Here is an 860,090-nt window from a genome sequence, read left to right as displayed (position 1 = left end):
TCCTTAACAACCCTACCAACCTTGGTATCGTCTGCAAACTTGGACATTAAGCCTGATACACCATCATCAATATCATTTATAAATACAGAAAACAACAATGGACCCAACACTAAACCCTGAGGAACTCCACTAATAACATTAGTCCTCGTTGAGCAGTGTCCATTGATTACCACTCTCTGTCTCCTGCCACTCAACCATCCCTTTATCCATAGCAACAATTTGCCTCCAATGCCACACTTCTCCAATTTGTGCAGCACTCTTCCATGCGCAACAGTATCAAAAGCCTTTCTAAGATCCAAATATATAATATCAAAGTTATTCCCTGCATCCAGTTCTTTTGTGACTACATCATAGTATCCAATCAAATTGGTCAGACAAGACCTGCCCTTAACAAAACCATGCTGTGTCTGAGCTATAACTGAATTCTCGTCCAGATGATCCTGCAGTGCTACTTTAACCAGTGCCTACAATAATTTTCCTCGAACGGAAGTTAAACTAACAGGTCTATAATTACTTGTGTCAGCCTTTGATCCTCCTATGTGAATTGGGGTTACATTTTCACATCTCCAGTCCATGGGTACCTCCCCTGAGTCCAAAGAAGCTCTCATAATTATGGCTAGGGGTTTGGGTACTTCCTTTGCGGCCTCCTCTAATATAACAGGATAGATCCCATCCACCCCGGGTGCCTTTTTTATGTTTATCCTCAACAATTTCTCCTCCACTTTCCTCTCAGTTATTAGAAAATAATCTAGCTCACTGCCAATGTTTACTTCACCTACGACATTCCCCTTCCTGAATAACTCCTCATGTGTGAATGTAGAGGCAAAATACTCGTTTAGATTGTTAGCCACCTGAGGTGGATCCTCAACTGTTGAACCATCAATATCCAGTGGACCAATCTGATTCATCCCTTTCCTTCTTGAGTTTAAATAGGTAAAGAACTCTTTTCTGTTTTTCTTTGCGTCCTTTGCCAAGGATTTCTCATAATCTGCCTTTGCCTGCCTAATCTCCTTTGTGACTTGGTTACAGACCAACTTATATCTATCATAGACTTCCATGTCACCCATTAATTTGTATGTATGCTATGCATTTTTCTTCTCTGCCATATGTCTCATTAGTTCATCTGACAACCATTTAGGCCTGAACCTTGAACAGTATTTCTTGGTTGGTATGTAAAGCCTGGTAGCTTCCAAGATTAGTTCCTTGAATGCTTCCCGTTTTGAATTTGCTGTTGGTAACATCATCAGTTGGTCCCACTGTATAGAATTTAAATACTGTCTCAGACCATCATAGTCGCCTTTACGAAAGCAAAAACCCTTCCCTTTACCTCTGATGGTAGTTACCTCCTTGAGTAAATACCACTTCAGCACACTGTGATCACTGCCACCCACTGGTTCCTTTATCTGCAGATTCCTAATGCATGAAGAATCACTACATATAATCAGATCAAGAGTATTACTCCCTCTAGTTGCCTCCCGAACATGCTGGTGTAGAAAACAATCATCCAATAAATCCACAAAAGCCTTGCTAGTGTGTGAGTGACCAACCCACAAATTCCAATCAATATCTGGGAAATTAAAATCCCCCATTATAAGACTCTCTGATTTACTGGCCCATTCTATTTCCCTGTACAGTATCTTATTATACTCATCAGAGTCATTAGGCCTATAGCACACTCCTACTCTCAATTTTGATTTACCTATGCTTATGTCACACCAAACTGACTCAACACTGCCCTGTCCATCAATGTCGACTGGCTTCACTTCCTTGGATTTTATGTGTTTTTTAACTAATAGCATAACCCCTCCTCCCCACCTGTCCTGTCTATCCTTTCTATACACATTGTACTCCCCAAATTCCAGTTCTGCATTCCTTATATCTGTGTGACACCACGTCTCTGATATCCCAAAAATATCTGCCTTTGATGTTTTGAGCAATACCTCCAATTCATCAAATTTATTTACTAAACTCCTAGCATTGGTGTACACCCAAGTATACATGCACCTGTTTCTATTCTCAGTTACCCTAACACAACCCATGTGTTTACTTGTACCGCAATGACTTCCAGCAGTCTCTGAAATATCCTGCATCTTGTTTTTCAGGCTTCTGCTCATTCCAATAGAAGCAGTGCAAGAATCTCTTTCACCTCTGCCAGTGGCTACTGTTAATCCATTAGTCTTTGTCTTCCCCCAAGCTAGCAGTTTTCCGACCCACCTAACAGTGCCTCGATAGCATCAGCAAATATTCTTGCACCCTTTCTATTTAAGTGTATCCCATCCCTGTAGAAGCAATCTCTCCTGTTAACAAGTACATTCCAGGCTGAAAAAAATTCTACCCCTTGAGCCTTGCACAATCTTTCCAGGGCCGAATTGATCGACAAGACTCTCATCATATCCTCCCTCCTATCGTGTCTGGGCAGAATTGCAGACACTTTCAAATTCAACCCTACTTCACGGCTTTTTTTCAACAGTGACCTGTACTTGTTAAGTAATTCCGCTGGTCTCCTACTTTTAATATCATTAGTGCCATCGTGTACAACTATATCACCTTTTGGGCCCTTAAAAGATGATATCCGCTCTACAAAGTCATCAACCTTTGCCCCTGGCAGACATCAACCTTTGTTCCTGGCAGACATACATATCAGGGAAACGGGAAAGCATGTTTCCCGTTTCCCTGACAATAGTGTCTCCAACAACTACTAGTTCCTGAGGGACCAGCGCATTCTGACTTGGGGTTTGCTGCTGTGTTGCGTGATGAACAAGTGCAAGCTCTAGCGTTGATGTGGGCAGCTGAGAGCTTGATGGGCCCCTTAATTTATTTCTTTCGAAGGCATCCACCCTGTCCTTCAAGGTCTCATATAGGCCCATAACAACACCGAGTTGTCGCCTAATTTCCTTGCACTCCTTGCATTGTGCACACACTACATCCCCCATGGCAGTATCATGTCCCGTACCCGATTGCTCCGCAAACATCAAGCAAACAGTGCATCTTAAAAGGCTGTGATTCAGAGGGCAACTGCCCCCCTCAGTTCGCCCCTGAGTCACAGCACTCCCATTAGCTTGAGCCTTTTGCTTTTCTGCTCTGGTCAGAGTCATGATTTCGATTTAAATGTCAATAAAATTACAATTTCAGAACAAAATTAAAACCTTAAACTTGTATCTTAACACAGTTATAACGCTATATTTATTTTTCAGTATCGAGTGTTATCTACGAGTTCCCTTTATATAACTTCCGTATCAAGTATGTATTAATTATTTGTTACGTTTGTACTCCAAGTCGTTATATATATATAGTTAAAAGTACAATTTAATTGACAATGAAGTTTAACAAGATTAATAGATCTACTGATTAATTGACAATATTATTTTATGCACTATACTATACAAAGCTAATGCTATCGAATTCCGGATATGCTGTATCGCGTTTCAGTAACGAGTGTTATCTACGAAATCCCTTTATATAACTTCCGTATCAAGTTATGTATTAATTATTTATTTTTACTAATTATTTATGTTCCGTAACCTAAGTGGTTATATAGTTAAAAGTACAATTTAATTGCCAATGAAGTTGATAAGATTAATAGGTTTTACTGATTAATTTTCACGTAACAATGGCGGCTGTTTATGAACGGTAAACACGTGGATTTGATACCCTTTCCGATACTAAGTAATACCTACAAATCTCTATCTAAGTTACTTTAACTTTAAGTACCGTAAATAGGAATATAAAGCTACTCTAGAAATAAGTTAATATATCAATTTAAACTAATAAAGCAGAAAATAAATCAGAAAAAACTTCTCTGTTCCAAGAGCGGCAGAAAGGCACGTCCGCACAGGAAACCCTCATCCTTTCTTATGCTTAATCCTCCCTCTCCTAGGATTTATGTTGCAATCTGAGTGATTTACTTTTCTCTCCGTATTTAACCTTGAATTGTTTATCATTTATACTATCTTGTTTGAAAAGTCATTCACATTTGTTTTGTAGGATATTTGCTCTTGTATTAACAAGTTTTCCATGTTGTGTTTCAGTTTACCTGTTGATAAATAATTTTTCTTCGCAACATTTGTTAATTTTATATCTTCACATGGATGTTGTTTTGAGTGTATATCTATTATTAGTATGCATGTTCTGTGATCGGAAAGTTGATTTAATAGTATGTAGGAATTTGCTACTTCAACTTTATATTTGTTATAATGTGATCTAAGCATGAGCTTACTGTTGTATCACCCACCATCCTTTGTTGCCTAGTTATTCCAAATAAGGTATGTTCAAAAGATTGCAGAGTATCTGAGTGTTACATTTTCTGTTTCATCGGTTAGTAAATTGATGTTGAAGTCTCCTACTAGTATGGTCTTATCTGCTTGTATGTCATCCCATTGCAGAATTATGTTATCTAATTCTATTAGAAAGCTGTTTATAGAATCTGCTGGTGGCCTATAAATAGCACAAATCATGAATTTGTGGATCTTCTCCTAATAATTTAACACAGCAGTTTTCACAAGACTGAGTCAAGTGGTAAGCTTGTATTGCCTTATAGCATGTTCTGTAGTATATTATTATTCCTGCACCCCTTCTCAACTCTCACAACTTATAGACCTTGTATGTTATAATTAGCAATTTCATCACTTTTTATATGAACCTCTGTTAAAACTATACATGAGATATATTCTTTCATTACATTTATATATTGTAAGAAGTTAAACCAATTTTTTCTTATTGACCTGATATTCAGAACTACCAGAAAAAACTGTTTTTTATCAATTAAAAGAGCTTGAATATTTGGATTATTTAAAAAAATGTAAAGGTGAAGTGAAAATTTGTGATTCCTCAAAAAGCATACCTGATGTCTTAATTTTACCTTAGTACCAGATTTCAAGTAACTACAATTATTCACAATAAAGGAGTCTATTTTATATACTGCAGTTCCTTTGAACTCAAGATTCTTATGGCTCTTGAAGATTCATTCTTCTTCACGTAAATTCTTCTATGTTTTAACCATAAAAATTTGTAATTGTGAGTTTTCACTAATTGTTTTGTTTTCCCAAACAATTTCTTGAGGTGAGGTGTTAAGTGGTCGTTTATGTAGATTGGGATATTGCTGTTGTTCTGAAAAATATCATTTGCTGTGAGTCGAATTTCCTTTGCATTTCTCATCCATTTTTCTTTTTCCACATGATGTGCAAATTTCACAATTAGAGTAGGCTTATCGTTTATTTTTTTATTGTTAGGTATGTAGTAGTGCTCTACTTCCTTATTGTGCTGTAAGTTCAATGCAAATGCCAGCTGCTGAATAACAAGATCTAGATTTTGGCCTGCTAATCCAGTTAATCCTACTATTTCTACATTATTTTCTAATAACTGTTGTTCTATCGAGTCAATCCTTAAGTTAAGTAGAATGGAACTTTCCTCATTTTGCTTGAATGAAGCTTCCAGATCGACAATTCTTTTGCTGATAGCTGCGTTCTGCAGCTTGCTTATGCTTTTTTGATTCTGAGGCAAATGAAATTGATTTTTTGATATCTTCTACTTGTCTTCAGGTCTTCCATTTTGTTCTTTATCGGTACAATTTCTGTTAGTAAATCCAGTAAATGGATTTTACTGGATAGTCTCCTTAGTATGTCCTCTATATTTAGGGTGTTCGCCTGCATTTGTGTGACTTCTAAATCTCCGTTTGTTACAACTGTTGAATTCAGTAAATCGTGAAATTCTTCTGCCGAATAGGAAATTTCACTTCTCTTCTTTCCTGCACAATATACATCTCCACTGCTGTTTCTTCTGTCGCCATCCCTTTATAGGTGGCTTCTTTCAATGAGATCGAAAATGATACCCATTGTTGCAGCCACGACATACCACATATACCACGTGCAGCAGTAGGTTGCACTTTTTGCATATATTTTGATTCATTATTGTAAATCTTTGGCGTAGTTAACACAAGATATTTCTGCTAATGCACTTGCACGGAATAAATAACATAAGAAAGATTTAAACAACTTACAAATGGCAACGATTTCCGATTTACTCTAAGAGCGCAGATACAGTATACATGCTTACACTCTGCCCCCTAGCGGAATAATAATAACCTTGTATTATAGACAAGAAGGAAAAGGCTACTTATCTGATTGACATGGCGGGACCCAACACTAGCAACCTGCAGAAAACCCTTGGCGAAAAATCAGGAAGTACACGAACCTAAGACAGGAGATCCAAGAGATGTCGCATATGCAAAAAGTAGCGACCATCCTGATCATCGTGTCAAACACTGGTATGGTGCCAAACACCGTACATAAGAACCTAGAAGAAATAGGTCTCCCTTCGAATTCCTACTAGGAATCAAGAAGGTCCCAATCCTGAAGACCTGTAGGATAGTCAGAGAGTTTCTCGACCAAAAGTAACACCACATATAACAACCCTGTGCTCTTGGTAGCTATACCTGTCACGAGGTGGAACACTTAATCAGAAAGAAATAATAATAATAATAATAATAATAATAACCTTGTATTATAAACAAGAAGGAAAAGGCTACTTATCTGATTGGCATAGTTGTACCCAACACTGGCAACCTGTAGAAAACCCATGGGGAAAAAATCAGAATGTACACAAACCTAAAAGAGGCGATCAAAGAGATGTGGCATATGCAACAAGTACCTATTATTGCAGTCTTGTCGAGGTGATCCTGCATCACTTCTTTAACCAGTGACCCCATTATTTTCCCCGGAACAGAAGTTAAACTAACAGGTCTATAATTATTTGCATCACCCTTTGAACCCTCCCCCCCTTTATGAATTGGGGATACATTTGCACATTTCCAGTCCATAGGACTTCCCCTGAATGTAAGGATGCTCTCATAATTATGGCTAAGGGTTTGCTAACTTCCCTCACTGCCTTCTTCAATATAACTGGATAGATTTAATCTGCCCCAGGTGTCTTTTTCTTATCTTTAACTTCAACAATTTCTCCTCCATTTTGTTCTCCGTTATTACAAAATCATTTAGGTCCCTGTTAGAATTTAGTAAATTTCTGTCTTCCCCTTCCGTACAGAATTCTTCATGTGTGAATATAGATGCGAAATACTCATTCAGTTTGTCATCTGTCTGAGCAGGAACATGAACAGTCGAACCACTAACATCAAGTGGACCAATCTGATTCATCCCTTCCTTCTTGAGTTTACCTAAGTGAAGAAGTCTTTGTCATTTTTCTTTGCATCCTTTGCCGAGGTTTTCTCATAATCTGCGCCTTTGCTTCCCTAACCACCTTTGTGGCTTGATTACAGACTACCTTATATCTGCCATAGGCTTCTGTGTCCCCTGCTAATTTCTATGCAATCCACCCATTTTTCTTCGCTGTCACCAACCTCATTAGTTCATCCTCATTAGGCCATGGGATCTAATGATCTAGTCGTTGAGTCTAAGGATGCTCTCATAATTATGGCTAAGGTTTTCTTACTTCCTCTGCTGTCTCCTTTAATATAACTGGGTAGATCACCTCTACCTCAGATGCCTTCCTTATGTTTAGCTACATTTTCTCCTCCACTTTGCTGCTCTCAGTTATTGTGCACATACTATTTGATATTTGAAATCGGGTCGTTATTTTCATTGTTTCGCTACTCGCTCAATTATATTCCAGTCACACCTTTGGGAGACAGGGTAGTAGTGTTCATATTATTTTTTTCCTAGCAATTAGTCACATGCATGTTTAATTTTAAATAAAATCAGTTGGGGATTATTCGGACTTGTAACTCGTCTTTGACTAAATTTATATTCAAAATTGTATTTTTTGAATGCACTTTTGTTTCAAGTAATTGTCCTTCAAACAATTTAATTTTTTGTGTTCTTTTCGCTAAGCACGTTACAAACTGGTTTTCCCCCGATAAAATTACCTCCTTGAGTACCATACATTAAGAATTACAGTAAGTAACATCATCATATAGTTTGAGTTTGAGTTACAACGTCTGTTTTTAATTCATTGTTTGCCACGATGTGAACATCGCTAGGATTTCCATCACTGTGTGATGGTAATTGTAATCTTCTAACTTTTTGTTTAAGGATAAGCACTTTAATGCTTGCAAAAATAACTTAACCAGCTATTTCATTCTTAAATGTTTACTTTGTAAATTCTCAATTAAAGTAGTTTTCAGAAAAGCAGTTTTAATTGTTTCGAAAAAATATATATACACATCAATAAACTTTAAAATGAACTGAAATCAATGTAGAAAACACACTTATTGGTAATAAACAGTTTATTTTTGGGTATTGTTATTTTTTATACCAATTTGGATTGTTTTTTTTTCAGGAATCAAATACGATAAACAGATGGATTGCGAGTGTTGATAAAATCACTGAAAAGGTGAACTAACTGGTAAAAGCAATGTTGGCTCTGTTATGTCCGACTCGAACCATTCCATGGTAAAACGATTCACGGTATGTCGTGTTGAGTTTAGCAGTGACATACACATCCACTCTTTTTTGTGAGGTTCATATCAGTTAGAATCTAAAGCGTCGATTCAAAGAACTATTTGTGGGAATTCTTTATGAGTTTAAATCAGTGGTAATGTGAGTGGAAATTTAAATCTACATGTCTTTCCAAAAATAATAATAAAAAGTCGGTGTCTCGAGTTAAAAAGATCTTCTTTGAAATCGTACGATCGATGGAATGAATTATCTTTAAAATTCGAATCAAAATCGATGGCTGTGACTTGATGGAAGCTTTCCCAAAAATATCAACCCAATAGGTGCAAGGTCAGTATTTCCTCAGGAAATGAGTCACGTCTGTGAGCATTAAATTTAACTGTTGCTCTTGTGTTCAGGCCTGTTGACAATGCTTTTGCATTCTGCTAGCATAAAATAATCTTTGCGTGTTGCTTTCTGGAGAGCGAATACAAGCTCAAAATATAGGTTGTTTTCCCTTCAACAACCTGAAAAGGACAAATAAATGTGTTCTGCTTTTCTAGTTAGTATTTCTTGTGACCATTCTTGCGGGGAAAAAACACTAGTTTTAGCATGCTGAGCTATACGTCAAGTTTTAATGTTCGTTTCTTTCATTAAAAATAAATAGTGTCGTTTCTCTCGAACGATGTAACGGGAATACAAAATGCTCACATGATTTTCTCTGTGAATCTGAATTTAAGTATATTTTTATTTTTAAAGTAAACCTTCAAATAAACAACAGATAAAAAAAAACTTCTGCTCACCATCTTTTTAGAGCTGACAGAAAAAAATAAAAACTGTTGTTTATCGGGAGGGAAAATACTGTTTGTTCACAAAACTCAAGTTGTTTGTGCTCATTGATCGACTCTTCTGGGCTGAAATTTCCGTTTTCATAATTCCATAGCGATAGCTGTGTGTGGTTTTTAAGGGTAGTTTCGAGTAACAGGTTTTAACTTGAATCAATTCTAAGGTCACAGCATAGAAATAGCTCCAGATATACCATATACTGGTGTGGAGTTAAAATATATATGTGATTACTATCTGTTTTCGGTAGACAAACTATAAAGACGTGTGCTTGACAGAGTATGTACCCAAAGAGGCTTTAATGCAAAGTATGTCCTAAAAAGTGACCTTAAATGTGTACTTGGGTTTTCCATAAAGCTATGCTTTTTGTAAATTATATCACTGACTGTTTCTTTATTTTTAAGGATAAGTTCTTTAAACTTTATTTACTAAAGAGTTTAATGCCTCCAAAAGTAACTTAACTAGTTATTTCATTCGTAAAACCCGATTTTCTCCGCGAATCTGAATGAAAATTGCCTGGGTGCAGCCATTATCAGGAAAGCTTCGGAATCTTCAGAGCTGTCAGGGGTTCACAGGCTTTCCCGTTATAGTGTGTTCACCGGATAACCTTTATCACCTAGCGATTACGACAATCAACTATTACAATTACTCAACATTCAAGTGTATATAAAATGGTTTCCGGACAAACTCATCACTAACATTAGCATTCCAGGAGGCCTGGGCTTCGATCGACTAGCGATTTAGTTAGGACAAATTAATCTAGTGTTCTAGATTTACTCCGAGAAGTAAAGAGCAAATTGCAACATCTAGACACATTGTGTTTTTCATCCTGGGACACCTCTTAGCTAAGGGCTGACTCGAAATGCCGCAATTAATGATTCTTTAAAAAAATGATTGTTCAGTGAATTGCATGTAATTAGAAAGAATGGTCATGACATAAATATTAACAAACAGACAAGGTTTATTTAACAGTATACAAATGAATACAATATAATTGGTACATAAGTTAGATTAATTGGTATGTAATTGTTAAGTAAACTAACTGGATACAAGCAGTATCTTGCTTTAGCAATGTTATTATTTTGTAATATTCTTCATGTGGCTTTTACATTAATTCTCTAGCAAGTACAAAATAATTTGTGTTTGTCATAACCTAACCTTGTTCAAATACTAGAACAAGGAATTATATTAACTTAATAGTGTAATTAATATTTGACAATTAAATTAATAAGTCGCATTCTCCATTAAAACTGCATACTAAGAAAATAATACAATTAACGGGGTATATTTATATATATATGAGGAAAGATGTCTTATAAATGCATTAAAACGTATGCAGATGGTAAGTTCGGCTTTGAGTAATTTAATACAGTTTGTTATTAAACAACAAGGGTTGACTTACCCAAAAATATTCTGCACCACCTCGGAGGGGGGGGGAATCTGTATCAGACATCAATATGGTTCTTTTCTCATCTTTTCCCTAGTAATTATTAATTTACCTCTTCTTCGCATAATGACAAAAATCGGCCAAGACTCTCACTGCTCTCTTCTTCCTGTCATGTCTCGCGCAAAGTTAACTGTGTGTGTCCCCTTATTTTTCTCTGCATCCCCTCAACTGACATTTCTCCTGACCTTTTACTGATCTCATGCGTCAACAATGTGGGGAAAAGCACTACACTTGTGACTGCCAACTCGTGGGATTTAACACCTATAAATGATATGTTATATTAATGTGTTTATTAGAGTTCTGATTACTCAAGACGTGCTGTGTCTTCTTCTCTAATTTTCACTCCTATAACAGTCTACTCTGTTCTTAGGACCCTGCGTGATCGATGCTCCCGTTACACAGGAGAACAGGTGACGTCACTGTGGTGTCCTATTACGGCGACTGCACCCCTGCGGTGATTGAAAATGAAAGTAAAAGTTTGTAAGCTCTGTCGAAATGACGCTATTTCTTTGTTGTGCAGACCGTGAAAAAAAATATCAGGCACTATTAGGCAAAATTACTTCTTGAAAGTAAATGAAAGGGCTGAAAAATGAAAATATTTTTCACACACCTTCCTCTACGGGCAAGAAATTCTTGAGCGCAGAGAATTTCACAAGCTCAAAATTTCTCAAGTTTCTTTAAAAAATACGTGTAACATGAAATCTACCGGTGTGAAAAAATGTAGTCACAGACATCTCTCCTCTTACAAAAATCTGATTATTCTTAACTATGATAAATGGTACCCACAAAAAAGAAATAATATGTCTAAACAACAATTTTCGAAATCTTCTGAGTCCTCTAATAACAAACGATAATTTTATGTAAATTTTCACATCCATCGATCCTACCTTGGTTGGGCCAACAACTTGGTCTCCACAGACCTTAAACAAAATCACACATTAGCAAATAAATTTTCATATGAACTAAATGGTGTTATGTTCTGAGTATAGTGTAACAATGTTGTATAAGTATATATATATATATATTTTTTTTTTGTATTAACACAAATCGTAGTATCGTTGCCTGAATGTTCTCTATGCAGGACAATTGAAGCACTGGAATACTGATAGGATTGTTCATTGTTGGCCAGGGAAAAATACTGGAACTTCTTCTCAAAGAATTCTTTGGTCACATTTCCCTTATATCACCATTGCTCAACACAATAGTATTACATGCAACAAAAAAATCAAAGAATCAGTATCTATTCTTTTTAACATAATTAGTATAATATTACACTAGATATACTATTCATTATGACAGTTAACAACTGAGACAACACAAATATTCAATACATAAGACATCCTTTTATAATGAATGTATTTAAAAATATATCAAGCAAACAGCCAAAAAAAATTTATCTAACACATGAACAGTTCTCACTTATTTATTTATTTTAATTTTTTTTTAAAAAGGAAAACATAGTAAGCATTAAACATTAAATGACTATATAATAATATAAATTCTCCAATATAATTGCAAATTCTATATACTATTTGCAAAAAGGACAAAATTTAAAGAATACATTGAATAAATACGGCTGCAAGTTCCAACTTATACTTGCAATGTTATAAGACTACAAATTGGACTGTAAAAATTTAGACAGTTACATTAACTGACCAATTGTATAGTTTAACATGCAACAATGATGTGCATTGTTGCATGTTAAACTATACATCTGATGGTGCAACCATCATCTGTGGGGAATATCTCACTAACTCTCCAGACAGAGAGAGTTCTTGGGTTCACAAATCCTTAAAGTTTAAGGCCACTGAGTACACTTGTTGGCTGTGAAGACAGCCTAATATTCCTTGAGTGATTTCATAGAGATAGTACTTCACTGCTGGCTGGAACACCATGAGAAAGACTAAATGTTCACTACAGTTCTGAATGGAAGAACTTTTTGCGTGCCTTCAGAGGAAAGACATCCATCATGCACATAAAGAAAAACCTCATACATTCTGAAAAATCTCCTTGAAGCTACTGAGCAAGAAGATATTAAAATGTTAAGAGGATCTCATTTCCTCTTTCTTTCTTCTTTCTGTTCAATTCATTTAACCGATAGGTTCACAACCTTTATTCATTTTTTCACATTTTGTTTTGACTTGTAGGAGAGGGGTGAGGTCTCATGCCCTTTACCCTTCATCTATACACTTTCCACTCACTTTTCTTGTACTTGTTCACTTTCCAAAACTGTCACCTCCTTATTTCCTTTCATTTCTTTTAAAAAAAAATGGATTTTCTCTTTATTTTCAAAACAGAAACATACAAGTCACTCATGACAGATTAACAAGATTCCAAAAAAAAAAAAGGAATTGGAAACCATCCTCTAAACTTGAAAAAATGAGTTCTGATCTGCTCAATCAGCACACTGCTTTAATTATCAGCTGTCTGGATTATCAAAGGCAAGAGCACAGGATCGATACTTCATCAGTTTGATTTCTGGTTCTTTTTTTTTAAGTTGATATTGTCTAAATATGCATACCGTCTAAACCTTTTTTACTTTAATACAATATCACTTACATTTTAACATCATATGTGATAAAACTGAAATTAGTGGATATACTTCTTTTCAAAAAAAATAATTATTTATGGAACTACTACTCTGATTTATATTGTTTCAAAACTTTAACTCAGGAAGAGGCTGAGTATTCTTTTCAAAATGGTACAAGGAAAGATCCTCTTATCTTCATCTAGATATACGGGTGTTACTATTTCTTTAACTCTACTCTTCTCTTCAGAGGAACGACAAAACAAGCAGTGACTGGGCGGAACCAGCCGTCCTCAGGCCACTTATTTCATCCGATCTTCAAAAGAAAAAGCCTAAATATATATATAGACATATTCATATTTTTCAGAATCTTTTCTCTTGTAGTGAAATTTTAGCCAGGCAATGAGAGAGAGAGAAGACAAAAAGAAACTAGGGGGCGTGCCCATAAGGCGCGTCCCCTAGATCTACTGCAACCTTCCTCTCTACATTGGCCTATGTAATTGCAACATATTTTGTGGGAAGAGGGTGATAATATAGGTTCCATAAGAAAATATTTCCTCAATGGTCAAATTTGAATGGGAGTTCTTATACTTATCTTCTTTTCTTCTTTTACCCTTCATTTTTTTGACTCCTGAAAATAACTCTTGCCTTTTTTTGAAATCCAGATTCTCTTTCCATGTTCCCTACCTGTATCCTTTAATCCTCTGTGCTCACTGCATCATCCAAAACAAAACTGCTGATAAACACAATGTTAGAGTTTGATGAAAACTAACCTTTCTTTTCCCTTTGCAAGTACAATTTCATGGGTCTGATACTCTAATTAATCAGAAGCTTCATTTATTGTATCTCTTAGCTTATAATCAAATCATCTTCAGCCGAATGCCATATTCGTCACAGGACACAATGCATCAATTTAGCCTTTCCTCATACTGTTTTCTCTTCCTCAAAATTCGAACTTTACCATTTTTTACTTTTAATCTCTCCATGCATCTCTGATAAGACCTGCCAAATCAAGGCCTTTGTCATTATTTGGTTGTTTAACCTCGCGGTAAGTGGACCTCCCAACATCCACTGAATAGTCCTATCTAATCCACTGGGTTGATCAGCTTGATCTGCACTTCCATGTTCTTTTGTATTTTGATCTGAAGGTTCGTCTCTCTGCATCTCTGTTTCATGAGAGGAGCTTCCGTGTTCTATTCCTACCCTACTGTCAGAAGCTGATTCGGGAATTCTCACTTCATTTTGTGACGGTGGATTAAGGGTTACCACATATGGTGTGTGAGTTACACGACTATGACTGCGCAAATTATAGTCATGTGTCTGTGCTGGCCTATGGGTAGATTCAACTGACTTTTCAGACAGTTTTATCACTGACGGCCTATTTTGGTTCTCATTTGAAGATGTCATCAAAGGTTCTGGAATAGGTGCAGTTCTAGTTGGCTGCAAATACACAGGTTGGGGGTCTATGGGTGGGATTAAATCACATTCTTCTATAATGGGTTCATCAAAGATCCATGTTTCTTTTGGCACTGTCTCTGTACCAGATTGATCTTGTAGTTCACCGTCTTCTGATTCTTCTGACTCTTCTACTCTAAGTTCAGGAAACACTTTTCGATTTACTACCTTTGTCAATCTATCAACATGTACAATCTGCTTATCCTTAGGCTTATTTATATTCTGTATTTCATAGTTTACTAATGAAGGTTGACTGATCACCCTGTAAGGTCCTGTACTCAAGCGAGCCAGTTTCTTCGTGGTACCGACTTTCACCTTAGGAGTGAAAAGGTAAACAAGACTTCCTGCTCGAATATTCTTATCCACAGCCACTGCTGCTCTACATTGTTCTTGCTTCTGCACTGCTTCCTCCAAATGTTCAGAAACAATTTCATAAGCTCTCCTAAGTCGTGCACACATTTCTTCTGAATAGTTCTCCAATGACGCATAACTTTGCCTTAATTTTGCATGCCATAAATCTGAAGGTAACACTAAATCTCTGCCATAGATTAAAAAGTTGGGTGTTTCTTGAGTAGAACTGTGAGTTGCAGCATGATATACAGCCACAGCCAATGGAACCATCTGATCCCAATCTGACTGGGTCTGATTTATGACATGAGATAAAATGTTCGCTAAGGTACGATTTAAATGTTCCACTTTTGCATTGCACTGGGGGTGATACTTAGATGTATGAAGTTTATGAATGTTCAACTTCTCACACACTTGTCGCAACAATGAGGACATGAAATTTGTACCTTGATCAGTGAGAATGTATTTAGGTATTCCATGTCTCGCTATCACATTGTTTATAAATGCTGTGGCTACTTCATCTGCCTTCTGAGTTTGGAGTGGAATTGCTTCAACATAACGAGTGAAATTATCCACTTCTATTGTTAGCAGTGGATAACGAGTGAAATTATCCACTGCTAACAATAGATATCTGTGTCCTCTCAAGGACATAGGAAGAGGTCCTAGGATATCTAGTGACACTCGCACCCAAAGTGAATTTTCACTGGGAACTCTCATCAGAGCTGCTTTGGCTTTAGGATTGTAATCTTTACGCTCCATACACGATGGACATGACTCAATATAGTCCCTTACATCTGAAAACATCGCAATCCGAAAAAAAATTCCTTCTGAGTTTCTCCGACTTCTGTAGTGCACGATGACTGCCACTAAGAACGTTGTTGTGGGCATGCTTTTAATACCTCTGTCTTTAAGCCAACGGGGACTACTAATTGTTCTGTTGGCTCTTCTCTTGTCGCTCCAAGGTCAGATAAAGGGTAGTGATATAGTATTCCCTCTTTAGATAAATAGAAGGAATCTGGGATTTTCGCTGATGGCTGGGGTATTCCTTCCAACTGTTCAATTAACTTTTGCAAAACTGGATCTTCTCTTTGCAGGGTTTTAATTAAATTTCTGGTTTGTTGCTGGGGCATCACCAATGATTCCATGGTTTAATCAGCTGATATGGGAGCTACTAACTCAGTTATTTTAGCCTTCCTTGGCCTTTTTTTTATTTTCATCCTCTTCTAACACTTTCCTTGAAAGAAAATCTGCGTTTGAATGTACTTCACCAGGACGGTACTGAATTTGGAAGTCGTATTCTTGTAAAAGCATGCTCCATCTCGCTAAGCGAGGGGAAGGATTCTTCAAATTGAGCAAATAACTCAAGGGTTGGTGATCTGTTATCAGGGTGAAATGATTGGACACTAAAAAAGGTCTGAACTTTGTGACTGCAAAAACAATAGTCAAAGCTTCTTTCTCTGTTGTACTATAATTAAATTCTGACTTCTTTAATAGTCTAGAAGCATAGGCAACTGGCTGTCTTGAATCTTCATCCATCTGAAGCTGAAGACAGGCCCCTACGCAGTACGCCGAGGAATCAGTTGATAAGAGAAATGGTTTTGTGAAGTCAGGAAAAACCAACAGAGGTTCAGTTGTCAAGGCAGTTTTCAGTTGATCGAAAGCTTGCTGCGTGGAACAGTCCCAAACAAAAGGTGTTTCCTTTTTTGTTAGCGAAGTAAGGGGTCTCGCTATCTCAGCAAAATTTGGATTGAATTTTCTGTAGAAACCTGCCATTCCAAGAAACGATCGGACTTGTTTTACGTTCCATGGGGGATGAGCATCTCGAATGGCGACTAAGTTTTCGGGATTTGGACGAATGCCTTCGCTGCTCACCAGGTGGCCAAGGTAACAAATTTGTTGTTTACTAAATTCACACTTTTTAGGCTTCAATTTTAGGTCATAGTCTCTCAAACGTTGGAAAACTATCCGCAACTTGGCAATCTGTGAATCCCAGTTTTTTGAAGCTATGATTACGTCATCGAGGTAAGCGAATATTGATTGATTTTCCAGGCCAGAAAGTACCAATGACATAGTTCACACGAACGATGCGACCCCATTTCGAAGACTGAAAGGCATTCGTAAAAATTCATATAATGATTCACCAGTGGTGAAAGCGGTTTTGTGACGATCGGTGGGGTGCACTTCAATTTGGTGGAAACCAATCTGCAAATCAAGTGAAGTGAAATAGCACGCTTTCCCTAAAAGTTGAAGAATTTCATTCAAATCCGGGATAGGATATGCATCTGAAACCGTTTTCGCATTCAATCTCCGAAAATCAATACAAAGCCTATATGATTGGTCCTTTTTGCGCACCAAAACAATTGGCGCTGAATATGGGGAGTTGCTGGGTTGAATGATGTTTGCCTCCAAAAGTTCATTCAACTGCCTCCGAACTTCATCTTTCAATAAGAAAGGAACTCTATAAGCTGACGCCTAACCGGTATGTTGTCCGTCAGTTTAATCCTATGTTTAAATACCTTTGAATTTCTTAGCTGAGCTGGACACTTGGCAAAAACATCTCTATATTCATACAACAAGTCTGACAATTTATGTTTCTGCTCACCAGTCAAATGATCAAGATTAAAATCTTTTAAAGTCACAGGAGATGTCTTATTTTCTTCTACTTCCTTACCTGCAAAAGTAACTGGATTATTTTCAACCCTTTCCAAACTAGCAATTCCCATCCCCTTTGGAAGATATAAAGGCTAAGTTGACAAATTTGCCACCAGGACTGATACTTATCCATCGGCCTGTACTTTATCCACTGAACAACGGACAGCTAACTCCTCCCGACCTAGGTTATAATTAGGCTCTGTTAACACAAGTTGTTCTGTGGAAACAGCAAGCTGGTTGCAATATGCTGTTACAACCCTTTCAGACGATCCTGGTAGCACATGTTTACATGTGAGCTTAGCTACCACGTAATTCGTTCCCCAACACCTACTTCTCTTAAACAAATATTCAATGGGATTGAGCGAACCATTTTTTTACCTAAGTCAAATATGAACGAAAAATGTCTCAAAACATTCAATCCTAATATAATGTCATACTGTCCTGTGAAATTTCCATTAGCTACCAAAACATTACCTTGAAAACTTGCACTGTTCAGCTTAATGTTTACTGAAATTTCAGTATGGATGGGAATTATATACCCTGAAACCCCCGTTACAGTCAAGTTTGGAGCTCTTGGATTTAGAGATTTATCACGTTTAATTTTATTAAATAAGTCTGTACTTATTAAAGTTACGCTAGCACCTGAATCCACCAAAAATTTAGCCTCAACATTTTGAACTGATCCCATGATCAATGGCAATTGGGAATCTAAATATAAACTCCATGTTGTACATTTTTGTGGTTGGCATAAGATTTAGTTCCTCTATAATAATTTTGACCTGATAACACATTTCTATGATGCTGATAGTCCCTTCTATTTCCTTCAGATATCCGTTTATGTCAGAAATACCTATCTCTATCTTGTCTGTAACTTACATTATCTACCTGGTTAATTTGCCTACCAAAATTCGCTTTAGGATGAGTTTGTACCTGATTACACTTATTTCTAAGTATTTCTTTTGTTGCCCAGTGTAAGAGTTCATATCTGTCCTATTTCGATTATTATAATACATTTTGTTTGCATTTCTAACCCCATTTCCATTAAAATTACCACTTTGTTAACATAAGGCGTCCGATATTTTGGTAACACAGTGTATTCACATGCCCGTGCCTCGTGCACGGACGGTTAGGATAAATTGGCGTCGGTTGGGAGCTGCCGCAGCGACCGCCAGGCACATAGCATCTTTCTCCCTGCTCTGCCTGGTACGTAGGATTACTGTATACGTGCTTCCTAGCATAGCACGGAGCAAAATCGTGTCGGGCGAGTTCATTGCTACTGACGACTGAGGGCATAGCGTCTCTTCGTTCGTCAGACTGCGAATACATAAAACTGGGCGCTCTGTTACTGTTGGGGGGGGGGGAAGATGGGAAAGTTGCCGCATCATGTTTTGGACATCGTTCCATTTCGTTAACTGGCATTTGTAAATTATTACAGGTCGCGTTACTTACAGCTAATGCTTTAAGTGATTGTTTTAAGTCCAGCATTTCATCTTGTAAAGGTTTAATAAATTTTTCAAAATAATTTTCCTGCTGGCTACCAACTTCTTCACTATTAGATTGACAATACATGGCATTAATTGGTCTGTGTTTTGTTTCTGTAAGAAGTTCATTTGTCTCCTCTCATTTCAATATAATAATTGCTTGATGGAAAGTGAGGGGGTTTTGTGACAAGACTATCCTTTTAATTTTATTTGAAACAGCCCTAAGGAATTGGGCTAACAGTGCCTGATCTAAAATCGAATTTGCTTCGGGTGTTTCATTCTGTATCTTAAACGCCTTTCTTGCCAGGTTTTGAATTCGGGCTCCAAGCTGGCGACATTTTCGTTATGTTTTTGTACAGTATTAGCGAATTCACTTAAACAAGTGACTATAGGTTCCGTTTTTTTCAAAGTGAGCTAAGAAAGCATTTTTGAACACGTTATAATTTTTTTCCTTATGTAATTCAATGGATTGTGCTAGGAATTCCGCTGCCAAAGAACGAAATTTTGATCTTGAAATGGCTATCATTTCTGAATTTTGCCAAGCCGCTAATTTCCCTACGCTTTCTAAAGTTTCAAAAAAACATTGGACAGATGGGCCTTCATCTGTACCAAAAAAGGTAGGCACCAAACTTAGGTAACCTGCGATATTAGCCACACGCGGCCTGCCTGATTCGGGAGGGAATTGTGTTTGTTGCGTATCGAACAATGCAGCCGACAAATCGGTTGAAGTTGGGATTTGTTCTTCCATGTTGGATTTATAAGTGTCTATGTTAAATTAGATGACTCTATTAATATTTGAGTAAAATTTGGGGTGGGAAGGGTCCCTCCAAAATAGTGTACTTACCTTTACGTAGCTGAAATAGAACTAAACTGTTAGTACTGAGCAATGCTAAAAACAAAATGAGTTTCTAACATCTAGCAACTAGAATTTTTTTTTTTTTTGTAATTTATTATTATTATTTGTTTCGACAAATCAATTAACTACTCCTAAATGCTTCTAGTTGCGAAGTGTTACTATTATGTATGTACTTGAGGACTGTGTTATTTGTATTGCTGAAAAAGAAAAAGAAAATTAATAAAATGCCTCTAACCATTCTCTGTATACACACAAAATCATTAGTGTTAGATGTTTTCCTTTTCTTTCTATTACAACAGTAATCTCTTTATTTTGTCTTCTATTCACTAGCTTCTCTTGTTGTGCTTTGCTCTTCCGTTTACAGTAATCCTAATAACTCACAAGATTTCATATAAAAAAAACAGGTTTTTCATCCCACAAAAGAACATTTCATCCTGGTCACGATTAGCAACAGTGTTCATAGGCTTTCCCGTTATAGTGTGTTCACCGGATAACCTTTATCACCTAGCGATTAAGACAATCAACTATTACAATTACTTAACATTCAAGTGTATATAAAATGGTTTCCGGACAAACTCATCACTAACATTAGCATTCCAGGAGGCCTGGGCTTCGATCTGATCGACTAGCGATTTAGTTAGGACAAATTAATCTAGTGTTCTAGATTTACTCTGAGAAGTGAAGAACCCAGGAGAACAGGTGACGTCACTGTGGTGTCCTATTACGGCGACCGCACCCCTGGGGTGATTGAAAACGAAAGTAAAAGTTTGTAAGCTCCGTCGAAATGATGCTATTTCTTAGTTGTACAGACCGTGAAAAAAAAAATATCAGGCACTATTAGGCAAAATTACTTCTTGAAAATAAGCGAAAGGGCTGAAAAATGAAAATATTTTTCAAACAGGGCAGAAATGAGTTTTAATACTACCAGGCAGAAGGACACGCCTGTGCTTGTTTTGAAATTCAGTATGACAGTCAACAGGTCAAAAGGATGCAAAATACAACCATGTAATGCTAATTTGTAGTTGCATGATCATTTTTGACGTGAATACATCTTTAAATTCGGTCTGGTATAGGAGGGGTCTCTACAAAAACTCAAGCGACGAAAAAAATGGCAAGAATTGTCGTGCTTATATCTCGTAAATTATAAATGATAATATTACGATTTCAATTTTGTTGGATAGAGGGTTTATGTCCGTATCTAAAATGGCAGGTAGTGGGGGTGTGCAGCCGTGAGAGAAGGAGGGACAGCGCTTGCGCGTGAACACTGAAAATGGCGACGCTGTGGGGCATTTGGGCAGTGTAACTTTGGATTGCGAAGAGATAGGACGTTGAAATTGGTGTCGATTTGTACAGAATAACAGGATCCACAATATTATTTACCAAAAATAACCGATAAAATAAAATTTGCAAAGTTATAAGCCGATAAGTGTGCTGAGTTGAAGAAAATTTTCATAATGTAGAAAAAAATGCAAAAGAGATATGAACAGAAATGGAAGAAACATATATCATTGGAAAGAAAAATTAAAAATTTCAACTTGAAGTACATTTCTACATCGCCCACTACTCTGGGTAACACTTGTATAGCTTTAACCTCTGTATAGCTTTAACCTTTGTAAGAAACATCGATGTAAATATGATGCCATATGCATCTTACTTCTCCTATCATTGGCCTTTGATAAATAAAATTATATTTCACTTATAACCACCAAGACTTTATTTCATTAAAGACATTTACATCTTACGCTTCCTCTAATAATACAAAGACGAATTCACGCCTTAAACGATTGCGGTTGTGTCCCCATACACAACCGCAAAAATGGACACAGCATTTGCTTCCGATGTAACCGCTCTTGTTTTTCAGTGAAAACTCAGGAGACAAGTACCCTGTTGTACAAAACTTAAGGATCAGTCAGGTTTTCATCTGTAGCTTCTCATAGGAGTGGCCTAGATATGAGAAAAGCATACCAAAGGAACCTCGCGAGGTACAGAAATGATGAAGGAAGCAACACTGACACAACAACGTAAGCAAAACGGTACAGAGGAACTTTATTGAAAAATGGCAACATAGCACTGGCTGCCATGATACAGATGCATCACTGCCAAAGATGGAACAAAGAGAAGAGGTGGTCCTCGGTAGGAGATATGGCCATCCCTAATGTCGATGCAAGCTTTGCGCCGCCTGCCCATACTTAGAACAAAGTTGTTGATAAGTTCTTGCGGTAACATCGTCCATTCCCCTGTCAGCGCCATCTTCAGCTGGTGAACATTTTCTGGTGGGTGTGGACGTGCCGTTAGGCGTCTCCCCAGAGCGTCCCATATGTGTTCGATGGGATTTAGATCAAAGGAAACGAGCAGGCCAATCCATACGAACAATGTGCTCGCTTTCCAAAAGCATATCAACAGCTGCAGTGTGATGGGGTGTGGCGTTATCATCCATAAACACGAACTCTGGGCCGATGACACTTGGGGATGGATTACATCATACAGTAGCGACCTCGGAACAGACACACATGGGGAAGGATTAACTCATGCAGTAGTGTGTACCGGTTACAGTACTGCCTTCCAGTATCTGGAGTTGTGTACATCCTTCCAAGATAAGGCCTCCCCAGACGACAACACCTCGACCGCCATATTGATCCCTTTTAGTGATGTTTGCGGGAGATACCGTGTGCCAACCTCTCGTTAGATTAGCTGACATCCAGAATCGCTGCTGAGATTGATTCTACTCTCATCAGTAAAGAGTGCCTTACACCCATCGCCCTGCTGTCCAGTCCTTGTGTTCGATGCACCATTGTAAACGGTGTCTCTGTGTGCAGGTGTTAAAGGGACACAGTGCTCTGGGCGTCGGGCAAACAGTCTACTTTGTGGGGTCGCCTGGCCACAGTACACCGCGATATCCTGCATCCTGTGCAGCTGGTTTGCAATGGATCCCGCTGTCTGGTGTCGGTCCCTCTTTGCCTGTAGGAGAATATAGCGGTAATCATTGGGCATTGTTTTTCGTGGATGACTACCACCGTTCCTTCGAACAGCTGTACTTGTTCTGAAGGCCAACCACGCACGCGAGACGATGCTATGGGCGATACCGAACTCTGCAGCTACGCTCCTCGCACTTCGACCTTCCTCGGGCTTTCCAATTATTCGACCCTGGGTAAAGTCATCCAGATGTTATCTACTGGTCATTTCTTTGCCTGTAGCACTGTATGAAACCAATAGAATGTCTGTAACAATCGTACTCACCATTCTGTAATTTGCTCATTTCTTTGTCTGTAGCACTGTATGAAACCAATAGAATGTCTGTAACAATCGTACTCACCATTTTGTAATTTGCTCATAACTGCTGAACTGCTACTTTTATCTGTTTATGTGAGCCCTCTTATCACGATTCCAATTTTTACATGTGCACCAACTTTCTACTGAACAGCCACAGTTATGCAAATCGCCACAGGCTGTTTCGTTTGATTTTGTAGTTGTAACCTTTAGAAATAGTGTTGGTCCTTAAGTTTTGTACACCAGTGTAAAATTTACCCCGTTTCGTTGTTTTTAATTCGACAATGTCGATCTTATTTAGATTATAAAACAAAAACAAAAAATGTGTATTACGTATAGATTATTCTGAATACATTGGAAATGTTAATTGTATTTAGTTAATATTACGAAGATGTATTTTTTCCGTATTTGGAGCTATCATAAATTGTAAGAGACCGTAAGTACCCATGTCAAGTTAGAAGAAAAGTTCCAGCAGCGTCTGTGATGTCAGGTAAAAGTTCCAGAGGGACTGAGTCATACGTGGTCAGTCTAATTAGCGCTAAGCAAGAACGTGAGTAGATCCGGTTGGGGTTCTAGCCGAGTACGGCTCTATGAATTTTGGCATCAATTTTCGTGCGTGCTTCCGCCTCGGTCGTTTGTTTTCCCGTTTCGGTTTTGAGCGTGCTCCGGTGAGGCGAGCCGAGGTTTAGGTTTAGCTGTTGCACCGAGGCTTAGTTGCCGATTCGGAGGAAAAATATACTTTAGTTCTTATTTCGCCCGCTAGATGGCGCCACTTATTTTCGAGTTTAATTAAATAATACATTTATTTTATTCTGAGGCTCGAACCCATTTCCTTGTTATTGGAGGTCCGGTGTTTATCCCCACGGCTACCCTTTCAGTTATAAGAATATGTGTAAACGTGCCTGTTATAGTTAAGAGTGGTGTGTGAGTGTGACGTAGGAAGTTTATTTCGCCTTGTTCTGATTGGAGGGGATGTGAACCGATGTGCTGATTGGTCTGGGGGGTATAAACCGAGTACGGCTCTGAGTCTGCCGGTGATTTCTGGTCGCTTGATGCCGTAGAAATCGTCTGTTTTTTGCCGCGTTGGTTTTCAAGGTAGCGTTGGAGGATGCGCAATGAATTGTGGACTCGCGCACGCACACACACACACACACACACGCATGGAGATTGCCACGACATCGTAACTACCAAGAAACTGTGTCGCCATCTAGCGTGTCATTCTGAAAGTGAAATTAATGATTTTATTTAAGATGTTTAAATAAATATATTTTTTTTTTCCCACATACTTGGGGACCACAAGAGTTTGTGCACGGAGATTGCCACGACATCGTAACTACCAAGAAACTGTGTCGCCATCTAGCGTGTCATTCTGAAAGTGAAATTAATGATTTTATTTAAGATGTTTAAATAAATATATATTTTTTTTCCCACATACTTGGGGACCACAAGAGTTTGTGCACGGAGATTGCCACGACATCGTAACTACCAAGAAACTGTGTTGCCATCTAGCGTGTCATTCTGCAAGCTGAAATTAATGATTTTATTTAAGATGTTTAAATATATATATTTTTTTCTCACATACTTCTTGAACGGAGATTGCCACGACATCGTAACTACCAAGAAACTGTGGCGCCATCTATTGAAGCATTCTGAAAGCTGAAATTAATGATTTTATTTAAGATGTTTAAATAAATATATATTTTTTCCCACATACTTGGGGACCACAACAGTTTTTGTGCACGGAGATTGCGATGACAACGGAAGACCTAGAAAACGGTGGCGCCATCTCTGGAAGCATTCTGAAAGCTGAAATCCATAATTATTTATGATGTTTCCATTTTTTCTCTGCAAGTTGAATTTGTATTCTGATGTGTAGAGTCTTTCTAAACAGGAAAAAAAACATTCATTTTATATGTTATGTTTTTTTTATGGTTAAATTTATATGTATATATTTTTACCCATAACTATTTATGATGTTTCCTCTGCAAGTTGAAATTGTATCCTGATGCTTACTCTTGCTATCCTGGAAAAAAAAAAAAACCTGAAAAGTAAAATGTGTTTATATTTATTTACCGTCTTCGTGAAGCACTGGCGCCATCTTCTGTTTCTGTCAGCAAGTTTGATTTTTTTTAATATATATATTTGAAATCATTTTCTTTCCTAAAAAAGGTTATTGATTAATGGAAAATTAAAATTTATTTTTATTTAAGTTTCTTTGATGCTTAATTTTTTTTCCCAACACACGCAACCAAGAAACTGTGGCTCCGTCTAGTGAATAATTCTGAAAGCTGAAAAATCTGAAATTAAGGAATTTATTTCATTTTATATCCTTTTTTTATGGTTAAATTTATATGTATATATTTTTACCCATAACTATTTGTGATGGTTCCTATGGAATTTGTATTCTACTGTTTACTATCTATGGGAAAAAAAACTTAAGTTGCTTTTGATATTTACCAAAAAAAAAACACGGAGACAACCAAGAAACTTTGGCTCCATCTAGTGAATAATTCTGAAAGCTGAAAAATCTGAAATTAAGGAATTTATTTCATTTTATATCCTTTTTATGTTTAAATTTATATGTATATATTTTTACCCATAATTATTTATGTTTCCTCTGCAAGTTGAATTTGTATTCTGATGTGTAGAGTCTTTCTAAACAGGAAAAAAAAAAAAAACCTGAAAAGTAAAATGTGTTTATATTTATTTACCATCTTCGTGAAATGCTGGCGCCATCTTCTGTCTGCAACTTTTTTTTTTTTTTTTTTTTTTAATCTATATTGAAATCATTTTCTTTCCTAAAAGGTTATTGATTAATGGAAACTTAATTTCTCCTTTCTAAGAAAAAAAACGACAGACAATATTTTTTCAAATAGATGTTTTTATTTGTAAATAATAAAAAAAAAATAAATAAAAAAAAAAAATTACAACTTAGGGGAGCTTTACCCCACCCTCTTTGAATAACAGTACATAAGGTGCAAAGAAAATCACACCCGCCACCAGTAGTCTTGTGCATCCTGGAAGTAAGACTGCGTCTGGAAAAGAACAAAAAAAAAAAAAAAAAATGTTAGAAGCTTACAATGATCCTCGTGTAGTGGGAAGTTTTAGTGGTGTTAATGCTTTACAAAAACATACAAAATTACCCAGACGTATCGTGAAAGAGTACTTGTCATCTCAACCAGCTTATGTGAGACACAAACCTCAAAGAATTAATTTTCCTAGAAACCAAATAATAGTTCCTGGACTACACCATACGTTTCAGTGCGACTTAGCAGAAGTTTCCAATCTGTGTGATGCTAATGGTGGAGTGCGTTATTTACTAGTCTGTATAGATGCCTTTTCTAGATACGCCTGGGTGAGAACACTTAGAAATAAAACATCAAAGCAGATGGTAAAAGCATTCAAATCAATTTTCAAGGAAGAAACGCCATTCAGTCTTAACAGCGATCGAGGTAGAGAATTTACAAATAAAGATGTGAAGGCCTTATTTAAGTCTCTCAACATTAATTTCTATACAACTAGATCAGAAAAAAAAGCTGCAATAGCTGAACGATTCATCCGAACTCTGAAAGAAAAAATATTTAAATGGATAACTTATTCTGAAAGTAAGAAATATGTGCATGTTCTTCCCGACATTGTAGCTACTTATAATTGAACCCCACATCGAACCATAGGAATGCCACCTGCCGATGTCACTTTGCATAATGAAGAAGATGTCTACAGGAAATTGTACTTGAAAAAAACCAAAGAACAGATTCCTAAATTTAAACTGGGGAATCGTGTCGTTCTTAGTACAGGTTCACATCTATTCCGCAAAGGATTCTGAGGCAATTGGACTCGTGAGATTTTTACTATATCTCAAGTATTGAAACGAAGAAAACCAGTTGTGTACAGAGTACAAGACAAAACAGGCGATACGATCGAAGGTACCTTTTACGAACAACAGCTTCAGCTTGTTAATATCAACGACAAGTTACCACTCGACACATATCTTATTGAAAAAGTACTTAAGGAGCGACGTGTGAGTGGAGAGCGTCAATTGCGTGTTAAGTGGTTAGGATATCCAGCTTCCTACAACAGTTGGGTTTCGGCTAAAGATGTTCTTCCTAACCCTACCTAGTAATGCCTGTATGGCTTTCCATCCCCAGAATATGCAATCTAATTTTACCATCGTCTTACCCGACACTATATCGCTGAAAGGCAAGTGGGAGGTAGCACTTGCAGAAATACACGTACCTAAGTCCTGGGACAATATTTCCAAAGGTTGGGCTGAGTTTGCAATTCTACAGAAAGAACCGACAATTAGGAGCCCCGAGGTTTACATGTTGCACGACGAGTACGAAAATTCGACTAAATCGATTGAGCATATGTATGGTCTTAATGCCAATTTAGAGTTTAAAGTAGAAGAGACAGAATTCAAAGAGAGATTCACAATTCATGTTAAAAATGGTTGTGAGTTGCGTATGACTTTATGAACAGCTCGAATTCTAGGACTAGCCCACAAGGTAGCAGTGAGGGGTGATATTGTTGACAAATATAGAAATTTCAAAGGAGAGCACATCGGAAAGTGGATACCTAAAGGGAAAATAGTGATACCATCAATAAAAACTAACAGTGAGTTTGTTGACAGGAAGCTTGTGTTCGTACAACCGCCGACTCGTGATGTTCGCGAGCATAAAATTCCTTATGGTAATTACAATAGCCTCTCCGAAATTCAAAAGGTTATGACTTTTATAGCCCCCGAAATTAAAGGTTCTGTTAATGCACATGGTTTTGTTTCTTTCGAAATAGAAAGCAGTGTGCGTCTTCGCTTCCCAGAGACTGGACTCGGTGAGTTACTCGGTTTTGAACGTATGCCCGAGGGTTTCGAAGGAACTGCGAGATCGAAATTTCCGTGCAATATAAATAGAGGTGTCGCTTCTTACTTTGTTTATAGTGGCGTGATCGAAGATCAGCTTGTGGGTGATACGAGAGCACCTCTTTTGCGAGTAGTACCGTTTGGAAACAGTGGTGAATTCTTACATTTGGATTATTACCCTGTGCTTCTCTCAAACCTTCAGTCCGTTTCTATTCAAATTCGCACAGACAGTGGTCAGTTATTTCCTTTCAGAGGTGGTAAAACTCTAATTAAGTTGCATTTTCTACCCCAATGAGTGCGTACGTGGAATACTACAAAGTGCAGGCTGGGGGAAATCCCTTCTTTGCAGGAGCAGCGATCCAGAGAGGCCAAGGCTTAGGTAGTATATTCAGATCTGCATTTACATTTCTTTCTCCACTTCTGAAACCCGCTGCCAAGTTCATCGGTTGCCAAGTGTTGTCGGCAGGCCATAATATGATCGATGATGTCATTTCGGGGGCACCCGTGAAACGCTCGTTTATAAATCGAGCTTCTGAAGTAGGACAGGCCATTAAGCAAAAAGTCCGTAGCCAGAGTGGAGGTAAGCGTCGAAAAAAAAAAAATATCAGGACATCTTTCAATGATGGGTGAGGTTATGATGTCAGAACTAGACCTGTTTGCCCAGCCTGCTACTAATCTATGCATCGAACGATCTTCATACGTTACTTTCTTGCCTTTAGCATCCGTGGACACGCCGGGGCCAATAGAATTTTCCATACCGGGAACATCGGAAGAATATCTGGACCTGGGAAAAACTTATTTGCGACTCAAAGTACAATTAACTCAAAGCGACGGAAAAGAACTGCAGTCAAGTGTGGGCGTTGTCAATAACTTTTTTCACTCCATGTTTAAACATGTGGATCTTTTCGTTCAAGACAAATTAATAAATCCTAGCAGCGACACATATCCGTATAGAGCTTATTTAGAAACGCTTTTGAATTTTGACAGAGGAGCAAAAAAATCCCAACTCACTACAGAACTGTTCGTAAAAGACAATGTTTCCGATGTTTCGCAAATGTTTTCTCAGCCCTACAGCGGTATGAATCAACGTATGAAGTTTTTTTCGAAAACCAAAACTGTGGAACTTTTGGGTCGTCTCAGACTAGATTTGTGTCATCAGGCCAAATATATTATTAACAGTGTATCGCTCCGTCTTAGAATGGTTCGCAGTTCGCCCGAGTTCTGTCTGCTGTCTCTCGACAATACGGCGAAGATTCACATACGTGAGGCGTGTCTTTTTGTGCGTAAAGTTAAACTTAACCCCAGCATACAGTTAGCGCACATGAGTGTTCTTGAAAAACACCCCCTTGTATATCCCATTAACAGAGTTGATGTTACTTATTTCTCAATTCCAAAAGGTATGTCAGACTCCACTAGAGACAATATATATCTAGGCCAGATCCCCGCTCGTTTAATAGTAGGTATTGTGTCCAGTGATAGTTTCAACGGCTCCCTCAAAACCAACCCATTCAATTTTGGTCACTACAACCTGTGTTATTTACTTCTGACGGCTGATGGTGTGCAGCACCCTTCCATTCCACTAACACCCGATTATAAGAATGGACATTATACCAGGTCCTACTTATCGCTTTTTACATCGCTAAACAAGTGGAATTCAGACTGTGGAAACGACATATCACTCTTGGATTATACTGAAGGTGAATGTACTTTACGGTTTCGACCTAACTCCAGACAGCAACGCGGTCGGCAAGCACATCAGTTCTTTACGGCGAGGCGGAGTTCGACTTGAACTGAAATTCGCAGAACCTCTACCCGAAAACGTAACAGTGATCTTGTATGCCGAATTCGAAAACATTCTTTCTGTGACTAAAGACCGTTCAATCCTCATAAATTATGAACACTGATCAGATTTTGAAGGTTTTAGAAGCAGACAGTGAATCGAGAAAACATCTGATCGGTGTCTGTGCCAGGGACGAGTTACCGTCAAGAATACAGAGAAAACCAGCATTGTTAGTCATCAATACGGACTTTTCGTATATGCCAGGCACTCATTGGATTTGCATTTTCCTGGGAAAAAACAGCAGTCAATATTTCGACAGCTTTGCACGACCGCCGACACAGGACATTGCAGAGTTCCTTAACCAAAACAGTAAAAAATGGACTTATAACAAAGTGGTGATTCAACATCCAGAATCTATAGCTTGTGGACTACATTGTATTTTTTTCCTAACACATAGGTGTAGAAATATTTCTATGTCAAAGATTGTAAACAAATATTATTGTAAAGATTTGTGGGCAAATGATGTTCGTGCCACATTACATGTACTTCAACATTTACTTGCAAAATAAAATTTTATTTATTTTAAAAGTGTCTGTTTTATTGAAAAAAACTTATCACAACGATATCCAAGTGTGTTTTCTTCTCAAACGACGCGGGGATATCCGAGCAGTATATCGGCGTTTGACATGCTTACGGGATTTTTTTTTTCACTCTGCCCTCGGGCTGTTGTTGTTGCTGCGCTTCAGAGTCGGGAATTGTGGGTAGTGAGAAGGCGGCAGCGGTGGCTGTTGATACGGTACCCTCGATGTCATTCGATGCCGTCGGAGCCGGCTGTTTTGCGGCATTATTTTTCACACCTAAATATGTTTGCAGTATCTGAAGGTACATTTTAACTTTTGACCCTGGCGGTAAATCCTGCCTTTTTAAGATTTCAGACATTTGCTCGTCTAAAGAGAGCATCTGTTTTTGTTCTGGCAGTGCAGCTACAAGTAAGAATTTGCGGAAAGACTCGTTCATCTTCGAATCAAACTTGCAATTAGTGGGGCTACGATGCAGGCCAATAATGGAAACAGAGCACCTCCTTGTTGAATTATTAACTTCTGCCTGGTTTTAAATGCCACTTTTTTATCTGCTAGTGTTCTGAGCAGACGTTTTTTGCGCTGTAACTTGTTTTTCACTCTGTCTGGCAAAGGAATACAACCTTTGATTATATTTTTACAGATTTCACAGAGCGAATTTATTTGTGTGGGATCTGAGCTCTTTAGCAGAGTGGATGCTTGTTTTGGTCGAGTTTCCGCCAGATACTTTATGAAATTAGCATTGTTTTTTAGACGCTTAGCCATGAGGGTACATAGATTATAGTAGATCCTTCGCTTGGCAATACGTGTGAGCGCAGCCTTAGTATATCTGCAGTTTCCTGACGAAAATCAAACAGCAAATATGAATGCGGATCGCGTGTGGCATCTTTATATATGTCGACTAAAACACGTGTCCTTCCGGGAAACACTTGGCTAGCTAGATGTGAGATTTGTCGCGAGTCACGAGGGTTTTTAAAAACAATCAAGTAGTGTGAATTCAAGCTAATAATATGGAACTGTGTGCCTTGGGAGAACAAATTTTGCGTTAATAATATTACACTCAGATTTCTGTGATGCGATCCTTTAATAAATATTTCCGAAAACGACAATACTATCTTTTGCCTGGCTGATGAGATCATCTAAAACAAGTAAATTGTTTACTTTTGGATCGAATTCGGGGGTGTTTAAACCATCCACGAACTCGATTTGCGGGTAACACTGAAACTTAGCTTGAAGTTCTGAATAGCAATAGACGATTCTTTGAGGTTGGGGCGAAATTAAATGTTCACTATTTTCTAACAGTGACAACACAAACGTTGTCTTGCCGCTCTGTGTCGCTCCCGAGACTATCGCTGTGAAGGGATGATGAAACATTATGTAAATGATCGCGCGCGAGTCTGGACCATGTATTTATGTGTGTTCGCGCGCCGATGCGAGAGGCAGGACTAGTAACGGTAAAAGACAGAAGGTGACGTCTCCAGAAAAAACGAAACATTGTCCCCTTTTTTTAAAAAAAAAAAACTGTGAGTTATGAAAAAAGGTGTTGCCCTTCATCTAAGCACGCCCGTCACTTCGTGACGGGTGGGAGAAGTGTCACGATCCCCCCATGCTCCGGCACCCTGCGATTCCCATCCGAGTGCCGTCACGAATGTGACGTCGGTGGGAATAGGATGGGGAAGTACGTGCCCGATCGACTTCGCCGACATCCTGAAAAAAAAGGAGACGTCACCAGAGGTAGCCATTGAAAAACTGCTTAGTGTCAAAAACATGGGGATTCCACTGGTTTTTTTTTTTCTAATGTTGAAAGTATGATGATTAGGTGGTTAGCTTTCGCTATGTGTCTTGGAAATATCCATAAGGGTAAGTGCGTGTGTCGTCTCCTACCACACGTTTAGCGAAAGTAAATCCAAACCTTTTTGTTACTGAGGACTCAAGGAGACGAGAAGTACGTTTGTCTCTCCGGACAGAAAACGGTACCTCGACAGAAACGTCAACATGTTGGCCTTTTGCAGCAGCAGTCATAACGTCCATGTTGATCAGCTTTGCGTTTTTGGCATTAAGAGTCACACCCTTGCATTTGGTCACTGTTTTACCCCCTTGGGTGTGGAAGGAGTAAGATTTGGGACCAGTCGAGGCAAACTCGACAATGTGGTCCCCAGACAATTCGTCTGTGAGCTGACCCAGCGAGTGACCGATGGGTGGACGTTCGTCGCCCTGTTTTTGGATGAACACTATGGAGTCAGTATCGCAATATAAAAGAGATTGGCGTAGGGGGGCCATAGCTTTGTAGAGCTTTATTCGGCCATAGAAAGCGACAAAAGAGCCAATGACTGCATTGCCCCGACGGTATGGTTCTTCCGTTCCGTCAATCGGGGCAAATGCAACTTGCATTATTTCCTCCGACACTAACATGGCGTCGTGGATGATTTTTGTGTCATCCATGAAAAGCTTTACAACGCTTTCGTAAGTGTTACATACTGCAGTGTTCACCCTATTAGTTCTCATTGCGAGCCGTCCCCAGAGACTATTGAGACATAATTTTGCAAGTGCGCGCTTAGCGGGGTTCGCCTTTATTTCGTGCCTGTCCATAGAGATACCTTCCCTACTTTTAAAATCGGAAATGTATGCATCGGGTTCAACCCCTTCAGGCCAACCCGACGCCTCCTGTTTGATCTTCAAGAAGGTGTCTATGTAGCCACCAAATAACGACTTATGGCTCTCTTTGAAATGCCAAATTTCGTAGATGTTATCAATTTTATAACCGCTCTCAACAGCCAGGTAAAACTCAGGCGTGCACCAGATTCCCAAAAAGCTCCGATCCTCGTGATTACAAGTGGGCGACATCTGCTCGGCACAAGCACCGCATAGTGGGAACACTAGCTTGCCATTGGAGCTTATTGGGAGGACGGGTAAGAACTCCTTTTCGGGCGCTGTCACCCTAGCATGGATTATACCAAAGTATGCATTGTGACTATAGTCAAAGTTGCTAAGAATGACTTCAGGGTGACTGCGAGGAAATACGCCATATTCGCAAACCCACGGATACAACGAACAGAAATCCACATAGTGAATCTCCTCGTTATCCGCCACCTTGTGGTAAAGTTTAAAACAGTCAACTCTACCACCTCTGAGAGCGCTACGAGGGGTAATCGATTCGTGCGTTATGAATGCTGCAACAAATTCTTTCATGGCAGGGTCGTTTTTCTGTTGGTTGTCAAACTGGCATTCCCATACGGAAACCACATCATATCCCTGAACCCTAATGAAGGCCTCACGGTCCATGGTTTCAGCGTATAGGACGCCCATAGGTTTGTTTCTCTGTGTCTGTATAGTGCTAGACCGAAAACACTTCTTGCACCCGTGATAGTAACAACCATAGAATTCATAAGCGGTTCTATCACATACCCCATCTAAAAAAAAAGGACCTACTCTAACTTCCCCGCCCTGTGATCGAGCGTGCTGAATTTTAATGTTGTTCTGTTGTTCCTGCCACGAAAGCCAAGCCAACGCCTTCCTACTCTGTGTGTTACTCCCTATGTAGCCGCCAGGTGGCAGGATAGCCATTGTGTTTGGTTCTAAATAGTTTCTGGCAAAGATCCTGCTACAAGCACCGGCGATAGTAACGTCCTGACAGAAAGGATCAACTTGCGAGACTGCTATGAAGAGAGAACGGAACTTATTGCAGGAATCTCGTAATACCCTCACGTCATCTAAGGCATAGGCCAAAAGTTCACATTTCAGGTTGTAGGTATCTCGTGACTTCTCTTGGTACCATAACACAAATTCCGTACGGGTTTCTTCGCTCATGAATTCCGGTTTAAAATATTTTTGGTCGGGCAAAGCTCCCACATAATCTAATGTATCTATCTTGTGGAATTCGTGAGGAAAGAAGCCCTTACGCACCTCTGGCAGCTCGAACATAGCTGGCAGTTTTCGGAGTGGAACTGCTAGATAGGAATAAGAGTCCAAGAAGACTATGTTTAACGATTGTAGAAAGATGCCCAAAATCTTCGACCCATCATAGATAGTGTGAGGAACTATGTGTTTCGCAAAAATATAAGAAAGCACAAAGTAGCCGTCAAAACCGCGAAGGTTGTGGGCGATTACTCGCACATTCCTATATTTTGGCTCTGTGTGTCGAAGTTTTCGGCCATCACTACCTCGTTTCAAGGTCTCTCGGACTCCTAACAATTCATCCAAAAACTCAGCCATGCAATTTCGGCCCCAGTAAACGCGTTCTTGGTTGCCAAAAGAAGCAACGCAGAGTACAGCCACATGTTCACCATCCAGCAAGACTGTTTCTGTGTCAAAGTAAACAACAGAAACATCGTGCTTTGGGTCCTCAGGTTTTTTAACAAAACAATGTTGTGTTTTGTGCACAGTCTTACAATGGCTACAGTAGTCGGGATCAACGCATTTGTGTGCTGTATTGGTAAGAAAAGTGCACATACAAATGCTACAGCGATGCACTTCAGAGCAAGTTTTGTTTGCCCTGTGAGCATTAATGCATGCTTCGCCTTGGAAAAAGCGATTACACAAATTACACAGGAGAAGGTTGTCTTCATTATGAACGGCGACAGCTCTGCATCTATTGCTGTTGTTGTTGTTGTTATTTGGTTTTTAGGAGCATTAGCAACTAAGGCCATATTGCTCCGGGATATGCGGTGGTCATTCCCTGAATGACCTTTCCGCATCCTCCGTATTTGGTGGTGACGGGCTCGAACCCCGGTCTAATCAAGAAGCGTGTGCTACGCACTGTTGCTCCTTCCCACCTGGCTACGGAGGCGCCGCATCTATTGCACTTGAAAGAGCAATTGTGTGTGTTTAGTCTCTCGCGAGTAGGTAAGACTTTAAGGCAGAGGGGACAATAATAATCACTGCCGAACAGAGCTTTCAAAGATCGCACAAGATCATAATGTCTGTCGTGACTGAGTAGAAATATCTGTTTATCAGCAGCGGGGCCCCGATATGCAACTTCAAAACCGCACTCAGCGGAAATTACAACAAGTTGGTAATCTGGGATCGCACGTTGAAACAGTTCAACTTCATTCAAGCCACAACTTTCTAAGGCAACCCCTGCGATACCATGTAAATTTGTAGCTCTGATAGTTTGCATACTACGTTTATCCTCTCGCACCTGTCTGTATGTTTTAGCATCGTACTGATGGGCCGAAATACCAACAGCTAATTCTCTGGCAAGACATAAACTATCGGTATTGTTGATTTGAATGACAGCTTTTTTTTTTTTAAAAAATCATTCAAATTCAACATTGCCCTTTTTTTTATATTCTCAGAACGATTACCACCCTCCCCCCTATTCGTGATATTAATAAGAATTACGTCCAGACTCAAGTCGTCCGTTATCATAAATTCACTATTTGATTGATCGACTGCTATGAAAGCTGCCATCACACGGTCAAACGTTAGATCCATTAGGGGCATAAAAGGTAAATTTATGGGGGTTTTTAGGCTAGGTGCGTCTAAACACAATCTAACGTGGGAATAATCGCCTTGACTGCTTAAATTGGCGATTATTTCCTCTAGCATCCGTCGAAAGTTCGAAAAAAACAGATCACCGTCTGCTAAATCTGCCAAGTTTCTAAACCGGACCTCGTAAGATTTAAATAAGGTCCGATATTTCTGTGAAAAACGAACTACCCCATCCTGTATCTGGTAGTTGTTGTTGTTCTGGAAGTCTGCTTCTCTTTCTTCCATCTAAAATTTAAAAAAAAGTGACGCATAAGATTTAGGGATTTGTTTTCGTGAAAAAAAAAAAAAAAATCTATAGACATACTTACATCATCGTCCTCGGCGTTAAAACATCCAGACAGTAAAGATGAACTATCGAGCTCAGTTTCATCTTTACCAGCACCTTCTAAACTGCAGTCACTAGAGCATCCGGGTTTATGCTCCACAACTTCGCTGTCATTCGAGCATCCAGGTCGAGCCTCAACATTATCAGTAGCACCTTCTAAACTGCAGTCACTAGAGCATCCGGGCTTATGCTCCACAACTTCGCTGTCATTCGAGCATCCAGGTCGAGCCTCAACATTATCAGTGGTAGTAGTAGTAGTAGTAGTAGTATTAAAGAACTCGGCATTCTGAAAGAGTAGCGTAAAGAAAACACAGTTACTAAACAATAATTCTATAAACATTTTTTTTTAAAAAAATCAAATAAAAATTTTTCAGTAATGAAAAAAGAAATACTCACACTAGTGTACACTAAGCTTTGACAGTAGTCAATTTCCACCTTCATCATTTCAGTTTCCTCGTATTCTTTTTCAATCTTCATAACATCATTTAGGAATGATGAATCGTCATCCATTGCTAGAAAAACTTCTTCCATGTTCATAATGATAGCTTGTAAGCAGGTGTGTATGTGGTCGTATTGACCCCCTTTTAAAGCAAACTCGTGGATTGAAACGACATTTGACGACAACCAATCAGTGTTTAGATTCAAGAGTCACAACCAATAGGAAATTACTACAGTATGAGAGTTAAAGTCACAACCTATAGGAAATCACTACGGTATGAGGGTGAAATGCAAAAGACATTGAAGGAAATACCTGTGGAATGCTTTCGTGAACTAGCGGACTCAATGTCTCCCAAACAGCCACATTTGAAGATAAGTTATCTTTTTTTTTGCTTTTTTTTTTCATACCAAATTTGAAGAAAGGCTTTGGGGACGATACCAACGTTAGTTATGGGGTATATATGGCCTTTGTACGACATGTCACAAACAACAACAGCAACATTTGAAGGCGAGTTTTCTTTTTGTTGTATGACATGTCACAAACAGACACATTTGACAGTGAGCTATCTTTTTTTTTTTTTTCCCCATCCACTCAGGAATGCTATAGAATTGTGAACATCTGTGCAGCATGCATTGAAGGAAATACCTGTGGAATGCTTTCGTGAACTAGCGGACTCAATGTCTCCCAAACAGCCACATTTGAAGATAAGTTATCTTTTTTTTTGTTTTTTTTTTCATACCAAATTTGAAGAAAGGCTTTGGGGACGATACCAACGTTAGTTATGGGGGATTATATGTCCTTTGTACGACATGTCACAAACAACAACAGCAACATTTGAAGGCGAGTTTTCTTTTTGTTGTATGACATGTCACAAACAGACACATTTGACAGTGAGCTATCTTTTTTTTCCCCATCCACTCAGGAATGCTATAGAATTGTGAACATCTGTGCAGCATGCATTGAAGGAAATACCTGTGGAATGCTTTCGTGAACTAGCGGACTCAATGTCTCCCAAACAGACACATTTGAAGATAAGTTATCTTTTTTGTTTTTTTTTCATACCAAATTTGAACAAAGTCTTTGGGAACGATACCAACGTTAGTTAAGGGGGATTATATGTCCTTTGTACGACATGTCATAAACAACAACAACATTTGAAGATGAGTTATCTTTTTTTCCTTTGTACGACATGTCACAAACAGCCGCATTTGAAGATGAGTTATCTTGGGACAGACGTCTCCTTCACAACATGTACCTACTTGCTCCTGACACGTCACGAGTTTATGAGTCAATAACAAGGCTAGCAGATTCTAAGCATCTGATATTATGAGCCAATAACAAGGCTAGTAGATTCTAAGCATCAGATGTTATAATCCAATAGACCACATTTGCAGTTTGGAACTTTCTCAGTGCGGTTGTAATTTTTTTTTCCACTGCTGTTTTCCCGCAAAAATGTCACGGCACAAAATGTTTGATGATATAAGACGACCAAACGTAACTTTCTACAGACGTCTGAGCCACAGCAGCACAGTTCATGCTTATTGTCACGAATTCGGACCACATGTTACGATCGAGACATCTAATACGCACATGATGCTATCGAGAAACCAGTGGGAAGAATTCAAAAGCAAAATGACTGATATCTTGCTTTCCGTAAGAGCCAGATCTAAAGATGAAATCCAACTACCGGGGATCCGAATCAATACAGATGGTGGTGTTTGTGATTTCTATTGGAAACAATTCTCACTATCAGCAGAACGACGATTGACTCTCCACCTTTCTGAACTTGAAGCTATATCTAATAGAATCATAACACATAGATTCTTTTCTTCAACGTCTAGAAGACGAAAAGCCCGCATTTCTGTTAATGCAGTCAGTTATATTGGAACATCTTGATTGTGTTAGAGAACGTATAAAGAACGACGTGTTTACTGGTTCTATCGATGTTTCGTTTAACGATGTCTATGCATATTACGTAAGAAACGCTGAACCATCTACAAGTGTTAAAATTTTTATTGCTAAGTGTTCGAAAGAAGGTGTAGTTACTGAGTTCAACGATTATGCTTTGTACAATGCTGTAGTTTCGATGATCGAAGAACTTCAAACTGCTTACACGACGAAATATACGAAGTATCCGTTCTGATCAAAGCAATGTATATATGTAAGTGTTGATTTTGTGATTAGTAACTACATCTGTAAAACTTACAAATAAAAGTATGTCTATTTGAAAAAGATATTGTCTGTCTTTTTTCTTAGAAAGTAGAAAAATAAGTTTTAATTTTCCATTAATCAATAACCTTTTTAAAATTGAGAATTTACTTTTAGGAAAGAAAATGATTTCAAATATATATTAAAAAAAGAAAAGAAAGAAGAAAATAAGTTTTAATTTTCCATTAATCAATAACCTTTTTTAGGAAAGAAAATGATTTCAAATATATATATTAAAAAAAAAAAATCGAACTTGCAGACAGAAACAGAAGATGGCGCCAGTGCTTCACGAAGATGGTAAATAAATATAAACACATTTTACTTTTCAGGTTTTTTTTTTTTTTTTTTTTTCCTGTTTAGAAAGACTCTACACATCAGAATACAAATTCAACTTGCAGAGAAAAAATGGAAACATCATAAATAATTATGGGTAAAAATATATACATATAAATTTAACCATAAAAAGGATATAAAATGAAATAAATTCCTTAATTTCAGATTTTTCAGCTTTCAGAATTATTCACTAGATGGAGCCAAAGTTTCTTGGTTGTCTCCGTGTTTTTTTTTTTTTTGGTAAATATCAAAAGCAGCTTAAGTTCAGCTTTCAGAATGTTTCAATAGATGGCGCCACCATTTTCTAGGTCTTCCATTGTCATGGCAATCTCCGTGCACAAACTGTTGTGGTCCCCAAGTAATGTGGGAAAAAAAATATATATTTAAACATCTTAAATAAAATCATTAATTTCAGCTTTCAGAATGTTTCCAGAGATGGCGCCACCGTTTTCTAGGTCTTCCGTTGTCATGGCAATCTCCGTGCACAAAAACTGTTGTGGTCCCCAAGTATGTGGGAAAAAATATATATTTATTTAAACATCTTAAATAAAATCATTAATTTCAGCTTTCAGAATGCTTCAATAGATGGCGCCACAGTTTCTTGGTAGTTACGATGTCGTGGCAATCTCCGTTCAAGAAGTATGTGAGAAAAAATATATATATTTAAACATCTTAAATAAAATCATTAATTTCATCTTGCAGAATGACACGCTAGATGGCGACACAGTTTCTTGGTAGTTACGATGTCGTGGCAATCTCCGTGCACAAACTCTTGTGGTCCCCAAGTATGTGTGAAAAAAAATATATATTTATTTAAACATCTTAAATAAAATCATTAATTTCAACTTTCAGAATGACACGCTAGATGGCGACACAGTTTCTTGGTAGTTACGATGTCGAGGCAATCTCCATGCGTGTGTGTGTGTGTGTGTGTGTGTGTGTGTGTGTGTGTGTGTGTGTGTGTGCGTGCGCGAGTCCACAATTCATTGCGCACCCACCAAAACAGACGATTTCTACGGCATCAAGCGACAAAAAACAGACGATTTCTACGGCATCAAGCGACCAGAAATCACCGGCAGACTCAGCCGTACTCGGTTTATACCCCCCAGACCAATCAGCACATCGGTTCACATCCCCTCCAATCAGAACAAGGCGAAATAAACTTCCTACGTCACACTCACACACCACTCTTAACTATAACAGGCACGTTTACACATATTCTTATAGCTGAAAGGGTAGCTGTGGGGATAAACACTGGACCTCCAGTAAAAAGGACATGGGTTCGAGCCTCGGAATAAAAAAAATTTATAATTTAATTAAACTCGAAAATAAGTGGCGCCATCTAGCGGGCGAAATAAGAACTAAAATATATTTTTCCTCCGAATCGGCAACTAAGCCTCGGCGCAACAGCTAAACCTAAACCTCGGCTCGCCTCACCGGAGCACGCTCAAAACCGAAACGGCAAAACAAACGACTGAGGCGGCAGCACGCACGAAAATTGACGCCAAAATTCATAGAGCCGTACTCGGCTAGAACCCCAACCGGATCTACTAACGTGTACTTTGGAAATTAGCAAAAAGAAAGAAATTGCGTTCTGCTGGTTGAACTTGTAAATGTTTAGGCTCTTGAGCTAGTTTGAAAAATATATTTCTTCTGGAAAACAATATGGAGCAATGTGCTGGCATTGACGTGCTGATGTGCGCATTTCCAGTGAACAAAGTGAAAAATCTTGGAATGTTGGCAAATAACCACTTGTGTGTGATTTGTGGCACAACTGCACTATTTTGTGCTCACAGTGGAGCAGTCTTGGTGAGTTTTTGATTTAAATTTTCGGCTGCGCGATTTCTAAAGGAAAGCTCTAGAGACAATGCCCTTATTGAGTTGTTATACAGTTTTGTGAGCTTACTGATAAGTTTGTAAATTGGAGACAGAACTTCCGCACTGTAAGCAAGTGGCTGTATTGAGGGTAGATCAATGTTAATACTTGAACAGAGAATGGGTGACCCAGTTAAAGGTTTCAGTAAGTGGGCATCCTTAAATAAACTTATGATATCGGATAATGAAACAGTTATGATGTTGTTAAAGGGCAAATTAGATTATGGAAGACCACCATTATTAATAATTAATGCAAAGCAAATCCCTTTGAGACCACAAGTAAAATACTTAGGAATAGTACTTGATGATAAATTGACATTTTTCCTATAAGGGAAAGTAGAAGGGAATCACCTAGAAAGAGAAGAATGATGATATCCCCCTCAGAACCCTGGGTGTGCCTAGCCCATACTCACCAGATGTGAGCCCCTGGGGGTTTATCAACGAACAACATAATGCCTGCTCTCCCTAAGCAATAACATAGCCACTAATCATTGTCAATACTTTAATTGTCAAAAAAAAAATCTAAGTTTATAGTTTTTCATTCTGCATAACGTCGGTAATATGTCAACAAACTACATGGCAGCTGCCCTGCCTAAGTAATAGCATAGCCACTAATTTTTGTGCCACATATTATTGTCAATACTTCAATTGTTTGGACAGAAATTCTGAGGACCATGTCTATTCATCCCACATAACGTCGGTAAAATATCAACAAACAACATGGCGGCTGGCTTGGCTGTAAACAACGACATAACCATTAAACTTTCTGCCCAGAATGTATTTTCCTAATTAATCTTCACAATGCGCTGTCACATAATTAACGTTGAAAATATTTACAAAGTCCTGCACGAACCTTCCATCCCAGAATGCAGCGCTCCCATTCGAAAAAATGTTTCGCAGAATACATCTCCCTAATTAAGTATACACTCTGACATAAATAACTTTCTAAATATTCACAAAAATTCCAAGTTTGACATCACAACCGATACGTACAAACACCCATCCCCCCTTAGCTACCAAGTAGCCCATTAGCTGAATGGAAACGTCAACAATACCAAAGCAACCAAACCCTCACTTCAATTCCGCCCAAAAGCAAAAAAATTAAAAACTTTAAGCTGAAAATACCACTAATACCATCTATCAAGGGAAAAGTAAACCATAAAAAAAAAAAAAATCGCAATGGGACACATTTTTTTTCACCTCATTCAAGTGGTGAAACTGACATTTGGTTCATACGGTATCCCGATCCTACTGATAACGAGTCACAACTATCTTCCCTATTTACATTTACCGTATTTATTACATTATTAATATATAATTTATCTCTGGATAATTCAAACAAGAGATCCCAAGAATCTGCATTCTCATTTGTAAATACAGATTTTTCCATTCAGCCAATTCATGTTCCTGTATTTTTTATGGTGTTGTTTTCTTTTAATTCTAAATACTTCCTAACAACAGAATCTCTGCAGAATCTCTACTTCTACATCTTTGAAATTTCTTCCTAAGGGGAAAAAACTTCTCTTCTTAACCCCTTCAGATCATTAGACCATCAAGGCACATACTTTTTTATTTCCATTTTCTTTTTAGAAGCCATTTGTAAAGCTCTATACAAAGGATTTTGCACATAAAATGCAAATTCTACAGCATTCAAAGTATTTATCTGGTACAAAATGTTATCCGCAAAAGATACCTTTTAAAGAATGCTTAAATCTAGCCCAATTAAAGTTCTTTTATTATCGAGATACTGTGTGTGTGTGTGTGTGTGTGTCAGGGATGCTAATATTTTTGCGTTCTTTATTTCAGGCAGCTTCGCCACCAAGGAGCAGCCAACACCTGGACAATGCTGCCTGGTGCCCGTCCCTAGGTATAAGGAGCCGGGCCCTGGTCTACTATCATCTATATGTATTTTTTTTTGCACAGATCCCACACCTACAGGAGGTAGCAGAGATGGGGGTAACCCCTAGTGCATCAGACAACTAACACCCACCGGAGGTAGTGCAGTACCACTGAGTGCCAGCAATTCCGCTCCCGGGCTGTCCATACTTAGGAACCAGCAAAAGGGCGCCTCCGTAGAAAGGTGGGCAGGAGCAGCAGTGTGTAGCACATGCTTCTTGATTAGACCGAGGTTCGAGTCCGTGACTACCAAATATGGAGGATGCGGAAAGGTCGGGGAATGACCACCACGTATCCCCGAGCAATATTGCCTTAGTTGCTAATGCTCCAAATAACAAACAAACAAACAAACGAGCCAGCAAAAAAGAAAAAAAAAAAAAAATATATATATATATATGTATATATTACTAAAGGACTAACCACTGCAGTTCTTCTCAGAACTCCTGAGACTGTGAAAAAAACTTAAATTTACATAGGTTTTCTACAGTGGATATCAAATTAAGTTATATCAATCTAATCCATTATTTACAAAAGGATACGAACATTAGCCACAATGAGACTACTGAAAGAGGTACTGTACAGCCATTGGCCACAATGAGACTTCAATAGCCATAAAGCTTAGTTTCTGGAAGGAGCCTTGTCCACGATCGTTTAGAACATTAAAAATGCAGAAAGCAGTCATCATGAGACTATCTCCACATATTTTGTTCATGGGTGAGCCCAACTTGCTCAGAATCAGATGTTTTTTCATTTGGGTTAGTTCTTCACTTGAATTCGTATTCAAGTGAAGAACTACGTCTTCACTTGAATATGGCAGGTAGGCATCAGGACCATGCGAAATTTGCTCTAATTGTACAATTTCTTTTCCACTCTTCCTAAATCTAGCTTGTTCTTCTAAAGATGACTATTTCATCTTCATTTTTATCACGTTTGTAACTTTTTCATCTTCCAGTACTGTAGCATTTATTTTATTTGAGAATGTTGAATGTCTTAATACCCCGGGGGGCTGAGATGTGGTGAGTATGGGCTTGGCACACCCAGGGTCCTGAGCTGGATATCATCATTCTTCTCTTTCTTGGTGATTCCCTTCTACTTTTGACTCTCTCTCTCTCAGGGTTACTCGGGAACTTTTTTTTTATCCTGGTGCAGCATAAGCCTCACGCTTCCTTGCATCATATGGATATTAATAATAATAATAATAATAATAAAGTTGACATTGTCACCCCTGAGATAAAAGTTCTGACATTTATCTGACAGTCTACAAAATTATCATAAAAGAGTTTGAGTCTGTAATTACCTCCTTATAACTACCTCATCTCCTTAGTAATGTGAGCAGCCTCCTTGAGCTGGCACAAAGTTACTCCCCAACCAGTTCCCAGATCTGGTATAGTCTAATTCAAATCAAACCTCAGATTAGTATAATTGAAATCAAACCTCAGATTAGTCTAATTCAAATCAAACCTCAGATTAGTCTAATTCAAATCAAACCTCAGATCAAAGTTTCCTCTAATTTTTCTTATAGCTGCGCGGTGCAGAAATGCACCCGAGTAAAAAATTTTCAGACAAGAATAAATATGTGCAATATTTTTACAAATTGTTTTAATTATAAGTAGGGACATACATAATAATAAAAAAATGTTAACAATAAATTTGCACTTTACAGTTAGTTATTTATTTTTCTTGGAATATTTCTCTTCTGTTCTTTGTAGAAGTCCATACTTTGTAGACATCATCTACAATTATTCTATTTTTTTTTGTTTCTCATTTATTTTGTCATTTATTTTCATTTATTTTGTTTTCATTGAATTCATAGCGTTAAATCCGTGCTCGCAGTCTGCACTTGAGGCTTGAAATGATCCCATAATATCATAGAGAATGGATATGTTACAAAACTCTAAATTTGTAAGTACGAAATTTAAAATGTCACTGAAAGTTTTAAATGTTCCAGTTTTAGTTTTTTCGGCAATTATAAATTAATTCCGAATATTCTTCTGATATTTTAGAAATAACATCCCTTCCGTTATTTGTAATAAATCGTGAATATGTTTTTTTGCAAAGCGTATCACATCAGGTTTCCCAAAGTCAAAATTATTGCTTTCATTTGTGATAGCATAGCTATCAAATACTTTCCAATCACATACACGTTTGATAAACCGAATTATAGCTGCAGTGTCAATATGACTTTGAATTTTTGATAATACTTCTTTCAGGATTGCGACTTTCTGGAGTTCCTGGTAGATGTTCGCTGGGAGATCTATTACTGCAAGGCTGTTATGTAGGGTTTCTGGCACCATACTTGTAGTAGTAGTAGTAGTAGTAGTAGTAGTAGTAGTAGTGGCACTTGATGCAAGAAAGCAAGTGTAGGAGCTTATGCAGCATCAGCCAAAAAAAAAAAAAAAAAAAAAAAAAAATCACACCATACCCTCCAATTGCCTGTCCAGTTCCTCCTTAAATTTATTTAACCTATCAACTTCTACAACGACAGATGGAAGTTTGTTCCAGCAATTAACCACCCGCTGGCTAAAGGCAAATTTCCGCACATCTATTCTACATCTACATCATTGTGGTTGACACGATGATCGGGATGGTCGTTACTTGTTGCATATGCCACATCTCTTTGATCTCCTGTCTTAGGTTCATGTACTTCCTAATTTTTTCCCCATGGGTGTCTGCAAGTTATCAATGTTGGGTTCCACTATGTCAATCAGATAGGTAGTCTTTTCCTTCTTGACCACAAGGGTTATTTTCTGTCAGTTGTGCGGAATTGTCTTATCCGTTATTATGGCGCGGTCCCAGTACAGCTTACGCGGTTCCAGTACAGCTGGCGCGGTCTCAGTACAGCTTGCTCGGTCCCAGTACAGCTTGCTTGGTTCCTGTACAGCTAATGCGGTCTCAGTACAGCTTGCTCGGTCCCAGTACAGCTTTGGGGTCTCTAGTACTGCCTGGTGTTCGTACTTGTAGTACGGTCCACTTTCTTCGATCAACTGGTATTTTTGTTAGCTTCTGATGTATTATCCTGGCTATCTGGTCATGTCCATGAATGTACTCAGTCTGGGTGATCACCTTCCATCCCGTGGTGATGTGTTGGATCGTTTCTGAGGACAGGTGGCATCGTCGAGATGCGTCATCGAAAACTCCGGGCTTCTTGGCTATGTATTTTCCCAAGGTACTGGTTTTGAATATCTGGTCTTGGATGGCGAGCATGAAACCTTCAGATTTGGGGCAGATCGTCCCGCTCGTCAGACATGCATTGGAAGCAGTTTGATCAGTGTGATCTTGATTGAGATCATTGTATTGTCTGCCATGGATTGTCTACTCTGCCCATCTTTCTAGCTTCGTTTGTACCTTTTGGAGGACTTTTGAGTGGGGTATTCTGCTCCTCTAACTTCCTTATGTCCTGGTGGAGTGCTGCTGTGCGTTTCTGGATATTTAATCGATAGTTTCAGCGATAGTTAATCCTTCAGGCTAACTATCGCTGTCTTCTGTTGCTCAATGAGATCTATCAGGCCCCTTCCTCCTTCTTCCCCGGAAACTGTCAGTCTATATACGGCAGATTTCGGTTGGTGTTGGCGGCTCTTGGTCATCATTGTCTTTGTCTTTCATATGATATCCTCCAGCTCGATGTTAATCCAATCTATGACCCCGAAGGAAGCTTTGTAATTATTATTAGCAATATGGTGCAAGGAAGCCTGAGGCTTATTCTGCACCATCCAAAAAAATTCCGAGCTACCCTGAGAGAGAGAGAGAGTGAGAGAGAGAGAGAGAGAGAGAGAGAGAGAGAGAAGGAGAAGGATGATGATATCCACTCAGGACCCTGATTATTTGAACATTATAAAACACTGCCTACTTTTGTTACTTTCCATGTGCGAAAGGTAGTGAGATAGAGGAGAATGGAATAAAAAAAACAATCCAGAAAATTAATCATACGTTAAACCCAGAAATGTCATAATTTATAAAAATACTAATATGGAGTAGGATTGTGTAATTCAAACATCGCAATAAAATGCGATACACACCTGGTAATTTAATTAATACTAATTAGAAAATAATGAAAAAAAATTTTATTTAATGCAGTAATACCTTAAATTTTCGAAATTATTGTGATAAATTATTTAGATGCAAAAACTGAAACTGCAGCCTGATCAGTGGATCACCGCGGAATCCAACCTGATGCATGACTACTTTTTATTTTGTTGTTAGTGGTGCAACAAAAAAAAAAAAAAAAAGGAAAAAAAGCCAACTACAATGAAGCAAACTCTTTTGCCACCATGGATTTGTATCAGTGGATATATATATTTTTTATTTTAATTAATTTTTTAAAAGTGTTTCTCTTTAAGTACATCCATAGATTATATTGGAAATTCCCAATTCTGTTTCAGACATGCCTGCTGCAGTGAGAAAATCACAAAATTATGAAGTATTATTTAAATCAGAGGTTGTGATTTTATGATCCATTGCAGTTCGAGCCTAACATCCATAGTGCGTAATGTCCATATACCAGAACCCTTGAGAAGTATGCGTATGTCTGCACTTTTCAGATAAAACTTTTGACACAAGTATGTCAGTTGACATTCCTTTCAAAATCGAACACTGGATAGCACTATAAAATTCTCTTTAGTGACGGTCGTTCTAGTTTATTCCATCCGTAGGATGGTTTTCACTAGTTTTTGTAGTTTGTCCACCTGGGTTGCTCTGAGAGTTTATCGGCATGCACAATTTGTTCACATTGATTAACTGGTAAATTATGAGATACGTGGCAAGTATCATCATGGTAGCCAGCGGTAGAGCCAACGTGTTTTCTTTGCTGATTTTAGTAATTTTCGTAAGTTGGTTTTGCAATTTTTGGTATTCTACATTGCGCCCCCAATTTTTACACATTAGTTTGTTTTAATCATAAAGAATTTAGTCGTAGAGTTACTGCGTATTATCATGTTTTCCTTGTGAAATGTTCGGATTTACTTTTTTTTTTTTTTTTTTTTTTAAATTCTTTGTTGTTGCATATTATACAAAAAGTTGAAAAATTATTATAATCACGTTTTGCTTGTGGTATGAAAGTAGGCTTTGATTATCATACGCTCCTAAAATGAGTTCAGATTTGCATTCGAAAGATTGAGCTACATGAGGATAGCAGTAATTTGTGAGGCTGGGGGACGGGGCAGGAATAAATTTCTTTGCATCTTCTCTTGTTTTCCAGCAGAAATTTCACGAGGATATGTTTTTTTCTCTTCTGTGCAGGGTTGCAAGGCATGTTTTATGCTGTTCAAAATAAGAACACAGCATATTGTAATTGGCTTGTATACCAGTCCAGTTTCATTCCCTGTCTACATTTCGTTACTCGCTCCCTCGTGGCATTTGAGAGTTGTATCGTTTTTTTTTTAAATTAAAAAAAAAAAAAAACTTTTTTTTACATATTTATGGATTGAGAATACTAATATATTAATTATGCTTGGCAATAAAGTTTTATCTCATTTTTTAGAATTTCACTTCACTAATTAAATCAGATGCAGGCACAAAAGGAAGCTGCATTTCTGTCAGGTGTTCATGTTTAGCCAGCAAAACTAAAGATCTGTTGTCAAGACCAGACAAGTGTCAGTGGGCCAAGTGGGGAAATGGGTTATTCTTCTTTTGCTCACTTGCCATCTGTTGAATTCCAAACAAAAAATTAATGTGTAATTCATAGCATATTGAAATCATTAGAAACGTGTCACTGGTGTGTCATAGATGCCAAATGGAATATGGGTTTTGTCTTTTGCCCACCTGCCATCTGTTGAATGGCAAACAAAACATTAATGTTCTGTAATTCGTATCGAATGATTAGAAACCTTTCACTGGTGTCTCATAGATGCCAAGTGGGAAATGGGAATTGCCTGAAAGAATATAGAAGCTTTTGCATACCTGTCATCTGTTGAATGTTTTAGTTAAGAAACATTTAATCTAAGGCAGTGCATCTACATGACATGGGTGGCCAATGCAGTGTGGGAAAGTAAATATTACTGTAGGAGTGTATCATAGGCCTAGTGAACATGATGAGTATAAATAACTATACTCATCATGTTCACTAGGCCTATGAACATGATGAGTATAAATAACTATACAGAGAAATAGATTGGGTCAGTAAATCAGAATGTCTTATAATGGGTGAGTTTAACTTTTCATATTTTGAGTGGACCTTATGGGTTGATTATTTGCACTTACAAGGTTTTTATGGATTTCTTCAATTACTGTTTTGAATCTGCCGATGTTGCCATAAGCAGATTCAAAATGGGAAGTAATTGTAGAAGCTACTAAGCTTTAATACCAACTAAGGAATACTTTTCAAGGCCTTAATGAACTTATGGATGTCAGGTGACATCCATTAAGTTCATGATGACATTTGTTAAGATGCATTTATTAAGATGACAACCTTAATGGATGTCAGATGAACTAATGTTGTGGCAGAGAAGAAAAATGCATTGGATGCATATAAATTATCAGGCGATTCAGAAGCCTATGGTAAACTAGTCTGCAGTCAAGTCACAAAGCAGGTTAGGCAGGCTAAAGCAGAATATGAGAACTCTTAGGCAAAGAAAAACAGCAAAGACGTCTTTACTTATGTAAACACTAGAAGAAGCAAGGGGATGAATTGCATTAGTGTACTTGATATCAATGGTTTAATTGTTGTTGCCAGGGCTGTGCAAAGGTACTTGGGGGCCCGGATGCAAAAGGGAATTAAGGGACCTCGTTTATTTATGTTGAGACTTTGATGGCTTCCTCAATTGGGGCCCAATAGATGGGGGGGCCCCTGGTGTGGTGCATCCAATGCACCCCCCATTTGCATGGCCCTGGTTGTTGCTCAGGTTACCGACAAACTGAATAGGTGTTTTGCATAATACTTTCACACACAAGGAATTCTTTAGGGAAAGGGATGCCAGAAGTTTATCAAAATCTAACAGGGAGCTAAATAATTTTGTGATAACTGAGAGATAAGTGGAAGAGAAATTGTTGAAGCCAAACATAAACAACAGACCCAGGGTTGAATCTATCTAGTGATATTAAGGAAAGCAGATAAGCAAACTCTTAACCGTAATTATGAGAGCATATTTATATCCAGGTGAGGGCCCTGTGGACTGGAGATGTGCCATTATATCCCCAATTTGCAAAGGGTGATGAATAATTACAGATCTTATTATTATTATTATCATTAGCCATATATGGTGCAAGGAAGCCTGAGGCTTATGCTGCACCAGCCAAAAAAAAAAAAAAAAATTTCTGAATTACCCCGAGAGAGAGAGAGAGAGAGAGAGAGAGTAGAAGGGAATCACCAAGAAAAAGAAGAATGATGATATCCAGCTCAGGACCCTGGGTGTGCCAAGCCCATACTCACCAGATGTGAGCCCTGGGTCTGTTTGCTTAACTTGCGTTCCCATGAACACAATGGAGTTGCTGGTTAAAGAAGTAAGGCAGGACAATCTAGACATAGGAGTGCAGTTATATTGTAGTCAAAGCACTGTTTTTTTAAGGGACCAATCTGAGATATAATTAAAACAATGCTAATTCATCTACCGTGGTAGTTTACTATGTATCAAAATGATGCAGTTGCACTAACCCATATGTCAGTGAACTCCTTTGTAGTTTAAGGCTCTAGCCAAAAAGGTATCTTTTAAGGGACCAATTTGATTGGATACTATAATTCAGTAAAAATGGAACTGGATGCAAAAAATAATTTTGATATATACTTTGATTTGAGGAAAGCCTTTGATGCTATCTTATACAGGGTGTCTCAAAAATACACGGCATAACTTCTTGGAATGAGTTCCTCATATGTAGATAATAAAAATATTTTATATCAACATAGTTCTGGAAATGTTTGGTTCCCGAGTTATTAACCGGAATGTCTTATCTCTCGCAGGTGATTTCCTTCATCACAAGGTACTGACAGAATGTGGTGGTTTTCCATTCTGACCATGTACTCAAATCAGCAGCAAACGGATATGCACTTTATGTATGGTTTGGTAGATGGGATTGCTCTGGAGGCTCGTCATTTTTACCACAAAAGGTTCCCAGAACAAAGATGTCCAGACAGGAAAATGTTTCAAGGTATCCATCGCTGCCTTTGTGAACATGGGACCTTTACACCTTGTGCTGCCGACAGAGGACGACCAAGATCTATGACTCCTGAAGTAGAGGAGGAAATTTTGCATGTTGTGCATGTCACTCCTGGAATCAGCACATGCAGAATACCATTTAAAGTCATTGATGTATTCGACTCCGGTAGCTGAGGCACTTCCTTAGCCAGGCGGGCAGGAGCAGCAGTGCATAGCCTGTGACAGGGGTTCGAGCCTGTGACCACCAAATACGGAGGATGCGGAAAGGTCAGGGATGACCACCACATATCCCCGGAGCAATAAGGCCTTAGTTGCTAATGCTCCTAAAAACCAAACAACAACAACAACTTTCACCTCTGTTTACAATTGCTGTTAATCTACTGGTCTATGTATCCCCAGTAACCTGAGGAGAAGACCTAAGGAGAAGATTAGTCTGGATTAGAAGATTATTAAGGAGAAGACTTCACCTAAGGAGAAGATTAGTCTTCTCCTTAGGTGAAGCGTTACTTATTTGAAGTAGTGCAATATCATGGCAACTTGTTGTGAAGGTATTCACAATATGAGATATAACTTAAAACGATGCCGTTTTACTAATATTCTGATTTATTCAGATATAGCTATGTATCTCTGATGCTCTTGCACTATATTTATACATAGTCTAGACTCTCCCATAGCTTCAGGCTTATGCCCTAAATGCTCTATAGCCATCTCTGTACTTGTTCCAGTAGCTCTAAAAGATATGAGTTTGCATTTTTCAATGTTAAACTTTAGTTGCCACATCTCAGCCCATCTGCCCAACTTTTCTAGATTATGGGAAGTGGAGGCCAGAAGCTGGGCAAACATTCAAAAAGCACCTGGGGTGGATGGGATCCATCCAGTTATGTTCAAGGAGGCAGCAAAGGAATTAAGCAAACCCTTAACAATAATTATGAAAGCTTCCTTGGACTCAGGGGAGGTCCCCAATGTCTTGAGAATGCAAATGTGTCCCCAATTTTTCACAAAGGGGGATCAAAGGGTGACAAAAGTAATTACAGACCTGTTAGTTTAACTTCCTTCCAGGGAAAATAACAGATTCACTGTTTAAAGAAGCACTGCAGGATTGTCTAGACAAGACTGCAGCTATTAAGGGAAGTCTTGTCTGACAAATTTGATTGGATACTATAATGTGGTCGCAAAGGAACTGGATGCAAAAAATAATTTTAATATCAAATACTTGGATTTTACAAAAGCCTTTGATACTGTTGCCCATGGAAGGCTACTATACAGAGGGGATGCTGCTCTTCATGGACTAATGTAATCAGTGGAGTTCCCCAGGGTTAGGTGTTGGGCTCAGTGTTGATTTGTACTTTCTTGGCTTTATACTCAGGAAGGTTCCCCACAAGGATCAATACAGAGCACTACTAATTTTTCACTTAGACAGAATACCATAACCTCTCGCTCAGACTATGCCCACATGAGGGGGATATAAATTCAAATTGAGGAAGGATGGTTGCAGAATAGATGAGTGGAAGTTTGCTTTAACTAGTGGGTATTTGATTGCTGGAACAAATTTCCATCTGTTATTGTGGAAGTGGATAGCTTGAATGAATTCCAGGAAGAACTAGACAAACTGTTGGAGGGGTTGGATAGGTGAAAGGGGAAGTTTTTTTTGTTTTTGGCTGATTCCACATACACTTGCTTGTATCATTGGCCACTACTAACACTAATAAGATAGAACATCCCATACAGTAGACCTATGGGGTGTGTCTAAAAAGTAATGAGACTGGTGCTGTAAAATTTTTTATTAACAACTGAACTACAAATGAACATTATCCCCTTCAAAATAGTTCCACTGGTAAGCCACATACTGCCGGAGACATTGCTTCCACTCCCGGTAGCAGTGCTGGAAGTTTTCAACTGAAACTGCCTTCAGCTGGTCTGTCACGACCTTTTGGACATTGTCCACAGTTCCAAAATGACAACCTTTGAGGTGGAATTTGAGTTTGGGGAAAAGGAAGAAGTCACACGGACTCAGATCAGGCGACTATGGGGGCTGCGGGACCACTGGAATACCTTTTTTGGTCAAAAGTTCGGTCACAGAAATGGCAGTGTGACAGGGAGCATTGTCATGATGCAACATACAAGAGTCCGCAATCTCCAGCCATATGCGATTAACCCTTTTTCTGAGTCATTCAAGTACCTCACGCTTGTACTCTTGATTAACTGTTTGTCCTTGAGGCACGAATTCCTTATGAACAACACCTTGACTGTCGAACAAACAAATTAGCATGGATTTGATTTTCAATTTGCTCATTGTTGCTTTTCTTTGTCTTTTAGTTTTGGGATCGTACTTGAAAATCTATGCTTCATCACCTGTTATGACATGTTTAAAAATTTTTTTCGTCATTTTCGATATTTCAAGCAGGTCCAGGCACACATTCCTTTAGTTCGTTGGTGAGGGTTTTTGGAACCAGCTTTGCACAAATTTTCTGCATGCCCAAATTCCAAAGTCAAAATGTGAATAGTTTGGTGATTCAAATTCAACTCACTGCTGATCATTCTGACTGTCAAACGTCGATCAGACCTCGCGAGAGCCCTCACTTTGGTCATATTTTCATCCATTTTTGACGTGCAAGGTCTTCCAGAATTAGGTTTGTCTTCCAAACTCTCACAGCCATCCAAAAATGCTTTATGCCACCCAAAATCCTGTGCCTTCGATAGAGCATGCTCTCCATAAACCTGTTTTAATTTTTCGTAAGTTTCTGTTGCATTTTTGATAAGTTTGACGCAAAATTTGATGGCGCAGCACTGCTTGGGATTTCGTATTTCCATTTTCGTAATGCGTCACTATGACACACGTGCTTACACAACTCACTGTCAAGTCAGACTTGTTAACGCCATCGAGTTGAAACTTGCACTGAACATAAAGTAAGAATGTATATCTCTGTTGGTGTCAGAGGTGTGGCTACAGTGTTGCCAGTTTTCGAGCCATGTGTTCAGTCTCATTACTTTTTAGACACACCTCGTATATATGTATGCCGATGATATTATATCTGGCTGTTCACAAAATCTTCCTACCAGTCAAAGAAAGCTACATAGAACAAAAACAGTTGCAATTCACCTCTCCAAAAAACTTGAGCTGGATCCAGAACTGGTACTCAGGTTAATGAACCATCTGATCCCCATCACCAGTGATTTTTGTTTTCCTGGTTTAATGTTGGACACCAAACTCAACTTTGTTTCACATATATCTGCTAACTGTCTGTTTGAAGAAATTTAACATATTGAGGTCCATTTCTGCCATGACATGGGGTGCTATATCTTGCCCTTATCATGTCTTGTTTAGATTATGGTGTTGTTTTCTATGACTCGGCTAGTAAAAATGTACTGACTAGACAGTACCATTCAACACAGTGCCTTTAACACTGCCCTAGGGGTGTTTAGAACATCATTTGTCCAGAATCATATGTAGAGGCATGTGAACCTCCACTTCACAAGGAAAATATTGCTGCTTAATTATGCAGGCAAAATTTGAAACCTTCCAACCTATCCCATTTAAACATTACTTTTCAACCCTGAATGGACAGTTCTATAACAGCAAACCAACTGAAAATAGACTAGCTGGTATTAGACTAAAAGATTTGATGAAAAGCTGGAACTTTCATTTTGACAATATACTTTAAGAGACTGACATACCTGACCCACTCTGGTCTGTAAATCTTACTCTTTGTGATACCTCTTTTCAGCAGTGGGGAAGGAAATCCCTGGCAGCTGAAAGTATTAAGCAACTGCATAAAGGCCATATTCTGGATGATGCACAGAGCTGTCTGATATAAACAGAATAAAACAGAAATATATGCTGTTCAAAAACACTTTGCCATACTCCATATCACTACCAGCTGAATGTATCAGTTATATTATAGAATTATATATAATTAAATTAAAACTTAGAGAAGCAGTGTAATATGCACAGATTCCACGAGTGTGTCTGCATTTGACAAAATAGTATTAGTAGTGTCTTGATGCAAGAAAGCAAGCTTATACTACATCTGCCAAAAAAAAAAAGAAGAAAATCCCAACCTTCCCATTTAATCTATCCATCTAGTTTATCTAGTTCTTCTTTGAATTTATTTACTATTTACTTCCACAATGGAAGATGGAAGTTTGTTCCAGCAATAAATCACCCACTGCCTAAAGGCAAATTTCTGCACATCTATTCTGCAACTATTCTTCCTCAATTTGAATTTATAAGAGGGGGTATCAAAAAGTTCCTACCCTGACCTAGATAAACAACAGTAGGAAGATGACGTTTTTAATATAAATTGTCCACATATTCAATAACTAACATGTGAAATTTCATTCCGCTTAGGTGATCGTACACCAGAGGTGGAGCCCAGAATCTGAGGAAGGACACTATGGTTGACAAAGTGGAGTATGAGCAGTGATCACGTTTCTGCATTTGCGGGGCAAGAAAGTTCAGGAAATTGACGAAGAAATGAAAGCTGTGTATGGGCAGAATTGTCCATCCTGTGGCACTAAAAAAGTGGAAATGGGAATTCCAATGCAACTTTGACGAGCCAAGAGGCGCTAGGCCATCAACATCCACAGACAGTGAGATGGTTGCAAAGGTTGAGCAGCTGGTGCTGAGTGACATGTGTGACAATTCATTTCATTACAAATGCAGTGGGAATTAGTTAAGAGTCTGCCCACAGCATTTTACATGACCATCTGCACATGTCTAAGGTCTCCGCGCAAGGGGTTCCAAGATTGCTGATGCCTTTGCAGAAGCAAAGGCATCAGCAATCTATTTGTACTACTGCAGCATGCACCCTATTCTGCTGACCTAGGCACCGCCAGACTTTTTGTTTTGAGAAATGAAGAAACCATTGCGTGGATGGCACTTTGATTTGTCTCCCAAGAAGTCAATGAAGTGGAATTGTTGTTTCAGTCGAAATGTGCAGACTTCTATGATCAAGGCATTAAACAACTGATCCATAGATGGGAGAAATGTGTTACTATACATGGAGAGTACATAGAAAAGGATAAAAGTTCCTGTGAAGTTTCACTTTTTTAGGGCTATTATTTCTAGGTAACGGTACAAACTTTTTGATACCCCCTCTTACTCTCTTGTGTGCATAGTCTGAGCAAAAGGAAGAGTTCCATAAGCATTGAGCTTGCTCAATCCATTCAAAGCCTTAAACACCTCAATCAGATCACCTCACAGAAGACTAGTCTCCAGTTGCTGCAATTTGCAAAGCTCAAGCCTTTCTTGGTAGGAGCACCCCTTTGTTCTTTCTTACCAGTCTCATTGCATTTCTCTGTACCTATTCCAGAATGTCCACACACTTTCTGAAATGAGGCCTCCAGACTTGTAATAGTAATCATGACATGTGATCAGTGGCGTAGGAACGCCTTGGCATTGGGGCAGGTGCCAAGGGTGCCGACAGGAGAAGGGCGCCACTGACAGGCCACATCAGTACAGTGCCAAGCTATTTTGACACACTGGGCTAGCCGACAAAATGGCTATTTCGTCTGCTAGCCCAGGCTAATTGTAACTTTGAAGGACCAATCAGGCGATCGCTTCATCAGCGCATGTTCGAATGCATAGTAGTTTGGAATTCATGCATTGTGTACAACTGAATAAGTTATAAGTTATAGTGTTTTTGTGATTGCTATATAAACAGGTAATCGTGAATATTGCGATTTATAATTTAAATAAAACAAAGGCCAAATTAATTTTAGACATGCCACCAAAGAAAAAAAAGTGGACATCAGTACTGCGTAGAAAGACTGCATAAAGAGGAAATTAGAAAAAAAAACATTCCGTTAGTTTACAAAACTGGATTACAATAAGCCCGAAAGTGACAAAGAAAATGAACATGATTCGAATGAAGGTGAAACGAATGATGATGCCACTGAAATGGAAGTCCAAGAAAAAGCTCAAACAGTTGAAGTTATTTTAAAAGAATAGATCTCTTGTGGTGCAACATGTTCCCGAACATATAGTTTTAAATAAGTATCCTGTCACTAATGGCCGATGTCTCAATAATTCGTGGAAATACAAAAATGAAGGTATTGAAAAAAAAAAAGAGGAAATAGTTATTTTATTGCAAAAAAGATGCAATATATTGTTTTCCATGCCTCTTATTTGTACCTGGCACAAGTGTTCCATTTTGCAGCTCAGATGGATTTAAGAATTGGAAATATCTAAATCCAAACGTTCTTTTTCATGAGAATTCATTACAACAACACATAAGCAATTTCACAAAATGGAAATTATGAGAAAAGGATCTTCAAAAAGGAGAACTAATTGACAACCCTGCACAAGCAGCACTAAGAAGCGAAATTTCGAAATGGCGTCATATATTGAAAATAATCATCATCAGCCATTTTCAATCCACTGCAGGATGAAGGCCTCTACAGCAATTTTCAGTTCCTTCTGTTTTGTGCAATGGCCATCCATTTACCACCCACAAACTCATGAATTTCATCTGTCCTTCTCCACTGTTGTTTTCTGTTATTTTCTTAGTCTATCTGTCATCATGCCGGCGCCTCCGTAGCCAGGTGGGAAGGAGCAGCAGTGCGTAGCACACGCTTCTTGATTAGACCGGGGTTCGAGCCCGTCACCACCAAATACGAAGGATGCGGAAAGGTCAGGAATGACCACCGCATATTCGCGGAGCAATATGGCCTTAGTTGCTAATGCTCCTAAAAACCAAATAACAAACAAATAACAAACAAGTCATCATGCCTTCGAGCCATGTGTCCTTCCCAAGACCATTTTAGTTTAGTTTTGATAAGAATGTCCTTTACTTGAGTTTGCTGCCTAATCCAGGTGTTTCTCTTCTTATCTAACAGTCTGATTTGCAGTATAATTTGTTCCATTCTTCGCAGTGTAGTTCTCAGCTTCTCTTCCATTCCTTTTGGTGAGTGCCCAAGTTTCACTTCCATAAGTCATGGTGAAGAGTATATATTGGTTCATTATTTTACATTTCAGACAAATTGGGATAATGCTCCTCAGTATGTGACTATATTTCCTGAATGCTATCCTTCCAAAATTTATTCTTCTCTTGGCTTCCAGCCATTTATCACTATTACAGCTAATGACTTGTCCCAGATAAGTATATGACTCCACCTTTTCAATTACTGTTCATACAATCATTATGTCCCTTTCTGTGGCATACTTGTTCATCATTACTTTTGTTTTAGCCATATTCATCTTTAGTCCAAAATCCTTACTAACTCTGCATAACTGATTAAGATTTTCTTCTAATTCTTTGGGATCGTGGCTTATGACCACAATGTCATCTGCAAATCGTAAATGGTTTAGGTACTCTCCATTCACATTGACTCCTTTCTGTGACCAGTCTAATCTTCTGAAAGCTTCCTCAAGGGCAGCAGCAGTAAACAACTTTGGAGATATTGTCTCCTTGTCGAACTCCTTTCTCAATTTTAAATTTACTACTGTCTTTGTCTAGTCTAATAACGGAGGTAGCATTCTCATATATTTTCTTCAAAATCATAAAATATGGGGTATCTATGCCTTGTCTTTCCAGTGCCTGAAACATTGCCTTATGCTGTGTGGAGTCAAATGCCTTTTTGTAATCCACAAATGCCAGGCATAATGGTGTTTTATATTCATTTACTTTCTCCATTAGCTGTGACATTACGTGAAGGTGATCCATAGTTGAGAATCCTGTCCTAAAGCCAGCTTGCTCTTTCGGTTGATTCTCATCAAGTATTCTTTCTAATCTGTTAGTAATGACCCTTGTGAACAACTTGTAGATGTGGGATAACAAGCTAATTGGTCTATAATTTCCAATTTCTGATTTATCTCCTTTATTATGCAGCAAAACTATAATTGCATTATTCCACTCCTTATGTATCACACCTTTTCTAATGCATTTTGTGAAGAGTCTTGCCAGTTTTTGTGTTATGTCTCTTCCTCCCAATTTTAATAACTCTACAGTAACTTCATCTTTCCCCGGGGCATTCAGATTTTTCATTTTTCTTCAATGCATGTTCTACCTCATCAGGAAGAATATCGGGTATGTTGTATGTGTTGCTACTTTACAATTCATCTTTCCCACTGCTGGCATCATTCCCTCGCTCCTTGTATAATTCTCTACAGTAGTCTTCTGCTATTTGAATTATGCCTTCTCTGCTATTTATAAGTGCTGTGGCCCAGGGGAGAACTGCGGGGGGCAGTTGTCCTCTGAATCACAGCCTTGTAAGATGCACTATTTGCTTGATGTTTGCGGAGCAGTCAAGTATGGGACATGATACTGCCATGGGGATGTCTTTGTGTGTGTGCGATGCAAGGAGTGTAAGGAGATAAGGCGACAACTCAGCATTGTTATGGGCCTATATGAGAGCTTGAAGGATAGGGTGGATGCCCTCGAAGGATTACAAGTGAGGGGCCCATCAAGCTCTCAGCTGCCCACACCAATGCCAGAGCTTGCACTTGGTCATCGCGGAACACAGCGGCAACCCCCAAGGCAGAATGCGCTGGTCCCAAAGGAACTAGTAGTTGTTGGAGACTCTATTGTCAGGGAAACGGGAAACATGCTTTGTAAAAAGGATAGGTGGAATAGGACCAGGGTATGTCTGCCAGGGGCAAAAGTTGATGACGTTGTAGAGCGGATATCAACCTTTAAGGGCACAAAAGGTGATATAGTTGTACACGTTGGCACTAATGACATTAAGAGTAGGAGACCGGCGGAATTACTTGACAAGTACAGGTCACTGATGAAAAAAAGCCGTGAATTAGGGTTGAAATTGAAAGTGTCTGCAATTCTGCCCAGACACGATAGGAGGGAGTATATGATGAGAGCCCTGTCAATCAATTCGGCCCTGGAAAGATTGTGCAGGGCTCAAGGGGTAGAATTTTTTTCAGCCTGGTCTGTACTTGTTAACAGGAGAGACTGCTTCTACAGGGATGGGATACACTTAAATAGAAAGGGTGCAAGAATGTTTGCTGATGCTATCGAGGCAATGTTAGGTGGGTCGGAAAACTGCTAGATTGGGGGGATACAAGGACTAATAGATTAACAGTAGCCACTGGCAGAGGTGAAAGTGATTCTTGCACTGCTTCTATTGGAATAAGCCGCAGCCTGGAAAATAAGATGCAGGATATTTCAGAGACTGCTGGGAATCATTGGGGTACAAGTAAACACATGGGTTGTGTTAGGGTAGCTAAGAAAAAGAACAGGTGCATGTATACTTGTGTGTACACCAATGCTAGGAGTTTAGTAAATAAATTTGATGAATTTGAGGTGTTGCTCAAAACATCAAAGGCAGATATTGTGGGAATTTCAGAGAGATGGTGTCACACAGATATAAGAAATGCAGAACTGGAATTTGGGGAGTACAATGTCTACAGAAAGGATAGACAGGATAGGAAGGGAGGAGGGGTTATGCTATTAGTTAAAAAACACATAAAATCCAAGGAAGTGAAGCCAGTCGACATCGCTGGACAGTGCAGTGTCGAGTCAGTTTGGTGTGACATAAGCATTGGGAGATCAAAATTGAGAGTAGGAGTGTGCTATAGGCCTAATGACTCTGATGAGTATAATAAGAAACTGTTCGGAGAAATAGAGTGGGCCAGTAAATCAGAGAGTCTTATAATGGGGGATTTTAATTTCCCAGATATTGACTGGAATTTGGGGGCTGGTCACTCACACAGTAGCAAGGCTTTTGTGGATTTATTGGATGATTGTTTTCTACATCAGCATGTTCGGGAGGCAACTAGAGGGAGTAATACTCTTGATTTGATTATCAGTAGTGATTCTTCATGCATTAAGAATCTGCAGATAAATGAACCACTTGGTGGCAGTGATCACAGTGTGCTGAAGTGGGAGTTACTCAAAGAGGTAACTACCATTAGGGGTAAAGGGAAGGGGTATTGCTTTCGTAAAGGGGACTACAATGGACTGAGACAGTATTTAAATTCTATACAGTGGGATCAACTGATGATATTGCCAACAGCAAATTCAAAATGGGAAGCATTCAAAGAACTTATCGTGGAAGCTACTAGGCTTTACATACCAACTAAGAAATATTGTTCAAGGTTTAGGCCTAAATGGTTGTCAGATGAACTAATGAGGCATATGGCAGAGAAGAAAAATGCATGGGATACATACAAATTAACACGTGACACGGACGCCTATGATAGATACAAGTTGATCTGTAACCAAGTTACAAAGGAGGTTAGGCAGGCGAAGGCAGATTACGAGAGATCCTTGGCAAGGGATGCGAAGAAAAACAGCAAAGAGTTCTTTACTTATGTAAACTCTAGAAGGAAGGGGATGAATCAGATTGGTCCACTTGAGATCGATGGGTCAACTGTTGATGACCCTGCTCGGGTAGCTAACAAACTAAATGAATATTTTGCATCGACATTCACACATGAGGAGTTATTCAGCGAGGGGAATGCCAGAGGTGTATTCAACTCTAGCAGTAAGCTAGAGAATCTTGTAATAACTGAGAGCAAAGTGGAGGAGAAATTGTTGAAGATAAACACAAGAAAGGCACCTGGGGTGGATGGGATCTATCCAGTTATATTAAAGGAGGCAGCAAAGGAGGTAAGCAAACCCTTAGCCATAATTATGAGAGCTTCCTTGGACTCAGGGGAGGTACCCATTGACTGGAGATGTGCAAATGTGACCCCAATTCACAAAGGGGGATCAAAGGCTGACACAAGTAATTATAGACCTGTGAGTTTAACTTCTGTTCCCGGAAAATTAATGGAGGCACTGGTGAAAGAAGCACTGCAGGATCATCTAGACAAGACTTCAGTTATAGCTAGGACACAGCATGGTTTTGTTAAGGGGAAGTCTTGCCTGACCAATTTGATTGGATACTATGATGCAGTCACAAAAGAACTGGATGCAGGGAATAACTTTGATATTATATACTTGGATCTTAGAAAGGCTTTTGATACTGTTGCACATGGAAGACTGCTGCACAAATTGGAGCAGTGTGGCATTGGAGGCAAGTTGCTGCTATCTATAAAGGGGTGGTTGAGGGGGAGAAGACAGAGAGTGGTAATCAATGGACACTGCTCATCGTGGACTAATGTTATTAGTGGAGTCCCTCAGGGTTCAGTATTGGGGCCTTTATTGTTTTCTGTATTTATAAATGATATTGATGATGGTATATCAGGCTTAATGTCCAAGTTTGCAGACGATACGAAGGTTGGCAGGGTTGTCAAGGACACTACTGACACTATGCTGCTGCAACAGGATTTGGAAAGGTTGAGCAGATGGGCTTCGAGGTGGCAAATGAAGTTTAACATTGACAAATGTAAAGTACTACATATGGGAAACAGCAACCCCAGAGCAACGTATCAACTCTGTGGTACTACACTGACAGTGGTAGAGAATGAAAGGGACCTGGGGGTGGTGGTGGTGCAGGCAGATATGAAGTTCTCTGAGCAGTGCAGACGAGCTGCAAGAGTAGCTCATGGTGTATTGTCAATGATATATAGGAATTTTTCTAGCAGGGATAAGGAGGTGATTATTCCCTTGTATAAGGCAATGGTCAGGCCACACCTAGAGTACTGTATACAGGCCTGGAGGCCTCATTTCAGGAAGGATGTAGAGCTGCTGGAACGAGTACAGAGAAGGGCAACTAGATTGGTGAATGGGACAAAGGGGTTCTCTTACGAAGAAAGGCTTAAGTTTTGCAAATTACAGTGTCTGGAAACTAGGCACCAGCGGGGTGATCTGATAGAGGTGTACAAAGCCTTGCATGGTTTGAGCATGCTCAATGCTGATGGGATTCTTCCTCTAGCTCAGAAAAATCACCTGAGAGGGCATAAATTCAAATTGAGGAAAGACAGATGTAGGATAGATGTGCGGAAATTTGCCTTTAGCCAGCGGGTGGTTGGTGGGTGGAACAGACTTCCATCCCTTGTCGTGGAAGTTGATAGCCTAAATAAGTTTAAGGCTCAGCTGGACAGGTATTTCGAACGAACAGAGGGGTGAAGTGGAAGTGGTTATTTTTATTTATGTTACTTTTTTTTTTTTTTTTTTTTTTGGCTGATGCTGCATAAGCTTGCTTTCTTGCATCAAATGCCTCTACTAATGCTAATGCTAAAGTACACCACTGTTCTTCAGTTTCAGTATCATCTGTGTTACTGCTCAGGGCTGCTGATTTAAATCCTTTGTTTTCCCTTAATGCCTGTTCTGCTTTTCTTGTGTTAAATTTTCTTGTCATCTCTTGAAACTCTTTCTAATGGCTTTGCATAACTCAGTATACTCAATTTTCTCCTTGTCAGTGTTTTTCTTTCTCTTCATTTGTAGTCTTTGGCTCATCGTGACAAGTGTTTCTTGACTAATTTTTTCTTCTTTGGATTTCTTTTTACCTATAGGTTTCTTGGGCTTTGTATCACTTTCAGAAAGTTGTAATATTCCTTATCGATATCTTGGTCCTGAACAGTCTGGAGGAGCTCAAACTTGTTCTTAAGTTCCAATTCATACTGCTTTTTCTCCTCTTCTGTTATCTCAAAGACCTTTGTATTATTTACTCAAGTCAGTTTTTTCCTCTCTTTTCTTACCTCTATATCAAGTGTGCATCTTACCATTTTGTGATCACTTCCAACATTTACCTTGTTCAGGACAGTAACATCATTCACGATATATCTTCTGTTAGTGAGGATGAAGTCTATGTCATTAGTTGTTAATCCATTTGGGCTCTTCCATCGAAAATAATATTGAAATTTATATTGTTCTCTGCTGAAAATAATTTGGCATTTTGTGGACATGCTAGTAATATCGATACCGAAGAAAAAAAAATTGTGGCGTATTTTTAAACTTGATAAAATTTGTCAGCCAATTTGACGTTGGTATGAAAAATGCTCTGGAATCGCATATTAAACACCACACTAATTATTTATCTCCAGAAATTCAGAATTAATTTATTAATTTGTTAGCAACAAAAGTACGAAGTGAAATAATTTAAAATAACTAAATGCAACAATGGATAATATGTTAAGGGTAAGAGTTTTATATCTATATAATATCGGTGTGGATACACCATAGATAACTCTTAAAAAAAAATACTAAGATAGTAGTGTGGGAGGCATCATTTCCTCTGTATCTCATATTGTGCTCGATGAAAGGCCATAGCTTTGAAATGGTGCTGTTTCACTTCCACGAAACAACAGATGATCGCATGTCAGGATAAAGGAAAAACCACTCTTCTAAATCTCTGACAGGGTACTTACAATAGAAGGTTGACCAGAGCCTATTGTCTGAATGTTTAATACACCTTGGTCTGCCCACTGGCTATGGTTACACAGAAAGTAGTTGACCAGCTCGACTTCTCGGTATGTGGAACAGGTAGTCGGATAGGTTTTACGGATCCCACTGAGTTGCAGATGGTGATCTCTTTATCTTTTAATTTGGGTGTAACAACAGCACTATTGCTTGCTTGAAGGCCATGGGTGCGAATGATGTGTACCCAGCTAAGTCTCGTAATGCAGTCGTTATAGGGAAAATTTTCGTTTACATAAAATGAAGAAATAAAAAAATTCTAAAAACATAAGAAAGGTACCTGGGGTGGAGGGGATCTATCCAGTTATATTAAAGGCGGCAAAAGAACTAAGCAAACTTAGTTCCTTTGCCGCCTAAAAAAATTTGGTAAAAAGGAAACATTTATCTCTAAATAGAAAAATTTGCTATAAAGAAGTTGGTTAAACAGAGGTCGGTCCGACTGTACTTATTATTTATTCTGATTTTACCAATCATCAAAAAAAAGGTACATAGCCACGAATTTGCTAAGAGCGCCGAAAACCTAGCTACACCTCTGCATGTGATGCAAGAAAGCAAGCGTATGAGCCTCATACATCTCAATCAGATCACCTCGCAGGTGCTCAGTCTCCAGCTGCTGCAATTTGCAGAACTTAAGCCTCTCTTGGTAAGAGGATCCCTTTATTTCCCTCACCAATCTTGTTGCCCTTCTCTGTACATACTCAAGCAAATCTACATCCTCTCAAAAATGAGGCCTCCAAACCTGTAAGCAGTACTCAAGGCGTGGACTGACCATTGTCTTATACAGAGGGACAATCACCTCCTTTTCCCTGCTATCAAAATTCCATTGACAAAACCCTATGACCTGCTCTTGCAGGCTATCTGCATTGTTCAGAAAACTTCATATCTGACTTCACAATTACTCCCAGGTCTTTTTCATTTTCTACCACCCTAAGTGTAGTACCACATGGTACGTTCCTCTGGGGTTACTTCTACCCATATGCAGTACTTTGCATTTGTCAATGTTAAACTTCAGTTGCCACTTCTCAGCCCATCTTCCCAAATTTTCTAGATCCTGTTGCTGTAGCACGCTGCCATTACTGTCATTAATACCCTGCCAACTTTTGTATCATCTGCAAAATTTGACACTAAGCCTCATATACCTTCATCAATATCATTGATAAATTTACAAAACAACAGTGGACCCAACACCGAACCCTGCGATACTCTACTAATAACATTAGTCCATGAAGAGCAGCCCCCATTGATTACCATCTTCTGTCTTCCACTCAACCATCCTTTTATCCCTTGTAGCAACTTACCCTTAATACCATTCTACTCCAATTTGTACAATATCTTCCCTGCACAACAGTGTCAAAAGCTTTCCCGAAATCCAAGTATATGATATCAAAATTATTTTTTGCATCCAATTCCTTTATAACCACATGATAATATCCAATCAAATTTGTCAGATAAGACTTTCCCTTAACAAACCCATGCTGTGTCTGAATTATTGCTGCAGTCTTGTCTAGATGATCCTGCAATGCATCTTTAACAAGTGACTCCATTATTTTACCCGAACAGAAGTTAAACTAACTGCTCTGTAATTACTCGTGTCACCCTTCGATCCCCCTTTGTGAATTGGTCATACATTTGCACATCTCCAGTCCATGGGGACCTCCCCTGAGTCTAAGGATGCTGTCATAATTATGGCTAAGGGTTTGCTTAGTTCCTTTGCCACCGCCTTTAATATAACTGGATAGATCCCATCCACACCAGGTGCCTTTCTTATGTTTAACTTCAACAATTTCTTCTCCACTTTGCACTCAGTTATTACAAAATCATTAAGCACCCTGCTATAATTTGATAACCTTCCAGCATTTTCAATCCTTAATAACTCCTCATGTGTGAATGTAGATGCAAAATACTCATTCAGTTTGTTTGCTATCTGAGCAGGATCATCAACAGTTGAACCATCGATATCAAGTGGACCAATCTGATTCACCCCTTCCTTTTAGAGTTTATATAAGTGAAGAAATCCTTGCTATTTTTCTTAACATCCTTTGCCAAAGATTTCTTGTAATCTGCCTTCGCCTGCCTAACCTCCTTTGTAGACTCATTACAGACTAGCTTATATCTGCCATAAACTTCTTTGTCGCCTGATAATTTGTATGCATCCCATGCATTTTTCTTCTCTTGACAAAGCCCCCATGTTTTGGCCTGGGTGCCTGTCTGCACTGCTCAGAGAACTTCACATTTGACTGCACATTTACCCTTGGGTATTTTTCATTAACCACTACCCTGAGTGTGGTACCACATAGTTGGTACATTACTCTTGGATTACTGCTACCCATATGCTGAACTTTGCAGTTGTCAGTGTTAAACCTCAATTGCTGTTTCTCAGCCCAACGGACTAATTTTTTTTAGATCTTGTTGCAGTAGCATGCTATCGTTACTGTCATTAATCACCCTATCAACTTATGTCATCTGCACACTTAGATATTAAGCCTGATACACCTTCATCAATATCATTAATAAATATAGAAAACAATAATGGGCCCAGCACCAAGCCCTTTGGGACTCCACTAATAACATTAAACTGCACTTGCTTGGTTAAAATTGCATGAAGAGCAGTGCCCATTGATAACAGCAGCAATGATAACAGCAGTGATTAAGTGTCTATAGCAGCAACGTGCCCTAGCTGTCCCACTGCTCAATTTGTACAGCACTTTATTATGTGCAACTGTATCAAAAGCTTTCATGAAATCCAAGAATATCAAATTGGTCAGACTAGATTGCCCTTTCACAAACCCATGCTGTAAGAAGTATAACTGCACTCTCCTTTTGAGATGGTCCTGCATTGCTTCTGTAACCAGTGACTCCATTATTTTCCCTGGAACAGAAATTAAACTAACAGGTCTGCAATTACTTATGCCACTCTTTGATTCCCCTTTGTAAATTGGGGATACGTTCAGACATCTCCAAACCATGGGGACTTCCTATGAATACAAATATTCAGATGAAGTTCTCACAAAATTCTCTTCCACTTACAAAATCATTTAGCTCCCTGTTAGAGGTTGATAAACTTCTGGCATCTACTTCCCTAAAGAATTCCTCATATGTGAATATAGATGCAAAATACTTCTTCAGCTGGTGAGCAACTGAACAGGATCATCAACAGTTGAACCATCACTATCAAGTGGACCAATGTGATTCAATTCCTTCCTTCTAGTGTTTACATAAGAAAAGATGTCTTTTCTATTTTTATTTGCATAATTTGCCAAAAATTTCTCATAATTTGCTTAGCTTGCCTAACATCCTTTTTGACTTGATTGCAGGCAGTTTATATCTACCAGAACTTCTGTATTATTTGATAATTTGTGTCCCATGCATTTTTCTTCTCTGCCACAAATCTTATTAGTTCATCTGATATCCATTTAGGTCTAAGCCTTGAACAGTATTTCTTATTTATTATGAAAAGCCTAGTAGTTTCTAAGATTACTTCGTTGAATGCTTCCCATTTAGAATTTTTTGATGGTAACATCATCAGTTGGTATTACTGTATAGAATTTAAAAACTGTATAAATCAATTGTAGTCACCTTTACGAAAGCAAAACTCCCTTAACTCCTCATGGTAGTTACATCTTTAACTAAATCCCACATCAGTACACTGTGATCACTGCGTTGATGATTCTTTTATGTGCAGGTTCTTAATGCAAGGATGGTGCCTCCATAGCCAGGTGGGCAGGAGCAGCAGTGTGTAGTACATGCTTCTTGATTAGACCAGGGTTCGAGCCCGTGACCACCAAATACAGAGGATGCGGAAAGGTCAGGGAATGACCACCACATATCCCCGGAAGGCGCCTCCGTAGCCAGGTGGGAAGGAGCAGCAGTGCGTAGCACATGCTTCTTGATTAGACCGGGGTTCGAGCCTGTCACCACCAAATACGGAGGATGCGGAAAAGTCAGGGAATGACCACTGCATATTCCCCGAGCAATATGGCCTTAGTTGTTAATGCTCCTAAAAAAAACCAAAATAACAACAACAATATCCCCGGAGCAATATGGTCTTAGTTGCTAATGCTCCTAAAAAACCAAATAACAAACAAACAACATTAATGCAAGGACAGTTGCTGCTGATAACAAAATTAAGATTACCGTTTCTTCTTGTTGTTTCTCTAGTATGTTACTGTAGAAAGTAATCATCCAGTAAATTCACAAAAGTCTTGCTAGTTTGTTAATTTCCAACCCGCAAGTTCCAGTAAGTTTCCGGAAAATTAAAATCCTTGATTATAAGACATTCTGATTTACTGGACTGCTGTATTTCTCTATACATCTATATATCTCTGCTGTATTTCTCTATCATTGTAGTCATCAGATTCATTAAGCCTATAACACACTGCTTCTCTCATTTTTGCTTTTCGTGTGCTTACATCACACGAAACTGACTCAAAATTGAATTGGCCACCCATGTCAACTGGCTGAACTATCCTTGATTTTTATTGCCTTCTTAACTAAGATCATAGCCTCCCACCTGTCTTTTTTGTTCTTTATGTAGATTATACAAATTTACCTTAGAGAGAGAGAGAGAGAGAGCGAGCGAGCATCAGTCAAAACCAGATACCTGTGCATCACTAGAAAAGTTCCTGTTTCTGGAACCTGGTGCTGGACGAATTCCTGGACTCAGGTCTGATAGCCAGGTTGGCTTTTGCTGACGACCTTGTCTTGCTCTTTAAGGCCAATACCAGGACTGTTTCGGAACAGCATGCCAATTTAGTATTCAGTATCCTCCAGCAATGGCAAGTATACACAAACTGTCAATATCCAGCTTTAAAACTCTATCAGTTCTGATAAAAGGTAACTGAACAGTGAAGTGTGAATAAGAAAAGAATCTTATCTACACTCTACTACTGATTAAAATAGCAGGTAAAACAATAGCTATAGCCACTGAACTGAAATACCTAGGTATAATATTTGATAATAAGTTAACCTCCAACCCACATCTTGTAAACTTAGTTTAAAAAAGTTAGGAATTATGCTGTGATTGCTAGAATCAGCCGTGCTGACTGGGTACTAAAAAAGAGGACACTTGTACTTCTCTACAAGGTAAACGTTCTCCCAGTCATTACATGTGGTGCAGGTGTATGGTGCCACAGAGTTACTCTAGACAAAAATCAAAAGAAGTTAAGAGTACACGCACAGGATTATACTTTTATCATAAGGGCATGCTGTATTGTCAGTACACCTGCTCGACAAGTCCTAGCAGTAGCCCTGAAATTAGACTTAGAAGTAATTAGAAGAGGCCTCAATTTTAGCCTGAAGAAGCAAATCCCAACTAACATCTTAGGGTTCCCAATAAATACTGGGGCTGACATAAAACAGGAGAAGAAAAGGATCTTATCCACACTCTACCAGCTGTGACAGAGTCGATGAGAGCAGACACCCAAAGGGGAAGTCACTAGGAAGTTTCTACCCCAGGTAACCCTAGTTTCCCCAAAACCACCTCTCTGGTATGCCTCAGGAGCTCTGTGCCACATTTTTGTTAACAGGGCATGGCTCCGTTAATGCAAAGTTGTGCAAACAGGGTTTAACCCAGGGTTCCAACTGTATCTCTACAGCTGATGAGGATTGGACCCATGTCCTTTACGACTGCCCCAATTACCATTCCCACAGATTTATAGTATAGATCTATAGATTTCATGTGAGTACTTATCTCAAAGTTTGGACCACTAAACCGTGGAGATGAGCAGTTACTCATCTCCGATAAAGTGCATTACTTGGCCTTTTCTGAGTTTTCTCAAAAAGTTTTTCAGACCAAGAGAAGCAACCATGCTATGCCAACACGAACTTTGACACTTCCTCTCTATTTAGACAAAAACTCCTACTTGATTGTGACACCTACCAAAGTAGACAATCAGAAATGAGACTGGTTTCAGAACATGTTTCCCATCCATTCAGCATGTATGCAAGATATTTCTTTTATTATTATTGGCTTGTATGTTTATGTGTATTATATTTACGTTCCATTATGTTTTATGTATACCTATGGTCCTTATGAGTGACTATATGTTATTGAATGAATGGATAAAGTTTGAGAATAAGTGGGTTTAAATGTGTCATTCTCTATATGTTTTCTGGTTACATGTGTGTTTGTTCTGTTAAGGCTGAGCTCCAATGGTCTTGGCTATGGGCAAATTGCAAGTATAATCGTGTAGATCTTATGTGTATATGTCAGTCAACTGGTAGGAGCTTTCTGTCACGTCCATGGTGCTGGATGTGATCGAGAGCTTGTGTCTATGTGCATGACTGGTGGAAAATGTCAGTCCAACCATGGTTTTAGCTCTCCATTGTGTCTGCATTGTTGGGTGTGATTAAGATCTTGTGTCTGTGCATGTTTGATGGAAAATATCAGTCTAATCCTGGTTAGAGCTCTCATATCTGCATTGCTGGATGTGATTGAGAGCTTGTCTGTGTGCATCCCCAGTGAAAAAGACTGACATTTTCCATCAAACATGACAGTGTGCTTTGGTTGGCATTCTCGATCGCATCCACATTTTGAACATGATTGAGTGCTCATATCTGTGCATGCGTGAAATGGATAAAAGATATTTGACTCTATATGGGGTGTGAATGGGTATATATGTAATATTGAATGTTTGTAAGATGGATCCAGTATGTGAATAAATGTCTGCTGTACTGGCTGAGAAATGTGTCCACTTAATGTGCATGTATTGTCTTATTCAGGATACTGTGCTGAGTGAAATTGGTGTTTGAGAATGATGAATATAAGAGACTGTCTAAATTATATCCTGAAATTGTATTAAAAAAAAAAAGTTCCCCATTCTGCAGGTTAAGTTGTATTGATGTGTGTGAATTTATGCTAGGTACCTGTGTAAGTGATGCAGTGACTGAGTGAATGTTTGTGAGTGGTATTATTATATAAAAAAAAGTGACTGTCTGGCTAGTTGTCCATATTTTGGTGGTAAGTGCATCCTCTCTTTGTATAATGATGAATGTAAGAAGGCAAATGTGTGAGTGCGAGTTGTGTTATGTCCTGTTTACTGGTCTTCCTCTAAATAGTTAAAAAAAACAAAAAACCGTGTACTTGCGTAAGTATGACAAGTGGGCAGTGGGCTGAGTACATATAGATTGTGTGGTTCTACAGGTCCCCTTCTCACTTAGACCACAGTGGGTGCAACCTACTATGGAAACCCTCCCTACTATGCTGACATTGTGCCTCCCCTCTTGTGAAGCATGCTGTGGTACTTGCTGATACTGGCTGTAGCTGCTCTGGCTAGTGTGGGATTCCAAACAGAGAAGTCTGTCTATCTGTTCACAGCTCTATCTCCTCTTCCACATAGAGTGCTCTGGCCCTATGGCTTTACTCCCCCTTCATTACCCATCCATCTCCTTTTCTCCCCTTTTTTCTCTACTCCTTTTCTATAACATTTGAACTATCACCCCACTTTCCCTTTCCAACAAAACAAAAAAGTTTACAGCATATTTTTCCCCCTCCGGTGTCCTCCCTGGCAAGCTCAGGCAGTGTCCAGGGTTCACCCCAGCCAGAGACTTTTTTACTCCCTACTACACCCAGACCACCTTCTCGGGGTGACTGGTGGGCAATATCAGTTCACACCAGGGCTCTGTGGGTAAATGGGCAGGAGGAACAACAGACCAACATAACCCAACACTACACAGAATACATCTTTGGCCTTTATAGAGTTTTTATGCTATCACAGCGTATACACCTAATTCTGTTTTTGCACGAACTTTTTTTACACGAATTTGGTTTAACACGAATTCAAAATAAATATTTCATTCTCTTTTTACGCGAGTCATTTTGATTTAACACGATTTCTATGAATTTTTTTTTGCCTAAATTCTAAGAAATTTTTTTTTTATTTGTGGCATATTAGTATCATTTCTATATTACACGCATCAATAGATTGGATAACAGCTAGTGTTTGCGTTTTGAAACGCGTGCTTTTGCTTACCAATGTTTACGTCTATGTATCTATGAATCATCAACGTTTTTATTAATTTTGTGCACATCTACGGTATTCGTGCATTGTATCTTCAGCAGACATGTAGTAGTAAGCTCTATTTCAAAGTGAAAGAATCTTTAGTGAAATTTGTGCACATATAAATTTATTAATTTTGCCGATAGTCAATAAATTGTAAGTTTACAAAATTTTCATACTTTTTTTATTAATTATAACTGAGATATTTTTCGGTAGCCCTTATATAATGTCGAATAATTTGCCTATTACCAAAATGAAAAGGAAAGCGATTTCTTTGGAACTTAAAATTCAAATTTTAGATCGTCTTGCAACTGGACAAGGGGCTACGTCTGTAGGAAGGCATTTTGGTGTACATGAAGCTACCGTAAGAACTATTAAGAAAAATGAAGCTGCAATTAGGAAGTCGGTATGTTCTGGAACAAAAGTAAGTGTTAATTCATCATCATATACAAGAGATATTGTCAAGGAAAAAATGGAAAAGGCCCTGGTAATGTGGATAGAAGATCAGTCACAAAAAAGAGTACCAGTAGATGGAAATGCCATCAAGCAAACAGCACTAAGAATTTACAGACAGATTAAAGAAAAGGAGCCAAGCACTTCATCTCAGTTAAACAGAAAGTATGAATTTTCTGCGAGTACAGGTTGGATGACAGGGTTTCTTAAAAGGAATGCTCTTCATAATATAAAAATTAAAGGTGAAACTGCATCTGCAGATGAATCGGCTGCTAAAGTATTCCCGCAGGAACTTGCAAAAATTATTGAAGATGGAGGATACACTCCTGATCAAGTGTGGAATGCAGATGAAACTGGTTTCTTCTGGAAACGAATGCCGAACAGAACGTATGTAGCCAAATCGCAGAAAACTGCTGGTGGTTTTAAGGTAGCTAAGGATCGTGTGACCTTATTATTTTCCTCCAACGCTTCAGGAGATCGTATGTTGAAACCACTGCTGGTAAATCGAGCCCTAAACCCACGTTCAATGAAAGGTGTAGATATCAATAAATTGCCTGTTCACTGGATGGCAAACAAGAAGGCCTGGGTGACCACTACTATTTTTACAGAATGGTTCAACAAATGTTTCGTCCCAGAAGTCAGACGTTATATGAATTTGAAAGGTCTCGAATTTAAAGTTCTTCTGATTCTTGACAATGCACCCGGCCATCCTGTCTTGGAACACCCAAACGTACAAATTTTATTTCTGCCACCTAATACTACATCTTTGATACAACCGCTAGACCAAGGTATAATTGCGACAATTAAAACATATTACGTAAAACGAACATTCCAACACGTTTTGGACAAACTGAATGATGAAACACTAACAGTCATTGATGTGTGGAAGAAATTCTTAATTATGGATTGTATCAATCAAGTTGGATTAGCGTTAACTGAATTAAAACCAGCAACTTTAAATGCGTGTTGGAAAGCGGTTTGGCCACAATGTGTAAAAAGCAAAGATCCCATCATCCCTAATACGACCGAATTTCCCAACATCATTACAATGGCACACAAAATTGGTGGAGAAGGATTCGATGATCTATCGTTTGAAGATATTGATGAATTGTTAACCGACAAAGCCCTAAGCGAAGATGAAATATTAGAGGTTGTCCTTGGGACTCCTTATCCCACAGAACGTAGTGATAATGAAGAAAATGATCCTGTTCTAAATGCAGATTTAATAAAAGAAGGTCTGGAACTGGCTAGAAAATTAGGTAATCATTTTGTCAAACATGACCCTAATGAGGAACGCGCTGGGAAGTTTCAACGCGAACTGAAGTTGTTGACAGCCTCTTACAGAGAATTATATAACGGACTAACCAAAACACGAACACAACGATTAATAACTGAATTCGTTCGTAAAACCGGTGAAACATCAGCACCAGAGGAGATTCGTGCTGATTTTGCTGAAGAGATCACAGAAAGAATTTCATTAATAGAGGAAGAAGACGATGTCCACAACATTTCTAGTGATGGCAGTGATATTCCAGTCGTACGCAAACGTATGCGCCGTTTATTATCAGAAAGTGGAAAATGAATAAAATCTTGTTATATGTAAAACAGATTTTTTTTGTTCATGAAGAATTTTTTTTCATTTCATATGCATACAAATTTATTTTAGTACATTTTAATTACATATTATTACATGTGTATTTTGTTGAAATAAAATAATAAGCTTAAAACGAATATTTTATGTGTTTTTTTTTTTAATTATTTTTACTGATTTTTTTAGATCCGGAACCAATCTTCTTTTCTTCCATAAATACAATGTCTTTTTTTACACGAATTTTTTTTACACGTAATTTTCAGGAACGTATCTATCGTGTAAAAACAGAATTAGGTGTACTATGCAGAGTTGGGGAGACCCTTGGTTGCTACTTGACAAGTTACACCATACACTATATCCTTTCTGTACACATTGTACTCCCCATATTCAAATTCTGCATTCCTTTTATCTGAGTGACACCATGTCTCTGATATGATGTCCTTGCAATTGTCTGCATTTGATTACTTGACCAGTACTTCAAATTCATCAAATTTATTTACTATGCTCTTAGTATTGGTGGACATGAAAGCATATATGCACCTGTTCTTACTCTTAATTACCCTAACACAGCCCATTTATTTATTTGTTTCATGATTGCTCACAGCAGGCCTTGAAATTCCCGGCACCTTGCTTTCCAGACTGCTGTACGTTCCTATAGAAACTGCAAGAATCACTTTCACCTCTGCCTGCGGCTATTGTTAATCTATTAGTTTGTGTATCTCCTTAAGCTAGCAGTTTTCCAACCCACTTAACACCGCACCCTTTCTATTTAAATGTATCCCATCCCTGTAGAAGCAGGCTATCCTGTTAATAAGCACAGACCACACTGTGAAGTATTCTACCTCATGAGCTTTACACACTCTCTATAGAGCTGAATTGATTGACCAGGCTCATATACATCCTCCTATTGTGTCTGGACAGAATTGCAGATTCAAATTTAACCCTAACTTGCGACTTGTTCTTAACACTGCTCTGTACTTGTTAAATAAGTCAGTATATCTCCAACTCCTAATATAGATCTGCTGACTTAACAAGTTCAGGGCAATTTTAATATATTTTAGTCTCTCATCCTGTTATAAAATAAATCCTTTCCTGTTTAAATTGTCTACAGAATAATAATCTTTCTGTGATGTTTTCTGGATTTTAGGGCATGCATGTAACGCAGGTAGTAGTGATGGTAAATGATGGAAGAAGAAAGCATGCTTATATAGCATCAGCCAAAAAAAAAACTTCTATACAATTCACCTATCTGTAACCTCCCAGAATTTGTCTAGTTCTCCCTTTTCAACCCTTCCCCTTCTACAACAACAACAGATGGAAGCTTGTTCCAGCAATTAACCACCTGCTGGCTGAAGGCAACCTTCTGCACGTCTATCCTGCAACCATTCCCCTTCAACTTGAGTTATGACACCTCATCTCAGGAAGTGGGAGAATGTGATTGACATCCAGCTTACTCAATCCATTCAAGGCTTTAAATACATCTCGAGACTAGACACACAGGTGCCTAGTCTCAAGATGCTGCAATTTGCAGAACTGAAGGCTTTGTAGGTAATAGCACCCTTTTGTTCCCTTCACCAGAGTGCTTGACCTTCTCTGCACCCATTTCAACAGATCTACATCACTTCCTAAAGTGAGGCCTCCAGACCTGTATACAGTACTCAAGGTGAGGCCTAACCATGGCCTTGTACAAAGAGATAATCACTTCCTTATCCTTGCTAGCAAGGTTTCCATATATTATTGACAAAACCCCAAGAGCTGTACTGGCAGTCTTATGCACTGCTCAGACAATTCCATGTCTGACTGCACAATTACCCCAGGTCTTTTTCTTCTCTATTACCCTGAATGTAGTACCATGCAGTTGATAAGTTATGCTGGGGTTACTGCTACCCATATGCAGTACCTTGCATTTGACAATATTAAACTTCAACTGCCATTTCTCAGTCCATCGGCCTAATTTTCCTAGATCTTGTTGCAATAGTGTCCCCTTGATTGTGTTAACCATCCTGCCAACCTTTTTATCATCTGCAAACTTAGACATTAAGTCTGATATACCCTCATCAATATCATTGATAAATATTGAAAACAGCAAAAGGGCTTAGCACTGAACCTGGGGAATTCTACTAATAACATTAGTCCACAAAGGACAGTGCCCATTGATAACTATTCTCTGTCATCTTTCATTTAACCATCCCTTTATCCATAGCAAAATCTTGCCCTTAATGCCATATTGTTCCAGTTTGTACAGCAATCATTTATTTGAAACAGTATTAAAAGCTTTCCTGAAATCCAAGTAGATGATGTCAAAATTATTTTTTGCATCCGGTTCCTTGGTCACTGCATCATAGTAACCTTTCAGATTGGTTAGACAAGATCACCCTTTTAACAAAGGCATGCTGTAATTGCAGTATAATTGCTTGCCTGTCCAAATTGTCCTACATTACTATTTTAAGCAGTGACTCCATTATTTTCCCAGTAACAGATGTTACTGACAGGTCTGTAATTACTGATGTCACCTTATGATCCGCATTTCTGAATTGGGGATGTAATCACACATATTCAGTTCATAGGGTCCTCTCCTGAATCCAAGGATGATCTCATAATTATGGATAAGGGTTTGGTTACCTCCATTTCTGCCTCCCGTAATATAATTGGATAAATTCAATCCACCCAGGTGACTTTTTTTATGTCCATCTTCAACAATTTCTGTTCCACTTTCCTTTCAGTTATCACAAAGTCATTTAGTTCCCGTTTAGAGTTTGATAAACTTCTGGTATCCCCTTCCCTAAAGGATTCATCACTAGCATTAGTTGAGGCATATGATGCAAGTAAGCTTATAGATATCAGCCAAAAAAAAAAAAAAAAAAAAAAAAACCTTACCATTTCACCCATCCGGTCACTCCAAATGTTTGTTTAGTACAGCCTTAAATTTATTTAAGCTATCAACTTCCACAACAATGTGTGGAAGTCTGTTCCAGCAATCAACTACCTGCTGGCTAAAGCCAAATTTCTGCACATCTATTCTACAACTGTCTTTCCTCAATTTGAAACTGTGCTCCCTCAGGTTCTTAATCTGAGGAAGAATCCCATCAGCATTGAGGCTGCTCAAACCATTCAAGGCCTTGTACATCTCAATCAGATCACCTCTCAGGTGCCTAGTCTCCAGATGCTGCAACTTACAGAATTATTATTAGCCGTATGGTGCAAGGAAGCCTAAAGCTTATGCTGCACCACCTAAAAAAATTCCCGAGAGAGAGTGAAAGTATGTGTCAAAAAGGAATCGCCAAAAAAGAGAATAATGATGATATCCAGCTCAGGATCCTGAGTGTGCCAAGCCCATACTCACCAGATGTGAGCCCCCGGGATTAAATTTAAGCTTCTCATTGTAAGAAATCCCTTTGTTCCTCTCACCAATCTTGTTGCCCTTCTCTGTAACTACAGTTGCCAGTTCTCAGTCAATCTACCTAACCTTTCCAGATCCTATTGCAGTAGCATACTGTCTTTACTATCATTAACAACCCTGCCAACCTTTGTATCATCTGCAGACTTGGACATTAAGCGTGATATACCTTCATTGATATCATTAATAAATACCCAAACAACAATGGGCCCAGCACCGAAAGCTGGGGGGGGACTCCACTGATAACATTAGTCCACGTAGAGAAGTGTCCATTTTTACCACTCTCTGCCATCTCCCACTCACCATCCCTTTATCCTTTGTGGCAACTTGCCCTTAATGCCATACTGCTCCAATTTGTACAGCAGTTTTCCATGTGCAATGGTATCAAAAGCTTTCCTGAAATCAAGTATATGATATCAAAATTATTTTTTGTATCCAGTTCCTCTGTGACCCCATCACAATGTGTAATGCACTGTGTATATTGTTTAACTTGTTATTTTGACTCTTAAAGACATTGAAATTTAAATAATTTTTTTTTTCTTATGAGCAAGGCTGATTGCCATTTAAGAGTCATATAAGTGGACACATGGTGTTCTTTATACGAATAGTGAGAAAGTGATTGTTTTTTTAGTGTGGTATTTCTCAAATTCTAATGAAGTCAGAGTGGAAGGTCGAAAGTTCAAAACTGTAGTGAAGGAATATTAAAAAATGACATGGATAGTTTTTTTTTTGTTTGGTTTACACTAGGGATAAGTGCATAGCCTGTAGTATACAATGTATAGGATTACAAAGTACCGAACATCATCGTGATATTAGCAGAGTTACAAATAGAGCATTGTTAAATTTGTGCTTAATAATATTTTATATCCAAGTCTACCTTTTTTTTTCTGAATCATCTTTCCCATCTCATATAGTGGTGTATTTGTATTGAATTAAACTTTTCATTTAGAACAACAGACTATGTTTTTATTCAATTATTTCTGCTCTTTTTTTTATTTTAAAAATTACTGTTTTAGTCTGATGAAGGGGAAGAAAAAAATTCTTTGGTATTAAAAAGTGTGAAACAATGTATAGGTAACCAATTTTAAGTATATTGGTATCATTCATGGTTTTTTTTTTTTTTTTTTTTCATTTTAAGCACATAGCTTTAATTCAAACATAGGATTTTATACTTGTCATATAAGTTTGACTCTAAAATATCAGATGATATTTTAGTGTCTCAATATGGTGGGAATGTATTAGAGCTTTTCGGTGTACATTTATTGGCTTAATCATGTTAAATTTTTGAAATTTTGAAGTTCATTTCAAATTACTTTCTATGTAAAAATTTGTTTTACAGATTTGACCTTCTTTTTTCCAGAAAATTCTGTTGATCTCAGATGCCAAAAAAATGGATAGATCATTGATTGAAAGTGTTAGTGATGCCAAAGAATTAAAGAAACTTCTGAGGACAAAAAATAATGTAATGATCCTTTTTACTAAAGCAGGTAATCTTTTTTGCTTTTTTATCTTTTATATATTATTCACATAAAAATTTAACTACCTTGTTGAATGCCATACATCATTTTAACGAAACTTTCCTCGTATTATCATGAACCTTCCTTCATACATATTTTCTGAAAATTATAATCTACAGAAATTGAAGTCTAATGTCAACAAGTATCTTCTTTCATCTTCTGAACATTCAGTCCATGCACCTACTAAGTACTATTGCTTCTAATACCACTCGTGTATGAAGTTTTCATAAAAAAAAAAAAAAAAAAAGTGAATTTTGTATAGCGTTGATGACTTGGTTCTCTAAATTAATTATATGAAAGTTGTCCTCCATAGCACTGTATTGGTTTTATCACTTGTTTGGAGAGTTCTGGATTTTGAATTCCATCGATGACTGGAGGACTTTCTGAGGGTCTCTTCAATCGGGGCTGTAATTGGCTGATATCAGGCAGAGGGTGTAAACCCTATGCAGGGTTTACCCCATGAGATATTCTGAGATTTTCAGCTAAGACCACATGCAAATCAGTTCTTAAATGCGTTTCTACAAACATAACATATAGCGGAGCAATATTGTTTAAGTTGCTAATGCTCCTACAACAACATATTAAAGATAAATAATATTTAACCCATCAGCAGGTTCATAACATATTCTTTTAAGCACATTGAGATATTTAGACCCAATATAACTGCATCTGAAAATATTCAATAATTAATTATGATATGTTCACTTTTCGATTTTGCCTATATTTTCAATCTTTTCTGAACAAATTCTGAAAAATCTGTTTTTTTATATTAAAAACATATTTTTAATAGTTTTTTTTTTAAAATTAAAATTCCTCTTAGATTCATTGATGAGCAAACTGCAAATTTAGTATAAAACAATACATTTCAATGAAAGCTTGCAATTGTATGTCTGTCAGTAACAGGAGCATGTTTGCTGGCAGTTTAATTCCAGATAATGCTTCAGTGTCACACACACAGCTAGTCATTACTGATCGGAGCCAGCTTGTTATCAATAACCCTGACAGGTGCCACTCAGCCCTTGCTTATAGGTTGAGTGGCATTCGGTTTAACTTAATTCATGATTTTTCCTAATTGTGTGATAATTAACAGAGAAATCTGTAATTTTCAGTGGAGAAATCAAAGAAAATATTTTCAAAAATATCTATTCTAAAATAGCTTTTGCCTGTGCGGACAGAGTAGATCAAGAGCACAAATTGCTGAAATATCTGGGAAAAGGGTCTAGTTGATCCTATGTAATTAGCTCAGGGTTAGCATTAGTATTAGTGCTATGATGCAAGAAAGCAAGCTTATGCAGCATCGGCCAAAAAAAAAAAAAAAAACCCCTCCCATTTCACCTCTCCATTCATTCTAAATGCCTGTCCAGCTCAGCCTTAAATTTATTTAGGCTATCAACTTCCACAAAACAAACATAGAAGTCTGTTCCACCAATCAACCAGGTGCCTCCGTAGCCAGGTGGGAAGGAGCAGCAGTGCATAGCACTCGCTTCTTGATTAGACCGAGGTTTGAGCCCGTCACCACCAAATACAGAGGATGCGGAAAGATCAGGGAATGACCACCGCATATCCCGGAGCAATATGGCCTTAGTTGCTAATGCTTCTAAAAACCAAACAACAAACAAACCAATCAACCACCCACTGGCTAAAGGCAAATTTCCGCACATCTATTCTACAACTGGCTTCCATCAATTTGAATCTATGTCCCCTCAGGTTCTTAATCTGAGCAAGAGGAAGAATTCCATTAGGATTCAGCTTGTTCAACCCATTCAAAGCCTATACACCTAAATCAGATCACCTTGCATGTGCTTACTCTACAGGCACTGCAATTTGCAGAGCCTTTCTTGGTAAGAGCACCCCTTTGTTCCCCCCACCAATCTTGTTGCCCTTTTTTGTACACATTCAACAACTGTACATCCTTCCTGAAATGAGGCCTACTGACCTGTACACACTACTCTAGGTGTGGTCTGACCATTGCCTTGTACAATAGGATAATAACCTCCCTGTCCCTGCTAGCAAAAATTCCTATATATCATTGACAAAACTCCATGACCTGTCCTGTCAGCCTGTTTGCACTGCTCAACAAACTTTATATTTGACTGCACAATTACCCCCAGGTCTTTTTCACTTTCCACTTCCCTGAATGTAGTACCACACAGTTAGCATGTTTCTCTTGAGTTATTGCTACCCATATGCAGTAGTTTGCATTTATCAATGTTAAACTTCTGTTGCCACTTCTTAGACCATTTACCCAACTTATCTAGATCCAGTTGGAGTAGCATACTGTCTTTGCTGTTGTTAACAACTCTGCCCGCCTTTGTATCATCTGCAAACTTGGACATTAAACCTGATATACCTTTATCAATATCGTTGATAAATATACAAAACAACAACAATGGCCCCAAGACTGAACCGTGGGGAACTGCACTAATAACATTTGTCCACGAAGAGCAAGTGGCCATTGATTACCACTCAATGTCATCTCTCACTCAATCATTCCTTTATCCATTGTAGCAACTTACCCTTAATGCCATACCTCCCAAATTTGTACAGTAGTCTTCCATGTGCAACATTATCAAAAGCATTCCTGAAATCCAAGTATATGATATCAAAATTATTTTTGACATTCAGTTTCTTTGTGACCACATCATATTATCCAATCAAATGATATACCTGATATACCTTCATCAATATCATTGATAAATATACAAAACAACAATGGTCTCAAGACTGAACTGTGGTTAAACTCCACTAATAACATTTGTCCACGAAGAGCAGTGGCCATTGATTACCACTCAATGTGGTAATCCTTTAATAAATCCATACCGTGTCTTAACTATTATTGCAGTCTTGTTTGGTTGATCCTGCAATGCTTCTTTAACCATTGACTGCATAATTTCCCCTAGAATACAAGTTAAATTAATAGGTCTGTAGTTACTTGTGTCACCTTTTGAATCCCCTTTGTGAATTGGTGATACATTTGCACACCTCCAGTCGATGAGTACCTCCCCTGAATCCAACGAAGCTCTCATAATTATGGCTACGAGTTTGCTTACTTCCTTTGCTGCCTCCTTTAATATAACTGTATAGATCCCACCTACCCCAGGTGCCTTCCGTATGTTTAACTTCAACAACTTCTCCTCCACTTTGCTCTCAGTTATTACAAAATCACTTAGCCCCCTGTTAGTTTAATAAACTTCTGGCATTCCTCTCATTGAATAATTTCTCATGTGTGAATGTAGATGCAAAAATACTGATTCAGTTTGTCAGCTACCTGAGCATGATCATCAATAGTCAACCTATCTATGTTAAGTGGCCCAATCCGATTCATCCCTTTCCTTGTAGAGTTTACATGAGTAAAGAACTCTTTGCCAGTGATTTCTCGTAATCTGCCTTCGCCTACCTTGATTACAGACAAGCCTTATTGACTTGATTACAGACAAGCTTATATCTGCCATCGGCTTCTGTGTCACCTGATAATTTTAAATGCATCCCATACATTTTTCTTCTCTACCACAAGCTTTATTAATTCATCTGACATCCATTTAGGCCTGAACTTTGAACAGTATTTCTTAATTAGAATAAAAAGCCTAGTAGCCTCCAAGATTAAGAATTCAATTTCGGTAACAACATCAGCTGATCCCACTGTAGAATTTCAAAACTGTCTGAGACCCCTATAGTCACCTTTACAAAAGTAAAAGCCCTTCCCTTTAGCCTTGATGGTAGTTACATCTTTAAGTAATTCCCATATCAGTACACTGTGATCACCCAGTGGTTCCTTTATCGACAAATTCTTAATGCATGAATAATCACTGCTGATAATCAGATCAAGAGTATTACTCCCTCTGGTTGCCTCTCGAACATGCTGCTGTAGAAAACAGTCATCTGATAAATCCAAAAAAGTCTTGCTAGTGTGTGAGTGACCAAGCCACAAGTTCCAGTCAATATCTGGAAAGTTAAAATCCCCCATTAAAACAGATTCTGATTTACTGGCCCACTCTATTTCTCTGCGTGTTATACTCAACTGCGTGTTATACTCATCAGATTCATTAGGCCTATAACACACACCTACTCTCATTTTTCCTTTCTCAGTATTTGTTACACCAAACAGACTCAGCATTGCATTGTCCACGAACCTCAATTGGATGCACTTCCTTAGATTTTGTTTCTTAACCAACAGCATAACCCCTCCTCCCTTCCTGTTCTGTATCTTTTCTGTACACCTTGTACTCCCCAAAATCCCATTCTGCATTGCTTTTATCTGTGTGACACCACGTTTCTGATATCCCAACAATATCTGCCTTTAATGTCTTGACTAGCACTTCAAACTCATCAAATTTATTAACTATACTCCTAGCATTGGTGTACATGCAAGTATACCTGCACCTGTTTTTACTCTTAGTTACCCTAACACAGCCCGTGTATTTACTTGTTCCACTATGACTCCCAATATTCCTGGAAATCTCCATTGCCATGCTTTCTATGCTGCTGCTCATTGTAATAGAAGCAGTACAAGAATCACTTTTGCCTCTGCCTTCGGCCACTGTTAACCTTTTAGTCTGTTTATCCCCCCCCCCTCAAGCTAGCAGTTTTTTTGACCCAACTAGCACTGCCTCGAAAGCATCAGCAAATATTCTTGCACCCTTTCTATTTAAGTGTACCCCATCCCTGTAGAAGCAGTCTCTCCTGTCGACAAGCACAGACCAGGCTGAAAACAATTCTACCACTTGAGCCTTACACAGTCTCTCTAGGGCCGAATTGCTCGATAAGGCTCTCATCATAGACTCCCTCCTGTTGTGTCTGGACAGAATTGCAGACACTTTCACATTCAACCCTAACTTGCGACATTTTTTTCAAGATTAACCTGTACTTGTTGAATAAATATGCAAATCTCTTACTCTTAATGTCATTAGTTCCGATGTATACAATAATATCACCTTTTGTGCCCTTGAAAGATGATATCTGCTCTACAACGTCATCAACTTTTGTCCCTGGCAGACATACCCTGGTCCTGTTCCACCTATCCTTCTTGCATAGTATATTCCCTGTCTCCCTGACAGTAGAGTCACCAACAATAACTAGTTCCTTTGGGACTAGTGCATTCTGCCTTGGAGATTGCCTCTGTGTTTCCTGATGCACAGGAGTCAGCTCTGCTGTTGAGCTGGGCAGCTGAGAGCTTTATTGGCCCCTCACATTAATTTATTCAACGCTCTCATAGACACCCATCAGAACGCTGAGCTTGTGCCTAATTTCTTGACACTAGGCATCTAGCACACAAAGACATCCTCCTTGGCTAGATCGTGTCTCGTTTTAGAAAGTTCAGCAAACATTTCACATTTCGCACATTTTTTGAGACTGTGATGCGTTGGAGAATCGTCCCTTCATTTCTTCCGCGAGTCACAGCACTCTCACTAGTCTGTGATCTTTGCTTTGCAGCTCTAGTCTGTGTCATGATATCCGTTTAACAATGGAATTTAATAAGATTAATAAATATTTTTGATTAATTGATAATACTATACTAAGCTAACAGATTCCTAATACAGTGCTTTGTATTACGTTATCTAGTTTTACGTTATACCTTAAGTTATCAGTTCGAGATATATACGTTGCGCTATTTCTTATTGATTACAATATGGCGGCCAGTTCAACAATATTGGCGCCAACACCGGGAGTCGTAACTTCCAAAAATCCACCGACTGTTCTCTTCCGCGACCAGAGCGCCCTCTCAAAAACTTTTGATAAAGCACTCGGGTTATCTAAAGATTTTTGAAAACTCCATTAGCACTTTAATATCCATGTATTTATTTTTGGGTCCAGTACTCAGAATTTCCTTAATTAAATGTACTATATCTTACTGATGATAGAAAACCTGCTTCCACTAATAAAGTCTACAATTTACCAGATTTATTTATTATTATTTTGTAAAATTGCATATAAACATGGCTTGTACTTTCACCCTATTTCAAACCACTTCTGGTAAAATGACAATCTGTGTAACATTCACAACTTGTTTCTCACTGGTCTTTAATAACCATGTTGACATACACAGCCTGTACTGATTTGTTAACAAAGAAGAGCAGTATCTTTGTTCATATATTTGAACTTCCGACTTTTGGCAGTATAAGTTATGTTGCCATTCCATGCATTTATTTTTCTTTAGAAGTAAATCTTCATTGATATTAAATTTTATTAATCTTTATATTAATTACATCTCTGCTGCTTTCGAAAGTGAGGTAGAATATTATCTTTGGGTTGTGTGAAAACAAGTTATCCAACATTAGGCAAAAAAAAAAAAAAGAAGAAAAATTCCCCATTTCACCCATCCATTCACTCTAAAAGTTTTGTCCAGTTCTTTCTTGAATTTATTTAAGCTATCAACTTCCACAATGACAGATGGAAGTTTGTTCCAGCATTTGTCTTTACCCACTGGCTTAAGACAAATTTCTACACATCTATTCTACAACTCTCTTTCCTGAATTTGAATTTATTATGATATGTAAACTGTGTTGTTTGCATTGCACTGGAAAAAACAAAACAACAAAATCAGCATGACAAATTTTTGCTTGATGACTCATGGCAAGCTTTGGTATTTGTTTTGGTAGTATTTGTTACACTTGTCTTTTTAATTACATACTGGATAGATAAAACAGGAGTGTGCTGTGTTAAAGGTATCTGAACACATTCAGAATTTTGCCACTTTGAGTATAATCTGCCAATGATAGTGTAGTATGCTTTGGTAAACTCAGACCGACTGTCTGAAAGTTTGTCATTTAAATTGATACTTGCATTATGTCAAAAGACTATTTTCTGAAGTAACTTTTTTTTTTTTTTTTTTGCATTGATTTCAAAGACAATTGAAGGTGTTCTGATTCTTGTGGAACACTTTTCCATATCCACCAAAGCTGTGGAAAAATGGCCTTGCTGATCACAAGAAGGGTTTTTTTTTAATCTAAAACCTTTTAATTTAATTCCTAAAAGTATGAAATATCCCTTGTATTATTCTTTATTCTGCTTATTCTTTTTTCCTCATTATTTTATTTTATTTTTTTAATAGGATGTTACTGAAGCCACTACCTATGATGTCTCTTCAGTAACTTCATGGTGCTTAGTTTCTCGTTTATAAAAATTTGGATGAATATTCCAAGGGATAAAAGAATAATTAAGAATAAAATATTGTACTTAATAAAAATAAGTTAAGCATTATAAAAAAAATAGCAAAAAAAAAAAGTTGACAGATCGTGCATTCTCCCTTCATTTGTGCTTGAATTCTGATATTGTGTGTTTGTTTGGATTTATTATCCAAAAACTGGCAGTCTCTAAGCTAGCTGGAATTTGGTTGTTTTATCGGCATGGGTCATTTTAAAGTTGAATGGGGAAAATGAAATAATAAAATGGAATAAAAATACATTAAAAACTATATATGCAATGGAGCCCCAACATCTGATGGTAATTTGTTCCACAAAACCCATTGTATTTTGAAAATATTGTAAGTTGAAACCAATAGTACATTGATTCCCTGTAATTCGTTCTAAACCCTTGACAGGCGACTGCAACAACACATAAAATAGTTATTTCTTACATGTTATACTTGATTTTTTTTAAAAATTAAAATTGAGTGTTTTATAAAGATTATTTAATAAATAGTTAAAAAAAATCTTAAAATAAATAATAAACTGGCATTTACTTTAGACTTGAAGTGCAGGGCTGATGAAATCAATGATGGCATAGTGGTGGTTAGAGTAGATCAGGAACCAAGTGTCTTTTCAGTTGTTTTGTCTTTTACTTCTACTGACAAAGAAACTGTCCAAAGTAGACTGTTTTTCTGACAACTCTTTTGTAGCTTTCTGAAGTAAGAAATGACTTTGTTTTTCATTTTGCATATTGTGAGTTCAGTGTTTTCAATGTTGTGGGGGGGGGGTGTTTTTACTACTCTTAAATGCTCCCAACAAGAAATGACAGTCTTCAACTCTTCAACTGACACTTTTTGGGTGTCTTCTTCCTCTCCAGTGTCACTTTCCATAATTTTCTCCAACTCTTGTAGCTTCTCTGTTGTTAGCTCACGCCCATGAGCATCAATAGTCCTCCACATCCTCTTCGTTAACCTCCAGACCCATTGATTTACCAAGAGTGACAATCATCATTTGTCAAAGCATTATCACTTCAAATCCATCAAAGTTATAGATGATTAAAGGTCAGATGTTTTTCCAGGCTGAATTTAAGCACCTGGTGGAAGCATCATTCTAAGCACTTACGATCAGCCTCACACAGTCCAGGATGTTGAGTTTCAACCTCCAAAAATCTTTGGACAGTGGCAAAAATTTTACTTGAACAAAGTCAAATTGTGCCTCAAGAGATTGTGATCTCTTGAGTGATCTCAAGTGGGGATCATGGCTCCAGGCCATGATCCCCACCTTGTTCTGTTTTTTTTTTTTTTTTTCATCTCAAGATAACACTTCACTGAAGGACAGAAAACTTAAAGCGCCCATTTATTGAAGACTTATCTTGTAACCCAGGCCTTCTTGTTACTGCGTCAAAACACTCCCAGCATGCCTTTGTTGACTTTTTGTTGTTTAAATACTTTGGGGGTGTTAGAGTGATACACCAGCATAGGCTTCAGCTTAAAATTTCCAGAGGCATTGGCATCCAACAGGAGAGTGAGCTTATCTTTCATAGGCTTATGCCTAGGTAAACTAGCCTCATCCTTAGTGATGTACATTCTCCTGGGCATTTGCTTCCAGAAAAGGATGGTTTCATCAACATTAAGAACCTGCTGGGAAAGATAACCCTCCTGATCAACAAACTCTTGAAATTCAATTTTAAAGGCCTCAGCTGCTTTTTTATCAGCACTGGATGCAGTAGCGTAGGAATGCCTTGGCATTGGGGAAGATGCCAAGGGCTCTGGTATCAGAAGGGCACTCTGAATTGGCACTTCCATGCCAAGCTATTTCAATACCTGAGGCTAGCTGATGAAATGGCACCCCGAGATGATGAGAGCAGAAGGTGGGCTGTTGACTCAGGCCCATTGTCATAAATGAAATTTTGGAGCCCTTGTAGTTTTCCATTCACCACTGATATATGCTCCAATTCTCGTAGGGATGTTGGATCCTTTGGCAATGCCCCTTTCTGTAGACATCGAACATTACGTTTCAAAGGGTCAAATCTACAAATGGCACAGTGGACTTCAAGTGGTTGTTGACCAGTGGTGTATTTGGGCCAGAACGCACCAGAACAATGTTCCAGTACTTTTTTTCTAAATGCCATAATAGAAAATCATTAAATTTATACACCCAATATTATGAAACAATGGCATAATCAAAGGGGAAGTAGAAATATTTATTTTACCCATTGCTACTAAAAATATATATTAATAGTAATCCTTAAAATTAATAGATTTCTTTAAAAATTTATTTAAAAACAAAAATATAAATTTCGCAATGAAACTTGAATGTTTCTTACTAAAGTACAAATTTTTAGATAAAGAGATCCAACGAATGAGATATACTGTGATGCGTGCGAGCGCTGCATTTTGATTCGCCATGAGTCGAACGCTAGAACTGGTTGTTCTATGAACTGTGAGTCTGATTCAGTTGCTGTACAGTCGATGTGGCGTTATCATATATAGTCTTCTGGAGAATGAGCATTCCGGTACTATTTTTTTTTTAGCAATACACCTCTGTTGTTGACATATGGCAGGGGTCAGCAACTTGCCGCTCACAAGTCGCATGTGGATCTTTGAACCTGTAGCTGCGTCTCTTTAACTTTTCGCCCACATGTGCAACAAGCACGGTGCGCAGCGGGAGCGGGCAGTGACATGAATATAGCATTAGTTTCAGCTCAAGCTGCAAACACTTCTCAGATTAGTTTGCCTGCGCATCGTAAGCATTAATAAATAATATTTAAAAAATATATGTATTTTTTAATAAAACACCTTCTCACTCTATTCCATTTCTTAATCTACCCCCCCCAGCTTGAGCTGAGATGTGGCTCTTGGGATCTTTTTTTTTTTTTTTTAATTAGATAAAAAATGGCTCTTCACTCAAAAAAAGGTTGCCGACCCCTGACACATATGGTGTCTGCAACAATATATGTGCAGGTCTGACCCTGTTGGTCAATGCAGCTGTTTTTATGGTGTTCTTTATTTTGGCTGTTTTAACCTTGTTAGGATCTGGGTTGTGGCTGCGTTCAGTCACAGAAAGTAGTTGCTTCACCTCCAAATCTGTATGAACACAACCTTTGCAAGAAAGTGCATTCCTCTGAGAATATTCCGAATGTTTTCATGTACTTTTGATCTCTTTTTGGTGTATAAGTAGCCTTCTCCATACAGTTTAGAACCTTCTTTGTTCTTGATGATCTCCATGTTGGTTGAAGATAGACAGATTTTTTTGGGTCACTCAGAGTGTATAACCAATTTTTGAAAACACTACAACTCTCAAAAGCTCACAACAACAGTATATTCCCACAGACCTTAACAGATTAAATCTGAATTACGTCACATTTTAGGGCAAAAGCCTCAAGTTGCATAGTGAGTTAACATGCTTACAAGTTAGTGCAAATGCATCAGATCTGCTCGCAGCTAACTACTAAATAGTTATAAGATTGGCATTATTATGTATATCTCATATTGTGAATACCTTCACAACGAGTTGGCATGATATTGTACTACCTCGAATAAGTAGCTCTTCACCATAGGAGAAAACTATTGTTATTTATTCTCAGCGGATGCCACCACCAGACATCACCATTTCGGAGCTGGTTGGTTCCTCTTTGGTGGACGGGCAGGCACCCTGGTGTTGCAATGATGGCAAAGTATAACTCCACAATATGAGAGATGTCTGATGGTGTGTACTAATTTGAATTATGTCGAATTTTAGGGCAAAAGCTACAAGTTGCGAGCTGCAAGCAGATCTGATGCATTTGCACTAACTTGTAAGCATGTTAACTCATTACGCAACCTGAAGCTTTTGCCCTAAAATGCGACATAATTCAAATTACTACACACTATCAGGCATCTCTCATGTTGTGGAGTTATACTTCACAACTGCCTTCCCATTATTGCAACACCAGGATGCTTGCCCACCCACCGAAGAGGAGCCAATCAGCTCTGAAATGCGACATAATTCAAATTACTACACACTATCAGGCATCTCTCATGTTGTGGAGTTATACTTCACAACTGCCTTCCCATTATTGCAACACCAGGATGCTTGCCCACCCACCGAAGAGGAGCCAATCAGCTCTGAAATGGTGCTGTTACTTATTCTCAGTGGTGGCATCCACTGAGAATAAGTAACAATAGCCTTCTCCTATGGTGAAGAGTTACTTACTCGAGGTAGTGCAATATCATGGCAACTCATTGTGAAGGTATTCATAATATGGGATATACATAATGATGCAAATCTTATAATAATTTATTAGTTAGCTGCGAACAGATCTGATGCATTTACACTAACTTGTAAGCAGATTAGATCTGTTGACATCTGATTTAATCTCTGACGGGCTGCTCAGATACAAGGTTAGAGAATCCTGTTCATATAATAATTGAAAGTACCTCTTATAATTAAATGCTGACAATGGTGGAGGATGCCTGCAATTCGGTGTGTAACTCAGATATAGAACTCGCACACTTTTGGAAGAATCAAAACATAGGTGCAAAATAATTAAATGCTTATATCTCATATTGTGAATACAATATGAGATATAAGGTGAAGCCTTAGGTGAAGAGTTACTTAATTGAAGTAGTGCAATATCGTGGCATCTCGTTGTGAAGGTATTCACAATGAGATATAACTTAAAATGATGCTGCCATATAAATATTTTGTTTATTAAGAAATGGCTGTGTATTAATTGATGCTATTGCACTTAATATATACATAGTATAAATTTGCTTGCAGCTTGAGGCTTTAGCCCTAAATGCATCTTAGTCAAAATACATCATACACCATCAGGCATTTCTCATATTGTGGAGTTATACTTCATAACTGTTTTGCCATCATTGCATCACTTGGGTACCTACCCACGCACCGAAGACTGGCCAAATAGCCCTGAAACGGCACCAGGGGGAGCCTGATGTCTGGAGTTTCCAAGAATAGGTAACAACAGCCTTCTCCACTGGGGAAGCGTTGCCTATTTGAGGAGTTTGAGTTTTTGAGTGGTGTGAGTTGAAGGAGTTACTGTCCCTTTCATTCTTCTACACCGTTTCTTTTCCTCTTCCACTCCTACTATTACTTTCCCTCTACCTTTTTGCTTTTCTAAGTCTAATAGGGACAAGTGGATAGTCGAGTTATTATCCCACACATATACAAAATAGCCTTGAAATGGTGCCGTCTGGGTGTAACATTAGTCTTCTCCTTAGGTGAAGCGTTACTTATTTGAAGTAGTGCAATATCATGGCAACTCGTTGTGAAGGTATTCACAATATGAGATATAACTTAAAACGATTCCGCCTTATAAATATTCTGTTTATTCAGAAATGGCTGTGTATTAATGATGCTATTGCACTTAATATATACATAGGATTATAAATGGTTAACACAGTTTGCCAAGAGGTTTTCAACCAGGTGTCAGCTGCAGGACCATCGGAATCCTGTTTTATTCCTTGAATATTTTCATAAACAATATCATGCCTCTCCTTCCATCTTGTCAGCCCTCCATCCATTGCCTTAAACTCTGTAATTTTTCAGCAAAATCATTAGCTTTTTGAAGAAGAATGCTACGATTGATTGGTACATTAAATGAACTGGCCCATTTGAACCAAATGAATAGAGCTTCATCTACTGTTTGGCATTTCCCTTCACACTTCATTTTTCTGGTTTCACTAATCACATTAGTGTTTAATGTGTGATGTAATTTTAATAAAGATGATTGAGACACTGCTTGCTAATTTTAATGCCACTTCTCCTTGAGACATGTTGCCTGATAAGTTTAATTTATTGTACGTTTCTGTAATTCATAACTTATCTTTTACACTGAAATTCACTCTTTCTGTTCACTGAATTTTTTTTTTTGGGTGGTAAAATTTAAAACACAGTAAAAAAGATAAGTTCAATAACAAAGCACACGGCACACACAAATTGGAAGTAACACAACACACACATAAGTGAAACGAAGTTTAGATATAGAAATGAAGAGCAGATTTCATTGAATTGGAAACACATTTCACCATAATACCTTGAAAACACAGAATTCCAACTATCGGTATTATCACAAATGCAATAAGATTGAGTTTAGTACCTGTTTATTGCACTAACAGAAAAGCCCAATAAACCGGAAACTGCAGATTGTTTTTATTGTTTTATGGTTGTGACTTCCAGAATTGTGCTTTATAAAAATATCACAGAGGTGTTCACAGTTGATTCTTATAACCGAAAATGTGATTCTAATAAATGATGTAAGTGTAGTGCATTTTATTGATTTGAATCGGTTCTTCAAAATTTGATTCTATTAAGGGGCTGATTCTAATAACCAGTGATCACTATAGTAATAGTAATAGAGACATGTAAAGCAAGTGTATGAGCTTATGTAGCATCAGCCAAAAAAAAAAAAAAAATTCACTCAACCATTCCCTCTAAAAGTTTTCATTTCCTCAATTACTGCATTTATCAATTACTGAAATTTTTGGATACAATGTAATTTGAGCAAGAATATGCCCGACTCCTTCACGTAATGTGGCAGTTGACAGTGCTTTACACATATATGCTACTTAAACTTTCTCCACTCACTAGCCAGCAGTGAGGTTATATGCTGGCTGATCCTGATACTTCCTGGTAGGTTTAGTGTGATGGCTATCTAGCAGCTAACCTGCAAACACTCCTTTAAATCTGTACTCTAGAAACAATAAGGAATACTGGATGTTTTACACGATGACCATCATAAAAAGACATTCCACTTATTGTGTGATAGCAGAAATGGGGATTGGCAGAAATTTACTCTAGAGACTAAATATGGGTTTCACCACTCATATATGGTAGAGTGTCGATTATCAGGAATAATTTATGTCAGATCTCTTCTGGATAGCTAAATTTCCTAAATAATCAAACCAGATAATTTTTCTGGTAAGATTAAATAAATTTAATCTAAATAAGATTAATTAAATAAAAAAAAATATATAAACCAATCTCGGGAAACATCCATCCAGGTATTTTTATGATTTTTATACAAAACAGGAAAATCAGAAAGATTTTTAAATGCTCTCAGTTTTTTCAATTTACTCATAACGAGCACAGACAATCTGTATGTCCCAGTGCATTTTTATTTTAGTGGCTAGGGTTTTTTTCAGTAATGCTTTCTATAATAAACCTGTCTATCAACATTATAAACATTTTCTTTCTCATAATTTGGTATAACTGAAGCAAACTTCCTTTTCAAAGGACACCACTGCCAATTCGTCTGCAGAAAGTTTCTTGCCTTGAATATCTAATTCACATATACCGTGTCTCAGTTTAAGGTTCTTCAGCCAACCTGTGCTTGCCTTAAAATCTTAATTATCTATTAATTTTCAATTAAAATCCAATGCTTTTCACACACCATCGGGACAGACACTGGCTCACCTAAACTTCGCTCTGAAGAAAAATAAATTGCACAGTTTCGGTCCGATATTATTCTTACTGAATTTGGTGGTGCCTCCATAGCCAGGTGGGAAGGAGCAGCAGTCCGTAGCACATGCTTCTTGATTAGGCCAGGGTTCGAGTCCGTCACCACCAAATACGGAGGATGCGGAAAGGTCAGGGAATGACTACTGCATATCCCGGAGCAATATGACCTTAGTTGCTAATGCTCCTAAAAAAAAAAAAAACTGAATTTGGTAGAGTTAAACTAATCTGAAATTTACTCATGGTTTCCGAGAAAACCCAGTAGTTTCTGTGATATTTTTCTAAAGCACATTTTTTAAGGTCACATAGACGATAAGAACAATTTGCAGTTTTTGGTTTATTGGCCTTTTTGTTTGTACAATCTGTTATAAACAGGTAGTAAACTTGATCTTTCACTTATTATAATCAAAATTCAGTTTGCAAACATGTTCACTATAACTGGAGCTTACTGTACTACCGTTAATAAAAAAAAAAAAAAGAAAGATGTCTGCCAGGTATGTCTGAAAGAAAGGGTATGTCTGCCAGGGGCAAAGGTTGATGACGTTGTAGAGCAGATAACATCTTTTAAGGGCACAAAAGGTGGTATAGTTGTACATGTTGGCACTAATGATATTAAGAGTAGGAGATCTGCGGAATTACTTAACTGTACAGGTCACTGTTGAACAAAAGCAGAGAATTAGGGTTGAATTTGAAAGTGTCTGCAATTCTGCCCAGACACGATAGGAGGGAGTATATGATGAGAGCCTTGTCGATCAATTTGGCGCTGGAAAGATTGTGCAAGGCTCAAGGGGTAGAATTTTTTTTCAGCCTGGACTGTACTTGTTAACAGGAGAGATTGCTTCTACAGGGATGAGATACACTTAAATAGAAAGGGTGCAAGAATATTTGCTGATGCTATCGAGGCAGTGTTAGGTGGGGCGGAAAACTGCTAGCTTGGGGGGAGACAAAGACTAATAGATTAACAGTAGCCACTGGCAGAGGTGAAAGAGATTCTTGCACTGCTTCTATTGGAATGAGCAGAAGCCTGAAAAACAAGATGCAGGGTATTTCAGAGACTGCTGGGAGTCATTGCGGTACAAGTAAACACATGGGTTGTGTTAGGGTAGCTAAGAATAGAAATAGGTGCATGTATACTTGTGTGTACACCAATGCTAGGAGTTTAGTAAATAAATTTGAATTTGAGGTATTGCTCAAAACATCAAAGGCAGATATTGTTGGGATATCAGAGACGTGGTGTCACACAGATATAAGGAATGCAGAACTGTAATTTGGGGAGTACAACGTCTACAGAAAGGATAGACTGGATAGGAAGGAAGGAGGGGTTATGCTATTAGTTAAGAAATACATAAAATCCAAGGAAGTGAAGCCAGTGGACATCGCTGGACAGTGCAGTGTCGAGTCAGTTTGGTGTGACATAAGCATTGGGAGATCAAAATTGAGAGTAGGAGTGTGCTATAGGCCTAATGACTCTGATGAGTATAATAAGAAACTGTACAGGGAAATAGAGTGGGCCAGTAAATCAGAGTGTCTTATAATGGGAAATTTTAATTTCCCAGATATTGACTGGAATTTGGGGGCTGGTCACTCACACACTAGCAAGGCTTTTGTGGATTTATTGGATGATTGTTTTCTACATCAGCATGTTCGGGAGTCAACTAGAGGGAGGAATACTCTTGATTTGATTATTAACAGTGATTCTTCATGCATTAAGAATCTGCAGATAAATGAACCACTAGGTGGCAGTGATCACAGTGTGCTGAAGTGGGATTTACTCAGAGGTAACTACCATTAGGGGTAAAGGGAAGGGTTATTGCTTCCGTAAAGGCGACTACAATGGACTGAGACAGTATTTAAATTCTATACAGTGGGACCAACTGATGATGTTACCAACAGCAAATTCAAAATGGGAAGCATTCAAAGAACTTATCTTGGAAGCTACTACGCTTTACATACCAACCAAGAAATATTGTTCAAGGTTTAGGCCTAAATGGATGTCAGATGAACTGATGAGGCATATGGCAGAGAAGAAAAATGCATGGGATACATACAAATTAACACATGACACAGAAGCCTATGATAGATACAAGTTGACCTGTAACCAAGTTACAAAGGAGGTTAGGCAGGCGAAGGCAGATTACGAGAAATCTTTGGCAAGGGATGCAAAGAAAAACAGCAAAGAGTTCTTTACTTATGTAAACTCTAGAAGGAAGGGGATGAATCAGATTGGACCACTTGATATCGATGGGTCAACTGTTGATGATCCTGCTCAGGTAGCTAACAAACTAATTGAATATTTTGCATCGACATTCACACATGAGGAGTTATTTAGCGAGGGGAAAGCCAGAGGTGTATTCAACTCTAGCAGTAAGCTAGAGAATCTAGTAATAACTGACAGTAAAGTGGAGGAGAAATTGTTGAAGATAAACACAAGAAAGGCACCCGGGGTGTATGGGATCTATCCAGTTATATTAAAGGAGGCAGCAGAGGAAGTAAGCAAACCCTTAGCCATAATTATCAGAGCTTCCTTGGACTCAGGGGAGGTACCCACAGACTGGAAAGTGCAAATGTGACCCCAATTCACAAAGGAGGATCAAAGGCTGACACAAGTAATTATAGACCTGTGAGTTTAACTTCTGTTCCAGGAAAATTAATGGAGGCACTAGTTAAAGAAGCACTGCAGGATCATTTAGACAAGACTTCAGTTATAGCTCGGACACAGCATGGTTTTGTTAAGGGGAAGTCTTGCCTGACCAATTTGATTGGATACTATGATGCAGTCACAAAGGAACTGGATGCAGGGAATAACTTTGATATTATATACTTGGCTCTTAGAAAGGCTTTTGATACTGTTGCATATGGAAGACTGCTGCACAAATTGGAGCAGTGTGACATTGGAGGCAAATTGCTGCTGTGGATAAAGGGGTGGCTGAGGGGGAGAAGACAGAGTGGTAATCAATGGACACTGCTCGTTGTGGACTAATGTTATTAGTGGAGTCCCTCAGGGCTCAGTGTTGGGTCCATTATTGTTTTCTGTATTCATAAATGATATTGATGATGGTATATCAAGCTTAATGTCGAAGTTTGCAGACGATACAAAGGTAGGCAGGGTTGTCAAGGACACTACTGACACTACTGTTAACAGGAGAGTCTGCTTGTACAGGGATGGAATACACTTAAATAGAAAGGGTGCAAGAATATTTGCTGATGCTATCGAGGCAGTGTTTGGTTGGTCGGAAAACTGATAGCTTGGGGGGATACAAGGACTAATAGTTTAACAGTAGCTGTAGGCAGAGGTGAAGGTGATTCTTGCACAACTTCTATTAGAATAATTAGCAACCTGGAGCGTGGGGTGTTGGAGGGTTTCAGGGACGGGTGGTGGTCATCGTGGAATGGGTGGGTATATGGAATGTGTTAGGGTAACAAAGAATAGGAGTAGGAGCATGTATGCTTGCATGTATACAAATGCTAGAAGTATAGTAAATAAATTTGATGAATTTGAAGTGTTGGTCAAGACATCAAAGGCGGATATTGTTGGAATATCAGAGACATGGTGTCACACTGATATAAGGAATGCCGAACTGGAATTTGGCGAGTACAATGTGTACAGAAAGGATAGACAGGATAGGAAGGGAGGAGGTGTTATGTTGTTAATTAAGAAAAACATAAAATCAAAAGAGGTGCATCCAGTTGATATAGATGAACAGTGCACTGTTGAGTCAGTTTGGTGTGACATAAGCACTGCGAAAGCAAAAATATGAGTAGGAGTGTGTTATAGGCCTAATGACTCGAATGAGTACAATGAACAATTGTACAGAGAAATAGAGTGGGCTAGTAAATCGGAATGTCTTATAATGGGGGATTTCAACTTCCCAGATATTGACTGGAACTTGTGGGTTGGTCACTCACACACTAGTCAGACTTTTGTGGATTTATTGGATGATTGTTTTCTGCAGCAGCATGTTCAAGAGGCAACCAGAGAAAGTAATACTCTTGATCTGGTTATCAGCAGTGATCATTCATGTATTAGGAATTTGCAGATAAAAGAACCACTAGGTGGCAGTGATCACAGTGTACTGACGTGGGATTTACTTAAAGATTTAAATACCATCAGGGGTAAAGGAAAGGGTTTTTGCTTCCGTAAAGGCGAGTACAGTGGTCTCCGATAGTTTTTAAATTCTGTACAGTGGGATCAACTGACGATGTTACCAACAGTAAATTCTAAGTGGGAAGCATTCAAGGAATTAATCGTGGATGCTACTAAAAGTTTCATACCTATTAAGAAATAGTGTTCAAGGTTTAGGCCTAAATGGTTGTCAAATGAACTAATGAGACTCGTAACAGAGAAGAGAGATGCATGGGATGCATACAAATTAACACATGACACAGAAGCCTATGATAGCTACAAGTTGATCTGTAACCAAGTTACAAAGGAGGTTAGGCAGGTGAGGGCAGATTACGAGAAATCCTTGGCAAAAGATGCTAAGAAAAACAGCAAGGATTTCTTTACTTATATAAACTCTAAAAGGAAGGGGATGAATCTGATTGGTCCACTTGACATCGATGGTTCGACTGTTGATGATCCTGCTCAGATAGCAAACAAACTGAATGAGTATTTTGCATCTACATTCACACGTGAGGAATTATTAAGGTTTGAAAATGGCAGAAGGTTATCAAATTGTAGGAGGATACTTAATGATTTTGTAATAACTGAGAGCAAAGTGGAAGAGAAATTGTTGAAGTTAAACGTAAGAAAAGCACCTGGGGTGGATGGGATCTATCCAGTTATATTAAAGGAGGCGGCAAAGCAACTAAGCAAACCGTTAGCCATAATTATGAGAGCATCCTTGGACTCAAGGGAGGTTCTCACGGACTGGAGATGTGTAAATGTATCCCCAATTCACAAAGGGGGATCGAAGGGTGACAAGGGTAATTACAAACCAGTTAGTTTAACTTCTGTTCTGGGTAAAATAATGGAGTCACTGGTTAAAGATGCATTGCAGGATCATCTAGACAAGACTGCAGCAATAATTCAGACACAGCATGGGTTTGTTAAGGGAAAGTCTTGTCTGACAAATTTGATAGGATATCATGATGTGGTTACAAAGGAACTGGATGCAAAAAATAATTTTGATATCATATATTTGGATTTCAGGAAAGCTTTTGACACTGTTGTGCATGGAAGACTATTGTACAAATTGGAGCAGAATGGTATTAAGGGTAAGTTGCTACAATGGATAAAAGGATGGTTAAGTGGGAGAAGACAGAGGGCAGTAATCAATGGGTGCTGCTCTTCTTGGACTAATGTTATTAGTGGAGTCCACAGGGTTCGGTGTTGGGACCACTGTTGTTTTGTATATTTATCAATGATATTGATGAAGGAATATCAGGCTTAGTGTCGAAGTTTGCAGATGATACAAAGGTTGGCAGGGTTGTTAATGACAGTAATGGCAGTGTGCTACTGCAACAGGATCTAGATAATTTGGGCAGATGGGCTAAGAAGTGGCAACTGAAGTTTAACCTTGACAAATGCAAAGTACTGCATATGGGTAGAAGTAACCCCAGAGAAACGTACCAACTGTGTGGTACTACACTTAAGGTGGTAGAAAATGAAAAAGACCTGGGGGTAATTGTGCAGGCAGATATGAAGTTTTCTGAGCAATGCAGACAGGCTGCCAGGGCAGGTCATGGGGTTTTGTCAATGATATATAGGAATTTTGCTAGCAGGGAAAAGGAGGTGATTATCCCTCTGTATAAGGCAATGGTCAGGCCATGCCTTGAGTACTGCGTACAGGTCTGGAGGCCTCATTTTAGGGAGGATGTAGATTTACTTGAGCATGTACAGAGAAGGGCAACAAGATTAGTGAGGGGGAATGAAGGGATCCTCTTATCAAGAGTGGCTTAAGTTCTGCAAATTGCAGTGGCTGGAGACTAGGCACCTGTGCGGTGATCTGATTGAGGTGTACAAGGCCTTGAATTGGTTCAGCACGCTGAATTCTGATGGGATCCTTCCACTTGTTCAGATTACGAACCTAAGGGGGCATAAATTCAAATTAAGAAAAGACAGATGTAGATTGGATGTGCGGAAATTTGCCTTTAGCCAGCGGGTGGTTAATTGCTGGAACAAACTTCCATCTGTCGTTGTGGAAGTTGATAGATTGAATAAATTGAAGGAGGAACTGGACAGGCATTTGGAGGGAATGGTGTGTTTTTTTTTTTTTTTTGGCTGATGCTGCATAAGCTCATACATTTGCTTTCTTGCATCACATGCCACTACTACTACTATGCTGCTGCAACAGGATCTGGAAAGGTTGAGCAGATGGGCTGAGAGGTGGCATGAAGTTTAACATTGACAAATGTAAAGTACTACACATGGGAAACAGCAACCCCAGAGCAACGTATCAACTCTGTGGTACTACACTGACAGTGGTAGAGAATGAAAGGGACCTGGGGGGGTGGTTCTACAGGCAGATATGAAGTTCTGAGCAGTGCAGACGGGCTGCAAGAGTAGCTCATGGTGTATTGTCAATGATATATAGGAATATTTCTAGCAGGGATAAGGAGGTGATTATTCCCTTGTATAAGGCAATGGTCAGGCCACACCATACATACAGGTCTGGAGGCCTCATTTCAAGAAGGATGTAGAGCTGCTGGAACGAGTACAGAGAAGGGCAACAAGATTAGTGAATGGATCAAAGGGGTGCTCTTATGAAGAAAGGCTTAAGTTTTGCAAATTACAGTGTCTGGAGACTAGGCACCAGCGAGGTGATCTGATAGAGGTGTATAAAGCCTTGAATGGTTTGAGCATGCTCAGTGCTGATGGGATTCTTCCTCTCGCTCAGAATAATCACCTGAGAGGGCATAAATTCAAATTGAGGAAAGACAGATGTAGGATGGATGTGCGGAAATTTGCCTTTAGCCAGAGGGTGGTTGGTTGGTGGAACAGACTTCCATCCCTTGTCGTGGAAGTTGATAGCGTAAATAAGTTTAAGGCTCAGCTGGACAGGTATTTTGAATGAACAGAGGGGTGAAGTGGAAGTGGTTTTTTTTTTTTTTTTTGGCTAGTGCTGCATAAGCTTGCTTTCTTGCATCAAATGCCTCTACTAATGCTAAGATTAGCGTTTCAAATTGTTCCGGACTGACGTTCTACTGTACTACATAGTGAATGAACAGATCTTTAAAACAATTGAATTATCACAACTGAAGTTATAGCTAAATAAATTTTGGTTTATAGAAATAATGCAACTGTAAATAAAACAAAGTGTGTCTTTAGCTTAGCATTTGTTAATCTGCATAATTTTGGCTTGCATTTCATAAGTGGATATTCCTTTATTTAGGTAAAGAAGCAACAGAGTTAATTAGGCTGTATTCTGAGGTTGCAGATGAAATTAAAGGGCAAGCAACATTAGGATATGTAGATTGTGGAGGGTATGTGTTGGTTATTTTTTAAATTTTCATATAACATATGTTTATGGGACTGCTTATTGACATAATTATTAATTTTTTAAATTTTTATTTTTACCTTTGATGCATGCTGTGTAAGTTACCTCTATAAATTGGTGTACTTCACTGTGTGCATTGGAGTATGACTGGAGTTTTGTAAATTGAAGTCAACTTTGTATCTGTGTGGTGATGTCATTGAAGTGTTTTGGCATTAATTTAAATTGAACTGTTTACAGAACATAAATTTAAATTGAAAAAGGATGGTTTACATCAGTAGAAATGTGCTTTCAGATAGTTGGTTTTTTTTAATGAAAACCCCAGATACAAAAGGTAGTAAAACCTATGGTACTTAGTACTTTGCATGGGTTTGAAGGTTGAGAAGGCTGAAGATACTTGTTAACATTAGACTTAGGATGATAATTTCTGTAATGATAGTTTTCAGGAGATACATGTGAAAGTCGGTTGTTATAGAAAACAGAAGTTGAAGAGATAAATGAGGAAGAAGAAGAAAAGTTGGTTCTGTGAATTTGAAGTTGGACTGTAAATAGATGTTTTGACTGGTTGTGGCATGTGTTCAGATTTGTTTGGAAGACAGCAGGGGAATTAGAGATATCAATTCAGAAGAACAGTGCCTGTGGAAGTATTTATAGGAAAGGCATGCAGCAGAAGCAGAATGTCTATGAGACAGAGTGGAGAGTCTTTGTAAGAGATGGGTCATTGATTAGCGGCTATGAAGCTTATTTAGGAATTACAATGGAAGCTTATTTAGAAGACCTTTATGTCAGATATGATTGAAAGGATAAGAAATGTCAAGAGTAACTGCTTGAGATTCACATTTCTTTTCCAAAGATTTTATCCATAGATGGGTAATATAAGCCAAATATATCACCAGTGTATCAACACCAATGGAATCCATATTCATGATCATTGATCATATGGAAGGTTTCAAGATACTCTAGAAGTTGAATGGTTGATTGATTTCTCCATTACTTTGGAAAGGATAGAGGTAAGCACAATAGGATGATAATTGTATGAGAGAAATTTGTCACCTTCTAAGGAACTGGTTGGGTATGAACAAATTTCCAAGCAGAAGAAAAAACACCAGTGGAAAGGCAACATGGAACAGGAGCAAGCTGAGGAGAACAGGTTTTGAGAATGGGTGGAGAAATGCCATTAGGACCCAGAGCTTTATTGGGATCAGGATTGTTAAATTCTTCTGATATCCTTTTGACAGAAGACCACAGGAGGCATTGATTGGAGTGTGCTGGGAATGATAGTAGTTCCTTTAGTTGAGGAGGCAATAGAACCACCAGGTTTTAACAGATAGAACCCCCAAAATTCCTCGATATTGTTTGGACAAGAAGCAAGTTTACTACTCTTAGCTTATTCAAAATCTAGTTTGGGTTGATTAATAACTGCTTTACAATTGTCGCAAGCTTTAGTTTAGGCAGAAAATGAACCTGTTGACTTGGATGCAAGAATGCTTGTTATTGTTTGGATAAGAAGCAAGTTGCAATATGCAACATTCTTGTCTTGAGTAGCCTTAGCATATTTATTGGAAAATCAAGGTTTGGATAAAGAATGAATTTTTAAGGTGGAGTATGGAATACAGGATTTCAGTCCTACAAAAATAATTTACCAGATACTATCTGAGCAAGATCAACATCAGAAGATTTAAAACAGTAATCCAACCTTGTTAAAGAACAGAAATCTCACAGATCATCCCATTTTGTATCCTTGTAATGCCAAATGTGAGACCTGAGAGTAGCCATGAAAGAAAGGTTTCATGAAGAGATTATTGCCAAGTTATGATCTGAGGTTCCTAGAGGACCACTCACCTTGACCACATACTTTGCATGGTTGTTTGTATGTAAAAGATGGAAGAATGTAGGGGTGCAATTAGGATTGCAAAGTGTTTAAGAAGTGTGGGAATTTCTAAATAAAAGAAGGTTAACCGTAAGTTTTGGATATTTTCTTTTTGTGAAATCCTGTGGGTGTACATCAGTGTTTTATAAATTTTATTTAATATATATACGGCCAACTAGTGGGAATTATTTACTGCTATTAGCAATATTATTCCTATTAATGTGCTGTTGTTTAATTTAGTATTGTAGTAGTCACAGTGTGTTACTTGCTCACTTACTGTCAGTGCCATAAATTGAAGAATAAGGCAGAGCTTTTGGCCTCAAGGCTACAACAGTGGAATCTTCTAGATCATTCTGTAAAAGCGACAGCATTTCATACTCGAAAAAATATGATAAATTCTATCAACTGTCACTGTTTGTAAGGATGTTGACGGTCTAATGGCAGCAATGAACATTAGGCATGTTCCTGAAGAATGGCAACTGTTTATAGAAGCTTCTAAGGTTAGCCTTAAGGCTATGTTATTACACAATGGAAATATTCTGCCTTCAATACCTATTGCGTGCCAAGGATATGCATTACGAGAAGAGGAGTTGGTCTCAATGAAAACCATCATCACCTGGAATGAAGAACATAGAATTTGAACCTCTGGTAGATCCAATTAAAGTTTTACTTCCACCACTCTGCATCAAACTGAGGCTTATAAAAAAATTTCGAGAATGCTTCTGAAGTTAATGGTCCTGCCTACAGTAGCGCGTCGAAAATCCAAATGTCAAAAATTCGAAATGTCAATAATCTGAATGAGCTAACATTTATTATTATTATTTTTTTTTATGCTGGTGCCATAAAACAATTACAATAAGCACCGGTTATTGTGATCACGTTTGTGAATTGAATTTCGATTCTATTAAAGAGCAATTCTAAAAAGCGAAAAAAGCAGATGAATATTATCCACAGGCTATTAAAATGAAAATATAAAGCACACATTTACACTTTTATTAGTTTACCAATTAACAAAATTAAATGATACGCAAAAATCGACAAACAAACTAAATGTTGAATCGACAAACGATCAACAAACTGAATGCTATCTAACTCGACTATTCTTTCTGAAAAGCGAGAGACCTGGCAGCAATTAAACGAAGTTCGAAAAAGGTGCAACAGTAATTATTTTCGTTAAGGGCCTATACACATGTTATTGTGGCTGAAAGTTTGATTTGTTTTGTTACCAATGAATAAAAATACATAAGTACAACTTAGTGTTTTTATTTTTAAACTTACGGAACCTTTTTTTTTGGTCTCCAGAACAGTATTTTTGATAAATTCAAAAATCCTGACATATAGGACGTCTAAACTATCCTCGGTCACAATTAATTCGGAATATCGATGCTCTACTGTATTTGCAAGAGAAATTCTCAAGACTTAGTACAGAAGACTAAGGAAGGCATTTTCATTGGTCCACAAATAAGGCAATATTTCAAAGATGAACAGTTCGAATGTGCCTTAGCGATAGTGAGAAATCATTTTGGAAAGCCTTTCAGAATGTTTTGACTGGTTTTCTAGGAAATGTTAATATAGGCAACTTGTGCAAGATCTCATTACTTGTTACGAAGGTGGTGTGTAGTTGTGGAGTGGAATGGACTTGTCTGCATGGAGCTCCACTTGATAAGTAAACAGCGGATGAACATTGGTGGTTACATCTTCGAATTTTGATTGCTACAGGACTTTGCCAAGTTGACAAGGTATACTAACCTTGTCAACTTGTTGCTGTGTATGTCGAAAAGGTGATGACAATGAAACAGGTGTGTTTTTGGTGCAATGAATTTAAAGCGGGCCGGGTTGACATTGAAGATCGACATTGGGCAGGCCTTCGTCGAGCAAGACTGAAGACAACACTTTGCACATTAAGAGCATTGTTCTTGAAAACAGGCGAATGAAACTGCGTGAAATTGTACAAATAGTGAACATAAGTAAGCAACTGTTCATGATGTCCTTGGCTTTCGAAAGGTGTGCTGCCACTGGGTGCCCCGACAATGGTCAGAGGAAGACAGGCGCCTCCGTATCCAGGCGGGAAGGAGCAAAAGTGCGTAGCACACGCTTCTTGATTAGACCGGGGTTCGAGCCCGTCACCACCAAATATGGAGGATGCGGGAAGGTCAGGGATTGACCACTGCATATCCTCGGAGCAATATGGCCTTAGTTGCTAATGCTCCAAATAACAACATATGTTTTCCAGAGGAAGACAAAGCAGAATGCATGGGGATGTGTCTGGAGAACCTGTTGCGATACAGCGATGGAGAGGATTTTCTCGCTCCCATAGTCACAACAGATGAAATGTGGGTTGATCGCTTTACCCCAGAGAGCAAACAAGACTCCATGACCTGGAAACATCCACAAGCTCCTCTGCGCAAAAATTTCAAAACTGCTCCCAGCGTCCGAAAAGTCGTGGCCACAGTGTTCTGTAATCGCCAAGGCATTCTGTTGTTGGATTTCTTGCCAAACGGAGCAACAATCAATGCAAACTTCTTAGTAGTAGGATATATATTATAACACTGCCCCCTTGTTCTCAATGAGCACAACTTTCTCATGTGATTTTGAGTACCATGCTTCTTCTGGCCTCAGTGTTGATGTTGCTTTCCTTCGAGAGCTTTGAACCGTAATATTTGGGTCATATTCATACACCCAAGACTGATCATCTATTTAAATTTTTGCTAAAAATGCAGGATCTGACAATTTGCTCAAATAACTCAGAGGGAATAAGGATTCCATTGTCTTTGATCTTGAGTAAGAATAAGTGTGCAACAAACTTTGCATTTACTTCCCTCATGCTCAAAACCCTCAGTAAAATGGTCTGAACCAAACAAAATGAAAGGAAGGCCTCCTTAGCAGTTTGCTAAATGGCCAGTCATCAGTGTGACTTAATGGCAGTGCAGTTTTTTAGTAGTTCTTGATACGATGGAATTAGTAATGTACAATAGACTTTCAGAATAATGGTACCTTCGGAGATTTAAGGCGCTGTTATTTAGATTTTTCCATTATCTGTAAAGTTTTATTTTTAATATATTTAATGCAGAAATAATGCGGCTAAATAAGAAATACAGAGATTAATAATGCAATTTTATTAATTGCACATAAAAAACAAACATATTGACAATTCAGTGTTATATTCTGCCATTAATACACTCCATCTTATGCTCTGTTCTGGTTTCTTTATTATATCAAGGGTAGCACAGTGGTATCATCAGCATCCTCCCTTCACTGAGTGGAAAAGGCCTAGGTTCGAATTCCGTTGATGATGTAAGGAACGTTTATGGCCTTTTTTCACTCCTTGGTTGAGTTAGTCGGTCTCAAGCGAAGATAGCAAAGTCCCCCCCCCCCCAGAAACTGAGGTTTTTCATCCAGCAAAACAGGCAAATCGGCCAGAGAACACATGCAATTGACAGACACAATACGCATGGATATATGAATTAAATTTTCAGGTGACCCTAATGTACTAAACAGTACATTAAACAGCAGTATAAACCATGATGTCAGTACAGAATTTACTTTCAAAATGGTGAGCCTAAACAATACTGCAATTACGCGACTTGCTGTTTTCTTTTTTTCGGCACTGCAAGACATCTGTGCTGTATCTAAGCATCTGATCTCAGTGTGCCGTTAGCTTGAATGTTCCATTATTTGGGATGCCATTATTTCAACAGTCTACTGTATTAATATTGGTGTATAATGCAAGGAAAAAAGCTTATACAGCATCAGCCAAAACAGAAAGGAAAAAAAAACTCCCTACCAGTATCATTTTTCATCCACTCTAATTTGTCTAAATCTTTCTTAAATTTATTTGTACTGAAGTTTGTTTCCATAATAATCACCCTCCCTCTCTGGCTGAAAGCAAATTTTTTCACATTGGAACCATCCTTTTTCAATTTAAACTTTTATCCCCTTATGTATATTGTTTGAGAAAAAGTAAGCCATTGGTGTTTAGCTTGCTAACCCATTTAAAGCCTTGAACACTTCAGTCACATCTCCTTACAAGCACCTAGATTCCAGATGATACAATTTATGGAACTGAAATCTTTTTTGGTAAGAGGACTCTCTTGTTCTCTGACTAATCATATTACTTTCCTCTACATCCAAAACATATTGCTTTCCTCTACATACAGGCCTAGGAGCCTTCCTAAAATGAGGCTCCTAGGCCTGTATAAAGTACTTGAGGTGTAGTATAACTTAATTCAGCAGGATAATCATTTCCTTGTTGCAAAAAAAACCAAAAAAAAAAACCATTTGCTTCCTTTCCTGCTGACAGTTCTTGTATATCATCAATGGGACCCCTTAAGTTGTCCTAGCAGGACTTGGGAAACTTCATGTCAGACTATAATTATCCTTAGGTTTTTAGGATCCATAGTCTAACAAAGGACCCTTATAATGTCACTCGGTTGTCTGTCTGTCCGTCTGTCACAGCATTGTATCTCTGGAACCACTCAACCTATTGACTTGAAATTTTGCAGGGGTTTGTACATCATGTGGGCCAACATTACGTCATATTGATCGTTGTTGACAAAAATTTGTGTGAGAAATGGGGGGGTGTAAATGTGGGGAGGGTGAATAAAAATGTTGACAACCTATAGATTATTATACACCATTGGAAAGAGCTCAACGAGTAGGCTTAAAATATAATTTTAAAATATTTTTTAAATTAAAAATGGCGGCACCAGACAGGAAAATGTGAGTTATTTTCGTGTCCCCCTCCCCTCTGTTTCCGTCGCTAACGGAGCCAAAATTTTAATAATCACATTAGTTATGCATCAAAATCCGACCAAACCACACAACTCCCAGACTCGTACAGACCGATCGCACTTCTCACAGTTGCAAGTAACTGTGAGAAGTGCCTCACAGTTACTTGCAACTCAAACGCCTTCTTTATGGATGAATACAGCAATATACAGGGCTGGCCTGGCCTCACCTAACCAATTTGGCCTCAGGTGGGGTTGCTCAGCCGTGGACACCTTAATGCACCTACAAGAACAAGTAAGAAGATGCACCAAGAAGTATTCCCTTGTGATTACCGTGGACTTTGCTGGGTGTTCGACTCACTTTGGTGGCCAAGCATCTTGGCAAGGTTTCGAGTTGCTAGGATCCCAGGCAACCTCTACAGCGTCATCAAGAGCTACCTCACAAACAAATCCATCAGGATTGTTGCTCCCTATGGGACCCTCTCCAAGAATACATTTCGCAGCTGTCTACAGAGTTCAGTCCTTTTTTTTTTTTTTTATGTAAACCCCAAACACCAGAGGGATTAGAACCTCTACTAAGTAATAGTACTTAGTACCGTGCTTGAGTTCGAGGTTGAGAATACGAAAGAAGATATTTGTTGACATTGAACTTGAACTTCTGTAGCCTGTAATTTTCAGGATATACATGACGGAAGGTTGTTCCAGAAAATAGCAGCTGAATGAATAAACGAGGAAGATGAAAAGTTGGTTCTGTAAGTTTGAAATTGGACAGTAAATGGATGTTGGCTAGTGGCGGCACATGTTTGGATTGTTTTGAAAGAGAGAGAGCAGGAATTACAGAAGCCAATTCAGAAGAACAGTGTCCATGGAAATATCTGTAGAAGAGGCATACAGCAGAAACAGTACGTCTATGAGACAGCGAGTGGAGAGACTTTGCTAGAGATGAATCATTAATTAACCTAACTGCCCTCTTCTGAATGGAATCAAGAAGTCTGAGAGAGGTTTTGGGGGCATCACCCCAGATGTGGGAACAATATTCCATGGCAGGACGGATTTGCAATTTGTAAAGAGTTAACAGCTGTTTGGAAGAAAAGTAACACTGAGAGCGAAATAGAAAACCAAGTTTTTTTAGATGAAGAGGAACAATATTTGTAATGTGCTTGTGCCAAGAGAGATTAGAAGTCAGGGTAATCCTCGAAAGAGATATATCATTTTGCTTAGAAATCGGAGCATCACCAAAGATAAGAAGAATACTTTTTGCGAGACTGTGGAATGTTTTAATGGACTCCTTCCTTCCTAGCCTTACCTTGACAAGGTAAAATCACAGGCCTTTGCTGACAACCTCATACTAACAGTGTCAGCGGACTCAAGGTCACAACTGGAGACATTGGCAAACCGGGCTCTGCCCCTCTCTTCAGGAATGGGCAAAGCAAAATCAACTTAGAATCTCCCCTGCGAAGACAAACTCCATCCTGCTCAAGGGGTTCTTCAACCCCAGGCGGCCTCCACAAATCAAGATTGACCAAAAAATGATTAAATTCTCAAAGCAGCTGAAGTACCTAGGCGTGATCCTAGATCCAAATCTGTCATTTCAGGACTACCTGAAATACTTGTGCACAAAAGTCAGACGGTACACTGCATTGGTTGACAGAGTCACTCGCAGAGACTGGGGCCTAGACAGACTGGTGCTACATCTTTTCTATAAAACCATCTTCACCCTATTAGTCACGTATGCATCTGGCACGTATCACAAAGCCACAACTGTTGTCAATAAAGAAATCATTGACTCAATTCACCGATCAATCCTTCTGACCATTACTCGAGCTTACAGCACAGTGAGCATGCATGCCCTACAAGTCCTTGCTGGTGTCCTTCCACTGGACTTGGATATCATTTAATGGGGCCTCACGCATCACCTGGACAAGAGTATCCCACAGACATGTTTGGGTTCACCACTGACATCACCAATAGCAAGACAATGGAGAAGAAAAAGCTGCATGCTCACCTGCTGCAGGTGTGGCAGGATAGATGGGCCACCTCGCAAAAAGGCGAAATCACCAGAAAGTTTCTGCCCAACATTGGCCAGATTTTTCTGAACTCCTCTGTTTCTCCCTGGGCCTACAAGTAACATGCCTTCTGACAGGACATGGAGTTTTGAATGCAAAGCTATCCCTATCTGAATACAGGAAAATCCCACCTGCACCTGCGGGGGACTGGAGAGCTGGCAGCACCTCATGCATGGTTGCCAGCTCTATGATGACCACCGCAGTGTATTCATCACCAAAATACAGTATCTACCATATGGCCAAGAGCACCACATTTTGAACGCTAGGGAGGAATATCAGGCTTTCTCCAACTATGCGCTGGCCTTGTTCACAAGACGGAGAGCTCTTATCGCAGCAAACCGCAACCAACCATACCTGACACAATAAGGAAACGAACAAACCTCAAAGGCAGTCGTCTCACGGAAGATGCCTGGAACCCAGTAGCCTCCGGTGATCAAGGCACTAAACCCTGAAGTGGATCTAAAGGCAAATGAATGAGAAATTACTCTATAAACAACAGTGACGCAAATACCACATGGATGGGAAATGACACAAGAAAGACCCCACAAATGCCGAGAAGCAAACCCGGATGGGAACCATCCCATGAATGATCATGCTTCGGTCTGATCTCTGCTGGGAACGGACTAGGACCACTAGCAGCTCTGATGCCAAATGCTATATGGCGATCTGAATGAGGTACCCTAACCCTATTCATCTTTAATTCCCTATCCCTGGCAGGAGGGAGAGGAGACATGCTCTGATTCTTCCCTCCCCTGCCGATGGGACATGAAGTCCAGAACGGAACTTGAAACACAGGCAAACCAAGCACTACAAACCCTACAGAATTGGGCGAAAACACATATGTTAATGATTTCACCAACCAAGACAAACTCAGTATTACCAAAAGGCTCTCTAAATATCAGACGACCACCGCAAATAAAGATAGCGGGATCCACCATTAAACTAGTAAAGCAAATAAAGTATCTAGGTATTATCCTGGATGGAAACCTGTCCTTTACACCTCACCTCACCTCACCTACCTGAGAGAGAAACTAAGGAACTATGCAGCACTTGTAGCAAGAGTATCTCGCAGGGAATGGGGACTCAACAGGAAGACCCTGTCCCTGTATTATAAAACAATATTCATCCCAGCGATCACCTACGGATCGCCAGTCTGGTTCAGGAAGGCCGGGACTGCGGTCAACAGAAGACTGTTGGACATTATCCAAAGAAACATTCTTCTAACTATAACTAGGGCCTGAAAACTGTGAGCACCCACACCCTGCAGGTCCTTGCAGGAGCTCTTCCGCTGGACCTAGAGGTGACAGATGTGGACTCATGTATTTACTGTCCAAGGATATGCCTGCCTCCATCTATGACTTTACTTTGGACCCAACCAACAGCCGGACGACAGAGAAACAACGAATAGTGGCTCATATGTTGAAGATTTGGCAGCACAGATGGAGATGTCGCCAAAGGGTCAAGTTACAAGAAGCTTCATACCGATAGTCGCAAAAATGTACCCAAAAACCCCCTCGTGATTCTATCCCGGGCTAAATACAACCTTCCTCCTGACGGGCCATGGCCCATTTGAAGCAAAACTGAACGCACTCGGAATAATAGAATAATTTCAGGTTCTCCACATGTACCTATGGAAAACCTGGCAGCATAGCATTAGTAGAGGCATATGATGCAAGAAAGCAAGCTTATTCAGCATCAGCCAAAAAAAAAAAAAAAACACACACCACTCCCATTTCACCCCTCCATTCGTTCGAAATACCTGTCCAGTTGAGCTTTAAATTTGTTTAGGCTATCAACTTCAACAACAAGTGATGGAAGTCGGTTCCACCAACCAACCACCCGCTGGCCAAAGGCAAATTTCCGCACATCTATCCGACATCCGTCCTTCCTCAATTTGAATTTATGCCCTCTGAGGTGATTATTCTGAGCAAGATGAAGAATCCCATTGGCATTGAACATGCTCAAACCATTCAAAGCCTTATACACCTCTATCAGATCACCTTGCCGGTGCCTAGTCTCCAGACTCTGTAATTTGCAAAACTTAAGCCTTTCTTCGTAAGCGCAACCCTTTGTTCCATTCACTAATCTTGTTGCCCTTCTCTGTACCCATTCCAGCAGCTCTACATCTTTCTTGAAATGAGGCCTCCAGACCTGTATACAGTACTCAAGATGTGGCCTAACCATTGCCTTATACAAGGGAATAATCACCTCCTTATCCCTGCTAGAAAAATTCCTGTATATCATTGACAAGACACCATGAGCTACTCTTGCAGCTCGTCTGCACTGCTGAGAGAACTTCATATCTGCCTGCACAATTACCCCCAGGTCCTTTTCATTCTCCACCACTGTCAGTGTAGTACCGCAGAGTTGATACGTTGCTCTGGGGTTACTGTTTCCCATATGTAGTACTTTACATTTGTCAATGTTAAACTTCATTTGCCACCTCTCAGCCCATCTGTTCAACCTTTCCAGATCCTGTTGCAGCAGCATAGCGTCAGTGGTGTCCTTAACAACCCTGCCAACCTTTGTATCATCTGCAAACTTGGACATTAAACTTGATATCCCATCATCCATATCATTCATAAACACCGAAAACAACAACGGACCCAACACTGAACCCTGAGGAACTCCACTAATAACATTAGTCCACGTTGAGCAGTGACCATTGATTACCACTCTCTGTCTTCTGCCACTCAACCATCCCCTTATCCATAGCAGCAATTTGCCTCCAATGCCACACTGCTCCAATTTGTGCAGCAGTCTTCCATGTGCAACAGTATCAAAAGCCTTTCTAAGATCCAAATATATAATATCAACGTTATTCCCTGCATCCAGTTCTTTTGTCACTACATCATAGTATCCAATCAAATTGGTGAGGCAAGACCTGCCCTTAACAAAACCATGCTGCGTCTGAGCTATAACTGAATTCTTGTCTAGATGATCCTGCAGTGCTTCTTTAACCAGTGCCTCCATTAATTTACCTGGAACAGAAGTTAAACTAAACAGGTCTATAATTACTTGTGTCAGCCTTTGATCCTCCTTTGTGAATTGGGGTTACATTTGCACATCTCCAGTCTATGGGTACCTCCCCTGAGTCCAAAGAAGCTCTCATAATTATGGCTAGGGGTTTGCTTACTTCCTTTGCTGCCTCCTTTAATATAACTGGATAGATCCCATCCACCCCAGGTGCCTTTTTTATGTTTATCCTCAACAATCTCTCCTCCACTTTCCTCTCAGTTATTACAGAATCATCCAGCTCACTGCCAATGTTTACTTTACCTACATCATTCTCCTTCCTGAATAACTCCTCATGCGTGAATGTAGATGCAAAATACTCGTTTAGATTGTTAGCCACCTGAGGAGGATCCTCAACTGTTGAACCATCAATATCCAGTGGACCAATCTGATTCATCCCTTTCCTTCTTGAGTTTAAATATGTAAAGAACTGTTTTCTGTTTTTCTTTGCATCCTTTGCCAAGGATTTTTCGTAGTCTGCCTTTGCCTGCCTAATCTCCTTTGTGACTTGGTTACAGACCAACTTATATCTATCATAGGCTTCCATGTCACCCATTAATTTGTATGTATCCCATGCATTTTTCTTCTCTGCCACATGTCTCATTAGTTCATCTGACAACCATTTAGGCCTAAACCTTGAACAATATTTCTTAGTTGGTATGTAAAGCCTGGTAGCCTCCAAGATTAGTTCCTTGAATGCTTCCCATTTTGAGTTTGCTGTTGGTAACATCATCAGTTGGTCCCACTGTATAGAATTTTAAATACTGTCTCAGACCATCATAGTCACCTTTACGAAAACAAAAACCCTTCCCTTTACCTCTGATGGTAGTTACCTTCTTGAGTAAATGCCACTTCAACACACTGTGATCACTGCCACCTAGTAGTTCATTTATCTGCAGATTCTTAATGCATGAAGAATCACTACTGATAATCAGATCAAGAGTATTGCTCCCTCTTGTTGCCTCACGAACATGCTGATGTAGAAAACAATCATCCAATAAATCCACAAAAGCCTTGCTAGTTTAGCAAGGTGTAGCCTTGCTAGTGTAGCCTTGCTATTCACAGTCAGTCATATTATGCATGACTGTGAATGCTACGAAGAACACAGAAGTAGACTTATAACTGAGATTCAGTACTTGCCGAAAAATCAAGAGTACCATCTACTGGATTCAGAAGATGAATACAAAGCCCTCAGCCGACTTGCACTTGACGTCTTCAATAGATGACGAAGAGAAATAGCCATCCACAACGAATAGATGACCACAAATAATAAATAAAGGCAAACTGATAAAACATCAACACAGAGGAAAGGATCGCAAAATACTAAGGACAAACGGCGTAATATGCAGCAGAATAAATGAAACAGCATCGACCTAGGAACCAATGGGAGTGGCTCCAACCAGGATGTCATCGCTCCCAGGATGAACCCACACACCTAGAAAAGGACTAGGCCCCACCAACAAGTCATTATCAGAATGCACTTGCTGGATGGCACTGCAAATTGGCGCTATGGCGAACTTGGCGGGGCTCCCTTGCCCAGCCCACTTTCTCTCCCCATTCCTGGTGGGGGTGAGGGGAAGGTCTTTCTGCCCCCTCCCCACCTCACCACCCCCTCTTTTCCCTCTGGTGGGTCAAGGGCATGCCCCACTTATATTCCTGGGGTCACCTTCCCTTTGACACCATATTTCTGTCTTTTTCCTCCAGCCTTCCGTCTCTCCTCCCCTACTCTACCTATATCGCCAGTGAAAAGCGAATGCCCCACACAGCGTAAAATTTTAAATGCCACACTCGACACAGGTGGCATTACCAGCCAGAATACTTATCTAAAAATATTGGAGTACCTGGTCTGCCTCCACGGGGCCAAGTGTGGGCAACATTGGGCCTCAGTAGGGGTCCAGCAGCTAAATGGCCAGATGAACAACAGAACACAACACTACACATGTACAATATCCATACACTTAAATCTCTGGCCTTCCCAGTGAATTGGTACACCACAATGAAAGCAACGCGGAGATGGGGGAAACCCCCGGTGCCATTAGACACTAAATACACTTTACACTTTTTCCCCTGCCGACCCATCTCTTTGCCTGGTGAGGCATGGGCCTGCCTCACTGACCACCTGGGGTCACCTTCTCTATCATCCCCATACCTCTGCCTTTGTTAATCTCTGTTCACCCCCCAGTTTTCAGCTTCTCCCTCACTCTACCTGTATACCTTATCCATGGCAGGGGGAGATAACTTTTATTCGTCTCCCTCACCTGCCATTCAAACTTCCCTCTGGTGTGGCATGGGCATGCCACACTGCCTAGCAGGGGTCATCTCTTCTATCAACCCTGTACCTCTACTTCTACCCCCAGTCCTCAGCCTCCCCTCCTTTCCCCTATTATCTTTCATCTAGCGTATAGCCCACACAACAAATTTTTGCTCAACCATTAAACCTTTTAACACATCTCTCTAGCATTCAACCCCAACCAGCTATTTTCTAACAGTAATCTCATTAAGGATTAATGTCAAACGTGTTTTTTTTTTTTTAGGTCCTAGCCACTGACATCCCAGTAAACTAGGTGGCAGGACCTGCCAGAGCAACTTGTCATGATTCTGGACACACCCAGCTAGTGTGGCGAAGTATGGGCAACATCTGGCCCCACTAGTGGCCTGGCGGCCAATAAGCCAGACAAACAATGGGCACAACACATCACACTGCACAGACATGGTCTACACATTTTCAAATCTCTGGCTTGACAGTGTACTGTCCTCAGTACAGCAAACACATACACAGAGATGGGAGAAATCCCAGGTGCCGTCTGACATGAACATACCTTATAGCTATGCTTTATTCGATGTTTATTAAGGGGAAACTATTCCAATTGAAATCTATATCATTTACTTTTTTGTGTTAAAATTAAAAAAACAATTTTTTACTGCACTTTGATAGTGCTCTTCTTTGTACTAAGTAACTCTCCTTTTGGTGACAAAAAAGGTTGCTAAATAGTTAGTTAATTCTGTAAAGGTCATTTATAAATTTTGCGATGAGATGTATTTTTTAACAATTTTTAAAGCTGGAGTTGTCCCAGCAAGGTACTCGAGAGCCAATGTTGAGGCAGCAGTGGTGGGGGAGGTGCTTGCTTAGTCTTGCACAACCCTCACCTGCCAGTTGCTTCTCCTCCAGGACTTTAATCACTTCTCCAGGAAGAAGTCTGAGTCGCTTCTTCCACCCTTGCCATTCACAACAACTGGAAAAACTCAGATAGACAACATTTTCGTTAATTCCTCAGTTTTAGGCCAAGCTGGGGTACTAGAAATTTTTTTTCAGTTACCATAAAGCTCTCTATTTGAGATACTACACTAACGACCATTTGTGACTACAGACCTTGAGATCCTGAGTGCCCGGCACTCAGTAGTTGACCGATTTTCGAGACAGTGGTTGAATTTAGACTTTAATTAGAATTTGGCGGCATTGTTAAGGGGACGTACTCTGTCAGTTTAGTTAGAGTGGGGGGGGAAGACCGAAGATTGGGGGAACAGGTAGAAGGATGGAAATGATAGAGTAGGCATCCCCCAAAGAGATCGGCGCCTCCGTAGCCAGGTGGGAAGGAGCAGCAGTGCGTAGCACACGCTTCTTGATTAGACTGGGGTTCGAGCCCGTCACCACCAAATACGGAGGATGCGGAAAGGTCAGGGAATGACCACCGCATATCCCGGAGCAATATGGCCTTAGTTGCTAATGCTCCTAAAAAACCAAATAACAAATAACCCAAAGAGATCAGTGGGGACGAGCCCCACTAGGCGAAGTATGGGGAGCAGGTAGGGTAGGAAACAGAGACCCATCTTCCATCTTTACCCCCCTGCCTGGGGATGGGGTTTTAAAGGGAACTGGGTTTGAGTACTCAGTTCAGATCACCAAATGGCGTGTTGTGTGTCGATTCCAGTAGGATGGTCAAACGGCCCACCCTGCTCTGGGGGTAGGATATGTTCGCTGACAGTGGGGAGTGGGAGAGACAGACATTTACTTCAATCATAATCTGCATTCTTACTCTACTTGCATTCTAGTTTTATACTTTTTCTTATATTTTATAATAATTTTTTTTTTTCTGTTAGACTATATATATATATATATATATATATATAAACTTAAGTGAGAATAATGATTAAAATAAAAATAATAAAAATGCCAGCAGCATGGCAAGAGCAAAAATTATGAAATTATATGTAACAATCAAACCAACAGGGAAGGAAGAGAATAAAATTATTGCAGCAGAAACTCTTGAAGATAATTTAGAAAGTCTAAATACAAAGATAATAAAATATAATCAATTAAATTTTGAATAGCCAATTAAATGAAATTTAACGGCGGTGTGGCTTTGCATTTGAGTGCTTGTATCTGTCTTATTTTTAATTTTCGCTGCATCAGGACCACCGCTATTCAAGTCCACTGCATTGGCAGTTCGATCTGGGGATCGCATAGTGGTGCTGATCTTTCGATTGATTCGCCTTTGCGGCAATTTGTCTGGCGATCGAAATGCAGCGATTCCCTGACCATTATTGGCCTTGTGGTCCTCTGTTGAGAAGGGGCATATTGGTCAGTCTATTTCTGTTTTGTTTTATTTTATTTTATTGTAGTTCACATCTTTGCTTGTGATATTTCACATAAATTTGGACCTGGTGCCCGTCTGAGGGAGTGCCATTAAATTTCATTTAATTGGCTATTCAAAATTTAATTGATTATATTTTATTATCTTTGTATTTAGACTTTCTAAATTATTTTCTTCCTTCCCTGTTGGTTTGATCGTTACGTATAATTTCATAATTTTCGCTGTTCTGTCTTGCCATGCTGCTGGCATTTTTATTATTTTTATTTTAATCATTATTCTCACTTAAGTTTATATCTCAAGCGTCATGTAGAGGAAAATGCTTTTTGCTGCCTCTGATGTATGCCTTATCCCCCTTTTTTATGTAAGATTCAGTTTTCTATTATTTCAAACATTATTCAAATATAAGTGTGTGTGTATATATATATATATATTTTTTTTTTTTATTATTTATTAATTTTTTTTTTTTTTTAACCATTCACTCAATTTTTTTTCTCACACATCAGGGTGGGGAGATGCAATGGTGTGTAATGTAAATTAATACTGATGCATAATAGTTAAATAAGTAAGAATATAGATGATTGAAACTAGGGTTTAAACTTAACTGTAACATTTATGGTTTGTGTTCTTTTTCTCACACACTTTTTCTCACCCTCATTCATCCTTCTGGCATTCATTTCATTTGTTCAACTTTTGCTTTCTGCACTGCACTCTCTGGGCACCTCAACTTACTGTTATTTTTCAGTTGTGGTGCAGGCCAAGCCGCAAGTTTTTTGCAGGCAAGGGGAGAATGCAGTGATAGTGTTTGTGTTGTTAGTAAATGTTTGTTAGTATATATAAAGTTATTATTAAATTTGTATTCTTTCAGCCAATTACATTTGCTTCTTCATGTGGACAAGTGTAAAGTGTGTTTGTTGTCTGACGGCACCGGGGATTTCCCCCATCTCCGCGTTGTATTCTTTGTAAGTGACACAGAACTCTGTGGAGGCCAGAGATTTAAAAGTGTGTGGAGAGTGGTTTGTCGTGTAGTGTTATGTTCTGTTGTTTCTCTGACCATTTAGCCATTGGGCCCCTATTGGGACCCACATTTGCCACGAGGAGGGAGGTCAGGCACCCAGTAGATTATATAAGTACTCTGGCAGGTCCTGCCACCTATTTTCTGAGGATTTCAATGGCAAGGCCTAAAAAAAAGGGGGGGGGGTAAACATTAGAAATTGGAAAGGCCGAAAGAGGTTTAAAGAGAAAGCGGTTGAATTTTTTGATGCTGATTAGAATTTGGTGGCATTGTTAGAGGCGTACTCAGTCGGTTTAGTTAGAGTGGGGGTGAGACTCGGGGGAAACAGGTAGAAGGATGGTGACGATAGAGTAGACATTCCCAAAGAGGTCAGTGGGGACGAACCCCACCAGGCAAAGTATGGGGGAGGCAAGGAGGGAGGAGACAGGTCTCTGTCTCCTCCCCTCCCTGTCTGGGGATGGGGTTTTAAAGGGAACTGGGCTAGAGTACCCAGTTCAGTTCGCCAAATGGCGCATTGGCAGCAAAGCCGCAGTATGTCTTCATCGGTGATGGTTGTCAAGTCCATGTCTTGTTGAATCTGGTAGGAAGGTCAAACTGCCCATCCAGCTCTGGCTGTGGGATATGTTGGCTGGCAGTGTGGAACCCACCAGGTGGTGGTGGAGAGACACATTTACTTCATTCATAATCCGCATTCTCATTTTACTTGCATTCTATTTATATACTTTTTTTTTATAGTTAATAATGTATATATATTTTTTCTATTAGGTTATATGTATATATAAAATATTGTAGGTAGAACATGTTAAAGAGCTTTATGTATAGAATTAAAACTAATGAATATACCGTATACCCTGGGAGCGATATATGTTGTGAAAGAAGGGGAGAGAAATGAACCGGAAAATAAAACGATAAAAATAGCAAAAATTGAAAAAATATCAAAAATTTTTTGAAGAAACGACCAAGGTGAAAATAACATTGCAGTGTCTTTCATAATTTGTGTCATCATCAGAGGTTTAGAGATTTAGATTAAAATCTAAATTTGTAAAATACCACGTGGCTATTTCACGCGTGAACCTATGCATGTTATTTACAGAGTCTGCCCAACACAGGGTTGTGGTTCCATCTGGTTTGACAGTAGTTTCTAAGACATCTCCTCTTGTCAGCTTGTTGGTCACTATTCTGTAGAAAATTACCCAAGGGTTATTGTTTTCAATGTGGTTTCCACCAAGTGCCTCCAGTATTCCTTTTCTTTGTCTCTTTATGAGGGCTCTATACTGATTCCTGAGAGATTATATAAGAATCTCTCAGTGCATCCACCTCATTTTGTGACCAAGATGTTCTGGCTCTTTGAAAATTTCTCCTTGCCTGGTGCACCCTTCTCCTGAGTACAGTCAGTTTAGGGCACCACCAAGGGACTGCCTGCTTCCTCGGTTTTTTCCGTGGGATAGACAGGTCTGCTGTTTTTGTTAAAATGTTTGTCATAGTTAGTGCTTGCTTGTCCGGGCTACAGTTGCTTGATCTAGACCACTCATTTTCCTGTTTTTGCAGCTGAGCTGCTGTATGTTCTACAAAATCTGCCAGTTTGCCTTTTTGAGGTTATACCTTTTGATATTCAACAAGGAGTGTTGGGGTGTTTGTAATTGCCTATTTAGTTTGAAGGTGATGGCTCTATGATCCGATGTGGTCCAGACCGGCTGGACACACCAGTCTGTAATTTTATAAGCTAATGAATTGATGGCAAGAGTAACATCAGTGTCACTCTCCCACATGGTACTGCTAAAAGTTGGGAGGTTATTTCGTTGGTTTAGCAATTGAAAGGGTGAGGTGGCTATATAGTCTGAAAGGATTTGGCCGTGCCTGCTCTGTCTTCCGTACCGCTATGCCATAAGGCTGATCGGCAGTTGACATCAGCACACACTATGATATTTGCAGTAGGTAGCAAGTCTATGACTGCTTGTAGGTATTCAATAGTTGGATTTATATCTTCACCTGGTCTAGAATATAGTGAAATAATATAACTGTCCTACAGCACTGGTGATATGGGCACACACTGCCACTGGAGAGTAGAGGTGATCCACCGTTGTGACTGTAAGGTCAGTATTTTTAACTATTATTGCTGTAGAAGGGACACCTGAGGCGTATTCTATTATTTTATAGCCCCTTGGGTATCCTTGACCCCTACCTAGGGCTCTTGGAGTACCAAGATATCTATATTATTTTCTTCTAATTTGAGTTTGATCTGATCTACAACAGCGCTTGCTCTTTGAGCATTCAGTTGGACAATATTTAGAGCTCTAGTCACATTTATGTTTTCAATCTGGCCCATAGTTGGTCCTAGATTGTATAAGTTTTACCTTTTTTTTTTTTTAATAACAGGGCCATTTATCATCCCTGATACTATGTGTATAGTCAGTCAGCCGTGCTACTTTACAGGTAGCACATTTTGGCTGCTGATTTTTATTTTGGCAGTTCTTGTAATCGTGGCCAGTGACAGTTAAAACACTTCTGTACAGGAAAGAATTCCCTGAATTTATGGCTGGTCCAGCCAGTGTAGACTTTTTGTTGTTCTTGTAGGTTTTTACAAATTCTGGGTGACACTTCCACAGTGACATTAAATTGCCCATTTCTTTTGTTTTTTGTCCCTCTTTTTAGAAGAAATTCTTTGGCAAACTCGTCCAGTTCCATCATATTGATAAAGTTTTTGTTGTAGAAATCCAACATAGCATCTCTTCTCAGGGATGTCAAATATAATGATGTTGTGGTTCCTGCCCCTTGGCGTTTTTGTTTGCAGTCGTAGTTTTACTACCTCTGGGTTGGTTTCAGTCTTTTTAACATCCTCTTTATTTGTTACTTCAATTAAAACTCCATTATCTTTTTTTTTTCTCATGTTATTCACTTTTATTTCTTTCAAATGAGGTTTTAATTTTGTCATGACAGTATCCCTGACTGCCTCGCTGGATTTTTATGTAGAGTCAGGCTTAGCCTTTATAATGATCGTTTGTTTCTTTTGCCTTTGGTATTTCCTTAGTCTTATTGTTGGTTTGTTTAGTTTTTGATGAATCTGCTTTGGTGGCCCTTGCTACTTGGGCGTAAGTCAAAGTATTTATTTCTTTATAATTATTCTTCTCTTCAGTCACTGTTTCTACTTTTGCCTTCAATACTTTGTTTTCTGTATTAAGATAAACCACTCTATGTTCCAAAACAGACCAGCAATTCACTACCTGCAATCTTGTTGCAGATGTAATCGTATTTGTCTGTTTATAAAGAAACTCTTCTAGGAACAGTTTCATTTCTTTAATTTGTCTTATGGGATCCTCTGCTGAAATTTCCTCTCCTCTGTTTTTGTTACCTGTGGCTCTAAATTATCATTCTCCTTTTGATCTGTATTTTCTATCTGGTTTTTGCCTTTCCTAGCCCATTTTACCCTTAACGTGGCAAGATTCTAGGTCTTGGTTTGTAATTTCTTCATTGTTTAGCGCCACAGGTCTATCGAGCAGGTCCTTCAAGTCAGAATAACGATCAATAAATTTTGATTTTTCAGTTTTTTTTTCCCTTGAGTTTTGGTCTTTGCCAGTCATTTTACTGTTATTATAATTTCCTTTTATCCAGTGGAGTAATATAAGGTATATTTCCTTTTATCCATTGGAGTAATATAAGGTATACTTGCGTGTACACCAGTGCTAGGAGTTTAGTAAATAAATTTGATGAATTTGAGGTATTGCTCAAAACATCAAAGGCAGATATTGTTGGGATATCAGAGACGTGGTGTCACACAGATATAAGGAATGTAGAACTGGAATTTGGGGAGTACAATGTGTATAGAAAGGATAGACAGGACAGGAGGGGAGGAGGGTTATGCTATTAGTTAAAAAACACATAAAATCCAAGGAAGTGAAGCCAGTCGAAATCGATGGACAGGGCAGTGTCGAGTCAGTTTGGTGTGACATAAGCATAGGTAAATCAAAATTGAGAGTAGGAGTGTGCTATAGGCCTAATGACTCTGATGAGTATAATAAGATACTGTACAGGGAAATAGAATGGGCCAGTAAATCAGAGAGTCTTATAATGGGGGATTTTAATTTCCCAGATATTGACTGGAATTTGTGGGTTGGTCACTCACACACTAGCAAGGCTTTTGTGGATTTATTGGATGATTATTTTCTACACCAGCATGTTCGGGAGGCAACAAGAGGGAGCAATACTCTTGATCTGATTATCAGTAGTGATTCTTCATGCATTAAGAATCTGCAGATAAATGAACTACTAGGTGGCAGTGATCACAGTGTGTTGAAGTGGCATTTACTCAAGAAGGTAACTACCATCAGAGGTAAAGGGAAGGGTTTTTGTTTTCGTAAAGGCGACTATGATGGTCTGAGACAGTATTTAAAATTCTATACAGTGGGACCAACTGATGATGTTACCAACAGCAAACTCAAAATGGGAAGCATTCAAGGAACTAATCTTGGAGGCTACCAGGCTTTACATACCAACTAAGAAATATTGTTCAAGGTTTAGGCCTAAATGGTTGTCAGATGAACTAATGAGACATGTGGCAGAGAAGAAAAATGCATGGGATACATACAAATTAATGGGTGACATGGAAGCCTATGATAGATATAAGTTGGTCTGTAACCAAGTCACAAAGGAGATTAGGCAGGCAAAGGCAGACTACGAAAAATCCTTGGCAAAGGATGCAAAGAAAAACAGAAAACAGTTCTTTACATATTTAAACTCAAGAAGGAAAGGGATGAATCAGATTGGTCCACTGGATATTGATGGTTCAACAGTTGAGGATCCTCCTCAGGTGGCTAACAATCTAAACGAGTATTTTGCATCTACATTCACACATGAGGAGTTATTCAGGAAGGGGAATGTTGTAGGTGAAGTAAACATTGGCAGTGAGCTAGATGATTTTCTAATAACTGAGAGGAAAGTGGAGGAGAAATTGTTGAGGATAAACATAAAAAAGGCACCCGGGGTGGATGGGATCTATCCAGTTATATTAAAGGAGGCAGCAAAGGAAGTAAGCAAACCCCTAGCCATAATTATGAGAGCTTCTTTAGACTCAGGGGAGGTACCCATAGACTGGAGATGTGCAAATGTAACCCCAATTCACAAAGGAGGATCAAAGGCTGACACAAGTAATTATAGACCTGTTAGTTTAACTTCGGTTCCAGGAAAATTAATGGAGGCACTGGTTAAAGAAGCACTGCAGGATCATCTGGACCAGAATTCAGTTATAGCTCAGACACAGCATGGTTTTGTTAAGGGCAGGTCTTGTCTGACCAATTTGATTGGATACTATGATGTAGTCACAAAAGAACTGGATGCAGGGAATAACTTTGATATTATATATTTGGATCTTAGAAAGGCTTTTGATACTGTTGCGCATGGAAGACTGCTGCACAAATTGGAGAAGTGTGGCATTGGAGGCAAATTGCTGCTATGGATAAAGGGATGGTTGAGTGGCAGAAGACAGAGAGTGGTAATCAATGGACACTGCTCAACGTGGACTAATGTTATTAGTGGAGTTCCTCAGGGTTCAGTGTTGGGTCCATTGTTGTTTTCTGTATTTATAAATGATATTGATGATGGTGTATCAGGCTTAATGTCCAAGTTTGCAGACGATACAAAGGTTGGCATGGTTGTTAAGGACCCTACTGATACTATGCTGCTGCAACAGGATCTGGAAAGGTTGAGCAGATGGGCTGAGAGGTGGCAAATGAAGTTTAACATTGACAAATGTAAAGTACTACATATGGGAAACAGTAACCCCAGATCAACGTATCAACTCTGTGGTACTACGCTGACAGTGGTAGAGAATGAAAAGGACCTGGGGGTAATTGTGCAGGCAGATATGAAGTTCTCTGAGCAGTGCAGACGAGCTGCAAGAGTAGCTCATGGTGTCTTGTCAATTATATAGGAATTTTTCTAGCAGGGACAGGGATGTGATTATTCCCTTGTATAAGGCATTGGTCAGGCCACACCTTGAGTACTGTATACAGGTCTGGAGGCCTCATTTCAAGAAGGATGTAGAGCTGCTGGAACGAGTACAGAGAAGGGCAACAAGATTAGTGAATGGAACAAAGGGTTGCTCTTACGAAGAAAGGCTTAAGTTTTGCAAATTACAGAGCCTGGAGACTAGGCATCGGCGAGGTGATCTGATAGAGGTGTATAAGGCTTTGAATGGCTTGAACATGCTCAATGCCGATGGGATTCTTCCTCTTGCTCAGAATAATCACCTGAGAGGGCATAAATTCAAATTGAGGAAGGACGGATGTCGGATAGATGTGCGGAAATTTGCCTTTAGCCAGCGGGTAGTTGGTTTGTGGAATAGACTCCCATCGTTTGTTGTTGAAGTTGATAGCCTAAACAAATTTAAGGCTCAGCTGGACAGGTATTTCGAACGAACGGAGGGGTGAAATGGGAGTAGTGGTTGGGTTTTTTTTTTTTGGCTGATGCTGAATAAGCTTGCTTTCTTGCATCATATGCCTCTACTAATGCTAATGCTAATTTTATCGTCGTGGGCCTATTAAAACAGTCACAGTGGGCCGGGAAAACAGTCACACAAAGAAAGGTACTCTTATATGCAAGAATATGTTTAATCTAAGCGAAATTCACATTTTCCATCACAAATAACATGTATCCAGCTATTTTGATCGACAAATTTATCCCAATTTTTGGAATTTTGAGGCGTTGCAATATAGAAATCGGCAATAGTAGGATCGCTACCGCTAATACTGTAACAATCGTACTGCACGTAAACACGTTCAAAAAACCAACAATAGCTAAAAACAACTATAATTAACAAGCTTGCCTGCATAATACTAGTTGTTTTCAACTGTATACAACATGAAGAATCCAAATTTCATTGTTTTTGAAGCCGGAAAATCCAAAAAATCCTCCCTGCTGCCATCAGTCACTGTCCGCCGTTTACAGCAAGCGGAGCTTCTTGCTGATGCATCCGTTCACCTCCACGATCGCAGCGCCCTCCCCTTCATGTGGACAGTATGGCTAGAGGAATTGAAAGAAGAGCATTGCCATTATGGAGCAAAACAGCTTTTAAACTTAGCTTTGATGAGTCTGTAAATAGGCTCCAGTTATGTGGTTGTGCTCCCCATTCAAAGCTGTTATCAAACCATTGACATCACAGCAGGCAACAAAGTTGTTTTCACTTTTAAAATACGGAGTCAAAGCATTCTTTTAATCTCAGAAGCTCTGCTTTACTTTCGATAGATCTAGGTCTCGAATTAGATCACTTAGTTCTCCTTGAGTGATTCTGTGTGACTCACTCGGCGACTCACGTTCTGTCACAAAATCAGGATCCTGTGATGTTGAAGGTCCAGGTTGACCATGTCCTCACACTGTCCCCATCTTCATCAGACTCCAAAGTGTACTGTTCTGGAGGGTGAGGTATAGACAGACCATCTCCATGTGCCACTGGTGGGATAGCTGACAGGATGTTGGGGTATTCCACAGTCCACTTCCTTTTTTTTGACATGCCATGCTGAAGAGGAGGCACCATGCAGAAATAATAGTCCTCCAAATCATTGGGATGGCAAACGACATTGAATATCCTTTGTTATTCAACCATCCACAGAGATTTACAGCACATGTGTTGCAGCAAATGAGGTGCCCAGGGTTTGTCTTTATCTCCTACCTTACACTTTATCTCCTACCTTACAGTCAAAATAATGGTAGTAGGCTGTCTTCACAAGTGGAGTCAATTGGCGTTTCTGAGTGGAAAATGTCACATCATTACACACATAAGAGAGATTGTCAACACTGTTAACACATTTACGTGGTATCCTGGCTTTTTACTTAATTTTTGTCCATAAACCTGATATAAAAAAAAAAAAAAAAGAAAGGGCATTCGCTCATGACATCACTTGCGAGGTAAATACAAATAAAAACTAAAAACAAATACAAAAAAAAAAACATGGCATATCATTTCCTGATTCCAACCTATCTATTCTCTAGACTCCAAAATTCCCTAGTATTCACCAATATTCCCTTAAATCATAAGAGGGGCTATATTGTGGAACTGAGAACTAACTAAGAGTTTTAAATGTTATATTCATTTTTCTTGTGCTGAAATTAAGAATTGACTATTTTCAAGCCAGAAATATTTTTGGTGTTGACCAGTGTAATTAGAACAAATCTCAATTTATGGTATTGAAAGTGAATTCAAATTATCATTTTTGTTGATTATTATAAACAAAAATTTCAAGTTGCTTGTATTTATAGTATTTTTTTTTTTTTTTTTTTTACAGGGATGGGAAAAAGCTGTGCAAGAAACTGAAAGTTGTACCAAATCCAGCAATATTTAAACATTACAAGTGACTATTAATTATTGTTACTTATTTCTTTTATAATGGGTTTTTGTATTATTTTCTGAATATACTTTGCCATTTAGTCTGAGGAATGTTATGAACATTCTCGCGCTCTTACAACCATTGTGTGTCTTCAATTCCTAGAACTGGGCTGCATTTGCACTGTGCAGTACAACATATTTAAACATATAATGGTTGTTAAATGGAAGTTTTACTTGTATACATCAAGAGAAAGCAATATTTTGTTTGATTATCAGTAAATTACACATCATACATTAAGAATATCCAGATAAAGAAACCAATAGGTGGCAGTGATCATAATATATTGATGTCGGATTTTCTTAAAGATATAACTACTGCAAAGTGAAGAGATTTTGCCTTTGTAAAGGTGACTGCAATCGGATATTAGAAAATTAAATTCTAAATGGGAAGCATTCAGAGAAGCAATCATAGAAGCTGCTAAGTTTTCATACCAATTAACAGATATTTTTCAAGGTTAAGATCTAAATGGATATCAGTTGAACAGATGAAAAAATGCATGAATGATTATAAATTATCAGCGGAGATAGAAGCCTATGATAAGTTCAAACTGATCTTCAAGTAAGGCTAAAGCAGAAGTCTGTGGCTAAGAATGTAAAGAAAAGTAGCAAAGCATTTGTAGCACATCTTAACACTGGGTCTTCCATGTCAAGTGGCCTAGGGGTCTCTACTCGACCATCTTCAATTTTGTTAAAACTTGGTGTGGATGTTTAAACGGGTTTCAAATGAAGCTGTGCAAAATTTCAGTTCAAAATATAGTATGCTAGAGGCACCAGCACCTTTTTTGTGGAGGTCACTTGTGTTATGGTGGAATAAATCACAAAAAATTTTCAAAGTTTTAAGTGTTACTGTTGCATTAGCATTAGTAGAGGCATTTGATGCAAGAAAGCAAGCTTCTGCAGCATCAGCCAAAAAAAAAAAAAAAAAACCACTTCCACTTCACCCCTCTGTTCGTTCAAAATACCTGTCCAGCTGAGCCTTAAACTTATTTACGCTATCAACTTCCACGACAAGGGATGGAAGTCTGTTCCACCAACCAACCGCTCGCTGACTAAAGGCAAATTTCCACACGTCTATCCTACATGTCTTTCCTCAATTTGAATTTATGCCCTCTCAGGTGATTATTCTGAGCGAGAGGAAGAATCCCATCAGCATTGAGCATGCTCAAACCATTCAAGGCTTTATACACTTCTATCAGATCACCTCGCTGGTGCCTAGTCTCCAGACACTGTAATTTGCAAAACTTAAGCCTTTCTTCATAAGAGCACCCCTTTGTTCCATTCACTAATCTTGTTGCCCTTCTCTGTACTCGTTCCAGCAGCTCTACATCCTTCTTGAAATGAGGCCTCCAGACCTGTATACAGTACTCTAGGTGTGGCCTGACCATTGCCTTATACAAGGGAATAATCACCTCCTTATCCCTGCTAGAAAAATTCCTATATATCATTGACAATACACCAGGAGCTACTCTTGCAGCCCGTCTGCACTGCCCAGAGAACTTCATATCTGCCTGCACAACCACCCCAAGTCCCTTTCATTCTCTACCACTGTCAGTGTAGTACCACAGAGTTGATACGTTGCTCTGGGGTTGCTGTTTCCCATGTGTAGTACTTTACATTTGTCAATGTTAAACTTCATTTGCCACCTCTCAGCCCATCTGTTCAACCTTTCCAGATCCTGTTGCAGCAGCATAGCATCAGTGGTGTCCTTAACAACCCTGCCAACCTTTGTATCATCTGCAAACTTCGACATTAAACTTGATATCCCATCATCAATATCATTCATAAACAACGAAAACAACAACGGACCCAACACTGAACCCTGATGAACTCCACTAATAACATTAGTCCACGTTGAGCAGTGTCCATTGATTACCACTCTCTGTCTTCTGCCACTCAACCATCCCCTTATCCATAGCAGCAATTTGCCTCCAATGCCACACTGCTCCAATTTGTGCAGCAGTCTTCCATGTGCAACAGTATCAAAAGCCTTTCTAAGATCCAAATATATAATATCAAAGTTATTCCCTGCATCCAGTTCTTTTGTGACTACATCATAGTATCCAATCAAATTGGTCAGGCAAGACCTGCCCTTAACAAAACCATGCTGCGTCTGAGCTATAACTGAATTCTTGTCTAGATGATCCTGCAGTGCTTCTTTAACCAGTGCCTCCATTAATTTACCTGGAACAGAAGTTAAACTCACAGGTCTATAATTGCTTGTGTCAGCCTTTGATCCTCCTTTGTGAATTGGGGTCACATTTGCACATCTCCAGTCTGCGGGTACCTCCCCTGAGTCCAAGGAAGCTCTCATAATTATGGCTAAGGGTTTGCTTACTTCCTCTGCTGCCTCCTTTAATATTGTTGCCCAATGGTGAGAAGTAGTGCTTTGAAACTTGGTATGCCTAGTTAACTTTTGGCGGAGAATTCAAAACCTTTGGTGTCCAGGCTCAAAAACCTTCACATTTTTTACAATGCAGTCTAGAACTTGCACCAACAAATTTGGTGACAGACTTTTGAAAGTTGTAACTTTGAAATAAAAACTGTTGGTACCTTCTTTGGACATTCCACTTACCAACTGCATGAATTCAGTGTAACTAAATATCAGCTCTTATACTTGTTTTCTGGCTGAGATATTTTCCTTCAAAGATTGACTCTTAAAGGCCTATCTTAAAGGGCAAATATCTTAATGTGGGACACCATCAATTCTCTTGTTTTTGCCACCACTGGAAAAAGCAGAGTTTCAGCTACAAGGATCACGGTTTATCTGTTTTGTCTTTGCACTTAAGGCCTTAAAATTAAGCCTAAACATCAAGTAGTTTTATGTGCCATATTGTTATTTTGTTTGTTGTTGTTTGTTATTTGGTTTTTAGGAGCATTAGCAACTAAGGCCATATAGCTCCGTGAATATACGGTGGTCATTCCCTGACCTTTCCGAATCCTACGTATTTGGTTGTGACGGGCTCGAACCCCGGTCTAATCAAGAAGTGTGTGCTACGCAATGCTGCTCCTTCCCACCTGGCTACGGAGGCGCCTTGTTATTTTGTGAGATTTTTTTTTTTGTTGCAGAACACTTTCTTAATTCTGCCTAATGTTTAGAATAATCCTGAAATCGAGTATATTCTAGAAGAATACCCAAGAATTATGGAATATTCTAAACTTCCAGAAATTCTGGAATATTCTTGAATCCCCAAAAAAAAAAAAGAAACCTGATGAGCATTCTAGAACTCTGGAATATTCTAGAATCATACCAAAAAAGTATAAATAGCTGATATTTGAACCATGCTGTTATTAATGTGTTTTATCTTCATGATGAACAGTTTGTTTATCCACTTATTAGTCAGCATGAAAGCCATGGAATGAGAAGATTTTGCTGTAGATAAGCTGGACTTATGTCATATGGATAATTCTAAATGTCATGTGCTATCTATACATGCAAAACTGGGTTAAAATTATTTAAAGAATTTGAATTTTAAGAAAAACAGCTGATAGGATGATGTTTTGGATTAAAACTGGGTGAAGAAGACACAATTTGTCTACATCATGAAGCTTTGCTTTTGACAAAATTTGAATTTTTGCAGCGTTCATGTTGCAATCCTTTCCAGAAGAAAAATCATATGGTGAAAAAAAGTTTACAACCAATTTATTTGTCATTGGCAGACTACCTGAAAGACCTAACAAAAGTAGACATAAAACCAAGCCAGAAGCTGTGCCCATCATGCCGAAAAGGGTCTAACAGCTGAAAAGCAGCAACAGGAACATCAACTTCATCTGGATCAGTTGTTGTTTGGTCTTTAGGAGCATTAGCAACTAAGGCCATATTGCTCCGGGAATATGCGGTGGTCATTCCCTGACCTTTCCGCATCCTCCGTATGTGGTGGTGACGGGCTCGAACCCCAATCTAATCAAGAAGTTTGTGTTATGCATTGCTGCTCCTTCTCACCTGGCTACAGAGGCACCATCTGGATCAGACCATGATAACAAAATGCATGTGACTGAAAGCTTGAACACAAGTTTGATGGCTATTGGTATTTCTCTGAAATTTCAGTGAATGGCTAAGAGAGACTCACAAGGCTATGCCAAAAGGAAGGCAAGTCAAGTACAAGATCTAATTGCCAGTAAAATTGCATCTATTGGTGGCTTGGATCCAAATGACATCATGGAGCCAAGTGCAAGTCATCAATGTGGAAATTGCTTAGATTACAATGTTGCTGAAAGAATTGAAAGAAAAGTTGATGGTATCAAGTCATTCAGGAATACTTGAAATATTAACACTAGCTTTATTTAGTTGGTCCATAAAGAAAACAATGGAAGAGTTTAGTGTCTCAGAAAGTTTTTTTTTTTTTTTTTTTTTTTATGTAAACCCCAAACACGAGAGGTATTAGAACCTATAGTACTTAGTACCATTCTTGGGTTGGAGGTTGAGAAGACAAAAGAAGATATTTGTTGACATTGGACTTGAACTTCTGTAGACTGTAATTTTCAAGAAATACATATGAAGGAAGGTTGTTCCAGAAAACGGCAGTTGAATGAATAAATGAGGAAGATGAAAAGTTGGTTCTGTGAGTTTGAAGTTGGACAGTAAATGGATGTTGGCTGGTGGCGGTACGTGTTCAGACTGTTTTGAAAGAGAGAGCGGGAATTATAGAAGCCAATTCAGAAGAACAGTGCCCATGGAAGTATCTGTAGAAGAAGCATGCAGCAGAAACAGTGCGTCTATGAGAGAGCGAGTGGAGAGACTCTATTAGAGATGAATCATTAATTAACCTAACTGCCCTCTTCTGAATGGAATCAAGAAGCCTGAGAGAGGTTTTGGGGGCACCACCCCAGATGTGGGAACAATATTCCATAGCAGGATGGATTTGCGATTTATACAGAGTGAGCAGCTGTTTGGAAGAAAAGTAACACCAAAAGCGAAAGAGAAAACCAAGTTTTTTAGATGCAGAGGAAGCAATATTTGTAATGTGCTTGTGCCAAGAGAGATTAGAAGTCAGGGTAATCCCCAAAAGAGATATATCATTTTGCCTAGAAATCGGAGTGTCACTAAAGATAAGAATAGGAGCAGAAGAATCCTTTTTGCAAGATATAAGACAAGACTGAGTTTTAGAAGGGTTGACATCAACTAAGTTGTCTTTGCCCCACTGGAGAATTACCTGAAGATCGGCATTTAAGGAATTGGTAGCAGATTTTCTAGAAGTTCAAACTGATTGAGCAGGACAAGGTTTCTCAAAATGGAAAGTGGAATGCAATGTGCTATCATTGGCAAAACTATGGATAGGATTTCCAGTCAATGGAAGAAGGTCATTAAATACAAGAGGAAAAGATTGGGGGGAAGAACTGAACCATGGGGGACACCAGCATTAGTGGAGAAGTTAGAAGACAGAGAGCCATCTACCATCACCATCAGTGAGCGATCAGAGAGAAAAATGGATAACCAATTACTAAAAACAGTTGGCAAACCATAAGATGGAAGCTTGTTTAGAAGACCTTTATGCCAAACACGATCGAAAGTCTTTGAGATGTCAAGAGCAACTACTTGTGTTTCACCGAACCTTTCCATTGAATTAGTCCATAAATGGGTAACATAATACAGAATATCACCAGTGGATCGACACTGACGGAATCCATACTGGCTATTGTTGATCAGACGGAAGGTTTCTAGGTAGTTTAAGAGTTGGCAGTTAATTGATTTCTCCATTACTTTAAAAAGAGTAGAAGTAATTGCAATGGGATGATAATTGGATGGAGGGATTTGTCACCCTTTTTAGGAACTGGCTGGATATGAGCAAATTTCCAAGCAGAAGGAAAAACACCTTTGGAATAAGAAAGTGAAAACAGGTGGCAAAGAATAGGAGTAAGTTCAGGAGCACAGGTTTTGAAAACAAGTGGAGAAATACCATCGGGACCTGGAGCTTTCTTAGCATCAAGATTAGTCAAAATCCTTCTGATATCCTTTTGACAGAAGACCACAGGAGACATTAACTGGGGAATGGTGGTAACAAGATCATTAATACATGGGTTGGAAGAAAAATGGGATGCTAGCAGGTCAGCTTTGTTTGGTTGAAGTGACAACAGAACCATCTGGTTTGGACAGAGGTGGGAGCAGAGATGGGCAAAAGTTGTGGCCAATTGCTTGGCAAGAGACCAGAATACTCGGCTAGAAGTAAGTTTTCTACTCTTAGCCTGTTCAAACTCTAGTTTGGACTGATTAATAACTGCTTTAGAATTATTGCGAGCTTTGGTGTAGGCAGAAAATGAAACTGAAGAATTAGAAACAAGCCAATTACGATATGCAACATTCTTCTCTTGGACAGCCTTAGCACATTTGTTGGAAAACCAAGGTTTAGATAAAGGACGAGGTTTTAAAGTGGAATGTGGAATAAAGGATTCCATTCCTGCAAGAATAATTTCACTGACACGATCTGAGCAAATGTTGACATCAGAAGTTTTGAAGCAGTAATCCGACCAAGGAAAAGAACTCTCGCAGGTCATCCCAGTTTGCATTCTTGTAATGCCAAAAACACAAGGTTGGGAATAGCCATGAGATAAAGATTCCATTGGAGAAGAGCCAATCACCAAGTTGTGATCTGAAGTGCCTAAAGGACCTCTCACTTTGACGTGTACTTAGAAGGGTTGTTTGTGAGAAAAAGATCAAGCGTATTGGCTGTATGATTAGGATTGTCCGGTATTCTTGTAGGTAAATGAACAATCTGTTCAAGGTCATTAGTAATTGCAAAAGCCTCAGCATCTCGACCAGCTGAGTCGGTGTGACTAGAAAACAGAAGCCAGCTGGAGTTGTGAACATTAAAATCCACCTCACTGTTAGGAAAGTTGGACTGGAGAAAGTCAAGTTGCAAAGAGAGGAAGTCAAAGAGCTCCAAGTGATTAGTGGAATTGGGAGAATGGTAGAGACAACAGATGAATTTGACACAGTGAGGTAGAGAAATTTTAAGCCAGAGAAGATCAAAGAGAGGAGATTCCAAATTGCCAAGTCTCTGACAGAGAATATCAGAATGGACGTATACACAAGTACCACCTTTGAGGCGAAAGGAATCATACAGCGAATAATTTGGGCATCTGAGATGAGTATTAGTTGAATCAACCAATAACTGAGATTCTGTCAGAAAAAGTACATGGGGTTTGGCAGACTGTGAGTGGAAATGGACGTCGTTGAGATTAGAATTGAGACCACGTATATTTGTGAAATGAATTGATGCAAGACAGATTCGTGTTTGCAGAATATCAAATGACACACCATCATCATTTGTAGCTCATGTAGATCAGACTAAATTGCAATACAATATTTGATCAGACTAAATTGAAATAGAATATTGGCTTCAATAGAATATTAAAACAATTGGCACATATCAATATGTGCCAATTGTTAATTTAAGCCTGGCATACATACATTTCCTGTATTTATGACAATAATTGGTAGATTTGAAATATTTGTGAAATTTCATTTGAAGAACATGATGTATTGGTAAATTTCATGCATCTTCATGGAGCAGTTCGCTCATTTCACTGGCCTGCTGGACAAGATGTCTGCTGTATTCCTGAACAACAAATTATTGCCAGTCTTCCAGCTCCAAAAGCAACAACGATGGGACAACAATATAGCTTGCCTGAAGTAGTAATATCAACCATCAATGAAAAATTCCAGTCCATTACGAAGCAGTGATTCAATATCTTCACACTCACTTGCTTATTTCAAATTGTATTTGTGTTTTAAATAAATTTTGTTGCAGTTATAACTTTTTTCAAGCTTAGAAACCAATAGAACATCATCTTCATGCTTGGAATCCTGAATAAAGGCCTCCTTTCAGGCTTAGGAACTTGCACTAAAGAAACCCATTCAATTTTTTTTATTGCAATTTGTATCCCCATTGTAAAAAATACAGATCTTTTTGTATTTTTGTAATTGCAGAAAATTTCATTCTTGTAAATGCAGTAGTTCTGTCCTTATTGAGATGTGAAACTTCACCATCAAATAAGTATGCAAATATTATGTGGAAAATAGAAAATGTTTAAGGCCATTTTTTAAGCCTTAAGTATCAAGTTACAAAACTGAAAAACCATGATTCTTTTTGCTTAAAACCTGCTCTTTCCAATGGTGCAAAAATGAGAGACTTGGAAGTCTCCCACTTAAGATATTTGCCCCAAAAATAGGTAAAATTTTGAGTATCTTTGAAGAAAAATATCTCCGTCAGCAAACAAGTATAAGAGTTCATATTTATTTAGGCCAAATTCATGCAGACGTTAAATGGAATGCCCAAAGAAGAAAGTACCAAAAGTTTTTATTTCAAAGTTATGACTTTCAAAAGCCTTACTTAAATTTGTCGCCACAAATTTTTGGTGCCAGTTTTAGACTGCATTGTAAAAAATGTGAAGGTTTTTGAACCCTGGACGCCAAAAGTTAACTAGGTATACCAAGTTCCAGAGCACTATCTCTCAATGTTGTGCAACAGTAACACTTAAAACTTTGAAAATTTTTAGTGGTTTGCTCTGCGTAACACAAGTGACTTCCACAAAAAAGGTACTGGTGCCTCAAGCATACTATATTTTGAACTGAATTTTTGCATAGCTTCTTTGGAAACCTGTTTAAACATCTATACCAAGTTTCAGCAAAATTGAAGATGGTCGAGCAGGGACCATCTTCAAAATTAGGCCACTTGACACGGAATCACCCCACTATAAGGAAAGGGATGAATTGCATTGGCACACTAAATATGAATGTCGTAATTATTGATGATGATGATCAGGTTGCTGACAAACTGAATAATTATTCATTCATTCATGAAGAAGTTTTTATGGATGGCTATTAGAAGTTAACAGTAATAAGGAGCTAAATGGGAGATTTTAACTTCCCAGATATTGACTGGAACTTGTGGGTTAACAAGACTTTTATTGATTTATTGGACAATTGTTTTCTGCAGCAGCATGTTCGAGAGGCAACCAGAATTACTCTGGATCTGGTTATCAGCAGTGATCACAGTGTACTGATGTGAGATTTACTTAAAGATATTACTATCATCAGGGTAAAGGAAAGGACTTTACTTTTGTAAAGGTGACTACAACGGTCTCAGACAGTTTTTAAATTCTATACAATGAGACCAACTAATGATATTACCAACAGCAAATTCTAAATGGGAAGCATTCAAGGAATTCATCGTGGAAGCTGCTAGGCTTTTCATACCGATTAAGAAATACTATTCAAGGTTTAGACCTAAATGGATGAACTAATGGAACTGGCAGAGAAGAAAAGTGCATGGGACACATAAATCATCAGGCGACTATGGTAGATATAAGCCAGTCTGTAATCAAGTCACAAAGGAGGTTAGGCAAGTGAAGGCAGATTATGAGAAATATTTGGCAAAAGATGCTAAGAAAAACAGCAAGGACTTCTTTACTTATATAAAAACTCTAGAAGGAAGGGGATTAATCAGATTGGTCCACTTGATATCGATGGCTCGATTGTTGACGATCCTGCTCAAATAGCTGACAATCTGAATAAATATTTTGCATCTGCATTCGCACATGAGGAATTCTGTAGGGAAGTGGAGTACAGAAGCGTATTATTAAACTCTGACAGGGAGCTTAATGATATGAATTTAGCATTAACATTAGTAGAGGCACACGATAAAAGAAAGCAAGCTTATGCAGCATCAGCCAAAAAAAAAGCTCCGATGTCACCCCTCCATTCCTTCCAAATACCTGTCCAGCTCAGCTTTAAATTTATTTAGGCTATCAGCTTCACAACAAAAGATGGAAGTGTGTTCCACCAATCAACTAACCGCTGGCTAAAGGCCAACTTCCGCACATCTATACTACAACTGTCTTTCCTCAGTTTGAATTTATGCCCTCTCAGGCAATTATTCTGAGCAAGAGGAAGAATCCCATCCGCATTGAGCATGCTCAAACCATTCAAGGCTTTATACACTTCAATCAGATCACCTCGCAGGTGCCTAGGCTCCAGACACTGTAATTTGCAAACTTAAGCCTTCCTTCGTAAGAGCAACCCTTTTTTCCATTCACTAATCTTGTTGCCCTTCTCTGCACTCGTTCCAGCAGCTCTACATCCTACTTAAATTGAGGCCTCCAGACTTGTATACAGTACTCAAGGTATGGCCTGACCATTGCCTTATAAAGGGGATAATCACCTCCTTATCCTTGCTAGAAAAATTCCTGTATATGATTGACAAGACACCATGAGCTACTCTTGCAGACCGTGTGCACAGCTCAGAAAACTTCATATCTGCCTGCACAATTATCCCCAGGTCCTTTTCATTCTCTACTACTGTCAGTGTAGTACCACAGAGTTGATATGTTACTCTGGGGTTACTGATTCCCATATGTAGTACTTTACATTTGTCAAATGTTAAACTTCGTTTGCCACCTCTCAGCCCATCTGCTCAACTTTTCTAGATTCTGTTGCAGCATCATACTGTCATTAGTGTCATTAACAACTCTGCCAACCTTTGAATCGTTTGCAAACTTGAAAATTTAGCCTGATATACCATCATCAATATCATTTATAAATACAGAAAACAACAATGCATCCAACACTGAACACTGAGGGACTCCAATAATAACATTAGTCCACGAAGAGCAGTGTCCATTGATTACCACTCTGTCTTCTCCCACTCAACCATCCCTTTATCCATAGCAGCAGTTTGCCTCCAACGCCACACTGCTCCAATTTGTGCAGCAGTCTTCCATGTGCAACAGTATCAAAGGCTTTTCTCAGATCCAAATATATGATATCAAAGTTATTCTTTGGATCCAGTTTCTTTATGACTGCATCATAGTATCCAATCAAATCAGTAAGACAAGACTTCCCCTTAACAAACCCATGCTGTGTCCGAGCTATAACTGAAGTCTTGTCTAGATGATCCTGCAGTGCTTCTTTAACCAGTGCCTCCATCAATTTCCCTGGAACAAAAGTTAAACTAACAGGTCTATAATTACTTGTTTTGCCCTTTGATCCTCCTTTATGAATTGGGTCACATTTGCACATCTCCAGTCCATAGGTACCTCCTCTGATTCCAAGGAAGCTCTCATAATTATGGCTAAGGGTTTTCTTACTTCCTTTGCTGCCTCCTTTAAATAACTGGATAGATGCCATCCACCCCAGGGGCCTTTCTTATGTTTATCTTCAACAATTTCCCCTCCACTTTACTCTCAGTTATTACAAAATCATCTAGCTCACTGCCAGAGTTTAATTCACCTCTGGCAACCCCTCACTGCCAGAATTTAGTTCACCTCTGGCATCCCCTCCCTGAATAACTCCTCATGTGTGAATGTAGATGCAAAATACCCATTTAGTTTGTTAGCCACCTGAGCAGGATCATCGACAGTCGAACCATCGATATCCAGTGGATCAATCTGATTCATCCCCCTTCCTTCTAGAGTTTACATAGGTAAAGAATTCTTTGCTGTTTTTCTTTGCATCCTTTGCCAAAGATTTCTCATAATCTGCCTTTGCTTGCGTAACCTCCTTTGTGACTTGGTTACAGACCAGCTTATATCTATCGTAGGCTTCCATGTCACCCATTAATTTACATGTATCCCATGCATTTTTCTTGCCTAGTAGCTTCCGAGATTAATTCTTTGAATGCTTCCCATTTTGAATTTGCTGTTGGTAACATCATCAGTTGGTCCCTCTATATAGAATTTAAATACTGTCTCAGACCTCTGTATTCGCCTTTACGAAGGCAAAAATCCTTCCTTTACCCTTGATCGTAGTTAACCTCTTTGAGTAAATCCCACTTCAGCACAATGTGATTACTGCCACCTAGTGGTTCCTTTATCTGCAGAGTCTTGATGCATGAAGAATCACTACTGATAATCAGATCAAGAATATTACTCCCTGTGGTTGCCTCCCAAACATGCTGATGTAGAAAACAATCATCCAATAAATCCACAAAAGCCTTGCATGTGTGCAAGTGATCAACCCACAAATTCCAGTCAATATCCGGGAAATTAAAATCCCCCATTATAAGATTTACTGACTCACTCTATTTCCCTGTACAGTTTTTTATTATACTCATCAGAGTCATTAGACCAATAACCCACTCCTACTCTCAATTTTGATTTACCATTGTTTATGTCACACCAAACTGACTCGACACTGTACTGTCCAGCAATGTCGGCTGGCCGTACCTCCTTGGATTTTATGTGTTTCTTAACTAATAGCATAATCCCTCCTCCCTTCCTATCCTGTCTATCCTTCCTGTACGCATTGTACTCCCCAAATTCCAGTTTTGCAGTCCTTATATATGTGTGATACCATGTCTCTGATATCCCAACAATATCAGCCTTTGATGTTTTGACCAACACCTCAAATTCATCAAATTTATTTACCAAACTCCTATGATTGGTGTACACACAAGTATACATGCATCTGCCCCTATTCTTAGCTACGCTAATGCAATCCATGTGTTTACCTGTACCACAATGACTCCCAGCAGTCTCTGAAATCCCCTGCATCTTGTTTTCCAGGCTGCTGCTCATTGCAATAGAATCACTTTATTGTACTGTACAATTCAGTGCAAAAATCACTTTAACCTCTGCCAGCGGCTACTGTTAATCCATTAGTGTGTGTATCCCCCCCTCAATCCAGCAGTTTTCTGACCCACCTAACACTGCCTCGATAGCATCAGCAAATATTCTTGCACCCTTTCTATTTAAGTGTAACCCATCCCTGTAGAAGCAGTTTCTCCTATTAACAAGTACAGACCATGATTGAGAAAAATTCTACACTTTGAGCCTTGCACAATCTCTCCAGGGCCGAATTGATCAAAAAGGCTCTCATCATATATTCCCTCCTATCGTGTCTGGGTAGAATTGCAGACACTTTCAAATTGAACCCTAATTCAAGGCTTTTTTTTTTCAACAGTGACCTGTATTTGTTTAGTAATTCTGCCGGTCTCCTACTCTTAATATCATTAGTGCCAACGTGTACAACAATATCACCTTTTGTGCCCTTAAAGGATATCTGCACTACAACATCATCATCAACCTTTGCCCCTGGCAAACATACTCTGGTCCTGTTTCACCTATCCTCTTTACATAATATGTTCCCCTTTTTCCTGACAATAGAGTCATCGACAACTACTAGTTCCTGTGGGACCAGCACATTCTGCCTTGGGGATTGTCGCTGTGTTGCGTGATGTTCAAGTGCACGCTGTGGCGTTGATGTGGGAAGCTGAGAGCTTGATGGGCTCCTCAGTTTAGATCTTTTGAGGGCATCCACCCTGTCCTTCAAGCTCTCATATGGGCCCATAACAACGCTGAGTTGTTGCCTGATTTCCTCACACTCCTTACATCGTGCACACACAAAGACATTCCCCTTGGCAATATTGTGTCCCGTACCTGATTGCTCCAGAAACATCAAGCAAGCAGTGCATTTTAAAAGGCTGCGATTCAGAGGGCAACTGCCTCCCCCCCCAGTTCTCCCCTGAGCCGCAGCACTCCCATTAGCCTTTTGCTTTGCTGCTCTGGTCTGAGTCATGATTTTGATTTAATTTCAATAAAATTCAATTTTAGTACAAAATTATAACCCAATGCAGTTATAACACTATACAGGTAGTGCCTCGCAATTTGACGTACCGCAATTCGACAGTCGGATTTTGCGGGCCAGCGAAAACGCTACACGATATTGCATGATAGAATTCTTTAGCTGGACTACGTAACTATGTTTAACGTTACTAAATAGCACTAAATAGTGACGGCTGCTTCTTACATTTTAACCAATGGTATTAAAAAGCGAGAGTAACATTTAACCAATGATAGATAAAGTGGGAATAGATCCCTCAATCGTTGAGCTACGTTAGCCGCCCTCAAAAATAGCTACAGGTATGCCATCAGTTCTTCCTCAGTTATGAGACAACATTATCTTGTTAATAATCGTAGTCTGAGTTCACGTTTGTTCTAGTTGTTTGTGCTAATTTATAATTCTGCATTTCTCATAAAGTAAAAAATTTTGTGCTTTGGTAGTTATTTATTTTTTGAGTGAAATTTAATAATGGGTCCAAAGAGAAGTGAACAGCGGAATAATTCAGGAAAGAAACACACTTGGTTGAGCATAGAAAAGAAGAAAGAAATTATAGATAAAGTGCAGAAAGGTAGAACAATTACAGATGTAGCTCATGAGTATGGCGTCCCTAGGTCAACCGAGGCAACTTTTTGGCAACAAAGAGACAAGATTATAGATGCTAGGGTGTTCGCTGGAGCAATGAAAATTTCTGACAGAAACAGATCTTTAATCAATGAAGAAATGGAAAAGCTGCTTCTTACCTGGATTAGAGAAAGACAGATGAAAGGAGATCCATTAACTTAGGCAATGATCTGTGAGAAGGCTAGGTTAATTTTTGAAGAATTGCAGAAGAAAATTCCAGGACATATCTCAGATCAAACTGATGAATTTAAGGCAAGTCGTGGGTGGTTTCACAGATTCAAAGGTAGAATAGGTATCCATAGTGTTCAGACATGGGGAAGCAGCTAGTGCAGATAAAAAGGCTGCAGAAGAGTTTGTGAAAAAATTTGAAGATTTAATCATGAAGGAAGGCTACTTGCCGCAGCAAATTTTTAACGGGGATGAAACTGGGTTATTTTGGAAGTGCTTACCAAATCGAACATACATCACGCAAGAAGTAGTGACGCTCCCAGGACATAAGCCTATGAAAGATAGGCTTACCTTGTTATTGGCAGCAAATGCAAGCGGAGACTTTAAGGTAAAGCCACTTCTCATTTACCACTCTAAAAATCCTTGCTGTTTTGGGAAGAAAATCATCAAGTCCAAACTGCCAGTGATGTGGAGATCCAATGCAAAAGCCTAGGTAGACCAGAAAGTCTTCAAAGATTGGATTTTTGAGGAGTTTGCCCCGAGCGTAAAAAAATTCCTCATTGACAACAATTTACCTTTGAAAGCACTGCTGATTCTTGACAATGCTAGTGCCCACCCCCAAGACTTGGCAAACATTCTTGAAATTGACTTTGATTTCATCAAAGTCCAGTTTTTCCTCCAAACACCACATCACTGATCCAACCCATGGATCAAGAAGTAATTGCCTGTTTTAAAAAACTTTACACCAAGGCTTTGTTTTCGCAGCTTTTTGACGTGACTCATTCTTCTGATAAGACACTGAAGGAGTTCTGGAAGACTGAGTTCAATATTCTTCACGCCATTTCCTTTATATCTTTTTTTGGGATTACAACAGTGCAGTCCTAGCCGCTGAAGAATCAGAAGCAACTGCAGCCATGTGAGAAATCATTTCGACGGCGGAGAACCTCGACATAGGAGAAGTTGATGAGGCTGATGTGGAAGAGCTTGTGGAGGATCACGATGACGAACCAACCGTGAAAGAACTCAAAACACTCAGAGAACAGGAAGCAAAAGAGAGAGAAAAGGAAATTTCACTTGAAGGAGAAGAAGAAGAAGACAGAAAAAAAGGGCCGATGCCAACAGCTGCCATTAAAGAAATTTTATTCCATTGGGAGAAGGTGCAGTCTGTTTGTTTAAAATGGCACCCCAACACTGCTGTTGTAACTAGAATGACAGACTTGTTTAACAACACTACTATGCATCACTTCAAGGCTATCTTGAAAAAGAGGGAGAGACAGTCCACCCTTGATAAATTCCTCATCCCCATTCAAGCCAAGAGGAGAAGAGAAAGGGTAGAACAAGATAAATAAAACATCCTTCCAACATCTAAGGCTCAATGAAATGTATGTACTCATTATGTATTTTGTAATTTCGTTTGTTATATGGTAGAATATAGTCAAGTCAATAATACTGTTTATTTCTCTCCGACAACGAATTAATCAATTTTCCATCAACTTATATGGAAAATATTGACCCACAATTCGACAAATTCGCAATTCGACTCTAATTTGGCGACGGATTATAGTCGAATTGCGAGGTACCACTGTATATATGTGTTTTTTTTTTTTCTTTTTTTTTTTTTTTTCAGTATCGAGTATTATCTTTGAGTTTCTTTATATAACTTCTGTATCAAGTTATGTATTAATTAATAATGTTATGTTTGTAAAATCAAAGTCGTTATTTAGTTAAAAAAGTACAATTTAATTGATAATGAAGTTTAACAAGATTAATAAATTTTACTGATTAATTGATTATACTATACTAAGCTAACGCTATCTAGTACGCGTTGTATTTTGTAATAACTGAGAGCAAAGTGGAGGAAAAATTGTTGAAGGTTAAACGTAAGAAAAAACGTAAGAAAGGCATCTGGAGTAGATGGAATCTACCCCATATGCCTCCAGTTATATCGAAGGAGTCAGCAAAGGAAGTAAGCAAACCCTTTGCCATAATTATGAGAGCATAGTTGGACTCGCGGGAAGTTCCCATGGACTGGAGATATACAAATGTATCCTCAGTTCACAAAGGGGGATCAAAGGGTGACACAAGTAGTAGTAGTGGCATGTGATGCAAGAAAGCAAGTGTATGAGCTTATGCAGCATTCCCTGGACAGGCATTCCCTCCAAATGCATGTCCAATTCCTCCTTAAATTTATTCAACCTATCAACTTCCACAGTGACAGATGGAAGTTTGTTCCAGAAATTAACCACCCGCTGGCTAAAGGCAAATTTCCGCACATCTATTCTATATCTGTCTTTTCTTAATTTGAATTTAAGTCCCCTTAGGTTTGTAATCTGAACAAGTGGAAGGATCCCATCAGAATTCAGCATGTTCAAACCCATTCAAGGCCTTATACACATCAATCAGATCACTGCACAGGTGCCTAGTCTCCAGCCACTGCAATTTGCAGAACTTAAGCCTCTCTTGGTAAGAGGATCCCTTCATTCCCCTCACCAATCTTGTTGCCCTTCTCTGTACATGCTCAAGCAAATCGATATCCTTCCTAAAATGAGGCCCCCAGACCTGTACGTAGTACTCAAGGCGAGGGCCTGACCATTGCCTTATACAGAGGGACAATCTCCTCCTTTTCCCTGCTAGCAAAATTCCTATATATCATTGACAAAACCCCATGACCTGCCCTGGCAGCCTGTCTGCATTGCTTAGAAAACTTCATATCTGACTGCACAATTACTCCCAGGTCTTTTTTGTTTTCTACCACCTTAAGTCCGAGAGAAAAGTACCACACAGTTGGTACTTTTCTCTTGGGTTACTTCTACCCATATGCAATACTTTGCATTTGTCAATGTTAAACTTCAGTTGCCACTTCTTAGCCCATCTACACAAATTATCTAGATCCTGTTGCAGTAGCACACTGCTATTACTATCATTAACAACCCTGCCAACCTTTGTGTCATCTGCAAACTTCGACATTAAGCCTGATATACCTTCATCAATATCATCGATAAATATACAAAACAATAGTGGACCCAACACCAAACCCTGTGGGACTTCACTAATAACATTAGTCCATGAAGAGCAGCACCCATTGATTACCACCCTCTGTCTTCTCCCACTTAACCATCCGTTTATCCATTGTAGCAACTTACCCTTAATACCATTTTGCTCCAATTTTTACAATAGTCTTCCATGTGCAACAGTGCCAAAAGCTTTCCTGAAATCCAAATATATGATATCAAAATTATTTTTTGCATCCAGTTCCTTTGTAACCACATCATAATAACCAATCAGACTTTCCCTTAACAAACCCATGCTGTGTCTGAATTATTGCTGCAGTCTTGTCTAGATGATCCTGCAATGCATCTTTATCCAGTGACTCCATTATTTTACCTGGAACAGAAGTTAAACTAACTGGTCTGTAATTACTTGTCACCCTTCAATCCCCCCCTTTGTGAATTGGGGATACATTTGCACATCTCCAGTCCGTGGGAACTTCCCCTGAGTCCAGTTATGGCTAAGGGTTTGCTTAGTTGCTTTGCCGCCTCCTTTAATATAACTGGATAGATCCCATCCACCCCAGGTGCTTTTCTTATGTTTAACTTCAACAATTTCTCCTCCACTTTGCTCTCAGTTATTACAAAATCATTAAGTACCCTTCTACAATTTGATAACCGTCTGCCATTTTCAAACCTTAATAATTCCTCATGTGTGAATGTAGATGCAAAATACTCATTCAGTTTGTTTGCTATCTGAGCAGGATCATCAACATTCGAACCATTGATGTCCGCCGTAGCCTAGTGGTCAGGCGCGCGGTTGCATAAGTACACGTGCCTTGAGTGACCGGGGTTCAAGCCCGTGACTGCTGAATACGGTGCTGTTTCTTGTATTCTGTCTATCTTGTGAACTCCTCTGATCATTTGGTCGTCCCGGAGTATAAACAGAAATTTATTATTTATTATTATTTATTATGTCAAGTGGACCAATTTAGTAATTTAGTAATTACAGAACTGTTAGTTTAACTTCTGTTCCAAGGAAAATAATGGAGTCACTGTTTAGAGCAGCACTGCTGGATCATCTAGACAAGACTGCAGTAATAATTGAGACACAGCATGGGTTTGTTAAGGGAAAGTCTTGTCTGACAGATTTAATTGGATACTATGATGTGGTTACAAAGGGAAATGGATGCAAAAAATAATTTTGATATCATATACTTGGATTTCAGGAAAGCTTTTGACACTGTTGCGTATGGAAGACAACTGTACTAATTGGAGTAGTATGGTATTAAGAGCAAGTTGCTACAATGGATAAAAGGGTGGTTCAGTGGAATGAAGATAGATAGAGTGAAAATCAATGGACACTGCTCTTCATGGACTAATGTTATTAGGGGAGTACCTGAGGGTTCAGCATTGGGCCCACTGTTGTTTTTTATTTTTATCAATGACTAGCTATGCTCGTTGCAGAAATTTCGCAATTGGTGGCAGAGTTTTTCTCTAGCTGTTCTAAAGAAATGTAGTCCGTTTTTTTTCGTGAGCAGGTAAGCCAGTACACTTCAGATTCTTATTTCTTGTATCTGAGGAAACTTATAAATTTTTTTTCATTTCACCATCTTTTCAATTATTCAAAATGTGCATGTTGCATAATAATTTCACACCTACAAAATGTAGTATATTTTCTATAATACTTCTTTGAAGATGACATTTTTTTTATTCTTGTGTCATTCTGGTGACTTTCTCTTAACATGTTGGAATGATCTGACCCAAGACATTGCCACATACAATTGGCCGTGGCTAAATACAGGTAAGCGAAATTCCTACTATCAAATGTTTGCCCTTGACTTTTATTTATAGTCATCACAAAAGCCAGCTGAATAGGAAACAGCTATCCCTTAAATGGGAATGGCAAAGTTGAATCGGATGGAGTCAAATCTACGCATGGTAAGAGTACCTGTTTTCCTTTAGATTCTCTTGTTATTATTTCTAGATCCAAACAATTCTGATACATAACTTTGACTATATCTTTTACCATTGATCAATCCTTCTGAAATTTCCATATTCCGCAGTAAAATAAAATGATACCCAACTTTTTCACACTTAAAATGTAAGGCTTGACAATGAACACAACTTTCACTAAGTAAGCCAATACTGTGACATTAAATCTTTTGGATCCTTAAATGCACATTTCATACCAATCCTGGATGCGCTTGTGGGAGCACTAAACACGTTTCTTCTTTGCCGTGGAGTACATTCAACACTACCAGTTGGAGTAGCAGGCAGTGTAGCTACTCCAACTGGTAGTGGAATGAAGATAGATAGAGTGAAAATCAATGGACAATGGAATTTTATTTTTTCCCATTTTTTTTGCACACGTATATCTTCAATTCGAGACCACTTTCAGCCTGATTGGTTAGGCCTGTCATTCACAATGGCTGTCTCAAGAAAATGGCTTATGTATTAATATATAAATAATGATGAAGGTATATCAGGCTTAATATCCAAGTTTGCAGATGATAATAAGGTTGGAAGAGTTGTTAATGACAGTAATGGCTGTGCGCTACTGGAACAGGATCTAGAAAATTTGGACAGATGGGCTGACAAGTGGCTGTTTGTTATTTGGTTTTTAGGAGCATTAGCAACTAAGGACATATTGCTCCGGGGATATGTGGTCATTCCCTGACCTTTCCGCATCCTCCGTATTTGGTGGTCACGGGCTCGAACCCCAGTCTAATCAAGAAGCATGTGCTACGCACTACTGCTCCTGCCCACCTGACTACGGAGGTGCCCTGAGAAGTGGCAACTTAAGTTTAACATTGACAAATGTGAAGTACTGCATATGGGTAGAAGTAACTGTAGAGAAACGTACCAGCTTTGTGGTACTACACTTAGGGTGGTAGAAAATGAAAAAGACCTGGGAGTAATTGTGCAGTCAGATAGGAAGTTTTCTGAGCAGTGCAGACAGGCTGCCGAGAAAAGGAGATGATTATCCCTTTGTATAAGAGAGGGGTTGGCAACCAGTGGCTCATGTGCTACATGCAGCTCTTTGAACATGTAACTGCTGCTCTAACTTTTGGCACAAAAGAAGCATAATTTGAAATGGAGTTAGAGGACTTAAAAATTAAGGAATGTAGAGTGCAAAACTAAAATGCTTAAAATTGAAATTGAGAATTTGTAAAGGCAAAAGGCTGCCCTGCAATTCTACACAAATGAATGGTGGTGAGTTGAAAAAGTAAGACCAAATTGTGTTTGATGCATGGAGTAGCTTACCGGACACATATATAAATTTGAAAATATTTGCATTTGGACTTCTCTTAGTTTTTGGTTCGACGAATTTCTGCGGGCAAATATTTTCGAACATGAACTATATTAAAAATAAATCAAGGAACTGCCTGAACAATGTGAGTGTCTCAGCATGTTTAAAGATGAAAATTATGGCATACTTGCTTGATGTTGAGAGACTCGCTCAACAAGTTCAGCAACAAAAGTCACATTAATTCATACTTAATTATGTTTGTTACATTTTTAAATATAAATAAATAATATTTCAAAATATATATATTTTTAATAAAACACCTTCCCACTTTATTCCATTTCTTAAACACCCACCTCCTCCCAGCTTGAGCTGTGATGCGGCTCTTTGGATTCTCTCTTTTTTTTAATTATATCAAAAATGGCTCTTCACTCAAAGGTTGCCAACCCCTGATATAAGGCAATGGCCAGTCCACGCCCTGAGTGCTGTGTATAGGTCTGGAGGCTTCATTTTAGGAAGGATGTATTATTATTATGTCTTAGGTGGCACCTAGACTTCAGTCTCTCTCCACCTGATAAACTGAATTTGTGCAGAACCTCTGCAAAACAGACCTGTATGGCAGGCCTCTTCGCCACCAGGGAGCAGCTGGCACCTGCACAGCTGCTCCCTGGTGCCAAGTGACTATGGCTGCCCATAGTCACTTGGTACTGGGCCTGGTCTACTATTTTAACAGTGCCTCATGCACAAAAATCCTGCACCCACCGGAAGTATTGCTATACCGGTGGGCGCCAGCAATCCCGCTCCCAGGCTGCCCACACCTAAGAGCCAGAAAAAAAAAATAAAAAAATAATAATAAAAAAAAAAATAATAAAAAATTATATACACATATACATATACAGTCCATTCTGGTTAATTGGGGCACCGGTTAATCGGGTCAGCCGCTTATTAGGGGCAAATTATGAAGAACAGAAACAAAAATATTTAGCCTGAATTTGTTCCGCTTATTTGGGCCAACTCGCCGCTTAATTGGGGCAGCGAAGGTCTTGATCGAACAATAAACTATATTTAGATGGCGCGCACAAAATCTGAATATAGTTTATTGAACAATAAACTAATTTAGATGGTTCGTAACAAAGAGATCATGCGGGCAGCAGCCAAATTAGTTATTGCGAAGTCATGCTGTACAGTGGTTGTTTTACGTTTGTTCTGTGTCGTGGTAATCGGATTCTGAAGAAATTTTGCATGCAGTTGTTTACAATCACACTAGGTACATATGTATACATCTTGTATACATATGTACCCAGGTTAGAATAGATTAAAAGCTGTACCGGCACCTCTGTAGCCAGGTGGGAAGGAGCAACAGTGCATAACACACACTTCTTGATTAGACCGGGGTTCGAGCCCATCACCACCAAATATGAAGGATGCAGAAAGGTCAGAGAATGACCACCGCATATCCTGGAGCAATATGGCCTTAGTTGCTAATGCCCCTAAAAAAAAAAAAAAAAAAAAACCCGAAAAACTGTACCAAAGAGTGCACTGATTTTGGTTCCCCCCCTTTTTTTTTCAGTACATTTAAGACCCCTGTCAAGATGACATGTAAAGATTTGTTGCTTTCAGAAAAAAATCTCTATTCTTGACAAGATAAAGTCAAACTCCTAACATCAGTCATCATCAGCTAGCGGAGATAATAAAGGTGCCAAAATCTACAATTTCACGACTGCTACAGCAACAAGAAAAACTTAGAGAGGAGTGGACATTTCGCATGGATTTAAAGAAAACATCTCATAAGCGAAAGAGGGAAGGCAAAGATCCAGATGTTGAAGATGCTTTGAATCAATGGTTTTCCACTGTATCTAAACGAGGAGTGCGTGTAAGTGGCCCTGTGCTAAAAACCAAGTCAGAAGAGCTGGCCAAAAAGCTAGGTCACGTAAATTTCAAAGTGATGGGTGGTTGGTGAGAAGGACAGTGCTGATGCTACAAGTGCTGAACGATGGAAATCTGAAAAACTGCCAGAGTTGCTTAAAAAATTTAGTGGGGATGACATTTACAACACCGATGAAACAGGTCTGTATTATTCCTGTTTCCTCAGCTATCAACACAACACTGTCCGGTTCAAAGAAAGCAATGGATCGTGTAACAGTGTTGTGCTGCTCAAACATGTCAGGAAATGATAAACTCAAACTTTTGGTTATTGGTAAAAGTGCCAAACCTTGTTGTTTCAAGGAGCTTATAATAAGCAGTTTGCCAGTTTTGTATTATGCCAGTAAGAAGGCGTGAATGACCACATATTTTTACACAATGGCTAATGAACTTGGACACGGAACTGCAACAGAAGTCCAGAAAAATTCTGTTGATATTGGACAACTGCACCGCACACTCTAATGTAGCTGGTTTAAAAAATATTGAACTGGAATTTTTACCCCCTAACACCACATCCCTGATACAGCCTATGGACCTGGGAATTATAAAAAATTAAGACCTATTATCGTGGAAAGCTGGTTAATCACATCCTTGAAGCAATTGAGGAAAATCTGCTGACATCTTCGAAATCAATAGAGATTAGTGCAAAAGTTTCAACGTTAAAAGCTATTCAATTTATCACCGATAGCTGGCAAGGAATAAGCAGCAAAACAATTCGGAATTGTTTTGCTAAATGTGGTTTCACGACTAATTGTGATTCAGACGTGATAAGCTGTACAGAAAATGAAATGGCTTTGGAACTGCAACAGGTCCAAAATTGTGAAGAATTTTTAATGATTGACGATAACCTTCAATGCCATGATGAAAATTAAGATTATGAGGAAACGATTATTGAACAAATTTTGGCAAAACGCAGTCACCAAAAGACCAAGAAAATGATGACGATGATATACCTAAGCGAGTGACTAACCAGGATGCCAGGAAATGTATCACTGAATTGAGATGTTATTTCATGCAGGAAGGCAATGAAGGCAGTCCTTTATCAGCATTAGTTACCTGCACCGCTTTGTTCAATTGCAGTCCATAAAGAGAACACGTTAGGGTACACTTCATAATTTTTTTTCAAAGTAAGAACCCTTAAGTAATGTGTAACCTTTGCTTGACACGGACATTATTCTGTACTGTATCTTCATTTTACATATGTACATTTTGTTTGCTTTTAGCTTTAGTTATTTTTAAATAAATGTTTGCACCAATATAACTTAAATACAGTGTGCTTTCTTTAAATACCACATTCCCTTTATTTTATTCATACCTTTTTGCCTCTGTTAGAATGTGCTTTTCAGCTCATTAAAATTTTGCTTAATTGGGGCAGCCGCTTAACTGGGCCAAAGTGATGTGTCCCAATTAACCGGAATTGACTGTACACACACACACACACACACACACACACACACACACACACACACACACACACACACACACACACACACACACACACACACACACACATATATTCATACAATATAAACTAAAAAAACAAACAGATAATCAAAGTGTATATAACCAAATCTTAATTAGTAAGCATTAGATTATTCCAATGTATTTTCCGTTGAAAATCAGTTAAGCAGGACTCTTGCAGTGCTTGAAATTTAGCCTGATTAGCAATAAGATCACTTTCACAGCCTCTAATCAAATTACCAATCTTCACTTTTAGCCTTTCTCTAAGTTCAACCTAGAAACTACAATCATATAATAAATGACTCAGGGTCTCACGTTGACCGCAAGTACATAAAGGAGAGTTGACTAGACCAAAGTAATGTAGTTTAAAATTTAATGACCCATGGCCAGCTAAAATAAACGATGTTACCATAGAAGGAAAAAACCATTTGTTGTTACTATCATAAGTAAATGTAACTGTTGGAATGAACAATCTAGTCACCTCCCCAGTTACACTAAGATCCCATCTCTGTTGCCACATACCAATCGCCGACCGGGCTAGCCAGGTGGGTAAAGTGCTTGCCTGGCAACCCAAAGGTCGCGGGTTCGAATCCCGCCTCGGGCTTGGATCAAAGTACTGCAAAAACCTTGGGAGGTGCACTATGGCCACAGAAGCCGATGCGCCAACAACTACCAAAAAAAAAACATACCAATCAACTGTGTTTGAACATTTTTCTTAGCTTCAACTATCTCTATAGTGACATCAGATGTAATATTCTTGAAAGAAACAACTATCCCTTTTTTAAAGTAATAACAAAGGGCCCAATACACAATGTACAAGTCTAGAGGCAAATGCCCAGCCAAAACCTGCATAGCATTCGTTGAGATTGTTCTGCACAAACTAGAAATAACATAAAGCATTGAGCACTGAATCGATAACTATTTAAATTTAACGTTAGTAACTCTGAAGTACCATGCTGATGCTCCGTACACAACTATGGATACGAAGACTGCCTTGTAGTATAAATTTGAAACTCTACTTTTCAACCCCCAATCTGACCTATTTAATTGAATTATTGCTGCACTAAAGATTTTAACTTTTTCATGTAAATAATTTAAATGTGGAAAAAATGATAATCTATCATCAATTCTTATACCTAGATATTTCACCTCAGATACTAGGAGAATCTGCCGCCCCTTAATTAAAGCTTTTGGTGGTCACGCATAATTTAGTTTCCCCTTAAGAAGCATCATAACACTTTTAGTTGTAGATATCAATAGTTTATGCAGATCAGCCCATGACACTAGACTTTCTAATACCTGGGCCACTCTTATTTCAAGCACAGACCTGAATTTACCAGTAACACATAAAACCAAATCATCTTCATAAGCAATGTTATGCAGATTTTCAACTGATTGTTCTAGCCATAAATTAAGTACTAAGTTCCAAAAAAGTGGGCCCAATACAGACCTCTGAGGACACCCTCTCGAAAGATTCCTATTAAACTGTAGATGCTCAGCTTTCACTATAATTTTCCTACCATACAAATAATTCTGTATTGTTCTATACAATAAGTCTGGACATTGCATACCCCTTAATGCAGACAGAATACTCTCATGCCACATGAGAGTATTCTCTCCAGTAAAATCTGTAAAGATGGCTAACACATACTTATCCTCTGCCTGATTAGTGAAATTCATGAGATCATTAATGGCATCCTCCATAGAATGCCCTCTCTTGAAACCATACTGATAAGGCAGGGTCAAACCATTTTTATCCATGACTTGGTTCAGTCTTAAAAATAACAATCTTTCAAAAACTTTGCCAAGATTAGCCAATAACGAAATTGGTCTATACCCTCTTGGGTCATTCGATTTTTTTTTTTACACGGCTTAACTAGCAGCTTGATCAAACCAACTTTCCAGATCCCAGGGAAAGGTACCTTGAAGTAAGCATTTATTATATAAGTTAACAAGATGTTAGGATAAAACTCAATCACTTTAAGAACAGCGATATTCTCTACTATATCGATCCCCGGAGCTTTAGAAATGTTAATTTTCTTAGAAACGCTCTCAATTCCTCTAAAGTAAATAAGCTAATATCAACAGACCCAAGGTATGTTACATTAGAGTCCCTGATACCTTCTTGCTCTGTTGTCTCCCCCCTTCTTCATGAGGAAGCAACTCCGATGGTATTGCCTGCACTGTTGTAATCCAATCATTTGTTTCCACACCATTGACAATTACTGTATTCATTATCTCTCCATGTCTTACTTTATTCATACTTAGTTTATAAATTAATCCCCAAGGATCTGTATTGCTCACACTAGTAACTAGATTTCTCCAAGCCTTTAATTTACTTTCATAAATAGCCCTATAATAAATTTTCTTTTTATTCCTATAACATGCATGATAAAATTGAGCCTCATTCAGCCCCCACCGTCTATACCTCTGATATGCCTTCCTACATAAAAATACTTCTTTCCTTAACCTGGATAATTCTGCATTCCACCAATTAACAACTCGCCTCTTAACTCGTTGTCTTCTTGAGGCACAACTGAGGGCTCTAAGCAATGAAGACTGAACGAAAGCAGCATACTCACAAGCATTTAAAAAATTCAAATTAACTGTATTGTCTCCTGAAAAATCTAAAGCCACCGACCATACAAAACTAGACCAGTTAATGTTCTTATAAGTAAATCTAGTTAATTCAAAATTATCAAAATCTAAAGTAGTATTTAAATCAGCCAAATTAATATGAAAAACCAAAGATCTATGATCACTATTCGTATAGTCTGTTTTCACAAGCTAATGACAGATTCGTCTGGATAACCCCTGAGTAACTAAAGTCAAATCAATGTTCGACCTGCCATGAACATTGTTAAAAGTATAAGGCTGACCTGATATATTGACTACACACAAATTATTCATTAAAATAAAGTCCTCCCTTAAGCGACCTCTCTGCTCAGTCATGCCGCTAAACCATAAGTTAGACTTTGCATTGGAATTCAATGCAATAATTAAATTACTACAACCAATTTCACTGAAAACTGTTTCCATATAATGGATAGAGTTAACAATTTTGTGACTTGGAGGACAACAAAGAGATATTAAATTAAAAGACAGCCAGGAGTACTAATGTTCACACATGTTGAGTTCTGACTTCACAGCTTGGAGAGGACAGTTATCTGCAATAACTTAATTGCTGTTTTAGGTTTAACATCAACTACACTTGTAACTCTGGCATCAGCAGGAAAACCAACAATTTTATGTCCGTGTTCCTTTGCGCATGGACATAAACCAACAATTTTATGTCTGTGTGCAAAGGAACCAACATATGGCTCCTGCATACACAAAATGCCAACACTTTCTTGTACAGCCACCATTCTAATTTCATCAGCACAACATCTTTGGGCATTGAGTTGAGCCAACTACCTTCATCTTTATGTTGAAAACTACCATTAACATTAAAAGTACTACAGTTATGCATACTTGCAAACTCTGGAGCCTTTTTATACTCAGGACAACTACTACTCCTTAATGATGATCATAAGCTCTACCTCTGCGCTTGCAGTTCACACAGCATGGATCTTTATTTTTATTTGGGCAAATCCTGAGGTGGTAGATGACTTTCATCAACCGGTGCAATACCACCACTTTGCTTATTGGAGGCTTGAAGTGGTGAAACCCATGTTTAGTTTCTAGAGCAAAGTTCCCCCCCTACTTCTCTTTCAACCCATGCACAGTACTAAGTACTATAGGTTTTGATACCTTTCGTGTTTGGGGTTTTCATAAAAAAAAAAAAAAAAAGATGGCCACCCTGAGCACAATGACCACATGACACGGTCTTGTGTGTGTGTGTGCAGTGTTATAGAGTGGCCATACCCCAAACACTTGAAACATTTAGTCACAACTGTAAAATGCCTGAATTTGTGTGATGTATATCCAAAATACAATCTTTCATTACACATCAAATTTTCCAACATGTGTAGGAGCTACCCCAATCACCCAATTATTAAACCTTGCCTTGGAACTGTTATTAAATCTAAAAACAATGCCCTCTCTGACCTCTTGCTCCTCATATCCATAATCTTGAAGATTTTTCTGATATAAATCCCTCATAATATCTTCCCTAGTTAATTCCTTAGGTACATCATACACTAAGATGGTAGGGTTCTGTAACTTTACTTTATCCAAATTAATACCCTTTTGAAAAAATACCTCTGCCTTACTGAGTTTATCTAAATCCTTATCATTATCTGTCTCAACGGCTCCTTTATTTCGTATAGCTCTTAGATTTCTAATTTTTTTTCTTGAAACTTTTCCTTTAATGTGTTAACAATAACCTCTTTAACTTCCTGGCTTGACTTATACTGTTTTGAGGACTCCTCAGCCCTGAAAATAACCTTATTATTTAATCTTGCCACTTTGCTCAGCTTCTTGTTATTATTCACCATACAGATATCATTTAATATTACCTGTTCACCTAATTGAGGCTGGCTGAATCCAGTCCTAACCTTGTCCGCATGTCCCCTTTTGTTCTGCAACATTAGATAGAAAAGGCTGCCCTCTTACAATGTCATCCAATAAACTGGCATGCACCTTCATCTCCTCTACCCTTGTTTTAAGACGTTCATTGTCAATGACTAATGCTGTTGATATAGTCTCCATGTCAATCCATACGTCAAGTAAGAAATTAGTTGCAGCTTTAGTCACTTAATTATTTTCACTAGTCATGTAATCAATGACTTTTTTCTTCAACTTTGTTACAAGCTCAAAAATAGCAGACATGTCAGGGTACCTCTGCCTTTGGTCCTGTATGTTAGCAACAATTATTTCACTCTCACGCACATTTGTGCCTGTACTTCTCCCCGATTTCAAATAAAAACTATCTACATCAGAAACCATATTATAAGACTAGGAAGGATGCTTTTGTATGTTTACCTTTGAGCGAGTATAGAGAAGGGCTACAAGATTGGTTAGCGGAACAAAGGGCCCTCTTAGTGGGAAAATCTTAAGTTCTGCTAATCGCAGCATTTTCTATGGGTTGAGCAGCCCAATTCTGATGGGTCTCTTCCTTTTGCTGAGATTATGAACCCGAGAGGGCATAAATTCAAATTGAGGAAAGATAATTGTAGAATAGATGTGCGAAATTTGCCTTTAACCAGCGGATAGTTGATAGTTGGAACTTTATTCCATGTGTCGTAGTGGAGGTTGAAAACTTGGATTAAAGGGTGACATGGATAATTACACATTCTGGGTAAAATAATGGAGTCACTGATTAAAGAAGCTTTGCAGGATCATCTAGACAAGACTGCAGTAAAAAGATACAGCCTGGGTTTGTTAAGGGAAGTCTTGTCTGACAATTTTGATTGGATACTATGATTTAGTTACAAAGGGAATGGATGCAAAAAATAATTTTGATATCATATACTTGGATTTCACTAAAGCTTTTGATAGTGTTGGGCATGAGAGACTACTGTATAAATTGGAGCTGTATGTTATTAAGGGAAAGTTGCTACAATGGATAAAAGGGTGGTTGAGTGGTAATTAATGGGTACTGCTCTTCATGGACTAACGTTATTAGTGGAGTCCCCCAGGGTTTGGTGTTGGGCTACTGTTGTTTTGTATGTTTACCAATGATATTGATGAAGGTTATCATCATCAGTCATTTTCAATCCACTGTAATGGTGAAGGCCTCTCCAGCAACTTTCCAATTCCTTCTGCTTTGTGCAATGGGCATCCATTTACTACTCAAAAACTCATGAATTTCATCTGTCCATCTCCGTTGTTGTCTTTCAAGTTTTCCATTCTTCGCTGTGTAGTTCTCAGATTCTCTTCCATTCTTTTGGTGAGTGCCCAATTTCACTTCCACAAGTCATGGTGGAGAGTATATATTGCTTCATTATTTTGTTTCAGACAAATTGGGATATTGCTTCTCAGTATGTGACTATATTTCCTGAATGCTATCCATTCAAAATTTATTCTTCTCTTGACTTCCAGCCATTTATCATTATTACAGCTAATGATTTTTCCCAGATAAGGAAATAACTCCACCTTTTCAATTACTGCTCCTTCAATCATTATATCCCTTTCTATGGCATACTTGTTCATCGTTACTTTTGTTTTAGCTATATTCATCTTTAGTCCAAAATCCTTAATAACTCTGCATAACTAATTAAAATTTTCCTCTAATTCTTTTGGATCGTGGCGTATGACCACAATGTCATCTGCAAATCATAAATGGTTTAGGTACTCTCCATTCACATCGACTCCTTTCTGCGACCAGTCTAATCTTGTGAAAGCTTCCTCAAAGGGCAGCAGTAAACAACTTCGGAGATATTGTGTCTCCTTGTCGAACTCCTTTCTCAATTTTAAATTTCCTACTGTCTTTGTCTAGTCTAATAAAGGAAGTGGCATTCTTATATATTTTCTTAAAAATCATAATATATGGGGTATCTATGCCTTGTTTTTCCAGTGCCTGAAACATTGCCTTATGCTGTATGTAGGCAAATGCCTTTTCATAATCCACAAATGCCAGGCATAATGGTGTTTTATATTTTATATTCATTTACTTTCTCCATTAGCAGTGACATTACATGAAGGTAATCCATAGTTGAGAATCCTGTCCTAAAGCCAGCTTGCTCTTTCGGTTGATTCTCATCTTCTTTCTAATCTGTTAGTAATGAACCTTGTGAACAACTTGTAGATGTGGGATAACAAGCTAATTGGTCTATAATTTCCAATTTCTGATTTATCTCCTTTCTTATGCAGCAAAACTATGATTGCATTATTCCACTCCTTATGTATCACACCTTTTCTAATGCATTTTGTGAAGGGTCTTGCCAGTTTTTGTGTCATGTCTCTTCCTCCCAATTTTAACAACTCTACAGTAACTTCATCTTCCCCTGGGGCTTTCAGATTCTTCATTTTCTTCAACGCATGTTCTACCTCATCAGGAAGGATATCAGGTATGTTGTATGTATTACTAATTTGCAATCAATCTTCCCCACTGCTGGCATCAGTGGGGAAGATTGATCCCTCGCTCCTTGTATAACTCTTTATAGTAGTCTTCTGCTATTTGAATTATGCCTTCTCTGCTATTTATAAGTACACCGTCACTATTCTTCAGTTTCAGTATCATTTGTCTTTCTGTATTACTGCTCATGGCTGCTGATTTAAATCCTTTGTTTTCCCTTAATGCTTGTTCTACTTTTCTTCTGTTAAATTTTCTTATGTCCTCTCTGAGTCTCTTTCTAATGGCTTTGCAAAACTCAGTATACTCAATTTTCTCCTTGTCAGTGTTTTTCTTGCTCTTCATTTGTCATCTTCAGTTCATCATGACAAGTGTTTTTTGACTAATTGTTTCTTCTTTGTATTTCTTTTTCCCTATAGATTTCTTGGGCTTTATCACTTTCAGAAAGTTGTAATATTCCTCGTCAATATCTTGGTCCTGAGCTGTCTGCAGAAGCTCAAACTTGTTCTTAAGTTCCAGTACATGCTGCTTTTTCTCCTCTTTTGTTATCTCAAAGACCTTCATATTATTTACTCGAGTCAGTTTTTTTCCTTTCTTTACTTGCATCTATATCAAGTGTGCATTTTACCATTCTGTGATCACGTCCAATATTTACCTTGTTCAGGATGGTAACATCATTCATGATATATCTTCTGTTAGGGGGATGAAGTTGATTTCATTAGTTGTTAATCCATTTGGACTCTTCCATGTCCACTTTCTGTTCACCCTTTTCTTGGAAAAGCGTTCATTACTGACAATCCTCGAGATTCTGCAAATTCCACAAGTCTTTCACCTCCTTCATTTCTTTCACCAATTCCAAAATTTCCTATAATTTCCCTTTCTGCAACTGTTTTGTCTCTTTCCAACCTTAGCATTGAAGTCCCCCATAATGATAGTGTAGTAGGTTTTCTGATCGTCTAGAAGACTCAATTTCTGTGTACATTTCTTCAACCTCTTCATCATAATGTTAAAGTTCAATTGATGTTGATGTATAAATCATTATAACCTTTAGCTTGTACCTCTTAGAAATCCTGAGTAGTAGTCTTGACAACCTTTGTGATCTACTTTTTAATTCCAAAATGTTTTTTATATCTTTATGGACCAGAAACCCAACTCCACCTTTGCTCCTTTCACTGTTTCCATTGATGAAGGTATGTCAGGCTTAATATCCAAGTTTGCAGATGATACTACGGTTGGCAGGTTTGTTAGTAAAAAAAATTTGAAAAAAAAAGTTTGTTAATTTGCAAATTTGTTAATGTCCTAAACAATGTAAGGACATTGTGCTACTGCAACTGGATCTAGAAAAGTTGGGCAGATTGACTGAGAAATAAATGGCAACTGAACTTTAACACTGACAAATGCAAAGTACAGTCAGTCCTCGTATTGTTTTCCTAGAAACCCTCATGCAATACTTAGAAGAGTTGGCAGGGTCACCTAAATCTGTAAAAAGACCGTGTTTTGGCGACCTTTTGATCAAAGCTTCTACCACAAAACAAGCTGCAAAATCATAGTCTACATCCACAAATAACAGGCCTTATGGGAAAAATAGGGCACCTAACCCTATTTTTCCCATAAGATTGAACACATTTGTAACCAAACTATAAATAATAACAATGAAATACTTACATATATTATTACGATTATTACTTTGTAAAATATTGCTAATGCTTTTGCTTCTATCATAAGCAAACTTGTTCTTTGTTTGATCTTCTATCCAAACAGATGACAGATGGGTGGTCCCGGCCCGACTGGGATCAATCGGCGGGTGGTTCTTACTGCTAGGGTCAACTGCGTTCCAATAAGTCTCCCTCCCTTTGGTCCTGGGACGGGATCAAGGCTTATTGGAAATGTGGGTATGGTGCTCCTAAGCTAACTTGGCGTCCCATCCGTGTACGCAGTATCTGCTAGTTCACGAGTTCGCATTCCCTCGTAAGGCTCTGTGGTGAGTGAGGTACTTAGAGAATCTGAAATTTTTATCTAACTGATATGAGTAATTTAATTCCTATTTCTTCTGGGGCCCCCAACAAGGCCCCTACCTAATTGAGATGATGACACAGAAAACACCTCTGCAAAAAGAGCCAGGACTGAGGATACACCACCACCATCAGTGACACCGCTTTTCCTCATTCTCCTTTCCACCGGAGAGCAGAAGGGATTAGAAGGGTTGGCAGGGTCACCTAAATCTGTAAAAAGACTGTGTTTTGGCGACCTTTTGATCGAAGCTTCTACCACAAAACAAGCGGCAAAATCATAGTCTACATCCATAGGGGGAATATCTATCACCGTAAACCCCCCAAAAATCTGAATTCTTCATGAGGTGTTATATCAGAGTGGAACCTTCCTCATGTCTCCGAAGAAGAAATCTGCTCTGAATTGAAAGACCAAGGAGTGACAGCTGTCAAGAGAATATCGATACGAAAGGATGGGAATCTCGTCCCTACCCAAGTTCTTATCCTCACATTCAACACCCCACGGCCTCCAAGTTCCATCAAGGCAGGCTATCTAAACTGCCCAGTGAGGATTTATATCCCAAACCCACTGAGGTATTTTAGATGCCAGAAATACGGCCACTCTCAAACATCTTGTCGTGGTAACCCTGCCTGTGCTCGATGTGGTGTAAAAGACCACGAGAGCAAGAAATGTTCAGCTTCAAAACCGATCTGTGTCAATTGCCAAGGAGAGCACCCCACCTACTCTAGAGCATGCCAGCAGTGGAAGGGAGCTGAATATCTCCTACCCAGAGGCCAGAAAATGTATCCAATCAATAAATAGCAGGAAACCTTCATATGCCCAGAAGGTTTCTGCTAAGTGCACTATTGATACACAAACCTAGATGACTATACCACCAAGAGAGTCATTCACTCCGACTGTACGCTATTTATTGAGTTCACAAAAGCCCACCAAAAAAACACAATCGGCTGCCACTCCTATATCCGTACCTCCTAGTGCTCCACCACTACCAAAACCAAGTGGTAAAGAAAAGCTGAAAAGTTCGGAAGAGCCACCCATAACACCAGAAACAAGGGATGTAGAGAATAAGGAGGTACCGGATGAATCAGTCTTGGAACTCTTTGCAGAGGAAGAAATGGACACTGGACAGCGTCCACACTTCCCCAAAAAAGATAAATCCAAGACTGACAAAAGTAAACCCCCAGCACCTCGGAATCTGCCTGATGGACCCACCAAGCGAAAATAATGACTAAATTCCTACAATGGAATTGTCGTGGATTCTGGCGAAATATTGATGACATCAAGGCCCTCCTGCAAAAGCACGAGCCAGTTTGCTTTTGCTTGCAGGAGACTTATCTAAAGGCAAATGATGACCCCACCATGCATAACATCACAATTTTTCGTAAGAACAGAATTTCAGATGATCCTGCTCATGGAGGAGTGTCTATCCTTGTAGGCAACCAGACCCCAGTCCAGGCCTTGCTACTTACAACCAGCATAGAGGCTGTTGCAATTTGCCTTACAGTGGGATTTCTATTAACCGTCTGTTCAATTTATTTGCCACCTGGGACTGGCATCTCCCAGGAAGACCTTGATGATTTTGTAACGCAGTTGCCTTCCCCTTTCTTACTTCTAGGGGATTTTAATGGACATAACACCCTGTGGGGTAGTGCTAGCAATAATGGAAGGGGACGAGTCATAGAGCATATGCTAAATGACAATGACCTCTCCCTTCTAAATGTGGGAACCAACGCATTCTTCCACATGCCTACCCATACGTTTTCTGCCATTGATCTTTCTATCTGCTCCCATTCTCTACTCCCTTCACTCACTTGGGAAGTGGAGGAGAACCCGTATGGAAGTGATCACTTCACCGTGATAACCTCGTTACACAGTGGGAGACCGTGGCTTCCTTTCAGGTTACCACGGTGGAAGACTGATCAGGCTGACTGGACTGCCTTCCAACATCAGGCAAATTTTGACCTCAGTACTGTCAGTCAGGAGCCTATCAATGATGCAGTAACATACATCACAGAAATTATTTTCCAAGCAGCTGCGAATGCCGTCCCAAAACCCCTGCCCGGTTTCCACTATTTCCCAAACCATGGTGGAATTCACAATGCACAGCAGCAAAAAAGGCTCAAAACAAAGTGTGGGAAATCCTCCCACGACCAACCTTATAGCCTTTAAATGCGCACAAACCAAAGCACGCTACATCCGCCGTCAGAGTCAAAAGGAATTGTGGATCCGTTTTACTTCATCAATTACTCAGTTCACTAGTACTAAGTTGGTCTGGGACAAAATGAACTTCATCCCACAATTCTTCAATCCTAGATTATAATGGATGCACTATTGCAGATCCAACTGCAATAGCCAATTCTCTTGGGGAAAAATTTTCTAACATCTCTGCAACATCTTCGTATTCCCCAGAGTTCCTTGTACTGATACATAAAATCGCAAAACAGGCACTTGATTTTAAGTCTAAGAGCCTTTATCCCTACAACGGGGCATTCACTATACAGGAACTGAAAAGAACCGTCACTCTTTCCAAGGCAAGTGCTGTTGGACCAGATGGCATGCATTATGAAATGATTAAGCATCTTTCACCAGAATCTATGGATCACCTGCTCCTTCTATATAATAGAATCTTTATTGAAGGGCAGTTTCCGGATTCCTGGCGCAAAGCAATCGTTCTTGCCTTTGCTAAGCCAGGAAAGGATCCAAAAGTCACTACTAATTATCGTTCTATTGCTCTGACTAGCTGTTTGTGCAAAATCCTAGAGAGAATGGTTAACTTTCGTTTAATGTGGCATATAGAATCGAATGACCTTCTCTCTAACATCCAGTGCAGCTTCCGATGGAACCGGTCCACTCTGGACCATCTTATTAGATTGGAAACATCCATCTGGGATGCTTTCCTAAAACGTGAACATTTGATGTCTGTATTCTTTGTCATGGAGAAAGCGTATGACACAACTTGGAGATTTGGGATCTTAAAAGATTTACATAGCCTTGGTCTTAGAGGGCATCTCCCCATTTTTATTAAAAACTTTTTAGCCAATCGATCTTTCCAAGTTCGTATGGGATCCTCACTCTCTCATCCCTTCTATCAAGAGGAGAGAGTACCACAAGGATCAGTATTAAGTGTCACGCTTTTCACCATCAAAGTAAATTCCATCACCGAACAACTTCCTCCAACTGTAAAAAGTGCACTCTATGTTGATGACTTTAGCATATTTTGTCAGTCATGCAACATGAGGGTTATAGAAAGACAACTGCAAAAAGCCATTGATCACCTAAATTCCTGTGTTCTGTCTAATGGATTCAGGTTCTCACCGCAGAAGACCGTTTGCGTACACTTTTGTCGTAAGTGTAATCTTCATCCTGAACCTGAATTAAGGCTCGGACAAAATGCTATTCTAGTAGCAGCGGACACAAAATTCTTGCGACTCGTATTTGATAAAAAGCTGACCTTTCTGGATCACATCCGTCAACTCCACACAAATTGCACAAGAGGCCTGAATATTCTGCACTCTGAATATCCTCTACATCTTGGGGTGCGGAACGATGCACCCTTCTCCGGCTTTACCATGCGCTCGTACGATCCAGACTAGATTACAGATCCCTGGTATACAATTCGGCCAGAGACAGTGTACTTCGATGGCTGGATCCTGTCCATCATCAGGCTCTCCGTATCGCTATTGGAGCATATCGAACATCTCCTGTCCAGAGCTTATACGTCGAAGCAAACGAACCGCCGTTATCACTTCGTTAGCAGTTGTCTCTAAAGTACGCCTTAAAACTGAAATCCCTGCCAGACCATCCTACGTGGCCATTCGTTTTTCAACCACGATGGGAAAATTTGTACAACACCCATAAGACTGCCAATCGTCCTTTTGGTATTCGTCTCCAAGAGCTACTCAAAGAACTTAAGATCAAGGTAGACAAGGTTGCTCAACCACCAAAGCAACCCCTTCCACCCTGGCATGCTCATGTTCCAGCATGTGACTTGTCCCTTAGAAATAGGGGAAAGTCGGACACTCCATCATCTGTGTACTTGCAGCTTTATTCAGCACACCGAGCTGAACATTCTGACTTCGCGCCAGTTTACACTGATGGCTCGAAGTCGGAATCATATGTGGGATCTGCTGCTGTCTTTACAGACACCACTACATCGGAGCAGATTCCCTCTGAATGCAGCATATTTACTGCAGAGCTGCACACTATAGAGTTAACCTTGGATCACATTAGTAAATGCGAATACCAAAGGTACATTTTATATTCCGACTCTCTCAGCGTGTTACAGACTTTAATAACTGTGAGATATAATCCTCATCCAGTTCTGTCTTGCATCCAGCAGAAGATTCACTTTCTCCATGAACGTGAATATGATATCTGCTTCTGCTGGATTCCCAGCCACATTGGGATTAGGGGAAATGATTTGTCCGACACTGCAGCCAAATCAGCAATTCCCAGTAATAATCGCTGCCTGTCAGTCTCCTATACTACAGGCAAATAATACACCAGAAGGTACACTCCCAATGGCAGGATTCGTGGAATAGACAGACTACGAATAAATTATATCGTATAAAGCCTGTAATTGAACCGTGGCAGTCTAGCCTGCGCAGGAATCGTAAGGAGGAAGTTGTTCTTGCCCGGACCCGCATAGGACATAGTCATTTGTATTTGCTGAGGGTTGATGATCCTCCTATGTGCGATCCTGTGGCACAATTTTATCAATCAGACACATTTTAATTGACTGTCCAGATTTTATCAATATCCGTTTTACCGCTTTTAATCATCTGGATGAGCCGTATACACTCAGTCAGATTTTATCCGACAATGACCATGTGTCTGCTGTTTTTAGCTATTTTAAATCAATAAACGTTTTTACTTGTATTTAAAATTTACATGTTATTGTTATTTCTTTATTGATTTATCTTTTCTACATTTTATACCTTTGTTATTTTATATCTTGACATAGTGATCTAAGTAATTAGGTCAGTGAAAGCTTATATTTTTTTTATATATCACCTGGTTTTGGTGCATTATAGCCTTAGTTGTTATGTGCCAATAAAAATCTAAACTAAACCAAACCATTCTTTCTCTGAATCTTTATCTTCACCAGGTCGCTTCCTTTTTAAGTATTTTAATCATTTTTACGGAATAAAGCACAATTACAAAATGAGGAGGAACATTTGATACCCATAAAGCTGCACGCTTGTAGCAACTGAATAAACAACACCGTAAGTCGCACTATTATCCCCAGAGAAATCTACCAATTGTGTAGTGCTACACTTAAGGTGGTAGAAAATGAAAAAGACCTCACTAGCTCACATTTTACTAAAGCAAATTTCTGGAGATCACTACCATAAAACAATAAAACCAATTTCCAGTTGCATTTCTGCAAGTGGAATCTGTAGTAAACTCGATCTAATTGCATTTGTGATAATACTGATGGCTGGAATTGTGAGTTTTAATGTTATTATAGTGAAATCTTCAATTATATAAAAAACATAAATACATTTTCAGAATCTTCATTCCTATTGTGTTGCATTCAGTTGGGCTGATTCCCGCATCCGACAGTCATTTCTTGTAAACACAAAGGCAAAATGCGCATAACCGAATTTGGTTCATGCTATATACGACATCGTTCCCCTTTTTACAAGCAGTGTATAATCGAATGTACCAATTGTGTAGTATTACACTTAGGTTGGCAAAAAAAATGAAAAAGACCTGTGAGTAATTTTACAGTCAGATATCAAGTTTTCTGAGTAGTGCAGACACTATCAGAGCAGGTCATGTGGTGTTGTCAATGATATATAGGAATTTTGCTAGTAGGGAAAAGGAGGTGATTATCCTTTTGTATAAGGCAATGGTCAGGCCACCCCTTGAGTACTGCATATAGGTCTGGAGGCCTTATTTTAGGAAGGATGTAGAGTTTCTTGAGTGAGTACAGAAAAGGGCTACAAGATTGGTGATGGGAACAAAGTGGGTCCTCTTTCCAAGAAAGGCTCAAGTTCTGTAAATTGCTGCATCTGGATGCTAGACACCTGAGAGGTGATCTGATTCAGGTGTATAAGGCCTCGAATGGGTTGAGCTGGCTAAATTCTGCTGTGATTTTTCCTCTTGCTCAGATTACGAACCTTAGGGGCATGAATTTAAATTTAGAAAGACAGATGTGTTATTTGCAGATGTGTGGAATTTGCCTTTGTCCAGCAGGTGGTTGATTGCTGGAACAAACTTCCATCTGTCGTTTTGGCAGTTGATAGCTTAAATAAATTGGAGAGGAAGAACTGGACAAACATTTAGAGGGAATGAATGTGTGAAGTGGTTTTTTTTTTTGGCTGATGCTACATAAGCCTGCTTTCTTGCATCATATATCTCTACTAATACTTATGGTAAAATACAGATCAATGCTGAAGGGTTAAATTTGAAATCTGACCATTCCCTTGTATAAGGCAATGGTCAGGCCACACCTAGAGTACTGTATACAGGTCTGGAGGCCTCATTTCAAGAAGGATGTAGAGCTGCTGGAACGAGTACAGAGAAGGGCAACAAGATTAGTGAATGGAACAAAGGGGGGTGCTCTTACGAAGAAAGGCTTAAGTTTTGCAAATTACAGTGTCTGGAGACTAGGCACCAGCGAGGTGATCTGATAGAGGTGTATAAAGCCTTGAATGGTTTGAGCATGCTCAGTGCTGATGGGATTCTTCCTCTTGCCCAGAATAATCACCTGAGAGGGCATAAATTCAAATTGAGGAAAGACAGATGTAGGATAGACGTGCGGAAATTTGCCTTTAGCCAGCGGGTGGTTGATTGGTGGAACAGACTTCCATCCCTTGTCGTGGAGGTTGATAGCCTAAATAAGTTTAAGGCTCAGCTGGACAGGTATTTTGAACGAACAGAGGGGTGAAGTGGGTTTTTTTTTTGGCTGATGCATAAGCTTGCTTTCTTGCATCAAATGCCTCTACTAATGCTAATGTGTTTGCAATTCCGATCAGACAAGATAGGAGGGAGTATATGATGAGAGTTTTGTCAGTGAGTTCTGCTTCCTGGAGAGATTGTGTAAGGCTCATGGGGTAGAATTTTTCTCAGCATGGTCTGTACTAGTTAACAGGAGAAATTGTTTCTACGGGGATGGGATACACTTAAATAGAAAGGGTGCAAGAATAATTTCTCATGCTGTTGAGGCAGTGTTCGTTGGGTTGGAAAACTGCTTGCTTGGGGGGATTCACAGATTTATAAATTAACAATATCCACATGCAGAGTGAAAGTGATTCTTGCACTGTTTCTGTTGGAATGAGCAGCAGCCTGGAAAGCAAAATGCTGGAGATTTCATTGACTGCTGGGAGTCGTCATAAAACAAGTAAATACTTGGGTTGTGTTATCTTAGTTTAACTAAGATAAGAATAGGTGCACCAATATTTGCATGTACACCACTGCTAGTAGTATAGTAAATAAATGCGATGAATTTGAAGTGCTGGTGAAATCAAAATCAGATATTGTTGGGATATCAGAGACGTGGTACAACACAGAGATAAAAAATGCAGAATTGGAATTTGAAAAATACAATGTGTGCAGAAAGGGTAGAGAGAATATGAAGGGAGAGGTGTCATACTGTTAATTAAGAAACAAAATCTAAGGAAGTGCATCCAGTTTACATGGGTGGCAATGGAGTATTGAATCAGTTTGGTGTGACATAAGCACTGGGAAAGCAAAGTTGAGAGTAGGAGTGTGTCATAGACCTAAGGAGTGATGAATGCAGTGACAGCTGTACAAAGAAATAGTGGGCCAGTAAATCCGAATGTCTTATAATGTGAGATTTTAATTTCCGAGATATAGACTGGAACTTGTGGGTTGGTCACTCATACACCAGCAAGACTTTTGCAGATCTATTGCGTGATTGTTTTTTGCAGCAGCATGTTTGAGAAGCAACCAGAAGAAGTAATAATCTTGATCTGATTATCAGCAGTGATTATGCACTAGGAATCTGCAGATAAAGGAACCAGTAGGTAGCAGTGATCATAGTATGCTTATGTGGGATTTACTTAAAGATCTAACTACCATCAGGAGTAAAGGGAAGTGTTTTTGAATTTGTGAAAGTGACTACGGTGATCCAAGAAAGTTTTTAAATTCTATACAGTGGAACCAAACGATAATGTTACCAACAGCAAATTTTAAATGGGAAGCATTCAAGGAGTTAATCTTTGAAGTTACTTGCCTTTTCATACCAACTAAGCAATACTGTTTTAGGTTTCTGCCTAGATGGATGTCAGATGAAGTAATGAGACTCATGGCAGAGAAGAAAAACAGATGGGATGCATATAAATTATCAGGATACACAGATACTTCTATGTATCTGTGTATTGTGATATAAGATAGTCTGCTATCAAGTCACAAAGGATATTAGGCTAGCAAAGGGAGATTATGAGAAATATTTGGCGAAGGATAAAAAGAAAAAAAAGTGACTTCTTTCCTTATGTAAACTCTAGAAGGAAGGGAATGAATCAGATTGGTCCACTTGATATCAATGGTTCACCTGTAGATGATCCTGCTCAGGTAGCAGACAAACTGCATGAGTATTTTGCATCTACATTCACACATGAGGAATGCTGTAGGGAATTGGAGGCCAGAAGTTTATCAAACTCTAACAGGGAGTTAAATGATTTTGTAATAACTGAGAGGAAAGTGGAGGAGAAATTGCTGAAGTTAAACTTAACTTCAGCAATTTTTGTTTGGGATACATATAAATTAACATGTGGCACAGAAGCCTATGATAGATATAAGCTGATCTGTAGCCAAGTTACAAAGGAGGTTAGGCAGGCGAAGGCAGATTACGAGAAATCTTTGGCAAAGGATGCAAAGAAAAACAGCAAAGAGTTATTTATTTATGTAAACTCTAGAAGGAAGGGGATGAATCAGATTGGTCCACTTAATATCGATGGTTCAACTGTTGATGATCCTACTCAGGTAGCTTACAAACTAAATGAATATTTTGCATCTACATTTGCACATGAGGAGTTATTCAGGGAGGGGAATGCCAGTGGTGTATTCAACTCTGGCAGTAAGCTAGATAATCTTGTAATAACTGAGAGTAAAGTGGAGAAGTTGTTGAAGATAAACACAAGAAAGGCACGTGGGGTGGATGGGATCTATCCAGTTATATTAAAGAAGGCAGCAAAGGAAGTAAGCAAACCCTTAGCCATAATTATGAGAGCTTCGTTGGACTCAGGGAAGGTACCTTTGGACTGAAGATGTGCAAATGTCATCCTAATCCACATAGGAGGATCAAAGGGAGACACAGGTAATTACAGACTTGTTAGTTTAACATTCTGTTCCAGGTAAGTTAATGGAGGCACTGGTTAAAGAAGCATTGCAAGATCATCTAGACAAGACTTCAGTTATAGTTTGGACACAGCATGGGTTTGTTAAGGGGAAGTCTTATCTTACTGATTTGATTGGATACTATGATGTAGTCACAAAGGAACTGGATGCAAAGAATAACTTTGATATCACATATTTGGAGGCCCCAAGTGCCAAGCGTTTCTAGTGATCAGGCGATATCTCTCCGATTATAAAGCGATTTCTAAAGTGATAGTGATACACATGTATAGAGTTTAAAGAAAATTCTCTATTGTACATATATATAGTTGCTGAAAAGTACCAGCACAAAAAATCCTAAGAAAGGAAAGACACCTTTCTTTTATTTATTTTCTAGTTCTACTAACTACTAATCAACTTCTGCTTGGTCACTAGGTGGCACCGCTCCTGCCTCCCCGTGGCAGAGCTGGAAACCTGGGAGGAAAAACTCTCTCCCAGGGCTAAAAGGAGCAAACATGAATGATCCAAATATCACAACCACAGATCCCAAAGATCCGACTCCTTTGAGTCGGAAAAATGAGGATAATGAGACAAATGTTACCAAAAGACAAAAAAAGGACATAACATCGCTTCATGCACCTACCTTTCTAGTCCTTCATTCGACATCAGAACAGCCATTGGGAAAACTATCGCCATTTGTAATCCAAAAATGCCAAGAAAGTGTAGCTGGAACACCAAAAAATGTCAAGAGACTGAAATCAGGCGACATTTTAGTCGAGACAGCCAGTGCCAAACATGCAGAAAGACTGCTTCAGATGAGAACTTTTGGAGGGATCCCAATAGCAGTCTCTCCCCATAACAGCCTAAATACATCGAAAGGAGTAATTTCTGAATGGGACCTTATTAGTGTCTCAGAAGAAGAAATTAAAAATGAGCTAGAAGATCAAGGTGTCATTGCTGTGAGAAGGATTAATGTAACTAGAGATGGTATACTTACTCCAACTAGAAATTTGATACTGACCTTTAACACTCCCAAACCACCTCCATCGGTAAAGGCCGGTTATCTAAATTGTAACATCAGACCATACATTCCGAATCCTCTCCGCTGCTTTAAATGCCAAAAGTATGGTCATTCACAAATGGCATGCTGTGGAGTTCATATCTGTTCCAATTGTGGATCTCAAGATCATACCAATCAGAACTGTCCAGCCGAGCAACCAAAGTGTCCAAATTGTAAGGGGATCATTCCGCCTATTCTAAGAACTGCGAATTCTGGAAAAGAGCAAAGCAGATTCAACGATATAAAGTAGAACACTCCGTCACATACCAAGAAGCTAAGAGAACTGTACTGCCGACTATTTTAAACAGACCTTCCTATGCACAGGTCATAAAGAATCGGCGTACAATAGAGACGCAAACAGATTTCACGATTCCCCCAAAGAAGTCTATTTCGGATTGGGCACAAGGTCTACTTATCACATCCCAGCCAAAACAAAAAGAGAAAGTCACAAACACACCACTATCTGTACCTCCAAATGCAAAACACTCAGAAACAAAAGCCACAGAAAAACGTAATATCATAAGCCAGAAGCCAACGGAACAAATGGATACAGAATTGACCAATCAAGCAGAGGAATCAGTACTAGAGATTTTTGCGGAAGAAGAGATGGATACCGGCAAACCATATTTTCCAAAGGAAAAACATAAACTTGAAAAGCTTAAAGCAACAGCTAAGAAACAGTCTGACACTTTCTCCAAAACCAAATAATGAGGATTATAATCCAATGGAACTGCAGAGGTTTCCGCAATAATATACATGATATATATGATCTGATTGCACAGCATACCCCGCTGCGTCTTTGCCTGCAAGAAACATATCTCAGACCTCAAGACATAGTAAAGAACTATATCACATACCGTAAAGACAGAGTAACAGGCGGCACGACCCATGGTGGTGTGGCAATTTTGGTAAATTCACACATTCCTTCCCAAGTTCTTCCACTAAACACAACCCTTGAGGCGGTTGCGGTACGCATAGCCATTAAATTTCTCATAACCATTATAACAATTTACGTTCCCCCAAACCAAGAATTACAAAAAAAAGACTTGGAAGATATATTAACTCAGTTACTTCCACCCTTCTGTATACTGGGAGACCTCAATGGACACAGTCCTATGTGGGGAAACACAGCCGTAGACCGGAGAGGAAAACAGATCGAAAAATGGATAGAACAGAATGACTTAACCCTGTTGAATGATGGCACACATACATACACGCATCTTCCATCGGGAAACAGCACAGCTATCGACCTATCATTATGCTCCCCAACATTATTTCCAATACTTGACTGGTCTGTATACAGAGATCCTCTCAGCAGCGATCACTATCCAATAATCATTTCCATGATATCAGGAACCACATGTCAGTCACGTAGAAATCCCAAATGGAAAGTAAATGAAGCGGATTGGGAAAAGTATAAATCCATTGTAAAATTAGATGCAGATATTATCAAGCAAAAACCGTTAGATGCAGCAGTACAATATGTAACAAATAAACTAATCCAAGCTGCTGAGCAGACTATTCCAAAAACATCACCACACCTTCCAACACATCCAAAACCATGGTGGAATGAAGAATGTTCACACGCTAAAAGAGAGAGAAATAAAACCTGGAATAATTTCCGAAGATGCCCCACTACAGAGAACCTAGTATTATTCAAAAAGGCACGAGCGCGAGCCACGTATGTTAGAAGAGCCAGTAGCAAAGCATCCTGGATAAAATTTGCATCCACTTTAACAAGTTCCACATCATCCCAAACTGTCTGGAATAAAATCAGCAAAATGAATGGCAGATACCAGATTTATCCACCTCCAATCCTAAACTGGAATGGACAAATCACTGCACAGCCTTCAGAAATAGCCAATGCACTGGGCGAAACCTTTGCCAAAATATCAGCAACCACATCATATACTCCTAATTTTCAAATATACAAGGCAAGAATAGAAAAACACAAACTGAATTTTTCCACAAGAAATGACGAACAGTACAACCTTCCGTTAACTTTCCACGAATTAAGAACAGCTCTGTCACAGACAAAGCAAAGTGCTGTAGGACCAGACCAAATTCACTACATGATGATTAAGGAACTTGACCACCAATCCCAAATAGCATTACTTGAACTGTTCAACAAAATCTTTCTAGAAAACCAGTTTCCAGATAGTTGGCATCATGCAATAATTCTGGCCTTCCCAAAACCGGGAAAGGATCTTTCTAATCCACGCAACTACCGTCCAATTGCTTTAACAAGTTGCCTAGGCAAAGTTATGGAAAAAATCATCAACGCCCGTTTAATGTGGTATTTGAACAGTAATAATCTTCTCAACTCGGCACAGCATGGTTTCAGGAAAAATCGCTCAACACTAGACCTACTTATAAAATTAGAAAACAGTATACGGAATGCCTTCATCCAAAAGGAACATCACGTCATGATCTGCTTTGATATAGAAAAAGCTTACGATACGGCATGGCGTTATGGAATCCTTTAAAACCTATACCTCCTTGGTTTACATGGACATCTTCCTAAATATATCCAAAATTTCTTGCAACACAGGACATTCCAAGTTAGGCTGCAGACAGTCCTTTCAAAGGTTTTCATCCAAGAAGGAGTGCCTCAGGGGTCTGTGCTTAGCACGACCCTGTTCGCTATTAAAATAAATACAATAACCGAGCAAATTCCAAGAATCGTTGACGCAGCTTTATACGTTGACGATTTCAGCATTTCCTATCACTCTCAGAATATGCGAAGTATAGAACGGCAGCTACAAGGAACAGTAAACAAAATAAGCAAATGGGCTCAAACAAATGGCTTCCGGATTTCCACACAAAAAACTGCGTGTATACACTTCTGTAGGAAACGAAACCTACACCCTGATCCTGAATTGAAACTTGACGGACATATTATCCCAGTAGTACCAAGCATAAGATTCTTAGGACTTATTTTGGATAAGAAACTAACATTCCTTGATCACATTAAACAACTCAGGCTTTCTTGCTTAAAGAAATTAAACATTCTCAAAGTTCTTTCCGCAACAACTTGGGGAGCAGATCGATATACACTTCTCAAACTTTATCGATCTATAGTTCGTGCCAAACTAGATTATGGAGCAGCTGTTTACGACTCGGCTAAACCAAGTGCTTTGAGATGGTTAGACCCCATACACCACAGTGCACTCCGTATAGCACTCGGCGCTTTTCGAACTTCACCTATACAAAGCCTTTATGCAGAAGCCCATGAACCTTCATTGGAGCTTAGACGACAGAACTTGTTATTGCACTATGCCGTCAAGATAAAATCTATCAGTGATCATCCAAATAGAGATTTTCTGTTTTCATATAACTGGGAAAACATATACCAAGCCCATCCACGGATGAATCGACCTGCCAACATCCGTCTGAAAGATTTACTACTAAGCCGAGAGCTTGATTATGGCAACGTAGCTACTGCAATTACACAGACCATTCCACCATGGTGCATAGCTCAACCCATATATGATATGTATTTTCAAACCTGGGGGAAAAACACCCTATCCAGAAAAAACTACCAGCAGTTATATGCAGCATACAAAGAACAATATCCACATCACACTTTCATATATACAGATGGGTCTAAATCAGAGACTTGTGTAGGCGCTGCAATTCATTTTGAGGATCGTACCGTCATCCAACAACTCCCAAAAGAATGCAGTATTTTTACTGCTGAATTACAAGCCATTTCAATGGCTATAAACCAAATCAAGCATAAACAGATAGCAAACAGCATTATTTTCACGGACTCGCTTAGCTCTGTTACTGCCTTGCAGAACGCAAATACCAAAACACACCCAATCCTACAACATATCCAATTTTCAGTATCAAAGGTATTACAAAGAAATCACAATATCAGAATCTGCTGGATCCCAGGCCACACAGGAATAACTGGAAACGAAAGAGCAGACAAAGCAGCAAAAGAAGCTTCCACATCTGATTATGCCTTTTATACAATGCCATATACAGATTACAAGTCCTTGATCCACCAAAGCAGTATAAAACAATGGGAAAAACACTGGCTAGATCAGACTAACAACAAACTTCGCCTAATAAAAGAAACACTTCGACCATGGTCTACTAGCTTCCGATCGAATAGACAGGAAGAAGTGATCCTCGCTCGATTGCGAATCGGGTATACACATGACTCACTGTTATCTACTCAGAGGTGAAGACCCCCCCCCTCAATGCCAAAACTGTCAAGTTCCACTGACTATACAACACTTCATGGTGAACTGTCCAAAATTTCATAGAGAACGTCAAAGAGCCTTTCGATCAATAATGAATAAACAAAACAATCTAATGCTTAAAACAATTTTAGATGACCGGCCAAATATAACCGAAGTTTTCTACTTCCTTAAGTTAACTGGATACTTTCAAAACATATAAAATTAATAGTACACCTTTTATAGAGACGCTACACAAATATATATAGCAAAGCCTTGGCTCTGCCATAAACCACAAGTAAAGTAAAAAAATGCTGATATACAAAACTCTCCTACCTAGGCTAGGCGCATTATAGCCTAAGCTGCTCTTGTGCCAATAGCTTGCAAATAACAACAACATATTTGGATCTTAGAAAAGCCTTTGATACTGTTATGCATGGAAGACTGCTGCAGAAATTGGAGCAGTCTGGCATTGGAGGCAAATTGCTGCTATGGATAAAGGGATGGTTGAGTGGGAGAAGTGCTGTTGGAACGAGTACAGAGAAGTGCAACAAGATTAGTGAATGGAACAAAGGGTTGCTCTTACGAAGAAAGTCCTAAGTTTTGTGAATTACTGTGTCTGGAGACTAGGGACATGCGAGGTGATCTGATTGAGGTGTATAAAGCCTTGAATGGTTTGAGCATGCTCAATACTGATGGGATTCTTCCTCTTGCTCAGAATAATCGCCTGAGAGGGCATAAATTCAAATTGAGGAAAGACTGTTGTAGGATAGATGTGTGGAAGTTTGCCTTTAGCCAGCAGGTGGTTGATTGCTGGAACAAACTTCCATCTGTTCCAGAAGTTGATAGCTTAAATAGATTCAAGGCCGAACTTGACAAACATTTGGAGCGAGTGGATGATTGAAATAAGGAGGTTTTTTTTTTGGCTGATGCTATATAAGCTTGCTTTCTTGCATCATGTGCCTGTGCTAATAAGGAAGGCAGTTGAGGTGGACGGAGGCAGCAGAGGAAGTAAGCAAACCCTTAACCATGATTGTGAGGGCATCTTTGTACTCAGCTGGTCACCACGGACTGGAGATGTGCAAATGTATCCGCAATTTACAAGGGGGGGGGATCGAAAGGTGAGACGAGTAATTACAGACCTTTTGGTATAAATTCTGTTCCGGAAAAATAATGGAGTCACTGATTAAAGAAGCACTGCAGGATCATCTAGACAAGACTGCAGTTATAGTTCAGACACACCATGCGTTTGTTAAGGTGAAGTTTTGTCTGACCATTTTGTTTGGATACTATAATGTGATCACAAACGAACTGGATGCAAAAATTAAATTTGATATTATATACTTGGATTTTAGAAAAGTTTTTGATACTGTTACATGTGGAAGATTACTCTTCAAGTTGGATCAGTGTAGTGTTAAGGGCAAGTTTCTACAATGGACAAAAGGAAGGTTGACTAGGTGAAGACAGAGTGTGGTAATCAATGGTCGCTGCTCTTTGTGGATTAATGTTATTAGTCGAGTTCCCCAGAGGTCTCTGTTGGACCCATTGCCGTTTTTTGTATTTTTGAATAATATTGATGGTGTATCAGGCTTAATATCCAAGTTTGCAGATGATATGAAGGTTGCTAAAGTTGTTAATGACAGTAGGGATGGTGTGTTACTGCAACTGGATCTGGAAAAGTTGAGCAGATGAGCTGAGAAAAGTGGCAACTGAAGTTTAACATTGACAAATGCAAAGTACTGCATATAGGTAGCAGACCTATATGCAGTACTTTGAACCCCAGAGTAATGTACTAACTGTGCAGTACTACACTGAGGGTAGTGGAGAATGAAAATGACTTGGGAGTAATTATGTAGTCAAATTTGAAGTTTTCTGAGTAGTGCAGACAGGCTGCAAGAGTAACTCATGAGGTCCTGTCAATGTTATATAGGAATTTTGCTAGCAGTTATGAGGACGTCATTATTCCCTCGTATAACGCAATGATCAGGCCACTCCTTGAGTACTGCATACCGGTCTGGAGGCTTAATTTACTAAAGATGTTGAGTGAGTAGAGAGAAGGGCAACGAGATTAGTGAGTGGAACAAAGGGTTGCTGTTACAACAATAGGCTTAACTTCTGCAAATTGCTGCCTCTGGAGACTAGGCAACCGCAAGGTGATCTCATTGTATTGTGTAAGGCCCAGAATTTTGAGCTAGCTCGATAGGCGCCTCTGTAGCGAGGTGGGCAGGAGCAGCAGTGCGTAGCACACACTTCTTGATTAGACTGGGGTTCGAGCCCGTGATCACCAAATACGGAGTATGCGGAAAGGTCAGGGAATGACCACCGCATATCACCGGAGCAATATGGCCTTAGTTGCTAATGCTTCTAAAACCAAATAACAATAACAGCTAGCTCGATGCTGATGGGATTCTTCCTCTTTCTTGGATTCCACACTTGAGGGGTCATAATTCAAATTGAGGAAAGTCAGTTGTAGAATAGATGTGCAGAAATTTTCCTTTAGCCAACGGGTGTTTGATTGTTGGAACAAAATTCCATCAGTCATTGTGGAAGACGACAGGTTAAATAAATTGAAGATTGAACTAGACAAACGTTTGGATGGGTGAAACTGGAAGGGGTTTTTTCTTTTTTTGCTGTTGCAACATATGCCTCTGCTAATATAATAATTACAATGGGTAGTTACTGTATTTCCCCATGTATAAGACGCACTTTTTTTCGAAAAATTTGGGGTCTAAAGACTGCATGTGTCTTATACAGTGGTTGTAGATTTTTTTTTTACTTGCATTTCCCGCTTTTTCGCCCTTGTTGTCTTTGCGCTCATTGTTTTCCACTTGTTACCGGTATATTAGGTTACGTTTTGCCACGTTCTGCCCAGAAATGGCTCAGAAAAGCACAGTATTTTCGTACTGTGCAAGTTAAAAGTGATCCAGTTTGCAAAAGTGAATGGAAATCGTGCTGCTGAACGTAAGTTTGGTCCTCCTCCAACTGAGAAAACAATCCGAGACTGGCTATGGAAAGAAGAAACCCTACTGAAAACGCCACGGCAGAAGAAGGCCATTAGAGGCAAGTCAGCAAAATGGCCTGATTTAGAGGGAATTGAAGATATGGATTGAGAAGCAAAGGGCAATTGCAATTCTTGTATCCACAAAGATGGTTCAGCATGAGGCAAGAAGAATTGCTGATGAAAAAGAAGTTACTGATTTCAAAGGAGGACACAATTGTGCTTCAGGTTCACGAGACGGAATGGACTAAGCATGTGTACACGCACCAGACTTCCCCAAAAGATGCCTGAAAGCTATGAGCAGAAGGTCCTTGAATTTCATTGTTTTGTCATTCAATGTCGGAAGACACATCAGTTTGAGTTGGGACAGATTGCAAATATGGACAAAGTCCCTCTTCAATTTGATGTCCCAAGTAACAGAACTGTTGATAAGAAGGGGGTGAAAACTGTAACTGTGAAGACAAGTGGACATGAAAAGAGACATTATACAGTTGTTCTAGCTTGTTGTGCCGACGGAACCAAGCTGCCTCCTATGCTGATTTTCAAACGCAAAACAATGCCAAAAGAAGACATTCCTCGAGGAGTGATTGTCCACGTTCATGACAAGGGTTGGATGGATCAGGAGACCTGGTGGGGTCTTAAGCAAATCTGCCCTATTGGTGCTTGATCAGTTCAGGGCACACATAACAAAAAATACAAAGAAGATTGCTGCAGAGCAAAAAACAAAACTTGCCGTCATATCTGGAGGCTTGACATCCCAGCTCCAACCACTTGATGTCCGCATTAACAAACCCTTCAAAGCTGCCACGAGAGACGAATGGAACCAATGGATGAAGTCTTCTGGGGACAATTTGACACCAACAGGAAGAGTGAAGAAACCAACTATAGGAGAAGTTTGTACCTGGGTGAAAGGATCCTGGGTTAATATCAAGATTGAGATCATTGTCAGGTCATTTAAGGAGTGTGGCATTTCAAATGCCATAGATGGAACTGAGGACAAGGCAATATATGAAGACAGTGATTTGTCATCAGACACTGATGAGGACAAGCTAATGGATGGGAGTTTTGACAGTGATGAGGAGTTGTATGAATTTTATGATGAATAAAACTTGAGTTCAATAACTTTATGTAATATATTTTTTTTCAAATTTCGGGCCCCAAAATTAAGGTGCGTCTTATACATGGGGAAATACGGTAAATGCGATTTTTAGACTAGTAATGCTGCTGTGGCACTTTAACTCCATATAATGAATATGTAACATATTCTGTGACATATAATGAATATGTAATAGGTATGTAAATAGGTTGGGTGACTATCTGAATGAAAAACAAAATGTTAAATCTCTGTGAAAATAACCCCTGCAAATCTATAGAGTGCTCAGGAAAAAAAAAAACTAAAAAACAGCAATATGTGGGTCTTCTGTTTCTGTAGCAAACTATACACAATAAATAGTAATAATAATAGAGAATAATATTTTGGATTTTAGTCATAAAGGATAGGCCAGATAGATGCTGAATAAATGTACTATTATTGCAAGAATATAGCCTACTGATTTCACAACAGAAAACCAGATTAAAACAATAGTAAAATGGGAGAAAAAAAAATTTATTGAATAAAATAAAAGTAAAATGAAATCAGAACTTGAGGAAAATAAGAAGTTACTCTTTCCAAGAAACATTTTCACCAATGAGGCAAAACATTATGACCGCTTATATAATATGACGTTGGTCCTCCCCATGCAGCCAAAACAGCTAATGGATGCTACAAGATTTCTAAATGTGCCTTGTGGTATCTGGTATCAACACATACCCAGCAGATTCAGCTCCTTTAACTACTGTAAGGTCTGTGGTAGAGATGTTGCTGGTCCAACACAAACCACAGATGCTCAATGCGATTGATGCCTGGGGAATTTGGAGGCCAGAACAATACCTAGAAGTCTTCCTCATATTTTGCGAACCAGTCTCGAACAATCCGGGCAGTGTGGCATGGCGCATTATCCTGCTGAAAGACAGCACTGCCAGAGGGGAAGACTGTTGCCATGAAAGGGTGTACCTAATCAGCAATGATGTTTAGGTATGTGGTAGATGTCATAGTGCCTGGCACATGGATTAGTGGACCCAGGTTATCCCAGCAGAACATCGCCCAAAGCATGACACTGCCATCACCAGCTTGTTTTAGTCCCACAGTGCAACCAGGTGCCATAATAATAATACTTCCCCAGAACTCCTTCACTTCCCCAGGTCGCCTCCGTAGCCAGGTGGGAAGGAGCAGCAGTGGGTAGCACACGCTTCTTGATTAGACTAGGGTTCAAGCCTGTCACCACCAAATACGGAGGATGCGGAAAGGTCAGGGAATGACATATTCCCGGAGCAATATGGCCTTAGTTGCTAATGCTCCTAAAAACCAAAATAACATAACAAACAAACTTCCCCAGGTAAATGACGCACATGTACCCGGCTGTCCACATAGTGCAACAGTAAATGTGATTCAACAGACCAGACTACCTTCTTGCAATCACTCATGGTCCAGTTTCGATGCTTGCATGCCCATTGTAGGTGCTGTCGCCAGTGAACCATGGGCACTTGGAGCGGCCTGCGGCTATGCAGCCCCATTTTCAGCAGTGTTCGATGTACTGTGTGTTGTGACACATTACTCCCATTACCAGCATTCCAATTACTGGCTGGTTGCACCACAGTCGCCCTGCTGTTGCCACCTACCATCCGGGAGAGCCTTCGCTCACCTCAAGCATCGATGAGCCATGGTCGTTCAACACCTTGCCTGCAGCTCATGGATTTCCCCTACTCGGACCACTTTTGGTAGGTACTAACCACGGCTGACCGTGAGCAACCCACCAGCCATGCCGTTTTGGATATGCTCTGACGCAGTTGTTTGGCCATTACAATTTGCTTGTCAAACTCATCATCATCTGCTGCCTTTCCCATCTGAAGAACAAGAGTAATGCTGATTAACAGAACTCAGTATCAGGTATTTTTTTATACCATGTCCCGACCTGCACATGTGCCATAGTTCACCTGCAGTTGCTTCGATTTGCATAACGACTCGCTGGTCATAATGTTTTGTCTCATTAGTGTATTTCTCTTGGAAACAATTTCTTATTTTTCTTTATTTGCTTTTCTTTTACTTTAATTTTAATTCCTTTTTAAAAATTTTAATTTTACTCTATTTCATTATCTCTGTATACATTAAAAAAGTTTTCCTCCCAGTGATATTTATTCGAGCCAATAGAAGAGGGTGGGACAATTACGTCACTACAAATGAGGGGGTTATTAATTACAAAAGTCATTTCCTGATTAGATTTTGATCAGTGCATTGTAATGTTAGCATATTAGTATAATGTTATTATTATTATTATTAGAGAGAGAGAGAGAGAGAGAGAGAGAGAGAGAGAGAGAGAGAGAGAGAGAGAAAAGTAGGGAGGAATCACCAAAAAAAGAGAAGAATGAAGAATGAAGAATGATAATAACCATCTCAGGACCCTAGGTGTACCAAGCCCATACTCACCAGATGGGAGCACCTGGGATTAAATTATACAATACAAATATTTACAAAAAACTAAACTATGTACAATCATAACTCTTCTATATCGGGAAGATGGGCACTTTCATCAGCTGACATTAATATACAAAAAACATTACAATGGAACATCAAATGAGGCAGGCATGGTCATGTAGTAGTAGTAGTATTAGACAGTGAAGCACGTGCATGAGGTTGATGAAAGTTAAATGGAAGGAACATAAATGGGTTACTGGGCAGAATCAGACCCTTGCTTTTGACAATGTAGAGCGTGTACATGGGATGCACATCAATGTTCCTCGCTTTGAAAGACAACTGCCTCCATAAGGTTCACCAACCTCGTGCACGTGCTTCACTGTCTAATACACAGCCATGCCTGGCATCATTTGATGTTCCATTGTAATGTCAGCTAATGAAGTGACCCAATATAGTTTATATATTTGTAAATAATTTAGTATTTTGTATAGTTTGTAAATATTTTAGTATTTGGTATAGTTTGTAAATATTTTAGTCCTGCTATTTCGGATACAACAGTATATTCCTCATACATTATGGAACCTGAAGCAAAAGGCCTTTTCCTAAATGAGCTATGTGAATGCAGGTAAATAATTGCATAGTGAATTGTGTAATTATTTACCTGCTTCTCTTCCCAATATAGTAGAGGTAGGTATGATTGTAAATAGCTTAGTTTTTTGTAAATAATTGTATCGTTTTGTATTGTCAACTCAGGTAAATAAGTGCATTGAGAATGCTACATGGTGGGGTAGCCAATGGGAGAAGAGAGATGCTGGTCACATGGTACAAGTGGGTGTGCCAATTCATCATCATCATTAGCCATTTTCAATCCATTGCAGGATGAAGGCCTCTCCAGCAAATTACGTCACTACAAATGAACAGGTAAAAAATTACATAGGTAATTTCCTGATTAGATACAGATCAGTGCGTTCCGACAGGTGTCTTTTACGTAGAAAAGATTTGACTTACTCTGTCATATCTACATTTTACATATAAAAGGTGTGTGGGCTGGCGAGCAGGGGGTAGGGCCCCCAATTCTTGTTATTATTATTATTATTATTCTTTTATTTATTTATTATTATTTTTTTTCTTTTAGTATTCTTTTAATCTGGATTCTTGGTGGATCAACAGTAGGCTATATGATTTCAATAATGGTAGATTTATTTGGCATCTACTTGGTCTAACCTTGGTCTTCAATTTATATTGTGAGCCATTTGTAATAAAAAAATTGTATTTTCATCCTCCCTATATTCGTGTGCCACATTGTTAACAGTATACCCAATAGGTAAAATATCTATGGAGATTAGATAGTTCCAATAGCATGTATTTTTTTTTTTATTATTATTATTTTTTTTCATGAATCAGTTTTGCTGTATTCTGAAAAAATAAAATAAGAATTTCCATGTTGATCAGAATCTTTATTCTGGTAACCTTTTATTTAATTAAATTATTCAGCAGCAGAAATAAATAATTAAGTAATTTGTCCATTAATAAAACCACTTTAGATTCTACCTTAAACCTAAGCAAGCAGAAGCCATGTGGAAGAGTGGGTCTTCTCTTAGTTAAATTTCAGTCAAATATTATGGATTGATTTACTTCACATTTATATTAGAAATGTTTTAATTCTTTTAATCCAGTAAGATTAAGAATAAATTTTTTTGATTGCGTGGTAATTTTCTTTCAGAGATGGAGAATTTCATAAAGATTATGATAGGAAAGAAGCAATTCAGGTAAAGAGGAATTAGTTTTTCTCTTAATATGTAAAGTATTCATATTGTTTACTTCCTCTAAAATTGTGATTTGAAAAGTTTTTTTTAGTCCAATATAGATCATAAAGGTTTTCATGAAAGACAATATTGCTAATCTATACTGTGGCTCTTCTTGTGTATTCACTGAAAATTTCAAGTTTGTAACTATTCTTCTCCTTCATTGAAGTGTGGAAAGTGAATGAAAATGGTAACTGTTGAAAGAATCAAGCACTATGCAGCCATTGAGTACATTTGTTTAAAGGGAATGTTGCTAAAAGAAATTCCCGAAGACAATGCAGCAAACGGGAATCCTTTGTTTCGTATATCGTGGTCCAAAACTGGGTTGCAGAATTTAAGCAAGACTGTTGAAGATGTGCCTCACATTCACCTCAACATCTCCCATGAATGAGCTCATGATATTGAGGTGAATGTTTTAGGAATGAAGATTTCTTCTAGGCGAATCCTTAAAGCACTGAATGCAGATCAGAAGCAGGAAAGTGAGGTGTTGAGATTGTGCAAAAGAGTGAGGTGATGCGATTGTGCAGCATTTGGAAGACGAAGCCTAGTTTTGGGGGTGGTATGTCACTATGGCCGAAAAATGGATGCACACTTCAGATCCGAAACAAAAGAATAATTGAAATAATGGAAGCATCCCTCTTTTCCCCACCTAAAATTTTGAGTGCAAAAGTTGGCTGGGAAAGTCATGGCATCCGTCTTCTAGGATGCAGGAGGAGGAGGAGGAGTGGTTGATTTTCTGGAATGAAGTGCCACTATCAATGCTGAGTATTATTCTAACCTACTGAGATGTTTCTGCAAGAAATTGAAGCTCAAGAGATGCAGAAAATTGGCCAAAGGAGTCATCTTTGGCCAATCTTTGTCTCTATCAAGACAGTGCACTGGTGCACACAGTGTTTGACTTGGGCAACACTGTGTGACAGCATCCATCCAACTATTTTCCATTTCCAAATCTTAAAAAAGGATTTGAAAGGACAGAAATTTTACAGCGACAATGCTTTGGTGGAAGCAGTCAACAACTGGTTTGAGTCAAAATCTTCTGAATTTTATTTGAGCCGGTTATGAAAGCTAATGGATCGTGCCAGAAAGTGTGTTGACTTAATGGGAGACCATGTTTAAAAAATAAATGGGTTTTCACAACTTTCCAGCATTCCTTTTATGAGAGGCTAGAAGCATTTCAACCTCCCCTCGTATTTTTGTTTTCTCAGGGTGCATATATATGTGTGCATGTGAAGGAGCATTTCATTGAAAGATTTTACCTAATCAAATCAGTTAGGGAGTATATTGAAGCTAATCTAATTCAACGTAAAACTGATGTTTTTCAAATTTATCATTAGAGGGCATTTGTCAACAGTCTTCATAATTTACTTTAATTGTTTATTATGCAATAACCAAAGTAATTATGAACTGGTGTCATGTATAATCTGTTCTACTAATAAGTTCCACATCTTGTCATATCACAGTGATCAGATTTTTCAAATCATAGTGGATTCTTCACCCCTTCCTCTTTGTAAACATTTTACACATGCTGAGCCTTCATAAAAAATGCCAACTGGGCAAGAGTATATCTTCCATTACATCCCATATGCTCTGTCCTCTTAAGAACAAGATGGTCAGTGTGTTTGATATTTACTTTCATAACATGGGACATGTCTTTCAAATTTAAAAAAAGGTGCTTTGATTTATTTCCATTCTCCTTCTCTCTCTTCCATAAACATTCAATATAAATGAGTTTATTTATAATTCACTGCCCATTATTCAAATTCTGCATCCCTTTAAGCTTGGGTGACGCCATGTCTCTGATATGCCTAAAATAATAAAGATGGTAAAAATAGTAGTTGATTAAAAAATATTCCACTTTTCCTGTACTTTCTAATTTTTCCAAATCAAGTAAATGGTCATTTGATAAAGTTTATTACTGAACAGTTTTCCCTACTTCAACTTAATATATGCAGATCCACTCTTTGGAAGACCAATGGTAGAATTTCAGCTGATGAAACACATCAACATGTAACATGAGTGTGAGCAATTAACAGTGGAATCAGTTAACAGTGACTTTTTTTGTCTTTTCAACTACTTTGATCAATAACCTATCAGTTTCCTTGTGAACTTACAGATGTGCATGCTCACAGGGTGAAAACCCAATTCCAAGAGAATGCAGCAGTATTAAGAAGATAAGGTCATGGTTACTGAACACCAAGAGATGAATGCTATTTGACTAACTGTTCATCAGAAATCAAGGTTGATTGCTATGGAACTGAAAGGAGAGTTCTCTGTAGCCACAAAAGTCATACCATATGAAACTATCTTCACCAAAGAGGGCTTTAGCACACCAATGGCTTATATTCTTGTTCTTTGGAATTTCTGGCACATCAGATACTCAGTCAATAGAGAGGTGGAACTAGTTTGCATTCAACTAACTGAAAGTCACCATGGAACCAATACAGCCTAGGTTCAAAGAACACTTGAGTCCATAATCTGAATCCAGACTCGTGTTTGAGTCCACATCTACATGCAACTCATAATATGATTGTTACCTGGTGAGAATGTGACACTTGAACAATTGTTCATCATTACACAATGAGTCGACCGGGCTAGCCGAGTGGGTCAAGTACCTGCCCGGCAACCCAAAGGTCGCGGGTTCGATTCCTGCCTCGGGCTTGGATCAAAGTACTGCAAAAACCTTGGGAGGTGCAATATGGCCACAGAAGCCGATGCGCCAACAACTACCAAATCAAAAAAAAAAAAAAAAAAAAATCATTACACAATATTAATCAGTTTGGTAATCACTTCTCAATTATGGCTGGTTAGAGAAAGGCTGTATCACACAACATCTGAGGAAAGACTACTATTTACGAATAATACCAGTAAGATTAGAGAAGGATTGGTGACTGGGAGTGGGGGGAGAGAACATTTGTTCCCTTTTCATTTTGTGTGTGTGCTTACAAAGTGTTTGCCTCATAAGCTAAAATGCTACCCATCTACATATTATAAGAAACCAAAAGTGCAAAAACATAGATAGATAAAAAAAAAAGAAAGAAAAAAATGTTTAACCAAATATCTGAATGATTGGAATAAAGAGGACATACTCATAGTGTCATATGTGCCTGTTTTCAGTCTCCAGGGTTTCCCCATATGCTGCTGTCATCAATACTTGGGTATGCCCATATGCTGTTGTGTCACCACATTCCAACTTCACAGCCAGCCAATGCTAGCTCTGAAGTTGTAGTGTGAGTTTAAGGATGAGGTGTATTATAAGCTGGCAACTAAGGGTGCTAAGAATCTCTGGGTACGACCAGGCTGCCATGCACGGAAACTGAACTTGGCCTGTTATAATGTAAGATCACTCATTGGTGAAGACAGGATATTAGAGCTGGAAAAGGAATTAGAAAATGTGAATTGGAATATCATTGGTTTGGCTGAAACAACAAGAAGAAATGAATCACTTATAAGTTTATCAAGTGGAAATCTGCTGTACACCAATGGAAACAGTGAAAGGAGTAAAGGTGGAGTTGGGTTTCTGGTCCATAAAGATTTTAAAAACAACATTTTGGAATTCAAAAGTACATCACCAAGGGTGTCAAGACTAATACTCAAGATTTCTAAGAGGTACAAGCTAAAGATTATAATGATTTATGCACCAACATCGAGCCATGATGATGAAGAGATTGAAGAAATGTACACCGAAATTATTATTATTATTATTATTATTATTAGCCATATGGTACAAGGAAGCCTGAGGCTTATGCTGCACCAGCCAAAAAAAAATTTCTGAATTACCCTGTGAAAGAGAGAGAGAGAGAAGGGAATCACCAAGAAAGGGAAGAATGATGATATCCAGCTCAAGACCCTGGGTGTGCCAAGCCCATACTCACCAGATGTGAGCCCCTGGGGTAAGTATCTTTGGTAAAAAAAATTGAGTATCTTCTAGATGAGCAGAAAACCCACTGCACTATTATTATGGGGTACTTCAATGCTAAGGTTGGAAAAAGACAAAACAACACAGAAAGGGGAACTATAGGAATTTTGGAATTGGCGAAAGAAATGAAAGAGGTGAAAGACTTGTGGAATTTGCAGAATCTCAAGGACTGTCAGTAATGAACACTTTTTTTTCAAGAAAAGGGTGAACAGAAAGTGGACATGGAAGAGTCCAAATGGATTAACTACTAACGAAATCGACTTCATCCTCACTAACAGAAGATATATTGTGAATGATGTTACCGTCCTGAACAAGGTAAATGTTGGAAGTGATCACAGAATGGTAAGATGTACACTTGATATAGATGTAGGAAAGGAAAGGAAAAAACAGACTCGAATAAATAATACAAAGGTCTTTGAGATAACAGAAGAGGAGAAAAAGCAGTATGTACTGGAACTTAAGAACAAGTTTGAGCTTCTGCAGACTGCTCAGGACCAAGATATCGACAAGGAATATTACAACTTTCTGAAAGTGATAAAGCCCAAAAAACCTATAGGGAAAAAGAAATCCAAAGAAGAAAAAATTAGTCAAGAAACACTTGTCATGATGAACCGAAGACAACAAATGAAGAGCAAGAAAAACACTGACAGGGAGAAAATTGAATATACTGAGTTTTGCAAAACCATTAGAAAGAGGCTTAGAGAGGACATAAGAAGATTTAATACAAGAAAAGTAGAACAAGCATTAAGGGAAAACAAAGGATTTAAATCAGCAGCCATGAGCAGTAATACAGAAAGACAAATGATACTGAAACTGAAGAATAGCGATGGTGTACTTATAAACAGCAGAGAAGACATAATTCAAATCGCAGAAGACTACTGTAGAGAATTATACAAGGAGCAGGGGAATGATGCCAGCAGTGGGGAAGATGGATTGCAAAGTAGCAACACATATTACATACCCGATATTCTTCTTGATGAGGTAGAACATGCATTGAAGAAAATGAAGAATCAGAAAGCCCCGGGAGGAAGAGACATAACACAAAAACTGTCAAGGCTCTTCACAACGTGCATTAGAAAAGGTGTGACGCCTAAGCAGTGGAATAATGCAATCATAGTTTTGCTGCATAAGAAAGAAGATAAATCAGAAATTGTAAATTATAGACCAATTAGCTTGTTATTCCATATCTACAAGTTGTTCACAAGGGTCATTACTAACAGATTAGAAAGAATACTTGATGAGAATCAACTGAAAGAGCAAGCTGGCTTTGGGACAGGATTCTTAACTATGGATCATCTTCACGTAATATCCAGCTAATGGAGAAAGCAAATGAATATAAAACACCATTATGCCTGGCATTTGTGGATTATGAAAAGGCATTTGACTCCATACAGCACAAGGCAATGTTTTGGGCACTGGAAAGACAAGGCATAGATACCTGATATATTATGATTTTGAAGAAAATATATGAGAATGCTACCTCCTTTATTAGACTAGACAAAGACAGTAGGAAATTTAAAATCGAGAAAGGAATTTGACAAGGAGACACAATATCTCTGAAGCTGTTTACTGTTGCCCTTGAGGAACCTTTCAGAAGATTAGACTGGTCGCAGAAAGGAGTCAATGTGAACGGAGAGTACCTAAACCATTTATAATTTGCAGATGACATTGTGGTCATAAGCCACGATCCCAAAGAATTAGAAGAAAATCTTAATCAGTTATGCAGAGTTAGTAAGGATTTTGGACTAAAGATGAATATGTCTAAAACAAAGTAATGATGAACAAGTATGCCACAGAAAGGGAAATAATGATTGAAGGAGCAGTAATTGAAAAGGTGGAGTCATATACTTATCTGGGACAAGTTATTAGCTGTAATAATGATAAATGGCTGGAAGTCAAGAGAAGAATAAATTTTGGATGGATAGCATTCAGGAAATATAGTCATATACTGAAGAGCAATATCCCAGTTTGTTTGAAACGTAAAATAATGAACCAATGTATACTCCCCATCATGACTTTTGGAAGTGAAACTTGGGCACTCACCAAAAGAATGGAAGAGAAGCTGAGAACTACACAGCGAAGAATGGGACAAATTATATTGGGAATCAGACTGTTATATAAGAAGAGAAACACATGGATTAGGCAGCAAACTCAAGTAAAGGACATTCTTATCAAAACTAAAGAACTAAAATGGTCTTGGGCAGGACAAATAGCTTGAAGACATGATGACAGATGGACTAAGAAAATAACAGAATGGTATCCAAGAGGAGCTTGAAGAAAACCTGGAAGACAAAGGCGGAGATGGATAGATGAAATTCATGAGTTTGTGGGTAGTAAATGGATGGCCAGTGCTCAAAACAGAAGGAACTGGAAAGTTGCTGGAGAGGTCTTCATCCTGCAGTGGATTGAAAATGGCTGATGATGATGATGAAGCTGGCAACTGAAAACTTAGCAGCCAGGGAGTGGCAAACACCTGGTTGGCTGCCTCCCATCTCTTGTTCTTTTCCATGAAGAGGCGTGCCAGATTCTGCAGTTAAGGGCTCTTGCTAGGCTTCCCAGAGAATTATGGAAAAGCTCAGATGAAACATAGAATGGGTGGGGATGGAAGAATGAGACATTCCCTTGGAAGTTGGAAGATATTAGATACTTAAGAAGTAAAGTTGAGAGAACAGACAGTAGCATCCATTCACCCCCAGGAGTTTAGCATATCAAAGCCATGTGCTTGGAAAAATCCCACTCCGGAATACTAGGGTTCACTATTATTCTATCCCCACTGGGGTTAACAGAAGCCCGCTATGAGAACAGCTTCAGAGCTGGCAGGTGTGTAGAGGTAAATCCCACTCAGCAGTAGGTCCTACCCCGAAATGGGGTCAGTTGTCAGTCCATTAGTGTCAAAGTCAAGAAGTCAATGCAGGTTCATGAGCGATGAGTTCCAGAACCTTTGCTGGATGGAATCCACCAAAGATTCTGGCATATGAACAAATCATTGAAGAGATTGTCATAAGTAGGAACTTGGTCCTGCGTGAATAGAGAATTCCAGTGCAGTCTGAAGAAAGCAACAGGTCAGATGAAGATGGGATACTCCAGCCCGTGAAGTTGAATTCTTTGCTTGAAGCCTTTAGGCAAATTGGGAGAATGCTAGGAAGTTCTCTTTCGTGGTAATCAAGGAAGGAGAATCCTCTGTCATCTGAATGTGGAGGCTGAAACAAAGAAAAAGGCAAAGAAAGGGCATCATGTAATACATGTTCCAAGGTTTCGACTTTGTTAAAAATTGCAATTTGCAGTTGGAGAGAGAGAGAGAGAGAGGCCAAGGTCGTGAAGTTTTGCATTCATTTTGCCATGTCCAGAGATGAGGTATATGGCCTGAAGTCCTGGGTTGAACCATTTGAGATGATGTTTACTAAACTCTTGCACCTTTGGAAGAAGCCTAAAGGTAGCCCTGCCCAGGGCATTCCTGTTGCCAGTAGGTCACTATCTCTCTTCTGCTTCTGGTTTTTGATGTGAAAACATCTTTGGCAGCACCTACTAAATTTCGGACTAAAGTAAAACCAATTTGTCATGGTTTTGCGACACGGAAATGATGTGTCGCAAAATTGTGAGAGAATAGAATTCCAAGGGGACAAAAGAGGTGTCAATAATGGAAGTGACATTATTTACAGTTTGGCGACTTAATCGACAGTTTTGCTTGGGAATGAAGTCAATTGATGTCATTTCTAGTTTGTCGATCAAATCGACAAACTGGAAATGATGTGTCACAAAAGATTTTGTGAATTTGAAGCTCCATTCGTGTGACAAGGCATGAATGGTGCTTCAAATCGACGTCTGTCATTTATCCAACGTTACTTTCTTGTAACATGTGAATATACGTTTGTGAATTTGAAGCTTGATGCTCCTGAAACCCTACTAGCGGAGACAGACACCATCATGTTGAACATTGCGATGGTGACTTCTTTGCCGAATTGATTGACGATCTCACCCAAATGATCTTTGGAGGCGTTATTTAGCCACAGCAAAGTGTGTGTGGACTACCGCAATGTTGAAATTCTATGCACTTGAAAAAGTTGACCATAAAATTGACCAAACGGGCTATAATGTTTTGACTGCAGTCTGTTCATAATTACATCCACAATCTTCTTGAAGTATATCTCACAAGTTACGGTGTCTTTGTTTACTAGCATTGCCTTATGCATGGAGTCCATGTTGCTCACATCGTCCTCACTAATATCGTGCCTCTTATTCTGTTTTTGTAACTTGTAAAATAGCTGCAGCAAGCACTACCAACCTATTTCATTGGAATTCAAAGTCAAGAACTTTATAGGTTTACCGAGCTGTCTAATCATAGCAAATAGATTGCATTTGCATTGAGCCCAGTAGTGGATCAAATTTGGAATTGTCCTTAGGAAGGCCAAATTGTTTTCGATACAGCTGTTAATGTATTCTTGAGATTGAAATTGTTTGTGGGTCAGGTTTGTATCTTTACCTACGTATTTGAAAGCCACTGTCAAAGGGTCTCTCTCGTTCTCAATCTGGTTAACTTCATTGCTACATAAAGGAGGTGATATGGAGTAACACCGCATCAGTCAGATCGTCTGAGCTCGCTATTTGCCATCATGAATGGAGTCACACGTAAATTCTCTCTGAACCCTCTGAATTGTCCAAGATAAATGCCGGGAAAGGAGTGTTCCTCTGCATGCTTGTCAAACAGTAAGCTCTGCAGTACGTTAGTTTCTCCTGGGACAATTCTAAGATATTTATCATTGCTCCACAACAACATTTGCTCTTGGGCGATGAGACTTTCCTTGATCGGAACCGCTTTGCTTGTCGTCTTTAGCTAAATTAATTTCTATGTGGTTGTCATCAAAGAATGGCTGATCTATTGTGATTTGATACAATCGAGAGAGAGGGGTGTCGACCAAATATTGAAGCCACGCTTTAACCACTTGCTTTCTTACTAACCTGATCAAACAGCTGGACTTGTATATTTTCTTGAATGTTATATGCACAAATAAGGTGCCTGAGGCACGCATATGAACAATATGGCATACTGGGCCAAGTGATCAATGTGCCCATTTCAGCCAATCTCCCTTGGCAAGCAATGGACCATCATGTTGACTGAAACAGGCATATTGATCTCTTGGCCCAGAATTCCATATTGTCCGTATGTGTGTCTCAGGTGCCTTATTTGTATGAATGGTAAGCAAGGAAAAATAAGCCTCTCTGTCACTAAATCCAACTTTGGTAAATAAATGTGATGGAATTTCTGGGTAGGCAACCATTCATCTTAGATAGTGCTGGAATGGTGTTGTTGTTAAGTGATCCCTGCAGCTATTACACACAAGGATCCCGTCGACGTCAACATTGAGAAATGCAGTGCATATCAATTGTGCCTCTTTAGCAGCTGGTTTCTTTGTGTCGTTTTCGAACCATATACGGTCGCAAATGTAGCATACAGAACAGCAGTCTTTTTCATAAATCTCCCTTCAAACTCTTGATGTGCTATTCTTATGTAAATAGTAGTCGGTGTAAGGAAAAGGAGCTTGATCATTTAAACTGATCTGCTTTGCAACTGGAGAAATGTTCCGTTGTATATAATACTGACTTCGGATACATTATTGTTAGTTGGAGCGGCAACGCTTGATTTTCTGTTTGTCTTTTAAGCAATCATGATAGTCTGTCATTCTTATGCACTCATTGCTACCTCCATTTTTATTTTCTTAGATTGGCTTGCTCGATACTCTCGACAACGCTCTACATTTGACTTTGGGATCGTTGAACACAAAGGCTATAGCAGTATGGCATTCAGCCCTTTTCGCTATTTCACTCATCAGAAAATTATTGAGGAAAACATCTGTAGTGGCACCTAACAATGGAATGTAACATAAATGCATATTGCAATGTAAATACTTCACAATCATACTATTCAACAAATCAGTACTTAGGCGATTGGCTAAGTACTGATTTGCTAACCTTTTCCAAATGTTGATTCACTAGAATAGCAGGCATGAGCATAAAATGTGGCATCGTTCATACTAAATATTTGGGATTGAAATATCAGGCTGATGGTGCTAATGTCACTAATGTTGATTTGGTAGAGTAAGTATCGGGCATGAGCATAAAATGTTACGTCATTCGTAACTTCAGTTCTAGCTGTTTGATTTCAGAATCAGCCCGGCTTATTCATCTGATCGTGGCTGTGTATTTTCTTATTTTAAGAAAATATGCAGCTTTGATCAGATGAATAAGCTGGGCTGACTGGTCTGAAGCACAAGCCCTTTCTAATCTGCAAAGCATTATTCATATGCCAATTGTCTGCTATGGAGCCTCAATATGGTGTGCTAGAACAACACTAGAGTGGATCAGGCGTAAACTCGATTCAATTCAGCGATTTATGCTTCAGTCTGTTACCAGGGTGTGCCACTCAGTCAGCACCCCTGCACTCCTAATAGTTGCAGGATTCTTGCCCCTCTACCTGGAAGTAGTGAAAAGAGGCCTCTTCTAACACCACAAGAAAGGCATTACCACCCAACTACTGGATCTGCATCTAGAACAGTGTTTCTCAATCTTTTGATGTGAAAATATCTATGGCGACACTAGAGTAAAATTGATTGGTAACAAAATTTCTTCTAACAGAAATGACGCAATTGATTTTTAATGAAATTTTTTTTATGGAAATGAAGCAATTTGACATCACTTCCTATTTGGTGGCTGTTAGATTTTAAATGACACGAATGATGTCACTTAAGTGGTGCTAATGATGTTAACTCAGTCACTAACATTGATTCGGTAGAGTAAGCAGTGGATAGTAATATTATGCAAGAATAAAATGCAGACTTTAATGAAATCTGCTTTTCAAGATTTTGATCAACATCAGCCTTCAGCGTAAGTAAGTTTCAATCAAACCGTTCAAAAATTTAAACAATTTTACAATTGCAGTAAGATTTCGTGATAATATTATGCAAGAATAAAAGCAGAATATTATGCAAGAAAACGGGTAGTAATATTATGCAAGAATAAAATGCAAGGTTTTGATCAACATCAGCCTCTGAAGTAGCCTAAGTTTCGATCAAACCATTCAATTTAAACGATTTTACTCTAGTACCACCATCGATGTTTTCACATAAAATGAAACATCTTTCGTGCATACAGGCTGCACACGCTGCATTTTTTTTTTTTTTTTAATTATTGCTCCCTAAAGGGCTATTTTAGACATTTTTTTTTTTTCCTAATTCCCCCTTCCCCATGAAATTTTAAATAAGAAAATACTTTATACTTACTCTTTTTATTTAATGGGATCCATGAGCCTGATGCTTCCTAGCTAAAAGTTCAATGTTCGGTATGATGTTAGTAAGTTTAATTCTAATGTCTCCTCTTGACCATATATCAATTTTGTTTCTTTTCTTTGTTAATATTTTATTTACTGAATTGAAACCACTTTCAACCATATACGATGTTGGAAAACAAAGAAGTACCTTCACCATTTCAGACCACATTGACGGATAAAGAAGTTTAGTTGTTTTTGATTCCCACCAACTCAACCATTCCAACCTTTTTGAATTTATATTTGCATTCTTTGTTACATTTTAATTCAATGAGTTCTTGAATTCCTTCACTAGCAGATCCGGCAGCACATTCAATTGGGTATAAGATCCATAGCTTCGCTTCAAAAGAAAATAAATCTGAAAATATTTTTCATTTCACTTTTTAAAGAACACAAATGATCTGAATAATTCTTAAGATCATTCTCGGTGAGAAATTCATTGATTTCAGCTAGCCAATCTTGCATACCATGAAATTGTTTTCAGATATTTCCAGTTTTTCAGTAAAGGCTTTTAATTTGCATTCATAGTCTATCACCGTAATTAATTTCCCTTGAAGTCCCTTCATTGTTTTCAAAAAATCCAAGCCATATAGTATATGTTGTTTTTGTGTTTGCTGAACTTTGCTAAATCTGTGACTCCTTCACTTTCTAAACACTAATTATCATATCAAAAAAGATTTACAAATCTTGTTAGACAGTTTCCTTTAGAAAGCCATCTGACTTCTGCATATAAAAGAAACCTCACATACTATTCTTCATTATCAACACAACGTTTTCTTAAAAGGCGATCATATTTGCTATGTGACTTTATTTTATTGATGGTTTTAATAACTGTACTGAGAGATAGACAAAGAACTGGACTAATATTTTTTGCAACCAGATGATGCCAGTGCCCAATGCAGTGCATTGTATGGCAAGAACTTTGGAACATTCTTTAGGTGGGATATAAAACCTTTGTCTTCTAACCATGGAGGTAGCACCATCAGTAGCACAGGTTACCAAATTTTCCAGTGGTACTTGTTTTTCATCAAACCGTATTTTTACAGCAGCAAAAATGGGTGCTACAGTATAGTCAGTTTCTATAGATTTTATATACAATATCTCTTCTTGCAATTTACAATAATTATCGAAATAACGAATGTATACCATTAGAAGGGCCTTATTTTCATTAATTGTGGATCCATCAATTTGAATAGAAAATCTCTTGTTTTTAGTTTGTAAATTAGCTGCTCTTCAGTGTTAACTGACATCTCATCGTTGCTCGTTGGCAATTCTTTTAAAATACTGGAAGGATTTTGATGCATCAGTGTTGAAATTATAGCATTAGTAGAGGCACATGATGCAAGAAAGAAAGCTTATACAGCATGAGGCAAAAAAAAAACACTTTCCATTTCACTGATCCATTCATTCCAAATGTTTATTTAGTTCTGCCTTGAATTTAAATTTAAGCTATCAACTTCCACAACAACAGATGAAAGTTTGTTCCAGCTTGATATACCTTCATCGATGGCTAAAGGCAAACTTCTGCACATCTGTTCTACAACTGTCTTTCCTCAGTTTGAATCTATGTCCCCTCAGGTTTGTAATCTGAGCAAGAGGATGAATCCCCTCAGCATTAAGCCTGCTCAATCCATTCAAGGCCTTATATGCCTCAATCAGATCGCCTCGCAGGTGCCTAGTCTCCAGAAGTTGCAGTTTGCAGAACTTAAGCCTTTCTTCATAAGAGCACCCCTTTGTTCTCTTCACCAGTCTTGTTGCCCTTCTCTGTGCTTGTTCTAGAAACTCTGCATCCTTCCTAAAATGAGGCTTCCACACTTGTACGCAGTACTCAAGGTGTGGCCTGACCATTGCCTTGTACAAGTGGATAATCACCTCCTTATCCCTGCTCGCAAAAATTCCTGTATATCATTAACAAGACCCCAAGACCTACTCTAGCAACCCGTGTGCACTGCTCAGAAAACTTCATATCTAACTGCGCAATTACCCCAAGGTCTCTTTCATTCTCAACTACCCTGTGTGTAACACCACATATTTGGTACATTTCTCTGGGGTTAATGCTACCCATATGCAGTACTTTGCATTTTTCAATGTTAAACTTCAGTTGCCACTTCTCAGCCCATCTACCCAACTTTTTCAGATCCTGTTGGAGCAGCATACTGTCATTATTGTTATTAACAACCCTGCCAACCTTTGTATCATCTGCAAACTTTGACATTAAGCTTGATATACCTTCATCGATGTCATTGATAAATCTACAAAACAACAACGGACCCAACATCGAACCCCGAGGGACACCACTAATAACATTAGTCCACGTAGAGCAGTACCCATTGACAACCATTCTCTTTTCCCACTCAACCATCCTTTTATCCATTGTAGCAACTTGCCCTTAATGCCATACTGCTCCAATTTGTACAGTAGTCTTCCATGTACCAACAGTATCAAAATCTTTCCTGAAATCCAAGTACTGTCGATTCCAGTTATTTGGGACACATCGGGACTAGTGCATTTTGGCGTGATTAAGCGGCTGCCCCAATTATACGAAGTTTCACGTAAATAGTTAAACATACAGCTTTACGATTGATTTCTGTTCGATCAAATCACGTTACGATGGACTCACCATAGTAAAGTACCGTTCACTATACGATATATAGTAAGTGCCGGTCATTGTGATCACTTTTGTGAATTAAAGTTTAATTCTATTAAACAGCGATTCAAATTAGCGAAAATAAGAGAAATATTATCCGCAGGCTATAAAAGTAATGATATACTGTATTAAGTACAAATTTACACTTTATTACATTACCAATTAAAAAATTAAATGATACGTGAAAATCTGAAGAATATTTTCCACAGGTTAGCAAAATAAAAGTAAATTTACGCTTACGTGCATAGCTTAATTAATACATACTATAATATGTACATACTAACTAGTTGACATTTCTATTCACTGACATTTTTGGGTGGGGTTAAAATTTAAAACAGTAAAAAAGATAAGCAATCAATAACAAAGAACACGGCACACACAAGTGAGAACGGAGTAACAAGTTACAAAGCTTATAAATAGGAATGAAGAGCAGATTCTGAAAATGAATTTTTTTATATGATTGAAACACTAACAGCAAAACCCATTAAAAAGGGGCCTGCTAATTGTTTTATGGTTATGACCTCTAGAAATCCGACTGAACCACGTGGTATGGTCGGAGACAATCATAGGGTAACCTTGAGTGCTGCAGTCTCCTGTTCTGATTAATAGGCGTGTTGTCCCAATTAAGCGAAGTAAGTTCTGGCTATTTTCCCGATTGGGTTCTGTTCTTTAAGATTTGTCCCAAATAAACAGCTGCCCAGATTAACTGGTGGCCCAAATAACTGGAATCCACTGTATATGATATCAAAATTATTTTTTGCATCTAATTGCTTTGTGACCACATCATAGTATCCAATCAGATTGGTCGGACAAGACTTCCTCTTGACAAACCCATTCTGTGTCTGAATTATTGCTGCAATCTTGTCTAAATGATCCTGCAATTCTTCTTTAACCAGTGACTCCATTATTTTCCCTGAACAGAAGTCAAACTAACAGATCTCTAATTACTTGTCACCCTTTGATCCCCCTTTATTAATAGGAGATACATTTGCATATCTCCAGTCCATGGGGACTTTCCCAGAGTTCAAGCATGCTCTTATAATTATGGCTAAGGGTTTGCTTACTTCCCTCATTGCCTTCTTCAATATAACTGGATAGATTCCATCTGCCCAAGGTGCCTTTCTTATGTTTAACTTCAACAATTTTTCTTCCACTTTGCTCTCAGTTATTACAAAATCATTTAACTTCCCTCTTAGAGTTTGATAAACATGTTTCCCTCTCCTCCTTGAATAACTCCTCATGTGTGAATGTAGATGCAAAATACTCATTTAGTTCAGCAGCTATCTGAGAATGATCATTTACAGTCAAACCATGGATATCAAGTGGACCAATCTGATACATCCCCTTCCTTTTAGAGTTTATATTAGTCTCTAATGCAGATCATATAACAGTCTCAGCAACTATGTGAGCACTACCAGTTTTTGCAATCATTTCTGCAATTTTATAAGATTCAATCATTCCATTGTCATTTGTTGTGTTCTTCTTAAATAAGGAAGTAACAGTGTTGCTTTCTCAAAATTCTGTTTTAAATTTTTAAAATATTCGATATGTTTAACAGCTTTATCAGGATGTTTCCTTTTTACGTGATCTAAAAGTCTTAATGGTGTCATAGCCTCATTTGATAAAGAACTATTATTACACATGAGACACATAGGCTGTCTTGAGTCAAATGGGCTTTCAATAAAACCCTAAGCTAGATATTCATCTAGACACTGTTGACACTTTCTTTTCAGCACTTGACAACATTGCAGATGGGTTGAATAACTGCAAAGAATTAAATCATAAAATATAAACTATTTTTATTTAACTTTCATATCCGATGTCACTTACCAAAGCACTGTGGATCAAAAATAAACAACTTCCACAAGGTAAATCAATGCTAATTGTTGCTTAGAAAGTAGAAACATAGTGGCATAGTGTTTTGTGGAAGGTGCCACCTGTGGTTTACCACATCTGCACCATGGTACTTTGTGAAAAAGTACAGAATCTCTGTAAAAGCCAGAAAAAGTGTAATGTCTAGTTTCTGTCAGCGTAGTGTTATGTTTTGTTGTTGTGTCTCTGGCTGCTTGGCCGCAGAGCTCCTAGTGGGACCCCACATTGCCTGCCACCACAACCACTGGGAGGTGAGCCAGGCTGCCCATTATACTCTGGCTGGCCTTTGCCAGGGTTGCCTGAGCTTCCTGACAAAGGTGAAGTGAAAAAAAAAAAAAAAAAAGGGGAGGGGAGGGAGAAAACAGAGCAGGAGTACGAGTTAGACAGAACAGAAAGAGGGAAAAGGAGGACGGACTGAAGTTGAGAAGCAGTCCGCTCGTTGTGAGGTGAAAATAGGGGTCTGGGAGTGGGAGTTAAAGTAGCAGGGGACAGGTGCCCCTGCATGATCACCAGAGGCCAATGGACTCTGTATCCCGCACTCAGAAGTTCTCCAGAGTGCCATCAATCCTGCACCAGAACGGTGCCAGCTGATCCTACCCTGTAAGGGGTTTGCAACAGTATCCCACACTTGATGAGTGCCAGCAGTCCTGCACCAGAATGGTACCAGCAGTGTTCCTACCCTTAAAGGATTAGCAAGTTGTCGTGGGTTAGCGGAGAAGGAGCTAACCCACGCCAGTCTGATTCAGGCCTTAGGCAGCATGATCCAATGTTGTTCTCATTTCAGCAATCTTGGCTAGCCTCAGTGCGAAGATTTCCTGCGCATACACAGTTAGTGCCCTGTACGTGTTTTCATCGAGCAGCAGCGAGGACTCTTGGTTATGTGGATTCCTTTGAATTGCGGTAGCAAACTTGATTCTACTGTTGTCATAGGCAGGGCATTCATGCATGAGATGCCCCCAGGACTCTTCTTCTCCACAATGGCACCGCGGGTCTCTTTCAATCCCCATAGCTGTGAGTTTCTGATGGAAGGGGCCGTGTCCAGTGATAATAAACATCATGTGCAGACCAGGTGAGAACCAGGGAGGGGGCTCTGGGTGAGTATGGTTTAAAGTTGGGAGGAATTGCTTCATGATGTCTCCTTTCTGCGTGGTTTCCCAGCTCTGTTGCCATATCGCTTGTAGGTGTTGGGTGATTCTCCTCTTCTCTATCTTGGGGTCATTTGCAAGATCCAGCTGGAGATTTACTATTTCAGTTGGTGTTCCTTTCCTAAGGTGGTAATATAGGCCTCGCCTGACTACTTCTAAGTAGAGTGGCTGACAACCTGTTAGTTTTTACCCTCCTTCGTTTTGGCCAGGGCCAAATTCATTTCCAGGGATGTGAAGAGCGGTTCACTAGTATCTGATATGTATGCCCTGTTCCTGTCAATGATTTCTTGTTGTTCCAGTGTCGGTGCCAAGTCATCAGTTGGTTAGATATTGTCCAGTATGTTGTTGAGAGAATCAGACCAAGAGTATGTCGAGGTTCCATCCGGCCTGAGTGTGGTTTCCAAAACTTCACCTCTGGGTAGCCTGTTTGTAATGATCCAAAATACAATGCCCCATGTATCGCCATTTACCACTGTGGAAACTAGAGTTTGCCATGACTCCTTCTTACATCTGCGTATTTCTTTGGAATATGCATTTCTTATCACACGGTAAGCCTCTCGTGCTGCAGCTACTTCTCTCGGGGGAAGGTGTACACGGGCTCATTGAAATGTTTTCCTGGTTAGGTAGACTGAAACATTTCCTAATCCCATCCATGCCTCATATATTGACCAATGAAGCAAAAGAATAAATGAATAAATAAATAAATCATGCCGCCACCAAGGTAGTAGCTGTTAGAAAGGTGTAAATGCCAAGGATAGTAGAGACATTACCTCTGAAAGCACTTAGGCATTTAATGCCTATGAAAATTTCTCACTCACTCCTAATATAATATACCTATATGTTAAAAATCAGTTTTCTCAGGGGGGAATAGAAAACCCAATAAGAGAAATTAAAATATTAAGTAATAAGATGTTATCGGGTAGGGTTGAACTTTGGAGGGCCACAAACCATTGTAATACCCATGATTTTTTTCTCCCCCAAAAACCAATTTTCACCACCGTTAAGAATTCCTGATCTAGACCTCATAAATGACCATAAGCAAGAAAAAAGGCGTATCGCCAGACACCTGCAGCTTGGAGTCTTGGAATGCCACAAATAAAGAAGAAATAACTAAGAATTTCTTCTGCACAATTGCCCTTTCTTTTCCCGAGACTCCTCCCTGGTATTCACCTGGACTGAAGGAAACCTTTCTTCTTATTGGGCATGGCCCATTCCAGCAAAAGTTAACTGCACTCGGTATTGAGAACAACCTGTACTGCCACTGTGGAGATGGAGTCCTTGTCTCATGTCATGTACGAGTGTTCCTCATATGATGATCACCAGCTACGACTCTTCAAGATACAACGGTGCCTCTGTAGTCAGGTGGGCAAGAGCAGCAGTGCGTAGCACACGCTTCATGAATAGACTGGGGTTCGAGCCCATGACCACCAAATACGGAGGATGTGGAAAGGTCAGGGAATGACCACCGCATATCCCTGGAGCAATATGGCCTTAGTTGCTAATTCTCCTAAAAAACAAATAACAAAACAAATCAAGATACAATCCAGCCCCCACCATTAGGAGTGTATCCTGATAAACAATGAAACATCTTATACAGCCTCCATACGATTTGCATAAAGGTAAATTCCACAGAGAATCCATAATGCAGCCATTATCAACCCACTGCAGGATGGAAGTTTCCTCAACAATTCATGCTGAGGGAAATGGACCATAATCTGCCACGCTGGTCCAGTGCAGGTTGGCAGATCGACCTTATTCATCAGTCAGGGGCTTGAACCCCGGTCTACTTAAAGAGCGTGTGCTACTGCACTCCTGCTCCTGACCACTCGGCTATGGAGGCTTTGCATAGACAGTTCTTATTACCAGGTGGGGTTTATCACACTCATGATAGGCCTGACTCGAATCCACCATTGCAAGAAACTGTTGCAACCAAGCTATCATGTAAACCGCACTTTGGCCACTCACACGGGGGCACCTGTTCCCATGACTTTAATTCCCCATACTCTCTCCCCACTTTGCCTAAGGCGTCTCTGTAGCCAGGTGGGAAGGAGCAGCAGTGCGTAGCACACGCTTCTTGATTAGACCGGGGTTTGAGCCCGTCACCACCAAATATGGAGGATGCGGAAAGGTCAGGGAATGACCACCGCATATCCTAAAAACCAAATAACAAACAAACAAACTTTGCCTAAAATCACTGGGTGGGCCACTTCATCTTTATCCAGCCTTGTTCTTTATCCCACATTCTGACCCATTTTACTCTATTTCCTAGTGTACTCTCTTCAACAAAAAAATTTTTTTTTTTTTTTAACTTGGTCTCTGTCAGGGTGCTCAGGCAACCCTGGCAGAGACCAGCCAGAGTATAATGGGCAGCCTGGCTCACTTCCCAGTGGCAGTGGGCAAAATGGGCGTTCCACTAGGCCCTGCTGCAAAGCATATAACAACAGAACAAAACACAATATTACATTAACCAGACATGACAATTTTTCTGGCTTTTTTGTTGTTCTGCATTCTATCATAGCGTACATACGGGTGCAGATGTGGGAAGCCACTCGTGGAGCCTGACCCTAAATACTATGTTCGATTTTAAAATGGTTCTGATTTTAGTCAAAGATGTTTTATGTGAAAACACCTTTGTGTGTACAGGGTACAAATGTGGTCATTTCCATTTGAATTAGGATTTTCATGTCCAGGATCATGCCATCCAGTTCTTTATGGATGCTGTTTCTGTGACTGTATTCAGGTAATAGTAAGCAGTCTCTTATGTTCAGTAAGCAGCTTTTTGCATATAGCCTGCAGGCTTTGGAGATTGTGAGCTAGGATAATTTTCTGGGTCTGAGTCAGTCTTTGCTGGACAGTGGAAGCCTTGATTCGGTGCCTCACACCAGCACCATATGTCACAACAGGGATAAATACACACTTGTAGTATAGCTTTAGTGAGCATCCCTTCAGCCCCCAGTCCTGAGCGGCTCAAGCAATTTTTCCAGTGAAGTTTTTTACTTTTTCTTTGAGATAGCTGTAGTATGGTAAGGAAAATTTGTCATCTGGGAAGACACCCAGATATTTGTAAGAACTCTGATATATTTTTTTTTACCTTATGTATTTGATGGTGGGAGTCTTGAGCTATTTAAAGACCATTTGAGGAGCATCTGTCTTGTTTTCATTGTGGAGACAGAAATATGAGGTATGTTCGTGTCAGACGGCATCTGGGATTTCTCCCATCTCGGCGTGTGTTCGCTATATCGAGGACAGTACACTGTCAAGCCAGAGACTTGAAAGTGTGTGTGTGGACTGTGTCTATGCAGTGTGATGTGTTGTGCCCATTGTTTGTCCGGCTTATTGGCCGCCAGGCCCCTAGTGGGGCCCGATGTTGCCCATACCTCGCCACGTGGAGGCTAGCCGGGTGTATCCAGTATCACAACAAGTTGCTCTGGCAGGTCCTGCCACCTAGTTTCCTGGGATTTGTGGCTAGGACCTAAAAAAAAGAAAAAAAAAAATCACGTGTGATTGCTATTAGGAAATTGCTGGTTGTGGTTGAACGCTAGAGAGGTGTTAAAAGGCCTAATAGGTCGGGAAAAATTTTGATGTTGTTAAATTTGGATGTGAGGCTATATGCTAGATGAAAGATAGTGTTAGTTTTCCACTGTTGGGACCCACCGTTGCCCACACCTTGCCACAAGGTCAGGCACACAGTAGGTAAAAGGGGGGGGGGTACACTAGAATTTTTCCAAAAGAGATTTACATGAAAGTGGTAGAATTTAGATGTTGATTAGAATTTGGTGGCATTGTTAAGGGATCTACGCGGTCGGTTTAGTGAGAGAGGGGGAGACTGAAGACTGGGGGAAAACAAATAGAAGAATAAGGACGATAGAGTAGGCATCCCCAAAGAGGTCAGTGGAGACGAGCCCCACCAGGTGAAGTATGGGGAGAAGGCAGGGAGGGAGGAGACAGGTCTCTGTCTCCTCCCTTCCCTGCCTGGGGATGGGGTTTTAAAGGAAACCGGGTTAGAGTACCCAGTTCAGATCGCCAAATGGCGTGTCAGCAGCAAAGTCTCAGTATGTCTTCGTCGGTGATGATTGTCATGTCCAAGTAGTGTCGAATCCAGTAAAGAAGGTCAAGCTGCCTATCCCGCTCTGAGGGTGGGATATGTTAGCTGGCAGCGGGAACCCACCAGGTGAAGGAGTGGGAGAGACACAAATTTATGTTATTCATAATCTGCTTTCTCACTCTACTTGCATTCATTTTTTTTTAATACTTTTTTCTTATATTTTATATATATATTTTTTTTCCAAGTTTTATATATGTGTGTGTATATATATATATATATATATATATATATTTTTCACTCACACGCATTCATCTTTTTCTCACACACCATCATTGTGGAGACATTCAGCTTTTTCTTGTCACAGTATTCAGCAAGGTCTTTAGTATTAGATGTCCTCAAGTTGTCTCGAATATCCATAGGTTATGATGGCCAGGTACTGCTTATGCTGTTTGTATGATGTTCTGGTGTTTCCTCACAAACCAGGTGTTGAACACCATGTTCCAGCACAGTAGTCTGAGAATTTACCCCTGGGGGGGGGACAACGAGTGACTTGTTTGGTTATCTGGCAATGGTTGTATTGCACAGTGATTCTTCTGTTAACAAAGTAACTGAAGATCAGCTTGTATACTGGATTTGACACTTTTGCCTTCCTGAACTTCTCCAGGATACTTTCCGCCAAATGGTGCCAGAGGCCCCTTTGAAGTTCACAAAGAGGCTGAAAGCATATTTCCTCTGCATTTCATTGCACGGTGATGGCTTTGATGGCATCTTTGGCCCTTTTTTAAATCTATAAAGGGGCATAGCAGCTTTTTAAATCCATATTGGTTGGACAAGTCTAGGGCTTTAGCTTTGTCAGTTAGTTTCTCGAGGATTTTTCTGTTTACAGAGAGTAAGGGCTGGTATGAGTTTGTCTTGTGGCTTGTTGATACTTTTCAGTAGAATCAATTTTGAGAGTGGCACATTTCCATAAGCAGGGGAAAACCCCATCTCTCAAGCAGCACTTGTAGCAATTCTGTAGGAGATCTGGGGAGACTGCCCAGACCCTTTTGATGATGTTCAAGCAGGTCATCCAGACGGGCATTTTCCCGATCTGTCAGAAACAATGGTCAGATTAATCTCATCCCTGTCGAAGCCCCCTCGACGTGGGCACCTGTACGTGGTGAGGGGACCTCCCAGTGACGCTGCTGGACTTCCAGACTAGCATCACTGGGATCCAACGCCCACAGCCTAGGTTCCGGGCTTACATCAATGTAATCCGGCGTGTTTGCCGTGCGCTGCGACCCGTGGAAATTCGGAAAGGGGGATTCTGGTGGTTGAGGGGCCCAGCTTCAATACACCACTTTGGCCCCTGCTTCGACAAGACAGGTGGTCCTGGAAGGCCCGGCTAGGATCAATCGGCTAGTAGGCTCGCCTGCGAGGGTCAGCCGTGTCAATGCCACGCCCCTACCCTCATGGTCCGAGGGACAGGATTCAGGCTGGCGGCGGTGCGGGTATAGTGTCTGGGTAGCCCTGGCGTCCCACTCCCGAGCGCATTTATTGCATGCCGGGTAGTGGGCATCCCTTTGGGCTCCGTGGTGGGTGGGGAGCCCGGGCACTGAACAATTAAATAAACTCTATGAATCCTGATAAACTCATTTCTTCAGGGGCCCCAACCCGGTCCCTATCTGCAAACATTGACGACGATCCAGATAGTACTATTAGTACAAAAAGGCAGCGAACAGAAGTAACATCAGGGCCTGTTCCAAGGTTCCTGATTATGCACTCAACCGGTGAAAAACCCATTGGTAAAATGTCGCCCTTTTTTATCCAAAAAGGGTTAGATGGGTTAGTAGGTTCACCCAAATCAGTTAAGAGGCTCCGCTCTGGAGACCTCTTAATTGAAACTAAAAATGACAGGCAATCCGAACATCTACTCCGAGTAACATCAATCGGAGGAATCCCTATAACGGTGACACCACACACAACACTCAATTCATCGAGAGGTGTCATTTCAGAGTGGGACCTTCTCGACGTCACCGAGGAGGAAATCTGCTCCGAATTAAAACCACAGGGAGTCATTGCCGTCAAGAGAATCACTGCGCGAAGGGATGGAAAAATAGTTAAAACCAGGAGCGTTATCCTGACTTTTAACTCTCCTAAACCTCCTGACGAGATCAAAGCTGGATACATCAACTGTTCAGTGCGTCCATACGTTCCGAACCCTTTACGGTGTTTTAAATGCCAGAAGTATGGACACTCTCAAATGGCCTGCCGTGGAGTCCTTGCATGCGCACGATGCGGTGCAAAGGACCACGAAATAACAGCATGTTCAGCCGCAAAACCCACCTGTATTAACTGTGAGGGCGAACATCCGGCCTACTCACGAGCATGCCAGAGGTGGAAAGAAGAAAAAGAAATTCAACGGCTGAAGGCAGAGCTAAATATATCATACCAGGAGGCAAGGAAATCGGTCAAACCCCTGAATATCAACAGACCTACCTACGCCCAGAAGGTAGCAGGGAGATGTTCCGTCGGAACTCAGACGGACATGACCATTCCTCCCAAGGAGTCTTTCACTCCCATCGCGCGGTATCTCTTAAGTTCGCAAAAACCTACACAGAAGGACCAATCAGCTGCCACTCCTATATCGGTACCTCCTAATGCTCCACAATTAACAAAGGTAATTACGAAAGAAAAGAATAAGAAAGGGGAAGTCCCCCCTAGTACCCAAGAAAAAATGGATGTCGAGCAAAAGGAGGTACCCGAAGAATCAGTCTTGGAACTCTTAGCGGAGGAAGAAATGGACACGGGACAGCGTCCATTCTTCCCCAAAAAAGATAAATCCAAGACTGATAAAAGTAAGCCCTCAGCACCTCGGAAGCCGCCAGATGGACCCACCAAGCCAAAATAATGGCTAAATTCCCACAATGGAATTGTCGTGGATTCCGGCAAAATATGGATGACATCAAGGCCCTCCTGCAAAAGCACGAGCCAGTTTGCTTTTGCTTGCAGGAGACATATCTAAAGGCAAATGATGATCCCACCATGCACAACATCACATTTTTTCGAAAGGATAGAATTGCGGATGGCCCTGTACATGGGGGAGTGGCTATCCTTGTGGGTAACCAGACCCCAGTGCAGCCTTTGCTAATTACAACCAGCATAGAGGCTGTTGCAATTCGCCTTTCAGTGGGATTTCTATTAACTGTGTGCTCCATTTATTTGCCACCTGGGACTGACATCCCCCAGGCAGACCTTGATGATCTCCTTACGCAGCTGCCACCCCCTTTCTTACTTCTCGGGGATTTTAACGGACATAACACCCTGTGGGGTAGTGCTAACATCAACGGAAGGGGACGAGTCATAGAGCATATGCTCAATGACAATGACCTTTCCCTTCTAAATACTGGAACAAACACCTTCTTCCACATGCCTACCTGTACCTTTTCTGCCATTGATCTCTCTATCTGCTCCCCTTCTCTACTCCCTTCACTCACTTGGGAAGTGGAGGAGAATCCATACGGAAGCGATCACTTCCCCGTGATAACCTTGTTACACAGTGGGAGACCATGTCTTCCTTTTAGGTTACCACGGTGGAAGATTGATCAGGCTGACTGGACTGCCTTCCAACATCAGGCAAATTTTGATCTTAGCACAGTCAGTCAAGAGTCTATCAATGTTGCAGTTAAGTACATCACAGAAAATATTGTCCAAGCAGCTGCGAATGCTGTTCCAAAAACATCTGCTCGGTTTCCACCATTTCCTAAACCTTGGTGGAATTCCCAATGCACAGCGGCAAAAAAGGATCAAAACAAAGCGTGGGGGATATTCCGCCGATATCCCACCACGACCAACCTTATAACCTTTAAACGTGCACGAGCCAAAGCACGATATATCCGCCGTCAGAGTCAAAAGGAATCGTGGATCCGTTTTACATCATGTATTAACCAGTCTACCAACTCTAAGGTAGTCTGGGATAAAATCCGGAAAATGAAGGGGAAATATACATCCCACCCTTCTTCAATCCTAGATTATAATGGATGCGCTATTGCAGATCCAACTGCAATAGCCAGTGCTCTTGGGGAAACGTTCTCTAACATCTCCGCAACATCCTCGTACTCCCCAGAGTTCCTGGTCCTGAAACATAAATTGGAAAAACAAGCACTTAATTTTAAGACCAAGGGCCTCTATCCCTACAATGGGGCGTTCACTATAGAGGAACTGAGAAGAGCCCTCACTCTTTCCAAAGCAAGTGCTGTTGGACCAGATGGCATCCATTATGAAATGATTAAACATCTTTCATCAAAATCTATGGATTGTCTGCTCCTTCTGTATAACAGAATCTTTACTGAAGGGCAGTTTCCGGACTCCTGGCGAAAGGCTATCGTTCTTGCCTTTCCCAAGCCAGGAAAGGATCCAAAAGTCACCACCAATTATCGTCCTATTGCTCTGACTAGCTGTCTGTGCAAAATCCTGGAGAGAATGGTTAATTCTCGTTTAATTTGGTATCTAGAAACAAATGACCTTCTCTCCAACATCCAGTGCGGCTTCCGAAGAAACCGGTCCACTTTGGACCATCTTATTAGAATGGAAACATCCATCCGGGATGCTTTCCTAAAACGCGAACACTTGGTGTCGGTGTTCTTTGACTTGGAAAAAGCGTATGACACAACTTGGAGATTTGGCATTTTAAAAGATTTACATAACCTAGGCCTTAGAGGGCATCTCCCCTTTTTTATTCAAAACTTTCTCGCCAAACGATCGTTCCAAGTTCGTGTGGGATCCTCACTCTCTCGTTCCTTTAGCCAAGAGGCGGGAGTACCACAAGGATCAGTATTAAGTGTCACGCTTTTTGCCATAAAAATAAATTCCATCACAGAACAACTTCCTCCAACTGTAAACAGTGCCCTCTATGTTGATGACTTTAGCATTTTTTGCCAGTCGTGCAACATGAGGGTTATTGAAAGACAACTGCAGAAAGCCATTGATAGTCTGAATTCCTGGGCACTTGCTAATGGCTTCAGGTTCTCGCCGGAGAAGACCGTTTGCGTACACTTTTGTCGCAAGCGTAATCTTCATCCTGAACCTGAATTAAGGCTCGGACAAAATGCCATTCCAGTAGCAGCGAACACAAAATTCTTGGGACTCATATTCGATAAAAAAACTAACTTTTTTGGATCACATTCGTCAACTCCGCACCAAATGCACACGTGGACTTAATATTCTCCGCTCGCTCTCCTCTACATCTTGGGGAGCAGACCGACGTACCATTCTTCGGCTTTACCGTGCACTAGTGCGATCCAAACTAGATTATGGGTCCCAGGTATATTCCTCAGCCCGAGACAGTGTCCTGCGGTGGCTGGACCCCGTCCATCATCAGGCTATACGCATCGCTACTGGTGCATTTCGAACATCTCCTGTCCAGAGTTTATACGTCGAAGCAAACGAACCACCGTTATCGTTTCAACGTAAGCAGTTGTCTTTAAAGTACGCTTTAAAACTGAAATCCCTGTCAGACCATCCTACGTGGCCCTTCGTTTTTGAGCCACGATGGGAAAACTTGTACAACACCCGTAAGACTGCCAACCGTCCTTTTGGTATTCGTGTCCAAGAGCTACTCAACGAACTCAATATCAAGGTAGACAAGGTTGCCCAAACATCAAAGCAACCGCTTCCACCCTGGCATGCTTGTGTCCCGGCATGTGACTTGTCCCTGAGAAATTGGGGAAAGTCGGACACTCCATCATCGGTCTACCTGCAGCTTCATTCAGCACACCGAACTGAATATTCTGACTTCACGCCAGTCTACACAGACGGCTCGAAGTCAGAATCATATGTGGGATCTGCTGCTGTCTTTACAGACAGCACTACATCGGAGCAGATCCCCTCTGAATGCAGCATATTTACTGCAGAGCTGCACGCCGTAGAGTTAGCCTTGGATCATATTAGTAAATGCCAATACCAACGGTTCATTTTATATTCCGACTCTCTTAGCATGTTACAGGCCTTAATATCTGTGAGGTATAATCCTCATCCAGTCCTGTCTAGCATTCAGCAGAAGATTCACGTTCTCCGTGAACGCGAATATGACATCCGCTTCTGCTGGATTCCCAGCCACATTGGGATTAGGGGAAATGATTTGGCTGACGCCGCAGCCAAATCAGCAATTCCCAATAATAACCGCTGCCTGTTAGTCCCCTATACAGACTACAGGCAAATAGTACATCAAAAGGTACATTCCCAATGGCAGGATTCGTGGAATAGACAGACTGCGAATAAATTATATCGTATAAAGCCTGTAATTGAACCGTGGCAGTCTAGTCTGCGCAGGAATCGTAAGGAGGAAGTTGTTCTCGCCCGGACCCGCATAGGACACAGTCATTTAACTCATTCGTTTTTGCTGAGGGCTGATGACCCTCCTATGTGTGTGTCCTGTGGCACAATTTTATCGATCAGACACCTTTTAATTGAATGTCCAGATTTTAGCAATATCCGTTTTACCGCTTTTAACCATCTGACTGAGCCATATACACTCAGTCAGATTTTATCTGACAATGGCAATGTGTCTGCTGTTTTTAGCTTTTTTGATGTTGCTGTCGCCTCTCTTCCCTGCCACACCATTTCTTCCCTCTGGTGGGGCATGGGCATGCCTCACTGAAAAAATTGGGGGTCACCTACCCTATCGACCCTCTTCTTCCTATTTCACCCACCAGCCTTCATTCTCCCCTCCCAGCACTTTTTCTTGCACAGCGTATAGCCCTACACGTCCAAATTTAAATACACCAAAAAATTTCGCCCAACCTTTTAGGCACTTCAGAAACAGGCTTTCAGCGTCAAACCCCATATTAGTGCTTTAATGTAAGTGATTTAAAATCAACCGCGGTCGTTCCAATTTTATTTTAGGTCCTAGCCACTAAAATCCTAGGAAAGTAAGTGGCAGGACCTGCCAGAGTACAATTGACTCAATGGTAACACCCGGCTAGCCTCCACGTGGCGAGGTATGGACAACGTCTGGTCCCATTAGGGGCCTGGCGGCCAATAAGCCAGATAAACAATGGGCACAACATATAACACTACTCATGACCCACACACTTCTAAATCTCTGGCTTTGACAGGGTACTGTCACCGATACATAGAACATTCGCGGAGATGGGAGAAATCCCAGGAGCCGCTAGACCCTCAATATACCTCATACCTCATATGCATGATGTGGTGCGGCTGCATCTCTGTCTTAACGTTGGATTCTGAGGTATGGGAATCTTGGAGGACAGTGAAGTCGAGGATAACTAATTTTTCCCAGGAGAAGGTTTCTTGGCTGTTTGAATCTCTGATAGGGGAGATTTGTCTGAGGAGTATCTTCTTTGTTTATAAGCCTATAGATGAGTCCCCCAAGGATCATCATTCTTGCATCTGTCCACGAGAGTTTTCTCAGGCATTTTGCTTCTCATGTTATATTGTTTTGTGATATGTCCGTTTGTTCTCTCTATATGTTCTTAATTAACCTGTCAATTTCTGGTTGCAGTTTATGCTTTCTCTTCATCTGCTGAAACTATTTTTTGGCACTGTTTAATTTGGTTTTTAAAACAGTGAGGATGTTTGTCCATCAAGGTACATGTTTTGTCTTTTCTGCTTGGGAATTGAGGCATTACAAACTGAATTTTGGAGCAATATGGCCTTAGTTGCTAATGCTCCTAAAAAAACCAAATAACAACAAACTGCAGTGATCAGTTGACGTCTTTGGCTTGTTGTTCAGCTTGGATTGCACCGGTCTGTTTAGGTTATTATTGGTAGTATGGGATCTGATATGATGGTCAAAGACATTCCACTTACTCTTTAAGTGTTGATTCTGGTATGTTGGATCTCTTCAGCTGTTCTGGGGTAAGCAGGTGATTGGGTGTTGTGGTTCCTTTCAACTGTACAGTTTACTAATTCTGTTGCTGATGGTAATGTTAGAGACTGTAGGATTGGCCAAGAGCAGTAACGTAGGTGGGAGGATGTGTGTGTGTGTGTGTGTGTGTGTGTGTGTGTGTGTGTGTGTGTGAGAGAGAGAGAGAGACTTTGAGGCCATTTGTGTTGATTAGTTCTTTAAGGAGTTCCTTTATGGTCTTTTCTGGTACTCTTCCATATGGTGTAACTAGCATCAGTGACCACCAAGATGTTCTTTCTTCTGAGCTTGTGAAATATGGACTCCAGAAAGTGAAAGTAGGGCTGGATTGGTTGGCTGTCTTGGCTGTACTGCATGTAGGTTGAGAAAATATCGATCTGGCCAGAGGTGCCTTCGACACAGGCAGTTTGTCTCTCTGTGTTGCAGAGACTAGAGATCTTAGTGAGGATAAGCCTCTTATCCTAGTTAGGATAAGGCTCTTATCAACAGTGGTGATGGTCGTCTAGTATCTGGCCACCTCATTGCAATCCTGCCTTTAGTGTAAATGGCTCTGTATCAATCCGCAGCCATGGAGGAGGCCCTTAACAACCCCTTTGTACAAGTAGGGTTCCCATTATCAGAAAATCTGTACTTTTTTGGTTGATTATGGTTTTTGCTAGTTGGTTCATGACTGACAGGGACCTCTGACAATTTAACTGAAGTACGTTGGTATTTACTCCAGTATGAGACCTGGTGGTTGTAATTACTCATAGCTTGCTTTCTTGATCTTCTTTGCTTTGATGTACTCTGAGCATTTAGAGTCCCTGCAAGAGTGAGAATGAACCTTTTTCCTACTCTTGCAATTTGTGAAAATAGCAGGTTGGTTTTTTTTTTTGGACATTCTGAATAGTTGTGACCATTTGCAGGCATAGTGGCAACAGGTACTTTTCTCTTGCTTACAGGTCTTTGCCAAGTGGATATAAACCAGGCATGAAGCACCTGGAGGCCATAATGAAATTTTTGATTTTATGGGCAGACCAGTGGAAATAAATTCTCTTGTTTTAGTTAATGATGGCATCAGTGACTTCAATAATCCAGTTTTGGTCTTTGATGCAACTCTGAATTTAATGTCCTTTTTCACGTCTTCCACAGAGAATCCATAGTCCTGCATGTTCTTTAAGTGGAAGTTTTCAATGATTTCTTCTTTTTCCATTTCCTTTGGGATATCAAAGAAAATCATGGTCAGCCGAGATTTTTGGGGTGCCATCACTGAGGTACATCTCTTCAAGTGTTTTGCAGTCTTTTAATTTTGTCACGTCCTGTGCTGAGGTGGTCTCACTGATGATGCTCTTTTCTCTAATCTTTCTGATGGATTTAATCTGTTAGAGGTCATCTTTTAGGTTCTTGGTAATATCATCCTTTAGTTCTTTACTGGTTTTTGCATTGTTCTGTTCTGTTGCTTTGATGATTAATACTTGATTGGTCTTCACTTGAACTCTAGTAGGAAAATTTCCAGGGCTAGCAGCAACCTGGGCATAAATATTTTGTACTATCAGGTGTTGATGTGATCAAGTCTTTTCTGTAATTTCCAGTTTATCTTTCATTCGCTCATTCTCCATGATCATTTGCATAATGAGTTTAACCCGTTTCTCTGTGTGTCCTCCCTATCCAGCATTAGTGCTTTAGTTAGCCTATTCTTCTCTTTGAGGGTCTCTGTCAGTGCTGCCACTAGTGTGTAGATTTGCTCCATTTCTGACTTAGGGCACTCCTGCTCATGTGGGACTTGAGGACCATCTGGGTTCTTTTCAGGACTTGAGCATGAGTCAAGCACACCATCCTCCTCTGTGTTCTCTTATTCAGTGTTCTTATTCTCTTATACATACAAAGAAGCTGTCTTCTGGTGACAGCTTCTTTGTATGTATGCATTCTGTACATAAAGAACAAAGTGTACAGTGTTTACTATCTTGCACTGGGGGGGGGGGTCACCCTCAACTTCGTGTAGTGTGCTCTGTATCACAGTACAAATTCTGTAAAGGCCAGAGATAGTGTGAGTTATTGTGTAGTTTGCATAGTGTGATGTGGGGTTATGTTGGTTTGTTTTTCCTCTGGCCACTTGGCCGTCAGATTCCCAGATATTGGGGAGTCCCCGTTCCCTATCCAATATCATGAGAAGGTGGACCAGGTTGTAGAGTGTGAAATTCTCTGGCTGTGGTGAACCCTGGCATTTTCAAAGCTTGCCAGGGAGAGGCGCCTTAAAATTTTTTTTTTTTTTTTTTTTTGTTGTAAAGGAGCACTGGAAACAGTTAAAAGGATAGAGTGGTGAGGTCCATCCTCCACAGGGTGGGGGTTGTTAAGAACTGAGAAAGATTTGGGGTGGAGGGTTGTTAAGAACTGAGAAAGATTTGGGGTGGGGAGTGGATTTCAGAAAGGAAGTAAAATCATAGGGTCAGAAGTAAAATCATAGGGTCAGAGTAGGGGGGGGGGATCTCATCACAGTGCAATGTGGTAATAAATCCCACACTGGCTAGGCCAGCTGCAACCAGTATGAGCAGATCTCATGCTGTGCTTCGAAAGAGGGGAGCATGGCACGATGTCACCAAAGCAGGCGGGGAATGTTTCCTAAGTAGGTTGCTCCTACTGCAGTCTAATTTAGGGGGCCTGTAAGAACAAACACACACATGCTTCATGTGCTCTGGTCACTCACTCACCTGTCATACACATTCACAATGATACTTTATTAAAACCTAACATATTTAAGTGCAAACAAACTAACTGCTATGACATGGCTTTCTCTCACCCATATTGTCACCTTACATTATCTTTCAATCAGATATGACATAGTTATCATCTAAATATAGACAACATATACTAAGACACATTTTATTTTTATTAACTGGTCACAGGTATTCACTCGGCCATTGCACAGGTTACTTAGGATTCATACACATTTTAACAACTTAATCTGCAGGGTTGATAATAAAAAAAATAATTTTTGATGTGTAAGCAACTTTGGTGGCACCTACTAAATTTCGGACGGCAGTAAAATCAGTTTGTCACAATTTTGCAATGTGGAAATAACGTCATTTGATGTTATTTCCATTTCTTAACATAGAAAAACGAAGTCAGGAGAGGAGATCGCACAAAGGATTATGGGAGGCGATCTTGCAGATCGCCTACTAAATTTTGGACTGTAGTAAAATCAGTTTGTCACGATTTTGCGACAGGAAAATGACATTGTTTCCGTTTCATAACAAAGAAAAATAGTCGGTAGAAGAGATTATGCAAAGGATCATGGGAGGTGATCTTGGATGTGCTCAGAGCTGGCATAAGCCAGCATGTTGCAGAAAAACGTTTATGATTCGGGGCATATCACTTAGGTGGCTTTGGGCTAACCATTGCCACCCGTGGCAGAAACCTTTTGGTAACCAGAGAAATGGGTATCTTGAGAGCAGTGATCTTGGATGTGCTCAGAGCTGGCATAAACCAGCTCTGAGCACATCCAAGATCATTACGTTACATGCGCTTCAGCCTTACCAGTTGAAGCACATGTAATGTAGGCATTACAGTACCCAACTGTATTATTGAAGTGGTTGTATATTTCCTTGAAGAGGCAAATCATAAACGTTTTTCTGCAACCAGCTGGGCCGGTCAAGAATATTTGAATCGGTTCACGATTGGGAGATAACAGACTCCAAATTACATGTATGAATAGAATCTTTTTCTTGTCTTTGGTCATTCTCATTAAGTTGCAGAAGTCATCATTAGTCATCAAGTTTTTGCATTTCTTTGAAATTGTGCTGAGTCAGTTGAGTGTGACGAGCTTTAGATCCTCATCCATCTTGCTGTTTGGATGATTGTAAGGGGGTCTTCTTGCACTCATGTTACAAGGCTATTCAGGTCATTACGGCATGCTTTGTCATAGTCAACGTTGTTGTTGTCTTGACACATTGTCTTACATATTTCAATCGTTTTGGAATGTCTAAGTCTGATTCATATAATTTACGATCTAGTATGAGCTCTTCATCGTCGTTGTAGGTCTTGATATATTTCATCTCTGACAGTATCTCTGTTTCCTCATTACAAAATGGAATGTGCAATGTTACAATCTACCGCTTGTACTCGTTGAGATCCTGAGCCAAGTCATAGTTCCGATAGCATATTATGTGTGGATACTGTCGTTTCTTGCATATCTTGTAGTGCTGCATGTGTAATTTGCAACAAAGCATGACAGGGTAACATGATCGAACATGATAATATGTTGTAACAATACAAATACTTGTATTGTTGCAATCTTACTATTTAACAAATGGCTGCAACCAAATGGGTAATTAGGCTATTGGCCTAACCTCTTTCAAATGTTGATTTGGTAGAGTAAGCAGCAGGCATGTGTATTCTATTTATCACTGACATTGATTTGGTAAAGTAGCGGGCATGAGCATTAATTACACCATTCATGATTTTGGTTCTAGCTGTTTGAAATTTACTAGGTGTCGTCAAAGAGGTTTGCACATAAAACATCTTTCGTGCGTACAGGGTACATACGTGATTTTTTTTTTTAATATATGGATGTACATATTCAGGGTCGATTTAAAACATATCAAATACTTAATGGACATTCTCCTGCACGTGCCATGTTTACAGTTTATTACACTTAGTGCAGTACCTTGAATAGGACAGGGACACACTTTTTTTTTTTTTTTTTGTATAGGAAAGGACAGAAGTGGGGGGGGGGTGCATTATGTCCTTAGTTAAAAAACATTAAATCTAAGGCAGCGCATCCAGTCAACATAGGTGGCCAGCGGTTGAGTCAGTTTGGTGTAACATAAGCACTTGGAAAACAAAAACAAAAATGAGAGGAGTGTGTTACAGGTGTGATGAGCATAACAAACAGCTATATAGAGAAATAGAATGGACCAGTAAATCAGAATGTCTTATAATGGAGAATTTTAACTCTCCAGATATTGTGGGCTGATCACTCACACACTAGCAAGACCTTTGTGGATTTATTGGTTGATTTTTTATAGTAGCATGTTTGAGAGGCAACAAGAGGAAGCAATACTCTTGATCTGATTATTAGCTATGATTCTTCATGCATTAAGAACCTGCAGGTAAAAGAAGCTTTGGGTGGCAGTGATCATAGTGTGTTGATATGGAATTTACTTGAAGACATAACTACTGACAGGAGTAAAGGGAAGGTGACCACAGTGATCTGAGACAGTTTTTAAATTCTATACAGTGGGATTTGATGATTTTACAAACAGAAAATTCTAAATGGGAAGAATTTGGGGAAGTAATCATAGAAGGTACGAGGCTTTTCATACCAACTAACAAATATCATTCCAGGCTTAGATCTAAATGGATATCAGATGAACTGATGAGAATTGTGGCAGAGAGGAAAAATGCATGGTATGCATATGAATTGCTAGGTGATACAGGAGCTTATGGTGTATATTAACTAGTTTGTAATTAAGTCGTTTCATGTGGTTTAATTGAACTGTTTATTTATTGGTTAAATACACAGTGTGGGTTCCCTTTTCTTAATGTAATTTGTGTGTAGTTAGTTTTTAACTTGTCAGTAAAACTTTGAGTTTCTCTAAACAGTAGGACATACCATTTTTTTTTTTTTTTAAACCCATCCCTTTTTTGGAATTAACCAATGTAACAGTAACATTCATGATGTGTGTTTGTGCATCAAGGCATACTTTCTTTTACAGTCAATGATCAACTTCTTGAAAGATCCTTCTGGTGATATGCCATGGGAAGAAGATGAAACAGCACAAGATATTGTTCACATAACAGATGCTAGTGTAAGTAGCAACAAAGATTCAAAATTCCTTCATGTTTAAAAGCATATATCACTATTATATGATTAAGAAGTGCAGCAGTTATAAAGGAGTATTTTGGTTTAATCATCTTTAAATGGGACATTTTCTTTGCAGGTGTTATCCATTGAGAATATGTCCTTTATCCTAGTGTATAAAGTGTTTGAATAGTTTATTTCTTCATAGAAGTATTCTGTTATGCATTTGTAATGTGGTAATTCACATGCACTAGCATCACAGTCTAGATTTGGGAAAGAAGGCAATGAAGAACTGATCATATTAGTGAAAGTCATACAGAAAAATGTCAATACTGATCAGTTTTTATCAATGTGGTGAAAAGTACTACAAGTACTTCTTCATCACAAAGATAAAACAAGTAATCAACATAGTTCCTCAAATATTGTTCTTGCTGAAACAAAAGTATTTCAGTTGGTACTCACAAATATATATATATATATATATATATATATATATATATATGAGTGTATATGTTTTTTTTTTTCCTTTTTTTATGGCGCTATGACACATAAGTATTATTGTGCATACAAATCTGGTAATCAAGTTAGCCCAACTAGGTTATCTTAATTCAGCATGGCCTATACATATTAATTTTAAGAAGTATATTACTATATGATAATGAATTTTTCATTACACTTTACTGATTAATTTTCATTACCTTCAGCTAAAATTATGTTTAAGTCAATACTAATTTTAAATATCAATACATTTACATAAATTATAATATTATAATATATAAAACATTCCATCATGTGGCCGTCAATCCCCTATTTCTTCGGGGGCTTTGAGTGGATTGACAGCCCATCTGATGTAATGTCTCATACCTACCCGTTTCTGTCGTCCCTATACCAGTTTTGCCTTTTGCTATATTAATTTAACTTTCAAATTTGCATTTCAAATTTAAAATATTTCATTTACTTATTTTTATTTTAGTTTAAATTTTTAGAATCGTTCTCTACAGCAAACTGTGATAGGGGACACAAAACCCAACGGGTAAGTATCCGATATTGTGAAGGCTCTTACCTACTGCTACTGTTCTGGAGAAGTGGTAGATTAGAAAGGGGTTATTTCCCACCTTCTAATTGTCATATAGGTTGCGAAGTTTTTTACTGCGAAGTTGCACTTACTTTATACTATGTCGTGTTGGTGCATTAGCCTCAGGCCCTGATATCCTATGCTAATGTCTGCTGTGGAAGGGGGGTTTATTTGGTTGTTGGGTGGCTGCTTTTCTGTTATTTCTTATGATATATGCCAACAATGGGATTTAAGTTTGTCTTATCAAATTGTATATAAGGATGAAGCCCCCATCCTTTGGCATAGACAGTTTAGGTGTGGTCGGACATCAGTAGAATCTGAGCCCATTCCAGGCCGTCCCCATTTAACCATTGATGACAGCATGATCAGAAAGTAGTAGCCAAGTGGGCAGGAGCAGTAGTGCGTAACACACGCTTCTTGATTAGACAGAGGTTCGAGCCTGTGACCACCAAATACGGAGGGTGCAGAAAGGTCAGGGAATGACCACCGCATATCCCCTGAGCAATATGGCCTTAGTTGCTAATGCTCCTAAAAACCAAATAGCAACAATGATCAAAAAAGTGGAATCGTTAATCATGGAAGATCGCTGAATATCTGTGCGTGAATTGTCTCAGAAGGTGAAGATTAGTGCAGGCTGTGTTGAAACAGCCCTTCATGACCAACTCCATTTATGAAAATTGAGTGCAAGTTGGATTCCCCAATTATTGATTCGTTTCCAGAAGGCTGATCGACAGCAGAAATCACAAGAGTTGTTAGCCCTGTGCCAAAAAAATGAATGAGGAAGACTTTTTCTCTCGTCTAATCACTCAGGATGAAAGTTGGATACACCATTTCGACCCTGAAAGTAAAAAAGCAGTCCATGGAATGGTGATATCATGGTTCCCCACTCCCCAAGCAGGAAAGATCTTGCTGACAGTGGTTTTGGGATGAGAAAGGCGTAATAATGACTGATTACCTGCCGAAAATTACAGGTGCCTATTATGTCAACTTACTCACAAAATTACGGGAGAAAATCAAAACAGGTAGGCGTGGCATGCTGTTCAAAGGTGTGAGAATGCTTCAAGACAATACCCTTGTTCACACTTCTGAAATTGCAACAACACAAGCGGTCACTTGTGGATATGAAATACTGCCCCATCCAGCCTACTCATCCTATCTTGCATCATCAGACTTCTTCTTATTTCCTTCCCTCAAATCATTTCTTCGGGGGACCCACTTCCCTGACGACAAGACACTCATTTCTGCAACAGAGTCATTGTTCAAAGACCAACCTTACCACTTCTACAAAAACGGTATCCGTAGCCTCATCCATCAATGGGAAAAATGTGTAAATCTGCATGGTGGCAATGTAGAGAAGGACTAAAACCTGTGCCAAGAATCAACAGGCTAGCACCTCTGCAGCTAGATCAGGGCGATTCTTTATTGAACCACCCTTGTATATATTAAAATGGAGGGTCACTCACCTATTTTTCCTGTCATTGTTGTAGTGTCCTGGACTTTTTTGCTACAGAACTGTCTCATTTGCCACAGATCTGTCCTTTCAATTTGGGCACCTGTATGTGGTGAGAGCACCACATACTGATGCTTTTGGACCTCTGGATTAGCATCACTGTGATTCAATGCCCACAGCCTGGTTTCCAGATTAACATCATAGGAATCCAGCATGTTTGCCATGCACTGTAATCCATGGAAACTTTGAAAGGGGGGATCTGGTGATTGGAGCATGGCCACTTTGGCCCTGCTTTGAAAAGACAGATGGTCCTGGGATGGGTGTGCTTGTTAGGGTCAACTGTGTCAATACCATGTCCCCACCCTCATGGTCCAATGGACAATATTCGAGCTGGCGGCAGTCCAAGTATGGTGTTTGGGTAGCCCTGCCCTCCCAAATGCATATTTTGCTTGCCTGGTAGAAGGCATCCCATTTTTGCTCTGTGGAAGGTGGGGAGCCCGGGCACTTAACCAAGATCAAAAATGCTGAATTCTGATATTATTTCTTCTGGGGCCCCCAACATGGTCCCTATGAGAAAATGAAAACTATGGAATAGGCAATGCCAATGCAGCAAAGAGACCCCAAACTGAAGTACTGTCAAGTTCCATTCCAAGATTCTTCTTCTTCCTTTCTAGTATTAGGCCTAGTGGCTGTTATGGTCTCTCTCCATCTTTGCAGGGATCTGTCTCTCCTTCCCCTGGAGTTTAGAATCTCTTTTGGATAGTGTCCAACCTCCATTCTCTCCACACACTAGATCCATTTGTTTCTGTATGAATCAATAAAATTCACTACTGAAGTTGTCTCCAGTTCTGACAGAATGAATTGATATCTTTTCATGTCAAGTCTGGTATAACCTGTGGTTCTGCTCATAAAGCGCATTACTGCACTAGTCACTTCCTCCTATCCTCTTTGTTCATTGTTTATGCTTCAGAGCCATAAGTCAGGATAGGTCTAGCGAGGGTGTTATGTATTCGTGTCCTTGTTTTCTTATGTACCAGATTACATTTGAAAACGTGATTTATGGTATTAGTTATTCCTGTGTAATTATTTATTTTATGTTCAATATCTTTTTCATAGGACAGATGGTGGATATCATCATTCTCTTTTTTGGTGATTCCTTTCTACTTCTCTCTCTCTCAGGGTAACTCGGGAATTTTTTTTGTCTGGTGCAGCATAAGCCTCAGGCTTCCTTGCACCATATGGCTAATAATAGTAATAATAGTATCCATGGTATTTGAAAGCATTAACTTGTTCAATAATATTGTCTATGCAAATCTTGCTTTTCATTGGATCTCTTCTTTTAAATGCCAACATGTTTTGTCTCTGAAGTTGAAATTTCCACATTAAATGATTTTGCTATTTTGTTTAGTGCAAAAATAGCTTTCTGTACTGAGTTCTCATTTTCTTTTATTAGAACCTGATCATCAGCAAAAAAGCAGTGTCTGTTCTTGCTTTGTGGCTGATTTCGATGCTTGTCTTGGAGATTTTTCTCCATTCTTTTATAATATGATTTCTATATATGTCAAATAGAAGTGGGGACAGTGCACATACCTGTTGCACCCCTGTATTTATTTCTTGAATTCGTCGTTTGCGATTCAATCTTAATTTTTATTCTATTATTTTTCTAGATATTGAAGATGGCCTCAATCAACTGGTCTGGTATATTATCTTCTTTTAAGATTTCAAATAGTGTTGTTCAGTTTACCTTGTTGAAGGCTTTTTTGTAATCTATGAATAAGAGATGGGTTTCCAAATTAAACTTTCTTCTTTTTTCCATCATTAGCTTGAGTTTGCAGTAGGCATCCATGCATGACCTTCCTCTCCTGAACTCATTTTGTTCTTCTCCAAGGATGTTTTAATAATATTTGCTAAGTTTAAATTTTAAAAAGCTTCAGTATTCTTTATCCTGAGTTTAGAAGACTGATTCCTGTGTAGTTATTGCAGTCATTTATATTGCCTTTTCTGAAAATTGGCACTACAAGAGCATTTTGCCAACTGTGTGGTGATGGGTGGCCAACAAAAATCATATTCATTTGTTCAAATAGTTTAATTTAAAAATTTTTTTCTTTCTTATTTGATGAGCTCTGTGTTAATTCCATCATCATCTGGACATTTTTGGTTTTTACTATTTTTAAGCACTATTTCAAATTTTTCATTAGTGAATGCTTCTATTATATTATTGTTAGATGTTGTTTTAGCAAGGGGAGGATCAACTCCCCTTGCTAAAAAACCTTGCCCATAGGTTTTTATAATAACTGAGCCAATCTTCTAATTTTTAACTGTTTCCTTGAGGTTATTATTCATTTGTCTTGTTACTTTATATATTCTAGTATGTGGCTTATTAATGTATTTTTCTAAGTTGGTGAACACAGAGATTAACGGAACAAAAAATGTTCCGTTGATCTCTCTTTTTCTTGTCTTTCTTTTGGCTGTGGATCTTTTATATTTATATTCCACTTCATCTTTTAGTTTTTTTATGGTTTTCCATTTCTTGTATGCATTTTTTTTCCCTGAATGGTAGTGTTGATTTCCACATCCCACTGTCATAATCTCTTTTTTTGTCCACCATCACTTTTTTATACCCAGTCTTGCCAGTGCCGATTCCTCCAAAATTTTGCAAAGGTGGCTCCAGTTATCTTCTATATTTACTCCTGCATGATAGTTTGTCAATTTTTTATCTATTTCTTGTTGATATTTCATCCATATTTTGGGATCATTTAGGGAGCTTACTTTATAAAGACATACTTGAGGCAGTACTCCTTTCTTTGCCTCAGCTGTGTTGGAGAGAATCTCAAGGTAGTCAGTCAAGAAGTGATCTGATTCAATTTCATATCCCCTAAAAACTCTTGTATCAAGTATGGATTTTTCTACTATGCTGTTTGCTAAGGTATAATCTATGATAGATTTTGTTTCTCTTGTGGACCATGTATATTTGCGTGCATCTTTATGTTTAAATAATGTGTTCATTATTCTTAAATTATTATAGATCAAGAGATCAATTAATCTTTGGCCATTTCTATTTTTGGTTGGTTCCCCAAAGTTACCGACATGATTTCAGATTTTTATATTTCCTACTCTAGCATTCATGTCTCCAGCAGGAGCAGCATGTCATTCTTATTTACTTTTTCTATTATGCTTTGAAGTTGGCTCTAAAATTCGGAGCTGTCTTTCTCTCTAACTTCTTCTGGTGCGTACAAGCCTGTTATTGTTAGATAACCTCTTTTTATTTTTAGCGTATTTGTATAATTCTTTTGCTCCAATAGGTATAATTATTTATTTTATCTTTAAGTGATTTGTGAATCATGATTGATACTCTTGCCTGACAGAATATCTTCAATTTGATCATCCTTGTGAGTTATATTTCTTACATTCCAAGTAGCAAAGAATTCTTTTTCCTTTTTCCAATCATTGTCCTTAGCCGGGCCAGGGTCATTTCCATTGAGCTCGAAGGCAGTCCTGAACATTTTCCTTTGAGACTTGAAAGTAGGTGAAGGAACTTGTAGATTGGTTACTTGCCAAAACACAAGGTGTCTAATGACAGGGCTGCTGTCTGAGGCTGTTGGACCAGCCCAGTTGGCATTTCTTCCAACTAAAGATGTTATGCCTTTCCCGGAAATGCTCGGTTTTCAGAGCCCCATCAGTTTAAACGGGCCACAGCAGCATGAAGGTGGGGTTGTCATTTGACTAGTAGAGGTTTGTGTTGCACTTCGTTGGCCCATTAGAAGTCCAAGATTTTTAATTATGTATTCAAAAACTGAGAACTTATTGGGAAAATGTTGCCCTTTTTCATACAGAAGGGTTTAGATGGAATAGTAGGTTCTCTACTTCAAAATCACTTAAGAGGCCTCATTCTGGGCATCTCTTTTAATTGAAACCAAAAATTACAGGCACTCTGAGTAGCTACTCTGAGCAACTTCAGTTGGAGATATACTGATTACCATAACACCACACAGAACACTAAATTCATGGCGCCTCCGTAGCCAGGTGGGAAAGAGCAACAGTGCGTAGCACACGCTTCTTGATTAGACCGGGGTTCGAGCCCGTCACCACCAAATACGGAGAATGCGGAAAGGCCAGGGAATGACCACCGCATATTCCCGGAGCAATATGGCCTTAGTTGCTAATGCTCCTAAAAACCAAACAACCAACCAACCAACTAAATTCATTGAGAGGTGTTATCTCAGATTAGGACTGTCTTGAGGTTACTGAGGAAGAAATGTGCTCTGAACTAAAGCCGCAGGGAGTGATACCTGTTAAAAGAATTTCCACATGTAGGGATGGGAAGTTAGCACCAACCAGAAACCTCACTCTTACGTTTAATTATTCACTATCTCCTAATTCAATAACAGCAAGGTACATGAACCCACCATGATGGTTCAACTGCCAGAAATGTGGGTGTTCACAGATGGCCTACTGTGGAATGCCTGCCTGTACTCATTGCAGTGCAAAAAATCACAAGAGCAATGCAAGTACAGCCACCAAACTCAATTGTGTCAATGAAGGTGAGCACATTGAATGTGTTAGGGCATGGCAGTGTTGGAAACAAGAAAAGCAAATATGACAAGAAGCAGAGCCAATGTCAGAAGGCAAGAATGGTAATGCCGGTAAGTAGCAATAAGCCCACATGTGCACTCAGAAGGCTGCAGGAGGGCAGTTTGTTGGGACTCAAACAGATACGACAATCCCACCTAAAGAATCTTTTATTCCCATTGCACGCCCATTATTGAACACTCAAAATCCAGTATGAAATACTCAATAACCTGCAACTCTCATATCAATAACAGTTACTTCTCCACCTCTAACTAAACCGAATAATATCGAGAAGACCGAAAAAGCTGATTCTTTACCTGCAACAAATGAAAAAATGGAGATAATGGTGAAGAAAACAAATGAAGATGCAGTCTTGGAACATATTGCTGAGGATGGTATGGACACTGGGTAACATCCATACTTCCCCAAAAAAAGATAAATCCAAGACTGGGAAAGCAAAATGTGTAGGCTCTCAGAAGCCAACAGATTGTCTCAACAAATCTAAGTAATGTCCACATTAACCTGTTAATGCCTGAAATTAAAAAAGTTTGAATTTTTTGTTGAAACTGAAATATTATATTTAGTATAGTCTATTTAAATTAGTTTAGTTAATTTGTTTAAAAATATATAATTTTTGCTATTCTTTTTTGCCCGTACGATATATCACATGTTGGGCAATAGTGTTTTCAAATGCCTAAAAATTAGATATAAATGAAAGTTTTCTTTTATCATTTCTTTATCAAAACAAATACACTAAATGTTGGTTATTGGTATTACAAAGAGCATAAAAATATTTGCTGATGATAAAGTATGAAACATGCATCAGGATAAAGTCCAAATTGCATTTGATGCACACAAATTTGGCACATTTCCCACACACTGCACACCATCTCTGAGTATTATTTCTGTTGACAAGATGTTCTTTGCCATCAAATGGGGTCACTTCAAAACTTGTTTTTTTGTTTTAGGACAAACTCCTTGTTTCTTTTCTAAGCCTGGTGCAGCAAGCAGTTAATGACTATTTCTCGAGCAAACTCCAAGAGGAATATTCTTTTCAACGTTGCAGCATAAGATTCATAGATTTATAATGCTTCCATTGAGATAAAATCAAAACAAAGGCCAATACCATTTATTGATCTTATTATAATTTGATAATGCCTTCTCATTTTGTCAAAAATATCAACCCCTCCTATTCATTTGTTGTGCAACTTCACAATAGTGGGTTGAGGCACAGCTGCTTGCTTTTGTTCTGCTTTCTTCCATCTCTTACAGCTTCCTACATCAAAAATCTTTTCTTCTTTCAAATTTTTTACAAAAGTAACTTGGTAATCATTCCACCTTAGAAGAGTAATTCTGCTTGCATTTTCTTCAATTGCAAAACAAGTACTTGCTCAGCTTTGCTTAGATCTTGTAAAGGAACTTGCTCTGTTCTATTACTTCTAATGGTTCCAACACAAAAAAAGACCACAGCTTGAGAGTGTATCCATCAAAGAAAGGGAAGTGAAGTAATTATTCATATAAATACAAGCTTTGTATTTATCCATATAAATACAAGATATGAGAAAGCAAAAAAAAAGCAAGCAAAGTCTTTCTGTAACTGAAGAACCAAGAGGTTTTCCTACCACTTGGAAAGTGGTAGGAAAACCTCTTGTCACCAGTATAGGGATGAAATTTGACTAAATATCCTCCATGTTTAGTAAGACACCATAACTTGAATCCATAGTGAATAGGTTTCCCTCTTATAAATTGTTTTATGCCATCGTGCCCATAATAAGGCTCCATTGCCTCATCTGGAGAGAAATTGCTGCCCATTGTTGCCATGAATTGACTGAACTTGTCATTCAAATGGTCTAATGGAGGCCTAATATTATAAACCTTGTCACAAGAATCTATTTTCATGTTATCATTGAAGTGTAAATGTTGGTGAATTTTTTCTCTCTACTACTCGTGGATTGGCGAACTAAATAGTTATTTGCATCAGGCCTAGCCTCCCAGTACATTCTTCCGAATGGCACTTTATTATATCCTGACAAAAGAAGGTACTTAGAAATCTTCAACAGATAAAGAAAATTGTGGGTCACCTTTCTGGGCTGCTTATTTGACTGTTTCTTTATATATGTGAGTCATTATTTCCTCAGTAAAGCATAATTTAAAGATGTCAGTAGGCTTACTTTTGTTTTCTCTCATGGTCTTTATAATGGCAGGCTCCACTTCATTGGTATGGTACTCATACTTTTGGGGGTATGTTTCTAAAGTTTTATGAACCCACTTTCTTGGCTTTTTCTTTCCCTTTTTACACTGTTTTGTCTACATCAAGATCTCTTTACTAAGAACTCGAATCTCTGCTCCTTGAGAACATACACCTTTACTAATGTCTCTAAGACTTCATGACGACTCCTCACCATCACTTGCAGCATCATCTTTATCAGAATCCTGACCATCATTTGGTGCATGGAGGATGAATTCAAGCTCTTTTGCATCATCATCAATTTGAGCTGTGACAGATTCAGAATGTTCTTGAGAATCTAAAATATTCAATATTTCTTCTGCATCCCTCTCAACAACAAGCTTTTGCTTAGACATGATTTAGCTGAAAAAAAAAAAAAAAAAAAAAAAAAAAAATTATTCAGAAATGTTTTGAAAAATATTAACTTTTCTAATCTAATGCCATCAATAGCTTTTAAAAGTATAAAGAGATAGAAACTCAAAAGGAATAAAAATCTGCATCTAATTTTATAAACGATAAAAAATATGTATTATACTGAAATGTACACACTACTTCCCAGCGTATGTGTTATCATATAAGAAAAACACACTTTATAAACTAAAGCAATCAACATATTCTATGAAACATATTTCATAGCCAAAAGACATGAGTAATGAATAAAAAAACTTGCAAAATAGCCTTAGCAAACATATTGTTTAAAATATATAATGTAAAAACTTACCATCAAGCAGGGTAAGACCGCTGTGTCAAAATCACTACTGAAAGAAATTCCTCTAGCAATATGTTTAAATGAAATTATGAATGTAAAGTTGCCTTATCACTAAAGAAATTATTAATCTTAAGAAATCCTTATGCCATCTGAAAAGAAAAATACATTCATGTATTTTTTTTTTTTTTTGTAGTAAGATAAACCATATGATTAATCATACAGTGGGCCCTAATGGGTTAAAATTTTTGCAGTGGACCTGCTATGGTTAGTATTAATAGCAACAAATGATGCAAGAAAGCAAGCTTATACAGCCCAATAAAAAGAAAAGAAAAGAAAAATTCCCATTTCACCATCTTATTCATCCCCCTCCAATAGTTTGTCTAGTTGTTCCTTGAATTTATTAAACCTATTCACTTCCACAACAATGAATGGAAGCTTGTACCAGCAAACAGCTACTCATCTATTGAAGGCAGACTTCTACACACCTGTTCTGTACCCATCCTTCCTCAATTTGAATTTATGTCCCCTCATGTGCATAATTTGAGCAGGAGGAAGACTCCCATCAGCATTTAGTTTGCTCAAGCCATTGAAAGTTGTAAATGCCTCAATCATATTACTTCAAAGGTGCCTAGCTGCCAGATGATACAATTTACAAATGTGAAGTTCTTCCCTGGTAAGAGCACCCTTTAATTCTCCTTACCAATCTTGTTTCCCTTTATTGTACATATTCCAGCAGTTCTACATTTATTCAAAAAAGACCTCCAGACCTGATGCCAGTACTCAAGATATGGCCTGGCCATTGCCTTATACAATTAGATAATCACCTCCTTATCCCTGCCAGAAAAATTCTTGTATATAATTGACAAAACTGCATGAGCTTGCTTGCCAGCCTGGCTCCACTGCTCAGAACTTCATATCAGACTACGCAATTACCCCAATTTCTTTCCATTTTCTTTACTCTGAGTGTAGCATCACACAGTTGATATATTACTCTGGGATTATTGCTACCCATATGCAGTAATTTCATTTGTCAATGTTAAACTTCTGTGCCATTTCTTGTTGCACCAGCTACCTTCTTTACTGTATTAACTAACCTACCAACCTTTGTGTAATATGCAAACTTGGACATTAAGCTTGACATACCATCATTAATATCATTAATGAATACAGAAAAAAAACAATGAGCCCATCACTAAACGTAGTGGGACTCCATTAATTCACAAAGAGCAGTGGCCATTCACAACCACTCTCCCTCTCAATCACCCCTTTTTATGTAGCAGTAACTTTCCATTAATTCCGCACTGTACCAAATTGTACAGCAGTCTTTTAAGTGCAACAGTATCAAAAGTTTTACTGAAGTCCAAGTACAGCAGACTCTCGATTTACCAGGATCGGTTTAACCGTCATTCGGATTAACCAGGACACTTCAAGACTCCAAAGAAATCAACCAGAAATCATAAAATCCAAGTAATAACTAGAATAGGTATAAACAGATGTTTTTTGCAAGTCATAAATAAGCAACAAGCAAAGCATTATAAATTTATCATTGGGAGATTATTATCTTGCAACCCCCACTGTCTTCACACCAGATGCTAAAAAAAAGAGAAGAAATATTCAGTTTGTTTTAGTGCATTGCTTCGATTGTTCTGTTTCATTGCACTGCAAAGAGAAAAATTTTGTTTCGTTATTTATGTCAGGGATAACAAAATGGCAAAAATGATGGATAAATGCAAACGAGTTGCACTTTCAATTAAACAGAACCTTGAAATTATTCGAAAGTTTGAAAACTGCATCTGTTAAATCTCTAAAGAACCATTGTAATGTTGGTGACCAAACTGTATGCGACATTGTAAAAAAATAAAGCGAACCATCGTATTGGACACACGAGTAGTGCATAGTAAGTTTTTTATCTTTTTAAGACTGTGAAATTTAAAACAGAATAATAATAATAAACAATCAATAAAGACGATCATGGGATGCACAAATTGCACAAGTGGCATTTGGAATCACAAGCTTAAAAATAGGAATGAAGAAAAGATTTTTAAAATTTATTTACGTTTTTTTTTATATGGCTCAAGATTTCAGTGAGGGGGGGACACACATTTCACCATAATAATGTAAAATTCCACAGAATTCCAGCTATCGGTATTATCGCAAATGCAGTATGATCGAGTTTACTACCCGTTTATAATGAATTGCAGTAACAGAAAAGCCCAATAACCAGGAATGTGCAAATTGTTTTATGATAGTGTCCTCCAGAAAGGTGTTTTAGTAAAATGTGAAGCAGTTGCTCTTGACATCTCAAAGGCTTTCGATCATGTTTGGCATAAAGGTTTTCTAAACAAGCTTCCATCTTATGGCTTGCCAACTGTTTTTTGTAATTGGTTATCCAGTTTTCTCTCTGATCGCTCACTGAGGGTGATGGTAGATGACTCTCTGTCTTCTAACTTCTCCACTAATGCTGGTGTCTCCCAAGGTTCAGTTCTTTCCCTCACTCTTTTCCTCTTGTATATTAATGACCTTCTTCCATTGACTGGAAATCCTATCCATAGTTTTGCCGATGATAGCACATTGCATGCTACTTTCCATTTTCAGAAACCTTGCCCTGCTCGAGAAGTTGAAGCTCAATCAGCTTCAACTGATTGTTGAGTTCAATCAACTCAATCAATCAGCTCAATCAACTTCAACTATTATATTTAACATAATTAATAACATAACATAATTAATTATAATTAATTAATAAATTAATAGAATCATGACTCAGACTAGAGCAGCAAAGCAAAAGGCTCAAGCTAATAGAAGTGCTGTGGCTCAGAGCAGAACTGAGGGGGGCAGTTGTCCTCTGACTCACAGCCTTATAAAATGCACTGTTTGCTTGATGTTTGCAGAGCAATTGGGTACGGGACATGATACTGCCAAGGGGAATGTCTTTGTGTGTGTGCAAAAAAAACTCGGCGTTCTTGTGGGCCTATATGAGAACTTGAAGGACAGGGTGGATGCCCTCGAAGAAACTAAATTAAGGGGCCCATCAAGCTCTCAGCTGCCCACATCAATTCCAGAGCTTGCACTTGGGCATTGCGTGACACAGAGGCAACCCCCAAGGCAGAATGCGCTGGTCCCGAAGGAACTAGTATTTGTTGGTGACTCTATTGTCAGGGAAACGGGGAACATGCTTTGTAAAAAAGATAGGTGGAACAGGACCAGGGTATGTCTGCCAGGGACAAAGATTGATGACGTTGTTGAACGAATATCATCTTTTAAGGGCACAAAAGGTGATATAGTTGTACACGTTGGCACTAATAATATTAAGAGTTGGAGACCGGCAGAATTACTTAACAAGTACAGGTCACTGTTGAACAAATGCCGAGAATTAGGGTTGAATTTGAAAGTGTCTGCAATTTTGCCCAGACACGATAGGAGGGAGTATATGATGAGAGCCTTGTCGATCAATTCGGCCCTGGAAAGATTGTGCAAGGCTCAAGTGGTAGAATTTTTTTCAGCCTGGACTGTACTTGTTAACAGGAGAGATTGCTTCTACAGGGATGGGATACACTTAAATAGAAAGGGTGCAAGAATATTTGCTGATGCTATCGAGGCAGTGTTAGGTGGGTCGGAAAACTGCTAGCTTGGGGGGGAGACAAAGACCAATAGATTGACAGTAGCCACTGGCAGAGGTGAAAGAGATTCTTGCACCGCTTCTATTAGAATGAGCAGAAGCCTGAAAAAAAGGATGCATGGTATTTCAGAGACTGCTGGGAGCTATTGCGGTACAAGTAAATACATGGGTTGTGTTAGGGTAGCTAAGAATAGAAACAGGTGCAGGTATACTTGCGTGTACACCAATGCTAGGAGTTTAGTAAATAAATTTGATGAATTTGAGGTATTGCTCAAAACATCAAAGGCAGATATTGTTGGGATATCAGAGACGTGGTGTCACACAGATATAAGGGATGCAGAACTGCAATTTGGGGAGTACAATGTCTACAGAAAGGATAGACAGGATAGGAAGGGGAGAGGGGTTATGCTATTAGTTAAGAAACACATCAAAACCAAGGAAGTGAAGCCAGTCGACATCACTGGACAGTGCAGTGTTGAGTCAGTTTGGTGTGACATTAGCATTGGGAGATCAAAATTGAGAGTAGGAGTGTGCTATAGGCCTAATGACTCTGATGAGTATAATAAGGAACTGTACAGGGAAATAGAGTGGGCCAGTAAATCAGAGAGTCTTATAATGGGAGATTTTAATTTCCCAGATATTGACTGGAATTTGGGGGCTAGTTACTCACACAGTAGCAGAGCTTTTGTGGATTTATTGGATGATTGTTTTCTACATCAGCATGTTCGGGAGGCAACTAGAGGGAGTAATACTCTGCATTTGATTATCAGCAGTGATTCTTCATGCATTAAGAATATGCAGATAAATGAACCACTAGGTGGCAGTGATCACAGTGTGCTGAAGTGGGATTTACTGAAAGAGGTAACTACCATTAGGGGTAAAGGGAAGGGTTATTGCTTCCGTAAAGGCGACTACGATGGACTGACAGTATTTAAATTCTATACAGTGGGACCAACTGATGATGTTACCAACAGCAAATTCAAAATGGGAAGCATTCAAAGAACTTATCTTGGAAGCTACTAGGCTTTACATACCAACTAAGAAATATTGTTCAAGGTTTAGGCCAAAATGGATGTCAGATGAACTAATGAGGCATATGGCAGAGAAGAAAAATGCATGGGATACTTACAAATTAACACATGACACAGAAGCCTATGATAGATACAAGTTGATATGCAACCAAGTTACAAAGGAGGTTAGGCAGGCGAAGGCAGATTACGAGAAATCCTTGGCAAGGGATGCAAAGAAAAACAGCAAAGAGTTCTTTACTTATGTAAACTCTAGAAGGAAGGGGATGAATCAGATTGGTCCACTTGATATTGATGGGTAAACTGTTGATGATCCTGCTCAGGTAGCTAACAAACTAAATGAATATTTTGCATCGACATTCACACATGAGGAGTTATTCAGCAAGGGGAATGCCAGAGGTGTATTCAACTCTAGCAGTAAGCTACAGAATCTTGAAATAACTGGGAGTAAAGTGGAGGAGACACTGTTGAAGATAAACACAAGAAAGGCACCCGGGGTGGATGGGATCTATCCAGTTATATTAAAGGAGGCAGCAAAGGAAGTAAGCAAACCCTTAGCCATAATTATGAGAGCTTCCTTGGACTCAGGGGAGGTACCCATAGACTGGAGATGTGCAAATGTGACCCCAATTCACAAAGGAGGATCAAAGGCTGACACAAGTAATTATAGACCTGTGAGTTTAACTTCTGTTCCAGGAAAATTAAGGAAAATTAATGGAGGCACTGGTTAAAGAAGCACTGCAGGATCATTTAGACAAGACTTCAGTTATAGCTCAGACACAGCATGGTTTTGTTAAGGGGAAGTCTTGCCTGACCAACGTGATTGGATACTATGATGCAGTCACGAAAGAACTGGATGCAGGGAATAACTTTGATATTATATATTTGGATCTTAGAAAGGCTTTTGATACTGTTGCACATGGAAGACTGCTACACAAATTGGAGCAGTGTGACATTGGAGGCAAATTGCTGCTATGGATAAAGGGGTGGTTGAGGTGGAGAAGACAGAGAGTGGTAATCAATGGACACTGCTCATCGTGGACTAATGTTATTAGTGGAGTCCCTCAGGGCTCAGTGTTGGGTCCATTATTGTTTTCTGTATTTATAAATGATATTGATGATGGTATATCAAGCTTAATGTCCAAGTTTGCAGATGATACAAAGGTTGGCAGGGTTGTCAAGGACACTACTGACACTATGCTGCTGCAACAGGATCTGGAAAGGTTGAGCAGATGGGCTGAGAGGTGGCAAATGAAGTTTAATGACAAATGTAAAGTACTACACATGGGAAACAGCAACCCCAGAGCAATGTATCAACTCTGTGGTACTACACTGACAGTGGTAGAGAATGAAAGGGACTTGAGGGTGGTTGTGCAGGCAGATATGAAGTTCTCTGAGCAGTGCAGATGGGCTGCAAGAGTAGCTCATGGAGTATTGTCAATGATATACAGGAATTTTTCCAGCAGGGATAAGGAGGTGATTATTCCATTGTATAAGGCAATGGTCAGGCCACACCTAGAGTACTGTATACAGGTCTGGAGGCCTCATTTCAAGAAGGATGTAGAGCTGCTGGAACGAGTACAGAGAAGGGCAACAAGATTAGTGAATGGAACAAAGGGGTGCCCTTATGAAGAAAGGCTTAAGTTTTGCAAATTACAGTGTCTGGAGACTAGGCACCAGCGAGGTGATCTGATAGAGGTGTATAAAGCCTTGAATGGTTTAAGCATGCTCAATGTTGATGGGATTCTTCCTCTAGCTCAGAAAAATCACCTGAGAGGGCATAAATTCAAATTGAGGAAAGACAGATGTAGGATAGACGTGCGGAAATTTGCCTTTAGCCAGCGGGTGGTTGGTTGGTGGAACAGACTTCCATCCCTTGTGGTGGAGGTTGATAGCCTAAATAAGTTTAAGGCTCAGCTGGACAGGTATTTTGAACGAACAGAGGGGTGAAGTGGAAGTGGGTTTTTTTTTTTTTTGGCTGATGCTGCATAAGCTTGCTTTCTTGTATCAAATGCCTCTACTAATGCTAACTTCTCGAATATCCACTACCAATTCCCCATGCCAATCTCCAGGTAATTCTCCAGTGGGGCAAAGACAACTGTGTTAATTTCAATCCTTCTAAACTCAGTCTTGTCTTATATCTCGCAAAAAGGATTCTTCTGCTCCTGTGCTTATTTTTGGTGACACTCTGATTTCTAGGCAAAATGATATATCTCTTTTGGGGATTACCCTGACTTCTAATCTCTCTTGGCACAAGTACATTACAAATATTGTTTCCTCTGCATCTAAAAAACTTGGTTTTCTCTTTTGCTCTCAGCGTTACTTTTCTTCCAAACAGCTGTTCACTCTGGGGTGGTGCCTCCAAAACCTCTCTCAGGCTTCTAGATTCCATTCAGAAGAGGGCAGTTAGGTTAATTAATGACTCCTCTCTATCAGAGTCTCTCCACTCGTTGTCTAAGGGCGCTTCCGTAGCCAGGTGGGAAGGAGCAGCAGTGCGTAGCACACGCTTCTTGATTAGACCGGGGTTCGAGCCCGTCACCACCAAATACGGAGGATGCGGAAAGGTCAGGGAATGACCACCGCATATTCCCGGAGCAATATGGCCTTAGTTGCTAATGCTCCTAAAAAAAAAAAAAAACCAGATAGCTTCGTTGTCTAATAGACGTACTGTTTTTGCTGCATGCCTTTTCTACAGATACTTCCATGGGCACTGTTCCTCTGAATTGGCTTCTATAATTCCCTCTCTCTCTTTCCAAACAGTTTGAACACATGCCACCACCAACCAACATCCATTTACTGTCCAACTTCAAACTCACAGAACCAACTTTTTATTTTCTTTGTTTATTCATTCAACTGCAGTTTTCTGGCACAATCTTCCTTCATACCTATTTCCTGAAAATTACAGTCTACAGAAGTTCAAGCATAATGTCAACAAATATCTTCTTTCATCTTCTCAACCTCCAACCCAAGCCCTGTACTAAGTACTATAGGTTCTAATACCTCTCGTGTTTGGGGTTTTCATAAAAAAAAAAAAAAAAAACCCATGAAATTTCATTTTGACCAGTATCATGGTGCCGACTAAGAGAATAAGTGACAGTGGTACTAGTAAATCTATCAAAAAAAAAAAAAGGGAAGCAATCATTTCGGATCAGAAAATTAAAATAAGGATTTTTGAAAATGGTCAAACATGAACAACAACAAGTATCATGCGGAATTTTGATTTGTCAGTGTCAACAGTGAACACAATAATAAAGGAAAAAGACAGAATATGAGAAGCGGTGAAGGGATCGGCAGCAATGACATCAACTGTGATAACCAAAGCAACGAAATACATATCACTTTTTACTGTACAATTTCTTCCTTTTTAATGTTTTCTTTTCTTATGTATAACTAATATATAAAAAATATATAACTAACTAATTGTGAAAAATATATAACTATTTTTCTTCATTCTTCTGAGGATATTATGTGGTTTTTGTAATTTTGGCATATCATGGATATAGGAGCAAAATTTTATTAGTCATTCCCTAGTTACGTAAAACTCGACTTACGTAAGAAGTCCTGGAACATATGTCGGGGACTTTCTGTATTTTTGGATAACCGGGAAATCGATTATCTGGGATTTTTATTTTGCCATCTATTCCGGAAAATCGAGAGTCTACTGTATACAGTAGACTCATATATATATATATATATATATATATGATATCAGAATTATTTTTTGCATCCAGTTCTTTTTTCACCACATCATAGTATCCAGTCAGATTGATCAGTCAAGATTTCCCCTTAACAAGTCCATTTTGTGGCTGAAGTATAACTGCACTTTTGTCTAGATTCTTCTGCATTACTTCTTTAATCAGTAACTCCATTATTTTCCCTGGAATGGAAGTTAAGCTAACAGGTCTGTAATTACTCGTGTCACCCTTTGATCTCCCTTTGTGAATTGAGGATACATTTGAACATCTCCAGTTCACAGGGACTTTTCCTGAATTCAAAGATGCTCTGATAATTACAGCTAAGGGTTTCCTTAGCTCCTTTGCTGCCTATCTTAATATAATTGGATTACTTCCATCCACTCTAGGTGCTTTATGTTGAAATTCAATTTCTCTTCCACTTCTCAGTTATCACAAAATCATTTAGCTCCCTCTTAGTTTGATAAATTTCTGGCATTGTCCTCTCTCTCAAGAATTCCTCATGTGTGATTGTAGATTTAAAGCACCTATTTAGCCTTTCAGCAACCTGAGCAGGATCGTTAAGTTTTACCACAGACATCAAGTGGACCAATGTGATTCAACAGCCTTCCTTCTACTGTTAATATAAGTAAAGACATTTTTATTGCCGTTGATATTCTTTGCCAGAGACTTCTTGTAATTTGCTTTGGATTGCCTAACCTTCTTTGTGACTTGGTTGCAGTCTGGCTTATATCTACCACCTGATAATTTATATGAATCCCATGAATTTTTCTTCTCTACTGTGTGTCTCGGTAGTTAATCTGACATACATTTAGGTCTAAGCCTTGAACAGTATTTCTTAATTGGTATGAAAAGGCTTCTATGATTAATTCCCTGAATGTTTCCCATTTAGAATTTGTTTTTGGTCCCATTGTCTGGAATTTAAAAAGTGTCTGAGGTTGACTGTAGTCTCCTTTATGAAAGCAAACCCTTCTCTTTACTCTTGGGGATAGTTGCATCTTTAAGTAAATCCCACATCATTATGCCGAGATCATTGCTACCTAGTGGTTCTTTTATTAGCAGATTCTTAATATATGAAGAATCACTGCTGATAACCATATCAAAGAGTATCGCTCTCTCTCTTGTTACCTCTCTAACGTGCTGTTGTAGAAAACAGTCATCCAATAAATACACAAAAGTCTTGCTAGTGTGTGAGTGACAACTCACAATTTCTAGAAAATGTCTTTAAAGTTAAAACCAGCCATTATAAGATGTTTTGATTCACTGCCCCACTATTTCTCTGTACAGTTGTTCATTGTACACAAAACAGTAATTCAGCTTATTACACACTTGTACTCATTTTTGGTTTCCTTCTGCTTATGTCACACCAAACTGACTCAACATTGCACTGGCCTTCCATATAAACTGGATGCACTGCCTTAGTTTTTATGTGCTTTTTAACTAAGGGGCATATCCCCCCCTCCTGGTCTGTCTGCCCTCTCTGTATATATTGTGTCTCCATATCCAAATTCTGCATCCCTTATATCTGATTGACACCACATCTCCGATACCCCTGCCATTTCTGAATTTTTTGATTGACCAGCACTTCAAATTCATCAAATTTCATGGCTTTGGAGTACATGCAAGTATACATGCACCTGTTGTTGCTCTAATGTGGTTTGCCATCACGGAACAAGGAAATACATGGACTGGTAGGTTTTTATCCCAACACAGCCCATGTATTTCCTTGTTCTATGATGCAAACCCACAGCAAGCTTTGAAACCCGTGGTACCCTGCTTTTTGGCTGCAGCATATTCCAATAGAAGCAGCAAGTATCACTTTGACTTCTGCCCGAGCTTACTGTTTAATTTGTTATTCTGAGTTCCCTCCCCCCAACCATTCAGTTTTCTGTCCCATCTAACACTGGCTCTAAAAGCATCAGCACAAATATTCTTGCATCCTTTCTATTTAAGTCTATCCCATCCCACTAGAAACAGTCTCTCCTATTACAAAGCACAGACCATACTGGGAAAAATTCTACCTATGAGCCCACAGTTTTCTAGCACTGAATTGATTAACAAGGCTCTCATTGTGTACTTACTTCTGTCGTGTATATGCAGAATTGCAGACCATTTCTTAGTATTTTTCTTCTTAGTATGTCCCTGTACTTGTGAATTAAGGCCTCAGATCTACTTTTAAAGTCATTATTGCCAACGTGACTTTAGTGACAACGTGTACAACATAGCACATTTCATGTCTTTGAAAGATATCTGTTCCACAATATCATCAACTTTTGATAGGTGGAATAGGACCAGGGCATGTCTGCCCCTGACAGACATGCCTGGTCCTATTCCACCTATCTGTTTTGCAAAATTTATTTCCGATTTCCTCGACAATAGTTACTGAACAACAGCTACGTGGGACTAGTACATTCTGCCTTGTAGGTTGCCACTGTGATACCTGTTTATCACAATTAAGACTTGCATATCCCTACCATGCACTATAATACAAAGTTAACGAGATACAATATTTCTGCCAAATCACCAATACAAAGGTTCTTCGTGTATTAAGTAATGAATTTGACTAGGACTATAAACCTATTTATAGAATACAATTTAACACGCTATTTACGTCAATAAAACAGTGAAATTTTTCAAAAACTTATCTGTTTCCAGGAGCTCAAGACTTTTTTACTAGTTCTATCAAAGCCCTCCTCTGTAAGTATAAGCCAGCATGCTTCTGCTTACTGGAGACATAAAAAGGCAAATCAGGACCCTTACATGTGTGGCTTTACTATCATTCAAAAGGACAGAGCTAGGGATTGACTTGCCTGTAGAGGGTCACCATTGAGTAACCATACCATTTTCAATCTATGCCACTGACCACTACAATAGGAATTGTAGTTTTTCGTCTCACAGTAAGATTCCTTCTGTCTGCTCAATCTATTTGCCACCATGTTACAACATCCCTCAGACAGACCTTGGTGATCTCATTAGTAATTCCCACTCCCTTTTCTATTACTAGGGTATTTCGCTGGACATACTACTCTGTGGGGTAATGCTAACATTAATGGAAGAGGTTAGATAAAGAGCGTATGCTTGAAAACAACAATCTAGCCCTTCTAAATGTGGTTTCTAATATATTTTTTTTTTTTCCACATGTTTATCTATACGTTTACTGACATTGATCTTTCCATCTATTCTGCTTCCCACCTGCCTATGTGTACTTGGAAGGTTGAAGAAAACCTTTATGATAGTGGTCGCTTCCCACGATATCCACCCTTTGCAACGTGAGACCATGCCACTAATCTAGGATATCATGGTGGAAGATTCTACCACAGAAAATTGTGTAGCCTTCAAACATGCATATGCCGGAGCACATTATGTAAGATGTCAGAGTCAGAAGGAATCTTAGATCCACTTCACATCTTTGTCAGCCGGGTGGAAACACCAAGAGTCATCTGGGAAAATGAAGGGCAAATATACATCACATCGTCCCGACTCAAGTTAAAGTTAGGTTCTGCTACCACTAGTTGTTCGGTAGGAGCATCAAGCTGGTTACAAAATGCTGTTTTACTACCCTCTCTGAGGATGCTGGTAGCAAATGCTTACAGGTAAGTTTAGCTACAGAGGGTTTGGAACCCAAGAACCGTTCCCTAATACCTACTTCTCTTAAGCAAATCCTCAATGGAACCGAAAGTACTATTCCTTTCCCTAAGTCTGTCGTAAGCAAAAATTGCCTTAAAACATTTAATCCCAATATTATATCATATCACCCTTAAAATTTCCAGAAGCCACTAAAACTTTCTCCTGAAAGGTTGTACTGTCTAACTTAAGATTTGCCGTAACTTCAGTATGTATTGGAACGATATCGCCTGAAACACTGGTTACAGTCAGGTCTGGTGACCTTGGATTTAGTGATCTGTCATGCTTAATTTTGTTAAATAAATCTGTACTCATTAAAGTGACACTTGCCCCAGTGTCTACAAGAAATTTTGCCTCATGTTTTGAATGTACCTGTGATCAATGGTAATTTGGATTCATTCTCTAAAATATATACCCCACGTTGTATGTTTTTACGATGGGCATAAGGTTTACAAACTCTGTTGAGATTTTGACGAGGTGAAAAGGTTCTACAGCATTGGAAGTCTCCTTTATTTTGTTCATGGACCTGACTCAAAAATATCTATCTCTATCTTGCCTGTAACTTTCACTGTCTGCCTAATGTATTGGCCTACCTAAAATGGCTTTAGGTTGAGTTTGCCTCTGATTAAACTCATTCCTAGATATTCCCCTTCTTGCCCTTGCATAAGAGTTCATATTACTCCTATTTTGATCATTATAATCGATAGATTTTAATGGAAACCGGGATAGAATTGTAGATTCTATCCCGGTTTCCATTAAAATTGTAACACTGTTGGCATAAGATGTCCCAATTTTTTGTAATGCAGTATATTCGTGCACTCCATGGTTCGTACATGGGCGATTAAGTGGCAATGGAGGCAGGTGAAAACCACGCATTCTGTCGTCAACAAAGCCTCTCTCTCTCTCTCTCTGTGCATTCTACTGTTCACTGCACTGCCGTGTGAGTGCTGCCTCGCACAGTTCATAACACGTTCCATATCGAAGCATTGATCTACTCAGTCACTATTAGCTCTGGAGTTTCCATGCCGAGTCATGTTGCTAGGCAATGAACTTACTGCCCCATCCATTGGTGAATAAATTAAACTTAGTGCCTCGCGATCGCGGGGAGGGGGATAGTGACCCTCGGTATTATTGTTTTGAAATTGACACTTCTGATTCAAAGCCGTGACTTGCATCTCTAAATTATTAAGGGTCACATGGCCCACTGTTAATGCATCTAGCGATTGTTGCAAGTCTTGTATTTGGTCTTGTATAGGCTTAAGAATATGTTTTAAATTACTTTCCTGTTGATCCCAAACTTTGTTGCTCTTAGCCTGACTACCTGATAACCTGAAGTTATCAGTAGTCAGGCATATTCTTTGATTGTTGGTCTCTTCTCTCTGTGAAATTTCGACTGCATGTGAAAAAGTTAAAGGATTCTGGGAGAGTAACATTCTTCTAATTTTAACTGAAATACCCCTGAGAAATTGTGCCAACATTGCTTGATACAGTATGGCTAAAGCTTTAGGAGAATTTCCTTGCATTTTAAATGCTAGTAGAGCTAAATTTTTCACTCGTGCACTGTAACTGACTACCGATTCTGACGGTCCTTGAATCGGCATTGCAAATTGGTGGAGACAAGTAACAATCATTGTCCTTTTCTGAAACTGAGCCAAAAAGGCATTTTTAAACAAGCTATAGTTCTTTTCCCCGCGTAATTCAATGGAATTGGCCAAAAAGTCAGCTGCAAAATCACGGATTTTCGCTTTCGCCACCACTATCAATTCGCGATCTTGCCAAAATGCTAATTTGCCTACACTCTTTAGAATCTCAAAAAACGACTTTGTTTTCTGCCAAAAAACAAAGTTTGCCAACTTTGGCAAAAAAGATTGGCACAAGCCCAAGGTAACCAGCATTATTAGCCAAATGGGGCCTGCCAGATTCAGGAGGGGATTGTGATTGCTGTGTTCCAAATAAGGGAGCTGACAAATCTACTTCTGTTGTTTGTGGCTCTGTTCTTCCGTTTTAAATTTGATATCTGGGTGAAATCAGGATATTCCCCCCCCCCAATGGTGTAACTTACCTTTATGTAGAGCTGAAAAGAACTATAATTTTAGTTATCACTTATTCTAAAAAAAAATGTTACAACATATAACAAATCATTTTTTTTTTTGAATCAGATGTATATAGGTAGAATCGTTACTAGTTGCTAACTGTTGCTCAATATGAGTGTTCCTAAAACGTTTGTATTGATGTGAGAGAGAAATGCCTTTTACCTATTCTTTGTATACACAAAACCACCAACACTGTCAACCTTTCTTCCTACTACAGCAGTACCCTTAGTTTCGTCTGCTGTACTCTAGTTTATTCTTCTTTAACTTTGCTTCTCAGTCCACAAAATTCGAATTGTTCACCAGCATTCGCGTAGAACGGTTTTTTATCCTGCAAAACAATTCATCCCAGTCACGATTAGCACCAGTGTTCCACAGGGGTTTTCTGGCCATCATTCTACAAATGGAGATTAAGACATTCAATTCTTAATATTACTCAAGATGAAATGTGTATAACAAGATTTCCAGGCAAGTTTATTCGTTAATATTGATATTCCAGAAAACGCCTATGTCTTATATGATTGACTAGTGGCTTATATTAGGACAAAATCTCGTGTTCTCAAGACCTATTCTGCAACATTGTGAATAGACTCGCAACATCGAAAAGGGCGTTGGTTTTTCATTCTGAAATTCTCCCATAAATTAGACCTCAGAATTCTGCAAAACTATGATTCTTTTATTATAAAACTTGTGCTATGGATAACATGTAGCAAGAGAATGGCTAAGAGGCAAGGATGATTAAACAAAACATGGTTTATTAATTCTAGCATACAAAACAGGTGTAAAATACTGATTATATAAGAGCTCTATTTCTTATCAAAGAGGATAAAACGATATACTATAAGGCCTAATGATACATGTGTACAAACATGTTTGTGTTCTTCTTTGTGTGGTCTTCAGTTGGCACTGCCTGTACTCTCAGAGTGTAATCTGTGTGTCTATGCAAGTGTACTATACAGACTTAACAGTCATAACTTACGGTATTATATTAATACAAATGGATCTCTCCGAATCTTATACTCTAATTTCTAGGTGTTGTGAGGTTGATGCTACCTTAGTGAATGTTCCTATGAAGAGGGATGTTTCTCAGTAGACTCTATTAAATAAAGAGTTAGGTATGAATGTCCGACACTTTCATTCTATTAAACTATCGTGTCGTAAATATAGGGTGAGACTTACCAGAATAATCTTTGCTATATTCAAGAATAGGCATCTAGGAACAGGAGCCAGCAGCAAAAGATTCTCAGGATGTTTGTGATGAGATAGCCTCAAGAAAAGGCAAGTGCTTCGTACAGGACACGACTCTCATCATCTCTTTGTCTCCTTCTGTGTCTCTCTCTCTGTTTCTTTCCATCCCTTTTTTTTTTTTGTCTCTGATCTGAATATCTATATATGCCACCCCCCTTACAGTTTCCAATGCCTCTATTGGTTAAAACACTAATTTCTTGGGGAAATGAAAATCCCAGCGACTGTTATTTTGAAGACCTGGTATAGTGAAAAAAGGAACTTATGAGGAGAAAGAGGAACTTCACATCTGCATGGGGTAAAATTTCCAGACTGCCCAGCCCATCACTAGATCTAAGGTCCGTTCCCCAACACAAGGAATTTTCAGACAACAATCACTCCGTAGTTATCAGGTTCAGATTTCACCCTAAAGTATGTTTCTTAATTGTCATTTCTTTCTTTCCTCCAACAAAAGTCATTTACTTTCTCATAGTTTTATAAATAATACATCCACGATATTCGTCTGATCCGATCGAGTAATGATCTCTTGCTGTGAATCAGCCAGACTCATAAAGGTGGAATAGTATTTCAACTGCTGTTTTTCCCTAGTGCAGCGCCAACGAGTGTGCACTAAAAAAAAACAAAACAGGCTTATACACAGAGTGAATATCACACTACAAGTGTAGTAGTGACAAAAAGTATAAGGTGACTTGGTGAAGTAACAGCCCTCAAATGCAAACGTGAAGTAAAAATGAAGACATTTTTATAGTATTTAGAAGCTAACGACATCCTTTCCAAAACACAGTGTAGACACATTCAAGTTTGTTGTTGTTTGGTTTTTAGGAGCATTAGCAACTAAGGCCATATTGCTCCGGGATATGCGGTGGTCATTCCCTGACCTTTCCGCATCCTCCATATTTGGTGGCGACAGGCTCGAACCCCGGTCTAATCAAGAAGCGTGTGCTATGCACTGCTGCGTAGACACATTCAAATGGAAACATCTATTTGTGTTGCATTTCCTGAAATGTGAGCTCCAGTTGTTGATTTTCTTTGATATGGAAAAAGTGTATAATATGGCTTGAAGATTTGGGATTTTAAAAGATTTTTACAACTTCAATCAGATCACCTCAAAGGTGCCCAGACACTACAATTTGCAGAACTTAAGCATTTCTTGGTAACAGGACTCCTTCATTCCCCTCATCAATCTTGTTGCCCTTTTTTTGTACTCATTCTTGCAACTCTACTTCCTTCTTAAAATGAGGCATCCAGACCTGTATGCAGTATTCAATGCATGGCCTGACCATTGCCTTATACAAAGGAATAATCACCTCCTTTTCCCTTCTAGCAAAATTCCTGTATATCATTGAGAAGACCCCATGACCTACTCTGGCAGCCTATCTGCACTGCTCGGGAAACTTAGTATCTGACTTCCTAACTACCCCCAGGTATTTTTCATTCTTTACCACACTGAGAACCACACAGTTTGTATGTTTCTCTGCTACCCATATGCAGTACTTTGCATTTCTCAATGGTAAACTTCAATTGCCACTTCTCAGCCTATCTGCCCAACTTTTCTAGATCCTGTTGCAGTAGCATACTGTCATTAATGTCAGTAACAACACTGCTAACCTTCGTATCATCAACAAACTTGGACATTAATCCTGACATATCATCATCAATATCATTGATAAATATTCAAAACAACAATGGACCCAACACTGAACCCTGGGGGATTCCACTAATAACATTAGTCCACGAAGAGCAGTGTACATTGATTACCACTCTCTGTCTTCTCCCATTCAAGCATCCTTTCATCAAGGGTAGCAACTTTCCCTTAATGCCATACTGCTACAATTTGTACATTAGTGTTCCCTGTGCAACAATATCAAAAGCTTTCCTGAAATCCAAGCATTAGCAAAGGCATATAATGCAAGAAAGCAAGCTTTATACAGCATCAGCCAAAAAAAGAAAAAAAAAAAAAAAAATCTTCCCATTTCATTGATCCATTTGTTCCAAATGTTTGTGTAAGGTTCAAGGTCTTTACTTCTTTTGAGCATGGACCATCCTGAAATAACTTTGTTCCTTATTAAGAAGTTTAGTCTAAAATATTTTAGTAAATTTGACAACTGTCTTCAATTTCCTGTCCGTTATTGCTGGGTGGTTTAGTTTGTGGTGGGTTGATGTACATCGACTTCATTTTGCTCTTCCTTTTGGCACTGATTAGATTATGGAAATTGAATACAGGATTATTTTTAAGGAACTCGTATATATTAACAAAAAAATTTTAAATCATAATATCGTGTCATGAAGTTTCATATAATGTATTATGTGCCTCCGTAGCCAGGTGGGCAGGAGCCGCAGTGCGTAGCGCACACTTCTTGATTAGACCGGGGTTTGAGCCCGTGACCACCAAATATGGAGGATGCGAAAAGGTCAGGGATTGCCTACCGCATAACCTCGGAGCAATATGGCCCTAGTTGCTAATGTTCCTAAAAACCAAACAACAACATAATGTATTAATTTGATGTGAGTGTTAGGCCGAATAACTTCCTATAAAAAGGTATAGGAATGATTGAGCTGTGTTGCTCTTGTATATTTTGATATCTAAAAAGTATTATTTTTGTTATTATAGAACAAGGATTTTGTTATTATTTTTATATTGTATTTTTATTATTTTATTTATTTTTGTTATAATTGTATTATTATTTTGTTATTATTGCACAAAAAAAAGTAAAGTTTTGACACTTTAGTGGAAATCGTTACTATAAACTTTATTACAAAATATGAAACTTTGAACAGATTATACTGTAACAGTATATATGCTATCTTAAAATGAATCTTATTCATTTAAAAATAGCTTTACCACTTACATTTGATTTCCTTAGAAATGATTGCCATTGAAGGGAGTTTCTCTTACAGTCATTTTGCTTTCCCTCTTAAGAAACCCTCAGTTATCTCCCGTCATGTCAGTTTAACTTCTGTTCTGGGTAAAATAATGGAGTCAATGGTAAAAGATGCATTGCAGGATCATCTAGACAAGACTGCAGCAATAATTCAGACACAGCATGGTTTGTTAAGGGAAAGTCTTTTCTGACAAAATTGATTGGATACTATGATGTGGGTACAAAGAACTAGACGCAAAAAATAATTTTGATATACAGTCAGTCCTTGTATAACACGTGTTTACACTACACGAATTCGATCATACATGATTTATAAATAGGGGAACGATATCGTATATAACACGAACCGAATTTGCTTATGCACGATTCGCCTTTGTGTTTACAAGAAATGGCATTCGGACGTGGAATCACCCCAACTGAACACAACAGTATAGGAATGAAGAGAAGATTCTGAAAATGTATTTATGTTTTTTATATCAGTGAAGGGGAAAAACATTTCACCATAATAACGTAAAATTCCAGCTATCGGTATTATCGCAAATGCAATTAGATCGAGTTTACTACCAGTTTATAACAGATTCCACTAGCAGGAACGCAACTGGAAATTGTTTTATGGTAGTAATCCCCAGAAATGTGCTTTAGTAAAATGTGAGCTAGTGAGGTGTTAATAGAGTTGTCTCTGCCTTTACGGTGTTGTTTATTTAGCTGTTACACGTGCACAGCTTTGTTTATGTGAATCAAGCTTGCATTCCTCATTTTGTAATTGTGCTTTATTCCCTAAAAATAAGTAAAATACTTAAAAGGTGTGAAAAGGAAGTGTCCAGGTGAAGACACTACAGATTCAGAGAGAAAAAGAAAAGCAATATCGATAAACAGAGGCGGATAAACAAAAGCAATATCGATAAACTGGGTCAAAAATTCTTACCCGGGAAAATTTGTAGTGGCCTCACACTAGCGTTTATGGCCAAAATCACACCGGCCCCCGGCTAACCGGGGTTTCCATGATAAGACTTATGGCTAGTCCACCTCTGTCGATAGAGGAAAAAAATATGAAATTGTAATTCACTTTGAGCAAAATGAAAGGCCATGTGATATTGCACGCTCTACAGGCCTAAATGAGGCAACGCCAAGAAGTACAAATAATGCAGAGAAAATAAAAACTTTCATAGCAGGAACAACTCAAAGTGTAATTAAAATCCATTAGATTAAGACACAAAGAATTGGAAGAGATGGAACGGCTGTCATTTGTTTGGATAGAAAATCAAACAAAAAACAAGTTTGCTTACGATAGAAGCAAAAGCATTAGCAATATTTTATTATGTAATAGTTGTAATAAAATACGTAAGTATTTTATTACGATTATTTGTGTTTGGTAATGTTTTGGTTACAAATGTGTGTTCAATCTTGGGTAGTCGGCACCTAACCTTATTTTTCCCATAGGGCATGTTGTTTATATTGCACGATTTTCATTGCACGAGAGTTTCTAGGAACGCAACTATTGTGCTATACGAGAACTGACTGTACTTGGATTTCAGGAAAGCTTTTGATACTGTTGCGCATGGAAGATTACTGTACAAATTGGTGCAGTATGGTATTAAGGGTAAGTTAACACAATGGATAAAAGGGTGGTAGAGTGGGAGAAGTTAGAGTTGTAATTAATGGATGCTTCTCTTCATGGACTAATGTTATTAGTGGAGTCCCACAGGGTTCGGTGTTGGGCCCACTTGTTTTGTGTATTTATCAGTGATATTGATGAAGGCTTAGTGTCAAAGTTTTCAGATGATACAAAGGTTGGTAGGGTTGTTAATGATGAAGGTATATCAGGCTTGGTGTCGAAGTTTGCAAGTGATACAAAGGTTGGCAGGGTTGTTAATGGCAGTATTGTACTGCAGCACATCTTGACAATTTGGGAGATGGGCTGAGAAGTGACAACTGAAAGTTAATATTGACAAATGCAAAGTACTGCATATGGGTAGAAGTAACCCCAGAGGAATGTACCAACTGTGTGGTACGTTCCTCTGGGGTTACTTCTACCCATATGCAAATGAAAAAGACCTGGGAATGATTGTGCAGTCAGATATGAAGTTTTCTAAGCAATGCAGACAGGCTGCCAGAGCAGGTCATGAGGTATTGTCAATGATATACAGGAATTTTGCTAGCAGGGAAAAGGTGATTATCCCTTTGTATAAGGCAATGGTCAGGTCACGCCTTGAGTACTGCATACAAGTCTGGAGGCCTCATTTTAGGAAGGATGTTGACCTTCTACAGAGAAGGGCAACAAGGTTTGTGAGGAGAATGAAGGGGTCCTCTTACCAAGGAAGGCTTAAGTACTGCAAGTTGGTTGGAGACTAGGCACCCTTGAGGTGATCTGATTGAGGTATATAAGTCTTTGAATGGGTTGAGCACTGAATTCTGATGGGATTCTTTGACTTGCTCAGATTACGAACCTGAGGGGACATAAATTCAAATTGAGGAAAGGCAATTGTAGAATAGATATGCTGAAATTTGCCTTTAGCCCGTGGGTGGTTAATTGCTGGAACAAACTTCGATCTGTTGTTGCAGAAGAATTGATAGCTTAAATAAATTCAAGGAGGAACTGGACAAACATTTTTAGAGGGAATGGTGTGTGAATTTTTTTTTTTTTTTTGGGTGATGCTACATAAGCTCATATGCTTGCTTTCTTGCATCACATGCCTCTATTACTGCTGATATATGTCAGTATCCCAATGACTGTGGACTGCTTTTCCATCATTGATATGCCATGCTGAAAGCATTCCCCTTGCTCATCACTCAATATCTGTCAAGTTCTGAGAAGGGAAAAAAAAACACCTCAGGTGGGAATGAATAAAATAAATTTTCATAGACATTTGGCAGCCCATATAAAATTTATAATAATCTTTATAATATTGCAGTAGAGTTGAAACTAGGAGTTGATAATTATTAACTTTCCTTCTTCCAAGAAATCCATGTGTATCTGCATTACATGATTGCCAAGCTGCTAGTTAAGCATTGCATATCTTTGTTTCAAATACATCTTTTATGAGTTTCTTTATGTGGGGTCCAGTGAAAATTCCTTCTTACAGTTTTGCATTTGTTAAATTGGGAAATAGTTCCCTAAGCAGAATCCTCCCAATTCTTTATTAATCCAAGAACCTTTTTTAATTCACTCAGTGGAACATATTTTATATTACTTCACCCTGGTAAAAAGTCCTTTACTCACTGCTGCACATAGCTTTATTTATTTTTTCTTTCTGTTGCATGACTGTCCCACAAATACAAAAAACAACAGCATCTAGAAGAGGTCTTTTAATCCAGTTATCTTAAGACATTCCAAGCAAGACCTCAGGATCTTGGACATCCTTATATGTTTCTTTCAAGCCAACAGCATCAAGTAGAAGTGATGGGAATGCATTTCTGTTGTGTAGAAAAACTGCTTTTAAATTTAGTTTTAGCATTAGTAGGGCATATAATGCAAGAAAGCAAGCTTATATAGTATCAGCCAAAAAAAAAAAAAATACTCTTCCCATTTCACCCATCCATTCACTCTGATGTTTGCCTTGTTCTGTACTTGTTTAATTTGCTGACCTCCACTACAACAGATGGAAGTTTGTTCCAACTATCAACCACCTGCTAGTTAAAGGCAAATTTCAGCACATTTGTCTTTCCTCAATTTGAATTTATGCCCCCTTGTGTAAGTAATCTGAGCAAGAGGAAGAATCCCATTTGCATTGAGCTTGCTCAATCCATTCAGGGGCTTATACACCTCAATTGGATCACCTCACAGGTTCCTAGTCTCCAGAAGTTGTAGTTTGCAGAACTTAAGCCTTTCTTGGTAACACTAACCGTTTGTACCCCTCACCAATTTTGTTGCCCTTCTCTGTACTCTTTCCAGCAGCTCTATATCTCTCCTAAAATGACACCTCTAGACCTCCTTGCAAAATTACAGTGTCTGGAGACTAGGCACCTGTGAGGTGTATAAAGCCTTGAATGGTTTGAGCATGCTTAATGCTGATGGCATTCTTCCTCTTGTTCAGAATAATTGCCGGAGAGGGCATAAATTCAAATTGAGGAAAGACAATTGTAGGATAGATGTGTGGAAGTTTTCTTTTAGCCAGCAGGTGGTTGATTGCTGGAACAAACTTCCATCTGTCGTTGTAGAAGTTGATAGCTTAAACAGATTCAAGGCAGAACTAGACAAACATTTTGGAGCGAGTGGATTTTTTTTTTTTTTTTATGAAAACCCCAAACACGAAAGGTATCAAAACCTATAGTACATAGTACCGTGCATGGGTTGAAGGATAAGTATGGGGGGAGGGGGATGCCGGAAACTCTGCTCTAGAGACTAAACATGGGTTTCACCACTTCAAGCCTCCAATAAGCAAAGTGGTGGTATTTCACCGGTTGATGAAAGTCATCTACCACCTGGGATGGGTGAAATGAGAAGGGTGTATGTGTATTTTTTTTTTTTTTTTGGGTGATGCTATATAAGCTTGCTTTCTTGCATCATGCCCTTGCTAATGCTAACTTTGGCAGTGATTATGAAAAGAATTTTCAGGCATAAATTATTAATTGTATTTTACCAGAAAAGGATTTTCTTTTCCGATAAAAATACAATTGAAGTCAGCAAAGCGCTTTTTGGTATAATAATGGTAATTAAAAGCAATGATTATTTCATGAAAGTTTCACATGTTACCAGTATATATTTAGTAACTATGCATTTAGCAAATTTATGTTAGGAAAAGATAGGTTTTTGGTTTTGTTAAGACACTGGGAAGATCTTAATGCAAAATCATATATATGAAATGTGACTTGATTAATAGAGTTAATTGAATCATGCCATGCTAGATATCATTTTGCTTTTTATTTATCTTTTATTCATTGAATGGATTGCATTTCTGACCATAAAGGAATATCTGTCAACTTAATCATAAAATTACTTAATTTGAAATTACAGCCATTCCCCAATTAACATAAGTGTTGCACTCTGTGGAACTCTACCCAAGTTGGAATTTCCCCCATGCTTGTGCAGCACTTGCAGCTATCTCACTGAATTGATTGAATTAAAAAAGAAATGTTTGACAAACATGTAAATAGAATTATTTATTGTATTTATTCAATATCTTATACGCAGGAAAAATTACAAAAGCCTGCAATTTAAAAAATTTCAAAATTATAAAATTACAAAAAAAGAGAGGAGACATTAATGCCATTAAGTGTTACCTCTTGAGCATCATTGCTAGAATCGACATCTTCAGCTGATAAGTACGCCGCTGCGGAGGTTGAGGGCTGTGGAGATTTAGAAGGGGTCGGCTGCTCAGCCTTACAAAAGAACATATTAATGGATGACTGGACAGTGGCTTTTTTCTTTTTATTGAAGATTTCTTTGTAGCAAGCAAGCATATAATTCACCCCTCTTTTAACTTTCAAGAATTGCTTGCTGTCAGTATCCATCTTCTCAAATCTTGCCATTGCCGATGCAATTTCACGAAATGCCATTGCCATCTCTCTGGTGATGAAGTGTCTCGGCTCCTCATTTGGTTCATCTTGAGCTTCATCAGCATTTTCTTCTTTTACTATTACTGCCTCAATAAGTCAATAAGTTCTTTGTTAGATAATTCCTTCTCTTCTTCCTCTATTAACTCCACCATGTGTTTGGCAACAATCTCCAACTGAAGTAGCTCTGCAATCTTTACAATCTTATCTGTAACCTCTTCATATGATTCGTCTTTTTCAAATCCTTCGAAGCCTTTTATGTGCCATGGGCATATTTTCTTCCACTGTCCATTTAAACAACTTTTAGTAATTTCCACCCAGACCTTATTAATGTTTAAGATGGCATGGTAAATATTGTAAGATTTCCAAAAGTCTCTTAATGTAAAATTTTTCTCACCGTCTGCTACAGACAATGCCCAAGCAAATGTGCATAAATAGTATGCCTTTAAATTCGAAATAACACCCTGATCCACAGGTTGGATCAGTGAAGTCGTGTTTGGCAGTAGAAATATGACTCTCACATTTGAATTCAAATCATCTAGATGAGTAGGATGTCCAGGAGCATTATCTAATAGAAGCAAAATCTTGAAAGGAATGCCGTTGTCTTTACAATATTTTTAAACCTCTGGAATGAAGCAGCATTTAAACCAATCCTCAAAGAAAGATATTGTTATTCATGCTTTCTGGTTTGATCAGAAATGCATGGATAGAGTGGCTTTATTGATGCCCTTAAATGCAAGAGGATTTCCAGAAGGGTACAGAAGCAGTGGTTTTAATCTGTAATCTCCTGCTTCATTAGCCCCAAGCAAGAGTGTGGCTCTCTCTTTTGAAGAATGAAAGCCTAGAAAACTGGCATTGTCTTTTCCTCTTTGCCAATGTATGTTCGATCCAGCAATTTTTTCTAATACACAGCAGTCTCGTCAATGTTAAATTTTTGCTGTTTTGAATCGCTGCCTTCATCAATAACTTTTTTTTTTACAAACATCACAAAAATTCTTTGCAGCTGCAGAATTGGCACTGCCAACTTCACCACATACTTTAATGTTTTGGAAGCCCGCGCGATGCTTTAACCTATTAAACCAACCATTGCTTGCCACAAGCTTGGCTTGGGGTTCGCCGCACTTATCCTTAATATATTCATAAATACTTCTTGCTTTTTCTTGAATGGCCATTGGACTCAGGGTCACTTGCTTCTGAATCTGACTTTTCATCCATATTATTAATAACTGTTCCATCTTCAATTTGGCACCTGAACACTGTTTTGTGATCACTGTTGAAGCAGTGAGACCTAATTCCATGCAATAGATGACAAACTTTGTCCTGCTTCGTACTTCTTAATCATTTTCATCTTCATTTCTAAATCAATTTTGTTTCATTTCCTAGCACTGCCAGCGCTTGCACTTTCTGTTGGTCCATATCCCTTCACCATTGTAATAAGTGAATAGGAATGAAGAGAAGATTCTGAAAATTTGTTTTTTATATGATTGAAGATTTCAGTAAAGGGGAACACATTTCACCATAATACTGTTACGTAAAAACCTACTCAATTTTAGTTATCGGGATTTTCGCAAATGCAATAAGATTGAGTTTATTACCTGTTTATAATCATCATCAGCCATTTTCGATCCACTGCAGGATGAAAGCCTCTCCAGCAACTTTCCAGTTCCTTCGGTTTTGAGTTTATAATAGATTATAATAGATTGTGCTAACAGAAAAGCCGAATAAACTGGAAAGTGCAAATTGTTTTTGTTGTTTTTTGGTCATCACCTCCAGAAACATGCTTTAAAAAAATATCACAAAGCCATTCAAAATTGATTCTTATAATGGGAACATATGATAATGATGAAAGTGTAGCACAATTTCCATTATAAATATGACCTTTTAGAGAGATAAATAGCTTAGTAATATAGCAAAATTTTCAACTTCCAAGGACTTGGAACAAATTATGAAAAAACAAAACAAAAAAAAAAAACTATATTATTTGGTTTCACATTACGATATATTTACAATACCTCCATTTATCCCTACAGATGCAAAATACATTTCGATATTTTTTCAGTTTGCACTGGCCAGCAAAAACTTACATAAAGTCGAATTTGCATAAGTCGAGTATCACGTAAGTTAGGGAGTACTTGTAATTTTAGTTTGATTTTTTAGTCATTCATTATATTTTGTTAAAATTTTTATTAGGCACTTGGAAGACTTCTAAATAAAGAAAAAATGCCTGTTATGATGATGTTTTATGCCCCATGTAAGTGCTCTTTTTATATGTAATTATTTTTACTTTAAAATTAGGCATATAAAGCTTCAAGCCAAGAACTGTTTTTGGGTTAATGCATTCAAATAAAAATGATGTTTGACAAGACAACAATATGTATTAAAAAATTAACTTTAAAAGATTTTTATGGAGTGCTGGAAAATGCTGTATTTATTCCTTAGATTACATCAAAAACAATATGTATTAAAAAATTAACTTTAAAAGATTTTTATGGAGTGCTAGAAAATGCTGTATTTATTCCTTAGATTACATCAAAAGTGATCACCAGAAAGCTCTGAACCCCCGTCCTTCACTGAACTTCCACCATTTAAGTATCACTTACTGGAGCAAGTGTATTTGTATCATCATATCCATAATGGTATACAAAAAAAGATCATGATGAAAAAAAAAAGATGTGCTGTGTTAACCTTAAAACAAAAACTAGGTTTGCTGAGGGGTTTCAACAAGTTATGATATAAAAGCATGATCAGTTTTCAGTGAAAAGAAGTATTATTTTAAAATTAAGCCAATGAAATGAATTTCAGTGTATACAATGGTGTGACTTTTTAGTTGTGTCAGTAACTAAAAAGTCACACTACTGTATATTAGTTCCTTTGAATACATCTGTAATGTGATGTTACATTTCGCATTGTTGATTCCATTGTTGTAAGATTAATGTTCGTGCAGCTGACAGGCGCCTCCATAGCCAGGTGGGAAGGAGCAGCAGTGCGTAGCATACGCTTCTTGATTAGACCGGGGTTTGAGCCCATCACCACCAAATACGGAGGATGTGGAAAGGTCAGGGAATGACCACCACATATCTCGGAGCAATATGGCCTTAGTTGCTAATGCTCATAAAAACCAAATAACAAACTAACAAATGTGCAGCTGACACCTCACCCCTTCCCACCCACAATCTCCATATAGTCTGAATAACTGGGCTTATACTGTGTATGTTAATAATAATAAATATTATGCATGATGTCGACGACAGAGCGCTCATCAGCACCTAACTCTGTGAATAGCATTTCTGCACTGCTCGGAGAACTTCATGTCAATCTGTACAATTACTGCTAGGTCTTTTTTCGTTGTGTGTTATTCTCAGATTACTACTGCCTGTATGAGCAACTTGAATATACTGCATTAAACTTCAATTGCCCCTTTTCAGCCCATCTGCCTAACTTATCTAGGTCTCAAGGCAAGTAGTATGCCTAAATTCCTTGTCATTAAAGTTAGATATTAAAGCTTGATATACCTTCATCAGTGCTGCAGTAGTATGCCTTGATTCCTGTCATTAAACTTAGACAATAAACTTGAATTACCTTCATTAATATCATCAAATACTATAAACAGTAAAGGTCTATCCCCGAAGGACCCTACTAATAAAATTAGTCCAAGAAGAGAGTGCCTGCTAATAACATCATTAACATCTTTTTTATCAGTAAAATCTTTCAAAACTTTCTCAAAATTTAAATTCTTTGCATCTCTCTCTTTCAGTAGATAAAATTGCAAGGCTGTTGAGTCTCTTGAAGTGTTGTCGACCTCAGATATGTTTTTATTAACTTTAATCGGGAAAAGCTTCTTTCTCCTGACGCTACAGTCACTGGAATTGTTAAAAATTATTCTTAGCGATATGAATAAATTTGGAAATTCAGTGGCTCTTTCATTAGTTGTGAGAAATTTTAAAATATTTAAAGGATTTTTGAAGCAAGATTTTGGAAGAATTGGTTTCAGTGCTTCCATTTCCTCCATAAACAAATGGCCATCAATATGTGCTACCTTCACAGACTCGACCAATTTGTTGCTCTCAATGATTTTGGCATCTGAAAGTGCAATTTCTAAATCTGCAGTGTGATTTCTTAGCTCTTCCTTTGAATTCGTAGAAATTTACCTAAGAAACCTAAAAGATTATTATGTTTTACTAACTGCTCAAAACGTGGCTCTAGAGACTGCAAAGCCTTGTCTAAGATTTGATTAAAGCAGTTTACCTTGTAAGCTTCCTTCGGATTTGTTATAGGTTCATCAGCGGGCTCGTAATTGAAGTGTTTCTTTCTTTTTTGTAATCTTGTTTGAAATTCAGGAGATACTTCCAAATTCTGTCGCAAGTTCTGTGGCACCATCTAAGACTTGTTTAAAGCCATTCTCTCTCTCTGTATTTGACATCCAGTGCAGAAGCTTTTTAAATGAAGAAAGAGCTGTAGCAAAATCTGTAGAATCACTTTGCAGTTCTTCACTAACAAAATTTACTTGAAACAACAAATCATGCCAAAATACTAATGAAACAAGAAAGTTGTATTCCTTGATCTGGTTAGCTAGTGATTCAGCTTCACTTCTTGCTTGGGCATCTTCTGATGTTTCTGCTATTTCCAAAAGCGCATCATAGAAGTCACCAACTTTGATACCTTAAAGCCTTCACGATTTGCATTCGACACTCCCACCTTTTTTCACAGAGGCTTTGCAGAAAGACCCTTCACATATTTTTTGAAAACTGACCATCTCTTTGTTGATGCTGAAAAGAGAATGTACAGATATTGAAGTGTCCCAAAAAAGGTAATTGCATCAGTACAGGTTTTGGCCATATCTCCTAGAATTAGATTGTAATTGTGACAAGCACAAGATGTAAAAAAATGCTCTTGAATTTGTCTGTGAAAGTCGTGTCTGAACACTTGAAACTTTCCCTCTCATATTAGCTCCATTGTCATAACCTTGACATCGGATATTAGTTATGTCTAATCCTAATATTTCAAGTTCCTGTTTCAGCACATTCTCCGGTACTGCTCTTTACATTGATAAATTTTATAAACTGTTCATGCACAGCGACTGGAGTATTGGGCAATGTTCCATTGGAAACATATCTAATTGTCACGAACATTTGTTCCTGATGACTCGATATCGGGTGTACAATCAAGAATAACAGCAAAATACTTGGCCAATTTTATTCGCCTAACAATATTGTTTTGTACTGCATCTCCCATGATACTGAGGATCTTGTTTTGAATTCATTTTCCGAGGTAGTGGTTCTGAATATCTTTATTAGAAATTTGTTGAAGATGCTCTTGAATAATTGGGTCGAATTTTCCCAATAATTCTATAATACCAAGGAAGTTTCCATTGTTGGAATTTCCCAGTTTTTCAACAGAGCCACGAAAAGCCAAATTACACTCTGACAAAAATTGAACAACAGCGACTAATCGCTCAAAAACTTGACAGCATCGCTTTTTTTCTTGATCGATCTGTTTCTGTAATTTCTTCAGCAAGAGAGTGTACTCTACAATTCGCAACAATTTACCATAGCTCTGAAATGAGCTATGGTAAATTGTTGCGTATCACTTCACTCTGACTGGTTATTGCATCATCTTCTTCTTGATCATTTTTGTTACTGATGATCTCTTCACTCTGACTTGTTGTTTCTGAGTGAAACATTTCCATGTTAACGACTGATTCTTGAAGTGTGTTTTATTCCACTTCCATAAATTCTGCAGAACTTGGACCTGCTTCACGGACATCCTTGACAAATAGCTATCTAGAGCACCGTGTTGCTTTGCGTTAGTGACTTGCATTAATTTATTTAATTTTCTTTTTAAATTTCCACTCAGGTAGTGGAAATTTAATTCCCAATGTCTCTAGCTCTCTTTGGTCCTGGCATTTCACTGAAATTATTAAAAAAATAACAAATAAATCTATGAATATGGAATATAAAGAAAAAACGCTCTTAACAAAACCAAAGTTTCACAGATAAAATTGAATTTGACAGAAGCAAGTAGTGTGGGCGCTGTAAAATAATATCAGCTGATCAATTTTTTGTTTTATTTTCATGACCATAAGCATAATTTAAAAAAAAAAAAAATGCTTTAATGGTACATTTCCTCATATGTAATTTATGTATTATTTTTATAAACAGAAATAAATTCGATTTATTTCTCAGATTTTGTGATAAAAACAAAATAACCTCACATTCCAAAAAAAAATTAAATTTAATTTCTTTTATTGAATAGAACTACATTTTATTTGAAATGTAGTTACGTTGTAACTACGTTTCAAATTGACTGTCTTCAATCGACTCCAAACTTTATACATCAGAATTTTTTCTCACGGTTCCAGGAATTTGCAAATTTTCAAATTTTGAATTTTTTCTGGTTATGCTACAAACAGTAGCATAACCAGAAAAAATTGGCCCCAATGCAAACGCAGGTCACGGGCTCTTCCCTGTTAACCCAACCGCACAAAAAAAAAAAAAAAAACTCGACATATTACCCGTTATTTCTGAAAAATACCTATCATAATTTTGTTTTTACTTTTTCCGAACAAAGAAATAAAAATATCGGGAGGATGGAAATTCTACCAACAACTGTCTACTTACTTTTTACAGCATACTTGTATTTTACAGGTTATATCAACGTGCCTGACATTATTCTTGCAAATCTAGGTTTAGTGTGTCGTGTCACTTACATAGATTGAGAAAACATACTTTTCTACCTCTTGGCGCTGGATTATTCAAGCGAAAGAAATAGTTTTTTCAATACATTTTCATTAGAACCACTTAAAGGTTATGTTGATTTACACCACCAATTCGGGACCGATTATAGCGGAAAAACGGTGTGTCCATAATCTTGTATACAAGTGGTTCCCAAACTATTGAGATCTATGAACCCTTTAAAAAAATCAAAAAACGTTTACGGACCGCGTCTCCAAAAAAAAAAAAAAGTAGTAAAATTAAACTGTTAAGAAGCAAAATAAGCAGAAAAAGGAAAATAACAAAAGTTATCATATGTCTAATGCTCCAAAATGCACAGCGCAGTTTCGGTTACAAACTACACATTATTTATATATATACATATTTATATATGCAAATAGATTAGATAAGTCCTTGAGGTTGTCACAGACATTCTCTCAGATATGCCAGACAAGCTGTTCTTGCAACCTGGGAGTCTAAAACGCTGATGGAACTGATATTCGGGTGGCACTCAAGTCAAAGTGGACCCAATTTCGGCGAAGTCTGGACGGTCTATGACAGCCAAATCCTCTGCTTGCACCTTCACGATGGTGGGACTGTTAGTAATCCTGGGTATAACCTTCATGCACAATTACATGGTGGGTGATCACCCAGGTGTGAACCAACGTAAGCAGGGGTCGAGGTGTGGCGCCCACACCACATGGAGGAACGCCGCTCCTCTATGCTACCAGGCAGTACTAGGTGGTAGATGACTCTCATCAACCGGTGAAATACCACCACTTTGCTTATTGGAGGCTTGAAGTGGTGGAACCCATTTTAGTCTCTAGAGCTAAGTTCCGGCCAACCCTTCCCTATGTCTTCCATCATGCAGTATGATTGATGATTTTTGAGGTTATGATGAATGTCGTGGCGAGATCCAATATTCCTTTCATTTCGAGGGTCCAGCTCTAAAACGGTGTTCGCAGGCCGGCCGCTAGTTAGTACGCCGGACTGAACCTATTGGTAACTCTCTAGGAAGCTTCCGGATCAGCTAGTGTATAATCTTGCTACCTCTACTCTGCCAGATAGTGACTGGAGGGAGTCCGAGTAGTGTGTATGCGGGGAGCATTGTCGAGGCCACGTTATGTCAAGGATCTGGGTATATACTTACCAAATATGTACGCCATATCCAAAAATTTCATTACTTCATACAGCATGTCCCACCCACTTTTTCTTACTATTGAATACACCATGAATTGTCAAAATAATAGAGCAAGCTTATCTGCGAAAAGATCTAAACCTCCCAAGGACTTCCTAATTCATTTCACAAATATACGTGGTCTCAATTCTAATCTGAATGATGTCCATTTCCACTTGCAGTCTTCCAAACCCCATGTACTTTTTCTGACTGAATCTCAGTTATCAGTTGATTCAACTACTGCTCATCTCAGATGTCCAAATTATTTGCTGTATGATTCCTTTCGCCTCAAAGGTGGTACTTGTGCATATGTCCGTTCTGATATTCCCTGTCAGAGACTTGGCAATTTGGAATCTCCTCTCTTTGATCTTCTCTGGCTTAAAATCTCTCTACCTCATTGTGTAAAATTCATCTGTTGTCTCTACCGTTCTCCCAACTCCACTAATCACTTGGAGCTCTTTGACTTCCTCTCTTTGCAACTTGACTTTCTCCAGTCCAACTTTCCTAACAGTGAGGTAATTTTCCTTGGTGATTTTAACGTTCACAACTCCAGCTGGCTTCCGTTTTCTAGTCACACCGACCCAGCAGGTCGAGATGCTGAGGCTTTTGCAATTACTAATGACCTAGCACAGATTGTTCATTTACCTACAAGAATACCGGACAATCCTAATCATACAGCCAATACGCTTGATCTTTTTCTCACAAACAACCCTTCTAAGTACAAGGTTGAAGTGAGAGGTCCTTTAGGCACTTCAGATCACAACTTGGTGATTGTCTCTTCTCCAATGGAACCTTTATCTCATGGCTATTCCCAACCTCGTATTGTTTGGCATTACAAGAATGCAAAATGGGACGACCTGCGAGACTTCTTTTCTTCTTTTCCTTGGTCTGATTACTGTTTCAAAACTTCTGATGTCAACGTTTGCTCAGATCGTGTCAGTGAAATTATTCTTGCAGGAATGGAATCCTTTATCCCACACTCCACTTTAAAATCTCGTCCTTTATCTAAACCTTGGTTTTCCAATAAATGTGCTAAGGCTGTCCAAGAGAAGAACTTTGCATATCGTAATTGGCTTGTTTCTAATTCTTCAGTTTCATTTTCTGCCTACACCAAAGCTCGCAACAATTGTAAAGCAGTTATTAATCAGTCCAAACTAGAGTTTGAACAGGCTAAGAGTAGAAAAACTTGCTTCTTGCCCTAATGGTAGCCGGTCATTCTGGTCTCTTGCCAAAGCTATTGGCCGCAACTTTTGCCCATCTCTGCTCCCACCTCTGTCCAAACCAGATGGTTCTGTTGTCACCCACAGAATTCAGCCAAGGATAAAGCTGACCTGCTAGTATCCCATTTTTCTTTGAGCTCATGTATTAATGATCTTGGTAAAACACCTCCCACCATTCTTAACATGCTCCATTCAGTGCCTCCTGTGCTCTTCCGTCAAAAGGATATCAGAAGGATTTTGATGAATATTGATGCTAAGAAAGCTCCAGGTCCTGATGGTATTTCTCCACTTGTTCTCAAAACCTGTGCTCCTGAACTTACTCCTATTCTTTGCCGCCTTTTTTCACTTTCTTATTCCAAAGGTGTTTTTCCTTCTGCTTGGAAATTTGCTCATATCCAGCCAGTTCCTAAAAAGGGTGACAAATCCCTCCCATCCAATTATCGTCCCATTGCAATTACTTCTACTCTTTCTAAAGTAATGGAGAAATCAATTAACCGCCAACTCTTAAACTACCTAGAAACCTTCCGTCTGATCAACGATCGCCAGTATGGATTCCGTCAGTGTCGATCCACTGGTGATATTCTGGCTTATGTTACCCATTTATGGACTAATTCAATGGAAAGGTTCGGTGAAACATAAGTAGTTGCTCTTGACATCTCAAAGGCTTTTGATCGTGTTTGGCATAAAGGTCTTCTAAACAAGCTTCCATCTTATGGTTTGCCAACTGTTTTTAGTAATTGGTTATCCAGTTTTCTCTCTGATCGCTCACTGAGGGTGATGGTAGATGGCTCTCTGTCTTCTAACTTCTCCACTAATGCCGGTGTCCCCCAAGGTTCAGTTCTTTCCCCCACTCTTTTCCTCTTGTATATCAATGACCTTCTTCCATTGACTGGAAATCCTATCCATAGTTTTGCCGATGATAGCACATTGCATTCAACTTTCCATTTTGAGAAATCTTGTCCAGCTCAATCAGCTTCAAGTTCTCGAAAATCTGCTGCCAATTCCTTAAATGCCGATCTTCAGGTAATTCTCCAGTGGGGCAAAGACAACTTAGTTGATTTTCAACCCTTCTAAAATTCAATCTTGTCTTATATCTCGCAAAAAGGATTCTTCTGCTCCTATGCTTATCTTTAGTGACACTCCGATTTCTAGGCAAAATGATATATCTCTTTTGGGTATTACCCTGACATCTAATCTCTCTTGGCACAAGCACATTACAAATATTGCTTCCTCTGCATCTAAAAAACTTGGTTTTCTCTTTCGCTCTCGACGTTACTTTTCTCCCAAACAGCTGCTCACTCTGTATAAATCGCAAATCCGCCCTGCCATGGAATATTGTTCCCACATCTGGGGTGGTGCCCCCAAAACCTCTTTCAGGCTTCTTGATTCCATTCAGAAGAGGGCAGTTTGGTTAATTAATGATTCATCTCTAACAGAGTCTCTCCACTCGCTTTCTCATAGACGCACTGTTTCTGCTGCATGCATCTTCTACAGATACTTCCATGGGCACTGTTCTTCTGAATTGGCTTCTATAATTCCCGCTCTCTCTTTCAAAACAGTCCGAACACGTGCTGCCACCAGCCAACATCCATTTACTGTCCAACTTCAAACCCACAGAACCAACTTTTCATCTTCCTCATTTATTCATTCAACTGCCGTTTTCTGGAACAACCTTCCTTCATACGTATTTCCTGAAAATTACAATCTACAGAAGTTCAAGTCCAATATCAACAAATATCTTCTTTCGTCTTCTCAACCTCCAACCCAAGCACGGTACTAATTACTATAGGTTATAATACCTCTCATGTTTGGGGTTCTCATAAAAAAAAAAAAAAAAAAAGTGCATGAGTGCTGACCTGTCAGGTGTAGTTACAATGGAAAAATTAAACTGCCTGAAAAATAAAAGCAGATTACATAAAATTAAAGAAAATTTCTCCATAGCCAGGTGGGCCGGAGCAGCAGTGCGTAGCACATGCTTCTTGATTAGACCGAGGTTCAAGCCCGTGACCACCAAATACCGAGGATGCGGTAGGTCAGGGAATGACCACCGCAAATCCCCAGCCCAGATAAAGGGTGAGGGTGGGCATCTGGCCGTAAAAATTTCATGCCAAAACAGTAAAAACGCTGACCATATATATATAATGGGAAAAAGGCGAGGACAACAAAAAACATAAAATTAAAGGAAAATATACAAATGGTACTTAATGCTATAGATCCTATCTTCACTGCTAATTAACTATGTCATCAAGGGGCCGGCAGCCAAAAACTAAAGGAAATAAAGCAAGTAAGGCCTCTGTTTCTGTTATGATATATATATATATACATAGCAGACAGCTATGTGTTTATGTATATACACACACACACACACACACACACACACACACACACACACACACACACACACACACACACACACACACACACAAATCACTTTTTAATTCAATAGATAAAGCTTTAAAATAGTACCTTAACTCTGCAAATTAATATTCAAAAAAATCAAATTAGCAGTGAATATCTGCAATAAACAAAGGACCCTATCTGCACTCTATATAAAGCAAAGTTAATAATAACCATAATAACTCCATATTTACAAAATACAAAATCTAAAATACCAGAAATACAAAATTTATGAGGTATTATTGAAAAACCATAACTAGCAGAAACAGATCGTCTTTGTTGTTATTGATGGCATATATTGAGAGGCACTTACCCTGTGAAGATGTGACTTTCAGTGTAAGCCTATTAAAATAATAACTGATAAATTTTGTATTTTGTACACATGGAATTATTATGATTATTATTAACTTTGCTTTATATAGAGTGCAGATAGGGTCCTTTGTTTGTTGCAGATATTCACTGCTAATTTGGTCTTTTGAATTTTAATTTGCCGTGTTAGGTACTATTTGAAGTTATATCTATTGAATTAAAAATGGTTTGTATATTCTCAGGCAGATGTAATGTTTAATCAGGTCTGATGGCATTAATTTGTTTTGACTAGAAAATTTTTATCTGTTTTAAATAAATAAATAATTGTTCCATTGTTACTATTCCATTGTAACTACACCTGACAGGTCTGCACCTCCACTTATACACATATCTAATCTATTTGTCTATATTTCATTATGGTTTATGGGTATTTCTGCTATTACTAACAGTGATCCGGATCCATAAATTATCACAATATATTATTTTTGTCATTCTTTTTTAGCCATTCTGATTTTTCACTACAACTTATTCTCTGTGTGTGTGTGTGTGTGTGTGTGTGTGTGTGTGTGTGTGTGTGTGTGTGTGTGTGTGTGTGTGTGTGTGTGTGTGTGTGTGTGTACTGGATTTTCTGTAAAGAAAATTCAAAGTTTTATGCTTAACACAACTTTATTCTTATTTTTACATAATAATAACTTTATTTATATTAACTTTATTTTACATAATACAACGTTATTTAATCTATAATAATAACTTTATTTATCATCAAGTGACTAACAAATAATTTGACAAGTTCCAGAGGGGTTGTTTCGCGGACCCCAGTTTTGTTGTATACTACAGAATACGAAAATCGTTGTGCACATGAATCCATTAGTCTTGGGTGTTTATCCCCTTGCCACTGTTTTAAATTAGAATGTTTATCTCCCACTTGCCGCTAATTAAAACAGTGGCAAGTGGGAGATAAACATCCTAACTAAGACTAACGGATTAGCAAGCTAGAAATGTCAATCACTGTTACTTGCAACGATCAGTCGGAAGGGTTATCAGATTGTAGACTTACACAATTTTTTTTTTTTTTTTTTTAATTTTTCATAATTTTATTTTTTCTAGCATAATGTTTTTTTTTTTTATTCGATAATTTTACGTTTCCAAGCATAATGATGGTTTCCCTTCATATACCATTGTATTAAATCCAAACTGTGATTCACTTACTGCGGAAGTGTTTTCTGTAATAGGTATATAACACGATACATTAAATCCAATTTGAAAGAATTATGTCAGTAGCATTAATGTACCCTGTAAAATGCAAGTATGCCCTTTTTATTTACTATTATTTTTTTATTAATGGGTGTATTAATGAAGTGAGAATAAAATATTTAAATTGGTATATTGATAACAGTAATATATTTAATAGTAATCACACATTAATACAATACACTAAATGCTTCTAAATGTAAGTTTAAATATACATTTAAACACAAAAGCAAATGATGTACAAAAAAATATATTTAAATAGCAATTATGTGCAAATTGAATAAATTTTATTAACACATTATATAACACAAAACAACTTGCCGTATATTCTGACATATAAGTTGACTTATTTTCTTGCTTTGAAAATTTATATTTAGAACTTCTTTCTACATGTTAGCAAAATGAACAATTAGCTGCGACACATCCATTTTTTCTGCCTTTTCTGCTTCTATGCAGGTTTTTTTTTTTAATGCAAATTCAAACATTCTATGAACTCATTTTGTATTTTAGGACTTTGATATTTTGATGTGCCACAATGGCAAATTTAACACTTGTCTCATAGTGTCATCATATACGGTTAAAAATTTTACCTAAGACAGAAAGTTTCCATTGTATTTATCTTTCAAACTGTCGATGACCTCAAAATGTGATTAAATTTTTTGATAATTTTAAAGTATTTTGATAAGCCACTATAAAACTTCACACCAAAAATTATTTTATTGTTGTAAATTCTATTCTACATTTTTATCCAAACATTTGTTTGCCCTCCATAATTCCTTAACATAACAAACCTCTGTCTGTGACAAACTTTCCTCGTGGTCTTTAATTTTATTGGATATATTTTGCCAATTCTTTATTCCTTTTATCCATCCAGAATTCTGCCCATTTGATGAGAGCATCCAACAGGGTTCACAGTACAGTGTGTCCAATTTTGAGGAATAACACAACCAAAATCCCAGTTGGGCAGGAGCAGAAGTGCGTAGCACACGCTTCTTGATTAGACTGGGGTTCGAGCCCGTGCCCACCAAATACGGAGGATGGGGAAAGGTCAGGGAATGACCACCGCAAAACCCGGAGCAATATGGCCTTAGTTGCTAATGCTCCTAAAAAAAAAATAACAAACAAACAACCAAAATCTGTTCATTTTGAGACCCAATTTGTTTATTGTTTTTAATAGCTTTCTGAAAACGACCTGTTGCTTTGATTTTTTTGCGAACCGGCTGTTAGGTCTACAAGGTCCACATTATAAGATAATGTAATTCCTTGACATAACAAGCCTCTGTATGTGATGAAATCTCTTCATATCTGTTGTCTGGATAATTAGTGATGTCACTTGGATATTGTTCACTAACTAAATTTTTTAATGGTTCAAGTTCATTGGTGTTCGTTTGGTTTTTTACATCTATATCTTTAGTTTGTGCTGGAAAAGATTGTTGTGGATACTGAACCCGATGTTGTTGTTGGTGCTGTTTCCAATGGAGTGAATGAAAAAATTGAAGAGCTCACGTTGCTCCCTCCCAGGGTGAAAGAAAACAATTTCGGAATTTTCTTTAATTCTTTTTCTAGTGCTTCTGTGGATTCTTTTCCTTTTAGTGTAGCTTGTAGGGTGCTTGTATTATTATTATATTTGGTCCTTCTGAGGTTGTCACAGACATTAGCATTAGTAGAGGCATTTGATGCAAGAAAGCAAGCCTTAAAAAAACCACTTCCGCTTCACCCCTCTGTTCGTTCGAAATACCTGTCCACCTGAGCCTTAAACTCATTTAGGCTCTCAACTTCCACGACAAGGGATGGAAGTCTATTCCACCAACAAACAACCTGCTGGCTAAAGGCAAATTTCCGAATGTCTATCCTACATCTGTCTTTCCTCAATTTGAATTTATGCCCTCTCAGGTGATTATTCTGAGCAAGAGGAAGAATCCCATCAGCATTGAGCATGCTCAAACCAATCAAGGCTTTATACACCTCTATCAGATCACCTCACCAGTGCCTAATCTCCAGACACTGTAATTTTCAAAACTTAAGCCTTTCTTCATAAGAGCACCCCTTTGTTCCGTTCACTAACCTTGTTGCCCTTCTTGTACTCATTCCAGCAGCTCTACATCCTTCTTGAAATGAGGCCTCCAGACCTGTATACAGTACTCTAGGTGTGGCCTGACCATTGCCTTATACAAGGGAGTAATCACCTCCTTATCCCTGCTAGAAAAATTCCTATATATCATTGACAATACACCATGAGCTACTCTTGCAGCCCATCTGCACTGCTCAGAGAACTTCATATCTGCCTGCACAACCACCCCCAACTCCCTTTCATTCTCTACCACTGTCAGTGTAGTACCACAGAGTTGATACATTGCTCTGTGGTTGCTGTTTCCCATATGTAGTACTTTACATTTGTCAATGTTAAACTTCATTTGCCACCTCTCAGCCCATCTGCTCAACCTTTCCAGATCCTGTTGCAGCAGCATAGTGTCAGTAGTGTCCTTGACAACCCTGCCAACCTTCGTATCGTCTGCAAACTTGGACATTAAGCTTGATATACCATCATCAATATCATTTATAAATACAGAAAACAATAATGGACCCAACACTGAAACCTGAGGGACTCCACTAATAACATTAGTCCACGATGAGCAGTGTCCATTGATTACCACTCTCTGTCTTCTCCCTCTCAACCACCCCTTTATCCATAGCAGCAATTTGCCTCCATTGCCACACTGCTCCAATTTGTGCAGCAGTCTTCCATGTGCAACAGTATCAAAAGCCTTTCTAAGATCCAAGTATATAATATCAAAGTTATTCCCTGCATCCAGTTCTTTTGTGACTGCATCATAGTATCCAATCAAATTGGTCAGGCAAGACTTCCCCTTAACAAAACCATGCTGTGTCCGAGCTATAACTGAAGTGTTGTCTAGATGATCCTGCAGTGCTTCTTTAACCAGTGCCTCCATTAATTTTCCTGGAACAGAAGTTAAACTCACAGGTCTATAATTACTTGTGTCAGCCTTTGATCCTCCTTTGTGAATTGGGGTCACATTTGCACATCTCCAGTGGGTACCTCCCCTGAGTCCAAGGAAGCTCTCATAATTATGGCTAAGGGTTTGCTTACTTCCTTTGCTGCCTCCTTTAATATAACTGGATAGATCCCATCTACCCCAGGTGCCTGTCTTGTGTTTATTTTCAATTATTTCTCCTCCACTTTACTCTCAGTTATTACAAGATTCTCTAGCTTACTGCCAGAGTTGAATACACCTCTGGCATTCCCCTCGCTGAATAACTTCTCATGTGTGAATGTCGATACAAAATATTCATTTAGCTTGTTAGCTACCTGAGCAGGATCATCAACAGTTGACCCATCGATATCAAGTGGACCAATCTGATTCATCCCCTTCCTTCTAGAGTTTACATAAGTGAACTCTTTGCTGTTTTTCTTTGCATCCCTTGCCAAAGATTTCTCGTAATCTGGCTTTCCCTGCCTAAACTCCTTTGTAACTTGGTTACAGATCAACTTGTATCTATCATAGGCTTCTGTGTCACATGTTAATTTGTATGTATCCCATGCATTTTTCTTCTCTGCCATAAGTCTCATTAGTTCATCTGACATCCATTTAGGACTAAACTCAAGAATATAGTTGGCATTCGAGGTGAGCGGACGTGCTTAGACAGGGCTCCTCAGTTAAGTGGTTTACTTTTGGATAGTGCTTTTAAATATTTGATTTATTTAGATATTGTTGGATTATTTTGTTATAGGTTTTCCTGTAACTGTTTGATTTTAATAATATTATAGATATAATTTTTTAAAGTTACTTTCATTGATATTTATTTAATTTTATAATGGTAGTTACGAGATCTGCCTTAAACACGTCACAGGGTATCGTGACTCACACGGAAATAGCAGATGGCGATTTACGGGTGAGTCATGATCTAATCCATTGTGGAACCTGTGGAATGTTTTCCAAGGTCGACCTGGTGACTAATCCTATCTCACCTGGGGATTCTTTTCTTTGTGATCGATGTAAGGAGTGCACCGATCTTAAATTACAATTTGGTGCACTGATGGAACAATTTGAGTCCCTGAAAAAACGTGTGCTTGCCCTCGAAAATAATGCATCTGGGAGCTCGTCAGGAACTCAAAACTCCAGCAATCTACCAAGTGATGCACACCCGATTCGAGCCTCAAAACAGAAAAACCAAGTGCAAACTACTCTAGTGAAAAAGGACATTGTTTTATTAGGAGACTCCATTGTCAGGGAAATGGGGCATATTTTTTGTAATAAAGATAGGTGGAGCAGAACCAGGGTATGTCTGCCAAGAGCAACTATTGATGATGTCACCAACAGATTGTCAGATTTTAAAGGGGGTAAAGAAAATATTATTATTCATGTGGGGACAAATAATATTAAACGTACACGATCTGACGATTTGTTGGAAAAATACAGGACCGTGCTGAGGAAATGTCGCGAGCTAGGCCATAATGTCTATGTGTCTGCAATTCTGCCCAGACACGATAGGAGGAATTATATGTTAAGAGCCTTGTGGATTAACTCAAGACTTGAAGGAATCTGCAAGGCTTTAGGGGGTAAATTTCTATCAGCATGGCCCACACTTGTAGGTAGAAGGGATTTGTTTTGTAGAGACGGGATACACTTAAACAAAGTTGGTGCAAAAGTTTTTGCCAGTATTATTGAGGATACCTTAAAGGTTCAGGGAAACTGCTAGTTAGGGGGGGATGTGGGTAATACTGACACACGTTTATCTGATAATATTGGTCAATGTAACTCTTGCACATACCTTAAGAGTTCTTATCTGTTACCCCAACTGGACGTATTATCTAGATGTTCTGGGGGCAAAGACGTTTCACGTGAGCGGGTAGCTAATATCAGGGAAGAGAGCCTAAAAAACTTGAAGGGTTGTGTTAGGGTTGTTAAATATACAAGAACAGTAAATCTTAATTGTTTATACAGTAACGTTAGAAGTGTCATCAATAAAATGAGCGAATTCGAACTGCTGGTTAAAACAAGTAACGCGGACATAATAGGGCTTACAGAGACATGGTGCAACCTGGAAATTGGGGATGATGAGTTTCAGTACGGCTTGTATAATGTATTTAGGAAGGATAGGTTAGATAGAAGGGGTGGTGGGGTAATGCTTCTTATCAGAAGCAGCCTGAGTGCGACGATAGCTTTCCTGGATTCAGACATTTCACATGCTAGTATAGAGTCTGTATGGTGTGAGATAGTTGGGAACAAAGGTATAATGCGAGTAGGAGTAATCTACAGACCAGGTGATTGTGAAGATTATGTCAAAAGCCTCTACATGCAAATGGAATTGGCAAGTAAGCGTCAATGTCTTATTATGGGTGATTTCAATTTGCCTCTAATTGATTGGAGTAAATGGGAAGGAAACTCGACATGGGGAACAAAATTTTTAAATCAACTAGATGACTGTTATTTGTATCAACATGTCAGGGAAAGTACTAGAGAAAAGAATATCCTAGACCTCATCATCACACATGAATCAGATGACATAACAGGGCTGACAGTAGAGGAACCAGTAGCAGGAAGTGATCATGGAGTTGTACGGTGGATGATGACGAGAGAGGTAGCAGTAGTTAAAGGCAAAGGAATGGGTTTTAATTTCAGAAAAGGAAATTACGATGCCTTAAGGTACTACATGGCCTCTATTAACTGGGTAGATATCGCGTAGAGAATGAATACAATTGAACTGTGGTACGCTTTTAAAACATTAATCACAGATGCCTTGAATGCGTATATACCATTAAAAAAATACTCCACGAGAAGGGTTGGATGAATAGTGAAGTCGCCGCATTACTTGAGCAGAAAAAGGTGGCAATGAAAGGTTACAGAGCAATAAAAAGTACTGAAGCCTATAACAGCTACAAGGTGATGTGTAATAGAGCCACAGAAAAGGTTCGACAGGCAAAGGCAGTTTATGAGAAATCACTAGCAAACAGAGCAAAGAGGGGGGATAAAGAATTCTTCACATATATAAATGCCAAGAAGAGCAGGACAAACCAGATCAGACCTTTACGTAAGGGAAATGGGATAATAATAAATACACCAGCTGCCACTGCAGATGAACTGAAGAGTTATTTTGCATCGATATTTACAAATTTTCATTTTTAATATGTAATTAATGATATTGAAATTTCGCAAGATTATTTAATGAAAAAACTTTCGAGCCTACAGACCAGTAAGGCTCCTGGAGTTGATGGAATATACCCTATAATCTTAAGAGAGGCGGCAAGCGAGTGGATTGAACCATTGAGGCTAATTATGCGAGCATCACTAGACTCTGGGGAGATTCCTTTGGATTGGAAAAGTGCAAATGTATCTCCCATACGTAAGGGTGGCTCTAAAAGTGAAGTTGGAAATTATCGACCTGTCAGTCTGACTTCAGTAGTAGGGAAAATCATGGAGGCAATGATCAAGGGTGGAATTCAGGATCATTTGGATCGAATTGAAATTCTCAAGGATACTCAGCATGGTTTTGTAAAGGGAAAATCATGTTTAACAAATCTGGTTCGCTATTTCGAAAGGGTTACTCACGAGCTGAATTTAGGGAATAATTTCGACATTGTTTATTTAGATTTCAGCAAAGCTTTTGACTCAGTCCCACATGAGCGGTTGCTTTATAAGCTGGAACAGGTTGGAATCACTGGGAAAATCCTTAGATGGATAGAAAGATGGCTTCAGGGCAGGAGGCAGAGGGTTGTGATAAATGGCTATTCCTCAGATTGGGTTGATGTAAGAAGTGGGGTTCCCCAAGGATCAGTATTAGGACCACTGTTGTTTTTAATTTTCATAAACGACATCGATGAAGGGATAGAGGGCGTGATGTCTAAATTTGCAGATGATGTTAAAATTGGTAGAGTAGTTAATGATCTCTGTCAAGCTGAGCTTCTTCAGAGAGACCTAGATAGACTTCAGGAATGGTCCGAAAAATGGCAGCTGTGCTTTAATCCAACAAAGTGTAAGGTATTACACCTGGGAAACAGTAATCCCAAAATAACGTATTCACTTGGTGGATTCAACTAAACCCAGTACTGGAGGAAAGGGACTTGGGTGTTAAGATACGGTCAGACATGAAATTCTCTGATCATTGTAAACAGGTTGCAAGGAAGGCCCATGGTGTCCTATTGATGATCTATCGAACTTTTGCAAGATAGGGACGTGATAATCCCATTATATAAGGCTTATGTTAGACCACACTTGGAATACTGTGTTCAAGTATGGAGACCGCACTTAAAGAAAGAAAGACATCGAGCTTCTTGAAAGGGTGCAAAGAAGGGTAACTCGTCTGGTGAGATCGGCAAAAGGGTGCCCTTATGATGAAAGACTTCAAATATGTGGGTTGCAGAGTTTGAAAACTTGAGACACCTTAGGGGAGATTTGATCGAGGTGTTTAAGGCTCTGAGAGGCATCAGTAAAATGAATGAGGACAAAATTTTCAAGATTATAAATAATGCTAGAACTAGGTTACATAAATTCAAGTTACGGGGGGAAATGTTTCGATTGGACTGCAGGAAGTTTTATTTTAGCCAGCGAGTTATAAATTACTGGAATAAGTTGCCTTCATGAGTGGAAGAGGCCGACAGTTTGGGGAAATTCAAAGGTCATCTGGATAGTACTTTCGGGTAAGGGAAGCGCATAGGATGATAGGTTTAATTTCCTTTTTATTTTTTATTTTATTTTTTATTTATTGATTATTATTAATTAGTTATTTATTTTATTTATCTATTTATTTTTTGTTTTTATCATTGTTTTGTTCGGATTTTTTTTTTTTTTTTTTTGGCTGGTTCAGCATAAGCCATAGGCTTTCTTGCACCATGCGGCCGTTACTAATACTAATACTAAACCTTGAACAGTATTTCTTAGTTGGTATGTAAAGCCTAGTAGCTTCCAAGATAAGTTCTTTGAATGCTTCCCATTTTGAATTTGCTGTTGGTAACATCATCAGTTGGTCCCACTGTATAGAATTTAAATACTGTCTCAGTCCATCGTAGTCACCTTTACGAAAGCAATAACCCTTCCCTTTAGCCCTAATGGTAGTTACCTCTTTGAGTAAATCCCACTTCAGCACACTGTGATCACTGCCACCTAGTGGTTCATTTACCTGCAGATTCTTAATGCATGAAGAATCACTACTGATAATCAAATCACGAGTATTACTCCCTCTAGTTGCCTCCCGAACATGTTGATGTAGAAAACAATCATCCAATAAATCCACAAAAGCCTTGCTAGTTGTGTGAGTGACCAGCCCCCAAATTCCAGTCAATATCTGGGAAATTAAAATCCCCCCATTATAAGACTCTCTGATTTACTGGCCCACTATTTCCCTGTAAGTTTCTTATTATACTCATCAGAGTCATTAGGCTTATAGCATAGTCCTACTCTCAATTTTTATCTCCCAATGCTTAACTAATAGCATAACCCCCTCCTCCCTTCCTATCCTGTCTATCCTTTCTGTAGATGTTGTACTCCACAAATTCCAGTTCTGCATTCCTTATATCTGTATGACACCAGTCTCTGATATCCCAACAATATATGCATTCTCTGATATCTGATATACTCTCAGATATGCCAGACAAGCTGTACTTGCTACCTGGGAGTCTAAAATGCTGATGGAACTGATATTTGGGTGACACTCAAGCCAAGTGGACCAGTGTTGGCGAAGTCTGGATGGTCTGTGACAGCCAAATCCTCTGCTTGCACCTTCACGATGGTAGGACTGTTAGTAATCCTGGTATAACCTCCATGCACAGGTACACGGTGGGTGACCACTCAGGTGTGAACCAACATAAGCAGGGGTCAAGGTATGGTGCCCACACCACATGGAGGAATGCCGCCCCTCTATGTTACCAGGCAGTACTAGGTGGTAGATGACTCTCATCAACCGGTGCAATACCACCACTTTGCTTATTGGAGGCTTGAAGTGGTGGAACCCATGTTTACTCGTCTAGGGAAGGGTTCCGGTCAACCCTTCCCTATCTCTTCCATCATGCAGTATGATTGATGACTTTTGAGTTGATGAACATCGTGGCGAGATCCAATATTCCTTACGTTTCGAGGAGACAGCTCTAAAACGGTGTTCGCAGGCTGGCCGCTAGTTAGTACACCGAACCTATTGGTAACTCTCTAGGAGTCTTCCGGATCAGCTAGTGTATAATCTTGCTACCGCTACTCTACCTGATAGTGATTGGAGGGAGTCCGAGTAGTGTGTGTATGCAGGGAGTATTGTCAAGGCCACGTTATGTCAAGGATCTGGGTATATTCTTACCGTGTGTATGCCATATCCAAAAATTTCATTACTTCGTACAGCATGTCCCACCCACTTTTTCTTACTATTGAATACACCATGAATTGTCAAACTAATAGTGCAAGCTTATCTGTGAAAAGATCTGAACCTCCCAAGCACTTTCTAATTCATTTCACAAATAAACGTGGTCTCAATTCTAATCTCAACGATGTCCATTTTCACTTGCAGTCTGCCAAACCCCATGTACATTTTTGACAGAATCTCAGTTATAGGTTGATTCAACTACTGCTCATCTCAGATGCCCAAATTATTCGCTGTATGATTCCTTTCGCCTCAAAGGTGGTACTTATGCATATGTCCATTCTGATATTCCCTGTCAGAGACTTGGCAATTTGGAATCTCCTCTCTTTGATCTTCTCTGGCTTAAAATCTCTCTACCTCATTGTGTCAAATTCATCTGTTGTCTCTACTGTTCTCCCAACTCCACTAATCACTTGGATCTCTTTGACTTCCTCTCTTTGCAACTTGACTTTCTCCAGTCCAACTTTCCTAACAGTGAAAGTAATTTTCCTTGGTGATTTTAATGTTCACAACTCCAGCTGGCTTTCATTTTCTAGTCACACAGATCCAGCTGGTTGAGATGCTGAGACTTTTGCAATTACTAATGACCTTGCACAGATTGTTCATATGCCTACCAGAATACCGGACAATCCTAATCATACAGCCAATATGCTTGATCTTTTTCTCACAAACAACCCTTCTAAGTACACGGTTGAAGTGAGAGGCCCTTTAGGCACTTCAGATCACAACTTGGTGATTATCTCTTCTCCAATGGAACTTTATCTCATGACTATTCCCAATCTCGTATTGTGTGGCTTTACAAGAATGCAAAATGGGATGACCTGCGAGACTTCTTTTCTTCTTTTCCTTGGTTGGATTACTGTTTCTAAACTTCTGATGTCAACGTTTGCTCAGATCGTGTCAGTGAAATTATTCTTGCAGGAATGGGATCCTTTATCCCACATTCCACTTTAAAATCTCATCCTTTATCTAAACCTTGGTTTTCCAATAAATGTGCTAAGGCTGTTCAAGAGAAGAATTTGCATATTCTGATTGGCTTGTTTCAAATTCTCCAGTTTAATTTTCTGCCTACACCAAAGCTCGCAACAATTGTAAAGCAAACTAGAGTTTGAGAACAAGTATGCTTCTTGTCCTAATGGTAGCCGAGCATTCTGGTCTCTTGCCAAAGCTATTGGCTGCAACTTTTGCCCATCTCTGCTCCCACCTCTGTCCAAACCAGATGGTTCTGTTGTCACCCACAGAATTCAGCCAAGGGTAAATGACCTGCTAGCATCCCATTTTTCTTCCAACTCATGTATTAATCATCTTGGTAAAACACCTCCCACCATTCCCAACACGCTCCATTCAATGCCTCCTGTTGCCTTGTGTTAAAAGTATGTTAGGAGAATTTTGACGAATCTTGATGCTAAGAAAGCTCCAGGTCCCGATGGTATTTCTCCGCTTGTTCTCGAAACCTGTGCTCCTGAACTTACTCCTGTTCTTTGCCTCCTTTTTTCAATTTCTTATTCCAAAGGTGTTTTTCCTTCTGCTTGGAAATTTGCTCATATCCAGCCAGTTCCTAAAAAGGGTGACAAATCCCTCCCATCCAATTATTGTCCCATTGCAATTACTTCTACTCTTTCTAAAGTAATGGAGAAATCAAATAACCACCAACTCTTTAGCTACCTAGAAACCTTCCGTCTGATTAACAATCGCCAGTATGGATTCCGTCACTGTCGATCCACTGGTGATATTCTGTATTATGTTACCCATTTATGGACTAATTCAATGGAAAGGTTCGGTGAAACACAAGTAGTTGCTCTTGACATCTCAAAGGCTTTCGATCGTGTTTAGCCTAAAGGTCTTCTAAACAAGCTTCCATCTTATGGTTTGCCAACTATTTTTAGTAATTGGTTATCCAGTTTTCTCTCTGATCACTTACTGAGGGTGATGGTAGATGGCTCTCTGTCTTCTAACTTCTTCACTAATGCCTGTGTCCCCCAAGGTTCAGTTCTTTCTCCCACTCCTTTCCTCTTGTATATTAATGACCTTTTTCCGTTGACTGGAAATACTTCCATAGTTTTGCTGATGATAGCACATTGCATTCCACTTTCCATTTTGAGAAACCTTGTCGTACTCAATCAGCTTCAACTTCTCGAAACTCTGCTACCAATTCCTTAAATGCCGATCTTCGGGTACTTCTCCAGTGGGGCAAAGACAACTTAGTTGATTTCAACCCTTCTAAAACTCAGTCTTTTCTTATATCTCGCAAAAAGGATTCTTCTGCTCCTATGCTTATCTTTGGTGACACTCCGATTTCTAGGCAAAATGATATATCTCTTTTGGGGATTACCCTGACTTCTAATCTCTCTTGGCACAAGCACCTTACAAATATTGCTTCCTCTGCATCTAAAACACTTGGTTTTCTCTTTCGCTCTTGGCGTTACTTTTCTTCCAAACAGCTACTCACTCTGTATAAATTGCAAGTCCTCCCAGTCATGGAATATTGTTCCCACATCTTGGGTGGTGCCCCCAAAACCTCCCTCAGGCTTCTTGATTCTATTCAGAAGAGGGCAGTTAGGTTAATTAATGATTCATCTCTAACAGAGTCTCTCCACACGCTGTTTCATAGACGTACTGTTTCTGCTGCATGCCTCTTCTACAGATACTTCCATGGGCACTGTTCTTCTGAATTGGTTTCTATAATTCCCGCTCTCTCTTTCAAAACAGTCTGAACACGTACCGCCACCAGCCAACATCCATTTGCTGTCCAACTTCAAACAACTTCAACTTCAAATTATGGATGCATTGTCAGTACAAGTGCAATAAGTCTGTGCAACTCTAGTCCATTACTTCTTAGCAATGTTTACAAAGATTTACATATTTCTTCTGCAATGCATTCATTGAATTCAATTATGTCAAGAAAAGTTACCACAAATCAATCTTGAAATTTGAATAGTACCGTATTACAGTTCTCAACATGTTTATAACATTACTTTCATCATGAGTTTCTATTTCCTAAATCAGGTTTTAAATTATCCATGAAACGTGGTGCTAAAGCATTGCATATTATTGAAGTATGTTTTGTTCTTTGCAGTTTGAAGTCCTTACTTACCCTGCTGTCTGTGAAACGAAATTTACAAATGTCACTCAAATGATCAACTACCCTTAATGCACAGCTATGAAAAATGCTGTGCTGCTTTCTGCCTTTGCACCTTCTGTATTTCCAATTTTCTTGAATGGCTATACTCTCTGATGCTGAAAACTAAAGGGCTCTTTGGCTTTCTTGTGCTTATTTTGTGTTACAATGCCTATCAATAATGCTTAATTTGGCTGTCAGAGTGCATCTACAATATTTACAAAAACATTTTAAATAATCACCATCTAATTTGCAGAGTCAGTTCTTATATTTAGTATCTCGAGATCGCAAAAGTTACAAAGAAAGGAAGCATTAGCATTAGTAGAGGCATTTGATGCAAGAAAGCAAGCTTATGCAGCATCAGCCAAAAAAAAAAAAAAAACCCACTTCCACTTCACCCCGCTGTTCGTTCAAAATACCTGTCCAGCTGAGCCTTAAACTTATTTAGGCTTTCAACCTCCACCACAAGGGATGGAAGTCTGTTCCACCAACCAACCACCCGCTGGCTAAAGGCAAATTTCCGCACGTCTATCCTACATCTGTCTTTCCTCAATTTGAATTTATGCCCTCTCAGGTGATTTTTCTGAGCTAGAGGAAGAATCCCATCAGCATTGAGCATGCTTAAACCATTCAAGGCTTTATACACCTCTATTAGATCACCTCACTGGTGCCTAGTCTCCAGACACTGTAATTTGCAAAACTTAAGCCTTTCTTCGTAAGAGCACCCCTTTGTTCCATTCACTAATCTTGTTGCCCTTCTCTGTACTCGTTCCAGCAGCTCTACATCCTTCTTGAAATGATGCCTCCAGACCTGTATACAGTACTCTAGGTGTGGCCTGACCATCGCCTTATACAATGGAATAATCACCTCCTTATCCCTGCTGGAAAAATTCCTGTATATCATTGACAATACTCCATGAGCTACTCTTGCAGCCCGTCTGCCCTGCTCAGAGAACTTCATATCTGCCTGCACAACCACCCCCAAGTCCCTTTCATTCTCTACCACTGTCAGTGTAGTACCACAGAGTTGATACGTTGCTCTGGGGTTGCTGTTTCCCATGTGTAGTACTTTACATTTGTCAATGTTAAACTTCATTTGCCACCTCTCAGCCCATCTGCTCAACCTTTCCAGATCCTGTTGCAGCAGCATAGTGTCAGTAGTGTCCTTGACAACCCTGCCAACCTTTGTATCGTCTGCAAACTTGGACATTAAGCCCGATATACCATCATCAATATCATTTATAAATACAGAAAACAATAATGGACCCAACACTGAGCCCTGAGGGACTCCACTAATAACATCAGTCCACGATGAGTAGTGTCCATTGATTACCACTCTCTGTCTTCTCCCCCTCAACCACCCCTTTATCCATAGCAGCAATTTGCCTCCAATGTCACACTGCTCCAATTTGTGTAGCAGTCTTCCATGTGCAACAGTATCAAAAGCCTTTCTAAGGTCCAAGTATATAATATCAAAGCTATTCCCTGCATCCAGTTCTTTTGTGACTGCATCATAGTATCCAATCAAATTGGTCAGGCACGACTTCCCCTTAACAAAACCATGCTGTGTCCGAGCTATAACTGAAGTCTTGTCTAAATGATCCTGCAGTGCTTCTTTAACCAGTGCCTCCATTAATTTTCCTGGAACAGAAGTTAAGCTCACAGGTCTATAATTACTTGTGTCAGCCTTTGATCCTCCTTTGTGAATTGGGGTCACATTTGCACATTTCCAGTCTATGGGTACCTCCCCTGAGTCAAGGAAGCTCTCATAATTATGGCTAAGGGTTTGCTTACTTCCTTTACTGCCTCCTTTAATATAACTGGATAGATCCCATCCACCCCAGGTGCCTTTCTTGTGTTTATCTTCAACAGTTTCTCCTCCACTTTACTCCCAGTTATTTCAAGATTCTGTAGCTTACTGCTAGAGTTGAATACACCTCTGGCATTCCCCTCGCTGAATAACTCCTCATGTGTGAATGTCGATGCAAAATATTCATTTTGTTTGTTAGCTACCTGAGCAGGATCATCAACAGTTGACCCATCAATATCAAGTGGACCAATCTGATTCATCCCCTTCCTTCTAGAATTTACATAAGTAAAGAACTCTTTGCTGTTTTTCTTTGCATCCCTTGCCAAGGATTTCTCGTAATCTGCCTTCGCCTGCCTAACCTCCTTTGTAACTTGGTTGCATATCAACTTGTATCTATCATAGGCTTCTGTGTCATGTGTTAATTTGTATGTATCCCAGGCATTTTTCTTCTCTGCCATATGCCTCATTAGTTCATCTGACATCCATTTTGGCCTAAACCTTGAACAATATTTCTTATTTGGTATGTAAAGCCTAGTAGCTTCCAAGATAAGTTCTTTGAATGCTTCCCATTTTGAATTTGCTGTTGGTAACATCATCAGTTGGTCCCACTGTATAGAATTTAAATACTGTCTCAGTCCATTGTAGTCGCCTTTACGGAAGCAATAACCCTTCCCTTTACCCCTAATGGTAGTTACCTCTTTGAGTAAATCCCACTTCAGCACACTGTGATCACTGCCACCTAGTGGTTCATTTATCTGCATATTCTTAATGCATGAAGAATCACTGCTGATAATCAAATCAAGAGTATTACTCCCTCTTGTTGCCTCCCGAACATGTTGATGTAGAAAACAATCATCCAATAAATCCACAAAAGCCCTGCTAGTGTGGGAGTAACCAGCCTCCAAATTCCAGTCAATGTCTGGGAAATTAAAATCTCCCATTATAAGACTCTCTGATTTACTGGCCCACTCTATTTCCCTGTACAGTTCCTTATTATATTCATCAGAGTCATTAGGCCTATAGCACACTCCTACTCAATTTTGATCTCCCAATGTTTATGTCACACCAAACTGACTCAACACTGCACTGTCCAGCGATGTCGACTGGCTTCACTTCCTTGGTTTTTATGTGTTTCTTAACTAATAGCATAACCCCTTCCCCCTTCCTATCCTGTCTATCCTTTCTGTAGACGTTGTACTCCCCAAATTGCAGTTCTGCATCCCTTATATCTGTGTGACACCACGTCTCTGATATCCCAACAATATCTGCCTTCGATGTTTTGAGCAATACCTCAAATTCATCAAATTTATTTACTAAACTCCTAGCATTGGTGTACACGCAAGTATACCTGCACCTGTTTCTATTCTTAGCTACCCTAACACAATCCATGTGTTTACTTGTACCGCAATGGCTCCCAGCAGTCTCTGAAATACCATGCATCTTGTTTTTCAGGCTTCTGCTCATTCTCATAGAAGCAGTGCAAGAATCTCTTTCACCTCTGCCAGTGGCTACTGTCAATCTATTGGTCTTTGTCTCCCCCCAAGCTAGCAGTTTTCCGACCCACCTAACACTGCCTCAATAGCATCAGCAAATATTCTTGCACCCTTTCTATTTAAGTGTATCCCATCCCTGTAGAAGCAATCTCTCCTGTTAACAAGTATAGTCCAGGCTGAAAAAAATTCTACCCCTTGCGCCTTGCACAATCTTTCCAGGGCCGAATTGATCGACAAGGCTCTCATCATATACTCCCTCCTATCGTGTCTGGGCAGAATTGCAGACACTTTCAACTTCAACCCTAATTCTCGGCTTTTGTTCAACAGTGACCTGTACTTGTTAAGTAATTCTGCCGGTCTCCTATTCTTAATATTATTAGTGCCAACGTGTACAACTATATCACCTTTTGTGCCCTTAAAAGATGATATTCGCTCTACAACGTCATCAACCTTTGCCCCTGGCAGACATACCCTGGTCCTGCTCCACCTATCTTTTTCACAAAGCATGTTCCCCATTTCCCTGACAATAGAGTCACCAACAACTACTAGTTCCTTCGGGACCAGCGCATTCTGCCTTGGGGGTTGTCTCTGTGTCACACGATGCCCAAGTGCAAGCTCTGGCGTTGATGTGGGCAGCTGAGAGCTTGATGGGCCCCTCAATTTAGTTTCTTCGAGGGCATCCACCCTGTTCTTCAAGCTCTCATATTGGCCCACAAGAACGCCGAGTTGTTGTCTTATATCGATACACTCCTTGCATCGCGCACACACAAAGACATCCCCCTTGGCAGTATCATGTCCCGTACCCGATTGCTCTGCAAACATCAAGCAAACAGTGCATTTTATAAGTAGAAGAGTTCTGAGTGATTGGTGCAAATTCATATTATACATTTCTGTGATCTGTAAATGATCCAGCAACAAATTTTCAATAAAAAAAATTACTGACATCTTAATAATAAAATTACAAATCATTCTGTCAAATTGTAACAAAATGCAAAGAATAGGAAAACAATAAAATAAAATAAATCTACAGCAATGAGTAATATACTGTATATTATTATTACAAACTATACATTTGCTAATTGCCAGCGTCATGGACCATTCATAATTTGTGAAAGGTCCATTGTGTAAACTTATGAAAACTGGAATAATAAATTCACTTATTACAGAATCACTAAAAAGTTGACATTGCATTGTGCAATAAAGCAAATCAATGCATACTTCTCTATTCAGAGGTCTGCAAAAGGCGGAAAAAAATGTGCGGGCAAGAAAAATAACTTTTTGAAATTCATATTATATTTTTCTGTGATGTGTAAATGATCCTTCAACAAATTTTTGATAAAAAAAATTGATTGACACCACAGTAATAAAATTACAAGTTGTTCTGTAAAATTGTAACAAAAAGCATAGAGCAGTAAAGTAAATAAATAAATAAGTCTACAGCAATAAGTATCAAATATTAGTATAAAACTGGACAACATTTGACGATCACCGTCGTCATGGATCATTCATAATTTGTGAATGAAAACTGGAAACTAATGAAAACGGGAATAATAAATTTACTTACATCTTCAACCTTTCTATTATAAGTTAGAAAGCAGTGGTGGTAATGAGTAAAATTTTTCATGTTCTGATAAACTTAAATGTAGAATCACTGCACTTGAAAATGTAGAATCACAGAATGGTGCATGATGCTTGATATGAGCTGCAGAACTTTTTCTGCCAATAAAGGAAATGAAAATCTCTGTGATTGGCTGAATTTTTTTTTGTTTTGTTTCCTGAGTTTCTCCTTTAAGTAACATTGCAACAAATTTTCCCACCACAAACGAAAACAGAAAAGATCCATATAAAAGGGTTATAAAATGTGTTATAGTTGAGCGACAAGGTCCAGGGCTTGTTGGCTGTATAGAAACAAAGCAATGCACAAGGGCAGAATGTTGGTGTAAAAATGGCAAATGAATCTCAAACCCATAAACTTAACGAAACTTAATTCTTTGGAGTGACTGAAATAGAGGCTTTACTCTGCCTGGTCATTTCTTATTCCGCTGGCACCTCCGTAGCCAGATGGGCAGGAACAGCAGCGCATAGCACACATTTCTTGATTAGACTGGGTTTGAGCCTATGATCCACCAAATACGGAGGATGCAGAAAGGTCAGGGAATGACCATCGCATATCCCCGGAGCAATATGGTCTTAGTTGCTAATGCTCCTAAAAACCAAATAATAATAATAACAATAACTTATTCCACTGTGTGAACACCATGGGATAAATGCTAATTATGGGAAGGGTCCCACCCAATACTCTGGTCAGTTTCATAACGCCATATGCAAGAATCAGAGGTCCGCTATTCAGATGTGTTTCTTGTTAGCATAGTAATAGCTCATTCCTAGTCCTTGTAGTTTTTCGTTGCAGATAAACAAAATTAAGAAAAAAGAAAGCCAAATTTAGCGGTGGGTGTTAAAAATGATAATACTGTCTGTAGCCAGACAGTGATGCAATAAATTTGTGTATTGTAAAATAAAACATATTTCTCTATGACAACAATCGGAGTAGACATATACACAAAAAATCTAAATTAAATTCACGAACAATTTTGTGAATTGTTCATGAATTTAATTATTTAAGTTATTGTTCGTCAATTCACTTATTTTGCTGAATATTTCACGACTATCTTTTATTTACTAATATTTCTATAAGCGTGACATCAGTCTAAACGCTAAACAATACTCGGGCAGGCAGTCGCTGGGTTGATAGAATTTTTTTACATTTCATTTTAAAAAAAATTTCTCATTTATTAATGAAATTCGTTAATTGACTTGAGAAATGAATGTCTTCCAAATTTCATAGCCCCATTTCAAACTCAGCCCCAATGCAGCTGCATTGGCATAGTTATGCAACTGGGTTTGTGTCATGTTCCAGCTCCAAATCGATAAATAAAATATAAATTTTATTTACCCACATAAGGAGCACAATTATTCAAATAAAAACACATCAACATTACAAAACAACTTTATAGTGATGCGTTTGGTGGGAGCAAGTGGGGTTGCTCGGCCATGCATCAGTGGTTCTCAACCATTTTTTGCTCGTGGCCCACTTCTGACTTTCATTCACCTCTGTGGCCTCCACTCATTAATTGTTTAATTATAATAAATGTAATATTTATAATAAATATGTACTTTATTAACTGTACTTTTTATTTATAACAAGTACTATTTGTTTATAATATAAAGGTATATTAATAATAAAAAAGGGGTTTATTAAATACAAAAATTTATTTATAATAGAATTTTTACTCATATAATATTTTGTTTATTCACAATACACAGTTATGCTTCTAACAAAAAATATTACAATAATATTATTGGCCCTTAGTTTAGTGAGATCTGCAAGGATCTCACTAATTTCTTTTTTTATATCAGTAATAATTTTATTTTAGAAGTGAGCTTTTCATGGCCCACTTAACAGTTTCCATGGCCCCCAATTTTACGCCTTTAACCTGTGGCCCCTCAGAAATACCGCATGGCCCCTGTTGAGAACCACTGCCCTAGATAATGGCCAAAATTTCCACAACTTTATAAATTATACAGATTTCCCTTTTCACATATGAATTGGAAAAAAAAAAAAAAAAAAAAAAAAAGATAATAATAAAAAATAAACACATTATTTTTGTCTGCATCCTTGGTACTCGTTGATAAAATGCTAAGCATTTTTTCTAAACATATATAAAAAAGTCATTGTTTTCGGTTTCACTGGAGTCCCATGCAAATTAAATACATTTCAAAATCAATTGTTTAACTTTAAAGAAAAATAACTTTTTCTTTTTATTCATCTGTCTTTTTTCTTTTAATTTATCTTTCTTTTTTTTTTTATTTTTTTTGTCCCCCTTTTTCGTTTCATTTTTCTGATATGCTATGGAATAATGGCCAAAAGTTTGCTTACCTCTTTTTCTGCTTCTTTTAATATAACTGGATAGATCCTATCATATTACATATATTACTCTTAGCTTTGGCAATTTCTCTTCCACTTTTTTCTCAGTTACCACAAATAAAATCTGTTACAAACAAAATCTAAAGCAGTGCATTGAGTTGACATGGGTGGACAGTAAAATGTTCAGTCAGTTTGGTGTGACATAAGCACTGTGAAAGCAAAAATAGAGTAGGAGTGTGTTATAGGCCTAATGACTCTGATGAGTGCAATGAACAGCTGTACAGAGAAATAGTGGGCCAGTAAATCAGAATGCCTTATAATGGGAGATTTTAACTTTGCAGATATTGACTAGAACTTGTGGGTGGACTACCAAGACTTTAGTGGATTTATTGGATGACTGTTTTTCTGCAGCAGCTTTTAGAGAGTCAACAAGAGGAAGTAATACTCTTGATCTGATTATCAGCAGTGATTATTCATGCATTAAGATTCTGCAGATAAAAGAACCACTAGGTGGCAGTGATCACAGTGTATATTGATTTGGGATTTACTTAAAGACGTGCCCTTGTGGGTAGCACAGTTGATAGGATTGCTGTCCTCCTCTACGCTGGGAAGAAAAGACCAATGTTTGAGTCGTGCTGCTGATGGGACGAATTTTTATTGACATTCTTCACAACGTATCTGAGTTAGTCAATGTTAGCCGTGGCTGTTAGTGAATTTCAGGCAAGGGTAGCATGGGTTTTTCCTCCTAGAAACTTGGGTTTTTTTGTCCACCAAATAGAAATTGACCTTAGACCACATGCAGATTACTGATAATATACACAGGGTTACATGGCCATTGTCGCCATTGCTCCAATAACCCTACTACAATAACAACTTACAGATGTAACTACCATCAAGGGTAAAGGGAAGGGTTTTTGCTTTTATAAAAATTATTACAGTACACTTGGACAGTTTTTAAGTTCTGTACAGCAGAACCAACTGATGATGCTACCATTAACAAATTCTAAATGGGAATGTTCAAGGAATTAATCACAGAAACTACTAGGCTTTTCATGTGAACTAAGAAACACTCTTCAAGGTATTGGCCTAAATGGATGTCAGATGAACCGATGAAATGCATAGCAGAGAAGAAAAATGCATGGGATGCATATAAATTATCAGGTGACACAGAAGAAGCCTTTGGTAGATATAAACTAGTCTGTAATCAATCACAAAGGAAGTCAGGCAAGCAAAGGCAGATTATGAGAAATCTTTGGTGAAGGATGCATAGAAAAACAGCAAAAACTTCTTTACTTATATAAACACTAGAAGGAAGGGGACGAATCAAATTGATCCACTCGATATCAATAGGTTGACTGTTGATAATCTTGCTCAGGTTGCTCACAAACTGAATTTTGCATATACATTCGTACATGAGAATTTCTTTAGGGGAGGGGATGCCAGAATTTTATCCAATGCTAGGCAGTGGTTAAATGATTTTGTAATAACTGAGAGGAATGTGGAAGAGAAATTGTTGAAGTTAAACATAAGAAAGACACCTGGAGTGAATGGGATCTATCCAATTATATTAAGGGAGGCAGCAAAGGAAATAAGCAAACACTTAGCCATAATTGAGAGTATCCTTGGATTCATTGGAGGTTTCCAGGACTGGAGATGTCCAAATGTATCCCCAATTCACAAAAGGGGGGGAGTCAAGGTGAGAAGGGTAATCAGACATGTTCGTTTAACTTCTGTTAGAGGGAAAATAATAGTGTCACTGGCTAACAAAGTAATGTTGGATCATATAGACAAGGCTGCCATTATACTTCAGACAGCATGAGTTTGTTAAGGGGAAATCTTGTTTGACCAATTTGATTGGATACTAGTGTGGTAACCAAGGAACTGGATTCAAAAAATAATTTTGATATCATATACTTGGATTTCAGGAAAGCTTTTGTTACCATTACACACAAAATGCTGCTGTACAAATTGGAGAGTGTGGCATTAAGGGCAAGATGGTGCTATGGATAAAGGGATGGATGAGGGGACAAGCCAGGGAGTGGTAGTCAATGGATATTGCTCTTCTTGGACTAATGTTATTAGTGGACTTCCCCAGGATTTGATGATGGGCCCATTGTAGTTTTTTTTTAAATTTATCAATGATATTGATGAAGACATATCAGGCTTAAGGTCCAATTTTGCAGATGATACAAACGTTGGCAGGGTGGTTATTTACAGTAATGATAGTATGCTACTGCAAGAGGATCTAGAAAAGTTAGGCAAATGAGCTGAGAAATGGCAGTTGAAGTTTAACATTTTTAATTGCAAAGTACTGCATATGGGTAGCAGCAACCTATGTGATTATTTACCAACTTGTGGGGTTTTGTCAATGGTATATAGGTAGTTCCCGACTTTGAGTTAATTTGTTCCTAGAGCGCACTCTTAAAGCGAAAACTCGTAAAGCGGGAATTTATTTCCTAGATATAAGGTTAAAAATAAGGATTACGTTATCAACAATGAAATTAGCTAGCTAATTAGTTTGTTTAAACAATGATTGATTTATCGAAAGAAATGAAAATGTAGCCTGTAAAATCAAGCATATTATAATAATAGAGAAATTATTTATGACTTACAGATGTTAGTCATAAATAATTATAATAATAATATTTATTCTTCATCATCGACTAAATGCACACTCGTTGATCACTCATTATTGGCTTGGCACTTGTTGGTTTGTTGCACAAGGAGCTGTCTTCAGAAATGTTTCAAGATGTGTGTGTTTCCAAGATAATCTTCCCTTTTAATTATAAATTTCACAATTGCATGCATAAGCATCTTTTAGTGGCACACATAAATAGCAGCTAACGCGATTCACGCTGAGTAAAAAGTTTACGAAGCTTAACAAAAAAGGAATGAAGAGAAGATTCTGAAAATTTATTTATGTTTTTTATATGATTGAAGATTTCAGTAATGGGGAAACACATTTCACCATAATAACATAAAAAACCACATAATTCCAGCTATCGGTATTTTCACAAATGCAAGAAGATTGAGTTTACTACCCATTTATAATTGCTTGCAGTAACAGAAAAGCCCAGTACACTGGAAAGTGAAAATTGTTTTATGGTCATTAGCTCCAGAAACATGCTTTAGAAAAATATCACAAAGGTGTTTAAAATTGATTCTTATAACGGAACATATGATAATGATGAAAGTGCAGTGCATTTTAATGATTTGAATTGGTAACTAATACAGTTTACAAACCACGTTCACAACCTTTTATATGGCCTTAAGGTCATGCTCGTGACCTTAAAAATGACATTTTAGAGAGATAAATAGCTTAGTTATACAACGAAAATTTCAACTTCTGAGCCCTTGATTTAACTGTATACTCTGATGAAGTTGAAGACATTGATGAACATCAGCTTGATATACACGAAGAAGTGCAGCGGCCATCTACTTTAAGGGATCCACCATTTTGTCCAAATATTTGTCCTTCTGAACCACATAAGATCATAAAGTGAACATAATGATTTCAACAGAGATCTTCAACTGCCGAAGAATAAGTCAGAGCTTTTGGCCTTGAGGCTGCAACAGTGGAATTTTGTAGATCATTCTGTGAAAGTGACAACATTTCATTTTTCGCATTAAGCTCTAGTAGACCAAATAAGGTTTTGCTTTCACCACTCCACGTCAAACTGGGGCTCATGAAAAATTTTGTGGAAGCTTTGAAGTGAACAGTCCTGCATTCACATACTTGCAATAGAAATTCACAAGTTTCAGCAGAGAAGATTAAGGCAGGCATTTTCATTGGTTCAGAAATAAGGCAACCTTTCAAGGACGAGCAGTTCAAATGTGTCTTTAGTGATAGTGAGAAATCAGCATGGAAAGCCTTCCTAAATGTTTTGACTGGTTTTCTAGGAATTGTTATAGCCTGCATCTACAGGCAGCTTGTGGATGATCGCATTACTTCTTAAGAAAAACTGGGGTGCAATGTGTCATTGAAGATACATTTCTTGCACTCACACCTGGATTTCATCGTGCCAAACTGTGGTGCCGTCAGTGAACGAACATGGTGAATGCTCCCATCAAGACATCACAGTAATGGAACAAAGATAGAAAAACAAATAGAGTGCTGCTATGTTAGCCAATTATTGTTGGATGTTGAAAAGGGATGCTCCCAAAGCTGAATAAAAGCAAAAGGTGAAAAGGTCCCACATTTGATACAGGTATCAAACACAGGACCTTTTGTAGGTGTTTGTAGTTACACCTTACTGCCATACAAATAAAAAATATCTTTTTATAAATATAAAAAAAACTTTTTTTTGAAAACAAGAGCCAATCTGCCATTTTAAGCACTCTTTCATGTTTAGCAGCCCAAAATCTATAAAGTAAATTTACTTTCATGCCCGTAACAAGATATGACCCAAAATTTGTTGTTTGGTGTTATCTAATTTAATGCTGATGAGAAGTCATAGCATCATACTGGTATTGAAAATGATATTGATGTATATTTTTCAGGTAAAGATAAACATCACAATTATTTTCACATGTATCTGAAAATATTAGCATTAGTAGAGGCAAATGATGCAAGAAAGCAAGCTTATGCAGCATCAGCCAAAAAATAAAAAAAACACTTCCACTTCACCTCTCCGTTCTTTTGAAATACCTGTCCAGCTGAGCCTTAAATTTATTTAGTGTATCAACTTCCACAACAAGGGATGGAAGTCTATTCCACCAACCAACTACCCGCTGGCTGAAGGCAAATTTCCGCACGTCTATCCTACATCTGTCTTTCTTCAATTTGAATTTATGCCCTCTCAGGTGATTATTCTGAGCAAGAGGAAGAATTCCATCAGCATTGAGCATGCTCAAACAATTCAAGACTTTGTACACCTCTGTCAGATCACCTCGCCAGTGCCTAGTCTCCAGACACTGTAATTTGCAAAACTTAAGCCTTTCTTCATAAGAGCAACCCTCTGTTCCATTCACTAATCTTGATGCCCTTCTCTGTATACAGTACTCAAGGTGTGGCCTGACCATTGCCTTATACAAGGGAATAATCACTTCCTTATCCCTGCTAGAAAACGTTTTATATATTATTCACAATACACCATGAGCTACTCTTGCAGCCCATCTGCACTGCTCAGAGAACTTCATAACTGCCTGCACAACCACCCCAGGTCCTTTTCATTCTTTACCACTGTCAGTGTAGTACCACAGAGTTGATACGTTGCTCAGGGGTTGCTGTTTCCCATATGTAGTACTTTGCATTTGTTAAATGTTAAACTTTGTTTTCCACCTCTCAGCCCATCTGCTCAACTTTTCTAGATTCTGTTGCAGCAGCATAGCGCCAGTAATGTCCTTAACAACCCTGCCAACCTTTGTATCGTCTGCAGACTTGGACATTAAGCTTGTTATACCATCATCAATATTATTTATAAATACAGAAAACAATAATGGACCCAGCACTGAACCTTGATGGACTGCACTAATAACATTAGTCCACTATGAGCAGTGTCCATTGATTACCACTCTCTCTGTCTTCTCCCCCTCAACCACCCGTTTATCCATAGCAGCATTTGCCTCCAATGCCACACTGCTCCAATTTGTGCAGCAGTCTAAATTCTGTACGGTGGGATCAACTGACGATGTTACCAACAGTAAATTCTAAGTGGGAAGCATTCAAGGAATTAATCGCGGATGCTACTAAAAGTTTCATACCTATTAAGAAATATTGTTCAAGGTTTGGGCCTAAATGGTTATCTAATGAACTAATGAGACTCAAAGTATTAGCATTAGTAGAGGCATTTGATGCAAGAAAGCAAGCTTATGCAGCATCAGCCAAAAAAAAAAAAAAAAAAAAAACCCACTTCCACTTCACCCCTCTGTTCATTCAAAATACCTGTCCAGCTGAGCCTTAAACTTATTTAGGCTATCAACCTCCACCACAAGAGATGGCAGTCTGTTCCACCAACCAACCACCCGCTGGCTAAAGGCAAGTTTCCGCACGTCTATCCTACATCTGTCTTTCCTCAATTTGAATTTATGCCCTCTCAGGTGATTTTTCTGAGCTAGAGGAAGAATCCCATCAGCATTGAGCATGCTTAAACCATTCAAAGCTTTATACACCTCTATCAGATCACCTCGCTGGTGCCTAGTCTCCAGACACTGTAATTTGCAAAACTTAAGAATTTCTTCGTAAGAGCACCCCTTTGTTCCATTCACTAATCTTGTTGCCCTTCTCTGTACTCGTTCCAGCAGCTCTACATCCTTCTTGAAATGAGGCCTCCAGACCTGTATACAGTACTCTAGGTGTGGCCTGACCATTGCCTTATACAATGGAATAATCACCTCCTTATCCCTGCTGGAAAAATTCCTGTATATCATTGACAATACTCCATGAGCTACTCTTGCAGCCCGTCTGCACTGCTCGGAGAACTTCATATCTGCCTGCACAATCACCTCCAAGTCCCTTTCATTCTCTACCACTGTCAGTGTAGTACCACAGAGTTGATACGTTGCTCTGGGGTTGCTGTTTCCCATGTGTAGTACTTTACATTTGTCAATGTTAAACTTCATTTGCCACCTCTCAGCCCATCTGCTCAACCTTTCCAGATCCTGTTGCAGCAGCATAGTGTCAGTAGTGTCCTTGACAACCCTGCCAACCTTTGTATCATCTGCAAACTTGAACATTAAGCTTGATATACCATCATCAATATCATTTATAAATACAGAAAACAATAATGGACCCAACACTGAGCCCTGAGAGACTCCACTAATAACATTAGTCCACGATGAGCAGTGTCCATTGATTACCACTCTCTGTCTTCTCCCCCTCAACCACCCCTTTATCCATAGCAGCAATTTGCCTCCAATGTCACACTGCTCCAATTTGTGTAGCAGTCTTCCATGTGCAACAGTATCAAAAGCCTTTCTAAGATCCAAGTATATAATATCAAAGTTATTCCCTGCATCCAGTTCTTTTGTGACTGCATCATAGTATCCAATCAAGTTGGTCAGGCAAGACTTCCCCTTAACAAAACCATGCTGTGTCTGAGCTATAACTGAAGTCTTGTCTAAATGATCCTGCAGTGCTTCTTTAACCAGTGCCTCCATTAATTTTCCTGGAACAGAAGTTAAGCTCACAGGTCTATAATTACTTGTGTCAGCCTTTGATCCTCCTTTGTGAATTGGGGTCACATTTGCACATTTCCAGTCTATGGGTACCTCCCCTGAGTCCAAGGAAGCTCTCATAATTATGGCTAAGGGTTTGCTTACTTCCTTTGCTGCCTCCTTTAATATAACTGGATAGATCCCATCCACCCCAGGTGCCTTTCTTGTGTTTATCTTCAACAGTTTCTCCTCCACTTTACTCCCAGTTATTTCAAGATTCTGTAGCTTACTGCTAGAGTTGAATACACCTCTGGCATTCCCCTTGCTGAATAACTCCTCATGTGTGAATGTCGATGCAAAATATTCATTTAGTTTGTTAGCTACCTGAGCAGGATCATCAACAGTTGACCCATCAATATCAAGTGGACCAATCTGATTCATCCCCTTCCTTCTAGAGTTTATATAAGTAAAGAACTCTTTGCTGTTTTTCTTTGCATCCCTTGCCAAGGATTTCTCGTAATCTGCCTTCGCCTGCCTAACCTCCTTTGTAACTAGGTTGCATATCAACTTGTATCTATCATAGGCTTCTGTGTCATGTGTTAATTTGTAAGTATCCCATGCATTTTTCTTCTCTGCCATATGCCTCATTAGTTCATCTGACATCCATTTTGGCCTAAACCTTGAACAATATTTCTTAGTTGGTATGTAAAGCCTAGTAGCTTCCAAGATAAGTTCTTTGAATGCTTCCCATTTTGAATTTGCTGTTGGTAACATCATCAGTTGGTCCCACTGTATAGAATTTAAATACTGTCTCAGTCCATCGTAGTCGCCTTTACGGAAGCAATAACCCTTCCCTTTACCCCTAATGGTAGTTACCTCTTTCAGTAAATCCCACTTCAGCACACTGTGATCACTGCCACCTAGTGGTTCATTTATCTGCATATTCTTAATGCATGAAGAATCACTGCTGATAATCAAATCAAGAGGATTACTCCCTCTAGTTGCCTCCTGAACATGCTGATGTAGAAAACAATCATCCAATAAATCCACAAAAGCCCTGCTAGTGTGTGAGTAACCAGCCCCCAAATTCCAGTCAATATCTGGGAAATTAAAATCTCCCATTATAAGACACTCTGATTTACTGGCCAACTCTATTTCCCTGTACAGTTTCTTATTATACTCATTAGAGTCATTAGGCCTATAGCACACTCCTACTCTCAATTTTGATCTCCCAATGGTTATGTCACACCAAACTGACTCAACACTGCACTGTCCAGCGATGTCGACTGGCTTCACTTCCTTGGTTTTTATGTGTTTCTTAACTAATAGCATAACCCCCCCCTTCCTATCCTGTCTATCCTTTCTGTAGATGTTGTACTCCCCAAATTGCAGTTCTGCATCCCTTATATCTGTGTGACACCACGTCTCTGATATCCCAACAATATCTGCCTTTGATGTTTTGAGCAATACCTCAAATTCATCAAATTTATTTACTAAACTCCTAGCATTGGTGTACATGCAAGTATACCTGCACCTGTTTCTATTCTTAGCTACCCTAACACAACCCATGTGTTTACTTGTACCTCAATGGCTCCCAGCAGTCTCTGAAATACCATGCATCTTGTTTTTCAGGCTTCTGCTCATTCTAATAGAAGCAGTGCAAGAATCTCTTTCACCTCTGCCAGTGGCTACTGTCAATCTATTGGTCTTTGTCTCCCCCCAAGCTAGCAGTTTTATGACCCACCTAACACTGCCTCGATAGCATCAGCAAAAACTCGTAACAGAGAAGAAAAATGCATGGGATGCATATAAATTATCAAGCGACTCAGAAGCCTCTGGCAGATATAAACTAGTCTGTAATGAGGTCACAAAGGAGGTTAGGCCGGCGAAGGCAGATTACGATAAATCCTTGGCAAAACATGCTAAGAAAAACAGCAAGGATCTCTTTCTTATATAAACTCTAAAAGGAAGGGGATGAATCTCATTGGTCCACTTCACATCTTTGGTTCGACTGTTGATGATCCTGCTCAGATAGCAAAAAACTGAATGAGTATTTTGCATTCTACATTCACGTAGAGGAATTATTAAGTTTGAAAATGGCAGAAGGTTATCAAATTGTAGCAGGATACTTAATGATTTTCTAATAACTGAAAGCAAAGTGGAGGAGAAATTGTTGAAGTTAAACATAAGAAAAGCACCTGGGGTGGATGGGATCTATCCAGTTATATTAAAGGAGGCGGCAAAGCAACAAAGCAAACCCCCTAGCCATAATTATGAGAGCATCCTTGGATTCAGGGGAGATCCCCACGGAATGGAGATGTGCAAATGTATCCCTAATTCACAAAGAGGGATCGAAGGGTGACACGAGTAATTACAGACCAGTTATTTTAACTTCTGTTCCGGGTAAAATAATGGAGTCACTGGTTAAAGATGCATTGCAGGATCATCTAGACAAGACTGCAGCAATAATTCAGAAACAGCATGGTTTTGTTAAGGGAAAGTCTTGTCTGACAAATTTGATAGGATATTATGATGTGGTTACAAAGGAACTGGATGCAAAAAATAATTTTGATATCATATATTTGGATTTCAGGAAAGCTTTTGACACTGCGCATGGAAGACTATTGTACAAATTGGAGCAGAATGGTATTAAGGGTAAGTTGCTACAATGGATAAAAGGATGGTTCAGTGTGAGAAGACAGAGGGTGGTAATCAATGGGTGCTGCTCTTCGTGGACTAATGTTATTAGTGGAGTCCCACAGGTTCGGTGTTAGGTCCACTGTTGTTTTGTATATTTATCAATGATATTGATGAAGGTATATCAGGCTTAATGTCGAAGTTTGCAGATGATACAAAGGTTGACAGGGTTGTTAATGACACTAATGGCAGTGTGCTACTGCAACAGGAGCTAGATAATTTGGGCAGATGGGCTAAGAAGTGGCAACTGAAGTTTAACCTTGATAAATGCAAAGTACTGCATATGGGTAGAAGTAACCCAAGAGAAACGTACCAACTGTGTTGTGGTACTACACTTAATGTGGTAGAAAATGAAAAAGACCTGGGAGGAATTGTGCAGTTAGATATGAAGTTTTCTGAGCAATGCAGACAGGTTGCCAGGGCAGATCATGGGGTTTTGTCAATGATATATAGGAAGTTTGTTAGCAGGGAGAAGGAGGTGATTGTCCCTCTGTATAAGGCAGTGGTCAGGCCACACCTTGAGTACTGCATTACAGGTCTGGAGTCCTCATTTTAGGAAGGATGTAGATTTACTTGAGCGTGTACAGAGAAGGGCAACAAGATTGGTGAGGGGAATGAAGGGATCCTCTTACCAAGAGAGGCTGAAGTTCTGCAAATTGCAGTGGCTGGAGACTATGCACCTGCGCGGTGATCTGATTGAGGTATATAAGGCCTTCAATGGGTTGAGCACGCTGAATTCTAATGGGATCCTTCCACTCGTTCAGATTACGAACCTAAGGGGCATAAATTCAAATTGAGGAAAGACAGATGTAGAATAGATGTGCGGAAATTTGCCTTTAGCCAGCGGGTGGTTAATTGCTGGAACAAACTTCCATCTGTCGTTGTGGAAGTTGATAGGTTGAATAAATTTAAGGAGGAACTGGACAGGCATTTGGAGGGAATGGTGTGATTTTTTTTTTTTTTTTTTGGCTGATGCTGCATAAGCTCATACACTTGCTTTCTTGCATCATATGCCACTACTACTACAGTATCAAAAGCCTTTCTGAGATCCAAGTATATAATATCAAAGTTATTCCCTGCATCCAGTTCTTTTGTGACTGCATCATAGTATCCAATCAAATTGGTCAGGGAAGACTTCCCCTTAACAAAACCATGCTGTGTCCGAACTATAATTGAAGTCTTGGCTAGATGAAGCTGCAGTGCTTCGTTAACCAGTGCCTCCATTAATTTTCCTGGAACAGAAGTTAAACTCCAGGTCTATAATTACTTGTGTCAGCCTTTGATCCTCCTTTGTGAATTGGGGTCACATTTGCACATCTCCAGTCTATGGGTATCTCCCCTGAGTCCAAGGAAGTTCTCATAATTATGGCTAAGGGTTTGTTTACTTCTTTTGCCTCCTTTAATATAACTGGATAAATCCCATCCACCCCAGGTGCCTTTCTTGTGTTTATCTTCAATAATTTCTCCTCCACTTTACTCTCAGTTATTACAAGATTATCTAGCTTACTGCCAGAGTTGAATACACATCTGGCATTCCCATTGGTGAATAACTCCTCATGTGTGAATGTCGATGCAAAATATTCATTTAGTTTGTTAGCTACCTGAGCAGGATCATCAACAGTTGAACCATCAATATCAAGTAGACCAATCTGATTCATTACCTTCCTTCTAGAAATTTACATAAGTAAAGAACTCTTTGCTGTTTTTCTTTGCATCCCTTGCCAAAGATTTCTCGTAATCTGCCTTCGCCTGCCTAACCTCCTTTGTAACTTGGTTACAGATCAACTTATATCTATCATAGGCTTCCTTGTCACGTGTTAATTTATATGTATCCCATGCATTATTCTTCTCCGCCATATGTCTCATTAGTTCATCTGACATCCATTTAGGCCTAAACCTTGAACAATATTTCTTAGTTGGTATGTAAATCCTAGTAGCTTCCAAGATAAGTTCATTGACTGGGATTGCAGTGCATTGGTCATGTAGTAGTCATGAAGTGTGTTGTTGTTAATCATCAATTTTTTGTTGCATTTTACAATGTTTTTATAGTTTTACATTTTGCATTATTATATTTTATCAATAGATTATTTACATAAGTAAACAGTGGATAGTAGAGTCACAAATGCCATTTTTGCAAAACATGGTGACTAATAAATATTATAGGAATAGGATGAATGAGAAGAAAATAAGTACATTCAATTTACCTGTCCACCATCTTAAAATAAATTAGTGAATAGAAAATTTTTTTTGTAATTGATAGATTTAAGAAACCTGAGGAGATCAGTTAATCATAAATAAATTTGCTAAACTCCAATATATTGCAGGTGTTTTCATCTATCATTAGTTCCTTTTTTGTAAATGAAAAAAAAAGTATATTATTATATGCAAATTGCATTTTATAGCAAATTGCATTACAAATAATAAAGAATAGTGCATATTTTAGGTGTAGTATTGAATAAGTTTAAGAATATGAATAAATTCTGATGATAGTCATTAAGAATGACTAACATTAGAACTTATGACTAATGGAATAATAATGATAGTAATTAGAACTTATTTATTATTGTTAATAGGAGAGACTGCTTCTACAGGGATAAGATACACTTAATAAGAAAGGGTGCAAGAATATTTGCTGATGCTATCGAGGCAGTGTTAGGGGGTGTCGCAAAACTGCTGGCTTGGGGGATTGCAATTTGCAAAAAATAATACACGGACTAATAGATTAAGAGTAGCTGCTGGCAGAGGTGAAAGTGATTCTTGCACTACTTCTATTGGAATGAGCAGCAGCCTGGAAAACAAGGTGCCGGGGATTTCAGAGCCTGCTGGGAGTCATTGCAGAAAATGTAAATACATGGACTGCGTTGAGGGTAGCTGTAAGAAGAGGTGCATGTATATTTGTGTGTACACCAATGCTAGCAGTGTAGTAAATAAATTTGACGAATATGAGGAGCAGGTCGAAACATCAAAGGCAGATATTGTTGGGATATCTGAGATGTGGTGTCCCACAGATATAAGGAATGCAGAATTGGAATTTTATAGCCATGATTATTTCATTAGAAATAATAAAGAATTGTGCATAGTTTTTAATAAGTTTAACAATATGAATAAATTCTAATGATAGAACTATAATGTGTACAGGAAGGATAGACAGGATAAGAAGGAAGGAGGAAGGGTTATGCTATTAGTTAAAAAAACACACAAAATCTAAGGAAGTGTGGACAATGCAGTGTCGAGCCAGTTGACACTGAGAAAGCAAAATTGAGAGTAGTAGTATGCCATAGGCCTAATGACTCTGATGAGTATAATGAATAGCTGTACAGAGAAATAGTGGGCCAGTTAATCAGATTGTCTTATAATGAGGGAATTTTAATTTCTCAGATATTGACTGGAACTTGTTGGTTGGTCATTTGCATACTAGCAAGGCTTTTGAGGATTTATTGGATGATTGTAGTGATTCCTCATGCATTAAGAATCTGCAGATAAAGGAGCCACTAGGTGGCAGTGATCACACTGTGCTGATGTGGGATTTACTGAAAGAGGTAACTACCATCAGGAGTAAAGGGAAGGATTTTTGCTTTCGTAAAGGTGACTATAAAGGTCTGAGATAGTTTTTAAAGTCTATACAGTGGGACCAATTGTTGATGTTACCAACAGCAAATTCTAAATGGGAAGCATTCAAAGAATTAATCTTGGAAGCTACTAGGCTTTTCACACCAATTAAGGATTATTGTTCAAGGTTTAGGCCTAAATGGATGTCAGATGAACTGATGAGACATGTGGCAGAGAAGAAAATTGCATGGGATACATATAAATTAACAGGTGACACAGAAGCCTTTGGAAGGTATAAGCGGGTCTGTAATCAAGTCACAAAGGGGGTTAGGCAGGCAAAGGCAGATTATGAGAAATCTTTGGCAATGGATGCAAAGAAAAACAGCAGAGTTCTTTACTTATGTAAACTTTAGACAGAAGGGGATGAATCAGATTAGTCCACTTGATATCGATATTTCAACTGTTATTGATCCTGTTCCAGGTATCTAACAAAGTGAATGACTATTTTGCATCTACATTTACACATGATTATTACACATGATTAGTTATTCAGAGAGGGGAATACAATACCAGATGTGTATTAAACTATGGTAGTGAGTAAAATGATTTTTTAATAACTGAGAGTAAAGTGTAGGAGAAATTTTTGAAGATAACATAAAAAAGGCACCTGGGGTGGATGGGATCTATCCAGTTATATTAAAGGAGGTGGCAAAGTAAGCAAGCAAACCCTTAGCCATGATTATGAGAGTTGCCTTGAATTCAGGGGATTTATCCATTGACTGGAGATGTCCAAATGTGACCCCAATTCACAAAGGAGGATCAAAGGGTGACACAGTAATTAGAGACATCTTAGGTTAACTTATTTTCCGGGTAAATTAATGGAACACTGGTTAAAGGAGCACTGCAGAATCATCTAGACAACACTTCAGTTATAGTTCGGACACAGCATGGGGCACAGTTTGTTATGGGGAAGCCTTGTCTGACCAATTTGATTGTATACTATGATATGGTCACAAAGGAACTGGATGCGAAAGAATAATTTTGATATCATATATTTGGATCTTAGAAAGACTTTTGATACTGTTGCATATGGAAGACTTTTACGCAAATTGGAGCAGTAAGGCATTGGGGGCAAACCGCTGTTATGGATAAAGGGATGGTTGAGTGGAAGAAGACAGAGTGGTAATCAATAGACACTGCTTTTTGTGGTCTAATGTTATTAGTGGAGTCCCCCAGGGTTCAGTGTTGTGTCCATTGTTGTTTTCTGTATTTATTATTGATATTGATGAAGGTATATTAAGGTTAATGTCTAAGTTTGCAGACAATATGAAGGTTGGCAGGGTTTTCAATGACACTAAGGACAGTATACTACTGCAACAGGATCTAGAAAAGTTGAGCAGATGGGCTGAGAGGTGACAACTGAAGTTTAACATTTGATAAATGCAAAGTACTACATATGGGAAACAGCAACCCCAGAGCAACATATCAACTCTGTGGTACTACACTGACAGTGGTAGAGAATGAAAAGGACCTGGGGGTAATTGTGCAGGCAGATATGAAGTTCTCTGAGCAGTGCAAACGACTTGCAAGAGTATCTCATGGTGTCTTGTCAATGATATAAAATAATTTTTCCAACAGCGATAAGGAGGTGACCATCCCCTTGTATAAGGCTATGGTCAGACCACACCTTGAGTACTATATACAGGTCTGGAAGCTTCATTTTAGGAAGGATGTAGATTTGCTGAAATGAGTACTGAGATGGGAAACAAGATTAGTGAATGGAACAAAGGGTTTCTCTTATGAAGAAAGGCTAAAGATTTGCAAATTACAGTGTCTGGTGACTAGGCACCTGCGAGGTGATTTGATTGAGGTGTATACAGCATTGAGTTGGTTGAGCAACCTCCAATGCTGATGGAATTCTCTCTCTTGCCCAGATTAATTGCCTGAAGGGACATAAATTCAAATTGAGGAAAGACATTTGTAGGATAGATATGCAAAAGTTTGCCTTTAGCCATTGTGTGGTCAGTAGCTGCAGTGAACTTCCATCTGTTATAGAAGTTGACAGCTTAAATAAATTCAAAGCAGAACTAGACAAACATTTGAAAAGAATGGATGTGTGAAATGGAATTTTTTTTTTTTTTTTTTGGCTGATGCTGAAAATGCTTGCTTTCTCGCATCATATGTTTCTACTAATGCTAATATTCTTAAACTTATTCAGAACCTAAGTTAGCAAAATTCTTTATCAATATATGAAACTATTAAATGTCTATTATGAGGTTTGTTACTAGATCTCCATATAATGATGGGATGGGGAAGCTTAACTATGAGTATAAATGTATAATGAAAATATAATGTATGATAAAGATTATAGATATTTTATAGAAGGAATGAAATTTATAATTTAATTAGTTAGCACTTTACTGTGTGCACTTGATGCAATTGCCCTGGTTTCCTCAGATTTACTTTTGATGTTGCTGGTATGATCTCATAGCCCTGCTTCCTGCAGATTTACTTTCGATGTTGCAGTTGGTATGATCTCATATTGCTGAGGGAGAACTTCTTGATGTCATATGACAATTTTAATTTGGAAGGGTTAATTTTAATTTTGAGTTATTTTGATATTCATAGGGTGTGGATTTTGTAAGAGATTAAAGCCAGAATATGCTTCAGCTGCCACGGAACTAAAGGGATATTCAGTAAGGATTTATTTATTTAATTTATTATTATTATTTTTTTTATTATTTTTTGTTTTTGAACATATGATATATATAAGAACTAGTTCATGGAAGGTAGTATTTGAGTATTTTTCCCATAGTGCATTGTTGACATTCATTATAATATTTTTAATTAGATGTGGACTAGTTAGTATAGGAGTAAGAAACTGGACACAATGGCATCTAAAAAATTTATTACAATTCATGGTATTTTCAGTGATAGCCTCAGTATTATGTGGTACAATTTATAAATAGCATTGAGTGATTTTGTTATGACTCCCCCCCCCCCATCTTTCTTCATAATATGTACAGCCTTTAAAAGACAAAACAAGGTTTGAATGCTTATTTTGTGTGTTGGACTGGCATTGGTGACTCCTGTCAATAAACAAGTAAAAACATTCAGTATATGAATTTTCTGCATCCAAGACCATTTAATGTATATCAGTTGAAATTTATGCTAACTATAGCCAGTTTCTTCAGTGGTATGTGGATTGTTCCTGTAGACATTCTTTCTAGGTACAGTAATCAGGACCATCCAATCCCATATCATCAAGAATATCAATTGTAAATGATCCTATTAAAATGCTCCTTCGGAAAAAACTGATATATTGAATGGTAAGGGAGATGACGACAGGGAGAGCGTACTGGAGTCAGATGATAATACTGAGACGGGTGGGGGTAAATAGAAAAATGGAAATAGGACGGATAGTGAACAAGGGCATAATCATGGGAGTATTTTTGTTCATCTTCCTGGAATTATTTATGTCCACATTGCATTGTCTGTCACAAAACTAGACCATTCAAACTTCTCTACGTCTAAATCATTGATTTTGTATCTGTCAACACTTCCAGTTTAGCCAGAAGTTTTCCAATTAGTTTCGTTCTGATTTTTGGTCAAATTGCAGACTTATTTGAAATGATGTGCAATTAAACATGCAGGACCAACTTTAGGTGTGTGTGTGTGACATTATTACAACTCCTAATCAGATGTGTACAAATACATAGAAAAATTATATTTGTTGTAATCAACACTTTGGTTTATGTTATCGCTTTTTTGCCTTATTGCGGTTTATACATTGGTTTGTTCTGAAACTGACACATTGTGTCTAGTTATTGCTGTTGTTTGTATGCTTGTTGGTTGTTACTCTAGGAAAGGATATTAATTAAAATTTTAATTAATTTGAAAAAATATTAAAAGTAATTTAATATTTTATTTGTTTTTAATGGCTTGTATGGATGATTTCCAGAACAGTGAGGTATCATTTTTATTGATGATTTTCTTGAAGAAATAGTGCACTGTCAAGTATTTTATATTGTTTGTCTTCTTTCTGTACATTTTTATGTTTTTTTATTTATATATTTCTGCTCCACATCAATAAACAATGTGTTAACAGCTTCATTCTTCTTTCATTGCTGGTTGTTGTCAGTTAAGCTGTTCCCTGAAGGGATTGTAATAAGTGGTCCATTATTGTTTTCTGTATTTATAAATGATATTGATGATGGTATATCCGGCTTAATGTCCAAGTTTGCAGACGTACAAAGGTTGGCAGGGTTGTCAAGGACACTACGGACACTATGCTGCTGCAACAGGATCTGGAAAGGTTGAGCAGATGAGCTGAGAGGTGGCAAATGAAGTTTAACATTGACAAATGTAAAGTACTACACATGGGAAACAGCAACCCCAGAGCAATGTATCAACTCTGTGGTACTACACTGACAGTGGTAGAGAATGAAAGGGACTTGGGGGTGGTTGTGCAGGCAGATATGAAGTTCTCTGAGCAGTGCAGACGGGCTGCAAGAGTAGCTCATGGAGTATTGTCAATGATATACAGGAATTTTTCCAGCAGGGATAAGGAGGTGATCATTCCATTGTATAAGGCGATGGTCAGGCCACATGTATACAGGTCTGGAGGCCTCATTTCAAGAAGGATGTAGAACTGCTGGAACGAGTACAGAGAAGGGCAACAAGATTAGTGAATGGAACAAAGGGGTGCTCTTACGAAGAAAGGCTTAAGTTTTGCAAATTACAGTGTCTGGAGACTAGACACCAGCGAGGTGATCTGATAGAGGTGTATAAAGCCTTGAATGGTTTAAGCATGCTCAATGCTGATGGGATTCTTCCTCTAGCTCAGAAAAATCACCTGAGAGGGCATAAATTCAAATTGAGGAAAGACAGATGTAGGATAGACGTGCGGAAATTTGCCTTTAGCCAGCGGGTGGTTGGTTGGTGGAACAGACTTCCATCCCTTGTGGTGGAGGTTGATAGCCTAAATAAGTTTAAGGCTCAGCTGGACAGGTATTTTGAATGAACAGAGGGGTGAAGTGGAAGTGGGTTTTTTTTTTTTTTTTTTTGGCTGATGCTGCATAAGCTTGCTTTCTTGCATCAAATGCCTCTACTAATGCTAATGCTAAAGTGAAATCCACTGCATTAGTAGTAGTAGTAGTAGTAATGATGCATGAAAGCAAGCTTATGTGGCATCAGCGGAACACACACACACATTTTTTTTGCATATCACTTGTTCATCTTATGTAATACTTTGTCTAGTTCTACTTTTTGATTTTTTTTTAAATTAAGAATTTTTTGTTATTTATTTATTTATTTTTAAATCATGAGTTTATTTTTGAAATTATGTAATTCTAATATTAGTCAAAGAAGTCAAAATAATAATGGAATAATAGTTATTTAAAAACATTTGGTATAGTTATTTAATTTTTATGAAATTTCACTCCAAAAAGTCTACCTATATCAAAATTCTCATCTTTTGGGCCAAGACATTTTCCAAAAACTAGCTGTGCAAAGGGTTAATGATCTTTCAATTAAAGGTAGCAATAGTAGTCCCCACCCCTGAATTATAAAATGATTTTGTGCCCACACAAAATGAAAACCAGCCTGTGTACAAACATAGGTGACTGATCTTATACTTATTGAATTCACAGTAGTAGCCAACTGGCGCCTCCGTAGCCAGGTGGGAAGGAGCAGCACTGCATAGCACACGCTTCTTGATTAGACCGGGGTTCGAGCCCGTCACCACCAAATACGGAAGAGGCGGAAAGGTCAGGGAATGACCACCGCATATCCCGGAGCAATATGGCCTTAGTTGCTAATGCTCCTAAAAACCAAATAAACAAACAAACAAGTAGTAGCCAAAACATTGTGGATGAGACTTACAACAACAACATATTTTGATTGTGTACACCAAAATTTAATTTATGTACTAGTTGGATGGAAAGCTGCTTTGTCAGAGAACTTCTTTTTCTCATTTGGTGCATGTACTGAAAATGAAATTGAATAACATGATTGACTTTGCTGAAATGCTTATGAATAACGAAAGTATTCCATTTATGCTTCACCAACCTGTATCCTGATTTGGTACTGTGCATCTTTTGGTTATTCCCAAAATTAAAACAGGACATGAAAGGAAAGTTTATTCAAGATATCCTGTCAAACATAGCAGATTGCCAGGCATTCACTGAAGAAAGCACATAATATAAATAATGATGTGAAAATCTGGTTTAGCTCATCAGCTATCCATTTATGGTCGGCAACATGTTAATCATTAATTTTACAAAAAAAAAAAAAAAACAAACTCTCTTCTCTAAGGTTAGGTTAATGGATCATACCTCTGATATATATATTTTTTTTTTTCAGTGTGCTTAATGGAATAAACTTGCATAACACTTCAGTAGTCTTTATACCTGGTTTTCACAAGTAAGGCATCATTTTGTGAAGTCTCTCTAGCCAGGCATTCCCCCCCCCCCACAATGAAGACAACTGTTTAACCTTTTTTGTGAGTACATACGTTTGTGTGTATATTTAAAATTTTACAATTTTAAATATACATAAAGTAATATATTTAATAGTAAAAATTAAGAAAGCAAGAGATGACTGTGAATACAAGTGACTGCCTAAGCAATATCCAATAACACATCTCAAAATACATGAGGAAATAATAAAAAAAAAAAGTGGAAAATGAGTGAAGAAACAAATAACAAAGATAGAAGTAGAAATTGAAGGAGAATGGAAGGAATATGTATCTAAAATTTTTTAAAAAATTTTAAGTATGGAGCAAATACAGCCAAAGCCAATAAATAATGAATTTAGATCAGTGCCACCTGACCATGCCGAGGCCAAAAAAGTGTAAAAATCACTAATATGATACTATTAACCAACCACAAAAGAAAATTAGATATAGGACAAACAAAGCAAGGAACAAAAAATAGGCAACTATCGCATCCAATGTCGTCAGAGGGGGCCCTTGTATACAACAGCTGTGAGCATTATTGAATTTCGAATGTAATGCAAATTACCACAACAGACAAAGGCAGACATCCACTAAAATGTTGGCCCACTGATGTAACAAAATAACATGATGTAGGCCCTAATGTAGTAACTGTAAAAATGCAAAAGCTTAAGCACTCACTGCTAAAAACCAGACAACCACCAAAAAGAAAGAAATAATGTTTATAACAGAAAATATATTATAGAGGATAGTATGAGCAGTGCAAAGCAACTAGCACTCATTGCAACCATTATAAATAAAACTGTAAATATATAGAAAGAGATAACTGTGAACGGAAGTGGCTGCATAGGCAATATTTGACAACATGTCTCATAATATATAGAGGCAATATGAAGGGGGCAAGCAGAAAATAAGTAGAGAAATAATAAAGATAGAATTAAAAATGGAAGGAATATTTATCTAAAAATTTTTAGATACATAATCCTTCCATTTCTACTTCTGTCTTTTTTTTTTCTTTCATGTTGCGTCTGTGTGTGTGTGTGTGTGTGTGCGTGCGTGCGCGTGTGTGTTCAGACAGCATGGGTTTTTTAAGGGATAGTCTTGTATGATCAATTTGATTGGATACTATGATGCAGCCATAAAGGAACAACTAGATGCAAAAAATAGTTTTGATATCATATACTTTATTTTCAGGAAAGCTTTTGATACTGTTGCACATGGAAGATGTCTGCACAATTTGGAGCATTATGGCATTAAGGGCAAGTTGCTGCTATGGGTAAAAGGGATGGTTGAGTGAGAAAAGACAACAGAGAATGGTAATCAATGGACACTGTTCTTCATGGACAAATGTTATCTAGTGGAATCACCCAGGGTTTTGTGTTGGGCCCATTGTTGTTTTGTATATTTAACAATGATATTGATGAAGGTATATCAGACAATACAAAGATTGGCAGGATTGTTAATGACAGTAATGACAATACGCTACTGCAACAGGATCTAGAAACGTTGCACGGTTGGGCTGAGAAGTGGCAACTTAAATTTTAACATTGACAAATGCAAAGTACTGCATATAGGTAGCAGCAGCCCTAGAGTAAAGTACCAACTGTGTGGTACTACAGTTAGGGTACTGGAGAAAGAAAAAGACCTGGGGATAATTGTGCAGTTGGATATGAAGTTTTCTGAGCAGTGCAGACAGACCTCCAGAGCAGCTCATGTGGTCTTGTCAATGATATACAGGAATTTTCCTAGCAGGGATAAGGAGGTGATTATCACCTTGTATAAGGCAGTGGTCAGGTCACACTTGAGCACTGCATACAGGTCTGGAGGCCTCATTTTATGAAGGATGTAAAGCTGCTGGAATGAGTATAAAGAAGGGTAGCGAGATTAGTGAGGGGACAATGTGGTGATCTGATTGAGATGTATAAGGACTTGAATGGCTTCAGCAAGCTCAGTCCTAATGGGATTTTTCCTTTTGCTTAGATTATGCACCTGAGGGGGGGAATAAATTCAAATTGGGGAAAGACAGTTGTAGGATAGATGGGCGGAAAAATTGCCTTTAGACAGCGGCTGGTTGATTTGTGTTTTTGTGATTGCCTTCAGGCAGTGGTTGATCAACAACAACCACTGGAACAAACTTCCAGTGGCCGTTGTGGAAGTTGTTAGCTTAAATAAATTCAAGGAAGAAGTGGACAAACTTTTGGAGTGAATGAATGGATGAAATGGGAAGGTTTTTTTTTTTTTGCTGCTGCTGTATACGCTTGCTTTCTTGTATCATATTTTTTTGCTAATGCTATGTAAACTGAGTGATCACAGAATTATGACCACCCCTATGAAAACTGAATATGACCTGTTTACCACGTGATGTATGAGAGTGCGCAGTTAGTGTTGACCTATGTAGCATAGATAAGGTGTCAGTGATTCAGTAGGTAGTAAATTTCCGAATGTGATGGGTAAAAGGAAAGATTTATCGGACTTCTATAATGGACAAATTGTGGGTGATTGACGAGGTGGTGCCTCGATAACCAAAATGGCTGAACTGGTAGGGTGTTTAACAGCTGCTGTTGTGAAAGTGTACCAAGACTGGCATCAAAATGGTCAAACAAGGACCCGATAGCAAAACTGGAAAGGTCAGCGAAAGGTTGATGTTAGAGCTGAGTGCCGGGTCCGACAACTCGTACAGACACAGCACCGTTGAAGAGTTGACTACCCTGAACAAAATCTGACACGACCATGCATCACATGCTCACATGTATGGGCTATGCCAGCAGACTACCCCTACGGCATCCTCTCCTAACCAAGGTGCATCGTCATAAAAGACTCGCCTGATGCAAAGAACATGCAAGTTGGATGTTGATAGACTGGAAGGTGTGCTGGCCAGATGAGTCATATTATTTGTTCCACACCGTGGATGGTTGTGTACGGATTTGGCATCAAAAACATGAAGCTCTTCATCCATCATGCATAGTATCAAAAGTGTAGGCCAGTAGAGGCAGTTGTATGGTGTGGAGCATGTTCCACTATTGTCAACTGCCTGCTGACTGTGTACACCCCGCTACGTTACACCTTTTCCCGAGTTGCAATGGTGTCTTCCAAGATGACAATGCAGGCACACCTCTGTAGCCAGATGGGAAGGAGCAGCAGTGCATAGCACACGCTTCTTGATTACAACGGGGTTCGAGCCCGTTACCACCAAATACAGAGGATGCTGAAAGGTCAGGGAATGACCACCGCATATTCCCGGACCAATATGGCCTTAGTTGTTAATGCTCCTAAAAACCAAATAACAAACAAACAACAAGATGACAATGCACCGAGCTATCAAGCACTTGATGTGCAGCAATGGTTTGAGGAACACTGTTCTGACTTCCAGCATATTGATTGGCCTCTGAACTCCCCCAATATCAATCCCAAAGAGCACTTGTGGGACACTATGGAAAGGCATATCAGGTGTCTGGATACACCAATCACCTCCATACCTGCATTGCTAATCGCATTACACAAAGCTCAGTTGGCCATTCCTCCCGAATGCTTCCGACACCTTGTTGAATCAATGCCATGTCGAATAGCTGCTGCACTGAGGGCAAAAGGAAGACCTACAAAGTATTAGGTAGGTGGTCATAATTTAGTGATCACTCAGTATATATAATATGTGATATATATAGTATATTAAGATATATACCCATAGATTTATAGAAAACGCAAGGAATAATAAAAGCAATAAAGGTTATTACAAAGTAGAATAATATACAAAAGAATAAAATAGAACATATAAATAAATTAAAATATACAAAAAACTTATCGTTATTAACCCACAATCTAGGTGACTTTGTCCAGGGTCAACTACCCAGCCTGAAAGGAAAAAACGACAAGGGGATCTCTGTTTCTGTAATGATCGATATGTACTAAGTTATGCCATGCAAAATAATAATTATTAGAGGTTAAATTATAAATTTTAGAGGTTTAAAAATTTGAAACTAAACTATAAAAGGTAGTTAATAATTTAGAATCAAAAGAAAGATATATATATATTATGATAATAATAAGGCAAGCACATTGAACATCATTGACCTGACAGAATGATTTTTTATTAATTAAAATGTGAATAATTGTAAGGCATAAATATAAGGAATATTTTCCTTATGCAAGATGCAACCCAAATGTAACAACAAGAATAGTAGTCAGGAAAGAAAGGTATATCCCTCTAGTTTTGTTTTGTTATTTGGTTTTTAGGAGCATTAGCAACTAAGGCCATATTGCTCCGGGATATGCGGTGGTCATTCCCTGACCTTTCCACATCCTCCGTATTTGGTGGTGACGAGCTCGAACCCCGGTCTAATCAGGAAGAGTGTGCTACGCCCTGCTGCTCCTTCCCACCTGGCTATGGAGGTGCCATATCCCTCTAGTGAAAGTTAATGTGCATATAGTGACCCCCTATGTGATGGATGATAAAATGCCTGTAAATTAATTAATTAAAATTAGGTTAATGCAAAAGGAAACATGCAGATAGTGAGAAGAAGGGGCCTACAGAAAAGTAAGTGTGTGTGTGTGTGTGTGTGTGTGTGTGTGTGTGTGTGTGTGTGTGTGTGTGTGTGTGTGTGTGTGTATACATATACAGTAAAACTCCCCAACTTATGTAATACTTGACATACGGAAATTCGACTTTACATAAGTTTTTTCCGCCTGGCGCAAACTTAAAAAACATCGTGGAAACATATTTTCATCATGTAAAAATAAATGGAGGTATCGTGAAATTATTGTAATGTTGAACCCAGTAACACTTTTTTTTATTTTTTTATTATTTTTTTTTGGAATCCATTCCAAGTCGGAAGTTGAAAATTTTGCTATATTACTAGGCTGTTTGCTCTCTACAAGGTTATATTTATAATGGAAATTGCACTACCCTTTCATTGTTATCATAGGGTTGTCACAGACATTCTCTCAGATATGCCAGATAAGCTGTACTTGCTACCTGGGAGTCTAAAACGCTGATATTCAGGTGACATTCAAGTCAAGTGGACCCAATTTCAGCAAAGTCCGGACTGTGACTGTTAAATCCTCTGCTTGCACCTTCACCTTGGTAATCCTGGGTATAACCTCCATGCACAAGCACACTGTGGGTGACGACCCAAGTGTGAACCAATATAAGGAGGGGTCGAGGTGTGGCACCCAAACCACATGGAGGAATGCTGCCCCTCTGTGTTTACCAGGCAATACTAGGTGGTAGATGACTCTCATCAAGGGTGCCTCCCTAGCCAGGTGGGAAGCAGCAGCAGTGTGTAACAAAAAGTGCTTCTTGATTTAGACCGGGGTTTGAGCCTGTCACCACCAAATAGGGAGGATACGGAAAGGTCAGGGAATGACCACCGCATATTCCCGGAGCAATATGGCCTTAGTTGCTAATGCTCCTAAAAACCAAATAACAACAACAACAACGACTCTCATCAACTGGTGCAATACCACCACTTTGCTTATTGGAGGCTTGAAGTGGTGGAAGTGGTTTAGTATCCAGAGCTAATTTCCGGTCAACACTTCCCTATCTCTTCCCTCATGCAGTATGACTAATGACTTTTGAGGTTATTATGAACATCATGGTGAGATCGAATCTTCCTCACATTTCGTGGGTACAGCTCTAAAATGGTGTTCGCAGGCCGGCCGCTAGTTAATGCACCAGACCAAATCTATTGGTAACTCTTTGGGAGGCGTACGAATTAGCTAGTGTATAATCTTACTACCTATACTCTGCCAGATAATGACTGGAGTGGGGGGGTCAGAATAGTGTGTATGCAGGGGGAGGGCATTGTCGAGGCGACATTATGTCAAGGATCTGGGTATATTCTTACCATGTGTGTGTGCCATATCCAAAAATTCATTACTTCACACAGCGGCGCCTCCGTAGTCAGGTGGGCAGGAGCAGCAGTGTGTAGCACATGCTTCTTGATTAGACGGGGTTCGAGCCCATAACCACCAAATACGGAGGATGCAGAAAGGTCAGGGAATGACCACCGTATATCCCCAGAGCAATATGGCCTTAGTTGCTAATGCTCCTAAAAAAACCCAAATAACAATAACTTCATACAGAATGTTCCCCCCCCCCCCCCACTTTCTTACTATTGAATATGAGTTGTCAAACTAATAGAGTAAGCTTATCTGCAAAAAGATCTAAACCACTGAAACAGTTCCTAGTTCATTTCGCAAATATACATGGTATCAATTATAATCTCAACAATGTCTGTTTACACTTGTAGTCTGCCAAACCCCATGTACTTTTTCTGACAGAATCTCAGTTATCGGTTGATTCAACTACTGCTCATCTCAGTTGCCCAAATTATTCGCTCTATGATTCCTTTTGCCTCAAAGGTGGTACTTGTGCATATGTCTGTTCCGATATTCCCTGTCAGCGACTTGGATGATTTGGAATCTCCTCTTTTCGATCTTCGCTGGCTTAAAATCTCTCTACCTCATTCTGTCAAATTCATCTGTTGTCTCTACCGTTCTCCCAACTCCGCTAATCACTTGGAACGATTTGACTTCCTCCAGTCCAACTTTCCTAACAGTGAGGTAATTTTCCTTGGTGATTTTAATGTTCACAACTCCAGCTGCCTTCCATTTTCTAGTCACACCGACCCAACTGATTGAGATGCTGAGGCTTTGCAATTACTAATGACCTTGCACAGATTGTTCGTTTACTACAAGAATATAGGACAATCCTAACCATACAGCCAACACGCTTGATCTTTTTCTCACAAAGAACCCTTCTAAGTACACGGTCAAAGTGAGTGGTCCTTTAGGCACCTCAGATCACAACTTGTTGATTATATCATGGCTATTCCCAATGTCGTATTGTTTGGCAGGTGCCTCCGTAGCCAGGTGGGCAGGAGCAGCAGTGCATAGCACACGCTTCTAAATTAGACCGGGGTTCGAGCCCGTGAGCCACCAAATATGGAGGATGCGGAAAGGTCAGGGAATGACCACTGCATATCCCTGGAGCAATATGGCCTTAGTTGCTAATCTTCCCAAAAACCAAATAACAACAACAACAACAACATATTGTTTGGCATTACAAGAATGCAAAATGGGATGACCTGCGAGATTTCTTTTCTTCTTTTTCTTGGTCGAATTACTGTTTCAAAACTTCTCATGTCAACATTTGCTCAGATCGTATCAGTGAAATTATTCTTGTTGGTATGGAATCCTTTATTCCATACTCCACTTTAAAATCCCATCCTTTATCTAAACCTTGGTTTTCCAATAAATGTGCTAATCTGTTCAAGAGAAAAATGTTGCTTATTGTAATTGGCTTGTTTCCAATTCTTCAGTTTCATTTTCTGCTTACACCAGAGCTCGCAACAACTGTAAAGCAGTTATTAATTAGTCCAAACTGGATTTTGAACAGGCTAAGAGTAGAAAACTTGCTTCTTTCCCTAATGGTAGCCGAGCATTCTGGTCTCTTGCCAAACCTATTGGCCGCAACCTTTGCCTATCTGTGCTCCCACCTTTGTGAAAACCAGATGGTTTTATTGTCACTTCAGCCAAGGATAAAGCTGATCTGCTAGCATTCCATTTTTCTTCCAACTCGTGTATTAATGACCTTATTAAAACACCTCCCACCATTCCCAACGTGCTCCATTCAGTGCTTCCTGTGGTCTTCCGTCAAAAGGATGTCAGAAGGATTTTGAAGAAACTTGATACTAAGAAAGCTCCAGGTCTTGATGGTAATTCTCACTTGTTCTCAAAACCTGTGCTAGTATTAGTAGTAATGGCATGTGATGCAAGAAAGCAAGTGTATGATCTTATGCAGCATCAGCCAAAAAAAAAAAAATCACACCATTCCCTCCAAATGCCTGTCCAGTTCCTCCTTAAATTTATTTAACCTATCAACTTCCACAACGACAGATGGAAGTTTGTTCCAGCAATTAACCACCTGCTGGCTAAAGGCAAATTTCCGCACATCTATTCTACATGTGTCTTTTCTTAATTTGAATTTATGCCCCTTAGGTTCGTAATCTGAACAAGTGGAAGGATCCCATCAGAATTCAGCGTGCTCAACTCATTCAAGGCCTTATACACCTCAATCAGATCACCGCGTGGGTGCCTAGTTTCCAGCCACTGCAGTTTGCAGAACTTAAGCCTCTCTTGATAAGAGGACCCCTTCATTCCCCCTCACCAATCTTGTTGCCCTTCTCTGTACACTCTCAAGCAAATCGACATCCTTCCTAAAATGAGGCCTCCAGACCTGTACACAGTACTCAAGGCGTGGACTGACCATTGCCTTATACAGAGGGACAATCACTTCCTTTTCCCTGCTAGCAAAATTCCTATATATATCATTGACAAAACCCCCATGACCTGCACTGGCAGCCTGTCTGCATTGCTCTGAAAACTTCATATCTGCCTGCACAATTACTCCCAGGTCTTTTTCATTTTCTACCACCCTAAGTGTAGTACCACACAGTTGGTACATTTCTCTGGGGTTACTTCTACCCATATGCAGTACTTTGCATTTGTCGATGTTAAACTTCAGTTGCCACTTCTTAGCCCATCTACCCAAATTATCTAGATCCTATTGCAGCGCCGAGTGGGTAAAGTACCTGCCCGGCAACCCAAAGGTCGCGGGTTCGATTCCCGCCTCGGGCTTGGATCAAAATACTGCAAAAACCTTGGGAGGTGCACTATGGCCACAGAAGCCGATGCGCCAACAACTACCAAATCCTATTGCAGTAGCACACTGCCATTACTGTCATAAACAACCCTGCCAACCTTTCTATCATCTGCAAACTTCGACACTAAACCTGATATACCTTCATCAATATCATTGATAAATATACAAAACAACAGTGGACCCAAAACTGAACCCTTTGGGACTCCACTAATAACATTAGTCCCCAAAGAGCATCACCCATTAATTACCACTCTCTCTTCTGCCATTCAACTATCCTTTTATCCATTTTTTTTTTTTTTTATGTGAACCCCAAACACGAGAGGTTTTAGAACCAATAGTACTTAGTACCGTACTTGGGTTTGAGGTTAAGAAGACGAAAGAAGATATTTGTTGACATTGGACTTGAACTTCTGTAGATTGTAATTTTCAGAAAATACGTATGAAGGAAAGTTGTTCCAGAAAAACGGCAGTTGAATGAATAAATGAGGAAGATGAAAAGTTGAATCTGTGGGTTTGAAGTTGGACAGTAAATGGATGTTGGCTAGAAGCGGCACATGTTCGGACTGTTTTGAAAGAGAGAGCAGGAATTATAGAAGCCAATTCAGAAGAACAGTGCCCATGGAAGTATCTGTAGAAGAGGCATGCAGCAGAAACAGTGCGTCTATGAGAAAGCGAGTGGAGAGACTCTGTTAGAGATGAATCATTAATTAACCTAAATGCCCTCTTCTGAATGGAATCAGGAAGCCTGAGAGAGAGGTTTTGGGGGCACCACCCCAGATGTGGGAACAATATTCCATGGCATGGCGGATTTGCGATTTATACAGAGTGAGCAGCTGTTTGGAAGAAAAGTAACGCCGAGAGCGAAAGAGAAAACCAAGTTTTTTAGATGCAGAGGAAGCAATATTTGTAATGTGCTTGTGCCAAGAGAGATTAGAATTCAGGGTAATCCCCAAAAGAGATATATCATTTTATCTAGAAATCAGAGTGTCACTAAAGATAAGCATAGGAGCAGAAGAATCCTTTTTGCGAGATATAAGACAAGACTGAGTTTTAGAAGGGTTGAAATCAACTAAGTTGTCTATTCCCCACTGGAGAATTACTTGAAGATCGGCATTAAAGGAATTGGTAGCAGATTTTTGAGAAGTTGAAGCTAATTGAGCAGGACAAGGTTTCTCAAAATGGAAAGTTGAATGCAATGTGCTATCATCGGCAAAACTATGGATAGGATTTCCAGTCAATGGAAGAAGGTCATTGATATACAAGAGGAAAAGAGTGGGGGAAAGAACTGAACCTTGGGGGACACCGGCATTAGTGGAGAAGTTAGAAGACAGAGAGCCATCTACCATCACCCTCAGTGAGCGATCAGAAAGAAAACTGGATAACCAATTACTAAAAACAGTTGGCAAACCATAATATGGAAGCTTGTTTAGAAGACCTTTATGCCAAAGACGATCAAAAGCCTTTGAGATGTCAAGAGCAACTACTTGTGTTTCACCGAACCTTTCCATTGAATTAGTCCATAAATGGGTAACATAAGCCAGAATATCTCCAGTGGATCGATACTGACAGAAGCAAAAATTTTAGAAAGTTACCCTTAATACCATTCTGCTGCAATTTGTACAGTAGTCTACCATGTGCAACAGTGTCAAAAGCTTTCCTGAAATCCAAATATATGATATCAAAATTATTTTTTGCATCCAGTTCCTTTGTAACCACATAATAATATCCTATAAAATTTGTTAGACAAGACTTACCCTTAACAAACCCATGCTGCAGTCTTGTCTAGATAATCCTGCAATGCATCTTTAACCAGTGACTCCATTATTTTACCCGGAACAGAAGTTAAACTAACTGGTATGTAATTACTTGTGTCACTCTTCGATCCCCCTTTGTGAATTGGGGATACATTTGCACATCTCCAGTCTGTGGGGACCTCCTCTGAGTCCAAGGATGCTCTCACAATTATGGCTAAGGGTTTGCTTAGTTGCGTTGCCGCCTCCTTTAATATAACTGGATAGTCCCATCCACCCCAGGTGCCTTTCTTATGTTTAACTTCAACAATTTCTCCTACATTTTGCTCTCAGTTATTACAAAATCATTAAGCACTCTGCTGCAATTTGATAACCTTCTACTGTTTTCAAACCTTAATAACTCCTCATGTGTGAATGTAGATGCAAAATGCTCATTCAGTTTGTTTGCTATCTGCGCAGGATCATCAACAGCCGAACCATCGATATCCAGTGGACCAATCAGATTCATCCCCTTCCTTTTAGAGTTTATATAAGTAAAGAATTCCATGCTGTTTTTCTTAGCATCTTTTGCCAAAGATTTCTCATAATCTGCCTTCGCCTAACCTCCTTGGTGACCTAATTACAGACTAGCTTATATCTGCCATAGGCTTCTGAGTCGCATTGATAATTTATATGCATCACATGCATTTTTCTTCTCTGTCACGAGTCGGATTAGTTCATTTGTTAACAATTTAGGCCTAAACCTTGAATAATATTTCTTAATAGGTATGAAACTTTTAGAAGCATCCACGATTAATTGTGGATCCTTCCCACGTAGAATTTACTGTTGGTAACATCGCCAGTTGATCCCACTGTACAGAATTTAAAAACTGGTCTGAGACCACTGTACTCACCTTTACGAAAGCAAAAACCCTTTCCTTTACCCCTGATGGTAATTTTATCTTTAAGTAAATCCCACATCAGTACACTGTGATCACTGCCACCTAGTGGTTCCTTTATCTGCAAATTCTTAATACACCAATGATCACTACTGAAAACCAGATCAAGAGTATTAACCTCTCTGGTTGCCTCCCGAACATGCTGCTCCTGAACTTACTCCTGTTCTTTGCCGCCTTTTTTCACTTTCTTATTCCAAAGGTGTTTTTCCTTCTGCTTGGAAATTTGCTCATATCCAGCCAGTTCCTAAAAAGGGTGGCAGATCCCTCCCATCCAATTATCGTCCGATTGCAATTTCTTTTACTCTTCCTAAAATAATGGAAAAATCAATTAAACGGCACTCTTAAATTACCTAGAAACCTTCAGTCTGATCAACAATCACCGGTTTGAATTACACAAGTGTTGATCCACTTGTGATATTCTGGCTTACGTTACCCATTTATGGACAAATTCAGTGGAAAAGTTCAGTGAAACACAAGCAGTTGCTCTTGATATCTCAAAGGCTGTCGATTGTGTTTGGCATAAAGGTCTTCTAAACAAGCTTCCATCTTATGGAATTGCAACTGATTTTTGTAATTGGTTATTGTTTTCTCTCCGATCGCTCACTGAGGGTGATGGTAGATGGCTCTCAGCCTTCTAACGTCTCCACTAATGCTTGTGTATCGCAAGGTTCAGTTCTTTCCCCTACTCTTTTCCTCTTGTATATTAATGACCTTCTTCCACTGACTGGAAATCCTATCCGTAGTTTTGCCGACGATAGCACATTTCATTCCACTTTCCATTTTGAGAAACCTTGCCCTGCTCAATCAGCTTCAACTTCTTGAATATTTGCTACCAATTCCTTAAATGCCAATCTTCAATTAATTCTCAAGTGGGGCAAAGACATCTTTGTTAATTTAAATCCTTCTAAAACTCAGTCTTGTCTTATATCCTGCAAAAAAGATTCATGTGCTCCTATGCTTATCTTTGGTGACACTCCTATTTCTAGGTAAAATGATATAATATATGTCTTTTGGGGGTTACTCTGACTTTAATCTCTCTTGGCACAGGCATATTACAAATATTACTTCCTCTGCATCTAAAAAACTTGGTTTTTTCTTTCGCTCTCGGCATTACTTTTCTTCCAAACCTTGTTCTCACATCTGAGGCCATGCCCATAAAACCTCTCTCAGGCTTCTCCCAAGTACAGGTCACTGTTGAAAAAAAGCCGTGAATTAGGGTTGAATTTGAAAGTGGCTGCAGTTCTGCCCAGACACGATAGGAGGGAGTATATGATGAGAGCCCTATCGATCAATTCGGCCCTGGAAAGATTGTGCAAGGCTGAAGGGGTAGAATTTTTTTCAGCCTGATCTGTACTATATTAACAGGAGAGACTGCTTCTACAGGGATGGGATTCACTTAAATAGAAAGGGTGCAAGAATGTTTGTTGATGCTATCGAGGCAGTGTTAGGTGCAGGTTTGGAAAACTGCTAGACTGGGGGGATACAAGGACTAATAGATTAACAGTAGCCGCTGGAAGAGATTTAAGTGATTCTTGCACTGCTTCTATTGGAATGAGCAGCAGCCTGAAAAATAAGATGCAGGATATTTCAGAGACCGCTGGGAATCATTGGGGTACAAGTAAACACATGGGTTGTGTTAGGGTAGCTAAGAAAAAGAACAGGTGCATGTATACTTGCGTGTACACCAATAGGAGTTTAGTAAAAAAATTGATGAATTTGAGGTATTGCTCAAAACACCAAAGTCAGATATTGTTGCGATTTCAGAGACGAAATCCCAACAAGTATTCTTCCTCTTGCTCAGAATAATCACCTGAGAGGGCATAAATTCAAATTGAGGAACGACAGATGTAGGATAGACATGCGGAAATTTTCCTTTAGCCAGCGGGTGGTTGGTTGGTGGAACAGACTTCCATCCCTTGTTGTGGAAGTTGATAGCCTAAATAAGTTTAAGGCTCAGCTGGACAGGTATTTCGAACGAACAGAAGGGTGAAGTGGAATTGGTTATTTTTTATTTATTTATTTATTTATTTTTTGACTGATGCTGCATAAGCTTGCTTTCTTGCATCAAATGGCTCTACTAATGCTAATGTTTATTCATTCAATTGCTGTTTTCTGTAACAACCTTCCTTCACACGTATTTCCTGAAAATTACAGTGTACAGAATTTCAAGTCTAATGTCAGCAAATATCTTCTTTCATCTTCTCAACCTCCAACCCAAGAATGGTACTAAGTACCATAGGTTAGGCCTCCGTAGCCGAGTGGGCAGGAGCGGCAGTGCAGTAGCACACGCTCTCTGAGTAGACCAGGGTTCAATCCCCTGACTGCTGAATACGGTCGATCTGCCAACTCGCACTGGACCACCGTGGCAGATTATGGTCCATTTCCCTCAGCATGAATTGTTGAGGAGGCTTCCATTCTGCAGTGGGTTGATAATGGCTACACTTTGCTTTTTTACCATAGGTTCTACTACCTCTCGTATTTGGGTTTTTCTTAAAAAAAAAAAAATAATATATGTTCCCGTTATAAGAATCAATTTTGAACTCCTTTGTGATATTTTTCTAAAGCACATTTCTGGAGGTCACGACCATAAAATAAAAACAATTTGCACTTTCCAGTTTATTGGGCTTTTCTGTTAGTGCATCTAATTATAAACAGGTATTAAACTCGATCTTTTTGAATTTTCGATAATACTGATAACTGATAACAAGCATGGGGGAAATTCCGACTTACATAACATTACGTAAGTCACGAAGTTCCGTAGCAGTGCGTAACACACGCTTCTTGATTAGACCGGGGTTCGAGCCCGTCACCACCAAATACGGAGGATGCGGAAAGGTCAAGGGAATGACCACCGCATATTCCCGGAGCAATATGGCCTTAGTTTCTAATGCTCCTAAAAACCAAAATAACATAACATCACGAAGTTCCTGTATATGCTGTATAGATATTTAATTGCTAATTTTATGTTTTATGTGCTATAAAGGAATAAACTTTCAATTTTATATTGTAGTTATAGATATGCGGCATTAATGCTATTGTAAAAGTTATCAATTAAACATTATATGCACATTGTTTGAATTTGCGCATGATAGTGTTTATTTTTTGGTTTGTGTATGTTCTGTAATTTATATTTTAGATGTAAGGCATTAAGGCCTAATAGAGCTACCTAGCAATTTGGTGTGCTAGCTGATGCCAGTTTGCCTAAAGATCTGGGTTGTAAAATTAAAATATAAAATCAATTTAAAAGGAATATGAAAGTTTAGAGGAAATGGAAAAATTAAATTATGATAAAGCTAAAGGATTATAAAAACAATTAGAAAAAGGAATACAGAAAGGAATAAAAAGTTAGAGAAGTTAAAAGGAAATACAGGAACTCCCCTACTTACATATGGTTTGCGTTCTGCGGAATGCTACGTGTCGGAATTTCCTCCATGCCTGTGCAGTACTGCCAACTGTGCCCGCTGAATTGATTGAATCAAAAAAGAAATGTTCGAGGAACATGTAAATAAAATTATTTATTGTATTTTTTAAATTTTTTATCTCATACCCAGAAAAAATTACAAAAGCATTGCAATTTTAAAAAATTACAAAAAAAAGAGAAGAGACGAGCATGATGTAAGTTTTATTTCTCAAGCATTGTTGCCAGAATCGACATCTTCAGCTGTTAAGTACGTGGCTGTGGAGATTTAGAAGGGTCGGCCGCTCAACCTTACGAAAGACATATTAATGGATGACTGGATGGTGGTTTTTTTCTTTTCATCTCATCGTAGATTTCTTTGTAGCAAGAAAGCATATCTTTCACCCCTCTGTTAACTTTTAAGAATCGTTTGCTGGCAGGATATATCTTCTCAAACCTCGTCATTGCCGATGCAATTTCATGAAATGCCATTGCCATCTCTCTCTGCTGATAAAGGGTCTTGGCTCCTCATTTGGTTCATCTTGAGCTTCTTCAGCATTTTCTTCTTTCCTTAACACTGGCTGCAAGTCAATAAGTTCTTCGTTAGATAATTCCTTCTCTTCTTCCTCTATTAACTCCTCCATGCCTTTGGCATGGATGAGTTAGAGACCTCCAACTGAAGTAGCTCCAACCTTTACTATCTTATCTATAACCTCTTCGTATGATTTGTCTTTTCAAATCCTTCAAAGCCTTTTATGTTTTGTTGCCATATTTCATTCCATGTACCATTTAAACAGCTTTTAGTAATTTCCACCTAGGCCTTATTAATGTTTAAGATGGCGTTGTAAATATTGTAAGATTTCCAAAAGTCTCTTAACATAATTTTTCTTACCATCTACTGCAGATAATGCCTGAGCAAAGGTTGTGCATAAATAGTGTGCTTTTAAATTCGAAATAATACCCTGATCCCTAGGTTGGGATCAGGGTATTGGGATCAGAATATGACTCTCAAGTTCAAATTGAAATCATCTAGATGCGTAGGATGCCCAGGAGCGTTATCTAATAGAAGCAAAATCTTGAAAGGAACATTGTTGCCTTTACAATATTTTTCAACCTTAGGAATGAAGCAGCATTTAAGCCAATCCTCAAAATCAGATATTATCAAAAACGGTTTGATCAAAAATGCAAGGGTAGAGTAGTTTATTGATGCCCTTAAATGCACGAGGATTTCCAGAATGGTACACAAGCAATGGTTTAATCTGTAATTTCCTGCTGCATTAGCCCCAAGCAAGAGGATGGCCCGATCTGTTGTGATACCTTGAAACCTGCCATTGTATTTTCCTCTTTAGCAATGTATGTTCAATCCGACATTTTTTTCCAATACAGAGTAGTCTTGTTAACATTAAAAATTTACTGCGTTGAATGGCCGCCTTCATCAATAATTTTTTCCAGCACATCACAAAATTTCTCTGCAACTGCAGAATCAGCACTGGAGACTTCACCACATACTTTAACATTGTGGAAACCAGCGCGATGATTGTACCTATTAAACCGTCCATTGCTTGCTAATGACTTGGGTTGGGGTTCACCTTAATATCTTTATAAATACTTGTTGCTTTTGCTTCAATGGCTTTTAGACTCTGGGGAATCTTGCTTCTGAATCTGAATTTCCATCCATGTTATTAACAGCTGTTCCATTTTTGCTATAGCACCTGAATGCTGTTTTGTGATCACTGTTGATCTTAAGTGCGTTGATCCTTTGGCATGTTCTTTTATATCCACACTGTCCTTAAGAATAGCATTCACTGTTGAAGCAGCGAGACCTAATTCCCTTATAGGCGCCTCCATAACCAGGTGGGCAGGAGCAGCAGTGCGTAGCACACGCTTCTTGATTAGACCGGGGTTTGAGCCCATGACCACCAAATACGGAGGATGCGGAAAGGTCAGGGAATGACCACCACATATCCCCGGAGCAATATGGCCTTAGTTGCTAATGCTCCTAAAAACCAAATAACAAACAAACAAACCTAATTCCCTTGCAATAGATGACAAACATTGTCCTGCTTCATACTTCTTAATCATTTTCATCCTCACTTCTAAAACTGTTTAGTTTTGTTTCCTGGCACTGCCACCACTTGCACTTTTCGTTGGTTGCTTTCCCTTCATCATTGTAATACGTAAATAGGAATGAAGAGAAGTTTCTGAAATTTTGTTTTTTACTTGGTTGAAGATTTCAGTGAAGGGGAACACATTTCACCTTTATAGCATAAAAACCCACACAATTGCAGTTATTGGCATTACAAATGCAATCAGATCAAATTTAATACCCGTTTATAATTAGATGCACTAACAGAAAAGCCCAATAAACTGGAAAATGCAAATTATTTTTTTATCATGATCTCCAGAAATGTGTTTTAGAAAAATGGTGTCTTGTCAATGATATACAGAAATTTTTCTAGCAGGGATAAGGAGGTGATTATTCACTTGTATAAGGCAATGGTCAGGCCACACCTTGAGTACTGTATACAGGTCTGGAGGTCTCATTTTAAGAAGGATGTAGAGCTATTGGAATGAGTACAGAGAAGGGTAACAAGATTAGTGAATGGAACAAAGAATTGCTCTTACAAAGAAAGGCCCAAGTTTTGCAAATTACATTGTCTGGAGACTAGGCACCTGCGAGGTGATCTGATTGAGGTGTATAAAGCCTTCAATGGTTTGAGCATGCTCAGTGCTGATGGGATTCTTCACTGGCTAAAGGCAAATTGAGAAAAGACAGTTGTAGGATAGATGTGCAGAAATTTGCCTTTAGCCAGTTGGTGCTTGGTTGGTGGAACAGACTTCTATTCTTTGTTGTGGAAGTTGATAGCCTAAATAAATTTAAGGTTGGGCTGGACAGGTATTTGGAATGAATGGAGGGGTGAAATGGGAATGATTTTTATTTTTTTTTTTTTGCTGATGCTGCATAAGCTTGCTTCCTTGCATCATGTGCCTCTACTAATGCTACACCAGTTATTTGGACTGTTCCGACTAGCACACTCATTTTCAGTCTTCCAATGTCTAACCAGCATGTTGTTGGCACCACAGAAATCGCTATCAATGATGATTAGCAGTGAGGGGTGGTTGTCTGCTTTGGAACCACATACATCTGTTTGGGCAGCTCATTATCATTCGAGATTTTGTTTTTGCAATTCCCATATTCCAGTGCAATGTCTGTTGTCACATAATAACCTGTGGTTCAATCCACACAACATGCTGCACCCTTTTCTCACCATGAGCATCCACCTTTTGCAGTCCTTTACAGTTCTGTCGGTGGAAGGTGATTTGACCCATTCGGCACTATTCTTTGTACACTTTAACTACAGTGGGCCAAGCAAATAACAAGACGTGCTGTTTTTAATATCAAAGCACTCGAGCTCCCAGAGTTATGCCCTTTTGAAAGATATCTTGAATCGATGATGAATTTAATTTAATAAAATGATGAATGAATTTAAGGCTCAGCTGGACAGGGATCCTTCCTCTTGCTCAGAATAATCACCTGAGAGGGCATTAATTCAAATTGAGGAAAGACAGATGTCGGATAGATGTGCGGAAATTTGCCTTTAGCCAGCGGGTAGTTGGTTGGTGGAACAGACTTCCATCTCTTGTTGTGGAAGTTGATAGCCTAAATAAATTTAAGGCTCAGCTGGACAGGTATTTCGAATGAATGGAGGGGTGAAATGGGAGTGTTTTTTTTTTTTTTGGCTGATGCTTTATAAGCTTGCTTTCTTGCATCATATGCCTCTGCTAATGCTAATCTTTACTCTGTACATTAACTTTTCCTTTATCACTTTGACTTGTATGAAGCTGTTTGACTTTTTATACTGAGAGCTATTCGGCACAGTCCATTATGGATGGAGCAGTCATAATTCAGTGATTACTGAGAGTATATACAGTTAGACGTCTCTTTAACAAACGTCCATATAGCAAATTTTTCTATTTAGCGAATTTCTTTGATTTCCCCTGGTCATTACATTGAAAATAGTTTCTGAAGGAAATTTCCATATAACGAACTGATTTCGAGAAACTTGTGAAAGCATTGTTCGCACCTCTGGCTCTTTACGCTATAGAGCTGAATTAAGAGCTAAAAGGATTAAGGATTAATCCCTTTAGCTCTTAAAAGATATTAATTCTTAAGAGCACAAATTAAGAGCTAAAACATTCCACAATTTTGTGGTGCCCATAAAAGCTATACAACCACCCCTACTGTACCTTGATGTTGCACTGGTTAATTGCTATCTATGTGTCCAGAGCCATTGGCAAATTTTAGGGCCTATTCCCAATGCAGACATTGGCGCTGGTCAATCTGTTTTCTACTGTAGGCACCCTATTAGAGAATTAAATAAATAAATTTTTTTTCTGTTTATGCTCCGTCACGACAACCAAGTCAGTAGAGTTTACAATAAATCGTCAATACAAATATTTATAGGATAGAGTGATTTTCCTTTATCCTGGAAATTATCTTTTGTTTCACAGAAATGAATTATCCACCACTTTCACTAAATTTCATCATGTAAACAGAGACAGGTATGTACAAGTGTCCCTAAATCAATTTTGTTTAAGCTGCTGCATGAGTAACCATATAATGTCTAAGAGGAAATCCTTGAGTGTAGTAGAAAAAGTGGAAGTGCTTAGTGTAGATTGGGGCATTTTAAAAAAAAAAAAAGAAATCTCTTTAAAAATTTAGTATCTCTGCCAGTAGTGTGTCAACCATTCTGAAAAACTATGTTTCAATTCTCAAACTATTTGAGGAAACAGGACCCAGTCAGAAGCATGCAAAATTATGCCTGTATGAAGATGAAAGCGAAGTAATTTTTAAGTGGGGGAAGTTGGTTCGAGACCAAAACATGCCAATATCAGTACCATTAATAAAAGAGAACGCATTTGGACTATGCATATTTTCTGAGGCATAAAACATTCCAAGCCACTTCTGGTTGGCTGGACAAATTTAAAAGGCACCATGCTTACTTGAAAAGGTTATTTCTGGTGAAAGTGGGGTTATAATTGAAGAAGCCTATACCCATTGGAAGACCATACCCATTATGGAGAACTACAAGCCCAAAGATATATTCAATGTTAATGAAAGAGGTCTATTTTTTAAATATTTGCCGAACAAGACTGATTTCTAAAGGTGATAAATGTTTAGGTCAGTGGTTTTCAACCTTTGTTTAATAACGGCACCCCTAAGTAATTTATTTTGTTTTGCGGCACCCCTACTCAATTTTCTGCCTGTTAGATCCGACTCTCTCTCTCTCTCGCTGTATGTATGTATGTATATGTGTGTGTGTGTGTATATATAAATATATATATAATATTAAAAAAATATGTTATATGATAGTTATTACAATAATATAATTATAAAAATTACATTTCATAATACAAATTATATATATACAGTATATAATTTTATTCTTTATATAGAGGTACTCAGTGAACATTAATTATAGATCATCACAAAATTAAAAAGATATTGTACACCTTTTTATAATGAAATAAACATATAAATCTAAAAAAAATAAGTTTAAGTAACTTAAACCCAAATTACACGGCATCCTTGGAATGTTGTTTCAGCACCCCGGTTGAAAACCACTGGTTTAGGTAGTAAAAATAGTAAGGAGAGAATTAGTCTTGATTGGTGCAAATAAAATATGCCTTGTAATGAAAAACCGAAACTTTTGGTAATAGGAAAAAGTAAACAACCCCAATGTTTCAAAAGAGTATTTGTTAGTTTTGAAGTACAACTGCAACAAAAAAGCTTGGATGACAAGTGAAATTTGTGAACAGTGGATTTTAAATTTTGACAGAAAGATGATGAAAGAAAACAGAAAAATCGTGTTGATTGTCAGCAACTGCCATGCCCACATTCACTTGTTAATTTCAAAACTTACGAGTGTGAAGCTTGCTTTCTTCCCTTCGAATATATCATCTAAACTGCAACCAGTAGACCAAAGCATTATCAAGAATTTGAAAATGCACTACCAAAGGTTAATAAATTAATTGTTTTAAAATGTTATAAAATTTATTCATTCCCACTTATTTCTGACTTCTTTTCCATCTTTTACTATATTTGTCGCTGTCTGGAGACTATGCACCTGTGAGGTGATCTGATTGAGGTGTATAAGGGCTTGAATGGTTTGAGCAAGCTCATTTCCGATGGGATTTTTCCTCTTGCCCAGATTACGAATCTGAGGGGGGCATAAATTCAAATTGAAGAAAGACAGTTATAGAATAGATGAGGAAATTTTCCTTTAGCCATCATGTGGTTGATTTCTGCAACAAACTTCCATCTGTTGTAGAAGTTGATAGCTTAAATAAATTCAAAGTAGAACTAGACAAACATTTGGAGTGAAATGGAAGGGTTTTTTTTTTTTTTTTTGGCTGGTGCTCCATAACTTGCTTTCTTGCATCATATACCTCTACTAATGCTAATTTCTGAATGTTGAATTAGTGTTTTTTGTTGCTGAAACAGTTGTGTTTCTTTATAAAGAAATTTTCTTTTTTCGAATTGTTTAAAACAAACAATTGATTTTGCTACATAGGATCAAACTGTGTGTGTGCTTTTTTTTAAAATTTTTTTAAGGACATGCTTCCGTCCCTGCCTTTTTATTTGTTATTATTGCTATATGCATTACTGACATATTAATGGATCCCGTCTTATGGGATGGCCAGTTATGCTTCTATTATATCTAAGAGAAGAATACACTATACAGTTCTCTTTATGCCTTTATTTGTTTTTAATTTTTACACTTCTACTCTTCATTTCACTTGATTTAGCATCTGCTTGTTGCATATTTATTATTTCAACCTCCCCCTCCTTTTTTTTTTTTTTTTTTTTTCAATAAGCCCTTTTAGCCTATCTTTTCTTTCTGGCAGATAACAATCAGAAACAGCATATTCTATTCTGTTAATTATTATATATATATTATATATTATTATATATAATTATTATATATATTTGGATACATTGAATGCTTGTAGCCCTAATAATGTACCATTCAGTATATACTTTTACTAATAATTTGCATTAATTTTAATTTAATTTCATTTAATTTTATTATCTTTAGTGTATATATAACTTTTTTTTTTTTTAGGGCTTTCTCTGTATTTTTTCTCACAACTCATTTTTTCCACTAAAAATATTTCTTGACTAAATGTCTAAGAGTACGTAAGAGTTGGTTTGTGCATTTGTACTGCACCTACATCATTTCTGCGACCTAGGTAGTATGAATGCATTGTTTAATTATTGTGAATATCTTAGCAATGAGTTGCTTTGAATAAGTAATGCTTCACGAGTGGAGAAGACTAATGTTACTTATTGTCAGCAAATACCACCACCCAACGGCCCGTTTCGAAGCTTGTTGGCTTACTCATCGTTGGGTGGGTAGGTACCCTATTGTTGCCATAGGGACAACCTAGTTTTGAAGTATAAGTCCACAATTAAAATATGCTTGATGGTGTGCGTAGTTTAATCTAAAAATATTTCTTAACTAAATGTCTAAGAGTATGAAAGAGTTTGTTTATGCATGGGTACTGCACTTATATCGTTTCTACTACCCAGGTAGTATGAATGCATTGTGTAATCATAAGGGTAAAGGGAAGGGGTTTTTGTTATCCCTGAGACCACTGTAGTCACCATAAAGGTGACTACAGTGGTCTCAGGCAGTTTTTGAATTCTATACAATAAGATCAACTGATGTTGTTAAAAACAGTGAATTCTAAATGGGAGGCCTTCAGGGAATTAATCTTCGAAGCTACTAGGCTTTTCATACCAACTAAGAAATACCATTTAAGATTTACGCTTAAATGGGTGTCAGATGAACTAATGAGGCTCATGGCAGAGAAGAAAAATGTGTGGGATGCATATAAATTAGCAGGTGACACAAAGCCTATGGCCGATAAAAGCTAGTCTGTAATCAAGTCACAAAGGAGATTAGGCAAGCAAAGGCTGATTACGAGAAATCCTTGGCAAAGAATGCAAAAAAAAACAACAAAGACTTCTTTACTTATGTAAATTTTAGAAGGAAGGGGACGAATCAGATTGGTCCAATTGATGTTGGTGGTTCGACTGTTGATGATCCTGCTCAGATAGCTGACAAACTGAATGGGTATTTTGCATCTACATTCACATAAGAGGGATTCTGTAAGGAAGGGGAGGACAGAAGTTTACTAAACTCTAACAGGGAGCTAAATGATTTTGTAATAACGGAGAGCAAAGTGGAGGAGAAATTGTTGAAATTAAACATAAAAAAGGCACCTTGGGCAGATGGAATTTATCCAGTTATATTGAAGGAGGCAGCGAGGGAAGTAAGCAAACCCCTAGTCATAATTCAGGGGAGGTCCCCATGGACTGGAGATTCGCAAATGTATCCCAAATTCACAAAGGGGGGTGCAAAGGGTGATACAAATAATTATAGACCTGTTAGTTTAACTTCTGTTCTGGGAAAAATAATGGTCACTGGTTAAAGAAGTGATGCAAGATCACTTAGACAAGACTGTAGTAATAGTTCAGACACAGCATGAGTTTGTTAAGGGGAAGTCTTGTCTGCCCAATTTGATCTTGCCTATCAGCTAAAAGAGAAAGCAAATGAATAGAAAACACCATTGTGTCTGGCATTTGACTCAGTGGGACCCTAAAATCTTTCCAACTACGTGTTCCACATACTGCGAAGCCGAGCTGGTCAACTACTTTCTGTGTATCCATAGCCAGTGGGCAGAGAAAGGTGTATTAAACATTCAGACAATAGGCTCTGGTCAGCCTTTTTTTGTAAGCACTCTGTTAGAGATTTAGATGAGAGTGGTTTTTCCTTTATCCTGACAAAGTGGTCATCTGTTGTTTCATGGAAGTGAAAGGCACCATTTCAAAGCTATTGGCCTATTATCGAGCACAATATGAGATACAGAGGAAATGATGCCTCCCACACTACTATCTTAGTATTTTCTTAAGAGTTATCTATGGTATATCCACACCGATATTATATAGATATAAAACTCTTACTCTTAACATATTATGCCATGTTGCATTTAGTTATTTTAAATTATTTCACTTCGTACTTTTGTTGCTAACAAATTAATAAATTCATTCTGAATTTCTGGAGATAAATAATTAGTGTGGTGTTCAATATGCGATTCCAGAGCATTTTTCATACCAACGTCAAATTGGCTGACAAATTTTATTGTTTACGCCACAATTTTACGCCACAATTTTTTTTCTTCGGTATCGATATTACTAGCATGTCCACAAAATGCCAAATTATTTTCAGCAGAGAACAATATACATTTTAATATTATTTTCAATGGAAGAGCCCAAATGGATTAACAACTAATGAAATTGACTTCATCCTCACTAACAGAAGATATATCGTGAATGATGTTACTGTCCTGAACAAGGTAAATGTTGGAAGTGATCACAGAATGGTAAGATGCACACTTGATATAGATGTAAGAAAAGAAAGGAAAAAACTGACTCGAGTAAATAATACAAAGATAACATTAGTTATCTTTGTATTATAACATTAGATATTCTTTGAGATAACAGGAAAAGAGAAAAAGCAGTATGTACTGAAACTTAAGAACAAGTTTGAGCTCCTGCAGACTGCTCAGGACCAAGATATTGATGAGGAATAGTACAACTTTCTGAAAGTGATAAAGCCCAAGAAACCTACAGGTAAAAAGAAATCCAAAGAAGAAAAAATTAGTCAAGAAACACTTGTCACGATGAGCCAAAGACTACAAATGAAGAGCGAGAAAAACACTGACAAGGAGAAAATTGAGTATACTGAGTTATGCAAAGCCATTAGAAAGAGACTCAACTCAGTGAGGACATAAGAAAATTTAACACAAGAAAAGCAGAACAAGCATTAAGGGAAAGCTAAGGATTTAAATCGGCAGCCATGAGCAATAATACAGAAAGACAATTGATACTGAAACTGAAGAATAGTGATGATGTACTTATAAATAGCAGAGAAGGCATAATTCAAATAGCAGAAGACTACTGTAGAGAATTATACAAGAAGCGAGGGAAGGATGCTGGTAGTGGGGAAGATGGATCGCAAATTAGTAACACATACGACATACCTGATATCCTTCCTGATGAGGTAGAACATGTGTTGAAGAAAATGAAGAATCAGAAAGCCCCAGGGGAAGATGAAGTTACTGTAGAGTTGTTAAAATTGGGAGGAAGAGACATAGCACAAAAACTGGCAAGACTCTTCAACAAGGCCTCCGTAGCCGAGTGTTCAGGAGCGGGAGTGCAGTAGCACATGCTCTTTGAGTAGACCGGGGTTCAAGCCCCTGACTGCTAAATACAGTCGATCTGCCAACCCGCACTGGACCAGCATGGCAGATTATGGTCCATTTCTCTCGACATGAATTATTGAGGAGGCTTCCATCCTGCAGTGGGTTGATAATGGCTGCAGTTTACCTTCTTTTTTTATCCCAATTGTTCTGAAATGTAAAATAATGAACCAATGTATACTACCTACTATGACTTAAAAATTGAAACTTGGGCACTCACCAAAAAAAATGGAAGAGAAGCTGAGAACTACACAGGAAGAATGTAATGAATTATATTAGGAATCAGACTGTTAGATAAGAAGAGAAACACATGGATTAGGCAGCAAACTCAAGTAAAGGACAATCTTATTAAAACTAAAGAACTAAAATGGTCTTGGGCAGGACACATAGCTCGAAGACATGATGACAGATGTACTAAGAAAATAACAGAATGGTACCCAAGAGGAGCTAGCTGAAGACCTGGAAGACAATGAGGGAGATGGACAGATGAATTTCACAAGTTTGTGGGTAGTAAATGGATGGCAATTGCACAAAACAGAAGGAAATGGAAAGTTGCTTTAGAGGCCTATATCCTGCAGTGAATTAAAAGTGACTCATGATGATTAATGTGACTGCTATATCACTAGGTATCACTTGAGAGTAAGTGGGTGTTATAGGCCTAATGACTCTGATCAATAAAACAAACAATTGTACAGAGAAATACAGTTGGCCAGTAAATCTTTTTGTCTTATAATGGGAGATTTTAATTTCCCAGGTATTGACTGGAACTTCTTGGTTGGTTACTCATACACTAGCAAGACTTTTGTTAATTTGTTAGATGATTGTTTCCTACAGTAATTCAGGAGGCAACCATAGGGAGTAATACTCTTGCTCTGATTATTAGTAATGATTTTTCATGCATTAAGAATCTGCAGATAAAGGAACCACTATCTTGCAATGATCACAATGTGCTGATGTGGCATTTACTCAAAGAGGTAACTACCATCAGGGGTAAAGGGAAGGGTTTTTGCTTTCATAAAGGTGACTACGGTGGTCTTAGAGATTTTTTAAATTACATATAGTGGGGTCAACTGATATTACGAATGGTGAATGCTAAATGGGAAGAATTCAAGGAATTAATTGTGGAAGCTATTAGGCTTTTCGTACCAACTAAGAAATATTGTTCAAGGTTTAGGCCTAAATGGATGTCAGACAAACTGAGACATGTGGAAAAAAAGAAAAATGCATGGGATACATATAAATTAACAGGTGACACAGAAGCTTATGGTAGATATAAGCTGTCTGTAATCAAGTCACAAAGAAGGTTAGGCAGGCAAAGGCAAAGAAAATCTTTTTACGAGAAAAATGCAAACTCTAGAAGGAAAGGGATGAATGAGATTGTCCACTTGATATTGATGGTTCAACTGTTGATGATTCTGCTCAGGTTGCTAACAAACTGAATGAGTATTTTGCATCTACATTTACACATGGGGTGTTATTCAGGGAGAGGAATGCCAGAGGTTTATTCAACTCTGGCAGTGAACTAAATGATTTTGTAATAACTGAGAGCAAAGTGGAGCAGAAATTGTTGAAGATAAACCTAAGAAAGGCACCTGGGGTTGATGGGATCTATCCAGTTATTATATATAGGAAATTTTCTAGCCATAATTATGCGAGCTTCCTTGGACTCAGGGGATGTACCCATGGACTGTAGATGTGCAAATATGATGCCAATTCACAAATGAAGATCAAATGGTGACCCAAGTAATTACAGACTTGTTAATTTAACTTTTGTTCCAGGGAAAATAATGGAGTCACTAGTTAAAGAAGCACTGCAGGATCATCTAGACAAGACTTCAGTTATAGTTCGGAAACAGCATGGGTTTGTAAAGGGGAAATCTTGTCTGGTCAATTTGATTCACAAAGGAACTGGAAGCAAAAAATAATCTTAATATCATATACTTGGATCTTAAGAAAGCTTTTCTGAGCAGTGCAGACAGTTAGCAATGCAGTTGCACATGGGAGACTACTGTTCAGATTTGAGCAGTATGGCATTAAGGGCAAATTGCTGCTGTGGGTAAAGGGATGGTTGAGAGGGAGAAGACAGAGTGGTAATCACTGGACACTGCTCATCGTGGACTAATGTTATTATTAGCGGAGCCTCCTTGGGTTCAATGTTGGGACCATTGTTGTTTTCTGTATTTATTAATGGTATTTATGAATGTATATCAAGCTTAATATCTAAGTTTGCAAATCATATGAAATTTGGCAGGTTTGTTAATGACACTAATGACAGTACGCTACTGCAAGAGGATCGAGCAAAGTTGAGCAGCTTGGCTGAGAGGTGGCAACTGAAGTTAAACATTGACAGATGTAAAGTACAGCATATGGGTAGCAGTAAGCCCAGAGTAACATATCAACTGTGTGGTACTACACTCAGAGTAGTAGAGAATGAAAAGGAACGGGGGGTAATTGTGCAGTCAGATATGAAGTTTTCTGAGCAGTGCAGACAGTTAGCAAGGGTAGCTGTTGTTGTCTTGTCAATGATGTACAGAAAATTTTCTAGCAGGGATAAGGAGAAGGTGACAAGATTAGTGAATGCAACAAAGGGTTGCTCTTACAAAGAAAGGCTTAAGTTTTGCAAATTAGTGTCTGGAGACAAGGCACCTGAAAGGTGATCTGATTGAAGTGTATAAAGCCTTGAATGGTTTGAGCATGCTCAATGCTGATGAGATACTTCCTCTTGCCCAGATTAATCACCTGACCACACATCTATTTTACAACTGCCTTTCAAGGAAAGGCAGTTGTAAAATAGATGTGTGGAAATTTGCCTTTAGCCAGCATGTTGTTGATTGCTGGGAAAAACTTCCCTCTGTCATTGTAGAAGTTGCAGCTTAAATAAATTGAATGTTGAACTAGACAAACATTTGGAGCGAATAAACGGGTGAAATGGGAAGTTTTTTTTTTTTCCCCCCTTCGTGGCTGATGCTGTATAAGCTTTCTTTCTTGCATCGTATGCCTCTACTAATGCTAATCTCTTTTTTGTAAAATAATAAGAGTTTACCTCAATATGATACATAGAATACTTCCGTATGATACTCTCCAGAAAACAATTAAAAATTCAAAAATTTTACATTACAATAAAAATAATTAAAAATTAAGTAAAAAAAATTAATTAAAATAATTTAACGAAAAACTTGCAAAACGATGTTCCATCCTGAAGCTGACAACGCTTTTCCACCGTATGTCGTGATCACAGGAATGAAAATTACCAAATGGGGGTGAGCATGAAACTTAAAATAGGGATTATTTGTCTTTGCACATGCACGTAAAAGACTGCAAATCGGAAATTATGTACGGGAGGCGAACATTAACAGAATACTCGTAATTTAATTTTGACGGTTTATGGAATTAATAGTCTTGTATAATTATGTTGGACACTAAGTATTTTGGCCTCGTTAAATTAAAAAGTATGTTTTTCTTTAATGGCATGAAAGTGTAATTCTTATGCTGCTGAACAAGAACTGTGAACTGAAGCTGCACGTTGATTAACATGAAAGTTCAGAAGAAACCTCATAGAACCTTGATAAGACTAGTCACAATCGTTGCAAGAAATGTTTTATACCAGGTTATTTATTTGTGTTGTGAATGAGGAAAGGACTGACCAATTGTTCAGTATAGTGTATAATTTCCATTTTGGGTTGGTGGCTAGAAGTTTAAATTCAATATCTTGAAAGAATCTGTTAAACTGTTTGTGCCACTGTTCAACATATGGGACAGAAATAAAGTATTTTTTGATATTACTATTGTCGGTTGGTGTAGATTTTTGTATCCTATCCTTAGCTTGTACCCTAATTTGGTTTACTGTAGCAAGAGGGTAACCCCTGTTTAAGAATCTGCTGGTTAATATTTGTATTTCTGAGCCCAAATCAGATTCCATCATTGAATATTTATAGGCAGTGAGAAATTGATTAAAGATAATAGATCTTTTGTAGGTGAGCGGGTGATATTTGTTATAATGCAGAAACATACCGGTGTTTGTAGGTATACGATAGATGTTACATTGGATTTTATTTGAATCCCATGTAATCGTGAAATTTAGAAAATTTAATGACTTAGTATCCGTTACTGATAGTAGCACTATCCAAGACATTTTACATTCGTTTAATAATATTTGTTCTAGACTCAAATTTACATTGAAAGAGAGAATACGGATACTAAGTTGTTAAATTTTCTAAATTTCACGCTTACTCGGGACTTGAATAAAATCCAATTTAACATCTATCGTAAACCTACAAACATCGGTATGCTTCTGCATTATAACTTCTATCACCTGTTCACCTATAAAGATCCATTGTCTTTAATCAATTTCTCAATGCCTATAAATATTCAATGACAGAATCTGCTTTGGGTTCAGAAATCGCTCAGTCCTTTCCTCATTCGCAACACAAATAAATGACCTGGTATACAACATTTCTTGCGGCGATTTCAACTTGTCTTATCAAGGTTGTATGCAGTTTCCCCTGAATGTTTGTGTTAATCAATGCACGGCCTCAGTTCGTGCTTCTCATTCAGCAGCGTAAGAATTAGCCTTTCATGCCGTTAAAGAAAAACATACTTTTTTAATTAATAATGCCAAAATACTTATCGTCCGATGTAATTATACGAGACTATTAAATGCATAAACCGTCGAAATTAAATTACATGAGAATTCTGTTAATGTTCGCCTTCCATACCTAATCTCTGATTCGTGGTCTTTTACGTGCATGTGTAAAGACAAATAATCCCTATTTAAGTTTCGTGCTCACCCCTGTTCGGTAATTTACATTCCTGTGATCATGACATATGGTCGAAAAGCGTTGTCAGCTTCAGGAAAGAATTAATTTTTGCTTAATTTATTTTTTACTGAAATTTAAGATTTTCAATTTTTTAATTGTTTTCATTTTAATTTCTGGAGAGTATCATATGGAAATGTTCTACGTATCATATTGAGGTAAACTTCTCTTATTCTTTTAAACATATTGATATCAATGTAGAACGTATTGAGCATTGCAACTCTGGTTCATACTATCTAATGCTAATTCCATATTGTGAATACCTTCACAATGAGTTACCGAGGTATTACACTGCTTTGAATAAGAAATGCTACCAGTGGAGAAGACTAATGTTACTTATTCTCGGCTGACACCACCACCCAGATGGCACCGTTTCGAAGCTTGTTGGCTTACTTATCGGTTGGGTGGGCAGGTACACTGTTGTTGCAAAAGTGACAACACTCAACATTCACTTCACTATTGCAACAACAGAGTACCTGCCCACCCACAGATATAAGTAAGCTAACAAGCTTCGAAACGGTTCAGTTTGGGGTGTTGGGTGGTTTGGTATCAGCCGAGAATAAGTAACATTAGTCTCCTCCACTGGTGAAGCATTACTTATTCAAAGTAGTGCAATATCCCGGCAATTTCATAGTATTACATCTCATAGTGTGAAGGTATTCACACTATGAGATGTAATTAAACGATGCATTCATACTATCTGGGTAGCAGAAATGATGTGTGCGCGCATTAACCCATGCATAAGTAAACTCCTTCATTCATGGAATCATATTTGATCTGGGATTTTTTTTTTTTTTTTTATGAAAACCCCAAACACGTAAGGTATCAAAACCTATAGTACTTAGTACCGTGTATGGGTTGAAGGAGAAGTATGGGGGGGGGGATGCTGGAAACTTTGCTCTAGAGACTAAACATGGATTTCACCACTTCAAGCCTCCAATAAGCAAAGTGGTGGTATTTCACCGGTTGATGAAAGTCATCTACCACCTACAATTGCCCTTGTTCAAAAAAAAAAATACACAGGTAGTTCTCGACTTTACGAGTCAATTCGTTCCCAGCGCACACTCGTAAAGTGGGAATTTATTTCCCATAGACATAATGTTAAAAATGGGGGTTATGTTATCAACAATGAAATTAGTTAGCTAATTAGTTTGTTTAAACAATGATTGATTTATCCAAAGCCTGTAAATTCAAGCAAATTATAATAATGGAGAATTATTTATGACTTACAAATGTTAAAGAATGTTTATTGTTCATCATCATCGACTAAATGCACACTCGTTGATCACTCATTACTGGCTTGGCACTCGGTTTGTTGCACAAGGAGTCTTCTTCATAAATACTTCAAGAGGCATTTATTTTCAAGATAATCTGCTCTTTTCCTTATAAATTTCAATAGCATGCATAAGCATTTTTTAGCGAAATGCACAAATTGCAACTAACACGATTTGCACGGAGTAACAAGTTTACGAAGCTTAAAAATAGGAATGAAGAGAAGATTCTGAAAATTTATTTGTTTTTTATACGATTGAACATTTCAGTAAAGGGCAAGCACATTTCACCATAATAACATAAAATCCCACACAATTCCAACTCTCTGTATTTTCACAAATGCAATAACATTGAGTTTACTACCCGTTTATAATTGATTGCAGTAACAGAAAAGCCCAATAAATCAGAAAGTGCAAATTGTTTTTATTGTTTTATGGTCGTGACTTCCAGAAATGTGCTTTAGAAAAATATCGCAAAGCTGTTCAAAATTGGTTCTTATAACATATGATAACTATGAAAGTGTAGTGCATTTAATGATTTGAATTGGTAACTAATACAATTTACATAAAAACGATCTTTTAGGGAGTTATATAGCGAAAATTTGAACTTCCAAGGTCGTGGAATGAATTACCAAAAAACAATGTGTTATTGGGTTCACTTTATGATATTTTCGCGATATGATGATAATGGATTAATATCGTAAAGTGGGGTACACTGTATTGTGTAGCTATGCGCGTGGTTTGAAATGTGGTATTTATTGAATGTTTAACATTAATTTTTTTGCAATTAATGTTCATATTTTCGATTTTGTCGATTCTTGATACTTGGGGGGGGGGAAACCTCGTAAAGCAGGAACTGCCTCTGTGTGTGTGTATGTGTATATATATATATATATATATATATATATATATATATATTGTATATAATATTGGTGAAATACACCATAGACAACTCTTAAACAAAAAAACTACGTTAGTAGTTTGAAGGGGCATCATTTTATCTGTATCTCATATTGTGCTCTTCCTTCACAACGAGTTACCATGTATTGCACTACCTCGAATAAGTAACGCTTCGCTAAAAGAGAAGACTATTGTTACTTATTCTCGGTGGGCATAGAGCCCTGTATATCCTGTATATTTGATTTATTTTGGGGTTATTCAAGGTTTGGACGGTATACCTAAACATGATTGACACGATTGCATTTTTATTTTGCCCTCCACAAGTGTCGGACATGAACACAAATTCTTTTCCATCATTGATGGATTTGATTAGATGGTTCAAACACAATGTCACTTCTGAGGCTCCCCTCCCAGCTATTGCCTCATGCCACATAAAATTAGTCACCATTTTTTTGTACCAACATTGTATGCTGTGTATTCTGTTAGATTGTTACGAAGCTTAAAAAAACAGGAATGAAGACAGCCAAATGCCATTTATAAAAAATTGCTTTTGTATTGTCTTCAGGACAGTATCTCACTGCTTCAAAATCAAATTCATTGAAGTGAGGTTCATTTTTGATTGATTTTTGTTTCGTTCCCAGGAATAGAAAGACAGACATGATCTGTCTTTCTGTTCCTGGGATCTAACTTTTCTGTCAATATGTTGTTGAAAGTCTTTATTTTTATCTTTTTCCTCCTCAATCATTTGCTGAAACCTAAACCACTTACTGCACTTATCTTTTCATGCAGTATGAAAGGACATTGAACTATGTGTGAAATACAGTACTTGGTTGATAGGGCCAGGATTTTTCAGGCCTGATGTTTTCTCTTCAGCACACTTTCTCAGGTAAAAATCATGCATTTTAGAGTGGTTCAAATCACTTGGCAGATATTGCTTTTGTGTGTCTTTACTTGTGTAATGTGATGGAACTTGGAGAAAGCAGTCAAGATGCTCGTAAATTGTTTGTAGGGCAGTGTCTGGCTATTTTACTCCAAGCTTAAACTTTCTTCTTTTATCATTTTCAATTACAAGCTGTTCATTACTAAAACATTTGCCACTACTGTATTTGAAATGTTCAGGTTAGCTAAAAATAAGCCTTGGCTAACTCTGACTTTCTTGCAATCCTTTCCTAACTAAAATTCTCTTGATTTTGCCCTCCTGGACAATTCACTTTTAGAACAAGTAGTTGCCTTCCCTCTTTCATCAATCAGTGCCCTTAGGTATAACTTTTTCTTATTTGAATCACTTATGTTACAGTATTCTTCAAATACTTTATGCATCTCATTTTCATTGAATAAACTGTTACGTTTACTAGAGTATTTGGAACAGCCTTTTGGTAAAATATGTTTTGCACCTGTTCCCTACTACTAATGGAAAAATGAGCCTCTCCCCTTTGTACTTCTTTTTGATCACATTCCTTTTCCATGTATCAGGCCTAGAGATCTGCATTCAGACTTCCCATCTAATGTTGCAGGGACCTCCATGGTGCATTGTCCTGGATTAGGTGCACCTTAAAGAGTATCACCACTTCTATTTGATGATTTATGTTTATTAAAGTGGCATAAACTTTCTTTGAGTTATTTTTTACTTCATCATTGGAAGAGGCAGAAGAAGAAAAGTTTTCTTCTTACTCGGGAATGAAGTGTGGGTCTGTATCGGAGTTGTTGAAAGAATCATTTTCCCTGACCGATGATGTTGGCCCAACGCAAGAAAGAAAAAAAATTTAATTTGATTTATGTTCAAAAAATTAACAGCAATAGCAGTAGAATGAAACTTGACAGAATGAAATATTGATACTTACTTCATTATTGGGCTCATGTTTGGACAGTTGTTATCTAAAGCAGAGGTGGCAGCAACCATGTCGAATTTTGAAGAGGTAGAAGCAGGCAGAAGTAGTAGTAGTGGCATGTGATGCAAGAAAGCAAGTGTATGAGCTTAGGCAGCATCAGCCAAAAAAAAAAAAAAAAAAAAAAAAAAAAATCACCATTCCCTCCAAATGCCTGTGAAGTGTCAATATTCAATCCACTAGTCACACATGAAACCATTTTATTTTCCTGTACATTCAAAACAAGATCAAGCATTACTTTTCCCCTCCTACTAAGTGGTTTATTAACCCCCACTAACTTGTTCTTTTCTATGCTCATTATGAAAATCAAACAGACAATTGGTACAAGAAAATTCTGCTTGATTAAGCAGAATTTTCACGTCTAATCTCACTGAAACCAAACAGATGACTACTGAATCAAAGAAAACATTAACATTTAGTGGAGTAGACACATAGACACAGGCAAGTGAACACATGTTCACATGCCTGTTTCTGTGTATTCAGAACATGTCATGCAGGATGACTCTTGAATTCTTGGAACCCGTGCCAGCGGAATTAATATCAAAGAACATCAACTACAGATAGCATATTTTTCCAGTAGTTTTTAAATGTTGAAGGTGCCGACCCGGCTAGCTGGGTGGGTAAAGTGCCTGCCTGGCAATCCAAATGGGTTCGAATCCCGTTTCAGGCTTGGATCAGAGTAGTGCAAAAACCTTGGCAGGTGCATTATGGCCACAGAAGCCGATGCCCCAACAACTAACAAAAAAAAAAAAAAAATTTTTTTTTGAAGGTCAAAAACTTTGTGTACAAAAAGTCATTTGACATTTTCTTGGTTTATGGGAAATGTACTTACAACCCAAGCTAACTTGTAAAGTACTAATCAGATATATACAGCTCTTTGACATGATATGCATTGTTATTTGTATAAATAACAATGCACATAAATAAATAATAAAACTAAAGTTATCTCAAAAAATGCAATTTTGTAGTTAAGGTTGTTTGACACTAAATCCTTGATTTATGGACAAGGGTCACTAGCAAACAGAAAGCACCCAAAGGCCATAATGAATGTAAGCAAAATATATATGTGAATAATACAAAAAAACAAACAAACCATGAACTTATTGCCGTATATCACACAGCTCTGGTGGGTTGTTATCAAACATCAACCAGCAGCGTTATACATAAAGACAACAGTATAAGTTCTCTGTTTCTGATGTAAAGCACATGCCATAGCAAAGTACAATTAAAAAGTGAATTAGAGAGAAGTTAGTAAAATTAAAGAATTTGAAATACAAGCAGTAAAAGCCAAATGTGTTTAAATATGGGGGAGAGAATATATAAAATGAAAGAATGTAGTTCACAGTTCACTTGACACCATATTTAAACACATTTGGCCTGTATTTCTTGTATTTCAAATTCTTCTATTTTACTAAATTCTCCCTAATTCACTTTTTAATTGTGCTTTGCTAAAGCATGTGCTTTATGTTATACTTGTGGTTGGCTTTTGATAATGACACCAAGTATGTGCAATATATGGCAAAACATTAATGTATTTTCATTTTTATATAAATTTTTGTTTATACATTTTCGTTTAATTTTTTTAATATAATTTTATATAAAAAGGTTAGGCAGGTGAAGGCAGATTATGAGAAATCTTTGGCAAGGGATGCAAAGAAAAACAGCAAAGAGTTCTTTACTTGTGTAAACTCCAGCAGGAAGGGGATAAATCAGATTAGCATTAGTAGAGGCATTTGATGCAAGAAAGCAAGCTTATGCAGCATCAGCGAAAAAAAAAAAAAAAAAACCCACTTCCACTTCACTCCTCTGTTCATTCAAAATACCTGTCCAGCTGAGCCTTAAACTTATTTAGGCTATCAACTTCCACGACAAGGGATGGAAGTCTGTTCCACCAACCAACCAACCACCCGCTGGCTAAAGGCAAATTTCCGCACATCTATCCTACATCTGTCTTTCCTCAATTTGAATTTATGCCCTCTCAAGTGATTATTCTGAGCGAGAGGAAGAATCCCATCAGCATTGAGCATGCTCAAACCATTCAAGGCCTCATACACCTCTATCATATCACCTCGCTGGTGCCTAGTCTCCAGACACTGTAATTTGCAAAACTTAAGCCTTTCTTCGTAAGAGCACCCTTTTGTTCCATTCACTAATCTTGTTGCCCTTCTCTGTACTCGTTCCAGCAGCTCTACATCCTTCTTGAAATGAGGCCTTCAGACCTGTATACAGTACTCTAGGTGTGGCCTGACCATTGCCTTATACAAGAGAATAATCACCTCCTTATCCCTACTAGAAAAATTCCTATATACCATTGACAATACACCACGAGCTACTCTTGCAGCCCGTCTGCACTGCTCAGAGAACTTCATATCTGCCTGCACAACCACCCCCTGGTCCCTTTCATTCTCTACCACTGTCAGTGTAGTACCACAGAGTAGATACGTTGCTCTGGGGTTGCTGTTTCCCATGTGTAGTACTTTACATTTGTCAATATTAAACTTCATTTGCCACCTCTCAGCCCATCCGCTCAACCTTTCCAGATCCTGTTGCAGCAGCATAGTGTCAGTAGTGTCCTTGACAACCCTGCCTACCATTGTATCGTCTGCAAACTTCGACATTAAGTTTGATATACCCTCATCAATATCATTTATGAATACAGAAAACAATAATGGACCCAACACTAAGCCCTGAGGGACTCCACTAATAACATTAGTCCACGACGAGCAGTGTCCAATGATTACCACTCTCTGTCTTCTCCCCCTCAGCCACCCCTTTATCCACAGCAGCAATTTGCCTCCAATGCCACACTGCTCCAATTTGGGCAGCAGTCTTCCATGTGCAACAGTATCAAAAGCCTTTCTAAGATCCAGGTATATAATATCAAAGTTATTCCCTGCATCCAGTTCCTTTGTGACTGCATAATAGTATCCAATCAAATTGGTCAGGCATGACTTCCCCTTAACAAAACCATGCTGTGTCCGAGCTATAACTGAAGTCTTGTCTAAATGATTCTGCAGTGCTTCTTTAACTAGTACCTCCATTAATTTTCCTGGAACAGAAGTTAAACTCACAGGTCTATAATTACTTGTGTCAGCCTTTGATCCTCCTTTGTGAATTGGGGTGACATTTGCACATCTCCAGTCTGTGGGTACCTCCCCTGAGTCCAAGGATTGGTCCACTTGATATCGATGGATCAACTGTTGATGATCCTGCTCAGGTAGCTAACAAACTGAATGAATATTTTGCATCGACATTCACACATAGGAGTTATTCAACGAGGGGAATGCCAGAGGTGTATTCAACTCTGGCAGTAAGCTAGAGAATCTTGTAATAACTGAGAGTAAAGTGGAGGAGAAATTGTTGAAGATAAATATAAGAAAGGCACCTGGGGTGGATGGGATCTATCCAGTTATATTAAAGGAGGCAGCAAAGGAAGCAAGCAAACCCTTAGCCATAATTATGAGAGCTTCCTTGGACTCAGGGAAAGTACCCATGGACTGGAGATGTTCAAATGTGACCACAATTCACAAAGGAGGATCAAAGGGCGACACAAGTAATTATAGACCTGTTAGTTTAACTTCTTTTCCTGGAAAATTAATGGAGTCACTGGTTAAAGAAGCACTGCAGGATCATCTAGACAAGACTTCAGTTATAGCTCGGACACAGCATGGTTTTGTTAAGGGGAAGTCTTGCCTGGCCAGTTTGATTGGATACTATGATGCAGTCACAAAAGAACGGATGCTGGGAATAACTTTGATATTATATACTTGGATCTTAGAAAGGCTATTGATACTGTTGCACATGGAAGACTGCTGCACAAATTGGAGCAGTGTGGCATTGGAGGCAAATTTCTGCTATGGATAAGGGGGTGGTTGAGGGGGAGAAGACAGAGAGTGGTAATCAATGGACACTGCTCGTCGTGGACTAATGTTATTGGTGGAGTCCCTCAGGGTTCATTATTGGGTCCATTATTGTTTTCTGTATTTATAAATGATATTGATGATGGTATATCAAGCTTAATGTCCAAGTTTGCAGACGATACGATGGTTGGCAGGGTTGTCAAGGACACTACTGACACTATGCTATTGCAAGAGGATCTGGAAAGGTTGAGCAGATGGGCTGAGAGGTGGCAAATGAAGTTTAACATTGACAAATGTAAAGTACTACATAAGGGAAACAGCAACCCCAGAGCAACGTTTCAACTCTGTGTTACTACACTGACAGTGGTAGAGAATGAAAGGGACCTGGGGGTGGTTGTTCAGGCAGATATGAAGTTTTCTCAGCAGTGCAGACGGGCTGCAAGAGTAGCTCATGGTGTATTGTCGATGATATATAGGAATTTTTCTAGCAGGGATAAGGAGGTGATTATTCCATTGTATAAGGCAATTGTCAGACCACACCTAGAGTACTGTATACAGGTCTGGAGGCCTCATTTCAAGAAGGATGTAGAGATTCTGGAACGAGTACAGAGAAGGGCAACAAGATTAGTGAATGGAACAAAGGGGTGCTCTTACGAAGAAAGGCTTAAGTTTTGCAAATTGCAGTGTCTGGAGACTAGGCACCGGCGAGGTGATCTGATAGAGGTGTATAAAGCCTTGAATGGTTTGAGCATGCTCAATGCTGATGGGATTCTTCCTCTTGCTCAGAATAATCACCTGAGAGGGCATAAATTCAAATTGAGAAAAGACGGATGTAGGATAGACGTGAGGAAATTTGCTTTTAGCCAGCAGGTGGTTGGTTGGTGGAATAGACTTCCATCCCTTGTCGTGGAAGTTGGTAGCCTAAATAAGTTTAAGGCTCAGCTGGACAGGTATTTCGAACGAACAGAGGGGTGAAGTGGAAGTGGTTATTTTTTATTTATTTTTTTATTTTTTTTTTTTTGGCTGATGCTGCATAAGCTTGCTTTCTTGCATGAAATGCCTCTGCTAATGCTAATAATGTAAAATTAATATAATGTAATTTTATGTAAAGAAAGAAATTACAGTATCTAATTTCTTTCTCTCATTTTTTTTTTTTTTTTTTTTTTTGTTACTTTCCTTACTCCTTTCTATATTTCTGTACTTCTTCATTCTCTCTCTCTCTTATTATTCACATATATATTTCACTTATATATATATATATATATATATACAGTGGGGCCTCAATTTATGATGACATCGACATCCGATATTTTTCTGATGCATGACTCATGGAACATCACTTAAACGATTGTTCTCAACCAATTAGTCTTTTTTTATTATTCAACAACGTTATTGTTGAACGTGTGACGTGCGGAACATCACTTGTATGATTGTTTCAGATCTATGACGATCTGAAGCTTAAAGCTCCAGCAGCAGCAGCTTTAGACTTTAAAGACTTTTCTGAAGTGCTCAAGCCAGCAGAGGCTGGTTTGAGCACTTCAGAAAAAAAGGGCAAATATCAAAAGTGCTGAAAGGCATGGGGAGGCATCTGGTGCTGATTAAAAAGAAAAAAAAGCAGCTGAGATCTCTAAAATTGAATTTAAAGAGTTTGTTGATTAGGAAGGTTATCTTCCCCAGCAGATTTTTAACATTGATGAAACCAGCCTCTTCTGGAAGCGAATGCCCAAGGGAACGTACATCACTAAGAATGAGGATAGTTTACCTGGGCATAAGCCTATGAAAGATAGGCTCACAATCCTGTTGGGTGCCAATGCCTCTTCAGATTTTAAGCTTGCCTTTGCTTGTGTATCACTACATCCCCAGAGTATTTAAACAACAAAAGGTCGACAAAGGCATACTGGGAGTGTTTTGGCGCAGTAACAAGAATGCCTGTGTTACAGATATGTCTTTGATGAATGGGAGCTTGAAGTTTTCTGTCCTTCAGTGAAGAGTTATCTTGAGAAAGATATGCTTCCTGTGAAGGCACTACTCCTGCTGGAAAATGTGCCAGGCCATGATCCTAACCTTGTTCAATCTCTTAAGGCACAATTTGACTTTGTTCAAATCAAATTTTTGCCACCCAACACCATTTCCTCTTCTTCAACGAATGGACCAACAAGTTATTGTGAACTTCAAGAAAATCTGCACCATGAAAATGTTTGCAATAGAACCAAAAAAAAAAAAAAATCCATTTCAGCACATTGCCATCAAAGCAGGTTGGATTCATTATTTATATATATATATATATATAAGCATGTCTAGTTAGTTCACGAGCACACTGTTAATTTAATGCTGGAAGTTTTCTTTTCTGTTACAAAGAGCATGCCTGTGCTGCTGTATTCCACCGACCTCTGGTGAAAATGATGTCACAGTCAAAGATTTTTGGAGGTTGAAGTTCAACTGCTGGACAGTGATGCTTATTGTAAGTTGTTGGAATGATGTTTCCACCAGGTGCTTAAATTCAGTTTTGAAAAACATCTGGCCTTTAATTATTCATAACGCCAATGGATTTGAAGATGATGGTGCTTTGATAAATGATATTGTTACTCTTGATAAATCAGTGAGTCTGGAGGTTGGCGAAGAGGATGTAGAGGACATTATTGGTGCTCATGGGCTAACAACAGAGGAGCTATGAGAGTTAAATAAAATTATGAAGAGTGATACTGAAGAGGAAGAAAAAGACACCCAAAAAAAGTGTCAGCTGAAGAGTTGAAGACTGCCATTTCTGTTGGGAGCATTTAAGAAAAGTGTTAAAAAAACACCCTGACATAGAAAACACTGAACTCATGATTTTCAAAATGAAAGACAAAGTCATTTCTTACTTCAGGAAGCTACAAAAAAAGTCTTAAAAAAAACAGTCCACTTTGGACAGTTTCTTTGTCAGTAGCAACAAAAGACTGAAAAGACAACGCTTGATATAGTCCCACCACTACTACTGCGCCACTATTGATTTCATCAGGTCTGCACTTCAAGTCTAAGGTAAATGCTAATTTATTGTTTTTTTTATTGTAAATTTTATGCTTATTTATTAATTGGATAGTATGAATCAGAGCTGTAATACTCAGTATGTTCTACGTTGATAATAATATTAGTAAATTAATAAGAGGAGTTTACCTCAATATAGTACGTGGAACACTTCCGTATGATACCCTCCAGAAATTAAAACGGAAAAAACGAAAAAATCGACAACTTACCGGTACATAAAGTAAAATATAAATAATTAAAGTAAAATATAAATAATTAAATAATCAATTTAACACAATTCAAAATCAATTCAAAACAATTAAAATTCAAATTAACGCAATTAAAAGAATCTAACGAAAATATTCAAAACGATTTTCCTTCCTGAAGCTGACAATGCTTTTCGACCGACTGTCGTGATCACAGGAATGAAAATTACCGAATCAGGCTAAACCTGCAACTTAAATAGTGATTATGTGACTTCGCGCATGCGCGTAAAGGTCCACGCATCGGAGATCAAATATGGCCGCCGAACATTAACAGAATTCTCGTGTAATTTAATTTCAACGGTTTCTGCAATTAATAGTCGCGTATAATTACGTTGAACGTTAAGTATTTTGGCCTCGTTAAATAAAAAAGTATGTTTTTCGTTAATGGCATGAAAGGCTAATTCTGACGCTGCTGAACGAGAAGCACGAACTGAGGCTTCGTGTTGATTTACACGGATATTAAGAGAAAACCGCGTCGAACCCTGATAAGACGAGTCGCAATCACCGCAAGAAATGTTGTATACTAGATCATTAATTTGTGTTGCGAACGCCGAAAGAACCGAGCGATTGTTCAGTATAGTGTGTAACTTCCGTATAGGCCTAGCTATAATTTTAAATTCGGTATCTTTAAAGATACCGAATTTTCAAACTCTTATTGACTATTTCATTCACTTCCTGTCTCTCCAGTAGTATACAATCGATACACACAATTATGGGAGATTTTTTGAATGGCTTGGTACAAAATTACATTAAATCTACACTAAGGTACTCGGCCCAAAGTTACCATATTTCTTTCCTAAAATATTGCCTTCAAAACAACATCGTTCCGAAGTTTGCCAGGGTGAATTTAAATCAAAAAATTTCAGGCATAAAACAACTATCACTGACGACATCACGTAATATTGTTAAGCTTGCCTTAAAATCTCGATATTCGGATAAACAAAAATACCTTTCCCAGGTTAGGAAGCTTCGCGATAAATTAAAAAATTATCTACATCCGAACGATTGGTCTGTATTGAAGACCTCCATAGATTTGCGACGGGAAGCACAAGCCTCAGAAATAAAAAACAGACACGTTAATAAGTTGCAAACATTATCGAATAGTTCAAGACACTTTCATGCGAATTCTAACACATTGTCGCGAGCTTGCGACCAAGTTCACACGAGTTGGGCACTACCACAGAATATGTCGGCTAGTTCACGAACACCCCCTCACCCAGTATCCAACGAACCGACATATCAACAGGTTACAAATCTTTCCTCGTGTACGCTATCGCAGGACCAGATTTCACTTTTATCCAAAGGATTAAATTATAATTTACCACCTCGAAAGCTGCCAAAAAAACAATGCGTAATTGATATTGAATTTGGACTTCGTAGTGTTCCACAAAAAGATGTATTTATTCAACAAGTTAACCAAGTAGTGAATAACATAAAAGAAACGCGACTTCCTAAATTGAATACACATGACAGTTCAGCTTTACGAGAACTTCGAGAAAATAAGGACATTATTATACAGAGGGCAGATAAAGGAGATACAGTGGTATTACTAGATAAACATGATTATATTAATAAGTTAGATTCAGTTGTATCTGATAGCTCCACTTATTGTGAAGTGGACCCGACACTGTTTACCAATTTGGTAAATCAATACAATAAAACGTTAACCACATATCGTAAAAACGACTACATTACTATGGTTCAGTTGAAGGAATTGAAGTCCAGAACATACAATATTCCTGCACTTTTTGGTCAGGTAAAATTACACAAGCCTGGATTTCCGATTCGACCTATTGTTTCCTACAGGAACTCGGCATTTTCAGCCTTAGCCACACATGTATATAACATTATAAAACCTTTTAGACAGGTTATACAATTTGGGATTAAGAATTACGATACATTATTTAATAATCTTAAAGACTGTAGACTCGGCGACAATGACAATTTATTCTCATTAGATGTTACATCATTATATACGAATGTAAACGTTGAATACACATTAGATATTATTTGGGATATGTTAAATAAAAACTCGACACCGATTAATTATACGAAGCTGCCTATAAAGGAGATTTTTCACTTAATTAAACTATTAGTTGAGGCTAACTACATCACCTTTCGAGACAAGGTGTACAAACAAATTTTTGGATTACCAATGGGTTTGAGCCTGAGTGGCTTAATGTCAGAGATCTATCTCTCAACGATTGAGCAGATACATTTGACACCTTTTCGTCCCCGTATCACATACTATGGGAGGTATTTAGACGATGTTCTAGTTATTACCGATAATAGTACTATCCAAGATATTTTACATTCGTTTAATAATATTCATTCTAGACTCAAATTTACATTGGAAAGGGAAGATACGGATACTAAGTCATTAAACTTTCTAAATTTCACGCTTACCCGGGACTCGAACAAAATACAATTTAGCATCTATCGAAAACCCACAAACACCGGTATGCTTCTACATTATAATAGCTACCACCCGTTCACCTACAAAAGATCGATTATCTTTAATCAATTTCTAAATGCCTATAAATATTCAACGACGGATTCTGCTTTAGACTCAGAAATACAAATATTAACTAGCAGATTCTTGAACAGGGGTTATCCCATTAACACAATAAATCGAATTAGGGTACAAGCTAGGGATAGGATACAAAATACTGCACCAATCAACAATAGTAATATCAAAAAATACTTTATTTCTGTCCCATATGTTGAACAGTGGCACAAACAGCTTAACAGATTCTTTAAAGATACCGAATTTAAAATTATAGCTAGGCCTATACGGAAGTTACACACTATACTGAACAATCGCTCGGTTCTTTCGGCGTTCGCAACACAAATTAATGATCTAGTATACAACATTTCTTGCGGTGATTGCGACTCGTCTTATCAGGGTTCGACGCGGTTTTCTCTTAATATCCGTGTAAATCAACACGAAGCCTCAGTTCGTGCTTCTCGTTCAGCAGCGTCAGAATTAGCCTTTCATGCCATTAACGAAAAACATACTTTTTTATTTAACGAGGCCAAAATACTTAACGTTCAACGTAATTATACGCGACTATTAATTGCAGAAACCGTTGAAATTAAATTACACGAGAATTCTGTTAATGTTCGGCGGCCATATTTGATCTCCGATGCGTGGACCTTTACGCGCATGCGCGAAGTCACATAATCACTATTTAAGTTGCAGGTTTAGCCTGATTCGGTAATTTTCATTCCTGTGATCACGACAGTCGGTCGAAAAGCATTGTCAGCTTCAGGAAGGAAAATCGTTTTGAATATTTTCGTTAGATTCTTTTAATTGCGTTAATTTGAATTTTAATTGTTTTGAATTGATTTTGAATTGTGTTAAATTGATTATTATTTATATTTTACTTTAATTATTTATATTTTACTTTATGTACCGGTAAGTTGTCGATTTTTTCGTTTTTTCCGTTTTAATTTCTGGAGGGTATCATACGGAAGTGTTCCACGTACTATATTGAGGTAAACTCCTCTTATTAATTTACTAAGCTTATTTATTAAATAATCTTCATTTTTAATGAAGTATAACATGCGTAAAGATTGCATGACAGCCTGAGGCTTAACCGACGAAGACACCTTGAAAAAAATTCCTACCAAAAAATAACTTGTAGGTTGAGGAAACCCATTGTAAATGGAAACACTCCTCTTGAAGAAGATGATGATAACATGTATAATCTGGGGAACGAATTACAGGAAATCAATGTATTATTGGTTTCAACTTACAAAATTTTCAACATACAATGGGTTTTATGGAATGAATTACCATTGCATGTTGGGGCCACACTGTATGTAAATCTGTAACTTAACTTGTTATTTCCCAATTACAGCTCTGGTGTTGATATTGTCCCAATGCTTCCTTCTGAAATATTAAGTGATGCAACGTGCCACCTAACTGATCTGCATGGACTGTGAATTATTGAAACAGTAAATTGCCTTATGTTTTCTGGAGATGTTACAGGACATTTTTCAGTCCATATACCTAACTTTTCTAGATCCTGTTGCAGTAGCATACCATCGTTACTGTCATTACCCCCGCCCCCCGCCAACCTTTGTATCATCTGCAAACTTGGACATTAAGCCTGATATGCCTTCATCAATATCATTTTGTTGCTATACAGTGCTACACACTGTATAGCAGTACGTTTATTCCTGTTATAGTAGTAGTAGTAGTAGTAGTATAAATGTAAATATGAAACAGTAGAAAATAAATGCTAGTATCATAGATACTGTACAATTACAAATATAAAGTAAAAGGAATTTACAGTTAAAATGTAATTAAAATCTTAGTTAAAATACATGGAAAGTTTTGACAATGAATATTGTCTTCTTCAGCCATTAACTCATGTCTTGGTAATTGTTTAAATAATATTGTTGCTACATTATAATGGATTTCATGTGGCTGGCCATGCACACCATGTCTTATGATGTAATGCCTTCCTTATCATATTCATCAGGCGCCTCCGTAGCCAGGTGGGAAGGAGCAGCAGTGCGTAGCACATGCTTCTTGATTAGACCGGGGTTCGAGCCCGTCACCACCAAATACGGAAGATGCGGAAAGGTCAGGGAATGACCACCGCATGTTCCCGGAGCAATATGGCCTTAGTTGCTAATGCTCCTAAAAACCAAATAACATTATCATATTCAAGCATTCTACTTGTCTGCCAGTTTCCTTTTCTTCCCCTATCTTTCTGTTGGTCATCGTTGTACCAAATAAATTAGCATTCTGTAATTATCCTTACATTAAGAAAGACAGGCTGTGTCCAAGCAAACAACTTGTCTGTTTAATTTAATGATAATTTTCCAAACACACTATTTAGCTTCTTTGAATGAATGCTATTTTGAAAATAGAACCAAAAAAAAATCCATTTCAGCACATCACCATCAAAGCAGGTTGGATTCACAATACAAGAATATAAGCATGTTTATATTCTTGGATTCATTTTATATATATATATATATATATATATATATAAGCATGTTTAGTTAGTTCATGAGCACAGTGTTAATTTAATGCTGGAAGTTTTCTTTTCTGTTACAAAGAGCATGCCTGTGCTGCTGTATTCCAGTTTTTCAGGTCTGATTAAGATCATGGGAGCCAGTTGCCATAGCAATTTGATTGAATGAATGTTAGCATGGTAAACATTTTTGTATCATTGAATATGAATAAATTTCTCCAACCTTGAAATTTAAGATGAGTTATGTGGTGATATCAACATAGCTCATTGTTGCATCTTCTGTAAACCATCATTAAACCAAGTATTTTTTTCTACCCACATTTATGTAGTATCTTATGATAGAAAATAAAATAACTAAAATAAAATCTCTCCCTAGTTTCATAATTCATCTACTTCTTCCAAGTAGATAAATTCTAATTCTCCCGAATTCTAATTCTTCTGATTCCTCTTTTAAATCCACTTAAGCTTCTTCCTCTACATGACTAGATGGAACTTGTTCTAGTAGCTGATTATTCTTTAACTTTTTTTTAAGAGAAAATATACCTCCATCATTTAGTTTTCTTAACCCTTTTATGGCTTCTAACTTCAATTATCCTCTTGTAGATGCCTATTTTACAAACATTGCAGCTGATAGAATTGGAGTTGATTCCTGTATGAATATTTATTTGTTACTTTCATTTGTAATACTTCATTTACATTGTTACTAATTTCAAATATTTCAATATCATTTTGTGAAATGAGTTGTATTCAGTATTTATTGATGTGATCTTGACCACATATTATATGACCGCACATTTCCGAGTTTCTTCATTAATTTCATGTAAGGTTCTTATTAACATTGACTGGCTCACTCCACTATCTCTGAATATCTCTCGTTATATGCATTTCAAGGCATCTCATTTTATGCATTTTTAAACCAAAATGCTAAATGCTGCATCAAAATGCTAAATGCTGCATGCAGTTTCAAAATTACCAAAATGTACATTGAATATCTAAATACAAAATGTATTTAGATATTCAATGCAAGTTAGGTACCTAATGCTATGTAAACATACAACTGTGTAGAAGCAGTTGAACATTATGCTCATATCTGTGCTGCCAAATAACTGTCTAATTTGGATACCTGTAATCAGTAACTATAATGAGTGATACAGATACTGTGTCTTTGCCCTGAGAGTCATTGCCAGGAATTTAAGGTTGGATAGTGGGGACAATGCCATGGCTGGAAAATAAAATCTTTTTTCTATCTCTCCATTGTGAGTTCTGTGGCATATTCTGCTGTGTCACTAGTTAATAGCCATATTAATTTTAATTTTTATAATGTTGTGATGAGTATAATGTAATTAAAATTCTTAAAATTGAACTATGAATAAAAAAGAGAACCATATAATATAAGAAATCACTTAATGCCATGTAAAAGCTACATACTAGTTTAAAAAATGTGTAGTTTATTAATTAGAAATAATTAAAACTTACTCTTGTTCTAGCTTGATTGCTGCATTTATCACTTATTAATTATGCCTTTGAAATTTACCTTAACTCAACTAAAAACAAACAAAAAAATATTTTAACACCACTAATTTTGCACATCACATATTTCACGTTTCTTAATTTTTTTGTTACATATCTACATTTATTTTGTTTGTACTTAGTTATACATGTGAAATATTGTTAGAAAAAGTAATTTGTTTGTTATATAAGTTATATATATCTTGTATACATTTTTTTTTTTTTATTCAAACACTTAGGTTTTGGCAGCAATGGATGTTAATAAACCTGAGAATGCTGTCATTCGTCGGCATTTCAATATAACTGGGTTTCCCACCCTATTATATTTTGAGTGAGTTTGAATTTGAATAATATTATTTAGTAAAATAGCTAATCTTAATATGAATATCAAATTAGTTCTTAATTTGTCATCAGAGAACTAAAATTGGAGGAATATATGATGGTCAATTGAAATAATTTTGTTCAATAATGCTACTCTTTTTTGTCTTTTACTGTAGATTTTCTGGGGATACTATTATCCCTATAGTGGCACTGACAGCATTTGCCCAACTACATTTGTGGAAATTATTACGTTTTCCCACATTGTTTTTAAAGAGTCTAAGCCCAAGCATTGTCACTAGAGGAACAACAAGGGAGGATGCTCTTATTCCTCCAGTGGCAGCATCAGCATTTGTCACATTTCAAACTGAAATAGTTTTATAAAATAATGCTACCTTATTTTTTTTTTTATTTATATACAATGATAAATTAAAAAGTAAAGCAGCCTATTTTTTATTATATCAAGAAAAGGAAAATATGCAAAAATATCCTCTTGCTTCTCCAAACACCTTCATCCTTTTGCAAAAACAGTTTTTCTCAGTATCTTTACACAAGAAAAAGTAAAACTGTGTTCACACTGGAATTTTTTCTTAATTTTTTTAACAAATATGGCTGTAATAAACATCTGAAAATATTTTGCCATAGTTGTTGAGTTAGCCATGAAAAAAAAAAAAAAAAAGCTTAAATCTGCAGGTTTTCATTTTCAGTTCAATGATATGACCCAAGCAGGATACCTCTTTCAATTAAGAAAGTAATAATGATTAATAAAACAACTTGGTTTCTTAAACTAGTATGATTGAGATTTATTTTCAATGTATTTCAATTTTAAAAAGACAATTTTTAAAAAAAATTGTTTTTAATTCTTAACTCACATTGCCAATAAAGTCTAGAATTACAAGCCAAAATACCAACCTCTCCTTTCAGTAAATTAGTAAAGGCCTTTGTTGTCAATTACAAAAGACCGGTAAGAGAAGTTCAGAGACAGTACATGTTCCATGTAAAAAAAGGTTGATGAAGTAAAACTTCACTCATATACTTCTATACTCCTGTAATTCAGTACTTCTAAATATCATGGTTAAAAAATAACATTATCGCAAGTTTACACATTGTACTTTAAATCCACTAATGTGATTTTGAAGTGTTACATCTTAACCTTAACATTTATACAACCCTCTTTGACTAATACAGTTTTCTTCATATTGTGTTAACATTCTTCTGTACATCGTTGTGGACTTAGTCTCTTCTGATCACAGCACATTGTTCACTAATGGTGCAATTGGAAAATGGAGCTCACATGTATATTGAAATATGTCATAAACTTTGTTTGGCAGCCTGTGACTTTCTATCATGAATTTCTAAGACCAAAGTGCAATTCCTTACAGCAAGTACAAAGTTTGCTAGATCAGTTAATTATTCAACTTTAACTTAAATGTAATTGTATGTGAAGAATCAATTTATTAGTCAATAACACTGTGTAGAACAAGTTTTTTGAACCAAATTGAAATGAATCAATTTTTTTGGGGGTTAAGAAAGGTAGTTTGCAGTACTTCTTAATATCATTGAAGGTTAAGAAATGATATTTTGCATATCAGTAATGTTAATTTTAATGTAAGAATGTACCAGATGCTATTAAGAAAGAATTGATATACATTGATCCTTGGTTGGGGAAATGAGAAAGTGCACAAGGAAGAAGCATGAAATATAACAAATTATCCCAAAGCATTCTTTTCGATTTAATAATTCCTCACACTAATGCTAAGTGTCAGAGAATATTCAACGTGGTGAAGAAAAAATTGAATTCAGATCTCTTTCTAGTGCAATTTGGAACTGCTCTTGAGAATCAGGTGCCATGGTTTTAAACAGAACTTTGACTCAACGTCTCTTATGAGGTGTGTTGTCTGCTGTAGTATCTCTCTTGGAATCATAATCAGTTAATGTCTAAAGACAATCCAAAGAGAAATTCTCAGAGAGAGAAATGTTGTTAGGTAAGCCAGTGTTCAAACATGTACTGTACTGGTTAATAATCCTTTGGCTCTATGTATTTTAATGTAAAATATGTATTTTGTCAGTGAAATTTAATTTCTAGTGCAGTGTGTGGACTTTAAAAGAAACCTCCTGCTTTTCTGAAAAATCTGTTTTTCCCATGTTTTTTTAGGAAGAACTGCTTTTTCCACATTTGTAGGCAGGAGATTTTGTCCACAAAACCTGCCTACAAATGTGGTGTTTGTCAGAAAAGTGATGTGCCAACACTTTTTCTGACATTTCTAAACCTTTCTACACATTTATACATCTCTTTGACTATTGTGGTTTGTTCATATTGTGTTAACATTCTTCTGTGAATCTGGGTAAGTTTGATCCTTCTCATGACAGCACATTGTTCACTAACTGGAAAGTTGAGCTGGAATGTTCAATAAAAGTGGAGCTGACATGTTTGTTAATGGTTCAGTTGCAAAGTGGAGCTGACATGATTACACCTTGACTCTTAAGACAGACTAAGTGCAAGCAGCCAGTGATATGATACATATGTAGACTTATCTAACAACAAAGTATGTTTGGAGAAATAATGTTGCGCCACTGGGAAAAACAGAATTAAAGAATGGGTTGAGTTAAAATTTGTTTAATTAAACAGGTAGGAAGGAAAAACAAAAGTAATAAATACAAAAGCTTTTGGACGGAGGACATTCTTTTTCAATTGTGACTATGACTGTTATTGTAAAAGCAGAATATCATGTGCATACCATGGCGATCATATGTGATGAAATTCGCATCCATCCAACAATTATCTGGTTGAAGTTGGATGCTTGGGAATGCTCTGAGTGCCAACATTTGTCAGCTAGGAGGATGGTTGCCTCAGTGATGGGGTTGATGTGACATCTTCTGTTCCGGTTAAAGGAACTGTGACAACACGAGATGTGGAGCAATTCCAACAAGACATGGCGATGGAGTTGCAGGATTGGTCAATAATCTTGACGTTGCAGCTTGGATCGATGTTGTACTGAGTAGAGCAGAAGTGCTCAGCAATCGCTGAGTGATCTGCATCCGTTCAAACGAATGGCTTTCTCATGCTCAGAGACCAGATTACTGAGTCTTCTGCCAGTTTCCCCAATGTAGTAGCCAGGGAATCACGGCAGGAAATATGGTATATTAATCCACTCGGCAGTGGGGGGGGACTGGTACCTTAACTCTCGAAACAAGGGACTGCAACTTTCTCCCTGGAAGTTGTAAACACTTTATTGCATGAGCCTGTAAGATCCTAGAAATTTGTTGTGACAGGTTCGAGTAGTATGGGATAATGCTGTTGAAGTGGGGTCATCATCGCACGGGGCCCTGCAATTGGTAACATGGTCACGAGCCTGTAGGTTGCATCTATCCATGGCACTGGTAGGGTATCCACACTTTTCCAGATTTGCCTTAACCTTAGTAATCTCAGTGTGCCTCTCATCCATGTGATGGCTAGTTGGATCGGGATTGAAGTGAAGAGAGACCACATCGAATGAGGCCATTTGCCTCTTTTGATGTGTCTCTGATTTGATGTGGTCTGCCTGACTAGTGGTGCCATTATATGTTTGGTGGGTTCACCAGTTAGTTCAGTCATGGCCAACATCACAGTGGAGGAACTGGAGAATCTTGCATTTGTGGATTGGCCAGATCCCATAGCGTTTTGGTGCCGCTATGTGGACGATGTGTCCATGGTCATTCCTCGGGAGTCACTGACTCCTGCGGCACCTCAACTCTCTGTAGCCCTTCATTCAATTCACCACGGAACTGTAGTCGGGCAATGCCTTTCCTTTCTTAGATACCCTTGTCTGGCACGAGGGTTTGCATTTAAAGACTTCAGTCTTCCACAAGCTGATGTGTGCTGGCCAATTCACCAACTACAGGTCAGCACATGCATGCAGCCATTTTCTCAGCATGGTGCAAACCCTACTAACCCACACCTGGACCCACTCCAGTTCTGAAGATGAGAGGCACACTGAGATTACTAAGGTTAAGGCAGATCTGGCAAAGTAGGGATACCCTACCAGTGTCCTGGATAGATGCGACCTACAGACCCGTGACCATGTTGCCAACCACAGGGCCACACACAATGATGACCCCACCTCGACTGCATTTATCCTGCCCTACCCGAACCTGTTGCTTGCAACACATTTCTAGGCTCTTACAGGCTCATGGGATAAAGCATTTACAACTTCCAGGGAGAAAGTTGTGGTCCCTCGTTTCAAGGGTTAAGACACCAGTTCCCCTCAACTGCAGGGTGGATTAGTGTACCGTAATTGCACTGGCTGCTACATTGGGGCAATCGGCAGAAGACTCAGTAATCTGGTCTCTGAGCACGAGAAAGCCATCCAGTCAGCGATTACTGAGCACTTAGTAGTGTAGCAAGTGCAGGTCAATGTTGAAAAAAAGTCGTGAGTTGGGGTTGAATTTTAAATTATCTGCGATCCTGTCCAGACACGATAGGAGGGAGTATGTGATGAGAGCCTTATTAATCCGTTCAGCCCTGGAGAGATTGTGCAGTGCTCACGGGGTAGAATTTTTCTCAGTGTGGTCTGTGCTTGTTAACAGGAGAGATTGCTTCAACAGGGATTGGATACACTTAAATAGAAAGGGTGCAAAAATATTTGCTGATGCTAGCAAGGCAATGTTAGGTGGGTCGAAAAACTGCTAGCTTCGGCAGAGAGGGAGTTACAGGCTAATAGATTAACAGTAGCCACAGGCAGAGGTGGAAATGATTCTTGCACTGCTTCTATTGGAATGAGCAACAGCCTGGAAAGCAAGTTGCTTGGGATTTCAGGAACTGCTGGGAGTCATGAAACAAGTAAATACATGGCATGCGATAGAGTAACTAAGAGTAAGAACAGGTGCATGTATACTTGCTTGTACACACCAATGCTAGCAGGATAGTAAATAAATTTGATGAATTTGAAGTGCTGGTTAAGAAATCCAAGGCGATGTTGTTGCGATATCAGAGACGTGATGACACTCAGATATAAGGGATGCAGAATTGGAATTTGGGGAGTATGTGTACAGAAAGGATAGACAGGATAGGAAGGGAGGGGGAGTTATGCTATTAGTTAAGAAACATAAAATCTAACGAAGTACATACAGTTGACATAGATGCACTGTGCAATGTTGAGTCAGTTTGGTGTGTGACATAAGCACTGGGAAAGAAAAATGATTGTAGGAGTTTGTTATTGGCTTAATGACTCTCATGAGTACAATGAACAATTGTACAGAGAAATAGAATGGGCCAGTAAATCAGAGCATCTTAAAATGGGGGAATTTTAACTTCCCAGATATAGACTGGAACTTGTGGGTTGGGCCGTCGCATGTAAATTCTTAATTATTATTGATGCATTAAGAATTTACAGATAATGGAACCACTAGGAGGCAGTGATCACAGTGTACTGATGAGGAATTTACTTAATGATGTTACTACCATCAAGAGTGAAAAACCACTGTAGTCACCTTTACGAAAGCAAAAACTTTCATAAAGGTGACTACGGTGGTCTCAGAGATTTATTTAACTTCTATACAGTAGGACCAACTGATGATGTTACCAATAGCAAATTCTAAATAGGAAACATTCAAGGAAGTAATTTTGGAAGCTACTAGGCTTTTTGTTCCTACTAAAAAATACTGCTATAGGTTTAGGCCCAAATGGATGTCAGATCAACTAATGAGACTCGTGGCAGAGAAGAAAAATGTATGTGATGCACATAAGTTAACCCCAGGGGCTCACATCTGGTGAGTATGGGTTTGGCACACCAAGGGTCCTGAGCTGGATGTCATCATTTTTCTCTTAATATTTCTCTTTCCATAATCTTGGAAATTGTTTTTTAGCTGGTGCACTATATGGCTAATAATAATAATAATAAATAATAATAAATTGTCAGGCAGCACAGAACCCTGTGTTAGATACAAGCTAGTCTGTAATCAAGTCACAAAGGAGATTAGGCAAGCGAAGGCAGATTATGAAAAATCTTTGGCAAAGCATGAAAAGAAAAACAACAGACTTTTTTATTTATATAAACTCTATAAGAACAGAGGATGTTGCATCAACCCCATCACTGAGGTAACCATCCTCCTAGCTGAGAAACGGCACTCAGAGCATTCCCAAGTATTACCACTACAACCGCAAGCCTTCACTTCAACCAGCTAATTGTTGCAAGCACCTGTAGCATGCTATTTTCACCACACATGACCACCATGGTATACACATGACATTCTGTATTTTTACAATAACAGTCACAACTGAAGGACTTCCTCCATCTGAAAGCTTTTGCATTTATTACTTTTGTTTTTTGTTCCTACTTGTTTGTTAAATGAATTTTAACTCAACATGTTTATTTAATTCTGTTTTTCCCGGTGATGAAATTGTTTCTCCAAGCACAAATCCTGTATGTAAGCCTTTTTTCACATAGCATAGTATATGTGCTGACCTTGGGAGCTGGTTCTGATTGAGGTATTCATTTTACAAACAAATGGCCTTTTTTAATTTAACCCTGTAATTGCATCAGTATTTTGTAATTGGTATTGAGCACACTTCTTCTGTAAATTAGAAAATAGGGTCAATGTCCATTGAAAATTCTTAGAATTTTAAAAAGTTATTATTAGCCATATGGTGCAAGGAATCCTCCAGACTTATTGCACCAGCCAAAAAAAAATTTGTTTGTTCTACTCTCTCATTTTGGTTATCCATCCAATTTAAGCTTTGAATTTTCCCATGTTTTCAATGTCATCTATTCATAGAGGTAACTTATTCCTGGTCAAGAATAGACTTTAAGAAAAAGAATTTCTTACAATCAACTAAATTTTTCTCCATAATTTTCATTTATGATACCAACTTATCATTTATAGCCACGAAAATTTCACCTTCATTCATTTCACATTCACTTATCAGACTCTTATAGATCCCAACCAGAAGGCAAGTCTATTTTCCATTTTCTGTACACACATTTTCGAAGTCTTTTCCTCGTATAGGGTTTTAGGGTCTGATTCTTTTGCTATCTGACCAGATTTTCACTCTACGCCAAGTGCTTTACAATTCCATATTGCTGGAGAGATTGTAAAGAACTCTGTTGCCTCTTTTGTTTTAAAAAAAGTTCCTCTCTCATTTTTAACTCAACCACTTCAAAGTCTGTGCTGCCTTCAAAAAGTTTCCAGAAAACTTATAGTTTTCATAGCCCATTGAACCTTTTTGGATAAATAATTGACTCACACTGGTTTATACAAAAGGCATATAAACCACACAAGTCAATTAATATTATTAGTGGCATATGATGTAAGATGTTATGATGCTTGCTGATGCTGTATAAGCAAGCTTATACAGCATCCTCGTTGTTGATGCTGTATAAGTTTGCTTATACAGCATTAACAAAAAAAAAAAAACAAACCTGCTCATTCCCTCTGATAGTTTGTCTAGTTCTTGTTTGTCTCCATCTGATAGTTTGTCTAGAATAGAGGTAACTTATTCCTGGTCAAGAATAGCATTAGCATTAGTAGAGGCATATGATGCAAGAAAGCAAGCTTATTCAGCATCAGCCAAAAATAAAAAAAAAAAAAAAAAAACAACCACTACTCCCATTTCACCCCTCCATTCGTTCGAAATACCTGTCCAGCTGAGCCTTAAATTTCTTTAGGCTATCAACTTCAACAACAAGCGATGGAAGTCTATTCCACAAACCAACTGCCCGCTGGCTAAAGGCAAATTTCCGCACATCTATCCGACATCCGTCCTTCCTCAGTTTGAATTTATGCCCTCTCAGGTGATTATTCTGAGCAAGAGGAAGAATCCCATCGGCATTGAGCATGCTCAAGTCATTCAAAGCCTTATACACCTCTATCAGATCACCTCGCCGATGCCTAGTCTCCAGGCTCTGTAATTTGCAAAACTTAAGCCTTTCTTCGTAAGAGCAACCCTTTCTTCCATTAACTAATCTTGTTGCCCTTCTCTGTACTCGATCCAGCAGCTCTACATCCTTCTTGAAATGAGGCCTCCAGACCTGTATACAAGGGAATAATCACATCCCTGTCCCTGCTAGAAAAATTCCTGTATATCATTGACAAGACACCATGAGCTACTCTTGCAGCTCGTCTGCACTGCTCAGAGAACTTCATATCTGCCTGCACAATTACCCCCAGGTCCTTTTCATTCTCTACCACTGTCAGCATAGTACCACAGAGTTGATACGTTGATCTGGGGTACGTAGTACTTTACATTTGTCAATGTTAAACTTCATTTGCCACCTCTCAGCCCATCTGCTCAACCTTTCCAGATCCTGTTGCAGCAGCATAGTATCAGTAGTGTCCTTAACAACCCTGCCAACCTTTGTATCATCTGCAAACATGGACATTAAGCCTGATACACCATCATCAATATCATTTATAAATACAGAAAACAACAATGGACCCAACACTGAACCCTGAGGAACTCCACTAATAACATTAGTCCACGTTGAGCAGTGTCCATTAATTACCACTCTCTGTCTTCTGCCACTCAACCATCCCTTTATCCATAGCAGCAATTTGCCTCCAATGCCACACTTCTCCGATTTGTGCAGCAGTCTTCCATGCGCAACAGTATCAAAAGCCTTTCTAAGATCCAAATATATAATATCAAAGTTATTCCCTGCATTCAGTTCTTTTGTGACTACATCATAGTATCCAATCATATTGGTCAGACAAGACCTGCCCTTAACAAACCCATGCTGTGTCTGAGCTATAACTGAATTCTTGTCCAGATGATCCTGCAGTGCTTCCTTAACCAGTGCCTCCATTAATTTTCCTGGAACCGAAGTTAAACTAACAGGTCTATAATTACTTGTGTCAGCCTTTGATCCTCCTTTGTGAATTGGGGTTACATTTGCACATCTCCAGTCCATGGGTACCTCCCCTGAGTCCAAAGAAGCTCTCATAATTATGGCTAGGGGTTTGCTTACTTCCTTTGCTGCCTCCTTTAATATAACTGGATAGATCCCATCCACCCCGGGTGCCGTTTTTATGTTTATCCTCAACAATTTCTCCTCCACTTTCCTCTCAGTTATTAGAAAATCATCTAGCTCACTGCCAATGTTTACTTCACTACGACATTCCCCTTCCAGAATAACTCCTCATGTGTGAATGTAGATGCAAAATACTCATTTAGATTGTTAGCCACCTGAGCTGGATCCTCAACTGTTGAACCATCAACATCCAGTGGACCAATCTGATTCTTCCCTTTCCTTCTTGAGTTTAAGTAGTTAAAGAACTCTTTTCTGTTTTTCTTTGCATCCTTTGCCAAGGATTTCTCATAATCTGCCTTTGCCTGCCTAATCTCCTTTGTGACTTGGTTACAGACCAACTTATATCTATCATAGGCTTCCATGTCACCCATTAATTTGTATGTATCCCATTCATTTTTCTTCTCTGCCATATGTCTCATTAGTTCATCTGACAACCATTTAGGCCTGAACCTTGAACAATATTTCTTGGTTGGTATGTAAAGCCTGGTAGCTTCCAAGATTAGTTCCTTGAATGCTTCCCATTTTGAATTTGCTGCTGGTAACATCATCAGTTGGTCCCACTGTATAGAATTTAAATACTGTCTCAGACCATCATAGTCGCCTTTACGAAAGCAAAAACCCTTCCCTTTACCTCTGATAGTAGTTACCTCCTTGAGTAAATCCCACTTCAGCACACTGTGATCACTGCCACCCAGTGGTTCCTTTATCTGCAGATTCCTAATGCATGAAGAATCACTACTGATAATCAGATCAAGAGTATTACTCCCTCTAGTTGCCTCCCGAACATGCTGGTGTAGAAAACAATCATCCTATAAATCCACAAAAGCCTTGCTAGTGTGTGAGTGACCACCCACAAATTCCAGTCAATATCTGGGAAATTAAAATCCCCCATCATAAGACTCTCTGATTTACTGGCCCATTCTGTTTCCCTGTACAGTATCTTATACTCATCAGAGTCATTAGGCCTATAGCACACTCCTACTCTCAATTTTGATTTACCTATGCTTATGTCACACCAAACTGACTCGACACTGCCCTGTCCATCAATGTTGACTGGCTTCACTTCCTTGGATTTTGTGTTTTTTAACTAATAGCATAACCCCTCCTCCCCTCCTGTCCTGTCTATCCTTTCTATACACATTGTACTCCCCAAATTCCAGTTCTGCATTCCTTATATCTGTGTGACACCACGTCTCTGATATCCCAACAATATCTGCCTTTGATGTTTTGAGCAATACCTCAAATTCATTTACTAAACTCCTAGCATTGGTGTACACGCAAGTATACATGCACCTGTTTCTATTCTTAGCTACCCTAACACAACCGATGTGTTTACTTGTACCGCAATGACTTCCAGCAGTCTCTGAAATATCCTGCATCTTGTTTTTCAGGCTTCTGCTCATTCCAATAGAAGCAGTGCAAGAATCTCTTTCACCTCTGCCAGTGGCTACTGTTAATCCATTAGTCTTTGTCTCCCCCCAAGCTAGCAGTTTTCCGACCCACCTAACACTGCCTCAATAGCATCAGCAAATATTCTTGCAACCTTTCTATTTAAGTGTATCCCATCCCTGTAGAAGCAATCTGTCCTGTTAACAAGTACAGTCCAGGCTGAAAAAAATTCTACCCCTTGAGCCTTGCACAGTCTTTCCAGGTCCAAATTGATCGACAAGGCTCTCATCATATACTCCCTCGTATCGTGTCTGGGCAGAATTGCAGGCACTTTCAAATTCATCCCTACTTAACGGCTTTTTTTCATCAGTGACCTGTACTTGTTAAGTAATTCCGCTGGTCTCCTACTCTTAATATCATTAGTGCCAACGTGTACAACTATATCACCTTTTGTGCCCTTAAAAGGTGATATCTGCTCTACAACATCATCAACCTTTTCCCCTGGCAGACATACTCTGGTCCTGTTCCACCTATCCTTTTTACAAAGCATGTTCCCCGTTTCCCTGACAATTGAGTCACCAACAACTACTAGTTCCTGTTGGACCAGCGCATTCTGCCTTGGGGGCTGCCTCTGTGTTGCAAGATGACCAAGTCCAAGCTCAGGTGTTGTGGGCAGCTGAGAGCTTGATGGGCCCCTCAATTTATTTCCTTCGAGGGCATCCACCCTGTCCTTCAAGGTCTCATATAGGCCCATAACAACACCGAGTTGTCGCCTAATTTCCTTGCACTCCTTGCAATGTGCACACACAAAGACATCCCCCATGGCAGTATCATGTCCCGTACCCAATTGCTCCGCAAACATCAAGCAAACAGTGCATTTTAAAAGGCTGTGATTCAGAGGGCAACCGCCCCCCCTCAGTTCTCCCCTGAGTCACAGCACGCCCATTAGCTTGAGCCTTTTGCTTTGCTGCTCTGGTCAGAGTCATGATTTCGATTTAAATGTCAATAAAATTACAATTTCAGAACAAAATTAAAACCTTAAACTTGTATCTTAACACAGTTAACGCTATATTTATTTTTCAGTATCGAGTGTTATCTACGAGTTCCCTTTATATAACTTCCGTATCAAGTATGTATTAATTATTTGTTACGTTTGTACTCTAAGTCGTTATATATATATATAGTTAAAAGTACAATTTAATTGACAATGAAGTTTAACAAGATTAATAGATGTACTGATTAATTGACAATATTATATTATGGACTATACTATACAAAGCTAATGCTATCGAATTCCGGATATGCTGTATCGCGTTTCAGTAACGAGTGTTATCTACGAAATCCCTTTATATAACTTCCGTATCAAGTTATGTATTAATTATTTATTTTTACTAATTATTTATGTTCCGTAACCTAAGTGACTTTAAGAAAAAGAATTTCTTACAATCAACTACGTTTTTCTCCATAATTTTAATTTATGATACCAATTTATGTCATTTACAGCCATGAAAATTTCACCTTCATTCGTTTCACGTTCACTTCCCAGATTCTTATAGATCCCAACCAGAAGGCAAGTCTATTTGCCAATTTCTGTACCCACATTTTAGAAGTCTTTTTCTCATATAGAGTTTTGGGGTCTGATACTTTTTTGTTTTTCCCTTAGCATTAGCAGAGGCATATGATGCAAGAAAGCAAGCTTATGTAGCATCAGCCAAAAAAAAAAAAAAAAAACTACTTCCACTTCATCCCTCTGTTCGTTCGAAATACCTGTCCAGCTGAGCCTTAAACTTATTTAGGCTATCAACTTCCACGACAAGGGATGGAAGTCTGTTCCACCAACCAATCACCCGCTGGCTAAAGGCAAATTTCCGCACGTCTATCCTACATTTGTCTTTCCTCAATTTGACTTTATACCCTCTCAGGTGATTATTCTGAGCAAGGGGCAGAATCCCATCAGCATTGAGCATGCTCAAACCATTCAAGGCTTTATACACCTCTATCAGATCACCTCACCGGTGCCTAGTCTCCAGACTGTAATTTGTAAAACTTAAGCCTTTCTTCGTAAGAGCAACCCTTTGTTCCATTCATTAATCTTGTTGCCCTTCTCTGTATTCATTCCAGCAGCTCTACATCCTTCTTGAAATGAGGCCTCCAGACCTGTATACAGTACTCTAGGTGTGGCCTGACCATTGCCTTATACAAGGGAATAATCACCTCCTTATCCCTGCTAGAAAAATTCCTGTATATCATTCATAAGACACGATGAGCTACTCTTGCAGCCCATCTGCACTGCTCAGAGAACTTCATATCTGCCTGCACAATTACCCCCAGGTCTGTTTCATTCTCTACCACTGTCAGTAGTACCACAGAGTTAGTACGCTTCTGGGGTTGCTGTAACTTCCGTATATGTGGTACTTTACATTTGTCAATGTTAAACTTCATTTGCCATCTCTCAGCCCATCTGCTCAACCTTTCCAGATCCTGTTGCAGCAGAATAGCATCAGTAGTGTCCTTAATAACCCTGCCAACCTTTGTATCATCTGCAAACTTGGACATTAAGCTTGATATACCATCATCAATATCATTTATAAATACAGAAAACAATAATGGACCCAACACTGAACCCTGAGGGACTCCACTAATAATATTAGTCCACGATGAGCAGTGTCCATTGATTACCACTCTCTGCCTTCTCCCCCCTCAACCACTCCTTTATCCATTGCAGCAATTTGCCTCCAATGCCACGCTGCTCCAATTTGGGCAGCAGTCTTCCATGTGTAACAGTATCAAAAGCCTTTCTAAGATCCAAGTATATACCGTATTTCACCATGTTTAAGATGCTCCCACGTATAAGACGCACCTTAGTTTTGGGGCCAGAAATTTGAAAAAAAAAATGTATTACATAAAGTTATTGAACTCAAGTTTTATTCATCATAAAATTCATACAACTCATCACTGTCAAAACTCCCATCCATTAGCTTATCCTCATCTGTGTCTGATGACGAATCACTGTCTTCATATATTTCCTCATCCTCAGTTCCATCTATGGCATTTGAAATGCCACACTTCTTAAATGACTTGACAATGATTTCAATCTTTATATTATCCGAGGATCTTTTCACCCAGATACAAACTTCTCCTATAGTTGGTTTCATCACTCTTCCTGCTGGTGTCCGATTGTCCCCAGAAGACTTCATCCATTGGTTCCATTCGTCTCTCATGTCAGCTTTGAAGGGTTTGTTAATGCTGACATCAAGTGGTTGGATCTGGGATGTCAAGGTATGACGGCAAGTATTGTTTTTTGCTCTGCAGCAGTCTTCTTTGTATTTTTTGTTATGCGTGCCCTGAACTGATCAAGCACCAATAGGGCAGGTTTGCCTAAGAGCCCACCTGGTCTTCTGCTCCAAACCTTCTCAAACCAGATCTTCATTCCATCCTGATCCATCCAACCCCTGTCATGAACGTGGGCAATCACTCCTTGAGGAATGTCTTATTTTGGCATTGTTTTGCATTTTAAAATCAGCATAGGAGGCAGCTTGGTTCCATCGGCACAAAAGCTAGAACAACTGTACTGGCTCTTTTCATGTCCACTTGTCTTCACAGTTAGTTTTCACCCCCTTCTTATCAACAGTTCTGTTATTTGGGACATCAAATTAAAGGGGGGACTTTGTCCATATTTTCAATCTGTCCCAACTCAAACTGATGTGTCTTTCGACATTGAATGACAAAACGGTGAAATTCAAGGACCTTCTGCTCATAGCTTTCAGGCATCTTTTAAGCAAGTCTGGTGCATGTACGCATGCTTACTCCATTCCGTTTTGTGAACCTGAAGCACCAATTGTGTCCTCCTTTGAAATCGGTAACTTCTTTTTCATCAGCAATTCTTCTTGCCTCATGCTGAACCATCTTTGTGGACACACAGGAATTCCAGTTGCCCTTCACTCTATATCTTCAATTCCCTCTCTAAATCAGGCCGTTTTGCTGACTTGCCTCTCGTGGCCTTCTTCTGCCTTGGCGTTTTCAGTAGGGTTTCTTCTTCCCATAGGAATTGTTTTCTCAGTCTAGGATTGTTTTCTCAGTTGGAGGACCAAACTTACGTTCAGCAGCACGATTTCCATTCACTTTTGCAAACTGGATCACTTTTAACTTGAATTCAGCACTGTACGAAAATCTTTTCTGAGCCATTTCTGAGAAGAACGTTGCAAAACGTAACCTAATATACTGGTAACAAGTGCGAAACGATGAAAACAATGAGTGCAAAGACAAAAAGCGGGAAATGCAAGTAAAAAAAATCTACAACCACTGTATAAGACGAACCCAGTTTTTAGACCCAAAATTTTTCGAAGAAAGATGCATCTTATGCATGGGGAAATACGATAATATCAAAGTTATTCTCTGCATCCAGCTTCTTTTGTGACTGCATCATAGTATCCAATAAAATTGGTGGCAAGACTTCCCCTTAACAAAACCATGCTGTGTCCGAGCTATAACTGAAGTCTTGTCTAGATGATCCTGCAGTGCTTCTTTAACCAGTGCCTCTATTAATTTTCCTGGAGCAGAAGTTAAACTCACATGTCTATAATTACTTGTGTCTTCCTTTGATCCTCCTTTGTGAATTGGGGTCACATTTGCACATCTCCAGTCTATGGATACCTGCCCTGAGTCCAAGTAAGCTCTCATAATTATGGCTAAGGGTTTGCTTACTTCCTTTGCTGCCTCCTTTAATATTACTGGATAGATCCCATCCACCCCAGGTGCCTTTCTTGTGTTTATCTTCAACAATTTCTCTTCCACTTTACTCTCAGTTATTACAAGATTATCTAGCTTAGCCCCGGGTACCAAGCATTCCATGACCAAGTGATTTCTGTGAGTTTCAAAAGCATTATATCCAAAGAGCCTCTGAACAAATTATATTTCGTTCCAACTACCGTTTTCTTTATTTATAAATTACTGCAGCACTTTCGCACTACAAGAAGTAGGCAAAGGCCCAGAAAGGGAAGCCACCTTTCTGTTTCTATTTCTAACAGTACTAACCAAATAACTCAGCCGCTTGGTCACCTAGTGGCACTGCTCCTGCCTCCCCGTGGTGCGGCCGGAAACCTTGGAGGTAAAGCAAACCCCCAGGGCCAAAAGGAGCAAAACATGGAATATGACAACTTCCCCCCATTAAGACTGCAAATCTGAATAATACGGATTTGCATCAACCTGATATTGACTCTACCAATCCAAAGAGACTTAAGACGGATACTCCTCGAATTGAACACCCAAGTTTTCTCATTCTTCGTTCACTGACATACCAGCCCTTAGGCAATCTATTGCCATTTCTCATTCAAAAATGTCTTGAGAACGTAGCTGGTTCCCCGAAAATGGTGAGACGACTAAAATCTGGCGACCTGCGTGTAGAGACCACAAGCTCTAAACACTCTGAGTCTCTACTTAGACTCAACTCATTTGGTGGAATTCTAGTCAAGGTGTCCCCACATGCATCATTAAACACATCCAAAGGCATAATTTCAGAGTGGGACCTAATGAATGTCTCAGAGGAAGAAATTGTTCAGGAACTGCAGGATCAGAAAGTCACACGGGCCAAAAGAATCATGATGAAAAAAGATGGCGAGCAAATTCCAACTCGGAGCATCATACTAACATTCAGCTCTCCAAACCTACCTTCGTCAGTGAAAGCAAGGTATTTGCATTGTCGCATCCGTCCATATATTCCAAACCCAATAAGATGTTATAAGTGTCAGAAATTTGGACACTCACCAACAGTCTGTCGAGGTGACCCAGTATGCCCAAACTGTGGATCGAAAGAGCATACCCAAGCTGACTGTAATGCCCAGCCTTCTCTTTGTCTCAACTGTAAAGGCAACCATCCAGCCTTCTCCAAAAATTGTGAACAGTGGAAATACGAGAAAAAAATCCAGAAATACAAAATAGAAAAGAAAGTCTTGTTCCCAGAACCACAAAAGCAATTGCAACTACAGATGCCTAGACGTACATATGCCGAAGCCTCTAAAAAATTTAATTCAGTATCCATTCAAACTGACACATCAATTCCACCAAACATCTCTATTTCTGAATGGGCTCGATCCTTGCCCTCTTCTGTACCACAATCATCAAAGCAACATATTTCAAGCAGGGCTAACAGCACGCCAATCACCATACCACCTGCTGTCCATGCAGCCCCTGTAATACCTGTTCAAACAGAGAAACCAGATCCCATTAGCAAACAGCCATTTGACTCCATCCTTATGGATACCAATGAAATCCCCAGTCAGGAAGAAACAGAAACCATTCTGGAGATCCATCCAGAAGATGAAATAGACAAGAGACCAGTTTTCTCAAAAAGAGTTAAAATTGACCGCATCAAACAGACTTAAAAAACAGACAGACTCAGCTCCTTCATCTAAACAATGAACAATGTAGTCCAGTGGAATTGCAGAGGCTTGCGTAGCAATATTGATGACATCCAGGAAATAATTAAACGTCATAATCCAGTTGGCATCTGTTTACAGGAGACATATTTAACTCCTAAGGAATCTCTCTCAATCAAAAATTATTCTCTTTTCAGAGAAGATAGACCGGTTACAAATAAAGCTCACGGTGGGTTTGCTATTCTCATAGATTCACGAGTTCCTTGCAGGCATATTCCTTTGCAAACCTCTATTGAAGCGGTTGCTACGCGAATAGCAATTGGAGTCACTATAACACTTGTTTCTATCTATCTACTGCCCACTCAGCCTTGCACTATTCATAAACTTGAAGATCTAATACTGCAGTTGCCAACCCCTTTCTGTTTATTGGGCGACTTCAATGGACACCATCCATTGTGGGGCATCTCCCAATGTAGATGGATGGGGACAACTTATTGAAATGCTCATTGACAGGTAGAATTTAACCATCCTAAATACTGGTTCACCAACTTTTTCCATCTCCAAACAGGAACTGTGTCCTCAATAGATCTATCTTCTCTCCGATCCTTTTTCCTTGTATTGAGTGGACAGATCTGGATGATCCACCGAACAGTGACCACTATCCACTAATCTGTAAAATTCAAACTTCACACTCTGTGACTTCAGAAAACTGCATGAAATGGAAATTTTCCAAGGCTGATTGGGCAAAATATGCTTATTATGTATCATTTAATAATCAGATCATTGAATCTTGTCCAGTTGACATAGTCACCAGCCATATTACTAAACAAAACCTAGCAGCTGCGTCTATTGCCATCTCACAGTCAAGCTCCCGTAGATCCATAAATTATTGGTGGAATGAGGACTGTAAGAGTGCCAAAAAAGAAAAAAAACCGAGCCTGGAATATATCCCGCAAACATCCTACTACCAATAATTTTAAATTATAAAAAACTCAGAGCCAAGGCGCGCCATACCAGGAAGAAAGCAAAAAGAGACTCCTGGGGCCGATTTGCAAATTCAGTTAATAAAAATACAGACTCTAGAATTATATGGAGAAACAAATAAAACAAATAGCAAAATTTCTCCTCCATCCTCCCCAATTTTCAACTGGAATGGACAGGAGCTGTGTACTCCTGCAGAAATTGCAAATGCTTTAGGCTCTGTATTCTCATATGCCAGTCTGAAATGACTGGCATATGACCAGTCATTTCAGAAGATTAAAGCTTCAGCTGAAAAATCTCGATTGAACTTCAAAACCAAATCGTGTCTATCATAGAATCAGCTCCTTACTATGATTGAATTTCAAGAAGCTATATATACCTCAAAGAACAGTGCTGTTGGTCCAGACGGAGTGTATTATACAATGCTTAAACACTTAGATAACAAAGCATTATCCTTGCTGCTAACTTTCTACAATCGTATTTTCACTGAACATTCATTCCCCACATGCTGGCATCACTCCTATGTACTGGCAATTCCCAAACCAGGGAAAGATCACTCTATCCCTCACCACTATAGACCTATTTCTCTTACCAGCTGCTTGGGTAAAACCCTGGAAAAAATGATACACCGCCGACTGACCTGGTATCTTGACTCCAAACATCTAATATCTGATAGCCAATTTGGCTTCAGGAAAAATCGATCATCCCTGGATTTCATGGTCAAAGCTGAAACGAATATCAGGAATGCATTTATCCGAAATGAGCATCTCGTTATGGTATACCTTGACATAGAGAAGGCCTTTGACACCACTTGGCATTTTGGCATCTTGAGCGATCTGCATTCTCTTGACCTCAGAGGCCACTTACCATATTTCATACAAAACTTCCTTCAGTATAGAACTTTTCAAGTCCGTTATCAGCAAGTCCTCTGGCAAATCTATATACAAGAGGAAGGAGTCCCACAAGGCTCAGTTCTGAGTTCTACCTTATTTACAATAAGAATAAATAATATAACCAAATGCATACCCGTCCCTGTAAACACATATCTCTATGCCGATGACCTGACTGTTTCCTACAGTTCACAGAATATGAACTTCATTGAAAGGCAACTACAAATCTCTCCTAACAATATTGAACTATGGATTACAAAGAATGGATACCGACTATCACATCAGAAATCTAGTGTCATTTATTTTTGTAACAAACGAAAGATGCATCCTGAACCAGAGCTTCACTTAACGAATCATCCTATATTAGTCATAAAAAGTATTTGCCTCCTGGGCCTCATTTTTGATAGTAAGCTTAATTTCTTAGAACATATCAAATACCTGCGGACTACTTGCCAGAAAAAAATGAATATACTCAGAGTTCTTTCTTCGACAACATGGGGTGTAGATCGCTGTACCCTGCTTCAATTGTATAGAACTCTAATTAGGTCTCGTCTTGATTATGGTGCCCCAGTGTATGACTCTGCCAGAGAAAGCGTGCTTACACGCCTTGCACCTATTCAACTTTCTGCCCTCAGGATTGCTACAGGAGCATATAGGACATCGCCAGTACAAAGCCTTTATATTGAAGCCCATGAAGTTCCACTCTGTCTCAGAAGAAAGGTGTTACTTCTGAATTATGCAGCTAAAATTCGAAGCATGCCTACCCATCCAATTTGGCCTATACTTAGTGATCCACAGTTTAAAATTTTCTATCGAAATAAACCAAGTGCAGTTCAGCCTACTGATATCAGATTACAAGCACTATCAGAAACTTGGAATGTCCATCTCGAAAAAGTCCTCCAAGATCCAACCTATTCAGTAGCCCCAAGGGCCTATATTAAACCATCCTGTGACAATTACTTCCTAAACTGGGGGAAGTATTCACTGGCAAATATCAATATGCAACAACTCCATACTTCTCACACAGAGAATTATCCTCTTTTTACAAAAATATATACCGATAGATCAAAGTCTGATAGTGGAGTAGGTGCTGCAGCAGTTTTCTCTTTTAACACCATCTCTGTATCGCTTCCCACCAAATGCAGCAGTTATACAGCTGAGTTATTCGCCATCAAGCTTGCCATAAAAAATATTCTCCATCTGTCCATCAAAAAGAGTATAATATATACGGACTCGCAGAGTGCACTTAGAGCCCTACAAAACACCTCCTCACCAAAGAATTCTTTAATAAAAACTATAGGATGTATGTTGATATATACTCAGGAATGCCAGCTAGTAGTTATCTTTTGATGGATCCCCAGACACACTGGGATATCTGGAAATGAATGTGCAGACAATGCTGCCAAACATCCTTCTAATTCAGATTCATCATGTGCTCTTGTTCCACATACTGACTACAAATCTAATATACAAAGAATATGTAAGGAACAATGGACACTTATATGGCAAAATAAAACAGATAATAAGCTCTTTCAAATAAAACCAGACCCACAGTTATGGGCCTCTAGCTTCCGGGAAAACAGAAAGGAAGAAGTAATCCTAGCCAGAGCAAGAATTGGTCAGTCATATTACCCACCTATTTCTCCTCACGGGCAATGATCCTCCTCAGAGTACACACTGCAATTCTCAACTCACAATGAAGCACATTCTTGAATGCACCTTATACTCGCATGCCCATCAACTCTCATTCAGTTTTCTTCCTAATCTTAAAGAATCTTTGAAGCTTTGTCATATCATAGGTAATGATGCCAACCCCACAGAATTTTTCTCATTTATAAAACCGATAAACTTATATGATCATTTCTGACGGTTTGCAAAACAGTCATCATGAGTATCGTCCACATCGCCGATAGGCGCAATATGGCCTGAGCAGCCCTTGTGCCAAAAATAACATCAAGCTTACTGCCAGAGTTGAATACACCTCTGACATTCCCCCCCCCCACTGAATAATTCATGTGTGAATGTCGATGCAAAATATTCATTTAGTTTGTTAGCTACCTGAGCAGGATCATCAACATCAATATCAAGTGAACCATCAATATCAAGTTGAACCAATCTGATTCATCCCCTTCCATCTAAAGCTTACATATGTAAAGAACTCTTTGCTGTTTTTCTTTGCATCCTTTGCCAAAGATTTCTCGTAATCTGCCTTCGCCTTCCTAACCTCCTTTGTAATTTGGTTACAGATCAACTTATATCTATCATAGTCTTCTGTGTCACGTGTTAATTTATATGTATCCCATGCATTTTTCTTCTCTGCCATATGTCTCATTAGTTCATCTGACATCCATTTAGGCCTAAACCTTGAACAATATTTCTTAGTTGGTATGTAAAGTCTAGTAGCTTCCAAGATAAGTTCTTTGAATGCTTCCCATTTTGAATTTGCTGTTGGTAACATCATCAGTTGGTCCCACTATATAGAATTTAAATACTGTCTCAGACCATCATAGTTGCCTTTTCAAAAGCAATAACCCTTTCCTTTATCCCTGATGGTAGGTACCTCTTTGAGTAAATCCCACTTCAGCACACTGTGATCACTGCCACCTAGTGGTTCCTCTTTGTGCAGATTCTTAATGCATGAAGAATCACTACTGATAATCAAATCAAGAGTATTACTCCCTCAAGTTTCCTCTCGAACATGCTGATGTAGAAAACAATCATCCAATAAATCCACAAATCCCTTGCTAGTGTGTGTGACCAACCCACAAATTCCAGTCAATATCTGGGAAATTAAAATCCCCCTTTATAAGACTCTCTGATTTACTGGCCCACTATTTCCCTGTACAGTTTCTTATTGTACTCATCAGAGTCATTAGGCCTATAGTACACTCCTACTCTCAATTTTGATCTCCCAATGCTTATGTCACACCAAACTGACTCGACACTGCACTGTCCAGCGATGTCGACTGGCTTCACTTCCTTGGATTTTATGTGTTTCTTAACTAATAGCATAACCCCTCCTCCCTTCCTATCCTGTCTATCCTTTCTGTAGATGTTGTACTCCCCAAATTCCAGCTCTGCATTCCTTATATCTGTGTGACACCACGTCTCTGATATCCCAACAATATCTGCCTTCGATGCTTTGAGAAGTACCTCAAATTCATCAAATTTATTTACTAAACTCCTAGCATTGGTGTACATGCAAGTATACATGCACCTGTTCTTTTTCTTAGCTACCCTAACACGACCCATGTGTTTACTTGTACTGCAATGACTCCCAGCAGTCTCTGAAATATTCTGCATCTTGTTTTCCAGGCTTCTGCTCATTCCAATAGAAGCAGTGCAAGAATCACTTCCACCTCTGCCAGTGGCTGCTGTTAATCTATTAGTCCTTGTGTCCCCCCCCAAGCTTGCAGTTTTCTGACCTACCTAACACTGTCTCGATAGCATCAGCAAATATTCTTGCACCCTTTCTATTTAAGTGTATCCCATCCCTGTAGAAGCAGTCCCTTCTGTTAACAAGTACAGACCAGTCTGAAAAAAATTCTACCCCCCTTGAGCCTTGCACAATCTTTCCAGGGCTGAATTGATCGACACGGCTCTCATCATATACTCCATCCTACTGTGTCTGGCAGAATTGCAGACACTTTTAAATTCATCCCTAATTCACGGCGTTTTTTCAGTAGTGACCTGTACTTGTTAAGTAATTCTGCCGGTCTCCTACTCTTAATATCATTAGTGCCAATGTGTACAACTATATCACCTTTTGTGCCCTTAAAAGATGATATCCACTCTACAACATCATCAACCTTTGCCCCTGGCAGACATACCCAGGTCCTGTTCCACCTATCCTTTTTACAAAGCATGTTCCCCATTTCCCTGAGTCACCAAATAGTCACCAACAACTACTAGTTCCTGTGGGACCAGCGCATTCTGCCTTGGGGGTTGCTGCTGTGTTGCATGATGACCAAGTGCAAGCTCTGGCGTTGATGTGGGCAGCTGAGAGCTTGATGGGCCCCTCACTTTAAAGCATTCGAGGGCATCCACCCGTCCTTCAAGCTCTCATTTAGGCCCATAATGCTGAGTTGTCACCTGATTTTGTTACACTCCTTGAATCGCGCACACACAAAGACGTCCCCCATGGCAATATCATGTCCCGTACCCGATTGCTCCACAAACAGGCGCCTCCGTAGCCAGGTGGGCAGAAGCAGCAGTGCGCAGCACACGCTTCTTGATTAGACCGGGGTTCGAGCCCGTGCCCACCAAATACGGAGGATGCGGAAAGGTCAAGAAATGACCACCGCATATCCTCGGAGCAATATGGCCTTAGTTGCTAATGCTCCTAAAAACCAAATAATAACAATAATAATAATAATAGCTCCACAAACATCATGCAAGCAGTGCATTTTAAAAGGCTGTGATTCAGAGGGCAACTGCCTCCCTCAGTTCTCTTCTGAGCCACAGCACTCCCTTTAGCTTGAGCCTTTTGTTTTGCTGCTCTGGTCTGAGTCATGATTTCGATTTAATTTCAATAAAATTTCAATTTCAGTAGAAAATTATAACCCTAAACTTGTATTCCAACACAGTTATAACGCTATATATATTTTTCAGTATCAAATATCTACGAGTTCTGTTTATATAACATCCGTATAAAGTTATGTATTAATTAATTATGTTAAGTGTTATGCTTTTTCTACGGTTTTTGTCAAGTTATGCTTTTGCTATCTCACCAGATTTTCACTCTACACCAAGTGCTTTACAATTCCATATTGCTGAGAGATTGCAAAGAACTCTGTTGCCTCTTTTGTTGTAAAAAAAGTTCCTCTATCATTTTTAACTCAACCACTTCAATGTCTGTGCTGCCCTTACAAAGTTTCCAGAAAACTTAGTTTTCATAGTCCATTGAACCTTTTTGGATAAATAATTGACTCACACTATTTATACAAAAGGCATATAAGCCACACAAGTCAATTAATATTATTAGTGGCAAATGATGTAAGATGTTATATGATGCTTGCTGATGCTGTATAAGCTTGCTTATACAGCATCAACAAAAAAAAAACAAAAAAAAACCCTCATTCCATCTGATAGTTTGTCTAGTTCTTTCTTGATTATATTTAGACTATCCAATTTCACATCACCATTTGGAAGATTTTTCAAACAATCAACTGCTCACTAGCTGAAGGTAAATTTCCATGCATCATCTTACATCCATCATTCCTCAATTTGAATTTATTTCCATCAATTCTGTAGTCTGAGCAAGAGAAAGGATACCATTAGCATCTAGATGATCCTGCAGTGCTTCTTTAACCAGTGCCTCCATTAATTGGATGTTGTTTCATGTAATAAACACAAAATGTGAATTTGCAATTTTTTTGAGTTTCAAAAAAAAGTATTAATTCATATATGTGCAGAAAAATATCTTTAATCTCCACTGTCTTTCACCTTCTTTTAATGCAGAATACATGAAACAGCATTCTAATTGATTTTTTCTCCCTTTTTCTGTGCTAACACAAATGAAAGGTGAATGAATTTTGATCATACGAGCTTGAACCCCATTCACTTAAAAAGAGCATGTACTTTTGCATATTTGTGCTGGATCACTCAGCTGTGTTGGTCAAGTGCATAAATACATGCTCTTTGTGTCTCTGACTAATTGGGTTTCCAGGTGCTGAAATTTGTGAAACTGAAGTCTTTCTTGCTAAGAGTACCGTTTTGTATCCCTGACTAATCTTGTTGCTCTTCCCTGCACTCATTCCTATATCTCCTTAAAATGAGGCTTCCAGACTGATATGTAGTAAATGTATTCTAACCACTGCCTTATACGATGGAATAATCACCTGTCTGTCCCTGCTGGCAAAATTGCTGTATGTCATTGATTGAACCCCATGATCTGTCTTAGCAACCTGTCTGTACTGCCCAGAGAACTGTACAGTTACCACTAGGTATTCTTAATTTTCCACTAATTTTGAGTGTGGTACTTTGAAATGGTAGTTATTCTGGGATTCTGTCATGACATTGATAAATGGAATTTATCAATTTGACATTGATAAATTCCATTTATCAATGTCAAACTTCATTTGTCTCTTGAGCTCATCTGCTTAATTTTTCTACATCCTGTTGTAGTCGTATCCCTTAATTCTTGCAATTAACTGTCCTCCCAACCTTTGTTTAATCTGAAAACTTAGACATTATGCTTGATATGCCTTCATCAGTATCATTAATAATCTTAAGGAACTCCACTAATAATATCAGTACAAGAAAAGTAGTGCCAATTAATAGGCACTGTCTCTATATTTGTAGCAGTAATTTGCCCCAATGCCACACTGCTCCAAGTTTTTTACAACAGTCTTTCTTGACAAACAATGTCAAAAGCTGCAATGAAATCTAAGTATATGATGTCAAAATTATTTTTACACCCAGTTTCTTACTTATTGTATCATAGTGACTAATCAATTTGGTAATACGAGATTGCCTGTTAACACATCCATGCTGTAATTTCCATACAACTGTTTTCCTGTCACGATGCTCCTACATTACTTTTTAATAACTGACTCCATTGTTTTCTGTGAAACAGAAAATAATGGAGTCAGTTGTTAAAGAAGTCAAGCTTACAGGTACTTAACTTCACTTTGCCCTTTTATTTATCTCCTCCCCCCATGAGAGAGAGAGAGAGGGAGAGATTTGCACATCTCCCTCTTATAATTATAGTTGAAGATTTTCTTACTTTTTTCCACCTTTTAATAGAATTGTATAGATTGCATAAGTCCCAGTTGCCTCATTTACTTTTCGTTTCAGCAAATTGCCTTTCATTTCCCTCTCAGTTGTCATAAAATCATTTATCTCCTAGTTACAATTAGGTGTACTTCTGATGTCCCCATCCCTAAACTTTTCTTCAAATGTGGATGTAGATGGAAAATATTTATTTGCTCTGTCAGAAACCAATTTGGATTGTTGATCAAGTTATGTACATTAAATTAACATGAAATTTATATACATGATTTATAGGGTTGTCTAAGTTTTCCTTAGCGCAATAATTTCTATAAGGAAACACCACCTTGTGTTAATTCTAACCTATATTATGGTACCAGGAACAGAGCTCTCACTTACTTTTACTCTGCTGCAGCAATTTGTATGTCACAATACCATTCAACTGATGTGTGGAAATTGCTTTGAAGAAAATGTCTTATGATATTCTCCTTATTCAATTTGCCTTGCATCTTATAAATTTTATTTCTTTTCAAATTAAGAACTTATTTGAGGTACAATGATTTCCTGGTAATGCAGAAGATCTGGCAGCTACAACAAAATGCAATCAAGGAATTTCAGATTGACTTCGAATAAACTCTGTGTGGTTTCATGACCAATGAAAAATATCTGTAAAAAGTCAAGGTCACTACTTTAAATCTGGTGTGCAACTATTTGTAAATATTATATTTGTTTAAATGAAAATACACTCCAATAAATTTAGGACCAAGGTGACCTGTGCCAAAATACCTCCATATTATGAAATCAATATAGTAAGTAGATAATCTGCTTTTCTCATTGGTACTTACAGAATGAAGTACCAATGAGAAATCTACTTCTACAGTAAACGTTCACTCCGTGAACTTTGATTTCATTTTATATACAGGATAAATATTGTATATATAATAAATAGTATTGTGAATATATAAATATTTAATTGAAATATATTTTACCAGGTAAGAATGATTCTTTTATTTTTCCAGAAATGGCAATTTGAAACATAAATATGAAGGAGAAAATGACAGAAAAAGTATTGTTAGCTTTATGAAAAAGTAAGTATTTTGTGATAATTTCATTTGCCTATTCATTATTAATACTTCATTAATTTTAAATATAAAGACCATGGTTCTTCATATTAATAAATAAATCTATTTATTCTTGAGGGCCAAGTCCAGAGGAGAGTACTTTTCATTGTGATTGTATGTACATATGGAGTTAATGGCAATCAGATTTTTTTGCTACTACTGGCTTGAACCTTTAACGTCTTAACTTATGGTCATGTACACTATCACATGGCTATGGCTGGCTCAAATGAAATTTTGAAAAAATACTTTTCTATTAGTTGTATTACCAGAGTAGGAAAAGTAAATAATGGGCTTGAACACTTTGTTGCACAATAAATACATCACTTCTCAGCCCTTTGGCTAAGATCAAAGTGTGCACACTATACATGCTATTTAATGAATATAGAATTTACAGTGCATTAAAACTTAAAATAAAAAAAAATAATAAAAAAAAAAAATTAGTCCTTAGCTCTTACTGTAATTTAAAAAATTCTTCATGAATTTTTGACATATAATATTGTTGAAATTATCGATAGCAAAGTACAGGGAGTTGTGAACTACTGCAGAAATGTCAGACAATATTCAGATGCAGTAGAAAGGTAGCTTTACCTTTCTACTGCATCAACATACTGTCATTACTATTATTAACAACCCTGCCAACCTTTTTATGATCTGCAAACTTTGCATTTGTCAATGTTAAACTTCAGTTACCACTTCTCAGCCCATCTGCCCAACTTTTCAGATCCTGTTGCAGCAACATACTGTCATTACTATTATTAACAACCCTGCCAACCTTTTTATGATCTGCAAACTTTGACATTAAGCTTGATCTACCTTCATCAATATCATTGATAAATATACAAAGGGTACTAGGAAAGTTTTGCAATACAGCTTTGTTTATTTAATTTTTTCAAAGTAATTTCCTCTACATTCAATACACCTCTCCATCCTCCGAAACCAATCTTTAAACCAGTTCTGCCAAGTTTCACTAGGGAGTAAAGCACACTCGTTGTCCCAAGCCCGTAGAAGGTCCTCATCACTGGAAAACCGCCTCCCTTTTAGCTTCATTTTCACATGCGGGAACAGGCAGGCATTGTTCAGTATACCACTTAGCTGTGACTGTCTTCTGCGTGTCCAAAACGACACGTTCCACAATTCCACTCGATTTGAAAAATACAGCTATCATTTTCTTCTTTACAGATCGGGATTTTCTGACAATTACGGGTGTGTCGTCATCATCAAAGACCCAAACTTTGTTTTGAGCCTTGGTCGGCAAATCGTAATAGTACAGCCAAGTCTCGTCACCTGTCACGATGTTGTTCACATACCGAGATTGTCCCTTATCAAACTTTTTTAACATCTCCCGGCACCAAGTCACACGTCGTGTCATCTGCTCTTCAGTCAGTTGATGCGGCACCCAGAGAGAATAAAGTTTCTTCACGTGCAAATGATCTTGCAGAATCGAACGAATTGCTGGTGCATTTAGGCCCAAAGTATCCTCTATCTGTTGGTAGGTCACTCGCCTGTTTTCGTCAAGCATTTTCCTCACAGCAGTAACGTTTTCCTCCGTAACTGACGTTCGTGGCCTTCCCGGCCTCTCAGAATCCTCCAGAGTGAAATTTCCCCTTTGGAATTCTCTATACCACCTGAATATCGTTGTACGATGTGGACAATCATCATCTAGTGCAAGAGTCATTTCTTCTAAGCACTGGTCTATGGTTAAACCATGCACGAAATTATACCGCAAAACTGTCCATATCTCATTTCGTGACCACGATGCCATCGCAAGCACTTTACACTCTCACTACTAATGAATAACTGAGCCCATCGACTTGGCGCGGCGGCTACTATGCACGTATGAACATGTCTCAACATGCAGCAACAAGCAGCTTCCTGTGATTCATTGTTGCGTCATATTGCAAAACTTTCCTAGTACCCTTTGTACAAAACAACAATGGTCCCAACACCGAAGCCTGGGGAACGCCAGTAATAACATTAGTCCACGAAGAGCAGTATCCATTGATTACCACTCCCTGTCTTCTCCCACTCAACCATCCTTTTATCCATTGTAGCAACTTGCTCTTAATGACATACAGTAGTGTTCCATATACAACAGTATCATTTAGCTTTCTTGAAATTCATGTATATGATATCAAAATTATTTTTTGCATCTAGTTCCTTTGTGATCATGTCATAGTATCCAATCAAATTGGTCAGACAAGACTTCCTCTCAACAAACTATGCTGTGTCTAAATTATTACTGCTGTCTTCTCTAAATGATCCTGCAATGCTGCTTTAACCAGTCACTCCATTATTTTCCCTAGAACAGAAGTCAAACTAACAGGTCTTAATTACTTGTGGCACCCTTTGATCCCCCTTTGTGAATTGGAGATACATTTGCACATTGATCACAATGAATGTGATCCCACAAAGTGGGATCACATTCATTGCAAAGTTCAACACAGTTCTGCAGTAAGGTCCTATAACAGTCATACGATGTAGCACGACATGCTGGTAAACCATTCCTTGAATGTCAAAAAAAAAAAGAGATGACCATAGCTTTTCTTGCAGAAACCAAAACTTTTGCTGCTTTTTTCAGTGTTGACAATTTCATAGACTTCCAAACAGAGCTTTGTTGCTTACTCTTTGAATTGAAAAGATGAAGCCATGTCTCATCCCCCGTTATAACTTTGTGCAGAATTTCACCATATTCAGTAACCATAGATTGCAGTTCCTGACAAACCTCCATGCAAACTTGCTATTGCTTAGGTGTGAGTATTATACTGTAGTCTTGGAACCTGGCGTGTACGAACATTTGTCATGTACAGCCACTCCCCGACTTATGTAAGGGTTGCGTACTGCTGAACTCTACGTAAGTCGGAATTTTACATGTCAGAATTTCCCTAAATGCTTATGCAGCACTCACAAATTTGATTGAATTGATTGAAGAAAAAAAAAGAAATGTTTGACAAATATGTAAATAGAATTATTTATTCAATTTTTTTTTTTTATATCACGTGCAGGAAAAATTACAAAATTGTACAAAATTACAAAAATTTCCAAATTATAAAATTACAAAAAGAGAGAGAAGACAGACATAACGTTAGCAAGTTTTACTTTTCGAGCATCGTTGCCAGAATTAACTCTCCAGCTGATAAGCATGGCGCTACGGAAGTTGAGTTCTGTGGAGATTTAGAAGGGGTTTTTTCCAACACATCATAAAATTTCTCTGCAGCTGCAGAATTGGTATTGGTGACTTCACTGCATACTTTAATGTTTTGGAAACCAGCACGATGCTTCAACCATTAAACCACCCATTGCTTGCCACGAAATTGGGTTGTGGTTCTCCATACTTATCCTTAATATCTTTATAAATACTTCTGGCTTTTGGTTGAATGGCCACTGGACTCAGGGGCACTCGCTTCTGAATCTGATTTTACATCCATATTATCAATAGCTTTTCCATCTTCGATAGAGCACCTGAACACTGTTTTATAATCACTGTTGATCTTAAATGTGTTGATCCTTTAACATGTTCTTTTATATGTGCACTGTCCCTTAAAATAGTATTCCCTGTTGAAGCAGCGAGACCTAATTCCATGCAATAGATGACAAACTTCGTTCTGCTTCGTACTTCTTAATTAATCATCTTCATTTCTAAATAAATTTTGTTTCGTTTTCTAGCACTGCCAGCACTTGCACTTTCTGTTGGTCCCTTTCCCTTCACCATTGTAATAAGTAAACAGGAATAAAGAGAAGATTCTGAAAATTTATTTGTTTTATATATGATAAAGATTTCATTGAAGGGGAACTCATTTCACCATAATACCATAATGTAAAAACTCACAGAATTCCAGTTATCGGAATTATCGCAAATGCGCCCAATAAACTGTAAAGTGCAAATTGTTTTATGGTAGTGATCTCCAGAAATGTGTTTTAGAAAAATATCACAAAGGCATTCAAAATTGATTCTCGTAATGGAACATATGATAGTGATGAAAGTGTAGTGCTATTTCCAATATAAAAATGACCTTTTAGATAGATAAATAGTTTAGTTATATAGGGAAAATTTCAACTTCCAAGGTCTTGGAACGAATTACCAAAAAAACAACAATGTTATTGGGTTCACATTAGGTTATTTCACAATATCTCCATTTATTCCTATGGGATGCAAAATACGTTTCCATGATTTTTTTATATTTGCACCAGCCAGCAAAAACTTGTGTAAAGTCGAATTTCCGTAAGTCCAGAATTACGTAAACTGGGGAGTGGCTGTAAATGGTCATGGAGAATACTGTTTGCTTCCTAGTGATATTCTCAACATCTCTGCCAGTTTCCTTAATGTTATACACCAGTCATCTCTCACAATAACAGAAGCAGTGTTTATGGTTTCTGTGATGATAACAGTTGTTGGAGCTCCAGAACTGCCGATTTTTGTGATTGAATCACATCCTTCTTTAAACATTCTAAATCACCTGGCAAGCCGTGTTATATGGAAGCATAGCTCCGCTACAAGTCTCTTTTAAAGATTTTATATGCTTTAGCTGATGTTTTCTTGAAATGGAAACAAAATTTGAGAGCAGCATACTTGTTCCTTGCCTTCACATCCATTGTTACATAGGCGAAACTGAACAGGCATGAACTTGACTGATCGCCAAGGTGCACGAGTCAGCTGTGCAGTTGCTATGTGATGCAGCTTGGTTTGATCTTAAATTCCGCAGCTCAGCTAGAAATAGCAAGCAGTACAGTTGTTCCTGAAAAATTATGATCATTCTTTTTTTTAGAGCCCTCGTAGTTTTCTTTTAATTGTGCTGAATGGGCTACAGGAATGGATGCATAATTGTTTCCACTATGAAGGGGAACTCCTCTGATGAATCAGTAAGTATCCTCCACTTGTTTGGTAGAAAATTTCAAAAATCTTCATAACTGCTGGAACACTTTTGCAATATATCATTGAGCCTTCTTAGATGTGGGGAACCATTTTTTTTTTTTTTTTTCTTTCACAATGTATATAACACAAAAAGGCCAGCAGATTCTTAGTTGTAGTCTGTACCCTGAAAGCTCTGAAGAAACTTTGGGTGTATTTAAAACTTGCACTAGATCATTGAGTTCACTTTAATTAAACAGTGCAAGGATTACTGCAATATATCAACTGTGTTAGAGCGAAACCGTGTTTATAAAAGTACCATGTTATACAGGGTTGCCTGTATTTTGCATCTACATTCATACATGAAGAGTTATTCAAGGAGGAGAGAGCCAGATGTTTATCCAACTCTAACAGGGAATTAAGTGATTTTGTAATAACTGAGAGCAAAGTGGAGGAGAAATTGTTGAAGTTAAACAGAGGAAAGGCACCTGTTGTGGATGGGATCTGTCCAGTTATATTAAAAGAGTTGGCAAAGGAAGTAAGAAAACCCTCAGTCAATTATGAGAGCATTTGACTCAGGAGAAGTCCCCATGAACTGGAGATGTGAAAATGTATCCTCAGTTCTCAAAGTGGGAATAAAAGGTGACACAAGTAATTACAGAACTGTTAGTTTAGCTTCTGTTCTGGGGAAAATTAATGGAGTCACTGGTTAAAGAAGCATTATAGGATCATCTAGACAAGGCTGCAGTAATAATTCAGACACAGTGTGGGTTTGTTAACTGAAAGTCTTGTCTGGCAAATTCAAATTTGATTGGATACTATGATGTGGTTACAAGGAACTGGATGCAAAAATAATTTTGATATCATATACTTGGATTTGAGCAAGGCTTTTGATACTGTTGTGCATGGAAGACTACTGTACAAATTTGGAGCAGTATGGTGTTTAGGGCAAGTTGCTACTATGGATAAAAGGGTGGTTGAGTGGGAGAAGACAGTGATAATCAATGGATGCTGCTCTTTTCAAGGACTAATGTTATTAGTAGTGTCCGCCAGAGTTTGATGTTGGGCCCACCGTTGTTTTGTTTATTTATCAATGATATTGATGAAGGTATATCAGGCTTAATGTCCAAGTATGTAGATGATACAAAGGTTGGCAGGGTTGTTAATGATAGTAATGGCAGTGTGCTACAGCAACAGGATCTAGAAAAGTGGGGCAGATGGGCTGAGAAGTGGCAACTGAAGTTTAACTTTGACAAATGCAAAGTACTGCATATGAGTAGAAGTAATCTCAGAGAAATATACCAACTGTGTGATACTACATTTATTGTGGTAGAAAATGAAAAAGACCTGGGAGGAATTGTACAGCCAGATATGAACTTTTCTGAGCAATGCAGACCTGAGCAATGCCAGAGCAGGTCATGGGGTATTGTCAATGATATACAGGAATTTTGCTTGTAGGGAAAAGGAGGTGATTATCCCTTTGTATAAGTCAATGGTCAGGCCACACCTTGAGTACTGCATACAAGTCTGGAGGCCACATTTTAGGAAGGATGTAGAGTTGCTTGAGCATGTACAGAGAAGGGCAGCAAGATTGTTGAGGGTAACGAAGGGGTGGTCTTACCAAGAAAGACATAAGTTCTGCAAATCGTAGCATCTGGAGACTAGGCCTGCAAGGGGGTGATCTGATCTGATTGAGTTGTATAAGGCCTTGGATGGGTTGAGCATGCTGAATTCTGATGGGGATTCTTCCACATGCTCAAATTACTCATCTGAGGAGGCATAAATTCAAATTGAGGATTGTCTAGATGGTGGAATAGATGTCCATTAATTTGCCTTTAGCAAGCGGGTAGTTGATTGCTGGATTAAACTGCCATCTCTCCCTGTGGAAGTTGATTACTAAAATAAATTCAAGGAGGTACTGGACAAACTTTTGGATTGAATGGATGTTTGAATTTTTTTTTTTTTTTTAGCTGATGATACATAATCTTAAACACTTGCTTTCTTGCATCAGATGCCTCTACTACTACTACTTCCTGTCTGAGATCTGAGTATTTCCTGTTCTTTTCCTCATGTTTTGTGGAGGTTGCTGGTGGACACTGCTATGTTGATCAGGTAGGTAGGTAGCCATTTCAGTCTTGTCGGTGAGGGTTATGTCTGGTCTGTTGTGCAGTATTGTCTTGTCTGTTATTAAGGTACGGTCCCAGTGTATTCTGTGAGTAGAGGTGTCTAGTATGGTCCGAGGCTTGCACTTTTAACACAGTAAACTTTCTTTGATCTGCTGGTGTTTTTGCACTATTATCTGGGCCACCTGATTGTATCTGTGATTGTAATCTGTGTGGGTGATGACACTAAGTTCTGCAATAATATGCTGGATTGTTTCTGGAGCGAGGTAGCATCAGTGAAATGTGTCATCTGTTACTCTGGGTTCCTTGGTGATGTACTTCCTGGTTTTGATTATCTGATCTTGAATGGTAAGCTTGAATCCATTGGTCTTCTGGAAGAGCTTTCCTTTTGTGAGCCAAGTATTGGAAGCCATCTTATCTATGTAATCTTGATTCATGCCTTTATAGCGTCTGCCACAGAGTATCTTCTTTGCCAAAGTTTGTCTGTGCAAGTGTGGTTTCTTTGTTGAGGTTGAGCAGCACATGCCATTTGTCTGTCTTTCTGGTGGTTTTTGTAGATTGATGCTATGTTTTTCCGGAAGTAATCAGGTTCTTAATCAACTTCTGTTGTTCAGTGAGGTTTTTCAAACTCCTCCTACCTTCTTTCCAGGCTATGGCCAGTCTCTCAATGTCCGACTTTGAGTGGTGTTGTTGGCTCTTGGTCATTATTATCCTGGTAGATCTCATAATCTCCTCCACCGTGGTGTTGGTCCATTCAATGATCCTGAATGGATGTTTGAATTTTTCTTTTTTTTTTTTAGCAGGTGTAGTAGTTAATACTGGTATTAACTACTTTTTAGTAGTTAATACTGGGACTACTTTGGTGTTTATTGCTCTGGCCACATTCCTAGCATTCAGCTTTGTTCCTATCAGGCTCCTCAGTCTCTGATGGTATTTCTCAGTCAGGTGGGCTCGATCTCCTTGTTCTAACTGGAGAGTCTGCATCATTCCCAGATATTTGTAGGTCATCTCTTCCTCTGTCATGGTTTCAATCTTTTTACAATTTTCAGTTGGTAGCTTCAGCCAACTGGATGTCCTTGATGCAATCCATGGGTTTGCCTTTGTATAAGCCAAATTGCATCCTAATGTTAGTGCTGAAATCTTCAGTGATCCAGAGCAGCTTTTGGAGTTGATTCTCAGTTGCGGCATAGATTTTGATGGCATCCATCTACATCAGGTGAGAGAGGGTGTACAGGTTTTTTCTTCTTTCTTTTAGGGTTTATCTGTACTTGCTGCTATTGAACATGGTGGACAGTCGATTAAGTGCTAGACAGAACCATAGTAGGCTCTGCATCTCCATAGAAGAATCCTCTTCTGATGGGAATTGGTCTAGTCATGATGTTCTCAACCCTAATGGTTGTCCTCCATTTTGCAATTGTTGCTTCTCTCCAGTGTGTCAGCATTGGGTTGACTTTGTAAGTCTTCAGTACCTCTATCAGCCAGCCATGTGGCACAGAGATGAAGGCATTGCAGTAAATAATGTAGGCCGTGTAAAGGTTGTGGTACTTCTTGTAAGCTTGCTCCATAACTGCAGCATCAGTGGACAATTGCTCCTTGCACCGTTTGCTCATCTGCTTACATCCCTTTTGCTGCTTGGCCATGATACTCTGGCTCTCCCAGTGTCTGATGTAATCTTAGTTATGCTGCTGATCAGGATCTTGTGCATTGTTGGGAGACAAGTGTTTGGTCTGTACTTTTCTGGGTTTGCTGTCTTTGTCCTTAGCCTTCAGATAGGTCATTCCTTGAGTCAGACTCTAGGATTGTGTCAAGGTGCTTTATTATGTGGGTGAACTGCTCTGCTATTTGCGTGCGTGCGCGCGCACGTGTGTGTGTGTGTGTGTGTGTGTGTGTGTGTGTGTGTGTGTGTGTGTGTGTGTGTGTGTGTGTGTGTGTGTGTGTGTGTGTGTGTGTGTGCAGCTGAACTTGTACCAGTTGTTGTAGATGCTATCTATTCCTGGGGCTTGCCAGTCTCGGAACTTCCTGATCGAATTTTGTACTTCTTCCTCCCTAATCTCCCATTCTCTTATCTCTTCTATTTTATTGGTTTTCTTCCTATCTAAATCTATCTGGGTTGGGGGTGTGGCCATTGTAGCTAACTTTGCTGCCCCACAGGTTACCCCAGAACTCCTTGAGTGTGTTCTCTTTTGGGGTGGTCCATTGCTTTCCTTCTCTTGTCTGATTTTCCTGTAGAAGGCTCTCTAGTTTTCATCAAATATCCTGTTGTCTTCCTCTCTGCACTCTCCCTGTAACAGCAAAGTCTCTTGTTGAGTGCCAGGAGTTTCTGTTTGAGGAAGTCAAAGTATTGATCCTCTGATTATAGTCTTTGATCCTCTGATGCTATTTGCTGTGGATGTTGTGTTTCTTGAGGATGGCCTTTACTTTTCTAATCAGCTTCTTACTTATGTTACCCCATTGGTACTGGGTCAGATGGCCTATGTTTACTCTTATCTCTTCTGCTGTAGCCTTCTTTCCCAAGGCTGGTGGTTCCTTGTCATTTTATGTTATGTTGTTCTCATGTTTTCCTTCCAATAATCCTGGTGGCTGCTACAGTGGCACAGTAAGTGGCTGTGCAGATGGTGCCTAGTGTTACTTCATTGTTGTTGAGATAATTTAGTATTATTCAGCTATTGAGGTGGTCTGCAAATTGCCACAAGAATCTGTTGGGTATCCGCTTCGGTATGATGTATGGCTTTGTTTGGTGCATACCCTCAAATTCTGCTAGTGCTTTCTTCCATTCTTCTCCTATTCTAGATATTGCAACCTTGTCTATTTGCACTTTGGCTGCTCCTGATTTTGGTTTTGTACTTGCTGTTTCTTCTCCAGTTCTGGTTTCATTGTGTCCATATTCATTGTTTGTAGTTGGTCACTCACATCCTGCTGAATTTTTTTCCAAGATTACAGGAGCTATCAGGAGCTATTAATATAACTGGATAGATCCCATCCACCCCAGCTGCATTCTTGTGTTTATCTTCAACAATTTCTCCTCCACTTTACTCTCAGTTATTACAAGATTCTCTAGCTTACTGCCAGAGTTGAATACACCTCTGGCATTCCCCCTCGCTGAATAACTCCTCATGTGTGAATGTCGATGCAAAATATTCATTTTGTTTGTTAGCTACCTGAGCAGGATCATCAACAGTTGACTCTTCGATATCAAGTGGACCAATCTGATTCATCCCCTTCCTTCTAGAGTTTACATAAACGAACTCTTTGCTGTTTTTCTTTGCATCCCTTGCCAAAGATTTCTCGTAATCTGCCTTCGCCTGCCTAACCTCCTTTGTAACTAGGTTACACATCAACTTGTATCTATCATAGGCTTCTGTGTCATGTGTTAATTTGTATGTATACCATGCATTTTTCTTTTCTGTCATATGTCTCATTAGTTCATCTGACATCCATTTAGGCCTAAACCTTGAACAATATTTCTTAGTTGGTATGTAAGGCCTAGTAGCTTCCAAGATAAGTACTTTGAATGCTTCCCATTTTGAATTTGCTGTTGGTTACATCATCAGTTGGTTCCACTGTATAGAATTTAAATACTGTCTCAGTCCATTGTAGTCGCCTTTACGAAAACAATAACTCTTCCCTTTACCCCTAATGGTAGTTACCTCTTTGAGTAAATCCCACTTCAGCACACTGTGATCACTGCCACCTAGTGATTCCTTTATCTGCAGATTCTTAATGCATGAATAATCACTACTGATAATCAAATCGAATATTACTCCCTCTAGTTGCCTCCCGGACATACTGATGTAGAAAACAATCATCCAATAAATCCACAGAAGCCTTGCTAGTGTGTGCTTGACCAGCCCCCAAATTCCAGTCAGTATCTGGGAAATTAAAATCCCCCATTATAAGATTCTCTCTGATGTACTGGCCCACTCTATTTCCCTGTACAGTTTCTTATTATACTCATTAGAGTCATTAGGCCTATAGCACACTCCTACTCTCAATTTTGATCTCCCAATGCTTATGTCACACCAAACTGACTCGACACTACACTGTCCAGCAATGTCGACTGGCTTCACTTCCTTGGATTTTATGTGTTTCTTAAGTAATAGCATAACCCCTCCTCCCTTCCTATCCTGTCTATCCTTTCTGTAGACGTTATACTCCCCAAATTCTCGTTCTTATATCTGTGTGACACATCAACAATATCTGCTATCCCAACAATATCTGCCTTTGATGTTTTGAGCAATACCTCAAATTCATCAAATTTATTTACTAAACTCCTAGCATTGGTGTACACACAACTATACATGCACCTATTTCTATTCTTAACTACCCTAACACAACCCATGTGTTTACTTGTACCGCAATGACTCCCAGCAGTCTCTGAAATATCCTGCATCTTGTTTTTCAGGCTTCTGCTCATTCCAATAGAAGCAGTGCAAGAATCACTTTCACCTCTGCCAGTGGCTACTGTTAATCTATTAGTCTTTGTCTCCCCCCAAGCTAGCAGTTTTCCGACCCACCTAACACTGCCTCGATAGCATCAGCAAATATTCTTGTACGCTTTCTATTTAAGTGTATCCCATCCCTGTAGAAGCAGTCTCTCCTGTTAACAAGTACAGTCCAGGCTGAAAAAAATTCTACCCCTTGAGCCTTGCACAATCTTTCCAGGACCGAATTGATCGACAAGGCTCTCATCATATACTCCCTCCTGTCGTAATCTGGGTAGAATTGCTTTATTCTAAATTAAGATGTGTTTGTTGAAGTCAGAAGTAGTTTGTCATATTTTGATTGGATTTCGATTCTAAGACCACCTGGGCTTGGTACCTGTCTCTGTCTTTAGTATTTGTTGTCATTTTCTTTCTTTGTTTTTCCTGTACGGTCCTGATCTACAGGTTATCCTGTTTCTGCATCCGTTACTCCATTTAGGTTCTGGTTGCCTTGTTGTTGGTGTTTATTTGTTGAAACAGTGTGGCTCGGCATCTGGTTAATAATTCCTGGGCATATTCTATAAAGGCCATATATGATTCTTTGCCATCCAAGTTGAATTGTTCTTGGTCCTTGGGTGAAGTCTTGTCACCAGCTGGCAATGAAGATTGTCATATTGGTGGCAGTCAAACATTAGGTGCGACCAGGTTTCTGGATCGTCACAGGTGCAGTTTGGATTGTCCGCTATTCCCAGTGAAGTTAGTTTGGCATTTAGAGCGCCATGTCTTGTGAGCTGGTAGGTCACAAAAAGACCAGGTGCGTACCAGGTTGGTAATTTTGGTTAAAATCTGTTCACAATGGGGAAGAATTTCTTAGTTATCCGGCCTTTAGTAGAGGTGTCCCAGCGTGTCTCCCACACCTGCAGCAAGTGGGTCTGGAACCATCTTTTTTCCACTGTATGGTTGTTCCCCGGGTTTGCATTAAATCTTAGTGCATACAAGCGGTGTCTTTAGTGAGCTCATGGAGGATACCTCTCCTTACCATCTCTATGTCTATGGGAAGGGTTCCAGCAATGACTCATAGGGCATGTGTGCCCACGGTGCTGCAGGCACGTGTAGTAGGGAGGAGCATGATTCTGTGTATGGAGTCAAGAATTCTTAGGTTAGTAGTTATGCTGGCCTTTTTATACCATGCACTCACTGCATAGGTCACAATTGGTAGGAATTCTGCTTTGTAGAATGACATCAGTGCTCGCTGCTTCATTTCCCAGTCTCGCCAAGCAATCCTGTTTATTAATGCAGTGCAGTTCCTTATTTTCCTTTTAAGGTAGTTTGGGTGAGGTTTGAATGATAAGTGGGTATCCAAAATCACACCCAAATATTTGAGCTCTGTGCTAAGCCTTATGGTTGTGGTGCCAATTTTAATTTGGGGTGGTCTATGGGTGGGTGTTCAGTGCTCCCTTTAAGAGTGTGGAGTTTGTCTTTGTCTGTGAAATTTGTAGTAAATGGAATCTGGCCCAGTCTTGGAGGATTTGCAGTGCATGGTTTGCTTGTGTTTCTAATTGTGCTCTTGAGTTTGCTTCAATTGTTAGGACGAGGTTGGCTGTAAAAGCCTGCGAGTGGACTCCTTCCAGGTCTTTGTGTAGGAACTGGTCTATCAGGTGGTTCCACATTGTGGGTCCAAGGACTGACCCCTGTGGGCAGCCTCTGTGGATTTTTTTTTTACTTCTTTGTAGGGAGTGTTCACCTTTATTTTTCTGTTGGTGAGGTAGCTTTTGAGCACCTTGAAGAGGTTGCTGGCCACCCCTGCCTCCTGGAGCTGGCCCAGGATGCTCTGCCACTATAAGGCATATTTGGGTCAAACGGCACCTGGGTTTCTCCCATCTCCTCGTATGCACATTGTATCGGAAACAGAACACTGTCAAGCCAGAAATTTAAAAGTGTATGGTTCGTGGGTTGTGTAAGATGTTGTGCCCATTGTTCCTTTGGCTTATTGGCCGCCGGGCCTCTATTTGGAACCGATGCCCATACCCGGCCACTCGGAGGCTAGCCAGGTATTACCAGTAAGTGATACTCTGGCAGGTCCTGCCACCTACTTTCCTGTGATTTCAGTGGCAAAGACCTGAAAAACAAAAAGAAGGTTGAAGTGATCACAGTTGATTTTGGTAAGATTTTGTTAAGTGGGGTTGTACAACGAAAGTACGAGTTCTAGGAGCCCAAAAGGTCAGGCAAAATTTTGTTGTAATTTAAGTTTGCACGTGTGGGACGAATGCTGCGTAAGAGAAAGTATTGGGAGGGGAGACTGAAGACTGGGGGGGAAGTTTGGAAGGAGGGGTTGGTACGAAGGTAACCCCCATTTTTTTTCAGTGGGGCATACCCATGCCCCACCAAGTTGAAAATTTGGGGAGGCAAGAAGAGGGAACCCTCTCCTCCTGCCCGGGGGAGTTTGAAGGAAAGATCCGCTCAAGGGAGAGTGGATTAAGAGTCGCCTATAGGCTGTCTCTATATCAGGGCCACCATAGTGAACCATGTCCAGATCTTGTCCATTTGGGGGCGGGGACTGGGAAGTCCCATCAGAGAGTCAATAGTAGTGAGATTAGGTTTGGAGATAGTCCAGTATTCTGTGGGAAAAACAAGATTCTGTACTTGGATCCATTGCTGGAGTTTTCGTTAGTGGAATGGTCCATTTGTTCCTTTAGGAGTCCTGTCTGTGCTTTCCTCTGGGACAAAGTCCCATCTTTGGTTTCATGTTGTGTTTATGGGACCCCTGATCCCATGAATGCCACATCTGTTTCAATGTGATGCCCATGGGATCAGGGGTACCATGTTAGGGTCCTCTTATATGGAGAGTCCTTTGTGTCGATATTTGCTGTTGGGATTGTGCTCTGTCCGTTCTCATGTACAGTGGTGATATAAGCCAAGATTATGGTGGTTGGAGGGTCCTTCTGTAAAAGAGTTCCTGTGCTAAGTTGATAAAGGCATTATAGGTCTCGCTGGATTCCAAGAGGTAATGCCTCTTGTTCCTTTAGATTAAAGTGTATTTTGGTAATTAATACACATCTTAGGTCTTCGTAGATTGGGCAAGTATACATTATGTGCTCCCAGGTCTCTGGGAGCCCACAGTAGCATAGGGGGCTGTCTGTTAATCCCATTGTTAACTTTCCTCTGATGGCCCCATGCCCAATGAGTAGGTATGAGGACAGTAGGCCTGGGGAAAGTCAACCTGGCATTTCTGGATGAGTTTTTCTGAGGTCTGGAATGAATTTTTTGGTAATGATGCCCTTTGTGCTGTTATTCCAGCATTGCTGCCAGAGGTCATGTAAGTATTCGGTTAAACTTTGGTTTTTCATTTTGTGGTTGTTTGCTGTTTGAGGTGAAGTCTCGGAAGGTGGTAGCCTTTCCTCTAGTCAGGGTCAGATTGGTTAGGATGCCTACCTCCAGGTCCAGGACAAGAATCCCCCCCCCCCAGGGCCTGCAGGGCATGGGTGCTGACCGTGCAGCAGGCTCAAGAAGTTGTCAGTAATATTGTCCTCTGGATAGTTTCTAGCTTCCGTTGATTGGACACCATTGTGGTTTTGTTGTACCAGACTGGAGCGGCATATGTAACAGCGGGTAGAAAGACCATCTTGTAGTATAGACTGAGGGTTCTCCTTTTGAGCCCCAGTCTTTCATGGTAATCCCGGCAAACGGTGAAGCATAGTTTTGAATTTTCCTCTGCAGGTACTTGAGGTGCGGTTTAAAAGTGAGGTTATCATCTAACAGGAGGCACAGGTATTTAAGCTGGGGATCCATTTGAACTGTTTTATTTTGAATCTTTATCTGTGGTGATCTGTTTGGGTGCAGATATCCCTTTAGTAAGACTGAGCAGGTTTTAGTGGCAGAGATTTGTAGGTTGTGTTGAGTTGCCAATTCCTGTAGGGTTTCAATTGACAAAACTGGAAGCTTTCCTGAAGCTTCCAGTTGTGTCCTGCTGCCTGCAACAAGCAACAAGGCCAGGTCATCGGCATAAGCCAAAGATGTAATGTTTCCTAGGTCTTTTTGCAGAAACTCAAGTACCATGCTCTATAACATAGGGCTGAGAATTGAGCCCCGTGGACAGCCTCTGTGCACCTGCCATGTGACTTGAGCATATGTGATTTTCCTGTGCGAGAGATACTGTGCAATGCATTTAAAGATATTTGTAGGGAGATTTGCCCTTCTGAGCCTTGCCTGGAAGCTCGGTCACCAAAGGGTGTTGAACGCCCTGGCAAAGTCGACAGAGATGACAAGGAAATATTTTTGTTCACAGGCATTGGCCGCATTTATAATTTGATTCAAGGCATCAATAGTAGAATAGTAGTAGTAGATCTGCCTTTCCTGAAGCCATATTGGTTGTCAGAGAGAAGGTTTGCTGCAGAGTAATACTTCTCAATTCTTTGTTTCAACATGTATTTACTTTATTTATAACTGTTCATAAGGCAATTGGACAGTAAGATTCTGGTAAGTCTTGTCTTTTGGGTGGATTTTTTAGGATTAGCTGGACACTCGCTGTTCGCCAGTCTAGCGGGCATCAGTCTTCTCTTGGACAGTGGTTGAACAGGTTTAAGAAGAGCTGCAGAATGTATTCTATGGCTTTCTTTATGATTTCAGGTTCTAATTGGTTGAGGTCTGGAGTCTTTCTATTTTTTGTTAGATGGGTGGCAAGGTGTAAGTCTTGTTCCGAGAAGGGTTCTTCAGTCTGATCTGTGAAGTACTTTTCATTGCTTTTGCATAGTTGGATCTACTCCAGTGTTGAAGGATTTATTGCTGTGTGAAAAGCAGTATTCAGGATGTTGTTTATGGATTCTCTCCAGGTGGTGGTTGTTTGGTTTATGGGTTTTGCTGGAGTGAATAGCTTCACCCCTAGGGAGTCTATTTGTGGTGATTTTGTACACCACTCACCAGGGTTCATCATTTCCCGTTGTAGAGACTAGGTTTTCCCATGCTAGTTTTTCACTTTGCCGTATCAGTGTTGTGTATTGGTTCCACTTTTCCCTGTAGCTTTGTCTCGGTTCCACCACGGAACAGTTCTTGACTGAGATTTTTTCCTTGGGATGGCTGTGGAGGCTGCATTTGTAATGACTCTTGATATGGCCCTTTGATGCCAGTTGTGACTCCGATCTGCTGATTTTGAGCATGGAAATCTCAGGTCCTGGCTGTGATACTAGTTTGGAATAGTGGCCAATCTGCTTTAGTGATTGCGAATCTCTGGAGTTGTATTCTTGGAATGGTACCGCAATCAAGTGCTCTGGTCATCTGGAGGGTTATGGCGTGGTGGTCGGAAGTGGACCAGCCATCCTGCACTGTCCAGTTTGAGATATGCCTGGCGAGTGATCTAGTTGACAGAGTTATGTCTATAGTAGACTCCCAGAGTGTGCCAAGTAGGTGACAAGAGTAGGTGACAAGGTTGTTTAGGCAATTTAATACTGTGAAAGGGCCGTTGGAGAGATATTCCTCAAGTTGTTGTTTTCTGGATCTGCTTTACTCCTGGCTTTGGCTGTACTAGCTTGGAAAGTGACAGTTCACGTCTGCGCTAACAAGTATCCTGGCATTCAGTAGTTAAGCAGATAATTTATTATGGGGAGGATGTCATTCCCAGGTCTGGAGTATATGGATACAGCGTAGAATTCACCAACGGGACAAATAATGTGGGCGCAGGCTGTTCAGGAATAGCAGAAATGAGTGATTTTGGTTGTAGTGAAGTCTGAATTGTGAATCAATACAGCTGCCCAGGGCAACACACCCTGGCACTGTACGATCTTATAGGTAGTGGGGTATCCCTTAACTTCTTTGGCATGGGTATATTGTTCTTGTATCAGTAGTAAGTCTATATTTTCTTCTTCCGCTTTGTGGCGGAGTTGGCCGGCAACTGCAATTGCCCTTTGTGCATTATTTTGTAGGAAGCGTACTTTGTTTGATATTTGCTGTTTATGGCGTGTTTCCATAATTGATCCTTTGCTGGTGTAGACTCTTTGCTTTTAGATAAATTGGACAATTGCTGTCCCTGATGGAATGTAAGTGCTGAATGTTTTGTGCTTTACAGTTTGCACATTTTTGATCTTCAGATTTATTTGGACACGTGTGAAATTCATGCCCTTTTTGCATGCAATAGCCACAAGTGGGCTCTTTTTGAGTGCACGTGTGACTGGCTTGGCCAAAGCAGCAACATTTTAAACATTTGGGAACAGCCACATGTTCTTTGAAGCAGTGGCTGCCCCAGTTTATGCATATTCTGCTTTAGTGGTTAATGGCCTGCCAGGCTTTGGGTGACAATTCCACAACCCAGTTCATTGAGGTTCCATCTCATGACTTGGTCTGGTATTTCGGATTAACTGGGTTGGTAGGATCATCGCCGGGGTAAAGATGCCGTAAATTACTCTGGTAGATTTCAGTCTTAACTGCTGATGGGGTAAGTTCCATATTCATGTCAAAGATTATTACAGACGGGCCTTTTCTCTGGGAGGCTTAGCTAGTAGGCCCAAGGTGGTATTTTCGCTTTGCTTAGTATTTGGGATGTATCCTCTTCAGTCTCGGTTTCAATTATTAGTCCCATGTGTCTTGTCTTTCTAATTGATTTTATGTAGGTATTCTTCAGATTAGTGGACGGGTTTGTTATTAGTAATTCCTTTATTTGTTCGCTTGTTTGGGTGGTGTCTGTAGTCCCTGGTTTAAGCAGGACCAGATACAATTTGGGAGGAGGGTCCCCCTTTTCAGTGCTGTTGCAGTATTAGCTCTTGTTGGGTTTTTTATGGTTTGGGTTCCTCAGCTTGTCCGCATATGTAGGGACACGCTGTGGCATTTGTTCACCCTTTCACTGCATGAATGCATCTAATTTGGCAGTATTTACCTCTGACTGATAGTGGACCTTCAGGAGTCTTGTTTCCAGTTTTGTCCAGAGTCAAAACAGGTCGCCACAGAGAGCTGTGGTAATCCTATTTGTGGAATCCTTAAGTTTGTTCTCAAGTTGAATCCTGAGTTTCAAAACTTGGTCTAGAATGGGTCCCCTCCGGTAGAGCAGGGTCAATCTCTGGGGTTTAGATTGTTTGCTGGACTCATCATTGTTTTCTCTCTGGGTAGGTTGGATATCCTCTTGTTCCTTTGCCTCCATTTGAGATCTTGATTCCTGATCAGTTTTGGGGGTAAAATCTTTTATTTCTTTTTTGGGTTATGGCGTGGGGTCAGCTTGGGGTCTTATGTCTCGTCTGTGAGTTCTTTGACCAGTAAGTTGTCTTTACCAGCATCTGTTGGCTGTTTTTGAAGTTCTTCTGGCATTTCAGAAGTTATGTTTGCAGTTTTACACTTTGTATTATCCATTTCTTGGTCTTTCCAAAATTTTTCTAAAAATTTATCAAGGGTTCCTTTAATTGGGGGACCTTCCTCATTTAAACGATGCCATCATCATCATCATCATCAGCCATTTTCAATCCACTGCAGGATGAAGGTCTATCCAGCAACTTTCCAGTTCCTTCTGTTTTTGTGCAATGGGCATCCATTTACTACCCACAAAGTCATGAATTTCATTTATCCCTCTCTGCCATTGTCATCCAGGTTTTCTTCTAACTCCTCTTGGGTACCATTCTGTTATTTTCTTAGTCCATCTGTCATCATGTCTTCAAGCTATGTGTCCTGCCAAAAACCATTTAGCATTAGCATTAGTAGAGGCATTTGATGCGAGAAAGCAAGCTTATGCAGCATCAGCCAAAAAATAATAATAAATAAATAAAAAATAACCACTTCCACTTCACCCCTCTGTTCATTCGAAATACCTGTCCAGCTGAGCCTTAAACTTATTTAGGCTATCAACTTCCATGATAAGGGATGGAAGTCTGTTCCACCAACCAACCACCTGCTGGCTTAAGGCAAATTTCCTCATATCTATCCTACATCTGTCTTTCCTCAATTTGAATTTATACCCTCTCAGGTGATTATTCTGAGCAAGGGGAAGAATTCCATCAGCATTGAGCAAGCTCAAGCCATTCAAGGCTTTATACACCTCTATCAGATCACCTCGCTGGTGCCTAGTACGGAGACACTGTAATTTGCAAAACTTAAGCCTTTCTTCGTAAGAGCACCCCTTTGTTCCATTCACTAATCTTGTTGCCCTTCTCTGTACTCGTTCCAGCAGCTCTATATCCTTCTTGAAATGAGTCCTCCAGACCTGTATACAGTACTCTAGGTGTGCCTTATACAAGGGAATAAGCACCTCCTTATCCCTGCTAGAAAAATTCCTATATATCATTGACAATACACCATGAGCTACTCTTGCAGCCTGTCTGCACTGCTCAGAGGACTTCATATCTGCCTGAAAACCACCCCCAGGTCCCTTTCATTCACTACCACTGTCAGTCTACCACAGAGTTGATATGTTGCTCAGGGGTTGCTGTTTCCCATATGTAGTACTTTACATTTGTCAATGTTAAACTTCATTTGCCACCTCTCAGCCCATCTGCTCAACCTTTCCAGATCCTGTTGCAGCAGCATAGTGTCAGTAGTGTCCTTGACAACCCTGCCAACCTTCGTATCATCTGCAAACTTGGACATTATGCTTGATAAACCATTATCAGTATAACATTTATAAATACAGAAAACAATAATGGACCCAATACAACTTCACAATGGACCCAATTAGTGGAGTCCCTGAACCCTGAGGGACTCCACTAATAAAATTAGCCCACGATGAGCAGTGTCCATTGATTACCACTCTCTGTCTTCTCCCCCTCAACCTGCCCTTTATCCATAGCAGCAATTTGCCTCCAATGTCACACTGCTCCAATTTGTGCAGCAGTCTTCCATGTGCAACAGTATCAAAAGCCTTTCTAAGATCCAAGTATATAATAACAAAGTTATTCCCTACATCCAGTTCTTTTGTGACTGCATCATAGTATCCAATCAAATTGGTCAGGCAAGACTTCCCCTTAACAAAACCATGCTGTGTCCGAGCTATAACTGAAGTCTTGTCTGTTTGATTCTGCAGTGCTTCTTTACCCAGTGCCTCCATTAATTTTCCTGGAACAGAAGTTAAACTCACAGGTCTATAGTTACTTGTGTCAGCCTTTGATCCTCCTTTGTGAATTGGGGTCACATTTGCACATCTCCAGTCCATGGGTACTTCCCCTGAGTCCAAGGAAGTTCTCATAATTATGGCTTAGGGTTTGTTTACTTCCTTTGCTACCTCCTTTAATATAACTGGATAGATCCCATCCACCCCATTTGCCTTTCTTGTGTTTATCTTCAACAATTTCTCCTCCACTTTACTCTGTTATTACAAGATTCTCTAGCTTTTAGTTCTTTAGTTTTGATAAGAATGTCCTTTACTTGAGTTTGCTGCCTAATCCATGTGTTTCTCTTCTAATCTAACAGTCTGATCCCCCCAATATAATTCGTTCCATTCTTCGCTGTGTAGTTCTTAGCTTCTCTTCCATTCTTTTGGTGAGTGCCCAAGTTTCACTTCCACAAGTCATGGTGGGGAGTATACATTGGTTCATTATTTTAGGTTTCAGACAAATTGGGTTATTGCTCTTCAGTATGTGACTATATTTCCTGAATGCTATCCATCCAAAATTTATTCTTCTCTTGACTTCCAGCCATTTATCAATATTACAGCTAATAACTTGTCCCAGATAAGTATATGACTCCACCTTTTCAATTACTGCTCCTTCAATCATTATGACCCTTTCTGTGGCATACTTGTTCATCATTACTTTTGTTTTAGCCATATTCAACTTTAGCCCAAAATCCTTACTAACTGTGCATAACTGATTAAGATTTTCATCTAATCCTTGGGGATCGTGGCTTATGACCACAGTGTCATCTGCAAATCTTAGATGGTTTAGGTATTCTCCGTTCACATCGACTCCTTTTTGCGACCAGTCTAATCTTCTGAAAGCTTCCTCAAGGGCAGCAGTAAACAGCTTCGAAGATATTGTGTCTCCTTGTCGAACTGCTTTCTCAATTTTAAATTTCCTACTGTCTTTGTCTAGTTTAATAAAGGAGGTAGCCTTCTCATATATTTTCTTCAAAATCATAATATATGGGGTATCTATTCCTTGTCTTTCCAGTGCCTGAAACATTGCCTTATACTATATGGAGTCAAATGCCTTTTCTAATTCACAAATGCCAGGTATAATGGTGTTTTATATTTATTTGCTTTCTCCATTAGCTGTAATATTACACGAAAGTGATCCATAGTTGAGAATGCTGTCCTAAAGCCAGCTTGCTCTTTCGGTTCATTCTCATCAAGTATTCTTTCTAATCTGTTAGTAATGACCCTTATGACCAACTTGTAGATGTGGGATAACAAGCTAATTGGTCTATAATTTCCAATTTCTGATTTATCTCCTTTCTTATGCAGCAAAACTATATTTGCATTATTCCACTGACAACTCTACAGTAACTTCATCTTCCACTGGGCTTTCAGATTCTTCATTTTCTTCAATGCATGTTCTACCGCATCAGGAAGAATATCGGGTATGTCGTATGTGTTGCTACTTTACAATTCATCTTTCCCACTGCTGACATCATTCCCTCGCTCCTTGTATAATTCTCTATAGTAGTCTTCTACTGTTTGAATTATGCGTTCTCTGTGTTTGAATTATGCCTTCTCTGTGTTTGAATTATGCCTTCTCTGTTTATAAGTACACCATCGCTATTCTTGAGTTTCAGTATCATTTGTCTTTCTGTATTACTGTTCATGGCTGCTGATTTAAATCGTTTGTTTTCCCTTAATGCTTGTACTTTTCTTCTGTTAAATTTTCTTGTTCTCTCTGAGTCTCTTTCTAATGGGTTTGCATAACTCAGTATACTCAATTTTCTCCTTGTTAGTGTTTATCTTGCTTTTCATTTGCCTCCTTAGGTTCATCGTAACAAGTGTTTCTTGACAAATTTTTTCTTCTTTGGATTTCTTTTTCCCTATAGGTTTCTTGGGCTTTATCACTTTCAGAAAGTTGTAATATTTCTCATCGATATCTTGGTCCTGAGCAGTCTGCAGAACCTCAAACTTGTTCTTAAGTTCCAGTACATACTGCGTGTTCTCCTCTTCTGTTATCTCAAAGACCTTTGTATTATTTACTCGAGTCAGTTTTTTCCTTTCCTTTCCTTCAATTAAGTTTACATCTTAACATTCTTCCAACTTTTGGAAGAATGTTAAGAAGTTGGAAGAAGTTGATCACTTCCAACATTTACCTTATTCAGGATGGTAACATCCCTCACGTTATATCTTCTGTTAGTGAGGATGAAGTCAATTTCATTAGTTGTTAATCCATTTGGACTCTTCCATGTCCACTTTCTGTTCACCCTTTTCTTGAAAAAAGTGTTCATTACTGACAATCCTTGAGATTCTGCAAATTCAGCAAGTCTTTCACCTCTTTCATTTCTTTCACTAATTCCAAAATTACCTATAGTTCCCCTTTCTGCGCTGTTTTGTCTTTTTCCCACATTGAAGTCCCCCATAATAATAGTGTAGTGGGTTTTCTGCTCATCTAGAAGACTCTCAATATCATTGTATCTTGAAATCTTGAGTATTAGTCTTGACACCCTTGGTGATGTACTTTTGAATTCCAAAATGTTGTTTTTTAAATCTTTATGGACCAGAAACCCAACTCTACCTTCACTCCTTTCACTGTTTCAATTGGTGTACAGCAGATTTCCACTTGATAAACTTAAGTGATTCATTTCTTCTTCTTGTTTCAGCCAAACCGATGATATTCCAATTCACATTTTCTATTTCTTTTTCCAACTCTAATATCCTGTCTTCACCGGTGAGCGATCTTACATTGTAACAGGCCAAGTTCAGTTTCCGTGCATGCCAGCCTGGTTGTACCCAGAGATTCTTAGCATCCTCTGTTTCCACTCTGATCCTCTCGCTGCCGTAAGAAGGGGAGTGAAAGCTGCTGGGGACTGAGGTCCATTTGTTTTGTCGTGCTGTCATATGCTGGAGGGTTTGGTCTTTTCCCTCTTCACGTTGACCAGGTGTCTTGAAGAGAACTACTCTACAAGTTCGTTGCCACCTAAGTGACATAACAGGGATTACCGTCGAGAAGGTGTGCATGTGTGGATTTTACTGAGGCAGGCCAACCGGACTTCTCCTAAATCTTCTGTAATAGAAAGATATTGCATCCATCAGTGTTTTAGACTGAGTGTCTGATAACACACAGAATACCTGTTTCCCTCTAAGCCCCTTAAATGTTGGATAAGGATCCAAGTTCTGATTGCAATTTCCGTTTTAAAAAGTTTGTCGAAAATCTGGCATTTTGACTGTTACGATAGTTCTTAGACATCGGTTACTACCATGTGACTCGAGGATATAGTCGATTTCATTAAGTAATTCATTTTACACATGACAAATAATTAATAAAAGTATGCAGCAACAATACACAATACAACAATACAACAATTCAGTAGTGATATTAATTGACAATTTTTATCACCTAACATGCAGTTTTTTTTTTTTTTTTTTTTTTTTTTTTTTATGAAAACCTATAGTACTTAGTACCATGCATGGGTTGAAAGAGAAGTATGGGGGGGGGGGGATGCCGGAAACTTTGCTCTAGAGACTAAACATGGGTTTCACCACTTCAAGCCTCCAATAAGCAAAGTGGTGGTATTTCACCGGTTGATGAAAGTCATCTATCATATTTAGGAGGTTTAAAGCAGTTCACTTGTTACCGATCCAATATGGCATCGCTATTGCAACAGATTGGGAGCGCGTGAATAAGGTATATAAAATAACTCTACACTATTGAAAATATCATTTTTTTTTTTTTTTTGTTGCACCAACTGCTGAACCTTATAGGGATAATAATTAGGAATTATTTTGTGTGGTAACGAAACAGGCCTCGCGTCTCACGCACCTGGCAGTGCACATCTTCATTCCAACTGCCATTCATGTATTTTAATTCTGACGAAGGCTACCATATAGCCGAAAGCTCATATATTTCTGCTTTATCTGTACGCTCTGTGTTTAAGCTACAATAAATTCCTATTTTGTGTGGTATTGTCACTTCCCAAAAGCTTAGTCCACTCCAATCAAAGCATGTACAGGAGGCCCTCGTTTGACGTGGTTCGCTTTACGCTGATTTGCTATAATGCTGTTCTTATATTACAACCTGTATCTGACTATAACGCTGTCGAAAATCACTATAACACTTTTTTATAGATTGCATTTTTGGCATTTTTAACGAAATCGTTTCATTTGATGGAATTGATAGCATGAAAATGAATAGCAAAACAGCCTTAAAACGTTTCCTACACAGACTTTTCAAGTCAGTGTAGGAAACGTTTATTAAATTGCAGTACAGTGACTTGTTACGTAGTTCTGAGATCAACATTTTAAAAAATTATCAAGTATATTGCTTGTAATATTTGCGTTATATGCATTTATCCGAAGTGTAGTTATTACTAATTACAGTATTAGACATCGTGCGTATCGGACAATTAGACAACCAACGCAATTAGATTTTCAAAGAGTTAATAATGGCGGATAAGAATGAAAAAGCAACAACTTCTGGACGCAGTACGAAGACTACAAATGTAAGAAAAAGACTGAATTTGAAAATTAAATTAGACGTTTTGAAGCGAATCGATTCCAATCAACGATGAGCGGATGTGTGCCATAATTTAGGACTGGCAAGTTTAACTGTAAGAACAGTTATAAAAAATAAAGAATTAATTTTAGTAGGAGAAATACAGCTGTTCCACTGCAAGCAACTAGGGCTGAGCCTGCTATTAGGATTGAAATGGAGAGACTTTAACTAATTTTATTGAAGATAATATCCAATGCAGAATTCAGTTAAGTTAAATTTTATAAAGAGAGAGAGAGAGAGAGAGAGAGAGAGAGAGAGAGATTAGCCTATATGATGATTTGAAGAAAATTCGCCAAAAAAAGAAGAAAAAAAACAGTGGAACCATTTAAAACTAGTAAGGGCTGGTTGAATAGATTTAAAATCCAGGGAGAAGCTGCAAGTGCAGATCGAGGAGTCGAAACATTCAAAAAAGAACTTGTTAAAATTATCGAAGAGGGGTATTATGTGTTATACTTCTCAACAAGTTTTTAACATAGATGAAGCAGGACTTTTTTGGAAACGAATGCGTAAAAGAAGTTTCATATTGAAAGAAGAAACAACAAGAAGAAAGAAAAAACATGCCAGGTTTCAAAGCAGCGAAGAATCATTGTTGGGTGGTAACGCTGCGGGAGATTTAAAATTTAAACACCTTTTAGTTTACCAGGAAGAGGGCCAAAGTACACCCCAAAATCGACACATTTTTCATGATTAAATTCATCAATTAAATTAAATCAATTAAAATCAATTTAGATCAATTAAATTCATTAATTTAATTGGAATTTTAAGTTTAATTTTGATATGCAAGTAGTTACCACATAATTATATATGTATGTAATGCAGAATATTTTATATGTACAAATATTTGAATATTAAATATTTTGATCGACATTTATGCATCTTATCACTACCATTTATTATTGATTAGGAAATATCCTATGTCACCGACCCCAACTCACAAACACATATGTAACCTTATGGGAATGCGGCATTCGCTTAGCGCTCTGTTTTTCCAGAAGAATTATCATCGTTAAGTTGGGATCACCTGTATGAATGCGTAAAAGAAGTTTCATATTGAAAGAAGAAAAAAACATGCCAGGTTTCAAAGCAGCAAAGGATTATTGTTGGGTGGTAACGCTGCGGGCCTTATAGGCTTACATATACTGCCATCATGTTAGTATATGGGTTAACATAGGAGGTCACAAAAATGGTCAATTCAAAAAATAGCTGTCAAAAAAAAGTTACCTGCACATCCAGTTTAACTTACTCTTTCAATTGGTACCATTTTCCTTCTAAAATTTGATGTTTTTCATAAAAATTATAAATTTTTTAACGGAGCTTACTTATCACGTGATGGCACTGATTAAGGCACTAGCACCCTCTGGCCACCATAAGGTGTCAAATGCACCAGCAAAATCAATGGAGATGGCTTGTAAGTATTTTTTCTTCGTTTCCTGCACTTGGACAATTAGACTTTTGAGAGCATCAACAGTGGATCGACCTTGTTTGAATCCGTACTGGTTTGGCTAGGGTAGATTTGCTTGTTGATAATGTTGATTTATTCTTGTTAACAATAACTGTTCAAAGAATTTGCTGAGGAGAGTGATTCATTTATAGGAGGAAGGCTGTTCTGGTGGTTTGCTTGGATTTTTAATTATTAATTTAACGTTAGCCATTTTCCAATCTTGTGGGTATGCTTCCACTGTTAGGCATAGATTAACGAGTTGAAGCAGTAATTCTGGTTCTATTTCTGTAACTTTTTTGATGATTTCTGGCTCCAGGAGATCAGGACCATTGTTTTCACTGTTATGCACTAGGCAGCCAGGATGAGTTCGTCTTTAGTGAATTGCGGTTCTTCATTCTCTGTTAGGTAGTTGTTATTGTTTATGCAGGTCTGGATTTGCTCCTCCGTTTGTGGAACTACATGGGGATGGAAGGTGACATCTAGGATATTGTTTATCGATGCTTCCCACGAGCAAGTTTCATTTCCTTAGGGTGTGACTGTGGTTGTAAGCACTTCACCTCTGGGGAGTTTGTTTGTGAGGACTTTTTACACGACACCTCGGGGATCGGTGCTCCCCGTGTTTGCCACTAGTCTCTCCTAGGATTCCCTTTTGTTTTTTCTTATGAGGGCAGTGTAGGCATTTTGTCGCTCTCTGTATAGATTTCTGAGTGCATCCACCTCCTGCTCAGGCCATGGTTGTCTTGCCTTTTGGAAATTTCTCCTTTTGTTCTGCACTTCTTTGTTAAGTTGTTGTAATTCATGGCTCCACCTTGGTCCAGCCCCTGGTGTGGGCTGTTTCCTTTTGATTAAGGTGTTTGCAGCCTTGGTTATAATTCCTGTGATGGTCCTTTGAAGGTCATCAGGGGTTTTTTTGGCAGTGGTGAGTGGTTCTTGCATTTTTCTTTTCTTGCCTGCTGTCAGGGTGTCCCATTGTGCGGTTTGCAATGCATAATGATGGGGCATTTTTTCTGGTGGTGGTGGTAGTTGGTGTAAATATCTGTTGAGTTGATAGGACAAGACCCTATGGTAAGATGTGGTCCAGGCTTCCTTGACCATCCAATCGGTGATGTTTCATGCTATGCTTCAGGTGGTGAGAGTGAGAGAGAGAGAGAGACATCGATTGTAGCCTCCCATCAGATGTTACAGAACGTTGGCAGCTGAGTTGGTCTGTTGAGGATGGTGATGGATGAGCTCGCAATGAATTCCTCCAATCTCTTCCCATTCCTAGTACCTTGCCATCAGGGGTATGGCTGTGCCAGGCTGGGGATCTGCAATTTGCGCCGGCTCCGATAATAATTCTCCTCATAGAAAATTGATGACATGTTGTAGATATCTGGTGGCTGTGGTGATGTCCTCACCTGGTCTGCAGTATAGTAAGATTATGTTAAGGGCACCTAGTGCAGTGATAACTTCAGTGCAGGCCACCCAGACTGTGCAGAGGCAGGAGATTTTGGTGGCAGTGATATCGGGATTTCTTACAAGGATTGCAGCCCACTGAGTAGTATTATTTGCTTGTATTAATTTGTAATTGAGGGGATACCCTCTGACAAGTTTGAAGTCAGTATACGGTTCCTGTAGAATGATTATGTCAGCATTAATTTCGTCGGCCTTGAGCCTAATCTGGGTGGGCCTAATTGAACATTTTGGTTCCTCGTCTTTCTTTGGGCAATCCTTGTAGTCGTGGCCTTTTTTTGGCACAATGGCCACAAGTTGAGGTGGTTTGGCTGCAAGTGTGGGTTGTGTGGCCGCAGCATCTGTTGTTGTTGTTGTTATTTGGTTTTTAGGAGCATTAGCAACTAAGGCCATATTGCTCTGGGATATGCGGTGGTCATTCCCTGACCTTTCCGCATCCTACGTATTTGGTGGTGACGGGCTCAAACCCCGGTCTAATCAAGAAGTGTGTGTGCTACTCACTGCTGCTCCTTCCTACCTGGCTACGGAGGCGCCATGACCCGCAGCATCTGTGTCATTTAGGGACCGCTATGTGTTCATGGGATCTATGGCTGTTCCAGTTGATAAAAATCTATGTTTGTTTCGCTAGGACTTGCCATGCTGTAGGACTGAGTTCGACTACCCAGTTCCTGGGGCTGCTGGTCATAGGTTTAATTGCAAATCTAGGCATAATTAGGTCTTTAATGTTTGTTCCCAGTAGGATCCTCTGAAGGTCTCTGGTGTATATTTCAGTGGCTTCTGGTGTTATATTGGTGTCTAGGCAGTAAATTTTTATGGAGAGCTCTTTCCTTTTTGGTTCCTCTGCTTTTTAACTCTGTTTGTTATTTTGGTGTTTGTCATTATCTGGGTAGCTTCCTCTTTAGTTTTAGTCTATAACTATTCCTAGGTTTCTAGTTTTTCTTATTGTTTTTATTCGTGTTGATTTAAAATTGTTAGCCAGTTCCTTTATGAATTGGGTTTTTATGCTTTCGCTGAAGGTAGTGTCTGTAGTAAGAGGTCTCAAGACAACAATGTTGGAAGTAGCAGGGTTTTCCTTAGGGCCAGTTGGATTTTGGTTTGGTTTTCCATCATATTTGATGGTTTCCTCAGCGTACCTGCATATGTGGGCATATGCTGTTGCATTTTATTTGCCCCCACACTTCATATATGCTTGGAATTTAGCCGTCGCTCTCTTTTTGTCGAGGTAGGTTTCTGTCAGAAGTTCTTCCAGTTTGAATATTGTTACAATCTGGGACTGAAGTCCAGTGGATTCTCTGTTCACATAGTCTTTAAAAATGGTTTCCAGTGCTGTTTTGAGATACAGCATTTTTGCTGGAAGCCGCTGCATGGGATGCAGCGGTTGTTCCTGCAGTTTTCCCTCACTGGGGTCCTTTTGATTTGCTATGTTATCTTGCAGTTCCTTCGCCTCTTTAAACGAGTTTGCCTTTCTGACTTAGGTACCGTCTGTTTTCAGTTTTTCTGCTTTGTTTAGGGGAGGGGGCTCCTGTTCAGTTTTTCTCCCGTTCCTGTAGTTGTTCGGCGATTATGGGGTCATCATTCTGACTCTGGGCCAAGAGGTCCTTATTTTGGTCTGATTTCCCCTCCATTTCCATATGATCTGGATAACCAGGCAGTTTGGATTATCGGGAACTAATGCCGTGAGCTGGAAGGTTGTTTGAAAAGATGGTAAATGATGCCCACCACAAGTCTGACTTAATTAGGAGGCTGACAATGAGCTCTGCAAATTTTGGGCTATTCCTCTTTGTCACTTTGGGGGGGGGGGTAACAGCCAAGTATAAAAATGCCCTTAAGAGAACAGGGTTACTTTCTCTGTGGTGGGTGGGGGGGTTGGATGGTGATGAAAACAGTGGTGACATTTTCACACTGTAGATTGGGTTTGAACAAGGATGGCTCCTCACCATGGACAGTTTATATTGTGGGGCAGAACACAAGTCATCATTTTGCACAGAATTTCACTCAGTTCTAGTTGGAAAGGTTGGGCCACAGTCACTGCCCAAAGTTCATACAGTTGGGATACTGCTCCAGTCAAGAGTTAGATCCTAGCGAGGCAACCACGTTATACCGGAGCACTTATCTATTTTCCCCTCCACGGCAGCATGGTGACCATACAGTCTCACAAACAAAGGAAAATAGAGAATAACGTTAGTATCTGACCAAATTCCCAATAAGGAAAAAGTTTCTCACCTAGGCACTCCTCTAGTGAATATATTCTGATGGAGACACAATTTAAGGCTCGCACTGTAAGTTAAACACATTTTAGACATGAAAATATACTGAGTGATATTTTGGCTTTGGGTTTTAAATCCAGTGGAGGGTGGTAGCTATAGGAGCAACACCAGATGGCACCACTCTGCTGCCTCTACCATCACTACGACCTTGGGGAATGTAATTCTGATAAAGCGACTTGCAGTTTTTTCCACCTGTGATTTCCACCCCTCCCCTCTTTCCATGGTAGGATTCGAACATAGTTCCATGATTTTGTTGGGCTGCTGTTGCTGCTAATCACACCCCCTTATTTTTATTATCATTGTCATCAAATTGTTGTAGCTTTGCTCAAGCTCTAGCTTTGTCTGCGATAAGGCAAAATAGTACACAGTGCACCTGTGTTTCAGAAGTTTCTACCTCTTGTTCCTATATGCTTGCTGACTGACTGCCCATCATATTCATTTAATTATATTATTAATATATTATTTATTAATACATTTAGAATTTAATATTATGAGGACTGGTATGAAAGCAATATATTCTATTGTGGTGCCATAGATCATTTCCATTGTCACTGAGTTGTCACTAGAGGTCTAGTTTTACCATACTGAGTGGTGCCATTATTGGTCTGATGAGTGTAGCACACAGAAAGTTCAAGAAGGTGAATGTAACAGATATACGTATCAAGCAAAGAGCGGTGATTGAATTTCTTACCAAGGAAGGAGTGACTCCTATTGAAACCCATGTGCATCTCAAAAATGTTTATGGTGACAATACTGTAGATGTGAGTACAGTTAGAGATTGGACATGACACTTTGAGTGGGACAAATAAGACTGTTGACAAGCCCCAAGCAACCGGCCAGTAAAGTCAGTGAACAGACAACAAAAGCCGGATCAGCGCATTGATCAAAGAGGACCACTACATCACAACGTGTGAATTGTGTGATGCAGTAGGTATAATGAAACCTGCTGTGATAACCATCATAAAGAAACTATGCTACAAGATTTGCATGCAGTGGGTCCTGAAAGTGCTGACACATAAGCATGAAGAAGCCTGGAAAGTGATCAGTACATAACTTCTCCATTGCTATGAGAGTGAAGGAGAGGTTTTCCTTTCAGGCCTAGTCACAGATGACAAATCCTGGGTCTACCCTTATGAACCTGAAATGAAGAGACAGTCAATGGAGCACCACCATCAAAATTCACTGCATAAGAAGTTCAAAAGACAGCCTTCTGTCGGTAAAGTCATGGCGTGAGTGTTTTGGGAAAAAGATGGGACCTTGCTTGTGGACTTCTTGGAACATGGCACCACAATCAACTCGGATCAATATGTGGAAACATTGAAAAAGTTGAAAACCCCCATCCGTAGAGTTCAACCAGACATAAACCTTAATGAGGTTCTTCTTCTCCATGACAATGTACGACCCACACCAGTCTGCACATGATGGAGGCCATTGCAAAACTGTGGTGCACTGTTCTTCTTCACCCCTCTCATAGTCTGGATCTTGCACCTTCTGACTATTACTTCTTTGGCCCACTGAAGGATGTACTCCCTTTAAAATCCATTTTAAAGGCAACAACCAGCTCAAGCAGAGTGTTTGCAAAGTGTTCTGGAGCAAGAGTAAGGACTTTTACATGATAGGAATACAGCATCTGACTCAGAGATGGCAGAAGTGCATAGAAAATGGTGACTTTGTGGTAAAATAACAATGTTTATTAATGACTGAGGATTAATTGATGTAAAAGGCATAGTTATAGGAATTAAATTTTCTGAGGAAAAAAAATGGGAGGCATTACTTTCGTACCACTCCTCCTACTATATTGTACTATGTGACCGAGATCACCCATTGAAAGATGACGATTAGTACCTTGACTTTTAGTGATTTTTTCACCTTCTGCAGGTAACCTGAATCTGTTAGTATGTAGATATGCATTTTTATAAGCGCCCTTAATTTGACATGTGACGTTTAAAAAAAAAATTGGTCATACATTTTATATTGAGTTCACCTTGCTTTTTGTTACTGATGCCTTAAAACTTCCGAAATATTAGAAAGTGATCAATTAATTAAATGAATGATCATCAGTAAGAACATAGTGACATAGTGTTTTTCTGATGTGGACTCTACATCAGACACCATAGTCCCACACTGGCCTAGGCTAACCCAATTGGCCAGTGTCAGAATCCCACACCATGCCAGCTAGGAACAGCATGGTATCAGCATTGGTGACCTTGAGATCCATAAGGTTTCCCGTGGCCATCTGTCTATCTGGTGGAGAGGCTGGAATTATTACTAGTTATATCATTCTTTCACACACAATTTTTTATTTTTTTTTATTTTATGTTTTATACTTTTTCCCTGCCTTGCATTTCAAGGCAACATTTTATAGTTTTTACATTTTATAAGATTTTTGTACTTTTTTTTTTTTTTTTTGTTTGTTCATCCATCATTCTCATTCACACCAGGGGTATGCTGTCAATTTAAACCAAAGCAATAATTAAACAAGTAAATCGTTTAAAGAAAGCTCACACTAATTTAAATGACATACAAATAGTCAAAATTAGGAGAATATTTATCTACATATCTAATTGAACGATGAAACAAAAACACATTTATATAACAATTATACTAATACTAAATTTTTTTTAACAAGTTTGCTATCATAATAGAACCCCAGAGGCTCACATCTGGTGAGTTATAGGCTTGGCATCTTATTCTTACAGGATCCACAAGAATAAGATGGTGACAAAATGCAAGGGGATCACACTTAATTTCTACGCCAGCAAGTTAGTTAACATGGAATCAATGTATGCAACGGCTGTGGGGGAGCCAATGGATATTTCTGTGCCAGGGGCTCACATCTGGTGAATATGGGCTTGGCACACCCAGGGTCCTTAGTTAGATATCATCATTCTTCTCTTTCTTGGTGATTCCTTTCTACTTCTGACTCTTGTTTTCTCTCTCTCTCTCTCTCTCTCTCAGGTAATTAACCCCGGGGGCTCACATCTGGTGAGTATGGGCTTGGCACACCCAGGGTCCTGAGCTGGATATCATCATTCTTCTCTTTCTTGGTGATTCCCTTCTACTTTTGTCTCTCTCTCTCTCTCTCTCTCTCTCTCTCTCAGGGTAACTTGGGAGCTTTTTTTTTTAACTGGTGCAGCATAAGCCTCAGGCTTCCTTGCATCATATGGCTAATAATAATAATAATAATAATAAATTCTGATTTTTTTTTTTTTTTTTTGGCTGGTGCAGCATAAGCCTCAGGCTTCCTTGCACCATATTGCTAATAATAATAATAATTTTACATTCTACCTTCAACATTTATACATTCAACACACTATTTCTCGCATTCATTCATTCACTCATCCATGCACATACTTTTTCACCCTTACATTCACACAGCCCATTTCACTCAGAATCCCACACCATGCTCCACAGTCATTCACTCAACAACATGCTCACACTCATTCTTTACTTTCACACAACTAATTTCACGCAATTTCCACACTTACTCTTTCAGCACCCACTCTTTCCCACACATTTATCTCCCGAGTTATACATTATAAGCCTGGCTGCATGTCTATACCAGTCTCTTTAAAGTCCTTTCTGTGAGTGTTGTCAAGTTAGGGAATTCAGTCTGTTTTTGTTAGTCATGTTATGATGAGGGCAGTACCAGCCTGCCTTTATTCCCATCAGTCACATTTGGTTATTTTCCTATCTGTGGTCCCCTCTCAATAAGCCCAAGGGGCCCCCAGAGACAAGGTGTCAAATCTGGTAAAATCCTGTAATTTCTGAGTCAATTCAGGTATGTTCGGTCATGTAGAGATTTTGTCATTAAATGAGTGTGGGGAGGGAAATGAGCTGGTTATAGATTTGGTACAGGGACTGATTGAAGAGACTGCCTCTGCAAGTTTCGTCAGATTTAAAAACCGTTTTGAACATACTTGGTGAAGGCTTTGTAAAGGCCTCCATGATGAATTGATGTTCTTGGCCCCTAGAAAGGGGTCCAATTTCTCTTATTAACTGTCTACATTGAGTCACACAGTCATATAAAATGTGTGCCCAATCCCCAATTTTGCCTCAGGTACAGTAGGGTGTCATCAGCCAGTCCCAAAGATTGCAATTTAGCTTTAAGAGATCCATGACCTGTCAGCAGAAATGTGGTATAAAGTCCTGGAGTATACCACTTAGGTGGTTTTGGCTAACCATAAATCACACAGTCATATAAAGACCTTCTAGGTAGTAGCACCTTTGTTCTCATGCTCCCATTTAGTTTGCCATATCTAATGTAGTTGTGTGGCAGTTTGTTATTTCTCTGCCTTGTCATTGGCAAGGTTTGGAGTTATGCCTAGGAAACCCAAGGGGATTTCTTTTTTAGCCCTTTTTTTGAAATTTCAAGGTGCAGTTGTAGGGTACCAGCCAAAACTTGCAGGGCAGGGATACTAACTGTACAGCATGCTCTAGTTATTGTTAATAAGATTGTTTTTTGAATGCTATTTAATTTTGTTCTTTTTCTTAACAATGCCTGTGTGATAGAACCATATGTGAGCTCCGTAGGAGATTACAGGTAAAAATACTGCTCTGTGCCAGAGTTCTGTGCTTGAGACCCCAATCTGCTCAGCTGATTCTGGCAGTCATTCCGGGATAGTTTTCGACTTTTTTGGCCAAGTGTGGATAGAATGTTAATTTGCAGTCTAGAATTATGCCTAAATATATCAATTCTTGGACCACGTGAATTGAGGTATCACTGGTGGTTGTCTTATATTTAGATTTCCTTTCTGTAGTAGGATAAATTTAGTTTTTTCTGCCAAAATTTTGAGCATGTGAGTTAGCGTCCATTGCTTCAGTTTGAGTGCTGTGTTTGCTCTTTTTTTCACCACCGTTCTTTCTTTCTTTTTTTTTTTTTATGTAAACCCCAAGCACGAGAGGTATTAGAACCTATAGTACTTAGTACCATGCTTGGGTTGGAGGTTGAGAAGATGAAATAAGATATTTGTTGATATTGGACTTTAACTTCTGTAGACTGTAATTTTCAGGAAATTTTCTGGTACCTTCTACCAATAAGACAAGGTCATCAGCAGAGGCAACTCTGTCTGTACGGCATAAATCTTTTGTCAGGAATTCATCATGCACTTAGGTCCAAAAGAATGGACTTAGTACTGAACCCTATGGGCAATCTTTTGAACTGGGCGTTTTATTTCTTGGAAATGCGTACTGCTACACGTCTGTTACCAAGATAGGTGCTTATACATTGATATAGATTTTGTGGTACATTTGTCTGGTGGAGTCTTCTGAGGATACTTGGCCACCAGAGGGTGTCAAATGCACCAGCGAAGTCTATAGATATTGCCAGCATGTACTTTTGATCAGTATTATTTACTGTTGTAAGGATATAGTGCATGGCATCCTCAGTTGAGGATCCTTGTTTGAAACCAAATTGCTGTTCAGAATTTAGGTTGGCTTCAGTATAATATAAATTAAGTCTATAGAGGAGTAGGTATGATTTTTTTTTCCTATAACAGGCAATACAGGAGCTTAGAGGGGAACAGGTATCCTGTGTGTTATCAGACACTCAGCCTAAAACACTGATGGATCCAATATCTCTCTATTACAGAAGATTTAGGAGAAGTCCGGTTGGCCTGCCTCCCTAAAATCCACTCATGCACACCTTCTCGATGCTAAGCCCTGTTACGTCACTTAGGTGGCAACGAACGTGTAGAGTGGTTCTCTTCAAGACGCCTGGTCAGCGTGAAGAGGAAAAGACCAAACTCTCCAGCATATGACAGCACGACGAAACAAATGGCCCTCAGTCCCCAGCAGCTTTCACTCTCCCTCTTACGGCAGTGAGAGGATCAGAGTGTAAGCAGAGGATACTAAGAATCTCTTGGTACGACCAGGCTGCCATGCACGGAAACTGAACCTAGCCTGTTATAATGTAAGATCACTCATCGGTGAAGACAGGATATTAGAGCTGGAAGGAAAAGGAATTAGAAAATGTTAATTGGAATATCATTGGTTTGGCTGAAACAAGAAGAAATAAATCACTTATAAGTTTATCAAGTGGAAATCTGCTGTACATCAATTGAAACAGTGAAAGGAGTGAAGGGGGAGTTGGGTATCTGGTCCATAAAGATTTTAATAATATTTTGGAATTCAAAAGTACATCACCAAGGGTGTCAAGATGAATACTCAAGATTTCTAAGAGGTACAAACTAAAGATTATAATGATTTATGCCCCAACATCGAGCCATGATGATGAAGAGGTTGAAGAAATGTACACAGAAATTGAGAGTCTTCTAGATGAGCAGAAAACCCACTACACTATTATTATGGGGGACTTCAATGCTAAGGTTGGAAAAAGACAAAACAGTGCAGAAAGTGGAACTATAGGAAATTTTGGAATTGGTGAAAGAAATGAAAGAGGTGAAAGACTTGTGGAATTTGCAGAATCTCAAGGACTGTCAGTAATGAACACTTTTTTCAAGAAAAGGGTGAACAGAAAGTGGACATGGAAAAGTCCGAATGGATTAACTACCAATGAAATCGACTTCATCCTCAATAACAGAAGATATATTGTGAATGATGTTACCATCCTGAATAAGGTAAATGGTGGAAGTGATCACAGAATGGTAAGATGTACACTCGATATAGATAAAGGAAAGGAAAGGAAAAAACTGACTCGAGTAAATAAATTTTCTGTTTATACTCCGGCACGACAACCAAGTCAGTAGAGTTTACAATAAATCGTCAATACAAATATTCGTCAATACAAATATTTATCGTATTTAGTAGTCATGGGCTTGAACCCCGGTCTACTCAAGGAACGCGTGCTATGCACTCTCGCTCCTGACCACTGGGCTACGTCAGGAGTAAATAATACAAAGGTCTTTGAGATAACAGAATAGGAGAAAAGGCAGTATGTTCTGGAACTTAAGAACAAGTTTGAGGTTCTGCAGACTGCTCAGGACCAAGATATCGATGAGGAATATTACAACTTCCTGAAAGTGATAAAGCCCAAGAAACCTATAGGGAAAAAGAAATCCAAAGAAGAAAAAATTAGTCAAGAAACACTTGTCATGATGAACTGAAGACAACAAATGAAAAGCAAGAAAAACACTGACAGGGAGAAAATTGAGTATACTGAGTTATGCAAAGCCATTAGAAAGAGACTCAGAGAGGACATAAGAAGATTTAACACAAGAAAAGTAGAACAAGCATTAAGGGAAAACAAAGGATTTAAATCAGCAGCCATGAGCAGTAATACAGAAAGACAAATGATACTGAAACTGAAGAATAGCGATGGTGTACTTATAAACAGCAGAGAAGGCATAATTCAAATAGCAGAAGACTTCTATAGAGAATTATACAAGGAGCAGGGGAATGATGCCAAAGTAGCAACACATACAACATACTTGATATTCTTCCTGATGAGGTAGAACATGCATTGAAAAAATGAAGAATCAGAAAGCCCCGGGTGAAGATGAAGTTACTGTAGAGTTGTTAAAATTGGGAGGAAGAGACATAACACAAAAACTGGCAAGGCTCTTCACAAAGTGCATTAGAAAAGGTGTGACACCTAAGCAGTGGAATAATGCAATCATAGTTTTGCTGCATAAGAAAGGAGATAAATCAGAAATTGGAAATTATAGACCAATTAGCTTGTTATCCCATATCTACAAGTTGTTCACAAGGGTCATTACTAATAGATTAGAAAGAATACTTGATGAGAATCAACAGAAAGAGCAAGCTGGCTTTAGGACAGGATTCTCAACTATGGATCACTTTCGTGTAATATCACAGCTAATGGAGAAAGCAAATGAATATAAAACACCATTATGCCTGGCATTTGTGGATTATGAAAAGGCATTTGACTCCATACAGCATAAGGCAATGTTTCGGGCACTGGAAAGACAAGGCATCGATACCCCATAAATTATGAATTTGAAGAAAATATATGAGAGTGCTACCTCCTTTATTAGACTAGACAAAGACAGTAGGAAATTTAAAATCGAGAAAGCGGTTCGACAAGGAGACACAATATCTCCGAAGCTGTTTACTGCTGCCCTTGAGGAAGCTTTCAGAAGATTAAACTGGTCGCGGAAAGGAGTCAATGTGAATGGAGAGTACCTAAACCATTTACGATTTGCAAATGACATTGTGGTCATAAGCCACGATCCCAAAGAATTAGAGGAAAATCTTAATCAGTTATCTACAGTTAGTAAAGATTTTGGACTAAAGATGAATATGGCTAAAACAAAAGTAATGATGAACAAGTATGCCACAGAAAGGGAAATAATGAGTGAAGGAGCAGTAATTGAAAAGGTGGAGTCATATACTTATCTGGGACAAGTTATTAGCTGTAATAATGATAAATGGCTGGAAGTCAAGAGAAGAATAAATTTTGGATGGATATCATTCAGGAAATATAGTCACATACTGAAGAGCAATATCCCAGTTTGTCTGAAACGTAAAATAATGAACCAATGTATACTCCCCACCATGACTTATGGAAGTGAAACTTCGGCACTCACCAAAAGAATGGAAGAGAAGCTGAGGACTACACAGCAAAGAATGGAATGAATCATATTGGGAATCAGACTGTGAGATAAGAAGAGAAACACGTGGATTAGGCAGCAAACTCAAGTAAAGGACATTCTTATCAAAACTAAAGAACTAAAATGGTCTTGGGCAGGACACATAGCTCGAAGACATGATGACAGATGGACTAAGAAAATAACAGAATGGTATCCAAGAGGAGCTAGAAGAAAACCTGGAAGACAAAGGCGGAGATGGATAGATGAAATTCACGAGTTTGTGGGTAGTAAATGTGGATGGCCAGTGCTCAAAACAGAAGGAACTGGAAAGTTGCTGAAGAAGCCTTCATCCAGCAGTGGATTGAAAATGGCTGATGATGATGATGATGATGAATAGGCAATAAAGCTATAGGTCTGTATGATTTAGGTTCAGTAGGATTTTTTTCCCTGGATTCTTTAGGATTAATCTAATTATATCTAGTTTCCATGCTTGTGGGAATAAACCCTCAGCCAAGCAGTGATTAAATAAGTTGAGTAGAGTATCAGTAGAAATTTTGGTTAACCTTTTAATGGATTCTGTTTTAAGTCAGGTTCAAGACACTTATTGTTTATGGTTTTTAAGAGTGCTGTTTGAAGTTTTTCCATGGTGAAGGGTGGTTCTATTGACATATTGCTATAATTTCCATTGCTGGCTGTTATGTTCCTCTGAGCCTGGGTTAACCCCTGGTTCTCAGGCTGGAATAAATGATCTAATATTTTTACAGAGTCCATCCAAGCATGAGTTGGGGTTCCATCTACCTTAATTGTGGAGTTCACCACATCACCTCTTGTCAGTTTGTTGGTGACAATCCTGTAGACCACACCCCAAGGGTCAGCATTACCAGATGTCCCCACCAAGGCCCACCGACATTGCTTCTTTTTTGTCCTTATTAGAGCAGTATATGAGTTTCTGAAAGTCCTATAGTGATCTCTCTCTCTTTCTCTCTCTTTCTCTCTCTCTCTCTCTCTCTCTCTCTCTCTCTCTCTCTCTCTCTCTCTCTCTCTCTCTCTCTCTCCGAGCATCTATCTCATTCTGGGGCCAAGTTGCCCTTGCTCTTTGGAAGTGTTTTCTGGCCTGTTATACTCTTTGCTGGAGTATATCAAGTTTGGGGCACTACCAGTCAACAGCATTTTCCCTCTGTTTTCTTTTGGGTAATGCTAGGTTGGATGCTGTTTGAAGCATAGTTGTGATATTTAAGTTTTGTTCAACCGGCTATAGTTGTTATGGGTTTGAGGCTGCTGCTGTTCTGTTTGGTTTTGGATTTCATCTGCGAAGGTCTGTGTTGGCTTTCTTTAAGTTGTATCTAATTACAATTCACTAATCTTGTTGCCCTTCTCTGTGGTGAATTTCAGCGCTCCTGAAAAGTTATCAAAAAGTAATTAAAAATACAGTTAAAAGTGCCAAAATGGATATAAAAAGATATCGGACGGACGAAGGAACAACGGGTTAGTGATATAGAGTGTTTTTTTTAATTGCTGTCAGCAATAATTAGCGTCGTAAGACTAAAATTAAAAAATCGTATGGAATAGTTGCTTGGCCTATAGACTTAACATGGGAAGCTATACAGCCTGATATATAGGAAATTGCTGACAACAAAACTTTATGTTATGGCATTAATTTTATATTGTTGTGTATTTTGGAACACTGGGGATAATGTCGGTGACTCTGGGGACACCTCCAAAGTAGAAATAGCGTGATTAGACGCCGGAAAGAGAAAATCTCCGTCGGCCGTGCGGCCTACATACAAAAAACAACAACAACCCAGGTGGACATATTGCCTTCTTCCCCAATGTCCAAACAAAGGAATTGACGGGAAGGGCACGATTGACAACAGCAGTGAACATACGGGCATCTGGGGGTTGCAATAGTGAGAGTAGGGAACGGATCAGCACACGTGGTCGTCAAAGCTACGTACGGGCTAGCGTAAAAACACAACAGACAAGGAAGACAAGAACATCGTCACCCCAAAAAAAATTTTAAACATGCATAACTCCGGGAATACTGGGTCAAATCGGATGGTACTTGGGACAGGCCCCCAATAGCCTAACCCCTATCACGCAGACACACCATATACAGAAAAGGACAGGAACATCACCATCCTTATCACCAAACCCATATCTAATCAACTACTGGGCTGATAAAGCTGATATTTGGCCGGTGGCCTCCTCAACAGATCCCAACTACCCAGACATACAACACTGCCTACATCCAAGAACATCACCAACTTCAGGAAAAATATGTACTGGAAGACAAGTAAAAGAAGCAACTAAAAGGAGGAGAGCATACAGAGATAGAAACCTCGGAATTGCTGCCCCGACTAAGCCCATAAATAATAAAGACAACGAGATGACAATATTGAACTGGAGACAAGAACATCGCAGTATTTAGTAAGAAAACTTTGGCTGCCCATAACTCAGCTCCCCGGGGCACTACAGAGTTGATATTCAGGTTGCAAGTAGGGGATAAGAAATTTTACCTCCCCCCAAGTTACAGCGCCCCCTGGCGGGAAAATTTTCAAAAGCTGGTAATTCGGCCCCAAATTAACCGAATGCGATAAAAATCGGTATCTGGCCTATTCCAGACGTTACCGACACACCCAAAACATTTCAAAGCCCTGGGACAATTAGAACAAAAAATATAGCGAAAACACTGGTTCCCCAAAGGCAACATATTTAACTGAGTAGCGGAAGCAGGCATTGAAACCAGGAAAAAATGGATACCTCAACCAGTAGTGCGACATCAGCCTCCACGATTGAGATGGCAGGAAACCTGACTCTGGCACCAGGGGGGAAAGACCCCCTAGAAGAATTAGCGACCGAACTAAGAAACAAGTTACCAAATACCTCCACAAGGGGAAATGAAAATGACACAACAATAAACGATACAAATGGACTGGACCATCCCATAGAGACCTTAATGGAATTAAAAACCAAATTCCTACAAGTCTTCAAAAAGGGGAAAACAGTCACAGCAAATATGGTAGTGGAGCTGGTAAAAATATGGGGCTCTGTAGAGAACTTAGTAATACAGTCATCCCTGGAATTAGAGAGACTGAAAGTATCCAAGGAGAAACCCATGCCCACATCCACTCCAGTGGCAACATATGCCAGTACAGTGGCAGCTAAAGTCGATGGGAAAACAGAGCAAGATCTAATACCATCAGGGTCTCAGACTAAACATGTAATCCTGGTAAAACCAAATGACCAGAGTAAAATCAAAACGAGTGAAGAAGTCAGCAACACAATCACAAGAAATTTCAAGACAGAATTCAAAAACATAAGAATAAAATCGATAAGGAAACTAAGGGACAGAGGAGTGGTCATAGAGACAGCCACACTCAATGACCTAAACAAACTAAAACAATGCACTAAATTCCAAGAATACAATTTTAAAATTGACTCCCCACGTAAATTAAGACCAACAGTAATAGTATATGATGTCGACAAGGACCTCCCAGACAAGGAATTTTTGGAAGACTTATACGAAAAAAACTTCGAGGGCTCCAAAATTTCACTAGAGGAATATACAAATGAAGTAAAAGTGCGTTACAGATTAAACGCCAGACAAAAAACCAACAAGCACCTGGTACTTGAGGTCTCACCATGCGCACGTAAGCACCTACTCAACCACGAGGGGCGCATATACATAGGGTGGTCGGTGCACTACCTGAAAGACTTTTGTGTAGCAACCAGATGCTTCAAGTGCCTAGCCTATGGGCACTCAGCAAAGTACTGCAGGTAGAGTGAACACACATGTGGCCACTGTGGCGAGGTGGGGCACCAACAGGCCTCCTGCACTAAGCCGGATGGACCGGCTACATGCCCAAACTGCAAAATACGGAAGCGAGATAGCAATCATTCTTATAGAGATCATACATGCCCGGAGTTTGTAAGGGCCCAAGAGATTACCAAACAAAAGACCAGCTACATTCAATCAGATCAATAATAACACAAGTAGTGACAAATTAACCTTCTGCCAACTGAATTGCCAACGCTCGGCTTCAGTGACCTCAGATCTCGCAAAAACTGCACTAGAAAAGAAATTTGATATATTAGGCCTACAGGAACCCTATAGCTATAGGGACAAGGTAAAAGGATTGCCACACAACACAAGGATTATACAAGCAGAACCCTCAACTGACGGAGTGGGGAGAGGGGCAGTAACAAGGGTGTGGGCTGCACTGGCAGTATTAAATCCAACAATAACAGTGACCAAAATAAACAGCTTATGCACAAAATATGCAGCAACTGCCTGCCTAGAGGGCCCATGTGGGCAAATATATGCAACCTCAATCTACATGAGATGCTCAGGTAGAAACCAAGACATAGCCCCATATATAAACTTCATAGAGGCAGTCCTAAATACCCTCCCAGGAAAACAAATAATAATAATGGCGGACGCCAATGCATCCTCACCATTATGGAATAGTCCCAATCAAGATGCAAAAGGGGAGCTATTGGAGGAACTCATCATTTCAAAAAACTTGATAGTGCACAATACTCCAGGACACCCACCAACATTCTCCTCAGCATCAGGAGAATCATACATAGATGTCACCCTCACCAGCAGCTCACTAGCAAATGCAATAACTAACTGGACAGTCCACCCATACTGGTCAACAAGTGACCACGCAGTAATAACATTTACCTACACAACAACACAGAACCCCCATGGTAACAGAATCCCCCAGGTTGCTCCCAGATATAAAACAAAAAATATAAACTGGGAAAGATTTGACAAACAAGTAACAGATAAATTCACAACTAACCTCCTAGAAACAATGAAACAACTGCCTGCAGAACAACTAGTGGAAAGAGTAATGTCACTCCTCACAGAAATATGTGACGTCACATTAAAGAAAAAACGGAGAAGAGAAAACCAGGTGCCCTGGTGGACCAATGACTTATCTACTCTAAGGAAGACAGTGAAAAAAATCCAGAAAAGACTTAAAGAAAGCAAGGAGAACACACAGACCACAGGACCAAATAGAAAGACTCCAAGAAATATACAAAGAGACCAGACGAGGATATTGCAATGAAATATACAAAGAAAAACATATAGCATGGAAGAGGCTGGTTGAGGTCACACTGGGGAAAGACCCATGGGGCCTGGTCTACAGGCTAGTGTTTGAAAAAATACACCCGGGAGAAGTATTCTCCTCGATCATAAGCTCCCCAAACAATGAGACACTGACATGGGAACAGTCAGTAAATAAAATTCTGGATGGAATAATAAAGCAGGACACTGCAAACCCTGAAAGCCCCACACAAACAACCATCCGAATACAACACCTGGCATACAGAGCAACAGATAAAGAGGATGACTTCACACACGGGGAGATAAATGAGGCAATACTCTCCTTTAGTGATGGAAAATGCCCAGGATTGAATTTAATAGAGGTGACTATTATGAAAAGACTGTGGAAAAAGAATAGCACAGTACTGGAAACCCTATTTAATAAATGTCTGCATGAGGGCACCTTTCCTGCCCCCTGGAAAACAGCAAACCTTAAAGTCCTAATTAAACACCCAGACAAACCCCTAAACTTAGCTTCCTCCTACCGCCCCATTGCCCTGCTTCCTGTCATAGGTAAAGTACTAGAAAAACTAATAGTAGGCAGATTCCTACAATACTATGCTAAGAAAAATCTATCCACACAATGCCAGTTTGGTTTCACCCCCGGCAAGTCTGCCGTGGGAGCTATCAAGCAGGTTCTAAACACTATCACTTCCTCGGAATTCAATTATGTCCTAGGTCTCTTTGTAGACTTCAAAGGTGCCTTTGACACCTTATGGTGGCAAAGTGTGCTGGCGAGGTTTCGAGAGGCAGAGGTCTCAATTCAGATCTATCGTCTAATTACAGACTACTTCTCAAACAGGCACCTTGTGGTCTCAAGTGGAGCATGCTCCGTAACCCGTGACCCGCGGCTGCCCACAGGGATCTGTTCTTGGCCCTGTCTGTTGGAACATGGTCCTTGATGAGTGGCTCGCAAAAGACTCCCCCCAAATAACAAAAATAGCATACGCAGACGATCTTGTTCTGCTCCTACATGGCAACTTACGGCGACAGCTGGAAACCAGTGCAAAAGAGGTACTGAATGATCTAATTTCATGGTGTATAACAAACAAACTGGAACTGTCAGCAGAAAAAACAAAACAAGTCCTATTCAAGGGAAAGCTTAACAGAAACAGACCCCCATTAATCAAAATCAATGAACAGAGTATAGGCATGGAATCCAAATACAAATATCTAGGAGTAGTACTAGATGAAAAATTAAACTTTGTGGAGCATGCAAAATACCTAAGGAATAAAACCCAACAATTAACAGGGAAACTACTAAGAATAGCAAGAAAAAAATGGAACATAAAATCATCCACATTGGCAATGTACTACAAATGTTTATTCCTACCCATAATATGCTATGGAGCAGGTGCCTGGGCACCCAGAATCAGACACAGCCTAGTAAAAAAATACCTAATACAGGCACAAAGAATATTCCTACTGGCCTCCTCTAGAGCATGTAGAACCATCTCCACATCAGCACTCCAGATAATCTGTGGAAAACTTCCAATAACATTCGAAATAATACAAGCATACTTAAAATACTACAGGAGACAAAGAATAGCACATTCCTTTGAAGAATATACAACAGATCCAAATGAAACAGACAAAGAAGAACAAAGAAGACTAAGAGAAATGTTTCTCACACAATGGCAAAGAGAATGGAGAGAAGACACCAAAGGGAGAACAACATACCAGTTCTTCCCCCTGGCACAGGAAATAAGTAAAATAAATAAACCCTGGCTGCAACCAGGTTTATACACTACCTTCCTCTTATCGGGTCATGGAAGCCTAAATGCAAGACTGCATGCTCTGAGGCTAACAGATTCCCCCAACTGCAGATGCGGGTTGCAAGAAACAGTACAACATATAATGCTGGAATGCATAAACTACACGGATCTGAGGCAACCACTCCAGCTTATAACAGAGGTGTACCATACAGATGATTTTCCAAAAGTATTGGAATCACCAGAAAAATTCCAAGCACTAGCAACCTTTGCAACAAAAGCATTTAAAAGAAGAACTCTCCAAGGCATGCCAGAGTAAGGCATGCTGCAACACACAAGCCCATATCTAAAATGGGAAGGAAACACAAGAACGGGGTCAGATGTACGGAAAGGGACTGACATACATAATTATCCCTGACCAAATTAGTAGTACAGCATGAAGAAAAAGTAATGACTGAGACATGAAAACAACAAAAATAAAATCAAGGGGCATGATACTGACCAACATTATCAGTGTCCATGATTCAGACATCACAGCACTCTACTAAAAGAAGATGGGCTATTGGAAACGATGAATGATGAATACAGACCTGTCATTCTAGAGAACCATAGCAATGGTCATAAACTATGGAAGTACCACAAACTACTAGTGCCATGCTCACCAACACCAGTCAACCCTATCACTGCCTAAGCCTAGGGAACACCTAGAGTGAATGGGTAATGGTGAGTAAAAATCCTAGATCACAGTTGTGTTACATGAACAAAAGTAATGATTGTGACATTGAAAACAGCAAAAATAAAGTCAAGGGGCAAGATATAGACCTACATCCCCAGTGTCCATGTTCCAGGCATTATAGTACTCTTACCTTACAAGAGGTTATGTGCTAATGAGAAGAAAGCATGTTGCATGACACCTACAGCCCTAACAACTCAGAGAAACATAACACTGGTCATAAACTTGTATGTACCGTAAATCACCAGTGCCATGCTCAATAAGACCAGATAAATCTGTCATGGCTTAGGCTTAAGGAATATCTAGAGTACATAGATAATGGGGAGTAATCACCCTGGATCACAGTAGTACTATATGAGACCAGATAAATCTGTCATGGCTTAGGCTTAAGGAATATCTAGAGTACATAGATAATGGGGTGTAATCACCCTGGATCACAGTAGTACTATATGAACAGAAGCAATGACTGTGACATTGAAAACAACAAAACTAAAATCAAGGGACAAGACACTGACCTACATTTTCAGTGTCTATGTAGCAGACACCACAGTACTGACTGAGACATTGAAAATAACAAAAATGAAATCAAGGGCATGATACTGACCAACATCCTCAGTGTCCATGATTCAGACATCACAGTACTCTACTATAAATAGATAGACTATTGAAAACAATGAATGATGAATACAGACCTGACATTCTAGAGAACCATAGCAATGGTCATAAACTATGGAAGTACCATAAACTACTAGTGCCATGCTTACCAACACTAGGTAGCTCTATCATTGCCTAAGCCTAAGGAACACCTAGAGTGAATAGGTAATGGTGAGTAAAAATCGTAGGTCACAGTTGTATTGCATGAATAAAAGTAATGATTATGACATTGAAAACAGCTAAAATAAAATCAAGGGGCAAGATATAGACCTCCATCCCCAGTGTCCATGTTCCAGGCATTATAGTACTCTCACCTTACAAGAGGTTATGTACTAATGAGAAGAAAGCATGTTGCATGTCACCTACAGCCCTAACATCTCAGAGAACCATAACAATGGCCATAAACTTTGTATGTACCATAATTCAACAGTGCCATGCTCAACAAGACCAGATGGAACTGCCATGGCTTAAGCCTAAGGAATATCTAGAGTATATAGACAATGGGGAGTAATCACCCTGGATCACAGTAGTATTACATGAACAGAAGCAATGACTATGACATTGAAAACAACAAAACTAAAATCAAGGGACAAGACACTGACCTACATTCACAGTGTCTATGTTGCAGACACCACAGTACTCTACAATAAGTAGACATGTGATATTAAAAACAATGCATAATGACCACAGACCTGTCATCCCAGAGAACCATAGAAATGGTCATAACCTACGGAAGAACCATAAACTACCAGTGCAATGCTCACCAACACCAGGTAAATCTGTCAGTGCCTGAACTTAAGGAACACCTAGAGTGTATAGGTAATGGTGAAGAATAATCCCAGATCACAGTAGTATTGCACGAACAAAAGTAATGACTATGACATTGAAAACAACAAAAATAAAACCAAGGGGCAAGATACAGACCTACATCCCCAGTGTCCAAGTTCCAGGCATTACAGCACTCTCACCTACAAGAGGTTATGTGCCAATGAGAACAAAGCATGTTGATGTTACCTACAATCCTAACATCTCAGAGAACCATAACAATGGTCATAAACTTGGTATGTACCATAAATCACAAGTGCCAGGCTTAACAAGACCGGATGAATCTGCCAGTGCCTGAGCCAAAGGAATATCTAGAGTGTATAGGAAAAGGTACACACAAGGACATATCCAGGAGGAAAGAAAAGAGAGGAAAGAAGGAGAAAAGAGGGAAGAAGGGAAGAAAGAAGAAGAAGGAAAATGGAAGAGAGGGGAAAAAGAAAGACAAGAAGAAATGGACACTACCATGCCAGATTGCGTACCAATATGAACTGATCACATCATTCCCACTCTTGGTCAGGATTGAGCCCTGCAAGAGATGGAATAGTACATCCCCTCCCACTCTTGGCCAGGACTGAGCCCTGTGAGAGATGGGGTATAGGGATATCAAAAAGTAAATGATAGTCCTTATATTATTATAGTTTAATTTATTTTATTTTATTTATTTTATTTTAATATATTTTACTTTATTTTATTTATTTTAATTATCTTATTTTATTTTACTTTACTTTATTTTAATTGTTTTATTTATTTTATTTTACTTTACTTTATTTTAATTGTTTTATTTATTTTATTTTATTTTATTTTATTTCATATCTAAGGGGAAATAAAACCAAAAAAGTGTGCCCTGGTAATTCTGAGGGGACCTTCCCTGATGCATTACCCGGCCACACAGGATTAACTTGATGGGACATCAGACGTCCAAAAACTTAACCACAGGACCGGATCAGTCCGTGTCCTCTTAAGATAAAGTAGATCCTGGCTGCCTCCATGTGGCTAGGGATGGGAGTGAGGGGCTGTGACACAAACCTGCCACAGCCCCCTACTGTTAATGCCAGGTGCCGGCTAACACACAACGCAAACACAACACTAATGCACACCTAATTACATATTTCATCTATCAGATGCATTTTTTTTTTTTTTTTCTTCTCAAAATTCAAAAAACTTTAAAAATTTAAAGAATTTTTTTTTCTCAAAATTCAAAAAACTTAAAAAATTTAAAGAATTTTTTTTTTTTTTTTTTTTTTTGTTTTGTGTTAAATATATACGTGAAATTTTGATGCTCTTTTAAGTTCTTTTCTAAGCCGGCAACTTGGCAAAAAGCCTAACAAACGGCGGATATAGGGGAAACCCTGGAAGCCGCTAATAACTTACAAATACACTTTATACTTTATCTGTATCTAATTACATCTTTGGGTGGCTGTATCTGGCTATCTATTTGTCTCTTTAAGGTAAAAGTTATATCCCTATGGTCTGAGGTGGGCTAATCTTCTTGGACCATCCAATCTGTAATTTTGGTGGATATGGAAGTAGTGTCCAAGGTTATATCTATATCAGTTTCCCACAGCGTACTACTGTAGGTAGGTAGATTGTGAGGTCTATTTCTATTTATTACCTGTATGGTAGAAGTGGCTTGGTAGTCTGTTAGGAGTTGGCCATTATGTGTTCCTGGTCTGTCAACTGTACGGCTGTGCCAGAGGCTTGACTGACAGTTAGCATTAGCATTAGTAGAGGCATTTGATGCAAGAAAGCAAGCTTATGCAGCATCAGCCAAAAAAAAAAAAAAAAAAAAAGTAACATAAATAAATATAAATAACCACTTCCACTTCACCCCTCTGTTCGTTCGAAATACCTGTCCAGCTGAGCCTTAAACTTATTTAGGCTATCAACTTCCACGACAAGGGATGGAAGTCTGTTCCACCCACCAACCACCCGCTGGCTAAAGGCAAATTTCCGCACATCTATCCTACATCTGTCTTTCCTCAATTTGAATTTATGCCCTCTCAGGTGATTTTTCTGAGCTAGAGGAAGAATCCCATCAGCATTGAGCATGCTCAAACCATTCAAGGCTTTGTACACCTCTATCAGATCACCCCGCTGGTGCCTAGTTTCCAGACACTGTAATTTGCAAAACTTAAGCCTTTCTTCGTAAGAGAACCCCATTCTCCCATTCACCAATCTAGTTGCCCTTCTCTGTACTCGTTCCAGCAGCTCTACATCCTTCCTGAAATGAGGCCTCCAGGCCTGTATACAGTACTCTAGGTGTGGCCTGACCATTGCCTTATACAAGGGAATAATCACCTCCTTATCCCTGCTAGAAAAATTCCTATATATCATTGACAATACACCATGAGCTACTCTTGCAGCTCGTCTGCACTGCTCAGAGAACTTCATATCTGCCTGCACCACCACCCCCAGGTCCCTTTCATTCTCTACCACTGTCAGTGTAGTACCACAGAGTTGATACGTTGCTCTGGGGTTGCTGTTTCCCATATGTAGTACTTTACATTTGTCAATGTTAAACTTCATTTGCCACCTCGAAGCCCATCTGCTCAACCTTTCCAAATCCTGTTGCAGCAGCATAGTGTCAGTAGTGTCCTTGACAACCCTGCCAACCTTCGTATCGTCTGCAAACTTGGACATTAAGCCTGATATACCATCATCAATATCATTTATAAATACAGAAAACAATAAAGGCCCCAATACTGAACCCTGAGGGGCTCCACTAATAACATTAGTCCACGATGAGCAGTGTCCATTGATTACCACTCTCTGTCTTCTCCCCCTCAACCACCCCTTTATCCATAGCAGCAACTTGCCTCCAATGCCACACTGCTCCAATTTGTGCAGCAGTCTTCCATGTGCAACAGTATCAAAAGCCTTTCTAAGATCCAAGTATATAATATCAAAGTTATTCCCTGCATCCAGTTCTTTTGTGACTGCATCATAGTATCCAATCAAATTGGTCAGGCAAGACTTCCCCTTAACAAAACCATGCTGTGTCCTAGCTATAACTGAAGTCTTGTCTAGATGATCCTGCAGTGCTTCTTTCACCAGTGCCTCCATTAATTTTCCGGGAACAGAAGTTAAACTCACAGGTCTATAATTACTTGTGTCAGCCTTTGATCCCCCTTTGTGAATTGGGGTCACATTTGCACATCTCCAGTCAATGGGTACCTCCCCTGAGTCCAAGGAAGCTCTCATAATTATGGCTAAGGGTTTGCTTACCTCCTTTGCTGCCTCCTTTAATATAACTGGATAGATCCCATCCACCCCAGGTGCCTTTCTTGTGTTTATCTTCAACAATTTCTCCTCCACTTTGCTCTTAGTTATTACAAGATTCTCTAGCTTACTGCTAGAGTTGAATACACCTCTGGCATTCCCCTCGCTGAATAACTCCTCATGTGTGAATGTCGATGCAAAATATTCATTTAGTTTGTTAGCTACCCGAGCAGGGTCATCAACAGTTGACCCATCGATCTCAAGTGGACCAATCTGATTCATCCCCTTCCTTCTAGAGTTTACATAAGTAAAGAACTCTTTGCTGTTTTTCTTCGCATCCCTTGCCAAGGATCTCTCGTAATCTGCCTTCGCCTGCCTAACCTCCTTTGTAACTTGGTTACAGATCAACTTGTATCTATCATAGGCGTCCGTGTCACGTGTTAATTTGTATGTATCCCATGCATTTTTCTTCTCTGCCATATGCCTCATTAGTTCATCTGACAACCATTTAGGCCTAAACCTTGAACAATATTTCTTAGTTGGTATGTAAAGCCTAGTAGCTTCCACGATAAGTTCTTTGAATGCTTCCCATTTTGAATTTGCTGTTGGCAATATCATCAGTTGATCCCACTGTATAGAATTTAAATACTGTCTCAGTCCATTGTAGTCCCCTTTACGAAAGCAATACCCCTTCCCTTTACCCCTAATGGTAGTTACCTCTTTGAGTAACTCCCACTTCAGCACACTGTGATCACTGCCACCAAGTGGTTCATTTATCTGCAGATTCTTAATGCAAGAAGAATCACTACTGATAATCAAATCAAGAGTATTACTCCCTCTAGTTGCCTCCCGAACATGCTGATGTAGAAAACAATCATCCAATAAATCCACAAAAGCCTTGCTACTGTGTGACTGACCAGCCCCCAAATTCCAGTCAATATCTGGGAAATTAAAATCCCCCATTATAAGACTCTCTGATTTACTGGCCCACTCTATTTCTCCGAACAGTTTCTTATTATACTCATCAGAGTCATTAGGCCTATAGCACACTCCTACTCTCAATTTTGATCTCCCAATGCTTATGTCACACCAAACTGACTCGACACTGCACTGTCCAGCAATGTCGACTGGCTTCACTTCCTTGGATTTTATGTGTTTTTTAACTAATAGCATAACCCCTCCTCCCTTCCTATCCTGTCTATCCTTTCTGTAGACATTGTACTCCCCAAATTCCAGTTCTGCATTTCTTATATCTGTGTGACACCACGTCTCTGAAATCCCCACAATATCTGCCTTTGATGTTTTGAGCAATACCTCAAATTCATCAAATTTATTTACTAAACTCCTAGCATTGGTGTACACACAAGTATACATGCACCTGTTCTTTTTCTTAGCTACCCTAACACAACCCATGTGTTTACTTGTACCCCAATGATTCCCAGCAGTCTCTGAAATATCCTGCATCTTATTTTCCAGGCTGCGGCTCATTCCAATAGAAGCAGTGCAAGAATCACTTTCACCTCTGCCAGTGGCTACTGTTAATCTATTAGTCCTTGTATCCCCCCAATCTAGCAGTTTTCCGACCCACCTAACATTGCCTCGATAGCATCAGCAAACATTCTTGCACCCTTTCTATCTAAGTGTATCCCATCCCTGTAGAAGCAGTCTCTCCTGTTAACAAGTACAGACCAGGCTGAAAAAAATTCTACCCCTTGAGCCCTGCACAATCTTTCCAGGGCCGAATTGATTGACAGGGCTCTCATCATATACTCCCTCCTATCGTGTCTGGGCAGAATTGCAGACACTTTCAATTTCAACCCTAATTCACGGCTTTTTTTCATCAGTGACCTGTACTTGTCAAGTAATTCCGCCGGTCTCCTACTCTTAATGTCATTAGTGCCAACGTGTACAACTATATCACCTTTTGTGCCCTTAAAAGATGATATCCGCTCTACAACGTCATCAACTTTTGCCCCTGGCAGACATACCCTGGTCCTATTCCACCTATCCTTTTTACAAAGCACGTTTCCCGTTTCCCTGACAATAGAGTCACCAACAACTACTAGTTCCTTTGGGACCAGCGCATTCTGCCTTGGGGGTTGCCGCTGTGTTCCGCGATGACCAAGTGCAAGCTCTGGCATTGGTGTGGGCAGCTGAGAGCTTGATGGGCCCCTCACTTGTAATCCTTCGAGGGCATCCACCCTATCCTTCAAGCTCTCATATAGGCCCATAACAACGCTGAGTTGTCGCCTTATCTCCTTACACTCCTTGCATCGCACACACACACAAAGACATCCCCCATGGCAGTATCATGTCCCATACTTGACTGCTCCGCAAACATCAAGCAAATAGTGCATCTTACAAGGCTGTGATTCAGAGGACAACTGCCCCCCTCACTTCTCCCCTGGGCCACAGCATTCCCATTAGCTTGAGCCCTTTGCTTTGCTGCTCTGGTTTGAGTCATGATTTAGATTTACTTTCAATAAAATTTCAATTTCTGTACAGAATTAAATCCTAAACTTGTATCCAAACACAGTTATAACGCTATATTTATGTTTCAGTAACGAGTGTTATCTACGGAATATTTACGTTTCAGTAACGAGTGTTATCTACGAAATATTTACGTTTCAGTAACGAGTGTTATCTGCGAAATCCCTTTATATAACTTTCGTATCAAGTTATGTATTAATTATTTGTTTTTACTAATTATTTATGTTACGTAACCTAAGTGGTTATATGTATAATTAATTATGTTAAATAAAATTAATTATATTACGTTTGTAATCTAAGTCGTTATATGTATTTATTTAAACGTACAATTTAACTGCTAACGAAGTTCAACTAACGCTATCTAGTACGGTATATCGTATCACAAAGGCGGGAAAATTACGAACGGTTAGCGGAGTTGAAACACGTGGAAACCTTTACCGATACTTTTATGCAATTACAAGGCCGAGTAAAGAATAAATACACCAAATTAATCAGAAAATCACAAAATAATGTTATACTACTAAATTTAAATCAAAAGTTTTAGAAAAACAATTGGCATCCATGAAGACTATTATCTTAGAATTTGGAAAAACGGCCAGTACGTTTTGTAGGTAACGAATGCTGAGATTTATATGCTTTCCTAGCCTACAGTAGAGGGATAAAACACGAAAGGATCCTGTTTAGCTAATTATTTGGGCACAAACTGCTAATAGGAAACATAGAGAGTTTAATCTTTGTAATTGTAAGAGGAGGATTTCTAATTACTGTTGCTGTTAGTGAGGTTTCATGTGAAAATTCTATTATTCTGTATGTTCTAGGGCAGAGTTTTCCAACTTTTTTAGTCACGGAACACTTTATCTCACAACATATTCATGGAAATTACGAAACACGTTTAGTGAGAGCCAAAGAATTGTTGCTAATATTTTATTACATATGGTGCACTGCATCAGGAGTATCTTTATTTCCAACACATGTAAAGGTGAAATTCAAATAACTATCATCATACTTTCGTTTTGGTCTTTTATTAGTTGGTTCCTGTTTTTTCACTTTGGATTTCTGGGGAACAAAAAGGCTGCGATTGTTCATTCTCACTTTGAAGTGTGACAATATTGTTTTCATTTTCATCGAGCAAGTTGCACTACTAGTAGTAGTGGCATGTGATGCAAGAAAGCAAGTGTATGAGCTTATGCAGCATCAGCCAAAAAAAAAAAAAAAAAATCACACCATTCCCTTCAAATGCCTGTCCAGTTCCTCCTTAAATTTATTCAACCTATCAACTTCCACAATGACAGATGGAAGTTTGTTCCAGCAATTAACCACCCGCTGGCTAAAGGCAAATTTCCGCACATCTATTCTACATCTGTCTTTTCTTAATTTGAATTTATGCCCCCTTAGGTTCGTAATCTGAACAAGTGGAAGGATCCCATCAGAATTCAGCGTGCTGAACCCATTCAAGGCCTTATACACCTCAATCAGATCACCGCGCAGGTGCCTAGTCTCCAGCCACTGCAATTTGCAGAACTTAACCCTCTCTTGGTAAGAGGATTCCTTCATTCCCCTCACCAATCTTGTTGCCCTTCTCTATACACGCTCAAGTAAATCTACATCCTTCCTAAAATGAGGCTTCCAGACAGAGGGACAATCACCTCCTTCTCCCTGCTAGCAAAATCCCTATATATCATTGACAAAACCCCCATGACTTGCCCTGGCATCCTGTCTGCATTGCTCAGAAAACTTCATATCTGACTGCACAATTACTCCCAGGTCTTTTTCATTTTCTACCACCTTAAGCGTAGTACCACACAGTTGGAACGTTTCTCTGGGGTTACTTCTACCCATATGCAGTACTTTGCATTTGTCATTGTTAAACTTCAGTTGCCACTTTTTAGCCCATCTGCCCAAATTATCTAGATCCTGTTGCAGTAGCACACTGCCATTACTGTCATTAACAACCATGCCAACCATCTGCAAACTTTGACGTTAAGTCTGATATACCTTCATCAATATCATTGATAAATATACAAAACAACAGTGGACCTAACACCGAACTCTGTGGGACTCCACTAATAACATTAGTCCACGAAGAGCAGCAGCCATTGATTACCACCCTCTGACTTCTCCCACTTAACCATCCTTTTATCCATTGTAGCAACTTACCCTTAATACCATTCTGCTCCAATTTGTACAATATCTTCCATGCACAACAGTGTCAAAAGCTTTCCTGAAATCCAAATATATGATATCAAAATTATTTTTTGCATCCAGTTTCTTGTAAGCACATCATAATATCCTCTCAAATTTGTCAGACAAGACTTTCCCTTAACAAACCAATGCTCTGTCTGAATTATTGCTGCAGTCTTGTCTAGATGATCTTGCAATGCATCATTAACCAGTGACTCCGTTATTTTACCCAGAACAGAAGTTAAACTAACTGGTCTGTAATTACTCGTGTCCCCCTTCGATCCCCCTTTGTGAATTGGGGATACATTTGCATCTCCAGTCCGTGGGAACGTTCCCTGAGTCCAAGGATGCTCTCATAATTATTGAGAGCTTCTCGTTTTGAAGTTCTTTTTTCAACCACAAATTTGTGGTCACATATTTTAGTAATAATATTTAAAAATACCAATATTTATTATAAAAAAAAAAAAATTATACAAGGAAGCAAGTTTAGTGATGATATCAGTTCGCTTCCTTCAACCCATGTACTCCAGGCTAAATCGCATACAAATGGCATATTAGATCACCATATTGCACTGTCTGTTTCTAGTGCATTTTTAGTTTCGGTTTCAAAATCGACATCTTGTGTACTTTTGCACGCTTTGCATACTTTTGTATGGTGGGCTTTGCATACTTCTGTATGCAAAGCCCGCAAAAATAAAGTTTTCCTCTGTCTATTTGATTATTAATCTGTGCCAGTATATTAACCAAAAAAAAATTATGTTAGATAGTATAATGATACAAAAGTGGTGTATGCTACAAATATGCAAAATTTATTTATTTTATTATTATTTTTTTAATTATTAATTACGATATTTCGTAGAACACTTGTTCGCATCTCATGGAACACAGTTTGAGAAATTCTGTTCTAGGTTTACTCATCAGGGTGGGGTTCCCTGAACCCCACCCTGATGAGTATACGTCTCTTGGATTACCATCTATATTATCTATATTATTTTCCTCTGCTTCAAGCTTGATTTGGGCCACAACTGTATGTGTGCTCTCTTAGCATCTAATTGGATGAACTTTAGAGCCCTGTCACAAGTCTGGTTTAAATTAAGGCCCATAATTGGTTCTCAGTTTAAGCTGTTTTATCATTTTTTGATAGCTCAGACAATTATTGTCCCTAAGACTATGGCGAGAGTCTATTTTGGCCAACTTACATGTAGCACATTTAGGATGTGTCGTTCTACTGTTAGTTTTTGCTGGCACTGCCTGGCTGTATAACCAAATCTGTGGCAGTGGTAATATTTTGTAACTGGGAAATATTCCCTGAATCCATGGCTGGTCCAGCCAGCATAGATTATTTACTGATTTTTTAGGATTGTCTAGCCCTTGGAGAAAGTTCCACAATTGGCCAATTTTTTTATTTGTTGTTCCATTTTTGATTTGGAATTCCGTAGCCATTTCATCTAAGATTAATTGGTTACTGAAACTTTTATAATAAAAGTTCATCATGACCTCTCTCATGGGGGTAGGTGGTCTTAGGTATGTCAAAGATAATGATATTTGTTTAATTCAATAATGTTTCTTTGTCTTCTTCACAAGTTTTTAATGAGGATTTCTCTGTAGCCTTTAATATTATTATATTTGAATTCTTTTTTGGAGGGTTCAGTCTTTTTTTTCCCTTGTTATTATCTCTTTAGGTTGAGTCTGATCTTTGTTTGTTGCAGCTCTAACAGCCTATGCATAAGTTTGCACATTTATGCTTTTATATGCTTCCTTTTCAGAGTTTAAAGCTTCAGCTCTGGCTTTTAGCACTTTGATGTTATTTGGTTTTTTTTTTTTTTTTTAAGGAGCATTAGCCACTAAGGCCATATTGCTCCGGGGATATGCGGTGGTCATTCTCTGACCTTTCCGCATCCTCCGTATTTGGTGGTCACAGGCTCGAACTCCGGTCTAATCAAGAAGCGTGTGCTATGCACTGCTGCTCCTGCACACCTGGCTACGGAGGCGCCACCTAGCACTTTGTTTTCCACATTCAGTTTGTTCAACATGCTTTCTAATGTCGTCCAGTATTCGGCTGTTTGTAAGTATACTGCAACTGTGATTCTGTTAGCAGCCATGAGGTCTTTCAAATGTAGTTTGGTAGCTACTGTTTGATTTACTGGGTCCTTTATGTTTGCAATAAAGGCCAGCTTTTCTACAACTTCTTTGCCCAGGATTTCTTGCATTTGAATTGCTTCCTGAGTTTTTGACTTTGTTTCCCTTAGCACTAAGAGGCCCAGGTGGGCAGTTAATCTGTTTCATTTTTAGTTTCACCTGCAAGGTTGTTTTCCTGCATTTCACGATCGCTGGCTGTTTCTAGTGCATTTTTATTTTCGGTTTCAAAATCGACATCTTGCATACTTTTGTACACTTTTTTGCATTTGTTTGGAATTTCTGTATCTTAAATACTGTACAGGCAATACCCATATAACACAGTACTTTCTACAACACGGTTTTGCTCTAACACGATTAGAGAATTGCGGCAAACAGCGCATAACATGGTTTTTCAACATTTGCATTATTTTTTGTGAATCCCCACTGTTGACTCTAGTCGTTATGCGAAAAAAAAAAAAAAAAAAAACAGTAAATAAATAAAAATAAAATAAAATAAAAATAATTATTCGTAAATCCCCTTATTTTATTCTGTTGGGAAATCTCTGTGTTAGATTCTGTGCTTGTTTGAGACCATAAAAATTAGTGACTTCGAAGTGTGCAGTTCGTAAACTTTGAAGGTTTTTGTAAGGTTATTTTGGATCATTTATAAATTTTGGGTATGTATTACTAAACTTTGTTCTTAAGAAGCATATTGGAATAATTTCTTTGTTGTAAATTAAATTCCAGCCCTAAACTATGGCTAGGGAAATTATTCATAATTTGGGTAACTGCTGATTTATTTAAAGAATGGATTCTAAATTGTTTTATGCCAGTCGTGGAAAACTATTTAAAGCAGAAAAATCTAGATTTCAAAGTTTTATTACTATTGGATAACGCACCAGGCCGTCTAAAAGATTTATAAGTCATCCAAAGTGTTGAAGTAATGTTTCTACCTCCTAATGGAACTTTATATATTTGGCATTTATATGTTATATATTTTTACGAGGTTATACCCAAACGTTGCATGGGAACTACATTTAGTATGGACTTGTGGCATTAGGTAACACTGCATGCATCTTTTGTGAATCAGTATATCACGTGGCATCAGGCTGGATAGATTCATTGAATATTTATGCGCAGTTCTTTGGTGGTGTGTTTTTGCAGAGTTTGCAATTGTTGTGATGGCTGATGTGAGAGAGCAACGTGCTTGCATCAAGTTTTGTTTCCTTCTTAATGATACAGCAGCAGCAACCCATAAGAAGTTGAAACAAGCTTTTGGTGACCAAAAGCTTGTTTCAACAAAACTACTGGTTTAACCATTTTAAAATGGTCGGAAGTCGGTTGATGATGATGATCACTCTGGGCGTCCATCATCAAGCACCACTCCAGAAAATGTTGCAAAAGTTCGGGCGGCGATCTCTGAAGACCGCAGGCAGACCATCCACGACATTTGTGGATTGCAGGACTGTTGTATGGCATATATCGGCAGATTTTGTCAGATGAGTTGAACATGAGAAGGATTGTGGCCAAGTTCATGCCACAGTTACTGAGTGAAGACCAAAAGCAGCATTGCATGGAAGTTAGAAGAGAGATCATCAAGAACGGGCCAGGAGTGATCAAAACTTCCTTTCTACGATCGTCACTGGTGACAAGAGTTGGGTATATGGGTATGACCCCCTTAACCAAGCAACAATCCTCCCAGTGGAAGAGCCCATCTTTGCCATGACCGAAGAAAGACCAACAATTGAGGAGCAATGTGAAGGCCATACTGATCTGTTTTTTTGGACATTGATGGGATTATCCATAAGGAACATCACCCTTCACAACCCCTGTAAATACACTACTACTTACAGTATTCTTAAAAGGATTTTCCTAGATCCCAGCAGAGATGGACACCTCTGGTATATTAAAAAAAATTTGACAAATATTTTTACAATTTTTGCTGTCTATAAATTGTGTATCCCTAATCACACTGCAGTTTTATTTTAAACAGGTTTTGATAACAAAGTTTATGTTATAGATTCCTTATAAAAAAATATATTAGTTAGACAGTTGTACAATCTAGAAATTATAAATGAAAATGGGCCTGTAGTACTGGATTCCATGGTTTAAGATAATAATAATAATATCCAGTAGAGACAATAACTAGATTTTTTTTTTTTTTTTTTTTTTATAACTAAGTAAATTAAGATTAACTCATAGATTTCAGGGTAAATGAACCTCTTCTTCAGCAAATGAATAAATGCATTCAGAATACTGTACTAACAAAATACAGACGTTAGAGATAACTTACTTAGTCATTAAAAATCTAGTTATTGTTTCTTCTGGATGTGCTGTATTATTATTATCTTAAATCTAGAAATTGGTAGCCACATAGATTTTTTGAAATTGACCCTTTTGAAATTTTATAAATATTAAACACACTATAGGTGGCTTGAACTCTTGGTTCCCCAGTGTCTTGATAAGTGAAAAAATTTATTAATACAACTCTAATATAGTGAAAATAAAATATATGTAAAGTCTACAACTTACTAAGATGCCTTCCTAGAAGTTTGAAGGCATCTATCTCATTTGTTCAAAAGTTTCCCATAGAAATGAAGCAAACAATATTCTGTAAATAACAATAATCTTTCAACTCATTCACTGCACCATATAATGGGGGAAAGGAGTTTCGCCATTTATTCTTTAACAGGGTGAAGATTTCACATAGCATATACATAGTATATGCTATGTGAAAGGAGTATACACAGCATACTCTGTCTAGGTTGAAATGAGTAAGCAATCAGGTATAATCTAGAAATTATAAAGAGGTTTTTCAATATAGAAATCTGTTTCTGGGCAGTTGTAATCAATTATGAAAACTGGAGCTTTCCTGAAGAGGTAAGTTGCAACTCATCGACTTTGTGAGTCATTGTTTATTGGTAATGAAAATTTTCCGTCACACCATTTCTTACATGAAGCACAAACTGACCCAGCGCATACCTTATAGATTGTGATGTTTGTAGACAGTATCAGTACTGCTTCCATTCATTTGTGTATGATCAGAAAAATAATAACTGATAAAATAAAATTTTAAGTTGGCAATTTTTGTACATAACTCAGTAAACACTTATATTTCCAATATTATAAATTTTATTTTGTCAGGTCTAGTATAGCTGGACTTATTGCACATGCCTAATGTCAATTGTGGGTTAGTCAACAGTTGACTCCATTTGTCATCTGAGCCTCAGACACTTTCTTGTTTTGAATAATGGTCAATCTGACCTTGTATGTACAAGTTAAATAACCATGTTTAAAAATTTTGTACAAATTACGTTTTTATTTTAAGTACATTATAGAAAGTAAAGACTTAAGAACTTTCAAACTATTTTTCTTGTTGTATTAATCTTATGAACTATCCTTTATGTTATTTCCATCTTCTGAATATAGATGGAACTAGGTTATGAAAACTAGGTCCCAAAGGAACTAGTTGTTGTCGGTGACTCTATTGTCAGGGAAATGGAGAATATATTGTGCAAAAAGGATAGATGGAACAGGACCAGGGTATGATTGACCAGGGCCAAAGGTTCATGATGTTGTAGGGCAGATATCATCCTTTAAGGGCACAAAGAGTGATATTGTTGTACACGTTGGCACTAATGATATTAAGAGTAGGAGACCGGCAGAATTACTTAACAAGTACAAGATAATGCTGAAAAAAAGCCGTGAGTTAGGGTTGAATTTGAAAGTGTCTGAAATTCTGCCCAGACACGATAGGAGGGAGTATATGACGAGAGCCTTGTTGATCAATTCGGCCCTGAAGAGATTGTGCAAGGCTCAAGGGGTAGAAAAACCTAGAAAGGGTGCAAGAATATTTGCTGATGCTATTGAGGCAGTGTTAGGTGGGTCAGAAAACTGCTGGATTGGGGGGGGGGATGCACACACTAATGGAATAACAGTAGCCGCTGGCAGAGGTGAAAGTGATTTTTGCACTGCTTCTATTGCAATGAGCAGCAGCCTGGAAAACAAGATGCAAGGGATTTCAGAGACTGCTGTGAGTCATAGTGAAACAAGTAAATACATGGGCTGTGTTAGGGTAACTAAAAGGTAACTAAGATACTTACATGTACACCAATGCTAGGAGTATAGTTAATAAATTTGATGAGCTTGAAGTGCTAGTCAATATATCAAAGGCAGATATTGTTGGGATATCAGAGATATGGTGTCACACGGACATAAGCAGTGCAGAAATGGAATTTGTGGAGTACACTGTGTATATAAAGGATAGGAAGGGAGGAGGGGTTATGTTGTTAGTTAAGAAACACATAAAATCTAAGGAAGTGCATCCAGTTGATGTTGGTGGACAATGCAATGTTGTGAGTCTCTTTGGTGTGACATAAGCACTAGGAAAGAAAAATGAGAGTAGGTGTGTGTTATAGGCCTAACGACTTTGATGAGTATAATGAACAATTGTACAGGGAAATAGTGGCCAGTAAATCAGAGAGTCTTATAATGGGGGATTTTTATTTCCCGGATATTGACTGGAATTTGTGGGTTTGCCCCTCACATGCTAGCAAGGCTTTTGTGGATTTATTGGATGATTGTTTTCTACAGCAGCATGTTTGGGAGGCAACTAGAGGGAGTAATTCTCTTGATCTGATTATCAGTAGTGATTCTTCATGCAAATGGCAAACCCCAAGCCAAGTTCGTGGCAAGCAACGGGTGGTTTAATAGGTTCAAGCATTGCGTTGGTTTCCCCAACGTTAAAGTATGTGGTGAGGTCGGCAATGCTGATTCTGCAGCTGCAGAGAAATTTTCATCAATAAAAAATTATTGATGAAGGCAGCTATTCAATGCAGCAGATTTTTAACTTTTACAAGACTGCTCTGTATTGGAAAAAAGTGCCGGATCAATTCATACATTGCCAAAGAGGAAAATATAATGTAGGGTTTCAAGGCTTCAAAAGATAGGGCCGCACTCTTGCTTGGGGCTAATGCAGTGGGAGATTACAGGTTAAAACCACTGCTTATGTACTATTCTGGAAATCCTCGTGCATTTAAGGGCATCAATAAAGCCATCCTACCCATGCATTTCCGATCAAACCAGAGAGCATGGATAACAATATCTCTTTGAGGATTGGTTTAAATGCTGCTTCATTCCCGAGGTTTAAAAATATTGTAAAGACAATGACATTCCTTTCAAGATTTTTCTTCTATTACATTATGCTCCTGGACATCCTACACATCTAGATTTCAATTTGAACGTGAGAGTCATATTTCTACTGCCAAACATGACTTCACTCATCCAGGGTGTTATTTCGAATTTAAAAGCATACTATTTATGCATAACATTTGCTTAGGCATTGTCTGCAGTAGACGATGAGAAACATTTTACGTTAAAAGACTTTTGGAAATCTTACAATATTTACCATGGCATCTTAAACATTAATAAGGCCTGAGCGGAAATTACTAGAAGTTGCTTAAATGGTGCATGGAAGAAAATATGCCCGTGGCACGTAAAAGGCTTTGAAGGATTTGAAAAAGATGAATCATATGAAGAGGTTACAGATAAGATTGTAAATGTTGCATAGCTACTTTAGTTGGAGGTTGTTGCCAAAGATTTAGAGGAAGAAGAGAAGGAATTATCTAACAGTGAACTTATCCACCTGATGGCAGCGATAGTGAAAGAAGAAAATGCTGACGAAGCTCAGGAGCTGAGATGCTTCATCACTAAAGAAGGACGGCAATGGCATTTTGTGAAATTGCATCGGCAATGGCGAAGTTTGAGATGGATTCTGACAGCAAACAATTCTTAAAAGTTAACAGAGGGGTGAATGATATGCTTGTTTGCTACAAAGAAATCTACGTTGAAAAGATAAAAGCCATTGTCCAGTCATCCATTAATATGTTCTTTCCCAAGGTTGAGCGGCCGACCCATTCTAAATCTCCACAGCCCTCAACCTCCACAATGGCATACTTGTCAGCTGAAGACGTCAATTCTGGCAATGATGCTCGAGAGGTAAAACTTACTGACATTATGCCTATCTCCTCTCTTTTTTTTGTTAATTTATAATTTTGAAATTTTTTAAATTGCACGCTTTTGTAATTTTTCCTGTGCATGAGATAAAAAATTGAATAAATACAATAAATAATTCTATTCACATATTCATTGAACATTTCTTTTTTGATTCAATCATTCAGCAAGCACAGTTGCGAGTGCTGCACAAGCATGGGGGAATTCCGACTTACATAGCGTTCCATGGAACGCAACCTTTATATAAGTCGGTGAGTTCCTGTATATCACTGTAACTGTTATCAAAGGTATTTCCATTATTTTGTTTTGTTTCCCCCTATAATATATTTAATAAAGTCTTAATTTGTTTAAATCAGTGATAGAATTATACTTCGTTGCCTACATATGTTAAAAGAATTATGAGCAAATTTTTTTTCTATCTTATAGATTAGAAAAGAGAAATTGAACAGAATAGTATTCATATGTTGTATATTTCCATTTAATGTTATCTGAAGCAGAGATTAAGAAATATTAAGAATGTGTTCAGCTTTTGCATGAATATATTTAGGCTTGTTAAATTCATGTTATTTGTTTAACAAAGGTGTTTTTTTCAGTTCAAATAAATATCCACTCTCTTTAATCAAACTACATTAGAATGCATTAGAGGTAATCAGCACTATATAGTTTTCCTCTCGAAGGAAAGTATCTTAATTTTTTTGAAGATACTGGTAGGACAGGATAATTTGTTTTTTTTAAAAAAGGAGACAAATTCTTAAAATAGTGGCAAATTAAAAAACTTTAATGAAAAAGCCATTAAAAATTGAAAAATCCTGAATTTAAGATTTGTTTTGCTTGAAGGATCAAAAAATGCCATGCAAAAGTAATTACATGTGAACCTCGTATAACACAGTAGTTAAAAATACGCCATTTTTTATAACTATTGGAAACTCAAGCGTTTAGGGCATAAGCCTCAAGCTATGAAGGAGTCTAGACTAGGTGAAGCGTTAGGTGAAGAGTCTAGGTGAAGCGTTACTTATTCGAAGTAGTGCAATATCATGGCAACTCGTTGTGAAGGTATTCACAATATGAGATATAACTTAAAACGATGCCGTTTTATTAATAATCTGATTTATTCAGATACAGCTATGTATTCCTGATGCATTTGCACTATTGGAAACTTAATTTTTATTAAAAATAGTAATAACTGAACAAACACTTTACAAACTATAATACATGTATGTCAGATAATGTATGTTCATTTAATTTTCTTTCTTCTCATCTTACATCTTCATCTTAGTACAACCAAATGAGAACTTTTTCTCTGTTGCAGAATATCTTCACCACTTCTGACCTTCTGGACGTTCTTCTGTAGCATCTAGATTTCATGTATAGCCAGGCCTCGCATAATGCGAGTTCGATTAACGCATTTTTTCACTTACCGCTATTTGAAAAAATTATTTCACTTTACATTATGCAAATTTCCAGTTACCACAATCTTTTTTTTTTATGTGATAGTTAAAAAAAAGATTTGAATCTCACATTAAGCTTACGGCACATCGGACGGGCAATAATCAGACGTTTGCCTGCTGCCTGCCTCAGTATGTTCCATCAACCATCAGAAGAAGAAGTGTTACTTGTTTGTCTCCCGCTAATAAAGTCAATGCAGACTTCCGTTTAAAAATTCTCATTTTTAAATGAGCCAGATGAAAATGTTACCGCGAAGGAGATAACGGTAAAAGATCTAGATGAAATCTTTCGTATCGCAGAGAACCCCAAACAAAAGGTTTGAGGTTCTCTGCTATACTTATTTTGCCAGGGCCCAGAGAAGATTGTTGTCGGCTATCGGAAATTGATTGATGAAAAGAGAAAGTCAACACTGTTCAAATAATTCGTAACAAATTGTTTCTTCTTTGGGTATTTTATGTCAGAGGTTCCCAAACTTTTTTGGTTCACGGCAACCTTATTATAGTGTCTCAGTAATTTTTTCATGGCACGCCTATACCAAAAGAAATACCTAACAGTTCCTTTTATTAAATAGTTAGGTCCAAACAACTTAATAAGAAATGTTTAAACTGTGAACTACCTCAAGCTAGTAGTTCGTGCGGTGTCCGACAGATGTCGAGTATCACTGTGTTTCCCTTGAAAATTTAAAATATTCCACAGCAGATAGTTTGGGAACTGCTGTTTTGTGCAATAAACATTTAATTCCATAATTATTTTCATTATCTTTTACACGATATACAGATAAAAAGGTATTTTTAAAATTCTTTATGGACATTCCTGAAAGTCAAGGACCAATTATAATTTTTCATATTGATTATTGTATTAGATTAGCATGTTTCCGTTTTGCACGCTGTGCTCGCGGGATGAATTAATCGCATTAATTGAGGTCAGCCTGTATCTTCTGCTCTTTCTAAAAAAATCTGTAATCTGGTTTGTTTGCTTTTGCTTGATAGATCTTTGTAAATTTCATGGTATGGAGATAAGCATTTTTGAAGCTCCCTTTTGAACTTTATGTTCCTTTCAATCGAAGGATCTGCATCCAAAAAATAAGTTTCTAATTGCTTGGCTAAGTTTATGCCTACCCTTATGCATTAAAATTTGCAACTTCCGAATTTTCATCACCTGTCATTACTATTTAAGGTATACCTATTTATGAGAGTTTTTATTTCAAAGTTAGACTTCATAAATAGTTTGTACCAAAATTTACTCTATCACTATCTTTTTAAAAAGAATTGGTTTTATAAATATGAGAAAAAGCACTACATAGAACTTAAAAAAATATTGTTCTTTCAAATGGACACTAAATATTCTTAACTTGTGTGTATGTGAAACTTAGCATTAGCAAAGGCATATGATGCAACAAAGCAAGCTTATATAGCATCAGACAAAAAAAAAAAAAAAAAAACACCCTTGTTTCACCCATCCACTCACTCCAAATTTTTTTTGTCTAGTCCTGCCTTGAATCTTAAGCTATCAACTTCTACAACAACAGATGGAACCTTGTTCCAGCAATCAACCACCTGCTGGCTAAAGGCAAACTTCCGCACATATATTCTACAACCGTCTTTCCTCAATTTGAATTTATGCTCTCTTAGACGATTATTCTGAGCAAGAGGAAGAATTCCATCAGCATTGAGCATGCTCAAACAATTCATGGCTTTATACACCTCAATCAGATCACCTCACAGGTGCCTTGTCTCCAGACACTATAATTTGCAAAACTTAAGCCTTTCTTCGTAAAAGCAACCCTTTGTTCCATTCACTAATCTGCCCTTCTCTGTACTCGTTCTAGCTGCTCTACATCCTTCTTAAAATAAGGCCACCAGACCTGTATACAGTACTCAAAGTTTGGCCTGATCGTTGCCTTATACTAGGGGATAATCACCTCCTTATTCCTGCTAGAAAAATTCCTGTATATCATTGACAAGACACCATGAGCTACTCTTGCAGACCATCTGCATTGCTCAGAAAACTTCATATCTGCTTGCACAATTATCCTCAGGTCCTTTTCATCCTCTACCACTGTCAGTGTAGTACCACAGAGTTGATACATTACTCTGGGGTTGCGGATTCCCGTATGTCATCATCATCAGCCATTTTCGATCCACTGCAGGATGAAGGCCTCTCCAGCAACTTTCCAGTTCCTTCTGTTTTGAGCATTGGCCATCCATTTACTACCCACAAACTCATGAATTTCATCTATCCATCTCCGCCTTTGTCTTCAAGGTTTTCTTCTAGCTCCTCTTGGGTACCATTCTGTTATTTTCTTAGTCCATCTGTCATCATGTCTATGAGTTATGTGTCCTGCCCAAGACCATTTTAGTTCTTTAGTTTTGATAAGGATTTGCTTTACTTGAGTTTGCTGCCTAATCCATATGTTTCTCTTCTTATCTAACAGTCTGATTCCCAATATAATTCGTTCCATTCTTTCCTGTGTAGTTCTCAGCTTCTCTTCCATTCTTTTGGTGAGTCCCTAAGTTTCACTTCCATAAGTCATGGTGGGGATTATACATTGGTTCATTATTTTACGTTTCAGACAAACTGGGATATTGGTCTTCAGTATATGACTATATTTACTGAATGGTATCCATCCAAAATTTATTCTTCTCTTGACTTCCAGCCATTTATCATTATTACAGCTAATAACTTGTCCCAGATAAGTATATGACTCCACCTTTTCAATTACTGCTCCTTCAATCAATATGACCCTTTCTGTGGCATACTTGTTCATCATTACTTTTGTTTTAGCCATATTCATCTTTAGTCCAAAATCTTTACTAACTGTAGATAACTGATTAAGATTTTCCTCTAATTCTTTGGGATCGTGGCTTATGACCACAATGTCAACTGCAAATTGTAAATGGTTTAGATACTCTCCGTTCACATTGACTCCTTTCTGCGACCAGTCTAATCTTCTGAAAGCTTCCTCAAGGGCAGCAGTAAACAGCTTCGGAGATATTGTGTCTTCTTGTCGAACTGCTTTCTCGATTTTAAATTTCCTACTGTCTTTGTCTAGTCTAATTAAGGAGGTAGCATTCTCATATGATTTTCTTCAAAATCATAATATGTGGGGTATCTATGCCTTGTCTTTCCAGTGCCCGAAACATTGCCTTATGCTGTATGGAGTCAAATGCCTTTTCATAATCCACAAATGCCAGGCATAATGGTGTATTATATTCATTTGCTTTCTCCATTAGCTGTGATATTATGTGAAGGCGATCCATAGTTGAGAATCCTGTCCTAAAGCCAGCTTGCTCTTTCGGTTGATTCTCATCAAGTATTCTTTCTAATCTGGTAGTAATGACCCTTGTGAACAACTTGTAGATGTGGGATAACAAGCTAATTGGTCTATAATTTCCAATTTCTGATTTATCTCCTTTCTTATGCAGCAAAACTATGATTGCTTTATTCCACTGCTTAGGCATCACACCTTTTCTAATGCACTTTGTGAAGAGTCTTGCCAGTTTTTGTGTTATGTGTCTTCCTCCCAATTTTATATGTAGGACTTTACATTTGTTAATGTTAAATTTCATTTTGCACCTCTCAGCCCATCTGCTCAACTTTTCTAGATCCTGTTGCAGCAGTGTACTGTCATTAGTGTCATTAACAACCCTGCCAACCTTCTTATCATCTGCAAACTTGGACTTTAAGCCTGATATACCATCATCAATATCATTTTTAAATACAGAAAACAACAATGGACCCAACACTGAACCCTGAAGGACTCCACTAATAGCATTAGTCCACGAAGAGCAGCGTTCATTGATTACCACTCTGTCTTCTCCCACTCAACCATCCCTTTATCCATAGCAGCAATTTGCCTCCAATGTCCCACACTGCTCCAATTTGTGCAGAAGTTTTCCATATGCAGCAGTATCAAAGGCCTTTCTAAGATCCAAATATATGATATCAAAGTTATTCTTTGCATCCAGTTCCTTTGTGACTACATCATAGTATCAAATCAGATATGGTCAGATAAGACTTCCCCTTAACAAACCCATGCTGTGTCTGAGCTGTAACTGAAGTCTTGTCTGCAGTGCTTCTTTAACCAGTGCCTCCATTAATTTCTCTAGAGGAGAAGTTAAACTAACAGGTCTGTAATTACTTTTGTCTCCCTTTGATCCTCCTTTGTGGATTGGGGTCACATCTGGACATCTCCAGTCCATGTGTACCTCCCCTGGACTGGAGATGTGCAAATGTTACCCCCAAAAGCACTACATAGAACTTAAAAAAAGATTGTTCTCTCAAATGGACACTAAATTTCCTTGACTTGTGTTTATGTGAATCACGGTGAAACTTCTTGGAAAGACTACACAGTTTCTTATGGTTATTTATAAATACTCTTTTCTTATCTTAAGGTTAACAGGGGTGCACAAAATTGGGAAAGGAAGTTTTCACACATTTCACAGATAACTGCTTTATGTTGTTACTCTAACAGTGCTGATTCTGAAATCCTAAAATTTATTTTATTGCTTGAACAGGTGAGAACACATGCAACATACATAAATGGTTTTTAAATATCACTTTGTTCTTATTTTGCCTTGACTGCCCATGTACACAAATTATGTGTAATTTTTTATACAGGGTGTTTCAAAAGTGATGGTCAATAATTTAAAAGTGAACTGTACAGACTACAATATACAAAAAAATCCTAGTAAACATGGGTCCTTAAGTGAATCGTTTTCAAGATATTGCACATTTCTAAGTTATGCTCATTCTCTCCCTTTCCATTTTCTCAGTGCTCTGAGAAAAACCTTTCTCAAGATGATCCTGAAAAAGACTGAGTTACAGCAGCGAAGAGTATGCAGACGTGCACTTCATGTATGGTAATGCCAATGGCAGTGCACTCGAGGCTGCACATTTACACCGAGGCATTTCCCAACTGAAGGCAGCCCAACAGGTGCACATTCATCAGGGTACATCAGCACCTTAGAGAACATGGGTGCTTCACACATAGAATATGAGCAGGTAGGCCCAGAAGTATAACACCTGATGCTGAGGAAAGGGTGTTAGAAAGAATAGAACCAATCCAGGAATTTCGACAAGGAGGGTTGCTCTGCAAGAGTGCGTACTGAGTCATAGCAATGTGTGGCAAATTTTACATTACCAATTATTGTACCCCTACCATATCCAGCGTGTACAAGGTCTCAGCAATACAGACTACCCTCCCAGAGTGCTCCCATAGTCAGTGGCGGATCTTAACAGAAAATGTGCATTATCTCGAAAATGGTTCATTTGCGGCCCAATGTTTACTGCGACTTTTTTTGCTTATTTTAGTTTGTACTTTTCACCTTTAAATTATTGACCATCATTTTTGAAACACCATGTATAATACATACATTATATATGGGACATTATGTACAAATTCTTCTGTTTTGAAAGTGTTTCCTCAATTAAATCAATTTATGATGAATACGCACATAGTCTCTCTTTAAATATATTAAAGAAATACATTTATAATAATTATTGACTTTGTTTCAATTGAATATTTTTAGTCCTAGCAAGCAGCCTGAAAAGCCAAAGGAACTTGAATGGTCTGAAATGCCAGGTGATATTATGCATTTGACAGATACAACATTTGATGATATCAGTAAGGAATCATCAGTACTAGTCATGTTTTATGCCCCATGTAAGTTTATATTTTTATTCTATTATAGAGTAAGAAACATTTGAATGAATTTCCCATTCTTTAAGTTAATTTTTTGGGAGTGAGTTTTTTGAATATGTGTGAGCTCATGGTAGTGAATTTTTCAACATGGGCTGGCTCTCTGGAGTGATTTCTTTTATAGAATTTTGAAAATTTGTAATATTGATAACTTTATACAAAAATGCTTTTAAGTATTAATTAATTTGTTATTTTGACTTGATTTCCAAACATTCCAAAAAATTATTTCAAAAATCAAATCGGAATTAAAGGGTGTGGGCGGTGTTATTATTATTATTTTTTTTCTCTTGATCAGAATAGTAGTAGTAGTAGTAGTGGCACATGATGCAAGAAAGCAAGTGTAGGAGCTTATGCAGCATCAGCCAAAAAAAAAAAAAAAAAAATCACACCATTCCCTCCAAATGCCTGTCCAGTTCCTCCTTAAATTTATTTAACCTATCAACTTCCACAACGACAGATGGAAGTTTGTTCCATCAATTATCCACCTGCTGGCTAAAGGCAAATTTCCGCACATCTATTCTACATCTGTCCTTCCTTAATTTGAACTTATGTCCCCGTAGGTTGGTAATCTGAACAAATGGAAGGATCCCATCAGAATTCAGCGTGCTCAACCCATTCAAGGCCTTATAGACCTCAATCAGATCACCGCGCAGGTGCCTAGTCTCCAGCCACTGCAATTTGCAGAACTTAAGCCTCTCTTGGTAAGAGAATCCCTTCATTCCCCTCACCAATCGTGTTGCTCTTCTCTGTACACGCTCAAGCAAATCTACATCCTTCCTAAAATGAGGCCTCCAGACCTGTACGCAGTACTCAAGGCGTGGCCTGACCATTGCCTTATACAGAGGGACAATCACCTCCTTTTCCCTGCTAGCAAAATTCCTATATATCATTGACAAAACCCCATGACCCGCCCTAGCAGCCTGTCTGCACTGCTCAGAAAACTTCATATCTGACTGCACAATTACTCCCAGGTCTTTTTCATTTTCTACCACCTTAAGTGTAGTACCACACAGTTGGTACGTTTCTCTGGGGTTACTTCTACCCATATGCAGTACTTTGCATTTGTCAAGGTTGAACTTCAGTTGGCACTTCTTAGCCCATCTGCCCAATTTATCTAGATCCTGTTGCAGTAGCACACTGCCATTACTGTCATTAACAACCCTGCCAACCTTTGTGTCATCTGCAAACTTCGACATTAAGCCTGATATACCTTCATCAATATCATTGATAAATACACAAAACAACAGTGGACCCAACACCGAACCCTGTGGGACTCCACTAATAACATTAGTCCACGAAGAGCAGCACCCATTGATTACCACCCTCTGTCTTCTCCCACTTAACCATCCTTTTATCCATTGTAGCAACTTACCCTTAATACCATTCTGCTCCAATTTGTACAGTAGTCTTCCATGCGCAACAGTGTCAAAAGCTTTCCTGAAATCCAAGTATATGATATCAAAATTATTTTTTGCATCCAGTTCCTTTGTGACCACATCATAATAACCAATCAAATTTGTCAGACAAGACTTTCCCTTAACAAACCCATGCTGTGTTTGAATTATTGCTGCAGTCTTGTCTAGATGATCCTGCAATGCATCTTTAACCAGCGACTCCATTATTTTACCCGGAACAGAAGTTAAACTAACTGGTCTGTAATTACTCGTGTCACCCTTCGATCCACCTTTGTGAATTGGGGACACATTTGCACATCTCCAGTCCGTGGGAACCTCCCCTGAGTCCAAGGATGCTCTCATAATTATGGCTAAGGGTTTGCTTAGTTGCTTTGCCACCTCCTTTAAAATAACTGGATAGATCCCATCCACCCCTGGTGCCTTTTTTATGTTTAACTTCAACAATTTCTCCTCCACTTTGCTCTCAGTTATTACAAAATCATTAAGCACACTGCTACAATTTGATAACCTTCTTCCATTTTCAAACTGTAATGATTCCTCACGTGTGAATGTAGATGCAAAATACTCATTCCGTTTGTTTGCTATCTGAGCAGGATCATCAACAGTCGAACCATCGATGTCAAGTGGACCAATCATATTCATCCCCTTCCTTTTAGAGTTTATATAAGTAAAGAAATCCTTGCTGTTTTTCTTAGCATCTTTTGCCAAAGATTTCTCGTAATCCGCCTTCGCCTGCCGAACCTCCTTTGTGACCTGATTACAGACTAGCTTATATCTGCCACAGGCTTCTGCGTCACCTGATAATTTATATGCATCCCATGCATTTTTCTTCTCTGTCACGAGTCTCATTAGTTCATTTGATAACCATTTAGGCCTAAACCTTGAACGATATTTCTTAATCGGTATATAAAGTCTAGTAGCTTCCACGATTAATTCTTTGAATGCTTCCCACTTAGAATTTACTGTTTGTAACATCGTCAGTTGATCCCACTGTACAGAATTTAAAAACTGTCTGAGACCACTGTACTCCCCTTTACGGAAGCAAAAACCCTTTCCTTTACCCCTGACGGTAGTTACCTCTTTGAGTAAATCCCACTTCAGCACACTGTGATCACTGCCACCTAGTGGTTCCTTTATCTGCAAATTCTTAATACACGAATGATCACTGCTGATAACCAGATCAAGAGTGTTACTTTCTCTGGTTGCCTCTCGAACATGCTGCTGCAGAAAACAATCATCCAATAACTCCGCAAAAGTCTGACTAGTGTGTGAGTGACCAACCCACAAGTTCCAGTCAATATCTGGGAAGTTAAAATCCCCCATTATAAGACATTCTGATTTACTGGCCCACTCTATTTCTCTGTACAATTGTTCATTGTACTCATTCGAGTCATTAGGCCTATAACACACTCCTACTCTTATTTTTCCTTTCGCAGTGCTTATGTCACACCAAACTGACTCAACAGAGCACTGTTCATCCAGAATTCCAGAGTTCTTTTATAAAGCAAGTTGGACAATGGCCAGCAGGTGCAATTTCCACCATTGATTTTGAAAACTATTTTCATGCTACTTTTTTCTATACCGAGTTTACTTTTACTTAGAAATACAGATAAGATATGGTACCACTTACTGGAAGATTTTAAGTCATTCTGTGCATAAACAGTTATCATTCCATGATTGTTTAAATAGAATGCACTCCTGTGAGCCCATACATAAAAAATATTAATATATTTAGCATTAGCAAAGGCACATGATGAAGAAAGCAAACTTACATAGCATCAGCAAAAAAAAAACCCCTTATTTCACCCCATCCACTCGCTCCAAATGTTTGTCAAGTTCTGCCTTGAATCTATTTAAGCTATCAACTTCTACAACAACAGATGAAAGTTTGTTCCAACAATCAACCACCCGCTGGCTAAAGGCAAATTTCCGCACATCTATCCTACAACCGTCTTTCCTCAATTTGAATTTATGTCCTCTCAGGCGATTATTCTGAGCAAGAGGAAGAATCTCATCAGCATTGAGCATGCTCAAACCATTCAAGGCTTTATACACCTCAATCAGTTCACCCCGCAGGTGCCTAGTCTTCACACACTGTAATTTGAAAAATTTAAGCCTTTCTTCGTAAGAGCAACCCTTTGTTCCATTTACTAATCTTATTGCCCTTCTTGTACTCGTTCCAACAGCTCTACATACTTCTTAAAATGAGGCCTCCAGACCTGTATACAGTAACATATATACACTCTTAAACAGGTTAAATATTAATTCAAAAATTGTTTACAGTGGTATGGTATGACTATATATATATTATATTTTTGCATAGTCTACTTTAAATGTGTAATTTAATATCTCATACAAGGTTTGATCAGAAAGTTTAATAAATGTTGCAAAATATTAATTTTATTCTGTGATAATGTTTGCATTGTTAATATTCTTCAATATAATCTCTGTCGGCAGCCACAGACTTCTACTGTGCCTGCCACTGATCAAAGCACTTGTTGAAGTTCTTTCTGAATGCTTTTGGATGTTTCATTGTGCTTGATTCGATTTCTTCACTTGACTCAAATCCTTTTCCTTTCATCTTCTATTTTAACTTTAGGAGTGGCCAAATGTTGAATTTTGTTCCAAATCAGAAAAATAAAGTGAGTGCAGCATGATAGAAATATTTTTGTTGGTCACAATTAATTGTTTCTTCACGTTCTTGTTGTTCAGATTTCTTTATTTTCAGTTATATTTATCAAATATAACTGAAATATACATCTTTGGGGGATCTAAGGGTGACATGAGTAATTACAGACCAGTTAGTTTAAATTCTATTCCAGGTAAAATAATACAGTCACTGGTTAAAGTTGCATTGCGGGATCATGTAGACTACACTGCAGTAATAATTTAGACCGAGCATGGGTTTGTTAAGGGAAAGTCTTGTCTGACAAATGTGATTGGATAGTATGATGTGGTTACAAAGGAAATGGGCTAAGGTGAATAAAGCCTGCACAAGAAGCATGCAAAAGTTCAATGAAATTTACCAGTAAAAGTCTTTTGCCGTAATGGCATTTGTATTGTTGCTCGCTCGGTAAACAGACGGTGGGTGTTTTCGGTCTGGAGTAGAAGTTGAATCCCACGGGAGATTGAAACCCTCCCAAAGTGGAGGGTGGGGGTAACCTGACCTGTTTTTTTAGAATCACTAATTGAATTAACTAATCGAATCATGAACAGAGTCATATTGGAAGTTCTGGCATCGTAAAAAATGTTCGTAACGTAGTTTTTGCCGTGCTTCTCATGTGGGCTTCCTTTTCCTTTGCCTTTTTTTTCTTAATAAAAAAATTTATCCACTAGTCCACCAGTGATTCTGAAGGAAAAAGGTCAGGTTACCCCCTCCACTTCGGGAGGGTTTCAATCTCCCAAGGGATTCAATTTCTACCCCTGACTGATAACACCCACTGTATGTTTACTGAGTGAGCAACAATGCAAATACTGTTGGGGCAAAGTACTTTTACCGGTAAATTTCATCGAACTTTGGCGTGCTTCTCGTGCAAGCTTTCGTTACCTTTGCCAGGAATTGGATGCAAAAAATAATTTTGATATCATATACTTGGATTTAAGGAGAGCTGTTGACACTTTTGTGCATGGAAGACTACTGTACAAATTGGAGCAGTATACGGTATTAAGGGTAAGTTCAAACAATGGATAAAAGGGTGGTTGAGGGGGAGAACACAGAGAGTGGTAATTAATGGATGCTACTCTTCTTGGACTAATATTATTAGTGGAGTCCACCAGGGTTCGGTGTTGGGCCCACTGTTGTTTTGTATATTTATCAATGATATTGATGAAAGTATATCAGGCTTAATGTTGAAGTTTGCAGATGATACAAAGGTTGTTAGGGTTGTTAATGACAGTGATAACAGTGTGGTACTGCAACAGGATCTAGAAAAGTTGGGCAGTTGGGCTGAGAAGTGGCAACTGAAATTTAACATTGACAAATGCAAAGTACTGCATATGGGTAAAAGTAACCAGAGTATTGTACCAACTGTGTGGTACTACACTTAAGGTGATAGTAAATGAAAAAGACCAGGGAGTAATTGTGCAATCAGATGTGAAGCAATGCAGACTGGCTGCCAGAGCAGCTATGGGATATTGTCAATGATATATAGGAGTTTTGCTAGTAGGGAAAAGGAGGTGATTATCCCTTTGTATTAGGCGATGGTCAGGCCACGCCTTGAGTACTGCGTACTGGTCTGGAGGCCTCATTTTACGAAGGATGTAGAGTTTCTTGAGTGATTACAGAGAAGGGCAATAAGATTGGTGAGGAGAATGAAGGGCTTAAGGGGAATGAAAGGCTTAAGTTCTGAAAATTGCAGCATCTGGAAACAAGGCACGTGCAAGGTGATCTGATTGAGATGTATAAGACATTGAATGGTTGAGCAGGCTCAATTCTGATGGGATTCTTCCTCTTGCTAAGATTACGAATCTGAGGGGGCATAAATTCAAATTGAGGAAGACGTTATAGAATCCGTTATAGAAATTGAAGTTATAGAATGATTGTGCAGAAATTTGCCTTTAGCTAATGGGTTGTTGATTGCTAGAACAAATTTCCATCTGCCGTTGTCGAAGTTGATAGCTTAATAAATTCAAGGAGGTCTGGACAAGCATATAGAGGGAATGTATGTGTGAAATTTTTTTTTTTTTTTTTTTTGCTAATGCTATGTAAGCTTGCTTTCTTGCGTCATATACCTCTACTAAGCCTAATGTTCACTGACCTGGTTGTCGGTACGACCACCAGACCGTGTAAAATAGAAGAATGCCACCACTGCTGTGACTAAAAGCAGCTGCCTGTGCAGGTGAACTCTACATTAGAAAATGACAGTTCCTAAAGAGACGTTTTATAAACAATACTTAAGCAAAGTTCAGTTAATTTGATCCCTGAGCAGGTACTGCTTTCTCATAGTACCAATGAGTGGGAGAATGTGTAAAGTCTATATTTTTAATGCAAGAAAGAATGCATAACTCCAGCATTTTACAGCCTTGAATGCAGTAAACATGTGCCAATACATACACCTACAATAAATTAACAGAGATGTCAATTATTTATGGGCACAAAAAGTAATTTTGACAGTAAACACAATTTTCAAAGTTTCTTTTAATAAATTTGAAATGCTTCACAGGATTTCCATTTTGGCTGGCATGTCAACATTTTGTCATTAATTACAGTGTCAGATTTAATAGGGAAATCAAAGAGCACATCTTTGGAGTCATGCACTCTGAATTAGTGAATTGTACTTCATTAAAAAATCATAGTGAAGGCATTAAATTTTTTTTCAACAGGCCTCTCAGCCACCGAAACACCTGCTACCTAAGGTGTTTTGAGTGAATAGTGCTATTGTGGGGGAACAGAATGTGAACTTGGGAGGGGTGGGTTCAAGATATACAGAGTGCTTTAGCAAAGAAGTGCTAGGTGAACTGCTTTTTCAGGAGACAGTTGTTATGTAACATTAGATTCACTGGATTCTATGCAAACACACCCAATTCTAAATGCTTTGTGCTTTGAACATATAATTCAAACAACTTTGTAGCTGTTTGAATATTAGAGAAATGGGTATGGTGATTTCTTGATTGGGTATGGAGATTTCTTGATTGGGAATAGCAAAAAAAATAAAATAAGAATAAGCTAGTTATTCATGTATGTGTCTGCTTATTTTTATTTATTTTTTCATTATTTTATTTTTGTTGTTTATTTCTTTGCAAAACTCCATAGTTTTTATTTTTTTATTTTTTTTTTATTTAATTGAGACAGCTTCCATAACTGTTCAGAATTTGACACATATTGATATGACTTATTTTCAACTCTAGAATATGCCCTAGAATATTTTTCTGGTTTATTACATTATATGGCCAAAATATTTGGATGCCTTTCCGTGAATATTATGTCTTTTTCAGGAGACAGTTGTTATATAACATTAGATTCAATGTTATATAACATTGGATTCTATGCAAACACATCCGATTCTAAATGCTTCGTGCTTTGAACATTTGAAAGTTTAAATGACCACACTAACTCACAGGATGTTTAATGAACATAAACATGGTAGTTTATGTTTAAATGAATGTTGTCTGTATGAAACATCACGGATGTTTCTTTGATCTCTTAGACCTGCTCTGGCAATACATCAGCCATCCACTGGAAGCAGCATATCCTCCAGCACAAACCATGAAGTCCATGACATGTTTGTACATGATGTTTCATTCTTGTGAGAGAGATTCCTTTTGAAAGCATATCATCTCAATATATATACCATCAGATCACTGATGTGAAAATTACAGTAAAAATACACTGATCACACCATCTATGGTCCAATACAGAGCTGTTTCAGCTGACTCTGATTTGGTGCATTAAGTGGTAATGTCTGAAACCATGAAATCCATGACCTGTTTTGACTTTGCTACCCAGTGTGGAAATCAGCCTTGTCTTTATCAACATGAGAGCACCCAGTGTTTCAGGTTTGTGGACCATGACTGAAAGATTGGACTGACCATGTCAGACTCTTGACCTCAATTCTAGTGAATGGCTGTGAAAGGAATTGGAGAATTGAATAAGGCTTTAGTCTAAAAGACCTTCTGAGAAGCGAAGCAGCTTCTCAGAAAAAATTGAGGCAAATTCCACCCACCTGTTGAAAGTTGGTAGAAAGTTTGCCCAGCAGGGTTGAAGCTGTCACACAAATGACTGTACTTGAAAATTTTGAATAATAAATACTTTTGTGAGAGAGATTTCCATGCGAACACTTTCTATTTGGTATTCATATTTGGTGAAAACATGAGTTCATTCCATTGAACTAAAATTAAGAATGTCTGAGATCTTTGTGAAAACAAATTCCCTTTTGTTTACTCTTGACGTTAGTGATTTCCTGCATCGTTAAACTGTGTTAACTGCCACTTGGTGGTTCGTTTACTTGATCATTAACATATAATGAATCGCAATATACCATGGTGCTGGTATGAGGGCTGGTCAGAAAGTTCTGAGAATGTATAAAAGACACAAAATTTTGTGTTTTTTTATTTTTAATATATTCACTCCAAAGTTCAATACATTTTTTGGGCGAGAAAGAAGGGTTGGACATGAATCAGGCTTACAGAGCTGCTTTAGCTGTTCATCTTTAAAATGAGTTCCATGAAGATGAGACTTGGTTTCTGAAGAAATAATAGTCACTTGGGGCCAGATGTGGCTGTATGGAAGGGGGCGAGTTTTTAATTGTTCAACTCCACATTCATGAATTTTAGCTTATGCAACTTGGGTTTTGTGCACATTTGTACAAGACAAGAAGAAAAACCCAACGACCCAACTTTCCTTTTCTTTTTTCCCCAAAAAATTATAGCTTTTAATTTTGGCATAAGGTTAGCATAATATTTCCCTTGTTATTGTGATTTTAGATGAAAGGTAAGCAATTTGAAACAATCCTTTTGTGTCCTGGAAAAATGGAGCCAACACTTTTCCAGCTGATCAGTTAGAACCTGTTTTGAGGTTGGAGATCCCTTGTGCTGCCACTGAATGTTTTCTGCATTGGAATCAGGAACATAATAAAAGTAGCCAGGTTTCATCAACAGTTATCAAACAGGATAAAAATCTATTTAGATTAGCAGGAATTAATTTTAAATTCTCATTTGATGAAATCTACTCTCTGATGTTTGTCATGAATGGAAAGGTTCAGGGAACCCATCTTGCACAAACTTTTGACTTTCCCAAATGCTCATTGTTGGAAAGTCATGGAAAAAACTACCAGAAGGCAAACAATAAGTCAGAAGTTTGTTTAGAAGACCTTAATGGCAAAGCAAAATCCTTTAAAATGTTGAGAGAAACTTCTTTAGTTTTTCAATTTTTTTCATAGATAAGTAACTGAAGTTATCATCAAGTAAATAATGAATGCATATTGACATTTATTAATCATTAAGCACCATGTCTTTTGGTTTTCTGATAAATTAAGTTATTTTTAGTCAAGTTTATTCTTTCAAATACAAATTTATTTTATTTATTTATTTATTTTTTTTTTTCAGTCTAATGATGTATGCTTAAAAGCAGATGTCGGGAGGTTTTTGGAATAGTCAGTACAGGCACAGTGTCCCAAATGTAGCCTTCCAAAACCAGAGGCATTTTATGATTCTTCTCTTTTTGCGCAATGCTAACATTTCAGCTTATTGCAAAACTTATTCTTTGAATAGTACTATTGAATTGAACAAGATGTATTGGTTATATACCTGGTTAATCACAGAATAAACAGACTTTGATGAAATTCGTTGCCATTAAACATTTTTATTGTTGCTTTACTTATACTTTAGGGGGAAAAAACAAGTTAGATTAAAAAAGTTACAGAAATGTATTCAGATATTTTATTGCTGGAATTCTTAATTAATTGGCTTCTTGATTTTGATTTTTTGTTCTTCGTTTGTAGTATTTTTATATTACTATCCTCCATGACATTATATTGGTTTCACCACTTGTCATCCATGGTGCCTCTATAGCCAGGTGGGCAGGAGCGGCAGTGCGTAGCACACGCGTCTTGATTAAACCGGGGTTCGAGCCCATTACCACCAAATACGGAGGATGCAGAAAGGTCAGGGAATGACCACTGCATATCCTCGGAGCAATATGGCCTTAGTTGCTAATGCTCCTAAAAACATATAACAACAGCTTGTCATCCATTTGTAGAGGTATGGATTCCGTCATAAACTAGAGGTATTTCTGAGCCCTACTTCAATCAGAGTTTAGTTAACTGATCTTGCTCTCACACAGAGAAAGTAGGGTTCCACCTGTGAGTCATTCAGAGTTTTTTTAGCTTGTATGGCATATTGGCACGTGAACACACACTTATACAAACATAACACAAAGGCACAATATGTTTAAGAAAAATTATCATAAGTTGCTGAAACCTAACAACAACAATTCTTGTGAACTGCAGATCTGTTATATATACCAGCTTTGAACGTAGAGCAAAATGGTTATTTTAGATTTAACATCAACAATTAAATGTGGTGGCACCAGTTAAATGGGCTCACTAGCATCACAGAGTTATGGATAACTTGTGAATTACATATAGCTTACTACTAGATATATGCAAAGAAATAATTATTGTTGAAGAAATAATTATTGTTGCCTTGGCATTATTTGAGTTCTGTGTAGTGGATAATACAGTTTGTTAAATATAAAAATATAAATGATGATTTGAAAATCCTTTAGAAAGTAATTCGAGAAAGTATTTTTTTATATCTTTAACTATCATCCAAGGCCTAAATCAAGATATATGATTAAAGAATTGGTGAATTGATCAGATTGTAAGAGTTTGAAATACTGGATAAATCAACATGCTGACATTCAGAAATATGAGCGAGAAACATGATTTCATTTTGATATATCATATTCAGAATTTGAATCTCATAATTCAGAAGGGTTAACACCAGTAGTAAAATGTTTCTTGCTTATTTGAATATTGGAAGTGACTGAACAATATTGGCTCTTAAGATAGCTTAGGTAAAATCAGTGGTCACCCTAAACAGACAGACTTCATAATCTTGACATTAATTCAAAGAGTAGTTGTAGTAGCATATGATCCAAAAAGCAAGCTTATAAAGCTTACAAAGCATTAGACAAAAAAAAAAAAAAAAAAACTCCACCCCTCCCACATCAACTGGCCATCGTCCAATAATTTTTGTAGTTCTTCCTTGAATTTATTCAAACTACCTACTTCCACAACAACAGATCGAAGTTTGTTCCAAGAATAAACTGTCTACTGGCTGAAGGCGGTTGATTTTTGGAACCACCGCCATCACCCATCTATCCTGCAACCATCCTTCCTCAATTTGAATTTATGCCACCTCATGTTTGGTCTGAACAAGAGGAAGAATGCTATCAGTATCAAGGTTGCTCAATCCATTCACTGCCTTAACCACCTAAGTCATATTGCCAGTGCATAGTCTCCAGGTGCTGAAATTTGCAGAACTGAAGCCTTTCTGGTAAGACCACCCTATTGTTCCTTGACCAATATCATTGCCCTTCTCTGCACCCATTTGAGCACATCTACATCTTTCATAAAATGAGCCATCCACACCTGTATACAAGACCCAAGATGCAGCCTGACAACCATGGCCTTGTAAAAAGGCCATGGTTGTCAGGCCACCTTATCCCTGCTAGAAAAGTTCCATATATCATTGATAAAAGCCCAGGAGGGGTTTTATCAGTGATACCTGTCCTGGGATTTTATCAATGCTCAGAGAAATTCATGTCTGACTGCATAATTATCCCCAGGTCGTTTTCATTTACTGCTATGCTAAATGTAGTACCATAGAGTTAGTATGCTAATCTGGGACTACTACTACCTTGCATTTCTTAATGATATTCAGTACCTTGCATTTCTCAATGATAAACTTCAACTAGCATTTCTTAGCCCATCAGCTTAATTTTTTTAGATCTTGCTGCAGCAGATTACTGTCATTAACCACCCTGCCAACATTTGTACTATCTGCAAACTTAGTCATTAAGCCTGATATGCCTTCAACAACAGTGGTCCCAGCACTGAACCCTGTGCATTTCCATTAATAACATTAGTCCATGAAGAGCAGTGCCCATTGATAACCACTCTGTCTTCTCCCATCTCTTTATCCATAGCAATAACTTGCCCCTAATGTCACATTGCTTGCTCCACTTTGTATAGTAGTCTTTTATGTGCAATGGTATCAAAAACCTTCCTGAAATCCAAGTACAGGTAGGCTCCACTTTACTACACTTCAGTTAATGCCATTTCACATTAATGCAGTTTTAAAATTATAATAAAAAAAAAAAAAGAAAGAAAGAAAAAAAAAGAAAAGAAAATTTGAAAGTGCCAGTATAAACCTGGCACAGGAAGTGGGTACCTAGGTGGCGCTAGTATTGACATCAGTTGCTTTCTCCTCATCTGCCAATGTGTGCATGTTGTGAGCTGTGCCTTAAATAATTTTAATAATTTCCTGTGTTCATTAGTGCCTTATTATTTTAAATAAATTGTGCAACCATGTCTTCTAAGCTTAGTGGTGAATCTCTGCCTGCACGTGTTAAAAAAAGCCGCAAAACTCTAACGATTGAAGTGAAAATGGACATTATTCAAATGGAAGCCCTAAAAGACCTTAAATTTAGCACTTTCTACTGTTATGACCATTATGAATAATGCTGAGAAGGTCAAGCACAGTCACATACAGGAATTGTTAATTAAGCGTTTCTAGAACAACTTATTCAAGGAGTTAGATAATGGAGAAGATGGAGAAGTTATTAATGCTGTGGATAGGCGTTATGAACCAAAATAACATTCCTGTAGCACAGGCAGTGGTTATGGACAAGGATAGGAACTTGTTCAGTGAAATTAATGAGGAATTGGGAGGGACTGAATCATTTTTGGCTAGCAGGGTTTGGTTTTCCTGGTTCAAAAACTGGACCAGAATTCATAATATAAAAATTACTGGTGAGGCAGCTAGCACTGACACTGAAGGTGCTGAGGAATATTCTCCTATATTCCAAAAGTTAATGGATGAACACTGCTATACCCCAAACTTGGTCTTTAATGATTGATGAAACAGGGCTGTATTGGAAGAAGATGCTTGAAGCATCTTCTTCCAAGATACATAGCCTGTGAAGAGATATCTGCCCTTGGTTATAAGGCTGGAAAATATCAGCTTACATTACTTCTGGGTGGTCATGCATCAGGCACTTAAGTTAAAGCAGATGTTGGTGTACCATTCAGAGAATCCACATGTTATGAAGGGCACTGTGAATACTTGACTTCCTGTTTTCTGGCCCTCTAATAAGAAGCCGTGGGTGACCCAACCCATTTTAGTGAATGGTACACTTCACACTTTTGTCCAGAGGTGACCCAATTTTGTGCAGCAAACAACTTGCCCAAAAACGTTTTTAGTCCTTCACAATGCTCCAGATATTGTCAAGTTCTAAAACATCCATAATGTACATACAGCCAACCTTGAAGATATCTCTAATGACATTCTGAATGTGAAGGTCGTTTATCATGGCAAACCTCTTTCAAAGGAAGACTTATACGAGCTTGCTGCACAACTCTCTAAACAGGATTCTGAAGAGGAAGAGCAGAGATTGTGCTAATTAGAACCCTTACCACAAAGACACTTTAAACAGCTTTGGCACAAATACAAATGGCTGTGAAACTGTGATAATGACCCACACTGGGAACATAGCTCTTCCATCCAAAGAATTGTTACTAACATATTGAAGCCCTACTACAGTATGTTATAAGAGAGAAAGATTCAACAGGCGTCATTGCTGCAGTTCTTTTCTAAGGCCAAAGAACCTGCAGAACCAGTCAATCCTCCATCAGGCCCATCCCATTATGCTACTGTCAAAGAACATCAATGGAGAGCAGACAGTGGTGTTACTACATACTCCAAAGATGGCTTTACAGGAACGAACTACTAAGTTAAATTTTTATTTTATTACTTTTATTTTATCTATAAATATTATTTGTATCTTATAAATATAAAATAACCACAAATATTTAATATAAAAATACTTATATTAACTCTTATGGTTCAATTTTCGTAGTGAAGGAACCTATCTTCTTTAAATACATTATAATTCTTCCTCAATTCGCACTACTTCAGCTAATGACCCTGAGGAGGTGGAACATAGCCCCGACATAAATCAGAGCCTACCATCCAATTTCTTTGTTATTGCATAATAGTGTCCAATCAAATTGGTTAGACAAGACCACCCCTTAACAAATCCATGCTCTGACTGATGTATAAGAGCACTACTGTCTAGATGGTCTTGCATTACTTCTTAAACCAGTGACTCCATTATTTTTGATAGAACAGAATTTAAGCTAAAAGGTCTGTAATTATTCATCTCACCCTTTGATGATTCCCCCTTTACAAATTGGGGATATATTTGCACATCTCCAGTTCATAGGACCTGCATTCAGGACATGCCCTGAAAGAATGCTCTCATATTATGGCTAAGTTTTGCTCACCCCTCCTTTGTTTCCTCCCTTAATATAAATATCACGCTATCTGAAATCCTGTCACTAGAAAAACAAACAAAGAAGATATAACAAGTACAGGTCACTGTCGAAAAAAAAGCCGTGAATTAGGGTTGAATTTGAAAATGTCTGCAATTCTGCCCAAACACAATAGAAGGGAGTATATGATGAGAGCCTTGTCGATCAATTTGGCCCTGTAGAGATTGTGCAAGGCTTAAGGGGTAGAATTTTTCTCGGCGTGGTTTGTGCTTGTTAACAGGAGAGATTGTTTCTACAGGGATGGGATACACTTAAATAGAAAGGGTGCAAAAATATTTGCTGATGCTATCGAGACAGAGTTAGGTGGGTCAGAAAATTGCTATCTTGGGGAGATACATGGACTAATAGATTAACAGTAGCTGATAGCAGAGATGAAAGTGATTCTTGCACTACTTCTATTGGAATGAGCAGCAGCCAGGAAAACAAGATGCAGAGGATTTCAGAGACTGCTGGGAGTCACTGCAGTACAAGTAAGCACATGGGTTGTGTAAGGTAGCTAAGAATAGGAACGGGTGCATGTATACTTGTGTGTACACCAATGCTACGAGTTTGGTAAATAAATTTGATGAATTTTAGGTGTTGCTCAAAACATCAAAGGCAGATATTGTTGGGATATCAGAGATGTGGAGTCACACGGATATAAGGAATGCAGAACTGTAATTTGGGGAGAACAATGAGTACAGGAAGGATAGACAGGATAGGAAGGGAAGATAGGTTATGCTATTAATTAAGAAACATATAAAATCCAAGGAGATACAGCCAGTGGACATCGCTGGACACTGCAGTGTGGAGTCAGTTTAGTGTGACATAAGCACAGGAAAATCAAAATTGAGAGTAGGAGTGTGTTATAAACTTAATGACTCTGATGAGTACAATAAAAAACTGTACAGGGAAATAGAGTGGGCCAGTAAATCAGAGAGTCTTATAATGGGGGATTTTAATTTCCCGAATATTCACTGGAATTTGTGGGTTGGTCACTCACACACTAGCAAGGCTTTTGTTGATATATTGAATGATCGTTTTCTACATCAGCATGTTCAGGAAGCAACTAGAGGGAGTAATACTCTTGATCTGATTATCAGTAGTGCTTCTTCATGCATTAAGAATCTGCAGATAAAGGAACTGCTAGGTGGCAGTGATCACAGTGTGCGGAAGTGGGATTTACTCAAAGTGGTAACTACAATTAGCGATAAAGGGAAGGGTTTTTTCTTTCGTAAAGGCTATAAGGAGGTCTGAGACAGTATTTAAATTCTATACGGTGGGAGCAACTGATGATGTTACCAACAGCAACTTCAAAATTTGATGCATTCAAAGAATTAATCTTGGAAGCTACAAGGCTTTACATACCAATTAAGGATTATTGTTCAAGGTTTAGGCCTAAATGGATGTCAGATGAACTAATGAGACATGCAGCAGAGAAGAAAAATGCATGGGATACATATAAATTAATGTGTGACATGGAAGCCTATGATAGATATAAGCTGGTCTGTAACCAAGTCACAAAGGAGGTTAGGCAGGCAAGGGCAGATTATGAGAAATCTTTGGCAAAGAATGCAAAGAAAAACGGCAAAGAGGTTTTTTACTTATGTAAACTGTAGAAGGAAAGGGATAAATCAGATTGGTCCACTGGATATCGATGGTTCAACAGTTGATGATCCTGCTCAGGTGGCTAACAAATTAAATTAGTATTTTCCATCTACATTCACACATGAGTTATGCAGGGAGGTAAACTCTCGCAGTGAGCTAGATGATTTTGTAATAAATGTGAGCAAAGTGGAGGAGAAATTGTTGAAGATAAACATAAGAAAGGCACCTATGGTGGATGGGATCTATCCAGTTATATTAAAGGAAGTAAGCAAGCCCTTGGCCATAATTATGAGAGCTTTCTTGGGCTCAGGGGAGATACCCGTGGAATGGAGATGTGCAAATGTGACCCCAATTCACAAAGGAGGATCAAAGGATGACATAAGTAATTATGGACCTGTTAATTTAACTTCTGTTCCAGAAAAATTAATGGAGGCACTGTTTAAAAAAGCACTGCAGGATCATCTAGACAAGACTGCAGTTATAGCTTCGACACAGCATGGTTTTGTTAAGAGCAAGTTTTGTCTGACCAATTTGATTGGATACTATGATGTGTTCACAAAGAAATATTAGATGTCATATATATTATTTCATGTTTCATATATGACATATTTGATGTCATATATATTATCGAAAGGCTTTTGATACTGTTGCACATGGAAGACTGCTGCTCAAATTGGAGCAGTATGGCATTGGAGGCAAATTGCTGCTATTGATAAAGGGACGATTGAATGGGAGAAGACAGAGAGTGGTAATGAATGGACACTGCTCTTCATGGATTAATGTTATTAGTGGAGTCCCTCAGCATTCAGTATTAGGTCCATTGTTGTTTTCTGTATTTATAAATGATATTGATGATGGTATATTAGGCTTAATGTCCAAGTCTGCAGATGATACAAAGGTTGGCAGTATTGTTAATGACACTAATGACAGTACACTGCTGCAAGAGGATCTAGAAAAGTTGAGCAGATGGGCTGAGAGGTAGCAAATGAAGTTTACCATTGACAAATGTAAAGTACTACATATGGGAAGCAGTAACACCAGAATAACGTATCAACTCTGTGGTACTACACTGACAGTTGTAGAGAATGAATAGGACCTGGGAGTAATTGTGCAGGCAGATATGAAGTTTCTGAGCAGTGGAGATGGTCTGCAAGAATTGCTCATGGTGTCTTGTCAATGATATACAGGAATTTTTCTAGCAGGGATAAGGAGATGATTATCCCCTTGTATAAGGCAATGGTCAGGCTACACCTTGAGTACTGTATACAGGTCTGGAGGCCTCATTTTAAGAAGGATGTAGAGCTGTTGGGACGCGTACAGAGAAGAGCAACAAGATTAGTGAATGGAACAAAGGGTTGCTCTTAGGAAGAATGTCTTAAATTTTGAAGATTACTGTGTTTGGAGACTAGGCACCTGCGAGGTGATCTGATTGAGGTGTATAAAGCCTTGAATGGTTTGAGCATGCTCAATGCTGATGGGATTCTTCCTCTTGCTCAGAATGATCACATGAGCGGGCATAAATTCAAATTGAGGAAAGACAGTTGTAGGATAGATGTGTGGAAGTTTGCCTTTAGCCAGCGGGTAGTTGATTGGTGGAACAGACTTCCATCTTTTGTTGTGGATGTTGATAGTCTAAATAAATTTAAGGCCGAGCTGGACAGGTATTTGGAAAGAACGGAGGGGTGAAATTGGAGCTTTTTTTTTTTTTTTTTTTGGCTGATGCTGCATAAGCTTGCTTTCTTGCATCATTCGCCTCTACTGACTACTAATGCTAATATAAGGCAGAAATCAGTGCATTATAACCTCAGTTTCTGATGCACCACACAACAAAAACAACCAACAGTAACTTTCTTTAATTCAAATTTTCTGTAAAGCAAGTTGCATCTCACCGATAGTACCAACTCACTTTCAAATCATGAAGCAAAAATATCATATGTCATCCAAGCATTGAAGCTATTTTTATAAATCGCATGCAGTGATTTCATGTTGACATGGTTAAAACACCGGGGACTTCTTTTGCCGATGCACAATGACTTTAGCTTGTGATTTCCTGTCTAGTTTGCTCACAATATCACAGTAATTCTCTTTTTGTTAGTTTTCATGCCCACTTTGTTGGGTGCCTTTTTAATATGCAGTAGGTTATCAGGGAAAAATTTATAGTGCAGCTCTGTTTCATCACAGTTGTACAGATGTTCATCTGTGAATACACCATTTTGAATCACAATATGCAGAAATTCAGAAAACTCATCCTGCTGTTATGTCAGCGAATGCAGATTTGCCTATAAGACTAACCTGGGCTATTCCATGACAAGCCTTCCATCTCCAAAGCCATCTTCCAGAAGGTTTAAATGTGCCACCCACCCCCATCAAGTACCTTATGAAATTTAAGTGCTTGTGCTCTCATAATTTTCCCATTTATTGGTACTCCGTCACTACACTTCTGTACGAACCACCAGCATAAGCATTGGTGCACATCACTCTTCTCACAAAGTCTATTTTTATTTCTTTGGAGGCCCGCTTTGTCTTCAGTGGAGACTACGAATTAACACAATTTTTCTTCCTCTTTTATCCAACTGTAGATCATTCCTTCTGGAATTCCACTTTTAACTCTTTTATTAATCTTTAACTTTCACACTTAGAAGTTATAGAATGTTTTAAATTACTGTTTTATTGGACTAAATTCAAAAAATAGCAAGGGCTTAATTTTTCAGTACTCACCTTGATCGATCTGCAATTGTTATGGTTTGAATGGCAAGAGGTGACTAGCTTTAAGATGATTGGTTCTTAAATTAAGGGGTGGGTAAATAGTAATTATAATGGAAACAGGATTAAAATATGCGCAAGGAAGTAGAAGTGCACTAACTTCGTCCTTGGTTGTCATTAAATTGGGTTAAATTGGGATTCTAAATAGTGGATAAGCCAAAAGTCGTGACGAAGAACTTTTGTTAAAAAAAAAAAACGTCTGTGGTTGGCAAGTTAAATGAAAAGGGAACACGTACATTATTTAAGAAGAATTTGTAATCCCGTGATGCACTTTGTTACTTGCGGGAATTTCAAATTGGTGAGATTCCAAACCGGAGAAAGACTGAAGGGGGAGTTTCGCATTTATAATATTTAGATCGGAGTGGTGATGAAACCATTCTGTAATGAGGGTTTCAAATTGTAAAATTTTGTAACTGTTTTTTAATTTTAATATGGGTAGACTGAGTCGACTAAGGGAGTATGGTTGTTGGAGTGGGCATATAAAGTAAGTTCACTGCTACATTGTCCAGTTCTGTAGCTATTGTAGTGATACTATGCTCTGGTATTGGATGATTGGGTTGAACCGAATTTGGTTGTTGTACTACCAACGTAACAGACGTTACAATAGTGTTGACATTTTATTAAATAAATAATATTATTTGTTTCGCATGTTGGATATTTGTGTGTTTCTTTATATTTATTGAAAAGTGATCCGAGTTTGTTATAAGTGGAAAAAATAAGAGTGATGTCTGTACCTGCAAATATTCGCTGAAATTGTCCTGCAAGATTACTATGATAAGGAAGGACAAGATGTGTTTTACTATTTATGATGTGTTTTATGGGATTACTGATATTATTTTTTGCGATGGAAATGGTATGTTGGATTAATTTTGGAGGGTAATTTCTGGCTATAAATTTTTTTGTGAGATATTGTAACTCTTTGGATAGGTCGTTTTGTGAGGTGCTGAATTTAATGGTGTTGTAGATTTGGTTATAGAGAACGGATTTAGAGGTTGATAGCCTAAATAAGTTTAAGGCTCAGCTGGACAGGTATTTTGAACGAACAGAGGGGTGAAGTGGAAGTGGGTTTTTTTTTTTTTTTTTTGGCTGATGCTGCATAAGCTTGCTTTCTTGCATCAAATGCCTCTACTAATGCTAATGCTAATTTTTTTATGATGAAAGGGTGGTGCGATGTAAAATGCAGGAATTTCCCTGTGTGTGTATGTTTTCTATACTTTACTTTACATACCCACTCCAACAACTATACTTCCTTAGTTGACTCAGCTATTACCATATTAAAATTAAAAAACAGTTACAAAATTTTACAATTCGAAGCCCTCATTATAGAATGGTTTCGTCACCACTCCGATCTAAATATTATAAATGCGAAACTCCCCTTCAGTTTTTCTCCGGTTTGGAATCTCACCAATCTGAGATTCCCGCAGGTAACAAAGTTCATCACGGGATTACAAAATTCTTCTTAAATACTGTACGCGTTCCCTTTTCATTTAACTTGCCAACTGAAGACATTTTTTAACGAAAGTCCTTCATCACGAATTTTGGCTTATCCACTATTTAGAATCCCAATTTAACCCAATTTAATGACAACCAAGGACGAAGTTAGTGCACTTCTACTTCCTTGCGCATATTTTAATCCCGTTTCCATTATAATTACTATTTACCCACCCCTTAATTTAAGACCCAATCACCTTAAAGCTCGTCAACTCTTGCCATTCAAACCATAACAATTGCAGATTGATCAAGGTGAGTACTGAAAAATTAAACCCCTTGCTATTTTTTGAATTTAGTCTTTAACTTTCATTAAATCGTAAAATTTTTTCTTTTGGTGACTGTTATTTTAGTCCTACTGATTTACTAATTTTGCCATATAGTTATTTCTGATGCCTTAGAATTTATTACGTTTTGAGAAAACTAAACCAAAACCAAATTGTCTCATTCATCATAGTGGCCAACTGGGCTAGCCGGGTGGGTAAAGTGCCTGCCTAGCAACCCAAAGGTCGCGGGTTCGAATCCCGCCTTGGGGTTGGATCAAACTACTGCAAAAACCTTGGGAGGTGCATTATTGCCACAGAAGGCGATACGCCAACAACTACCAAAAAAAAAAAAAAAATCATCATAGTGCCAAGATGAAGTCACATGATTTCACCATAAATCACTTGTCACTTCATATATTATTTTCATTCAGTTTGGCCCTTCGCAGTTTTTGCTTGGTAACTAATGCATTGCACTTAATGAACAGTAGCAATATTCCCCACCAGAGGTAACAGTTTGTAATTAGTGTTCCACCAATATACTCTTTTATTGCATCTTTAGTAAAGGAGAGAAACAGGGTGTCTATGGTTTTTTAGTTAAGAAACACATAAAATCTAAGGAAGTGCATCCAATTGATGTGGGTGGACAATGCAATGTTCAGTCTGTTTGGTGTGACATAAGCATTGGGAAAGGAAAAATGAGAGTAGGTGTGTGTGTGATGAATCTGATGAGTATAATGAGCAATTGTGCAGAGAAATAGTGGGCCAGTAAATCAGAATTTCTTATATTGGGGGATTTTAATTTCCCAGATATTGACTGGAATTTGTGGGTTGGTCACTCACACACTAGCAAGGCTTTTGTGGATTTTTGGATGATTGTTTTCTACAGCAGCACGTTCGGGAGGCAACTAGAGGGAGTAATACTCTTGATCTGATTATCAGTAGTGATTCTTCATGTATCAAGAATCTGCAGATAAAGGAACCACTAGGTGGCAGTGATCACATTGTGCTGAAGTGGGATTTACTCAAAGAGGTAACTACCATCAAGGGTAAAGGGAAGGGTTTTTGCTTTCATAAAAGTAGTAGTAGTAGCATGTGATGCAAGAAAGCAAGTGTTATGAGCTTATGCAGCATCAACCAAAAAAAAATCACACCATTCCCTCAAAATGCCTGCCCAGTTCCTCCTTAAATTTATTTAACCTATCAACTTCCACAACGACAGATGTTCCAGCAATTAACCACCTGCTGGCTAAAGGCAAATTACCGCACATCTATTCTACATCTGTCTTTCTTAATTTGAATTTATGCCCCCTTAGGTTCGTAATCTGAACAAGTGGAAGGATCCCATCACAATTCAGTGTGCTTAACCCATTCAAGGCCTTGTACACCTCAATCAGATCACAGTGCAGGTGCCTAGTTTCCAGCCACTGAAATTTGCAGAACTTAAGCCTCTCTTGGTAAGAGGATCCCTTCATTCCCCTCACCAATCTTGTTGCCCTTCTCTGTACACACTCAAGCAAATCTACATCCTTCCTAAAGTGAGGCCTCCACACCTGTATGCAGTACTCAAGGTGTGGCCTGACCTTATACAAAGAGAAAATCACCTTTTCCCTGCTACCAAAATTCCTATATACCATTGACAAAACCCCTGCCCTGGCAACCTGTCTGCATTGCTCAGAAAACTTCATTTCTGACTGCACAATTACTCCCAGGTCTTCTTCATTTTCTACAACCTTAAGTGTAGTACCACATAGTTGTTACCTTTCTCTGGGGTTACTTCTACTCATATGGAGTACTTTGCATTTGTCAAGGTTAAACTTCAGTTGCCACTTCTTAGTCCATCTGCCCAAATTTTCTAGATCCTGTTGCAGTAGCACACTGCCATTACTGTCATTAACAACCCTGCCAACCTTTGTATCATCTGCAAACTTCGACACTAAGCCTGATATACCTTCATCAATATCATTGGTGAAGGTATATCAGGTGACTACAATGGTCTGAGACAGTATTTAAATTCTATACAGTGGAACCAACTGATGATATTACCAACAGCAAAGTCAAAATGGGATGCATTCAAAGAATTAATCTTGAAAGCTACTAGGCTTTTCATACCAACAAAAAAATATTGTTCAAGATTTATGCCTAAATGGATGTCAGATGAACTATTTAGACATGTGACAGAGAAGAAAAATGCATGGAATACATATAAATTAACACATGACACAGATGCCTATGATAGATATAACTTGTTCTGTAACCAAGTTACAAAGGAGGTTAGGCAGGCGAAGGCAGATTACAAGAAATCTTTGGCAAAGGATGCAAAGAAAAACAGCAAAGAGTTCTTTATTTATGTAAACTCTAGAATGAAGGGTATGAATCAGGTTGGTCTACTTGATATCGATGGTTCAACTGTTGATGATCCTGCTCAGGTAGCTAACAAACTAAATGAATATTTTGCATCAAAATTCACACATGAGGAGTTATTCAGGGAGGGGAATGCCAGAGGTGTATTGAACTCTGGCAGTAAGAAAGATAACCTTGTAATAACTGAGAGTAAAGTGGAGGAGAAATTGTTGAAGATAAACACAAGAAAGGCACCTGGGGTGGATGGAATCTATCCAGTTATATTAAAGGAGGTGGCAAAGCAAGTAAGCAAACCCTTAGCCATAATTACAAAAGCTTCCCTGGACTCAGGGGAGGTACCCATGGACTGGAGATGTGCAAATGTGACCCCAATCCACAAAGGATTATCAAAGAGAGACAGGTAATTACAGACCTGTTAGTTTAACTTCTGTTCCAGGGAATTTAATGTGGGCACTGGTTAAAGAAGCATTGTAGGATCATCTAGACAAGACTACATTTATAGCTCGGACACAGCAAGGGTTTGTTAAGGGGAAGTCTTGTCTGACTAATTTAATTGGATACTATGATGTAGTCACAAAGGAACTGGATGCAAAGAATAACTTTGATATAATATATGGACCTTAGAAAAGCTTCCTGTTGCACATGGAAGACTGCTTCACAAATTAGAGCAGTTTGGCATTGGAGGCAAAATGCTGCTATGGATAAAGGGGTGGTTGAGGGGGAGAAGGCAGAGAGTGGTACTCAATGGACACTGCTCTTCGTGGACTAATGTTATTAGTGGAGTCCCTCAGGGTTCAGTGTTGGGTCCATTGTTGTTTTCTGTATTTATAAATGATATTGATAATGGTATATCAGGCTTAAGGTCCAAGTTTGCAGACGATACGAAGGTTGGCAGGGTTGTTAATGTCAGTACACTGCTGCAACAGGATCTAGAAAAGTTGAGCAGATGGGCTGAAAGGTGGCAAATGAAGTTTACCATTGACAAATGTAAAGTACTACATATGGGAAGCAGTAATCCCAGGGTAACGTATCAACTCTGTGGTACCACACTGACAGTGGTAGAGAATGAAAAGGACCTTGGGGTAATTGTGCAGGCACATATATATATATATTTTTTTTTTTTATGAGAACCCCAAACACGAAAGGTATGAAAACCTATAGTACTTAGTACCGTGCATGGGTTGAAGGAGAAGTATGGGGGAGAGGGGGATGCTGGAAACTTTGCTCTAGAGACTAAACATGGGTTTCACCACTTCAAGCCTCCAATAAGCAAAGTGGTGGTATTTCACCGGTTGATGAAAGTCATCTACCACCTGAAATATATGAAGTTTTCTGAGCAGTGCAGACGGTCTGCAAGAGTAGCTCATGGTGTCTTGTCAATGATATACAGGAATTTTTCTAGCAGGGATAAGGAGGTGATTATCTCCTTGTATCAGGCATTGGTCAGGTCACACCTTGAGTACTGTATTCAGGTGTGGAGGCCTCATTTTAAGGAGGATGTAAAGCTGTAGGAACGAGTATAGAGAAGGACAACAAGATTAGTGAATGGAACAAAGGGTTGCTCTTACGAAGAAAGACTTGAGTTTTGGAAATTACAGTGTCTGGAGTATCTGCGATGTGATCTGATTGAGGTGTATAAAGCCTTGAATGGTTTGAGCATGGTCAGTGTGGATGGGATCCTTCCTTCTGCTCAGAATAATCACCTGAGAGGGCATAAATTCAAATTGAGTAAAGACAGTTGTAGAATAAATGTGTGGAAGTATGCCTTTAGCCAGCGGGTGGTTAATTGTTAGAACAAACTGCCATCTGTCGTCGTAGAAGTTGATAGCTTAAATAGATTCAAGGCAGAACTTGACAAATATTTGAAGCGAGTGAATGGGTGAAATAAGGGTGTGTTTTTTTTTTTTTTCCCTCTGGATGCTATATAAGCTTGCTTTCTTGCATCGTGTTCCTTTGCTAATGCTAATTGGTCTCTGACAAATCCTATTATTTACAAAAATTACTTTCCATCTAAATATTGAATATATTGAAATAAATGTATAGCCAATTTTTAGCTGATTTCTTCCTCTTTGAAATATATGCTAGTAGCATGTACAGTAGATATGAGTATATACAGTATTCACTTTTTCCAGTTTCCAATATGAAATTGCTAGTTCTTTAAAAAGTTTTTTTTTTTTTTTTTATAATTCATTTTGGGAGACATGATCATACTTGAAGTTTATCCGAAACCACAGTATGAAGAAGTACATTATATCAAAGTTACACTACATTTTATTTTTAGATAGCTTGTAGTATTATAGAAAAAAATTAATGATAAATATTATTCAGTATTTCATGCGTCCATTTACATTAGAAAATTGAATCTTGTTGCAGCAGGAGTTGTTATTTCTAACACAGCATTTTGTTTTAAGTTATTCAACTTTTTAAAATAGTAAATAAACAACTGAAAATATGAGTGGAAAGCTCTTATTAAGACCAGGAAAAAGCTAATTCTGTTGGTGTCTTCAGACTCTTCCAAATAGTTAATAAAATTATCTTTAAATTAGATATTCAGGCTCTGATATTAGATTGCATCATTGTTTTGTATTAGGGTGTGGACATTGTAAAAAAATGAAGCCTGAATATATGGATGCAGCTGCCAAATTGAAGCAACAAAATGTATGTAACAATGTAATTTTAAATTTAATTATTCTGATTAATTTGATTTGTATAACATTTGATTATGAAAAATACAAAACATAATTATAATAAAATCTTTATCTTACAAGTGCAAAATGATACTCCACTTGATGTTAGGGGTGGTAATCTTGCTTTTTAAGTACATTTTTCATTTTACCCCATAAATCTACACTGTGCTGCCACTTTATTGGGTACACCTACCTAGTAGCTTGTAGCCTCCTTTATCCTTCAAAACAGCCTAAATTCGTTTAGGCATGGATTGAACAAGATGCTGAAAATGTTGTGCAGGAATGGAGTACCATGCAGACATGAGTGTGTCATGCAATTCCTTGAGATACGAAGGAGGAGTAGGCCTGCAGTGAACAGCCCTTTCCAGCTGATCCCAAAGATGTTCAATAGGATTGAGATCCGAGGACTGAGTGGGCCACTGCAGCAAAGAAAATTCATTGTCATGTTCCTGGAACCATTCCATAGTGATTCGGACTTTGTTCACTGGTGCATTATCCTGCTGGAAATAACCATATGACTGAGGATAAACTGTCAACATGAACGGATGCACTTGGTCAGCAACGATGTTTAGGTACAATGTGGCATTCAGACATGAATCTATGGGTATCATTGGACCCAACATGTGCCAAGAAAACATTCCCCACACTATAACACTGCCCCACCACCTTGCACAGTAGTCATCAGACCTGACTTGTCCAGGGATTCGTGTTGTTTTCACCAAATTCTGAACTTTCCATCAACATGATGCACCAGCAACTTCGACTCATCAGACCAAGCAACTGTTTTCCAATCCTCTATAGTCCTGTGCTGGTGTTGCTGTGCCCACAGGATGTGTGCTCTCTTGCTCTTCAATGATAACAAAGGTACGTGATGTGGCTGTCAGCTGTTGTAGCCCATTCACGACAAAGTGCAACTAGTGGTCCATTGCGCACCAAGATTGTATTCTGATGTGATGTGCAATAGTTTGGCCCATCTGTTTGCTTGATTGCACAATTCTAGCCATCCTCCTCTGACCTCTCTCATCAACAAGCAATTTTCTTTCACAAGAGTTCCATTGAGAGGATGTTTTCTATTCGTTGCACCATTCTCGATACACCCTTGAAACTGGTGCGTGAAAAATTCAAGAGAACTACCGTTTCAGAGATGCTTTTTCCAGCATGTCTTGCACCTACTACCATGCCATGTTCGAAGTCTGTTAGATCACTCCTTTTCCCCATTCTTGCTACGGTTTGTAAACTTAACTGATTCTAGAAAGGTTGTTCTGCTGCATTTATATCCACAACTGTGGTCATGTGACTTGCAATGTTGTGGGACAAACCATTTGTGTGCACAGTAGGAGTGTACCTAATAAAGTGGCAGCAGTGTATAAAGTATATATTGAACAATTTGATATTTATGAAACTTTAACATGAACAAATTTGAGTTTTTTCTGAACTCTTCACTTTCCCTGAAACAAAATGATTTGAATCAAGTATGTGGCTTGTTAATGTTTGGCTAGATCTCTTTACATGTACATTGTAGGTTATGAGGTAAGATAGATTGTTTGCATGACTAACTGCCTGTTTTTTCTTATTTTCTCCCGCCCACTTTTCCATTTTCTACTGTTTTGTTGAATTATGGTGAACTTTCAAAACCTTACTAAGGAGTGCATTCATTCTGTACTGCATAAGGATGATTCATGATGAATGAAAAGTGATTTAGTATATATGATAGAACAGAAGAGGGCATAGGACAATTACAAAGCAATATAAAAGGTTCAGATTAATCAGATAATTATAAGAGTTGATTCGTATTAACTCAACAGTTCCGGTTAGGTAGATTAAATCTAAGTCTATGAAATATCTCTCTGGGTGATAAAAGAATTAAGGACAAGGAGTTTTTATTCATATAGATATATGCAGAAGAAAAGAGTAAACCAGATAGGACCTTTGCACAGTGGTAATCATACATAATCCAATCATATTGAAATTGGCTGTGAAGACCCAACATACCATTTACTGTAAATTGTGAGGATGTGGGTGGTCTCAGATTAGATGATCTTGGATTGGAGAAGTGCCAATTTCTTGTCAGTCTAGAAAAGGGTGGGGGAGATGTGATGGGTAATAATGGACTTGTCGGTTTGACCCCAAGCAATGGAAACTGTCAAGAGTACATTACAGGAGCATGTTGAAAACAACAGCTTTGCAATGAAGCACATCTTGCTCCAAACTGATAAAGTAATTTTATGTAGTCATAGAGGAATTTTTGGGCTTGAGTAGCAAACATCAGTTCATTTAAAGTATCTCTATACTTAGAAATGTGCAAGTAAGAACACAAAAAGGAAATTCACCTTTCTTTACTTAGTACATATATTTTACTAACCAATTAATGCTTTAGCCACTTGGCCTCTAACAGAACTACTTTCCTCTCTGTGTTGGAGTTGGAAATCTTTACAGAAAAAAAGTTCTCTTGTGAAAGAGTGTGAAAGGAGTAAACATGACTAAAATTGGCATAATTTATTTTCTAGTTGTTTATATTCCTAGTAACAATACTTTAGTTTAATTTGAACTTAGATAGAGATTTTGTAGGTTATTACTTAGTATCAGTAAGGGTATCTAATCCATGGGTTTGAAAAGTTTTGCAGCTCCTGCAAACACTAAGTTTTTAATTATATTTAGACGGTTTATTGACTTAATTGTTAGATTAAGTTATTTTCTATAAGTAGCTTATAGACCTAGTCAAGCTCTGTGGTTTATTTTGAATTTAGATAGCGCGATTTTGAAAGTAATTAATAGCTCATGTTCGTAGATTTACCATTCGTAACTTACTCCCATTGTTATATGATACAACGTATGCCCCCAAACTAGATAGCATAAGATTTAATGGAAAACTAGATAACAAGTATAGTAGTATCAATTAATCAGTAAAATTTACTAAACTTGTTAAATTTCATTGTCAATTAAATTGTACTTTTTTTAACTAAATACATATAACTACCTAGTTTTTCCAAACGTCACATTACAAATTAATACGTATAACTTGACAGGAGATAAGAAAGTCATATAACATAACTCAGAGATAATATTCAATACGGAAATACATATATATATATAGTGTTATAACTGTATTGGGTTATATAACGTTTAGGGTTATATTTTGTATTGGAATTTTATTTGAAATTGAATAGAAACTCCTTACATGTGTGTATACGATGTGTGAGGAAATCAGGTGCCAACTCAGCATTGTTATGAGTCTGGGGGGGGGAGATGCTCTCGAAGGATTTAAATTGAGGAGTCCATCAAGCTCTCAGCTGCCCACATCAATGCCAGAGTTTGTACTTGAACACAGCGGGAACCCCAAGGCAGAATGCGCTGGCCTGAAAGGAATTAGTTGCTGTTGGTAATTCTATTGTCAGGGAAACGGGGAACATATTGTGCAAAAAGGATAGGTGGAACAGAACCACGGTATATCTGCCACGGGCAAAGGTTGATGACGCTGCAGAGCAGATATAATCTGTTAAAGGCACAAAGTCTGATATTGTTGTACATGTTGGCACTAATGATATTAAGATTAGGAGACCAACGGAATTACTTAACAAGTAAAGGTCAATGTTGAAAAAAAGCCATGAGTTAGGGTCGAAAATGAAAGTGTCTGCAATTCTACCCAGACACGATAGGAGGGGGTGCATGATGAAAGCCATGTTGATCAATTTGGCCCTGGACAGATTGTGCAAGGCTCAAGGGATAGAATTTTTCTCAGCCTGGTCTGTGCTTTTACAGGGATGGGATACACTTAATTAGAAAGGATGCAAGAATATTTGCTGATGCTATCAAGGCAGTGTTAGGTGGGTGGGAAAACTGCTCGCTTTTTTTTTATTTTTTTATGGAAACTCCAAACACAACAGGTATTGGAACCTATAGTACTTAGTACTGTGCTTGGTTTGGAGGTTGAGAAGACGAAAGAAGATATTTGTTGACATTAGACTTGAACTTCTATAGACTGTAATTTTCGGGAAATACATATGAAGGAAGGTTGTTCCAGAAAACAGCAGTTGAACAAATAAATTATGAAGATGAAAAGTTGGTTCTGTTAGTTTGAAGATGGACAGTAAATGGATATTGGTGGCACTTGTTTGGACTGTTTTGAAAGAGAGAGCGAGAATTATAGAAGCCAATTCAGAAGAACAGTGCCCATGGAAGTATCTCTAGAAAAGGCATGCCGCAGAAATAGTACATCTATGCAGAAAGTGGAGAGACCGTTAGACAGGAGTCATTAATTAACCTAACTGCCCTCTTCTAAATGGAATCTAGGAGCCTGAGAGAGGTTTTGGGAACACTGCCCCAGATGTGGGAACAATATTCCATGGTAGGGCAGATTTGTGATTTGTATAGAGTGAACAGTTGTTTGGAAGAAAAGTATTGCCAAGAGAGAAAAGGAAAACCAAATTTTTTAGATGCAGAGGAAGCAATATTTCTAATGTGCTTGGGCAAAGAGAGATTAGAAGTCAGAGTAATCCCGAAAAGAGATATATCATTTTGCCTAGAAATCGGAGTGTCACCAAAGATAAGCATAGGAGCAGCAGAAGAATCGTTTTTATGAGAGATAAGACAAGACTGAGTTTCAGAGGGATTGAAATCAACTTAAGTTGTCTTTGCCCCACTGGAGAATTACCTGGAGATCGGTATTTAAGGAATTGGTAGCGAATATTCGAGAAGTTGAAGCTGATTTAGTAGGGCAAGGTTTCTCAAAATGGAAAGTGGAATGCAATGTGCTATAATCAGCAAAACTATGTATTTCCAGTCAATGGAAGAAGGTCATTAATATACAAGAGGAAAAGAGTGGTGGAAAGAACTGAACCTTCAGGGACACCACCATTTGTGGAGAAGTTAAAAGACAGAGAGCTATCTGCCACACCCTCAGTGTGCGATCAGAGAGAAAACTGGATAACCATTTACAAAAAACAGTTGGCAAACCATAAGATGGAACCTTGTTTAGAAGACCTTTATGCCAAACACGATCAAAAGCCTTTGAGATGTCAAGAGCAACTGCTTGTATTTCACCAAACTTTTCCTTTGAATTTGTCCATAAATGTGTAACATGAGCCAGAACTTTACCAGTGGATCGACACTGACGGAATCCATACTGGCGATCGTTGATGAGACGAAGGTTTCTAGGTAGTTTAAGAGTTGGCAGTTAATTGATTTCTATATTACTTTAGAAAGAGTAGAAGTAATTGATGGGAGGGATTTGTCACCCTTTTTAGGAACTGGCTGGATATGAGCAAATTTCCAAGCACAAGGAAAAACACCTTTGGATGAAAAAAGGCAGCAAAGAACAGGAGTAAGTTCAGGAGCAGAGGTTTTGAGAACAAGTGGAGACATACCATCAGGACCTGGGCTTTCTTAGCATCAAGATTCGTCAAAATCCTTCTGACATCCTTTTGACGGAAGACCACAGGAGGCATTCAATGGAGCATGTTTGTAATGGTGGCAGGTGTTTTACCAAGATCATTGATACAGGAGTTGGAAGAAAAATGGGATGCTAGTAGGTCAGCTTTATCCTTGGCTGAAGTGACAACAGAACCATCTGGTTTTGAGAGAGGAGGTAATTGAATCAGAGATGAGCAAAACTTGCGGCCAATAGCTTTGGCAAGAGAGCAGAATGCTCGGCTACCATTAGGGTAAGAAGCAAGTTTTCTACTCTTAGCCTGTTCAAAATCTAGTTTGGACTGAATAATAACTGCTTTACAATTGTTGGGAGCTTTGGTGTAGGCAAAAAATTAAACTGAATAATTGGAAACAAGCCAATTACGATATGCAACATTGTTCTCTTGAACAGCTTGTTGTATGGTTTTTTAAGAAGCATTAGTAACTAAGGCCATATTGCTCCGGGATATGCGGTGGTCATTCCCTGACCTTTCCGCTCCTCCGTATTTGGTGGTGACGGGCTCGAACCCCGGTTTAATCAAGAAGCGTGTGCTACGCACTGCTGCTCCTTCCCACCTGGCTACGGAGGCGCCAATTGAACAGCCTTAGCACATTTATTGGAAAACCAAGGTTTAAATAAAGGATGAGATTTTAAAGTGGATATGGTATAAAGGATTCCATTCCTACAAGAATAATTTCACTGATATGATCTGAGCAAACATTGAAGTCAGAAGTTTTGAAACAGTAGTCCGACCAAGGAAAGGAAGAAAAGAAATCTTGCAGGTCAACCCAATTTGAATTCTTGTAAGCCAAACAACACGAGGTTGGGAATTGCCATGAGATAAAGGCTTCATTGGAGAAGAGACAATCACCAAAGGCATGAAAATTGTGATGTGAGGTGCCTAAAGGACCACTCACTTCAACCATGTACTTTAGCATTAGCATTAGTAGAGGCATTTGTTGCAAGAAAGCAAACTTATGCAGCATCAGCCAAAAAAATAAATAAATAAAATAAATAAATAAATAAATAAAAAATAACCACTTCCACTCCACCCCTCTGTTCGTTCGAAATACCTGTCCAGCTGAGCGTTAAACTTATTTAGGCTATCAACTTCCACGACAAGGGATGAAAGTCTGTTCCACCAACCAACCACCCGCTGGCTAAAGGCAAATTTCCTCACATCTATCCTACATCTGTCTTTCCTCAATTTGAATTTATGCCCTCTCAGGTGATTATTCTGAGCAAGAGGAAGAATCCATTCAGCATTGAGCATGCTCAAACCATTCAAGGCTTTATACACCTCTATCAGATCATCTCGCTGGTGCCTAGTCTCCAGACACTGTAATTTGCAAAACTTAAGCCTTTCTTCTTAAGAGCACCCTTTGTTCCATTCACTAATCTTGTTGCCCTTCTCTGTACTCGTTCCAGCATTTCTACATCCTTCTTGAAATGAGGCCTCCTGACCAGTATACAGTATTCTAGGTGTGGCCTGACCATTGCCTTATACAAGGGAATAATCACCTCCTTATCCCTGCTAGAAAAATTCCTATATATCATCAACAATACACCATGAGCTACTCTTGCAGCCCGTCTGCACTGCCAGAAAACTTCATATCTGCCTGCACAACCACCCCCAGGTTCCTTTCATTCTCTACAACTGTCAGTGTGGTACCACAGAGTTGATACGTTGCTCTGGGGTTGCTATTTCCCATATATAGTATTTTAAATTTGTCAATGTTGAACTTCATTTGCCACCTCAGCCCATCTGCTGAACCTTTCCAGATCCTGTTGCAGTAGCATAGTGTCAGTAGTGTCCTTGACAACCCTTCCAACCTTCGTATCTTCTGCAAACTTGGACATTAAGCTTGATATGCCATCATCAATATCATTTATAAATACAGAAAACAATAATGGACCCAATACTGAACCCTGGGGTACTCCTCTAATAACATTAGTCCACGATGAGCAGTGTCCATTGATTACCACTCTCTGTCTTCTTCCCCTCAACCACCACTTTATCCATAGCAGCAATTTGCCTCCAATGCCACACTGCTCCAATTTGTGCAGCAATCTTCCATGTGCAACAGTATCAAAAGCCTTTCTAAGATCCAAGTATATAATATCAAAGTTATTCCCTGCATCCAGTTCTTTTGTGACTGCATCATAGTATCCAATCAAATTGGTCAGGCAAGACATCTCCTTAAGAAAACCATGCTGTGTCTGAGTTAAAACTGAAGTGTTGTCTAGATGATCCTGCAGTGCTTCTTTAACTAGTGCCTCCATTAATTTTCCTTTAACAGAAGTTAAGCTCACAGGTCTATAAAATTATTTGTGTCAGCCTTTGATCCTCCTTTGTGAATTGGGGTCACATTTGCACATTTCCAGTCTATGGGTACCTCCCCTGAGTCCAAGGAAGCTCTCATAATTATGGCTAAGGGTTTGCTTACTTCCTTTGCTGCCTCCTTTAATATAACTGGATAGATCCCATCCACCCCGGGTGCCTTTCTTGTGTTTATCTTCAACAGTTTCTCCTCCACTTTACTCCCAGTTATTTCAAGATTCTGTAGCTTACTGCTAGAGTTGAATACACCTCTGGCATTCCCCTTGCTGAATAACTCCTCATGTGTGAATGTCAATGCAAAATATTCATTTAGTTTGTTAGCTACCTGAGCAGGATCATCAACAGTTGACCCATCGATATCAAGTGGACAAATCTGATTCATCCCCTACCTTCTAGAGTTTACATAAGTAAAGAACTCTTTGCTGTTTTTCTTTGCATCCCTTGCCAAAGATTTCTTGTAATCTGCCTTTGCGTGCCTAACCTCCTTTGTAACTTGGTTACAGATCAACTTGTATCTATCATAGGTTTCTGTGTCACGTGTTAATTTGTATGTATCCCGTGCATTTTTCTTCTCTGCCATATGTCTCATTAGTTCATCTGACATCCACTAAGGCCTAAACCTTGAACAATATTTTTATTAGTTGGTATGTAAAGCCTAGTAGCTTCCAAGATAAGTACTTTGAATGCTTCCCATTTTGAATTTGCTGTTGGTAACATCATCAGTTGGTCCCACTGTATAGAATTTAAATACTGTCTCAGTCCATCGTAGGCGCCTTTACGAAAGCAATAACCCTTCCCTTTACCCCTAATGGTAGTTACCTCTTTGAGTAAATCCCACTTCAGCACACTGTGATTATTGCCACCTAGTGGTTCATTTACCTGCAGATTCTCTATACATGAAGAATCACTACTGATAATCAAATCAAGAGTATTACTCCCTCTAGTTGCCTCCCTAACATGCTGATGTAGAAAACAATCATCCAATAAATCCACAAAAGCCCTGCTAGTGTGTGAGTGACCAGCCCCCAAATTCCAGTCAATATCTGGGAAATTAAAATCTCCCATTATAAGACTCTCTGATTTACTGGCCCACTCTATTTCCCTGTACAGTTTCTTATTATACTCATCAGAGTCATTAGGCATATAGCACACCCCCTACTCTCAATTTTGATCTCCCAATGCTTATGTCACACCAAACTGACTCAACACTGCACTGTCCAGCGATGTCGACTGGCTTCACTTCCTTGGATTTTATGTATTTATTAACTAATAGCATAACCCCTCCTCCCTTTCTATCCTTTCTGTAGACATTGTACTCCCTAAATTCCATTTCTGCATTCCTTATATGTGTGACACTACGTCTCTGAAATCCCCACAGTATCTGCCTTTGATGTTTTGAGCAATACCTCAAATTCATCAAATTTATTTACTAAACTCCTAGCATTGGTGTACATGCAAGTATACATGCACCTGTTCTTTTTCTTAGCTACCCGGCCGACCGGGCTAGCCGAGTGGGTAAAGTACCTGCCCGGCAACCCAAAGGTCGCGGGTTCGATTCCCGCCTCGGGCTTGGATCAAAGTACTGCAAAAACCTTGGGAGGTGCAATATGGCCACAGAAGCCGATGCGCCAACAACTACCAAATCAAAATCAATCTTAGCTACCCTAACACAACCCATGTGTTTACTTGTACCCCAATGATTCCCAGCAGTCTCTGAAATATCCTGCATCTTATTTTTCAGGCTGCAGCTCATTCCAATATAAGCAGTGCAAGAATCACTTTCATCTCTGCAAGTGGCTACTGCTAATCTATTAGTCCTTGTATATCTGCGAAAAGATCTAAACCTCCCAAGGACTTCCTAATTCATTCACAAATATACGTGGTGTCAATTCTAATCTCAACGATGTCCATTTCCACTTGCAGTCTGCCAAACCCCATGTACTTTTTCTGACAGAATCTCAGTTATCCGTTGATTCAGCTTCTGCTCATCTCAGATGCCCAAATTATTCGTTGTATGATTCCTTTCGCCTCAAAGGTGGTACTTGTGCATATGTCCGTTCTGATATTCCCTGTCAGAGACTTGGAAATTTGGAATCTCCTCTATTTGATCTTCTCTGGCTTAAAATCTCTCTACCTCATTGTGTTAAATTCATCTGTTGTCTCTACCGTTCTCCCAACTCCACCAATCACTTGGAGCTCTTTGACTTCCTCTCTTTCCAACTTGACTTTCTCCAGTCCAATTTTCCTAACAGTGAAGTAATTTTACTTATTGATTTTAATGTTGACAACTCCAGCTGGCTTCCGTTTTCTAGTCACACCGACCCAGCAGGTCGAGATGCTGAGGCTTTTGCAATTACTAATGACCTAGCACAGATTGTTCATTTACCTACAAGAATTCCAGCAATCCTTATCATACAGCCAATATGCTTGATCTTTTTCTCACAAACAACCCTTCTAAGTACACGTTTGAAGTGAGAGGTCCTTTAGGCACTTCAGATCACAACTTGGTTATTGTCTCTTCTCCAATGGAACCTTTATCTCATGGCTATTCCCAACCTCATGTTGTTTGGCATTACAGGAATGCAAAATGGGATTACCTGTGAGACTTCTTTTCTTCTTTTCCTTGGTCGGATTACTGTTTCAAAACTTCTGATGCCAACGTTTGTTCAGGTCGTGTCAGTGAAATTATTCTTGCAGGAATGGAATCCTTTATCCCACACTCCACTTTAAAATCTCATCCTTTATCTAAACCTTGGTGGTCCAATAAATGTGCTAAGGCTGTTCAAGAGAAGAATGTTGCATATCGTAATTGGCTTGTTTCTAATTTTCAGTTTCATTTTCTGCCTACACCAAAGCTCGCAACAATTGTAAAGCAGTTATTAATCAGTCCAAACTAGAGTTTGAACAGGCTAAGAGTAGAAATCTTGCTTCTTACCCTAATGGTAGCCGAGCATTCTGGTCTCTTGCCAAAGCTATTGGCCGTAACTTTTGCCCATCTCTGCTCCCACCTCTGTCCAAACCAGTTGGTTCTGTTGTCACTTCAGCCAAGAATAAAGCTGACCCGCTAGCATCTCATATTTCTTGCAGCTCATGTATTAATGGTAAAAAATCTTGGTAAAACACCTCCCACCATTCCCAACATGCTCCGTTCAGTGCCTCCTGTGGTCTTCCGTCAAAAGGATATCAGAAGGATTTTGATGAATCTTGATGCTAAGAATGCTCCAGGTCCTGATGGCATTTCTCCACTTGTTCTCAATACCTGTGCTCCTGAACTTACTCCTATTCTTTGCCGCCTTTTTTTTCACTTTCATATTCCAAAGGTGTTTTTCCTTCTGCTTGGAAATTTGCTTATATCCAGCCAGTTCCTAAAAAGGGTGACAAATCCCTCCCATCCAATTATCGTCCCATTGCAATTACTTCTACTCTTTCTAAGGTAATGGAGAAATCAATTAACTGCCAACTCTTAAACTACCTAGAAACCTTCCGTCTGATCAACGATCGCCAGTATGGATTCCATCAGTGTCGATCCACTGGTGATATTCTGGCTTATGTTACCCATTTATGGACTAATTCAATGGAAAGGTTCGGTGAAACACAAGTAGTTTCAGCAAACATCTTCTTTCGTCTTCTCAACCTCCAACCCAAGCACGGTACTAAGTATTATAGGTTCTAATACCTTTCGAGTTTGGGGTTCACATAAAAAAAAAAAAAAAAATCAAAGGATTTTGATCGTGTTTGGCATAAAGGTCTTCTAAACAAGCTTCCATCTTATGGTTTTCCAACTGTTTTTAGTAATTGGCTATCCAGTTTGCTCTCTGATCGCTCACTGAGGGTGATGGTAGATGGCTCTCTGTCTTCTAACTTCTCCACTAATGCCGGTGTCTCCCAAGGTTCAGTTCTTTCCCCCACTCTTTTCCTCTTGTACATTAATGACCTTCTTCGATTAATTGGAAATCCTATCCATAGTTTTGCCGATGATAGCACATTGCATTCCACTTTCCATTTTGAGAAACGTTGTCCTACTCAATCAGCTTCAACTTCTCGAAAATCTGCTACCAATTCCTTAAATGCCGATCTTCTCCAGTGGGGCAAAGACAACTTAGCTGATTTCAACCCTTCTAAAACTCAATCTTGTCTTATATCTCGCAAAAAGGATTCTTCTGCTCCTATGCTTATCTTTAGTGACACTCCGATTTTTAGGCAAAATGTTATATCTCTTTTGGGGATTACCATGACTTCTAATCTCTCTTGGCACAAGCACATTACAAATATTGCTTCCTCTGCATCTAAAAAACTTGGTTTTCTCTTTCGCTCTCGGCGTTACTTTTCTTCCAAACAGATGCTCACTCTGTATAAATCGCAAATCCGCCCCGCCATGGAATATTGTTCCCACATCTGGGGTCGTGCCCCCAAAACTTCTCTCAGGCTTCTTGATTCCATTCAGAAAAAGGCAGTTAGGTTAATTAATGATTCATCTCTAACAGAGTCTCTCCACTCGCTTTCTCATAGACTTACTGTTTCTGCTGCATGCCTCTTCTACAGATACTTCCATGGGCACTGTTCTTCTGAATTGGCTTCTATAATTCCTCCTCTCTCTTTCAAAACAGTCCGAACACGTGCCGCCAACAGCCAACTTCCATATACTGTCCAACTTCAAACCCACAGAACCAACTTTTCATCTTCGTCATTTATTCATTCAACTGCCGTTTTCTGGAACAACCTTGCTTCATATGTATTTCCTGAAAATTACAATCTACAGAAGTTCAAGTCCAGTGTCAGCAAACATCTTCTTTCGTCTTCTCAACCTCCAACCCAAGCACGGTACTAAGTATTATAGGTTCTAATACCTCTCGAGTTTGGTGTTCACATAAAAAAAATCTAGCAGTTTTCCGACCCACCTAACACTGCCTCGATAGCATCAGCAAACATTCTTGCACCCTTTCTATTTAAGTGTATCCCATCTCTGTAGAAGCAGTCTCTCCTGTTAACAAGTACAGACCAGGCTGAAAAAAATTCTACCCTTTGTGCCTTGCACAATCTTTCCAAGGCCGAATTGATCGACAGGGCTCTCATCATATACTCCCTCCTATCGTGTCTGGCCAGAATTGGAGGGCAGACTTAGAAGGGTTGTTTGTGAGAAAAAGATCAAGCATGTTGGCTGTATGGTTAGGGTTATCTGGTATTGTTGTAATTAAATGAACAATCCGTGCAATGTCATTAGTAATTGCAAAGCCTCAGCATCTCGACCAGCTGGTTCAGTGTGACTAAAAAACGGAAGCCAACTGGAGTTGTGAACATTAAAATTACCTCACTGTTTGGAAAGTGAGACTGGAATAAGTCAAGTTGCAAAGAGGGGAAGTCAAAGAGCTCCAATTGATTACTGGAGTTAGGAGAATGGTAGAGGCAACAGATGAATTTGACACAATGAGGTAGAGAGATTTAAGCCAGAGGAGATTCCAAATTCAAGTCTCTGACAGGGAATATTGGAATGGACATATGCACAAGTACCATCTCTGAGACGAAAGGAATCATACAGTGAATAATTTGGGCAACTGAGATGAGTAGTAGTTGAATCAACCAATAACCGAGATTCTCTCAGAACAAATACATAGGTTTTGGCAGACTGCAATTGGAAATGGACATTGTTGAGATTATGAGACCATATATATTTGTGAAAAGAACTAGGAAGTATCTGGGAGGTTTAGATCTTTTTGCAAATAAGTTTACTGTATTAGTTTGACAATTCATGGTGTATTCAATAGTAAGAAAAAGTGGGGGGGGGCATTCTCTATAAAGTAATGAAATTTTTGCATATGGTTGGTAAGAATATACCCAGATACTTGACATAACGTGGCCTCTATAATTCCCTCCACATACACACTACTCGGACTCCCTCCAATCACTATCTGGCAGAGTAGGGGTAGCAAGATTATACACTAGCTGATCCGGAAGCCTCTTAAAGAGTTACCAATAAGTTTGGTTCGGTGTACTAACTACCAGCCAGCCAGCCGGAGAATACCGTTTTGGAGCTGTATTCTTGAAATGCAAGGAAGATTGGATCTCTCCATGATGTTCATCATAACCTCAAAGGTCATCAGTCATACAGCATGATGGAAGAGATGGGGAAGGGTTGATCGGAACTTAGCTGCAGAAACTAAACATGGGTTCCACCACTTCAAGCCTCCAATAAGCAAAGTGGAGTATTGCATTGGTTTAAGAGCGTCATCTACCACATAGTATTGCCTGGTAACACAGAGGAGCGGCATTGCTCTATATGGTTTGGGCACCACACTTTTACCCCTGCTTACATTGGTTCATACCTGGGTGGTCACATGGCACCTCCATAGCCATATGGGAAGGAATAGCAGTGCAGAGCACACGCTTCTTGATTAGACCGGGGTTCGAGCCCGTCACCACCAAATACGGAGGATGCGGACAGGTCAGGGAATGACCACCGCATATTCCCTGATCAATATGGCCTTAGAATGATAATGCTCCTAAAATCCAAAATAACAACTGGGTGGTCACCCACAGTGTGCTTGTGAATGGAGGTTATACCCAAGATTACTAACAGTCCCACCATCGTGAAGGTGCAAGCAGAGGATTTAGCTGTCACAGACCATCCGGACTTTGCCAAAAATGGGTCCACTTGACTTGAATGTCGCCCAAATATCAGTTCCATCAGCATTTTAGACTCACAGGAGCAAGTACAGCTTGTCTGGCATATCAGAGAGAATGTGTGTGACAACCTCAAGCACCTAGGGGGGGATTCACGGACTAATAGATTAACAGTAGCTGCTGGCAGAGGTGATAGTGAATCTTGCATTGCTTCTATTGAAATGCAATTGAGCAGCAGCCTGGAAAGCAAGGCAATGGGGATTTCCAGGACTGCTGGGAGTCATAGTGGCACTAGTAAATACATGGGCCGTGTTAAGGTAACTAAGAATTGAAACAGGTGCATGTATACCAAAAAGACTAGTTAATAAGCTTCAAGTGCTAGTCAAGACACCAAAAGCAGATATTGTTGGGATATCAAAGACATGGTGTCACACAGATATAAGCAGTTCAGAATAGGAATTTGGGGAGTACAGTGTGTACAGAAAAGATAGACCAGATAGGAAGGGATCAGAAACACCTAAAATCTAAGGAAGCTAAGGAAGTGCAACCACTTGATGTTGCTGGACAGTGCAGTGTCGAGTCAGTTTGTTGTGACATAAGCATTGGGAGATCAAAATTGAGAGTAGGAGTGTGCTATAGGCCTAATGACTCTGATGAGTATAATAAGAAATTGTACAGGGAAATAGAGTGGGCCAGTAAATCAGAGAGTCTTATTATAATGGGGGATTTTAATTTCCCAGATATTGACTGGAATTTGGGGGCTGGTCACTCACACACTAGCAAGGCTTTTGTGGATTTATTGGATGATTGTTTCCTACAGCAGCATGTTTGAGAGGCAACTAGAGACAGTAATACTTTTGATCTGATAATCAATAGTGATTGTTCATGCTTTAAGAATCTGCAGATGAAGGAACCACTAGGTGGTAGTGATCACAGTGTGCTGAAGTGGGATTTACTCAGAGGTAACTACCATTAGGGGTAAAGGGAAGGGTTTTTGCTTTCATAAAGATGACTATGGTATTCTGAGATTGTATTTAAATTCAATACAGTTGGGCTAACTGATAATGTTACCAACAGCAAGTTCAAAATGGAGAGCTTTCAAAGAAATAATCTTGGAAGCTACTAGGCTTTTCATACTAACTAAGAAATATTGTTCAAGATTTAGGCCTAAATGGATGTCATATGAACTAATTAGACAAATGGCAGAGAAGAGAAATGCATGGGATACATATATATATTAACAGGTGACACAGAAGCCTATGATAGATATAAGCTGGTCTGTAACCAAGTCACAAAGGAGGTTTGGCCAGGAAAAGATTACAAGATATCTTTGGCAAAGGATGCAAAGAAAACAGCAAAGAATTCTTTACTTATGTTAACTCTTGAAGGAAGGGGATGAATCAAATTGGTCCACTTGATATCGATGGTTCAACTGTTGATGATCTTGATCAGGTTTCTAACAAACTAAATGAATATTTTGCCTCTGCATTCACACATGAGGAGTTATTCACGGAGGGGAATGCCAGAGGTGTATTAAACTCTGGAAGTAAGCTAGATAATCTTGTATTAACTGAGAGTAAAGTGGAGGAGAAATTGTTGAAGATAAACATAAGAAAGGCACCTGGGCTGGATGGAATCTCTCCAGTTATAATAAAGGAGACAGCAAAGGAAGTGAGCTAGCCCTTAGCCATAATTATGAGAGCTTCTTTGGACTCAGAAGTGAAATGTGAAATGTGATCCCAATCAACAAAGGAGGATCAAAGGAAGACATAGGTAATTATGGACCTGTTCGTTTAACTTCCATTCCAGGGAAATTAATGGGGGCACTGGTTAAAGAAGCATTGCAGGATCATCTAGACAAGACTTCAGTTATAGCTCGGACACAGCATGGGTTTGTTAAGGGGAAGTCTTGTGTGACCAATTTGATTGGATACTATGATGTAGTCACAAAGGAACTGGATGCAAAGAATTGTTTTGATATCATATATTTCGATCTTAGAAAGTCTTTTGATACTGTGGCACATGGAAGACTGCTGCACAATTGGAGCAGTGTGGCATTGGAGGCAAATTACTGCTATGGATAAAGGGGTGGTTGAGTGGGAGAAGGCAGAGAATGGTAATCAATGGACACTGCTCTTTCTGGACTAATGTTATTAGTGGAGTGTCCCAGGATCCATTGTTTTTTCTGTATTCATTAATGATATTGTTGATGGTAATCGGGCTTGATGTCCAAGTTTGCAGACTATACGAAGATTGGCAGGGTTGTTAATGACACTAATGACAGTACGCTGCTACAACAGGATCTAGAAAAGTTGAGCAGATGGGCTGAGTGTTGGCAACTGAAGTTTAACATTGACAAATGTGAAATACTGCATATGGGAAGCAGTAACCCCCAGAGTAATGTATCAACTGTGGGGTACTACACCGACAGTGGTAAAGAGTGAAAGGACCTGGGGTAATTGTGCAGGGAGATATGAGGTTTTCTGAGCATTTCAGATGGTCCTCCAGAGTAGCTCATGGTGTCTTGTCAATGATATACAGGAATTTTTCTTGCAAGGATAAGGAGGTGATTATCCCCTTGTATAAGGCAATGGTCAGGCCACACCTTGCGTACTGTATACAGGTCTGTAGGCCTCATTTTAAGAAGCATGTAGAGCTGTTGGAAGTATAGTGAAGGGCAACAAGATTAGTGAATGGAACAAAGGATTTCTTTTATAAAGAAAGTATCAAGTTTTGCATATTACAGTGACTGGAGACTAGGCACCTGTGAGATGATCTGATTGAGGTGTATAAAGCCTTGAATGGTTTGGGCATGCGCAATGCTGATGGTATTCTTCCTCTTGCTCAGAATAATCGACTGGGAGGGCATAAATTCAGATTGAGTGAAGAGTTGTAGGACAGATGTGCGGAAGTTTGCCTTTAACCAGCGGGTGGTTGATTGCTGGAACCAAATTTCGTTTGATGTTGTGGAAGTTGATAGCTTAAACAGATTCAAGGGTGAACTAGACAAACATTTGGAACGAGTGGATGGGTGAAATGAGAAGGGTGTGTGGCTTTTTTTTTTTTTTTGTCTGATGCTATATAAGCTTGCTCTCTTGCATCATGTGTCCCTGCTAATGCTAATGACAAAAACAGATCCAAATAACTTGGCAAATGTATCACTTTTCTTAGTTATTCAATCTGTGAATGAGCAATCCATTGCTCATTCACATATCACCATTTCACACACACACACACACACACACACACACACACACACACACACACACACACACACACACACACACACACACAAAAAAAAAAGTTGAAAGCATAGCTAGTCCCCAAAAAACCAGATGACAAACAAAAAACAACCAGGGCAGCTACTAAAAACAAAAATCCTTTGGAGAAGTCCAATTTGCTTGTCATTACATCCTTGAACACCTTCAAAATAGACATCATAGAATAGGATCTCCTCTATGTGCCAGAGGAAGAAATACAAGAACATTTAACGTGTTTTATTCCATCACACACTATCAAGACTTCAGTGGATTTAATGGATGACTATTTTCTTCAGAAGCATGTTATAGAAGCAACAACAGACAGAAATATGCTTGATATGATGATCAGCAGTAATTCTTTATACATTCAGAATCTGCAGATAAAAGAAACACTAAGTGGCAGTGATTCCAGTCTATTGATGTGGGATTACTTAAAAATATAACTACCATCAAGGGTAAAAAGAATGTATTTGCTTGCATAAAGATGACTACAGTGGTCTCATACAATTTTTAAATTTCTATGCAGTAGGACCAACTTATGATGTTACGAACAGCAAATTCTAAATGGAAAGCATTCAGAGAAATAATTATAGAAGCTACTATGATTTTCATACCAACTGTAATATACTGTTCATGGTTTAGAATTAAATGGATTTCAAATGAACCAGTAAGATTTATGGAAGAAAAAAAAATGCATGGGATGATTTGAATTAGGAGGTGATGCTAGATACTATGGTAGATATAAAATAGTCTCCAATTAAGTCTCAAAGGAGGTTAGGCAATGTGAAGCAGATGAGAAGTCTTTGGCAAATGAAAACACAAAAAACTTCTTTGCTTTCGTAAACACTGGAAATAAGGGAATCACATTGGTCCACTTGATATTGATGGTTTAACTGTTAATGATTCTGCTCAGGTTTCTGACAAACAGTAGGTATTTTGTATCTACATTCAGGCATGAGGAGGGATTCTTTATGGAAGGAGTTGGGAGAAGTTAAACTCTAACAGGGAGCTAAATGATGTTATCTCATTTATCCAGAAGGATGTAGAGCTGCTGGAACGAGTACAGAGAAGGGCAACAAGATTAGTGAATGGAACAAAGGGGTGCTCTTACGAAGAAAGGCTTAAGTTTTGCAAATTACAGTGTCTGGAGACTAGGCACCAGCGAGGTGATCTGATAGAGGTGTATAAAGCCTTGAATGGTTTAAGCATGCTCAATGCTGATGGGATTCTTCCTCTAGCTCAGAATAATCACCTGAGAGGGCATAAATTCAAATTGAGGAAAGACAGATGTAGGATAGACGTGCGGAAATTTGCCTTTAGCCAGCGGGTGGTTGGTTGGTGGAACAGACTTCCATCCCTTGTGGTGGAGGTTGATAGCCTAAATAAGTTTAAGGCTCAGCTGGACAGGTATTTTGAACGAACAGAGGGGTGAAGTGGAAGTGGTTTTTTTTTTTTTTTTTTGGCTGATGCTGCATAAGCTTGCTTTCTTGCATCAAATGCCTCTACTAATGCTAATGCTAATCCTCTTAGTTATCTCATTTGATAACTGAGAGGAAAGTGGAAGAGGAATTGTTGAAACTACCTTCCTTAATATAATTAGATAGATCCCATACACCTTAGATCCCTTTTTTATATTGGAGCTAAACATAGAAAAGGCACCTGGGGTGTATGATATCTATCTAATTATATTAAGAAAGGTAGCAAAAGAGGTAAACAAACCATTGGCCATAATTATGAGAGCATCTTTTGGATTCATGGGAGATCCCTGTGGACTGGAGAAGTGCAAATGTATCCCCATTTTGTAAAAGTGGGTATAAGGGAGAGGCTTAAGTAATTACAGATCTGGTAGTTTAACTTCTGTTTCAAGGAAAATAATGGGTCACTGGTTACATAATGCATGACCATCTAGAGAATCTGACCAGCTTGATTCTGTACTTCGTTGCAGTAACAGAGACTGGAAGTAAAAAAGTAATTTTAATATCATGTACTTGGGTTTCAGGAAAGCTTTGATACTATTCACATAAAAGACTGCTCCACAAATTGGAGTAGTATGGTATTAAGGGTGAGTTGCTGTTAGTGGATAATGGTTCTGTTCAACTGAACCATTATCCATAATGATGTGTGAAGTGGTTATCTGTGGACCCTGTTGTTTGTTGACTAACATTCACCCCAAAGTTCACTGCTGCGCTCATTGCTTTCTGTATTTATTAATGATATTAAAGAATGTATATCAAACTTAAAATATAAGTTTGCAGATGATATAAAGATTGGAAGGGTAGTTAATGACAATAATCAAGTTATACTACTGCAACCAAATCTCAAACATTAGGTCAATGGACTGAGAAATGGCAAAATTGAAGTTTAACATTGATGGATGCAAGGTAATGCATATGAATAACAAATTTACATACCAACTGTGTGGTAGCATACTCAGGGTAGTGGAAAATGAAAAAGATCTGTGGGAAATTGCGCAGTCATATATGATGTTGTCTGAACAGTGCCGACAGGAATTTTACCAGCAGGGATAAAGATTTTTTTTTTTTTTTGATTTGGTAGTTGTTGGCGCATCGGCTTCTGTGGCCATATTGCACCTCCCAAGGTTTTTGCAGTACTTTGATCCAAGCCCGAGGCGGGAATCGAACCCGCGACCTTTGGGTTGCCCGGCAGGTACTTTACCCACTCGGCTAGCCCGGTCGGCCAGGGATAAAGAGGTGATTATCCCATTGTATAAGGTAGTGGTCAGGCCACATCTTGAGTAATGCATACAGTTCTGGAGGCCTCATTTTAGCAAGGATGTTGAGTTGCTGGAATGGGTGCAGAGAAGGGAAATGAGACTGGTAAGGGGAACAAAGGTGTGCTGTTACCAATGAGGGCTTCACTTCTGCAAATTGCAGTATATGGAGACTAGGCACCTATGAAATGATGTGATTCAGGTGCTTAAGGCTTTGAATTTATTTAGCAAGCTTAATGCTGATGGGATTTTTCCTCTTTCTTAGACTATGCATTTGTCTATTTCTTACTTTTAGCAAAATACAAAATGGACAAACTTCTAGCTGCAAAATTTACAGTGGCCAGAACATCCAAAAGCATGGTGAAATGATGCACATAATCCACTGAAATGAAGGAAGATAAAAAAAAAAAAAAAGTGGAATATTTTCCGGAAGTACCCTACCACAACCAATACAAAGAAGCAAAAGTGAGAATTACAGCACAGTGGACAGAAATTCAAATTGAGGATGGATGATTGCAAAATAGATGTGTGGATGTCTTCAGCCAGTGAGTGGTTGATTGTTAGAAGAAACTGTCATCTGTTGTTGTGTAACTAGATAATTTGAATGAATTGCCACTACTAATACTAAGATTAATAGATTATTCAAGATAAAAAAAAAAATGATGGTAAAAAGAGAAGGATAAATCCCAACAAGAAATGTAATCTTAATTTTAACATATATCAGAACTGCCAATAACTGTAAAAACTTGATACCTGAATTGTCAAGTGAGACTGTATGTTTCAAACTTGGTCCAATGTTTTGAATGTCAGAAGGGCACATGCAGAGGTTCTGTGTGTTGTGTTGTCTGTGTGAAATGTGGATCTTGAAAACATAAACAAGTTTGTGCAGCACAAATTTTGAGATGTCCCAACTGTAGAGGAGAGCAAAACACCTACTCAAACGAGTGTCAGGTTTGCAAGATAGAAAGGAGAATACAGGAATGTAAAGTTAAACACAATTTTACATACAAAGAGGCTAAAAGAGCAATACAACTGCAAAAAGCCGACCGGGCTAGCCGAGTGAGTAAAGTACTTGCCCGGCAACCCAAAGGTCGCGGGTTCGATTCCCGCCTCGGGCTTGGATCCAAGTACTGCAAAAACCTTGGGAGGTGCAATATGGCCACAGAAGCCGATGCGCCAACAACTACCAAATCAAAAAAAATCAACAACTGCAAAAAATGATATGTACAAATCACACAAACTATCATCATTCAGTGACAACACATTATGTCCAAGCAAAGAAACCAGCATATTCACGAAGCAAAATACAACCAAAGATAAGAACCACACATGGATGTAGAAAAACATAAAATGAATCACATAGGTGTAGAACAAAGGGATCAGCCTAGAAGGATCAGTACTGAATTTTTGTGAAGGAAGATGTGGACATTGGAAAGCCATTACCATACTTCTCTACAAGAAGAAGACATAAAAACAAATAAACAAGTGAAAGAATGTCCAAACTCAGTTATGGATACATTTTATATTGGAACTGTAGATGTCTCCACATCAATTTTGAAGATGTGCATATCTTCTTAGCACATTATAATCCAATAAGGTTATGTCTTCAAGAAACATATCTTAAACCAAAGAAAACAACATATCTCTAAAACATTATAATGTATATAGGAAGTGATATATGTTGTAACTACCTGCCACAGAATTACAAATAGTCTCACTTTGTAATTCGAATTACAGCACATAAAATAGCAGTCCTGATAAATTCCAGTCTGCTTGTATACCTGCTCAACTGATTTCCTTACAGACTAATCTAGATGTAGTGGTATGCATTTCAGTAAACTTTAATTTAATAATAGGTTCCACCTACCTGCCAGGAGATAAGCCATATTCCATAAGATATATTCTATTTAAATCAGGATATAAGCTGTGCTGAGCTAGGGAGAGCTGACAGTTCCACTGACCCCCCCCCCTTTGTATTATGGTGGAAAACATGGATGTACCAAAGCATAGATAAAAGAAGACATTAAAATATTGCTCTATAAGCACAGGCTAACACTCTTAAATGATGAACCCCCACATTATACAGGAACTAACACAGCAAGAGACCTCTCTGTGTGTATTTCAACAATATATCCCCTACTGGAGTGGGCAGTTCATAATGACCCACTGAATAGTGACCATAATCCAGTAAAGATTACAATAAAGAAGTTCACTCCTCAACCAGAAAGAAATTCAAACTGAAAATTAGACAAAGCAAACTGGGGAAAGATACACAGAGCTAGCTAAACTAAAAGGAAACAAATCCAATACATATCCATTGACTATACAGTGAAGTATGTAATGGACAGACATTTGTCTATTTCTTACTTTTAGCAAAATACAAAATGGACAAACTTCTAGCTGCAAAATTTACAGTGGCCAGAACATCCAAAAGCATGGTGAAATGATGCACATAATCCACTGAAATGAAGGAAGATAAAAAAAAAAAAAAAGTGGAATATTTTCCGGAAGTACCCTACCACAACCAACCTGTTTCAATACAAAGAAGCAAAAGTGAGATGCATTGCTAAAGTCATTAAAAAGATTCTTGAATCCAGTTTGCATCCATAATTACTAGGAAAAACAGATACCCAAACAGTTTTGCACAAAATAAACAAGATTAACAGCCAGTATCAGAGAATCTCGCCTCCTTTCATCCAGTGGAACAGACAGGATGTGGATAGAAAACAGAAAATGCTCTTGGTAGAACCTTTGCAAAGATATCAGATGGTAGCTCATATGAATCAACTGTTCAAAAACATGAAACGTTTTTGAACAGTTGATTGGAACTTCTTTAGTAAAAATAATGAACTTTAGTTAATTGGAACTTCTTTAGTAAAAATAATGAACCATGTGATCAACCTTTTGCTCTGACAGAACTCCACAAAGCTCTTTCCCTACTTGAAACAAAGTGTAGTAGGTCCAGATGAAATTATTTCTAAGAACTGAATAACAACTAGACAAAAAATCACTGATATCATTACTCCCCTTATATAACGGAACATGCCTAGTTGTTCTGTTATATAATTTCCAAAATCATTGGTATCATACAGTAGTCCTAGCTTTTACAAATCTGCATAAAGAACCCACAAATCAAACCACTATTATCCATAGCTGTAATGAGCTGTTTTGGAAAAATGCTTTAAAAAATAATAAATACATATCCTGACTTATGTTGTAGTTAGAAGACCAGTCTGATTTTACTTTAAAGAACAGATCCATTTTACCCTTAATGATAAAAGCAAAAAACAACATAAGAAATGCTTTTATAAGAAAAACATTTATTAATGATGTGTTTTGATATAGAAAAGGAGATATAAGAGGTGATATGGAATACTTCGGACATTCTTAACTCTGGGATGAGAGGAGATCTCCCATTATATATCTGGTACTTTTTTGTAACAAAATGCTTCCCAAGTTAAGAGGCTTAAACCATGCTGTCACAGGTCTTCTTGCAGAAAAGACAAGTACTATATGGATTAGTACTTACCTGTTCACTATAAAAATGATTCAATAGCAAAACACAACTGAATGTGTGATTTCTTCAAAATATGCAAACAGTAAACACAAACTTATGTGAACAGTCGAACACCAACTTCAATCAGCAATCAATGAAGTCACTGCATGGACCCAAAACAACAGCTTTCAAATCCCTAAACAAAAGACAGTCAGAATACATTTTTGTAGAAAATGAAATGCATCCAGATCCAGAACTGAAGCTACGAGAACAGGCAATCCCAATAACACCAGGAACACAATTTCTTGGATCCAGTTTGCATCCATAATTACTAGGAAAAACAGACACCCAAACAGTTTAGAACAAAATAAACAAGATTAACAGCCGGTATCAGAGAATCTCGCCTCTTTTCATCCATCTTGATAATAAATGACACCTTTTAAGATTACATAAAATACTTCATAACACTGTTTAAATAAATTAAATGTCTAAGAGTTATATAATAGAGAATAAATATGCAACACAGAGTACACACATACAATGGTGTTCAAAGAAAGTGTATCACCTAGGAATTTCACAATTCTAACCCTTTTTCGTGATGGTATGTTACATTAATTACTAGCATCACATATAGAAATATAAACAAAGGATATTTATTAATAGTTAAGGCAAAGCTAAGTAATATTTGATAGGTTCTCTCAAAATATTCAAAATGAGCATTTACAACCTTTATACAACAGTTTTGGTAAGCACGGCAATTACGGCTGAAATGTTATCAGAAGTAAAGCGAAAACTCAAAGTGGGAACTCTCTCTGTATAAGGTAATGGTCAGGCCACTCCTTGAGTACTGCATACAGGTCTGGAGGCCTCATTTTAGGAAGGATGTAGATTTACTTGAGCATGTATAGAGAAGGCCAACAAGATTGGTGAGGGGAATGAAGGGATCCTCTTATCAAGAGAGGCTTAAGTTCTGCAAATTGCAGTGGCTGGTGACTAGGCACCTGCGTCTTGATCTGATTGAGGTGTATAAGGCCTTGAATGGGTTGAGCACGCTGAATTCTGATGGGATCCTTCCACTTGTTCAGATTACGAACCTAAGGGGGCATAAATTCAAATTAAGAAAGGACAGATGTAGAATAGATGTGTGGAAATTTGCCTTTAGCCAGCGGGTGGTTAATTGCTGGAACAAACTTCCATCTGTCATTGTGGAAGTTGATATGTTGAATAAATTTAAGGAGGAACTGGACAGGCATTTGGAGGGAATGGTGTGAATTTTTTTTTTTTTTTTGGCTGATGCTGCATAAGCTCATACACTTGCTTTCTTGCATCACATGCCACTACTACTACTACTACTACCTGTACTTATTTATACCATGTGGTGAAAGTTTCCCAGTTGTTACTGCCAAGGTGTGTAGTTCCATCATTCACTGCCGGTTGGCATCACATGTCGTACCTCTACCACATGCATAGCCTTGCCGAAAGATGCCAGCTACCGATCCTGGGAAGGCATTTTGTGTGCTACTGTTTGATAAGAACAAGTGTGCAATAGACGTTCAAACAAAATTTTGAAGTGTGTACGGTAAAGAACCACCAACCAGGAAGGCTATTTACAAGTGGCATAAGCAGTTTGTAAACACAGCTTGCTTGTGTTCGGGGAAACAGCAGTGGCCGGCCTAGTGTTACTGTTGATAATGTGGAACGAGTGAAAGAGACAGTCACAAGGAGCCCCAATAAATCAATGCAGAGAGCATCACGTGAGCTGCAAATGCCCCAACATTATGCAAGGTTCTTTGTAAAAAACTTTCTATGAAGCCATATAAAATGTTCGGAGCACTGGATTGGACATGCTGGAGAAAGCGACAAATGTTTCTTGAAATGGCCGCCGAGATCACCGAACTTAACTCCGTGTGATTTCTTCTTGTGGGGCTACATAAAGGATCATGTTTATGTACCACCTTTGCCACGTGACGTCCAGGAACTAAAGCTGATAATTGAAGAAGCTATCACCATGGTCACACAGGATATGCTGGACATGGGTATGTCAAGAGTTCGATTACCATGTGGATATTTGCCGTGACGCACGTGGTTCCCACATTGAATTAACACTGATATCTGATCTAGTCTTCGTGCAATAAATCACTGAAAGCATACCCACCATTTATAAACACCCTGTATTTGAAAAACTTTGAAGATTTAAGTTTAAATCTTCAGGGACAGGGAACAAATAAATTAACACTCAGTAATAAAATAGAAGCTTTGAATAAGAAGCTTAATATTTGGAAAACTGAATTTTAGCACGATAATACTGAAATGTTCCCGTGTTTTTCTGATTTTGTTAATAGCAATAATATTGACATTTTACAATTTAGGGAGGTCATTGCCACCCACATAATAATGCTAATTAAGAATTTTTCCAAACGATTTATCTCCAGAACAAAAGTTGTTTTGGATTTGTGATCCCTTTGCTTTTGATACCCTGAAATTAACATTCTGCAAAACGAAGATCTTATTGACTTGTCGTCTGACAAAGCGTTGGTCACGTTTCAAGACTACAACTTGTGAAAAATTTTGGCTTTCTCTTTTTATTTTTTTTATGAAAACCCCAAAAACGAGAGGTATTTGAACCTATAGTACTTAGCAACATGCATGGGTTGGAGGTTGAGAAGACGAAATATGATATTTGTTTCTATTAGACTTGAACTTCTGTAGACTGTAATTTTCAGAAAATACTTAGGAAGGAAGGTTTTTCCAGAAATCGGCAGTTGAATGAATAAATGAGGAAGATGAAAAGTTGGTTCTGTGAGTTTGAAGATGGACAGTAAATGGATGTTGGCGGTACATGTTTGTACTGTTTTGAAAGAGAGAGTGGGAATAATAGAAGCCAATTCAGAAGAACAGTGCCCATGAAAGTATCTGCAGAAAAGCATGCAGCAGAAACAGAACATCTGAGACAGAAAGTGAAGAGAGACTGTTAGAGATGAGTCATTAATTAACCTAACTGCCCTCTTCTGAATGGAATCTAGAAGCTTGAGACAGGTTTTTAGGGCACTGCGTCAGATGTGGGAACAATATTCCATGGTAGGGCGAACTTGCAATTTGTACAGAGTGAACAGCTGTTTGGAAGAAAAGTAATGCCTAGAGCAGAAGAGAAAACCAAGTTTTTTAGATGCAGAGGAAGTAATATTTGTAATGTGCTTGTGCCAAGAGAGGTTAGAATTCACAGTAATCCCCAAAAGAGATATATCATATTGCCTAGAAATTGGAGTGTCACCAAAGATAGCATAGGAGCAGAAAATCCTTTTTGTGAGACATAAGACAGGGCAGAGTTTTAGTAGGATTGAAATCAACTAAGTTGTCTTTGCCCCACTGGAGAACTACTTGGAGATCAGCATTTAAGGAATTGGTAGCCAATATTCGAGAAGTTGAAGCTGATTGAGCAATGCAGGTTTCTCAAACTGGAAGGTGGAATGCAACATCTAATATTCAGCAAAACTATGTATAGGATTTCTATTCAATGGAAGAAGGTCATTAATATACAAGAGAAAAAGAGTGTGGGAAAAAACTGAACATTGGGGGGACACCAGCATAAGTGGAGAAGTTAGAAGACAGAGAGCAATCTATCATCACCCTCAGTGCGTGATCAGAGAGAAAACTGGATAACCAATTACAAAAAACAGTTGGCAAACCATAAGATAGAAGCTCGTTTAGAAGACCTTTATGCCAAACACTATTGAAAGCCTTTGAGATGTCAAGAGCAACTTCTTGTGTTTCACTGAGTGTTTTCATTAAATTTGTCTATAAATGAGTAATATAAGCCAGAATATCACTAGTGGATCAACACTGACAGAATCCATATTGGTGATTAAACTCTTAAACTACCTAGAAACCTTCAGACTGAAGGTTTCTAGGTAGTTTAAGAGTTGCTGGTTAATTGATTTCTCCATTAATTTAGAAGAGTAGAAGTAATTGCAATGGGACGATAATTGGATGGGAGGGATTTGTCACCCTTTTTAGGAACTGGCTGGATATGAGCAAATTTCCAAGCAGAAGGAAAAACACCTTTGAAATAAGAAAGTGAAAAAAAGGCGGCAAAGAATAGGAGTAACTTCAGGAGCACAGGTTTTGAGAACAAGTGGAGAAATACCATCAGGACCTGGAGCTTTCTTAGCATCAAGATTCATCAAAATCCTTCTGATATTCTTTTGACGGAAGACCACAGGAGGCATCGAATGGAGCGTGTTGGGAATGGTGGGAGGTGTTTTACCAAGCTCATTAATACATGAGCTGGAAGAAAAATGGGATGCTAGCAGGTCAGCTTTATCCTTGGCTGAAGTGACAACAGAACCATCTGGTTTTGAGAGTGGTGGGAGCAGAGATGGGCAAAAGTTGCAGCCGATAGCTTTGGCAAGAGACCAGAATGCTCAGCTACAATTAGAGCAAGATGCAAGTTATCTACTCTTAGCCTGTTCAAAATCTAGTTTGGACTGATTAATACCTGCTTTACAGTTGTTGCAAGCTTTGGTGTAGGCAGAAAATGAAACTGGAGAATTGGAAACAAGCCAATTACGATATGCAACATTCTTCTCTTGAACAGCCTTAGCACATTTATTGGAAAACTTAGGTTTAGATAAAGAATGAGATTTCAAAGGAGTGTGGAATACAGGATTCCATTGCTACAAGAATAATTTCACTAACACAATCTGAGCAAAAATTGACAGAATTTTTGAAACAGTAATCTGACCAAGGAAAGGAAGAAAAGAAATCATGCAGGTCATCCCATTTTGCTTTATTGTGATGCTAAACAACACTTGGTTGGGAATAGCCATGATTTAAAGGCTCCATTGAAGAAGAGACAGTCAACAAGTTGTGATCTGAGTTGCCTAAAGGACCACTCACTTCGACTGTGTTACTTTGAAGGGTTGTTTGTGAGAAAAAGATCAAGCATGTTGGCTGTATGGTTAGGATTGTCCAGTATTCTTGTAGGTAAATGAACAATCTGTGCGAGGTCATCAGTAATTGCAAAAGCCTCAGCATCTTGGCCAGTTGGGTCTGTGTGACTGACTAGAAAATGGAAGCCAGCTGGAATTGTGAACATTAAAATCACTAAAGAAAATTACCACACTGTTAGGCAAGTTGGACTGGAGAAAGTCAAATTGTAAGGAGAGGAAGTCAGAGTTCTAAGTGATAAGTGGATTTGGGAGAAAGGTAGAGAGAACAGATGAATTTGACAGGATGTGGTAGAAAGATTTGAAGCCAGAGAAGATCGAAAAGAGGAGAGTCCAAATTGTCAAGTCTCTGACAGGGAATATCAGAATGGACATATGCACAAGAACCACCTTTGAGGTGAAAGGAATCATACAGCGAATAATTGAGCAAATGAGATTCTGTCAGAAAAGGTACATGGGGTTTGGCAGACAGTAAGTGGAAATGGACATCATTGAGATTAGAACTGAAACCATGTATATTTGTGAAATAAACTAAGAAGTGTTTGGGAGGTTTAGATCTTTTTGCAGATGTGTTTGCTCTATTAGTTTAACAATTCATAGTGTATTCAATAGTAAGATAAAGTGGGGAGGGGGGTCATGCTGTATGAAAGAATGAAATTTTTGGATATGGTAAGAATATACCCACATCTTTGACGTAATGTGGCCTCAATAATGCCCCCGCATGCGCACTACTCGGACTCCCTCCCATTACTATCTGGCAGAGTAGAGGTAACAAGATTATACACTAGCTGATCCAGAAGCCTCCTAGAGAGTTACCAATATGTTCGATCCAGTGTACTAACTAGCGGTACACTTTGTTAGTGTACTAACAAAGTGTATAAGGCTTTAAAAGGACTAAAACAAGTTTAGGACTGAAAGCATCAGACTACAGAAAATTTATTTACTAGATGAACAAGTTAGTGCAAAAGCATCATTTTAGTTCGTAGTAAATCACCATACTAGGTGAAATGGCATCATTTTTGTTACATCTCATAGTGCGAATGTTTTTTGTGCCATAAAAAAAAACCAGAAACCAACCATTGTGAATGTCCTCAATGAATTGCCTCTTATTGCTTATTCGAGGTAATGTACCACTACCTTGAATAAGCAATGCTTCCCCAGTAGAAAAGACTAATGTTACTTATTCTTGTTGGATATCACCAATGGTGAGCTGTAGTGGTTCGCGAGAGCTCATTGTTATTTATTTTTTTTTTAATTTGTGAGCCCATTGTTGAGACGATCTTTTTTTTTTTTAATTTGCAAGCCCATTGTTGAGATTTATTTTACAAATGAAATCCTGAATACAATTATTGAGTATCCAGAACCGAAACTACCATGGAGCGAGCGGGACCCCCATTGCCAGCATTTTAATGGTGCAGTCGATCAGTTGTATTTTAAAATTGCTTCATTTTTGATTTAATTACAGTCGGTCCTCTGTTTAACAAACTTCCTTATAGCGAATTTTTTTGATTACCCTTGGTAATTACATAAAATAGTTCCCATTGAACAAAGAAAATTTCCATGTAACGAACGGATTAGGAGAGACAATTGTGTATGCATTGTTCCCACCTCTGGCCTTGCCTTTAAGCAATTTAGTTAATTAGAAAGTGTGAATTAATGGTGAAAGGGATTACCATTTCACAATGTTAGTGGTGTCCATAAAACCTATGCAGTCAAATACCAAGAAGTCGTGATAGTCAATATACTTTCAATAATTTCAGAGGATTAAGAAGATTCTCAACACAGATTATAGCCTCTGGTCAACCTGTGTTGTGGTTCCCCTTTACTCCGACAAACGGACATACATTTTTCGGAGAAATGAGTGATCCATGTCTTCCAGTAAATTTCTCGTCTGTGTTTATGTGGTCACAGTAGCTGAATATCCATGTGATTCTGACATTTTGCACTGTATTTAAAGAAATAGTGACAGCAACGTAGAGTGGGGGATTGAGGCAACTAAGATATTATATAAACTTGAAGATGAAATGTTGGCAGATTTTGAAACTTTGTCGAGCCTTTCACTGCGTAGAAAATGTTCTAAAATATAATAGCATACAGGCAATAATTTAAAAAAAAAAATACTGTATCACCAATCTCCAAAAAAACTAGGGCAAATTAAGGATGATTGCTAAAGAACTTCATGTGGAAACTGTAAAGATCGGTCGTGTGTTCGGGCTGCAATGGGCAGCTTTTAGCTTGTGGACGGCAATTGTGGGTTGGAGGAATTATCCCGCTTTGTGCAAACATTTTGAATCAGAAGATAAATATTCCGGATTATTAAATCGACTTTTAAATTTGGAATTTCTTAACCATTTAGCACTAATGTTCAACATCCTGCAAGAGCTCTCTTACCTTTCAGAAGCTTTACAGAATCACTATGGTAAAAGCAGATAAATTAATTCTTAGAATTATCGATGCTATTGCTAATTTGAAAAATTCTGAAGGAAATTATGAAGCCAAAATTGAGAGGATGTTGAAGTGGAAAGAATTTGAAGGAATAAAAATTGAAAGTAAAAAAATTACATCGTGACAAGTTAGTAAATGCATTGTTTTATCCTTAAAGGATAACTTATTATTGGAACAGGGTGATTTTAAATTAAATAAAGAAAATAATGATACCATTGAAAGAACTTTCGTCTCGGTGGCAAGACAGTGAAAACTGAATAAGAAATTTAAGTTTTCTGATAAAATATGAAATAAAAATTAATGATTTTAGAGATTTTGTCGAAGAAAATTTATCTTTAAAATCAAGTGAAATTACCTTTTCAATTAAGAAAGCCAGAAATATCTCTGAAACCATTGCCATTAGCAGTGCTGAAGCTGAGCGAGCTTTCAGTGTAATGAATACTATTGAGTGAGTGAATGAATGAATAATGTTGACACTTAAACATGTTGAAATGGAAAACCATTGCTTCAATTTAATCCGGATCGTTACATCAAATCGTTCCTCTGTAATCATCGCTCAGCTATTGAGCAAAGAAAACAATCGACAACAAATATTAATAAAGAAGTAAATTGGTAATTTTTAGAATAAATTTATATTTGTGAAAAATTTTTTTCATGTAATCTGTGATTTTTTTTTTTGTGTACTTTTTCTAGAAAGTTTGTTTTTTATGTAATATATGTTTTTATATTGTGGAATGCTTTGTGATAGTTTTTATGTTATTTGTGATATTGGAAATATTTCATGTTATTTTTTATTCGCAATATTAAAATTTTATCATGAAAAAAATATATCCATTATATTTCCCTAGTTGTGAAAAAAAAGTTGCGCATATGCTGAGTACACATGGTAGATGGTTTATGCAAAACGTCCTTCGTGTTTCTTTTAGGCATTTTGATTTGTATATATCGATTATGAAATAAAAGAGCTTTTTTACTGTAAATATTTTATTGATAATTCACAGATTTTCATAATTTCTGGAAGACAAGATACAATGGATTTATGATAACTAAAGTAAGAGATGTATACTTGAGAGTGCAATGTATCTAAATATCTCTGTAAAATAGCACCGATTAATGTACCGATCTTGTAGTTGAAACGACATACGCAAGTGTTAGGGGCACCTAACAATGGAATATAACGAAAATGCAAGACGAAAAAAAGAAATTGTTGACAAATATTTGTATTGTTGAAATCATACTTACTGCAGTATTAACTTCAGGAAGCATGATTGTGACGTCATACTATTCAATAATTCTAAAAAGTTAGAACTCCAAACACCGTCGTGTCCAATTATCATCATAAGGTGGGACATGACGATTAGATTTTTAAGTTTTTTTTAAGTTTTTTTTTTTTTTTTTTTTTTAGATAGACCTAGGAACATTTTACACATTCACTTATATCCATGGTTAAGGGAGTAATAAGCCGCATCTTGAAAAGGTGGAGTCATATTCTTATCTGGGACAAGTTATTAGCTGTAATAATGATAAAGGGCTGGAAGTCAAGAGAAGAATAAATTTTGGATGGATAGCATTCAGGAAATATAGTCACATACTGAAGAGCAATATCCCAGTTTGTCTGAAATGTAAAATAATGAACCAATGTATACTCCCCACCATGACTTATGGAAGTGAAACTTGGGCACTCACCAAAAGAATGGAAGAGAAGCTGGGAACTACACAGCAAAGAATGGAACGAATTATATTGGGAATCAGACTGTTAGATAAGAAGAGAAACACATGGATTAGGCAGCAAACTCAAGTAAAGAACATTCTTATCAAAACTAAAGAACTAAAATGGTCTTGGGCAGGACACATAACTCAAAGCCATGATGACAGATGGACTAAGAAAATAACAGAATGGTACCCAAGAGGAGCTAGAAGACAAAGGTGGAGATGGATAGATGAAATTCATGAGTTTGTAGGTAGTAAATGGATGGCCAATTCTCAAAACAGAAGGAACTGGAAAGTTGCTGGAGAGGCCTTCATCCTGCAGTGGATTGAAAATGGCTGATGATGATAATGATGAAGCCGCATCTGTCCCCCCCCCTAAATTCGGTCCTGACCCGAGATATCATACCGGTCACGAAAAATGCATCACGCGCTATAATCACACTACTAGTAGTGCAAGCGTCAGAAGTGCCTCTAGTGGAAGCTGCGGATGACGTCACTTCCATGACCGATCAAATTTACTCAGTAGAAAGTCGGAAAAACTGCGAGCCCATTGTTAAAATATTCACAGCTCACCACTGAGCTGTGAATACAGCTCAGTGGTGAGCTGTATTAAAACTTTTTTGCGTCTCATCAGTGGGTGAATAGGTGCCTCGGTAATACAAGTGAAAACCCAGTTATGAAGTTTAACTTCACAATATGAGAGATGCCAGATGGTTTGCAATAGTAAAGAACAAAAGTGGTTTAGTGCTGAATGTCTTAGACTGTGAAATTTACTAGATGAACAAGTTAGCGAAAAGCATCATCTTAGTTGGTATTAAATCTCCAAAGTAGGTGAAATGCATTGTTTTTGTTATATCTCATATTGTGAACACCACAACAAGTTGCCTGCTAATTCACTACCTTGAATAAGCAACGCTTCCCAGTAAAGAAGACTAATGTTACTTATTCTTGCCGAATACCATCTCCACCCAGATGGCACCTCTTCGAAGCTTGTTCGAAGTAGTACAATAACAAGCAAATCATTATTTATCTAGTAAATTTTCTGTAGTCTGAGGCTGTCGGTATTAAACCCTTTTTAGTCCTTTACTATCGCATATCATCTGGCATCTCTCATATTGTGAAGTTAAACTTCATAACTGCATTTTCACTCATTGTACTTAAGCTCACATGCTTGCTTTCTTATATTATATGCCTCTAGTACTAGTATTCTATTACTGGGTTACCTACCTATCCGCACACTGATGAAAGGCCAACAAGCTTAAAACGGTGTGGTCTTTGGTGGTGGTATCTGCCGAGAATGAAAAAACAATAGTCCTCTACTGGTGAAGCATTGCTTATTCAAGGTAGTGCAATAACAGGCAACTTGTGAAGGTGTTCAAATTATGAGATGTAACAAAAACGATGCCATTTCACCTACTTCGGTGATTTACTCTGAACTAAAATAATGCTTTGCACTAACTTGTTCGGGCACCTCTGTGGGCAGGAGCAGCAGTGCGTAGGTGACAAAATAACTAATTTGTTCGGATATAAAAGGGGTTAAGTAAATTAAATGCTGATAAAGTGAGTCAGTCCTCGTATAGCCCGATAGATGTGTTCGTAGAAATCCTCGTGCAATATAAACAACAGGCCCTATGGGAAAAATAGGGTTAGGTGCCGACCACCCTAGATTGAACACACACATTTGTAACCAAAACATTACCAAACATGATAAATAATTGTAATTAAATACTTACTTAGATAGTATGAATCAGAGCTGTAATACTCAATATGTTCTACGTTGATAATAATATAAGTAAAATAATAAGAGGAGTATACCTCAATATAGTACGTAGAACACTTCCATATGATACCCTCCAGAAATTAAAACGGAAAAAATGAAAAAATCAACAACTTACCGGTACATTAGAGTAAATTATAAATAATTAAATAATCTATTTAACACGATTCAAATCAATTTAAAACAATTAAAAATCAAATTAATGCAATTAAAAGAATCTAACGAAAATATCGTTTTGAATAGTTTCGTTAGATTAGGAAGGAAAATTGTTTTGAATATTTTCGTTAGATTAGGAAGAAATATCGTTTTGAATATTTTTGATTGTTTTAAATTGATTTGAATTGTGTTAAATTGATTATTTATAATTTACTCTAATGTACCGGTAAGTTGTCATTTTTTCCGTTTTAATTTCTGGAGGGTATCATACGGAAGTGTTCTACGTACTATATTGAGGTATACTCCTCTTATTATTTTACTAATAAAATATTCACGTATTTTATTATGATTATTTATTATTATACGTAATAAAATACATAATATGTAAGCATTTTAATTACTTAAGTATTTTAAGTAATATGTAAGTACTTTATTACGACTATTACGTAATAAAATATTGCTAATGCTTTTGCTTCTATCATAAGCAAACTTTTTTTGTTTGATTTTCTATCCAAACAGATGACAGCTGTTCCACTCTTTCAGTTCTTTTTGTCTTAATCCAATGGATTTTAATTACACTTTGAATTGTTCCTGCTATGAAAGTTGTTTTTATTTTCTCAGCGTTGCCTCATTTAGGTCTGTAGCACGTGCAATATCACATGGTCTTTCATTTCGCTCAAAGCGTTTCACAATTTCATATTTTTTCTCTATCGACAGAAGCAGACTGGCCATAAGCCTTACCGAGGAAACCCCAGTGTGATTTTGGCCATAAACATATTATGAGGCCACTATAAATTTTCCCGGGTAAGAATTTTTGATCCGCCTCTGTTTATCGATATTGCTTTTGTTTTTCTCTGTGAATCTGCAGTGTCTTCACCAGGACGCTTCCTTTTCACACCTTTTAAGTATTTTAATCATTTTTAGGGAATAAAGCACAATTACAAAACGAGGAGGCACGCTTGATAAACATAAACAAAACTGCGCACATGTCGCAACTGAATAAACAACACCGTAAAGGCAGAGATACACTATTAACATCTCACATTTTACTAAAGCACATTTATAGGGGTTACTACCATAAAACAATAAAAACAATTTCCAGTTGCGTTTCTGCGAGTGGAATCTGTTATTTTTATTTTTTTTTTTTTTATGAGAACCCCAAACACGAGAGGTATTAGAACCTATAGTACTTAGTACCGTGCTTGGGTTGGAGGTTGAGAAGACGAAAGAAGATATTTATTGACATTGGACTTGAACTTCTGTAGATTGTAATTTTCAGGAAATACATATGAAGGAAGGTTGTTCCAGAAAATGGCAGTTGAATGAATAAATGAGGAAGATGAAAAGTTGGTTTGAAGTTGGACAGTAAATGGATGTTGGCTGGTGGCGGCACGTGTTCGGACTGTTTTGAAAGAGAGAGCGGGAATTATAGAAGCTAATTCAGAAGAACAGTGCCCAAGGAAGTATCTGTAGAAGAGGCATGCAGCAGAAACAGTACGTCTATGAGAGCCGACCGGGCTAGCCGAGTGGGTAAAGTACCTGCCTGGCAACCCAAAGGTCGCGGGTTCGATTCCCGCCTCGGGCTTGGATCAAAGTACTGCAAAAACCTTGGGAGGTGCAATATGGCCACAGAAGCCGATGCGCCAACAACTACCAAATCAAAAAAAAAAAAAAAAAAACGTCTATGAGAAAGACGTACTCTGTTAGAGATGAATCATTAATTAACCTAACTGCCCTCTTCTGAATGGAATCAAGAAGCCCGAGAGAGGTTTTGGGGGCACCACCCCAGATGTGGGAACAATATTCCATGGCAGGGCGGATTTGTGATTTATACAGAGTGAGCAGCTGTTTGGAAGAAAAGTAACGCCGAGAGCGAAAGAGAAAACCAAGTTTTTTAGATGCAGAGGAAGCAATATTTGTAATGTGCTTGTGCCAAGAGAGATTAGAAGTCAGGGTAATCCCCAAAAGAGATATATCATTTTGCCTAGAAATCGGAGTGTCACTAAAGATAAGCATAGGAGCAGAAGAATCCTTTTTGCGAGATATAAGACAAGACTGAGTTTTAGAAGGGTTGAAATCAACTAAGTTGTCTTTGCCCCACTGGAGAATTACCTGAAGATCGGCATTTAAGGAATTGGTAGCAGATTTTCGAGAACTAGAAGCTGATTGAGCAGGACAAGGTTTCTCAAAATGGAAAGTTGAATGCAATGTGCTATCATCGGCAAAACTATGGATAGGATTTCCAGTCAATGGAAGAAGGTCATTGATATACAAGAGGAAAAGAGTGGGGGAAAGAACTGAACCTTGGGGGATACCGGCATTAGTGGAGAAAGAAGACAGAGAGCCATCTACCATCACCCTCAGTGAGCGATCAGAGAGAAAACTGGATAACCAATTACTAAAAACAGTTGGCAAACCATAAGATGGAAGCTTGTTTAGAAGACCTTTATGCCAAACACGATCAAAATCCTTTGAGATGTCAAGAGCAACTACTTGTGTTTCACCGAACCTTTCCATTGAATTAGTCCATAAATGGGTAACATAAGCCAGAATATCACCAGTGGATCGACACTGACGGAATCCATACTGGCGATCGTTGATCAGACGGAAGGTTTCTAGGTAGTTTAAGAGTTGGCAGTTAATTGATTTCTCCATTACTTTAGAAAGAGTAGAAGTAATTGCAATGGGACGATAACTGGATGGGAGGGATTTGTCACCCTTTTTAGGAACTGGCTGGATATGAGCAGATTTCCAAGCAGAAGGAAAAACACCTTTGGAATAAGAAAGTGAAAAAAAGGCGGCAAAGAATAGGAGTAACTTCAGGAGCACAGGTTTTTAGAACAAGTGGAGAAATACCATCAGGACCTGGAGCTTTCTTAGCATCAAGATTCATCAAAATCCTTCTGATATTCTTTTGACGGAAGACCACAGGAGGCATCGAATGGAGCGTGTTGGGAATGGTGGGAGGTGTTTTACCAAGCTCATTAATACATGAGCTGGAAGAAAAATGGGATGCTAGCAGGTCAGCTTTATCCTTGGCTGAAGTGACAACAGAACCATCTGGTTTGGACAGAGGTGGGAGCAGAGATGGGCAAAAGTTGCAGCCAATAGCTTTGGCAAGAGACCAGAATGCTCGGCTACCATTAGGGCAAGAAGCAAGTTTTCTACTCTTAGCCTGTTCAAACTCTAGTTTGGACTGATTAATAACTGCTTTACAATTGTTGCGAGCTTTGGTGTAGGCAGAAAATGAAACTGAAGAATTAGAAACAAGCCAATTACGATATGCAACATTCTTCTCTTGGACAGCCTTAGCACATTTATTGGAAAACCAAGGTTTAGATAAAGGACGAGATTTTAAAGTGGAGTGTCGGATAAAGGATTCCATTCCTGCAAAAATAATTTTACTGACACGATTTGAGCAAACGTTGACATCAGAAGTTTTGAAACAGTAATCAGACCAAGGAAAAGAAGAAAAGAAGTCTCGCAGGTCATCCCATTTTGCATTCTTGTAATGCCAAACAATGCGAGGTTGGGAATAGCCATGAGATAAAGGTTCCATTGGAGAAGAGACAATCACCAAGTTGTGATCTGAAGTGCCTAAAGGACCTCTCACTTCGACCTTGTACTTAGAAGGGTTGTTTGTGAGAAAAAGATCAAGCGTATTGGCTGTATGATTAGGATTGTCTGGTATTCTTGTAGGTAAAGTAATTGCAAAAGCCTCAGCATCTCGACCTGCTGGGTCGGTGTGACTAGAAAATGGAAGCCAGCTGGAGTTGTGAACGTTAAAATCACCAAGGAAAATTACCTCACTGTTAGGAAAGTTAGACTGGAGAAAGTCAAGTTGCAAAGAGAGGAAGTCAAAGAGCTCCAAGTGATTAGTGGAGTTGGGAGAACGGTAGAGACAACAGATGAATTTGACACAATGAGGTAGAGAGATTTTAAGCCAGACAAGATCAAAGAGAGGAGATTCCAAATTGCCAAGTCTCTGACAGGGATTATCAGAACGGACATATGCACAAGTACCACCTTTGAGGCGAAAGGAATCATACAGCAAATAATTTGGACATCTGAGATGAGAAGTAGTTTAATCAACTGATAACTGAGATTCAGTCAGAAAAAGTACATGGGGTTTGGAAGACTGCAAGTGGAAATGGACATCGTTGAGATTGGAATTAAGACCACGTATATTTGTGAAATGAATTAGGAAGTCCTTGGGAGGTTTAGATCTTTTACTACCAGTTATAAACTGGTAGTAAACTCAATCTAATTGCATTTGCGATTATACTGATAACTGGAGTTGTGTTGGTTTTTACATTATTATGGTGAAATGTGTTTCCCCTTCACTGATATAAAAAACAAATACATTTTCAGAATCTTCTCTTCATTCCTATCGTGTTGCGTTCAGTTGGGGTGATTCCGTGTTTGACTGCCATTTCTTGTAACACAAAGGCGAATCGTGCATAAGCGAGTTCAGTTTGTGTTATATAAGATATCGTTCCCCTATTTATAAATCATGTATAATCATGTAAACATGTGTTATACGAGTACTGACTGTACTCTTTTTCGAGTATCAGTATCTTTCTTAACTGTTATTATTTCTTAAATGAACATGCTAGGGGAAATTAATTTAAATAGAGAAAGGATGGTTGCAGAAGACATGTACAAATATTTCTCAAAGATTAATTGCTTGTTGGAATGATCTTCTGCTTAGAGTTGTGGAAGTTGTTAGGTTGAATAAATTTTAAAAAGTTTGGCCTAATTGCACTTGATGAACGGTATGGTGGGTGGGCCATAAACAATGTAAGCAAATTTCTTAACCAGTTTTGCATGCTAATTTCAAATGTGTTATTTTTTTTTTTTTTTTTTATCATCAAGTGTAGTTTGCATAATACAACTGCTGATAATATCGGTACAAGATAATTTAGACTATTTCATTGCACAACACAGGAGACTGGCTACAACTGCAGTTTGATCACCCATACAGTTTATACCCAATACACTTTATGCACTATTAAAATAATTTGGGGCACCATTGTAGAGAAAAAAAAAAACAAGCAGAGTTTCATAATGTGGTTAATTTCCTTTGGTACACTTTTTCCAGAATGTTATAGTATGATATCCAGCAGTAGTCTACCAATACACATTCATTCTAGGAACCTTGGCAGTGATTTTTCATTGACTTAATATTTTGATTAAATTACTCCCTCTGCTCATCGCTCACTATGCCAAGGTTTTCAGAAAAGAAGTCTGAGTGCGAATGCAAGAAATTACATACAGTGACAAGAAATGACATCAATGCCATTTCTTTATATACATTGAATAGTTTCTGAACTCTATCTTTGTAGAGCTGTATCTTTATGAGTTTGCTGAAGAGGCTATTGAGAGCCAGACGTGTTTAAAGCTGCTAAGCAAACTTTTTTTTATTTATTGATTTGAAATTATTGTTTTTGTATAACTTTTGATTTAAATTTAGTAATATAGTTTATGTATAACTTTTGATAAGAAAGGAGATAAATTGGAAATTATAGACCAACTAGCTTGTTATCCCACATCTACAAGTTGTTCACAAGGGTTATTACTAATAGATTAGAAAGAATACTTGATGAGAATCAATCGAAAGAGCAAGCTGGCTTTATAGGACAGGATTCTCAACTATGGATCACCTTCACTTAATATCACAGCTAATGGAGAAAGCAAATGAATATAAAACACCATTATGCCTGGCATTTGTGAATTAGGAAAAGGCATTTGACTCCATACAGCATAAGGCAATGTTTCGGGCACTGGAAAGACAAGGCATAGATACCCCATATATTATGATTTTGAAGAAAATATATGAGAATGCTACCTCCTTTATTAGACTAGACAAAGACAGTAGGAAATTTAAAATTGAGAAAGGAGTTCGACAAGGAGACACAATATCTCTGAAGCTGTTTACTGCTGCCCTTGAGGAAGATTTCAGAAGATTAGACTGGTCGCAGAAAGGAGTCAATGTGAACGGAGAGTACATAAACCATTTACGATTTGCAGAGACATTGTGGTCATAAGCCACGATCCCAAAGAATTACAAGGAAAATCTTAATCAGTTATGCATATTTAGTAAGGATTTTGGACTGAAGATGAATATGGCTAAAACAAAAGTAATGATGAACAAGTATGCCACAGAAAGGGAAATAATAATTGAAGGAGCAGTAATTGAAAAGGTGGAGTCATATACTTATCTGGGACAAGTTATTAGCTGTAATAATGATAAATGGCTGGAAGTCAAGGGAAGAATAAATTTTGGATGGACAGCATTCAGGAAATATAAGCACATACTGAAGAGCAATATCCCAGTTTGTCTGAAACGTAAAATAATGAACCAATGTATACTCCCCACCATGACTTATGGAAGTGAAACTTGGGCACTCACCAAAAGAACGGAAGAGAAGCTGAGAACTACACAGCGAAGAATGGAATGAATTATATTGGGAATCAGACTGTTAGATAAGAAGAGAAACACATGGATTAGGCAGCAAACTCAAGTAAAGGACATTATTATCAAAACTAAAGAACTAAAATGGTCTTGGGCAGGACACATAGCTCGAAGACCTGATGACAGATGGACTAAGAAAATAACAGAATGGTACCCAAGAGGAGCTAAAAGAAAACCTGGAAGAAAAACGTGGAGATGGATAGATAAAATGCATGAGTTTTTGGGTAGTAAATGGATGGCCACTGCTCAAAACAGAAAGAACTGTGGTTCTTTCTGTTTTGAGCTTTTGGGGTGGATGGGATCTATCCAGTTATATTAAAGGAGGCAGCAATGGAAGTAAGCAAACCCCTAGCCATAATTATGAGAGCTTCTTTGGACTCAGGGGAGGTACCCATAGACTGGAGATGTGAAAATGTAACCCCAATTCACAAAGGAGGATCAAAGGCTGACACAAGTAATTATAGACCTGTTAGTTTAACTTCTGTTCCAGGTAAATTAATGGAGGCACTGGTTAAAGAAGCACTGCAGGATCATCTAGACAAGAATTCAGTTATAGCTCAGACGCAGCATGGTTTTGTTAAGGGCAGGTCTTGCCTGACCAATTTGATTGGATACTATGATGTAGTCACAAAAGAACTGGATGCAGGGAATAACTTTGATATTATATATTTGGATCTTAGAAAGGCTTTTGATACTGTTGCACATGGAAGACTGCTGCACAAATTGGAGCAGTGTGGCATTGGAGGCAAATTGCTGCTATGGATAAGGGGATGGTTGAGTGGCAGAAGACAGAGAGTGGTAATCAATGGACACTGCTCAACGTGGACTAATGTTATTAGTGGAGTTCCTCAGGGTTCAGTGTTGGGTCCGTTGTTGTTTTCGTTGTTTATGAATGATATTGATGATGGGATATCAAGTTTAATGTCCAAGTTTGCAGATGATACAAAGGTTGGCAGGGTTCTTAAGGACACCACTGACGCTATGCTGCTGCAACAGGATCTGGAAAGGTTGAACAGATGGGCTGAGAAGTGGCAAATGAAGTTTAACATTGACAAATGTAAAGTACTACATATGGGAAACAGTAACCCCAGAGCAACGTTTCAACTCTGCGGTACTACACTGACAGTGGTGGAGAATGAAAAGGACCTGGGGGTAATTGTGCAGGCAGATATGAAGTTCTCTGAGCAGTGCAGACGAGCTGCAAGAGTAGCTCATGGTGTCTTGTCAATGATATACAGGAATGTTTCTAGCAGGGATAAGGAGGTGATTATTCCCTTGTATAAGGCAATGGTTAGGCCACATCTTGAGTACCATATACAGGTCTGGAGGCCTCATTTCGAGGTGATCTGATAGAGGTGTATAAGGCTTTGAATGGTTTGAGCATGCTCTATGCCAATGGGATTCTTCATCTTGCTCAGAATAATCAGCTCAGAGGGCATAAATTCAAATTGAGGAAGGACGGATGTCGGATAGATGTGCGGAAATTTGCCTTTGGCCAGTGGGTGGTTGGTTGGTGGAACCGACTTCCATCACTTGTTGTTGAAGTTGATAGCCTAAACAAATTTAAGGCTCAACTGGACAGGTATTTCGAGCGAATGGAGGGGTGAAATGGGAGTGGTGTGTTTTTTGTTTTTTTTTTTTTGCCTGATGCTGAATAAGCTTGCTTTCTTGCATCATATGCCTCTACTAATGCTAACTGGAAAGTGCTGTAGAGGCCTTCATCCTCCAGTGGATCGAAAATGGCCGATGAGGATGATAACTTTTGATTTAAAATTTAGTAGTATAGTTTTTTTTTAGTGATTTGTTGATTAAATTGGTGCATTTATTTTTGACTCGGCCTTGTAATTGCATAGAAAACCACAGTCTATTTCTGCCAGAATTGTATTGATAGTAGTATTCAAATCTGCCGCCATTGTTTTCGTATTGATACAGCAGATACTGGTAGTAATTTATAACAGTGTAATCAGTATTAGAAGAGGATTACAAATCATAAATTATAGTACTACTTACGTGCTTTAATAATTTAACTTGTGATGTAGATTGTAATGTACAACAGTAATATTCGTAGAGCTTTTAGAATCGGTGATTTGGCATAGATAGTTGGGATAGAGTTCAAGCCATGTGGGGTGACAATAGATAGTTAAATTTATTTCTGTTATAACTACTTAGATTTTACATAACATTTTAAGTAACATTATAAATTAAACATATAACATGATAGGAGATACAACATTCATGTAACATAACTCAGAGATAATACTCTATACTGAAAAAAAAAAAAAAAAAAATATATATATATATATATATATAGTATTAAATACAGACTTTGAATGCTTTGCTAAAGAAAATGCTGATAAATGCGCAGCCAACTTCCTTGATCTGAATATTACACTTAGCAATGATGCAGTTCCTCATCTAATAAACATATATGATAAAAGAAATTATTTTAACTTTGAGGTCATTTATCTCACAAATTGGTAATCCAATATTTCTAATAAAATACACAAAAATGCTCTTTGTATTCAGGCAATCAGATTAGCCAACATATGCAGTAATCATATCCTTTTCAGCAAAGCAATACAAGTTTTTTTATAACAAGCTTTTAAATAATAATATACCTCCCTTTTTTCATCAAATACTGTTTCAATATAGTTTCTTTTTCAATTAAAAAGAAATTCAATTTTTATTTATTCGCCACTTGTCCATGTTAAAGGTATTGTACAGTTGATTATTATTTAGCGGTATTTCCACTACTTAGTAAGTAATCACTGTTCATGATTTCTGTTTAAGTTTCTTTTACCGAATGAATTGCCTGTTGCTTTACTTGCAGATGATATTGAAGGTTGGCAGGGTTGTTAATGACACTAATGACAGTATGTTGCTGCAACAGGATCTAAAAAAGTTTAGCAGATGGGCTGAGAGATGGCAGCTGAAGTTTAACATTGAAAAATGTAAAGTACTGTATATGGGAAGCCTAAGGGTAACTCTACCACCCTCTACCACCCACTCTCTACCACCCTGAGTGTGTGGTACTACACTCAGGGTGGTAGAGAATGAAAAGGACCTGGGGGTAATTGTGCAGCTCATGGTGTCTTGTCAATGATATGCAAGAATTTTTCTAGCAGGGATAAGGAGGTGCTTATCCCCTTGTATAAGGCAATGGTCAGCCATTGCCTTTGATTACTGTATTACCATTGCCTTTGATTACTGTAAACAGCAACCACAGAGCAATGTATCAACTCTGTGGTACTACACTGACAGTGGTAGAGAATAAAAGGGACTTGGGGGTGGTTGTGCAGGTAGATATGAAGTTCTCTGAGCAGTGCAGATGGGCTGCAAGAGTAGCTCATGGTGTATTGTCAATGATATATAGGAATTTTTCTAGCAGGGATAAGGAGGTGATTATTCTCTTGTATAAGGCAATGGTCAGGCCACACCTAGAGTACTGTATACAGGTCTGGAGGCCTCATTTCAAGAAGGATTTAGAGCTGCTGGAAAGTGTACAGAGAAGCGCAACAAGATTAGTGAATGGAACAAAGGGTTTTTCTTACAAAGAAAGGCTTAAGTTTTGCAAATTACAATGTCTGGAGACTAGGCACCTGCAGGTGATCTGATTGAGGTGTATAAAGCCTTCAATGTTTGAGCATGCTCAATGCTGATGGGATTCTTCCTCTTTCTCAGAATAATTGCCTGAGAGGCATAAATTCAAATTGAGGAAAGACAGTTGTAGATAGATGTGGAGAAGTTTGCCTTTAGCTAATGAGTGGTTGTTTGCTGGAACAAACTTCCATCTGTCATTGTAGAAGTTAATAGCTTAAATAGATTTAAGGCAGAACTAGACAAACATTTAGAACGAGTGGATGGGTGTTTTTTTTTTTTTTGTTTTGGCTGATGCTGTATAAGTTTGCTTTCTTGCATCATATGCCTATGCTAATGTGTGAGTACTTTGACTATCAAAAAAGTTTTGATAAAGCCTGTAATGCTTTTCCTTCTAATACATTGAGACATTGTTTTGAATACATCCATCATGGAGAAGCTCTCTGATTTGAGGGTCCATAAAGATTCACTTTCACAACACTGATCTTTGGAAATTTCTCACTTAAATAATTAAATTCTCTCAATTTCATGTTACCCATTGCTTTCACAAAACTCATCATTAGGTTAAATTTAATGTGGAGAGGTGGAAGGAATTTTTCATTGGGTCTACAAATGGAAACATAATACACACTACCCATTCCCAGCTCATGTCTGCATCAGTAATATCTGATGTAATGGTCTTCAGTAGAATGGCCACCCCACAGGCATAGGAAACAACAATATTAAATAAACCCTTCTTGCATGCCCATTAACATTTCAGTGACTTTGAGCTCACCACAGATATTCCATTGACGAGTGTTGTATTGAATTGCTTTCAGTAGTGTCTTTGTTTTATAATATCTCCTTGAAATGAACAGTGTGGATGTGAAGATGGATGGCTTTAAGTTCCCATTGTGTAAGAGACAGTTTTTGAACTTCTTTGTGAGAAGCCAGTGAAGAGATGCCACTCAGATGTAATGTGTACATGTGACAGTTATTGAGCACCATAGCTCTGTTATATACTACAAAATGTGTCAGTTCCATAAAAACTCTTTGTGAGGCCAATATTAAAGTGGAGAGGTGGAAGGAAAATCTGTAAGCAGACTGTTTTCTGTAAAGAAAATTGTATTTTTATAGTGAGACTATGGAGGCAATAAGTTTGACTTTTATCTATGTAGAGGGCTAGATCTCTAATGATGTAGTAGTAGTAGTGGCACGGGATGCAAGAAAGCAAGTGTATGAGTTTATGCAGCATTAACTAAAAAAAAAAAAAAAAAAAAATCACACCATTCCCTCAATGCCTGTCCGGTTCCTCCTTAAATTTATTCAACCTATCAACTTCCACAACAACAGATGGAAGTTTGTTCTAGCAATTAACCACCCGCTGGCTAAAGGCAAATTTCCGCACATCCAATCTACATCTGTCTTTTCTTAATTTGAATTTATGCCCCCTTAGGTTCGTAATCTGAACAAGTGGAAGGATCCCATCAGAATTCAGCGTGCTCTGGCTGTGATATCTGTTTGTGAGGTGTGTATTCATGATCAACTGATGTTCTCTTTGTATTCTATTTTGTCTTCCAAAGAATCTCCATAGCCAGGTGAGCAGGAGCAGCAGTGCGTAGCACACGCTTCTTGATTAGACCGGGGTTTGAGCCCATGATCACCAAATACGGAGGATGTGGAAAGGTCAGGGAATGACCATCTCATATCCCCAGAGCAATATGGCCTTAGTTGCTAATGCTCCTAAAAACCAAATAACTAACAAACCAAAGAATCTATATGCTATAGAGGTACTGGAATTGGCATACTGTCATCATGAGTGATTGGGCTCATCTCTCAATCCAAGTTCAGATAAATAATCTTGTGCTTGTTCTTTACTGGGAATCCAGTTACATTTATATTTCAAAAGTAACAATTACTGTTGTGGGCCTTTTGTTCTCTCCATACCGTGGGTATGGCAAACAGCATGACATCTTCCTTTTGTTGAACCAATCACATAATTAATTCAAACAAGTGCTACAGATAACATGTGGTCTATACCTTATTATGGTCTCCTAGAGCAGTGTTTCCTAACCTTTTTTGTGATATGAACCATTTTATATTTGAGGTAGAGGCAGTGACTAAAAAATATTAAACTATATGTGCAAATATAATAATAACATTTTGAAATAATATGTACTCATACTGAACATATGTTAGGTTGTTGAAAGCATAAGTTATCTCCCATCATTGTTAGTGGGATTATTGCCTACTGCAGAAAAGGCTGTTTTATTAAGTATCATGGATTGTATTCACACTGACTACTTTTGGAAAATACCTAGTAAATTTCAAATATCCCATCATAATTGCACACCATTATGATTTAGTTAGGAAAGGGCCCACCTACATAGAAGAATTTCTTGAGGTGATTTCTTGCTTTCAAGCTATGGTAATGACTGTGTTTCATTAATTCACCAGATCTTATCGGAAACAATTTATAATCAAATAAGTAAATTATGAAAGATTTTTGACTTTTTTTTTTTTTTTCAGTGAAAAATATTGGTTGACCTTTGTTATTGGCAGGAATAGCTAACTGAAGTGTGGTCAACTTAAAATTATTTATGTGAAAACTCACTGTCATGCTTTAATGCATAGAGCCCTATCACATTTGTATTTTTTGTCACTATATCTATTTATAATTTTTATCAATCATGTATTGTTTATAATATAAGCTTATTTCCACAGGGGTCATGAATGTAGAAAACATTACATTGTGTCACTCATTGCTTGCTAGTATGAATATGGAATTATATTACCAGATGGCCGGGCAGTATCATCATTAGTTGGAAATAAGGCCCCATTACAGCCTATGGAGTTTGTGGGGGGGGGGGACCAGGGCTGGGTTAAGGCACAATCAAGTGGTTCCCCCAAACAGGGCAGCAAAATTTAGGGGGCACAAAATGACCCGAAAATTTACTGATTTGCTGTAAATTTCTAGTCGGACAGGGCACACCAAAAAATCTCATACAGGGTGCTGATAGACCTGGGGCTGCTTCTGCAGAGGGGACTATATATATAAACTAGATAAAATAATGAGCAGCTTACAGGCTGTTATTTACTATGAATGCCAATAGAAAAAAAAAAAAGTGAATATTAAGACTTTTTTTTTTTCTGCCTCTTGTTTCAGTTGAATTTATAATTCATTTAGTTAGCTATTCATTCATTGTATATTGCTTCTTTTTCCTTCCCTCAAGATTGCTGGTATTCTTGCTGCAGTGGATGCTACAAAAGAAAGGCTGCTGGCTGATCTATACAAGATTTCAGGATATCCTACACTGAAATATTTTAAGTAGGTTTTTTGTTTCATATATGCATAAAAATTTTCTTTTGGATGGTATTTACTCATGCACGCAAGCAACGAGAGACTGTAAGCATATCTCAGTGCAGGTAATATCTACTCTCAATTAACATTACAGGTAGGACTCGGTTTATGCCAGGATTAGGTTCCTGAAATTACTGGCATAAATTAAAGCAAAATTATAATGGCTACATACGTAAATACGTTAGGTTGTGTTCCAAGATTTTCAGTAATCAACACAAAATATGTACTTGAAAATTGTTTTATTTTATGAAATTTATGTACTGAAAATTGTATAATGTTTAAGAAAAAGAAAGAAAATTTACTGCTTTAAAAATGATAGAATAGATGTATGTTTGGTTTGATTCTTTCGTGATAAGTTATAATAAGGCTGTAGAACTGTCTCAATTCCTCTCTTAACGGTTGAGCTCCGCTCCCAGTTGGGGTTGTTGCTACAGAAGATCATACACCCCTTATTAGTAAGAGCAATAGCCTCTTGCATTGATTTCACTTTTAGTGTCATAACCGGCATTGCAGAGTCAGCTTCACTTTCCTCTGTGTCTTCTTTGGACAGTTGTTCAGCTAACTATTCTAAATCTTCCATTGAAAGCTCTTCACCATGACTCTCAAGGAGCTCATTTATGTCATCAACTTCTACATCATCTGTTCCTGTTTCCTTTGCTATCTCTGTCACATTCTCTATTATTGATGCAAGGGTAGTGTCATGCTCTTGCAAATCTGGAATGCAGTCAGGCCAAAGCTTATGCCAGATGCCATTCATACATCATTTTGACACTTCACTCCATGCCAGTGAAATGTTGGAGATCCCTTTCATGGTGTTATGACTTCCAGTAGTCTCTCAACGCAACATTATTGGACGCTTGAATAGCCTCAGAAATTCTCTTGAGTGTTTTCCGTAAGTAATAAGCCTTGAAGGTGGATATTGCTCCTTGATCCATGGGTTGTAAAAGTGAGGTTGTGTTTGGTGGAAGGAAGACAAACTTGATCTCTAGGCCATCGGTATTGAAATCACTCAAATCTCAAGGGTGACCAGGGGCATTGTCCAGCAGCAGCAAAACCTTGTGAGGAAATCTATTTTTTGTACAGAACTCCTTTACCTCTGGGCCAATATACAACGTGAACCAGTCAGTAATATTGTCTGTGTAACCCAGGCCTTTTTGTTGGAATGCCAGAAGACAGGAAGCTGTGTTTTCACAATTCCCTTCATAGCACACCGTGTTTCTGAAAGGTAAACTATCATAGGTTTTAATCTGAAAGTTCCTGAAGCATTGCCACCCAACAACAAAGTCAAGCAGTCCTTGGCTGCCTTGAACCCAGGGGCAGAACGTTCTTCACAAGCAATGAAGGTGCAGTTGGGCACCTTTTTCCAATAGAGGCTCATTTCGTTTACATTAAAAACTAAGTCTGGGGTAAGCTTTTCTTCATTGATGAGTTTTTGAAAATAAATTGGAAATTCATTTGCAGCTATAATATCAGCATTAGCTGCTTCTCCTGACATTTTAACAATATGGACGTTTGTTTTGTTTTTGAATCTAAAACACCATCCTCTTCGCCACTTAACTCATCAAACAAAGATTTTGCTTTATACCTGATAAGTGATTTTGTTAGAGGAAGATGACGCTGGATCATGTCATCAATCCACAGGACAAGCAGCTTTTCCATTTTTTCGACTGTTTTATTCTGGGAATAGGTGTACTAAGAGGTTTCTTGCGCCAATATTGCCGCTAATTGGGAAGATTGCTTTGTGGTCTCAGCATTTTTCATTATAGTTGTTACAGTTGATGGTGCTAAATTGAAGGAACGACACACATCTGACGAGTTTAACTTTTCTCCATTCGCCGAAAAACTCCCATATTTTCTTCTATTGTCAATGATTTACATTGTTTTTTAGTCTCTTGTCCAAACTCACTTGATAACACATGTTTTGAGAGCATGGTGGCCGATACAGTATCTGTATTTGAAAATATACAGTATCTGTATTTGAAAATATCTACTAATAAAAAGAAGCGTCCTGTACTCCAGACACCAGTGCATGTTTGTCAGTTCACTTGCAGTTCTTAGTTCATGGTTAATCTAATTTGCTCTTTCTCGTCACATTTTATATTCCGCTTTTTTGTTTAATTATTTAAATTTTAGGCCGTAGTTTATCATTTAGTATTATAGTTTTAGTACAATATAAGTTTTATTACAATGTCGGGACCATCTAGGAAGTCGGGCAGAGTCATGACTCATCACCCTCTCCAACCGTGATCTCTGAGAGGCACAAAAGTGAAGCGACGTAAACCAAGTCCTACCTGTACTTTTAGTTAGTAATAAAATCAAATCATCATAACAGCTGCTAATAATTATAACATCTGTTAACTCTTCCGATTTAATTTAAACATTTCCAACTTATTGGAAAACCTTAATTTAAAGTTTTGCAATAAAAAAAAGTTTTTTTAATACAGTTTGTGTTATTTTTAAAATACATAGATATGTTATTTCTTTTCAATTACAGACCTACCAAATTTAGCAATATATGTTTAAAAGTTGCCTCAAAGTTTGAATAGCATAAAGCTTAATGAGCGGTTCTCACTTCAGATAAATCTGCTACGTTACATGAAGTTAGGATGAAAGAATAATTTGAGGCTTAAGGTAATTTAAAATAATTTAAAATTGTGAACACAGAATTAAAATATGCTCAAGGAAGTAGAAGTGCACAACTTCATCCCTGGTTGTCATTGAAGAATTAATTTAAACTTTAAAATATGAGACCGGTGAAGCCAAAAGTCATGAATGACCGACTTTAGTATTAACGTCATCAGTAGGTAATACTAAAAGGAAAGGAATCGCGTGTTTTTAAAATCGCGTGCTTTCATGTTCCCATAATGCACTTTGTGACATGTGGGAATCTTAGGTGCGTGAGATTCCAGACCAAGGAGAGGTTGGTGGGTAGTTTTGTGTTTACGACGTTAAGTTTGGCAGCACTATTCTATAATAAGGGCTTCATATTGAAAAATTTTTTAACTGGATTTTAATTTTACCATTGTAATGGCCAAATCAACTAGGGGGTTATGATTATGAGAATGTACGTGTTGTGTGAGTTCAGTACTGGATTGTAAAATTGTAAAATTAAAATCCAGTTACAAAATCTTTCAATACGAAGCTCTTATTATAGAATGGTGCCGCAATAATGCCAAACTTAACGTCTTAAACACAAAACTACCCACGAACCTCTCCTTGGTCTGGAATCTCGTGCACCTAAGATTCCCACATGTCACAAAGTGCATCACGGGGAACATAAACATCTTTAAAAACACGCGATTCCTTTCCTTTTAGTATTGCCAACTGATGATGTTAATACGAAAGTCAGTCATTCATGACTTTTATCATCACCGGTCTCATATCTTAAAGTTTAAATTAATTCTTCAATGACAATTCTTCTATGATGGAGGTGTATAAAGCCTTGAATGGTTTGAGCATGCTGAATTGCTGATGGGATTCTTCCCTTTGTTCAGAATAATCACCTGAGAGGGCATAAATTCAGATTGAGGAAAGACAGATGTAGGATAGATGTGCGGAAATTTGCCTTTAGCCAGCAGGTGGTTGGTTGATGGAAGACTTCCATCCCTTTTTGTGAAAGTTGATAGCCTAAATAAATTTAAGGCTCAGCTGGACAGGTATTTCGAATGATCAGAGGGGTGAAATGGAAGTATTTTTTTTTTTTTTTTTGGCTGATGCTACATAAGCTTGCTTTCTTGCATCATATGCCTGTACTAATGCTATCTACATAATGCTATCTAAAATGCTGTCTACAACCAGAGACGAAGTTGTGCACTTCTACTTCCTTGAGCATATTTTAATTCCGTGTTCACAATCTTAACTTATTTTAAATTACCTTAAATCTCAAATTATTCTTTCATCCTAACTTCATGTAACATAGCAGATTTATCTAAGGTGAGTACTGTTCATTAAGCTTTATGCTAATCAAACTTTGAGTCAATTTCAAACGGTACATTAAGACATTCTATAATTTATCTAAGTTTAAAAGTTGGTTAAGAAAACAGTGTTATTCTGCATTCTGAAAGTGCATCAACCCATAAAATTGTAATTGTCATCCGAATAACGTGGCAATATTTCTTACAGATTGCATCAGATAAGATTGACATGCGTAGGTGATAATGTAATATTGCATCAGCTGTTACTTTCAACTATATAAGCACGCTCTGCAAGGGTTGCAGTCACTCCTTGCTTGTGTCAGGATGGTGAGTTACGTGCAGTTGATGCCATGAAGAAAGAGTGCTATTGTTGCTTTACGTGAGGAAGGATGTTCTTCCTGTCATATTGCTTATAGAGTGTCTTGTAATCAGTCGACAGTCAGTAGATTGTTTTTTTTTTTATGTGAATCCCAAACACGAGAGGTATTAGAAATTTCTATCCAAACTCAAGAATACTGATTCTGCTGATAGGAAAAAAGGAACTGGACGCAAACGAGTCTTTATGCCAAAACAGGACAGCGTTTTGAAGCACTTATGCCTTAAAAACTGTAAAGCTTCTTTGTCTGAGCTGAAAAGAGAATGGAAAGAACTTACAGGAGTGGTAGCAAGTGCAGTAACAGTCAGAAGAAGCCCCTCCTCACACAAAAAATTAAAACCACCCGATTAATTTGGTGTAAGGAGCATGTCAAATGATTTGGACCCCCGAGCAGTGAATTTCCTTGGATGAGAAGAAATTTAACCTGCATGGCTCTGATGGGAGACAAATTCTCCGTAGACGTGGTGAAGAATATCATCCCGACTGTGTGGTGTCTACAGTGAAATTCCCTACCAGCCAAGTGATATGGGGGTGCATTTTGTATCGCGGAGTAGGTCACCTGCATTTTATAAACGTTCTGTAAATGCCAATGGATACCTGGCTATATTGGAAGGCAAATTGCTGCCAATCATTAGAGACTATTTCAACCTGCCAAGTAACTGCATATTTCAGGACGACTCTGCTCCTTGTCATCGAGCGAAAAGTGTAAATAGGCACTTCTTTAGTTACTTTAGCTTCATTTCTGCATTAGAGGTTCAACAGTAATGTGTTTACATTTGTTACAGGTGAAAAAATGGTTGGAAAAATGATTCATTACAACTGTTAGCTGGCCAGGAAACAGCCCAGACTTGAATCCTATAAAGAACTGTTGGCATCATGTGGAATCTGCAGTTGGCAGAAAGAAACCAAAAACCCTTCGTGAACTTAAGGCCTAAATGGTTGTCAAATGAACTAATGAGACTCGTAACAGAGAAGAAAAATGCATGGGATGCATATAAATTATCAAGCAACTCAGAAGCCTATGGCAGATATAAGTTAATCTGTAATCAGGTCACAAAGGAGGTTCGGCAGGCGAAGGCAGATTACGAGAAATCCTTGGCAAAAGATGCTAAGAAAAACAGCAAGGATTTCTTTACTTATATAAACTCTAAAAGGAAGGGGATGAATCTGATTGGTCCACTTGACATCGATGGCTCGACTGTTGATGATCCTGCTCAGATAGCAAACAAACTGAATGAGTATTTTGCATCTACATTCACACGTGAGGAATTATTAAGGTTTGAAAATGGCAGAAGGTTATCAAATTGTAGCAGGGTGCTTAATGATCTTGTAATAACTGAGAGCAAAGTGGAAGAGAAATTGTTGAAGTTAAACGTACGAAAAGCACCTGGGGTGGATGGGATCTATCCAGTTATATTAAAGGAGGCGGCAAAGCAACTAAGCAAACCCTTAGCCATAATTATGAGAGCATCCTTGGACTCAGGGGAGGTTCCCACGGACTGGAGATGTGCAAATGTACCCCAATTCACAAAGGGGGATCGAAGGGTGACAGGAGTAATTACAGACCAGTTAGTTTAACTTCTGTTCCGGGTAAAATAATGGAGTCGCTGGTTAAAGATGCATTGCAGGATCATCTAGACAAGACTGCAGCAATAATTCAGACACAGCATGGGTTTGTTAAGGGAAAGTCTTGTCTGACAAATCTGATAGGATATTATGATGTGGTTACAAAGGAACTGGATGCAAAAAATAATTTTGATATCATATATTTGGATTTCAGGAAAGCTTTTGACACTGTTGCGCATGGAAGACTATTGTACAAATTGGAGCAGAATGGTATTAAGGGTAAGTTGCTACAATGGATAAAAGGATGGTTAAGTGCGAGAAGACAGAGGTGGTAATCAATGGGTGCTGCTCTTCTTGGACTAATGTTATTAGTGGAGTCCCACAGGGTTCGGTGTTAGGTCCACTGTTGTTTTGTATATTTATCAATGATATTGATGAAGGTATATCAGGCTTAATGTCGAAGTTTGCAGATGATACAAAGGTTGGCAGGGTTGTTAATGACAGTAATGGCAGTGTGCTACTGCAACAGGATCTAGATAATTTGGGCAGATGGGCTAAGAAGTGGCAACTGAAGTTGAACCTTGACAAATGCAAAGTACTGCGTATGGGTAGAAGTAACCCCAGAGAAATGTACCAACTGTGTGGTACTACACTTAAGGTGGTAGAAAATGAAAAAGACCTGGGAGTAATTGTGCAGTCAGATATGAAGTTCTCTGAGCAATGCAGACAGGCTGCCAGGGCAGGTCATGGGGTTTTGTCAATGATATATAGGAATTTTGTTAGCAGGGAAAAGGAGGTGATTATCCCTCTGTATAAGGCAATGGTCAGGCCACGCCTTGAGTACTGCATACAGGTCTGGAGGCCTCATTTTAGGAAGGATGTAGATTTACTTGAGCATGTACAGAGAAGGGCAACAAGATTGGTGAGGGGAATGAAGGGATCCTCTTACCAAGAGATGCTTAAGTTCTGCAAATTGCAGTGGCTGGAGACTAGGCACCTGCGCGGTGATCTGATTGAGGTATATAAGGCCTTGAATGGGTTGATCACGCTGAATTCTGATGGGATCCTTCCACTCGTTCAGATTACGAACCTAAGTGGGCATAAATTCAAATTAAGAAAAGACAGATGTAGAATAGATGTGTGGAAATTTGCCTTTAGCCAGCGGGTGGTTAATTGCTGGAACAAACTTCTATCTGTCGTTGTGGAAGTTGAAAGGTTGAATAAATTTAAGGAGGAACTGGACAGGCATTTGGAGGGAATGGTGTGATTTTTTTTTTTTTTTGGCTGATGCTGCATAAGCTCATACATTTGCTTTCTTGCATCACATGCCACTACTACTACTTCAGGAAGCCATAATTTGTGTTTGGAACCACGAACTATCAGTTGATTATTTTCAGAAATTGATCTTGTCACTACCTCGTCAGTGTGCTGCTGTCATCAGGGCCAAAGGTAGTTCAACTAAATATTAGTTTGCACCTGGTGAACTTTTCATTTTGTTTTCCATTTAAAATGATAAACTGAAGCAAATTAAAGGCTCAATAGAAGAGGCCATAATTGGCCTCTTCTATTGAGGTTTACTGAAACTCGAATTACTCTCTTAAATAATAAATTACTCTCTGACTGAAAACACATTATCATGTATTTATCCTGCAACCTTCCTGTTTCCGTAGTATAAATTTCAATATTTGCCCCTATAATTTATGTATTGTTCAAAAAAGAGTAAGGATGTCATCAGCATTTAGTTTACTTAATATGTTTAAAGCCTCAAATTCCTCAATCAGGTTTCCTCACAAGTGGAAAAGTTTTCCAAAGCGATATCTTTATTGGTGCCCTTTTGTATCCCTGAGTAATCCACATCCTGAAACGAGGCTTCCATAACCTAACATAACCATTGATTTGGGATCATTATCCCTCTGTCTAACTGCTTGAAAAACACCTGTATCTGAATGACAGAGAATATCATAGTGGACATATGCACAAATACCACCTTTGAAATGAAAGGACGTGTACAGCGAATAATTTGGACAACTATGATGAGCAGTGGTTGAGTTGTCTCTGTACTACTCAGAAAACATTGGACAACACACACAACATGTTGGACTGTACAAGTTCTCCTAGGTAGTCTGTTTCATTCTCCACCACCTTTGACTGTGGCACTATCCAAGTTATATGCTGTTCTGGAATTATTGTTATCCGTATGCAGTACTTTTCAGTTATCAATGTTAAACCTCAAATGCCACTTCTCAGCCCATTAGTCTAATTTTTCTAGGTTTTGTTGCAGTAATATGTTTGGTTCTTGTCATTAATTACCCTGTTAACCTTTGTATCTGCTTATTTATTGAAAAAAAGTGTATAAAACAAAGGTTCCTGTACTTTTACACTTGCACCCCTAGAAATGTTTTATAAATTTGCCACCCCCCCTTCCTGAAGTTCCAGAACAAGTGCGAATAAACAGATTTGACCTAAAATTTAGCCATTAATATACATACTTTTATAAATTAATATATACAGTCAGTGATTATTGAATTATGACCACCCTTTTAGCAATCAACTATGCTGCATAGCTTGCAATATAAAAAGCCTAAAGAGCTTCCTACACTAGAGGTAATTTGCAACAGGTCATGCAGATCAAAGTAATGAAGTAGCAGTTATTTGATGTATTAAAAACATCACAGGATTTCAAAAGAGCATGATTGTGGGAGTTTGTGTGTTGTGCTTCCATATTAGAAATGGCATGTATTGTCTGTTATTCATGATCCACTGCGGTTCCAAAGAATGGTGTCAAACTATCTCCCACCAACAGAACTGTAAGGGATTGCATAAGGTGGATGTTCGTGGTGGGCAAAGGGTGCAGCACATTGTATAGGCTCAACAGCAGGTCACTGTCAACAGTTGACATTGCAAAACAATGTGGGGAATGCAAGAACAATATCCCAAATGACGATATGTGGCACACACAGACTTATGGAGTTTCACAGTAGAAGAACCAGATACTCCCTCTCCTCACCATTGATTATTGTTGATGGTGAATGCTATGATGTCAACAATATACTGGTTGTACACTGGAGTACTGGAAACAAGTGTGTGCCAGATCAATCCAAATAACTGGAGCAGCATGGTGATGGACACCTTTGTATATGGTGCAGGCAGCATCAGTCCATTGGCACATTGTGCCCACTATCAAATGTAATTGGCCAAAAGAATACAAAGTTAAAAATAACTTACATTACTTTATATATACTAATAAACACTATCACTGCATTCTCTCCTGGCCTGCAAAAAACTTGCGGCTAGGCCTGCACCACAACTGAAGAATAACAGTAAGTTATACTTCAGGTGCCTAGAGAGTGCAGTGCAGAAAACAAGAGTTGAATAAATAAATTAAATGAAAGCCAGAAAAATGAATAAAAGTGTAAGTGTGTGAGAAAAAGAACACACAACATAAATTCTACAGTTAAGTACTGCTGGGAATCATGGAGGTACAAGTAAACACATATAGGTTGTGTTAGGGTGGCTAAGCGGAAGAGCAGGTGCATGTATACTTGCGTGTACACCAATGCTAGGAGTTTAGTAAATAAATTTGATGAATTTGAGGTATTGCTCAAAACATCAAAGGCAGATATTGTTGGGATTTCAGAGACGTGGTGTCACACAGATATAAGGAATGCAGAACTGGAATTTCGGGAGTACAACGTCTACAGAAAGGATAGACAGGATAGGAAGGGAGGAGGGGTTATGCTATTAGTTAAGAAACACATAAAATCCAAGGAAGTAAAGCCAGTCGACATCGCTGGACAGTGCAGTGTCGAGTCAGTTTGGTGTGACATAAGCATTGGGAGATCAAAATTGAGAGTAGCAGTGTGCTATAGGCCTAATGACTCTGTTGAGTATAATAAGAAACTGTACAGAGAAATAGAGTGGGCCAGTAAATCAGAGAGTCTTATAATGAAGGATTTTAATTTCCCAGATATTGACTGGAGTTTGGGGGCTGGTCACTCACACACTAGCAAGGCTTTTGTGGATTTATTGGATGATTGTTTTCTACATCAGCATGTTCGGGAGGCAACTAGAGGGAGTAATGCTCTTGATTTGATTATCAGTAGTGATTCTTCATGCATAGAGAATCTGCAGATAAATGAACCACTAGGTGGCAGTGATCACAGTGTTCTGAAGTGGGATTTACTCAAAGAGGTAACTACTATTAGGGGTAAAGGGAAGGGGTATTGCTTTCGTAAAGGTGACTACGATGGACTGAGACAGTATTTAAATTCTATACAGAGGGATCAACTGATGATGTTACTAACAGCAAATTCAAAATGGGAAGCATTCAAAGAACTTATCTTGGAAGCTACTAGGCTTTACATACCAACTAAGAAATATTGTTCAAGGTTTTGGCCTAAATGGATGTCAGATGAACTAATGAGACATATGCAGAGAAGAAAAATGCATGGGATACATACAAATTAATACGTGACACAGAAGCCTATGATAGATACAAGTTGATCTGTAACCAAGTTACAAAGGAGGTTAGGCAGGCGAAGGCAGATTACAAAAAATCCTTGGCAAGGGATGTGAAGAAAAACAGCAAAGAGTTCTTTACTTATGTAAACTCTAGAAGGAAGGGGATTAATCAGATTGGTCCACTTGATATCGATGGGTCAACTGTTGATGATCCTGCTCAGGTAGTTAACAAACTAAATGAATATTTTGCATCGACATTCACACATGAGGAGTTATTCAGCGAGGGGAATGCCAGAGGTGTATTCAACTCTGGCAGTAAGCTAGAGAATTTTGTAATAACTGAGAGTAAAGTGGAGGAGAAATTGTTGAAGATAAACACAAGAAAGGCACCTGGGGTGGATGGGATCTATCCAGTTATATTAAAGGAGGCAGCAAAGGAAGTAAGCAAACCCTTAGCCATAATTATGAGAGCTTCCTTGGACTCAGGGGAGGTACCCATGGACTGGAGATGTGCAAATGTGACCCCAATTCACAAAGGAGGATCAAAGGCTGACACAAGTAATTATAGACCTGTGAGTTTAACTTCTGTTCCCGGAAAATTAATGGAGGCACTGGTTAAAGAAGCACTACAGGATCATCTGGACAAGAATTCAGTTATAGCTCAGACACAGCATGGTTTTGTTAAGGGGAAGTCTTGCCTGACCAATTTGATTGGATACTACGATGCAGTCACAAAAGAACTGGATGCAGGGAATAACTTTGATATTATATACTTGGATCTTAGAAAGGCTTTTGATACTGTTGCACATGGAAGACTGCTGCACAAATTGGAGTAGTGTGGCATTGGAGGCAAATTGCTGCTATGGATAAAGGGGTGGTTGAGGGGGAGAAGACAGAGAGTGGTAATCAATGGACATTGCTCATTGTGGACTAATGTTATTAGTGGAGTCCCTCAGGGTTCAGTATTGGGTCCTTTATTGTTTTCTGTATTTATAAATGATATTGATGATGATATATGAAGCTTAATGTCCAAGTTTGCAGATGATACGAAGGTTGGCAGGGTTGTCAAGGACACTACTGACACTATGCTGCTGCAACAGGATCTGGAAAGGTTGAGCAGATGGGCTGAGAGGTGGCAAATGAAGTTTTACGTTGACAAATGTAAAGTACTATGTATGGGAAACTGCAACCCCAGAGCAACGTATGAACTCTGTGGTACTACACTGACAGTGGTAGAGAATGAAAGGGACCTGGGGGTGGTTGTGCAGGCAGATATGAAGTTCTCTGAGCAGTGCAGACGGGCTGCAAGAGTAGCTCCTGGTGTATTGTCAATGATATATAGTAATTTTTGTAGCAGGGATAAGGAGGTGATTATTCCCTTGTATAAGGCAATGGTCAGGCCACACCTAGAGTACTGTATACAGGCCTGAGGCCTCATTTCAGAGCTGCTGGAACGAGTACAGAGAAGGGCAACAAGATTAGTGAATGGAACAAAGGGGGTGCTCTTAACGAAGAAAGGCTTAAGTTTTGCGAATTACAGTGTCTGGAGACTAGGCACCAGCGAGGTGATCTGATAGAGGTGTACAAAGCCTTGAATGGTTTGAGCATGCTCAATGCTGATGGGATTCTTCCTCTTGCTCAGAATAATCACCTGAGGGGGCATAAATTCAAATTGAGGAAAGACAGATGTAGGATAGATGAGCGGAAATTTGCCTTTAGCCAGCGGGTGGTTGGTAGGTGGAACAGTCTTCCATCCCTTGTCGTGGAAGTTGATAGCCTAAATAAGTTTAAGGCTCAGCTGGCTGGACAGGTATTTTGAACGAACAGAGGGGTGAAGTGGAAGTGGTTATTTTTTATTTATTTATTTTACTTTATTTTTTTTGGCTACTGCTGCATAAGCTTGCTTTCTTGCATCGAATGCCTCTACTAATGCTGATGCTAATGCTAACCTAGTTTTGTAAATGTAAATTTAAATGAATACAACCAAATAAATAACAGCGCGAGTCTAGACGCCTCAAGTGAAATATCAAACTCTGTTGCGGAAGCTTGCCTAGGAACCAAAGAAGATGCTGAGTACCAACAACCAGATAATACTACGTTCCTCCACCTAGACAACCAAAAACTAGAACTCATTGCGAACGAAATAAGGCATCTAATAATGAGCACTCTAGATAGTCAACTAATGTCTCTAGTCAAAGCAAAATTATTAAAACTCTCTGAAGATTACGACAATCAGGCTACGATTGCAAAATACCCCCAGGGTCAATTCACACACATCATATCAACCAAGCGTGAGGTCACGTAATGGTCATGATACTAAAGGCACCCAAAACCGTCAACACATGACAAGTTGTGTTCAACCAGTTCCAGAACCTAGTGCTATCAACCGTGTAATTCCTTCGCTAGAACCCCTCGACGTGGGCACCTGTACGTGGTGAGGGGACCTCCCAGTGACGCTGCTGGACTTCCAGACTAGCATCACTGGGATCCAACGCCCACAGCCCAGGTTCCAGGCTTACATCAATGGAATCCGGCGTGTTTGCCGTGCGCTGCGACCCGTGGAAATTCGGAAAGGGGGATCCTGGTGGTTGAGGGGCCCAGCTTCAATACACCACTTTGGCCCCTACTTTGACAAGACGGGTGGTCCTGGAAGGCCCGGCTAGGATCAATCGGCTAGTAGGCTCGCCTGCGATTGTCAACCGTGTCAATGCCACGCCCCTACCCTCATGGTCCGAGGGACAGGATTCAGGCTGGCGGCGGTGCGGGTATAGTGTCTGGGTAGCCCTGGCGTTCCACTCCCGAGCGCATTTATTGCGTGCCGGGTAGTGGGCGTCCCTTTGGGCTCCGTGGTGGGTGGGGAGCCCGGGCACTGAACAACTTAAAAACTATATGAATCCTGATAAACTTACTTCTTCAGGGGCCCCAACCCGGTCCCTATCTGAAAATACAGACGGAGAGGCAGTTAGCATTATTGCTACAAAGAGGCAGCGAACAGAAATATCATCAGGGCCTGTTCCAAGATTTTTAATTATTCATTCTACCACAGAAAAGCCGATTGGCAAAATGTCGCCCTTCTTCATACAGAAAGGGTTAGATGGGTTAGCAGGGTCACCCAAATCGGTTAAGAGGCTCCGTTCTGGAGACCTCTTAATTGAAACCAAAACTGACAGGCAATCTGAGCAGCTACTCCGTGCAACATCAATCGGAGGAATACCCATAACAGTAACACCACATAGAACACTAAACTCATCGAGAGGTGTCATTTCGGAATGGGACCTTCTCGATGTAACCGAGGAGGAAATCTGCTTGGAACTGAAACCTCAGGGAGTTATAGCCGTCAAGAGAATTAGTGCGCATAGGGATGGGAAACTTGTTAAAACCAGTAGTGTTATCCTGACTTTTAACTCTCCCAAACCTCCTGATGAGATTAAAGCTGGCTACATCAACTGTCCAGTGTGTCCATATGTTCCAAACCCTTTATGGTGTTTTAAATGCCAGAAATATGGACATTCTCAAATGGCCTGCCGTGGAGTCCTTGCATGCGCTCGATGTGGCACAAAGGACCACGAAACAACAGCATGTTCAGCCGCAAAACCCACCTGTATTAATTGTGAAGGTGAACACCCGGCCTATTCACGAGCATGCCAGAGGTGGAAAGAAGAAAAAGAAATTCAACGGCTGAAGGCAGAGCTAAACATATCGTATCAGGAGGCAAGGAAAGCAGTGAAACCTCTCAACATCAAAAATCCTACCTATGCCCAGAAGGTAGCAGGGAGGTGTTCCATTGGAACTCAGACGGACATGTCCATCCCTCCAAAAGAATCATTTACCCCTATCGCACGTTATCTCTTAAGCTCCCAAAAACCTGCACAGAAGGACCAATCAGCTGCCACTCCTATATCAGTACCTCCTAATGCTCCACAAATAACAAAAGCAATCACGAAAGAAAAGAATAAGAAAGGTGAAATACCACCTACAACCCAAGAAAACATGGATGTAGAGCAGAAGGAGGTACAAGAAGACTCAGTTTTAGAGCTCTTTGCTGAGGAGGAAATGGACACTGGACAGCGTCCGTACTTCCCCAGGAAGGATAAATCCAAGACTGAAAAAGGTAAGCCCTCAGCACCTCGGAAGCTGCCTGATGGACCCACCAAGCCAAAATAATGGCTAAATTCCTACAGTGGAACTGTCGTGGATTCTGGCGAAACAATGATGACATCAAGGCCCTTCTGCAAAAGCATGAGCCAGTCTGCTTTTGCTTACAAGAGACATACCTGAAGGCAAATGAAAACGCTTCGCTTCGTAACACCACTATCATTCGAAAGGACAGAACTGAGGATGGACCTGCTCATGGGGGTGTTGCTATAATTCTGGGCAACTATACCCCATATCAAACTATTGCGCTCACCACCAACATAGAAGCGGTAGCGGTTCACCTTACGGTAGGTTTTTTAATAACAGTCTGCTCAGTTTATTTACCGCCTGGGACTGATATCTCCCAGACAAACCTTGATGATCTCATTGTGCAGCTGCCTACTCCTGTACTACTCCTGGGCGATTTTAATGTACATAACACCCTGTGGGGTAGTGCAAATGTTAACAGAAGGGGACGTGTCATAGAGCATATGCTCAATGACAATGACCTATCCCTCCTAAATGTGGGAAGTAACACCTTTTTCCACATGCCTACCCGTACGTTCTCTGCTATCGACCTCTCTATATGCTCCCCCTCTCTCCTTCCTTCAATCAACTGGGAGGTAGAGGAGAATCTTTATGGAAGTGATCACTTCCCCGTGATAACAGCCTACTTAAAGGGATGCCATGCTCACCTTTTAGGTTACCGCGATGGAAGATTGATCGGGCTGACTGGAACACCTTTCAACACCTGGTAGACTTTAACATCAGTACAGTCAGTCGGGAGCCTATCAATGATGCAGTGGCGTACATCACAGAAAGAATTGTCCATGCAGCTGCAGCTACAATTCCGAAAACATCTAGCCGGTTTCCGCCATTTCCAAAACCTTGGTGGAATACTGAATGCACAGCAGCAAAAAAGGCACAAAATAAAGCTTGGGGGATATTCCGACGATATCCTACCACAGCCAATCTCTTAGCCTTCAAACGTGCACGCGCGAAAGCGCGATATATTCATCGTCAGAGCCAAAAGGAATCGTGGGTCCGCTTTACATCCACCATTACCAATCAACCAGCAGTAAAGCTATCTGGGACAAAATCCGGAAAATGAAGGGTAAATATACATCACACCCTTCATCGGTCCTGGAGTATAATGGATGCGCTATTGCAGACCCAACTGCAATAGCCAATGTACTTGGGGAGACCTTCTCTGCCATCTCGTCAACATCTGCTTACTCCCCAGAATTTCTGATCTGGAAAGATAAATGTGAAAAGCAGCCAATTAACTTTAAATCAAAAAAGTCTTATCCCTATAACCTGCCCTTTACCACGGAAGAGTTAGAAACAGCTCTAACTCTTACCAAGGCAAGTGCTGCCGGACCAGATCTTATCCATTATGATATGGTCAAACATCTGTCTGCAAAATCCACGGACCAACTGCTTTTTCTATATAACAGAATATTTAAAGAAGAGCAGTTTCCGGATTCCTGGCGTAAGGCAATCGTGCTTGCCTTTCCTAAGCCAGGAAAGGATCCTAAAATCCCAACGAACTATCGTCCTATTGCTCTGACTAGCTGTCTGTGCAAAATTCTGGAGAGAATGGTCAATGTCCGCCTTATCTGGTATTTGGAGGCTAATGGGTTCCTCTCCAGATTTCAGTGCGGCTTCCGCAGGAATAGGTCAACTTTGGACCATTTAATCAGGCTCGAAACTTCCATTCGAGATGCCTTCTTAAAACGAGAACACCTGGTGTCAGTGTTCTTCGATATGGAAAAAGCGTATGACACAACTTGGAGATTTGGAATTTTAAAAGACCTCTACAGCATCGGCCTTAGAGGTAATCTCCCCAATTTTATCAAGAACTTTTTATGTCACCGTTCTTTCCAAGTCCGTGTAGGATCTACTCTCTCTCGCTCTTTTAGCCAAGAGGAGGGAGTGCCTCAAGGATCCGTTTTAAGTGTTACGCTTTTTGCCATTAAAGTGAATTCCATCACAGAACAACTTCCTCCAACTGTAAACTGTGCCCTCTATGTTGACGATTTTAGCATATTTTGTCATTCCTGCAACATGAGGGTAATTGAGAGGCAACTGCAACGTGCCATTGACCATTTGAACTCATGGGCAACGAATAACGGGTTCAGGTTCTCTCCACAAAAGACTGTTTGTATGCATTTTTGCAGAAAACGCAATCTTCACCCTGAACCTGAACTAAGGCTTGGACAAAATGCCATCCCAGTAGTACCTGAAACTAGATTTTTGGGGCTTATCTTGGATAAAAAGCTGACCTTTCTAGAACACATCCGTCAACTACGTGCGAAGTGCATGAGAGGTTTGAATATCCTACGTGCAATCTCCTCACATTCTTGGGGCGCTGACCGATGTACCCTCATGCGCCTCTGTCGTGTACTCGTACGATCTAAGATAGATTACGGGTGCCAGGTATACGCATCCTCTAGACTCAGCGTACTCCGATGGCTGGATCCCATCCACCATCAGGCGATCCGTATTGCCACTGGAGCATTTCGAACTTCTCCTGTCCATAGCCGCTACGTCGAAGCGAATGAGCCCTCGTTATCGCTTCGCAGGAAACAGTTGTCTCTACAGTATGCTTTGAAACTGAAATCCCTGCCAGACCATCCGACGTGGACACCTGTTTTTGAGCCACGTTGGGAAAATCTGTACAACATTCGCCAGACTGCCAATCAACCATTCGGTATTCGTATCCAAAGGCTACTCGATGATTTGAACATCACATTAGACAATGTTGCCCCATCACCAGGGCAACCTCTTCCACCCTGGCATGCTCGTGTCCCAAACTGCAACTTCTCCCTTAACAACTGGAGAAAGGGTAATACATCACCCAACATCTACCTGCAGCTCTTTTTAGCTGAACGCTCGGAACATGCTGACTTCTTGCCCATCTACACAGATGGCTCGAGGTCAGATATGTCTGTCGGATCTGCGGCTGTTTTTCCAGACACCACGGTATCTGAGCAGATCTCCAACGAATGCAGTGTGTTCACTGCAGAGCTGCATGCGGTTGAGCTAGCCTTAGATCGTATACAAACCACCCACCACAAAAAATATATTATATATACCGATTCTCTGAGTTCATTGCAGGCTTTATCATCGATGAGGTTCAACCCTCATCCTGTCCTGACCCGGATACAGCAGAAGCTGCATTCCCTAGCAGAATTCAAATTTGATGTTCGTTTCTGCTGGATCCCAGGCCACATTGGGATCTCAGGAAATGATTTGGCAGACTCCGCAGCCAAATCAGCGAACCTATTTAACTCTTGCCTGTCAGTCCCCTATACAGACTACAGGCAAGTAATTCGAAAGAAACTGATATCCCAATGGCAACACTCTTGGCATGGACAGACTACAAACAAGTTATATGAGATTAAGCCTGTAATTGAACATTGGCAGTCTAGTCTGCGCAGGAACCGAAAAGAGGAAGTTGTTCTATCTCGGCTCCGCATAGGACATTGTCACTTGACACATTGCTATCTGCTGAGTCCTATGTGTAGAAATTGTGACACCATTTTAACAGTCCGTCATATTTTAATTGAATGTCCATCCTTTTATAATGACCGCCGTTTATGTTTTAGCCATCTGTCCGAACCTTATACACTCAGACAGGTTTTAAATGACAATGACAATATGTCAGCTATTTAAGTTTTTACAACTTATTAATCTAAATAATTCAATCTAAAATATTTTTATCGTTTTATACTACATAAACGTTTTAAATCGTATATTCTTTTAAAATAATATACAAATAATTTAAATTTTATATTCTACATCTTTTTGACTTGGCGCATTATGGATGCTAATGCGCCATAAAACAAACAAACAAACAAACCTTCGCTAGAAATTGAAACTCAGAATTGGGAGCATTCTAATCTATCAGTACCTCATGAGGATAAACTTAGCACAAGCAATTCATGTCATGGAACAGAGAAGTTAAGTCTCACACCTGCATCGAGTGACTGCTGTGTGAATAATATAATTTTTCCCACATTAAATAACCCTAATGCGGTAGGTCCTAAGGCCAGATTTCTCAACACAAGCCAACCGACTGAATTTCCGAGAGACCACTTAACTCATGTGGGAAAATGCATCGACAGATCCACAACAAATAATCCAGTGGCAAATTGCCTTAATGAAGATGTTACTGAGTGGCTGAATCAAGAAGCTAATACTTCATATACCAGTCTGCCGGATTGCCCGCCAATCCAGAATAATATATACTGTCTCAGTAGCCTTAATCCAAATAGACTGAATAACAAATCATATGGGAACAGAAATGAAATTTTCTTCAAAAGAAAAGTTGTTCAAAGACCTCCCGTCCCCTCCTACTCATCATCTAGCCGTAGCGGGTACAGCCGAAACAACTCCATCTTGGCAGCTGGTACACAATACCCTACCGATAACAACTGCGGTAGATTGTCAGGTGCATCATTCTCCTCTCGAATAAAACCCATCATCACAAGACCCGTCCGACAATCTAAAGCCATCTTTGTTTCCTGAGCCAACCCTCAGACCATTCCAGACCAAATTGTGTCTGAATACCTATGACTCATGAATATAACTGTAAGTCACCCTACTGAAGAGGGCAGCCACATATGCATCCTTCAAAATTGAGTGTGATGAAAAAGATATTAATAATGTTGCCGCCACTTCCTTCTGGCCAGTGGGAGCTCTCATCAGGCCTTTTTATCACAACGGCCAGCCAAGATTAAAACTACCTTGCTATGTATATCCCAGTAAGCCAACCACAAACTCACAAGTATGACCCCAAAGGAAGGAAACCAGGCCATCACAGAATATATGCACCCCATCAGTTACACAAGATAATGAACCTCTACCGGATCGCCAGTCAGATCTCAATCGAATTCCTGCAATAGTCACTACCCGACACATGATACAAAGTAAGACTATACCCTGCAGGAGACCTACTAGGACACAGATAAAACCATTATCCCCAGGGAAGATGTTTTATCAGAATGTTAGGAGCATATGAAACAAGTTGGACACATTGGAACAAATGCTCTTGTCACGGTCTGATGATGTTATCTGTCTCACCGAGATCTGGCTCCAGCCACATCAAGAGTCTCTAGTCGCTGCTGACGCTGCTGGATACAAAGCCTACTTCAAATACAGATCTGTAGTGAGGGGTGGAGGAGTAGCCCTGTTTGTACGTGATATAGCACTTCAAATAATCTCGGTCGCCTACTTGGATTCAGAGCTTTATGAGGCATTACTTGTCACTTTAAAAGTCCACACAGCACTCTTAGATATTGCAGTTGTTTACATTTCACATGTCCCTAGTCTAGAAATGATAAATAATGTAGTAGAGACTGGCTTCTCAACAAATTACATGTGTCAGCCACCCATATAGTATGTGGAGATTTCAACCTTCCACCACAGATAAATAACCTGCTGGACACCATGTTAAATAAACTATAGCGATGCTCCATCTCTCTTATCAATGACCAACCTACAAGAGGTGAAAATAGACTTAAACTAATTCTGTTTTCTGGTAAATATATAATTGATATACCCCCCGAAATGTTCTTTCCATCCGATCATAGCCCAATTACAATGTTCATAATGCTACCATATGTGGACTTCAATGCCAAGGAAAAATAAGAGCCAGCTGGTCACTTCGCCAGCCTTTCTGGACCCAAATAAATGCTTATTTGCTGCCAGCTGTATCCCGTCCGAATGTCTACTCAAATGTGATGCCTTATTTGCAACAACTGTCTTAACCAGTTGGATCAACTCTATTACAGAATTTGCGGCTTCCAAAGTAGTAAGGATATCATCAAAATCGAAAACCTGGTGGAACTCTAGCCTAGGCACCTCAGTTCACAAGTTGTGATCTGAGGTGCCTAGGAAAAGGTCAAGAGTGTTGTCTGTGTGGTTAGGATTGTCAGGTATTCCGTGGGAGGTCATTAGTAATTGCAAAAGCCTCAGAATTTCAACCATGTGGGTCCATGTGACTAGAAAATGGGAAGCCTGCTGGAGTTGCGTAAGTTAAAATTAACAAGGAAAATTACCTTACTGTTAGGAAAGTTGCACTGGAGGAAGTCAGAGTTTCAAGTGATTAGTGGAATTGGGAAGAATAAACAGGGAACAGATGAATTTTACCGAATGTGGTAGAAAGATTTTAAACCAGAGAAGGTCAAAAAGAGCACATTCCAAATTACTGTCTCTGACAGAGAATATATTCTCTATCAGAGACTTGTGCATATGTCCACTATGATATATATCATAGTGGACATATGCACAAGTGCCACCTTTGAAACGAAAGGACGTGTACGGCGAATAATTAGGACAACTGAGATGAGCAATGTTTGAATCAACCAATATTTATGATTCTATCAGAAAAAGTAAGTGAGACTTGGAAGACTGAAATGGAGATCATTGAGATTGTTACTGAGACCACCTATATTTGTAAAATGAATGAGGAAGTGTTTGGAAGTTTTAGATCTTTTTACAGGTTTGTTCTGTTAGTTTGATTATTCGTGATATATTCAGTAGTAAGGAAAGTTGGGGGGGGACACGTATAAAGTAATGAAACTTTTGGATATGGCATTCACACAGCAAGAATATACCAATCTCCATAACATGACCTTGACAATGCCTCCACACACACACATACACACAGACAGACAACCATCTGGCAGAGTAGTGAGGCAGTGAGGTTATACACTAACTGAATCAGATGCCTCCTAGCAAGTTACCAATAGGTTTGTTCTGATGGACTAGCTAGTGTGGGCCTGCAAACATCATTTTAGAGCTGTACCATCAAAATTTAAAGAAGATTGGAACTTACCATGATGGCCACCATATTCTTAAAAGATATTGATCATCCTGCATGATGGAAGAGACAGCTCTAGAGACTCCAGGTAACACAGAGGGGTGGCAATCCTGTATGGTGTTTATGCCACACCTTAATGATCACCTTCAGTATACTATGTGTCGTATATATCAGGACTTGCACATGGGGGTTATACACAGGGTTACCAATAGGCGTATCATTGTGAGTGTTCAAGCAGAGGATTTGATTGTCCCAGAATGACCAGAGTTTGTCAAAATTTGGTTTGCTTGACCTGAATATAGGTTACATCAGTGTTTTGACTCCCAGGTAGCAACTCTCAGGACATACTCTCAGGTATGAGAGTATACCCCCAGGGGCTCACATCTGGTGAGTAATGGGCTTGGCACACCCAGGGTCCTGAGCTGGATATCATCATTCTTCTCTTTCTTGGTGATTCCTTTCTACTTCTAACTCTCTCTCTCTCTCTTTTTCAGGGTAACTAGGGAATTTTTTTTTGGCTGGTGCAGCATAACCCTCAGGCTTCCTTGCACCATATGGCTAATAATAATAATAATAATAATAATGTCTGTGGCAGTCTCATTGACCAAAGTCATGGGGTGACTGTCTACTCTCACTAAAGACTGAGCACACACACAGAGTACTTGGCACTAAAAGCCAAGTCACTGTGTGCTTCTGCCAGCTTAGCGACTCTGGGCTTTATGGCCAACTTAGATACAAACATCAATATACATAATTCTGCCTAATTTATATATATTTGTTAATTTTTCAGGTTCTTCCTAAGTTCCCAGTATCGTTTTAAATTTATATATTGTATCACTCGAATGGGTAAATCCATTATACATTTAAAAATATGAGATTGCTAGGGCAGCTGTTTTAAATCTTACTGGCTTTTTATCAGCTCGTGGGTTGTCTCTATTGGCAAGTGTCTACCTATCTTTTTGTGTCGCAGATTTTTAAATGTATATGTGATTCACATATTCAGATGAATGACAGTTTAAAAAGATGATAGCAACATAATAGTTATTTGTCCCTAAGTTACACATAAATCCATGGTCTGCAGTGAGAGCAAAGTTTCTCACCAATTGAATGCACACAGCACGTGTGAATTTTGATTTACTTACTGTAAATTACTTTTGAAATCATTTTATAAATTTTCTAACCATTATTCCATTGAACTGTTATTTTGTATGTGGAAAAGTGCCATATTTAATTATATTTATAGTTTTTAATCCACATAATGGCCTTTACAAACCTAATTATATTAATGTTTAGCTCCCAAAGATCATTTGCACATCTAAACTTGCTATGTAATTACATTCTTTTCTAGTAGAGTGCCTATACTGTGTTTCTCTTCATAATTATATATTCATTTGCTTTTGTTTAAAAAAAATCCTTTATTCTTTTAAGAGAACTGTCAACAGGTATGCAGTTTTGCTACTGCCAGCATGTAAATTTTTGTTTCTTCATTTTGTTGTGTTTTGTTTTGTTTGAAAACTGCACTACAGTTGAACATGAAACAAACATATATATATAGAAGGCGTTTTTAGAATATTGACTAGTATTCTTGGAAAATTTGAGTATTGCCAACTTGATTCTTTGTATATTTAATGAAGATTGAATGACCATGCATTGGATCAGATCTGGAGCAAAACCTTGGATAGCTGCAGGGTGATGTTTTTTTTTTTTTTTTTTTTTTTTTTTCATCTGAAACAATAATGAGAAAAAATGATGAATAGTAGTCTCCCAGGAAATTATCCACTTAAATCAAAAGCTTTACTTTTTATTTTTAACACCATATCTTGTAATGAAGCTGAAATGTCTGAGAAATCACTTTTAGAATTTAAAATAATAGTATATCAAAGATATTTTATATTCTTAAGTACAGGCTGGCCTCGATTAATGCGATTAATTCGTCCCGCGAGTGCATCGCACTAAACGGAAACGCATTAATCGAATATAATAATCAATAGGAAAAATTATAATTGGTCCTTGACCTTCTGGAATGTCCATAAAGAATTTTAAAAATACCTTTTAAATAACTTTTTAAATGTATACAATGTAAAAGATAATGAAAATAATTATGGAATTAAATGTTTATTGCATAAAACAGCAGTTCCCAAACTGCTGTTTTATGCAATGTGATATGATGTTTTATGTGCGCTGTGGAATATTATAAATTTTCGAGGGAAACACAGCGATACTCGACATCTGTCAGACGCCACGTGAACTACTAGCTCGAGGTAGTTCACAGTTCCAGCATTTCTTAAGTTGTTTGGACCTAACTACTAAACAGAACTGTTAGATATTTCTTTTGGTCCGGGTGCGCCTTGAAAAAATTACTGAGACACTAAGGGTGCCGTGAACCAAGAAAGTTTGGGAACCTCTGACATAAAATACACAATGAAGAAATGACTGTTGCGGAAATATTTGAACAGTGTTGACTTTCTCTTTTCATCAATCAATTTCCGATAGCCGACAACAATCTTCTCTGGGCCCTGGCGAAATAAATATCGCAGAGAACCTTAAACCTTTTGTTTGAGGTTCTATGCAATACGAAAGATTATCTAATTCTTTTACCGTTATCTCCTTCGCGGTAACATTTTCATCTGGCTCATTTAAAAATTTGAATTTTTATTCAACTGTGCATTGACTTTATTAGCAGGAGACAAACAAGTAACACGTCTTCTTCCGATGGTTGATGGAACACACCGAGGCGGGCAGCAGGCAAACGTTTGTTTATTGCCCGTACGACTCGCGGTAAGCTTAACACGCGATTCAAATCTTTTTCAACTATCGCATAAAAAAAAAAAAAAAAATCGCGTTAAATGGAAATTTGCATCGTGGAAAGTGGTATCATTTTTCAGATAGCGTTAACTGAAAATCGCGTTATGCGAGGCCTGGCTGTAATGTATATTTTTCTGTCTGTGTTTAATTTCTTCTTCTCCCTTTTTTCTTTTTTCAGAAATGGTGAATATATATTTGACATCAGTCTGAGAACAGCTGATAAAATTATAACATTTATGAAAGAGTAAGTAGATATTATCTGTTAGAGTTTTAGAGATAAAATTACAAGGCTTAATGCCGGTGCCCACCAAATACGGAGGATGCAGAAAGGTCAGGGAATGACCACTGCATATCCCCGGAGCAATATGGCCTTAGTTGCTGATGCTTCTAAAAACCAAATAACAAACAAACAAGGCTTAAATTTCTTTTGAGGTTTGATTTCAGATTAAACATTGCACTTCTGTGAAATGCTATTACTGTTATTCTCCTCATAATTATATGCTCGTGAACAAGCAACTCTCACAGTAGCATGAGTTGCTTGTTCATAATTGGATAAAATGGCAAAAACTGCAAGAAAACAGTCACTACCTCAATTCCACAAATTATGCAATGAATTTCAGAAATCTGTTTTGGCTACCTTACGATGTAGAGTCCCATACTACTGGTGCTCTACTGGGATCTCTGCAGCAAGTGTTGCAACCTTTTGATATCTAGCCTCAGAATAAGCTTTAACTCAGTTTATTTGTACATCCTAATGTAGTTCTAATGAAGCTGAAGCAATTTGAGCAAAAGAACTGCCCATTCTTTTCTCAGAAATGTTCATAGTGTATATTACATGCCTTCACGTGTTCAGCTCTCAATGCCACTTCTCAGGGGAACTTCTATTCAAGAAAATCCATTGATGGCTATGATATTCAATCCTTGTTCGTTATAATGCAAGTTATTCCTCCAGTGTCACTGAAGCTCAATCTTTGATGACGAACCCACTACTACAGCCAATTCTGCTACAGAAACAGCTTCACCCTGTATGTGGAAAAGTGCCATATTTAATTATATTTATAGTTTTTACTTCACCATGCATTAGACCAATGATTTTCCACTGACGGCACATTGAACAAGGTGCTAAAATTGTCAAGGCACACCATCAGTTTTTTTTTTTTTTTTTTTTTTTCAAGGAGAGATTTTACCATTAAAAAAACAAGCATTAAGAAAACTGTTTAAAAGTTCAATAGCTAAAATTCTAATCATTGTGTTATTTTTAAAAACAATATTGATCTGGATTTCAAAAGATTTATTTTTAAAGTTTATGTTCATATTTATTATTATTCCAATTATTGTAATGAGATATCATTGAAAACGATGTCATTTATAAAAAAAATCATTAAAATATCATTTATATAAAAATATCAGTGGGGAACCTGTGCTTGGTGATGTCTCTTGTCCGAGGTCAGATGGTTGACAAGCACATCCTCAAGGCCTCCTCCGTTCAAGCCACGACCTGTTGCTCTTCACATGTCCATAGCAGAAAAGCCAACCTCACACAGATATGATGTAGAGAAAGAAAGGAGTGCTTCAATCACCGTATTTGTGATAGTGGGGGTACTCCTGTTGGAGAGAACCAGAATGAGGCCATATCTGTTGATGAGTGCTTTATTTGCAGTTCTCTGTCGTTTCTTATTTCCGTCATCTCATCTTCTTCTGAAACAGTTAATTCTGCTGATTTGAATGCACTTAACACAAACAAATCTCTTACCCAGTCCAAGGAAGATACATCGAGTGATGGGAAATACTTGTCAATGTTCTTACTCGGCAGACAAACGTTGGTAGAATTAAATCAACAAGATTTTTGTCCAGTCTGCAACTTTTTATCAGCTCAAACATTTCAACTTTGTTCTCTTTTTTAATTCTGGCCTCCACAATGTTAATTCTTCCTTATAAGAGTTAATTTTGTTAGTACAAGTAAGAATAGTTTCATTCTTTCCCTGCATATTCTTGTTAAGAGTGTTTAAGGCCTCATCACTAAGCAAGTCAGTCAGCTCAGACTCTTCAGATATAAAAAAAAATTATAAGCTCTTCCCTCAGTTCATACCACCTTGAAAGCACCTCCCCTCGAAATAGCCAGCTCACTTCCATGTGCAGTTGGAGTTGTGTGTGAGCAGCTTCCATGGCAGAACACAGTTCTGAAACAACCTCAATTTTAATGGCCTACTCTTGATGTAGTTAACCTTTTTGATCATCTCATCCAGTAATTTTTTGAGCTCAGGTACTACTGATTTTGAAATGAGGGCCTCTCTGTACAGGAAACAATGTGTAAAAAACAATTCCAGGGTTCTTTTGCTTGGCCAGTGTGACGAATCCTTTCAGGCTTCCTGACATAGAGGGAGCACTGTCTGTGAAGATGCTGATGCATGATTTCCATGACAAATCGTGAGAAGTGAAATAACTGTCAACAACATCAAGAATTTCTTGGCCTTATGTTGTTTCTGGAAGTGGTTTGCAAAATAAATATTGTCAACCTGCTGAATGCTAGGAGTTGAGCTTTTCAAGTGATGTCAGTTGACTCGTCCAACTGGATGACAAAAAAAATCAGCTTCTTTAATATTAGCTATCACTTGTTACTCAACATCTTGAGACATGTCTTGTTTACACCAATAGTGTTATACACTATTATACTATATATACACTAATAGTATTATCAGATATAGGGATTTTCAAAATCTCTTTTTCATATTCCACGCCAAACATAATATTTACAATTTAACAGCATGTTGGTAAAATTACTGACAGCATTTGTATGTGATTTCATCTTTTTTGCCACAATTTCGGCAACAGCATAGCTTGCTTCTTGAGCTTTGTCAGAAATAGTTGTGATTTTGGTTCATTGTTTAGCATGGCATGTTTGAGCATCTATAAGCCTTTTAAAATATTCATTTGGTTACTCACATAAATGTGAGCACTTCGTGTGAAGGTGTCTTTTAATCTTACTTGGAACTATAGCCTGGTTTTCCGGTTTCTCACCACAGACAACACACTTAGGATGTGGCTGCCCAGATGAAAAGAATCCGAAGGACAAATAATCTTCGTTATACTGAGTCACAATGGTTTTAGAACCAATGCTAACTGTACTATGTGTTATACTACCAGAACTGGTATCATCTGACCTGCATTTTTTAATTAGAAATCTGTCAATGTCTAATAAGACCTAAAAAAAAAAAAAAAAATATATATATATATATATATATATAATAAAAATCAACTAAATTCAGAAATAACAAAATAGTTAAAATGAAATACAAATAACAAACAAAAATGCATTAGTGCAAACTCTCATGGAATAACACACCTGACACCATCTGAACAATAGCTGACTGAAGACTGACACTGGTGGCTTGAAAAGGATGAAAGGTGGAGTTGTAAAAGTACTTTGCAGAGTTATTTTGGGATCTGGAACAATAGGGCTGGAAGTTCTTGGAATTTTACTATAATAACTTGTTTTTTTAATTCAACTGTTATTGTTTTCATCCTTATCGACCTTTTATGAAACATGTATAGTACTTCTAAAATGTACCTAGACAATTTTTTTCTTACTTCTTTTCAACCTTTCCTCAAATGGCACATCTACTGGCCCTTTGTGACACACTGGTTGAAAATCACTGCATTAGACAGTTCCTTGCAGAAGATCTAGTGACAAACTGACAAGAGCCACTTTCAGTACTAGTGAAAAATGTAGTGTGGGCTGTAGCCAAACCATTTCAAGATACTATTAAAATTAAAGAGCTTTCAAAGGATAACAGAAAACAAGAATACACAAATAGGATTGGTAGTTTTTTAGACAGTGACTATGCTTTTGAGGATGAAGAGAAAAATCCACACAAAAGTCTTGCAAAAATAATCTTGAAACTTTAAGAACATAAAGCTGTTGGAAATACATTCAAGCAAAACATGGAAGAAACACAAAACCAAATAAAATTAATGCATAACTTGCATTAATTTTTTTTGAAACAAATACAGAAAATATCCAAGGCTTAGCACAAACTGTAGAGGATGGCAGAAACAGTGAAAGAATAAAATGAAAGATGAAGTTAAGCTATTGCTCCATTTTGGAAGCAAGGGATCAACTAATGTTATATCTGAATAAGAAAATTTTTATAAATGAATAACAGATATAGCAGTTCATATGATCTTGAAGCAGAACAGTGTGGCAAGAATGTTTTGAAAGGCTGTGAACGTAGCTTGTCATTTAAATCATTTTCAACTAAAGAAGCAAATACTTACTTGCTGGCTCCATCTCTTGGTAAATTTGAATGGACAAGACTTATTGTTCCCCATTGCAATAGCTAATGTCCTAGCTTGAATCATCCTCTGAGATATTTGGCATAACTTTGTACAACCCATTCTTACAACAGAACAAAGAATGTGCCAAATGCCATAAAACTAACATTTTTACATACTGGCCCCCCTCCTATATAATCAGCCATCTCATGTGAACAGAAGTCCTACTTAAAGGAAACATCAAGTAATGTACTGGATCAGCTTGAATCTACTTCCTAATGAATATATAATATCGGTGTAAATACACTATAGTTTACCCATAAATTTAACTACCTGAGTAGTGTAAAGGCATCATTTGATTTTATTTCATATTGTGCAGTATCAGGTAGTCAAAGTAGTGCAATATCAGGTATTGCACTACTTCGAATAAATAATGCTTCTCTAGTAGAGGAGACTACTGTTATTTATTTTCAATGGGCATCACTACCCAGATGGCACCGTTTTGGAGCCCGTTGGCTCACTCATCGGTGGGCGGGCAGGTACCCTGATAATGTAAACATGCATTGTGGTTGTGAAGTTAATTCCACAATATGAGAGATGCCAAATGGTGAAGATAATGAATGTTTTGAAGCCAAAATGCACAAGACATAATGTATTTTGGATTGAAATTTACTATATAATATCGGTGTAAACACACCATAGTTTACCCATAAATTTAACTACTTGAGTAGTGTAAAGGCGTCATTTGATTTTAGCGCTGAATGGTGCTGTTCAGACCAAGCTCCAAAATGGTGCCGTCTCGGTTGTGGTGCCCACTGAGGATAAATAATAGTGGTCTACTCTTCTGGAGAAGTGTTATTTATTCGAAGTAGTGCAATACCTGGTATCTCGTGAAAGTAATAGTAATCGTGGCATTGTGATACAAGAAAGCAAGCGTATGAGCATATGTAGCATCAGCCAAAAGAAAATAAAAAATTTCACTCAACCATTCTCTCTAAATGTTTGTCCAGTTCCTCCTTAAATTTATTTAACCTATCTACTTCCACAACTACAGATGGAAGTTTGTTCCAGCAATTAACCACACGCTGGCTAAAGGCCAATTTCCGCACATCTATTCTACAGCTGTCTCTCCTCAATTTGAATTTATGCCCCCCTTAGGTTTGTAATCTGAAAAAGTGGAAGAATCCCATCAGAATTCAGCATGCTCAACCCATTCAAGGCCTTATACACCTCTATCAGATCACCTTGCAGGTGCCTAGTCTCCAGCCGCTATAATTTGCAGAACTTAAGCTTCTCTTGGTAAGACAATCCCTTTATTCCCCTCACCAATCTTGTTGCCCTTCTCTGTACATGCTCAAGCAAATCTACATCCTTGCTAAAATGAAGCCTCCAGACCTGTATGCAGTACTCAAAGCGTGGCCTGACCATTGCCTTATACAGAGGTACAATCATCTTCTTTTCCCTGCTAGCAAAATTCCTGTATATCATTGCCAAAACACCATGACCGGCTCTGGCAGCCTGTCTGCATTGCTCAGAAAACTTTATAACTGACTGCACAATTACTCCCAAGTCTTTTTCATTTTCTACCACCTTAAGTGTAGTACCACACAGTTGGTAAGTTCCTCTGGGATTACTTCTACCCATATGCAGTACTTTGCATTTGTCAATGTTAAACTTCAGTTGCCACTTCTCAGCCCATCTTCCCAAATTTTCTATATCCTGTTACAGTAGCACACTGCCATTACTGTCATTAACAACCCTGGCAACTTTTGTATCATCTGCAAACTTCGACAGTAAGCCTGATATACCTTCATCGATATCATTGATAAATATACAAAACAATAGTAGACCCAACACCGAACCCTGTGGGACTCCACTAATAACATTAGTCCACGAAGAGCAACACCCATTGATTATCACCCCTGTGTCTTCTCCCACTCAAACTTCCTTTTAACCATTGTAACAACTTACCCTTAATACCATTCTGCTCCAATTTGTACAGTAGTCTTACATGTGCAACAATGTCAAAAGCTTTCCTGAAATGATATCAGAATTACTTTTTGCATCCAGTTCCATTCTAACCACATTATAATATCCAATCAAATTTGTCAGACAAGACTTTCCCTTAACAAACCCATGCTGTGTCTGAATTATTGCTGCAGTCTTGTCTAGATGATCCTGCAATGCATCTTTAACCGGTAGCTCTGTTATTTTACCCGGAACAGAAGTCAAACTAACTGGTCTCTAATTATTTGTGTCACCCTTCGATCTCCTTTGTGAATTGCGGATAGATTTGCACATCTCCAGTCTGTGGTGACCTCCCCTGATTCCAAGGATGCTCTCATAATTATTGCTAAGGGTTTGCTTGCTTACTCTGCCGCCTCCTTTAAAATAACTGGATAGATCCCATCCATCCCAGGTGCCTTTCTAATGTTTAACTTCAACAATTTCTCCTCCACTTTGCTCTCATTTATTACAAAATCATTAAGCACCCTGCTACAATTTAACCTTCTGGCATTTTCAATCCTTAATAACTCCTCATGTGTGAATTGATGCAAAATACTCATTCAGTTTTTTGCTATCTGAGAAGGATCGTCAACAGTCGAACCATCGATATCAAGTGGACCAATCTGATTCATCCCTTCCTTTTAGAGTTTACATAAGTAAAGAAATCCTTGCTATTTTTCTTAGCATCCTTTGCCAAATATTTTTCTCGTAATCTGCCTTCGCCTGCATAACCTCTTTTGTGACTTGATTACAGACTAGCTTATAACTGCCTTAGGCTTCTGTGCCACTTGATAATTTATATGCATGCCATGCATTTTTCTTCTCTGCCACAAGTCTCATTAGTTAATTTGACAACCATTTAGGCCTAAACCTTGAACAGTATTTATTAATAGGTTTAGTTGCTTCCATTCTTAATTCCTTGAATGCTTCCCACTTAGAATTTGCTGTTGGTAACATCATCAGTTGATCCCACTGTAGAGAATTTAAAATCTGTATAATAATATACAAAAATGATATTATTATTATTAAAAACAATAATATGCAAAAACCCTTTCTTTTACCCCTCATGGTAATTATATCTTTAAGTACATCCCACATCAGTACACTGTGATCACTGCAACCTAGTGGTTCCTTTATCTGCAAATTCTTAATACACGAATGATCACTACTGATAACCAGATCAAGAGTATTACCCTCTCTGGTTGCCTCTCAAACATGCTGCTGCAGAAAATAATCATCCAATAAATCCACAAAAGTCTCACTAGTGTGCACGTGACCAACCCACAAGTTCCAGTCAATATCTGGGAAGTTAAAATCCCCCGTTATATTTCATTCTGATTTACTATTGTACTCCCCAAATTCCAATTCTGCATTCCTAATGTCTGTTTGACACCACGTCTCTGATATTCCAACAGTATCTGCCTTTGATGTCTTGACCAACACTTCAAATTCATCAAATTCATTTACTATACTTCTAGCATTGATATACATGCAAGAATACATGCACCTATTCTTATTCTTAGTTACCCTAACACATCCCATATACCCACCTGTTTCACGATGACTGCCATCAGTCCCTGATGGCAGTCATCGTGAAACAGGTGAAACCCCTAGCATTCCTCGCTCCAGACCACTGCTTATACTAATAGAAGTAGTGAAAGAATCGCCTTCACCTCTGCTTGCGGCTACCTTTAACCTTTCAGTCTGTGAATCCCCCCCCCCAAGCTAGCAGTTTTCCGACCCACCTAACACTGCCTCGATAGCATCAGGAAATATTCTTGCACCCTTTCTATTTAACTGTATCCGATCCCTGTAGAAGCAATCTCTCCTGTTAACAAGCACAGACCACGCTGAAAAAAATTTTCGCCATGAGCCTTGCACATTCCCTCCAGGGTCCAGTTGATTGACAAGGCTCTTGTCATGTACTCCCTCCTATCATGTCTGGGCAGAATTCCAGACACTTTCAAATTTAACCCTAACTCACGACTTTTTTTGCATCATTGACCTGTACTTGTTAAGTAAATCTGCAGATCTCCTACTCTTAATGTCATTGGTGCCAACATGTACAACAGTATCACCCTTTGTGCACTTAGCATATGATAAATGCTTCACAACGTCATCAACTTTTGCTCCTGGCAGACACGCCCTGGTCCTATTCCATATATCCTTTTTACACAATATATTACCCATCTCCCTGACAGTAGAGTCACCAACAATAACTAGTTTCTTTGGGACTGGCGCATTCTGCTTTGGAGATTGCAGCTGTGTTTCCTGATGCACAGGAATGAGCTCTTGCATTGAGTTGGGCAGATGAAAGCTTGACGGGCCCCTCATATTAATTTCTTCGAGGGTTTCTACCCTACAACTCAAGCTCTCATAGACACCCATTAGAACATTGAGTTGACGCCTAATTTCTAGACACTCTCTGCACATGGCACACACAAAGACATTCCTTGGCCAGATCATGTTCTGTTACAGAGAGTTCGGCAAACATTTCACAAGTTGCGCATTTTTTTAGGCTGTGATGCGTTCGAGAATCGCCTCCCTCAGTTCTCTCCCGAGTCACAGCACTCCTGCCACTTTGTGCCCGTTGCTTTGCTGCTCTAGTCTGGGGCATGATATTTTAATTTAATAACATCAATGAATTTGATTAATTAATTGTCAATACTACACTATCTAATAGAATCTTAAATGCATTGATGCGTATTACGCTATATAATTTTACGTTAGAGCTACCTAGCTACCACAATTAAAAATTTGAATTCCCTACCACACTCTATACAAAAACAATGGATGCAATATTCCAACAAAACAGTGGTTTTGTTGGAATAAGCTACAAAAACTCTTATCTAAATTAAAAATAAAAATAACCAGCATAACTAGAACTATAAGGCTACCTAAAAAGTACAATATAAAATAACAATAAGTAAATAAAATGGGAAACACTTATCGCTTTTTCGGAGCCGGCAGTTAATAGCTGTAATTTTTAAAGAGAGTCAGCGCCCTCTTTCAATGAGATAATATGAGATAAAATCAAATGATGCATTTACACTACTCAGGTAGTTAAATTTATGGGTAAACTATGGTGTATTTACACTGATATTATATAGTTAATTTCAAACCATTACACATTATGCCTTGTGCATTTAGTCTTCAAAATACTACCTAATGATAAAACAGTTAAACTAAAAACATAAGCAACTTTATTAACCTTCTATAAATTTCTGGATTTTTTTTTTTTTTTTTTTATTTAATGTTTTTTTTTAATGCTTTATCCTTTTACCTGATGCCACTCATTTGTCTTTACACCCTTTTGTAAAGCTAGGAAAGGTTGACTCACTTCCACATAATTATAAGCATAATTATGTGGAAGCATATATATAAGTATAATTATATTGGAAAAATATGTATAACCATAATATGTGGAATTTCACATAATTATGCAAATTTACTTAACAGCTGCTTAGGCAAAATCTTAGAAAAACAGGGGCCACAAGTGACTTGCATGGTTCCTGAAAATTAAAACTTGATTGAAACGACAATTTGTATTGGTTTTGGAAGAATCTATATATGTTAGATGCAATTAAAGCAGAGACAAATGCAATGCTTTCATAGGGAAACACGGTTCTGGTCAGTTTGTATATAGAACATGCCTTTGACATCACTTCATGATGTTATTGTTTCATAATTGATGGGCCAGTTGCCCTTAGTAAATAGAAAGTTTCCTTCACAATAGAACATATTCAGTCTGCCATAAAAATAATTGCTCTGAATTATTTGTTCAGTGTGAGGGCATTCCCCTGGGATCCACTTCAGTGCAATATTATTTGAATATCAGAATTACTAACATACAGTTAAAAATTTTAAATTTTCTGTTTATACTCTGGCATGACAACCAAGTCAGTAGAGTTTACAATAAATCTTCGATACAAATATTTATCGTATTTAGTAGTCACAGGCTTGAACACCGGTCCACTCAAGGAATGTGTGCTATGCACTCTCACTCCTGACCACTCGGCTACATCAGGCCTAAATTTGAAACATTGTTTCTGTTGTGTTTGTAATTCTTCCATCATGGAAACGATGAGTGATTCCCATTATTTCTTATCAATAGCAGACCATGAGTTATTGAAGGTAAACTTCGAAGTCCATCAGTCAAAATAGAAACATAGGCTCTAAGGAATAGTTATCTTTTACTAGAAGGGGGAGGGGGATCTACAACCATCTCCTTCTGAAAAACTATTCAAACTACAATTAAAGCCGGAATTATATTTGATAAACAGTCTGATTCTAGTTACCAGCATTTTCATCAGTTTTTTTTTTTTTTTTTTTTGTTACTATTATTTTTTTTATCTTGGTCTTAATGCTCAATACTGAAATTAAATTGCAGATTAAAATTCAGTATGCACATCCACATCTGGGGTATTTACTCATTTAAACAAACTCTCCTTCATGTGTATACTACACATGTAGTTCATTATACTCATGAAGGTTCGCAGCTAATATATTGAAGCAAATGAATCCCTGCTTTATTTTAGAGGGAAACCCTAGTGTACATTATGTGGCAAAAATTAAAAGCCTCTTGCCTCACCCCCCATTTGGGTGTGCCTGTTTGAACTGCAATAGTAAATGTTTACCATAGTAAATCAGTGAAGATCATTCTGCAGGACTTAGATGACCACTTGGTGATAAGTTATGGTTTAATAACTTTATTCTTGCAAGTTCGTGATCTGTTTATTTATAGATATCTAACATGACTTTCAAGATACACCAGACCCACTTGGACACTGCATTCACAGTCTTGTGATGATTTCTTCCAGCCGCAGGGAAAATCTCATTGTCAAACTATAATATCCAGTAGTTACGCACAGCTTTTGCTAATGCAAGGAAACTTTATTTATACTGATTAACTTAATAATGGATAAAACTGTGGGAACTGCAGCTATTTCATATATTTTCTTATTGGCAAAATTTGGTATCTACTTTGCAGCATTGTATGCAATCAACTTTTCCCAAGACCACATATCAGATTTCCATAAAATATGGAAATAACTGCTCTAACACCTTAAGGGAAGGCACTCCCATTCAATCCACTTTCTCCTCCTGTCATCCTATTTTGAAGTAGACCAGATTGAAGATATACCGTTTCCAGACATACAATTGAAATGTCACCTGCTGAATTTGAGATCATGACTGCACTGTATGGAATGAACTTGCAGCTTGGATAGCTAAATCGACACTACATTTCACCGGCATTTTCCAGTTTCCTTCACTGATTAAAAAAAAAAAATTATAGTACCCATTGACCACCACACTCTGTCTTCTCCCGCTCAACAATCCTTTCATCCATTGAAGCAACTTGCCCTTAATGCCATACTGCTACAGTTTTGACAGTAGTCTTCCATGTGCAACAGTATCAAAATCTTTCTTGAAATCCAAGTATATGATATCAAAATTATTTTTTGCCACCAACTCCTTTGTGACCACATCACAGTATCCAATCAAATTGGTCAGACAAGACTTCCCCTTGACAAACCCATGCTGTGTCTGAATTATTGCTGCAGTCTTGTCTAAATGATCCTGCAATTCTTCTTTAACCAGTGACTCCATTATTTTCCCTGGAATAGAAGTCAAACTAACAGGTCTGTAATTACTTGTGTCACCTATTGATCACCCTCTTTGTAAATTGGAGGTGCATTTGCACATCTCCGGTCCGTGGAGACTTCCCCCCAAGTCCAAGGATGCTCTCATAATTATGGCTAAGGGTTTGCTTACTTCCTTTTCTGCCTCCTTTAATATAACTGAATAGATCCCACCTACCCCAGGTGCCTTTCTTATGTTTAACTTCAACAATTTCTCCTCTACTTTGTTCTAAGTTATTACAAAATCAGTTAACTCCCCGTTACAGTTTGATAGACGTCTGGCCCTATCATCCTCGAGTAACTCCTCATGTATGAATGTAGATGCAAAATTCTCATTTAGTTTCTGCAGCCATCTGAGAATAATCATCTACAGTCAAGCCCCTGATATCAAGTGGACCAATCTGATTCATCCCCTTCCTTTTAGAGTTTATATAAGTAAAGAAATCTTTGCTGTTTTTCTTTGCATCCTTTGCCAAGGATAATTCCAATCTGCCTTTGCTTGCCTAATCTCTTTTGTGACTTGATTGCAGACTAGCTTGTATCTACAATAGGCTTCTGTGTTGCCTGAAAATTTATGTGCATCCCATGCATTTTTCTTTCCAGCAGTTCTACATCCTTCTTAAAATGAGGCCTCCAGACCTGTATATAGTACTCATGGTGTGGCCTGATCATTGCCTTATACAAAGCGATAATCACCTCCTTACCCCTGCTAAAAAAATTCCTGTATATCATTGAGCTACTCTTGCAGACTGTCTGCACTGCTCAGAAAACTTCATATCTGCCTGCATAATTACCCCCAGGTCCTTTTAATTCTCAGCCACTGTCAGTGTAGTACCACACAGTTGATACATTACTCTGGGGTTACTGCTTTCCATAGGAAGTACTTTACATTTGTCAATGTTAAACTTCAGTTGCCACCTCTCAGCCCATCTGCTTGACTTTTCTAGATCCTGTTGCAGCATACTGTCATTAGTGTCATTACCGACTTTTGTATCATTTGCAAATGTGGATATTAAGCCTGATATACCATCATGAGTATCATTAATAAATACGGAAAAGAACAATGCGCCCAACTCTTGGGAGAACTCTGGAGGACTCCACTAATAACATTAGTCCATGAAGAGCTGTGTACATTGATTGCCACTCTGTCTTCTCCTACTCAACCATCCCTTTGTCCATAGCAGCCGTTTGCCTCCAGTTTGTGCAGCAGACTTCAATGTGCAACAATATCAATAGCATTACAAAGATCCAAATATATGATATCAAAATTATTCTTTGCATCCAGTTCCTTTGTGACCACATCATAGTATCCAATCAAATTGGTCATACCGGACTTCACAAACCTATGCTGTGTCTGGGCTACAACTGAAGCCTTGTCTAGATGATCCTGCACTGCTTCTTTAACCAGTGCCTCCATTAATTTCCCTGGAACAGAAGTTAAACTAACAGGTCTATACTTACTTGTGTCACCCTTTGATCCTGCCTTGTGAATTGGGGTCACCTTTGCACATCTCCAGTCCATGGGTACCTCCCCTGAGTCCAAGCAAGTTCTCGTAATTATGGCTAAGAGTTTGCTTACTTTCTTTGCTGCCTCCTTTAATAAAACTAGATAGATCCCACATTCCCCCCCCCCCAGTTGTCTTTCTTATGTTTATCTTCAACAATTTCTCCTCCACTTTGCTCTCAGTTATTACAAAATCATGTTGCTCACTGCCAGAATTTAATTCACCTCTGGTATTCCCTTCCCTGAATAACTGCTCATGTGTGAATGTAGATGCAAAATACACAGTTCGTTACGAACCTGAGCAGGATTATCAACAGTTGAACTATCAATATCAAGTGGACCAATCTGATTCATTCCCTTTCTTATAGAGTTTACATAAGTAAAGAACTCTTTGCTCTGTTTCTTTGCATCCGTTGCCAAAGATTTCTTGTAAGCTGCCTTTGCCTGCCTAACCTCCTTTGTGATTTGGTTACAGACCAGCTTATATCATAGGCATCTATCTACCTGTTAATTTTTATGTATCCCATTCATTTTTATTCTCTGCCACATGTCTAATTAGTTCATCTTTCATCAATTTAGGCCTAAGCTTTGAACAACATTTCTTAGTTGGTATGAAAACCTAGTAGCTTCCAAGATTAATTCTTGGAATGCTTCCCATTTTGAATTTGCTTTTGGTATCATCATCAGTTGGTCCCACCATATAGAATTTAAATGCTGTCTCAGACCACCGTAGTCACCTTTATGAAAGTAAAATCCTTTCCCTTTACTCCTGATGTTAGTTACCTCTGAGTAAATCCCACTTCAGCACACTGTGATCACTGCCACCTAGTGGTTCCTTTATCTGCAAATTCTTAATGCATGAAGCATCACTACTGGTAATCAGATCAAGAGTGTTACTCCCTCTAGTTGCCTCCTGAACATGCTGATGTAGAAAACAATCGTCCAATAAATCCACAAAAGCTTTACTACTATGTGAGTGACCAACCCACAGATTTCAGTCAATATCTGTGCCAGGAGATTTGGAAAAGCAATCTGGCCAAAATACTGGGAGAGATCAGTGTTTATTGCAATCCCAAAGAAGGGAGACACCTGAAATTGCTTTAACTACTGTACAATAGCCTTGATATCACATGCAAGCAAAGTTGATCTGATTGAGGTGTATAATTCCTTGAATGGGTTGAACAGACTCAATTCTGATGGGATACAGATTACGAGACTGATACAGGTCTTGAGGACTCATTTTAGAAAGGATGTAGATTTCCTTGAGAGAGTACAGAGAAGAGCAACAAGAATGTTGAGGGGAACAAAGGGGTCCTCTTACCAAAAGGTAAGAGGACCCCTTCTTACATAAAAGCTTATGTTCTGCAAATTATGAATGGGTTGTACAGACTCAATTCTGATGGGATTCTTCCTTATGCCCAGATTACGAACCTGAGGGGTTTGAAATTGGAAAAGGTGTGCAACAGGGCTGTATCTTATCCCCATTTGTCAGAATCAAAAGCTTTCAGGAAAGCTTTTGATACTGTTGCACATGGAAGACTACTGTACAAATTGGAGCAGTATGCTACACTGGATAAAAGGGTGGTTGAATGGGAGAAGACAGAGCGTGGTAATCAATGGACACTGCTCTTCATGGACTAATGTTATCATTGGAGTCTCCAAAGGCTCAGTGTTGTGCTCACTGTTGTTTTGCCCCCGAGTGCCAAGTGTTTTTCTCTGTGTGAATTATAGAGTGCTCTTTGAAAACAATAAAGTTTTATTTCTTTTCCTGTGTGATTTTCTCCTGTTTTGTTCACATCAAGTGGTTCTTTGCTTGCAAAGTCAGAAGTAAGAACCCAGAAATATATCCACCTTTCTTTTCCTAGTCTTTATATCAAATACTAACCACCCTACTAACATCAGTATCTGCTTGGTCACTGGTGGCACAGCTCCTACCTCCATGTGGTGGGGCCTCGGCGGGAATCCATCACTCAGGGCTAAAAGGAGCAGAAATGGAAACAGATGTATTTCCGCGCTTAGACCCCAAGAGCTCTCAACATGACAGTGACACCGACCGTGGCCTCTCTCTTTCAAAGAGACTTAAAATGGACACTAGGAAGCAGGAATCTTCAGTTTTCCTCATAATACACTTTTTGTCATCCCAACCTGTGAGCAAACTCTCCCCTTTCGTCATCCGGAGATGCCTAGAAAATGCTGCAGGTTCACCAAAAATGGTTAAACATCTCCAATCAGGAGATTTAATAATAGAGATATCTCACTCAAGACATTCTGAGTTACTATTACAACTTACTTCTTTAAGTGGAATACCGATTCAGGTTACCCCACACAACACACTGAATTCTTCCAAGGGAGTGATCTCCGAATGGGATCTATTAAACGTTTCTGTGGAAGAAATTGTCCAGGAGCTAAAAGATCAAAATGTGTCTCATGCTAAACGAATCATGATCAGAAAAGGCAACAACTTAACTTCCACGTGAAACATAATCTTAACTTTCAGTACTCCAAATCTACAGGGCTCTGTCAAAGGAGGTTACATGAATTGCTGCATTAGGCCATATATCCCAAATCCGCTTAGATGTTATCAGTGTCAAAAGTTCGGCCATTCTCAGACAGCATGCCATGGATACGCTATATGTCCGAACTGCGGCTGCAAAAATCACACACAAGCAGAATGCAAGGCTCCAACACCACAGTGTCCTAATTGTAGTGGCAAGCATCCAGCTTACTCCAAAGATTGTGATCTATGGAAGATAGGAAAAAAAATACAAAAATATAAAATTGAAAATAGTCTCTTACCAAGAAGTGATAAAACAGGTCAACTTAAGCCGACCGGGCTAGCCGAGTGGGTAAAGTACCTGCCCGGCAACCCAAAGGTCGCGGGTTCGATTCCCGCCTCGGGCTTAGATCAAAGTACTGCAAAAACCTTGTGAGGTGCAATATGGCCACAGAAGCCGATGCGCCAACAACTACCAAATCAAAAAAAAAAAAAAAAGGTCAACTTAAGTATACCAAAATGCACTTATGCTTCTACCATTCACAGACAAGAATCAGTGGCATGTCAGACAGAAGTATCCATCCTTCCAAAAATATCAATATCAGACTGGGCTCGTTCAGTACTCTTGGTCCAGCATCAATCTAAACCAAATTCAGTAGACAAAAGCAATAATATGCCATTCACAGTTCCACCCCAGAGATTTCTGCATTGTCAGGTAGTAGAAAATTTGCAAAGATCGTATCCTGTTGAGACGAAAGAATCATGCCTAACAAGCATGGATACAGATGATACTATTGGTCAAGAAGAACTGGTTGAAATACACGCAGAAGATGATATGGATGATAACAATGAATCAGGACATCCCACTTTTCCCTGAAAAGAAAAATCAATACCAGACCGTCATAAACAATTAGCAGTCAGATTATAAAAAGCAGTCAGATTCATCTTCCACAAACAAAACCAATTAATGGAACACATCATTCAATGGAATTGTAGAGGTTTTCGCAGCAGCATCGATGATATCAATGAACTAATTCACTGCTTCAATCCTGTTGCCATGTGCCTACAAGAAACCAACTTGATGCCTCAAGTTTCCACTACAGTCAAAAATTACACTATCTTCAGACAAGATAGAAATGACACTAATAGTGCTCATCGAAGAGTAGCCATCCTGTTGGATGAAGAGTTCCCTCCAGATGTGTTACATTGGTCTGAATTTGTCTTCCACCTAATTGTCCATATTCTATTCAGGAAATCGAAAATCTTGTGTTGCAACTACCAGTTCCCTTCTGTCTGCTAGGTGACTTTAATGCTCACCACCCATTATGGGGTTCACAAGCGTGGAAAGTTTATTGAAATGTTGATAGACACACAGAATTTTATATCATTGAATACTGGCTCTCCTACCTATGGTCATTTTCCTACCGGATCGACCTCAGCAATAGACCTTTCCATTTGCTCTCCGGTGCTCTATCCAAGTATTGAGTGGGTAGTTCTTAATGATCCTCACAACAGCAATCATTTCCCAATAATATGCAAAATTCAAACTTCCTGTTCAATCAAAAATTGAAACTAGTTTTTGAAAGTTAAACTATCAAAAACACATTGAACATCTCCAGACAGCTTGTCAAAAAAAAAATGAACATATTCAGAGCCTTATCAGCAACAACCTGGGGAGCAGATCTTGTCTGGATTATGGCACACCTGTCTTCGATTCTGCTAGGGAAAGTGCTTTTTCTCGCCTCAACGCTATTCAACATTCAGCTCTTAGAATAGCTCTAGATGAGTTCAGAATGTCTCCAGTGCAAAGTTTGTATGCAGAAGCCTAGGAAGCTCCTATAAACATCAGAAGAAAGATGTTATTTCTGAACTATGCAACCAAGATCCAAAGTCAGTCTACCCATGCTAATTGGTCAATATTTAATGATCCACAACTAACGACCTTTTATAGAAACAAACCACAAGCAATTAGGCCTGCAGGTATTCGGTTAATGGAACTAGCAGAAAACTGGAATATACAAGTCACCAAGAACTAAAGAACTAAAGATCACATTCATCCATGGTCTGTCATCATTGCCATCTTGTGACAATTATTTCCACCAATGGGGAAAATGCTCTTTAATGGGTATTAACATCCAACAGCTCCACATTGCACATATCCTGACTTCGCTAAAATATATACTGATGGATCGAAAAGATTATGTGTAGATTATGCTCTTTTCGATTGATCTCTCAATCGAAAAGAGCATAATCTACACAGATCCGCAAAGTGTTCTATTAGCAATGCAAAAGATTTCTCCACCTACTCATCAGATCAGAGTTGACTTGTCTCAAAGATCATCGGCAAAAGGTCTTCTGCTGGATCCCAGGCCATACTGGAATACCAGGAAATGAAATTGCAGATGATGCTGCCAAGCATCCATCCAGCACATCCCCAGTGAATTTTCTAATCCCGTTCAGTGATTACAAAATGCATATGCAAAATATATGTAAGGAACAATGGACACTTCAGTGGCAAATGCATATTTATAACAAAATCCTTGAAATTAAACCTGCACCGCAATTATGGGCCTCCAATTTCCACACAAACAGACAAGAAGAGGTAGTCCTGGCCAGACCCCAAATAGGTCACAGTCATTTGATACAGCTATTTCTGTTATCAGGTAATGACCCTCCACAGTGTTCACATTGCCATATGCCACTCACAATATAACACATACTCCTGGAATGCACCTTGTATAACAGTTCCCATATAATTTCATTCACTTCTCTCCCAAACTTACAGGAATTGTCACTTAGCCATATCATAGGTGAAAATTCAAACCTTACAGAATTTTTCTTCTTTCTAAAACAAATAGGTTTATGTAATCGTTTCTAACTGCTTCCATAGAAGCCAATAAAGTTAGTATTAACTACTATGAAAGGTCCAATATGGCCTAATTAGCCTTTGCACCAGAAAAATACAAGCACAACAGCAGCAGCAGCTGCTGTTTTGTATATTTATCAATGATATTGATGAAGGTATATCAGCCTTAATGTCCAAGTTTGCAGACAATTGTCAGGGTTGTTAATGACAGTAATGAGAGTATGCTACTGCAGCAGGATCAAGAAAAGTTAGGCAGATGGTCTGAGAGGTGGCAACTGAAGTTTAACATTGACAAATGCAAATTACTGCATATGAGTAGAAGTAACCCCGGAGTAATGTACTAATTGGGTGGTACTACACTCGGGGTAGTGGAGAATGAAAAAGGCTTGGGGGTGTAATTGTGCCGTCAGTTTTTGAAGTTTTCTGAGCAGTGCAGGTGGGCTGCCAGAGCAGCTCATGTGGATTTTGTCAATGATATACAGGAATTTTGCTAGCAGGGATAAGGAGGTGATTATCCCAATGATCAGGCCACACCTTGAGTATTGCATACAGGTCTGGAGGACTCATTTTAGGAAGGATGTATAGTTGCTTGAGACCAAGTTGATCTGATTGAGGTGCACAAGTCTGGAGACCAAGTTGATCTGATTGAGGTGTATAAGTCTGGAGACCAAGTTGATCTGATTGAGGTGTATAAGTCTGGAGACCAAGTTGATCTGATTGAGGTGTATAAGTCCTTGAATGGGTTAAACAGTTTCAATTCTGATGGGATTCTTCCTTATGCTCAGATTACAAACCCGAGGGGGCATAAACTGAAATTTAGGAAAGACAGTTGTCGAATTGATGTGCAGAAATTTGCCTTTAGCCAGCGGGTAGTTGATTGCTGGAATAAACTTCAATCGGTCATTGTGGAAGCTGATAGCATAAATAAATTCAAGACAGAACTGGACAAACTTTTAGAGGGAATGGATGTATGAATCTGGTTTTTTTTTTTTTTTTTGTTTTTTTTCTGATGCTACATAAGCTTTCTTTCTTGCATCACATGGCTCTACTACTACTACTATTTTTATTTATTTTGTATACTGAATCAGTTATGAGAAAATTGTATCCCATATACTTGGAGATGATAGCAATTTCTCAGAAATTTTTACTTACCTGAAAATGATCAACGTTTACAGTCACTTTTTGACCTATTTCCCATAACGTACACAGTTACTTCTAGTCCAAAATATCAGGCTCAATTTGGACATAGCAGCCATTGCAGCATTAGCATTAGTAGAGTACAATTCAAGAAAGCAAGTTTATGAAGTATCAGCCAAAAAAAAACCTCCCATTTTGCCCCTCCATTCGTTGCCTGTCTGGCTCAACCTTAAATTTATTTAAGCTGTCAACTTCCACAACAAAACTGTGTCCCCCTCGGGTTCTTAATCTGAGCAAGAGGAAAACTCCCATCAGCATTCAGCTTGCTCAAGCCATTCAAGGCTTTATAAACCTCAATCAGATCACCTCACAGGTGCCTATTCTCCAGGTGCTGCAGTTTGCAGAACTTAAGCCTTTCTTAATAAGAGCACCCCTTTGTTCCCCTCACCAATCTTGTTGCCATTCTTTGTACTCGTTCTAGCAACTCTACATCCTTCCTAAAATGAGGCCTCCAGACCTGTACACAGTACTCTAGGTGTACATGTCTGACTTGATTGCCTTGTATAACAGGATAATCATCTCTCTGTTCCTGCTAACAAAATTCCTATATATTATTGACAAGACTCCGTGACCTGCCCTGGCAGCTCATCTGCACTGCTCAGCGCACTTCGTATTCAACTGTACAATTAAACCGAGATCTTTTCCACTTCCCTGAGTGTAGTATAACACAGTTAGCATTAGCATTAGTAGAGGCATTTGATGCAAGAAAGCAAGCTTATGCAGCATCAGCCAAAAAAAAAAAAAAAAAAACCACTTCCACTTCACCCCTCTGTTTGTGCAAAATACCTGTCCAGCTGAGCCTTAAACTTATTTAGGCTATCAACCTCCACGACAAGGGATGGAAGTCTGTTCCACCAACCAACCACCCGCTGGCTAAAGGCAAATTTCCGCACATCTATCCTACATCTGTCTTTCCTCAATTTGAATTTATGCCCTCTCAGGTGATTATTCTGAGCTAGAGGAAGAATCCCATCAGCATTGAGCATGCTCAAACCATTCAAGGCTTTATACACCTCTATCAGATCACCTCGCTGGTGCCTAGTCTCCAGACACTGTAATTTGCAAAACTTAAGCCTTTCTTCGTAAGAGCACCCCTTTGTTCCATTCACTAATCTTGTTGCCCTTCTCTGTACTCGTTCCAGCAGCTCTACATCCTTCTTGAAATGAGGCCTCCAGACCTGTATACAGTACTCTAGGTGTGGCCTGACCATTGCCTTATACAAGGGAATAATCACCTCCTTATCCCTGCTGGAAAAATTCCTATATATCATTGACAATACTCCATGAGCTACTCTTGCAGCCCGTCTGCACTGCTCAGAGAACTTCATATCTGCCTGCACAACCACCCCCAAGTCCCTTTCATTCTCTACCACTGTCAGTGTAGTTCCACAGAGTTGATACGTTGCTCTGGGGTTGCTGTTTCCCATGTGTAGTACTTTACATTTGTCAATGTTAAACTTCATTTGCCACCTCTCAGCCCATCTGCTCAACCTTTCCAGATCCTGTTGCAGTACCATAGCGTCAGTAGTGTCCTTGACAACCCTGCCAACCTTTGTATCGTCTGCAAACTTGGACATTAAGCTTGATATACCATCATCAATATCATTTATAAATACAGAAAACAATAATGGACCCAACACTGATTCCTGAGGGCCTCCACTAATAACATTAGTCCACGATGAGCAGTGTCCATTGATTACCACTCTCTGTCTTCTCCCCTTCAACCACCCCTTTATCCATAGCAGCAATTTGCCTCCAATGTCACACTGCTCCAATTTGTGTAGCAGTCTTCCATGTGCAACAGTATCAAAAGCCTTTCTAAGATCCAAGTATATAATATCAAAGCTATTCCCTGCATCCAGTTCTTTTGTGACTGCATCATAGTATCCAATCAAATTGGTCAGGCAAGACTTCCCCTTAACAAAACCATGCTGTGTCCAAGCTATAACTGAAGTCTTGTCTAAATGATCCTGCAGTGCTTCTTTAACCAGTGCCTCCATTAATTTTCCTGGAACAGAAGTTAAGCTCACAGGTCTATAATTACTTGTGTCAGCCTTTGATCCTCCTTTGTGAATTGGGGTCACATTTGCACATTTCCAGTCTATGGATACCTCCCCTGAGTCCAAGGAAGCTCTCATAATTATGGCTAAGGGTTTGCTTACTTCCTTTGTGCCTCCTTTAATATAACTGGATAGATCCCATCCACCCCGGGTGCCTTTCTTGTGTTTATCTTCAACAGTTTCTCCTCCACTTTACTCCCAGTTATTTCAAGATTCTGTAGCTTACTGCTAGAGTTGAATACACCTCTGGCATTCCCTTCGCTGAATAACTCCTCATGTGTGAATGTCGATGCAAAATATTCATTTAGTTTGCTAGCTACCTGAGCAGGATCATCAACAGTTGACCCATCAATATCGTGGACCAATCTGATTCATCCCCTTCCTTCTAGAGTTTACATAAGTAAAAAACTCTTTGCTGTTTTTCTTTGCATCCCTTGCCAAGGATTTCTCGTAATCTGCCTTCGCCTGCCTAACCTCCTTTGTAACTTGGTTGCATATCAACTTGTATCTATCATAGGCTTCTGTGTCATGTGTTAATTTGTAAGTATCCCATGCATTTTTCTTCTCTGCCATATGCCTCATTAGTTCATCTGACATCCATTTTGGCCTAAACCTTGAAAAATATTTGTTAGTTGGTATGTAAAGCCTAGTAGCTTTCAAGATAAGTTCTTTGAATGCTTCCCATTTTTAATTTGCTGTTGGTAACATCATCAGTTGGTCCCACTGTATAGAATTTAAATACTGTCTCAGTCCATCATAGTCGCCTTTACGGAAGCAATAACCCTTCCCTTTACCCCTAATGGTAGTTACCTCTTTGAGTAAATCCCACTTCAGCACACTGTGATCACTGCCACCTAGTGGTTCATTTATCTGCAGATTCTTAATGCATGAAGAATCACTGCTGATAATCAAATCAAGAGTATTACTCCCTCTAGTTGCCTCCCTAACATGCTGATGTAGAAAACAATCATCCAATAAATCCACAAAAGCCCTGCTAGTGTGTGAGTGACCAGCCCCCAAATTCCAGTCAATATCTGGGAAATTAAAATCTCCCATTATAAGACTCTCTGATTTACTGGCCCACTCTATTTCCCTGTACAGTTTCTTATTATACTCATCAGAGTCATTAGGCCTATAGCACACCCCCTACTCTCAATTTTGATCTCCCAATGCTTATGTCACACCAAACTGACTCGACACTGCACTATCCAGCAATGTCGACTGGCTTCACTTCCTTGGATTTTATGTATTTCTTAACTAATAGCATAACCCCTCCTCCCTTCCTATCCTGTCTATCCTTTCTGTAGACGTTGTACTCCCCAAATTCCAGTTCTGCATTCCTTATATCTGTGTGACACCACGTCTCTGATATCCCAACAATATCTGCCTTTGATTTTTGAGCAATACCTCAAATTCATCAAATTTATGTACTAAACTCCTAGCATTGGTGTAAACGCAAGTATACCTGCACCTGTTTCTATTCTTAGCTACCCTAACACAACCCATGTGTTAACTTGTACCGCAATGGCTCCCAGCAGTCTCTGAAATATCATGCATCTTGTTTTTCAGGCTTCTGCTCATTCTAATAGAAGCAGTGCAAGAATCTCTTTCACCTCTGCCAGTGGCTACTGGCAATCTATTGGTCTTTGTCTCCCCCCCCAAGCTATCAGTTTTCCGACCCACCTAACACTGCCTCGATAGCATCAGCATATATTCTTGCACCCTTTCTATTTAAGTGTATCCCATCCCTGTAGAAGCAATCTCTCCTGTTAACAAGTACAGTCCAGGCTGAAAAAAATTCTACCCCTTGAGCCTTGCACAATCTTTCCAGGGCCGAATTGATCGACAAGGCTCTCATCCTATACTCCCTCCTATCGTGTCTGGGCAGAATTGCAGACACTTTCAAATTCAACCCTAATTCTCGGCTTTTGTTCAACAGTGACCTGTACTTGTTAAGTAATTCTGCCGGTCTCCTACTCTTAATATCATTAGTGCCGATGGTACATTTCTCTTCGGTTATTGTTTCCCATATGCAGTACTTTGCATTTGTCAATATTAAACTTCAGTTGCCACTTCTCAGCTCATTTGCCCAACTTATCTAGATCCAGTTGGAGTAGCATACTGTCATTAACAACCCTGCCAACCTTTGTATCATCTGCAAACTTGGACATTAAATCTGAGATACCTTCATCAATATCATTGATAAGTATACAAAACAACAATGGGTCCAACACCGAACCCTGGGGAACTCCACTAATAACATTTGTCCACGAAGAGCAGTGTCCATTGATTACCGCTCTGTTTTCTCCCACTTAACCATCCCTTTATCCATTGTAGCAACTTACCTTTAATGCCATATGTCTTTAATTTTATAGCAGTCAATCAGATCATTTAACAAACCCATGCTGTGTCTTAACTATTACTGCAGTCTTATCTAGATGATCCCGCAATGTTCTTTAACCAGTGATTCCATTATTTTCCCTTGAACACAAGTGAAACTAACAGGTGTATAGTTACTTGTGTCACCTTTTAAATCTTTGTTGTGAATTGGTGATACATTTGCACACCTCCAGTCCATGGGGACCTCCCCTGAGTCCAAGGAAGCTCTCGTAATTATGGCTAAGGGTTTGCTTACTTCCTTTGCTGCCTCCTTTAATATAACTGGATAGTTATATTAAACCCAGGTGCCTTTTTTTATGTTTAACCCATCCACCCCAGGTGCCTTTTTTTTATGTTTAACTTCAACAATTTCTCCTCCACTTTGCTCTCAGTTATTACAAAATCACTTTGCTCCCTGTTAGAGTTTGATAAACTTCTGGCACTCCCCACACTCAGCTACCTGAGCATGATCATCAATAGTCGACCCATCTATGTTGAGTGGTGCAATATGATTCATCCCCTTCCTTCTAGAGTTTACATAAGTAAAGTACTCTTTGCTGTTTTTCTTTGCATTCTTTGCCAATTATTTCTCGTAATCTGCATCCACCTGCGTAACCTCCCTTGTGACTTGATTACAGACTAGTTTATATCTGCCATAGGCTTCTGTGTCACCTGATACTTTATATGCATTCCATACATTTTCCTTCTCTGCCACGAGCCTCATTAGTTCATCTGACATCCATTTAGGCCTAAACCTTGAACAGTATTTCTTAGTTGGAATGAAAAGCCTAGTAGCCTCCAAAATTAAATCCCTGAAGGCTTCCCACTTAGAATTCAACATTGGTAACATTATCAGTTGATCCCACTGTACAGAATTTAAAAACTGTCTGAGACCCCACTCCAACAACAACATGAGAAAGTTGTATTTGGATGTCAGAAATTGGAATGAAAATTGGCAGCAAAAAAATCAATAATTTGAGATATGCAGTGATCTAACTGTGCTTGCAGAAATTGCAGAAGATCTGATACAATTGAATTTAATGGTTAAAGATGCGAGCCAAAAAAGCGTGAGTGCCGTTAACAACAAGAAAACAAAAATTATGACAAAGCTGGGACAGGAGAAGTTAAAATTAACCATGAAGAGATCAAATCTGTCAGGGATTTCGTAGACCCAGGTGCCAAGTGTATTTCAAGGCCAAGCGATATTCTTGTGATTCATAAAGTTCTCTTGACAAGCGATTGAAATTATATTTTAAGTTTCTACATTTCTTTCAACAGTCTTACTTTAAAAACAGTTCTATACTTGAAAAGCCACAAGTTAGAACACAGAAAAGAAATACACCTTTTTTTTTTACATTTTCCTGTATTTCGATTTCTAGTAATCAACTTAACACTTCAACCGCTTGGCCTCTAAGCGGCATTGCTCCTGCTTTCTCTTTGTAAGGTTGGTAACCTTGGGGAAAAGTTATCCTCCAGGGCTAAAAAGAGTAACCATGGATATAAATTACCCACCTCTAGTGCCTTCAAACTCAAGGCAAATCAAACCCAATGACGAGGACTTTAACCAACCGAAATGGCTCCGAAGAGAAGTGGAGTGCAATGAGATTCCAAACTTTCTGGTGATACACTCTCTCTCCAACCAGCCTGTCGGAAAGTTATCACCATTTGGAATCCATTGCTAGAACACCAAAAATGGTTAAACGACTGCAATCCGGAGATCTCCTGATTGAAACAGCTACCTCAAAACATTCAGAGTGGCTGCTCAAAACAACACCATTTTGCTTGGCTGCCAGTATTTATCGCTCCACACAATACGTTAAATTCGTCCAAAGGTGTCATCACAGAGTGGGACCTGATTACAGTATCTGAAGAGGAATTAGTGCAAGAACTGAGCAATCAAAAAGTAATTTGTGCAAAACATATAATGGCAAAAAAAGATGGAAATCTTGTTCCCAACTCAATCCATAATTTTAACTTTCAGCACCCCAGATTTGTCATCCTAAGTAAAAGTGGGCTATTTAAACTGCCGAATTTCACCTTATGTCCCTAATACCATTCATTGTTTTAAATGCCAAAAATATGGACACTCCCAACAAGCATGTAGAGGTGATGTGAGTTTGTGGTTCCAAGGAGCATACACAAGCAGACTGTTCAGCCTCAAGTCCCGTTTTCCCCAACTGCAAAGAAAGTCAAGTCACCCAGCCTTTTCCAAATCTTGTGAAATGTGGAAAACAGGGAAGAAAATCCAAAAATATAAAATAGAGCACAAAGTCACAAACCCTGAGGCATGCAGACAGGTTATTATTATTATTGGCCATATGGTGCAAGGAAGCCTGAGGCTCATGCTGCACCAGCCAAAAAAAAAAAAAAAATTCCTGAGTTACCCTGAGAGAGAGAGAAAGAGAGAGAAAGGAATTGCTAAGAAAGAGAAGAATGATGATATCCAGCTCAGGACCCTGGTGTTGACCATGCCCAGTCATTCATATGCATCTCACGCTCAAAGCTTTCATTCAACAGCAGCTCAAACAGATGTATCAATACCTCCCAGCACATCTTTAACTAACTGGGTTAAAAATACATTATCAAACTAAAATGAGTGATGCAACCAACACTCCAATTAGTATCCCAACTGATACTTGGACCATCCCGCATGATAAACCGTATGCCCCACCTTCCCAAAAAAAATGTTCCTCAAACAAAAAACAGTCATATAAATCATCTTCAACTAAATCTAAATGAACCACAGCATCTTACAGTGGAATTGCAGAGGCTTTCATTGCAACACTGACGATATTCAATACCTAATTACCCAATATTCTCCAGTTGCCCTTTTGTTTACAGGAAACTTACCTAACCACACAAATTTTACTTTGAACTATTGCCTTGATCAAAGAGATCGAAATATAGCTAATGCTGCCCATTGTGGTGTGGAAACCTAGTAAATTCAAAGATCCCAACTAAACATATCCCACTTCAAACTGAAGTGGAAGCTGTTGCTGTTTGTTTAACTGTCCATAGTGCAATAACACTTGTCTCAATCTACCTACTGCCAAACCGTACTTACTCTTTAAAAGATCCTGAAGCCCTCTTTATACAGATACCTCCACCTCTCTGTATATTAGGGAAATTTAACAGGCACCACCCCTTATAGGGCTCTCCTAAATTAGATAGACTGGGTCGACTAATTGAAAGCTTTTTAGAGGTACTAAATCTCACTCTACCCAATACTGGTTCACCGACACATGTACAGCTCCCAACAGGACATACCTCAGCAATAGATCTCTCAATTTGTTCACCAGTATTGGTCCCGACCACAGAGTGGTATGTAATAAATGATCCAATGAGCAGTGACCACTTCCCAATAGTATGCACCTTTTTGAAAGCACAGATCCCTTCAACTCAACCCTGTACAAAATGGAAATTTGTCTGAGCAGACTGGGCAAAATTTCGGTCATCAATTGCCCTTGATAAGGAAAAAATCCGCCTCCAGTATATTGATAATGTGATAGATTACATCACGTCGCATCTTCTAAATGGGGCCAAATACACAATACCACTATCAAATTCCCCCAGGCCAAAAGCATTATAATTACTGCTTTTGCCAGTAATTATAATATATTTGGCGGTAATAATGGAATGTGGAATGCAACATAGCAAAGAAAGCAAGAAATAAAGCCTGCAATTTATTTCAGCATTGTCCGAGCACAGCCAATCTCATTAATTATAAGAAATTAAGAGCAAAAGCACATTTCATACAAAGGCAAGCCAAGAAAGAATCCTGGACTCATTTTGCATCCAGTTTTCACAGAAACACTGATCCCAAAATAATATGGAAAAAAAAAACTAGACAGCTGTCTGGTTTTTTTTTTTTTTTTGAAATAGGAAACTTATCAGACACTTGTTTGATAAGTTTCCTACCATACCTTCTCCAATACTTTCCTAGAATGGGCAAGATCTATCCCTCAGAGCTAATGCTTTGGGCAGTACTTTTTTGAAATCTCAGCAGCATCAGCCTATACTACCTCATTCCAATGAATTAAAAACACTTGAAAATCTCATTGGAGATAAGGAAAATATTACTGAATGTTTTAACTTCCTCAGGCAAACTGGGCTTTTTACTAATTTCTGATTTCAGAATTTCTTCTGACTTTACGGAAATTTCTCATTTCTTAATATAATAAGTGAATAGACACTTTATAGTCATAGCAGCTTATGTGGTATTAAACCTCCATAACAACATGAACAACTGGGATTTCATCTTTATTGGATCTAAGATTGACCAGGTAGAGAATCTGGCTCTGAAATTAAAAGAAGAATTTCATTTGGATGCAATGCAATGATGAGCATGGAAAAGATCTGGAAATACAATCAACAAAGATTAGAATGGTTAATGCTATAGTGTTTCCCATAACATCTTATGGGTGTGAAAGCTGGACAATGAAAAAAGCAGACAAAAGAAAAAACTGACAGTTTTTGAACTGTGGTGCTGGAGATGGCTGCTTCGCACACCATGGACAACGAAAGTTGTGAACAGAGAGGTTTTGGATCGCATCAAGCCAGGAACATCACTGGAAGCCAAGATCACCAAGCTATGATTGGCGTACTTCGGTCATATAATGCTAGGAAAGGTCAGTGGAACAAGAAGAGGTCAGCAAAGAACAAGCTGGCTCGACACCATCAAGAGCGACGCTGGCACGAGCATTGAAGAACTTGGAGGCAACTCGCCCATATCAGTTGCCACTCTTTGACACAGATATTTGGTTTCTGAGAAGGGAACATATAAAATGATTACAACTGCTGCTTAAATAACCCAACTAAATGTTCTCAACATCTCACTGCTGTTTCTACTTAATCTTGTGATTAGTAAATTTTCTAATATAAATGGCTTCTCTTTGGTAAAATTTATTTCATTTTCTCGTGTTAGTGAAATTCTGTTAGACCTTTTGGAAATATAAGTGCAGTCTGAAATTTTGGGAGTTTTATAATATTTATAAATTTCGAAGCTATTGAGGAAAAAATTTTATAAAAATACATCACATGTATGTTTTTTTTTTAAATAACTTGCATTTGTGAAAATTAAATGTTCTTTGAAATAGTTCTTCATCCTATTCACTGATTTGAAAATAATCTCTGTCCCTTAAACCCTTATTATTATCAGCTGAGGGACTAATATTAAAGGGTAGCAAAATAATTAATCTGTTCAAAGGGCAGATTATTTTGAAAAGGGGAAATTATTAAAAAAAACATAAAAATAATAATAAAGTGATGTATGTTTATAAAGTATATATCACTGAAACATTTTGCAGACTAGACATAACAATAGAGGGAAACACCAAAAACAAATTGTCAGTGCTTGCTAAAATGTATGTAGGCATTATACAGGGTGTCCCAAAAGTCACTGCGTATTTTGGTGAGACAGTGCAATTTTTAAATAAATTTTATTACGACAAGTATATTTATTCTTTTTTACACAAAACATAAGTATTTGTAATGCGTTAGAGATGTTATTATAATTTTTATTAATTTTTTAATGTTTTCTCTTCAGACCCATAATTCATGATGAATGTTCAAGATCGAATATTTATGGTAACATCCCGCATCAAAGAAATTAAGTTTTGTGAAGTTAGGGAAAGGTTTTCAAGATTCATAGTGCCAGTTCTAATCATCACTGAACAAGATGTGGTCCATTAAGCTGTTATTTTGGATTCGATCGATAAGTTCTGTACTACACATTGCTGCTCGACTTTGAAAACCTTCTTCAGGCAGGTTTGAGACTGATGAAAAAGCCCTACCACATCCATGCAAGACTTGGTTGTGGTAGGGCTTTTTCATCTGTGTCAAACACAAAATTCTGTGAACTGATTTCTTGGGTATGTTCAGTCTTTGAGATCCCTCCCTAACATAAATTTGGATCCTCTTTGAACATTTCTTGAACTGATTTCAATGCTTTCACATGCTGTCCTTGGGCTTCTACGTCTCTCCTTGTCACACAAAGACCCAATTATTTTGAACTTATTCACCAGTGCACAAATCGCATTGCCTGGAACTATGAAATCTCCCTGAAAACCTTTTCCCAATTTCACAAAACTTCATTTCTTTGATGCGGGATGTTACAACAAACATTCACTCTTAAACATTCATCATTAATTATGGGTCTGAAGAGAAAACATTAAAATATTAATAAAAATTATAATAAAATCTCTAACACATTACAAATACTTATGTTTTATGTAAAAAAAGAATAAATATGCTTGTCATAATGAAATTTATTTGAAAATCAAATATTGATTTTCAAATAAATCAATAATGAAATAATGAAATTGCAGTGACTTTTGGGACACCCTGTGTATTGTATCTTTCTTCTGTGTCTCTTGTATGTACTATTATTGTATATATAACAAAGACTCAACAAAGATTTCATAACCTTAACACTAAAAATAAACAGTGTTATTATTATGTTGTTGTATGGATAATTCATTTTCTCTTATGGAGAGTAGTAGGAAGAAAGTTGCTGTTTTTAAAAGCACAATTTTCTCTCTCTCTCTCTCTCTCTTTTTTTTTTTAATAAAAATAGCATTAATAATAATTCACTCATCTTAGTCTATATATGTATTGCTATTACTGTTATTCCTTTTTTTTGCAGTTTTAAGATTTATATATATTTTTCTTTTATCTTTTTTGAGAGAGAGAGATGGATTTTTAGTAAAAAAATTTAATTTAATTAAATGAAAATCATATTGCTAGTCCAAAGGAGCCACCTCCACCTCCTCCACCTGAATTGCCCTGGATTGAAATATCGAGTGATGTTATTCATCTTGATGAAGATAACTTTAAGCCATTCCTTAAAAGAAAAAAACATGTTTTAGTTATGTTCTATGCTCCTTGTAAGTATCTCTTTATATTTACATAACTTATGGAAAACAGATTTAAAATTTACCCTTCAGCCACTTATTTATCATGTGTTTATACTTACTAAAATAATTTAAAAGAATAAAGAAATTACCTCAATCAAGTCTGTAGAATAACTTCAAGATAACACTCTCCTGCCGACCGGGCTAGCCGAGTGGGTAAAGTACCTGCCCGGCAACCCAAAGGTCGCGGGTTCGATTCCCGCCTCGGGCTTGGATCAAAGTACTGCAAAAACCTTGGGAGGTGCAATATGGCCACAGAAGCCGATGCGCCAACAACTACCAAATCAAAAAAAAAAAAAATAAATAACACTCTCCAAATATAAACATCTAAAATAAATTTAATGAATTCTTGCACTCACGGCACTTGAATGATTCTACATACCCTGGGATTGAAGGCAAAGGACCCCAACCTGACCCCAAAACATATCAAACCACTTCCACGAAACTCTGAATGATAGAAGACATTGTGTCACAATAATTAATTAAAATTTAACCAAAAAGGAAAGAATTTATCAGTGATGATATTAATTAAAATTACAGCAATGAAATAAAATTAAGACTATTTTACAAGACATTTCCTACCTTAAGTGGACTAGGCTTTTCAACTGACTGTCTTGATCATGGGTTGGAAATGGCACTGTGTGTCAGTGTCAAGATATTAATAAGAGATTATTTTGTTATGGTGCATGCATATAAATGACCATGAATCCAAAATGAGGTAGGGACACTGAAAGTTGATAGAATTTTCATGAAGCTGCATTTCCAGGGTTTCTGTGATTAATAACTTTGTATAGTTGCGTTGGATGTTCAGAACTTTTGCCTCATTAAATAGAAATGTATGACTCCCATATTTAATATTGGAGATTTCTTTATAGTTTGGTGTACATGTACGCCTATATTAAGTTAACATTATGATATTCCACAAAAAAATATCATATATCGTTCTTAAAACATTGCTTCCTTGAAAATGTTATTCCAAAATTCGCTAAGGTTTTAATCGTAGGATTCTAGGTATAAACCAGCTAGCCCTTTCTATCGTGCAATATTATTAAAGTCACTTTAAAATCACATTTTTCTATAAAAAGGAGATACCTTGCTCAGGCTGTAAACCTCTGAGACAAGTCAATAAAGTAAATACACAGCCCAAGCTCTTTTTTTTTATTATTTTTTTTGCAAAAACAGTTTTTTTTTTTTCTATCTTCTTACAAAAAAATGGTAAAATTGCATTAAAATCAAACTTTTTTTTTTTAAATTCTGCAAATTTTAGGAAAATGAAGAAGGTAGGATACAGCAGTAATGAACACCTGAGAAGAGTTTGCGATAATTGTTCAGTTAGCTTAGCCATTCAAAAAAAACGCAAACTTTATTCTGCAGATTTTTAATTTTCAATGATTACAGTAAGGTCAATGGATGATACTCTCAGTTTAGAAAACAAAGTTAAATAAAGGAACTTAAATTCGTAGGCGCCTCCATAGCTAGGTGGGCAGGAGCAGCAGTGCATAGCACACGCTTCTTGATTAGACCGGGGTTCGAGCCCGTGACCACCAAATACGGAGGATGCGAAAAGGTCAAGGAATGACCACCGCATATCCCCGGAGCAATATGGCCTTAGTTGCTAATGCTCCTAAAAACCAAATAACAACAACTTAAATTCGTAAAAGGAAGGTATACAAGGAAAGGTATTTATTTCTGTTGTATTCCCCCCCCCCCCCATAATCTTTTTACCTTTAGCTGATCTCGTTTCCCCTTGTGGAAACAGATCTGGTTTCCTTGGAAAACTAGTGCAACTTTTTTTTTTTTTTGTCTGTGTACTTAAAGCAACAAAAAAAAACTTTTTTTTTTGAAAAATAAAAAAAGAGTAATATATTCTTATATTAATGATTTAGTACAGTTGTATATTACAAATATGATCACTTGGAATAAAAATCATTTTAGTTTATTTCTGTTGATGTATATACTAAACTTTATAATTATTATTATTATTATTATTATACACACTTCAAAGCTAAAATCTGATTGTACATGTTATATGTAATCTTTTATAACATCTTTTATGATGATCTGTTTTCTTTTTGTGTGCAATAACTTGTAGACATTTTAAAATATCTATATATAGCATTGGCCACCATTATCTTCTACAGTAGTTCTCGGTTGTGTGATTCTAAAACTGCTCCCAGGTGCTCATTAAAAAGAAGTAAAAAGTGTGAGAGAAAATTGCTTTATCCAAAACATCAGGTGAACAGAGAGCTTTAAACATTCTTGTTTTTAATCCTTTTGAAATGCAAGCTTGTTTCATTCCTTGATGGAATATAGTTGCTTAGACCATAGGATCTAATAAAACTTTTAGTCTTTCCAATTATATACTGATAAAAGAATAATTACAGTTTTTCTTCAAAAGAGAATGAAATTGTTTATTCCTGAGACTTAAGCCATTAACATAATCTTAATTATCTGTACTGTTACTGTTTTTAACTTCTGTTCTTTTTTATTTCTGCCTCTTCCATCAACACTTTATACAATGATTCTTGCATCACATGCTATCAAAACAGTCTTCAGCGTGTGCATGCATGCAATAGTGTAATCATACTGGAACATTGCTGCTGAGGGATTTAGATTATTGATTATTGGTTTACTCTAAAATTTCCTCTAACAATAAATTTAAGTTGGCTGTATTAAATCACTCTGAAATAAAAACATATACATTTCAAACACAGAAAAATAATAAATGTATTACAAATCATCTCTTCCATCATGCAGTATAATTGATGTCTTTTGAGGTTATGATGGGCATTAGGGTAAATCCAATCTTACTTACATTTTTGTACAGCTCCAAAATGGTATTTGCAGCCAGCCACTAGATAGTCCACCAGACCAGACCAAACCAATTGGTATCACTCCAGGAGGCTTCTGTTATCACTACTTTGCCAGATGACTGGGGGTATTAGCATTACCAAGGGCACATGATGCAAAAAAGCAAGCTTATATAGCATCAGCAAAAAAACCAAAAACCTTATTTGAACCATCCACTCGCTCCGGATGTTTGTCAAGTTTTGCCTGGAATCTATTTAAGCTATCAACTTCTACAATGACAAATGGAATTTTGTTCCAGCAATCAACCACCCGCTGGCTAAAGGCAAATTTCCACACATCTATCCTACAACTGTCTTTCCTCAATTCGAATTTATGCCCTCTCAGGCGATTATTCTGAGCAAGAGGAATAATCACATTAGCATTGAGCATGCTCAAACCATTCAAGACTTTATACACCTCAATCAGATCACCTCGCAGGTGCCTAGTCTCCAGACACTTTAATTTGCAAAACTTGTCTTTCTTCGTAAGAGCAACCCTTTGTTCCATTCACTAATCTTGTTTCCCTTCTCTGTACTCATTCCAACAGCTCTACATCCTTAAAATAAGGCCTCCAGACCTGTATACAGTACTCAAGATGTGGTCTGACCATTGCCTTACACAAGGGGATAATCACCTCCTTATCCCTGCTAGAAATATTCCTGTATATCATTGACAAGACACCATGAGCTACTCTTGCAGACCATGTGTACTGCTCAGAAAACTTCATATCTAACTGCTCAATTACCCCCAGGTCCTTTTCATTCTCTACTACTGTCAGTGTGGTACCACAGATTTGATACGTTACTCTGGGATTACTGCTTCCCATATGTAGTACTTTACATTTGTCAATGTTAAACTTCATTTGCCACCTCTCAGCCCATCTGCTCAACTTTACTAGATCCTGTTGCAGCAGTGTCCTGTCATTATTGTCATTAACAATCCTGCCAACCTTCGTATCATCTGCAGACTTCGACAATAAGCCTGATATACCATCATCAATATCATTTATAAATACAGAAAACAGCAATGGACCCAACACTGAACCCTGAGGGACTCCACTAATAACATTAGTCCACGAAGAGCAGTGTCCATTGATTACCACTCTCTGTCTTCTCCCACTCACCCATCCCTTTATCCATAGCAGCAATTTGCCTTCAATGCCACACTGCTCCAATTTGTGCAGCAGTCTTCCATGTGCAACAGTATCAAAGGCTTTTCTAAGATCCAAATATATGATATCAAATTTATTCTTTGCATCCAGTTCCTTTGTTACTACTTCATAGTATCCAATTAAATTAGTCAGACAAGACTTCCCCTTAACAAACCCATGCTGTATCCGAGCTATAACAAGTCTTCTCTAGATGATCCTGCAATGCTTCTTTAACCAGTGCCTTCATTAATTTCTCTGGAACAGAAGTTAAACTAACAGGTCTGTAATTATGTGTCTCCCTTTGATCCTCATTTGTAGATTGGGGTCACATTTGCACATCTCCAGTCCATGGGTACCTCCCCTGAGTCCAGGGAAGCTCTTGTAATTATGGCTAAGGGTTTGCTTACTTCCTTTGCCACCTCCTTTAATATAACTGGGTAGATACCATCCACCCTAGGTGTCTTTCTTGTGTTTATCTTCAACAATTTCTCCTCGACTTTACTCTCAGTTATTACAAGATTATACAGGGTGATTCACTACTAGTGCGACAAACTTGCTGGAGGTGTAGGGGGCACAAAGACGAACTGGAATCACATAGAATTGCAGTGTCCGAAATGCCTTTGTCATGCGGTAGAGGACATTGAACGGGAGGTCGCGAGAACAGCAATCCCGCTGGAAGTCAGCATTTGCGAACTGTTTCTGCTGAAGAATCCAAGTAGTAAAAGTCCTCCGGAGTGGATAATCTGCAGGCTCCAATGATTGGTCGCGTTGCAGATGGTATGAACTCATTTGGTTTGTTGACAGTATCCTCCATACAGTGGATTGGGAAATACCCAATCATTGGCCTATCGCTCGAGTACTCGTACTCTGATTGCCTTCTGCAAGATGTAGGACATTTTCCTCATTGTCTGGCATCCTCGTCGTTCGCTCTCGATTTATGGTACCTCTCATGAAACAACCAGTCTCATGTAACCTTCTGTGCACACATGTGAAAATCGTATGATGAGGAGGACACCTGTGTGGGAAACATTCCTGGTACAAGCGCAGAGCGGCGCGCCCGTTATAGTCCGCAGCTCCATATGCAAGGTGCATGTCAGCCAGTTCAACATTTGAATACTCGTCCATCCTACTGCCTCGGGAACCGGTTCGCAAATGCTGACTTCCAGCAGGATCACTGTTCACGCGACCTCCCGTTCAACGTCCTCTACTACATGACAAATGCATTTCGGACCCTGCAATGCTATGTGATTCCGATTCGTCTTTGTGCCCCCTACGCCCCCTGCAAGTTTGTCGCACTGGTAGTGAATCATCCTGTATAGCTTACTGCCAGAGTTGCATACACCTCTGGTATTCCCCTCCCTGAATAACTCCTCATGTGTGAATGTCGATGCAAAATATTCATTTAGTTTGTTAGCTACCTGAGCAGGATCATCAATGTCAAGTGGACCAATGTGATTCATCCCCTTCCTTCTAGAGTTTACATAAGGAAAGAACTCTTTGCTGTTTTTCTTTGCATCCTTTGCCAAAGATTTCTCATAATCTGCCTTCCCCTGCTTAACCACCTTTGTAACTTGGTTACAGACCGGCTTATATATATCATAGGCTTCTGTGTCACATGTTAATTTATAGGTATCCCATGCATTTTTCTTTTCTGTTACATGTCTAATTAGATCGTCTGACATCTATTTAGGCCTATATCTTGAACAATATTTCTTTGTTGGTATGAAAAGCCTAGTAACTTCCAAAATTAATTTTTTGAATGCTTTCCATTTTGAATTTGCTGTTGGTAACATCATCAGTTGGTTCCACCGTACAGAATTTAAATACTCTCTCTCAGACTACAATAGTAGTCACCTTTACGAAAGCAAAAAAAAACCCTTCTCTCTACCCTTGATGGTAGTTACCTCTTTGAGTAAATCCCACTTCAGCACACTGTTGCATGAAGAATCATTACTGACAATCAGATCAAGAGTATTACTCCCTCCAGTTGCCTCCTGAGCATGCTACTGTAGAAAACAATCGTCCAGTATATCCACAAAAGCCTTGCTAGTGTGTGAGTGACCAACCCAAAAATTCCAGTCAATATCCGGGAAATTAAAATCCCCTATTATAAGACACTCTAATTTACTTGCCCACTCTATTTCTCTGCACAATTGCTCATTATACTTCTCAGATTTATTAGGCCTATAACACACACCTACTCTCATTTTTCCTTTCCCAGTGCTTATGTCACACCAAACAGGATCAACATTGCATTGTACACCAACATTAATTCGATGCACTTCCTTAGATTTTGTGTTTCTTAACTAACAGCATAACCCCTCCTCCCTTCCTGTCCTGTCTATCCTTTCTGTACACCTTGCACTCCCAAAATTGCAGTTCTGCACTTATGTCTGTGTGACACCATGTCTCTGATATCCCAATAATATCTGCCTTTGATGTCTTGACTAGCACTTCAAGCTCATCGAATTTATTAAATATACTCCTAGCATTGGTGTACATGCACCTGTTTCTACTCTTAGTTACCCTAACACAGCCCACATATTTACTTGTTCCACTATGACTCCCATTATTCCTGAAAATTCCCATTGCCTTCCTTTCCAGGCTGCTGCTCAATTGCATTTCAATAGAAGTACTGCAAGAATCACTTTTACCTCTGCCAGCGGCTACTGTTAATCTATTAGTCCTTGTATCCCTCCAAGCTAGCAGTTTGCCGTCCCACCTAACTCTGCCTCGATAGCATCAGCAAAAATTCTTACACCCTTTCTATTTTAAGTGTATCCCATCCCTGTAGAAGCAGTCTCTCTTGTTAACAAGCACAGACCAGGCTGAGAAAAATTCTACCCCTTGAGCCTTGCACAATCTCTCCAGGGCTGAATTATTCGACAAGACTCTCATCATATACTCCCTCCTATCATGTCTAGGCAGAATTGCAGATACTTTCAAATTCAACCCTGACTTACGGCTTTTTTTCAGCATTGTCTTGTTTTTGTTAAGTAATTCTGCCAGTCTCCTACTCTTAATAGTATTAGTACAACAATATCAACCTTTGTGCCCTTAAAGGATGATACAACGTCATCAACCTTTGCCCCTGGCAGACATACCCTGGTTCTGTTCCATCTATCCTTTTTGCACAATATGTTCCCCATTTCCCTGACAATAGAGTCACCTTCAACAACTAGTTCCTTTGAGACCAGCGCATACTGCCTTGGGGGTTGTCCCTGCATTGCGTGATGTTCAAGTGCAAACTCTGGCATTGATGTGGGCAGCTGAGAGCTTGATCAACCCCTCAATTTAAATTCTTTGAGGGCATCCACCCTGTCCTTCAAGCTCTCATAAAGGCCCATATCAATGCTGATTTGGCGCCTAATTTCATCACACTCCTTACATTGTGCACACACACAAAGACATTCCCCTTGGCAATATCATGTCCCGTTTCTGATTGCTCCACAAACATCAAACAAGCATTGCATTTCAATAGACTGTGATTCAGAGGACAACCCTCCTCCCTCAGTTCTCCCCTGAGCCACAGCACTTCTACCAGTTTGAGCCTTTTGCTTTGCTTTGCTGCTCTGTTCTGAGTCATGATTTCTATTCAAATTCAATAAAATTCCATTACAAAATATAACCATAAACCTAATGACACTGTATATATGTGTTTCAGTATTGAATATTATTTCCGAGTTACGTTATATGACTTTCTTATCCCCTGTCAACTTACATGTATTAATTTGTGATGTTACGTTTGTAATAACTAGGTCACTATATTTATTAGTTAAAAAAGTACAGTTGAATTGACAATGAAATTTAATAAGATTAATAAATTTTACTGATTAATTGATACTACCATACTCGCTATCTAGTTTTCCATTAAACTTTCACTAGTACACGTATCTTATAACAATGGCGGCAAGTTACGAACGGTTAATCTACGGACACGAAGTATTATTTACTTTCCAAATCACACTAACTAAATTCAAAATAAACCATAGAGCTTGACAAGGTCTATAAGCCTCTTATAGCAAATAATTTAATCTAACAATTAAGTCAATGAAGCGGCTAAGTATAATTAAAAACTTTTCGTTCGCGGCAGCTGCAAAACCTGTCCAGACATGGATTTGATATCTTTACCGATACTAAGTAATAACTTACAAAATCTTTATCTAAATTCAATTTAAACTAAAGGGTATTGTTACTAGGAATATAAAGCAATTCTAAGAAATAAATTAATATGCCAATTTAAATCAATAAAAAAAAAGCAAAAATTCTCTATTTGCTGGAGCTGTAAAAACTTTGCCTATTCACATGTACTCTCACATCCACTCCATGTAGGCCGAGTAGTGTGTATGTGGGGGCATTGTCAAAGATAAGTTATGTCAAGTAGCTGTATTCTTGCCGTGTGTATGCCATATCCAAAAATTTCATTACCTAATACAGTATTTCTAAACCTCTCAAACACTTCCTCATTTATTTCACAAATATGCATAGTGTCAGTCGTAATCTCAGTTATGTCTGTTTCCACTTATAATCTGCCAAACTCCATGTAATTTTTCTGGCAGAATCCCAATTTTCAGTTGATTCAACCACCACTTATCTCAGTTGTCCAAATTGTTCTCTAGATGATTCCTTTTGCTTCAAAGATGGTACTTGCACATATGTCCATTTTGATATTCCCTGTCAGGTACTTAATAACTTGGAATTTCCTCTTTTCGATCTTCTCTTTAAAATCTCTCTACTCTTTGATTTCTTCTCTTTGAAACTTGAATTTCTCCAAACCAACTTTCCTAACAGTGAGGTAATTTTCCTTGGTAAATTTAATATTCACAAATCCAGCTGGCTTCTATTTTCTGGTTACAAGGATTGTTTGTTTGTTATTTTGTTTTAAGGAGCATTAGAAACTAAGGCCATATTGATCCGGGATATGTGGTGGTCATTCTCTGACCTTTCCGCATCCTTCTTATTTGGTGGTCACGGGCTCGAACCCTGGTCTAATCAAGAAGCATGTGCTACGCACTGCTGCTCCTGCCCACCTGGCTACGGAGGTGCCTAGTCACAAGGACCTAACTGGTCAAGATGCTGAGGCCTTTGCAATTACTATTGACCTTGCACAGATTGTTCATTTACCTACCAGAATATCAGACAATTCTAATCACACAGCCAACACTCTTGATCTTTTTCTCACAAACAACCCTTCCAGTACATTTTCGAGGTAAGTGGTCCTCTGCCTCTCACCTCAGATTACAACTTGGTGATGGTCTCTTCTCAAATTGAGCTCTTCTGTCATGGCCATTCTCAACCTTGTGTTGTTTGGCATTACAAGAATTCAAAATGAAATGATCTTTGAGATTTCCTTGGTCTGATTACTGTTTAAAATCTTATGTCAGTTTGCTCAGATCGTGTCAGTGAAATTATTCTTGTAGGGATGGAATCTTCTTTTCCACACTCCACCTTAAATTCTTGTCCTTTCTCTGAACCTTGGTTTACCAATAAATGTGCTAAGACTATTCAAAGTAAGAATATTGCATATTGCAACTGGATTGTATCCAATTCTCCAGGTTCATTTTCTGCCGACCGGGCTAGCCGAGTGGGTAAAGTACCTGCCCGGCAACCCAAAGGTCGCGGGTTTGATTCTCGCCTCGGGCTTGGATCAAAGTACTGCAAAAACCTTGGGAGGTGCAATATGGCCACAGAAGCCGATGCGCCAACAACTACCAAATCAAAAAAAAAAAAAAAAAAAAAGGTTCATTTTCTACTTAAATAAAAGTTTAAACAGTCCAAACTAGATTTTGAACAGGCTAAGAGTCGAAAACATACTTCTTGTCCAAATGGTAGTTGAGCATTCTTGTCTCTTGCCAAAGCTATTGGCCACAACTTTTGCCCATCTCTATTCGCACCATTGTCAAAACCAAGTGGTTCTATTGCCATCTTAGCTAAAGATAAAGCTGACCTGCTAGCATGCTACTTTTCCTCTAACTCATGTATTGATGATCTTGATAAACCACCTCCTGCTGTTTCTAGTACACACCATTCAATGCTTGCTGTGGTCTTCCGTCAAAAGGATGTTAGAAAAATTTTGAACAGCTATGATTCCTAGAGAGCACCACATACTGATGGTATTTCTCCACTGGTTCCCAAAACCTGTGCTGATGAATTTACTCCTGTTCTTTTTTGCCTTTTTAGACTTTCTTTTTCAGCTGGTGTTTTCCCTTCTACTTGTAAATTTGCTCATATCCAGCCAGTTCCTAAAAAGGGGTGACAGATTCCTCCCATCCAATTATCGTCCCATTGCACTTCTACTCTTTCTAAAAGAATGGAGAAATCAATTAACGACCATCTCTTAAACTATCTAGAAACTTTCCATCTGACAAATGAATTCCAGTATGGATTCCGTCAATATCGATCCACTGGTGATATTCTGGATTATGTTACTCATCTATGGACAAATTTGGAGATATTCAAGCAGTTGCCCTTGACATCTCAAAAGCTTTTCATCATGTTTGGCTCAAAGATCTCCTAATTAAGCTTCCTTCTTATGGTCTGCCATCTGTTTTTTGTAATTATGTATCTTTTTCTCTCTCTGATCACTCACTGCGAGTTATGGTAGATTGCTTTCTGTGTTCTAACTTCCCCACTAATTCTGGTGTTCTCCAAGAGTTCTTTCAGTTCTTTCTCCCACCCTTTTTCTCTTCTATATTAATAACCTTCCACAATGTGCTGTTGACAGCACATTGCATTCCACCTTCCAGTTTGAGAAACCTTGCCCTGCACAAACAGCTTCACTTTTTGAATACCCACTATCAATTCCTTAAATGCTGATCTCCTGGTAATTCTCCAGTGAGGCAAGGATAAATTAGTTGATTTCAGTTCTTGTAATACTCAGAATTGTCTTATATCTCACAAAAATATATCTTTTGCTCCTATGCTTATCTTTGATGACATTCAGATTTCTAGACAAGTTTACATACTCTATTAGGGACTACCCTGACTTCTGACCTCTCCGTCTCTCTCTCTTGGCATAAGCACATCACAAATATTGCTTCCTCTGCATATAAAAACTGTAATTTCTCTTTCGCTCTCAGCGTTAGTTTTCTTAAAAACAACTCACTCTATACAAATTTAAAATTCACCCTACTGTAGAATATTATTTCTACATCTGGGGTTGTGCCTCCAAAACTTCTCTCAGGGCAGTTAGGTTAATTAATGGCCTATCACTAACCAAGTCTCTCCACCCTCTTTCTCATAGATGTTCTGTTTCTGCTGCATGCCTTTTATATAGATACTTCTATGGACACTGTTCTTCCGAATTGGGAAGTACCAACTTTTCTTCTTCCTCATTTATTCCTTCATCTTCTGTTTTTTGGAACAATCTCCCTTCATATGTTTCCTGAAAATTACAATCTATAGAAATTCAAGTCTAATGGTAACAAGTGGCTTCTCTCATCTTCTCAACCTTCTAACCACACATAGTTAGGATTTCATATATACACTGCACAACAAAATTAACAGAACACAAAGAAAATGCGGTTTAACTTGTGCAGCTTGCGAAGAACTGGACAAAATTTGGTATAGTGGTGTCCCATAGAATCATACTAGACTGAATGCACCAGTTCTAATCTGATCAACGAACTTGGCAGCATGAGACGTGGTTAGTAATTGGAAGGATGACCTCCTGGAAATACCAAGTGTAATTTTAGAGAGCGAGTTGTTGGGGATATGAAGAGCTGCTGGGAGTCATCATGGAACAAGTAGATACATGGGCTATGTAACAGTAAGAAAAGGTGCATATATACTTGAAAGTACACTAATGCTTAGAAGTATAGTAAATAAATTTGATGAATATGAAGTGCTGATCAAGACATCAAAGGCAGATATTGTTTGGTTTATCAGAGACATGGTGTCCCACAGATATAAGCAGTGCAGAATTGGAATTCGGGGAGTACAATATGTACAGAAAGGATAGACAGGGTAGGAAGGGAGGAGGGGTTATGCGGTTAGTGAGGAAACACATAAAATCGAAGTGCAATGTTAAGTCTGCTTGGTGTGACATAAACATTGGAAAAGGGAAAATGAGAGCCGATGTGTGTTATAGGCGTAATGACTCTGATGAGTACGAAGAACAATTGTGCAGAGAAATAGAGTGCGCCAGTAAATCAGAATGTCTTGTGGAATGGGGGATTTTAACTTCTCAGATATTGACTGGAATTTGTGGGTTGGTCACTCACACGCTAGCAAGACTTTTGTGGATTTATTGGAGGATTGTTTTCTGCAGTAACATGTTTGAGGGGTAACCAGAGGGAGTTAATATTCTTGATCTAATTATCAGCAGTGATTATGAATGCGTAAGAATTTGCAGATAAAGGAACCACTAGGGAACAGTGATCACTTTAAGTAGTAGTAGTAGTAGTGGCGGCATATGATGCAAGAAAGCATGTGTATGAGCTTATGCAGCATCAGCCAAAAAAAAAAAAAAAAAATCACACCATTCCCTCCAAATGCTTGTCGAGTTTCTCCTTAAATTTATTTAACCTATCAACTTCCACAACGACAGATGGAAGTTTGTTCCAGCAATTAACCACCCACTGGCTAAAGGCAAATTTCCTCACATTTATTCTACATCTGTCTTTTCTTAATTTGAATTTATGCCCCATTAGGTTCGTAATCTGAACAAGTTCAAGGATCCCATCAGGATTCAGCGTGCTCAACCCATTCAAGGCCTTATACACCTCAATCAGATCACCACACAGGTGCCTAGTCTCCAGCCACTGCAATTTGCAGAACTTAAGCCTCTCTTGGTAAGAGGATCCCTTCATTCCCCTCACCAATCTTGTTGCCCTTCTCTGTACACGCTCAAGTAAATCTACATCCTTCCTAAAATGAGGCCTCCAGACCTGTACGCAGTACTCAAGGTGTGGCCTGACCATTGCCTTATACAGAGGGACAATCACCTCCTTTTCCCTGCTAGCAAAATTCCTATATATCATTGACAAAACCCCATAACCTGCCCTGGCAGCCTGTAAATTCCTGTTTTACTTAAAACAGGATTTACTTAAAGATGTAACTACAATCAAGTGTAAAGGGAAGGGGTTTTGCTTTCTTAAAGGTGACTACAGTGGTCTCTGACAGTTTTTGAATTCTATCCCGCGAGATCAACTGATGAAGTTACCAACAGTGAATTCTAAATGAGAAGCCTTCAGTGACTTAATCTTGGAGCCTACTAGGCTTTTCATACCAACTAAAAAATACTGTTCAAGGTTCAGGCCTAAATGAATATCAGATGAATTAATGAGGATCATGGCAGAGAAGAAAAATGCATGGTATCTATATAAATTATCAGGCAACACAGAAGCCTATGGCAGATATAAGCTAGTCTGTAATCATGTTACTAAGGAGGTTAAGCAAATGAAGGCAGATTACAAGAAATCTTTGGCAAAGGATGCAAAGAGAAACAGCAATGAGTTCTTTACTTATGTAAACTCTAGAAGGAAGGAGATGAATTAGATTGGTCCATTTAACATAGATGGTTCGATTATTGATGATCCTGCTCAAGTAGCTGATAAACTGAATGAGTATTTTGCATCTACATGCACAAATGGGGAGTTATTCAAGGAGGGGAATGCCAGAAGTTTATCAAACTCTAATAGGGAGCTAAGTAATTTTGTAATAACTGAGAGCAAAGTAGAGGAGAAATTGTGGAAGTTAAACATAAAAAAGGCACCTGGGGCAGATGGAATCTATCCAGTTATATTGAAGGAGGCAGCAAGGGAAGTAAGTAACTAAACCCTTAGCCATAATTATGAGAGTATTGTTAGATTCAGGGGAGGTCCCCATGGTCTGGAGATGTGCAAATGTATCCCCAATTTACAAAGGGTGACACAAATAATTATAGACCTATTAGTTTAACTTCTGTACCTTGGAAAATAATGGAGATATTGGTTAAAGAGGTGATACAGGATCACTTCGACGGGATTGTAGTGGGTTTGTTAAGGGGAAATCTTGTCTGACCAATTTGATTGGATAATATGACATAGTCACAAAGAAATTGGTTGCAAAAAAAGTAATTTTGATATCGTATACTTGGATTTCAGGAAAGCTTTTGATACTGTTGCACATGGAAGACTGCTGTACAAATTGGAGCAATTTGGCATTAATGGAAAGTTGCTGCAATGGATAAAGGGATGGTTGAGTGGGAAATGGCAGAGTGTGGAAATAAATGGACACTGCTCTTCGTGAACTAATGTTATTAGTTGAATCCCCAGGGTTCAGTGTGGGACTCATTGTTGTTTTTTATATTTATCAGTGATATCACACTTAATGTCAAAGTTTTCAGATGATGCAAAGTTTGGCAGGGTTGTTAATAACAGTAAAAACAGTATGCTACTGCAACAGGATCTAGAAAAGTTAGACAAATGGACCGAGAAGTGGCAAATGAAGTTTAACATTTAAAAATGCAAAATACTGCATATAAGTAGCAGTGACCCCCAGAGTAATGCACCAACTGTGTGGCACTACTTGGGGAGGTGGAGAATGAAAAAGACATGGGGGTAATTGTGCAGTCAGATATGAAGTTCTCTGAGCAGTGCTGATGGGCTGCCAGAGCAGGTAATGGAGTTTTGTCAATGATGTATAGGAATTTTGCTAGCAGAGACAAGAAGATGATTATCCCTTTGTATAAAGCAATGTTCAAGCTACACCTTGAGTACTGTGTACAGGTCTGGAGGCCCCATTTTAGGAAGAAGGTAGAGTTGCTACAATGAGTACAGAGAAGGGCAACAAGATTAGTGAGATTCTGCAACTTGCAGAACTTCATCAACAAGATTGGTGAGATTCTACAACTTGCAGAACTTAACCAACAAAATTGGTTAATTACTGCAAGTTGCAGCATCTGGACACTAGGCACCTGTGGGTGATCTGATTGAGGTGTATAAGGCCTTGAATAGCTTACTGACAGGATACTTCCACTTGCTTGGATTAAGAACCTGAGAGGAGCATAGATTTAAATTGGGGAAAGACAGTTGTAGAATAGATGTGTGGAACTTTGCCTTTAGCCAGCTGGTAGTTGATTGCTAGAACAGACTTCCATCTGTTGTTGCTGTTGTGGAAGGTGACAGCTTAAACAAATTTAAGTCTGTACTAGACAAACATTTGGAGCAACCGGATGGGTGAAATGGGGAGGTTTTTTTTTTTTTTTTTGCTGATGCTGTATTAGCTTGCTTCCTTGTATCATATGCCTGAACTAATGCTGATAAAAATGAAATGAAAGACAGAGAGTAAGGTATAAGGTATGACAGGTATAAGGACATTTATAGCGATTGTATAAGAATTACTGGAAAGGTCACATTACAGAAATTGATACAAGATGCTTGAAAATATGCTAAGACAACATCAGTACAGCGTATGACCCCTTACAACAGCTAAACAGGCTTGACAGCAGTGAGCCATGCTTGATATAAGTGTGTCTATAAGATTCTATGGCAACAAATCCCTTCTTCCATCAGCAAAGTCTTTAGCTGACAGAGTAACTGAGGAGTTGGCTATTTGCACGCAATGCAACACCCAAGGGCATCCCACACACGTTTGAACAGATTTAAATCTGGTGATTGTGCCAGCCATGGCACTCATTGGATATTTTGTGCAGTAGCGTGGTCATACATAATAAGAAAATTTAGGCCAACTGCACCTCTAAAAAGTCACACATAGGGCTTGAGGAGCTGATCTCGGTACTGCCGCGCAGTTACGGTACCCCTACCAAAATCATGAAGAGGGGGTGCGACCATTGATTATTATTCTGCTCCACACTAGAACACCGCCTCCACCATAAGTGTCCTGTTCTGTGGTATTGGAGGATAGTACAAAAGATGGTACTGCATTTCTCATTGTCTCCAGATGAAATAAATGTCTAGGATCGTTTGTAGGCTAAAATGGGACTCATCAGAACTGAACTATACCACATTTTTTAGGGTTCCAAGTCACATGTTCATGGCACCAGTTTCAATGAGCTCTGCAGTTTTTTAGGGTTAATGGAATACAAACCACTGACTTCCTTGCATAGAGTCCACTTGAATTGAGGCTTCATAACGCAGTTCAGTTGGAAATGCTTTCACCTGTGGCTGCAGCAACCTCAAGACATTTGATGGCAGTACATTGTAGGGTTCCGTCTTGCTCTTAGAGCCGGATAGCTGTCTGTTCTTGTTACATTGCTGTCGAGCAATCTTGTCCATCTCTTCTTCTAATGGCTCCTGAAACTGCTTCCATAGTGCCGAGATGACACTGCATAACTCATTAAGTTAGGGTGTCACCTCTGCCTGTGACTCTCCGGCTTCAAGTAATGCAACAGCCTGCCATCTCAAAGAATCATCTAAATGGTGACTTGCCATCCTGAATACTGGGAATGAAGTGATGTGGTCTCAACCCGTGATTTTATAGACATGGATAATTTGCATATTGTGCAGCCCTGTGAGGGTAGATCAAATTCTAATGGATACTCGGAATTTTCATGCCAGGATGCCTATTATATCAAATATTCGCCTTTGGCTACACCGTTCACAATAAAATATTTACAAAAAACATTTTGTTCTGTTAAATTTGTGAAGTGTGTGTGTGTTTAAACAAATGAGTATAAAATTTACTTTTTTTTTTTTTTTTTGTTGCTGAATAAGTTTACATTCTTTCTTCTATGTAAAATCATGATAAAATCTCATAGTTAAACAAATTACGTCATCCCATTCTAAAATCCAACAGTGCTATTCAGGCAAGTTAGTGTCCATAGATTTACTGTTCGTAACTTGCTGCCATTGTTATACGATACAACGTTATATCCCGTACTAGACAGCATTAGCTTAGTATAGTATATAATATTATCAATTAATCAGTAAAATTTTTAAATTTGTTATTTTTTTTTTATGTAAACCCCAAGCACGAGAGGTATTAGAACCTATAGTACTTAGTACCGTGCTTGAGTTGGAGGTTGAGAAGACGAAAGAAGATATTTGTTGATATTGGACTTGAACTTCTGTAGACTGTAATTTTCAGGAAATACATATGAAGGAAGGTTGTTCCAGAAAACGGCAGTTGAATGAATAAATGAGGAAGATGAAAAGTTAGTTCTGTGAGTTTGAAGTTGGATAATAAATGGATGTTGGCTGGTGGCGGCACGTGTTTGGACTGTTTTGAAAGAGAGAATAGAAATTATAGAAGCCAATTCAGAAGAACAGTGCCCATGGAAGTATCTGTAGAAGAGGCATGCAGCAGAAATAGTACATCTGTGAGACAGCGAGTGGAAAGACTTTGTTAAAGATGAATCATTAATTAGCCTAACTGCCCTCCTCTGAATGGAATCAAGAAGCCTGAGAGAGGTTTTAGGGGCACCACACCAGTTGTGGGAACAATACTCCATGGCAGGGCGGATTTGCGATGTATACAGAGTGAGCAGCTGTTTGGAAGGAAAGTAATGCCAAGAGCGAAAGAGAAAACCAAGTTTTTTAGATGCAGAGGAAGCAATATTTGTAATGTGCTTGTGCCAAGGGAGATTACAAGTCAGGGTAATCCCCAAAAGAGATATATCATTTTGCCTAGAAATCGGAGAGTCACTAAAGATAAGCATAGGAGCAGAAGAATCCTTTTTGTGAGATATAAGACAAGACTGAGTTTTAGAACGTTTGAAATCAACTAAGTTGTCTTTGCCCCACTGGAGAATTACGTGAAGATTGGCATTTAAGGAATTGGTAGCAGATTTTCGAGAAGTTCAAACTGATTGAGCAGGACAAGATTTCTCAAAATGGAAAGTGGAATACAATGTGCTATCATCGGCAAAACTATAGATAGGATTTCCAAATAGTCAATGGAAGAAGGTCATTAATATACAAGTGGAAAAGAGAGGGGGAAAGAACTGAACCCTGGGGGACACCGGCATTAGTGGAGATGTTAGAAGAGAGAGAACCATCTACCATCACCCTCAGTGAGCGATCAGAGAGAAAACTGGATAACCAATTACTAAAAACAGTTGGCAAACCATAAGATGGAAGCTTGTTTAGAAGACCTTAATGCCAAACACGATCGAAAGCCTTTGAGATGTCAAGAGCAACTACTTGTGAACCTTTCCATTGAATTAGTCCATAAATGGGTAACAAAAGCCAGAATATCTCCAGTGGATCGACACTGACGGACTCTATACTGGTGATCGTTAATCAGACGGAAGGTTTCTAGGTAGTTTAAGAGTTGGCGGTTAATTGATTTCCCCATTACTTTAGAAAGAGTAGAAGTAATTGCAATGGGACGATAATTGGATGGGAGGGATTTGTCACCCTTTTAGGAACTGGCTGGATATGAGCAAATTTTCAAGCAGAAGAAAAAACACCTTTGGAATAAGAAAGTGAAAAAAGCGGCAAAAAATAGGGGCAAGTTCAGGAACACAGCTTTTGAGAACAAGTGGAGAAGTACCATCGGGACCTGGAGCTTTCTTAGCATCAAGATTCGTCAAAATCCTTCTGACATCCTTTATGACGGAAGACCACATTGACGGAAGGCATTGAATGGAGCATGTTGGGAGGGGTTTTACCAAGATCATTAATACATGAGTTGGAAGAAAAATGGGATGCTAGCAGGTCGGCTTTATCCTTCGCTGAAGTGAAAACAGAACCATCTGGTTTGGATAAAGGTGGGAGCAGAGATGAGCAAAAGTTGCGGCCAATAGCTTTGGCAAGAGACCAGAATGCTCGGCTACCATTAGGGCAAGAAGCAAGTTTTCTACTCTTAGCCTGTTCAAACTCTAGTTTGGACTGATTAATAACTCCTTTACAATTGTTGTGAGCTTTTGTGTACGGAGAAAATGAAACTGAAGAATTAGAGACAAGCCAATTACGATATGCAACATTCTTCTCTTGAACAGCTTTAGCACATTTATTGGAAAACCAAGGTTTAGATAAAGGGCGAGATTTTAAAGTGGGGTGTGGGATAAAGGATTCCATTCCTGCAAGAATAATTTTACCGACATGATCTGAGCAAACGTTGACATCAGAAGTTTTGAAACAGTAATCCGACCAAGGAAAAGAAGAAAAGAAGTCTCGCAGGTCATCCCATTTTGCATTCTTGTAATGCCAAACAACACGAGGTTGGGAATAGCCATGAGATAAAGGTTCCATTGGACAACAGACAATCACCAAGTTGTGATCTGAAGCTCCTAAAGGACCTCTCACTTTGACAATGTAGTTAGAAGGGTTGTTTGTGAGAAAATGATCAAGCGTATTGGCTGTGTGATTAGGATTGTCCAGTATTCTTGTAGGTAAATGAACAATCTATGACGGTCATTAGTAATTGCAAACGCCTCAGCATCTCGACCAACTGGGTCGGTGTGACTAGAAAACAGAAGCCAACTGGAGTTGTGAACATTAAAATCACCAAGGAAAATTACCTCACTGTTAGGAAAGTTGGACTGGAGAAAGTCAAGTTGCAAAGAGAGGAAGTCAAAGATCTCCAAGTAATTGGTGGAGTTGGGAGAACGGTAGAGACAACATATGAATTTGACACAATAAGGTAGAGTGATTTTAAGCCAGAGAAGATCGAAAAGAGGAGATTCCAAATTGCCTGATGTCTAACAAGTCTCTGACAGGGAATATCAGAATGGACATATGCACAAGTACTACTTATGACATGAAAGGAATCATACAGCGAATAATTTGAGCATCTGAGGTGAGCAGTAGTTGAATCAACCGATAACTGTGTTTCTGTCAGAAAAAATACATGGGGTTTGGCAGACTGAAAATGGAAATGGACATCGTTAAGATTAGAATTGAGACCACGTATATTTGTGAAATGAATTAGGAAGTGCTTGGGAGGTTTAGATCTTTTCGCAGATAAGCTTGCTCTATTAGTTTGACAATTCGTGGTGTATTCAATAGTAAGAAAAAGTGGGTGGGACATGCTGTATGAAGTAATGAAATTTTTGGATATGGCGTACACATGATAAGAATATACCCAGATCCTTGACATAACGTGGCTTCGACAATTCTCCCCGCATACGCACTACCCGGACTCCCTCCAGTCACAATCTGGCAGAGTAGAGGTAGCAAGATTATACACTAGCTGATCTGGAAGCCTCCTAGTGAGTTTCCAGTAGGTTTGGTCCGGTGTGCTAACTAGCGACCGGCCTGCGAACACCGTTTTAGAGCTGTACCCTCGAAATGTAAGGAATATTGTATCTCGCCACAACGTTCATCATAACCTCAAAAGTCATCAATCATACTGCATGATGGAAGTGATAGGGAAGGGTTGACCGGAACTTCGCTCTGGAGACTAAACATGGGTTCTACCACTTCAAGCCAACATTAAGCAAAGTGGTGGTATTGCACCGGTTGATGATAGTCATTTACCACCTAGTACTGCCTGGTAACATAGAGGGGCGGCATTCCTCCATGTGGTGTAGGCATCACACCTCATCCGCTGATTACGTTGGTACGCACATGGGTGGTCACCCACTATGTACTTGGGCATGGAGGTTATACCCAGGATTACTAACAGTCCCTCCATCGTGAAGGTGCAAACAGAGGACTTGGCTGACACAGACCCTCCGGACTTCGCCGAAATTGGGTCCACTTGACTTGAGTGTCACTCGAATATCAGTTCCATCAGCATTTTAGACTCCCAGGTAGCAAGTACAGCTTGTCTGTCATATCTGAGAGAATGTCTGTGACAACCTCAAGGATCAAGGTTAAACTTCATTCTCAATTAAATTGTACTTTTTTTAACTAAATACTTATAACAACTTAAATTTTACAAACGCAACATAATTTTAGGTGGTAGATGACTCTCATCAACCGGTGCAATACCACCACTTTGCTTATTGGAGTCTTGAAGTGGTGAAAACCATGCTTAGTCTCTAGAGCAGTGGTTTTCAACTGGGGTGCCACAGCACTCTGGTGTGCTGCAACAACATTTCAAGTGTGCCACGTAATTTAGGTTTAAGTTACTTAAACTTATTTTCTTAAAGGTTATGTCGCAGTTTACGAAGCTTAAAAAATAGGAATGAAGAGAAGATTGAAAATTTATTTATGTTTTTTATATGATTGAAGATTTCATGGAAGGGAAAATAGATTTCACCATAATAACATGAAAACCCACCCGTAGAATTCCAGCTATCTGTATTATGTAATTAGAACGAGTTTACTACCCGTTTATGTTTGTTATTTGGTTTTTAGGAGCATTAGCAACTAAGGCCATATTGCTCCAGGAATATGTGGTGGTCATTCCCTGACCTTTCCACATCCTCCATATTTGGTGGTGACGGGTTCGAACCCCGGTCTAATCAAGAAGCATGTGCTACGCACTGCTGCTCCTTCCCACCTGGCTACACAGGTGTACTGTTTATAATTAGATGCACTAACAGAAAAGCCCAATAAACTGGAAAGTGCAAATTGATACATTTTGTGTCTGGGGATGTCATAGAAAAAAAAAAAAAAAAAAAAAAGTTCTTTGAGCCAAACTGAAATGAAATCATTTTGTATTAAAATAGTTTCCAGTACTTCTCAATATCATTTAAGATTTTAAAAAACCATGCATTATCATTTTTATAATAAAACAACAAAAACATAAAATCAACCTATCTTGTATCTTGTAGGTTGTCACAATTTCAGTGTGACAACCTACCAGATGCTATTATGGAAGAAGAAATGATTCAAGTACTGTGGTCCTTGTTTGGGGAAACTTTAGTAAGCCTGAAAAATAATAGTGTCTGAAATCATGCTTGGTATTTTAACTGTTCCTTTCTTGTACTAATGCTGAATGTGAAAGAATATTCAATCAGGTGAGCAAATTTCACATGTTCTCTTTCTGGTGAAGCTTTGGAAATTCTCTTGAGATGTAAACAGTAATATAAACAAAACTTTGAGTCAATGTTTCCAAAGAGGGCACTGTCTGCAATAATACTTTGTTGAAACCATCCTAATAACCTGATGTCTAACAGAATTTCCAAACAGAAATGTAGATAGAAAATTCATAGTTACGTTTTGTCTATTCTAATAAACAAACCTGTGGTTGTCTTTTGATATAAAATGTGTATGTTTAAAACATACTTGTATTAATATTAAAATACATTCATAGCATTAGCAGAGGCATATGATGCAAGAAAGCAAGCTTATGCAGCAGTAGCAGCCAAAATATATATATATATAAACTCCTCCCATTTTTCCAAATGCCTGCCCCACTCAGCCTTAAATTTATTTAGGCTGTCAACTTCCACAAAAAAAAAGAAGGAAGTCTTTTCCAGCAATCAAACTACCCACTGGCTAAAGGCAAATTTCTCCACATCTATTCTACAACTGTCTTTCCTCAATTTGAATCTATCCCCCCCTCTCAGGTGATTATTCTGAACAAGAGGAAAAATCCCATCAGCATTGAGCATGTTCAACTCATTTAAGGCTTATACACCTCAGTCAGATCACCTCGTATGTGCCTACTCTCCAGGCACTGCATTTGCAGAACTGAAGCCTTTTTTGGTACGAGAACTCCTTTTTTCCCCTCACCAATCTTGTTGCCCTTTTTTTGTACTCGATCTAGCAACTCGACATCCTTCCTAAAATGAGGCCTCCAGACTTGTACACAGTACTCAAGGTGTGGCCTGACCATTGCCTTGTACAATGGGATAATCACTTCCATGTCCTTGCTAGCAAAATTCCTATGTATCATTGACAAGATTCCATGGCAGCCCATCTGCACCGCTCAGCAAACTTCATGTCTGACTGCACAATTACCCCCAGGACTTTTTCACTTCCCTGAGTGCAGTACTACACAGTTGGTATGTTTCTCTTATGTTATTGCTAGCCATATGCAGTAGCATTAGCAAGGCCACATTATGCAAGAAAGAAAGCTTATATAGCATCTGCCAAAAAAAAAAAAAAAAAAAAAGTCCCTTCTCATTTCACCCATCCACCACCTCCAAATGTTTGTCTAGTTCTGTCTTGAATCTGTTTAAGCCATCAACTTCTACAATGATGGATAGAAGTTTGTTCCAGCAATCAACCACCTGCTGGCTAAAGACAAACTTCCGAACATCTATCCTACAACTGTCTTTCCTCAATTTGAATTTATACCCTTTCAGGTGATTATTCTGAGCAAGACGAAGAATCCCATCACCATTGAGCATGCTCAAACCATTCAAGGCTTTATTCACCTTAATCAGATCACCTCGCAGGTGCCTAGTCTCCAGACACTGTAATTTGCAAAACTTAAGCCTTTCTTCATAAGAGAAACCTTTATCTCCTATCAAGTTCTCCTATTAAACTCAAGTTGTCACTTCTCAGCCCATTTGGCCAAGTTATCTAGATCCGGTTGGAGTAGCATACTGTCTTTACTGTCGTTAACAACCCTACCAACCTTTGTAATCTCCAGACACAGCAATTTGCAGAATTTAAGCCTTTCTTCATAAGAACAACCCTTTGTTCCACTCACCAATCCTTCCTAAAATGAGGCTCCTGTTTTTGTATGCAGTACTCATTGCCTTATACAAGGGGACAATCACCTTCTTTTCCCAACTAGAAAAATTCCATGACAATACCCTATAACCTCTTCTGGCAGCCTTGCATTGCTCAGAAAACTTCATATCAGACTGCACAATTACTCTCAGACTTTTTCGTTTTCAACCACGGTAAATGTAGTACCATGCAGGGATTATTCTACTCCCGATGCAGTACTTTGCATTTGTGAAAGGTAAACTTCAGTTGCCACTTCTCACCCCATCTGCCCAACTTTTCCAGATCCTGTTGCAGCAACATACTGTCATTACTGTTATTAACAACCCTGCCAACCTTTGTATCATCTGCAAATTTTTACGTAAAGCATGATATACCTTCATCAGTATCATGGATAAATATACAAAACAACAATGGGACTATTGTTGTTTTGTATATTTACAACAGTGAACCCTGGAGAGCACCACTAATAACATTAGTCCACGAAGAGCAGTATCCATTGATTAGCACTCTGTCTTCTCCCATTCAACCATCCTTTTATCCATTGTAGCAACATGCCCTTAACTCCATACTTCTCCAGTTTGTACAGTAGTCTCCCATGTGCAACAGTATCAAAAGCTATCCTGAAATCCAAGTATATGATATCAAAATTGTTTTTGTCATCCAGTTCCTTTGTGACCACCTCATAGCATCCAATCAAATTGGTCCGACAAGGCTTTCCCTTAACAAACCCATGCTCTGTCTGCATTATTACTGCTGTCTTGTCCAGATGATCCTGCAATGCTTCTTTAACCAATGACTCCATTATTTTCCCTGGAACAGAAGTCAAACTAACAGGTCTCTAATTACTCGTGTCACCCTTTGATCCCCCTTTGTGCATTGGAGATACATTTGCACATCTCCAGTCCGTGGGGACTTCCTTTTAGTCCAAGGATGCTCTCATAATTATGGCTAAAAATTTGCTTATTTCCTTTGCCACCTCCTTTAATATAACTGGATAGATCCCATCCGCCCCAGGTGTCTTCCTTGTGTTTAACTTCAACAATTTCTGCTCCACTTTGCTCTCAGTTATTACAAAATCTTTTAACTCGCTGTTAGAGTTTGATAAATTTCCGGCATTTCGCTCCTATAATAACTCCTCATGTATAATTGTAGATGCAAAATACTCATTTAGTTTGGCAGATATCTGTGAATGATCATCTACAGTCAAACCATTGATGGGGATCAATCTGATTGATCACCTTCCTTTCAGAGTTCATATAAGTAAAGAAATCTTTGCATCATTGCCAAAGATTTCTCATAATCTGCCTTCGCTTGCCCAACCTCCTTTTCAACCTGATTACAAACTAGCTTATATGGTTTGTTGCCTGGGCTGCTGTGTTGCCTGGTAATTTATATGCATCCCATGTATTTTTCTTCTCTGCCATGAGTCTCATTAGTTCATCTGACATCCATTTGGGCCTAAACCTAGAAGAGTATTTCTTAGTTGGAACAAAATGCCTATTAGCTTCCAAGATTACTTACTTGAATGCTTCCCATTTAGAATTTGCTGTTGATAACATCATCAGTTGTTCCCACTGCACAGAACTTAAAAAATCGCTGAGACCACTGTAGTCAATTTTACAAAAGCAAAAACGCTCCCTTTACCCCTGATGGTAGTTACATCTTTAAGTAATCCCACATCTGTACACTGTGATCACTGCCACCTAGGGGTTCCTTTATCTGTAAATTCTTAATGTTTGAATAATCACTGCTTATAATCAGATCAAAAGTGTTACTCCCTCTGGTTTCCTCTCAGCAGCAGTGCAAGAATCATTTCCATCTCTGCTTGTGGCTAGTGCTAATCTATTAATCTTGATATCGATGGGTCAACTGTTGATGATCCTGCTCAGGTAGCTAACAAACAAAATGAATATTTTGCATCGACATTCACACATGAGGAGTTATTTAGTGAGGGGAAAGCCAGAGGTGTATTCAACTCTAGCAGTAAGCTAGAGAATCTTGTAATAACTGAGAGTAAAGTGGAGGAGAAATTGTTGAAGATAAACACAAGAAAGGCACCCGGGGTGGATGGGATCTATCCAGTTATATTAAAGGAGGCAGCAGAGGAAGTAAGCAAACCCTTAGCCATAATTATGAGAGCTTCCTTGGACTCAGGGGAGTTACCCACAGACTGGAGATGTGCAAATGGGACCCCAATTCACAAAGGAGGATCAAAGGCTGACACAAGCAATTACAGACCTGTGAGTTTAACTTCTGTTCCAGGAAAATTAATGGAGGCACTAGTTAAAGAAGCACTGCAGGATCATTTAGACAAGACTTCAGTTATAGCTCGGACACAGCATGGTTTTGTTAAGGGGAAGTCTTGCCTGACCAATTTGATTGGATACTATGATGCAGTCACAAAGGAACTGGATGCAGGGAATAACTTTGATATTATATACTTGGATCTTAGAAAGGCTTTTGATACTGTTGCACATGGAAGACTGCTGCACAAATTGGAGCAGTGTGACATTGGAGGCAAATTGCTGCTGTGGATAAAGGGGTGGCTGAGGGGGAGAAGACAGAGAGTGGTAATCAATGGACACTGCTCGTCGTGGACTAATGTTATTAGTGGAGTCCCTCAGGGCTCAGTATTGGGTCCATTATTGTTTTCTGTATTCATAAATGATATTGATGATGGTATATCAAGCTTAATGTCGAAGTTTGCAGACGATACAAAGGTAGGCAGGGTTGTCAAGGACACTACTGACACTATGCTGCTGCAACAGGATCTGGAAAGGTTGAGCAGATGGGCTGAGAGCTGGCAAATGAAGTTTAACATTGACAAATGTAAAGTACTACACATGTGAAACAGCAACCCCAGAGCAACGTATCAACTCTGTGGTACTACACTGACAGTGGTAGAGAATGAAAGGGACCTAGGGGTGGTTGTGCAGGCAAATATGAAGTTCTCTGAGCAGTGCAGACGGGCTGCAAGAGTAGCTCATGGTGTATTGTCAATGATATATAGGAATTTTTCTAGCAGGGATAAGGAGGTGATTATTCCCTTGTATAAGGCAATGGTCAGGCCACACCCAGAGTACTGTATACAGGTCTGGTGGCCTCATTTCAAGAAGGATGTAGAGCTGCTGGAACGAGTACAGAGAAGGGCAACAAGATTAGTGAATGGAACGAAGGGGTGCTCTTACGAAGAAAGGCTGAAGTTTTGCAAATTACAGTGTCTGGAGACTAGGCACCAGCGAGGTGATCTGATAGAGGTGTATAAAGCATTGAATGGTTTGAGCATGCTCAATGCTGATGGGATTCTTCCTCTCGCTCAGAATAATCACCTGAGAGGGCATAAATTCAAATTGAGGAAAGACAGATGTAGGATAGACGTGCGGAAATTTGCCTTTAGCCAGCGAGTGGTTGGTTGGTGGAACAGACTTCCATCCCTTGTCTTGGAAGTTGATAGCCTAAATAAGTTTAAGGCTCAGCTGGACAGGTATTTTGAATGAACAGAGGGGTGAAGTGGAAGTGGTTTTTTTTTTTTTTTTTGGCTGATGCTGCATAAGCTTGCTTTCTTGCATCAAATGCCTCTACTAATGCTAATGCTAATTCTGTGACTCTCCCCAAGCTAGCAGTTTTCCGACCCACCTACCATATGTGCAAGAATATTTCTTGAGTTATCAAGAAATATTCTTGCACATATTTCTATATAAGCATATTCTGCCCCTGTAGAAGCACTCTCTTGTTAACAAGCACAGACCACGCAGAATAACTTCTACCCCATGGTCCTTACACAGTCTCTCGAGGGCCAAATTGATTCACAAGGCTGTCGTCATATACTCCCTTCTCTCATGTCCTGGCAGGACTGCACACACTTTCAAATATAATCCTAACTCGTGACTTTTTTCAACATATCTTTAAGTAAATCCCACATCAGTACACTGTGATCACTGCCACCTAGTGGTTCCTTTATCTGCAAATTCTTAATGCAAGAATAATCACTTCTGCTAACCAGATCATGATTATTACACTCTCTGTTTTCCTTTGAACATGCTGCTGCAGAAAACAATGATCTCTTAAACCACAAAAGTTTTGCTAATATGTGCGAGTGACCAATGCACAAGTTCCAGCAGTCAATATCTGGGAAGTTCAAATCCCCCATTATAAGACAGTCTCATTTACTGGCCCATTTTATTTATGTGTACAATTTCTTGATGTACTCATTAGAGTTATTAGGCCTATAACACACCTCTACTCTCATTTTTGATTTCCCACTTATGTCACACCAAATTGACTCAACATTGCACTGTCTATCCATATCAACAGGATACACTTCCTTAGATTTTATGTTTCTTAACTAACAGCATAACCCTGCCTTACTTCCTATCTTGTTTATCCTTTTTGTATACATTTTTTTTTTTTTTTTTATGATAACCCCAGACACGAGCAGTATTAGAACCTGTAGTACTTAGTACCGTACATGGGTTGCAGGTCGAGGAGATGAAAGAAAATATTTGTTAACATTAGACTTGAACTTCTGCAGACTGTAATATTCAGGAAATACATATGAAGGTTGTTCTAGAAAACTGCAGTTGAATGATTAAACAAGGAAGATGAAAAGTTGGTTCTGTGGATTTGAAGTTTGACAGTAAATGGGTATTGGCTTGTGCCAGCACATGTTTGGACTGTTTTGTAAGATAATGTGGAATTATAGAAACCAATTCAGAAGAACAGTACCCATGGAAGTATCTGTAGAAAAGGGATGCAGCAGAAACAGTACATCTATGAGACAGTGAGTGGAGAGACTCTGCTAGAGAAGAGTCATTAATTAACCTAACTGCCCTCTTCTGAATGAAATCTAGAAGCCTGAGAGAGGTTTTGGTGGCACTTCCCCAGATATGGGAACAATATTCTATGGTAGGGCGGATTTGCAATTTGTACAGAGTGAACACCTCTTTGGAAGAAAAGTAACGCCAAGAGCAAAAGAGAAAACTAAGTTTTTTAGATGAAGAGAAGAAATATTTGTAATGTGCTTATGCTAAGAAAGATTAGAAGTCAGGATAATCCTCAAAAGAGATATATCACCATGTCTAGAAATCAGCATGTCACAAAAGATAAGCATAGGAGCAGAAGAATCCTTTTTGTGAGATATTAGACTCGACTGAGTTTTAGTATGATTGAAGTCAACTAAGTTTTCTTTGCCCCACTGGAGAATTACATGGAGATCAGCATTTAAGGAATTGATAGCAGATATTCGAGAAGTTGAAGCTGATTGAGCAGGGCAAGGTTTCTAAAATTGGAAAGTGGAATGCAATGTGCTATCATCAGCAAAACTATGGATAGGATATCCGTTCAATTGAAGAAGGTTATTAATATACAAGAGGAAAAGAGTGGTAGAAAGAACTGAACTTTGGGGGACACCAGCATTAGTGGAGAAGGTTTTTTTTTTTTATGTGAACCCCAAACACGAGAGGAATTAGAACCTATAGTACTTAGTACCGTGCTTGGGTTGGAGGTTGAGAATATGAAAGAAGATATTTATTGACATTGGACTTGAACTTCTGTAGATTGTAATTTCAGGAAATATGTATGAAGGAAGGTTGTTCCAGAAAACAGCAGTTGAATGAATAAATGAGGAAGATGAAAAGTTGGTTCTGTGGGTTTGAAGTTGGACAGAAAATGGATGTTGGCTGGTAGCGGCACATGTTCAGACTGTTTTAAAAGAGAGAGTGGGAATTATAGAAGCCAATTCAGAAGAACAGTGCCCATGGAAGTATCTGTAGAAGAGGTATGCAGCAGAAACAGTACGTCTATGAGAAAGCGAGTGGAGAGACTCTGTTATGAATCATTAATTAACCTAACTGCCCTCTTCTGAATGGAATCAAGAAGCCTGAGAGAGGTTTTGGGGGCACCACCCCAGATGTGGGAACAATATTCCATGGCAGGGCGGATTTGCAATTTATACAGAGTGAGCAGCTGTTTGGAAGAAAAGTAACGCCGAGAGAGAAAGAGAAAACCAAGTTTTTTAGATGCAGAGGAAGCAATATTTCTAATGTGCTTGTGTCAAGAGAGATTAGACGTCAGGGTAATCCCCAAAAGAGGTATATCATTTTGCCTAGAAATCGGAGTGTCACTAAAGATAAGCATAGGAGCAGAAGAATCCTTTTTGCGAATTATAAGACAAGACTGAGTTTTAGAAGGTTTGAAATCAACTAAGTTGTCTTTGCCCCACTGGAGAATTACCTTAAGATTGGCATTTAAGGAATTGGTAGCAGATTTTCGAGAAGTTGCAGCTGATTGAGCACGACAAGGTTTCTCAAAATGGAAAGTTGAATGCAATGTGCTATCATCGGCAAAACTATGGATAGGATTTCCAGTCAATGGAAGAAGGTCATTAATATACAAGAGGAAAAAAGAGGGGGAAAGAACTGAACCTTGGGGGGACACCGGCATTAGTGGAGAAGTTAGAAGACAGAGAGCCATCTACTATCACCCTCGGAGCGATCAGAGAGAAAAACTGAATAACCAATCTAAAAACAGTTGGCAAACCATAAGATGGAAGCTTGTTTAGAAGACCTTTATGCCAAACACGATCAAAAGCCTTTGAGATGTCAAGAGCAACTTCTTGTGTTTCACTGATCCTTTCCATTGAATTAGACCATAAATGGGTAACATAAGCCAGAATATCACCAGTGGATCGACACTGACGGAATCCATACTGGCGATCGTTGAAAAATCGTTGTATATTCAATAGTAAGAAAAAGTGAGGAGGGGACATGCTGTATTGAAGTAATGAATTTTTGGAATCTGGATTATACAAAGGGTACTAGGAAAGTTTTGCAATGTGACGCAACAATGAATCACCGGAAGCTGCTTGTTGCCACATGTTGAGACATGTTCATACGTGCATAGTAGCCGCTGCGCCAAGTCGATGGGCTCAGTTATTCATTAGTAGTGAGAGTGTAAAGTGCTTGCGATGGCATCGTGGTCACGAAATGAGATAAGGACAGTTTTGCGGTATAATTTTGTGCGTGGTTTAACCATAGACCAGTGCTTAGAAGAAATGACTCTTGCACTAGATGAAGATTGTCCACATCGTACAACGATATTCAGGTGGTATAGAGAATTCCAAAGGGGAAATTTCACTCTGGAAGATTCTGAGAGGCTGAGAAGGCCCCGAACGTCAGTTACGGAGGAAAACGTTACTGCTGTGAGGAAAATGCTTGACGAAAACCGGCGAGTGACCTACCAACAGATAGAGGATACTTTGGGCCTAAATGCACCAGCAATTCGTTCGATTCTGCAAGGTCATTTGCACGTGAAGAAACTTTGTTCTCTCTGGGTGCTGCATCAACTGACTGAAGAGCAGATGACACGACGTGTGACTTGGTGCCGGGAGATGTTAAAAAAGTTTGATAAGGGACAATCTCGGTATGTGAACAACATCGTGACAGGTGACGAGACTTGGCTGTACTATTACGATCTGCCGACCAAGGCTCAAAACAAAGTTTGGGTCTTTGATGATGACGACACACCCGTAATTGTCAGAAAATCCCAATCTGTAAAGAAGAAAATGATAGCTGTATTTTTCAAATCGAGTGGAATTGTGGAACGTGTCGTTTTGGACACGCAGAAGACAGTCACAGCTAAGTGGTATACTGAACAATGCCTGCCTAAAGTCATTGGATCTATGAAGAACCTGCGACCAAAGTCAAGAATGGACACCTGGTACCTCCATCACGATAATGCTCCAGCTCACCGCGCCAAAGCCTGCACCGAATATTTGACCACGACAGGACTGAAATTTCTCGAGCACCCTCCCTACAGTCCAGACCTTGCTCCCTGCAACTTTGCACTGTTCCCGCATGTGAAAATGAAGCTAAAAGGGAGGCGGTTTTCCAGTGATGAGGACCTTCTACGGGCTTGGGACAACGAGTGTGCTTTACTCCCTAGTGAAACTTGGCAGAACTGGTTTAAAGATTGGTTTCGGAGGATGGAGAGGTGTATTGAATGTAGAGGAAATTACTTTGAAAAAATTAAATAAACAAAGCTGTATTACAAAACGTTCCCAGTACCCTTTCTGCGTGGTAAAAATATACCCAAATCCTTGACATAACATGCCTCGACAATGCCCCCCCCCCAGATACACAACAGTCGCATTCCCTCCAGTCACTATCTGGCAGAGTGGAGGTTGCAAGATTATAAACTAGCTGATCCGGAAGCCTCTAGAAAGTTACCAATAGGTTCAGTGCGGTGTACTAACTAGCAACCAGCCTGCTAACTCCGTTTTAAAGCTGTACCCTCAAAATGTAAGGAAGTTTCAATCTCACCACGGTGTTCATCATAACCTCAAAAGACATCGATCACACTCCATGATGGAAGAGATGGTGAAGGGTTAACTTGAAATTAGCTCTGGAGACTAAATGTGGGTTCCACCACTTCAAGCCACCAATAAGCAGATTGGTGGTATTGCACCGGTTGATAAGAGTCATCTACCACCTAGTAGTTGTACTCTTCAAATTACAATTCTGCCTTCGTGATATGTGTGATGTCAGAGACACCATGTCTCTGATATCCTAACAATATCTGCTTTGATGTCTTGACCAGCAGTTCAAATTCATCAAATTTATTTACTATACTTCTAGCATTGGTGTACATGAAAGTATCATCATCATCAGCCATTTTTCAATCCACTGCAGGATGAAGGCCTCTCCAGCAACTTTCCAGTTCCTTCTGTTTTGAGCACTGGCCATCCATTTACTACCCAAAAACTCATGAATTTCATCTATCCATCTCCGCCTTTGTCTTCCAGGTTTTCTTCTAGCTCCTCTTGGGTACCATTCTGTTATTTTCTTAGTCCATCTGTCATCATGTCTTCGAGCTATGTGTCCTGCCCAAGACCATTTTAGTTCTTTAGTTTTGATAAGAATGTCCTTTACTTGAGGTTGCTGCCTAATCCATGTGTTTCTCTTCTTATCTAACAGTCTGATTCCCAATATAATTCGTTCCATTCTTCGCTGTGTAGTTCTCAGCTTCTCTTTCATGTTTTTTATTGAGTGCCCAAGTTTTACTTCCATATGTCATGGTGGGGAGTATACATTGATTCATTATTTTACGTTTCAGACAAACTGGGATATTGCTCTTCAGTATGTGACTATATTTCCTGAATGCTATCCATCCAAAATTTATTCTTCTCTTGACTTCCAGCCATATATCATTATTACAGCTAATAATTTGTCCCAGATAAGTATATGACTCCACCTTTTCAATTACTGCTCCTTCAATCATTATTTCCCCTTCCGTGGCATACTTGTTCATCATTACTTTTGTTTTAGCCATATTCATCTTTAGTCCAAAATCCTTACTAACTGTGCATAATTGATTAAGATTTTCCTCCAATTCTTTGGGATCATGGCTTATAACCACAATGTCATCTGCAAATCGTAAATGGTTTAGGTACTCTCCGTTCACATTGACTCCTTTCTGCGACCAGTCTAATCTTCTGAAAGCTTCCTCGAGGGCAGCAGTAAACAGCTTCAGAGATATTGTGTCTCATTGTCGAACTCTTTTCGCGATTTTAAATTTGCTACTGTCTTTGTCTAGTCTAATAAAGGAGGTAGCACTCTCATATATTTTCTTCAAAATCATAATATATGGGGTATCTATGCCTTGTCTTTCCAGTGCCCGAAACATTGCCTTATGCTGTATGGAGTCAAATGCCCCTTCATAATCCACAAATGCCAGGTATAATGGTATTTTATATTCATTTGTTTTCTCCATTATCTGTGATATTACATGAACGTGATCCATAGTTGAGAATCCTGTCCTAAAGCCAGCTTGCTCTTTCGGTTGATTCTCATCAAGTATTCTTTCTAATCTGTTAGTAATGACCCTTGTGAACAACTTGTAGATGTGGGATAACAAGCTAATTGGTCTATAATTTCCAATTTCTGATTTATCTCCTTTCTTATGCAGCAAAACTATGATTGCATTATTCCACTGCTTAGGCATCACATCTTTTCTAATACACTTTGTGAAGTGCCTTGCCAGTTTCAGTGTTATGTCTCTTCCTCCCAATTTTAACAACTCTACAGTAACTTCATCTTCCCCTGGGGCTTTCCGATTCTTCATTTTCTTCAATGCACGTTCTACCTCATCAGGAAGAATATCGGGTATGTCGTATGTGTTGCTACTTTGCAGTCCATCTTCCCCACTGCTGGTATCATTCCCTCGCTCCTTGTATAATTCTCTATAGTAGTCTTCTGCTATTTGAATTATGCTTTCTCTGCTGTTTATACGTACACCATCGCTATTCTTCAGTTTCAGTATTAAATCTTCTTATGTCCTCTCTGAGTCTCTTTCTAATGGCTTTGCATAACTCAGTATACTCAATTTTCTCCCTGTCAGTGTTTTTCTTGCTCTTCATTTGTCATTTCGGTTCATCATGACAAGTGTTTCATGACTAATTTTTTCTTCTTTCGATTTCTGTTTCCCTATAGATTTCTTGGGCTTTATCACTTTCAGAAAGTTGTAATATTCCTTGTCGATATCTTGGTCCTGAGCAGTCTGCAGAAGCTCAAACTTGTTCTTAAGTTCCAATACATACTGCTTTTTCTCCTCCTCTGTTATCTCAAAGACCTTTGTATTATTTACTCGAGTCAGTTTTTTCCTTTCCTTTCCTTTCCTACATCTATATCAAGTGTACATCTTACCATTCTGTGATCACTTCCAACATTTTTTTTTTTTTTATGGAAACCCCAAACACAAAAGGTATCAAAACCTATAGTACTTAGTACCGTGTGTGGGTTGAAGGAGAAGTATAGGGGAGGGGGATGCCGGAAACTTTGCTCTAGAGACTAAACATGGATTTCACCACTTCAAGCCTCCAATGAGCAAAGCGGTGGTATTTCACTGGTTGATGAAAGTCATCTACCACCTTTTACCTTATTCAGGATGGTAACATCATTCACAATATATCTTCTGTTAGTGAGGATGAAGTCGATTTCATTAGTTGTTAATCCATTTGGACTCTTCCATGTCCACTTTCTGTTCACCCTTTTCTTGAAAAAAAGTGTTCATTACTGTACATGCAAGTATACATTCACCTATTCTTATTCTTAGTTACCCTAACACATCTCATATATTTGTTTGTTATATGACGATGCCCACCATTCCCTGAAATCCCCATCACCCTGCCTTCCAGGTCACTGCTCATTCTAATAGAAGCAGTGCAAGATTCACTTTCAGTCTGCCTGTGGCTACTTTTAACTTATTAGTCTGTGAATCCACCAAGCTAAAAGTTTTCCAATCCATCTAACACTGCCTCAACAGCATCACCAAATACTCTTGCACCCCTATTATTTAAGTCTCTCCCATCCCTGTAGAAGCAGCCTCTCCTCTTAACAAGCACAAACCACACTGAGACAAATTCTGCCCCAGATTTTGTCTGTTTCTTGTAAATAGACAAAATATTTATATGGAATGGACTAGTGAAGTGGATAGTCCTTTTTTTTAATTTTATTCTACTTTATTTTTTGCTAATATTGTATAATTTTACTAATACTGCATTTGTATTTTGCATTTTGTTGAAATTTTATTTGCCAGGCTAACCAAGGTTGTTAAATTCCTCATGCAGTCTCATCTGTGAGGTTTGTTTCTTTGTGATGTGTAGTTTTTATTTGGATTATTTTAAAGCTTTTTTTAGCTTTTTAACGCAATCATTGTTTGCTTGATCTGAGATAATTCATTACAATACATTCTCTTTCATGATTCTTTTTCTTCTCTTTCAGCTTCTGAAAATTGATAAATTTGTTATGAAGATCTTTCAGTAAATTGTCAATGATTGTTGTAGAGCAGATATTAGTATTTGCAATAGCTGAGGCATATGATTCCAGCATCAGCAAAAAAAAAAAAAACCCCTTCCATTTTATCCATTCGGTAACTCCAAATGTTTGTCTAGTAAAACCATCAACTTCCACTACAACAGATAGAAGTCTGTTCCAGCAATCAACTACCCATAAACTGCTGCACATCTATTCTGCAACTGTCTTTCTTCAATTTGAAATCTATAGCCCCTCAGGTTTGTAATCTGAGCATTCAGAAAAATGCCATCAGTATTGAGCCTGCTCAAACCATTCAAGGCCTTATACACCTCAATCAGATCACCTCACAGGATAAGGCAGCAGGGATTATGCTGTTAGTTAAGAAACACATAACATCTTTAGAAGTGTATCCAGTTGATGTGGGTTTTCTTGGCATTGTATAACCATAGTTGTTTTTGCACCAGTAAAATCAAAACCAAACCAGTTGACATGGGTGGAGAGTGCAATGTTGAATCAGTTTGGTGTGACATAACTACTGGGAAAGCCAAATTGGGAGTGTGTTATAGGCCTAATGACTCTGATGTGTACAATGAAACAACTATACAGAGAAGTAGAGTGGGCCAGTAAATCAGAATGTCTTATAATGGGGTATTTTAACTTCCCAGATATTGATTGGAACTTGTAGATTGGTCACTCGCACACTAGCAAGACTTTTGTGCAATTACTGGATGGTTGTTTTCTACAGCAGCATGTTAGAGAGGCAACCAGAGGGAGTAATACTCTTGACCTGTTTATCAGCAGTGATTATTCACGCGTTAAGAATTTACCGATTAAGGAACTACTAGGTGGCTGTGATTGCAGTGTACTGATGTGTGATTTACTTAAAGATGTAACAACCATCAGGGGTAAAGGGAAAGGTTTTTGCTTTCATAAAGGTGATTACAGTGGTCTCAGAGATTTTTTTTTAAATTTTATGCAGTGGGACCAACTGATGATGTTACCAACAGCAAATTCTAAAGGGAAGCATTCAAGGAATTAATCTTGGGAGTTTCATGGCATTTCATACCAACTAAGAAATACTGTTCAAAGTTAAGCCCAAATGGATATCAGATAAACTAATAAGAATCGTGACAGAGAAGAAAAATGCATGGGATGCATATAAAGTATCAGGCAACGCCAGAAGCCTATGGTAGATATAAGCTAGTCTGTAATCAAGTCACAAAGGAGGTTAGGCAAGCAAAGGGACATTGCGAGAAATCTTTGGCTAAGGATGCAAATAAAAACAGTAAAGACTTCTTTACTTATATAAACTCTAGAAGAAAGGGGATGAATCAGATTGGTCCACTTTATATTGAATTGCAGTGTCTCGAGGCTAGACACCTGCAAGGTGATCTGATTTAGGTGTATAAGGCCTTGAATCTTTTGAGCAAGCTCAGTGTTGATGAGATTCTTCCTCATGCTCAGATTACAAATCTGAGGGGCCATAAACTGAATTTCAGGAAAGACAGTTGTAGAATAAATGTCCAGAAATTTTCCTTTAGCCTGTGGGTAGTCGTTTGCTGGAACAAACTTCTATCAGTCATTATGGAAGTTGACAGCTTAAACAAACATTTTGGAGCAAATGGATGGTTGAAATGCGAAATTGGTATTTTTTTTTTTTTTCCTGTTTTTTTTGGCTGATACTGTGTAAGCTTGCTTTCTTGCATCATATGCTTCTGTTAAGGCTAATGATCTTTTTGTGTGAAGAATATAAATTTAATTTTTTACATTCAATAAAATGGCAGAATCCATAAATTTATAAGCATTAAAAATTTTGATTTAGTTTATACTTCAGAACAAAAATAAATTCACATAATGTTTATCTGAGCACTGCTGGTACCTGTTGTGTCTAAGGAAATTTTTATTTAATCATGGCATTCAAATGTTAAAATAAATGAGCAATGAGCACTGTTGTATAATGTTTCCATGTTGTGTAAACTTATACCAAAATAAATACCTTGTTTAATAATATTTCATTTTCAATTACTACCTTTGATGCAAGAAATATTTACTGTTTCACAGTGCTAAGACAATAGGGTTGTAAGAGAACCACATGTCTTAGGTGCAAAGCTGGAATGGACTACAGAGAGTGGTAACATAGAAAATACAAAGGCCCTGGATTTGAAAGTATTTATTGGTATTTGGGAAAAATTACATTTAAAAAATTTTGAGCTGCAATTTCTAAAATTTTAACAGTATTAAAACTACAGTAAAATACTTAATAAAAATTCACGGCTAAAGACTCAGACTGCAGAAAAATTTACAGACATAAGTTAGTGTGTATGCGTCCTGTTTATACTCAGTAAATTAATCAAAGTTTTTATAGTGGCATTGTTGAATTACATCTCATATTGTTAAATCCTTCACAACTCTTCCACAGTTAGTATTAGCAATGGCCACATGGTGCAAGGAAGCCTATGGCTTATGCTGCACCAGCCAAAAATAAAAAGAAAAAGATGAATAAAATAATATAAGAAAATTAATAAAAGAAAAGAAAATACACAATCTATGCATTTCCCTCCTCCCGTAGGTAACCATCCAGCTGACGTTTGAACTTCCCGAAACTGTCAGCCTCTACCACCCATGTAGGTAACACATTCCAGTAATTTATAACTCACTGGCTAAAATAAAACTTACCACAATCAAGGGCGAAGGAAAAGAAAGCCTGCACAAGAACGACAAGAAACGTCGGACAACCCACGCGGAAAATTGGCTTCCCGACACGGCACTCCAGTGCCGCTCACTCGGCAAACAGACGGTAGGCGCCATTGGCCCGGAGCAAAGTCGAGAATGATATATTGACTGACAGGCAGGCGTGGCAAACGATGTGCTGATTGGTGCGCTAACACAACACACAATAACATTGGTTTAATATCACTTTAGCAGCACTAATGGTAACTTGTCCTAATCGCACATGCCCTAACCTGTTTTCACCATTACAGTATTTCTTAATGGTGAAAAAATGTCAGGTTACCTTGACTTGAATCCCATGGGAGCTTGAACTCCTCCCGAAGTGGAGGGGGTAACCTAACCTTTTTTTCTTTAGAATCATGGGTGGACTAGCACATAAATTGTTTATTAACAAAATATTAAATTTTTATTACTGTACTTTTATTTTTAAAGACACTCGTGCAGATACACACGTATCATAGCATCAATCAGCACCTTAGATTCATCGCTACTATTACCAGTTCACCGTTCATTACAAAACTATTATGCACCGTTCTTTACTGGTAAATACACAGCATAATGCCAACCAATGACTACACAGTAGCTTGTCATCTGTCACGCCCACCACCAATCATTTCATCGTTCGCCACACCCACCTGTCACTCAATGTATCCCTCTCGATCCCCGCTCCAGACATATAACACCTACCCTCCGTTCACCAAGCGAGCAGCGCAAGAGCCCGGCGTCAGGAAACCAACCCTCCGCACAAGCTATTCGACGCCTCTCGTTGCTCTCGTGCAGGCCTTCTTTACCTTAGCCCAATCAAGTCTGAACGTCTCCCCCCATAACTTGAAATTATGGCCCCTAGTTCTATAATCATTTACAACTGTGAAAATTTTGTGCTCATTCATTTTACTTATGCCTCTAAGAGCCTTAAACACCTCAATCAAGTCTCCTCTAAGGTGCCTAGTTTCCAAGCTGTGCAACCCACATATTCCAAGTCTTTCCTCATATGGACACCCTTTTGCCAATCTCACCAGGTGAGTTACCCATCTTTGGGCCCTTTCAAGAAGCACAATGTCTTTCTTTAGGCGCAGTTTCCATACTTGAACACACTATTCCAAGTGTCATCTAACAATAGCCTTATATAATGAGATTATGACATCCTTATCTCTACTAGAAATTGTTTGATAAATCATCGATAGGACATAAAAACATGGGCATTCCTTGCAACCAGTCTACAATGCTCGGAGAACTTCATGTCTGACCGTATCGTAATAATCAAGTCCCTTTCTTCCATTACTGGCTTTCGTTCCACCAAGTGTATAAGTTATTTTGAGATTACATTTCCTGAGGTGCAATATCTTATACTTTGCTGGATAAAAGCAGAGCTGTCAGTTTTCTGACCATCCCTGAAGTCTATCTAGGTCACTCTGAAGAAGCTCTGCTTGGCAGTGATCATTAACTACTCTAACAATCTTTTGATCATCTGCAAATTTAGATATCACTCCCACTATCCCTTCATTGATGTCATTTATGAAAATCAAAAACAACAGTGGTCCTAATACTGATCCTTGGGGAACCACACTTCTTACATCACCCAATATGAGGAATAACTGTTTATCACAACCCTTTGCCTCTTGCCCTGAAGCCATCCTTCTAAGGATTTTCCTTGTGATTCCAACCTGTTCCAGCTTATAAAGTAACCGCTCGTGTGAGACTGAGTCAAATGTTTTGTTGAAATCCAAATAAACAAAGTCAAAATTATTCTTTAGATCCAGCTGATCAGTGAACCTGTCAAAATAGCTAACCAGGTTTGTTAAACATGATTTTCCCCTTACAAAACCATGATGAGAATCCTTCAGAATTCCATTTCTATCTAAATGATTCTGAATTCTACCCTTGATCACTGCCTCCATGATTTTTCCTACTACTAAAGTTAGACTGACTGGTCGATAATTTCGTACTTCACTCTTAGAACCTTTACTCTTATGTATTGGAGATACACTGGCACTTTTCCAAACAAACAGAATCACTCCTGAGTCCAGTGATGCTCTCATAATTAGCCTCAATTGTTCAATGCACTCACTTGCTGCCTCCCTTAAGATTATAGAGTATATGCCATCATCCCCAGGAGCCTTACTGTCCTGTAGGCTTGAGAGTTTTTTCATTAAATAATCATGTGAAATTTCAATATCATAAATTGCATATATTTTTTAAGTTCACTCTCAGTTTCCCTTTGACATAAAAGGTTTTTCTTCTGTAAATAGTAATGCAGAGTATCTGTGGAGTTAGCATTTAGCATTAGTTGAGGCATATGATGCAAGAAACAAACTTGTACATCAGCCAAAAAAAAAAAAAAAAAAAATTCCTATTTCACCTGTCTGGATCACTACAAATGTTTATCTAGTTCAGCCTTAAATTTATTTAAGCTATCAACTTCCACAACAACAGATGGAAGTCTGTTCCAGCAATCAACTACCGATTGGCTAAAGGCAAACTTCCCCACATCTATTCTACAACTGTCTTTCCTCAATTTCAATCTATGCCCCCTCAGGTTCTTAATCTCAGCAAGCAGAAGTATCCAATCAGCATTGAGCCTGCTCAAACCATTCAAAGCCTTATACATCTCAATCAGATCACCTTGCAGGTACCTAGTCTCCAGATGCTGCAACTTGCAGAACTTAAGCCTTTCTTCATAAGCACACCCCTTTGTTCCTCTCACCAATCTTGTTGCCCTTCTTTGTATTCATTCTAGCAACTCTACATCCTTCCTAAAATGAGGCCTCCAGACCTGTATACAGTACTCAAGGTGTGTAGGTGGAACAGGACCAGGGTATGTCTGCCAGGGGCAAAGGTTGATGACGTTGTAGAGCAAATATCATCTTTTAAGGGCACAAAAGGTGATATAGTTGTACACGTTGGCACTAATAATATTAAGAGTAGGAGACCGGCAGAATTACTTAACAAGTACAGGTCATTGTTGAACAAAAGCCGAGAATTAGGGTTGAATTTGAAAGTGTCTGCAATTCTGCCCAGACACGATAGGAGGGAGTATATGATGAGAGCCTTGTCGATCAATTCGGCCCTGGAAAGATTGTGCAAGGCTCAAGGGGTAGAATTTTTTTTTTTTCAGCCTGGACTGTACTTGTTAACAGGAGAGATTGCTTCTACAGGGATGGGATACACTTAAATAGAAAGGGTGCAAGAATATTTGCTGATGCTATCGAGGCAGTGTTAGGTGGGTCGGAAAACTGCTAGCTTGGGGGGACACAAAGACCAATAGATTGACAGTAGCCACTGGCAGAGGTGAAAGAGATTCTTGCACTGCTTCTATTAGAATGAGCAGAAGCCTGAAAAACAAGATGCATGATATTTCAGAGACTGCTGGGAGCCATTGCGGTACAAGTAAACACATGGGTTGTGTTAGGGTAGCTAAGAATAGAAACAGGTGCAGGTATACTTGCGTGTACACCAATGCTAGGAGTTTAGTAAATAAATTTGATGAATTTGAGGTATTGCTCAAAACATCAAAGGCAGATATTGTTGGGATATCAGAGACGTGGTGTCACACAGATATAAGGGATGCAGAACTGCAATTTGGGGAGTACAACGTCTACAGAAAGGATAGACAGGATAGGAAGGGGGGAGGGGTTATGCTATTAGTTAAGAAACACATAAAAACCAAGGAAGTGAAGCCAGTCGACATCGCTGGACAGTGCAGCGTTGAGTCAGTTTGGTGTGACATAAGCATTGGGAGATCAAAATTGAGAGTAGGAGTGTGCTATAGGCCTAATGATTCTGATCAGTATAATAAGAAACTGTACAGGGAAATAGAGTGGGCCAGTAAATCAGAGAGTCTTATAATGGGGGATTTTAATTTCCCAGATATTGACTGGAATTTGTGGGTTGGTCACTCACACACTAGCAAGGTTTTTGTGGATTTATTGGATGATTGTTTTCTACATCAGCATGTTCGGGAGGCAACTAGAGGGAGTAATACTCTTGATTTGATTATCAGCAGTGATTCTTCATGCATTAAGAATCTGCAGATAAATGAACCACTAGGTGGCAGTGATCACAGTGTGCTGAAGTGGGATTTACTCAAAGAGGTAACTACCATTAGGGATAAAGGGAAGGGTTATTGCTTCCGTAAAGGCGACTACGATGGACTGAGACAGTATTTAAATTCTATACTGTGGGACCAACTGATGATGTTACCAACAGCAAATTCAAAATGGGAAGCATTCAAAGAACTTATCTTGGAAGCTACTAGGCTGTACCAACTAAGAAATATTGTTCAAGGTTTAGGCCAAAATGGATGTCAGATGAACTAATGAGGCATATGGCAGAGAATAAAAATGCATGGGATACTTACAAATTAACACATGACACAGAAGCCTATGATAGATACAAGTTGATATGCAACCAAGTTACAAAGGAGGTTAGGCAGGCGAAGGCAGATTACGAGAAATCCTTGGCAAGGGATGCAAAGAAAAACAGCAAAGAGTTCTTTACTTATGTAAACTCTAGAAGGAAGGGGATGAATCAGATTCGTCCACTTGATATATTTGGGTCAACTGTTGATGATCCTGCTCAGGTAGCTAACAAACTAAATGAATATTTTGCATCGACATTCACACATGAGGAGTTATTCAGCGAGGGGAATGCCAGAGGCGTATTCAACTCTAGCAGTAAGCTACAGAATCTTGAAATAACTGAGAGTAAGGTGGAGGAGAGGTTCTTGAAGATAAACAAAAGAAAGGCACCCAGGGTGGATGGGATCTATCCAGTTATATTAAAGGAGGCAGCAAAGGAAGTAAGCAAACCCTTAGCCATAATTATGAGAGCTTCCTTGGACTCAGGGGAGGTACCCATAGACTGGAAATATGCAAATGTGACCCTAATTCACAAAGGAGGATCAAAGGCTGACACAAGTAATTATAGACCTGTGAGCTTAACTTCTGTTCCAGGAAAATTAATGGAGGCACTGGTTAAAGAAGCACTGCAGGATCATTTAGACAAGACTTCAGTTACTGCTCGGACACAGCATGGTTTTGTTAATTGGAAGTCTTGCCTGACCAATTTGATTGGATACTATGATGCAGTCACAAAAGAACTGGATGCAGGGAATAGCTTTGATATTATATACTTGGATCTTAGAAAGGCTTTTGATACTGTTGCACATGGAAGACTGCTACACAAATTGGAGCAGTGTGACATTGGACGCAAATTGCTGCTATGGATAAAGGGATGGTTGAGGGGGAGAAGACAGAGAGTGGTAATCAATGGACACTGCTCATCGTGGACTAATGTTATTAGTGGAGTCCCTCAGGGCTCAGTGTTGGGTCCATTATTGTTTTCTGTATTTATAAATGATATTGATGATGGTATATCAAGCTTAATGTCCAAGTTTGCAGACGATACAAAGGTTGGCAGGGTTGTCAAGGACACTACTGACGCTATGGTACTGCAACAGGATCTGGAAAGGTTGAGCAGATGGGCTGAGAGGTGGCAAATGAAGTTTAACGTTGACAAATGTAAAGTACTACACATGGGAAACAGCAACCCCAGAGCAACGTATCAATTCTGTGGTACTACACTGACAGTGGTAGAGAATGAAAGGGACTTGGGGGTGGTTGTGCAGGCAGTTATGAAGTTCTCTGAGCAGTGCAGACGGCCTGCAAGAGTAGCTCATGGAGTATTGTCAATGATATACAGGAATTTTTCCAGCAGGGATAAGGAAGTGATTATTCCCTTGTATAAGGCAATGGTCAGGCCACACCTGGAGTACTGTATACAGGTCTGGAGGCCTCATTTCAAGAAGGATGTAGAGCTGCTGGAACGAGTACAGAGAAGGGCAACAAGATTAGTGAATGGAACAAAGGGGTGCTCTTACGAAGAAAGGCTTAAGTTTTGCAAATTACAGTGTCTGGAGACTAGGCACCAGCGAGGTGATCTGATAGAGGTGTATAAAGCCTTGAATGGTTTCAGCATGCTCAATGCTGATGGGACTCTTCCTCTAGCTCAGAAAAATCACCTGAGAGGGCATAAATTCAAATTGAGGAAAGACAGATGTAGGATAGATGTGCGGAAATTTGCCTTTAGCCAGCAGGTGGTTGGTTGGTGGAACAGACTTCCATCCCTTGTAGTGGAGGTTGATAGCCTAAATAAGTTTAAGGCTCAGCTGGACAGGTAATTTGAACGAACAGAGGGGTGAAGTGGAAGTGGGTTTTTTTTTTTTTTTTGGCTGATGCTGCATAAGCTTGCTTTCTTGCATCAAATGCCTCTACTACTGCTAATGCTAAAATACAAAGGGATAATCACCTCCTTGTCTCTGCTAGCAAAATTCCTATATCCCACCACCCACCCACAGTGGGTGGTTGATTGGTGGAACAGACTTCCATCCTTTGTCGTGGAAGTTGATAGCCTAAATAAGTTTAAGGCTCAGCTGGACAGGTATTTCGAACAAACAGAGGGGTGAAGTGGAAGTGGTTATTTTTTATTTTTTATTTTTTTTTTTTTTTGTGGCTGATGCTGCATAAGCTTGCTTTCTTGCATCAAATGCCTCTACTAATGCTAATGCTAATATATCATTGACAAAACTCCATGACTTGCTCTGGCAGCCTGTCTGAACTGTTCAGAGAACTTCATTCCTGAGTGCAGTACCACAGAGTTGGTATGTTTTTATTGGGTTACTGCTACCCATATGCCATACTTTGCATTTGTCAATGTTAAACTTCAGTTGCCACTTCTCAGCTCATCTTCCTAACTTTTCTAGATCCTGTTGCAGTAGCATACTGTCTTTACTGTTATTAACAACCTTGCCAACCTTTGTATCACCTGCAAACTTGGTCATTAAGCCTGATATACCTTCATCGATATCAATGATAAATACACAAAACAACAATGGGCCCAGCACCGAACCCTGGGGGGAGGGGAACCCTGCTAATAACATTAATCCACTGCTCTGTCTCTCTCTCTATATATATATATGTACAGCAGTGTCCATTTATTACCATTGTTTGCCATCTCCCACTCAAATATCCCTTTATCCATTGCAGTAACTTGCCCTTAATGCCATACCACTCCAATTTGTACAGCAGTGTTCCTTCCATGTGCAACAGTATCAAAAGCTTTCCTGAAATCCAAGTATATGATATCAAAATTATTTTTAGCATCCAGTTCCTTTGTGACCACATAATAGTAGTAGTATCCAATCAAATTGGCCAGACAAGACTTCCCCTTAACAAACCCATGTGGTGTCTGAACTATTGCTGCTGTCTTGCCTAGGTGATCCTGTATCACCTCTTTAATCAGTGACTCCATTGTTTTCCCCGGAACAGAAGTTAAACTAACAGGTCTGTAATTACTTGTCACCCTTTGATCCCTCTTTGTGAATTGGGGTCACATTTGCATCTCCAGTCCATGGGGTCCTTGACTCTAAGGATGCTCTCATAATTATGGCTAAGGGTATGCTTACTTCCCTTGCTGCCTCCTTCATTTTAACTGGATAGATTCCACCTGCCCCAAGTGCCTTTTTTCTGTTTTACTTCAACAATTTCTCCTCTACTTTGCTCTCAGTTATCACAAAATTATTTAGCTCCCTGTTAGAGTTTGATAAACTTCTGCCATTCCTCTCCTTGAATAACTTTTAAATGTGCATTGCATTTTAAAAATGGCTATGGAGTTTGAATGGCAAAAATAATAAAAGTAATAAAATAATAAAAAAATAAAGAAGAATAAACATATATTCATACCAGGTATGTGCCTGCTCAGAGGTCGATTTGTAGTCAGTGGAGTCATTGTGTACTACCCTTTTTTGCAGTCTGGGGTCTTGTTATACTTCAAACAAGTCATGAAATATAACAAGACAGGCAAGTCATTGTGAAGGATTTCACAATATGAGATGTAATGTATTGATGCCACCAAAATAAATTTGATTAATTTATTGCATATAGACATGATGCATGCACACTAACTTACATGTATATACATTTTTCTGCAGTCTAAGGCTTCAGTCCTGAATTTTTATTAAGTATTGAACTACTATTATACCTACCTGCCCACCCACCGAAGGATGGAAAAATAGCCGTTAAACGGGCCATCTGGATGGTGACTCCCAATGAAAATAAATAACAGTAGTTTTGTTTATCTGGGTAAGCTTTACTTATTTGAAGTGTCACTAGACATGCAACTTGTGAAGATATGATTTGAAGTTAGTAAACTCTATTGTTTATCTTATGATATAATTGTCTTATGATATAATCCCTGGTACCGTTACATCTCGGGCAATAAAGGAATTTGATATATCTACTAAAAGTCTTTTGTTTCTTGCCATTGACCTCTTCTATTTGGAAGTTATGTATTACTAGGTTATAAGATGCTACACTGATAGGTGTTTACCTACCCATCACTTGTGGGTGGGGCAGTTACTGCGGATATCATGTGTTAAGGGGTGGTATCCATTACAGATAAACGGAGTATACCTCTCATTCATGTTTGTGATGAACATTGACTGTGTGTTTAGTACAACAATGAGAAAATTCGTTGTGGTAGTCTCCCAGCATTGAGAGATCACTGCCATAATAACACTTGTTAGTTATGTTATAATTCTTAATAACACACTGCTGTGATGGCCAAAACATTTATATGCTTTTGGTTATATACTGCTCTATAAATACATGTTGCCACCTAACTTAGTAGTATTTAAGCTGGAATAGATATGAAGATTTCTGTATTTAATTTTGTATTGTTAATTATTCTCATGAGATCATATTTGTTTTAATTTATTAATTAATGTGGAATTGTTTTTTTTTCTTTCCCTAACTTTTTAGGGTGTGGTCATTGCAAGAAAATGAAACCAGAATATGAGTCTGCTGCTGCTGCTTTTAAAGAAGATCCTAAGGTATGTTTTCCCCATGTGCTGAGGATCACTTCTAACAGTAATACCCCACAATTTATGATAAAGTTATATTTATTCCACATCATATCATAAATTTTTCCTACTTTTTATTTTGCTAATAACATCATCACCTAAAAGTTTGAACTATATAAACTTTTGGAGGAATAATGTTGATAGAAAGTGGACACAACTGTGACCATGCAGATTCATAGAAACTAAAGATGATCATTTACTCTGCATGAAGACTTCCATTAAAGTTGGTTAAGATGTCTTAATTTTTATCTAGCAAACTAATTTGGCTAAATCAAAACTTTTTCTCAATAAATCAATCAGACAGTAATGGTGCAGTAGTATGTAGGCAATCTCTGTTTGACCTCTGTTCCTCTTCTAACCTCTATTATAGAAATGTTGTGTAATCATTAAACAACTCAAAAAAATAAATATATTCTCTACAAAATATATAAGAAGAAAACTTCAGACTGTCACATAACGTTATGAGATAAAGTTGGTTTCTAAGCAAGCATTTAATTTTTTTATAAGGCTAATGTTTTGTGGCCATGTACTAAACTAACTTTTGTAGCAGTTAATTTTAATTGTATATTCAAAGAGAAAAGTTGACATTAACAAGTTTCTTTTCTTTTTTTTTTTTTTTTTTTTAATGTTCTCTTGTATGGCCACTTCTCTTTCCTTCAAGCTTTATTTTCTCTAGATGAAAACTTGAATGAAGGAAACAAATTTTCTCTTCCTGTTATTCTTTAGAATAAATTTGATAACATATACTTTATTTGAGAGAAAATTCTTATTAATAAACATTTTATTTCTGTGTACCATACGAAAGAACTCAAATTTCATTTGAAATTCCAAAAAGTAAAATTATCCCTGTGTTTATTAACTTAGCTTCTATAAAAATGAATCACTCTAGATCTAGAAAAGTTTTCTTTTATGTGCTTAACTAATATGAATAACTGCTATAGTAAAAATATCTTTCTTTCAATGTAAACTTATTCTGATAGCATAGTTAATAACATTCATTTAACAGTTTCTCTTCTCTCTCTCTCTAATGCTGGTTAGTTTTTGTACCTCTGTTGGTTGCTCATGTCTCAAAGTCTGCCAGCATGTGAAAACAAATTTGTTACTAAACAAAACTACATTTTAGAAGTTAACAAATTTTGTAACATTTCAAGTTTTCATTTTAATAAATGTGATCATTACCATACTTTTAGGCACCTCCGTAGCCAAATACGGAGGATGCAGAATGGTCAGGAATGACCACCGCATATCCCCAGAGCAATATGGCCTTAGTTGCTAATGCTCCTAAAAACTAAATAACAACAACCATACTTTTAAAAATTGTTTATTTATTATGGAGTTGTTCTTTCTCTATACTGTTTTTATTTATTTCTTTAATTGCCTCTTTAATATAGTTGTTTCCTCTACATAGATATATTTTTCCAAAATTCTCTCTTTCTCTCTCTATTATTATTATATTTCTTTATTTTATTTTATTTTTTTTTACTAAAATCTGAACTTTTATTTTGATATAGAAATCTTTATCTTTTGTTCGTTAATGATTTTTCTTATTTAAAATTCTGTTGTAGTTTGAGCTTATTTGTCAAGATGGCCAAGGCCATAAGAGCTATTTGGGTTGTATTTTTGCATGTTCTTGATGACATCAGTAAGAGTGTGTCTCATTAGATGTTAACAGTTTAAATGAAATGTTATTTGGTATACACCAGTGGTGGCCAACTTAATTTGTGACGCGATCTACTTTTTTTCTTCAAAATGTGCCACAATCTAGCATCACAAGAATTTCATTGCACATGGTTAAAACAAGTTAATCAACACATATTGAAAATTGCTGTTTATAAATTTTAAAATTAAATTCAGTTGAGAATTCTTATTTTAAATTAACATACATAAATTTTTAATTTATGTGAAGATTGTGTCTTCATGTCATCTGTTGCCTCCGTAGCCTGGTGGGCAGGAGCAGCAGTGCGTAGCACATGCTTCTTGATTAGACCGGGGTTCGAGCCCGTGACCACCAAATATGGAGGATGCGGAAAGGTCAGGAAATGACCGCCGCATATCCCCAGAGCAATATGGCCTTAGTGGCTAATGCTCCTAAATAACAAACAAACTTTATGTCGTCTACCAAGCTTTCAAAATCGGAGATATACTGTGATGAGGCCAACAGTAAAGAATCTTCTGTATGCAAGTCCGTAAGAGTACAGCGATTCTTCATCTTTGTTTGTTTCAAATACGATAAGGCCGATTCGCATAGATATGTGGAACCAAAACAGGAATTTCTAAAGTTGACAGCATTTTTTTACATTTGGGTACTTCTCTCGGCAAACATATTTCCAAAAGTCTTTTTCTGATGGTCTGGCTTTTAGTATTAGTAATGGCTGCATTGTGCAAGAAAGCCTATGGCTTATACTGCACCGGCCAAAAAAAAAAAAAAAACCCCAATGAAACATCGATAAAAAAATAAAAATAAAATAAAATAAATAAATAATAATAATTAGTAAAAGAAAAGGAAATTAAACCTATCATCCTATGTGCTTCCCTCACCCGAAGATACTATCCAGATGACCTTTGAATTTGCAAGGTAACTTATTCCAGTAATTTATAACTAAAATAAAACTTCCTGCAGTCCAATCTAAACATTTCCTCCCGTAACTTGAATTTATGTCCCCTAATTCTAGCAACATTTATAACCTTGAAAATTCCATCCTCATTCATTTTACTGATGCATCTCACAGCCTTAAACACCTCAATCAAATCTCCTCTAAGGTGTCTAGGTTCCAAACTCTGCAACCCACATATTCAAAATCTTTCTTCATATGGACACCCTTTTGCCGATCTCACCAAGCGAGTTACTCGTCTTTGCACCCTTTCAAGAAGCTCGATGTCTTTCTTTAGGTGCGGTCTCCATACTTGAACACAGTATTCCAAATGTGGTCTAACAAAAGCCTTATATAATGGGATTATTACGTCCCTATCTCCACTTGCAAAAGTTCGATAGATCGTCTATAGGACACCATGGGCCTTCCTTGCAAACTGTTTACAATGCTCAGAGAATTTCATGTCTGACCGTATCGTAACACCCAAGTCCCTATCCTCCAGTACTGGGTTTAGTTGAACTCCATCCAGTGAATAAGTTATTTTGGGATTATTGTTTTCCAGGTTTAATACCTTACACTTTAGCATTAGCATTAGTAGAGGCATTTGATGCAAGAAAGCAAGCTTATGCAGCATCAGCCAAAAAAAAAAATAAATAAATAAAAAATAACCACTTCCACTTCACCCCTCTGTTCATTCGAAATACCTGTCCAGCTGAGCCTTAAACTTATTTAGGCCATCAACCTCCACGACAAGGGATGGAAGTCTGTTCCACCAACCAATGAAACGCTGGCGAAAGGCAAATTTCCTCACGTCCATCCTACATCTGTCTTTCCTCGATTTGAATTTATCCTTTACTTATGTAAACTCTAGTTCTTTACTTATGTAAACTCTAGAAGGAAACGGATGAATCAGATTGGTCCACTGGATATTGATGGTTCACCTGTTGATGATCCTGCTCACGTGGCTAACAAACTAAACGAGTATTTTGCATCTACATTCACACATGAGGAGTTATGTTTGTTGTTGTTGTTGTTTGTTATTTGGTTTTTAAGAGCATTAGCAACTAAGGCCATATTACTCCGGAGGAATATGCAGTGGTCATTCCGTGACCTTTCCGCATCCTCTGTATTTGGTGGTCACGGGCTCGAACCCGGGTCTAATCAAGAAGCGTGTGCTACACACTGCTGCTCCTTCCCACCTGGCTACGGAGGTGCCGTGAGGAGTTATTCAGGAAGGGGAATGCCAGAGGAGAAGTAAACTCTGGCAGTGAGCTAGATGATTTTGTAATAACTGAGAAGAAAGTGGAGGAGAAATTGTTGAGGATAAACATAAAAAAATGGGGGGGGGGGCATTGTCGCGGCCACATTATGTCAAGGATCTGGATATATTCTTGCCATGTGTATGCCATATCCAAAAATTCATTACTTCATACAGCATTTCCCCCCCCCCCACTTTTTTCCTACTATCGAATACACCATGAATTGTCAAATTAATAGAGTAAACTAATCTACGAAAAGATCTAAACCTCCAATCACTTCCTAGTTCATTTCACAAATATACGTGGTCTCAATTCTAATTCTCAATGATGTCCATTTCCACTTGCAGTATGCCAAATTCTATGTACATGTTCTGAAAGAATTTCAGTTATCAGTTGATTCGTCCCCTGCTAATCTCAGTTGCCCAAATTATTCGCTGTATGATTCCTTTCGCCTCAAAAGTGGTACTTGTGCAAATGTCCATTCCGATATTTCCTGTCCTTTGGAATTTCCTCATTTCGATCTTCTCTGGCTTAAAATCTCTCTACCTCGTTGTGTCAAATTCATCTGTTATCTCTACCGTTATCCCAACTCCACTAATCACTTGGAAATCTTTTGACCTCCTTTTGACTTCCTTGGAACTTTGACTTCCTCCATTTACAACTTGACTATCTCCAGTCCAACTTTCGTAACAGTGAGGTAATTTTCCTTGGTGATTTTAATGTTCCGAACTCCAGCTGCCTTCTGTTTTCTAGTCACACCGACCCAGCTGGTTGAAATGCTCAGGCGTTTGCAATTATTAATGACCGTCATAGATTGTTCATTTACCTACAAGAATACTGGACAATCCTAATCACACAGCCAATATGCTTGATCTTTTTCTCACAAACAACCCTTCTAACTACATGGTCGAAGTGAGAGGTCCTTTAGGCGCTTCAGATCACAACTTGGTGATTGTCTGTTCTCCAATGGAACCTTTAGCTCATGGCTATTCCCAACCTCGTGTTGTTTGGCATTACAAGAATGCAAAATGGGATGACCTGCGAGATTTCTTTTCTTCTTTTCCTTGGTCGGATTACTGTTTCAAAACTTCTGTTGTCAACGTTTGCTCAGATCGTGTCAGTGAAATTATTCTTGCAGGAATGGAATCCTTTATCCTACACTCCACTTTAAAATCTCACCCTTTATCTAAACCTTTGTTTTCCAATAAATGTGCTAAGGCTGTTCAAGAGAAGAATGATGCATATCGTAATTGGCTTGTCTCTTAATTCTTCAGTTTGATTTTCTGCCTACACCAAAGCTCGCAACAATTGTAAAGGAGTTATTAATCAGTCCAAACTAGAGTTTGAACAGGCTAAGAGTAGAAAACTTGCTTCTTGCCCTAATGGTAGCCGAGCATTCTGGTCTCTTTCCAAAGCTATTGGCCGCAAGTTTTGCTCATCTCTGATTCAATTACCACCTCTCTCAAAACCAGATGGTTCTGTTGTCACTTCAGCCAAGGATAAAGCTGACCTGCTAGCATCCCATTTTTCTTCCAACTCCTGTATTAAGTATCTTGGTAAAACACCTCCCACCATTCCCAACACGCCCCATTCAGTGCCTCCTGTGATCTTCCGTCAAAAGGATATCAGAAGGATTTTGATGAATCTTGATGCTAAGAAAGCTCCAGGTCCTGATGGTATTTCTCCACTTGTTCTCAAAACCTGTGCTCCTGAACTTACTCCTGTTCTTTGCCGCCTTTTTTTTCATCCAAAGGTGTTTTTCCTTCTGCTTGTAAATTTGCTTATATCCAGCCAGTTCCTAAAAAGGGTGACAAATTCCTCCCATCAAATTATCGTCCCATTGCAATTATTTCTACTCTTTCTAAAGTAATGGAGAAATCAATTAACCACCAAACTCTTAAACTACTTAGAAACCTTGCGTTTGATCAGTGATCGCCAGTATGGATTCTGTCAGTGTTGATCCACTGGTGATATTCTGGCTTATGTTACCCCTTTACAGACAACTTCAATGGAAAAGTTCTCAGAAACACAAGCAGTTTCTCTTGACATCTCAAAGGCTTTCAATCATGTTTGGCATAAAGGTCTCCTAAACAAGCTTCCATCTTACGGTTTGCCAGCTGTTTTTTGCAATTGGTTATCCAGTTTTCTCTCTGTATGGTGGTCTTCTAACTTTTCCACTAATGCTGGTGTTCCCCAAGGTTGAGTTCTTTCCCATCACTCTTTTCCTCTTGTATATTAATGACCTTCTTCCAAATTAAGAAAAGACAGATGTAGAATAGATGTGCGGAAATTTGCCTTTAGCCAGCGGGTGGTTAATTGCTGGAACAAACTTCCATCTGTCGTTGTGTAAGTTGACAGGTTAAATAAATTTAAGGAGGAACTGGACAGGCATTTGGAGGGAATGGTGTGATTTTTTTTTTTTTTTTTTTTGGCTGATGCTGCATAAGCTCATACACTTGCTTTCTTGCATCACATGTCACTACTACTAATCCTATCCGTAGTTTTGCCGATGATAGCACGTTGCATTCCACTTTCCATTTTGAGAAACCTTGCCCTGCTCAATCAACTTCAACTTCACGAATATCTGCTACCAATTCCTTAAATGCCGATCTCCAGGTAATTGTCCAGTGGGGCAAAGACAATTAGTTGATTTTGACCATTCTAAAACTCAGTCTTGTTTTATATCTTGCAAAAAGGATTCTTCTGCTCCTATGCTTATCTTTAGTGACACTCCGATTTCTAGGCAAAATGATATATCTCTTTTGGGGATTACCCTGACTTCTAATCTCTCTTGGCACAAGCACATTACAGATATTGCTTCCTCTGCATCTAAAAAACTTGGTTTTCTCTTTTTCTCTCGCCATTACTTTTCTTCCAAACAACTATTCACTCTGTACAAATCAGTTAATTAATGACTCCTCTCTAACAGTCTCTCCACTCGCTGTCTCATGGATGCACTGTTTCTGCTGCATGCCCTTTCTACAGATACTTCCATGGGCACTGTTCTTCTGAATTGGCTGCTATAATTCCCGCTCTCTCTTCCAAAACAGTCCGAACCCATGCTGCCACCAGCCAACATCCATTTACTGTCCAACTTCAAACTCATAGAACCAACTTTCCATCTTCCTCATTTATTCATTCAACTGCCGTTTTCTAGAACAAACTTCCTTCGTACGTATTTCCTGAAAATTGCAGTTTTACTAATGTCAACAAATATCTTCTTTCCTCTTCTCAACCTCCAACCCAAGCACGGTACTAAGTACTATAGGTTCTAATACCTGTGGTATTTGGGTTTTTCATAAAAAAAAAAAAAAAAAAAAGTAAATTGCCTGGGTAACACAAGTGCTACCCTTTTGTCATATCAGTTGTGGAAGCTGTCAGCAATATCATTGTGTGTTTTTTCTATAAGCTCATACAGAAATAATGTTTCTGACCAATTATAATGTAATTAGCGTAAACCTGTGCGATATTCCATATGCACATAAGTTCAGTTTATAAGTTTTTTTTGTTCAGTTTTTCTTGACTAGCAGGAAAACTGTACTTATAGACAGTTTTTGTGTGTTTATGTAATGTCAAGTACAGTTTTCCTGACTAGCAAGAAAACTGTACTTTTAACCAGATGGCTGTATCAGAACAGCTTAGCCTAGGTGAAAAGTTACAACACCATAGATTAAAAACAGTGATTTGGAACACTTTATGACTTATGGAACGCCCTGTATGTACACGAGGAAATTAGTGTAATGTTAATATTAGTAGCAGAACTAATGTTGTCAGCCAGGAAAAACTTAAAATTTTAGCTTGATAGCTTTAAGCTTGTAGCTCCATTTAATTTTATTTTTAGCATCCTTGAATAAATGGACTCCATAGGTTAGATGCATTAACTAACATTTTACACACATAATCACAAAATTAACGTTTTTTGAATGGGTATACACACATTCATTGTGTTTTCATGTAATGGACCAAAAGTATATATATATACAGGGTGAGCCAAAAGTAGGTATACAGTACTGATCGAGTCACGGTATTTTTATTATTCATTATTATTTCTTTTTAGTTAACAGGTAATAAGAAGGATATTTTATTTTTATTTCTCATTATCATTTCTTTTGTGTGTTGTGTGTTACCAGAATTTGTGTGTCACAATGTCAGGGACAGGTTCCAGGAATGTTGCAATGTTGATGGAGGACATTTCGAGCACCTAAGAGACTAAACATAACCCGATCAGTACTGTATACCTACTTTTGGACCACCCTGTGTAGGTACAATTTCAGGGCTCTGTCAACACACTGAAAACAAATTACACCTATATATATGTACGTATTCTCTAGAAACTCTACAGAGAACATGGTAGTATCTGTTAAATCTGGTTACAAGTAATAATAGATATATTTATGATAGGTTCAGTAATCAGTGATATAGATAGATGTGGCACTTTTAACTAGTGGTGATTATTATTAGTAGTTGCATATGATCCAAGAAATCAAGCTTATAAAGCAGCATCCAAAGTGGGGAATCCCCTCCTACATCACCTGTCCACACCCTTCAATAATTTGTCTAGTTTTCATTGAATTTATTCAAACTGCCCACTTCCACAATGCCAGATGGAAGTTTGTTCCAACAATCAACCGATTTCCAGAAATGTTATTTCTGGCTAAAAGCAAACATCTGCACATCTATCCTGAAACCATCCATCCATCCTCAGTTCAAATTTATGCCCCTCGTGTGAAGTCTGGGCAAGAGAAAGAATGCTGTTAAAATTGAGCTTGCTCAATTCATTCAAAGCATTAAAAATCCCATCTCATCACCTCACAGGTGCTTAGACTCAAGACGCTAATTTGCAAAACTGAACCTTATCGTGGTAAGACCACCCTTTCATTCCCTTAATCAATCTAGTTGCCCTTCTCTGTGCCATTCCAGCAGGTCTGCATCCTTCCTAAAGTGAGATCTCCTGACCTGTAGGCAACACTTGAGATTTGGCCTAACCATTGCCTTGTGCACACTGGGTAACAGTTTTTCCTGCTAGCAGAGTTCATATATATATCATAGACAAACTCTAGAAGCTGACCTGGCATCCTGTTTGCATTGCACAGGAACTTAATATCTGACTGCACAGTTATACCCAGGTCTTATTCATTTTCCCCTATTGGTGTGTAGTACCACAGAGTTGGCACATTATCTTTTATGTTCAACAGTATAAAAATCTTTCCTGAAATCCAAGTATATAAATCAGGAGTTAATAATCGATTATGTCGAATAATCAAAATAATCAATAATCATTTGTGGTGTTTCATAATCAGTTATGGATTTTTTGCTGAAATTGATGGATATAATTGGAAATGTGGCTCTCACACACACACACAGAGAGAGAGAGAGAGAGAGAGAGAGAGAGAGAGAGAATTGGCCATCTGGTATAATGCAGTGCAGAATATAAGCTTTAGTTTTGAGCAGGCAAGCAGATAGAACAGCTTAGGTTTCAGTCAGTTTTCAAGTAAGCTTACAGCTTTACAAGGAGGGGTTTAAAAATAGATTTATATTCACCCAGAAATAGTCATTATAGAAGGAAGAAACAAACACTATGTATTACACTTTTTCAACATAGTCATCAAACAAAAATTTCCCATTTTTGTCATCTCTCAATACACTTCCACGGCCCAGTTTTGTAGAAATCCTGACTGTCCTTCAAACCATTACTATTTGAAAGACATCACCTCATCATCAGCAGCAAAGTGTTTTCTACAAAGAAAGGACTTCAGGGCAATAAAGAGGAAGAAATCCATGGTGCAGGGTCAGAGGAATAAGGAGGATGCTGCAGTATTTCTGTTTGGTCCTTGAGGTTGTCACAGACATTCTCTCAGATATGCCAGACAAGCTGTACTTGCTTCCTGGGAGTCTAAAACGCTGATGGAACTGATATTTGGGTGACATTCAAGTCAAGTGGACCCAATTTCGGCGAAGTCCAGACGGTCTGTGACAGCCAAATCCTCTGCGTGCACCTTCACGATGGTGGGACTGTTAGTAATCCTGGGTATAACCTCCATGCACAAGTACGTGGTGGGTGACAACCCAGGTGTGAATCAACGTAAGCAGGGGTCGAGGTGTGGCACCCACATCACATGGAGGAACTCCGCCCCCTCTATGTTACCAGGCAGTACTAGGTGGTAGATGACTCTTATCAACTGGTGAAATACCACCACTTTTCTTATTGGAGGCTTGAAGTGGTGGAACCCATGTTTAGTCTCTAGAGCTAAGTTCCGGTCAACCCTTCCCTATCTCTTCCATTATGCAGTATGATTGATGACTTTTGAGGTTATGATGAACATCGTGGCGAGATCCAATATGCCTTACATTTCGAGGGTACAGCTCTAAAACGATGTTCGCAGGCTGGCCGCTAGTTAGAACACCGGACTGAACCTATTGGTAACTCTCTAGGAAGCTTCCGGATCAGCTAGTGTATAATCTTGCTACCTCTACTCTGCCAGATAGTGACTGGAGGGAGTCCGAGTAGTGTGTATGCGGAGAGCATTGTCGAGGTCACATTATGTCAAGATTCTGGGTATATTCTTACCACATGTATGCCATATCCAAAAATTTCATTACTTCATACAGCAGGTCCCACCTACTTTTTCTTACTATTGAATACACCATGAATTGTCAAACTAATAGAGCAAGCTTATCTGTGAAAAGATCTAAACCTCCCCAGGACTTCCTAATTCATTTCACAAATATACGTGGTCTCAATTCTAATCTCAACGATGTCCATTATCAATTGCAGTCTGCCAAACCCCATGTACTTTTTCTGACAGAATCTCAGTTATCGGTTGATTCATCTACTGTTCATCTCAGATGCCCAAATTATTCGCTGTATGATTCCTTTCGCCTCAAAGGTAGTACTTGTGCGTATGTCCGTTCTGATATTCCCTGTCAGAGATTTGGCAATTTGGAATCTCCTCCCTTTGATCTTCTCTGGCTTAAAATCTCTCTACCTCATTGTGTCAAATTCATCTGTTGTCTTTACCGTTCTCCCAACTCCACTAATCACTTGGAGCTCTTTGACTTCCTCTCTTTGCAACTTAACTTTCTCCAGTCCAACTTTCCTAACAGTGAAGTAATTTTCCTTGGTGATTTTAATGTTCACAACTCCAGCTGGCTTCCGTTTTCTAGTCACACCGACCCAGCAGGTCGAGATGCTGAGGCTTTTGCAATTACTAATGACCTAGCACAGATTGTTCATTTACCTACAAGAATACCTGACAATCCTAATCATACAGCCAATACGCTTGATCTTTTTCTCACAAACAACCCTTCTAAGTACACGGTGGAAGTGAGAGGTCCTTTAGGCACTTCAGATCACAACTTGGTGATTGTCTCTTCTCCAATGGAACCTTTATCTCATGGCTATTTCCAACCATGTGTTGTTTGGCATTACAAGAATGCAAAATGGGATGACCTGCGAGACTTCTTTTCTTCTTTTCCTTGGTCGGATTACTGTTTCAAAACTTCTGATGTTAACGTTTGCTCAGATCGTGTCAGTGAAATTATTCTTGCAGGAATGGAATCCTTTATCCCACACTCCACTTTAAAATCTCGTCCTTTATCTAAACCTTGGTTTTCCAATAAATGTGCTAAGGCTGTCCAAGAGAAGAATGTTGCATATCGTAATTGGCTTGTTTCTAATTCTTCAGTTTCATTTTCTCTGCCTACACCAAAGCTCGCAACAGTTGTAAAGCAGTTATTAATCAGTCCAAACTAGAGTTTGAACAGGCTAAGAGTAGAAAACTTGCTTCTTGCCCTAATGGTAGCCGAGCATTATGGTCTCTTGCCAAAGCTATTGGCCGCAACTTTTGCCCATCTTTGCTCCCACCTCTGTCCAAACCAGATGGTTCTGTTGCCACTTCAGCCAAGGATAATGCTGACCTGCTAGCATCCCATTTTTCTTCCAGCTCATGTATTAATGATCTTTGTAAAACACCTCCCACCATTCCCAACACGCTCCATTCAGTGCCTCCTGTGATCTTCCGTCAAAAGGATATCAGAAGGATTTTGATGAATCTTGATGCTAAGAAAGCTCCAGGTCCTGATGGTATTTCTCCACTTGTTCTCAAAACCTGTGCTCCTGAAGTTACTCCTATTCTTTGCCGCCTTTTTTCACTTTCTTATTCCAAAGGTGTTTTTCCTTCTGCTTTTAAATTTGCTCATATCCAGCCAGTTCCTAAAAAGGGTGACAAATCCCTCCCATCCAATTATCGTCCCATTGCAATTACTTCTACTCTTTCTAAAGTAATGGAGAAATCAATTAACCGCCAACTCTTAAACTACCTAGAAACCTTCCGTCTGATCAACGATCACCAGTATGGATTCCGTCAGTGTCGATCCACTGGAGATATTCTGGTTTATGTTACCCATTTATGGACTAATTCAATGGAAAGGTTCGGTGAAACCCAAGTAGTTGCTCTTGACATCTCAAAGGCTTTTGATCGTGTTTGGCATAAAGGTCTTCTAAACAAGCTTCCATCTTATGGTTTGCCAACTGTTTTTAGTAATTGGTTATCCAGTTTTCTCTCTGATCGCTCACTGAGGGTGATGGTAGATGGCTCTCTGTCTTCTAACTTTTCCACTAATGCCGGTGTCCCCCAAGGTTCAGTTCTTTCCCCCACTCTTTTCCTCTTGTATATCAATGACCTTCTTCCATTGACTGGAAATCCTATCCATAGTTTTGCCGATGATAGCACATTGCATTCAACTTTCCATTTTGTGAAACCTTGTCCTGCTCAATCAGCTTCAACTTTTCGAAAATCTGCTACCAATTCCTTAAATGCAAAACTGAACATTTTGCATTTAAGGAATTGGTAGTGCCTTTAAGGAGAATTGGTAGTACTTTTAAGGAGAATTACCTGAACCGATCTTCAGGTAATTCTCCAGTGGGGCAAAGACAACTTAGTTGATTTCAACCCTTGTAAAACTCAGTCTTGTCTTATATCTCGCAAAAAGGATTCTTCTACTCCTATGCTTATCTTTAGTGACACTCCGATTTCTAGGCAAAATAATATATCTCTTTTGGGGATTACCCTGACTTCTAATCTCTCTTGGCACAAGCACATTACAAATATTGCTTCCTCTGCATCTATAAAACTTGGTTTTCTCTTTCCCTCTCGGCGTTACTTTTCTTCCAAACAGCTGCTCACTCTGTATAAATCGCAAATTCGCCCTGCCATGGAATATTGTTCCCACATCTGGGATGGTGCCCACAAAACCTCTCACAGGCTTCTTGATTCCATTCAAAAGAGGGCAGTTAGGTTAATTAATGATTCATCTCTAACAGAGTCTCTCCACTCGCTTTCTCATAGACGCACTGTTTCTGCTGCATGCCTCTTCTACAGATACTTCCATGGGCACTTGTTCTTCTGAATTGGCTTCTATAATTCCTGCTCTCACTCTCTTTCAAAACAGCCCGAACGCGTGCCGCCACCAGCCAACATCCATTTACTGTCCAACTTTAAACCCACAGAACCAACTTTTCATCTTCGTCATTTATTCATTCAACTGCCGTTTTCTGGAACAACCTTCCTTCATACGTATTTCCTGAAAATTACAATCTACAGAAGTTCAAGTGCAATGTCAACAAATATCTTCTTTTGTCTTCTTAACTTCAAACCCAAGCACGGTACTAAGTACTATGGGTTCCAATACCTCTCGTGTTTGGGGTTCACATAAAAAAAAAAAAAAATTTCAGTTTTACCTGGCACATTGACAACAATTCATGTGAAAATTTCACTCTTTCCTTCTGGTAAGAGGTCAGAAGTCTGGGAATCGACCTAGCAAATACTTTATTCATATGCAATCATTGATGGATGATGTTCTCCACAGACTTTACCTAATTTGGAACTCTCCAACTATCATTATCATTAGCAGTGGCAAATCACAAAAGGCATATTGCATGAATTTCCTAGATTATTGCATGAATTTCTGCAAAGCTCTCTTCTGTTAGAGTAGTTGCCAGGTGTCCTGGGATTTCTTCACAATGCAGTGAGGATCTTCCACATTTGACTAGTTTATACCAATGTGCAACAGCACTGTATTCTGGGCAGTTTTCTCCATAAAAAGTGACAATTTTTTTCTTGCAGAAAGAGGAATTGAATCACTGATCCGTATTTCTCATTATCTGTTGAGACACTTCATTCACTGATGCAAAGAAAAAATATGAATTGTTAGATCAAAACCAAAATTTGTGTGGTTGCTATAGAGATTTCAAGATATCAAACAAAAAATAATTTTCTTTCTATCAGAACTATTTCTGGGTTAAATACAAATCTTTTTTGAACACCCCTCACAAATGGATTGAGTAAACTTAATGATAACAATATGCCTTATGTGATTTGCCACTACTAATGATAATAGTATCAGTTCAACACCATACACTGTAATTTTTGTTTTATACCTCCCCCCACTTAATTGATTATACCCATCATTACTTTTAATCCATTCATGAGTGAATTTCCCAAATATATATAGGCTCCTTGTAGTTTTTTTTTTTTTTTTTTTTTTTGTTAGTTATTGGTGCATCAGCTTCTGTGGCCATAATGCACCTCCCAAAGTTTTTGCATTTTACTCTGATCCAAGCCCAAAGCGGGATTCGAACCCGCGACCTTTGGGTTGCCAGGCAGACACTTTACCCACCTGGCTACCCCAGTTAGCTTCCCTGTAGTGAGTGAGATATTGCTCCTCTGTGGAGTGACTTTCTTTATTATATTTGGAAGTTTTGCAAAATTGTAAACTTTGTACATGCATTCTTTCATATATTTATTTCTTCTTAGTTTCATTTGATTTGATTGCCCATTTATCATTAAATTAAAATTGCCAGAAATAAATGCAGAATTTTAAGAATTTGAAACAAAAACACGTAAAAAAAATTGCAAAAAATAGAAGAAAAAAAACTTGTTTTTTTTTCTTTTTGAAGCAGTAATATCTTCTATTTATTTTTCTCTTTTTGTTTATATTTGAAGCAGTAACATCTTTTTATATATCATTTAATTCAATTTCAAAAATTTCAGCTGTATATTTTCAGTTGTTTAACTCACTTTTGTAAGCCAAAATCAGATAGCAATGGCTGACAACCCTTGTCAGATCTTCAAAGCTATTTTTGTGCTGCCATCTATCAAAAAGCTCGCTACCATTCATTGTAACTACAGATAAGAGATTTCTTTACATTATGGGATTTCTGCCAGTAATAGTTATTAGTTATATTGGGCATCATTACGGCCTCCGTAGCCGAGTGGGCAGGAGCTGGAGTGTAGTAGCACACACACTCTTTGAGTAGACTGGGGTTCAAGCCCCTGACTGCTGAATACGGTCGATCTGCCAACCCGCACTGGACCAGTGTGGAAGATTACGGTCCATTTCCCTCAGCATGAATTGTTGAGGAGGCTTCCATCCTGCAGTGGGTTGATAATGGCTGCACTTTACTTTTTTTTTTTTTTTTTTTTTTACTGTGGATGATGTTGCAGGTTGCAAAATTTACTAGTTATGAACTTAACTGTAATAAACTAAATGAAATAATATTGTATACATATAAGATATGGGCATATTTAAAAATATTAATCATAATTTTTTTCAGATTGAATTTGCCGCAGTTGATTGTACACTGTATAGCTCAGTTTGTAATGCTAATGATGTCAAAGGTTATCCAACAATTAACTACTTCAATTATTATAAAGTCTCAAAGCCTTATGAAGGTGGACGAACAGTAAGTAAAAGAGCTGAATTTATTTATTTATAGAAACTGAAATAATAAATAGGAAATTGTTTTTGTGCACTTCTTTTGTTCGAACAATTTATATAGTGGTTATAGAAACCTCATTATTACCTAGATTTCAAAATTTTTGTACTGCTGTATCAGAAAGAATACCAGAATGTGTTCTGCAATTTTTTTATAATTTTATCAAAAAACAGTAACTTTTAAAAGGAGCTGTTTAAATACTCGTTAGACTTTCCAAATTTGTAGCATATTATAGATTTTTAATATAATATAGATTTTTTAATATATTATAGCACTATTAATGTATATTTATTGTAAATTATTACAATAATGAAGAACTAATGGGTAATGTAAGCTTAAATTTTTAAATGTAATGAAGCACTAACGGTTAATGGACAATTGCATTTGCAATTGTACATTACCCATTCATGTGTCTTATATTTATGATTATCCTAGATTATTGGCATTAACATTATTAGAGGCACATGATGCAAGACAGCAAGCTTATACATCATCAGCCAAAAAAAAAAAATCCTATTTCACACATCCATTCACTCTAAAAGTTTGTCCAGTTCTTCCTTTAATTTATTTAATCTATCAACTTATACAACAACAGATGGAAGTCTGTTCCAGCAAGCAAGCAACTACCTGCTGCCTGAAGGCAAATTTCTGCACATCTTTTTTTTATTTATGAAAACCCCAAACACGAAAGGTATTAGAACCTATAGTACTTAGTACCGTGCAAGGATTGGAGGGTGAGAAGACAAAGGGAACATATTTGTTGACATTAGACTTGAACTTCTATAAACTGTAATTTTCAGGATATATGTATGAAGGAAGTTTGTTCCAGAAAAACAGCAGTTGAATGAATAAATGAGGAAGATGAAAAGTTGGTTCTATGAGTTTGAAGTTGGACAATGAATGGATGTTGGCTGGTGGGAGCACTTGTTTGGACTGTTTTGAAAGAGAGAGTAGGAATTATAGCAGCTAACTCTGAAGAACAGTGCCAGTGGAAGTATGAGACAGAGAGTGAAGAGACTTTGTTAGAGATGAGTCATTAATTAAACTAACTGCCCTCTTCTGAATGGAATCTAGAAGCCTGAGAGAGAGGTTTTGGGGGCACTGCCCCAGATATGGGAACAATATTCCATGGTAGCTCGATTCGCAATTTTTACAGAGGGAACAGTTGTTTGGAAGAAAAGTAACCCCAAGAGCGAAAGAGAAAACCAAGTTTTCTAGATCTTGTTGAAGTTGCACAGTCAGTTCCTCCAATTCCTCCCTCAAAAGTGGCTCACCATGACTCTCCAACAACTGGTCAACATCATCTGGATCAACGTTGTCAATGCCAACGTCCTTGGTCATGCGAGAAACATCTTTAGCTACTTCCGAAACTGGCTCGCTCAATCACTGCTTCGGGCCACAATTTACTCCAAATGCCATTCATGCAGGACTGTGACACTGCCTCCCAGGCAGAATCAATGTTTTTGATGGCATTCAGGATGTTATATGACTCCCAGTAGTTCCTCACAGTTACCCCTTGACGTGGGCACCTGTACGTGGTGAGGGGACCTCCCAGTGACGCTGCTGGACTTCCAGACTAGCATCACTGGGATCCAACGCCCACAGCCCAGGTTCCAGGCTTACATCAATGGAATCCGGCGTGTTTGCCGTGCGCTGCGACCCGTGGAAATTCGCAAAGGGGGATCCTGGTGGTTGAGGGGCCCAGCTTCAATACACCACGTTGGCCCCTGCTTCGACAAGACGGGTGGTCCTGGAAGGCCCGGCTAGGATCAATCGGCTAGTAGGCTCGCCTGCAAGGGTCAACCGTGTCAATGCCACGCCCCTACCCTCATGGTCCGAGGGACAGGATTCAGGCTGGCGGTGGTGCGGGTATAGTGTCTGAGTAGCACTGGCGTTCCACTCCCGAGCGCATTTATTGCATGCCGGGTAGTGGGCGTCCCTTTGGGCTCCGTGGTGGGTGGGGAGCCCGGGCACTGAACAATTTAAAAAAACTCCATGAATCCTGATAAACTTATTTCTTCAGATAGGGACCGGGCCCCAACCCGGTCCCTATCTGAAAATATAGACACTGACAGCACTATCGCTTCAAAGAGGCAGCGGACTGAACTACCATCAGGGCCTATCCCACGGTTTTTAATCATGCACTCCACCAATGAAAAACCGATTGGTAAAATGTCACCTTTCTATATACAGAAAGGGTTAGATGGGTTAGCTGGTTCACCCAAATCAGTTAAGAGGCTCCGTTCTGGGGATCTCTTGATTGAAACTAAAAATGACAGGCAATCTGAACATCTACTCCGAGTAACATCAATTGGAGGAATCCCTGTAACCGTGACACCACACAGAACACTAAATTCATCGAGAGGTGTAATTTCAGAGTGGGACCTTCTTGACGTTACCGAGGAGGAAATCTGCTCAGAATTGAAGTCCCAGTGAGTTATTGCCGTCAAAAGAATTAGTGCGCGTAGGGATGGGAAACTGGTTAAAACCAGAAACATTATCCTGACATTCAATTCACCTAAATCTCCTGATGAGATTAAAGCTGGATACATAAACTGCCCCATGCGTCCATATGTTCCGAACCCTTTACACTGTTTCAAATGCGAGAAATATGGACACTCGCAAATGGCCTGCCGTGGTTCCCTTGCATGCGCTCAATGTGGTGCAAAGGACCACGAAATAACTGGATGTTCAGCTACAAAAGCCGCATGTATTAACTAACTGCAATGGAGAACACCCTGCATATTCAAGAGCTTGCCAGCGGTGGAAGGAAGAAAAGGAAATACAACAACTAAAGGTAGAACTTAACATCTCATACCAAGAGGCCAGGAAAGCAGTTAGACCAGTAAGTAGCGGCAAAGCAACATACGCCAAAAAGGTATCCAATAAATGCTCGATTGGCACCCAAACGGATATGACTGTGCCACCAAAAGAGTCATTCACGCCCGTCGCCCGCTATCTATTAAGTTCAGTAAAACCAGCACAGAAATCTCAGTCAGCTGCCACTCCAATATCGATACCTCCCAGTGCTCAAGCACTATCAAAAGTGAGCACTAAAGTAACAGTACAAAAAAATCAGGAGCCCATGCCAGGACAAGAAAAAATGGATGTCGAAACCAAGGAGGTACATGACAATTCAGTCTTGGAACTCTTTACGGAGGAAGAGATGGACACAGGACAGCGCCCTTTCTTCCCCAAAAAAGACAAATCCAAGACTGATAAAAGTAAGCCCTCAGCACCTCGGAAGCCGCCAGATGGACCCACCAAGCCAAAATAATGGCTAAAATCCTACAGTGGAACTGTCGTGGATTCCGACGAAACATTAATGACATCAAGGCACTTCTGCAAAAATACAAGCCATCATGCTTTTGTGTACAGGAAACTTATTTAAAGGCGAATGATGACCCCACCATACGTAACATTACGATCATTCGTAAAGACAGAATTGGGGACGGTCTTGCTCATGGAGAAGTTGCAATCCTCGTGAGCAACCAGATTCCCTTTCAGCCTTTGCAACTTACAACCAACGTAGAGGCTGTAGCAATTCGCCTTAAAGTGGGGTTCTTATTAACTGTTTGCTCTCTTTATTTACCACCTGGTATTGACATCCTCCAGGAAGACCTTGATGATCTCGTCATGCAATTGCCTCCCCCTTTATTATTTCTTGGGGACTTTAATGGACATAACACTCTGTGGGGCAGTACTAACATTAACGGAAGGGGACGAGTTGTAGAGCATATGCTCACTGACAATGACCTCTCCCTTCTCAATGTGGGAACACACACTTTCTTCCACTTGCCTACCCGTACTTTTTCTGCCATTGATCTTTCTATCTGCTCCCCTTCCCTCCTTCCTTCAGCTATATGGGAGGTGGAAGAAAACCCATATGGAAGTGATCACTTCCCCGTGATAACCACCTTAACTAGTGGTAGACCATGTCAGCTATTTAGTTTACCACGGTGGAAGATTGATCGGGCTGACTGGAATGCCTTTTGACATCTGGCAAATCTTGACATCGCTACGGTCAGTCGGGAACATATCAATGATGCAATCGCATAAGTTACAGAAAGTATTGTCCAATCAGCTGCAATTGCAATCCCAAAAACATCTAGCCGGTTTCCACAATTTCCTAAACCTTGGTGGAATTCAGAGTGCACAACAGCAAAAAAGGCACACAACAAAGCCTGGGGGATATTCCGTCGATATCCCACGACCGATAATCTAATATCATTTAAACGTGCACGTGCAAAAGCACGTTATATCCAACATCAGAGCCAACAGAAATCTTGGATCCGTTTTACATCATCCATAACCCAGACTGCCAGCTCAAAAGTAGTGTGGGACAAGATCCGGAAAATGAAGTGAAAATACCCACCATGCCTTCGGTGATTCTCGAGCACAATGGATGTCTAATTGCAGTTGTAAACACTCTAGGAGAAACATTTGCCAAAATATCTGCGATAACGTCATTCCCTCCAGAGTTTTTGGCCTTGAAAGAGAAATGTGAGAAACAGCCATTAAACTTCTCTTCAAAAGGGCTTGAACCATATAACAAGCCCTTTACACAGGAAGAGTTAAATGCAGCACTCTTTCTTACGCATGCAAATGCTGTCGGTCCCGATGACATCCACTACGAAATGATAAAACATCTGTCACCACATTCTAAAAATCACCTTTTAATTTTGTTTAATAGAATTTTTCTTAATAAACAATTTCCGGATTCCTGGCGGAAAGCAATCTTTCTTGCTTTCCCAAAACCTGGAAAGGATCCTAGATATCCAAATAACTATGAATGGTTAAAGAATGGTTAATGCCCGCCTTGTGTGGTATTTGGAATCTAATGATCTGCTTTCCTGGACACAGTGCGTCTTCCGAAGAGACAGAACCACTTTGTATCATTTAATCCGACTTGAAACATACATTCGTGACTCTTTTATTAAATCCGAGCAACTTGGAGCAGTTTTCTTTGATATTGAAAAAGCGTACGACACAGCCTGGCGATTTGGAATATTAAAAGACCTCTACAACTTTGGTCTTAGTGGTAACCTTCCTCTTTTTATCAAAAACTTCCTTTCGAATCGTCATTTTCAAGTGCGCTTAGGATCCAGTCTCTCTCGAGAGAGTTCTGTCAGGAAGAGGGAGTCCCACAAGAGTCCGTTCTAAGTGTCACGCTTTTTGCAATCAAAGTAAACTCTATCACGGAACAACTTCCGCCCACGATAAACAATGCCCTCTATGTTGACGACTTTACTATATTTTTTCATTCATGCAATATGAGGGTCATTGAAAGGCAACTGCAGAAAACCATTGATCACCTTACATCTTGGTCATTGGCTAATGGGTTCAGATTTTCATCACAGAAGACCATTTGTGTACACTTCTGTCGCAAACGGAATCTTCATCCTGACCCAGATTTAAGGCTTGGACAAAATAACATCCCAGTCGTAGCAGAAGTCAAATTCCTTGGACTTATTTTCGACAAAAAGTTGACATTTCTTCAACATATTCGTCAGCTCAGGACAAGGTGTGTTAAGGGGCTTAACATCCTTTGTGCCCTTTCGTCAGCTTCATGGGGTGCAGATCGCTCTACCCTTCTTCGTCTCTACCGAGCCCTTGTCCGTTCTAAACTCGATTATGGGTCCCAGGTATATGGATCTGCTAGAGAGAGTGTACTTCGGTGGTTAGATCCAGTTCACCATCAGGCCATTCAGACAGCCACAGGAGCATTTCGCACATCTCCAGTCGAAAGCCTATACGTTGAAGCAAATGAACCATCCCTATCTTTTCGACGTAAGCAGTTGTCTTTACATTACGCCTTTAAATTGAAAGCCCTGCCTGATCATCCCACGTGGGAATCAGTTTTTGAGCCACGTTGGGAAAATCTCTATAACGCCCATCGGACTGCCAACAGACCTTTTGGTATTCGGATTCAAGGGCTATTAAATGAACTAAACATGATGGTAGACAATGTTGCCCAGTCACCAAGGCAACTCCTTCCATCCTGGTATGCACATTTGCCAAAGTGTGACTTCTCCCTCAAGATCATGGAGAAGGCTAATACACCGGCGGCCGTCTATCAACAACTCTTCGCATCATATAGAGAGCAGTACTCTGACTTTCTGCCAGTCTATACAGATGGCTCAAAGTCAGAATGTTATGTGGGATCTGCTGTCGTATTTCCTCAAAAGACGTTATCATTCAAGATCCCGCAAGAAGCTAGCATTTATACTGCAGAGAAATAGCCCTCGAGTTCATTATAAATAGTGATTACCAAAGGTATATGATTTACTGTGATTCATTGAGCGTGTTACAGGCTCTTGTATCGATGAGGAACAATTCTCATCCGGCAGATGCTTTGTTCTGCCTTTGAAACAGAATTTGACATTCGCTTTTGCTGGATCCCAAGCCACATTGGGATCCGGGGAAATGAATTAGCATTAGCATTAGCATTAGCATTAGTAGAGGCATTTGATGCAAGAAAGCAAGCTTATGCAGCATCAGCCAAGAAAAAAAAAAAAAAAAATAGTAACATAAATAAATAAAAATAACCACTTCCACTTCACCCCTCTGTTCGTTCGAAATACCTGTCCAGCTGAGCCTTAAACTTATTTAGGCTATCAACTTCCACGACAAGGGATGGAAGTCTGTTCCACCCACCAACCACCCGCTGGCTAAAGGCAAATTTCCGCACATCTATCCTACATCTGTCTTTCCTCAATTTGAATTTATGCCCTCTCAGGTGATTTTTCTGAGCTAGAGGAAGAATCCCATCAGCATTGAGCATGCTCAAACCATTCAAGGCTTTGTACACCTCTATCAGATCACCCCGCTGGTGCCTAGTTTCCAGACACTGTAATTTGCAAAACTTAAGCCTTTCTTCGTAAGAGAACCCCTTTGTCCCATTCACCAATCTAGTTGCCCTTCTCTGTACTCGTTCCAGCAGCTCTACATCCTTCCTGAAATGAGGCCTCCAGGCCTGTATACAGTACTCTAGGTGTGGCCTGACCATTGCCTTATACAAGGGAATAATCACCTCCTTATCCCTGCTAGAAAAATTCCTATATATCATTGACAATACACCATGAGCTACTCTTGCAGCTCGTCTGCACTGCTCAGAGAACTTCATATCTGCCTGCACCACCACCCCCAGGTCCCTTTCATTCTCTACCACTGTCAGTGTAGTACCACAGAGTTGATACGTTGCTCTGGGGTTGCTGTTTCCCATATGTAGTACTTTACATTTGTCAATGTTAAACTTCATTTGCCACCTCGAAGCCCATCTGCTCAACCTTTCCAAATCCTGTTGCAGCAGCATAGTGTCAGTAGTGTCCTTGACAACCCTGCCAACCTTCGTATCGTCTGCAAACTTGGACATTAAGCCTGATATACCATCATCAATATCATTTATAAATACAGAAAACAATAAAGGCCCCAATACTGAACCCTGAGGGACTCCACTAATAACATTAGTCCACGATGAGCAGTGTCCATTGATTACCACTCTCTGTCTTCTCCCCCTCAACCACCCCTTTATCCATAGCAGCAACTTGCCTCCAATGCCACACTGCTCCAATTTGTGCAGCAGTCTTCCATGTGCAACAGTATCAAAAGCCTTTCTAAGATCCAAGTATATAATATCAAAGTTATTCCCTGCATCCAGTTCTTTTGTGACTGCATCATAGTATCCAATCAAATTGGTCAGGCAAGACTTCCCCTTAACAAAACCATGCTGTGTCCTAGCTATAACTGAAGTCTTGTCTAGATGATCCTGCAGTGCTTCTTTCACCAGTGCCTCCATTAATTTTCCGGGAACAGAAGTTAAACTCACAGGTCTATAATTACTTGTGTCAGCCTTTGATCCCCCTTTGTGAATTGGGGTCACATTTGCACATCTCCAGTCAATGGGTACCTCCCCTGAGTCCAAGGAAGCTCTCATAATTATGGCTAAGGGTTTGCTTACCTCCTTTGCTGCCTCCTTTAATATAACTGGATAGATCCCATCCACCCCAGGTGCCTTTCTTGTGTTTATCTTCAACAATTTCTCCTCCACTTTGCTCTCAGTTATTACAAGATTCTCTAGCTTACTGCTAGAGTTGAATACACCTCTGGCATTCCCCTCGCTGAATAACTCCTCATGTGTGAATGTCGATGCAAAATATTCATTTAGTTTGTTAGCTACCCGAGCAGGGTCATCAACAGTTGACCCATCGATCTCAAGTGGACCAATCTGATTCATCCCCTTCCTTCTAGAGTTTACATAAGTAAAGAACTCTTTGCTGTTTTTCTTTGCATCCCTTGCCAAGGATCTCTCGTAATCTGCCTTCGCCTGCCTAACCTCCTTTGTAACTTGGTTACAGATCAACTTGTATCTATCATAGGCGTCCGTGTCACGTGTTAATTTGTATGTATCCCATGCATTTTTCTTCTCTGCCATATGCCTCATTAGTTCATCTGACAACCATTTAGGCCTAAACCTTGAACAATATTTCTTAGTTGGTATGTAAAGCCTAGTAGCTTCCACGATAAGTTCTTTGAATGCTTCCCATTTTGAATTTGCTGTTGGCAATATCATCAGTTGATCCCACTGTATAGAATTTAAATACTGTCTCAGTCCATTGTAGTCGCCTTTACGAAAGCAATACCCCTTCCCTTTACCCCTAATGGTAGTTACCTCTTTGAGTAACTCCCACTTCAGCACACTGTGATCACTGCCACCAAGTGGTTCATTTATCTGCAGATTCTTAATGCATGAAGAATCACTACTGATAATCAAATCAAGAGTATTACTCCCTCTAGTTGCCTCCCGAACATGCTGATGTAGAAAACAATCATCCAATAAATCCACAAAAGCCTTGCTACTGTGTGAGTGACCAGCCCCCAAATTCCAGTCAATATCTGGGAAATTAAAATCCCCCATTATAAGACTCTCTGATTTACTGGCCCACTCTATTTCTCCGAACAGTTTCTTATTATACTCATCAGAGTCATTAGGCCTATAGCACACTCCTACTCTCAATTTTGATCTCCCAATGCTTATGTCACACCAAACTGACTCGACACTGCACTGTCCAGCGATGTCGACTGGCTTCACTTCCTTGGATTTTATGTGTTTTTTAACTAATAGCATAACCCCTCCTCCCTTCCTATCCTGTCTATCCTTTCTGTAGACATTGTACTCCCCAAATTCCAGTTCTGCATTTCTTATATCTGTGTGACACCACGTCTCTGAAATCCCCACAATATCTGCCTTTGATGTTTTGAGCAATACCTCAAATTCATCAAATTTATTTACTAAACTCCTAGCATTGGTGTACACACAAGTATACATGCACCTGTTCTTTTTCTTAGCTACCCTAACACAACCCATGTGTTTACTTGTACCCCAATGATTCCCTGCAGTCTCTGAAATATCCTGCATCTTATTTTCCAGGCTGCGGCTCATTCCAATAGAAGCAGTGCAAGAATCACTTTCACCTCTGCCAGTGGCTACTGTTAATCTATTAGTCCTTGTATCCCCCCAATCTAGCAGTTTTCCGACCCACCTAACATTGCCTCGATAGCATCAGCAAACATTCTTGCACCCTTTCTATTTAAGTGTATCCCATCCCTGTAGAAGCAGTCTCTCCTGTTAACAAGTACAGACCAGGCTGAAAAAAATTCTACTCCTTGAGCCCTGCACAATCTTTCCAGGGCCGAATTGATTGACAGGGCTCTCATCATATACTCCCTCCTATCGTGTCTGGGCAGAAGTGCCCAGACAGAAGTGCCCAGACACATTAGCTGATACTGCTGCCAAATCAGCCATTTCCCTGGATAGTCATTGCCTGTCAGTCCCCTATACAGACTACAGGCAAATAATACGGTCTAAATTATATTCCCAGTGGCAAGCCTCTTGGCACGGACAGACAGCGAATAAACTACACCACATTAAGCCTGTAATCATGCAATGGCAGTCCAGTCTACGCAGGGTCCGAAGAGAGGAAGTTGTTCTTGCTCGGCTCCGCATAGGTCATAGCCATCTAACACACTCCTTTTTGCTGAGGGCGGATGGCCCACCTATGTGTGAGACTTGTAACATTATTTTAACTGTTTCTCACGTTTTTATTGAATGCCCTGTTTTTAGACAATCTTTTTCTAGAACTTTTAATAATCTGGCTGAACCCTTTATACTCGGTCAGATTTTAGGTGACAGAGACAACATGTCTGACGTTTTTAATTTTTTACACTCGATTAATTTATACACAAAGATTTAGGTTTATATTTTTTACCTTTTTGACACGGTAGCCTGTTCTAAGGCTGACCAATATTTTTGTGTTTTATTTTTGATTTGGCGCATTATGGCCACAGCTGCCAATGCGCCATTAAAAACCAAACCAAACCAAATCCCCACAGTTATGTCAGACTGCACAGCCTCAACAATCTCTTTGAAAGTTGTACGCAAATAATACGCCTTAAAGGTTGCAGTTACACCCTGGTACATCGGTTACAAAAGTGAAGTTGTGTTGGGAGGCAGCTGCACAATCTCAACTTCCAAATGGTCATTGTGGATTTGTCCTGTGGCATTGTCCAGCACCAACATGATTTTAGGAGGCATGCCATTTGCTGCACAAAATTGAGAAACCTGTGGACAAAAGTACGAGGTGTACCATTCACTAAAAATTGTCGGAGTCACCCATGCCTTTTTGTTAGTGCCAAAACACAGGAAGTCATGTCTTCACCATGCCCTTCATTACACAGGGCGCCCCTGAATGGTACACCAACATTGGTTTGAGTTTAAATGTTCCCGATGCATTGCCACCCAGAAGAAGTGTCAACCGATCTTTTGTAACCTTGAAACCAGAGGAAGACCTCTGGTTTCCTCTCCTCTCAGACGATGTACATCCTACTTGGCAATTTTTTCCAATAAAGCTCGGTTTTATTCACATTAAAAACTAAATCAGGGTTGTAGTTGCCTTTGTCTATTAAACGTTTAAATTCAGAAGGATATTCTTCTGCCACTGCAATGTCAGCACTAGCAGCCTCACCGGACACTTTCACATTGTGAATTTTATAAATTAATAAGAGGAGTTTACCTCAATATAGTACGTAGAACACTTCTGTATGATACTCTCCAGAAATTAAAATGAAAGAGATCTTTACTTATGTAAACTCTAGAAGGAATGGGATGAATCAGGGTGTTTCCAACCTTAGCATTGAAGTCTCCCATAATGATAGTGTAGTAGGTTTTCTTCTCATCTAGAAGACTCTCAGTTTTTGGTGTCTTGGTGTCTTCAACATCAAGACACAAAAATGGCTCGATGTTCGTGCCGGAATCATTATAACTTTTAGCTTGTACCTGTTAGAAATCCTTGATACCCTTGGTGAGGTACTATTGAATTCCAAAATATTGTTTTTTATATCTTTAAGGACCAGGAAGCCAACTCCACCTTTGCTTCTTTCACTGTTTCCATTGGTGTACAGCAGATTTCCACTTGATAAACTTATAAGTGATTCATTTCTTCTTGTTGTTTCAGTGCCGACTGGGCTAGCCGGGTGGGTAAAGTGCCTGCCTAGCAACCCAAAGGTCGTGGGTTCGATTCCCACCTCGGGCTTGGATCAAAGCACTGCAAAAACCTTGGGAGGTGCATTATGGCCACAGAAGCCTATGCGCCAACTACCAAAAAAAAAAAAAAAAAAACTTGTTGTTTCAGCCAAACTGATGATATTCCAATTCATATTTTCTAATTCCTTTTCCAGCTCTAATATCCAATCTTCACCGATGAGCGATCTTACATTGGTCATACTCAGAGATACTTAGCACCCTCTGCTTCCACTCTGATCCTTTTGCTGTCATAAGAGGGGGAACGAAAGCCCCTGGGGACTGAGAGCAATTTGCTTCATCTCGCCGTGCTGTCATGTGCTGGAGGGTTTGGTCTTTTCCACTTCACGATGACCAAACCCCTCTCAGAGAACCACTCTACCCGTTCATTGCCACCTAAGTGACATAACAGGGTTTACCATCGAGAACGTGTGCATGAGTGGATTTTAGGGAGACAGGCCAACTGGCCTTCTCTTAAATCTTCTGAAATAAAAAGATATTGGATCCATCAGTGTTTTAGACTGAGTGTCTGATAATACACAGGATGCCTGTTCCCCTCTAAGCCCCTTTTTGATGATGATGCCAACAGTGAATTCTAAATGGGAAGCCTTTAGGAACTTAATCTTCTAGGGTACAAGGAGAGTCATACCAACTAAGAAATACTGTTCAAGGTTTAGGCCTAAATGGATGTCAGATTAATCTCATGGCAGAAAAGAGAAATGCATATAAACTATCATGCAACACAGAAGACTATGGCAAATATAATCTAGTCTATAATCAAATCACAATGGAAGTTTTGCACCCAAAGGCAGCTTACAAGAAATCTTTGGCAAAGGATGCAAAGAAAAATAGCAAAGAGTTCTTTACTTATGTAAACTCCACAAGGAAAGTAATGAATGAGATTGATCCACTTAACATAAATGTTTTGACTGTTGATGATCTGATGATCATGCTCAGGTAGCTGATAAACTGAATGAGTATTTTGCATCTGCATTCACACATGAGGAATTATTCAAGGACAGGAATGCCATAAGTTTATCAAACTCTAACAGGGAGCTAAATAATTTTGTAATAACTGAGAGAAAGTGGAAGAGAAATTGTTGGAGTTAAATGTAAGGAAGGCATCTGTGGTGAATGGGATCTATCCAGTTATATTAAAGGAGGCAGAAAACTAAGTGATCAAACCCTTAGCCATAATTATGAAAGTTTCCTTGGACTTAGGGGAGATCCCCATGGACTGGTGGTGTGTAAATGTGTCCCCAATTCACAAAGGGGATCAAAGGGTAACCCGGGTAATTACAGACCTGTTAGTCTGTCTTCTGGTGCAGGGAAAATAATGGAGTCATTGGTTAAGGAAATGATGCAGGATCATCTAGACAAGGCTGCAGTTATAGTTCAGACACAGCATGGATTTGTTAAGGGGAAGTGCTGTCTGACAAATTTTATTGAATACTATGATGTGGTCAGAAAGGAATTGGGTGCAAAAAATAACTTTGATATCATACCATATACTTGGATTTTAAGAAAGCTTTTGATACTGTGGCACATGGAAGACTACTATACAAATTGGAGCAGTATGCATTAAGGGCAAGTTGCTACAATGGATAAAAGGATGGTTGAGTGGTAGAAGAAAGAGAGTGGTCATCAATGGACACTGCTCTTCATGGACTATGTTATTAGTGGAGTCCCTCAGGGTTTGGTGTTGGGCCCATTGTTGTTTTCAGTATTTATCAATGAAATTGATGAAGGTATATCAGGGTTAATGTCTAAGTTCCAGATGATACAAATATTGGCAGGGTTGTTAATGACAGTAATGATGGTACACTACTGCAACAGGATCTTGGAAAGTTGAGCAGATGGGCTGAGAGGTGGCAACTGAAGTTTAACATTGACAGATGTAAAGTACTGCATATGGGTAGCAGTAACCCCCAGAGTAATGTATCAACTGGGTTGTACTACACCCAGGTAGTGGAGAATGAACAGAACCTGGGGGTAATTGTTCAGTCAGATAGGAAGTTTTCTGAGCAATGCAAAAAGGCTGCAAGAATAGCTCATGTTGTCTTGTCAATGATATACAGGAATTTTGCTAGCAGGGATAATTGTCCCCTTGTATAAGGCAATGGTCAGGCCACACCTCAAGTATTGTATACAGCTCTGGAGGCCTCATTTTAGGAAAGAGGTCGAGCTGCTGGAACGAGTACAGAGAAGGGCAATGAGATTGGTGAGTGGAACAAAAAGGTTGCTGTTACCAAAAAAAGCTCAAGTTCTGCAAATTGCAGCATCTGGACTCTAGGCACCTGCGAGGTGAACTAATTAAGTTGTATAAGGCCTTGATGGATTGAGCAAGATTAATGCTAATGGCATTCCTCTTCTTGCTCAGATTACTCACTCACTTGGGGGGGCCAGAAATTCAAATTAACGAAAGACAGTTGTAGAATGGTTGTTAGTTGAAACAGACTTCCATCTGTTATAGTGGAAGTCAGTAATTTAAATAAGTTCAAGGCAGAACTAAACAACCATTTGTTGTGAATTGGGTGGGTGAAATAGGAAGGGATTTTATTTTATTTTATTTTTTTGGCTGATGCTGTATTAGGTTGCTTTCTTGCATCATATGCCTCTACTAATACTAAAGGGAAGGGTTTTTGCTTTCATAAAGGTGACTACAGTGGGATTAACTGATGATGTTACCAACAGCAAATTCTAAATTCAAAGCATCGTAGGAATTAATCATGGAAGCTACAATGCTTTTCATGCCAACTAAGAAATATTGTTCAAGGTTTAGGCTTAAAAGGATGTCACATCAATTAATTAGACTCGTGGCAGAGAAGAAAAATGCATGGGATGCATATAAATTATGTGCAGTCCCTTTTCCAGTGGTAAATATAAGCTAGTCTCTAATCACGTAAAAGAGGAGGTTTGGCAAGCAAATGCGGATTAAGAGAAATCTTTGGGAAAGGATGAAAAAAAAAAAAAAATAGCAAAGACTTCTTTACTTAAGTAAACTGTGGAAAGGAAGGGAATGAATCAGATTGGTCAACTTGATATCGATGGTTTGTATGTTGACAATTCTGTTCAGGTAGCTGACAAAACTGAATGAGTATTTTGCATCTACATTCACACTTGAGGAATTTTCTAGATTGAAGTGGGGAGGCCAGAAGTTTATAAAATTCTCACGGGGAGCTAAATGTTTTTGTAATAACTGAAAAGGAAGTGGGAGAGAAATTGTTGAAGTTAAACATAAAAATACCCTTTGGTGAATGGAATCTATGCAGTTACATTAAGGGAGGCATCAAATGAAGTAAAGAAACCGTTATCCATAATTGAGAGCATCCTTCAATTAATGGGAGGGCCCATGGACTGGAGATGTGGGAATGTATTCACAAAGGGGAGCATCAAATGGTGGCACAAGTAATTGCAGACTTGTTAGTTTAACTTCTGTTCCAGGGAAAATAATGGAGTTACCGTTTAGAGAAGTAATGCAGGTTCATCCTGACAAGAATTCAGGACGAAGGTAAAGAAAGCCAACATGAGAATTACGAGAAACGGCAAATAACTTATGCAGAAAATTAGTTTCCCAATACTGCAATCTAGCGCTGCTCGTTCAGTAAACAGACAGTAGGTGTTATTGGTCTGGAGCAAAGTCGAGAACGATATATTGATTGACAGGTAGGCATGGCAAATGATGTGCTGATTGGTGTGCAAACACAACACATGAAGCCGACCGGGCTAGCCGAGTGGGTAAAGTACCTGCCCGGCAACCCAAAGGTCGCGGGTTCGATTCCCGCCTCGGGCTTGGATCACTGTACTGCAAAAACCTTTGGAGGTGCAATATGGCCACAGAAGCCGATACGCCAACAACTACCAAATCAAAAAAAAAAAAAAAAAAACAACACATGATAACATCGGTTTAGTATCGCATTAGTAGCACTCAAAAGCACTAATGGTAACTTGCCCTAAACGCACATGCCCTAATGAAAGCTTTCCATAATGGTGAAAAAAGGTCGTTACCTCCACTTGAATCCCATGGGAGCTTGAACCCCTTCCAAAATTGAGGGGGTAACCTAAACTTTTTTTCTTTAGAATCATGGGTGGACTAGTGCATAAACTGTTTATTAACAAAATATTAATTTGTTCTTTAAATAGGCCTCTGGGGTTGGGTATATTCATACTATGATTTTTAGCATTTCTCACCAACCATTGAGGCCCCGCGTGCCAAGCGATAGTGCCCAAGCGATATTTTGTGCGATACATAGCGTTCTTTCACAGCGGATTAGTTATATTTATTTTCCAGTGTCACCATTCTTCTTGTTTTTCTTAAGTGATTCTTTACTTAAAAGCTTTGAAGTAGAATCCAGAAAGGAAATACACCTTTCTTTCTTTGTGTATATATATATATATATAACCCATACTAACCTAACTAAACCTCTAAACTGCTTGGTCACTGGTGGCACCGCTCCTGCCTCCACGTGGCGGGGCTGGAAACCTGGGAGGAGAAAAACACTCTCCCGGGGCAAAAAGGAGCAAAGATGGACATAAATAGACATGCCACTTATGGATCTCATGATCCAGATCTCTCAAACAGAGAAGACTTAAATGCAGGAAATGCAAAACGGCAGAAAAAAGAAGGAACAGAAACCCCTGCTCCTCTTTTTTTGATACTGCATTCTTTGACTGACAATCCTTTGAGTAAGCTCTCCCCATTCTTAATACAGAAATGTCTTGAGAATGTGGCGGGCCCACCAAAAATGGTTAGAAGATTAAAATCCGGAGACCTTCTGGTGGAGATGAACAAGAATAAACACTCGGAAAAACTATTAAAAATATCGACTTTTGGTGGAATTCCCACAAAGGTTACCCCGCATGCCACCTTAAACTCCTCTAAAGGGGTAATAGCCGAGTGGGATCTCCTTAACGTATCTGAGGAGGAAATCGTTCAGGAATTAGGCGATCAAAATGTAATAAATGCCAAAAGGATAGTCATTAAGAAAGATGGGGTTCTTACTCCTACCCGAACGGTCATTCTTACATTTAAAACACCAATTTTACCAACAACTGTTAAAGCTGGATATTTAAGGTGCAAAATTCGACCTTATATTCCAAACCCAGTCCGGTGTTATAAATGCCAAAAATTTGGACACTCACAAGCAGTCTGCAGGGGTGTAACCACCTGTGCCTCCTGTGGTTCAAAAGAGCATGTTCACACAGACTGCCCCAATGAAATACAAAGCTGCCCAAACTGTAAGGAGAATCATTCAGCTTTTTCAAAGGAGTGCATCCAGTGGCAGACTGAAAAGAATATACAAAAGTACAAAGTAGAACACAAGGTGCCATACCAAGAAGCAAAAAGACATTGTTTAATTTCAAATAAATTGCCATCTTATTCTTCAGTTGTAAAAAAGCAACGATCCATAACAGTACAAACAGATTGTTCAGTTCTGCCAAGCATCTCAATTTCTGATTGGGCCAGGTCAGTCCTCTCTACACCAAAAGAACAGCCTACCCAACAGCAATCAACTCATTCGGTAAACACACCATTGACAATACCGCCAGATAAAAATTCTGTACAACAGCCAGTTAATCAAACAAGCTCTGAAAGAAATAATCAAAAAACCAATACTGATACCATGGACATAGATAGAAATTCACACCGAGATGAACCACTTCTTGAACTTCAAGCGGAAGAGGAGGACATGGACGTCACTAGACCAAATTTCCCAAAAAGGGAAAAAAGACTAGACAGGCGCAAACAGACCACATCCCGTAAGCAAGCAGACACACCCGATAATCCTCAATAATGCACAAAATCATTCAATGGAATTGTCGCGGACTCAGAGCTAACTTAGACGATGTCTGTGACTTAATTACCGAATATAAGCCTGCTGTTCTTTGTCTACGGGAAACAAACTTGACCCCTAAAATAATTATGAGCATAAAACATCATATAATGCTTAGAAAGGATAGGAATGACTAATACAGCACATGGAGGTGTAGCATTGCTAGTAAACTCCAGAACTCCTTTCAGACCAGTCCCACTGCAAACAACTTTAGAAGCAATTGCTGCTAGAGTTATGGTTAAGATAGCGGTAACAGTTGTTTCCATATACCTTTCGCCAAACTATTCATACTCTCTAGAAGATTTGAATGATTTAGTTACTCAGCTGCCACCACCTTTCTGTATCTTGGGTGACTGGGATGGGCATCACCCCCTATGGGGTTCCTCGCACCTTGATAAGAGAGGTCAGTTAATTGAAAAATTTCTTGAAAGGCACAACTTAACATTATTAAACAATGGGACTCATACGTACGTGCATCTTTCCTCAATGTCAACTTCTGCAATTGATCTTTCGATATGCTCGCCAAACCTCCTTCCTCTGGTTGATTGGACGGTCACTGATAACCTGCGAAATAGTGACCACTTTCCAGTAATATGCACACTATCGGCTAACTCTCCTCCTCAAACTGACATAAAAACTGTTTGGAAATTCGACAAAGCTAACTGGAAGAAATATCAAGAGCTGGCACATCTAGATATTCAGACTGTCGAGACCCTCACCATTGATTCTGCCGTAACTTACATAACTCAACAAATGATAGCAGCTGCAGAAACCAGTATACCCAGATCATCCATGAAAACTCGCTCCCACCCTAAAATATGGTAGAATGAAGCCTGTAGCAATGTGAAAAAAGAAAAGAATAGATACTGGAACTTCGTAAATACCCAACCACAGCTAACCTCATACAGTTCAAGAAAGCTAGAGCTAAATCTCGTCACATACAACGAATAAGCAAAAAAGAGACATGGTCTAAATATGCCTCCTCTATAAACAGGACCACAAATATCAGAACTGTTTGGAATAAAGTTCGAAGAATTAATGGAAAATATCCACCTATAACCACTCCGATAATATATCTAAAAGGCAAAGAAATCTGCAATCCTCCCGATATTTCTAATACATTAGGTGAAACCTTTGAAAAAATCTCCGCTGTAACTGCATTTGAGCCAAGTTTCCAGGCACATAAAATACAAGCAGAAAGATATAATCTCAATTTCAGTACTTCACGACAGCATCCATATAATGTACCCCTTACCATGGCAGAGTTACGTAGCGCACTTGCAAGATCCAAAAATAGTGCTGCTGGCCCTGATGGAGTGTACTATGCCATGATATATCACTTGAGTGAAGAATCCCTTTCTGCTCTGCTAAAACTGTATAATAGAATCTTTGGCAAGGACTACTACCCTACCAGTTGGCGTCATTCTATCGTACTAGCTTTCCCAAAACCAGGAAAGGACCATTCAGATCCAGTAAATTACCGACCGATAGCGTTAACTAGTTGTATAGGAAAAGCATTAGAAAAAATAATTAATGCCAGATTGACATGGTTCCTAGAGACTGAATGCATTCTAAGTCAAAATCAATATGGATTTCGAAGAACTAGATCAACACTTGACCTTATGGTCAAAGCTGAAGGAAATATCCGAAATGCATTTCTCAGGAACGAACACCTAGTGATGATATGTCTTGACATCGAAAAAGCTTTTGATACAACCTGGCGGTATGGAATTCTTCACGATCTCTATGAATCCGGTATTCGTGGTCATCTTCCAAAATTTATCCAGAACTTTTTGAGTAATAGGACCTTTCAGGTACGATTTCACTCTGCTCTCTCACAAACGTTTGTGCAAGAAGAGGGGGTCCCTCAAAGTTCTGTGCTTAGTGCCACGCTCTTCTCTCTCAGGATTAATTCCATTACAAAAGTTATTCCCGACACAGTTGAAACTTATCTGTATGCTGACGATCTGGCGATCTCAAGCCACTCACAAAACATGCGTTTCATTGAAAGGCAGCTTCAAGGTACAATTAACAAGCTTGTTCAGTGGGCCAAAAATAATGGATACAGACTTTCAAAACAAAAAACAACAGCAATTCATTTTTGCCATAAACGGAATTTTCATCCAGATCCCGATTTACATCTTGATTCTCATCCAATTTCTTTTCAACAGAGTATTAGCTTTCTTGGACTAATTCTGGATAGAAAACTTAGTTTCTTAGAGCATATTAAACACATTCGTACAACCTGTCTAAAGAAGCTGAATCTCCTCAGGGCAATTTCCGCTATGTCATGGGGTGCAGATCGGTACATGCTGCTGCACTTATACCGGTCGCTCATAAGATCCAAACTAGACTATGGGTCACCTGCATATGCCTCAGCCAGAGAAAGTTATTAAAATGGCTCGACCCAGTACATCACAATGCCCTCCGAATTGCACTGGGAGCTTTTCGTACATCGCCAGTTCAGAGTCTCTATACGGAAGCACATGAACCACCCCTATTTCTTCGACAGCAAGCTCTGTTATTAAGTTATGCAGCAAAAATCAGAAGTTTCCCATATCATCCTATAAAACAGTATTTATTCACCCCAAAATGGCATAATTTGTACCAAAATAAACCTTTGCAGAATAAACCATGTGGCATTAGATTACAAAGCATAACTACGTGCAGCGAACTAAATATGAATGACATAATTCAAGATATTAGCACGGCTATGCCACCATGGCAAATACCCTTGGCCAATGTTGACCAACATTTCCAACAATGGGGAAAGAATGCACTTCCAAATTTCAGTATTCAGCAGATCCATGCAACTCACTCTTTTCAGTTCTCTAGTTTTACCCAAATTTACACTGACGGTTCCAAGACAGATAATAAAGTTGGAGCAGCTGCAGTTCTACCAAACAATACAATATCCCAGCAGCTCCCTTTGGAGTACAGTATTTACACTGCAGAACTGTATGCTATCCTGATGGCTCTAGACAATGTAAAACAGTCATTATATCCTCAAACTATTATCTACACCAATTCCTTAAGTGCTGTATCTGCTCTTCAGTGTAAATTTTCTTCCAGTCATCCGTTTCTACAACAAATTCAAACCAAGTTAGCGCAGCTTCTTGGTTTGAATTTGTTGCAAACAGGCAAAAATTAATATTCTGTTGGATACCTGCGCACTCTGGAATCAGAGGAAACGAACAAGCGGATCTTGCAGCCAAGAACGCCAGTCACATAAAATCAGACATGCAGATACCTTACACAGATTTAAAACGCATCATACATACCAATGTTAGAAAAAAATGGCTATTCATTTGGCAGGGAGAAAAGAGCAATAAGCTTTTTCAGATTAAAAAGGATCACAAAAAGTGGCTATCAAGCCTAAGAGGCAACAGAAAGGAAGAAGTAGTACTTGCTAGAATTCGAATAGGACATACTCACCTAACTCATAGTTATTTACTCACTCAGGATGACCCTCCACGATGCAGCAACTGTCAAACTCAACTCACAGTAAACCACTTGATCATTGAATGCCCATTATATCTGAGAGAACGAAAAACAGCTTTCTCTTCACATCTATATTCTTCTAATAAACTTACCTTACAACAGATTCTCGGAGACCGACAAGATATTAATGATGTTTTTACCTTCCTCAAATTGATAAACAAATATCACCTGATCTGAATCCTTTTATTTAATATAACAATATGTATCAAATAAGATTGAAATAGGTGCATTATGGCCTTAGTAGCCCTTGCACCAATAAATCCAACAAACAACACAACAACCAACCATTGAAGTAAAAATGAAAACCAAAATCTTAAAAAGCTTTATATTTAAATTTACAATAAATTTACAGTAGATCAAACAAAGTAAATGTGATTATACAAATAAAATGCTACTGATAATAAAATACTGAATTAAGATAGAATAAAACAAATGTAGTTCACAGTGAATGTACAAATAAAATACTGAATTAAAATGCAATAAAATATACTAGATTAAAAGCGCTAAAATAACTGAAGCTTTCAAAGGCTTCTGCCTTCTTTCTCAACAGTGCACTTCTATTCTGCGGTGCCTCATTATATACCAGCAGGTTCACGGTGCATCTCACTTAAACGTGTACTGTTCCCGTACATGTTGGAACCGGAAGCGGCTCGGGAGCGTTCCAGGCGAAAATGTTCATCCCCTCCAAGGATTACCGCCTCAAAGAGGGGATGAATGTGTTTACCCCTGTCTCTATTTATATTATTCCCAATAGAACTAATTCATAGGCCTCGAGCCACTTGCGGTCCCAAAATCTATGTGCCAGATCAGTGACGACTGCTTCGTCCGGGGAGATGTGATGTTGCTTCTCCCAAAAATGTTCAACTACGGCAGATTTACCATAATCCGCATTTCTTATCGCGTTTGTGTGCTCCCCCAGCCGATCTTTGAGGCGTCGTTTTGTTTCCCCGACATAACACTCCCCAAAATCCAGGCACTTGATGCTATATATGACCCCACTTATATTTTCCTGTGAGATGGGGGCTTTCACCTGTGACACGACCGTGTGCAGCTTCCGACCTGGGAGCTGCACACAGCACGTCTGGTAATTCCTTAGTATACGAGCTATATGCTCGGTTAAACCCGGATAGTAGGGAACGTATGCGGTGGCTATCGGTGTGAAGGACTCACATCTGCTCTGCCCTCCACTAATGTATTTCTCTATGATCCTCTGGGGGTACCCACACTTCAAAAGATCCACCGTAACACACTCATACTCTATTTTTCTGTCCTCTGAGGTACTACAATACGATTTTGTCCTATCTACTAGTGCCCTTATCACGCTGTTCCTGTGATGGTTGGCCTGAGCTGAGTTGTAATGTGAGTATTGGCCTTTGCACATAGGTTTTCTAAACACTTTTGTTTTCAAACACTGGCTTTCTCTACAGATCAACACATCCAGGAATAGCAAAACCCCTCCTTCTTCTACCTCAGAGGTGAATTGTATGAACTGGGAGAAGCTGTTAAGAAAATTCAACATCTCATCTTCACGCCCCTTCCGAATAATTGAAAACGTATCATCAACGTATCTTTTCCATGGACACACAGGGAGAACCATATCATTGAATAATCTAACCTTGAGCTCCTCCATAGCTACATTAGCTATGATCGCACTGATGGGGGAGCCCATGGCTGCACCGTTAACCTGCTTACTGTGGTGTTACAGAACACCATAGTGGTGCTTGAAAGACATAACTCTATTTCCTTACATATATCCTCTAGGCTTAATTGTGTCCTACTATTCAAGGTGGTGTCTCTCTGTAAGGCCATGTACGCACAGCGTACCCCACGGTCAATTGGAATGCACGTAAACAGATGTTACGTCGAAGGATACCATAATTTCATTTTCTTCTATGCATTGTCCTCTTATAAATTGTGCAAACTCCTTGCTGTCTCTGATACTATGCTCAGAAAGCCCTACTAATGGTGACAGCAGTTTGGTCAGGAAACCAGATAGCGCATACGTGGGGCTGCCTATAAACGAAACTATAGGTCTGAGTGCCACGCCCACTTTGTGTACTTTTGGCAAGCCGTAAAATCTCGGTATCTGGCTTCCTGTTGCATGTAACAACCAATACCGATCCTTGGAAATCTTGTTAGACTACATCCAGTTCTGCACCATTCTATTAACTTGACATTCTAGGTTCAACAATGGATTTTTAGGAATGAATGATCAGGTTGTTTGATCATTCAGCAAGTCTAATGCTTTATTTATGTATGCCTCTTTATCCAAACCACCGTTATTCTCCCTTTTCAGCTTTTAGGACCACTACACTATCTTCTTGCTTGAGACTCTTAAGTGCTAGTCTTTGGTTTTTATTGAGATTAGGGGGAGCTTTCTTAGCTTGGGTAAGAAATAGTAGTAGATAGGGCAAAATCGCATTGTACTACCTCAGAGGACAGAAAAATAGAGTATGAGCATGTTACGGCGGATCTTTTGAAGTGTGGGTACCCCCAGAGGATCATAGAGAAATACATTAGTGGAGGGCAGAGCAGATGTGAGTCCTTCACACCGATAGCCACCGCATACGTTCCCTACTATCCGGGTTTAACCGAGCATATAGCTCGTATACTAAGGAATTACAGACACGCTGTGTGCAGCTACCAGGTCGGAAGCTGCACACGGTTGTGTCACAGGTGAAAGACCCTGTCTCACAGGAAAATATAAGTGGGGTCATATATAGCATCACGTGCCCGGATTGTGGGGAGTGTTATGTGGGGGAAACAAAACGACGCCTCAAAGATCGGCTGGGGGAGCACACAAACGCGATAAGAAATGCGGATTATGGTAAATCCGCCGTAGCTGAACATTTTTGGGAGAAGCAACATCATATCTCCCCGGACGAAGCAGTCGTCACTGATCTGGCTCATAGATTTTGGGACCGCAAGTGGCTCGAGAGCCTGCGAATAATATAAATAGAGACAGGGGTACACACATTCATCCCCTCTTTGAGGCGGTAATCCTTGGAGGGGATGAACGTTTTCGCCTGGAACGCTCCCGAGCCGCTTCCGGTTCCAACATGTACGGGAACAGTACACGTTTAAGTGAGATGCACCGTGAACCTGCTGGTATATAATGAGGCACCGCAGAATAGAAGTGCACCGTTGAGAAAGAAGGCAGAAACCTTTGAAAGCTTCAGTTATTTTAGCGCTTTTAATCTAGTATATTTTATTGCATTTTAATTCAGTATTTTATTTGTACATTCACTGTAAACTACATTTGTTTTATTCTATCTTAATTCAGTATTTTATTATCAGTAGCATTTTATTTGTATAATCATATTTATTTTGTTTGATCTACTGTAAATTTATTGTAAATTTAATATAAAGCTTTTTAAGATTTTGGGTTTGTGAGAAACACTAAAAATCATAGTATAAAAATAATAATTTTTATTACTGTACTTTTATTTTTAAAGACACTCGTGCAGATACACATGTATCATAACATCAATCAACACCTCAACAGCTGTTCAATATATATATATATATATATACATATATATAGATATGCACACATATAGATAAAAAGGTAAAAGATTACTTTTTATGAACCGCCCCCATAAATGACATACTACGTGGACAGAGTAGGATAAATTTGACCCCAGGGGCCGACACACATTGGGCTCTACACACAGGAGCACACCTGTGTGTAGAGCCCAATCTCTTATATATTTTTGAGTTTAAATTTTATACTTTTCTTTCCACGGGTTTTTATTTATCATTATTGTTTTTATTTTATAGTTTATTTATTATTTTATTCTTCCTTCTGGTCTCTGTCGGGTCGGCTATGATGTATATGTATACCGTTTATGTGTACATCATAAAGAAACAGAGTCCTGTACCATTGTTGTGGCTCCTACAATTTTCGCTCCTGACCCTTTGAAGAAGTAGTTAAGGTCCTAGGACCCACAGCTTTTGGTTCCCTTATTAATTGCATTTTATATTTATTTCAGGTAAATTGATTTTTACTTACAGGTTCTCCCTATTCTTCCATGGCTACTACACCGTATAGCTCAACTCCCCTACCATATACACAAATATACTGATTTTTATCTTTTTGTCTATTATTCATTATGGTTGCTGGTCCTTTCTGCATCTACCAGATGCAGAAAGGACATTTTGCATAAACTCTCATAGCCCATTAGTAGATTTTGCCTAAACTCTCATAGCCCATTAGTAGATTTTGCATAAAATCTTATAGCCCATTCCTGCTTGATAAGACTTTCATAATTTTATTGCATCTTTATCTTTTTATATACAGGGTGATTCACTACCAGTGCGACAAACTTGCAGGAGTTGTAGAGGGCACAAAGACGAATCTGAATCACATAGCATTGCAGGGTCCGAAATGCCTTCATCATGAGGTAGAGGACGTTGAACGAGAGGTCGCGTGAACAGCAATCCCGCTGGAAGTCAGCATTTGCAAACCATTTCTGTTGAAGAAACCAAGTAGCAAAAGTCCTCTGGAGTGGATAATCCGCAGGTTTCAATGATTGGAACACGTTGCGGATGGTATGAACTCATTTGGTTTGTTGACAGTATCCTCCATACAGTGGATTGGGAAATACCCAATCGTTGGCCTATCGCTCGAGTACTCGTACTCGGATTGCCTTCTGCAAGACGGAGGACATTCTTCTCATTGTCTGGCATCCTCGTCATTCGCTCTCGATTCATGTTACCTCTCGTGAAATAACCAGTCTCACGTAACCTTCTGTTCACACGTATGATGAGGAGCACACCTGTGTGGGAAACGTTCCTGGTACAAGCGTCGAGCGGTACGCCCATTACAGTCTGCAGCTCCATGCGCGAGGTGCATGTCGGCCAGTTCAACATTTGAATACTCGTCCATCCCACTGCCTTGGGAACTGGTTCGCAAATGCTGACTTCCAGTGAGATCGCTGTTCACGCGACCTCCCGTTCAACGTCCTCTACTGCATGACGAAAGCATTTCGGACCGTGCAATGCTATGTGATTCCAATTCGTCTTTGTGCCCCCTACACCTCCTGCAAGTTTATCGCACTGGTAGTGCATTACCCTGTATATATAGATATAGATATATATATATATATATATATATATACAGTCGATTCTGGTTATTTGGGACACATCGGGACTAGTACATTTTGGCCCGATTAAGCGGCTGCCCCAATTATCCGAAGTTTCACATAAATAGTTAAAAATACAATGGACCCCGCTTTACAATTGGTTCACTGTACAATCAAATCACGTTACGATGGATTCACTATACGATGTGTAGTAAGCGCCGGTCATTGTGATCACGTTTGTTAATTGAATTTTAATTCTATTAAACAGCGATTCTGATGAGCGAAAATAGGAAGAATATCCACAGGCTATAAAAGTAAAGATATATTAAGCAAAATTTACCCTTTATTACCTTACCAATTAAAAAATTAAGTGATACATGAAAATCGGAAGAATCTACGTGATAATTGGAATAATTAATATGTATTGTAATATGTACATACTAACTAGTTGACATTTCTGTTCACTGACATTTGTGGGGTGGGGATTAAAATTTAAAACAGTAAAAAGATAAGCAATCAATAACAAAGAACACGACACACAAATTGCAAGTAACACGATACATGCAAGTGAGAATGGAGTAACAAGTTACGAAGTTTTAAGGCCCCGGGTGCCAAGCGTTTCCGTGGCCAAGCGATTCTTGCGAGTTTATAAAGCGGTTTTCCTCCAAGTGACAGAGTTTTCCTTGTTTTTGTCTTAGAATTAAAATTTTCTGTTAAGTAGCTCTACTTAAAAACACTAAGAAGAGAGCGTCCAGAAGAAGGCAAGTACCTTTTTCTTTAATTTAGCTAGCTGTACTAACTTACTAACTCTACGCTTGGCCACCAAACGGCACTGCTCCTGCCTCCCCGTGGCGGGGCCGGTAACCTGGGTGGTAAAGGCAAACCCCTAGGGCAAAAAGGAGCGATCATGGATAAAAATCATTATCCAAACTTAGAGCCTTTGAGCTCAAGAGCGGAAGCTTCTAACACTGACCATGACTCAAGTCAACCTAAAAGACTGCGAAGAGAAGCAGAATGTCATGACAATTGTCCAAACTTCCTGGTGATTCACTCCCTATCTGCCCAACCTGTGGGTAAGTTATCACCATTCTTAATTCAGAAAATCTTGGAGTCAATTGCTGGATCACCAAATATGTTTAAAAGACTGCAATCCGGAGACCTTCTGATAGAAACAGCCACCTCAAAACATTCTGAGCGGCTGTTAAAAACAACAACATTTGGTGGGTTGACAGTAGAAATTACTCCCCACAAAACAATAAATTCATCAAAAGGTGTCATCAGCGAGTTGGACCTAATTACAGTCTCCGAAGAAGAACTACTCCAAGAACTCAGCAGTCAGAAAGTTGTAAATGTAAAATGGATCATGACGAAAAAAGATGGAAATCTTACTCCAACAAGATCCATCATTCTGACATTTAGCACTCCAGACTTACCATCCTCTATTAAAGCTGGTTATTTAAACTGCCGGATTCGACCATACATCCCGAATCCTGTTCGTTGCTTTAAATGTCAGAAATACGGCCATTCCCAGCAGGCTTGTCGAGGAGAAGCCATATGTCCCATCTGTGGCTCTAAAGATCACACCCAAGCGGATTGTTCTGTCAAAACTCCTGTTTGTCCAAACTGCAAAGGAAGCCATCCAGCCTTTTCCAAAACTTGTGAGCTATGGATAACAGGAAAGAAAATTCAAAAATACAAAATTGAAAATAAAGTCACGTTTCCTGAGGCACGTAGACAAGTTATGTCGACCATGCCTAGTGGTCGTTCTTATGCAGCTCGCACTAGAAACTTTGTTTCTACTGCAGCTCAAACGGATGTATCAGTTCCGTCTAACACCTCTCTAGCGAATTGGCTTAAATTTACACTTTCAACCTCTAATAAAGATAATCCTCCGAAAAAAACTAGCGAAGCCACAAATACTCCAATCAGTATTCCTACTCATACCCCATTAGTCCCAGTTGAAAAAGAACAATTAAAATCTCACTCAGTCTCAAAAAAAATGGAATCACCTACCAATAATATGGATGTAGATGAGCTGCTAAGTAACGAGGAGCCCATTCTAGAACTCCATGCAGATGACACCATGGATATTGGACGCCCCACATTCCCAAAAAAAGACCGGAAGAAATGTCCCACGAACAAAAAACAGTCAGACGAATCATCCTCAGCTAAATCTAAATAATGGAACTGCAGAGGACTAAGTAGTCATTCTGATGACTTAAGGGATTTACTAGCTCAATTCAATCCCATAGGTGTATGCCTACAGGAAACTTTCTTGTCACCCCAAATTTCACTAAAATTTTCAAATTATGTGATATACAGACGAGATAGGAGTTCAAACTCTCCTGTTCGTGGCAGAGTAGCTATTCTTGTTAACTCTGACATTCCATCCAGGCCGATCCATTTGAGAACCACTCTAGAAGTTGTCGCAGCTCGTATTGCAGTTGGTATTTCAGTTACCCTTGTTTCCATCTATATTTCACCATCTCTACCACTTCCGCATTCAGAACTTGACAGCCTGATTTCACAACTCCCAACTCCAATTTGTCTCTTTGGTGACTTTATTGGTCATCATCCATTGTGGGGGTCTACTACAATGGATAGAAGAGGCAAATTGATGGAGGAATTCATGAACAATAATGACCTTAATTTATTAAATTCTGGATCTCCTACTTACATACACCTAGCAACAGGATCTGTTTCTGCAATAGACTTGTCAATTTGTTCACCATCTATCTTTCCAATCATGACATGGTCAGTTTTAACCGATCCCTTTAACAGTGATCACTTTCCAATTATTTGCTCACTATAAACAAGAGTAACTTCGAATCCTGTTCAACAATCCAACTGGCAGTTTAAAAAGGCAAACTGGGGAGGCTATTCTGCCCAAATACTCTTAGACAGATGTTATGTTCAAAGACAAATATTGATGAAGTAAATACTTATATAATCAATCAGATTCTCACTGCAGCTAATGGTTCCATTCCAAAATCCACGCCTTATCACAAACACAGAAATAACTGGTGGAATACAGATTGTTTAATTGCCAAACAGGAAAAAAACCGTGCTTGGAATAATTTCCGTAAGTATCCCACCACTAGTAACCTAATTGCTTATAAAAAACTCAAAGCGAAAGCTAGACAAGTTAGGCGGAAAGCGAAACGGGATTCTTGGATTGCTTTTGCCTCAACCATTACCAAAGACACGGATACACGAGTCATCTGGAAAAGAATACAGGCATTAAATGGCAAATTTACTCGGCTGCCCTCTCCGATACTTCATTGGAGAGGGAAAGACATTTCTACTCCTGAAGAAGTTGCAAATGCATTAGCAGAATCATTTGCAAAAATATCAGCTTCTGCCACCTATGCGTCCACCTTCCAGAACATCAAAGCAGGTGCGGAACGGTATAAAATCAACTTCTTCACGCGCCGCTCATTGCCGTACAACCAACCGTTTACATTAATAGAACTTCAAGAGTCATTAAACAGATCTTCCAATAGCGCTGCAGGTCCAGATGGAGTTCATTACATTATGCTAAAGCATATACTTGATGAAGACTTGAGAACTCTATTAATTTTTTATAATCGGATCTTCACCGAAAATGCCTATTCTTCTTCATGGCGCCATTCGTTCGTTATCGCCTTACCAAAACCAGGAAAAGATCCTTCCTGTGTTGAAAATTACAGGCCAATATCTCTTACGAGCTGCATGGGAAAAATTTTCGAAAGGATGGTTCATACCAGGCTCACCTACATCCTGGAGTCAGAGAATCTCCTTCCAGAACAACAATATGGCTTTCGGAAAAATAGATCAACGCTGGATGTGCTTATCAAAGCCGAATCTCATATCCGCAATGCCTTTGTCATGAAACAACATCTAGTCATGGTCAATTTAGATCTTGAAAAGGCATTTGATACAACATGGCGTCATGGTATTATTAGGGACCTTTACCATCTGGGGCTTCGGGGCCATTTGCCAGAAACAATTCAAAATTTCCTGCAATTGCACTCTTTTCAAGTCCGATACAAAAACGTCCTCTCTACGTCTCACATACAGGAAGAGGGAGTTCCGCAGGGATCAATACTCAGTCCAACACTGTTTTCAATCCGAGTTAGCACGGTGACACGAGATATCCCAAAAACTGTTCAAACTTATATGTATGCAGATGATCTTACCATTTCCTGTCAATCTCAAAGTATGAATACCATTGAACGGCAGCTACAACTTGCCATAACCAAAATAGAGGCCTGAACTTCACGGAACGGTTACAGATTGTCAGAAAAGAAATGCACTGTCACTCACTTTTGCAAGAAGCGAGCTCTCCATCCGGAACCTGAACTACAAATAAACAATACTCCAATCCCGCTTGTTAATACCGTTAAATTTCTTGTACTATTACTAGACCGCAAACTAAATTTCCAAGCTCACATCAGTTATTTGAGAACTTCTTGTTTAAAGCATTTAAATATACTTCGTTCGGTCTCATCTATGTCATGGGGAGCTGATCGGTGTACTTTGTTGCATCTTTATAGAAGTTTAATCCGTTCACGACTAGATTATGGTTGTCCAGTGTATGACTCTGCCAGGAGCACTACTTTAAAACGGCTAAATATGATCCACCACAGTGCTCTGAGGACTGCGCTGGGAGCTTTCAGGACTTCTCCTATCCAAAGTCTGTATATTGAAGCGCATGATCCCCCATTACATCTGCGTAGAAAAACACTATTGCTTCGCTACGCTGCTAAGATCCAGAGTCTACCATCGCACCCAAGTTGGGAGTATCTCTATAATACTCGTTGGGACACCTTCTACGAGAGCAAACCAAATGAAAATAGACCCGCCTCTATCAGGATAAAAGAGCTTGTTCAGACTTGGAATATCAATTTAAATGAAATTTTCCAAGACACAACTACACCTGTTGCTCCTTGGACATATGTTTCTGTCTCTCAAGATACATACTTCCTCCAGTGGGGGAAAAATATACCTTCCTGCAATATCAGACAGTTACATTCAGCTCATGCTATGAACAACCATGCCTGTAAAATTTATACGGATGGTTCAAAAACTGAGAGTACGGTAGGTGCTGCGGCGGTTTTCCCTTTATGTACAATTTCAGCCACTCTACCGCTTGCCTGCAGCGTCTTCACAGCCGAATTATATGCCATTAAGTTAGCGCTTAGTAAGATAATTGAGCTTTCCATCTCATCTGCCATAATTTACACAGATTCTCTTAGTGCTGTCTCTGCCATAAGGAAGAATTCCTCCATTTCTCACCCTACATTGAAACAGATTCATTCCCAGCTATTCGTTTGCAGTGTGTTCAATCAGATTTTGCTGGATCCCTGGCCACTCAGGCATTCCGGGAAATGAAAGTGCTGACTTTGCCGCTAAACATCCGGAAACCACTCTCTCACAACATCCTCAGGTTCCTTTCTCTGATTTTAAGTCTGTCATACGCAAAGCCTGCTACAATAAATGGTCACAGACCTGGAAAAGTGACACTAACAATAAACTATACCAAATAAAAGAAGACCCAAAGCTGTGGCTGTCTGGCTTCCGAAGAAACAGACGAGAGGAAGTAGTACTGGCAAGACTGAGAATTGGACACACTCACCATACTCATCTCTTCCTATTATTGGGAGAAAGCCCACCACAGTGCTCATCCTGTCAGACGCAACTTACAGTCCGTCATTTCCTGGTTGATTGTCCCTTGCATTCAACCATCCGGTCAAACACTTTTCAGTCACTGTCTACATTGAATATATCACCTGATTTATCTCGCATCTTAGGAAATGAAGAACTTTTATTATATCTAAAACATATTGGTTTGTACAGAAGTATATAATTTAATCTCTCTAGCAATACGTTTTTTGTAAATTAACGATTAGGAGACACAATTTGGCCATAGTAGCCCTTGTGTCGTTAAACCGAACTACAACAACAACAACAACAACAACAAAGTTTTAAAAATAGGAATTTAGAGAAAATTCTGAAAATTTAATTTTTTTATATGACTATGTATATAAAGTGCTTAGCATCATAATACACAGCCATTTCTGAATAAACAGAAATTTTTAAGGTGGCATCGTTTTAGGTTATATCTCATATTGTGAATACCTTCACAACGAGTTGCCATGATATTGCACTACTTCGAATAAGTAACGCTTCACCTAAGGAGAAGACTAATGTTACTTATTCTCAGATAGGTACCACCACCCAGACAGCACCGTTTCAGGGCTATTTGGCCCTTCTTCAGTGAGTGGGTAGGTACCCAAGTGATGCAATGATGGCAAAAACAGTTATGAAGTATAACTCCACAATATGAGAGATGCCTGATGGTGTATGATGTATTTAGACTAAGGCGCATTTAGGGCTAGAGCCTCAAGCTGCAAACAAATTTAGACTATGTATATAAAGTGCTTAGCATCATAATACACAGCCATTTCTGAATAAACAGAAATTTTTAAGGTGGCATTGTTTTAGGTTATATCTTGCAGCTCTAGATATAGACAGTTATATCTCGCAGCTTGAGGCTCTAGCCCTAAATGCGCCTTAGTCTAAATACATCATACACCATCAGGCATCTCTCATATTGTGGAGTTATACTTCATAACTGTTTTTGCCATCATTGCATCACTTGGGTACCTACCCACTCACTGAAGAAGGGCCAAATAGCCCTGAAACGGTGCTGTCTGGGTGGTGGTACCTATCTGAGAATAAGTAACATTAGTCTTCTCCTTAGGTGAAGCGTTACTTATTCGAAGTAGTGCAATATCATGGCAACTCGTTGTGAAGGTATTCACAATATGAGATATAACCTAAAACGATGCCACCTTAAAAATTTCTGTTTATTCAGAAATGGCTGTGTATTATGATGCTAAGCACTTTATATACATAGTCTAAATTTGTTCGCAGCTTGAGGCTCTAGCCCTAAATGCGCCTTAGTTTTTTTATATGATTGAAGATTCCACGAAAGGGTAAACACATTTCACCATAATAACCCACAGAATTCCAGCTGTCGGTATTATCGCAAATTCAATAAGATCTAGTTTACCACCCGTTTATGATAGATTGCACTAACAGAAAAGCCCAATAAACAGGTGACTGCTAATTGTTTTTATTGGTTTATGGTTGTGACCTCCAGAATTTCGACCGAACTGCGTGGTACGGTCACAGACAATCGTAGGGTAGTCTCCAGTGCTGCGGTCTCTTGCTCCGATTAAGCGGCATGTTGTCCCAATTAAGTGAAGTAAAACCTGGCTATTTTCTCGATTGGGTTCTGTTTTTTAATGCCCCCATATAATTGGGTTCTGTTTTTTAATGCCCCCAAATAAACGGCTGCCCCGATTAACCGGTGACCCAAATAAACGGAATCCACTGTATATAAAGAATCTTTCTTTCTTTTCCTATTATTTCCTAACCTAACATTTAAGTTTAGGTCACGAAATATAAGGAAATCTTTTCTATTATTTCCTAACCTACCATTTAAAGTCAGGTTATGAAATATAACGAAAAATAAAGAAACCTTTTCCTTTTTTCATAACCAAACCTAAATCAACAGTATAGTAAAAACACTCATAAACTCCAAAAATTTGCTTTTAATAATGAGAAAAAATATAATGAACATAAAGAAACTTTTTTTTAATTTAGTTTTCATCAAAAAGTCAATCAATGTTTTATTTTCCTTACAAATTTCTTCCATCTTTAAAACATTCATCGCTACTATTACCTGTTTATCATTCATCACAAACCTATTATGCACCGTTCTTTACTCAAAAATACACATTATAATGCCAACCAATTATTACACAGTAGCTTGTCGTCTGTCACACCCACCCCACCAATCATTTCATGGTTTGCCGTGCCTCCCTATCAGTCAATATATCCTTCTCGATTTCTCCTCCAGATCGATATCACCAACTGTCTTTTTATCGTGCTAGCAGCGCTAGAGTCCTGTGTCAGGAAACTAACTTTCCACATAAGTATCTGAAGTTTCTCGTCGTTCTTATGTTGGCTTTCTTTACCTTAGCCGAATGCAGTTTTCATTTAGACATCATGGGTTTCTTAAGAGGAAATCTGACCAATTTGATTGGATACTACGATGTGTTTACAAAATAAAAGGATGCAAAAGATAATTTTGATATCATATACTAGGATTCAAGAAACCTTTTGATACTGTTGCACATAAAACATCATCATCATCAAGCTCAAAACAGAAGGAACTGGAAAGGCCTTCATCCACAGCAGGATGAAGGCCTTTCCAGTTCCTTCTCTTTTGAGCACTGGCCATCCATTTACTACCCACAAACTCATGAATTTCATCTATCCATCTCTGCCTTTGCCTTCCAGGTTTTCTTCTAGCTCCTCTTGGGTACGATTCTGTTATTTTCTTAGTCCATCTGTCATCATGTATTTGAGCTAAGTGTCCTGCTCAAGACCATTTTAGTTCTTTAGTTTTGATAAGAATGTCCTTTACTTGAGTTTGCTGCCTAACAGTCTGATTCCCAATATAATTCGTTCCATTCTTCGCTGTGTAGTTCTCGGCTTCTCTTCCATTCTTTTGGTGAATGCCCAAGTTTCACTTCCAAAAGTCTTGGTGGGGAGTATACATTGGTTCATTATTTTACGTTTCAGACAAACTGGGATATTGCTCTTCAGTATGTGACTATATTTCCTGAATGCTACCATCCAAAATTTATTCTTCTCTTGACTTCCAGCCATTTATCATTATTACAGCTAATAACTTGTCCTAGATAAGTATATGACTCCACCTTTTCATTTACTGCTGATTCAATCATTATTGCTCTTTCTGTGGCATACTTGTTCATCATTACTTTTGTTTTAGCCATATTCATCTTTAGTCCAAAATCCTTACTAACTGTGCATAACTGATTAAGATTTTCCTCTACTTCTTTGGGATCATGGCTTATGACCACAATGTCTCTGCAAATTGTAAATGGTTTAGGTACTCTCCTAAACCATTTACAATTTCACATTGACTCCTTTCTGCGACCAGTCTAATCTTCTGAAAGCTTCCTCAAGGGTAGCGGTAAACAGCTTCGGAGATATTGTATCTCCTTGTCGAACTCCTTTCTCAATTTTAAATTTCCTACTGTCTTTGTCTAGTCTAATAAAGGAGGTAGAACTCTCATATATTTTCTTCAAAATCACATTATGTGGGGTATCTGTGCCTTGTCTTTCCAGTGCCCGAAACATTGCCTTATGCTGTATGGAGTCAAATGCCTTTTCATAATCCACAAATGCCAGGCATAATGGTATTTGTGGATTATGAAATTATCCACAAATGCCATTTATATTCATTTGTATTCATTTGCTTTCTCCATTACCTGTGATATTACGTGAAGGTGATCGATAGTTGAGAATCCTGTCCTAAAGCCAGCTTGCTCTTTCGGTTGATTCTCATCAAGTATTCTTTCGAATCTGTTAGTAATGACCCTTGTGAACAACTTGTAGATGTGAGATAACAAGCTAATTGGACTACAATTTCTGATTTTTCAGTAATGAATACTTTTTTCAAGAAAAGGGTGAACAGAAAGTGGACATGGAAGAGGTATACTCCTTTCTTATGCAATAAAACTAGGATTGCATTATTCCACTGCTTGGCATCACACCTTTTCTAATGCACATTGTGAAGAGCCTTGCCAGTTTTTGTGTTATGTCCTTTCCTCCCAATTTTAACAACTCTACAGTAACTTCATCTTCCCCCGGGGCTTTCTGATTCTTCATTTTCTTCAATGAATGTTGTACCTCATCAGGAAGAATATCGGGTATGTCGTATGTGTTGCTTATTTGCAATCCATCTTCCCCACTACAATCCATAATTCCCTTGCTCCTGGTATAATTCTCTATAGTAGTCTTCTGCTATTTGAATTATGTCTTCTCTGCTGTTTATAAGTACGCCATCACTATTCTTCAGTTTCAGTATCATTTGTCTTTCTGTATTACTGTTCATGGCTGCTGATTTAAATCCTTTGTTTTCCTTAATGCTTGTTCTACTTTCCTTGTGTTAAATCTTCTTATGTCCTCTCTGAGTCTCTTTCTAATGGCTTTGCATAACTCAGTATACTGAATTTTTTCCTTGTCAGTGTTTATCTTGCTCTTCATTTGCCTCCTTAGGTTCATCGTAACAAGTGTTTCTTGACAAATTTTTTCTTCTTTGGATTTCTTTTTCCCTATAGGTTTCTTGGGCTTTATCACTTTCAAAAAGTTGTAATATTCCTCGTCGATATCTTGGTCCTGAGCAGTCTGCAGAACCTCAAACTTGTTCTTAAGTTCCAGAACATACTGCTTTTTCTCCTATTCTGTTATCTCAAAGACCTTTGTAATATTTACTCGAGTCAGCTTTTTCCTTTCCTACATCTATATCAAGTGTACATCTTACAATTCTGTGATCACTTCCAACATTTACCTTATTCAGGATGGTAACATCATTCCGAAAAAACTTCTGTTAGTGCGGATGAAGTCAATGTCATTAGTTGTTAATCCATTTGGACTCTTCCATGTCCACTTTCTCTTCACCCTTTTCTTGAAAAAAGTGTTCATAACTGACAATCCTTGAGATTCTGCATATTCCACAAGTCTTTTGCCTCTTTCATTTCTTTCACCAATTCCAAAATTTCCTATAGTCCCCCTTTCTGCGCTGTTTTGTCTTTTTCCAACCTTAGCATTGAAGTCCCCCATAATAATAGTGTAGTGGGTTTTCTGCTCATCTAGAAGACTTTCAATTTCGGTGTACATTTCTTCAACCTCTTCATCATCATGGCTCGATGTTGGTGCATAAATCATTATGACCTTTAGCTTTGTTCCACAGAGTTTTCTGTCGAAGCGTGCTCTTGCCTAATCAATATACTCGTGGATCCCTCAGCCTCCAGCAAGCCAGCACATTACGAGGTCTATCCAGAAAACTCTGGGTTTCAAATGATCTATCTAGCAGTTTAAATTAGGACAAAATAATGTAGTGTTCTAAATTTACTCTGAGAAATAGAGAGCAAATTGCAACATCTAGACGCGCTGTGATTTTCACCCAGAGGTCCCTCTTAGATAAGGGGCCCCCAGAATGACCGCAATTAATGGCTCTTTAAATAGCTCATAAAACTAGTGTATAAGTAAGGTGTGTCTAGAGAATGGCCATCAGACAAGATTAATCCAACAAAACATGATTTAATATATATTACTCAATACAGGGATATTGTCACAACTAAAATGAAACAGTAATTTGTATATATGTACATTGGTTCTAGATATTACCTCAATACATCTCTGTCTGGTTCATCGTTTTCATGAACAGGATATGAATAATGTGATAATAAATCAATCCATGAACAGTAAAGGCTCATAACTTCCCAATACACTCATAATAATCTGATAGTGTACATCTTTATCAAGGTGCCACCTTTTGAGGAGTCATGTGGGAAGTAAAAGAAAGATTACTTGATAAAAAGGTGGGTGCTTGTGTCTCAGCGGTTATATTCTGTGTCTAATTTAATTAAATATTGACTTACCCGAAAACAACGGAATTTCCTCCTGGCCTCCCAGCTCTCTGGAACGATTTATGGGAAAACGCATCATTATTTTCCTTTTTACTCTCGTCAGAGAAAATAGCCTTTTTTCTATATGTCAGCTCCAAAACACCGCTTCGCAACCACTATCAATACTTACTCTTCCTTCCTTCTTTTTCCCCCTTCTTATATATATATATCCTTCTTCTTTCCCCTTCTCCTTTGGTATTTCCGAAAGCCTGCCCTGATTCACGGGTTAATTTTTACCGGGGTGGGAAAATGGATTCGTAAAACTAACATGCTTCTGAAACCCAAACTGCTATCAAAACGAATAGACATTTACTAGGGGTCATCAAGAGAATTATTATATTAGTGTCGCCTTGCATTTCCAGACAATCAGACCTAGACTCATCTTCTCTCACGAGGGGTCCTCGTAATACAAACACAGGCTAAATACCCGATTCAAGTTACAATCGGACAATATTCTCTTTTCGAAACTGTTCTTTCTCCCCTCGCAATCGTAACTCTTGCTCCAGTTTTTTATATAAACATTGCGTAACACACTGGTCCGAGCGCTTGAGCTATATATCTCTCGTCTTCTTCGAGTCGGACATGTGATATCGGTCTAATTGTTACGATCTACGCTCTCACGCCTAACAAGCGCACAGCAAGGCAAAAGAAACAAACATTCTGAGAGAGACAATGTTATATTATGCCTATATGTAGTGGCAGAAGTATAAGACGACTGCTCTCTCTCTCTCTCTCTCTCTCTCTCTCTCTCTCTCTCAGACTGTACCCACCAAGTGAAAATGAAGACAATTTCACAGCTTGTACCTCTTAGAAATCTTGAGTATTAGTCTTGACACCCTTGGTGATGTACTTTTGAATTCCAAAATGTTGTTTTTTAAATCTTTATGGACCAGAAACCCAACTCCACCTTCACTCTTTTCACTGTTTCCATTGGTGTACAGTAGATTTCTACTTGATAAACTTATAAGTGATTCATTTCTTCTTCTTTCAGCCAAACTGATGATATTCCAATTCTCATTTTCTAATTACTTTTCCAGCTCTAATATCTATACAAATTGGAGCAGTGTGACATTAAGGTCAAGTTGCTGCTTTCGATAAAAGGATTATTATTATTATTATCATCGTCCATATGATGCAAGGAAGCCTGAGGCTTATGCTGCACCAGAAAAAAAAAAAAAGTTCCTGAGTAACTCTGAGAGAGAGAGGGGGGGGGGGGGAAGGGAGAGAGAGAGAGAGAGAGAGAGAGACAGAGAGTCAAAAGTAGAAGGGAATCACCAAGAAAGAGAAGAATGATGATATCCAGCTCAGGACCCTGGGTGTGCCAAGCCCATATTCACCAGATGTGAGCCCCCGGGGTTAATGATTGAATACAGAATTCAAGAGTGGTAATCAATGGACACTGCTCTTTGTGGACTATTGTTATTTGTGGAGTCTTCAAGACTTCTGTGTTGGGCCCATTGTTGTTTTCTATATTTATTAATGATTTGATGAAGGTGTGTGGGGCTTAATGTTCATTTTTGTCAATTTTTGCAATAATGACAGTAATGATTATCCCTTTGTATAAGACAATGGTCGGGCCACACCTTGTGTACTGCATACTGGTCTGGAGGCCTTATTTTAGGAACATAGAGCTGCTGGAACAAATGCAGATTGGCAAGAGGAACAAAGGGGTGCTCTCACCAAGAAAGGCTTCAGACACTGAAAATTGCTGCATCTGGAGACTAGTCTCCTGTAAGTTGGTCTCATTGAGGTGTTTAAGGCTTTGAATGGTTTGAGCAAGCTCCGTGCTGATGGGATTCTTCTTACTCAAATTGCACACTTAGTGGGATAAATTGTAATTGAGGATAGACAGTTGTAGAATAAATGTGCGTAAATTTGCCTTTAGCCAGCGAGTTGTTGATTGCTGGAACAGACTTCCATCTGTCATTGTTGAAGTTGATAGCTTTGACTTAAATAAATTGAAGGAAGAACTAGACAAACATTTTTGAGGAAATGGAAAAGGAAAATGGGAAGGTTTTTTAAATTTTATTTCATTTTTTTTTTTTTTTGCTGGTGCTGTACAAACTTGCTTTCTTGCATAATATGTAATGCTAAGCATACTGCTTTCTCTCATTTCCTCTCTAATATTCTGCTATAGACTATTATATGGGATTTTAAACTTTCCATCAGTAGCTGGAAAGTTTAAATCCCCAATTGTAAGAAATTCTGACTTACTGGCCTACCCCATTTCTCGATATAGTTGTTTGGTATACTCAGCACCTCATTAGGCCTACTCCTACTCTCATATTCAGTTTCCTAGTGCTTATGTCACACCAGACTGACTCAAAATTGGACTGATGCACTGCCTTAGATGTAATATGCTTCTTAATTAAGAGCATAACCTCTCCCTCCTTTCTGTATACATTGTATTTACCATATTCAAATTCACTCAGACCCTTATGTCTGAGTGACCCTGTGTGATTGATATCCCCACTGTCTGCATTTATTGACTTAATCATTATCTCAAAGTCATCAAATTTATTTATTCTGCTACTAGCATTGGTATACATCCATATATACATGCACCATATATACATGTTTTTACTCTTAACAACTCTAACATAACTAGAGTTTATAAGAGTAAAAATAGTGTATTCCCCCTTCTGCACTCTCTAAGCAATCCCTTTTCCGACCTGGCTAACACTGCCTCAATTGCATCAGCAAATATACTTTATGCATTTTATTTAAGTGTTTCCCATCCCTGTAAAAACAGTCTCACCTGTTAACAAGAATAGAACACACTGAGAAAAATTCTATTCCTATGAGCCTTGCATAATCTCTCTATGGCCGAATTCGAATGGCAAGGCTCTCAACAAGCACTTCCTCCTATCAAGTCTGGGCAGAATTTCAGACAATTTCAGATTTAATCTTAATTGACTTTTTTCTCACCCTGTTGCCCTGTACTTGCTAAATAATTTCTCAGACCTTCTACAGTTAATATCACTAGTGCCCACATTTAAATACAGTATCAGTATCACCTTTTTTGCCATTAAAAGATGATATCTGCTCTACAACATCAACAACTTTTGCCCTTGGCAGATGTACCCCTGGTCCGATTCCATCTATCAGTTTTGCACAACATATTTCCTGTTTTCCTGACAATAGCGTTACATACTATACCCATCTCCATTGTGACCAGCACCTTCTGCCTTGGAGATTGCTACTCTGTTGCCTGATGCACAAGTGGTGTAAGCTGTAGCATTGATTTGTGCATCTGAGACCTTGATGGGCTTCTAATTTTAATTCCTTCAAGGTTATGCACATGTACTTCAGGCTCTCATAAATGCCCATCAGAACACTGAGTTCATGCCTAATTTTCTGTAATTTGGAAAGTGCACTAAACATGCACAAAAACAACCTCCTTGGCAGTATAGGTTCATTCCAGTAGACCCACTAACTTTGCGCAAACAGCACATTTTGTAAGGCTGTCATTCACAGGAGATTCACCCCTTCTGTACTCCCCTGAGCCTCTGCACTCCCACCACTTTGAGCTTGTTGTACTACTCTGAGGCATGGTTTCCATTTAAATTCAATTTAACTTGTAAAGACTACACTAAACTTATAGATACCTAATTACAATAATACATGTTATGCTCTCAAGTTTACATTATATGTGTTATGCTATACCGTTATGTACTGTTTTACGTTATTTATAGACTTACTAGAAATAAAATTTCTTAGTGTAAAACACAAAAATAAATGCCAACCTACATGATTAGCACCTTTGAGCTACTTAATTACCACAATTAAATCACTTAAATTTCACTATTCTGCTGTACTCTACTAGTTACATAATATGATATTCACATCAAATCAAAAGCTCTGAAAATATTAATATTAAAGGAGGCCGCAAAGGAAGTAAGCCAACCCTTGGCCATAATTATGAGAGCTTTCTTGGACTCAGGGGAGGTCCCCATGGACTGGAGGTGTGCAAATGTATCACCAATTCACAAAGGGGGTTCAAAAGGTGACACAAGTAACTACAGACCTGTTAGTTTAGCTTCTGTTTCATGGAAAATAATGGAATCACTGGTTAAAGAAGCATTGCAGGATCTTCTAGACCAGCAATTCCCAACCTTTTTGACCCGCAGAGCCTTTTTAGAATCAATTTCTATGGAGGAGCCCCTTAGGCTTACCGTATGTTTTCAAGCTAATGGTATTTAAGAGTAGTATTACGGGAGGAAGAGGGGATAGATAATAAGGAAGTGTAAAGTAAAGAGATATTTAAACGATTGTGCAATGTCCATGCAATAAAATTATATTTTACAGTAAACCTAGATTAAGACATAACATAAACTAACATATAAATATTTAATGAGACACCTGTGGTTGTATTTTTGTGCACAGTGTTCTTATTTCAGGTTCAACTGATGATAATTGCAGGCGAATGTCTGGTTCTGCATTTTTTTTTTTTTTTTTTTTTATGAAAACCCCAAACACGAAAGGTATCAAAACCTATAGTACTTAGTACCGTGCATGGGTTGAAGGAGAAGTATGGGGGGGGGGGATTCCGGAAACTTTGCTCTAGAGACTAAACATGGGTTTCACCACTTCAAGCCTCCAATAAGCAAAGTGGTGGTATTTCACCGGTTGATGAAAGTCATCTACCACCGACAAATCGACTTCTGTATTTTGTTTTGGTACGCATATAGGCAAAAAATCCCGCTTCACAGAAATATGTAGTTGAGAAAGGCAGCAATACTAATTTTGCTTTCTCAGACAAGATTTTGAATTCATCTTGCAAATGCAACCAAAACTCTGGTAGACTTTGATTCTGAAAGGTCATCTGTCTGTCTCGTAATACAATAATTTTGAAGCTAATGGCAGTAAAATGACCGAACGTCGTTTGCTAGAGAATGCGCAAAATTCAATTTGGCAAAGTTTTATTCAGAATGTGATTTCCAGTTTTCTAATTCTTTAATTTCATTCAATTTCTAGCTATTTTATTTTCCTGGAGCAGCCACGGAGCCCCTGCGAAGTGTATACGGAGCCCTTAGGGCTCCTCAGAGCACAGGTTGGGAACCACTGATCTAGACAATACTGCAGTAATAGTTAAGACACAGCATGGGTTTGTTAAAGGGGGGGTCAGGTCTGACCAATTTGATTGGATACTATGATGTAGTCACAAAGGAATTGAATACCAAAAATAATTTTGATATCATATACTTGGATTTCAGGAAGACTGCTGTACAAATTGGAGAGGTATGGCATTAAGGGTAAGTTGCTACAATGGATAAAGGGATGGTTGAGTGGGAGATGACAGAGAGTGGTAATCAATGGACGCTACTCTCCGTGGACAAAAGTTGTTAGTGAAGTTCCCCAGGGTTTGGTGTTGGGCCCATTGTTGTTTTTTATATTTATCAACGATATTGATGAAGGTATATCAGGTTTAATGTCCAAGTTTGCAGATGGTAAAAAAGGTTGGCAGAGTTGTTAATGACAGTAAAGACAGTATGCTACTCCAACTGGATCTAGATAAGTTGGGAAAATGGGCTGAGAAGTGGTAACTGAAGATTGACAAATGTAAAGTACTCATATGAGTAGCGATAACCGAAGAGAAACATACCAACTGTGTGGTACTACACTCAGGGAAGTGGATAGTGAAAAAGATCTGGGGGTAATTGTGCAGTCAAATATGAAGTTCGCTGAGCAATGCAGACTGGCTGCCAGGGCAGGTCATGGAGTCTTGTCAATGATACATAAAAATTTTGCTAGCATGGACAAGGAGGTGATTATCCCATCATACAAGGCAATGGTCAAGCTACACCTAGAATACTATGTACAGATCTGGAGGCCTCATTCTAGTTGCTAGAATGAATACAAAGAAGGGCACAAGATTGTTGAGGGGAAGAAAGGGTCACTCTTATCAAGAAAGTCTTAAATTCTGCAAATTCAGTGCCTGGAAAGTAGACACCTGCGAGGTGATCTGATTGAGGTGCATAAGGCCTTGAATGGGTTGAGCAAGCTGAATGCTGATCGGATTCTTCCTCTTGCTCAGACTAAGAACCTGAGGGGGCCACATTTTCAAATTGAGGAAAGATAGTTGTAGAATAGATGTGCGGGTAGTTGATTGGTGGAACAGGCTTTCATCTTTTGTTGTGAAAGCTAATAGCCTAAATAAATTTAAGGCTGAGCTGGACAGGCATTTGGAACGAATGGAGAGGTGAAATGGGAGTGTTTTTTTTTTTTTTTTTTTCTAAAATGTTCTTATTGATGGCAGCAGAAGCCGACTATGGTTTCTTAAAACAGTTACAAAGGCCAAGTAATGACCAAATTCACTAACTTAATCAGAGAATCACAAATAACAACCATACTACTAATTTTAAATCAAAAATTATAAAAAAACAATTTAAAATTATAAAAAAAAAGCAATAAAGAAAAAGGTCTCTTTAGCAGCTCCCGAAAAAGTTGCATGTTCTGTTAACATCATTAGCAGATTCTCAGACTACCTTTTAATTGACTGTACCTCCTACTCAGATTTCAGGGATGCTGTCTGGACTCTGTCACAGAGTAAACACATACACCTGTGCATGCCTGTGTGTGTATGTGTGCGCGCGCATGCCTGTGTGTACCCACTGGATTAGCTATCCTTGATAACCGAAGCGAGCATGTTTTCAGTTGACTTACAGAAAGACAAATTTTGCTCTTATGTCCTTGAGTTCATCTCAGAACAGTAACAGGTCTGCAAATTACAATCTCAGTATGGCATCTTGAAACAGATTTTTGTACTTTGGGATAGCTGGTATAATTGTGTACAGAGGAATGAAGTTTCCATTATGTGCCCTGAATAAATTTTCTTTCATCATACCAGGCGCCTCCGTAGCCAGGTGGGAAGGAGCAGCAGTGCGTAGCACACGCTTCTTGATTAGACCGGGGTTCGAGCCCGTCACCACCAAATACGGAGGATGCGGAAAGGTCAGGGAATGACCACCGCATATCCCGGAGCAATATGGCCCTAGTTGCTAATACTCCTAAAAACCAAAAATAATAATAATAATAATAATAATCTTTCATCATACCAAGGTTTGAGAAGAATGTTGTCTGACTTCTCTGGGCCTTCTAAGGAGTTTCTCTTGATGAGAACATAAACATCACTGCCCTCTATAAGAATTTGTGACGATTTCAATGCAGGCATCATTTCGGATCTTATTTTTTATTTAGTTATCTGTTTATTCTCTTATTTCACAGTCAAATATTCAAAATTTTCCTCTGTGCTGTATAAGTTTTCATTTTCGAAACCATCTAAGTTGATAGATTTTATAAATTTAAATGTGATTCTAGTTTAGTACTCAGAGAATTCATGTTGTAACCAAGTTTTTTCATAAGTTCAAAAGCAGGGTACACATTGTACTGCCCTCTATAAGAATTTGTGATGATTTCAATGCAGGCAGCATTTCAGATCTTATTTTTTATTTAGTTATCTGTTTATTCTCTTATTTCACAGTCAAATATTCAAAATTTTCCTCTGTGCTGTGTAAGTTTTCATTTTCGAAACCATCTAAGTTGATAGATTTTATAAATTTAAATGTGATTCTAGTTTAGTACTCAGAGAATTCATGTTGTAACCAAGTTTTTTCATAAGTTCAAAAGCAGGGTACACATTGTGAACTGGACATAGAATATGGCTACCAAACCAATGAGGTTGTTTAAAATCTTGTCGTAAGTAGTGGAGTAGAACACTCATGGCAAGTATTTTTCTATGTTTTTGGGTTCCTCTGTATAATGTTAATAAGGAATTAACTAACTAAAAAATATTTTTCCCATTTTGAATCTGAAGAGGAAATGTACTGAGTTTGTTAGTAATTATAATTTATATCCATTTTTCATTTATCTAATATAACTTTTAATTTTAATATGCTCATTCTGCTCACCTTCATTTCCTTATTTAGATTATCTAACTGAATGTAATTTTTCAAAATATCCCTTTTTTTAAAGGAAGCAGATTTTATTGCATTTATGAAAGATCCTCAAAATCCTCTTACTCCACCATCGTTGGAAACCTCAGAATATTGGTGGTCAGATGCAGTGGGTGCAGAACATCTGCATCATCTCACAGAAGAAACATTTGATGTGGCAATTAATAATGAAGAATTTGTTCTTGTAATGTTTTTTGCCCCATGTAAGTTAGTAGTTTTCTAAATAAAACTTTCATTTTAAGTATAAATTTAGACTACAGATTTGTACCAAGTATATCTGAAATTACACGTAAACAAGATTAGTTCCATAATCCTTTAGCATCTAGCAAGTGCATTGCTTGCTATTATCTTAGAACCAAAAAAAAAAATTAAAATTATTAATATTTCATGAGTGTGAATTTTAATATTGCTCAAGTATAGTCTTCAATTTCAATCTACATCAGGGGTGGGCAACTTTTTTCGTCAGCGGGCCGAATGAAATTTTCGCATCATGATGCGGGCCGGAATAGATTGAACGATTTAATAAAAAAAATCAGAACCTAAAAAATGTTATATTACTTGAATTACCAAATTATTAATGTATTTTTAAAAAAAAAATCTGAATATCCAATTATCATTGAAAATGCGGCATTCGGCATCAATTTTTCTTTTTTTTTTTTAATTGGCTCATTTTATGGGCTATAAATTATATTAAATTAAAAATTGTAATAATTAGAAAAGGCATAAAACATAAAATATCTCGCACCAATATTGTTTTTTTCAATAAGAAGTCAAACCCAAAGGAACTTTGTTCGATCGATGCTACAATAATAATTAGGAAATAACTCTTTGATGCTGCGTAGAATCACTTGGTTACTGTTGTACTGGCCGCGATTCCCGATTGAACCCAATTAAGCCAAACGTTTACGGCGAGTGTAGTCAGGTATGGATTTTCTATATTTATGCATTTACCGAGGGGGCCGGATTCAACATCGTCGCGGGCCGGCTGTTGCCCACCCCTGATCTACATCATTGATTATTTTATAACTGGAGAAGTACAACCATAAATTCTTTATGGTTTTATGTTTATACAAAAAATTCACTGTGTGCTTTGCACCCTTGTTAATTTTTCCATTGGTTTTGGCTTCGGTTTTGCCTGCTCTCCAACCCAAAGTAACTAGTTGTTTTTTTTTTTTTTTTTTTTCCTTTCCGATATCAGGAGTGCAGTTAGTAAAGATATGTTTGTATTATCATATTTAGTATTAGCAGCAGAAAATGAGGCAAGAAAGCAAACTTATATAGCATCAGTGGACGAAACAAAACATCACTTTCCATATCACCTGTTCATCCACTTTAATAGTTTGTCTACTCCCTTGAATTTATTGAAACTACTCATTTCTACAACACCACAGTTCCATCTGTTATTGCAGCAGTGGGTAGTTCCAACAGTCTACTGCTTGCTGAAGGCAAATTTCTCCACATCTATCCTGCAACCATCCTTCCTCAATTTGAATTTGTGCTCCCTTTGTGCATGATCTGAGAAAGAGAAAGGATGCTATCACCATTGAGCTTACTCAATCCATTCAAAGCCATAAATACCTCAATTAGTCTCCAGACACCGAAATTTGCAGAACTGAAGCCTTTCATGGTAAGCTCCCTCTTATTTTCCCTCGCTATTCTTCCATTCCTCACCTCTGCATCCATTCGAACAGCTCCTTATACAGTGGGATTAATCATCTCCTTATCTCTGATTCAAAATTCAATGTGGCAATTAAGCTGACCGCATGATTACCCCCTCCCCCCCAGGTCTTTTTTCATTCTCAACTGTCATGAGTTGGTATCACACTTGGGTTGTGGAAAATGTAAAAGGGGTTACTGCTGTCTGTATGCAGGACCTTGCATTTGTGAGTATTAAACTCATTTGCCACTTCTCAGCCCACCTACTTAATTTTTCTAGATCTTGTTGCAGTAACTTGATTGCTGTAATCCTCCTTCATATCATCTGCTAACTTAGATATTAAATCTGACATGCCTTTGTCAATATGATTAATAAAAGACAAAAGTGGACCCAAAACTGAATCCTGCTAGACTCCACTAATAAAATTAGTCCAAGAAGAGCATTCACTACCCATTGATAATCACTTCCAATTTATTCTACTCAGCCAACCCCTTATCTGTAGCAGTAACCTTGCTGTTAATGTCACAATGCTCCAACTTATTGTTGGAGAACTCATACTGCAGTATTTTATGTGCAACAATATCAAAAGCTTGTCCAAAATCTAAGTATATGATGTCATAATTATTTTTTCTATTCAGTTGCTTTGTTACTCAATCAGGTTAATAGGTGCACAAATCCAAGTATTTCTTGCATTTTTTTCTCCAAAAACTGTTTCGTGGCCATTGTACTACAGCTTTTATTTTCCTTGCTCACTGCAATTTGAATGATATTTATCATTGATATATAAACTCAGAAAAGGGAAGCCTCGTGGGTTAGGGGCACAGCTCTGATATGCTACTTTGGCTCCTGCTTCTACAAAAGGGAAGATCTACAACTGGCCCCATTGGTATCAGTCGGTTATTGATTTTTACTGCTGTCATCAGCTTTATTCCAATAGGTCTCCTTCCCTTTGGTCTTGGTTCAGGTCAAGATTTATTGGAAATGTGGCACTGGCCGGGAGAAGTAAAGAGTAGATAAGAAAATAGAAATTATTTGCTTCCCTTCTTACATAGTAACTCCCCACTTGACCTTGGAATTTATTCTAACTGACAGCTTCAACTATCTGTTCCAGCAAAAATAACTCACCAGCTAACAGAAAACTTCCTACAATTTAGTCTAAACCTCTTCCCATGTAATTTGAATTTATGCCCATACGGAATTCTCTTTAACAGTGAAAATTCTGCCATTGTTCATTTTACTAACCCTTTTCAGAGCCTTCTAGGGCTCTGAAAAGGGTTAGTAAAAGCACACTTCTAGGGTGCCTGGTTGCTAAGCTCTGTAGCCCACATAATTGGAGCCTCCTCTTACGGTTGTCCTGTTCACAGATGGACACCATTCAGGCTGCCAATCTTTGATCCCTTTGAAGATGTGTCTTGTTTCAGATGAAGTCTATACTTGAACATAGCATTCCAAATGTAGTCTTACAGTTGCCTTATACAGTACAATGAGATTATGAGCTCCCTATCTCTACAGGATAGCATTCGATATATCATCAGTGGGACACCATGGAATTTCCTTCTGTTTGTTTACACTGCTCATAAAACTTCATATCTGCTCCTAGTATAATTCTTGGATCCCTTTCTTCTTCCTTTTCTGTTGTTTTTGATTCAACCACCACCACCAAGTGTATAATTTATTTTGGGATTGCCATTCCCCAAGTGTAAAACCTTATATTTTGTTGCATTAAAAGAGCTACCACCTTCTGATCGTTCTTGCAGCTTGTTCAAGTCGTCCTGAAGGAGTGCTGCTTGGTACAGATCATTTACTACTGTACCAGTCTTTGTCATTGCAAATTTTGACATCAGGCCTTCTATCCCATCAATATCATTTATGAAAATTGGAAACAATAGTGGTCCACAGGGCTGATTACTGGAGAACCGCACTTTTGCCATTACACCAATCTGAAGAATATTCGTTAATCACAACCCGCTGCCTTCTACCCGGTAGCCACCCAGCAATCCATCTTAGAATCTTTCTGGTAATCCCAACTTGTTCCAGCTTATGCAATAACCTCTCATGAGGGAATCCATTAAATCCCTTGCTAAAATCCAATTATACTCTGTCAAAATTGTTCCCTACATCCAGCTCATGAGTAACTGTGTTAAAATAGCTTACTAAGTTAGTGAAACATTATTTTTCCTTAACAAAACCATGTGTGTGTTATTCCGAATGCCATAACTGTCTAAATGTCCCTGGATTGCACTTTTTAAACATTGTTTAAAAAATTTTCTCTAACACTGAAGTCAACCTCTCTGTAGTTACCAACTTCACTCTTAGAACCGTGTTTATATTTTGGTTATACATTGGCACTCTATAATTCAAAGGAATTCCTCCTGAGTCCAAAAATGCCCTCATAATTGACTTCGATGGTTCAATACATTCCCTGGCAGCCTCTCTCAAAATTGCTGGATATGTGCCATCAACAGAAGCCTGTGGCAGATATAAGCTAGTCTGTAATCAAGTCACAAAAGGTTAGGCAGGCGAAGGCAGATTACGAGAAATCTTTGGCAGAGGATGCTAAGAAAAACAGCAAGAATTTCTTTACTTGTATAAATTCTAAAAGGAAGGGGATGAATCAGGTTGGTCCCCTTGATATCGATTGTTCGACTGTTGATGATCCTGCTCAGAACAAACTGAATGAGTATTTTGCATCTACGTTCACACATGAGAAGTTATTAAGGATTGAAAATGCCAGAAGGTTATCAAATTTTAGCAGGGTGCTTAATGATTTTGTAATAACTGGGAGCAAAGTGGAGGAGAAATTGTTGAAGTTAAACATAAGAAAGGCACCTGGGGTGGATGGGATCTATCCAGTTATATTAAAGGAGGTGGCAAAACCCTTATCCATAATTACGAGAGCATCCTTGGACTCGGGAGGTCCCCGCAGACTAGGGATGTGCAAATGTATCCCCAATTAACAAAGGGGGATCGAAGGGTGTCACAAGTAATTACAGACCAGTTAGTTTAACTTCTGTTCTGCGTAAAATAATGGAGTCACTGTTTAAAGTCACTGGTTAAAGCTGCATTGCAGGATCAACTAGGCAAGACTGCAACAATAATTCAGATACAGCGTGGGTTTGTTAAAGGAAAGTCTTGTCAGACAAATTTGATTGGATATTATGATGCGGTTACAAAGGAACTGATTGCAAAAAATTATTTTGATATCATATACTTGGATTTCCGGAAGCTTTTGACACCATTGCACATAGAAGACTACTGTACAAATTGAAGCAGAATGGTATTAAGGGTAAGTTGCTACAATGGATAAAAGGATGATTGAGTGGGAAAAGACAGAGTGGTAATCAATGGGCGCTGCTCTTCGTAGACTAATGTTATTAGTGGAGTCTCACAGGGTTCAGTGTTGGATCCACTGCTGTTTTGTATATTTATCAATGATATTGATGAAGGTATATCAAGCTTAGTGTTGAAGTTTGCAGATGATACAAAGGTTGCCAGGGTTGTTAATGACAGTAATGGCAGTGTGCTACTGCAAAAGCATCTAGAAAATTTGGGAAGATGGGCTGAGAAATGGCAACTGAAGTTTAGCATTGACAAATGCAAAGTACTGCATGATTGTAGAAGTAACCCCAAAGGAATGTACCAACTGTGTGGTACTACACTTAAGGTGGTAGAAAATAAAAAAGACCTGGGAGTAATTGTGCAGTCAGATATGAAGTTTTTTTGAACAATGCAGACAGGCTGCAAGAGCAGGTCATGGGTTTTGTCAATGATATACAGGAATTTTGCTAGCAGGGGAAAAGGAGGTGATTGCCCCTCTGTATAAGGCAATGGTCAGGCCACACTTTGAGTACTGCAGGTCTGGAGGCCTCATTTTAGGAAGGATGTAGATTTTGTAGATTTGCTTGACCGTGTACAGAGAAGGTCAACAAGATTTGGTGAGGGGAATGAAGGGATCCTCTTACCAAGAGAGGCTTAAGTTCTGCAAATTGCGGCGGCTGGAGACCAGGCACCTACCAGGTGATCTGATTGATGTGTGTAAGGTCTTGAATGGGTTGAGCACGCTGAATTCTGATGGGATTCTTCCACTTGTTCAGATTACAAACCTAAGGGAGCATAAATTCAAATTGAGGAAAGACAGCTATAGAATAGATGTGCAGAAATTTGCCTTTATCCAGCGGGTGGTTAATCACTGGAACAAACTTCCATCTGTCATTGTGGAAGTTGATATGTTCAATAAATTTAAGGAGGAACTGGACAAACATTTAGAGGGAATGGTTGTGTGAATTTTTTTTTTTTTTTTGGCTGATGCTACGTAAGCTCATACGCTTGCTTTTATGCTCCAAAATTTTTCTAATGAACAAGTCATCTGTAATTTTGAAATCACTAATTTCATGACTCAATCTCACTAGACAGCCTCTTCAACGGTCTTTCTTCGGTAAATACAATGCAAAGTACCTGTTAAATTCATCTGCAACATCAGCTGGGTTGTCTAAGACTTTCCCACACCCAGTACACAAGGTCCAGTCTGATTCACTGTTTTCTTCCATGTATTCACGTACATGAAAATTTTCTTGTCTCCTTTCTTTGCTCCTAGACAGTACTTTCTCATATGCAGCCTTGGCCTCTCTGACCTTATCTGTGGTACCATTACAAATCAACTTGTAGCTGCTGAAGGTTTAGTACTATTCATTGCTCTGTAACTGCCCTATACTATCTTTTTCTGCTCTATTTGACTGGCTTGCTCTGTATTCGTCTATTTTGGCATCCTCCTCCTGCAATATTTTCTTAATGGTATGAATGCATTCTTGGCTTCAGTGATTTTTGGTTTTAAGATATTACATGATTCAAGTGTACTTGTCCTCACTTTTCAATCCACCAAATTAGTAGATGCCGTATAGTGCCTTAATTTGTCCAAGTCTCCTCTCCTGAAATTAAAACCTGTGCCTTTACCTTTAACTATTGCAACATCTTTCTCCAACTGATGACTGCATGATCACTCCCTTCCATTGTTTCTTGTATTTTAAGCCCTGTGCCCTCATCTGATTTGTGAGTAATGATGAAGTCGAGAATATTCTCATTCCCTAATATTATTATCTCTGACATGGTGGTACAAATAATAATCTAGTTTATTTAGAAAATTTTCTCCCCAAGGTGAATTCCCTTCCACTTATTCCAATAAATCTGGGGAAATTTGAAGTCACCCATAATAAGAAATAAGACATTTGTGCTTGCTTGTCCATTATATTTGCGTGTGGCACCTCCATAGCCAGGTGGGCAGGAGCAGCAGTGCGTAGCACACGCTTCTTGATTAGACCAGGGTTCAAGCCTGTGACCACCAAATATGGAGGATGCAGAAAGGTCAGGGAATGACCACCGCATATCCCCAGAGCAATATGGCCTTAGTTGCTAATGCTCCTAAAAACCAAATAACAACAACAACATATTTGCATGTAAAGACTTGTCATATTCTTCACAATCTTCTGATGTATAGATTACTCCCACTCTCATATCTTTGCTTCCAACTAACTCACACCACAGATTCTGTGCTGGGAGACTTCAGACTCAGCAAAAGCTCTTTTCGTGCTCAGGCTGCTTTTGATAAGAAGCATGACAACCCTCTACCCCATCTTCCCTATATTTCCTAAATATATTATACATACCATAGTGGAACTCATACATACCATAGTGGAACTCATGATCCCCAATTTCTGGGCTCCCAACAAATTTGGCATCCCCTCTTATGGCTCCTTGGTGGGTGAGGTACTTATGCCATCAGAAATTTTATTTTACTCATATGAGTAATTTAAATTATTTTCCTTCTTGGGTCCCAACAGGGCTTCCTAATCAATTTGATGATATACTCAACACCTTTATATAAAGACCTGGAGAATACATCACCATCAGTGACACCACTTTTTCTCATTCTCTATTCCACCAGAGAGCAGGCAATGAGGAAAATGTCACCCTTCATCCTGAAATGATTAGAAGGGTTGGCAGGATCCCCAAAATCTGTGTGCCTTTTAGTTGAAGCTTCATGTCCAAAACATGTCCAGCAAATTCTTGAAGACACATCAATAGGGAAATACCTACCACAGTAACCTCACATAAAACTCTGAACTCTTCATGTGGTATGATATCAGAGGAAAAGATCTACTCTGAATTGAAAGATCATGGGGTGGCAGCTCTCAAGAAATTATGATGTGAAAGGCAGGAATCTCTTTCTTTCACTTTCTCATCCTTATATTTAACACTCCAGAGCTTTCAAGTTCCATCAAGGCAGGCTACTTTAGCTGCCTAGTAAGGATTTGTATTCCAAACCTGCTGGGGTGTTTTAAGTGCCAAAAGTATGACCACTCACACTTGTTGTGGTAACCCTGCCTGTGCTCGATGTGCTGACAAAGGCCACAAGAACAAAGAATGTTCAGCTTCAAAGCCAATTTGTGCAAATTGCCACGGAGAGCACCCTGCATACTCTCAAGCTTGCCAGAAGTGGAAGGAAGAGGAAAAACCAAAAACAGAACTGAATGTTTCCTACTAAGAGGCCAGGAAATGCATCAACTATAAATAGCAGCAGGCCCTCAATCACTCAGAATGTATCTGGAAAGTGTAGCATCGAGATAAAAATGAAGACGACCATGCCATCATCAGTCATTTACTTCCATCGTCCACTGTATACTAAGCTCACAAAAACTTCTGGGGGCCTCATTTTAGGAAGAATGTAGATTTACTTGAGCGTGTACAGAGAAGGGCAACAAGATTGGTGAGGGGAATGAAGGGATCCTCTTACCAAGAGAGGCTTAAGTGCTGCAAATTGCAGTGGCTGGAGACTAGGCACCTGCGTGGTGATCTGATTGAGGTATATAAGGCCTTGAATGGGTTGAGCACGCTGAATTCCGATGGGATCCTTCCACTTGTTCAGATTACGAACCTAAGGGGGCATAAATTCAAATTAAGAAAAGACAGATGTAGAATAGATGTGCGGAAATTTGCCTTTAGCCAGCGGGTGGTTAATTGCTGGAACAAACTTCCATCTGTCGTTGTGGAAGTTGATAGGTTGAATAAATTTAAGGAGGAACTGGACAGGCATTTGGAGGGAATGGTGTGATTTTTTTTTTTTTTTTTTTTGGCTGATGCTGCATAATCTCATACACTTGCTTTCTTGCATCATATGCTACTACTACTACTACTACCACCTGCCCAGAGGAACCAATCAGCTACCACCCCTATATCTATGCCTCCTACTGCTTTCTCCCAGTACCAAAAATTGATAGAGATAAGTTTTAAAAAACCTTACATTTCTCTGTAACACAGGAAAACATTAATATCGAGATAAAGGAGTTATCAGACAATTCAGTCTTGAAACTCTTTGCCGAGGATGAAATGGGCATAGGACAGCATCCATATTTCCCAAAAAAAAGAGAAACTCAAGATTAAGGAAATATGAGCCCTCAACACTTTGGAAGCCAACCAACAGATCCACCTAGCCCAAATAATTTGCTAAATTCCTACAGTGGAATTGTCATGGATTCTGACCAAATGCAGAATACATCAAGGCGCTCCTGCAAAAGCTAGAACCAGCCTGCTTTTGCTTACAGGAGACTTATCTGAAAGCAAGTGATGATTCCACTGCGTAAAATTACTGTTATTTAGTTTTCCTATCCATAGTTTTGCTGATAATAGCACATTGCATTCCACTTTCCATTTTGAAAAACTTTGCCCTGCTCAATCAGCTTCAGACTCTCAAATATCCGCTACCAATTCCTTAAATGCCAATCTCCAGGTATTTCTCAAGTGGGGCAAAGACAACTTAGTTGATTTCAATCCTAAAACTCAGTCTTGTCTTATATCTTGCAAAGAGGATTCTTCTGCTCCTATGCTTATCTTTGGTGACACTCCAATTTCTAGGCAAAATGATATCTCTCTTTTGGGGATTACCCTTGACTTCTAATCTCCCATGGCACAAGCACATTACAAATATTGCTTTCTCTGCAGGGCGCCTCCTTAGCCAGGTGGGCAAGAGCAGCAGTTCATAGCACACACTTCTGGATTAGACCGGGGTTCGAGCCTGTGACCACTAAATACGGAGGATGCGGAAAGGTCAGGGAATGACCACTTCATATCTCCGGAGCAATATGGCCTTAGTTGCTAATGCTCCTAAAAACCAAATAACAACAACAACAACAGCTTCCTCTGCATCTAAAAAACTTGGTTTTCTCTTTCGCTCTCGGCGTTACTTTTATTCCAAACAGCTGCTCACTCTGTTTAAATCGCAAATCCGCCCTACCATGGAATATTATTCCCATATCTGGGGAAGTTCCCAAAACCTCTCTCAGGCTTCTAGATTCCATTTAGAAGAGGGCAGTTAGGTTAATTAATGACTCCTCTCTAACAGAGTCTCTCCCCTCTCTGTCTCATAGATGTATTGTTTCTGCTGCATGCCTTTTCTACAGATACTTCCACGGGCACTGATCTTCCGAATTCACTTCTGTAATTCCTGCTCTCTCCTTCAAAACAGTCCGAACACGTGCCGCCACCAGTCAACATCCATTTACTGGCCAGCTTCAAACTCACAGAACCAACTTTTCATCTTCCTCATTTATTCATTCAACTGCCGTATTCTGGAACAAATTTCCTTCATACGTATTTCTTGAAAATTACAGTCTACAGAAGTTCAAGTCTAATGTCAACAAATATCTTCTTTCATCTTATCAACCCCCAACCCAAGCACGGTACTAAGTACTATAGGTTGTAATACCTCTCGTGTTTGGGGTTTTCATAAAAAAGAAACAAAAAGTCTACAAAGTCAACCCAACGATAGCAAACTTCCTAGAAGCAACTGTGGTGAAAATAGGACCACCATCAGTGTTAAGAACATCATGACCAATTTAATTCCCATTGGAAGAGAAATAGTCTTGGTAGATGCCTTGATCCCACTGTGGTTCTGTCTATCACTCAACCTGCTATTCACCATGCTTAATACCAGAAAGTATAGATATACTCTTAAAGCAGTGAGGAAGAGCTTGTATACCTGCTCCAACCTCATGTACAATGATGACATCAAGCTATATGCAGCAACCGAGAGTCAACTCAAAGCTACTCCAGATCATTGAAAAGTTCAGCACTGGCATCAAGGTGGAATTCAGACTAGACAAATGCAAGGCATTGTATCAGGAAAAACAGTTGGATGAAGACTGATAAACAGATTGAAGCAATGACAGAGGGGGGGAGAGAGAGAGACCTGCAAGTACCTGGGGATGATACAAACTGAACATCTAAACTACCAGGAATTCAAGGCCCATCTGACCAAGAAAAACCATCAGAGACCTCAGAAGCCTGCTGAAAGCAAAGCTAAGTGTAGGGACCACATTCAAAGCCATAAACACCTTACACAGTCCCAGTACTAACATACTTCTTTGGGATTGTGGACTAACATCAAGTTAGGGAGATCACGAGAAGGACCAGGACAATGATTATGACGAAGTGTAGCCACTGCCACTATCCAAAGGCAGCTGTCAGAAGACTAACCATAGTCCAGAAAGAAAGAAGGGGCTTGACAAGTAACATTGAACAATAGAATAAAGCAGTTAAAAACCTGAAGGATTATTCTAGAAAAACGGTGCCAATAAGGAAGATAGATAAATGGCACCACCCAGACAGAAAAAACAAAGTAAAAAAAAAAAAAAATGGACAAAGAAGGTGCTCCATGGCAGGAACCCCTAATGACCTCCATCACCACTACATACATTAGAAAGCTTCCAACATGTGGCTAACTAGTAAAACGCTCTCCTCCAAGGCTCACATTCGTGCTCATCATTCAAGATGGTGATCAACACCAGGAATTACAGCAGATATATCGCCAAGGACTCCAGTGTGACAGAAGACATATATTGACAATGCCACCTTGCCCCAGAAACAGTCCAAAACATCACCATGGAATGCAGGGTGATCACTCAGACATAGGATACTCATAGACATCACCAGGATAATACATCAGAAACCAGTGAAGAAATACCAGTTGATCAAAGAAAGTATACTATATTACAAGTACGAATCCTCAGGCTGTACAAGAAATCCTTACCCACAAGTTGTACTGGAACCATGCCATAAGACTAGACAATCCCACATAACATACTAGACAAGATGATCTTGCACAACTAGGGCTTGCAAACCGGTTTTATAAACCGGTTAAATCCGGTTTTCATATTGAGTTGTTAAAACCGAAACCGAGCTTCTAAAACCGGATTCGAATATTTTTTTAGTTAGCCCTCGAATGTGGTTTTTTGTTACGCACATTTTCTTTTGTTTGTTCGTTTGCCTGGTTCGTTCAACTGCTTTATGTTTTAAACCTGTTTTTTATTTTATTTTATATTTAGGTAGGTACGAATCTCATGGGCAAGTGGCCCAAATCTAGGAGGGTACCTTTTTATCTTCCCACCTGTATCATGTCTCGATGCAGGTGTACTCATTTGTGACCGAATGAGTTGGAGCGATAGCGTAAAAGAAAATGCTCAGCATTTCTCCGTTCCATCTATCTTGTTCGCCAGGCAAGTTATGGAATGCGCCTTATTGATGGTTACCCGCTAGAAACAGATTCGCTGAATATTGCATCAAATTTCAATCGTAGAAAGTTTTTTGCTTCTTTATTCCTATTAAATTTGCGATCAAATGTTCTCCAAAAAGCAGCTTCACCAAATTTAGCTTTTATGTAATTTTGAAAATACAATATATTTAATTGGGGAAAAAAAATTGCAAGTAAATAAAAAAAAATTTCTATTGTGAAAATTTTGAAACTTGCCTCGTTTATACTCTTCATTCAGTGCTTGCGGGAGTGACGCATAGTATCGTGCCTTTGTTATCTTCAATATTTTTATTTAAAATTGTCGGTGATATAAATTCCTACTAATTAATATTTATTACTCTTAATATGTCTAAGATGAAATCAAATGTATGGAATTATTTTGCTCGAAAAAGCAAAGATGAAGCACAATGTTCGAAATGTCAGAAGATAATGACATTGTCTGGAGGATCTACATTATCTTTGATGTTGCATTTAAAGAAAATGCATCAGATTGACATTAAGCAAGATAACAGTGAACCTCCCGTAAAAATGGTAGGAACATTAGAAAACTTTATCATTAAAAAAATCTATGGAAGAAGAGATTTCAAAATTAGCTGCTTTAGATGGATTTTCTTTTAATGCAATTGCCAAGAGTGAGTTTATACAATCAAGCCTTCACCTTCAGAGAAATAAATACGATAAATTACCATCAGCCTCAGTGAATGGAATTAAAAATATGGTTCTGCATTATTATAAAACTAAGAAAGAAGAACTCATTCAGCATTTCAAAAATTCATTGGTTTTGGGTGCACGTTATTCATTGACTCTAGACGAATATACGTCTATACAAAATAAAAGGTATATGAATATAAACGTGCATTCAAAAGACAATCATTGGTCATTAGGTCTTATTGAGATTAATGGTTCACTTGATAGCAGAAGAACTGAGCAAATTGTGAATGGACACTCGAAGGAATTTGGTTTGAACTTGGATGAGGATATTGTTGCCTGCACCACCGATGGAGCAGCAATGATGATTAAGTTTGGCAAGCAAATTACGCCTGATCATCAACAGTGTATAGCACATTGATACATCTGTCAGTTATAGATGTACTTTATGAAAAGCAATCAATTATGGTGCCACAGTCTCCGAGTCTCCCAAAGACAATGAAGAAAATGAAATTAATTAAGAAAGTAGTGATGATGAAGAAGTTGAAGAAAGACAGCAAGGCATGCTTTATCAAACCGACTTTACCGATGAGCTCATTTATTTCTTCAATCCAATGGCCAATATTGCACAAACTATTAACAAAGTCAGAAAAATTTGCAAGCTTTTTCGAAAATCGCCTACCAAAAAATACAAAAAAACATATTACAAAATTTTGTTAAAGCAAAATTTAATGGGAAAGAATATAAACTTATATTAGATTGCAAGACTAGATGGGATAGCACATTCTATATGATTGAAAGATTTTTGAAATTGAAAAATTGCATTCCAAATGCTCTATATGCAGTACTGTCAACTGAAGCTGTGACTGACGATGACTGGAAAACACTTGAATTGGTATGTGAAACTTTGCGACCAGTTGAAATGATTCTGAAGGCTATAACCTCAGAAGATACAGACTTACTTAAAGCAAAGTCTTCAATAGAATTTCTGCTTGCTAAGCTTGATACAACAGAAAACCGATTTGCTTTAAAGTTTCACCAAAGCCTTTTGCAGCGTTACAATGCAAGACGAAATTGCCAAACTGTGGCTTTGCTAAGCTGTCTACACAACTCCAAAAAGTTTAGGAAAGAAGATTCAGGTTCAAGAACTTTTGATTTTCCAAGTAAGCAAGTTTTGAAAAGCATGCTGAAAAGATTTATCAGAGATTATTTGCAAAACATTCCAAAGGAGTCTTAGCGTTGAATGAAGAAACTGAAAATAAACAAACTGTTCTTTTAGAAAAAAACAAAGACTCGTCTACTTCTGATGTTGGAGATACACTCATGCGAGAGTATGATAGTGTAATAAAGAGATTAACTGAAGAGCCTTCAAAATATCCCAGTGAATTGGAAATCAGCAAAGAATTTAAAATTTTGGAGGCAACTAGCAGCAGAAGTGAAAAGCTGGAGAAAGTTTATAGAGCACTGCTGACCATTAAACCAACAAGTGTCCAATCTGAGAGTGTTTTCGATCACTGGTCTCTTTAACACAAAAATAAGGTCAAGTTTATCAGGAAAAATGATTAATATACTGTGTTTTTTAAAGGATCATTTTCAGAAAAAAGCTGAGCAATAAATAGTGAAGTAATTTCCCCAAGCTGTTTTTTTTTCACATTATTTTTATTTATTTATTATTATTATTATTATAGGGCTTATTATTTTTTTGTTTACTATACAAGAAGATAGTTTTTATTCAAAGGATTTGAATACAATTTGTAATTTTGTATAATCTCAAGCTGGTTACTTTTTTGGAGCATTTTAATTTTTTTATTTATTTTTACTATAAGAGGTGATAGATTTTGTTTAAAAGATTTGATTACGATTTGTACAATCTACCCAAGATAAAATAAATACCTGTGTTATAAGCTTTTAATTATTTCTCCTAAGTTTGAGAAAATCGGTTTTAAAACCGGTTTTAAGAGTAAACTTCGGTTAAACTCGGTTTTGAAATTTCTCGGTTTTATGCAAGCCCTATGCACAACGTACCAGACATAACTCATTGACAAGAAGGAAAAGACTACCTACCAGATCAACGTAGCAGTGTACAACTCCAGCTCCACGAAACTACGAGGAAGAGATCTGGAATTACACAGGCCATAGACAGGAAGTCTAAAAAAATGTGGCATGTGGAACAAATAGCAGCCATTCTGATCACCATGTCAACCGCTGGCATGATGTCAAAGAGCCTGCATGAGAACTTATCAGCAATAGACCTCCCAGAGAACACCTACAAGGAACTCAAGAAATCCACAGTCCTAAATACTTGTAGGATAGTCAGAGTTCGTCAACCAATAATAGTAACTGGATATAGCAACCATCCCAAACATTTGGTACAAATACCCATTGTGGGATGGTGTGGGGGGGGGACATAAGAAGAAAAAATAAACGGAATAATGTATAAATAAAATAAGACTATTGTCCCAAGAACCATGTTTTTACATTTGCTATACGGAAACCATGTACATTAAAATTTTACTACACATGTAAAATGTCTAGAATGTATTGAACAATGAGAATGGAATATCAGTATTGCATTTCACTTTATCATGTAAACTAATTCAGTACTTATTTTTATTCATGCCAATCTACAGAATTAATTTCAAGTTGGACAAAAGCAACAACACTTAAATTTCCTGTATTCTTGTGCAATTATTCCAGGGCTCACATCTGGTGAGTATAGGCTTGGCATGCCCAGGGTATACTGAGCTGGATATCATCATTCTTCTATTTCTTGGTGATTCTCTTCTCTTCTCTCTCTCTCTCTCTCTCTCTCTCTCTCTCTCTCTCTCTCTCTCTCTCTCAGGGTAACATAAATATTTTTTGGCTGGTGCAGCATAAGCCTCAGGCTTCTTTGCACCCTATAGCTTTTACCTATATGTGATCTTATATTTTTTGCCTCTTTGAGAAACTGTATAAGTGAATCTGCCATATAATATGTACATACTATTCACAGATTTTGTTTATATTAGAATTATTCTATTTATTTAATAAGTGAAGAATTGTTTATATTCAAAAAAGTCATTGTCACTCTATTTTAGGGTGTGGTCATTGTAAAGCCCTGAGGACAGTGTTTGCCCAAGCTGCAGCTAAATTAAATGAAGAAAAGGTTTGTGATGTTTCTTTCTTTTTGTTATAATTTTTATTAAGTAATTGTATTTTCTCACTGTTTTCCAGTATTTGTAAAATGCGTGTTTTTTATTGTTGATGATTTTGATAAAGCACTTCACGGAGAAGAATTTTGTCTAGTTATCATGTTATTTAGCAAAATGAATTGAAACTGCATATTTAATTTTTACATAGCTGCTAGTTCTCTAGATTTATGATTAAGAGTCCATTTTTCGATACTTTCTCCTGCTTACCTTTATAATATAGTTTTTTTAGTTAATGAAATGGTTGTTATGTTAGGTGTGCTAGCCTGAATTGCATATTGAGTCCTGTGATACCCATTCTAATAGTTAGGCATGTTTTTTATTGAATGTACAGATTTCAGTTTTGCGTGATCTTTATGTCATGCAAAAATAAAAGCACAATGGTTGAACACTTGTGTAATATGCTGTTCTTGTCATCTAATTAATTTTTGTGTTGAAAGGGCACTTCATAAAATTGGAGGGATATATATTTAGTTCTTTTAACCATTCACTGAACCCTATGAAGTCAATAAATTTTATCTGATAGTATCTCAGAAATGTTCAAAAACTGCCATTTTAAAAACTATAAATCTGTACCATCACATATAATTCTGATTTGTAAATTATACACTTTTACTTTTTATTGTTATTTGAAGCTTTTGTTTATATACTCTTGACATGGTGGCCTTTTTGTAAGTCACCTAGGAGCTTTTATCTGCATTAACCTTGGACTTTGTGCATCATGTCCTATGCTGCCAATGTGGCACTAAATCATCATCATCATCATCTACATTACATTAAATATGTGGAAGAACGAAACAATGTGCTGTCATCTTCCAACATCGAGCAATCTACTTTTTTTTAGGAAGATCCACCATAACTATGACTTAACTTGACTTGACTTGACTGATTACTGCACATATGAATGAAACAGCATATATTTCAAAATCATTACTATGTACATCAAAGTAAAAGTTATAACCTCTGTTAATAGAGGTTATAACTTTTGCTTTGACGTAACTTTTACTTTGACTTTTACTTAGGTGTAATACGAAACTGTATTTTTGTGTCTATATTGCAAAGCTTAGTTTATTTTTCAATTAAACTTTAATTATTAAATTAAACAATTGTTTAATTTATTTTTGTATAACTTAACAAGTTTCATTAAGATGCTAGAATATGATGTAGCAGAAGATGTATAAGCATCATTTTTCATGTATTTAAAAACCTTGAAAGGTAACAACAGGTGTGATTTCTGTACTGTATGTGGACTTGATTTTTCAATTTCAATTTGTGCAAAACACAATGCAATCAGACATATGGATTTCTTCCTATGCCATGTATAGGAAAAAATGCAAAACTAGATATAGCATTTCAAAGTGAAGATGATATAATGAAATAGCAAAAAAATATGAAAAGACAAAGGCTTGCTGCCATTAATTGGGAAATTGGACAATGAGTAAAAGATGTAGTGATGGCTCATATATATATATATATATATATATATGCTGTTTTGCATTCATGTGCAGTAATCAGGTCATGCCAAGTAATCAATCAAGTCAAGCCTTACTATTACAGTGGATCTTTTTTTAAAAAGATCAAATTGAAAATAGCTTGCTCTCACAGTAGTTGTTGGAAGGTTACAGTACAGGGCATTTTCTTCTGACCAATCTGAAAGCATGTGGGATTCACTGAGAACTGGTTGGCACAGCATTGCTAGAGCTTCTGTTGTAATTCTAAAAACTGGAATAGCAAAGGTATTAAAAGAGAACATTGAACACTTGTTGATAATATGCTGTTCTTGTCATCTAATTAATTTTTGTGTTGAAAATACCCTTTATTTCTTCTGAAATTGGAGCAATATTGTATGTTCCTGCTAGATTATGCTATGTGCAAAAAAATGACAGATTGAAACAGCTTAAATTAATGCATGCCACTGAAGTAAAAAAGGTTTTGAAGCTTGTGTGTGCTTTGTCTATCTTTGATGACTTCTACCATCTGTTTAAAAAAGAGATTAGAACTAGTGAGAAAAGCTGTGTGAGCAATTTTCACTTGCTGAAAAGTACAAGTGATCACTAGTGAATGGCACAGATCGTATCCAAATCCAGTTAGTTTGTGATAGAAAAAGAAGTTTTGAAAAAAGATAAATTTAGTCCTGAATGAAAGTTTGGAATCATAAACTACTGGTGGTGGTCCAAACAAGCTAATAACCTAAGGCTGGTTATCCTGACATATGCAGAACGTCTGTAAATATTCTTTAATATCAACTTAAATAAAGCATTATGCTTCTTATTTTAAATGTTATGTTAATGTTTGAAAATCTGAATAGTACCTCAATAAAACAAACATCTTTGGGGGAGGATACAAAGACTAATAGATTAACCAGAGATACACGTGCAGAGGTGAAAGTGATTCATGTAATACTTTTATTGGAATATGTGGCAGCTCTCTGTAATGCAAATATCTGGGATTACAAGCCCTGCTGGGGCACGTCATGGAACCAGTAAATGCTTGGGCTATGTAACTGAGCACTAACTATGCATGGGTTGTTGTTACCTTAGTTACCCTAGCCCATGCACTAACTATGCATCGGCTAGGGTAACTAAGAGTAAGATCAGGTGGATGTATACTTGCATGTGCAGCAAGCCTAGGAACATAGTAAATACATTTGATGAAGTTGAGTTACTCATTAAGTCACCAAATGCAGATATTGTAGGGTTATTGGAAACATGGTGTTACTCACACATAAGGGATGCTGAAATATAACATGTACAAAAAGAACATACAGGGAAGGGGATGCTCTAAAGTTAAAAAGCATATTAAATCTAAGGCAGTGCATCCAGTCAACCTGGGTGACCAGTGCAAGTCAGTTTGACATAAGCACTGGGAAAACGAAAATGAGAGGAATGTTTTATAGGCCCAGTGATTATGATGAGTATAAAAAGCAACTATACAGAGAAATAGAGTAGGGTAGAAAATCAGAATGTTTTATAATGAGGGATTTTAACTTTCTGGATATCAACTGGACATGTGGATTGGTCACTCACACACTAGCAGGATTTATTGGACGAATGTTTTTTACAGCAGTATGTTAGAGAGGCATGAAAAAGAAGCAATAGTCTCTCGGATTATCTGCAGCATGTCTTCGTGTATTAAGAATCTCTCTTAAAAGACCCACTGAGTGGCAATGGTTGCAATGTCCTGATGTGAAATTTACTTAAATACACAGCCAGAATAAAGGGAAAGCTTTTGCTTTCCTAAGGGTGATTACAGTGTTCTCAAATTCTATATAGTGACTATCTGATGACGTTACTAACGGCAGATATTAAATGGGAAGCATTCAGAAAGTAATTGTAGAAGCTACTATGGCAGTAATTGTAGATGCTGCTAGCTTTTAATACCATCTAAGAAATACTGCTCAAGCTTAAACCTAAATGGAAGTCATATGAACTGATGAGACTTGTGGCAAAGAAGAAAAATGCATAGGATGCATATAAATTCTCAGGAGATAAAAAAGCCAATGGTAGATATAAACTAGTAATTTAGTCACAAAGGAGGTAGGAAAGCTAAGGCAGATTGCAAGAAGGCTCTGGTGAAGAATGCAAAGAGAAGCAGCAAAGACTTTACTTATATTAACAATATAGCAGGTTGAATCAAATTTTTTAATGTCAATGGTTTAACTGTTGATGATTCTAATCAGGATGCTGTCAAACTGAATAGCTATTTTGCATCAATGGTCATGCATGAGGAGTCCCTAAAGGTCTCCTAATGCATGACTGTTGATGCAAAATATCCTTTGATACAAAATACTATGGCATTACCCTTTAGGGAGGGTAATGCCAGAAGTTCATCAAAATCTAACAAGGAGCTAAATGATTTAGGGACCCAACACCGTCCCACAGGGTTCGGTGTTGGGTCCACTGTTGTTTTGTATATTTATCAATGATATTGATGAAGGTATACCAGGCTTCATGTCGAAGTTTGCAGATGATACAAAGGTTGACATGGTTGTTAATGACAGTAATGGCAGTGTGCTACTGCAACAGGATCTAGATAATTTGGGCAGATGGGCTAAGAAGTGGCAACTGAAGTTTAACCTTGACAAATGCAAAGTACTGCATATGGGTAGAAGTAACCCCAGAGAAATAAACCAACTGTGTGGTACTACACTTAAGGTGGTACAAAATGAAAAATACCTGGGAGTAATTGTGCAGTCAGATATGAAGTTTTCTGAGCAATGCAGACAGGCTGCCAGGGCAGGTTATGGGGTTTTGTCAATGATATATAGGAATTTTGCTAGCAGGGAAAAGGAGGCGATTGTCCCTCTGTATAAGGCAATGGTCAGGCCACACCTTGAGTACTGCGTGGCCTGCATGGTCTGGAGACCTCATTTTAGGAAGAATGTAGATTTACTTGAGCGTGTACAGAGAAGGGCAACAAGATTGGTGAGGGGAATGAAGGGATCCTCTTACCAAGAGAGGCTTAAGTTCTGCAAATTGCAGTGGCTGGAGACTAGGCCCCTGCGCGGTGATCTGATTGAAGTGTATAAGGCCTTGAATGGGTTGAGCACGCTGAATTTTGATGGGATCCTTCCACTTGTTCAGATTACGAACCTAAGGGGGCATAAATTCAAATTAAGAAAGGACAGATGTAGAATAGATGTGCGGAAATTTGCCTTTAGCCAGCGGGTGGTTAATTGCTGGAACAAACTTCCATCTGTCGTTGTGGAAGTTGATAGGTTGAATAAATTTAAGGAGGAACTGGACAGGCATTTGGAGGGAATGGTGTGATTTTTTTTTTTTTTGGCTGATTCTGCATAAGCTCATACACTTGCTTTCTTGCATCACATGCCACTATTACTACTACTATTTTGTGATAATTGAGAGGAAAATGTAAGAGAAATTGTTGAAGCTTAATATAAAAAAGGTGCCTTGGGTGGACGGGATCTGTCCATTTATATTAAAAGACTCTTAGCCTTAATGATGCCAATTTATAACTACTAAAGTAGTTGGCTATGTACAGAAATGATGCAATTGCCCTAACCTGTATACTAGTTAATTCCCTACTTAACCTGAGGCTTTTGCCCTAAACCAGTGATGTCCAGCCTATGGCCCATGTGCTGGATCTGGCCTGCAAATAATTTTTATACGGCCCATGTGAAAGTAACTCTGAACTAAAACAGCATTTTAGAGAATCGCGCCACTGTGTGTAGAGGCATGCAAGCGTCAAGCTCGACTGTATCAAATGTGTGCGTGTGGTTCAATCAGTCATATGTACACTAAATACAGTTATGTATGTATCAATCTTTTCATATTGTGAAATTATGCTATTTTGATATTACTTGTTCAATGTATTGAATTATTATTAATTTGTATTTAATTTAAAAAAATCATCCTTAAAAATGTTCCAAAAGAGGAAAGTCAATTTAGAGTGTCATGTTTTTAATCAAAGGCAGACTGAAGACTATTTCTTCATTGTTTACCATGAAAAAGCAGTATGTTTGGTGTGTTAGGAGACTGAGTTTTTAAAGAATATAAAGTAATTAAAAATGACACTATGATTCCCAGCATAAATCTTATGATCAACATAAAGGAACGTTGCAAAGGGAAAGTGTTCAGAGTTGCAAAACAAATTAAGAAAATAACAAAACACACTGAAAACATATCAGTCAAGAAATTTATCAGCTGTTAGTGCTGGTTATCAAATTGCACATTTGATTGCTTTTGAAAGTAAACCATTCAGCGATGATGAATTTGTTTGTTAAAAGTTGTGGAAAAATGTGTACGGGGAAACAAACAATGACACAAGACATTAGTTTGTCTCGACAAACAATTATGCAAAGAGCAGAAGATATTGGAAAGAATTTTTTCGAACAACTTTTGGAAAACATAAAATAAATGAAATATTTTAGTATGTCATTGGATGACAGTAATAAATGACACAGCCCAACTCCTTATCCTCATGCATGGAATTAATGATAATTTTTTACCAGTTGAAGATTTAGCTGATATATAGAGTATGTACAGAACAACTGCAGGTGAAAATCTTGTTGAAAATTTTTGCCAATCTATTGAAAAGTTAGGATTATATATTACTGGTAGAAGTCACAACTGATGGTGCAAAAAATATATTTGGTAAAAACATTGGGCTTATGGGTAGAATAACCAAGAAAATGATAGATATCGGAGCTGAAACTCCAGTTAGCATTAGTAGAGGCATTTAATGCAAGAAAGCAAGCTTATGCAGCATCAGCCTAAAAATAAATAAATAATAATAAATAAATAAATAAATAAAAATAACCACTTCCACTTCACCCCTCTGTTCGTTCGAAATACCTGTCCAGCTGAGCCTTAAACTTATTTAGGCTATCAGCTTCCACGACAAGGGATGGACGTCTGTTCCACCAACCAACCACACGCTGGCTAAAGGCAAATTTCCTCAAGGCTATCCTACATCTGTCTTTCCTCAATTTGAATTTATGCCCTCTCAGGTGATTATTCTGAGCAAGAGGAAGAATCCCATCAGCATTGAGCATGCTCAAACCATTCAAGGCTTTATACACCTCTATCAGATCACCTCGCTGGTGCCTAGTCTCCAGACACTGTAATTTGCAAAACTTAAGCCTTTCTTCGTAAGAGCACCCCTTTGTTCCATTCACATTAAATCTTGTTGCCCTTCTCTGTACTCGTTTCAGCATCTCTACATCCTTCTTGAAATGAGGCCTCCAGACCTGTATACAGTACTCTAGGTGTGGCCTGACCATTGCCTTATACAAGGGAATAATCACCTCCTTATCCCTGCTAGAAAAATTCCTATATATCATTGACAATACACCATGAGCTACTCTTGCAACCCGTCTGCACTGCTCAGAAAACTTCATATCTGCCTGCACAACCACCCCCAGGTCCTTTTCATTCTCTACCACTGTCAGTGCAGTACCACAGAGTTGATACGTTGCTCTGGGGTTGCTGTTTCCCATATGTAGCACTTTACATTTGTCAATGTTAAACTTCGTTTGCCACCTCTCGGCTCATCTGCTCAACCTTTCCAGATCCTGTTGCAGCAGCATAGTGTCAGTAGTTTCCTTGACAACCCTGCCAACCTTCGTATCGTCTGCAAACTTGGACATTAAGCTTGATATACCATCATCAGTATCATTTATAAATACATAAAACAACAATGGACCCAATACTGAATCCTGAGGGACTCCACTAATAACACTAGTCCACGATGAGCAGTGTTCATTGATTACCACTCTCTATCTTCTTCCCCTCAACCACCCCTTTATCCATAGCAGCAATTTGCCTCCAATGCCACACTGCTCCAATTTGTGCAGCAGTCTTCCATGTGCAACAGTATCAAAAGCCTTTCTGAGATCCAAGTATATAATATCAAAGTTATTCCCTGCATTCAGTTCTTTTGTGACTGCATCATAGTATCCAATCAAATTGGATACTATAATGCAGTCACAGTATCCAATCAAATTGGTCAGGCAAGACTTCCCCTTAACAAAACCATGCTGTGTCCGAGCTATAACTGAAGTCTTGTCTAGATGATCCTGCAGTGCTTCTTTAACCAGTGCCTCCATTAATTTTCCGGGGAACAGAAGTTAAACTAACAGGTCTATAATTACTTGTGTCGCCCTTTGATCCTTCTTTGTGAATTGGGGTCACATTTGCACATCTCCAGTCCATGGGTACTTCCCCTGAGTCCAAGGAAGCTCTCATAATTATGGTTTGCTTACTTCCTTTGCTGCCTCCTTTAATATAACTGGATTGATGCCATCCACCCCAGGTGCCTTTCTTGTGTTTATCTTCAACAATTTCTCCTCCACTTTACTCTCAGTTATTACAAGATTCTCTAGCTTACTGCCAGAGTTGAATACACCTCTGGCATTCCCCTCATTGTGTATTAAGAAGCTCTTTATGAGAAAGTATTGAATCTCCAACACGTTATTTTAACTGTAAATTTTATAAGATCACATGGCTTTAATCACTGAATGTTTCCACAGTTTCTTTCAGAAATTGAAGCTGAACACGAAAGTATAATTTTATGTTGTGCAGTGAGATGACTTAGTCATAGCAAAGTATTACATCAGTTCTTTAAACTGCATCATGAAATTGATATTTTTATGACAGAAAAAGGGAAACCAATAAAACAACTATCAAATATGGAGTGGCTGTTTGATCTTACAATTCATGCAGACATTTCTAGTCATTTTAAATGCTTTTAATTTAAAATTACAAGGGAAAGAAAAATTGCTCTGATTTTTTTGGTGACATCAAATCATTTCAGTTGTTATTATTTTAATTCCAAATTGAGCAAGACAATTTAGTTCACTTTGAATGTTGTACCGAGCTAAAGGAGAAACACATTTCCAAAGAATTTTGCCTCTTGTTTATTACATTTACTTTTTGACAAGTCTGAAAGTCGATTTACTGATATAAGATCCCAAGAAAAAGACATAAGCTTGTTTAAGAATCCATTTATTTCTATGGCTAAAAAGTGCAATCCCATGGTTCAAAAATAAGTACAGTATATTGACTGTGAAAATAAACTCTTGAATTCTACATGGCTCTCCCATCTGAAGATTTTGTGCTAATAAAATAAAATGCAATGGAAATGGCTACTTTGTTCGGATCAACATATGTTTGCGAGCAAGTTTTTTCATGCATGAAATCATATAAATATTTAAAAAGAAACAGAATAACAGACGAGCATCTTCATTCCGAATTGAGAAAGCATCAGAAATTTTTGACCAAATTTTGAACAATTATCTAAAAATATCCAGCCTCAATCATCTCATTAAATGTTAAGTTTTGTTCAGTAAATGTTATTGTGTATTGAACTTAATAAAATTTTCGAAATTTTCAGTTTCAGGTGTATCATTATATTTATTTATTTACCTTAATATTGAAAAGCAGTGATCCTTTTCAGATTGTAAATTTTCTTAAGTGACAATTTAAAAGCAAAAGTAAAGTATTTTTTTTTTAAACAAAAATAAAGTATTTTTAAAAAAAAACAAAAGTATGTCATATTTTTATAATTTTAATAAAATCTAAAAAATAATTCACTGACATAGATTTGTTTTACATAAAAGTGTTGGGAATTTGCATTTTTTATATATAGCCTGAAAATAAAAAAACATTAACATGAAAATAGAAACTTTCTTTTAAATGTAACAAGATAAGGAAAATGTAACAATTTTTTTCTCGAATCACTCAGTGCACCCCTCTATGGGTAAAGTTTGGACACCACTGCCCTAAACTATTCGGTAATCTAAATTATCCACACCATCAGGTATCTCTCATATTGTGGAGTTATACTTCGCAACTGGGTTGTCATCATTGCAACACCAGGGTACCTGCCCACCCACTGATGAGCACAGCCAATAGCTTCGAAACCGTGCCATATGGGTGATGATATCCACTGAGAATAAATAACAATAGTCTTCTCCTACAGTGAAGCCTTACTTATTCGAGATAATGCAATATCATGGTAACTCGTTGTGAAAGTAGTTATAAATTGGCATCATACTTAATGATGCCTATTTATAACTACTAAAATAGTTGGCTACATACAAAGCACTAACTTCTATGCTAGGGACACCTAGCCATAATTATGAGAGCATCTTTGGATTCAGGGAAGGTCCTTATTGACTGGAAATGTGCAAATGTATCTCCACTTCACAAATGGGGATCAATGGAAGACTTGGATAATTACAGGTCTGTTCACTTAACTTCTGTTGTGGTGAAAATAATGGAGTCATCAGTTAAAGAACTAATGCAGGACCATCTATACAGGAATGCAGTTGTCCTGCAATTGCAGCATAGATTTTTACAGGGTGATCTTGTTTGACCAATCTGATTGGGATACTGTGGTGAAATAATAAAGGAACCGGATGCAAAAAATAATTTTGATATCATATAATTTGATTTCAGGAAAGCTTTTAATACTGTTGCACATAAGACTGCCAATAAAATTGGAGCAGTATGGCATTAAGGGTAATATACTGCAATGGATAAAGGGATGATTAAGCATGTGCTTATTACATTTATAAATACTTTAAAAATAAAAAAATAAATAAAAAGTAGTTATCAATGGACATTGCTGTTTGTGGACTAATGTTAACAATAGAGTTGTCCAGGGTTCAGTGCTGGTTTCTATATTTATTATTGATGAAGATCTATCAGGCTTAATGTCTAAGTTTGCAGACCTTACAAAAGGGGGGGGGGTTAATGACAGTAATCAGAGTAGGCTACTGCAACAATGTCTAAAAAAATTATGATGGGGAAGATGGGCTGAGGGAAAATGAAAAAGACCTGGATGTACTTGTGCAATTAGATATGAAGTTCTCTGTGCAGTGCAAACAGGCTGTCAAGGTCAACTCGTGGGGTTTTGTCAGTGATGTACAGGAACTTTGCCAGAAGGGTTATATCATGAAAAAACATATTAGCTCCAGCACTACCACATTTGTTGCAAGTAGTTAGTGTGGAAATCACAGTCGTTCTACTACGACAAGGGTAGGCAACTGCGGTGTGCAAGCCGCATACAGCTCTTTGAACATGCAACTCCGGCTCTTTAACTTTTAGTCCACATGTACTACAGGCTACGTATTTCCGCAAGCAAATATTTTTGAACATGAACTATATTAAAAATAAATCAAGAAACCATCTGAAAAATGCGTGTCTATCAGTGTTTAAAGATGAAAATTACAGCATACTCACCTAATGTTGAGAAACTTACTCAAGTTTAGCAGCAAAAGTCACATTAATTCGTACCTAATTGGATGTTTGTTACATTTTTTCAGTATTATTACATAATATTTCAAAAAATATATTTTTTTTTAATAAAACACCTTCCTACTCTTTCTTTTTCTTAAACTCCCTCCCTTCCACCCCTCATCCCAGCTTGAGCTGAGGTGCGACTCTTCTGATTCTTTCTTTTTTTTTTTTATTTATTAAATCAAAAAAGGTTGCCGCGACCCCTGTACTACGATATATTTCCTGTGTGTTTTGTTACTAGCTGTAGGAAAGCTAAGGCAGATTGCAAGAAGTCTGGCAAAGAATACAGAATACAATCATGTATTTTCTTTAATTTCATCTAGCTTGAGAACTATCTAGTCTTGAAGTGATTTATTACTGTTTATGCAAAGTAATATGAAAATACATGATTTAATCCCCAGAAGGATATTTCTGCAAAATTTTATAACTATTTTTGTTTCATGATGTTTTGAATGTATTTAATAGTGATTTATATTCAAATGGCTGGATATCTCTCCCCCCAGTAAGTTAGATTTACCATGTACGTATTCTTCTTCCCTTTATCATTATTTATTTATAAATTTGACAAAAGATTGGATTGTCTCTTCAATCATAGTATTTTTTTTTTTTTTTTTTTGTCCTCGCCTTTTTCCATTTTTATGTGGGGTCAGTGTTTTTTTATTGTTTTTGGCATGCGATTTTTATAACCGGATGCTCTTCCTGACGCCAACCCTCACCCTTTATTCAGGCTGAGGATATGCGGTGGTCATTCCCTGACCTGCCACATCCTCCATATTTGGTGGTCACAGGCTCGAACCCCGTCTAATCAAGAAGGTTGTGCTATGCACTACTGCTCCTGCCCACCTGGCTATGGTGGCACCTCTCTTCAATCATAGTATATGAGTACATATTAGAGAACAGCAAGAATAAAGGAAATGTGATAGCGCAAGAAGTTAGATTGAAAATATAAGTTTATAAGTAACATATAAAGTAGAACCCGGATAAGAAATTCTCACATAAGAAGTTTTCCCCTGTACTAGGTTTGGTTTCTTAAGTCCCAATTTCACCTCTATAAAATTGTAATGTATTATTTTTCTGTGTAAGAAGTTTCCCAGGTAAAAAGTTTGTGATAAAGCATACACAGTGTATTATTATAATGACGTTTTCCCACTTAATACATTTTTTTTTAATTTAGAAATTCTTTATTTTTAATATTAAAAAATATTAAACGATATAAACATTTGGTAATCGAACAAGTTATTGCCAAGCAGCATATTAGTTCGTAGTAAACCACCAAAATAGATGAAATGGCATAGTTTTTTACATCTCATATTGTGAATGTCTTCACAACAAATTTCCCTTATATTGCACTACCTACAATAAGCAATGCTTCACCACTGAGAAGACTAATGTTACTTATTCTCAGCAGATACCACCACCACCACCCAGGGGTGGTGATATCTACCGAGAATCCACTGGCGAAGTGTTGCCTATTCGAGAATCCAGTGTCAAAGCGTTGCTTATTCTAAGTAGTTCAATATCAGGGCAACTCGTTATGAAGGCATTCACAATATGAGATATCACGAAAATGATGCCACCTACTTTTACTACAAACTAAAATGATGCTACGCACTAACTTGTTCGATTAGTCAGTTTTCTGTGGTCTGATGCTTTCAGACTTAAAACTTTTTAGTTTAAAAATTTTGATATAATGGAAGTGACATATTGCAATTGCTTTCATCAATATCCATAATTGGATAGCTTCGACCACATGAAGAACAGTGAAGCATTTGCCGTTAAGTTCCAATTTTTCTGAACAGTTCTGAATTACTTATTGGATTGTTCTCTGTTTTATTGTAATTGTGGCCTTTTAAGGTATATTGAAACTCCAAAGGAGCTCATCCTTCCTACTTGGTAATGAGTTTAACGAACTGAATGTTAAGCAATTAGAAATCCTCAGTTTAAAAATGTTTCCCCACAGGCAGAGTAAAATATTTATAATTCTGAAATAGTAATTTTAAAAATGATCTGTAACTTCTTATGTATGTGTATCTTTTCATTTTCGTTTGTGTAGTTAATATGTAATACCCTTAGGTCGTTTTCCCTTCTAAGAAGTTTTCCCCGCGTAAGAAGTTCTAAATCTCCAGTCCCTTGGAAAACTTCTTATCTGGGTTCCACTGTATATGTATGTATAAAAACCAGTTTAAAATATACAGTGACAAAAAAAATAGAATTTGCTGCATCTATAATTACTTATTTATAACTTATTTACTTATTTAGGAGAGCTTCAGCTACAATAGGTTTTGTCTTGTTACCTTTTCTCTTCCCTTCCGAGTTTTTTATTAGATTAATTTGATATTTTCATTCACTCTGTTTTGTCATGCTACTGGCATGCATTTGATATTATTTTTTTAGTTAAAATTCACAATAGTTATATATATATATAACGTGATAGTACTTTACATTAATGACTAACATTACACAGTTCACATGCCAACAGTTCTCTATAGGATTCAGATCTGAGCTGTTTCCTGGCCAGCTAAGAGTTGTAATGGACCTTTCTTCCAACCATTTTTTCTCCTGTAACAAATGTAAACACATTAGTGTTGAACCTCTAATGCAGAAATGAAGCTAAAGTAACTACAGATGTGCCTACTTACAATTTTCGACTGATGACAAGAAGCAGAGTCGTTCTGAAATATGCAGTTACTTGGCAGGCTGAAATGGTCTCTGATGGTTGGCAGCAATTTGCCTTCCAATATAGCTGCTAGGTATCCATTGGCATTTATGGAACCTTTTATAAACTGCAGGTGATCTACTCTGCAATACAAAATGCACCCCATGTCATTTGGCTGGTAGGGAATTTCACTGTAGACACCATACAGTCTGGATGGTATTGTCCAGCACATCTACAGTGAATCGTTTGTCTCCCATCAGAGCCATGCAGGTTGAATTTCTTCTCATCCAAAAAAATAACTGACTTTCACTGCTCTGGGGTCCATTTAACATGCTCCTTACACCAAATTAATCGGGCCTTTTTCATTTTTTGTGTGAGGATTGGCTTCCTCTTAAGACGACGGGCTACAAGTCTATTTTTGAAGAGGCATCTTCTGACTGTTACTGTACTTGCTACCATTCTTGTATGTTCTTCACATTCTCTTTTCAACTCAGATAAAGAAGCTTTACGGTTTTTAAGGCATAACCGCTTCAAAACACAGTCCTGTTTTGGTGTAGAGACTCATTTGCTTCTGGTTCCTTTTTTTTTCCTATCAGCAGAACCAGTATTCTTCAGTTTGGAAAGAAATATACTCACTGTCATTGATTACAAGACACTCTATAAGCAGTATTGGCCGACCAGGCTAGCCAGGTGGGTATAGTGCCTGCCTGGCAACCTAAAGGTCGCGGGTTCAAATCCCACCTCAGGCTTGGATCAGAGTAAAATGCAAAAACTTTGGGAGATGCATTATGGCCACAGAAGCCGATGCGCCAACAACTAACAAAAAAAATAAATAAATAAGCAATATGGCGGGAAGAACATCCTACCTCATGTAAAGCAACAGTAGCACTCTTTCTTCGTGTCGTGAACTGCATGTAACTCGCCATCCTGACACAAGCAAGGAATGACTGCAACCCTTCAATCGTGCTTATATAGCGGAAAGTAACAGCTGATGCAATATTACATCATCAATTACGCATGGCAATCTTATCTGATACAATCTGTAATAAATATTGCCATATATACTTCCATTATTCAGACGACAATTACAATTTTCAGGAGTGATGCACTTTCTTTGAACACCCACGTGTGCGTGCGTGCATGTGGTATGTGTTTTTTTATTATTTTACATATAATGAACAGAAATATGTGCACATTCGAAATTTCATATGTGCGTTTTAAACTGGAATTTCATTAAGTGCGTTTTAAACTGGAAAATGTAAGAGGCTAACTGTTTTATTCCTCCAGCGCTTTTTGAAATTTTTTGCAGTATTGTTATTTTTTTGGTTTGAAAATGAAAGGTGTGAAAAACAGCATTTTTAAGGATATAACTTTATTAAAAACTAAAAAAAAAAAAAAGCATGCAATAAGTACATAACAATATGTTAAGAAAAGATGAAATATTGGTATACTGCAAGGAGGAATTCAAAATGTCAAACTTTTTCGCAGAAATTAAATAAGAAATTTAGACCTATCACATAGAGATCAAGCTGCTTCCTAATTACTGAATACAGGTGTGGAAGCCTCATTTTAGGAAGGGTGTTTCCATTGGAATGGATGGAAAGAAAAACAAGATTAGTCAGGGACACAAAGGATACACTTGACAATTGCCATATGTTTGCAATTTTGGTGTTTGTTGTGATAATATAACAGCAAGGTTCCAATCATTGAAGAAGCAGTGGAGAAAACATCTGTGAAACATATAATTTTTAGATTCTACTAATGAGACTAGCCAACAGTTTTAAACTTTTTTTCCATAACATTAATGAAATCAATTGATTTTAACTAAATCAAGTGTGCTGAAAACAAAAATGAAGTAGAAAGTTTGTAGCACGTCATGTTTTCATGTTATGGCTTCATGCTCCTTTTTTCTAAAAAAAAAAATTGTAAATTTTTACTTACATTCGCATTAGCAAAGTCACATGATGCAAGAAAGCAAGCTTATGTAGTATCAGCCAAAAAAAAAACACCTTATTTCACCCATCCACTCGCTCCAGATGTTCGTCAAGTTCTCAAATTAACGGAATTAAAGGAATCTAACGAAAATATTCCAAACGATTTTCCTTCCTTTTGAATCGTTTTGAATATTTTCGTTAGATTCTTTTAATTGCGTTAATTTGATTTTTAATTGTTTTAAATTGATTTTGAATTTTGTTAAATTGATTATTTAATTATTTATATTTTACTTTAATGTACCGGTAAGTTGTTGATTTTTTGTTTCTTCCGTTTTAATTTCTGGAGGGTATCATACGGAAGTGTTCTACGTACTATATTGAGGTAAACTCCTCTTATTAATTTACTAATATTATTATCAATGTAGAACATATTGAGTATTATAGCTCTGATTCATACTATATATCTATATATATATATATAATCATATAAATTAGAATAAGGTTTAAAATAAAACAAAATAATACCAGCAGTACGGCAAGACTAGAGCGAAAAAACAAAATTAAACCTAAATTCAAATCTAAACAGGGAGGGAAGAGAGAGGGAGTAAGAATAAAATATTGCAATGGAAACTCTAAATTTAGAAAATCTAATTATACGAATAATAATTCATTGAAATTTAAAGCCAATTAAATAGAAATTTAGCGGTGCCCCCTCTGATGGGCATCAGGTCCAAATTAATGTGAAATATCACCAAACAGAGATTTAAACCATACACAACAAAACAAAAATGTAAAAATATAGACTGACCATTATGCCCCATCTCAACAGAGGACCACAAGGCCAATAATGGTCAGGGAATCGCTGCATTTCAAACGCTAAACAAATCACCGCAAAGGCGAAACGACCACAAGATCAGTCCGCCACACCGATCCACAGATCGAACCGCCAATGCAGGGAATTGAACAGCGGTGGTCCTGATGCAGCGAAAATCAAAAATAGAACAGACAAAAGCACTCCAGTGCAAAGCCACACTACTGACACAAATACACTTAACCCGTTTATATAAATGAATAAACTATAGATGGCAGTACAGGCACAGCGTTAGCAATTCGCCCAATACTATCATGTGACATAATTATATTTAAATAATGTTGAAAAAGAAGTATTACTTAATAAAAATAAAAGGAGAGTACAGCAAAAATAAAAGGAGAGAGATTACTTTATTAAGTAATACTTCTTTTTCAACATTATTTAAATATAATTATGTCACATGATAGTATTGGGCGAATTGCTAACGCTGTGCCTGTACTGCCATCTATAGTTTATTCATTTATATAAACGGGTTAAGTGTATTTGTGTCAGTAGTGTGGCTTTGCACTGGAGTGCTTTTGTCTGTTCTATTTTTGATTTTCGCTGCATCAGGACCACCGCTGTTCAATTCCCTGCATTGGCGGTTCGATCTGTGGATCGGTGTGGCGGACTGATCTTGCGGTCGTTTCGCCTTTGCGGTGATTTGTTTAGCGTTCGAAATGCAGTGATTCCCTGACCATTATTGGCCTTGTGGTCCTCTGTTGAGATGGGGCATAATGGTCAGTCTATATTTTTACATTTTTGTTTTGTTGTGTATGGTTTAAATCTCTGTTTGGTGATATTTCACATTAATTTGGACCTGGTGCCCATCAGAGGGGGCACCGCTAAATTTCTATTTAATTGGCTTTAAATTTCAATGAATTATTATTCGTATAATTAGATTTTCTAAATTTAGAGTTTCCATTGCAATATTTTATTCTTACTCCCTCTCTCTTGCCTCCCTGTTTAGATTTGAATTTAGGTTTAATTTTGTTTTTTCGCTCTAGTCTTGCCGTACTGCTGGTATTATTTTGTTTTATTTTAAACCTTATTCTAATTTATATGATTATATTTCAAGCATCATGTAGAGGAATATGCTTTTTGCTGCCTCTGGTGTGTGCTGTACTCTCCTTTTATTTTTATTAAGTAATACTTCTTTTTCAACATTATTTAAATATAATTATATATATATATATATATATATATATATACACACAACATGATAAAGTGATCAAAACTCAGGCACATACTAATATTATCCAAATTTGCCTATGTAGCATCAGATATATATGCAATTTAGTATATTGGGTTTACACTAGAAGGGTTATTTCTTTCTACATGACATAATTAATATCCTTACAGAAAACTGCTATAGTTTCTTCTTTCTTCACACATGATCAATAAATACTTAATAGGTTTAGTTAACACCCATTCTCCTATGTAAGTCAAATTTTTACTCTGTAAATTTATTTAGGAATTTCACTCTTAACTTCTGATTTATTTAGTGCCTCTTTTTTGTCTTGGGGAATATAATTTCACAAACTTTCTCTAATCAAGATAAATCGTACATTTAACATCAATTTCTGGACTAATGCTTGTCCCAAGGGTTAGTTACACTCAGAAGGCTATTCCTTTCTCTGTATTCTCTACCCTTCCCTTCCAAAATTGATCATACATATGTGTTAGACAATAACAAATATCAAATTTCTCTCCTTTGCCTTTCTACATATGTCTAATCATACATTAATCAAAACCATAACTATCATCTGACTTATCCCTATATTTATGTATATACATATATATTTATCTTTCTAAACTTCTACTAATCTGATATTAGAGTTCCTACAGTCCTTTATAAGTAAGTGAGAATACCATATAACTAGTCACTTATTTAATTTTACGAATCGGACTTCTCTGTTTTGGGGCCTTCCGCTCCTTGTTTGGGACTGTCATCATCTTTTGCCAAGGGCATTCATCTCAGGACTTCCAGGGAATCTTCGTGCGGGTCACAGTTCTGCTACTCTGCTTAAACTCACTGTTCAGTCTGGACTGGGCTGGCACTTTGTTGTACGGTCCTAGTCTGTCGCTACGCGGACTGCTATCTTTCCTTCTACAGCCTTTCTCCACCTGATCAGGCTGCTTTCCATTCACAAATTCGCTCCGTCTATTCAGGCTGGCACTTTGCCTTCACTGCCTGTTAGTTTCGATAAAAGGGCTGCTTCATACCGTCTGGGACATCAGAACTCAATGCCTTCATCGAAAGGGGCTTCCTCCTTTTCCAGGCACTTTTGCCTTCACTGATTTCTATCATTCCATTCCTTTACTTTCTCCATTACTCTTCTCTCTCTCCCCTACTTCTCCACTCCACCTTTCCATAAAAAAACTTATTCACAAGAAGAAAATTTCACAGGGTGCTTCTCTCTCTCATTTCTCCTCTCCATCTGTTCAACACTCATTTGCACTAACACTGACAAAAATCTCTACTCTGTCTGTACTAACTCATTCTAACTAACTCCGACAAATATCTCAACTCTGTCTCCCTGCCTAACTCATATTAACTAACTCCGACAAATATCTCAACTTTGTCTCACACTAAACCATTTTCACTAACACCGACAAAAACCTCAACTTTGTCTTTTTTCTCTACCCTGGTTCTCTCTTTTTGTTCATCTCAATCCTGTACTGCTCCCCATATTTGAGGCGCACCCTAGTTCCGGGTCTTAACCAATCTTCTCATTCCATCAAAACTTTCTCTCTGTCCTATTCACCCATGTTATCCTTTCCCAAACTGTCCCTTCAGTGCTCGATCCAACCTCCCATTTTAATATATTTGTAAATTTCCCAGGCTGTCCCCCCCCTTCAAGTCTCCCACCATTTCCGCAACCCTCTGGTTACTTAGCACCTTTACTTTGCGAGATCCACAAAACTTGCCATCACCGTCAGCCAGACGCCAGTTTTAATTCTAATCTGAGCATTTGTCAAGTATCCACTTCCATCTCCTCTCCAGGTGTTACCGATCAAAGGAATGTTCCGACAAACTCGGTCTTCTGCACTATTGTTTTCTAGAGCCACAATTTTTTCACGCCTATTCGCCAACAGCCACTGCTGCCTGTTCCAGTTCTTTTGGTTTATTCCCGTGTACTCGGAGCTGAAGCGCACCCCATCTGCTACTAGTCTTTTCTCATGCTTACCCCTCCCTTCTTGTAACCTTGTCTAATTTAATCCCTAGCGAGTGACCCATTATCTTAAATAATATTTGTAACTGGTAAGGTTTCGCTGCCCCATATTGTTATATCAGGAGCTTTATTTTTTATTAATCTCTCCTGTGTATAAAATATTTTCTTGTAAGATTTTATATCTTACAATATGAAAAGCCTAGTAGGTTCCAAGATTAATTCTTTGAATGATTCCCATTTTGAATTTGCTGTTAGTAACATCATCTTAAATTTGCTGTTGGTAACGGTATTTAAATTCTGTAAGTTGGTCCCACCGTATAGAATTTAAATACTGTATCAGACCTACTCCCTCAAGTTGCCTCCCGAACATGCTGCTTTAGAAAACAATCATCCAATAATGATCTCCCAATGCTTATGTCACACCAAACTGACTCGACACTGCACTGTCCAGCGATGTCCACTGGCTTCACTTCCTTGGATTTTATGTATTTCTTAACTAATAGCATAACCCTTCCTCCCTTTCTATCCAGTCTATCCTTTCTGTAGACGTACTCCCCAAATTCCAGTTGTGCATTCCTTACTAGTTTGGCGCATTATAGCCTTAGTAGCTAATGCGCCAATAAAACCAAACAAACATCAAACATCAGCATTCCTTATATCTTTGTGACACCACGTCTCTGATATCCCATCAATATCTGCCTTTGATGTTTTGAGCAATACCTCAAATTCATCAAATTTATTTACTAAACTCCTAGCATTGGTGTACACGCAATTATACATGCACGTATTTCTATTCTTAGCTACCCTAACACAACCCATGTGTTTACTTGTACTGCAATGACTCCCAGCAGTCTCTGAAATATCCTGCATCTTGTTTTTCAGGCTTCTGCTCATTCCAATAGAAGCAGTGCAAGAATCTCTTTCACCTCTGCCAGTGGCTACTGTTAATTTATTCGTCTTTGTCTCTCCCCCCCCAAACTAGCAGTTTTCTGACCCACCTAACACTGCCTCGATAGCATCAGCAAATATTCTTCCACCATTTTTCTATTTAAGTGTATCCCATCCCTGTAGAAGCAATCTCTCCTGTTAACAAGTACAGTCCAGACTGAAAAAAATTATACCCCTTGAGCCTTGCACAATCTTTCCAGGGCCGAATTGATCGACAAGGCTCTCATCATATACTCCCTCCTATCGTGTCTGGGCAGAATTGCAGACACTTTCAAATTCAACCCTATTTCACGGCTTTTTTTCAACAGTGAACTGTACTTGTTAAGCAATTCTGCTGGTCTCCTACTCTTGATATCATTAGTGCCAACGTGTACAGCTGTATCACCTTTTTTGCCCATAAAAGATGATATCTGCTCTACAAAGTCATCAACCTTTGCCCCTGGCAGACATACCCTGGTCCTGTTCCACCTATCCTTTTTACAAAGCATGTTCCCCATTTCCCTGGCAATAGTCACCAACAACTACTAGTTCCTTTGGGAACTAGTAGTTGTTGTAACTTCATCTTCCCCTGGGGCTTTCTGATTCTTCATTTTCTTCAGTGCATGTACTACCTCATCAGGAAGAATATCGGGTATGTCGTATGTGTTGCTAATTTGCAATCCATCTTCCCCACTGCTGGTATCATTCCTTCGCTCCTTGTATAATTCTCTTATAGTAGTCTTCTGCTATTTGAATTATGCCTTCTCTGCTATTTATAAGTAAACCATCGCTTTTCTTCAGTTTCAGTATCATTTGTCTTTCTGTATTACTGCTCATGGCTGCTGATTTAAGTCCTTTGTTTTCCCTTAATGCTTGTTCTACTTTTCTTGTGTTAAATCTTATTCTGTCCTCTCTGAGTTTCTTTCTAATAGCTTTGCATAACTCAGTATACTCAATTTTCTCCTTTGTCAGTGTTTATCTTGCTCATCATTTGTCACCTTCGGTTCATCATAAGTGTTTCTTGACAAATTTTTTCTTTGGATTTTTTTTTTTCTCCTAGAGTTTTTTTTGGCCTTTATCACTTTCAGAAAATTGTAATATTCCTTGTCGATATCTTACTCCTGAGCAGTCTGCAGAAGGTCAACTTGTTCTTCAATTCCAGTACATACTACTTTTTCTCCTCCTCTGTTATCTCAAAGACCTTTGTATTATTTACTCGAGTCAGTTTTTTCCTTTCCTTTCCTACATCTATATCAAGTTTACATCTTACCATTCTGTGATCATTTCCAACATCTACCTTATTCAGGACGGTAACATCATTCATGATATATCTTCTGTTAATGAGGATGAAGAGTCTAGGTGCGAGGTTAGCCTGTGCGGACATTGTACCTTAAAGCTCTTCAAACAGAGAAGTTTTTCCTGATTTATTTTCTGCTTTATTAGTTTAAATTGTCATATTAACTTATTTTCTAGAGTAGCTTTATATTCCTAGTTACGATACTTAGTTTAAAGTTTAACTTAGACAGAGATTTTGTAGATATTACTTAGTATCGGTAACGGTATCAAATCCACGTGTCACAAACCAAATTTTTTTTTTAACCAAATTTAGTCGATTTATTAACCAACTGTTATATCAAATTATCTTCTATAAGTAGAGTATAGACCTAGTCAGGATCCTTAGTTTATTCTAAATTGAGATAGCGAGATTTGGAAGCTAATCAATACTTACGAGTCCGTAGAAATACCGTTCGTGAATTCCCGCCATTTTTACACGATAGCATAAGCTTAGTGTCGTATAGTGCATAATATAATATTGTCAATTAATCAGTAAATCTATTAATCTTGATAAACTTTATTGTCAATTAAATTGCACTTTTAACTCTATATATATATATATATATATATATAACGACTTAATCGTAACAAATAATTAATACATAACTATAGTGGTGCACGTGATACGGAAGTTGTATAAAGGGAACTCGTAGAAAACACTAGATACCGAAAAAAATATATATATAACATAACTGTTTTGGGATATAACTTAAGGATTTAATTTTTGTTTTGAATTTTATTGAATTAAATCGGAATCATGACTCTGACCAGAGCAGCAAAGCAAAAGGCTCAAGCTAATGGGAGTGCTGTGGTTCAGGGGAGAACTGAGGGGGGCAGTTGCCCTCTGAATCACAGTCTATTAAAATGCACTGTTTGCTTGATGTTTGCGGAGCAGTCGGGTACGGGACATGATACTGCCAAGGGGGATGTCTTTGTGTGTGCACGATGTAAGGAGTGCAGGGAAATCAGGCGACAACTCAGCGTTGTTATGGGCCTTTATGAGAGCTTGAAGGACAGGGGGGATGCCCTCGAAGGTAATAAATTGAGGGGCCCATCAAGCTCTCAGCTGCCCACATCAACGCCAGAGCTTGCACTTGGTCATCAGGCAACACAGAAGCAGCCCCCTAGGCAGAATGCGCTGGTCCCACAGGAACTAGTAGTTGTTGGCGACTCTATTGTCAGGGAAACGGGGAACATACTTTGTAAAAAGGATAGGTGGAATAGGACCAGGGTATGTCTGCCAGGGGCAAAGGTTGATGACGTTGTAGAGCGGATATCATCTTTTAAGGGCACAAAAGGTGATATAGTTGTACACGTTGGCACTAATGATATTAAGAGTAGGAGACCGGCGGAATTACTTAGCAAGTACAGGTCACTGTTGAAAAAAAGCCGTGAATTAGGGTTGAACTTGAAAGTGTCTGCAATTCTGCCCAGACACGATAGGAGGGAGTATATGATGAGAGCCTTGTCGATCAATTCGGCCCTGGAGGGATTGTGCAAGGCTCAAGGGGTAGAATTTTTTTCAGCCTGGACTGTACTTGTTAACAGGAGAGATTGCTTCTACAGGGATGGGATACACTTAAATAGAAAGGGTGCAAGAATTTTTGCTGATGCTGTCGAGGCAGTGTTAGGTGGGTCGGAAAACTGCTAGTTGGGGGGGATACAAGGACTAATAGATTAACAGTAGCCAGTGGCAGAGGTGGAAGTGATTCTTGCACTGCTTCTATCGAAATGAGCAGAAGTCTGAAAAACAAGATGCAGGATATTTCAGAGACTGCTGGTAGTCATTGCGGTACAAGTAAACACATGGGTTGTGTTAGAGTAGCTAAGAATAGAAACAGGTGCATGTATACCTGCATGTACACCAATGCTAGGAGTTTGGTAAATAAATTTGATGAATTTGAGGTATTGCTCAAAACATCAAAGGCAGATATTGTTGGGATATCAGAGACGTGGTGTCACACAGATATAAGTAATGCGGAACTGGAATTTGTGGAATACAATGTGTATAGAAAGGATAGACAGGACAGGAGGGGAGGAGGGGTTATGCTATTAATTAAGAAACACATAAAGTCCAAGGAAGTGAAGCCAGTCGACATCGATGGACAGGGCAGTGTCGAGTCAGTTTGGTGTGACATAAGCATAGGGAAATCAAAATTGAGAGTAGGAGTGTGCTATAGGCCTAATGACTCTGATGAGTATAATAAGATATTGTACAGGGAAATAGAGTGGGCCAGTAAATCAGAGAGTCTTATAATGGGGGACTTTAATTTCCCAGATATTGACTGGAATTTGTGGGTTGGTCACTCGCACACTAGCAAGGCTTTTGTGGATTTATTGGATGATCGTTTTCTACATCAGCATGTTCGTGAGGCAACAAGAGGGAGCAATACTCTTGATCTGATTATCAGTAGTGATTCTTCATGCATTAAGAATCTGCAGATAAATGAACCACTAGGTGGCAGTGATCACAGTGTGTTGAAGTGGGATTTACTCAAGGAGGTAACTACCATCAGAGGTAAAGGGAAGGGTTTTTGTTTTCGTAAAGGCGACTATGATGGTCTGAGACAGTATTTAAATTCTATATAGTGGGACCAACTGATGATGTTACCAACAGCAAACTCAAAATGGGAAGCATTCAAGGAACTAATCTTGGAGGCTACCAGGCTTTACATACGAACTAAGAAATATTGTTCAAGGTTTAGGCCTAAATGGTTGTCAGATGAACTAATGAGACATGTGGCAGAGAAGAAAAATGCATGGGATACATACAAATTAATGGGTGACATGGAAGCCTATGATAGATATAAGTTGGTCTGTAACCAAGTCACAAAGGAGATTAGGCAGGCAAAGGCAGACTATGAAAAATCCTTGGCAAAGGATGCAAAGAAAAACAGAAAAGAGTTCTTTACATACTTGAACTCGAAAAGGAAAGGGATGAATCAGATTGGTCCACTGGATATTGATGGTTCAACAGTTGAGGATCCTGCTCAGGTGGCTAACAATCTAAACGAGTATTTTGCATCTACATTCACGCATGAGGAGTTATTCAGGAAGGAGAATGATGTAGGTAAAGTAAACATTGGCAGTGAGCTGGATGATTTTGTAATAGCTGAGAGGAAAGTGGAGGAGAGATTGTTGAGGATAAACATAAAAAAGGCACCTGGGGTGGATGGGATCTATCCAGTTATATTAAAGGAGGCAGCAAAGGAAGTATGCAAACCCCTAGCCATAATTATGAGAGCTTCCTTGGACTCAGGGGAGGTACCCATAGACTGGAGATGTGCAAATGTAACCCCAATTCACAAAGGAGGATCAAAGGCTGACACAAGTAATTATAGACCTGTTAGTTTAACTTCTGTTCCAGGTAAATTAATGGAGGCACTGGTTAAAGAAGCACTGCAGGATCATCTAGACAAGAATTCAGTTATAGCTCAGACGCAGCATGGTTTTGTTAAGGGCAGGTCTTGCCTGACCAATTTGATTGGATACTATGATGTAGTCACAAAAGAACTGGATGCAGGGAATAACTTTGATATTATATATTTGGATCTTAGAAAGCTTTTGATACTGTTGCACATGGAAGACTGCTGCACAAATTGGAGCAGTGTGGCATTGGAGGCAAATTGCTGCTATGGATAAGGGGATGGTTGAGTGGCAGAACACAGAGAGTGGTAATCAATGGACACTGCTCAACGTGGACTAATGTTATTAGTGGAGTTCCTCAAGGTTCAGTGTTGGGTCCGTTGTTGTTTTCGGTGTTTATGAATGATATTGATGATGGGATATCAAGTTTAATGTCCAAGTTTGCAGATGATACAAAGGTTGGCAGGGTCGTTAAGGACAATACTGACGCTATGCTGCTGCAACAGGATCTGGAAAGGTTGAACAGATGGGCTGAGAGGTGGCAAATGAGGTTTAACATCGACAAATGTAAAGTGCTGCATATGGGAAACAGTAACCCCAGAGCAACGTATCAACTCTGCGGTACTACACTGACAGTGGTGGAGAATGAAAAGGACCTGGGGGTAATTGTGCAGGCAGATATGAAGTTCTCTGAGCAGTGCAGACGAGCTGCAAGAGTAGCTCATGGTGTCTTGTCAATGATATACAGGAATTTTTCTAGCAGGGATAAGGAGGTGATTATTCCCTTGTATAAGGCAATGGTAAGGCCACATCTTGAGTACTGTATACAGGTCTGGAGGCCTCATTTCAAGAAGGATGTAAAGCTGCTGGAACGGGTACAGAGAAGGGCAACAAGATTAGTAAATGGAACAAAGGGTTGCTCTTACGAAGAAAGGCTTAAGTTTTGCAAATTACAGAGTTTGGAGACTAGGCACCGGCGAGGTGATCTGATAGAGGTGTATAAGGCTTTGAATGGTTTGAGCATGCTCAATGCCAATGGGATTCTTCATCTTTCTCAGAATAATCACCTCAGAGGGCATAAATTCAAATTGAGGAAGGACGGATGTCGGATAGATGTGCGGAAATTTGCCTTTGGCCAGCGGGTGGTTGGTTGGTGGAACCGACTTCCATCACTTGTTGTTGAAGTTGATAGCCTAAACAAATTTAAAGCTCAACTGGACAGGTATTTCGAACGAACGGAGGGGTGAAATGGGAGTGGGTTTTTTTTTTTTTTTTTTTTTGGCTGATGCTGAATAAGCTTGCTTTCTTGCATCATATGCCTCTGCTAATGCTAATGAAGTCGATTTCATTAGATGTCCTTTTGGACTCTTCCATGTCCACTTTCTGTTCACCCTTTTCATGAAAAAAGTGTTCATTACTGACAATCCTCGAGATTTGCAAATTTTACAAGTCTTTCACTTCTTTCACCAATCCTTATAAATCCCCTTTCTGCACTGTTTGTCTCTTTCCAGCCTAAGCATTGAAGTCCCCCATAATGATAGTGTAGTGGGTTTTCTGCTCATCTAGAAGAATCTCAGTTTCGGTGTTCATTTCTTCAACCTGTTCATCATCGTGGCTCGATGTTAGTGCATAAATCATTATAACCTTTAGCTTGTAACTCTTAGAAATCCTGAGTAGTATTCTTGACACCCTTGGTTATATACTTTTGAAATCCAAAATGTTTATATCTCTATGGATCAGAAAGCCAACTCCACCTTTGCTCCTTTCACTGTTTCCATTGGTGTGCAGCAGATTTCCACTTGATAAACTTATAAGTGGAAATCTGCTACACTTTCTGCACTTGGGGGGGGAAGATTTCCACTTATAAGTTGAAATCCCCCCCAAAAGAACATCATTTCTTCTTCTTCTTTCAGCCATACCGATGATATTCCAATTCACATTTTCTAATTCGTTTTCCAGCTCTAATATCCTGTCTTCGCCGATGAGCGATCTTACGTTGTAACAGGCCAAGTTCAGTTTCCGTGCATGGCAACCTGGTCATACCTAGAGATTCTTAGCACCCTGCTTCCACTCTGATCCTCTTGCTGTCAGAAGAGGGGCAGTGAAAGTCACTGGGGACTGAGGACCATTTGTTTCGTTGTGTTGTCATGTGCTGGAGGATTTGGACTTTTCCTCTTCACATTGACCAGGCATCTTGAAGAGAATCACTCTACACATTCATTGCCACCTAAGTGACGTAACAGGGCGAGAAGGTGATTTGAAGATGAGTTGATTTTAGGGAGGCAGGCCAACCAGACTTCTCTTAAATCTTCTGAGATAGAAGATATTGGATCCATCAGTTTTAGACTGTGTGTTATCAGGTTTGCATGCATGAAAATGCATGCAAACCCAGTGTCATTTTAAGACATTTTAGTGCCTAGATGCAAATGAGAAAATGTTATTCTTCCCCACTACGTGAAATTGTTCAAGTAATAAAATATTAATTTTTCCACCAGTGAGATCTAGCATCAGGAGCAAGCACATCTTGTTGACCCTGATTCCAAGTTAAAATCCTGTTCTCTCTCTCTACCACCTAACACCCCCCCCCCCAAAAAAACATTATTTTCTCGTTAAAGATATCATAAGAAGCTACGAAAATGAAGTCCATGAAAAGATTTTTATTGTTACCTGATTGCTGACCAAACATCATAATTTGAACTTTCAAGTCTCAGTACAGTAGCCGTTTATGTCCTGCACATTGTTTAATTTAAAGTGAGAAATATAAACTTCAAACTTTTCCATAATAAAGTTAAATATGAAAAACATATTTGGATATCTTTTATGGAAACTTTTAGTGTCTTTTTATGCTGTTGTAACTGCAATTAAATTAATCTAAAATGCCATGTGGCATTTTATATTAATTTAATAGCATATATGAATTAGACTTCAGATGAATCAGCTTTTGGGAAGGAAGCAGTGGCCACTCAGGGAGACAAACTTACACCGGGTTCAGGAATTACTGAGTAGTAGTAGGAATAGTGTCGGTCAAAAATTTCTGTGTCATTGATAAAACCCCGTGAGCTGTTCTGGCAGCATAGCTACACAGACTAAAAGGTTAACAGTGGCCTCAGGCAGAGGCAAAAGTGATTCTTGCAGTGCTTCTATTAGAATGAGCAGCAGCCTGGAAAACAAGTTAATGGAGATTTCCAGGACTGCTGGGAGTCAGTGGAATAAGTAAATTCATCAACTGTGTTAGGGAAACTAATAGTAGAAACAGGTGCATGTATACTTTAATATACACATATGCTAGGAGTATAGTTAATGAATTTGATGAGCTTTGAAGTGCTAGTCAAGACATCAAAGGCAGATATTGTTGGGATATCAGAAACGTGGTGTCACACAGATATAAGCAGTGCACAGCTCGAATTTGGGGAATACAATGTGTACAGAAAGGATAAACAGAACAGAAGGGAGGAGGGGTTATGCTGTAATTAAGAAACACATAAAATCTAAGGAAGTGCATCCAATTGATGTTCATGCACAACGCAAAGTTGAGTCTGTTTGATGTGACATAAGCACTGATAAAGAAAAAATGAGACTAGGTGTGTGTTTTAGGTCTAATGAATCTGATAAGTATAATGAGCAATTGTGCAGAGAAATAGAGTGGGCCAATAAATCAGAATGTCTTATATTGGGGGATTTTAACTTTCCAGATATTGAATGGAGCTTGTGGGTTGGTCACTCGCATACTAGCAGGACTTTTGTGGATTTATTGGATGATTGTTTTCGACAGCAACGTGTTCGAGAGGCACCCAGAGGGAGTAATACTCTTGATCTGGTTATCAGCAGTGATTATTCATGCATTAAGAATTTGCAGATAAAGGAATCACTGGGTGACAATGATCACAATGTACTGATGTGGGAATTACTTAAAGATGTAACTACCATCAAGGCTAAAGGTAAGGACTTTTGCTTTTGTAAAGGTGATTACAGGAGTCTCAGACAGTTTCTAAATTTTGTACAGTGGAATCAACTGATGATGTTACCAACATTGAATTCTAAATGGGAAGCCTTCAGGGACTTAATTTTGGAGACTACTAGGCTTTTCATTCCAACTAAGAAATACTGCTCAAGGTTTAGGCCTAAATGGATGTCAGATGAATTAATGAGGCTCATGGCAGAGAAGAAAAATGTATGGGATGCATATAAAGTATGAGGCAACATAGAAGCCTATGGCTGATATAAGCTATTCTGTAATCAAGTCACAAAGGAGATTAGGCAGGCGAAGGCAGATTACGAGAAATCTGTGGCAAAGGATGCAAAGAAAAACAGCAAAGAGTGTAAACTCTCGAAGGAAATGGATGAATCAGATTGGACCACTTAACATAGATAGGTATGAGGAGTTATTCAATGAGGGGAGTGCCAGAAGTTTATCAAACTAACAGGGAACTAAGTGCTTTTGTAATAACTGAGAGCAAAGTTGAGGAGAAATTGTTGAAGTTAAACATAAACAGGGTAGCTGGGGTGGACAGGATCTATCCAGTTATATTAAAGGAAGCAGCAAAGGAAGTAAGCAAACCTTTAGCCATAATTATGAGAGCTTCCTTGGACTCAGGGGAGGTACCTATGGACTGGAGATGTGCAAGTGTATCACCAATTCACAAAAGGAGGTTCAAAAGGTGACACAACTATGGATCTGTTGGTTGAACTTGTGTTCTGTGGAAAATAATGGAATTACTAGTTAAAGTAGCATTTCAGGATCATCTAAAAAAGACTACAGTTTAAGACACAGCATGGGTTTATTGAAGGGAGGTCTTGTCTGACCAATTTGATTGGATACTATGATGTGATCACAAAGAAACTGAATGCCAAAAATAATTTTGATATGATATACTTTTCAGGAAAGCTTTTGATACTGATGCACATGGAAGACTGCTGTACAAATTGGAGATGTATGGCATTAAGGGTAAGTTTCTACAATGGATAAAGGGATGGTTGAGTGGGAGATGAGAGAGTTGTAATCAGTGCTCACTGCTCTTCATGGACAAATGTTATTAGTGGCGTTCCCCAGGGTTCGGTGTTGGACCCATTGTTGTTTTGTATATTTATCAATGATATTGATGAAGGTATATCAGTTTTAATGTCCAAGTTTGCAGATGATACAAAGGTTGGCTGTGTTGTTAACAATAGTAAAGACAGTATGCTACTGCAACTGAATCTAGATAAGTTGGGCAAATGGGCAGAGAAGTGGCAACTCAAGTTTAACATTGACAAATGCAAAGTACTGCATATGGGTAGCAATAACCGAAGAGAAACCTACCAACTGTGTGGTACTACACTTAGGGAAGTGGAAAGTGAAAAAGACCTGGGGTAATTGTACAGTCAAATATGAAGTTTGCTGACAGTGCATACTGGCTGCCAGGGTATGTCATGGAGTCTTGTCAATGATATATAGGAATTTTGCTAGCAGAGACAGGAATGTAATTATCCCGTTATACAAGGTAATGGTCAGGCCACACCTAGAGTAGTGTGTACATGTCTGGTGGCCTCATTTTAGGAAGGATGTAGAGTTGCTAGAACGCGTTCCAAAAGGGCGACAAGATTGGTGAGGTGAACAAAGAGGTGCTCTTACCAAGAAAGGCTTAAGTTCTGCAAATTGCAGCACCTGGAGAGTAGCCACTGCGAGGTGTATAAGGCCTTGAATGGGTTGAGCAAGCTGAATGCTGATGGGATTCTTCTGCTTGCCCAGATTAAGAACCCGATTTATGCACGTCTATTCTACAGTTGTAGAATAGATGTGCATAAATTTGCCTTTAGCCAGCAGATAGTTGATTGATGGAACAGACTTCCATCCTTTGTTTTGTAGTGGAAGTTGATAGCCTAAATAAATTTAAGGCTGAGCTGGACGGCCATTTGGAACAAATGGCGGGGTATAATTGGAGTGTTTTTTTCTTTTTTTTTTATTGGATGATGCTGCATAAGCTTGCTTTCTTGCATTGTATGCCTCTACTAATGCTAATTCTAAATCCAAAGTACTGCATATGGGTGGTAGTAACCCCAGATTAATGTACCAAGTGAGTGGTACTACACTCAGGATAGTAGAGAATGAAAAAAACTTACTTTTTTTTACGTTTAACTTCAACAATTTCTCTTCCACTTTGCTCTCAGTTATTACAAAATCATTAAGTATCTTGCTACAATTTGATAACCTTCTGCCATTTTCAAACCTTAATAATTCCTCACTTGTGAATGTAGATGCAAAGTACTCATTCAGTTTGTTTGCTATCTGAGCAGGATCATCAACAGTCGAACCATCGATGTCAAGTGGACCAATCAGATTCATCCCCTTCCTTTTAGAGTTTATATAAGTAAAAAATCCTTGCTGTTTTTCTTAGCATCTTTTGCCAAGGATTTCTCGTAATCTGCCTTCGCCTGCCGAACCTCCTTTGTGACCTGATTACAGATTAACTTATATCTGCCATAGGCTTCTGAGTCGCTCGATAATTTATATGCATCCCATGCATTTTCTTCTCTGTTAAGAGTCTCATTAGTTCATTTGACAACCATTTAGGCCTAAACCTTGAACAATATTTCTTAATAGGTATGAAACTTTTAGTAGCTTCCACGATTAATTCCTTGAATGCTTCCCACTTAGAATTTACTGTTGGTAACATCGTTAATTGATCCCACTGTACAGAATTTAAAAACCGTCGGAGACCACTGTACTCACCTTTACGGAAGCAAAAACCCTTTCCTTTACCCCTGATGGTAATTAAATCTTTAAGTAAATCCCACGTCAGTACACTGTGATCACTGCCACCTAGTGGTTCTTATATCTGCAAATTCCTAATACATGAATGATCACTGCTGATAACCAGATCAAGAGTATTACTTTCTCTGGTTGCCTCTCGAACATGCTGCTGCAGAAAACAATCATCCAATAAATCCACAAAAGTCTGACTAGTGTGCGAGTGCCCAACCCACAAGTTCCAGTCAATATCTGGGAAGTTAAAATCCCCCATTATAAGACATTCCGATTTACTAGCCCACTATTTCTCTGTACAATTGTTCATTGTACTCATTCAAGTCATTAGGCCTATAACACACTCCTACTCTTATTTTTGCTTTCGCAGTGCCTATGTCACACCAAACTGACTCAACAGTGCACTGTTCATCTAAATCAACTGGATGCACTTCTTTTGATTTTGTTTTTCTTTATTAACAGCATAACACCTCCTCCCTTCCTATCCTGTCTATCCTTTCTGTACACATTGTACTCCCCAAATTCCAGTTTGGCATTCCTTATATCTGTGTGACACCACGTCTCTGATATCCCAACAATATCCACCTTTGATTTCTTGACCAACACTTCAAATTCATCAAATTTATTGAGGTATAATTGTGTAGTCAAATATGAAGTTTTCTGAGCAGTGCAGACAAGAGGTCTTGTCTGCACTGCTCAGACATGAGGTCTTGTCAATGATGTATAGGAATTTCGCTAGTAGGGAAAAGGAAGTGACTATCCCTTTGTATAAGACAATAGCCAGGCCTCACCTTGAATACTGCGTACAGGTCTTGAGGCTCATTTTCGAAGGATGTAGAGTTTCTAGAATGAGTACGGGGAAGGGCAGCAAGATTGGTGAGGGGATTGAAGGGGTACTCTTACCAAGAAATGCTTAAGTTCTTCAAATTGCAGTATTGGAGACTAGGCAACTGCAAGGTGATCTGATTGAGGTGTATAAGGCTTTGAATGGTTTGAGCCGGCTCAAACCATTACAAACCTGATGGGGCATGATTCAAATTGAGAAAAGGCAGTTGTAGAATACATGCATGGAAATTTGCCTTTACTTTCATCTGTCGTTGTGTTTCTTTTTAGCTGATTCTGTATAAGTTTGCTTTCTTGCATCGTATGCCTCTACTGATGCTACTTAGGTTGCTTGGTCCGAAGTTTTCATTGAATGTACAGTTTAGGATGACAGAAGAAGAAGAATAATATAGTAAAATACAAAGTTTACAATTAACATGTGCCAAGAAGGCATGTATTAAAATAATGCACCAACAATACATTTCACTTATACAAGTACAAAAAGGATGTTATTCACTAGGCCATTGTATTAACCCTTTGTGGTCCATCATTATTTCTGTTTTCTTCCTGTTCCAGTCCAGCATGAAAATGGAAAAAAAAATGAATACTGAATATGAGCTCTACAAACATTATTTTCGAGTTTACATAAGTTATAATAAAAGTGATCAATAAAACATTTCGAACATTCTAAATATTTGTAATTTGTGGTATTTCTTGAAACATTTTCTGGAGCATGTCACATAACAATACCAAACTTTTGTTTCTTCCACCACAAAACCTTCTTTCATTGTATACTGCACAGTCTTTCTTCTTCTTACTTGAATTTTCTTGTTTTATTACAAAATGAGGATGGCCTGTTTCTCAAATGGACATTATTTTTTCAAAATCTAACTCGGGGTTTCAACTGGGATGCCGTAACGGCATTCCAGGGGTGGCACATAATTTGGATTTAAGTTACTTAAACTTATTATTATTTTTCATTTATAGGGGGCTTTGTTCCCTGCTTGCTGTGCTCGCTTCCTTTAATAAAATAAAATTCCTATAGAAGCTTTCAACACTGTGTGCGTCTCTTCCTCAGCTACGAATACATAAATACATTACATATGGAAATCAAGAATGGTACCGCGTGGTCATGCTATATAAACAAAGCGCATGCACAAGGTTCATCTAGCATGACCACGCTAAAATAATATAGTAAAATACAAAGTTTACAATTAACATGTGCCAAGAAGGCATGTATGCTCCCTTGTTTTACCACAATAAATTAAGCTTCTGTTACGTATTTTAGTATTTGTTACATATTACCACGTAACCCACATTCCTCTTCTCCCATTGGCTGAATAAAAATCACTGGGAGGAAAATTATTTTAATGCATAGAAAGATATTTATTTCATTATGAAAAGGTACATAATTATTATTGTGTTTCATAAACCACAATGACAGTATTTACATATGTCAGTTGATCATCCTATTTATAATTCCAAAATAAAAAAAAAATACAAAAACCTCACATTATAAAGGATAACAGTTTCATTACATATAATATTACTGCACAGTTAACCTTTTGTGCTCCCTTGTCGAGTGGGACTCAACATGACACAAACACATGCCCCAGGACTTGATTTTTCTTCTTTATGTAGAGTTACTAAATTTTAGTACCGCTATACAGGGTGTCTCAAAAATATTGGTACAAATGTTTAGGGGAGGTAAGTAACATCTAAAGGAATGTGAATCGCATAGAAACCCATAACCGGAAACATCACCATAAGTCGGTAGATGGCGCTGTTCATCAATTCGCGAGAGGGAAAATTTCTGGTTTACTCATTCAAGCAGTAGTCACCGCACAAAGAGCATGCATCGATATATGAACTGTGAGTTGGCAGACATGCACCTAGTGTATGAATTTGCAGAGGGCAATGGACGAGCCACTCAACGAATTTGTGGAGAACGCTTCCCAGACAGACATGTACCGGACCTCCATTTGTTTACGCATGAGCACCAAAATTTGTGCGATTATGGGTCATTTAGAGATTAGCAGAGGCATTTAATGCAAGAAAGCAAGCTTATGCAGCATCAGCCAAAAAAAAAAAAAAAAACCACTTCCACTTCACCCCTCTGTTTGTCCGAAATACCTGTCCAGCTGAGCCTTAAACTTATTTAGACTATCAACTTCCACGACAAGGGATGGAAGTCTGTTCCATCAACCAACCACCCGCTGGCTAAAGGCAAATTTCCGCACGTCTATCCTACATCTGTCTTTCCTCGATTTGAATTTATCCCCTCTCAGATGATTATTCTGAGCAAGAGGAAGAATCCCATCAGCATTGAGCATGCTCAAACCATTCAAGGCTTTATACACCTCTATCAGATCACCTCGCTGGTGCCTCGTATCCAGACACTGTAATTTGCAAAACTTAAGCCTTTCTTTGTAAGAGCATCCCTTTGTTCCATTCACTAATCTTGTTGCCCTTCTCTGTACTCGTTCCAGCAGCTCTACATTCTTCTTGAAATGAGGCCTCCAGACCTGTGTACAGTACTCTAGGTGTGGCCTGACCATTGCCTTATACAAGGGAATAATCACCTCCTTATCCCTGCTAGAAAAATTCCTATATATCATTGACAATACACCATGAGCTACTCTTGCAGCCCATCTGCACTGCTCAGAGAACTTCATATCTGCCTGCACAACCATCCCCAGGTCCCTTTCATTCTCCACTGTCAGTGTAGTACCACAGAGTTGATACATTGCTCTGGGGTTGCTGTTTCCCGTATGTAGTACTTTACATTTGTCAATGTTAAACTTCATTTGCCACCTCTCAGCCCATCTGCTCAACCTGTCCAGATCCTGTTGCAGCAGCATAGTGTCAGTAGTGTCCTTGACAACCCTGCCAACCTTCGTATCATCTGCAAACTTGGACATTAAGCTTGATATACCATCATCAGTATCATTTATAAATACATAAAACAACAATGGACCCAATACTGAACCCTGGGGGACTCCACTAATAACATTAGTCCATGATGAGCAGTGTCCATTGATTACCACTCTCTGTCTTTTCCACCTCAACCACTCCTTTATCCATAGCAGCAATTTGCTTCCAATGCCACATTGCTCTAATTTGTGCAACAGTATCAAAAGCCTTTCTAAGATCCAAGTATATAATATCAAAGTTATTTCCTGCATCCAGTTCAGGATAGCTTGTTCAGTCCAGATAACAGGAGTAGTTGGGGGCAGACCACGTTCAACGTGAACTCCCGCCATGAAAGAAACTGCGTTGAATGCCATCCAGAATAATCCTACTACCAGCACATGTGCCATTGCCTCTGCCTTAGGAGTGTCTCGTTGCAGTGTACAGCATGACTGGCACAACAATTCCTTACACCCCTTTCATCTCCAAAGGGTTCAGTTACTGCTTCCCCAAGATCATCCTGCACGTGTGGCTTTTGCACAGTGGTTTATCCAAGAAAGTGTTCAAGACTTGAATTTTCCAGCCTACGTTTTGTTCACAGATGAGGCTTATTTCACTTGGGAAGGCTTATTCAATCAGCACAATGCTCATGTGTGGACTCACGACAACCCACACGGTGGGTGCCCCCGTGCGGCACAACATCGCTTCGCAATAAATGTGTGGGCAGGTATGGTCAGCCCATACCTATTACCATCCCGCCTGAACTCCGCTAAATATCGGATCTTTCTTGAACAAGTTCTACCAGGGTTACTTGACGATGTTCCAGCAAATGTGAGATGCAACATTTGGTTTCAAAATGACGGGCCGCCTTCCCATTATGGAAGGTGTGTTCGTGACCATTTGAACAGGCGTTTTGGGCGTCGATGGATTGGCCGTGGTGGACCCGTTGCCTGGCCCTCATGCTCACCTGATTTATCGAGCCTTGATTTCTTTCTGTGGGGGGCCCCTCAAATCTATCATGTATGGATCTTGTGGCAAGACTTGTCTGCGCTGCTGCTACTGTCAAAGAAACTCCAGGTGTGTTCGACCATGTCCGCCAATCCGTGCTGCGTTGGTGTCACGCTTTTATCGCGTCTCATTGGTGGAACCTTCGAGCATCTGTTGTAACATCATGAAATGCATCCATCTCATACTCCATTGTTAATATTATGTCAAATAAATGTTTGCCACTAATTACTGTCTTGTCATTTCTGCTTCTTGTGCCTCTGCTACTACTTTCCCGTGACGTTTCCATATGATGTTTTTATATGGGTTCCTATACGATTCACATTCCTTTAGATGTGACCTACCTCCCCTAAACATTTGTACCAATATTTTTGAGACACCCTGTATAAAGAACAAAATTATTAATAATTTGTATTATGAATTGTAGTATGAATTTTGTTTATAATTATATTATTATAATAACAGTGTAGTTTGGGGCTAAAGCCTTGGGTTATATAAAGAGTTTAACTAATGTGCGAGTTAGTGCAATTGCATCATTTCAGTACAACTGCATTGTCATCATTGCAACATTAGGGTACCTGCCCACCCACCCACTAATGAGGAGCCAATAAGCTAAGAAATTGCCATACGTGTGATGGTATCCACTGAGAATAAGTAACAGTAGTCTTCTCCTATGATGAAGCATTACTTATTCGAGGTAGTGCAATATCATAGCAACTCGTTATGAAGGTATTCACAATATGAGATATACTTAATGATGCCAATTTATAACTACTTAAGTAGTTGGCTATGTACTGAAATGATGCAATTATACTAACTTGTACATTAATATAATAATTATCATCTAACATTTTTTAATATTATATACACACACACACACACACACACACACAATTACAGAGAGAGAGAAAGAGAATCAGATCTAACAGGCAGAAAATTGAGTAGGGGTGTCACAAAATAAAAAAAATTACTTAGTAAAAAAAAGTGAAGTGTAGCCATTATCAACCCACTGCAGGATGGACGCCTCCTCAACAATTCATGCTGAGGGAAATGGACCATAAACTGCCACGCTGGTCCAGTGCAGGTTGGCAGATCGACCATATTCAGCAGTCAGGGGCTTGAACCCCGGTCTACTCAAAGAGTGTGTGCTACTACACTCCCGCTCCTGACCACTCCGCTGCGGAAGCCTTAAGGGCTTAAAAAAGAAGGTCGAAAACCTTTTATTTCAAAAAAAAAAGGTCGAAAACCACTCTACTAGCTGAACAATCTACTTCTTTTTGAAACTGCTTGTGACAAATGTTTTTTTGAGATAGATCGGCCGCCTTCATCAAGAAGAAGCTGTTCACAATTGAGACTTCTTGATAGTCAGAAAAACAACTTTCTCCACTATTTTATCGATTTCCAAGTGAACAAATAAATTGCACAGTAATTGTCAGCTCTGTCTACTACTCATATTTTTTTGTATATTCACAAATGTCAACTGGCTTTTCAATCTATAAGATTTCATCTTTTACCTTTCCTGTTGTGACCCCATATTTGTATATCATAGAAAATTAGAAAAGCATAAGTACAACTCTTTTGTGTTTCCACAAGAGCACTTGAATTATCCTCCTTTTAGAAACCAGTGACTCAATATTTTTCAATTTTCTTTGTCATCTTGATCTCTTGTGGTTAAACCCTTCCTGTTTCCCATAACAGTGCCTGTTAGGTGTATATTTAGTTTATGTAGTCCTTCTGCTAATTGAATACTAGTGTAAAATCGGTCAATGAACAAATGAAATCCACTACCTTCAACACTTTGAAGAAATTTTTGGATGAGACGAAATCAAGCAACATTGGTTGACAGGTTGTGATTAATTTCTTCATCGCTGCTACAAGATATGTTGTTGGGATTGAAAATAACATCATCCTCACTATTGGACAAAATTAAATCAAATTCCAAATCAGAAAGTTCTAATAATTTCTCAGATTCTTCACCAGAAAAGGCCTTTTTGAGATGTTGATGCCAGGCCTGAAGACTGTTTCTGGCAGGAAGTAAATTCACAGTGACTGCTAAAAATGAATAAGAGAACTATAGTCACCAGCTGTTAATAGTTAGTTCATCAGATTCAGTTAGTTCATCAAGTATTTATATGAAGTATAAATAGAAGGCAGTTTAATAATTACACTGGAAGAGCAAGAAAACAGCTTTGAAATTGGCAAAACAGAAAGGTGCATCTGCCAGGATATTGAGAAATTTTATGATGATGCACAAGAGGAGACATTGGACCACAAAGGGCTAAGGTTTCAGATCCACTCCTGCTGATCAAAAAGCAACAACGTTTATATGCAAACCGAGAACATTTCGTTTCTGCGCATCCAAAGTGCCCATTCATTCATGCAACCAGTACATGGCAACAAACATAACATCCAGTGCTTCAACTACAGTATACAGCGTATGGATTGCCAATGTGAAATGTATGAAAATAAATAAATAATGATCGCTTGATTTCCAATGGTCTGATTTTAATGAAATTTGGGAATGCTAGACAAATAATTCTAAAAGAGTGAAATATCAAATTTCATGAAAATCAATCCACTGGGAGTCAAGTTATTATATGTGAATGGAAAGAAATAATAATTGCCAGGTTTCTACTGGACCATATTTTAATAAAATTTGGGATGGCTTGCAAATCTTTCTAAAAGGCCCAGATATAAAACTGCATGAAAATGAATCCACTAGAAGCATTATTATGTGCAGATGGACAGACATGCTGCAGACAAATAGGCACATCATGCATATATGCTAACATGACTTAAAAAAAGAAAAGATGAGTAAATGTCAGGGAAAAAGGGGTTTAATTTAAGAATAAAAATTGTGATGGAAATTGCAAGAAATTTGTTATACATGTTGGTTAAATAATTTGTTTCCTCAGTTGCTTCAATAGAGTTTTAATTATTTCTCATATGCATATTTATATTACATTGTAGGTGCCTGGGATTTTGGCTACAGTTGATGCAACAGTTGAAAAATCTCTTGCAGCAAAACAGAACATCAAAGGATTTCCTACAGGTACTTTTTTTTTTTTTTTTTTGTCTATTCTGAAACTGTGAACTTTCTTTACAAGGCAAGATCATGAAGTTCCAGACTCAAATTTTATTTAAACAAATGTAGTGTTTACAGATAATTACACATTGAAATTGAAGTTTTTAAATAATAATCTTTGCTATTAAATATTTTTCCATCTGTCATATAACTGCAAAAAAAAAAAACTGTTTCAGATTTATTTTTGTAAATTCCATGATTGCATTGGTAACTGTAACTTCTGCTTTGAACCCTCTGGTCAGTTCTCTTCCTTTCAATACATCTTTTAATTTTGTAATGTTATTAACAGTGTGTTATAAATTTATAATGAATTATGATTTTATAGTTAAAAAAATAATTCTTGCATAACTTCACATATAGTTCTGTCACTGCAATATATATATATATATAAATATATATATATATATTTTCCTATGGGCCTTCCATTCAGAGGATTGTTATTTTGTCTGTAGCTTGTAAAGATGGCACTGTGTTTCATCTCTTGCTATTTAATTTTAAAAATGCTGGGTCACTAACACAGATTTAATCCAGTTCTTTGAAAATGCAATTGTTCTTTTTTGTGATCTGCAGTTAAAAACTTGGAACAAAGAAATTGCATTGTCTTTTCCTATTTAAAATAATAGATGTAATGGCTTGGAAATTACCATATGATATTCCAACTTGAGCGACTGTCTCGCTTCTTATTTGACACTTGATCTAAATAATGCTTCAGTTGTCGGAGATAAGTTTGACAAGGTCTCCCATACATTGCATCATCTGCAGTGATATTATGTCCATCTTTGAAACTTTGACACATTTGCGCCGTTCAAATATGTTTCTAGAGAAAAAAAATTATTTTTTTTGCTATATGCTACAATCATTTCTGCATTTCTGCAGTCTTCAAAAAAAGTGGCATTCTGAAAACAGTAATATAAAAAAAAAATGTGTCCAAAATGCTAGCTACTATTAAAAAAAATTCTAGACAGCCTAGGTAAAAAATTAAAATTAAATACGTGCATATTCTACATTATATAACTGTTTGTGCTGTGAATTAACATTAATACTTTTTTTTTTTGTATTTTTCAGTGCGGTTTTATAGGTAAGCTGACTTTCTTATTTTAAAACTACTTTTAATTTTAAAACAGAGAAGTAATAAGTGATATGTATTTGAATATCCTCTGTATTTGAATTTCATATTAAGTAAGTGTTGCAGTTAGATCTGGTTATGTTGTTAGCTATAATGAGCACTATGCATGTTATATTTGCTTTCCTCATTTATCAGTAAAATTCGTTTAATGAAATGATATATTTTAATATGATTAGTATTATGAAAAAATGTGAAAAAATCACTTAATTAGTCAAAGTTAGATTTGTTTTGCTGGCCGCACTGAGTGATTCAATCAAAATTAGTGTGTTACATTTTCAATGAAGTATACTGCACTTACACTTTTGCGCAGCCACCAAGGTCAAGCAGGAGGTGCATCATGATTGGAGTCCTGCAACATTTTGATAGCACCTCGTATATACCCACACACACACTTCTGATCGAGCATGCGCAATACAAAACATAGATAAAAGAAACAGAATTCATGACGCTAACACATGACTTCGTAACTTCAACACTCTCACACATTTGCCACAACAAGTGCCACAGTCTTTTAAATTCATTTATTTCCACTTATTTTAGCGTTGAATGTACACAGGTCTTGAAATAATTAACAAAATTTAAAATGCTGTTTTAGTTCACTTTCTGCATGGCTGTATAAAAATTATTCACAGGCTATAGGTTAGACATCACCACCATAATTACATATGATTTGTTGGATAATTCTAAGTCAGCACTTATTTTAATTATTGTTTACTTAGAATTAGTATTATCCAACAAATCATGTGTAAATATGGTAATACTAATTCTAAAACACAAGGACACTTTCTCCATGCTCAAGATGGTGTTAGACTTTAGAATAAAACAAAAGAATTAAATATAATATACAGGCAGTTCTCGCTTTATGAGTTCCCGGGTTTACGAGGTGTTTTTTTTTTTTTTTTTTTCCAAGTATCAACAAAATCAAAAATATGAACATTAATTGCAAAAAAAATGAATGTTAAACATTCATAAATACCGCATTTCAAAACACTCTCATAGCTATACAATACAGTATACCCTGCTTTACGATATTAATCCATTACCATCGTATCATGAAAATATCGTGATGTGAACCCAATAACACAGGTTTTTTGGTAATTCATTCCACGACCTCGGAAGTTCAAATTTTCGCTATATAACTCCCTAAAAGGTTGTTTTTATAGTGTAAATTGTATTAGTTACCAATTGAAATTATTAAACGCACTACACTTTCATCGTTATCATACAGTGTGCTCCCACTTTATTAGATACACCCACCTAGTAGCATGTTGCACCTCCTTTAGCTTTCAAAACAGCCTGAATTCGTCTAGGCATGGATTGAACAAGATGCTGAAAAAACGTGCAGGAATGGAGTACCATGCAGACATGAGTGTGTCGCACAGTTCCTTCAGATTCAATGGAGGTGTAGGCCTGCAGCAAACAGCCCTTTCCAGCTCATCCCAAAGATGTTCAAAAGGACTGAGATCCGTGGATTGAGCGGGCCACTGCAGCAAAGAAAAGTCATTGTCATGTTCCTGGAACCATTCCGTAGTGATTCGGACTTTGTGCACCAGTGCATTATCCTGCTGGAAGTAACATCTGACTGAGGATAAACTGTCAACATGAACGGATGCACTTGGTCAGCAACAATGTTTAGGTATGATGTGGCATTCAGACGTGAATCTATGAGTATCAATGGACCCAGCGTGTGCCAAGAAAATATTCCCCACACCATAAGACTGCCCCCACCACCTTGCACAGTAGTCGTCAGACATAACGGGTCCATGTATTAACGTTGTTTTCGCCAAATTCTGAGCCTTCCATCAGCATGATGCGACAGTCTTTTAAATTCATTTATTTCCACTTATTTTAGCGTAGAATGTACATGGGTATTAAAATAATTAACAAAATTTAAAATGCTGTTTTAATTCACTTTCTGCATGGCTGTACAAAAATTATTCACAGGCCGTAGGTTGGACATCACCACCATGATTACATATGATTTGTTGGATAATACTAATTCTAAGTTGGCACTTATTCTAATTAGTGTTTACTTAGAATTAGTATTGAACTTCGACTTGTCAGACCAAGCAACTGTTTTCCAATCCTCAATAGTCCAGTGCCGATGTTGCTGTGCCCATAGGAGGCATGCTCTCTTGTTCTTCATTGATAACAAAGGTACATGATGTGGCCATCGGCTGTTGTAGCCCATTTGTGACAAAGTTCGACTAGTGGTCCATTGCGATATTTTGTTCTGTGCACCAAGGTTGTATTCTGACCTGATGCGCGACATTGTGTCCCGTCTGTTAACTTGCACAATTCTAGCCATCCTCCTCTGACCTCTCTCATCAACAAGCGATTTTCTTCCACACGAGTGCCATTGAGAGTATGTTTTCTGTTCGTTGCACTATTCTCGGGGCGCCTCTGTAGCCAGGTGGGCAGCAGCAGTGCATAGCACACACTTCTTGATTAGACTGGGGTTCGAGCCCGTAATCACCAAAAAAAGGAGGATGCGGTAAGGTCAGGAATGACCACCACATATCCCCGAAGCAATATGGCCTTAGTTGCTAATGCTCCTAAAAAAAAAAAAAAAAAAAACCCAAAATAAATAGCACTATTCTCGATACACCCTTGAAACTGTGGTGCGTGAAAAGTACAGGAGAATTGCCGTTTCAGAGATGCTTTGTCCAGCACATCTTGCACCTACTACCATGCCATGTTCGAAGTCCGTTCGAGCACTCCTTTTCCCCATTCTTGCTACGGTTTGTATGCTTAACTGATATTAGAAAGGTTGTTCTGCTGCATTTATATCCACAACTGTGGTCATGTGACTTGCGACGTTGTGGGGACAAACCATTTGTGTGCACAGGAGGCATACCTAATAACCAGTTTTGAACAGCTTTGTGATATTTTTCTAAAGCACATTCTGGAAGTCACCACCATAAAACAATAAAAAGAATTTGCACTTTCAGGTTTATTGGGCTTTTCTGTTACTGCAAGCAATTATAAACGGGTGGTAAACTCAGTGTTATTGCATTTTCGAAAATACCAATAGCTGGAATTGTGTGGGTTTTTATGTTATTATGGTGAAATGTGTTTGCACTTTACTGAAATCTTCAATCGTATAAAAAACATAAATAAATTTTCAAAATCTTCTTTTCATTCCTTTTTTTTTTTATTTAAGCTTCATAAATTTGTTATTCCTCTCAAATCGTGTTAGTTGCAATTTGTGCATTGCATTAAAAAATGCTTATGCATGCTATTGAAATTTATAAAGAAAAGAGAAGATTATCTTGAAAATAAACACCTCTTCAAGCATTTCTTAAGAAGACGACTCCTTGTGCAACAGACCAACGAGTGCTGAGCCAATAATGAGTGATCAATGAGTGTGCATTTAGTTGATGATGAAAAATAAACATTCTTTAACATTTGTAAGTCATAAATAATTTCTCTATTATTATGTATAAATATAGTGCAAATGCATCAGGAATACATAGCTATATCTGAATAAATCAGATTATTAATTATTAATAAATCAGATTATTAATCAGATTATTAATTAGGAATAAGTAACATTAGTCTTCTCCTTAGGTGAAGCGTTACTTATTCGAAGTAGTGCAATATCATGGCAACTCGTTGTGAAGGCATTCACAATATGAGATATAACTTAAAACGATGCCGTTTTATTAATAATCTGATTTATTCAGATATAGCTATGTATTCCTGATGCATTTGCACTATATTTATACATAGTCTAGACTCCTTCATAGCTTGAGGCTTATGCCCTAAACGCTTGAGTCTTTCTCTATTATTATAATTTGCTTGATTTTACAGGCTACGTTTTCATTTCTTTAGATAAATCAATCATTGTTGATAACGTAACCCTTATTTTTAACATTGTCTATGGAAAATAAATTCCCGCTTTACAAGCTCGCGCTAGGAACGAATTAATTCGTAAAGTCGAGAACTACCTGTACATAATTTATATTTTAAATACACACTATACAACATTTAAATATGCTATCATGAATGTAACTTTATTAAATTATCATCACACATAACAACATAATTCTTACATAACTTCACATTTAGCCATGTCAATCCAATATATATATTTTTTATTCCTGAAGGACTTCCACTCAGAGGATTGTATTTTGTCTGTAGCTTGTAAAGATGGCACCATGTCTCATCTGTTATCGATTTTAAAAATTATGAGTCACCATCAGAATTTAAACCTGTTCTTTTTGTGTTCTGCAATTAAAAACTTTGGAAAGAATAAGTTGCATTGTCTTTTTGTATTTAAAATAAATATTTTTACTTGGAAATTATTATATGATATTCAAACTTGAGAGACTGTCTCACTTCTTATTTTGTCAATTGATCCAGATAATGCTTCTGTCATAGGAGAAAAATTTAATACTTCTTTCACCCTCAAGTGGCATTAGACCATTATAATAAAACAAAATTATTAAATATAATAAATATAATATACTTATTTTACATTTTAGATACATATACAACATTTAAACATGCTATCAAACATGAAAAGTTATACATACAATAGCTACAAACAGTGGTGTTATAAATGCCAGAAGTTTTGATCAAATGATAACCAAACATTCAGGTTATTATTATTGTTTACTGTTATTGTTCAGCTTCAAAATAAGGGTTAAAATAACTTAGCTTCAGATGCCTTGTAGCCTTACTGTCTTACATATTTGGAATTCAGCTTCAATTAAAAAAAAAAAAAAAAAAACTGTAAGAATCCATTGGAACTAAACAGAAATGTGTTGTTCTCTACCACTCCTTATAACAACAGTAATGCAGTTTTTTATCTCTGCAGATATTAAAAAATATTTGGATAGTAAAGAACTGACCAAATGCAAAATGCGATCTTACTCAACGTAGCTATAAAGTTAAGTTCTTCAATGGTTTTATATACGGCATACCTTCCATTCAATAGACCTAAGAAATAATGGACAGTATCCACTGAACTTGGCTTTTTTTGTCCTTATGGGGCCTGGTGAAATAACTGCTTATGGTATTTACCATATCTTAAAATATTTTCATAATGAAACAGAATGTCAGGAAGCCAGGATTTTTCTCACCGTTACATTTCATCAATCTACCAAGCACATTAGACATCTGTTGAGATTCATCTTAACCTCCAGCTAGGATACTTGAGAGATCTTCAGATTCTGAATGAGTTTTAACCAGAATTTGAGTAGCCATTATTTCACACAACAAGGTCTTTTACTCCACGCAATAAGTACAATACAATACAGTATTACAACATGTAATGTTTTTTATTTCATAGTGCAAAACGTTTTCATAATCTATCAACTTTGACAACTTTGTATTTCTTTTGAATTAAACAGATATTAAAACTAGGTTTTGCTGTATTAAATTAAGACAGACATTAATGAGTATAGGTTGCTATACATCAGGGGTTGGCAACCTTTTTTGAGTGAAGAGCCATTTTTGATCTAATTAAAAAAAGAGAATCTGAAGAGCCACACCTCAGCTCAAGCTGTGGGAGATTTTAAGAAATGGAACAGAGTGGAAAGGTGTGTTTTATTAAAAAAATATATATTTTGAAATATTTATTAATACTGAAAAAAGTAACAAACATCGAATTAGATATGAATTAATGTGCCTTTTGCTGCTGAACTTCTTTCTCAGTGTCAGGCGTAATTTTCTTGATTTATTTTTAATATAGTTCACATTCGAAAATATTTTCCCATAGAAATACATTGAACCAAAAACTGAGAAGTCCAAATCAGATATTTTCAAATTTATATACTTGTCCGGTAAGTTACGCCACACATCAAACACAATTTAGTCTTGCTTTTTCAACTCATCTATCACCATCCATTTGTGTAGAATTGGAATGGTAGCCTTTTGCCTTTCCAAATCCTCAATTTCGGTTTTAAGGCATTTTAGTCTTGCACTCCACATATCCTTGATTTTTAAGTCCTCTATAACTCCATTTCAAGTTGTGCTTCATGTGGGCTAAAAGTTAGAGCTGCAGTTACATGTTTAAAAAGCCCCAGGTTGCCGACCCCCGCTATTTATCATAGTGCATCATATAGAGACATTTTGCATTTAACAATCTGCATATAAAAGGCTCACTGGTGGCATTGATGACATTGTATTAATGTGGAATTTACATAAAGACATAACTGCTGTTAAGGGTAAAGGGAAGGGCTTCAGAAAAGCTTTTGATACTGTTGTACATAAGATTGGTCCACTTGATATTGGTTGCTTGACTATAGATGATCATTCTCAGATAGCTGCCAAACTAAATGAGTATTTTGTATCTACATTCACACTGAGGAGTTATTCAAGGAGGAGAGCGCCAGATGTTTATCAAACTTTAACAAGGAGTTAAATGATTTTGTAATAACTGAGAGCAAAGTGGAGGAGAAATTGTTGAAGTTAAACATAAGAAAGGCACCTGGGGAGGATGGGACACACACAGTTATATTAAAGGAAGTAAGCAAACCCTTAGCCATAATTATGAGAGCATCCTTTGACTCTGGGGAAGTTCCCAAGGACTGGAGATATGTAAATGTATCTCCAATTCAAAAAGCGGGATCAAAGGGTGACACAAGTAATTACAGACCTGTTAGTTTGACTTCTGTTCCAGGAAAAATAATGGAGTCACTGGTTAAAGAAGCATTGCAGGATCATTAAGACAAGACTGCAGCAATAATCAGACACAGCATGGGTTTGTCAAGGGGAAGTCTTGTCTGACCAATTTGATTGGATACTATGATGTGGTCACAAAAGAACAGGATGCAAAAAATAATTTTGATATCATATACTTGGATTTCAAAGCTTTTGACACTGTTGCACATGGAAGACTACTGTACAAATTGGAGCAGAATGGTATTAAGGGCAAGTGATAAAATGGATAAAAGGATGGTTGAGTGGGAGAAGACAAGGAGTGGTGTTCCTCAGGGTTCAGTGTTGGGCCCATTGTTGATTTGTATATTTATCAATGATATTGATGAAGGTATATCAAGCTTAATGTCAAAGTTTTCAGATAATACAAAGGTTGGCAGGGTTGTTAATGAGTATGCTGTTCCAACAGGATCTGGAAAAGTTGGGTAGATTGGCTGAGAAGTGGAAACTGAAGTTTGACGTTGACAAATGCAAAGTACTGCATATGGATAGCAGTAACACCAGAGAAATTTACCAACTATGTGGTGTTACACTCAGGGTAGTGGAGAATAAAAGAGACCTTGGGGTAATTGTGCAGTCAGATAAGAAGTTTTCTGAGCAGTGCAGTCAGGCTACCAGAGTAGATCATGGGGGTATTGTCAATGATATACAGGAATTTTGTGAGCAGGGATAAGGAGGTAATTATCCCCTTGTATAAGGCAAAGGTCAGATTACACCTTGAGTACTGCGTACAGGTCTGTAATCCTCATTTTAGGAAGGATGTAGAGTTACTAGAACGAGTACAGAGAAGGGCAACAAGATTGGTGAAAGGGAACGAAGGGGGCTCTTATGAAGAAAGGCTTAAGTGGAGACTAGGCACCTGCGAGGTGATATGATTGAGGTATATAAGGCCTTGAATGGATTGAGCGGGCTTAATGCTGAGCGAATTCTTGCTCAGATTACAAACCTGAGGGGACATAGATTCAAACTGAGGAAAGACAGTAGTAAAATAGATGTGCGGAAGTTTGCCTTTAGCCAGCTGGTAGTTGATTGCTGGAACAAACTTCCATCTGTTGTAGAAGTTGATAGCATAAATAAATTCAAGGCAGAACTAGACAAACATTTGGAATGAATAGATCAGTGAAATGGGAAGGGTTTTTTTTCTTTTGTGGCTGATGCACTTGCTTTCTTGCATCATGTGCCTCTACTAATGATAATAAAACACTGCCATAGAAACTAGAGCAGATTGGTCCACTTGATATAGGTTGCTTGACTATAGATCATTCTCAGATAGTGACATTTATGGAAAGTTACTACTGTGGATTAAGGGAAAATTTTAACATTGATAAATGCAATGTTAAAATTGAAATATGCTTAAGTGTGGTATCACACTTAGTGCATTACAGAACCAGAAAGACTTAGTAGTAATTTTGTAGCCTGGCAGAAAGTTTCTGAGTAGTGCAGACAAGTTACCTGGACAGCTCATGGAGTTTTGTCAGTGATATTCAGGAATTTTTCCAGAACAGATAAGGAAGTGATTCTTCCATTGTTTAAGGAATGGATAGGCCAAATCTTGGCCTAATCATTGCCTTAAACATTGGGAAAGTTGAGTGCTTGCTACACATCTGGAAGCTTCATTTTAGGAAGGATATTCGTCTGTTGGAATGGATGCAGAGAACAGCAACAAGATAAATGGGAGACAAAAGCATACACACCAGGAAAGGCTTCAATTCTGCAAACTGCAGCACCTAGACACTAGGCACTTATGAGGAAATCTGATTGAGATGTTTAAGGCTTTGAATAGATTCAGTAAGCTCAATGCTGCTAGAATCCTTTCTGTTGATTAGTCTCACACACATGAGGGGGTATAAATTCAAATAGAGGAAGGATAGTTGCAGGATCAATATGCATGAATTTTCCACATTGCACCTTTTGTGCATAAAGGTGGCAAACTTCCATTTGGTTTTGCTGAAATGGGTAGTTTTAATAAATTCAAGGAATAACTGGACAACCTTATTAGAAGGGATGGACTATGTTATGGTTTGTTTTTTTTTCCTGTTTTTTTTTTCTCCTTTTCTTTTTAAATTTTTTTATTTATTTATTTTTTTGGCTGATGCTGTATGAGCTTTGCTATCTTGCATCATTGTCACTAGTAATACTACTGATATTGACTAATACTATATAAACACTGATTCAGAGCATAACTGCCATCACAGTTCTCTTCTGATCCAAAACATTCCCACTGAGGTACGAATTTAATCTAAATTTAATTTAATGTACAAACTAAGTTTTAAAACTAAGGGACATGAATATAAAAGAAACATCATTGTTTCCTTGTACTGTGTAACACAATTTAAAAAAAATCACATTTGTATTATTATATAGTTTTATGACTTAAACTTCTGATATTATTTATACTCCTAGAATTACATGGAGTAATTTAGTGTACTAAATAGTGTTTGTGTTGTTTTTATTGTAATTCAGTGAACAGCTAAATCCTCTTGGACTTCAACCTTCTTTTTAAGCATGATTTATTGACGCTTCAGCATATATAATGAGGCACACAGGGCACTGAACTTCTTGCTTTTCTAAAGGTGATACAAAATACTTCTTTTCTCTCCATAAAGGGGAAAAAAAGTATCAGCATAATGTGATAATGTTGATTTATTGATGCATGATAGCATAGCTATTATGCACCAATAGATAAACATGATAGCATAGCTATCAATGCACCAATAAATCAACAACTGCTCAAATACTTCCAGTCAGATCGCATAATTACTCCTGGATATTTTTTGTTAACAATTAACTTTACTTTGCTGCTACCCAAATGGTATGTTATCATTGAATTACTGAAATACCTTGTGTTTATCAAATTAATTGCAGTTTTTCAGACCATTTACAAAGTTAAGATCACCTTGAAATGGCAGGTCCAGTTTAATGTCATTTACCACCCTGCCAACTTCTGTATCATCAGAAAACTTCCAACATGAAACCCTGTGGCATGCCATTCATAACATTAATCCATGATATGCATGCTCTTTATGACTACTCTGTGAACTGACACTGAAGTGTTGTAGGAGACACTCCAGTAATTTGCCCTAATGCCGCATTTCTCCAAGTTATGGTATGATTCATTTAGCAAAGATTTAGCAAAATCTTTGCTAAAATTTAAGTAAATGTCAGAATTATTTTTTGTATGCAGTTACTTTGTAACACCCTTGTGGTAGCAAATTGAACTAGATAGAAATTATCTCCCCATAACAAATGCATTCCATGATTGCCTTATAGCTTCATTTGCCATGCATATGATCTCTTATTATTTCATTAACTATAGACTGTAAGTTTCCTTGGCACAGAAGGAAACTTAAAGGTCTGTAATGACTGAATTCACTATCTGTGTATAAACTAATGAAAGTCAGATTTTCTATTTCACTGTAGCTTTTTCTTTCTGTGTTTTTTTTTTTTTTTTTTTTTGGCTGATGCTGCATAAGCTTACTTTCTTGCATCATATGCCTCTTCTAATGCTAATACTAATGTTTATACTCCAGCATGACCACATAACTCAGAGGAATTCACATCTAATCATTTTGATAATAATAACAATCAGTACATCATTTAGTAGTTACTTGGACTTGAACCACATTCAACTCAACCATGAGTGCTATTGCAGTCTCACACTAACCACTTGGCTATGTGAAGCTGAAGAGGAAAAAGAAAATTTCTGCCTATTACCTTGTTCATATTTCCATTCCATAGATGTGAACAAAGTTGAACTATTTTAAACTAAAAACTTTTGTTTTTAGTTTAAAAGAAAGAATAGTTCAGCAGTGAAATTCCAAAATAGTTTTTATTTAAAAACTAATTTTTGTTTCTCAATTTTTACTGAAGCTGTTTTTAAAAGTTGTGACCTTACTGTTTCACTTTTCTTCTTTGCCATGTTGCTCTTTCACTTAGCCATAAAGTCATTATTTTCATTGATGTGTTTTAGGAAGGGAGTATATTTGGCAGAATATGAAGAAAAGAGGACAGTTGAAAATTTGATTGCCTTTGTAAAAAACCCTCCAGCTCCTAAAGATGAACTATGAAAATAATTGCAGTTATGAATAGCAAGGTAAGTCCAAAGGTTAAAGACAGACAGAACAGTAATTATGTACTCTAAGCAGACTACAACAAATCCTGAGCACTAGTTTGCCAATGGTTCCTTATAACAATTTACAAGTTATAGCTGCGGCTTACACTGAACAACAAATTTTGGGTCATTCTTGTTACAGGCATGAAAGTAAGTGTACTTTATAGATTTTGGGGTGCTAAACGTGGAAATAGGGCTTAAAATTGCAGATTGGCTCTTGTTTTTGAAAAATTATTTTTTTATATTTATACAAGGTATTTTTTATTTTTGCGGCAGTAAGATGTAGCTAAAAACATACCTGTATCAAACACAGGACCATTTCGCCTTTCGCTTGTATACAGCTTCGGGATCATCCCTTTTCACCGTTCAATAATAATTGGCTAACTTGGCGGCACACCATGTTCGCTGCTGACAGCACCACAGTTCGGCAGGAAGAAATCCAGGTGTGAATGCAAGGAATGCACATTCAATGACATGTTGCACCCCAGTTTTTCGTAAGAATAATGAGATCTTCCACAAGCTGCCAGCTTTAACATTTCCTAGAAAATCAGTAGAAACATTTCGAAAGGCTTTCCATGCTGATTTCTCGCTATCACTAAGGGCACATTCAAACTGTTCATCTTTGAAAAGTTGCCTTATTTGTGCACCAATGAAAATGCCTGCCTTAATCTTGTTTGTACTAAGTCTTGAGAATTTCTCTTGCAAGAATGTGAATGCAGAACCATTCGCTTCCAAATTTTTCATGAGCTCCAGTTTGATGTTGAGTGGTGGAAGCAAAACTTCATTTGGCTCTTCCAGAGTTTCAAATGCTACATTCTTAATTCCAGGTGTTAACGATTTTCATTGAGGCCAACTCTCTTCTCGTAGTGCATATCCTTGGCACGACTCTCCCGTTCACAGAGAAAGCAACAATACTTAGTGTAACCCTTTTGTAGTCCTAATAAAATGGCAATTACCTTTATATCACCACACATCTGTCACTCATACTTCTGATAGTGTACACCTAAGAGAATGTTCTCCACATTGGTGTATTCTTCCCTTTTAGTGGACAGCATATGCAAGAGGTATTGAAGGCAGCATATTTCCATTGTGTAATAACACAGTCTTGAGAATAACCTTAGAAGAGTCTATAAATAGTCGCCATTCTTTGGGAACATGCCTCATGTTTATTGCTGCCATTAGACCATCAACTTCCTTACAAATAGTGAGTTCATGTTTGATAGAATTTATCATAGTCTTTATTTCAAGTACGAAATGTTGTCACTTTCACAGAATGATCTGGAAGATTCAACTGTTGTAGCCTCAAGGCCAAAATCTCTGCCTTATTCTTCGGCAGTTCGAGATCCCTGATGAAGTCATTAAGCTCACTTTCTGTGATCTTATTGGTTCAGAAGGATAAAGGTTTGGACAAAATGGTGGATCCCTTAACATAGACGGCTGCTGTACTTCTTCGTGTAAATCAAGTTGATGTTCATCAGTATCTTCATCAGAGTGTACAGAAAAACAGTCAGTTGGTTCAGGAATAGGATGCGCCTCACTGTGAGGCACGGGACGAATTGCAGATGGTATAATTAAGTACATCACTGTCCACTTTTTCTTTATTGTCATCCCTTTTCTAATAGGAGGTACCATAGAGAAGTAACAGTCTGGTGTGATATGTTGGCTCCCTCCATGTCATGGGTACTGCGAAAAGGCATAAAGCATCCCTTTCAATTCACCTTCGTGTTGAGTTTTAATGAAAGGGTAGTGCAGCATATGTGTCGAACACTGTTCTTGTCCTTCACGCCTACTTTACACCCAAAGTACAAGAAGTAGGCCTTTTTTATGGCTCAAGTTAAGAGATCCTTTCCTGAAGCTAACATAGCTTTTCCACATATGTAACAGAAGTCATCGGGACTATTCACACAATTTCAGGGCATATTAATCTTATACAATGCAAAACTCACCAATATGAGACCTCATTAGCAAAGGCACATGATGCAAGAAAGCAAGCTTATATAACATCAGCCAGAAAAAAAAAAAACCCAAAAAAAAAAAAAAAACCTTATTTCACCCATCCACTTGCTCCAGATGTTTGTCAAGTTCTGCCTTGAATCTATTTAGGCTATCAACTTCTACAACAACAGATGGAAGTTTGTTCCAGCAATCAATCACTCGCTGTCTAAAGGCAAACTTCCTCATCTATCCTACAACCATCTTTCCTCGATTTCAATTTATGCCCTCTCAGGCGATTATTCTGAGCAAGAGGAAGAATTCCACCCGCATTGAGCATGCTCAAACCATTCAAGGCTTTATACACCTCAATCAGATCACTTCGCAGGTGCCTAGTCTCCAGATACTGTAATTTGCAAACCTTAAGTCTTTCTTCGTAAGAGCAACCCTTTGTTCCATTCACTAATCTTGTTGCCCTTCTCTGTACTCGTTCCAACAGCTCGACATCCTTCTTAAAATGTATACAGACCTGTATAGAGGTCTGTAGGCCTCATTTTAAGAAGGATGTGGTCTGACCATTGCCTTATACTCAAGATGTGGTGTGACCATTGCCTTATACAAGGGGATAATCACCTCCTTATCCCTGCTAGCAAAATTCCTATATATCATTGACAAAACACCATGGGCTACACTTGCAGACCATCTGCACTGCTCAGAAAACTTCATATCTGCCTGCACAATTACCCTCAGGTCATTTTCATTCTCTACCACTGTCAGTGTGGTACCACAGAGTTGATACATTACTCTGGGATTACTGCTTCCCATATGTAGTACTTTACATTTGTCAATGTTAAACTTCATTTGCTACCTCTCAGCTCATCTGCTCATCTTTTCTAGATCCTGTTGCAGCAGTGTACTGTCATTAACAATCCTGCCAACCTTAGTATCTTCTACAAACTTGGACATTAAGCCTGATATACCATCATCAATATCATTTATAAATACAGAAAACAACAATCGACCCAACACTGAACCCTGAGGGACTCCACTAATAACATTAGTCCACGAAGAGCAGTGTCCATTGATTACAACTCTCTGTTTTTTCCCACTCAACCATCCCTTTATCCATAGCAGCAATTTGCCTCCAATGGCACACTGCTCCAATTTGTGCAGCAGTCCTCCATGTGTAACAGTATCAAAGGTTTTTCTAAGATCCAAATATATGATATCAAAGTTATTCTTTTCATCCTGTTCCTTTGTGACTACATCATAGTATTCAATCAAATCAGTCAGACAAGACTTTCCCTTAACAAACCCATGCTGTGTCCGAGCTATAACTGAAGTTTCGTCTAGATGATCCTACAATGATTCTTTAATCAGTGCCTCCATTAATTTCCTTGGAACAGAAGTTAAACTAACAGGTCTGTAATTACCTGTGTCTCCCTTTGATCCTCCTTTGTGGATTGGGGTCATATTTGCACATCTCAAGTCCATGGGTACCTCCTCTGAGTCTAGGGAAGCTCTCATAATTATGGCTAAGGGTTTGCTTACTTCCTTTTCCACCTCCTTTAATATAACTGGATAGATTCCATCCACCCCAGGTGCCTTTCTTGTGTTTATCTTCAACAATTTCTCTTCCACTTTACTCTCAGTTATTACAAGATTATCTAGCTTACTGCCAGAGTTAAATACACCTCTGACATTCCCCTCCCTGAATAACTCCTCATGTGTGAATATCAATGCAAAATATTCATTTAGTTTGTTAGCTACCTGAGCAGGATCATCAACAGTTGAACCATCGATATCAAGTGGACCAATCTGATTCATCCCCTTCCTTCTAGAGTTTACTAATTAAAGAACTCTTTGCTGTTTTTCTTTGCATCCTTTGCCAAAGATTTCTCGTATTCTGCCTTCGCCTGCCTAACCTCCTTTGTAACTTGGTTACAGACCAGTATATCTATCATAGGCATCTGTATCACATGTTAATTTATATGTATCCCATTCATTTTTCTTCTCTGTCACATGTCTAATTAGTTCATCTGACATCCATTTAGGCCTAAATCTTGAACAATATTTCTTTGTTGGTATGAAAAGCCTAGTAGCTTCCAAGATTAATTCTTTGAATGCTTCCCATTTTTAATTTGCTGTTGGTAACATCATCAGTTGGTTCCAGTAGTATGGAGTTTAAATACTGTCTCAGACCACCGTAGTCACTTTTACGAAAGCAGAAACCCTTCCCTTTACCCTTGATGGTAGTTACCTCTTTGAGGAAATCCCACTTCAGCACACTGTGATCACTGCCACCTAGTGGTTCCTTTATCTGCAGATTCTTGATGCATGAAGAATCATTACTAATAATCAGATCTAGAGTATTACTCCCTATAATTGCCTCCCAAACATGCTGCTTTAGAAAACACTCATCCAGTAAATCCACAAAAGCCTTGCTAGTGTGAGAGTGACCAACCCACAAATTCCAGTCTTATCCGGGAAATTAAAATCCCCCTTTTTAAGACACTCTGATTTACTGCCCCACTCTATTTCTCTGTACAATTTCTCATTATACTCCTCAGATTCATTAGCCCTATAATACACACCTACTCATTTTTCCTTTCCCAGTGCTTATGTCACACTTAACAGTCTCAACATTTCATTATCCACCAACATGAATTGGATGCACTTCCTTAGATTTTATGTGATTCTTAACTAACAGCATAACCCCCCTCCTCCCTTCCTGTCCTGTCTATCCTCTCTGTACACATTGTACTCCCCAAATTCCAGCTCTGCACTGCTTATGTCTGCGTGACACAATGTCTCTGATATCCCAAAAAGTATCTGCTTTTATGTCTTGACTAGCATTTCAAGCTCATCGAATTTATTAACTATACTCCTAGCATTGGTGTACATGCAAGTATACATGCACCTGTTTCTACTCTTAGTTGCCCATGTATTTACTTGTTCCACTGTGACTCCCAGCAGTCCTGGAAATTCCCATTGCCTTGCTTTCCAGGCTGCTGCTCGATTGCATTTCAATAGAAGTAGTGCAAGAATCACTTTTACCTCTGCCAGCGGCTACTGTTAATCTATTAGTCCTTGTATCCCCCCCCAAGCTAGCAGTTTTCCCACCCACCTTGATAGCATTAGCAAAATTTCTTGCGCCTGTAATTCGAAAAGAAGTGCCAGTCGAAAAATTTTAGTGTGATCGTTGTGTTCAGCAGCATAAAATTAGTCAAGGTTAGTTATTTTAGCTTTTTTAATATTTTACACGTTGACCAGTGTTATTATTGTTACTAAACCATTGACAGAAGTCTGTTGTGACACAAATCTCATTAAAGAAGTTGTCATGTATGACAGGAATAACAGCTCTCTTTATTCATCTTTATTTAAGCTAGTGTGGAAACAAAGCAGTTATCAGAACTATTCTTCTTGTTATTCATTTGGTTTGATAAATTGTAAAAGTTGATAAAGGTGTATGGGTTTTTTTTTTCCCCTTGTTATTCAGTTAATTAAAATAATTAATCAAGCAATAGAGAAGTACAATAAAATTTCATAATTTGGCTATGAAATATCCATCATCTGGCACTTTATGAAAATTTTATAATATTTAAAAAAAAAAAAAAAAAAAAACCTCCATTGAGCGTTGTTGCATTATATCTTATGAATTATGTAAAACTATGAGAAGATATTCATAGCTACATTCAAAACTGTCTAATCATATCAACAGTTTCCCACTCTTGATATGATTAGGCAGTTTTCGAACAACCAAACTCCATGTGGAATATATTGTTAGGAAACATTTTAGCAACTCTCTAGTGCATACATTTCTCCATTGTGAAGTTCATAATTATGATATATCACTCACTTTGGGAACCTTCCAGTATCAACAATGCATGCCCAGACATTACCTGTTACTCCTTATCTTGCTTGTTTTAAAATGTATATGATTGTCAAGCTTAAATGATAGTATATGCCAGAATTAAAATCAATTAACAATAAAGAGCTGTATGTAAAGAGTTTGATTTTCAACAAATTGCTCAGTCACTTCACATCACAATGTGAGTTTATTGCTATCAGGAAACATGCTATAGCAAATTTGTCTGGATCACAAATTTTCTTTGAATGATTTTTGAAAATGGACTCTTCATTGCGAAATTCATTTGCAGTTGTTATTAGCTTTTAGTTAATCTATAACTAATTTGCACTGCACATACAACTCATCATTCAACTGGGAGCATAAAGTATAAATTAAAATTTTCAGTATTTTATTATTTTTATTATTATTATTAGGTATATGGTGCAAGGAAACCTGAGGCTTATGCTGCACCAGCCAAAAAAAAAATTTCTGAATTACCCTGAGAGAGAGAGAGAGAGAGAGAGAGAGAGAGAGTCAGAAGTAGAAGGAAATCACAAGAAAGAGAAGAATGATGATATCCAGCTTGGGACCCTGGGTGTGCCAAGCCCATACTCACTAGATGTGAGCCCCTGGGGTTAAATTTATGCACTGTTAGTTTCACAATTACAAAATAGCTAATTTCCAATTGAAAGATTTGCAGTGTATGATTAATGCAATGGTGTTGTCCTGATATTACACTACTTCCAAACAAATGGCATTACTACAGTTAATATTTCGTTCATTTAAAAGAAAAACATTGCTATGATGACCTGTTTCAGGACATTGGTCCCTCATTAGATATTAGATGAACTCTTAAATAAATGGTGTTTATGCCTTTGGCAATTCCATTTGTTTGAAAGTAGTACAATACCAGGGCAATGTTGTGAAGGAAGTTTGATCAGCTATTTGTAATTAGCCCACTGCATTAACAAGGCACCTTAAATCTTGCTAACTTCAAAAAGATAAAAAGACAAACCAACCCTTCCAAATGCATATAGAGTAAAAACTTTGTGAAATTCAGCACTTTAGAATCCTGAAATACTTTAAAGTAGAGGACATTTGACAAAAAAAATTAGATAAATAAATAACATTTTACAGAGCAGGACACTTGTATTATTATTATTTTTTTTTTTTTGGAAGATGCTTGCAGGACCATATTATTCTTTAAGCTATTTTTTCCACCAGCAGGATTTCAACTGCATAGAAAATGTAATGATCTTAACTCTCATAGCAGAGTATTCTTTCAAACAGATGACTCACTGATTGGTTAATTAGCAATTTGTTTAAAATGAGGTTGCTGTAACACGTTTCATGACTAAGTGATCCCTCATCAGCTAGCAGCTAGTCTCTAATTCCATGCAGACAGAACAGTCGTAAAGAAGTTATTCAACATGAGTTAGTATTAGCAATGACAAATGATGCCAACAATCCACTATCTGCTGGCTGAAGACTAATTTCCATGCATCTGTCTCTTTGTAGGTGAAGTTGTATGGAAATGTGGAGACCTTGTAGGTCTCCAGACATTGTAATATGCAGAAATTCTCTGTCTTTTCCAACCTTTGTGTTATCTTTCTTGGTAAAAGCACCCTTTTGTCCCCCCCCCACTAATCCCATTTCCCTTCACTGCACCCATTCCAATAGTCCACTTGCTTCCTAAAACGAAGCTTAAAAACCTGTATGCAGTACAAAAGATGTGGCCAATCCATTGCCTTCTATGAAGAGATAATCACCTCCTTTAGCATTAGCATTAGTAGAGGCATTTGATGCAAGAAAGCAAGCTTATGCAGCATCAGCCAAAAAAAAAAAAAAAAAGTAAAATAAATAAATAAAAAATAACCACTTCCACTTCACCCCTCTGTTCGTTCGAAATACCTGTCCAGCTGAGCCTTAAACTTATTTAGGCTATCAACCTCCACCACAAGGGATGGCAGTCTGTTCCACCAACCAACCACCCGCTGGCTAAAGGCAAATTTCCGCACATCTATCCTACATCTGTCTTTCCTTAATTTGAACTTATGCCCTCTCAGGTGGTTATTCTGAGCAAGAGGAAGAATCCCATCAGCATTGAGCATGCTCAAACCATTCAAGGCTTTATACACCTCTATCAGATCACCTCGCTGGAGCCTAGTCTCCAGACACTGTAATTTGCAAAACTTAAGCCTTTCTTCGTAAGAGCACCCCTTTGTTCCATTCACTAATCTTGTTGCTCTTCTCTGTACTCGTTCCAGCAGCTCTACATCCTTCTTGAAATGAGGCCTCCAGGCCTGTATACAGTACTCTAGGTGTGGCCTGACCATTGCCTTATACAAGGGAATAATCACCTCCTTATCCCTGCTAGAAAAATTCCTATATATCATTGACAATACACCATGAGCTACTCTTGCAGCCCGTCTGCACTGCTCAGAGAACTTCATATCTGCCTGCACAACCACCTCCAGGTCCCTTTCATTCTCTACCACTGTCAGTGTAGTACCACAGAGTTGATACGTTGCTCTGGGGTTGCTGTTTCCCATCTGTAGTACTTTACATTTGTCAATGTTAAACTTCATTTGCCACCTCTCAACCCATCTGCTGAACCTTTCCAGATCCTGTTGCAGCAGCATAGTGTCAGTAATGTCCTTGACAACCCTGCCAACCTTCGTATCGTCTGCAAACTTGGACATTAAGCTTGATATACCATCATCAATATCATTTATAAATACAGAGAACAATAAAGGACCCAATACTGAACCCTGAGGGACTCCGCTAATAACATTAGTCCACGATGAGCAGTGTCCATTGATTACCACTCTCTGTCTTCTCACCCTCAACCACCCCTTTATCCATAGCAGCAATTTGCCTCCAATGCCACACTGCTCCAATTTGTGCAGCAGTATCAAAAGCCTTTCTAAGAAGGCGCCTCCGTATCCAGGTTGGAAGGAGCAGCAGTGCGTAGCACACGCTTCTTGATTAGACCGCGGTTCAAGCCCGTCACCACCAAATACGGAGGATGCGGAAAGGTCAAGGAATGACCACCGCATATCCCTGAGCAATATGGCCTTAGTTGCTAATGCTCCTAAAAACCAAATAACAAACAATAACAAACCTTTCTAAGATCCAAGTATATAATATCAAAGTTATTCCCTGCATCCAGTTCTTTTGTGACTGCATCATAGTATACAATCAAATTGGTCAGGCAAGACTTTCCCTTAACAAAACCATGCTGTGTCCGAGCTATAACTGATGTCTTGTCTAGATGATCCTGCGGTGCTTCTTTCACCAGTGCCTCCATTAATTTTCCAGGAACAGAAGTTAAACTTACCAGTCTATAATTACTTGTGTCAGCCTTTGATCCTCCCTTGTGAATTGGGGTCACATTTGCACATCTCCAGTCCATGGGTACCTCCCCTTAGTCCAAGGAAGCTCTCATAATTATGGCTAAGGGTTTGCTTACTTCCTTTGCTGCCTCCTTTAATATAACTGGATAGATCCCATCCACCCCAGGTGCCTTTCTTGTGTTTATCTTCAACAATTTCTCCTCCACTTTACTCTCAGTTATTATAAGATTCTCTAGCTTACTGCTACAGTTGAATACATCTCTGGCATTCCCCTAGCTGAATAACTCCTCATGTGTGAATGTCGATGCAAAATATTCATTTAGTTTGTTAGCTACCTGAGCAGGATCATCAACAGTTGACCCATCGATATCAAGTGTACCCGATCTGATTCATCCCCTTCCTTCTAGAGTTTACATAAGTAAAGAACTCTTTGCTGTTTTTCTTTGCATCCCTTGCCAAGGATCTCTTGTAATCTGCCTTCGCCTGCCTAACCTCCTTTGTAACTTGGTTACAGATCAACTTGTATCTATCATAGGCTTCTGTGTTAATTTTTATGTATCCCATGCATTTTTCTTCTCTGCCATATGCCTCATTAGTTCATCTGACATCCATTTAGGCCTAAACCTTGAACAATATATCTTAGTTGGTATGTAAAGCCTAGTAGCTTGCAAGATAAGTTCTTTGAATGCTTCCCATTTTGAATTTGCTGTTGATAACATCATCTGTTGATCCCACTGTATAGAATTTAAATACTGTCTCAGTCCGTCATAGTCACCTTTACGAAAGCAATACCCCTTCCTTTTACCCCTAATGGTAGTTACCTCTTTGAGTAACTCCCACTTCAGAACACTGATCACTGCCACCTAGTGGTTCATTTATCTGCAGATTCTTAATTCATGAAGAATCACTACTAATAATCAAATCAAGAGTATTACTCCCTCTAGTTGCCTCCCGAACATGCTTATGTAGAAAACAGTCATCCAATAAATCCACAAAAGCCTTGCTAGTGTGTGAGTGACCAGCCCCCAAATTCCAGTCAATATCTGGGAAATTAAAATCCCCCATTATAAGACTCTGATTTACTGGCCCACTCTATTTCTCTGTACAGTTTCTTATTATACTCATCAGAGTCATTAGGCCTGTAGCACACTCCTACTCTCAATTTTGATCTTCCAATGCTTATGTCACACCAAACTGACTCGACACTGCACTGTCCAGTGATGTCGACTGGCTTCACTTCCTTGGATTTTATGTGTTTCTTAACTAATAGCATAACCCCTCCTCCCTTCCTATCCTGTCTATCCTTTCTGTAGACATTGTACTTCCCAAATTCCAGTTCTGCATTCCTTATATCTGTGTGACACCACGTCTCTGAAATCCCAACAATATCTGCCTTTGATGTTTTGAGCAATAACTCAAATTCATCAAATTTATTTACTAAACTCCTAGCATTGGTGTACACGCAAGTATACATGCACCTGCTCTACCTCTTAGCCACCCTAACACAAGCCATGTGTTTACTTGTACCCCCATGATTCCCAGCAGTCTCTGTAATATCCTGCATCTTATTTTCCAGGCTGCTGCTCATTCCAATAGAAGCAGTGCAAGAATCACTTTCTCCTCAGCCAGTGGCTACTGTTAATCTATTAGTCCTTGTATGCCCCCAATCTAGCAGTTTTCCGACCCACCTAACACTGCCTCGATAGCATCAGCAAACATTCTTGCACCCTTTCTATTTAAGTGTATCCCATCCCTGTAGAAGCAGTCTCTCCTGTTAACAAGTACAGACCAGGCTGAAAAAAATTCTACCCCTTGAGCCCTGCACAATCTTTCCAGGGCCGAATTGATCGACAGGGCTCTCATCATATACTCCCTCCTATCGTGTCTGGGCAGAATTGCAGACACTTTCAAATTCAACCCTAATTCATGGCTTTTTTTTTTCATCAGTGACCTGTACTTGTTAAATAATTCCGCCGGTCTCCTACTCTTAATATCATTAGTGCCAACGTGTACAACTATATCAGCTTTTGTTCCCTTAAAAGATGATATCCGCTCTACAACGTCATCAACCTTTGCCCCTGGCAGACATACCTTGGTCCTGTTCCACCTATCCTTTTTACAAAACATGTTTCCCGTTTCCCTGACAATAGAGTCACCGACAACTACTAGTTCCTTTGGGACCAGCGCATTCTGCCTTGGGGGTTGCCGTTGTGTTGCACGATGACCAAGTGCAAGCTCTAGCATTGGTGTGGGCAGCTGAGAGCTTGATGGGCCCCTCACTTGTAATCCTTCGAGGGCATCCACCCTGTTCTTCAAGCTCTCATATAAGCCCATAACAACACTGAGTTGTCGCCTGATTTCCTACCACTCCTTGCATTGTGCACATACAAAGACATCCACCATGGCAGTATCATGTCCCAAACCTGACTGCTCGGCAAACATCAAGCAAATAGTGCATCTTAAAAGGCTGTGATTCAGAGGGCAACTTCCCCCCTCAGTTCTCCCCTGAGCCACAGCATTCCCATTAGCTTGAGCCTTTTGCTTTGCTGCTCTGGTTTGAGTCATGATTTCGATTTACTTTCAATAAAATTTCAATTTCAGTATAAAATTAAATCCTAAACTTGTATCCAACACAGTTATAACGCTATATTTATGTTTCAGTAACGAGTGTTATCTACGAAATATTTGTTTCAGTAACGAGTGTTATCTAAGAAATCCCTTTATATAACTTCCGTATCGTTATGTATTAATTATTTATTTTTACTAATTATTTATGTTACGTAACCTAAGTGGTTATATGTATAGTTAAAAGTACAATTTAATTTCCAGTGAAGTTCGACAAGATTAATAGATTTTACTGATTGATTTTCCCATAACAATGGCGGCTCTTTACGAATGGTAAACACGTGGATTTGATACCCTTTCCGATACTAAGTAATACATACAAAATCTCTAAGTTATTTAAACTTAAGTACCTTAAATAGGAATATAAAGCTATTCTAGAAAATAAGTTAATATGTCAATTTAAACTAATAAAGCAGAAAATAAATCAGAAAAAACTTCTCTGTTCCAAGAGCGGCAGAAAGGCACGTCTGCACTGGCAACCCTCGTCCTCAGACATGGATCTAAGACGTCCTCCTTATCCTTGCTAGCAAAATTAATGTATATCATCGCCTAAACATGAGCTGTCCTAGTAGCTGCTCATCACTACATAGAGAACTTCATGTCTAACTGACGATTATGACCAGTCTTTTTCTTTCTATACTGCTCTAAGTGTGGTACCACACTCAAGGCAGTAGAGAATCAAAAAGCACCTTGCATTTGTTAAGATTAAACTTCATGCCACTTCTCAGCCCATCTGCCTAATTTTTCTGCATTCTTGCAGTAGCATTACTGCCTTTATCCACCCTGCCAACTTTGTATCATCTGCTAACATAGACATCAAAGCTGATATGCCTGCCTTCATCAATAATAAATGCAGAAAACAATGGACCCAACACCAAATCCTGTGGAACTGTATTCACAAAATTAATCCACAAAAAGCTGTGCGCTTGATTACTGTTCTCTGTCTTCTCCCACTCACTCATTCCTTAATCTGTAGCAGTAACTTGAACTTGATGCCAAGCTGCTCTCTCTCTCTCTCTCTCTCTCTCTCTCTCTCTCTCTCTCTCTCTCTCTCTCTCTCTCTCTCTCTCTTGTCTAGTCTAGTTTGTACAGCAGTCTTTTATGTGCAGCAATACAAAAGATTTTCTGAAATCCAAGCATACAATGTCAGAAGTATTTGCTGCATCCTTCCACTTGTTTCAGCATCATAACATCCAATTAGATTAGTCAGACAAGATCATTGCTTAACAAATCCATGTTGTGATAACTACATGCATAACTGTGTAAATGCATTGTTGTCAAGGTGGTTCGGCATTTCTTCATAACCAGTGGCTCCATTATTTTTCCAGTAACAGAAGTCAAACTTAAGTCTGTAGTTTCTTCACCCATTGGTCTTCCTTTATGAATGAGGAGGCATTTGCACATACATTTATACCGCAATTACAGAATGAACTTGTTAAAGGGGCGTCTTGGAAACTGGAAACTATGGCACAGTGATAAAGTAACTGAATGCAGAAAATAATAATTTTGACATCATATACAGTCACTCCTCGTATAACATGTGTTTACACTACACGAGTTTGATCATACACAATTTATAGAGGGACATGAAATAAATTCGCTGATGCACGATTCGCCTTTGTGTTTACAAGAAATGGCTGTCAAAAATGGGAATCACAACAACTGAACACAGCACAATATGAATGAAGAGAACATTCTGAAAATGTATTTGTTTTTTATATGATTGAAGATTTCAGTGAAGGGGAAACATATTTCACCATAATAACGTAAAAACCCACAATTCCAGCTATCAATATTATCGCAAATACAATTAGATCAAGTTCACTACCCGTTTATAACAGATTCCACTAGCAGGAATGCAACTGGAAATTGTTATTATTGTTTTATGGTAGCGATCTCCAGAAATGTACTTTAGTAAAATGCGAGCTAGCATGAGGTGATAATAGTGTATCTCCCTTTACAGTATTGTTTATTCAGTTGTTACAAGTGCGCAACTTTGTTTATGTGTATCAAGCGTGCATCCTCATTTTTGTCCTTTTTATACTATAATTGTGCTCTATTCCACAAAAATTAGTAAAATACTTGAAAAGAGTGTGAAAATGAAGCGTCATGGTGAGATACTACAGATTCAGAGAGAAAAAGAAAAGCAATATCAATAGGCAGAGGCAGACTGGGTCAAAAATTCTTACCTGGGAAAACTAATAGAGGCCTCATACTAGTGTTTATAGGCAAAATCCCAGCCTCCATTGGCTTCTGGCCTCGGACCCATCAGGGTTTCCCCCAGTAAGGCTTATGGCCAGTGTCCTTTTCCAGCATGGTGTGTTGGCAAAGGATGCAAAGAAAAACAGCAAAGAGTTCTTTACTTATGTAAACTCCAAAAGGAAGGGGATGAATCAGATTGGTCCACTTGATATTAATGGTTCAACTGTTGATGATCCTGCTCAGGTAGCTAACAAACTAAATGAGTATTTTGCATCTACATTCACACATGAGGAGTTATTCAGGGAGGGGAATGCCAGAGGTGAATTAAACTCTGGCAGTGAGCTGATGATTTTGTAATAACTGAGAGCAAAATGGAGGAGAAATTGTTGAAGATAAACATAAGACAGGCACCAAAATTTCTTTCTTCTGTTTGCTGACTGCAGAAGAAACTTCATTAGTAATCTCCAGAAATGTAATTTGTATTCCTTTTCTTATAAAATAAAGACAGGCACCTGGAGTGGATGGGATCTATCCATTTATATTAAAGGAAGCAGCAAAGGAAGTAAGCAAACCCTTAGCCATAATTATGAGAGCTTCCTTGGACTCAGAGAAGGTACCCATGGACTGGAGATGTGCAAATGTGACCCGAATTCACAAAGGAGGATCAAAGGGTGACATAAGTAATTACAGATCTGTTAGTTTAACTTCTGTTCGAGGAAAATTAATGGAAGGACTGGTTAAAGAAGCATTGCAGGATCATCTAGACAAAACTTCAGTTATAGCTTGGACACAGCATGGGTTTGTTAAGGGGAAGTCTTGTCTGACCAATTTGATTGGATACTATGATGTGGTCACAAATGAACTAGATGCAAAGAATAATTTTGATATCATACCTGAATTTCAGGAAAGCTCTTGATACTGTTGCACATGGAAGGCTGCTGCACAAATTGGAGCAATGTGCCATTGGAGGCAAATTGCTGCTATGGATAAAGGGATGGTTGAGTGGGAGAAGACAGAGAATGGTAATCAATGGACACTGCTCTTTGTGGACTAATGTTATTAGTGGAGTCCCTCAGGGTTCAGTGTTGAGTCGATTGTTGTTTTCTGTATTTATAAATGATATTCATGATGGTATATCAAGCTTAATGTCCAAGTTTGCAGACGATACGAAGGTTGGCAAGGTTGTTACTGCTGCAACAGGATCTAGAAAAGTTGAACAGATGTGCTGAGAGGTGGCAACTGAAGTTTAACATTGACAAATGTAAAGTACTGCATATATGAGAAGTAGTAACCCCAGAGTAACATATCAGCTGTGTAGTACTATACTGACAGTGGTAGAGAATGAAAAGGCCCTGGGGTAATTGTGCAGGCAGATATGCAGTTTTCTGAGCAGTGCAGATGATATGCAAGAGTAGCTCATGGTGTCTTGTCAATGATATACAGGAATTTTTCTTGCAGGGACAAGGAGGTGATTATCCCCTTGTATAAAGCAAAGGTCAGGCCACACCTTGAGTACTGTATATAGGTCTGGAGGCCTTATCTCAAGAAGGATATAGAGCTTCTGGAACGAGTTACAGAGAAGGGCAACAAGATTAGTGAATGGAACAAAGAATTGCTCTTATGAAGATAGGCTTAAGTTTTGCAAATTACTAGGCAGAGAGAAAATCAGTTCATTCAAGGCTTTATACACCTCAATCAGGTCACCTTGCAGGTGATCTGATTGAGGTTTATAAAGCCTTGAATGGTTTGAGCATGCGCAGTGCTGATGGGATTCTTTCTCTTGTTCAGAATAATCGTCTGAGAGAGCATAGATTCAAATTGTGGAAATACAGCTGTAGAATAGATGTGTGGAAGTTTACCTTTAGCCAGCGGGTGGTTGATCGCTGGAACAAACTTCTATCTGTTGTAGAAGTTAATAACTTAAATAAATTCGAGGCAGAACTAGACAAACATTTGGAGCGAGTGGATGAGTTACATTAGAAGTGGTTTTTTTGGCTGATGCTATATAAGCTTGCTTTCTTGTCATGTGCCTTTACTAATACTAATGGGAGGTCGCAAAGGAAGTAAGTAAACCCTTAGCTATAATTATGAGAGCATCCTTGTATTCAGGGGAAGTCCAATCGGACGTATATGTGAAAATGCATCTCCAATTCACAACGGGAGATCAAAGGGGTAACACAAGTAATTACATACCAGTTAGTTTAACTTCTGTTCCGGTGAAAATAATGGAGTCACTTGTTAAAGATGCATTGCAGGATCATCTAGACAAGACTGCAGTAATAATTCAGACACAGCATGGGTTTGTTAAGGGAAGGTCTTGTCTGACAATTTGATTGGATACAATGAGGTGATTACAAAGGAACTGGATACAAATCATATACTTGGATTTCTGGAAAGTGTTTGACACTGTTGTGCATGGAAGACTACTGTACAAATTGTAGCAGTTTGGTATTAAGGGTAAGTTGCTACAATGGATAAAAGGGTGAGTGAGAGAAGACAGAGATTGACAATCAATGGATGCTGCTCTTTATGGACTCTTCCCCTGTTGTTTTGTGTATTTATCAATGCTCTTTCACTGTTGTTTTGTATATTATCAATGATATTGATGAAGTTATATCAGGCTTAATGTCCACATTTTCAGAAGATGCAAAGGTACATTGCCATTACTGTCATTGGCAGGGTTGTTAATGACAGTAATGGCAATGTACTATTGCAACAGGATCTAGAAAATTTGGGCAGATAAGCTGAGAAGTGGCAACTGAATTTTAACAATGACAAATGTTAAAATGTGTATAAGTAACCCCCAAAGAAACGTACCAACTGTGTGGTACTACACTTAAGGTGGTAGAAAATGAAAAAGATCCGGGACTAATTTTGCAAACAGATATGAAGTTTTCTGGGCAATATAGACAGGCTGCCAGAGCTGGTCATGGGGTATTGTCAATAATATTCAGGAATTTTGCTAGTAGAGAAAAGAAGGTGATTATCCCTTTGTATAAGGCAATGGTCAGGCCACATCTTGAGTACTGCGTACAAGTCTGGAGGCCTGATTTTAACAAGTATGTAGAGTTGCTTGAGTGTGTACAGAGAAGGGCAGCAAAATTGGTGAGTGGAACGAAGTGGTCCTCTTACCAAGAAATGGTTAAGTCCTGCAAATTGCAGCATATCGAGACTAGGCACCTGCAAGGTGATCTGATGAGGTGTATATGGCCTTGAATGGGTTGAGCACACTGAGTTCCAATGGGATTCATCCGCTTGCTCAGATTACTCACCTGAGTGGGCATAAATTCAAATTGATGAAAGACAGTTATAGAATAGATGTGTGGAAATTTGTTTTAGCCAGCGGGTGGTTAATTGCTGGAACAAACTTCCATCTGTTGTTGTGGAAGTTGATAGCTTAAATAAATTCAAGGACTAACTGGACAAACTTTTAGAGGGAATGGAATGTGTGATATTGGATTTTTTTGGTTGATGCTACTTAAGCTCATGCACTTGCTTTCTTGCATTACTTGCCTCTGTTACTGCTACTAAATAGTAAAAAAAAATTTAAAAAAAATAGGTGCATGTATATACAGGGTGTTTCAGTTAAACGTTTCAGAACTTCTAAGAGGGGTAGGGTACATCCTGACAACTCGAAATCATATAGCAATGTGGGGTCGGAAATGCTTTCCTGAAGCAGTATTGTACACAGAAGTCGTCGTGCGACGTCGTGCAGCACAGATTCGATTTTCGGTCAATGTATGGGCCAGTATTATGGGAGATCATCTCATCGGACCTTACCTGTTACCGTGTCGTCTAACCGGACCTATCTACTTGATCTTTCTGCAGCAAGTATTGTCACAACTTTTGAGAGATGAACAGATTTCTGCATCGACGCAACACACAATGTGGTTCCAACACGATGGAGCCCCTGCCCATTATAGCGGAGATGTTCGTAACTACCTGGATGTCACATTTGGTCAACAGTGGATCGGACGTGGTGGTCCCGTGCGTTGGCCTGCTCGGTCACCCGACCTATCATGTCTTGATTTTTATTTCTGGGGTCATATGAAATCGCTAGTTTATGACACCCCTGTTGACAATTCTGAGGAGCTGGTTGCAAGAATCGCAGTAGCTGCCGAAGAAATTCGAAATTCACCTGGAGTATTCCAGAATGTTCGGATGTCCATGCGTCGGAGATGTGAGGCGTGCATTGTAGCCCGTGGAAGAAACTTCGAACACTTACTTTAATCCATGTACCTTTTGCTTCTTTTCATGTATTATTAAAACGATTTCTCACTTACGGTCTCTTTTCTTTATGGTGCTTCTGTGTACAACACCGCTTCAGGAAAGCATTTCCGACCCCACATTGCTATATGATTTCGAGTTGTCAGGATGTACCCTACCCCTCTTAGAAGTTCTGAAACGTTTAACTGAAACACCCTGTATATGTATGTACATGCATGTATGAGGGCACTGACTCTCTTTACAAATTACAGCCACTTTATTTACCTAATTGTTATTTTATATTGTACTTTATACGTAGTTTTATAGTTCTAGTTATGCTGGTTATTTTTAATTTAGATAAGAGTTTTTGTAGATTACTACTTAATATACGTAAAACCGTTGTTTTGTTCGAATCTTGCAGCCATTGTTTTTGGATAGAGTGGTGGTGAATTCAAATTTTTAATTGTGGTAGCTAGGTAGCTCTAACGTAAAATTATATAGCATAATACGCATCACTGCATTTAGGATTCTATTAGATAGTGTAGTATTGACAATTAATTAATTAAATTTATTGATTTTATTAATTTAAAATATGCCCCAGACTTTAGCAGCAAAGCAACTGGCACAAAGTGGCAGGGGTGCTGTGACTCAGGGGAGAACTGAGGGGGGCGATTCTCCAACGCATCACAGCCTAAAAAAATGTTCAACTTGTGAAATGTTTGCCGAACTCACTGGAACAGAACATGATCTAGCCAAGAAGGATGTCTTTGTGTGTGCTAGGTGCAGAGAGAGTGTCTAGAAATTAGGCGTCAACTCAGCGTTCTAATGAGCGTCTATGAGAGCTTGAGATGTAGAGTAGATTCCCTCGAAAAAATTAATATGAGGGGCTCGTCTAGCTCTGAGCTGTCCAACTCAATGCCAGAGCTCACTCCTGGGCATCAGGCAGCACAGCGGCAATCTCCAAGTCAGAATGCACTGGTCCCACAGGAGTTAGTTACTGTTGGTAACTCTATTGTCAGAGAGACAGGTAATATATTGTGTAAAAAGAACAGATGGAATAGGACCATTGTATGTCTGCCAGGGACAAAAGTTGACGTTGTAAAGCATATACCATCTGTTGGGGCACAAAAGGTGATATTGTTGTACACGTTGGCACCAATGACATTAAGAGTAGGAGATCTGCAGATTTACTTAACAAGTACAGGTCAATGTTGCTAAAAAGTCATGAGTTTGGGTTAAATTTGAAAGTGTCTGCAATTCTGCCAAGACACGATAGGAGGGAGTACATGATGAGAGCCTTGTCAGTCAATTCGGCCCTAGAGTGAATGTGCAAGGCTCAAGGGGTAGAATTTTTTTCAGCGTGGTCTGTGCTTGTTAACAGGAGAGACTGCTTCTACAGGAATGGGATACACTTAAATAGAAAGGGTGCAATAATATTTGATGATGCTATCGAGGCAATGTTAGGTGGGTCAGAAAACTGCTAGCTTGTGGGATTCACAGACTAAAAGGTTAAAAGTAGCTGCAGACAGAGGTGAAGGTGATTCTTGCACTACTTCTATTAGAATAAGCAGCGGCCTGGAGCGAGGGGTGCTGGGGGTTTCAAGGACTGATGGCAGTCATCGTGAAATAGGTGGGAATATGGGATGTGTTAGGGTTACTAAGAATAAGAATATGTGCATGTATACCAATGCTAGAAGTATAGTAAATAAATTTGATGAATTTGGAGTGTTGGTCAAGACATCAAAGGCAAATATTGTTGGGATATCAGAGACGTGGTGTCACACAAGTGCACTGTTGGGTCAGTTTGGTGTGACATAAACACAGCAAAAGAAAAAATAAGAATAGGAGTGGTGTTATAGGCCTAATGACTCCAATGAGTACAAGGAACAATTGTACAGAGAAAAGGAGTGGGCTAGTAAATCAGAATGCCTTATAATGGGGGATTTTGACTTCCCAGATATTGACTGGAACTTGTGAATTGGTCACTCGCCCACTAGTAAGATTTTTATGGATTTATTGGATAATTGTTTTTCTGCAGCAGCATGTTCGAGAGGCAACCAGAGAGGGTAATACTCTTGATATGGTTATCAGCAGTGATCATTCGTGTATTAAGAATTTGCAGATAAAGGAACCATTAGGTGGCAGCGATTGCAATGTACTGATGTGGAATTTACTTAAAGATATAATTACCATCAGGGGTAAAGGAAGGCGTTTTTGCTTCCGTAAAGGTGACTACAGTGGTCTCAGACAGTTTTTAAATTCTGTACAGTGGGATCAACTGATGATGTTACCAACAGCAAATTCTAAGTGGAAAACATTCAAGAAATTAATCATGGAAGCTACTAAAAGTTTCATATCTATTAAGAAATGTTGTTCAAGGTTTAGGCCTAAATGGTTATTAAATGAACTAATGAGACTCGTGACAGTGAAGAAAAATTGATGGATGCATATAAATTATCAGGCGACACAGAAGCCTATGGCAGATATAAGCTAGTCTGTAATCAAGTCAACAAAGGAGGTTAGGCAAAGGCAGATTAAAGAAACCTTTGGCAAAGGATGCTAAGAAAAACAGCAAGGATTTCTTTACTTATATAAACTCTAAAAGGAAGGTGATGAAACTGATTGGTCCACTTGATATCGATGGTTCGACTGTTGATGATCCTGCTCAGATAGCAAACAAACTGAATGAGTATTTTGCATCTACATTCACACATGAGGAGCTATTAAGGTTTGAAAATGCCAGAAGGTTATCAAATTGTAGCAGGGTGCATAATGATTTTCTAATAACTGAAAGCAAAGTGGAGGAGAAATTGTTGAAGTTAAACATAAGAAAGGCACCTGGGGTGGATGGGATCTATCCAGTTATATTAAAGGAGGCGGCAGAGGAAGTAAGCAAACCCTGAGCCATAATTATGAGACCATCCTTGGATTCAGGGGAGGTCCCCGCAGACTGGAGATGGTCAAATGAATTTAGCATTAGCATTAGCATTAGTAGAGGCATTTGATGCAAGAAAGCAAGCTTATGCAGCATCAGCCAAAAAAAAAAAAAAAAAAAAAAACCACTTCCACTTCACCCCTCTGTTCGTTCAAAATACCTGTCCAGCTGAGCCTTAAACTTATTTAGGCTATCAACCTCCACCACAAAGGATGGAAGTCTGTTCCACCAACCAGCCACCCGCTGGCTAAAGGCAAATTTCCGCACGTCTATCCTACATCTGTCTTTCCTCAATTTGAATTTATGCCCTCTCAGGTGATTATTCTGAGCTAGAGGAAGAATCCCATCAGCATTGAGCATACTTAAACCATTCAAGGCTTTATACACCTCTATCAGATCACCTCGCTGGTGCTTAGTCTCCAGACACTGTAATTTGCAAAACTTAAGCCTTTCTTCGTAAGAGCACCCCTTTGTTCCATTCACTAATCTTGTTGCCCTTCTCTGTACTCGTTCCAGCAGCTCTACATCCTTCTTGAAATGAGGCCTCCAGACCTGTATACAGTACTCTAGGTGTGGCCTGACCATCGCCTTATACAATGGAATAATCACCTCCTTATCCCTGCTGGAAAAATTCCTGTATATCATTGACAATACTCCATGAGCTACTCTTGCAGCCCGTCTGCACTGCTCAGAGAACTGAAATGTATCCCCAATTCACAAAGGGAGATCGAAGGGTGATATGAGTAATTACAGACCAGTTAATTTAACTTCTGTTCCAGGAAAAATAATGGAGTGACTGGTTAAAGATGCATTGCAGGATCATCTAGACAAGACTGCAGCAATAATTCAGACACAGCACGGGTTTGTTAAGGGAAAGTCTTGTCTGACAAATTTGATAGGATATTATGATGTTGTTACAAAGGAACTGGAAAAGGAAATGTTATTAGTGGAGTCCCACAGGGTTCGGTGTTGGGTCCACTGTTGTTTTGTATATTTATCAATGATATTGATGAAGGTATATCAGGCTTAGTGTCAAAGTTTGCAGATGATACAAAGGTTGGCAGGGTTGTTAATGACAGCAATGGCAGTGTGCTACTGCAACAGGATCTAGAAAATTTGGGCAGATGGGCTGTGAAGTGGCAACTGAAGTTTAACCTTGACAAATGCAAAGTACTGCATATGGGTAGAAGTAACCCCAGAGGAACGTACCAACTGTGTGCTTAAGGTGGTAGAAAATGAAAAAGACCTGGGAGTAATTGTGCAGTCGATATAAAGTTTTCTGAGCAATGCAGACAGGCTGCCAGGGCAGGTCATGGGGTTTTGTCAATGATATATAGGAATTTTACTAGCAGGGAAAAGGAGGTGATTGTCCCTCTATAAGGCAATGGTGAGGCCACGCCTCGCATACAGGTCTGGAGGCCTCATTTTAGAAAAGATGTAGATTTGCTTGATCGTGTACAGAGGAGGGCAACAAGATTGGTGAGGGGAATGAAGGGATCCTCTTACCAAGAGAGGCTTAAGTTCTGCTAATTGCAGTGGCTGGAGCCTAGGCACCTGCGCAGCAATCTGATTGAGGTGTATTAGTCTTTGAATGGGTTGAGCACAAGATTAATTTGAATTTACGCCACCTTCTGACGGTGGCGTAAATTCAAATTAAGGAAAGACAGATGTAGAATAGATGTGCAGAAATTTGCTTTTAGCCAGCGGGTTGTTAATTGGTGGAACAAACTTCCATCTGTTGATGTGAAGTTAATAGGTTAAATAAATTTTAGGAGGAACTGGACAAACATTTAGAGAAAATGGTTGTGTGAATTTTTTTTTTTTTTTTTTTTTTTGCTAATGCTGCATAAGCTCATACACTTGCTTTCTTGCATCACATGCCACTACTACTATTATACTTGCATGTGTACATGCAACTGTTCTATCTCTTAATTACTGTAACATAGCCTATGTATTTAGGAATTAGAAAATGGAAGAGAAAAATAAGAAAATATAAAATGTGAATTAAAAAAAAGTAAGGAATTAGAAAATGTGCATTGGAAAATCTTCTTGGCTGAAACAAGAAGGAGAAATGAATCACTTATAAGTTTACCAAGTGGAAATCTGCTGTACACCAATGGAAAGAGTGAAAGTGGAGTTGGCTTTCTGGACAGAAAGATATAAAAAAACAACATTTTGGAATCTCAAAGTACAGCACCAAGGGTTTCGAGACTGCTATTCAGGATTTCTAAGAGGTGCAAACTAATGGTTATAATGATATATATTCACCAGCATCGAGCCATGATGATGAAGAGGTTGAAAAATGTACACTGAAATTGAGAAACTTCTAGATGTACAGAAAACTCACTACATCATTATTATGGTAGACTTCAATGCTAAGGTTGGAAAGATGCAAAGCAGCACAGAAAGGGGAACTACAGAAAACTTTGGAATTGGTGAAATGAAAGAGGTGAAAGGTTTGTGGAATTTTCAGAATCTCGAGCAATGTCAGTAATGAACACTTTTTTTCAAGAAAAGGGTGAACAGAAAGTGGACATGGAAGAACCCAAATGGATTAATAGCTAATGAAATCAGCTTCATTCTCACTGACAGAAGGTATAATTTGAATGATGTTAATGTCCTGAACAAGGTAAATATTGGAAGCGATCAGAGGATGAGAAGATGCACACTTGATATAGACATAAGAAAAGAAAGGGAAAAACTGACTTGAATAAATAATATAAAGGTTTTTGAGATAACAGAAGATGATAAAAAGCAGTATGAACCGGAACTTAAGAACAAGTTTTAGCTTCTGAACATCTTTCATGACCAATATATTGATGAAGATTACAGCAATTTTCTGAAAGTGATAAAGCCTGAGAAACCTATAGGTAATAAGAAATCCAAATAAGAAAAAAATTAGTCGAGAAACACTGGTCATGATGAACCGAAGATGACAAATGAAGACCAAGATAAACAGTCACAAGTACAGAATTAAGTATACTGAGTTACGCAAAGACATTAGAAAGAAACTCAGAGAGGAAATAAGAAGATTTAACACAAGAAAAGTAGAACAAACATTAAGGGAAAACAAAGGATTTAAATCAGCCTTCATGAGCAGTAATACAGAAAGACAAATGAAACTGAAGAATAGCAATGGTGTACTTAGCCAAGTGATCAGGAGCGGGAGTGCAGTAGCACACGCTCTTAGAGTAGACCGGGGGTTCAAGCCCCTGACTGCTAAATATGGTCGATCTGCCAACCCGCACCGGACCAGGATGGCAGATTATGGTCCATTTCCCTCAGCATGAATTGTTGAGGAGGCTTCCATCCTGCACAGTGGGTTGATAATGGCTGCAGTTAATTTTTAACTTATAAATAGCAGAGAAGGCATAATTCAAATAGCAGAAGCTACTATAAAGAATTATATAAAGAGTGAGGAAATGATGCAAGCAGTAGAGAAGATGGATCACAAATTAGCAACACATGTGACATATCCATTATCCTTCCCAATGAGGTAGAACATGCATTGAAGAAAATGAAGAATCAGAAAGCCCCAGGTGAAGATGAAGTTACTGTAGAGTTTTTAAAATTGGGAGGAAGAGACATGACGTAGAAACTGGCAAGACTGTTCACGAAATACATTAGGAAAAGCATGATGCCTGAAGAGTGGAATAATGCAATCATAATTTTGCTGCATAAGAAAGGAGATAAATCAGAAATTGGAAATTATAGACCAATTAGCTTGTTGTCCCATATCTACAAGTTGTTCACAAAGGTCATTACTAACAGATTAGAAAGAATACTTAATGAGAATTAACTGAAAGAACAAGCTGGCTTTAGGACAGGATTCTCAACTATTCTCAAACTTCACGTATTATCACAGCTAATGGAGAAAGCAAATGAATATAAAACACCATTATACGTGGCATTTTTGGATTATGAAAAGGCATTTGCTCCATATAGCATAAGGCAATGTTTCAGGCACTGGAAAGACAAGACACAGATACCCCATATATTATAATTTTGAAGAAAATATATGAGAACGCTACCTCCTTTATTAGAAAGGACAGAGACAGCAGGAAATTTAAAATCGGGAAAGGAGTTCGACAAGGAGACACAATATCTCCGAAGCTGTTTACTGCTGTCCTTGAGGAAGCTTTCAGAAGATTAGACTGGTCACAGAAAGGAGTCAATGTGAACAGAGAGTACCTAAACCATTTACAATTTGCAGCTTACATTGTGATCATAAGCCATGATCTCAAAGAATTAGAGGAAAATCTTAATCAGGAATGCAGAGTTAGTAAGGATATCGGACTAAAGATGAATATGGCTAAAACAAAAGTAATAATGAACTAGTATGCCACAGAAAGGAATATAATCGTTGAAGGAGCAGTAATTAAAAAGGTATACTTATATACTTATCTGAGACAAGTCATTAGCTGTAATAATGATAAATGGCTGGAAGTCAAGAGAAGAATAAATTTCGGATGGATAACATTCAGGGAATATAGTCACATACTGAGGAGCAGTATCCCAATTTGTCTGAAACGGAAAATAATGAACCAATGTATACTCCCCACCATGACTTAATGGAAGTGAAACTTGAAACTTTCAGTGAGTGAAATTTTCATTCACCGAAAGAATGGAAGAGAAGCCGATACTACGCAGCAAAGAATGGAACGAAATATATTAGGAATCAGACTGTTAGATAAGAAGAGAAACACATGGATTAGGCAGCAAACACAAATACACAACTACAAAACTAAATAACCGAAATGGTCTTGGCCAGGACACATAGCTCTAAGACATGGTGACAGATGGACTACGAAAATAACAGAATGGTAACCAAGAGGAGTAATAGAAAACCCAGAAGGCAACAATGGAGATGGAAAGATGAAATTCACGAGTTCGTGGGTAGTAAATAGATTGCAATTGCACAAAACAGAAGGAACTGGAAAGTTGCTGTAGATGCCTTCATCCTGAAGTGGATTGAAAATGGCTTATGATGATGATGATGTATTTACCTATTCCATGATGACCCACAGCAGGACATAAAATTCCTAACACCTTGTTTTCCAGGCTCTTGCACTCCATTTCCATCTGTGCTTGCAGCTGTAGTTATTGTTAATCTGTATATCCCCCCCCCAATTAATCTCACAGTTTCACCATCCTAATGCTACCTCAATAGCATTAGCAAATATTTGTACACCCCCTTCTATTTAAGTGTATCCCATCCCTGTAAAAGCACTCTCTCCTGTTAACAAGCACAGATTATGCTTTGAAAAATTATACCCCATAAGCTTTGCACATTCTTTCCAGGACCAAATTCAGTGACAAGTCTCCAACATGTAATCCGTCCTATCATGTCTGAGCAGAATTGGAGGCACTTTCAAATTTAATCTTGATTCACTTTTTTCCTCTACATTGCCCAGTACTTGTTAAGTAAATCCTCAGATCTCCTACTCTTAATATCATTAGTGCAAACATGTACAACAATATCACCTGTTGTACCCTTAAAAGATGATATCTGCTCTACACCATTACTCATGCAAGACATATCCTGGTCCTATTCCACCTATCCTCTTTGCACACTATATTTCCCATTTTCCTGACAAAAGGTTACCAACAATAACTTCCTCCTTTGGGCCCAGCACATTCTGCCTTGAGTATTTCCGCTGATTTCCTGATGCCCAAGTTTAAACTCTGTCATTGAGTTGGGCAGCTGAGAGCTTGATGCCCACTCCCCTATTTTAATTCCTTCAAGGGCATGCACACTATTCTTCAAGCCCTCATAAGTGCCTTTCAGAATGCTGAATTTACACCTAATATTTTCTGTCTCTCTCTTTTCACCACATGTGTGCGCACATAGATTATGCTTTGAAAAATTATACCCCATAAGCCTTGCACATTTTGCACATTCTTTACAGGACCAAATTCGGTGACAAGTCTCCAACATGTAATCCCTCCTATCATGTCTGAGCGAGTGAGAGCGCGCGCACACACACACACACACACACAAAGACTTCCATCTTGGCTGTGTCCTCATCCATTTCCAGATAATTCCATAAGCATCAAACAAGTAACACATTGTATGGATCCCATCCATTTTTGTGGATGGGATCTATCCAATTATATTAAGGGACAGCAAAGGAAGTAAGCAATCCCTTAGCCATAATTATAAGAGCATCTTTGGATTCAGGGAAGTTTCTCACGTACTTGAGATATGTGAGTATCTCCAATTAACGAATGGGTTCAAAAGGTGACATCAGTAATTACAGACCTGTTAGTTTAACTTCTATTCTGTAAAAAAAAATAATGGATATCTAGGTAAAGAAGTAATGCATGATCATCTAGTCAAGACTGCAGTTGTACTTCAGACACAGCATGGGTTTGTTAAGATATCTTGTCTGACCAATTTGGATATTAAGATGTCATCAATAAGGTACTGGATGTAAAAAGAATAATGTTGATATTTGGATTTCAGGACAGCTTTTGATTCTGAAAGGCTGCTATACAAATTGGAGCATGGTGGCATTAATTTATTTGAAGTGGAGTTCCCCCAGGGTTTGGTGCTGGGCCCATTTTTTTTTTTTTTTTTTCTATACTTATTAATAACATTGAAGATATATCATGATTAATGATAGTAATCAGGGTAAGCTATTGAAAGAAGATCTTAAAAAATTATGCAGATGGGCTGAGAAATGGCAGTTGAAGCTTAACATGGATAAATATTAGGTACTGCATATGGGGTAGTGGTAATCCCAGATTAATGTACCAACTGTTCAGTATTACACTCAGGGTAGTGGAAAATGAAAAAGGCCTGGTGTAATTGGCTACTCAGATATGAAATTCTTTCCTGCAATGCAGACAGGCTGCCAGGTTAGCTCATGTGGTTTTGTCAATGATATTCAGGAAATTTACTAGCAAGAATAAGGAGATGATTATCTCATTGTACAAGCTGATTGTTAGGCTGCATGTTGAGTGCTGCATACAGGTTTGAGGCCTCGTTTTCCCCTTTCATTTTCCGTTTTAACAATCTTTTAACTAGATTGTTAAAAGGAACAAAAGGTGGTCTTACCAAGTAAGGCTTCAGTTCTACAAATTCCAAACTAGACACCTGTGAGGTGATCTGCTTGAGGTGTTCAAATCTTTGAATGGATTGTGCTGATGGCATTCTTCCTCCTGCTCAGACTACATGCGTGAGGGAGCATGAAATAGATGGTTGCAGGATAGAAATGTAGAGGTTTGGCTTCAGTCAGCAAAGGTTGTTTTTTCAGGATTAACTGTAGAGTCCATCATGAATTTCTCTGAGCAGTGAAGTCAAGTTGCTACAACTACAGCTCCTATTTTTCCAGCATGGAAGAGAAGGCCATTATCCCCTTGTATAAGGCAGTAGTTAGGCCATGTCTGGAGTATTGCATGCATGTTTGGAAATGATATGGAGAAGTTCAGCAGGACTAGTTGGGTATACAAAAGGATATTCTTTTCAAGAAAACTGGGATTCTGTAAATTTCGTTCTGTAGAAATTAGGCATTTGTGTGGTGGATTATCTGAGGTGTATAAGGCTGTCAAATTGATAAGTAAACTAAATGCAATGGCTTCTTTACTCTGTCTTATATGGTAAATGCAGTGGGTTATAAATTAAAGTTTTAAAAGGAGTGAAGATGGATAGTGTGAATAAAAATACTGAGAGGCTGGGCATGTTATTTCAGGAATGGGGAAAATTGGGTTTTTTTTTTTTTTTTTTTTTTCATGCTGCTGCTTTATATGTATTGGTTCTTTCCATCATGTTGACAATACTAATACTATATTCTAACTTCCAGTTTGAGAAAACTTATTCTACACAAACAACTTAGCTTCTCTAATATCCACCACTGGTTTCCTAAATGCTGCCCCCTCAGGTAATTCTCCCGTGGGCTGAAGAAAACTCAGTTATTAACTTCAGTTCTAAAACTCAGTCCAGTCTTATTTCTTATAAACAAGTTAGGTAGCGTATGTGGGGAATTACATTTCAGGCTTTTTTTTTTTTTTTTTTAAATAAATAAATTATTTTTTTTCTTTTTCTGTGATTACTAAGAGAACAGTTATAAGAAAACTCTATACTTTTACATAAGCTAAACTTAGCCATTCAGTTTCCAACTATATAATATTTATTACTTATCTCTTCTCTCTCCTCTCTCTCTCTCTCTCTCTCTCTCTCTCTCTCTCTCTCTCTCTCTCTCTCTCTCTATATATATATATATATGTGTGTGCCCACCAAATACGGAGGATGCGGAAAGGTCAGGGCATGACCACCGCATATCCCCGGAGCAATATGGCCTTAGTTGCTAATGCTCCTAAAAAAAAAAAAAAAAAAAACCCATACACACACACACACACACACACACACACACACACACACACACACACACACACACACACACACACACACACACACACACACAAATATATATAGTTATAAGAAATAGAAGAATATGCTATTGTTTGTGTAGAAATGAGAAAAGAAAAAGAGGAAAAATTTTGCAGATTAGGGTCACTGCAAAGCAAAAGACCCCATCACTTAATGAATATGTAAAGAGAAAAGTTGTAAAAGAAGATTGCGTGGAAAGTGTATCTGTTACACGTAATAAATTTGCACACACACACACACACACACAAAAAAAAAAATTTTGTCATACAATGCACAATCTGTGTCATTATCAAGAATCAAACACTGAAATAGTGAGAAAAGGTGGCATCATATAGGCCTCAATTTCTAACATCACAAACATTATGCAAGCAAAGTAGTAATTGGCCCCGGGTGCCGAGCATTTTTCAAGGTAAGCGACATTACTACTACTTAGCGTGCTCTTGATAAAGGCGCCTCCGTAGCCAGGTGGGAAGGAGCAGCAGTGCGTAGCACACGCTTCTTGATTAGACCGGGGTTCGAGCCCGTCACCACCAAATACGGAGGATGCGGAAAGGTCAGGAATGACCACCGCATATTCACGGAGCAATATGGCCTTAGTTGCTAATGCTCCTAAAAACCAAATAACAAACAAACAAACAAACAAGCTCTTGATAAGTGAATAACGTTATTTTTAAGTTCCATACTTGAAAACTACAAGTCAGAATGCAGAAAGGAAATCCACCTTTCTTTTCCTTTTTCATATATTTTTAGTACCAGTAACCAACTAACACTAACCTCTTGGCCTCCTAGTGGCACTGTTCCTGCCTCCCCGTGGTGAGGCCGGAAATCTTGGTGGAAAAGTCCTCCAGCCAAAAGGAGCAAACGTTGCAAGCACAGACCATGTTTCTGCTACTCAAATTAGCTGAAAACTAGATCAAATGGATTCGTGTAGAGCTAAGAGTCAAAGAACAGAGGATCTCCCTCTAGTTGCACCACTGTTTCTAATTATTCATTCTAAGAATGAACAAATGATCGGACATTTGTCACCTTTCAGAATTCAAAAAACTCTTGAAAGAATAGCTAGTTCCCCTAAAACAGTCAGAAAACTAAAATCAGGGGATCTGCTAGTAGAGATGACAAACCAAAAACAAGCTGAGCATCTAAGAGAGATTCCCATAACAGTTACTCCCTATACCACCCTGAATACCTCGAGAGAAGTAATTACTGAATAGGACCTCCTCAACATTCCCGAAGATGAAATCAAAGAATAGCTGAAAGATCAAAGGGTTATTCAAGTCAAAAGAATAACAATAAAAAGAGACAGAGAAATTATCCCAACGAGGAATATAATTCTGACCTTCAACACTCCAAAACCATCAAAAACTGTAAAAGCTGGATATCTAAACTGCCCACTGAGACCATACATTCCAAATCCTGTCTGACGTTTTAAGTGTCAGAAGTACAGACACTCTCGAGCAGTATGCAGAAGTTTCGCTATCTGTGCAAAATGCGGGTCATGAGAACATACCAACAAGACTGTACAGCACAAAATTCAAGATGCCCCAACTGCAGAGGAGAGCATAATGCCTACTCAAAATAATGTGAAGAGTAGAAGAGAGAAAAGAGAATACAGAAATATAAAGTGGAAAACAATGTAACATATCAAGAAGCTAAAAGAACAATACAGCCACAACAAACAAATAGACCATCTTATGCACAAGTAACACAAACTTATAAAACAATAGAAATACAGACAGAAGTAACGATCCTACCAAAAAAAGTCCATTTCAGATTGGACATGCTCACTGCTCATTGAACCAAAACAAAAAGCAGAACAGGCAATAAACATGCCCATTACGACACCACCAACTAGAGAAACCAACAAACCCACAAAATAAGATAGAACCACTGAAGTAAATGGGAATAAAATGGATAACATGGAAGTAGAAGAAAAGAATCAGATGGAAGAAACAATACTAGAAATTTTTGCAGAGGAAGAAGAGATGCATACCGGAAAGCCATACCTCAAGAAAACAAGCTGAAAATATTAACAAAACCAAATAATGAACACATTTTTACATCGGAACTGTAGAGGATTCCGCAGCAATTTTGAAGATATCCACGATCTCCTATCGCATTACAATCCAATTAGTCTATGCAAGAAACATATCTTAAACCTCAGAATAAAATAACACTAAAACATTATGGTATATACAGAAAGGACAGGATTACCAACAGTATACCACATGGAGGAGCAGCAATCTTAGTAAACTCCAGCATACCTACCCAACAGGTTCCCTTGCAGACTAATCTAGAGGTCATAGCAGTACGGATTGCAGTAAACTATCATATAACAATCGCCTCCATGTATCTGCCACCAAACCAAGATATAAGTTATACAGATCTAGAAGACCTGGTAGTCCATCTACCACCTCCTTTATTTAATATGGGAAATATGAATGGCCACCATCCTCTATGGGGAAATGAAAACAGATAAAAGAAGTCAAATTCTAGAGAAACTACTTGATAACCTCAACCTAATACTTTTGAATGATGGGGCACCCATATATACAGGGTGTTTCAGTTAAACGTTTCAGAACTTCTAAGAGGGGTAGGGTACATCCTGAAAACTCGAAATCATATAGCAATGTGGTCGGAAATGCTTTCCTGAAGCGGTGTTGTACACAGAAGCACCATAAAGAAAAGAGACCGTAAGTGAGAAATCGTTTTAATAATACATGAAAAGAAGCAAAAGGTACATGGATTAAAGTAAGTGTTCGAAGTTTCTTCCACGGGCTACAATGCACGCCTCACATCTCCAACGCATGGACATCTGAACATTCTGGATGTACTCCAGGCAGCATGTCCAGACACAGCAACCGGAGGATTATGCACCTCGTATTACTTTCGCACAGTGGTACCTTGGAAAATGTGCTACAAATCCCCTTTTTTCCTGCTGAAGTGTTGTTTTCCGATGAGGCATCCTTCACAAGGGAAGGAATTTTCAACACGCATAACAATCATATCTCGGCGGTCGAGAACCCGCATGCAATACAACGTCGTGCAGCACAGATTCCATTTTCGGTCAATGTATGGGCCGGTATTATGGGAGATCACCTCATCGGACCTTACCTGTTACCGTGTTGTCTAACCGGACCTATCTACTTGATCTTTCTGCAGCAAGTATTGCCACAACTTTTGAGAGATGAACAGATTTCTGCATCGACGCAACACACAATGTGGTTCCAACACGATGGAGCCCCTGCCCATTATAGCGGAGATGTTCGTAACTACCTGGATGTCACATTTGGTCAACAGTGGATCGGACGTGGTGGTCCCGTGCGTTGGCCTGCTCGGTCACCCGACCTATCATGTCTTGATTTTTATTTCTGGGGTCATATGAAATCGCTAGTTTATGACACCCCTGTTGACAGTGCTGAGGAGCTGGTTGCAAGAATCGCAGTAGCTGCCGAAGAAATTCGAAATTCGCCTGGAGTATTCCAGAATGTTCGAATGTCCATGCGTCGGAGATGTGAGGCGTGCATTGTAGCCCGTGGAAGAAACTTCAAACACTTACTTTAATCCATGTACCTTTTGCTTCTTTTCATGTATTATTAAAACGATTTCTCACTTACGGTCTCTTTTCTTTATGGTGCTTCTGTGTACAACACCGCTTCAGGAAAGCATTTCCGACCCCACATTGCTATATGATTTCGAGTTGTCAGGATGTACCCTACACCTCTTAGAAGTTCTGAAACGTTTAACTGAAACACCCTGTATATGTCTAATCACAGGAACTGGCACAGCTATAGACCTTTCTATATGCTCTCCATCAATATACCCTCTACTGGTGTGGGCAGTTGATAATGATCCCCTGGGTAGTGATCATTATCCAATAAAGATTACTTTAAATGAGCCTACCCCTTGTCAACCAGAAAGAGCTCCAAAGTCGAGATTAAATATGGCAAACTGGGCAAAATACAAACAGCTGGTAATAGCATTAGCATTAGTAGAGGCATTTGATGCAAGAAAGCAAGCTTATGCAGCATCAGCCAAAAAAAATAATAATAAAAATAAATAAATAAAAAATAACCACTTCCACTTCACCCCTCTGTTCGTTCAAAATACCTGTCCAGCTGAGCCTTAAACTTATTTAGGCTATCAACTTCCACGACAAGGGATGGAAGTCTGTTCCACCAACCAACCACCTGCTGGCTAAAGGCAAATTTCCGCACGTCTATCCTACATCTGTCTTTCCTCAATTTGAATTTATGCCCTCTCAGGTGATTATTCTGAGCAAGAGGAAGAATCCCATCAGCATTGAGCATGCTCAAACCATTCAAGGCTTTATACACCTCTATCAGATCACACTGTAATTTGCAAAACTTAAGCCTTTCTTCGTAAGAGCACCCCTTTGTTCCATTCACTAATCTTTTGCCCTTCTCTGTACTCGTTCCAGCAGCTCTACATCCTTCTTGAAATGTGGCCTCCAGACCTGTATACAGTACTCTAGGTGTGGCCTGACCATATTGCCTTATACTCTGCTAGAATTTTTCTAGCAGGAAAATATTAGAACAACAACAAATCCAACAGGTATTGACTGACTCTGCAGTGAAATATGTGACTGACAAACTCCTCCAGGTTAAAAAATTAACAATACCAAAAACTTCATCAAAATGTCCCATACATCCAAAGCCATGGTGGAATGATGCATGTTCCCTAGAAAAATGTGAGAAAATCAAATCATGGAATATTTTCCTAAGACACCTTACCACAACCAACTTGATACTTTTTCAAAAAGGCAAGGGCGAATGTCAGACGCATTACTAAAATTAGTAAGAAAAAATCTTGGATCCGTTTTGCATCTACGATTACTAGGAAAACAGACAGTCGAAAGTTTGGGACAAAATAAATAAAATGAACAACAAATATCAAAGAATTTCTCCTCCTTTTATAAAATGGAATGGACAAGATATAGCTAAACCTAAAGACATAGCAAATGCTCTATATAGAACCTTTGAAAAAATATCAGATAGTAACTCCTATGAGGCAACTTTCCAAAAACATAAAGCCCATGCAGAAACATATAAATTGAATTTCTCTAGTAAAAACAAAGAATGCTATAATCAACCTTTCACTCTCAGAGAACTTCAAGGCCATCTCACAGACGAAGCAAAATGCAGCAGGTCCAGATGAAATAGTATATATGATGGTACAAAAATTAGATGAGAAATCATTGATATCATTGCTGCTCTTATGTAACAGAATATACCTGGAAAATTCCTTTCCAATCAATGACGCCACGCAAAAGTCTTAGCCTTTCCAAAACCAGATAAAGATCCCACAAATCCAAATCACTATTGCCCAATAGCCTTAACTAGCTGCCTTGGGAAAATACTTAAAAAAAAATGGTAAATGCCCAACTAATGTAGTTTTAGAAACCCATAACTTACTAAATACAGCTCAATGTGATTTCAGAAAGAACAGGTGCACTCTAGACTTAATGATAAAAGCAGAAAGCATAAGAAATGCCTTCTTAAGAAAAACAGCTTTAGTAATGATATTTTTTGTTATTGAAAAGGCATATGACACAGCATGGCGATATGGAATACTTAGAGACATTTATAACTTTGGAATGAGAGGACATCTACCAATGTATATCCGAAATTTTTTGCAACAATGAACTTTCCAAGTTAAGATATTGACCACACTATCGGAAATCTTTGTGCAGCAAGAGGGAGTACCACAGGGACCATAGATGCAGCACTTTATGTTGATGATTTCATCATTTCTTGTCAATCATAAAACATGCGAACAATAGAGCGTCAATTACAAACAATAATTAATAAAATAACTGCATGGACTCAAAACAATGGCTTTAAAATCTCTAAGCAATAGACAGTAGGAATACACTTTTGTTGGAAAAGAAACTTCACCCAGACCCAGAATTAAAGCTAGAAGAAGAAGTAATCCCAATAACATCCAGCACAAATTTTCTTGGATTAACCCTAGATAAGAAAGTGACCATTTTAGATCACATAAAGCATCTTAGTATAAACTATCTAAAGAAATTAAATATTCTTAGTTATATCTGCAACAAATTGGGGAGCAGACAGGTACACCTTGTTACATCTGTATAGAAGCTTGATAAGATCCAAACTCGATTACGGGGCACCTGTAAACAGGTGCCCCGTAATCGAGTGCATTAAGATGGTTAGACCCTGTGGAGGGCACCTGTGTCCCATAATCGAGTGCATTAAGATGGTTAGACCCTGTACACTATAGTGCACTACGCATACCTTTAGGAGCATTCCATACGTTTCCAGTTCAAAGTCTCTATGCTGAGGCTTATGAACCACCACTTCACCTCAGAAGACAAGAACTCCTATCTTATACAGCTAAAATAATGTTTTCCAAACCATCCTGCGTTCAAAACATTATATACACCAATATGGGAAAATACGTACAGAATACACCCAACAGTTAACAAACTGGCAAACATATGCATCAAGGAACTACTTCCAATTTGGTCTCTTGATTTCAACAAACTAGCTATCATACGAAACGCACCAAGACCCCCCCCCCCTTCCCTGGGAAATATCACTGATCTGTGATACTTACTTTCACTCTTGGGGAAGACATTCCCTACCAGGAAGCAGCTTTCAACAACTACATGCTGCATATCTAGAGAAATATCCACAATACGTGCAAATATATACAGATGGATTGAAAACCAATACAAAAGTAGACGCGGCAGCAGTTTTCTCTGATACTACAATAACCCAAGTTCTCCCAACAGAATGTAGCATCTTCACAGCTGAACTACAAGCAGTAAAGTTAGCAATAGACCAAATATAGCAGCAAAAGCTACTCCACAGTCTGATCTTCACAGATTTCCTCATTATAATGCAAGCAATGCAATGTGACACAAAGAATTTCCATCCAAGACACCCTAAACAAAATCCTTAAAAGAAAACAAGATGTTACCTTTTGTTGGATTCCTGGACATATGGGAGTTAAAGCCCTTTCTTCAACCACCAAAGTACCTTTTACAGACTACAGACATAGTATCAAAGTGAACAGCAAAAAACAGTGGCAAAGAATATGGAGTGAGCAAACTCAAACTTTTTCAAATTAAATCAGTGAAAATCCAGTGAAAGAGATGTCCGAAAAGAAGTAACCCTTGCCAGGTTATGGATAGGGCACACATGCCTAACCCATTCCTATCTACTTAAAGCTGAAGAACTGCCTCAATGCAGTCGGTGCCATGTACAACAAACAGTTAAACATTACTTCTAGATTGTCCAGCCTTTATAAATGAAAGAAAAGTAGCTTTTAGGTCATTAACTAAAATTCAAGATGCTCTAGTTTTGGAAAACATTCTAAGTGAAGAAAATAAGAGAAGTTTCTCACTACCTAAAATCAATAGGCTTATATAATCAGATTTAAAACACAAAAATCACCACAAGTCAATGAATCCATTTGAACTCCACCTCTTCATAAAGTCAGGTATTACTTAGATCTAAAATTTGAAAGAAACCGGACTAGGAAAGCAAAACCAAGAGAGGTGCATTATGGCCACAGAAGCCGATGCGCCAACAACTAATAAACAACAACAACAACAACAGAGTAGTAATTAGATCTTGAATTTAGCAAAAAGGTAGATTAGAGCCAAAAAATTTATAATAGAAAGAGACGAATAAAAAAAAGCGTTTGGTTTACTGTTGATCCAACAGAACATCAAATAAAATAAGCAAAAATAATAAAGAATGTATTGTTTTCAAAGTCAACACATCTAAAAAAAGTAGGAAATTATTAATGCCTAAACTAAGAAAAAGACTAACAACCTCAGGCAGATTAAATAGTAGGAATGAATAAATTCCAGAAGGAAACAGAAATAAGTATGTGTTATTAACGTTTAATATATTTGCTGCCTCATCACATATATATATATACATAGTGGTTGATTTTATTTAATTAAATGGTATTTATCTGTAGGGAATTAGGTATATATGGACCAAGCTACCAAGTTAGCAAATGTAAACTAGCTTTAGCCTGGGAGGCCTATAAACGTTATATTAATGAGATGGTATTAAAAATAATATGATGCTAAATAATGAAAATAACAATAAAAATGATAATAAACAATGTAAATTGTTTATTATCATTTTTATTGTTATTCTGCTTGGCCCATCTGTCTGCTACTTCATCTGGGGCTTTGAGCAGAACGATAGCCAGACTAAAGGAATGTCTCATACCTACCCGTTATATATATATTTTTTTTTTAAATTAAATAAAACATAAGCCAGTAGTAGAGCAAAAATTAACATAAAAATAACGAAATAAACAAACGAACGAAAAAGAAGAATAAAAGTTGGACATAAATAATAGCCCAGAAACCCTATATAATTTCGAACTCCCCCCCCCCCCCCCCCCCCGAGAGGTACCAGTTCCAAAAGACGTGAAATATCACCAAAAAAGGGGGGTTAAAGGAACTACTGAAAGATAACAAAATCAGAATAAATTAAAATAAAATAGACTGACCATTATGCCCCATATCGACAGAGGACAGACGACCATATATATATATATACACACACGTAAAACTGCACTAGAAGTGATGTGCTGGAACACCTCACTGCATTCAGAATGCTCTCAAACACTGTGTCACAACATGTATGAACAGTCATTCTTAAGAGGTCAACCAACAGTGCTGTAAATATGAAGGCACATGAAGTTAACAACTACTCAGTATTGGCCCAACGATTGTATGCTTTGCATTAATGCTTGGCTTTTGTATATAGACTTGGCACTCAGTTTTATTTGTTTTTATGTTGAAATTAGTTTGTGTATGAATAAACTTTATATAACATTTTAAGATTTGTTCTGATTTACAGCTCAGCACAAAAGTAAGTCTTTGCTCTTAGCAATAAATTCCAAACTTTTAATTTTCAACTGTTATGTATAAATTGTCAAAATGCTGGGGATGTTGAAGAGTTGATTTTTTTACATTGAATGGATTTTCTCACATTTAAGTCCATCGATTGCATTAAAACGTGATGCTTTGTTATGCAGCATGTTCCCTTCCCTGTTTCTCTGACAGTTGAAACAACCAGAATTATACCCCCCTGTAGGACTAGTGTCTTCTGATTCAGTGATCCTCCCTCCCTTCTTCCCTCACTCCCCCCCCACAGCCACAGTTACAAGTGTATAGGCTCTAAAGTTCTTAAAATTTCTTTGCTGTAGCAAAGAAGTTTTGAACTACTCAGAAAACTTCATATCTAACTGCACAATTACCCCCCAGGTCCTTTTCATTCTCCACTACTCTGGGATTACTGCTACCCTGCAGTACTTTGCATTTGTCAATATTAAACTTGAGTTGCCACCTTTCGGCCCATCTGCTCAACTTTTCTAGACCCTGTTGCAGTAGCATACTGTCATTAACAACCCTACCAACCTTCGTATTGTCTGCAAACTTGGACATTAAACGTGATATACCTTCATCAATATCATTGCTAAATATACAAAACAACAATGGGCCCAACACTGAACCTTGGGAGACTCCACTAATAACATTAGTCCACAAAGAACAGTGTCCATTGATTACTGCTCTCTGTCTATCACCCACTCAACCATCTCTTTAACCATAGCAGCAACTTGCCATTAGTGCTAAACTGCTCCAATTTGCACAGTATTCTTCCGTGTCCAACAGTATCAAAAGCTTTCCTGAAATCCAAGTACAGGAATCTCCGTAAAACATGATACTTCAACAACACAGTTTCGCTCTAACACAATTGATAAATTGTGGAAATCCTTGCACAACACAGTACTTATATACCACGGTTAGAGAACTGCAGCAAACCTCGCATAACACGGTATTTTTGAGCTTTTGTGCAAGGAAATCCCTGCTATAATGTTAGGTGTAATTTTTCAACATTTCCCTTCTTTTTTGTGAAAATTATTGCAAAAACTCTGTATTTTATTTTGTTGTAAAATCTCCGTGTTAGGTTCTGTGCTATTGAACTTGCGCTTTTTTGAGACCATAAAAAATTGTGACTTCAAAGTGGGCAGTTTATGACTTTTAAGGATTTTGTAAGGTTATTTTGGTTTTTATTTGGTCGTTTGTAAATTTTTCTGGTATGTATTACTCAACTTTGTTCTTAAGAACTGTATTGGAATAATTTCTTTGTTGTGGATTAAATTGCAGTCCTAAATTATACCTAAGGAAAGTAAAAAAGCACTGCTCAAAAGAAACTTTATTTTTCTAGAATCAAAGATACAAATTTTGGATTGTCTTAAAAAAGGGGTAATCATACGTTGCAAAATTAAAAAAGGTATCATACGTTGCAAAAAGTTTAAATTTAAATGAAACAGTCAATTCAGAGGATGTAGCACAGAGGACGAAATATTCTGAAGTTTCAAATTTTACACTAAGAAGCATACAGGAAGGCATAAACTTAGCCTAGCAATTAAAATCTTATTTTTTGAATGCAGAGCCTTCGACTGAAAGGAGCACAAAGTTCAAAAGGCAGCTTCAAAAATGCTTAGCTCCATACCATGAAAAATACAAAGATCTATCAAGCAAATGCAAACAAACCCAAATTACTGATTTTTTAAAGAGAGCAGAAGATACACGAAATCTAGATGCTGCAAATGAAAGATCAGAAGGTGATGATATTCTCAATATAAGTATCACAATTTGTTCAGTTATTACTATTTTTTAATAAAAATTAATTTTCTTATAGTTATAAAAAAAAAGGGTGTATTTTTGTTAGGTTTTTGAACATAATCCCTCTTTTTGTGCTGGTTTTTGGTCCCATATAACATGGTTTTGCACTACATGAGATTTTATAGGAACCTAACTACCATGTTATACGAGCATTACCTGTATATGATATCAAAATTATGTTTTGCATCCTGTTCTCTTGTGACCACATCACAGTATCTAATCAAATTGGTGAGACAAGATTTTGCCTTAACAAACCCATGCTGTGTCTGAACTATAACAGAGAAAGAAGTGGTAGAGAATGAAAGGGACTTGGGGGTGGTTGTGCAGGCAGATATGAAGTTCTCTGAGCAGTGCAGACAGGCTGCAAGAGTAGCTCATGGAGTATTGTCAATGATATACAGGAATTTTTCCAGCAGGGATAAGGAGGTGATTATTCCCTTGTATAAGGCAATGGTCAGGCCACACCTAGAGTACTGTATACAGGTCTGGAGGCCTCATTTCAAGAAGGATGTAGAGCTGCTGAAACGAGTACAGAGAAGGGCAACAAGATTAGTGAATGGAACAAAGGGGTGCTCTTACGAAGAAAGGCTTAAGTTTTGCAAATTACAGTGTCTGGGGACTAGGCACCAGCGAGGTGATCTGATAGAGGTGTATAAAGCCTTGAATGGTTTGAGCATGCTCAATGCTGATGGGATTCTTCCTCTTGCTCAGAATAACCACCTGAGAGGGCATAAGTTCAAATTAAGGAAAGACAGATGTAGGATAGATGTACGGAAATTTGCCTTTAGCCAGCGGGTGGTTGGTTGGTGGAACAGACTGCCATCCCTTGTGGTGGAGGTTGATAGCCTAAATAAGTTCAAGGCTCAGCTGGACAGGTATTTCGAACGAACAGAGGGGTGAAGTGGAAGTGGGTTTTTTTTTTTTTTTTTTTGGCTGATGCTGCATAAGCTTGCTTTCTTGCATCAAATGCCTCTACTAATGCTAATAACTGAAGTATTCTCTAGATCAGGGGTGGGCAACTTTTTTCATCAGAGGGCCGAATGAAATTTTCGTATCATGATGCGGGCTGAATGAAATTTTCGCATCATGATGCGGGCCAGAATAGATTGAACGATTTAATAAAAAAAATCAGAACCTAAAAAATGTTATATTACTTGAATTACCAAATTATTAATGTATTTTTAAAAAAATATCTGAATGTCCAATTATCATTGAAAATGCGGCATTCGGCATCAATTTTTCTTTTTTTTTTAATTGGCTCATTTTATGAGCTATAAATTATATTAAATTAAAAATTGTAATAATTAGAAAAGGCATAAAACATAAAATATCTCGCACCAATATTATTTTTTTCAATAAGAAGTCAAACCCAAAGGAACTTCGTTCGATTGATGCTACAATAATAATTAGGAAATAACTCTTTTGACGCTACGTAGAGTCACTTGGTGGTAGTAGTAGTAGTGGCATGTGATGCAAGAAAGCAAATGTATGAGCTTATGCAGAATCAGCCAAAAAAAAAAAAAAATCACACCATTCCCTCCAAATGCCTGTCCAGTTCCTACTTAAATTTATTCAACCTATCAACTTCCACAACGATAGATAGAAGTTTGTTCCAGAAATTAACCACCCGCTGGCTAAAGGCAAATTTCCACGCATCTATTCTACATCTGTCTTTTCTTAATTTGAATTTATGCCCCCTTAGGCTCGTAATCTGAACAAGTGGAAGGATCCCATCAGAATTCAGCGTGCTCAACCCATTCAAGGCCTTATATACCTTAATCAGATCACCGTGCAGGAGTCTCCAGCCACTGCAATTTGCAGAACTTAAGCCTCTCTTGGTAAGAGGATCCCTTCATTCCCCTCACCAATCTTGTTGCCCTTCTCTGTACACGCTCAAGTAAATCTATATCCTTCCTAAAATGAGGCCTCCAGACCTGTACGCAGTACTCAAGGCGTGGCCTGACCATTGCCTTATACAGAGGGATAATCACCTCCTTTTCTCTGCTAGCAAAATTCCTATATATCATTGACAAAACCCCATGACCTGCCCTGGCAGCCTGTCTACATTGCTCACAGAACTTCATATCTGACTGCACAATTACTCCCAGGTCTTTTTCATTTTCTACCACCTTAAGTGTAGTACCACACAGTTGGTACGTTTCTCTGGGGTTACTTCTACCCATATGGTTACTGTTGTACTGGCCGCGATTCCCGATTGAACCGAATTAAGCCGAACGTTTACGGCGAGTGTAGTCAGGTATGGATTTTCTATATTTATGCATTTACCGAGGGGGCCGGATTCAACATCGTCGCGGGCCGGATGTGGCCCACAGGCCGGCTGTTGCCCACCCCTGCTCTAGATAATCCTGTAATGCTTCTTTAACCAGTGACTCCATTATTTCCCCCCCAGAACAGAAGTTAAACTAACTGGATCTGTAATTACTCATGTCACCCTTCGATCCCCCTTTGTGAATTGGCGATACTTTTGCACATCTCCAGTCTGAAGGGACCTGACCTCTGTTCACGGATGTTCTCATAATTAGGACTAAGGGTTTGCTTACTTCCTTTGCCACCTCCTTCCATCCCAAGTGCCTTTCTTATGTTTAACTTCAACAATTTCTCCTCCACTTTGCTGTCAGTTATTACAATATCATGTAGCTCCCTGTTAGAGCTTAATAAGCTTCTGTCCTCCACTTTATATAATTCCTCATGTGTGAATGTAGATGCAGAATACTCATTCAGTTTGTCAGCTATCTGAGCAGAATCATCAACAGTCAAACCATCTTTATCAAGTGGACCAATATTATTTATCCCCTTCTAGAGTTTACATAAGTAAAGAAGTCTTTTCTGTATTTCTTTGCATCCTTTGCAAAAGATTTCTTGTAATCGGCCTTCGCTTGCTTAACCTCCTTTGTGACTTGATTACAGACTAGCTTATATCTACCATAACCTTCTGTGTTTCCTGATAATTTATATGCTGCATCCTATACATTTTTCTTCTCTGCTACGAGCCTCGTTAGTTCATCTGACATCCATTTGGGTCTAAACCTTGAACAGTATTTTATAGTTGGCATGAAAAGCCTAGTAGCTTCCAAGATTACTTCCTTGAATGCTTCCCATTTAGAATTTGCTGTTGGTAACATCATCAGTTGATCCCACTGCTTAGAATTTAAAAACTGTCTGAGACTACTGTAGTCACCTTTACAAAAGCAAAAACCCTTTCCCTTGATGGTAGTTACATCTTTAAGTAAATCCCACATCAGTTCACTTTGATCACTGCCACATAGTGGTTCCTTTATCTGCAGATTCTTAATGCATGAAGAATCACTACTGATAATCAGATCCAGAGTATTACTCCCTCTGGTTGCCTCTCGAACATGCTGCTGCTGTAGAAAACAGTCATCCAATAAATCCACAAAAGTCATGCTAGTATGCAAGCGACCAACCCATAAGTTAGTCTTTATCTGGGAAGTTAAAATCCTCCATTATAAGACAATCTGATTTACTGGCCTACTCTATTTCTCTGTACAGCTGTTCGTTGTACTCATCAGAGTCATTTGGCCTATAACACACTCCCACTCTCAATTTTCCTTTCCGAGTGCTTATGCCACACCAAACTGACTCAACATCGCACTGTCCGCCCATGTCAACTGGATGCACTTCCTTAGATTTTGTGTTTCCTAACTAACAGCATATCCCCTCCTTCCTTTTTATTCTGTCTGTCCTTTGTGTACACATCGTACTCCCCAAATTCCAATTCTGCATTCCTTATATCTTTGACACATCTCTGATATACCAACAATATTTGTGACTTTGATGTCTTGACTAGCATTGGTATACATGCAAGTAAACATGCGCCTGTTCTTACTCTTAGTCGCTAACACAGCCCATGTATTTATGTGTTCCATGATGACTCCCAGCAGTCCTTGAAATTTTGAGCACCTCACTTTCCAGGCTGCTGCTCATTCCAGTAGAAGCAGTTCAATTATCACTTTTGCCTCATGCTTGCAGCTACTGTTAATCCATTTGTCTGTGAATCCCTCCAAGCTACCAGTTCACCGACTGACCTAATATATATTAAAACTACAACTATCCTGTAGTAGGATAGTCATAGAAAACTACAGGATTGAGTCAGTCCGGATTGGAGAAGGCAGTTATATTTTTGGGCTTTTTTCTCACTATGACTGAATTAGTCAGCCGCTGGCGACAAGTTGCTTCATAGAAATATCTGGTTTTTGTGTCAAATTGGAAGAAAAAGTTGGGTAGTTTTTAAAAGTTGATTTTTAAATCCCAAGTGGATTAAAAATCAGTTGCCGCATATTTGTGTAAGGAAGCAGTGAATGTGTTAAACAAATATAAAAATAGTCAATTTTCAGAAATCTTCTGCACATTGCAGTTCTCATGATTGTTTTGTCTCAAAAATAAAGTTTTAAGTTTGGCAGAAAAGCAGAATCATGAAAATGTGATTTCATGATTTCATATCTGTTTGTGCTACAAAGAGAAAGAATATTTGCCTTACTTATATTCTGATGTTCAAGAGGTTCTTTAACAGTGGTTCTTGGTAGCTGGATGTCAAAACCTACCAGCCAGTGAATGGACCAATTCTACAAGAAAAATATTGTGATGTTAGTTTGTTTAGCCTTAAACATAACTTTGAACCAAGACCTGCTTGCCAGTTGCTGTAATTCAAAGATTCATTTAACATATACTGTGAAGCTATGATTGGCAAATCAGATGGAGTGATGTAGCTGCTGCTAATGACAATATTGGATTCTCTGATCACCTAAGTAGCCAAAGTTTAATAAAATAGTCTTGTTTTTTTAGTATTATATCAGACTGTTTTATCAAAAATGAACCTTCCAAGGCTAGTAGGTTTGAGTGAAGGATAAAACAAGAAGACAGTGCATTATGGTTTTCTTTTTTTTCCTTTAAGTGGATGGCATGACGGAAAGAAACCACTGATCTTGGGCAGATTTGCAGAATCTTTCATTTAAAAGGAATAGATTTGACTATATTTCCTATTTTGTATCCCTATGACAGGCAGACCTGGATGATGCAACATGTATTCAGTGAATAGTTAGTTGAATTTGATCATTAAATGGTTGCAGAATTAAGAAAAATTTTGCCAATGCTCAACTGCTGAGAACTGCAGAGAGAGAGAACACAGTAAACTGTGTTCTCTCTCTCTCTGTTAACTGCAAAAATGGCAAATTTGTTGCAAAGTATTACCTTGTCTACAGTCACTAGACAAGGTAATATTGCAAATTTCAAATGTTCTTACAAAAGTTGGATAATATGCGGGGAAACTTTTTGATGTTGTGCTGAGGGAACAGTGCACATTGATTGCCAATATTTTCTCATGATGAATTCAGGTAGCCACCCCACATTTCATTTTTGTGTGGTCAGTGAGAACCTGCATACAGACAAAGGGGGCATGCATGAAATGGTCAAGACATGACCTCTTTAAGTTACAGCCACCTTTGATAGTTTTGTGTGGATTTAGAAATGGGAGTACTGAATAGTTCTGTGAAAATGGCAGCAAAACTAAAAAAAACAGTTCTTACAAAACAACAGCAGTGCAGTCTTTGCATATACCATTAAGCTTACCATGTGTACGGTGTGTTTAATAGTATCTGCAATATACAGGGGGGGGGTCCCCGGTATCCAAGGATTTGAAATTAAAGAATTAAAGCTTTTTCCTTGAGAAAATTGACCAAGCTTTTTTTTTTTTTTTTTTGCGAGAATGATCTTTTTATCGTGCAACAAATGATAAGCGCAAAGTTAAAGACAACTAAATTCTACGACACAATTTTATCTTAAAAAAATACTACAAAAAAAAAAAAAAAAAAAAAAAAACACTAACAACTCTGGATTCATTCTTTATTCGTACAACTGAAAAATAATGTAACATCAATAGACTTTACTTAACCTTACATTGTGTAATATATTATAATAAAAAATGTCTAATAAAATAATTTTCTCATTTTTCAGTTCCTTCTTCCATTTTTTACTATGTACAAGTACATAGTAAAAAATAGATTTTACACAATAAACAAAGTTATACACAATAAATATTACTGTATAATATCAGTGTAGATGTACCATATCTACTCATCCTTCACAATGAGTTGCCCATGTATTGCACTATCTCAAATAAGAAACACTTCACTTGTGATACCAGGGTACCTGCCCACCCACCAATGAAAAGCCAACTAGCTTTGAAATAGTGCTGTCTGAGTACCCACTGAGAATAAGTAACAATAGTCTTTGCTATTAGTGAAGCATTACTTATTCGAGGTAGTGTAATACTTGGGTGAAGGATAAGCACAATATGAAATAGATGAAATTATGCTTTTCACACTGCTATCATAATTTTTCTTTAAGAGTTGTCTGTGTGTGTGTATCTACACTGATATTAGTATATAGATAATAGACTCTTAAAATATTATACCTAGTTAATTTAGTTTTATTTAAATAATAAACATTACGAAAATTGGTCCCCATTTTAAAAGGAATTTTCTGGAACCAATTGCTCTTGAATAATGATTATCCCCTGTAGTTCAACACTTTCACTGCCACCTAAATGTGAGAGAACTCATTCAATGTGTTGTAATTTTTGGAATGTTGAAAAATCAACATTCACCTCCAGCATTCTGAAAATTTATACATGATGGTTGAAAATTAAAAGTTTGGAATTCATTTCTAAAAGCAAATGCTGAGCTGTAAAGCAGAACAAATCTTAAAAATTTATAAAAAGTTTATTCATGTACATAAATAACTAACATTAACACAAACAAAAAAAAAAAACAAAAAAACTGTGCCCCAAGTCTATAAACAAATGGCAAGCATTTCTGCAAAACATTCATTCATTGTGTTAATATTGAGTAGTTGAATTTACCTAGTTGCTAGTCAAAATTTTGAAATGAGAAGGAACCAACAGAATGCAATCAGGATCATCACTTATCTATGCTTTGTTGCCAGTTTCTTTCTCTGTGATTAGCATATTATTTATCTTGGTTAACCATGTTCCTGTTTATTCTTTTATACTTAGGACCACTGATCAAAATTTTGAAATGAGAAGAAACTAGAAACAAAGTCAAGAAACTTGGGCACAATGAAGTTGCTAAGGCAGTTACTACTTTACTGACAAAATTTTTTTAGTAAAGCAATTTTATAATTCCATTAAAAGTGAAAAGGTTTCGTGACCACTAGAACACCTTCAGTTGCCCTGAAATCATTGCAAAAAAAATAATAAAAAAACAATCCAAAGCAGAAAACATTTCATTCATAATGCAGACACTGTCATGGTCTCCTAGTGGGTAATATGCATTTTCCATTGCTATCATATAAATGAAATTAGCATTTCATTTAAATAATGAAAATTGCTATGGTCGGTCAGTAATGAATTTTTGTATATTGTGTTAATCCAATCCACTAAAAAAAAGTGTTATAACTTGATGTTTTTAATATAGCAGCAGGTATATGGATTTAGAAATGTTTTTGGTAAAATTTTACTATCATATATGTGGTGGCCAGAATAATTTCTCTTGCATTCATATGACCATAGCCTTTACTTACAGCATTATGGCATTCAAAAGTCCATTACCAACTGAACATAGAATGCTCAAGTTATACAGTAATGGAAGCTTCTTCACTGTTGTATGATCGAGGCCATTCATATAATAACTGTTCATATAATTCCTAACTTTCAAATCAGTTTCCAGGACTTAAGTTCAATATTATTTAAGCCCTAACTTAAATATAACCATATCAAGAGAACTAGTTTACTATCTAATAGCACTACTCAGAGAACCAATTTTTAAATTAACTGTTTTGCATAAACCAGAAATCCAATTTTTGTCACAGATTTGCAACTACTGATTAACCCCTTCCCAGAACATTTTTTCCCTGAAATTGTGCCATAACGGATTGACTTTTTTATTTTACAGATTAAAAGTATGTATCATGTGAATACTCATTGTATAGTTTTTGTGTTTTTTATAAATTTTTTAGTAGAAAATACATGGGAGTAATTAACCCATTTGGGCTATCCCGAGTTATCTTGTTTGCAAAAAGTTTGCAAATTATACAGATTTTTTTAATAAATTAGCACTTGAGTAAAAGAAAGGAACAGAAAAACACTCTTCACTACTCATTATATAAATAAATTTAAAAAATCAAGTGGATTGCACAAGCAGTAACCTCCCACCACAAGCAATAATCGTGAACTACGACATTCTGACACGACTGCTGCAAGTGGATAGGCGAGGTAAGTGATGCTTACGGGTGGCAGTTCAAGAGGGCCCCGTAATATTTTTCGATATAGTTTTCTAATTGGTTAACACTTATCAGTATTCAGCATTTAGGACAGCAAATTTTATTTGCTTACTGGCGACACATAGGAACACGCGCTACAGTTCTGACTTTGCTGTACAATAAGTACAATGAAAGCCAACCATCTGCTGCCATATGTAAGAAGGTACCGAGAAATCTCTGGGATTTATCTTCTTCTAATACAAAATTAGCCAGATAAATGCCCGAGAAAATGTTTCAGTCCTAAATTTGGAGGTATTATTGTTTGGTTTGGGTATTATTGTATCCCAAGATATTTCAGGATACAATAAAAACTTTTAAAATGACTTTTCCAAATAACTTTTAAAACTAAAAACGAGATATCTCAGGATAATCCATGAAGGGGTTAAATTATTCAGAACATGACAAGAACTATTAACAATTACAAAAAAGTTGCAGAAGCTTTGGTGTGTGTGTACACCGTGAAGGAGAGACTGTCTGGTGTTTTTAAATTTCCAATTTTCTGAAATTTGTAAATTCTAAATTTAGGAAAATTGGATTTTTCAAAAAAAAAGTTCAAATTCAGAAAAACTGAGGGGGAGAGAGAGAGAGGGTATGTGTGTACAATATCAAGAAGCCTGTCTGGTGTTTTAGAATTTGGAAAATTGTTCAGTGTTTTGGATGTTGTTTCTGTATTGTTAGTTTTGTAATCAAAATAACATATCAAAAAAGTAAATATTGCCTATATATTGATTCTGAACACTTAGAAATCTTATAATTTTTATTCTAGCTTACATTAAGCAACTTCATAATTGGAAGGCCAGAAGACGTGATATCATGTAAGAAGCACAACACAATGGAAGAAACTAGTAGTATTGAGAGTTAAATTTTTAAAAATAATAAATTTAAAAAAAAACTACATATATATATAATGTGTGAATTTCAAATTTATTCTCATTTTGTGTGAAAATATAATAACAGGATTTTCAGGTTGGTTTCTAGTTATAGGCCTGGTGGAACATCATTCTTAAGAATTTAGTACAGACCTGCACTAACATGGACTTAGGTTTCTCTGGAGCCTTCATCCATCTTGTAATGAGTTGTTTTAATATTGAATTACCTTCATATAAGCTGAAATTGAATTACCTTCATATAAGCTGAAATTGAATTACCTTCATATAAGCTGAAATTGAATTATCACAATATTAAGTTAAATCATTGAGATGTATGGGAAATTGAGTTAACGAGAAAATAATTCTGTTACATCAGTTTTCCAGTTGGCATAGATCAGAGGTATGAAAAGGATATTTTCTTACTATTGCTAATTTCTAGATTAATTATTATACTTTAATTCATGAAGTTACCATAACCAATTTTCTGAACCATTTAAAATATTTTCTTTTAAATATGGATCTAAAATATTTAGATCCACTTTGTTGAAGATAAGGTTAAAAAAAAGGGGGGGGGGGGGTTTCTGTGATCAAAACGTTTGGAGATTAACTTTGTATTTGGAAGTTATGGCATCATAGTGAGTTACAACTTGTCACAAACATGTTCGGCAACTCATCTAGGCATAGAAATGTATGTATTACCATTTATCTGAAATTAGTGCATCTTCATTATGTGATTCATCACATAGTGATTTTACTGAGCAGCAAATTTGTATCAAATATTTCAAATAAAAAAAAAAGTGAAACAGAAACCAAGAGATATTAAAAACAGCTTTCTGAGAAGATGCTATATGTCTTTTGAAGACTTTTCATGGTTTATGTAGTTTGAAGAGGGCCACTTTGTTGAAGATAATCTTCCTTCTTGCCTTTTTTCAACTTTAAAAATTAATAAATCGCTTATGTTTTTGATCTGATCACAAGTAACTATCCATAAAGTTGCTAGTGAAATTGATATTTCTTATGGGATATCAATCAATTTAACACAATTTGGAAGTATGACATGTTTTACCTAAGTTTGTGACATTCTCACTGGTAATCAGAGAGAGAGAGTGATTGGCAAGTTCTCACATATTGGGTTGATCTTGCTACTGCTCATCCACACTCTGTTCCTTCTGTTTCTAGTGACGAATTGCATATGGTTATGATCCAAAAACAAAGATCTGATCATCTCAGTAGAAAACTGTATTTTCCAAGACCCATAAAGACTTACTGGAATTAGCTCCCTGTAATTTTCCCCTCCCCCAAGCATAAAATTTCTCAAAGGTCACAGATGTAAGCCTATCAAGAATGCTTCCAGAAGATGCTGTTGTTATGTTGTTGTGCTATTTGGTTTTTTAGGAGCATTAGCAACTAAGGCCATATTGCTCCAGAGATATGCGGTGGTCATTCCCTGACCTTTCCGCATCCTCCGTATTTGGTGGTCACAGGCTCGAACCCCAGTCTAATCAAGAAGCGTGTGCTACGCACTGCTGCTGCTCCTCCCCACCTGGCTATGGAGGCGCCTCCAGGAGGTGCAGAAGCATTGGAATCAGTATGTAAACAGTGTCAAGGAAACTGTTTTGGGAGAAATCCTTCCAAATAGCCAATAAGCTTATCATTTCCAAAATATTGGTCGTGTCCCAGAATTTTTTGATGACACCTCATGCCAGTTTCATAGCACACGGGAAAAAAAGTAGTTACATTTCTCATATTTACAAGATTGCAGAGGCGCCTCCGTAGCCAGGTGGGAAGGAGCAGCAGTGCGTAGCACACGCTTCTTGATTAGACCGGGGTTCGAGCCCATCACCACCAAATATGGAGGATGCGGAAAGGTCAGGGAATGACCACCGCATATCCCGGAGCAATATGGCCTTAGTTGCTAATGCTCCTAAAAACCAGAATAACAACAATAACAATAACAAGATTGCAGAGCATTATATTTAATTGTGCAGGTTCTATTTATTTGGATATTCCATTTAAGCAACAGAACCTTCAGTGCGCCACCCAGGCAATAGCCTATCTGCGCAAAAGTCTTAATCTTTTTAGTTTTATTACAATTATTATTTGTGTGAATTATCATCACTACTATGGTTATTAGGCCAAAATTGTTCTAACATTTCTGTTGATTAAACAGTTTATTATTTTTTCTCGGTCTTTAGCCTGTGGTCACACAGAGATAAGCAAATATCCCGTGTGACCACAGTTACCGCCCCTTCCTCGTGGAGGAAGACCTCTACTCGTAAGGCGGCTAAAAAATTTTTCATAATAAAATTGTAGTCTCACACTAGGTCTCTCTCCAAGCACAGCACTATCTCTAATCATAATCTGTTCTTCTTCGATTTAAGGCTATAGCCTTTTCATATTCAGGACAGGCATGGTCTATGGCACTATGTTCTGCTGTCTGTTTTTTACGCTTGCAATTTATACAGCACGGTGACTTTTCCTTGTTCTCACAATCTTTATATGAATGACCTTCGGTTGAACAATGTCCGCAGAACGCTTTCATTTTGCAGGTCTTCGCAATATGGCCATAATTCATACATCTGTAACACTGGGTTACCGTGACAATGTCACGGACCCGACAAGCGGACCAATTGATGAACACTTTTCCTTTTCTGATCAACTGTTTGTGGACAGGACCTGTTATCTGCACTATCCAGTTATTTAACTTCTTGCTCTTTGCTTTGTTCACGGATACCACATTGAACCTTTCTTGGTACACTTCTTGGTTTACACCATAGTCTTTTAAGTTCTTGATCCATAATTGTTCTTTTAACTCATCTTCATTCACATCTAGATCTACATCGTAAATCAAAACTTTAGGATTTCTCTTTGGTACCTTTTCTACACATAATTTTAGTTCTTTGAACTTTGGACATTCTGCGAGCATATCTATATCTTTTTCTGTTTCTACTTCGAGGACGATCTTATTATCCAGAACAGTTCTTAGATTTTGGACTTTAACATGTTGTAGCTCAGGTCTCACATTTCTAATTAGGTCTTTTTTAATGTCTTCACTACATTTATGTTTTTTGTTCTTTGTGGTGATAATTGCTACCCGAGGCTTTGCAACACACTTTTCTTTTAATACGGTAGCATATTCCTTTTTATTTTGTTCTTGAGTACCTTCCTTTTCAACTTTGCTCACTTGTAGATCTATCTCCAACTTTACTATAACCATTTCTAAGTCATCCCATATTTCCATTATCTTCGTTGCTACATTACCTGTTACTCGGTGTTCTCTTTGTAACAGGAGAGCCCTTAATCTCTCTCGTGCCTTCACTATTTTTTCCATACTAGTTTCCACTGGTCTTTGTCCTGAACTTTTAATCATAGAGTTCAACAACTTCTTCATATTGCATATCATTTCAACTTTCTTTTCTGGTGTCCATACCTCCTTCCTTCCCTTTTTAGAAGCTGTATCCTGTGGTGTCCCTTCAGGAACTATTTCTTCCACTTCTTCCTGAACTTCAGAGTTTTCACTCTCTGAATCTCCTGAATCACTATCCACATCCATCTCAGTATGTGCTTTCTTCTTGGAAAGAGAGCTAGCGCTCGACTTTTTACCGAACATTAAAGGGCTGTAATTGCCAACTATTTACAACTTTTAACTTTACAATACAAATACAATACTCAGAGACAATGTCATATTTATTTGGATAAAAAAAAAAAGGAACTTAGACCTATCCTGCTATATTGAGTGGTGGGTTTTCCTGAAGCATCCATTGTCTTAATACTCATCCCCCGCCACGCACAATTATACATTAAGATGTGGTAAGATGATTTCATGTTTTATATTAGGCATCACATTCTGCATGTGGTTTTGTAACAATACCTTTAGAGGATAGTTTCAGTTACTGTATTGCTACTGCTCTCTGACATTCCCCCTCAATGTAGGCTCCTGTATGTAGTGAGGGGAACCTCCCTGTGACTCTGCTGGTTCTCCAGATTAGCATCTGGAACTGGAATCTAATACCCACAGCCTAGGTTTCAGGCTAGCATCATAAGAATCTGGTGTGTTTGCTGAGCGCTGCGATCTGTGGAAATTCGGAAAGGGGGATCCTGGTGGTTTAGGATCCCAGCTTCAACACACCATGTTGGCCCTGCTTTGCCAAGATGGGTGGTTCTGGAAGGCCAGGCTACGATCAGTCGGCTAGTCAGTTCATCTACAAGGATCAGCTGTGTCTTTGCCACGCCCCTACCATCGAACCTGGCGGTGGTGCAGGTTTACTGTCTGGGTAGCCCTGGCGGCCCACTCCTGAGCACATTTATTGCTTGCTCGGTAATTGGCATCCCATTTGGGCTCCGTGGTGGGTAGGGAGCCCCAGCCCTGAACAAAACCAAAACAAAAATCTCTGTGAATCCTCATAAAGTTACTTCTTCTGGGGCCCAACCTGCTCCCTACTTGTAAACCAAACCTTAGAACCAGACAATGTCAATGCAGCAAAAAGACCTCGAACTGAAGTACTGTCAGGTCCCACTCCAAGATTCCTGATAATTCATTCACAAACTGAAAAACCCATTGAGAAATGTCACCATTCTTCATGCAGAAGGGTTTAGAGGGGGTTAGCAGGTTCCCTGAAATCAATCAAGAGGCTTCATTCTGAAGACCTGTTAATTGAAATCAAAAACAACAGACACTCAGAGCAGCTACCATGAGCCATATCAATAGAAGGAATGCCGATTATGATGACACCACACAGAACTCTTCAAGAGGTGTCATCTCAGAGTGGGACCAACTTGAAGTTACTAAGGAGGAAATATGCTCCGAACTAAAGCCAAGGGAGTGGTACCAGTTAAAAGAATTTCCATGCATAAGGATGGTAAGATAGTACCAACTAAAAATCTCATCCTTACATTTAACTCTCCAGCATCTCCTAATTCAATAAAAGCTAGGTACATAAACTGCAGCATAAGGCCATGCATTCCAAATTCACTTTGATGATTTAAATGCCAAAAATGTGGACATATGCAGACGGCCTGCCATGGAGCACCTGCCTGTTTTCACTGCAGTGCAAAAGACCATGAAAGCACTGCATGTACAGCTACTAAACCCACTTGTGTGAATTGCGAAGTGAGCACCCTGCATATGCAAGGGCATGCCAGCGGTGGAAAGAGGGAAAAGGGATACAAAGGCTAGGTAGAGCTGAGCATACCCTGAGCATACAAGCCAATAAATAGCAAAACACTGCATATGCGGAGAAAGTTGCAGGGGAACCATTCCATCGTGATGCAAACAGACATGACTTTCCCACCAAAATAGTGGCATAGTATTTAGGGTTAGGTGCCACCTGTGGTTTCCCACATCTGTGCCGTATGTACTCTGTGATGGAATGCAGAACTACTGCATAAGCCAGAAAAGAGTGGAGTGTCTGGTTTATGCAGAATTATGTTATGTTATGTTTTGATGTGGAAAGAAGGCATCCTCCAGTGGAAAGAAGAGGTGGGAAAGGAGAAGTAGGAATCGCCCCTGATCCGGGAGCCAACCGAAGGCTAGGGAAAGGAAGACAGCTTGCAGAACAAGAGAGGTCTGCAAAGTTGGGAAGGTGCAACAGGAACTGTCTGAGTTTCATTTATATCAGTTCAGTGCTGTCATTCCAATGTGGAAGATGTCCAGTTAGGTGTTCATTCAGTTCTGAACACCTAACTGGACATTTTCCACGTTGGAATGACAGCACTGAACTGCCAAAATCCCACCAAAATAGTCATTCACTCCGATTGCACGCGGTTATTATTATTAGCCATATGATGCAAGGAAGCCTGAGGTTTATGCTGCACCAGCCAAAAAAAAAAAATTCTCGAGTTACTCTGAGAGAGAAAAGGAATCGCCAAGAAAAAGAATGATGATGATATCCAGCTCAGGACCCTGGGTGTGCCAAGCCCTCAACTCAACAGATAAGCTCTCAAAAACCCACCCAAAACACAGCTACCACTCTAATATTAGTACCTTGAAGTCCTCCACCACTTCAAACCAAGTGATAAAAAAAAAAAAAAAAAAAAGCCAATAAACTGCAATAACCACAACGAACCCAGGAAAAAAATGAATGTAGAAGTTAAGGAGGTAAAGAACAAGTCTGTCCTGAAACTCTTTGTGGAAGAAGAAGAAGAAGAAATGGATATAGGGCAAAAGCCATTGTTTCCAGAGAGAGATAAATCTGAGAAAACTAAGCCCTCAGCCCTTTGGATGGACCCAACAAATCTTAAGAATGGCCATATTAAATTTTTTACAATGGAACTGCCATGGATTCTGTCATAATTGTGATGACATTAAGGCCCTCCTATGTAAGCCCGAGCCAACCTGCTTTTGCTTACAGGAGACCTATTTAAAGGCAAATGTTGATCCCCACTTCCATGACTTCAGCATTAGCATTAGTAGAGGCATTTGATGCAAGAAAGCAAGCTTATGCACCATCAGCCAAAAAAAAATAATAATAAATGAAAAATAACCACTTCCACTTCACCCCTCTGTTCGTTCGAAATACCTGTCCAGCTGAGCCTTAACTTATTTAGGCTATCAACTTCCACGACAAGGGATGGAAGTCTGTTCCACCAACCAACCACCTGCTGGCTAAAGGCAAATTTCCTCACGTCTATCCTACATCTGTCTTTCCTCAATTTGAATTTATGCCCTCTCAGGTGATTATTCTGAGCAAGAGGAAGAATCCCATCAGCATTGAGCATGCTCAAACCATTCAAGGCTTTATACACCTCTATCAGATCACCTCGCTGGTGCCTAGTCCCCAGACACTGTAACTTAAGCCTTTCTTCGTAAGAGCACCCCTTTGTTCCATTCACTAATCTTGTTGCCCTTCTCTGTACTCGAGCATCTCCACATCCTTCTTGAAATGAGACCTCCAGACCTGTATACAGTACCTGTATACTAAGTGTGGCCTGACCATTGCCTTATACAAGGGAATAATCACCTCCTTATCCCTGCTAGAAAAATTCCTATATATCATTGACAATACACCATGAGCTACTCTTGCAGCCCGTCTGCACTGCTCAGAGAACTTCATATCTGCCTGCACAACCACCGCCAGGTCCCTTTCATTCTCTACCATTGTCAGTGTAGTACCACAGAGTTTATACGTTGCTCTGGGGTTGCTGTTTCTCATATGTAGTACTTTACATTTGTCAATGTTAAACTTCATTTGCCACCTCTCAGCCCATCTGCTCAACCTTTCCAGATCCTGTTGCAGTAGCATAGTGTCAGTAGTGTCCTTGACAACCCTGCCAACCTTTGTATCGTCTGCAAACTTGGACATTAAGCTTGATATACCATCATCAATTTCATTTATAAATACAGAAAACAATGATGGACCCAATACTGAACCCTCCACTAATAACATTAGTCCACGATGAGCAGTGTCCATTGATTACCACTCTCTGTCTTCTCCCCCTCAACCACCCCTTTATCCATTGCAGCAATTTGCCTCCAATGCCACACTGCTCCAATTTGTGCAGCAGTCTTCCATGTGCAACAGTATCAAAAGCCTTTCTAAGATCCAAGTATATAATATCAAAGTTATTCCCTGCATCCTGTTCTTTTGTGACTGCATCATAGTATCCAATCAAATTGGTCAGGCAAGACTTCCCCTTAACAAAACCATGCTGTGTCTGAGCTATAACTGAATTCTTGTCTAGATGATCCCGAAGTGCTTCTTTAACCAGTGCCTCCATTAATTTTCCGGGAACAGAAGTTAAACCAACAGGTCTATAATTATGTCGCCCTTTGATCCTCCTTTGTGAATTGGGGTCACAGTTGTACATCTCCAGTCCATGGGTACTTCCCCTGAGTCCAAGGAAGCTCTCATAATTATGGCTAAGGGTTTGCTTACTTCCTTTGCTGCCTCCTTTAATATAACTGGATAGATCCCATCCACCCCAGGTGCCTTTCTTGTATTTATCTTCAACAATTTCTCCTCCACTTTACTGTTATTACACGATTCTCTAGCTTACTGCCAGAGTTGAATACACCTCTGGTATTCGCCTCGCTGAATAACTCCTCATGTGAATGTCGACAAAATATTCATTTAGTTTGTTAGCTACCTGAGCAGGATCATCAACAGTTGACCCATCGATATCAAGTGGAACAATCTGATTCACCCCCTTCCTTCTAGAGTTTACATAAGTAAAGAACTCTTTGCTGTTTTTCTTTGCATCCCTTGCCAAAGATTTCTCGTAATCTTCCTTCGCCTGCCTAACCTCCTTTGTAACTTGGTTACAGATCAACTTGTATCTATCATAGGCATCTGTGTCACGTGTTAATTTTTATGTATCCCATGCATTTTTCTTCTCTGCCATATGTCTCATTAGTTCATCTGACATCCACTTAGGCCTAAACCTTGAACACTATTTCTTAGTTGGTATGTAAAGCCTAGTAGCTTCCAAGATAAGTTCTTTGAATGCTTCCCATTTTGAATTTGCTGTTTGTAACATCATCAGTTGGTCCCACTGTATAGAATTTAAATACTGTCTCAGTCCATCGTATTCACCTTTACGAAAGCAAAAACCCTTCCCTTTACCTCTGATGGTAGTTACCTCCTTGAGTAAATCCCACTTCAGCCACCTAGTGGTTCCTTTATCTGCAGATTCTTAATGCATGAAGAATCACTACTGATAATCAGATCAAGAGTATTACTCCCTCTAGTTGCCTCCCAAACATGCTGGTGTAGAAAACAATCATCCAATAAATCCACAAAAGCCTTGCTAGTGTGTGAGTGACACACACACACTAGAAAAAGAGAAAAATGATAACATCCAGCTCAAGACCCTGCATGTGCCAAGCCCATACTCACCATATGTTAGCCCCTGGGGTTTCTGCATTATCCAAAATCATGGTGGAATGTTGAATGTACAGCAGCAAGAAAAGTTCAAAACAAGGTGTGGAGGATATTTCATCATTCCCCTACCACAGATAATCTGATAGCCTTCTAACATGCATGTGCAAAAGCACATTACGTTACACGGCTGTAGTCAAAAGGAATACTGGATCCGCTTTGCTTCTTCCATCACCCAGACAGTGTCACCTAAACTCGTCTGGGACGAAGTCCAGAAAATGAATGGCAGATATAAGTCACGCACCACATTGATCCTAGAACATAATGGATGTGCAATTGCTAAAACTCTAGGGGAGACATTTGCCAAAGTGGCTGCCGAAATGGCTTATCACCATGAGTTCCTGGCTGTCAAACAAAAAGCTCATAGTTATTTGAAGATAACGTTCTTCAAATAACTACGAGGCATATAAACAGCCTTTCACAGAATAAGATGTGACATCGTCACTATCTCTAATTTGAGGCGAATGCTGCCAGGCCAGCTTACATCCATTATGAGATGATCGAACATCTTTCCTCTGAATCTATGGATTGGTTGCTGTCTGTGCAATAGAATATAACTTGAACACCAGTTTCTGGACTCCGGGCATAAATCAATTGTTCTTGCCTTCCCTAAGCCATTAAAGTATCCCAAAGTTGCCAATAATTACTGTCTCACTGCTGTGACAAGCTGCTTGTGCAAGATCCAGGAAAGAATGGTCAAATTATTTTTGTGTAGTATATAGAAACAAATGACCTTTCCAAGATAAAATGTGACTTCCGATGGAATATATCAACACTCAACCATTTCATAAGAATGGAAACATCTAAGATGCTTTCCTTAAATGCGAAATGGAAAAAGTGTGACACGGCTTGGAATTCTAAAAGATATCTATAATTTTGGTCTTAGGGGTCATATAATCCATTTTTAATTTTAAAAAATTTTATGGAACTACTCATTCCAAGTTCATGTTGGTTCCATTCTCTCTCGATCTTTTTTCCAAGGGGGTGGGAGTCCTCCAGTGTTCATTTATAACTGTTGCACTTTTTGCTATCGAAGTTAATTCTATTATTGATCTACTTCCTCCAACCATAAACAGTACTCTCTTCATCGATGACTTTAGCATCTTTTTGCAGTCATGCAACATGAGGCGTCATTGCAAGGCAATTGCAGCATGCCACTAACCAGGTTAACTCCTGAACAGTGGCTATTGGTTTCGGTTTCTTGCCTCGGAAGACCATCTGCATACACCTTTGTTGTAAACAGAACCTTCACCCTGAACCAGAACTCGTGGTGGACACGTCATTCCAGTAATACCCAAGACGAAATTTTTGGGACTTTTATTTGATAATAAATTGACATTTCTACCATGTATCCCTCAACTTCGGCAAAGTACAGGAGATTGAACCTCTTATGAGCAAAGCAATTTTTGTCCAATAAATGGGGAGCAATCCACTGAACCTTCCTACGCCTATATCGTGCACGTCTGATCTAAATTAGATTATAGATCCCAAGTGTGCACATCAGTAAGAAACAGCTTACTACGATGGCTAGTCCCAGTTCATCAAGCCATTTGCATTGCTACTGGAGCTTACGGAAGATCCTCCTGTCCAGAGTTTATACGATGGAGCAGGTGAACTGCTGCTGACCCTGCAACAAAAGCAATTGTCACTAAAAATATGCTTTTAAACTGAAATCCCTGCCAGACAACTCTACACGGACATCCGTTTTCGCGCCACTATGAGAAACTATAACACCCACGAGACTGCCAACATGTCCAAGACAATTGTCCCTTGGTATCGGGGTCTGAGACACGGTATCTGTATCTCAGAGAGCTTAATATCATGGTAGTTGATGTTCTGGAGGCTTCATTTTAGGAAGGACATAGTTGCTAGAATTAGTGCAGAGAAGGGCAACAAGATTGGTGAGAGGAAGAAATGGGTTCTCTTACCGGGAGAGGCTTAAATTCTGTAAGTTGCAGCATCTGGAGACTAGGCACCTGCAAGGTGATCTGATTGAGGTGTACAAGTTGAATGGTTTGAGCAGGCACAATGCTGATGGGATACTTCCACTTGCTGAGATTAAGAATCTGAGGGGGCATAGATTCAAATACAGTTGTAGAATATATGTGCACAAGTTTGCCTTTGGCCAGCAGGTAGTTGGTTGGTGGAATAGACTTCCGTCTGTTGTTGTGGAAGTTGATAGCTTATATAAATTTAAGGCTGAGTTGGACAGGCATTTGGAAGGAATGGAGGGGTGAAGTGGAAAGTTTTTTTTTTTTTTGGCTGATGCTGCATAAGCTTGCTTTCTTGCTTCGTATGCTTCTACTAATGCTACACAGTTTCCAAGACATGGTGGAATGCAGAATGTGCGCAGGCTGAAAAAGCAAAACACAAAACCTGGAATACTTTTCAAAGATATCTAACTACAGTATAGAGAACCTCATATTGTTCAAGAAGACATGGGCAAGAGCCAGATATATTAGGCGAGCCACTAGGAAGGCATCCTGTGTAAAATTTGCATCTACATTAACAAGTTCCACACCATCTAAAACTCTCTGGAATAAAATTAACAAAATGAATGGCAGATACCAGATTACTCCAACTCTGATACTAAACTGGAATGGACAAGCCACTGCAGAACCGTCAGAAATAACCTTTGCCAAAATATCAGCGACCACCTCATATACTCCCAGTTTTTAAATATACAAGGCAAGAATAGAAAGACATAAACTGAATTTTTCCACAAGAAATTACAAAGAGTACAACCTACCTTTAACATTCCATGAATTGAAACTTTCTCTATCGCATAAAGCAAAGTGCTGTAGGACCAGACCAAATTCACTATATGATGTTAAAGCAACTCGATCAATCCCAAATGGCATTGCAGAACTATATAACAGAAACTTCCTAGAAAATCAATTTCCAGACAGTTGGTGTCATGCAATAATTCTTGCTTTTCCAAAACCGAGGAAAGATCTCTCTGACCCACACGACTACCATCCAATAGCTCTAAAAAATTGCCTGGGAAAAGTTATGAAGAAAATTATCAATGCTCTTATAACATGGTTTTGAACTGAAATAACCTCAATCCAGCACAACATGGTTTCAGGGAAAAATCGTTCAACACCAGATTTACTTATTAAATTAGAAAAAAACTGTGTGGAATGCCTTGATCTGAAAAGATCACCACATAATGATCTGTTTCGATATAGAAAACGCTGATGATACGGCATGCCATTATGTAATTATCCAAATCCTACACTGAGTGATCACTGAATTATGACTACCTACCTAATACTTCGTAGGTCCTCCTTTTGCCCTCAGTACAGCAGCTATCCAACGTGGCATTGATTCAACAAGATGTCAGAAACATTCAAGTGGTATGGCCAACCAAGCTGTGTGTAATGCACCCAGCAATGCAGATAAGAAGGTGATTGGTCTATCCAGACACCTGATATGCCTCTCCATAGTTTCCCACAAGTGCTCTATGGATTGATATCAGGGGAGTTAAGAAGCCAATCGATATGCCAGAAATCAGAACTGTGTTCCTCCAACCATTCATGCACAAAAAAGTGTCCGATGGCTTGGCACATTTTCATTTTGAAAGACACCATCACCATTCGGGCAAAAGTGTATCTTAGCGGGGTGTACACAATCAGCAAGCAGTTGACAGTAGCGGAGACCACTGATACATTGTTGCACATGCTCCTGGGGTCCGGGTTCCTGCCAGTGAAACACCATACAACTACCTCCACCGGCCTGCACTTTTGATACTATGCATGACGGATCAAGTGCCTCATGTTGTTGCCACATCCGTATCTGACCAGCACACCATCCAGTCTTCTAACGTCCAACTTGCATGCTCTTTGCACCAGGTGAGTCTTTTACGCCGCTGAACCTTGGTTAGGAGAGGTTACCATTGGGGCCGTCTGTTGGTATAGCCCATACTTGCAACGTATGATCATGCCAGATATTGTTCCGGGTTGGCCTATGTTGTATTGGGTAGTCAACTCTTCAACAGTGCTGCGCCTGTTTGCCTGTACGAGTCATCGGCCCCGGCACTCACCTCTAACATAAACCTTTTGCTGACCTTTGTCGTCTGGTCCTTAATAATTTTGATGCCAGTCCTTGTGCACTTTAACTATGGTGCTCACGAATACCCCACTAGTTCAGCTGTTTGGGAAATCGAGGCACAGCACGTCGAGCACTCACCATCTGTCCTTTATCAAAGTCTGATAAATCCTTCCTTTTACTCATCACGCTCGGAATTTTACTACCTACTGAATCACTGACACCTTATCTATGCTACGAAGGTCGAGTAACTGCACTCGTACCTCACGTGGTCAATGGGTCACATTCAGTTTCCATTGGGGTGATCATAATTCAGTTATCACTCAGTGTATATCACCTTGGATTACATGGACTTCCTAAATATATTCAAAATGTCTTACGCCACAGATGGCACCTCCATAGCCAGGTGGGCAGGAGCAGCAGTGCATAGCACACGCTTCTTGATTAGACTGAGGTTCGAGCCCATGACCAAATACGGAGGATGCGAAAGGTCGGGGAATGACAACCGCATATCCCTGGAGCAATATGGCCTTAGTTGCTAATGCTCCTAAAAACCAAATAACAACAACGCCACAGGTCATTTCAAGTTCGGTTGCAGAATACTCTTTCAAAAGTCTTTGTCCGAAAAGAGAACTTGACACAGGGGTTGTGCTTAGCTCTATTCTCTTTGCTATCAAAATAAACTCCATAACTGAACAAATACCAAAACCTGTTGATACATTGATGCTTTCAGCATTTCCTATCACTCTCAGAATACGCGAAGTATAGAATGGCAGCTACAAAGAGCAATAAATAAAATAAGCAAATGGGTGCAAACAAATGGCTTCCGATTTTCCACACAAAAAACTGCATGTATACATTTCTGCAGGAAACGAGATTCTTAGCGCTTCCTCTTGGAGAAGAAACTGACATTCCTTGAACATATTAAGCAACTAAGACATTCGTGCATCAAGAATCGCATGCACTACTTAAACTTCATCGAACAATAGTGCATTCCAAGCTGGATTATGGTGCACCTGTTTACGACTCCGAAAGATGCACTGAGATGGCTAGATCCCATACACCACAGTGCGTTTCGTATGGCACTTGGAGCTTTTCACACTTCACCTGTACAAAGCCTATGTGCAGAAACCCATGAACCTTCACTGCAACTTAGACGACAAAACATTATTACACTATGTTGTTGTTATTTGATTTTTTGGAGCATTAGCAACTAAGGCCATATTGCTCTGGGGATATGGGATGGTCATTTCCTGACCTTTCCACATCCTCCGTATTTGGTCGTCACGGGCTTGAACCCTGGTCTAATCAAGAAGTGTTTGCTATGCACTGCTGCTCTTGGCTACGGAGACGCCTATTACATTATGCTCTCAAGATAAAATCGATCATCGAGATAGAGAGGTTGTTTTCATCTTACTGGGAAATTTATACCAAGCCCACCCACGAATGAACCGACCTGCCAACATTCGTCTAAAAGATTTACTTTTAGGCCGAGAGCTTTATTATGACAGCACGACTACTACATAGATCCATGGATGATTCAACCTGCATATGACCAGCAGCTATATGCAGCATACAAAGAATAATATGAATATCACATTTTCAGATACACAGATGGGTCAAAAACAGAGATTGTGCAGGAGCTGCAATTGACCGAAGATTGTACTCTCATCCAACAACTCCCAAAAGAATGTAGTGCCTTTACAGCTGAATTACAAGCCATTTTGATGGCCGTAAACAAAATTAAAAACAAATAGCAGACAGCATAATTTTCATTGACTCACTTAGTTCTGTCATTGCCTTGCAGAATGCCAATGCCAAACAACACCAAGATTTACAACAGGTCCAATAGTCAGTATCAAAGCTGGTACAAAATAATTACATCAGATTCTGTTGGATCCCAGACTACACAGGAATAACTGGAAATGAAATTGCAGACAGAGTGGCAAGACAAGCTTCTAACTCTGGCTATGCCTTTTGCTCAATCCATATACCAATTACAAATCATTAATCCACCAAAGCAGTTCAAAACAATGGCAACAACAACACTGGCAAGATCAAACTAACAACAAGCTTTGTGTAATTAAACAAACGTCGACCACGGCTTACTAGCTGCCGATCCAGCGGACACGAAGAAGTGATCCTGGCTCGACTGCAAATCAGGCATACCCATATGACTCATTCTTTCCTACTCAGAGGTGAAGACCCACCTCAATGCCAACATTGTCAAATCCTACTCACTGTACATCACTTCTTGGTGAACTGTCCAAGATTTAACAGAGAACGTATAATCCTTTCAATAATGAATGCACAAAACAACCTGATGCTTAAAACAATTTTAGATGACCGGCCAAATATTAGCGACGTTTTCTTTTTCCTTAAGTTAATCAGATAATACAAAAACATATAAAAATTAATAGTATAACATTTAGGAAAAAAAGCCACGTAATTACAAAATAAAATCTTGGCTTCTAAACAACATCAAGAAAAATTAAAACTGTCGAAATACGAAACTCTCTAACCCAGACTAGGCGCCTAAGCTACTCTTGCCAATAGCTCTCAAACAACAACAGATGACACTCCTATGTGTATGAACTGTGACACCTTTTCTATTCACATTTTAACTGAAAGTCCACATTTTAGATATGAACGTTTTATATTTTACTGCTTTTAGACATCTGGCTGAGCCTTATTCACTCTGTCAGACATTGACCATGTCTCTGCTGTTTTTCGCTATTTAAAATCAATAACTCTTTTTAATCGCATTTTTAAATTTACCTTTTATTGTTATTTCTTAATTGATATGTCTTTTATAGCTTTTTATACATGTGTTATACAACTTGACATAGTGTGTGTTTCTATTAGTGGTGCCAGTGGTCACCATAAAAGTGTCACTGTGAAGAAGCAATAGCTGCCAAGACCCAGATGCACGGAGCAATCTGGCCTTAGTTGCTAATGCTCCTAAAAACCAAATAACAAACAACAATCCAGATGCGTTTACTTAGATAAATAGGGTATGAATAGTGCAGGTATTGCGAAAACGGTGTTGTTCATCTGGCTACTTAGTTAATAGAAGGGGGGGCCCCACCAGGAAGACGCATTTAAGCATCCATCCACAGCACAAAAAGCCTGGCCTGGTTAGTAGAGGCATACCTGTCAAGGTAAACCTCCTGCCTAGGAAAGAGGGAGAGGACCCTGGGGAAGTGGGAGGGGAGTAGAAAGCATTTAAGAAAAGTGGTTACCACAAGCAGTGGTCCCTCGGGTGAGTAGGAAATCAATGCCACTAATGGGAAAATACCCAAAGAGAACTGAGTGAGGACAGCAAGAGTACATGGTAATACTGACAGAGACAAGCGGATGCCACCACTGCCCCTGTTTCAGCAGGTTACTGTCATTGGTGTCCTTAACAACCATGCCAACCTTCGTATCGTCTGCAAACTTGGACATGAAGCTTGATATGCCATCATCAATGTCATTTATAAATACAGAAAACAATAATGGACCCAACACTGTACGCTGAGGGATTCCACTAATAATATTAGTCCATGATGAGCAGTGTCCATTGATTACCACACTTTGTCTTCTCCCACTCAACCATCCCTTTATCCATAGCAGCAATTTGCCTCCAATGCCACACTGCTCCAATTTGTTCAGCAGTCTTCCTTCTGCAACAGTATCTAAAGCATATCTAAGATCCAAATATATGACATTAAAGTTATTCCCTGCAACCAGTTCCTCTGTGACCACATCATAGTTTCCAATTAAATTGGTCAGGCAAGACTTCCCCTAATAAAACCGTGCTGTGTCCGAGTTCTAACAAGTCTTGTCTAGATGATCCTGCAATGCTTCTTTAACCAGTGCCTCCATGAATTTCCCTGGAACAGAAGTTAAACTGACAGGTCTATAATTATTTGTGTCACACTTTGATCCTCCTTTGTGAATTCGGTCACATCTGCAGTCCATGGGTAGCTCCCCTGAGTCCAAAGAAGCTCTCATAATTATGGCTAAGGATTTGCTTACTTCCTTTGCAACCTCCTTTAATATAACTGGATAGATCCCATCCACCCCGGGTGCCTTTTTTATGTTTATCTTCAACAATTTCTCATCCACTCTCCTCTCAGTTATTACAAAATCATTTAGCTCACTGCCAGTGTTTAATTCACCTCTGGCATTCATCTCTCCCCGTCACCACCAAATACGGAACATGCGGAAAGGTCAGGGAATGACCACCGCACCGGAGCAATATGGCCTTAGTTGCTAATGCTCCTAAAAAACCAAATAACAACATAACAACAACAGCATTCATCTCCCTGAATAGCTCCTCGTGTGAATGTAGATGCAAAATACTAAAATTTGGTTTGTTACCCACCTGATCAGGATTGTCAACAGTTGAACTATCAATATCCAGTGGGCCAATCTGATTCATCCCTTTCCTTCTAGAGTTTACATAGGTAAAGAACTCTGCTGGTTTTTTTTTTTTTTTGCATCCTTTGCCAAAATTTCTCATAATCTGCCTTTTCCTGCCTAATCTCCTTTGTGACTTTGTTACAGACCAGCTTATATCTATCATAGGCTTCCATGTCACCCATTAATTTATATGTATCCCATGCATTTTTCTTCTCTGCCATATGTCCCATTAGTTCATCTGACATGCATTTAGGCCTAAATCTTGAACAATATTCTTTAGTTCATATGTAAAGCCTGGTAGCTTCCAAGATAGATTCTTTGCATGCTTCCCATTTTGAATTTGTTGATAGTATCATCAGTTGGTCCCACCGTATAGAATTTAAATACTGTCTCAGACCACCTTAGTCGCCTTTACGAAAGCAAAAACCCTTCACTTTACCCCTGATGTTAGTTACCTCTGAGTAAATCCTGCATCAGAACACTGTGATACATCATTTCAAGAAGGATGTAGAGCTGCTGGAACGAGTACAGAGAAGGGCAACAAGATTAGTGAATGGAACAAAGGGGTGCTCTTACGAAGAAAGGCTTAAGTTTTGCAAATTACAGTGTGATCTGATAGAGGTGTATAAAGCCTTGAATGGTTTCAGCATGCTCAATGCTGATGGGATTCTTCCTCTAGCTCAGAAAAATCACCTGAGAGGGCATAAATTCAAATTGAGGAAAGACAGATGTAGGATAGACGTGCGGAAATTTGCCTTTAGCCAGCGGGTGGTTGGTTGGTGGAACAGACTTCCATCCCTTGCAGTGGAGGTTGATAGCCTAAATAAGTTTAAGGCTCAGCTGGACAGGTATTTTGAACGAACAGAGGGGTGAAGTGGAAGTGGGTTTTTTTTTTTTTTTGGCTGATGCTGCATAAGCTTGCTTTCTTGCATCAAATGCCTCTACTAATGCTAATGCTAATCACTGCCAACTAGTGGTTCTTTTATCTGCTGATTTTTAATGCATGAAGGATCACTACTGAAAATCAAATAAAGAGTATTAGTCCATCTAGTTGACTCCCGAACGTGCTGTAAAAAACAATCATCCAATAAATCCACAAAAGCCTTGCTAGTATGTAAGTGACCAATCCAGAAATTCCAGTCAATATCTGGGAAATTAAAATCTCCCATTATAAGACTCTGATTTACTGGCCCATTCTATTTCCCTGTACAGTTTCTTATAATACTCATCAGTCATTAGGCCTATAACACACTCCTACTCCCAATTTTGATTTCCCAGTGCTTATGTCACACTTAACTGACTCCACACTGCACTGTCCAGCGATGTCCACTGGCTGTACCTCTTTGGATTTTATGTGTTTCTTAACTAATAGCATGACTCCTCTTCCCTCCCTATCTTAAGAAGAACAATTCAGCAATAGATAGATAGAAGAGTTAAGAGTCAAGATAGGTCAGTTGACCGAGTATCACAGAAGTAATAACAGAAGATAATAATCGCAGGATAACAGAAGTAAGGAATTGATTGGAAAGGTAAAGAGCATCCTCAAAGCGACAGCGTCCACAGCAAACATGAAACCAGTAATCATAGAATAGAATAGGAGAGTACTTGGACACATTGAGGCAGAAGCTCCTCGCACTCAGCAAGAGACTACACCGTACAAAGACAACCCCCAGAGGAAAATAAACAATCGAATCTTTGATGAGAATCAAACAGCCTTCTTTATGAAATTGGGTGAAAATGCAAAAGAAGGAAACGGACGACCCGGGAGAAGACGAGCGAGAACTTCTGGAGAAATATTTGGAGCAGTGAAGTAAGACATAACAGCAGAACACCCTGGATAGAAGTAGAACTGAAGAAAACCAAGGACATAAAAGAGATAATAGAGTGGGAGATTTTAGAAGAAGTAAAACCTTCGATCAGGAACACCCGCAACTTGCGAACCCCTGGAATTGATAACATCCACAACTACTGGTACAAGAAGCTCACCTGCACACACAAGCACCTAGCAGAGGAGTTCACTCAAATGATAAGGCACCCGGAGGCAATCACGAAGTTTCTCACAGAAGGAGTCACATACCTGAAGCCTAAAGACGAAGATACAAGAAACCCGGCGAATTACACGCCAATCGCTTGCCTCTTAACAATGTATAAGATCCTGACCAGCTGCATAACCAATAAGATATCAGACCACTTAGAACACGGACGCCTTTGCCAGTCAGGTGTATGCCACTGACCCCTTCTGTATAATGTTTTTAAATGCATAAAATAAAATTACAAAAAAACCAGATAATGGAATAGTTACCAAAATTAAAAAAAAAAAAAACATTATGCAGTAATATATGTGTTTCTTTCTTATCACATTGAATAATAATACAACACATTTAAAATATCGGAAAGTTGAAGTTAAATTTTATTTTTTAAGGACATATCAGTGTAAAGACTGTGGTTGTTTATCTTGAATAATAACATTAAACTGTGGTGTGACATTTGACCAGGCAACACGCATGTCATGTTGGACATCTGATCGATTTCGATTTTTTGTTTTCATTATTACAAGTGCTGAACATCCCGATTCGCACAGATATATTGTTGCAAATGGTATCAATGCTTCCATAGTTCGCTTTACAAGACGAGGATAGGCTTCTCTCAGGGAACACCAGAATTCTCCAAAACTTTTTGAGGTAAACTCCAATCGTAAGTTTTTTGACCTAAGATCAATGAGTTCATCTTTGGTTAAGTCAACATCTTCGATACAGTTTATATCAGAAAGAAAAGGATTTCGGATCCATGGTTCAATTTTCATGCCATAAAGATAGAAATAACTTTTAAAAGAGTTCTGTAATGTTTCCAAGTGTTCGCAGATATCTCTTATCAAAAAAATTGAGAGAGAAGTTTGCATTTCGACTACATCTTGGTAAAGCACTTCCTTCAACAGTGGAAAGTTTGCAAGAATGTTGATCTCTGCTCTCTTCTTCCATAATGGTGACTTCATGGCCTTGAATGGAAAGATTTATCTCATTCATATGGTGAAAAATATCTGCCAGGTAAGCCAACCCATGGATAAAATCCTTCCTTTCAAAATGTTCCAAGAGTGGGTTTTCTCTTTCTTCCAGAAAAAGTGAAATTTTTGCCCTTAGTTCGAACAAGCGTTTCAAGGCTTGTCCTCTTGAAAGCCAGCGCAATTCTGTGTGGTAGAGAAGCACTTCATATTCTGCTCCCATTTCTTTTAAAAATTTCCATCTTTTAAAAATACGATGATTCAGAGAACTTTTGATAAATTTGATAACTTTTATGTCTGTTGACAATACTTCTTTCCGGGTTGTTGCAAGAGTCTTTGTTGCCAGTGCATGTCTGTGTAAAACGCAATGAGTGACGACGACTTGAGGAGCTTCTTTTTTCACTAAAGTAGCAAAAACAGATGTATTACGAAGCATCGCAGGAGCTCCATCAGTGCAAAGAGAATTAAGTTTCCCTTTCCATTCAAAGTTTCGTTTGTAAAAAAAACTTTTTACCATTTCGGAAACTCGACAGACTTTGTAGTTTCCGAAAGAGACTCACAAAATAAGAATTCTTCTTTGATGGCGCCAGCATGCACATAGCGAACAAAAACAAGGAGCTAGCTATATTGAGAAATGTCTGTAGTTTCATTCAATTGCATACTGAAGGGGAATGGCGAGGCTGCCATTTCCTCGATGACTTGCTTCAAAATATTAAAAGACATATCAACTATTCTAGAATGTATTACATCGTTTGACAAGGGAACAGCTTCCAGTTTTTTTCTCTGTTCCAGTCCAGACCAGTTCGACCATTTCCAGTGCACGTGGCTTTACTAAAGTCTCTTCAACCTCATCAAATTTATTAACTATACTTCTAGCATTGGTGTACATGCAAGTATACATGCACCTGTTCCTTCTCTTAGTTACCCTAACACAGCCCATGTATTTACTTGTTCCACTATGACTCCTAGCAGAGGCGCCTCCGTAGCCAAGTGGGAAGGAGCAGCCGTGCGTAGCACACGCTTCTTGATTAGACCGGGGTTCGAGCCTGTCACCACCAAATACGGAGGATGCGGAAAGATCAGGGAATGACCACCGCATATCCCGGAGCAATATGGCCTTAGTTGCTAATGCTCCTAAAAACCAAGTAAACAACAACAACGACTTCTAGCAGTCCTGGAAATCTCTATTACCTTGCTTTCCAGGCTGCTGCAAAATCTAATAGAAGCTGTGCAAGAATCACTTTTGCTTCTGTCTGCGGCCACTGTGAACCTTTTAGTCTGTGTATCCCCGAAAGCTAGCAATTTTCCGACCATCTAACACTGCCTAGATAGTATCAGCAAATATTCTTGCACCCTTTCTATTTAAGTGTACCACATCCCTGTAGAAGCACTCTCTCCTAACAACAAGCAGAGACCAGTCTGAAAAAATTCTACCTTTGGAGCATTGCGCAATCTCTCCAGGGCCGGATTGATGGACAAGGCTCTCATCATATACTCCCTCCTATCTGGCAGAATTGCAGACACTTTCACATTCAACCCTAACTCGCGACACTTGTGGGAAACTACGGAAAAGCATATCAGGCGTCTGGATACTCCAATCGCCTCCATACCTGTATTGCTGGCTGCATTACACACAGCTTGGTTGGCCATGCCTCCCGAATGCTTCCGACATCTTGTATCAATCTCACGTTGGAAAACTGCTGTACTGAGGGCAAAAAGAGGACTACGAAGTATTAGGTAGGTGGTCATAATTCAGTGATCACTCAGTGTACATGTATGCGCTTTGTACATATGATCATGTATATACCTTGGTGTATTCTCTGCCTCAGAACTATATATATACCCCTAGCTATATATCTGGATATATCTGTAGCATAGTTTAATGCCACGTTTTTAATTTAATTTAATTTCATGTAATATTATCTATTTGTAATACTGTGCATGTTTTTATATTACCTCATAACCTTGTCAAGTTCTTGGCTGTGGCGGGCACATATTGTGTCTTTTCTGTACAGTAAAGATTTCTTCTTCTTTGAACTACCTGTTCTAAAGCCACTCTCTTAACAGCCCTTTTTTACCTGTCAGCTTATACCTGTTCCCCAGGTGCTGCATCTGGTGGCTTTGTAAAGTGGTTCTAGAACGTTGTTTTTTTTCTGTATAATCCCATGCGTTCCCATTTTAAAGTCCAATTTGCCACTTCGTCCCTTTGCATGGTTGTTTACTTTTACTGAAATCTAATCTTCCCCTGACCACATTTGCACTGATATACTATATATATCAGCTGAACATCCCGATTCGCACAGATATATTGTTGCAAATCAGTGGCATACAGTGTTATAAAAAAGTGGCGAACTATGACCAGAGTAGTCGACGTGCCAAACATTTCCAAGAACAAGTAGATGACACCTACATTGGGTGAAAATAATATAGAGTAGATGAAAAAGTATTATAGTGTGTTGTATTATACAGTATAAAGAAATTATTGGTTAAAATACAATTGTCTTCACTTCAGTTCCATTGAGTTCCTTGATAACTCAACTTTTGACAGAAAAGCGTTTTTTTTTTATTTGGTCCCATTTATTGTGGTCCCCTGGAAAAGTGGTACTAGGAAGCAATCCAGCGATGCTTAAACTAGCTTTTCAAGAAAAAGTAACATTTTAGTGATAAGTTAACTCCTAAATAACTTCGAAATTACTGAAAAATTACATGAATGTGACATGTCTGGAGGTATTAAATATTGAAATGAAATGAGATGGCTATAAATGTTCATTCCCTTGTATATTGTCACTGCAAGGTGATGAAACTATCTTTAAAAAAATCACTAAAATTCGATTTTAACGTGAGGACGCGAAAAAATAAAAATCAACAGACTGTAAACAAATAGCATTAAGCAATGATTAGTCTGATGTTTACCAAATCATCTGAAGGAAGATTTTCTAGAAAAACAGGACGTAAACTTGAAACAAAAGAACGCTAATAATGATTGATTATTTAATCAGTGAAAGACAGTTGCAACCAGCTATTTATTGTCAGTTGACAGTTTCTTATTAATGAATGAAGACTACTCCCACAAAATCTGATAGTTAAATTCAAAGAATGGATGAAGAAGTTAAGAAAATTGGCAAACTTGAAGTAGATTTTATATCATTCAAATGAAACTCTATGAGACGTCTAATGGGACAGTAAACTTCTGGGAATACGCAAGGGTGCAACTAATGTTAACAGTTGGGCATAAAAAAGTCCTTCTGATGACCTAAAACAACAAAAATCTGGACTTTTGTTGAATGAAAGTCGTAATGTGGTTTGACAAACGCCAATTTTGTCCATAATCCAATAATGCCAGCCATCGAGTTCACAGAAGCAGAAGCATTTGGTCCTGGCTGTATGCAAGGTGTCGTACAAGCTGGTGGTGGGTCATTGATGCTTTGAGGATGTTTTAAGTAATATGGTGTCGATCCCCAACTTGAATTCAGTTGCCTAAGGGCTGCATTATAGATAAGACTTCAAGAGCTACTTGAGTAAAACTAGATTTAACGCATGTATATTATATTGTCAGTAAATTGCGTATGTTCCTCAGGGCGAAAAAAGCCCATTAAAGTTCCTCGCGTCATCGACGGGATTTGAACCCAGGATTTTCCATCCTGGTGTGGGAGGACGGTGACGATACGACTGCCACACGAGGAGAGAACCAAAAGCCAAGGCCTTTTTTCTAGTGTTCGTTCATTATACGGCTGTTATGTGTGTTATGTCTGCAGTAGCGCTGCGTTCCTGTATGCCGCCAGTAAGCAAAATAAAATTTGCTGCCCCAAATGTTGAATACTGATAAGTGTTAAGCAATCAGAAAATAATACCGGAAAAAAATTTCGGCGCCCTCTTCAGCTGCACCACGTAAGCAACGTTTACCTCGCCTACCCACTACATGCTCACTGTCTGTTTACAGAAAATGTTTATGATAGAACACAATAGGCAACATCTATTTTTCCCCCACCTTTGTAAAGCCTATCGTATCATTCCTAAAGGATTTAGATTTAAAGAACCTTTCCATTGTGACAATATGAAGGGTGCTTGCTTTAATTTTGGCTCGAGGACCTTAAAAATTCGGATCGGCAGTCTACATCAAGAATTGAAGAGACTCAGCGTCAACAAATCCAGGTACACGCAAGAGGTGAGAATTTTGGTTTCTCCCTCAAATTTCTCTACTATTAATCGGGTCTTTTGTTCATAAGCTATTCGTGAGACGGAAATAAATCCCCTCTTACGCCAACAAGATGGATTTAATAAGTTGCTACGTGAGGCCTCTACTATCAGAAACACACATAGTTGGCACGCAGAAGATAATTCACGTTTTATCTTGAATTTAAGTACCAAGAAGTTGTCTGAAAAACAGAGTGATCTTTTAACCTTAGGCACAGTGGCGGATTTCCGCACAGGCGCACGAGGCGCGCGCCTTGGGCCTCTTAAATCGAGGGGTCCTCATCTCAGGTCTCAAAAAAAAATAAATAAAATTGTTTCATTTTAAATTTTTACACTCATTTTTATTACCGTTAGTGAATAAAACTATAATTTAATATGAGAAGTTAATAAACTCTTATGCGAATATCCCTACATATTATATGAAATATCTATGCGAACTAAGTGAATCTGAAGTAGAATACATATTATCATTAAAGCTAGATTTTTTGAATTAATTTTATATTTGAGAGGGATGGTAGTTGTGTCATTTTTTCATTTAAGCATTAGTTAAAATATGTATGAAAGAATTGCGCAACTAAAATGATTGAAACCGCCACACCAAATCTAGAGCGCGTGCTATAGTAAAAACGTGCGCGTAGAATGCACACTGTAGTGGTACCGAAAATATTTAGAGGGGGGCCTCAAAATTTAATTGCGCCTGGGGGTCTCTCAAATGCTAAATCCGCCACTGCTTAGGCATGAAGTTTGCTCTCCTCCCACGGAAATCTCCCATTACACAGTTAGCCACGGGAGTGGAAGCATCACTCAGCCTTCTGCAGAAGAAACTGCAAACCAGATTCGCTTTAAAACCGCCTCTGTACTGCAGCATATCTGTCCTGTCAAGACAAACCTTAGACGTTACCAACATGAAGTCTTTAGATCGTTCTGTAGAGATAACAGTATTGTAATCTTACCCGCTGATAAAGGTCAACGCACCGTTGTTATGATCGTGAGGTATATGAGCCTGTACAGGATTCCCCTGTCAAATTTTTAGAGTCTAAAGTTAACAAGTTGGTGCATAGACGGTTCTCATCAAATAAGAATTTAAAAAGCATGCCTTGGAAACTTCATGCGACAGGTTAGCATATAGCCACATGGTGCAAGGAGGCCTACGGCTTATGCTGCACCAACCAAAAAATAATAATTATAAAATAACAAAAAATAAATTAAATAAAATAAAAATGAAATTAAAAAAATAATAAGAAGAAGAGAAAAGGAAATAGACAACCTATGCATTTCCCTCCTCCCATAGATAATTATCCAGCTGACCTATGAATTTCCCCAAACTGGCAGCCTTTAACACCCATGTAGGTAACTTATTCCAGTAATTTATAACTCACTTTCTAAAATAAAACTTCCTGAAATCCAGTCTAAGCATCCCCCCATAACTTGAAATTATGGCTCCTTGTTCTAGAATCATTTATGAAAATTTGTTCCTTATTCATTTTACCTATGCATCTCAGAGCCTTAAACACCTCAATCAAGTCTCGTCTTAAGTTGCCTAGTTTCCAAGCTCTGCAATCCACATATTCAAAGCCTTTCCTCATACGGACGCCCGTTAGCCGATACCACCAGGCGAAGCACCCCGTCTTAGAACCTTTTCAAGAAGCACATTGTCTTTCTTTAGGTACGGTCTCCATACTTTAACATAGTATTCCATGTGTGATAAACAATAGCCTTATACTGTATAATGGGATTATACAATAAATAAACTATCTCTTGTTGCGTCTCTAACGTGTTGCTGCAAAAAACAGGCTTCCAATCCATCTACAAAAGTCTTGCTAGTCTGTGAACGACTATCCCACAAGTTCTCAATATCTGAAAATTTAAAATCCCACATTATAAGATAGTCTGATTTTTTTTCCACTGTACTCTCTGTTCGTTGTGCTCATCAGGGTCATTAGGCCTCTCATAAACCCCTGGCCCTCGTGGGTAGCTCAGTTGGTCCGATTGCAGTCCTCTCCACGTCAGGTGAAGAAGATCTGAGTTCGAGTCCTGTCGATGAAGGGAGGAATTTTTATGGTTCTTTTACACAACGTGGCTGAATTATTATTTTTATTAGCCATATGGTTCAGGGAAGCCTGGGGCTTATGCTGCACCAGCCAAAAAAAAAAAAAATTCCCGAGTTACCCTGAGAGAGAGAGAGAGAGAGAGAGAGAGAGAGAAAGGAACCACCAAGAAAGAGAAGAATGATGATATCCAGCTCAGGGCCCTAGGTGTGCCAAGCCCATACTCACCAGATGTGAGCCCCTGGGGGTTTACAGCACGATGGAGCTGGCGTTCTTCTGGTGTGCGTGGTTTACATTCCTGACACCTGACTTCTTTTCTTGTCTAGTGACTCTTTATTGTTTTATTACATATAACGAATTCGTCGCGCTCAAGGAGGGCAACATGATTTTTCGTCCAGCAAACAGAAAATCGACGTCAGAACACACGCAGTTTACATACAATTTACACTGAGTAACATGGACTTAGTTGCCGATGCTCCTAAAATCGAAAAGGCAAAACTTCATCTCCTACTCTCATATTTGCTTTCCTAGTGTTTTTATTATACTAAACTGAGTCAACAGTGTACTTGAACAACCATGTCAACTGGATTCACTGCCGTAGATTTTATGTGCTTCTTAATAAGAGAATAACCCTCCTATCATATATATCGATTTGTATATTTTGTTCTTCTATCCTTTTCTAACGCCATGTGAATATTCTTCCAAGAATAAAGTGCCACTGCTAGAAGCAAATTTCCTCACATCTGTCCTCTGTTCTCATCTTCTGTCCCTATTTCCTCAATTTTAATTTATTCTCCCTCGTGTGTTTAGTCTGCGTAAGAAAAAAAATCCACGAGCATTGAGCTTACTTATTCTATTGAAAGTCTTAAACACCTCAAGCAGATCTTTTCTCATGTCCATAGTCTTCAGACTGCAGTTATCAGAAATGAAACCATTCCTTATAAGTCTCTCCTCTGTTTCTCTCACTAATCTGAATGCTCTCTTCTTATAAGGCTCTCCTTTGTTTCTCTCACTAATCTGAATGCTCTCTCCTTATAAGGCTCTCCTTTGTTTCTCTCACTAATCTGAATGCTCTCTCCTTGTAAGGCTCTCCTTTGTTTCTCTCACTAATCTGAACTCTCTCTTATCCGTTTCAACGTATCCAAATTCATTCTTTCTAAAATAAAGCTTTCATATCTGTGATCCTGACCATTGCTTTTTACAACAAGGAAAGTCACCGTCCTATTTCTTGCAAAATTCTTGTATACCATAGACAGGATAATTAGCATTTGCATTAGTAGAGGCATATGATGCAAGAAAGCAAACTGATACAGCATCAGCAAAAAAAAAAAAAAAAAAAAAAAAAACCTTCCAATTTCACCCATTCATTCGCTCTAAATGTTTGTCTAGTTTTATCACCTTCTTCAATGACAGACGGAAGTTTGTTCCAGCAATCAACTACTCGCTGGCTAAAGGCAAATTTCCGCACATCTATTCTACAACTGTCTTTTCTCAATTTGAATTTATGTCCCTCAGACGATTATGGCTCCTTAGAATCTGGGCAAGAGGAAGAATCCCATCAGCATTGATCTTTCTCAAACCATACAAGGCCTTATAAACCTCAGTCAGATCACCTCGCAGTGGTAATTAGCTATAATGTCAACTCTTTTCTGCATTGCTCAGTGACCCTCATATCTGATTGGATTATCACTAGGCATTTTCCATTGTCCTCTACTCTGATTTTATTCCACAGGTTATGGTTTTCTGGAATAACTGCCACCCATAATATATTTTTCAGAATTAAACTTCAACTGCCACTTCTCCGCACATCTGGTTGATTTTCGAAGTTCTTTTTGCAGCAGCCATGCGCAGGTTACTGTTGTGAAATACCCTACCTACTTTCATATGATCTCTAAACAGAATCAAGCCTGAAATCCCGTCATCGACATTAATAAACACAGAAACCAACAAACAAATGATCCCTGTGTAATTCAGCTAAATAGCATAAGACCAAGAAGAGCAGCACTCTATCTGATATGTACTCTGCCTTTTCAAACTCAACCATCCGTTTATCTGTTGCAGTTACTTGCTCTTAAAGCCACAATGCTCCAATTTCTACAGCAGTTTTCACGTAAAACATCATCGAAAGCTTTGTTTATTCTCTGACAGAATTTTTGACCTACAGCATATTATCATTCTGTGTGGTAAAGTTATGTTCCTTTTTTTAAATCTATAATTTTTTTTCTATTGCTTCTTGTCTTTCTTTTATACCGTTCTTGATTTAGAGAACTTGTTCTAGTTTATACTCCGGAACGACCATCAGGTCAGTTGAGTTTACAGTAAATCATCAATACAAACGTTAATCATATTTAGCAGTCAGGAGCTTGAACTCCGGTCCATTCAAGGAGTGTGTGCTATTGCACTCATGCCCGTGACCACTCGGCTACGTTAATCGTAGGCTAAAATCCATTTTTTTGGGTACCACTTGTCTCCGCGCAGTGGGCGTGGTTATAGAGCGGAGTGATTGTACGGTCGTTTCGTGGCAGAGAAAAAAATGCATGGGATGCATATAAATTATCAGGCTACACAGAAGCCTATGGCAGATATAAGGTAGTCTGCAATCACGTCACAAAGGAAGTTAGGCAGGCGAAGGCATATTACGAGAAATCTTTGGCAAAGGACGCAAAGAAAAACAGCAAAGATTTCTTTACTTATGTAAACTGTAGAAGGAAGGGGATGAATTAGATTGGTCTCTTAACATAGATGGTTCGAATAACGATGATCGTTCTGAAGTAGCTGATAAACTGAATAAATATTTTGCATCTACATTCACACATGAGGAGTTTTTCAAGGAGGGGAATGCCAGAAGTTTGTCAAACTCTAATAGGGAGTTAAGTTATTTTGTAATACCTGAAAGAAACGTGGAGGAGAAATTGTTGAAGCGAAACATAAAAAAGCCATCTGGGGGCAGATGGAATCTATCCAGTTATAAAGAAGGAGGCAGCAAGGGAATTAAGCAAACTCTTAGCATTAATTAAGAGAGCATCCTTAGAGACAGGGAAGTTCCCCATGGACTGGAGACGGGCAAGTATATCCTCTATTCACAAAGGAGGTTCAAAGATGACACAATTAATTATAGATCTATTAGTTTAACTTCTGTTACTGGGAAAATAATGGAGTCACTGGTTAAAGAGGTCACCTAGGCAAGACAGCAGAAATAGTTCAGACACAGCTTGGGTTTATTAAGGGGAATTCTTGTCTGACCAATATGAATACTACGATGTGGTCACAAAGGAACTGAATGCAAAAAAATATTTTTATATTATATACTTGGATTTCAGAAAAGCTTTTGATACTGTTACATATGAAAAACTTCTGTACAAACTGAAGCGGTATAGCATTAAGGGCAAGTTACTGCAATAGATAAAGGGATGGTTGAGTGGGAGATGGCAGAGAGTGCTAATAAATGGACATTTTTCTATGTGGACTAATGTTATTAACGGAGTCCCCAAGGTTTCCCTGTGCCCGGTGTTGTTTTTCGTAATTGTTAATGATATCGATGAAGGTATATCAGGCTTAATGTCCAAGTTTGCAGTTGATATAGCAGTATTAGGTCATTTTTCGTTATTAACCTTGCGAACAAAGGTAGCAGGGTTGTTAATGACAGTACAGACAGTATGCTATTGCAACAGGATCTAGAAAAGTGGGGCAGATGGGCTAAGAAGTGGCAACTGAAGTTTATAATTGATAAGTGCAAAGTACTCCAAATGGGTGGCAGTAACCCAAGAGAAACGTACCAACTGTGTGGTTCTACACCCAGGGAGGTGGAGAATGAAAAGATCTGGGAGTAATTGTGCAGTCGGATATGCAATTCTCTTAGCAGTGCAGACGAGCTACCAGCGAGGGTCATGGAGTTTTGTCAATGATATATAGGAATTTTGCTAGCAGAGACAAGTAGATGATTATTGCTTTTTATAAGGCAATGATCAGCCCACACCGCTGGCGCTACTGTTCATTCCCTGTGTTTCAATGATGTTTAGAGTGTTGCCATAAAATACGGATTCTACTTTGGATGATCAATTCCCTGGACTGTGACGACCATTTCAGTGGATGCAGCATCGCTTCCTCTACCTGCAGGTAAAATTTGTTCATTTTATTTGAAGGCGGGGTTTCCCTAGGGACCACGTTGGTTTCCCTATGGAAACCCACGTAGTCGCCGTAGCGAAAGCGTCACAGAGGCTGTGAAGCTGACTGGGAGTAGAGTTCTCCCAGGAAACATTTAAACTGGTGACCTCACATACAACGTCTTTATTTTAGATGTTAGCAGTTTATATTACCTTTTACCATGTTTTTCGCCAGTCTCCTTTGTTCGCCACCATATTGTTTCACAGCGAATTTAAAGTCAAGTACTCCTTCAAATCCAGATCGGGTACATGTTGCAACTGGGTAGTCGAACTCTCCCGAAAGATATGGAAAATATCCCAACAACAAAGAATATTTATTGGCTGGAGCTCTTGCCGGTTCAAGGAGCACATACCAAGTGCTTTAAATGCCTCCGATTCGGACACACATCCCATGTCTGTGTCCGAGAAGACTTTACCTGTGGCCACTGTGCCAAACGGCGGACACACCTACAACAATTGTCCAAACAAAAATCAAGCCCCTAACTGCACCAATTGCAAAGCAGCAGAAAAAATGGATCCCAATCACTCCGTCCGGGATGTCAAATATCCAATATATTTAAGGGTATTGAGAACCATCCAGAACAAAGCCGACTATGGCTGTACAGCATAATTGCTATCCCACCAACGTCCTGAAGATTCTCTGACTGAATGCCCAAGGAGCCAGAAATGTAGTCGACCAAATTAGATTGAAAATGGATGAAGAAGAAATTGATATTCTCTGTGCTCAAGAGCCCTACACCGACAAGGGACGAGTTCAAGGCTACCCCCGAGCATATAGGTTCATTGAGACGACCACAGATACTCCATGGGCAGCCATCATTATTAGGAATACTACAATTACAGTCACAAAGATCGACTCCTTATGTACCCCTTTAGTGTTTGTGCAAACATTATCTGCCAACATGGCTATCTGCACGTAGTTTCCTTGTACTGCCGACTACGAACTGATATCGCACCATACATTGAACATCTCCAGTCAGTCATAGCACTCTTACCTTCCAGCAAAATCCTAATAACGACAGATGCCAATTGTAGATCTCGCTTGTGGCATAGCCGGGTGGATGGCCATGCACTTTCCCAGAATGGAAAGCATTTCTCAGATTAGAAGATTTCCTTTCGTCTTCTCCATTTGAGGTCCTTAACCAACCACATTACCTTTCTACCTTCAGCAATACCCTGTGGGAAAGCAACATTGATGTTAGCCTTGCCACACGGTTCATAGCACAAAAGTTCTCATCATGCATGGTTCACGAGGCCTGGACCACCTCAGACCAAAGGACCATCTGCCTCTACCTATCTAGACAACTTGATAGTACTCCTCCCATGTACCACGATATTATCAGATATTCCACCAAAGCTGATTGGAATGCCTTCAAGGACAATATAAAATCAAAGCTACAAATAGATACATTCCAATTAAACCATCTTGATCCCCAGGAGCACCTCTGCCTTTTAACAATCACGATCGAATAAGCATGTGAGAGAACTATGAAAAAACGTCCGAAGCACCTAAAAGCAGTCCCGGTGGTGGTGCAGGGAACTAGAAAACCTAAGGAGTCAAGTCTACACTGTCCGAAAAGCCTTCCAGAGAGCCAGGCACTCCTGGCCACTTGCTGAGGTCCAGGCTCTACGGGAAGTATACAGAAGATATCGTAACGACTATACAAGCCTCATTCGGCAGAAAAAGAAAGTGTCTTGGCAGAACCTTGTGACAACTACTGGTAACGCATATCCTTGGGGGGTCGTTTTTCGCATTATTATGAACAAGCTGCCCAGTTCAGAGATGTTAAATGCTACCCTGACTCCCGATGGCAATCCAACACACACACATGGGCTGAATCCATTATTAATATTCTACATGCCCTATTTCAGACTGATCAGAGTCTCATCAATGAAGAAAAAGCAAATTGAACAAGACAACCAGGCCTTCTCTAACAATTAAATAGAACCTCCTTTCACCTCTGAGGAAATGAACGAAGCGATTTACAGAACAAAAATAAATAAATGCCCTGGTCACGATAATATTGAGGCTGAGATCATCAAGAAAGCAGCAATACATCTTCCGAACCACCTATTAGCACTGTTCAACAAATGCCTTGCGAAAGGAATTTTCCCTGATTCTTGGAAACAGGCGGTGCTTCGACTCATCCTAAAAGGTCCAGACAAAGATCCTACTCTACTCAAATCTTACCGCCCCATTGCTCTTCTCCCGGTTTTGGCCAAGGTAATGGAGCGGCTGCTTCAATCCAGATTATCCACCTACTAGTAGTCGGCCAACTTAAACTCTCCAAAGCAGTATGCCTTTAAGCCAGGATGCTCCACTGTAGACGCTATGAACAATCTCCTCAACACAGCAAACTTAACCACTGAAAAATATCTACTGGCTATCTCCATTGCCATTGCTGGTGCCTTCGATTCAATCTGGTGGCCCAGCATTGTCAGGAGATTACGTCAACTCAATATTCCACTCAACCTCTGCCGCTGTCTACAGAACTACCTCCTCTTCGATTGCTCAGTAACTGTTCAAACAAATTTTCAGGAAACTTCCCGACCAGTTGTTAGAGGTTTTCCACAGGGCTCAGTTCTTGGGCCCTACTTTTGAAACTTAATATTAGATGAATTTCTTCTTATGGATCTAGGTCCTGTGGACCACATGGCCTGTGCAGATGACTTCATCCTCCTTATCAAAGCTGATTCTAGAACTCAGATTGAGCAAATTGCCTCCCCTGCCTTAACGATTCTCCAAAATTGGGCAAACAACCACAAGTTAGTTATCTCTGGGAAAAAGAACGGAGACTATCCTCCTCAAAGGATCCTTGGACATAAGAAGTCCACCCCAAATTAAAATCTCTGAGCAGACATTGCAACTCAAAACAGAACTCAAATTTCTAGGAGTAACCTTTGACTCCCGGTTAACATTCTTACCTCATCTTAATTACCTCTCCAACAAAATACGTCGTTATATACTGCCATGATCGTAAGAATTAGCAGAGGAGACTGGGGTTTGAAGAGGACTCTCATGCTACTTTATTAAACCATCTTCTTACCAGCTGTGTACTATGGTGCAGGCATATGGTTCCCTCATTGCATCATTGCAAGTAATAAAGAAAAGTTACATACAATTCAACGCAATATCCTACTCACTGTGACCAGAGTTTGCCGCACAGTCAGTAATCCTGCCCTGCAGGTCTTAGCAGGTATTCTTCCTCTGGACCTGGAGGTTATTCGTCGCGGTCTTACATACCGCATAAAGAGAGGAACTCCTACCACCATTCTGGATATAACACTCGATCTAGCTAATGATCCAAATAACGAAATGAAACAGATTTACTCTAAGCTCTTCCAGCATTGGCAAAGATCTTGGGAGCAAACAGCCAAAGGTGAAACAACTAAAAGATTTCTTTCACAATTATGATAATTGCACCAAAACCTTCTCCATGGTACTCACCAGGCCTTCGCTTCTCGTTCTTCCTCACTGGTCATGGATCGTTTCGGGCCAAGCTGCATGCCCTGGGTCTCACCGACTCTCCACTCTGCACATGCGGTGACAACGAAGACTGTATTCGCCTCATGTAAAATTGTCCTCTTTATGATTTACCCAGAAGTCTCCTAATTACCAGAACTGGATATATACCAAGTGGGCAGGAACATCTCTACATAATTGCCGAAACCAACTGCAAAGCCATCACTACTTTTGCCCAGACTGTATTTGAAATGCGTCAAATTCACCTAGAGCAAACTGTTCAGCGCACTCGCATCTCATCATGAACCCAAAACTCATTTCACAGAACATATATATCCTGAATGGAATCAAAGAAAACACCAACAGGATATTGATCTTTATCCCGACATAACAGGAATCTCTCTACGTTCACAAAGGAAACTATCTTAGAAACCCACCAACCCAAAAGGACTTTTCTACAATAGACACAAGAACTCCAAGCAATCCTTGAACTTCATGAGTCCATTTGCCTCATCTCATCCCCTAAGAGGAGCTGATCCAAATCCACTACCCAGCGTGGGACACTGTTCATTGTCTACAAGTCACCCTTGTCTGAAAATGATTTTAATTGCTGACGCTTGGCCCTTGCCCAATGTGGGACCCACTCACTTGCTGGCACCTCTTCTCTTCGAGGTGTAGGACAATATCTCATTTTCCTACTTGAGTAGGAACTCACATAAATATTCCTCTGGGAGTGGGACTGGCATTTGTCTTGTCAAATGCAGGGTCATGCCATTAGGCAACCTGACTTTGTTTGTGGGTCAGTTGACTTGACAATCTTTTCTCTTTTTCCTGAGGTAGGGTGGGGTGGCCACCCCACCCTACCTCACCCTCTCTCTTCTGCTTACCTTCTTTTTTCCCCTCAATCTCTCTCCCCTTCTCCTATTTCAAAAAAGTTTTTTTTTTTTGCCCTCCCTGAGAAGCTTAGGCTAACCCCAGGGTTGGCCAGCCAGAGTTCTCTTCCCACTTACCTGGTCCGGCTGCCAGTGCCAGTGACAGTAACTAGTGGTCTGTGGTGCTCCATAGACTCTAGGCTAAGCGGCCAGATGAACAACATAACCCACACTAAGCAAACATGAACATACACTAACATATGCTATCTGGCTTTGACAGTACTCTCTTACTTCACAAGTGATCCAAACGTGGAGTTGTGCGAAAGCACCGGGGCCGCTTATCAAACAACACTATGTCAGCCCACACCTTGATTACTGTATACAGGTCTGGAAATCTCATTTTCGGAAGGATGCCGAGTTGCCAGAACGAGTACAGAGAACGGCAACAAGATTGGTGAGAGGAACAAAGGTGTACGCTCACGAAGAAAACTGCTTTCTGCAGTTTTCAGCATCTGGAGAATAGGCTTCTGCGAGGTGATCTGATCGAGATGTATAAGTCCTTTAATGGTTTGAGCAGGCTCAATGCTGACGGGATGCTTCCGCTTGAGGGGGGCACAGATTCAAATTGAGGAAAAACAGTTGTAGAATAGATGAGCGGAAATTGCCTTTAGCCAGCGGTTAGTTGATTGGTGTAACAGAATTCCATCTGGTGTTGTGGAAGTTGATAGTTTAAATAAATTTAAGGCTGAACTACACAAACATTTGGAGTTATCAGATGAATGAAATGGGAAGGATTTTTTTTTTTTTTTTTGGCTGATGCTGTATAACCTTGCTTTCTTGGATCATATGCTTCAACTAATGCTAATGATTGTTTCGGCTCTCGCCGGATGCCAGTACATGCATTGAAAGCCGCCGTAGGCTAGTGGTCACGCGCGCGGGTGCATAAGTACACGCGCCTTGAGTGACCGGGGTTCAAAAAAGTGACTGCTGAATACGGTGCTGTTTCATGTATTCTGTCTTAGTTGTGAACCCCTCTGACCGTTTGGTCGTCCCGGAGTATAAACAGATAATTTATTTAAATTCGACGTTTTTGATTTTTTTTTTTTTTTTTTGTGGAATTCACAATCGTAAAATTTGTTTTGCTGAAGAGGGCGGACTTGTGCAAAAATAAATCTGTGATTTGAGCAGATTGTTTATATCGGTCTTCACGTCTGTAGTAACAGAAGTAAAGAAATGTCGATGATATAATATTGACAGGAAAATTCAACCCGTTTATCTTAAATTGACGATTTTCGCAGGAGAGTACTACTGATGTGCGTTTTCACAAAAGTTGTGCAGAACGTCAGGTTACGCAGTTTGTGTTCAGGTTAATATACTGCATATAATTAAATTCTGTTTGAAATCTAAAATATTTTGTTTGTTGTCATCAAAGTAACTCAAACTCGGGACCTTTCCACGTGGTGTGGGAGGACGGCGAGTCTAACTACCCACGAGTGCGAAATCTAAAATGATTTACTAAGGGATTATTATACACGTCATATTGTTGTTAATGGCAGTTTGTTACTGCAACAGGATCCAGAAAATTTGGGCAGATGGGCTGGGAAGTGGCAACTGAAGTTTAACCTTGAAAAATGCAAAGTACTTCATATGGGTAGAAGTAACCCAAGAGAAACGTACAAACTATGTGGTACTACACTTAAGGTGGTAGAAAATGAAAAATACCTGGCAGTAATTGTGCAGTCAGATATGAAGTTTTTGAGCAATGCAGACAGGCGCCGACCGGGCTAGCCGGGTGGGTAAAGTCCCTGCCTGCCTGGCAACCCAAAGGTCGCGGGTTCGAATCCCGCCTTGGGCTTGGATCAAAGTACTGCAAAAACCTTGGGAGATGCATTATGGCCACAGAAGCCGATGCGCCAACAACTACCAAAAAAAAAAAAAAAAAAGCAGACAGGCTGCCAGGGCAGGTCACGGGGCGTTGTCAATGATATACAGGAATTTTGCTAGTAGGGAAAAGGAGGTGATTGTCCCTGTGTATAAGGTAATGGTCAGGCCACGCCTTGAGTACCGCATGCAGGTTTGGAGGCCTCATTTTAGGAAGGATGTAGATTTGTTTGAGTGTGTACAGGTAAGGGCAACAAGATTGGTGAGGGGAATGAAGAGATCTTCTTCACAGGAGAGGCTTGTTCTGCAAATTGCAGTGGCTGGAGACTAGGCACCTGCGAGGTGATCTGATTGAGGTGTATAAGGTCATGAATGGGTTGAGCACGCTGAATTCTGAAGGAATTCTTCCACTTGTTCAGATTACGAACCTAAGGGGGTATAAATTGAAATTGAGGAAGGACAGATGTTGAATAGATGTGTGGAAATTAGCCAGCGGGTGATTAATTGCTGGAACAAACTTCCATCTGTCGTGAAAGTTGATAGGTTAAATAAATTTAAGGAGGAACTGGACAAATATTTAGAGGGGATTGTTTTGTAATTTTTTTTTTTTTTTTTTTCGCTGATGCTGCATTAGCTCATACACTTGCTTTCTTGGATCACATGCCACTACTACTATTTCTTGCAAACAATTTGCTCTTGTCGTGCATCACAAATATACTTAACACACTTTTTAAAATTTTTATAAATTCGCAAATGAAATCAAATTCTCCCATTTGCCTTTCCCCGCTACTGGTCTGTAAATGATTATTTTTTTTGTTTTCATTTTGATATACTATGAATTATGAGAAATCAGTTTTTAGTTAAACTTCAGTAAGAGACTCTTACCCATGGATCTTTGCGAGAGCAAATGATGGCCAGATATAGCTGCGCCCCCTATTTTGCACTGATTGTAGTAGTAGTGGCATGTGATGCAAGAAAGCAGTGTATTAGCTTATGCAGCCTCAGCCAAAAAAAAAAAAAAAAAAATTCACACAACCATTCCCTCTAAATGTTTGTCCAATTCCTCCTTAAATTTATTTAACCTATTTATTTAACAGGTTAATTGCTGGAACAAACTTCCATGACAGATGGAAGTTTGTTCCAGCAATTAACCACCACTGGCTAAAGGCAAATTTCTGCACATCTATTCTACCTGTCTTTCCTTAATTTGAATTTATGTACACTTAGGTTGGTAATCTGAACAAGTGGAAGAATCCTATCAGAATTCAGCGTGCTCAACCCATTCAAGGCCTTATACACCTCAATCAGATCACTGCACAGGTGCCTAGTTTCCAGCTGCAATTTGCAGGACTTAAGCCCCTCTTGGTAAGAGGATCCCTTCATTACCCTCACCAATCTTGTTGCCCTTTTCTGTACACGCCCAAGCAAATCTACATCCTTCCTAAAATGAGTCCTCCAGACCTTTACGCAGTACTCAAGGCGTGGCCTGACCATTGTCTTATACAGAGGGACAATCACCTCCTTTTCCCTGCTAGCAAAATTCTTATATATCATTGACAAAACCCTTTCATATCTGACTGCACAGTTACTACCAGGTCTTTTTCATTTTCAACCACCTTAAGTGTAGTACCACAGAGTTGGTACATTTCCTGGGGTTACTTCTAACCATATGCAGTACTTTGTATTTGTCAAGGTTAAACTTCAGTTGCCACTTCTTAGTCCATCTGCCCAAATTATCTAGCTCTTGTTGCAGTAGCACACTGCCATTACTGTCATTAACAACCCTGCCAATCTTTTTTTTTTTTTTTTTGTATCATCTGCAAACTTTGACACTAAGTCTGGTATACCTTCCTCAATATCATTGATAAATATACAAAAGAATAGTGGATCCAACACCAAAAACCGTGGGACTCCAATAATAACATTAGTCCACGAAGAGCAGCACCCATTGATTACCACCTTCTGTCTTCTCCCACTCAACCATCCTGTTGTCCCTTGTAGCAATTTACCCTTAATACCATTCTTCTCCAATTTGTACAATAGTCTTCCATGTGCAACAGTGTCAAATGCTTTCCTGAAATCCAAATATATGATATCAAAATTAATTTTTGCATCCAGTTCCTTTGTAACCACATTATAGTATGCAGTCAAATTTGTCAACTAATTGGTCTTTAATTACTCGTGTCACCCTTTGATCCCCCTTTGTGAATTGGGAATACATTTGCACATCTCCAGTCCGTGGGGACTTCCCCTGAGTCTAGGATGTTCTCATAATTATGGATAAGGGTTTGCTTACTTCCTTTGCTGCCTCCTTTAATATAACTGGATAGATCCCATCCACCCCAGGTGCCTTTGTTATGTTTATCTTTAACAATTTCTGATCAACTTTGCTCTGTTATTACAAAATCATTAAGCACTCTGCTACAATTTGATAACCTTCTGGCATTTTCAAACCTTAATAACTCCTCATGTGTGAAAGTAGATGCAAAATACTCATTCAATTTGTTTGCTCTCTGAGCAGGATTATCATCATCATTGGACGATCTAATCATTAGCATAATTTTGTTTCTCGATTTGAAACCAGCAGGAAAATTGTTTAATGATTTTAAACCAGTTCGAAAAGGACGTGGGTAACTCGTTTAGGGATCCTCCCCCTCCTTACCACTGTTTTTTAAATTGGAAAATTAAATTATGCGAAGGACTTGATTGTTCAATCACCATGAAGCAGTAGGAGAAGTTCAGTTTATTCATTGCTCCTTGCCACAAAGATCCATGAGTATGAGGCTCTTAGTGAAGCTTAATCCAATATATTTTTCTTTTGTTTGGTGGTTATAGGTGCCAGATCTATCTTTATTATACCCAAGTCCCATACTCATAGTGTCTGTGAGGTAACTAATCATCCTGTACAGCTTTGGTTTTGTTGATATCAGAAACTAAACATGAATAAACAACAAAAATACCAATATTGAGTTTGCCAGATACAGTGGGGCATCTGTTTTAATCCAGAAAATCAGTGACATTGAATAATATAAAATAAAAATATCGTTGGTTTCTCTTGTTTATTTGATAATTGATTTTAGAAAGTTATAATTAATAGAACATCATTTTCAATTATGTAGAAAAGCTAAAAATAATTTTTTTTATAATTAAAACAAAAAAGGTGTCTCACATATGCCTTGTGATCCTGTTTTTCCATTTAGGGCACGAACAACAGAGGATTTTAAATATTTCTAGAGATGGGCAAATGGTACTTCAGAAGTAGTCTTATTTCTCATAGTAGTGTGCACATTGTCAGAGTCATTGCACACACACTGCTATCAGAAATGTATACAGTGGCAACTAGAGCGATTATGTTACACTTGCAAATACATAGACCTTGTTGTACTACATACTTATGTACAGAGCAGCTACAAAGTAGCTTTGCACGGAACACTTTCGTTTAATGTTTTTATACATACCCTAGAGGTTCCAGGAATCAGTGAGTGAAATAGCTTGTTATTTTTATTATTTTTTTTATGGTTTTAACAGTAGCTGTTTTGCTATTATAATGCAAATTCTTGCATGTTCATTGCTACCGCAGCTCGTACAGCAAGCTTTCCGAGATTCCTGTACTTAATTCCTGGATTGTTTTCATCTTTATAAATCTGGTGTTGCCGATATGGAAGAGCAATTAATGAACATTAACTTTTGTTTAATTAAAACTAGTTAAATGTGGCATGAAGATGCACCTGTTGCACCAGACTTATGCTGAAGAAATTTTATTACATTTTTGTGTTTTTCAGTGGTATTTGTGTTTTCATGATAGGAGGGGAAGTGTTAAAGATGATCTTAGGTCAGGCTTCATCTCCACACTGCATATTTGGATGAAAATACTGATAGTGTTCAGGAACTTTGACAGTATCATTACTGAGTAACAATTTAGATGTGCTAGTAGCCAAGTTGAACCTAAGCAAAAACAATTGTTACTGAATTTTACTGAGAATAGGATTTGGGAAAGAGAAATTGTGTGCTAGGTCATAGCCTGATGCAAAAACAAAAGGAAGCTTGGTTAGTGATTTGTGCTGACCTGCAAGCTTTATTTAATATAGCACTTTCATCACTTCCAGTATTACTCCAGGTGAAAGTTGCCCCTTCCAGTAATACTAGATTAACACTGACAGAAACAAGCTGGTATGAAGGTGTCAGTGGGAAAGTATGTTGCTCAGTGTTCTGTGACTGGAGTGAATTTGTAAGATATTCATGAAAATAGGGAACTGTTTTAACATATATGCTTCACATTTTTTATTTTATTATTATTAGCCATATGGTGTAAGGAAGCCTGAGGCTTATGCTGCACCACCCAAAAAAAATTCCCAAGTTATTCTGAGAGAGAGAGAGAGAGAGAGAAAACAAGAATCAGAAGTAGAAGAGAATCACCAAGAAAGAGAAGAATGATGATATCCAGCTCAGAACCCTGGGCGTGCCAAGCCCATACTCACAAGATGTGAGCTCCTGGATATGTTAAAAAAAAATCCATGTGAATAGCTGCCAATTAAAAAAAAAAAAACAGTCCTGGAACTTTTGGGGCATACTAGGGCTGTTCAATAAAGAATGAATGTTTCTCGAACAACTGTGCTACATCCTATTTCTCTTTGAGCTGTAGAATTCCTTTCACATTTGAGGCGAAAGGAACCAATAAATGAGATTCTGTCAGAAAAAGTACTTGGGGTTTGGCAAGACTGCAGGTGGAAATGGACATCATTGAGATTAGAATTGAGACCACGTATATTTGTGAAATGAATTAGGAAGTGTTTGGGAGGTTTAGATCTTTTCGCAGATAAGCTTGCTCTGTTAGTTGGACAATTCGTGGTGTATTCAATAGTAGAAAAATTGGGTGGAACATGCTGTATGAAGTAATGAAATTTTTGGATATGGCATTACACATGGTAAGAAAATATCCAGATATTCGACATGACGTGGCCTTGACAATGACCCCTGCATACACACTACTCGGACTCTCTCCAGTGACTATCTGGCAGAATAGAGGTAGCAAGATTATACACTAGCTGATCTGGAAGCCTCCTAGAGAGTTACCAATAAGTTCGGTCTGGTGTTCTAACTAGCAGCCGGCCTGCGAACACCGTTTTAGAGCTGTACCCTCGAAATGTGGGCGCCTCCATAGCCAGGTGGGCAGGAGCAGCAGTGCATAGCACACACTTCTTGATTAGACCGGGGTTCGAGCCTGTGCCCACCAAATACAGAGGATGTGGAAAGGTCAGGGAATGACCACAGCATATCCCCGGAGCAATATGGCCTTAGTTGCTAATACTCCTAAAAACCAAATAACAAACAAACAAACAATAAAAAACCCTCGAAATGTAAGGAAGATTGGTGTTCATCATAACCTCAAAGGTCATCAATCATACTGCATGATGGAAGATATAGGGCAGCATTGACCGGAATTAGCTCTGGAGACTAAACATGGGTTCCAGCACTTCAAGCCTCCAATAAGCAAAGTGGTGGTATTACACCGGTTGATGAGAGTCATCTACCACCTAGTACTGCCAGGTAACACAGAGGGGCGGCATTCCTCCATGTGGTGTGGGCCCCACACCTTGAACCCTGCTTACATTGGTTGTCACCTGGGTGGTCACCCACGGTGTGCCTGTGCATGGAGGTTATACCCAGGATTACTAACAGTCCCACCATCGTGAAGGTGCAAGCAGAGGATTTGGCCGTCACAGACAGTCCAGACTTCGCCAAAATTGGGTCCATTTGACTTGAGTGTCAGCTGAATACCAGTTCCATCAGCGTTTAGACTCCCAGGTAGCGAGTACAGCTTGTCTGGCATATCTGAGAGAATGTCTGTGACAACCTCAAAATCCTTCATTGTAAGACTCTCTGATTTACTGGCCCACTCTATTTCTCTGTACAGTTGTTTATTATACTCATCAAAGTCATAATTCCTATAACACACTCCTACTCTCAATTTTGATTTCCCAGTGCTTCTGTCACATCAAACTGACTTGGCACTGCACTGTCCAGCCATGTCAACTGGCTGTACTTCCTTGGATTTTATGCATTTCTTAACTAATAGCATAACCCCTCCTCCATTCCTGTCCTGTCTATCCTTCTCATACACATTGTACTCCCTAAATTCCATTCCTGCATTCCTTAAATCTGTGTGACACCGCGTCTCTGATATCCCAACTATATCACATGGCAAGAATGTACCCAGCTCCTTAACGTAAGATGGCCTCGACAACGTTCCCCCCCTCCCTGAATGCACTCTACACACACACACACACACTCTCTCTCTCTCTCTCTCTCTCTCTCTCTCTCTCTCTCTCTCTCCTCTCCAGTCTCTCTCTCTCTCTTCTCCCCAGTCACTCACTCACACACACACACACACACACACACACACACACACACACACACACACACACACACACACACACACACACTCTTCTCTCCAGTCACACTTTCTCTCTCTCTTCCAGTCACACACTCTCTCTCTCTCTCTCTCTCTCTCTCTCTCTCTCTCTCTGGCAGAGTAGAGGCAGCAAGATTATGCACTAGCTGATCTGGAAGCCTCATCAAGAGTTTTTTTTTTTTTTTTTTTTATGTGAAACCCAAACACGAGAGGTATTAGAACCTATAGTACTTCGTGCCGTTCTTGGATTGGAGGTTGAGAAGACGAAAGAAGAGATATTTGTTGACATTGGACTTGAACTTCTGTAGATTGTAATTTTCAGGAAATACGTATGAAGGAAGATTGTTCCAGAAAACGGCAGTTGAATGAATAAATGAGGAAGATGAAAAGTTGGTTCTGTGGGTTTGAAGTTGGACAGTAAATGGATGTTGGCCGGTGGTGGCACGTGTTCGGAATGTTTTGAAAAAGAGAGCGGGAATTATAGAAGCCAATTCAGAAGAACAGTGCCCATGGAAGTATTTCTAGAAAAGGCATGCCGCAGAAACAGTACATCTATGCAGCAAGTGGAGAGACTGTTAGAGAGGAGTCATTAATTAACTTAACTGCCCTCTTCTGAATGGAGTCAAGAAGCCTGAGAGAGGTTTTGGGGGCACTCACCCCAGATGTGGGAACGATATTCCACGGCAGGGCGGATTTGCGATTTATATAGAGTGAGCAGCTGTTTGGAAGAAAAGTAACGCCGAGAGCAAAAGAGAAAACCAAGTTTTTTAGATGCAGAGAAAGCAATATTTGCAATGTGCTTGTGCCAAGAGAGATTAGAAGTCAGGGTAATCCCCTAAAGAGATATATCATTTTGCCTAGAAATCGGAGTATCACTGAAGATAAGCATAGGAGCAGAAGAATCCTTTTTGCGTGACATAAGACAAGACTGAGTTTTAGGAGGGTTGAAATCAACTAAGTTGCCTCTGCTCCACTGGAGAATTACCTGAAGATCGGCGATTAAGGAATTGGTAGCACATTTTCGAGAAATTGAAGCTGATTGAGCAGGACAAGGTTTCTCAAAGTGGAAAGCAATGTGCTATCATCGGCAAAACTAAGGATAGGATTTCCAGTCAATGGAAGAAGGTCATTAATATACAAGAGGAAAAGAGTGGGGGAAAGAACTGAACCTTGGGGGACACCGGCATTAGTGGAGAAGTTACAAGGCAGAGAGCCATCTACCATCACCCTCAGTGAGCGATCAGAGAGAAAACTGGATAACCAATTACTAAAAACAGTTGGCAAACCATATGATGGAAGCTTGTTTAGAAGACTTTATGCCAAACACGATCGAAAGCCTTTGAGATGTCGAGAGCAACCCTTTGAGATGTCGAGAGCAACTACTTGTGTTTCACAGAACCTTTCCATTGAATTAGTCCATAAATGGGTAACATAAGCCAGAATATCACCAGTGGATTGACACTGACGGAATCCATACCGGCGATCGTTGATCAGACGGAAGTTTTCTAGGTAGTTTAAGAGTTGGCGGTTAATTGATTTCTCGATTACTTTAGAAAGAGTAGAAGTAATTGCAATGGGACGATAATTGGATATGAGGGATTTGTCATCCTTTTTAGGAACTGGCTGGATATGTGCAAATTTCCAAGCAGAAGGAAAAACACCATTGGAATAAGAAAGTGAAAAATGGCGGCGAAGAATAGGAGTAAGTTCATGAGCAGAGGTTTTTGAGAACAAGTGGAGAAATACCATCGGGACCTGGAGCTTTCTTAGCATCAAGATTCGTCAAAATCCTTCTGACATCCTTTTGACAGAAGACCACAGGAGGCATTGAATGGAGCATGTGGGGAATGGTGGGAGGTGTTTTACCAAGATCATTAATACATGAGTGGAAGAAAAATGGGATGCTAGCAGGTCAGCTTTATCCTTGGCTGAAGTGACAACAGAACCATCTGGTTTGGACAGAGGTGGGGGCAGAGATGAGCAAAAGTTGCGGCCAATAGCTCTGGCAAGAGACCAGAATGCTCGGCTAACATTAGGGCAAGAAGCAAGTTTTCTACTCTTAGCCTGTTCAAACTCTAGTTTGGACTGATTAATAACTGCTTTACAACTGTTGTGAGCTTTGGTGTAGGCAGAAAATGAAACTGAAGAATTAGAAACAAGCCAACTATAATATACAACATTCTTCTCTTGAACACCCTTAGCACATTTATTGGAAAACCAAGGTTTAGATAAAGGACGAGATTTTAAAGTGGAGTGTGGGATAAAGGATTCCATTCCTGAAAGAATAATTTCACTGACATGATCTGAGCAAACATTGACATCAGAAGTTTTGAAACAGTAATCCGACCAAGGAAAAGAAGAAAAGAAGTCTCGCAGGTCATCCCATTTCACATTCTTGTAATGCCAAACAACACGAGGTTGGGAATAGCCATGAGATAAAGGTTCCATTGGAGAAGAGACAATCACCAAGTTGTGATCTGAAGTGCCTAAAGGACCTCTCACTTCGACTGTGTACTTAGAATGGTTGTTTGTGAGTAAAAGATCAAGCGTATTGGCTGTATGATTAGGTTTGTCCGGTATTCTTGTAGGTAAATGAACAATCTGTGCAAGGTCATTAGTAATTGCAAAAGCCTCAGCATCTCGACCAGCTGGGTTGGTGTGAGTAGAAAATGGAAGGCAGCTGGAGTTGTGAACATTAAAATCACCAAGGAAAATTATCTCACTGTTAGGAAAGTTGGACTGGAGAAAGTCAAGTTGCAAAGAGAGGAAGTCAAAGATCTCCAAGTGATTAGTGGAATTGGGAGAACGGTAAAGACAACAGATGAATTTGACACAATGCTAAAAGCCTTGTGGATTAACTCAAGACTTGCAGGACTCTGCAAGGCTTTTTGGGGGAAATTTCTATCACCTTGGTCTGCACTTGTAGGTAGAAGGAATCTGTTTTGTAGAGACGGAATACATTTAAACAAAGGTGGTGCAAGAGTTTTTGCTGGTATTATTGCGGATAACTTAAAGGTTCAGGGAAACTGCTATTTTGGGGGGACAAGGATAATAATATAGATACGCGTTTACCTGATAATATTGGTCAAAGAAACACTTGCACATACCTCAAGAGTTCTTGTTTGCAACAGAACATGTTAGCAAGATGTTCTGAGAGCAGAAACATTTTCAAATGAGCGGGGAGCTAATGCCAGGGAAGCGAGCTTAAATAAGAGGTGTATCACGGTAGTTAACTATACAAGAACACTAAGTCTTAATTGTGTATACAGCAATGTCAGAAGTGTTCCAATAAAATGAGTGAATTTGAACTTCTGGTAACTCTGACATAATAGCGTTTACAGAAACGTGGTGCCACCTGGAGATAGGGGATGATGAGTTTCAGTTTGGTATGTATAATGTATTTAGGAAGGATAGGGAAGTTAGAAGGGGTGGTGAGGTCATGCTTCTTATTAAAAGCAGGCTGTGCATGACGAAAGCTTTCCCAGATTCAGACATTTCGCATGCTAGTATAGAATCTGTATGGTGTGAGATTGTTGGAAGCAAAGGTATAATGAAAGTGGGAGTATTCTACAGGCCAGGTGATTGTGAAGATTGTAATGAGAACCTCTACATGCAAATGGAATGGTCAAGTAAGTGTGAATGTCTTATTATGGGTGATTTTTATTTGCCTCTGGACAAATGGGAAGGAATCTCCATATTGGGGACAAAATCTTTAAATCAACTAGATGACTGCTATTTGTATCAGCATGTCAGGAAAAGTACTATGCAAAAGAATACTATACACCTCATCATCACTCACAAACCAGATGATATAATAGGGCTGACAGTACAGGAACCAGTAGCAAAAAGTGATCACGGAGTTTTGCGGTGGACTATAAAAAGAGGTAGCAGTAGTTAAAGGCAAAGGAATGGGTTATAATTTCAGGAGATGAAATTACTATGGCTTAAGATATTACATGGCCCTCTATTAACTGGGTAGATATCTCGCAAAGAGCGAATACAATTGAATTATGGAATACCTTTAAAACATTAATTGCAGAAGCTTTGAATGCTTGTATACCATTAAAAAAATACTCCACGAGGAGGATTCCAAGTTGGATGAATAATGAAGTTGCTAGATTACTTGAACAGAAAAAGATGGCATGGAAAAGTTACAGAGTAATAAAAAGTACTGAAGCCTATAATAGCTACATATTTATCTGTAATAGTGCCACAGAAAAGATTAGGCTGGGAAAGGCAGATTATGAGAAATTAGCATTAGCATTAGTAGAGGCATTTGATGCAAGAAAGCAAGCTTATGCAGCATCAGCCAAAAAAAAAAAAAAAAAAAAAAAACCCACTTCCACTTCACCCCTCTGTTCGTTCAAAATACCTGTCCAGCTGAGCCTTAAACTTATTTAGGCTATCAACCTCCACCACAAGGGATGGAAGTCTGTTCCACCAACCAACCACCCGCTGGCTAAAGGCAAATTTCCGCACGTCTATCCTACATCTGTCTTTCTTCAATTTGAATTTGTGCCCTCTCAGGTGATTTTTCTGAGCTAGAGGAAGAATCCCATCAGCATTGAGCATACTTAAACCATTCAAGGCTTTATACACCTCTATCAGATCACCTCGCTGGTGCCTAGTCTCCAGACACTGTAATTTGCAAAACTTAAGCCTTTCTTCGTAAGAGCACCCCTTTGTTCCATTCACTAATCTTGTTGCCCTTCTCTGTACTCGTTCCAGCAGCTCTACATCCTTCTTGAAATGAGGCCTCCAGACCTGTATACAGTACTCTGGGTGTGGCCTGACCATCGCCTTATACAATGGAATGATCGCCTCCTTATCCCTGCTGGAAAAATTCCTGTATATCATTGACAATACTCCATGAGCTACTCTTGCAGCCCGTCTGCACTGCTCAGAGAACTTCATATCTGCCTGCACAACCACCCCCAAGTCCCTTTCATTCTCTACCACAGAGTTGATACGTTGCTCTGGGGTTTCTGTTTCCCATGTGTAGTACTTTACATTTGTCAATGTTAAACTTCATTTGCCACCTCTCAGCCCATCTGCTCAACCTTTCCAGATCCTGTTGCAGCAGCATAGTGTCCGTAGTGTCCTTGACAACCCTGCCAACCTTTGTATCGTCTGCAAACTTGGACATTAAGCCGGATATACCATCATCAATATCATTTATAAATACAGAAAACAATAATGGACCCAACACTGAGCCCTGAGGGACTTCACTAATAACATCAGTCCACGATGAGCAGTGTCCATTGATTACCACTCTCTGTCTTCTCCCCCTCAACCACCCCTTTATCCATAGCAGCAATTTGCCTCCAATGTCACACTGCTCCAATTTGTGTAGCAGTCTTCCATGTGCAACAGTATCAAAAGCCTCTCTAAGATCCAAGTATATAATATCAAAGTTATTCCCTGCATCCAGTTCTTTTGTGACTGCAGCATAGTATCCAATCAAGTTGGTCAGGCAAGACTTCCCCTTAACAAAACCATGCTGTGTCTGAGCTATAACTGAAGTCTTGTCTAAATGAACCTGCAGTGCTTCTTTAACCAGTGCCTCCATTAATTTTCCTGGAACAGAAGTTAAGCTCACAGGTCTATAATTACTTGTGTCAGCCTTTGATCCTCCTTTGTGAATTGGGGTCACATTTGCACATTTCCAGTCTATGGGTACCTCCCCTGAGTCCAAGGAAGCTCTCATAATTATGGCTAAGGGTTTGCTTACTTCCTTTGCTGCCTCCTTTAATATAACTGGATAGATCCCATCCACCCCGGGTGCCTTTCTTGTGTTTATCTTCAACAGTTTCTCCTCCACTTTACTCCCAGTTATTTCAAGATTCTGTAGCTTACTGCTAGAGTTGAATACACCTCTGGCATTCCCCTCGCTAAATAACTCCTCATGTGTGAATGTCGATGCAAAATATTCATTTAGTTTGTTGGCTACCTGAGCAGGATCATCAACACTTGACCCATCAATATCAAGTGGACCAATCTGATTCATCCCCTTCCTTCTAGAGTTTACATAAGTAAAGAACTCTTTGCTGTTTTTCTTTGCATCCCTTGCCAAGGATTTCTCGTAATCTGCCTTCGCCTGCCTAACCTCCTTTGTAACTTGGTTGCATATCAACTTGTATCTATCATAGGCTTCAGTGTCTTGTGTTAATTTGTATGTATCCCATGCATTTTTCTTCTCTGCCATATGCCTCATTAGTTCATCTGACATCCATTTTGGCCTAAACCTTGAACAATATTTCTTAGTTGGTATGTAAAGCCTAGTAGCTTCCAAGATAAGTTCTTTGAATGCTTCCCATTTTGAATTTGCTGTTGGTAACATCATCAGTTGGTCCCACTGTATAGAATTTAAATACTGTCTCAGTCCATCGTAGTCGCCTTTACGGAAGCAATAACCCTTCCCTTTACCCCTAATGGTAGTTACCTCTTTGAGTAAATCCCACTGCAGCACACTGTGATCACAGCCACCTAGTGGTTCATTTATCTGCAGATTCTTAATGCATGAAGAATCACTGCTGATAATCAAATCAAGAGTATTACTCCCTCTAGTTGCCTCCCGAACATGCTGATATAGAAAACAATCATCCAATAAATCCACAAAAGCCCTGCTAGTGTGTGAGTAACCAGCCCCCAAATTCCAGTCAATATCTGGGAAATTAAAATCTCCCATTATAAGACACTCTGATTTACTGGCCCACTCTATTTCCCTGTACAGTTCCTTATTATACTCATCAGAGTCATTAGGCCTATAGCACACTCCTACTCTCAATTTTGATCTCCCAATGTTTATGTCACACCAAACTGACTCCACACTGCACTGTCCAGCGATGTCGACTGGCTTCACTTCCTTGGTTTTTATGTGTTTCTTAACTAATAGCATAACCCCTCCCCCTTCCTATCCTGTCTATCCTTTCTGTAGACGTTTTACTCCCCAAATTGCAGTTCTGCATCCCTTATATCTGTGTGACACCACGTCTCTGATATCCCAACAATATCTGCCTTCGATGTTTTGAGCAATACCTCAAATTCATCAAATTTATTTACTAAACTCCTAGCATTGGTGTACACGCAAGTATACCTGCACCTGTTTCTATTCTTAGCTACCCTAACACAACCCATGTGTTTACTTGTACCGCAATGGCCCCCAGCATCTTGTTTTTCAGGCTTCTGCTCATTCTAATAGAAGCAGTGCAAGAATCTCTTTCACCTCTGCCAGTGGCTACTGAGGTAAATCACTGGCAAACAGACCAAAGAAGGGGGATAAGGAATTCTTCACATATATAAATGCAAAGAAGAGAAGGCCAAACCAGATTGGACCTTTATGTAATGGACGTGGAATAATAGTAGATACCTCATGCAGATGACTGAACAGTTACTTTGCATTGATATTTAGAGAAGAAAAACCCTTTACTTCAATGAGAAATTATGGGAATGAAGTTGAAAAAAATGTAATTAATGATGCTGAAATTTCACGTTTATTTAATGAAAAAACCTTCGAGCCTATAGGCGTGTAAGGCCCTTGGGGTTGATGGCATATACCCTATAATCTTAAAGGAGGCGGCAAGTGAGTGCATTGAACCATTGAGTCTAATTATGAGAGCATCACTGGATTTGGGAGTGATTCCGTTGGATTGGAAAAGTGCCAATGTATCTCCAATGCATAAGGGTGGTTCTAAGAGTGAAGTGGGAAATTACTGGCTGGTTAGTCTAACCTGCAGTAGTAGGAAAAATCATGGAGACAGTGATCAAGGGCAGAATTCTGGATCATTTAGATAGAAATGAAATTCTGAAGGATACTCAGCATGCTTTTGTAAAGGGAAAATCATGTTTAACTAATCTGCCCGGCTATTTTGACAGGGTCACTCAAGAGCTGGACTTAGGGAGTATTTTTGACATTGTTTATTTGGATTTCAGCAAAGCATTTCACTCAGTCCCACATGAGTGGTTACTTTATAAGCTGGAACAGGTTGGAATCACAGGGAAAATCCTTAGATGGATAGCTGGATGGCCTCAGGGCAGGAGGCAGAGGGTTTCATAAATGGTTATTCCTCAGATTGGGTTGACATAAGAAGTGGGGTTCCCCAAGGATCAGTATTAGGACTTGTTTTTCATAAATGACATCGATGAAGGGATAGAGAGCACGATGTCTAAATTTGTAGATGATGTAAAGATTGGTAGAGTAATTAATGATCACCGAGTGACCTAGCTTCTTCAGAGTGACCTAGATAGACTTCAGGAATGGTCAGAAAAATGGCAGCTATGCTTTAATCCAGCAAAGTATAAGGTATTGCACCTGGGGAACAGTAACTCCAAACTAACTCATACACTTGGCAGAGTTGAATTAAATCCGGTATTGGAGGAAAGGGACTTGGGTATTACAATACGGTCAGACATGAAGTTCTCTGAGCATTGTAGACTGGTTGCGAGGAAGACCCGCGGTGTCCTATTGATGATTTATCGAACAATTCCGAGTAGAGATAAGAATGTTATAATCCCATTATATAAGGTTATATTAGGCCACACTTGGAATACTGTGTTCAAGTATGGAGACATCACCTAAAGAAAGACATTGTGCTTCTTGAATGGGTTTGAAGACGGGTTAGTTCAGCTGGTTAGATGAGCAAAAGGGCGTCTGTACGAGGAAAGTCTTTGAATATGTGGGTTGCAGAGCTTGGAAACTAGACACTTTAGCTGTGACTTGATTGAGGTGTTTGAGGCTCTGAGAAGCATAAGCAAAATTAATAAGAATGAAATTTTCACAGTAATAAATGATTCTAGAACAAGGGGTCATAATTTTAATTTACGTTTAGACTGGATTGCAGGAAGTTTTATTTTAGCCAGCAAGTTATAAATTACTGGAATAAGTTACCTATATGGGTGGTATGTGGGAATTCAAAGGTGAGCTGGATAATTCCTACGGGAGGAGGGAAACGCATAGTTTGGCTATTTCTTTTTCTCTTATTATTATTATTTTTATTCTTATTATTTTATTTTATTTTTATTATTATTATTTTTTTTAATTTTATTTATTTTCATTCTTTTTTATTTTATTTTATTTATTTTCATTCTTTTATTTTATTTTATTATTTTATTTTTTTGATTGCTGCAGCATAAGCCATAGGCTTTCTTGCAGCATGTGGCCATTGCTAATACTAAAATACTAATGCTTTCTGATTTATTTGTATATTCCTTATTGCCAAGACATTGTATATATTTATTAAAGATTATCAGACTGATTATTTTTTAAATTTATATAGAGATTAATTAGCTCAGATCACAGTTACCCAAATGTAGTACAGTAAAATCTCGTTAATACAATGTACTCGTTTATACGATGCACATACCATTTCCCTGCGAAAGGATAGGCTTTTCTCTGTAAATTAGCATTAGTAGAGGCATTTGATGCAAGAAAGCAAGCTTATGCAGCATCAGCCAAAAAAAAAAAAAAAAAAAAAACCCACTTCCACTTCACCTCTTTGTTCGTTCGAAATACCTGTCCAGCTCAGCCTTAAACTTATTTAGGCTATCAACTTCAACAACAAGGGATGGAAGTCTCTTCCACCAACCAACCACCCGCTGGCTAAACGCAAATTTCCGCACATCTATCCTCCATCTATCTTTCCTCAATTTGAATTTATATGCCCTCTCAGGTGATTATTCTGAGCAAGAGGAAGAATCCCATCAGCATTGAGCATGCTAAAACCATTCAAGGCTTTATACACCTCTATCAGATCAACTCGCTGGTGCCTAGTCTCCAAACACTGTAATTTGCAAAACTTAAGCCTTTCTTCGTAAGAGCACCCTTTTGTTCCATTCACTAATCTTGTTGCCCTTCTCTGTACTCGTTCCAACAGCTCTACATCCTTCTTGAAATGAGGCCCCCAGACCTGTATACAGTACTCTAGGTGTGGCCTGACCATTGCCTTATACAAGGGAATAATCACCTCCTTATCCCTGCCTTATACAAGGGAATAATCACCTCCTTATTCCTGCTAGAAAAATTCCTATATATCATTGACAATACACCATGAGCTACTCTTGCAGCCCGTCTGCACTGCTCAGAAAACTTCATATCTGCCTGCACAACCACCCCCAGGTCCCTTTCATTCTCTACCACTGTCAGTGTAGTAGTCCCTTCCATTCTCTACCACTGTCAGTGTACCACAGAGTTGATACGTTGCTCTGGGGTTGCTGTTTCCCATATGTAGTACTTTACATTTGTCAGTGTTAAACTTCATTTGAAATAAATATATTCATTTATAACAAAATTCGTTTAATATGTATTACAAAGTTCGTTTTCACCCTGTGAGAAATAAATATTGTTATTTTGTATGTTTAGTACAAATCTTAGCACTGTTGTCCAATTATTGCCCCAATTATCGTCTCTGGCTACCTTTTCCCTTTCCCGAAGGATGGCACTGACTTGTTAGAAATTACTTTTGTCTAAACAAAACCAGTTTATGGTAGCTACAACATATGTGCACTCTGAAAAACATCTTAGTGAAGGATGAGCTGTTAAATTAACAAAAGAATAAAATAAACCCCGGGGGCTCACATCTAGTGAGTATGGGCTTGGCAAACCCAGGGTCCTGAGCTGGATATCATCATTCTTCTCTTTCTTGGTGATTCCTTTCTACTTCTCTCTCTCTCTCTCTCTCTCAGGGGGTAACTTGGAATTTTTTTTGGCTGGTGCAGCATAAGCCTCAGGCTTCCTTGTACCATATGGCCATTAATAATAATAATAAGTTGTTTACATACACCCCTTGCTCTCCACAGGATTAAGATCAGTTTCAATTGTTACACCAGTTCAGGGTCATCTGCTACAGTATACAATTACTTTTTGTGCCATTTTATTTGGAACTTGTCTTTAAATTAATTTAAAATTTTTTATATTAAATATTATCTAGCAGTGTATGGAAAGTACGGCAATGGAATACACTTTACCTACTTTCTACAATCCCTTTATCTACTTATCTACAATATTTAAAAACTTGAAGTGTACAACACTGGAGTGGCGATAAAAAACAGGATACAAATTCGTTGTACAAAACTTTTTGAGTGGTACCAACAAATGCATGCATCTAATTTGCCAAATCAGGTCCGATTTTGCAAGAAAACACAAATTATCTAGCTCAGCAATGTGGAATTAGTGACTTCAAATGTAGCATTGGCTGGCTCCAAAGATTTAAAGACAGGAATAACTTGGTTTTGTGAAATGTTTGTGGCAAGTTGGAATTAAACAATGAAATGGCTACAGACTGGTTGTGCTCCGTATGGTCCATCCTCGAAAAATATGAGGCAAAGGATATTTTTAATCTTGACAAGACAGGTTTATTTTATAATTTGCTGCAAACAAAACATTTGATGTTCGAGGAGAGTCTTGTCATGGTGGAAAATTAGGTAAACAAAGACTCACTGTTCTGTTCTATTATGTTGCAATTCAGATGGCAGCACAAAACTAAGCCCACTTGTGATTGGTAAGTTTTCCAAGCTAAGATGTTTTAAAGAAGTTAACCAACTTCCCTGTGATTATGAGGCCAATAGAAGTGCTTGGCTTACATTCAAAATTTTTCAGTCTTGGTTATGAAAAGTGGACAGAAGATCGGGTTCAGAAAAAGGGAACATATTGACAATTCTAGATCGTACAGCACATTCTATCTAGAGTCACTTGAGTTGACAAATATATTGCTGTTAGGTGCCTCCATAGCCAGGTGTGCAGGAGCAGCAGTGCATAGCACACACTTCTTGATTAGACCGGAGTTCGAGCCCGTCACCACCAAATATGGAGGATGCGGAAAGGTCAGGGAATGACCACCGGATATCCCCGGAGCAATATGGCCTTAGTTGCTAATGCTCCTAAAAACCAAATAATAAACAAATAAAATATGGCTGTTGTTTTTACTTCCCAATACCACCAGTTTTATGCAGACACTGGATCAAGGCAATATTTATAACCTCAAGAGAGCATATAGAGCCAGCCTGATAAGGTATTTGCAACATAGAAGGAGAGATCTGCATCATAGAAGGAGAGAAATTTGCAGCCAAATTGGAATGGCTTGGATGTTATTTGTAATCTTGTTATTGCTTGGGACATTATGGCTTCAAGTGTAATAATCAACTGCTTCAGAAACAGTCTTTGAAAACACAGCAGACAAATGAGATAGCAACATTGAGGAATGGAGGAATTTGAAGGAATATGTATATTTTATTGGTGAATTTGAAGAGGATGATGAAGTTGCTACCATAGCCATGCCAACAGCAGAAGAGCTGCTGAGCACCAAGCAAATCGATGTTTTTTTTTACCAACAACAGCAAAAGTGAAGAAGTGCACACACACACACACACCCCTAAAAAAGATGCCCAAAATGCAATGAGCATAATAGAGAATGTAGTAATGATAAGGAAACAACTATTGCATTTGTTAATGTCTGTGCTGTAGTTAAAAATGCATACAGGACAAAAACTGTGCAAACAACATTGGATTCTTTCTTTAAATTAGATTAAAATTTATATTAAGATTGTAATTCTTTTTACTGTGATACTAAAATATTGTATATATCAAAATGTATACTGTACAATATTTTCATTTCTGTTAATTGCTGCTATGGATAAAGGGGTGGTTGAAGGGGAGAAGACAGAGTGTGGTAATCAGTGGACACTGCTCATCGTGGACTAATGTTATTAGTGGAGTCCTTCAGGGTTCAGTATTGGGTCCATTATTCTTTTCTGTATTTATAAATGATATTGATGATGGTATATCAAGCTTAATGTCCAAGTTTGCAGACGATACGAAGGTTGGCAGGGTTGTCAAGGACACTACTGACACTATGCTACTGCAACAGGATCTGGAAAGGTTGAGCAGATAGGCTGAGAGGTGGCAAATGAAGTTTAACATTGACAAATGTAAAGTACTACATATGGGAAACAGCAACCCCAGAGCAACGTATAAACTCTGTGGTACTACACTGAGAGTGCTAGAGAATGAAAGGGACCTGGGGGTGGTTGTGCAGGCAGATATGAAGTTTTCTGAGCAGTGCAGACGGGCTGCAAGAGTAGCTCATGGTGTATTGTCGATGATATATAGGAATTTTTCTAGCAGGGATAAGGAGGTGATTATTCCCTTGTATAAGGCAATGGTCAGGCCACACCTAGAGTACTGTATACAGGTCTGGAGGCCTCATTTCAAGAAGGATGTAGAGATGCTGGAACAAGTACAGAGAAGGGCAACAAGATTGGCGAATGGAACAAAGAGATGCTCTTACGAAGAAAGGCTTAAATTTTGCAAATTACAGTGTCTGGAGACTAGGCACCAGCGAGTTGATCTGATAGAGGTGTATAAAGCCTTGAATGGTTTGAGCATGCTCAATGCTGATGGGATTCTTCCTCTTGCTCAGAATAATCAGCTGAGAGAGCATAAATTCAAATTGAGGAAAGACGTGAGGAAATTTGCCTTTAGCCAGTGGGTGGTTGGTTGGTGAAACAGACTTCCATCCCTTGTCGTG

At 38.6% G+C, this 860,090-nt stretch overlaps 1 protein-coding gene across 3 annotated transcripts; it reads left to right on the top strand.

Annotated features, from left to right (window-relative positions):
* Positions 1 to 47,501: 47,501 nt before the first annotated feature.
* LOC150075068 (protein disulfide-isomerase A5) lies at positions 47,502 to 803,194 on the top strand. Of its 3 annotated transcripts, none has more exons than XM_090388976.1 (23): positions 47,502 to 47,555; positions 79,181 to 79,307; positions 101,254 to 101,344; positions 126,911 to 126,976; positions 182,727 to 182,772; positions 217,309 to 217,401; positions 253,285 to 253,345; positions 299,834 to 299,901; positions 351,473 to 351,564; positions 377,921 to 377,989; positions 448,715 to 448,848; positions 474,410 to 474,477; positions 522,678 to 522,772; positions 547,069 to 547,134; positions 578,056 to 578,195; positions 625,039 to 625,109; positions 640,604 to 640,732; positions 686,289 to 686,472; positions 702,231 to 702,298; positions 741,798 to 741,879; positions 742,978 to 742,990; positions 753,675 to 753,797; positions 803,104 to 803,194. In XM_090388976.1, the coding sequence occupies exons 2-22, from the start codon at positions 79,211 to 79,213 to the stop codon at positions 753,769 to 753,771; spliced, it is 1,830 nt and encodes a 609-aa protein (XP_090245102.1). In that variant the 5' UTR covers positions 47,502 to 47,555; positions 79,181 to 79,210; the 3' UTR covers positions 753,772 to 753,797; positions 803,104 to 803,194. The 3 variants fall into 3 exon arrangements, with proteins under 3 accessions (XP_090245102.1, XP_090245100.1, XP_090245101.1); XM_090388974.1 differs by having other exon boundaries at positions 47,514 to 47,864; XM_090388975.1 differs by lacking the exon at positions 126,911 to 126,976 and having other exon boundaries at positions 47,514 to 47,864.
* Positions 803,195 to 860,090: the final 56,896 nt, after the last annotated feature.

Source organism: Mastigoproctus giganteus, chromosome 14 (assembly GCF_048544385.1).
Source record: "Mastigoproctus giganteus isolate SK-2022 chromosome 14, ASM4854438v1, whole genome shotgun sequence".
NCBI classification, from domain to species: domain Eukaryota; kingdom Metazoa; phylum Arthropoda; class Arachnida; order Uropygi; family Thelyphonidae; genus Mastigoproctus; species Mastigoproctus giganteus.
This window is presented reverse-complemented; position numbering and strand designations above follow the sequence as displayed.

Coding starts and splice junctions, on each gene's coding strand:
- LOC150075068 (XM_090388974.1), top strand. CDS start 47,787: ATGAGATACGTGGCAAGTATCATCATGGTAGCCAGCGGTAGAGCCAAC. Junction 351,565..377,920: donor CCCACCCTATTATATTTTGA/GTGAGTTTGAAT, acceptor TTATTTTTCCAG/AAATGGCAATTTGAAACATA. Junction 625,110..640,603: donor CTTTTAAAGAAGATCCTAAG/GTATGTTTTCCC, acceptor AATTTTTTTCAG/ATTGAATTTGCCGCAGTTGA.